At 36.6% G+C, this 1,010,814-nt stretch overlaps 14 protein-coding genes and 3 non-coding genes across 25 annotated transcripts; 9 read left to right on the top strand and 8 right to left on the bottom strand.

Annotated features, from left to right (window-relative positions):
- The first annotated feature begins 5,323 nt into the window (after positions 1 to 5,323).
- TRNAA-GGC (transfer RNA alanine (anticodon GGC)) lies at positions 5,324 to 5,395 on the top strand. The gene has a single exon. It is a non-coding gene; the product is annotated as a tRNA-Ala (tRNA).
- Positions 5,396 to 5,622: 227 nt separating this feature from the next.
- Positions 5,623 to 5,694, top strand: TRNAA-GGC (transfer RNA alanine (anticodon GGC)). Its single transcript has one exon. It is a non-coding gene; the product is annotated as a tRNA-Ala (tRNA).
- A 302-nt stretch (positions 5,695 to 5,996) lies between these two features.
- Positions 5,997 to 46,551, top strand: LOC149069544 (zinc finger MYND domain-containing protein 19-like). 2 transcript variants are annotated; one of them, XM_089250054.1, is made up of 7 exons: positions 5,997 to 6,088; positions 12,025 to 12,155; positions 33,021 to 33,080; positions 38,984 to 39,090; positions 41,715 to 41,919; positions 42,914 to 42,971; positions 45,651 to 46,551. In XM_089250054.1, the coding sequence occupies exons 2-7, from the start codon at positions 12,072 to 12,074 to the stop codon at positions 45,848 to 45,850; spliced, it is 714 nt and encodes a 237-aa protein (XP_089106180.1). In that variant the 5' UTR covers positions 5,997 to 6,088; positions 12,025 to 12,071; the 3' UTR covers positions 45,851 to 46,551. The 2 variants fall into 2 exon arrangements, with proteins under 2 accessions (XP_089106180.1, XP_089106177.1); XM_089250051.1 differs by having other exon boundaries at positions 6,025 to 6,088; positions 11,395 to 12,155.
- A 3,170-nt stretch (positions 46,552 to 49,721) lies between these two features.
- On the bottom strand, positions 49,722 to 84,512 carry LOC149069541 (golgin subfamily A member 2-like). Its single transcript, XM_089249190.1, has 23 exons — positions 84,237 to 84,512; positions 73,436 to 73,579; positions 72,935 to 73,002; positions 72,573 to 72,695; positions 71,309 to 71,528; positions 70,478 to 70,673; positions 69,946 to 70,052; positions 69,775 to 69,833; positions 69,605 to 69,665; positions 68,418 to 68,585; positions 68,046 to 68,153; positions 67,083 to 67,191; positions 66,716 to 66,822; positions 65,716 to 65,934; positions 64,911 to 65,024; positions 63,865 to 64,014; positions 62,703 to 62,828; positions 58,530 to 58,665; positions 58,299 to 58,366; positions 57,544 to 57,646; positions 56,165 to 56,271; positions 54,860 to 54,995; positions 49,722 to 52,501 (listed from the first exon to the last, which is right to left on the bottom strand). The coding sequence occupies exons 1-23, from the start codon at positions 84,285 to 84,287 to the stop codon at positions 52,296 to 52,298; spliced, it is 2,886 nt and encodes a 961-aa protein (XP_089105316.1). The 5' UTR covers positions 84,288 to 84,512; the 3' UTR covers positions 49,722 to 52,295.
- LOC149069542 (uncharacterized) lies at positions 76,174 to 78,818 on the top strand. Its single transcript, XM_089249906.1, has 2 exons — positions 76,174 to 76,739; positions 78,445 to 78,818. The coding sequence occupies exons 1-2, from the start codon at positions 76,525 to 76,527 to the stop codon at positions 78,785 to 78,787; spliced, it is 558 nt and encodes a 185-aa protein (XP_089106032.1). The 5' UTR covers positions 76,174 to 76,524; the 3' UTR covers positions 78,788 to 78,818.
- Positions 77,473 to 78,226, bottom strand: LOC149069543 (uncharacterized). Its single transcript, XM_089250017.1, has 2 exons — positions 77,984 to 78,226; positions 77,473 to 77,892 (listed from the first exon to the last, which is right to left on the bottom strand). Exons 1-2 carry the CDS (start codon positions 78,224 to 78,226, stop codon positions 77,473 to 77,475), a joined length of 663 nt encoding a protein of 220 aa, XP_089106143.1.
- A 5,004-nt stretch (positions 84,513 to 89,516) lies between the features above and the next one.
- Positions 89,517 to 115,601, top strand: ida (anaphase promoting complex subunit 5 ida). Its single transcript, XM_089249538.1, has 18 exons — positions 89,517 to 89,909; positions 93,335 to 93,417; positions 93,650 to 93,768; positions 95,248 to 95,425; positions 96,711 to 96,774; positions 100,161 to 100,262; positions 100,464 to 100,657; positions 103,071 to 103,152; positions 104,897 to 104,989; positions 106,046 to 106,113; positions 107,354 to 107,467; positions 108,733 to 108,865; positions 109,042 to 109,238; positions 110,500 to 110,610; positions 112,188 to 112,335; positions 112,496 to 112,661; positions 113,646 to 113,740; positions 115,409 to 115,601. Exons 1-18 carry the CDS (start codon positions 89,679 to 89,681, stop codon positions 115,523 to 115,525), a joined length of 2,295 nt encoding a protein of 764 aa, XP_089105664.1. The 5' UTR covers positions 89,517 to 89,678; the 3' UTR covers positions 115,526 to 115,601.
- A 5,137-nt stretch (positions 115,602 to 120,738) lies between these two features.
- Positions 120,739 to 122,961, bottom strand: LOC149069539 (condensin complex subunit 2-like). Its single transcript, XM_089250071.1, has one exon. The coding sequence runs from the start codon at positions 122,959 to 122,961 to the stop codon at positions 120,739 to 120,741; it is 2,223 nt and encodes a 740-aa protein (XP_089106197.1).
- A 16,632-nt stretch (positions 122,962 to 139,593) lies between these two features.
- Positions 139,594 to 144,364, top strand: LOC149069538 (uncharacterized). The gene is made up of 2 exons (XM_089250215.1): positions 139,594 to 139,702; positions 143,317 to 144,364. Exons 1-2 carry the CDS (start codon positions 139,652 to 139,654, stop codon positions 144,223 to 144,225), a joined length of 960 nt encoding a protein of 319 aa, XP_089106341.1. The 5' UTR covers positions 139,594 to 139,651; the 3' UTR covers positions 144,226 to 144,364.
- Positions 144,365 to 158,931: 14,567 nt separating this feature from the next.
- LOC149069537 (2-acylglycerol O-acyltransferase 2-A-like) lies at positions 158,932 to 169,010 on the bottom strand. Of its 2 annotated transcripts, none has more exons than XM_089249572.1 (5): positions 168,976 to 169,010; positions 166,002 to 166,493; positions 165,618 to 165,792; positions 162,425 to 162,624; positions 158,932 to 160,143 (listed from the first exon to the last, which is right to left on the bottom strand). In XM_089249572.1, exons 2-5 carry the CDS (start codon positions 166,486 to 166,488, stop codon positions 159,995 to 159,997), a joined length of 1,011 nt encoding a protein of 336 aa, XP_089105698.1. In that variant the 5' UTR covers positions 166,489 to 166,493; positions 168,976 to 169,010; the 3' UTR covers positions 158,932 to 159,994. The 2 variants fall into 2 exon arrangements, with proteins under 2 accessions (XP_089105698.1, XP_089105699.1); XM_089249573.1 differs by lacking the exon at positions 168,976 to 169,010 and adding an exon at positions 168,818 to 168,843 and having other exon boundaries at positions 159,866 to 160,143.
- Positions 169,011 to 169,450: 440 nt separating this feature from the next.
- AP-1sigma (AP-1 complex subunit sigma-2) lies at positions 169,451 to 186,775 on the top strand. Of its 2 annotated transcripts, none has more exons than XM_089249370.1 (5): positions 169,451 to 169,611; positions 172,933 to 173,111; positions 176,125 to 176,233; positions 176,691 to 176,828; positions 178,612 to 180,438. In XM_089249370.1, the coding sequence occupies exons 1-5, from the start codon at positions 169,609 to 169,611 to the stop codon at positions 178,654 to 178,656; spliced, it is 474 nt and encodes a 157-aa protein (XP_089105496.1). In that variant the 5' UTR covers positions 169,451 to 169,608; the 3' UTR covers positions 178,657 to 180,438. The 2 variants fall into 2 exon arrangements, with proteins under 2 accessions (XP_089105496.1, XP_089105495.1); XM_089249369.1 differs by lacking the exon at positions 178,612 to 180,438 and adding an exon at positions 186,424 to 186,775 and having other exon boundaries at positions 169,454 to 169,611.
- A 6,404-nt stretch (positions 186,776 to 193,179) lies between these two features.
- Positions 193,180 to 201,895, bottom strand: LOC149069535 (SH2/SH3 adapter protein dreadlocks-like). Its single transcript, XM_089250186.1, has 3 exons — positions 201,677 to 201,895; positions 198,185 to 199,242; positions 193,180 to 196,478 (listed from the first exon to the last, which is right to left on the bottom strand). The coding sequence occupies exons 1-3, from the start codon at positions 201,693 to 201,695 to the stop codon at positions 196,278 to 196,280; spliced, it is 1,278 nt and encodes a 425-aa protein (XP_089106312.1). The 5' UTR covers positions 201,696 to 201,895; the 3' UTR covers positions 193,180 to 196,277.
- Positions 201,896 to 201,969: 74 nt separating this feature from the next.
- Positions 201,970 to 212,073, top strand: LOC149069534 (uncharacterized). Its single transcript, XM_089250187.1, has 5 exons — positions 201,970 to 202,042; positions 206,860 to 207,018; positions 208,965 to 209,094; positions 209,400 to 209,583; positions 211,226 to 212,073. Exons 1-5 carry the CDS (start codon positions 202,029 to 202,031, stop codon positions 211,969 to 211,971), a joined length of 1,233 nt encoding a protein of 410 aa, XP_089106313.1. The 5' UTR covers positions 201,970 to 202,028; the 3' UTR covers positions 211,972 to 212,073.
- Positions 212,074 to 212,324: 251 nt separating this feature from the next.
- Positions 212,325 to 228,019, bottom strand: RfC38 (replication factor C subunit RfC38). The gene is made up of 8 exons (XM_089249761.1): positions 227,831 to 228,019; positions 225,042 to 225,247; positions 224,813 to 224,910; positions 222,315 to 222,496; positions 221,729 to 221,865; positions 220,941 to 221,039; positions 216,400 to 216,469; positions 212,325 to 214,534 (listed from the first exon to the last, which is right to left on the bottom strand). The coding sequence occupies exons 1-8, from the start codon at positions 227,915 to 227,917 to the stop codon at positions 214,346 to 214,348; spliced, it is 1,068 nt and encodes a 355-aa protein (XP_089105887.1). The 5' UTR covers positions 227,918 to 228,019; the 3' UTR covers positions 212,325 to 214,345.
- A 326-nt stretch (positions 228,020 to 228,345) lies between these two features.
- LOC149069532 (UDP-glucuronic acid decarboxylase 1-like) lies at positions 228,346 to 240,619 on the top strand. Its single transcript, XM_089249791.1, has 10 exons — positions 228,346 to 228,552; positions 230,370 to 230,424; positions 231,163 to 231,301; positions 232,235 to 232,415; positions 233,156 to 233,260; positions 235,574 to 235,755; positions 235,995 to 236,114; positions 236,387 to 236,549; positions 237,204 to 237,307; positions 240,435 to 240,619. The coding sequence occupies exons 1-10, from the start codon at positions 228,483 to 228,485 to the stop codon at positions 240,516 to 240,518; spliced, it is 1,203 nt and encodes a 400-aa protein (XP_089105917.1). The 5' UTR covers positions 228,346 to 228,482; the 3' UTR covers positions 240,519 to 240,619.
- A 284-nt stretch (positions 240,620 to 240,903) lies between these two features.
- Positions 240,904 to 844,081, bottom strand: LOC149069530 (muscleblind-like protein 1). Of its 6 annotated transcripts, none has more exons than XM_089249796.1 (10): positions 843,315 to 844,081; positions 664,093 to 664,173; positions 592,825 to 594,297; positions 309,113 to 309,289; positions 291,691 to 291,921; positions 271,660 to 271,896; positions 257,169 to 257,300; positions 253,288 to 253,456; positions 253,027 to 253,136; positions 240,904 to 248,389 (listed from the first exon to the last, which is right to left on the bottom strand). In XM_089249796.1, the coding sequence occupies exons 3-9, from the start codon at positions 592,993 to 592,995 to the stop codon at positions 253,081 to 253,083; spliced, it is 1,173 nt and encodes a 390-aa protein (XP_089105922.1). In that variant the 5' UTR covers positions 592,996 to 594,297; positions 664,093 to 664,173; positions 843,315 to 844,081; the 3' UTR covers positions 240,904 to 248,389; positions 253,027 to 253,080. The 6 variants fall into 6 exon arrangements, with proteins under 6 accessions (XP_089105922.1, XP_089105921.1, XP_089105923.1 ...); XM_089249795.1 differs by having other exon boundaries at positions 664,099 to 664,173; XM_089249797.1 differs by having other exon boundaries at positions 253,288 to 253,429; positions 664,099 to 664,173.
- Positions 326,428 to 326,499, bottom strand: TRNAH-GUG (transfer RNA histidin (anticodon GUG)). The gene has a single exon. It is a non-coding gene; the product is annotated as a tRNA-His (tRNA).
- Positions 844,082 to 1,010,814: the final 166,733 nt, after the last annotated feature.

Here is a 1,010,814-nt window from a genome sequence, read left to right as displayed (position 1 = left end):
TTTTATGTTGCACTTTTACTATACATGAATGAACGCCAGAACTTTGCCACTGGACTTATCCCGTTGCCGAGATCTCTTCCAGCCCAGCTTCGTGGCAGAGTCTGGAACACTTTATTTAGTGTCAAAAAAAAAGCAAAAAAACATACAAACTTTTTTACAACATATTTTTCCCGGACAATTGGGTACTGTCGCGATTAACAAATTTTGTGGTGATTACAGACGAGATGGGATTAGGAGTTGGAGAAGTTTCGGGGTTTAGTTAAGATGAATGTACACATATTAGGATGGAGGTATGTTTTAAAAGCAATTGAGCTCATGCCATCTCATCTGTTATCTTACACTTGCCATATTATATACACAGGATACAAAAAGAAAAAGAAATGAGAATCTTATTGTGAAATAATATATATATATATATATCCATCGGAGCGAGTCATCTCGCTTAACACCTTATTGGTCAGCAAATGGGTTTGATAACTTGCGACTAGAAGCCAGCATCAGTTTTATTGGGTTGAGTTCACTCGCTCCGGTGGATTTAATGAAAATATACAAAATAGAAGTATTGTGTGGGGGAATATATACAATTAGGGAGCACCCGTGGCATCTCGCTTAGCACCTTATTCGGTGAGCAACATGAATCCGACAATATGAGTACGCACGTGTGTTGTGGACATGAAATGCATGGACAACTTGAATGGAGGAAAGAGAAATACACACATATACACACATTTATATACATATATATAACTGCCAGGTCGAGTCGTCTCGCCCTAAACCTATTTTGGTGAGCAATGTGGGCTTGATTTAAATGGGGGATTGTCTGGAGACTTTTACTATACAAAAAAATGAACGCCAGGGTCTCTGCCACCGGACTTATCCCGTTGCCGAGATCTCTTCCAGCCCAGCTTCGTGGCAGACTCTGGAACAAAGTGAGTGTGTACACCTAACAGTCTGAGTGTGTAGCTAGTGTTGTGTATGATATTTCAGTGCTGCCATCTATACTTCAAATTGTGACTGAAGTGTAATGATTGAATATTTGTAACGTTGTAGGCCTGTTGCTCTCTATGGCGAGACTTTTTAATGGGGAGATCGGCTCGCATTCACGCCTTGAAGTTGGGAACCCCAGAAAACCAACTTCAGCCGACCACCACTGTGGGGTTCGAACCCGGATCCTCGCATCGCAAGTCTGCCACTATAACCACTCGACCACCACAGCGGCAACTTTTACTATACAGGAATCCTTTACTTTATGAGAGTTCGCAATAATACAATTTTTAGAAATTGATTTTAGGAATTGCACCCTGCAAAATTCAGTTTGGAAATAAATTTTAATGCTGGAAATGATCTTCCAAATTGAAGATGTACATAACAGTTAAATCCTTTGACGACAAAATCCGCTGGATTTGATGATGTAGCCGAGATAAATACGAGGGAAATTCTCAGATACAACTCACCATATTTCACTGATGAACAACGTTTGGTAACATATTGACAATGCCATGAGAATTTTAATCGAAAAAAGCAGTTCCAGCAAAACTAAAATTTTCATACGTGCGAGAAATATGCAGAATTTTCTGGCTTTGCTATTAATGTTTTTATAAGAGGAAAGACAAAAAATACTGTTTTGTCAGCCGAATCTCGAACATTTCATTAGAAAAGTTCACACTCACACTAAGAATCAATCAGAAGTGGTGAAGATGAAGACAGAAAAAGTATTAATTTAATCCATTCATATTGCCTAAATTCACAGAATTTATATATTCATAAGTTTGAATATTAATTCGGTGAATACGGTTTCTTTGCTGTTGGGTTCCTTTTTTTTAAATCCTTCCTTTGTCTTATGTGACTATTTTGCAGAACCAATTAATAGTGTAAAGTGATGAACGCCTGTATAAATAAAATGTTTATATATAAATAAAACTTCTATTATAAAAATCTGTCAATGGATTGGGCAACCAAGTGTAGTGTACCTTTCTTTTTATTTTATTTTCTATTGCTCACAGCTGCAAACTATTATCCTAAAACATTATTATTTAACTCTTTGACGCCCAGATATTTCTTTTTAAAGAAAATTCATCCAAGTTTTGACAACTCCTTCTTCTCTCTTTCTCTTTCTTTTACTTATTTTTTGCCTTCCTCCTACTGTGGGACTTGGACCTGTCTTTTCAGTTCCAGTCTTTGTTGAGATCTTATATTTTCTACGCCACTATTCACAAAAGCCTCCAAGACATACCCATACTCCCGATCTAGGCTGTCTTTGGTGTTGAAGTGTTAACAAGTTATTCAAGCTACTAACTACTCTGCAGCTAAAATATACAGTGAAACCTGTCTATAACGATACTGCAGGGACCTAGAAAAATATTGTTATAGAAAGGTTATTGTTGTAGACAGTTTGAGCATTTGCGCTATTTCCCGACAGAAAGAAAATATTGTTATAGGCAGGATTGTCGTTATACACAAGTTTTACTGCAATTTCACTAAGGACACGAACGGAGCACAATCAAAACTAGTTGATATTAGAAATGTAAATATTAATTTTGAAAATTTTTTTTTTCTTTCGAGCGGAGGAAATTTAATTTGAAAACTTTATTTTCAAATGGTTTTTGACTAACAGGCTAAGATTTCATAAGCGAGGTTGGTGAGTTTAGAAATTTTTTTTGTTGCTTAGATTACTCTGGCGATCCACTTTCCCCAAAATTAATCATTGGCAACAAGAATGCTTCTTAAGCCAATGTGCTGTCCTCATCTATTTTAGCACCATATTTTAAATTCGTACTATCATCAGCATCGTAGGCCTCATTGTCATGAATTTTTTTTCAATTCTTACCAGTAATGTGCCACTAAAATGGATTCTAACAGCAATTAGCATAAAAAATTAGCTTGGATTTTTCAAATGTGATGGTTCGGTGAATTCTATGTTGACATTGGCCAACAGTTTCTTTGATGGTTTCAGAACTGCCCCTCGCAATGTTCTCACAATTGTTTTTGTCTTCATGAAATTGCCGATAACCTTTGGCAGCCATTTTGAATTTTCATGATACTGAAGATGTTTGGAGAGCAAAAAAATTCTGTGTCACCAAAAAGCTAAAACCTTGATTAAATTGTAAATCTTCAATTTGACACAATCTCGCTTACAGAATCTTAACCACCTACCAACTGTATTGACCGCAATCACTGTTGGAAAAAAAAAATTCATACATAAAAGAAAAAAAAAATATTAAAACTGTCAAAGTGCAACCCTCTTAATGAGTTAAGCCTAGGACTACAGTGTGACTACTCAGGACCCCAGGACAGATGTTTTCTTGGAGGCCCCCTTGAACGGGTAATTATTATGCAAAATAAGTGGGAATTTTTTTGTGAGGCCCACATTGGGCTCAGGGTCGTATCACCCCCAGCCTAATTATGGGCCTGGTTAAGTCCCCCTCACTCCACATTCATAAAATTGTGTCCAGTCCATGGGGCCCCAACATCCCCCCCCCCTCCTCCAATATTCACCACCATCTTTATGATGCCTATAGAAATATTAGGATATTAGGTTTGAAAAACCCTCATCCCCCCAAAATCAGAGCCTGTTTTTCATATGAGAAAAGGGCACGTGCCCAGGGCCTACAAAATTTCAGGACTCCTTCGAAATTGGCTGCCTTTTATATGTGGGGCACAGTCCATGTGCCTTTATCTCAATGGAGACTACATGTGTGTGGGGGAGATTTAAATTTGCCCAAGCTTATAAGGAACCAGTGCTGTCTTAACGCAAGGGCTCACTTGGGGAAAGAAGCTTCAAATACAAAGGGCCAACATAAAATTGAGCTCTCATAAAAATTTTCAAGAAGAAGAAGGGGGAGGGGGTGAACTGGTAGGCGGGCATTTCCATCCGGCCAGGGGGGTCTCAGAAAAATCACTTCGCCTGTGGGGGGGGGGCCCATTCAGAGCTGCCCTTAGGGGGTGTGCGACAGGTGTAGTCACACCAGGCCCCCAGTAATAATAACTCCTTTCATAAATTCTGGAATTATTAATTTTTAACTAGAAAGAAATAATTCTGGAACCTTTCATCATTTTTAAAATTCTGAATTTTTAATAAATTTCTGGAATTGTTTCTCGCATTTATTCTGAATTTTCCTGAATTTCTAAAAGTAAATTTTGCATTAATTCTGAATTATGATAGACGCTGGAATTATTTCTTGTATTTATTCTGAATATTCATCGGTGCTGCGATTATTTCATTGCATTTATTCTGAATTTTTACGGGTGATGGAATTATTTCTTGAATTTATCCCAACATTTATGGGCGATGGAATTGTTTCTTGCATTTCCAAACATTCATGATTTTCTCTACAAAATATTTAAAATTGGGGGCCCCGAAGTTATCGAAACACACCGGGTCCCGCGTCTGGTAAGGGCGGCCCTGGGCAAATTATGCTCGTGAGACGACCCTGTGCATAGGCCCTGCCCCAATAACTCTTTTATATTATAAACCCTTTTTATTATAACAAATCTGAATATTTTTGGGGCCTTTTACATTCTCAGAAAAAAACCTACCTCACACAATAAAAATCTTACCTAAGAATTTTTTCAAACATCGAGACGGCTATGACATCTTTGTTTACATTTGAAGAAACAATATTTATTTCGAAATACAAGCTATACAGAAGACTGGATGTTGTGAAGATATTTATTATTTGAGATGTTAATTTTTTAAGGAAGGAAAAAACTCATCTCTGCCTCTACCGGGAGTCGAACCCGGGTCCCTCGATTGCCGGACGAGTGCTCTGAACACGGGTTCGACTCCCGGTAGAGGCAGAGATGAGTTTTTTCCTTCCTTAAAAAATTAACATCTCAAATAATAAATATCTTCACAACATCCAGTCTTCTGTATAGCTTGTATTAACAAGTGGAGAGCGACATTCATGTCATATATATAGCCCTCTGGTGGCTCGTCGTCCATGAGCTATTAGCTGATCGGTTTCACCATCCATTGCACGGTTCCGTTCGGCACATATACGCTCTAGCGAAGGAAAATCTCTATCTCCTCTGTAGCTTAGTGGTCAGAGCACTCGTCCGGCAATCGAGGGACCCGGGTTCGACTTCCGGTAGAGGCAGAGATGAGTTTTTTCCTTCCTTAAAAAATTAACATCTCAAATAATAAATATCTTCACAACATCCAGTCTTCTGTATAGCCTGTATTAACAAGTGGAGAGCGACATTCATGTCATATATATAGCCCTCTGGTGGCTCGTCGTCCATGAGCTATTAGCTGATCGGTTTCACCGTCCATTGCACGGTTCCGTTCGGCACATATACGCTCTAGCGAAGGAAAATCTCTATCTCCTCTGTAGCTTAGTGGTCAGAGCACTCGTCCGGCAATCGAGAGACCCGGGTTCGACTCCCGGTAGAGGCAGAGATGAGTTTTTTCCTTCCTTAAAAAATTAACATCTCAAATAATAAATATCTTCACAACATCCAGTCTTCTGTATAGCTTGTATTAACAAGTGGAGAGCGACATTCATGTCATATATATAGCCCTCTGGTGGCTCGTCGTCCATGAGCTATTAGCTGATCGGTTTCACCGTCCATTGCACGGTTCCGTTCGGCACATATACGCTCTAGCGAAGGAAAATCTCTATCTCCTCTGTAGCTTAGTGGTCAGAGCACTCGTCCGGCAATCGAGAGACCCGGGTTCGACTCCCGGTAGAGGCAGAGATGAGTTTTTTCCTTCCTTAAAAAATTAACATCTCAAATAATAAATATCTTCACAACATCCAGTCTTCTGTATAGCTTGTATTAACAAGTGGAGAGCGACATTCATGTCATATTTCGAAATGTTGAATTTGCGGAAATACTTGGTGTTTCGACTTAATTTCAAAATACACGCAGTATTTTAAATATAAAAATGCACTTTAAATTTTCTCTTAATAGATGGAAGAGAAGAAACCCCCTCCCCCCCCCCACTCAACACACAAGCAGAAGGTTTTAGAATAATTATACGGCACAAGCCGTCTCGATCGTTCAAAAATAAAGGCACGATCTTTCCCCATTCCCCCCATACTAACTCAGAATCGTGGGGAGTTCCTACCGATGAATCACATCCAAGGTAAAAACATATTTAATTTAGCTATATAGGTGATATCAGTTATAATTATATGGGTTGTTAATTTCTTACAGAGTTATTAAAATTTTATTGTTATGTGGAGATATTTTATAGAACTCACTTTGTTGTTTTATCGGGGCTGCCTCAACACGCATTCGCCCAGCCTAAGGAGGGGGCTGGTAGGCTGTGGTTTCGAGAAAGAGTATGAAGTGGGTTAATTCCCAATATACGGTATACCGCGATTTGGCGATTTTTTTTTATCGCCAAACCCATTATGGTGCTATTCGCTAGGGTTGCTAGGTGACTCATTATTTCATTTTCAGTTCGTCAGCAATCCGAGCATTCATTTTTCGCTTCACCCACGAGTATGTAATCTTCAAAATGTTGATAATCGTGAGCCAGCTCTCATATGCTTCCACAAATAGACCTTCACACTGTATGGGAACGTTTAACTTGACGGGACCAACAGAAACGTCACATCTTTTTATGCCACCAACTTCATCCGTGAATGGCAGGTGGGACATAGTTGTTGGCTGTTAGGCCATCTTCATACAGAACTTGATAGCGCTGCTCAGCGTTTAAATTGTAGACAATGTAGAAACAGGTGACCGAGTGGCACAGTGGTAAAGATGCTCGTCTTCTACTATGAAGGTTACCATCAAGGTCCATGGGTTCGAATCCGGGCATAGAACATTAGAAGCAAGTTCTTTTCCTACCGAGCCTAGGGCGACCACTGATGGATGGCGCCTTCATTTCCCACCCAACTCCACTGGTTGGAAATTGCCATATGGCGATATATGACCGGAGTTGGTGTGTGGTGTAGTAGTAGTGTAGAAACATGAAATCAATGTGATCAACCATAATGCAGAAAAAAAAAGTCTGGAAAAAACAGTTTAAGCACTATAGCGTTAAAAAAACGGCACAGAAAAAAGCACTAGATCATAAATGGCAGAATAAGCTGGTATAGAAAAGTGGGTGCAGTGACACTATCTACTTTTCAGAACTTGGAAGGATTATGTTGACTACGTATCACTGTTTTGGCACAACCAAAAATTTTGTGACAAAAAGTTTATACCGTACATTGGGAATTAACTGTGAAGTGTTAGGCATTCATTTCCAGCTATGTAAGGAGGTGGAGGGTCTAGAACCATGGTTCCCTCACAATGGTGGCTGACAGGCAGGACTGCATATAGGGGGAGCAAAGGGGTGTCAAAATCACCCTTCGGCTATTCCTTATGCATTACAAGGGGGCACCAAAATGTGTGCTTGGCTTAGCTAACAACATTTCTAGTTGTGACCCTGACAGGGTTCCAGCCCCATGCGCGTGCGGAAAATTCAGTGCCATGCAATCAAGGTACAAATGCAAGCCGATCTCCTTGTTCAAAAAGTCTCAATACAGCAACAGGCCTAAAAACAATACAAATATTATACATCATTACAATCATTATACTTCACTCACTTTTTTTCTGAAATATAGATGGTAGCACTAAAAAATCACACACAACACTAAATACGCACTCAGACTGTTGGATAAATGCACTTATACCATATTTCCAGCACAACTCACTAGGTAGTAAATTGCTTATGGCGGTAGACCAGAGTTGTGCTTGGAAAGAAATAATGTGCTGTGCAATTCACTGCTGGGAAAATTCATCGCCATGACTGGATGCTTGGCAGGACAAGCACACATTTTGGCACCCACCTCCTTGTAATGTTGGAGATGTTAAAGGGTGGAATTTGTGCCCCCTTTCCCCAATAAATGCAGCCCTGCTCATAGGGTTACTCACTCTGTCATTCATATGCTGACTGACTCACTTAGCCACTGGCATCCTCACTCACTCATTCGGTCACTTGAGTGTTCACTTACCCACTCACTTGGCCATTTATAAAACCACTCATGCAGTTATTCACTTACTCACTAACTTTTTTTGCCAACACATTCACCAACTCATTCTGACACGCTCACTGGTAGAGGACTGTTGTCAATGCATTGTTTGTCTGAGAATTTTCCGAGCAGTGAATTGTGTGTGAATTTTCTATAAATCCCAGTGATAGAAGAATTTTTAAAATATTGTTTTTCACACTAAAAATTCACCACTGTAGCGTTCGTAAAAAAAATCCTAGCCTAGGCACCCTGCTCAGAACATCACTTTACCTATGTTGCTGTTGTGATGGCCCTGTTTGCTAAGACATTATTAACCAATTTTCAAACCACACCCATAATTCTTGAACCTGTATGGGACTGCACATTCTCTTGATTAATATACATTAGAACCCTTCTTTTGCAGATACCGGCGGGACAAAAAAAATTAGTCTGTAAAAGAAGGGGGTGACAATCAAGGGTTTAAAATACATACTTTTGTAAAACAGTAGATCCCGTGTATAACATTCCTGTTTATAACGCTTTTCCCATTTAGGATGACTTATTTCTGTGGTCCAACCTTTTACTAATACTCATCAAGATTTCCCATTTAAAGCATTCTCCCGCTTACAATGTTCTTTCATGAGAATTTTTTGAAAAACAAGTGTTTTTATACCATACAAGGGAAATTATTTTTAATTCTGTAAAGAAAGGGTGACTGTTAAGAGGGGGGTTCCACTATATATACTTGAGTAACTCACAATAGAGGCACAAAAAATATTCTTATCTTGTTGCAAAACAATTTGATTAAAGTAGCCAAGTCCAGGGCTGTCTCAATGAGTTTGAGGATCAAAAACTTGAGGATTTTTTTGGGGGGTGGGCAGCTAAACATCAAATTTATGAAAAAAACATTTATGAATAAAAAAGGCCTAAATATGAATAAAAACAAAATCTTCGGTAATTTGTGATATACTTAACTATTTGATACGTTGTCTCACCGGCTAATTCCTTACTGGCCAGGCCCATTGAGCAGTTCCTTCATTAGAACAATGTGTCAAAATCCACTCTATTTCGCTGAAACACAGCTGTTTTTTTTGTTTTTTTTTTGCATGCAAATTAAAATCCAGGAGATAACCGCAACTTTTTATTTTTAACGTGTAAATTTTTTAATCCAGATTTGAATTGTGGTTTGTTGGAAAGATTTCAGGGGTGGGGGAGCGATGAGAAAATTCAGTGTTTTAGAAAATTTCTTCATGCACTCAAGCAAATATGGGCTCTTCAAATGGTGGGATGTCTTTGGTCTATGCCAATAATAAAAAATTTTTACACCGGCTAAGGAGGAAGAGTTGATGGAACCCTGTCCCTCTTCATATGGCTATTCAGAGTTAACATTCTGAAAAGAGGTGCATCGCCTTCACCTTAGAGCAGGGCTGGACGAATGCCAGGTCGCCACAGCAACTAGAAAATTGGTATTGGAGTAAATTTCTAAATCAGAGTCTACAAGTGACATAAAATTTTATAATTTCATTACAATGCATCTTTTAATATAGTAAAAGAAAATATTATTTAAAACCGTTTTTATTGAGCAAAATACTGTGCTTGGCTTCTCAGAAATCAGGCTAGCACCTCAATATATGCTTTTCCGATTTGTCAAGCCCTACCTTAGAGACACAAGAGGTCTGTGGATCCAGAAGTTTAAGAGACAGTGTGAACTGCAGTGGTTCTGCCACTGTCTCTTAGCTAGCCCCTTGCTCTTCTTTTTAGGGCAGCAAGTTTTGCAAGTCTTTGCAGAACCACAGGCAGATTTATGATTTTGTCACCCTTTACTCATTCTAGTCAAATTTTCTTGACTCGTATGCTTTCCACTCTCTGGGTTATTCTTTTTGTATTTTGCTCACTAGGTCACTCCTATGCTTACACACAATCTAGACTCTTGGTCATTCACTGATGTGGTTCTTCGTTCTCTAGCTCCATAGGCTGAGATAGACTTGTAAGTCTGGGGGGCAGCATGATGACGATGTCAGTGCATATACGTTAGATCAATCTGCTCCAACTTCGATGCTTGGGGAAGCGCCCCCTGTATCTCGGTCTATATCTAGCTCACACATTTGCACTCTTTTGGGTAATTTTCAGGCTCTCACACACTCCCTAGGTTTTCTAGGTCAATCTTTTAGTCATTCGCTGATGTGGCACCTCACTCTCCTAGTCTCACATGCTTCCACACTGTTTTGGTCATTCATATACTTGTACATACTTTTTTGTCACTTTTGTGATCACTCTCACTTGCACTCTCTTTTATCATTGTTTCGCTCATGTGCTTGCATACTACTTAGGTCACTCTTTTGGTCATTCACTCACCTGATCTTTGCTACAGAGGTGAATTTGTTTTGTCACCCTTCTTTTCATTCTACTTCTAAATTATTTGACCACGCATTCCTCAAATTTGCCACGCTGTAGCTAGCTTAGCACCCCCTCCACCAAATACGCCATTGTGCAGAACACTTCTACTCACACATGCATTAGCAAACCATATACAACAGTTGCTCTCAAACTTTTGCCGTACGCAATTCCCTTGCCCAATTCATGGTTCATCTGTGGATTCCCAGAATAGTTTGGCACATATTTGTTCCGTATGAAAGAACCACTTCAAAGCATATATAGGCACACAGATCAATATCTCCAGCTCGTTGCGACGCCCCTAAGAGCCTCTACGCACACTTTAAGAAACACTGCCTCACAATATAGCACATGTAGTTTGAGTCTTTCAAACTTATTGTGCCCCCCCCCCCCCATTTGGATTCTGTTTCAGCTCTTCCCCCTCCCAACCAGCCCCTAAAGCAGGGTTTTCCTAGGAGAAGGTCTCCTGTGCTGCGTCCAACGCGGATCGCTACCGTTCACTCACCAATAGGAAAAGCGGTAAGACTGTTTTCCTATAGGGCGCAACACGCCTGGCGCCTTCGGCTTAAGGGCGATATCGCTCAATTTGGGAACACATTTGCCATTGCTGAAATGATGAATCCTCCACCCAGGGCCGTTTTAAGAAATCATCATGGCTCCCCCGGGACACTGATATTTCTGAGGCCCATACGTGGTTATAAATTCGTGCCTTACAATTTCCATGTTTACATTCGAAAATTTTAACTCGCACCCAAGTGATGGAGAATCCCTTGTTTCCGTAGCACCACAGTTGAGAAAAACTAATTTAAAACATGAAATGTTTTCGTCTGTAGTACGATTTTTATATTTCCGATTCGCTTTTTATATACAGAATTATTTTTCGGTCGATAAATCCCCTTCTTTCCGTGACGTCACGTACAACTATAACGTATAACTCATGTGCATGAAGCTTCTCTAAAATAAACCTCATATAAATAATATCAAATTGTACTCTCGATATATATGGGCTCGTTTTTTCCCCTCCTAATGATATTCTCTCCTCTACCGCAAGCAAGCTGCCTCGCAACGCTCTCGACGACCATCTGCCGGCGCCGAACCGAACGAACGCTACGAAGGTTGCATTTATTGAGGCGGCGCCGCCGCCACGCACAAGACTCAACCACCCCGATTCCAATGAGATGAGAACGGAGAGGCACCACCAACACCAACCAGTAATATCCAACAACCACCCAGATCGAGCAGCTGCCGTTTTTCCTCGTCCCTGCAGATTCGACGCCGCGGCGTGTTTTGGCGGCTATTCGTCCCTTCCAATGAAATAGGAAAAAAAAAAAAAATCAAGACTTTTTCCTCTGTGTACAGTTTCGACATCGTATTAAAAACACAACGAGGAGCCGCTGGCTTCTTTGCTGTGCATTGCATCTATGCGTGCCAGAGATTGAACTCGTCCAGAGGATTACGCCGTCGCTCGTTGTCGTTACGTTCATCATTGTTCCGCTGCTGCTCGAAGGATTCGGACGGCGGTAGTGGCTCGTGTTTGTTGTGTGTACAACGTGCGGCGGTGGCATTTCATACCTCGTTTCCGTCCTCCAGTGACTCAGTGTTTTTTTTAAATTGTAGATGTTTTGCCAAGAAGATGTGAACATTTCTAATTCATCTACAAGTGATTTTTTTATTAAAATAGTGTGATACCGTCTATTCCTCGCGGCGCAAACCATTGCTCCATCGTGGATGAAGGTGCCGGTGAAGACACCCGAAACATGGATGTCAGGGGTCAAGTTGGGTATTGTCCGCCTCGGACGTGCTGCCGGAAAGGTGAGTTATTAGTCATGAATTGTTTTCTTTTAATTCGGTTTTCCGACAAATTCAATTGGCCATTGAAGTCATTCTCATCCAAACTTTTTGCTTTGGGGGGGGGGGGGGGGCGGGGGTGTGTTGACGGACCTCAAAACCGGGCTCGGGTGTCTAGCGACCGGAGGAAGCGGGGGAGGATACTGTGCCCCGGGCGCTGGACTAGAAGGGGCACCGAATTCACCCTTTAACTGCTCCTACATTACATGTTGGCAGAAATTGGGCCTTGGAAAAAAGTGTGAAGTTTTGGATTTCCCCCCCCCCTTTTTAGAAGTCGGGGGCCCGGTGCGCCCACCGTTAAATCCGCCTCTGCTGCCTACCCGAACTCATTTTCATAAAGCTTCTGGGGTAAAGCCCATGTGTTGTCTTTATTCGGTAAGGGGCCGTTCAAGTATTACGAAAGCAAATTTTTTGCTATTTTTGACCCCCCCCCCCTTGTCAGCAAAATTTCATCAGCTCTGCCCCCTCTGAAACCTAATTCATATTTTCATAAAGGGTGGTTGATGACGTAAGCATTATCCAACCCCCCCCCCCCCCACCCCTTGTCAGCAAATCGGAACCCCTCCCCCAATCGATGATGACGTAATACTTGAATGACCCCTAATATGGATTTTTAAAATTATTTCTGCTAAACATCTGCTTGGGGGAAGGTGCGATGAGAGTCCATGCTGAAAACTGACCAGAGCACCAAATAACATGAAAAAGCAGTTGAAATTTTTAAGCTTTCTTTCAAACCGAGCTCAACTAAAGGTCTATCTCCATTTATGGGCGATTACTACCTAGCGAGTTGTGCCGGAGGTGTAACTGAATGATCGCCGGGGGGGGGGGGGGCTCTGCCACCGGACTTATCCCGTTGCCGAGATCTCTACCAGTTCAGCTCCGTGGCACAGTCTGGGACAAAGTGAATGCACCTAACAGTCTGAGTGTATATTTAGTGTTGTTTGAAATTTCAGTGCTGCCATCTATACTTCAAATTGTGAGTGAAGTGTGATGATTGAATATTTGTAACGTTGTAGGCCTGTTGCTCTCTGTGGCGAGACTTTATAACGGGGAGATCGGCTCGCATTCGCGCCTGAAAGTTGGAAACCACAAAAAAACAAACTTCAGCCGACCACCACTATGGCGTTGGTGGGGTTCGAACCCGGATCCTCACGATGCGAGTCCGTCACTATGACCACTCGACCACCACAGCGGCGAATTTTTAAGCTAGAAGCAGCTGGAGCCAAATGAAACAGTAGTAGGCCCTTTTTAGTTCCGTTTTACCATTTTCTTATTGTTTATGGCTCGGTGCGGCTGCACCCGTCGAACTAAAGCCGGAACTAAGGGGTGCGGGAAGCTTTAGGAATACAAAAAAACAGTTATAAAATCATTGGATTTTACAGTGAAGGGCCGGCAAAAAATCGCGTTTCCAACACATTTCATCGTGTTTTTAGGTCTTTTAAGAATCTTATGCCTGTATTACACTATAAAAGTTTGGTAAAAGTCCTTTTATAAAACTTGAAAAATGCAGCCAATAAAGTCACCGATTGCATTTTCTAGAATGTAAACAATAACCTTATTGGTTAGATTTTTCAAGCTTTATAAAAGGGATTTTATCAAACTTTTACATTGTAATGCCGGCCTTAGTCCAGTCCCTATGGGACTTTCAGATAATTCTAAATTTACTCATTTAAAATAGATATTGTTTACTCTAGAGCTGTACTCGGGGAGACACTGAGGTCTGTTCCCCTTCCCCAAGATGATAAACGATTAGAAGAAAATCTCTATACAATGTTTTAATCAATTTTTTTTTCAAATTTAAAACGCAATTTTTTTAATGTTAGTATCTCAAAATTCCTGTGTAAGAAATTCTATGCACCCTTTTCTCCAATTCACCGGTGCCCCCCCCCCCCCCCAATGTTCGTTTTGCGTCCGCCCCTGAGTTAATTCTAATTGCAATTAAAATCTTATCTATCAAGCAAGTCCCGTTCCGTTTCAACACCGTGTTAAAACACAATAGAGTTGTAATTCGATGATCGATCACGAGAACGGCTGAATTGAAAGACCTTGTGATGACAAATAGACGGTTTGAATCATGTTTTTGATTGATTCACTTTGTGGAAATGAACTATTTATTGTTTTTTGGAGACTCCCCGATCTCGATCCTCTTCGCGTTGTACACGTGCTTTTTTTTTTCTTTCCTCTTTTGCACTTTGTCTCCCTTTTTCTTTGGCGGAGTAAAGAAAGGGTGGTTGTGTGTTTGTTTCAACATCTTTTTTTTACCTGACTCAGCGACAGCTGACGGATAGCACGAGAGCTGTCTTCTCTTTTCAGAACTAATTTTGTTTGAAGTGCATTTTCGTATACCTGAATCTTTTTAGACATTCATGAAAGATAAACGAAAGGTCATAGGGATGATTAAGAGATAAAAAATGGTTTTTTTTAATTTGCGTTTCAAAAGAAGACTGTTCTAATTGCTCGCGTGTTTTACTTAATTTTCAAATTGTCGCGAAAACATTAGAAGCGGTGATTCCCAAACTGAGTGTGTCTACATATGCAGCCGGACCTGTAAGTCGAGATTTTTGATTGGCCTCTCAAGAGAGCCCATACATTATGGCAGTGCTTCTGAAAGTGCGGCGAACTGGAGACATTGATCTGTGTACCTCTTCTTATGCATTGAAAACGTGTTCTTTTTTTTTCAGTGAAAAATCTACTGTATTAAACCAGGGATTCTCATTTTTTTGCTCGCTGCTCTCCAAAGCAGTTTAGCAAGGAATCGCCTCGAAAAAGCTTTGTCAGGGCATAGTTTGTAAACTATGGGAGCACTTTTCCAGGCCCCTTGTACTAAACTATTCTGGGGAGCCGCAGATGAACTATGAATTTTGCAAGAGATTCGCGGGTGACTAAAGTTTGAGAATCGCTGCGTTAGGATAAAATTGATTAAACCGGTGATAATGCATTAGCGCTGCCTGTTACGCATAACCGTGGTTAATCACCAATAATCTCAGTGTGAGTTTGATAAATTTTGCTTCATTTATCACTCTTACCGGCGATTATGCATAATTTCCAAATCAAGTTGGTACGTAAATAATATGCACAGTAAGCCAATATTACTTAGGTGATATAGTTTTTATATTACTTTAAATTTCTTTTCATTTAACCACTTATGCCCATACGTGGTGCGTGCACGACATGTACTTCGATATGAAAATTACTAGATTAATAGTCTTGCAATGTTGCTTTCTTCATACCTATCACCATTTGCAAACATAACCAACATTACCGATGAAGTTAATCATCCTAGGCATTTAGGTACATGTAATTCATTGATGGTTTATAATATTTACCAATACAGTGTGTGTGGATTAATCAGGTACACAATTGCCGATAGATGTGATAAATTCTCAATTTTTCTAACAAAATTCATCAAACTGACAGTAAAGGTCGGATTTACATAACTACGGATTTTTCTTTTATCCCAAATTTAACATATACGCGCTTAAATTTGGGTCCTTTCCCTCTGAATTATGGGATCTTGGACAAATGCCCTACTGTCATGCGGAGATCGGGGCAGGATCTATCCATTGCTGATAACATGTTTGAAATTATCTTTTATCATCTGGTGTGTGAGATTTAAGTTATACATGTTGTGTGCGGCGTTTTTGAAATTCAAATGGTGTTTAAATAATTCAATGATAAAAGTTGTAATGGACAAACTATTGCTTGCACGGACTGAAAGTTAACTTACCTGTGTGTATAATGTTTTATTACCTTTCTCTTCAAAAGAGGGGAGTGCGCGGAAGGGCATTTCATTTCGAAGCATTGAATGTATAAGCCTTCGTTAATTTTGAGAGAAATATGTGTTTGAAATGAAAGCAGCAATCGTAGCTGTAATGGAAGAAAAGAGGCAAGAAGCTATTTCGTAAAACCACTGCACACAGAGTTGAGCAAATAGCCAAAATGTCACGAGTGCGTGGAAAAGAAAATAAACGAAATTTTCTGGAAAAGTAAAAGAAAAAAAAAGAAACTGCGTTATAGGCTTGGAAGAGCAGCTGCTGCTTTTTGTGATGGAAGAAAAATATATGAAAAAAAAAAATGAAATAAAACACTGAAGAACCAGCACACGCAGCAGCTGGTGTTCAGTACCAGCAGCAGCACACAAACCAGCCATTCTGCTTTGCGCCGCCCGCATTTTTCACGCTCTGCCTGAGCGCACGGGAACTTTTTTTTTACGTGTATATGCAATAAAAGAGGAAATGGGGGGAGGGGGGAAGAGGACAATGAAGAAAATAACACAAGCCTTTGTCATTCCCCACCCTTCTGTAATGCAACCTGATTTGGAATTGAATCGATTTCCAAGCTCTGCGTGTCTCGTCCACTAATTCGTGCATTACCAACTTTAATATACTGCTGTATCACGGTGAAATCGCCGTGAGGATGTGAAAGTATCATAGTTATGATTTGGATTGGATTATCGGGAATTTAATTGTTTCAGAACTCTATGATAAATCTGATTCCCAGCTTGGGCAGCGCGTCACCACAAGGAACCCGTGGTAATTCCAAAGTGGCTATGAAGCGGGCAGCGGTGTAGGTGGTAAAAAAAAACTGGATGCACCATGTTTTTAAAGATCCTAAGGGTTGGCTTATCAACAGGGCGATGTAAAAAAATTCTGAGAAGGGTAATGAGATCAAGTTTGGAGACTCTGATCTATAGGATATGAGTAGTATTTTACGATTGTGGTTTAATTCCTTTAAATTGACTTTATTGGCTTGCCATAACTTGGATGAGGATGGCATTGAAAATATACCGTATTTTAACGTATCTTTTTGCCAAAAATTGGGCCCCAAAAATAGGGTTTTTTATACATGGAATAGTATAATACAAATACAACGCCACAACCATGGCCCCCCCACAAGGGGTGGGCTGACAAGGCTCCATCCCTGGGACGATTTTCACAATTTTTTTTCCTTTTTCACTCTATAAATTCATCGTAAGGAGGCCCGTGAAAATCTGGTCGGGGGCCCCGCAAAAGATCCCAGCCTAGGGGGCCCTGCTCCAGGATGTGGGGGCCATGGCCACAACAGGCAAAATGCCCAACGAGGTGGTTGAGAAAAAGATGCCCATAATAAATATGGTTGTCATATGTTTCAAAAATACAGCAACCCAATTAAAAACACAATCACAAAAATTATAAACAATATACGCATGATAAAATAATATACAATGCCCATAAAGAATATTACTGTTGTCTTATTCTAAGTATGGATAGCGTCTCGATTTATCCCAACATGTTTATCGTATTTCTTTTTAAACGTGTCAACTAGATTCTGTATTAACAAATTACTCAATTCCTTGCAATTTACTATGAGAGTGACTCTGATGCTAATGAATTGTTGATTAGCTGATTGGGATGTCCAGTAATGAGGAATTTAATGAGTTCTGTGATGAATAAAAAATAATTCTAAAATAAAATATCTATGAACATTTTTTTCCCAATTTTAAGTCCAAAAAATCGGGGTTCCTTATACTCGTTAAAATATGGTATATGCTACTACGGTTCCATACCTTTTTGACTAGCATAGTCCTTTTTCAGAATCAATTTCTATGACGGAGACCCTTTGGTTTTTTTTAAATTAAATTGATTGATTTTGTTTCCCTGGAGCGGTTGCGAGCCACTGAGATGTGCACAGGTTGGGAATCGCTGTTCTATTGTTTCATCGCTGAAGTGTTGAATTGTCTTGGGGTAGATAATAACAGACTGTGTGTGTTTATCTTGGTTAATTTTATTAGCTATGACGGAGTTTACATATATAGGTGTCTTTCGCTATTGCACCAGTTTTTTGACCAACAACCGCAATGAATTTTTTTCTCCCAAGTTAGCAACCATTCTTATAGCTGTATTCTGTGCGATAAACGGGTTGTGGTTTGTTATCACAAGGCGGACGGCGACGGAGAATGCCATCATGGAGCTTGTTAAATGTCAACTGCTAATGGAAAGGGAATAAAAAACGCATAAATATTATTCGTTAACTACAGATTGATTTTATTCGTTTTTTTTTAATCAAAATTATTATACACCGCGAGTAGTGTTTACAGTAAATAATAGTTTACGCAGAATGCCGAGGTGACAAGAAGATTGTGTAAGAAATACAGTTGGCGAATCCGATGCCAAAACTTGGACGTCTATGCTGAAGCTTTAATAGAAGAAAATAATGTGATCGATATCCGCAGGAAACATACACTCGTAACTATTTTTACAAAAGATAAAAGAAAAAAATATCTGACATTCGCTTGATTGCGTGCGCACCTGAGAAATTTTCGCACTGTGTAGTAGCGAGAATGTTTTTTTCTCTCCACAGTTATCCCATCTCCCGCAATCCGCTTCGCAAGTCTTGGGTTCGAGTTTCGGCAGCGAACTGAGTTGTCCCTGGAAGTTTTAAATAGTGGTTTGATTTGAGCTTGATGGATAGCCCATAATGCTATCGGATATTTCTACGACCACTGTATGAATTTTTTCAAATACCAAGACTTTTAGTACACCGCCAATCGACTGCTTTTACAAGGGGACACCAGTATCGATTGGTGAGGGACAATGCAAGGCTATGGTGTCGCAGGGAATTTTTCTCTAATAGGGTTGTTAATAAATGGAATAGCTTACCCCCGGAGGTAGTAAATTGTAACACAATAGACACGTTTAAAAAGAAATACGATAAACATGTTGGGGTAAATCGAGAAGCTATCCATACTTAGAGTAAGACAACCATAAGTATTCTTTATGGGCATTGTATAATATTTTATCACGTGTATATATTGTTTACAATTTTTGTTAATTCCATTTTTAATTGGGTTGCTATATTTTTGAAGTATGATATCCATATTTTTATGGGCATCTTTTTCTCAGCCACCTCGTTGGGCATTTTGCTTGTTGTGGCGTTGTATTTGTACTTTCTTTTCCAAGAATATCTTCTTCCATCGGCGTTATAAGATCCGATCTCCCTGTTAAAAAGTCTCGCCGCATAAAGCAACAGACCTGCAACGGTACAAATATTCAATCATTACACTTCATTCACAGTTTGAAAAATACCCATGGTGGTGGTAAATAACCCATGGTGATAGACCGGAGATGTGCTCGATTTGAAATAAAGAAAAGAAAGGTCGGCGTTGTCTGTGTCCATCTTTTTAAGGCAACTGGCTACGTGCGGGGTACTTTTTTTAAAAATGATTTTTACAAAACAAGTGGGGTTTAAATTATAAATACTGTGCGAAATAAAGAAATCCAGTGAAATTTTTGAGATATTCTAAATTATGTTCTCAAAATTGGCTCATTTTCAGTTCTTACGACAGACATTGTACACTGAAAAGCACACCATTTATTTGAATGGGTTTGATACTGTGTTGCTATGACTGTTATCTGTGCAATGAACTAAAAGTTTTAAGATAGAATATTTTGTGTAAGATAGGGCAGATTTTGTGAAACAATACGTGAATTTTCACAAAGAAATTCTATTTTTTTTATTCAAACTGTTGTAAGATATTGAATTATAAACATATCGCCAAGATCCTAGTTCATTGCACAGCTAACGTTATCTGGAACACTGTTGAAAAAAAAATTTCATGAGAATATCTTGCATACTTTTTTAGAAATTATGTTTTGCGCGAAATAAAGTAACGAAAAAATGTATCTTCAAAAAAAAAAACGCGTTTGAAAATCGTTTGTTGTCTTTGAAACCATTGTTCTAGATGATTTAAATCAGTCATAACTTCGTTTTTACTTATTGCATGCAAAGAATAAAACAGTTTTGGATTCTGTGTAAAACATTTTTCCTTTTAACATCCATCCATTTATAAAACTATTTTCGAAAACATCGTCATTTGAACGTGATCAGTTGCTTGCCTTAATTTGATCGAAATACTTGATTCTTGAAAAAATTATTCTCTGGATCATTTGTTTTTTTAGAAGGTTGGGTTTGGGTTTCTCTGAGTGTCCGGCAAGAGGTAACAAAGGGATCACGCAGACACACGGGAATATGCTTCAGAACATAGCAGAAATTAAGAAATAGATTGAAAATATGTTCAACGGTTATGGCATAGCCCAGTTCGCCTGCGATTCCTTTGGTGCTTTGCCATCTCTTCTCTGGTAAGTGCTAATATGATGAACACTAATTCTCCCTTCCTTCAACTCCTTGTTTAAAAAACGGAAGGAATTCGTTGAATCCTGACCCCGGCTGCGTCTTTTTCAATGCATTTTATTGCTAGGATTATTGTACATTGGGTCATTGTTATTGAGATAAATTGTTTGGTTTATAGGCCTACACATATAGGAATGATAATGTGCAATGCTGACGTAACGATGCGAGCCGTGTGACAAAGCCACCCAGAACCAGCTATATTCTATAGGCCTCAGTCTAATGTACTCGTGTGCATAAAATGACTGTGTGACTATGCTAAGTGGGCCATATATTGGCTTTTGGTGTGGAAGAAAATCGAATCTTCCTGGAACAAAAATTCTTGCCCTCCGCTCAAAATCTGCAACATACAGAAGTATATGTGCCCAGATGATTTTTTTTTTTTTTTGTCGAGTTCCGTGTTTTGCAAAAAATAAAACCAGAGACTTGAACCGATGCGATGGTGATACCATACAGAGCTGGAAGAGTTGCACGCATTGCCTTTGCTGAAGAACTGTCCGACCGTCTGATTTGTGATATATGAACGTATCCTGAAGTTTATTAGCATTAAATCTAGTTTCATCTCTTCCGAGACCTGCTGCTGGTAGGTGTTGGCCGTTCACCTCGTTTCCGAACCGCGTACTTTTTTCCCTTTTTCTCTTCGTTTGTCTTCTACGTCGTGTAAACGCTTTTTCGAGCTCGAAATTTTGTCTCTGTCCTTTGTAACCACGAATCTTCTAATTAAATTCCTAGAAAGAAGCTCGAGTGTTCGAAAGGCTTGATCGATAATTTTAGGCATAGTTTATCATTGCAAGTAAGGTCAATAAAATGATCTCCAGTTCTTTCCGGGATCGTTTGGACCGTTCCGTGTGTGTGTGTGTGTGTCGGAATTCTCGCACGGGATAATTGTTTCGGAACGGATATGACGTCATAAACCATTGGACTTGTTGATTCAGCAATACGTCTCTTCGCATAAGAAAATTCTCACCCATATTCCCCCTTGTCTTGCAGCGTCTCAAGCATTAACAACCCGTCGTTTGTCATAGAATGCTGAAGGATTATATCTGTGATCAGATCAATTATGTATGATCCACACATATCCACATCTGCTGCTATGAACATGATCTGCAACTAAACTTTTTTGTTAATGTGCTTTTCCCTCATCGTTCCTTAGCGGACGTTAATGTTTAATAGCTCTTATCGCGTAAAGGTGGATTCTGAGAACATTTTACCCGATTTGGGGGAAGAGGAATCTGCAATAAAACTTTTTGTTCTCGAACGGAAGCGGCTCTAAGGAAATCGGTCCTCTTTCTCCTTTGCGAAATCCAAGTTTGCGTATACACATACTTCATCAGCGGAAGTTCAACCAGCAGAGGAAGGTCTCGGCAGCAATGTCCCAATATGTGTTAGCGTGTGACTATCTTTATCTGCCTTTTCTCCATGCAATCCAGAAAAATCACTGCAGGGAGAGGAAAGATTAGTGAACGGTATATGCTTGCTTCCGTATTTAGGTTTTTTTCCTTGTGATCCCCTTCGGCTCACCTATTTTATAACATGACAATTGTCTTTAATTTTAATCAATGTACATTATTACCCGCCAAATATGATTCGGCACTGATGAAACGCGGACCGCAAATAAGCTCCAAAGCACCTTGCCTTTAGAACTTTGCCAAAGAGGATTTCATTTAGTCTAACAAAGACGAGCATTTGTTTAAAAATGTTCTCGCTCCAAGAAATGTGCAGGAAGAACATTAAGAGAATTCTCAAACTTGCATTCCGCCCCCCCCCCCAATAAAAATGGTTTACCATAAAAAAAAAAGTATTTCATCCAGGCTAGTGGCGAGGTAGTTTGACCCTTTGAAAGTGGCTCGTGTATTTCATTGAGCAAGCTGATTAGGTGGCTAACTCCATTTACAGCATGATAAAATCTTTTCGTGATTAGGATAAAATAATTTTGATGTAAAAAAATATCACTCTGAATTATGCAAATAATGAAAATTACAGGAAAATCACAATTCCGTAATGAAAATATCTTCCATAGAAGACAACGTTCTGTAATTAAAATTTGCATATCTCAAGATTCACGTCCCAAAGCTTCTGCTGAGATTTCAAATCAATCTCCCGAATTTTCATGTTCAAAAGTTGGTCACCGTATATCCAGAGCATGGTTCACCTACTACTTTAATTTGAATAGCATTTCAGCTTCAAATTTCTGAGTAATAGGAACATTTATCTCCGTTAACCTACATAAATGGTTCAAAATTTTACTACCGTTTTATTCTAAATTAATTAGATTCGTCCTTTTAGTCTTAATGAACTTGGAAACTGCTTTCCTTCCTTCGAGAATTCGTATTCACCTCCCCTTTTAAACGAAGTGAAATCATGGAATTGAAGCGTTTGATCTACGCACCACCCCATCTCGATTACTCTCTGGATGTCAATCTAGACAATCTCTGTAAATAGCTAGAATTCAAAGGTGTTTCTAGTCTCCGTCATAATTCACTTTGATTCGTTTGATCCTTTTCCCTTTTTGATTCGACCAAAGAAGAGTCACATTTCAGTTTTATTGGAGGATTCGACTCGTCAAGTCGAGCGTGTACTCGGCGACCCAATCTGTTCTATACTCTTTGAAGTTTTGAAGAAAAAAAAAATAGAGATGCTTTCCCACTCGAGCAGAAAAGCGGTGAAAACATCTCCTTCGAGTGAATTGATCATGATCGTGATGCTCTTCTCTCTCGGTTATAATTCCTCGTGTCGGCAGCAGGGGGCTATGGCAGAGGCCTATACCTCTCTTCGCTACGGGAGAGTGGCTAGAGAGTTGTGAGTGTGGAAAATCAATAGGGACCTAAGCGATGTTCTCTCTCGGTGCAGGAGCAAAAGAGACTCGTAGCATGTGTGTATAGTGGTTCTGGGGACTAGTCGGTGGGAGAGGTTTCTTACATTCTGCAGTGCAAGTTGGTAAGAGGAAAGGAAGGATTGTCTCTCTTCTATACACCCTCCAAGAAACCTTGCCGGATGCCAAAGAGAGTGCGTGTGAGTGACCCGGGAGACTGCAAGTGAGGCTGCTGGACGGGGGGTAAACTTGCCATTGATCAATGAATGGCAAGGAGAGAAGATATGGTACTGAAGAGAGAGGAATCCCGAAAGGTGGTGGATGTTGTGTTGGATGCGGTCTTTCGGTTGTCTCTAGCTCCTTTTCCTATTTTTCGAAAAAGAGTTCCTTCTTCCACCGACCTCTTGTTATGAGGTAGTGGAGAGAAGATGCTTTTTGAAAGCTTGCGTTCTATTTTGCCGCTGCCCTCTCTCTACTCTCACTAAAAGCATGAGGAGGAGAATTTTGTCTCCCATCTTGCTTTCTCCGTTCCCATTCTATCTTTATTTTTTAGGTGCTTTATTGATTGGGAGAGAGAGGAACTGTCCTCTTTCTGGGATCTGCTGCAGTCACCTCTCTATCCAAAAGCCTCCTGCTGGTGTCTGTCTAAATAGGAGTGGAAAAGAGCGAGTTGAGAGAGTGAGTGCCGGCTATAGGTAATATCTACTGCTGCTGCTCTATTGCCGTTGCCACTGCCTTCTTGATAGATTCGGTAACAACCCATGTTTATGATAAAGGGGAGATTGCTTCTTTCCTCATCCCTTTCTGTAAAGGTGATTGTGTGCGTTACTGAGTGTAAGTGAGAGTTAGGCGGTGTGTGTGTTCTGCCAATAAATGGGGAAGAAACTTCGGGAGATGACTTTTACATTGTCCAGAGCGTCGGTTATCTATCATTAAGTTGAATTTTTTAGGAGAATATAGTTTTCCCCCCTTATAATTGTGTTCATGGGAATAGTGGGGAATGGCCGGGGGTGGAAATGTGTACGAAAGCTTATTTTTTTATCATATCTTTACGTAACAAATTTGAACAATCTTTTTACATCGAAGGCGGTTTCGATGTTCGATTAATTTTTAACTTTAATAATTGAAACATACATATCGATATTCGTTCCTTGCGGATGTGTCGAAAGTGGTTGACATTCCTGTCTTAGAAGAGTGTCGATGATAATAGCAATTTGAGAGACCTTGTCATGTCAACTCCATTCAGTTACAAACTTGCCTCCGTTTTAATTTAGTCAGTGAAGACAGGGTTCCAAGAAGGGGAAGCGATGCATTCTTTTTTCTTTATTCTTAAGGGCCATTCAGCAGATTTGTAGTCATTTTTGACCCCCCCCCCCCCTCCCATGTCAGCAAAATTTCGTCAGCTCTGCCTCCCCTCTTCTCCTAAAGCATATTGAGATAAGAAACGTACGCGGGGGGATAGGCCTACCCCAGACCATCAGAATTTTATTTTTGGTGCAAAATATTAAAAATATATCCGAAGGAAATACCTTTGTATGTTATTTATAGTCAATTTCTAATAATTTCACTGCTATTTCAAGGCTAATAACTCAATTTCTCACTAAGAAATTCCCTGTACCCCCCCCCCCCCCCATCCGTCGCTGCAATAGAAGGCTTTGCTATGCATGCACGGGGATTCTACACGTGTGATTATAGACAAAACTATATTTTTAACTTGTGTTTTAAGTTTATTAATTTCTGGGTTAAGCTAAGCATTAATTAATGGAGTGGTATAGATAGCCGTTGCCAGTTTGTGCGAAAGTACCGTATTGTTTCTCTAAATTCCAAAGACGTTGATCACTCACTGGCAAGATGGTTGCTTAAAAACAACCATTTGAGTAATGCGATTAATGGAAGTATTGCGGATGTGTCTGGTCTTGTCCAGCCAATTTCTTACCGAGTGCAAGGTGTTCCCACGCCAGGCGTCATCATGAGAATGGCAAATACAGTAGAACCCCTCTTAACGGACACCCGTGAGATGCGGTCGCCCCTCTTTTATGGCCAAATAATAATTACCCTCGTATAATAAAACCATGCATTTCAAACCCTCCATTGACAGTCACCCTCCTCTTTTACGGACGAAATTTTTTGTCCCGCCGGTGTCGCAAAAAAGTGGTTTTACTGTACTCCAAACATTTGCTTTTTTAATATACCATTTTTCGCACAAACCAGTTGCGGTCACAGCTTTCCATCTTACAAGAAATTTGTTTTCACGAGTAAGGGGCCATTCAAGTATTACGTAAGCAGATTTTTAGCCATTTTCGACCCCCCCCCCCGTGTCAGCAAAATTTCGTCAGCAGCTTAGAATATTTCATATCTTCAAAAAGGGTGGTTGATGACGTAAGCAACCTTCTAACCCCCCTCCTCCCCTTGTCATCAAAAGTCAGCAAATCCGAAAACCCCCTCGATACTGACGTAATACTTGAATGACCCCCGTAAGTAGTTCTTTTGCTTCTCCCCCCGTAAATCATCGCAGCTTGTTTTCTCATCCATATCATACAGGAGCATAGACGGTACAGAGGTGGGGTGAGGGGTTGGCTATCTGCCATTCACGAAAAATTTAATCGCAGGCGGTAAGGCAAAAATAGATAATTCCCCCGATCACAACACACACCCTCGGTGAGCCCCCCACCCGTTCGAAGATCATGTATCTGCTTATGTACCGTAGTCCAGCTGGGACAACGCATGTGACGCGCTGAGTGGAGGGGACACAAAATAGTTTAGTTGCCGACCCTTGCCCCCTCTATAAGCGAGATAAAACGTGGGGGGGGGGATCCAGAGGCCCACTAGAGAAGGCGATCTATAGATGACTTATCAATGGGGGGTGATAGTTCAGGTGCACACAAACTAGGGGAAATACTTTTTTCTCGTTTTTCGCATTCCCAGTAAAGATGTGATTAAGAATATTTTATATTTCTATAAAGGGTCGTTGAAGACGTAAGCATTCACCCCTCCCCCTCCGTCATCAAAAGTCGGGAAATCCCCCCCCCCCCTTTATCGATGCTGACGTCATACCTGAATGGCCCCTTAAGCCTTGAATTTCCCGCCGGCGAAAGACAAGATTATGACGAAGGTTCTCGACACGATGCTTTCTGTTCCCTCAGTTATATTGTTGGCTATTAGAGATCGGTTTCCTCTGGTAAATGCCGGGCCTCCCTATCCGTGTTGTTGAGCCTTTCGTGAGCCTCTTTCCTTTTTACTGCGAACAAGTTGTAAGCTGCTACGACTTTAAGTGGGTATTTCATCTATCAAATAACGCATCGCACCGATTATGATATAAAGTGTTGCAAAACTATCCCTATGGAACAAACTAAACATGTATCTATTTCCACCCCTTTGATATCGAATCACGTCATTTTCAAGTTCGAGCAGCTAGTTTGAAATGAATTCACACAATTACATGCTTTAAGATCGTAACAGGCGTCTGGAGATACGCAAACTGGTATGGAGATTCAGCAGCTGTCCATTTTCTATAGCTGCAGGGAGTGCTTGGCGGAAGATCTACAGTGTGAACTTAATCAAATCAGTCCCGCCAAATGAGCTTAATTTCATTAAGTCTGGAGAATTTGGGTTTTCTTTCATACTAATACATACTTGAAGGTTTGACCATCATTAACAATTTTTAGATCTTACAGGGAAAACTTGACGTGTCGTATTACCGTTCTAAAAACTTCCATACACTTCAGGGAAGACAATCCAATTGCGGCTCTTGAACAACGCTCCAGGAGGGTGCCAAATCCGAATTGAAAAAGCGCGAAAAACAGCTTTGTCGACCCAGAAAAAAACTGTGGTCAGTGGGCACTAAAAATAAGTCCCGCATGGGTAGACATGTTTTTCTCGTGCCGCTCTGAGATAATCGTTATTTGAAGAGCTTATTTTCAAAAAGGAACATTTCCACTTATGCTAAATTTACAGTATAAGTAAAAAATACGTTTGCTTTCCAAAAGTATATAATAGCCCAAAAGGTAGCATATAATACTGGTAGAAGAATATTTCAAATGATATGCTTCTTGATCAACATTAAAGGGAGTTATCTACATTTGAATTTTGAAAATGATCCGTTTCGAAAAAAATTGGTGGAAATGTTGCCTTTTGATTAAAATTAGAGATCGTCAAGTTTGAAAAATTGGAAATTTCTACGTCACCTGTTGATTCCAGAAGGTTTTACCGAGCCAAGGAAGGTACCCTTACTGCCCTCTCGTCATTAACATAAGAAACACTGTCATTCTACACTGGAACCTCCCATAACGGACACTTCCACAAACTGCACGTTTTTGAATTACGTCGATGGGACTCGTATTTTATTATCCATTAAATGACACTCCCCTCGTTAGCGGACAAATATTTAGGTCCCATGGGTGACCGTTATCGAGAGGTTGACCAAAAAATACCGAAGGGAATGAGAACGAGGTGGGTATGTTCCCTTTTGGCAGAACCGACTAACTTTACATTGTACAGTTTTACTAAAGATATTTTCATTGGTGATGCACATGATCTGCAAATGTTAATTAATAATGATACCTGTTGCAAGTAGGTTCCCAGAAGTATCAGTAAATCTAGACAATATCACAATGACATTACTCAGACAATATTTCTGCTATCACCAGCTTGTATTTTTCCAGCAGTGGTCACTGAGTCTTGTTCTTGGAGATTCGTCACCGGATACAAAAGCAGCCATCAATTCCACTTACCAAGAAATGCATCTCATCGTAGGAGGCAAGTTTGTCAATAAGAGGTCTCATTTTAACACCACCATCCATGTCGGAGTCGTTTTTACCGACGCAACTTCGTGCAGTGGTCATCCATTTGTTTTAGAACCCCATGCACAATCTCGTTCTCTACATTAAAATTTTAGACAAAAGTCTGATTCGTTCGGACAGTGGATTGCTCAACTGTAGTGTTTCAGTCGGCATCTTCTCAGTTGACTTTTGATTCCCGCATCAATGACATTTGATGATCCGCCGTTTCACGTTTGGTTATCTGCAGTGGTGGTGTATTAATTAAACAAATGGCACCACTGCAGATAACTAAGAGTTAAAGAGTACAATAATTATGGTACTCTTTAACAACAGCAACATGTGAACATTTCATAAACTGTCGAGATTCTACGATTCTTGAAAGTTAGATGAAGGGCTTGCTCAATCTGTGATGGTGGTAACATACATTTTCAGAACGCATATATTTACTGATACCTCTTGCCTTATATTCACACCAATGTTATCCGAAAATATAATTTTGGAGAGTAATTTCCTCCTCTCCAAAATTTTAAGGGAGTGTTTTTGTGTAACGAGTCCAGGGGTTGGCATTATTTTGATATGAAAAAGCGAAAGCCACAAATATCATTTTCACAAATAAATAAAATTTTGAGTTTTATAATTTATGGTATATTAATTATACATATTTTAAAATTGCTGGATTTATAATACAATTTATAAATAAAACAAAATTTGGACGACTGGGTGGGTGAAGAATGTAGATTTTTGCCATACACACGAAAGTCATGTGATATGATTGTTTCGAAGCCCGTTATCTAATCATCTTTACTGTTCCGAAGCACACCGCCATTTATCCCCCGACTTAACATTCGATGATAATATAGGTGATTGCCAAGAAACTTTTGTGGGTAGGTGGTTCCTACGCCGGCAACATCGTTTCTCTGAAGATGTGTTATCGCTACTCGAGTGTGTGTGTGCTCACATGGAAGATCAAAGTGTAGGGTTCAAGAGGATAATTCTCAGACGTCCCAGTTAATAAGGTCTCGGGGATCCATATAGGAGCCGCTGTTCTTGTCGGGTCGATTACCTTTTTTTTGTGTTTGGGTGTTGGACTTCATAGAGAAAGGAAACGACTATCGTTTACGTTTCTAATGAATTTGCTTGATCGTGCTATTCGAGCACGTTAATCCTTATGTGCATCCCGTAAACAATTTCGACTCTAGGCAAAAGCCTTTAGTTTTCCAAAATATGTCACTCAAGATCGTCACAAGCCGCATGACATAACTGGGTTAATGTCGCGATATTGGTCTCGCATTATATTTGCTTTACTTCGCACGGCCTAAATTTTTTTTTTGTGTCCATACCGTCGCCAAGTGCTAAAATATCCGGTCCCGTATTCTAACAAGGCAGGGAAAGGAAGGGTTTTTTTTTGTCCGTTTTAGCAGCAAGGGTTATACAGGCTGTATGCATGTGAGTGGCCGGATTCGGGTCAGCGATTCCATGTTCCGAGAGTCTTTTTTTCCTATTTGAGTGTCTATAGTTGAGATGTGTTGCTGCTCTCCGAAATATCACGTTCCTTCAGCAAATAAATGCATCAGCTCTTTTATGTGCACCAAGGGAAAAGAGATGGGAAAAATTGTCTTCACCCATTTGTATGGCGGTTTGAGGGCGACAATCGTTGAATGTAAAATGAACTCTGCGATCTCTCACTCTTCAGTCTTCCGTGATACATATTAGTTATGGCTTCCATATGCGTTGGTTAGCTTGCTCGCGTGTCCACATCAAGTTCGTTTTTTTGATAGAGAAGTGGCTCTCCAGCCACATGCTTGGAGCTCCTACTTTTTGAGGAAAAAAACAATGCGTAGGCTTTCTCTCCGATGTAATATTGGGTGTCTTCAAATTAACGTCATTTAAATGTTGGTTTTATAAATACTAACGGCGTGATATAGGGCTTCGTGATGGGACCAGCTTTTTTATGAGCGGGCCAAAAAAATAACTTAGGCCTTGCCAGTATAATAAAACAATCTCATAAAACTCAATTTAAGGACTCAAAATATACTATAAAATCTGAATCGCTTATAACGAACACGTTAACGAATTTTCACATATAAAGTTTTTCCATTTCCCATCAATTTCGTATTGCTTATCAAGCCGGTACGGAAAAATTAAGTTCGCATATAACGAATATTTTTTCACTTTTCGACTTCGTTATAAATGGGTCCAAATGTACTACAGTCGAATCCCGTTTTAACGAATATCGTTATAGCGAAAATCTCGTTTTAACAAATATCGTTATATCGAAAATCTCGTTTTAACGAATATCGTTATAGCGAAAATCTCGTTTTCCAATCCCCCCAGATAAGTTTACATAGGAACAATACAAAAAACCTGGAATCCTTTATAACGAAGCGATTTCTCCGGTCTCTTGGAGTTCGTTATGATGGGATTCGACTGTATTATTTTAAAATTTGTGTTGCGCCGGATAAAACCTTCAAAAAGGCCACACCTGGTACGTGGGCCGTAGTTTGCCCATCACTGGTTTAATTTAAGAATTTTTTCTCTTATGAAAATCACTCATCTATATGAGAGAACAAACATTACAGGCATCACGTTCATTCTTATAAGAAAAAAAACACTGTTTTTGACATGCTTCGACTAATTTGATTGTACTTTTGAATTAATCGGATAATATGCAAGAGGGTTAAAAAATGCCTCTTACTAAATGAACTTAATTAAGTTGTTAGTATAGCAACTAACAAAAATTAGTGTAACCGTATAAATATAACTTTATCTCAAACAAACTAAGAGTCCATGCTGCCGGGTTGGGAATGTGACGTGTCCTATTTCAGTGGAGATATCAAAATAAAATACTATAGGTAATGATAATCTAACAATGTTTGACAAATCCCATTTGCGTGTCGCCACGGAGACTAAAAAATTGGGATCGGTGCTTAAAATTTCACTTTTAAAATTTTATGTATGGTTACTACTCGTCCTAATCTCAAAATATGGCCCGCCGTTCTGTATTAATGAAGCAGGAATGATATAAGCAGGTGGTCAAAGACCTGGATCATGCTTGAATCGGGGTATGAAAAAATCATGATTTTTTTTTTTTTTAAATAAAAAAAAAATCGGAATTTTTTATTTGAATCGGATTTTTTTGATTAAAACTGACTGCTTATTAATGAAAACAAATCTTGTTAATCATTAAGAATGTATATTTTCATATCACCTAACCGCTTTTTTTCTCCTGATCGCTCAAATTTCGCATTGATGAATAAACGTCAAATGAACTACAAGCAAAAAATACGAACACCAAAAATCTGTGTTTATGCAACATGAAAGGTCGTTGAGCCCGAATTAACTTCGTGGATTAACATTTTTCTTGTAGAGGAAAGTGCTTTTATTCATGTGGCCCCCACCCATAAAAATGAATGCGTGGTAGCATCTCAGTATCACACATATAGCGAAAGTATCTCAATTCACTGAATGTACAACCAAAGGGCCATTCATCATCAACTAAATAAAACAAATCCTCTTCACAAGATTTTTTCTTGCACAATGAGTGGATGTGTTTCCGACTTGCATGATGCTGCTTAATAGTTTACGAATTTTTATTCTTTCATAGATTCAATGAATTTTGGTAAAAAAACGAGCAAACTCAAAATTTTAATACGAAAAGTAAAGTCGAAAGCTCAATGATATTTATGTTGGTACAACATCAATTATTATTTTGAATCGGCAATTAGGGCATAGAATTCAAGACTTTATGCAAGAAACTATTCCTCAGGTTTTTAATCGCGGAACCCTAGTATCACATTGTAAATGCATTGAAAATAGTTAGTGCAAAAGTTTAGCTAAGTTAATTCCCTATATTTTTCTGCAATTTTTTTCATGCACAAAATCTAGAGTAGCTTTCTTTCTGCCCTGTATCTAGAGTTTAAGTTCAAGTCTATATTTACCCCAAAGATCTACTCTTCTTTTAATCACAAACTTTACCACACATCAATAACATGCATGCCATACCCGGTTATATCATCCTTCGATACCATTGGAGTTATGTAAAGAAAAAAAAAAATTAAATTTTGTGATTCAAATCAATAATTAAAAAAAAAATAAAATAAAGTATGTATCGGCGTACCCTGGCTAGAATACATATGGTTACTTAAAGTCTTGAAAACAATTTTTTTTTTTGGTATTCGAATCAGCATATTTGCTAAATGGAAGGGGAATTACATTGTTCTAGAAAAGTTGAAATATTTTTGGACCTGTTTTTCTCTAAAAAAATTTTTTTGCTAGCGCCTTAACTTTTTGGAGATTTGTCAAGCCTAGGAATCTAATTATAATTTATCACTGTTTCCCCAAAACGGGTGATATTCTCCCTGGATGGTGCTGAAACCATAGAAAGAAAATTCAAATTTTTTCTTCTATGGCTGAAACAGACCGGGGAACAGTGTAGAAAGTATCAAAAATAATTATTACGTAAATTATTTATGTTTAAAATAATGCTTTCTGGGCCGTATGATGCCGGGGGTAGGATACCCCCCGTTTGATGTCAAAGTAAAAGTAACCGGGTATGGCATGCATGTTATTGATGTGTGGTAAAGTTTGTGATTAAAAGAAGAGTAGATCTTTGGGGTAAATAAATATAGACTTGAACTTAAACTCTAGATGCAGGGCAGAAAGAAAGCTACTCTAGATTTTGTGTATGAAAAAAATTGCAGAAAAATATAGGGAATTAGCTAAACTTTTGCACCAACTGTTTTCAATGCATTTACAATGTGATACTAGGGTTCCGCGATTAAAAACCTGAGGAATAGTTTCTTGCATAAAGTCTTGAATTCTATGCCCTAATTGCCGATTCAAAATAATAATTGATGTTGTACCAACATAAATATCATTGAGCTTTCGACTTTACTTTTCGTATTAAAATTTTGAGTTTGGTTTTGCTCGTTTTTTTACCAAAACTCATAGGATGTGTATTTCAAGAAAATTCATGAGTACATTTTTTTTACTCGTTAATAAATGAAAGATGTTTTTCGGTAATGTTAGATTATTTTTTACAGGTCGTTAATGGTATATCACTATTTCTTTCAGATGAAATACACTCTGCTAGACGAACCCGATATAGCTCTAGTCCAAGATTACACTTTCGAGGTAAGTACGAGTTCTGTAAAATGATCGATTCGATCGTGTTCGGCGGTGTAAGATGATTGTCCTCTCATATTCAGCGTGATGAGACTTTTTTTTGTGCTTGCGGGGCCAATAGATTTAAATATGTATTTTTTTTTAAGTTATCCGAGAAGTAATAAAGGGTTTCAATGCTAATCAGGGTGTGAAGCGGTGACTCGTTTCGGAGCAGTAAAATAGAATCGACCCCTGAGGTCTGTCTTCACGCTCGTGTGTCAAATTGTGTCAGATGCGCGATATTTTTGGATTGATTCACCGTAAGTGGGGGGGGGGGGGGGGGGGAAGAATTATTTTAACTTTTTTTTTTTTGTCCAAGTTTCGTCAATCGACGTGATAGGACGAGTATGAGATAGTCTTTCACAAGAACCGCGGCTGATATCTGTACGTACGAGTAACTTTTTTGTTGAATCACCGGCGCTACCTGTTAATCTAGTTTTTTTCCTTAAAATGTCCGATTATCAGTGAAGCGTTGACGTGATTTTTTTTTTTTTTTTCCTCTTCTACATCCACATCATTGGTAGTGAGGGTGAAGCGCTTAATTCTGATGCTTTTTTTTTTCCTCGGCGGAAAATGAAAATGGTATATGAAAACCAGCAAATAACAACTGTTTTTTTTTTTTTTTTCACCTTTCCTTTATAATTTGGCGTAAGGTTCAAATGGTGAACTGGTTCCAGAGAAAAATGCGTTGAGGTAGAGACTTGTGAAGCGTTTGGGTTCTTGATTTGTGTATTTGTACATGTGCAACGAGGGAGTGAGGCTGGCTCTTTGCTCAGCCATGCGGATAAGGTTAAGCGACGCAACGCCCTCCTTGCGCTTTATTATGGTGGCAATACTGTGCATGCGATTTCTGGAAATATTCTTATGGCCTTCCACCCTTCAGATGTTGTTTGTTCCTGAAGGGAGGAGGTTTATTGGTAATATGGTTTCTCTTGGAGTTACCGATAAAACGTGGCGTAACAAAAATAAAGGTTCTTTGCGGCTTCAAATGTTTTCCATTCCATGCAAGGAGTGCTTTCTTACGGAAAATTTTAAGTTCCATATCGAGCTACATATTTTTTGGACATGAGGAGTATTGGGTTTACCTGAAAGAATGAATTTCCGAAGACACGGGATTCAGACGAAAGGCCCAAATTTAGGAGGGTGCGATTTTTCTGATTACTATCACTGAATCGTACATATGGCCCTCATGTAAGATCTGTTTCTGTGCATGTCCATAAGATATGGCTTTTCCAAATCATTATCGACAATTTGAAGCGTCCCCTGTTTTGCACAATTTTTGATATGTACTGATTATCATTGCATGCCGTGAACAGGCTGCTAGCGTTGCTGCTACGTGGGCGTTTTGCCCTAATTATCTTGTGCCCTCTGTCAGTGTAATGTATATCTTCCTTATCCTATAGTGTGGTAAAACAAAGCAGTGATATGGGCTTTATTTGAAATATTCGTGATATATATATTTACAAATACAAAATTGAAAACCACAACAGGCAAATTGCCCAACAAAGGTTGTCATTCTTTAAATATGGATAGCTTCTCCACTACTCACACCCATCTTATATTTCCTCTTGAAGGTGTCGTTTACGTATCGAGTAAGTGGCTAATTTTTTTTTTCTTTTTTGGCCTGACTTTTAAAAACAAAACCTGTGTCTAGATGCATTACCTGTTGAGAGTTTTGGAAACTGATCAGGGGTTCCACGAGATATTTTTGGTATAAAATTATATTGGAATTATAGTTATACACTGTGTAACGGACTGTGATTATACCAAAAACAGACGGACTGGCTGCCAATGTGAAAAATTTGGGAATCCCTGGAATGAGAGGTTCTTCACCAAATAGACCATGAAATCGGTGAGGTGGATCGTGAGATCGAATCAGCCGAATTGTCTCATTCATTCAGGATCACCGCATTTCCCTCACGCAATCATTGCCGGCAGGACTCGACTTTGATTCGTAGGAGCCATGGACAAAGCAAGCATTAGGGACCCATAAATTATGGCGGCCCGTGAGTGAATTTCACACTTGCTCCTGCGGAAAGCAGTCCACTGGATGTTGGTGTTCTCGAATATCAACGATAAAGGATTGGTTTCCGCAGGAGTAAGTGTGGAATTCACTCGGGCAGCCACGATTCGATAATTTTATATATTTCCTTAATAAATTTAACGTTCCTATTTTTCTCTTGCACCAGCAACAGCATTAAAAACCTCTGCGAATCTTCTTTCTCACAACGCTATGAGTAAATTACCATAAATAAAATGAAATGTCCAACATTTCATAATTGAAACAGCTCTTCTCTCTCTCTCTCGAAAGCGGTTAACTTCCCAACCTCGTTTTTAATTTCACCTCGCCATATTTATAAAACACACTCATGTACATTAACGCGCGATTAGATTTTTACCACGTGAGCTGAATTTCCTCTTTTCAATCGCTTTCGCGGGCATCAGCATCATAGCAACTCGGAGAATGAAACAAAAATAACGAAATGCAGTGGAGTATATTACTATGCGCTGGTACCAGCCTCGGAGCAGCTCCGCCGTGAAATCGAGTTTTGGGAGCGCTATTTTTTTTTAAAGGGTCATGAGAAATTTTCGTATCGCGATTATGTGTATGTATGTGCTCTTATGCAATAGCGCGTTTTGAACACTTCAATAAATTAGCAAGAGGTTTGTTCTGTGCGAGACTTCGCTAACATATACGGCGTGTGTTATCCAGCCTCATGTAACTTAAATTTCCGCTTCTGTTGCTCTTGAATCGTTGGTCTATTATATAATACTCCGAAATTTTCGATTTATACCCCCCCCCCCTTCTTTTATTGATAACTTTTTATACAGGGTGTCCCGTAAGTCCTAATGCACCCTTTATCTCACAAACCGTTCGTCGTAGAAAAATGGTTCCAATTTGAAAAAAATTCTCAATATGTTCAAAAAATCGCCCTGTACCAGTTTCGAGAGCGAAAATACAGTGTGCCACAAAATAAAAATTAAAAAAAAAATTTATGCGGTTCTTCCTCTAAGTTCTAATTACAAAGTTTTGTTCTCTCTCTTCTGAGACCAGCAAAAAAAATTTCACGTTTCTAAGTGTAATATTTGCAGAGGTATTTGAATTCAAAAATCTGAGAAAAGTTGGGGAAGAATAGCACAAATGCGGGAAAGAATCGTTGTCCGTTAGTTTGTGCTGTTCCTTCCAAACTTTTCTCCGAATTTTTAAATTAAAATATCTCCGCAAATATTGCACTCAGAAGAGACAGGGCAACCACTTTGTCATTGGATTTTCATATGAAAAAATTAGAGTTTATTTTGTGTGACACTGTATTTTCACTCTTAAAACTGGTACTGGGATTTATGAGCACATTCTGAGCATTCTTTAAACTGTAACCATATTTCTATGACAAATGGTTGATGATATAAAGGCAGCACTAGGACTTGCAAGACACGTTGTATCATGGCTCCCACATCCTGGAGCAGGGCCCCCAGGCTGATATATGTTGCACACTCCAGACCTTCATGGGCCCTTCCATGATGAATTTATAGTGTGAAAAAACAAAAAATGAGGATTGACCTGGCCCCAGGATTGGAGCCCTGTCAGTCCCTCTCTTGTAGTGCTTTAAACCGTCAAAAATCTAAATGAATGCTTTTGGGGCAATATTTCGAACATGATAGGTTGGTCGAACACATTTTTTTTATGTACCACTATATATCTATGAATTCAAGGTTTTTTTTCTAATGACAAAAATGTACAAGCGAAATACAGATTAATTTGCATATCATTCGGAATGGCACTTTGACGGCCCGAAGGTATGCAGACGAGATACTGCGACCTCATGTCATCCCTTACACTGGAACCATTGGAGATTCCTTTGTTTTCCAGGATGATAATGCCCGACCGCATAGAGCTCGCCTGGTGGAGAACATGCTTGAAGCTGAAACAATACAGCGTATGGAATGGCCAGCGTGCTCTCCTGACCTGAATCCAATCAAGCATGTTTGGGACATGCTCGGACAACGCATTGCTGCGCGACCAAGGCCGCCTGTTACTGTCCGAGACTTGCAGATTGCACTTCTCGAGGAGTGGAACAGTATTCCCCAAAGTCTGATCGATAACCTCATCGCATCCATGGCAAACAGGTGTGCAGCAGTCAGTCTTAGCTGTTCGAGGAGACCACACGCCCTATTAAAACTCATGCATCATGTCTAAACAGTACTTTTTTTTATCGTTTACATGTAACCAGATTGTTACCCTAAATCATCTTTTCATGTTTTTTCCATATTTTCAAAGAATTAAAGCTTAATTCCAAATTTTTTTACATATTTTTTTCTGTATTGCGCATTGATACGTGTGTACTATCCATTGTATGCCAATACGTGGCTGTCTCGCACGGTTTTCTTCACTTTTTTGCTTGCTCCCCTAATTGTTTTGAGCAGTGTATTAAGGATAAAGCTCTGCTGAGATGCAAAAAATTTAATGTCCCATTAAAATGCATTGATTATTTATTTCAAAGTCTTGACTTCTAATTCTATTAGTTTATATAGATCTGCCATGTCATGGGTGCTCTACCCCGCCCCCTCCCACCATCATTATATTTATTTAAATTATATATCTAATATTTTCAACTACTTTACACCCATGTGTGCAATATGAAAAATGTTTCAAATGCATAGACATGTCCTCTTTCCCCCACCTGGCCAGACTTTTCACAGACCCTCCCCAGCAGGGACTTCTAGCATGCCGCACTACGTTGATTTTTGTAGAAAAATTAAAGAACCAAAGGTCAGATATCCAAGTCTCTAGGCCGGTCATGCACTGGAAGCTACCGCAATCAAAAACAAGTCTAGAACAAGGTGCATGTATGCGCAAGACCACTGTATTAATCTTGCACCAGTGTTGGGTTTTTGACATGACAAGTATCAAAAACTGGTTTAAACCATCAAAAACTGATGAAAACTGTCAAAAACCTAAAGGAATGCTTTTGAACAATATTTCGAACACAATAGGTTGATGAGAAACTTACTTTTTGTATATTGAGATTTATTTTTTAACACTAATTTATTACAATAATTAAAACAAAATATTAATTATAATTTGCAATTGTGAATTTCTCGACAGTCTAGAACAGATAATATATAATTTTATGGTCCATTTTATCTATTGATTGCCAGTGTTCAGTTTACCAATGGCCATATTCACAGACAGTTTAACTGCAATCACGGTTAAACTCTGTCTGTGAATACAGTTGTAAGCGAAATACAGCTATTTATTCAAAATATATGTGATAGATCACAGGGTTAGGTTTTTGGCCCCAGAAACTTACTCAGTATGATTGATTATCTAGATAATTTAATAATAACAGAAATTAACATTACATATATGGCATAAAAGAAGTTTTTAAACACCTGTGTTATGAAAAGAATACAACTGATGGCTTATATTAATACACATATATAAGCAGTTGAAGAAATTTTGGACGGTCGAAAATCATGTTGAATCAAAGAATATCAAATACTTTCATAGTTTCCCCTTCAGCTTTTATGCTATGCTCTATTCGAATTGTATATTTTAAAGGAAAAAATACATATATATTGTCCAAAATAATTTTGTAGAGAGTGGACCATACAAGACATTTTGTATTGTCTTGATGTTATCTATTAGTTATTACACTGTTGAAGTGCTACTTTTTTTTAGCAATGCATGCAATGGATCCTGCTTATAACGTTTTTGAAAAACCATGAAAAAACAAGCTGGGAAACTATTTAAGCGGGAAATCTTAATGAGAATTACTTAGTGCAACTTATTTTTGTGTTCTCAACTCTAAGCGTGAAAACATAAGTGGGAACAACTGTACTTATTTATTGAAGTTTTTCCTCTCTATTAACAGGCCAAAGTGGTTGTTGATAAAGATGGTAATGGAGCTCATATTTATGCAGTTGCATACGAAATGCGCAAAGGAAAATGTGCTGGACAGTATGTCCACGAATTACTCTGGTGAGTAAAACTTGAGCCGAATGTGTTCCTTCCAGTTTTAGTATGTTTAAAATCTGTCTTGTTCAAAGTTATTAATTTCATGCCAGTTCATTTCTTGACTAGGAATATTTATTCAAATTGAAATTTTTTCCCCAAATATTTTCTCCCGCAATTTTGAGGCTTCTGTAGGTAATCATGGGTGCAATCAATACATTAACCAGGTTTTTTTTTCAAAAAGGTTTGTCAATGAAGCCATTTTATTTAAATTCTGTTTATTTGATATTAAAATTTCCTTTACTGTTATTTTGTGCAATGACAAAATTTAAGCTTAGACATGCAAACTGTTTCTGAGCCACTGTGGTGGTCGAGTGGTCATTTTGACGGAATTGCATCGCGGGGACCCAGGTTCGAGCCCCACCGTTACCACAGTGGTGGTCGGCTGAAGTTGGTTTTCTGTGGTTCCCAACTTCAAGGCGCAAATGCGAGCTGATCTCCCCGTTAAAAAGTCTCGCCACAGAGAGCAACAGTCCTACAAACAGTACAAATATTCAGTCACTACACATTACTCACTTCACTTCTGAGATATAGATGGCAGCACTGAAAAATCATACACAACACTAGATACGCACACTTACACTTCCGGCACAACTCACTAGGTAGTAAATTGCCTATAGCGATAGACCTGAGTTGTGCTCGGTTTGAAAAAAAAAAACTGTTTCTGAGCCGCTGTGGTGGTCGAGTGGTCATAGTGACGGACTCGCATCGCAGGGACCCGGGTTCGAGCCCCACTGTCACCACAGTGGTGGTTGGCTGAAGTTGGTTTTCTGTGGTTCCCAACTTTGAGGTGCAAATGTGAGCCGATCTCCTCGTTAAAAAGTCTCGCTACAGAGAGCATTTGTACAAACAATACAAATATTCAGTCACTACACATCACTCATTTCACTTCTGAGATATAGATGGCAGCACTGAAAAATCATACACAATACTAGAGACGCACACTTACACTTCCGGCACAACTCACTAGGTAGTAAATTGCCTATAGCGATAGACCTGAGTTGTGCTCGGTTTGAAAAAAAAAAAACTGTTTCTAACATCTTGGTGAGTTTTTGTTGAGGTGAACCATTCCAATTAGAAGGAAAAAAATCTTATTTAGATTGGTGATTGTTATTCACTGAGGATGACTAACCTAGGTGTAGGTAAAATTTCTTCTAGTCTCAATTGCAGACCAAAATTTCTAAAAATCATTTGGGAAAGAGTGCAAACCGTCCCAAGATGGTCTCTTTAGGCGGTCATGTCTGTCTGTAGACCATATCTTAATAGCCCAGAAGAATCTAATTGTTGGGGTCACTCCAGCTGTGAAACTTTAGCATGTCATGCTATACCGCTCAAAACAATTAGGTATTTATTTAAATGTATTAAAATGTAGTTGATAATCAACTATTGTGATACAACTCTTTCTGAATACTTGACGATGTTCTTTGTCAATATTTTATCAATTAAAATATGTTTGAAAATCACAAACAAACCACTTCTCCTAATTGTTTTGAACAGTGTATTTTTAGTTTCTAAGTTTTTTTTACCTGCCTCAGTCTATCAGGTCTACTGCTTAAATATATATTTTTAATATTTGAAGTAAATCTCAAGGTTTAAATGAGGCTTTACAACATTGTTAATTTATTTTCTGGTGTCCATGCTCACTATGATTTATTGTTTGTGTCTTATATATGTGTTATGATCAAAATCTGAAATAGCCCAGTGAGAGAGAGAGCAAATTGGCCTGCCATTTAACGTATTTGCCAATTTCCCTGTAAATTGACCAGCCAATGTCAGATCTTTTCTTGATCATGGGCTTTGGCCAGCCAGTTAACAAAATGGCATGGAGTGATCAAAGTCGGAAGAAAAAACAGCATGATATTAATTGTATTTATTCTTTATTATCAGCAGCAGATGAACAGAATATAATTATCACCAATGTGGTACCTTTTTGTTACCACTTGCATGCCACTGTCAAATCAGAAGTGATAAATCTGTGCCACCTACCAGATTGTCTTACATCAGCATATCAAATGTTGACCAGATATCTTCATGGCACTACATGAAATGGCCAGCCAAAAAAAAACAAAAAACAATAAGCCAACACATAAGATCCTACGTAGTATCTGTAGCTTTTACCATTCCCGCAATCCATTTCATCACCCATTTTGAGAAACACTGGTTCTCGCATTCTGCACTGGAACACACATTCTGGCATGTGCCGATTCATTAGAAATTCCGCAAAGGAATGTGTACGAGGTGCACGTACAGTTAAGAAGAAGTCGCACCCATAGAGCTTTTGTTACATGCTGCGCCATTCTGCAAATCCCTTTGTCACGATGCTAGACGTTTAGTATGTCGTTTTAGTGCTCTAATTGTATTTCATGAATTGTTAAAAAGTGCCTCATATAACCAAAAATTTTACTAATTGAGACTTGGATAATCTGGGTCCTACTGTAAGTATCAACCATGTCAAAAGAGTGCATTTACGGTGAATGGATGTTCTTAGTATGTATTTTAATCATCTATTTAAAAGAGGAAATATGCGTATAGTATGATGAAGTGAAGAAATATTGTTAAATCACACAATATATATTCTCATTTTTTCTTAGGGAAAGGCGATACGGTGGCATAGCTCCAGGTTTCAAAATAGTCCACAGGAATGGAATCACGATGGATAACAGAATCGAAAACCTATGTCTGGTGCCTCAAGATTTCCATGGTCAGATACCAATAGATCCTCAAGTCAAACAAAGGGAACAGTCATTATATTGGGCGGCCATGCAAGAATTACCAGCTGAACATGTCATTGAAGAGGTAATTATCACAAAAGGCATTTAGAAGATCTATGTCATGCTCGTACATTCATAACCTTTTTTTTCTCGAGAGAAAAAATTACCAAATATATTCAAGTATAAGTAACCTACCCCCCCCCCCCCCATATAGCCGACGATATAGAATTATAGCCAAATCTCATACAATGAACTCCAAAGGATTAGAGAAATCACTTCGCAATAACAATTTCGTTATAAAGGCATTCCAGATTTTTTTTACATTGTTCCTATGTAAGTTGTTGCTGCCTGGCAGTCGAGTGGTTAGGGAACTGGCTTCTCACTGTGCAGGTCTGGGTTCGAATCCCGGTTCGGGCATGGATGTTTACTAACACTGACAAATTCCCTGGACGGATCATGCTGATCCCTTGGGAATACATGAGGATAATATTATAAGTTTAGCTGAGGGATTAGAAAAGTTTTCTTTATAGAATGAGATTTTTTAAAATTATAACAGTATTCGTTGAAACGGGAATTGACTATAAATGGACCCTGTGCAGCTTGCTACAAATCCTCAAGTGATTTTCAGGAATTGGATTTTACCCAACCATTTACACAATTTTTACTGATACGCTAAAACAGTGAACATATTATTTCTGGGACAAGGAAGTTGTAGTTACATGATTATTCAGGTATGATTGCCTTGGTGGGTAAAATATCTGAGGTTTGTATTAATGATTGATGATAAGTTTCAAAAATTAAGGTCTATGGTCCCTTTAATACCTTCTTTCGCTTCTCAATATTGATGGTTGCAAACTTCCATTTTAAAAATGAAATTAAAAACAATGTTTTCAGACAAATATTCAGAGTTAAAAATTATGGAAACTGGCACATTTTTGCACCAAAGTGCTGAAATCGTGTCTGGACCTCAGCTCTATCTGGACACAGGCAAAACTGACTTTATATCTGTGTTAAAATGTTTATTTCATTTATTTAGTGCTATAGTCGAAGTACAATATTTTCTTGGTTTATATTTTTAGAACTTATCCGAGTCAGTGAAGATGAAATCTGTATATTGCAATGAAATGTTGGATGAAGGTAAAGTTCACTAATTTTTTCTCTTTTTAAAATTTAAATTAAACTCAACTAGTATTTTGATTTTATCAAATGATCACCTCTTGGTATCCGTTCTTTCCATGGCCCCATCCTGGAGCAGGGCCTGTAGGGTGGAATCTTCACTGGCCTTTCCTGTAATTCCAGGATTTGAAAAATACTTCAACATATCCATTTGCTTTAAGGTGGATGGCTTTAATTTCTTAATCAATTCCTGTTAAATCCACCAAATTTCAGCATGAAATGAACAAAATATATTTTTATAACATCAATTAGTGTTATACAGTTTACCAATACTACATTTGTTAGTATTGGTATGAATAGTTACTATTTGAAAATACAGTGATGCCCCTGGGCTATTGTACACCTCAGCTTACAAATTTTTCTGTTAACAGATTCTTTTTGTGATTTTTCTGCCTCGGCTAACAAATACAGATTTGGCTAACAAACATTTCCATTGATAGGGATGCATGTGTTAACATAAAAGCTCCTCATTGTGAGCTAAATTTTAGCATCAATCGTCAGAATTACTCTCCACTCTTAACCAGATCATGGCTCGATGCACTGTCTCAATGAAGAGATTTTAGCAGGTGATCGAGGAAGACCTGGGCCATGCTGGAAGGTGTGTTGTGAACTTCACGTAAAGTTTGTTTCTGTGTAATGCTTGTTATAGTGCTGGCATACTAACTATGAGTGAAGTGTAATGATTGAATTATTGTAGCATTGTAGGCCTGTTGCTCTGTTTTGAGGCATCAGAATTACTGTAACTCAAGCTCGATTTACTCGTGTCCACTTCGGAATCATTTCTCAGATATACATCCACTTTCAGAACGTTTTCGAAACATTTCATGTAAAATTAAAGATTCAGCTAACAGAAAATGTATTTTAAAAAAGTCCATGTTTTCAAAGCACATGTTCTTTTTCTTTTAGTACAAGACTTATCAAACTAAACGGTGTGGACATTCTAGGATCTTTTTTTATCTGCATGTATCAGACAAAAAATGAGCTGATCAAATCACAAATGAATAGGGACAGAGTGGGTAGTGTCATATATGGAGGGTGATTACTTAATTCTCCTTGCCGCATTTTACTGGCAAACCATTGATCCAAGAGACATACTTCCAGTTCGAAAAATTATCAAAATAACTTGGATATGCATGCATGTTGCAAGGGGGTTGTATAGTTATTCAAATTAAAAGTCAACTTCTCTCCCAGGGCCATCATTTCAACTTTTTCCGGAGGGGGGGGGGGGGGCAAAACACATGTACTCAATGTATGTATGTATATATATACAATTTTTAGTGTAGCCCCCCCCCTTCCTAAATGAGGGCCTGTTCTCTCCTGAGGCTAACAAAGAAAATTAAAATATTCTCTGAGATATTTGAATTCATCAGAGAAAAGTTGGGAAAGAAGTGTCTGTTAGTTTTTGCTGCTGTTTCCCAACTTTTGCAATTCAAATATCTCAGCAGATATTACACTTAGGAACGTAGAATTTTCTTTGTTAGCTTTGGGAGAGACAGGACAACACTTTTCTAATTGGGTTTTTGAGAACATTATTTGTATAAAAAGTTATTTTTTATTTCACAACCCCTTGTAACATGAATGACGTGCGAGTTCTGCATGTTATTTGGACCTATATAGTGTAAAATAAAAATATCTTAGTATCTTTTTTTCCCGTAAATTGTCATTTGTCCAGTTTTTAATCCATTCAATTTAGCCCCTTCTTTTTTTGTCTTTTTATAGTGCTCCGAAAGTGTTTCTAAAAATTTACCTTAAAATTTTGAGTAGTACCTGGAACGAAATAAACAATTTTCCATAGAAACACATGGAAAATCGTGTTTCGTGAATGAAGATTTTGGCTAACAAAACGTGGTTCCTGGATGAATCATCTTTGTTAGCCGAGGTATATATTATCACTGTATTCGACTAAAATTCTATTGATTAGTCGATTAACCTATTAAAATGTTTTAATCTATTGAGCAGATTTCTAGTCAAACCCAGCTTTTAATGGACTTTTAGTCCTGTAAAAGGGCATCAGAGCTGGGGGTGCTTGAGCACCCACTGGATTGTTTCAGAAATTGAAATTTCCTATGTATAGATCAAGACGAGCACCCACAAGTTCCAAATGCTTCCGACAGCCTTGGTCCTGTCAGATATCTTATATGTATAATGCCATTTTATATCTTCTCTGGATATAATCAAACCCTCAGTCACTTGGAGTTTGTTATAGCAGAGTTTCACTATGCTTGTATACTGCAACTTTGAGCTACATTTATAACCAGGGCTGGACAAATCCCAGGTTGCCATGGCAACTAAAAAATTGGTATTGGCACCTAAAGTTTCCTTTGTGTAGTTACTAAATTGCAAACTGACAGTACAAAATGTTTGGAATTTATAGCTGCATATCTGCCAACATGAAAGAGGATCACTATGTCCTAAAAAATTCAAAAGAAGCATTATTTTGGGCCTTTTTCTTTGGGGGGTAAAAAAAATTTCTGGCGCCTGGATTTTTTCTCGATTTCTCCAGTCCTGTTTATAAGCTACGTTCTAAATCGTTATACCACTCCTAAAAAAAGTTTCTAGAAAGAAGCTGGCAATTTTAATATTTCCTATTCTGCATTTTCATAAGATTGTGTAATACATATGTGTTTTTCTCTGTTCCAGATGATACTGCTTATTACGAATGTCATTACTTGCCATGCACAAATATGGAGAGAGAACCCAGAGAATTCAGCATCTGCGGTCGCTGTCAGGAAGCGAGGTATTGTGGTCCATCTTGTCAACAGCGCGATTGGCCTATACACAAGACTCTATGTCGCGAGAAGCCAAGATTAGTTTTTCCAGAACGTTATCCGGATCGGTGATGCAAGATGAAAAGGATCTTATTCTTTCCCACCATCTCTCGAACAATAGGATAAGTCCCTTTTTTTTCGGATATAAGTTTGAAAGTCTGCACATTCCTACATATGCAACGTGGAAGGGGGAGTGGAAAAGGACATTGCGGAACAGTTGGGGGGCGGGTATTCGAAGATGGGAATATTGCCAGTGTAATTGTGATTTAAAGTATCGTGAGTGTCAGTGTATGTATGGGTGCAATTTCAGAAGCTCTTTATCACATGAGTTTATGCGAGAGTTGCGAATTCGTGGAGAATGTTTGCTCGTTGAATATTTTCTTAGTTAGTCATAAGAACATTAATGTATGAATGCGTTTTTTTTTAAGGATGCCCTTTACAGTGCGCATGTGTATCTGCAGCATGAATAATTCCTTTAAGCGTTCCTATTGCCGCACCAAAGTTTCATTTTATGTGTTTATATCTTTATATGTTGTGCACTTTTTAACTTTTTTTTTATCGTCTAAGTCACTTATATTTTTTGCTTTCTCAGTATATTTAATTGGCCTTTGTTTTCTCATTAATTTCTTTAATCATTGTACATAATATACATGACAAGTGAGTTTCTTTCTTGAAAAACTTTTTACCGAGACATCTTTGTTCTTAACTGATTTATCAGAAGTATTAAAAATGAGTGTTTTTTCATGTTTAATAAAGGATCTTAAAATCGCTTCGTTACATGATTTGTTATCACTTATATTTATTTACTTGAATTGTTTCTTTTAATTTTTTTCTGACATATGTTTGTAACATTCAACGAAGATTATTCCCCCTCCCCAGAATTTTTTTCAGTGCGTTGGAAGAAAAACATCCACTTGAGAGCTGATGCACAAAGTTAGGGTGTGAAGATTTTTATTTGTAAAACTATTTTAAAATTTCATTCTCAGATGGCGTTGTATGATTTATGGAAAATTCACCGCCACGCAATTCGTCTGTAGGAAAACTAAGAAAAAATCACCTCTGGGAAAATCCGCACACAACACTAATGAGTGTGACAAAATAAATTGGTGAAAAACTAATGTCAATGAGTGACTGAGTTGAGAGTCAGCAGATGAGTAGCTTTGAGTGACCATATGTGATTGAGCAACCATATGAGTGCCTATAAATGAACATGAGATTGAGTGAGTTGGCAACAATAAGAGTGACTTGTATGATCTTATGAATGACAAAATGAGAGATTGGAGTAGCTATATAAAATGACCAAGTGAGTGACCTCATTAGTCACTCACTCATTCATCAATTCCCTCATTTGATCATGCTCATCCGCTCATATTTCGCAGTGACAAATTACTAGTCAACAAATTGTTGGTGATGGACTTTCTGAACATAGCCTTATTGACAGGAAAACTTTTCACAACACATGAAATACAATACTAACACTACATAATGTTTACGATGTGGGTGAAATTTCTTGGTCTTTTTTTTGATGAACCTACTGTAGCAAAACAGGTTTATTCAGGCACGATTCAAATTTTTGTCATTCCATAAAATTCTCATCAGCAAGACTGCATTCCTGTATAAAACTTGTATGAGATTTGATTAGAAATTTCAAAATGGATTGCACAAATAGAACTCTCCAGATATATCTCCCCCCCCCCCATTTCCTTGTGGGGGGGCATGCAACCCATATCGAGTAACTGCACACAAGAATCATGGAGAAAGGATACTCTTCAGCAATTAATGTTAGCAGATACACGAGTTGAAATTGAGTATCGTTTATATCAGTGGTTCCCAACAGGGGGTGCAAGATGGAAAATTTCATTTTTCAATAAAATATTAATTGTACCAATATTCTGACACATCTTCTGAATTCTGTTTACAGAAATTTGTCATATAAATTTTGCGTCGTAAAAGTTTCTTTTTCGATTAGCGATCCTACTTGTTTTCTATTTCAGTTGAGAAAAAATACCACTATTTACTTAAACTACAGGGTGTTCCAAAAAAGAATCACCTGATTTGAAATACATATATTACGAAAAATATTGAATATAGACACTTAAGATTAATTTTATATTACATGGCTCTAATAAAGTTTTTTTACAAACCAAATTAATGGTGCTCAATATGTCCATCTTTTGATGCATAGCATGTCTATATGGTAGTCAAATTTGTCACAAACTTTTATGAGCATGTTTGCCTCTACTGGGAGTGGATTTCTGTGGACTACATGTGACACTGTCGGATGCGCTCCACATTTTCATCTAACATGCGGGGACTGCCAGGGGATTTCCTTTTACACAGACAGCCTGTGTCTCGTAATTGTTTATACCATCGTTCAATGCTTCGAGCGGTAGGAAGTTTAACACCAGGGTATTGTCGACGAAAAGCAGGAACAGTTGTTACGGAAGCTTGGAACGCAAAACTATTTCTGTTGTGCAGTTGCCATCTTGACAAACACTGAAGTGGCGGCCGAAGGAAGTGTTACCTGTCAGCAACTGCACAAAACTCAAGATTTCCCTCTTTTTATTTATACATTATTCAATCAAAATGGATTAAAAGCTGAATAGTTCTGATTTTTTAAGATGGTTCATTCTGAAACACCCTGTATTTTGTGGTGTGTTCACATTGGTGCCTCGTGTGATTAACATGTGCTTGGATTTGATACTGTCATGAATACACAATTCGGAAAAAATTTGATTTGAAAAAAATTTTCCAAGTGTCAAAGGAACATCAATTTGAAGTTGTTGCAGCCTACACATCTGAGTAGTGTCCATTTATTTATGTGACTACCCTATATAAGTATTGTGTTAAAGGTTTACCTGCTCTCTCCGGAGACCACCTTGAAGTCACAAAAACTACTTCAGCCGAGCACTAATGTGATTTGCACCTGAATCCTTGTAATGCCCACACCAGTTGTATATTAGTATTACTGTGTATATATGAGTGGCTTTAACATTTATGTCAGAGTTGTGTGCTTGTTACGTGTTGTACTGTTATCTATATTTTGTTTTCATGTCATGAAAAGTTGGAAAACCAATTTCAAACACTCAAACAAAGCCTTCAAGCCTGAATAGCTAATTTTCATCAAAGCAACTTTAGCCGACCATCACTGTACCGCCAGCGAAATTTGGACCTAGGTCCCCACGACGAGTCCAACACAATGCTCACGCAACAGCCAAAGCGGGGGGGGGGGGGGAATTTAAAGTGGTCAAGAAAATTAGAGGCAAGTGCGGTAAACCATAAATCTGCCTCTACCTAGAGCACATATGCCCAACCAATGGCCTGCGGGTCAAATGTGTCCTTCAGAAACATGGTCTATAAAAAATAACCAAAGTGGCAGCAAAACATTTGACAGAATACTCCAGTAGCCCACAGCATATATGCAGATCACTACACTAAAGCGAACCCAAACGTCTTTCTTATTTTAAATTACCTGCAGCACATTTCCAGATGACTCAAGTGGCCCACACGTTCCAAAAGGTTGAGTCCCCCTTGACCTAGAGATGATGCATGCGAGCGGCCGAAAGAAAGACCTCAATATTCTATAAACACATGAACGATCCACAAGATGTGAAAACATACAAGTGACCAAAAAAAGAGAGATATTTACAGGGGGGACTTAAGTGAGTTATATAGATCAGGATGGCAAATTTGAGGAATAGGTGGTCATGGTCAAGACAATTAGACCAGAATAGATTAAAAAATGGCAAATCCACTTCTGACAGTAGCAGTATATTAATGTTTCATGTGTGGGTGGGGGGACTCTGCTACAATATATCATTTAATTGTATGTTGATAAAGATGGAGGAAGCTTGATTCAGAAAGGGATAAAATAATTCAAAAACCTTTCACTCGTGCATGCAAAATGATTTTTGAATGTAAATGATACATGGGGGGGGAAAAATAGTTAAAAAATCTTTCTTTTAATCAAAACCATAAGTGTTTTACATATGTAGTGAAAATGCTGTTTTCAAATATATTAACATATCTACATTAAATTTCTGAATAACTGGCCATTAACATACATACAATAAACCAATATATATTATGTGTGTGTAAACTACCTTTACCTAAACGTCATACAGATACAAAAATATCACATGTCAATGCATCATGTTTTCTTTTTTCGCTGAGCCTCATCAAATAAACTTTTATACAATAAATTCAATTCGTAAATCTTAACACGATGGCACCTGATTTCATTTTTTTAAAAAGTCATTGACTATTTAACGCTAGTATACGCATCAAGATGAGAATATATAACCGAACGACATCATTCCTTTCTCAACAAAACTGAAATTAATATAATTGCACTTGTCAATCCTGCACACACATATATATATTTCCCACAGACATAAAATAGGCATCGTCACTTAAATACTTGTACCTGCTTCAGCAGTAGAAACTAAATACAGGGAAATGCAAGCCCTCTCTCAAAAACATGTTATAAATTTTGCTAATTTTTTGTTATTAAAGAAATTACAGAGCACCTTCAGTTTATGCCATCTGGGCTTAATTAATTGCTGTTTAAGTCCGAAAGGACTTAAACCTTAATGAGGCAATATAGATCACCTATCCATATATAAGCCAGAAAAAAAAAAATTTTTCCTTCTAAATCGCAAATCAATAAGCGATTCAGAATTCTACCAAGCTCATCGTTAATAAGGAATGAGAGTAGTTTGGCGGTGAAACTGTTATTCCGTTGACATTTTATCTGGTATGTTCAAACATTGTCTCTGGGTCAGAGTTCTTTGAAATATTATGGCTGACCTATCAGAAGTCTTGATTCACCCATAGTGATGCTGACTACAGTTATTGCTGTGGTAGATTCCTTTCGAACATTATTCCCTGTTGTCATTATCAACTTTGTTTTCAGCAAAAATAATACACTTGTTTGGCTCCAAAATGCTTCAATTCATATTAAGAACTCTGAAGCTCAGATTTCTTGCAGATGATGATTAATACAATAAACCGAGGATCAATATGACGGATGCGATCACTCTCCTTCATAGGTGTCTGGGTGTAATGGAGATAAGCTCACGGTACAGAAAATAGTTATTACAGTTTTATCAATACGGCTGATGAAAGTTGATACTAATGTTGTGATGAGTGGGAAAAACCTTGACTTCACATCAAGGAGTGCGCTAACATCCATGTTCAGATTTATTGATAACATGTCAAAGTTGTTTCTGATGTTTTGACACCGCTTATTAGAATCATTGATATCATCATCATTCGGATGTTATCACTTTTGCAAGTAATGGAATGAACCAATATCACAACATGGGAAAAAAAAAATTTATAATTACCTGGACTTCGGATGTTATTAAATTTTTTTTCACCGAAAGTTTTCTTTGCACATTCTGAAACTAAAGTGTAAGTAAATTTAATTTTTTTCCTGTAAGTTTTTATTGTCAAGCTGCAAAACCATGTTAGGAGGCTAGAAGATGTTCTCTCCCCCCCCCCCTCCTTTGTTGACAAATATTTCCGTACTTAATGTTGTAATTAGTCTATAGTAATTCATATATGCATGGATCTGCTTTTGCAATGGCCTTCCTACAGTGCAGGCTAACATAAGACGAAAAAAAAACTTTCTTTTTACTTATTGATCAGTTGAAACATATTGTGTACATTAAAAAAATATTGTAATTTCAGATAAACATTAGACAGTTTCATTCTTAATGACTTACAATGGCTGAATAATGATAATGCAGCATTTTAACTTAGACAAAAAAGAGGTCCTGTTTTAGAATAGAATTGAAATGACTAAACATTAGCGGGAAGAAAAACAGTTGTCCTATTTTACCAACACCTGTTTACCATGTGTCCCGTTCAACCAAACAGGATGTATATAATTATCATTCGGTTTTGGTTACCAAAAGTGCCACAGAGTCCCGATGTGATTACATTAAACCGGCATTGACTGTATTACAAGAAGCCTGTCTCAAAAAGCAGAGACAAAAAAACTTATTTGAAATAATGTTTTTTCAAGGAACTCTCTTTTTTTGGCTATATATGTTGCTTTATAGTAAGTATTTATAGCTGTTTCAGGAGGTACACAGTCAATAACAAATTGAAACTTTCTCATTTTTTGCAGATTATTAGGGATGTTGGCATTATCTTGTCTTTATAAGTAACTTTCAAGCATTGACGATTTTGCAAGAATTATTTCTTCCATGAATATGAAATCCATCTTGCTATAGTTTAAATTCAAAAATCAGCAAGTACAAAAAAAAAGGATACAAACTACAAATTAAGCATTTCTGAAACTAATTAACAACGAATATATGACTGAATGATAAACCAATACAGACATGAAAGATACAAACTAGTATTAAGAAGTAATCTCAATGTGAAAACACAAATAACCGAACAGAAGAAGGCTTCACGAAGACAGATTTGGAACATTCAAAGGAAATGGTATGTGTAAGATCGATATTCTCTCCACCCCCAAAAAGAAATTTTCCCATTGATAGTACTAAACGGTAATCAGTTTCCCTGAGCATACAGGACAAGGATGGAAATTATCTTTGACTGTCTTCTCAATGAGATTTGTGCTCTCAATCTCTGTGAGTAGCTCTATAATCTTTTTGGCCGTGTTCTCACTCTTGTCAAGGTTCTCGTTAGCTTCTGGTCCATTAGAAGAAACTTCTTCATTGTTTGGTACAGAGAGTTTTGTGGCATCTGTGAAGTAAAACATATGAATGATGTTAAAAGCCTATGGCACTAGAATTAACAATATAATTTATATTATTCAACTTTTACAGACTGAAATAAGGTTTAAATCCCTTTTCATCTAGCTATTTCCGCTTTTGATTTTTTTTAGCTTACAAGGAAAGGGTCCCAAGGTGATGACTTCAAAAAATTTTGAAAAAATTACTACGTATGAAACGAATAGTGATTTGGCCGAATACCGAATCGGCGGCCGAATATCAATTTTCTTAAAATTTATCACAATTATAAATAAAATTGTCATTTTTAATTGAAAATAAAATCATTTGTAATTTCGAATGATTGGTATTGAATTAATTATTTTAATTAATTTTTTATTTAAATAAATATTAAAAAATAAAAGTAACCAAAAGATTTTTGATGCCATGATACTGAGAATTAAATTTAATAATGATGTTTTGTATTTTAATATTACAGTGATACATCGGCTAATGAAGGTTATTTGTTCTGGAATCACTTCATTAGCCAAAACATGATTTCCCATATATGGAAAAGTATTTGATTCGTTCCAGCTTCTGCCAAAAATTTAAAGGCATGAGTTTTGAGATTTTAAAACACCAAGGGATGATATAAAAAAGACAAACTGACTGAATGCTAAAATGAACAGCTTCAAAATTGTATAAATGAGAATATACAGGAAGATGAGAGATGCTGATATTTTTATTTTCTAGCATGTAACACAACCAACACCAGCTTCGGGCTGGCATTACACTATAAAAGTTTGTTTATAAAACTTGAAAAATGCAACCAATAGGTGGATCAGTTAAGTTTGCTCAAATGTAGCAGATGTGCTGCACATCTGGAAAAAAGATTCTGAGGTGGACATAAGTTAACCGGGTCCTAGTCACAGTAATTCTGATGATGGGTGAGAAAATTCAGCTTACGACGCTAATATTCTATGTTAGTATGCGCATACATATCATCAAAAATATTTGTTAGCCAAAGCATAAAAATCACGAAAAAAATCTTCATTAGCTGAAAAATTTGTAAGCAAAGGATTTATTAGCCGAGGTATCACTGTGCTTACGGAATCAATTGTGTTACGGATCCCCTAACACTTGTTACAATTTTGCATCTAATTAAGAAAATGTACACCATTATTTACTGTCAAGTATTAAAGCATCATAAAATTTACGACTTATTTTTCCTCTCTAGATGTTCTTTGCCCCTTTCAGTAGCTAAATACGTTTCTTGTCTAGGTACATCCTTCAGTTAGTGAATTTGTGTAATTCATGCTCACTTTCACATTATTGCAGTAGGATTATATTTTCAGCTTCCTGTTTTACTTCTGGAAATTCATCCTGACATAACCTCTTGCACAGAAAAAGATAGGTATGCACCACACAATATAAAATACAGTAAATTGTTAATTACTTTTATGTAAAAAAATTACTTTTACAAAATAAATTTTTGATGTAAGTGCTGAACTGAGGGAAATTTGTGTTTCCTACATTAAATTTCGAATCTCAAGAAAAATATTATTTTAATTGAGCGTAGTGGTTGTTATAAGACATAATTTTTCACTATGTTTTTCACATCATCAGTGCTCTTGGTAAATTCAAAGTAAATGCAAACAGTCTGGAGGCTAGGTACAACTAAAGCACACACATGTACAAACCAGTGTTCGCCAATACACATCTAAATAGGTGATTTACGCATCAGTATTTAGTCTTACTCCTTCAAATTTCATTGAAGAGTGAAAGTATTCCATCAAATATCAGATAATATTTTTTAGTAGAGTTATTTCTCACTGTTAAAAAGAATGTTTTACAAAAATAACCCTTAAAATTTTAGAAGTGAAATTATCCTTCAAGAACATATTTTCTGATAACACTGTAATCCCGGTGAAATATGGCCTACAAATACAGCCAAGACATTCATGCACCCATGAACTACAGCAGTGTTTCTCAAAGAATGATGAAACTGGCGAAGGGCAGTAGAAGCTACAGATAAAACATGGGATCTTATAGGTTGGCTTAACAAAGAGGGAGATGACATTTTTTCTGAGGGGGAAGGTGATCAGACAAATAAGCTTGAAAGACTGAACAAAATGAGACAAGATTTTGCACATCATCAAATAAGAAGGTAAAGCTATCTATAAATATTTCAAGTGAAAAGTTGGTGCAATCTGTGTAAATCTGTTCCTCTCAATTTAGATATGTATGTGCTCAAAAAAAACAAAAAACATGACAGTATTCTCCACCTGAATTTCATAAGTATCTTTGTTATAATAAGAGCACTTTTTGAATTCACTGCAGTTTCAATCATTCTTTCTAATGAACCAATTTTCATAACTAAATTCATGCATACCTGCAACTTGAAGACGCTCTAAAAGAATGTCATGTCCAACTCCATTCAAATTCTGTTCGCTGGATCCATCCTTTTGATACTGTTTGCGCTCTTCTAACATGTTTATCACCAGATTTTGTAGTTCACCTAGTTTTGCCTGCGATATACATATAATGAAAGAATTAAAATCATTGACATGTCAAAATGACTTCATAAGTATTCAGTGATAAAAATTTACACGCTGCAGAAAAACAAAGACTAAATCCTATATTAAACAGTCAAATATTCTAATTCAGGGTGATAACACTGCTGAAAAAAAATCACTGAAATATCTTTGCCAAAGATTTACTGTATTTATCTTTAGCCGCTGTGGTGGTCGAGTGGTTATAGTGACGGACTCGCGATGCGAGGATCTGGGTTCGAACCCCACAGTGGTGGTCGGCTGAAGTTGGTTTTCTGTGGTTCCCAACTTCAAGGCGCGAATGCGAGCCGATCTCCCCGTTAAAAAGTCTCGCCACAGAGAGCAACAGGCCTACAACGTTACAAATATTCAATCATTACACTTCACTCACAATTTGAAGTATAGATGGCACAGCACTGAAACATCATACACAACACTAGCTACACACTCAGACTGTTAGGTGTACACACACACTCACTTTGTTCCAGACTCTGCCACGAAGCTGGGCTGGAAGAGATCTCGGCAACGGGATAAGTCCGGTGGCAGGGACCCTGGCGTTCATTCATTCATGTATTTATTTATAATGCACAGTTTCAATGTGATTTTTATGCTGCTTATGGTATTACCACTAAATTAACTTTTCACTTTATCTCAAAAACTAGAGCCAATCTGACAAAACCAATGCAAGATTCAAAATCAGCCCCCAAAGTCATCCTATAATCCCTGAAATATCTTTGAAAGAGAAAAAAATCATTGTTCAGCAGGTAATGGAAGGGTTCCAGAGGGTTTTTTGTTACTACCCAATACAAGCATAGATATATCTTTACTTTAACATACAGAAGTTTTTCAGAAACTCTTTCACAAACAGAACATACATAAAGCAAAGAAACACGCATTGCTTCACAAGCAAAATATTATAGATTACATGTCACATACATCTCACACATGTGCTTCACCCATCAATATCACTTAAAAAAAATGAACTCAGAATAAAATTTTTCTTCATTTCAATGAGTTGAGTAATAAAAATAATTTATATATATATAATTTGATTCATAATCAAAAAGTAAACGCGAAAAATGGGCATTGTTCTGCTATTTATGATCTTGTAATATTTTATAGCATGGCATATTTTTCAAACTAACCTTCAGGTCTTCCCGATCTTTAGCTAACCTTGCTATGTATTCATCTTTTTCAGATGCTCTTTTCCTCATGAGACCCCTTTGAATTTGATACAGTGCTATGTAATCTCCTAATAATGAAAGAGAAAGAAAATATCCTCCCATCTGTTAGTGAAGGAAGAATATTGAATAAGAAGAAAGCTAATTATCATTTTTTATGAAATTCAGTGCAGATAATTAACAAGACAATAGCAAAGTTCAGTTACAATCGATCCTTGTTTTTACAAACTCGAATCAACTGGAACAACTAAACTGTAAGTGGGAAAAACTTTCAAAACAATAGCATATTTTATAAGATCACTGGACTAGCTCATAAAAATGTGTTGGTTCATAAAAATTGAACAATGGCGGATATAAAGTTAATAAAAACATTTTGCAGTTCTTATAACCAGTATAAAGAATGAAGATAATGGACCTAGAAAATAAAGATTGAATATTGGTCACATTTAAATAAATTTTGGCAATTCATATCAATTTGATTTTTTCTATCAACTCAAAGATAATTAAAAATCTTATCTTTATGAAAATAAATTACCTTTTTGGTAAGACAATATACTAGGGAAAGAACGTTTGGTAAACCCAAAATAAGAGAACAACAGCTAGATGCATTTCGAAACTGTATGAAGTTTCTTCTTCAGTACCCAAGAAAAATTGAACGATAACAAAAAGGCAAATACTCCATATAGAGGGAGTTACTCACTGTTCTCAGGCTGAAGAGACAAAGAGGGAAGAAAAATGGTAGAGCCAATCACAGACGAGAACGTGCTAGTGATGCTGATGGAGAAAAAATTATTGTAGAAACTGTTGCCAAATTTTTTTAGAAGGGTGATGTATTAATATTGTGGACCATGAAAAAATAAAAGAAATCAATACTTTAAATGAAGACGTTTACTTTGAGATACAAGTTTTTCACGCTGGCAACTTTTGTGAACAAAATTAAAAATTCATAACTTCTAGTACCAAGATATACAAACAAGACCACTGATAACCTACTGTTTTTTTTCTTAATCATATATTTCATGGCACCTTTCAAAATTCTATTAATTAGGACTGGACAAATCCCACACAACTAATAAATTGGTATTGGCACCTAAAATTTTCTTTGTTTTTAGTTACTAAATTGCAGGCTGAGAGCAGCACAAAATGTTTGGAATTAATAGCAGCATATTTGCCAACATGAAAGAGAATCACTATGCCCTGAAAAAGTAAAAAAAAAACCATTATTTTGGATATTTTTCTGTGGGCATGAATTTTTTAGGCCTAACATTTTTTCCTAGATTTTTTTGCGATTTGTCCAGCCCTGCTATTAATGTGGTATTCATTATTGTGGAATAAGTATGTACCAATAGTTTCTGTCTCGCTTTGTAGCTGCATAACTAAATGCTCCAGTCTTTGCTTTTCTTCACTTAGCTCAGCTATTTCATCCATTGTCTTTTTGAAACGACCCTGTTTAGAAAAACAGTTTTTCATATTTAAATCTTGATATGTATAGAAATCAAATTAAATAATTTTTTTACAAATTCATGCAAAAAAAATTAAGCCTAATCCAGGATGATCGATACTTACAGCATAAAAGTAGATTTGTTTTTTAAATTTAAAATTATTTGGATTATAAACTTTTATTTACCACCTTGAAAAAAACCCAACATCTTTTCTCTTCATCATTAAATTTTAAGGAAGGAGCAGATTAATTCAATTTCGAATGATAATTTTGTTTTTCCAATTTATTCTGAACTATAATTCAAACTTTCACATGCGGTTTAATGAAACAAAATCCCTAATGAGTACTTAAAAGGAGAAATGCAGGATTTTTCGCTAAGTCACTCATTTTCTAATTTAGCCTATTTGTACTCATTGTACTTATTTGAGTACACCTTATATATAATAAAAAATATGTATTAAAAATTTTTTTTGAAAAAAAATACTTGTGGGCACAAATGGGGTGGAGATTGGTTCGAAAAACATCGCATGCATCACTATTTAGTTTTTGATTGAGAGTACAAAAAAGAGGGTGGGTGTCTATTTTATTAATTTTTTATTTATTTTTTGTAAATATTTCATAAGCATAATTCATAGGCCTTGAATATTGAATTGCTACCTCAAGTTGTTTCATAGCATTTTTCATCATATCATGTTCTTCCTTAGGCACTTTGCTTTCCTCTTCCTCTGAAAAAATAAGAAAGTCTAATTTAATTCATATTTTTATTTGCTAAAAGGTGTTTTTTCTCTCCCTCTTACACACACGCAATAACTTAGGGAATCCAGTTTTGCAAAATGCATGCCAGAACCTGGAAAAAAAACACCTCTACAAAGATTTTTTTTTATTTACCTGAGGTAATTTCACCTTCTTTATCCTTCATTTGTTCTTCAAGTTTTGCTCTGGTCAATTTTTGTTCTTCTAGTTGTTTCATCATCTGATTTCTCTCCATCTCCAACTGTCTAACTGATGCTGATAAGGATGCAACCTGAAAATATAAACCACTTTATTCAGTTTGGAAAAGTTGAAAAGGAAAATAAACCCATTCGTATGAATAAAAATGAAGGCTTTTCCAGTCCCTAGGAATTGTTCGGTAAGAAACATATTCATGCTATCAGAAACTTTCTGAAAGAAAAGCAATCACATATCTATATATAAAATTGATTTTTTGTCTGTGTGTATGTTCTATATACAAATCTATAATTTTAGATCAATCGTCACCAAATTTTGCATATATACCAAATGGGACCCGACTTGAACGATAGGCTACTTTAAAATTTCGTCAGCAGGGCAAATGCCCCCTAAATGGACAAAAACTGTCAAGCAACAATAGTTTTTGGGCCTCAACAATCACTTTCACAATGTTTACTTTGGTTACCATGGTTCCCTAGCAATGCGTTTAAGACATGTATATGCCTTTACAATGGTTTGTCATTTCTTCAATGCTGTCAGTATATGTATAATAGTTTATGCCTTTATAATGGTTTGCCACTTTTTTCAATCCTCCCAGTAATGAGAGATTTTTAAATAGACACCATCATTAGCATCACTTTGAGGGTAAGGCAAAGGATGATCCCCATAGAAGTCAGTGTTAAAATTCTCAATTTTACTGTAGAAATGTGGAAATTTACTGCGGTTTTCCAGCACATCAATAATTTTAAACATTGTATTGAATTTTCGATTTTTGAAATATTGAGTTTGCTTAGAGATACGAAGCCTGGAAAATTAAATATGAAGAATTATCCGGACCTACTTTTGAGTTGGATATCCATGCAATAAGATTGATTTCAAATTTTTATTTATATCTTCTCGATCATGAAAATTAATATCTTCGTATTGGCTTTTAATATCCAACTGTGCATAAATTCATATAGTTTAGGATGTTTTAAAATTAATTATGGGCCCCTAAAGTACATCGAAGAAATTCCACAGCTTTAACTAAGCATTTTTGGAAGCAGAAACAGGCAGATGGATACCTTGAAGTTCAAAAGGGGAGGGAATCAAAATATGTAGCACCCCATTAAAAAAGGGGGAAATTTTTTTTTTTCCTACGTTTCTTCAAATCTAGATTTGTTTCATTCATGAGTCGTGCAGGAAGTCCTCATATTGGTTTCCTTAGACACCTTTTGCATGTCTCTCAAAGAAAGAGGGAGATATCACGTGATCCAAAAAGCCTCATTGAACAACACCCGGGCAGCACTGGGTATTATAGCTAGTAAAATATAAAATTCATTTTCTGGTCTGTCTGTGTGTATGTTCTCTATATAAATCTACAATTTTAGATCTATCGATGCCAAAATTTTGCATATTTATGAAAAGGGACCCGACTTGAACGATAGGCTACTTTAAAAGTTATTCAGAGCTGGGCAAAAAATTGCGGGGCAACAATGGTTTCTCAACCTAAATAATAACTTTTGGAATGTTTACTTTGGTTACTGTGGTTCCCTACCAATGTGTTTCAGACATTCATATGCCTTTACCATGGTTTGTCACTTCTTTAATGCTGCACGCATTATGCATGATAGTTTATTTCTTTGCAATGGTTTGTCACTTTTTCAATCCTCCCAGTAATTGAAGAAAACCCAGGCAGTGCCGGGAATTGTAGCTAGTCACATATTAAAAAAATGTGTAGCATAACAGAAAAATTTAATTGTTGTATATACTTGTGTATAAGCTATTTTGTTTTTTTAATTGATCCTTAATTTGGGGAAGGGGGGGTTGGTTTATATATGGGTCAGTTTTTGAGGAAAAATATTGACCTCCACTCAGGCACAGATCCAGGGTGATGTGTTGGGGGTGGGGAGATTTTTTACAGTGAAGGTGTCAATTGGTGAGGCCCAACCTAGTGTCCGTAGGTGCCAAGCGTACTTAAAATATATTTAAAAAAATTAATTAAAATTATTTAAAACTTAAAATTAATTTAAAATTAAAATTAATTGAAAATTGAAGGTAGTTAAAAATTAAAACTAAATTAAAATTTATAAAAATTATACTTTTTCAATAGCAACACACTTATTTAAAAAATTGCTTTGCAACAACTTGTGTTGCAACTAATGAATTAGCTGTTTTTGACAATAAATTTGAACATATGTGCCGGCTACCCTCATAAAAGATACTGTTCACAAAAAAAGTCTGAGAGGCTTAACGGGAAGGGGAATAATGTGTTATATTTATAAGCATTTTAAGGAATTCTGATGCACATTACCAGATAAAAAAAATTATACTAACACAGTATCAAGTGCAATTGTACAAATAAATGAAAACTTTGCAGATGAAAAAAGAGCAGAACATCAAAAGCAAAAGCATATGAGGAATTATTATTTTAAAATGTTCCTGGAATCCTACTTAATTCTCCTTTGCTTGATAAAAATTAAAGCTCACAGTTAACCGGACAAAACAAAATGGGCACAAATAAAAATTCATCCGTGTGTATTCAATAAATGCTTTTTTCCAGCTTTTCACAAGTCAAAAAATAGGTAGATACTTTCCGAATAAATTTAATTTTTTGATCCCTGCGAAAGTATTATACGTTTCTCTTTGCGACGTTTTGATAAGAATTAGGCAAAATAATATGAATAAAATAAGGATCTCAGTCAAGATATGGGCATCATCAACAAGCTTTTTAAAGCCCACTGTGGTGGCCGAGTGGTCATAGTGATGGACTTGCAACGCAAAGTCCTGGGTTTGAACCCCACTGTCACCACAATGGTGGTCAACTGAAGTTGCTGTTTCTGTGGTTCCCAACTTCGAAGCGCAAATGTGAAAGCCGATCTCCCCTTTAAGTCCAGTGACAGAGAGCAACAGACCCACAAATGGTACTAATGTAATTCAATCATTACACTTCACTCAATTCACTTCTGAAATATAGATGGCAGCAGTGAAAAGTCAGACACAACACTAGATACGCACTCAGACTGTTAGATACACACACTTGCACTTCCGGCACAATTCACTAGGTAGTAAATTGCTCATAGATGGCAATCGACCTGAGTTGTGCTTAGTTTGAAAGAAAGAAAAGCTTTTTAAAGATTATTTATGGAATTTTTATGGATTGATTGAATGAGTTCGAAGATTAAAAGAAAAAAGTAGAGCCTTAAAGAAACCCAGCATTAGCCTAGTGTGCCAGTGGGTTCACGAGGCATGGAATTCTGTTTTCATAAAAATTATTAAAAAAGTGTTGTGTTAGCAACGTGATTAACGGAACTGAAGACGACATGCTCTTTGAAAGTGAAGATGGTGATGACATTACAATTAAAGATGAAGACAAAGATACCATATCGAATGATGATTTTGATTTTTTGATGTAGAATCAAAAGAAATAATTAAGAAAGTTTTTGTTTGTGTGTGGAATCATTTTTTATTGTTAACTCTTTAACTGCATGAAAATAAAGAAATTTTTTCTCCTCTAAAATGAGCCGATTTTTGGGAGGTTAGCTTATACACAGGTTTTTAATTTATTGTGGTTCTGATGGTTCTGAAGTGTGGGGGGGGGGGGAAGCCAGCTTATACACAAGTATACGTGGTAATAAAACAAATTCTCAAATTAACCATTACAGAATGTTTTGGATTGTTCTGCAACGTATCTTCGGCTGACTGAAAATGTTATGCAGCAAAAATTTGCATAATAGTATTTTTTAAATTTTTCTTTATAAATTCTTCTAGATTGCTTTGAAGTAGCATGTTGTTCTGCGACATACGTTGCAGATTTCAGCATATTCGGCTTTGGGGATAATTTACAGATATTTGAAACACAAAGGAAATACACCTCCACACACAATAGGTTGAAAATGAAAGGGTTAACAATGCACAATTCTTGCATGGTATTATTATTAAGTTGAGTGAAACATGCTACCGCTAACCAAATCGAACAAAAAAATGGCTTCATAACAAACACTTACCTCTGATCTCAAGCTCTTTTTTTTTCATGAGCAAATAAAACATAAAATAAGCATCTATGAGAATTCAATTTCATCAAAGAAACTTACATTTAAAAAACATATGCGAGATTATCAAAAATGCACATACCATGTCATTTCTTTTAATAGCATCTTTGTCTTCTTTAGATGTTTCAGAAGACAATGTTGCCTCTGCTTGCAGAGCAAGTGACATCCTCAACTCAGTATTCTGATTGACAAGGACATCTATTCGTTCCTAGTGCCAAAATCATGAGAATTTTGAAAAATCATTTACTGAATAAGAAAAGACAAGTTTTGAATTATGAATCAAGAGTATTTTCATGGGAGGAATTCTCAATTCTTCTTCACCATCATATTTCCAATCTCCTTATTCCCATATCTTACTCTTTTGATTTGGGGAAAATTAGTTTATCAGAAGTTGGTGGTTACTATCAATAGTTGGACACAAGTGCCAAGCAATTACGATGTCGGCATTGTTTCTCCATTGGAAGACAATTTTAATAAGGCAATGGACAACTGGTTAACCCAGTGGTTTTCAAACTGTGCACTGCAAAGTGGCGGCCCGACAAAGATTTTTCAAAGAGATTTTTTGTTAAACTGCTCTGAGGAGCTGCGGATAATGGAGAAGGAACACTGCAGGAGGAAAAGTTTGACAACCCCTGGCTTAACTTTTAAACTGCCCAAATAGTAAGAAATAAGCCTTTCTGTACGCACAAGGGAAAAAAATTCACATTTCCTTCATTATCAGAAATCAACAGAGAAATAAGAGTCAGTAGGCTACTAAACTTATCTATTCATGATTGGAGCAGTTTAAAAATTGAACAGTTACTGTGAGGAATTATTGTAGGCATTTGATTTTTATTCCTTGAAAAATAGGTGTTTGAAGAGGTGTGAAGGTGTTTGAAGAGTGAGGGATACAAGTAAGGAAAAAAGTTAAAAAGGCTACTCTAAGGGCTTTTTTCTTCTCTCACTTCCTTGTAAATGAGGACTATATGTGTCATCCATTCAGTGACTTAGTTTCAAAATTTAAAAGAGTATAATAATCATTTTATATACCATTACAACACATGCACACATTTTACTTACTACCCAACATCAACACTAATGTTCATTTTATTTTAAACAATAATAAAATATTTAATCATCAATAGGTATTTGTATATACCTAAATTAACTTGAAATTTTTTTATACTACAAAAGTTAATTTTAAGTATTTGTATCAAGTAGTTTACATAGATATATTAGGCATACATGACTATATAGCAGCATACTTTTGCCTGCGATAGTTCTTGCTGAAGCATATCAGCTAGCTGACCCTGTGCTTCATAATGACGCATGCGATCGGCTATTTGACTTTGTTGGTACATTCCCTTTGTTTGGGAATTGTGCATTTTTTGCAACTGGTCATCCTTTGTAGCCAACTAGAGAAAGAATACAAAAAGTTTTTTACCATTATTCACTTATACTTTCCAATCAGACTTGTACATAATTTGTTCACTATCAGGCAATACAGCAACAGATGCGAAATATAGTGTATATTTGTTTGTTCTGTCATCTGATAACTTTCTTTGAGAAAGTATAGAGAAATTCAAAATGCTTACATGTTTTAGAATAATAAAGATGGGTCATAATGACGTTTACTGACAGGTGAAACTGAATGTGAAAATTTTGAAGCAGCAGCATCCTATGTTTTTAAATGTAAGCAATATAGCGTGATAATTATTGTTTAACCAGTAGCTCTTAAGGGTGCAAGTGGGAAAATATTCATTGATACGAGTTATAGAATGTGCATATATTTATAACTGAAAGGGGAGCGAGAAACTAAATTTAAGTTCGCTGGAAAGTGTGACAAAGTACATTTATGGTTGAGCATCTGGAACTAGACAAACAAATAAAAATGTCAAAGAAAACAATGAAATAGAAATATAATAATTCTGAATCGCCTACTTTAAATTTTTAAAAAAGTAACTGATATATTGTCTAAGGCTTTCATGGCCAGAGCTCAATGAAATACATATTGTTCTTAGACCATGACCTAACAACCTGGAAATCGCATGCATTTCAAAGTGAAACTATGTGTGTGTGTCTTGTTCACCTTTCGTGTAACTACCTACTATAAAATTTAGAGCTTCTGTGTAACAATTATGTGAATAATTCAGCAGGTTTTTTTGAAAACATCATTAACCTGTACTCAATGGGCATTAAAGTGTTTTGGTACATAGCATGTGTTTGGAAATCTGTGTAAAAGTATATCTAAGCATATTAAATGCCTGAATATCAATTCATTGCATTCAACTTTATTATATTCAGTTCACACCTGCTCTCTTAGCTCATGTAATTCTTCTTCCTGCTGACTCAATCTTTCTCCAAGTTCATTCGTGATATGATGCTCAGTTTGGAATTTCTCCGTAAGCTCCAGCTTATCATTGCTCTACACAATGAAAATGAAGAAAAACATATGTAAATTTATTTGACACTATATAAAGGAAAAACTCTTTTATTTATTGTAGTTTACTTGATTCTTTTTTGTTGCACCTTTATCATTTTCTGTACATGAGGGATACTCATACTGGGATCTACAGTTCATAACTGATTTCAAAAGACAACATTGCAAAATAGTGAGGTGAAGTTGTTAATGTTTTTACACTTTTCTCAAAAACCAATAATGAGCAGGAATAAAACAATTAAAAAGTTTAAAAATATCAACAGCTCTATAGTAAATGTGAGTAACGATTATAAAAAATTAAATCCACATTAACGAATTATAAAAGTAAAACTTCAAATCTAAGTATCAACGGGCTGATTCAAAGATGGCAACAACCCAATAATTGCATTTTTGAGTTATGTACACCATGAGAACAGTGGGAAATGCCTCTAAATATCCCTGACACCCCAACTCTGCTTATATGCTCCCCACTGCAATTTAAAGTGAGCTGACTCGCATTGAGATCCATAAACAATTGAATCTTTAAAACACTGTTGCCTCAAACAGGGAATACCTTGAAAGAATTTGATTTTAGTACATTTTATTCACACAAGCAGTTGGACATTTTAGTGGCCTATCTTAAAATCAAATGGTCAAGAGGAAGGATGATCTCTTTTTTTGATTTCTTCAAACTTACCAATGCAATGAATCCATTCTGTAACTCGGCCAACTGCCTCTTCAGCTCCATATTCTGTGCCATGGCTCGACTTGCTGCCACTTTGTCACTCTGGATAGTTTCTAACAGTTTATTTTTATCAATTTCTTCATCTTGGCGTCTTTTGATAAATGTTTCAAGATCTAAGATACGCTCTTCTTTCTCTTCTACCATTTGGCTCATTTGTATATTATCTGAAACCTAATTTTAAAATTTATCATATGAAACATGAACTGACAAAAAATTATAACAAGGGAAAAAAATTCTGGCATTAAATTGATAGCATTTTAAAGGATTTGTCGTATATAAATGACAATTACAGATATATAATAAAGGCATTTATTCAGAAATCAGATACAAACGCAGTTGTTACAAAAACATCCATTCCAGAGTCTGTATTAAAACTATAACTTCTAAAGTTGGAATTGATATATTCTGTTGGAATTGATATCAATACTTAACTAATCTTTTCATAACTTAAACTCACCTCGTCATCATGATTTAGTTTCTGCCTAAGTATTGTTTGGTTTAAAAAAAATTGGAGTACTGGATTCTAGGAAATTTTTGAGTTCATGGTTAAAGAAAGCATTCATCAATGATTAAAATTCAGGAACATTTATTCGATGAAAAACAGCCGTGCATCCAGATCATCATCATAACAACCAACTTAGTCTTCACAAAACAAGATATATATAAACAAAAAAATATGACGTCATCTGACGAGTTCAATTTGCATGCGCTTGTGCACTCTTAATACCAACATATCAGACATCACATTTTACATCTACTGAGAAATTTTTAGCATGCGTGTAAAGTTTTTTTTGTTTTTTTTTTTCGAACAAGAATATAAAAACTGGCAAAATTTCAAATTTTTTGGGAAAAAAAGTTATTATAAAATTTTATTTAAATTACTAGAAAACATTTCTTTAAATCAAATTTTTGACAAATTAAAAAATTTTTCAAAACTAAACAAAACAATTACTTGTGATTCTAGATCTGCTTTCAATCCTTTAACTTGACTTTCCAGTGAGGCTAATTGAGCTTCCCATTCCTTTTTAATTTCTTCTGCTTTGTCCTCTGATTTGGAATCTTTGAATTAAAAAAAAACTTTTATAAGACAACCAATCAGTTAATTAAATAAGCAGTTTAAATAAATATGTGCAACAAAACATATGGGTTGAAAGCTTCTAATAAAGCTTCAATTTAAATTATTTATTTTTAAATGCCAGTTTGATTGGAAAAAGAAAATCATTTTCACCAGGCAAAACTATGATGAAAACAATGAAACCAAAGTTTTGAATCAATATTTTGATATTAAAAAAGAATTAGTTATACTATTGAATACCAACCAAGTTCATCAGGACCTTTCTGAGTTTCTTTTTCTAGTGACTCTAGCTTTTCTGTCAATTCATTTCTTTCTCTTGAGAGAGATTCTTTCTCATCTCTAATCTGTTTCAACTGTGAGGAGAACAGAGGATCATAATCAAATATAATATATGGTACGAGTTTAATCTTTAAATACATATTTATAATCTTGCTTTACATGGCATGTATTAAAATTCAATAATTTTTACAACAGTTTTTTGAAAAGAAATCATGCTTTAATTTTTTTAGAAAATATTTTATTACATAATTTTCACAATGAAATAAGAAATTTTTTTACCCATTTGTTTTAAATTTAAATTTGGTCCTGACTTTTGCATTATGTGGTGTGAAGTGAACATAGTACATTAACCATTTGGTAATAAAAAAAAAATATGAAGGATTCCTTCCTTTTTATTTTTCAAACTTTAAACCATTTTTTCATGATCAAATACTAAAATTATAGATTTTACCAAATGTATTTTTCTTTGCTTCATTTTAGAAGTAGAAATTAAATTTTTATCTTTTCTTTTTTTAAATGGTAAAAAAACCTGGCTATGCTTCAGCAAATAATTAATTTATGCCATTACTAATGATTAATCTACAAATTTAATGAAAAGTTATATGTTTAGAAAATTACTATTTTGTGGATGAAATGCTTTTACCTTTCAGATAAGTTCGTAACTGCTTTATGACAGCTGCAAACCTGACTTTAATTCCTTCATAATTTTTCATAAAATTTGTGTTGAAAAGAAATGATAAAGACGTTGAAACTTTAGTTAAAATGTAAATCAAATTTCAATATTTTTTAAATAAACTATCACTTTATATATGAAAAATTACATCCAAGGCTGGGGAATTTCTACAGCTATATTTCATAATTGAAAAAATATTAATATTAGTTTTCCTTCAAACTCTAATTTACAATGCATAAAATTTTTTTTAATTACCTCATCTCTCAATGAGGTGACTTGCTGACTCAACTGTTGTATGTACAACTGATATTGCTCGGACATCTGATCTCTTTCAATTATCAACTTCTCTAGGGAATCCTTATGCTAAACAGAATAAGTAAGTTATGTATATGTAATTTTGATTTTTCTTTTATGTTTTATAAATATATGCACCACTAAAAATATCAAAATAAATTGCAAATGCAAATTTTGATAAATTACCAAAACAAAAGTCCATTATCAACTGTATGGCAGTGGTAAGAAAAAAAATTTTAAATAAGATATTTCTTGCACTAAATATATAATAAAAAATGGATGTGTCATACAAGAACGGGGGAGGGGGGGGGATTTGCAAATAAAATATCTCACCATTGATATTCTTTTCTCAAGCTCAAGTTTTTGATGATGTAGCTCCTCTATTTGACTAGAACTCTCTGGACTGCTTTTCTCAGACAACTGTTTAGCATAGATTTCAGCTAAAGACAATTTACCACTAGTATCAGCCAATTCACTTTCCAAGTTTTGACATTCTGTGATCTATTAAAAAATTTTTAAAAACAAAGATATACTCAAAATAATACTTACCATTTGAATTATAAATATAATTCACTGGTATATATATTGTGATCTCTGACTTTTTTTCGTTTCTCTCAGTTATAAAATGGTTTTCTGCACTCCCGGTCAGAGATATAGGTAAATAATGCTATTCACTTTTATACACCTCTCTCACTTATGCATCTTTTTTCCTTGTTCCCTTGCATGAACACATAAATGAGAGATCACTGTACTACTATACTAAAATTTTATACATAAACCCACCTCTATAATGATAAATTTTATATAAAGATACTTTTTCCAGTCCTCTTAAGCATCATTATGTAGTTTTACTACTAAACCAGACATGCACCTTGTCCATATTCCTCTGTGGAACTTCTAACGAATTGGTACACATGTTGGAATGTGTGTGTATGTATAGTGAACCTTCCGTGAAGTTTGTTTCTGTTTAATGCTTGTCATGTGTAGTGCTGCCATCTGTAATCAACTTTTTAAATGTTGTTTAGGATGAGTTTTTCTCAACTCCTAGTGAGTGAAGTGTAATGAATGAATAATTGTAACGTTGAAGGCCTCTTGCTCTTTGCAGCAAGACTTTTTAACGGAGAGATCAGCTTGTATTCTGCGCCTCGAAGTTGAGAACCGCAGAAAACCAACTTCAGCTGACCACCACTGCGGCGACAGTGGGGTTTGAACCCAGATGTGAGCAGAAGTTTCACTATACATACTATAAATTTACATGAAAAAATAAAATTTCTTGGACAGACAGATACAGTGGATCCCACTTAAAACATTTTCTTGCTTATTACGATTTATTTTCGTGGTCTCTTACTAATACTCATTTATATTTCCAAGAGATTTCCAATTTATAGTGCTTTCTTAAGTTTTTCCTAAAACGATTTTTAAAAAAACGTTATACGGAAGATCCACTGTATTAAGTGAATTGGAATTACCAACTGAACATAGTAAACTAAATAAGTTAGGAGCAGAGAAATGTTATTCACCTTTCGAGAAATTTTTTCAGTTAACTCAGCATTTTGATGTTTGAGTTCTTCTGATGATTTACTGAAGAAAAAAAAAAGGTTGATGAGACACTATCATACATAAAGCACTATGAATTGGTGTTTAAAAAAAGCAAAGAGTAATAAGAAAAACTCTCTAAATTCATTCATACTTGAGTTTATAGTTATCCATTTTTAACCTGTCGATCTCTTTGGACGATACTTTGCTTCCCTGCATGCATAAGAATTTAAATGGATATGATAAGAAATTAATCTTGCACAATTATTCACATGAAATATACTGAATGCAAATGGTGATAATTTAAAACATGACAAAATCTCACTTTTTCAAATTGTTGGTTAGACATGCTAACACTGTTGAGCTCTTTTTCCAAATCATTAGCTCTTTGTCTACTCGCTCGAAGCCTTCCCTGTAATTCTTCAACTTCCACTAATAACAAATAAAGTTAATTTTTCATCATCCTGTGCCTACATTGACACATCATATCTCTAATTGGAATTAAAATTTTTTTTAAAACATTTGAAAAATGATGTGACTTTAGCATTTTTAAACAGAGAAACATGATCAACAAAAAATAAAAGGAGTCATGATCCAGAAAATGAATCTTCTCATATTTGATGAACATTTTTGTAGGAAAAAGTAATGTTTTTAGTGAATTTATTTAAAAAAAAAAAGTTTATCAAAATACGAAAAATAGCCAAACAGATTTTGATACATTTCTCGCTAATCATTTCATATAACTCCTTAACTTTAGAAATTGAGAGGTTGCATCAAAAAAACTGATTTTGGTCCAAAAGGAGCACATCATTGAAATGTGATATGTTAGATAAATAACAAAAGAAACTTTTTATGACCTGCTTTCTGTTTTGCAGTTTGCTGGCTAAGAGAAAGGGCGGATTGCAATTCAGTTTTTTCAGCTACTAGTATGCCAATGGTTTGTATATGAACTTGAAGCTGATCTTTTAAGGCAGTTTGCTCTTTTAAAGCTTTTTCTGCAAGCTCTTGTCTTTCTTTCTCAAAGTCCTTCTGCAACCTAGAGATCTTTGCTTTCTGTGAAAAGTTATCAAACATTACACAAGAATACTTCCATTTTAGTTAATACTATAGTCATTTAGCATTAGGTAAAAGACTGCCTATCATTTTATTTCAAAATGTTCCTTGAAAAATAAAAAAAGTAATACTTTTAGTGACTGATAATGAAACTGAATACTAAATAACATTTTTTCATGAAACAACAATAGCCATATTTTATGTACTAGCAAGGGGCGCGGTAGCCCGGTCGATAAGATGCTCGCCTAAAGTACCAAAGGATGTTTAGAGGTGTCGCGAGTTCGATACCCAGTTCGTCCTTGTCAGAAAACTTTCCTGACACAGGGGTACAACAAAAAACGGCGACTTGACCGCAGCAAACATTGCTACCGCAGGGAGTCCCCCATCGAGGGATTAGCGCACCAACCCCTCGACGAGTATAAAAAACAAGCCTGCCGTTCGGAATCGGCAATAAATTGTAGGTCCCGGTCTAATTAGCCCTCGTGTGCAGAAAATGACCGTGGTGCGACAAAAATGATCAAATGATTATGTACTAGCAAAAGAATTCTCAAATTTTTTTTAAATGAAGTTAAACTATAAAAATTACTCAAAACATATTAGACGCATAGTAATAAAAAAACTTTTATGAAACTTACCAATTCTTGTATCTGGAAATGCAAGTGATCATTTGATTGCCTCACACTGTCCAGTTGAGATGCGAGTTCTTGGTTTCGTCTCTCAAGGACACTGTTATCTTTATTCACAGTAGCTGCATCATCTTGATCTATACTACCATTAAGGAAGGCATGTGATTCAGACATCAGACCGTTGAGCTGCTGTGATATCTGAAGCAAACTTTCTGTAGAAGACAACTCCCTGAAAATATGAATATTTTTTCATAATTTATGCAAATACAAATTGATATAAAAAAATAACTTTATAGAGCAAAAATATATCTTGGGAACATGTTCACAGATATTTAACATGAGACTTTTGACAACAGTTCTACAGGGTTACGATCAAGACTTTCAGGTGGTCAAGTAAAGTTTTCAAGTGTATTTTGCAATGCTTTTAACGCAACATAATTTCTGCTCAGTCCAGAAATACGTTTAGGATTATGTTGGTGTAAAGTGAACCCCCATGCAATTAAGCAGTGGGTGCCAGGTGAGACAGCATAGCAAACTGGGATCTTGTGGTAACTCTTTTTGTGTTGATATAATTCCTTCAATTTTAATAAGATCACCAAAAGCAGCACCTCTAAAACACCACTATGAAAAATATAGAGTATAGATTTCAAACTGAAATCATTCATCTCACTTGTGCATTATAAAAAATTACAAAATTTAGAGATAAACTGAAATTAATGAGGGGATTGCAAGTGTGTAAAATGAATAAAATTTATACAGAATTTGATTTATATACCTATCAAGATATGGAAGTATTTCAGTCTATGTACATATTAAAAGCAAAATGAATCTTCTTTCTTTCTCTCAATGGATAAATAATGTAGAAAAAGTGAAAAATATTCTTTAAAGCAAGTCACTAACACTTAAACAATAGGTTGTATATCAATGATTCCCAACATGGACGTTAATGCCCCTGGGGGCAATGGAATGTTTCAGGAGGGCGGTAGAAGGTCAAGTGGGCACACTGACGAAATGCAAGGCAACTGACGGTAACCGAGACACATTTTTTGTGGAGATAATCGACAAAAACCTAAACCAATGATAACCAAAGTCAACCAAAACTGAGGTATTACTACATATAATACACAGCAAAGCAAGAAAATTTTCAAATATGTGTATATAAATATATTTTAAACATCATTTATGAAAGAATTCTGTATTAACAGCAAGCGATTAATCATTCACACAAGGAATTGATTTAATAACTTTCATAAAATATACATAATACACTCACTTTTGATTCGTTGGAGAGGGAGAGGCAGAAGTTGAAACATTCGCTGATGTTGTTAAATTTTCATTTTCTGGAAGAATGTCACATTTAGCAACATCACCATCACATATGGAAGGAGTACTGGACCTGGAAAAAATACTAATTTAAAAATCAGAAAATACACATCCATTTCAGTAACATCACTTTCAGTAAAATCATTGAGAACAAGAAGAAACGAAATAGCTAAGCTCCAGAACACAAAGAACTAAAAATTAGTAGCCATTCAAAAAGCCAATAAAGTCTTAAAAATTTCAAAATATCATTCAAAAAAGTTCTCAAAAAGTAATTAAGTGCGCTTGGACTAAGTATAACAGCAAATAATTTACCTTGTAGATGCGAGTCCAGAACCAACCTCTTTCAGAACAATCAAATCTGATCCAGCTTCCTCATTCAACTGCAACAAAAATTTGAAAAAGAAAATCAGAGAAATCATATGAATATATAAATTACAATTACTGTAATATAACCTAAAAATCTAAAACTTAATTAGTTAATTTTTCATTACTATAATTTTCTCTATTTGATGGAAATGAGATATAAAAAAATATATACACACATATTTGATATCTATCAATATATGAGGCTCTCTGAGGAGTTTCACAAACAGAACTTCCAAGAAGAAAAGCCCACAATTGTATAAAGTTAGAAGCTTAAACTATCTTTAACAAGGAAAATGTGAATGTTAAATTGGATTTTGACACATTTTTCATCAATTGAGATCAATAATCAAATCCAAAGGAGGCTGAACATTTTTATCATTTACTGACAATCGCAATTCTTTCTCACAAAAAAAAAACAACAGCAGCAAGGATAATATAATAACTTGCTTCAGAATTTTCTGTGGCAGGAAGACTTTGTGAGGATTCTGAAACTTGGTCATTAACTTCTGAGGACTTGCTAACTGGTTTCTGTGGAATTTTTTTGCGAGTGGTTTGCCCTTTCTTATTTGCTCTTTGTTGAAATTCCTTCAGCTAGAAAAAAACAACAAAAAAATACTAAATAAATCACTAGGAATCATGTAGATCAGTTCTTAGGGCCGTTCAAGTATTACATAAGCAAATTTTTAGCCATTTTTGACCCCCCCCAGCAAAATTTCGTCATCAGCTCTGCCCCTCTGAATCCTAACGCATATTGGTGGGTACAGGTGGGGGGAGGGGCATAAGGGGGCTCGTGCCCCCCCCCCCACCACGATCAAAAATTTATTTTTTAAATTGAAATTTCGGAAGAAAATACCTTTATATGTTATTGTAATATTTCTGTTAATTTCAATGTTATTTGAAGGCTATGAACTTAAAATTTATCTTTAATAAATTCATTGTGACCCACCCTCTAAGCCAGTGTTTCCCAAAGTGGGCAATATCGCCCCCCCTGGTGGGCGATGGAATGGTCCAGGGGGCGATAGAAGCTACGGATATAGCATAGGATCCTATGGGTTTGCTTGAGTTGGGGAGCGATGAGAGAAAAAATTTTCTGAAGAAGGGGGCGATGGAACAAAAAGTTTGGGAAACTGTACTCTAAAGGCCCCTTTACACGTACGCTCTTGCGCGCGCGATAGCTGTAAACAAGTTCAGAACCGCCTTCAAGAGTGCGCGTGTAAAGACGAAAAAAGTGTGGGGGTAGAAACGCGCGCAGGAACGAGACATTTCAACGTTCAATCGCGAACTCAAAATCGTACGTCTAAACGCAAAGCAGCTTACAGGCAAAAACGTGGCGAATCCCTCGCTCCCGTGACATCTTCTTTCGTTATCGCTCTTTTAAAAGAAGAGAGAGAAAACAATATTAATAATGGTTTTTAGTGATATATTCGCTGAAAATATTCACTTCCATTTTTCTTTTTCAGAGTATGTGACGATGTTTTTTTTTTCTTTTTTGTACGTAATACCTTCTTTTACAGATGATAAATTTATTGAAAGTTACGCTTTAGATTATTGTAATAATTAATTTTTAAACTTTGATTTGGCCCTTTTATACTCACCTTACGTTATTATTATTATATTTAATAGAGAAGACGTTTGTTAAATTAAAAGTAATTTTACTCGAACGCGGATTGTTTACACAAACATCTTTCTTTTAGTTTTTCTTCAACATCTCAGTCAGTAACTCATTAAAAACGAATGTATTTATAAAAAAATTTGCTTTTATTTATTAATATATAAATAATTATATAAGTAATTATTTTAAATTATAGTACAGAATTGATATATTAAGTAGCAGAACTTTTTTTGACAGGAAAAGTTTCAATACGGAAAATAAATATTTTTAAACAAGAGAGAGCATCTTAAACAGGAGCCTATTAGTAATTTTTAACTCTTCATCAACTGACAGAACTTTGTGAAGTACTAGGTTTGATAATTTATTATGAACTACCGATATGATAATTTTAACGTGTACAAGGATTTCCTTTTTGCCAAAAGTTGGGTCTCGAAAACAAGGATTTCTAATGCGTGGATAGTATTATAGATACATTTTTCTTTTTTCAAATTTTAAACCTAAAAAAAAAATCAAGGTGTTTCCTTACAAACGTTAAAATATGGCAATTGTATCAAAAACAGTGTTTCCTTTTTTAAATCTTTATTTAGAACTAAAATGACAATAATTGTTATAAACAATGATGTTCCATAAGCGCCAAGGATCTGAAGGCTGGGCCCCCAATAAATTTTCTTCAATAATTAATGAGCATGCAATGCACCGATCATTCCCCATCCTGCGGACGGGCTTGAGTCCCGTATGTATGGGGCGAACAGCGCTTATCAGCTCCCTCAATGTTTTCATCATGTCAGCGCCTGGTCATTTTCTTTTTTCTTTCATAATGTGGTAGATAAAGGGTTAAGCGTATCTATTGTGATATTGAAATTATTCATGAATTAAAAAAATAGGGGGCGGTCTCTTCATATTAAATCATTTGTATGCGTAATGTGGATCGTAGATTCATAGTTGTTGATCCTCCAATAAACACGATGTGAGGTTGGTAATGGGCGCATAAGATGACTTTATTCTGTTTTATCTCTTTTGCATAATGCGATATCCATATACAGTGGATCCGGCTCAGTACAACTAATTTTCGTGTTACCAACGCTTGGAGATTTTCTTGCTCATTACGTTTTGTTCATGATGGTTTTCTGAATAACCTTATAAGCGGAATCAACTCACTTTGTTACTTTTTGTTAAATTTTATATGATCAACGAAAAAAAGAAACCCCTCCATTTGGACTTAAAAATTAACCCGTTTTTTTTTCTGGAGGGGTTCATAAAGCACGCTTCAAGTGATGTCGGTATTCTGCAGAGGGATTTAGTAAGTCCAGTGAAAGGTCGTCCTTTTGTCGGCAGATACTGTTATACTTCACAATACGTGTTTGGGTTTTTTCCGTCGGTTATTCATTCCTCTACCTTTTTCTTTCCCTCAGCCTCTTTGGTGCTTCAAAGAACACTACCTGTCTAGGCGACTCAAAACTTTAACACCCCCCGTCTAGGCGACTGAAAAATTGTAACACCCTCTGTCTGGTGCCACAAAAATGTAACACCATCGTTTTTGCATTACCCCCCCCCCCCCCCCAGTATCCAGAATGCAGATTGCCAGCTTCATATATGTAAAAGTTCTTGTCTGTTAAGCACACACTTTTTGGTGAGGAAAGAGGTATGGCTGATTCGCGTTGCTGGAGCAAAGAATTTTTAACGGACTTCATTAATCTGTATAAGGAGTTTCCATGTTTGTGGAAAATAAAAAGTAAAGAGTACAGCAATAAATACATCAAAAATGAAGCTTACGATAAGTTAGTATGCTTTTGCAAGCAATCGTTCCCGGAAGCTGATCGGGACTTCGTTACAAAAAAAATTCAAAGTTTAAGGGGATCCTTCAGAAAGGAACTGAAAAAAATTTCTGACAGCCAGCGGAGTGGGTCAGCGGCTGACCAAGTATATGTGCCAATGTTGTGGTACTTCGAGCTTCTGCTGTTTACGACAGACCAGGAAATACCGACTGCTAGTGTGTCGAATATGGATATTATCATTCCTGGTGGAGAGATTGACGGCAACAGCAGTGAACTGGAAGATAGTCAAATCCATTCTTCATGGACCAGTACACCTATCGAAGGCCAGCAGAATGACCATGAGGAGGAAATTCAACATGAGCAGGTTAGAATATATTTTCAGTACATGACAATTATGTTTAATGTGCAATATTCCAAACCCATAAGTTTAATCTTCACACAGGAAGATTTTGAAGATATATTTTCATGCATTTTGAATGAAACATTGTATGTACTGAATAATTGAAATGCACAGTATTTTCAGTGGCATTCTGCAAGTGCATAATTTGAATCCTTCATATTTTCAAATATTCCGCAGATGTATAATTTGAATGCAAAATATTTTCAAAGTAATATTCTTCAGGTGTATAATTGGAATGCAAAATGTTTTCAAAGTGACATTCTGCAAGTGCATAATTTGAATGCAAAATATTTTTAAAGTGACATTCTGCAAGTGCATAATTTGACTGCAAAATATTTTTGAAATGATATTCTGCAAGTTCATAATTTGAATGCAAAATATTTTCAAAGTAATATTCTGCAAGTGCATAATTTGTATGTAAAATATTTTCAATGTAATATTCTGCAGGTGCATAATTTACACGCAAAACTATTTCAGAGTAATAATCTCAAGGTGCATAATTTACACGCAAAACTATTTCAGAGTAATAATCTCAAGGTGCATAATTTAATTGTACAGCATTTTCAAGGTAATTATAGTTTGTTGGTTCAAAATAAACGGTATGTTCAAGGCGTCAAAGAGAAATACACATGTTTCAGGTTTAAAATTTAAATACATGGCTTTTATTAAGTTGTAATATTTATAATAAATGGAAATTTTATGCTTTCCCTGCTTTCACCATAGCATCCTGCCATGACACTTTTCCTTTTGTCATGAAATAATTTTTGTATGCCTCTCTATTCTGTTTTGCTTTGAGAGTTGTATTTCTCAGTACGACTGGTTGCAAATCAGTTAGTGGTGAAGTGTCTTTGCGCCAGTCTCCTTGATGCATTGTTTGATTTTCCACATCCTCTCTGTCATAAGTTGTTGCACAAATGTAGTCAGTGTTTCTTTTCCTTAAGAAATTGTGCAACGTACAAATGGCAAGTATTACGTAATTTATATTATCAGCCTTCATATTTATAGGTGATTGGAGAATTCTAAATCGTAATGAAATTATGCCAAAAGCATTTTCAACCACATTTCTAGCACGTGACAGCCTATAGTTGAAAACTCTTTTGGCAGGATCCAACTCTCGCTGGGAGTACGGTTTCAAAAAATTTTCCCCCAAAGAAAAGGCTTCATCCCCCATGTTTCAGTGATCGGCTGAACTCAGTGTAATCAAACACTCCTCCATCAGATACTCTTCCATTTTTGCCGACATCAACGAATATGAATTCATAATTTGCATTCACCAGTGCCATCAAGATAATACTATGGAAGTTTTTGTAATTAAAATACAATGATCCTGAATGTGGTGGTGGTACGATTCGTATATGTTTTCCATCTAAGGCACCGCCACAGTTTATAAAGTTCCACTTGCTTCGAAAACCATCAGCTATCTCTGACCATTCTTTTTCACTGGTAGGCATCTGAAGAAAAATGACAAAACAATCAAATGTAATAAACACCTAAACTTCAATTAAAAAAACACCATTTCTCTAAATAGGTCTAATTAATAATTTTTTATCCTATGTAATCACTTTTTTCTTAAAATAACAACAGTAGATACCTTATTTTTCTCACTATCAAGTGATTTGAATTCTCAATACCATCTTATTTTAAGGGGAGAAACAATTAATTTTTTCAGGTCCAGCAAATACAAAAACGAAAAAAAAAAGAATGAAGTTGGGGATGCTGCCATAGATTTCATGAAGTTGTGCACAAATGTGTTGTCCGATGAGGGTAAAGACAAAATTGACATTGATGAACACGAAGCTTTTGGCATAATGGTTGCCAAAAAGTTGAAACGGATGGATCCTCTTCAAGCTGTATACGCAGAATCCGTAATAAATTCGGCACTGAGGAGAGGACTATTAAATACTTTGGACCAAACCAGTGATGTTTGCAGTCACAAATGCAATCTCTATATCACTCCTGCACATTTTGCATCTGCCTCTGCTGAACCTCAAGATGATAATACATTTTTATAAATATTTGATTTTTTTTCTTTGCATTGTTATTTTTTTATACTACGCCAAAAAAATTTTTCTCTAATAACATACCCAATACATCTAAATAAACCAAGAATATTTTTCCAGTTTTCTTTATTTTTATTTATGCTGTAACAAAAATTGTGTTCATGGCTATGTATTATGATTGGATTTTAATTTCTTTTTTCTTCACATTAGGATTTCTTTTTTTTACCATTTAGTCTGTTAATAATATGAAACATGAGAAATTATATAATCTTGTGTGACTAAAGTTTATTATCATAAAGGGCATTATGACAGTACACTATATTTTACGATCACTTTATTAATTTATGTCACTTTATTATATCACTATATGTTATTGTTTACATGCGTTAAGCCAAATGCTTGTCTCATATAGGATGGTCATATACAGAAAAAATCACTATCGGTTCTGGCACAAGGTAGTGGAACATATAAAAGTAGATATAATGAGAACTTTTTTTTAATCGTAATTAATTTTTTTTACATTTTAAAAAAGAAATTACCATATTTAAAAAAAAATTCTGAATGCACTTGACCAAAATTTTATGAATTCAAATTCATTTACTTAAAAATTTCCTCATTAAAATTATTAAATGCACAAACATTTTAGAGACTCACCTTCATGTACTCCGTTCGCAGAACATCAAAAATCGCTTTGCACACCTCGGGTATGATGATACTCAGCGATGGAGCAGAAATGCCGGTGCAAAATTTTAAATTTTCGTAGGAACGGCCTGTTGCAAGAAATGTTAATGTAGCTGCTAAACGTTGTTCAGCCGAGATGCTGCTTCGCATCACTGTGTCCAATTTGGTAATTTTTTCTCTGATTAAACCCAACAACTCATCAAAAGATGCACTACTCATCCGTGAATAATTCCGGAAATCCTCAGGATAGCTCAGCTTGAGTTCATTGAGCAGTTCCATGTGATTGTACTTTTTCCGGTATTCTTTCATCCACATTCGGCGTTCCGATTTTATATTTATATAATTACTATTTGAAATAGCTGCCATGCTTAATCCTGCAGCAGCGACAACGCATTTTTTAAATCTATTTTTTTCTCGAGCTCTAAACATGTCGACTTCTTCGTTTTCAAACAAGGGAAAAACTTTGGTCAGGAACGTGGAACGTTGTGCTTCCCCGAAAGTCCACACGCCGCGCAAAAGCGTATGAATTTCGCCACACGCTTCCCTTTACACACACAATTCTGAACGGGGCCTTCTTTCGTGCAGGAGAGAGCGCGCGCAAGAATGTGTCCCTTTTTAACAACACGCTCTTGAACGCCGCGTTCCTGACCGCCCTCCAATCCTTCGCGCAAGAACGTCCCGCTCCAGGCGTGCGGAGAAGATTGTACGTGTAAAGGGGCCTTAAGCCATATAATGTACCAAATATGGCCCTGGGATTTATCTGATGCGGCCTGGCCTACCTCAAACCTAATTCTGTAAAAAAGAACTAAGCAGCACATTTACAGATCGCTTAAGTGTCCCATGGTACAATTCCAGAACATTTAAGCAGTCCGTGGCACATTTTCAGATCACTTAAATGACCAGTGACACAGTTATAGAACACTTAAGGGATCCGTGACACATTTAGAGATTCCTTGAGTGACATGTGACGTAGTTTTAGAGCACTTGAATGGCCCACCAGTGCGGTTCTACATCACTCAAGTTACCCGTGGCACATTCTCAGATTATTTAAGTGATCCGCGGCATATAATTACGAATAGATCACTTGAGTGATGCGTGGCACAGTTCCAGAGCACTTAAGTGGCCCGGACACATTTCCAGATCACTTGGATCCGTGAAACATATAGAGATCACTAAAGTGATCTCTAAATGTTTCACGGATCATTATCCCTACACGGATCGTTATCACTACACTTATCAATGGAGGGGGGGGGGGAATATTACTGCAAGTGCCCACAAACTATCGAAAGGTTTTTCTCGTTTTTGGTGCACAGAGTAAGATGCCATTAAAAATTTCATATTTTCATAAAAAGTGGTTGATGACATAAGCATCATCCAAACCCCCTTCCTCCCCCCTCCCTGTCATAAAAAGCCAGCAAATCGGAAACCCCCATTGATGATGGTGTAATACTTGAACGGCCCCTTATACAATGCTGAAACAATAAACATGGAAATAAAAAAAAAGACATGAGATTCAAAGTATGTGTTGGTTGAAAAAACCATTTGAATACGTGAGTAAAAAAAATTATTTCTGATATCTCACCACCATGACCAATTTCTGAAGTTTAGCATCAAGTCCCAATTGCTAAAATACTGAAGCTATCCTAATGTTTTTGATAAATTAAATGTGTTTATTTCTCTGAAATTATACCTGAAATAATTCTTGCAGCAATTAAACATTGTATTAGCAGTACTGTATTGAAAAATTCCGGTCATTGAAATTTACCCAACTCGTTAATGGCAGTAAATTGTGATATAGCGATAGCCGGAGTTGGTGTGTGGTGAAGTTATTGAAATTTACAGCAGTGGTGTCTTGCTAGCAAATCGCAAGCACCTTTTCTCTCACTGTGATCTCTCCAGCAGAGTTTTCTGAAGTCTATTATGAAAATTAAGAAACCACCTCAAAAAATATATAGCTGGAATCGTTTATGCACAATAAATTGGGCAAGGAAGTCGCGGGTGACTATAGTTTGAGAACCACTGGCCTAGGACCACATCACTCTCATCTTTACATCAGCCAGCTGTTGAAATCTTCGCATTAATAGCAGTTTATAGTGCAATATAAAAAATAATAGGATTCCCCCCAAGCCTTCGTACTAGTGTCCCATCAGGGAATGACATGAATCACAGGGCAATGGTTGGCAGCAGCAGCAACAACGTACTAACAGCATCCATGGACCCAGAGGGTCCCCACCACGCTAAAAATATCTCAACCTACCAATTTAATTCTTTCGCTCAAAATAATCATAGTATTAGATACAGATCTGGATTTCCCCTACTACTACTACTACTTCACCGCATATAAACCTCGTACACAGTCATCTGTGAAATTTCTAACAAATAAGCACGATTCGGCAGGGGTGGATCTAGAGCTCACTGTTGGGAGGGGCGGTGAATGGGATGACCATACTTCCTGCATTTTCCAGAACAGTCCTCACTTTTTGTCATTCCAATTTTTCCCATTTTATAGTCAAAGTTTTTTTGAATTTGTTATTTAATCAATAACGTTGATACAGCTAATTTTCAACAGATTGATTGCAATATTATCATATAGAAATTCTGAAAATTTCATGAATTATCGCATTGGGAGCAGTACTGCATTTCTTGCCCCCCCCCACCCCCGCCCACATAGATCCATGCCTGCAGGTTGGAATGTGCTGTGGGAGTGCATGTATATGCATGACCCTAAAGTAGTCAGTATTTTTGTTAGTGCTGCCATCTGTCTTCCATATTTTGAAATAGTGATGGCAAATGCTAAATTAATAATATTATGTAGGCCTAAATGTTATGTTGAAGGTCTCAAACTGTTATTTTTCAGAGAAATTGCTCAAAGATCAAATTTCAACACATTGAGAAGTTTAGTGTCGCTTATGTGTAGAGACATAAAAACAGCAACAATTTGTCATTCACAAAGGACAGCAGAGTTGGACATACAAGGGGTCGTCATAACCTTCAACAGCCTAGGGCAGTGTACTTTAAAGTATGCATCGTGGCTCCAGGAGTGTCGTGACAACCTAGATATATCGATTTGTGTGCCTATTTATGCTTTGGTTGTTTCATATGAAAAAATATCTATCAAAGTATCCTGGTGAGTCGCAGATGCACAATGAATTGGGCAAGGGAGCCACAAATAACTATAGTTTGAGAACCACTGGCCACATCAGAGGCAGTTGAATTTTCTTTCCTAAATTCATTTTTGCAACAGTCAGCTGTTGAAACCTTCATATGAATAGAAGAAAGTGACACCATTTCAGAATTTATACTGTAATAGAAAAACTAATGGGATTCTCATCTCGATCCTTCACGCTAAAGCTCTGTCATCCCCTTATGTAAGGGTTGTGGTCAGCAACAACAGCATCCTCATGGGTCTCAGCCATGGCTTCCCCCACAAGAGTGGGACTGATAGGGCTTCAGCCCTGGGCCCAGAACACATACCATCTTTTTTTTTTTTCATGCTATAAATGCACTTTCTTTTCTTTCTTCCACATCAAGCATAACTCCAGTCTATTGACAAGGGCAATTTACTGAGTGAGTTTGTGCCAGAAGTGTGAGTGTGTGTACCTAACAGTCTGAGTATATAGTTTTCTGATTCTTCAGTGCTGCTATATTTCAGAAGTTAAGTGTAATTATCGAATATTTGTAGGCCTGTTGCTCTCTGTGGCGAGATTTTTTAACAGGTAGATAGGCTTGCATTAGCGCCTTAAAGTTGGAAACCACCGAAAACCAACTTCAGCTGACCACCACTGTGGGGGTTCAAACAAAGGTCCTCGCAATGCGAGTCTGTCATTGACCACAAGTGGCACTACAAATTCACTGTAGAAAGGCCCGTGAATAGTCTGGCTTAGGGGCTCTGCCAGGATGTGGGGACTATGGCCCCAGCCAAGAAAGCTGGGAATATATAACCATCAATTTAATTCTGTAGCCTATGATGTCAAAAATCTCAAATTCTTATTTTTTGGAGAAATTGCTCAAAGATAAAATTTCAATGCATTGAGAAGTTTAGTGGTAATGTTGTGCAGACACAAAAACAGTGACCGTTTGTCATTGATGAAGGACAGCTGGAGTTGGACACATAAGGAGGGGGGGGCATTACATTCAATAGCCTAGAGTTGCATCAAACCTAAATCCGGCCCTAATTAGATCACATTACCATGAGACAACCAGGCCATGCACAGGTGGGGGCCCATGCTTGAGGACGACCTTGGTGGTCAACAGGGCGATGCTTTTGGGAGGGGCGATTTATACTACTGTGGGTTCATTAGCGTTTTATGGGACCGGTGAATTTAACCCCCACCATCTCATTCAGTTCTTGGGAGGGGCAAAAATCCCCACCCCCACCCCGGACCCACGCCTGATGGTCAAGCACTACCTATAAAACAGCTATACATAATTAATTGAGGACATGATCAAATTCGAAAATTGACAACTCCCTATATAGAAACATTCAAGCTCACTGATAATTAGCGATTATCATTAAACAGTAGAGAATAATATATATTTTTTAAAATTATTTTCATTGCCATTCAACGCAATTATGTAAGGAATTCAAAAGAAATATCAAAAACGATGATAAAAGTTACACGTCAGTGTGCACCCCGAGCCTACGGGTCACGTCCCTCATCGGTAAAACGAAAATACATTGCACGTATCTTGCGAAAAATAACTGATCGGTAATTTATTAATTATCATTAATTCATGAAATAAATTCATTCTAATCAATTAAAATGAGGAAATATATAACCTTTCTGAGCCCAGCTGCGACACGTTCCTCGCGGCTCAGGTGATCTGCCATGTTGACAAACAGCTACTGAAATGACTTTCTGCGCATTTCTCAGATGAAACCGATTCCTATTGGTCCGCCAATCAAGATCGCATTCCTGATCGTCTGATCAGCGATAATTAATCAGTGAATGACTCTTCTTCACACCTATTAGAAGCCTTCTTTGAAACAGGAAAATGAAATTTAATACTTTTTTCTTAAATTTGGAATAGATTATCGTAAATTATATTGCAAATTACGTGTTAAAAGTTGTTGAAGAGGCATGTGACCATATTTGCACAAGATAAGATACGGGACATCGCCAATCAAAACCGAAACAATAGCCAAAACAAAAAAATGGTCACAAAAAAAGCCTGCTTTGAAATAGAAAAATGAAATTTAATACTTCTTTTTTTAATTTGGAATAGATTATCGTAAATTATATTGCAAATTACGTGTTAAAGTTGTCGAAGAGATATGTGACCATATTTGCACGAGATAAATATGATAAGATACGGGACATCGCCAATCAAAACCGAAACAATAGCCAACACAAAAAAATGGACACAAAAAAAAAGGGCATCGAAAATTTTCTGGAAAACTCCATTTATACCACGTACGAATGACTGGACACCAAGCGGAGATAAGGATGAAGTTCAGAAAGAAAATTCGCATGTGTCTGTAGGGAATCGAGCCTCCAAAACTCATGCAGTCCGGGCGAGTGCTCTACCATCAAGCTGCAGAGGACCGAGACTTTCTTCCCTTGGAGCGTAGGTCTTCAACCTTTTTCTAGACGAGAGCACTCCCTGCACCCACCATCAAAAGAAAGCCCCCCCCCCTTTCTTTCTCCCGGCAAGTTTGACACTACGAATGCATGAAATCGCGGTGATTTTAATCCTCGAATGCAATTTATACAAAGCGTTTGATCGGAACGTTGATCAAGTGCTCATGAGCACGAAATTGGACAAAGGCATCGAGCCCTCTGGGTGCTTCAGGGAGCACTGAGGTCCTCGTGAGTCATAGGTTGAAGATGCCTGCCTTAAAGTTAAGGTGCTAACCCAAAGCCGTCTTAAGACCATCATGCTGCCCCCTCAGGCAAAGTGATTTTTTTGAAGGCCCTACCAGACAAATTCTAAAAATTTTCAACCAAACCTCATTTTTGTGAGGCCCCCAGGCCCATGCCTTAAGACGGCATTGGCTCAACCTTTTGCGGAGTGCGGGCCACTTCGATGGTTTCAAAAGGTGTCGCTGGCTACTTCAGTTATCTGGAACTGTGCCGGGAGGATCAATAAATATGCTAGGAGTCACTAAAGTGATCTGAAAATGTGCCGCAGGCCACTACTGTGCTCTGGAACTGCACTGTTGTGTTTCCGAAACAGCCCACACATAAAACGATCGCAGTAGCTATCAACACCATAGCAGTAGGCCACTCAAGTGATTTATAAGTATTACGTTGCGGCCCTATCTACAAATAAACCACGGATTACTCAAGTGATCTGTAATGTACCCCAAGCTGCTGTGATCTGTAAACGTTCCACGGTGATCTGTTAATATGCCGCGGGTCACCCAAGTGGTTCGTAAATGTGTTGCGTGTCACTCAAGTGCTCTAGAGCTGTGCAGCGGTGATCTACAACTATGTTAGGGGCCACTAAAGTGATCTGGAAATGTGCCGCCGGTAGCTTAAGTGCTCTGGAACAATACCGCTGTGATCTGTAAATATGCTGCGAGTCTCTTAAAGGAATGGAGATGTGTCTCGTGACAATTAAGGGATGGGGGGAAAAGGAACCGTTTATTTTTTACAAAATTAGGTTTGAGGTCGCGGGACGCATCAGATAACTCCGAGGGCCATGGGTTGATCATATAATGCATTAAAGCATAAGTGAACGCTTAACGGGACAGAAAATGTCAGTCCTCTGTAGTGGTAGAGTAACAGTACAAAGTGACACAGCACAATTTTTATGGCAGAACCTTGTAGGTCTCTTTTATTTACTTATCTATCAAATTTATTGATTTATATTATTTTCCTCGAGTAACCGCGGAGTCCCTGGGACGTGCTCACGGATCCCTTGGGGGCTGCGCGGAGCACCGGTTGAGAACCCCTGTACTACAGAAATTCATGGAGCATTCGATTAGAGTATTTTTTTACCTTCACAAAAGATTTATGCAAATTATCTATTTTCATTATTCCAGTGGGGAAAATGAAACAAAATAAAAGAAATGGGATACAGGTAATATATACAGGGTGTCCTGCAAGTCTTAATGCGCCCTTTATTTCCTCAACTGTTAGTTCTAAAAATATGGTTCTAATTTAAAAAATGCTCAAAATTATGTACAAAAATCACTCTGTACCAACTTCGAGAGTGAAAATAAAAAGTGTAATGGAGTAAAAAGAATCTAAATTTTATACGATTCCTCCTCCCCCGTCCTCTAATTTCTAATTAGAAAGTTGTTGTCCTGTCTCGTCTGAGGCAAACAAAAACAATTCTATGTTTCTAACTGCAATATTAGCTGAGATATTTGAATTCGAAAATCGGAGAAAAGTTGGGAAAGAACAGTACAAATGAGGGAAAAGATCGTTGTCCGTTAGTTTATGCTGGTCTTTCCCAACTTTCTCCATTTTTGAATCCAAATAACGGGACAACCACTTTCTGATGGGAAATTAGAAGAATGGGGGCCGTGCAAAAATTTTGTTTTTTTTTAAAATTATGACACTGTATTTTCACTCTTGAAATTGATACAGGGTGATTTCCACATTTTTTAACACATTTTACATTAACACATTTCTACCATTTTTTAAATTTTAACCATACCTCTGCGATAAACGGTTGATGAGATAAAGGCGACATTGAGACTTACAGGGCACCCTGTATTTACTTTATTGTAAGAATGCCAGAAAAAAAAACTAAGAAAAAAAGTTTAAAGTCTCATAAAACATGAACCATTTGGCCAGTTACATGGACTTCCTCGTTTTGTGAACAATCACCAAAAAGCAAACTAAAGATAAGCTGGGAACTTTAGTTGGGCCAAATACGGTACCACAAGGGAACTGCAGGGTCTGACGGGACTAAAGCTCCGTGGGCCCGGAACGATTCTTATCATGTACTTTTTTTTCGTGCTATAAATTCATCATAGTGGGAACGCGCGGGAAAAATCAGATGAGAAATGCCCACCAACGATTCTAATCTAGGGCCCAATGGCAACAAGTATGTGGTGGGGGGGGGGGGAACATGCAAAGCCAAGCAAGTCGTGCTGTACCTTCTTTTATTTATTGTTTAGCAATCTTTCTCTTACCGCAATTCTTTCGTGAAGTGTGCCCATAGCCCCTCATAAGAGTGGGTCTGATGTTGCTCTAGCACGGGTGCCCGGGACAATTCTCATTATTAGTTTGCTTTTTCGCGCTTTTGATGTCCGTGAAAAATCTGAAAAGGTGGCTCGCCGAACATCCGAGCCAAGAGGCCCTGCATCTGCAATATGTGGGATTTGAAATTTAGGTGGCAGCACTGAAACAGCAGACATTACACTAGATACGCGCTCTAAGGGTTAGGTATACACACACTTAATTTCAGACCCTGCCACGAAGAGATCTCGGCAATGAGATTAGTCCGGCTGTAGAGTTCTGCCGTTCATCCATTGCAATATGTGGGGACCATACAAATTTGCCAAGTATGCTGTGGGAGGGGGGGGGGGGAGGCCGTTGCTCCAGCCCGGGACGATTCTCATAACGTTTTTGTTTTTCCATGCTTTTTATTCACTATGGGGGAGGGGCCGTGAAACATCTTAGCTTTGGGGCCATTCAAAGCTAAGCAGACCCCCGTACGTTCTACGTTCTATTTTTTTATTGTTTAGCAACCTTTCTCTTCGGGCAATTTTTGCGTGATGAATGCCCATAGCCCATCATAAGGGTAGGGCTGACGTTGCTACAGTCCGGGTGCCTAGAACGATCTCATAATTTCTTTGCTCTATAAATTCACTATAGAGGAGCCCATGAAAAATCTGAAAAGGGGGGCCCCACCAAACATCCTAACCTAGGGAACCCTGCTGCTGCAATATCTGGGGGCCATGTATGGTTGGGCCCATCATGAGGGTAGGCCTGACGTTGATAGAGCCCGGGTGCCTAGAACGATTCTCATAATTTTTTGTTTCTCCACTCCATAAATTCACTATAGAGGGGTCCATGAAAAATCTGAAAAAATTGGCCCGCCGAACATGCTAACCTAGGGAACCCCGCTCCTGTAATATGTGGGGCCATGTAAACCAAGCAGGCCATCCGTTCTTTATTATATTGTTTAGCAACCGTTATCTTGTGCAATTTTTATATGATCAGCGCTTATGCCCCCCTCCGCAAGAGCTGTGGTGTTCGAGTGGTTATACGGACTCGCATCAAGGAGACCCGGATTTGAGCACTATTGGCACCACAGTGCAGGGCCGTCTCTATTCCACGGTAGAACAGACGGCCCTGCACAGTGGTGGTCGTCTGAAGTTGGCTTTCTGTGGTTTCCAACTTCGGAGGACCAAATGAGAGCCGATCGACTTTGAAGATCCAACCTTTAAAGATCCAACCCGTGGGCTTTGATGCAGGATGTGGGCAGTGGAGGCAGGGCCGTCTTAATAGTATCATGGGCCCCCGGGCCAACTGATTTTTCTGAGGCCCTACCAAACAACTTCTCGAAAATTTCAATCAGATCTCATTTTTGTGAGGCCCCCGGGCCGTGCCCGGGTGAGCCCATGCCTTAAGACGGCACTGAGTGGAGGTAGCATGTGGGTTTAATTTTAAGATAATTCAAGATATACAGAAGACTGGATGTTGTGAAGATATTTATTATTTTAGATGTTAATTTTTTAAGGAAGGAAAAAACTCATCTCTGCCTCTACCGGGAGTCGAACCCGGGTCCCTCGATTGCCGGACGAGTGCTCTGACCACTAAGCTACAGAGGAGATAGAGATTTTCCTTCGCTAGAGCGTATATATGCCGAACGGTATTAACAAGTGAAGAGCGACATTCATGTCATATTTAAGATAATTAGCTGAATGTCCTGCTTTAGTATTCAAAAAATATGGTCAGAAAAATCTTTAATATTTTTGAATGAAAATCCGATTCTATCAAAATCTATTTAGAGCGGAAGCAATACTTCAAGTTATGCAAAACAAAAGGTAAGTGAAATGTAATTGAATTTCATGAAACCAAATTTTTTTTTCTTTACACTAGAGTAGAAGTTTGAAAGTTTAGCTAGCTATGCAACACAGCATATGTCTATGCGCAATAACACCACGCGCATGTGTTTGTTTACATCGATGCGGATGGCGCTCAAATCTGTGTTGACAAGCGCTTATTGACCTATAGTCCGTGTTTAACGACTGTGATTTGTCATAATTGATTAATTGTAATAACATTGATGCTTAAAATACATTACAAAATTGGTGACAATGGTCGGTGAGATGAACATTAGTTCTAGTACTACTTCGGTAGTAGCCGGTGTCGATGATCGTGACCGCATAACGCCTCATAAGATTTCGGTGCTGGTTCTAGTGAAGGAGTTCTGCAGTGCCAAAGTAAAGTTGCTCAGGATAGATACTATCAAACCCTTCGAAGCGATTCCTGTACACACGAGTAAACAAAAAAGAGACATGGCAATAATTCTTCTCAAGCTCATACAGGTATGAGGGGGAAAATGAAACTCTAATTCTGTGAACAGGCCCTTGCACGGGTCCTACCCAGGCATGGACCCTTGGGTCATATGGTCACCTTATGTAATGGAAGTCACCGATAGATATTTTTTTTCAAAAAAGGGGGGGGGGGGACTGCGGTTTAAAAAAGTTTGGAACTACAATTAATTAGTTAACTAAATTTTAAGGCGTCAAGTGCTCTAAAATCTTGAAAGCAATCAATTAGTGAATGATCATTGGGTAATACGACACCATGCCTACCAGGACATTCACATGGTGCAGAGATGCCCGGAATTTCGGAAATAAAACACATAAAAATTTAGTTCACGCGTCCCAGGGATGCTTTTCTTCCAAGTTCCAAGAATAAAAAAAAAGTGAAGGCATTTTATATTGCAAAAATCATGACAGTAAAATAATTTTACTCTACTGTATAGATATACATGCGTTGAAGAATAAGATGTCAGATGTCTGGTTGCATCCCTAAATGAAAGGCTGTATACCAAATTTTAAAATTTCGGAGTTGCTATTTCCTTGCAGATTTTCTCCTCTGGTTACATACCTGAAATGATGGTACTTTCGCAGCTATCTACCACCATTCAACGACAGCATCTATATGGCATAAATTCACCTTATTCTACGAAATTGTGAATGCTCATTTTTTAAAATATCAAAGGATTGGAACGCCCGTAAAAAAAACAATCTGTAAAAAACTCTACCTTGAATATAGCTGCTAGCTTGAATATAGCTCATCTAGCTGCTATACAGTCATTGTTTGAAATTGCGAAAATCATGGGTGTGTATGCAGAATCTGCTTTTCGAGGGGCAAAAGGATGTAATTCACAGAAAGTTTGGGTTGCTAACACTCAAAAAGAATTTTAAATTAACAGATAGTATAAGAATGTATTTCTTTTCCAATATTTTAATTTTCCTACAAAAATATTTTCAATTTTTGATCTTGGGGGAGGAACACCGGATCCTATACCCCTCCCATATTTTACCTTTGGATGGAAATCTGGGTTTGGAACCTGAGATTGCACAGTAGTCATTAGCTAAAAATACAATTTTCTAACGTTTTTCAATTTTGAATTGGCTATTCCTTTGAAAAAAGCTGTGGTTGAGACAATGATCATGCAGAAGACCTACAACATAAATATATATTACCAATTTGGATGATAGATGAAGGACCGCAACTGGGGGTGGGGGAACAGTTGGGTCTGGTGCCTCGGACTCTGGACTAGACTTCATAATGAAAGTAAAAGAACCTGGTTATAATAATCTTTTTTTTTTCCCTGAACCTTTGGATAGAACAGAAATTGAATTATTTATTTGATTCACAGAAATACTTCCTCCTACCCAGAACATGGCCACCAATCTGTCTCAACAAAGCAATATAAACAGGTGTTCGAAGGACCTGGGCCATGCTAAAAAAAATTCAGAGATATGAGTGAATGATTTGGGGGGAGGGGCCCATTCTTTGTTTCAAGATAATTTTTTTTACATGGACCCACTTTCACTCAAAAAGGACCCAGATTTTGCCAATAATCTGGGTCTTCAGACCCATTTAAATTAAAGTACAGTGTCATCTCTGATAGTGCCTGCTTAGTTAAAAGGAGGGAAAAAAAACAGATCAGACTCTATTCTACTTACCTACTAAATCACTTATAAACTTAACTCGTGGAAAGAGACCTTTTACATTTACACAGATTCTAAAGTACACTCATGTCCATAAATTAAGGATAATTCAGAATCACACGGAAAATGAAATCTAAAGTAAAAATTACACCTGTAGAATTATCACACACATCTGCAAGAATGATATGCAAATTTCAGGAAGCCACCAGATGATGCCGATAGTACGTCACAATGACGAGAGTGTAAGAGGGTGGGTATATAAGGAATGGTGGCAAAGAAGTAAAATTGTTCACAAGAGTTCTGTAAGGCGCTCAGTGCCATAAGCGAATAATTATGACACAGAGGACGCATGTGGATGATTTTTTACATGGTAGAATTATCGGCCGCCTGGAATGTGGCCGTACTCAGATGGAAGTATCCGTGGAACTTGGAATTGATCAAAGTGTCATCTCTAGGCTTTGGCAACGATTCCAAGATAACGGAAATGTCAATAGACGTTACAGTATAGGTCGCCCCCGAGTTACAACGCCGAATAAAGACCGGTATTTGGCAGTAACTGCCAAAAGAAGCAGACGGAGCACAGCATCCGACCTGTCTCGTCAGCTATCTGCAGCCACGGGTACCACAGTTTCAAGGCAAACCGTGTACAGACGTTTGGGAGATATTGGTCTATATGCTCGCAGGCCTGTCAGATGTGTTCCGCTCACGGCAACTCATTGTCGGCAGCGATTAGCCCGGAGTAGAGAACATGCAATGTGGACATCGTCACAGTGGGCTTGTGTGATGTTTTCCGACGAGTCCAGGTTTAGCTTGCAGTCTGATTCACGTCGGACTTTCATATGGAGAACGGCAGGTACCCGTTACCACCAAGACAACATCATTGAACAACACCGTTACGGTGGTGCAGCATGGCTCGTTTGGGGTGGAATTATACTGGGTTCCAGAACAGATCTGCATGTTCAAACCGGAACCATGAAGGCCCAAATTTATCGGGACATCATTCTGGAACAACATGTACGTTTGTTTAGGGGTGCCATGGGCGCAGAATTTGTGTTTATGGATGACAACGCCTGTCCTCACCGAGCAAACATCGTAAACGAATGCCTTGAATCTGAGGATATAACCCGTATGGAATGGCCAGCATTCTCACCGGACTTGAATCCGATAGAGCATGTGTGGGACATGCTTGACCGACGAGTTGCAGCCCGTCAACCACCTCCTACATGTGTACCGGAACTTCAGAGAGCATTGCTTGCTGAGTGGAGGGATCTTCCCCAAGATCAGATCGATAATTTGATACTCAGCATGCCTAGGCGTTGTACGGACTGTATTTCATCGCATGGGAGACATACAATGTATTAACCATCATACCAACCATGTAATAGCAAGTTTTTGTAAAGGAGATATTTTTTACAATTGCTCCAGGGAGCAAAAATCATAGTTTTTACGAATGGTATCATACATCCACCATCGTTTTTGTTCTTTATCTTTTGTTTAATGAATGGGCTTTATGGATAAGTAACGTTTGTTTTGTTTCTGAACCTTTATTTGCCGGAGCTGGCATTATCCTTAATTTATGGACATGAGTGTACTTGACAATTTGAAATTTAGTTAACTAATTAATAACTTTACTCATGTAAGAGAGCCTTAAAATGATTAAACATATGCATTAAAATTGGGTTTAGCCGATAGCAATTTTATTTCAAGATAAATTAATATTCCATAGTTTATTATTTTTTAAAATTTTCTGAATTTAATCTTTATGCTTTATTTGTATGTTTCAGAATCCTGATGTGGATCTAAAGAAGTTGAAAGAAACACTGCAACCTATAACAAACCAAAAAACATATGAACTTTTTCTCGACAGGTACATTTTTATGAGATAAATGAATTTTAAGAAAATGAAAATTTTTTTATAGAACAACCTACTACACACTCTATGCTTGTTATAATAACCATGCATTCGTTTTTATCGTGTATTATAGATGCCAATATAATTATTAGTTAATATTAGGTGAAAAACATATTTCTCTTCATGAGTCAGTCATAGTGAAATGATCCTGCGTCTTGACATTTTTGTCACTATTACATATATCCAGGCTCCTAGAACTGAGAAAAGGTGGAATATCAGGATTGATGGACCATATAACAGGTTTAGAATCATTGATTGTTGATCCAGTTGGAAGAGCACCTATTGTGCATAAAAGTAGTTATGTGGGTGAGTATGTTTTCATACACGCTGAGTATATAAATTTTGTATGTTAAAGACTTCAAGGTTCCCACTTGTCCTACTTTTGTCATACTTTTCCTTCTAAATTCTGTCAGCAAAATTCATGTAACTGTTTTTAAATGTATAGAGAGAATCATCAATTTATTGCAAATAATACAAATGTAGTAAATTGCATTTAATGATTCTATCAAAGCATAAATGGTAGCGTTTTTTTCAGATTATTTGGGTGTGTATGTGGATCATTTGGTTTATTAATTTTTCTTCTGCTTAGTTTGAGGATTCAAAAGCTAATTTTGTGTCATTGTTTTGAGTAGTCATCAGAAACTTCTGCCTGGATGGAAAAAGTATGGAAAAAGAATTTTGTGTTTACTACTTCATAGTCTTGGACTATTCATTGTACAGTTACATTCAAAATGATGGTGTACATTTTGTGTATAAGTGAAAAACAGAAGTTTGCATAACAAAGCAGTTGGATACATAGGCCTATTCTAGTTTGAGTGACTTTGATGTTGCCCAATAGCATTCAATTGTCTTATGTATTTTTAGGAGATGTGAAGAGGCATAAAAACAATGTTTACAAAGCTCTGCAAAGAGCTAAAAATGCTTCATTTTCGTTAACGATGACGCTGACACTTAACAGTAAAATGTAAACAAATCCCTTTTAAAAAAAAAGACAGTGCAGTAAAATCATCCAGTTCACTTTAACTTGTATACATTAGAACTTGTAATCTACATATTTTGCACTGTGCTTTTAGAAGTGGTCTCGAAGGAGTATCATTCTTAAAAAACTTACATGTCCTCATGATTTGTTTGCATCGTGGTAGAGAGTTGATAGATTAGGCTTTGGAAAACTCCCCCCAAAAAAAGGCAATATATTTTGAGAAGAGGGAAGATATATAATTATCTATGGTTGCTAGTACACTGTTTTGACCCAAAAGCGTTTTTCTTACCAAGTCATTTTTGCCATTTTGCTTTGACAGTCTTATAGGATATTGAAATAGTGCTATAAAAAAAAATATTTATACATACATTTTTAAATTTTTTTTTAAAAATTGCAGTCTGATCTCTGTCAGTGGATAACCTCCATGAGTATTTCTCTTATGAACCACTCTTTCAGAAATCTTCCAATTAATTAATTAGATTAATACTGAACATGCCCAATCATTAATATCAATAGTTTTATAAATTTTTTTTCTCTGTTCTGTGATTTCTGATGTTTACAGGTCAGAATTATTGTTTTCATTTCTTCTGGGCTATTTCATTTTCACATGTTATAAGTGCATTTTCATTAGCATTTATCCTCACCATTTCCGTGCTTCGCAGCTTTGATTTGGTGAAGAGAACTGATTCATGTGATATGACAAGTCGTTATATCAGTTTAGTTGCAGCTTTTTATGCACTATGTATTAGTTTTATTTGAAATTTTAAACTAATATACAAATCAAATTACTTCAAATTTCTTTTCAGGTTTATTTCTCAGGCGAATGCTGCTGGCATTTGATAAGCTAAGTTTTGGCCATGTCACAAAATTATATGATAAATTCTGTATATACTATGATGCTGCTTCAGGAGACATTTCTTCAATAGAGGGCCTTGTAAATACAAGACTACATAGTTTTAAGGATGAAGATCTTTCTGATGACAGGTAACAAATAGAATTTCATTTATACTGAACAATAACATTTTTACAAAGTTTCTGCATCTGAAACAAATAGTCATTTCTTATATAATTCTGTGTGCTGAGTATGAATTTGACCATAAACAAGCTGGACTGGCTAAAGTTTTCTCTGAAATTTCACAATTAATAAACATATAAAAACACAGTACAATACATGGAAACAGAACATAAGTGTATAGAAAACAAAATAGTAGAAACCATCACCAACATATATTGGCACAACATCAATATCCATAAAAACACAGCACAAATCCATAGAAATACGACAAAAATGCATAGAAACGCAAATGTATTATAGCACAATTAACATATTTATCTGCGTCTGTCATATACTTCATTATTGTGCTTACACTGAACATAAGTAGCATCTCTTACAATTATCTACCAGCATTGGGATTGAACATTTTCCATAGTAACGTTCTATAGTCCTTACCACTTTTTCACCATAGAATGACACTTGTAAAGCACTTTTTAACTGTGAAGAGGGTAATGCCTCAAAAACAAGAGCCAATAAAGCTTCTTGATGATGATATTTGTGTTCAGCAGGTCAAAACCGTTTGGAATTGTATATTTTCATGTCAGATCAGATGCAATTTTATTGTTGTCCAGTGTTATTGGTAATACCTACAACATAACAAGTGGTTTACAATTTTTCATTTCTTCCTGATTTCAATCACCCTGTGGAAATGTATACAAGATTTACTTGTATATTACACCATAACTATAATGTGTTTTTTAAACTACATCACTTTTTTCCGACCGTTTTTCATTATAATCAATTATTTTGGCATACCCCTGAATGGCTCATCACATACCCCGTGGAGTATGCATTTTAATGGTTTGAAACTTCTGCTACAACTTGGATGTTCTGTATTCTGCCATGAAGCTGGACTGGAAGAGATCTCTGCAACAGGATAAATCCAGTGGCAAAGATCTGGCATTCATTCATTCATGCTTCTACTTAGGTATTCAGAGACCATTGTGAAAACACTTGGGCACATTCATGTCATATCTGTAAATTATGTTTTTGAGCTAATTTTTTGTGCTTGGGAAAAAAATATTTTTTCAGCTTACTTTGATGCATACTGCTGTGTTCAATTGAACTGTTAAATGCTGCTGCAAAAGCTATTAAAAGCGCAGCTGCACTTTTATTTGCAGGTTCTAAGATAAGCAATTGTTTGTATTTTCATATTTTAAAATATTTATTACATGACTGGTCAAGAGCTATGAAACTAATGAGTGATTTTTTTAGTGATTCTGAAGAAAGTCAAATCCTTGCATCACAAAAACAGGCAGAACTTTTCATTGCTCAACAGGTTAGTTATAGGAATTTGTGTAGGTAAACATATATTTTTATTCTTATGCACTTCTCTATTTCATATACTTGCTACAAAAAGCTATACGTAGGTCACTATTAAGTTTTCGGATTCGGAAAATCTAAAAAATTTCAACCTGTCTGTGAGTACTACATCTCTTCAAAGTATTCACCTCCACAATCGATACAGAGCTAAATCCTCCTAAACCACTTATGGAAACACTGATGTAGTGTTTCTTTCGGAATGTCACTTAACTGTTTTTGGTAGCATGTGACAGCATCTTCTGGAGTGTTGAAATGATGTCTGCACAATTTTTCTTTCACTTTAGGGAATAGGGAAAAGTCACAGAGAGCAAGATCTGGGCTGTGGGAAGGATGATTAATCAACTGAGAGCACCTGTACTCTTCAAAAACTCCATTATTGTAATTGCAGTGTGCACGGATGCATTGTTGTGATGATGTAAGGATCCCCATAAGCCAGACTTTGGTCATCTTTCAACACTTCAAAAACTTCGGGCAGGCATATATATAAAAACTTCGGGCAGGCATACTGTCATATATATACCTGTGTGCTAGGGCCGTCATTTCAACTTTTTCCGGGGGGGGGGGGGGCAAAGAACATGTACTCAATGTATGCGTGTGTATATATATATGACATTTTTTTTAAATAATAACGTGATCATCACGTATTCCCAAGAGATCTTTACGATATGTCCAGGGACTTTGTTCGTGTGTTAGTAGACATCCATATCCGAACCCAAACCTTCACAGTCAGAAGTTAGCTCCCTAACCACTGGACTGCCAGGCCGCAGTCCAGTTGTTTTTTAGTGTATTTTCCAAAATGGGGGGGGGGGCCCAAATGACGGGCCTGCTGTATGAATTGATAGTTTTTTGATTTTCTGGCACAACTGCTGCAATATGGCCCAATGGAGATGAAAACTGGCCACCATTTTACACTTCACTCTCTGAGGTCTTTTCATTTTGACTGGTAGATCTTCATCTGGAAACACCCAAAATGAGGACTGGCAATTTGTTTCTGGGTCATATTTGTATATCCAGCTTTGGTATATCGTCACCTATCACAATGTCACGCCAACTTTTGCCATTTTCAAATTGCCACACCATTTCTTGGCACAATTTCAGTCTTATTATTTTTTGAGATTCAGAAAGATTTTAAAGTATTGAACAGCAACAAAGTTTATTTGGTCTTAAATGTTGATGCGAAATTACCGAAACTTATATGTAAGCACACAGTGAATGAAATCCAAGTGTTTAAATTTCCTTGTAAGTTCACTAGCATTTCTACTAAATCAATATTACTTTCAGTTACCACAGTTGAGTCAGTATGGACTGGGTTGCTGTTTCAGTAAGTAAGTCATCATAGTTGATTGAATCCCAGTATGCTCTTCGTCTTTTAGAGATTTTCAACCACATGAAAGTTCTGTAAACTATTTAAAAACTGTTGTATGAGAAGGAGAAGAATCAGGAAAAACCTTTCTAGACTTACTTGCTGCTTAAGTTCACTTTTAAAATCATAATAAATCACATCTAAAATTCTTTCATGAAACCTCCATAGTTTTGCATAAAGTGGCAGGAAGACAAAAGAAAAGCTTGCCAAAGATATAAATAAAACTCAGCTGCCATCTCTCGATGCTTTAGACATTAAAAATATGTACTTTTATTTATCATGACAAAAACAAAATGATAGCCATTTTTTCAAATCCAGAAACTTTGATATTTAATAATCAAATTCTTAACATGTCAGTCTTATACGATAGAGTGTTATTGAAACATATATAATCAGACCTTGGTATATATATATATTCCGGGTTCGAACCCCACTGGCGCCACAGTGGTGGTCGGCTGAAGTTGGTTCTCTGTGGTTTCCAACTTCAAGGTGCGAATGCGAGCCGATCTCCCCGTTAAAAAGTCTCACCACAGAGAGCAACAGACCTACAACGTAACAAATATTCAATCATTACACTTCACTCACAATTTGAAGTATAGATGGTAGCACTGAAATATCAAACACAAAACACTAGCTACACACTCAGACTGTTAGGTGCACTCACTTTGTTCCAGACTCTGCCACGAAGCTGGGCTGGAAGAGATCTCGGCAATGGGATAAGTCCGGTGGCAGAGCTCCTGGTGTTCATTCATTCAGACCTTGGTATAACATCTATCACTTTCACTGTCACCCTTAACATCACATTTTTGAGATCCCTGCCAGCATAACTACCAAATTTACTCTTTATTAGCTTACTCTTTATTGAGTCACCTGCTTATAAAACTATTTTTATTTATTCCCCATGGGTGATGGTATACCAAGGCCTGATTTTTATTATATTTTCTAAATTTAGAAATTTATTTCTCTAATGCAGTCAAACTCTGCTCTAATGAACTTAGAAACATAAAAAATTTGGTTTGCTATACCCAATTTAAATAAAATAATATAGATCATATCACACTCTAAATCGTAAAAGTATTAGTACATCTGCATTTGAATCTGTTACAAAACTTGACAGCAGTATTGAGAGTTAATTGCAGTTATGATTATCCATGTTGTGGTTCTTTTTTGGCCGTGACCAATAATAACAAATTCATGCACATCAGCAAAGATGTATCCTTCTAGAGAATAGACTTAAGGGACTCTCACTGCCCCCTCCCAAAAAAAAAAAAGCATCCTATGCTGTAGCAGTTTATTAAAAAAATCCTTCAGTAGTGCTCGCCAAAATAAATTTATTGTATTGTTGAATAGGTCATCCCTGCCTTGAAATAGATTTTGTGTAAAAGAGGAGTAACATAAAGATATTAGTAAATTTTATGTATGGTTTTAGTGTCTGAATGCTGACGATTTTTAGTTGGAAAAGGAAAAATAAAATTTCAAAGCTATCAAAAGTGAGAGTGATATCAAAGGTAGAGATCTCGGCAACGGGATAAGTCTAGTGGCAGAGTCCTTGCATTTTCATTCATTCAGGTTAATTCGTTATAAATCACTGAGATGCATTCATTAATGAAAGCCCTTCTTATGCATTTTGCATAGGTTCAAAAATCACGATAAAACTACTTCAAAAGATGAAAACTTTTTCTTCTATTCAAGGAAATTTCATGTACATAAAGTAATTAATTTTGAAACGAGCTTAGATATTGTCATATTCTAAGATGTATAAGGAACTCTCATGTCTAAGAAATCCCCATGATTTTTTTTTTTTTTTTTTTTGGAAAAAAGTTGAATAGATACATATATCTATAATGTATATATGTGTAAGAAAACCCTTTCCTATTTCTGTGACTCAAGTTTTGCCAAAAAAGAGGTTCCTTATACATGTTAAAATACGTTGTATCAAGTTGAAGAATAAATTCCAAAAATAATTTTCATTTTCACAGATTTCACTTCTTCAGATTAATGAAAAAGAAGCTTTATCTCCACCAGATTTACAGAATAAAATCAGGGACCTTTTAAAAGGGAATCCTTCACTTACTGAAGCAGTAAGTAATTTTCATGTTTCTATATGTAGCTTTGAATTTAATATAAGAATTTAACATAAATGCTTTTAACCTTTGCTTATTTCAAGTTAACACGTTATGGCCAATGGCCAAAGTCTTACTGCTTTGCAAACAGACTTCGGACATTGACTGTAACATGTATATTCATTGATGTAACTTTGGCACTGATATCTCTGTTTGCAGCATTATCTCAGCTTCATGAATTCCTTGAGAGTGCGAGAGTTCTGTGGAGCGGTTGAAAACTTGTATCACCATTTTGATAGGAGCACATCTGTTCCAGTTGACAGTAAAGCTGCTACTTCTTCAGATGAAGCATCGTGTGCATTTCGTTATGCTGCTCTAAATCTTGCAATACTCCATGCACGTTTTGGACACAAGTAAATGTTTTCACCTGTGTGCAGTAGAGCCCAGATGTAACACCACCATTTGTCTCACAGATTTCTTTCACTATAGCAAGTTTGCAGTTGTATCAAATCACGAATTAGCATGTGTAATCCCTATTTATAAGGAAGATTTGTTCACTGAAAAATTTTGGTGATAATTGAAGTTTGCGCTAAAGTGGGGGCGTTACAACAGGGTGTGACTGTGTATATGAAGATTTTTATTTGTAAAAATAGTTTTGAATTTATTGGGTACTAGCTAAGTACCCGACGCTGCCCAGGGTTTTCTTTAATGAGGCTTTTTGGATCACGTGATATCTCCCTCTTTCTTTGAAGGACATTCAAACCCTGTCTAAGCTAACCAATATGGTGACTTCCTGCACGACTCCTGAAATAAACAAATCTAGATTTAAAGAAACATAAAAATAAAAAAATATTTTTCCCTTTTTTAAGGGGCGCTAGGTATTTTGATTCCCCCCCCCCCCCGAACTTCAAGTTATCCATCTGTCTCTTTCAGCTTCCAAAAATGCTTAATTAAAGCTGTGGAATTTCTTTGATGTACTTTTTAAGGGCCCATAATTAATTTTAAAATATCCTAACCCACATGCATTTATGCAGTCGAATATCAAAAGACAATACAGAGACATTAATTTTCATGCTTGAGAAGATATAAAAAAAAAGTTGAAATCAGTGTTATTGCATGGATATATCCAACTCAAAAGTAATTCCGGCTAATTACTTCATATTTAATCTCCTGGGCTTCATATATCTCTAAGCGAACTCTCAATATTTCAGAAATCAAGAATTCAATACAATTTTCAAACTTATTGATGTGGGGCAGGAAAACCCCACCAAAATTTCCGCATTTCTACAGTTCAAAATCGTCAATTTTAACACTGATTTCTATGAGGATATCAGGATATTTTTTCCTGACCCTCAAAGCGATGCTGATGATGATTATGACGTCTATTCAAAAAAACTCTCATTACTGGGATTATTGAAAATGTGGCAAACCATTATAAAGGCATAAACTATTATACACTGGCAGCGTTAAAGAAGTGAAAAACCATTGTAAAGGCATATACATGTCTGAAACGCATTGCTAGGGAACCACAGTAACCAAAGTAAACGTTCCAAAAGTGATTGTTGAGGCCCAAAAACCATTGTTGCCCGACAGTTTTTTTGGCCATTTCGGGCATTTGCCCTGCTCTGACGAAATTTTGAAGTAGCCTATCGTTCAAGTCGGATCCCATTTGGTATATATGCAAAATTTGGCGACGATCGATCTGAAATCGTAGATTTGTATAGAGAACTTACATACACATACACAGAAAATCAATTTTATATATATAGATATTCTCCTAAATTGTCATGCATTGATGGTATTTATAATACTAGTTTATTTCTTACAAGTAATATTCATCTATACAAATAAACAATATAAGAATTTGAAGCAGCTCAGATTTCTTTTTTTTTTGTCCCTGATTTATCGAGGATTTTACATACAGAAATACCACAGTAATTCCTTGACTATAATCTTAACATGTAAATTTCTGATAACTATCAGTATCACAACTTATGCAACCTTGAAGAATTGCAGGGATTTTTGATAATAATGTTTTTAATAAAAAAAAATGTTGATCCTTTTATTCCCATCTACTTATGACCCTTTTATGACATCTGATACCCTAAAAAAATTATTTTCTGTCTCTCAATTTAGATGTTTTTGAAAAGTTATAATCTGCAGATTGCATATATATATATATATATGGAAAATTATGGTATTTAAGTAAATTTTATTATTTATATATTTACTGACCAAGGATTCTCTTAATTAATGATTTTTTTAGTAATTATTATCAATTTTATTTATTCTCTAGCTGTAATACCTGGCGCTGCCCGGTTTTTCTTCAATTACTGGGAGGATTGAAAAAGTGACAAATCATTATAAAGGAATAATTTATTGAACAGCATTAAAGAAGTGGCAAACCATTGTAAAGGCATATGCATGTCTGAAATGCATTGCTACGGAACCACGGTAATCAAAGTAAACATTCCGAAAGTGATTGTTGAGACCCAGGAACCATTGTTCCCCGACAGTTTTTTGCCTATTTCGGGCATTTGCCCTGCTCTGAAAAACTTTTAAAGTAACCTATCATTCAATCCTAGCCCTGTTTGATATATATGCAAAATTTGGTGATGATCAATCTAAAATTGTAGATTTGTATACAGAACATACACACAGAAGAACACACAGAAAATCAATTTTATATACATCGATTTTACAAATTTCATATTTCCCCCCAAACATACTTGTGCTTGATGCAATAAATCAATGTGTATCGATAGAAGTGTTTCTTCAAGTATTTTTTTGTAATGTGCTTACATTTCCACTTGATTTTCTTTACAGGGAGGTAGCAATGGCAGCACTTAAAGAAGCTATTATGGTGTCACAAGAAGTTAATGATAATATTTGTCTTCAGCATGCACTGGTAATTTTTTTTAAATTTATAGAAGCTTGTATTGATGTAAAGTTGAAACCTTTTATAGGGAACCTTCTTTATAATGAACTTTTTCATACAATGAGCAAAGTTTTTAGTCTCATCTCATGGATTTATTTTCTGTGATGGTAAGACCAGGTAAGATGAACCGAATTTTCTGTAGTATGTGTGCACTAATCCATAGTGTGTTGGGCCCTGTTGGCTCTACAAAACACAATGCTTTTTAATTGTAATTTAATGATTCTATATGCAATACTTACATAATTGATTTTGCTCTGGTTTTGATCCCCCATGATGTAGATTTTTATATATGTTTACTTACTGTTACTTGTGGCTTTGCTTGCTTGGATGAGGTAATCTGAAAATTCTTTCTTGAGGGGTTTAATTTTGAAAAATCCCGTCTTAGTAAGTCTCTACTTTATAAAATAAAACTCCTGATTAAATTTTATATTAATAGCTTTAGAGTTTCTCCACATAAACTTTGAGCCCCCCTTATGACCCCTTTGGTGGGGGTAGGGGTTAATTTTGAGAAACCTGTCTTAGTGAGTCTCTATATTATAAAATAAAATTACTGGCCCAATTTCCTGTTTATAGTTTCAGCAGTTTTGGCTCATAATTATGATAGTCAATAGTCAGGACATATATTATGTTTATAGATTTATTCTCTGAATAAAGATATTTTTTTCAACATTAATTTCAAGCTAATCAGGGTAATCGGGAATCAAAGTGATAGGGGGTTGCTCCAGACCAACTTAAACAGGATTGTAGCATGGGCAAATGAATGGAGCATGACGTTTTTCATTGACAAGTGCATGTTTGCTCATTTTGGTTCGAACAACCCAAGTTTCTCTTATGAGTTGAATTGTGTCAGTATCCTGGATGCAGTTAGGGTCACCGATTTGGGAATACTTATTGACGAGTGGCTTAGGTTTTCTGAATATTATTCAGCAGTTGTAAAAAAATGAATTGAATGCCCAGTTTCATTTTCAAGAACGTCTCTTCGCTTTCTCCTAATGTTATTCTTCAGCGTTTCTGAGGCTTAGTTTGTCCTGGACTGGAGTATGCTGTAAGGTTTTGCAGACCATACCTATAGAGAGACTTAGACTTGGTTGAAGGGGTGCAGAGAAGAGCTACTCGTGTCCTTGTTGGCACACTGTGCTTCGAATTATAAAGAGACTTCATTTTTTGAATATGTTTACATTTTAATGAACGTAGGTGTCAGGGAGATATAATTGAAGTGTTCAAAATTTTCAACGGGATGAATAGGATGGACCATGAATTATTAATGCGCCGTCAATTGACTGCTTTTACAAGGGAACACCAGTATTGCTTGGGAAGGGACAATTCTAAGTTATAGTGTCGAAGAGAATTCTTCTCTAATAGAGTAATAATAAATGAAATAGCTTACCCCTGGGGGTTAGTAAATTCTAACACAATTGATATGTTTGAAAAGAAATACGATAAACATATTGGGGTAAATCGAGAAGCTATCCATACTTAATATAAGGCAACCATTAATACATTTTATGGGCATTGTATAATATTTTATCATGCATGTAATGTTTATAGTTTTATTAATTGCATTTTCTATTGGAGGTTGCTGTATTTTAGCAATATATGACATCCATATTTCTTATGGGCATCTTTTTTCTCAGCCACCTTGTTGGGCATTTTGCCTGTTGTGGCCGTGTATTTGTATTCATATTCATATGTCAAATTTTATTTGATTTTCAAGGCGTGGTATTATAGACTCCTGCCTGAAGATAATGAAGATACAGAAGTTTTAATTGAACGCTCTGTGACCAAAACTCCTGAACTGAATTTATGGGTAAAAAAAACTTTTATCACTCAACTCATTTATTTGGTTCATGTATGTATGCATACATATAGATGCATTTATGTGTGTATAAATATGAAAGTGTCCCTCGATTTGCATTATTACCATATTTTGACATATTTGACATTGTTTTTTGGAACCCAATTTTTGGCAAAAAGGGGTTCCTTAAAATAAGATAATTGGTTCTTTGAAATGTAAAAACTGATAAAGTGAGATGAATCTAATATGGGAGGAGTAGGAATTTGTCTAGGATTAAAAAAATGAAAACATTACACTAGCAGGCAAAAGAGATATTAGTCTATGAATCATTTGATAATTTCTCTTGAAATTCTGTTCTGCGCTTCTAGTCTCATTCTATCCAATCATCCTGATGGGCTCAGCAAAAAGACTCTTCCTGACTTAATTTTAACAGTTACACAGTTTTCCAATTCCTGAAGATCTTTGTGTTTTGTTAGCGAGTTCTGTTAAACGTGTCTCAAGTAGTTCATCAGCACCTTCGAATCCAACAAATTTTTCTGTGTGATGTGTTGAGTTAGTTGACTTATTTTAAGAATCATAATTACTTCTTTAGCACTAACCCTAGGACAATTTTTTTAGCCCCCTTTCACCATATTATGTGTAATATACAGTCAATGGCCAATAAATTAGGAATACCCTTCGCTCAAACTTACACTCATTCGTGCAGCACATGTGCTAACATAATAAACCGGATTTGTTGATAAAAAGCTTTCTCTTGGTCAGAAGCATCAGTTAACATTGCAATTTGCCTGTTCATGGGGGGAAAACGAAATTTGAGTGACTAATTTGAGGCCTAATTTTCTGGCCACTGACACCCAGTGGGGAAAAAATTATGAACACCCTGCTACTTACCACTAATACCATGTAGGATCTCCTCGCTTTTGGTCACTGGGTGTACATATGTTATATATAATCTGGTGAAAGGGAGTTGGAGAAAAAAAAATTGTCCAAAGCCAGAGTCTCCAGCCAAAAATCTCCCACGGCCACTGAGTGTATCTCTGCCTAATTCAATTTTTTCCTTTTTTTCAGTATTTAGCATCACTTGGAATACAAGCTCTGGCAAAAAGAAAATGTGTCACTACTACTCTACCCTCAAAGTTTGTCCTTTTCATAATAATTTGGTTTTTTTTTAAACATTTGTGTCAATTGTTTTTTTTTTAACATTTTCAATGAATCAGTGAAGTTATATTTTGGAATATTGTATTTTCAGAATATGAGGAGTTATTTTTTATTTTTGTGTTTATGAAAATTATTTCCTCTCTTTGTCATATACTTTTAGTGTAGTGAGCGACATTTGGTCACTTCACATAATTACAGTAAGTAAATAGTACTCCAACTATGTCAATGGCTTTCTTTCCAGGGAGCTGATATAATAATTTTTCTTTCATTCATATCATGTTATATCTTTGAAGACAATGAATGTGGGCGATCCTTTTTTACGCCTGTACACTTATTTTGCATTGGAATTGTTTGTATTTAATGTGCCTTATTTCCATTTTAACCCTTTAAGCAGCAAAGCAGAAATCCTGAACCCAAGTACTTCAAAATGATGTATCTTTTTTAATGAAGTGGGGGGGGGGGGGCGGCTTTCTTCTGATTTTCAGCAGGTGCGGACTAAGGGGTATAAAGATAAGTGTTCCGTTAAGAAATCAACTTTACAAAATATCTGGGCTTGTCAATGCTAAAATAAGAGGATTTTAAGAAAAGGTGAGATATCTCGTGAACGCTGGTTAAAGCAGTTTATCCACAGAGATCATACAGACCCCCTTCCTCCGAACAAAATAAATTCAGGTATCTGCCATTTCTAATTTGAAGATAGAGATCAGCATTTTAAAACACAACACACTTCAAACATTCATGTTAGAAAGTACATAAATGGCACACTTATCCTTTATTATTATTATTATCCAGAATTATCTGAAAGTTTAGTTGGTATATTAGTAATAGTTATTTTTAGAAAAATATTTCTAAAATTCATATTTATTTTCATTCTTTTTAATGCAAAGTTAGTGGTTTTAACCCTAGAATACTATAAATAAAAACTGCATGGTATACCCTTTGGGAAAGAGTGCAAACCATCCCATCTCTGGGCGGTCAGCAGTCATGTCTGTCTGTCTGCATGTTATACCTATATTACAGACTATGTTTCTGAGACTTATTCTGAGTTAGTATTGTAGAGTTAATCAGTGATTTTTGTCAAGAATCATAATAATTACAGAAAACACTTTTCTTATTTTCAGTGCACCATATTAATTACTGCATACATTTTGCTTCTGATTAAGAACATTAACAGTATAAATTTATTTATTGAGTTTTTTTTCTCCCTCAAAATTCTAGCATATTTGATTTGGCAATGAAGAGCGACATATTGAACTGCCAACATTCTATGATTGATGTAATGGGGTGTGCCTATGCTCAAAAAGCAGCAATGTGGGTTCATTACGGAAACTAGTAAGTATCAGTTGGTGTTAAAAATATATTGTTGCATTAGAAAGGAAATTAAAATGATAATTTTATTATAAGAATGTGGAATAATTAGAATTAATAGATTAGAATTGACCATAAGATTTTTCAAAAAGATGGACATATTTAATAGTCTATATAATCACACTGTGTATTATTCAATAATCGTGAGCATATTTATACTTATTACAGTGAAACCTCGTCTAATGAACACTTCAGCTTATGAATTTTTCAGCTAACAAAGATTTGTTTAGATGTTTTACTGCCTCATCTAACAAATGCTTTCGTTAATATGTATGCATGCATGCACTAACGTAAAACAACCTCATCATGAGCTGAATTTAGTGCTAATAACCATCAGAATTCACTCGAACCAGATTAACTCGTGTCCACCGTGGAATCTTTTCCAGATGTTTATCCACTTCTCTTTTGAAGGTTTTTCAACCACTTCATTTAAAATGAATGATTCAGTTAATAGAAAATGCATTGAAAAGAAAAAAGAACCCATGTTTCCAAAGCACGCATTCTATCAGTGCAAGACTTTTAACATTAAACTGGGCATTCTAGGAGCTTATCTTTTCCATCTTCGTATATCAGACACAAAAATGAGCTGGCCAAATCACAAATGGGGACACCTATAAACTTGATAGCTAACACCAACTTTAATAGACTAAAGCTGGTGTTAACTGTGTGCATTAGTGTAAAATAAAAGGGTTTTGAGACTCTCATCTTCCCCTAAATTCTCATTTATCTAATTTTGAAGCTGTTCATTCTAGCCTCTGGTCAGTTTTTGTCTTTTTTATAGCGCTCTTTGGTGTTTTAAAGTTTTTATCTTTAAATCTTAGCATCACTGGAACGCATTAAACAATTTTCCACAGAAACCTTTGAGAAATTGCGTTTTAGCTAGAGAACATGATTCAGAGAAACAATTTTCTTCTTTAGGACAAAGTATCAACGTATGAATATTCATGCATCATGTCTAAAAGTATTGACAGTAAAAGTTCTCTTTTCTGTGATTTTAAAATTATCTTTTTTTACAAGTGTGATTTTTCATAAAAACTATGAACCACGATTCTAGAATCACTATATTAAAACAAAAAATAATTATAAAATTGGATATGACATACTTTTCATGAATGGTATAGTTATTCCATTTTAAAGTTTCATTTACTTTTTTTGTTGCAGAACGTAGTTGCATATTGTATTGAAATATCAAAAATATATAAAAAAAATTATGTCTGTGATTCTTTTAGCTGTATGTCCAACCTGGTCAGTCAAATGCTTTTGTATTTGAATACTGCAGACAATCTTCGTGGAGGAGTTTATCATGTAGGCGAAGGAGTTTGTCTTGCCTTAAGGAATGTTGCACAAGTCTTTACACAAGAGGTAATAGTTAATTTTTTTTTACATTTTTTGGGACGGTAGGCAAGTTTTATAACTGAGCAATGTAATTTTTTTTCCCAAGTTTTCATTCAATAAATTTATTGCCTACTTCTTAAAAAAAATTTGAAAGAGTCAACCCATAAAAAATTATGATTATTTTACTCTTTTTTTTTTTTCAGTGCAACTACCCACTTTCAACTGCAGTTTTATCATTTTCAAAAGAGTTGTATCCATTGCATTCAGAATTTAGTATTATATGGAAATCATATGATCTCACTATGAACTTTGAAATGTCCCTTCATGCTGGTAAATGGACAGAGGCAGAAAAACTTCTCCAAGGCATTGAAATCATTGACAAAAATGAAGCTTTGTATAGGTAAAAGAAATTTCTTCTCATATTATATTCATATTTCCATAATCATAGGTGCCAGTGCTACCAATTTTTCAGCCTTATTAAAATTTTCTGGTCAGAAACAAGATTTTTCAGATTTTTTGCATGTAGTGAAACCTTGCTACAACAATGTTCTATATAACAATAAATCCCTCTATAACAATATTTTTTGAAGTCTTGTTTGGAAATGCCTATACTTTAATGTTAAATTACTGCCTCTCGATATAACAATAATCACTCTACAATGATATTTTTTCTTGGTCCGCGGAGTAATGTTATATCAAGTTTCATTATATTTATAGAAAAATCCTTAAGTTGTTACTTCAGATAAATGAAAAAGCCCTCGCTCCATGCAATCCTAACTTGATCAAGTTTCCTTACAGGAAATTTTGGGATTCCCGATATGGGAAATTTCCAAATGTCTCATGACTAATATGTGAAAAAAAAATTCATGTTCATAGTCAAATTATTATAACACAATTTGTAAGTTAGTTGGCAAAATAATTTAAACCTTGATTTCAGTTAAGAATAAAAATTCAACTTCATCGAAAATGCGGTACATTTTTGTTCTAAAAAGTAGGGAAGTCCAAATTTATAGGAATGTAAATGAAAACAGGTCATATGATCACCCTGTGCAATCTACAATTTTCCTTTTCATTTGTATGGCATGTTTTCCTTAGCAGCAAAATATTTTGTCATGTGAAAAACTACAGATTATTTTTGTTGAGTCTGGGATTTTGTGCCTATGCATAATAAATGCTGATGCAAAAATATATGCATTTTCAAACCTCAAAATCTATGGATTATGTTAACTAATCTATGACTGGTATTTTCTTCAGACAAAAACAATTTGAAGATGTTTCATCAAATTTCAAAGATATTATTAATCAATGAAATTCAGAATGAAAAATGTTGATGCAGGTGTGTTAGAAAAATGTCTGATCATTATAATAAATGTTAAATCACTATAAAAGAGATGTCAGGGTCATGCATCATGTGTTTTATTCAATTCAGACTATCAGTTACATTCCATGAGATTAAAAAAGATTGCAGAATGCGCTTTTTCTTTATTAAGTTTCTGAAACCCTTATATTTATTATTAATTATATATATAGCTTTCATGATTCAAATATGATTTTATGGACATGTTGATTCATATTGAAACATGATTCACATATGCTAACTACTACAATGAGCTTGATAATGAATTTTGAAAAAAAAAAGCAAAATAAATTTTTATTCATAGAAAAGCGCAACTGACTTTGAGCAGGGGAGATACAGTTGGCACTCATGAGGTCATCAAGATGCTCATTTCTTTGTGTGAAAAAGAAAAAGTCTCACCACATTTTCGAGCCCGGTAGTAAAACTTTTATTCATTTGTATATTTTGATGTTTATTTCAAATTCCATGTGCATAAATTGTATTCATTGATGAAAAAGGAGCACCATATATACTCGTGTATAAACTGACTCCAAAAAATCATCACATTTTAGAGAGAAAAAATATGTATATTTTTATGCAATAAAAGTTACAATAAAAAATGATTCGAACTTTCTAATCAATTTCTTCTTCTGCTCTACATTGAAAGCTAATATGGCTGGTATCTTCATATTCATCTTCAACTGTGCTCAGTTACATCCATTGCGATACTGATACAACACTTTTTAAAGGATTTGATGATGATTTTGGTGGAAACAGAATTCCACCACTCCTGAGAATGCACTGGTACACTAGGCCAGTGTCGGGTTACTTTAAGGCATTGCTTTTTTGTTGTTTCTTTTCTTCAGAACTCATTGATTTGGTCCATATAAATTCCTTAAATAGTCTTTAAAGGACTTGTTAGTACTTAGATCTAGAGACTGTAAAATTGACGTTTTCAAGGCCAACAATGTTTTTGATATTTTTGCTTCGGATTTAACATCATTGGTTCTGTGGGTTTTCTGTGGTATTTACAGCATTTTTAGAATTCTGGAAAGAAAAAACCACATAATATTAGCAAAGCACAGGTTGTATATAGTGACTGAATGAAGAGACGATAATAACTGAGTTATCATAAGATTCGGATAATCTGATTGCAGTGCTATAATTCTTGGTACCTCTTGCGTTCAAAGTATCATTCTCATTTAATTTAGAATTACAATGCTGGAATGTTTTCTTTGAGAAATTGGTATTTTTGAACAGAAAGTGCTCCTGACTGACTTGTAAATGTTCTTTCATTAACAATATTTTTTATCACAAAAATTAGAAACTTTGCCTGGTTTTAATTTATATAAAAATTGCCACGCTTTCAAGAGAAATAAAATTTAATTGGTTGAATGGTCGACATGTTTCGACTCTTCAATGGAGAGCCATCATCAGGACCTCGTGGTCAGAATTCATACGAATTAGTCGTGGAGGGGTGATGTTTATATCTGGTTGTCTGGAGAGTTCGCATCCAAACACCACTTGGACGCAGCAAATACAAAGGCGAACTCCCCGGATGACCAGACGTAAACATCACCCCTCCACGACTAATTCGTGTGAATTCTGGCCATGAGGTCCTGATGACGGCTCTCCATGAAGACGAAACGCGTCGACCATTCAACCAATTAAATTTTGTCTTGAAAACGTGGCAATTTTTGTATAAATATTTTTTTAGTTTAAAATAAAATAACATATTCCCACATCCCAGAGTAATGATCAGGGATGGACAAATCTATTGCCCAAAGTATGTAGGAATTTTGACCGGGTATGTATTTTTTTCTTTCAACCACTTATTTGATGCTATCATATATAATACTGATTCTGGCACAATTTTAAGTCAGGCATGTAAACTTTTGGAAATTTTTCCAGTGAAAACTAGTAATTTTTTTTGTTGTACCATCCACTTTTGCAATCATTAATAGAAGAATGGAAACTCACCATCAATTCTATTTTTCATTGTTATAATCATAGTGTGATGTTGCTGAGAGCTACCCTTTTGATGCAGACTCCAAATTGTACTATGGCATTACATATTTTGACAACTTGTTTGGATTTATGCAAGAAACATTTCCTACTGCATCTCGAAGCACAGACGTTGCTCTTGATTGCACATTATCAGGTGATACAATCTTATAAAGTTTCTACTTTATCAGTAAGAATCAAAAACTTGCATATGTTTTGAAGATTCAGTTAATTGTGACAGCTTAATTAATATTGAATAATGGGTTTTAATATGAACCTTAATATGTATTTTTTCTCCTTTTCTTCAACTACTGCAGTTCTCTCTGAGTCTTCCAAAGTTATCACTCGGGATACTTGAAGGTGCTTTCATAACGATCCTATCCCAAGGCTCATCCTATGATAAAGGATCGTGTTACCTTTTGTATGCAAGAAGTTTGGCTGCTACTGTCACATCAGATATGACAGAGGAGAAAAGAAGAGGAGGTAAGTAATTTTGTTAATAAGTAAAACAGAACCTTTCTTATCCAGCCACCTTTCTCAAACTAGACCTTTTCTTAACCCAGCGTTGAAAAAAACCTGTTTTTTACTTGATATCGTAAATGTTTTTATTATACTACTACAATATGTGTGTTCAGTACAGTAGTACCTCATATTATAACACCACCATTTATTTTGTAAAATTCTGGTACTGTAACAGGCTTGGCGTCTACACCAGTATCAAATCATGATTGAATCCATGCATGTAACCCTTAAATAATCAAACTTATCTTTAAAGAACGGGTGCCCCGATTCATGTCCGTTCCAATAAGAACTCATTTACTTCTGTATAAGGGACTCTATTTTCCTTTGATTTGAATGTTTCTTTGCCAAAGATCTAAGAGAAAAATAGTTGAGACCTTTCAAACAAAAAGAAAGTTTCAGAAGTATATGTTAATGTAATTATGGTTACTGCTACAGCTGCTTTAACTTGAGAACTCTAAATCTATTGGACCATCCCTCTTCAGTTCAGAACTATCTTTTCATCATGACACCGGCCAAGTAAACCTTTATTCTGTCAGGAAGTGAATTTTCCATATCATGGTTACAATTGCCTGGATATAATAAATAGTCTCTTTGTTACTGTGCAGTGAAATATTTTACACCTTCCATGCTTAAATAAATCAAAACCTTGACACTTGGCAAGCAGTTAGCCTGAAACACCAGCAGATATGCAAAATATCGGTAATATGAAAGGATAATGTTGATATTCTTGTCACAAGAGAACGCTAAAGTTCCTTTTATTCTATCATTAGAAAGGCTAGAGACTGCTTTTGCACGCGTTGTACTTCTGTTTTTGCTTTATTTACAATGAGTGATAGTTTCGTATGCCAACTGAATCTTTTGAGCTATACTAGAACACATGTATTTAAATCTTTTATTATTAAATATTTTTTGTCAATATTTAATTTGTGTTTCAAATAATTTTAGTGCTACTTGAAGCTGGAAATTATTGTAACAAGTCTGCCAACTATTTCTGGACAATGAAAGCTTATCATAAAGTGAAATATGCTTACTGTTGGTTGGTAAGTACATTATTTTTCTATTTGCAGCAATCAAATTGTTCCGTCAATATAAATGCACAAAATACACTTTAAGTTCCAGGAAAAACTGGTGAACCTAGTGATGTAACTAGCCATTTCTGTGCAAGAATTTGCATTTAGACCCAAATTCTGCCCCCCCCCCCAAGTGGGCCTGTGCGGATGCACCTGTTACATCTGCCTAGTTACAGCATTGTCTACACCTACCTATAATATCTATAGGTTTCCTCTCGACCACGCAGAACTTCCGCAACACAATATGGCATGGACAATACTGTATGAAGGCATCTTGAATGCAATTCACGCTGTGACTCTCTATTTCATAATGGTGTGAGGTGATTTTGTACAACATGTAAGGTATCCCATAATATTCATGTCCGGGAAATTAGGTGACCAATGGAAGATGCTGAAGTCAGAAGAGTGTTTCTGAAGCCACTTTGTTGCAGCTCCTGACGTGTGGTAGTGCATTGTCCTGTTGGAAACGTACAAGCCTATTGGAATGCACATTAAATATGAATGGCTGTAAGTGATCTGAAAGGATGCTTACTTACCAGTCACCTTTCACAATTGTCGCTAGCCTTATCAGCATCACATTCTTATGCCAACTGCGCATACCCATACCATTTCAGAGCCTCCACCAGCTTGAATAGTCCCCTGTTCACTTGCAGGGTTCATGGGGTTTTCTTCATTATCAGACACAGCTGAAAACGTAACTTGTCAGACCAGGCAACATGTTTCCGGTCATCTTCAGTGCAATGGCAGTATTGGCAAGTCCACGTGAGGTGCATAGTTTTGTACAGTCATCAAAGGTACTCGAACAAGCCTTCTGCTCTGAAAGCCCACATCAAGGAGGGACCATTGTACAGTTTGCACACTAACAGAAAATAGAATAACACAAAAACTTAGTGGGTGATACCATTCCTCTATTCATATATTTTTATTATATATGAATCTCTATCTTGAAATGATTCTTGTTAGCCGTTGATGGTCCCGTTCTTTCAGAGTTTTCTCCACCTGCATTTCTGTCTGAGATTTGATGTTTTCCCGGATTCCCTATATTCATGATACACTCCTGTGGTGGTTGAGTGCAAAAATCCAAATTTCATCTCTACCTCATAAATGCTGTGACCCATCTCACAAGTGCAGACTATTATATATAAGTCATATTCAAAGTCACCTAAATTGCGATAACCTACCATTGTAGCAGCAGAAACTGATCTAACAGCTTGCCTGTTGTCTTATATAGGTGTTGTTGACCACATAAAATTACGTTGATTGGTTGCATTTTTTCCTCCTTATTTGGATTCAATTATCTGTACTAGTTTAATTATCTGTCTTCTCGGTGTAATAGTTAAAACCTGATCTATATGATTATTTCACACATTTCTTTTGTGGCGTTGGGGTCAGGATGTTTGTGCGCTCATCGTATTTTTTCTAGCATGGAACTAAGATCCTTGAAAATTAAATTAATATCACGTACAAATATCACGTCAAGCATGGGCAGGTCTAAATTACTTCTGATGCCCCTGCATTTTTTTTCTTTCTTTGATAAATTTCTGTACTTAACTCCAAAACATGCTGTTTATTTCTTCGTTTGTTTTATAATTAAATCATGTTGATGTGAGTCACGATTTGTTTTTTACTGAATTTCAGGCTCATCTTTACAATACGTTGGAGATGGTGGAAAAGAGGAATTATTTTGCTCACAAATACCGTGTACTACATCAAGAATTCCAAGTAACCAATTGGAATGGGATGCTTGTGCCATGAACATGATAATTCAAGTGTGCGAGCGTTGAAGTAAATTGAAATGAAACATCTGTATAAATAACATTGAATCATGGGATCATTTTCTTTGTAACATATTTAACACACACTCATTGATTTGTAATACATTTTGCTCTATTATTATTACAAGTAGAGCCCAGAAGTTTAGGCACTAAAACTGGTCGCAATAGGCACTAAAAATGCCTAAAATAGGCACTAAAAAAAAGGCATAATTTATGGAAAAAGGAAAACTAACTAAAACTAAGATATTAAGGGTCTAAAAACTAGCTGAAAAATTGGATGCATTTAATCCCTCTACTGCTTTCATTGGTTCATAATAATGGGATTATAATGCAAGTTAAACTAATCTCAAGCCCAAAATAAAATATCAGTAGACCCTCATTATTAGGTCAAAATTCCAGGATCACAATTACCAAGGCGGAATCCATACGGAAAATGACCCGTGAGGCTCCTTTGAGTTGCTAATAATTTTTGTTGTATTATTTGGAATGATCATTATCATTTCTGTAGTTGAAACATAAAGCGCGGAGCCGTGTGGCCGTATCTGTCGTACACCCCTGAGGGCGACTGATAAATTTAATCGAATACTAAATATGTATGTAAGATAAATAGCAGTGGGGTTGGTTGCAGTGCATTTATGGTGCAAAAAACAAAATCAATAGAACAACATGGGCCTCAGAGGCTTGTGTGCTGCTACTCCTTGTGTAAGCCATGACGTCAATTGATGACCTCTTGGGACAGTCATAGGTCAGCTATACATATACAGAACAGTCCAATGCCTGAGCGGGACATGTTCATGTGAAGCATGTGGAGAAACAAAAATTTCTAATTTTCCTCTGTTTTTCTAACATGGGCTGCGTTCACCTAAAACAAAATCATTCGCGCCTAACACCATCCAGTCGGAGCAAAGTTAATGCACTGCAACATCACGTTCTCTTTCTCTCAGATCACTTATCCGTGTTTAAATGGGGCTTTCTGATGATAAATTAGTACTGAGAAAGTTGGAAAATTTTGAAAAGATCAATTCTTTTGTTCTCAATGCTCAAAATATTCAAGTTTTATAGATTATGGCCTTTGAAATTCACCAATAAACTTAAAAATATATTAAAATGGGCATTTATGGAAGGAAACTTCAAAAAGGGCATTTTTACCAAAAAAGTTTGAAAATAGGCAAAAAAGACATTTATGACATTTTGCCTGAACTTCCGGGCTCTAATTATAAGTGTATATTCCCCCCCCCCCCAACACCTTTCTACATTTAACTAAAGCTTCAACAATTAAAAATGTATTGGAAAATTTCAAGCATTTTTTTATAATTGACACATTCTTGGTTTATACCAGTAAATTCAACAAGTTGCTTTCACCTATGTTGGGATTGGTGAGCTGAACAGTACAGGTTAAGCCAAGAGAAATGCAGATATATACAGGCTCAACTGAAGAAGTTCCCCATATGTGCAAAGATGCGACAGAGTGAGCTGTGAATTATCTGTCAAATAAAAATGGGTGATAGACAAGGGAACATAAAACACACTATAGCCCTCCTGCCCTTTCTCTAACCATTTTCAAGTTATTGTGGGAAATGGGTAATGAAAGAAAAATGTGTCAAGTATGAAAAACACTAATTTCTGCAGTTTCCTGAAAGAGCTACATGCAAACCAAGCACATGTTTAGGAAGAATGGAAAAAAGTCCTACATATTGTGACATGAATTTCATTGAAATTTCTGGATTTAATGGTGAGCTACAGGTGCTGAAAGATTGGCGAAGTTCAAAATCGAATTGTCACCAAACTTTTCTATCACCAGTTAACTTAACACCATTCTAGCTACAATTTGGCAAATTTACCACCAGCTTGCGAAAGAGCCTGCAATAAACCATATCTATATTCTAAATTTATCATTTTGTTTGCAATATATCACTGAGATCAGTGTTTGTTGAAGTAGAAATTTTAGTCCATTTTACACTTCACCAATCTCTGTGCTTGTAGCTCTATATTAAATCTAGTCATTCCGATAGAGGTGATGTCACCTTATAGGATTTTTTCTGCAAAATCAAATTGTGGCCAAAATCTGTAACTGTCGATTTTGAATTTTTATCAAAGTAGATATTCAATGAATGCTGATTTGTGATTTTTGTGATGTATTGCGAACAAAACGCTAAATTTCTCCTGAACTAGAACACTATGGTTTATTGTAGGCTCTTTCGAAAGCTTGTGCAATGGACAAGTTTTTGGTAAATTTTTTTGATATTAATAGATACAGAATTATCATACTGTTATTAGAATATTTAAAGTGTGAATCTGAATAACATTTTTGAAACGATAATTTGGGAATTCTATTTTCTCTCCTATGTTTTTGTCAATTGTGTTCTTATTTTGCCTACTTTTTTTTTCAAATTTTCACTTCTAGGACTGGTGTAGGTCTTTCAGAAACTGTACAAATTTGTGTCTTTTTAGACGACGCATTTTTCTTCTGTAATTCATATTCCACCATAACTCGAAAATGGTTAGAGATAGGGCTGGGTTGATATGATGTTTTATGTTCCACTTGGGCTCATTTATCACCTATTTTTGTTTGGCAGATTATTCACAGTTCATTCTGTTAACACACAGTGAAACCTCACTACAACAATAATAGATATAACAATAAATCCCTCTACGATGATATTTTTTTCTTGGTCCACATTGCTATGTTGAAGTTTTACTGTAGTGTAAATTACTAAAGGCTAAACACATGGTTTTTTTAAAAAAAGACAATGATCACGTCAAAGACAAAGAATTATCTACTATTTACTGCCAGAATTTGTTATTAAGTATTATTAAAATGAGAAAACTCATGAAAATCAATTTCATAACCAAATACATTCACGTTGTCTTCAACCTGTTGTTTGCGAACACCATGGTGCATACTCTCAAGCACACGGTGCTTGATGCCCGTGTTCTATTCCGTGCTCGTGAGCACTTAACGTCTGGATTAAACACCTTGTACAAATTATATTCAAGGATAAATATCTTTCATCATACATTCTTAAGTTGAAATTGCTGTAAGAGTGCTCATGACTACAGGGGCGGATAGAACAATAGTGATAGAACAATAGATTTGGCCATCTTTTCCCTTTTTGGTCATTTTCTCACAAGCCCGCTCCTCGCTATGTCCTTGCATGACTAGAAGGTTGAAGACTTCTGACATACAGAATGGGTTAAAGACAATGGGGGGGGGGGAAGGAGTATCAAAGATGTATATGAGTGACACACATACGTATTAACATAATCATGTTCCCCCCCCCCCCCCAGAGATTCAAGTTCCCGCCCTTTAGAAATTTTTCAGACTTCACCTTCAACATAAATTATAAATTTCGGCAACTATTGGAAATTGGCCATGCTTTTCTGTATTTGAGATCCCAACTTTCAGAGGAAATGATACAATTTAAAGTCTGTATCGAAATAATGCGATCTGTGCAGAAATTTAAGAACTTCGTAAAGAGTAAATTATAAACACAAATATAGGAACCATGCTGGCATCTATTATATAGAAAGTGAACGAAAAACTGTCAACTAGTAATATTTCTGAACTATAGATGACAGCAAATTCATTATGGGTATTTTTTTATAGTGATCAAAACTGTCTTGACATTTATGTAAACAAACGTAACGGCCCTTATATTTCCACTGAGCTTGTTTACTGCCATTTGGTTTTCAAGGATGATACTAGATTACTATTATTCTTAATAAATACTAGATGGCAGCAGCCATCCGAGAAAGATTTCCTTCAGCCCCTAAAGGCCTATGAAATTAAATTGGGCTTCCAAATTAACATTACACACAATTTTTTTCCAAGCCCTATATCTGAATTCGAATCTTAGGACAGCAGTAAAATTATGTCAGTGTATCTGCTAGCATAGAAAAGGGTTGCTAAGTCAGGGTTTGACAAACAACAAGTGACCACGGCGGTAGCAAATTAGTATTGACACCAATAAAACTTTCTACAATCAAATCCCATTATAACAAATTCCAAGAGAATGGAGAAATCACTTTGTCATAACGAGATTTACAAAGGAATTCCAGGTTTTTACATTGTTCCTATGTAAAGTTATCTGGGGATTAGAAAAGTTTTCTTTGAGAGACAAGATTTTCTCTATAATGGTATTCATTAAAACAGGAATCGACTATAGGTGTAGTTACTAAATTGGAATCTTGAGTGAATACAAAAATTTTGGAATCTATTAATACCGAAGGTGGTGGTCGTTATGCCATGGAAAAGTTGAAAAAATATATTTTTTATAGTAACAAATGTTTGGAAAACAAATCTTCTTGTGATTTGCCAGGCCTTTCTAGAAGTGCCGGACAAGTCAAAGAATCGTAGCTCCCTCTCCACAAGACTCTAGGACGGTTCTCATAATTTTTTTGTTTTTCAAACTAAGAGTGGGGGGAGAAGTTCCCAGGCTATTGGCGCCCAAGTGTTTCAGTGGTAACATGCTCGTCTTCCACCATGAAGGTTACCATCAAGGTCCATGGACCTTGAAAGAATATAGAAAACAAAAATTCTTTACCAACCAGGCCTAGGACAACCACTGATAGACGGCGCCTTCATTTCCCATCCAACTCCATTGGTATGAAGTTGGCGTATGGTAAAGTAATAGCAGCATAGGGGGACTGTGCTGAGGGTGTGGGAGCAATGCAAAGAACACACTGCTTTGGACCGATTTTGACCATAAAAAAACAAAAAGCTTGACACTTAAATTTTCTTCTGATGTGCCAATTCCTGCATTAAAACTATCCTGGTTCTATAATATGAATCAGTTCATTTCTACACATTTTATATTTCACACTGCATCAATCAAAATTAATAACTGGAACGCAAAACGTGAATGCTCAAATCCTATCTTACAATCAGATTGTCACAAATGTATATATTTTTCACAATGAACAAAAATGTTTCACAAAATTTTTATAGTGATACGAAAAAAAAAGTGAAAAAGGTAATTCTTTGCAAATAATTTTGAAGGCATTTTTAGTCTAAGGATGAAATGAAGTACTGAATATAACATCTTTTCTTCTTTACAAAAAATAATAATGAATGCGGCAGTGATCTGAGAATTCCTCGGGGGGGGGGGGGGGGGAGAACATAAGGCACTTGTTAATGTTAGTCAATGGAAAAATTGTTGTCTCGATTAACACAAAAAAAAAAAATGATGATATTCAAGAAACACGACGGGGCAATTCTGAACCAAGCATTATGGTGAGACTCGCTAAATTTTGACTGTTTTTTAATCGAAGAGTGTTTTCGTTGACGATATGAAGCAGCACAGCAAAAGCTATAGGAACGCTGATCACTTCTTTCTGATCCGTTGGCAATGCAAGTTTCAGCCGCTCATAGGCTCCACAAAAGTCAACAGCGTTTTTATCGGAACGCTGCTTGTCTGGCTCTCCGTCAGCCCCACCAGGACTCTTGGACAGTCGCTCTTGATCTAAGTGTGCTTTGATGATTTTCCAAAGTGCTTGTTTCATTTGAGCTTGATTGATAAACTTTGCTACTTTCACGTAAGGTATTATATCCTGTTCTACCAGATCGGGTTCTGCAACCATACTTTTTTCATGGCAATCTTCATCCCCATTGACACTATGATCGGGACACCCTACGTCATCTTGGTAATCGTTGGGGGTTTTATTGTCGACACAGAACTCCCGATCAACAGGGTTGTCGTAATTATAACCCCCGATGCTCTTATTGAGAGCAACAGCCATTCTCGGCTTCCGAACAACGTTTGATTTCAAGAACAGTTTGCCAGTGTCCTTTGGATCATACACCCAAACGGGATATGTAGTGCTCTCTGTACCCCATTCTTCAAGTTGCGCCGCGGACAACACGAGATTTCCACCACGACTCAGCCTATCTTTGTGCACGCTTGGTTCGGGCATCTCAAAAGTAAACTTGAAAGGTACTTTCGATTTGTCATCCTTTTCTGTCTCGTTATTTTCTTTCGTAAACCGTGAGGACTTCGCCCCCAGAGTTCTTCTTCCTAGCACTACAGCTTCCAGTAGAGGATCAAGAGCAGCGTATTCATCTGAAGCAGATGATGGCAAACACATGGTGATGTTTCTAACAGATAGCTCGTTCCGAGAAGCTCTCGGCACAGTGTACATAAGATTCGTGAAGCGGGCGCTGACTCGTCTCTGTTGATTTGTGAGATCAGGAGTCACAAAATTACCCCCGTCGCCACCAGCCCCAACCGATTGATTTGAATCAGCAGCGCCATCGAAATCATCCGGGATGGAAGCTTGTTCAGTTAATATCTCGGGATCAATGCGCAGGTCATCATCGGTTTCCGTCGCCACGAATACCTGTTGGCTGAGTTTTTGAATCTCAGCATCATTTGTGTAACCAGCATTACTTCCTACCGAACGACGAGGTAAAAGCTCATCAGAATCCAATGGCCACTTCGGTTCGTTCAAGCAATACACTGATAGGGTGGGAGCAAATTTCAATGGTGTTTCCGCAGAGGCATATGAGAAACGATCCATCAAGTCTTTTGGTAAATCAATTTTAGAAAAATCACACATTTCCGGCTCTTGATAGACATAGGGCACTGCCTCGTTCATAATCACTTTACAAGCATCGCCACTGACATTCAGACTCTTCAAAACGCCAGCGACATCTTCATCATCAAAAATATCTGATAACTGATGGAATTTCTCATGTGGTTCGCCGTCGGTCTCAAGAGTATCATCGATAGCGTCAGGATTAGCAGCGACTTGACTCTTTAACTTCCTATGTTTTGACTTCCTTCCCTTGGGACCACTCGCAGCTCCACCGCTATCGTCCATCGAATCGCCCTCCTCACCAATGTTTCCGGACCCGTCATCGGCTCTGGTTTTCTTCTTCGTCGGGATACTCAGCGAATCAGCAACCTTGAGCGTTTTGGCGTGCAAACTGTCGACCCTCACGCCATATATCCTGGCACTGGCCATGAGGGTCATGCTGGCCATCTGGAAGTTAGGGACCCTGGCGCTCTTCTTGATCATCTCGTACATGTACTCGATGAGGTGGAGGCCAAAAGCGTTCTTGGTGTTGATCTTGTTCTCCGACGTGAGCTTCATGCACATCTGGTAGTGCTCCCGCTTCTGGCTCTCGTTCAGGGCGTTGACGGTCGCCTTCGAAGGCCTGACGGAGACGCTCTGGCGTCGGAAGGACGCGCTCATCCGAACCCGCTGGCGTTCCAGGACGGTCCGCTCTGCCTCGTCGTCATTCTCCGGCAGGACCACGGACGCGTCGTCACACAGGAGCGTGAATCCCGCAGCCGCTGCGTTGGTGACATTTGATTTCCTCCTTACGGCCGAGAATCTGAAGTTTAGAGTCTTCGTTGTACTGATCGGGGTGCTCGCGATGGGCATACATCCGACCAACGCAAAACAAAGCGCCATCGTTCACGTGATCGGCTTACGGAGCACTAAAATATGTCTTCCTAATACACAAATTAAAATAATGTTTACAACAGACGGCACTGAACTTATCAAACAAAGCACACTTTCAAATTACAACTGTTAGTAAACCAAATAAGAGCGCGGGAACTCATCGTTGCCGAATATTTTTTTCTAATTTTCAAAAAATAACGCATTTTGAGTCTTGCTTGTTTGAGCCAATCAAATTGCAGCTAACATTTTGAGCTGCTGAATTATTTTCAAGAGATCGACTCTGATTGATGAATTTTATCAATGAATGGAGGATTATTTATTATTACTTTTCAGAATCTGAGTTTATTTTGAATTTGTTCATGACTTAAAATCTATATTATTGTATTTTAGGCGATGATAAAGTTTCTTTGTAAATAAAAACTTCGGCATGTGTCGATGAAACAGTTGTTTTTTGAGTCCAGACTCTAAATACAAAATGGCGTTTCAAAAGTTTATGTTGAAGGATGCAGATGTAAAGATGGATGATTTTTTTTCTTGTCCCATGATTCATCAAGTTGAGAAATTTTCCTGGATATTATACAGAAGTGAACTGGAGAAAGAGAAGTTTTTTTGTCCACCGGGAGTTGGGAGTTTCATCTACCTTGGTATAATATCCAAAGATTTATAGATTTGATGTATCCTGAGAAGAAAAAAAAAATCGCCCATCCCTACTGCCGCCACCTGGAGGCCAATCATTCAAGTTAAGAGAGGCTGCAATTCTTTACTCAGCCATGCTGCTCAGCGTTTCAAGAAAAGAAAGATTGTGGCATGGGCGGAGATTCGTGGGGGGGGGGGGGGCGTGGGGGCATTGCCCCTCCGCCCTAGTGTCAAAGGTGAAGTTAACTAATCTAATGTATATATGCATATATGAATTGACATCATCATCATCGTGCCCCCCCTCCCCAGATTTCCAAGTCTTCTATCTCCACCTATGGATTGTGACTCTGGTATAATGATCAGTGCGCTTCCCCTGTCTTCAAGAGGTCCTGGGTTCATTTCACAGTGGAGACAACAAACTTTTCTTTCCCAAGTTCACCTCTACTTTACTCCAGAAAACCTCCTGATTTAACGTTGATATAAATTTTTTTTTTGCTAATTTTCAGGAAAGTTTACGAATGCAATGGACTACACTCAGTGTCTGAGTCTCCTATAGGCAAATAGAGCATGTGCCCAGGGTCCGCAAATTTTGAACCCAAAAAAGTAGCTGCCTTTAGAAGACATTAATGCCTCTTTCTCCCTTGTTTTGTAGAATTTCCCCACTTTCAAATCTTATTGAATTTAGAAAGTGCAAAATGAGTAAAGATTATCGCATACGTCAAAATTTATTTTGATTATAATATTGTTTTACGCTTAGGCTCCAGAACCGGGGAGGTGGGGTGTGCTGACGTTTTTGAGTCTCTCCCCCCTCCCCCCAATTCTGTGAGTTGAGTGAATTTCCCCAATAATTCATGAATATACAATGCAATGCAACACTCCCCCCTCCTGCATATGAGTATATGGACGACAACAACTTTCATTCTCCCTCAATGTTGTCCTCAACGCAATAATAATACTCTGTAACTATATGCTTCAAAGAATACTACAAATAGAAAAGGGGCCCAATGAATTCCTGGTTGCCGAGGACAGAACAGATGAAGAACAGCCCCCAAATGAGATCGCTCTGATGCTGTGTGACTAATAGAGGGGGCATCAAATCAGGGGTAACTGCAAAAAATAATTGCTGAAAAATTTGGAAGAAATGTTTCAGCTGTAAAGTTCGAACAATGAATGAAATTATTGAATTAACTAATTCGCAGAAAGAACAGAAATTTTTATGCATATACCAAGACCGTAGTGAGAAGGGAGATTCATTCCCCCTCCGTCCAATATGACAGAAAATAATTGATGCACATGGAATAACATATGATGCAATCTACTGTTTTATTACTTTGATCCTCCTCTGAAATGTCAGTTGTGCTTGAAAAAATGTCTGACCACGACCCTGACACATATGGCAATACAAATTTGCGAGTTTTCTCTCTAAGTTCATTGGTGCGGCTTGGGCTGCAAATAGAAATGATAATTTACTACCCGGGGAGTATGTATTTTGTATTGAACAATACTAAAATAAAGGATTCACTGGTAAATTAATCGGCAGGGTAGAAGGGAGCCGTAGATATGGCCCCTAATGATTGTTAGAGTGAATCACCACAGGAAAATTATTGATAGTGCAAAAGAGCCATTGGTGCATGATCCCCAGGGTAAGGAAGCTGTGGTTGTCAAAAAACTTACTTGAAATTAAAAAAAGGAGGCGTTTTTTGTTTTTGCTAAAGTCCTTATTTTAGAACCCACCAAAACCCTGGATGAGAAGGGATGAGGGTTGCCTGCATGTGTTCGTTAGCCTCTTTACGATCACGACCGTAATATTACTTCCAAACACCAGTGGAATAAATTCAACCAAGTTCTCTGGGGTTTCACCATCGTGAAGCTTGATTTAGTAACCCTATTATCTACGGAAATTGTTTTTTCTTTCTCTACTTTCTTTATGTGTTATATTTTATACTATATACACGTGTAAGGGCGAAAAAGAACACGTAGAGTGAGGATGAAAAGAGGGCTCCGCAAATTTGTACTAGGTTACCAGATTTATCGCCGATTCGTTAAATAGAGGTAATCCAAATTTCTTGCCAAAACCTCCTACGTGAAGTGGTTAATGAGGGACAAGTTTCATATTTTTCATGAAATATCCATAAAGTGATGGAATTTTAAACTAAAGGCATTTTGTCAAACTCAAAATAAACTACGTATTTAATGTTATTCAAATATGTTTTACCCCCACCAAATACTTTTCCACCCTTTCCGTGCCTGTTTATGTTCGGCCCTGTCCATATAATCATGGTACTCAAAGGCGAATTTATGGTTTTCGTCCTGTGGATTGCACAAATTTTGCCGCCCTTCCCCCGTTATGGTCTAATTTTCGACAACCCTATCCTCAAATTTGCTGACCCGGGTAAAAACTCGTTAAGCTCTCGCAAAGCTCACTTAAACTCCACCCTAGTAAATACGCGTCTGTCTCTACGTTACTCACATGCTAGCGCACTTTCCTGGTCACTCTTTTGGTCTTTCGGTACTCTTTGGTCACTCCCATTGCATTTTACAGGTCATTCCAGTACTCATGCAGTCCCTAGACCACTGATTTATTCGCCTATTGGTCCATCACTCTTTATGCTACTCTTTTGACCAGTCACAGACCTGCACCCTTGCTCTCTCTCTTTGTGTCATTCATCAGATTCTCTAGGCCACTCTCTGATTTGGTCCCTGGCCCTCTAAGTAACTGTTTTGGTTACTCAACTGATCTAGTTTGCAGCACACCAACTCCAATGAAAAAGTCTCTCCGCAGAGAGCAGGCAGGCCTACAACACGATACTGACAAAACATGAAAATCCAAGCATTTCCGTCTTTACTTCATGGAAAATGGAAGCCAGATGGCAGCATGAACACGAAACTCGACAACATAAATACCTAAGGGCCAAGCATACACTCAGAACACACATTCTGGCATGTGCCGATTCGTTAGAAATTCCGTAGAGGAATGTGTACGAGATGCATGTTCGGTTAAAAGTAGTAGCACATCAACTCCGGTGATATCGATATACTGCAGTTTAATATCGATGCAGTTGGGGGGGGGGGGGTGAAGGCGTCATCTATCGGTGGTCATCCCAGTCTGGGTAGGTAAAGAACTTGTTCCCTATTGTTCTGGATAATTTCTCACAAGTTCTTGAAATGATCAGAGGATGAATCAATCTTCAGGACTTCACAAATTTATTTACAGGAAAAACAGCGATTTACAATTTTTCACAAATGACATTCTCGCATTGAGGCTAAAGCAACAACAACCACTCCCCTTTCTCATGTGATGACATCACTTTTATGGACTCATCGGATGTTCTAGAAAAAGAAAGTTCGAGATGATTCTCTATTTATAAAATTCTGGTTCCCAACAAGCGGCGTTTCAGTCCTAGCCGGATAAACCTTGCAGATCGTTCTAGACAAATAGAATGATTTCTCTCTCTTCTTTTCCTCATGCCTCTGTTAACTTGAGGGGTCCTTAACAAATTACGTTACCGATATTTTTCGTAACACTATGTTCTTTCCCCGGATCGAAACCGTGGACCCGGATGGTAACCTTCATGGTGGAAGACTAGCATCTTACCACTGCACCACTAGGCCACTTCGTTCGCTAACCTGGTTCTTCACTATATAGGTAAATTTTGGTCACTCGTGACTTGTTCCCTCGCTAGATCTAGGTCTAGCGAGGGAAGGTCATGCGATTAACCAAGAGAGAGAGAGAGGTCCAAATCTCTCTCTTGGTTAATCGCATGCTTGCACACGCTTTTGGTCATTCCCATGCTCAAACATTCTCTTGGTCTCTTTTTGTCACTCACTGATCTGGTCACTCACTTTTCTGGTCATTCGCATGCTTACACACGGTTGCCTTGGTCACGCTCATGTTTGCGAAATATCTACGTCAATATTATGCTCATTCACTGACTTCAGAGCCGCAACTAGAAGATTGGTTAGCAGGGGCAAGGATGCATTTTAGGGCCCCCTTGTAATGTTGAAAGTGGGGTAAAAGTGTGAAATTTGCTCCCCTTCTGGTTTAGCGCCCGGGAAGGCAGAATCACCTGCTCCCTTTAGTTGCGGCCCTGACTGACTTGACATCCCCCCCCCCTCTTCCTATAGGCAGAGGCTGATTTATGCTTTCACCGCCTGTAAACTGCAAAAATTTCGCCGCCCCCTCTCTTTCTCCTTCCATTCTACTAATTTCATTTTTCTTGACCACTCATTCATTCCTCACATCTACTACTAAACCACACATGCACCTCGAAAAAAAAATACTGCCGAAGCGTGTATACATTTCTCACGTCTGCAGCCCCTTCCTGTAAATACACCTTTGATGATCCCCCCCTCCTCCCCCCATGGAGGTGGCTGATAGGGGGCCCCAGGAGGAATTTATTTATATTTTTTTCTTTTTAACTTTGCCATCATAATTTTATCTTTACTGAGACAATGAAAAATCTCATCCTAGGATCAGCTCCAGGGTATGGGGTTCTGTTTGTAAACGTTATTCTTATAGTTACGATTCACAAAATAATATATGTAAAAGCAACTCTTGTTGTTAGCCAGTGACTGAAGCGCGTGTGTAAAGGCAGATAATAAAAAAAGTTATCGATCGGGGGGGGGGGGAAATTAAGATTAGATAAAGTAGAATATTTCTCTGGGAGTTTCTCAAGTCATGATTAATCCAATACTGAAAGATAACCGACAGAACACAATGGGGAAGATACAAAGCAATAATTCTGAATAATGAATAAAAACAAGTTCACGAAAACATTGAGTCAGGTATATTATTTCGTAACCTCGGTGATCAACAAGGGACCCACCCTCTCCCTTTCCCCCTGGATACCTGGACACGGAGGGGCTTAGAAAATGATTTTCGTCGGGACACCACGTAAATGGAGATACGGGGGGGGGGGGGGGGGGAACATAAGGGCAGCGTCAATATCGAAGGTGACTGATCTATTTTTATGAACTGACATCATCATCATCATGCCTCCCCCAGCCCTCATCATCGCGTCCCCTCCATTTTTATGAACTACCATCGTCATCATCATGCCTCCTCCATTTTTATAAATTCACATCATCATCATCATCCTCATGTTTTCCCAGTCATCGTACCTCCCCCCCCCCCCATTTTTATGAATTAACATCATCGTCATGCCCCCCAGCCATTATCATTGTCCCCCTCCCATTTTTATAAACAGACATCATCATGCCCCCCATCCAGCCTTTCGAGTCTATTTCCGCCTATGGGAGGTGCACCCCCCCCCCCCGCGGATAAATATGTTTATTAATGGAGATATTAAGTTAACTAGATGAGTAAGATTGATATCCGAGCCCGGGATGGTAATCATCCTCCGAAGTCCGATCAGTCAACAGTATAGTCTAGGTTTTATAACATGTTTTCTTCAACGCTTATTGGCCAAGAAGGATGATTATTTGAAAGCCAAGCTTAAAAATATTCACGCAACTCTTACAACGTTAAACACTTATAACATAAATGAGAAGTCGTAAAAATTGTAAACTTTTTGTTGGACTTCATCGTGACAGTTTTTAACTGTGATCAATTTCATTCAACAACTTATTGTGCTAGTCAAGTTAGTTGGGTTGCATAATTAGAATCAAAAGCCTTTGCACAACCATGGTTCCCCCTTCTTCTATTTAGGGCAGGGCTCTTAGACTGAGATCTTTGGCTTCCCTCTAAGCCAGACTTTTTCATGGGCCGTGAATTATAACTATAGTGAATTTATAGCATGAAAAAAAAAATGATGATTGTCCCGGGCCCCAGGGCTAGAGTTGTGTCAGCCTCACTAATATGGGAGGCCATGGATGCAGGGCCGTCTTAAGAGCCCCATGCCCCCTTCCCCCGGGCCAAGCGATTTTGAGGCCCTTCCAGGCAAATTTACATGCATACTCCTCAAACATTTCAACTATATCTCATTTTTGCAAGTCCCATTTCTTATCTTGTAAAGTTCTTGGATTGTCACGACTTACCAGACGTTTCAAATGCCCCCAAAAGTATAAAATCGCATGAATTAAGATCCGGAGATCGGGGAGGCCGTAGATTAGGGAAGTCCTGGCTGATGACACGTTCTTCTGTAAAATGTGTTTTCAGAATATTCTTACCACAAACTGCAATGGGTGGAGGACCTCCGTCTTGCATAAAGATCGTGTCTGCAAGGCAGTGACGTACTTGAAGAGTCCGAACAGTTTCATTCTATAACAGCAATGCATATCGCTTCCCGGTGATCGAACATGTCACTGGACCTGTAGAACGTAACTTCTCGTAGTGACTTCAAGTAGTGACCGAGAATAAATGATGCAGTAAATCCACACCGTCACTTTTGGTGAATGCAACAGAACCTCTAAGATAGCGTCCGGATTTCCTGGCAGTGCCGCCTTAACGCATGGGCCCAATCAAGCACGGCCTTGGGGCCTAAAGAGAATAGGGGCCTCAAAAACCTCAGAAAAATGACAAGTAGTTGAATTTTTCGAGAATTTTTCTGGTAGGGCCTCAGAAAAATCACTTGGCCCGGGGGCTCATGATGCTCTTAAAGCGGCCCTGTTTCCTGGTTCCCAAATTCAGCAGTTGTGGATATTGATTGCACCATCCAAGGGGAAAATGTGCTTTGCCTGTCCAGAGGATATTCGAAGGCTATTCTGAATCGACCTCAACGTGAGCTAGAAACTGCAGTGAGAACCGGAGTCGAGCGTCATAATCATGTGGAAGCGATCGTTGCACAAGTTAGAGTTCGTACACGTTTGCTGCCTGGCAGTCGAGTGGTTAGGGAGCTAGCTTCTCACTGTGCAGGTCTGCGTTCGGGCATGGATGTTTACTAACACTAACAAATTCCCTGAACGGATCATGCTGATCCCTTTGGGAATACGTGAGGATCACGTTATAATATCGGAGGATATTCCGCATGATCTTATGGACAGTTGAACATGGCCTATCCAACGCCTGTGCTACACGCCTGACACTAGTGCTACTACGAGAATTTGAAGCTCTAACCTTTTCGCCCTGTAGCGAAACCTCCTGTACTACGTCTATAGACACGGGTTTTCTTTCTCTTCAAGGACAAACAGTCAACGATCCTGTAATTTCAAATTTCGTGATCGTACTCCGAAGGTTTTTAACATTCATTGGACCTTTTCGAATCCTCTTCCAAGTCCGATATTTCCGTGGAGCAGTTACTACGCAATTGCTGTTTTGGTAAAACAATTTGACCAAGAAAGCGCGATCTCGTAAACTTGTCGTCATTGTGAGCAGCAAACACATTGAGGAACAAGATCTCCGCGAATGTTTCTAGGTTTTACAACAGCTGCTGCGTGGCATCACATAAATTTACAGACATAACAATATATCACGTAATAATCACGTAATATATAATTACGTGACATCACATAATTTACATAAATTTACCTGTTTACTACAGGTATTCAAAGCGGAACGCCCGCATGTGCAACTAATTTTCCCCCTGAAATAAATTCCTATCACTTCATGAAGTCCTCCACAAAATTTCACACAATTTTTTTTCTGATGATTGGTTTCGAACTTAGGCTACTTTACAATAGGGTCTTTTAATTATGGACGCCTTGTAATAAAAAAATAATCTTTTGCTTTTTGCCGATTTCCACTTAAAGTTATACCATTGTTATCCAGTTGCAAAAATCCAAGGTTTTGTTGTCACGTTTGGTGAATTTGGCAGGATTTGGAAGTGACGTAATCAATTTTTTAAGCGTTATCAAAAACTGGAAACACATTTCTATATTAGTTTCTTACAAGGAATCACGTGTGTAAAAAAATTATTGGGCGGTCGATAGTTACCGCCCTGTAGCCACCCTGTCCCCATCAACACTCAAAAAAATCTCTCTCTCTCTCACACACACACACATCCCCATCCACCCTGTCCTCATCAACACTCAAAAAATTTTCTCTCTCTCACACACACACATACACGTCCCCATAAACCCTGTTGCCATCAACACTCAAAATTCTCTAAGAACACCGCGTGATAGAGTGTGGCTCTCTCGCATAGAGTATGGTTTCAGTGGTCCCTCTGAAAAGAACAACTCCCGATAGATAAGGTTTGGTTCCCGTGATCTCTCGTGACCTAGAAATCGATAGAATATGGTTTCCGTGGTCCCTCTGCCACGAACACCTCCCGATAGATAAGGTATGTGGTTCCCGTGACATCTCGTCACCTAGAAATCGATAGAATATGGTTTTCGTGGTCCTTTTGCTAAAAACACCACGTGGTAGTTAGGGTATGGTTTTCTCGTATAGAATATGGTTTCCGTGGTCCCTCTGACACTAACACCTCCCGATAGATAAGGTATGTGTTTCCCGTGACCTCGAAATCGATAGAATATGGTTTTCGTGGTCCTTTTGCTAAAAACACCACGTGATAGTTAGGATATGGTTCTTTCGTATAGAATATGGTTTCCGTGGTCCCTCTGCCACGAACACCTCCCGATAGATAAGGTTTGGTTCCCGTGATCTCTCGTGACCTACAAATCGATAGAACATGGTTTTCGTGGTCCTTTTGCTAAAAACACCACGTGATAGTTAGGGTGTGGTTCTCTCGTATAGAATATGGTTTCCATGGTACCTCTGTCACGAACACCTCCCGATATATGTTATGTGGTTCCCGTGATCTCTCGTGACCTAGAAATCGATAGAATATGGTTTTCGTGGTCCTTTTGCTAAAATCACCACATGATTGTTAGGGTATGGTTCTCTCGTATAGAATATGGTTTCCGTGGTCCCTCTGACACGAACACCTCCCGATAGATAATGGTATGTGGTTCCCGTGATATCTCGTGACCTAGAAATCGATAGAATATGGTTTTCGTGGTCCTTTTGCTAAAAACACGTGGTAGTTAGGGTATGGTTCTCTCGTATAGAATATGGTTTCCGTGGTCCCTCTGACACGAACACCTCCCGATAGATAAGGTATGGTTCCCGTGATCTCTCGTGACCTAGAAATCGATAGAATATGGTTTCCGTGGTCCTTTTGCTAAAAACACCACGTGGTAGTTAGGGTATGGTTCTCTCGTATAGAATATGGTTTCCGTGGTCCTTCTGACCCGAACACCTCCCGATAGATAAGGTATGGTTCCCGTGATCTCTCGTGACCTAGAAATCGATTGAATATGGTTTTGTGGTCCTTTTGCTAAAAACACCACGTGATAGTTAGGGTATGGTTCTCTCGTATAGAATATGGTTTCCGTGGTACCTCTGTCACGAACACCTCCCGTTAGATAAGGTATGGTTCCCGTGATCTCTCGTGACCTCGAAATCGATAGAATATAGTTTTCGTGGTCCTTCTACTAAGATAAGGTATGGTTCCCGTGATCTCTCGTGACCTAGATAAGGTATGTGGTTCCCGTGATATCTTGACCTCGAAATCGATAGAATATGCTTTTCGTGGTCCTTTTGCGAAGACCACGTGATAGTTAGGTTATGGTTCTCTCGTATAGAATATGGTTTCCGTGGTCCCTCTGCCACGAACACCTCCCGATGGATAAGGTATGGTTCCCGTGATCTCTCGTGACCTCGAAATCGAGAGAATATAGTTTTCGTGGTCCTTCTACTAAGGTATGGTTCCCGTGATCTCTCGTGACCTTGAAATCGATAAAATATGGTGGTCGTGGTCCTTTTGCTAAGTATACTACGTGATCTCTCGTGACCTTGAAATCGATAAAATCGGTCCTTGAATCGGTCCCTCTGATACGATCACCTCTTGATAAATAGCGGGTATGGAGCTATTCGACCCTCTGCAATATCCTACGTGATAGGATATGGTTCACGTGGTTCCTCTGATGTGAACACCTGTTGATAGATAGGGTATGGTTTCCGTGGTCGTTTTGCTACGAACACTACGTAGAGTGCGGTTCTAAATGCGTGGTCAATGAGGTGTAGATGGATCATTGATCATTTTTGTCACACCACGGTCATTTTCAGCATTAAGAGAGTGGCAGTCTCTCGAATCTGACCTCATTGGCACTAGATTCGGGGATTTATCTCGTTTCACCCTGCCAAGTTTCGTACTGGGCAGGACTGTAGCGTCAGATTTACTAAACATCTTATACACCCGTAAGGGTGGGTCAGGGATGCATCATTGAGATTATCATATAGAAATTATGAAAATTCAATGAATTATCTCGCATTGGAGGCAATATTGCATATTTCGCTTGGGGGGGGGGGGTGATTATCCCATCACCACCTCCCCCCAATAGATCCATGCTTGACCGAGACCTCATATCAATCCAGCTCAGGCCAGATATTTCAAACAATGTTTACCCAGTAATAAGACTACAAATCCGTGTACAGATGCCCCCCACCCACTTATTCCGTTTCGCGAAATATTCTCGTCAGGCGAAATCTCTGCGCGTTAAATATACTCGTAACTAAAGAAACGGCGTGGGAAACAATCTCACAAATGAAGGACCGGAATCTATCAAAATGAAGATCGATCTGAAGTTGGCTTCTCGTCAACTAAGGAGAAGGGGGTGGTGGAGGAGAGACAGAGAATTAAAATAGATGTTTACACGAACTTCGAAGCTAGTAATGGGGGCGGAATGTCAATAAAGAGAAGTGAAGTGAGCGAAAGAAATTGTGTTTAGCTAGTGGAGTTTGTCTCTATAACGGCAGTAAACTAGAAGATGGACTTGCCCTAATGTACATCCTGAGGTGGTAGTCCAACACTTCTAAAAATCGGAACGAAATGGCCGTCCGGGCTTGAAAGCGAGAATGAATGTGGCCATCCAGGCACACGAACGTCTGTTCAAACTGGAACGAAGGTGGCCAGTCACGAAAAAAGAATGCAAGTGGCTGTTCAGGCTTGAAAACTGGAGTGCCGTCTAGGCCCAGAGAACGAAAGTGTCCGTCCAGAAACGAAGCGTTGTTTTTATTGCTTCAAATTATTGGTTACAGTGGGGCTTCATTTCTTTGAAAAAAAAAATCATTTAAATCATAATTGTTTTAATTTTTCGTTTCGAGAAGCTTAACAATCGGAAAAATATTTGGAGCAACTGATAATACATACTTCCATGTTGATTCCTAGACCATGGCAACAAGTGGCAAGACATTTAATTTTATTTTGTACTAGCTGTTACCCGCGGCTAGGTTATTGATAATTATAATTTATGTATATTATGTATGTATATTTATGTATAATTATGTATTGTCTCTGTCAGAATACCGGGATTTACTATTATCCGCTAGGGAGGGGGGTTCAGATGTGGCAGTGATTCCAGTGCTGCCAAGGGGTAGTAGGGGATATAGGAGTAGGATCCACCAATTTAATATAGGCCTGAAGGACATTTGCTCCTCACTTGGGGTCACGTTCTTGGAGCTTCCCGCATTTACCGATAGGTGGCTTCGTTCGGATGGGATCCATCTAAATAAGAGAGGGGTCTGGGAGGTTTACGATAGTCTTAGGTCAGGTTTTTTACTCCCAGACCACGTAGTCGGGAATGCGGGTTAGTTAATGATAATCACAACAGTACTGACTTGAAATTACCCACCTCTGACTTGGATGGCTTCTCGATTGACAACAAACCACCGGGCAAATTAAAATGTGTGTTAATAAATGCCAAGAGCTTGGGTAATAAGAAAGATTTTTTAGAAACTATGATAGTTGTGGAGGGCTTGGATCTTATAGCCATTACAGAATCTTGGGCAAACGATGGGGATGAATCTTTCTTACACATCTCAGGATACGATACTTTTTTGAGAAATAGATCTGATAGGAAAGGGGGTGGAGTGTTGATATACGTGAAATCCTGTTTGAAGGCTAGAGAGTGTAACGTGCAGAGAAGTGATATTGAAACCATATGGGTTGAACTTGAGAACAAAAGACGTCATAAGCTTATTGTTGGGGTTTGTTACAATCCACCGAATAGGGATCAAAACTATATCGCCAAAATGCATGATGAAATTTCCTACATGTGTAAGCGACAGAGGGTTCTCATACTAGGGGATTTCAATTACCCGGGTATTGATTGGGAGAACCTTTCATCTGGAAATCAGTATGAAAGAGACTTTCTTAAGTTGGTGCTCGATAATTTTTTGTATCAGCATGTATTAGAAGCCACAAGGGGTACTGCTATTTTGGATTTAGTTCTTACTAGTTCTGAGGATCTAGTTGAACATGTTTCGGTGGGGGAAGAGTTTTCTTCCAGTGATCATCGTATCGTCAGATTTCACTGTAACTTTTCCTCGGGTAAGGTTGATAACAAAAGACTGGTTCCTTGTTTTCGGAGAACTAACTTTGATGTTTTGAGAGGAAGGTTAGCGGAAGTTTTCAAAGACCGGTTGGAATCAGTAGGGGTGGTAAGTCAATGGGAAGAATTTAGTACGAAGCTGTCCTCTGTTTTGCACGACGTCATACCCTTTGTTCGAAAAAAGCGTGTTTGTACATCACACCCTCTATGGTTCACGGATAGCGTGCGGAACCTTTATCTTGAAAAGAAAAGAGCATTCAGAGAGTATAAAAGTGGACGTGGTGACCTATCATTGTTTACTGATAAAAGAAGACTGTTGAAGAAAGCGATAAGGGATAGTAAAAAGGAAGTTGAATCTAGGTTGGCAGATAACATTGGCGCTGACCCAAAATCATTTTTTCGATACGTCAATAATGGATGTAAGGGGACAGTTGGTCCCCTCTCGATAGGAGGCTCTAAGGTAGAGAGCAATGCAGGCATGTGTAGTGCTTTCAATGACTTTTTCGCGTCGGTTTTTAATGGAGATAATGATATTCGATATACGGGTGTTGCATGGGGTAATAAAACCCTCAACGATATTCAAGTAGAAGACGTGGAGGTCCTAAATCTTCTAAGAAATGTATGTGCAAGCAAAGCACCAGGACCAGATGATATCTATCCCAGGGTTCTCAGGGAAGGTGCTAATGAATTGTTGGGGCCAGTCGCACAGATATACAGGAGTAGTGTTGCTGAGGGTATCGTCCCGAGAGATTGGAAACTGGCTAACGTTGTTCCGATATTTAAGAAGGGTAGTAGAGAAGTGGTGTCTAATTATCGTCCAGTGAGTTTGACGAGCTCCCTCTCGAAAATTTTGGAAATTATCATCAAAAGGCAGTTTGTGAAGTGGATAGACGAGAATAATGTATTGTCGGATAATCAGCATGGGTTCAGGAAGGGGAAGTCATGTGTAACTAACCTCCTTTGCTTCTATGATTACGTGACTAAGGCTTTGGGTAAGAGCAAAAATGTCGACGTTGTTTACCTTGATTTCCAGAAGGCATTCGATCGGGTACAACATGGCAAACTCTTGAAGCGTTTACACGAGATTGGAATAGGGGGCAACTTGCTGAATTGGATAGAATCGTGGTTAAGAGATAGGTCGCAACGAGTTATGGTGAACGGGGAATTCTCTGGTTGGACAGACGTCACAAGTGGAGTTCCTCAGGGAAGTGTCCTTGGCCCCATACTTTTTTCACTTTTTATCGACAAACTCGATCAGGGTATCGATGGAATTACTAGCAAATTCGCAGATGATGTGAAGCTAATGGGGGTAATCGGGAATGAAAGCGATAGGGAGTTGCTCCAGACCAACTTAGACAAGATTGCAGCATGGGCAAATGAATGGAGCATGACGTTTAGCGTAGATAAGTGCATGGTCGCTCATTTTGGTTCGAACAACCCACGGTTCTCCTACGAGTTGAATGGTGTCACTATCCCGGATGCAACTAGAGTCACCGATTTGGGAATTCTCATTGACGAGCGACTTAAGTTTTCTGAACATTGTTCAGCGGTTGTCAAAAAAGCGAATAGAATGCTTGGTCTCATTTTCAAAAAGGTCTCTTCGCGTTCTCCTAAAGTCATTCTTCCGCTTTTTCGAGGCTTAGTTCGTCCTGGACTGGAGTATGCGGTAAGGTTTTGGAGACCATACCTACAGAGGGACATAGACTTGATTGAAGGGGTGCAGAGAAGAGCTACGCGTGTCCTTATTGGCACACAGGGCTTGAGTTATGAAGAGAGACTTCATTTTTTGAATATGTTTACATTGGATGAACGCAGGTGTCGAGGAGATATGATCGAAGTGTTCAAAATTTTCAATGGGATAGATAGGATGGACCATGAACTTTTAGTACACCGCCAATCAACCGCTTTTACAAGGGGACACCAGTATCGATTGGTGAGGGACAATGCAAGGTTATGGTGTCGCAGGGAATTTTTCTCTAATAGGGTTGTTAATAAATGGAATAGCTTACCCCCGGAGGTAGTAAATTGTAACACAATTGACACGTTTAAAAAGAAATACGATAAACATGTTGGGGTAAATCGAGAAGCTATCCATTCTTAGAATAAGACAACCATAAGTATTCTTTATGGGCATTGTATAATATTTTATCATGTGTATATATTGTTTATAATTTGTGTTAATTGCATTTTTAATGGGGTTGCTGTATTTTTGAAACATATGACATCCATATTTTTATGGGCATCTTTTTATCAGCCACCTCGTTGGGCATTTTGCCTGTTGTGGCGTTGTATTTGTATTTGTATTTGTATTTATATATAATTTTGTTTTGGGATAAATTCAAATTTTACCGTAACAACTCATTGTGTAGTCACCGAAAGGAGGGATGTGAGGGGTTTCCTATCCCCGGTGATTTACCCCTCTCATTAGATGTGGCCCGCGTAACTTTACGAAAATATTGATATGGACCCTTCGGATGTAAAACGTTGAAGACATACGTAATGCCAGCGGCATCAAAAATTTAAAGTAATAAAATCAGGTATGCGTTTTCTTCGGGATGTTACGCAGTTAACAGATGTTTTCAAGAATATTTAGAATTTCAAGAATTTATAAATTTTACTATCTCAAATATTACTTGAAGCAGTCGTTTTTACTGACTCTATTACTCCTTGTTTCACTCACACCTACTAACAGTCTGGGGTTCTGACTACCTTTAACCCTATAGTCAGCCGACCTCCATAAGAGAATAATTAGAATCACCACAACTTCACTACACCATCAATACAACTTCATCTTGGAATACTTACATTGTCAATTATATTTCTATGAATCTATTCTCGTATTCAAAGGTCAGTTCTCTTTGCCTTTACATCTCGATCTCCAGATTAAATAATATGTATTCACTTCTGTTACCTCATAAAACAATGTTGAAGAAACATTTTACTTATCTCAAAATTTTACAATACATTAAAACCAGAAATCACTCGCAATACGAATTTAACATCCTTTAAAAAATGTGTCAAGCAATACATGTTGATAGTAGAGAAAATTTGTTTTAATGTTTTTCTGTTGCTCAATGCGTAATTCTTAAATAACGTAACAGTTTAATTTGATTACATGCTGCATCTAGTTGTTTTTGCTTTGATTCCAACATCCAAAAAATATATATAGTTCAGACGTGACATGTAGAACTGTTTTTAAATTGTTGTTTTTTGTTGCCATGAATTTTAATTTTAATTTGAATAATTTGAATTTTTTTTAGTTGAATATTCTGCTTTTCCATACTAATTTTTACTTGCATTTACCAGAATGGGTAATTTTTTTGATTGACTCCTTGGTAAATTTTTCTCATATATATATATATATTTTTTTTTGTATTGTTATATGATAGTGAATTTGATTTGAATTATGGATGTAATTAATATTCGGTCTGCTCAGAGAAAAAAAAAAATAAAGAAATGAATAAAATTTACATAATAACAATGAACTAAATTTTTTTTTTAAATTCAGACCGAAAACTGGTTTAAACCCCCATCGTCACCAGTTGCTCTTGACGTCACAAAACCGAAAGATTATGGCGCGATTACTACTGCGAACGAACAATGATAATTTTTCGCTGTCCTATGGCCAATACGGTCTTTCGTGATAAATAAGTGACGCAATCAATTATTATTTATTATTATCACCTGCGAGAACAAAAGGTACTTGTGATAATAAAAATCTTTAAAAATCAATAAAAGTTGGCGAAATCAACAAAACAGTCCTTTTACTGAACAAGAAAAGAATACCAACAGACATTGAAAGGAATATTCATTCGTTGCCAAAAAAAAAATGAAGGTTTTAATCGTATTGATGGCGTGTGTGGCCTTGTCGGCGGCCAAGGTAAGTCCCATTTAAAAATTCTGATATAATTTCATTAATCATGACCGGTCTTGAACTTTTTACGGTCTGTCTCTGCGGCAATTGTATGCATTTCCAAAGGGGGAGGCCGCCAGGGTTTAGTCTGTAGGCCTTGGAACTGACTTCTTTTCCTTTATTTTTTTGCTCTATATATTCACTAGAAAATCAATATAGATAGCTTCGTGAACGTTTTGGTTTGCAGGTACGCCATAAAACCTGGCTTAGGTGATTTTTCTGTATGTTTGTCAATGAGGCGAAGACATACTATTATTATAGTAGATTACATACAACCTCTGACAATAAAGTTCGGTGAATAGTCCTGACCCATTAACGTAGAAGAAATGTTAATGAAAGTTACCTTACTGTCCTTCGAAACTGTCCTTCCGAACTTCATTGTCAGTGGTTGTATTATTACAGTGGAATCCCGTTTTAACGAATACCGATGTAACAAAAATCTCATTTTAACAAACAGTTTACGAATCCTCCAGATAAGTTTACATAGGAACAATGCAAAAAACCTGGAATTCCTTTATAACGACCTTTCGTTATAACGAAGTGATTTCTTCGGTCTCTTGGAGTTCACTATAACGGGATTCAACTGTATTCATATGAAGCATTCCTAAATTGACAGAATTTTAAGTTACAGTCTTATTAAGCAAATAAAGTCAAAATGAAATACGCAATTAATATTTTAACACTGTTTAATTAGAGCTAATTGAAATAAAGCAGGCTTACTCATCCGCCATCTGTGAATGAAAGTGTGAAGTCAATATGATCGTTACAGCCAATCACTGTTGCCTATCCCCTGCTTCTTTTTTTTTTAAAACCTTCACCACAACATCAATTGTAGCGGCAAACATGTTCTTTGCTTAAAGATGGACGATGAGTCCGCTTTAATTTACAGGTGCTTCAGGGTTTATTGCTCTCAATAATTTGCGGCATAGTGCAACACCCCACCCAGAGATATCTCCAATGTGGTATTACATTGTGCGGGCTGATCCGTGCCACATCGGCTCAATTTCAGCCCTGTGTCCAGTGCCGTCTTAACGCAAGGGCCCAAAGATTAGAAGATGACGTGGATGGGAAATCATTGAAGTGCGAGCGAAGAATATTTTGCATAAGTGGATAATTTGCCTCGTTGAAATTACGTTTAGGGGCGAGTTTGTAGGAGCCTCAAGATGAGAGGGCCTCACAAAAATGAAAAGTGGTCGAAATTTTCGAGAATTTTCCTGGTAGGGCCTCAAAAACATCACTTGACACGGGGACCCATGATGCTCTTAAGACGGCCTTCCCTGTGTCGCATGTAAGAAGGGAAAAACATCAGGGCAGTAAGACAGGACTAGACCTATCTCGTTGCCAATATTTCTTCAAGTCCAGCTGTCACGTAATTTGAGTGAATTGCAATCCACCTAAGTCAAAGGGAGGTCGGAAGTGTTCCGAACCTCTGGGCGCTCGTCTTTGGCATTAACGCGCAGATCATGCAATGAAAGCATTCGCAATTGGTTGTTCCGTAATTTGTACGGTGTTGCGAACGATTCTTGAGCTGTTTTCACTGGACCCATCTGGAATCGGTTTTTTCAACGAACACAAAGAAAAGAAAGGAACACAAAGGAAGTTTGTGTACCCACGAGCGGATTAGAACTGCTGCAGGGGGTCGTGCGTTGCAGGATCGGCACGCTAGTGTATACGCGCCTTTATGTAGGAAATCTAGATTTGTGAATCAATGCCGGGTTTGCTCTGACCCGTGCCACAAATGTCGTGGGCGCCGAGCACCCCGAATTCCGACGATGCCAGTCCATGAGATTATCTTCCATCTCCTGTGTTTGTCTTATTTGTTTTGTGCAACGCGCCCAATCTTGCGCGATCGTGCTTATCCGGCAGAGAAATTCCACACAATACATTCATAGTTTGAACTTAGAGACAAAACATTTTTCTCTATACATAGATACATAGATACATTTTCTTCATGCATAGATTAAAAAAAAGTAACTACATTACTCGGTAGTAAATTACTAAATTACTTCAAAAACGTAAAACCCGTTAGTTTGGGAAGAGATGATGGCAGTGGTGTAGGCAAATTGCATGACAAGTTCGCGTATTGTCCGCATTATCATTCTTTTCACTATTTATTCTGCATTATGTAAAATCCAATTCTATGATCCTTCTAAAACATTTAATTTGTTTTCATGTGTGTGGCCACTTTATGCAATATAATGTTCACTTAGGTACTTGTCTACGTTCACAGCCTCGATGCATCCCCATTGGGCAATCATCTACGATAAGCTGTGTTGGATTCGCGTGTATATGAAATTGAACTACTGCATCAATGCATCTGGTGTGTCCAGGGGCTGCTATCTCTTATTTTAGATCGAAATTGAGAAACCGGCTGATTGAGTGGATATTTTTTTTAGTTTTTTTTTGGTGTAATGTAAATATCGTAGGGCTGATTACTCTGTAGAGATTTTTTTTTTTTTTCAATGGAAGACCAACTAGGCTTTTGGCGCTCGTTGTTGTGATGCTCGTCTACCATGAAGGTTTCCGTCAGGTCCGGGGGTTCCATCCTGAGGGAAACATAGGTAACGAGTTCTTTTCCAACGAACCTGAGGTGACCACCGATAGATAGCGAATTCGTTTCCAATCCAACTCTATCGATAGTAAATTGCTGTATGACGTAAGCAAATTTTTAGCCATTTTTGACCCCCCCCCCTTGTCAGCAAAAGTCAACAAATCGGAAACGCCCTACCCCCCCCCCCCTTGTTAGCAAAATTTCGTCATTAGCTCTGCCCCTCTGAATCCTAACTCATAGTTTCATAAAGGGTGGTTGATGACGTAAGCATTATCCAAACCCCCCTTCCCCCTTGTCATCAAAAGTCAGCAAATCGGAACCCCCCCCCCCCCCCCATCGACGATGAAGCAATACTTGAACGGCCCCTTTGTGCTATGACCGGAGTTGATGTGCGTTAAAGTAGCTTTTATTTTAGGAGGGAAATTTAAAAACCACCGGCTTTTAATTCGTACAGAACATATGGATCCACAGCACAGGCGTGAACATGGCCCCCACATCCTGGAGTGGGGCCCCTCGGGCTGGAATCTTTTGCGGGCCCCCGGTCAGACTTTTTACGGGCCCCCTTCTGTAGTTAATTTATAGCGTGAAAAAGCAAAAAATGATGAGAACTGTCCCGAGCCCCAGGGCTAGAGCCCTGTCCCCCCCCACAAGGGGGGGGCATGGGCGTGAATCCATGGGGTGGGGGGAGAGTTGCGCCTCACAAGAACCAGAAATATAATGAATATACAGTAAAACCTCTCTTTTGCGGGCACTGCAGAAAGTAAAAGTTCGTCAGTAAAAGGTGGGTAACTTCATCTGAGAGGTAACCGTTAAGAGGGGTTTTACTATAACGTTTTTGTCTCGTAAAATACGGGATGTACACTCATCTTACATATTTTTTACTTCCACTAATTCACCTTCCCCCGACGTATAGCCCTGGATTTGCCTGCCACAGTGTTTCAAGATCTTCACTTGATGTGTAATTGCTTATATTTTGTAGATGAGTCGCTATCGGATTATAATTATTGCATGTTTTTTAATATAATTTCAGCCGTACGACTGGCAGAAATGGTTGTCGAAGAACGGCAAATCGTCGGCGAGCGGCGGCTCCGATGTTGCCGTTTCATCAACGGGTAAAGGCGGAAAGGGCGGCAAAGGTGGATTCGACTGGACCAAGTTCTTGTCCAACTCTTACATTCCAAGCGACGTATTCGAAATGGCACCAGCAGGCAAAGGCGGATATGACTGGAAGCAGTGGCTGTCAAACTCTTACATCCCCAGCGATGTCCTCAACTCGTACATTCCAAGTGACGTGATGGCTGCCCCGAAGAAGGTCAAGCCGTCGAAGAAACCTTCAGGTGGATCAGCAAAGAGCAAGAAACCATCCGGAAAGAAGGGCAAGTACGACTGGAGCAAGTGGCTGTCCAAACGCAGCAGCGTCGGTACGTCGGGTTCGTCCGCTACATCAGAATCCACCGCCACAAGCGTTTCTGCATCCGCAAGCAAAGGTAAAGGCGGTTACGACTGGCAGAAGTGGCTGTCGAAATCCGGAGGAAAAGGTGGATACGACTGGAAGAAATGGCTGTCCAAATCAAGCGCGAGCGGAAGCGAAGCCGGCAGCGACGTCGACTCGTCCTCAGGAGGAAGCGGCGGCAGCGAACAAGAGTCCACAGGCACCACGGCCAAACAAGGCGGCAAGGGAGGTTACGACTGGAAGAAATGGCTTTCGAAATCCAACCGGAAGAGCGATGTCGGTACCAGCGACGTCTCCGGAACCAGTGACGTAGGATCGACCTCAGACGGCGGGAGTGACGTCTCGTCTCAGACCAGCAGCGGTGGAAAGGGAGGATACGACTGGAAGAAGTGGATCTCGAATGGCAACTCCATCCCGTCAAGCATCCAGGACAAGTACAGCTTCTCGACGTTCGATTGGCAGTCCTATCTACCAAGTGGCGTGTAAATGAAAAAGAAAAATTTGATCGATATTGACTTGACTGTGGAGGGGGAAAAAAATTGCTTTTAATTTTTTATTACTATATATGCATATTTTTATCTGAAACCTTGTAGATAGATCTTCCATTAAAAACAATTAAAAAATATTTTGCATCTATTTTTTGTGTGTGGTGTGGTTGCAATTCCCAAACAGTATACCGAGAGATATTTTTAGAGATAATATTACAGATTCTCGTTTTAACGGACTTACACCATTGAGCTTAGAAATAAACAGGGCTTTGTCCAAAATCAATGAGTCCGGCAGTTTGGAGTATCGAAATAATAGGATATATGGAGTATCGAAATAATAGGATATATGGAGTAAGAATAATATCAGGAGAATAGGATAATAATAATAGCTATAAGGATAATAACAAGAGATATAAGGATAATAACAAGAGATATAAGGATAATAACAAGAGATATAAGGATAATAATAAGAGATATAAGGATAATATAAGGAGTATAGGATATAGGTAATAAATCAAGATAGCGATATAAGACGCAGGTGCTGCAAGATACAGCAAAAGTATAAGTACATTATAACGACAGTTCACAACCAGAGGGAAAATTGTCGTTATAACGCACTTGCCGTTAACCAATTTTAGTTTTTTTGCTCTGTATAAATGGGGGAAGAAAACAAAAAAACTTGATAAATTTACCTTTCTTTTTTTCTTTCCATTTCGAACCACTTTTGTTGAAATATGCATCTAGAGTTAACTGTTTAGGCATACACAATGTAGATTGTATAACAAAATTCTTCACTTTGTGCGATGCAGCAGTTTCTGCAACCGAAGTATTCATTGCACTACAAAAATGGCCTATAACACTTAAATTCAGAGAAAATTATCAAGACTTGTTTGACCTGTGTTTTTGGAAAATTCGAACAAGGTGGGAGGGGGAGGGAAATAAAAAGGATGTCAAAACCAGAGGTCATGCCCCACCTGCCCAACCAACACACCTACAGGTGAAATTTTGTGTTTTCCACCTCCTAGAAAGAGAACAAGAAGATAAGATACAGCAGTGGTGTCTTATCTATGGAGATGTACTGACATGCGCCGTTTATAAACACACATGAATAGGATGAAGAGATTTTTTTTAAAAATGCCACTCTTTTTTTCCAGTCTCCATTTTATATATAATACTTAAAGAAACGGGGAAGGAAAATATTCTTTTTGAGAATTCTCGTTGTCGTTATAGCGAATATGTGTCCGGACTTTCATTCAGAAATAACTCGCTACAGGCGGATATTTTTGTATCTTTAACATTAGCTCTTTGACAATCACTTGCGAATTACTCGTAATATAGAGATTCTCGTTTTAACGGACTTTTACTGTATTCAAAATTCTCAAGGGTGCGTCAAATGTAAAAAAGTTGATGTTCCTTATATACAGGGTGTCTCAGAAACAGGGCCGTCTTAAAAGCATCATGGGCCCCGGGCCAAGTGGCTTTTCTGAGGCCCTACCAGATAAATTCTAGAAAATTTTAACTAGATCTCGTTTTCGTGAGGCCCCCGGGCCGTGCCCGGGTGGGCCCATGCGTTTAGACGGCACTGCCCATAAATTCGTAGATATTTTAAAAATTGAAGCGTAAATAGTATATTTGAATGCTGTTTGCAGAAAAAGTTTTTTTTTGTTTGATACAGAAGAAATTAGCTTGGATTTTTGTCGATAGAGGGGCCCTGCATGAAAGCAAATCACTGGAAATATGCAAATCGGAGTCCTATAACAAGCAGGATGTACACCTGACAGCTCATTTCTGAATATTCACGTTACTGGCACTTAAATAAGGTTTTCATTGTGATACTGACATTGGTGGATAGAGCACTATTAGTGAAGCAGTTTTACCTCAGCCCCGAAACGCCGGCTAAAGATTTACGAATGTTTCGGGTACAGAAGAGATTGAGAAAAGGTTCAAGGCCCAATCACTACTGCCGGACTGACGTACAACTCCCTGTATTGATAAAAATTCGAACTAATTTTTGAGCCACATCCGAATATACCAATTCATTCAATTTTTATGAACTTTTAAACTATTCGCAAATTTATGGGACATCGTGTAATTTCCAGTATTATACTGTATGCACAAAATGCAGGGCTGGAAGTAGAAGTGGGGATGGAGGCAAAAAAAGCAGTATGCGCCCCGGGCAGTATTCTTGAAAGAGATAAAAACCAAAAATTGTTACAAAACGGTTTTTCAACGGTGACTTTTTCAGTGGTAGAAGGGGTGAATGAATGAATGAAGGGGCGGTAAAATTACGTTTGCCTGCTCACCCGCTCCCGTGAGAGGTAACGCAATAGCAGAGGCTCAAATCCAGTACATTTACCACAGCACAGCTACCATATTGTGGACACAGGTGAATCTGTGGGGGGCAAAGGAGACAAAAGTTGATTATTCAATACCTCTTAGCATAAGCGAATACAGGCTTTTCGTACGGGGAGGGGGGAATCGACCTTCACCCTTTCACCTATGCTAGTAATACAAATTTTTTGGGAAACGGAGGCGGCCGCCCTCTTCCTAATTCCGCCTATGCTAGATAGCTAGTATATGTAGTAGAACCTCTCGGTAACGGAGACTCGCAGGAAACCAAATTTTTTTTTTTCTCATTAACGGGGAGTGCTCGTTCAAGGAGATTCAACTGTGCATGGGTCCTTACATCGTGGAACAAGGCTCTTAGGCTGAGATATTTGGTGGGGCCCCTCTATGTTGAATTTATGACGTGGGGAAAAAAATGTTGAGATAATCCCGGGCCGAAGCCCTGTCAATCCCACCCTTGTGAGGGCCGTGAGTCGGTGATGATCTGGGCTATCTGCTTTGCTTAATCATGCAGGCCTCCTATGGACACGAGGCACCGGAACATGTTGTAAGGTATTCCGAGTCACTGCCCCCCCCCACATCCTGGAACAACCCCCCTCCCCATGCCATACTTTTTTTACAGGTTCTTCTATACTACTACTAAACCACACACGGATCTCGTCCATACATGGGCGGAGATACGGTGGGGGGAGGGGGCAAAGCGTTAAAGATAGAGCCGACTGATCCAATGTATATGCGTATATATGATTTGACATCATCATCGTGCCCCCCCCCCCAGACTTTCACGCCTATCTCCGCCTATGGGTCTATATTCCTCCGAAAAAGCTTTTCCTAGAAAAGCTCTGCTAGAAAAAAGAGCACCCAAACAGCAACTCCGAACTATGCCTAAATTAAGGTCAAATATAATGTGAGTTCTTGAATGCAACTTGAATAGGATGGTTTAATTAGATCTCGGGAATCAAGAACACTCGTGAGCACAAAAATGGGAAACAGTCGAGCACTTTTGGGTGCTTGCCTATAAATAGTTGAAATTACAGTAGAAGTCCGATATAACGACGGCTCACGATCACGATAAAAATTGTCGTTATAACGGACTTCTCGTTATAAGCGAATGTTTTTGTAACATTAGTTCTCTGACAATCACCTGCAAATCACTCGTTATAACCGAGATGGTTGTTATAAACCATACTCGTTATAACGGACTTTTACAGTGTATCTACTCTAGTTATTGAGAAAGGTTTGAACATGATCTAGAGATCAGTGTTTCCCAACAGGGGAAAATCGCCCCTGGGGGAGATGGAATGGTCTAGGGCAGCGGTTCTCAACCGGTGCTCCATATAAACTTCCCAGGGGCTCCCCAGCAGCTCGAAGAAAGTAAAATAAATCAGTAAATTTGATTAATAAATAAAAAAAAGAGTTCTGAAGGGTTCCACCCCATATAAGTTATATACTAAAAAGGGCTCCTTGAGCCAAACGGGGCTCCGCCATAGAAATAATACGTTAAAAAGGGCTCCTGCTTCCGTCAGAAAAGGTTGAGAACCGCTGGTCTAAGGAAGCAGTAGAACCTAAGGGTCCTGTATGAGTTGGTTTGAGTTGTGTGAAGGGGGAAGTGAGAGAAAACTTTCTGAAGAGAAGGGATGATAGAGCCTCGGAACTCCGGACCATAGCTCTCCAAACTTTTTGTTCTATCCATGAATTCTGACTGTGCGTTTTCCCCCATAGGAGGTCGTCCCGTTCACCGCGGATGCATCATACATCGCGGACCTCGTCAATAAGCAAGTGGTAAGTTATAACACTCAATCTATCGATCCATTAACGAGAGATCGTTTCCATCATTTTGTTTGATTTGTGAAAAATATTTCTTTAACGAGACATCATGAATCTCATTCATATCATAAGACAAAGTCATAGCGCGGTGGTTGGACGAGCTCGTCTCGGAAGCCGTCATCCAAAGGGTAAGTCTTTTTTCCTAATTCATAGCAGTTTGTTTTAAGAGAAAATTTGATTATATTTTTTATTTTTTTCTCTCTCTTGCATCATCATTGTCACATGTTGTAGTCTTGACAATTTAAATCCCTTGCGAGTGGCGGTAAATTAAAAACTTAAAACTTTCAGTAAATCTGTACAAAAGGGTTATGTCTAAAGGGGTAGTTTGAGCTCGGGGACGTAGACTGGTTTGTTGGGGGTTGATTATACCGGTCCTTGTATTTAGGACCTTTTGACTGTTATACTTTCCTGTAACCTTGAAATAGCTAAATGTTGGATTTGAGTGATATAGGGCAAGACTTGGTGACAGAGGCGGATTAAACGGAGGGCGCACCGGATGCGCACCCGAGGCCCTGACTTCTAAACGGCCCAGAAAAACGCAACTTCACACTTTTTTCTAATTTGGGGGGGGGGGGGCAATATTTTCTTTTGTGCCCGGGGCTCCTACTGACTTTAATCTGCCACTGCTTGGTGATGAGGGATATGGTGCTCGTGCATACAAATTTTTCGACAAACCTCGCACGGTTAGAAAACTTTCTACCCATGGCTCGCGGCTCTTAATAATAACTTCATCTGGTATTATCGATGAAGTAACTTACAGAAAGAAGTTACAGCATTCATAATAGGATATAATTGATGATAATCGGAAAATTTACTATAAATTAATTTACATCGGGTGATTTCGGCTTTTTTTTGGACAGTAATTTAAAGCTTTAATCTTTCATTTGCGCTGCATGAGGCTTCGCAAGTCCTGGAGGAGACCGTCGACAAAGTCGCCGAAGCTTTCGATGGGGTCGAGGACGTCGTGAAAGAAGCAGAGGTAAAAGTTTTAATGCTGAAGTTTTCATTTACTTTGAATGAATTCGATTTTTATTTACGGTAGATGAGGAATGCTTGTTATTTGCATACACGATTGCTTGTATTTGTATTCATTGACTTGCACTTATACATTTTTTTTCTTCTAGTTTTAGAGTGATGGTCTTTCCGTCAAGGGATTGCGGTCCATCGGAAGCCTCAATTTTTTTATTATTCGTTTAATCCATGCATTTTCCCCCCTTTTTTATGCTACAATATCGGTTTTGGAATGGCCATATAAATTAAATCGTTCTCGAGTGCTATAGTTGTAATATTTGCATTCAGAATTCATACCCATTGATACTTTTGTACGGTTAATGATGCTCAATCGACAAATGAATGTCTATGACAAGTACGCTTATGCCACTATTTGCATGAGTTGATTATTTTGTTAGCTGAGTGAAATCAAGAATATATTGACGTTGAGATAAGATATTATCAAATTGAAATTGTATTGGTTTTTTCGCCAGACATCCCTCTAACTCAAATATTTTATTGATAAGTTTCTTTCCAGGTGGACGAGTGTTCATCTTGGACTAAGATGCCGTTACTTCATGATCATAAATAATAACAACAAACGGACAAAGGATTAAAAGAGTTATCTTTGTGTAAACAACCTGTCTCTAATATTATTTTAATCTTGCTTTCTCTTTTTCTTTTCTTTCTTACTCTCGTTTTAGAACCCAATCCCTGGAGTTACCAGCTGAATCGATTACAGAGGTGCTGGCTGCGTTGCCTGAGGTGTCTGTTTTAGTCTCACCAGTACAGGTAAGTATTGTGATAAGTAAAGGTAAGTATTCTCTCATTGTTTTTAAATGTAATTTAAATTTAATTTGGAAAAATAAATAAATTTTAAACTGATAATCGTTTTAAATTTGAAACCAACTTTCAGAAATAATTCATTAATTTGACGAGTTCAAACTTAATCTAATTAATCTGAAATAAATTTTTTAACTTTCACAAACTGAATGCTAATTTAATTAAGCTTTAACTCATTAAACTTGACTTTCTGTGACTCTGAAAGTAATCAAATTAGTCTAAACTATACTTAAAAAGATGCAATTTAATATAGTCTACAATAACTCACTTCAAATCGATATTTAACTGATGAAGGCATTAAACTAATTCAGTTACTAACTCAAAATTACTAACTAAAATAAACTTAAATAACAAACTAGATTTTTAATGATTTTCTAATTAGAAATAAAAAACTAAATTAATTGGGACTCGAACTTGCAGGCACTTCCCCGTGGTTGAGTCCCGGGAAGCTTCCTTTTTCTGGAAATCTTGCGAAGAGCTGCATTCAAATCTAATTTTCAATGACTTCTAACTTATGTTAACAATTTGCATAAGTAATCATATAACTAGCATACTATTATGAATCATGACCATCCATTAGGGCTCAATTTAGAATTCTTTACTGACTCATGTTTTCATCGTAGCTACTCTGTATGAGTGTCTGGATTAGTGTTTCCCAAAGTGAGTATTGTCATTCCCGGGTGGCGATGGAATGGTCCAGGGGGCTGGTAATAGCTATAGGTTTAGTATAGGTTCCAATGGATGGGCTTGAGTTTGGGAAGCATGAGAAGGTTTTTTTTCAAAGAAAATGAGTGGAAATGATGGAACAAAATGATTGGGAAATAGCTATTGTCTAGTGTAGACAATAGTTTCCCAAACTTCTGGTTTCATCACTCCCCTTCTTCAGAAAATTTTTATTCTCATTGCCCCCCCCCCCCCCAATTCAAGTCAACCCATAGGATCCTATACTAAATCCAAAGCTTCTGCCAACCCCCCAAGACCCTTCCATCGCCACTGGGGGGCGATATTGCCCACTTTGGGAAACACTGGTCTTGATTTTGACCCCAGAGGTTTTCAATCTTTCCCACACGGTGGGCCAAAATGGAACTTCTCACGAAGCCTGCGGGCCACTAACTCATGTAATTTAATGATAGCATTTAATAGAAGGAGCCAATGGGGCCCTGAGTAAAAATAATTGAAGACTTTTATTTAGTCTGAAATTATTTCTTTAATTAATTATGAATTTTGATTAATTCTGAAATCATTTTTCACTAATTTTGTAAAAGTTTTTGAGGAATTACAGGGCCAAAAAAATCATTCTAACCTGGTGGCCATGATGACGTAACGGCACTGCATAGAACCAAAAAGCCTCCTAGGAGACTTTGATAGAGTCCCCCACAAGAGGGAAACTCACTGAACCCAGGGGTCTGGAGATCGACCTTGTTTTTTTTTGTTCATCCATACTTACTATTGCACTTTATTTTGCACTCCAAAAAAAAAATAAATTTTGATTATTTTTTATCACCAAAATAGCATTCAATCACGCTTGAAAAATGTCCAGAACCAGCCGTGCCCGGGTCATGTCCCCATAGCTCTGTGGATTAAGATGTCCTTGTATAAGTGGCGGATCAAAGTAGGTCGAGGCCCCGGGCGCAAAAGAAAATATTGGGCTCATAAATTAGAAAAAAGTGTGGAGTTTTGGTTTTTGGGGCCTTTAAGAAGCCGGGGCCCCGGGCGCGCCGTTAAATCCGCCTCTGTCCTCGTACTGTGCTCCATTCTGAAAAGCAGCGGCATTTTTTTACCCACCATATTTTACTTGAAAGCTTTATTTATTCACAGCTCTTTGCCCCTTCACGACTTGCCGTGGCTCCTTTTTCCATATGATTTTCATCCGAGATCCTCCTAGAATATCTCAGGACCACAAAGGGGGCCACGTAGGCCCTTCAGGTTGAGAACCATTGGAACCGCAGCGATTATCAACTTGTGAAATATTATGTGAAATATGATCCGTGAAATATTTGAAACAATTTGGATTTCTTGACGGGTTTTCTATAAATTGATACTGATTGACAACATTGGTTGAATTTTAGTTCAATTAGAAATAAATTTTGAAGTTCTCCTGCGGACCATTGATTCGAAAACGCTGCTGGTCTCTGGGAACGATGCATCGCATTCTTCCCAGCTTGAAAACCATCGGCTTCCTACATTTCTTCATACAGTAATAAATCGATTTCAGGGAGGGTAAAAAAAATTCGTGTCACGCCTGAATAATTTTACTCTCTTTCGGGGTATGGGAAAATCAAGATTTTACTGTTGGACGATGCAGAGCATTTTCCCTTTGATCGCAGACAAGATGAGAAAAAATCATTACATAAGAATATTCGAATCAGCCGAAGTCGTCGGTCCACAGTTTCGATACACAAGTACCATCCACGGTTGGGAACGAAAAGAAGCTTCTCGCAATTTCTCGGTCTGTTCCCGAAAAAGAATCGCAGTCGAGATGTCCAGCCACTACAAATACTAAACCAGACATGTACCTCGCCCATATTCCTCTGCGGAACCTCTAATGAATTGGTACATGTTGGAATGTGTGTGTACGTATAGTGAAACCTGGCGTGAAGTTTGTTTCTGTGTAATGCTTGTTATGTGTGGTGCTGCTATCTGCCACCAGTTTTGCTAACTATGAGTGAAGCGTAATAATTGAATGATTTATCGTTGTAGGCCTGTTGCTGTCTGTGGTGAGACTTTTTAATGGGGAGTTCGTCTCGCATTTGCGCCTCGAAGTTGGGAACCACAGGAAACCAACTTCAGCCGACCACCACTTTGGTGACGGTGGGGTTTGAACCCGGATACTCGCGATGTGAGTCCGTCACTATGACCACTCGACCACCACAGCGGCGAGATGTCCAGCTGGCAGTCATTCCGAACGAGCATTGATCTTCGTTGCACGTTCGATAAAGAGAGAGGAGTCTCTGTGTGGATCGATGTCAGGGGCGTCTCGAGCTTCAGTGAAGGGGACCTGGAGATACACCCGATTTTTTTTTTCCAGAAAGCCGGACATCATTGTTTACCGTGCAAAACGTGCCACGCATACACATCCCGCTTTTGAAGTAGAATTTTTTTTTTTGTTCCAGAATTATTTTACCGTTCTTAATAATGCCAGATAACTTAATCCTTAGCACTTATTTTTGTGAGCCATCATCATTTACATCAATGTGAGCCCCTTACCCTGTAAAGATGATATTGTGTGTAAAAAGGGTAATTTTTTTTTCAAAGGTGTTCCTGGTACTCCAGGGGCCGGACAAGTGAAAAGCCAAATTTTTCCTTTGCTTTCATTTGACTATTGCGGAACAAATTCTGAGTGAGGGCATGGGCCCCCATCCTAGGCTGCAGGAGCCCCTAGGTTGGGATCTTTTGTACCACCCCCAAGTCAGATTTTTCACAGCCCCTTCTATAGTTAATTTATAGCGTGAAAAAGTTAAAAAAATTATGAGAATCGTCCCGGGCTCTTGTGGGTGCCATGGGTGAGGGAACCAAATGAGGGAGATATGACGAATAGTGGCGCATTAATTTTTTTCTTTGAAACGAATTTTCAATGTCAGATGAGAATTATGCTGCATTTTCTTACAATTATTGTTATTTTTTCAAACAAAAGAAGAAAAGACGAATCTTCAGGAAAGATAAGTATGAATTTCTATTAATCTCTAAAATAGAGATTTCTCATACAGACTGTTTCTTTCCAAAAAATGTACCATTTAAGAAGTGGTTTAATTTGTTTTCTTTTTGTCTTTCAGAATTGGTTGGTTACTGGCAGGGCCACAACTGAGAGTGGGAGGGGGACTCGTGTCTCCAACGCTGGACTAGACAGGGGCAAAAATTTCACCCTATAACGTCTTTTCCACATTACTGGGGAGGGGGGGGGGGGTGTGCTAAATGCGTTCACAATAATTGCCCAGGCTTGTTAAGCATCTAGTGGTGGCCCAGATTTACTGGATTGGAAAAATCTAAAATTTTCACTTAAATCTTTCTTCTAAACTAGTCACAACTCAGATCTATCGCCAAGGACAATTTACAACCAAGTGAGCTGTGTCGGACTGAGTGCGTATCTAGTGGTGTCATACTTCTATATATATGTACTTCTTGTTCTTTCCTGTGCCTGCGAAATTTGGGATCCCTGTACAAAAGCAATATAGATAAGCTGGAATCAATCCAAAATAAATCTACCTGCTTTATTTTAAACTGCTGGATATCCTGTGTTTCCATCACACAGCTCAAACACCAACCTAACATCCCTCCCCTGCAGATATATCGCTAGCCTATCATTACTTTTCAAAATTATCCATGGCTATTTTAACTTCCGCACTAACCACATTCTAATCAAATCTTCACATTTTTCCAATAGACTCGATCACTCTCAAAAATTAAAACCTTTTTTTGCATCCACAGATTGCTTCAAATTTAGTTTTTTCCCCAAATACAATTATTGTTTGGAACAACCTTCCATTTAATTCTACAGACTGTACCTCAATCTCTGATTTTGTATGTAGCATCAATTGCCTATGTCAAATCCCATCACCTCACCCTCTAGTATAGGCTTTGGTCAAACAATATTGTATAAATAAATTTTGCCAAAAACGATAAAGTAAAATTGCCAATCATTTCTAAAATCGCTAATTTCGGGAAATAACGCTAGAGAAGAGAGAGCTTTGGGGGGGGGGGGGGAATCCCCCTTCCATTGTTATGCTGAAATATGTAAAATAATGCTCCAAAATATGAAAATATGCATTTAAATTCTGAAGATCATGAAAAATGTCCTAAAATTACTGTAATTCATGAAAAAATGTTCCATCACTTAAAAGTAGCAAAATATGCAAATCACACGAAAAATATGGTAAGTCATAAAAATCCTAGCCCTACTGATGCCTATTAAAGAGACGATAGCATACAAAAATGGTTGAAAAGAAGACACAAAAATTAAAATTTCATATATTGTTTTTTTACATTTATTTTTCTATATATTTTCATTTTGGGAATTCTCAAAGAGAATGATTTGATTGCACAAAACTTCTAACTTTATACATTAAAAAAAGAAAAGAAAAAAATAACAAAAATTATCTAACTTTACAAACTTCGAGAAATATTTGATCACATGTGCCTCGACAACCATGGAATGTATCATAGAAATGTCAGACAGTTAAATTTCAAACCATTTACACAACAATTTGGCATCTTCACAAGAATGAGCAACAACTATATCACACAGATGTACATGTAAAAAAAAAAAAAATCAACACATCAATATACATCTTTGATTATTATAATACATGGTAGGGATAGAAAAAGTGTAGTAAATTTGATTCGTGCGTCAATGTGAATAAAGATATGAAAACTTTTTCAACAAGGATATCAATTTTTTTAAGCTGAAATAATAAGTAAATATGCAATCAACTAAAGCATGACTGATTGAAATCTACACTGTGAATATCTCGAAACAAATCATGATATGCTGCCACCTTAGAAACTAAGGCTACAGTTCAGATTTTGGAAAGCATATTTTCTAGCTTATGGGAATGTTTCAGAATTTGTCTCTTTCATTTTGATAGTTGCATGGTTAAGATAAACTGGTTATTAAGGTTACAGTTTGATAAAGATGAAAAAAAAGGCCTTTGATTAGGATATATCCAAACACATGCATAAACTGTTTTATATCTATCGTGGCAGCATTTATCATGACTATCCTGTTTTTATCCTTGATATATAAATGTTAGAATTATAAGCATGAAACAATTAATGTGTTTCATGCTTATAATTCTAACATTTACGTATCAAGGGTAATAACAGGATATAAGCATGGTAATTACTGCTATGATAAATAGATTTAAAGCATGAAAAAAAAAGTTATATCTTGCCAACAAGAAACATTAAACTTATTTTATCATAAAAATTAGATATAAAATCATGTAACAAAAAGTACTTAATGCATAATTAGGGATTTAAGCATTATAAAGTATAATAAAAAAATTATATTCAATGTGACAATTATTCCTTCATAAAAATAGATGGAAAATACATGATACTTAAAGAGAGCTATAATTACTAATGGCCATAAATTACAGATTGAACATGAGAAAATGCAGACTACCCAACAAAAAAAATTACTAAAAGATTTTTTGAATTTTCATCCTCACTCATTTGACACATTTTTTCCAGAATAAATGCTCTACAAAATATGAAATGTGCAAATTATCCATTTCATCTATTCAAGAATTTCAACCAGCAAAATTCAGTACTCCTTATGTGATACCAGCACAGAATCAAACGTCTTGAAATCACTTGATTACTATTCTACCCATCAAATGCAAACTCAAAATATGGCTACATTTGGGGGGCCTGATAAACATATGTGAATATGTAAGTAAAACCGTTGACTGGCTACACTAAAAAAAACATGTTAGTGTCTACAAATAAAGAAAAAGTCACTGAGTTCGAAATTAAAAAATGCATTTTCTCATTTCAATATCACAATTGTGAGCCTTGATATAAATACATTTAGAATAACTGATTTCTATCAGAAGCCAATGCAAAATAAGTACATTAGTGAGGTCAGAAAACATAACAGGTTATAAACATACAAAACTTCATTCACAGATTTCATGGTAGAAAAAAAGTATTCACAATACATTTTGGCACACAAGAAATGGCTAGCATGAGGATCAAATTCGCTATTGTGAGTGATAGAAACTAATATGAATCAATAACAATTTTTTAAACTTTGATAATCCTTACAACAATCGATTAACGTAACAAAAACACTTGTACAACAGGTTTCTAAGCTCATTAAAATGATATACCAGGGATGATAAGTACAATCAAGATGAGTGGCAAATCTACTTGTTTGTAAGAGATCATAAATATATATATATATATATATTAAAAGTAACACTTGTGTTTCAATCTATATTCTCTCTCAACATGCTTTCATAAACTCATCATATTTACATCAATGTATTTCAACATTTTTTCAGATATGATTTTTAAAAAATTTATAACCAACAATGCACAGCAATTATCTTTTATACTTTTGATCAGCATTTTTATTATATTACAATTAATGGACACATCAGCTTTCATTTGTGAAATGATTACATACAAAACATTTTAAACACAGAATTTCTCCCAGTGAGTTTTATTCAAAAATATTAACCATGAATAACTACTAATAGAATTTCTTCTCATTCAGATATGTGTGGATTGCAAGTGACACATTTTTCTTTGAGAAAACAGCTGAACTGAAAAATTGAACTCTAAAAATGTAAAAGTAAATATTTAATGCAACTTGGCAGCATGTTATGTACATATGGGTATCATAAATAAAAGGATATATATATATATATATATATAAGTACATAATATAAAAAATTATACTTTCCCTTAATATGACATTCATTCTTTCATAAATGATTGGAAAATATGATACTCGAACCAATTTCTAACTATGAATGGCCACATAATTAACAGATCAAGCATTAAAATTCTGAATACTTTACAGAAAAATTACTGAATAATTTTTTATATCATTTTTTTCACACTATTGATACATTTTTCAGAATAAATTACTCCACAAGATATGAAATATGGGATTTTATCCATTCATAAATAGAATTTTTGCCACCAAACTTCTGTATTGTAAATATTATAAGCTATAACAAAAATATTATAAACTACTCAACTAAACCAAAATAGAAAAAAAAACAAGCAAATTTGTTCAAGAAAGTAACAGCGCAGCTCGCAATATCTGAATAAAATTTTCACAAATTTTTATTTATTTAAAGCCATCAGAGCACTCAATACTCTTTTCTTAATTGATATTTATGTATGCTAACCTAATAAATGCACAAAAAAAAATCAATATTAGCAAGTTATCTGAAATATTTCATCCAAATGTGGAACATTAAACAAAAAGTTATAATGATTCAAATTATGGGTTAAAACCAGTATTTTAAGAGAAAACTAAAATATTAGTTCCGAAAATTCTAAAATTGATAATCTAAAAAAGTTAGTTTATAGACAAAGTGAATTGCACTTCATTAGAAAAATCAAAACAATTCTTATTACAGAAAAAATATGAACAACTGTACACATGAAAACTCACATAATCAGACTATAAAAGAATGAAAGAAATCAAGACACCTTTTGTATAGAAATGCATTAAAGTGTTCAATTTATAGGTGTGAATGGCTATAATATAAACTACATATTGAAGAATAAAACTAGTGATGCTATTAATTTTCAGTTAACACTATATGGATGGAAAAACTGGCTAGGTCACTGATCATTACTGATTGATTATGATACAGACAGAGAAAGTTCACAAAGAAATCCATTTATATAATAAAAAGGTTTTTAAGAGAAAATATTCCTAAAACTTTTCTTTTTCATTGCATAGATCATATTTCATTACACATGTTTATTTCAATAAAAAAATAGACAAAGCACATGCTTCCAGCAACCACAGCAATAGAGACATTAAAAAATCATAATTAAATAAAAAAATTACAATTAGTATATAATTTGAATAATTCTAATTAATATAAAGATAATTGTATAAAATATCATAAAACTTGTTTCCAAAATGGGGAAAATTTTCACTATAATGACGATACTTCTCAGAGAAATTGCTATTAAATAAAATGAGATTATCCTTTCTTTGCTTTATTTTGTGCAAAAATCATTTATTGTGTTAGCATTTTCTCTATGTCATCACAAACAAAAAGCTATAAATACTAATACAGACAATGGACAATTTCTCAAATAGAAAATGTAATTAAAAAACCATTCCAGTAGTACTGCCTTTACATAAATTAACATAGAATATACATGGTTGCCGATATATGAGCCCCTCAGTAAAAATAAACGAATGCAAATGAAATGCAAGTTATAGGTATTTCAGATTACACGCTCGAGAATGAGAAGAGAAACAAAACACAACTCTCAAAGCTAGTTACAGCAACGAAATTTCCAAAAATTCAAATGGAAACACTCACTTTTATGCATTGCAAAGTGATTGACACAGTAAAAATCCACAAATGCTGTTGGAAAGGTATCATCATAAACACTAACGCAGACAAAGAAACATACCAAAACCACCAATGCAGACAAAGAAACATGTCAAAACCACCAATGCAGATCCCTTTACTGCCCAGGAAGTCCACCACCAAAGGGGATAGCGTACCAATGTCTTAATGAGCACTTTCTTTGTCTGCATCCTCCAGTGCTACAGGTACCATTTCAATGCCATTCATGGTTTTCACTGTGCCAATCACTTAACAAGTGAGTGTTGACATTTGAATTTTTCATAATTTTGTTGCAGTGACCATAACCATGAGAGCTAGGCTATTGTTTTTCTCTTAATTCTTGAGTGCATACTTTGAAATACCAAAATCTTGAATTTTATTAGCATTTGTTGCTTTTTGCAGTTGGTAGGGGCTGGTATATTGGCAAAGCTTATTTTATGACCACCTTGTACATAAAAAAGATGTTAATTTTTATAAAAACTGATTAACACAATTTTTTGATTACAAAAAAACTTGCATTCAAGAGTGATAACAGATTGAAATACAAAATTTTGATAATACCCGTTGTGAAGCGCTTGAAAAATATCTATATTAAAATTAAAAAACATCAAATTTAATATCACAATAACAGTTATTAAATACAAGTGAAATTCAATACCAAATCATGGAAACACAAAAACTTTGGAATGTGGATGTCATCTCTCATAATCATATTATGTTTAGTGTGAGATTTGGACCGTACTGAGCTTTATGTTCATTGAAGAGATCTGTAAGTTCTTCAATATACTTCTGATGTACTTTCTGAACATCTTCGTCGGTAGGTTCTGGAATCTTTTCAACATCTATGGGCTTCCCAACTAGTTTTGTGGAAATAAAAAAAATGATAATAATTCTCTCACAAATGAAAAAAAAAAATCCAACGCATGATAGATGTGAATAAACTGTATACTGTAAATAAAATGTGATACTGCTATAATATAACGCTGTATATAACTATATATAACACTAACCCCTATATAATGAAATTATTTCTTAGTCTGCAGAGTATCATTACATCAAGGTTTCACTGAAAACTTTAGGTGGTTTTGAGTATGTGACAGATGAAGTTAATTTTCGGTGGTTCCCAACTTTGAGGCGCGAATGCGAGCCTATCTCCCCATTAAAAAGTCTCGCCACAGCGAGCAACAGAACTACAACGGTAAATCCTCAATCATGATGCTTCATTCATAGTTCAAAAAATAGGTAGCAGATGGCAGCACTATAACAAGCATTACACAGAAACAAGCTTCACGTTAGGTTCACAACACAAATATGCATATTTCAAAGTGCACCAATTCGTTACAAGTTCCGCAGAGGAATATGGACAAGGTGCATGTATGGTTTAGTAGCAGTAGTGTGTGACAAAAAATATTACAGTAACGATTTCAAAATTTATTTATCCCCTTCATGTACAGGCGTTTGGCAACAAAATTTGAATGATCTTTAGCATTTCTGCGATAAAATTGGTAACTTTGTTTGCACATTTTAGAAAAAGGAAGGGAGGAGAAGAGGGAGACCTTAGAGTAGATTTCTCTTTCACCCTCATCCTATGTGATATATCTTTCACTTACATGTATATAGTGGAAAAATGCATTATATTTGGGGGGGAGGGAATCAAACAGGAGTACAGGAAGAACGCAGGGGAAAATCAACTTTGGTTCATGGGGTTGCAAGAAAGCTTCACAATGATAAGGAGAGAAGACACATAGAACTGGATTGAATTTCTTCCACTGGCATTCAGACAAAATATTTAGTCAGTGATCGTACAGGGGTCAAACAATGCCATTACAAAGGGGTTTATCGTAGTGAAAGATATTGTTGTGTCAAGAGGAGTTCAATATTGAACTTCCGGCAATTCAAAACAAGATTGAAAAAATGTTGTAGAGGAATTTATAGTAATATAGAGTGTCGTTGCAGCAAGGTTTCACTGTATTCATTTACAAGCAAACACAGCTTACAAATACAAATACAAATACAACGCCACAACAGGCAAATTGCCCAACGAGGTGGCTGACTTAAGAACATCATGGATCCCCGAGCCATTTTTTGGAGGCCCTACCTACTACTGCTACACCCCAAATGCACCCCCCCCCCACGAAACCCCCCAACGAATCGGTACATGCGGGAATGTGCGTGTACGTGCAGTGCAACCTGACGTAAAGTTTGTTTCTGTGTAATGTTTGTTATGTGTAGTGCTGCCATCTGCCACCAGTTTTTTTTCTAACTATGAGTGAAGTGTTATGATTGAATGATTTATCGTTGTAGGACTGTTGCTCTCTGTGGCGAGACTTTTTAACGGGGAGATCGGCTCGCATTTGCGCCTTGAAGTAGGGAACCACAGAAAACCAACTTCAGCCGACCACCACTGTGGGATTCGAACCCGGATCCTCGCATCGCGAGTCCGTCATTATAACCACTCGACCACACTTACTCGACTTACATACATTTCTATTTCAAAACTGTTCATTAGAGCAACCTGCTTTTGTTCCATACACGTATTATAGTTTGTTTTTTTTCTCTCTCTCTCTCTCTACAACCCCACGTACATATGTATGTAACCTCAGCAATGAAAGAGTATCTTTGCCTTGGTTTGTGTTCTCTTTCTTTTTCTTCTTTTTGTAAATATTGTATGTATTAGTGTAAAAAGTCAGTCTAATAAACGTGTTCTTGCGAGAAGGTGGTGTTTTTGTGTCTCTCTTTATCATACGAATTTCGTTGTCGTTTTCACGCCTCTGTGATCCACACACAAGCTATCGCTATCGGACAGGATGATACTGTTGATAGCAATAGCATATCAACATCCATACAAAAACTAAAATTATTTTTTGACAACTTTTATATAATAGCTTAATTTAAGGATATGAAATGAGATTGGCTTACAGATAAAAAATAAAATAAAATCTCCAAATGGCTGTTTTAAGACATTATCACAGTTTTGTTAAGCTCACCACAGATGCTTGGATTTTTAACTTTAATTTCTGAGCTATCAAGACATTTAAATTTCTCATCTTTAACGTAGTAAAAAAAAAAAAGGTTTCTTTCCTCTAGGTTCCTATTTCTTTACATCCCAATTACTTGCCTTGGTTGATAATCACTTACCAATAACATTGACAGGTTTCCTGAATGGCAAGAGACCGACATTATATTGAAACATGCCTCGACCATGAAACAGAGGTGGTGCGAATCCCAAGACTTCTTTAAATTTGTTTTGTATTCTTCTCAGAAGTGATCCATCTGGGTTTTTGATCTGGTTGAAAAGATCGTTCTCACCAAAAGCAAATACTGGAACGAGAGATGCCCTAAAAAAAGAAAAGATGATACATTGACTTTTGACAAACAAATAAATCCCATACAATTAATGAGTGAATCAATGTATTTGATTTGATGCTTAAACCTTTCCTCAGCATAGTAGAAATTACTACTATTACTCAACCAGACATGCACCTGTAGTAGAAATCACTAAACTCCCCTGTAAAATGCCATATACTTTTTAATATGAAGTAGGCTTTTATCCGATATTCAGCAGGTGCAAAGTAGAGGTATGGGGGAAAAGAGTTTCATTGAGAAAAATCAACTTTACACAATACCTGGGCTTGTTAACGCTAATATAGGAGGATTTTAAAGAGGCGAGATATCTCGTAAATGCCACTGAGAGGGTTAAACTGAACAATCAGTAAAAAAATTTTCAGGTTATTTTTTTTCTTCAATTATTTGATTCAATTTTTTATACCACTTTTATTTTAGTAATTTCGCAAGTTTTCAGTATTGTGGTCTGTATCGAAATATTGTCTTAGGCTTTCATAGCATATTCATATGCAATTTCTGAGATGTCAGGCCATGGTACAGGAAAATTCACTTCCTGGATTCCTAATGAATTATTACCTAAACTTACCAGACAATTTGCTCAAACTTCAGTCTAGGATGATGGACTCGATCAGCAATGTTGATTATGTGTTTAAACATATTGATACATGTGAAGAAAGCTAATATTACAAGGCTGACAACAATTGGTATACTTTTATTTTCATTAAATTTATATGACAAAATATGAGTAGTGCATCCATCACAAATGGGAGAAACTGATAAGTGGTTGAATTTAAGTGATATTTCTGCATGATTTCTTCCGTATTTATTTACCAATTTTATCAGAGAATTTTGCAGACATGCCAACATTAACTTAAAGCTATGTCAGTAGTGATAAATGTTCAGCTTTGCCATGGGGGAAGTATCCCAACATAGTGCAATAAAAAATAATCACTCAAAAATTTAATTTTTTTTAAATTTTAATTCAAGGTTCATTAAATACAGCACATAGTGCCACTGTAATCTAGAGGGCTCGGACCACATGAGCCCCTCTCCCCGACACAATTCTGAGGTCGCCGAGTCCCTTAATAATTCATGAATATTCAATGCAATCCCAACCTGCATTAGCCCTTGTTGGCCATATATACAGACGTCTAGCAACCTTAGACCCTCTCCCCGCTTTCTTTGTATCAGGGCCCCTATGACAAAACATTCTTTCTGACACAAGTTCCGTGAGCTAGACTATGCACTATGCAAATGAAGCCTGGTCCTGACGCGCCGTGCTGTGAGAACCATTTAAAAACCTGTTTTTATCCCACAGCATGGGACGGAAAACAGGTTTTTGCTCATTTAGGCAGAGTAGAGCCAACACCTTCTATAGTAGAAACCCTTCGCGCGAAGCTCTGACGTTACTGAAGTCGTCCATTTCACGTGCAGCCACTAGATAAAGCAGGGCGACATATGTGAAATCTTTACTTTTTTGCAGTATAAGTAATGACTATAGGTAAAATGGACGACTTTAGTGATGTCACAAGCTTCAAAAAGGAGGCTTTCTGCTATAGAAGGTCTTAGTAGAGTGGCGGATTTAGACATGGCTTTACAGATTGCCTTCCACATACAGAAAAAACAGATCAGCTCTGAGTTTGTCTTCTCTCAAACTCTCTCATATGCATATAAAAATTCTTCGTTACAGTAAGGATAGATGCAATTTTATAAAAATAAGTAAAACACCACAAGAAACTCAAAGACCAGATTTTCTTAAAACCAATTTCTGTAGTATTGAGTGTGTCTCCCATAGCTCCATAGCTCACTCTGAACGTCCATTGGAACTACGGACAACCTATAGCACTTGGCAACTCTTATTATGTATAATCACCGGTGAAATAGATAAATGTAGGAAGATTTATCAAACTTACAGAGATGATTGATGTTTACGCATAATAACTGGCAATTATGGATAATCACTGACTTATCATATTTACTGTAACATATACATACCTAAGGTTTGATTGTATTGCTTGAATGATTGGATATGTCAACACTGATTGGCTTTGTAGTTGATTAGTAATTGATTGATGGAACTTTCTGGTGATTGGAGGGGGAAGGGGCAACAGGGTAGAAGATGGACGAATCCTACTTGGATCACATTATTCAATAAGAGCAAAAAACAGAGACATGACCCTGACGAGAAGAAATGAACCCATGGCAGCTGATCAAAACAAGACTTATTCAGTCAAACCAACCAATAATATTCTACTATACCCAGTAAGATTCTATGAAATCTAATAAATCATTGATAGCTTTCAGAATAACGTTTATTCTCATTGGAAAATTATATAGATATGTTACGTGTCCTAGTACATATAGATGGTAAACCCCCCTCTCAAGATTCTTCTTGTGCAGTTTAACAGCTGCTTGTTTCAGTCTTCTAGCTTTTGCGAAAACTAGTAGTCCTATAGTTTCAATGAAGTGTGTGACAGTGTTTTTTATGGAACTGCATTTAAAACTGAGCTGGCAAGCTTTGGAAATTTTTCTAATAGGCAGTGGTATGGTGAAGCAGCAGAGATCGGCATTAAACCAAAACTGCCGTTTTGGGATTTTAAACCATTCACTAATAGTAATGTTTCATTATTGATCATACAAGAATTTTTTTTTTCTTAAATATTTCATCTTTGACTGGAGGAGGAGTACTGTGGTGTGTCCTAGTATGTATAGATGGCACACCTCAATCATGCTTCTTCTTGTGCATAGTTGCTTGTGAAAAGTGCGGTTTAACCTTGTGCTGCTGATACGTGAATGTCTTCTTCCTCGTTGTACTCCTTACCTATTATACATTAATAAATTGTTAAGTTTTAATTATGTTTTATCTTCTGACTACTTAGTATCAGCATAGATATAACCGCTAACAAAGCCAAAGACCGATTATTTCTGCTAGATTAGGTAATTTTTTTTCAATATTATAATTAATGAAAAAGAAAAGAATATCTACCCATGTTTGATTGCCAGACGCACAAAGCCTTTTCTTTTCTTCAAAACTAGACTCACAGAGCCAGGATGTGCTTCAAGTGATTCAGACGCACCACCCACAACAAGAGCAATAGCATTTCCCGTACCTTCCTTGGTTAGCAACCATTCTATACTTTCTTTTGTAGCTGCACAAGCTCCTGAATTTTACAGAAAAATAAAGTAAAATAAATAAATAAAAAATATATATATATTTCACATTAAAAGATAGTTATATTCAACAAGGCATATTAAAAATTTTCGAAATCACTGCTTAATTAAGATTCTTTAATTCTATTGTGCATAAATGCATTATGAAGCACAGTTAAAAAAAAAAACAGATCAAAATAATAATTACACACAGCCGTACCTATGCTAAGAACATGCTCTCTATGGAACGGAAACCAGAACTGTCCTTCTAAAGTGAGTACTCTGGGCAATATACCAGGGAATTCTTTACTGAAATCAGTACCTTCCGACGCAAAGCAACAAAAAGCCCCGACACTGATTATGCCGTGAGGGTGATAACCAAATATATAGTTCTTCTTTGGATCCAAATCAGCAGTCTTGATCATTTTTATTGGGAAATAATCGCGGACATATTTCCACATTCGGAGGTGACGGAACCATTCCCAGCGCCTTCCACCTTGATTGCAGATGTTGTGGTCATACAGAAGCCATGGCAGGTACAACATCGGGATGATATAATACTGGGAGAACATCAGAAGCACACAGATAATTACGCCGATTAAGCCTACAAAAATGAAACTCGTACAGTAATAGAAGACCGCAGCTGTTTGCAAACGCCTCTGGAATGGTATCCATAATGGAGCGAATTCTATGCCTAACACCTTCATGACTCCTGAGGAAAAATGAGAAATGTTCAAAGTGAATTATTATCTATCAAAAGTATTGAACTATTCAAGCTGGAATCATTAAAATATTTTGAATGCTTTCAAAAATAATCAATTCCATCTACCAAAAAAATAAATTGTGTAACAACATGTATGCTATTGTTATTTCCATAGGCTTCTAGGTTGCCATTCCCTTTTGCACTGTTGGTTATTGTCTGAAGGTGACGTCACCTCCTAGAGACTGCTATAGTCCGTTTCAGGTTAACTTTGCAGTGAAGAGGAAGCTACGAGGGAATCTCATCACTCGTTGCTATGGCAACAAAAGCCTCTTAACCAATGTATCGATGCGCGATATCTAGGGCGATTTCTAGGATACCGTGAAAGTGTCGTTGTGGTTGCTATAGATTTTTGGATAATGGTAACCAATATTTTTTTCTAATTTAAAAATTTCAAACGAAGAAACATCGGTTCAAAACGATATTTTTCCCTTTTTTTTCACAAAATCATTAAAAAAATTAAAATATTCTGTATAAATGATCATCATAAAAATCCGATTTATCGGAACTTTATTTTGCGGCGAAGGAGTACACGCTCTACCTTTTTCTCCACTGCAAAGTTAACCTGAAACAAACTATAGTAATAATAGGCTTTTTATACAGCGTGACATTTGAATCAATCGAGTCCATTAACAAATTTTGGAGCTCACTTTTTTTTGTTTTTTATACGTTGTATTGCATATACCAGTGTTTTCCAATCTTTTCAACATGGGTGGAGATCCAGGGGGGGCATCAAAGGTGAAGTCGACTGATCTAATGTATATATGCATGTATGAATTGCCACCATCATTGTGCCCCCAGACTTCCAAGTCTTTCTCCGCCTATGCTTTTCAATGTCTACTCCACGAACTCCTTGTAGTAGAGATCAATGCTCCACAGACCCCCACCACCAAGCATCAAAAGACTAATTACACCACCCTTCTATAAAATGCAAATTGTGTTTTCTTATAATTCACGTATCATAAAAATTCAATATAAATTACAATTACATAGTACAAAATTAAATTACATCTAAATAAATTAAAATGATCCTGTACACACCTTAACCCCCCCCCCCCAGCTCGACTGTCCGGAAAAAATGGTATATACCATTTTCCTTGCATGTTGCAATTAGTATTTTTTTTGTTCGAATATTTCATTTGAAATTTGTTCTCAGGATAGCATTTCGATTCTCTCATGTTGTACATTTCACATTTTCATTGATTTTATATGTACCAGAAATGAAAATTTCAATCCCGCAATCACAATTGTATTTTTAATGAATCCCAAAGACGGTTTTTAACCAAACCCAGTTAAAGTTCTTTTTGTCATGACTGTTCCAACCAGAGCGCACCAACGATGGCAACTTATCGCCGGAAAAAAAAAATCGCCAATTTGGCGTGTCCCTTATACCAAAGCTGTTCCCTTTCTGTCATGCTTTCTGGCATTTTTATCGCCAACGCATCCCCAAAAGAGATTGTACTATAATAGCTATAATATTCATGGGGAAAATTCATCAATATAAGAAATCTTGGGAGATCTAACTATGCAATTTTTTTTTGAAAAAAATAATAACTGCAGTGTAAAACTTTTCTAGTGCGAAATACATGACTACATATTTCTGCCAGTAGATTCAGCACATTTTTCGGAATTTGCAGGGACAAATTTAATCAACAGGGAAATTTTGCTTGACGGGGGTATGGTAACTATGTGGGAAAAAATTGGCCAAAGTTTGTCCAAGTGGGAAATTTCTTAGCATTTGTGGGAAATTTTGAGATTATCAATCAAAATTTCTTGAAGAAAAAAAAAAAAAAAAGAGACGCAGCGCAAAATACTTTACTGCGAACTTTCCCCGGTAGATGGCAGCACATTTTTTTCCCGGAATGTTGGGGGGGGGGGGGATTTAGATTTACTTCACAGGGAAATTTTTGAGGAAAATTTCAATTGACCTGTTTAACATCACTGACAGGCTCCTTCAATCGTTGATACACAACGGGCCACATTTGACATTCTAATGAATGCCGTGGGCCTACTAAACTACACGCATTACCAACGAGCTCGGTGGGCCATAGGTAGCCCGCAGGGTCATGCGTTTAAGACCCCTGCCCTAGGAGAAGAGTTGACTATGCCATGGTAGATTATTCTACATTAATTCAATACAAATTTTTTAACACAAAATAACATTGATACAATTCAATTTTTTCAAAGATAATTGGACAAAATATATCTCTTTTTTTGTATTATTCTAATTCAACAGTAGGAAGGAGGATAACTTTATAAATAGATAATAAATATACCCGGCGGCAAAGGCCAATAACATACACGCTGATGGGTATGAGTGAAGGGGGGAGGGAGTATTCCCACAAAGAGAATTAAAATATGACATATTATGCAATTATAAACGAATATAAATTTCGGGAAAAAAATTTAAAAGTATTAAGGGTGTTAATCTTACCTCTTGGACCATTGGTTACAATTTAAGATAAATACAATCAGTAGGGCTTTGATCAAGTGATTACAATAAGTAAACATGAAATTTATCTTTGAAAAAAAAATCAAAACTTTTCAATGATTAATACACCTAACATTTGTTAAAAATTCAAACTTATAATTTCATATGTATGAAATGATCTCAATGTGTGTATTATTTTCATTTTTCAAAAGAAAATTTTAGGTTTACCATAAAGTTTAAAAAAACAAGGACAATTGCTGATTTTGGTCTAAAAAAGGTATCAAATAGTAAAAGATTGATAACTTTTGCTGGAACGTAGAAACAATTACTGAAAATTTTGCTAATAAAAGTGATATAAACATAAAAAAAGCAACAATTCTGAGATGTCCTGAAATACAAAAAACATATGGTCAGGGTAAATGTATAGAGGATGTTTTTCAATGGTTGAAGGTGGCTGGACCACTAGTTATGCAGATACCCAGAAATTTTCGCCTGTGTTTTTGCCATATATATATTTTTTGAAATTGTGATATTTTTATAAAAAATAAATGACATCATTAAAATGATCGTGTAGTACTCACGCTGAAAAATAAATTATAAATTTCGCTCTTGCTTCATTTCGTTACAAACGAAAAGATGGTAGGTCATTTACTTTTACAATTAATATGTTAACATTACCCTAATATAGGTATCTTCAACATTTGAGACCTTTCCCTCCATATTGACCATTTAAATCCGTGTTTCCCAAAGTGGGTGATACAGCCCCTTCGGGAGGAAGGGCGGTATAAGCTCGTGGTTTATTGCAGCATTGTATTCATGGCCCCACATCCTGGAGCAGGGCCCCCAGGCCAGGATCTTATGCGGGGTCCCCAACCAAACTTTCACGGTCCCCCCTTTATGATGAATTTACAACGTGAAAAAACAAAAAATGGTGAAAATCGTCCCGGGCCCCAGGGCTGGAGCCTTGTCAGCCCACCCCTTGTGGGGGCCATGATTCTATTGGTTGGTTTTAGTTTAGGGGGATATTTTTGAAGAGTGCTTACTTCCCCCCCCCCCCCAAAAAAAAAGGAAACTGATTTTAAATCAGTGTTTCACAAAGTGGACAACATCGCTCCCTGGGAAAGGGGGGGGCGGCGGCGGTAGATGCTGTGGGTTTAGTATAGAATCCTATGAATTGGTTTGGGGGGGGGGCGATAAGAAAAATGACTAAAAAAGGGGGGTAAATTGTGAGTTCGTTTGAATAGTCTGATTTTATATACATTATTTTATGGGACAGAAAATTTTCCCATATTCTTTGGAAGGTTGCTCATTCCCATCGCAGCATCCCTCTGGATCCACATCTGGGTGAAGGTAGACAACTTCAGCTGTGAATTGAGTTGAAGCGAGTATCTTCAGCTGTGGATGAAGTCAAGGTAAACATCTTCAGATATCAGTGAAGCTAAGGCAGATATCTTCATCTTTAAATAGAGCAAAGGCAGACATCTTCGGCTGTGACTGAGCCGAGGCAGGTATCTTCAGCTGCAAAAGAAGCCACAGTAGACATATTCAGCTGCGAAAGAAGCCACAGTAGACATATTCAGATAGGAATGAAGACTAAGCGGACATCTTCAGCTTCAAATGAAGCAGAAGCAGAAGCAGATATCTTCAGCTTCAAATAGAGTGAAGGCCTGTGTGTCTGAGAAGCACATTATTGTGTAGGTGATTCCAATCATCATATATTTTACAGGACAGAAATTTTTTCCATATTATTCTTCCATTCTGAGGGGTGATCTAGGTTTGTGTTTGACGGGTGGAAATTTGACTGTTTCACATCACGCGTCACTTAAAAGAACTTCAAAGCCTAAGAGACTGAGGAAAAATGATGCAGTTTTTAGCCGCAAAGCAGAATATTTTGCATTGTTCTGCTGCAATCCCTGAGATTTTTTCTCAGATTTTTCTGCAGCGTCGCTGATTGTTCTGCGATGTACATCTCGCATATTCTACTTCTGGGGGTTTTTTAGTTCCTTACTTATCACAAGAACGATGACCATTCTTCAATATACACTAAAAATATGAGAAGATATCTTGATAGACCGGTGAATAACAAAAATAAACATGAAATGAAGGGTGAGAAGGGTTGTGATATCTATACGTGAGAAAGCATATTATGAATGTAAAGAAATATTTAAGAATCACACATTTAATTGAAGTAGCAAAGAGACTAATACGGGAAGTCTTCAATCAACTGGTCATGAAGGTATTATAGTCACAAAAATTCCAATATCCTTATCTGAGTTAGAGATGTGAGGTGAGAATATTCTCCTGGATGTAAAAATTGCAGAATAATCGATAATATTCATTTTTCTTTTAAATAATGTTAAAAAATTTACTAATTTTATTTATATTATGAAACATTCAGTTTTCATTGCCAGAAACATTTAAAACATTACGATTTTTGGTATAATCACCTCATAAAGACAACATTTAGTTCGAGAATATTCTCAGAATATTTTCTTGGTTGTAATGAGAGGTTTTAAAAGTTTGGTTATGAAGATTTCAGAAACGTTAAGATTAAAACTTGAAAATATTTTAAAATTAGATAATTTTCACAGAAATTAGTTAAAAGCAAAGAATAAAACCAAAGTTGATTGACAGAGGAAGCTGTTCAAATATAGCTGTTCAATATATAATCACCTTCATTCTAAGAAGATACGGAACTGTTATTTTCTTTAATCTACATACACTTAAGTTTCGTACCGCTCGTATTTCTTTGCAAGTTGTGAAATTCAGCCATAGTTGTTTCGTTTAATTGTTTTTAAATTTTAATATGTGGGCTACAAACTTCAATATTCCCCGTCGTCTTGACAGGTGGGAAATGGGACATTCCCACCAGACATCCCATACTGGGAAAAGACTTCTAAATTACTGGAGAATAGTCTTATCGAAAATATTAGAATATTATTCTCAAGTTATATTTACAGAGACTATTTATTATAATGCATGTTATTACAGATATTCTTGTGAATATTCTCATTGTGGAGAATATTCAAAAATTTCTCTGGAAGGATTATTATTAATAACTTGAGAATGACTCTAATATTTTTTTATAAGAATTTTCTCCAGTAATTTTTTATAGTAGTCCTTCTGGAGAATATTCTTGAATATTCTTCTCTATGGGATTCTCAAGTTATTCATTGTAATAACGTGCATTTAAAAATAAATATATATTCTTGAGAATATTCTCTGGAAGGACTATTATAATTAACTTGAGAATAATAGTTATTTTTGATAAGAATATTCTCCAGTAATTTATGATAGTGGTCCTTCCAGAGAATATTCTCCTTAATGAGAATATTTTCAAGAATCTTCTCGAGAATATTCCTCTAAAGATTATTCGCTAGAATTTTACATCTCTAATCTGAGTGGTGGCAGGGAAGCGCACATGGTGGATATGTGAAGAGGGCCTGAGGTCGAAGATGGAACAGATATAGTTTCATTCCTTTTCTTAGGTGATTTTAGAGGTAAAACCTATTAATAACAAAAAGAAAAAAAAAAAGAAATTCATGGTAAAGGAAAATAACAAACAGTTTTATAATTAACACTTCTGGTTTGCTGTTATTGTTAGTTTCTCCATTGTTGTGTTAACATCAGGTAAATAATTTTTACTCCTTTAAGATCACGATTGAAAAAACTTCAAAACCTCAGGGAAAACAAAAGACTTAAAATTGTCTTAACAAGCTGTGACACATAGCAACTGGGTCGGAGTTCAGCTCACCACACAAATTTGGCTGCCAACCTCGGTATCAAGGGCAAAATAAAAAATACTCAACATACTATTGTATTTGACTTGAAGTTGATTATAAAGTTGTGAAATGTGTACATGAAGAAACTTTTCGCTTATAATTGTAAAGTTTTGGTGGGCAATCAGTTTCACATTTCTGCTGGTAATATAAAATAAATGTATGGATTGTTATTTTGCAGATGCAATTCATGTTGCTGTTCAGCCGTCAAGGCAAGCTACGACTGCAGAAGTGGTATGTGGCGCATCCAGATAAACTCAAAAAGAAGACAACTCGTGAATTGGTTACCACCATCCTGGCAAGGAAACCAAAGATGTGTTCGTTTTTAGAATGGAAGGATTTGAAGATTGTGTATAAAAGGTTTGTTATAATCAGAGTTGAGTTATGTTCTCTCTCTCTCTCTGACTTAACCCACTTGCTATCATATATATATATATATACATACATATATATATATATATACACACACACACACACACACACACACACACACACACACACACACACACACACACACACACACACACACACACACCAGGGCTTGACAAAACACAGGCTGCCATGGTGATTAGAAAATTAGTACAAACCAGGGTTGGCAAGGTTTTGGACAGTACGGTAAAAACCCTCCTGTCCAAAACTGTCCAAAACCTCCTATTTATAACTATAAGTGAAAAACTTTGTAATTTGATAAAGAGGTTACTTCTATAATAAATTAAACTTTGTAATTTGATAAAGAGGTTACTTCTATAATAAATTAAACTTTGTAATTTGATAAAGAGGTTACTTCTATAATAAATTAAACTTTGTAATTTGATAAAGAGGTTACTTCTATAATAAATTAAACTTTGTAATTTGATAAAGAGGTTACTTCTATAATAAATTAAACTTTGTAATTTGATAAAGAGGTTACTTCTATAATAAATTAAACTTTATATTATATAAATTATATTATATTATTAATTACATTAAATATAATAAAATTTTGAAATTCAAAACAGTATATGCAAAGGGTTGGAGAGAGAAACAAAGAGTGTAAATTATTTTTCATTTTATGAATTTTTTGTCACTTTCTGAATGTTTTTTTTTATTTGAAAACAATACAGGGTGTTTCAAAAAGTTAGACCAAATATTAAAGAGGTAGTAGAATACCCATTTCAGTACAAGAATTTTAATCAAGAGACATGATTTTTTGCTGTGAGGTCAGAAATTAAACTTGCTAGAGGTGTGCAACAAGCATCCATTTGCAGGGCTCCCACTTGTCCTACTTTTCAGTAAAATGTCCTACTTGCTCGGTTTCGTCCTACTTTTTACCACAAATCCTATCAATAAAATTTATGTAATTGATTTTAATTGAGCAGAGAATCCTTGATATATTGCCAAATATTACAAATGTTGGAGATTACAATTAATGATTCTGCCAAAGCAGAAATTGTATCGCATTAAAGGTTATTTGGGGGCGGGGTGTATGTGGACCATTTGATTTATTAGTTTTTCATTTGCTTAGTTTGAGGGTTCAATAAGTATAGTAGTCATTAAAAACTTCTGCTGGTTGAAAAAAAAAAAATTTTGTATTTATTACTCTTCATGGTCTTGGACAGTAACTAGCATTCATCATTCAAAATTATGGTGCAAATAGGTGAAACACCAGTTTCCATTACAAAGCAGTTGGATACATAAGCCTATTCTAAGTTTGGTGATTCTGATGCTACCGAATAGCATTCAGTTGTCTTCTGTATTTTTAAGGCATGAATAGGCATAAACAATATTTACCAGAGTTGGCAAGATTTTGGATAGTACGGTAAAATATAAAATTGTATTGTCCAAAACCCTCTTGTCCAAAACTGTCCTAATCTGTCCAAAACCTCATATTTATAACTAAGTGAAAAACTTTGCAATTTGATGAAGAGGTAACTTCTATAATCAAATAATAAACTTTATATTATATAAATTATATTATAATATTGAAATTACATTAAATATAAAATTTTGAAATTCAAAACAGTATGTGCAAAGGGTTATATGACTGATATCAGGTTATCAAACAATTGAAACTGAACTGTCTTGAGGTTAGATATTATATTTATGAAAACATGAAAGATACAAGAATGGGATAAAAAGTTGTTGCATGGAAATCAGAAAAAAACAATAGATATGACTACAGAATGAAATTAAAGTTACATTATAATCGAGCACTAATAATCAAGCGCAGCTGCACCTTTTAACATTCGATATAACACAACTAATTTAGCTGCCCTATCTGTGCTAAAATGATTTCTAAGATAACAAAATTTGAAAATATTCTTTCAATTGATGCATAACTTCGGCAACATGAAAATAAAAAAAAAACAATGTGTTAAAGACAGTCTTTTGATAAGCCTTCTTCCAGTGTTTTTCGTATTGAATGATAGAATTGTAATTGTATGAATTGTACAATTGTATTGTATTGATAGTATTGAATGATAGAATTGTAAATATAGCTTGAATTTATTCGGTGAAATATTAGACAGTTTAATAATACACACCTGTGCAGACACACCGATCACCCCCGTCCTCTAGCGGCTCTGTTGCTATAGTATTAAGGACAAGTCGCCACTTGTTATAATGACCCTATGTTATAGTGACCATTCCATTAAAACGAGTTGTAGTATAAGTCCCAAACGTTTTTTCCTATAATGATATAACCTATATGTTTTTCTTTTGCTATAACGACCACACGATATATCATCTGTTTTTGATAGAATGATAAGAGACCATTATGAGGAGCTTTGACTACTATTAATGTGAATAATGCTTTGAGATGGGATGTATGAATTATGTAAGTGCAGTAAAACCTCAACGATCTGATGTCATAGAAACAAATGTAGGTTTGTAAATTAAATTCCTGGATACTCTCTATATATATATACACACACACACTCTTTGGTTTGCAGCTGCATCATTAAGTTTCTTAGAATCATTATTTATAAAACTGGTTATGCGATGAGGAGGATGATATATATATATTTTTCTTAATCGAGGCAATTTTTATTTGCATGTCAATGAAAATGTGTATCACATTTTTTTTAATTTTTATTTTACTGCTTGCGAATTGCTTTTTAAAAGAAGAAATCGGGTATAAAAAATGTTTCAGATTTTTAAAAGCTTCAACTCTCATAAGAGGTGGGAACATGAAAGATGTAACTACACATTTTATGATTGGATGAGTTCATCTTGCAGATCTCATCACTGAATAAGAGTTAAAGCTGTTTGTTTTAGCAAATAACTCCATTGGTAATTGTTGTTTTTAACCACAGTATTCCATTGAAATCGTATTGTCTTCCATAATTAAAAAATAAAAAAAAAAACAAATCCTAATAAATTTTTTTTCTTCTAGGTATGCCAGCTTGTATTTTTGTTGTGCTGTTGAGCAGTGTGATAATGAACTCCTCACTTTGGAAGTAATTCATCGTTATGTAGAGCTTTTGGACAAATATTTTGGGAGTGTAAGTTTAACATTATGCTTTCTAGCAAAAACCTTTTTTTTGTTAATTTAAAACAAAGACATGCAATTGATAAAGCTGCATGTTGAATATTAAATAATGTGTAACAAGCATTATGGTTGGAAAAAATAGTCCTGCCTTTCATGCAAGCTTGAATTGACTGTGAAAATTTCTTTATTTGCTGGATTTGACATTGAATGATTTATAGGAGCACAACCCAGTCCTCTTTCTTCCCTCTCCCCTCAAATTGAAAGAAAAGAGGATTTTGAACATTGTCTCTTAGCAAGAACTTGAAATTTTTAATAGCAATTTATAGTATATTTCATCATTGTTAGTTTCATTTAAAATGTTGTGCTAAAATTTTTAGAGGGACAGATTGCTGCTTGCTTCTTCAGTGAACATTTAACAATTTATTTGCATTACTTTTTGCCCAGTGTTTCAGTGAATTTTAATTTTTCAGGTATGCGAGTTGGATATAATTTTCAATTTTGAGAAGGCATATTTCATATTGGATGAGTTGTTGCTCGGTGGCGAAGTTCAAGAGACCAGTAAGAAGAATGTTCTGAAAGCTATTGCTGCGCAAGATCTATTGCAAGAAGTAAGTTCGAAAATTTTATTGATTTCACTACTCTTCATTGGACTTGTACTGGACACTGCACTGAAATAGTAAAATAATTTTATGAAAACTGTGAAATCCGAATAACATCAATTAGGCTTAATCCAAGATCTGTGTCGAAAGTTATATTTTTCCCCAATGGGACTGACAAATGAGTGTTTTACATGATGTTATCAATGAAAATTAAATTATATTTATCAACACATTGAGAGTTTTAGTCACACAGGAATGAGACATAAAGGCACACTTATATTTAGGTGGGGAGAAAAAAAATCAGCACACACAGATGTTAAAATCATAATATTGCTTTATGTGTCTAGTAATTAGTTTTTAAAAATAAATTTATAACTAATATCCAGCATTGTTATGTAGCGACCATATGGTTGTGTGGGCAGCTTGATGGACCCACATTTGAACCCCACTCTGACAGCATAGCGGTGGTCAGGTGGAATTGTTTTTCCAACTCCAAGGCACAAATGTTAGAAGCGCTGATCTCCTATTTAAAAAAGTTTCTATACAGAGAGTAATCAGGCCTACACCATTTCAAATTCATGCATAATACAACAGATAAAAAAAAGCCACACAGAAACAAACTTCACGTTAGGTATACGAAACATGCGCCAAATTCCAATACGCATCAATTCATTAGAATTTACTCAAAGGAATGCTTATGAGGCACTTGTGTCATTTAGTAGTAATAGTATTCTTGAGCGAGATTCAAATTTATCTGTTTCTGCAGTTTTGTTTGGCCCAGCCCTGTATAAGGGACTGTAAAGGATGAACAATGATACAAGTGTTTATACAAAAATTGCCACGTTTTTAAGACAAATAAATTCAATTGGTCGAATGGTCGACGCGTTTCGGCTCTTCCATGGAGAGCCGTCATCAGGACCTGGTGGTCAGAATACACATGAATGAGTGGGTGGAAGAGTGATGTTTACGTCTGGTCGTCCGAAGAGTTCGCCTTTGTATTTGCTGCGTCCGAGTGGTCTTTGGATGCGAATTGGGGAGCCATCTGTTGTAAAGTGTTGAAAGTTTTGTCACAACTGAGGTTAATAAAGCCTGTCCAAGCTGACGAAATAGGTGGTGTATTTCTTCCATCATGGTGATGGAAGAAATACACCACCTATTTCGTCAGCTTGGACAGAAAAAAAAATGATTTTTACGTCTTAAAAACGTGGCAATTTTTGTATAAATTAAAACCAGGCAAAGTTACTAATTTTTTTTGTGATGATACAAGTGTTGTTTGTGTAAGAAGCATGTGAGATTTTTATTTCATTTGGGGAGGCAAAAAACATTGGCTACCATGCAGAAATTTCTACTGACCAATTTAGTAAAAATGTTCTGCTAAGTAAAAGATTTAAGAACTCAGATTTATTTCTACCTTTATTCGAGTTTGAATTCCTTTGCATAGTACTGCTGGAAACATATACTTGCGTTTAGTTAAATTTGTTTATGTATTTCATATGTATTCCTTATGCATTTCTTCCATTTATGTTTTAACATTGAAGTATTCAAGCTTCGTATTATAATACAGTGAAATTCCTCAAAACAATACTCAAGGAAAGAGAGAAACATATCGTTTTAAGGAGTTATCATTGGAATATATTAACACTATGAAAAGTGCACTAGGACCAGAGAGCAATTTGTTGTAAATGGTGGTTTGTTATATGGATTTTCACTGTATTCTTGCTAATATTTCTTTGTCTTGTAAGTAGCAGAATAGGTTTTTTTTGACCGAATGTTTGTTGCTGTAATTTTCAAGGATGAAGCTGTTGAAGGTGCACTCAAAGAATTTGGACTTGTTTGAATATATACTTTTTTTATATTTATCATTCCTATTTTAGTGATTTCAAAAAAAAAAAATGTTTTTTTTATTATTTGAATATTTTTCTATATATACCGAATTTTGTATTCGGATATTTCATATATGAGAATTTTTGATTTTTTTGGATCATTCTATATTTTTTTTGCTTAGTTTATTTATCTTTTGGGATTTTTCATATTATAATAGGCTTTGAATTATTTTCCAAAAATATGAAACTTCTTCTGGTCAAATGAGTTGGAAATTTCTACTTTATTATTTATGACATACAGTTGAACTCGTTTATAACGAAGTTGAAAAAACAGCGAAACTATTCATTATATGCGAACTTCATTATATCTGTACCGGCGGAAAAAATACTGCATATAAGCAAAATGAAACATCTGCATGCAACGACACACAATTTTTGATAACTTAAATATTCTTAAAATAAATTGATTTAAAATAAAAAAAAATTAAGAATCTTGCGTAATTACATCAAACATCAATGAAAATGTGTTGATCATTGTTTGTTTGTTTCATGATATGATCGTGGACGTTAAACACTTTTCCACTTCATCCAATGCTGGAACATCTACACCTCGGAACGCGAAACAATTTCTAAGGTTTTACAAACTCAGAATGACTACCCAGTTTGGAACATTTTTTATTTTTCAACAACAGCTTCATCTTCTTCATAATTTGAAATCGTATCATTTTCATTTTGGATTTCATTGACAATGCTGCGTCTGTCATCTGGGTTTTCCACCAGTATTTCCTTATCAACATTTACATAATCTTGAAAAGAAAATTCAGGAGCAATCACTCTTTTTTGCATCAGGTGAATCCAAGTTTCATCATGTCAATTAGAAGCAAATGCCTCATCTTCTCATCGAATTCTCTCAACCATTCAGAAAAAATCTTAGAAGTCATCCATGCTTTTTTCTTTGTTGTGTATGATACAGGAAGTTTTTCCCCTTTATAAAGCAATGTGAATTTTTCAATTCTCCTATGACGAGAATATTTTTTTTTATTACTGCCATCCATTTTTGTACATACCACAGCAGATAGACAAACTTTGGAATGTTTACCTCTTCTGTCTTGAAAGCCATAGTTTTCAGAGGGAGCAACTGATAAAATATCCTAGTCTCATCTGCATTATATATATCCGCAGGTTTCTATCAGTAACTAAGTCCTTTACTGGTTTTTAACCATTTTCAACAGCTTCACTATCAACCGAAGCACTTTAGCTGGAAATTAATTTACATGCAATACTATGATGGTCTTTAAATCTTTGCAACCATTTGCTTTAAAATAATTTTTGCTTATTAAGCATACAAAATGTAATGCTTTTTCTTTCAGCAAGGGGTCTGACACATTTTTTGAACACCTTTCAAAAGAGCTGCTTCCACATCAGTATGAACTTCATCTCTGAATCTCTTCGTGGAGATGGTCAGCCAGCTCACCATCTGAAAACTTACTTTTCAATTCTTTTGTCTTCAAAATTGTGGGTATCAAGCTTAGAGGAATGCAGAATTTCTTTGAAACCTCTTTTTTTTTCCATTTTCCACTCTCAACCAACTGTATGGCTTCAATTTTTGAGTAATAGATAACATTTGTGCTTGGTCATTCTCATTAGCTTGCACACAAAAACACCATAACCAATGTCCGAATATAGCTACCAAGTAGCACAAGTGCATTAAAGGTGTTGTTAGATTGTTGAGAATAAAAACCTTCATTTTTTCTTTCTAATGAGGTTTTCTGCAGGCAAAATAGAAATTGACAACCAAAAAAAAAAAAAAAATAAAAATAAAATAAATAGATAAGGGAAGCAAAGAGGATTATACAGTACTCAATAACACCCAGAATGCCTTCCAAGAAAGAAAAATAAAAGGAACATTATATCAGTTGCAGCTACGCATTGTAGAAAGGTAGATCTACCGATAAGAAGATAAAGAAATTTGGGAAAATACATGCTGAGAGACCGGTTGAAAATTTGTTATAGGCATACTTTACTTTATAAGCAATCAAAATAATACAGATAAGCTCTTCAAAATTCTCTAAGCATGGAAGAACTTCATTATAAGTGAATGTTTGTATTATCCATATTTGTTATAAGCGAGTTCGACTGTATATGTAGAAAATTGTTTCCAAGGGGGAAAAATGTTTTAGAATCTCTGCATGTGAGGGATCTGATTTTTGTGTGTCTCTTGCACTAGTTGTGTGAAATATACCTCCAAGAGATGTTTATGCTCAAAAAACGTTTGCTAGTTTTTGGTTTGATCAATGACATTTGTTTTCACATCGCTGAGTTGTGCTGCAAGATATAAAGACAAGTTGAAGTTTTGAATCTGTGCAAAAACAGATGAAATTATTGGAATTTGGGTATGATTAGTTGTTGATATCAAAAACTATAACCTCAAAAAAACTAACAAAATGTTAATATTGTTAGGCTTTTTTTTTTGCTTTGGAAGCCGCAAGTTTTTTCATTACACAGTGTCATTGAAATAGCTGATTACTTTTAATGATCTGAATGGATTCAAAATTTTAGTTTTTACAAGACAGTGTGTGAGCTTATGATACAAAGTATATTTTGTTAACCATTGCCAAGGCTATTTATCATCTGATAATATATGACATCATATCAAATGACTATTCAATTACAGTAATACCTAACTTGCGTCTTTGACACTAACATTATCTTACCCTAAAATTTTCTTACACTGAAGGCATCACTTCTAAGAATTAAAAAGCTTATCCATACATCGAAAAAATGAAGTGCTGAGAAAACATTAAAATCTGCATATTTACTTCCCGTCTCTTCCTAAAAAGGGAGGGATATCATGGAAAAAATTACCTTGACTTATGTTTTTTTTATTTACATCATTAGTCTTCAAATTAAAATTAGTGGCGTAAGTTGGGATATCACAGTACTAAGTTCTTTTGGAAATGAAGAATAATGCAGCTACTATATTTAATATGAAAAGAGAACACTTCTTTTAATTTCTTCTCGAAAAATTAATACTTCATAACTTCAAGGAGTTTCCTTTAACGTATGAATCATTAGTGAACCCCCAAAAAATTATGAAATATATTTAAGAAATTTTGAGCAAAATATTTGTTGGAGGCATCACTCATTTGTAATTGTGATTTGTCTAATTCATGTGTTGTCATTCACACCTACTTTTTAGCAGTTGGGTGTACAATCACTGAAATTGATGTTTGATACCGAAATATATGTATTTTTAGTCAATCAACCCCCATGCAATAAGTGTGTGATTTTGCGTGTTTTCAATAGTCTTTTAGTGCCATACCAATACGTGTATGTGTGTGTCCAACTGTAGAGTCTTATACCGTATCATATGATAGTAAATGGTGCTATATGCATAGTTTATGGTATTAGCATGTGTTTTGTAATGTAAGAAAATGAGCATCAATATTATTTTTTTCTAGTCTTGTTAGGAAAATTGATTCATGTGATATCAAAACAAGATTTATTATAGAATTTTTTTAGAGCATTATTTCAAATATTTTTCTTTTGCACAAAACTGATAAAAGTTCTAGGAAAGAAACTGAAGGGGGAGGGCAAAAAAAGTATTTAGTTGTGAGAGAAATGCCAAGTACTGAAAACTATCTCCAGTCTGGCGAATGGAGGAGAACCCCATATTTTTTCCTAATACTCACACAGTAAAATATTAAGCACATGCTGGGTGCCAAAAATACAAGCTAAGATTTTATATGTGTTTTTTCCCTTTTTTGTGTTAGTAGATTGATTCCAAGTGTTTATTTTGGAATGAATTTATGTTTGATGTGTTTGAAGTGCCAATCGGAAGTGAGATTCTAAAGAGGAGCTTATATTTTTCTGTTCATTTGTGAAAAATGTATGTAAGCATTGCAGTTGAAAAAAGCAAAATAAACTTGGCTCATAAACGTAAGGGAAAATTATGCTTTTGCTGAAACATTTGCTTGTAAAATATCATTGACTAATTACATTATATTGTACCACATTACTAATTATATTACACCATATTCTTAAAAAAATCCTTTGAATCACACCAATAGAATCTGTAACTTTGAGAATTTTTTTATGGTTTGCTTTAATCAAAACACGACTATATTTATTTGCTTAACCTTCTGTCGGGCACAATATGTTGATCGTTGAGTTCAGATGCAATGTGCTTGATGGGCACACATTCAAAAAATATAATAAAAACTTAAGATATACAACTGTCAAGTGATGAAAATCATTATTGATATAGTGTCAATGGAAGAAAGAATACAAAAATTTCTGCGTAATAGGGCACAATCAGCCTAGCAGATCACTTTGGTCATTAACCCATGTTCGGTAAGAATTTGAGTGAACTGACTGTTATGCTCTCAAACCTGACTAGATGTGAAAGGGAGCTATCCAATAGTACTAGTGTCAGCCTAATCTAGGAAGGGGGAGAGAGGGGGGGGGGGGCTGTGTCTTAAATTAGTTGCACTTGACGGGCGGTTAAAGTAATGTAGTAAAAAAACCAACTAAAAACAATGCCAAATTTTGTAAAAATTAACCAGTAGCTGGATGGCTGATACATGACTTGTATTTTGACACGTCTGGGTTGAAATCCTGGTCAGAGATTTGAAACATTTGTCATTGGGAATATATTAAACCCAGCAAACCTTCAATTTATAGGTACCAGTTTAGTTAGCCTAATAGTTTAGCCATCCCGATTCGCCCGAGTGACACAGTGGTAAGATGCTCGTCTTCCACTATGAAGGTTACCATCAAGGTCCATGGTTCGAATCTGCGCATAGAATGTCAGAAGCAAGTTCTTTACCTAACGAGCCTAGGGCGACCACTGATGGATGGAGTCTTCATTTCACCCAACTCCACTGGTTGGAAATTGCTGTATGGCGATATATGACCAGAGTTGGTGTGCGGTAAAGTAGTTTAGTTAGCCTGTGGCTCACTGGTAAGATGCTCATCTACCACCATAAAGGCTACCATCAGGTCTGCAAGTTCAGTTCTGGGAAAGAACCTAGATAAGTTTTTTCCCTACCAAACCTGAGGCGATCGTGATAGATGGTGCCTCAATATGCTCTTGCTGGAAGCCCCTCTGTCTAAGATGAGAGAAGTATAACAGCATGACTTTCTTTGGACAGAAAGATTTCAGATTCAACTCAATCAGTATAAATTGCTGTATGACGATATGACCAGAGTTGGTATGCGGTAAAATAGTAGTTGCATAGTTAGCCCCTCATGTGCAAAAATGGGCTTGATGATTAGTAGGAAAAAAACATATCACTAAGTTTATTTGTATTATTTATGTTAAGTTTCTTAATATCATTGGAAGGTATAAAGTTCAATTCACATTTCATTATTTTTGCCGAAATATGACAATAACATTACATGCTGTGATTGATCAGTATCAAGGGTTTCTAATCACGACTAAATTTGGTGAATTTTCTTTCTTTTTTTTGAGTTTCCGGTTAAGTTACTAGCGATAGAATGGAATAATATTTGTGAAAGCTCTATTATCAGAAAGTCTTTGTGGGGGCGTATAGATTTTTATAATTCACTAGCAGTGGTTCCCAACTGGTAGTACATGTATCTACCCCAAGAGAACGTGATGTGTGGGATGTATAGGGATACAGTGAAAATAATCTGCAATGGCAGGAAAAACAATTTTTTGATGAAAAACAAAATGCTAGTTATGGTAAAACAAACAAGAAAAAAGGGAAGCTAATCTCATAGGCATATGTTTTCAGGAGGGGGTACTTGAAACATGAAAGGTTGGAAACCAATATTTTATAGTAGTCTATGAAAACTAACATGTTTCTTGGAATTAAGTCAAATGGCTGTGTAATTTTATGGAGACAATCATAATTGCAATTATTGGTGCTGTTGTTTGGCCATAAAACTAGCCAGATCTTTGTTATGGAAAAGAATTACATATTGTGTTGGCTAAAACATGAAAAATATTTGCGATATAAACTCGACATTTTTTCTATAGTCTTTCTGCACAGTAATGCATTTGAAGAGAGGTCTACAAAGTAGTTGTAGTAACTGCCACTTATATTGGGGGAAAAAAATCCCTACTTATCAGGGAGAAGACTGTTTCTCCTAAAACGATGTAGCATGCATAAAATAAATTGTCGGCATCATGCTAAATTCGAATATGTTTACATTGGATGAACGCAGGTGTTGAGGAGATATGATCGAAGTGTTCAAAATTTTCAATGGGATGGATAGGATAGACCATGAACTTTTAGTACACCGCCAATCGACTGCTTTTACAAGGGGACACCAGTATCGATTGGTGAGGGACAATGCAAGGTTATGGTGTCGCAGGGAATTTTTCTCTAATAGGGTTGGTAATAAATGGAATAGCTTACCCCCGGAGGTAGTAAATTGTAACACAATTGACACGTTTAAAAAGAAATACGATAAACATGTTGGGGTAAATCGAGAAGCTATCCATTCTTAGAATAAGACAACCATAAGTATTCTTTATGGGCATTGTATAATATTTTATCATGTGTGTATATTGTTTATAATTTGTGGTAATTGCATTTTTAAGTGGGTTGCTGTTTTTTTTTTTTTTGAAATGTATGACATCCATATTTTTATGGGCATCTTTTTATCAGTCACCTCGTTGGGCATTTTGCCTGTTGTGGCGTTGTATTTGTAAATCAGTAAGAAATGTTTCACATTGGCAAGAAAAAGATCAAATTAGCTTAACAGAGAGAGTCAAGTTGGTGATGTCACATTTTTTCAAAGGAGGAAAAAATCTCTGATTTTACTTTCATCTCTACTTTGTTTTTTTAAATCCCTTTTATATTTGTGTACGGTTTTTGTACATCATTTGAAAATTTCAAAGCTGTACAGGCTGATCTCAAATTCATAAGACAAACAGAGGTGGAAACACTTTTGATCACAATGTACAGTCAATTTGCAATAGCAAAGGCAGTAGAGGGTGTTTTCAGAGACAAAAACAAGCATTTTATTTTTCCGACGGATTTGCTGTGATATCAACCATTTGAGGGTGCATATCCATCTCTGGTTTGGATTTGAGATTGGTTTTTAATGATGCAAGAACCATCAAGGTTATGCCGTGCCAAACAATGATCAAGTGATGCAATGATTGTGTTAAAATTTGCGTTACCCAGGTTGCACAATGAGAAGACCTACAACATTACAATACCCTGCATCCTTGAATGGTTGATTGCTCTTGTTGCAGTAAATCAATCAGAAAAATTTGATATTTGCTTACAGTGAAGTGATGTTGTACACTCTAAAAACACCTTCCACCGCTATTGCGATTCGACCACACATTCTATGACCAACAATGTTCGTTTAGGAGTCTTACATTACCTGTTAAAGTTTGTCCCATGAATTTAGAATCACCCCGCATAAATGGCAGCTTTATTGGAAATTTATGTATTTGTGTAAAGTCTCGAAAAGGTTTAGAATTGGTATATTTCTGTTGAGAAAACTGCATTTTTTGCAGTTGTATGTTAAGAAATGGTCACAATTCTTTTTCCTCTCTGGTAAAACCTCTATCGATATAAAGTGGTGGTTAATGTGATATAAATCAGTTCAGATTGTCATTCATGCCCGTTCTCATAGTGTTTGTTATTGTCGACATATATTGATCCATGGTGAATGTGATTTTCGAATACTACCTATGCATTGATTTTAAAAATAAAAGTTCTGAATATCCCTTTATATCTCTTTTACTGTTTTATTTCAATTTTTCTGACTCTATTCTCAAATTTCCCATTATCTAGGAAGAGACACCGCAGGGATTTTTTGAAGACCATGGTCTGGGATAAGAACAAAAAAAAAAAGTGTTTTTCCCCCGCAAGAATCCAGGTGACTCGACAAAAAATGAACTCTTCACATGTTCACAAGTTGTGTGTTCTCTTGGTATATAAGTGTCTTTTCATTTCCCCACTCATGCTTTCTCTCTCTATCCATCAATTATATGAAATCAGAGGTCCACTTCGAAAATGTTTCTATTTTTGTTTTCTCAAAGATTTAAAGCACTGTTAAAACACGATTGTAGTACTTAAGTTATATATTGTAAAATGTTTCACATAATATCATATATAATGGAATAAATATTTTTGATTTGCCAAATGATTTTGTTTATCTTTTTTTATTTGTGGCTTATTACCGCAGAGAACACATTACTTAGAACAGAGTCCACTTGGGTATGTGAAGTAAAGGAGTATTGTATATGCGAATTCACATAGGGTTCGTTCAGGGGAAAGCCAGTATTTTTCGGAAATTTTATTAAAAATCATCGGGGGAAATAAGAGAATTGCAATTATTAATTATAAATGATCACAAAATCATTGACATGAGCATCTGTCTTCCATCAAATTATAAGAAAACTAAAACTACATTGATATCGAAGGTGCTGAGAGAAGTTACCCAAAAAGATTCAATATAAACCAGCGACTGCCATTTCTTACCAAATAGTTTTATCAACTTGTTTCTTGGTGTTTCACACCTTATTCGAAAGAGTAGTGCAGAGAATCTTGTGAAAATTACGTTTTGCTTCATATAAGCAGCAAAGCATGAGATCAAAGTTCCTAATAATTAGCTGTGCTTTACTTTTGACTACTGAGTGCATATATAGATTATGAAGGAGGAAGGGCAGAAAATAATCAAATATGGATAAAAAGTATGGCCAGAAGCTAAGAGAATGGCTCTTTGCCAACGTTTCAGTTTAAAATTAAAAATGTTTAGGCTCCACTCAAAAAGTTTTTAAAAGAGTATAAACTGTTTCTTTTCTGAGCAAGGGTAGCCCAGGTCGATGAGATACATGCCTCAAGTAGTAAAAAATGTTGAGGTGTCGCAATTTCTACTTGATTTGTCTTTGTCAGGAACTTTTCTGATCAGAAAAGTTCTGTTTCTGCTTTCTTTTCTGTTTCAGCGTAGGAACAACAGAAACAGACCACCACAGAAAAAAAATGTCTACTACTGTTATGAGTATCGCGGTGGGGGGTGTTAGCATATTCAACCTCTCAGAATCGGCAATAAATTGTGTAGGTCCCATCTCATCAGCCCTCGTATACAGAAAATGACATGTGACTAAAATGATCAATGATTTTCCAAGCAAAATGACAAGATATTTTTCAAACTTTCCCAGGACCAAGTGTTACTAATGAATATTCTGAAATTTTGCGTTATTCTCACACACTCCATTCCAGTAATCTCACACAAAGAATTTTACGTATCAATACCAGTTTATTTTGAGCTCCTTGGTTCCTAGGATTTTTTAAGCTCTGCATCACTCCATATAGATTTCTGGATACAGTGAAACCTTGTTACATCGAGTATTTTTCTAAATCATGTCTGGAATTGTCAGTTGTCTAATGTTAAACTCCTCTTGATACAACAATATTGTTTTACTATAAATCTCTAAAACTGTTTTTAATAAGATTTTTAAATCGCTATAGCAATATTTTTCCATATTTTGCTTGAAATCATTTTCGATTTGATTTTAACTTCACCTGTTTTCACTCTTCTGAAGGCATCTTACATCATCAGTATTTTGCACTAAACGATCACTAAAAGCATGAGGAAGTTATTCGCATCTATTGTCCCTGTGTATGACAGAAAAGTGCACTGTGGCAAGCTTCTTTACAAGGCAATATATCTAAATGAATTTTACTAATCTACAATTTTTCATGGTGAATAAATATAAAATCACATTTTGTGGTGGTGCTAATGATGCAGATTCAGAAAAGATGGCAAATACAGTACAAATTTGATTGCATGTAAGGATGATGTTGACTCGATACAATATATTTTTCCTTGGTTTGCTGAATATCATTATATGACTTGTAAGACCAAAAAAAGCTACGCCCACAGACTTTTTTCAAAAAAGCATTTTTGCGTAAAGAAAATTTTGTATTTGTAAAAACCAAAAAGCAGACACTTTTTTTAAAAAAAAAACCTGTTTATTACTAACTTCAAATATTTCAAACAGCTGCCAGAATTACATAGTTTTAAAAAGCTGAGGATATTTTTCTTTAATGCATCAGGTTGCAAAGCATTATATGTACAAAGGCTTAAAATGGACAAGAGAAAACGGTGAAAGTATATTACATATGAATGTGCACAACCTAGGTGTCAATACCAAGAAATAAAAATAAAAAAACATGACATTAAAAGATACACTTGTACGTACACATGTGGATATTAAAAGCATACATTTTTAACATCAGAAAAAGCTCTTCCCTTAAATTTATTACATGGAAAATATAAATATGTTACAGCTAAAGTCTGAAGTGTAGACACCGCAAAGTGACTGGACAGTTCGTGAACTGGCCAATCAACATCATGGAGTGGTCAGGCTTAGCTGTGACATAATGTTAAGGTAAATGTGATAAATCTGGTTATTATGCATAATCAGCGAGCATTTTGGTAAGTTTGATAAATTTCCTTAAATTTCATCACTTTTACTGGCAATTATGCACAGTACCCAAGCAAGGTTGGTAAATTTGATAAATTCCCCTAAATTAATCACTTTTATCGGCGATATGCATAACACTCAAGCATCATCATCATTATATCTAGTAACGATTGTAAAATTTATTATTATATTGGTACAAAATTCAACATTATATTGGGGTTCGATTGTATTGCTTCCACATATTACTCATTTGGATTTTTTTTTCATATTTATCAAATTCACCATTTACACTAGGTATGCATAATCACAGATATAGGAAATAAATATCAAGCATTTATTAAATTTATTGTCAAAATGACGCTTTCCAATAAAAGTGGTTTTTTCAATATTCATCTAATTTACCAGTGATGCCTGTGTATTATGTGTATTTGCCAGAAAAAGTGATAAATTCATTAAATTTACCAAGACGATTGGTAAGTATGCATAATAACCAATTCATCACATTTACTGTAACAGATACATACAGTAGAACCCTGCTACACTACTGATCTTGAGAAAAACACGGTTCACCCCCACATTATGACCTAACAGTGGTATTTAAAATACTTGAGTGCGATTTTTCTTAATTCAAAATATGAAACCCATAAGTGAAATGATATCTATGATGTATCTGAATATGCTGTATAACAAGGCATGGTAGAGGCAGTCCTAGGGATTGCAAGGGATTCAAGATATTCTTTCTTATGAGGCTCCAAGGATGAAGATTGATAAAAATTGCACTTTTGCTATACTTTGAAATGATAGTTGAAAAACATCTGAGATCTCAAGGCAGCGCGTTGTTTGCATCTATGTGGGGCTGCTATTGAGACACCATAAATATGACAAAGTTCTATTGTATATATACAATATACACTAGAATACAATTTTTAAGCTTGTTTTGCTTTCAGAAATGAAATTAACGATGTCGATACTTAAAAATATTCCATTTTTACAAAGCAATATAATCAGATGGTTATTCATTATATTTTTAAAACTTGGATGAAAACTGCATTTTTAAACAATAGAGTCAAATTTCAATTAAATACAGTCGACGAATAAACACGTTCATTTATCAGTGTCTTAACTTGTTTTAACATTTCAAAAAACAAAAATGCAGTCTAAAATTTTTGAAAATTCATCCCAGCAATTTTAAAAAGACTTGCATATGGGTGGTTCTAAAAATCTGCATACCATTTTGTATATAGACATCTTTAACCTGTTGCTCATTGCAGTGGTAAGAGCGCTCAAGCTCTTGTGTGATTTCAAGGTCTTAATTGATTGCCCAAATCAAAATATCTCACAATTTACTTGTCATTAGTAAATGTGATAAAAATCTAATTATTATACATAATCACTAAGCATTTTCATAAATTGCCCTAAATTAATTCCTTTTACTGTTGATTATGCATAGTACAGAAGCCCCATTGGTAAACTTGACAAATTTCTCTAAATTAATCACTTTAACTGGCGATTAGGCATAATACCCAAGCGTCACATCGTTGATAAACACGTTAAATCATAATATATGATAATTCATACATGTATTGCATCATTTTATAGCAGGATACGATTGTAAAATTGATTATATTTGAGACCCGACTACATTTATATCACATACTAAACTGATTTGTAATTTTTTTTCATATTTATCAAATTTACCAATTACATTAGGGTATTATGCACAATGGCTTATGATAAAGGCAATGAATTTCAAGTGTTTATCAAATTTACCAACGACACTTGGGTATAATGTATATTTGCCGGTAAAAGTGTTAACTTTATCAAACTTACCAAGTTGACTGGTTTTCAGCAGGTGCAATATATGGGCTATTAGGAGAAAAGTGTTTCCATTAAGAAATCAGCTTAATAAAATGTCTTGGTTTGTCAATGCAACTGAGATGGTTAAGAAAGGGATTTTAACCGGGGTTTCATGGTCTTCAAAAGCTCAATAAGCTTCTTGGATGAGAAAAAAATTACCTTGTTTCTACAATTAACATTTACCTTTTTTTTCATTGCTATCTACTGAATATTATTTTACAAAGGGTCTTCATTTTATTGGCACAGGGTCAGTCGACTTTGCCTTACAGGTGCAAACAGTTTCTTGAACAGAAAATGGTTAAGAATCCCTTCTTTAAGTATAATATGTTAGAGTAAAAATATGCTAAGCATATAAAAAGTTATCGCAATAGGTTGAAGATCTCTGCCATACATGTAACAATATGCTTTACTGGTTACTGCATGTCTTTTTCAAAATTTCAAAGATATTTCGTTCATTTCTTCACATAAATGTTTTTCAAGTTCAGAATTAAAATAAATATCTCAACCGATATGAGAATATAAAACTAATAATGAGCAATCGAAAACACATTTGGTGAAGCTCTATAATAAAATTAATCAAGATATTTTTTACAGTGGTGTTTGACAGATTCCAGTTACATCATAAAAAATTTTACTCATATTTATATAAACAAAGCATGGTTTAGTCCGAAGGAAGAACCATTCAGCGTCAAAAATTTTAGGGAAAATTAGACATGAATGAATTAAAAGCTGCATTTTTGCCATTTAGTTTAGATTTATTTCCTTCTTAGGAACCTCAAAATAAAAATTTACTTTTTTTCGGGATAAATAAATTTCCATAAACAGAATTTACAAACGCCTCTATTGTATACAGGATCATGTGATGTTTATTAATTGCAAAAAATTAGAAGAGGGAATTTAAAATGAGGGAAAGTTTTTGAATGATAAAGAAAAACTTTGGAACGAAAGCTAATTCAGAATGAAATTTTTAATTTGGCACCAGAAATAGTTTTTTTTTAATAGAAAAGATCTCTTCTAATAGTCTAAAACTTTTTTATCTACCCCCACTATGATTTTATTCCCTGCTAAAACTGCATTCATTTTATGCAGCCAGCAAAATTTTCCTTATCCAAAAATATGTTCCTACAACATAAACGAAAGATATAATTACTATGTCACCATTACTTCGTTGCCTAATTTGACTTCACACAATTCGTTCTGAGCACCCTTAGCTTGAGGTGCAGTTCACATACGAGCTCAAAATCACAATTATCATGAATTTTGTACACAAGCACCACTTAAACCGCCATTTCCGATTTAGCTCAAGATACAACGCATACTACTGAAATAATAATTAAAAATTACCAGTTGGAAACCAAAACAGTCTCACCAGTGTTCAATTTTTTGTTACATTTTCTCTCTCAAAACATGTACAATCAGACCTCCGTATAATGTTACTAAGGCCTGACCTTATTGTCTTGGGATAAGATAAAAATGACTTTATAAGTGAGGTGACTTAATAACGAGTAATCCCAATTAATTTTCATGCTTGGATGGACTAATAGAAAAAGACGCTCATAGACCAGCAACGTTAAAAAGTGATGGTGTTATACTGAGGTTTTACTGCATGAACTTAAGATTAAGTCCTTCCTCACAAAAACTATTCAAAGCACAACAATGCATGTATTTTTATTGCAGACCTGAGATGGGATTTCAGACTATTGGATACAAGGATACTACATGATTGGTTGACTGAGGTGAGCTAGTCTTAGTACTCGTGTGTCGCAATTGCAAAATATTTCTTTTATTTGTAGTACACCCCCTCCCATGTTTCTTCAACATGGCTTGTTTAGTGATGCAAACGTAACTGTTTTTCAACTAAATCTTTTCTTTAGAACGTTCAGTTGGAAACAATACCAATTTAGTTTAAAAAGAACTCAAGCTACATAATTATAATAATACCAATGACAAAAAAAAATTCTGGTTGTTTAAATTCTAATTTTAGTTGTTTCTCATTAAAATTGTAAAAATTCTAGTTCTTTAACTTTTACACTGTTGGCATCAGGTTTAGTCGATTGATCGTTCGTAATTTTTGTGTCAGTGTGTAACACAAAATCTTACTGTATTTTTTCCTCCAGTCGCAAACCTTAAGTAGCACCATATAAGGGGGAAAGGGCAACTCAAGTCGTTCAGTATACAAGGCTACTTGAGATCAATTTGAATATAGGTTACACATGTGAGGAAAGCCTGAACGTCCAGTTAATTATACATAATAAAAGTTAAATGAAGAGAGGATAATTTATTTAAATAATAATTTCACAGTACATACTTGGCTATTGTCAATTGCTAGCCAACAATATGAAAAATGTATCAACACAAAATTCATACGAACAATAGATTTTTGGTAGTCATAAGCACAGTAAAGCACCAGAGTAGGTAATATTACTCAATATAAAGCTGGAAATTTTTAAACATTTTGTTGCAGTGGTGATTACAAAACTTGTTTTTTTTTTCACCCCAAAAGACGGGGTGTTTGCAATCATGATGAAAATTCAGGAGCTATGAGAATTCTTTGGCAATTCAGATGGATTTCGAGATTTTTTTGGAAATCTCCAAAAAAATCTGGGAGACTTGGCAGTTTCCTCTAGTTTCATATGCATTACATTTGTACTAATTTGGATAAAGATTTCATTCAATTTCGCAGTTTAGTTAGGTGATATTTTATGGTACCTTAAACTAGTTCTTTTGTGGTTCTTAACTAGGAGTACGGTGCAACGAAACAATCTTGGGGTAGGGCCGTAAGCTGGAGAATATGTTGTGGTGAGAAAAACTGACTTCAAAAGTTTTTTCACTAAAGGCATGTAATAATTTAAACTGAAGACCGCCAGGGGTGAGTGCGGAAAAAAGGTTAAGAACTGCTGCTTTCAATTCAATTACAACATTACCACAAGATTAGGCTAAAAATGCATAGCACCAAAAATTCCAATCTTGTACGCATTTAAATTTTTTTTATGAAATTTCATAGTTTGTACACCTGGAAAAATTAATTTGGAAGACAAATTTTTCACAGTAATAATAGGGCTAATTATGCATATTCAAATAATCAGTACATACTTCACATAGGAATGCAAATCTGGCAGTAATTGATGTAATTAATCTACATTTTTTTAGCATGTCATACATATACATATTTATTCATATATTATGTGAATATAGCGACAGCATATTTTTGGCCGTCTTTCTATGACTAGTTCATCATCAAACAAATAACTTACAAAAATAGATAAAAACAAATAGAAAACTCATATAATACTGTGCACACAAACACACACTAAATAAAATTAACGCAGCTGCATATATAATATACACATAGAAGAAAATTTATAAATTATTATAGCATTGAAAATCATCGTGTGCAGCAACCATGGGCAGATTATAATTCGATTGTGAGCTAATAGTCTGACTCAGAAATGAAAAACAAAAGCAAAAACTGTCCACACTGCCTTTTTTTTTCTTTATACACAAAACAAATTTTCAAATCAACTATCAAATGTCCGAGAGGAAATCTTTCGAACAATTTTGTCTTCATAAATATACACAGAAACGTAGTTCAAAAATAAAACAAAAGAGCTGCAGTACGCAAAATAAAAACAGCTGCAATTTTTTACTTTTTTGTGAAAAGTAGTGAAACTTTCAATAACCGAAACAAGATATATAAATAGCTAGAAGAAAAACAAAGATAAAAAGTAAAACATAATTTAATATACATTTCAGAATATAGCTTTCAATATGAAACATAATTTTCATGTGAAATGCACACCAAACATCGCATACAAGGCGCAATCGAAAAAGTTCCCAAATTAACATTATAAAAACATTGTTCTAAGTCATCTTCTTAGGACTAGACTGACGTATCACAGCATTTCTGCTGCTGATAAAAGGTCATCTGGGAGAGTTTTTTGACATTGTCCAATGCAGCCCCTCACGCTGTCTAAATTTTGACAAAGTCCCAAATTTATGAAATAATGATTATATGAGCTTTGATTAACTGAGTTTTTGGGTTATATGAAGTACTTTTTATGAATCAATTTACAAAATTAGAAGTGGTGAAATGGCATGCTAAATGTCTTATAAAACAGCTCTATGCAACTGAAACAATTGGCAATATGTGCATCTAATCTTCCTATAGAACTTATATGAACATTACTAACATTTGTGGCATCACAATTTTTATTTAATTGAGAATAAAATTTCTGCTGCCTGCACACAATAAGGTGAATATTGCTGCCAAGACAATCTGGTGCACATTATTCAATGCTTGTCACGATTGCGTTCAAGTTTCAAGCAAAACTTTTTTCTGTCCATTTCAAAAGTAAGATAGACAATGTGAGAAAGAAAGAGAAAAATCAGTCATTCATCAGATCTGTATTAAACTCAGCTGTGTAACTCGCATTATTTACCAATCTACCAAAGCATGTCTCCATAACTTGACCCATTTGCTTCATGTGATGGCAGTTAGGGAAGTTTATGATCAGGCCTTGCATAAACATAGACAGTTTTAAATTTTAATAAAAAAATTTAAGATGCAGGATAATTGTGAGAAAAAAAAAGAAATAAAATCCACCCAAAATTAACATAGCTGATTTCAAAAATAGTGTTCGTGTTCGTTAAGTTACATAAGCTAAAATACCAATGAGATTTAAAATAATGATACAAAATATTGTTTTGAGTTCCTCATGAAACAATTTCTTTCTCCATGAAACTTTCAATTCGATTTCACTTCCCTTCAATCCAACCTAATTTGACTAGCGGTAAAGTTAAGAAACGTTATGCAATAAAAAAGTTTCAGTGTAAAATGCTTGCAGTCGGACAATGGAGAACAAGAGCTATGAGGATAGCACATGATGAAACATTTCATCGTAAAAGCTGCAGATATATAGCACAATTTTTTTTAAACCATTTTTTCAATGTCACATTTATACATAATAAGAGGGAGAAAAAATAGGTAAAAATTCCATTTGTCACAAAGTTTGATAGCATCCATGCACAATCTCACTGATAATTTTTTAGCTTGACTTCCATTCACCAATAGCCATTCACTTTTTTGAAAAAAAGATTTTCTTTTCCCTCTTATAGCAACAAACAACCAATGAGATTTGCTTATTACAATGGAAAAAAAAAGTTTATCCATGCAAAAATTAAAGAGAATTTTGGACAATCAGGGGGAAAAATGAGAGAGAGAGAGAGAAACCCACTTATACACATAGATATGAGCATTCAAAGTTGATTAGCAGCTTATTATTATTGGTTTTAGTTTTTACACACACACACACACACGTTCATCAAATGAGTTAATCAGTGAATTTTTTACGCTATTCTTCAGACCTTTCGGAAGGGTTTTATAAGGTAAAGCTTCTCCCCGTCAGGACCAGTATATATTGGAGCTCTCTTATAATGTTCGACTAGTTCATCCAATGAATTAAATCGCCTCTGTCCGATGCAGTAAACCCCATCTTCAAGATGTACTCTGAAATGCTTATTTCTCGTAGGAGCTTTCAGAGATACAGAATAATCTCCAGCCTGAAATATATAAAGAACAACATATAACAAACTCGAACAAAAAAATAAACCAGGAAAAAAAAAAAATCATGGACTAAAAATTTATTAGTTCAAATAAAATGTTCATGAAACAAAATCAGGGAGGGGGGTCTGTAAAAATTTTTCTATACAGGGTCCCCAAAGCAGAATGTGCCAAAATCTGCGACGTACATCGCAGAACAATTAGCGCTACTGCAGAACAATTTGGAAGAATTTTAAGTAAAAGTGAAAAAAAAACCACACTATTACATGTATGGGGATGTTTACCGCAAAACATCTTCAGTCAGCTGAGGGTTCGTCGCAGAACAGTGCTAAACATTCTGCTTTGGGGTACAAGGTTCTGTTTTTGTAAAAATTATCCATAATTTTGTAAACAAAATTTAGGAGCAAATCAATGTAGTCAATTTTGCACAAAATAATAAGACTTTGAAGAATGAGAATTAGGGAGGTTTTTGTACAGATCCAAATTCTGTATAAAAATAAATACAAAAGGAATTTAAAAAAAAAATGTAGGGATTTTTCATTAAAATTAAAATTGCACGGACTTTCCCCTCTGCAAAAACATGACATTGTGCAAGCCATCGTCGATTAGTACCAAGTAGTCAATCCCTGCCAACTAGTAGGATACATTACCTGTCATTACTACTCCCAAAATCAAATCTCACCAAAAAAAAAATCACTATCTTGCTCAAAATGAGACTTAGAGTTAAAGGGATAAGTTAAGTTAAAGACATGGTCAAAGCAAATACAAGTTTATTTTGCCAATTTTGGGTCAAAAGGCTGTTTGGTGAATTTTGGTCTTCTCCCCCGTCAAATGAAATGCCTTTTCTGTGATTTGATGCAATATGATGACAATTTACATTATGCTTGTGACGTTATTTCTGGGATTAAAAATAAAAGCAATATTCTTTTTTCCAGGTAAATTCTTTAAGAACAATTTCATTCCCCATAAAAATAGGGAATTTTTACAATCAAAGCTGAAATTTGGGAGAGACATATAGTAGTTTTTTTGGGAGTCTGGAAGATAGAGTAGAAATTCAGGGGACTTGCCACTATTTTGGGTACTATTCTTGATTATTGAATTGGATTACTATTCAATCTGTAGGCTGTTCAAGTACGTTACCCTTGCATATTCTGCTTACCCCCATTGTCTGTAATGGCTGTTGCTACGGGTTCGAAAGGGTCAAGTGAGTGCACAGCACAGTTTTTACTGTGCTGGAAATGCAAGGAAAAATGGAAGTTCTTAAATAGTATAAAAAAGTTGGATTCATTGTGTCCCAATATGAATGACCTAAGTGTGGAAGTGATTTGAAACTGGTTGAGCATAAGTTTATGATTGATGGGTATGTGTCGTTGTACAGGAAGAAAGGAGGCGAAAATGTTCATGATATTAGTCAGTGTGTAAAGAATAATTGTTGGTTTTCCCATAGTCATTTGTTGTGCTATGCAGAGAGATGTGAGGAGAAGAGATCGAGGCGAGTGAAAAAATACTTCCTTGCTTTTTTCTTCGCAGGGTTACAGTGGAGTTAGCACCTTCTTGGCATCGTCCATTCCTCTTAACCAATATTTGTTTGATTCTGTGATCGGTTTTGATCTAGTTGCAAAGGTTTTTTCAGCAATTGATATTATTACAAGCCATTAAAAAATTGAAGTTTTGAGTGTGAAAAAAAACTACACATAATACTTACATTAGTTTCACTGTCACGAATGACAAAGTCACCATCTTCGGCGTAATCATTGAGCATTCTGTCACATTCGCTTCTCGTGATGCTTCCAACATACCACAGTCTATCACAACCGCTGTTTTTTATGGCCTTTGGTTTGACCAAAGGTGATCCACCTCCGATAGCTGCAGCAGCTGGTGGAGGAGACACAAGCTTCTGCTCATGCTGGCTGCCATTCATGGCTATTCCCATGTTATTGCCATCCATTGGGGGCATAACCTTTGGGTTTGAGGAATCCGATTCACTAGAATCTGCCGTTGACCTACCGGGTGAGACCATTTGCAGGTAATTCTTTGGAACTAGGCCAATTTGGCCGATATTATTTCTGGCTCGCCACCAGTCGGGATCATTCAATGGACGTTCAACAATCTCTAGCTGATCCCCTTTCTGAAAGCTGAGTTCTTCATCGCTCTGAGAGTTGAATGTGTACAGAGCAACGACAATGTCATTGCCTTGCAGAACATTCTGGTAGGTGACTGTAAGAGGTTCTTTATCAGGAGCAGAGCACGTAACATCGGAAACCGTCTTAGGATCTTCTTGAACATAATTTGACGGAAACCAACCAATTTGACCATTGCTTTCGCCTTTCCACCAGCCATCACTAGATTTTTCCATAACAATGACTCTCGTACCTTTAGCAAGTGAGATCTCATCTGTTTGTTGCGCCTCGTAATTATATTTGACGGTTGCAGTTGTATTCAGACATATTTTATTAGCTGGCGTAGCTGGGTTATTAATATTATCATTTTCCCTAGATGAAACCCTGTTCGTAGGAGAAGAAACTTTAGGTTCATTTTTCTTACGCACCCTCTTGCGTATGCTATCGAATATAGAAGGCTTTTCTCTCTTTACATAATTAGAAGGAACAAAGCCGGCTTGGTTTCTAGAATTTTGAACTTTCCACCAGTGTTTACTGTCGTCAAGGAGAATCAGGCGATCGTTCTTCTTGATATCAAGCTCTTGGCTGCCCTGAGCTTCATAATCATACTTTGCTATCACATAAACTTCTTCAGCAGGCTTTCCTGAAAGAATTTAGAATGACACAATTTCAGGAATATTCCCCACAAGTATACAAAACATGCAGAATTTTTGGAAGGGGGAGGGGGAAATGAGTAAAAAATATTATTAATATGAACTTATAACAACTAATATAAAAGTATTCAAGTCAATTACAATGACCAAGGAATGGTGAATCTAAAACTTTTTAGCCGCCAGCCAAGGGAGAAACCATTCTTAGGATGAACGAATGATTTTAGTCTCGAGAAAACCAGTCATAAATAATGTTTTTTCAACTTAAGAGGAACTTTAAATTCTTGTCCTATGCAGCTGTGGTGGTCATAATGACAGACTCGCATCGCAAGGACCCGGACTTGACCACCCCCCTCCCCTGTTGCCACAGTGGTGTCGGCTGAAGTTGGTTTTCTGTGGTTTCCAACTTCAAGGAGTGAATGCGAGCTGATCTCCCCATTAAAAACTCTCAGCACAGAGAGTAACAGCATAAAAAAGGTTCAACCATTACAATTTCACTCACAATCTGAAATATAGATGGCAGCACTAATTCACACTCTCAGACTGTCAGGTACTCTCACATTTTCGGCACAATTAACTCGGCGGTAAATTGTCCATGGCAATAGACTGGAGTTGTGCTCAGTTTGAAATAAAGATAGAAATCCTTTTCCTATGTGTCAAAAGACACTGTAATAAAACCAAAAAAATCTTGAGAGAAATTTTGTGTGAAAAAAGAAATTACATTCACAGACTTTAATTCCTCAATCATATTTAGAGAATGTACCAATTTTCTATCTGCCATGCTAATCTGCCACCCACATGCTACCAAAACTACCAAGTACAACATTCTTTCAATTTTCATTCACAACCTGCTTCCACGGCATGAAAATACTGTTTTGAAACTTTGTGTGTGCGAACTAGGCCTACTCAATTTTAGATAACATCTTCAATCATTTATTCCCCTATGAGAGTTTAGGTGAGAGATATGAGATTGCTACCGCAGGGAGTCCCACATCAAGGGGTGGCTAGTGCACCAACCTCTTGGTAAGTATTAAAAAAAATATCTGAAACGTTGCCATTCAGAATCAGCAATGAATTCTAGGTTCTGGTCTAATTTGCCACAGCCTACTCATTCCAAGGGTAACAAAGCTAGAGATCATGTGACTTTATCCATTCAATATCGTGCATGGCAGACTCAATGCATTTAGTCACGACACATTTCGGCTGACTCGCTGGGGCGGAACGTAGGGAATATATTCCCTAGGTTTTCTGGACAGATAAAGTCATCACCATTGCTGTCTTAACCCATGGGTCCACCTGAGCACCACAAATGCAGGGAGGAAGGGAACCTCATGATCATGGTCCCTGCAAAGGGTAGAGCAGATAGGTGCTTAAGCCCCAGGGACAATTCTTATTCTTTTCAAACTAAATTCCTCATAAGGGGCCCCTCCCAAAAATTCTAGACTAAGGGCCAACCAACAATCACATCCTAAAGGCCCTACTGCAGGATGTGGGGGGGGGGGGGAAAGGAGGAGAACATGCTCATGATAGTGAGATTTGGTTGCAATTTTCAAGATCAACCCCACTGGGTACAGTTGGTGGTCGGTTGAAGTTGGTTATCTGTCATTCTCCACTTTGAAGTGCGAACGCTGGCCAACCTTCAAAATTAAAACGACTCACCACAAACCCAGAGAGCAACAGACATACAACGGCACAGATATCCAATCATCATACTTCATTCATAGTTTTAAAAACAGATGGCATAAATTAATACACATACTAGATACACATTTGAACTGTCAGGTACACAAGCACACACACACTTCCTCTGTAGTAAATTACCCATGGCGATAGTCCGCAATTGCTCGGTTTGAAAGAAAGAGTGAGTTCGTAAATTGGAAAATTACTTCTAGCCAGGTGAGGGGCACAATTTCTTTGCCCAACGGTTTATGATGTAATTAAAAAAAGAGAACCATTAAAATTACACCTGTCACCAAGCGTTTGTTGGTGTGGGTGCTACAGTATTCTTTAAGACATGTTTATCATTCTAGAAATTATTTTGTGACCACATTTCATTGAAAAATGAAAATTTGTTTATTGATATCATTATTACGGGATCCTAATTACAAAACCACAAGGCCTTGTGCATAGACAAATAGAGTTGCATGCAAATACTCATTATAGATTTACCTAAAATTGTAAAAATATACTAATTAGCCTCTGATTTATGACACAAATTGAATGACATGATCTTTAAAAGCTGTACAAAGTATTTAAATATCTCAGGATCATTTTAAACAAGAACTGAAATGTATTTTTTTAAAGAAAACACTAAAAAACAAAAATAGTTTTTGATGGTATAGGTGTATAGCTGGCAAGTGAAACATTACACGATGATCCTGCAATAAATGCAAAACTTGCTCTGACAGCTCTCGGGTTCATACTCACCACCTTTCGTGTTGGACATCTTCGAATGTTTACCAGCGATCGGAGGATGAGGAACCTAGGATTCCAATGATTTTAATACGAGGAATATGTGGATTCAGAGGAATAACACAAACCACCGTTAAATTACGCTGAGACTTGTAATAGATATGCTCGACACATAATGACTAACACACTCCGCCATTTCCCGACCTCCTCAACGTTTGGCCTTTGAAATGGATTGTTTGTCACACACGACACAGAAATCGTTTTAGCTGCAGAGCAACTTACGATTTTCGTCCTAATTGTTACGACAAATTTCAAACCATCTCTAAACCTTGTTTTTGTTTACTTTATCGCCGGTGGTGTATCGAGAATGAATCCCTTAACGTAAGATTTATTTATTTCACATTTTTTTTTATATAATACATTTTTTTCATACATTTTTTATTTAAAGGATATGGACAGTGCTTATTGAATTTTATAATTTTTTAATAAAAGAAGTGTTTTATTTGAGTAATAACTGCTAAATTCAGGGGGTTTCCTAACCCAATATTGGATCGCAGTTCAAATCTACAAACAGCCAGGAGCTCTTGTGTAACGATCCAAACTTGATCCGCAGGGCAGGCCCTTCATTTGGGGGGGGGGGGCCCGGCTGTTGAAAATACACTAAAAATGGTACACACACACACATACATACATACATACATACATACATATATATATATATTGAGTACATGTTCCTTGAAAAAAGTTGAAATGACGGCCCTGTGTCGCAGGGTCTACCTAGATGAGTCCTTCAAATTCATAGTCGGTTATAAATGCACTTATTGCGTCAGTGGTTTCATTCATTTCGAAGAATGAACAGTCCCATGGGTCGTAAAGCTGATCTGGTTGATTTCGGGTCGCGACTGAAAAGGAATCTACAATATTTTAGCACAGTGCTAAAGATATTGAAGTGAACTACACTGTATAGGCATACGTATTAGCGAAGTGATTCCCATTTTATATACGTGGCACACTTCGATGGCAGCATCTGTCATATAATGTTTTATGGCATTTTGGGATTCCGTGAAACCACTGGTTTGAAATGCCAGTTCTGTAATTACATTCTATATTACTTGATTTCCGAGGTAGCTCGTGGCACCCCCTCATTGCACATGGCTCGAGAATCTTTGTAGTGACAATGACAAAAATGTTTTCAATAATTCTGTATTCACTTAACGACATTTCTTCAGTGAAGCCACTGATTTGTGTCAAATACCTGAAATTTTGAGAAAGGATACGTAATACAGTGAAAATCTTATATAATAGTAATCGCCTATATAACAATAATACTCTCTAGTCTCTATGCATTTTTTTATAATGTTAATCTATAACGCTAGCTATATAATCTATATCTCCAACTATACGGTATGTTTCTTCACTCTAGTGAGTATTGTTATATGGTGTTTCAAGCCGTAATTTAATTCATGCATCCCACATAACACTTTTTTATTGGGTAAGGACCCCCATGTTTTTCTAACAATTTAGTTCCAGTGATCCATACAAGTTTGAATACAAATACAAGCGCAAAGTCTGCAACAGGCAAATTGCCCAACGAGGTGGTTGAAAAAAGATAACTATAAAAACATGGATGTTAAATATAACCAAAATGCAGCAACCCAATATTAAAACTTATTTCATGAAAGAAAAAACTATTAATTAATACTATATAATACATATCCCATACAAGATTATGGTTTTCTTATCTGAGTATGGATAGCTTCTTGATCTATTCTATTATGTTTATAGTACTTCTTTTTAAATTTGTCAATTCATACCTGGAGGCAAACTATTCCATTTATTGACAACCCTATTAGAGAAAAACTCCCTGTGACATCAAAACCTGGAGTTGTCCCTTATTAAATGATAATGGTCTTCCCTTTATTGAAGCAGTTGATTGAAGGTGGTTATTGACAATAACTCATGGTCCATCCTATCTATCCTGTTGAAAATTTTAAACACTTCAATCATATCTCCCTGACACTTGCGTTCCTCCAATGTAAAAATATTCAAGCAATCGTCTTTCTTCATAGCTCAAGTTTCATGTGCCAACAAGAGTACGCATAGTTATTCTCTGCAACTCCCAAGTCTAGGTCCCTCTGTAGGTATGGGCTCCAAAACCTTACACATACTCCAGTCCATAGGACAAACTGAGCGAAAACTGGACAACCACTCGAAAAGTGGAAGAATGACTTTAGGAGAATCCAAAGAGACCTTTTTAAGAATGAAATATCTCTCTCTCTCACTCGAGCATTCTATTATATTTTTTAGGCCCTGCTAAACAATGTTCAGAAAACCTGAGTTGTTCGTCCATGAGAATTCCTGAATCAGTAATCCTAGTTGCATCTGAGATAGTAATACCATTCAACTCGTAAGTCGAATGGGTTGTTTGAACCAAAATGAGCGACCATGCACTTAACGCTAAAGATCATGCTCCATTCATTAGCCCATGCTGCAATCATATTTAAGTTAGTCTTGAGTATCTCCCTATCATTTAGATTCCTGATTACCCTTATTCGCTTCACATAATCTACAAATTTGCTAACAATCCCATCGATGCCCTGATTGAGTTTATCGATAAATAATGAAAAAAAGTATGGGCCCTAGGACACTACCTTGAGGGACTCCACTCTTGACTTCTGTCCAATCAGAAAATTTCCTGTTCACCATAACCTGTTGTGACCTATCTCTCAACCACGATTCTATTCAATTGAACAAGTTGCTCCCAATCTCATGTAAACCCTTCGAAAGTTTACCATGTTGGACCTGATTGAATGCCTTCTGAAAATCAAGCTAGACGACATCATTGTTTTTACAAGATATACGGAAGACTGGATGTTGTGAAGATATTTATTATTTGAGATGTTAATTTTTTAAGGAAGGAAAAAACTCATCTCTGCCTCTACCGGGAGTCGAACCCGGGTCCCTCGATTGCTCTGACCACTAAGCTACAGAGGAGATTTTCCTTCGCTAGAGCGTATATGTGCCAAACAAATTAACATCTCAAATAATAAATATCTTCACAACATCCAGTCTTCCGTATATCTTGTATTAACAAGTGGAGAGCAACATTCATGTCATATATATAGCCATCTGGTGGCTTGTCGTCCATGAGCTATTAGCTGATCGGTTCACCGTCCATTGCACGGTTCCGTTCGGCACATATACGCTCTATTGAAGGAAAATCTCTATCTCCTCTGTAGCTTAGTGGTCAAAGCACTCGTCCGGCAATCGAGGGACCTGGGTTCGACTCCCGGTAGAGGCAGAGATGAGTTTTTTCCTTCCTTAAAAAATTAACATCTCAAATAATAAATATCTTCACAACATCCAGTCTTCCGTATATCTTGTATTAACAAGTGGAGAGCAACATTCATGTCATATATATAGCCATCTGGTGGCTTGTCGTCCATGAGCTATTAGCTGATCGGTTCACCGTCCATTGCACGGTTCCGTTCGGCACATATACGCTCTATTGAAGGAAAATCTCTATCTCCTCTGTAGCTTAGTGGTCAAAGCACTCGTCCGGCAATCGAGGGACCTGGGTTCGACTCCCGGTAGAGGCAGAGATGAGTTTTTTCCTTCCTTAAAAAATTAACATCTCAAATAATAAATATCTTCACAACATCCAGTCTTCCGTATATCTTGTATTAACAAGTGGAGAGCGACATTCATGTCATATCATTGTTTTTGTCTTTTCCCAAATCCTTAGTCACGAATAAAATGATATCACTTTTCTTTTTCATGGTAATAGTAGAATCATTAGGAATCATGGAGTAATTTCTCTCTCAACCAAGCTTTTTATACATATGAATGGAGACTTGCTCAAATAATTAGCTTACTGAGCAGGCTTTACAAAAGTGATGCCATATCAGCTTAATTTAGTGAAAATGTGATACATAAACTCATCTAAGAAGCTAAAAATTTTGAGAATTAAAGTTCTCTTCAGTGTTGATCCACACTAGTCAAGCTTAATACTGGTGTAACGTGTGGAGCTCATGAGTAGCGTATCTGCAGCTTGTGGATACACTGAAGAAGTTTTTGGCAAGCTGTTTATTATTTAAATATGATACAGAGCAGTATCAGTTGACTGCTTGTTTTTTTTTTCTATGATTGATGCTTGACTTCTGTATCAGGACCACTACTAGTTGGTAGCAGGCGGGTCTGGTTTCCCTGGGCGTTGGACCCCGGGAGGGGTGCCGAACTAATTTTGCAGGGCACCAAAATATGTGCTGGCCCCAGCTGACAAAGTAGGTCTATCTAGTTCCAGCCCTGTTCCAGATTCTTGTCTGACTAAGAGATGGATACATGGTTTTGTCAAATAGGGTTTTCACTATTTGACATTTTTTGCTCGAATAGTGTTGTTAATAAATGGAATAGTTTACCCTCTGGAGGCGGGGGGGGGGGGGTAGTAAATTCCAACACAATGACACATTTAAAAAGAAATACAATAAATATATTGGGGTAAATTCAGAAGCTATCCATAGTTATAATAAGACAACCATAAGTATATTTATGGGCATTATATAATATTTTACCGCGTATGTATATTGTTTCTAGTTTTTGTAATTGGGTTGCTATATTTTAGAAATATGACATCCATATTTGTTATAGGCATCTTTTTCTCAGCCACCTTGTTGAGCATTTTGCCTGTTGTGGCTTTGTACTTGTCAACTGTGAGCTATGTAAATATTAATGCTCGTTCGACTTCACTTTAATTTTTTGGATCATTCTTTTCCCGAATTCCCTCTCCCATTTGAATTCTCCCTCCCCATGGCAAGTTTCTGCACGTAAAGCCTGGAGTGGTGGTGGGCATAGATAAAATGAGCTCAAACAAAAACCAAGTTTGAATCTGGTTAGCACTAACAAAAACCAACTTTTATATGAATATTTTTTTCCCCTGAAGGAATTCATTGATGCTGGTAATACATCATAGAATTGCGTTTATCATAAAAGTATTAGAGGCTATTTTAACTAAGATTTGTTCAGTGAATTCAGGTTTCTAATTTTTTTTTTAGTTTGCTTTATGAAAAAAAAGAAGAAATATTTTGTGTTTAATTTTTGCCATAACCTTCATTAACTTTAGTATAGTGAGATGTGTGAAATTGCTGAGAATTTCATTTATTGTTGATCATGATGTTAAATGGAGATTTTATTTATTTCAGAAATGTGAAAAATATAACCAAGTTGAATGAACTGGAACTGGACCGCGGTCTCATCAACAAGTCATCATGGCATGATATGTATAAAGACAGTGCCTGGATATTTATTGGTGGATTAGCGTATGGCATGACTGAAGGAGATGTTTTGGCTGTATTTTCCCAGTAATTATTTCTCCCCAGAAATATACTTAGTATTTTTTATAGATTCTAAATCAGGGATGGCTAACATTTTTTCCAAACAGTGCCACAATAAAGATAGTTTTCAGTGTGCTCACCACTTTATGAAATGAACACGCAGACCCCTACACTCCGTTTTTATGAGATATGAGCATTCTCCCCATTCTTACAAAATATTGTTCCTCTGTCCTCTTATTTTCATAAAAATGTTCATTTTGTCACTCTTTTGAGTTCTTAATTGTTTTTATTTTTGAGTCGTGTCGAGGATTAACCACCCTTGTTCTAGATGTTTAGAAAATCTCAGTTTTAATGCTTCATGGCGATTTTTTTTTTTTTTGTAACAGAGAATGCTTGAAACCCAGATATTATGTGAAGAATTCTGAAAACTCTGTCCTAGACTAAATATTTTAAACTGGATGCATTTGCAAAATTTATAAATCCTTTCCACAAAATAATTAATATTGTGTAGACCAGAGCTTGAAAAATCCCAGGTCACAACGGCGACTAAAAAATTTGATATTGGCTTCTGAAATTAACCAAGTCCCAGGAAAGCAAAAACAGCGCCCCTGAGACAAAGGTTTTTCGAAAATATTCTTTGATAAACAGCTCTGGGGAGCCGGCAGAGCTGAAGCTCGTGGATAAGCATTGAATGGGGGAGCGCTGCAGGTGGAGAAAGAACCCTGGCATATGTATTTGTTTTTATTTTATTTCTCATAAAAGAGCATGTGATAAAATTAATTTTCAGGTTTTCCTGTTTTTAATCTTGAAAATTTAAAGAATGTCCCACACATCGTATAAAAGTTATGATGCAGATCCAGAGAAGCAGGGTTTGAGAAATACGAGGTTGCCATGGCGAGTAAAAAAATTAGAATTTAGTGCTAAAATCGCTTATACATGCATGATAAGTAAATTAGAGTAGGTACAGCACAAAATTTTCAGAAAAAAGGTCTAGTCAGCAAATCTGTTAATGTAAAAAGGGATCCCAATGTCCGAGATAAAAAAAATACCCATTATTTTGGATCGTTTTCCCCAGAAAAAAAAAATATTTGTTTTCTATGAAATTTGGATGCAGCCTATTTTTTATTTTTTTTCCTGATTTGCCAATCCCTGCAGAGAAGCAAAAAATATCGGATAAAAATTTATTCTTGTTTCGAAAAATACAGCATATGTGTTCATCCATATGACCTCTACTCCCATTAAATCACCTCCAACACCCATGATCCCGGATCTGCACTTCGTCTATAATCTGCACCTAGTAAGAGTCTCATTAAAACTTTAATTTCATTACTAATTCCTTTTTTTGAAAATACAGCACTCTGAAAATTATGATAATCTTTTTGCGTATACAGTGAAACCCAAATATAGACATTTTTCCATTTAAGAAGTCTTATTTCCAGATTCTTGATTTTACTTTCCATACTGAAATCCCATTTCCTGTTTAAAAAGTTTTATCACTCTATTTCTTTCTGTTTCATGGTTCTGACCATGATATCGAAATGAAATCCACTATATTCGATATTACTACTAAACCACATATGCACTTCGTCCATATTCCTCTATGACAGGAGTGCACAACCTTTGGCCCACGGGCCAAATGTGACTCGCCAAAGGCTAGCGAGTTGTTCCAGTGAAAAAGTCTCTGGCCCACGAGTGGCAGAGAGTGTGCATATTTGGCCTGCGGATTGAAAAGGTTGTGTACCCCCTGCTATATGGAATTTATAATAAATGTCTACGTTGTTGGAATGTGTGTACATGTTAGGAACCCAATGTGAAGTTAGTTTCTTAGGAATGCTTGTTATGTGTTCAAATATTGCTGCCATCTTTCTTCTGAATTTCTTTTTACATGCAAATTGTTTCTTGCAGAGATTGATTATTCAAATTTTTTTCCTTCATCAACTAATCAATTTGTATTTTTATCTTTTAATTGTAAGGTATGGAGAAATTGTTAACATCAATTTAGTTCGGGACAAAAAAACTGGAAAAATTCGAGGCTTCTGTTTTTTATGTTACGCCAATCAGAAGAGCACTGTTTTGGCTGTTGATAATTTCAATGGAATGAAGGTTCGTATTCCAATGCTTCTGTATTTGTTACATGCAATTTTTAATATTAATAATAAAAAAAACCATATTCTAGGTTCCATTCATGAATTCATGCTAAAAAATTTCCTATGAGGAATCAGTGAGGGTGTTCCCCTGGTGGTAACAGTTTTCTTGTAATAGTTAGCTTTGGTGTATCAAATAACATGGAAAATTGTGCTTTTAGAAATATATTGGAACACATAAGATGGTAGGCCGTATTTTTCAATGTGTGAGAAGTTTATGAGCAGTGAAAAGAGTAAATATGTTTCTTTATTACACATTTTCAGCTTTGCGGAAGAACCATCAGAGTGGACCACGTTCATAGTTACAGGGTTCCGAAGGAACATGAAGATGATGATGAGATGACAAAGAGGCTGGTAGCTGAAGGTTGTGCACCAAAATCTTTGAAATTACCCTCACCTACACCCGAAGTTGAAGAATGCCCCGTCGAAAGCAAAAAAATCAAGAAAGGTTGATTGAAGTTTATTATGCTATTTTATTTTACTGAATAAGAATTTGTGATTTGTTTATGTTGTATATGTAATGCTTAACTCTTTCCAGCACGCTACCCTTTAAAGTTGGAATTTCAAAAAAAAAAAAAAAAAAAAAAACTTTAGGCCTATCTATTCAGACCTAGAGGAGTATGCAAGTATAATTTTATAAAGATTGCACATACGGCTTTAATTTGTGTGCAATTCAAGACAGATTTTAGTCAAGCTTTCAATGTAAAAAGTTGAAACTTATCCAGAATAAAAAGATTAGTGTACAGCCAACAAAATAACAGAATTTTTTTTTCCAGAAATCTGTTTTATGTCCAAAAAAAAAAACTGAAATTCAAATTCATTTATTTAGTTTTTGAAAAATAAAGGTTTTAAAAAAAGGCCAAAAGTATGGGTCAGCTTGTGTGGAGCTGTTAATGAAGAAGGTTCAAAGTAATCTCTAAATTTTCATTTTATTTATCATTTATTTTCAAGTCAAGAAGAAGACAAAAAAAAAACCTACTGATAAAAATCTATTAATTTAGATGATTTCAACAAATTTTGAGTTTTAGGCTATAAGTCAGTGCTTCTCAAATTATGTGTCACAGCTTCTAAGGGCATCGTTGACCTTTATTTGGGGCATCATGGTGAGATGGCAATATTCAGATATGCTTGTTCAGTGCATTGAAGTGGTTTTTTTTTAAGTCTATTCTCTGGGGAGCTGTGGATGAACCTTGACTATGCGTAGGGAACGACAGGTTTGGAAAGTTTCAGAACCACTGATATTAGTTCTTAACTTACCATTGGTGTTGTCAAATGTAAAAAATCTTTAAAAAGTACTTAAATGCAGGAATTGACAAATTGAAAAATATTTAGACACAAGCCAGATTTCTTAGAAGCTGTACAGGGCTGTCTTAAGAGCATACTGGGTACCTGGGCAACATGATTTTTTCTAAGGCGCTCCTTACTTGGCAAGACACGTTTATTTTTGAAAATTTTAACCAGATTTCATTTTTACGAGTATCCCCCTGTACTTCAGGCCCATGTGTTAAGATCGCACTGGGGTTGGACAAATCTATTGACAGACATACCTGGTGAAGAAAATTTTTGGTCCTGGTTGTATTTTTTTCATCCGCACGTCAGATGTGAGCATATTAAATACTGATTTGGGCATCTGGTTCAGCTCTAAGCCAATGAAGTCCTGAATTATGTTTTTTCATTACTTTTACAGGACCATAACTTTTTTCTTCTGTTATAAAGACATACTACAATGAAGTCAGAAAATTTTGTTCATACTTGCATTCCAATAACATATAATTTTAGGGGCCGATACCAATTTCATAGTCATCATGATGGCCTGGTATCCAGCATTTGTGTAGCCCTGCTTAGATGTTCCTGTTAAATTTCATCAATAAACCCTTAAACTGTTTCTATTGCTCATACATGATGAGATTAGGATATTGCTCCAATCTCTCGAGAGGAGTCTCGATGCCAAACAGAAAAGAAAATTTTTCTCATTCTCACATACGGAGGATATACCTCTAACTATTTGCAATTGAAGGGTCAAAGTGTTTGCAAACCTCATGTTATAACTTTGAAACTGTACTAAAATGCTATTTTTGATCATGTTTCAGGAAAGGAAAAAAAGAAGAGAAAAAGGTATTCTTCCTCATCGTCCAGCTCTGAAACAGACAGTGAATCTTCAAGCTCAGATGCTGAACTGAAAATCAAAAAAGAAAAATATGATCCAGGGTATGAAAAATATGCATCAGCAAGCACGTCTACTGCACATAAAAATTTCAGAAAAAAGGACAGAATGTCTCATAAAACTAAGCATAAAAATCAAGATCCTAAAAAAAAATCCTCCAGAATACCAGAATATTCTGATGGGGAACACGAACATCGGAACAAAAAAATTTCATTGCAGCAAAAACGAAAGTCAAAATCTGAAGAAAGTCAGTCTAGTGTGTCTTCCGAGCCAGATGGAACAATACATTCACATGCAAAATACAAAAGTCCAGAAGCAAGTTATGACTCGAAGAATTCCTACAGTAGTAATTCATCCAAGTACCATCATAAATCTGCTTCTAGTAGAAAAAGACATCAATCAAGCTCCGACGATTCTACAGACAGTACTCAAAATGAAACCAAACACTCAGCACATTCATCAAATTACAAGCATAGGAGAAACAACGAAAAACAGTATTCAAACTCAAAAGAAAAGAATATTGAACGCAAAAAACATGAACACAAACATTATGATACCATTAGAGTAGAGGATTCGCATAAACATAGGCATCGTGATGACAGGTATAGCAAAGATGAACAGCACAGATCCAGTGATAGAAGAAAATCACACCATTCTCGTTCTCAACACTGAAATTGGAACAATTTTTACAAAATCTGCTATTAAAGTTTGTACAAATGCAGTATGTACTATTTTTGAATATATATATATAAACTCACTGATGTGTTCTCAGTACCATCATTCTATTAATTATGAGTACTTTTATGGTGGAGATACGGGGTGGGGGGCATCATCAAAGGTAAAGCAGACTGGTTTGATGTATTTGCATACATGTGAATTGACATCATTGTCATTATGCTCCCCCAGACTTTCAAATCGTCCATCTCCACCTATGGAGAGGTGTGAATATAAATTGTGTATTTTACTGGTACACTAAAAATAAGGGAGTGACAGGTTTATAATGCCACGACAAATCATTTTAACTATTGCAGTAGAAAATTCAACTTTAATTACTTAATCATAATACACAGAAAATAGAAATGAATTTTTTCCATGAATTGTTATTTATACAAAAATAGCCACGTTTTCAAGACAAATAAATTCATTTGGTCGAATGGTTGACGCGTTTTGGCTCTTCAATGGAGAGCCATCATCAGGACCTCGTGGTCAGAATTCACACGAATTAGTCGTGGAGGGGTGATGTTTACGTCTGGTCATCCGAAGAGTTCACCTTTGTATTTGCTGCGTCTGAGTGGTCTTTGGATGCGAATTGGGGAGCCATCTGTTGCAAAGTGTTGAAAGTTTTGTCACGACTGATGTTAATGAAGCCTGTCCAAGCTGACGAAATAGGTGGCTTTTTTCTTCCATCATTAACAAGGAAATTCTGGCATGTTCTGATGAAGTATCCCTCGAGAAAATTCAATTCGGAATTGTGTGTTGCTTTTTTAAAAACAAACGCTTTATCAAAATCAAAATAATGTGAACGTTGCCAACAGTGTCGTGCAATAGCCGAACTATCCGTCTGTCCCTTCTCAACATGCTTTCGGTGTTCGAGAACTCGAATATTTAGATTTCTCTTAGTTTGGCCAATATATCCATTTTCGCAATTCTTGCATGGGATAAAGTAGATATCAGATTCTTTGAAGGGTGAGATAGGATCTTTCAGATGGGAAAAGGCGAATATATTTGTTGGCTGGAATATTGTATGGAAGTCAAATTTCTTTAAGATAGAAGAGATCATGAAACTTGAAGAATCGAATGGAAGAACAACGGGATTAGAAAACTGTTTTGAGTCAGCTGGGAGTAGGTTCGTGGTGCATGTCTGGGTCATTTTTTTGAGGATCTTGTCGATGATAAAAGGTGAAAAACCACAATTAGAAGCGATGTCACGAAGGATATTGAGTTCATTCTGGAGGCAGGCTGAATCACTGCAAAGTTTTAGTGCTCGATAAACAAAAGAAGAAAATGCCGAAAGTTTCTGATTGGGAGGATGAAAGGATTTTGCATGAGGTGGCATGGAGATAGCGAATGGCTTACGGTACACAGATGTACAAAATTCAGTGTCTGTCTTTTTAATGAGCACATCGAGAAAAGGCAGCATATTATTTTTTTCTATTTCATAGGTGAATTCAATATGTGGGTCAATAGAATTCATAAAACTGAGCCTGGCTTTAAGACTTTAGAAAACCTTTCACTCATACAAAAAAAAAAAACAACATAATAATGCACCTCCCCCTCCTCTGTAGGGTTCAAGGTGTTTGGTTAATCGCCCTTGAACTTATGTTGGTTTAAAAATTAGGTCACTAAATTACTCTGCCCTGCAGCAATTTGTTTTCGTGCAGTCTTTGAATATTAATTTCACATCTGAACATTGGGTACCATTTACTGACTGACTAGAGAATATAGGAAAAAGTAAGATTTCCAACGTCCTCCTTTCTGATGTCATTTTAAGCATCCTCCTTACATTTTATGGTTTGTGTGGGGGGCATGATAACGTTAATATATAGACACTGAGAAACCTCGCTACAATGATAAATATCTCCACAACAATAGTTTTTCAAGCTTTGTTTGGAAACTTTTTCCCTCCTAATGTTAAATTGTTGCCTCTTGATAATCACTATACAAAATGATATTTTTTTCCATGGAAATTTCATACTGCCCAAATACAGTAGGTAAAACATTTGTTCATATCATACAAATTACCAAACAAAGAGAAAATTTCCATAGTACTCAGAAGAATTTCTTGTCCATGTGACATCAATGGTGCAGGATTATCATATGCCAATTTTTGGTCGGAGCTAGGTAGAGAGAGGTCACAGTATTGCCCGCATAAACACGCAAAATTTATCAATACGACCAGTTTTAAACTTGAATAAGCTGTTAGAAGCAGCAACACACAATATTTACAGATTGATTGATGTACACAAATTTATTCACCAAAAAAAGAAAAAAATATTGAGCTTGTAAACTGAAAATAATGGAAATTTTTAAATTTTGTTTTTCACTTCTAAAAGATATCATTCATACTAGAATCAAGAAAATCTTTATAAATAGCCATGAACTTGGCTATAAATGCTTCTATATGGAATATCGCTTTGTTGCCCATCTGTAGGCGATGTTCATAAAATGCTGCAAGTTTAGTCACTTCTCCTTTCAGTTGCCCATCACAGTTTGAAACGAGTTCTTTCAGTAGAACCTGTAAAATCACACAATTGAAAGCTTTGTAAAAAAACAATTTATAAAATCACTACGTACAGCTGATGCTCGTTTTCATGAACCTGTACGGACTTGATAATTAGTACGTAAAATCAAAAGTTCCTAAATGGGAGAGACGATGGTAAAAAAATGCGGGAAATAAAAAATGAGTTAGTCATTCCCCCCTTTATTGATGATTTCCATAAAAATCATTTATTTTTGTTTGCTTCATTGCAACATTTTAGTATATATAAGATTCCATAGAATTGATGTAGGATAAAATTTCACGAGAATTTTATTTCTCTGAAGTATTTTCAGGATAGCGGAATGTCACTGGAATCACTAGCCACAGGAACGATCTTTTGCTGATCTTTGATTTGAGGACTCAATGTGATTTTTTGAATCCCATACTTTTTGGCAATTTCTGTCTTTGTGTAAGGGAGAAAGAGAGTTGGCACACATTAATTTCATTCAAAAAAATTTTTTTTTTTCTCCTCTCTCTTCCTTTATTTTCTCTTAGTTAAGGTAATAATGAACTGAGAGGCAGCTAGAAGAATAAAATAACTGAAAAAAATAGCGGAAGAAAAACAAAGTTTGCAAAATAGATTTTAACATTAACTCTACGGCATGTTGTTTGGGACAGAAGACCAGTTCTTAAAAGAGAGCATGTTTATAAATTAGAGGTTTGCAAAATCGAGAACTGACTGTATTTCCATATTTAAACAACTACCACAATTTCAAATACACAGCAAAACACTTTTATAATGAAACCAGAGGAAGGTGCTGTTACAAGAGGTATTATTATATACAGAATGCATATACACGGAAAAGTGCAGTGAGAATTGTCACATCATCCCTCTTATGTCAGAGACATGAATGTGCAAAAATTTTCACTTTTTGGGTTGGATCACTTATTTTGTTATCTAAGTTTTACCAGAGATGCAATTGTGGTTTCTGGTAAAACTTAAAAAAACTTAACAAAGTTCCCAAAAATTTAACCAAACATTTTAGGAAAATAACATCCAGACGTACATATTCAAACGTCATTTCTCCAATTTTTGAAATTTGCACATTCATGTTTCTGGCATAAGGCGGGGGAGGATTTTCACATATAATCTGCATATATGAATTTAGTTCTTTTGCGAAAAACTTTCCTGCTCCATTGTCCTGATGTGACCAATTATGAAATGTTAAAGGCATATCTACACAAGTGTACGTGGGGTTCAGCTTTTCTTTTCTGCCCACACACAAATTGGTTATGACTGTGATTGTCAGTTTTCTACGACACAAGTTCTGGAGAAGTAGAGCAAGTTTCTTTGATATACTAATCACATTCTGATCCTTGCAAATGGTCATTTTGTAGCTTGTCTCATAAACAATTGTAACCTATAATCTCATTCAAATTATGCAAGGGCTCAGCAAACTGCTCACAGATACCATATAGGGTGCATGCGTGTTAGCACTTTTCTACATTTATAAAGCCATGTTTCAGATCAAAATTTCATTTGACATAAAATTTAGAAGAAACTCCGGACCCACCGGAGCTACAAATATCAAATTTGATCAACAGTTTTGTTTCATAACATAAAGACTCACTAAGAAGGGTGAAATCCGACCGTCAAGAGGGGGGGGGGGGAAGTTTCAAAGGTTACATATTGAAATCATGCTGAATAAAAACTGCTGAAAATATAGTCATAAAATTTGTTCAGAAGTTTTACTTCATGATGTAAAGATAAACCAAGAAGGGCTTTTTCAAAATTCAGCTCCTAGTGGGTCGAAAGAAGATTCACCAGTGAAGAATATTTAGTACTAATTTATCCTTACAGGTATTTATCATTAAGTAAAGTAATGATAAGATATGCTTACCTTGAAAATGACGTCATTAGGAATTAAATGGGAAATGAGTTCATATATTCTTCCCCTGACTTCAAAAAGCCTATTAAAAGAAGAAACAATCTTATTTGAGGATCAGATTCAATTTTATCTTTTAATATCGCAATGACCTATTAAGTCATGTTTAGAGACATGATTTACATCATAAATTTTGCAAATAAAAGAACCCAAATTTTAAAAAATAAGTTCAATCTAAGAATTTTGCATTCATTCATTCGTAAAAATAATTCAATTAGAAACTTTGCATACATTTAATCTACAAAATAAAATTTTAAAAGAGAGTCAAGAATTTTGCTTCTCCCACAAAAAAATTTTGAAATAAAAAATTTTGGGCTCATCTGCAAAAACATTTTTCAAATCAAAAAAATTTTGCATTCCTTCAAAAAAAAAAAAATCTATTCATGCCATGCCAATGCAGATAATTGTGTTTCTCTTTGAAAGCCAAGCCAGTCCGCAAAGATATTTTTCAAATGAAAAATTTCGCATTAATTCGGCGAAAGGAACTAAACTAATGACACACTTTTTTTTATAGTTTAATTACTCAAATATTAAGGTACTGTTCATAGGTGAAAGTTCTAGAATTAAGTGCTCAGCAATATCAATAAATATTTTCGCTTCAAAAAGTGTAAATTATCATGATTTTTCAGAAAAGTGGTAAAAATCAAATTTTGATATTTATTGCATTTATCTTGCAAAATATGAAAATTATCTTTACTTTATCCCTAGTTATGCTACACTGAACAAGTGACTAAATAAAATTGGAATGAAATATGATGAAAACTAGAAGCAAGAACTTTTTTTTTACACAAAAAAAACCCCATTATTCTAGATATTTTTCAGTTGGTTTAGTTCATTATATTAATTGAATTAGCAACATCTATGGCCTATAGGTTTTTAACAGCAGGCTGATGCGAAGATATATTTAGGTAAGAGAGAAAATTTAACTGCCCTCGCTTTCCCCGCAGGCAGTTGAATTCTTTCTTTCCTAAATATATCTTTGCATCAGCCAACTGTTAAAAACCTTCAATATGGCCGCATGGATAGCGGAGGGTGACATTATCCTCGGAAACATGTGTTCTACTTTATCTCGTTGATAAATGAATAAAAAAAACATTACAAATTCAAGTATTTTTAAGATTCTTTTGTCAAAAAAAAAACAAAACAAAAAACAAGATAAGTGATGGCTAAACAGAATACAGAATCTAACAAATATTTTGTCACTGATTTATCAAATTCATACTAAAAATTTAATATCCTCTTAGTACTTTATCAACTTTTTCTTTTCTTTCAAACTGAGCAAACCTCTGGTCTATCGCCATGGGCCATTTACTACCAGATGAGTTGTGCTGGAAGTTTGCATGTGCACCTACCAGTTTGAGAACATATCTAGTGTGATGCATGAATTTTTGTGCCGTCATGTGTATTTAATACTAGGAGTGGAAAGTGGTTATAGCACAGTGGATCCCACTTACAATGTTCAAACTTAGAGCATTTTTAAGTTTTTGGTGTGACTTATTTTCATGGTCTAAACTTTTACTAATCGAGAACTCTCTAATCTTTCTTGAATCATGATTTCCCGTTTAAAGTGTGTGTGTGTGTGTGTGTGTGTATATATCTATTCTATAATATAAAATCACAAACTCACAAACAAACTCGAAAAGGGCCTGTTGCTAAGCAACCGAGTGACGGAAGTGAGTTTTTGAGTGACGGAAATCTGTTACGGAAGTCGGTATTCATATATCGATATTCACATTCCTATTCATATATTCATATATCGATATGATATCATATATCGATATTGGGTCGATATTCACATATCGGGACCCATTTGACCCATCGGGATCATGTTATGTGCATGTACCAAGAGGCTCCTACATCCTACAGCAGAGCCCTTAGGCTGGAATTTAGATTTCGAGCCCCCAAACCAGCTTTTCAGGGGCCCCCTCTGTGATTAATTTATAGTGTGAAAAATCAAAAAGTGATAAGAATCGTTGTGGCCCCTGTCAGCCCTTCCTTTGTGGGGGGGGGGGGGGGGAGGTCCATGCCGAGAGGTATATATATGTATAATATACACACACAACAGCAGTGCTCCCAACACAGGGTCGGGGTACCCGGGGAAGATTTCACATATAAGTAAAAAGTTTTCATTTCCAGGGGCCCTTGATGGATCTCATTGTTTTCTTGCTGCTTTAACATTGAAAAATTTCGATAGCGGAAGCAAAAGATATATCCAGTCTGGGGCCCCACCAAAAGTATGCGAATTGGTGTCCCGGGTAATTGGTTGGGGGCCCTGGATTTTATTCGTTTGTAAAACGAATACAAATGAAAATTTTTCATGGTACTCGCTCCGTGGGATGGCCGACAAGCTTCCAAGTCGGGGGCCCCAAGTTTACAGGTTTCATTTTGGGACCCTGGACGAAACTCATTCTTTTCTGTTGTAGAATTCGCAACAGCGGAAGCCCGAGATAAAGCCAGTCTGGGGCCCCACCAAAAGTATGCGAATTGGTGTCCCGGGTAAGTGGTTGGGGGCCCTGGATTTTATTCGTTGGTAAAACGAATACAAATGGAAATTTTTCATGGCACTCGCTCCGGGGGATGACCGACAAGCTTCCAAGTCGGGGGCCCCCATGTTTACAGGTTTCATTTTGGGGGCCCTGGATTTTATTCGTTGGTAAAACGAATACAAATGAAAATTTTTCATGGCACTCGCTCCGGGGGATGACCGACAAGCTTCCAAGTCGGGGGCCCCATGTTTACAGGTTTCATTTTGGGTGCCCTGGATTTTATTTGTTGGTAAAACGAATACAAATGAACATTTTTCATGGCACTCGCTCCGGGGGATGACCGATAAGCTTCCAAGTCGGGGGCCCTATGTTTACAGGTTTCATTTTGGGGCCCTGGACGAAACTCATTCTTTTCTGTTGTAGAATTCGCAACAGCGGAAGCCCGAGATAAAGCCAGTCTGGGGCCCCACCAAAAGTATGCGAATTGGTGTCCCGGGTAATTGGTTGGGGGCCCTGGATTTTATTCGTTGGTAAAACGAATACAAATGGAAATTTTTCATGGCACTCGCTCCGGGGGATGACCGATAAGCTTGCAAGTCGGGGGCCCCATGTTTACAGGTTTCATTTTGGGGGCCCTGGATTTTATTCGTTGGTAAAACGAATACAAATGAAAATTTTTCATGGCACTCGCTCCGGGGGATGATCGACAAGCTTCCAAGTCGGGGGCCCCATGTTTACAGGTTTCATTTTGGGGCCCTGGACGAATCTCATTCTTTTCTGTTGTAGAATTCGCAACAGCGGAAGCCCGAGATAAAGCCAGTCTGGGGCCCCACCAAAAGTATGCGAATTGGTGTCCCGGGTAATTGGTTGGGGGCCCTGGATTTTATTCGTTGGTAAAACGAATACAAATGGAAATTTTTCATGGCACTCGCTCCGGGGGATGACCGACAAGCTTCCAAGTCGGGGCCCCATGTTTACAGGTTTCATTTTGGGGGCCCTGGATTTTATTCGTTGGTAAAACGAATACAAATGAAAATTTTTCATGGCACTCGCTCCGGGGGATGACCGACAAGCTTCCAAGTCGGGGGCCCTATGTTTACAGGTTTCATTTTGGGGCCCTGGATTTTATTCGTTGGTAAAACGAATACAAATGAAAATTTTTCATGACACTCGCTCCGGGGGATGACCGACAAGCTTCCAAGTCGGGGGCCCTATGTTTACAGGTTTCATTTTGGGGGCCCTGGATGAATCTCATTCTTTTCTGTTGTAGAATTTGCCGAAATCCGAGATACAGCCAGTCTGGGGCCCCACTAAAAATCTGCGTATTGTGTCCCCGCTACTGGATGTGGGGCCCTTGATTTTATTCGTTGTAAAATTGATAAAAATGAAAAATTCTCACAGGGGGGTGTGCGACAAGCTTGCAGGTCAGGGCTTCATGGAAATGTTGGCAGGTTGTAATTCGGTGCCCCTGAATGTATCTCATTGATTTTTGTGGTTTAACATTGTAAAATTTGCAACACATTGGTAGCCCAAGATATATCCAGTGTGGGCCCCTACTGAAATTAAGCGAATTGAATCTGGGGACCCCCATGGGGAAGTTTTCTGGGGATACTTGATGAATCTCATTTGTTTTTTATTGCTTTATTATTATTTTCATTAAAATTCGCTTCTTCAGTAGGCTGGTGCTTTCACACGTCCCTTTCCCCTTTTCCATAGCTAGCTGATGAAGTGGGACGAAATAAACAAGATATGTCCGGGAGAGAAGTGGGGAGGGGGGGGGGGGGTTGGCCGCCAAAGGCGGCAGGGGGGCAGAGCCCCCCTAGTATATATATATTTTCCCACTTACAATATTTTTCATTATGGTTTTTTTTTTAAACATTATAAGCAGGAGCCAATGTATAAACAGAGAAATCTTTATCAATTAAGATTTTTATAGCCAAAACCAACATCGGTATTATTTCTGATATAAAGCTAAAAAAAACCTTGAATTTTTTTTTTGTGTAATTCTACCTTTTTGGACTTTGCTCCTGCACAATGAGATTGGCTGTGTCATGAAGAAATACTTCCCAATCCGGCCGAACAACCTCCTGGTCCGCTGAAAATGGATACCTGAAAATACAAAATCGATAATATAATCTGCTCAATCTCTAATAAGGTATTTAAAGAGACAACAAAATAAAATTCATTTTGTCCTACTATAGTCACTTTATGTTTATTACTTAGAGCATATGCAAGCTGATTCCTCATCTTTCACTAGGATGCTGATCTAGACATATCAATGAGCATGAATTTAAATCACATCATAGCCAGACTACTTACAACAAGGATAGCTAACCTGTACCACAAGCCAGAGGTCTACATTTATTAATTTTTTTCATAAAAATCACATGACTAATTCAAATTTATTCATTACTGCTTCAAAAAAATTAATAATTCAAAATATTGCATGGCTTGAAACCCAATAAAATTCACAAAAAAAATGCATTATTAAAAACCTTGTTTGTGATTACAGAGAACCGTTAATGACTTATTTTCATTACAAGTTTTGAACTGTGTTAAGAAATAACTTGAATTTCATGTATTTTTGACTTCAGCTGCATGCATTAAACATTTTCCTAATTCACAATATAAATTAATAAAATAGAGAGTCCCCCCCCCCCCCCCCCCCAGTCTATACCGATTCGAACACAAGATTATCATAAAAAATACTGTCCATGTATCATGGTCCTGAAACTACAGAACAGAACAAGTGATTTGTTTTTGTGTGGACATTTTTGAGAATTCTTATGCAAACTTACTGTTGGACTCTACAGGCTTCACACATGAGAATAGCTCTTCTCAAGTTTCTACCACTTTGTTCGGCGATCCTTTTAGCAAGTTCCGTTGGTAGGGTTAAACATTCTTTTTTACAAATCTTTTGAAGCACTGCAATAATCTGAAAATGACCAAACAAAACAATACTTGAAAGAGGATTTCTATCAGATTTACAAAATGCAAGTGTAACAAATGTCAAAGTTTACCTGTATTTACTGGATGTAAGCTAAAATTTGAAATTATGATGTAGCCTTCATGTTCAATTAAAAATTAATTTCCCATAAACTGATTACAGCTTGTGTTACTTTCAAAGTCAATTTTTAATTGAGCTTATAGCTAATGCCATGGCTAATATAATATTTTTAACTCTCTAACCTTCTGATATTTTAGGAGATAGTGACCTAAATTTTCTTCACTGCACAATGTTCAATGCTATATTAGTAATGTAACGAAATTCTCAAGGGAAATTTAAAAATACTTTGCCATACATGGAAAACCATGGCATTTCTACAAAAACAGTTTTCTCCCCCAACTGCAACTTATAGTAATAATAATAAAATGGAGAAAAACCTCTTCAATAGTTGGAGATGGAACTCTTATACCGAGACACCTGCTACGAATCGCTGGAATGACTTTGCTACTTGAATTACAGCATAAAACGATCCTACACGTGGCCATATATTTTTCCATGGTACGTCTGAGGGCATGTTGAGCTTCTTTTGTCAATTTGTCCACTTCATTCAGAACTACCACTATAAGATAAAAAGTTGGAGCACTTGTTACTAAATAAAGAGCTATATTTAAACTACAGAGTATCATTAGATTCAAAACAAAATTTATCAATGTAAGAGTGAAAAAAAATCAGAAATTTCCCTATCATAAATTAATACTGTTATATGAAGGTTTCAAAAGATATATTGGATTGGCGATATATAAATAAAGTCAACACTCGTTATAACGAAAAAAAGTAATAAAATTTAACTTCTCCACGTTTTCCAATTGTTGGAATTTCCCTTCCCGTGATAGACTACATGAACAAGGAAACCCCAACTCTTCTGCTTTTATAATTGAATGCAAAGTTTTTAAATAGGGTGAACAAAGTAGAACTAATCTTTGGAATATTCAATGATTCCGCCATTTTATTTTTTGACAACAATTTATAGTCAACTTCTGCATAAATTTTAAATTTGATGTCTCCTGTTCCCCCCCCCCCCCCCCAATTAGTCTATTACCAAACACCAACTCTGGCCATATCGCTATATTGCTATTTACTACTAATAATGAGATGGTGGTCAGCTCAAGCTTGTTAGGGAAAATATCTTCTCTATATCATCCCTCAGGATTGAACTTGGGCTCATGACGGCAACTTTCAGTGCACTTCTAATTTTGGTCACATGACACACAGTTTTCTCTACCCCACGATCAATATTTCTAAAAACTATCAAATTACAGCTTCTTATACAGATGAACAACATCTATGGATACTGAGCATGGGTAGGCAACTATTTTTTTTTCTATACCTGACGTAGTCAAAAACAGGGTCACAGGTCTGTGTTTCAGAATTAATACATATATGTGCTCCGACAATATGTGTTTTAGAATGCAGACAATAGAATACCACTGAAGTGAATGACTATGACATACAGCAGGAGGGTCCTTGGTTTCCCCTGTGGTTCATCAAAGGGTCCTCAGATAAGTGCTAACTGAAAAATTCTGCTCTAGACACACATTGAGGAAAAGCATCCTCTCATATTCTCATGCATCATGGGCCAGTCTTGCCATTTCAGCTGACCTTCTTCATAGTGAACCTCTTAATAAAATTTGTCCATGATGTATTTACTCATTAGATCAGACACAGAAAACCATGTTATCAATTTTATTTCCATCTGAAGTTTCTTGTACATTCTGAAGCTAAGGTACAGCAAAACTTATATTTTTTCCAGTACGTTATGGTAATCATGCTGCAAGACTATGTAGGAGGTTATAAGGTATTCTTCATCAACCCCCCCCCCCCCCCCACGTTGACAAACAATTTCATACTTGAATGTCGTCATCGGTCCATAGTATTCGCTGTGATCCATATCCGTGTGGAAATGCTTTTGCAATGGCTTTCCTATAGTGAGGGCAAAGTAGTGATAAAAAAGTCTTTTCTATTTAGTTCTTCCAGTTGACCGGATTCAAATTTCTTTTTCCAAGAGACTGCCTGAAGGGAATATATGGAAAGCACTACTACTAAACCAGACATGCACCTTGTGCATATTTCTCTGTGGAACTTCTAACGAAATGGTACATGTTGGAATTGTGTGTACATACAATGAACCTTCCGTGAAGTTTGTTTCTGTGTAATACTTGATATGTATAGTGCTGCCATCTGCAATAAAATTTTCAAACTGAGTTTTTCCTCAACTCATAGTGAATGAATAATTGTAACGTTGATCTCTGCAGCGAGACATTTTAACGGGGAGATCGGCCCACATTCACGCCTTGAAGTTGGGAACAGCAGGAAACCAACTGCCGCTGACCACCACTGCAGTGACGGTGGGGTTTGAACCTGGATCCTCGTGATGTAAGTCCATCAGTCGACCACCACAGTCGCTTGCATGGAAAGTACTGTGCATTATAAAAAAAAGTATCATGAGTTGTGATACACATTAGACAGTTTTATTCTAACGTCTCACAATGGCTGAATAAAAAAATACAGCATTTTAGCCTAAAGGCAAAAAAAGAAGTCCTGTTTTCAAATTAAAAAAAAAAAGAAGAAATGATTGATAATTTTTCAGCTAATTGTGTGGGAAGAAAAACAGTTGTTCTGTTTGACCAAACAGGATGTATGGTCATAGTACTTACAAAGCGCTATTTTTGGATATAGTTATCATTAGGTCATTATTATCAGATCCCCCCCATTAAGAGGTGTGGGCTATATTACTATGCACACCTATTAAACTAAAATGTATTAACAATGTTTTTGAAGTATAAAAATCAAATTCATTAAAAACTACAGAATATCTAGGTATTTTATTACTTTGTTTTTAATGAAAACAATAAAAAGATAAAATTTGTATTCATACCTTTGTAATCTTTTTGAGTAGATGCTTCAAGCTGATGTGTTTGAGCAACAGTTTTCAAAAGTTCTTGAATAACAACTCTATCATAGATTCCAGCGTCACTAAATGCACGAAATAAGCAAAGCTCATCACATGCACTCTTCCAACGGCGAATCAAAATGAATACAGAACATAGTTCATTCAATCTCCAGCAACAGAGGACTTGAAGAAGAAAAAAAATTCAGGAAATTACCTTGGATTGACTTCAATGTGATAATTGCTCGAGATTGTTACAACTTCAACTTTGCGTTTGGACTGAGTTGTGAAGATCTGGTGCTCTATCTTTAGTTTTTCTGCTCCTGGACCATAGAGTTCACGAAGGAGGCACATTATTCGAGTCTTTTTCCCAGCTCCTGATGGACCATACACCAACAAGTGAGGGAAGTCACCACCATTGATCTAGATAGAAACATAATTGAATAAATATTATTATTAGACTACTGTACTTACTTCACTGTACATGCACCTTGCGAAAATTCCAATCCGAAATTTCCCACAAATCGATGCATGCCATTTTGCATTGTGTGTGTATATACAAAGTATTCAATAGAAAAAAAAAAATCACTAAAATGAAAGGGCAGTTCAGGCATACGATAATGATCCAAAATTACACAGGAACATAGGTGCACAAGTGCCATCTGGAGCTCGTAGATTCTGCCCTCAAGACTTGATGATTGCAATTACAGTCGAATCCCGGTATAGCGAATGCCAAGAGACTGGAGAAATTGTTTCGTTAAAACGAAATTTCGTTATAAAGGAATTCCAGGATACCTAGCATTGTTCCTATGTAAATTATTTGGGGGATTAGAAAAGTGTTCGTTAAAATGAGATTTTTGCTATAACAGTATTTGTTAAAACGGGATTTGACTGTATTTAACATTGCAAGAAGTTCTGCCAGAAATGCTGTTACTGTTTGTCGCCATATTCGGTTTTAGCACGATGGAGCTTCCACACATTTCAGCAGACAAGTCCGAACACATCTGAAGGTCACATTTCCCGGGCATTGGATTGGTTGTGGTGGACCAATCGTATGGCCACAACAATCACCAGATTTGCCCCTCCCATAAACATTTTCTTATGGTTGTTTTAAATAGACTCATGTATAAAACACATGTTTCATCGCCGGAAGACTCTAGGAAGAATTATTGACTCAGGATGTGTTCGAGATACACCTGATATTTTTGAGGTGTGTCCCCAAAGCAGAATATGAAGAAATCTACAATGTATGTCGCAGAACAATAGTGCCATTGCATAACAATCTGGGAAGTTTAGGAAAAGTGTAGAAAACACTAATATGGGGATTTTTTATTATTATGGGGATTTTACAGAACGTTTCCAGTTAGCCTAGGGCTTGTTGCAGAACAATGCAAAACATTCTGCGGAACAGCTTTGGTATAAGGGACAGGTTGGCGATTTTTGGCGACTTTTTTTCGATCGGGGTTTAAATAAAACCCGAGCATTGTTTAAAATAAAGCCTGGACCGTTGTTTAAATAATAAATCAATCTGGGTTTAAATAAAGCTCAGACCGTTGTTTAAATAATAAAGCGATCAGGGTATAAATAAAATACGGGCACTGTTTAAATAAAGGAAAAAAAAGGGAACAATACAACCTGACTAGCGACGAAAATGTAATCCAAACACTCAGAACAAGCACAAACGACAAAATGGCTGTACGGCTGTTTGAAAATACGCGCTACAACAACTAACGCTGCCTGGCAGAATTTTTCAGAACAGCGACAACCCAGCAGAACAACACCGAACCAGAGTGCGCCAACGATGGCAACTTATCGCCGGAAAAAAGTTGCCAATTTGCCGTGTCCCTTATACCAAAGCTGTTCCGAGTGACCTCACAAGTGACAAAGTGTGTGACGTGTGAGTGATGGCCACTCACTTGATCATTCATATGGTTAGTTACTCACTCATGCAGTCACTCACAATCACCTGCTGCGGTGGTGATTTTTAGTGACCTGAGGATCCAGGGATTGAACCCCACTGTCGCGGTCGGCTGAAGTTGGTTTTTTCTGTGGTTCCCAACTTTGAGGTGCCAATGCAAGCCGATCAACCTACCCCATTAAAATATCTCAATTGCACTTCACTCATAGTTGGAAAATTTGATGGCAGAGAGATGTCAGCACAATATATAACAAGCATTACACAGACACAAACGCTACAGTTAGGTTCACAACACACACTAATTCATTAGAAGTTCCGCACTGGAATATGGACGAGTTACATGTCTGCTTTAGTAGTGGTCACTCACTTAATCATTCATATGGTCATTTACTCAACCATACAGTCACAAAGTCTTACTTACTCATATGGTCACTCACCCACTTGCTGGTTCGGCATTTGGGGGGTAATCACACCTCTGGTTTTAAAAAATACAATAGAAATGGACAAACAAGGTGAAATATATATAAATATGCTACTACCAAAGCCTCGAAGTGGCCAGCCCAGTTGACCCAGCCAATGTCTGAAATTCAGACTTTTGCTGGCCCCTATATGGATCACTAAAATATCGATATTCAGATTCCTTTGATAGTCACCGCAATGTCGATATTCAGATTCCTTTGGCTAATTATAAATGACCATAATTATCATAAAAAATTCACCAACACGGCAATGACAGCAAATCATAGGGATTGATATAGGTATTGGGGCCGGCAAAAGCCCGAATTTCGGACATTGGCCGGGTCACCTGTGCTGGCCACGGGCTTCAGCAGTAACATATATTGAGTATATGTTCTTTGCCCTCCCCCCCACGGAACAAGTTAAAATGACGAGTCAGCTCACTTGGTCACTCATAGGGTCAGGGACGAAATTTCCGCATCCCAATAAAATTCCTAATGGTGGAAAAAATGCTAAGAAACAACTCGGGCTGTCGCCCAGTCAATCTTCCCATGTTGAAGAGAAGGGACATGATAACAAATAATTTATAAAAACCAACGAAAACATAATGCTTTTTGATTATACACACGCACCAATTTCTTCAATCGAGATGATTGCTCTAGATGATAATCTAATTTGGCGAATGTATTCGGTCGATGTTTGTCAACCCACAGAGCCATTTTCCCAATTAATACCAATTTACATGAATCAAAGGAAAATATCAACTTTCATTGGCTTTGTTTACAAATCTGTAAATTCTTCCCGCCTGTAATGTCTTGAGTCAATGAGTTTACTTCACCTTGCAGTGAATGAATAAAAAAAAAAAAACTGAAATCAGAGAAAATATTAATTTATCATGTAAACAGACATAAAATTGTTTTTATACAAAATCTGTATCTTAAATAATGTTTAAATTCACTGAATGTGTGTTTTCAAGCTTCATCTTTATCAACGTAAAACAGGTAAAAGTCTAACAGTAGTGGAAAGCTTTGTATAAAACTTTATCAAGGTCCAAGTTATATTTAAAAAAAAAAACTAAAAACAAATGGAAATGGGAATCAATACGCATTTTTAAGAACAATACCTTAACAAAAATTAAAGGTCTCTCAATTATTTACTAACAATCCCTGCTTTGTATCCACATATGTACACAGCGTTTCTGTATGATGTCATTTCGCCGAAAAGTAAAAACAAATAAAAGACTAATTTATCCGACATAATTCCACGGAATTATTTGGAAAGTAAATGTTTGAGCGGATAAAGTTCAAGATGCGTATTTTCATCGCCGTGTTTGTTTTCGCTTTGTTTTACGCTGGTGAGTTTCTTTTAATCGAGATGCCAAATGCTTGTTTGAAGTTATCATTTTATCTTAATTTCACCTCAAGTCTCTTTAAACCACTATTCTCACCAATAGATTCACAAAACCAGGGGTCTGCCCGGCCTGAATTTGGGTCTGTTTCTCAAAACCCCTTTCACAAAATTCAAATTAATGAAACTATAAATTCGGCATTTCATCTCTTTATTTGTCATAATTAGAATATTTCGCTTCCCACAAAAAAAAAAAACGTAGTTTTTCACAAAATTAATGACCCTTTTCATGAAAATACAGTAAATTTTCACAAAAACAGGACCCTAAAAAAAAATGTTTGGCTAGACTTCTGAAAACACTGGTTTTTAAAAATCAAATTTTAAGATTGTTAGGTTCATTTTCAACACTTGATTGATTTCAATAGAGTCATTTCCGGATAATAGTGATAGTGGACTTAATTGATTATAAAACAATAAACATTGAAACACTAAATACTTCATTTTTACCACCTCTTCCCTCCACAAGAACCAACTTCTCCCTCCAGAAAATCATGAGGCTTGTTTCTTTTATTTACTGAGGGGGGGGGGGGCGGCTCTTTCTCCTCCTACGCTTTCTCGCATGGCGAGCTCAAACCTCATAAGCAGCGTTAAAAGAGAAAAATAAAAGTCACTTGGTCCGACGGACCAGTGATTACGTTAGAATACGAGAACCTACTGGTCTGCAGCCATCATGATTGGTCCGCTAAACAAAATCTGTTCTATATATTAATAATTGATTTTACCAAATATATTAGCATTTAGAAGAGAGTACCACCAAGGGTGTGCAAAAATCCACTGCAGATCGGTGGTTCTCCCATAGCAGATTCTACCGTGACCAATGTATCACTGCGGAGTGGGGCGTGTGAAGTTTTTCGCTACTGGTCCCACGGACCACCATTTTTTTTCTCTGTGGTCCAATTGTTTAATCATTGGTCTCAGAGCAGTGGGCCACCAATGATTTCGAACACTGATCATAAGCATACTTTTACATGGGGCAGACTTCTTCTTGTGTGTGGGTGGGGGAGGGGGGGGGGCTAACCCCAAAAAGGTTATGAAAATGGATGTAAATTTTTTTGTGAAGCCCCCATTTGATTCAGTGCCTGGTTGCCCCAGCCTAGTTACAGGCCTGCTTTTACAGGCCTAAAAGCATGATGAGAAGTCGCCAAGAGTGAAACAAAGTCATGGTTCTGATCATCTTCCTTGCCAGAGAAAAAAAAACACTATGGCTGTTAAAAATGAAAAAAAAAAAACGATGCTGGTGCAACCCCTGCTATCCCATAGTTATAGCCCTGGCCACAACAAACACGTGTACTAATTCTTTCAACATTTTTTGAGGTCCTTTGAGGCAAAGTCACTTATTTAAAATACAGTGAAACCTGTCAAAGACGAAAACCTGTCTTCTTAAATGGAATCAAAAGATAGTCTGTTCTATGATTAGAGTGCTTTGACTTTCCCCTTTATGAAATGGAAATCTGTCTAAAATGGAATATTATTTCAGTCTCTAGACATTCCGTTTTATACAGGTTGCACTGTTTTATATGTATTTGTTCCTTGAGAATTTGGACCTGAGGGCTGTAATCCCAGCCCCATTGGCTTATGCACCAAGACACTATTGGAAAGTAAGAATTACAGTTAGAGTTTTGTGCACCAGAAATGAAAATGTGTGTTACTCATTGCTCCGAGCTTGAATTATGTTGATCCATGGAAAGCCTTATTTCAATGTTATATGATTTTATAAATGGTTTCTCCGCATTTATTTCTCAAACTCCACCCATTTTCTTACAGCATTAATATGCAGCTATGAATATCTTCCATTTGCACATGAAATTAGGCACGATATGTAAGTATACTTTATATGTGCATAATTTATTTTACATTTTGATTGATGTGATTTTTATAGCTTAATTTCCACGGATTATTTCAAGTTCATAATTTAAATTGTTGAATGTAACCCCCACATCGAAAGAAAAGTAAATGCACTCGTAATATTAATTGCTGCATTACAAAGATTCTGTTAATGATATATCGGAATATTTGGTGAATTACATAATTATATAAACAGTAACTTCAAAAGTACAGACATTTTTTTCTACCTAAAAGGATTGATGCTGGTCAAATGGCATATAGTGATTTTCATTACATGAACTAGATTTTTTTAAGTTTTACTATGTTCAAATGCACACGAGTGTAGGGAAGGGCCTGAAAAATCCCAGGCCATGGAAGCTAGAAAATAAGAGTTGGTTTGAAAAATGTTCCATATTTGGTAAATTGGTGTCTAATAGGATGACACAAAAGTTTCTAATTTCATGACGATGCATATTTTTTTGGTAGAAAAGACCGTGCTTGGCTGTCAAATTTTTTTTTTTGACTTTTCAAACAAACCCTTGTTTGAGGTGAGTGATAAAATATGAAAAATAGAATTTTTCAAGTAAAGTTTTGTTTCAGATTTTAAATTCAATTTGCTTCCTGATATGAGTAGACCAACAAAAGCAGTAAAATTCGAGTTATTGCAATAAGTGATTGCTTACAGTGCAATTGATTTCAAGAATCTAAATATGATGCTTGTTTACTTTATTAGAAACAGTTCAAGCTACATCCAAAGTCTAACGAATCAGTTGGAAACATTAGAGATACAAGTACAAAACTTGAAAAAATTATCTTCATCTTCATATCCTAAGGTCAAGCAGCTAAACTACAGTGAGCGCAAAAGAATCCTGGTGATTTTTAATTTATATTATTTTCTTATCGCTGAATGTAGTTGAGAATGAGTTGTATTACATTACTTCATAATGTTATTTAACAAGATATCATCTCATCATGATAAGATTTCACCATCAGAGTGTCAAATAACATCTGTTATTTAGCATTGTTATTAACCAGGGCTGCAACTAGATGCTTGGTCACCCTGCACAAGCACACATTTTGATGCCCCCTTGTAATGTTGGAGAGATTTCAGAATGAAATTTGCACCCCTCGGGTCCAGCGCCCGGGGCACGAGACCCATCTGCTCCCCCCTGGTTGCGGCCCTGTTATTAACACATGAGTTTAAAGTGTTGGTGTCTCCACCAGTTTTATATTGATAGTTTGTGGAGTTGTATATTAATACATCTGGTTTATTCTATCACCTTTTCCCCAATATGATATGTATCTGTGATTACATAACTGATTTTCGATCATGTATCTCACAGATAACATTCCACTATTGGTGTTGCAGAGGCGCCACCATCTGAATGTTAAATTATCTCAATATTTCTAAGAACATTAAAAACACACAAAAAAAATATATATATAAATAAATAAAAAATCTGTTAAAAGCTGTGGTTATACTGTCGATGCTTCCATATAACTAGACCTCCTTCTTCCCATATAAAATAGACGTATTGGGAGGGTTGCTGTATCAAATGTAACACATATATGATAGTCATTCTATGGACATATTTGGGACTTATCCCACCGGCCATTGTAATAGAATGGTCGCTATAACGGGGGTGTGTGGTTAGAATGAGTGTTGACTGTAAACTTGATAATAACAGGCAGTTATTTAATTTATCAAGTTATGAAACTTGTAGATGCCTATCTGTAATGTTTACAGTATCAGATGTTTTTGCTTTCGTTTCCATTTCCCATGCATAAAGAAATTTATTTTTCAGATTACAGGTGGAGCGGGTTTTGTTGGAAGTCACCTGGTGGATAAACTTATGACAGACGGTCATGAAGTGACAGTTGTTGATAATTTTTTCACTGGCAGCAAGAAGAATATCGACCACTGGTTTGGCCATGCCAATTTCGAGTTGATTCGCCATGACATTGTAAATCCATTATATATTGAAGGTAACTTTCATTACTTTGACAGTTTGTTTCATTTGGTATTTTGTAACTCAAAAACTGATGAAAAAAAAAATCAACAAAAACAGATGGTGAATTCGAAGAGATTAAGAGCGGTATTCACTGATGTGTGTGTGTGTGTGTGTGCATGTTGTTTAAGCTATAGTCACAATGTTTTGATGAGAGATCGACACGGATTGGTTAAATTCAGGTTTTTAACCAATCCATGTGGATCTCTTATCCAGAAATTGTGACTACAGTTTAAACCATGTCTGTGAATACGGCCCCCAATAATTCAGTCTTCTGAGGAGGTGGTATTGTCTCCTTGTCCACAGACACCCGTACCAATGATTGATGTCTGCTATAACAATGGATGAAATGCTTGGTATAAAAACAGACTTGATCACGGCGAAACAACCTAGAAAGTTTCAGTAGTTCTGCAAACTCTAAGGTATCTTCTCTCTTCAAACAGTGAATTATTGTTGGAGACACGTGTAAATTTTGCAAACGAAAATTTTTTAAATCAGAAATTTTGCATTTATTTGCCAAAGAAACTTTGAATAAAAAATTTTGCATCATTTATTTGATGAAAAAGACATAATTTTTGCAAGTATAATTGCAGTTTCTTATTTGTGGTATGATTCTAATTTAAATTAAAAAATAGCAGCCCTTGAAAAGTTCAAGTACAAACATTTATTAGCTTTAAACTATTAGCTAGTAAACTATTTCATGTTAATTCTTTTCAGTGGATCAGATTTATCACCTGGCATCACCAGCTTCTCCTCCTCATTATATGTTTAATCCTGTGAAAACCATTAAGACAAACACAGTTGGAACAATTAATTTATTAGGTGAGTGTTTTTAACCACAAACTCGGAACTTCTTTGTTTGCTTTGTTGGGATTCACATCATTTATAGACAGTAAGTTTTCAAAGCAAGTACCATTGCATAAAAATTAGCCATCAATCTCCTATGTGACACTTTCATTTATTATTTTTTTAAAGTGCAAATTTAGATTTTAATAGAAGAGATTAGATAGAGATTTTTTAGATTAATTTTCTTTTTTTCCACTCAATGTCAGACTATCTCTGTTTATGCTCATTGGGGTGCTAAGTGAGTGCTAGTTTGCTTTTGGTTAAAGCATTCTGTTTTAGGATTATGTCTGGTGGTTTCCAGTAGCAAAAAAATAGTAGTATTATTAATCAATTAAAATCAATTTTGTGTGTGAGTAGTGGATTTGTATTCAAAATGTTGGAATCGGACAGTGATGATGCTGAACCTAGACCTAAGAAATGGACATACAGGGTGTCAGAGAAAGATCTTTATTATTCTAAACATTATAACAAAAATACGAAACAACGAAGTGAAATGCACTTTGCAGCAAAAGAAAGAAGAAATCTTTTAATCAGTTTTTCAGTATCAATTGCGTGAGGTAGACGGCACTAGTTGCTCGGCAGCTGTAATGAGAAACAAAAATTGCAATCATGAAGGAAAAGCGCTGTGTGTATTGTGGTTAGTAGAAACAGAATCACAAAAAACCAGGTAAAGAAAGTTTCGTCCGATGAACCATAAAAATCCACCAAGTATGCCTTCAATTTATTCATAGATACAGAAGTTAAAAGATACAGCAAATGTTGAGCATGTGAAAAATTACGGCCCACCATCGACATCAGAAGAAAGTGTCAAGTGAATCAGAGACATATTTCAGTCGAACATGAACGAGACAGCACAAATGTAATGTTTGGTGCGGTCTTTTACATGATGCTGTAATTGACATTTGGTGAGAAAGCGAGAAATTCACATGCTCAACATTTCCTGTGCCTTCAAACTTCTGCACCCATGCATAAATTAAAGGCATACTTGGTGAATTTTTATGACACATCAGGTGAAACTTTCTTTGCTTAGTTTTCGGTGATCCTATTTCCATACACATTACTTTCTCCTGATTGGTTGCCATTTTCGTTTCTTATTATAGCTGCCAAGCAACTAGCGCCGTCTATCTCAGTCAATTGATACTAAAAGAAAATGTTAGATTTCTTCATTCTTTTGTTGCAAACTACATTTCATTTCACCTTTTTGTATTTTTGTTATTAATTTTTAGAATAATTATAATAAGATCTTTCTCAGACACCCTATATAATGAAGCAGACCATATAAGAGAAAAAAAAAAAAGAATTAGCAAGACTCCAAGGTTAGGAGTTTGTTTCTTCAAAAGGATTGCTTGTCTTAGCCAAAAAAACAGATTCAAACTGTAAGTGCAAAAAAATATATATGTGGATAGTTTTAGTAATACCGGAAAAGAAAATATTTAAAATCTCAAAGGTGGTAAACTTAAGAATGAGCAGGATGCTTATCTGATGGGTATTCAAACTGCAGTATGTCACAACACTTATACTAGCCTACACAGGCATGGATTTATGAGGGGGGGGGGATGATCATCCCCCAAGCGAAATGCAAATATGATGATATTGTAGTTAATAAATCCGTTGAAAATTACTTGTATCAACGTTTTTCAATTAACTAATGAATTCAAGAAAACTTCTACTAAAAAACAGAAAAGGCTGGGGCATTTTTTGAAAAAGTTGGGATAAAGAAAAAACAGAGAAAACAAAGACTATCCTGGAAAATATGAACAAAATGTGGGACATATGGTCAGCCTATCCACAACAATTTGAAAATCACCCCTCCCAACAGCGAGCTTTAGATCTGCCTCTGAGCCTACATGCAGTGTCTCATAAAATTGTTGTTAGGTCAACAAATCTTTTGGCCTGTGTGAAAAATCACCAATAGATATGAGGGATGTGTGTACATGCCAGAAAATTTGTGCAGCATGTTGAATTAGTGCATGCCAGAATGTGTATAGAAAACACACACAAAAGAATAATAAATTTATTAAGACTGAAGGATAATGCCTAATATTTAATTCTATTCAAATTTGAATTATGTTATTCTATTGGTATAATTGAATTTATATTGTTTCAATTGAAAGGGTTCAAACTACAGAATTCAAATTTCAAACATGTAGGCTTATGTATCTTGCATTTTCACCAGGATAATTCTTATATCACACAATGATTTTTGCATTATGGTCTCTTAAAAATGAGCTGCATTAATTTTCAGTGATGTGCAGTTTTATTAAGAATTTATACTTTCATGCATTTAAGGATTAGCAAGAAGAGTTGGCGCTAGAATTTTGATAGCATCTACTTCAGAAGTTTATGGAGATCCCGAAGTGCACCCACAGTCTGAAGATTATTGGGGTCATGTTAATCCGATAGGACCAAGATCTTGTTACGATGAAGGCAAACGAGTTGCGGAAGCTTTAAGCTATGCTTATGAAAAACAGGTTTCCATATTCATATTACTTGCTTTATTCCAAGTCTTGGATATAAATTAAAAAGATATGTACATAATTATAATTAAAAATATTAACTTATCATTAAATTATTCCAACTGTTTCTCAATGCATATGTAGGTGAATGTGTTATTGCTATAGAGGTTGCCATTAGGCAATAATGTATTGAGATGTGGTCTGTCCATGGATAAATGTTAATTTTTATCTGCTTTAATTTTTTTTAAACATAGGAGAAAGTGAGTGTCAGAGTTGCAAGAATATTCAACACATATGGTCCTCGAATGCATATCAACGATGGTCGTGTTGTGAGCAATTTCATTCTTCAAGCTCTTCAAAATCATTCAATAACAGTAAGGGCATTGATATAATTGATTATTTCATGTATATTTGAATTACTTAACTGTTACACATACTTATCCCTTTAAGACCGGGAAATTTTCAGAAACATGAATGTCTGTTAAGTACTTCACCTGCACTATTGATCGAGCTCGGTCTTAAAGGGATATTAAAATAGATTAAATGCTTTATTAACAATGTTAAAAAAAACCAATATTGCCTGTATTCGAGTTTCTATTAACACATATTTTGAAATAGTTTTGTCTGAATTTTAACTTTTTCACAGATTTATGGTGATGGGAAACAGACACGTTCATTTCAGTACATTAGTGATTTGGTAGATGGCCTCACAAAGTTGATGAACAGCAATTATACTAGCCCAATTAATATAGGAAACCCTGAAGAATACACGATAGAAGAGTTTGCCACTGTAATAAAAAATATTGTCGGTGAGTTTTTAGATATTTTGTGGTTTTCCTGACTAGGTTAGCTCATATTTTAAATCCAGCAAGTGAAAAAAAGAAAGACCAGAAGTAGAAGATGATGCAAAAAAGATTTGAGTCATTGATGCCATTTAAAATTAACACATATGAAAGGAAAAGTCTGTTTTATCATCAAAGTCAGGAATTATATTCGCATGATGTGAGTACTTTAAATCAGGCATCTTCAGCCTGTTGCTCATGAGCACTACGGTGCTCCCTGAAGCCCCCAGAGTGCTCGATTATCACATCCAATTTCTTGCTTGCAAGCACACACTTGATCAACGTTCCAATTAAACACCTTGTACCAGCTATATTCAAGGATTGAAATTATCCTGATTTCATGCATTTGTATGTCAAACTTGCCATGAAGGTGCTGTTCTTTGGATTATGCTTGCAACTAAAAAAAGGTTGAAGACCTCTCCTTTAAATGAATCATTAAAAAGTAAATATTTTAAAATGAATTGACATTTCGTTTTGACCCTAGAATGCTAACTAAAATAAAAACCTATTAAAGCTGTGTGTTAACTGCCTATACATCTATTAATATTAAATATATGCTTATATATATATATATATATATACCAATGATCATTAACATACTTTTTTTTGTTTTACTTTTAGGTGGAACTAGTCCTATTGTAAAACAGACTGGCGTACCTGATGATCCGCAGCGTAGAAAACCTGATATAAAGAGAGCGAAACTTTACTTAGGATGGAGCCCAAAGGTTATTACAAGTTTCCTCCTTAATAAATAAATTTTTTTGTTTGTTGAATACAATATATATAATATGCAGTCTGCCCTACTTAATTGAGTAAAGGATAAAGGAATAAAACCATTTGATTTAGTTAGATCTCTTCTTCCTCTTATTCAAATAATTTTCTTTAATAATGGGATAAAAGCATTGGTCACTCAAATGCAAATGTCACAACAGGCAAACTGCCCAACAAAGTGACTGCAAAAATCGCCCATAAAAAAAATGGACGTTAGATTAATATTTAAAAATTGACCAATCCAAAGTAAAAGCAATTTTCATGAAAAAATAAACTGGGAAAAATTTAGGCATTACCTGCTGAAGATGTTATTGATTTATTATTATTATTGTACAGTAAAATCCCTCTTAATGGTACTCATCTTTTGCGGCTAAATAATAATTTTCCATTGTGTGACAAAAGTATGTATTTCAAACCCTTGATTAATGGTTACCCTTTTACGGATTTTTTTTTTTATCTTGTGTCTATAAAAGGGAAGTATTTTACTGTGTTCTAATGAGTCGCAGAATGGCAACAGTGTAGCATTCGAATGCAAGCTTGGTTATTGTCATGTATGTCTCTGCTGGATGTTTATTTAAGTTTTTGTTAGGTTCTCATTTGTAATCAATGTAGTATCACATCACTAAACATGGTGGCAGCAGTGTTGTAACTCCATCTTCAAGCAGGAAAGAAGCAGAGTTGCTTCAGCATGAACGAAGTAGTATGAAGTGAACACATTAGCGGACAGCTAATGAAGCCACGAATTTTATATTTGTGCAACACAGCGATTTCATTAGAGTTGCCAATGTTATGTTAAAGCCAAAACTGGGAAGCGTTTTTTTCCAAAAGAGTTGGCAAATTTCCAGGACAAGTTAACCTTAAAGTGAATCTAGAAGTTGTCCTCAGGGGTCTCTCCTCCTTGAAAGACACCTATCATGCTCTCAAAGAAAAACTTGGGAAAGAGCTGCACTGTCTCATGGAGCAGAAATCATCAAGCGAGTAGTGGAGCCAACCTGTAGGGTGAATTAGTTCGTGATTCTGCCTAAACAAGATGGGTCACTGAGACTTTGACCCTCTTCACCTAAACAAGGCTCTTCTAAGGGAACATTACACACATAAGATGATGTGTTGCATGAACTGGCAGGGTCAGACATTCATAAAATGTGATCTGCAATAGAGCTTTTTTTAACCTATTTCTACAAGTATTCATTGAAGTTTTTAAGGTTAATAGTTTCGATGAAACTTTAAAATTACCCAAAAAATATTGCCTGGTTTTATTGTTCAACATGTGGTCTAATCCAAGCTACAGTGTAAAAAAATTTTCCTCAAAAAATTCGGCTTGACAAAGGAGAGAAAATGATCACATTTTGGCAAAAAAGTGGTGATTTTGAAAAACAATTTTTCAAATAGATTTTCGTTTGGCTATCACTTTACAAATCAAGTGATAAATTTGCCAATTATAGTCGGTGAAGGTAATACATAGTACAACGTTATAACATCACTCTACATGGAGAGAAAAAGCATCAATTTTGTGAAAAAAAGAAGACTGAACTTGGCTTCTAATAGGATTGAATATTTCAGTTTATTTTCAAAAAATTGCAATCCGCTGCTGGTGGACAAATTTACTTTTGTTGGGTGTTTGGGTGACTGTTACAAAACTGACAAATCACAAAACGTCTCAACGTTATAATTCCTGAAATGTTCGTCCCATCCTAAAACAGAAACACTTTTGTATATTAGTTTTTCACAAGAAATTGTGTGTGTAATTATTGAGTTGTCAATAGTATCTACCTTGTATTATTATTGTGTTGTATTATTGATTAAATGTCATTTTTATGTGAATGAATAACTGTGGAACGAATCATCTGAGTTTACATTATTTCCTATGGAGAAGTTTTGATTCAATATATGAGGATTAGGATAATGAGCACGTTCACAGAACTTGATATTGTTTTGATACTAATCAATAAACATATCATTATTGAATAAGTTTGACTTTAGATGGTAAATGACAGGGGGGGGGGGAACTCCCAATTTAGCTCTGGAATTGTTCGAATTCTTTTTTCAAATAATTTTAATTAAAATTGCAATGTTTTTTGAAAACGGCAGTGATTTATCGCCCCCCCCCCCGTATCTCCGCCCATGGGGGGAAAGAATAGACAAGGTGTCCATATAAAAAGTTAGTTTTTTTTTAATTTTAACAACTAAAATATAACCCTTTGGCATATGAATGATGTATCCGAGGTCTACACATTATTTGGATACTTTTTCTAATTGGAAGTATGCCTCTAGGATCGCCAGTAAAATGCAGCCAAGAAACTCCTTACTACCCTGTATATATTTTGGGATTAATTTATTAGAATTTTTTAAAAAAAGACTGAGTGAATGATAAGCGCTTATAATTCACTAGTGCTTTTTCCAAACTACTTTAAAAATATTATTCAATTGTAGAATAAGTGCAAATGATAAGATTTTTCAAGATTATGTGGGAGAAATAGAATGTTCAAAGAGTACTTATTAGAAATTTGTATTATTTATATTCACGCAAAAATAATTCATTAATTAAAAAATTTATGAGAGGTTCAAAACAAACGGTGAGTTCAAGCTCTTTTGTGATATGCAAGAGAAGTTATTTGATAATATATTTCAGTACATCAATGTTTAGTTTTGAATCCTAAGACCAGCATTACACTATAAAGTTTGGTAAAAAAAACTTTTACAACTAATAAGTCTTGATTATATTTGCTCGAATGTAACCAATACGCTTATTGATTGTCATTTTTCAAGTTTTATAAAAGAACTTTTCTAAAACTTCTTTGTGTATTGCCGGCCTTAGGTTGAATTAATCCTCATGAATTCATCATTTCAGTGCATGAAATCACATTATGAAGTAAATTTAATTAATGGATGATATATTAACAGTTATAATCATTTTTAAACTGTTTAATTAGCCTTTGCAAGTGTAAGAAAAATTGCTTGGATATATATATTTACGTTCTTGGTATTGTAGGTAATTTGCAGAATTGGAATGACATTTGTATAACTATTTTTTTATTCTCAGTTTTGAAGAGTATTTGATTGATGTGTTTCTATGCCATATAGGTATCCTTAAAAGATGGTTTACAGAAGACTGTCAAGTACTTCCAGAAAGAATTACTTCAAGAAAATGCCAAAGCATCCTCATAAACCCATTGTATATTTTTTTGATGCATCATTATCATTGTTACAAATTATTGTCGTATGAAAATGTGATTTTTAGAAAAATAAACAAATTTGTTTTTTCTGTATTTTCAAGCTTTTATTTAACAATTTTAAACTTTTAAAAAAATTTTTAATAATTTTTTTTCCTTTGAAACCAGACCATATATCAATTGAAAATGAAATCAGTATTGATGATTACTTTATACTATAGGTAATTCCAGACAAAATAAAAAAATATATATTTGAGAAAAATATTTCGTAGTAGAGGGATTTATTGTTATATTGAGTAATTCTTGCAGCAAGGTTTCACTGTAAATTGAAACAATTGAAAGTGTTTTCTGGAAATAAGGTGTGTAAACACTCTTCTGAAATCATTTCTTACTTTATGCCAATAAGTAATTTTTATTCCATATAATTTTTCTGTTTAACAATGAACAAGTAGTTGAATACTATTAACATAAATGATTATATCATGAAATACAATACAATATTTTTTTTTCACGCACATGCACAAGTTTTTAAGTATTTGGACAGTAAATACACATTAATCTCATATATTATATACACACATCTTGAACAAATTCGTTTCATCGTCATCATCATCGTCGACTCATTTTCTTCAAATATAATATATATAATATTTTATTTTCTTCCTTCGAAAAAATTCCCAAATACTCATAAAATACTTCACTCGCCTACATTAATCTTGACTCGAAACACCTGAAGAGAACGTGGCGTTATTTCAACTCTTGTATACTTTTTAGTTGCATGCAGATGCGGTTTTTTTTTGCATTCATAATTTTTTTTCAATTAATAGATTAGTTGCTGGCAACTAGGAGCAATGGTGGCATTTATATATTTAAGAGAAAAATTAAAGGAAAAAATAGAAATAAAAATCCCTTTTTTTTCTTTTGTCGTCAAAAAATTCAGGGAAATTACAGTACACATATAGTATATAATATTGGAAAATACATGCAGCTTAAACTGAATTACAGTAAACATCCGTAACAAAGAAGTAAAAAAATACTTCGATATATATATTTTTGTAATTATATTATTATAATAATATACTAAGAGGAACATAATGTGTATGTATACATATATATATATTGCTTTTGATCTAAAGTTAATTTTCTATTCATCCAGAAAAACTGTCCTCCTTCATAGCATTCATTATTACAGTCCGTCTCAAAAATGTAGACACTATAGGTTGTTAACTGCACCATGGACACCGTTTCGCGTTTTGATTTCATATTGTTTGCTCGTGATCAGAATGCGAAAACTTACTTCAAACTTTGGTCATTAACGAGGAAAATAAGATGTATTTTTTTTAATTCAAAATTTTGAAAAATAGCTGTCTCAAAAGTTTAGAAAAACTTCCGATCATACGCAAAATTTTGAAGATTGCGTATGTATGACGTACCAGAGACGTGTCACATATTTTTGTATGATGCAATCATTCGCGTACTTCATTTTAAAGAAAGCCTGTAAAAGGTATTACTCCTGCTTAAGCAGGTAGAAATGCAGTGTTTATCGTGTATTGACTCAACGTGTCTCAAAAGCCGAAACCTCATGGTAGGCAACGCAGTGCAGGTTTACGCGAAGACAAGCTTTCGGCAAAAATTAACCTTGCGAGTGGAATTAATAAAGCTGCTGGAGTGATAATTTCAATCGATGCAGTTCATGAACGTATCAGAGAAGATTGGTATTTAATTTATAAAAGAATAGTAAAGAAATCGCTTGTCACGAGGGAGCACCAAAGGGTGGTGAAGAAGGGGAGAAGCATCACTGAAATGGGCATGAAATCATGTGTTATGGAGACAAATAGGTTATTAATATCATATTTAGTGATGCAAAAAAAATGGAACTTACATGTCCCAGACAGATGATCTTCCTACTGGTACGAACTAGGAAAAGAACCAAAGCAAGGTGCAGCATTTGCCTTTCATTAGTTAATTTCATTAGCTTCGAAATTTAGGCTTCCTTAACTTTTGGAATGGCCGTCAAAACTTTGATGCTTTCAAGGAGACACTCGAGAACAATTTGCTACCTATTACAGAAGATTTAGGAAGACCAAACTGGATATTTCAACATTATAACGTATCTATTCAAAGATCAGCTGCTACAAAACAGTTCTGATTTAAGAACTGTTTTGTGGAAATGTATCGATTTTACATTGGCCAGTGACGCGTCCCGACTTGATCCTATTAGGAATGCATGGGGGCTTACTCGCAATAAATGCGTAGGCAAATGAAATACAGAAGAATTTAATAAGATCCATGGAGGATCGTGTTCTTGAGGTTATTAGGAAAAAAGAAAAGCCTGCAATTTTTGTAAATTTGAATTTTCTATCAACTTCTGGGGCAGCCATTTTTTGCATTTTCGATATTATAAATTTTCTAAATGTTCTTTCTCAGAATTTTTTTTTCTATGCATGCAGAAATGTTTCTGGTATTACCCATTAAAAGTTATTTTTAAATTTTACTCCCGTACTTTTCTTGTTATTTTAAGAGAAGTGAATTTCCTAAACTTTTGAGACGGGCTGCATCATTATTATTAAATTTAATCACCTGAAATAAAAATGTTTATCTTTTGCATAAATACTTCAAAAGTGCACTTGATATTATTTTGATACTAATCAATAAGCATATCAATTTTTAATACGTTTGATTTTTTGATGGTAAACATGGGGGGGGGGGAACTCCCACTTTAGCTCTGGAATTGTTCGAATATTTTTCAAATAATTTTAATTAAAATTTCAATGTTTTTTGAAAACGGAAGAAAAACAATATTTCCAAGAATTCAACCCTACAAGCGCCATTTTAATATTTCTCCACGTTTTTTTTTTGCTTGAAAGGGTGGCTGAAATTATGGGAGTGAATAATTTAAAATGAAATAAGGCGCTGTTAGTAAAGCGAGCCAAAAGAAAGGAAGGGAAATGAATGGGCAACCATTAATTTCGAGAGAAATCCAATTTTCAAAGATTTGAATTCTCTCATACATTATTATTATTCCCTTAAAAAGATTATTAGCTAAAGAGAGCTTAGGCGAGATTTATTTTGTGCTTTCCGAAGCCGAGTTCTCAGCAAAATGGCACCTCCTCTTCCTCCTCCTTGTATATGTACATAGATCTAATCTCGTGGTATAAATGCGTTTTTTTTGACATAACTCACCGGGATATAACACACAACATCTTTATATAACATAACACAACCTGATATTATTATTGTTTAAAATGATACTCAGGGAGGGGAGATACATTCAATAATCCCATCACATTCGTCAATTATCTAAAAAATTTTGAATCTAAAATTACCTAATGGAAACTCTTAGATAGGACCCGTAGGAAGACCCTTGGACCTGAAATAACTTGCGAATAGAAAGAGCTACAGCTGTGCAACTTGTAGAACGTTATAGTGAAACGATAGTAGGTGATATATAAACAGCAGTGCCTCGGCTAGTGAATTGTAAAAATAATTTTAATTTAGCCATTAATTAGTGACTAAAAATCGAAAACGAAGGGAGATGGAAAAAACTTCCAATTACAAAATTATGATACTCGTCTACCACCGTGAAGGCTGCTGTCACGGTCCGAGGTTCAAATCCGAGCGTAGGATATAGATAAGATATTTTCCTTAATGAGCTTGAGCGACCACCGATAGATAGCGCCTTCATTTCCAACCCATATCACTAATGGCAGTAAATTGCAATATAGTGGTGTAGCCTGAATTGGTGTTCGGCGAAGTAGTTACAAAATTATGGAGCACATTATTTAATTTGTATAGAACGGCCTACAGCAGGGGTTACAGTCTACATTTTCGAGACTACGGGCCACTCGGATTGTTAGATAACTGGTTCTGGGCCACAACGAAAATGATGCCATTTTCCATGGGATCTGTCGTCAATCCACCCTCTAGGTCAATGGTTCTCAACAAAGGAACATATGCCCCGTGGCCCTGGTATATTCCAAGGGAACCGCGAGTGAAAATCAAGTGAAAAGTATCAGCTAAAGAGATCAACTTGATACATGGAATTTTGGCGTGATACGGATTTACTCGGACATTAATTTGATAAGTAGATAAGGTCTCACTCCTGGATGTCGGGGCCTTGATTAAGACGGGGGCTACGAGCAGGGTCGTCTTAAGAGCATCATGGGCTCCTGGACCAAGTGATTTCACTGAGTCCGTACCTGAAAAATTCTCAAAAGTTCAACTACTCATTTTTCTGAGGCCCTACTTCTCTTGAGAGCTCCCGGGCCGTGCCCGGTTGGGCCCACGCGTTAAGACGGCGCTGGCTACGAGAAAGAAAAAAAGGGCCAAACGTAAACTTATGTCCAATTTATGAGGAAAGGATTATTAAGGCTAATTTATAAGAAAAGGATTGTTCAAAAGTTGGGAGAGAATTTCTTTGATTGAAAAATGAAATAGAATTTCTTTAATATTTGGAAAGCGTTCGCGTGCCACTCCTGATATTATGGCGTGCCACTGGTTGGCCACCCCTGCTCTAGGCTATGATGCATGCCTGCATCCATAGAATTGAGCTAGTCTTCATTATTCGTTAACACTGTGCACATATTGGTTCATCAATTCAAGAATACCTTTATAACTTTGTAATTGGAAATTTCGCTCTATCGCCTTAGCTTTCGTTTCTGATTTCAATAACTGCCGAAATTTATTTACCGTTGGAGGCACTGCATCATATTTACTGTACCAAAGCGGTACAGTATACTATACTGATATCTAAATTGCTTCTCTGTTGGCAATTTATTCCAGGTCGAAATGACTTTCCTATGTATCCTACATGATAATAAAGATTGGAATGCTTTGTCTTATAATGAGAGAGAAAACAAAAAATGGAGGAAGTTATTATCAGGGTTGGACCACATTTTCCAGACTATAATATCTAATATACTTCCTAATTAATAAATTAATTTTCAAAAGAATAAAGTAAAGCCCAATTAAAGATTATTATCGATAGAACAAAAAAAAAATCATTATGCAATTCCATTATCCAAACATTTCAATGAAAGAAAGATAATGACAAACATTTTGATTGATTCAAATTCCACTGAAGACACATTATTATTCATCAAATATAATAATTATTACCCCCCAATTTTCATGTATATATAAAACCGTGCATTATGAAGTTATGAAGGAGCCAAGTGCAAACGTATTTCCTAAAGTGAAACAACTATCATCTCATTATTGGTTTTTTTTCCCGTCTATGATAATTATATTTCATATTAAAACGTGTTATACATTATATGCAGATCTATGTCACTACAAATTTTTATAATAATAATAATAACAGTATAAAGTATATATATATATATATTTCTTTCCAGAAGTTTTTACCTGTAATAATAATAGAAAAAATCGATATAATAATGATAATAATTACTCCGCATACTCCAAATATCTTTTTTTTTTTCCATCTTCAAATAGCCTGAGTGTATATAATAACGTTTCTGGAATATCTCAGATTGGCTTCAGATGCTAATAATAAACAAATGAAATAGTGCAAAATTTTATGTATCACCGGAGGAAAAAAATTAAAAAAAATGGGTGAGTTTTTACCACATTTTCACCCTTTTTTTTCTTATATGTGCAGGATACTGAGATAATATATATTATACATATAATATGTATGTATATAAATATCGCCACAGGGGCACTAGTTCGCTAAGTTCCACAGAGTAATTAATTCTTCATATATATATATATAATAATAATTTTTTTCAATTTTTTTTTTGCCATTTTTTGCATCAACAATGTCTTTTTTTTTGTTTTCTTGACAATATGCTCTTTCAATGGGACATGGAAAAGATATGCAAGTAATAAAACAACATGACATAGAAAAACGATTGTTTATATTAAAAATATCATCTTCACAAGTAACTGCAACTGTTTATTTCATTTTGAGTCACTATTATCATTAATTATTATTATTATTATTTTAACATTTCACAACAAAGAAACTGGCGCTGCCATTCATTTAAAGACTGTACAGTTTATACCACGTTCGTAGTGACGTATATGCAAATGACAATGTGCATTATTATTTTGGTTGAAGTGTGGAAATAGGAGGGAAATAATTATTATGTGTGTGTGTGTAGAATTAGTGAGAAGCTTGAGTTGTGTAAAGTGACATGTTGTTGGTCTTGCAAAATATGAATTGTGAAAGAATTTTTAATTGCACAATTATTTAAATTCACAATATAATTAAATTTTATTAATTAGGTTTGTTGTTTATATAGATAGAATCCATATTTGATTGGGGCAAGTGCGAGAAATTGGAACTGTATATACAGGATATAATCAATCACCAATATTTGCTCAAATTCGCAAGGTTATTAAACTTATACAAAAATTTCCAATTAGCAAGGGGGGGGGGGAGATAGATTTCAATCAAACCCCCAAAAGAAAAAAATCTGAATTTATTTTCATAAAAATAAATTAATTGATTATATTTATTAAATCCATGATTTTCATTGAAGATAAATTTCGGGTGAAATTTGTTGACGAAACGGGACTTACTCATCACAGATCGGGATGGCTGATAAATGTATGAAATATGGCTCATAATGGCCATCATATTTTTCAAGGATTTTTCTTTACATTAAATTTTTAGTGAAAATTTGTAATGCAAATTTAATGCCTACTTTTTCCATTTTAATACGGAGTAGCTATTTTCGAAAAATCGTCAGCGGGCCACGAAAAGAAGCTTCGAGGACCACGTGCGATATGCAGGCCATACGTTGAAGACACCTGGATATAATCGAATATGTTTTTAAAGGCCCTCTAACTTCTGAAATCTTGGTGAATTATTAAATAACAATAATACACTGTGATGATGTCAAATATATATTACATCTACTCAGATTAGTACTATTTAAATAACAGAACCTAAAGGATTCGCATAATAATCCAAGACCAAAACGCACCATTTCCTGATACTATATGTCATGATAACACTAAGTAATGGAAAAAATAAGAGTATATAGCAAAGAGTGGTGTTATATAGTTAATTTCCGTTGATCGTGATTGCAATGTCTCTTAAAAAAAAAGAAGAAAAGAGTAAAGTACACAAATATAAGTACAGAAAATACGGAAATATATGTTTTTTTATATTTATTTTCTTCACAGTAAAAATGCAGCGCCACCATTTTTAAATTGTTCAGTGTAGTTGGTGTAATGTGGGGGCATATATCTTCTTTCATCATAGATACAAAACAGGAAAAACAAGCAATTTAAGGAGAAAAAAAAAACACAAGAATATAAGGGGAAAATATAAAATTGAGTATATATATAATAATTTCTATATATGTATAATATATTTTACAAGAGGTGATCCCAACAACAGCAGGCTTGCTTTTTTGTTTTTGGCAACACCGTTATTCATCCTGTTTGTATATTCCTTCAATTTATTATTTTCGTTCTTGTTTATTATCACAGATTGTCTAAAAAGGGTGAATAGTAGTTGTAGTAAATTATTTAATGAAGCCGGTTTCTGTTGTTTCTTCCAGTTATTCATGGTGCTTATATGTTTTTGTTGAATATATTTGCTATTTGGTTTTTTTTTTGTCTGAAATCATTGGGGCACTTGAGTCATTTTCTTTTTTTTTGCATTTAAACTTCGTTTACAGTATATATATATGTATATATAAGTCTTCTTTTTCTTCTTCTTCTTGCCATATTCTTACAGATAGAGAATCCATTCACAACATTAGTTATATATATATATGTATATATATATATTTCACTTGATGTCCATTCAAAAAAAGACAGGTTGTACACCATATTCTTTTTTTGCCTTTTGCTGCAATGAGGCTGGTGTGACGACCTCTGTGCTTTCTGTAAGAAATTAGTACAAAAATGATATAGACGATATAACATTTACATACGGGATGGTTTCAAACAAAAAGTGTTCTTGACTATTTCATATTTGTTACGATTACTTTTGCGAGAAATATTGTTACACAGGGTGTCCCATACGTTTGTAAATAGTTTAAAAATTCATAAAATTTGAAGGAATTGATATATTGGAATGTGGTTTGAGAAAAAGTTATTCTCACGAAATAGGATTTTTGTTGGTAAGGAAAAAAAATGGTTCAAATTTTTGTCGATAGTGGGCGTTGCACGAAAGTCCGGCAAGAGTGATTTTCTGTACGCAGAAGCTTCTGCGTACGAAACATTCGTAAAACTTGCCGGCGATTTGTGGCTGAGGCAAAACAGCTTCAGCAATATTGCTTTAGCCACTTCACAATGAAAATCTTATGTAAGCGTCAGCAATAGGAAAATTCTGAAATGAGCTGTAAATCGCACATTCCGTATTCCGTATTTTATAGGACTCTGATTTGTATATTTCCAGTGATTTGCTCTACCACAGAATCTTTGCTCTCCCTTCCCTATTGAAGAAAATTAGAACTAATATTCTTTCTAAAAATATTCCCCTCTTGGGAGAATACCTTTTCCGGAAACCGCATTCGAACATATCAATTCCTTCAGATTTTGTGAAATTTTAAGCTATTTAAGAATTTATGGGACATCCCATATTTATATTTCATACATTAAATTATGTTCTTGATAAGAAATGAAAGCGCTGAAAATTATAGATTAAATGTTGGTTAAAGATAGGAAAATACCGTTTTTAAAACATTCAGACATTGAATTCAAATAAGCATGTAAACATGCTTTAAATTAGATATAATATATATAATATTCAATTAAATAATTATCGAAGAACAATGACGATGAAGAAGAAAGAAATACAGTATAAGTTTCTCATCAGCTGCGTTATTTAGAATTACTTTCAAATAATAATTATTAACAAAATATAGAATACAATACTAATATCGTTATAGCTATTGAAAAAGAAAAGGTAATATGAAGTTTCAAAGATAATAAAAAAAAATTTTGATTCGAATTTTAAGGAATAGGATTTGAGAGGAGTCAACACGTCATTTTTATTCGCTCTGTTCGGTGTTTGGTTACTGTTTGGTCTTTTAATCACTGAAAAAAAAAATTAAGTTAGCGTCAAAACGTTTCGAAGATAATTTTTATTTCGGTGAACATAATAAATTTTATTCTTCGATATTCTCCAATTTTTTTTTATATTTTCGATTTTTCAAAAATTTTACTTAAGCGGCGGCTGTCAACATTTTTTCGCAGAAGTTTTGTTCAGAAATTTCGATTTATCAAAAAATGGCAGCGGAATATTATTTATTGGAATAAAGTATCGAATGACTGTACATACATTAAAAAAATTTCTTTTTCGAATTTTATGGGGAGATATTAATGAAAATTGAAGTTGAAAAAATTATCACAATGAAAATTATTATAAATGCATCTTAAAAAACATACATGTTATTCCAATTATAATAACTGTACGTGGGTTTTTTAGCCATTAAAATACGTCTTGTAGCCATGTATATTAGGGTGGAACGAAAAAGGGCGTTTTTTCACTGTTTTTAGAAATTGATGTTGCCTTAGTATTCAAAAGATACCTTTTTCAATGTTTTAAGAAGTTATACCAAAATCTAGGAAAATATTTTAATATCTTGAGGTTCCTCACGGACCCTAAAGGTCGAGCAAAAAAACTTTTCTAAGTGCACATTATAAAAATCCTTTTAAACATAAACGAAGTTGATTTTTAAAAAGCATTCTCTAAAAAAAAGAAAAACACTTAATTTAAAAGTCATTCAGTACATGAGGCAAAACTGAATACAGTATATATATACAAAAACCGAGAGAAATGCTCACAAAAGTTAAGATTTCCATATATGTTATAACTGACAAGCATATTTGCTTATTTGCAGCTGTCGTGGCAGTTGAAAGGAGAATTTTTCAATCACTCCGAATATAGTGATTGATAGAGGGAGATGAGAATAAACCCCCTTTTTTTGGGGGGGGGGGAAGAGACAAAACTATACCATGTTCCAAATTTACAAAAAGAACATAGTTTGACGATATAGGTGTCAACAAGGAGAATGCCTCTATTGCTTCCTCTGTTATCACACTTGCATTTCACTTTTTTGCAAAATAGTCCGCTTTTTTTTCAAACGATGGAAGAGTACTACTTGAATTTATTCTGGCTTGAATGAAGCCTTCACAACTCTCGGTTGTTGATACAGCAAGAGATGCTTCAGTTACGAGTCGTACGCACCGTTCAACTGCTTGTGTGTGAAAATTCGGTATAGATGGAAAAGCAGGTTCATATAATTTTTGTGGGTCCATTTCCTGATTTTTCATAATAAGTGGTTCAGTCACTCGCACTTGATCCCATGCACATAGTTCCGAATAGTAGCAGAAAAGTTTATTTTCGGAACATGGAATGTACGGATTTCTGCTTCTGATAATCCCATTTCTAATTTTCAAAATTCTCTTGATTCCCAGTTTTTGTAAATGAGATTCTCACCTGAAAGTAATGATAGCGATAAATTCTCTGGGTGGACGTAGAAGTTTCTTTCTCCCATCGCCCCCAACACAATCTAACCCATAGGATACCATGTTATACCCGTAGATTCTACCGCCGCCCTGGAACATTCTATCGCCCCCCCCCAGGGGGCGTTAACGCCCACGTTGGGAATCATTGATCTAGATGCTTCACAAGATGTCTTAGAGGTAACTCATTAAAGTGAAAAAGACAAATAAGCCATTGCAAGGGATGGCCTATTTTTTTCTCTATTAATTTGATAACACCAATTTTATAACCAGTATTAGTAACAGTCCCGTCGCATCCGCTCGCCATCAATTCCTTCATATTCAAAATCTTGCTTCAAAAAGTCTAGGATTGATGACTTTATATCCCTTGCTCTACTGCTTTTTGGAATTGTTCAAAAGTATGAAGTACTTGCTTTGGCACCGATTGATGAACCTGCTTCAGTACTAATAGATAAAAATGCTAACTTCAACGGTAAACTGTATTTTGGCTCATACAGATCACTTTCCTCAGAATCGTTGGATATAGATGAGTTTTCAGTGGTTAATGAACTAGTTTCCGCCGTTTCTTCTTGAGATGACTTCAAATGGGATACTATTTTCATTTTCCTTTGTTCATTGTTTTTCAATTTCTTCATTATTAGGACATCTACTTGACCAATGGCCGTCTTGCGTGTACTTCTTTGATACTGCAAGAAATCTCGCTCTAAATTTGAGACCTTTCTCTACTTGTCACGCTTAAAGTCTTCAAAATCACATTTGCATGCTGTAATGTCGAACAATTTCCGTGCTTCGCACTGAAAAGATTTCAAGTTAAACTTGAAAGTTTGAGAATCTTTCCTTGCTTTCATATTTTTCTGAAGACTCTCGTATTCACAGTAAAAGTCTTTGAAAATTTTACATATTCGTTGGTGAGAACCCGTAGGAATTGAAGCAATTTTCCAAATATTTTCTATATTTGGCACGATAATTTCAAGAATGTCTGCAATAGATGGATCTTTTCTTGATTGTTGTGCCTTCATATTGCGTTGGGTCAGCAAATAACAAAGCATAACATTGCCATAGGTGGGCGAGTGAATATTCTTCACGAAATCAGTGGAACTTCTTCGATTTTTTGAAACAGGACACTAATCACTGGTTCGTCGTCACGACATCCCTCTTCCACTTTCTTTGTAGAAACGTATCCATGAAAAATGTTGTGAAGAAACTTGATAAATTATTAAACTTCTGCTCATTAGTTTTTTTTTCAAATTCAGCAATTAAAAGATTTTCGGGCCCACTTGGGCAGGGTCGTAATGTGCCTTCTCTCTGGCACACTTTTCCGGGGGGGCCCTTCTGAAAGAGATATTATTATGCAAAGTAAGTGCAAATGTTTGCAGCTTCCCCTCATTCGGCTGAGGGCCCTAGAGCAGTGCCCCGGTTTCCACAGCCTAATTACGAGCCTGCACCTGGGGATTCAACTTGCGGATATTCGTGTAGAAAAACAAAGAAAAAGACGTTTACAACGAATATCAATAACACGGTTGTTTCACTTCATTTCAAATCCAGCTCGATATCCATTTTTTAGAGATGCGTTCTTTGAGTGAGTGACATCATTTTGTACTCGATAGGATAATAGAATTCAGAGAAATCTCCAATCAAAAACAAATACTTAAAAAAAAAACAGAACTCTGTAGTTCTTTGCGATTCACCGTAAATCCGTATTTTATGGTAGAAATCGTAGAAACTGCGGTAATTTTGTTGGTAAGTATGAGGAATAATTTCTATGTTCTTGAAAAACCATTTAAGGTTAAAAAGTTACAATACGAGTTCTAGGAATCCCGTTGAAAATATTTACATTCAAGAGAGCCCCTGAAATTGTATACATGTTCCTGAGAATCAACAGGAAAACATCCATGGTACTTTAATATCCATGTGATTTACAACATTGGTATAAATATAAAGGCGTTTTCAACAACACATTTCGATAAACACTGGTGTAAATCACTGGTAAGTAATAAACACTGGTAAGAATAAGATTTAATATAGCAGATATTCGGCATAACACTCACCATTTTTTATTGAGATGTACAGAGCTCTATATAATTTCGTAAAATTGGCCCAAACTAAAATCTTGGTACGGCGGTAGGTGGACCGGTCACAGCAGAAGGGAGACATGTATCTGAAAAAAAAAGAAGAGAAAATAAATATCGTAATATTATATCAAGGGCTATTATGAAACCTTCTATCGAATGGTGCGCAAATGTCTTACACACATTAAGTGTCTTGATAAAAGAGATATGACGTAGGAATGCGCGAGAAATGAAACTCACATGAGACGGGCACGAAGGGTTGCTGGACTTGCATAGCCAGAGCCTGCTGGTAGGCAGCTGCGGCTGCACTGGGCTGGTATACAGGTAGCCCGCTCTTGTCCATTGCTGGCCGCTTGCTGTACGGGGAAACCCCGGGAAAAGCCTGGGAAACATAGAAAAAAGGAGAGACCTAGAAAATATACGTAAACAAATGACATTTCATCGAGTCTCTTATCAACACAATTCTACTACTTCTCACTCACATCTGATATTCACAATTGTTTTTTTTTTTTTATATATATATTTCTCTTTTAAAAAATATCACATATAACCAAAAACATTTTATGTTTCTCTCTTAAATTTCAATAATAAACACTGCATATACTATAATGAGTAAATTTTACTTTCCATAATCATTTATGCTGCGAATTAGAATTTTTATAAACCTTTTCCTTAATGGCTATTTAATTCAGAAATTTATGAAAACTCTTTCGCATTGCATGACCATACAGAGTGGCTCTAAATTCTACGTAAACATTTCAAGGACAGGTAAAAGAGATCAGAATGTGTGTGTGTACCATACCCACATGAAAAGCATGACTGGAAAGTCACTTGAATTGGCACAATTAATTTTTCCCACGTGGACTATTATGACTTTTGTTCTTTGGAGAACTTTCATTGCCGTAGTGAATGAGACAACTGCTAACTCTGACGTGCATCGTCGGTGTGAAGCATTTAGCACTAGTTCACAGGGCCGCAACTAGGAAGGTTCCAATTGTCTTTCTTTGATTACTCGTTCAACATCAGGGGGCCAAAAAGCATGCTTGTCCCGGCCCATTGCCCAGTTGCTTCACACACCAACTGCTGCCGTAATTTCCAGCGTATAATCCGCAGATACGAATTTTTTTCTGTTTTGAGAAAAAATGTCATTGTGTCTACAGGGGTGCATTGTCATCGTATAGTAGCAGTGGTATGTGAAAATTTCATTCATGAATGATGGAATTTTGAGCAACTGAAGTAGTTGTTTGACCAGTTCTTATGAACAAAACTTCAATTTTTACATTCACATCTATCCATTAATCTGTGAAAAAGTATTTTTTACAAACTAATTTTTAAATATACTATATATATTTCTTTATTCCAAATGTTAGCGTATAATTCGTGGATTACATGCACAAAAATGCGGTAATAGCGATTCAGAGCAATGGTTGTTTCCATACACCATGGGTTTTCAAGGCCCCTTACGAAGAAAAAGAAATAACCATTCATCAATTCCTTTCATACGGAAGTGAAATTCATGTGGCTTGGTCAGTCATGCTTTTCTACGTGAATATGATTTTTTTTCATTCCAATATTCTCTACCTTCTATTGAAATTTTTACTTTGAGTTTAGAACCACCTTGTCTGTAATTCAAATTATTATATAATTTCTTCCGATCAATATTATCGTCATTATAACAACAGCGATTGATATTTAGATACGAGAAATAAAATTTTAAGGGATGTTCAATTACAAAACTATTAATTTTTTCGTTCTTATAAGAACATATTTTGTTTTCGACATCAAATTGCAATCAAGGAAGATTTTGTACATGAATTCTCAAGGATTTATTCACTGCATTTCTTGGAAAAAAGGAATTTTATTTCAAACATAATCTCAATTAAACGAAAGCGATCTTTTTAGGAGGGATAATTTTTTTTTTCCTGGCGTATACAAAATTCATCGCAACTCATTAGCTATGATTTGTAGTAAAATATTACTATTTTGACTGAATATTATGGCATGTTTTAAGTTTGATTTCAATAGGTTTGATGGTGTGATTAATTTACACATTGCAAGAAGTAAAAAAAATAGATTTTATATTTTTTGATTGGAATGATACTATTCGACGATGACATTGGACAAATTGAATTATCATTGATGAACAGAAGGGAGAAGTCTAGATCGTGTGGAAGAATGCGTCCACATTAAATGCAGGAGCCGTCTATGAGCCGGTCTCCTATTTAAAATACTACTTCATAGGGTATCAGTCCTACAACGTTTCCCGATGAAAAAGTCTCGCCACAGAGAGTAACAGGCCCACAACAGTACAAATGTCTGATTATTATACTTCACTCATAGTTCAAAAAATAGATGGCAGCACCAAAAGTTCACGCACAACATTGGATACGCATTCAGAGTGTTGGGTGCACGTGAACACTTCCAGCATAACTCATTTGGTAGTAAAACGACCATGGCGATAGACCGGAGTTATGCTCGGTTTGAAAGAAACAAAAGTCCTCCATAATTGAAAAATATATATATATTTTTCATAATACAACAGGCAAATTAATCTGCCTAGTTGTTTGCTTCCGACTTCGGAACTATTCCAATGCATATCAGGCATTCCTCGGAAACAAACTTTGCGCGTTAGATACGCACCACATAAACGCCACATTTCGAATTGCACCAACTAATTGAAATTCCTGAGAAATATTTAACAAGGGGCATGCGGGGTTATGAAGAAGCCATCACTCTCTATGAAGGCAAACCATTAAACAATTCCAGAACAAACTACTACTAATCCACATTTTATATGATTACAGCCAACAAGAGCTTTCTTGTAATAGTTGTAAATGATTATTTCAGATATGTCACCGACGACGTAATCAAATTCTTTTCAGTTTTTAAACAACTTATTCACTTCAGCCCCTGCAGGACAAAGGTTGATATCGTCAATATGTGATAACTTCAGACTTCAGAACACCTCAAATGAAAAAAAAAGAATGGTTCCTGGAATTCATGTACGACATTTTTATTCATTCCCTCACGTATAAAGAATTGGACATTTCTTTCTTTTAATAACAAAAAAAATATATATATATATATATTAAAGAAATATCTCTCAAGAGTTTGGTTTCTCGAGTGTGAGATCGGATTTATTATTAAGTTAGCTTTATCGTATTAAATATATTACCATATTTTAATGTTAAACATTTGCACATCCAGTAGGCAGTGCAAGACATTCATTATAAATCAGTTTAAACAGGCTTCTTGAAAACATGCGCAGAGTAAGACATACAAAGCATCAAAAGCACATGAAAAAATAGAGACGAGCACAGACTGAAATTCCATACATTTCACCAACTTGCAGTAACATTAAAAGCCAATACATATATTTTTTTCATTAGCGGTCTAACTTGAGGGGTTAACGCATAAGAATTTTTATGAATTAATTTACTGAATGAAGAGCTTTCGATACTCTCCCAGAAGAGGATTAACAGTACAAAAGACTCTTTGGAACTCTGACTGCAAGCAATGGCACTAAAATGCACATATTTTGGAGACACTGCTAGCTTCAAATCTTATTGGTAGAGGCAAATAATCGTAGTATGTATAGTGATTTGATCCGTTTTTTCTAAAAACAAAATACAGGACATATGGCATTCCCAGGCACATGCGAAAGGGACTAAAATACATGGCCATTGCGTCATCAAGATCTACTCTACATCTGACATGTTTTAGAGAATTATCATGTAAAAGCTCAGATTCACGTACCCATTGTGGGGGGGGGGGGGTTCCTTGGAGAAATTTCAGGAGGGCTGTGAACTTGAATGAGAAAACAATTTACTCATTGCTTTTAAATTACTACTTACTGACTATTATTATTATGTGGGATCTGTGGCGTTCATACTATTGGTACAGGAAGTCCAAGGAACACAAAACGTTAAGAACATCAGTACAAGCTATTTTGCTTGCTTAAAAACCTATATGTTCTGATATCAATATCAATCTAAAAACCAAAGTACCTATTATGGTCAGTAGGGTTAACTGTATGGAACTTCAGTATTCGGCATATTACGTACTACCTACAACAAACTACTTCTAGCCATTAAGAGAAGGCGTTGTCTATTAGTTTATACCATTGGCATTAGATCAGCAGCTGATGTCATAGTGTTTTCTTGAGTAGCCGGTTCGTGAAGTCGCTTCTTGGCATCAGCGGCAGCCGCAGCGGCTGCAGCGGCGGCGGCGGCAGCGGCAGCAGCAGCGTTTGGCTTTTTTTATTGTGATTTTTGTTTGTTTGTGATTGTGATGGTTCCAAGCAGCAGCAACACGTAGCAGAAGAAGAAGAAGAAGAGGTAGAAGAGCAGTGGCAAAGAGAGGCGATTTATTTGATTTTATCCCACACATCACAGGTGCACGTACGAACACAGGCAGTACAAGATAGTAGAAGCAGCAGTGGCAGCGGCAGCAGCAGCAGCAAAAGCAGGATACGACAAGTGTGCAAATGGCAGTTTCCGTATATGCATATACATATGCATATGGTGGTATATGTATATCGGATAAGAACGGAAGGGAAAGAGGAAAAAATGGGGGTGGAGAGAGACGAGAGAAAAAAAAATAGAAAGGCCCCGTTACCAGAGTGTGTCAGCAGTGCAATACATTCATGCATATTCAAACATTTAATATATATCATACATTTACGTAGTATTCCATTAAAAAACAAAGCAAAGCACACAGAAGCAAGCACATCATATCATCATAATATTAATATCAACAACGATGAAAATTTACATAAAAATCAGTTTCCTTCTTAATTTCTACAATATACATACACACAAAGCTTAATTAAAATGACACAAAAACCATTAATAAAAGGCTGAATGAACTAGGAAACGAGTTATTAATATGCATGCATTAACTACCACTGACTTTATTTCGTTTCGGGGGAAAAACTTATTGAAAATGGAGAAGTTACAAGAAATGAGAAAGAGGAAGAGAGAGATTGAACAAGATATGATATTAATAAATATTAAATTTATTAATCATCAAAATAAATAAATTTATATTTAAAAAGTATGATTAAATATTTGGTAAAGTCGCTATTCTAGTTTCATCAGTAGCAGCATAATGAATTGGAGCTGAAGTATACGAGTAAACGGGGAAGGAATGATCTTATTTGTAGAGAAAGACGTCTCTTCTTAATATAAGATATACTGAAAACTGGCTATATATGTGTGCGTGAAGATACTGATTTTTAAAAAAGAAAAATTCATCTCTGCTTCTACGGGAACTTGAACCCATACCCTCTTACATTCCGGACGAGTGCACTACCACTATGCTGTGGAAGCAGATGGAATACTTCATCCTTACCGAACATACATTCTGAGGACGACACCGTGCAATTGACGGTGACAGCAATTAGTCTAATGGCTCGTGAAGGACATCAAGGCCACCAGATGACGACATGTATGTAGAGCCAGGTCTCCTACTTGGAAAAAGCCTCCGCATACAGCATGTGCACTTTCAATATAATACTTACATAACATGAAAATCCAAGCATTTACCATCTTCAATTCAAAATATGGGAAAACAGATGGCACCAGAAAGAACACAAACAACTGACAAAATAAATAGTTAAGGTCACGCATATACGCGTGCCCAAACACGTTCCTGCATGTACCGATTCATTAGAAATTCCGCAGAGGAACGTGTACGCGGTGCATGTAAGGTAGTTTGCATGTAAGGTAGTTAGTATGTAAGGTAGTTAGTATGTAAGGTAGTCAACTCAGTAGCAGTAGTATATCTTGCATTAACAAGTGGCGAGAATATCTTACTCCACATTTAGGTCGCTATTTGGTAGCGTTCGTGTCACTAACGAGTCATAAGTTCATTGCTGTCACCATCAAACGCACGGTACCGTTCAACATAAAAACGCTCCAAGAATGAAATGTTTCGTATGCTTCTATAGCGTAGTGGTAGAGTACTCGTCTGGAATGCGAGAGGGCACGCGTTCGATTTAGAGACAGAAGTGAATTTTTGTTTCCAAAATCAGTATACATATATATATAAGCAGCCAGTTTTCACTACACCTTGTAAGAATCTTATTGTCTTTTAGGCATCATAGGGCAGAGATTTACAACATTTCAGTACACGTTGAACTTTAATAGTTATGAAAATGTTTCATAAAACCCTTGATGGTTAAAAAACTGCCATATGGAATCCAAACAAGCATAAATGTTTCTCCAATATAGCTATTTATATTGTAACACCAATGAAAAGCTTGATTTTTTTACATCACGGAGCCCCTTAAAGGTTCCTAAAGAACCCCAGTTGGAAACCTATGTTATAGGGGTACATGGAACAAAGCCGCATCAGATGGTTTGAAGGGTCACTGGTTGAGCATGTATGGCCTACTGTGACGTATGACTTGTTTTCCTCAGGATGTTTGTTTCTCCGCACACAAAGCAATATTGAAAAGAAACCAACATTACATCTATTCATCCATCACTGTGCAGATAATTGCATAGAAAAGGTAAATGTGAACGAAGCAATAACAAAAGGCAGAAAGTATCAATACCGACGACTTCATTCATTCTTTTGTGGGCCAGGTGGTGCAAAATACCGATGCTATGCCTTCGGAAGAACAAAAATGTATGACGAGATAAAAAATATAGAAAAGAGAGACGTGATTTTTTTTTTTTGAGCGTTATGGAGAAAAATAAAGTCTTATCGGTTTCTAAAAATCTCTTCAAAAAATACGCTGTGGGAGGGTTTTTTCGTAGTAAAGGATATTGTTGTATAGTAGAACCTCTCGATAACGGGCACCCATGGGACTAAAAAGTTTGTCCGCTAATGGGGAGGTACGATATACCGTGGAGACTCGTTTATACGACTTTCACATTTATGCCACGTTCGACACTTCGGTCGATATTGGTTTCTATACATTTTAGAGTGAAAATGTATTTATATGTTACTGCAAAAGTGATACACCGATGGTTACGCATGATCACCAATCGTCTCGATAGAGAAAGTTTGATTAAATTTCATACTATTTATATCACTTTTATCGGCGATTATGCATAATATCAAATAAAGTTGGAAAGTCTCATGAATATGGAAAAATTTATGCATTGTACACTAACGGAAATGGAAGCCCTATTCCCCGACACCGGGGATCAGAAAAGTGTCCTTTTACCGGAAATGTCATTTGATCATTGATCATTTTTGTCGCACCACGGTCATTTTCAACAAAAGAGGGCTGGTTAGACCAGGACCACCAACATTTTATATTGCCGATTCCGAACGGCAGCCTTTTTTATACTCATCGAAAGGTTGGTGCGCTAACTCCACGGTGTGGGACTCCCCGCGATAGCAATCTTTTTCAGTGGCCATGTTGTCGCCGTTCCTGTAATGCCCTTGTATCAAGAAAGTTTCTGACAAGGCAGAACCGGGTATCGAACTCGCGACACCTCAAAACATCCTTTGGTACTTTGAGCGAGTATCTTATCGACTTGGGCTACCGCGTCCCCGGAGATTTAACATTAGACTATAGATAATTCTAGACAAGATTTGAAAAGAAATATCGTTGTAGAGGGATATATCATTACATTGAGTATTGTTGTAGCAAGGATTCACTGTATATATATTGAGCAACTCAAGACTGATTTTCAAAGGGCGGCGCCGCTTATCGGTAGATTTTAGTACTACTACTACTACTTGACCGCACATGAACTTCGTACACATTCTGCTGCAGAATTTCTAATGAATCGTTCATGCCGGAACGTATGGCAAGTGTGTACGTATATGCGTGGCGCTAACGTATCCATGTTTTCAGAAATGAACTTGATTTGTGTCCACTGGTCTTCCATATTTTGAGCTAAAGATGGTAAATGCTTGAATTTTTTAATTTTTTACTACAATTTTCAACGAAATCTCTCTCTGTCTCGTGAGCATATCATCTGAATTTATTGTCATTTGAACCAGTACAACGCCCTCCTCAATCCTTGGAAAAACTTAAAATTTTAATAGCCCTGTATTAAACGGGTTAGAGAATTTTCTAATTTTAATTTTTTTGCTTTTCAGATGGGATATGGATAACATACATCTTTCTGAAACAACACATACGTCTACATTCTCGGGATTCACGAACTCCCATGATTTATTAATAGAGTTCTCTGAGGATCCATTACAGGAATGTAAAAAAAAATTTAATTATAGCAGAGAAAGAGAGACTTTAATCGATGTTGATGGAAAACTGCCAGAATCTCGAAAAGAAAAACACCATCACGTGTCTCATGGACACAGTTCGCGTTCTTATTCGAAATCAAGATATGTTATTAGAAGTCTGAAAAAGAAAGATGGACGTATATATATATATATATATATATATATACAAAAAAGAGAATAAAGGTTCCTTTGAAAGAAGAAGAAAGGTGCCCTGTAACTGGAGACACGAAGGAATTAGAATAGCTTTTTTGGCCTATAATTTAGGTACGTGACTAAAATAGTACAGCCAGCCAATCACCTGGTGTGTGTGTGTGTATGCGCGCTTCTCCTTCACCCGAGGAGAAGGACTATTACGGTCAGCGTCGGCGGAGCAGAAGGTATCGATCTCGGACGTCGCAGCGACCACTCCATTTAAATGGGGGTCTTTTCTAGCCCTAATGACTGTAAATGTCGATTTTCCCCCCTCTCTTTCGAAATTTACCATTAAAATGACTGGTGTCGGTCAGACTAGACGGTACCAAGATTCTGGAGACGAAATGGTTCGTGGAACACGAAAGTTTTTCATGGAATAATATTAAAAATAAAAATCGTGAAAATGAACCGCTTTTCTGGAAGGAATTATAAAGGGCGGAGGTCGCTTAAAATACGTTGAAGTTCTAATACACCGTGCAGTCGTCATTATATTACCTATTCTGTATGTTAGTCATCTCAATTTGGCGCATTCATTCAAGGACCTGTGGAAACTCGATGCGTTTTTTTAATTTCGTGCTCGCGACATCAAGCCTAATTAACTCTCGATGCTAAAATTGCGTTCAAATAACTAATCTAAACATACTCATGTGTCTAAGTCGCCATATCGGTGCTCTTCTCGTCATAATGCTGATTCAAATGGCTTTCGCGACTTGGAAAAACATAGAAGATACCTTCTGTGTGTGATAGTGTGGATAGCCACACAACAGTGTTCCTTAATCTATTTTCGCCCATGACCCCCCCTTCGGACCATATTTTCTTCTCGTGACCCCCTACCATCTTATTTAGCCCCCCCATCCAGGAGCGAGATAATTTCTTCGTATTGAGTAAATTTATAGTGATTGTTTTTATTTATTTTTTATAGATGAGGCCAATCCTTTTGGATCTCTACGTTAGAGTTTTCTTGTGGGTGCAATATGTTGGCTATCTCAACATCATGGATCTCAGGCAAAGTTACTTTTTTGGGTTCCCAGAATTCTTTGAGGGTCCATTAGCTGGAAGTAAAATTCTAATGTTGTTGCATTAGTTGAATATTTACATACTTATAAATTTGAAAATTATAGCACCAGATCTCATTGTGTATCATTTCAATGAATATGAAGCCACTGACAGGGCACTCACAGCACCATGCAGAGTAACGTTCTGGAGGGGGGGGGGGCGCAATGTTTTTCTGGATGCCTATTCGCTAAAAGCTTTCCAGACTGGAAATACTAGTCTACTGATTCACATACTTTAAAAAATCTTAGCTACACTTCTCATTTACATAGGGGACAACTATCATTAGCTCCCAGGATATCAGCGAGAAAGCCACGACCCGGGCTATGAGCGATCCTGCTGGATTCTGAAAGTAGTCACACACCATTTCCCACCAAATATTTGACTTTAAAGTTTTATTTCTTCACACCTGAATATATATTTTTAAACTCTCTGTGCCCCCTCCTAGGTACCTACCACAGCTCCCTTTCCATTTGATTTGGATCCGTGCCCCCCCCCCCCCCGCGAATATCCCAGTACCACAAGGAAGCCATATGGCCCCAGGTTGAGAAACACTGCCATACAACATATTCTCCCGTTTTTGCTTGCTTTATAAATATATTTGAATCGTTTTGCGGGCATTTTAGTAAAATTTTATTTATATACGTATAGGGTGAACCAAAGTTCTATAAAATTCATAAAAAAATCAACAATATGGTTGCAGTACATATGTATATGCACTGCAACCCATTTCGGAGTTTTTCCCAATCAATTTTTTTTTTCAAAACCCATTTGAATTTGGCTTTTTTCCGGCAACAACAACATTGTCTAGAATTTCATTTATAGCCGCTCATCAACTTCGGTACAAACTTGTACGATAATTCATTTTTATAAATTTTTCAGAAGTCATACCCTCTTCGCGCCAGAGGTGCACACATGTGTACCTTCATTTTTGACGGTTTGAAATGGTTTTAATGATTATTTTTTCAACTTAAGACCTGAAGTACCCCCTAACTCAAATGACCCTAGTGAAGGTATCGACACAAGTAAATAAATTAATCAATTAATTTTTTTCCTTTTCAAAGCGCATTTTGTATACAATGAACATAAATTTCCATCTATTTTTTTTTCAATATTCAGTTTTGGCTCAGGTTTGAAAAGGTTACAACTCTTGGTTCACTCAGTAATAAACCAAAGATACAGATATAATTTAAAATATTTTTGTAAAATCTACTGTATCTTGCATACACCGTTCCTGTAGGAATATGATAACTAAATAGTTTTTGTTTCAATATTATTTTCTGTAGTTTTTAATTCCTAATATATACAGGCTGTTTCCCCCATAATTGACCGAAAGGAATATAAACTCTATGATTCATTTTGAAATTCAACAAAAATAAGAAAACTTATTAGTAAAGAGAATGGAATTTATCTGCTATAAATGAACCCCCTACAAATCATTATCGCAAGAAATACATAATTTAGAGTTTGTGCATGGTCCCCAATCTAAACATTGTCAGATAGTAAATTATGTGCTTTTCTCTATGAAACTCAGAGAATTCCACTCCGTAAAATTTTGATCAAAATTCGTCGAGATATTGATAGTCAAAACTCGTGATTTTTGACACATTTCGAGAAAAGATTTTCTGTCTTTAGCCTTCGAGGAGTCAAATGGGAAACATCAATGAATTCGTGGTTGCAAAAATTCTGGATTAACATTCCTTATAGAATGTTAAAAAAAAAGAGAGTAAAAATTTTCGTCTTTTCAGCCATAATATAAGATTGAGTTTATGATTAAAAGGATACTGTTAATATTTTAATTATTATTAATTTACCTAAATGAAAGCACAAAATAATAAATAGAATGATAAAGCATGAAAAAATATACAGTCTAATTTATGCATCACAAAACCATTCGGCGAAATTAATTGTTTATATAAATACAATGATTGCATCCGAAGTGATTAATTAATTAACACTGATCACACAATAGGTTCAAAATTCTTACATTCAATTCAGAATTATTCATGAGCAATATATGTTCGTTTCCTTTCAGTATATGGAAAATCCTTCTTCGTAAATATCTATCTTATAATTGTCAACAGTAAAGAAATAATCATTAAAATAATTATTCATAATTTATCCTGTTCGTTCATAAAAATTCTGTTTTTCCCTTCAGTAATGTTTTTTCTTTATTTTTTATGTTTCCCTTTTTCATATACTGGTTAGTTAACATTTTTTAGATTGGGGAGGGGCGAATACAAATTTTAATTTTTACATTTTCCCCAATAATGATTTCAAATATCACACATAAATTCTGTTTTCTTTGCTGATCATTTTTCATATTTTTGTTGAATTCTAAAATGAACCGTAGAATTTGTATTTCTTTCGGTCAATCATGGTGAAACAGCCTATATATATATTCCTCTCCCACATACTTTTAATAAGAACATATTTTTTAACGTGGTTCTTAAATATTAAAAATAGAAACGAAATATTTCTTTGTTCATGAGACATGAATCATAATGAATTTCAAGGGTTTAATTACTGGCGGGACTAATTAATATTCACTATAAATCACGCATATTCATTTTCACACACGTGCGTGTGTGTGCGCACGCCCTTTCGTTCCTGTTTTAGATAGAAATTGAATATGAAAAGACTAGAATAATTATTATTCATTATTACTTCTTTAATATTTACTTTGCTTTAATTATTCTTCTTCATGACTTTTCTCGTTAGAAAAGAAAAAAAAAAGTTATGTGACATGAGACATCACGGCCAGAGGTAATAACACAGACGAGTTTAATTTCTTTTTCTAGTATTCTAGCGTGACACCATAATACACATTCCCATATGTAAATACGTGTTATGTATTAGATAAAATGAAAGTGATTGGAATGTTAAAGTGTGGAAAAATAAATAAAATTTTGTTGTGTTTCCATTTTCTACCTAAGGGGAAAACCCTTTTGGAGACTGGTCAAATCGACGCCGCACGGAACGCGTACTGCTGCTGGCGTCTGTCTATTTGTTTCCATTCGTTGTGTGTCCATCATTTCCTAAGTTTTGTTCCAAATTTCCGAAAGAAAGAGAGAGGAGAAAAACACAAACAAAGCAACGGAGTACGTACTCTCAATTCGCACGTACATTTTATACAGGGCACCAAAAAGTGGGAGGGAACAATCCTGCACGTATTCCAATGGGCGATTTATTTTTACCTTTTCAGACTAGACCAGAGAGACAGACCATTACATTATTCCACCCTTCGATATATGCTATATCTGCGACTTTTCGGCACCCGAAATGGCGATACGAGGTTTTGCGTGCAAATAATGTTTTCCCTCCCTCCGGTAATGGGGTGTTGGAAGCGCCATCTTTTCTAGAGGGAACAATTATTAGAAGGATATTGTCCGCCTAAAACCTCCTTTTTTTGGTTTTCTTCTAACATAAAGTCACTTCGTGCAGGAGATTAGGACAGGGAGAGAGGAGAGCTATGAGTTTTTAATGAGCAGAAAGAAGTGTTGCCAATTTGTGATTCCATGAAACTGGAACGTTTTACCTTTTCCCTCCGTTTTATTATATATCTTTGTTTTATTTTTCTCCTTTTATTCTCCTTAGAGGAGTATAATAAGAGTATCTGCAACTTTTTTCTCCAAAAATAACAGTAATACAAGGAAAATGCTCTTTTCTCTCCCGACTACAGTCCCGGTGATGGTTGGTTACATCACATCCCCCTCCACACACGCACTCACAAAAAGTTTCCACGCTTCTCTGTCTGATGCACACTTTTCTCGGATTAAAAATTGATTCTGAGAAGTTTTCGAATATTATGTTATATTCATGAGTCGAATGTGGGTTTCGTGGAGGATGCTTTCCATTCTTCCTTTCTTCCTCGTACTGGGGGAAGAAATGATTCTCAGAGGAGAAATTTCAAGTTTTGACATGGAAACACTTGTTATAAGACTGTACCGGCGCACGTCCTCGGTTTCGAAATAAATTGTGTTGAAGTAATTGGGACTTCGTGGTATTCTCTAAGACAGGTCACACGCAACAGTTCCTAATGATACAAATTATAAACATAAAGATATCGTCTCAATACTCGCTGTCTCGTGAATTATTATTTTCCCCTCCTCCCTGACTTTTCGAGAAATTTTATAAATTTACTATTTTATCTTCTGGGGTCTTGGAATGATTTCGGGGAAGGGTTCGTGACTGACAGACTGAGATAGATGCATTATCTAAGGGAGTGCAGAGTTTATTAGCTCCTAATGCTGCTTCCTGATAGATGCTGCTCCGTACGAGCTGGAAGACTGGAGAATCTGTGACTGGTTGAAAAGACTATTTAATAACTCATTTGTTTCACGTAATGTACTGAATGTTATTCCCTAAAGGGGTCCCTGGACCACAGAAGGTTAAGAACTCCTGTCTTAAATCGTTCATTGACGATTTTAATTTCAACGTATGATCCGAAGTTCCTAAAAAATGACATATAGACGGCGTATAGGTAGATTTCTAAATTTTTCTTTTATTGCCTGCCAGTTGACAGGTTAGGTAAAATGTTCATGTACCTCTTGAGAATAAAGGTTTATTGGACTTCCGGATGCATCCAGACCACGAGAGGAAGTAGAAAAGCTGAAACAGCGATAAGGGGTTTTTCTCCATGCGTGTGCACGTCTGAACGGGTAAGGTTAGCACTGGGGTATGGGTGCCTAACGTTTTGGAAAGTTTGGGCCACTAGAGTGATTTGGAAACCTATGGCGGGCAGCAATTCGTGTTTTACGAGTGCTCAACTTTTAGAAGAATGCGGGCCACAGGAGGGATTTGAAACCAGTCGTGAAAATTAATTTGTCAGTTTCAGGGATGCTCAACCTTTAGCACAGTAGTTCGGGCATTTGAGTAATTGGTGTGTCATGGTGTGAGTATGTATAGGTTAGCGATGACTATTTTGTTTTGAAATGGGGAAACTTTATCGATACACAACCTGCTTTGAGATAACCAATTCCTGATTTGAAAATAATAATTTTTGAACTTCAGAATTCTCATAATTTCTTATTTATAGTGATGTATTTTTTTCATCAGTAGAGGGCAATGCTTAAAAACGCCTTGCCTGCTTCCTGGGAATTCGTACAAAATTTCCAACACACGCAAAACTACAGTCGCAAATGATCACTCGACGTTAGAAACTGCATTTTCATGAAAACGTGAAGATGGCTGAGTAAGATCTAAATTCTGTCACCGAAAATACGGGTCATATGGTCACGCAAAGAGTATCATTTTCAGGATCATATGAAACTCCCACGTCCTTATAGAAACTTAGATTAATGATGTCTGGCTCCAGTTACTAAATTAATTTAGTCAATATGCTACTAAAATTCCATTTTTAAATAATATCGGCGACAAAATGTTCCAAATTCTTAACACTTGAAAAATACTCACCTGTTTACTCATAAATTTCAATTTTTTTTGCTAGAAATACTCCCAGACAGAAATTGATAATTTTTTTTTCAAAAATTTCTAGTACAATATTTTCCCCATAATTTCACCCAGAATAAACAAATTTATCGTTCAATTTTCTTGATTTTTTTTTTCTCTCGAAAGAGATAAGAGTTCTCTCCAACCTTATCTTCCTTATTCCACATATATGATAGAGATAAGAATAAATTTGTTTCCTCTTCCTTTAAGACACCGACTTTTAATCTCTGCCGAAACCGGTGCCGTGTTGTAAGTTTTTGTTTTGACACGAAATTAATTGAATTTTTATTGATTTATTTTTCCTTTAAAGGGGAGGAAAAAAAATCAAGTTTATTTATGTACTCATGTGTAAGCTCGTTACGAGCAACATTAAATCACTCGCAATATTTTTGAAAAGTGAATTAATCGAGTACAAAGTCACAAAGACTTTTACAGTGAAAATTTTATTATTACTATCATTTTTTTGTTTTAAATCGGGATTTTTCGAAACTTGATTTTGGGAGACGATAATTTTTCTTGACTTTACGAGGAAAGAAAAAAGAAATCTTTAAGGAGAATAACAAGAAACGGAACAATCAATAATGACATTGATGTAATTTTTCTCTATCTTATTTTATAATTTACGCGTGATTATATAGCAATTAACTTCATTAAACTATACCAAAGTTTATCATTTTAAAACACTAATATTTTCGAAACTATAATTAGATGTTGTTTCTGAAAGTTTTTGAAAATTCACAAAAGTGTCTTTGTTGTGATAATAAAGAGATATTCACACAAACTCTCACTCACATTTTCTATAATGATATTCTGTATTTATTTAATCTTTTTAATTATTTTTTTCTGTTGACTAAAAATTTCGTTTTAATATGTTAAGAACTGCAATGAAATTGAGTCAAGTCCAGAAATTATGTAGCATAATATACACTATTATATCAATTTTAAAAAGAAGCAAGTGATTAATTTAACGGGGCATAACTTAAAATGGTTTAACTAACAATGTATTTGATGTCCATGACTATGTAACTATCATAAATAAAGTAATTAAAATATTGAATAAATATATATCTTGTTACGGTAATTGTGTGTGATAAATCGGTGATTGTACATAATCGCCGATCATAATGCACAATCACCGACCATTTTGGTAAGTTTCGTAAATATTGCGAATTTATCACATTTACCGGTGATTATGATCATTTGATAATTTTTGTCGCACCACGGTCATTTTCTGCACACGAGGACTAATTAGACACCCCGGGAACTACAATTTATTGCCGATTCCGAACGGCAGGCTCGCTTTTATACTTATCAAGAGGTTGGTGCGCTAACCCCTCGATGGGGACTCCCTGTGGTTTTTCCCCTGATTTTTACTGCGGTCATGTCGCCGTTTCTGTTGTACCCCTGTGTCAGGAAAGTTTTCTGACTAGGACGAACCGGGTATCGAACTCGCGACACCTCTAAACATCCTTTGGTACTTTAGGCGAGTATCTTATCGACCTGGGCTACTGTGCGCCCTCGGTGATTATGTATAACCCCAGGTGAGATGGTAAATCGTAAATAAATTACTTATATTTACCAGATACTGTGCTTAAACTTCAGTTTGGATGACGAATTTAATCAGTAATGTTTGTACATATTAATTAATATGAAAAGAGTCAACATGAACAACAGTGATAAAAAAATATTTTTCCCTCTGTGTTTTTCACTTATTTTAATTTAATTTTCATCGAAAAATACGAGTAATGCCCGCATCACGTTCAGGCAAAACTGATAGGTTGCTGAATTAAAATATTTTATACGATTTTTCTTACCAGCTTCATTTGGGAATTAAGCATAATCACCGGTAAAAGTGATAATTACAATGAAATTTACCAAACTTATCGAGACAGTTATTGATTATGTATAAATACCGATTTATCACATTTACCGTAACACATGTACATATTTTATATAAGTATATATTATATGTTAAACTTAAGTCCGTTTTTTTCCCCATGAAATTAGAAAAATATATTTTCAATTAAAATAAAAGTATTAAATTAACATGTTCATTTTGCAAATGGAATTCGTTTTACGAGGAATCGTATATGTGTACAGAGATACAAATTTAATTTTTTCTACCGTCCTCCTGTTCTCCTCCAATTAGCAAGTTTTTGCCCTATTTCTACGGAGCCGAATAAAAATAAACGAATAAAATAAACTCCGTGTGACTTTTTAAGTGTAATGTTTGCCGAGCTGAAAGTTGAAGGGGACATCTCAGAATTTGAAAAAGTTTTACTAAACTGCAACTTTTTTTAAAGAACCTTTTGGATTTTCACTGTTTTTTTTTCTTTTCAAGTTTGTTCCTAATTAATGCTGTTCTTTCTCTCATTTTCAGCAATATTTGGATCCAAATATCTCGACTTATAAATCATTTAGAAACATGGGAATTTTATTGTTGATTCAGTGAAGACAGAAGAACTGTCTGACTGAAAGGTGGAGAGACTATGTAGAAAATTAAATTTTGTATCTCGGTACACATATGAGATATTGAGACAGAGCGGCGGGCATGATCTGGTTATGAGGAGGTATTAATATGGCTCCCTGGTAGAAAAAATGGCATACCTAAAATTAGCACGTCATTTCAGAATTTTTTCCAATTAAAAGTATGTTTTTTTTAAAACCAACGCTTCAAGGGATGTAGATCCATAAAAACTAAACTTTACATCTTGTATCATATAACAGGTGTAATTAGATAATTAAGCGCTTCCAGAATTTTATTCATTTATTTTTTTGGCACAAGGACCTATATATAAGACCATGCTGCGCCCAACATACACTTAAAAAGCTTTGAGGATAAAAATAATAGTCCTCCGGGAATTTCAAGACAGTTATAACTTGAGGTATGACTGTGTACTCAAATTCCGAATGAAGCTTCCAGGACAAAAAGAATAGTTATCCGGGATTTGAATACACAGTGATACCTCAAGATATGAAATTGCTCTTACGGCTATTAATTGCTTAATATCACGGCTATAATAGTTTAATATCACGGCTATAATAGCTTAATTGTTAGTAATCTAAATATTGGCTGTTCTGTATTGGTGATATCAAACGAACTTCAAAATCTTTCGACAGTGCAGAAAAATATGCGAAAATGTGTTTTTTTGCGCATGTTGTCAGTAAAACATGAAAGAGAAATATTATTATTTTAAATTTTCTATTGTACTAATTATTTGCTGACCACGTAGCCTCTCTCGTCTCCTAGAAAAGAAAGGCTGACCTATCCATTTTCGTCTGTGCGTTGGGGATTCTTATTGTTATCGCTGTGTAAATTTACCTATAAAACTACCCTACTACCCTATTTAATCGTGCCAATTAATATTAGTTACTTCTTACATTTTTTTAAAATACGAAAATGAGACGCTGTTCAGTTTGGAACTTTTCCCAATTCCTATAAAAAATTATTCCGCACATTTATATTTCAGTCTGATGAAGCCCGATGCATGGACCTCGACTGAGAACCTGATGCGTCCGCTCTCACTCTGTAGGCACCTTAACCTATACTAGTGTTTTTGAGTATCGAATATTATCGGTATCGCTCCTGAAACGCGTCACGGTCAGTGTTTGAAAAATCAAAGCATCAGAACAGATGAAGGGAAGAGGAAAGAGAAAATTAAAAAAAAAATAAAGAAGTAGAAGAAGCTATCAATCAATTGGGCCTACCATAGCAGCGGCGGCGGCAGCGTTAGCTCGGCTCTGGGCCGCTTTCAGCTGGGCCTGTAGATGAGGCGTTGGATGGAAGTATCGGCAAAGTTCCCTGGAGCAACGTCCTTTCACGTAATCCATACACACCGTAACCGTCCCCTCCGCGCTATCCACTGTCACGTGCTCTGGAGGGTGGGCAAATCGGCACTCGGTCTCGGCCCTCTTGCAGTTGCCCCTCTGGAATTCCCGACACACCTGAATTCGAACCCGGGCCGCAACAACATGAAAAAGAAAAAAAGAAAAAAAAAAAAGGCAAAAAAAAGAAAAAAAAAGCTACGCATTAGGCTCTTGAGGTAAATTTAATAATTTATTTCTTATTTTTCTTTTTGAAAAGAAAAAAAAAATGCGGAACGAAAAAAAACTGCACACAGTTAAAATTCATGGGTTTATTATAAATTAATTAATTAATTTACAGTAATTAGTCGTTTAAAAGCGAAGAGCTAAGAAGGTTAAAAAAAACAAAAAAAAAACAAATGCTAGGATATTAAAAAGGGGGAAGGACAGAAAGAGAAAGATGGGATTTAACTCAGTGCATACAACAGTATAATTAAAACTACGAAAGAAAGCATAGGTGCAAAAGAAAAAGAAAGGAAGGTTAAAAATAATAACTGAATGTCACGGCCCCCCTCCTATAAACTGAAACGAACAACGAATGCTACGTAGGCCTTGGTCTATCAAGTAGGCTATGATGACTACAAAGTCGGTGAGAAATTCACTCTTTACGCCCATAAGACTACTATCAGTAATCTCGAAACCAATTCTTGGTATGTCCTTTCTAACTATTACCCGCTCCGTGTCAGAAAACCTAGAGTTGTTTGAAAGTATGTGTTCAGAAATTTATTTATTGAATCCGAAATAATTTATTTTGTGAAGCAGAGTCATCACATGCGTACGTCGCTCGTTTAAGGTGAATCCGGGTGTTGCGGTGTGAGTCATACGGTTGAGACCCACAGAAAACGAACTCCAGTAAGCCCGTCAGTTCGAGTGACAGCTCTTATTTATAAGACACTGGAAAATCAAGATCGATTCCGGATCATTTCAAGGGGAAAACCAAGCAAGATCGTCCGATGGTCACATGTCATCAGGGTTATATGGGATTTCAGCGAGATGGATTCCAGACGCAGTGGAATCCGAACGCAATCGAAGAGTTTCTCTTCCCTCCCCCCTCTTCCGATGTTGTGATATAGGCTACACAACTTCGATTATAGCTGGAAATTTTGAACTATTTATACGGGAATTAAAACCAGCTCCTACATTCGAAACACGAACGACAAATAAAAAAAAAACGGAAATTGTTTAAAAAAAAATTAATTCAAATACAGTCGACGCTCATTATAACGACCCCTACCTCGTCCTGTGAAAACGGACATTATATCAGGTGGTCGTTATATCGAAAAGAAAACATGTATGACAGTCGTTATATGAAAATATTTGGGACTTATCATAACGGTTGTTATAATGAAATGGTCACTGTAACGTGACGTCGTTATAACGATCGTCGACTGTATAAGCGTGATCGAATAAAAATCATTACATACATATTTCTTTATAAACTATTCAATTGCACATACGAGGGACACTTTTTTTAACTAAGACCATTTGATAATACAGTACCTTATAATTTCACTTATGTGCTGCGCCTACAGACATCCCTTACACACGAACAGCAGACGTCATCTCAAATCATCTGTGTTTCGTTTGCTCTGATGAAAATAAAATGCTTTAAGAAGAAACGGTGAGACTGTGAGAAGGCTTCTCTTCGCAACCAATGTGAAGTCACGACGGAGATTTATTGCCAGATTTGTGTAACGTATGGTCCGAGGACCATAAGTGGTGACAAGGTTCGTAAATTGGTAAGATTGTTTGAGACAGTATTTCTCAACCTATGGTCCGCGACAGGTGATCCACAGGCACCAGACTTGATAAAATTTTTCACCCGTTGTAACTGATATTAGTAATATTCATATGGGTTCAAATAAAATTATACCTTCATACTTAGGTTCACCATATACAGGGCGATTCAGAAAAGACGGGAAAAACTTTAAGAGGTGATAGTACACACCAATACAAACAATTGTAATCATAGAATGCATGTTCTAACATGAAATGCAAACGCGCTAAACGAATCGGCCGCTCCGCAAACGTTAAAACGGCATTCCTCTGGAAATTTATCGGGAGGAAAAAGAACACCGTGCATGCAGGTAAATGTAACCTGGGGAAGAAGAAGAAACCGTATGCAAATCTGCGTCCCAGTGAATAAAAGGCGCGGACGCAAGCCCTGTGAAGTTATTCCAGCGTGTGCAACCGTTCTAACAGTTGTAACGTACGGGATAATGGCGCACTTTAGTAATACTGAGCCCGAGCCTTTTATTCACTGTGACGTAGATTTGCATACGGTTTCTTCTTTTATCCCAGGTAACATCTGCATGTGTATGTTGTTGTTTTTCTCCCGATAAATTTCAAAAGGAATGCCGTTTTAACGTTTGCGGAGCGGCCGTTTCGAAACACGCTAGCGCGTTTGCGTTTTATATTAGATCATGCGTTCTTTGATGACAATTATTTGTATTGGTGTGTTGTACTATCACCTTTTAAAGTTTTTCCATCTTTTCTGAATCATCCTGCATCATCGAGGAGAATGCAGGAAATCACGATCCTAAATACGAGACATCACTAAATTTTGCGAAAAAAAATTCGATTTTTCTAATTACTGCTAAAATTGCTGAAGGTGTGGAAATAAAGGTCTGCTACAGTAAACAAAAATGTATTTTATGAGAAAAATATTCGAAGAATCTGTTGGCCATATTTCGTTGAAAAAAATAAAATTCGGTAAACTGAGATCTTAAATAATAATTCGTAAAATACGGGACATTGCTAATTGTCAGAAGTAGACACAATCTTTCCGATCGTAATTAAAATTCCAAAAAAATTGCTGACAAAACATTAAACCTGACAAATATGTGAGATGTTATATTATTTATAATTTTTTCCATAATTATCAAAATATAATTTATATTATGAAAACGCTGTGTGTGTGTTCATTCACGACTTTAGTAAATATTACAAATTCAAATAAATATCGTTGAAAAAAACGGGACAAATGTATAAAAATGAAATCGGAACAATGGAATTTGAATCAACGTGATTCAGCCGCCCGGGGCAAACATTATTTTGCTGCCCTTTAAAATTCGATAATTCTGTAATGGTTCATACGTAAAACTGTCTCCCCCTAAATTTTGTCGCCCTCAATTGTCCCCCCCTGCCCTACTCTAGTTACAGCCCTGGTTTCAGTTATTTTACTGGTTCTTGTTTTCGGAAGGACTGCACCGATTAATTGGAGCATTATTTTCTTTTATAGAAATTTTGTGATTCACGGTTTATAACATATAATAGACAATTTTGGAACTTTCCATGTGCTAGCGCGAAATTACGAAGGTGTAAGTTTTAGAAACCAGTATTCCTGCATATACGGTTATTATTTGAAAAATAACTTTCTTAGAGCTATATTTTACTACAATCGACGTCGTTTATTAGAATCACTGATAATATGATCATTCAGGTATTGTCATTTTTGTAAAAAAGCCAACGTTCACACATTTCACTTTTTTCACATTCCAGCCACACACACACGAGAAAAAAAATTCATTTATACTTATCGGGATTTCAGATACTGTTATCAATTTTTTTTCCCGTGGAAATTTTTTTTTCGCATTCTGAAGCTAAGGTTTCACCAAACTTTTCCCACCTTAAATTATCGTTATCAATCTAGAAGACGAGGTGCCCTCCCTCCTCCGTTGATAAACATTTCCGCACTAAATGTTACAATTAGTCCGTAGTATTAGGCTGTGATCCATGTACGTTTAGAGCTGCTTTTACAGTGGACTTCCTATAGGGAAGGCAATTGTATGGGGGGGGGGGAAAGGTCCTTACCTTCAGTTCTTAATCAGTTCCTTTCCCAGTTGACCCGCAAGACTTTCTCGAGGGATCTACGAAACGCACATTGTACATTAAAAAAATTAATTCATGATGTACATTAGGCAGTTTCATTCTAACGCCTCACAACTGCTTAGTAAAAATGAAGGATGACTTGCAAACGGTTTCCAGGCTAATAGGCCCAATCTCTCTAAAAGAATTTTTTCCTGACGTTTCGCCCACATGTGTGGCAGGCATCATCTGAAGTTATTCGGACGTAAGTCTCCGCGGCAAGCGAGGAAGGCTTCGTACATCCACTGTCATTCACATGGTCTCTATAGATGTACGAAGTATTTCTCACTTCCCGCGGAGACTTACGTCCGAATAACCTCAGATGATGCCTGCCACACATGTGGGAGAAGCGTCAAGGAAAAAAATCTCTTAAGAGACCATGGCCTAATAGCCCGGATACCGTTTGCAAGTCATTGACGACGGCCTCAGACAAAAATGAAGGATTTTAGATCGGGGGGGGGGGGGAAGAGAAGTCCCGTTTTATAATTGTTTTAAAAAAGAATGGAACAATATTACGTGTGAACATTTAGCAACAAATTATGTGGAAAAAGAAAAACGACAAGTTGTCCCGTTTTACCAGTACTCATTTACCATACGTCTCGTTCGACCAAACGGGATGTAAGGTCACAGTACTTTTACGTAGGTACAAATTTTTTTTTCCCATATAGATGTCATTCGGTTATTGTTATCATAAACCCCAAGTCTCGATGTGATCACATTAAGCGGCGTGCGATGTAGTCAAATCGATAACCATCATTAGTAAAAAGTATCCCATAGATTTAAAATAATTTTTTTAATATAAAAATGCAGTCATTATTTAGCAGGTTTTGCCAGATAAAAATAAATAAATATAATTAAAATGCAAAACTAATATTATTCGAAATTAGTATAAATTTTTTTCATATTCAAAAAAGCTACTCAACTCAAATATATATTCACGCATTGAAATTAAACGGAGGAAATAATTATTTGAGTAAACTATAATACTGAATTTCTGAAGCAAACAAAAAAAAAGACAAAACAAAAATGTTAACATTACACAACATTGTTAACGTGAAACGCGCATGTATAAATATTTACGAAATTTAAATAAAATACTCTCATCTCCTAGTATATAATCATAAAAAAATATGAATTCAAAAGCATGGAAGATAATATATTTTTAGTGTTCAAGTGTAATTCAAAGTTTACTTTATACTTTGATGCTTTTGTAAGTATCCAAAATCAAGTTTTTAGTAATGTAAACGCTCTCCGCGATTACAACGTACTTGAATATACGAGAGGAGTATCTTCTTTCACAGACGAGCGAGTCTTCATCAACTTTTACAAATATTTACTCCCATGTGAATAAAATGTGGATTATTTCGGGGAAAAATATATGCATATATATATATATGTTTATATATATATGTATATATATATATGTTTTGTATGTGTATGTATATATATATATATATATATACACATACAAAACACACACACACAATTAGGTACTTCATCACTTGCGGGACGCATTAAAAATTAATAGTCCAATTAAAATGATTTACTTATGATATTAATATTCCAACTTTATATGTGTGTATATTTTGAATATATCTGAAACACAGTAATATCGGCTATTAGATTACATTATATTCAATTATATACTGGTTTTACATTTCTATCACTATAAGCATGGAGTGGTGTGGCCGGAGGTGTCACCACTCCCCAAGAAGGACTTAACGTCTTAACACAGAATAATTCATTAATTGGTGGTGGCATCTTATCAGCGATAATTAGATTTCCCATCCGTTTACAGATTTGTTTCCTCAAAAGTGTGCATCATGTGTTCCGAGGGGGCGTCACCGAACTTTCTGGAGGGAGTCGTGCGTATCAGAATTCAGGCAGTAAAACTTACCTATCATAACAGTAAAACTCACTTGTTCGTGACCACCATTTACCTGCGATTGCCGTACTTTGGCAGTCCTCAATCTCGGTTACCCTTGCTATATATTTTTTTTCTGTGGCTCCCTTGCTCTGGCTAACATTTATCTGCGGTTCCCTTCCTCCGGTTAATATGTACCTGAGACTCCCTTGCTTTAGAAATAATTTTTCTGAAGCTCCTTTGTCCTGTCTATGATTTATCTGTTTAATTTTCTTGTGTGGATATCATTTTCCTCGACTATAATTTATCTACGGTTTATTTCCCTTGACTATCATTTTTTTACCAGTGGTTCACTGATCTTAGAAACCATTTTACTGAAGCTTCCCTGACTATCATTTATTTGCGACTCCATCGCATTTGCTGCGAACTTCCTTTCCCTGGTGATCATTCGCCAGCGATTTCCTTGACCTGACTATCATTTATTCGAGTATCCACCGCTGTGACTATAATTCATTCGAGAAATCCCTTGCTCTGGATTTGAGGATCCCCCGTCGCAATCGCAATATATTCACGACGCTCTCACGGCGATAACAGTTGTTCTAATAGCCGCAAAGCCCAACTCCTTCCCATCACTATGTAAACGCACGTTAATACAGTAGAACCTCTCTTAAAACTGTCACCCCGCAGATGTGGTCACCCTCTCTTACGGCATATAATTACTTTTAACTTCTATTTTAAAAGCTTAAATAGGAACCCCTCCCTCACACTTCTTTCACGGAATAATTATATTTTTGTCCTGCTGGTGCCCGCTAAAGTGGTGTCTGGGATAAGGGAACTGCAGGTGAGTCAACGCCAAGATAAGGGAGTCACGAGTGCCAAAATGTTGGAGAACCACTGGTCCATGGTAACGTCCTATCAAAGAATGATCGTGGTAATGTATTAGCAGCGCACAACAAGCCTGTGGCTCCCAACTTCGAGGCGCGAATGCGAGCCGATCTCCCCGTTAAAAAGACTTCATACGCCACAGAAAGCAACAGGCCTACAACAATACAATTATTCAATCATGACACTTCACTCATAGTTAGAAAACTTGATGGCAGATGGAAGCACTACACACAACAAGCATTACACAGAAACAAACTTTACGTCAAATTCACTAAACACACATTCCAACATGTACCAATTCGTTAGAAGTTCCACAGAGGAATATGTGACAAGGTGCATGTCTGGTTCAGTGGTAGTAGCACACAACAAGCTCTCTTATCGGTTCATGATATTTTTCTTACAATTTTAAGCTTCGGATCATCCATTGATTTGGTGTTTTGTTTCATCGTAACGACCAAGTAAGACATGCAGGCTTGGCCCAAGGGACAAACGTGGCTCTCGGAGTTATCTGATGTGGCCCGTGACCAGAAACGCAATTTTGTAAAAATGAACTAAACAGAACATTTTCAGATCACTTGAGTGACCACGGAACAGTTACAGAGCACTCAAGCGGCCCACGGCACATTTCAGATCACGAAAGTGATCATCATTTAAGTCATCCACATCACATTATTTCTAGATCACTTAAATGACCTGCACCACATTTCCAGAACACTTAAGTGAACCTCGGTACAGTTACAGAGCATTTAAGCGGGCCGAAGCACATTTCCAAATAAGTGAAGTGACTCGTAGTTCAGTTCCAAGTCACCCAAGCGGCCCGCGAGTAATTTCCAGATCACGAAAGTTAACCGCATCACATTCCCGGACCACTGAAGTGACCCACGCCACAGCTCCAGACCACTCAAGCGGCTCGCGGCACATTCCCAGATAAGGACCTAAAGCTCTTTACATTTTTTTTAGTGCTTGGCCGCAACTAGATACTTTGTCACCCGGGGCAAACTGGCATTTTGGCACCCCTTGCCATGTAGAAGAAGCAGTTGAAGAGTGAATTCAAGACATACCTGCCCCCCCCCCCAGTTGTGGCCCTGCTTGGACTAACAAATACGCTACCAAAAATTGGATATTTGCACCTGAATATAATTGTCAAGTAATAATGTTGCAACAACAACAAGACTTCATATTTGGAAGTATAACTTAAGTCAACCGCGGCACATTTGCAGATCACTTAAGTGGCCCACGACAGTTTTCGAACCAATGAAGTGGCCCGCACTCTCTAAAAGGTTGAGCCCCTCGACGTAAAGACAATGCAAATCATTTATCAGCGATACCTAAGCGTTCATGGAAATTACAAAGAGAAGAAAAACAAAAATGGAGTCATTTGTGTGGATGGGCTTACGGTGAAGACTGAGCAAACGTCAGTGGAAGAAGAAGAGGTTGACGCAGCGGTGTCAATTGCGGTACAAGCTGGTAATCAATCCATCTTAGGAATCGTTTGCTCTATCTTTCCTCCTCGTCTCGCTGGGAAGCCACTCATTTAGCGACCGAAAAGAATAATGGGGTATTTCTACGTCGGTGCGAAACAAAACTTTACACCGGTTTTTGTACCGCATCAACTGTGCAGTCGGTTTTACGAGGGGGGAACGATTTCCCAACAAGAAACGAAAACGTCCTTTTCTCCTCTCACCTTCGTCCTCGTAAACACAATTGAGACAGAAAAGTCACAAAAACGGAATCACGGAGAGAGAGAGGAAGACAAACATGGGGGGGATTTAAAGTCTTTTCTGTTCCCGCGGGGAAGAACAATGGTTGTTGGATTGGATCCAAAGCCTCCTTCTCCCTCTCTCCCTCTTTTGTTCCCTCATCGTCCGCAAGATATATAATAGTCCGATTGGCAACGTTGACAAACGAGGTGGTAATGGAAGACGAAATGGTTTTAAGGTACGTTTTTAGCGCGTTTGCCTGTTGTATGTGTGTGTATATACTTCACTGTCCCACTCCCGTCACCACTAACCATCACAGTCATCATCATATAAATCTCTCTCGTTTGAGGGGACTACTGTACTTCTTGGATGTCTTCTAGCAAATGGGGCTAGGTTCGAAGCGAGAGATTCCTGCCACTAAATTGAGACAAGACTGATGAGCTGAACCCTGCAAGGGGTTAAAAAAAAAGTGGAAAAAAAAAACCAAAAAAAAAAAACCCCCACTTGATGTGTGTGTGTGGAATTGTCGTCGGAGTTGTCTTCGTCAACCGTATCGCACTAAGCCAGCATTCCAAAAATGCGGACTTTAATCGCTCAATCTCGGCATCGTGACTTTTTTCCCCCAACTTTCCCCTATTATCTCCCCATAAATTTAAGGATAATTCCTACTAAGATTATTGGGGAATGGGGATAACTCACACAACATAAAAGGGAGACTTTTATACGGTCACGCAAGCTACACAAATAAAAGACCATTTTGGAATCGGACGAGAATAATTCCAAAATGATTTGTAATGTTGATATGAAGAATCCTTTAAGAACGAAATGAGTAAAGATAACTATCTTATGAATGAAGGAGAAATCGAAATTTACGTTTTTTTTATACAAAAAATTAGTGAATATCATCGAATTATTAAGAAGTTGTTTAAAGGTTTATCAAATGCTTTTACGGCCGTCGTAGTCCTGTGAATGAGCGCCTAGGTTCCTAATTGGGAGATTTCACGGGAAGCTACTAGGAGCGAAAAAAATCGCGGAATAAGTCACGTGTATGCGTAAGACTACTATAGCGATCTAGCGCACACACGCGACAAGATAACCATTTCTCATAAGACAAAAACCACCAAACTGCTACTGTTACTAACAATCTGGAAAAACAGATGAGAGCATTTCGAAGACATGACACGCACATCGCTTTCATGTAATTTACGTTGGTAATTTTCACTTGGAAATATAGAAGGCAGATGGCGGCACCACCACCACTACCAGCCATCACCCAGTTTGAACACGAAACACGCATAACTCCCACAACATAAATACGTTTGGTTAAGTTGCATGTTAACGTAATATGCGATAAAAAAAAAAAAATCATTTGAGACCATAGCCTCCACTAAAAATTGTTTGTAATTATGTGTGTACTACCACCTTTCTCATTTTAGAGGTGGTGTCTTAGAATTCTACCTCTAAAATGAGAAAGGTGAATATTTTCAAACCGAAATACTATAGTTGCGTAATCATCAGTGGGTCGCGAGTTGGAATTTAGAGAACATCTAATACATACACGAACACTAAATACCTAGCGACATCCGTGTCAGATCTCGGGGTACTTTAGCAGAACCGCAGGGCATCCCGATTGGGGGAAATCATCGGCCTCATTACTGCTTTCAAAATGATTTTATATCCTAAATATCTCAGGACATTCCTGTTAATTTCATGAGGGGGGGGGGAATGGAATCACTAAAAAGAATTGGTGGAAGTTTAAAAAACATCAATGCACCAATATATGAGGGGTCCCCACATATGCATTTTTTAAAATTTTATTAATTAATTTCTAATTACATATTTCATTTATTTTATTATCTCGGCAAGTTCATTCTCCCTTTTTACCTATATACTGTATATACAGCAGAACTTGGTTAATTCGAATTTTGGATAACTCGAACTCCCTTTGAGTTTTATATCTAAATTTAATGTAAGAGAAAGAATTTTACTCCTAATTAGTAAAGTTTGCGCCATCTATCGGCTCAACAGCGAACAAAAATGCATAATTGAAGACAGACTTGGAGGCCCGTACCTACCCTCAAATATATTTATCTTAACTAAGTAATATATTTTTCTCGTTAATTCTAAGTGTTTTATTCAATAAAAACATTATGTGTATAGTGGTTGATGTGTATTAAAAGTTGACGTATGAAACGCAATATTCGATTTAACATACTCTCTAAAGAAGAAATTTTGGTGCTGGTGAATGGGGTATTCGTTTATCTGTTATCCGAATAAGCGGGGCCACTTTGTGCCAATAAAATAAAGGGGACGGTACAACACACCGTTCGTAATAAATATGAGACCACCAATAATGTCCAGTACATAGTCTATGTAAAAAACAATGAGTTAATTGTTTTTTATATCCTAGGTCACAAAGATCCTGAAATCTCTTCAAAGGGACCTCTAGTTAAGAACCCCCTTCTATGAATAATTATTAAAAAATTAATTGTCATAGTACATTATTTGAATACAGAGCGTATATGTTTGTTTCGGTGTATAATTTCGAGCAAATTTATTGAAAGTAGAGTGATTTCAGAAACAAAATTGCGAATTTAAACAATGGTCGAGACATTTTTAAAATTTTATTTCGATTTCTTTATTTGATATGAAATTGTAGAAAAAAAAATATTGCGAAAATTACGAAATTAGAAGAAGAAAAAAAAAAAAATTTCTACTTGAATTTCTTCAAACCGTCTCCAAAACAGACTATAACCACTACATTACCGCAGAGTTGATAGAATCACTGCTTATAAATTTAAAGTTTGTTTATTATCATTAATAAAACGGGGAGGCATGATCATATCTGGGAGACCCCACTGTTACATGATCATATCTGGGCTCAGATATGATCATGTATATATTACTGGTATCAGTACGAAAGGAGGGGAAAAAACTGCGCAGTTATATACCTGATGACTCCTACACACACTCAGTTATACCTACGCAGGTATAAGTGTGCAGTTATACCGAATGAAAAACCACTACCTTCAGGTCACCTGTGGAGGTCAAATGATGAACCCTACACACGCTCAGTTATACCTGTGTAGAGGCCTTTATAGTTCTCTTCAGCGAAGTATTTATGTGTGTATGCGCGGAAAGAGGTAGTCTCGCCGTCTAAATAACTCGCAGTCATAAACTTATTTACGGAAAGTTAATGAGCCGTTCTCACGGGCCTAAACGAACCTCATTTCTTTTCGTTGTGTGTTGTTCTAGAGCAGTTTTGCCTCATCATTCCCCCCCCCCCCTCTTTTGAATCTCGCACTCAGCTTCTTTTTTAATTTCGGAAACTCGAGTAAAGTGTCTTTATTTATCCTGACGCGTAGTCACTTTGCTTTTATATTTTACTTCTCCCTTGAAATGCACTCAAACGAGTTTTTTGAGATGATGATGATGTGCACTTGTATATGCTATCCGCAATTTCGTGGATAAGGTTTGTTCAAGTCCTTACGAAAAAAAGAAGGTTCCAGTTTTTACTGTGAAGTGTTTCAGATATTTCACATATTGACCAGTCAAGCTATCTTCATTCATAATGAGAGCATTCATAACTGAGCTAACACGTGAATAAACATGAAGTACGTCGCAGCCAATCGCTGTCGCACGTGATAGTATCTGAAGAGTGTAATTGTTTTTTTTTAGTGCTATTGAGACTCGTGCATTTTCACTGAAGTCTCAGCGAGAATCATAAGCATATACTGACGTTCTCTAAGATCTTTTGAGAATTTTTTTTCCTTGTATAAGATCTAATTCTTTCTTTTCATACTTTGTAGAAAGAGAGACTTATCTCGACTAAATCTACACAAACAGTTGTTCTCGGCACCTTTAAAGCAATTCACAACGAGCACGGAATGGGGCACCTACAGTTGGATGAACCAAGAGAATCCGAAGAACAAAAGGGGGAAGTCAACGAGATAGAGAAGCACTTTTCCCGAGGATCGGGGGAAGCGAAGGGAACAAAAGTACCCTAAAGGCCAAAGCGGCTGGACATTAAAGATCTTGAAACAATAATGGGCACGCCATTATCCTCGAGGCCACCGCAATTATCGGGGACAAGAAAACACTTCACTTATATACGAGTGTGTGTGTTTTTGTGTTATTTTTTCCTCCTCATCTTGTTTCTCTGGGGTTGTTTTAGTTTGTTCTTAGAGTGGTTGTGGCGTATGGTCAAAGTGTGATAAAAGCCTTTTTCCATTCTTTTCCATTTCCTTTCCCCCCCCCCTCCTCCTCCACAACGTGAAGAGGATTCAACCTGGATATTTTTCGGCGAGATTCACTCTTCTATAAGAAATGACATTACTTCTCTCTACAAAATTCGTAAAGCCATTCATTCATACCTGTACGGAAAGTAGAGGTGGCAAATTGTAACGAACTAACGGCATGACCGGACATGGACTTAGCATGAACCCCCGGGAAAAGATTGTAAGTGCCAGTCAACCCAATTCAAAATCTTATATCATGTGTTAGACATTATTTTGTTTAGCAATGTCTCGTAAACGTGAAACTCCTTATCCACATGCTCTACCCAGGATGCCCATGCGTTTTGTTGACCCTACATTCTGGGACCTCCTCAGTAATTTTTTTTTCGACTTATCTCAATTCCGACTTATGGGATACTCTGTATATTGCACTGCATTGCATACTATGAGCAAGGCTTAGTGGAAATCTTATGAAATGGACTAGGCTGGGTCATCAATAGTATGCCAAAAAAATTAATTTCTTTAGAATACGTAGTGACTATAGTTAGGGCGTGGTAGCCCAGATTGATAAGATAAAAGCCTATTTCCTTGAAAGTTAATATAAGGAGCCAGCTAAAAATCTTCTGGGGGGGGGGGGGGGGTTCCTGTCAAAATCAAAACTCTATTTAAGGATATGGGGGGCGTATTTACTATCATATGAATGCCTTATCTTAATGCCTAAAGAACCAAAGGATGAGTAATACTAGAAGGACCGGACTGTACGTTACACCTAAAAGGGCCACTGGCAGTCAACTGCTGCTTCTTTTTGGTGCAATATATTTAATTACACTAAATGTTTACAATAAAAAATAACAAGCATTATCTCACAGGGTTAATTTGTTAATTTTGAAGAAATTTGGGTTTAATTAAGCATACAGGGTGTCCATGAAATGACTTCCAACTATAAATATGAAAATTTAGAGGGCAACTGTGGACAAGATTTACCATGAAAAAAAAGATAAACATTCAGTTTATATCACATCGTTGCTCCATTTTGATGATCTACACATTTTTATATGTATATCACGGTCTTTTTTATTCACTTTATTTAGTTGCTTGCGCAAGCTATGGGTAAAGTATACAATTATGTCACTGTAAATTTGCACTATCGAGGAAAAACTAGGGCACTATTAAAATTTCATACTACAAATTAACTTATGAGTATACAATTAAAAACACACACACACACAAAAAACAAAACAAACAAACAAAATGAATGAACCCCTGTTTCCTAGAAACCTTTCATAGCAGATGGTGGCATGAAGAGATCAGAAAAAAGAAAGTTTCCTCAACTTTGATAACAGAGGTTATAGCTCAGTAAGATATAGGGTTTTGATTGTGGATACAATACTGTTCTTGTCAATAGACTCTTTAGATTGTAAAGTAACATGATGCAAAATATTTTATTTAGTTTTTCTTCTTGGTATGTTATTTGTGAATTGTATATGTTGTGTTGTGTGTGCCATCAGGGAATGATAGGGAATAAACCTAAAAGCAAAAGTATACACCATTGCCTACCACAAGGAGAAAACATACAATTTGCGTATAGCTGTCAAAATGACTGCTCTAGGCCATAGATATCTCCCAAACAAAACCTTTAATATCTTCAAATTTTTGTACACAGAGATAAGTACAGAAATCATGTAAAGTCATGAAAAATGGAGCGTGTACGTCAAATACTGTCAAGAGTATAGCGTTTTCAAAATAAAAAAACCGTCAAAATGACTGCTCCTCCACTGAGTGAAGTGTCGGGTTCAATACACGGTTCGTCCTTGTCAGGAACTTTTCTGACACGGAGGTATATATTATTGTATATAAATGTGTGTATATGTGTATTTCTGTTTCCTTTCAAGTGCTCATTCGAGTTCTTCATGCATTTCATGTCCACAACACACGTGCGTACTCATATTGTCGTATTCATGTTGCTCACCGAATAAGGTGCGAAGCGAGATGCCACGGGTGATCCCTAATTGTATATATTCCCCCACACAATACTTCTATTTTTTTATATTTTCATTAAATCCATCGGAGCGAGTGAACTCAACCCAATAAAACTGATGCTGGCTTCTAGTCCGCAAGTTATCAAACCCATTTGCTCACCAATAAGGTGTTAAGCGAGAGATGACTCGCTCCCATGGATTCTTTTATTTCACAATAAGATTCTCATTTCTTTTTCTTTTTGTATCCTGTGTATATAATATGGCAAGTGTAAGATAACAGATGAGATGCCATGGGGGGGGGGGGCCTCAATTGCTTTTAAAACATACCTCCATCCCCTAATATGTGTACATTCATCCGTCTTAACTAAACCCCGAAACTTTTCTCCAACTCCCAATCCCATCTCGTCTGTAATCACCACAAAATCTGTTAATCGCGACAGTATTGTCCGGTGAAAATGTGCTGTGAAAATTTTGTATGTTTTTTTTTGACACAAAATAGTGTTCCAGACTCTGCCACGAAGCTGGGCTGGAAGAGATATCGGCAACGGGATACGTCTAGTGGCAAAGTTCTGGCGTTCGTTCATTCATGACACGGAGGTACAACAGAAACGGCGACCACATGACTACAGAAAAAGATTGCTACCTCAGGGAATCCCACAACCAGGGGTTAAGCCCACCAACCTCTCGGTGAGTATAAAAAAACAAAACAAAATGTCAAATGCTGCCATTCGGAATCGGCAATAAATTATAGGTCCTGATCCAATCGTGTGCAGAAAATGACCGCAGCGAGACAAAAATGACCAATGACTATAGTTTGCAGTGATTGAAATTTTCTTTCATCTAGGTCATAGTTTCCCAAAGATTTTGTTCCATCACCCTCCAAAATAATCCAACCCATAGTATCCTATACTGCACCCAAAGCTTCTCCCGCCCCCCGTGGAAACTTCCATCGCTCCGGGGGGCGAAATTTCCCACTTTGGGAAACACTGATCCAGGTGATGACGCGTCCCAGGGTGACAACGCAAAGCTGCAGTGATCAGAAATGGTAGAAATCGGTGGACAAAATGCACTAGGTATTCAGAAACTCGGATTGCCAACGACCTCATTCCGATTCAAATCCAATCCAGAGCACTACTGAAAATGTGTTGATCCCCTTCAAACGTTTTTCGGTGAAACAAATTAGGCTTGAAATAATGGAGAGAAAGAAGGACATCTTAAAAGTGAATTCTCCATATTAAAGGAGTGCAGTGAAGTGACTTTTTTTTGAGCAGATGTGTCTCATATTTTCCCACTGTTAGTTTTTGAAATAGATTATGAACCGCAATTAAACGATATCAAATCAGTATCGGCTTATACTAGGGCTAGACAAATCGATTGCCCGACATTCCGGGGAGTGTAAAAAATTTGACCGTGCACGCATTTTTTTTCGATGACATGCCCTACGCGAGAATTTGCAAAAAAAAAAGAGAACATTTTCGTGTTCTTTTAATTTTTTCATCGATGATGATGCAAGTGGTTCCTACACACACAGTGTTCACCAGAAATGCTTTCTTTGGCAGGCATGACGTAAATGTATAGCCAATGTATTTTCATTGTCCTAACATTTATTTAGCAGCCCGATGCGATTATGGGCTCGCATATACTGCAACTGGGCTCATAATGGAATCATATACTGCAAATGGTCTCATAATGGAATCATGTACAGCAACTGGTCCCATAATGGAATAGCAACTGGGCTCATAATCGAATAATGTACTGCAACTGGGTTCATAATGGAATCATGTACTGCAACTGGGCTGTTGAAACTATTCAACTTTTTTTTTTTCTCATCGTTTTGCAAGCAAGTTATTCTTATCATTTATATTACTTCATTTCAGCTGCCTACAATGAGGAAAAAGGTTGAAGAGCCATCTGAACTAAACCGTACAAGGCCCAGGCTTTTAAGGCCAATAGGTAATTTTATCCATTGCCTTACACAATTCGACACTATAAGATTTTTAAATGGTAACCATATTCCTTTTGAATTTTCGTATTTCTTGCAGAACTTCAATTAAGAAAAAACTATATATATATATATATATATATCATTTTCGCTATTTTTTTTCAAGTGATAATATTTTTCGGGCATCTGTTATTTTAAGTTACATGCCCAGTCGGACATGTAAATGTTTGGAGATTTGTCCAGCTATGGTTTACAGTATAGCTTGACATAATTCAAAACAAAGAAAAATAACACGTAGACTTCGTGTGAATTTTCTGAAGTTCCTGTATACGAGGAAGGGGCGTAACTAGGATTTCTGTGTCATTTTGCCACTTAAGGCAAACACGATTTTGCTGCCCCCAACCACTTTAAAATTAGATAATTTTATAACGGTTTTCTTTGTTTCGCCTAAAATTTTCCGCCCGAGAAAGATGCCCCCCAAGTTCCTGCCCTGAAGCCACTACGGTTCAAGACCGAGTTTGAGAATACGTATACGTATTCAAGCAACGGACTACGAACGTCAGAAAATTGAATTAAATCGAACGCGACAGAACTACATCCCACCGATCCTGTCAACGTAATAAGGCAATTAAACTACGCAGTAGCCAGTCATAGTGGACAGGAGCACTACTGTATCCATCGAAGCTCGAAGGACCGACTCTCGAATGATTGAACGGCCGTTAATTGCTCGCGTGTTGCTGGACATGTCAACGCGTGCCACAGTTCGAAAGCCACACGATAACTTCTGCACCACGCCGGGAATATATATCACGAACTCTCGAAGCCAGTACGTTACTGGTATCACGCCACCAAATGCTCACTAAAATACGAGAGAGAGAGAGAGAGTAGTTGCCAGAACACGAGATTCAGGTAAGAAGATGAAAGTTGAAGATTTTCGTACACAGTTCGACCTTCAATTGAATAGTATAATTTCAATTAAGTATGCGAATACGCAAGTGGTTCCCCAAAGAGGTGTGCGTCGTGGCTTCCAGGAACGCCATAAAATTTTATCAAGGGTGACACCGTTTAGTAAATTGTGCTTACGATGTGGTTAGTGACGACAATAGGGTTGAACTCGGTTATAACGACTTCGGTTGTAATAACACCTTGGTTATAACGACTTCGGTTGTAATAACACCTTGGTTATAACGACTTCGGTTGTAATAACACTTTGGTTATAACGACTTCGGTTGTAATAACACCTTGGTTATAACGACTTCGGTTGTAATAACACCTTGGATATAACGATTTCGGTTGTAATGGCACCTCGGATTAATTCCCATAAAGAATGATGTTAACGAAACTTGCTTATAACGTCGATGAAAACAGAAAGACCCTTAACATAACGACATAACGTATTATTTATCATAATTAGAGTGATAATATGACAGGTATAAGGAACATTTTTTGTAATTTTGCCCTTCTCCAAAGAAACTTACTTCAATTCATAACCCTTACTAAAACCAAGGATGAAGCTGATTTTTGCATAATTTATAGATCATCTTACGGTAATTATGACTGTAAATATCAATATTAATCTCGCATATTTGCCGTGTTCAGTGCCGTGTTAACGCATGGGCCAATCAGAGCACAGCCCGGGGGGTGGGTGCTGCTCTGTACAGAAACACCCCTATGAAAATGAGATCGGGCTAAATTTTCGACAACTTTTATTTAAATTGGGTAGCCGGTATTGCTAGATAAAGAGGACTCTGGAAAAATCACTGCCCGAGGACCTGTGATGCTGTTAAGACGGCCCTATCTGCGTTCAACTATTTTTTTTCGTGAAATAAATTTTTATCCACTGCGGATTTACTACAGCAGTGAATTTCTCGACAAGATTTATTTGTAAGGAATAATTTGTGATTTGGCCGACAATCGGCAACATTTTTAGCGAGAATTCACGATGTCCCGTATTTGTGATCCCGATTTCCCGTATTTTTCTTGATCAAATATGTGGTCACCCTAATTCTAATAAAAGAATTATTTCCCTCCCACACTATTTTGTTTGCATCTGATTATATTTCTTTATACTTGAAAAGATCTTGAAAATGTCAACCTTGGTTGTAACGACAACGTTTTGAGGAATTTCCGATGTCGTTTAGTACGTCTCAGTTTGGCACCTATATCTTCCATTCGAACTTCGCAGTATAAACGAGTTTGACCGTATTTGTCAATGAGGGTAAAATTATAAACAGCTGCATCCATGGTCCTGTTAAAGGGAGACGCTGACCTTAGGGGGGGGGGTCTAGCCGGGGGGAGGGAGATCGACCAATATTTTAAATTTTCCAGTCTGTAAATACACCAAAAATTAAATATAAGGAGCTTGCCTAAAGTATGGTCCTGCCCCAAAAATCCTGTACAGGGACCCCGGTCGAGGATGTGAAAACTATTGCGTTAGCAAATGAGAAGCTTATTTTTTAAAGGAAACATTCCCATTTTTTTTCCCGAAATGCACTTTTTAACGACTTATGAATCTTTGGGATAATATTATGCAAACAGGAATATTTTTGGTAGAAATTACTACGTGAAGTTAGTCGTTTCTATCGAAAGAGAAAGAACATATCCGCCTTCTTCATACACTTCGGTATTTTCCATCTCTACATAACGGACACCCATAGGACCGAAAATCGTGTCCGCTAACGAGTAGTGTCCGTAAATGGATAGCAAGATACACCGATTCCAGTCGATGTAATTCAAAATAGTGTCCGTCACTGGAGGTGTCCGCTAATGAGAGTATCCGTTATGGGAGGTTCTAAAGTAGAATGATCGTGTTTCTCGTGTTAATGACGAGAGGGCAGTAAGAGTACCTTCCTGGGCTAGTTAAAACCTTCTGGGATCAACAGGTGACGTATAAATTTCCAATTTTTCAGACTTGACCAGCTCAAATTTCACACAAAAGTTTTCCACTAATTTTCTTTCAAAACGGAAAATTTCCAAAATTCGAATGCGGCCCTTTAATGTTGATCGAGAAACATAATATTTAAATATTCTTCTACCATGCTGCTACCTGTTGGGGTATTTTCTACTTTTGTAAAACAAACGTTTTTTTACTTCTACTGCAAATTTAGCAAAAGTGGAAATGTTTCCTTTTGCAAATAAGCTCCTCAAATATAAGTTGCGTAGATGAGAGGTTCTTTCTTTTTTTTCACGTTATTCCGCAAAATGTGGCATAATTACTGTCACAAAAATACAACACGTATACGAGCTCGAACTCACCTGCCTGTAATTTTTATACAGAGCATCACTTACAACACATGCCGCATGGAGTACGCTACTTACAAGATAAATAAGCCAAACATTTAAATGCAAACTGATCGACTGATAAGTGAAAAAAAAATAGAAGAGACAATGACAAAATACTCACCTCTAGTCTGTCTGTCCGGGGCACCTTCTGTGTCAGGATGGGGGCCGTCACGATGGATGTCAATTGCGGGGGTGGCGGCGGCGCCCCGATCGTTGTCGGATCGGTGCCGGCCGGCATCATGGCACCAGCGGGAATCATGGCCGGGCTCGGGCTCAAGTACGGGCTGAACGACGACTGTCCTGCTAACGCTGCTGGGATGTAAGGGTTGCTGGACGCCTGGGAAAAGCAGACCTTCGTCCACACATAGACAGAAAGAAAGAAAAAAAAAATGTCATCAAATAAATATCTCATAGAAAAAAAACTACATATTTTCCAAAAATTTACAAATACATGTACTGTCTGCTATTTTATAGTTTATGGCTCTTTGCCATCAGGCTAAGGCAGTCAACTCCAATAGGTACGTAAATAGTGAGACACTTACGGGACGACACTTTTTGTAACTTAAACCGAGGCAGTCCGTTATTCATAGGACCATGGAGATTCGGACATCCATCCCTCAAATAGAGGTGTCCTTTATTCATAGGTAAATGAGTACTTATTCAAAGGAACTCGGATCCGGACATCCGCCCCTCAAATGAAGGGGTGTCCTATATTCATTCACAGGTAAATGAGTTCTTATTCAAAGTGACCCGAATCAGGCGAAACGTTTCTTCAACAGAGTTGTCCTTTTATTCAAAGGAAAATTCGGTTCTTATTCGGAGGAACATGGATCGGGACATCAGTTCCTCAAATGAAGATGTTCTTCATTCAGAGGAAAATTTAGTTCTTATTCAAAGGGACAGCGGATCAAGACATCCATTTCTTAAATATAGGTGTCCTTTATTCAGAGGCAAACGAGTTCTTGTTTAAAGATACACGGATCCCACCAGCTTCCCTTTCAAATAAAGGTGTCAGTTATCAGAGGCAAATGAGTTTTCATTGAAAGGGACACTGAGGTGTTCTTTTTCAAAGGGACATTTCATTGATCAACACCGCGTTTGAGGGATATATTGAGTTGTTCTTTTTCAAAGGGACACGGATCAGGATATCCGCCCCTTTAAAAAAAAGGGGTGTCCTTTTAACGGAGGTTGGACGAGAATCTGCGAAATCTTATAAAATATAATATTTCATAGTCAGAGATTCTCGTCATTTATTCATTTGATCAACTAAAATAGATAAATCCAAATATTCCTTCCACCCCAGTTTATGCATTATATTTTCGCTCTTAAAATGTCTGATTACGAGCTTTATAAATTCAGATAATTTTAATATTGATTTTAATCCTCACTTTCGCAGAGAAATTTCCCAATTGCCAGTATCGCCAGTAAAACTGACAGCACGGGGGGGGGGAACTAGAACCTGGAGATTACTATCAAACTTTTCGATAAATTACGAGCCAGATCGTACACGGGAACAAGATATTAAAACCAAGAATTACGATCACATAATAAAAAGAGTAAAAACGTGAATGAGGTACCAAAAAGCTTGGCATTAAAACTGAATAAATAAAAAAGGGATGGTGGGGGGGGGGGAGAAAGGAGATATAACCTAAAAATTTACGACTCAACTCGTAATAATGATAAAAAAATCGTATTTTTTTCCAAATAGTTTGCTTTCACGAATTCTCTCTGAAAAGTTCGACGTTATTATCATTTCTGAAGAGAACGAGGAAGCAACATTTAATTTCCGGATTTATCCCCATTATCCATGGAAAAGTCACAAATACGTATGAATAAAAAGAAAAATCAGTTTCATTTTATGTATTTTTGTACGGTACAATAAACAGAAAAGGATCGCAGGGGGGGGGGGAGCAAGAGAAGGTATCCTGCTCACAGAATAATACAATGAATGACGATCCGTAGGAGAGAAAAAAAAGAGGCCTAGGAGAAGTGTATTGATCGGGTATATAAGGGACAACCTTTCGGTAACAAGTCTTCGTCCTGTTTGCCTTCAGTATCTGTAGAAAGGATAAGGGGGAAAAAAATATAGGAAAAGGCAGCTCTAATTTAGTCCAGGGCGTTCCTATCTTCTCATGATTCCCTCCCAATGGCCCTTATCCATCCACCACGTCCGACCATTAGGTTTTCTACATCTTGTCCACACCAAACCTTCGATCCACACAGGAGAGAAGACATTCTCAAGAAGAGTTTTTTTTTTCTCCCTTTCTTCGGCTTACGATCCTTACCACTACCAACTTGACCTCTAACTTATTCCCCTTTTCTCCTACTTTCACGACAGCTTTGCCTTAGATGAAGAAGAAGAAGAACCGTTAAAAGCGTGAAATAACGAACCTCCAGAAAGAAGAAAAACATAATAATAATAAAAGAAAAACCTTTCCTCCATACGTACGACATTTCGGCCACCATTAGCGAAGTACCATAAATCTTACGCTCTGGCTTCACAGTTCTCGAGCTCCCAATTTTGTCACCATGAGAGAGAGAGAGAGAGAGAGAGATAGAGAGAGAGAGAGATATACCACCACCAACACCACTATAATCTCCCCTCAGCCGAAAAAAAAAAGAGAAGAAACGAATCTTTACAAAGATGGCTGTATCTTTTCTTGATGGCACTTCTATTTGGGAACTAAAAAGTACTTTAGCAAACGCTACAGATGAGATGATGTTTGTGGGGGGGGGGGGGGGAGAATATGAAGAGGAAAAAAAAGTAATCCCTTAAGAGAACATAAATCAAATCTTAATTCTTCGTAAATGACTGAAACGAAGCAATAACACGCTTAGTGACGATAGTAGTGTCTCAGGCATCATTTGTAAAAAACTCCGAACACACACAGACACTATACGAGCAAGGTAATCACCGGACGGACGGTGGCAACACTTTCCATGATTCATTGACCAATTCATTGACTTTGACGGACATTAGTGCTTCAAGCCTATTGACTTTGTGAAGTATTTGTTGTCCAACTTCTATTCTTTTTTCTTCGTTCCAAATACACGGAGCCATGCGTTCCATTCCCATACAGGTTTATACTCTATGACGCTTATCACCAAAAAGATACATCAACCCATAGTAATATGTTTCTTGCAATGACCACCGGATCCTTATCAGGGTACAGACAAAAACTAAATTTGAGAGTTAGATATTTTTTCCTCATCCCTTTATATCAAGGAAAAAACAGTGTTCCGTGTGCAGTCTCTGCCAGGAAAAGAACCTAGAAACTAGAAAAGAAACTAGAACCAATCTACTAGAAGGTCCTCCACAAAGAGATGATAGATCCTGTATACCCAGGGATATCAGACTGGAATATTAGTATGGCAATGTACTTGGGATATTATCTGGGTTAGTGTTCGGTTTGTTCTGTTTTGCAAAATACTCCAGTTTTCATAAAAATCTTGCCCCAAAATTTTTCCTCTTAGAAGCACATTCAACATTTTGTACTACTACTAACTACTTAATTGTACATATACCTCGTATAAACATTTTTTTCCTCTGGGGGAATTTCTAACAAATTGGTTACATATAGGAACGTGTTATGTGTGTGTGTGTGTGTATGCCCGGTCGCTAATGTATTTATTTTGTCAGAATTATGCATGTTTCGTGTTTTAATTGTGCTGCCATCGGCCTCCAATATTTGACGTGAAAGTGACAGATGACTGAATTTCCGTGTAATGCAAGTATCGTGTTGAAGGTCTGGCTGCTCTCTGCGGAGAGACATTTCCAAATGGGAGACCGACTCGCGTTCGCAACTCATAGATGCAAAGCTTCGAAGGTGTTACAAGCCTTTAAAATTAATGTTTTTACACAATGGATTTCCTAATGATATCCAGAGGAGGATAATCCCATTCATGCACAAGTGGAAGCAGACGGAAGCAACACCCTCTTTTTCTTGAAAAAAAAAATTAATTCGCTGTTAAAGTCTGTCATCGTAATCAAGACGGAATATAATAATTGCCATCAGACGGGGACGAATTTCTTTACATGAAAATAACATTCACCAACTAGACTACATAATCCAACTCTCTCATAAACATTCGCAGATACATATTTCTGAAACTGAGAGAAAAATCATCCCTGGATATAGAACAGAAACACGAAGAACCGGATTTAAAAAAAAAAAGCATGCATGTATAGTATATATTTCTCCGAGATCCCAGTGAATAATGTGTAGCCCTGACATGTTCGTTCAGAGAGATCCCTATTCTTTTCTCTGTTCTCCTAACTCCTATTCAACATACATAACAGGAAAAAAAAAAAGGGACGGGATCGAGAGAAAGGGTCACATACTCCCAAAATGCAATCCAATCCTAAAGGAATACGCAAAGCAAAGTACAGTTACTACACAACCAACAGGGAGGCAAGAGAGAAAAAAAAAATCGTTCCGAATTCAAAACCTCGCTTTTACTAGAAAGGAACCCGATAAAACGAGAATCTAAGAAATCTGAGAATTTCTGTCTCCCGGGGAAAGTTTCTCCGGGTAACTCGTGGGTGACGGTGGGAGTGCTCAGAAAGTTGGGCTCAGAATCACTGCACCTTCCATCAAGTTGCTGCTGATCTAGATTGCCTAAAACGTATTTCTGCCCGCTGTATCTTCTCCGCTAAACTACTCGATAAAATCAAAGAGAAAAAGAATCCTAAAAAAAAAAAAAAAATTCTAGTTTTTTTTAGCTTTTTGCCCATGTATATCGCGGCAAAAAAAAATTCATCTTTTACCCCCCTTTTTATCGATTCCGTTTCAAGACGGAGACGCTCGAGGAGAAATGGATGAATACATAGGAGGAGGGAGAAGAAAGAAAAAAAAACTTCCAGAGATGTATCCGCATATGGGATGGTTTCGTAACTACGTGTTCTCAGAACTGTAATGCAAAAAACATATATGCGTTATATGGGATGAAAGTGTCCCCTTTTCCGTCTCGAACTAGAAAATTGCATCATAAGAGATGGAAAAATATTGATGGATAGCCGATTTTATGCATTTAAATTGAAGAAAGGCAATACCATGCATAATTTTTTCCGAATAATTTCTCTGTAATGTGGATAATGCAGATCGATTTAAATGATATGCTTTCCCATTGAGTAGAGCCCTATATAAGTCAAGAGAACGAGGGCCTCTAAAAAAATAAACCAAGATGAAATGGCTTATTTAGGCAATACAGTCGAACTTGGTTAATTCCAAGTCCAAAGTCACTGGAAGAAATTTCAAATTATCCAATTAATCTATCCTGGAACCGTGAAACGACTGTGAATTGTACAACTTGATCATCAAAAATTTACGTAGGCGATAATGGTTATCAATTATTAAAGTTTTTCATCATTGGTTACAAAACTGCTTCAAAAATGTTAATAGTGTAATTAATTGATCCTATCTTCTACATTATTCCACTGCTCTGAGATCAGCATCACTGCAGGATTTCTTGACGATGTTCAAAGCCTGATTTGCGGAAACAGTTCATGATTATCAGTTACGAAACTGTTTCCCAAATTTTGCTCCTCGTTCTTATGCTATCAAAGAAACATACTTTCACTATGACTTTTATTTCAGATATTTTCCATAGTATAGGTAATGAACTAATTCGTTAGACGTTCCATAGGGAACATGAAAGAAGTGGATGTGCAGTTTAGAAGTTCTCTTAATGACGATAAAAATATTCCGATTTTGAATGGTGTGTGCCCTTTATCCATAAGTTGAACTTGAACAACGTAATCTGTATTAAGTGGCTTACATTCTCGATACACTCCAGCCGAACAATGTTAAAATGGGCATTGGATTTTCAAAAAAAGTGTAGAGAGAAAAAGAATTTTCAAAATTTTATTTGCTTTTGAAAATTTGTTGTTTAATAACTTACGAGAAAAAAAAGCAAAGTCTCTGACTGCTTGTACAATTTTTCCAAATGAAATTTGCTCATACAAAAGTCGTGAATTATTTTTTTCTCCGACTTCGAATTATTCAAAACATTCGAAAAAAATTCGAATTAAACAAAACGTTTTATCATTAAATTAGATAGTAGTTTCTCGCTGTAAATTCCAGTCTTTAGAGCCTTTTGCAGTTACTTTTATCTGTAACACATAGTAGCCTTCCTGATCGGTATTTGATTTAGAGATTCCACCTGAAGATAATACTCGGCAGATAGGCATTTTATAAATTATACAGCATATTTACGTTGTAAGATAATTACAATTTCCAAAACAGTCTTTCTTCCAATTTCAACTTCCGTAGTAGGCTTACTTCTTCAGAACTGTTATCTGTAGCTCGCGCATTCTCTGTAGCAATGAATTTTTTAAAAAGACATTTTTAGTTCTTAGCCTTCAAATGGCATTGAAATTGACAGAAATCGATTATATTAACATATAAAGGTATTTTCTTGAAATTGTAATTCTTTTTAAAAGAAATTGTTTGCATTAAAAAAAATTCTGATCGTCCGGGGGCGGGGGATCCGAGGGGATCGACCCTATCCTCGCATGTCTCTGATCTCACCAATACGTGTTAGAAGGTAGGGGCAGAGATGACGAAATTTTACTGACAAGGGAGGGAGGGGGGGGGGAGTAAAAAAATGGCTAAACATTTGTTGACTTAATACTTGAACAGCCCCTCATGAGTTTATATTAACTCATGAGTTAGAATGTACGATCTATCCATTGAGAACCCACTGGAAACAGGTCGGAAAATAAGTAAAAACATTGCCGCGCATAAATTTCATTCATTTAGTTTTTAAGAGTAACTAAATTCAATGCTTTTGCGTTAACAAGTTCTTGCATTGTAGGGAGAGAAATACCAGTTATATATATTATAACACCAGCTCAGACAAGCAGCAGCCGATCAGAGGAATTTACCTGATGAAAGATAAATCCCCTCGATAATATTTTCTAGGGTATATCGCAATAACAAACTCTCTCTCTCTCTTCTCTCAGCCGATAATTCTCGCGAGTTTTGTGTTTAGAAACCAAACAACAAACAACTTCGCGACACGTTACATATCAAGATGGATGCTCGCTACAACGAACTGTCGATTATAAGGGATGGACGACATTGTAATCGGCTTTCCCTTTAATTAATCCCGTAACTCGAGTGTTTTCATTTAATCAGATATCGTTCCTTCCTTGTATATTATATACGATGTGAATAACAATAATAATAAACTTTGGCTTTGAAACAAATTTCGCTGACGTAGAGAAATTAATTTGCAATACGACAGTGGGTAAGTGAAAGGAGAAGCGATATACGTATGTTTATAAGCAAAGCATTTTCAACAATGATGTGGAAGTGAAAACAAATACTACTATTTTAGATTGGGAGCTCGTTTAAAATGATGCATGAGAAAATATTTTCCTCACGTGCGTTAGTTCACTTAGAATAAGTCAGAATTCATAGGAGTGCATATATTTAGATCAATGTTATTAAATATTTTTTTTACGATCGGGTACCAGTGAAAATAGTTGATTAATTTCACGGATAGGGCGGAGGGGTGGGAGAAATAATTTCCGAACAGCAAAATTATTAAACAGTATAAGAAATAAATATGAGAAATAATTTACGGACCAGTTGAAAAATGGGAGAAATAATTTGCAAACCGATAAAAATAAATAATGAGAGGGAAATGATTTGGGGACCGGCAAAAAATTAAAAAAAAGGAAAAAAATAATAATAAATTATGAGAAAATAATAATAATTATGGTAAAAATAATAATAATTATGGTAAAAATAATAATAATTATGGTAAAATACGGTAAAAAAAAGAACGGGAGAAATAATTTGCGCACCGACAAAAAATAAACAGCAGAAAAAAACAAATAGGGAAAAATACAAATGCGGAAAATAATTTGCGGATCGGCAAAAAAATAAATAAGTGAGAGAAATGATTCTGTTTCGCGGACCGGTACGTGAACCAGCGGTTGAAGAACCCTGATTTAGATGATATATAAAGACTGTATTAAAATACGACAAAAAATATCGAATATCGACATATTGTGTCTGAACAATCTCACAAGGGATTCGACGATTCTGATAACCGCCCCATTGAATACAAATATATCCATTGAAACGAAGATATCCCGTTTTAACAAGCTTAAAACTTTGCTTAAAATTGAATCATCGATGCAGAAAAATTAACATTTGACAATGTTCAAACATTGGAGTGTGTTGCATGCACAGGGGAAACTGAACCTTATCGAGCTCTTCACGCTCTATTTAATAGAAATGAAAAAAAAAAAAAATCACCGAAATGAATAAAAAGTTCCTATTTAAATCTACCGAACGTCTAAACTACAAGGCTTTACAAAAGCGTTCTTATTCCCTAATGGACAAGCCATTCATGACGTGCTTCATCTTGTGCTCTTACAGGCATGTCATTTCATTTCCAAAATTTTAATTAAAAAAAAAATTTGAAGAGAAGATTGGCTTTGCGAGGTGACATACACTGTATATTCTACATCTAATACAGATAGACAATAGGAAAGAATTCTGCTTCTAATATTTGAAACATAATTTCGTATGCTCAGCGCTCACTGGAATGTGACCACGTTAATGAAATACAGTAAGACCTCACTGTAATGGACTAATAGGGGCTATATATAGGTTGTCCGTTTAAATGAAAGTTCCTCTTTAGAGAAAATTTTTTTTCGTGTCGTTGGTGAATGAAAAGTAAATGACTATAAACGAATAGTCATACAACAGGTCAACAAAACGAATGAATAATGAAGGACGAAACAGCCAAGAGAGAAAGAGAGAGAAATCATCAGATCCATAGTCATTACCACTCTCACAGTTACATTTTACAAAATATTTCTCCTTTCTTCTCCAAATATAATAACCCCGATCTCATGTCCGCCTTCTATTTACGTTATTTATTTCTTCCATTTCCATTAGCGCAAAATATTTTGCGCGGAATAGTTGCTCGTGAGCATCATGATCGCAGTAAAGAAAGAAGGCTGATCATTCTTCTTCTTTATTTGCACGCCGGAGAAGAACTTCATCATCATTTAAGTGATGCAGATTAACCACCGTGGAAAATAAACGTCTACAGGAAATTGCGATAGAGGTTTCCAAAGATAGTTCGTCCGCAAAAGAGGAGAAAAGAGAGTGAAATTCTATGTCTGCTCGTCGCAGCAAAAGGAAACTACCATCAACAAGATGCGAAGAAAGAGGTAGTACTCGTAAGTGTATTAAATGGCAATAGGATGCGAAGGGAACGGGGAAATGGTTGGAAAGAGCCTCTGCATCCGTCACTCGTGGTAACCGCCTTATTCCCGGATGATAGGGACGACCTAATTTGCCACATCACTTGCAGAGAAACAAAAACATATCAACAAAATACTGTGTGACTCTTCCTTCTACCCCCGAAAAACCCCTTGTTAGGAGAACGTGTCGTCTTTACCGAAAATGATACAAACACACATTTTTTTAAGAAATTCTGGACATTATTATTGATATAATAAGCTAAAATAAGCATTAAACCTCTCATAATACTTCAGTAAATTTCAATATTCAATTTCCATGTTTAACGTTGGATCCTTCACTGAGAAATTGTATTGAGGTGAGTCAGAAGTTTTGTAATACCTGCGTATGAGCATGATTCGTGGAGTCTATATCATGCGATCATGCGTTCTCAGCCACCTCGTTGGGCATTTTGCCTGTTGTGACGTTGTATTTGTATTAAAGGGAAGTTATCCGAGAAGGAAGACAGTATATTGTGGTAGATTAAAGGTATCAAATACAAACGCCACAACGGATAAATCGCGCAACGAGGTGGCTGAAAAAAAAAATTCACATAAAAATTATGGATGTCAAATGTAATTAAAATACATCAACCCAATATAAGAGCATATATCACGAAAATGATTATGTAATAATATATAATACACTGCCCATGAAAAAGATTATGGCTGTCTTATGTAAGTATGGATAGCTTCTCGATTTACTCCACCATGTCTATCATAATTCTTTTTAAAAGTACCAATTGCGTAAGAATTCACGACCCCTAGAGGTAAGCTATTCCAAAATTTTAAAAACTTCAATCATGTCCTCCCCCGACATCTCCGTTTCCTCTAATAGCGAAATTTCTGTATATGTTCCTCTCTGTAGAAATGGTCGCCAATCCCTTACGGTATACTCTAGTCCAGAACGAACTAAGCCTCGGGAAAGCGAAAGAATAACTTTAGAAAAAAGTCTCGAGGAGAACTTTTTAAGATTGAAAATTTTAAGATTTGGAAGCATTCAGTTCGATTTTTTGACCACTGCTGAAGAATGTTCAGAAAACCTAAGCCACTCGTCTGTGAGAATTTCCAAATCGGTGACCCAAGTTGCATCCGGTATAGTAATACCATTCAACTCGTGATGACTGAGCTTGTGTGCTTTGATCAAAGTGTGCAAGCATGCGAATCACCAAAAGAGTGACCTAGAGAGGGCACTAGTATAGGAGTGACCAAAAAGTGACCTGGAGAATATGCGAGAATCAAAGTTATCAAAAAAGTGATCTAGAGAATGGGCGAGAATCGAAGTGACCCAGAAAGTGCGAGAGATCATGGGAGTGGTCAAAAAGAGTGACCTGGAGAGTGTGTGTGAGCATGGGGAGTGACCTAGATAGCAAAGATCCAGGTTAACGTGCTACCAAAAGAGAAAGTAACCAAGAGAGTATGCAAGCATGTGGGCTACCAAAAGAGTGACTTAGAGACAGAGGCATATTGACAGAGTGGGGGGGGGGTTAAGCGAGCCTTCCCCCGGGCAAGAAATTTGAGGAACGAGTGATAGAAAAAATTAGACTAGAATGGAAGAAGGGCGGTAAAGTTTGTGCAGTCCACAGGCGGAAAAAACCATAAATCCGCTTCTGTCTACATGTAGTTGTATTCGAACTTCATCGATCTAATTGTCGTGCCGAATCGATGATCCAAATCAGCAAAGAAACTCATTCTCAGGGATCGAAAAGAATCTTTTTTCATTACCTTGTTCCGTCCAGAAGCAATAATAAAGAAAAGAAAAGAAAAAAAACCTGTCGCTCCGTCGAAGGTGCTGCCGCCACCGCCATTCACGGCACGAAATTCGATTATAATTAGAGCCTCAAAAATTCAGCTCAAACTTTTCCACATACCTTAGGGGGAAAATGAAGGGAACTCTTTCTTTTTGAAGGAGGGACATTCTTCCTGTCACACAATCTTCCGTACCACGCCGCATTCCAAGCCACGTGAATATACTCCTTTCATTTTTTTCCCCCATCTCCTTATTCTCTGCATATCCTTCTTATTTGATCTCATCCATTTTTTCCCTCTATATTATTATTATTATTATTATCACCATCTTTTCTTTTCGGCGGCAAAGCAATAAACCATCCGCTGATCGTTAAAAAGACGGAAAACCTTTTCCCAACCCCTTCACATTGGTAGAGTATAAAATTTTTTTTTTTTTTTTTCCTAACCGAGCTGCTCATGGTGAGGAAATTTGATAGTGATGGAGTCCTCCCACCATTATACTTTCCTTTATCATGAAAATTTGACAGCGAAACCGAGTTTATTATTCATCACCTTCTTCTCGCAATTTCATACTTCCTCTCTTTCATACGTGCTCATATATATATTATAGTATTCACACGGAGTTTTTAGTGAAGGTGAGCGAGAATCTCTTTTCTCCTAGGTTAAAAGAAGAAAAAAAATCTTATTTTAGTGCCGTTGTGAAAAAGATCGGCGAATTTTGCGAGCTTTCTTTCGAAGAACTTTAACGAGTTGAAAATGCGTATTTGCTTTATACGAACATCAAAAGGCATGTGATACTGCCCTTTATTCTGATTCCAATATTTTTGTTTAGTTGAGAAAAGCGAGGAATCATAATTCACCCATAACCGGGCAAATAAGACATTTTATAACTTCAGCGGAACGTTCCGGACTTAATTCATTTTGTTCTCTCGGGATTGTGGTATTTTGGAATTTCGGCTGCCGGGATTTTGGTTCGTCGGAATTTTGATTGTTAGGATTAAGTCTCGGACCGCTTTTACTCAGCCTAAATGGGACTGACTATTATGTGGTGAAAAATCTCATAAGAAAATTAATGAAGTAAAAGTCAATATAATAATAAGTAGATTTTCAAAAGTTAAATTAATTCAATATTTTTTCAAAATGAAATTTACCTTGAAATGTCGGGATTTCAGTTATTGGGATTTTATTGTCGGAATTTTAGTTAGTAGGAATTTCAGATATCGGGGTTTTGGTTTTTGTAGGGATTTCGATATTTTAGGATTATATTATTCACACGGAGTTTTTAGTGAAGCTGAGAGAAAATATTTTTTCTCTTCAGGGTAAAAGAAAAAAAAATCTTATTTTAGTGCTATTGTAAGAAAGATCGGTGAATCTTGCGAGGTGTTTTTTTTGAAGAATTTTAATGTGTTGAAAATGCGTATTTGCTTTATACGAACATCATGACATGAAACACTTCTTTTTTTTCTGATTCCTGAGTTTTTGTTTTGTTGGAAAAGCGAATAATAATATTCAATCGTAACCGGGAAAAATAATATATTTTTTAACCTAAGGTTTCGGACCTAATCCCAATAGCCGTAATTCTGACATTTCAACATAAATTTCTTAAAAAAAAAGGAGTTGGCCGTGTCACATACACAAGTTTTGAGGTGAATACGTTCTTTGTGCCATGAATCGTGTGGAAGGTTTTGACATAATGAAATTAGTATCATCGGATTTGTCTTTTAAATAGCTAACAGACGATACCAATGTTGTGTATTTACGTTGTGAACTTCTCAAGATATGGCGTAAAACGATTTCGTTACGAATGCGGGCGACAAGTCTGATGCCCAGACCAAAAGAGGTATTAAAATCGGAGGGGGCATCATTAGATGTGTCTTAAAAATGCCCATCAGACGACATCATTGGTTTCTACACACAATGTCCCACAATCGACTGATGGTTTTCAAAATGGGATAGCAAGAAAACAGCGACAGATATTAAAGTCGTTCTTGCGGAATATAAATTTGCGAAGAATTGCACATATATATGTCGTTCATGTTGCAAGGGGATGTATATATTTATTAAAATTAAAAAAAAAAAAAAACTTTTAGTACGGACACTAACTGTATTTTTAGTACCTAAAAATACAGTTAGAAAGGTGTTGCCCTGTCTCTCCCGATGCCAACAATAAAAATTTTCGCGTTTTCAAGTGCAATATTCGCAGAGACATTTGAATTCAAAAGTCGGAGAAAAGTTGCGAAAGAACAGCAAAAACTAACGGACAACGCTTCTTTCCCAACTTCTCACCGATTTTTGAATTCAGATTTCTCTGCGAATATTGGACTTAAAAAGGTAATTTTTTGTTGGCACACATCAAGAGAAACAGGGCAACAACTTTCTAATTGGGTTACTAGGCACAGGGTGCCGGTATAAAAAGTTATTTTTTTTTATTTTAATAAGTATACAACCCCTTGAAGTATGAATGACGCATCTGACTTCGCACATTTATATTTCGCAAGAATGACTTCAATATCTGCCACCGTTTTCTGGCTATCCCATTTTGAAAACCGTCAATCGATTGTGGGACGCTATGTAATTGTGTTGTGAGCTTCTCGAGATATAGCGTAAAACCAGTTCATTACGAACGCGGGCCGCGAGCCTGATGCCCAGACCGGAAAAGGTATTGAAATAAGAGAAGTATCATTGGATTTGCCTTTTGAAAATTTTAAAAAGTCATTCTTTTCAAGTTTTCAATTCCCAAAGTATCCAAGTTTTACAGATTATGTCCGCTAAAATTCATTAATAAATTTAAAACTATGTTAAAAAAGGCATTTATGGCACGAAATTTCAAAAAAGGCATTTTTACCGAAAAATTTTGAAATAGGCAAAAATAAAAGGCATTTATGGCATTATGTCTGAACTTCCGGGCTCTATAAGTATTTTTGTGATTTTCACCGACAAAACGTGGTTTACGATACCATGTTCTATGAAAATTTTTGTTCCTCTTGATGCCTAATATCACCCCTCCTAGTTTGACAACACTTCAAGGCAACAATTCATTTTGAAATGTTGAGATTGCGTTATTGTGGTTCGTCTGAATTTCGGTTACCGAGATTCTGACTTTTGGAATTATGTCGCAGACTCTTCTTCTTTCATTCAGGCTAAAAGGAACCGACTGTCAGCTGGTTAGAGAAATTCCAATTAAACAAGGGAGACTGAAGCCACTACGAAATTGTGTATTAAAAAAAACATTATTTTTTGAAATTTTTTCTACACTGCTGCATTCTGTGGTTTGCAAGTGCGAAAAACTGACTTCCAGAAAAGTTGAGAAGTACAGCATAGATCTGAAATGGGGTCATTCAAGTATTACGTCAACATCGAGGGGGGCAGGGTTTCGGATTTGCTGACTTTTGATGACAGGGGGTGGGGGGTTTGAAAATTGCTTACGTCATCAATCCCCCTTTTTGAAGATATGAGACATTCTAAGCTGCTGACGGAATTTTGCTGACAGGGGGGAGGGGTCAGTGGTTTGCTGAGTTTTTTTTTTAAATCAATTTTTTTTTTCACCGATAAATAAATTTTAATATTGAGAAAAACACAAATTATATTTTCCGTCCCGCTATCGAGTTTTTCTTAGGTGATAGTTTCACCGACAGATGGCAGTTGAACACCGGACGATCATCGTGAATTGTACAGCCCAGTTATTGAAACGATTTTTATTTGAATTTTATTTGAAAGAAGTATCCAGAGTGATTTCTTACTTGAAAAATAAATTAAATTCGAAGGCATAATATAGTGATAAGCATTAAGATGGAGATTGACGGCTTTTTCTCAGCGAAATATATCAAAAGCAAACAAATATTTTCTTTATTTTATGCCGAGGTGAACTCGGGGAAAAAAAAAAAAACATCTGATTTTCTACGACCCCACCTTCCTTATTTCACGCACTGTGGCGTGAAATAAGGAAGGCTGGATCGTGTCTCCAGTGGTGTAGGTGGTAATAGTATGCTCGCCCGGAATGCAACAGAGGCTTGGCTCGAGTCCCGGTGGAGACCAGATGACTTTCCTTTCCGAATTCATCTTGGCATAAAATCCAGAAGATATCTGTTCTTTTCCTTTGATATGCACTGAATGCCATACTCTACAACGCGGGATATAAGCTAAACATTTTTTCAATGATTGAAATTATTTTTCTTGAAGATAAATTTGCATACACATCTCGCATTGAGAATTTTTCAATCTTAAGTCCTTATGGATTGAAAATTGGATCAGTTGGACCGAATAAAAGACATAATATATACAGGGCGTATAGCAAACAGGAGGTATGGCATTTTACTGGCGAATCGTTGATCCTTCATGTATGCTTCCAATTAGAAAAAGTTTCCAAATAACTTGTGGTACTCAGATATGTCATTCATGTTTCAAAGTGGTTATAGAGGGCTATTAAAATAATTTTTTTATACTTTTTATACAGTTCCCGCGTGGCCCGAAACCCAGTTAGAAAGTTGTTGCACTGTTTTCTCCTGATGCCAACAAAAACGTTTTTTTTGAAGCAATATTCACTGAGATATTCGAATTCACAAAATTTCCTCCGTTTTTCGAATTCGAATATCTCCGTGAATATATTGCACTTAGAAACATGGAGTGTTTTTTTTGTTGGTATCAGGAGAAAGACGGCAACAACTTTCTAGTTGGGTTTTGGGCCACACGGGGACTGTATAAAAAGTTAATGTTTTTATTTGAATAGCTCTACAACCCCTTGAAACATGAATGACATTTCTGAGTACTACACGTTATGTGGAAACTTTTTCCTAGCTGAAAGTATACACCTAGCATCAACGGTTCGCCAGTAAAATGCCATACCCCCTGTTCTGTGCACGCTGTATCAGTGCCGTCTTAACGCATGGGCGCACCCGGGCGGCCTCAAGAGAAGAGGGCCTGACAAAAATGAGATTCGGTTGAAATTTTCTAGGATTTACCGGGTAGGGCCTCCGAAAAACCACTTGGTCGGGGGCGCATGATACTCTTAAGACGACCCTGCGCTGTATATAAACTGAAGAGCCAAAAAAAACTGGTACACTTGCCTAATATCGTGTAGGGTCCCCGCGAGCCCGCAGAAGTGCCGCAACACGACGTGTCATGGACTCGACTAATGTCTGAAGTAGTGCTGGAGGTAATCCTGCAGGGCTGTCCATAAATCCGTAGGAGTAAGAGGGGGGTGGAGATCTCTTCCGAACAGCACGTTGCAAGACATCCCAGATATGTTCAATAATGTTCATGTCTGGGGATTTTGGTGGCCAGCGGAAGTGTCTAAACTCAGAAGAGTGTTCCTGGAGCCACTTTGTAGCAATTCTGGACGTGTGGGGTGTCGCATTGTCCTGCTGAAATTGTCCAAGTCCGTCGGAATGCATAATGGACATGAATGGGTGCAGTTGATCAGACAGGATGCTTACGTACCTGTCACCTGTCAGAGTCGTATCTAGACGTATCAGGGGTCCCATATCATGCCAACTGCACACGCCCCATACCATCACAGAGCCTCCACCAGCTTGAACAGCCCCCTGTTGACATGTAGGGTCCATGGATTCATGAGGTTGTCTCCATACCCGTACACGTCCATCAGCTCGAAGCAATTGGAACTGAGACTCGTCAGATCAAGCAACGTGTTTCAAGTCCTCCAATGCCGGTGTTGTCGGGCCCAGGCGAGGCGTAAAGCTTTGTGTCGTGCAATCATCAAGGGTACACAAGTGGGCCTTCGGCTCCGAAAGCCCATATCGATGATGTTTCGTTGAATGGTTCGCACGCTGACACTTGTTGATGGCCCAGCATTGAAATCTGCAGCAATTTGCGGAAGGGTTGCACGTCTGGCACGTTTAATGATTCTCGTCAGTCGTCGTTGGTCCCGTTCTTGCATGATCTTTTTCCGGCCGCAGCGATGTCGTAGATTTAATTTTTTACCGGATTCCCGATATTCACGGTACACTCGTGAAATGGTCGTACGTGAAAATCCAAATTTCATCGCTACCTCGGAGATGCTATGTCCCATCTCTCCTGCGCCGACTATAACACCACGTTCAAACTCACTTAAATCTCGATAACCTGCCATTCTAGCAGCAGTAACCGATCTAACAACTTTGCCAGACACTTGTTGTGTTATATAGGCGTTGCCGACCGCAGCGCCGTACTCTGATTGGTTCCATATCTCTTTATTTGCATACACATGCCTGCGATAGTTTTTTTGGCTCTTCAGTTTATATAATTTTTGTTACTTTTTGTATTTTGTGTAAATTATTATTTTTATTCGTATTCTGTGCTAATTTTTATTTTTGCTGCAAGCTGCTATTGGGCTTCAACTTGTTGCTTTGTGTTTTTAAATAAATAAATATATATTCATTTTTCTGACCATGCAATTTGTAGTCATTTATTCATGTTTATGCATTTATGGAGATGGTGATTGCGGTTTCTGTTCATTGTTTTTCATGCAATAAAAAATTCGAAATATGTATAGGATATGCATGCGATATGAATGTTAATAAAAAAAAAAACTTACGACTGCGGGCAACTGAGCGGCCGCGGGTAACACAGCTGTGGGCGCCTGTAGCGGTAACTGCTGCAGAAGGGCGTTTTTCAAGGCCAAGTGATTCCTCCCATTTATCAAGAGTTGGTCCTTTAGGTGTTGTGGCGGATGAAAGTATTTGCAAGGAGGCTTCTCGCGGTTACATCGGCCCTGAAAGCAAGGAAAAAAAAAATGAAACAATGAAATATCGTTACATGTAATCATTCATGTAAATCATAACATGATCATGGCATCAAAATCATAACATATTTTCGTTTACATCAACAAGTTATGAAACGAAAGGTCAAGGATAATGAAACTTAGGGGCTAGATCCAGCGATTCCCAACGTGGGCTTTAACGCCCCCTTGGGGCGATGGAATGTTCCAGGGGGCGGTAGAAGCTACGGGTATAGCATAGGATCCTATGGGTTAGACTGCGTTTTGGGGGCGATGGGAGAAAAAAATTTCTGAAGAAGGGAGCGATGGGAAAAAAAGGTTGGGAAACTATGGGCTAGACCAGTGATTCCCAACGTGGGCGTTAATGCCCCCTTGGGGGCGATGGAAAGTTCCAGGGGGGGGCGGTAGAAGCTACATAGGATCCTATGGGTTAGATTGCGTTGAGGGGGGGGGGGCGATGGAAGAAACAGGGTCAACGATTGCTATCAGGGGTGATCGATTGCCGGTACGATATCCCTGGAGGGACAGAGCCTGGGTTGTGACTGGTTTGTCGGTACGACGATAAATACAACTTCGAGGCGTGAATGCTTGTAGGTCTTCTATTTGAAAAAAAGTCTCTCTGCAGTGAGCAGGTAGACCTTCAACGCGACACTCACATAACATGAAAAATTCAGGCATTCGTCATTTCTACTTCAAAATATGGTAGCTCAAGTATGACGTCAAAAATTTTTTCTTTTCTAATAATTCTCTGTGAAAGAGGGAATATGCACACATTATGTCACTAACCAATTATCTAGAAGCACTTTAATATCAACCGATAACCATAATTGGTGAAACAGGGTTCCAATGGGTAGTCATAACCCATCAAACCCCCTTCATTATGACTCTGCCAATTCCTGCTGCAGTAGTGCGCTTTGCAATGATAATTAATAGTAATAAGGTGAGTGGAAACGTAGGTTCACCTGACATTCAAGGGGCTTTTTTGTGAACATAATAACAAGATTACACTGTACCAGTTGTTTCCACGCACAATGAAACTCGATGATAATAAATTTAATACCAATATTACGGCAAAGTAATATTAGTTAAAAAATACAGTAAAAAAAAAGTAAGGGTGTTTTATAAATTCGTAAATAGTTTGAAAATTTATAAAAATAAAAGAAGTTGGAATATTTGAATGTAATTTGCGAAAAAAATGTTCTTATACAAAGGGGAAACTTTTTTAGTTAAGAATATATTTAGTTCAAATCTCTGTCGCCAAAGGGCGCTAAACGAAAGCAAATCACAATGCCACGGAAAACTTTTTTTTTACAATTCTTCAACGTAACTTTTTTTTAACATTTCTTCAACGGAACTTTTTTTCAATCTCTTCTGTGTCTGAAACATTCATGAAGTTCAGCACTCGGCTGGCGATTCGTTGCTGAGGCAAAACAACAGTACTGCTCTGTCCACCAATGTCAACATCACAAGGAAATCCTCAAGAGCGCCAGTAACAGGAAAATTCAGAAATGAGCTGTTAATCGTACACCGTACGTTTTATAGGACTGATTTGCATACTTCCATTGACTTTACGCAGACTTTACATTGAATTAACTTTTAAATAATTTCAAAAGGGGAGGACAAACCAGAGTAACTGAAAGAAATAATTCCAGAATTGATGAAAATTCACAATTATTGAAAGAAATTATCCTTATCGTAAGTGCCCCCCCCCCCCACACACACACACAAAACGAGGGGCTCGGTACGACTGCACCTGTCGCATATCCCTTAGGAAGGCTCTGCTAGCTGGGCGACTGTCATCTGTTGTGACTGTTGAATATTGTAGTGAATTGTACCGTCTTTTGGAAGAGCATTGGAAATAACGAGAATTCAAAAATTTGTAGTTATTTTTAAGGTTCATTCATTGGAGACATATTCGACATTAGTACGCGTAAAATATCAGAGATAAGGTCACACGGCAGCTTGTTTTTCAAATTTCATGCAAATCATGAAACGCATTGAGGAAACATCATACATTCGTTGAGAGCGGGACTTAATTTGCAACTGCATCAGATTTTAATATGCCAAGTGGTAAGTTCTTCAACTGGAAAAGCTGAGTTATTTCTGAGTGAATAAATTCCATTTACTCGTGTGTGTGTGGAAAATATATACCAAAAATTCAAAGGAGACAGAAAAAATAAAATATCTGCAGCAGCGAAATATAATGATAATGATGAATGTTGTACGGGGGTTTATATATAAATTCCAACCCTTTCTGCCGCCGCCACCAATTGGTTCGTTGCCTCGAACGAATTCCAAAACTTCTCAAGAATTTACGGGGGGTGCCTGGTGTGAAAGGCAGAATTCCAAGGCAATTAATCAACGTCCCTAACGTTTTCAATAACTTCGTTGAACGAACCTGTCAACCACTTTTAAAATATCCCCCAAACGAAAAATCCTCTTCCTTTATTTTTTCTTATATTCTTTTTTTCCGAAGAAGAAGAATTTCCTCCAAAAGCAGATGCAACAAAAACACAAGAGCCGTTCAAAGTTATTTGAGAGGCGAAAGCTTCCGAAAATTCAATTTTTCCTCTACGTGCTTTTGCGTACATGTTCATACCACCACCACTACGGGGTAACAGAAAACTCGTTTGCTTTTGTGCCTGCTGCTGCTCTTATTCTTTATCCTCGGTTCCTGGAGCCAAGTACAGCAGCAACTTCTATAAGCAAAGACAAGACTCTCTCTCTCCTTCAAAGAAAACTTCAAACACGAAAACGGTTGTTCCACTAACTCTCATGTGAGGGTGTTGGTTAACACTAGAGAACGAAAATAGAAGAGTGGCGGTGTCCGTATGTGTGTGCGTGTGTTGTTATCTCTTTCTCAGCTGCTTTAAAAGCTTCAAGACAAGAATATTTTGGCAATTGGGCTTTCCCTAGCTAGCTCTCTTTCTTTTTCTCACTCGTTCACATGGATTCAGCTGCTGGATATTATCCAGAATGGCCTACGGGATAGGTAGCAGCAAGCACTAGCTAGGCTGCGGAAACTGAATACTAATGGAATGCTTCCTCATGATGAAGCTTCACGTTGCCCGTCGAGCAGTGTTGCGTATACAGTAACATAGGTTAGTTCAAAGGGATAAAACATAATTACCGTCGTCGAAATGAATGATTTCCGGTTCGTTTAACGCGCGCGCGTGGGTTTTCATTATTACGTTATTATTATTTATAAATGAGGGCAAAGAGAGCGCCTACTCAAACCGTGTACGATGCTTTCAAATCGAAATTTATCCAACTATAGGTTAGGTATGCTAATTTATACGTCTAGCATCGGTCGATCTTTTACTTTTATTTCTTAGATACCGAAACAGCGGATGTGATTAGACCGGGGGTGCCGCATATGTTACCATGATTTCGTATTTTTACAGAGAAAAATTAATGGATCGTATCGGACGATTTTTTTTTTCTCTTTTATTTGATACAAAAGAATTCATCTTTATGAGATGTCGTTGACCATATGTTACCAAAACTCTATACAAACCGCTGCTAGGGAACATCGAGTTCTAATGTAATGTACGAATTAATTGGGATAAGATGGTTTTTTGTTACTAACTTATGGCCCGCGGTCTAAATGTAACTCTCGAAGTCAGCTTATGTGGCACTTGACTTCATACCTAATTTTGTAAAAAATGGGTTGGTCTAAGCGACCAAGTAGACTACATCAGTGGACTCTTTATAATCCGACAGCACAGCATGAAAAAGAAATATTTTCTCATAAACTAATGCATATTTTTAAAAATTATTTTTCATTCACGTCAAAAATATACTGTATATCTCTACACATGCTGAGAAGTATAAACAAATAAAAAAAAAACATTTGGTAATTTTAAAGTTGTTTAAACACGATTATACTACGTTTTCTATTTTTTTGCAATACTCTGCATTTTAAAGCTAAAATGATTTATTCTAATTAATTTTTTGCTTAATTATCAGTTGTTACTGATATTTTTTTTTAATTGGTTGTACTCAGATTAAAGATAATCCCTCATATTCAGAACGAAAAATATTGAAATAAATGACAATAGAAAAGTATTTTGGACAAAATATCAATGAAATTACTTTTTTTCCGTATAGCACTTAATACAATGTTAGCATGTCAAAATCAAGCTCATTTCTGAAGAATAATTTTTTCCCTATTGTACAATACTCCAAAAATAAACTATGCGAAATTGCAAAATCTAGTTTGCATTTTTGATTTACATTACCCATTAAATATTTTGTGTTGGAATGGAATTTCAAACAAAAAATAAGAGAAAACTTCACTGGTTATTTAAAAATTTCAAATGTATACTCCACATGAAAAATAACCCTACAAACACTTGAAAACTACGTTATTATATTCTATAAATTAATTTAAGCTCAGCTACAGCTACTTTTTTCCTGCTAGTAACAAAATTTACAAAAACAAAGAGGAAAAGAAAAATCGTCAGCAACGCTCACATCATCGCTCTTAAAATTTAACTAACCGATGATTTAACTAACCTATCATCGTTGGTTGGATGGATGATCTAACATTAGCTTGTACTGCATAGTAAAGTTTGCTCATGCTGTACTTCAAAAACTTTGTAATTTAAGTTTCTTGTTCTTGGAGAATTTTTATGAGTACTGTCCATCTTTACGGAGTTTTTTACCGATTTTTCTTTATAATCGTGACGAATTTCTTTCGAGGAAAAACGCTAGGATCTTGTGATTGCACTATTTTCAATTTTCTAAAAGGTGACTTATTAAACATTTTTATATCCAGAAGAAATTTAATGCTTTTAAGTTCATGCTCCCTTCATGTATGGAAGAGGGGAAAACATATTACTGCGCGTCTAGGACCTAACTTTTATATGAGGGGGAGCCCCGGACAAAGCAGAAAATGTGGGGCCCCAAAGACTAAGATCAAAGATATTTCGCTAGTCAAATCTTTGTAAATTACATTTTTGCGCCCTAGGTGAATTCCCATGCGTAAATCGGACCCTGACATGTCAATGCAGAGAAGTACGGATCTTTTTCTTTTCCCCAACAGTAATCCGTTAATTTCAGAAATCTGGCATCACTCTGGTCAGATATGTGTCAGATAAGTGAGATCTACTGTACTGAGGTACGTAATGTGCTTGATTGGTCTGTAAATGTTCTCGACCTGAAAATGAAATTTGTAAAATCCCGTCGAGAGAATTAATGGGGAACATTCAAAAGCAGCGTTTCTCAACTTATTCTTTTACTGAATACAAAGAGCAGTAAAATGACTGAAACAATTCGACGGACTACAAACGTACAACATGATGGCGTCTCATATCTTACGGGAATTTCCTAATGGTCAGATTTATAGCTGCTCCGACTATTTTATACAGTTGTCCCGTTTTAATCAACGAAGTTTATGAATTTGTAATGTTTATAAAATTCATGAATGATGATAACTTTTGCAGCTTATAAACCATGTCATGATAACTGTGGCTACATTTTAATTCACTACGATTTCCAGTTATCCTTCATTTCATAAGCATTTGTAATTTTTCAGCAATTTTAAAAAACAATTGTCGATTTTACCGACTCTTATGGTAACATTTTCGGTAACATTTCACGATGTCCCGTATTTTGCCGTATTTAAGAAACCCCACCAGCTTCCCGTATAAATATGGTTCAGCTTCATGAAATATGGTTGCTAAGCCATAAAAAATGTTTTTTCCCTCCTAGAAATAGATCTTTGTTTACTGCTATTTGCAGCAGCCCCTTATTTCAGCAATTTTTGCAATGATTAGCAAATTTGTAGTAAATTGTATTTTTTGGCTAAAAATAAGCAATATCCCGAATTAAGGGTTGCAATTTCCCGCATTTTTCACACGATGAGATATGGGGACGTCAAGTATGAAACTAATTTTTATTTGAATCCATAAGTGTATCACTACTATCAGTTGCATCAATTAATTCCACAATTGATTTGAAAGTAAATTATCAAGTCTACCTGCGGACCACCGTTGTTACCATCGAGGACCACCTATGGCTGTGGACAATAGGTTTAGAATAGCTGTTCTAAAGGAAAGTCTTTGTAAAAATGGCCTGTTTAGCAAAAGAGCACATGGCAACAAACACAAACGTTACATAACATAAGTGTGGTTCTCCATGATTGAAAAGTCAAACGATATACCAGTGTCTCATTCATCCTATTTAACAAATCGGATAGGATCGACATTTTTATTCAAGAAATTGAGAAAATCATTGAAACTGGGTCAATACAGACAGAAATTTTGAAGAAAATAAGGTCGAGTCAGTACCGAAACGTACACAAGAAGCCAATTCGGAAGGAAAAAAAAGATTGATTAATAACTTTGGTATTATCAGCGCCCATAGGTATGCATGTGAATAAAATACCTAGAAATGAAAAATTCATCCACTTTTCCCTAATTAGTTTGAATACTACGGTATGTACCTTCAAGATTCGTGTGTGTGTTGTGGCCTACATACGCAACACTAGTTCATTTTCTATTCTTTTAAAGTAAAGATCGCAGTTAATACAAACAGGTATCTACAAATAATACGACTATACGTCTATTTAATAGATCGCAGTTCGAACGTATTCCCTTTTTTCCCATAGCCACATGCACATCGATTTCATTCGCCATCTTTCCTGACGTCTTTCATCCGCATCACACGTACATAAAATGATTTCCATAAAGACGAAAAACCCACGGGAATTCTCTCTGTAGAAATAAATCAATAAATTTTTGTTTCATGCATAAATTCATTCTCTAACAAAATTTCAGCCTGCAAGCAAAAAATTTTTTTGTTTGATCCTAACACACTATCCATTGATGAATTCGTGCACCCTCTACAGCAGCGTATTTGATTTGTTGTTCCGCAAAATCCTAGGGTTAGAAGTGGTAATAAAGCATCATAAATAGTCATATAAAAGTAATATTGTAGAGAACATGCGCATGTTTTTTTGAAGACCATGGAAATTTTCTTTGATTCCTAGAGCATATATGTAACTTCGAAGGTTATACAGAATGCGGGCATTACTTTAAGGGTTCCATAGAACATTGATATTGTTTCATGGGCAGCGAGCAAGTAACTTGAACTTGTTGGCCACGGGCAACTTTCACTGAAGCACCTAACAGTATTCGATGCTCTCTTCTCAAGGTCGCATGAAGGTCTGATCTGAAATTGGGTTCGATGAAAAATTTAATGTTTGCGATTATTGAGTTGTGTTATATGTACGTTCTTCTCTTCAGTTACTAACAATCTTTACACAGCGCACACCAACTCCGGTCATTTTGCCATGCAGCAATTTACTACCGATCGAGTTGGGTCGGAAAGCTTTCTCTCGAGAGAAAGTCGTGTTATAGTTCCGTTCTCGTCTTCAGGATAGGGGGGGGGGAGAGCTCAGATAGTTTTGTAAATGAAGAGAAATGTGGATAAATATTGCTTCAAATAGAGAAGCTTTGCGTTAGGAAAGAAAAATAAAATAAGTTAACAGTGGTTTGGAAATTTTCTTCCCATCATTCACAAATTATTTTTCATGCCGGCCCTCGAAATTGTTCATTTAGGCCCCGTTTACATGGGAAATACAATATCCCGGGAAGTTACCGGTAACAGGGATTTTCGCTACAATCCGTTTACATAGCGTTTAGTTTATGCCGGTATTCCCCCTCACAGACTAGGAAGTGCGTAACGCTTCCCTAGCCGTTTACGTATTAACGATCGTTTTTTCATCTATTATCACGTAAAAATTGTGTATTGTACGATATTTGGAATGCAAGAGACTGGCACGTGTAATCTTCTCATAGCCACCAATTTTGTATTCCTTCTGCAGGTACACTATTGCATCTTTTCTCAATGTAGTTTTTATATTAAGTATGTGGTAACACAGTTGTTCTCCCTTTCCAGTAGTGCCAGGTGTAACTTTATGTATACCCCCCCAATTTTGTAAGCAATGTACATTTTTTTTCTGCAGCCCTTGTTTTAAACTGTACATGCATTTTTCGATATTGATCCTATCACATCTCATCTTGGTACTTTTTGCCCCTGTCCTACTCTTTTTGTTTTTACTGAGGCGGCGATCTATTGGTTAGAAATTTCTCGGAATATGGACTGGGTCGACGTTTCGGTTAGTAAGGCCGGGATTACACTATAAAAGTTTAATAAAGGTACTTTTTTTTATAAAACTTGAAAAATGCCACCAATAAGCGCATTGGTTACATTGGAGCGAATGTAATTGATACGATTATAGTACGTTTTTCCTAAGTTTTATAAAGTAACTTTTATAGTGTAATCCCGGCCTTAATAGTAAGGTATTTCCCCCCCCCCCCCCGCTTTCCAGAAGTTGTCACTGGTCACGTGGGCTGAACGGAAGTGGTTGGCTCAAGATGGCTGACGAAGGAGCTAACTATAGTTTATAGTTTTCACGGCACAAAGGATTATGGGAGAAGAGGTAGGAATCCCCCACACCGTTATTCAGCAGCAAAAATGGGACTCTTTTAACGGATCTTCGTACCTCCTTTTTTCCCAACAAGGAAAAGAGTTGCCATGCAGGCAATAATAAGTACAACAATCCCAATATTGCACGTGTAAACGGAGCGTTTTAAGCTCACCAGTTTGTAAGTAGGAAAAAAAGGTAAAGAACACACTGTCCTAAAACATAAGAAAACATTTCATGGATTATAAAAAATATCAGAAACACTGCTCCGAAGGTTTAACGAATAAAAAACACCAATTATACATAAATTTATTTTTAATTTAGAAAATTCCCCCGGCATTAATTTCTTGACTTATTTTTCCGAATAAATAATTATACCAACGTAAAATTATCAATTAATGATGATATGGCTTCCTATTATACTTGGAACGCATCATCATTATCATCATCATCATCATCATGTAAGGAGAATAAGAGAAAAACAAGAGGATGAAACCTATTATATTCTCGGGCATAAATTAAAACGAAAAAGGGAGAGGGCGCCTTATTACAAGTGAAAAACACAAGAAAAATTAACGAAAATAATTGAGGCGGTAATACGAGATGTGCGGACGTTTTCTTCTACGCATTTCATTTATACAACGTGTACTTTCGTACAACGTATACGTACTGCGGATTAAGAAAAAAAAAGAAAGAAGCGAAAGAGCGACTAGAAGCAGAGTAGGTGGTATGCAGTAGCAATCGGTGCGTACGAGCTGTCGTCTCTCTCTCTCCCTTTCTCAAGGAATGAAATTTTACCATCGTTGAATAATAATGAGCACAAGACCATCATTTGCCATTACTGCCCCATCGCTAAAGGAAAGCGGGGAGGGTGGGGGGTTATAATGAATGTAATTATACGGATGAACGGTTTTTTTCTGTGATTAGCGGAGAGAAATTCGCCTCTTCTCTCTCTTGGCATCTCGCACCGACACTCATCTCCCAAACAGCAAGCACAATGGGTGCTGGTTTCTGGAATTTTTCATTATTTATTATTTTAATTATTTTCTCGAACTCTCTTAATAATCCGCGGAATCACACGTGCAATAATAACCAGAATCAATTTCTTGCCATGTTAAGTTTGATGTCGATGTAGAAGAATGAAGCTTGAAGTAGATGAGCTATCGTGTATAGCGATCCGAATGTTTATTTTACCTGAGAGAAACTCGTTGAATCACTCTGGATGTACACAGTATACTATTCAACTGCTGGTATTTTAGGATTTACTACAGCAATCACTTCCTGAAGGATTTTTGGCGATAATTTGAAAGATGTATAGTTCAAATTTCAGGGATAAATCTCCAAAAACCGGCATCTCCGTTCACGTTTAGGAGCAAGGTTTGAATTACCTGACAATATTGGATGCATCTCCAAAATCTGGCGCAACGAAATGCTTTAAATCAGAGGTGCACAATCTCCGGTCCAAAGATAGGTTCTATCCGGCTCGCGATATATATCAAAATATCAACACACGCAACATGATAAAAGCCTAGGCTGACCATATTTAATTCATACAAATACGGGAAATCAGGAGCTATACGGGATATCAACAATTATCGCAAAAGAAATTGGCAAATAAATCTGCTAATAAAAAAAAAATTGTCAAGTGCAAGTAAAGTTGCAATAAAAATAGTTGAACAGAATTCCCTAAAGATAGGTAAGGTTGCAAATTGCAGCCGAAAAAATTGCAAAGGTAACTGCAAAAACATAAAAAAAAATTGTCAAAGGCAAGTAAAGTTGTCAATTACAGCCAAAAATTTTGTCAAAGGTGTTATTTATAAACCATGAGAATATATAATCTCAATTCTTGATTTAAAAAATTCAAATAAGCTTTGTTGAAAATGAAAGAAAAAAAAGAAACGGGAGATTTTTTTTTTGTGAAAAAATTGAGATGACGACGACCAAAATTACGGGAATGTGCCTAAAATGCGGGTCATATGGCCACCCTTACATATACAAGTTCTTGGCCTGAAAACTTGTGTGCACCCTACTTTAACCGCTTGTCTGATTAGTTTTTAATTTTTTCTGCTCAGAAAATGGCAGGTTTTTTATTTTTTCATTCCATTTATATATGTCAATGCCTAGGAATAACAAGCAACGTCAGCAAATTATACTCAACTTTTCAATTTAAAAATCTTGAAATTCTGATTGACATATTACTTTTTTTTTATGCAATGAGATTTTCTTGAAAGGAAAAAACAATGAAAAAGTAGATAGCACTAATATGCAACACACAAAGAAAAATTGTGAAAATCAGGTTCGGGCATCGAATGGAGAATGCACGTAGCATTCATCCTATTTATGACCCGATTTGCATAAATTTGAACGGAATGTTGCATTTCATTGCCATCTGTCGTTCACTAGTGGTATCGTCGTTAATGTCGGCCTCTGAGGGCTGGGAATCGGCTTATCGATTTTTAATAGATGGCGTGACAAGCATCGCAAAAAAAAAAAAATGCAATTTAATTTTCCAAAGTTTTGACGCACCCTGTACATGAGCAGTTACGTTCGACAAAAAATGTTCAACTCCGACACAGTTCACCTTCTTCGAAATCAAAAGTTCATAAATTACCTCTATGGTGGTCAACCGCGATGTGGATAGTATAATAATGATATAAAAATTATGCGGAATTTTTCCGTATATGTGATTCGGAATGGAGAGCATAGGTCTGTGTTTAAAAATCAACACTAGCACCCACACAACTAATATTAGGATGATAAGACCTAGGAATAGACTGGAGAGATTTAAAAAACAAATGTGCCACTCTTTCTAGTCCATTTTATGTATAATTGTTAAAGAGAAGAGAAAAGAAAACGTCTTGATAGCTTCAGTTGTCGTTATAGCGAATGCATTCTGAGATTTCACTCATAAATAACTCGCTATAAGTGGATATTTTTTGTATCTTTGACAATCCGTGGCGAATTGTTCGTAATAGCGAGGTTCCCGTTATAAGCCGTACGTTATATATAACGGACTTTTCTGTATATCAAAATTACCTCTCGGGATACCAAATCATATATAACCACACACAATCACCGAATTTTTTTTTTAATATTTATGAAAATATTCTTACAGACAAATTTCTTTCTTGTCTTAAAAGTTAGAGACATTCGTTGTCTTGAAGAGAATAAAAATGTCCATTAAATGCGTGTCACTTTCCTGACAAATAGTGAAAAAGATACCAACTAAGAGAGAGAGAGACGGGGAAAAACGTCAGTTACTACGGTACTACTAAAAATATAATATAAAGGCAGTTTATAAGAAGAGATCCAAATATAGTTCAGAGGAAATGAAATTTGACAAAGAAAAAGGGTAAAGTGAGCGGTCAAAAAAATATAGGAAAGACTGGCTCCGTTTCCTTTTTCTTCGCCGTGGAACGTATATTATGCCAACTGGGACTCACTTCGCTACGACAACAACCGACGAAGGACGGAAAAATAAGAAAAAAAAAAATAATATAAAATAAAACCTCTAAACCAATATACCACGGGAGAACTTCAAAATCTCCAGAAAAAGTTTTTCCCCTCCTTCTAAAAACACGCATTAAAAAAAAAAAAAAAAAAAAAGAGACTGGAGAAAGTTTCGAAACTTGTGTGTTCCGTCACGAGAATTTGCTCACTAAGGAGCCATATCCAAGAAAGCCAAGGAGGAAACATAAAAGATATCTACAAGCTATTTTCCCTACGGCGAGGGATTTCTCAAATGGCTCGCTTGGAATAAGATTAATATATATATATATATATATATATATATATATATATATATATATATTTCTCTTGCTGATCTAGTTTCATAAAAAGGGAAACCCTAACGTATGAGATATACAGAGTGTGTCTACAAAGATTTGTTTATATTGTTTTATAATCATTGTTTCATATGTGACTACAAAATTTTAATATTACCGTAACTTCCCATAACAAAGCCGTGGCTTATACTGACTGTCTGGGCTAAAGGTGTTAAAAAAAGTAATTGGCTTATGCTGAGAGAACGAGGCATGCTTAGTTATGAGGGTGCTTGTACCATTGATTGGGGGATTGCTCAGTTTTTTTTTCTCTCCACGTTTTATATTAAGGTGGCGCATGTACTCGGTCGACAGCTGCTTCGAGACGCTTTTCTAGCAGTCACGAACTCACTACTGCTAAACCACGCATGTACCTCGTCCATATTCCCATGTGGAACTTCTTACGAATTTGTACACGTTGGAATGTGCGAGTACGTTTTGTGAACCTAACGTGAAGTTTGCGTCTGTGTAATGCTTGTTATGTGTAGTGCTGCCATCTGCCATGAATTTTTCTAACCATGAGTTAAGCGTATTAATTATGAGTGAAGCGTATTATTGTTAATGAACAGAGATTCATTAACATTCATTGATACAGGGCTATTAAAATTTTAAGTTTTCCAAGGATTGAGGAGGGCGTTGTACTGGTTCAAATGACAATAAATTCAGACAACAGACAATTCAGATGATATGCTCACGATTTATTTAGTTGAAAATTGTAGTAAAAATTGAAATATTTAAGCATTTACCATCTTTAGCTCAAAATATGGAAGAAGTGACACCGCCCCTTGAAAATCAGTCTTGAGTTGCTCAATATACAACTGTTGTATATACAGTGAATCCTTGCTACAACAATACTCAATGTAATGATAAATCCCTCTACAACGATATTTCTTTTAAAAAAATCTTGTCTAGAATTATTTATAGTCTAATATTAAATCTCCGGGGACGCGCGGTAGCCCAGGTCGATAAAATACCCGCTCAAAGTAACAAAGGATGTTTTGAGGTGTCGCGAGTTCGATACCCGGTTCTGCCTTGTCAGAAACTTTCTTGATACAAGGGCATAACAGGAACGGCGACAACATGGGCACTGAAAAAGATTGCTATCGCAGGGAGTCCCACACCGGGGGGGTTAGCGCACCTACCTCTCGGTGAGTATAAAAAAAGGCTGCCGTTCGGAATCGCCATTAAACTGTAGGTCGCGCTCTAATCAGCCCCCGTGTGCAGAAAATGGCCGTTGGTGCGACAAAAATGATCAATGACTTACACCGTTACAAAAATGAACAGTCAGACGAAAAAAGTAATACAATTCCGGCTCACTCCATCTCTTCCGAAAGCAAAAAAAAATGCTAATAAATTGACTGTATGGTGAATACACCGAGATGTGGCCGAATAACAAGCAAATTACGTCATCCCGATCCATCAGGAAAAGCGGGAATTCAAGTTCTTGCGGTCATAACCCGAACAAAAAAAAAAAGAGACCCCGGAAAAGATGCTGCTATCTTTCAAACATCACAAAAAAGGGAATAAAGCTTCCCATATTTTAGTACCAGCCTCTATCACAAACTCTCTTCCCTTCACTTTTTATAACCCCTTTTCCGTCATATATATTACATCGATATCCCTTATATATTACACTCCCCACCATTACCACTTTAAAATCACGTGACTAAAACCCCCAGAAGATCTATCTTCCCCTATTTCTCTCTTTTTTTTGGTATTTTATTCATCTATACCAGTTTTAACAAGGAATGGGGATGGTGTATTTCCCTCCCCCCCTTTTTTTCCCGGAATTTTATTTCTTATATAGCTACTTTTATTTATTTATTTTTTTTCATTTTTATTGCCTGGAAATATTTTTTTTCTCTTCAAAAAGAAAAAAAAACCTGCTCTCTCCTTCAATACATACATGCATACGGTGGGTAGAGAAATTCTACCAGAGGAAAAATATATCTGCTCTGTGCAACGGATAAGATGGAGAGTAGAAGACGTAGTAGTAGAAAAGGAACGGGTAAAAGTCTCGAAGAAGGTGTGTTTGTGAGAATGAACAGATGGTGTGATTCCTCCTCGTTCTCTTCTCTCTTTAATGGCCTCCAAAAAATTCGACCACTTTTTTTTTAAAATGTACTTTTTTTTTTATGAAGAATTGCTTAAAAACATATGTGCTGGTATAGCATTTTTTTCTTTTTTAGTAAAGAAAGCGAATCATGTCGTTTGCAAAGACACCAACCAGCATTTCAAAGACTTTTTTCCCTTTCTCTTCAGTGGTTGAACCACTAGATAAATACGAATGACTATGGCAACAGTTTCCTCTCATCTTTCCTACCACAAAATTTCTTTTCATGATGTTCTTATTTTATTTTTTTGAATATCAATGCAGAGTTTATTCCAAGGAGGAGTGGAATTCGGTTGCGTTTTTTTTTTCTTTTTCCTCCAGAGGTGAATTACCCTTTTCTGGAGGTAAATTTTGGAGAAGATTTCAAAAGAAAAAAAAAAAATTCCTATGTGTGGAAGAATTTCGTTATTCTCTCTGCTCTTTTTTTTTCTTTCCTGATCCATTGCCACGTTTTCTTAGAGTTCAGATTCTGCACCTAAAAAATGACGAAGAAAGAAGTGAATTTTATTTATTTTTTTTTTTTTTCCAACAAAAACCTACACCGTCCTGAATACCGTTTTCCATGTGAATTCGCTCCTAAAAAATATACGTTATTTAAAATAAATATCCCCGGTATGAATTTTTATCATATCATCTAAACTCGTTATAATATGGAAAATATTGGTACACTCATACTTTATATTGTAACAAGTGGATGGTTTGGTATACCACTATGAATTATTGAAAAAAAGAGGTTACAAGACTTTTTTTTTTTTAATGAAGCAATTCCACCTCCTCCCGTTTTTAGAGTCATTTTTTTTTTTGCAAATACAGACAGTTGACCCCGCTTAATCGGATAAAATGCTCTGGAACCAAAATTTCTTCCATGGAGACAATTCCTACTACAGTATAACCTGTCACTTCTATCATCTATATCTACTATATCTATCATCTAGATGTCTGTCACACCAGACATCTATATATCTTGGACATTGGGGGGGGGGGGGAGGGGAAATCTTAACAGGTGCGGTTTATTGTCTACTGATTATGGTGTACACACACACAGTGGATATCATAGTTTCCAAACCTTTTTGTTCCCCCCCCCCCCAATCACTCCCTTTTACAGAAATTTTTCCATACACACACAAAAAATCGCCCCCTTCATCAGAATTTTTTTCTCCCATCACTCCCAACGCAATCTAACCCATAGGATCCTAAGCTATACCCGTAGCTTCTATCACCCCCGGAACATTCCATCACCCCCAGGGAGCGTTAACGCCCACGTTGGGAATCACTGGTGTATATGAAGTTGTTGTTGGGAAGGTAGGTTTCTCCACCCCCCCTCACAGGCAGATTTAAAAAAAAAAAAACCCAGATTTATTGAAAAACAACTTCATCGTTAACCTACAAAATAGGGTGTACAGTCAGATTACAGTGTTTTTCTTGCACCGTACATCCCTTTATTATAGTACAATTAGAACATTCCCCTCTTCATCTCTTAAGTTCCATTATCGCTCCCCCCCCCCCCAAGGCAGGTTCTGCATTGCCCCTGAGCAGAATATAATTCCATGTCAGTCTTTCCATGTAGAATAGAGAAATCACATCTACATACTGCTCATAAAACACAAGTGTTTCCTTTCGAGGATGCTATCAGTGATTGATAATCTTGAATATATGAACTCTTAAAAGCTTGATATTTAGCTTTATATAGCTTAAAGTTTTATATTTTCTTTCTGAAGACATGTTTAATCGGAGGAAACAATTTAGCTGACGAAAAAACTTGCGTTTACCGCACGGCTGTTAATGGAATACAATAACGATTATACAGGAATTTAGGCAATCAAGGTCATGCCCCTGATAAATGATTGCCGATAGACGCTACGTAAACAAAGTCACGTCTTTGCCAGTTGCTTAAATACGGTCACCAAGACTTTTACGGCTATTCGATGGAAATGACCACAGCTTTTCTCTATGGGTGTTTCCCCCTAACGACGTCGGCAGTCATTGACGTCACGACAACGTGAAAGCTCGCGTAAAATCTAATTTTCTTCCAAAATCCGGAGAGCAGAAGTGTCACGAGTGCACCTTACACACACTCTCTCGCCTTCTCATCGAGAAACCATACATCATACATACATACAACATACATACATACAGGGTTGCAACACGTGTGCTCTCCTTTCCCTCACCGGGTATTTCTAAGACACACTTGAGCACCGAATAAGTATGTATTACATAACACCATCACAACTCTACAGACAGACATTGTGCCTCTGGGCCAATGCAAACCCCTTACAGAAATCAGGCGATTGCCTTTGACCAATAGCAGAGGTCTTCACCAACTTGGTTTGGGAACACACGAGGCTTTTGCCAGAGAGTATTGCTGGAGGTTGGACGACCAACATCTCGCGCTTGAAAAGTTGTTAATTTACTCTCTCTCTCTCCTCCTAACCCCGGGTCGAGATCCCTCAATGTAGGGGACGCAAGAAACCTTGCCCCGAGATGACGGTGAGTGATTCGAACTATATATAATTATTGTGTGTTTGATTTGGTGGAGTGAGAGTGTCCATGTTGAATGTAAATTGTATCGAGTTTAGTGTAATTCACGGTGTCGAAGTATTTTCAATGAATGAATAAAATTAAATTGTAATTCTCTAATTGAAAAGGTTATTATTATTTTCGCAATTGCCTGTTCAAAGTTGTCCAGTAATAAATAATATGGAAAATGGCGTATCGATATCACAACATATAGTGGTGCGTCTTAACGTTATATGATATAGAGTGGTGCCGTGACCAGGATCCGAACCTGGGTTATTGCGGCCACAACGCAATGTCCTAACCACTAGACGATCACGGCCCCCATGTATGTATGTGTGGTTTGTGGTTTCTCGATGAGAAGGCGAGAGAGTGTGTGTAAGGTGCACTCGTGACAGAAGGAAGGATGAAAAATCCGGAGTCTCCCGCCTAAATCCGGAGAGTTGGCAGGTCTGCGCATGTGCTGTATGATGCTGCCAAATGTCTCCTATATTTTGTAGCGAAAATGGTAAGTACCGGAATTTTCCTTTTACGTAAATATCGTGCTGAAGGTCACTGCCTGCTTTCTGCGGAGAGACTTTTTCAAATGGGTGACCGGCTCGCATTCGTGACCTGAACGTATGCTAACACTGCGAAACTTTTGGCTCATTTCAAAACCTCACCTGATTGAAATAAATCGATCGAATTTATTTAAAAATTAAAGGAAAAAAAATATTTTTTCATTTACTTTCCCGTTGTCCTGGAAATTTTTGAAAAGTCTAAGAACCACTTCCCCGGAAAAATCGTGACCCAAGATAATGGTCTCGAAGGAATTCCTCTGAACGGGTGTGGGATTCTTGATTTCTCTTATATATACCCTTCTCTCTCTCTTATCCCAAACAATCAGGCAATAATAAGAAGGGGTGGGGGTTCACGAGTGAACACTATTTACTTCACCGCCATCATCACTTCACAAAAGGCGCTTCGACGAGAAATTCTTGGAAGTCTTCTCTTTGCGCCCCCCCCCCCGCCACTTTCCGACTTCTCTCTCTTTCATACGCGTGGTCCATCAATAACGCCGGAATTATAAACCATTCCTCATTCGACGGAGGCAGTGGCGTCGTTTTAAACAATAAATACGAACGAGAGGAAGCCAGCAAGCAAGCAGGTTCTGCCTTTACTCTCCAATGGTTCCGCCATTCCAAGACCACCATTACGGAGGAGAATATATTCGGATTTATTAATGAATTTCTATGAGAATCGGAAAACGGGGGGGGGGGGGTGAGGCGGCAAAGTAGGCTAATGCCGTTTCTGCCCGAATAGGGTGAAATAAGGCAGATGGCTTCAGGATTCATGACTCGTACTAATCGAGGTCTTCCCCCCCCCCCCCACTTCCCTCTCTTTTAATTGATGTGCAGATCCACTTTAAAAGAGTTATTAACGACCGTAATGCCTTTCCTTGAGAACGCATGCGCTGAAATTTGTCACTGATTTGTCTTCGGCCATGGGAAAGTTTTGTTATATGAATAATTTCCAGGGTAAAAGGATCCGCTTCCTGTCCCTCGAACTCGTCGCCATTTCTAGGAGACTTGGGTAGTAGTAATAGGAATATAAAACTTTTCACAGGAAAAGAAGAGGGGAACTCCTACGAAGTTCCTAAAGGTTTTACATTTGCATACGAAGTTCATTATTGAGGCCGTATCAGCTTTCCTACTTCTTCTGCCATCATCGACGCTCACCCCGCCCCCATCTTTTTGGTTGTATGAACAGTATAAGAGCGAGGGTTTTCCCACTTTTATTGATGACGTTTTTGAAAAATCCGCTACTTCACTTCACTTCGATCGCACCCACTTCCCCTCCCCCCTTTGTCCTCACAGCCACCGACGACTATTTTCGGTAATACTTTTCCTTGGTTCTGTTTTAATGGCGTTTCTATAAAAGCGACTGCGGGTGACAGCGGAGCCGAAATTTATGTGCTCGCTTTCTCTTCCATATGGTAATATATTACCGAGTAATTTTACAGAGCATATATGCATAAGTATAAGGGTATATGTATATGGTTAACTGCTTATACAGTCAGCCCAGCTTAACGGATAAACGGATACCCCACTTGAACGGATACAAGATCCTTTGGAACACCAAAATTTCTCCAATACAGGCAATGTTAAATCCCCAGACCTTAACCCCTACGCTATGGGAACAGAAATACTGCTCTGAAAACGGCTGACTAAAAAAGTTTCTTTTTTTTTTAGTTGTCTTTTGTGAAAGATAGATGGTACTCAAACTGTTACAAATACGTTTCAAATACAGTGATACCTTACCTAACAAAGATAATTCGTTCCGGAATCCCGTTCGTTAGCCGAAAACTTCATAAGTCTATCTAAAGGTCTATTCACACACATCAGTGCAGTCGTCGTACCGTCTTTGCTCAGACGCCCCAATACCTCTCACATTATTGTGTGTGTGCTATTCATACACATCAGTTTAGTGTCGGTCAGGATCCAGTCACCGCCACAATATTGACCAACAACCAATTCAACGACTATAGCTAGTGAGTGGGATCATGAGCAAGTGAGCATTAATTTGAGAACTGATTTTCTTATTCGCTCACTCCTATGCTCACTAACTTGCTCATTCACTCACTCCTATGCTCATTAACTTGCTCATTCGCTGACTCCTATGCTCATTAACTTGCTCATTCGCTGACTCCTATGCTCATTAACTTGCTCATTCACTACTTCTGTGCTCTCTCACACTTATTTGCTCAATCGCCACTCCTGTGCTCACTTGCTCAGAAATTTTCTCATTCGCTCACGCCTATGCTCACTTGTTAGTGGATGAGCGAGCAAGTGAGCATAGGAATGAGTAAATACGCATAACTGTGAGCACAGAAGTAGTGAATGAGCAAATGAAAAAATCAGTGATCGCAAGTGAGCATAGAACTGAGTGAGTGAGAAAATGAGCGTAGGAGAGAGAGAGAGAGTGAATGAGTAAATTAGAGTGAGCAAATGAACAAATCAGTGAATGATCAAATGAACAAATCAGTGAATGATCAAATGAACAAATCAGTGAATGATCAAATGAACAAATCAGTGAATGATCAAATGAACAAATCAGTGAATGATCAAATGAACAAATCAGTGAATGATCAAATGAACAAATCAGTGAATGATCAAATGAACAAATCAGTGAATGATCAAATGAAAAAATCAGTGATCGCAAGTGAGCATAGAACTGAGTGAGTGAGAAAATGAGCGTAGGAGAGAGAGAGAGTGAATGAGTAAATTAGAGTGAGCAAATGAACAAATCAGTGAGCGAATCAATGAGCAAGTGAGCAGAGAAGTGAGTGAATGAGCAAGTTAGTGAGCACAGAAGTGAGTGAATGAGCAAGTTAGTGAGCATAGAAGTGAGTTAAAATAGGAGCGGGGCATAGGAGTGAGAAAAAAAATAAAAAAGTGCATTTTATATTTAAAATGGAACCCTCAGGCGGTCGTCCAATATATTTGTGAAAAATTCCCTTCGAAAAAAAAACCGAAACATGATTCTACACAGCGCCTGATGAGTGCGAATGGAAAGGCTCTAGCAGAGGAAACGGGAATATTTTTTTCAACTGAGACGGAGGCTCGTGGTTGCTATGAGCCGTGACGGATGAGTATGAATAAACCTAAGACGGAAACCTGTCTTCGACAACATCAAAAAAATAGACCCTTCACTGATTAGTGCTTTTATGAGGATGTGAGCACCTTTATAAAAAATGGGAACCCGTCTAAATGGAATATTATTTGCCTCGACGTTTTGTACAGGTTTCATTGTTTAATAAATACAATCGAAAAAAAAAGGTGTGGTACAAACACAGATTTGGGTCCTCTCGAACCCACAATCACCAAAAAAAGAGTGATTTGGGTTAAAAGCAGGCAGTCTCTACTACCACTCAACAATATACAAACATCCCACATAGTACATGCAAACCTGTTAGAACATTGAGAAATAATAATTATAAAGAATATGCTTATGCCACCTATACATCATTCAAAGGATTTCATGCTAAGAAATTCCTTCGAAAAAACAAATTTGTACCGCTTAGCAACAATAAAGAACACAGGATAAAAATCGAATATTTTGATTTCATAACTACTATGAATATATATTAACCACTATGCACATAATATTTTTATTAGACAAACATTTAAAAATTATGACTAACGGAAAAACATCGACTTCCGGTCTAGTAGTGTCTAAGCTTCTAAGCTGTCTTCGGTACATTTAGTTATTTTATTTTTGTACTCTGTTAAGCCCATAGAGGACGCTAACTTTTTCGATGAAAGTAAAAAGGTCTAAAAAAATCTGCACGAAACGCCTACAATATCTTGAAACTGGAAAAATGATCGCAAAAAGAAACGATTTGAGTTTCTGCAACAAATTGAAAGTTTAGGATGCTCTCTATTTTTTGGTTCCAGTCGTTGAAGATTGGGAAATAAAGATTTTATCACGAATTCGGCAATGTCAATAATCGATACTTCGGTGGTTTCGTGATATCTGATGATGATTGCACCTGATGCTTATCTTATCAAGAGGTTGTGGATCCGGGCTAAAGAAAAAGGCTGATCAATTGTGAACCAGCTGTTATTGGATCTACAACAGCGACGATGAGATCCATATTTGACGTCCAATCCAGATCTGTACCAGCCAAAGATGATCAAACTAGTACAATGTATTAGTACGATATGAACGTGCGTTTTCTCAAATCGTCCAAGGAAATACACATGCAACTTCGCGTCTGCAGAAATATCCCGTTTTACTACTCGTAATGCGAAGATCGAACTTTTTCTGGGTCCACATACAATAACCAGGGAAGACATACAACACTTACTATTCGATCAAGTTGATGTTTTCAAAAATTACTTTTTTGACAGCTTTCAACTTCAGTAATGACTTTTGAATTTTTAAATGTCAACAATTGTTTTCGAATATTTAGACAACAATGACTTACAAGTTTTTAAAATTCAACGATGGCTTTTGAATTTTTCGATCAACAATATTATTTCCGAAAATATTCCGGAAACAAAGACTTCTCTCAAACTTCAAAAATACTTTTTTTGAATCTTTCAACTTCAACAATTATTTTTCCAGGAATATTCCGAAAACAAGGACTTTTCAAAGTTTAAACTTTAACAATGGCTTTTGAATTTTTCAACCAACAATTATTTTCAAACATTTTGTCCAACAATGAATTTAAAACTTTTTAATGCCAATAATGACTTTTTAATTATTCTACGTCAACGATCATTTTCGAAATTCAGGCAACAATGATTTTAATACGTTTTCTCTAAAATAAGGAACAATGACTTTTCTTATATTCAAACATTTCGTTTTGACGTCAGAAAAGGTTTTCCAAGATTTCTACTTCAACATTTTACCTCGAGTTTATTGCTTTGTAATAATGCTTTCTTATATGAAATTGATTTTTTTGTGTGGCTGTGTGTGTGTTCTCTATATAAATCTGCAATTTCAGATCGATCTCCGCCAAATTTAGCATATATACCAAACAGCACCCGACTTGAACGATGGGCTACATTAAAAGTTTGTCAGATCAGGGCAAATGCCAGAAATGTGCAAAAAAACTGTCATGTAACAACAGTTGCTGGTCCTCAAAAATGACTTTTGGAATGTTTACTTTGGTTGCCGTGGTTCCCAAACAATTATGCGTTTCAAGCATGTTTATCCTTTTGCAATGGTTTGCCATTTTTTTAATGCTCCCGGTATATGGAGAAAACCCGGGCAATGACGGGTATTTTTGCTAGCACTGTATATACAATTGATTTTCTGTGTGTGTGTGCGCGTCTGTGTATATGTTCTCCATATAAATCTACAACTTTGGACTAATCTTCGCCAAATTCCGCACACATACCAAACAGGACCCGACTTGAATAATAGGCTACTTTTAAAGTTTATCAGAGTTGGGCAAATGCACGAAATATGGGCAACAAAGTGTCGGGCAACAATTGTTCTTGAGCAAACAATGGCTTTTGGAACACTTACTTTAGTTGCTGTGGTTCCAAACAATGCGTTTCAGAAATGCTTATCTCGTTACAATAGCTTGTCACTTCAACGCTCCCATTATACGGAGAAAACCCGGGCAGAGCCACTAGTGAGTTTATAAAAATACAGACGCATATTTACTGGTAATAACGGAATGTGTGTGTGTTGATTTTTAATCATTTCTTAATTTTAAAGACATAGATTCAGCGCGCACACATACACACAGCTAGGAATATCTCAGACAATATCTAAAGCTTGTCCCGGCATAAAACTAAACGTTCGTTTATTAAAGTTATTTCATAACGGGATGTCAAGGTACTTGATGACTGCGTCTTGAATTCAGTCTGTAACATAAAATTTCGGAGAAAGTACCGTATTATATATATTTTGGGAGATTCAAAACCTGTGCACCGATTCAGCGCGCCGTGGAAGCCAATCTGTACTGCGAGGCATCTGAAGCTGTAATCTCGATTCCAAAAATACCACAAACGTAATCAAAAATACATAAATAAAATAAAATAAAAAATATATAATAAAGTAAAATAATAATTCTTCGGTTATGCTATAACGAGTTTGTTGGAAGGGGGGAAAAACTTTTGTAAAAAAACCAACACAGGATACGATTAAATCATTTTTTAGAAGAACTTGAATTCTCCCACCCTAACATATTTCGCATAATAAAATATGAATACGTAGCTCATACCTGTTCCTCTTGGACCTGTATAACCGGTCTCGATGATGATCTAGTCACCCATAATATATAAACTACACACATTCTTTTCTCTCTTTTACCCCTTTTTTTTTCCTCTGTCTCCCACAAATACTATACAATTCGACACATGATAACAATAGCGATTGGCCATTGCCCCGTAGCTATTACACCTGACAAAAGTGCATGATAAGGACAATTTCACTTTTCGATATTTCATAGCAAGGAATGAGAAAGTTAAATCATCTATCAATGCTTAGAAAAAAAAGGTCTTCAAAGTATCACCCGCGGGCCACATTTGACCCTCGGAGCTTTTTTTGTCGTGGCCCGTCCATCATTTTCAGAAAATGGTTGAGAATATTGAAAAACGATTAATCACAGCATTAACTAAATATATGATTCTGGAATTAACGAAAGAAATGATTTGGGAATTAATGAAAGAAATGATTTTGGAATTAATGAAAGAAATGATTTTGGAATTAATAAAAGAAATGATTTCGAAATGATGACAGAAATTATTTCGAAATGATGACAGAAATAGTTGCAGAATCTAAATGAAAGTAATAATTCTGGAATAAATGAAAGACATAATTTTCTAGAATAAATAAAAGACATAATTTTCTGGAATAAATTAAAGAAATAATTCCAGAATAAATTAAAGAAATAATTCCAGAATAAATTAAAGAAATAATTCCAGAATAAATTAAAGAAATAATTCCAGAATAAATTAAAGAAATAATTCCAGAATAAATTAAAGGAATAATTCCAGAATAAATTTCGAAAATTCGGAACTAATGGAAGAAAAATCTTTAGAATTCTGGAAACGAATGATTTCAGATTTAGTTAATAATTCTGATAGTAATTAGATAATAAATAATAATTCTGATAGTTGGAAAAATTATTTCCCAATTAATAAAAGAGTAATTGTATAATTACTGAAAGAAATGATTCAAAGATATCTTGAGATGGAAAATACAGTTGACGCTCTCGATATAACGACCCCCCTCTGTCCCGTCGAAAACGGGCGTTATATTGGAAAGGTTGTTGTATCGAAAGTAAAACATATATGATAGTTGTTCTGTGAAAACATTTGGAACTTATCCTACCAGTCGTTGTTTTGGAATGATTGCTATAACGTGGAGGCCATCGTAAAGAGCGTAGACTGTAATTTCAGAAATAAGTAGTTACAGAATCATTTAAAATAAAAATACAGTCAACGCGCGCTCGCTATAACAACCCCAAGTAATAGAGACAAATCCATTACAACGACCGGTGGGATAAGTCCCAAATGTTTTCATATAACGACTATCATTTATGTTTTCTTTTCATTACAACGACCCTCCCAATATAACGTCCGTTTTCGACGGGACGAAGGGGGTCGTTATATCGAGCGTCGGCTGTACAAGGCCACAACAAGCCAAAATGCACAACGAAGTAGCTGAGGGGGAAAAAAAAAGATGCCCATGAAAAAACAATCTGATTCAGATTGAAATAGTGTGAGAAAATTAATCAATTTAATTAATAATTGATCAAAAACATTTTCAGAATAAGTCAAAAAAAATTAATTCAGAACTAATCAAAATTGATGATTAATGAAATAAATAATTTCAGAAAAAATAAAAGTCTTCAATTATTTTTTTCCGTATTTGATTGAGGACCCCCCCCCCCCCCCCATCGGCACCTTCTATTAAGATGACACTAAATTACATGAGTTGGTGGCCCGCTGGCTTCCCGGGAAGTTTCAATTTGGTCCGCAGTTTGTCTGAAAGGTTGAAGAAAACGGAGAAACGGTTGAAGAAAGGCTTAGAATAGATTTCTATTTCAAATTCCTCTTTGTTGTTTTTTTGAATCGAGATGCGAATGATACATGGTTTCAAATCGTTCCGCGAGGGATAAATAGCAACGAAACGAAATGCCTTTCATTAAATTTTTTTTTTTGCATTACAGCAAAAGCATTTGGTGCAAGTCAATTTGAAGCCAGAAAAAACCAAATCAATGTTGAAGTTTGCCTAATATACTTTTGCAGCATTTTTTCCCCTATTAAATGCTCTAAATGAGGATTAATCATTTGGAGAATTTAAATATGTTTCTTCTACTTTCTATGCGAAGAAAAGATGTTTCGGTTGGTTAGGGGTTCTAGATTGTTGTGTCGCAGGGAGTATTTATTATTATTATTATTTTTTAACAGGGTTGTGAATACATTAAATGGCTTACCTTCTGTTGCCTTGAATTCCTCAAGAGGATGTATGATACTAACGGTGAAAGTAATCAAGAAGCTATTCACAGTGAGATCATGACAACCATATTTTCATGGGCAGTGTATTATCATTTTAGGAAAATACAGACATTTTTTTCTGGATATTATGCAGAGGTGAACTCAGAAAGAAAAGACATCTGGTCTCTGCCGGGAATCGAACCCAGGTTCTATTGCAAACCAGGCACAAATGCACAACTAAAAACACCACTGGAGACACGACCCTGCTTTTCTTATTTCACGCACTGTGACGTTAGGCACTGAAGTAGAGGCATTAGTAGCCTCCCTTAACTTCAGCGAATGACACTTAGGTGGAATAGTAGAGGCATTACCCTTTATGTTTCTTAGTTTATTTCTCTGAATTATTTCTAATTTTGAGTTGCGGTATTTTGGCTACGACAACTATGTATATTTTTATGGACATCTTTTTCTCCCCAATGTTATTTATTTCTGTACATATACAATGGATTCCGCTTATGACGTTCCCATTCAGTACGACTAATTTTTGTGATCCCACTTTTACTTCTACGCATCGAGATTTCTCGATTAAAGCGTTCTCCCGCTTACAAAGCTTTTCATGGCGGTTTTTTGGAAAACGTTATCCCATCCAACATATTAGGTAGTTTACTTGTTGTGGCTTCAGAATTTGTATTCATAAGAAGGAAAAAAATAATTGGCTATATGCGTGTGGAGTTCCAAGTCAATCGAAGGAAGGATTCTGTCGCATTTATTAGTAAACTTTTTGAATGCAGTGTGTATATGGAGAGGAGTCTAGGCATCTCCTCTTAAATAAGTTAAGGCAGTGGTTCTAAAAGTGTGCCTCGCGGTTCCTGGGAGCTTCGCCAACCTTTGCCTGAGGTGTGATATTTGTGCTTTGAAGTGGCATTTTTATGTGTGTATGTACAATATCTACTAAATTACTCCAGAGACCCCGCAGTGAACCATGAATAGGGCAAGGGAGCCACAGGTGACAAATGTTTGAGGACCATTGTACTAAACTATTCTCGAGAGATGCAGATGAACCATGAATAGGGATTGATTGATTCTCCCAGAGGAATGTTTACAAGGTGCATGTAGCGTTTGGTAGTAGCATACATAGTCTTAATATGAATAGTCTTATATTTTTAAAATTGTAGTAATACGGCAGTATATTAATAGTTCTCATAGTCGTAATATGAAGGAATCTTATACGTACGAAATAAACTAGTTTTAACAATACTCCTTCCATATTAAACCTATAACTTGACTTCACGTTTATCGATCACTGCATATAAAGAGAATAATTTGAGAGTAACTCGCCATGCGTTATAAAGTATAATATTGGATTCAAGAGAAAAAAAAAATGACGGACTTATAAATAAAAATAAACCAGTAAATCTAAGGAAGTGAATAAATAAATGAAGATTTTAGAGAGGAACGTTGAATGTGTGTGTACATAATACACACTCACACGTATTCGCTGTGGAGATTTTCAAGCGCCTCTTTTCGTGGGAAATGCAATATCTCCAGAGAGAGAAAGAGAGAGAGAGAGAGTGCTTTTTTAAAAATGTTTTTAAACTTTTCTAGCCTTATCTAAACTTCCGCCGAATAAAATGTTCAAAATGTGTGAGTTGCACAAGAGAGAAGTAGAAAAGATGAGGAGTAGGATGGGGTCGCAGGTGGTCGTTTCCGGAAATCTCCTACCAACATCCTCGTCCTCTCACGGCCAGTGGCGTACTCTCACTCACATCCTCCCTCACGCTCCTTTTACCAGGCCACGTTGCTATGGGAACAGCATATTTCTTGGCTTCGAATCACCCCCACCTTCAATTACACCATTGCACATTCCGTCACGGCTTAAACTGCTTCCATATATTTATTTAGCATAACATTAAATCCGGGTTAAGCTCTCGGATTTCTTAAAATGTGCGTTTGTGGATACGTTAATACTTTTTCTTCTTTTATTTGCACTTTTTTTCCCCCCTACAGTATCGTAGGTAAATGATTTTTAAGCATTTAAGCATATGTTGCTCACTTGATGCCGATAAGTAAACAGACGGATGCATGTACAACCCTGGGTGTGAGAATATTCCCCGCTAAAAATGCGCTTATTTTATATTCAACTTAAGTTCTGTGTATGAGTGTTTATACAAGGATAAATGTGCCCCCCCCCATCATCTGAGATTTAGCTCAAATGTCAACTGGTTTGACATTAATAATGAAATTAGTAAATCATAGTTTACTTTAATAGAGAGCTTATTTTCCGTCATTAAAGATTAAGTTAGGTGAAAAGGGAAATTTAACTAAATTTTTTCTTGATTAAAAATATGAATAAGTTTTTCTTCTTTTAGTGAAATTCATTATAATTTCGGGAAAAATTATAATTTTTAGAGAAAAGGTGACATTTATCTTTAATGAACAGAGGAATATCAACAAAACATTGACTGTTAGCATATGCAGTCGGTCACGCTTGATCGTTGATATCCGATTATGCGGGGAACAATTCATTTGCCATTTTACAACGTTGAAAACTGATTAAGAACCAATATTAATATGGCTTCTCTAAAAGAATCAGACATCGAAAATGAAATAATATAATTTCCCTCCATTGATGCAATTATTGATACATTACAATGATCACAACACCCAAGAATTTTGCTTTTCATTATGAAAGTTAACGCCTTCTATTGGCTCTATATGGAACAAAAATAAAATGATTATATGAACATATTGAAGGCAACTTGAAAACCTAGAGACCAGTACCTACTCTCAACCTAGTAACATATTTCCCGTTAATTCTGATGTTTCATTGAATAAAAACATTATGTATATAGTGGTTGTTGTGTATTAACAGTTAACGTGTATAAAATCGTAATACTCGATTCAAGCGGGAAAAAAATATAGGCCACCCCCTTAGTGGTCCGCAGCTAAGGCCAGTAGAATGCCCATAAAAAATAGTGGCATGGAACTGGCGAAACAAGCTTAATTCAGCTCAGCTCAAGCGGGAAAAAGTTGAAATTATCATAAACGGAAACCTTTAAAATTGCCTCGTGGGAGAAATTCTGGTGCTATATTTAAGGCCATAGATGAACGCTGCTGTGATAGGCAAGCTCGGGTTTGGATTGAAAGATTGCGGTGATAAAGTTACAGACAGGGGACATCTCTGTGCTAGTTGCATGCAAATGCTCTAAAACCTTTGCCCCGCCCCCCCCCCCGGCGATCTTGCCCAAATCATGATTTACCTGCGGCTCCCCAGAATAGTTTGGTAGATATTTTAGCATATAAAAGAACTACTTCAAAGCATAAATACGCACAAAAATCAATATCTTTTGCTGGTCGTGACGCCCTTGACAATGTTCGGCCACGTCCACTTTGAGAAAACACTGTGCTAGTGGGATAGAATAGTTTCTTTCAATATTTCAGTTCTTAGGGAACCTTTAATGATTAAGAGACCTTTCCACAGAATTCAAACAAACATGAATTTACTTTCTTTAATAGGCAGTAATACCGTGGAGTTACGCTGTAAGTGGGACTGACACTAAGCGTGTAAGTCGAATTCGCGTAGGTCGGGTACAATTTTGCAAATACATTATATAACATTGGAACCAATGTTTTTGAAAAACCAGTATTTCCGAAGAAAATAGCAATTTAAATGAATGTTTTTCCTATATGAAAAAAATGCAAATATTCTCAATATTTTTACGTACAAAAGAAAGACACGTGTAGTACAATACTTAGTTTTTTCGTTAACCGAAAGGACTGTGCCTCTTCTGTCAAAGAAGGGTAATTTTTTTGTTAATTTCTTTGTATAAAATGAAATAAAGTGTGTATGGAGAAAGTTGCAGGAGAGGGATCAGATGTATTATCAAAAAACGTTTGCATAGCATCGTTTTGAACTCAACGTATTAAATGGTGATCAAATCATTCTTAAATGGCGGGAGTGTTTCCAAATGGTTCTAAGGCAAATTGATTTCCAAAATATCTTGCAAAGTCAGCTTTGCTACATGTTGTGTTAAAAAAATGGACAAGAAAAGGACAAGAAACCTATATACTTTTACTTAATTACAGCATCATCGTTGAAGTATTGTTCCAGCTATATGTGGTATAGCAGACGGTACAAAGCCCAAATCACGCACAGATGATACTTATAGTATTCCTCATAAAGCGACGTGGCATCTTTGAAAAAAAAATAGCGTCCAATCTCACCGGAAAGAACCACCATCGCAAAGATGAGCACCGATGATGAAATATAACTGTTGTGCTTGATATACATTGTGCTTACTTGCGAATTATTAGGCATTGGTAAGACTTTTTTTTAATAGTGTGATCTTCACGTATTGCCAAGAGATACGTAAGATCTGTTCAAGGAATTTGTTAGTTTTAGCGCGCGCGCACACACGCACACGCGCGCACACACACATGCCCGAACCGGGATTCGAATCTAGACCTTCCCAGTCAGAGACTAGCTCCCTATCCACTACTAAACCATACATGTACCTCGTCTATATTCCTCTGCGGTACCTCTAACGAATTCGTACATGTTGGAATTTGCGTATACGTGTAGTGAAACCTGACGTGAAGTTTGTTTCTGTGTAATGCTTGTTATGTGTAGTGCTCTGCCATCTGTCACCAGTTTTTTCTTCTAGCTATGAGTGAAGTGTAATGATTGAATAATTAATTGTATCGTTGAGTAGGCCTGTTGCTCTCTGTGGCGAGACTTTTCAATGGGGGAGATCTGCTCGCATTTGCGCCTTGAAGTTGGGAACCACAGAACCAAGCTCCCTAACCACTGGACTGCCAGGCGGCAAAAGTTGAAACTTTTGGGAAGTTGTCTGAGGATTAAAAAAAGCACGCACTCACGCGCACAAACAAAAACATATTTTCCCGGGTGGCAATCGAGCGACACTGACGATAAAGCGAGGGTGTTCAACCTATAGCGGAATGCGGGTCACTTTATTGATTTGCAAACGTATCACGGACCATTTAATTAAGTGATCTGTTAATGTGCTGGGGCCTCTTGAATGATCTGGAACTCCACCGCGGATTATTTAAGTACTCTGAAACTTTTCCGCAGGTCACTAAATTCACCTGCATATGCGCTGAAAGGCTGCTTGAGTGATCTGAAACTGTGGAATAGGTAATTCAAGTGATCTGCAAATGTACTGCGGGTCGCTTGAGTGATTTGGAACTGTGCCGCAGCTCACTTAAGTTATTCGGAACTATACAGTGGAACAGTTAAATTATTCGAAACTTTACCGCGGGACACTTAAGTGATCTGGAAGCATGTCACGCACCACTCAAGTGATGTAGAACTGCACATCGCGAGTCACTTAAGGGATCTGGGAATATGTCACGGTACACTCAAGTGATGTGGAACTGCACCACGAGTCGCTCATGTGATTAGGAAATGTGTGATTAGGTATTTTGGTCACGGGTCACAGCAGATGATTCCGAGGGCCACATTCCACCATGCGTTGGGCATGTCTGCTACAGAGCATCATGGGGACATTTTGAAGTAGTTTATCACAGTTCCCCACTTGGTGGCTATATCTAAAAGCAAGAGATAACCCCGGTATTCCATATTACTCGACTATTCCGAACTTCCTATACATATATTCATATTGCTTTGAATAAGACTAACCACATTGTAGCTTTTGCAAGAAAAACATTTAAATAATGTGAAACACACACACAACGAAAAAAATATCTGATAATGATTTTTGTCTTCTTCTCATCGATGAAGTCATTCTTCCTAAAATGGAAGCGACGGATAATTTCTTGACATAGTCACTGACACTAAACCCTTTACATTGAATTGAAAAAAAAAATCAGATAGTAAGCAATAAACATATCATGGGCTCTTATCAATGATCATTTTCAAGGCAGCGGAAATGCATGACGAAATGCCACCACACAACACACAGCAGCTGCCAAACTTACACGACAAGCCAACTTTCTTGACGGATTTCTCATTTTTTTTCCCCTCGAGTGCGTGACTCACCGTTTAATTTACAATACACTACTGATAGACGAATCCTCTCAACCCACGCCAAGTTCTACACCAGACATCATCACATACACACTCCTCAATTTATTATTATTATTTTTTCACACCTACGTTAACGAGCAAAATGAAAACTGACGAGACGGGGTTTTGAAAGAAAAACTTCTACGGGGGCATGAACTGGCGGCGAATAAGCACCATCACGAATAGAGAGGATTAAGCAAAGGAGGGAGGGAGGACAGACAAGAGAAGCCAACAAAGTATTCCACCAGCATCATGTACTGTGTTGTATTAGCTAACTAACTAGGCTTGTTGGTGGTAGTGAAAGATTTTTTTTTTTTTTTTTTGTAAGCGTAGGCGATCGTTTCTTTGGCACAGAACGAGCAGGAATTCCAGTCCTTGACCTCCCGACCCTCTCTCTACAAGCCATAAAAACTCAAGAACTTGGTTAGTGTTGTTTTTTTTCTCAAGAGGGATGGAGATGAACCAGAATGTATGTATATAACCGTCGTGTTACCCGCATATACACACGCAAGAGAGAGAGAGAGAGGGAGAGAGAGAAATGTATATATACGTATACAAATTTTTTATTATTCACTTCTCTTCAACTGCGCACTATTTCTGCGAAGAACTGCGTGTGCAGATCCTAATTTGAATACTTGACATAAATCAGCGGAATAACAGAGAGGATGCAGTTTCCATTTTTTTTTTCTTTTACTTTCGGGACATTTAATGGACGGGAAATAACAGGAAATGACTCAAGTGGATGAAGGAGAAAAATTGTCGTAATAAAAAAAAAATTTTCTTAATGCAATTTTTTCACTTTTATTATGGCTTATTACTATTTACAGATGGCGCAATAACTTCAGTTAAGAAATTTTCAGTTGCCGAAACTTGATAATTTCACGTATGATGAAGGTTTTTCCACAACTAGTTGCGATATATCTTGAACTTTCTGATTGCCGTAAGCTCTTCACACCTGAGCAAAAACTGACCATTAAAAAAAAAAAACCTGTTTTTGATTTGTGTTCATTGTGTGCCAGAAAAAATATTTCTTTAGTTTGAGGAACAGATCGAAGTTTGTTAGAAGGGAACTGTAAAGTTAACCTCACTCAAAGAAATATTGATGCATGATATCAAGGCCGTAACTGGCGGGGGGGGGGGGGACAACTGCCCCGGAGTGCAAAATTTAGGGGGAACGGCAATTTTTGGTAGGAACAAAAAACACCGTGTTAAAAAATTATCGAATTTTAAAGTTGGGGGGGGGGGCGGCAGGAAAATAATGTTTGCCGCAGGCGGCAAAAATCCTAGATACGGCCCTGCATCATATAGTACAGGGTGTTTCATAAATTAGTAAATTGCATAGAAATTCATAAAAATTGAAATAGCTCGTGAGGTTTGAAAAACTATTTTCAAGCTGGGGGTGCTTGAAAGACCGGCAGAAGTGATTGGAAATGAACTTTCCTTCAATCTTTTCTCTGTCTGTAACGTTCATACAGCTTCATCCAAAGATTCGTGGCTGAGGTAAAACAAATTCACCACCACTGGTTTATCCAAAAATGCCAACATCACATCACAAGCAAAATCTTATGTAAGCGCCAGTAACGAGCTATTAATCGCACACCCTAAATTTTATTGAACTCTAAGATTTGCATATATATATACTTCCAGTGATTTGCTCTTGTGCAGCGCTCTCTATCGCCGAAAATTGGAAATATTTTTTCTGCATAAAAAAAATCCCCGTTCGTAATACCGTCGACGCCCAATATAATAATCCCCTTCGTTCCATCGGAAACGGACGTTATATTGGGAAGGTCGTTGTACTGAAACTCAAACATATATGCTAGTCGGTCTATGAAAACATTCAGGACTTATCCTACCAGTCGTTGTAATGGAATGGTCGCTATAACGTGGGGTCATTATAACGACTGTAATAACTTTTTCGCACACCGCATTCCAATTGTTTCAATTTTTGTGATTTTTTAAAACTATTTACGAATTTTTGGGATACCCTGTATATACGATTGTGATCGTGAACTCTTGATATATGTACTTTTACACGTAAAGGACAAAAACTACGCAGCAATGAATGTCAGAAATGCGGTTTAGGTTGTAACTGCCTATTTAGGAGTTGTACTGGTACGTACAACTTCTGGTCGGCTAAAGTTGGTTTTCTGTGGTTCCCAACTTCAAGGCGCAAAAGCGAGCCGATCTCCCAGTTAAAAAGTCTCGCCACAGAGAGCAACAGTCCTACAACGATAAATCATTCAATCATAACACTTCACTCATAGTTGGAAAAACTGGTGGCAGATGGCAGCACTACACATAACAAGCATTACAGAGAAACAACAAAAATTTCACGTCAGGTTTCACTACACGTACACGCACATTCCCGCATGTACCGATTCGTTGGGGGTTCCGCGGGGGGGGGGGGGGTTGTGGGTGAGGTGCATGTGTGGTGTATGAGTAGTAGGTAGGGCCTTCAAAAAATGGCTCGGGAATCCATGATGTTCTTAAGTCAGCCACCTCGTTGGGCAATTTGCCTGTTGTGGCGTTGTATTTGTATTTGTAATGAGAAAACACGCACACAACGCAAGAGAAATAAATTATCAAAGCTCACTGTTAGACATTTCATGCTCGAAGTGTCAAATTTAGGTGGATAAATTCCATAAATGTGTCTACCATGTGAAAAAACAGAGTTGCAAATGATCACTGTGAGGGATTAGAGTTCCGTTAGATAAACATGTTTTATAAGCATGCCAAACGAAGCAATTACTGACAAGAAAAATGCATTGAAAATAAGACATTGTGAATGAAGAGATTTATAGAGTAAATTTAGAGAGATCCATGAGTAAATTTAAAGAAAAATTCAAATGCAAATTTAAAGAGAAATCCAAATGCAAATTTAAAGAAAAATTTAAACGCAAAGAGGAATTCAAATGCAAACTCATAGAAATCCATGAGTAAATTTGAAGAGAATTTCATCAGTGAATTTTAACAAGGAATTTGTTTCACTTCTTGAATAGTTTTCATCTAATAGGTCTCTAATATCATCTAAATAGGACACTGCAGCCTAAATGCGTTTGGTATATACAATATATATATATTCGCGTACAAAAATGCTTGTTCTAATGTGCTTTATCAGCCCTTAAAGTTTGTCCCATGAGCTCAGAATCACACTTGGGATCATTACTTATCATGTGTTATTCTGTTATGGTGTCTTTTGATAGAGCGAAATCTTCCGAGTTATTAAAATACGAAATACAGCGTCAAAATACATTTGAAATATATATTTCACAATTCCTCACAAAGCTTTGTTATCTACTGTAATTCCCTCCAGGTGATTCTGAAGAGAAATTTTGCAACACAAGGGAATTCTGACGTTGATTGTGAAGGGAAATGTTAACTATCGCCTGGCATAGAGTTTGCACACGCAAAACTAACTTGTTTGCTTTAAAACTCAAATAAACGACATCGTGAATTAATGATTTATTGTGTGCACCAACTGTGAAAGAGAGATAGAAAAAAAAATAGAGGCAAGAACAAATGTTTGACTTTCACGTCGAACTTTCATTCAAATAACACAAAGAGAATATGGTTTACATGTAAACATGAATGAATAATTTGTATAATATGCATGGTTTAACTCATTTCAGCGATGAAGGAAAACGCAAATATAAGCCTACCACCGATTAGTATCAATTTCAATTTTAATGATGGAGCAAAAATGAAATATTTTTCAGAGTTTTGAAGAAAAAAAAAATTATTGTTTTAGGATCGGAAGGAAATTTTTTTTTCCAAAATTTTTTTTTAAAATTGAGATAAATAAGAACATAAGAGAGTTATTATTTCAAACATAAACCGCGTTTGGTGAAATATATATATATTTTTTTTAAACACGTGCACATCTGTACATTTGGACTTTTATCGATAGATATCTACTGACATTCTTTGCAAGCGAAGCGGGTGCAGTTTACAATAATATTAGTGGTGTATGCTCTTCGTGTAGTCCGTTGATAGCTTCCTGACCACCGGACATACGACAACGACAGCGATTCATTGCTATGGCGTGTAATTTCGAATCAAAGCTGGGTTAAAGACATTCAACGAACTTTGCCTTCGCTCATAGCATCCGCACCAGGATGATGACAGCAAGGTTCTTCAATTTTGGTTTAAGAAAAGGCCGTTAGAACATTCGAATCACGGTGTCAAACGCAAGCGCAACATTAGAGACGGTTGGTCCCAAGCATGGCTCATCACGCACGTTCTCCACAACTTGCCTAAAACAGTCTCACTCATTTGAACCTTGAAACAACAAATTTCCACTGCGTTGTGACAGGTACTGTAACATGCATTGCGGTCGAATAATTTACCTTACTCCATGTCATTTCTATCACCAGCACGAAACGCACCCATACTGACAAACCGTATATGATACTTCTAAACATGCCCCTTGGGCAATATCCAATGAATTGGCACATTCCGGAAGGTGTTGTATGTCGGCCTAACGCATTCATGATGTCAGAATCTAAATAGTTTAGTGCTCGAGAAGTGCTGTCATCTGTCTTCTATGATAGGAATGAAAGTGGTGAATGCCGGAATTTTCGTTTTTACGTTAATATCGTCTGTCTGGGGAAAATTTTCGAATGAGTGATTGGTTCTTCGCATTTAAGCCACGAAATTGGATCGTAACTTCCACTACTAAAACTGTTACTAATACTATACCTCACACGCACATTAGTAAACATTCCTCTTGAGAACTAAGCTATTGACGTATTCAAAATAATGCCAATTTATGTGCAAGAGAAGTCAACAGACGGCTGTGTATGAGAGAAAAAGCGAAACTGTAAATGAGTGAGTCCTGAAAATATATTGCCAAACATACTCAAAATAGCCTTCCGATCAAATACCCCTTTGAATCTTCATATACTTCGGTTGTGGTCAATGTTAAGCAATAAGCATATTAGTCACACAGCTGATCATTAGCTATAGATAAAATTTTAACGAAATGTAAAAGCCGAATAATATGACCCCGATATACCGTATCCACGTATTTGAAATAAAGTTATAAAATATTCCAAGTATTCTTGATACATTTAGATTCTGCCGCCCCCAGATTACAGTTTTATATTTTGAAAACATCGAGAACAGAAAGAGAGAGAGTCACGAACGGAAATACAGTCAACCCCCGATGGATCGGATATCAACGCGATTCTAGAACACAATATCCGATTGAACAGAGTGTATCAGATTATGCGGGGAACAATTCAGCTGTCATTTTGCAGCGTTAGTATGGTTTATATATTGATAACTGATGAAGCATCAGCATTAGTAAAGCTTCTGGAATAAATCAGACAACAAAAATTAAATGAAAATTGTATTTAATTATTCTGATAACTATAATTAAGATTTTTACTTTTCATCAGGAAAGTTAGTGCCCCAGCGCCCTCTATTTGCTTAAAAGGGAACAATAACATAATTTTTGCCAACGTGAGTACTTGGAGCAGAGCACCTACTCTCAAATGTATTTTTTTTTTAATCTTTACTCAGTAACATATATTTTCCATTAATTCTAAATGGTTCATTCAATGTAAACATTATGTGCATAGTGGTTGACATGTACTAACACTTGACGTATGAGGTGCAATATTCGATCAAGCCGGGGGGAAAAGTCGTTAAAATTATCATGTTAATCGGGGTACTTTGACATTATCTCTATGGGGGATTTTTTGGTGCAGGAGGATATTATCCGTTTCAGCGGGGGTATCCGTGTAACCGATTAATCGGGGGCCCACCAAAAAAAAAAGATAACCTTGGAACAGAAAGGAAAGTCAACGGTGGAAGAAGAAAGAAAAGAAAAAAAAAATTAAATAATATAACCGGAACCGAATGAATACTAAAAATGAATAAAAATCGAAGCAACGTGGCTGATAACACTTATGAACGTAATTAAAAATATAAAAAAAAAATAAAGGAGGCATCTCTTGAAACCGTCTTCTCTCATTTTCTATCATCGAACGTTGAAACAAGTCTCTGTAGTCTCTGAGAAAAAAAAACAAAAGAAAAAACAAGAGATACAAAGACTTTTTTTGAATGAGAAGGTAGAAGAAAAAATAAAAATGTATAGGAAGAGTGGGTGGGATATATACTGGCAAGAGATGGAGGGTCTTGTGCTGAAAGAATGCAGAAAAGTATGTTTCTCTCACTCACACACTCTCTCTCTCTCTCTCTCTCTTCACTTCAAGATGGACGACAAAGCAACAGCCAAGAAGCTCAAGAAAGAAGGGGGGGAAAAAAACAAAAAACACAAATAACAAGAGGAAAAAAAAGGACGGTGGGAAAATAATGCAAGGTAGGGGGGATCTGAACGTCTGGAATACGTCTGGCAAGAAAAGAAGAACAACAACAAGAAGCAGGACAATCCTGTTATAGCGAGAGGCAAACGGCCTCAACACACTATTGCCCCGCTAGTCACGCCATCATGATGCCACCAGTAGGACTCAAGATACCAAGTGGAAAGAGGGGGGGGGGGGTAAGACTGCTAGTCTAACCACGAAGCACACCTCTTCCAGTTTTACGGGTGGGTTTTATTACAACGAAAGACTGAGAAGACTGTAGAACTGGTTATAAAAAAATTAATATGGAGTCGAATTCGGTTGTAATGACATTCAACGGAATGCGAAGTTATAGCGTAATAATTCCCTTCATTCCAAGATGAGGCCTTTCTACAAACATAAATTATTGTATAAATGATTTCTACTTATGTTTTACGCCCCCAACACATGCCAAACATAATTTTAAAAAGATTCGAAGCGTAGCAGACTTAAATTTTCTATTGAACTGAAAATTAGTTAATCCTTAAGTCCAGTGAGTGAGAAATGCTACAGAGGGTCTGCGGTGAAAATGCAATTCATGAAGGGGGGGGGGGAGTCAAATATGATAAATATATAAGATGAGAATATTCATATTTATTGAATGTGAATTCTCCATAAAGTATGCATATTTTTTCACTCGCAATTTTAGTAAATATTAAGAATTCAAGTAAGTTTCATTCAATAACGAGACATTTCGATAGCAAAAGTCGGGAAAAATTACGGAGATGCAGTGCCCTCATACATTCTAAAAATATTCCCGAATTCTCATGCCAATAAGTAAGTAGCAGCGTCAAACGTATAATTCTGTTTATCTTTTCTTTTTTATCGTTAGGTATCTAGAACAAAAGACGAATGTTGTGATGATGTGATCTTCAATTCTAAGATTAATCAATTCTCTAATTATACTTAGAGATTTTTGGATTTCACATCTTTGATGTGTGATTGCAGCATTGTTGAAAAAGTATCTGTCGTGCGAAGTATTGTTGAACAGTGACAGCATTGTTGAAGGCAACTGTTGAGATGGAACATTTGAAAAGTTTGACTAATTTTTTGAATGAAATAATTTTTAATAACATACTAGCTGATACCCGGCGACGTTGCCCGCCCCGTAAAAAATGTATATACGTATAGCTTATTAATTATTTCATAATCAATAAAACTTCTGCATCAAGTAAAAAAAAATTACTTTTATTTTTAAATATTTTAATTAAAAACTTCAGGCAATCGCTTGTGGGTACACAATATTTTTTGTTTTTCCATCTGGTGTGTAGATGGACATATTTTTGGGATTACCAACACGCGAACAGGCGATGAAAAGCTGTCCGTGAGAAATGCAAATATGTTGATTGCTGTCACTGCTACCTCTCCGCCAGACGAAAAAAAAAATTTTTTTTTAATGTAAAAAAATATATTAAAAAAATTAAAATTTCGAAAGAAAATACCTCTATATGTAATTATAGTCGATTTCTGTTAATTTCAATGCTATTTGAAGGGTATGAACTCAAAATTTCTCTTAAAGAAATTCATTGCCACCCACCCTTTAAGCCATGTATGGTAAACTCTTACCCGCGGACAAAATGTGGCCCTGAAGGTTATCTGATGTGGCTTGCCTCCTCATAGCTAATTTTGTTAAAATGAACTACGCGGTACATTTACAAATCACTTAAATGACCCGTGGCACAATTCCAGAGCATTTAACTGGCCCGTGGCACATTTAGAGATTACCTTGAATGGCATGTGGCACATTTAGAGATTACCTTGAATGGCATGTGGCACAGTTTTAGAGCACTTAAGCTGCCCCAGTGTGGTTCTACATCACTCAGTTTACCCACGGAACATTCCCAGATTACTTAAATGATCCGTGGCATAATTACGGATTACTTGAGTGATGCGTAGCACAGTTTCAGAGCACTTAAGCGGCCCGGAAACATTTCCAGAGCACTTGAAGGATCCGTGAAACATTTAGAGATCATTAAAGTGGCTCTGTAGGGAACTTATCAATAGGTAGAATGTTACTTCAGGTGCCCAATAACTATAGAAAGGTTTTCCGTTTTTGGCGGACCGAATAAGATGCCATTAAGAATATTTCATATCTTCATAAAGGGTGGTTGATTACGTAAGCATCACCCCCCCCCCCTCGCTTGTCATCAAAAGTCAGGAAATCGGAACCATTGATGCTGATGTAATACTTGAATGACCCCTAGGCAAGCAAAACTATCTGGCGCTTCCCGAGTTTTTTTTTCAATTTTCAATTACTGGGAAGATTGGAAAAGGGACAAACCATTATAAAGGAATAAAAAATGCTGTTATAATGGCAGCATTTTTAACGATTTCACAAACCATTGTAAAGGCATATATACACGTCTGAAACGCATTGTTGGGAACCACGGTAACCAAAGTAAACGTTCCGAAAGTGATTGTTGAGGCCCCAAAACCATTGTTGCCCGACAGTTTTTTGTCCATTTCGGGCATTTGCCCAGCTCTGACGAACTTTTAAAGTAACCTACGGTTCAATCCCGGACCTGTTTGGTATATATGCAAAATCTGGCGACGATCGGTCTAAAACTGTTGATTTGTATAAAGAGCATACATACATACATACATACATACTTTCACATTTATATATAAGATTTCTTTATTTTTTTACAGATTTTTTCATTGATTATTTTACACAAATTCTGCTGAACAGAATATCATTTTCAAGAACTTGAAAGCTCTTTAAAACGTCAATCTCGGTTGTAACAACAAAAATTCGTGGTTTCTTCAATGTCGTTAAAACCAAGTTTGGATAAATTTAGCTAAAATTCTAAGAATATTCACGGACACTTCTTCCTCCCTAATAATGTCAGACATGGCATTAATTTTTCCGTTTCCAAAAACGTATTAGTGTGCTTCACACCTAATCAATCATGAATCCAAGACATATGCTATTTTCTCATTCCAAAAAGCCATCTTCACAAGAATGAAGTTTTAATTCTTTTTAAAGCCTGAAGAATTACACGCATCGCATCTTAAATTACAATCTATTGTTAAAACAGCTGAAATAATGGTTACGGTATTCTCAGACTCTCTCCGGAACGGGCCAACTTTTATGAGAAAAGGCATGGCCACGATAAAGTGAAACGATCAAGGAAACGGGTATAACGAACGTAAATGCGCTCACTTTATTCCCTATTGCAGACGTCTCCAAAGTGTCCAAATAATATAATTTAACGTCCCAATAAGGCTTCAGCGAAATACAAATTGGTGTTATTATCCCATAAACTTCATACAAACAATTTCCAGAAGCGGAAATCCGAAACTACACCATATATCTGTATTGTTACGATTCATATACTTGAAGAATCATGACTTACTTTTGAACTTTAATGGGCGTAAGTTGTATTTGTAACAAAAAATATATAGACAATGTATCATGTAGTATAACATTGTGTTAAATTACTCAAAAGCCCGAAATCACACTATCTTGGAGCCGAAAGTTGAAAAAATTGGTACAAGAAATAAAAAGAATATCTAAAGAAAAGAGTGCAAGTTACGTTCGTGCTCAGGTAAATGACGCATTACAATGATGAAAGAAGTAAATTTGTAGATGCGTGACAAATATATTAAGTGCATAACGTTTGTACGTAAAAGAGTACATGTTATGATCACATGATCAACTTATGAAATACGTGTAACAAACATAGGAAAAACGCTAGTATACCTATATAAACGTCTCAATATGGCTTCAGATATTATGACTTTTATTAAAACATAATGCATGCTTTTCACTGGGCTCTTATACGCACTTCAAAACACATTTCGTATATTTATCACATACTCATCGTATTTCCTCTCTTATGCAACATGCCGTAAAATTCGAGGTATGCCAGTTTTTTCAATGTCGGGGGTCTGATCTGTGCCCGGGGAAAGCGCGGTTCAATGAAGATCACTATGAATTCAGAAAATTTAATGGATTTTTAGAATAAAGATATCTGAGAATTTTTCAGAATCTTTGTTGGGAATATGGGTATTCCCAACATGTTTGTCTTCCTTGCTGTTTCCCGACATGCCGGCTAATGAGAGGAATATGGTAATATTTCAAAAAAACATCCTAATTAAATGCATATTAAGGTCTTAATACGTGTATGTATGACTTTTAATGGGCCTTTATTACAAAATATTCATTGGACATTCATACACATACATATAACGACCCTCATATGCATCTAATAAAGATTTTCATAGGCCATTATGCACATTTCAAAACCGTAATTGGACCTTCATAATATTTCAAAAGCTTCACACATCAGACATTCACATATCTATTAATACCTTTATTGGAATACGTATTAAGAAATTGATTTGCATGTGCCGGAAATCTGATTCGTTAAAATCTCAATATTTTATTCCATGTTATAAGCCAGTGTGATCATAACATGATCCTAAAGTTATACATAAATAAATATTAAAAGACATAAAAAGCGTTAAATTTATATCTCAATAGAAATTATTGAAAAAATTAATAATTCAGTAAACATGTACATGCACAAAAACTCATGTACCGTCTAATTTATTATAAATGCGTCTAGGGATATTGCAAAAAACATGGATATTTAATCAAGTTGGAATCGAAAAAAAAAAATACGCATATAAATTGGAACAAATTGACTGTAATAATAAATTTATTTGATAAAAAGAAAGATCTTATTTACATTTTTGAATACCAATTCGATGCTTCCTCATTTACTCTTTTTTTATATATAGCATTACTAATCATAATATTTTCATCCACAAATACACCGCTACATTGAAAAAAAAATAATAGTTTGACGTGGAAAATAAAAATTAAAAAAAAGGAAAAAAATTAAAAAAAAAACTATTCATTCTCCGTAGGGAGAATTTTTTTCCCCTTAGTTTTTATGAAAATCTTCATCCCGGAAAATGATGTCTTCATTTACCGAAAATATTTCGATATTAATTTTTATTTTTTGTGTAAGACGGAATTATTTTCTTAGAAGGAGGAATTTTTTTTTCTCTCTATATATAGAATCAGTGTTATTTTAGGGGGAAAAAACAACTTTTTTTTTTAATATGTTTTCCTTTACTACGAGTAAATTGAAATTCAGAGACACATTAAATTATTGAAGTATTTTGAAAATATATGAAAACAAGTTTTTATTTATTTAATTTTTTAGCTTAGCGGCTCTCCTTATTTGCACACGACTAACCCACGTACAAGAGACTGTATCAATGTTGCTGCAATTTATGCAGTCAAAATCTTCATGGAAAATTAAAATCGCCATTTTTTTTCTGATGCATTGGCCTCTACCTTCTTGTTCAGAAAAAAACCTTCTGATGCATTGGATTTCTCTACCTTTTGTTCAGAAAAGTCCTGATTCGTTAGTCTCAGTGTACACATTTTGTGGGAGCATTATATATTATCATTTCATGAAAGAGAATGTCATAAATTTAACCTATAATTTTGTTCGAGGCCCGTTGATTTGTCAACGCAAGGTAAAAAAAGTTCATGAAATTCCCACCAGGTGGCATTTTGTTTGACCGCATCGTGTAGTGCATATCTGATTTAGTATACCTAGAAACTTCTTTCATCGCTCTATCTTCATCATTCAAAAGTTCTCATGTACAATGACACATGCGCAGCCTCTTACAATCATTTTCAACATCTAAGAATCATTTTGGGATGCCCGGGAGCAAAAGGATAATGTCTCAGAGAGATAAAGAACATTATAAATTTTACGTTATCTTGAATAACTCCTGAAATATGGCAGATAAGAATCATGAAAGTGGCGCAGTTGTATAGCAAGGAATATGAGTGCACGCTAAATGATAATAACGGTTAAAATGCCAAATCAAGAACGACCTTCACGGCAAGAGATTTCTAGACGCAAAACCAGTGATCGGCCCATAGGCTAGATAATGTTCTGAATAGTATATCAGTTGAAGAGCTCCAAAGTGCTTGCAATAAGTGGTTGAGAAAAAAAATGGATTGATGAAACGCTTCGAAAAAAAAGTAAAATTTCCCTAAATGCATACATTAAAATTGAAAGAAAAGAAATTCAATGCAGTCTGTGTTCGGAGTAGCACCAATAAATGTTTCAAGTGAACTAATCTATTTTGTATTTTCCTTGTAGTTCATTCGAACATATTGAGGTTTAAAAAAAAGTTCTGCCATTCTAGCACCAATATCTTCACGGAGCACAGTTTAGGAACCAGTGGCGTAGAATAATGAATGAAATCGAGGAAAAACGCTCTATATTTTTCCTCAAGCTTTAAAAAAAGTGAATACAAATTAATCGATCAAAAAAATCGTAAATTTTGATCGATTATTCCAGACGTCCTTGTCAAGCTTCCACAGGTCTCACAGAACAGCGCTCAATGAATCCGCTATCTGTGGCGACGGCGGTGATTTTCAAAAGAGAAGAGGTTAAGCAAGCGTTCGGAAGACAAGAAAGTGGTTCGGTAACTCCATGATGTTCATGAGCGAAAGATTATTTCCCGCGATGGGACGTGTATGTAGTAGCACGAAGCTGATTGCCTTAAAAAGGCCACCGACACACGGTCCGGTGATTTTTTTTTTGTTTTACCTCTGGCGGCAATGGCGTAACATGAATTCCAATGACAAACCAACAGGCTCTCATTGAGAGCGACAGCTTCTTATTACGCATTCAAGATATCACTCACACGCACTCGGGTGAAATCCCCCCTCTGTTGGCATTGTTGGGATATTTTTCGCACGTGTTTGATGTGACATAGAATGGCAGTGAGAAAAGAAAGAAAATCATAGTAGAAAGTGGTACCAATGTCACAAGAGCAGTAAACCGTTAGGGAAAGAAAAATACTCGATTTTTTTTAATGCAGTCTGTTCATTTGAACCATTAAAATAATTATGATCTGTTTTAACAATGTCCATTGCATGAAAAACTTTAAAAAAAAAAAGAGCTCTCCCACAAAAAACTTTTTTTTCTATTAAGCTAAGGGCAACAATCACTTTCCAGAAGGATTCTACGAAGTAATTAGTAATCAAGAAAATATTGAACTTTTCAACAATGCTAAATGCATCGATCACTTTCATAACACACGCACGCACGCACGCACACACACACACACAAACAACAACACCACCAATCAAAACTCAACTTTTCAACAACGATAAATACAGCAATCACTTTCAACAAAGACTTTATGAAACAGTTGTTTTTCACCAATGTTAAACAGAACCGATTACTATTCAGTAACTCCAAGCACACCTATTACGTTTCAATCATGCTATGTTATGTAACAATTAAATTTTTTCAATAATGCTAAAAGAAACGATGATTTCTCAACCATTTTGAACACAAAAATTCCTATTCAACAATTCTGAATACAGAAGCTCTCGCTCAACAATGCTGAATACATAAATAGAATCTATTCAAAAATGCTAAAGGCAAAAGGCACTTTCCAACAGGACTGCACGAAACAAAGCTAAACTCAACAGTAATTTTCAAACAATATAATCACAACGAAGGTTTTACAACAGCGCTAGACGCAGACGCGCAGCTATCGCATTCCATTACAAAATATGTGTAAATACAAAAATGTGTGTAAAATATCACTGTTAAAAAAAATAAATAAAAAATGCATGTTTCTAAAGAAATTTTAACAGGTTTAGGATATGGGGGCTGCTGATTTTAAAACGAAAGCTGGGTTTGCCAAATTGGCTCTAGTTTTTTGAGATAATCCGTACTTCCAACATATATTTTACAGTGATTAATTTTTGCGTCGAATTTTTACTTTGAATTTTTTATTTATTTTCCTTTTTATTCAATATATTATCACATTTGCATCATGATCCATGGTCTTTATTTATTGATATAAAGTTTACTATATTGATTTACTTTTCTCACACTTTGAATATGATTTGTATGCTGCTTGTGTTAATTTTATGTTAAATTCAACTTTCAGTTTATCTCAACAAGAGTCAATATGAGAAAACTAATGCCATATTCGGAATCAGTGCCCAAAAATAAACCCAAATTCATTGCAATATCTTTGACAATGAATTACTGTATTTTGTATTCATAACGCGCAGTTTCAGTTTGATTTGTATGCTGATTATGCATTACCACTGAAATTAAACTTTCACTTTATCTCGACAACAAGAGTCAGTTTGACAAAACCATTGCCATATTCGGAATCAGTGCCGCAAATTCACCGTAAAGTTACTGAAAAATCTTTGAGGACAAGATCAGTGTTGAGCAGTGTAATCAATGAAAAAAAAGGAAATTCTGGAAAAAAAATTATAAATACAAATACAAATACAAATACAACGCCACAACAGGCAAATTGCCCAACGAGGTGGCTGACTTAAGAACATCATGGATCCCCGAGCCATTTTTTGGAGGCCCTACCTACTACTACTACACCATACATGCACCCCGCCCACACCCCTCCCCCCCGCGGAACCCCCCAACGAATCGGTACATGCGGGAATGTGCGTGTACGTGTAGTGAAACCTGACGTGAAGTTTTTGTTGTTTCTCTGTAATGCTTGTTATGTGTAGTGCTGCCATCTGCCACTAGTTTTTCTGACTATGAGTGAAGTGTTATGATTGAATGATTTATCGTTGTAGGACTGTTGCTCTCTGTGGCGAGACTTTTTAACGGGGAGATCGGCTCGCATTTGCGCCTTGAAGTTGGGAACCACAGAAAACCAACTTCAGCCGACCACCGCTGTGGGGTTCGAACCCGGATCCTCGCATCGCGAGTCCGTCACTATAATATATAAATATATTAATTTAATATATTAAATATATTAATTTAATATATTAAATATATTAATTTAATATATTAAATATATTAATTTAATATATTAAATATATTAATTTAATATATTAAATATATTAATTTAATATATTTAAATAATATATATTAAAAATTATTTAAATTCCCCCTCTCTCTAAAAAAATTAATCAAACTTTTCAAATGTTTCACGCAACATATGCTTTCAACAACACTCCACAAAGGCAATTACTTTTCACTAATGCTGCAATAACACACACATATCAATAATATTCCACATTGGAAGTAAAGAACAATTAGTTCATTCTTTTACCCATTTTCATCCACAAAAGACTGACCCCATCAAAAACAGAAAATTGCATATTTATAAAGAGGAAAAACGAATAAAATAAAGAGCTCTCATTTATTTGCCTCTACATTAAAACAATGACCAGTGTTGATTCTGAAACAAGGCCGAAAAATGTTGACCCAAATTTCTCAGGGAAAAAAAGAAAAAAAAAGTAAAATATTTCGCATATGGAGAGTCATGACTTAATGAGTTATCATCAACCTTATTTCGTAGTAATTAATATTGACCATAAAAAACCGAATGACCTCCATTCTGCCGAAATTAAAAACGAAGAAAGAAAAAACACGCTTTTTAAATACGCGTAATGTATGTTAAACGGGTATTTATAACCATAAAATATACAATAATAAAAATCTTGGCGAATAATAGAGTTACAAGCATTTGAAAAATCAAACACGTATCGATTTCGTTGTTGTCCCCGCTTTAATTTAAAAAACAGCCTTCATTATTACCAAGGAATGTGCAACCTTTTCAGTCTGCGAGTCAAATATTCAGTATTTCAGCTGCTCGCGGGACAGAAACTTGCATATATATATGAGTGACCATATGACTCGAATTTTACAGGACATTCCGGTGATTTTGGTTGTCCCAACTTTTCTATAAAATGTTCCGTTTTCTCCCCGCATTGAACAAACTTCACTTGAATTTTTAAAAATGGTAACTATATTCAAAAGTCCCGTTTGCAAGTACGGTGACCATACATCCCATTTGATCCAACGGGACGCATGTTAAATGTATATTAGTAAAAGGTTTTTCTTTCCTACATAACTTGTTGCAAAATGTTCAATCGTTCCATTTCTTTTCCAAGCTAAAATCCATGAATTTTGTCATTCAACCATTGTAAGGCATTAGAGAATGAAGTTTTCAAATTTATTTATATATACGAACTACGATAGTTTTTTAATCTACAACATACGCTTCATAGAATCCTTGAGAGTCTCTCGGGAAAAGAAACTTGAATCTGGGCAACTGAAAGAAACTTTTCAAGAACTGAAGGAAATGATTTTTTTTCCCTGAAAAATTTACCTTCAGTATAGGAAGACCATTGCAAAAGCAGCTCCACGTGTGTGGATCACAGCGAATATTACGGACCGATTACGACAACAAGTACGGAGATGATTGTTATCAGCGAGCGGGAGGAGAGAGAACACCTTTTGATAAAGAGTCTGATAACGATAACTTACGGTGAAAAAAGTTTTGTTAAAACTCAGCTTCAGAACACGGGGGAAAAGAAATTAAGTCCCGGTAACTATAAGCGAATTTTTACTATGTTATAATATTGGTCCGTTCCATTTTTTGGCAAAAGTGATAACAATACCCAAACAATACCATTATCACTGGTTCTAGTAAGTGACATCAACTGTATTATGATATTAATGATTCTCTCTCATAATTAATTACGATCAATTTTTATCACATATTTGCCAAATATGTACGTCTTTTTGGTGAATAACATGTTTACCCATTGGGACTCTATTAGTAGAGAAGTAGCCCTCTATTTCCCGCCACTGGAGATTTTTCAGCAACTTTAGTGATAGTTACCCATTTTACTTACCTTTGACAATTTTTTGGATGTAATAGGCAACTTTATTTGCCTTTGAAATTTTTGTGCCCGTCATTTGCAACTTGACTCACCTTTGCCAATATTTTTGCCTGAAATTGGCAGCTTTAATTTGCATTCAAGATTTTTTTTAGAGATAATTGGCGATATCCCACATGTATCCCGCATTTTTGTCAAGGAAATGAGGTCGGCCTCGGTATTTATCGCGTTGTGTGTATTGCTACTTTTCTACCGGAACACATTTCGCGGGCCGGATAGAACCCCTGGTAAGCCGCATTCGGCTCCGTGGACCGGAGGTTGTGCATTCCTGTGCGTTACGGCCAGCGCCAGAAGTGTACGAGAAGCTAAACTACTTCAAGCTTTCCCGACAAAATTTGCAATCCGACCAGAAAGTAGACATATACATGTTCCGGTACATGTGATAAATCGGTTAATATGCACAGAACCAGTTATTACACATAATCGCCAAATGTCTCGGTAATTTTACAAATTTATCGCTTTTATCGGTGATTATGTACAATATCAAGGCGTACATGGTAAATTTGATAAATATTTGAAATTTATTGTTTTTACCGGTGATTAGTGATAGTACTCTAGTGTAAATGGTGAATTTGATAGATATGAAAATTTTTTTTCCCAAAAGAGTCTCTGTAATATAATTGATAATGATTATATAACGAACTTCCATTTAATGAATTTTACGATTTAACGATTATTTTTTAACGAGTTTTTGAATCCTGTCCCTATGTGTGTGAATATTTGGGTCATTCTCACGAAATAGGACAAAAAATGAAAAAAAATGCCAAACGAAAAATCGAAAATAATTCTTAGGGACACTTCTTTATCTGTTAATCAATGAAATATAGTCAGCAATGAAGATTGTTTAAAATTCATGATGACAAAAATTTAATTTAAATTTAACCATGTCAAAAAGAGGCAAATCCGACCAGGCATTTTTGCCCGTTTCAGCATTCAATTGAACACAGTCGACGCTCGTTTTAACGAACCCCCATCGTCCTGTCAAAACGGACGTTATATTGGGAGGGTCGTAATGTTGAAATTAAAACACATATGATAGTTGTTCTATGAAAACATTTGGGACGTGTCAATTACATTTTTATTTATTTTTTTATTTGTGTTTCTAGCACTTTTTTTTCGTCAATTTTATGGGGAAACAATGAATTTCTAACTTGTCTATGTTTTGTTAGAGCACGCGCGAGCTGCATTCTCAAAACAAAGTCTTCGGCAAACATTATTTCGCCGTCCAAGCAACTTTAAAATTTAATAATTTTATAACAGGTTCTTTGTTACCACCTAAAACTGCCGCCCCCAAATTTTGCCGTACGGGGAAGTTGCCCCTTGCTCCCCTCTAGTTCCGGTCCTGCCTAATGCCAGAGAAAACCATTTTTGCATGTTTTACAACATTGATCAAAAACTAAGCATGTGGAAAAAAAACATGTGTTTTTCAGAAATAATAAAATGTTTCTGAATTGAAACAAGCAGTTAAAGCGTAAATATCTTTCAATCATACATTTCTCACCAAAAAAAATCATAGTGACGGACTCGCACCATCACGACAGTGGTGGTCGGCCGAAGGTGGTGGTGGTTCTGTTGTTCCTAAATTCGACGCTCTTGCACTTTACTCATAGTTACATAATATATGTTGATGCACAATTATATATTTCATTATTATTTCATTTTTCTTTCATTTTAATCTTCATTGAATCGTGCTCAATGTTTTCTGATTGATTGTTTCTATAGAATCCACATAATAGTGTATAGCTAATTAATGCAAATTAGCGTGTGCGTTTAACCTTTTTTCGTTGGTATATATTTCATTTTTCTCTTAGTCAATCCTGAATTTATCATGATCAGTGTCTGCTGATGGATTGTTTCCAAACATAGAATGCATATAATTATTTCATTTGTTGAATAAATAGAATTTGCTCTCTGACACGACCCAGCCTCTTAGGAAGTGAAGAGAAAAAGTTGTTTTAGACAACTCTCTGGGTGTGAGCGGTCATCAATCAATCCGTCACTCATAGTTAGAAAAATTGATGGTAAATGACGTCACTACACACATAACAAGCATTACACAGTAACAGACTTCACGTTAGGTTCAAAATTACGAGTTGGGTTGGAAATGAAAGCCTAACCCATCGATGGTCACCTCAAGCTCGTGTGTTAGGGAAAATTTTTTACCTATATTTTTCACCGGGATCGAACATGGGACCTGACATCAACTTTCAAAGTAATAGACGAGCATTTTCCATGACGCCACTTGGGCCTATATAAAAGGCAACTGGTGTCAATAAAGATTTTTGGGTCAAATACCTGTTACTAACATGACCTGTACTGTGATGTAAAATAATAGCTTTTCCCTTCTTGAAGCCGTGGCTATCGATATCGGTCACGGATTTCGAGTTTAAGAACAGCCGATAAAACAATAAATTTTCGACAAAAAAAAAGAAATTGAAGAGTTTCATTTTTGTCTTGACACAGAAATTCCTGAATTTCAGCAATTCTCTTTCGTTATGCAATAGACCGCCCAGTGAGTAGTGACACGTTAACATTATGACCTGACATCATCACCGCAAGCGTAAAATTCAAATTCGGTTTTTAAATGGGACGAGATAATCAATTTCAAGTCATTTTCTCATTCAACTTTGGATGACTGGATCAGATATTGGATGTTTTTACATACAAAATGTACAGTGTGTACATGATTAAAGTTCACCTCTTCTGAGCTTTCTTCAGCCGTAACTATTTACTAGGAAGCTATAAAACATTATGAATGTCTCAATGTAGAAATGGGGAAAAAATCAGCGTCGACATTCACTACTGGAATTAATTCACTTCCGACTACTGGAATTCCACCGACATTCACTTTCTATGCAAATTGTAATGCACAGAATAATTTTTTTTTTACATACATGCATGTGACCAAACTACTCAGGCTTCGTTGGAGGTATCTAAACTTCTCCAGTGGAACTATTTCGATTAACATTTCTGAATTAAACAGGATGACGTTGAATTAACAAGAATGTGCTTAGCTGTGGAAAAATTCTTAAAAAATTCTTGTTATTCCTTCATAAAGATGTTCCTAAAGTTTATTAATTTTCTGATGAATAGTTAGTTACAGACAGCTCAAAATAGAGGAATTTTATCAGCGCATTTGACCAAAAATAACCCCGTTCCCGTATAAGAATTTTCCATGGAACTGAAATAGCGACATTCGAGCAGAACTCTGATAAATTTCATTCGTTGTTACTGTGGAATAGGAGTCACATACAAGTAATGTGTCATCTAGGTGAAATGTTATTTTATGCAAAGCAAAACTGGCGTTCAAAGTTCGAAAAAAGTAATATTTGCAAATCCGAGATATACATAAAAAATGCCAGATTAAAAAAAATCAGATCAGAAAATTCGTGAAATTTGACCATGAAAAAATAAAATTACAAATTTACAAAGTGCTCAGAATGAGACGATTTTTTCTCAGAACAAAACATCAAGGAATTACATCATAATTTATGGGGGCGGGGGTAATTTCTCAAAGTTCAAGGGCCAAAATAACGATCGGCTTCAACGTCGCAGGCCGCATCACTACGGCAACATTCCGGTGTATAAGGTGCATCAGTTAAATGATCCAAAAAATTCGCAGATTTGTATATGGCATTAGTAATATGGTGAGAAACGGGCAATTTAGTCATTAAAACTTAAAACCCTGTTCCTTGGAAAACATATCCATTGTTTTTTCCTGGTCCCTAGCTATTGGATGCAATGCATCAAAAGTTACTGTTTCTTTTGCAAATTTAGTCCATTCAATTACACCCATAGCTTGAATTCCCTCACGATAGACACCTTCCAGAAGAAATATGGTAAGATAGGTGGGAGTAATCGAGAAGCTATCAATATTTGAAGAATGACTCATATTTCTATGGGCAAATCATATGGGCTGCATCCATAGTTTGAATTCTACAGACAAAAAATTCTTTATACATTTTTTTGCAATTATTTTAGCCCTCACTTATGATTTGGCAACCGATGGTGAGACGCACGGGTCGAACAGACGCTCAAGGAATTGATTCACTCACCGGTAGACTTCGGGAGGAGTTTTATTTTTGGGATGAAAAAAGCGTGCCAAAAGCCAGTAGTGTGGATAGTATTGACTAATCATCGGTAAACTCGTGATGGACTAGCTTTGCATGGACCAGGTGGGCTACCCGTAGATGTGAAAGGACGTGCACATGCACCATTACCTGGTGCGTGTGCATGAGATTACACGGAACCAGATTTGCGATACATGTAGTCTTATAACTTTAATTAAATGCCGGAAGTGTGTACCGAACAGTTACCTTAACATTTACCGAACAGTGTTACCTTCTTGTGGAATAGAATATCGGTATTTTCGTTTGAGAAAGTGTTAGTCTGCTTCAACGTGGAATGCCACCAGCCTGCTATGTCGAAATTTAGAGATGTGACTGCTCTCCTCTGTTTTAAACACAAAAAATCATTGTGTCTGGGTGTGGAACTCTCTTGTTCAACGGCACAATAAGAACCCGTTATTCCATATGGTACATTTTTGCTCTTTGGAATTATTGGGGTCTGCGTAGCCTATATATATAGTTGATTGTAATTTCGAGGTGTCATTGTGAGTTGGCATTCACTTCCAAAATCTTTCGTCACTGTGAACAGAACACCAAATATACATTCAGATACAAATACAGATGACACCAATAAACAACTTGCCCAACGAGAAAATGCCCATAACAAACTTTAAGAGCACTACGGGTGTACGAAAAAGCAGTGTGATGAGAACATGGCTAATTACTATCGTCACTAGAAATAATTAATGTAAAAAGTTTGTCATTCGGATCTATTGGGGAAAATGATGGCATAAATAATGATAAGAAAATCAATTCAATAGACTTTAATTTTATTTAGTCGTGGGCCGCGCAAAACCACCTCACGGGCCAGCTGTTGGCCACCCTGGCAGCTATTATATCATATTATTATATAAAGGAAGGACATTTTATTGGATATTATGCCGAGGTGAACTCGGAAAGAAAAGTCATCTGGTCCCCACCGGGATTCGAACCTAGGCCCGGGAAAGCACTTGCCCGGTTTGCATGACTTTTGTAAAACTTGCCCTGGGCTTTCTTTCCGAGTTGATCTCGGCATAATATCCAGAAAAATATCCAATTACTTTGAAAAGTGCAGTTCGAGGAAAAAAAACAAAACAAACAAACACCTCTTCACAGGTTATAACCGCAGTTTAAAAATAAAATCAAAAAGAATATAAAAAATGTGGTGAACGTATGTGCCGCATTTTGCCGTACCTTTCGCTCCTTTCATTTTTCATGTAATTATAAGTACGTTCTTGTATCCCACAAATATTTAGTAGAAAATGCTTGTTAAAAAATGTTTTTTAAAAAAGTTCTGAATTGTTGAAATTCAATTAGTTTAGAATTGAAAATTTTTTACGGATTTATATTATTTTTTACAATTATTATATTACGTTATATTATTATAGAAACATTAATATTATTCTGTCGAACACATCAGTTTCTTCGAGATTTTTTTTGAAAAGAAATAAATAACGCAAGTGCTACAAGCATCGAATATTACGTTTTTAAAACAATAGATTTTTAACTTATATCCACTTTTTTTCCCCTGCTTTCAAAATCTTTTATTATCCCTCAACAAATTTTGTCAAAAATAGAAACAATTCGGACAGTAGAATCCATCATATGCATCCGAATTAAATTGAACTGGGACTACGAGTATAATCGAAATTTTTCGAATACTCACCCCGATAATACTTTTCCACGTTGGATTTTTTTTAATCATTATTATAATGTCTATAATTAAGGAAACAACAAAGAAACAATACAGTAAGACTTTTTTTTTTCAATGTGTTTGAACTATAATTTAAATATCATGGGGATAATAGAAAAGAGACCGTCGAAGTTCAATTATATTATAATTTTACAAAAAAAGAAAAAAAATCATGGAATTTTTCTCTTTACTCTTAAAGAGGGAAACTGCTCTTTTTTTAAATTCCGATATTCCCCAACCCCATTTTTTTGGTGACCGTTCGGATTAACTGGAGTTTCGAATTAATAGGTTTTATACTACTTTGAAGGTAGTGGAAGAAATTAAAAGAAAATGTGTGTGTGTGTGTGTGTGTGTGTGGATCTAATCCCAATAGGAAAGAACAAAAAAAAATTAGGAAAAATCCTCATCTCCGGAAAAAAAACTCAATAATTAATATATATATATTAAGAAATAAATAAGATTTAAATAGAAATTGGAATAATATTTCCCTGCATCTCCGAAATACTGTATTTATTTCAGGCTCCATCTTGTAGAATTACATTGTGTCGAGTCTTATTGTAGTTACCAATTCCATAATAAGAAGAGGTCAAGGGTGCCCAACCTTAAGAAGAAGAGAGGGGCCACTTCATTGGTTTGAAAATGTGTCGTGGGCCACTTAATTAGGGGATCTGGAACAGCGCTGCAGGTCACCAATGTGATCTGTAAATGAGCCGCGGTCCGCTTGAGCAATCTGTAAATATGCCGCGGCTCACTTAGGCGATCTGTAAATAGTATGCTGCGGATAGCTTGAGTGACATGGAACTTTTTCGCGAATCGTTTCAAGTGATCTGTTGGTAAGCTGCGGGTCACTAATATGGTATGTAAATGTGCTGCGGTCCACTTGGATAATCTGTAAATGTGCTGCGGTTCACTTAGATAATCTGTAAATGTGCCGCAGACCACTTAATCGATCTATAAATGCACCGGACCGGGACAACTAATGTCCTCTTGAACTGTTCCGCACGTTACTCAAGTAATATGTAAATGCCCTGCGGGCCACTCAAGTGATCTTGGAATATGACGTGGGCCACTGAAGCGATCTTAGAATATGCCGTGGGCCACTTAAGTGATCTGGGAATGTGTTGCGGGTCAACGAAGTAATCTAGGAATGTGCTGGAGGCCACTTGAGTGATCTGGGAATGAGCTGAAAGCCACTGAAGTGATCTGGGAATGAGCTGAAAGCCACTGAAGTGATCTGGAAATGTGCCGCGGACCACTTAAGGGATCTCGTAATGTGCTGTAGGCTACTTAAGGAATCTGGGAATGTGCTGCAGACCACTAAAGAGATCTGGAAATGTGCTGCGGGCCACTTATGTGATCTGGGAATGTGTAGCGGGTCACTCAGGTGATGTTGAATTTGTTCGCAGACCACTCAAGTTATCTGTGAATACACCGCGGGACACTCAACTGCTCCTGAAATGTGTGTTCAGCTGCCATTCAAGTGATGTGGAACTGCACAGCGGGCGACTTAAATGAACAGTTTATGTGCCGCTTAGTTCGTTTTTAAAAAATGAGGTTTGAGCTCACGGGCCACATCAAATGACTCCGAGGGTCACCTTTGGCCCCACCTTTCGTTGAGCATGTATGATATATATAAAACACGGAAAAAATATCTTATATATATATATATATATATAAACACAATTCTAATTGGATTTGCCATAAACTCCATACAGTTAATGAAATTCAAAGCAACTATCGCAAACAGATTTTCTGGAAGTGTAAAGTAAGATGTAAGAATTTTCTGAGAACGTATCACGTCACTGAATTATCACTATCCAGTTTCAACATTATTCAGATATCTGATTTCTGGTTTCTCAGTAAAGCGAAAAGGGCGTCGCAAAACTCTACCAAGGGCATCACCTTTAGCTAGAGACGGGCTCAAGTATTATCCGGCCCAAAACGGGTTTTTCCAACCGTCCAGTAACCGTGGGCCCCCGGCACACTCCAAGTTTACATTGGCACCTGAGAATGGTAATAAAAAAATCCATTCGGCAATAAATTTGGGCAATAGTGCCGGTTGGCCCAAGCGAAAAAAATTACAACTTTGTGATCCCAGTCACTTAACCCTTTAAGCGGCATTGGCAAGATATTTCGCCTCCTTAAAAGCCACTTCCTAGGCCGCAGGGTTTAATATCTCAATGTTAGGGTTCTCTGTTTTGGACAGAGTTTTAAACTTTTTCAAGTAGTTAAATTCGAAATGTAATCAAAGTAATTTATTATCTCATTTTACGGCCCCTCCAAGATTTAGTGACTCGGTGCGACGGCACACCTTGCACCTGTTCAAATTCGGCTCTGCGTTTAACTGCCAACCTTAGACATGTTTTTCAAGTTTCGGTTTCCCCCCCCCCCTCTGACATTTGCCCCTAATAGCTTTCATTTTCCCCGACTTCCCCTGACTATTTCTTTCATTTCCCATGTGATTTTCCCTTTACTTTTGTAGTCGCAAAGTACCCCGCAAAAGAGCGTGAATATATTTCACAGAATTTCTTAATTCAATCACATTGATACGATTTCATGGTGTTCGAAGTTTTATCGTATATTATTTATCTACTATATTTTTCACGTAAGTGTACATAAAACGCACCGTATATATATAGATATCATTTCAAGGAAAACCATTAATTCCATCCCGACTGCCTTACTTCTGAAGACAGCAATAAACCGATCAAGAAGTATCGGGAGACGAAGGCCCTCGTGTACGATCCTTAATTGACAATCCATTGTAAAACATTTCCGATCCCCGGAGGAACGATAAAAACACATAACTGTTGTTTTCATTTTTTTCATATTACTATTGTTATTCTCAACACTTTTTCGTAATTATTATAGCTCTCGTAAAACTCGGTGAAATACTGCTGGTAGTTGATGGACGGGATACTTTCAGAGGAAACCAGTTGCGTCGATAGTTTATGCTATTTATGGTGGATTGCCCGATTTTGGCAATTTTTATCACTCACCGGAATACTCCTTGGATTACTTCACTATGGCATATATTTGCAACAATATTATTTCTCTAAAACAAGAAAGAAAATATATCATCTTTTTGAGGAACGAAGCCGTTCCAACAGTTTGGAGCGCAGTGAGCATTCCGATAGATTAATGGATTAAATACAGGAAGGGCTGGTGGTCTACTACTCTATATGGATCACATGTGTATGGTACTCAGATTATAAGTGAAGTTCCTCAAAACGATCGAGTGAATGACTAAAGGAGCACACCAACTATGGCCGTCATCAATAGAGGAGAGGATAGAAAATACCGACCGAGGATCACGATCACAAGCTCTTCGTCATAAAGAGCTATATTGCTAACAGCAATTCAATCCTTATGATAGTCCAAGGCGGAGGGAGGAGAGAAAAAAAAAAAAAAAGCCATACGGCCAACAAGATCATCTTCCACATTCTCCAATTAGATTGGGCTTTTAAGTTTTATTTGGGAAAGAGTGGGAGGCAAGGGATTTTTTCCCAGTGAAAAATTTTGAGTTACCACCTTTCAAAAAGCATTTAAATTAACACAAATTGATTAAAGTGGCTATATAAAAGTATTTTTCTTAAATACTTTACTTTTTATTCATTATTGGCCCCAAATGTTTGGTCGTTTTGGGCATGGGGGGGGGGGGGTGTACGATAGACGAACACCAACGCCGAAATGGATTAAAGAAATTTAAAAAATTGCCCCTCCCCCCCGCTTATGCATTGATCTATACTCAGTCTAATGCCTTTTTAATCCGGGAAAAAAATCTGTCAGCGTTGGTTAGAATATTGACGCTCGCAACAGACCCTAGACAACGCAATGGTATAGATTTGTCCCAATACAATATTATGTCCCAATGCAATAGTATAGGTTAGAGAGCCGCTGTGCTGGTCGTGTGGTCATAGCGAAGGACTCGCGTCGCGCAAAGAGTCGGGTTCGAATCCCATCTACGCCACCGTGGTAGTCTGTTGTGAAGTTGGTTTTCTGTGGTTCCCAGGGGCGCGAATGTGAGCCGATCTCGCAGTTAAAAAGTCTTGCAAAGCAAAAGGCCTACAAACGGTACAAATATTCCATCATTACACTCACTTCACTTCTGAAATATAGATGGCAGCAAACCAATGGCATAACAAAAATGACTAAATGGTCAATATTAATACACAAAAGATTTTACCAGTCAATTACTTCGAAATGATATACAGTTACTAGCTGTTGAAATCATTCTGGGTGCCATATTTCTATTTTAGACATCGAACAGCCATCCACAATAAAATAACGCGGACACCATGGAACCGAAATTTTATCCACCGACAAGGAGTCTTTGTTTACTTATGGTTAAATGTATTCTTTCTTTTTCTTTCTTTCGAACAGAGCACACCCCCAAGTCTATTCGCCATGTGCAATTTACTACCTAGTGAGTTGTGCCGGAAGTGTAAGTGTGTGTGTGTACCTAACAGTCTGAGTTCGTATATAGTGCTGTATCTGATTTTTCAGTGATCTATACTTCAGAAGTGAAGAGAGTGTAGTGATTGAATATTTGTACCGTTTGTAGGCCTGTTGCTCTCTGCGGCCAGACTTTTTAACGGGGAGATCGGCTCACATTCACGCCTCGAAGTTAGGAACCACAGAAAACAAATTTCAGCCGACCACTACTGTGCCGCCGGTAGGATTCAAACCCGGGACCTCGTGATTCGAGTCCGTCAAAAAAAAAAACAAATGCCTGCGTCGGCCGGGAGTCGAAAACGGGTCAATTGCTTGGAAGGCAGCTATGCTAACTACTGTACCACCGACGCTCGGTGAAACACACTGATGAAATGCTTCACAGACTTCAAAATTGTCCGTTAACGGTACTTTCAAAAACTGGTGACCATATTGAAAAAAAATCAGTGATTTTTACTCTTCATTGGTAACCCTTACCATTCCACGATTTGCATGCATAATAGTTAGAGAGACTAGCGAATTAACTATACTTTTTAGGAATAAGCATTAGATGAAGAAAGAAAGGGAGAGACCTTGGAACTGAACAAGGTCATGACACGCCACACACAATCCACTATTTAGCAATAGTTTGGCGTGGTGGATTAAAAGCGGGACACACACAGAGAGCCTAGTAGGTAGGCAGGTAAGCCCTTTTGTTGGATAACGGCCGTTCTTGTATAACAGCCGCAATTAGGGAGAGAGAGAGAGAGAGAGAGAGAGAGAGAGAGAGAGAGAATGGCCATTCACGGCCACCGTTCATAATAACGTTAGAATTAAAAAAAAAGTGAATAAAAAGAAGTAACTACTACAACTAGTATATAATACTATTCACTATCTATCGTCGCGGAGAGCTTTTCTTTTATTTTTCTTATCTAACAAGGTTATCTCATCTTGTCTTTTGACAGGTTACGCACCTGCATAGGGAAGAAAAATTTAATTTAATGGGAAGGAACAATTCGAACAAAGAACAAGAGAAAGAGAGAGAGAAAAAATAAGACGTAGATATGTATATAGATAGGAATAGAACGAAAAAAAAAACGTGCTTGGATACTTTCAATAACTTCCATCACCATGCGCGCCGTACCCGACTTGAAGTGTCGTTAAAGATTCATATACATAATTGAAAAAAAAAAAGGAGTCATTTCTTTTATAAAAGACACGCACGACCTCGGAATGAGAAATTTCGGAAAGAAAGACTTATTAAAAGAAAAATAACACGACACACACAACAAATTATGAAAGGAAAAAAAAATTTTGTTTTTTTTTGTTCTTATGTATGAATATTTAATGTGTTTGCTGTCAGTGGTAAAATAAACGTTGAACCATCGTATACATACGGGAGAAAATTACGATTACGCTCTTACGGAGGGGAAAAAAAGGAAGTGGAAGGGAATACGTGTTTATAGTTTTTTTTAAAATTAAAATGAATCAGAAATATTTTTCGGTGAGGGATTATTTTATTATATTTGGTCGGAGAATGTGAGGTTATAACGGAATAGTTTGAAGCACGGCCGAATTTACCAGAAGCCCGGTGAGAAAATGCTAGCCGGGCCAGAGAGAGGCGTCTTGAAATAAAATAATATTTTGAGGGGCCCCTTATCCTAGATATTTTTTTTCTTCTGTGAGAGAGAGGAATCGAAAATTTGAAAATCATGTAAATTCAGAATAAATGCAAGAAATAGTTCCATTTCCCACGAAGATTTAGAATGAAAGAAAGAAATAATTTTAGAATTAGCGAAAACTCACAATGAAAGAAAGAAATAGTTTTAGATTTGATGAAAATCTTCATAGAACTCCAGAATTGATGAAACTTCAGAATTTATGAAACAATTTTTTTTACTGCAAGTGCGGTAGAGGGGGGGAAGCCCTTCAAAACGCGTGGCCCGGTGCTACCGCACCTGTTGCATACCTTTGAGGGCGGCTCTGGTTTGAACTGACATGGAAAAGAGACAACTGTTAGATTCTGCGGAGTAAGTATACGGTGTACGTATATGATTAAAAAATGACTTGTTCTGAGCTATCGGCCGTGACTAGCCATCAGAACATCATGAAAAGGGTTGGGAATAGTTACCGGAGCCCTCTTTAAAGACTGAAAATCCCCGCAAACCTTTAGGCGCGGAATCAACGTATTTGTAAACGATTTTCAGTCCAAAAAATCCGCATTCTTATAAACTCAACTCCTCATAAACAATACTCTTTAACATTTGAAGAAGTTTTTAAAATTCCCCTGATCCGCATTATAACTTCAACAGCGGAAATCACCGAACCCTCCCCCTTCCGCAAAATGTCACAACTTTTTCAAGAAGAATATTTTTTTTTCTGATTTTGTGCAGGTGATAAGTGTTTCCCCCCGAATACAGAGAATAATAATAAAAGAAACGGAAGAGTGAAGGAAGAGAAATACTCTATATTTTCCTGTTATTTATTCTATAAGCACATTCCTATACTCCCCCGAAGCAAAGAGGGGAATCATCTCTCTCCTTCTGTTATCGAAAAGCTGACTCTCTGCCCACGACTACTTTACCGCACACCAACTCCGGTCATATCACCATACGGCAATTTACTACCGATGGAATTGGGTTATAGGAACTGAGAGACATCCAGGCTCTGTCACGCTAGGCGATGGAGTTGGGTTGGAAATGAAGGCGCCATTTATCTGTGGTTACCCAAGGCTCGGTGGGTGAAGAGATTGTTTTCTATGGTCTACCCCTGGAGAGATCGAGCCCGTGCACCCTGATGGTAACATTCATGGTGGAAGCATCTTACTACTGCACCACTCCGGCGCTGAATCTGCCCACTATTCGTTCGACAGGTTGCGGGAGGGGGGGGGGAAATGGAAAATACATTTGCGAACAAAGCCCTTTGTACAAAGCCTTTGTAGAACCCTTCTAAAGATCTAACTAATTTAATTAAGTCGTTAAAAATACAGGGTGTAACTAAACTGAGGGTGAGAACGGTAAGGGGTGATGGAACTAGCCGAAACGAGTAACTCTCACCGTTCAATGTGGGGTCAGAAAGCAAGCGGGGCGAGCCGTGAGAGGGAGCTTTCTCTGGAGTGGATGAAACGTCGCCTTTCGCAGAACCCGTCACTCAACCGCTATTCGTCGCCGTTGTGATGCCGGTATCGCAACTAGTGATCACTCATTTGAGCATTTTTTGCAAAGTTGTCGATAATGAAGATTATTATTCTTCACTGTGGTCTTCATTTCCACCACGCAGGCGTCCACTCGCACCTTACCGCTTTCTTTCCGACCCCACATTGTATGGTAAAATTGTTTATATTGACGAGTTCTATCGCCCCCTCCTCTTAACATGGGTTTAGTTACACATTTTTATTAGAAATATTTAGTGGAAGTGAGATATATATGCGTTATTCGTAAATTTTAACATACCACAAGAAAACCAAAACCCAGTGAATTTCATTTGAAGAAATTCTTTCTTTGTATGTATGGACTGAGGCATTAACTATAGTATTAGTGGCTTCCAAAAAGTAATTCGTGTCCACTCTGTAGATCTCAGGAAGCGGCGAACGCTAAGGTGGGGGGACCAAAAATTTATAATTCTACGAAAGGTAAGGAAATAGTCAAACTCGGTCTCGGTTATACCGACCTCGGCTGTTATGACACCTCAGCTATAACGTCAGTAATTGGCAGTCCGGATTGATTCCCATAATGAACAATGTTAATGAACCTTGCTTATAATGTCGCTGAAAAGCAACCACCACATGTATAACGCACAAAAAAGATTTATATCATGCTTGACGTTTCGACTTATAGTTGGTCATAGTGACATTGGTCCAGTGACACTGTCCAGTGACCACTATTCAAAAAAACGTACATATTTTGCCCTTTTCGACTATTTTTTCAATGAAAATGTCCCGTTTTACCCCCAACGAATCTTGTTTTACTTCCCAACCTTTACTAGAATCAAGAATGAAGGAAATTTGCGTAATTTGTAAATTGTGTTTTAATTAATATAACTATAAATATTCATTTACTATATTGTCAGGTCTTCATTTTTTCTCCCGTGAAATACATTGTTGTGAATTTGCTGTAGCATTTTTTTCTTCTCCCTAAGGGTTATTTATACGCAAATGTATTTGGTAATTTCACCGACATTTGGCAATATGGTTTGGCGAAAATCGGCACATTGTCCCATATCAATTATCCCAACTTATCATATTTTTCTCGATCAAATCCTTCACTAAATAATAAAGAAATAAAAACTTCATGCAAAATATTTAATTGCCTCTGATTATATTGTTCGTCAAAAAAAAAAAAAGCGTGAAAACGTTATTCTCAGTTAGAACGACAAAATTTCGTGGAATCCATGATGTCATTATAATCGAGTTTGACTCTATAAATACGCATTGAAACATTGCATGTGAAACATTGTTGGGTCTCGATTAAAATTTTTCTTAGAGTGAAGAACATTCTTATTCCCAACTAACCGAAACAATTTTCTCAAGAAACACGTTGCATAGATCCTGACTGGCTCAGCAAAATCATCGGGCCCCGGTGCAAAAACGATGCTACGTACCTCTCACCAGGTAGATAGAACTTACCGACCAATTTAGGTACACACTGACTTTCCAAATTGACCCAGTTAGGCCCATGAGTTGAGAGGGCTTTGCTTTGTCTTAAAACAGTGATTCCCAACGTGGGCGTTAACGCCGCTTTGGGGGCGATGGAAAGTTCCAGGGGACGGTTGGATCTACGGGTATAACATAGGATCCTATGGGTTAGATTGCGTTGGGGCGATGGGAGAAAAACATTTCTGAAGAAGGAGGCGATGGGACAAAAAAGGTTGGGAAACTGTCTTAAAGCTTGCTCCAAGTGACAAATACGTTGTACAGTGAGATGCAATTTTGTGAGTTCTATTTCAAATGATATTGCTTATTAATCCTCGCAAAATCCCTTTTCCATGGATTTCAACTGCATGCATTGAAGTTTTTCGTTGTGATAATAATGATACGTACAAAACTCGTAGCAAAACGACTGGTCAGAGCATGAATGACTTGAATAATAATAACAATGATGATAATAGTAATAAAAGAAATCAATTTCGGGACCGTTATCTCTTTGTCGTGGTTGTTACGTTTGAATCGACTAATATGCCACGAACACGCAAGAGTGTTTCAGATAACGTGTGCATAAAGGGAAGAGTAAAACAGGAAACCCGCGTCCGAAATATGAATTGTGTCAAAAGGTTCCGACCCGTTGTCATCATCATCATCATCATTGTCCTTCGGACATTTGAGTTTGGATTACCCTTCTCTTCCTTTTTTTCCTCCACCCTCTCATTACCATTATTATTATTATCATCATCATCATCATCACTACTCTCTCTTATGCATGGCTTATCAAACTGAATGTATGCACTGCGTCATTACGGACTGCTACTGAAGAAAAAGAATATAAAATAAGAAAAATAAAGGCTGAGAAGAAAGTTTCTTTTTGAGAAAGAAGAAGAAAGAAAGAGATATTGTGTATCCCTTTAGGTCATTCATGCGTTCATGCAAGGAACTGCTGCATAAGATGTTCAAGGCCGTCTGGTCTTGCTGACTGGGACTTTTCTAAGGTAATACACGTTCTCACATGTATATAAGCTGGACTTCCCTCTTTTCATCTCTTGTGTCTAGTAGCTAGCTATCCTTGGACATGTCTGGCGGTGTATGTAGAAGGATATGGGGTGAAGAGATGTGTATTGAACACACTCTGGATCAACATCCTTCATTCTACCCCTCCTCAAAAACTTTTCTTATCGCGCGATTTCTCTCTGAGTATAATTACTGCCGACTGGTGATTACATGATTACATCTCGCATTTCGTTACCCTATCGAGAGGACGTGATAGAACGATCATTGGGTCTACCTACGTACGGTATCTGTAAGTATGAACGCCGATAGGAACAAGTAGATGTTCGTCAAGCTCTGTATTTATCGATTTATATCCATTCAGATACAATACCAGAGATGCACTTGCTAAAACTTCAAGGAAAACTTGGTACGAGATTATAATATGGTACATAGTTTGAAAGATGTAACTACACCTGGGAAGTCACGTTACAAATCTCTCATCACTCAATGAGCAATGAGCTGTGAGGGCTGAGTGGTAGGTCATTTCTGCCAACTGCTCTGATGACTCATGGTATCTACACGAGCACAAAACAAAAGGTACTTTGAAGAGAAGAGAGGAAAAAAAAGAATGTTATTGCCAATTGGCATCACTGATCATACGAAGGATTGACCTTTGGGAGGCGGGCACATCTGAGTTTGTGAAGGGTACAATGAATTTCTTCCAAAGAATTCTTGGTTATTAACCTTTTCAAAAATAATTTTGAATTTCAGAAACGAATTAAGATAGCATATAAATATATTTTAGTTCGATGTTTTGGTCACTTTACAAAAATATTTAAAAATATTTCTATTATTTAACCGCCTTGGGGAGGGACACGGGATCCCTGTGCCCCCCCCCGCGTAAGCCTCTGCCTACGACCAATTATACAGGTGACCCTGTAAACCGCGACAGGTTTACGAATCACGTGGTTGCTCTCTTGCTATTCAAATGGATGGCACCCCTGGATTATGAGAATCAGTAGGGTAAAGCTTTTTAGTTATTAACGTGGAATTAGGAAGTATTCCGGCAAGGGGAGGGGAGGGGGCAGTGATTCCATCCTAGCAATGGTGAATCAACTTGAAGGTAGAACTATTCGGTTATCCTCGAAGCTCATGACGGAATAAATTGATTTCCGACGGTGAAGAAACAAGAAAATACAGAAGTATTTACAATATATGAAAAAATAGAATTCCGAAAAAAAACCCCATCCAGAAAAGCGGATAATACTACGGTTTTCTCAAAAGCCATATATTTTTGAATGTAAGGCAAAACTCTCAACATGCTAATTTTTTTTTTGCTACTTCAACATAAAAAATCCCACGGGCTTCGATTAAATCTCATAGATCAAAAACCACCAGGATTTGATTTCACGACCATTTAATATCGGAAAACGATTCAATTGATAACACCGACTACATTGTGTTACTGTTATCCACAACGAAAATCAATCTAATTGAAAACGAATAAAATTCGTTAAGAAAGAGAGAGGGAGAGAGAGAGGAAAAAAAGAATAAATAGGGAAGCCATAAAACACAAACACACACAAGTTGAATGAATTGAAATCACAAACATTCGATATCAAACAAAAGACGGAATAATTTCGAAACGAAAAAAAAAAAAGAAGAAATTTCTAGAAAGCAGGACACCATTACGAGAACAATTGCCAAGTGAAACAAAAGAGAAGAGAGAAAAAGAGATACATAAGTGTACATTACGAACTGAAATATATATATAAGTAGAAGAAACCCATAAAAACAATAAAAAGAAGAAAAAAAAAGTCTTTTTAAGAAAAGAAACAAAATTTAAGAGAAATAATAATATTTTTTTTTAGAGCGACGAAACCGAGATAAATAACGCTCCACTTATTCCTTCTCATCCAGTAACAATTATGATTATAATAATAATGATGATAATAAAAAAAGAAACAAGTCGAGCAGTCAAATAAATTAAAAGATAATTGTTTCATTAAAACTGTCTCTCTTCCGATTTATTCCTTCATATTTTTTTTATTATTAATTTTCTTCTTTCTTGTGAATGGAATTAATTCGCAAAATAAATAATTAGAAATTTTTCCTATTATACTCTTATGTCAAATATGGCTGAAACTTGATTAGTTTCGTTTTGATAAAAATACATTTTTTTTAGAGATAATGAATGTATCAACAATTAACAATGGCTTATAACTTTAACAAAGAGTTTTAGAATACGAGTTTTTATGTGTGTGTGTGGTCCTTAACAATGGGTTCTCCCACAATGCGGGAACGTTCTCAATTAAAAAAATGGCTTAAATTGCGCAAACTTTATTAACAATGCTTTTCAGAAATATAGAAATGTGTCCTCGAATTTAGGAATTACTTCCGAAATATTCGTGGAAAATCAATACTGTCATCGCATTTTTTAACAGTATGCTGATTTTTGTTGATTTGATAATGATTTCTCAATGCATTTTTCAACAATGCGTCGATGTTTTCGATTTTGACAATTACTCTCCAACGACTTTTTCAACAATGTGCCGATTTTTTTTATTTGAAGGTGACTTTCTAATGTATTTTTTTTTAACAATGCATCGATTGCTCTGTTTGACAATGAATTTTCGAAGCATTTTTCAACAATGTGTCGGTTGTGCTCGAGTTGACAATGAGTTTCCAATGCATTTTTCAAGAAAGGAAGCAATTTGTTTTTTTGCTTAATATTTCCATAAGGTTTAGATATTGTAGTGAATTTCTAATAATCAAAAATTATAAGCATAATAATTAATTGCATTATAAGTAGTTATTTGCTCTCTTTTTTTATAAATGTCGCATACTTGAGTAAGGGTACGAACATGTATAGTGCAAGCTGCTGGTTTCCGATTCCGCAAGCTGGCACCATTACGGGCTGGTTAAAGAACCTGAAATTCAAGTTTTAACCAATCCGTAACTGCGCCTACTTGCAGAATCGGAAACCAGCGTGTACTTTGTTCGTTCCCAAATGTAAAAAAGAGTATTCCCTGTTTAAGGATAAATATCGCATTTGTGGTTAACAAGTAGGCCTACCTTATTTTTTTAACAATGTGAAGACGTTTATTTTCAATTTAGCAGAGGCTTTCTTAATTTTGACAGTTCAGAAATAATACATTTTATTACAATGTATTCATAACAACAGGTTTTCAACTTGGCTTTCTAAATGATTGTTTAGTGTATAAATTTTTTTTTTCAACATTGTCCAGATATGTTTTACAACCAATAAGCGTATCGGTTACATTCGAGCGAAAGTAACCAATAGGCTTTTTTCAAGTTTTGTAAAAGGACTTTTATCAAATGTTTATGGCGTTATCCCGGGGGCTGACGCTTTAAGGTTTTCAAACAATGCATTATTTAAAAAATCTAGAAACATTATTTTTTTAATTTGAGCCAAAATAATTGCGACTGGATGGGAACAGTTTCAACATTTGGAATGTCATCACTAGAAGTAGACTGTATAATGTCTCTCCTTGAAATTAACTCCCTATTAAAACACAGAGTAATTCATTGTGGGAATTTATTTTCCGCTGAATATGAGAGGGAGAATAAATCTCTCAACAAATAAGAGAGAATCGTTTAAGGTCAGAGAATCGTAAATTTCCTACGCGGAGGTCGGTCGGTCGGTTGGTTGACTAATTTAGTGACTACTTTATGTAGTTCGGCTTCAACGTATAGAGAATTAATTACCGAAACCAGCCGGGAGTTGGAAAAAGTTCATTTCTCAACGTCTCTTCTTCCATTACATCATCGGGCGCGTATATGGGGACTCACCGTGCATGCATGCATGCAACCAAGAGAGAGAGAGTTACTTCAATTAGCGCGACGACAGCCAGCAACCATCACCAGGCCACGGACGTGCAATTACAAAAATAAAAGAAAAAGAGTAGTTGTTCCCACGGAACCATGACGTGTTGTTCCCATGTTGTGTCTGTCGACTGCCCCGTTCAATTTCGTTAACATTAATTTTGTCGTTAGTTTATACGCCATCTACACACACAGAGGAAAGAGGGAGAGGTGAGGGTGGGATGTAGAGGACTTCATTCGGAATGAAAGGCCGCCGGTTTCTCTTAATGAGCAGCGTCATTTTCGTACGCATTTAATTTAGGAACAAGCCGAATTAAGATAGGAGAGGAGAAACAGTTTTACCCACGACTCGATTGGCAATCAATCGATGACATGACTATCACCGTATAGTATACCTCGTATCTTACTTTAATGATTCCTTTCGACGATGATGATTGCGACGCGTGACTTTGAAACCGAAATTCGGCTGCTTATCGCGCCGTCATCTCTCGTCTCGGGATGATTTTCATGTATCCGAAATAGAATGGCTACCATTCGCAATCTCCTCAGAATCTTTCTTTTGATAGATGTAAGTTATAACATCAGAAAAAAAAGCAATAATCCCTATTTCGTTGAAAAAAATTCCTTCGAAATATCGCTTTCCTTCAAAAAATTTTTAAATGCCATCGTGTATATTTTCGCATCATCGTTTTCAATATTTCCGCGACCACGGAAGGAACTACAAAGATACCTCGGCTAACAGTGTTGTTTTCGACGTTTTCCTGCCTCGGCGAACGAATATGGATTCGACTAACGGCCATTTTAGTTGATATGGATGCATACGCTAACGTAAAGCATTCGCGTCGTGAGCTGAGTTTTAGCGTGACAATCATTATTAGAATTACTCTCACTTGAGTCCAATTAACACATGTCTACCTAGGAATCTTTTTAAAGGTGTATTTCCTTTTCTCTTTCTAAAACTTTTTGAACCTTTTCATGTAAAATGTAAGATTCAGCTGATAGAAAATGCACTGAAAAAGAAAGGAGCTTATGTTTAGAGAACACCCGTTTTTTCAGTGCAAGACTAGCATCAAACTGAACAGTCTGGATATTCCAGGACCTCATCTTTCCATCTGCACGAAAAGAGTTGACCAAAACACAAATGGATGGGTGGTATCTCTCTTATGATCTCTCTAATGAAGTAGATCTCTTCCCCCCCCCCTCTTTGGAATCTCATCTTCCTGTAAATTCTGATTTTTCCAATTTTGAAACTGTTAATTTTAGCTTCCGGCCAGTTTTTGCTTTTTTGTAACACTCTTTTTGGTGTTTTAAAAAACGTTTTTTTAAACGATTTTTTTAACATGTTTTCCAAAACCTATGGGGAATCGAGTTTCGGCTTAGAAGATGATTCGTTCATGAATCGCGTTTGTTAGCCGAGGTATTACTGTATCTATAACGAACAGGGTCAGTATTTTGAAGTCCCTGTAATTTCCAAGGGGTAGAAGAAAAGTAAATGTATTTTTAATCCCCTTGAAATAGACTACCAAGGCGTAAGTTTACAAACATCTGAGATTTTTTTTATATATTAATCACTTATCGAATGTTTTCAGGGACTCACTGAAGACGAAAGAAAAAAAAAAACATCACTGAGCATCACCAAGATCAGGACGGCCCAAGCTTACCTTCCGCCCGGGTGCAAAGCCTCATTTGCAAAGCCCTAATGTTGACCTTGGTGGGAGGTCGACAGGGCTATAGCCTAGGTGACTTTATGGTAACACCTGATTTTTTCAGTTACGAAGCCTAACATCATTGTTTACCGAAAAAATATCTGTGACCATACTTCCTGCTTTTAAAATAACTGTCCCGCATTTTGTTCCAGAATTATTTTACCGTTCTTAATTACACCAGATTGAACCACATTACAGCTTTTACTGATGAGTCAACATTATCATGAATGCTCCGGAAAAACTAATGGGAGGGGGAGGGGGGTCGCAAAAATGAATACTTGTTCCCCCTGGGGGGGGGGAAACTAAAGTACATTCTTGTTTCTGGTATTACGGTCCCAGGTCCTGTCTGTTCCCTCAAGTTTTCCCAATATCTTCATCGTCAAAGTATGGCTCAAAAGCGTTATGTCATGTCTCCATTGCATTTTTACTACTGGAAATGTTTACAAATTTTGGTGTCTAACTAAACCCTAGCTGCTGCCCCGGTGCACCCTCACTTAAGCCGCCTCACCTTAGATATATTGAATACATATACTAAATGTGTTTTTTTCTTTTTTTATCCGTGAGATTTACAAACTCGATGAGACCCACGAACTATAGGGGGAAAAGAAATGTACGAAACCGACTGAAAATATCATTCAATCATATTCAGACAGATTTCAATGAGAAATGTCTCACCTGAATTTGATTCCATCACAAATCATATAAATGAATACATAGTTCACAATTGGAACTTACCTAAAAAAAGAACAAAACAATTTTTTTAATGAAATATACGCACACAATCAATACAAATGCATACAAAATATTTTCAACACACTTATAAGTAAATTCATAGAATTCCAGAATTGATGTAAATTCATAGAATTTTAGAATTGATGTAAATTCATAGAATTCCAGAATTGATGTAAATTCATAGAATTTTAGAATTAATGTAAATTCATAGAATTTTAGAATTGATGCAAATTCATAAAATTTTAGAATTGATGTAAATTCATAGAATTTTAGAATTGATGCAAATTCATAGAATTTTAGAATTGATGTAAATTCATAGAATTTTAGAATTGGTTTTAGAAATGAAAGAAACAGTTTCAGAATTGATGAAAATCTCATATAGGGTGTCCCAAAATAAACTGACGGTGTCCAAAATGGGATAGTAAGATGGTGCTGGTTGTGCCCCTAGTGTAAAATTAAAAAAAAAAAAAATCTTCAGTTTTTCTCATCTTCCTATAAAACTCTCATTTATCAATTTTTAAAGCTGTTCATTCATTTTAGCTTTCGGTCAGTTTTCGTCACTTTAGCTCTTTCGTGTTAGGAAAAAAGAATTAAATTTTGGGCAACACTTAGAGCGAATTAGACGATTTTTCATAGAAACCTATGACAAATCACGTTTCGGCGAACGAACGTGATTTCGGAACGAATTATCTTCTTAGCCAAAGTATCACTGTACTAGCATGACGTTTTTCATGGAAGATATTTATTTCTTGAGCAGTTGTTCAGAGATTATCTAGAAAATGAAATAGCATGTCGAAGGGTATGTTCTTTTAAGTACATCACCTATACAGTTACACCGCTTCCGAACACCAACTGGCTACCAATTTAACCACACACATGCTTATCGTAAACATTACACTGGGGAATTTCTAACGGGTTGGCACATCCCGGAACGTATGTTCCGAACATATATGTGGCCTTACCGTATTTATGTCATCAGAGTTATGCACGTTCCATGTTATAGTTTTGTTGCCACCGTTGTTCCATATTTTGAAGGGAAAATGCTTTCAAAATTTTTCTTATTGCTGACCGCTGAATTTTATCGAGCATTTCTGCTAACAGTATAAATAGGAAAATAATTTTCGACTCGGCTAAAAAAAAATATTAACACGGAAAATTTTTCTACTTAACCACCTGGATAAATATTTAATATTTATAAATTAAAATTATAAAAACTATAAATATGCTGTTACGAATGCGAGAAACACCGTTAGCTTAGGACAACTGTTGCCACCTATTGAATAACCACATAACTATCTGTTATAATTCTTGAAATAAAATCGTTGTTGATTTTATACTCATATGCAACATGAAAATACACATGTTGCGAAACTATTAGTTTTTGTTTTTGCCTTGCATGCCGGTGTAAGTTTCATGCGGCAAACTACCGGTTACTATATTTTTGGTGCTTAGAAAAAGTGATTTTATGACAAACAAAAGTATAAAATTTGCACTGGTATGCAGCATAAAATAAAATATATATATATATATATATATATAGTTTCATACTGCATGTTCTTCATTTTTATGCTGCATATCAGTTTAAAAAACAACAATCATTTTATTTTCAGAATTATAACAGATAATTTTGCTTAATAAGACCTTGCGTAAATTTTTCTATTTCAAGCAATAACTATGCATTTTAATTCTATGCAGAAATTGTCAACACGGGAAAGCGAATAGAATTCGAACTTCTTTATCAATGTTCAAGGTAATATGATTTATCTTTCAGACATAGGCAAATGTATAGTAGTAATATCTTACAAACGTCTTTCGTTCGCAAATCGCTACACTGAAGTTATCAAGAAAGCCAAAGAACGAAAAATCCCACTCTATGAGCCCAGTTGCAGTATATGAAGGCCCATGACCGCAATGGGCTGATAAATATAAGGATCGCAAAAATAAATTAAAATACGTTGACTTCACGGCTGACAAAGAAACCATTTCTGTCACAATTCACGCATGTTTGTAGGAACACTCACACTGTCGAAAAAGAAAAACCACCCGAAAGTTTATCAATTTCTTTTTGTAAATTAAAATAATCATAGTGTTACGGTTTTTTTTTGTCTTCTTTTACATGCCCGACGTGGGCATGTGGTGGAAAAAAATTCTTGGCCGGTTGAAATTTTTACGTGCAACGGGCATGTCGGGCAATAAAATTGTTCAGCTCCGGCTGGCTCAGCAACTACACTACAAATACTTCAATGGGTTCACTAGGGACCTAGAATACATGCATGTTCTCATTAATTTTAGATTTTATAAACTTGAAATTCTTGTGTAAAAAATTTAAAACATTCGATAATGAATCAATTTCGAAGTGGAAAATAAGACTAATGCCTATTCAGGCTTTGAAATGATAAACTTTTGAATGAGCCAGACGAAAACAAACCCACCTAAAAGAACAAATGAGAATGACCCGAACATAGACAAATTAGCAAACATTCGCGCATCAGTGACGATGAGTTGTGGCTCGATTCGGTTCTGACATTTGAATTGTCATCTAGTCGAGAGATTCGCAGTTTCAATAGCGTCACATAATAATTCACGTTGCGGTGAGGTAAATTACGAAATAACCACTAACTTTCTTGAAACAAACACTCCACAGGCGTTTCCTCCTAGTTTACGATATATGATTAAATCGTATGCTTTGCTTATTTATTAGACAACCGTTCATAGTCTCGGTGAATTGGCTTGAAAGCGAAAGTCGATACGGTTGGTTAACTCGGACCTGCATTAAGAAAGATAGGACTGTTTCCCACCGTGTTGCTTTCATACAACAAGGATTCAGATCACCTTCGGATACAGATGAATTGAAATTTCAAAGAACGGTTAGCAAACTTTGTACGGAACAAGCCGTGCTTTCATGTTTTAGAAAAGGCAGTACAGTAATTTATATACAGTATCATGAGGCAATGTAATAGTTTTGACAAGTGAAATCGAGGTTTCAGAAACCATTAATGGATATTGAGAAAGGGGGTTGTTTGCTAAGATCCAAGGCAGAGATGCTCATTGGACCACAAATACGTGAATGCGTATCTTGGTTGGAATAATTTGGCAGTTTTTTTTTGCAGAAAACTAATTTTTGATTCAGACCCATGCCGTATACAAATCTGCAAGTTTTCTGGGCCACTTTACTGATACGGATAGAACGTAGGAGGGGCGCAGAAAATATGCCTCACATTGGTGAGAATTTCAGTTCGAGCCACCCGTTAGAAAATCAGGTACACTGAGGCTGAAGATATCATCAATTTTGAAAAATTGAAAAATAATATCTTTCAGATTCCATCCATTTAGATGGAATAGAACAAGAAATGCCGACCAAGGATCAGGATCACGAAGCCATATGTAGATAAAGATGTTCTCCCCTTTGTTAATACAATATATACACACAGAAAACTGGCTGTGTTGTGAGCTATTAATGGAATGTTGCCGCCGTCCGTCAGCATTTTTCTAAGCTTCGAGGAGGGAATATTCTAATTGCTGCCATGGAAGAAAAAAAAGATAAAGAAACACTGATTAAGATTGAAAAAAAAAGTTTTCATTTGTCTTTTTTCTTTCAAACCGAACACAACTACGATCTATCGCTATAGGCGATAGACTATAGCGATGATTTGCGCGGGAAGTGTGTAAGAGTGTGTTCCTAACAGTCTGAGTGCGTATCTAGTGTTGTGTCTGATTTTTCAGTGCTGCCATCTATATTTAGAATTTCGATTGAAACGCAATGATTGAACATTTGCACCGTTGTAGGTCTGTTGCTCTCTGCAACGAGACTTTTTAACGTGTTCATTTGTCTAGTTAAACTGGAAAAATTCATCGATTACATTCAAATACACCAATATTTTTTTTGTGGGAAAAAGCTGCAAAAACTTTGTTTTACTAAATATAGAGAAAGGCAATATACTTTATATCGATTTGCCCATACACTAAGCTAAAGAAATCCAATATGACGACTATTTATGTAATGGAAAGTACAAAAAGACGAACAGAGTAGAACAACGCCCGAATATTTTTTCCCGTAGAAAAAACTGCAGGGAAATGGCTCATAATTATCCCTAAAGGTCAAAATCTACAGCTATATGATATACACGGTCTGTATATACATTAATATCCGAAACAGCCACGCATACACGTACTGTTGATTCAACGAACACATTCGTACAATGGAAAATAAAAGAGTACATCAAAAGATAAAAATGGATAATATAATGACAATTTCCAGCCGACACAAATGAACTGGAACCGCGAGTCCGTATGGGACCGATACGAATGACTTGTATGCACGATATCCGGGCGGTTACCAAGCTATGTCCTAACCTCCGGCCAATAAGCATTCTGCTCTTCTCTTCATATTTCTCTCGTCGTCCTTGACTAATAAAAGTATACACAATTGTCTTATTCTACAACTGGAACAATAACAAAATACAGGCTTTTTCTTGTTATAACTCAGTTTTCTCTAATTATACAAGTAAGTTCACGGGAAATAATCTTACAGGCAACACGCCAAAAAAATTTTAATATAAAAATATCCTGATGTAATAAGGTAAGGTAATAATTTCCTTAAACCATTTTTGTAGTATCACGTCAGTAAAAAATTACTTCTATAGTAATCGAAATTATTTATCCAACTTATTAATATTGACTACCCCCCATAGGAAACATAACATTAAAAATTTTATTCTCAGAAATAAAAGGAGTTATATGTGATAATAATAATAATATTATTATTATTACGCGTGTATATAGTACGTATTTCTAACGTGATTTAACGGATACACGAGACACTTTCAATGTAATTTTATTCCGTAATCACTTGGCAAAAAAAAGCAATATATAAATGCTGAAAAATTGCAATAAATATTAAAAAAAAGAAAATAAAATTTTTAAAGAAAGCATAACTTTTAGGAGAAAGCGCGTTTTTCTTTTATTCGTAGAAAAAAAAATTTTGTTCTTTTGCACATGAATTTCGTTTAATGGATTAGATTTGATCTGCGTTTGAACGTCTTGAGGACGGAATTATTTTCTATTGAAACTTCTTGTTCTTTAGCAAAATAAAAAACTTCAAAGTTCAAATAAATAAATAAAAGAGCAGAAAGAATTTTTTCTTAATTTTTAGAAGTTAAATATGAAAGAGAGAGAGTAAAAATACTATTCTTTATTATTATTTTACATATATATTTTCATTAATGATATTTCATAATGGAATTAACTCTGGCACTCGGAAAAACTAATGTAACAGTCCTGATCTGTTTGGTATTTCGTATAATTACTAGCAAAAAAGTGATAATTTTTTTAGCATTTATAAAATTTACCAACGACACTTGGGTATTATGCATATCAACCCGTAAAAGAAATAAATTTATCGAACTTACCGAAACGATTGGTGATAATGTATAACAACTAGGGCTGGGAATCGATTAAAAGTTTTAGCTAGTTAATCAAAAAAAAAATTAATCAATTAATCAACTGATTGATTGACTTTAAATTGAATATTTTAATGTAATTTTCAAATGTTATTACTTCATAACAACTTATTAGGTTACTTTCGTTTTTATCAATTGATGCTTTAAAAACATAATTTATTCATTTCACCCACCTATTTGCTAGATGTGAGCAAATATTGGAATAGATGAAGAAACTAAGGCTGCACGCTTGTAATGCTGAACATTTTGTGTGGCATCTTGGAGTTTCTTCACTAGAATCTTGTATTTCTTAAAAAATCAGTCATAGGCTAGTCACTGATTTCGAAACTATTTTCGATCTAGAAATTGCTCCCAAATAGTACTGGGAGGGGGGGGGGGGGAGGGGAGTCCCGTGTTGGAAAATTTGATCAAAATATTGATTCAAACTTTTTAACACCAGAATGAACTACGGAGCGGTGAGTTTGACCCGACTTGGAAATTTCGTTTTTTATCCAGATTTCAAATACACTATGAATGCATTTTTTAGGAAATAAAATTATCATCTCCTCTAAAGATATAGATGCTTTGTTACATTTCAGACGTAAGCAAACATACCTGGTGTTAAAAAAAAAAATATGGGCTAATTTATAAAAAACGGTAGAATGCATTCAAATAATCTATTTCTTTACATGTATATAACACAACTATTTTGACATCATTATACAATTACATGAGAAATGTTAAAATTGTGTACCAATTGCAACAACACCTCACGTTCTTTTTGCTAGCAAATTGGGTATTAACTTCAAACGTAAAATCTCTTGACTGCTCCAGCTGGGAGGGAGGCGAGGCATAGGCGGCAGAACCCTAAGCATTCAGGTCACCCCTCCCCCCCACGTATTTTATCAAAGTCCTGATATACGAAAAGTCTGGTAGCCCGAGTAAGCTTTTGCCTTATCGGAATCCCTGAGTTGGAGGGGGCATCACTTGATTGTCGTGAAGCAACTTACATTCCGAAATTTTGAAATCAATGAATAATAAGCAACGTAAATTCCAAAAAATATGAACATAAATTTATTCACGGGGTTGGGCCCCAGGAGACCCCGTTTCCCTAAAAACTCTTATACGGCATTATTTCAAAACAGGCAACCCTAGTTCTTATGGCACTTTGTTTAATCTAAAAATACATCAACATTTACAGCAGTATATCTTGAATTTTTGCAATAGCGGTCAAAAAGACTGCGCCGGCTTTTAGTGATCATAGGCGTACGCAGAAGTTTCTCAAGGGGGGGGGGGGTTCAATTTCTTTTACACTACAATCTCGGCTTGAGGGTGGGGGGGGGGTTAGAACCCCAACCCCCATCCCCTTTGTGTACGCTAATGCTAGTGATGGTCACTTATCCGAAATGTTATACCTATAAATTATAATTTATGGCATCTAGTCGTATTCGCTAAATAAATCAAAGTAAATTATCAACTTTTAATAAAAAATTTAATCGGATTGATAGAGTCCATTAACTCAACTAAAATTTTTAACTGCAATTAACAATTGATCGATTAATAGGACCAGCCCGATAAGAACTTATTTATCGCATTTACCGTAACAGTGAAATTTTCTTATTCTATAACTCCTTACAAAACATAGTCTTTTCTCGTTACAACTCAATTTTCTTTAGTTATACTTGTAGGACGAAGTTTACGGGAAAACATCCTGCTGGCATAAAAATATCCTAATATATTACGGTAATAATTTGTTTAAGACCAATAATATTGTAGTGTCACATGCGAGAAAACATTTGGTTCTACAGTACACGAAATTATTCATTCATCATATTAATACTGACTACCGTCCATACATAACATTAACATTTTTATTCTTAGAAATGAAGAAGTTATATGTGAGATAATAACATTATTATACGCATATAGCACGTATTTCTAACGTGCTTCAACAGACATATGAGACACTTTCACCGTAATTTCATTCCGTAAGCGCTTAGAGGCGAAAAAATGTGATAAAAACAACAACAACAGCATGTTTAAAACATCACTTCATGGAGAAAGCGAGCTGATGTATAAGAAGGAAGAAAAATATTTTTTTTTAAACTTAAATTGAGTTTGATAATTTAGATTATATCTGCGTCTCTTGTGGATGGAATTATTTTCTACATAAATTTGTTGTTATGTTGTTCGCAAAATTAAAATTAAAGCTAAAAAAAAAATAAATAAAAGAGCAAACACAATTTTTTCTTAACTTTTAGAAGTTGAATGAGAGGGAAAAGTAGTAAGAAAAAGAATCCTTTATTATTATTATTACACATATAATATTTTCTATGACGATGTTTCATAACGGAATTAAATCTGGCGCCGGAAAAAACTAATGCAACAGTCCTGTGTTCGCTTGGGTTTTTTGTGTAATCAAAGTGAAAGTGATAATTTTTTTAGCATTTATCAAATTTACCAACGGCACTTGGGAATTTTTCATATTCGCCAGTAGAAGTAATAAACGAAGGTTTTTTTTAGCAGCTGGCTGATGCGAAGATATATTTAGGAAAGAGATAAAAAATTCAACTGCCTTTGCGGGGAATCGAATCCACGTTCTTTCACTTTCCGGGTGAATGCCCTAGACCAGTAGACTACAAAGGCAACGAATTTCTCAATCTTTCCTTGGTTCGGTGTTCGTTTTTCAATCTTTCGGGGTTCGATTCCCCGCAAAAGCAATTGAATTTTCTCTCTTTCCTAAACATATCTTCGCATCAGCCAGCTGTAAAAAAAAAAAAAAAAAAACCTTCGTATGGATTGCGGAGAGTGACATCATCCTCGTATAAGTCGCCACCTGGTGGTATTGTCAGCAATTGTGAGCTTTGTCCTGAGTTAGGTCCGAGCGTCCATGTACGGTTCCGTCCAGCGCACACGATCTCCAAGAAAAGATCGAGATATTCGTTGTCTCTGTAGTCGAGTGTTCTAGTTTTCCTATCTAAAATTCCAGATGCACCCATCTTTCGGGAACGCTTCGATATCTCCTTGAGATGGGAAGGGGAGTGTATCCGGTCCTTCAATGTTCAATGCCTAGTGTTCTAGGGCAGTGGTTCTCAACCTTGGCAAGCCCGTGGCCCGGATTCATTCATTTTTGTGAGAGGAAGGCCCTGCCAAACATAAGACAAACGGAAAATGAATGAGGAAAAATGAAACGGCTGATCACTCGCTGCCCGGTACGAATGATGTCAGGACCCGGTACCGGGACCGGAGGTTGAGAAACATTGATCTAGGGAGTTCACCTGGAAAATGAAAGAACGTGGGTTCGATTCCTCGCAAAGGCAGTTGAATTTTCTCTCTTTCCTAAATATATCTTCACCTCAGCCAGCTGTTAAAAACCTTTGTATGGATAACGAAGAGTGTGACATCATCCTCGGAAAAGTAATAAATTTACCAAAGGTACGAAACGATTGGTGACAATACACAATAACCGATTTATCACATAGACTGTATAGGCCTACACAATTTTCTTATTCGGAAAATATAGGCATTTCTCGTTATATAACTAAATTTTCTCTAATTATGCAAGTAATTTTACGGGAAATAATCCCACAGTCAAAAAAAAAACTTTTAATAGCGAAGTATCCTGATATATTACAGTAATAATTTCCTTAAAACCAATAATATTATAGCTTCACGTGGCAGAAAAAATTCACTTCCATATAATACGGGAAGTTATCCATTCAACTATATTAATATTGACTACTCCACATTTTATATATATAAAATTTTATTCTTGAAAATGAAGGAGTTATATGTGATAATAATAATATTATGCGTATATATAACACGTATTTCTAACGTGATTAAACGGATATAGGAGACGTTTCCCGCGTGTAATTTCATTCCATAATCACTTTGCAAAAGAAACTAAAATAAACAGCAGTAACTGCAAAAAAAAAGCATTACAATTTTTTCAAAAAGGCATAACTTTATGAAGAAAGTAGACTTTTGCATATACACGTAGAAAAATTCATTTCTTTAACCCATATATAAATTTCGCTTAATAAATTAGATTTTATCTACGTTTGAACGTCTTGTGGAAGGAATTATTTTCTACTGAAACTTCTTGTGCGTTGGCAAAATTAAAATTTCAAACTTCAAAAAGAATAAAGAAAACAGCAGACACAATTTTTTCTCGAGTTTCTACGGCATAAACGTGTAAAATAAACGAGGGGGAAAATAATAGGAAAAGAATTTTCTCCGTATTATTATTATGCATGTATATTTTCACACTAACGATATTTCATAATGGAATTAACTCTCGCGCCGGGAAAAAACTAATTTAATGCAGCGAAGTCAATTAAGCAATGATGGCGTTTTAATGAGTTGAGGTTTGCTGCTGCTGCTTCTTCTTCTTCCTCCATACCAGAGCATGAATGCATTTTTTAGCCTTATCTTTCTTCTTAAATACCATTTGGCTGTTCGTTTTTCGCTATCGTTTCATCTTCTCAGGCAATAAGCTTACTTCACAAAAAACACAAATATGCACTAGTTTACAGTTTTAGAACCAAATTTGTACAGTCTGAATGACATTTAAAGTGTAGCTACGCTTCTAATTACTAAAAATGTTCCTTTTTATGTTTATTCCCGTCTGGAGATGAATTCGTGGGAAAATTCAAGTCTAAAGCACTTGAATTCGGAAGAAAAATTGTATTTGGAAAAATTTTAAATATATTTTTAATTGGCAAAAGTATGGATTAAATATGGAGTATATATATAAAAGTATGGAGTAAATATTTTAAGTAGGAATATAGTTTTTTAATGCATATTAGTTATGCAGGGTAATTCTGAATTCATCTCAAAAATGTTAAAGGGGTGAGTTGGCACACTAGGACAAGTATTATTTTTGCTCTGCAATGCAGCGCAATATGGGCAGCACATAGATTTATTGAAAAAGGTGGCAGAAAAAGAACACACCTGAAATACATTGAGTTACTGTGAATAAGGAATTTTTAAAAAATACTGCAAATTCTAAGAATGCATTTTTCTCAAAAGAACTTTTAGGAAACGCTTTGAGAATGAGGGATTTTTAAAATATGATGAATAAAGAACTTAAAAAAATGCTGTGAATGAAGAATTTGAAGAAATGCCATGAATAAACAATTTGAAGAAATGCTATGAATATATATAAAGAATCTCAAGAAATACCGTTAATAGGAAGAAATTCCAAGAAATCCATTTAGAAGAATTTCAGGGAATGTTGTGAACAAAGGACTTTGAGAAATGCACTGAATAAGAATTGTAAAAATGCTGTGAATGTAAAAATGCCACGAATAAAGAATAGAATTCCAAGAAATGCCACGAATAAATAATTCTGAAAAACACTGCGAATAAAGAATTTTACGAAATGCTCCAGAAAAAACGGAATTTTTTTAAAAAATACCGTGAATAAAAATTTTTTAAAAATGCGGTGAAAAAAAATAAAGGATTTTAAAAATTCTGTAGAAGAGAATTTTCAATGAATAGCATAGATCAATCCAATTCTTCTAGAGCAGAGTCTTTCAAACATATTTGCCTCATCTCCTCCGGTTTAGCTAATCCATAAAACATCATGTTATGTCTATCTATAGCTTCTACCGCTCCAAAAGAACGATATCCACCTACTTTGGGACACACTAAGCCCTAGAGCTGAACTTATCAATTACATCTAATGTATTTCGAATAAAAACTTATGTTTTAGCGTTCTTAAAGTTTGTAACTGTCAGAATCACCCTGCATAAGATAAGAATGGCTTATTTCTTTTCAAATAAAAAAAAAAATTAACTAAAAAACTAAAAAATAGAGAAAGTGTGAATGTATTAATAACTATTCTCGGCCGAATTTCGGCTGCAATTAGTTGTTCAGCGGGGGGGGGGGGGGGGGGGGGGGGAAACAAAAAAAACCGAACTGTAGGCTGATCGCACGTGTAGTTTGAAGAATTATATCCGCTCGCAGTGTTTCAGCCTAAGTTATAGAGTGACGTTATAATGTGTCATTAGTATGTATATTCGTTTGGAACTATGACCAAAAAGGTGGGAGAGTGAAATGAGTGAGTCCACACACACACACACACACACACTTACCAAAGCCAAGGCCAAACTCGATAACGATGACACAACATCCTGGGTTTTGCAACAACAACGAACGCTCGTGTCGGATGATGATGATGATGATGATGACGATAAAGATCCAAGGTTTTCATTTTATTTTATTTTCACCCTTTTTTTTTATTATGTATGGGCTCTGAAAATATTTTTTTTTTCTCTTGTTTTCACAAGAATGTACAGGGTGTTCGGAAATGATAAAGCTGATTTGTATAAAGAAATATTTATAACAAGTACACTTTTCGCATAAAGTTTAGGAGTAGATTTTAAATTTTATTTTTTTTTACTTGTAAAGGTGACACGGGATGTGTGAGGTGGTCAAAATGGGCATGAACTAGGGGGGGGGGCAACTGTACTGGGCGGCGAAATTTAGAGGGTGGCAGTTTTAGATGGGAACAAAGAACATTGTTATGAAATTATGGATTTTGAAGTTGGTGGTGGGCCGGCACAATAATGTTTGCCCCGTTCGGCTGAATCATGTTTGCAGCGGGCGGCAAAAAATCCTAGTTACAGCCCTGAAGTACAGCATCACTGCTGTCTCCCAGTTCCAACGTTATTTTTGAGGTTTTCTAAATTCGAGGGGCGAATGCGATCCGTTATCCCATTTGCAGGAGACAAAAAAATCTCTCCGCAGAGAGCAAGCAGTTCTTCACCATGATATTTACATAAAATGGCAAGAATTCCGGCATTCGTCGTTTTTACTTCCAAATATGGAATGCAGATGGCACAACCAGTATAACACGAAACCAGCATAACTCTTACGAAATAAATACGTTAGGATTGCACATATACAACGCATTCTGGTATGCACCAATCAATCTGAAATTTCTCAGAGGCATGTTTACGAGGTATATGTAGGTCAAGTAGTAGTTGTAGTTTCAACGTCATTCTTTAGAACAAGGCTCTTAACCTTTTTTTGAGTTCCACGGACGCTTTTCATTAATAAAACTAAGGTCAGGAACACTTTTGCCAATAAGATGAACGTCCCGGTCCCCTTTACAAAATAATATTCAGCATATATTAATGTAAAAAGAATAATTTACGCAATTTTTTTCTTCCTCCGGGCTCGCAGATTTGCTGGACCCTCTCCAATGACGACCTCCCCCGCCCACTCCCCGCCAATAGGATTCATTTACCTCTGATTCAAAACAGTGGTTTTTAACCAGATATTTATCTTACTTGGTTAAATTTTTTACTAAACAGAGCGGCCCGAATACGGTTTGAATACTGTCACACAGTAAGCACTGTTTATGACTAATATCGAATATGACAACACGAGGAAACATTGACATATGTCCAACCCACACTTAAATATAGTCAGACCTTGGTATAACGTCATCCCTGGGAGACCGAATAAAAATGACTTCATAAGCGGGGGTGACTCAACAACGAGTGAGTTCAATTTGCTAACTATGCTAGCAGGAACATTCGAAAACTAATGGTACGAACATAGTGCACGCTGATTTCCGATTCTGCGAGTCGGTGCCGGTATGGATTGGTTAAAAAAACCCTGAAATTTAGGTTTTTTAGCCAATCAGCAATGACTCCGACTTGCAGAATCTGAAACCAGCGTGCACAATCTTTGCACTTCTAACGTTGTAGGCGTAAAAAGCGATCGACGTTACACCGAGAGGATTTACTGTGACATCAATTCTTTAAGAAAATGAAATTGATGGTTCTCTCAATTCATGCGAAAGAAACAGGTTGAAAATATCTAGTTTAGGACTTGACACGGGCAGAAAAGTAAAAATATCATAGAAAATTTCTGTAAAAATTTTAAAATTGTACAAATAATTTTTGTCGACACCCCTGTATCACTAATGCAATGTACCACTAAGGGATCATTCAAGTATTACGTCAGCATCGGGGGGGGGGGTTCGGATTTGCTGACTTTTGATGACAAGGGGGCGGGGTTTGAAAGTTGCTTACGTCATCAACCACTCCTTTTTGAAGATATGAAATATTCCAAGCTGCTGACGAAATTTTGCTGACAAGGGGGTCAAAAATGGCTGAAAATCTGCTTACGTAATACTTGAATGGCCCCTAATGCAATTTCACAGTGGACAAAAAGAAAAAATAATAGAAAACAAAGAAAGACTAGGCATAGTCAAGAAAGAACCACTTATAAACTTTTCATTCATTCTGAATTTTCATTATTTCTAGATTTGGTATTTAATTTTTATCATTAAAGGCATTTCTAATAGCGGCCGAAAAGAGGGTCCCAATAACTTTTTTGGGCCTTCGAATTATTAATTAACGATAAGAAATGTCAAACTTGTATTTAAAAAAAAATTACGCATAACAAATGGTTTTTTTTTTTTGTGAAATCCCTCAATAATCAACTCGACCCAGATTTCATTTATCGATTCTAAAATTTCTGTGTTGTCCAATTTATGAAATCGATGTTAAACTAAATATTCATATTTGAAATCTTTATAAATTGTCGATGAACTTTTCGGAATATATGAATAATAGACTGACTCTAAATAGAACATAAAAATTCTACGACTCGCTATTGACGTATATAAGCCAACATTTAACTCTTACAGACCCTGTTGCCACAAAAGTGTGGGTTGTTTTTCTCACTGTTGAATTTTGTCTTTTGACCTCAGGGATTTAAACCCTGACTGGATTGTGTAAGTTTCAAGTTAGAAATATTGTGAATATGAACTTTGAAGGGAGGGGGGGGGGGCTTTCATCAGATTGCAGTCTTTAAAGTTGAACTTTCGGATTTTTTTTTTAAGATGGCTTCCAGGAGAAAGTACCTCCGGTAAAAGTGTGATTTATTGCAAAAAATTTAGCAATAAAATTCTAAAAAAGAATTTTTATGTGAAGATGAAAAAATTTGAATGAAGTGAATTATTTTTTCATAAAAGAATTTTTTTGAGCATCGAAAATGCAAAAATATTTTAAAAGTTCAAAAAAAAAAAAAATTAATGCTCGAGTCTGAAAGGGACTAAAAGAGTATTTATATTAACTAAAAACTCGTCGGTGTAGTTTTAGTACAAATGATCATTACAGTCACAATATGTAATTTTTTTGACCGTTTCAAGTCTAAAATCATTCCTTTTTTCAACAACTACAAACCCATTTTTGTTTACTTATTCGAATCTACCCAACATTGGCCATTCTAGGAGAAAAGAGAGAGAGAGAGAAAAGGGACATAGAAATGAAGAAGGAAAACACGATTGGCTGCTCTTGCGAGAAAAGCCTAGACAGTAGTTGCTTAGTTTAGATACTAGTAGCAGGATTTTCAACCCTCGAACATTTCTTTAAACGGTAGCGGCGTCGGCCATTGATGATCGTAATTTACCTTCAAACGATCATAGCAAACGGATTATAAGGTAAGAAAAGGTCGAAGAGAGAGATGCCTAAAAGCAACATAAACACGTGTCAGACAGGCTCAGGAAAAAAAAGAGAAGATAAAAGAGATCCTCTTCTTTTCTTTTGATGTTTGTGACAACCTAAACTGCAAGATTGTGGATCGACCTCTTATTCAACACAATATCCCGCAACCATACGCACTACAACTAGACATAGTAGAACATCTACGAAAGCCCACTATTTTCTGTCCCCTCACCCACCAGATTCAATACAAATTTTCCATCTGTTTAGGTGGTTGGTGCACGATCTTAGTTTCCTTTGCTTCACTATGAAAAAATCCCATGCCTTTAAGAAACATTTAAAATTTTCTACTCCCTTTAGGCCCTCAATATCGCTTCTAAAATTTTGTAGATATTTTTATACAATTTAACGAGAGTTTTTAGGATTTTAGTTGCTGGTCAATTTTTGTTTTGAATTTAAACTCCAAGATGCAAAATTACCAAAATTTAGCCATATTTTGCACCATATAAAAAAATATTTTAATAAGAAATTTTCTCCCGTTAAAACATGTAACATCTCAATGTTGAGTGACACGTTGAGACACACAATATGTTTCAAGATATTCGGACAAGTGGTGTTTGAAACTGTTCCTTATTTAACAAAAACATAGTTTTGAGAAAAGAGCATTTTAATGGAAAACATGAGCATATATATATATAAAGCCTACCAGCAGTTTATATTAAAATATTTTGAAATAATTTTAGCGCAGCTAGAACTATAAACTCTAATGCAGTTAGACACAAATTTTTTTAAAAAAAATAAAAACTTGACAAATGAGTTTTTTGTGGCAAATGTGCTTACACCAAACTCCTTAAAATGCTATTTAGGAATTAATAATTACTGCCATCAATCCAGCTTCTTCCCTTAAAGACCATTTTAGATGAAAGGAAATCATGTATTTTCTCTTAGATTGACTTCACATTTGCTCGCTATTGTATAACAAAGGTGCTTAACCACGAAAAATGCAAGATTACGTCATGCATTCAGAGACAGACGTCTATCTCTGAATGAAAGATTACGTCATCGGAAATCGGAAGTGAGAGATTGGGAAAAATTAAGCAATTACTTTTATGCGATAATTTAAGTTCAGCAGCCCTGACTGTGCTCCCTATGGAGAGGCCTTTTTCTCCTACACTCAGGGAAATTAATTTGGTATTAGAACAAAGTAATAAGGGGAGTATACCAGTTCTGCATATTGTCACACAATACCCTCCCCACAAACACAACCTGATCATAACTATTTTGAGTCACACAAAAAGTCTTGATAAACTCTTATATATTTAGTACTATTCGGATTTTCCAACTTGCAGGCACGAATGCGAGCCCTTCTCCCATTTGAGAAAAGACTCTCCGCAGTGGTGCAAGCAGTCGTTCAACAATTTACTTGCACAGCACGAAAATTCAGGCACCTACCATTTTCACTAATATGGAAGCCAGATGGCAGCACTACTAGAACACCAAAAGCATATAAATACGTCCGGACCACATATACACTCAGAATACGCGCTCCAGCATGTACAATTCCTTAGAAATTTTCCAGAGGTATGCTTACGAGGTGCGTGTGCGGTTAAGTAATACTGTAGTACTAGTTCGAATCGGAATCATCACTTATTGCTCATCAAACACAGAGATTCTCTTCTCAATTCCTCCCGATTCCAATATTCTCATAAAATGCGTTATTTAATAATGGTTGAAAAAAACCCCTTTTCGAGTCATCACTCAATGACAATCCTTTGCCAACTGGGGTTGCTATATACATAGGAGCCACGATAAGAATCTCTGTAGATATACAAAGAAGATACAAGGAAAAACGTTGTTCTTGCCCATAGAACCCTGACAGAAACAACGGGACGAAAAATGACAGAAATACATCACAGATAAGGGATTTTTCGTTGCTTTTTCTAAAAAAAAAATTTTTTTTTTGTGGGGATGTAGAGAAAACAGACGATGACAACAACGACGACGACGAGAAGAAAAGTTTCTCACTGGTGCAGATTTCTTGGCATCAAACTGCCGCGTGTGGCAAGTTCCCTTGCAATATCCACCTCCTGTTACAGCAGCAATAACATATAAAACATTTCTTCTCTCTCTCAGAAAGCAGCAGCGTATTGTGTCTAGAACCCCGAGTAGTAGTAATAACGCTTCTTGTACTCATTCTGACACCACATTTGTTCTTTTCTTTCTGTGAGACAGATATTATAGTATTGCACGAGAGAGAAAAAGAAAGAAACGTGAACGCTTCAGTTCAGTTCAAAGGCAGGAAGTAATAGAGACAAGCATAAAGAAAACAAATAAAATCAAGGGCAAAACATGATGATAATAAACAATAAAATAAAAAAAAAAAACACTGGCGTTCATAAATAAACGGCACGTTGTGACCCCTGCAGCGGAAGAAGGACAAACACAAGTGTCATTCATATTACGTTTCGAAACATACAGGTTTTCCACGCCCTATGGAGAAGAGTACTCATACTATCAAGTACAGTTTAGTCCGCTTGATCAGATATCACGATTCTAGCGCACAATATCCGTTTAAGCGGACTATCCGATAATGTGGGGGTACAATCGAAGACGTGGGTGCAAGAATCAAACAGACCCACTTTTCTCATATTTTCACTTTTTCATTTACTCCTATATAAAGTAGTAAAAAATTCTTTATCAATTGGTGCAAGAGCCATACGTCTCCAAGCAATAGTTATAGAGGTATAAAGGAAAAGGTGCTGCGCTTGTGTGCTGCCAGGTGCAAGAAACAAGCCGGTGCACCAAATTGTTTCAACGTTTGGTCGCTTCGTGGCAGCGCTTTTCCCGTTGCATCAGCCAGTCGTTGGCGTCTGGTGGTGTTGATGTTAATGATGATGATTTCTGAGCGCATTTTCAAGTGAGTCAATGAACAGTGTAAAAGATAATAACTGTTGTGCTTTTAACAGATTTTGGTAAGGTACTTTTTGAAAAAATGGATAAAATTTCATGATATTTTAAAATCTTTCTCTAGATTTTTTTTTGCCGTAAACTTATTACAAGTTACTTCTTGTAACCATACAGTTTTAATGTGTTAATAAAGAGTTTTTGGGTATCTACTAAGATTTTTTTTGGAAAGCCTGTGCACAAAATTCCAATGTTGGGTGGAAAAAAACCAGATAGCTTCATTCTTTTTCTCTTAAAACAGTAAAAATAAAACCGGTCTGTGATGGATGAAGACATTATTAATTTTCTCCTCGAAATTGAAAGGTTTTGAAATACGTTAAGTAATTTTTGAATGTTTCTTGTTTTCCTTCCCCGAAAAATTTAGAAAACTGGAGCTGTCTGGTTCTTGCACTCACGTCTTCAATTCAATTGCCTTTGCAACGTTAGTATAGTTTGTAACTGATTATGAAGGATCAAAATTGAATAAAGCTTTTCGAACAAATCAGACATTAAAAATTAAATGAAAATTTTATTTAATTACAATGATCACTATACCTAAGATTTTTTTAGTTTTCATTAGGAAAGTTAGCGCCATCTATTGCTTCAACAGAGAACAAAAATAAAATAATTGAATATACGTATTTTAGACGATTCGAATACTTAGCAGAGGCCAATACTCACTCTCGTATGTCTTAACTTCGTGTAACGTATTTTTTATTTATTAAAAATTTTTCATTCAATTGAAACATTGTGTATAGTGGTTGATATGTATTAACAGTTGACGCGGGAGATCCCATTAAGTGGGGCCAACTGTATTGATTATGATTTAACGAGTAGAAGTACTTTTGAATGAGCAAAACTGCATATTTCCCCTTATGTAGATAGCGTAACTGTAAAACCGTTTTCACTGGTTCTTCAGAGTTAAATAAAACTGTTCCATTGGTTTCTGAGAATGCGCCCAAGACGGCCGATGACGGCTGGACATGCAAACGCTGTAGGCGGCCCAAATAAAGGAGGGCATGTTTTGCAGGGATTTTCAACAACGGCAACTGTAAAATTTTAACATTGGTTCTTCAGTTAAAATATCTATATTAGAGAAATACTCATGTTTTCTGGGATTCCGAAGGGCAGGAATGGCACCATCAAGGGTTCCTCTTGAAATAAAACATTGGAAGGAATTATGAAAGCGTTTCACAACCTGTAGTCCGTGGACCCCGGGAGTCCTACTTTGTAAAGAGTCCGCGGAATCATTTTCTTTTACTACCGTTGCATAAATGACACATTTTCGCTGTGAAATTGCAATTTGCCCAATTTTTTATGATATGAAAATTATAAAAGACAATACATTTTTTTGGATTTTATGGGAGGATCGTCGAAATAGACCTTCTTATTCTACAAGGGGGAGGTCCACGGAGTATTTATCTGAACTGTCAGAGACCCGCGACATCAAAAAGTTTGGGAACACGAATATAGTATTCGATACTATAGGAGGATTTTATCAGAGTATGGGCGTCAAACTTCCACTATCTACAAAGTCCTGGGCAATTGCCACAAAGGTAATTTACTACCATTTCTTCTTCCGAAGAAGTGGCTGAGAGGAATTAATTATTTTAGAGCCCAACTTTAAGTTTCGTGTATGTACATGTGCAGGTACTGACATCAGTCTCCTTATAAATTGAATGAATACTCTTATGAGTGCAATTTACATATTGTAAAGTCTGTTCCTCGTTGTGGGAGTGTTTTTTTTCAAAAGGAAGACAAGTTCAAATTTGCGCCTCGAAGTCATAAAAACAACTTGAAGAGTTCGTTGCGTAGAGCAAATTTCAGGGAAGGACAAAACAATGTTAAAAACTATCGAATATTACAGTGGTGGGAGCCGTAAAATCACGTTTGGCTTCCCCTCCCCCCACAAAATCCTAGTTTTGGGGCTTGATCCCAAGCTACTACTATTAAAAATAAATATTGCAATTTATAAGAATATTGTTATCGGGGGATGGGAGGGGGGGGGGGGTATTGAGACTAATCTCTGAGTTTCATGGGGCACTGGATAATGATTCCGAATCGCACTACAACTACTGAACCGCACATGCACCTCGTAAATATTACTCTACAACAAAACTTTTAACGAATTAGTACATTTGGTACATGTTCGAATGTGCCATGTGTCTGTTCCGTACCTATCTACACAGGGTGTCCCTGAACTCATGGGCCATTATAATTCTCTAAGGCATTTAAACTTTAAGGGAAGGTAGAATACACGTAAAGAAGAATTTTTTGTATAGCAATGTGGAATTCGAAATGAAAAGTGTTGGAGGAAAAAACTCTGATGAGGACCTCATTGCAAAACTTTCAGTCGCTGCTGCAACTGTTCGTGAAACACCTGGCATCTTCGAAAGGGTATGCCAATCATTTGCTAGATGCTGCCAGGCCTGTATCAATATTGGTGATGGGACATTTGAGCACTTACTGTAATGATTAATGTAAATAAAAAGTTTTTTTCGTTTCCTCAGCATTTCGTGATTTTCCGCCAACACTTTTCATTTCCGACTTCACGCTATTGAACAAAAAGTGTTTCTTTATGTGTATTTTACCTTCCCATAACGTTTGGTCCATGAATTCAGGTACACCCTGTATATATAAGTAAGAAAGAGTTCTTCATTTTCAAATGCGGAACGAAACAACTCGACAGACTACTTTGCCTATTGTATTGCCCTATCTTAAGCTGAGATCATGTTCAAACTAGTCCAGAATGCTGACCGTAAATTATGGTAAATGACTCGGTAATTTAACGCAAGTGTAACTTCTCAGTCTCTCTCATATTTAGGCAAATACAAAACTGATTGATGAATGAAATGAAGAGCAGTTAAATCATCTCGCGATGACACAAATGCTGAGCAATTCCCTATCTTTTTTTATTATGCGGAAGCGATACCGATCAAGGAAACAGCTGGAATGAAATTACATTGTCTCAGTTTTTGGAAAAGACCGAAAAAAAAAAATCCCCCGCATCCCACGTCAAACGAAGAAAACAAAAATAACAATAATTCCCAGAAATTCAACAAAAAAAAAAAAATATTTATTAAAACAACAATAACAACATGCTACCCACGTTTACTACACATTACTGTACGGATGGATGGTATGAATCACCTTTAACGAGTGGAATCACCCACGACGGATAAGAAAGAGATAAGAATCGACACAAAATGCTCTAACCCAAGGATTTTCAGCTGCTGCAGGCGATACAAGGTGCCAATTTTTTTTTCTTTTCTGGTTCGGAAGAAGAAAATTCACCCTGATTTTTCTTCCTAACAACAGCAACTTTGAAACTTATACGTGGTTTCTCACTTTCTCCGATGAATAACAATAAATAACGATAATTCTTTTCCCCTCCGCACTACATAGTAATAACATAATAATCGAAAGACAACCGTGACATAAGACATAAATTCGTTCCACAAGTCTTGTAGGAAGGAGTCATCGTGACACACAGACACACACACACATTGGGAAACGATAACGAGGACTCGAGGTCTTTATTGCTGAGTCATGTTTTCTTTTTCTGAGTTTTAAAACGCAGGAAAAACGTTCGTTCCAAGGTCATTAGGACAAGGAATTGCTGCCATCTTACCACGGTTGGAGTAATTTTATGGTACGGAGATCAAGGCTTCAGCATGGAGAACCAAACAAATAAAGTGAGGATTTTTCAACATTTCGATCATGTTTTATGCATTCATTACTTAGTGATACATGTCTCGATTCTTACTCGTGCTCTCAGGTTGTTTTTTTTAATACTTCTGTGATGACGGGATTAGAAGCAGGTATTGCATGTACAAGAAAATTTTTTTTTTGCGGTTTGAGGCAATGAATCTCACGCATCAATGCAAACTTTGATGGGAATGTATCGAATTTCAACTCGGGACTGATTTTAGAGTGTAAATTTTAGGGCGGAAGAAACTGCTTTAAGCGAGTCAGTTCTGTTGGGATTTCTCCGAACCACCGAAAGACTTCCCTATCTCCGCAGAGGCATTCTGTCACATGGGGACACAAGAAGGTTCCTTTTACATTACATCACCCACGTGAAACACGAGAAAACAGTTGACCATGACTTGGGGCCTAAAACATGCTTGAAACTCATCGACCTGTCTATCACCATAGGCGCTACTCCCATTCTCTCCCGTCCGTTCGAAGATCCCACATTTCCACGTCAGGCCTATCATTTCAACTTTTTCCGGGGGGGGGGGAAGAAGAACATATACTCAGTGTATGCATATATTTGCACATATATACCATTTATATTGTATTTTTCAAAGCCGGGGTACTCCCCCCTCCCCAACAGGCCCGCCCGGATCCGCTTATAGCGTGTCACTGCAGAGTAAGGTATCCATTACGTGAATGCTGGGCACCAATCCAATCACACCGATAAGTGTGATTTGAAAACCACTAGACCAGTGGTTCTTAACCGAGGGTGCGGGAGATCATTTTTAGGGGGTACGAGATGAGAAAGAAAAACCGTACAACATGCTAATTTATTATTCAGAAAAATTGAAATGATGATAAAAGTTTAATTTTGAATTCTCAAAAATATAAATAACATTGATCTTTTGACACTTCATCTTTTAAATTTCGCTTACAAAATGTGTGACATTTCCACAGCTCTGTGGGCCTTTTAGCCACCTTTCATGGCTACTTTCCACTTCATTTCCACCCGTGGCCATCTCAAAATATTCCAAGACAGACAGGGAGCCATCAGGTTGAGAACAAGTGTCTTAGATCATAATCATTCACGGACGGTATACGAACTCCACCCCCCTTCCCCGGGAAAAGCATAAGCCGTCTATCCATAGACAGTTTCCAGGCATACTACCACCAGCAAGTGAAAAATCTTGTCAAATCAGCGACGATCGCTTTGTGGAGGATATTTTCAATTTCCATATAATTAGTTTGGCAGACAAAACCCAGTGAAAGCGAAATATCTACTGTACTGACTGCCACATTGGACCCCCCCGATAACTTCGATTCATAAGCGCACAAATTGAAATGTGGAATGAGAAGAATGCTGAGTTGAGATTGGTTCTCAAGACGATTACGTCGATCAAAAAAAGGCCTAATAGTGTAGAGAACACACAATTTTTTGAAATTTTTTTAATGTTAACCTTTCTGTTTTCCCCGGGTATTTTGAGATAACCCATTCGACCTGGAGTTCTGTGGGAATGTAACTACAAAACAATTAATTGTATAAACATAGGGTCCGGAATAGATATTTTTGGGGTGGAGAAGTTGATTCTAAAGGTCAACATACACCACTAAAAAGGGGTTTTTTTCCCCATTTTCTAAAATAAGGCACATGTTTTACAGAGAAGATAAAGAAAAAATACAAAGAAGTAAACAACTTTACAGGCATAACCAGATGACAGACACGCGAAAGAGAGAGAGAGAGACGTCGTTTCTAAAAATACTTTCTCCTTTAGCTCTCGAACTCTTCGACCCGACGTTTGTGTTAGTATGTGTGGGTTCTGTCTGCAAGGGCGAAAAGGCATCATCCAAGACAACATTGCTCCGCTTCTCTACGCAGACAGTTTTATGGAAGCTGAGAAATAGCGTTTTCCGGTACATTTCAGTCCGAAGAACATGTTAGCATGTATTTCTTTTGCATGAGGGGGAAATTTCAACCTCGAAACTTATTTATCTTTTAACACATACTCGTAGAAATAAGAAATCCTAGAAGCAGGCAGGAAGTTCCGTGGAAATGCAGCAGCAAACAGCAACATGCGGCCGAAAAGTCCCATGAAAAAATCCAGATATATTTTTCGGTTTCAGAAAATGCAGAGACCTATAAACATAACACAAACATGAAGCCCTGAAGAGAAAGAGATAGCGGTGAATGTAGCGGCAGAACCGGAAGGAAATAGACGACAGGAAGTATGTATACGTACACACCAGCATAAAATATGAAAAACCATCTCTCTCTCTCTCTCTGGACATGTTTTGAAAACGTCAGAAGTGAAATTACTGGTGCTTGTATGACTTTCAGGCTGTTTTATGCTCGAAAATGTCACGCTTTCCGAAAACACTGTTACTTTCTTGAATTTGTGGGAAGAAGGATATGAATATTCGTTCCGACTGCAGTGCAATCTCCAAATAGAACCTTCACAAACGTCAACTATATGTGCAGATACGGTCGGTCCCCGCTTGATCTGATAACGACTGATAGGATAAAATCCTCCGGCACCAAAATTTCTCCCACACATTGTTAAAGTTCCCCGCTTAATATGATGATTTCAACGACTTTTCCCCGCTTAATTGAATATTACGCTTCACACGTCAACTACTATACACAATGTTTTTAATGAATGAAACATTTGTAATTAATGGATAATATGCCACTAAGTTGAAATTAACAAAATAATAATAATAATAATAATTGAGAATTGGTTCTTGTCTCCAAGTATTGAAGTTTTCTTCAATGCGTACATTTAATTCTTTTATTTTTATTCTCTTGTTTCTCTTCTTGTTGAGCCAATAGAAGACACTAACTTTCCTAATTAAAAGTGAAAATGTTAGGTATTGTGATCATTATAAATAAATATTTTCCGGAACTCCTACCCGTCAAGCCGTGACGCAACTTCCACCAAAGGAGTGCAAGTATTCACTGTTAAAAATCTAGTGCAATTGAATACAAGATTTATTCAGGCTTACAGAGATGTTAAAAAAAAAATAGAAAAAAAAATTATAAAACCGGAAGCTAGAGTTGAAAAAAAATTAAAAAAATTCAGTTGTATCTACATTAGTTGACCTGCTATGTGGTTTGGAACATTCACATTTTACATTGATTGATATTAATATAGTATCAGTTTCGAAGTCACGGGCCACATCAGACGGCCCCACGGACAAGTGTTCAGCATGTACAATTCAACCCATCATACTGCTGCGAGAAGAGTTGAATGATTGAGCATACAAATAACTTGAAATTCTCAATTTAAGGCGAATTGCCTACAGAACCTACAAAATGAAATTCAGCTAGACATTCAGTATACCTGTACATGGAAAACTATAATGGAAGAGGGAAAAAGCCAGGGAAATCGAAGAAAACCTCATCGAAACGGATTAGGAACCACCAACGATATCAGACAACTAACACGATGTATTTTATTCGTTCGCCGCAGCCACGTGGAATGGGATCAGCAATGGAAATAATGGAGGGGGGGGGGGGAGATGCTTCCCATCTCTGATGTATTTCCACATAATCCCGTAACAGGGATCGAAAAAGTTTGCCATACACTAAAACAAATTCTTATAACATAATATGCAAAATATCTCGACAGTCTGAACTAAATTGGAAGCAACTCATACAAGAATGGATCCTTTTCTTCTTTTATTTTCGAGAACTATCAAAACTCTGCATCATTCCCGGGCTGACACAACTGCCTTTTTCCTTGTATCCTCCATGATGTATATACGAACACACACACGGACAGTACAGCAAATTACTAAAGATCTACAAAAAAAGATAAAAACATTTTGGTACTGGAATCTCTCTCTCGACAGGAATTCCTAAGCTCCAAGTGAGGCCATTTACATTACAATGAGGAGAAGCCAAAAGCGGAAGCCAAAAAAGAAAGGCGAATAAAAAGTATTATAGTGATATATGACAACGACATGGGATGGGGGGTGAAAGAAATGTTTGCAACAAATAAATAAATAATCAAATAAATAGTTTTTTTTCCTCAACCCTGTGGGGAATTATATCAGCAACGCAGGACTCCTCTCAAAAGACAAGCATCATAGTATACACTGAAATATAAGGCACCACAGACACAAGGAGGAGAAAAAAAATCCCCCTTTCCCTTTTTATCATTTTCAAAAATGAGGAATTTCACCACCTTAAGCTCCTGGGATTCTCTCTCTTTAAAAAAAAAATAATAACAAAAATACTAGGCAATAATATTTTCGTTGGATGATGCCTAGCTATGAAGGAAGATGGGGTGGGAAAGGAAAAATGAACGACGGGTGGAAATTGTCCTCTGGTTGTCCCTCAGGGAAATACATAGAAAATTAATTGGAAAAAGATTTCTATAAGAGATAACACATAGGAGAAGAGTTATTTCAAGATGGAGGCATGGAGGCGCAAGGAAAGAGGACATTGAAAAGAGAGGAAGAAAAGAAAATCTATCCATGAGTAACATTTATTGGAATTGTTCGATACATCCACGAGAATTATGTATTTTATAAATATTGTATAGGTACATAAGTTGATAACGTCGGAAAAATTTTAGTTTTATCCTGCGCTATTAATCATAGGTAAGAATTTTAAGTTATATAGAAGCAGGATATAGATTCTTACGTTTTTTATAAAATTAATAATTTCCATAAAATGAGTTACTTGAAAGAACACGTAGGCAAAACAGATATGAACTCAAATATTTGACATTGACAGGTAGAGCAAGAGGTGGCAGCATTGTGTGGCTTCGTTGTGGAAAAAAGGATAATCTGTGCCAAGTCCGAGACAATCAACAGCAGCGGAGCATTAAAGCATAAAGCAACGGAGTTATGATTATTACGTTCAGGTGAATTAAACGTTGTGAGATTCAATTCCAGTGCAAAGAAGAAGAAGGTGCTTGGATAAGTGAAACCTTTCGCTGCAGCAAGCTTTGTACGGTGACATGTTTGTGATGAAATCATTTCGAATATGCAAAGAGGAGGATGAGTCTGAAATGGAGACATCTTTCGTCCCTGAGATAGTAAACGTTTACCTCCTCGGCTGTAAAGTGATGATGACAGTCTTCTCTGATGTGCCGAGATGTTCCCCCTGAATTAGACAGATGTCAGCACTTAAACAAATGACAACCATTCCTCAGAAACAAATTCCACGTTAGAAAAACAGTGCAATCCGGCATGCACAAATTCATACGAACTTTTACGAGGTTCATTTATGTGGCTTAATATAGAAGAATTATCGATGTTGACGTAAACATCAACTTCGGAACTTGGTGCACCAATTGAACACAAAGAGTCGTTTTTTTATACGGGGTGTCCCTGAACTCATGAGTCAAACTTTGAGGGAAGGTAAAAAATACACATAAAGAAGCATTTTTTGAATAGCAATGTGTGGGGTCGGAAATGATAAGTAATGGGGAACAAACACGAAATACTGAGGAAATGAATTTTTTTTTTAAATCTACATCATTGTGTGAAAGACTTGCTAAGAATGCTTTGGTTCAATGCTAGACGCTGCTAGGCCTGTATCGATGTTGGTGGCGGAATATTCGAGCACTTACTATAATTATTAATGTAAATAAAAAGCTCTTTTCATTTCCCCACTATTTTGTGTTTTTTCCGCCAACACTTTTCATTTCCGACCCCCACATTGCAATACGAAAACTGCTTCTTTAGAGGGGCCATTCATGTATTACGTCAGCAGATTTTTAGCTATTTTTGACCCCCTCCCCCTCTTGTCAGCAAAAGTCAGCAAATCCGAAACCCTCTCGATGCTGACGTAATATTTGAATGGCCCCATATATATTTGTATTTTATTTTCCCCTTAAAGATTAGCCCATGAATTCAGGGACACCCTGTATCTCAACACAGTGGTGTATTTACAGGGAAAGCGCTCCGTTAAGAAGTTTATTACAGCATATATTTTTGTTTCGGCATTTTCTAGCATTTTTGCACATTGTGGGATTATGCATGCCTTTTTGAATGCTGACTTCTTCTCTCCCATTCCAAACAATTTTAAGTTTCAAATTTAGACTCAAAAATGTCCACACGTCATCATGTTCACATCCACGATTTTCAATTTGCTTTTCCTGAAGCACTTTCTTTGAACAGAAATTGATTAATACCAAGCCACATTCACTCACCCGAACACACCCATCACACACCATTGTTGCTCAAGCGTTCTCTTCTACTCTAGTCAATGTACGTTTGAGACTGACTGGTACTATTACTACGATTACTAAAACATACGCAGTGTTGCCACCTCTTGGCCAACCCATGAAATATTTTAGTAGTCAGCTTTGTTTGTTTCATTTGAGGAATCCTCCTTATAATGATTTTGATAATAACATCATTTTCTAATATCGATATATATGTGTCGATACGATGGAATTATTTTAAATAATGAACGGATTAAGAATTTCGCAATTTCGAAGCTGATTTCCTGTGATTTTTAAACTTGAACGGAAATGATATTTATTTACTGCAGAAAACGTATTCAAGTCAGATATTAAAGGAGTAAAAAAACGTGGTAGGGAAGCAGAAGAAAACAAACATGGCGGCGAGTACAGAGTTGTTGACAGAGTTCTGTCACGTATTGACAAGACGAGATAAGACTTATCTGTCAATGAAAGAATTGAAAAGGGGGAAAAGAAACTTCTGAAGTGAGTTTGGCTTATCACAGCATGGGCTCGGCCTTATTCCGACTTTCATGTTTCCGGTCCCTTTCATATTTTATTTACACGTCTACGGTTTTATGTGCGAAAACCTAGGAGTGTGAAGGTTGAATCATTCCACGGACGAAAGAGGAAAGTTTCGTTTCGTATTGCGTAGTAAACTGCTGCCGTTGATTTAGTAATCATATATGGATAAGATTTTAAGTGACTCGGTGCAAAATACGACTTTCATGACTGAACATCCATCAAATTTATATTGAATTTATTTTAATTTTTTTCCCTGATGAATCAACCTTTCGCGAAAAATTCAAAATAGTATAAGTAATGGGAACATGGATAGGATGCAAATCAATTTTTTGTAGACCCGAGTGGCATGGTGGTAAGATGCTCGTCTACCATTGTGAAGGTTGTTGTCAGGGTCCCGGGTTCGAACCCAAGGGAGGATGTAGATAAGATATTTTCCCAAACGAACTCGAGGCGACCACCGATAGACAGCACCTTCACTTCCAACCCATCTCACTAATGGCAGTAAATTGCGATATGGCCAGAGTTGGTGCTTGGTGAAGTGGTATGGTTTGTATATTGAAACCGATGAAGGATCGACATTAATAAAGATTTTCGAATGTGAATCAGACAAAATGAAATGAAAATTTATATTCACAGCTACAATAATCACTACCTTTAAAAAACTAGCGCTCTCTACTGGCTCTACAGAGAACAGAAATAAAATAATTGAATGTACGTATTAAAAAGACGGAGGCCAGTACTTCGAAATGTATTTTTTTAACCACTTGCCTGATAGGTGTCAATTCACAGACTTGAAAAATCTGTAGTTTCCCGCGATAACACATTCCACATCAAAGAAAACATGCCAAACAAATAAAAGGGAAAAACGAGGACTTTTTTGTAAATTGCAATGGCTGACCATATATAAAATCCCATTTTTCCGTGACGCATTTTTCCCTGTCCTGATTTGTTTCAGCAATAATTAACCACTTTGCTTGCCTTAACCATCACATTTGGTGACAATTACGGATTTTTATTACTTGAAATCCTGATGCTCCCATATTTTTTCTGAGAAAACGGGGTCAGCCTAAAATTGCAAGGACTGGAAGGGACTTCTTTAGGAACTTTCAATTCAAACAAAGCTCAATTTGAGGATTTTTGGGGATTTTTCTATGAAAGATACGAAAAATCGAAGAATTAGATTTCCGACAGGAAGATTTTAATAAGTTTGAAAAATCGGAAGACTTCTGGGTAAATCGGAAGCTTTTCGGCACCTCTGGTTTTTTAATTTTACCGGTAAGTTACCGTTACCGACACAGATTAAGATGATTAATCTATTTACAGCCACACACCAGTGTCATTGAGGGGGCTAGTATTTTTACACTCGAAAAATTAAATGTCATTGCTGATTGCTTGAAAAACCTGAATTTTAGGATTTTTCAACCAATTAGCAACGACGTTCCATTTTTAGTGCTGGCCCTAGGAGCTCTCGTCAAAGGCAGGAACGCAAAAACCAGTCTGAAGTGGGATTGTAATAGCGAGGAAAAAATTTATTTTTTATCGAAAATTATGAAATATGCAAAACAGAGAAAACGTAGTTAATTCAGCTTTTTTATGGTCGAATTCGTGTTCAGCTCACCGAATTACAAATTGAAATTATTATTTTTGTTGCGGACGCAAAAACTCTGTCAAAACACGTAGTTCAGTCTTATGTATCATTGTAACGATGGAAAGAAGTCTATGTGCGGTAACTTCTATTTCCTCAAGAAGTTACATACTGTCTGAATGCCAATGGAGAAAGTTTTCGAATGAATACAAGTGCATTATGGCTTCCTTACACATCACATAATTCTGTCAAAATACAATTGTCTCAACAAATCCACTCGAACGGGTTTTCATCCAAACCATCTAAAGTTATCACTTGATACAATCTGAAATAAAATTTTCATGTTTCCTTCAAAGGGACGGATAAAAGCAGATAAGGTTGTAGCGGGATATCTATCTATCTCTCTATAACGATGCCTCGTTAAGAACCCTTTAAAAAAAAGTCCTTCCAACTTCTATTTCCAAAAAAGAAAAGAAAAAAGCACTCTCCCACAGTGAATTTTGAAGAGGAGGATAGGGATGATGGCAGTATCAGTAAAAGCGTTCCACACACGCTCCGCCCAAGTCATTAGACGAGCTACGACGACAGTATAGACACACACACACACACAGTTACCAGCAAGTAGAATTTCAGATTCGATCCCCCTGTTGTGTAACTACAGAAAGAACCAGAAAAAAAATTCTCAAGCCTTACAGACGTAGAATAAAATATAAATAAGAGCTTGCAAGCAGCCGCTTCAATCTCAGTAATGGCCACGGAACCTAGACAGATACGGTCACGTAGAGAAAACCTCTTCCTCCATCCCAAACTCTATCAAAACCCTTCCTTCCCACAATTACTTTGTCATTGGTTTATACACACTCACACACATCTTTTCCCATCACCACTAGTATATACAGTACACGCCTTCTCTCTATCTCTATCTCCTACCCGCCATTGCATCGTAAACCAACTAGGGAGAGAGGATATACTGTATATGGAGCACAAAACACAGAAAAAAAAAAAATTAACAAGTGATTGGAGGAACATCGGCTAGAATCAATGCACTTCGTTTGCCAGATACTAGATGGTAGGGCATCAGGGGTATATGCGTTCCTCATCCGATCCCTGTTTATCACTAATTTATTTTTATTACCCAGTGTAAAAGTTATCGAATAAACCTCCCCGGGGAGCTGGTGCAGGAAAGAAAAAAACAGATTGGAGGCTCGGGGCATCCCGAACGCACACACACACACAGGAATGAGGAAGGAAGCACACAAAGTAATCATGGGGGCTCTTATGGAGTAAAAGGATTCCGGATCCTTATATATTGAACCAATATAAACAGGGAACTGTTGTCATTATGCGCAACACGTGACTCTGCACCAGTCTAAAAGAAAGAATTTTCTTCAACCCCTTTAGTCTTCGGGTGAACTAAAAATTGTTAAATTGTTAACTTTCAAAAGAAACCTTATTTACCTGAATACAGAAACTGGACTCGTGGGAACGGTTTTAGAAGAGGAGGAGAGGAAAAAAAAAATCTGTTTAACAATTTTCTAAATGTAAGACTCGGGGGTTGATTTCTTATGTATGTATAAAGACGCCTCCTAATCATATTATGCCATCATGATAGAGTTTTGAACCTGCGTTTCATAAATAATTTATAACTTAAAGCCAGATTCCATGAGTTCCTTTATCTTGGAGCTCTTACTAAAGTGCAAGTGAGGGGAGATAGGAGATAACACATTTTTGAATTTCTTGCTACTCGGAGACTACATCAGGAAAAAATAAAAAGTATTTTCCAAACTCGGTACTAATTTGCTATGTTGATAGCGACAACCATTTTCTCCTCATTTATCGCATAACAGCAGTGGAAGCCTGCACAACAAATATTTTCTTTTCAAATTCATTTCGATGGTATTAATTTTTCAAAATTTAGCTGTTTTAAATTTACCCAGAAAACATACACCGGTACAAACTGAGGTTATAAGAAGAGAGTTTTTAGTCTAAAAGAGACAGCAAAATACGTTATACATATACAAATAAAATGGCCACAACAGGCAAATTGCCAGACGAAGTGGCTAAAAAATTTTGCCCATAAAAATATGGCTGTCAAATATCGCCAAAATATCCAGTATAAAAGTATGTATCACCGGAAAATAAATAAATAATAATGTACAGTATAATGCACTGCCTATAAAAAAAGATTATGGTTGTCTTATCTAAGTATAGATAGCTTCTAGATTTATCCCACTATGTTTATCGTAATTCTTTTTCAACGTGCCAATTGTGTTAGAATTTACGACCCCCGGAGATAAGCTATTCCATTTATTGACAACCCTATTAGAGGTAAAAACTCCTTGTGACACCACAACCTGGAATGGTCCTTTATTAAACGGTACTGGTATCCCCGCTTGTCATAGCAATTGATTTACGGTGTATAAATAACTCATGGTCCATCCTATCCTCTACTTTGGAAATTTTAAACACTTCGATCATATCCCCCGACACCTACGTTCTACCAATGTAAAAATATTCAAGAAATCAAGTCTTTCTTCATAGCTCAAACTTTGTGTGCCAACAAGAGCACGCGTAGTTATTCTCTGCAACCCCAACCAAGTCTATGTCCCAGTGAAGGATGAACTAAGGGGCCATTAAAGTATTACGTAAGCAGATTTTTAGCCATTTTTCACCCCCCCCCCCTCTTCTTTTTCTGCGATTCTCCAACTTCGACATGCGAATGTAAGCTGCTCTCCCGCTATCTTTACATCAAAATATGGAAGGTAGATTGCAGAACCAGCAAGAACGCAAAACACGACTCTGACAACATAAATAAAGTAGAGGTCACACATACCACTCTGCAACACACATCACCGGCATGCACTTTGGGGTCAGAAAAGTTGAGAAAAGCTGCTCTATGGGAAATTGGCCATGACCATACTTGTTAACGCTGTATCCGATGTGTCTTCAAACTTCGACTAAATTGTTTTGATTAATTATATTAAAAAAAAAATAATCAACTATCTGACGGTGGACGAGTAATGGTCAGTACATATCGGTTGGTTTAGTTGTTACATGAAACCGAATAAAATTTTTTAAAGTAAATAGGTACATCAGATTTTTTTATTTTAATGGGGCACCAACCCCGCCCTCTACTTTTCGTATCTAAAGTGCTTACAACAGAATTGAGCATTCTGTCAAGAAGCCCCTGTTTCTCATCGTCCCGATACCGAATATAGGAGTAAAATTTCAGCGACTCGTGAGGATAGACATCATCCTCATCGCTGGTCAGTTCGCAACCGGACGCTGAAAACTGGTTGCCATGTCAACTGTATGACGTCATCGAGACATCTCAAGTAATATGTTCCCATCCACCCCGTGAAGTTTCCTCTTCCTCTAACCCGGTTTTCCAAGTCCCCTCCGTTTCCGCAGTCCTGGAGACAAAACGTATGAACCTTATCCGGGAAGCGACCGGTGCCCTGGGCTATGCGTGGATATAAATATATTCCGTGAATACGGAATTCCCTGTCCGAAAAAGTAATATATATATATATATATTTTGCCCCGTAGGGTTTAACGTATCCTGGGGTTTTCCCTCAATCCCTGGATTTTGAGCAATAAATTCTCAGGATCTCGGGTATTTCGCGGGATTCATTTCTTGTAGACTTTGTTTTGGCAATTCAATCTGTTAATACGATAATTATATAATAAGTTACTACAATAATTAACACACGAACACTATCAAGAATGTGTTTAAAAATGCTATTTTCTTTTCTCTTTTATTTTTCTTCAAATATTATCGTTTATGCCATATTTTATGCTAATGTGATATTGTGCTATTCCACGATGAAAGAGGATAGAGCTCTTTTGAGCTCGATGCTCTGTATAACAATCTACGGTCACTTTAAAGTAGCGGTTCCCAACCTTCTTTTTTTGTCCTGCGGAGCCCATTTTGGGGTATAATTTCAATGGCGGAGCCCCGCGGGCCTCTGTTATTGAATTTATTTATCAAATTTACTAATTCATTTTATTGTCCTGGAGCGGCCGCGAAGCCACTGGGAAGTGCACACGGAGCACTGTTTGAGAACCGCTGCTTTGAAGGAAACTAATCTCGGTCCTTCATGGAAATTAGCAGACACAAAGGGTAGCGCAAAACGTTTCGAGAAACAAACGGATCCGTAAAATTGGATTAAATAGATTGAATTTTTATGTAAATTTAACGCTAACTGCAGGGTGTTCCTCTGAATTCGTAAATAGCTTAAAAATTCATAAAATTTGAAAAAAATAAGAAAATTCAAATGCAGTTTGAGGAAAAGTTATTCTCATGAAGAAAATATTTTGTTTTTTCGGTAGATGAGAGAAAAAGAATAAGTTCAGATTTTTGCCGGTAGAGGACACTGTATAGCAAATCACGTAATTTTGCGCCGGAACCTTTCTTCAATCTCTTCTGTATCCGGAACGTTTGTGAAACTTCAGCCGGTGATTCGTCGCTGAGGTTAAATAATAGGAAATTTCAGAAATGAGTTGTTAATCGTACACAGTGCATTTTATAGGACTCTGATATACATATTCCCAGAGATTTGTTTTCGTACAGCGCGCTCTATTAACATATGCTGAACTTTTTTTTCATACCAAAAAAAAAAAAAAATCCCCTTTTATTGAAATAACCTTTTCGCAAGTGAATATATTCGAATACAGTCGAATCCCGTTTTAACGAATACCGTTATAGCGAAAATCTCGTTTTAACGAACACTTTCCTAATCCCCCAAATAAGTTTACATAGGATCAATGCTGGGTAACCTGGAATTCCCTTATAACGCAATTTCGATATAATGAAGTGATTCCTCCGGTCTCTTGGCGTTCGTTCTTGGATTCGACTGTATACCACATCATTAATTTCTTATAAAGTTCAGAGCGATTTTCGAATTTATGGGGCACCCTATACTTTAGCAAATTCTTAACTTAGAACTTAGAATTCTACCAAATTTTCAATTTGTTTCGTTGCGCGTATGCCATGTCAACACCAGCTCTATCCTGGGGGGGGGGGGGAGAGAAGGAAAATCCATAACAGGTGGTTGGGGAGGGAGAGAGCTGTGAAAATAATACAGGTGTGCAGAAATAAATATTTTAAGCGAAACATCGTGGAAGGAAAATTGTTAATACTTCTACAATCCAGGGCCATCTCGACGCAGGTGACATTGGCGTCCAACATCAGTCCCGTTATACTCCAAAAGTCCAGGCATGCTTCAAGGCTCATCATCCTACATCTGACCCTGAGATCTATTACAATGGTTTTCGAGACAAATGTATAAATGTGTAATCTGTTACTCCCAACTGAGACAGAGCTCCCAGAACATCATTTCAACCAGATGGGGGAGGGGGGGGGGCAGTCCATGACGTTGAGTCAGCCTTGCAGGGAATCTCCAGAAAAGGGAAGTGCACTGAACTTCAAATAGAAAAAAATTCAAGATACTAACTTAAAGGGAGGAAAAAAGTCCCGTTTTAGAACAGAATAAAAAAAGAAAAAGAAAAATGGAATGCCATTGAACATTTTGCGACCAAAATTATGTGGGGGGAAAAATTCTCCCGTCTCCGTTCAACCAAACGGGATGTATGGTCAAACTACTTGCAAACGGGTATTTTTTCCGGTTTTGAAATCATTCGGTCATTGTAATCAGAAACCACCAAATCCCGATGTGATCGCAAGAAGCGGTGTGGACTGTACTATTAAAAAAAAAATCACAATCCACACGAGTAAATAACATCCAACGGGAAAAATCTCTCATCTCATAGAATATCCGATTAAGCTCCAACTAGATAAGACGGCCGAGCACACAAAACCGGCACTCGTTAATAGCAGCAGCAGCAGCGAAATGTGTGAAGGTAGTGATTGTGGAGCCATTTTCCTTTCGGCCCCGATGATTCCTTTTAACGAGATTTCACGAGAGATGATCATTTGGAGGAGCAACGAGAGATGAGGGGGAGGAGAAGAAAATTTTTATTTCACCGCTGATGGCTATTTACAAATTCATCTTCGATTCGATCATAAAGAGATTTCCAAACAAGAAAACTGGATGGGGAAAAGAAGAGGAAGAAAAAAGAGAACGAGGGGGGGGGGGGCTTAAGATGAGATGTAAACAGTTTGTGCTTTCCCCTAATAACACCAAGGGACACGGCATTTTCCAGCACTTGTGCCAAAGCGTTAAATAGCAAGCAGCCAGCTAGCATGATCACACAAAGGGGGTCTGCTGTCTCTTCTTTAGTGGTTTGGTTCTCAACTCTTAATTGAAGCGCTTGTTCCGCTTGTTTGTTGTTGCTTCTGCCTGAAAGTGATGATGATGTTGATGACGGCATTAGTCTTCTTCATTCCTTCTTTTCCAACCCCCGATGTACGTAATTCGGTGGTGATGGTGGTAGTGGAGGTGGTTTTCTAGAATGATGTTTTGTGGCTGTTCTCTCAAGAAGCAATTACACTTACTTCTCTTTTCTTAAGCCTGGTTATAAAGGATGGGGAAGCCATTAGAGGAAAGAACCGAGTTCTCTCTTCTTCGGTCTCGGTCTCGTGAGAGGGAAGGAATTTGTGCTACTGATGTTTCTGATACTCTTTAGCCTCCATTCTTTCACGCTCAACACCCCCTATAAAAGTGGTAAAGTAAACTCTGATACATATGGTGATAGGGAGTGAATAAGGCTCTAAGCAAACACTGTATGTAACTGGGAGTTTTGTGCTAGGCCTATATGATTTACGAAAAATTCACCGACGATAGACCAAGTGAATAAATATGTGAGCGAGCCAATGGCCCAAATGAGTTGGGAATGAGCTAACGAAAAAGTTGGTGATCGAGTGAGCGACTGTATGAGTGACAAAATGAGTAACATTCTGAGTGGCCGAGTGAGTGAGCATCCGCATGAGTGATCCTGCGAATGATCGAATGACGTGGGAATGAGCTAGCGAAAAAGTTAGTGAGGGAGTGAGCGATTGTATGAGTGACAAAGTGAGTAACGTTCTGAGTGGCCGAGTGAGTGAGTATCCGCATGAGTGATCGTGCGAATGACCGAGTGAGTGAGCAAGCTACTAACCGTATGAGGGGACCGAGTACTCAAGCGGGTGGGTGAATGACAGAGTGGGTGGGTGAATGACAGAGTGGGTGGGTGAGTGAAAGTATGAATGACCGAATGACTGGGTGAGTTACCGAGTGAGAAACGGTATGAGTGACTTGTCCTATAAGTCTACTGTCTATAAAAAGTCCCGTTTTTTTATATTTCTTCAATGAAGTTTATTTTTATTGAGATTAGAGATGATTTGCATGATTTAAAAATTATATTATATGTAATAGATGACAATTTATAAATAAAGTCGAATTCCGTTATAACGAACTCTAAGAGACCGGAGAAATCACTTCGTAATAATGAAATTTCGTTATAAAGGAATTCCAGATTATATTATTATATTGTTTCTATGTAAAATCTATTTGGGGGATTAGAAAAGTTTTATTTAAACGAGATTTTCGCTATAACGGTATTCGTTAAAACAGGAATAATGTACATATTATGTGTACATCACATAATGTTTATGTGTGTGTGTGTGCCATGTTAAATTTTTTTTATGAATACATTTTAATTCACTACAGACTTCCTGGAGCACTTTATTTAACTCACCAAAGCTTATTTATAAGCAATAATTAGCAATTGCACTGACAATTGACAACATATTTGGTGAGAATTAGGGATGTCTCGTATATATAATCCCAGAATTTCCCGCATTTATCTTGATGACATATTGTCACTCTATTGCAATGAAGTTTCAACTTAATATTTTGTGTTTGATTACATCGAATTATGTTTTTTATATTTTAAAAGTCTTGCAAACGTTAACCTCGCATATAGCGACGAAATTTCGCGGAGAATTCGATGTCGTTATTGCCGAGTGTTTTAATACAATTCACCACAAATAAATCAGTCGAGACCATCGCGTATTTCACCTGGTAGTCAAAGTGTCGTTTAACCGAGGTTATTGTAGTATCAAATTAACTGTGTGTGCAGTTTCTGTTCTACTTGGCTCACACCTAGGTAATTAATTTGAAAATTTTTTGTTATTTATATCCTTTGAAAAGTCGAAGTCCGTCCGACAAATTTAAGTTGAGATATTCACGCAAACAACGCAAACCTTTTGTAAACGACACTTTCCGGTGGGATTACTTACTCCCTTACGAGACTCTCTTGGAGTAAAGTATGACTCGAAAATGGCCCTTCGAACCGACCAGTGGCCTCCGCGGTACATAACGTTCTCGATTACGCACGCACCGCTCTCCAGAATCCAATGAATCTCGCATTAATGCTCCAGAAGCCTCGGAGCTCAACGCAATTGTTGCGCGTGTATTAAAGCACGCGAAGAGCCGACGTATATTAAATTCCACGACGACTGAGGAGCTGTAAACAGAGAGAGACAGAGAGAGAAGGGCGACGGTCGGCACCGTATAGTAGGTAGAAGTGAAGTGAAGAGCACATCCGCAAATGCCGACTGAGATACATACATAGCCCTACTCACATTCGCACATACTTACTTACTTACAATACGGGATAGCGAAGACATTGAGATAGCAAGCAGTCCGGGATAGTCCTGGAAATGCTGCATATAACCTATCCTTTCTCACTTCTCTCTCTCTCTTCCCCCCCCCCTCTGTCTCTGTATTTGAAGATCCCGTTCATTCCCGGGAAGCAGCGAGCCTCGAAGAGCAGTCAAAATCGTCCTTCAACCCCATTGCAAAGTCTTATTTGAAATGAACTGAAATTCGGCGAACACATTCGAAGGAGAAAGAGTTTTGGCAATGTTCTGAGCAAGCATATGGGTGGAAAATAAATGTGCCCTTCCGAAACTTCTCAGATCACATCCCTGCCGTTACATTTTGTGTTTGAACATGATAAGTCTCGGCAGGATTAAAATTATGAAGCTGCCAAGCTATGGAAAAATAAGGAAGGTGCATCACGAGAGGATTAGAGAAATTTCAAAGTGCCAAGTTATGGGAAAATAAGTTAGGTGCGCCACGACAGGACTGAAGAAATTACAAAACTGCCGAGTTATAGGAAAATAAAGAGGTTGCGCCACGATAGAGGACTCAAGAAATTACAAAACTGCCAAGCTATGGAAAAATAAGGAAGGTGCACCACGACAGAACTGAAGAAATTACAAAACTGCCAAGTTATAGAGAAATAAGGTGGGTGCGCTATACGAGAGGACTCGACAAAAATTATAAAACTGCTAAGCTGTGGCAAAATACGTTTCAAAAATTACTGTTTCCAAGACTATGTTATTACCGTATAATATTCAAATATCAGTTTAATTAAACTGATAAGATTGATAATTGATTTTTCTAACATCCAATCATTTCAAATATTTGTAATGATTAGATCACATTCTCTCTCATCTCTCTAATTAAATTTGATTTCATCTATTCATAATTAATTATGAGCATTTAGAAGACATTTTCTATCGAATATTTATTTATGGAGCACCAGAAAACAATTGATGAATTACATGGGAATTAAATTATATCATAAAAAAGTGTGGCGCCTTTTTTCCAAGAAATACGGTGATATAAACATATTCACACTCTCCACATTATTAATATAAAAAAAAAGAAAATTTCTAATTGAGATCAGAAATTAATTCTGATGCTCATGTTGAAGTAATTAATCAACAAGTTTTTTTTCCGTATGAATATCGCTGCTTATAGAAATATTTTGGGCATGTTATATGGTGCTATTTCATAACACATTTTTTTTTTGTCTGCAGGGAAATGATTATTGTTATCTGCCACGACTGTATGTAAAATGATATTTTCCTCGTATCATCACTGATGTAAAGAAAGAGAATTTCCGGCAGTTAGGCAAGTCAACAAAACACATCTTTAGGGGACACCTACAGAGTTCCGACATATGTGGTAATGTAATGTATATCACGCGAATATAATAATATGACTGTTCATAAAATGGGTATCGTACAGTGATACGGCGTTTTCTTGGTATGACATATTACAACGGAAGAAAGATCAATCGTTGCAATGCTAGGCGGATGATGAAGAAGATTATTTTCTTCCGCCATGAATCTCGCAGAATTGCGAAACATGCGACGTACCATGCGTTATTCGTACATCTATCTATCTATCTATATATATTAGCGGATGGCACACACATGCATAAGCTCCACAAAGCGCAATTAACGAAGACATAGAGGCAGAGGAGGAACGACGCCTGCGAAATGCCAGAATAGTCTCGATAAATCATTTCGAAACACAATATAAGACTGAATACAACCGAGATAAAGACTATGAAGACACTAAAACACACATAATAACGTAGATAATGACTTTCACAAGCTTACGTCTCGAATAATTTCTCCAAATCTTTTGAAATTTATTGAGAATTGACCTTTATAGGTATTAAGTATACTATATATTATAAGAATTCCTATTAAAAATTCTCTCATTAAAAATGGTACATTAAAGAAAATTGAGGGATATGTAAGCATAAAATAGACTTGTACAGCTACTATCATAGGCAAACATATAAAGTGAAATATTAATAATTTGTAACGTGGATTGTATTTGATAATAGAAAAAGTATGATATGTACAGGGTATCATAACTAAAGTTCTGTTCTGAGCTGTTCACAGCAGTAACACATTCTTCAGAAAGCTATGGAACTTTGGGAACATCAAAGAATAAAATCAGTTCCTACATTCTAGATATAGAGGGCATTCTTTAATGAAAATGGTAGTGCGCATGGTAATTTTTGAAACCATAAGATCCATTTGCTTAAGTTTGGGAAAATTTTGCCAACATGATATAGACCCATATCACCCCACCCACCCACCCGCATGGTAATGTTTGATACCATGATATAGATTAATTTGCCAAAGAATGAAAATCTTTTCCACCATGATAAAGATAAATCTGCTGAAACACCAAAATTTTGCCACCTCAACGTCTATAGGCTTAAGATGAAAAACAGCAAATTGATTCATTTGTTAAAGAATGAAACTATTTTGTTACCACAAAAATACTTTCCATCTGATTACGCATAGGCATAAGCATGTACTTATATCACTTCGGTGACCGAGCCTGGTTCGGTTAGCTTTGTTCTGCTTAAACATGAAGAGTTTTACAACCATGATGTATAAAGATTCCTTTGCTTATGCATGAAAATTTTTGCCACCGTGAAATTCATCTGCTTAAGCTTCACGTGTGTCAAGAAATCAAAACATCATCGGCTCAGAATTGTTTTCATACTCATTCAATAATTTATGAACATGACGTTGGATTTACAAGAACATTTCTTATTGGTGGCATTTTCCCACCAAATAATATTCATTACATACCAGAAGCATTGAGGATATTTTCGTAATTTAATGGACCATCTATCTCTTTAATGAGACATTCTCAAAGTTTTATAACTTTCGGATGGGGTAATTCCGATTAGTCAGCTCAAAAAAAAAGTGGAACTTTAATTAAGCACCATATTCTTCGCACAATCCCAACATTACTATTCCTTCCGTACTGTTGAGATACTACTACTACCAAACAAAATCTAGCGTTTTCTCGTGGCCTTTCGTGATACCCTCTGGCCATCAATTCGTATCACGACGAAGCAACACACTGAAAATATCAAGTTTATTTCTTCTCGAGGAATACGAGAGAGAGAGCATCTTTTAAGAGAACATCATATCTGGGTCATGCACTGACGCATAAAAATGGGAAGTACGTAAAAGTATGGACGAAAATATTTTTTTTTTCCCCCAGATACAACATTTATAAAGAGTAAACGTTGAGAAGCAAAAGAAAGAGGCAAGATATGGAAAAGAAAGTGAGCAGCAGCAGTATTTTTTTTTTATAAATACGAAAACGAAGACTGTAAAAACTTTTTCTTTTGCACCCCTTTCGTTACCCGTTTCATGTAGGGGCCCTCGTAAAATGAATGAGGACAACCTAGTATACAATAACAGGCGGACCCGAAAAAAAAAAAAAAATGCCAAAGAGAGTGAGATTGGGCGCCTCTTTCATTTCAGGGCCTCGCAACAATTCTACCGAATATAAAGTGAGGGAAGATGTCGGACCAGGAAGAAGAATCTTCCTATATATTCTTTTTATACGTTTTTTTTTCTCACTATGTACAGTACGAACACACATCTTTAAGAAAACCCTTACAGTACGTGTAGGGTTCGTCATGGAGGTTCGTTATCGCAGTTCCGCTTAACGGTGTACATAACGGGAATATTTTTCAATAGCGAAATAGTAGGAAATAAGAAAAAAAAAACTGAGAAGGGGGTGTTGTTGCTATGCTCTCCCTCTTTCTCTCTTATATTATACTCCGACTGCATTTAGTTTGAAGAGAGGGAGCGTGCACGAGTGCAGTGCACTTTATGGGTTGAGAAGAAGAAAAAAATTAAATGGAGTTGGAATAAGGAAGGGTTTGGAGGGTTGACACACAACACTTTCAAAGAAGAATGACGCAAGTATACGTGACGTAATGATCCTTTGAATAGGAGAGTTTCTTTTCTTCAGAGATTCCGATCCTTACACTAATATTTAATCATTAAATAAAGGGAGAAGTATGAATAATGAGTTTTTTTTTTGTGTGATATATACAGTAGCTATTATAAACAGTGTATGAGAATGTGTAACTAACTGGGCGTTATCACGATAAACGTTACTGTGTTTCATTCAATATTTCTAGGCCGATATCATCCCTTCTAGAATCAAAGTAGGGTACCATGAAAAATTATCAGTCAAAACAAAGAAATGTATCCATGACAGATAATAATGATTGGAGAAAATATTAGGTCTGAGGGTTTTTTTTTTGTTGGAGCATGAAGTAGCTGCCGTGTCTCTTTTATTTTTTCTAACATTCCGATTCTGTGGCAACGCGGGTGAAATCTACTGGGATATTAAATCTCGTTTTTATCGTGATCTCTGTATTTTTTAAAATAATGGGAATTGGAGGAGACTTTTTATGGATGTCATTAAGACGGGAAGAAAACTATACAGAAATGCATAAGGAAATTAGACCCCCCCCCCTCAAAATATAGCCATCTTCCAGAAGGTACAATTCAAAAATATTTCATGGAACTAATAATAATAATAATAATAAAGGAGCTGTGCGGATCGGTATTGTGTGCATAGCATGCTTCTGAAACGCATGAAGACCCTTCCTTGATAAATATTCCCACTGGATGCCCCATAATTCGTAAATAATTTGAAAATGTATAAAAATTTAAGGAATTGGTATACTAGAATAATTTCTAAAACTTTATTCTCACGAAGGGGGATTTTTTTTATAGTTACAAAATTTTGTCGATAGAGGGGACTGCACGAAAGCAAATCACAGAAATGAGTTATTAATCGTACACCCTTGCATTTTAGAGGATTTTCAATTTTTTTTTCTGTACCAAAATAATCCCCCTAAATAACTTTTCGCAAACCTCATTCAAATATGGCAATTACTTCAATTTTTACGAATTTTTAAACTATCAACAAATTCTTGGGACACCCTGTATATCTACGTAAAACAAATTCCATGAAATGGGATAGTATTATGCTTTAACCACCATACTGTGACTAAAAACTTCATCATTTCACTTGTTTCACTGCCTTCTTAAGAAATTATATTCATGGAAAATAATTTGATGACTAAGTACTGTCAAAAGCCACACACATGACCTACATTTACAAACAAATGACAATTAGTAAAATTTAATCCTTTTTTTTTTAATAGCAAAGAACGGAATTAACCCGATAACATTTGAAGAAAAATTCGCCGAGGCATCGGAAGGTGAAATTCTAATCGCACCATTTCCCACGTTCTGAAATAACGGAAATTTCTCGACTCGGGTGTAACGGTTAAAATTTATAAATGTAGAAAGTTTTCTGGTACAAGGAATTTTTTTAAATATTTTTTCAGAAAAAAAACACAAAAACATCTATTCATTTCATTATCTTTATAAGAGTGAATAAACTGATCTAATATAAAAGAATTTTCTTGATATTCAAAAGAAAAAAAGACAAAAAATTATAAAATCCAGAAAAATTCATGCTTTTTCTTCCCTTCCCTTTAAATCTTTTTGTTCTGTCATAAGAAGAAGAAGAAAAAGATCTGATTGAAGATAAATTTCCGCTAAAGGTGATGAAGTTGTTCAGAGTCGTTCGAGAAAAGAGATTTTTCAAGAAACGGGTCTCTCTCTCTCTCTCCTTTTTACCTTTTTAAAATATTGCTGATCTATTATTTTCTTCGGGGCCACGAAACGAGCCCGTCGAAGTCAATGGCCCTTTAGGACTCATTCCATTTTCAGTCGAGCCCTATTTCTTTTCTTACAACGTCCCCAAGAAACGTCCTTCTCACTTAAAAAAAGCCGCACCCTAATTCGGTTTTTTTTTTATTCGCCCCAACCCTTTTATTCTAAATAGGAAAAACGAGATCCTCAAATGGCTTTTTTTCCCTCTCCTTCTTGATAGAGAAAAAATATTTCAATATGAATGAAGTTTGGGACCGAATTACTCTAGTGTGTGGAATCATCCATTAAAAAAAAGTAAACAATTCGTATATTTAAAAAGTGAATACAAAAAGGATTCTATAGAGCCCCATACCGTTATGTTCGTGGTTTCCGGTCCAACATTAACGGAAGTATGAGAGTTCAAAACAGGCATGTCGAGTTGTAAAATCTTCTGAAATCATTTCCAATGTGAGTGTCTCTGAATATTTAGTTTCAAGGATATCTACCTAGTAAAATTTTTTTTTGGCTCCATTAAAACCTGTATAAAACACGTAAATGTTTTACACAGGTTCATGAGTATCTTATCCACTAATCTGATTTGTCAATATTGCCAGAATGCATGGTATAACTATCTGAATTCGTTAAGAGCTCAGCATTAGGTATTTTGTGTACTATCAATCCCAGATAAACGTCCCAGGGGTCGAATGGCCAGCGGGACACGTGTGTCTCTAGGAGATTTTTGTAGTGGCCCGACGACGAAGAGGCTTATATAGTTACAGAATTTATAGAAATGCTAAAAAAAACTATCATTGAAGAAATGTATTCCAGCATTGGTGATAGAAGTAATTTCAAAATTATACTTTCAGAAAAGATTTCAGAACTGAGAGAAATGATTTTAGGATTAATGAGAAATATAATCTCAGATTTAATGAGAAATATAATCTCAGATTTAATGAGAAATATAATCGCAGATTTAATGAGAAATATAATCTCAGATTTAATGAGAAATATAATCGCAGATTTAATGAGAAATATAATCTCAGATTTAATGAGAAATATAATCTCAGATTTAATGAGAAATATAATCTCAGATTTAATGAGAAATAATTGCAGAATTGATGACAAATAATTTCTGAATTTATGAGGAATGATTTCGGAAAAGTAATAATTTTAGAATTATTGAAAGAAATAATTCTAGAAAGAAAACGATTTCATAATTATTAGAAGAAATAATCTCGGAAATAGGTGGAAAAAAGTTATTTCACAATTTTTTAATGTTCACAATTAATGAATAATATTTTCCGAAATTATTGAAATAAATATTTCTAGAATAACTGAAAAAAAAATAAAAATTCATATATGCTGAAAGCATATATGTTCAGCATTGATGGAAATTCATACTTATTGCAAAAATTGAATTCTCAGAATTAATAGAAATTCCTGATGATGCCAACCACTAGTGTTGGGGAAACGTTGAGAGCTAACTTAAACGGACGACGGTCTTCGAGAAAAAGCACCTTCTAGCCTCCTATTATAACTTGCAGCCTGATAACGATTAACTTACAGGATAAAATATCAAGTTTGGTCAAACCTTCACTTCAGAATATGTAAAAGACGACATTATCCGAAGTTCCGATAACTATAAACGGAATTTTCCCCATGTTATTATATTGGTTCATTCCAGTCCTAGCAAAAGTGACAAAAATATCCGAATGATAACATTATACCTCATTCTAATAAGCAGCGTCGACTGTATAACGAAAATAGCTGGACACAAGCTGCAACGAAACGATTGGAATTCCATTTGTTTTTCTTTTTCGTTGAATTGTGAAATCGATTACAAGAAAGAATTCTCCACCCCCTTCAAAAAAAAAAAAAAAAAGGCATGCCATATTTTTCCGAGGCTCATCGTTCTCGTATCTATCGTTTAAGATATTGTCGAGATGAAAATTGAGCATTTCTTTCGCAGCTCGGATAGGAAAAATTGAAGAAATACATCTTTTGTATGGGATATTTTCTTTTTTAGAATAGTTACTCCCACTTCAACCAAATTTCCTTTTATACATATACATTCGACATCGAATCGAAACCAGGAAGATATTAATAAAAACAAGATTAATATATGCATCAAGCGACAGAAAACTGCAAAATAAGAGAGAGGGGGAAAAAAAAAAGAAGTGAGAGAGCCCCTCCAATTCCTATCCGTTTTCTGGCTAATGGAAAATGGTATAAAATGTTAGGGTAGAAAAAAAAGAGAGATGCACACACACACACACACGTAGAGATAGAAAATAGAAGAGATCAAATTTCTTGAATTCAAACTTGGAAAAACCGTATTCCTCCCCAATTTTTTTCTTATTCTCTTTTATTATATTTCGTTTGCTTCCATCTGCTAACCTCTTTCTTCTCATCTCGCGCTATCTTCTCTGGCATCCCTGAACTGAACCAAACTGAACTGGGATCAGAGTTGCGTGTAATTGGGGTGCACACGAACTCCGGAATCCACTCTTATTCTTTCTTCTATTTCCTAAGAAGTTTCCCTCCTTTCCTCAATTTTTTTCCGACTTATTCCTGAAGAATAAGAATAAGATATCGAATGCATACACACACACATAGACAGGGTTCGAAGCACGTTTTTTTTTATCATTTGATTGGCTAAGACCGGAAGTGAACTCTGATGGAATAAAAAGAAAGACATCACGAAAATAAGACAAAAAAAAAAAAAAATTGGTGTGTCTTATTGGTCGTAATACCGTCGAAACTCACGATTGAAGAAACAAGAGAAGACGAAATTAGAGGAAGAACAAGTTAAGAAATGGAAAAAAAAAAAAAACCACGTAGAGAATCTCATCCAGGAAATAAAAGAAGTTTGAAAAAAAAAAATCGTTTAAAACAATTTTCGAAATTGAAGTTTTTTTCTGATAAGGAACAGGTTGATAAGCATTTTCAGTTTCGAACGGTGATAAATTGAACCCAAAAGTGAAACTTTCCATTTCCTCCTTCTTTTTTTTGTTTTTAATTTCACGAAAAGGAAATTGATTTCCGTTTTTTTTTTACTTCCTCTTTGTGTGTGTGTGTGTTTTCTTTTTTGAAAACTGGCGACTGAAGTTGTTTTTATTATATTATGGATTTTCTACGAGTTATCTCGATTCTCGTGACTACTGTCAAAAAAAAAAAAAAATCTTTTGTTGTCTATTTCTCCTCAAGGAAAAAAAAAAAGATACACGATTCCACCTGAAATTACAATTTCGCAACAACGTAGACACCACACCAAACAATTTTTTTAGAGATTTATAAAATTAAAAGGAATTTCTATTTGAATTGAGAATGACACGGATTTTTTTTTTCTGGCTTAGATACTTGTAAACCCAATCATTTGATGCCGAAAAATAAAACAAGAATCGAAACCTTTTTCAAAACTTATATTTTACTATTGTGAAATATTTGAAAAACAATTTTCGCCGCCATCGACATCATATAAATTATTTATAATAAAAAGAGCGATGAAAAGAAAGGTTTGATCTTATGCGAAATGTATTGTGATTTAGAGTATCCCGTTACAGGAGAACCACGTCTTCATACGGTATCTTCGAAATAACGTATGTTGGTTTGAGTGGCTATTTAAGACTGCTTCTAGTTTATTGAAATGTATGAATTCGGTACAAAGGAATTGTAAAAAGGGGATAATACATAAGGAGGGAAAACTTCAATATTGTTGAATTTTTTGATAATTGAGAAGTGTAACAATTTTTGATCGATTAGAAAAATTTGCAATCTTTTTTATTTTCTTGGGAATATAGGAACTACTATATTCACATTTTTCTCACATAGTTCCTTTGATAAAAGTGAAAAAAATTGAAGTTCTTTTCACCATTTTTATGTTTCCTTTCAGGTCCAAATTGTAAGAGTAGATCTTAACTATTCCGTAAAAGACAACAGAATAACGAGAGGGACAGAAATGAACAAAGTGGTCTAAAAATTATTATTATTAAATTATTTTTGTTTCTCATAACAGATGATTATCCCGTTTCGATCATGGAAATTTTTTCCACACATTCATCCATTAATTAGAACCAAGTTACAGCGACCCCCTTCCCGCTTAATCGAAAAACATAAAATCCTCTGAAACCGTATAAAAAGTGAAAACTTTTCTGCCTATTATGATAATTTCAAAATCTTTTCTTCTCATTACAACCAACTGTAAATATATACTAATCACACTACCTACATAATATCTTTATTAGATTTGAAAATTATGGCAAATATATTGCCAGTTAAAACTTAGATTTTGGGGGAGGGCACTCGAAGAGTCTAAGCTGTCTTCAGTACCAGTACATAAACTTATTTTATTTTTGTTCTCTGTCAAGCTCGTAGAGGACGCTAACTTCCTGAAAAAACGTAAACATCTCGAAATAATTGCACAAACGCCACATAGCTTAATGCAATGTATTGAAATTAAAAAAATGATCACGTAAAGAAAGGATTTGAGTTTCTGCAGCAAACTAAAAGTTTGGATGCGAAAAAGAAAAAATAGAAAACTCAAACTGAAATTGCCAAAGAGTATGGAATTTCTCGAGCTCAGACGTCCAGCATTAATCTTTACAACGGCAACCCCGAAATATCTCGTGTAGCTTGATCCGCTTCAACTTCATTTTGACGATCCCGTAATATCTCCGCGTTCTTAAAACGCTCTCATTTCGGCAACCTCCAGCCCAGATAGCGTTGTAAGTTTTCTTCTGATAATATGTTTTTCTTCGCCACCGCCGTTCTGTCGATCAACTGTCATTGGGCGGTGTCAGCTTTTGTTCAAAGTTTGATAACAGAAGGGAAGAGAAAGATGTTTTTCCTTTCCCTTTGAGGTACTATACGATTAAGCGTACAGCATAAATAACAGAGAATAATAGTTTTTCCTGTTCTTTTTCATTATTATTATTTTGTGTCCCGATTGCATAATAAATGCTCACGCAATCGGGAGAAAATATTCTTCTTGAAAATAGGTGGCGATTTCTAAAAGGTTTCGTGCTTTCCACAGTGATAGTTATAATGTGGATCAGGAAAGTTTTTAAAACCGCTTAAAGGATTAAGAAAAATTCTGATGATATTGAAGAAGATTGATCAGAAAACGGAAGAAAAATCTAATATCGACGGTGTCGATTGTTGATTTCTAATGCAATGGTTTCACGTTGAAAGAGCCACAAAAAACATTAATCAACGGCGCCATGGTTAGACAAAAAGCAGAAGAAATCGCCGTAGAGATTTTGAAAACTGTGAAAATTTTTCTCCTTCAAAAGGACGGTACACAGACAGCGGCAAAGGAACAATTTGACTCAAGACATTTTGACATTGGAAACAATAGAAAATATTTTAGAAACTGTAACATACTAACACTGTGAAACGGCATATCAATTGTTCTTCGAATAGTTGAATACACTGCCCAATCGGATATTATATGCTGGAACTATTGATATTCGTTTAAAGCGGGGCCAACTGTATGTCTCACCAGGGATTATTTTGCACTAATTCATGCCAAAATCCGGCAGAAAAATTATGGCAAATGATTTTCGTTTTAATCTCAGCAAATTACATATGGTTAAAATATTAACGTTTATACAGAGAAATCCTTCATGGTTTGAAATCAAAACTGAATGAAACCCGGAAAGCAGACGAAGAATTTCCTATCACATTCACAAGCCAAAGAAAACCATTTTCCAAAAACAGTTTCATTACCTCGCTTCCAGAAACTACAATAACTTAAACCGTGATTAAAAAAATGATAAAAATTTAAACTCCTTCCGCAAATTCATTTATTCTCTATATAAATAACCAAATAACATATAACTTTTATACTTTGAATGGAAAATAGCTTCAGAAACTATTTAATTTGAAATTTAAGTTAAATAGTAATTAAAACTATTTAATTAAAATTATAATAAAATTGAAATTGACACATTATTAGATTGATTGAGAACACTATATTTAAAGCTACGTTATTCACTCTAGTGTGTTTGCTACCAACATAAATATTCTATATAGTTTGCCTTGGACGGATACTACTGATCCCTTAGGTGCAACAATAGTGAAACATGCCCGTTGTTCGTATATGTGTTGTGTCGTATTTACTTAACGCTTTTTTTATGTATTGTATATGCGTGTGTGTATGTTAATAAATTTTTGATCTGTTCACTTATCGTTAATTAACGATAAAATGAAGGTGAAAAAGAAAAGTACACGGTCAAAAAAAAGTTCAAATTATTAACAATTGAAACTAATCCAACTATTACGTGAGTGAGTAAGTAGTGCTTTTGCTTGGCAAAGAGTTCAATGGAAAACTACTGAGGCAAATTTTTCTTTTCGGAAACCATTGTTACTTTCCGCGAGCTGGATAGAAGAGGATTAGAGGATTATCTCGTTGATGACGATCGAATTCGAGTTGAATCAAAATCATTAACTGAGAGAATATGGAACTGAAGCACATATCGATGATCATTTCGTCAATTCAAACAACAAAATTAATAATTTATAAGAATTTAATCAAACTATTCGTGAAACAATAAGAAAAAGAATAGCTTCTTATTAACTTGCGCAGAAAAATTGATTTTCCTAAATCTCTATTCGTTTTTTTTTTCAAGAAAAGGGAAACAAAAATAAGGAAGAATTACAAAGGAATCACGATGGAAAAAAAAAAAAAACACCCAGAGATAATGAAAACTGAGAATAATTTTTACGAAGACTTATTAGTTTCTAATCGCTTATATTTCTTTAATGTCGAAAATTAAAATTTAAAATAGAAAGAGACTCGACATTTTTAGAAATTAATCAAAACTGAAACAAGGCGTCCACAAATTGAATTAAAAGTTTAATCGAATGAAAATGAAATACGTATTAAAAACCGTATCTTCGAAAATTAATATAAAAAATAAAAGAATGATTTTATGAATAAAATACGCATATATATATATATATATCGTGAACTCACCATTCGTTTCTACACAAAATACATAACAACACTTGAGCTTACCTGAAAGGAAGAAATAAAAACTATTTAGAAACAAGAAAAGAAATCAGAAAATAATTAACATGACTGAAGAATCGAAAAAGAAAATAATGGTTGAAAAAAAATGAACTCACTGAAAAATAATTACAATTAAAACCTGAAAAAAACATTCCGGAGGTTTAATTAAATGAGATTATCTAATACATATGTGTTACAAAAAGAAAATAATTTTTTTTAAATTTTATAACTTCAATACCTTGTGAAATGGAAATGTTAATTGAAATGAAATGAGAAATTCTAGTTTCAACGGATTAAATTTATTTAATTTAGTTCTTATACGCAACATATAGATACACAATATACATACAATAATGTAAACAAATATTTGCCTATGCATATTATAATATTTGTAAGTCATTACACTATTTGTTTCTGAAAAAAAAAAAGATGTTTATATAATTTTTTGCAGCTATCTATCCTCCATAGCAGTGGTTCTTGACCTTCTTCACTCGCGATCCAAAATCAACAACAGAATCAGCTTCTCGACCCAAGGGATTGTTTTTTTTCTTTCGAAATTGGTGAAACCAGTGACGCAGTAACTGAATTTATAACAGGACTGTAAGGAGTTGTACGACTCATCTGTGATGTCGCTGCGAGTCAAGTTTGGGTCGTGACCCATAGATAAAGAATCCCTGTCTGTAAGTGGATTTATACGATCCATTTCAGAAACCCCCGTTCAAAATCACGTTTTTGGTCGTGACCAGCAGCTCGAGAATCCTTAGCTGTAAGCGGATTTGTATGACCCATCTCGGAAGCAGGGCGCCGCTACTAGGTGCTTGGTCAGCCGGGAAATCACGCATTTTAACGCCCACTTGTAATGTTAAAGGAAAGGTAGGGATGATTGCGCCACCTTTCCGGCGAGCGTGGCGTCAGACCCCACCTGCTTTCCCCCACTAGTTGCGGCCCTGCCCGTAAGGTCCTAGGAATCAAGTTTGTGTCGTGATCTACTGCTCAAGAATCCGCGCCTGTAAGTAGATTTGTACGAGCAATTTCGAAAGGCCATGCGAATCAAGTTTGGGGCTTAACCCATAACTCAAGATTTCTTGGTTGTAAGTGCAGTTATACGACCCATCTAAGAGCGACTGCGAATCAAGCTTGGGTCGTGATTCATAAATCAAGAATCTCTGGCTGTTAGAGGAGTTGGACGACCCATCTTGGAAGCCCCTGTGACCCAAGTTTCGGTTACGACCCGTAGGTTAAGAACCCCTGCCCTATAGAAATAATTTTTTATTAGTGCATTTTGTTTTTGTAAGTCTGTATCTCACTGTTAATGTTCTACTGGTGCGCAGACCGCTGCCGGTACGTGAGAATTTTCTACCGGTCTGCAAAAACTTTCGTCCAAAAACTTTTAGCCGCTACATAGATTTGATTGCAGACTTAAAAAATAAAATACTGTTTCTATATAGATTCATTATTTCTGTTGTTTGCCGTCAGTCGATATGAAAATTATTTCTCCCATTTATTTATCTTTTACCAATCAGTAAGCTATTTTTGCTTAGCATTTATTTTTCGCAGGTCCGCAAAACATTCTTCCTATCTATTTTATCGTGACGTTCCACAAATTATTTTCACTATTTATTATTTTCTTTTTGCCGGTTCGCAATTTTACTTGCCTTGGACAAATTTTTATTTGGCACTAATTGGAAAGTTTACTTGCCATTGACAATTATTCTCGGCTGTTACTTTACTTGCCTTTAGCAATTTTCTGGCTGTGACTTTACCTGCCTTTGACAATTTTTTTTCCTTCGACTTTACTTGCCTTTGATAATTTTTTTGGTATAATTGGCAAATTTACTTGCCTTCGGCAATAATTGTCAAGCTTACATGCCTCAAAGATTTGTTTTCGGTTGTAATTCGCAACTTTGTTTTCCTTACACAATTTTTTTCGGCTGTAATTGGCATTTTTTTGCCATAATTTGCGATATTCGGTACATGGATAATGATTACCTGTATTTTTATGGAGGAAATATGGTCAGCTTAGGCTTTTATCGTGTTGTGTATATTCATAATTTCCTACCGGAACTAGCTCCATCCGCGCGCTGGATGGAACCTCTTGGCGGCCACATTTGACTCGCCGGAGGTTGTGCACATACAACGGAGCAAGCGGCACCAATTTTTGTACTACTTGATTCTAACATAAAATATGTTTGTAAAAATCAGGGAACTAGAGCATTTTACGTCCTCAATTATTTTGTAAATAAGTTAAAAAAAACAAAAATAAAAACAATCTGCCAGACACAAAACGTTCACTAAAGTTCAATCAATAACGAATATTTTCATTGAAATATTATAGATTTTTCAATCAGTAACAGGAGAGTGGATGTTTGATTTGAATCAAATTGTTTGTTCGGATTTCTTTGGAACGTTTCCATAATTAACAAATGGCAGCGCATAAAATACAAGCTTATCCAAGTTTTATGTTTGGGATACTCCAGGGGCGTCGGAAGTGTTTCGAAACTGTGGGTGCTCATCTTTAGTTTTATATCGGAAATTTTAATGTCTGAATCAATTCTGGGGGTGCTCGGATGCATTTCACAAATTATCGTGGGTGCTTGAGCACCCACAGCACCCCCGGCTCCGACGCCACTGGGATACTCACGAATACAGTAATACACTGAAGTTACGCGATAGGAAGGACCGACGGTAATAGCGTAAGTCACAATACGATTTTGGATACAAACATACATGAATATTAAGGAATTGCTGTCGAAATTTAGGAAAAACGTCTTTTTTCCTTCCTACTATGGATTTACAGTACCACTACTACCGCCGCTGTAGTGGTCATACTGATGGGTTTACGTCGCAGGGGTTCGGGTCCCGCCGACGTCACGATGGTGGTTGGCTGGGATTGGTTTTCTGTGGCTCGAGGCGCGAATTTGAGCATGTCTCCCCGTTGAAGGGTCTCACCGTAGGAAGCGACAGGCCAACAACGGTACAAATATTCAATCATTGCACTTCACTCACTTCACTTCTGAAATATAGATGGCAGCACTAGAAAATCAGACAACACTAGATACGCACTCAGACTGTTAGGTTAGGTACACACACGCTGTTCTAGACTCTGTCGCGAAGCTGGGCTGTGCGTGTGTGTGAGTGAGAAAGAGAGAAAAGAGAGACGCCAGTTTTTTTCCATATCATATTTTGTCGGTCCACAAATTATTAAAAATATGTAATTTTTGCTACATCGTAAATCATTTTTCTAATTTCCGCTGGTGCGTGGGTGTATAAAAATATTGATGAACAACACTGCCATGTATCTGCTATATCGTAATCTAATATCATTATTATGCTCTATACGTATTAAAAAAATCTCCAAATACCTTGAAAATATGCTTCATACGATTAATTAGCTACCATACATAAAAATATCGACTCATACATAAAAATATCGACTCATACACAAGAAATTATAAAAACTACATAACGTTTTCTGAAGAGCAATTACACAGATTTACTGTCAATTTCATTGAGGGTTTTTGAGGGTTTACACATTAATTAAAGGTATTTAAAAGATTTGAGAGTTATTAAAGGGGGGATTTTTATAAAAAATTTTTTTTTAAATTTCATTATTAAACTCATTAAAAGACTATTAAAGGGCAAAATGATCGCTGAAAAAATTTTTGACGAAATATTTTTCTAATAACAAGCAGTCCTTTTAAGTTTTTATCTTCTACGCTTATATTCTCAAATTACATTATAGAAATATATTTTTTTGTATTCTTGCGTTAATAAAGAGGAAATATCGTCATTATTTTATAAAATAGAAACGATTAAATATCCCAACAATAAATAATCCAGCAAAAATTTTTAAAATCAAAACACACGAGATAAATTTATGTAAGATTTTTTTCCCCCAATCAATTTCCGTTAGTTTTGAATGTAATGTTACACGATATATATCTTAACAAAATTCATCATCTCTGAATGAAAAATACTTTAAATGTCTTTTTCTCCAAATACACTTTCAAAAAAAACAGCAGTTAACACGCATGTGTAGGAGACTCTTTAAATATTATAGAGGAGGGGGGAAAAGAAGACAACTAACTTGAAATGAAGTAGATGCTTAAAAGAAAAGGAAACTTTGCCATTGAAAATCAAGACGGACAAGTAAAAAACTGAAAAACCACTCTCGTATAAAAGAGAAAGATGATAACGTTGTGTCTGTCTGAATATGGTTCTCATTGAACAATTCTTACCCACAGACAAGAAAAAAGAAAGAGAAAAGGTCTCGCAGCTGCCGACGTATATACTTCAAATTTAACAACTTGGCAAAACCGTTACGTAGGAAATGTTTCAGGAGAGAAGTAACTCACAACGAGTGAGTGGTAAAATGAGACATACAAAAATTCATTTTTATTTTACAATGTTCTCTGTATTTTATTATTTTTTTTCGCCTCGACTCAACCAAGTACGTACTTGCAAATTAGAAATGCAAGAGGACAAGGGAAAAAAATAAATAAAGTATATATGTGTTCAAGTTTTTCGCCTCCGGCTATTTATTTATTTTTCTTATCCTTATAAAGTTGCTTTTTAAACTTATCCAGTTACAGAGATATATAAAATTTGAGAGAGAATTCGGAATATAAGGGGAAATTCTGTTCATTTTTAAGAACTCTTCTAGATGAAAAATAAAATAAGAACAATATTTTCTTTTCCGAGTTCTTCAGCTACCGCTCTTCACGAGAACGAATTCGTCATATTCACATACATACACGAGAAAATATAGTTTCTGTGTACTTTTTTCTTTCATTGATTTTCATTGCATATTTTATATTTCTTTTGAGTTTCTTCTCCATGCTGAAGACGTTTCTTTAAAGTGGAAAAATAAAATAACTTCAAAAAGTTTGTCGCTGTCGCTATAAATGATATACTTAAACACTGAGATTTCTTTGAAAAAAATATCTTGTTTTTTTTTGTAGAAAGTTTCAAGTTTTTATCATTGACATACTGTTTAAAAGTTTTTTTTCAACATGATGGAGTGCATTTTGATGATGAGCGATAAATAAAACGAAATATACAAGTCAAAAAAGTAGAAAAGATGGGGTGATGAAGTAAGTTTTTCTGTTCAGTGGATTCTGAAGCTGTAGTTATTAGTCGGACCGATAAAAAAATTTGTAAACATACTATCTGAAACATTGGTTCCCAAAGTTTCGGTCACTGATCTGATGAAGTAGTACCCTTCAACCACTGAAACGTGGGAATTTCCTACCAGTCCGTGAAGCAGTTCGCTTCATTAAATTTTAAATATTATACCATCTGTATACAGTATTCATTTATCTCCATGAATTATTCCTAGAGGTCTATGAATTATTTCTGTCACTTTTATTTATTTTTCGCCGGTTCGCTAACTATTTCTCCTAGTTTTTTTCCCCTGTTTATGTTTAGCCGGACCGTTCTTTATTTACAGTATTTTTCGCGGTTCTGCCAACTATATCTCCCGTTTACTATTTCTGATCCACGAATTATTTCTCCCATTCATTTTTTTTCCTCACCTGTCCATTTTTTTCTGGTCCGCAAACTATTTTTCACGTTCATTTTTTTTCCTGTTTATTTTTTACCGGATCCGCAAATTATTTCTTCCATTAAATTTTTTTCTCTTGCTTATTTTTCCTAGTTCCCACTTATTTCTCCAATCCATTTATTTTTTGCCGCTCAGCAAATTATTTGTCCCATTCATTTTTTCCACCTGTGTATTTCTTTGCCGGTCTGAAAACTGTTTCTCACATTCACTGATTTTCTCTAATTTAATTTTTTTGGTCTTCGCAACTTATTTCTCCCCTTTATTAATTTTTTTGTCTGCCCAAAAACTATTTCTACCGTTTCCACCAATCCGCAAAATCGTTCAACTACGTTCACCGATTCGCAGTCGTAAAAAGTTTAGAGAAAATCTGAAGGATAAGTACACACATACTATCAACTCAACGATTTTACAATTAAAAAGTCGCAAAATCTTAAGTTAGAGGGCAGTATTGAAACAAAAAAGTTATCAAGTATTAAAATTAAAGTATCTGATATTTCAGCGAGTCATGGGACTTTGCTCGATATGCTCTATATTATTACTTTTTAAATACAGTCTAACTTGGTTGATTCTAGGTCCAAAGTCACTGGGAAAAAGATAAAATTATCCAATTCATCTATTTCCATAATAACCACAAATCGCAAATTAAATCACCACGATTCACATAGAATAATAATTATCAATTATTAAAATTTTATTACATGCGAAACTGTTTCCCAAATTTTAAAATTCGTAATTATAATAATTGATCTCATTTTTGAAATTTATCACTTTATCACCGTTATTTTGATAAATGCTAAAAAAATTATCACTGTTACCGACGATTGTGCATAATAACCAAGTGTTGTTGGTAAATTTGATAAATACTTGAAATTTAGCGCCTTTATCTGTGACTATGCATAATATCCTAGTGTCATTGGCGAATTTGATGAACATGAAAAAATTTCCAAATGAGTCTCCGATATAATGAAACAATACATGTATGAATTATCATGTTCAGTATATCATATAGGACAATTTATGATGTTTACCAACGACGCGAAGCTTAGGTATTATTTTAATCCCCGGTAAAAGTGATAATTGTTTAATAGGTACTTATGAAATTTACCAACGCCGCTTGTGTGTGTGGGGGTACTATGCATAATCGCTGGTAAAAGTGATAAATTTAGGGAAATCTGTCAAACTTGCCGAAATGCTAGGTGATTATGCATAATAACCGGTAAACCGGTTTATTATGTATAATAACCGGATTCATCACATTTACCGTGACATATATAGCCTATAGTGAAACCAGTGTAAAACGATACTGTCTATAACGATAAACATACCTATAACAATATTTTCTTTGGTCCCGGTGGAGTCCCTATTCAATCGTAAATAGCGCAAATGCGAAAAATGCTACTATAACTTGTCTATAACAATATTTATTCTAGGTCTCTACAGCATCGTAATAGACAGTTTTCACTGTATATTAAAACCTCAGTTTTTTGAGACATGGGAGTTCATAATGCAAATGAAACGAACGAAACGAAATCGTCGCTAAATACGAACTGGAGCAAGTTAGGATCAAAAACGAAAACTCTCCAATTATTCACGACATGAAGCCCAGCGAAACTTTTCTACAAGAAGAGTAAATTCTATTTTGTCAAAATGAAAGCAATTGTTTGGGTCGACTTAGTACTGCAGCGGAAGTGCCCGAATCTCTTGTGGGAAATAAAGATAGGTGGAAGGAGAGAGAGAGAGATGTCGCATTTCTCAAAAGTATTTAAAAAGACTTACCGTGTGTAATAAGAAAAAAAAAAGGGTTAGTATGTGGGGGGATTTGCAAAGAAAAACAGAAGCCGAAGAAGAAAAGCAACAGCGCGGGAAGAGTATTCCGCCCGGAGCGTTTACCGCGAAAACTGAGTGAGAGTATAAGTTGGGTAAACCTAATAGACAGTAATTTGCGGTCCCAATAACGTGGGGAGATCGTTAATTGCTGAGAGTCCTCTACCATTTCCCTCTCTAAGGAATCTCCTCCGATGAGAAAAAAAAAAAAAACACAGGACAACTTGCAAATGTGCCTACTTTGAGTTGGCGTGTGTTTTATGCTTCGGCTTTTATGTGCCCTAAAGCAATGGATTTATGCAAATGAGACGCTGAATCAGCTACGGATATGTGAATCTTACCCCCCCCCCTCCCACCACCCCTATCTTTTATTAACTGCCTACTGGCGTCTTCTTCATCATCATCTTCTGATGGTAGTAATTACGCGAGCTTTATACTCCAGAGAGAGAGAGAGAGAGAGGAGAGAATAATATGGGAAGTAAAAGAAAAAAAAAATGCTTACCTCACCCCTTTTTTCCCCCTATTGAGTTATACAATGCCACAGTGCCTCAAAAATTCATTTACAGTGCAATATTAATAGTTATATATATATATATATACATATGCATGCATATGCATACAAATAAATACAACACTCGCCAACGAAAGGGAAACTGTGATTTTGCTTATGAAGGCAGTAAATAGCGTTAATTTTTTTTTAATGGAAATTCTTCAAGCTCATCATTTTTCAATGGTTAAATGGCAGCCATTTCTAGAAGACGCTCGAGGAATTAATATTTCAAATGAATTCTTTTTTTGATAGGGGTTTGAAGCAAATTTAAAGTAATAATTTTATTTTACGAAAATGAAATTATTTTCGAGCAAACAAAGCCTAAGGGAAAAAATGTAATTAATGTTTTATTTGTGTGAGTTGATTTATTTTGTCATAATACTGTCACAAAATTCTGAAATGCTTGCAGTACAAAACTGTATATCTGTGCATAAAGACTGACGAGAATTATTGTTCAATTCTAACTGATACTGGGTTAGATGGATTTTCCTTCTGGTTTTATATTTTGTGAACTTTGTACGCAAAACGCGCGAGCCGCTTATCAAATGATAACTACCATGGTCATCGGAAGTGACCAGATCACCAAGAGCTTCCAAACTTGCCATCCTTTTGAAAATTCAGGAGACAATTTCACTCTAAAATTAAAGTACCGATACAAGGAAAAAAAAAAAAAGAATTGCACTATATATGTATGGAATTCTCGCCAGTTTAATTTCGCTCAACAAATTTCTGGTTTGGGTAGACCGTTTTATGCACCACGGAAATACAAGCAAGGCCTAACGATGCTCTTTCGGGGAACTATGGTCTTTATCCAGTTCAAGTAGGCTACAGTCAAAGCTGTGTTTAAAGGGCACTGAACAAGGAGAACCCCTATTTAAGGGATGGATGTTCCGATCCGTGTCCATCTGGATAAGAACTCATTTAGATCTGAATGAAGCACAACTCATGATGTGTCCACACAAATTGGACCGATTCAAGGGACCAGTTGTTTAGCTCCATGGGTGTTCTTCATTGAGATGTTGCACTATATCCAACTGTTACCTCAGATATCTTGTAGTTCTAATATGGAATACATAGAAGTGTAATAGCATAATTCTGACAACATAAATACGTTGTTCACGGTTCCCACAAGGGTAGAGCTGAGCCCTGAAAGAGAAATTCTCACAATTTTTAAAAAATATTTTTCACGTTCTAAATTTACTATAAGGGAGCCCGTGAAAAGTAGGGCCTGGGTTACTAGCCAAATATTCCAGCCTAGGGCCCCTACTCCAGGATGTGGGGGGGGGGGGGTCATGACGTTAGTGCCACAAATATTACAAGAACACACTTTCCGGTATGAAACGATTCATTAGAAATTATCAAGAGGAATTTTGACGACGTGCATGTACGGTTAAGTTGCGGTAGTCCAAACATCGCCTAGCATGATTTTTTTTTGTCTCCTCAAATGAAGAAGAGATCCACGGAGAGTGAGTTGCAGATGCAAAGGTAGCAGATTTCAAACTACAGTAATTGAATCCTGAGATTTTTTTTCAGGAAATGATTTGAAAAACGTAAAAATGTATTGGATTCAGGAGATGTTTAAAAAAATGAAGAATTTCAGTCATAAAATTATTGAACTGAGCACGCTGCTGAAAATTTTCGAACTGTCATACGTTATACAATTTCTGAGCCGGATGGAGTAATGTTTTTCCATTCAAGTTCTTCCAAGAAGACAAGGCCAATTTTCAATCACCTAATATACATGCATGAAGGTACTCCCTACTGATGTTGATTACTCATCAGAATGTTCTTAAAAAGACTTTATTTCGTATTAATGGAACGAGTTTCGCTATTTGCCCGTTGTTTACATTCAGAACCAGTTTTTAGAGGTGATTTTTTTTTCTCTACAACCTCAAAACACGTGCAATCAAACCTGAAGTCATGCATTTATCTTCTAAGCACGTGGCTACCGTGCTTAATACCCATTGTGTGTGGATCTTCACATCTTATTTGTGACGGGAAACATGCAACTTTTATAATCTAGCAGGATATTTTTTGATATCGGTAGCATGTGAAAACTCTAGAGAAAACTAAAAAAAAAAAAAAAACATACGGAAAATGAGAAACTTGGTTCAGGAAAATGAGTAATTTTCCAGAAAACACCTTAAAGTGAAACGGTACGAAATTCCAGCAAGAGAGAGAGAGAAAAAAAAAGTAATGGGGGAAAAACATTCTTCCAATTCCTGAGAAGTGCTATTGCTTCTAAGAATCCCGAGAGTTCAAGATTCCATGAGATATAAACGTTGGAATGTATATATGCATATATCGGAAACTAGCACTCCATTTGAGATGCTTCAACTCATTTGCATACTTCCTTTCTCTTCTTTTCGCTTTCGGGGGGGGAAAAAAAATAAGCAAAGTTTTTCTTTTTTCTTCCATTTTTTGTTTCCTTAAGAGAGAAAAAGAAATATTTATATTTATTTTTCTTTGAAAATTCTCGAGGTACTTGAGCAAATAGAAAAAAAAAACCTGCTAGGAATGTGTTGAGAGAGAGCTATGAAAGAAGAAGAAGAAATGGGCACCAGCTGGTCCAGAAACTGAATTAAAGGTTTTAACTTCCAACTAAAAAGTTCGCGAAAAATATATATCGAATTTTTTGCGGTCTAGTGAGACAGGGATAGATGGATGGAGGATTTCTTATCCTTATCCTTTTTTTTCTTCTTTCTAAAAAGTTTATCTACTGATATTATTCTAGAATAAAATAAAAGAAGCAATGTTTTCCGGCCCGGAATTTGTATCTGTCGGTACAAACGCTGACATGAAAACAAAACTCCTACAGAAATAACAATGGAAAAATGTTGTTTTTTTTTGGAGAAAAGAATAGTTTTTGATTCTATTCGTAACAAGATGGCGTGCTTGAAAGCTATCAATTGCCGATAACATTAGATTTTTTGTTATCATATTATTCATAGGCTTGATTGTTTTTTTTTTTTGGGGTGATGGAAAAGAAGCATCTCTAGCTTCGTACAGTTTTACGTTGCGTTAATAAAATTTTTGACATTGTTCGATCAATGATTAAATAACTTTAAAAATGATTTTAAGGAATGGGGCAATGGCTTAAATAGAGATATTCACAATAATGGTCTTAAAGATGCAAATTCTTGACATTGTTTTCGTATGATATCCGCAGTCAATTGTTTTGAACAATATCTGCAATTGTAGTTGTAAATAATTGTTTTTTCAATACCATGAAAAGTTCTGAGAAATAACCTTTTTTTCTTACTTAAAAAGTTATTTTATTATTTATTTTTAGATAAGATAAGACAAAACAACACAAAAATAAATAAGACAATTACAAATTAAGCACTATTTGACCCAAAGAGATGAACAATATCTGCAAGAAACATTTTTGAATTACAGCTGCAACCAATAGTTTAGGCTTTGGAATAACAGCTGCCTTCAATAAGAAAGTTTAAGCAACTGCAGTCAGTAGTTTTAACATCAGTTCCTTTGTGAATAACAGTTATGATTATGAGTTTTGAACAATTGATGAAACCAATAATGTAATAATCAGCGGTTTGAAAGAACTGTAACTGATGGTTTTGGACGTTAGCCGCTGAAAACGATAGTCTTTGACGACTGCAAACAGTAGTTTTGAACTACATTTCCAAACAGTAGTTTGATATTAGTACAGTAGTTTTGAGAAACTGCAAACAGTAGTTTGGAAACAGTACATTTCCAAACAGTAGTTTGAGCAATTGCAAATAATGGTTTTGAGCAACAGCCTGCAAACAGTAGTTTTGAGCAATTGCAAACACTAGTGTACAAACATAAGATCGCAAATAGTGGCTTGCAAACAGTTGATTGCGAACAGAAAAATTGCAAAAAGGTTGATTGCAAACAGAACAATTACAAATGGTGGTTTGCAAACAGAGAATTTCAAACAGTAGTTTGCAAACAGAACATCTGCAAACAGTAGTATGAACAACCACAAACAGTAGTTTCCAAATAGTGGCTTATAAGAACTGCGAAAACTGATAATAAGCGCAAATTGATGATATTCCCGATCATTGTTTCCAATGAATTAAATATGTTTACAATTAGATTTTTATAGTTAAAGCTTACGTTACAATGGAAAGAAAATTACAATGGAAAACCGAGTCGTTTATATTAGATTTTCTTTTAATTTGCAACAATGAAATGTAATAAATGACATGAAGGTGTTTTTTTTAAATCCCTTTTCTTTTCTTATCTGTCACATGAAAGCTTCATTTTTTTCCTGTCATATTTCTGTAGCGTGTTTATGTTGAGGGGAAATCTCTCTCACACACATGCAGTCTTTTCTTTCAAACAGGATTTAGATTCATCTTTTTAATATTTTTTTTATTTATTTTCGTCGCACAGGCTCATAATAACAAACTTCCTCTGCACAACCAATGAAAATATAAGAAAATGATAAATGACACTTTTTCTTTTTTTGGTGACACCAAGAAAACAAGAGAAGAAAGAAAAAAGTTATGACATGAATGAAAATCTGTACCACGCATGCGCGAGTTGAAGCCTTTAAAAAAAATAGGAACACATATCCACGTGCGACGAATGTCATTTTATGCATTAAGGAAATGCTAATTCCTCGCCTTGCCTGATTGCAACAGCGTCTAATTGAGAAACTCCCTGGAATTTTCATACTTTTTCAAAAGTGAATGAATACTTTCCTTACTACCTCATCTCCAATTCCTTATCGTACATAATACTATTCATATGCCTTTGGGTACGTGTAAAAATGCCAATGTTGTTCATCTTGATTTCCAGAAGTCATTCGATCGGGTCCAACATGGTAAACTCTTGAAGCGTTTACATGGCATTGAGATTGGGGGGCAATTTGTTGAATCGGGTAGAATCGTAGTTAAGAGATAGGTCATAACGGGTTATGGTTAACGAAGAATTCTCTGATTGGAGAGACGTCACAAGTGGAGTTCCTCAAGTAAGTGTCTTTGGCCCCCCCCCCATACCTTTTTCATTTTTATTGATAAACCTCAATTAGGGTATAGATGGGATTGTTAGCAAATTCGCAGATGACGTGAAGCTAATAGGGGTAGTAGGGAATCTAAGCGATAGGGTGTTATTTTAGAGTCTAGACCAACTTAAACAAGATTGCAAATTAATGGGTTATGACAAGTGTATGGTCGGCTCATTTTGGGTCGAACAACCCACGTTTCACTAACGAGTTGAATGGTTATTCAACTCGTTGGTTAATATTATATAATTAATATTATATAATTAATATGGTTAAATATTATTCTGGATGCAACTAGGATCACCGATCTGGATATTCTTATTGAACAGAGGCCTAGATTTTCTGAACATTGTTCAGCGGTGGTCAAAAAGCGAACAAAATCGTCGGTTTCATTCTTAAAAAGATGTCTTTGCGTTCTTCGAAAGTGATTCTTTCACCTCTCGTAATATGTTTACATTGGCAGAACGCAGGTGCCGGAGGGACATGATCGAAGTGTTTAAAATTTTCAACGGGATAGATAGGATAGACCATGGTAGATAGAATGGACTAAATTATTCATACACCGTCAATCGACTGCTTCGCCAGGGAGATGCCAGTACCGATTGGTAAGGGGCAATTCCAGGTTGTAATGTCACAGGGAATTTTTCTCTAGTATGATTGTGAATACGCAAAACACATGTGGGCTCTGAATCCAGAGGAGACGAAAGGTGGATGTAAGTTAATCGTTGAATGCGTTCGTGGGTTCATTCACCATATCTGATGTCGGCAGCGACGCGAAACGCATGCGCTGGGGTAGGATCACGCGCTGCGGACGACGTAAATTAGAGCTATTACGCGGACGACATCGAAAGCATACCCGGTACCTTCGAGCGCGTCTGGGAATCGTTTTTACGTCGTTGTAGACTGTGCAATGACGTCAGCGGCCGCCACTTCCAACAACTCTTGTAATAATTAATCAAATAAATCTTTTTGTAAATATCTGTCGGTTCGGATAAAACGGGACGAAACGCTACCTATCCATTAAGACTAACTGAGAAATTTTAGATAAAGGCCAGTAAAAATCCTAGTCTGGGGACTCGCCAAAGATTCCACCCTATGATCCTAGTTGCAATATATGAGGACCCGTGACCCCAATGGGCTGCTAAATATTGGGGCCAGAAAAACAAATCAAGATACGTTGACTACACATTTGTATCATGGCTGCCAAAGAAAGCGTTTCTGTGGAATTTCACGCAATTAGGAATATTTGCATCATCGTCAATGAAAATGAAAGAAAAAAAGAAAAAGAACGCATTTCTTTTTTTTCCTGTCTATTTTATAACGACGCGTTGGTCTGTGGTCGGAAAAAATACATGCCCGGTCAAAATTTTTATATTCCCCGGGGCATATCGGGCAATAGATTTTTTCCAGCCCTGGTTCGGACGCAATGCCTTTAAAAGAAATATGACAATCAACAGCCCGAATTGGTCACCATTCACATATATGTGTCTTTCAGTATTTACATGAAAAAATATCGCTCATATATTAAATATTACCAAAAAAAAACAGTGATTATTGCGAGTAGCATGAACATTGAACATCTAATAATAAATACACAAATGTCAAACGCACTCGGTAGATTATTTCCCTGCGCTGACTCGCGATGCAATATTAACAATATTTGCTTCCGGAAACCAACTGTGATTAACTCTCCTCGTTTGGGTGCCACTTATAGTCATCAGCACATAATAGTACCAGGACCATTCTGGAGATTTTTTCCTATGTCTTTCAGTGGCTATGGACCAACTCGACTTGGTTATTAGGTGAGTGAGAGAAAGAGGAAATGATCGAGTCGATTTCCTGATGCAGGATATATATATATATATACTTTGGTTCTGTTTTCTCTCTCCCCATGGGAGGCTTAGGGTGCTCGCTTAAGCAGAAAACTGCTTTTTTGCTGCTGTTGCCAGTTTATCTAGCAATGAACGGGTGGCCCCCATCAAGCACCTTATATACACATTACTTAGTTCAGTCCATTTCGGAAGGAAAAAAAAAAAGCCCCGGAAAAGATTTGCAGACCATTCCACCGTCCATTAGCCAAACTTGTCCATTTGGCGCCAAAAGGGCACTCGACCGAATGAAAAAAAAAAAAAGGAAAAAAGACAGACCTGGCAACTAAACAAACAGTACACACAGTACTGGACCCAATGACGACACAAAATAACTAAGTTGGCTGAAATAAAATAAAAAAGAAGAAAACTTAGTGTGTTTCTAATGCTATCCATCAACGTTTCGTGCAACGCTGGCTGAGCCGCATCATCAGCAACAGGAAACAGATGGCAATTAAAACATTCGAACTGTTGCCAAAGCAGCGGAATGAATTGAATAACATACAGGAAAAAAAATATATATCGTAGAGGGGAAAAAAATAACACTGATACTCTCCTAGAAATAAAAACATCATGAAATGGTCACATATATATAGATGAAGAAGTGAACTGAGTGGAGTGGATGGAGTGTTGGAAAAATGAAACAAAGGAATCCTTTTAGTTGGATGACAGCAGCTAAAAAAATATATATTAGAGAGGAAAAAGAGAGAGAGAGAGAGAAGTTTTATGGCTTGTCCGTCTATATACGATTATGAGAAGTCAGTTCTCTCTCCTTATACCACCATCCATCCAGACTTAGGACGTCGACGACTAGAAGTGACTCACAAAACTTTTGGGAGATGTTGGCGATCTGCCCGCACCCAACAGAGCATTAATAAGAGTTAAAGGCTTTCGAGTTTTTAAGCAGCGGCGGCGGCAGTGGTGGCGAAAATGTTTGGCAAAGGATAGGAATAGCTTTTTTTCCCTCTCTACCAGAAGTCGTAAAATAAGAAGGATAAAAAAAAAAGACTATCATATACATAAAAGTGAGAGAGAGAGCAAATATTGGATCCGGAGGGTGGAGAGACAGACCAAAGTAGATGAGAAAGACCCCTAAGGGAGGGGAAAGGGGGAAAAAAACATAAATATGAAACCACGATGTGAAATGAAAATCATACCGCGGGATACGATATTAAAAGCTTCTCCATTCATTTTTTTCCCTTCTTTTTTAACGGGATTTATTTTTCTTTTGTATTTCTAATTAGTGAGAGTGGAAGAAATGTGATAAATAAATAAACGGCGTCTGGGGAGAGACGGGAACAATTTATGCTTTTCTCCAGAAGAGCCGAATCCTTTCTTTCAAATTGCATAATCGTTCGTAGAAAGCTCTATCTTTTCTTTGCAGCGTTTTATTCATTTTTATTCAGTGCATAACTGAAATATCGTTAAAAGTTATTTCTAAGCTAGAAAAAAAAACACAACACACATATATATCAGACGGTTTAAGGAAAATTGGCTCACTGACATTTTGCCCCCGACGTTTCACCCAATGACAATTTTGCACCTGATTGCCACTCGCACAGTCCCTGACTCTCTCGATCTCTCATTTCTTCTGTCATTCATCCATTCACTGGTTCATTCATACTGCCACTCAGTCACTTGGTCATTCATACTGCCACTCAGTCACTTGGTCATTCATACCGTTACTCACTTCGTCACTCATAAGGTCACTCACTCATTCATATAGTTACTCACCTACTCACTCATGCATATGGTTACTCACCCACTCCCTCATTCATACGGTTACTCACCCAATCACTCATTCATATGGTTACTCACTCACTTGGTAACTCATAATGCCACTCACTCACTTGGTAACTCATAATGTCACTCACTCACTTCATCTCTCAAACGGTCATTCACTCATTTCATCTCTCAAACGGTCACTTACTCATTTCATCTTGTCAAACGGTCACTCACTCATTTCATCTCTCAATCGGTCACTCACTCCCTTCATCACTCACACGGTCACTCACTTATTTCATCACTCACATGGTCACGCACTCATTCTCTCAATCGCCCATTCACTGGGTCGGGGCGAACTTGTTGTTGGATGAAATGTCGAGGGCGAAAAGTTTCAACGTCTTGGAACGTAATGTCGGAGGCGAATTTTTCGGATTGGTAATAAAACCTAAAATTAAGGTTTTTAATTAATCATAATATGCTGAGCGGTTTTCATGTAGATTAGACGATTTAAGAAAACTTTGCTCACTCAAATTTCCCCCTCGACGTTTCGCCTCTCCGATATTTCATACCCGGATGTTTCACCCAGGACATTTCACCCTCTGACGTTTCGCCCAGGACAGTTCGCATCGGACGTTTCATCCAGAACAATTCGGACGCACCAGACGTTTTGCGCCTGACTTTTCTTATCTCACTGCCACTCGTACGATCACGGATTCGACCGATCGCTCACTCACTTGGTCATTCACTCATTCAGTGGTTCACTCATTCAGTGGTTCACTCATACTGCCATTCACTCATTCAGTGGTTCATTCATACTGCCATTCACTCATTCAGTGGTTCATTCATACTGCCATTCACTCATTCAGTGGTTCACTCATACTGCCATTCACTCATTCAGTGGTTCACTCATACTGCCATTCAATAAGCCACTTGGTTACTCAACCATTCAATAAGTCACTTGGTTACTCAACCATTCAATAAGTCACTTGGTCACTCACCCACTCACTTGGTCACCCACTCACTCATTCATACCATCACTCTCCGACTTGTAGAATCGGAAACCAGCGTGCAAGACAGGATAAATTCGTAGTACTTGATATAGTGCTGCTATCTGCCGTCTATTTTTTTTAACCGTGAATGAAGTGTAATAATTGAACAGGACTGTACGATTGTAGGTCTGCCTGCGGCGAGATTTTTGAAAGGGGGAGATCGGCTCCCATTCACGCCTTTTCGAAGTTGGGGAAACTGACTGATTGAGACTTTACAATGATCGTCAATAGTTACTAGAAGTCACTATCACTTTAAACATCCAAATTTCGCACTGGGGGATTTAAATCCGTTGTTCCGGCAGACAGAAATGCCAAATTTGGTGTTATTGACAACGCGTATGCAAATGAAAGAGCACTACACTGGCTGACAGACTGGGATCATAATAACAGCTTTTCATATGATAAAGGCCAGCGCGATATGCAAATTCAAATCAATTTGTATGGTCAAGTATACAAAATGTCGCCTAAATATAATCGCACACCGAATTAACTAGTCGAAAATGCTTCCGCGCGTTTCGTTCATACATTTACGAATACGAAATTTCCGGGGGTGGGGGAGGAGGATGACGGAACTGTATGATGGATATTTCGTGGAAAATTGGCCATAAGCAAACAGTTATCGTTTACGAATGTGGTATATACGATAGGAGCAATTTGCACAAAGCGTCCCATTCTCTCTATCTCTCTCTTTCGACCAACCTTGTTGGCTCAGCTCATCAGGGCGAGATAAACTGTCAGTGTAGTGTTATACGTTCATGTCTGTCTGTCTATCCCACGCAAAAGGAGGAGGTTGGAGGGCGGGAGAGAAATTCAGGCTATGAATCAAAACCCTTTAATTAGAATCATCGGCATATGCTGGCACCACTAGCGTAGATTGGATGTATATAATATAAACGTTGTAGAGTGTGCGATGAAGGTCTGCGAAAACAGTTTTATGAGTCATCGAACCAATGATCGTTAGGGTGGTTGGTTGTTCGCGGGGCCCCATCATCATCATCATCGCCGTCGACGTTGTTAAAATCCGAGAATGTGAGGTAGAGATCAATCGGCTAATTAATGGTCGGCTAATTATGCGGACCCGGCAGTTAATAGCCCCGGTACTTGTACACAAGCGCAGCCATTTTCCTCCCTCTGCCGCCCCTTACTTTTTTTCCCCCTTAAAAGATCTATGGCGGCATCACGTATATTAGTAAGTTTGATTTGTCGGGGCGTTTTAGCGACCATATCTTTACACATTTGTGCGAGATTATAGCTGTAACTTATAGGCAGTAATTGCCGAAAGGAGATTATGATGATGATGACTGCGGCATCCACCTATTTTTGCATTTCGGAAAGTGCGTCGCTACAAACAGTATTATGAGGGAAGAAATTTTTCGAATATATTAAGTTCACGTAATTTAGAAAAGTCAGAGCTCTCATTAAAACAATTAGAAAAAGTTAGACAAGGGGGAGTACCCCTCTTTTGCCAAGACAACATTAATCACAGCCTTATAGAGGCGGAACCCCCTCAAAAAGTTATTTATTTTTTGATTTTTAAAAAGATTTTAAATTATTATTTTTGTCGTAGCACTATTTCAGTATCCTAAAAGATTGACTTGAACCAATTAATGTGACAGAAATGACATGGTAACAAAAACAGTTTTGGGCCAAAACAGTGTGCTGGCAACAACAGATAGTTCTTCTCTGTCTCTCCTCATAAATTATTAAATTATTTTTTTTCCGGGAAGTCTTCCATTGTCCAGTCTGTCAACTCTGAATGCACAGCAAATTAAGAAGGCGCAAGTTTTTTTTTTAAGAATGGCACTCCTTCAAGAAGACTTTCAAAAGCACAGTGTAAAATTTGTAAAATCTCAATGTCCATTTTTTTAAAGGATTTGTTTACATTCTACTGTTCAACGCCAACAAGATCGTTTTTGGCAAATGAAACACCCTCATTTCTAGCTCTATGCAGAGCTTCGTATAAACACTGTTTATTCTTCTCCATGTCCTAAATACAGAAGACAATTAAGTAGCATAAAAGTCAAAAAACTTGGACTAGACCTATGCATCCAACTGCTTTGTTATGCAAACTGTTGTTTCACCAATATGCAAATTGTACATTACAATTTTGAATGATGAATGTTAGTTACTATATAATGTACAAGAGTCCAACAGCAATGAAGTACTGAATAGAAAATTGTTCTTTTTCTATCTAGATAGAAGTTTTTAATGACTACTCAAAACATTGGCACAAAAAATGAGTTTTTGAACTCTCAAACTGAGCAAAAGAAAAATTAATAAACCACACTGCCCTCATGCACCCCGCAAATAACCTGAAAAATGATACTTCTGCTTTGGCAGACTCATTAATTAAAAACTATTACATTTGTATCATATGGAAATATTCCTACGATCCCCCTTTTCATTAAAAAAAACCCCACGGATTTTGTTGAAAAGATTTGGTAGTAAAAGTACGACAAAACCTGGTAAAAAGGACAAAAGCGGGACATTTTACCAAAAAGTAGTGGCAGCTCTGAAAAGTTCATTCTCCACATAGAAAACATTAGATACAATTGAAAGAAAACCAGAACAAGAACAGGCAAACGTTTTGTTTGATGAATTATTTTTTGTAAATTATTGATTTGATGAATTATTTTTTGTAAATTATTGATTTGATGAATTATTTTTTGTAAATTATTGATTTGATTAATTTTTTTAAAAAACTATTCGATTTTCATGAATTATTGTAAATTCGAATTTGTTCATTATCAATTTTTGTTGATTATTAAAAGTTAATTCTTGTATATTATTGAATTTCCGTAAATTATCGTGAACCAGTTTTCCTAAATAATCTTAAACATTATCGTGAACTAATAATTTTTGTAAACTATCGTGAATTAATAATTTTTGTAAACTGTCGTGAACTAATAATTTTTGTAAACTATCGTGAACTAATAATTTTTGTAAACTATCGTGAAGAAATTTTTGTAAATTATTGCGAATTGCAAATTATTCGACTTTCAGAGGTTATCGTGAACTAGTTTTAAAAACTTTCGCGAACTAATTTTTGCAAATCCTCTTGAACTAACTTTCGCAAACTATCATGAATTATTTTTTGCAAATTATCCTGAATTATTTTTTGCAAATTATCCTGAATTATTTTTTGCAAATTATCCTGAATTATAAATTATTCAATTTACATAAATTATCGTGAACTAACTTTTGCAAATTATTCAATTTCCATAAATTACCGTGAACTATAACTTTTGTAAATTATTCAACTTGCCGTGAATTATCACTATATGTCAATATAAATGCCAGCATTCTAACGAATTCTACATACAGCCATGGGGCAAACTCAATTGGAATGATTTGTTATTCTTCACTAGAAAGTTCAATTATACAAATGAACCATGAAGATAAGAATAATTGACTCATGCCCCATATCTAGGAAAAGGCTGACAGAAGTCTAGCCTGGGGGAAGGGGAGGATCCCATTGACTTCTCTACACATTAAATTTGGTAGAAAACGAATATGAGGGAGGCCACTGAAATCACTAGCTTGGGAGAGGGCCTGTTAAAAAATTCTGACCGTCCTTTGCTGACCAAAATCAGCGTCCAGTGACTTCCGGATACTGGATTAGAGTATATTCACATAATAAGAAGAAAGAATTGATGAAGGAAAAGAGAGAGGTTACCAATCCTTTTAAGGCAAACAGATTAATGAAATATACTTCCTTTTCTTATTTCTTTCGGCTCCATTGGAAAAAGAGAGATGACGTAAGCTTCTTTTCAAATAGTATCTAGTCTTCATTACTTTTCTTCTTCTCTTTCCTCTTGTATTTATTTTATTTATACTATTTTTTTTTCATCATCTCTACTGTTGCCATTTTGTGTTTGTTTTGTTGGCGGAAAACTTTTATACCATTTGCCGCTCAGTTACGCATTCCAGATTCACCCGTTCTCCCCCACTCTCGCTTCTTTTTGCCGAGGATGCGACTTTTCGTCTGAGTTTCTGGACGATGACCATTATTTTCCCACCATTTCTGTCTCCGTCCTGGCTCGATAGTATGTGTGTACTTCCGTTTATACTTGTTTATTTTATTTATCCGCCGCTGCTACAAAAAGGCAGGCAGAGCGCGCGATGGCTTCTAATGGAAAAAGCAGAACTTTTAGCAATGAGAGAGAGAGAGAGAGAGAGAGATAACTCGGTTAGTGTCCCAGCTGGAGACTTTGACCCAAACCAGACGACAAATGCTGGAAACTATTTCTATACATACAAAGTTTCAGTCGATGGAGACGCTTTTACAGTTAAACGAAGTATAAAAATAATAAAATAAATAAATGTTTCCACTGTTATGGTGTGTTGGCGCGTCCTCCTCCTCCTCCATTTCCAGACATGGAGAGAGAGCGAGAGAGAGTTAATGCTAAACTGCTAAACGTTTTACTGGGGAAAATGTTTCCCCTCTCTTCTCCGATGGCGACGGACGACAGATAAAATTAATGGTTAACTATTACACGGGTCATTACCATACGTTTTAATTCGAATGCGATATCAGTTAAAAAAGTCCATGGTAAATTGAGACATGAAAGAAACGTATATATATTTTTTTGCTATTTATCTCTGAAAAAAAAAAAATCTACATACAAATACGAAGTTCTCTGATTTTTTGTGAGTTTTTTTTGCTATCTATATCGTTTATAAACTCATTTGATTGGTTCATTGCACTGAGAACTTCTGGGAAATAGAATTGAGAGTTGGGGGGGGGGGGATGAAAAATTGAAGGAAACTCTCTGATGACATTTTCAAGATGAGATAGACGTTATAGAATGTTTTCGAAGAAAATAGAAGTTGATTGTATCCGTTTCGTTTTCTTTTTTCTGTTTTCTGAATAAGATTTGGACAAAGAAAGTAAAAGAGGGAAGAAGAAGAAGAAGAAGAAAAAAAAAAAAAAACCCGGACTTCGATTTCATTGAGGAATAACTTAAATTGCATGGGATTCTTCTTTTTTTTATTCTCAGTTATTATCATTCTCAGTTAATATACATGAATGGGGCTGAATTAATTTCGGATACGAGTAAATATCTGCGTAAAGCTGTAAAATGGGTAAAAGCGGGAATTTTTAAGCTAACGAAAGGGGGGGGGGGATAAACATAGTAGGAGAATTTGCTTATCTTATATACGCAAATTCAAAATTGGCTCAGCAAATTATTTATATTTTCTATCAGTGCCCTCGTGTACACCCTCACCGATCACACATATCTTCAGTTATGAACATCTCAACAAACAAAATATCAGTTCAATTTCTCTGGATGTGAGGTTTTTCCCCTTATGCATATTTGAATGTTGGATGAGGATTTATTTCTTAACATTCTATCTAAAAAGAAAAAAAATTCCATCTTTGTTTTTTAGCCTAGTTGTACATATTTTATTCATTTTAAAATATTTTTGTTTTAAAAGTATAAATGTAAATATTTTTATTTTTCATTTTTAAATATTTTTTTATTAAGGTCATAGAAACCCTAGCCCTAATAATTCATACGAGTATATCTAACATGTCTATAAGAACAAATTAAGCATTTCCTGAATTAAATTATAGTAAATTATTCAATTAAGAATGAGTCTTGAGGACCTAAATTGAAGACCATGAGAGGTACCCCTGCAGCGGTACTTGAAGTTTAGAAATTGTGTAGCTCGATGTAAAGAAGAAAAGTCAAGAAACGCGAATTGTCAATGTAAATAAACACAGGCTGATGAGGCGTACGGTGTGTCTGGGCTCTTTCAACTTGTTGAAGAGGCGCTTGCTTCTCTCTCTTCATTTTAGATTCATCCCTGTTATAACAAAAATTTCTGGGCTCGTTGCCATAACCAAAGACGAAAATTCGAAATCAGCCCTCGCAGCGGGGGAAGAGAAAGAATTTCTTTTCTCATCTTTTTTCTTCCCCCCACAGAGATTCAAATGTATATTCAGTACGTATACAACAACAACAACTACTTACTTGACGGATTCTAAGCCAAGGCGGAATGAAAAAGATGAATCGGTCGGTTGAAAAAGCTGCTGCTTCTTTCTTATTTTTAGTTTCGGTAATAACGATTTAAGAAACCTGACATGGCCGCCTCCACCTTCATAAAACGTCAGTGAAAAAGAAAAAAAAACGCCCCAGAAATGAATTTTTTTAGTGACACGAAGAGAGGTCAAAACCTGTAACTTTTCCAGCATATAATCCTTCTCTAAATAACCGATCCATATCCGTGAGTGGATAATTCACCAAAAAAATAAATAAAAAATTCACCTCCCCGCAATTCGCCAAAAGGAAAATTCACCACAATTCCCCCCGACATGATAATTCACCGATAAACAGTTCAACGAAAAAATGAAAGCCAGTGAGTGAGGGATTGATCTCGCGAATCAGTCACCGCCACACAATTCACCAAAAGGAAAATTCACCAGCACACAATTCACCAAAAGGAAAATTCACCAGCACGCAATTCACCTATGAAGAATTCATCGACAAAATGAAGTAACCAGTGGGCGGATGAGCAGATGAGTGAATCAGTGAGGGACCGATTCAACTCGTGAGTCAGGGAGTGAGTGAGGGAGTAAGTCATTCATACTCTCTCTGTCACTCACTGAATAATTTCCTCACTTAGTAACTCCCTCGTCCATTCAAACTGTCACTGAGTTACTTGGTCACTGATATGGTCAGTGACTCGCTCAATAATTCACTCATTCGTTCACTCAAACCATCACTGGGTCGCTCAATCACCCACTCACGCGGTCTCTCACCCATTTACCGGATCACTCACTCCGTCAGTCATCACTCACTTCATCGCTCACTTGGGCACACTTGGGCACAATACAGTAACTTACTCACTCATTCATACGGTCACTAACTCATTCACTCACTCGTGTTTTCACCAACTCATTCGGTCACTTATCGCAAATATATTCACTCACTTGCTCAATCACTCGATTATTTACTCGCTGGTGATGAACTGTTGTCAGTGAATTGTTTGCCTACGAATTTTCCCAGCGGTGATTTTTCCCATCGGTGAATTTTCCCAAGGGTGAATTTTTCTCTAGGTGAATTGCTGGTGAATTTTTCTCTAGGTGAATTGCTGGTGAATTTTTCTCTAGGTGAATTGCTGGTGAATTTTTCTCTAGGTGAATTGCTGGTGAATTTTTCTCTAGGTGAATTGCTGGTGAATTTTCCGGAGGTGAATTGTTGGTGAATTTTCCGGAGGTGAATTGCGTGGCTTTGAATTTTCCGATGGTGAATTGTGAATTGTTGGCGGTGAATTTTCCGTAAATCACCGGTCGGAAATCTTGACGCCATCTCAATATCACGATACACCTTGCCGCTCTTCAAGATACAGAATTTTATTAATTTAATAACCATTTCAATCTTCTTTGAATCGATCCATAGACACTCAAGACAGAAATTCATATGCATAGGAATTTCAAATTACCACTTCATCCCTCGATCCTTTCGAAATACCGTCGGCTGTGCAAAAATGAAAGAGGAGAGGCCTCCCCATTCTCCTGACAAATTCCTTTAATAAATATGTCACCGTCGTTAAGGGATGAAAATAATAATAACAAAAGAGAGATAATAATATTTTGAGATCCTTCACAGAAAAGAAAAAGGTGGGACACACATGAAGGGTTGTCAAAGTGATGCGGCCATTCCTTGTGTCTCTAGCGGATGTAAAAGTGTATTGATGTCTAGGGCGTGGCTCTAATCTTCATCGTGACGTAATCGGTAGGAAATAGATACCCCCAGCTGAGAGGAGATAGATATTCAAGGTTTTCTAGCTAAAAGCATTAAATGTCATTTTAAAGTGTGTGTGTTTGACATATTAGTGTGTGTGAGTGTGTGACTGAGATTCTAATTCTTCGAAGACTTTTTTTTTGCCTTGCCTAGACAGATTATGGCGTTATTGATATTATGCGAATTGAAAACTTTGCGACGCGTCGTAATAAAATGGTGGCTCGGAACTCCTCGAGCATTTTGATTTCATGAAACCTTAGGGCATACTTGCTCAACTCACGGCCCATGGGCCAAATGAGGCACTCGGAGTCATCTGATGTATCCCGCGATCTAAAAAAAATAATTTTGTACAAAAATAAACTAAGCGGCACATATATACAGATCATCTAAGGGACCCGCGGCGCAGTTCCAGAACAATTTAAGCAGCCCGCGGCACATTTTCAGATCACTCAAATGATCCTCAGTGCAGATCCACATTACTTAAGCGGCCCACGGCTCATTTACAGATGACTGAAGCAGGCTGTGACACATTCATAAATAACTTGAGTGACCTGCGACAGTTTCAGATCATTCAAGCTTCCCGCCGCCCATTTGCAGATCACTTAAGTGACCCGCGGTGCAGTTCCTCATTACTTGAGTGACCCGTGGCACATTTCCAAATTACTCGAGTGACTTGTGGCATATCGCTCAAGCTTCCCGTCTAGTATTTACAGGTCACTTAAGTGACCTATGGCGCACTCCCAGATCGCTTAAGTAGCCCGTGACCCGTTTCGAACCAACGAAGTGGCCCACACTCTCCTAAAGGTTGAGCACTCTTGCCTTAGGTCTACCTGAGACATCGCTATGATTCGGTGAAAAATAATAGTCAAATGCAGTGAAAATATATTATTACAGTGTAAAGTACTGTATCATTTCCAGGAAATACAAACACATACATGATCATTTTTCTAGGAGTACACGCATTCGCTCATTTCTTCAACGAACAACTCTTACACATTTCTAGGAGTGTGGAGTCTACATTTCCAAACGTACGCACGATGAATGTGAATTTCCAGGGGTATTCCCATCATGAAAGTTTGAGAGCTCGAGTAGTAATCGAGTAGTAAATATCGAGTAGTAATCGCGCCTGACAAATTTGTTCAATGTCTTCATAGTTCATATACAATCAGTAGTTCAGTATAGTTCATACAAAAAGTTCTTAAATTTTCCACCAGGTGGCATCCTGACCTTTCTTATCATTTGGCGCGTATTCGTTTTGCTATACCCAGGGCCATAACTAGAGGGGGGGGGTGGGGCAACTGCTCCGGGTGGCAAAATTTAGGGGGCGGCAGTTTTACGTGGAAACGAAGAACACCATTAAAATATTATCGAATTTTAAATTTTTGGGGGTGGAAAAATAATGTTTGTCCCAAGGCGGCTGAATCATGTTTGCCTCGGGTGGCATAAAATCCTAGTTACGGCCTTGCTATACCACAACGCTACTTTTATGATTCTATCAGCTATATTTCATGAGTTATTCCAGATAATGTGAAATTTATAATATTCTTAATTACTCAGTGACATTAACCTTTTTGCTCCCGGACATCCCAAAATGATTCTTAGAGTTAGAAAATGATTGTAAGAGGCTGCGCATATGTCACTGCATACTAAATCTTCAAATGGCCATAACTTTTGAACGGATGAAGATAGAGCGATGGAAGAAGTGTATAAGTATATGCTATATATCAGACATGCGCCACCAGATAATAACTAGTAAAATGCCGCCTGGTGGAAAATTCGTGAATTTTTTTTCCGCTGTCTTGACATATCAACGGGTTTTGAGAAAAATTACAGCCTAAATGTATGAAACTCTATTTAATCAGATGATAATATATAAAGCTTATTCGAAATGTGTACACTGACTGGCAAAATCTTCCACGTTCAGTACCATCTACCGATACTACTTTGAACCATCGATGTTTCGAAACATTTGCTTCAAATGTTACGGAGTGAATTTCTTCCGGTGCAAATACCACCAAAATTTGCATTTTTCGACTACAAATCACACAAAATCTTCAATTTTCGCGATTCTTCAAATTATAATTTTAAAGAAGTAAGACTATCACAACTAAATTAAAAAGCTCTTAGTTTTCCATATTCAATTCCAACTGTGAAATGATCAGTAGAATTTGATCACTCTTTGGACATTCTCTATACCTCTCTCGTACAGAAACGAGACATCTTAGACTAGACTAGTAGGTGGTAGAAATACATTCGAGCTCCCTCTCTGTTCCTTTTTCTCATCGAGAAACTAATCTATTATTCGATATTTAACTATCAATTTCCCTCCTCATTTATATTTGTGTTTATGTAAAAGTGTTTATATAGAGGTATTATTAGAGAGGTGTTATTAGTGTTTATTGGAGAGGAAAATCAGCCGGGGCTGGACACCAAAGGAATCGAGTGCTATGTTGCACACTGTGGCATGCCGAATTCAATCATTTCAATACTATTCCAATTTCTTCTTTGCTCTGAAACACATTCCATAGACTCCTTTACAACCTCTCGCGGATCCCCAGTGCCTGCGGACAAATTTTTGAAAACCATTATTCTAGAATATGGATTATTATTTTGGTTCCGCAGGGGAAAAACTATATAGATGGCAGCACACTGAAAAATCAAACACACTAGATGCGCACTCAAACTCTTAGGTATACACACGCACATACACTTACTCCGGCTATAGACCGGAGTTGTGCTCTGTTTGAAGAAAGGGCAGAGGGGAGCAAACGGTTGAGAAACGCTGTGTGCTTGCCCCTAAGCTTTAAAAGTCCACTTTTATTTCGCTTATAATTCAAATAAAAGACTGACTGGACGTAACCGCAAAATGCAACAGCTGTCGGGTGGTTTTGATGGATCGCTTTGTACTGCTCCTCGCTTATGATCCATAAATGCGTGGCGTGAGGCATCGGATACTCATTACACGGCATGTTGCAACCGAGAAAATCCGGAGACGATCGCAGTTACAGATAATTATTGTTTTCAAGGGTGAAAGGAAGGTTGATACATCGGTTGGGTCAAGTAGATTTATTCGAAATGCGCGTCTAGTGAAATCCGAGAGGGAGCAAAGATCTCGTTTCATTCTTATTAAGCCACCCGGAAAAGTTTCGTCATGAACAAGTGGATGAAAGTGATAGTTCACGAACTAAAACCTCAGGCACATTTTAGCTTGTGTTAGATCTAGTACATGGATAATCGTGTGCGGGAAGTTCATTGATAACAATTCACCGCCCCGCAACTCACCGACATGATGATTCACCGCTAGAAAATTTCGGCGACAAACAATTCCCAAACAAATTGACATAGTGAACAATGGAGTGAGTGAGTGAATCACTTATACGGTCAGTAACTCACTCGGCAACTCACCCACTTCCTCAGTCACTCACTCACTCACTTATATGGTCACGCGCACAAAAAGGCACACTGGCATCCTTTTAATCGTTCTTTCACTCTATCACTAAATTTTTCACTTGGTCATTCATACGGCCACTCACCCACTCACTTGGTAATACATATGATCACTGACTCGGTGAATCGCTCAGTCACTCAATCGCTTACAAAGTTGGTAACTCATCCACTCAATCGCTTACTCAGTTGGTAACTCATCCACTCAATCGCTTACTCAGTTGGTAACTCATCCAATCACTCGATCACTAATACGGTTACTCACCCACCCACTTGGTAACGCATATGATCACTGACTCCCTCAATCGCTTACACAGGTGGTAACTCATCTACTCAATCACTTACTCAGTTGGTAACTCATCCACTCAATCGCTTAATCAGATGGTAACTGATCCACTCACTCGATCACTAATACGGTTACTCACCCAATCGCTTGATCACTTATACCGTCACTCACTCATTCATTCGTACGGTCACTCACTCACTAACAAACTCATTCGGTTACTTGCCCGCTCACATATTCACTCACTAACAAACTCATTCGGTTACTTGCCCGCTCACATATTCACTCACTCAGCCACTCGCTCGTAACGCATTATTGTCCGCTAAATTTCTCAGCGGTGAATTTTCCCACAGATGAATTTTTAGTAAATCACAGAAAAAATCAGTACGCCATCAGCTGGCGCAGAATCGAGAAAGAAGAGTCATCCGTTACGAGATGGCCGAGAAAATCCGTTACATCTAAGAATATTCCGCGAGATATTCGATAATGATTTTTCCTATAAAGATCATCGTCGAAAAAGCAAAGACATTTTTCCAACCCCAGATTAATTATTTTTTATGCATATCCTTCTTCTTTAATTGCCAGACAAACCAGGAATATCTCAGACCAGGAAAATTAAGGGAGTTAGCGACATCGACTAATTAGGGCAAATGAAGGTCGTATAGGATAAAGACACTACAATGGGAGGAACCCGAAAAAAAAAAAAAAAGGGAAGAATTGGTGGTAACGACTGCAATATAAAACGCGGAACATTACACTAATAGGTCAGAAAGTTTCGCGATACAAAAAGAAAGTAGCGGTTAATTTTCAGTGGATTTTTGTCTAAAGTTTCTAGAAATGTTCGTTGCAAAGAGTATAAATAAGGACTCCTGAGGACTTTTTAGGGACCTTGACGTATAACCAAAAAAAGTGTCATCTGTTGCAAAAGGTTGGGTCGCGATTTTTTTAATTTCGCTCAAAACGAAATTTCAATACATTGGGTGCGGAGATGTTCAGATTTTCATCAGACCAAGAATTCACTATATTTTAACGTGTATACATGTACGGAATTTTGACAAAAATTGGGTCTCAAAAATGGGGGTTTCCTTATACATGAACAGTATTATATGTAGATATATATTTTCAACTTTTTGTCCAGATTTTAAGCCCATAAAATCAGGGGTTCCTTATACACGTTAAAATACGGTATATAAAGAATATATCGGGATCCGAAAAAAAAAAATAAATAGCCTCCGCAATTTAGCCCTAACGTTTCGCCCTGGACAGGGTCAAGTGAGTGGCCGTATGAGTGACCAAGTGAGTGAAAAAGTGAGCTGTGGTGAACGACAGAGTGGGTCTTTCATACATGCACTGAAAAAGCACTATTGGGAAACAATCTAATATATACGGTCTTGATCGTTTTTCTTTCTTTAAATGAAATGGAGGATACAGATAGTTTTATTTCCAGAAAGAAAGAAAGCATCATTTGGTAGCCTTGGACACTTTTAGAGCATCTGACTTTCTTCGGTGTCGCCACTTCTGCAAAGAGTTAAACGCACGAATGTTGTGAGATTCAAGTTTTAACATCCATGATGATATCCCAGACATTTTAACAATTTATTGACACTTCTTGAGGAAGAAGTATAACGAGAAGAAACAAATGTTTACATATCGGTGGAACGTCAAAACTAACCTTCACATAATCGCGCACAAGAAACGTGATAGGGGTGCGCCATCTACAGACAAAAACGCACTACAGACTAAACGCTTCAATTGTAAAGTATCATGACTCTAAAATCTTATTGTTCGTTATGACGCAAAAAAATAAGTTAGTATTTTGTATCCAACAAAAGTTTTCCTATGATGTCCTTCGTAATCAATATGCACAAAAGATATAATAAACTGGATTTTTAATATTCTCGAACAACCTTGATCTTTGTTGTTGAGATGCGTCTCTATTCGTGTGCCATGCATTGTCCTTGAATGGTTTGCTGAGCTTTCAATCTACGTGTACGAATGTAACGAGTAATAGATGAACGCTAAACTTATATGACCCGCCAACGGTCGGCATATCAAAAAATCTTGCTTTGTGTTTCTTGGATTTTACATGGTGAATGCTGTGGCGCTGCGATCGCAACCACGTTTTGCATGGGTAAAAGAAGATGAAGCAAAATATGGTAAGGCGTACTTATTTATCCACCCTCGCTTGTCACTTTGAATGTGAGTACGCAGAGGTTGACGTATCTTTAGAAGTTCGGCTCAAACTTAAAGTGCAAGTTCAAAACAATTCCATCAACGCACAGAGTATCTGTATTATAATGTCTTACCCAGACGAGCCCCAACATGCAAGCCATTTGCATTCGACAAACTCAAGTAACGCTTCGGGTGATAATTTCAACAAAAATTCCAACAATAAATAAGTAAGCAGCATTCAGCGACCTCACACACCCGAGTTTCGAAAAAGAATTGAACTAATCAGAGTCGGGACCGACTCCGGATGTAGGGTGTGTTCCGATTGTCCATTCCGGTTGAAAGGAGAGGAGATGTCCAAATTGCATCCTCGGTCATTAGAGTAATCTTATAAAGCCCACATCATTTCCTTTGCCTGCACGTCTCATTATTTAATTAACATATCGCCGACTCAGCAGAATTTCACATCGAAAGCGAGGTCATCGAACTTTCTACAATTAAGTGCGTAAATTTTCGAAACTAAGGAAGATGACTCTAACTGGACTCGGACTCTCGCATCGCTTATCATCATATACTATTTTCTTTCCCCCCGTTGAAATTTTAATGAGGCAGCAGCTGCCACCACCGCCACTGGAGGAAAAACATTTTCTTTTCGCCAATACTTCCAAAATTGAACTTAACTTTTCTTCACTGGGGGAAAAAAAAGAATAGGACAAGATTCCCTCTCTCTCGAAGCATCGATTACGTAATTATGAACACACTACTACTCTCGCACAGAAAAGCCGAGTCCCGCACCGGGCGACGACGCCATTATCACGCGATTAAGAGAAACGATTGCAACTTAACCATCGACTAATGCTAAAATTGGATATTCCGGTGGCGCCCCTTTTAAGGCGCCGTCGGGGTCCTGAGAGAAACAACATCTGCCCCAGACATAAATTATGCATTTAAAACGTTACGAGAAGAGATGAATGTGAGAAACTCCCCCTCCCCCTTCTCACTCACTTTCTACAGAGGGTGGAAAGAGAGAGTTGGCTCGTCTAACTCAGCCACAATGTACCCGTTAACGAGCTTACTCGGATAAAGAGGGAGATACACATATACAAAATATGCTTTACGGACATTACTGGAAAACAAAGGAGCAATTAGGCTTAGCCCAGGAGTATTACCATTACTAACTATCAAGACGTAAGCTATAGAGCTCTTTTTTTTATTTTTGAGCTTTGCCGTTTTTCAGGAAAAAAAAAGAGGAAGCTTTGATAACTAGAAAGGTCGTTAAAGAGTCGTCTTACCACGACTAAGAACTCGGTCTAGACCGTCCATGGAATGATCCCACCACCACCAGCTCTGGCGGGAAACGGCAACAAGTAATTAAACGTGGATAGTAAAGGGGTGGAATAGAGCTTATCTCATGAAAACCAGTTGTGCGATACCGACGATAATAGCCATTTAAAATATCTGCGGCAAACTTTAAAACTGGCATTCGGAATATTTTATACCGCTTTATTAGCGATGCATTTTGTGCGTGGCCTGGAATAATAATTATAATAACCCTTCCCTGAAGTTGTTGCTCTGCGGAGGGAAAATAATCATCACTCGCAGATGACGAGGCACACACCGAATCCATTCCTTGTCTCTGATTCCCAAACTGACGAGAACACTTTTGAAAATTGCGTTGAAATGAGCTTTTGAGAATCGTTTTTGTTTTGTTTTTCCCCCTCTCCTCGTCGAATTGTGACCCGGAAATGCAAATTGCCATCATCACCACTCGATGGGAGGCAATTCGATGGCAATGAAGTAAACCTAAAATGAGTTCAAGTGTCGTATATTGATGATTTGATGACCATTAGAATCAGATTTTATTCTCTAAAGTTCTCGGTATATATTTGTATAATTGCGGTTCACTGATTCTTGTGGACATTGAGCCCTCTGGGGGCACTTACGTCGTATCGAGAATACTGTACATGCTTTATATATATATAATTAGTGGAAAGCTTTTCCGACATTTAATGGTTTTAATATGGGGTACTATAAATGGCCTCGTCTCTCTTGAATAAGATATCGAGGACCCTACATCATGACGACAATATAAACGTTCAACTGAAAGTCATCATCGTTGGAAATTAATGTTTAAATCATGGCTATAAATTGAAAGCTGTCAAGGTCTGAAATTCGTCAGCGATTGGATGTTTGAGTTCTTCGATATCAAGCCAAGATAATCGAATAAGCACTGTAATTTCCCGGTTGATGAGGTTAATTTTGGACACGAAGCTTCAAAGTGTAGAATGTACGTCGGCATAGTGGGTGGTCATCTTTCCTTACCTATATAAAATGGAATGTATAATATGTAGAGCCTATACAACCTACATTATGGATGGGCTCTCAGTGGGGTTGTGCTGACAGGGCTCAATCTAGCCTAGGTAGTGGCTTAGTGATCGGAATTGACGTTAATCAATTGATCATTCTTCAATATTTTTCACAATATAAAAATTACTATAAAATCAATATAAGTAACTCAATCTATAAGTCCTGGAGGGGGTTTCCCCCTTACTCTGTCTCAATCCGTCAGTATGCTGCTCCCTCCATAAGTAGTTTAATACGTACGCCATTGTATACTTTCATTATCTTTTCCAGCTTATGTTGTGTGCTGTACTGGGGGAATTCACTTCTCTCCACGTCTACTTAAAAAAAAACAACTTTAAAGTCCTCTTCACCAGTGTCGTCTTAACGCATGGGCCCTACCTGTCCACGGCTCGGGGCCTTAAGTGCAAAGTGCAGTAAGGGCCTCATCTGCGCAAATTTTCGGCAGTGAGTATGTAAATTAGGTAACAGGTATTTCTAGACACGTAAGAGTTCCAGCAAAATAACTTTGCGCGTGGACCTGTAATGCTGTTAAGACGACACTGCTCTACACACATTAACGTTTGCTTGAGCGAGCACACCTGTACAGGCATACCTAAACACAGTTTTGTTTGTGCACAATACTCAGGTATTGTGTATACAGGTAAGTCGAATCAAGGAGCCAATCCGTTCATGTCGGGAAAAAAGAAAACTACGCGGGTATACCGAATGGACCACCACAATTTGAGGTTCTCCGGCATCGGTTTACGCATGTAAATGGGCATTTGCATAGAGCGTTTCTATGATCAAATTTCAGATATCAAATGTTTGTTTTAGCTCCCTGTGTATATCAAATTTTCACCTAATAAAGGGTAGTGGTGCAAGTAAAGCTCATTTCTATGCAATATACCGTGTATAGTGAGTAATTGAACTTCACCTATTAAGAGCTGTCTGCAGCCGTAAATATCTGTCAAAAAGGTTCCAAAATTAAAACTTTCGAAAAGCCTACATGAAGAGATTCTTTACTTCTCTACCAACTTACCAAAAAGTGCTTAGGGGCCGTTCAAGTATTACGTCATCACCGATGCGGGGGGGGGGGGGGGTTCTGACTTGCTGACTTTTGATGACAAGGGGAGTGGGGGGGGGGGTTGGATAATGCTTACGTCATCAACCACCCTTTATGAAAATATGAATTAGGATTCAGAGGGGCAGAGCTGATGACGAAATTTTGCTGACAAGGGGGGGAGGGGGTCAACGTTTTGCTGACAAGGGGGAAGGGGGTCAAAAATGGCTAAAAATTTGCTTACGTAATACTTGAACGGTCCCTTACTTGCGAAATTTAAGTTCCTATTTTTATGATGGGTAGTTAAAGGCTGCAGACAGTTCATAAAACGCTAATTTTAATATTCTAACTGTAGACACTCTAAAGGTAAAACTGACTACTTATAGCTACATAATAGCAACTGATATTTTTACATATCAGTAAGCACGGCTAATTTCACGGTCGTCATTACCGAGTACATGAAGAAGATAGAAGACATTAAGAATTACTAGAAGACATTCATGACGGCATCAGAAATGAGAAGAATCTGGGGAAAGAGAAAAACTACAAGACGGGGGAACGTTGCGTACGATTCCAGAGAGATGAGATCATGGCGTAACGAATTCATGAAAGATTCGAAATTCGTGCTCTGCCCTGGAGAGACAAACGGCATTTCCCCGCTGTTCGCGTTTCATTTTCTCTACATCTTTTTTTTTCTTCCCCAAGAAACTCTTTTGAGGTCAAGAAGTTCTCTCTCTGTAGGACACATACGTGTTTTTTTGGTTTTTTTTTGTTCATACCATGGCATATCAAACAGCATTTGCTGCAGCAGGAGGCTTGGCGCTCAGTTGGAGCGGAGAAGAAAAGATATAGTATAAGAGAAGAAACCCTTTGATTTTCGAACATGCATCAACCCACCCTTTTGCCCTACATATACACACACACACGTGTGTGCATATATAAGAAGAACCGGATGGCTGCTCAAAAGAAACCGGTTCAAAAGGGTTGAAGGAAAAAAAAAATGACGCTATTTAACCGGAGGGCCAAAACCTCAGATGTGATGTGATGCGATGTTATGTGGTAGACGATGGTGGAGGAGAAAAAGAAAGGGGTTGTGTGGGGTAAAGGCCCTTGTGCGTTGCGTCACGTGACCGTCTGCTACCCCCCAGTTTTTTTTTTTTACACGCAGACGGAAGGTTGGGGAAAGGCAAATCTTATATCGTACTTTTCCCCCCCATTCCCTAACGTCTTCTATAACTGCTCGTGTTCGAAGGGTGGATATAAGTAAAATGGTAGAAGGAGGGCAGGAAGAAAGAGAGATCTCTTACTTCTTTGAAATGGGGTGGTGGTTACGTAACAGATGATGATGAAGATCGACTCCATTCTCAAGTCCAAGATGAAGCGGGTGGTTGTTGCGCAAACCACCTTTTTTTTTTTAGATCTTGTTATATCCCACGCTCATTCCGCTGGGGCGTGGGTAGCATTCCTTACCCAAAAGGGTTTCAGTAACGTATATATGCAAATCAGTACGCTTTTTTTGAATTTTTAATTTTTTTTAAGGATGGGTATTGCAACTTGACGTTCGTCTACTGGTTTCTCAGGTGCAACAAAAACGAACCCATTCCGCAAATGCGTACTTTTTATAGGGTAAATTTCATAACCAATTAAAATTTTGAAAGCTCCTAAGGTGAGAGTGATCGTGTGCTGCGTTAGGATACACTGGGTGTTCACCTGTTTTTATTAGTCTAGAAATGATTTCAATGGTCTGTCTCTCTAGAAAATCATCCGAACAAAATACATATTTTTGAGGATCTTTGATATGATCTCTTTAATTCTAAGGAATGATTGAAAAAAATATCAATGTTGAAAAGAGAAATAAATTTTCTTGGGATCCTTTAACCAGTAGTATTCTCGTATCAACAGAATTCTCGAAATCATATCTATGTTCTAAGGTTGAAATCAGGGAGAACCGTTGAATTTGCATGCTTTTTTAAGAATCAACTGGGATCTGGAAAGCAAATTGGATAAATTGGATCTGGTACTCAATCCTTTCTTGTGGTTCCTCCCCCCCCCCTCCTTTTCTTGTGGTGCATGAATATTCTTAAAGATCCTGGGGTGAAAATTCAAGTAAAAGAGGAGCATGTGATATGGCATGTGATGAATAGGTGCCTCACAGAACTACATACACACAAAAAAGAAAAAGAAAATAAACACAGATGTGATGAAATGAAGCAAATAAGTGAAAATATGGAAGGGGGGGAGAGATGTGGTTAGTTTCAGATCTTAAGAAAATCTCTACAAGAAGCTGACAAGTCTCCAGCTTCAAGATCCAGAGGCCGACCTTATTCAGTAGTTTTTGCTCTATCAATTTAATCGGAAATCAATTTGATAAATGAAAAGGGTATGTTCTTATATATAGGGAAACCCTAATTAAGACAGGGGTTCCAAAAAAGAAAACATGATTGAAAGTGAGCCCATGAATGATAAAAAAGTCAAGAAACACTAGTCTAGAGAATAATTCAAATAGTGTCTACTTTATCCCTAAAATTGAAATAGTGTCCACTTTAGCTTTAAAATTGAAATAGTGCCCACTTCATACCTAAAATTGAATTAGTATCCACTTTATCCTTGAAATTAAAATAGTGCCCACTTTTCCTCAAAATTGAATAATTCACATCTACTTTATTCTTGAAATTAAATACATGCCCTTTATTAGTATTATATTTTTATTGAGTAATTAGTTTATCTTTTTTGCATAGTATAAAATATAAACATGTAAACAAAAACAACCAAGGAGATCAAAGATCTCATACTAGTTGTCACAAAAGAGTTACAATGTGTTAAAGTAAGGTAAAATAAGTTTTCAAAGTAAAATAAGAATTCTTGTTAATTAAAATCAAACGAAATCAAAATTATATATATATATAAAACACTTGTTACTACTTAATCATATGTTGATGAGGAAAAAACTCTAATTAAATTAATAAATAAACATACAAAGAAAAATAAACGAAACATAAAGAGAAGAAAAAAATAAAACAGAAAACAGAAAAAATATATAATTTAGAAAAAAAAAAGATGTTACAGAGTGCAACTGTGGAGGAAGGGGGAGGGGGGTGCTCTGATAAGTAAAACAATTCAGACATAATCAAAGGCAGGAGAAAAAAAGATATCATAGATATTTATAGGTATGAGAGCAAGTTGAAAAAAAGAAAACTTATTTATTTATTTTTTGTTACGTGTAATGAAAATACATAAATTAGAAATTGGAAGAAAGAAAAAAAAACGAAAATTTTTTTGCATGAGCTAAATGATACAGAAATGCAAGTTATGAGGTTGAAATGAAAAATATTTTTCAATATCTGCGATTTGAAATAAGTGGGTTTTGAGTTTTTTCTTGAAGGATGAGTATAACGTGGCACCTGAAATTTTGTTTTGGTAAAGTATTATAAAATTTCGGAATACGATAAATGAAATGTTTTTAAGTATTGTTTTATGGACTGCAGGTAATGCGTGTATAATAAGTATAACACAATAAGTACAAGTCTTTCTTTATAATTTATAATAAGTGCAATTATATCGTCAGAAATACGTGGAGTTAATGAAAGTTTGCTGCTTACTACATAGGGATCCAAGATATTATTGTGAAGATCATGTTTGCTCTTCCATTGATCTTCATTCCATTTGTCTTCCTCAGCTGAGCACATTGAGCTAAAACGTCCTATATGATTATTATTGTAAAGAGCGTGTCTAAGCCCCTTTGAGCTAGAATGCCCTGTATAACTGAGTTAGTAGTTGTTTGTGACAGCCAGGAAGCTGTGTTACAAATCCGATTTTTGGAAGTCGTAGAAGTGAAAAAAAAACCAAATTTACCAATGAAAATATCATATAAATTTTAAAGTAATACAAGTGATACTATATAATATTATAGATAAGATGTTATTTTATTAAAAAGTAATCGTCCTAGCACTGAACCCTGGGGGACTCCGGTAATTATCTTCTGGGTGTTACTTAAAGTGTTTATGGCAGTTAACTCTTTGGGTTCTGTTAGTGAAATAAGATCGAAGAATGTTAAATTTAAATGAATTACCTCTAATTCCCGAATGACATAATTTTGAAAGAAGGATTTGGTGGTTAACACAATCAAATGCTTTTCGGATATCAAGGAAGATTCCAATTGTTTTCCTCGATTGATCGATATTCTTGTGAATGAATTAAGACAATTTTAGTAGAGCTAATTCTGTATTTCTGTTAGGAAGAAAACCATATTGACTGCAAGAGTAGAACTAGATAAGAAAAAAAGAATCCTTTTTTTTTTAATGATTGATTCAAAAATTGTAGAAGTAGATGATAAAATCGAGATAGGTCTGTAATTAATCAAGTTATTTGGATCTCCATTTTAGAAAATAGGGAACAACTGTTGCTGATTTGAGAGAGTTTGGGAATTTCTAGCAACGGCCCTGCTTGTCACCTTGGTAGACATATTTTTGAACTCGTCTGGCGTGGAGAAATATATCCATAAAATGATAATTGAAGTTATTAATAAGTAAGTGAGAGTCTCTAAAATTCAACTAGTGTGCACTTTGTCATCAAAATTTGAATAGTGTTTGCTTTATCCTTATAATTTGAATAGTGTTTGCTTTATCCTTATATTTGAATAGTGTTTGCTTTATCCTTATAATTTGAATAGTGTTTGCTTTATCCTTATATTTGAATAGTGTTTGCTTTATCCTTATAATTTGAATAGTGTTTGCTTTATCCTTATATTTGAATAGTGTTTGCTTTATCCTTATAATTTGAATAGTGTTTGCTTTATCCTTATAATTAGAATAATGTTCACTTTATCCTTAAAACTAAATAGTGTCTATGTTCTACAGAGCTCTTCGAATGATATCTATATTCACTGCAGGATTCCTATAACAACTGATCACTGCTGTAACTACTGTATTTCTCGTGGAACCCCTAAGGATGCCTTGGACCACTAGTACTAGAGTCTGTACTAAAGAACCAGTGAAATAGTTGAAAAAAAAATTCAATGGACCACTAACTTGCAGCATGTGTTCTTTTATCTAAACATACGTGTGTATAATATCCATGGCTTAAAATTGAATAAATTTCATTGAAACACAACTAAATTTTCAAGTCTGCATGTGGATCACGTGTCTCATCCTCGTGGGCCACGAATCATAGGTTGAGTAACTTAGGTCTAAAATATATTTAATGCGAGAATTTTTTTGTGTGTGTGTGTGTAACAGCGTTTTCCGTCTTTGGGCTTAATAGCTTCAGAAACAGTTTTGAACATCAAAAGGATTACGTATCTAAGAATTTGGCAGCTTTGGTAGAGCCAATAAAAAGCCGATACTTCACCAGCCAGCGAGAGGGAAAGAGAGAGAGAGAAAGAGCGTGAGAGACAATCACATTACCTAACATAAAGGGGGTTGCCACACGTCTCATTCGTTACACGAGGAATCAAAAGGAACGAGAGCAATTGAAGCATATACAATTGTCAGCAAAGCGCAGCCAAAAAAAAAGGAGCAACTTTAACATTCCAAAGGGGGAATGGTGAAAAACAAAAGAAAAAATATGTATATATAAGCGTTTTATTTTCCTCTCTTTCTTAAGCGTCGAAAAACTTCCCGAAAGTTCGGTTGACAGTGAAAAATAACTTAATTAACGGGGATTATTCTCCTTCAACAAAGAAATAAGAAAGCGGAATTAAAAAAACATTGTATAGAAGAAGAAAAAAAAATTTCACTGAGTAAACCGAGAGAAAAACAGTTAAAAGAAAGAAAAGAAATTGCAGGTTTTCTCAAATATTTTTTTCCCCTTTTTTTGGAGGAAATAAATGCATACGCTTCTTTCTTTCTTCCTTCTTTTCTTATCACCTCATATGTTTTCTTAATTTATATATATATATATATATTTAGACATTTTTTTTCTTTCTTTCAACCGCAAAGAATAAGAAGAAACAAAAGAAAATAGGAGGAATCTTTTCTTTTACTCATGAGACATTTTTCTCGGGCAATTCGAAAACTTTGTTCCGAACGATTCCAGCGTTAAAAATTTTCCATTTTTTTCCTCTCTCGTCTTAAACCATTTCTTAGCTGTAATTGCTGGTTGTAAAAGTATAATTTAAAATCAAACGAGTGTTTCGAACATTGAAAAAAAAAAAAAAAGAAAGAAAAAGAGAAGAGGAAGGTACAGAAAAAGAACGGTACGGCTGTCACAGGATTCGAGTAAAAACTACTTCACGAATCACAATCGGCGCGATTTTATGTTTCGGATGTTTTCTTTCACAATTCAATCGAAATTCTTGTTCCAGGTTCAAATACACGGAGGCGTGTTTACGGGGAGGGGCCTTAGTCTAGGGCGGCAAATTTGAGGAATGAGTGTAGAGAAAATTATCAAAATGGGAGAAGGGCCTCCACCTAAAGAGAACTATGTGACAAAGAACAAAACACAACCGATGAGTGACAAAACTGTTTTTTTCAAGCCTGTGAGGCGATTAAAAGAGCAAAGAAGCAGGTCAGTCAACGACGGTTCGAAAATTCATTTGTCAAAAATTCGTTTACCAGATCTTATTTTCATGTGACCCCTCTGTACTCATACATGGAGATTACGCATGAACGACAACAATTCAGTATTTCAAGCTGAGCTGGTGGCAATACTGCATGAAATGGACTTCATCAAAAACACTTCAACGAAGATTACAATTTACACTGATAGTTGGTCAGTTTAAAAGCAATTTGTGATGTCAAATTCAAACATCCTTTTGTGAGATTCGTTAGAACTCATCAACAATCAGGATCTCACGCTCTCATGGGAAAAAGCTCACCAAGGAACCTTCGGAAATGAAGCTGCATCTCAAGCTGTCAAAGCAGCAACACAACACTTCAAGGAACTTACTGACTTGTGTACCCTTCCGCTGGTATACAATTTGTACCTTTTCTTTAACGCAGTTTTTACATTAGGTATGTCAGGAACTTTTACTCCCTATTCAGTAGTGTCAGGTGTAATTTCATGCGTATCCAATTTTGTAAGCAACACACTTTTTTCTTCTCCGGCAGCCCTTGTTTTAAACTGTACATGTATTTACCGATAATTTGGTTCTACCACATCATCTTGGCATTTTCTGCACTTTTCCTACTCTTTTTGTTTCAATTTACTCCGGTGTTGACCTATTGGTTAGAAATTCCTCTGGACTGGGTCGCCGTTTCGGTTGGCAAGTAAGTAAGGGTTCGTCAGGAATCTAGGCCCCTGGGAAGCAACCGGTTGGACCAATGCGTTAAGACGGCACTGACTTGGTTTATGACTATGGTATACTGTACTAAAATATTCAGCAGACTTCATTCACTGCCGCTGTGTTCGTCGAGTGGTTAGGGTGACGGACCCGCATCACGAGGACCCGAAACGACCATGACTCCCGCTCTGTCCCCATAGGGGATATAAGCTGGTTACTCAGAGGGATTTTGCCATGGTGGAAGAGGGATGCGAAGCTCTAAGCACCAGAAGACTACCAGCGGGCCAAAAGACACAAAACTGAGGTTATATTGGGCATTTGCTTACAAAGATACGCATGTCGTCAGCACATCAAATGCAGCACAAAAACGCCAGTGCAGTGGGATACAAAGTACGGCGAGGGAAAAATGGCATATAGAAAAGCACTATGCATGTAACAAGCAAAGAGATATAGAAGCGTAAAATATTACGCATCACGAGAACCCGGGTTCGAACCCCGTCGTCAACACAGTGGTGGTAGGCTGAAGTTGGTATTCTGTGGTTTCAACTTCAAGGCACGAATGCGAGCTGTGATCTCCCGGTTAAAATACCTCGCCGCAGAGATCAACATGCATACAACGGTACAAATAATCAATCACTACACTTCACTACCAATTTGAAACTCGGATAGCAGCAGAAAAAATTCACACACAACACTATGCACGCACTCAGACTGTTAGGTAAACACACACCTCCGGCACAACTCAAGCGGTAGTAAATTACCCAGGGCGACAGACCAGAGTTGTGCTCGGTTTGAAAGAAAGAAATAAATATTTCATTCACAATGGCTAAAATTGGAGAATGTGAATGTAGCCTGGGTGGTGTACGGTTCAAAAGTGAAAAAAATGTGACTTCATTTAATTAATGACCCCTAATGAAGAACAGCAGAAAAAAATCCAGATCTCCCAACACTTATCCTGGAGCTACACACCACAAGTATAAGTGCAATAAAATAAATATTATATCGACACATATCGACAGAAAATATCTCTCTGTCGATGTGTAAAGCTACGAACTCAAACTACGAATTTTTCAAAACTGTTAAAATCGAAATTTGATACGTAATCAATGCATTTTAATAAAGTTTGAACCCAATATTTTGCGACCCGCTGCAGTTGCAACCGCTCAAAGCCGACCGGCCCTGAATGGATTCCTCCCGTCTGTCGAACGAAGCTATGGAAATTCAACTGACGCAATATAGACAGCTCGAAGAAGATAGTGATGCAAAATAAAATTGAAATTCTCCTTACAATCAAACACTGAAGGAAAAACCTCGTGGGTCTGTCACCAACCGATAACTATTTGGAATCGCATTCTGTACCCATCAAAACACAAGACGCGACTAATTTTCGCTTCAAAGACACGTGGAAAGCAAGTAAACACCACAAAATGTTTAAAATATTCACGTAGGTGGAAAAAAAGAGACAAAAATACAGAAGTAGCAAATCGTCCTTTAGGGCACTAAACTCTCAACTACGATGAAAACTTGAGGATGAAAAAAAAAAAAAAAATCTTTTCTTCCATCACACTTACAAAGTATTATTGGTATTGCGCTGGTAGAAAGAGAGAGAAAATTCTCAACATAATAAGGTGGAAGAATGGGGGTGGGGGGAGAGCTGGAATGAAGGTTTCATCGTAGAAAGAAATTTAATATACTGAGGAGAAGAAGAAGACAGGAATTCTCTTCTTATATATATTAGAGAAAGATTTTTGCTTCCGGGAGTGAGTTTTGTATGAGATGGACCGTTACACGGACGAACTTGACGGATTTTTATTTATTTGGCTCAAGTTTTATTTTTTTTTCTTCTTCTTTTATATTTCTTCCACCGTCAACTCCATTTTAATTAAAAACTTTCGCTACAACACCCCCCCCCCCCTTCATTTCCCGACGTAATATGGCATCCACGAAAGATGCGCTCCGGGATAACGTCCTATACAAGTATAGTCATTCTTCTCCGATTCTTTTTATTACGATGTGAGAATAGATTACACATTTCGTGTGTAGCCTATAGAGAGGAAATAGAAATTTATGTAATGTGCCGGACAGAATAGTGCACAGCTCTCGCTGAATCACACAAGAGTACTCGATGCCTGCTACTGATTTCGCGTTCGTTGGGATCGACAGCCACATAACAAAATCATTCAACTGAAACTGCATTTAAGAATCAACAACATGATTCTCTCAGTTCAGACATGTATTGGAGTTGCTGAGTGGGCTTTTTTTCTGAATCTGGTGATAGGGGGATTGATTCAAAATAAGTTGAAGCTTCCTTCTTCCCTTAGTTTATTAAGCACTTAATATTACTAAAAAAAAGGGACCTTTTTCTTATACAGGGTCTTTATAATTAAAGTCAAACTTTGAAGTGGCCATAAAAGGAAAACTTTTTCCGGTTTTTTTTTTTTTGTTGGCTGGAATCGAACCTATGGGACTTCACGGCAACCTTCATAATGAAAGATGAGCATCTTACTATTGCGCCACTAGGGCGCTATTCGAATTCCATTGGCACCACAGTGGAGATGGGCTGAAATTGGTTTTTTGTGATTCCCAATTTCGAGGTGCGAATACGATTTGCCCCATTAAAAAAGTAGAATATGGATGAGGTGCATTTGTGGTTTCGTAGTAATAGTGGTAAAAGGATGTATTGGAACGTATTCGAGCTTGAGTAAGGCGATAAGGGCGCCGTGAAAGTGAAAAGTGTTAGGAATCCCTGGATTACACAAATAACATCAACACCAACATATTGTTTTAGTTCGCATCGAAGATTAAAATGACAAAAAAATCTGGAACGTTTTATTGGACGCGTATCAAAGTAAATTAGGGCAATGGCAGCAGAGGGTAACATCCTGGAAAAAGTTCTTATTCTAGGAGAGCTGACATCATGAGGAAGAGAAAGGAGAAATAAATCGCGGCACAGGAGAGGAGAGGGGACTCATATAATTTATTTTAATTTTTTTTTATTCCTGGGCTAAAATAAGCCTAAGATATATTCTCAACGAACTATAAATTTTTTTATAATTTTTTTTTCCTTTTTCCACGAGTCATATCCTTCCTCAACCACTCGTATCATCGGCCAATTTTAGCTAATGTTTTCATATTTTTCTTTTTTAAAATTACATCAAATGATAATGATAATAAAAGTTTAAAAAAAAAAGTTATTATTATTTATTTTTCTTACCATTCTACGCTTATCCACTCAATTTTTACTTTAGAATGACGTCTCTAAGGCATGTGTGTTTTGAGAAGTTCATTCATTTGGCACATTGACTGTAAGCATGGCATCAGGCCAGCCTCCACTTTAAAAAATAATAATAATAATGACAGAGAATGTTCTGGCTCTTTTCCCACGCGTATCCACCCTCTATCTTTTCCCAGCTACGTTGATTGTTGCTGTGCGGAAGCCCATCCGTCAAAAGCCACGGAAAATCCAACGCATACCTATCTACCTACCGATCTACGCAGGGAATGCATGCATGCCCGTCGTTGTCAATTCATTTTCTTCACTTTTCTTCTGACCCAACTCCATAGATTTCAGGGGTTTGATATTATTAATTTATAAAGAAAAATGAAAACCGGCCGCTTTCTCTCAGACTGAAATGAAGTCCAGGTAATCCGTCAGTATCACCTTTCTCCAAAATTATAATTCAGAGCAATAGAAAACATTCCATTAAAGTAATCAAAGTACAGTGTGATTTATCTTAAGTCATGTGTGTGTGGTGGGTAATTCATTTATGCGTAGCCTATAATATATTGCGGGAAAAAAAATCGATACGTGAATCCGAACAGTGTTGGCTACATAGGCGTACGCAGAATTTTCTCAGGGAAGGGGGGGATTTACGTTTTTTCCTGTAAAATAACACTATAATCTCGGCTTGAGGGACCCCCCCCCCCCCCCCCATCCTTGCGTACGCCAATGGTTGGCTATATGATCAATGACAAAAGAAGAGAAATATACGAGTGGAAACATGGCAGCTTTTGAAATAATAGATGTCGTTTCATAGAAATGATGGACAGACGTGGGGTTGAATTTCACTGAAGAAACACTCAAAAATTAAAATGTATCTCGGGTTTCAGGCTTTAATTCCATAAAACCACTTATACTTGATATCACAGGAGCACGACAAGGTTACTCGCAACATCTACTTGATCATTTTTCTCTGACTTTCCCCCGTCCAAAACTCAAAAAGATATGTGATTCAAAATCTCAATCTTACAAATGTTTTCCGATTATCAGTTTTTTTTCTGTTCACAGAGTTTTTTTGTCAAATGTCTTATATATTCGCTGACAATTTTTAAGTTCTTTTTGGATTGACCAAATATTTCACATTTTCTCTGACTTCCCTGACGCAGGAAACCCTTCACAAAACCTACTCGTATAAGGAAATGAATAGTGCATTTTCCTGCTCATAATGCGATTATTCCTTAAAGAAATGTAATTTTTTTTAGTGTGACTATGTATGTTAATGGTAAAGCCTGAAATTTACAGTTCCAGTTGATCCCGCGAATGCCCGAATTTCGGGATTTGGCTGGGCTTTGGTTTCCCTACCACTATAAACGGTTCATTAAAATATCGATGTTCAGATTTCTTTGATCGTTAGGGTTGCCATAGCCAATTATAAATGACCATAATTATCACAAAAAATTCCGTCTACACTGGGAACATAGCACTAGACAGAAACTCAATTTTTATAACATTAATTTAGCTTTCTTTGTTTAATATTCATCTGAAATGGATGTTACAGTATATAAATAACCAAAATGAATAAATAAAGGTAAATTGGTTATAATCATGAATTTATTTATTTACACATCTCAACAGGCTGAGCCCAATTACAGAGATGGGAAACACACGGACATAAGAATACGAATAATACAAGTAATGAAAATTACCGAGGTCAGCCACCTCGTTGGGCAGTTTGCCTGTTGTGGCGTTGTATTTGTATTTGTAATAGAAAAGCAAATAATAATAATAATTCATCGAATTTACACGTTCAAAATAAAAAATCGTCAACAAACAAAATACAAAAATATATATGCGCAACGGAAGCACACATTGAGAATTCAATATGAGGAAGACAAAACGTCCAAAATAAAGAATGAAAAACCGAAAATAGATGAGAAAACAAGAAAATATATACAAATTCATATAGCACCTAGTAGAACATGGAATCCTTGTGAAAAATATCCCGGAATTCACCCGTATTGTAATTTTTGCATGCTCGCAAAATTGGTGAAGCATTTAAAATGTTCGTGCGTGCTCGAGGTAAATAAAAAACATTTCGGGAACTATGAACCCGTCGCTCGCGAGATGGCACGGAGATATTAATCAGGCTCGTCAGATAATAGTCATCGATTCTGCCGTGAAGAACTTTATGAAGGAATGATAAATCTCGCTTTGTACGTCTGCTATCGAGAGATGTCATCTTGAAAAAAGAGAGAAGATCCGAATTGTAATGGTTAATTCATTTATTACGACCATTACTTCATTTTAGCAATCATGCTGTAGCACTGTATTGTTCGCCAAGGGATATTTATTAGTAATACTCGGCGCTTTTGCCGACATTCGCCAACATGTTTGGGTGAGAATCGCGATATCCAAAATACATAATCCAATTTCCCGTATTTTTCTCTAGCAAATATGGTCAGTCGATCATAAACAAATAAAAACTTCATGCACAGTACTTTGATTGGCTCTGATTATATTTTTCGTCAAAAAATATCTTATAAAAACATCAACCCCGGTCGTAACGACAAAATTTCATGGAATCTTCGATTTCGTTATATCCGAGTTTGACTAATTTGGATATGTTTTGACGCCTATGTCGAAAGAGTAGATGAAACATGTTAATGATAGAAAACTGAAACTTAGTTAATTAAATCATATTTAGAAATGCAAAAAAAAAAAAAAATGAATTCATTTTCATGAAACAGGCTACATAATAGCAGTTTTTTGATGGCGTAGTTTTTGGACATTAATTTCTACGTCGTGAATCAAATCAAGAGACTGCACCTTAAGAAAGTGATAACGAGGATATATGGTGATTAAATGCAGATTCGTCATTTTGAAAATGAGTCTTCCGCATTATATTGACTGGTGATAAAAAAAAAAAAAAGAGTAATAAACGCGTAATAGATACTCGTGCGCAGCTGAGACAGCAGGTGGCGGTCGTCTCTTCCCTTCGAAAATTGCATGATGATGCAATTGAACCAGGCACCCGCCGACGTGATGTACGAGTTTTTGGCTAATCATTTACATGTAAATCATTTAATTTCCGAGAGAGAGATAAAAAAAAAGACCATAAGATCATCAAATGAGAAAAAATACGATTTGCGCCAATAAAAGAAACGAACCGACGTCACGTTTTTTCAAGACGGTTGTCATGCTTCCAATACATTACCATACACGAAACGTTATTGATGGTTGGGTAAGATCATCTCTGTGATCTCATAAAAAAAGAGATACTAAGCGGGCCGCAATCGCTCACACTTATCGAATCAATTGCCCTCAATTGAATAAAACGAGCGTCGTTTATTCAATGACCCAAATTCAATCGATTTATAATAAAAAGAAAAGAATATTATAAAAGAAGAGGAAAAAATGAGAATATATATTCAGAGAGAAATTATTCCATTTTCCATCGATTGGATTGTTCCTTGACCAGTTCAAACACAATCAATATCCACATTATCGTGGCGATTAATCCTTCCTCTTTTCTGTTTTCTATTTAGTCATTTATATTCATAAGTTCGGATAACACGTATAGTGATATGTTTCCGATATGCAAATGAAGTGCTATAGCGGCCATTTCCGCCTCTTTTCTTGTTTTTTTTTTAGGCTTTGAAAAACGGGTGCGAGAATATATTTGTTATATATTTTCTGAATTTAATTTTATTTCATGATACAACATCGTTATAAGTTGGTCGTTGTTTTTTTATTGGTTTATTTGCACTTTTCACTTGAATTGAACTAAGAAGGGCTTTGTGAAAATGCATTAAAGGTACTACAGTCAAGACCCCGTTATAATGAGCTTCGAGGGTCGGAAAATTTTGTTCGCTGTATCCGATATCTAATAGAGGAACATCCAATGGGGCGAGACCAAAAATTCTGTTCGTTATATTCGGGGTCAAGTCGTATAACAGATAGCTATTAGTTGTTGTGAGTTATTTTAATAATCTGCTCCACAAAATGGTGATTCCAACAACGTCACAAATATTAATTGTTGACGCAACAATGTGTTTTGCAGAATGATGTTTACAACGTAACAAGTTATAATCATTTTAACAATGTGTTCTATAAAATGGTGTTTCCAATAATGTCACAAATAATAATTTGTTATCTGAACAATATTTTTTGCAAAATGTTAAAATGTAAACGGCGTAGAAATAATTGTTATCTCATTAACACCAAACCGACAATGACCCCCCTGTGTTATCCCCGCAAAGGAAAAATAATCATCAGCAATATGTCATTTGAACAATGCGTGCGGCGGAATGTTATCGGCAACAATGCCAGAAATAATAATTTCTAACTCAACAATGCGTTGCTGTGTAGAATGGTGTTTCCGACATCAATGTCTCAAACTCAATAACTGTTATCACAACAATGTGTTCAGGAAAATGATGTTTCTGACAACTTCATAATAATAATTCCTAAACAATGTATTTCGTAAAATAATGTTTCCAACAACAATGCCGAGTGCACAACGGGTGCCACGAATGATTGGCGAATATAAGTTTCTTTCATTTCAGTTACGTGTTGAATTGACGAATCTTTCTTTAATTTATTCAAAATGGCGAAGATGTTGACGTGAACCGTTCAATGCTTTTAATGCTGGTAATTGTGAAGAGATGAATGCAAATTTTATTTGCTTCCATTGTCATGATTCATGGTCGGTAATTGTTTTTCTATCGATCATTGAATGTTATACTATCAATGACATCACATATCAGTAATTTGCATTAATGCAGTCGCGCATATTTTAGGAATAACGAAACTCGCTTGATTCTTGCAGTGGAAAACGTTTCTTTCCAGCCAGCGAAAATAAATACAGTAGACTCTCGATAATCCGGCAGTGAACTAATCCGGCCCGTCCGGTAATCCTGTGTTTTTTTCCTCAAGCATAGAAGAAAAAAACGTCACTGTGTCTTTGTGCAGAAGTTTATACAGTGCACATAGCTTGATGTGACCATATCGGAGCTCGGGGTTTCTGATAAGAATAACCGATCGACAACTATATCCGAAAGAAAAAGCTAATACAATGACCATATCTCCAGTTTAATAAAAACGGGACAACTCGATGTTTGACAAAATATGGTCAATCTGCTGTTTTCTTTTTTCCACAGTGTTCTAAAACACCCATTTCGATAATTCGACACATCCAGGTCTGATATATGCCGGATTAGCGAGAGTCTACTGCATAGGTTTTACTCTAGGCCAAGGTTGCACAACCTTTTCAGTCCACGGCCCAGATATGCGGTATTTCTGTTGTCTGCGGGGCAGAAATTTGTACATGCAACGCGAGCATGACACCCGTATTTTACAGGGCAATTCCGTATTATGTTGTCAATCCCATCTTTCTTAATGAAATGTCCAGTCTTCCTTTATTCTTAGAGGCTTACTGGAATTTTTTGAAATCGAGAATTAAGATTATTTTCATGGTATAAATTATAATTAAATAATTATGATTATCATGATTAATTATGGTCATATGAATATATTCATTCCACATATTTGTCAAACATATCCTTTTTTTTTTTGGTGAATCACTATCAATTTTTGCGACTTGCAGTAGTCCTGTCTCCCGCCATTAGCGATTTTTCTGCAATTTCAGCAGTAGATGGCAACTTTATCCGCCTTCGATAACTTTATTGGCTTGAATTGACAACTTGGTTTCGAAATTTTTTTGGAAGTAAGTGGCAACTTTACTTGCCTCCGACAATTTTTTTCTCAATTCGCAATATTACTAGCGTTTGACAATATTTTGGCTGCAATTGTCAACTTTTACTTGCCTTCCACAATTTCTATTTTTCGGAATTAATTGGCTACATTACTCACTTTTGACAATTTTGCAGTTATAATTGAATCCCGATTTCCCGTATTTTTTTATGAATGAAATATGTTCAGCTAAGTATCTATCATGTTTTGTGTATTACTACTTTTCTACCAGAACACCTTCCACGGGCCGGAGGTTGTGCGCCCCTGATAAAAAGGCAAGTTTGCATTTGTCAAGCCGTTCAAAATTTACTCTAAACTTATGTCGAGGTCTAATAGGCTCCAGTAACGGAAAATGAGTGCCCGAGTGGCATGGTGGTAAGATGCTCGTCTACCATCGTGAGCGTTGTTGTCAGGGTCCCGGGTTCGAACCCAAGGGAAGATATTGATAAGATATTTTCCCTAACGAACTCGAGGCGACCACCGATAGACAGCGCCTTCACTTCCAACCCATCTCACTAATGGCAGTAAATTGCACTATAGCGATATGGCCAGAGTTGGTGTTTGGTGAAGTAGTAACGGAAAATGATAGCGGTGTGACTGAGGATCCGAAAATTTCACCGAATGAGTGACCAAGTAAGTGACTGACTGTGTGGATGACCGAGTGATTGGGCGAGTGATCGTGTGAGTGGAAGACTTCGTGATCAAGTTAGTGACCAATTGAGTGACCACGTTCACTTCGCCACCCATCTGGTCACCCACTCACTCACTTGTCCACTTATACGGTTATTTGTCTCTTCCATTTGTCACCCATTCATTTAGTCACTCGTATTGTCACTCAGCCACTCGGTCACACATACGATTACTCACGCATTTCCCTGATCACTCGTATAGTCACTCTGTCACACATACGATCACCCACACATTCGCCTGGTCACTCGTATTGTCACTTGGCCACTCAGCCACTCACTTAATTAGTAACTCACCCACTCATTTCGTCACTCACACGGTCAGGGCAGGTGAAACGTCCAGATCGAAATATCGGAAGCGAAATTTCCTTGAATCGTATGACTGCCAAAGAGGTGATCCAAGTCGAAGTCAAAAAACCGCATTAAATTTAGTGATAGACATAAAACATATATCATCTCTTCCATTTCTAAAAGAAACAGCAAATAAAAGAGATGAAAAACTTCGTGTCATCCGTAGAAACAACCCCTACCATAAATAAAATAACCCGAAACACATTCGAAAAATTCCATTTACCAAAAATAAAGGAAAATGCGTAATTCTCTCGCGTAATTCTCGCTACGAGTATTAACTAACAGTTTTATATAATATGCCTTCTTATATACGGAGATAGAATATATATATATACATTCACCTTGGAAAAAATAAATAGAAGAAAACAAAATGAAATATTTTATATAAAAAAAAACAACGAATGAATTAAAATCAACCTGAAAACATGCGGGGAAAAAATAATAGTTTTTCTATATAAACATCTTTTTTCCTTTAAAAAAATTCCGAAGATCCATTACAGGAAATCCTAAGGCTTCTGTGGTGTCCTGGAGGATACGCCACTGGATTTTTTTATTATTATTTTTTATATTTTAAAACTACTAAAGGAAAAATATTACAGTGTAGAAGAGGAATGTCCGGGAATGAGATAAAGGATAGGAAACCTATATTTTATTTTACTCATATAAAATATATATGTGTGTGTGCACATAAGTACACGAAACGAGGGGAGGGAGTACGTACTGTGTGTAAGGAAGCATCATCATTGGATGTGGAAGGGAAGGAAAGCAAAGAGAAAACCGCAGCATCTCGGAAGAGAAGCACGAACTTGTTTTGTTTGGCTGAGTAATTACATTCCACTGGAGTTCACATGGCGTGTAGGATTACAGAGGCAACCGAAAATAATAATAATAATAATAACAGAAAAAAAAAATTCATCCTCAATAGACATCTTCAATACGCTTAATACTATCTTCTCGTTTATATGTCTTCCCAGAAGTGTGTGTGTGTGTGTCTAAGAGACTGGAAAGGATTTAAACAAACAGAATAAATCAAATATATATTTTCTTTGAGAAGGGGAAACCTATTCAATGAAACGTTTCTGAAATTTTCTCCTTTTCTGAAACAAAAGACTTTCATTGAGTGGTTCGATAATAAAACATTTTGTGTATTAACTGAGTTCTTCGTAAAAATTGTAAGTAGACTTGCAGTGACGATTAAATTTATGTAACACTGGAAACAAATCGGAATAAGTGATCTTCCACAGTGGGAGATTAGGACGTGGCTTCATATGTAGGTGCCGTAATTGCTTGAAGATGCAAAATAAAGGTTATTTGATGAAAAATATCATCGTATGTTTCTCAGCGGTGAATCTACTTGTGAAAATTCTATCATCTATTGATATGTGAAAAAATATATTTTTTAAATACAGGGTGATTATAAAAAAACTATCCCGACATATGGGCCCCTAACTATCATACCATTCACAGAAACTGAATGAAATTTTGACATAAGGTATTTTGAGGTATGCACTCAAGAATGATATGGAAAACAACAGTGTCACTCTAACAGTTACGGTTACAGTGAGAAAATTTCGAAAATATCAAATGGCAACTCCAAGTTTTTTGTATTGGAATGCGATCTCCATACTGAAAAACACTAAATAGCGTTCGAACGACAACTGTAGCATGAAAATCACCGGCGGTAGATAGGCTAAAAGTGAGGACAACCAATAAGGACAGAGAAGCAGCATAAAATAAAGCATTTTATTGTGTTTCACAAATTTTCCACATGACCTTGTGGAGGACTAATCAGGCTGGGACCTCAGCCGAAGAAACGGTGTGACGAATGAAACGAACATTAATGCTCTGGTGCACGGCAAAGTCCTTTTTACTTTTTCCTTGCCTAGCTCCGGGGATTTTCGTGCTACAGGTGCCATTCCAACGCTATTTAGTGTTTTTCAGTATGGAGATCGCATTCCAATACAAAAAACTTTGTGTTGCCATTTGATATTTTCGAAATTTTCTCACTGTAACCGTAACTGTTAGAGTGACACTGTTGTTTTCCATATCATTCTTGAGCGCATACCTCAAAATACCTTTTGCCAAAATTTCATTCAGTTTCTGTGAATGGTATGATAGTTAGGGGCCCATATGTCGGGATAGTTTTTTTATAATCACCCCGTATTTATTTCTATTCCAAATCTCTAGGAGGAAAAAAAAAGATGCGGGTAAGAAGCAACCTCATATAATCCGCACTAAAACATTCTGACGATAAACGTACAATCCACGAATAATACGCAAGAAAATGCGGTATAGTGTTCATACTTTGCCCACTGTATGTTACGGTAAATACGATAAATATAAATAAATAAATAAATAAATATATATATATATACATAATAACCGATGCATAATTATTATGCATTATTATGCATAATTACCAATCATCTTGGTAAGTTTTATAAATTTATCACTTTTACTGACGAATATGCATAACAACCGTCGTCGGTAAGTTTGATAAATACTGAAAACATTATCGCTTTTACCACCGATTATACATAATAACTAAGTGTCGTCGATAAATTTGATAAATACTTGAAATTTATCGCCTTTATCTGTTATAATGTAAAATACCCAAGTGTAATTGGTGAATTTGATAAATATGAAAAAAAAAAAAATCCATACCGGACTCGAGACAAAACGATTCAATAACAAGTTCACCCAGCTCGGAATAGGTGCCAAGAGTCTAATATGTATGATGAATAGAGTCGGACCTCGATATAATGATATATTTCACGATGTTACCCCGATATAATGTTAAATTTTACGATTGTACCCCGATATAATGATAACAAATTTCATAATTGTACTTCGATATAATGACACAATACATATATGAATTATCATATATAGTATATCATATAGTACGATTTATCATGAGCAGCGATGCGACGCTTAGGTATTATGCATAATCACCGGTAAAAGTGATTAATATGGGTTAATATATCAAATGTACCAACGACGCTTAGGTACTATGCATAATGGCCGCTAAAAGTGTAAATTTATGGAAATTCATCAAACTACAAAAATGCTTGGTAAGGCAAACAACCGGTTTTTATGTGTAATAACCGCCTTTATAATATTTTCCATAACATGTACAGTAGAAATTCTTTCAACCGGCTTTACTTTAGTCGGATATTTTTCTAAAAGACCGTCCTGAAAAATCCCATTCTTTATATTAATTAATGTATGTGTTTACATACTTAGTATTTAAGTCCCTTTTGATGCATATAAAACATATTCCCTTTACTCTTAATTACAATTCATTAGCCAAATATTTGAGTATTATTCGTGAAATGCAATATTTCTCCATAAAGTAATAAAAAGATTCAATATGAAACACACACGTAATACATTTTAGTGTGTCTGCAGACTTTCCTTACCCAGGGCATGTAAAATTTTTGACCCGACATGAATTTTTTACGACCACATGCCCGTCAATGCATATCAAATGCTGATTCGGCCATGTCATTGGTGGAGATAGACTAAAAAGTCGGAGGGAGGGAAATCAGCATGATGATGATGATGATGATGGTTCATATGTACAGGGTGTTCTATTATGGACTGACAAACTCAGTTGTCAGAGGGTTGTTAGTAGGCATCAAGATGAACAAAAATTTCAATGGAACATGGTGTCGCAAACCACGTTTATAGGGTGAAAATCGGCTCGATGTTACATACCCAAGGAGGTGGATTGGACGTGCGGGACCTCCGTTGGTTGGCGTCCACGTTCGCCGGATCTCAAACCGTGTGACTTTTTCCTATGGGGGCCACCTTAAATCCCTCGTTTATGCGACGCCTGTGGACACACCGGAGGATCTCATAGCGCGGATTGTCGTCGCTGCGGCAGACATCAAAATCATACCTGGTATCTTCGAGCGCGTCCGGGAATCGTTTTTACGTCATTGTAGAGACTGTACAATGACGTCACCACTTCCAACAACTCTTGTAATAATTAATCAAATAAATATATTTCGTAGTTATTATTGTACTTTTCGTCGTACCAGCGTGACGCCGAAACCTGCATGCGTTTTTCTCGATTTTCACCCTCTCAATGTGGTTTGCGACACTATGTTCCATTGCAATTTTTGTTCCTCTCGATGTCTACTAACAACCCTCTAGGTTTGTCGGTCCATTAACAGAACACCCTGTATACGTATATAGTAGTACTAGATCAGTCCGCTGCGTCTTTGACGCTGGGGGGGGGGGCAGGCGCCCTTCCCCCGTATCTCCGCTCATTGGGCCATGTTTTATTTCAAGTTACATGCCCGACGGTCATGCAAATTTTTGAAGTTTTGCTCTGCTCTGTTGAACACTTCATTGAACTTGTTTATTCATCAATTTTGTATCGTGCTGATCTGCATTCGAACATATGTTAGATTTGTCATATTCTTGCCGTGCTCTTCCGGTGATCTCACGAACAGTGGTCATTTGTACAATCAAGAGGAGGGAGACGACGACGAAAAACTTGAAGACAACTGTTCATCTACAATGACTGAGAGTCAAGGCCATCCTTACGCATGGGATCAACTTGGCAAATCTAGATGCATGAGAGAGCTCTGGAAATATTAGGTACAAGTGTGACTGTGCAAATAGGAGCAACTGATGGAACCACCTTTGTAAGGGGGAACAACATTGAATATTGAAGGACTGCCAACTTCTCATCTCAGGGACAGTTTTTTTTTTAAATATCCCAGAGCAACATCTTTCAGAAATTCAAGTACAAATGGTTCGTAATCTCCAACATGCCATCGTTCACGAATGTCGCATGGAGAGTATAACAGAAGAGTAGGCTATTCTAATGAAAGCAATTACAGTCAAACCTGGATTTAACGAATCAGAAGAAATCGACGATTTCATTCGTTAAATCAAGGAAATCGTTAAATCGGTATCAAATTGATCAGAAGCATAATTATACTGGAAACGGCAAATTTTAAAAGCTACTCAATTTGGGGGTGGGGAACGGAAATTATTCGTTATATCGAGGTTTTTTCATTCGTTAAACAGTGGGACTTGGCCTCCATTTTCGTCAGAATTTCAGAAAAAATTCGTTAAATCTGGGAATTCGTTGAATCGGAGTTCGTTACATGAGGGTCCGACTGCATAAAATACTACAATTCATCACTATAGAAAAGAGAAGTTCAGTAGAGAACGTTCTAATAAAAATACACTTTATTATTAAATAAACTTTTAACAAAGCTTTGCTTTGAAATTAGTCTGGAATCTTGTTCGCTGACATAACGTCACTTCAAACCGAAATTTAATTATTAATGAATGAGAGTCGAAATCATTTCCACCGGCACTGTATCTCTTTTTCTTTCTTCTTTTTTTTTTCAGCCCCTGTCCTTGCAACCACAAAAATGTTGCCTTCCACAAAAATCGAACTAAACTTTGACAAATGCAATACCAAGTATTTAAAGTGGTCACAGAAATAATTAATTCTCTTATTCTTATCTCTGTTCCCTCCTCAGTGTTGAACGCAATCCCCCGAGCAACAATCAATTCTCTTTCACTCTCCCTCTCTCTACAGAGTATCTCTCTCTCTCTCAACTTTCGAGACCGAAAGTGCATTCGAATTGTTACGATATGCTCTTTGTTTCTTGTTCTCTCTCTCTCTCTATTTTTTTTTTTGTTTTCACTATTTATTTTTAATCTTCTCTCGAGCGCTTAATTATACGTCCGAAACGGTTTTAAGACCCGATACATTCCATGTTCTGTGATTGGTTCTCACCAGCCATGGCTCCACAATATCAGCTCCAGTTCCAACCCTGCCAGCATGACACAGACAGACACACACACACACACACATACATACATTGAATACACCTTCTTGCACACAGTGAGATAACAAAAGAAACGTAGCGGAATAATTACTACCCCCGTGAAATCCACAGGGGCAAAGATGATAGTGAGAGTTAGTGAGAGGGTAAATGCGGAGCGCCACTCATTCAGCCGCATTAGAAAATCATTTCACGGGTAACTGGAACTATTTTTATTTATTTTATTTATTTTTTTTTTTGCTTCTCCCTCTTATCTTGTTCTTCTTCGTTGGTATTCCTCGGTGGCGATGGGCGAGGAATTTAATGAATTCTTTCAGATCCCACGTAGCATTCGATTTCGAATTAAGTATTGGATTAAATAAGAGCGTAACGGCGATTGAATGAACTCGTACCTAGTGAACATACACACACACATACACATACACGCATAGTTGGGTTTTACATCGAATTCGTTCTCCAATACAAGCGCAAACGATTCGGAATGATTATTTAAAGGTTAGAATAATGAAAGATGAATGTAATAATAACAGTAATAATAATAATAAACCTTGATTTCTGCCGGAGTTTTCACTTATCAGTTCCGTTGCAGCTTTTGGGTTTTTTCCCCCGAGATGTCCTGGGGGTTTTCGGTAGACACAAGGTTCCAGCGGCTGTTGGGTCTCAATTTTCTGGCAATATGAGAGAGTTGTGGGTCTACCGAGATGTCCAGTAATAATTTATCGCAATTGTGGTAAAGCACAAACACAGTATATTCTAAATACAGATGACGATGACATAAAGGCGGAAAGGGGGGAGGGGAAATTCAAAATTGACCTCAGCAAAAGTTTTAAAAATTGACCTCAGAAAATATTCTAACAATTCAACTAAGCGCAAAAACCCTAGAAATTCTTGGGTTTACAAATATTTCGTGAAATGTGTCGGTGAGAAACTGTTAAAGATCAGTATTTAGTGACTGACATTCTTCTATAAGCCACCCAAAAACCCCATTCTCAAGAGGACTCACGCTTTTCTGGTCACCTAAAATAAATCAACAACTGGGATGTGTGTGTTATCAAGTTTACAACACATTTCATACCCAGTACTCATAAATGAGGACTGGGGTTGGTTTCTCCTCGCTATACATACAGACATGCCAACATTGGCTTATAGCTTGTCAGTAGTGATGAATATTCAGCTTTGCCATGGGGGGGGGGGTTATCCCCTAGGGCAACATAATCATAGTACAAAAAAAATATTACTCAAAAATTGATTTTTTTTTTAAATTTTAATTGAAAGTTCATTAAATACAGCACCTCGTTGGCGCTAGAACCTGGAAGGCTCAAGTCACACGAGCTCCCCCCCCCCCGCAGCAACTTTCCGAGGTCATCCAGTTCCTTAATTATTCATGACTATTGAATGCAATCCCGACCTGCATGCACCCTAATGAGCCACATATACGGACGTCTAGCAACCCTAGACCCCATCTAAATACCCGTTTTCTTATTATCAGAGTTCCTACGGCACCTATGATGGAACATTCTTTCCCACACAAGTTCCGCGAGCTCGACCATGCAGTATGCAAATAAAGCCGGGGACCGGACCCACCGCGCTGAACCACTCAAAAACCTGTTTTTAGTCCACAGCGAGGGACGGTTTCGATGGAAAACTGATTCTTTGCACGATTGGGCATCGAGTAGAGCGCGGGTTTAGACACGACTGAACTTTGCGACATTCCGCGCACAGACAAAACAGATCGACTCTCCGAGTTTGTTTTCTCTCGAACTCTCTCACAAGTGCATACCATTCATCATTATGGTAAAAATCGACTCAATTGAAAAAATAACAAAAATTAGTAAAACCCGCAAGAAACTCAGACCCGATTTTTTAAACCGATTTCCGTAGTTCATTGCGACCGTCCGTAGTAAGTTGGCAACTCTGTACATATTATTTTTCAACCTCAGGGAGTTAGTTCGATCCCGACTTCAACAATAACATGCAGATAATCCTTGAAGTTAGGGCCGAACGCCCAGGTTAGAAAAAAGTACCTAAAGCAATCCCCCCCCCCCCATTTTTTTACGTACATGGTTTGATAGAAGTCATCAAGACAAATGCGCGATCTAAATTCCACTTTTTTTCGCTTCCGTCAGCACTTTTTGAATGAAAAATCACTCGATGCTGTGATAAGTCGCAAGATGAACTTTTTTGCCTTCATACACGCTAAATTCTACAGTGCGGAGAAGCACAGAATTTTTGAAATACCTAAAACTCACATTATTTTTTTAAGAAGGGTATAATAAAAAGCTGCAGCTATCATTCACCAGCAATGGAAATGTTTTCTTGGCCATGTTTGGAAAAAAAAGAAGAAAAAAAATGTCTATTTCTCCCATTCGTCATCCATAAACCTTTGGAAAACTATTTTTTTTTACAAATTAATTTTTCAAAAAATATTCATTTATATTCCAACCACTCAGAAAAACAAAAAAGCTGCAGAATATATACGCAGCTGCATATAATCCACGTTAAGAAAGTCAAATGTTTTTTAACGTCTAATTAATTCACTTATTAACGCGTTGGGAAATACAATTCTAACAACAGAGGTAAAGAGAGTGTCAAACTTTTTTTAATTTACTTAAAAACTACAATAATCTCGCTCAGAAATTTCGGGTTGACCATATAAATAGCAATGAATACGGGATCAGGAAATTTCAACCCAGACATTTCGCAAGTAAGTGACTGACTGAATGAGTGACCAAGTGAGTGTGTAATTGACAGTATGGGTGAGTGGTCATTACCATGTGAATGACCATATGAATGATCAAGTGAGTGACCATATGAATGATCGAGTGACCATATGAATGATCGAGTGACCATATGAATGATGAAGTGAGTGACCATATGACGAAAGTGTGAATGACTGTATGGTTGAGTTAATGAACATTATATGAATGATGAAGTGAGTGACTGTATGGTTGAGTAAATGAACATTATATGAATGATGAAGTGAGTGACTGTATGGTTGAGTGAATGAACATTATATGAATGATGAAGCGAGTGACTGTATGGTTGAGTGAATGAACATTATATGAATGATGAAGCGAGTGACTGTATGGTTGAGTGAATGAACATTATATGAATGATGAAGCGAGTGACTGTATGGTTGAGTGAATGAACATTATATGAATGATGAAGCGAGTGACTGTATGGTTGAGTGAATGAACATTATATGAATGATGAAGCGAGTGACTGTATGGTTGAGTGAATGAACATTATATGAATGATGAAGCGAGTGACTGTATGGTTGAGTGAATGAACATTATATGAATGATGAAGCGAGTGACTGTATGGTTGAGTGAATGAACATTATATGAATGATGAAGCGAGTGACTGTATGGTTGAGTGAATGAACATTATATGAATGATGAAGCGAGTGACTGTATGGTTGAGTGAATGAACATTATATGAATGATGAAGCGAGTGACTGTATGGTTGAGTGAATGAACATTATATGAATGATGAAGTGAGTGACTGTATGGTTGAGTGAATGAACATTATATGAATGATGAAGCGAGTGACTGTATGGTTGAGTGAATGAACATTATATGAATGATGAAGCGAGTGACTGTATGGTTGAGTGAATGAACATTATATGAATGATGAAGCGAGTGACTGTATGGTTGAGTGAATGAACATTATATGAATGATGAAGTGAGTGACTGTATGGTTGAGTGACGTTGTAGTGATCAAGTTAGTGCCCATATGAGTGATCAAGGTGGTGCCCATATGAGTGACCAAGTTTATAACCGTATGAGTGATCAAATTAGTGACCTCATTCGCTCGGTCTCTCACGCGGTTAGGGCAGGCGAAATGTCCGAGGCCGAATATCAGGGGCGAAATGTGGGGGAGGTGAAATTTCCGGGGGCGAAATGAACCGGAGACGAAACACGTGCTGGGGCGAAATGTCGAAAGCGAAATTTCCATAAACCAATGAATGCATAAATATATACACGATCGCATGACACGCGTTCAACATATATATATATATATATATAAAAATCATGGAAAGAAGACCATAAATTTCGTATTAAAGCCTACTCTCCTTCATACATCATCGAGTTTAAATAAGTCTCTTTCAGATCGAAGATTTCGGCAGGCACCGCATATGTATATGCATATGTGTGCACGCCTCCCATGAAGAGGAATTGAAGTTCCAGGGATGATAAAGATAGCAATAAGAAATTAATTTAGTGATCAGTCTGAAATGTTAATGCACGCCTAACGAGATGAAAGGAATGTGGGGGAAAAAATAATTCATTACATCACGGAAATAATATACGGGTTATTACCCAAAAACAAACCATTTCCGAGACTATAATTTTTTTTACAAAATTTTAGAGCACTCTGGTTGTAATTTTAATTTCTCTTCTATAGTTCGTTTCAGGTTAACTTTGCAGTGGAGAGAAAGGTAGAGAGTGTACTCCTCCGCCGCAAAATAAAGTTCCCATAAATCGGAGTTTTATGATGATCATTTATACAGAATATTTCAATTTTTTTAATGATTTTGTGAAAAAAAAAAAGGAAAAATATCGTTTTGAACCGATGTTTCTTCGTTTGAAATTTTTAAATTAGAAAAAAATATTGGTTACCATTATCCAAAAATCTATAGCAACCACAACGACATTTTCGCGGTATCCTAGAAATCGTCCATACCTTACCCAGGCCGCGCATCGATACATTGGTTAAGAGGTTTTTGTTGCCATAGCAACGAGTGATGAGGTTCCTTCGTAGCTTCCTCTTCACTGCAAAGTTAACCTGAAACGGACTATAGTTCTTCATCTAATTCTCTGCCATATGGTATTTCTTGATTTGTTTCAGATGGTACTGGTATCAAAATTTTTCTAAAACTCATTGTTTGCAGTAAACCTTAGAATCTGGCTGTCCCCAGTTAAAAAAAAAGTGTTAAACTAAAAATTGTACATCGTATCTTTCGAAGATAATAGATTGCATCAGTCTAAGATTATGCATTGAGAAGACCAAATAATATACATTGTCTCTGTCGAAAATAGTAAATTGTATTGGTGGAAGATTGTAGGCTGATCCGTCAAGATAGTGGATTTCATCGGTAAAGATTGTATATTTTATTGGTCAAGATTGTGGATTTTATCAGTTGTAGATTGTATTGGATAAACTTCATAGATTGTAGTGGTTATAGATTGTAGTGGTCATAGATTGTAGATGTCATAGATTGTAGTGGTCATAGATTGTAGATGTCATAGATTGAAGTGGTCATAGATTGTAGTGGTCATAGATTGTAGTGGTAGATTGTATTTTAAGGAATTGTAGATTTGTAATTATACAAATACAAATACAAATACAAATACAACGCCACAACAGGCAAAATGCCCAACGAGGTGGCTGATAAAAAGATGCCCATAAAAATATGGATGTCATATGTTTCAAAAATACAGCAACCCCATTAAAAATGCAATTAACACAAATTATAAACAATATATACACATGATAAAATATTATACAATGCCCATAAAGAATACTTATGGTTGTCTTATTCTAAGAATGGATAGCTTCTCGATTTACCCCAACATGTTTATCGTATTTCTTTTTAAACGTGTCAATTGTGTTACAATTTACTACCTCCGGGGGTAAGCTATTCCATTTATTAACAACCCTATTAGAGAAAAATTCCCTGCGACACCATAACCTTGCATTGTCCCTCACCAATCGATACTGGTGTCCCCTTGTAAAAGCAGTTGATTGGCGGTGTACTAAAAGTTCATGGTCCATCCTATCCATCCCATTGAAAATTTTGAACACTTCGATCATATCTCCTCGACACCTGCGTTCATCCAATGTAAACATATTCAAAAAATGAAGTCTCTCTTCATAACTCAAGCCCTGTGTGCCAATAAGGACACGCGTAGCTCTTCTCTGCACCCCTTCAATCAAGTCTATGTCCCTCTGTAGGTATGGTCTCCAAAACCTTACAGCATACTCCAGTCCAGGACGAACTAAGCCTCGAAAAAGCGGAAGAATGACTTTAGGAGAACGCGAAGAGACCTTTTTGAAAATGAGACCAAGCATTCTATTCGCTTTTTTGACAACCGCTGAACAATGTTCAGAAAACTTAAGTCGCTCGTCAATGAGAATTCCCAAATCGGTGACTCTAGTTGCATCCGGGATAGTGACACCATTCAACTCGTAAGATAACCATGGGTTGTTCGAACCAAAATGGTTAACCAAAATTAATAAAAAATGTAGATTGTATTAGTCACGAATGTTATTCTTAATAGATTGTAGATTGCATTAGTCATGTATTTTATTGTTAAAAGATGAAAATTGTAGACTGTATTGTTAGAAGATTGGTGACTGTATTATTAGAAGATTGGTGACTGTATTATTAGAAGATTGGTGACTGTATTGTTGAAAGATTGCAGACTATTGTTGAAAGATTGCAGACTATTGTTGAAAGATTGCAGACTATTGTTGAAAGATTGCAGACTATTGTTGAAAGATTGCAGACTATTGTTGAAAGATTGCAGACTATTGTTGAAAGATTGCAGACTATTGTTGAAAGATTGCAGATTTTATCTTTATTGCTGAAAGATTATATTGTTGGAAGAGGGTAGACGAATTAGTCAAAGATCATTGTTTCCATCAATGTATTTTTTTACAATTAATTGTACAAATTTAAAAGAAACATCGTTTAGAACGTTACACAAGCAACGGTTCATTAGTTTTTATCAAACACAGAACCACTGTTAATATACGAGTGCATTATGATCAAACATACGTACTACAAAAGTAGCATGAAAATTTCGTACTTACTGGTATTTATTACTACACGATGCAAACTTTAATTAGCGAACTCCATCGATGGCGGATTATATATTAAGTACATACGCATGTAAAAGATTCTGTGTAAAGTGTGATAATATATTTCCTTGTCATCTCATCGTTGTTAATTAGAAGATTCTAATCGCTTCGAGAGAAGGATTTTTTCCTCATAGGTTGCTTTTTGTTTTTGGTTCTTTCTGTAAATTTATGGAAAATGAGAGCGAGAGGAACACACACAAAAAAAGACGTACTGCTTAATGTAAATTAATTAATTTAACACACCAAATATACACATCCACGATTATTAAGGAATGTAATTATTTGATAAGGTACTTAATAAAATCAGATTAATATAAATATATTAAAATTCCCTCCACACAGTAATAGATCGATACGAGATTGTGTTTTATACTACATTTCAAATTAAGTCAAGAGTTCTCGATATTAATATTTAATCAGCCCGGTTATTATTAAAATTTAAGAATTTATCGTATAGTTGACGGGATTTTATATTATAGTAGGGAACAAAAAATTATATTTTACACAATAAAGACTGACTTTTCATGGTTTTGATTTTGTGGAAATCTATTCATTATGAATAAGAGCAATTTTTTTTTAAATACCGGTATTACCTATTTTACTAGCCGAAAAACACGTTGTTTCCTATATACAGTGATGCCTCGGCTTATGAATTTTTCAGCTAACGAACATTTTCATTGGTACGAATGCACGCGCTAACATAAAATATCTGCGTCGCGTTAAAAGTGTAGATTGTATTGTTTTTAGAGTGTAGATTGTATTGTTTTCAGAGTGTAGATTGTATTGTTTTTAGAGTGTAGATTGTATTGTTTTTAGAGTGTAGATTGTATTGTTTTAGCCTCTAAAACATTCAATTTAAAGACTATTTAAAGGGTGTAGATTTTATTGCCTAAAGATCGTAGACTAATCGGTTAAATATAATTCCCAAACAATGAAATTTTCAACAATATAGAAACATTGTTTTCATATATTTTTGGAAATCAAAAACAAATTTTCCAACAATTAGAAGAACTATGGTGTACTTTTACTGATTGCTACCATGAAAACTAGAGACCTATAGACACGGCATTTCTGTGCCACTGATAAAATCATTGTTTGTGCATCTTTAAATCGTAGCACCGTGACAGTTTACCAAGCTGCGGAATGTGGTAGTCTTTGTTGTAGTGAAATAATTGTTGCAAGACACTTTTTGGCATTTGTTTTTCGTTTCTTTTGAATTTTGGTAATCCATAGAAAAGGCAATGAGAAAATGTGCATCCGTGCTTCCAATTCAAAACCTCTGTGCACTGGGGGTGTATGTGTAATTTTTTTTGGAGGGAAAAGGGTTTGAGAGTTAGCTGCTACATAGCAACTAGCCATTTAATCAACTTGAATTTAGATGTTTCCGAACGCCATACCTCCACGAGCTCCAATTAAGAATCACTAATGTGTATATTCATATTTATATCTTTAATGTACATAAAGTTGCAAACTCGAAAATAAAAAGTACGTATATTGAACTAATTGATTCTCTGTACGCTCTCCGTGTGGACCTATAATATTTAACAGTACTTCGCAAGATTATCGGCAAACGGTATGTTCAATTTCAACAGATAAGGATCATCTTAAAACTTTGCCAGCTCGTCTGATGACAAAGGGAAAAAATCACCAAAAAAAAAAAAGAAAACCAGTTAGTATAATAACAGTTTTTCGATTTCAACAATGGCTTTCAGAATTTTACTCTTTGGTTGCCATAGTTCTCAAACAATACTTTTTTTAACAATGCAAATACATATTTACTACCTTGATGATTGGTTTGCTACTTCCTTTATACCAGTAATTCTCAACCGCCGGACCCTGCCATCAGTCAAACTGGGCCGTGATTCACTGTTTCATTTTTCCTGATTTATTTTCCATTAGTCTGACCGGGCTTTCCTCAGACAAAAACAGAAATCAACCGTGCTACAGGCGTCCAAAGGTTGAGAACCACTGCTTTATACACTATAGCAGCGGTTACCAAACACTTTCAGTCGTGGATCCCCACGAAATCTTGATGTCTGCCATGGACCCCCCATTTATAGCAACCGTCTATCAACGAGAATTTTCTCGAAAAAAGGCGGACATTATATCCAGTACTAGTAAATGTGATACTATAGCAATGCAATCTACTAGACTGCAAAATAACTAAAACAAAACGTTTCATACCCCTTATCGATAGCGGTCACCAGAAGTATAATTTGTTGTCAAATCATAACATTATTGCTACTGCAGTCTACCAACGTTATAGCTATATGGTGATTTTCGCGTGAATTTAATTAAGACTTATTTATTTATACTATTATTTATTTATACTATTTATTCATATTTTTCAACTTAGCATTAATTTATTTCATAATTCTACAACTGGGAATTGGACCTTTGTGCAGTTCGGACACCCCCAATAGGGGACTTATAATGTCCGAATTATTTTCTCTCTATTATATTAAATATTAATATTTGTTTTGTCTTTTGCAATATATAATTTCAGAACAGTTTCCAAGTTTTTAATCTGTACGACAGACTGAACCTTGTTTTTGTTAGAAATGAAGGCGATTGGTAAATATCATTTTCAGATAAATATTAGAAATTAAAAAGTTCAAAGAAACGACGCGATAATTAAAAAATACTTAACATAAACCTGTAACCAGTGAATACAATACTGTACATAATTTCAGTCAATGAAAGATTTACATCGTCAAAATAAATTCAGTTTTTCCCCAGGAAAAATGCATCTCAATGCAATGAAATCATCGGTAACGGTTACAACAACGTTTATTATAAGAATAAAATCTGTAAATAAATGTACTAAAACAGAATTATTATCTTCCAATCAAGAAGGACAAAAGAATAAGAAAAGTTTCTTTTTCTTAGGGGGAAGAAAAACTTTTCCTCCAAATAAACGAAAACGAATCGCTCTCGCAGAGAAAAAAAAAAAATCGAAACTATTTCGCGAGGATTTTCCCGGAGCTTCATTAACTTCCCATTTCAGAAAATTGCAACGTATATGTATGTGCCGCGCGATCGAAAACAATCACCTATGTGTTGCGACCCCTCAAGCATATTACATACGCCACGGTAATGAAAATGCATTTAATTACACTGTACTTTTGTCACATGCATATACACGGCAGAGAATAAATAATAGAGCACTCGGAAGCTCGTCGAAGCGAATCCGGGGCGCCGAAAACAACAGGAAACAAGAGGGTTGAAAAAAAAAAAAAGATGAGAGATTGCCGTGAAAACACAAGTCTCGGGGTAATTAATACTTAAGCACTATTTAATTAACGTAATTAATCACAAAGGAATAACTCTGCCGTAATTTGTATAGAGAAGACAGCGTTCCGTGCGTTTTTGTGTTCTTTTCTTTCGACGTGTTCATTTAACTATAGCACGAGCGCGCAGAGACGACATACTGAACACAAAACGACGAAGCAGCTTTTCACCGATAAGCCTTCTTTTAGCATTTGAGTCGGTCGCAAAACGTCTCTATTGTGCATGTGTGATGGCAATAAAACGAAATAACATTAATATATTAACGAACGAGCGCAGTTTAGTTGCGGGAAACATGGTGAAAAGACGATGAACGAGAGCTTTTAGCTGATGATAACATCGCTTTTAAATGCAGCTGCACACGCGTTTTTTTTTCTTTTATACTGCTGCTGCAAATAGAGGATTAATTAACACGAATTAACTTTTCCGAATTGTTAATAACTCCCTCTTATTGGGGATGATTGAGTAATATTTCCGTTAAATAGTCGTAGGAATTACGCTTAGTTTGCATTGTTGTTACCTTCCGCTAACGAAAGACTTATAACTTTTAACTGCTCGTAATGTCGATTTCTCTGATGGGCAGTAAAATTTTAACGATGTCGATGATAAAAGAAAAATATATGGTGAGCAGACATTAAAACTGGTTTATTTCTTTTTTTCCCATGATTTATTCCGAAGAAACCTGACTGTTAAAATTGTGATTCTGAAATAAATTGGTCTATGTAATTAATTCATTTAAAAAAAGCACCAGAGATGCGAAGAAGAAAAAAAAATATTCAAGAAATTATGGTCTTACGATATACAGTCCACGCCGCTTAACGTGATCGCATCGGGACTAAGGGTTTTGTGATAACAATATCCAGTTACACCCATATATTTATTTGATACCCCTTATCCATTCCCAACAATGATCTTCCAAGAATCGGCTCTCTGTACCTAGAAATGTTCCGGTAACAATTGACTCAGCATACTTAACAAACTTGCAACAATTGGCTCAGTATATTCGATATATTGATTATACCGATATGCTTTATAAGCTTCTACTGCATACTATTATCTCGAAATTGCTCTATAAGCTTCGAACAACAATTACAACTGATTTACATTTTTGACAATGATCCTCCTATATTGGCGCTCAAAAGCAAACCATGATTCTTCAAAATTTGACTCACCATAAATAACAATGATCTTCGAACCACTGGTTCTCCATACATGATAATTGACTCTAGATTTCTAGCAATGAGCTTACAACAATCGGCTCCAGATTTCTGGCAATGATCTTATAAGAAATGTAGCTCTGTATATCCAACAACGAACTCTCAAAGATTATCTCTCCATATTCAACAATGCTCCAAATAAAAATTGCTCTAAATTTCTGAAAAATGTTCTTCCTGAGATTAACTCTAGATTACTGACAATGATCTTATAACAATTGGATCTAGATTTCTGACAATGATATTATAACAATTGGATCTAGATTTCTGACAATGATCTTACAACAATTAACTCCAGATTTCTGGCAATAATTTTATAAGAAATGACTCTGTATACCCAACAAAGAGCTCCTTTCGATTATCTCTCTACACCTAACAATGATCATACAATAATTGGCCCTAGACTTCTGGCAATGATCTCTAAACAATTAGCTCTAGATTTTCGGCAATGATACTAAAAGGATTTGACTCTCTCGACCCAGCAATGCACTCTCAGCAATTATCTCTTCTTATCCAACAATGGTATCAAAATAATCGGTTCTAGATTTCTGACGGTAATGTTTCAACGATTGTCTCTAGATTTCATCAAGAATTTATTCCCTATACCTAACAATGACCTCCTAAGGCTTTCTATACATAACGACGATCCAGCATTACTTTGTTTCGATAACTTTTACCGAAATTGAAAAAAATAACAATTGTTGAATAACGAGAACATTTCTTGCGAAATAACTGTTATTAACACTGTATAACATGATACACGTTTTTAAAATGAACGCGAGGGTTATAAAAATGGACCCTCCACAGAACAAAGAAGAAACAAGTAGACTTGGCAATTAAGTTATGGAACACAAAGAGTGAACTGTTCACTATAAACGTCTTCAAAACAATGCAATTATTGCCACGTTAAATCAGAACAACTACAAGAGATAAAGGGAGGGAGGGAGGGAGAGATAAGACAACGTTCCCATTCTTGCTTACAATGTAATTATGACGTTGTTTCGTAACTAAGTAGAATAAGGGAAGGAAGGTCGGAATGTCTTTTAGAGGAATCATAATTGAGTGAAGGTGTTCCGATCCGGGATGAAGTTGTTACAAAGTCATTGTTATACTTCTCTTTGTTGCAGCTATTAATTCATTAATAATTTCTTTGAACAAATAAGACACATTTTCAAGAACTTTCCCTTCTGTTTGGCACCTCGACATCAATTCTTTTGAAATTTTTAAGGATCTTGAGAAGGCAGTTAACTGGAGTCGTGCCACCGCATTGTCTGGGGAAAGCACCAGTTAGCACGCTTCTTGTCTTTTATTTCTTTTTCCCCTCCCCTTTTCTCCATTCGGTTACAATTATGCATATTGATACAGCCATCATCACCATCATTATGCATTATATAAGTATGATTAATGTCCAAAATCTGGCCTCTTCACAAGTTGGTCAAGAGTGAATAGTATAAGAAATTTCGATTATTTATAGGTTTGGTCAGTCAATTCGACTGTCAACAACCAGTTCAAGAATTGGCGAAGTTTTAGTTACTTCAAGCATTAATGATGTTTAATCTATGTTGTAATATCATTTAGAAGTAGTTTACTGGGCGGGGTGCATGTGTGGTGTAACAGTGGTAGGTTGGGCCTCCAAAAAATGGCTCGGGGATCCATGATGTCAGCCACCTCGTTGGGCAATTTGCCTGTTGTGGCGTTGTATTTGTATTTGAATTATATATAATCATCGGTAAATATGATAAACTCACAAAATTCAAACTTACTGTGATGGTCGGTGTTAATCATCGGTTTTATCGCATTTACCGGGCAACCCATGCATTTCTACCGGGGTAGAAGGGTTTGTTCAAACTTTGTTCCGGGGTGTAAAATGAAATTTTTTTATTTTTGTAGCCGCAAAAATGTTGTTTTTGCAGCAGCATTTATCAGTTTTGTAGCACTTTAAAATTTCGGTAGTATAAATAAAAAATACACTATTTTTTTTTTTTTAATATATACAGTAGCGTACACAGGATTATTTTTTACTTTAAAAAACAGTGTTATCTCAGTTTAGAAGAAGGAGGACACAGATTTCCTCTAGAAGAAATAATTTATTTATTTTTAATATTTAAATCATAAAAAAATTCTGAGATTTCTTGATATTTATATTTTTACATTCTCTACAATATCAACAAATGAGAGGCTTTCAACATAAAGACATTTTAACATATGGTATTTCAGATTTCTAAAATGATTTTAAAATGAGTGTTTTTAGATTTACCTTGTAAACTTGGTAATCACAAATTGAAAAAACAATCACTACAAGAGAGACTTGGAACACTCACTCATTAGAAAAGTAATTATTTTTCTTGTTTCTACCATTGATGCAAGTCTAAGTTGTGCTCTTGTTCTATTCAGTTTCAAGCATTTTTGAACGTTTGATCTTGCTTCTTTTACCAGAATTTACCTATTTCATATTTAAAATGATAAGTATTTCTTTTTCTCAGTTCGCTCTTGATCATTACTTCCGTTTGATTCAGCATACTTTGCTATGACCTCTTTTGCTGGGTCATTCTTAGAACATTTATTAGAAATTTTAAAAAATTTAACAGAATGATTAAAAACTAGACTTAAATTATTTTTAACTTAAACTATAGCAATTTAAACCTTAAAATTAAATTGTTTTTAATTTAAGCTATAAAAATAAAAACTATAGAATAATGATTAAACTATTAGAAATTTAATAGAATGATTCTATTTTTACAAAAAAATTCAATCTGAAGACATCTGTTTTCACTCCTTATTTTTCACTTATTTCCTCACTCTTTACTCATTTAATTTCATTCCTTTACCGGGATTTTGTCACTTTTCTATGATCGTAGATACACTGAATTTATCAACAGCTTTTTCGTTGCAACTCCTGATGGTGAAGACCGATTCGCCATTGCTGTTTTGCCAATATGTGATAATATGTTCTTTCGTGAACTTTTCCTTTCTGTTATAGGATAAACGAATGTTTTGTCAAATTACAGCCAGTCAGGGAAAATCAACGCAATTTAAAAAATTATGAACGTAAAGAACGCATAACTCAAAGAAGTCAACTTTTTTTTTCGTAAAAAAGTAGCTGGAAACAGCAATTGAAGGGTTCTTTTCATTGTTCTGCCGATGAGCGCCAATTTGCATAGTTTGACTCTATTTTATACGCTGTCGTAAGGCTAGGAGTCAAATCCTGGGGAGTGGGGTCTCTAGCTAATTCCATTTGTGGCCCCAAGAAATCAAATTGCGGGGAGTACAAACGATGTTATCGAAAAGTCAGCTTCTATTGTGATGCAACTTCAAAGTTTCTTAAGGGAAAATTTTGTTTTTGGCGCAGGATGCAGAATTAAAGAATTTTGGCGATTTTGTAGCAAAATCTAGCAAACGGCCAGAAAAAGTAGCAGACGTCAGACATTGTAGCAGCTTGTAGCAATTGTAGCAGATTTTCCCACTACTTTGAAATTTTCTTTGAAAAATTAGTCTGAAAAAGGGTTCACGGATTCCACCTTACTGACACGAGGGGGTCCATAGAACGGAAAATTTGAAGAACCCCGGTTTTACGTGAAATACGCTGTTTCGGAAATCTTAATTCTTCGCTGGAATATTCCTTGCGAGAACATTACAGTAAAGTCAGGGGAAAAAACTGCAAAATAGTACACAATTGCGATTTCAAAAAGCATAGGTCGGAAATTAATCGACGAACGTGTCGTTTCTCGTAAGAAATGCCGAAATTATCTCCGGCCATATTTTTTCCTCCCCCCGTTCTCTTTTATACACATAATGGGATACGAAAAGCTTCCAGGAGGCAATAACTAAGAAATGAGGAGAGTTGGAGTAGACCGTAATTATTATTAAATGATTCCGCCGGAGAGTAAAAGACTCAAACGAAAAATACACATAAAAACTTCCTTCAAAAGCTATAGTAAATTAAATGGAGAGAAAAAAAAATATATTAAGAAATTCCCACATTAACCAGAGGCGTAGGGAGGCATTCAACTTGAAACTCTCAAAAAATAGAACAAAAGGAATGCTAAAAATGCAGATATATATATATATATATATATATATATATATATACTTTTTTTTAAACTAAAAAAAAGAAAGAAAGAAAAGATATTTACATTATTACGGCCTAATAGCGCCACCGCAAATGACGACGACGGCCATATTGTAAAGCTTCGGAAGAATAGGAGGAGGGAGAGGGTAAGGGCTTTTGACGTGTACATTCGGAATTTTAACTGAAACAACAACCACAAAACTGTTATAACTTGTTTCGTTTTAAAATGAGGGAGGAAAAGAGAATTGTTTGCAAGTCCCTAATCACCGTTCTTTTTTGGAGAGCAAAAGGATTTTAAAGTCGCCATTCTTTTAAGAGGCCCCCTCTCTCTCTCTCTCTCTCTTTACCTCATTCCTTCTTTGCTGCTCTCGAGGAATTTTAATAATCAACGAAAATGTAAGTGTAAAGACGTTAAAGTCGAATGCGAAGACAATAATAACGCAAATGCGTCGTCGTCGGGCTGGAAGACGGGGGTGCGTGGTATCGGACAGAGGTGAGGCGGTGATGATGATGATGGCACCAATCCTCTCAGCGATGTGAGTGAAAATTAGTTTGTTATTGCCGAAAAATACAGTTTGTGTAATTCTCGTGGATGTTTTCTATGCGTGAGAGAAAGAGAGCGCTCTCACATAAAGCCTCTCTCGAACCAGCAGCAGCAGCACTCTGAACTCTCTCTTTCTCCCTTCCTACTACACCCACAACCCGAAAATATACTTACAGCCACAGAAATGAAAGCCAACTGAAGTAATTCCAGTCTTATTTTCGCCTCTACCCCCCACTATCCTCAGTTACGCCCCAGCAGCCTTGATGGCGTCAGACGAATATTACTACGCAGCTGTAAATGAATGTTTAATTAAATCTTTTTCAGTGTTTGCGTGTGAGTGTTGCAGCCACAATGTTTCGATGACACTAACATAACAGAAAAAAATTATTATTATTATTATAATAACTAATTATTAATAAGAGAATGGAATTCTATGTCTGTCGCTGGTATTGATAACAATTCCGTTTGATTATTAACGTAACTATTGATGAAGCCGCGATTTTGATTTGAACTCAAATATTTTAGATTAATTAATTTAGAATTAATAAATTGAAACTAAATTTCAATCCTTTTTAAAACATAGCTTATTGGATCGTTCGAAGTCGAGGTAGTGACGAAAGGTAATTTGGACAGCCCTTGACTCACAATTGTATTTTAAGGTGCCCAAGTATCAATGCCTTCGAAAGAATCTCACCGCGGAGAGCAAGCAGATCTCCAACAAGATACATACTTAACATGAAAATTCAAGCATAATCCGTCTTCTCTTCAAAATATGGAAGACAGATGACAGTAGGTACCAGCAAGAAAACGTAAAATGAGTTTTCAAAATGCAAGAAAGCGCAAAACATTAAATGCGTGTAAAACGGGCCATCCGCTTTTAACCCTTTACCGATTCTTGAAGGATACTCAGAGGTCCGTGAAAATAACAAATTTTTGCTTCCTGAAATGGACGCATCCAAACTTTTACTGCTCACCTAACCCCCCATCCTTTCTTACCATTCAGTTCCTATATTGTATTGTTACAAAACAACAGTGAGGTTGTTCGTGAAGCTTGAGTGGAGCTTTTGAAGTCCAATGGATGGGACGTCTACACTTGTTTTTCTCGTTCCCGCCCACACAAGATTTGTCAATCATCACTCCCAGCCTTTTCACAATAATCGCTTATAATACACATAACCTACCCACCCCCTCCTCATATCAGCCGTCTCCGGCAGTTTGCTTGTAGTGCCGTTACTGCCGTTATGGCCGGTAAAGAGTTAATACTGTTTTTCCCCAACGTTCCTCCGTTTTTCGAATATCTCCGCGAATATTTCACTTAGAAACATGGATTTTTTTGTTCGTCTCAGCAGAGACGGGGCAACAACTTTTTAATTTGGTTTTTGGCTATAATATATATATAATATATATATATATATATATATATATATATATTAATCTCGCGTATAAATTTAGACAGAATAGATATATATTAATAACTATACAACCCCTTGCAACATGAATGACATATCTGAGTAGTACACGTTATTTGGGTATTTTTTCTGGTTAGAAGTATGCCTCTAGGGTCAACGGTTCGCCAGTAAAAATGTTATACACCCTGTTACCTATGCAACGTGTATATATTGTGTCTAAAATTATACGCGAGATTTATAAACTCGAAAAGAAACGTACGATACCGATTGGAAATATAATTCAATTACATGCAGACAGATTTCAATGAGCAATGTCTCACCTGAAGTTGATTCCATCACAAATTATACAAAAGAGATTATAATACGTAGTTCAAGTTTGCAGCTTACCTAAAACAAAAGAAGGAAAAAAATTAATGAATACGTACACAATCTATACAATATTAGATACAATTTATCTGTACAAATCTATACAATATGCAAGCACAATATTTTCAACATGCTAATAGATATAGTATATACAGATTACATGTTCAAGACATGGCCCGAAGGCCAAATCTGGCTCTAAAAGTATGTTTGTCTGATATTGCCCGTGACATCGAACCTAATTTACAAAAGAAAAATGAAGGTTTATCACATCATTATTGTTTTTATTATTTTTTTTATTATGTGATGGTGATTTAAATACTGGCTATCCATCATTGTAGCTTCCGTTATGAATTCCAACGGGTCTGTGGTTAAAATTGCACTACCATCCAGCGTAGAGAAAAAGACCTTATTTAAAAAAAAGAAAAATCATGTTGGTTTTGGTTTTAAAATTTTAATTATATATATATGAAATATAAAATGTAAAAATTTTTTTTCCAATGTGAGCATTACTAATTTTGGCTGAAAGACTCAAAAATATCTCAAAGGATTTAACATTTTGGTTCACCTTGTGCACGAATATAACAGCAACAAATGTTGGCCGAAAAATAGAAGACTAAAAAGACCTCTTTTTTTTTTAGGAAAATATATTTGGTAAATATACAGTGAGATAACTCGGCTTACGAATTTTTTTCGAGATTTTTCTGCCTCAGCTAACAAATACTTGTTCGACTAGAGCGAATTTAACCGATACGATTAGTGGTTGCATTTTTAAAGTTTTAGAAAAAGATTTTTATCAAAATTTTATAGTATAATTTCTGCCTAATAAATATTTTCGTTGATATCGATGCACGCAATTTCATTAAATAGCCGCATTGTAAGCTGAATGTTAGCGCTAACCATCATCAGGATTACTCCCACTTAAGTACGATCAACTTTGAATAATTTCATGTAAAATTAAAGATTTCATCTAATAGAAAATTCATTGAAAAAAAAGAGCCTATGTTTTCAGAGCATGAACTCTTAGCATCAAACTAAACAGTTTAGACATTCTAGGAGTTTATGTTTTCCATCAGCATATATCATACACAGAAATGAGCTGATCAAATCATGAATGGATGGGGACAAATACGTACGCAATTGGGTTGTGTCAACACCCATTCTATGTTGGTTGTATACATAGTGTAAAATAAAAACATCGATAGATCTTATCTGCTACAAATTTTCATTTATCCAATTTTAAAGCTGTTCGGTTGGTTTCTCGGCTCCTTTACAGCTCCTTGCTATTTCATAAAACACATCTTCAAATTTTGGGCAGTACCTGGAATGAATTAAACTATTTTTCTGTAGAAACCTATGGGAAATCGCGTTTTAGCTAACGAAGATTCTGGCTAACGAACGAGATTCTGGAACGAATTATCTTCGTTAGCCGAGTAATCACAGTAGTCATAATGTTATTATTGAGGAAAATTTAAAATGTTTGTATTTGAGGTTTTTTTGTTCATTTGCTGAACGAGATTTTTTATATATTTATTTAGTCTTAGGATTGTTAAGATGAGCTTTGAGAGGTTAACCAGATACCAGAGTCAACCTACAAGACATTTTGCATATAATATTGAGACTATATTTTGTTTAATTTTCGGAGGGTACAGTGCAAGGACAGAACATAATGAGCATACGGAGAAGTACTATCAGGTATCGTTCGTGCATCACACTTATGACCATAAACGACAAAAAAAGAGAAAAAATAAGGTGAGTTGTAGCCACGGCCATAAAAGTGTCCCACTCCCCCGTCTTCGTTATATAACTAACTGCTGGTGGGTATCGTACGAAGTTGGAAGTTTTAATTTAGGGAGGCGATCATTGGTCGTTTCGCGTGACGTATAACTTCCTCCTAGAAAAGATGATTGATCACAGCAATAAAGATACTGACGTGAACGGATGGAAAAGGCCATTTATTGGACGAGGTCCCTTTTCCTCACCACTCATGTGTCGCTCGCGTACGTCTCTCTCGTTCTCTCTCTCTTTTCAAACAAAGTTCGGAATTTCTAGGCGTTCTATGCATTTAATGAAGTACATTTCTCAAACAAGAATTAAGGGTCACCGCTTACTCCACTCTCGCTCTCTCTCTCTGTATCCCTCCTCAGCAGCACATTTAAAACGCATTTCGATGAACGGTGGCGATATATGTGGAACCCCCATTGAATAGGTTCTGGAATGCTTTCCTGGTAAACACACGAACTTCCCCTCTTTCTGGTAAACAAAGGGGGGAACCATTCTGTTATAAAGTTTTTACCAGATGATTCCTAGTCGGTGAAAATATAAATATGAAAAATAAAAAATAATAAGTAACAAAAGTATGCGTGGTGAGAGAAAACAAGTACAAACTCGTTTATAATGATCTCAGTTATTACGACATCTCAGCTTTAACGTCAATAATTAGCGTTCGCACTGATTCCCATGGACAGTAATGTTAATGAGCCTTGCTTATAACGTCCATGAAAAATAACAACTTCGGATATAAAGGCGAATGTTCTGTAAGTTTTGTGTCGATGATGTTTTTCCCTAGAAATTCCTAATATTAGAGCTGATCACATCCAGGATGTTCATATGTTGTACAACCTAATGTTGAAAAAAAAAATTATAGCATGTTTGACACTCCAATTCGCTCATTGACCTCACCATTATGAAATATTTCTGTATTTTGCCCCTCTCAAGTACTTTTTTTTATTATAAAAATATCCTGTTTTCTTCAACGAAGCTTTAATTCTCAAACTTTACTAGAATCAGGAATGAAAGTAATTTGCACAATTTATATATATAAATTGTGTCATAATGAACATGAGCATAAATATTAATCTCAAATGTTTGCCAATTTTATTTTTTCCGTGAAATACGTTTTAGCAGACTTGCTACGACAATGCTTTTCTCGCCAAGGGTAATTTATAAACAATATTTGGTGATTTCGTCAATATATTTGGCGGGAATCGGCAATGTTCCATATTAATTACCCCAATTTTCCGTATTTTTCTCGATCAAATTGGCAACCCTAATCATAAATAATCATAAGGAAATAAAAACGCTATACAAAAAAAAATATTTAATTGCCTCTGATTATATAATTTTTACTGAAAAAAATGCCTTAAAAACAACAACCTCGATCGTAAAGATGACTCGGTTATAACGACAAAATTTTGTGGAATCTTGGATGTCGTCATAATCGAGTTTGACTATACAGTCAAACCTCGTTAGTACGTCACCCGAGTAACGCGCCACTCCGCTTACCGGGTCACTGCCATAAAGTTCATAAAAATAATTTTTCCTGCATGTTTTCTGGACTTGCCCATGCCCATAGAAACAACATTAAAATTAAAAACAAAATTTAAATTTTATTCTTCCTTGATAATAAGGCGAATCGAAAAAACTAGATTTATTTCATAAGCGCTGAAATTAATGAAATTTTTGTTTTGTAACTAGAGTTTGGAATCTCACACACTCAGGAAAAAATAGTAATGAAGTGCTTTCATGTAAGAAAAACAATGTTCCCAATTGGGTTAAGCTCCGTTAAAAGATTAACCCTCTGTCAGGTCCAAGTTTTAAAAAAAAGAGAGTTAACCTTTAAAGTCAAAGCAGCGTTAACATGAAGGAACATGAAAAATCGACCTATTAAAAAATTTGAATCGGGGACTGGAAAGCACCACAGACTGAGAGAGACTCCCGATTTCTATCTTCTTTGGAGAAAAGGATCGCTTCAACTGTCAATTCCACACAAACAAAACTCACCGGTTTTTTTTTCCAATGAAAAATAAACAGTTAATTTGTCGAATTCCTAAAGAATATTTTAATTTCATTTATGATGTGCAAAATAATTAAACTGCAATACTAGACGACAATACTTTAGTTTCCATAAACATGCGGAAAAATTCACGAATTTTTAAAGATTGAAAAAAGTGATATCGTGTGTTATTCAAATGGGTAATATAAAGTAGCAAATAAACATTAATAATAATAATAACGTGACCATCACGTATTCCCAAGAGATCTTTACGATCTGTCCAGGGAATTTGTCAGTGTTAGTAAACATCCATGTCCGAACCGGGATTCGGGATTCTTCAGAACTGCACAGTCAGAAGCTAGCTCCTTAACCACTCGACTGATTAAGAAAAACTCGAGTAATCAATTTTCATTACTGAACTTGTTTGAATAACTAATATTTTATTTTTTCTGCATGAATGTATCAATAATCAGCGCGGCCATGGCTTACTCCGTTTAATGTGTCACTCCGCTTACGAGGTGACATTTTTAGTCTCCCAAGAGTGACTTATTAACGAGGTTTCACTGTATTCACAAATATTTAAAAAAAAAAGTCGTGCATCATGCGTCCCCCTATGAATTTCGTGAGAGCTGAAGGGAGTTGTCACAAGATATTAAAGTTTTTTTTTTTTTGATAGATACATTATCTACTTTTTGCTAATAGATCATAGAAAAATACGTGCGTTTGAATTTATATAAGTGAACGGACACTGAAACGAAACACCGCGATATTTGTACTCATTAATAACAGTTGGAAAAAGATTTTCCTTATCTCCCCCACATGAGAAATCTTTCACAGCTTGTCACAGTGAAGTAGTAGATAGCTTTAAAATACTGCACATCCAGAAAAAAAGGCAGACGTAAACCTTGGAAGAAAATTGCGGACTTAAATCACTGGTAGAGTGAGAATCTTGCTCGCTCTCTCTCTCTCTCTCTCTCTCTCTCTCTCTGGAGTTTCAAGCAAAGAGGGTGGAAGAAGAAATATAGTAAATGAAAACATATGGTGTGTTGTTCACTTCACAGTTTGCGTCGCAGCTGCGACCTCAACGTCAGCACCAAATCTTACTCTGCGCGGCACATATCTAAAAAAGGCCCCAGGAAAAGAAATGCACCACTCCCCCCCCGCCCCATTGAAAAGAGAGCCTATGTGCGCGCGGTTTATAGAAGCATGTAAAGTATAAGGATATTTTTATGTGACGTAGGACAAAAAAAGAATTAAAACCATAAATTGCTGTATATAGTTCGTCGGAAAATGGAGGTAAAGTATTATTATTTTTATATTATACAACGCTCTCAGCTAGGTTATGAACACAACACCCAGATTAGTTATGAATAAATACATCCCAACAGTGAAATTCGTGAAAGACCTTAAGCTTGATCAGAAAATGCAAGAGAAAATCTGATTTTCGACGGTGTCGGTTAAGATACATAACACTGGTTTCATGCTGAAACAGCCAGAAATGCATTAATCAACGGTGCCATGATTAGGCAGAAAAACAGAGGAGATCGCCCAAGGATTTGAAAACTGATTTTTTTCTTTCTGCTCCAAAAGGATGGTTACATAGATGGCAGCAAAGGAACAATTTGATGTTTTAGACATTGCTAACTACAGTAGAACTTGGTTATTCGAACTTTTACGAACTAATATTTAAATGACTAATATATCTTGTAATATTTCAATTTCTTGTTTTAATTTGAACTTTTTTTTCGAGTTTTTTTTTGGATAATTCGAAGTTGGAGGAAAAGAAATCATGATTTTTTTGTGTGAGCAAATTTAGTTTGGAAAAAATTCTACAAGAAGCCAGACTTTGCTTTCTTCTGTTGTTGAACAAAAGATCTTTACAGATAAATAAAGAATTCAATGTTCTGCTTTTCTCTACTCTTTCTTTTGGTAATTTAATGCTCATTTTAACATCGTTCAGCTGGAATGCATCGAGACTATGAACCACTTAATACCGATTATACGCTTTTCGATCAAGGTGCGACATTCAAAATCTGAATCTTTTTGACGTCATAAAGAGAATGGAAAGCATCGAAAAAAGTTCAGATTGCGTAAATGAAAGCACATTTCCTTGTTAGCGCAAGAATTATAACCAAAACTTGTGAAACTGTTCCATAATGATCATGAACTGTTTCCGTAAATCAGGCTTTGAACATGGTCAAGAAATTTTGTAGTGATGCTGATGCAGCTGGCCGCTGTGGTGGTCGAGTGGTTATAGTGCCGGACTCGTGATGCGAGGATCCGGGTTCGAACCCCACAGTGGTGGTCGGCTGAAGTTGGTTTTCTGTGGTTCCCAACTTCAAGGCGCAAATGCGAGCCGATCTCCCCGTTAAAAAGTCTCGCCACAGAGAGCAACAGTCCTACAACGGTAAATCATTCAATCATAACACTTCGCTCATAGTTAGAAAAACTGGGGACAGATGACAGCACTACACATAACAAGCATTACACAGAAAAACAAAAAAACTTTACGTCAGGTTGCACTACACGTACACGCACATTCCCGCATGTACCGATTCGTTGGGGGTTTGTTGGGGGGTTCCGCGGGGGGAGGGGTGCATGTGTGGTGTAGCAGTAGTAGGTAGGGCCTCTAAAAAATGGCTCGGGGATCCATGATGTCTTAAGTCAGCCACCTCGTTGGGCAATTTGCCTGTTGTGGCGTTGTATTTGTATTTGTATTTGTATTTTAGAAAAGTGGAATGATGTAGCAGCTAAGAGATCACAGTTATTATAATTATAAACCATTTAAATTTGGGAAGCAGCTTTACTGATGGTAAAATTTTACAATTTGTAATTATTATCCTATGTGAATACTGATGGTTGGGTTAAAATTTCTAGTCATTTTAGAGATCCGGGATAAATTAATTGGATAATTTGAATTTTGGATAACCCGAACTTTTTTCCGGTGTCTTTGGACTTCGAATTAACCTAGTTCCGACTGTGCACAGAGTAGTTATAGTTAAAATTCTGAGTAGTTTTTCTTAAAAACTGCTTATCCGAATAAAGCCAAAATTTTCGGGTATCTTAATGGGACCATAGGAGAGAGATTTATGAAATAAAAAAAAATAGTTTACTTTTTTTCGACCACCAGGTGAAAAAGTGGCACATTTTATTGAATTTTCCCACGGACCATATAACGTATATACCAAGTTTCAATGGAATACGTCAACCAGAACGGGTGCCACATAGGTTCATAGTAGTTGCAGTATACTGACACTACTTCGACCCTGTATCTACCAATACGCATCTAGATGTGTGATTCAAGCATCAAAATTCAATTTTACTCCTCGAAATTTCGTTGAGGAGTGGAAATACTCCTAAATTAATCTTCCTAAAGTTTAGGCAATTTTTTTATAATAAAGTTATTTTTCAAAGATAAAAAAATACCCCCCATTTTACAAAAATACCCTTATAATTTTGAAGAGCGAAAACTTACTATTCTACAAAACTATTTTTTCGGATAACATCGCTCTGACCTATGTAACGCCCGTTCTGGTAGACGTAGTCCATTGAAACTTGGTATTATACGCTATATGGTCCATGGTTCATAAGAAAAAAGGAAAACTCAATTAAAAGCGCCAATTTTCACCTGATGGTCAAAAATTGAATTATTTTTTTTTAATTTCACAAATCTCTCTCCCGTGGTCTCATTAAGATGTCTAAAAAATTTGGCTGCATTCAGTTGAACAGTTTTTAAGGAAAAACTACTCAAGAGTACGGGAATTTGCGAACTTTAGTTATAATCACACTGTATAAAAACGTTTTACTAACTATACTAACAGTGGGAAACGGCAATTGTTCCCCGCATAAACGAATTCCCCGCTTAATTAAATACTATGTGTTCGAACCGTTGATATACGTTTGAGTAGCGCCGTCTGTAGTTGAAATCAGGGCCGTAACTAGGATTTGTGACGCCGGGGGCAAACATTATTTCGCCAACCCCACAACTTTAAAATTCGATAATTTTATGACGGTGTTCTTTGCTCCCACCTAAAATTTGCCAACCCCCTAAATTTTTTCACCAGGGGCAATTGCCACCCCCCCCCCCCATAGTTCCGGAGCTGGTTGAAATACTCCTCGAACCAACAGAGACATGTTATTAAAAAAAAAAAAAAAATCGAATTCGATCCTGAGAGTAAATTTTAACCTTCATCTCTATTGTGATGGCAATTGATTGAATTCCAATTAAATTCCTATCAATCCCAAACTATTCACGCAACGTTATCGGTTTTATATAACTCGTTCTGCACCCTTTGTTCAAACCAAAAAAAAATTAAATTATAATAACGGGTGAAACTCCTGGTTCATCATGTAATGACGTATTCCTCAACCACCCTTCCTGTTATTAACATTATACAGCGGAAGAAACGAATGCTCCTGCTCTGTTAGGAAGACGTTTCAAAAATGATTAATGAGCAGGATATATATCGTACTAAAACTTTCGCCTCCAAAAACAAAAGTTTTGTTAATAACCGAGGGATTATTATCATCCATTTCCATTCCATTGTATAATAACATCTGCATGGTATAACCCATCTTCTCACGAGTTATTACGACCGACAAAAAACAACAAACTCATTTTTATCCCCCGAGTGTGTATATGCGCACATCATGTAATAAGCTCTTCTCTCCCCTCTGGAGAGCTCTGATCTATCTCTTACGCACATATTACTATTATTCATACTACTATACTTATTCAGTGGGTAAAATACACAAATACACAAGCTTTTGTGCGTGCGGTCGAGTTCTTTCCTTGTTGAACAAAATAATATTTAACGATATACCGCCGTAGAAAAGCAAAGGATACGAATAAAAAATACTCAATATCCTCTTCTGTTTGAGGGTAAACACAATGACATGCAATAACGTAGCAAAGTAGGATGATTAATATCTAAACACCCGTCGGTGAAGAAAAATTATCCCAAACACGTATCATCTTCACAATATTAAATTTCCTTCCCCCCACAAGATTTACAATTAAGAAGCTTACTTTCAAAAGAGAACTTATCCACTTTTTTCGAAATGAACTTTTCAACGGTTTCTGAATTCTTCGGATGAGCTCTGTCGGATTATCCAACGCGAATTATTCAAACGGGGAAATTTTTGGTCGAAATTACAATGTATTTTTACCAAAATATAACATATCTACCTTGTTAATTTTCACTTCAACCAAGCGGTTGTTTTACTAGCGTTAAAGGTTTCTTTTCCAAAACGGCGCATTTTTCAGAAGCACTTTCAAAGTCGCATTCTATAGTAGAACCTCTCGATAATGGACAGTCATGGGACTGAAAATTTTGTCCACTGAAGAGGTGTTTCCGTTAATGGATAGTAAAATAACTTGCATTGAGTCTCGTGGACGTAGTTGAAAACAGTGTCTGTTGGTGGAGGTGTACGCTAACAGTAGTGTCCGTTATGGGAAGTTCTACTGTAGAATGATCGTGTTTTTTTATGTTACTCACGAGAGAATTAGTAAGGATACTGTCAAATTACATAGCCAGGGATCCTTGGGGTAACATAGGGGAGTCCGTAAGCTTGAATGAGAAACAATTAACTCTTATTGTCTTTACATTATTGCATGATAATATATAATTCGGTTAAGGAGTTCGTGACTTTCTTTCCATTGGTACAAAGAGTCAGTGGAAAGGTTAAGAGCCCTGATTATATGATGTCAATGCATACATACATATACATTACATCAGATCTCCCGAACTTTCGGGAGAACGGCAATGCCTGCCTATGACTCCCCGTATCTCTGTCCATGGCATAACCGCATAATACAGTCTTCCGAACGGGGGGGGGGGGGGGAACCGACACCATGCATGGTGAACGGGGAGTGGGTACGAATGTCCACCTTCACACCCTACCACCAATACCAATACTAATTTTCTTTTTCACTGAACGGGGGCGGGCGATGCTCCCATCCCCTATATCAGCCATGGTTCATGGTTGTGCCTTGAGATAAGTCAGATAAATGGATTTATCCTCTGATGTTTTTACAAAAAGCCTTAGTGAATTTCGAAAAAAATTTCCAATAAGTAAAAAGCAAACAGCAAACAAAATAAATTAATTTGTCTATAAAATGATTGTACTGGGCATTGCATATATAAACGAAGGTATTTTTTTACACTCCACCGTGTCGCATATTGCCATAATGAGATTTCCAACGCGATGCAATCGCAATTGGTCAACTGCACCAAATCACGACGAATTTTTTTTTATTTGGTCAGTAAATAAAAGATTGAATTCGATGAACACAGTCACTACTACTAGGCAACCTGCCTGCGACTCGTTCAGATTCCACCGGGAATTTACAACGAAATTGTACATGCTCGAACGTGTTGTGTGTGTGTATTCATGGCCCTAGCGTATTTATTTATTACAGAGATTTTTTTCGCGATAGTGCTGCGTTTTGTCTTCCACATTTTAAGTGAAAATGGCTAATGCCAGAATTTTCATGTAATGCTAGTGTTGTGCTGAAGGTCTGTCTGCTCTCTGCGGAGATAAATAGACACAGTAACCAGTAACCACTAGCCAAACAGCCGAAGAATTTGACCGAACCCTTTTCTCTCACTTCACTACAAAAATTTTTCGTCCGATAAGCCAAATTGCCGCAATCAATATAAGAAGCCAATTCTTACAATATCCTTTCTCAATGGCGCTATCGAAATCGTTAATCCTAATACATTTCAACCTGGCATCATGATGGTTCTACAATGACATTTTACGAGGCAAATTTGAAAAATTTCTGCCAAATATAGCCAAGGGTGAACAAGAATCACTAAAGACCACCAAAACATTTCTGCTTTCAAGTCGAGAATCGGCACTAGGGGGAAAGAAGAGGATTATCATGAAATATTTTTTTTCCCCTTTAAAGAAGAAATCGGAGTAAAAATTAAATTCCAATTTCGCCAAAAAAGAAGGAGGAAACTATTGAAAAAAAACTATCAGGCCCTTCTTTTTTGATATGTGTACAGATCCTGAAATTAAAAAAAAAGAAATTGGCGAAAAAAAGAACTATCTTATCCAGAAATAAATCGAGCACAAATAAAACGAAACGGAGCATAACTTCAGGGCAAGAAAATATCGAATATCACAGAAAGAGAGTTTTTTCTCTTTCTTTCGAAATATTTCTAAGAGGAAAACAAGTAGTATCCATCCCTGAAGTCACACTGTACCCGTTCCTCTACGCCTTTTTTCTTCCCCTTCCTTTTAATCAACGAACTGGAATTCTCATTTGAAATTTAATTGAAGATTTACTTTAACCTTCACCTTCAAGACCTTCGGTATTTTTCTCCCCTTTCTCTATTCTCTGGAGAGATAAGAAGGCGAAAAGAAATCCCTAAAATGAAAACTACTTTTAAAAAATGTGAAAAAAAAAACCTACTAACATGAACATAAATTTTTTTTTCAACTGGAAAAAAAAATATGATATTATGTTTCACTTGGTTAGAAACAAAAAGAAGATTCCCAAATGGGGTGAGTCACGGTTTTTTAAGGTGCCACGAGATATTTTCGTTGGAAGTATTAAATGTCAAATTATAAAAATTAGCAAAGGCTGTTAAGTATCTGGCATATTTTGCAGGAGCCAAGCGTCGTAATTTGCACAGCGCGATGTTTCTTGCGTTATTTTCAGTATGACCTCACCATTCACTCAGAGAAAGTAATTTTTGACATTAATCAGTACGAGTAGGCTCACCCACCCCTTCGCTTTCATAGCTTAAGTTTGTTGTATCTTGGACAACCGAAGTCTATCAGCAGCGGTGCCTGGTCATCGAAGAGGATAACTGCTGTTATTTTGAAAGCGGCTGTTTCTCGAACACGACAACAGAACAATCTAAGTCACCTGAAATTCAGGCACTTGCCATTTCTATTTCAAAATATTAAAGGTAGAGGGCAACACCATTGGGGCATGAAACACACAACTCTAGCAACATAAATAGGCCAACGCATACACTCAGAAAATGCGATTTAGCATGCAAAAAACGCCCCTGAAGAATGTTTATGGGGTTCATGTTAGTTTAACCATTCGGACGGCATATCAGAAATCACTTCTCCAAACTGTGCATAGCGACATGAGAGACAAACGTTCTAGAAGTTTGAGTGCGGTTGTTGTTTTTTTTTTTTGTTTAATAAATCTACTTGTGTCAAGACAAATTACCAATTTTATCGAGAAATTTATCTTGGTACTACTGGAACAAAAAACCTACACCGCACCTGCCTCAACATGACTTCAAGTCGTCGTCCCTCCTCCTTGAAAAACATTTGAAAAGACATGTTAGTTTCCATACTCTGAGAGTTTAACAGTCTTCAGGAAAGACGCACCAGCTTGTCTTATTCTGAATCTTTACCAGGATTTTTAACTTATTGTGTTCCACGGACCCTTTGTGACAATAAAATGAAAAGCCTCAGATCCCTTAAAAAATTGTAATTAGCATTGTAAAAACAATGAGTTAACTGATATCTTATCCATTCGGTTACATCTAGCAGGTAGGTTTGTATTCACCTCTACATTTGACTAATCCTCATAATAACACTGAAAATGACTCCCAATTGATGTAGGGTTTCATAAAAGTTCTTCGAAATCGATCACAAGGTATTTGAAATTCTAGTTTTATCCCCAACAGTGCCCCGAACCTGGCAAGAAGAAGGAAAAAACAAATTCAGAGAATCTCCTTATCTTTTGTATAAATTCTTGTGGTAGCAAGGAATTTTTCCACCAAATTAGCACTGGTCAGTTTTCAAGGGAATGAATACTGTCCGGAAAAATACGGCTGGGGAAGTTTTAATCAATAGTTAATGACGTGAAAGTTTTGGCAAAAATTCAAATGCAATAATATTGTAAAGTTTTCGGCTGATGAACAGCTGCTTCGAGGCCAATACTTGTGATTAATGAGCTATAATTAGGCGGGGGGAGGAATCAATTTGGGGTTATTTCAAAGTTATTTTATGAAATGGTTACTTAAAGCTGCTCTTTCAACGCCATAAATAAAAACGAAACTAATTTCAGAAATCGTTTCAAATGGATTGAAAACTTGCCTCGGATTAAATATCTCTGAATGTGGTTCATTTCAAATTCCAAATACTGCCAAACTAGTTTCTAACGCCTACAGATGGGACGAATATTCAGTCACTACTCGGTATTCGGCTTCTTTGCCGAATATCTGTTTAAGTCTAAGCACAACACACTAATTAAAAAAAATTATATCAATTGAAGTTATTCCAAAATAATTAAAAAATTTACTGATTATATTTTATTGTGTGGTGTGCACCTGTTTCTGTGAAAGAGGTTATGTCAGGGTAAATTTCTAGGACACGAAAAACATGAAGCTGAAAGTATAATCCTACTCCAATAAAGGTGGAAGTGAACATGAATTATACACAAGTTTACTAACTCAAGGATGTATCCAGATAAGATATGTATTGAGTTACTGAAAGGGACAAAGAACATCTAAAGGAGAAAAATATGAAAATAAGTAGTAAATTTTATGATGCCTTACTTGTTGAGAGTAAATAATGGTAGACATTTTCACATAATTGGATGCAAAATTGGTAAAAAATGTTGAAAAAAAAACAACTGATTCCGTAAGTAATATTAAAATACAATATATGATCGTTGAATTTGATTGTCAGTATCATGACAATGAAAGTCTTTCAACTGCCATTTTTGAATATTTATTTAAGTAATAAATTGCATAATTAAAATTCAATCATTTAAAATTACCATTAACTTAATTTTCAATTAAAAACATCAGTTTTATTCATAACTGTTATGTATTTTAAGAAAATCGATATTCTCGGCCAAATCACTATTTGTCCCATCCCTAATAACGACCTCTGTTGTAACGAAACGTCGGTTATAAAGTTAATAATTGGTGGGCCTGTGGGCCGATTCCCGTAAAGAATAATGCTAAAGAACCTTGCTTATAAATCGTCGATGGAAATATCAAGATCTCGGATATAACGACAAATATGGCGTTTTTAGTTCCTAACGATAGCAAAACGATTTTTCATGCAGCTTTGCACTCCGACGTGCTTCTAAATAATACGGCCCGTACACGGAACACGTCATTGTATTTTCCCATAATTTCACATATTTCGACTTTTTCCTTTGCAAAAATGTCCCGTTTTACCTCTTCACTAGAATTAGAGATGAAGGTATTTTCCATAATTTATAAATTGTGTGAAAATGAATATAAATGTAAATATTCATCTCAAAATTATTTGCCATGTTAATTTTTTCCCGCTGAAAAAAATACATTTGAGATTAAATGTATGTTTTCTAGTAGAGTAAGCTACTGTATATTTCTGGCCAAAGGTTATTCGTTAGCCATTTGGCAATTTCTCCGACAATTCTTAATATTTTCGGCAAGAATTGGTGATATCTCTCGTATTATCCGAAGATTTTATGCCACTCTCCGCTATTCATACGAAGGGTCCGACAGTGGACTGATGCGGAGATGTATGCAGAAAACAAAATGCAACTGCTTCTGCGGGAAATCGAATTCACGTCCTTTCACTTGCCCGGTAAGTGTGATTGACCACTACAAAAGCAACGACCCATTTCCTTAGCGCTCACGTTTGCGCTTGCAGCCAGACCAAACTCAGGCCAAAGTTCACATTGCTGACACTGCCACCAAATGGTGACATCATCTTCTGAGTCAGGTCCAACTGAGACCATACGTGGTTTCTGTTGGACGTTCAGAGCACGCGGAATCTAAGGAAAGAGGTTTGTTACCTTTGTAGCGTAGTGGTCTGTCACGCTCACCCGGCAAGTGAGAGGACATGGGTTCGATTGCCCGAAGAGGCGGTTGGTTTTCCTTCCTGAATATATCTTCACACTACCCAGCTGTGTGCGTGTGTCGAAATCGTCGTATATCCCGTATTTATGATCCCACTTTACCGTTTTTCTGGAATAAATACGATCACCCCAATCATAATGAATTAGCAGCTTTTTGCACAGCATTTCATTGGATCTGCTTACATTTTTCACCAAAAGAAGGGTCCCAAAAATGGTATCGATTATAATGACACTTTGATTATAACCACAAAAAATTATAGAATCTTCACTGTCACTATAACCGAGTTTGACTGATTTTTTTAGGAAGTGTAATTAAGAAAATTTTATCAGTTTGAAGAATATTTCGGGAGAGAGTAAATATAAACAGTTTTGCGTAGGATGTTTCATACGAGAAGACGTGAAAACAAGTGACTTGGAAATGGATGTGTGTACTTTTCATCATATTATGTACACAGTGCCCACCATGATGAATGAGAAATGAATGTTTCGAGTGTAAGCGAGAAAAGCTAACGTAAGCTGGTTCGAGAGCGAGTGGTTTGGTGCAAACAAAAGTTCGTAAAGCCTATTAGAAGAAAGTTGACATTGATAAATGAAGTGAATCAATCCTCTTTTCAGTACCACTTCAAACTCTCGCACCAAACTCGAGAAAAATCTCCAACCATTTTCTACTTTTTTCTCTGCGGGTTTCTCTCTCTCTCCTCTTTTTCCTCCGACAAAGTCTCAAGCTGCTTCATTACCTCTCCTCGAGGAGTATATATTTCCAAAGGAGAGAGAGAGAGAGAGAGAGAGAGAGAGAGAGAGAAAGAGCACCACACACACGTTATAAGGATTTTCCAGGAGTGAGATTCTCGCATGTTGTCGTTGCTGTTGCTCAGGGTTCAGCGGTTTCTCGGGAACAACCGTCCACTAGTTGTATAGAGAGTGATATTTTCAATTTTTTTTTTTAAATCTGTGGAATCCCTCTTATTCTTTGAAATCATTTTCTTCAGAATTTCATTCCTCGGTATCTGCTATAGAAGAAGGACGGAAAGAATTCTCAAAACGCAGCTGGCGATGACTGGCACCGCATCATAATCTCAGTAGAACTGGGGTTCGAAGAAAGGAGAACTTTCATTCTCAACCTTATTTCGGATCCGTCGACGGTTTTTTTTGCCCCCTTTTGTGTCCGACGTCAACGACAATCATCGGAGGAGACAGGCTTGGCATTGCGCTGGGCTTCACCCGTATAAACGTGGGATGTTGTTGTCCGCCTGATTTCGTGAAATTCTGGTCCACAACAAGTAGGAAATATTGAAGATATTCCATATTTCACTGTTATTACGCATCCATTTTTTTTTTAATGAAAAAATATTTCAGAAGAATTTCTTTAGTTGAGATGAATTTTTTTTTTCATCGGGAATGATGAAACGGGAAAACGAAGTCTTTTTTTTTTGCAATATACACACACATTTCTCATGTAGTTATATCGTGAAAACGATACTACTCATCGTAAAATAACAGTTGAACACACTTATAAAAAGCCCGCTTTTAGTGAGGTCTGGATTTTACGAGCAAATTAAGGCATTTTGTTTTGTACGATGCTAATTGCACAGTAATTCCGTCGCTTTTAGCGAGCAGGGTCTTCACGGTAGCTCGGACTTAACGAGGGTTTAAAAGTGGAATCTTGAAAAATGTGAACTTTGGCCTGAGTTAGAGAAAATGAGAAGTTAATGCCAGAAGAATCGCATAATTGTTTGAGTTTCTTCCACCATTCTAATATGGATATAATGAACTTTGGCAAAGGATGACAGTCAATCAAATGATTGATAAAATGTTTCTCACCCTCTTGGTTTATTGTGAATGTGCATAAAGTTAACAATAGTTCGCCTAGAGGGGTGAAATGAACATGGAAAATGAAGATAAGAAACTGACCAAATCAGGTTTTTAAAAGATGGCTCCATGTGTTCGAGTATGAGGATCATCAGTGTAATGCTTTATTCCCGTATATTTTATTCTTTGGGTTTTTTAAGGTGGGGATGTCTAAAAGCAAACTTTTCACCTGTCAAAGTTAAATAGAAAAGTGAACAAGTGATTGGGTGGGTGAACGTATGAGTGAGTGACGGTATGTGACCATATGAGAAACAAATTAAGTGTGGTCACTCATACGGTCACTAACTTGATCACGAAAATGGTCTCTCATATGGTCAGGGCTGACGAAATGACCGGGGCGAAATTGTCAGGGACCATCAAGTACCGTAAGCAAGTGCAGAATACGTATTAACTCAAAAATCTGACCGCCCATCTCAATTTTTTAAAATTTCATTTTATTTTCATTGGATTTAAAAAAAAAAATTTTCACATTTTGCAAAGTTAAAGATTTTTTTGGAAATAGAAATTGCGGTTATATATATTATACACAAAGAGTACTGATGTGCTGATGTGATGATAAGCTTTTAAAATTTTTTGATATCGAACTTTTCTTTCGAATACCCTTTTCCAAAGTGTAAGAATGAGATTGGAAATAATTAAAAAAAAAAGAACGGTATTCAAACTTTCACTCAAGTTGATGAATTTCTATATTTTTCTAAGCCATATTGAATCCAATCTCACGCAATGCAGTTATTCTAAAATTACAAATTAGATTCCGATCAAAAACATTCCGTTAAAATTTGATCAGTAGTAGCGTTAAGGAAAGTTAGTTTAATTATGCAAAATACATATTTATATGGCAAAACGACTGATAGAATACAAATACAAATACAAATACAACGCCACAACAGGCAAAATGCCCAACGAGGTGGCTGACAAAAAGATGCCCATAAAAATATGGATGTCATATGCTTCAAAAATACAGCAACCCAATCAAAAATGCAATTAACACAAATTACAAACAATATATACACATGATAAAATATTATACAATGCCCATAAAGAATACTTATGGTTGTCTTATTCTAAGAATAGATAGCTTCTCGATTTACCCCAACATGTTTATCGTATTTCTTTTTAAACGTGTCAATTGTGTTACAATTTACTACCTCCGGGGGTAAGCTATTCCATTTATTAACAACCCTATTGGAGAAAAATTCCCTGCGACACCATAACCTTGCATTGTCCCTCACCAATCGATACTGGTGTCCCCTTGTAAAAGCAGTCGATTGGCGGTGTACTAAAAGTTCATGGTCCATCCTATCCATCCCATTGAAAATTTTGAACACTTCGATCATATCTCCTCGACACCTGCGTTCATCCAATGTAAACATATTCAAAAAATGAAGTCTTTCTTCATAACTCAAGCCCTGTGTGCCAATAAGGACACGCGTAGCTCTTCTCTGCACCCCTTCAACCAAGTCTATGTCCCTCTGTAGGTATGGTCTCCAAAACCTTACAGCATACTCCATTCCAGGACGAACTAAGCCTCGAAAAAGCGGAAGAATGACTTTAGGAGAACGCGAAGAGACCTTTTTGAAAATGAGACCAAGCATTCTATTCGCTTTTTTGACAACCGCTGAACAATGTTCAGAAAACTTAAGTCGCTCGTCAATGAGAATTCCCAAATCGGTGACTCTAGTTGCATCCGGGATAGTGACACCATTCAACTCGTAAGAGAACCGTGGGTTGTTCGAACCAAAATGAGCGACCATGCACTTATCTACGCTAAACGTCATGCTCCATTCATTTGCCCATGCTGCAATCTTGTTTAAGTTGGTCTGGAGCAACTCCCTATCGCTTTCATTTCCGATTACCCCCATTAGCTTCACATCATCTGCGAATTTGCTAGTAATTCCATCGATACCCTGATCGAGTTTGTCGATAAAAAGTGAAAAAAGTATGGGGCCAAGGACACTTCCCTGAGGAACTCCACTTGTGACGTCTGTCCAACCAGAGAATTCCCCGTTCACCATAACTCGTTGCGACCTATCTCTTAACCACGATTCTATCCAATTCAGCAAGTTGCCCCCTATTCCAATCTCGTGTAAACGCTTCAAGAGTTTGCCATGTTGGACCCGATCGAATGCCTTCTGGAAATCAAGGTAAACAACGTCGACATTTTTGCTCTTACCCAAAGCCTTAGTCACGTAATCATAGAAGCAAAGGAGGTTAGTTACACATGACTTCCCCTTCCTGAACCCATGCTGATTATCCGACAATACATTATTCTCGTCTATCCACTTCACAAACTGCCTTTTGATGATAATTTCCAAAATTTTCGAGAGGGAGCTCGTCAAACTCACTGGATGATAATTAGACACCACTTCTCTACTACCCTTCTTAAATATCGGAACAACGTTAGCCAGTTTCCAATCTCTCGGGACGATACCCTCAGCAACACTACTCCTGTATATCTGTGCGACTGGCCCCAACAATTCATTAGCACCTTCCCTGAGAACCCTGGGATAGATATCATCTGGTCCTGGTGCTTTGCTTGCACATACATTTCTTAGAAGATTTAGGACCTCCACGTCTTCCACTTGAATATCGTTGAGCGTTTTATTACCCCATGCAACACCCGTATATTGAATATCATTATCTCCATTAAAAACCGACGCGAAAAAGTCATTGAAAGCACTACACATGCCTACATTGCTCTCTACTTTTGAGCCTCCTATCGAGAGGGGGCCAACTGTCCCCTTACATCCATTATTGACGTATCGAAAAAATGATTTTGGGTCAGAGCCAATGTTATCTGCCAACCTAGATTCAACTTGCTTTTTACTATCCCTTATCGCTTTCTTCAACAGTCTTCTTTTATCAGTAAACAATGATAGGTCACCTCGTCCACTTTTATACTCTCTGAATGCTCTTTTCTTTTCATAGAAAATAAATTAAGAATTCTGAATTTATACAGAATAAAATTAATATGAAATTTTATATTCGGTTTTTCAAAGAAACGAATCAAAAGTTTTATTGAATTTACAAAAAAAGAGTTTTGGGTATTTTTGATTAGAAATAATGCAGAAAATTTTTTAGCCCAGAAAATTTTGTGGTAGAAATTTCGACAACATCGTTGAAAATTCGATGTTCTGAAAACTTTCTTAGGAATTTTTTAAAAATTGTGAAATAAAAATTTAATTAAAATATTGAGCATTTGATAAATTAAAAAAAATATACGAACGTAATTTATAAAAATATTGCAAGTGTTAAGGTTTTATAACAAAAGTTTTACAACAAAAAACAATGATGAAATTTATAAAAGAAATAATGATAAAATTCATAAAAGAAATAATGATAAAATTTATAAAAGAAATAATGATGAATATCTATAAAGAAAAACGATGAAAAATTTTAAACTAAAAAAAGAATTAAAATAAACATTTGTTTAAAAGAAGAAATTATATATATATATATATATATATATATATATATATATTTATTTATTTATTTATATATAAAACTAATCAACGAAATTCAATAAAAAATCCAGATCTGAAGAAAATTTTTAAAAAGACGAAATCCATAAAAATAATGAAAATGAAAAAATTGTACATTTTAAATAGAGTTAATTATACAGTTAATTAAAAGTAGTCTAAAATTAAAATAATTATAAGTTCTTTAAAATGTTTTCAATATAGTGTTCAAAAACTTAAAAAAAATTTGAAATGTAAAAAACAAAAAAATGTGAAAAATCGACGAGTTCTGCATTTTTTTACATCACATCAGGAAAAAAATTATTTTAAACACTGTTCACAATTATGGAAATTTATTACAGTACTGTATAATAGTAAGTAATATTCCACTCTTCCAGCTCCATTGTACAAAAGATAAAATGAAAATTATGTTTGACCACGAACTAAAACAAATCATGTTGAGTGAATGGATCTTGTCAACTCGGATACCCTCAGGACTAATGAAAAATATACATATAATAACAGCCAAGCCTGGGCGCGACCTAAAAAAAAATTATTGAAACATAAAAGAGAAAGTCGAAAAAATAATAATCAAACATAAACACGTGAGTGAGAGAGAGAGTCAAGCGTCTCCTTCGAACGCAATTAATCAGAAATTCGACATTTGTAATTAGTGGTAATTAGTATGGAAATAACTACTCCGAAAGAACCCTATAATTACAGGAACGGGGCAAAATGCAGATTATATATTTTTTTGAAGCTGCGCCACTTCCGACGACGGGATGCAAGAAATTTTCCCAAAACAGACACGACGATAATTAGTCAAAATACACATGCCTGCATGCACGTATTTAACAATGACGGCAAAAACAACGATTTTTCAGAGAGAGAGAGAGAGAGAGAGAAAAAAAAAAGGAGAAAAAACCATCGTATTTATTTTAACGATTCAATTATCGAAAAATGAAAGGGCAAAAAAAAAATGTTATTGATGAAAAACAAAGGAGAAAATTCATTTCTGAAGGAAAAAGAGGAAAATATTGTTATCAACTCTCTCTTTGATGAAAGAAAATCCGTGTATAATTATTTTAGATGATGTCTGAGTTTAATGAAATACTTCAGAGAAAGCAAAAAAAAAAAATTCTAATTTATAATGAAAATGCCGGGAATATATGATTAACAATTAAATACGTTAATAATTAAAAAAATAATAATGTTTGAATAATAGCTTTCGGTTGCAACTGTGGGTGTTCAGAATTTTTATTATACATTTTTATGATTATTATTATTTTTTTGATAATTATATGCGTACTATTTCAAAAGTGATAATAATATGGAATGTATACATGACTTCTAATTATTCATCAAAACTTCTCTCGTTTTTGTCAATATTATTATTATTATTCCAAAAAATGTTTATAATTAATTTTCAATAAGTTGGATGTTTATTTTTTCACGAGCTGGTTTGCTTAAAAAATATTTTTTTGAATTTAATTGATATTTAAAAACTAAATTAAAAAAAACCCCCTTTTTTTTAAAATGAAAAAGAAATTTTTCAATGAGAGATATGCAAGGAAAAAATATATTTGCTGTATTTTATAAATGCCAATGCGATTCCGTGTTAATGGGTTATACAAATACACAAATACAAAAGGCCACAGCAGAGAAAAAAGATGCCCATAAAATATATGGATGTCGGTTGATCATACTAAACAAGTTAAACGTTTATTCTTGGAATTGTTGTTAACGTTAGCATCTGAATGTTGAAAGCGTTAGCGTCTGACTGTTAAAAATGTTAACCTCTGAATGGTGAACATTAACATCTTAATATCGAAAACATTGACATCTGAATGTCGGGATAAATTACTCGTTATGCGTGAATTTTGAGCAATCATTCTTAATTTCAAATGATTTACTGTTAACATCTGAATTTTCGATAATGCATTGCTAACATCTGAATTTTCGATAATGCATTGCTAACATCTGAATTTTCGATAATGCATTGCTAACATTTGAATTTTCGATAAAGCATTGCTAACATCAGAATGCTGATAAAATCATCATTAACATGTGAATTTTGAGCGAAGCATACGTAAGTTCTGAAATTTTGGATTGAATATTATTAAAAAATAATTTTTTCCTCCTAACATTTAAATTTAAACTCCTAACATTTAAATTTTGGACCGATAAATCAAAACACCTGATTATCGGTGTAATCTAAGCATTTTCAACATCTGATTTACGGACAAATAGTCGTTAACTTAAATGTTGTAGAAACCATGTTAACGTTTGAATGGTGAATAAATCATAGCTTACAGGCGCAGTTGTGTGAATGATGAGCAAAAACTTCTCATAAGTTTTGAATTCTAAACTTTTAATAGTCAATATCCGGTACAGAACATTTTTAACACCCGAATTCTGTATAAAACATTGTTAACGTCTGAATTTGGAACGAGTCATTATTGTGTTGACCTCAATTTTGAACTAACCTTCACAGATTCGAAAACCACTGTTCAATCGAAATTTCAGACCAGACGTTTTAGATATTGAACAAATTATTGTTAATTTTTTTTTTATTATTTTCATAAAATGTTGCATCTCCTTCTCAAACATGTTCGTTCCTACTCTAATATTTTATTGGTCGAGAGTCACGTATACACCGCCATATTACGTCTAGGATAAAGCAGCCACCAGAGTTGCTTCTTTTGCTTGCGGGGATATGTACGAGGTATAAATCTTCCTAGCCGGGCTTATCGCGTTCCGCAATCGCAACTGGCATAACTTCCGGGACATTAAACGGGACATGCTAATAAGTCGTTTAGAACAAACGCATCTCGACAAAACTTTGTGCGGAAACGGTAGACACACAAGTAAAGTTTCTTGCACGCCTCAGATGCCATTGCAACGTTCCATCATTTTTAACTTCTTGGTAGTGCTTTTAAGTGAAACAAACCGTGTTATGAGCAGTTGAACATGAGAAGCAGCATGTTTTGCCAAAATGCAAAGTGCATGCGCACATCTTTCGTTGTAAGTATGGGGGAAGGAGGAGAAGAAGTATGATAACCATATACTACGTACTCACACAAGTGATGACATAATATTCATCATGTTCATTATCGTCCTTTTTGCTGGTGTTGGGTAACTTTGAACCTAGGCTCCCGTCGGCCTGGCGCTGAGTTTGTCGAGCAGCGCGTTCACTACCAGAGGAAAAGGACGGGAGAGAGAATCTCTAGCACCATCGACCAGAGTTTCTCTCTGCAACCATGTCTCTCCCGTTTAAATCTTATGTCATTGCGCATGCACTCACACACATACGAGATACCAAAACCACGAAGACATGGAAACTTGCACGAGGGCTTGAGTCGCGCTCTCTCTTGATTTCATGGCTTGATACACACCAGTGGTTCTAGTTCGCAAACGAAAGCGTCTGGGATGTGTGCCGGAGATGGCGTGCATATGTATACGGACAGTGACGGTACTTTTGGCATACGCTTCTCCTCCACCCGAAATAAACGAGAATATATAGCTCTATACTCATTACTTGTCTTGCAGCTTTCGGGCGTTTGTGCGTTGCCTCATATATCAGAGGGTTTCCTCTTATGTGTGTGTGTGAGAGCGAGTGTGTGCGATGTGTCCGGTTTATTGATCTCGTGTCGGCTTTGATCCACATTTTTTACTTTCATTTCCATTTCTTCGTGACGTCTGGCGAGATAAGCCCACGTGACCGGCAGTTCACATCATTTATTTCTATTTTCTTTAATCTCAAGTTTATAGTCGTGGAATGCATGAAGTTTATAGCTTCGGTATCACATATTTTTAGCCGTTATGACCAATTTTGAAACAGGATATGCAGTATATTTTCCACTTGTCACAAAACGGTTTCTTTTATTTTTTTTAATAAGAAGGGAATTTCAAACTCCTCAAAGATTATTGCTGAAAGCCGCATGTATTCATAACCCTTGTAAATCCTGGATCGAAAATCGGATCACCAATAAATACTGGCTCCCTTCCTATTTCGTGGTAATTCTCTACTTAGAGACCAGCGTTGGACAAATTTTACAACACCATGTATTGTCCTACATGCGCAAATTCTTATAGAACATGCATTTTTTTAATCACATGTTCGACGCGAGCGCATAAAAAACCAAAAAAAAAAAAAAAAAAAAAATTAAAATTTCTTTTTCAAAGCAAGTACAGGTTTGGTTTATTAAGCATAGGGATCATTCAAGTATTAAGTCAGCATCGATAGGGGAGTAGGAAGGATTGGGTTTCAGGTTTGGTGACTTTTGATGGCAAGTGGGGGGGGGGGGGTTGAATGATGCTTACGTCATCAACCATCTTTTATAAAAATATGAAATATTCTTAATGACATCTTACTCGGTGTGCCATAAACGAGGGAAAGGTTTTCCCAAGTTTGTGGAGTCCTGAACAAACATTCTCCCTCTACAGAAGAGCTGCTTCAGTGATCTCACTTAAGTGATCTGTGAATGTACCGCGTAGTTCATTTTTACAAAATTTTGTTTGAGGTGGTGGCCACATCAGATAACCCCGAGGGGCACATTTCGTCCGCGGGCGATGGGTTTAGCATATATGGCTCTGATGGCGGGTCGCAATGAATTTCATAAAAAGAAATTTTGAGTTCTTAACCTACAAATAGCATTGAAATTAACAGAAATTGATTATAATAACATTATGATGGTAATTTTAAAAAAAATATTATTTTTGCATCAAAAAATTTCTGGTGACACGAGCTCCCCCTATGCCCCCCCCCACCCCCGCGTACGTCTTTGATCCCAAAATGCGTTAGGATATGGGAGGGGCAGTGCTGACAAAATTTTGCTGAAAAGGGAGGTGTCAGAATTTTGCTGACAAAGTGGGGAGGAGGGAGTCAAAAATGGCTAAAAATCTGTTTACGTAATGCTTGAACGGCCCCATATATATAAGGTTGGCTGATGGTATTGTCTCTATAATTGTTATAATTTCAAGCTTTGAGACTTTTTTTTTTGGCAGTTGTGGTGAAGATATGTAGTCAATGTAATCTTTGGCACCTAATATTTTGTGGTCCTTCGCTGCCGCATTCTTTACGCCTGCCCAAGTCCGTTCCTCGAACGTAAACCGGCTATGATACCATAAGTTAAAAAGTGTAACTTGGTGAGCTCTTTTCAGACGCCAACAGCGCGGAAAATTACAATTGACGGTTGATATTGAATTCTTAATTTCTGACCACATTAATTCTATGAGGATCAACATCGACGGTCCGAAAATTGATGAATTTAATCCTGGACTAGCAACAGAATTTTGTCGGACTTCTACTAAAGTAGTGTTTACATAAAACTCTTTTTTAACAATGGGAAATTATTTTTACAAAGTAAGTGAATGCAGTTATATAATATTTAGTGATATTTTTTAGGCATGTGAAATATTGATTCAGGCATGTGTTATTTCAAGCTACATGCCCGACTGGGCATGTAAATTTTTGAGATTTTTCCAGTCCAGCTAGAGAGCATAAAGTCACCAAAACCCGTTAAAACTTCGTCCTTCAACAATAATAAACTATGACCATGAGGTGAGTAAAAATACACAGTTCAGAGTTTTTCATACTAAAAAAAACGGGGGGGGGGAGAAAGAAAAATTCACAGCAAGAGAATTGTCATTTCGTAAAACTTGTGAATTTTACATAATCTAGGGATCTTTTAAACGAAATAGGAAACATTACTCGTATACGCTGACGTTATGATAAATGGCTCGGAATGAATTTCCCTATTTTGGTTTTGAGGTTAAAGCTTGATTAATGTTAATATGTGAAGTCACATTTGTTTGTGGGGGCTCGGTTCAAGGGCTTACCATTGACGGCTTAATAATCATGGCCGAAATGATTCATCAGAGGACGTGTGGTGCTGCGGAAGACTATCGTAGGATCTAATCTTGAGAATGTGACGCGCTAAAATTGCTTTTCTCCACGAGTTTTTTTTTTTGTTTGTTTGTTCATTCAGAGTCAGAGCTTGATGTTAGTGGAATTTTCAATATGACTACTACTTGCTATAAGTGACGGTGACGTAATGAAGTTTGAAAAAAAAATGGGAATAACGACTATTTGTGTCGCTTTTCTTTCCTTCAGTACTTCAAGCAAAGAGTTAGTTCCTGCCTCTAAGGCGTGAACCACAATCATCTCATTGTTTTTTTTTCCCCTTCAACTCATAATTTGGGCGTGAAAACACTTTTGCGAAATTCACTAAGAAGAAATAGGGAAAAAATAATAACAAGTAGGAATAAGAGAAAGAAAAAATCTTCTTCAAAAACTCTCTCCCGAAAGACATGCAGTAAAAAAACAAAAAGTACAATGAAAGTTTTCCGCTGTGTCTGAAGAGCAGCTGCGAAAAATTTCAACTCACTTTTGTCATTCAAATTCCTACACTTAAATGACATTTCTAGGATTTGGTTTCCCCCCATATTCATGCATATATAATTTTTCTCTTTTCTCTTTAAATAACTCCACCCTTTTCTAGTGTTTGCGAACCGGATTCGAAACTCTTACTTTCAAAGCTTTTATCCGAAAAAGAAAAAGAAGAGCAAGTCAGTAGAAAGCTCTTTGTTTTATTTATTTATTTATTTTTTGTCACGATTACTTTATTTACTATTCTAGATATTTCTGAAATTTAAAAGGCAACACCTTAGGGAAAGAGAATTTGGATCACATTTCATATCATACAAAAAAAAAATCATGAATTATAGGTTCTTGGCATTCTTCTTGCACGAAGGAGAGAGAGCAGAGAAATCTTTTCGTTCGAAGACGAGAATTAACAAGTAAACCCAATAGGTAATTTGGTTGGTATTGAGTGGAACGAAAGACAAAAAAATCGTACGAAAATAGACGTGATTGATCACGTCATTATTTGTCGGATCATATACAATTATATTTCACTCATCAATTCACCTGAAAAATTCCCCCTCAAACCTTAAATTAACCTGTGTGTGCTTTCAACGCCATCTGTAGCTAGAAGGCGCTTTAGAAGGTGTTGGTGCTTTCCCCTCCCCCCCACCCATAAAAAAGTAGTTCCTACTTACGTCCTGTCCCCTTTCTGTGATGTATAGAGCATCGTGACGTGTATACACATCTCGGTAAAAGATATCTACGGTACCGAAAATGTTGTCCGCTAACGAGGACTGTCCCTTAATGGGTATCAGAATACATTGAGAATCGTCAACGTAATTAAAAAGAATTAAAGTGCCCGTTATCGGGAGGTGTCCACTGAAAGGGATTGTCCGTTAACAGAGGTATTTACTGTGGTTATTATTTGAAAAAGGGATCTTATTTCCATGCAGAAGAAGCTCAAAAGACTATTAACCTGGTCAAGCTCTGAGATAGTGTACGGACGAAAAATTAAATTTCCGTGAAGCCCAATGGCCAGCAAATCATAATGTGGTATCTCTAGTCCCACAGGGCCGCAGGGGCTTCGAGTCCAATCGGGAGCCCTACATTATTGAAGAATTTTATTTATTCCGAGATAAATTTTTTTAAATTAAATATATATGTAAAAAATCCTGAAAGTATTTTTTCGTCAAATATGATTTTTTTAGAAATTCTTGAACTATTTCCTAATCAAATATAAATTTCATGAATTTTGAAAATACTTTCCCACTGAATATGCATTTTCCATTAATTTTGAGACTTAGGTATGAACTTTCATAAATCTTGATTGCTCCAACTAAAAAATCAAATTGTCCCTCTGAAAATCAAATTTCCCCTCCTAAAACAAAAACATAGTCCCCTCTGGGGGTGTGGGCCCCACGTTGGGAACAGGACCTTAGGCCGGTATTACACTGTAAAAGTTTTGTAAAAGTGCTTTGATAAAACTTGAAAAATACAACCAATAAACTGATCGGTTGGATAAGCTTGAATGTAACCCATCAGCTTATTCGTTTTATTTTTCAAGTTTTATACAAGCACTTTTATAAAACTTGTATAGTGTAATACCGGCCTTAGAGAGAGAATTTGGATCATATCTCACATACCATTAAAAAAACAGGAATTATAGGTTTTTTGGCATTTTTCTTGCGTTCATGGAAAGAAAAATCGTTTCGTTTTAGACGAGAATGAACAAGAAAACCCAATAGTACTTTGGTATTGAGAGGGAACGAAAGACACAAAAAAATCGTACGGAAATGAATGATTGATCACACGCCATTTATTTGTCGGATCATAAAATTATATATCACTCATCATCATTCCAACCGAAAAGCGACCAAGTCGATAGGAATAATTATTTTTAGGTCTTCAACCCATGATCGGCGATGATAATTTCTTTTGGCATAAATTGCAAAAATTTATTTTGGATCTTTCAGACATTTAGAGGTTAACTATGCAGCTGCACACAGCCGAACAGCATGATTTGCAAAATCAGATTGGAAAGGAGTATGGATATTTCTGATTATATTTTTTTTTTAATGTGAGTAAATTTTTGAAGTTCGCTGCCTAAAAAATCACAACTAGATTTCCAGGAGCTTGAGCGTAACAAAAATATGTATTGCTTTACACCAGGGTTGCGCGTGCAACCTTTCCCGTCCGCGGGATGGATATGCGGTAATTCTACCGCTTGCGGGCCAACAATTTTCCATGTATAGGGTGACCATATGACCCTTATTTTCATGGAACATGCTTATAATTTTGGCTGTGCCAACATTTTTATTAAACGTCCCGTTTTCCCTTATCTTACTTTCCAACGAGTCATTTTCAAATTTTTTAAAATTAAGAGTTAATAGTATTTTTATGATTTATAAATTAAATTATATTGTGATAATGATAATATTGTATCATCATAACTAGTTATAGTCGTATAAATATTGTATATCGATCTATTTGCGAAAAACGTGCAGATTTTTTTTTTTGCGAATAGCATTTTTTTTCCACAGCAATTTGCACAGTAACCCTCTAATTCCCCTCATTGGCAATTTTTAAGAAATTTTTTCGGCTATAATTGGTGATTTCACTTGCATTTTGACAATTTTTTTGGTGATAATTGAATTCCGTACGGAAAATTGTTTCCGTATTTTTTATGACGGAAATATGGTCAGCTGTCAATCAGGTATTTATCCAGTTGTGCCTATTGCTAGTTCTCTGCCAGAACACCTTTCCTGGGCCGGATGGAACTTCTTGGCGGGCCGCATTTGGATAGCGGGACGGAGCTTGTGCATCCCTGCTTTAGACTAGACGTTCATCAGAAATCTTTGGCCACCGCAAATTGCACCATTTTATGCCAGTTGGTTGATTTATTATAGGTTTTCAAAATGTCTCTAGGATTTCTCGTCCACCCTGTATTTATGGTATGATATGGGGATTAAGGTGCCGAAAACCGATTATTCCGCTTAACCCTAGGCTGTATTCCGTGCTAGGGAAAAAAAATTAATATCCATTAGCACATGAATAGGAAAACGCTAAAAACAAGAAAACGGTGCCATCAGGACAATGTTCCATCAATTTATTTGTTGATCCCGTGCATTTTTTTAAGGAGAGTGTTTCCGCGTTTTGTTTTGAACTTCGAGTGCGTTGTTTGCACAAAGACCTGATGACCAATTCTTGACGTAGACGAAAACCATAACTTATTGCGACTTACGATTTTAACACGCTTTTTGAATCGTAATTACTTTTTTTTTTCGTTTTGTGATGGAATTTCTGGTATTTTGTTTACGACTTCGATAGCTCAAAACGGAAAATTCTGGGTCCTGCGCTAATCAGCAATTAAGGCCGAAACACTTAACAGACAGCAACAATGAGAGAATAGCTACTGAAACCGAAAAAAAAAAAGACGGATAATATCAACTGTATGAAGCCTCTTCCACGAAGAAAATTAGCTTCTACATTCACAAGTGGCCATTGCTCCCTTTATTAATACACAACACTCGGTGGTATCCGTCGCAACGGTTTCGAGCAAAAACTGGCCGCCGTCATCATCACATTAAGGACACGACTGAAATGTATAAACAAAAAAAGTGAAAGCAGACATCTACGCGGCACGTTTTCGATGCCGCCGCAGCAGTTGCAATTAAGGAGTAGCGAAAATTCAAAACTCCTACACTTTCATTTTTTTTTCCTTAAAGTATGATGACCCGGATGCGGAACTGGATAACAACACCGGAAAAAGGAAGAAGAAAAAAAACAGCCAAAGCCTTTCATTTCTCGGATGAAAATCCTTAGATATCGACTAGACGTAATACGCGTACGAGGGGAAAAAACCCACGATATTAAAATTAAAATATATATATATATAAATAACGTACATTATTATTATCAGAATTTGTTTCCCGCGAAGTTAATCTGAATTTTTTCCGAAATCTTTAGAAGCCGAACACTCTGTAGTTGAAAAAACAAGTAAATAAAAAGTTTTTGAATCAGAGACGCAAATTATTATCTTCCGACCTTTTTCCTAGGATATATATGTATATACTAGCTATAATACCCGGCGCTGCCAGGGGTTTTCTTCAATGAGACTTTTTGGATCACGTGATATCTCCCTCTTTCTTTGAGGGACATACAAACAGTGTAAGTTAACACATGAAGGCGACTTCATGAAATGAACAAATCTAGATTTGGAGAAACGTAGAAATGAATTCCCCTCCCCTTTTTTTTCCAAGGGGCGCTAGTGTTATTCCGATTTCCCCCTCTTGAACTTCAAGTTATCCATCTGCCTATTTCAGCTTCCAAAAATGCTTAGTTAAAGATGTGGAATTTCTTCGATGTACCTTATGGGCCCCATAATTAATTTTAAAACATCCTAAACTATGAATTTATGCAGTTGAATATTAAAAGACATTACGAAGAAATTAATTTTCATGCTTGATAGGATATAAATAAAAACTTGAAATCAATGTTATTGCATGGAAAACGGATATAGGACCAACTGAAACGTAAGTCCGACTAATTACTTCATATTGAATTTGTTGCGCTTCGTATATCTCTAAGCGAACTCAATATTTCAAAAATCCAGAATTCTATAGAATTTTTAAAATTATTGATGTGGCGGAAACCCCCACTAAATTGCCGCATTTCTACAGTTAAAGATGATGATTCCGACTTCTATTCAAAAAGCTGTCATTACTGGGAGCATTGAAAAAGTGGCAAACCATTGTAAAGGCATATACACGTCTGAAACGCATTGCTAGGGAACCATGGTAACCAAAGTAAACGTCCCGAAAGTGATTGTTGAGGCTCAAAAACTATTGTTGCCCGACAGTTTTTTACCCATTTGGGGCATTTGCCCTGCTCTGACAAAGTAGCCTATCGCTCAAGTCGAGTCCCATTTGGTATATATGCAAAATTTGACGACGATCTATCTAAAATTGTAGATTTGTATAAAGAACATATACACACAGACAGACAGAAAACCAATTTTATATATATAGATTTTTTTTACAGGTATATTTCCCCTTCTCTCTCCCATATACTGTACATCAAAGCTGTATAAAGATCTCGAGCCGCTTTGCTGTACATTCTTTACAACAAGGTTATTCAATCTTCAGGATGACGCGGTGTGCTTGAGTGATCTGGATCTGAACCGTGGGTCATCTGAGCGATCTATAAAGGTACCACGGGCCACTTGTGATCAGTAAATCTGAACTTAGGTAGGGAGTGAGGGGCCTGTAGCGGACATCCTCGGTGTCACACTCGGACATCACTATGGGGACAAAGCGGGGGGGGGGGTCATGGTAGGCTTGCTGTTGTTGTAAATGTGTCGCGGGTCACTTGTGATCTGTAAATGGGCTGCAGGCCCCTTGAGTGACCTATAAAGGTGCTGCGGGGTGAGCCACCTAAGTAATCTGAAACTGTGTCATGGGTCACTAAAGTGATCTGAAACTGTGTGACGGGTCACTAAGGTGATCTGAAACTGTGTCACGGGTCACTAAGGTGATATGAAACTGTGTCATGGGTCACTAACGGGACCTGAAACAGTGTCACGAGTCACTAAGGTGATCTGGAACTGTAACCGCGATGACCTGTAAAAATATCGCAGGCCACCAATTGATATGCGTCACTTACGTGATACGATAATGTGCCGTGGGGCGTTTAAGTGTTTTGAATCTGTTCCACAGCTCAGTCAAGTTATCTGCAAATCTGCCATGGGTCACTCAAGTGATTTGGGAATGTGCCATGGGCCACTCAAGTGAACTGCAAATGTGCTGCGAGTCACTTGTCACTTGGAACTGCGAAATGGGTCACTTAAATTATCAGTAAATGCGAAACGAGCCACTTCACTGATCTGGAACTATGCCGCAGTCACTCGAGTTATCTGTAAATATGTTGTAGGTCACTCAAGCAATCTGGGAATGTGCCGCGGGACACTCAAATGATGTGGATCTGCACCGTGAGCTACTGAAGTGATCGGGGAATATGCCATGGTCCACTCAAGTGATCCGGGAATGTGCCATGAGCCAATTAGTTCACATATTTACAAAATTAGGTTTGAGGACGCGGGTTACATCAGATGACTCTGAGGGCCGCATTTGGCCCACGGGTCATGGGTTGAGCATGTATGCATTGCAACCATTCAAAAAGAATCCATCTCTATACACAAAAATATATTTAAAAAAAAATTCTCCCTTGTATACAATGTGTCCGTCCATGAGTTTTTATCGTTTTTTTCGGTCATATATAGTTTTTTTTAGGCGTCACCTGTTTGCAATTTGGATCCACGCCTTCGAAAATTGCCTTGTTATGGCCTTGGATGATGTAATTCCCATTTTCTTTTCTTTTTTTTTCTTCTAGCGAACTGAGGCTGAGGGAGAAGAAAACCACATAGTAATAATATTTTGTATATACGCCTACGTCCTCTCGGCTTCACAGCAGCCGGAAGGAAGTCTGGCCGATCCCTGGATCGTCGTCGTTGTTGTTTCTCTCGTAACCAGCCACGCACCTTTTTGTTTTTCCTATTTCGATTCAGCCATTTGTGCTCCAATGTTATTTCCCCCCCCCCCCGACTTTTTTTCCATTTTGAGTTGTTGTTGACATCCCTAATGCTCACAATTTCGTATGTTTATTCGGTAATTGAAACCCTAAGAGGAAGTACATTGTCAGATCTCCGCAGCATATATGAAACAGAACTATATTTTAGCTGTCCGAAAACTTTTGTAATCCAGTGTGTCTTTTGTTTAGTGAGCGGAAATGATAGTCAAGTTACGAGACATATATGATCATAGGATATTACGGAGAATGTGATTGATGGGTATCGTAATTGTTGTATTCTATTCAGTACTGTGTTTTAGGATAACCCCCACCCCCCCCCCCCCCCACGGACTTCATATAGTTTTGTTCATGGACACCACAAGGGTTACTGACAGGGTTCAAGCTCGGGGGGGGGGCGGACGATTCTAATTACTTTTCCTTTCTTTACGCTACTCAGGGTAATATTTGAGTTTTTGTTTATTTACCATTTTACGAACACCCTGGAGTTAACCCATTTTTGACAGCTACTTCAATTCAGGATCAAATTACAATTTTCTTTTTTTTTAAACGCCACCCAGCCCGAACGTGCAAATTTTTCCTTTTTTTTATCAGCTGGTTGGATACCTTTGTTATCAAGTTTTGCCTTAAACACGAGGATGTTATGCAATGTCTTGGGCAGAATAAGCATTCAAACGTCATTTATTCTTTCACGTTCTTTTTTCCCAAGGATATTGCACATTCATGTTTCTGGATGGACGATATCTGATTACTTAACTAACACAATTGGGAAGTTTAAAAAAATTGGACATTAATTCTGAGGCAAATTGTTATATAAGTCACTTTGCCCAAAAAAAATTAATTGTGTTCGCTAAAATTTTGGAAAGTGGCAAAATTTCATCTTTCTTTTTCAGTTTATGAGGAAAAAACGAAGGTAAATTTAAAATAAATCAAAAAGCCACAGCATCGGAAGTTAGCAAAATATTATTTACAAATTTCCCATCCTGAAATTCTACAAGAAGGTGGCTTATAACATTTTACCATCTCAGCACAGAATTTAGCATGCTTTTCTCTATAATTAACGATAAATTACACTTAATTAACTTTTTAAATTAAAATTAATTAAATTAATTAATAATGATTTTGAGAAACCTGATGACCAAAAATATTAAGAAAAAAATATTTTTTCTATTTTTTACAAAAGAAAATATCATAGACCATTTTTTCTCCGTTCATGGCCATAGGAAAAGAAACTTCCAGATAGAAAACCAGGATAAAATTTCAATTTTGAAAAGTCAAGAAAATTAAATTTCTTTATAAAGAAATTAAAAAAAATGCAGCGGCACTTTTCATTGGATCCTTTTAAATTAAATTTCCAAAACAATTTAAGAAAATTAATTGAAAAAAAAATTAAACAAATTGTTGCACGTCAGTCAAAAATGGGTTAATTCCTCTTTGAATGAATTTTTAAAATGTGCTATCCTGTATAAATTTGTTACAAAATGTACTGCATTCAAGGATTAGCGTCGATTTGACGGACTGACGTCATTGACGATATTTTTGATTAGAATCTGAGCACATTCATATAAGAGCTCTTCTGATGGTCTGATGGCAGGGTTCCCGGCTGTGAGAATCTGCTTGATAATTTCCCTGACTTTCTCTCACCAAGACTCCCGAAGAAAGAAATATAGTTCAGAATATTGACCTACCAAATATGCCTCTCAATTACGTTCCCTGACTCTTCTATAAAATATTTTACATTTCCCTGATTTTTTCTGACCATTCTTTTATTTCTGTGATTTTTCTTGACAATTGTTTTTTTTAATTTCCCCTGGTTTTCACACATAATTGTTTTGATGTGAGGGTCATGTGTGTGTGGTTTTGTTATCCTCACCTTCACTGACTAAACCGTATCTACTTGGGTATAGAACGAGGTTTTTATTCAATTCTCATTGCTTCAAAAACAGGTCGTTCTACACTGAAGTGCCAAAAGTCATGGGATACCTCTCAATATTGCAGCACTTCGCCGGGTAAAAGGAGGTCCCACACGATATTAAGAGGTATCCCATGACTTTTGACACTTCAGAACACAAGGGATCCCGACAGTGGCGTAAAATCCGCGAGTGCATTGGGTGCTTAGTATTTTGTGATACCATTCCGAGCACACCCCAGAGTTTATTCAGAAATCTGCCCCATACAAAACTTCACCCTGCATTCACATCGTCTTTCTCTAAAAATCTTATGCTATTGGGGCATTTGTAAAAAACGCACAAAGTATTTCGTAGTTTCAAAGAAAAGAGCATTTTTCTAAGTTACGTTCACATAGTATTTCTAAAAAAAGTTCTAGATCGTTATAAATTCACGATATATACAGGTAAATAATGCATCATTATTATATAATAGTTTCCTTGCAATTAAAGAGAAAAACGTAATGTATTATCATAAAAACTCGTAAGAAAAATACATTTTCTCCCTCGAATAAATAGAAGATAAAAAAAATGGCAAAAAATTTTCTTCTCTTATTTTTTCCTTAAAAAAAAAAATTCTATGAGCGGAAAAATTTCCAAGGAAAGAAATAATTTTTTTTTTCTCAATGGAAAGTGAAATTGTATTTGAACCATGCAAAAGAAGAAAAAGAAATTGCAACAGTTTCCTCAATTTGTTCTAAAACGTCTATTCCTTTTCGCCATTCTTCTCTTATACATATAATTTAATGGTGGCAAGAAAAGAATTTTCCGTCCAGACTTGGAAGCGAATCGATAAAAATGAAAAAAAAAGGAAGAAAATACTAAAAAAAAACTGGCAAATACGATGGATTTTTTTTAGAAGATAAGGGAAAAAGAAAAGTTGCGACATCGTCTCGATACTGTTTAAGAAAAAATCGGTCAAATAATATTTGGAGCGAAAAATTACGAGATTTCTCGCATTTCAAATTCTGCGTCTTGTCGTTTTAGGAGCTCCACGACATTGTCTAGGATTCGAATGGAGACATTTCAGGAAAGAATGTGTATTAATTAGTATTGAAGGGAAAATTACTGGTCGGGAAAGCACCAATATCAAAATCCAGCCCACAAATCTCTTAGACTCGAGTATGAAAGTGAAACGTACCAGAAAAGAAAAAATAATGAAGGCTGTTCAAAACAAGTTCAAACCAAGTGTTGTCGGACTGGAGTGCAGCGGAGTGGTCGAGCACCCAGGTAAATGGTCGAACAAGAATTGCTTCGGAAACAAAATCTTTACAAGATGTGCAAGAAGAGCACATAGGTCTAGACTCTAGAGCTACTGGAAACACCAGGCTAAAGGATGCACTGCCTTTGAGCAACATTACGACGTCAATATTATCGACACAACGAATTGCCCAAACCTCAATCAGAGCAGCGAGCACATTATTAACTCAAAAATGGATGACGAACCCTAAACTTTTCAGGTGCCTTATCTAGGGCGAAGCTCCTTGGAATAATAGGCTGACCCATCGTCATCTTTGAGCACTTTAATTGCAATGATTACAATACCTAAGATTTTCATTAGGAAAGGTCATGCCCTTTATTGGCTGAACATAGAACAAAAATAAAATAATTATATGTACGTATTGAAAACAACTTGAATACTTGGAGTCAGTACCTACTCTGAAATGTTTTTTTTTTTTTTAATTTTAGTATCATATTTTCCATTAATTTCACTTGTTTATATCAATATAAACATTATATGTATTAATAGCCGACGTGTGAAGCGTAATATTCGATTAAGCGGAGAGAAAAGTTGAAATTATCATATTAAATGGGAGACTTTTGGTGAGGAGGATTTTATCCGTTTAAGCGCGACCGAGACTGTAGTAGTAGCTGTTATCAAGAGTATAAATCTTGGTCAATATAAGTTCTAAGGATATTTATGGATTTTTCAAATAATGTATATGTACACAACAAAGCATCAAGGAGAAATCCCTTTCTAAATGTTTCAGTGTCATCGTTGTGCATTCGGCTCAAACTAGACTCATTGGGAAGGGAATATATTTCTCAGAGCGACTCGCGTCAACATGTCGAAGTAATTTACATGAACATTTACTGGCAATAAACGCATTATTAAAACATCGCAGTGACTTTATATAATTAAACAATGCAATTTCGCTCCTAATCAAAATTTATTAGTGAGAACGAGTTCCGACGTTGAGTAGTAGGTAGATGAGACTCGCCGAGACCGCGTTGGAGAATCCGGTAGAGAAATGCACACACAAATACATTTTACAATACAAATGAACGCTTGAGCCGAGTCGAGCAAAACACCACTTTCTGGAAACTAACTTATTCTAAATGTTACTATTGTTGTTTTACATTTCCCGTATCACAATTTAATGTTAAAATCAATTTCGTATTTCCAGAAATATAAACGGTTAAACTCAGTTGTTCAAACACATCGGGTATGATGGCAATAACTGGCGGTCCTCACTGATTCCCATACAGAATAATGTTGATGTGAACCTTGATTAAAACTTCGATGACCTCGGATATAACAACAAATTTTGCATCGCTGTTGCATCTATTTCTACGGGGGCGTTTCCCCAAAAAATCCCTATTTAGAAATGCCGGGGCAGGGAGGCGGTCCTAATAGTTTTTTAATGAAGCTAATTTCAATTGATAATGCTTTATAACGATTCATATCGGAGATGAAGAAAATTAGCATAATCTATGAACTATATTATGACTATATACATGTAAATATTTAATTATGTGTTTTACAGGCAGGTAATTGGCATTTTTCCCAACACTGGATAACATTTTCGGTGAAAATAATTTTTAGTATTTTTCTCGGGAAAAAAAACTTTTCATGCATAATATTTGATTGCATCAAATATTTGCATATTGCCCTGACTTTTACCAAATATGTCACATTTTCCCCGAAAATTGCCAAATAATTCACATGTTTTCCCTTAACAGTTGCCAAATATTTTACATTTTCCCCGGACTTTCCCTAATCATCCCTCATTTTTGTCTTGTTTTCCCCTACCATCTGTCCAGTTCCCTAATTTTTCCAAACATTTTTCATTTACATGACTTTTTCCCCTGATTTTCACGACCATTTTTGATTTCCTCGATATTTCCCGACTCTCTTTCTAGATCTTTTTTCATTGATTTTTCCTTGATCTTTTTTCATTAATTTTTCCTTGATTTTTTTTTCATTATTATTCCTTGATTCTTTTTTCATTACTTTTTCCTTAATCTTTTTCCATTGATTTTTCCTTGATCTTTTTCACTGATTTTTTCTTGATCTTTTTTCATTACTTTTTCCTTGATTCTTTTTTCATTACTTTTTCCTTGATTCTTTTTTCATTACTTTTTCCTTGATTTTTTTTTCATTTCCCCGACTTTTCCTGATCATTTGTCATTTCCTTGACCATATTTCATTTCCTTGACTTTTCCTGATCATTTGTCATTTCCCTGACCATATTTCATTACCCTGACTATTTTTCGCTCGCTTTCCGGGTCACTGGAAACCCTGTATAAGCATAAACAGTGCTTCCAGAAAAATTAAGAACCCTGCTTCATTGAAACAGTATCCAAATATATATAAAATCGATGTTTATATAGCAAATACGCAACTGGTATAGAAGTAATAGCTCCAGGGGTGAAACTCAGAAAAATTGTGTTTATTTATTTATTTTTTCAGGGGCGTTCACGTCTTAGGTCTTAGCACCGTTGGAGCTGAAAAACCACCTTATCGATGTCAGTCACGAAAACGGCATGGCATGCCCTACTGAACTGTCGCCACTAAAAAATACAGAAAAAAAAAAAGATCCAAGAAACCCCTAAGGGCCAGCAGGTGACAGTAGATAAGGCGTAGGTGTAGGACGGGAACCGAAAGAGCAAAGAGGCAACACACACAATATATACAGGGAGAGCAAAGAGATAGATCTCTCTCTCTCTCTCTCTCTCTCTCCTCCAGGCACTCAGCCAACATGACAAAGTGAAAATGTCGGGAAGATGGGCCCGCGACTGTGCGAAGGGGGAAAACACAGCTCACACATACACTTAAAAGACAAGCGCCCCAATGGAAATAAGGCGGGGGGAATCGCGACGACCATTTTTTTTTTGCACGTTGCCCTCCAAGACGTGGCAATCTATCACTTCACCTCTCGTGGTGTATACGTTATGCATAAGAAGTTTTTTTTTTTCCTTATTTAAAAAAAAAGCATCAGAAACTCGGAAAATTTCTATTTCCGATTCCACACATGCAAGGGGAAAAAAAAAAAACGGCGAGAACCTCCATTTTTTCTGAATTTGCACATAAAATGCGAAAAAAAAAAGAAATACATGAACGCATCCTCTGTCTCACGCTTTGAATTTTCTCCTCCCACACCACCACAATAACATTACAAGAGCTTATTCAGTGGCATACGTAGGGCAGTTGTTTTTTTTTTTTTTTCTATTCTTCCCCGCATTTTTGAATATAAATACGTGAAATAAACAAACACGTTGACGCCATGTCGGCTATTGAAAGCTTTTGTAAACGAAAAAAAAAAAAAAAAAAGACACTTTTCATTTTTTTGACAGTTTTTCTGCTTATCTGCGCATATGCGGAAATCCATAGAGTACGCACCGTCTGTGGAAGAAGCTCACGGACCGTTTTTTTCGGTGGGCGTGTTTGTGGGTACCATATGTTAAATATTGATGACGCTAAATGTAGTCAGCCCCCTCTTAAATGAGTATCAACGATTGAGACACACAATATCACAATATTAAGCGGAATATTTGATTATGCGGGGAACAATTCAATTGTTGCATAACTTTAGTATACTTTGCATATTCAAAAGTGATGAAGGATTAACGTTAATAAAGCTTCTAGAATGAGACAGGCATCAAAATATAAAACGAATTTTTTTTTTTTAAATTACAACGATCACAATACATGAGATTTTTTACTTTTCATAGCGGAAGTTAGCGCCCTCTATGCGCTCATCAGAGAAAAAAATAAAATGATTAAATGTACGTACTGAAGACAACTTGGATAATGACAACTCTCAAATGTGAATATTTTTCCAAGGCTTGGCGGCATATTCGCCATTAATATCAATTTTTTTATGCAATAAAAATATTAAATACACAGTGGTTGATATGTGTGTATTAACAGTTGTAAATTATAATGTTCGATTATAAGCGAGGAAAAGTTACTCCGCTTATTCGAATTTAGTGACGAACTTTTTAACATTGTCCCTTCAGGAAAAATTTCGTTGCAGAGGATTTTTTCCATTTAAGTGGGTTATCCGTTTATCCGGCGCCCGATTAAGCTGAGCCAACTGTACCTACGCATTACCATTCAGCCACGCTCTCACTTTAATTTTTTGATATGTGCATATAGAGTGGGGCTTTCTTGGGTTGGCATAAAATTTTGTTACATAAAGGAGAATTTTGCATTCGGAATTTTTGAGATGATCAAGTTAGGCTATGAAGATGGCTACTACAAAACCGCACACACATTTCGTAAACATTCCTCTAAGGCAGCGGTTCTCAACCGGTGCTCCGCGTAGACCTTGGGGCTCCGTGTGCACTTCTCAGGGGTTCCACGGCGACTCAAGGTAAATAAGTAAATTTGATAGACAAATGAAAAAAGAGACCTACAGGGTTCCGCCATAAAAATTATGTACTGAAAAGGGCTCCGCGAGTCAAAAAATGTTGAGAACCGCTGCTCTAAGGAATTTCAAACGATTGGGTACATGCCGGAATGCGTACTCTGAGTATATGCGCGGACCTAAAGCACTTATATGTTGTCAGAAATATGCTTATTTTGTGTTATACTGGTGCTATATATCATCTTCTTTACCGCACACCGGTCATATATCGCCATACGGCAATTTTAAACCAGTGGAGTTGGGTGGGAAATGAAGGCTCCATCCATCGGTGGTCGCCCCAGGCCCGGTAGGCAAAGAACTTGCTTCTGACATTCTATGCCCGTATTCGAACCCATGCACCTTGATGGTTACTTTGACAGTGGAAGACGAGCATCTTACTGCGCCACTCGGGCGCTGGTGCTATCATGTGTCGTCCGTATTATTTTCAAGTGAAAATGACAAATGCCTGATTTTGATGCTATGTAATTATCGTGATAAAGGTCTGCTTTCTCTCTGCCGAGAAACATTCTCAAATGGAAGACTAGTTCAGAAAATATACAGATGGCTTCATACCTCTTACAGCTGTTTCGCAAAGAGATTTATACATCCTTCGCCTTTTAGCAGGGGCACGCAAATTCTCACCTATGCGAGGCATCGTTTCGGCACCCACTCTCGCCATAGGCGGATTAGAGGGGAGTAATAGGGTTGATCGCCTTCCCCGTTCAGTGAAAAAATTGTATTATTGGCATGGTCGAGAGGGCAGAGATGGACATTGCGTCACCGTTCGAGTAATCTGCATTTACTTATGCCTCCAGCACACATCAGTTCCCCAAAAATTCGCAGCTGTGTTCTCATCAAGATGAATTGCATCAAAAATTACAGTTTTCTTACCGAATCTCATTCCCGCCATTACATTCATATAGTTCGGATGTTTTTTACAGGCAAATAAAAAATTTTTTTTTTAATTTTTCTGCAATTATTTTCTCTCTTTACCCCTCATTTAGCGCCCCTCCATGCCAAGACATTTGTGTAAATCCGGGGCTACACATAATGTCAAGAATTGTCCAATGGTCATTCGCAAATTTTGCTTCCAATATCTGCCTTCCCCCGATGCAAAGAAGCACAACTGACATAGGATGGCTACACACTGGCCCAGCCTGTTCCGTTGTCGAATAATTGCTTCCAGAGCAATCTAATACGTCAATGCTTGTTGTGATTGTTGTCATTCTTCGACGAATGTGTGGCCAAACGGATTGGAAGATCGGCAAGGAAGGTGGGTTGGAAGCTGGAAGGTAGAGACGTACACTGGGGGGGGGGGATGTTCCGTGTGGTAATCTAAAAATTGCTTGGAGATAACTTCCAATAACATTTGAATCCGTCATGACGACCTTGGCGGTTGCGTTTCGAAAAATTCCGTTTTGGTGAGTCTCTATATTAAAAAATATAATACTGACCGAATTTTTCTTACTTATAGCTTCAAGCGGTTTGGGGCTCAGCGATGATTGCCCCATATAACCTTTAAGCCTCCTCATGACCACTTTAGGGATAGAATTTCAAAAAACTCCTTCTCAGGGGTCTTTATGTCATGAAATCATGAAACAAAATTGTTAAACAAATTTCCCGTTTATAGCTACAGCGGTTTCGGTTCGGCGATGATCAATCAGCCAGTAAATGAATCAGTCAGAGCATGTTATTTTATATGTATAGATTAACCGAATTCTGTTAATTTAAATAGTTTTTGAAGAGTGTTAACTCAAAATTTCTCTCCCAAGCCTACTGTGGCCCTTCTAAAGGTCGATCCTACTTATGCCCTTGCTGGAAGGTAATGGTAGTTCTGTTCGACCAGTCTTCTAATACCTTCCAACCTCCGACATTCGATGATCATTGCCAATGATGGAGCGACCACACTACTCACTCATCACCAACCTTGAAACGTATTGGGCCAGCCTTGACACTAGTGTGGCCCTGGCTTCAGACGCTACTTCTATTTCGTAGATGTATTTTTTGTGGGTTCCCCCCCCCCCTCACCACAACCTCTTACTAATTATAAAAAAAAGTTGGAAGTGGAGTTTGTAAGAGATGAGCTAAGAACGAATATGTCTCAAAGAAGCCTTTCCGAGACGTCAAGAAGCCATTAAAAAGAGTGAAGAAGCTCACAAAATTCACCTTCCGAGCGAAAAGTCTTGCAAATTAAATCCGTTTACGACGTTTGTGTCTTATGAGAAAATTTTTCAGAATTACCTTGGAAAAATTTATGATGGTAGCGTTTCTGCCGTTTCACATTCTTGCTCTAAATTCGCTACCTGACATCGTATCACGCCGCATTTATGACGAAATAGGTTTTTACTAGGGCGCTGGAAATGGATTAAAATTTTTAACCAGTTAATCGAAATGTTTTATTCGATTAATCGATTGATTCGAATTTTAATCGAATATTTTCTAGTAACTAAAAAATTGATACCATTAAAAAATATATTTTATTCGTTTCTCTTTCTTTCATGCACCTATTCGCTAAATATAATAAAACTAGATGTAATACCCGGCGCGCTGCTCGGGTTTTCTTCAATTGCTGAGAGGATTGTCAATAGTGTCATTCAATTACAATTGCATGTATGGTCTTCATAAAATTATTAGAATGATCTACTAGATTTTTTATATACGAGGCCCTATTCCTATCGACTATAAGGAGGATCTCCACATTCGTTGATTGTTAAGGGTGTTCAACATTTTGGAGAGTACGAGCCACTTCATTGGTTTGGCAACCAACGTATCGCAGACTGTTTGGGTTATTTGGAATGTGGCTCGAGTCACTCAGGTTATACGAAAGCGTGTCCCGGCTCGCACGTTTGAGTGAACCAGAAATGTGCCGCGAGCAATTTAAATAATCTAGAAATGCCCTTCGAGTCACTTAAATGATCTGAAAACGTGCCAAGAGCCACTAATTGATCCATAAAAATACGGCGGGTTCGCTTAAGTAAACTGTAAATACATCGTAGGCCACTTATGCGATCTGTAAGTGCCGCCAGCCACTGAAATAATCCGGAATTGTGCCACTAGCCACTTAAGTGATTTGATAATTTTTCGTGAACCACAAGAGTGGTTCGGTTATTGGTCGCGGGCCACCTCAGATAAAAACCCTGAGAGCCGCATATGGGTTGAGCCATGGGTTGAGCATGTATGACATACAGAATACGCAAACATGTATATACAAAAAATGCACCATATATATATTTAAATAGGCAACCATGCCAATTTTCGAGGCAATAAGGCATGGTTCGCCAAATCAATGGCACTAACGGATTATTTAGATGTATATTAGACGCTTGGCATATTATATGGATGGGAAGTATTTTGGGAAGAGGTAAAATCTACCAAGCTAAACCATTTTTTTATCGTATGATACATGGTTGGAAATGAAGCGTTGCTTGCACCTGTGCTTGCTGTACCACCTACGCCCATCATGTTCAAAAAATTTCCGACCATCAACCCCCAAATAAAATATTAACATGGTGAGTTCTGTTGGCCTCCAGTTTTTGATCCGTGCTATAAAGAAATGGCCACGTTCACGTCCAGCCTGGCCAATAGTCATCCGCAAATATTTTCTTAAAATGTGTTTTCTTACCCTTGATGAAATGAAAAACCAGCGGCATAGGCTGGCTACACACTGGCCCAATGTTCCTTTGCGGATACTCGCTTCCAGAACACTCTTTGTGTTGTGAATGTTGGCGTTCTTCGACCAATGCTTGGACCAGACGGATTGGAAGATCGGGAAGGAAGGCGGCTCTCTTGACTTGAGGTGGGAGCTGGAAGGTCCTGGTCGTCCTCTTAAACTAGCCTTTCAATATATTCCAGTCACCAACATTTTACGATCACCGCCAACAGTGGAGTGGGCAAACTCCTCGCCCAAGACCAATCTTGGAACGTATTTGGCCAGGCTTGACACGAGCGTGGCCTCGGCTTTAGGCATGATACTCCCTCAAATGTTTGATTCTTATCTTGTTAGCCGGCAAGTGAACCGAGGTAAAATTGCCCCGCAACCACACGAGACGCAATAAGGTGACAAGTTAATTAAAGTAAAACCTCTCTTTTACGGACACCGGTGGGACAAAAAATTCGTCCGTTAAAGAGTTTTGACCGTTAATCAGGGGGTTTGAAATGCATAGTTTTATTATACAAAGGGTAATTATTATTTGGCCGTAAAAGAGGGGGGTGACCGCATTTGAGGGGGTTTCCGTTAAGAGGAGTTTTACTGTATTTCAACCAATGTCGCAATAAAGGAATGTCTATCTTTTTGTTGTATATGTGAATGTACAAGAACAGCACCACTGGTAGCAGAAAGTGCCACGACATGACTATTCCCGACAAGTTAGTGGCCTCATATTAGTTTTTACTCTCCCCCCCCCCCTCATTTTTCTTACATTCAATATATATATATATATATTCTTCTAAAAGAGAGTCTTTCCCCCCTTGCACAGAAATGAGCGTTCCAAGGGAGACGGGAATTCTTGGGGAAAGCTAATACCCCATCAGCAGCAGCAGTAGTAGTTGTATGTAAGTGAAGGTGGGTATGTATGTGCTATAGAAGATGAAGGTTTCTTTTGAAGAGTTGGCTTGAGCAGCATGTTGAACGTCTTTTTCTTTTTTCCTTGACTGGCTTCGTGCCACACTTGAGCAAAATAGTGACGTCACGCCATTTGAGTTTTGTTTCCCACTCTCCTCTCCCAACATCTCGGAGGCACGAGAGAAAGAGAGGATAACTTTGCTCAAAGCCAACAACCGCCCCCTCACAGGCCCAAGTTTAGTAGTTATTTACAGAATACTTCAATTTTTATTTTATTTTTTATCATAGTATTTCTTAACTTTATGCTTTTTTTTTGCTCTCCTTATCCTTAGGAGAAGTTCTAAAAACCTCTCTTTTTCTCTCTCTCTCTCACCCTCAACTCCACACTTTCTTACATGTGTGTTTACTCCCCCATCTACTCTATTCCTTTGCCCTAACGTCGTAACGTCTTTTCTCTCAACAACTACTGGTTTCGAAACGTTTTCACTGTGCTCACAAATGTGGACCCCGTAGGGTCTGTGCAGAAACTTTATGCTTCTTTTCTCCCCCCCCCCCCTCCTGCTCCATTTTCTTTAAAACAGAAAAATTCTATTTTATGCCAAAAAAACTCGTGAGGTTTACGGAAAGGCTGAAATTGCATTATTTTTGGTTATTTTTGTTTTAAAACGCTGCTGGCAACAGTGTTTGTCGCTGATTTTGATGCAACCAACGTTGAAACATCACAATCATTCAGTAACTTTAAACCTTAACACTGTTTTGAATTTTGGGGCTTCTTTTATTTTAAAGTCCGGAGAGACATCCTGGATAATATACACAGAAGATAGCGGGATCAGAAAATGCGTTTCGGTTCCAACCAGTTATGTGTAATTCAAATAATATAACAGTCGGTTTGCTTGCTGCGAATCTGTTATTGAATTCATTGATCCAACAAAAACATTGGATGGATACGGAAGAACCCTGATCATACGTGTCATTTTAAGGTTAGCTAAAATCAACAAAAAACTACGTAGGTACCGGTCCTTCCGAACTTGCGTAACCCGACCTCATCTCGAATAGGAAGCCTAATATGAAGTCCAATTTGTCGAGGGCAAACTCATAGAAAGCATCAATCAGTGCATAAATAAATATGATCAGTATCATTATACAGTGCATTGGCGTACGCAAAGGGGGGGGGGCTACACCCCTCAAGCCGAGATTATAGTGTTATTTTGCTGAAAAAACGTAACCCCCTCCCCCTCCTTGAGAAGGGAAAATAAAAACTGAAACACCCACCGACTTGAGAAAACTAACATAAGATACAGTGTATGAGTGTGTCATCTCAGAGTTCATACTCATGTCCAAACAGTTACAAAGTCCCAGGTCACGCAAACGAACAAAAGCCAAAATTTTTTTTAAACAGCCCCAAAAATGAAAGTATCCATGTCACAGATTGGAAATTGAATTCGATTAATGAGAACATGTTTGTCAAAACATTCAGAACACTTCTGTCGAATAAAAAGTTTTGTTGAACGAAAAGTATCACTGAATTTCATTGTTGAATGAAAATAGTTACTGGAAGTCTTTGTTGAATGAAAAGAATTGCTTGATGTCATTGTTGAGCGAAAAGAATCACTGATGCCATTGTTGAGTTAAAAAAATGCTGAATGTGATTTTTGAATGAAAATAATTGCTGAAGTTGTATCGACATTGATTAAATGAATGTTATTGTGAAATATTATTAATTGATGAAATAAATGTCATTGCAAAATTTCATCAATTGAAGAAATGAATGTCATTATTAAATGAAAACAATTGGACGGTCAATTGTCGAATGGTAACAATTGGTGAATGTCCTTGCTCAAAGGAAAGAATTGTCAAAAGTCTCTGTTGAATGGAAATAGTTGTTTAACGTGATAGTCACAGATGAATCGAAACTGTTTTTGAAAGTGTTCGTCACTAATTAATGGAAACAATCGTTGACTTTCATTGGTGAATATGAAGAAATTCTGAAAGCTATTTTTCAATTTGAATTTACTAAAGTCATTTCTAAATTTTGAGGATTGTGGAAAGTCATTATTGAACGGAAACAATTGTTTTTTTTCGAATAACAAAGACGAACTTCGATTTTCATATTCTAATAAAGTTTTGGCAGACCTATATTATATAGCCTGTCGTTCAAGTTGGGCCACCATACATTAAACAATATGAAAACTTTCGGATTAATAAAAATGCTCATTAGATCACAGACAGAATATCGTAAAGCAACGTGTTAACAACAAACCAATTACATGAACAGATAGAGAGATTGCATTCAATGAGACGATGTGAATCATTAATGGTTTTCTTTTTCTATGCAATAAATATGATAAGGGTTCCGCTTTTTTCTTTTAACCATGAGGGATTTTTTTTTTTAATGTGGGTCTTTTTCGTGTCCGAAGTGTTATCTGTCGGATGTTTTTTGGTGCATACCTCCGTCGAAAGAGCCGCATTCGTATCACGCACCGCACGCCACACAAGAAAAGAAGCTTCTCGAACGAACAGTGTTTTATCGCGAAGCGGAATCTCAAGAAACGTCCCCATCAATAACGTCGACAATCTTAAGAGTTTTTTTTTCTCCCCCCAACTTACTAACCAAGGTGTGCGTGCGCGTATAGTTTCTCCTTCAGGTATTCAAGGAGTAGGAGAAGAAAAGAAAATGGAACTAGAGGGGCGCCAGTCTTTATCTGATAATTAATGCTCGGAACCTGCACCCGTTTTCTTTTCATTTGCTACCTGCTGGAAAAACGTTCTTTTTATCCCCCCCCCTTTTCTTATTATACTTATTGTCATCATAAATGCCGTTGGCTTCCTTCCAGTTTCTTTCGTTTTGAGACTTGATATTAAAAAAAAAAAAGAACTATTATCTACTAAAATAATCTGAAATTTAAAATGAAATAAATCTATGTAATAGGTTTTTTGCGGACACCGTATGGGGATCATAAGAATGATCTGAGCTTAGAAATAATACAAGATAATGTTCTCTCTTTTTTTTTTTTTGTCATCATATTATCGGATTTCCTCAACTGGATGCCACGTGCGTCCTCAGAGCTCGGTATCCTCTAGCTACCAGGCCTTTTATAACATCTACGGTGAAGAATGACAGCACGTGTACTCGTAAGAATTTGCCTTCATTTCGGATTTTTCAGATATAATACAGTCGAGATTTCGCTTATAACGTTTCCACTTGGTACGACTTATTTTTGTGGTCTCAATTCTCATTAAGATTCCCCGTTTACAACGTTTTTTCATGAAGTTTTGTTTGAAAAACGATATAAGCGGGATTCACTGTAATTACTGAAAATATTTGCGAGCGTGGGAAACAAATAATTTTATTCAAGTCTCTTGTGTGCTTACTTTTTCCCGTCCCGTTTCCTATACATCGCGAAAAGTACCAATTGTGGCTTACGTAAATCGATGATGTTTTCTTATCGCTAAAACTCATGGGGAACTACTATTTCAGTGGTGTTATCGACGAAAAAAATGATTCGATCGAGTGAGTTTCGTGGGCCTACTTGGAAATTTCAATAAAAAAAAAAAAAAAAAAAAAAACAGAAACCGGTGTTTTTCAACCTTGAATTTCCCGGAAGCGTATTGACGGTATCATACACATCTGTAGTCTTTATTCATCTTGCGGGAATCAATCGATCGAGAATCAATCTTCATCAAAGTAAAAGTTTCCATGCACTCACTATCTTCTTGTTCCCCCCTTGAGTGGCGCCACAATCACTTCTTTTCAAAAAGAGCGATGCTAGAATTTTCACACTTCTATCTACCTACATCTCTATTATGACAAAGTTACCCAAGTGGTTCCAGTCGCATGTACGGTGAATAAAATTGTGAAAACACAATGGGAAAGTACTTGAAATTATGTTTCAAAAACAAAACCAAGGTATAAGAAAGCTCGTGGTGATTGAGCACGTTCAGAAAATCGCTAGTGGGGAATGAATGTAGCATTTTCTGAATTCTCGTATGGAGCAGGCCTTGTTAGCATGGGATAAGGCAGGAATGTCAATACCGTAATACAGTCGGCTCTACTTAATCGGATAATGGATACCCCCGCTTAAATGAATACAGGGTGATTCAGATAATATTTTAGAGGTTTTTGGATAGTACACACCAATACGAACAACTGTCATCAAAGAATGCATGGTCTAACATGAAACACAAACGCGACAGCGAATTTCGAAACGGCCGCTCTGCAAACGTTAAAACGGCATTCCTGTTTAAATTTATCCGGAGAAAAAGAACACCGTGCATGCAAATGCAACCTGGGGAAGAAGAAACCGTATGCAAGTCTGCGGTTTTTGTTTTGTGTGTATACCACCTCTTAAAGTTTAGGGGCCATTCAAGTATTACGTAAGCAGATTTTCAGCCATTTTTGACCCCCTCTCCCCTTGTCAGCAAAAGTCAGCAAAACACTGACCCCCCTCCCTCCCCCCTGTCAGCAAAATTTCGTCAGCAGCTTAGAATATTTCATATCTTCAAAAAGGGGTGGTTGATGACGTAAGCAACCGTCAAACCCCCCCCCCCTTGTCATCAAAAGTCAGCAAATCCGAAACCCCCTTCCCCCCCCCCTCGATGCTGACGTAATACTTGAATGACCCCTTATCCCATCTTTTCTGAATCACCCTGTATAATCCTCCGGCAACAAAATTTCTCTCACAGAGACAATTTTAAAGTTCCCAGCTCAATATGATAATTTCAACGACATTTCTCCGCTTAATCGAACATTAGGCTTCACACATCAACTGTTAAAACCTTTTAACAGCCAATGATTTTAATTGGGAACATGGCTATATGAACAGCGGTTTTATTAATCAGGAAATAAATTTTTTTTGTTCATGAAAGCCCTTGATTTCAATGAAGGTGTGAGATTCCAAGCTTGGCTTACAAAAGAAAAATTTCAATCGTTTCAATACATATGCTATCAAATTAACTTTTTTAAATCACGTATTTTTTAGGAAAAATAAAATTTAAGTTTTTAATTTGCTTTTGATTTTAATGTTTATATGGACATGGACAAGTCCAGAAAACATACTAGAAAATTTTTTTAAATGCGTGTACTGAAGGATCAGAAGGAAAAATAAAATGGAAAAGTTACGGAAATCAAAATGGAAAATAAAAATCAATCTAAATCTAAATTCGGCCGGTAAAGGGTTAATACACGTCAACCACTTCACACACACACACACATAACATTTTTATTGCCTAAAACACTGTATTAATGGAATACAGTCGAATCCCGTTTTAACGAATACCGTTATAGCGAAATTCTCGTTTTAACGAACACTTTTCTAATCCTTCAGATAAGTTTACATAAGAACAATGTAAAAACATGGAATTCCTTTATAACGAAATTTCAATTTGACGAAGTGATTTCTCCGGTCTCTTGGAGTTCGCTATAACGGGATTCGACTGTATATATAGAACTAATGTGAAATATGTTACTAAGTTAAAATTTAAAAAAAAAAAAACATTTGAGAGCAGGTGCTGGCCTTCCAGTATTCAAGTTGTCATCAATACTTACATTTATTTAATTATTTTATTTTTGTTCTCTGTTGAGCCAATATTAGAAGCGGGCTTTTCTCATGAAAAGCAAAAATCTTAGGTATTGTGATCAAAATAATTGTAATAAAAAAATATACATATTTCATTATTGATGTTTGATTTATTCGAGGAGCTTCACTAATATTGATACTTCATTAGTTTTCAATGCACAAACTATATTAACTTTGTAAAATGACAATCAAGTTCTCCTCCGCATAATCGGATATTGTGTGCTGGAATCGTTGATATCCGATTAAGCGGGGCCGACTATACAAAGGAGTTTCTAAAGTAGATCGAAGACTTAAAACTTTAGACGTTATTGAATGAAAATCACAGCTGTGTTGAAGTGCGCCAACGACACCGATGATTTCATGTGGCGGGAAATGATGACAGAGTCGGAAAAAGGACCCAGAGAAACCGATGTTGTGCCCGAGACTTGAGCATAGACCTGTGCCAATAAGATGACATCTATTCTTGATGGTCTACTCCAACAAAATGAAGGCCATGGCCAACCTCTACTTAATCACACATGCACCTCGTCCACATTCCTCTGCGGAATGTTTAACGAACTGCTACATATTGGTATATGCGTGTACGTGAAGCTTGTTTCCTTGTAACGTGTAGTGCTGCCAGCCATGAACCTCTGCATAAAATAATATTTAGTATAAATCGAGTTGATTCTTTTCCTATCCAAGCTCACGGAACACTAAAAATCTCTCCAAGGATCCGGGAACCCCCCTCCCAAGAATCTGTGGACCCCTGATGGGGAAACTCTGATTTACCAGAAACTTTGAACATGCAAACACATAATGCTTCTGGAGTTTGAACGCGTAAATCATATCAAATGAAGACACTATTGAGACCGTATTATGTGGATCCATACACCCACGGTTTGTAAATCAAATATAGCCTCATATGTATCTGGAAGAAGTGAGGCAATTTGCGCAAACACAACCTGCATAAGTTGATGGAAAGTATGTCATGGCGTTTTTGGAATTTGGCTTAGAAAGTAAAAATGTATTACAAACTATTTTATTGCTACGTCCTTCAAGTATTTGTACGCCTTGTACATACATGACGTACACTTCAATTCTTGCCTCGATTTCAATTGCATTGCTCAATGTATTGCTCAATGATTGATGTTGAATTTAGCACAGACGCACACACACACAAACGTTCAAGTGGTCGTCACACACCAGAAACTAAATAAAATCAATTATTTTCTTTATAGCATAAATACACATTTCCTTGCCGGAGCATTGCATAGGGAAATAAATTGTTGCCGTACGATTGCTGAGCGCAAACGAAATTAATTCGCGTCATTCTCTAACGGAACAAAAATATAAATGCAATATTTGCTGAGCAAACACATAACAGGCTCATGTTTAAATATTACACAGCACAGGGTCATGCCGAAACATTGAAACTCAGCAAATTTTGGGGCGGGAAGGGGGGGAATATACCCCGAGACAAACACTCATCAGCGGGCGAAATAATAAATCTTTCAGCAAACATTTCCTAGAAGGCATTAAATCCATAAATTACGAGCCAAGCGGTTAATTCACAGGCAGATAAATAATTAGTATTTTTAGTATCCGCCTGGGAAGAAGGTCAAGCCATTAGGAATCCCCCCCCCCCACTTCAAAGCACGGAGATGACGTCTTTTTTTTCTTTGCTCCATTTTCTTTTCTTTTTGTTGGATAATAATTCATCCTTGATTTTTCTCCCCCATGATAAAAAGAATATTCGCATTCAAAGACGGATGATGGAGGAAAATGAAAGATATATTTCATGCAACACGTTTCTTGTGAGTCATCAATACGCGCCCATTTTAATACTTCTTTTTTTCCAATGTTACTTTTCTAAAACCAGAGAAACCAGGTAGACCACCAATGAATGGATAGAGTAGAGAGACGCCGCTGATTAAAATCACGGATAATGTTATCATCCGGTTATTGCTATCACTTTTGCACAGTGGGAATGGACCAATATCATAACATGGGGGGAAAAAATTAATTTATTGTTGTCAGAAATTCGGTTTATGTTATCTTTTTTGCGTATTTTAAAGCTGATGTGAACCAGACTCATTTCTTCTCCCTATAAGTCATAGTTATCAATCTGCAAGACTATGGAGGACGTTAGAACGCTACTCTTATTCACAAAAATTTCCATACTCAGTTCACAATGGGGGCCGTAATAGCAACTTTGATCCATGTACATGTAGCACTTTCTTTCCTAAAGTGAAGGCATGTGTAAGATAAAAAAAAAAAGACCCTTTCTTCAGTTTATGGTCAGTTTCTTTCAACTGATCACTTTTACAGTTCTTCCTCGGCTGGAAGATATTCACAAGGGAATCAATCTATGGAACTTACATTATAAAAAGTACCGCAATTCGTGATACGAATTAAACAATTTCATTGTAACTTCTCACAAATTATGAATTTAAAAAAAGAGGGAATTTTAGCTTAAAGAAGAAAAAAAAATTGTTTCAGAACAATTGAAAAGTAAATGCATTTTGAAACCCATGCAGGAAGCAGAAACGTAGTTGTGTCCCGTTCGACCAAACGGTACACATGGTAATTGTACGTACAACCGAGATTTCTTTTTTCGGTAAACGTTATCAATCGTTTATTGTTTTCAGAAACTTTTTATCCCGCTGTGATCCCATTAAACGCCGAGCACTGTCCTAAAATACGTGATATTCTGCACTATTTTGTTTCAGGTTTACGTGTAAATTCAGTGATGTGTTTATATGATGAGAATTATATTCCATAGTTTTATGCAATGTAGCGTCATTTGTCAGGCTTTACTGCACCCCAAAAGGAAGGAATGACCACTTTGTGTCACCAAACGCAGCTGTGTTCTTCTCGAGGTCAATATGAAATCCTATGCTATCCCGAGATCAATAGTTACAAAAAAAAGGTCAATAGAGATATGAACATACATGTAAGCGATATACAGAGGATGATATTACTTATGATATCAATCGCGGTACCTTTAATAATCTCTGCAGTGTGGCATCAGGTTTCATTGGATTGAGATGAGCAAAACTGAAAGGCGTCCTTTAGAAGAAATATAGAATGGAAATAAAAAAAAATATCCCAAAAAATATTTATGTTGATACTAATATTGGGATATTGAGCAGAACCTATTGTTGTTGATATTGAGCAGAACCTATTGTACAGATGATGGCGTTGGTTGTATAGATAGATAGCATTGTTCTAACCTTTGTTTAAACCATAGTATTGTTCAAAAACAGCTTTGTTGTATTGATTGGGTGTATGTGTGTTTACGTGTTTTTTTAGATATCATTTGTCACCCCCCCCAACCACTTTGTTGTATAGATTTGTTCTGAACCTCTTCGTTGACAATATCGTTCTGAACTTGTTTGTTGTAGACAGCATTGTTTTGAGGGTATTTGCTGTTTAAATGGTATTGCATTTATGCTGTAAATGCAATTACAGTTCGCCAATATTGTATTATAAGTATTACCTATCTCAATGTTGTAAAAACAAGCGTTGTTCACAAACTGTATTTTGTATATATTGTGTACACAATGTATTTTTCTACAGATAGAATTGTTCCCAATCTGTTTTCACTAAGGTAGTGTTGGCTAATATATACCATGTCTTTGCTATATGGATAGTATATTATCTTGTTTGTTGAATAGATAGCATTTTTCACTTTTTGTTTGTTGAATAGATAGCACGTTTCCCAACTTTTACATAGAAAGTATCGGTCAGAACCCATTTCTGTCACAAATAGCATTGTTCACAACATGTTTGTTCTTTGGGTAACATTTCCAACAACTTATTTGTTGTATAGATACCATTATAAATTTGTTTGTTTAGTAGATCACGTCCTATTATCCTACCTTATTTGAATAGAGCATTGTTTTAACATGATTGTATGAAAAAAACCTCACCAATCGAAATTAATTAAAAAAAAGAAAGTAAGAAATAAATTAGTTTATGATAAATCCTCCGAATTCCCAAAATAAATAGTTTTCCCCTGTCAGAGGGAGAATACGAATTTAGTCAAATTACATAGATGAAGCTGCGCTATTATGTACCTCATATGCTCTTTTTCAGATGCCTACATGCTATAATTGCAAATATGCTTCTGTTTTTTTTTCCTTTTCAAATTCAACGAAATCATACATGAAGGTGGAGTCTCAGATCATCGATTAATTCCAGAAGTGTCTTTGAACCATAGAAATCACTGGACAAGAACAATTTTGATTAACCATCAGTAACGAAATTATTTTGTTCAAATTCATGACTTATGATGGAATGATTGATGATTCCAGTAGATTGAAATGAAAGAAAACTGCAGTCACCAACCCAAGATATAGGTACATAATTCGATTTAATACACGAGTGAAATCGGCACAAGAAAAAAAAGTAAAAGAGACGCTAAAAGAACGAGCTCCGAGTGAGTGTAAAACTGCTGACGGATGAAAATGATGTGAATCATTTATTTTTCCTTTTATCCGCGTCACTCGTAAAATCGCGTTGTAAATAAATGGATGGTCGATGAAATCGTCTTTACATGGCGCACCCATCGCATGCAATCAATTCACTTTATTAACAACTGTCATCCACAATGGTTGGCAAATGCACTCTTGGAAGTAAAACAAGAAGAGAAGAAAAAAAGGGCCCGAGTCGTAAGCATGTCAAGAAAGAGCATAAAGCCCAAAATCCGAGACATAACGTCACGGGAAAAAAAGAAGAGATATTACTGTCCCGGTATCATCAGCGGGAACCTAAAAGCAAAAAAATTAAAACGTACTAACGCGCAGTGTTGTATAAGCATTAAGCAGCCGCCCCGTATTCGAAACGCTTAAATTAACCTCCTTGCCTTTAGCAGCGGAAAGGGGTCTACATTTCAAGCCAAGCGCAGCTAAAAATCTCGGCGATGGATGAATATCCTGCAGAGCTAAGAAAGCATATAAGCTCCGCATCTATATCCGAGACACGTGCTAAACTCCCACCCGAATCCAAGTTCGCCGTCGTCGTCTAAAAATGCATACGGGTAGAGAGAATCGGGCTTTGGATAACTTTCAAAAAATTGCTATGACGCTTCTACTACTAAGCACCTCCCGATTTTGAACTTAATTTTTCTTTCACAGAAAAAAAAAGGAGCGATTTCTCCTTTGCTGTTTTCTCTTGGGCGAGAAGATGGTGGCGGCATGGCATGAACGTCCGTGTGTGACTTTATAACACATACACATACACACCGAGAGAACTTGCAGTATAAGCAGCTGGAGTCACTTTGCGAGATTTCACTTTATATTTTGCAAAAGTTAAAAATACAAAATAGTTTTTAGAAATAAAGGAAAAAAAAAACAAGTAGTAAATAATAAAAGAGCAAAGTTCCTCAGTTTTGTTAATAAATGAGCTGCTCTGCGGCATCTGTGCTCGGAAAGTGAGAACGAGCTGAAAAATGTCGCCTTGCTCACTTGACTTCACTTTTTTTTCCCACTCCCTTATTTAATTTGCTTAGAACGGGGGTGGGGGGAGACGAACTCATTTTAATAACACTCACTTTAGCCTTTTCCTCTCTCTCTCTCTCTCTCCCTCCCCCCTTTCTCATAACATAACATGATTCGACAAGTTAATTTTTTCAAACACTTTAATTAAACAGTCGACAAACATGAGTGTTTTCCCTCTATGAGAATAAAAGAGAGGAAATAGCGGACATTTTTCCGTGACCCTGGCTGATGGAAATTCATCGCGATTTTGATTTCGGTGCAGCAAAACCAAAATCTCATTTGCATCATTGAAGAGCTTTAGAGTCATATTATAACCATTTTACATGTCTGTTTTTTACTGACAAAAGTCGATAATCACTGGTTCGAGGCTTTTTTGATGTGAATAAGTCTTTTGTAAACCTGCACGGGGCGGACCCTACAGAACACTAAGCGACATAAAAGTAGGTGAGTTTTGTCGTTGTAATATCTGTATGACTATAATTACAGCAACACACATAGGCGGAGATAGACTTGAAAGTCTGGGGGGCACGATGATTGCTGGGCGGCATGATGATGATGATGATGTCAATTCATATATACGCAAATAGATTAGATCAGTCGGCCTTACCTTTGACGCTGGAGGGGGGGGGGGCACAACACTTAAACCAAGGGTGCTGATGCTCAGCGTTTATTAGACTGCGGGCCTTTTTATTGGTTGACGATGAGAAAAAAATTGTTCGGAGAAGAGGGGCGTTGAGACAAATCAGTTCAATCAGGAAGCTCTGGTCAATCAAAATGAACCACGTGTCATAGATAGCGATGGGCAGTATGGTCCATTCCGTTCCGCAAATAAGAGTGGGCAGGGGCTGCCTGGTGCCCTGGACCAGGATGGACTCTGAGAGTTAACCCTTTTTCCGTCCAACAGTACGGGGATGTGGGGAAGGGGGTGCGTGAAAATAGATATTGGCCCCAAGTGAGTGACAGAGTACATTTTCGTTTTTAGTTGCGGCGCTGGGACTGCTGCTACTGTATTAACAGTAAACATTCATAGAAAACGGAATAAACAATTCAAAGTGGCATTCTGCAGCAAAAAACGCATATTGCCAAAGCAAAGAATAGCCAGTGGTTATAAATTTTATGAATACCTTATATATTTGATATGGAACCTGATGAAAGCTAGAGTATTCAGGCGAAGGACTAAATAGGGCCTGGGTGAAGCTGGAAATTCATACTACACGATTGTATCGTCAATCTGAATGGATGCCTGTGTCTATAGATAGAGCTCTTGTTGAAGCAAATCAAATGATAACTCATTCACTACAGTTTTAAGTTCCAGCGCCTACAGGCAAAGAATCCAATAGCACCCGGCTGAGACCAAAAACGCACTATTCCTAAGCATTCGTATCTGAATCGAATGTCTATGGATAGATTAAATGCGTGGAAGAAAAATTCCTTTCAACAAGCTTGAGACATCAGAGGAAAGCTGAGTGAACACGAAACAGAACCAGAAGTATACAAGCACTCGCCGGTGTCTCCGAACGTAACCTACCCGTAGCTTTCTTTTGTGACATACAAAGTAGGACTTAATTTAGGAACTCAATCATCGATTTTTGTAGCTTTAATTTCTAAGAAACCTCCACACCCAATTTTATGGTTTATTTCCAGTAATTTTCATAATAACAAAAGCCATAAAAACACAATTAAGTAACTATAAGTTGAAGGTTGATTATTCATATTTGCTAGAACTTACGTGTGCCTCATAGATCATTTGTAAGTGGAGGCAACGAAAGAATTTTTCTCATTTTTACTCCCTTGACATACTATACAGCCAATTCGCTGTCTGTATGCAATACCAATATTGACACATAAAGGGGAAGAGGGGATAACCCTAATTCTCGTCGCACGGGATAATGTGGCCTTATAAAAATGGAAAAGGTGTGGCCACGTTCTTTCCAAGTAAAAAGAAAAAAGCGGAGTAACAATGGGGCTAATTTCTTTTGCCAGTCAGTGGCGTCCAGCCACAGTGGCGACAGACTATAGGGGCCAACAGCCCTATACTTTTATTTTTCGTCATTTCTTTCCGGGTGTCAAGGCAACTAATGATGCGATCGGAGGCAAAACACACTGGACTATTGATATCACATTCAGTGGAGTGAGTTGACTCCATTTTCCTTCTTCTTAATAGACGGATTGCGTTTGTTCCCTCTGAGAATCGATATCAAAAGTCGTAACCAGAAACGCGTGTTGCCACAAAAAAAAAAAAAAAACGGGAATAACCAGTACCGTCCCGTTTCCAAGTATCTTTCGAACGGGAAAGCGTTTTGCCATCGCCGTTTTCACAGAACTCTTTTTTTTTTTCTTTCTTTGGTCCCAACAAATGTTACGAAACAACAACACAAGCTATCATTATGATCACGAAGCTCGTTTATCTCCCAATTTTTTTTTCTTTAATAATTCACCGCAACCCATATTAACGATATAGAAATTTCTGTTAATGTTCCGTTCGGAATTCGGAGATCTCACAGAAGAAATCGATGTTCGCAGCGTCCTTCATGATACGTGCTTGGTGGATATACATATACATTATATTTCGCTCATTAAATTTCCATGTAATTTTCTGAGCAAGATGCGCATCCAACCGAATGACAAAGAACACACTCATCTGTGTGATCAACTCTGATCTTAAATCGAGGGTGCTCAACCTTTAGGAACGCATCGGGGCCACTTAAGTCACGTGAAAGTGTACCGCGAGCCACTTGAGTGATCTGATACTTTGCCGCGGGTGACTTTAGTGATGCGGAACTGCAACACGTGCGGCTAAAGTGCTCTGGAACCGTGCCACTTGTTAGTGATCTGTAAAAATGTCCCGGAAGACTTGAGTCATCTGCCGCAGGTCAATTGAGTGATCTTTAAATGTGACATGAGTCACTCAAGTGATCTGGAAATGTGTCACAAGCCACTTGAGTAATCTGTAAATGTGCTATGAATCACTCAAGTGTCGCAAGCCACTTAAGGGTAGTGAAACTGTGCCACGGGCCACTTAAGCGTTCTGTAACTGTGTGGCGGGTCATTTAACAATCTGGGCACATGTGTGTTAAATCAGCATTATACGTACTTTTGAAGTCAGAGCGAAGCAATATACGTTTCAGAGTCAAAACATCACCCCTAAACAATCCTAAATGCACCTCGTAAACATTTGTGCATGCTGGAAAGTGTTGTATGCGTATATGGGAGGCCATAAAACATCTATGATGCCAGAGTTATATATAGCCATGTTTCGTGTTCGAGAAGTGCTGCCATCTGCGTACCATACCAGAAGTGAAAATAGTAGGTGCCTAAATTTTCGTGTGCACTGTATGTATCGTGTTGATCAACTGGGCTCAACCTCCGGCCCGCTAATGGGTTGAATCTGAACTGCGAAAAGTGTTTCGGTAGAAAAGTATCAAAAAAAAAAACACACACACACACACACACACACACACCACGATAAATAAATAGGCCTATCATATTTCCTTCATTAAAAAATTGGGATCCACGTGGTATATCGCCAACAATTGTGAAATTTTTTCGCCAAAAGTTATCAAGGCAAATTAGGTATTAGGACGATAAAAATTACGAGAATGTCCAGTGGTGGTGATGATCCACGTCCTATACTGAAGGTCATACCTACGCAACCATATCTCCAGAACAAATTCAGTGTTTCGATGCACCCCCTGTTCCTTGGGATGTAGTAAGCAATGGTTGGGTCTGCTAGACCTGCCTCCATGTGTGACTCTGATTAAGTTTCTCCAACTCTGCTTAGAAAATTGTGAGTAAATTGTGTCTTCTAGAATAAGAAAGATGAACATTATTCATTGGCAAATGTGGTCGAGCCATCGAGGGTATTCAGTACTGATTGTCAAGCCCCAGGAGTTTTATTAATCTTTTGTGTTTTACGGAATCATTGTGCTGATAAGATCAAGTTCACAGACCCCCTGCGCTAATAAAATAAAGGCCCTGACACCATGCATAAAACAATATTCAGAATATAGCAATTTATATAATTATACTCCTCATTCAAGCTCACGGACCCTTTAAATTTTTCCAAGGATTCTCAAGGGAACCCATGGACAGACTCCACTAATCTATGAGGAAACTGCAGTGAAGAATCCCTATACAATAACAAGGACGTGCGCGAGCCGACGCGGAGGAATACAGAAGTGGGCATGACGGAGCAAAATAGGCAAAACATTGCTTATTTCAGTATGTAAACAATGGGGAGAAACTTCCATCTTCAGTATTTTTTCTCAGTTGTTTTCATATTATTTCATTAGTATAGTTGTCCATCTGCACATACACAAATGGTGATATCGTGTTCTGCCTATAATTGCACCGACCGATGGGGAAAATTAAAGGAAGATGGGAAATAATAAACTTCATAGTTTCATAAATAAGTGCACGTGGCTTTATATTAAAAGATGCATTGATTTTTATACTACAATTATAAAATTAAACGCACGTAGTTTTCATTTGTCGTTCAATTTCTGTTTAATGAGCATAATTCAAAATAAAAAATTAATAATTAATAATAAAAACTTCATAAATATTTTTTGAAATCGTGTAGAAATTGCTTGCAACTATTTGGGTTAGAATTTTCATGACCGACAAACTGACAAAATATGCTCCATAAAATTGTCCAAATCTACATTGTCCTGTAAGATTTGATTTTTGTGACTTACATGTTTTTTCTCCACGTTTTTCTCCATGTTTCTCCACGTGAACTTCATTCACAATTAATGAATACATAATGCCATGCTTTCTTCATGTTGGCACCTCTGGTCTCCCTTGAGCTTCGACTGCATAATTGTGAAAATGACAATTTAATGCCAAAGTATTCTTTGGATAATTTAGTTCATTTAAAAATTCTAATGTAAAATAAAAATATCTTTATTGACTGTAAAATAAAAATATATTTTATTGAAGTTTTGGGCCACCACCCGGTCACATCTTCCTTAATGTGTTGACTACTGCTGAGATATGTATGCAATATTACAAAGTCTTAATTGGAGGAAAAAGTGTTAGTTTCTGAGTGAGAAAACACGACAGTTGTAGAGTCATGATGAAAATAAAGCTAATGAAAATGGTAAAGAATTTCTTATATGCTGTGTGAACAATGCATACGTTGGAGGGAAAAAAAATCCCTTTAAATTTAAAGAGTTTGTATAAAATACTGGACAAAGTTTGCATTGTAACTAAGCAATTATCTAATAGCAAACATATTAGTGCTCTAGTGAATTGTGATTTTAATATTTCAAATTATGCTCGGTGGACCTGTTTGTAAATTGTTCAAAAATGGGAAAAACTTATGCGTGCATTGTTGCATATATAATGTTGGAAAAAAATATTAAGAATCTTTTTTTCCCCTCTAATTTTTATTTCATTTCTTGCATTGAAAGTTCTTTTTCAGCAGTTAACTCGCGGAAATATTCACCGCTATGAATTTTCGAATTGGAAGCCTTCACCAAAATGCAAAACATAATGTTAGAAATGTATTATGTTGTTGTTGTTGTTTTTTATTAAAAAAAATAGTTCCTTTTAAGCTTTTAAAAAAAGGAATATTTTTCTTCTACGAAAGTAAGCACAAAATTTTTATTATGGTTTTTTAAGATAAAGAATGCATAATTATTGGCCAAAAAGTGATAAAGAAAACGGATTATATAGGTCTCGCATTTGGAATTGCCCCATTGCATTAACATGGGCAGGAAATGTTTTGCTTACTTCGCTCCAAAAAGGACGCGACCGCATCACGGCTCGCACAGTCCTCACTCCACTTTCCTTATAGCTCAGTGACAGACCTATACGCGGATACAGGATGGGGGGGGGGTGATCACCCCCATCGCCCTCTCCCATATCCACTTATAGACAGACCCCTTAACGGAAGAAGTAAGAATTAAGTGAGGCACACACCGCTGACATCTTTAGTGAAATTATTTGAATTGGGGGGGGGGGATGGATATCCATATTCTCAGTTCACAGGGTTATTACTACGACAGAGTGAAGTGCCTCAAGGTCCGGAAATCCCAGGATAAGCAAATTAAATGTGAGAAGTACTTAATTCTCCGGGCCTAAATATTCATTAACCTGGAGTCCCTAGTTCAAAAAATAGATGGCAGCACGATAACGAGCATTACACAGAAACAAACTTTACACGAGGCTCACAACATATACACGCACATTCCAACAAATTCGTTAGAAGTTCCGCAGAGGAATATGATCGAGTTGCATGTGTGGTTTTGTAGAGTAGTAGTAGTAGGGGTAGCCTAGGGGCACCACGTACGGCTCTTTCAGTTCAGAGGTGTATTGTATGTTAATTATTAAAACGAAGGACGAGCAGGTGATAATTAATTCATACCCTGGTAAGTAATCCACCTGGACCGATATGTCGTAGCCTCAAGGACACGCTAGCAACAAGTACCTATATAATTTTTTTTTGTTGTTGACTGCCGGAAGTGGCGACTTGTAGTGGTGTTGGAGAGGGGTGGATACACGATGCAACAACAGAGCTGTTTGTTCCCCCTTCCCACCAAAAGAAGAGATGGATCACTTTTCTCATTGCGAAGGGCGTGGTCAATCCATAAAAATGAACGATCCGCGTTGTGTGTGTGTACGTGAGCCTTCTCTTGTCTTCCCCTTCCCCTTTTATTTACTATCGCGGAAGAGAAATTTTTTTCCAATTTTATGGTTATCTCTCTTGTCTCTTGTCATCGTCATTTGCTCCAGTTCGAATGTTTAACCAGCATACGACCAACAACAAGAAACTATTGCCATGCTAATACCTACATGCACATGCGAATACATATTCGTTTAGTGGAGATGCCCTCCTTTAAAAACCATGTACACTCCATACAAAAGACAGGTGCTTTTTTTAGGTAGAATCGAATTAGACAAACGTCGCTACAACGATACTCGAAATGGCATATTCCTCTCCAACACGATATTTTTTAAACCCTGTTTGGAATCGCCTTAAAATCTATTGTTAAATTCCACTCGATAGAATGATATCCTGTACTAAGATTTTAAAACCGTTATGATGTAATTTTTCGTGCTTCGCTCGACATAAGTCTCTTGTAATATCTAGAAATGGGACGAATATTTGGCTGCTATTCGGTATTCTGCCCCTTTGCCAAATGCTCAGTTCGGGCCAATAATGCTTAGGTATTCGGTCTCATATCTGTGTAAATACAATCAGAACAAACTAATTTTAGAAAATTATGTAAATTAAAATTTTTCGCATGAATGACAAACTCGCTGATGATATTTTATCGTATAGTGTATACCTATCCCGTTCTGTGCAAGAGATTACGTCGGGGTAAATTTCCAGGATATGATACTCAAGATAGAATGCTACTGCCTTAAGGTGGAAGTGAGCATGTATTACACAAATTCAATAACTGAAGGGTGTACCTAGACAAGAAATGTATCGAGCAACTGAAAGGACAAAAACATCTAGCGTGAAAAGGTAAATTTTATGCGTTTCTAGTTGAGAGTAAATTATGGTTGACATTTTCTTAATTAGATGTGAAATTGTAACAAGTGTGTTGCAAAGAAAAATTGATTCTGTAAATGCAGTGATAATTTGGCTAACGAAGATTTTTTCGTGATTTTTATGCTTCGGCTAATGAATACGGATTCAGCTAATGAACGTTTGCAATGATATGAATACACGCACCAATATAAAATATCCGCGTCGTGAGTTGAATTGTCGCACCGATCATCATCAGAATTACTGTCACTAGAGCCCGATTAACTCATGTCCAACTCGGAATCTTTCTTGAAATGCACCAACACTTCTCCTCCTGAAATTATCTGAACTATTTCATATAAAATGAAAGATTCCGCCAAAATAGAAGATGTTGGAAATCCATAGTGAGATTAATCATTCCAATTTGGGGGGGCCTATGAGTTTAATTTCCGAAAAAAAATCTCTCAATGATTAAAAGTACTCTCAAGACATCAAAACTTCTGTACTTCGGATATTCATGATTCAATGGGTTCTTCAGGGCTTTGGACAAGACCGCACCGGGAAGGGGACCTGGGGGTCCACTCCCTTCCTTCCCAAATTTTTAGAAGTGGGTGATATACAGTCGAACCTGCTTAATCAGATGATGGATAAACGGATACCACGATTTTAGGCGTGCTATATCCTCTGGAACTAAAATTTTTTACATAGAGACAATGTAAGAATTTCCCGCTTAATACAATATTCCAACTCACACTACAACTGTAAATATCTATTAGCCACCATGTACATAATATTTTTACCGAATGAAACGTTTAAAAAATTATAGTAAATAGCAGATAAAACCTATGAAAAACCTAGACTTGGGGCCAAGTCTGCACAAACGCCATGGCTTCATGCAATGTATTGATATTAGATAAATGGTCATATCAGAAAATTACTTGAGTTTTTGCAAGAGATTGAAAGTTTGAATGCAATTAAAAAAAATGCAAACTGAAACGGCCAAAAAGTATGGAATTTCTTCTCCGGCTCAGGTGTCGAGCATCAAGAGAAATTCTGATGAAATTGAAAAAGATCCGGCGAAAAACGAAACAGGAGATGTAATTTCTACGGTGTCGATTAATTTGTACTGCAATGTTTTCATGCTGAAAGTATCAAAAATGCATTAATCAACGGCATCATGATTAGACTTGAACTTGAACTACCAGACAAGTCTAATCATGATGCCGTTGATTAATGCATTTTTGATACTTTCAGCATGAAAGTATTAGACTTAGTAAGATCATGATTAGACTGAAATCGCCAAAGATTTTGAAAAGTGTGAAAGTTTTTCTGCTTTAAAAGGACGGTTATATAAATATCAGCAAAGGAAAAAAAATGATATTTAAGACATTGCACAGAGAATCACTTTCAGTAGATGATACGTGTGATAAATGATTTCACGAAACTTGTAGTGAGTTCAGTAAGCAGGGCATTTTCAATTGTAATTACACACAATCAAAACTAATCCAATCTTCAAGCCCCATTGTACAATTAAAAACTTACGGCATAAAATTCTCCGTTCAAGCATGCTTGTACAAAAAGAATGAACATGCATGCCTGTCAAGTTTGCAGTTAATTCGCAGAAGCCGCGATTACATCAAGCTGTTAAAACCTTGCAGAACAATCTAGCGCCATCTGTTCACCCTTACAGCGGCAATTACGAGATATCTCGCGTCCTTAAAACCTTATTTCGGCAATGCCGAGCCCAGCTAGCTCGGGAAGCTTTGTTCAAAAACAGAATTATAATTTCCATCTCCCCCTACCCTCCTCAAGAGATAAACTGCCAGTGAAAGGAATCAGTTTTTGTACTTTTCTTTCTTTTTTATTATCATTCTCGGTGTTGGGGGGAAGAAAGCAGTTATCAGAGCTGCCGAAATTGGAAAAATTATTCTTGGCAGAGGGTTTAGTGATATTCACTGTGGCGATTATAATACGGACAAGGGAAATTTTAGGAACCGTTTTTAAAGGGTGAAATCGCATGTAAAAATGTCATCTACCATCATACAATTACAGTTGGCACCTCTTGATCGGATAATGCGTATACTTCGTTTAAACGGATAAAATCCTCTGGCAACGAAGGTTCCCCGATTAGTACTATGATAATTTCCACGATATTTCCCCGCTTAATCGAATATTATGCTTCACACGTCAACTGCTAATACACATTAACCACTGTATACATAATGTTTTTACTGAATAAAATATTTTAAGTTAATGAAAAATATGTTACTATGTTAAGAAAAAAAAAAAACAACACGCACACACATTTGAGAGTAGGAACTAGAGAACTCCTAGAACTCCAAGTATTCAAGTTGTCTTCAATACATACATTTAATCACCTCATTTTTGTTCTCCGTTAAGCCAATAGAGAGCGCTAACTTTAATGAAAAGTAAAAATCTTGGGTACTGCGATCATTGGGGTAATTAAATATAGTTTTCATTTCATTTTTGATGTCTGATTTATTTGAGAAGTTTTACTGATTCGTAATCAGTTTTCAATATACAAACTATACTAACGTTGTAAAATGGCAATTAAATTGTTCCCCGCATAATCGGATTTCCCGCTAAGTCGGATATTGCATGTGCTTTAATCGTTGATATCCTATTAAGGGAGGCCGACTGTAATTGAAAGTTGCTGAAAACTTTTTATATCACTTTACTTGAAAGGTGTCATTACTGTGGTATCGAATGCCGTATAACTGATAGCACAATGAACTTTGAAAACCATCGAAACGCATTGAATCAGATAATTCTGTATGCTTAAAAGTTAAAAGAGGAATTCTCAGACGTAAGACTTTCGTTGAAGTGTACCGTACCGGTTAGGAAAACGTCCTCTTAATCCACAGGTAAGAAAGAAGGAAAGTGGTGAAAACAAAAAGGAAATAAGGGGAAAAAAATCAATAATTTAGATTGAATGGCTCCAGCAGGGCGATGAAATATCTCTTTTACCGACCAACCCCTCGGCACCGACCATTTTTACACCAACAAGAACCGCCTCCACCCTCGAATACTGACTGTTCAATCTACTCCCTTCTTCTCAACTCATCCAACCTCTCCCTCTCGTGACTCTCTACCAAAGCCAGCGAGTGGAAAGAGAGAGAGGGCGAATTGACTGACGACTGGAATTTCACGTGGCAATGGATGGAGAGGCAACACTGGAGAATATATAAAAAAAAGAGAAAGATACTAGAGAGAAAGAATGGTGATGATGATGATACAGGGGTGGGGGCACCGTCACACGAAATTGCCACCAACACACTGACTGACTTCACAGTTCAAATTTTTATTCAGAGATTCACCAACCATCCCCTCTCAACTATTTTTTTTCTTATTCCTCTTTCAAGTCAAGCAAGTAAATTAGGTATTCGGTACCACCAGCATTGTTCTCACACCAAGCGATAACTGACTCTCACTCACTTGGCAGCCAATTTTTTGGTTTGATGGGCGGGAATCGCATTTGGGCTAAAGTAAATTTAGAAAAAAGGAAAATTAAAAAAGAAAAAATCGATTTCAAATCAGTCTTCCTAATTTTCTCGACAAAAGTTGCTGTTGAATGGAGCAAGTTCCCTGGAATAAATCTACTTTTTCTACATTGAAGTACATAGTTCAACTTTGTTCATTGCCAAGCGACAAATATTTGGCGAGCACCAGAAATTGGTGGTACACCTGCATATGTATGATTGCCTAATATTTAAATCCCCCAATAACTGAACAATTTTCAATCAAATTTTTTGTTTGTGCATCTACCTCGTTACAACAATAGACCCATCTGCAGCGATGAAAAAATATATTTTTCATTGAAAGAAACTGCCTTAAATCTAATATTAAGGTTCTCTCTCTATGGTCGTGCATATAATTTCCATGTCTTTTAAAAGAATAAGCTTTGCATGTTGTACTTTGCATATGAAAGGTTTTGTACATTGAACTTTACATATCAAAAACTGTACATATTGTGCCAAGCTTTACGTATTATCGTATCAAAAGCTTGCGTATCGTATCAAAAGCTTTGCATAATGTGCTTTTACACGTTGCACCGTATCAACAGCTTCCCACACTGCACCATATCAACAGCTTCACACACTGCACCATATCAACAGCTTCACACACTGCACCGTATTAACAACTTCACACACTGCACCGTATTAACAACTTCACACACTGCACCGTATTAACAACTTCACACACTGCACCGTATTAACAACTTCACACACTGCACCGTATTAACAACTTCACACACTGCACCGTATTAACAACTTCACACACTGCACCGTATTAACAACTTCACACACTGCACCGTATTAACAACTTCACACACTGCACCGTATTAACAACTTCACACACTGCACCGTATTAACAACTTCACACACTGCACCGTATTAACAACTTCACACACTGCACCGTATTAACAACTTCACACACTGCACCGTATTAACAACTTCACACACTGCACCGTATCAAAAGCTTCGAATATTGTACCGTACCAAAAGCTTCATACATTCTACCATATAAGATCCCTTAAACATAATAATACAGATTAATAAAACATCACTAGGACTACATTCCCCACTGCATTATTCTTTATCGTGGAACCCCTAGCACAACGGTTTCCAAAAAGTGGTCAGCGAGATGTTCACGGGACGTCTTCAGAGAATAAAGCAGATACGCAGAAAATAATTACTATTTTAAACATCCAATTTATCCTTCTCACGAGCAACCATAGGACAGCGTAGTTCTTAGCGATACCTTTTGTAACGTCAAAATTATTTGGGTACTTTTAACTAAAGACTTTCTGTCTGAATAAAAAACTGAAGCTCATTTAATGTCGTTACTTGGGTCTCAAGAAATCCTATAGAGATAATACACACCATTTTTTAGCAGTGCGATAACAGATATAATATACACTTGAATTTATAAATTCTGAAAACTCAAGTATAAAACTATTAAAATCCAATTAAATTATCTCCAAATATTTTCCCCCGAGCTTTGATAAATGGTAATTGATCGGGGAATTCAAACGGAAACTTTGTTCACTGATTTCCAGTGGGGGAAAAATAGCGATTTCTGTAGACCGATGATGATACGCATAAAAATCTCGGCGCCCGATTTTCGCTCGAGAAACTACGCATTAATTTTCCGCCTGATCTTTGAATCGGAGGCAGAGGAATATATACATATTAGGGAATTTTATTCTCAAATATTTCATTCATTGTTCGAGAGGCGAAGTTAGTTGTTCTTAGTTATTTTATTGATTACGGGGATCTTCGAGCAGATACAAATTCAAAGAGAATAAATACACAAACGGATGGTTTCATTCATTCTGATTACAGAGAGAGAAAGATTGGCTGTTTGTTCCTGAATATGATGGAACCTTTCTTTGGATTTTCCAGCGCTGAAGTTACGCGTATTTCATTCGGAAATTATTTATGAGGGATTTTCTTCACTTTGAAGTTCTGTATATATATATATATATACATATGTAAACGTTTTCTCTACCGATCCGTAATTTATTCTCAACCAAAATGACTCTTTTCATCATTGGAAAAAAAATGTTAAGGATAATTTTTATAAATAGGATTCCAATTGGAATTGATAATCTGATGCAATTATTATTTTCTGCATTGAATTTTTCAACACCGAATTTATAGTAATTTTTCTCGAAGTGTAAATGTAAAGTGACATGGATAAGTCTCGTTCGGACTGATAAAAGAACTTTGATTCAGGCAGGAAAAATCATGGACACATTCAATTCAAAAACAACATTATTCAAGATGATTCAAAATCTCGGTAAAAACATATAAGGGGCGATAAAACCCTATGGTTTCTCTTTTTTTTCTACTCTCACGTAAATTTTAAGATTTAAAAGTGATAGAACACATTTGAACGATTCAGTTTTCTTTATAGTGTAGCAGCGTTCGAGATCACTGGTGGTCTGCTATTCCATGACCAGTGATTAAGCAATCGGACCATCAAGGAAAAAAATTGCGGTGGTCAGCTGGACCAGTAGCGAAAAACGTCGCCAGTCAGTTTGGCACCTGAAAATATCATATTTTTTGCTGAATATGCTATAAAAAAAACGTGCATTGGATGTGAAAATATTTTGTTTTAATTACTTCGTAATGGAAGTTTCTGTTTGAATCTTAGCAAAAAATGATTCAGTATATTATTATACTCTCTTAGTAGCAAATATATTTTGCAAAATGTTTTCTGAAAATGCAATTTAAAAAAGGAATGCCTCTTGAAATCTCCACACTTGTTTATGAATAAAGCCACAGAAGAAACAGTGGTGTCTTCATAAGGTGTGGATACAGTTTTGATTGTCTTCTATGGTTTCTGCTCCCCCTTAATGGTATATCACTCTTCTAAATGACAATATACTTAGGAAAATGAATTATTATTATTATTCCGAAGAGATTTTTCGTTTAGCGAACCATTCATGATGTTTGCGGACCAGTAGGTTCTCGTATTCACTGGTCCGTGGGACAAGTGAATTTTATTTTCGAATTCTAACGCTGTGTAGGATAGTAAATACCAAAAAATGACCAGGATCATAGCTTTCTATTATGCTCTATTGCATATGTTACTCCCCAAAGCCCGAAATCGGTAAATTAACGACGGGGCCGGCCACTTCACGAATTCGCCAATTTCGTTAAATATTGACTCGGCCAATGTCCAAATCTCAGACATCGGCCGACTAGTTCGTGCAGTGGCCGCTGATCCCGGGCTAAAGTGCGATAACAAAATATATGATTCGGAATCATCGTCAAGCTGACGTATTTTTTCGTGATAATTATGCCCACCCTCGTTATGGCAACCCATCAAACCGCAGTCATGATACGGTAATAATTTTTTCCCTCCGAGATTTGGCAGAAAAAACTACATGTTTATATAATTATTTATAGTTTTTTTCACTTTTTTCCTCTCGCCACATGGAGCTAATCCAATACAGCTGCTATTTATATAGACATGTATCACACATTGGCGATTAACACAAAAAATGTATTTGGCTCCTACTGGGCCGTCTTACATCAGCACATCGAGCTTCGGCCAGGGATCTCCGGTCACTTCGTGAAATGGACTACACAGTCCGAATCATTTCTGAAATTCGGACTTTGACCAAAACTCTTGGCGAATTCACGAAGTGGTTGTCCCACGCCGGATTACTGGATGGGTCGGATCAACGCACTGCCGAATTATCAAGAGTCTACTGTTTTTTATTTTTGTTGTCTGTTTAGACACAGAGGGCACTAACTCTTACAATGAAAAGCAAAGATCTTGAGTATAGTGATCATTCTTTTTCAATAGAAGTTTAATTTCATTTTCATGTCTGTGTTATTCAGAAAGCTTAATTAATATTTATCCTTTGTCAGAGTCAGCAATATACGAACTATACCAACGATGTTAAACAGTAGTTGAATTGTTTGTTCCCCTCCCAATCTGATACCCCCACTTAATCGGATTTTATGAGCTGGAACCGTTGATATCAATTTAAGCGAAGCCGCCTATATTTTGACATTAAAATTTTTAGTATCAAGATTGAAAGGTTAAGTTATTTTGTGTTTTCCGGTGGGAGTAGGGGGAGGGAGAGCATGCTGAAAGTGTTCAGATAGTTAGATATCACTAAGCATCACTCTCATCGTCATGTGAGAAGGAAACACTGACTTACATATGCATCTTGTACTAGTTAATGAAAAAATAACGTCCAATAAATTTGTTACGATAGTGTACCGCAAGCACGCGAACTTTGTGGTACCAAACTGATACACAAGACGTATTCACCGTCAAGAAAGTGAAAAGATAGTTCGATATATAACATAATTCTTCATCTCAAATACATCTGCGTCTCATATAACACGAATCCGTTCTTCCATAAGAAGAAATAGCACACGAAGTTGGTGTTTCCTCTCCTCAAGAGGATCAAACCACCACCACGAGGGCGGTAATGTGTTACGTGTGGGTGACATAAAGGTTGCAAGTGGAAGAAAGAGGGTACTGGGCTTATACCTTGTACCAAAGCTGACCTCCAACTTGCTTCGGTATTTGATTGATCGCATAGAGTTGGAAAGGCAGCAACGCCTTCTTATTTTTTTAACGCTTAGGCTTTCCCTAACATCCCCCACCTTATATAGCCCAACATTTTCTTCTTCTTTCTTACCCAGGCCACAAAATATCATCAAGATTAAGGCGGACATTAATAACGCATCAGATAAGATATTGCCTAGTTTCTGCCACAAGCATTTATGAAGGATAGTCATAATTTAGCATTTCCATCCTTTCCGTAACTAATAATAACGATAAAAAGATCCCAGGAAGAAGTAGATTTATATATAATAACGAAGTTCGTGTAGAACAATAATTGAATTAGATTTTCTTACAAATTTAAAGAATAGGATTGGTTTTAATCAACAAATTACTAATTAACAGGTACCCTTATGATTTGAATTTCGGGGATTTCTTTCCAAGCATCAACACTTTCATTTATGAAGGCGACTTTTTTCGTCTACATCGGTCTATCTCAAACTTAGGTGATATCGCTTCGTCAGAGGATTTTTGAACCAAGCCGGAAAGTGGTTGAAGCTGTAGATATAATGTAGGATCCCATACGAACTGATCTACACTATTCAAAATGACCAATTCTTTTTTTTCAAAAATGACCAAGAAAAGATCTGAATTCGTCACCAGGATGCAAACTGTAGAATCTAATACATTTTTTTTATTGTAACTAATCAATAAACTTTCTTGCAGTTGTAGATACAGGGGAACCCCAGCGACGATACGCCCAAGCGTCTCTAACAATCATGACCGATGCTTATCGGAAACTGGTGGAATTTCATATGATAATAGATTCCACGATTTTTTACGTTCGTGGCACCCTTGGCAATGGTATTGAAATTTTAAACGCAGTCGGTCCTGCTTAATCGGATATGAAGGATTCTACACACAATATCTGATTATGCGGGGAACAGTTCAATTGCCATTTTACAACATTAGCAGTTTTTAATTGAAAACTGATAAAGGATCAATATTAATAAAGCTACTCGAACAAATTAGACGTGAAAAATGAAATGAAAATGATTTTATTATTCATAATCACAATACCTAAGATTTTTACTTTTCATTAGGAAAAATCGCGCCCTCTATTGGCTCAACCGGCAACAAAAATATAATAATTAAATGTACGTACTGAAGACTACTTGAATACTTGGAGGCCAGTCAGTCTCAAATGCATTAATCTTAACACCTAATAACATATTTTTCATTAATTCCAAATTTTTCACACATTCAGTAAAAACATTGTCTATAGTGGTTGATGTGTATTAACAGCCGACGTGTGAAGCATAATATTCGATTAAGCGGGGAAAATTGAAATTATCATATTAAGCGGGGAACTTTGGCGCTGGAGAATTCTATCCGTCTAAGCGGGACCGACTGTGTTTCTAGGAACTTCAGCGGCACCGGAAACTGCAACGATGCATTGGTTGGAAATCACAGCCTATAATTACTATTTTTAAATATACGGTTCTTGAGTATAATTTATGAATTATACGATTAGCAATATCTGAACTTGTTGAGGGTATTATAGGCCACTGCATATTGGCTGTAACTTTTCTTCTTTTCGGAAATAAAAATAGATATTTTTAAAATTAGTTCGTTCAAAAGATTTTTTTAAAACATAACAGGTAGTGTAGAGTAATATAAGGTTCAACTTTTTTAAAAGCAAAAACATAACTGATAACCCCTTCCATTTCTTTATTTGTGATGAACACAACAACCAGAAATTTCAATCTGTGGATTACGGGATGCACTTTTTATACAAAAGTAGTGACATTTACGTGTGTGGACAATAAATGCACCACCACGGTAGGTGATTGCGGTAATTTTCTCCCCAAAATATCTTTCCGCATCTCTAAACGGTCTCGTGGCTATCTGGTATACAACGGCACATGATTTGGGAATCACTGCTATAGAAACTCCTAAACTGATGGAAAAATCGAGCCTGGTATAAAAAAAATCCAAGAAATACATACAACCAATTGGTAACTTTTCTTTGCCAAAAAGAAACCCGACAAGGACGATTTCTTTTCAAATAATATACATAAAGAGAAAAACGATGGATATCAGAATAGATAATTCTTTCTTCCCCAGGAAGAGAGAGAGGAGCAAGCAGCGGGAGATAACTGTGCTCAAGCGGAGGGCAATCGATAAATTGGGCCATCCTAGGCCCTTCACAAATGATAAAAAGGTTATCCAGCCCCCCCCCCCCCACCCGAGAAGCTAATATGGAATCGGAGTAGTACGATCCTCTCCATCCCATCTAGATGGTGAAAAAGAAAGAAAAATGAATCCACCAAAAACGATCAGCCGCCCGTTTAATAGGAAAAGATTAGATTATAGTCGGAGGGAACCTCTCAAGCATTTGCCTCTGGAATGGAGGAGATCCTCCTCCTCCTCCTCTTGAGTCCACAATCATCTGATAAGTGCCAATTGGGCTTGTCATAAAAGACAGAGAGTCTCATCCTCCGACCCGTGCCTAACTCTGCACTGACTCTTCCACTACAGAGACACATTTATCGACAGAGCCAATGTTATGATTCGGTCATGTCTCATTTCTCCTGCTGTTGCTGCTGGTGGTGGATGACCACTCAGTTTCGGTCAGCAAAATTAATAACCAGGTTCGAATATTTTTTCATTACCAAATACTTTATTTAGACAATGAAGTACTTAGAATGAAACGATGTAGAAAAAAAAAGAACGGTCAGATAGAGTGTGTAAGGAAATATTTCCAAGAATTTCTACAACAAGTACTGTACACTCACCAGACAAAAAAATTCAACCTCTCAACGTATTTACGCCATATGTAGGAGTATAATATGCAGTTACTTCACCCTTTGAATATCCATACCACTCTTCGTATTGTAAGCATCATTAATGTGACAACTTAGGCAATTTTCGCTGAGTTGCCAAACTATTGGTGCAAGTTACTATTCAGCGACGGTATCTGTAAAGACCTTTCTTCGACCTGAGGCAAATGCAGGACTCTACGACTCCATAATAATTAGAAGGTTTCACAATTCAGACTAAGAACATAATTTTTATAACAAAATAAATCAACAACCGTAAATATTAAAACGTTAAAATGACTAACTCATGACGACCTGTTAGTGCTAGATAAAAATCACGTGAGCAGCAAAACAACAATCAACAAAATTAGCATATTCACAAAGAATCGAATGCATGAGAAAGTCGACATCACTGACGTCACACCCTTTTTTTTCCGCGGAACAGTCTCGCGTCACAATCCTTTCGCAGATCAGTCGGCTACAGACCATAGTTTTCACATCTGTTTAATGATTAATGCTTCTACTGCCGATTAAAGCTTGCTTGACAATGCTGGATGACACACCAGAGAATTCACCGTGACTCACCAAGCTTTCAAGAAATTCATGCGAAGTCATTCACCGGGGAAGGGGGTCAAAACGCAACAGGAAAAGTAAAAAAAATCAACAATTCGAGACATATAGACCAGTGATTATCAACCTTTTCTAGTTCATGGCTCCCCTTTGGACGATGTTTTCTTCTCGGAATCCTGGGAAAAGTACAGATCCAGAAGGTAAGTTCTCACCTGCTCCAAGAGCCGAATGAAATGTGTAAAGTAAAATATGGGATGATCCACATATCGAACCTACAATCGACCCTCCTAACACATCACTCTGGGTCCGTGCCTATATTTCTTTCATAAAAATATGGGACATTGGGATCCGTACGGGACAGTATCAATTACCGAAATTCAATCAATGGCCTATGACAGCCAAAAAAAAAATTGTCAAATTTACCAATTACGGCGAAAAAGAGCTGTTGCTGAGGGAGAAAATCATGTAATTAAAATCATATAGGCCTGCTGGAAGGACTTCATAGTGCCTTGGGGCTACATAGTGTATGTATTATATTTATGTGTGTATGTTTTGTGTCGTGTAATATATGTTTGTATTTGTATATTATATTATATATTTGTATATTGTAATTTGCTGTTTGTTCGTTTTAATTTAAAAAAAAAATGACAAACGCAATAAAATTGTTAACTCTCGCTGAAAATGCTGAAAGATATCTAATGACGCGAAGTAGAGAATCGCAATGGGTAAAAATGTATTCACCGAAAATAGTTTTTTTCACAACTTTTTTTTCGAGTTTTCGTAGATTTTTCCCAAATACTGTGTGAGATGAATGTATTTATATGACTATAATTTTTCATGATAGGACCATAATTATCGTAAATTAAACTATGATAATTATGACTCCAAATCATGAAAATGATCTTAAATCATGATTTCAAAAAATTGATTAAGTTTCGTTGAAAATAAAGTGAAAAACGTGACATTTCGTAAAAAAGTTGGGACGGTCAAAATCACGGGAATGTCCCGTAAAATACAGGTAATACCATGGTACCCTTCATAAACGTGGTAAAATGTAACATGGTAACCAGACGCACAAGTTTCTGACCCGCGGGCGGTAGAAACACCGCATATCTGGCCCGCGGACTAAAAGAAGTTGTGCGTCCCTGGTTTACACGCATTCTACAAACACGCACTTATCGAAAAACGTAAGCGCCGCATTCGGAAAAATACGGCATGCATTTGTGCGATTTTGAACAAATTCCGAGTGGATCTTTACTTATGTGGAACACTGTATCAAAAAAACAGAAGGAACTAATTCGATCAACATTTTAAAATAAAATCCTGGTTGATTTTAACAAATTTTTTTCTTTCACAAATACCACAAAATTTATATAATTTTTTTAGCGCAATATTATCGTATGAATTATACGTGCTGAAGTGGGTGAAGAAATGCACACAAAAAATCTTATTCTAATTAATTAAAAATGATCGAGTAATAGCTCTTCAGAGACTAAATTCCACGTCATGTGTGAAATTAAATTTATTCATAATCAGGAAAAATGATCCAAAAATAGCTAAATATTATTTCTTATTTGAACTTAAGAAAATTAAAAACAAAAATGGGGGGAAATTACTCTTCTCTCGAATAATGATTATTCTTCGTTTAATTGAATTAATTTATCCGTAAGAGGACTTAAGGATCCTTTCTCTCTCCAGAATCCACCGAACTGTCTGAGTAAGAAATATGTTTTGTCTTCTTGACCTATGTTGGCGATCGGTTCCTACCGTCACTGTTTCGTACGCTGTCCGACTTTTTCAGAATTTCTGAAAAATGTTGAAGGAGAAAAAATATTTCCAGACACTTTTTTTACACCAAAATGGCTGATGAAAGCCAAGAAATTTATTTTCAGTGAAATTAAACACGCCGAGCTCGTTCTCTTAATCTTTTTTGATGGCAAAAATTCAAACTCACGTGAAATATTACCAGCATGTGCGACGAGTGTGGTCGGAAAATAATCATAAGGGCTGTGAAATGAGATTGAAATACATTGACGAGAGACTTGTACGTTCATTTCGGCCGTTCCAAAAAATCCGTAGCTCAACATTCTAACAAAAAATACGAATCCTGTGTCTTGTCAATAATCATACGGACGGACGCACGTACGGAGAGCCTTCGAATCTAGCTGACATAACCGGCCTGCTACATTAATTTTATAGTACATGTATCGAGTAGTGGTTCTGACAACGAGAGCCGCATGCATCACTATAGGTCAAGGTTCTCAGCGAAATGCCTTTGATTATCTTCCTGACCAAAACTCAAAAACTTTGCGTCCTTTTTTGTCCAAAACTCTCGGTAAAAAGTGCCCTTATTCAAAATCTTGACCTTCCAAATGATGTTTGAGTTTCAAAAATTTCCCCTGACTTTTTTTAAATATTTGCGTCATTTCCTGACATAGGCCATTTCTTTTTTACATTTTCCATGACCATTTCTCATTCTCCTGATTTTTCAAGTAATTAGGATCCAGGAGCTGCTCCTAGACGTAACTCGTGCCGCCGAACGGGACGCAAAAATAAGGAATCAAGGAAAAAAATAATTGCTGAAAAATATTTGTAAAGAAATGTTTTGCCAGTGAAATTCGGACTGTGAATAGATGCAATTATAATTTTTGCAGGAAAATTGTAATTGATGCATTTTGAAGTATTGCTTACACAAGTTTATGAGTTTTACGCGTCATTTCATTGGCTCAGACTATACGCCAGACAGGTGATAAAAATATCTTGTAGGGTTCGAGAATTGTGTTTCGATATCTGCGGGGTTCCCAGTAGTGCCGGCTCGAAACAAAATATTAAATATTCTAATCTCATTTCTAAGAGTGTTGCAGCTTAAAATGTTGGTAATTCCTGGTATCGAGCAAAAAATAAAGATCTCCCGCTACAACTCGGAGATTAATCATTATTGAAGAGCCTCAAAATTGTTTTGCAACCACACATCAATATAAGGCAGGCACTGCATAAATAGTATCAATGTGAAATATTAGTTTTTGTTAGTTTGCGTGGCTTGTTGAGCCACATTAACCCTTAGAGCGTCATTGACGAGATATCTCGCCTCCTCAAAAGCATCTTATTTTAGAATTGACAAGCCCAGATATTTTGCAAAAATTATTTTTCTCAATGAAATACTTCTCCCCCCCCCCCCACTGTATTTTTTAGTTCCCACCTGCTGAAAATCGGAAAAAAGCCTACTTTATTAAAATGGTATGACATCATGATATTACATATTATAGGGAGAGAGGGGGCTTAGTGATTTATGCTGCGTCGCTTAAAGGGTTAACAGATGTACGCGGCGGGATGTGACCCATCCCTGTTTCAAATAGATATCAATCATTGCTTATTTCACACATTGCGGTATGTGACATTGGATGAGAAAATAATTAACCCATTGTTTTTACATTGCTATACACTGAATATCCTTTTATTATGGCCACATCACGTGGCTTTCATTTTATTGGCAAAGGAGGTCCGTGTAGTTCATCTCATTGGCACAAAGGGCCCTTGCAACATAAAAGGTTGAAAACCTCTCTAAAGCAAAAGAATTAGATACAAAAATATAGAGAACGTTGAATACTTTTTTCAAATATAATACAACGATTTCTCTTGTCATGCATGTAAAGATAAGAAAAGAAAAGCGGAATTATATGCTGCACGTATAATGAATGATACGATTCGATCAGTCTTAGTAGACACAAATCAATCAATCATGGGCCAAAGTGTGAATGCTCAACAAATGACGTAATAGCTTTGGCAGCAGCTGTCATTCGGGTTGTGCAAAATGAAACAACGTCTCCATAGCGACCAACTAGCAAGCATAGCCATAACACATGCACACCGACCGACGGACGGACGGCACGAAACTTAGTAGGAGGGGGAGGACGCATATTATAAGGCCACTATCATTATTACTATTATAAGACCGACGTTATATTCCTTTTTTTTTTCAAAAACTTTTCTGGCGCCAAAGCCAAAAAAAAAAAGCGTATGATGTGTGTGTGCTTTCGTCGCGCGGTTTCATTCCGTGACTAATATGAATACATAGTAAATTAGTCGCGAATATAAAACTGCGTGAGCTTTATACGGTCTAAATTAATGCTATTTCAAGAGAGTTACTTTTTTTCCCCAAATAATGTTTGGCAATGGACGCAACATCGTTTTTTTGAAGGTTGCCAGATGTCCAATAAACCAAAATAATAGTGATTGTTACGGAAAAAAAAAATCTACACGATCAAACACGGAATCATGGCCACTCTCCGTCACGGTCAATATAAGTATATATTGTATTTATATATTTCGGTAGACCTATAGCGTCACGATAAAAACTGACGCGTTAATTATCAAAGCTAAATATTTTTGTTGTTGCAGTAAATGTTGAAAATATACGTGTTATATACGACTGTATATTCACTTTTTCTACTAGGACAGCGTTTCTCAACCTCTGTACCGCGACGGTGATCCGCAGACACACTTTATAAAATTATTCACCCGTTGTAATCGATATAAATAATATCCACATGGGTTTACATAAAATAAAACTTTTATACTTAGGTAGACCATATATTATTGAGGAGAATATCCCTAAATACGAGATATCACTAAATTTTGCAAAAAATTGCAATTCCTTGTATTAAATGCAAGTTAATAATTGCTGTTTAAATTTCTGAAGGTGTAGAAATAAAGGGCTGCTACAAATCCCAGTGAACAAAAATGTATTTCACGATAACCAACATTCAAATTAGCTGATGACCATGTTTCATTGAGAAAAATAAAATTGGGTTAACTGAGGGTCTTAAATAATAACCCGTGAAATACGGGACGTCGCAAATCGTCATCAAAAAGCATTGTCAGAAGTAGGCTCAATCAACACAATTGTGATTAAAATTCCCTAAACAATTGAGGACGAAACGTTAAACCTAACAAACATGTCATGAATATTAAATATTTTTTTTCATAATTATCATAATATAACTTATACAGTATTATGGAAATGCCGTGTATTTACGACTTTTGTGAATATATGTCCCGTAATATGGGGCACAAATGAACCATCAAATTGTTTCAGACATTTTACTGGTCCTTGTTTTCAAGAAGGTTGAGAAACAGTGCTCTAGGACGTTCTGATTTCATCAAGCTGCTTTTTATAACCGTATAAACCAAGAAATTATAATTTTCATACTACTCTGAAATGTGTGTTGAAAGAAATACACATTCCATCATGTGTCATCATTTACGATTGCCAGCATATTCTTAAAATATCTCCCAATAATAATTCTTAAAATATATCCCAATACTAATTCTTAAAATATCCACCAAGAAATAATTTAATTGAATTCAAAAATGGATGATGTATTGCTCTTTCCTTACAGAAAATGTTGCACTCGTATTTTTGGGGTCCAAGAGCATTTCAGTGATTCATTGTATAGGGGTTGATGAAACTTGTTTGTGTCATGAATATCCCACGCGTATTTGCTAATTGGATTAGAGTAATTTCCTGTGTATAATGTGCAGAAGCAAATGCCTCTACATTAGACTCTGCTTATCAGAATCACAGATAATGTGATCATTCGGGTAATACTATCACTTTTCCGCAAAGTACTGAACAGACTAATACTATAATATGGGAATATAAATTCGCCAAAAAATATCGGTTGGTGTTATCAATTTTTTTTTGTCGTTGATTTTGAAGCTAAGGTTGAAGTTTGCTCCCATAACTCAGTTCCCCAAATTTCTTTTTCTATATCACCCCCTTCATCAGAATTTTTTTTCTCTCATCGCTCCCCCCCCCCCCCCCAACTAAAGTGAATCCATAGGATCCTATGTTAAATCCGTAGCTTCTATCGCCGCCCTGGACCATTCCATGCCCATCAGGGAGCGATATTGCCCACTTTGGGAAACACTGCCATAACTTGTCAATAACAACCTGCATGACTATGTAGGAGGTGAGAAAGTGTTGTACCCCCTCCCTTGTTTACAAACATTTCCATATATTCTCTGTTCACAATGCCCTATTAGAGCAATAGTAGCTGCTATAATCCATGCACGCATGAAGCTACTTTCACAATAACCTATCTATAAAGGAGACAAATGTAATGTTAAAAAAAAACCTTTTCTCAGCTTTTGATCAGTTTCTTTCAGTTTCACACTCACTTCTGCAGAAAGACTCTTTCTCAGGGAATTTATGGAACGCTTTGTACATTAGAAAAATTATCGTAATTAGTAAAACACGTTGGACAGTGTCAAACTCCTCATTGATGGCTGAATAATGATGATAAACGTAGCATTTTAGCTTGAAGCAAAAGTGTATCCTCTTTTAGAACAATTTGAAAGAAAGGAAATGACACGATTGAACATTCCACAACCACTTATGTGGAAAAGAAAAACTTAGTTGTCCTGTTTCCATAAGACTGTTGGTTCAAACGGGACGTTTGACCATTGCTTTCGAGTTTCAATTTCTTACGGATATAGTTATCAATTGGTTATTGTTATCAGAAACCCAGACTTCCGATTTGATCACATTAAGAGGCGCGCACTGTGATCTGAGGGAGAAATACCATTATATAGTCAGTTCATAGCGGTGGATGTTCCGCATGTCAAACTTTCATTTGTCAATGATGAAATGTTAAGAAACTGAAAGGGGTTATATGTTACGTTTTTGTAGAAAAAACATCGATTTTTTTACTAATAAAAAAATATCTATTTCACAAATTAATTTTATTTACTTCTATTTTAAGGCAACTGACTACGTGCGGGACACTTTTTTTGAAAACACAGTGATTTTCACAAAACAAGTGGGGTTTGCATAAAGGTACTGTATGAAATAAAGAAATCCAGTGAAATTTCTGAAATATCTCCAAAACTTTTTGAGATATTCTAAATTATGTCCTCAAAATTGGCTCATTTTCAGTACTCACGCCAAACATTGTACACTAATAACCACACAATTTACTTGAATAATTTTGATCATGTATGTTTCTGTGACTGTTGTCTGTGCAATGAATTAAAAGTTTCAAGATATATAAAATATTCCCTAAGATATAACAGTTTTCGTGAAACGATACGTGCATTTTCACAAAAAAATTCAATTTTTTTTATTCAAACAGCTGTAAAATATTGAATTCTAAACATATGACCAAGATCCTAGTTCATTGCACAGCTAACGTTATCTGGAACACTGTTAAATAATTTTATGAGAATATCTTGCATAGTGTTTGAGTAATTAGGTTTCGCGTGAAATAAAGTAACGAAAAACTGTGTTTTAAATGAATCCTCAAAAAACGCGTTTGAAAATTCTTTGTTGCCTTCGAAACCATTGTTCCAGATGATTTAAATCAACCATAACTTTGTTGCTACTTATTGCATGTGCAAGAATAAAATAGTTTTGGATTCTGTGTAAAACATTCTTTCAAATGAATTTATGAAACCATTTTCGGCAATTTTCGAAAAAAATCGCCATTTCAACGTAGTCAGTTGCCTTAACCACTCAGAAAAGAAACTGCCGAAAAGACGCAGCGGTGGTAAAACTACAAAAGGTAGAAGAAAATATAAATAAAATTTTTCACTTGAAAAATTTTCGCTACGAACTTTCGCGTGCCGCAGTTTGACCAACCCTGAGGTAGAAATCGCAATATGTTGAACAAGCAATCGCCGTATTCTTCGAATGCACAAAGAAACCCTGATAACAGTAATCCTGCTTTTCTGGGTTAAAAATTGAATAAAACCAGAAGAAAAACTTTCTGGAAGATGATGACAAAAGGTTTTCTTTGAGGAACTAAAAGTAGGGACAACGAATATTCAAAAGAATTCGTATTTGTTGGAATGTCATTCCCAGAGTTGATTTTGTTGCTTTTACACGCACAGCACAAAATTTATTTTGGTAGATATTTAGAGATTACGCGAGCGCGGTTTCAAAATAAATATCCTCCAGACGTTTATGATATACTATAGAAATCTTTTTCAAGTTTTAGATGGAAAATAATTCTAAAAAACATTAAGGATTCACTGAAAAACAAGAAGCATAAGTTGGAAATTGAAGTTCTTTATAACCCGCATTTCAATGAGATTTAATTTCTACTATTATAATACGAAAAGGTTAAAGTTAAGGGTTGCTTCATGTTATCATGAAAAAAACTGGAAATGATAATCGGAATAAAATTGAAATTTTAACACATCATCCGGATTTCAAAAATTACAAGAAAGTTGAGCTACACCTCCTTTTTGCGACAAACCTCCCGATCGGTTCAATGCATATCATCACAGACTTGTTCTTTCTATAATATCCATTTGATGATTGTAAAAAAAAGAAAATGCGTTTCTCATACAACACACATATCTAAGACATATACCGAAGGTAAAACTTGAGCGATTAAATCTTTTCATTCTCTGAAAAAGTAATTGATTTATTGCGCGAGCGTTTTTTTGGTAAGTTTCAACTGATTAGCGTCTTAGCAACGCGGAAAAGTTGGAAGACGTCTAAAATATATCCACTTTTTTTTCGCATATTTTTACATACGTTCAATACGAATGATTGACACGGTTCACCGAAAAAGGCGGGCAAAGTTTCTGATTCATCTATAAATATTTATGTTTATGGAGTGTTTGAAAACGGTGTTCTACCCATAATAAACTGTTCGGTGGGTTTAATGGAGTGTTTAAGTACGGAATTGGCAGTCCAAAAAATGAGGACCGGAACATATGACGATACCATTAAGGTAGAAATCGATAGAAAAAGTCTGAAATTGACCCTTCGAAACGTTTGAGAGATTCTTAATTCCTTGAAAGTGAAATTCATAAACACTCGGCGATAATATGCAGCAAAAAAACTAATTTGACGTACTTCAGAAATGGGAAGAATCCATATTTAAGGCTTCTTTTATCTTGTGAATTACTATAACAAATTCCACGAGATAAATTAGAATATTTTATCGCATCCACGATTCTGACCAGACATCCTATCATTTAAATTTAATTTGTTTTTGTCGTATAAAAATGCTTTAAGTGGAAAATTACTCTCTCTGAGGTTTCGTTACTTTTCCTTTTCAAAGTCATACAGAAGAAGTTTTTGTTTTCAAACTAACCAAATTCTGCAAGGACGGGGCACTTGACACGAAAAATGTTTCAAAGTTGCAAAAAAATGAAATATAATTCGAATATATAGAAGTAAAGAAGAATTTTTTTGATGATCCAATACCTGAATAAAGCGTTCTATGATAAATGATAATTATGTTTGGGGGGGGGGGAAGAGGTTTTACAATTAGCATTTGAATTGTTAGATAAATAAATATTAAAAGGCAGGAAATTGCCGGGATACTTGAAATTACTCGAAAAGTATCTCAAAGTTGAAGAAAAAAGAATGGGGAATATTATTTAATCGCAACAGGGGTAAAATTCTGAAGTACCGTTTCTCGAGAACTTGGGACGACCTAATACTCGAATGAAGTATTCTTTAATAAAGCATACTTTCGTTTGGAATAAGGAATTTTAACAATTAACATTAGAATCATTAGACAAATAAACGCAATATTTGCAAACCAGGATTGACGGAATGCTTGAAAATACTCAAAAAATATCTTAAAGTTGAAGAAAAAGAATGGAACGTTATTCAAACACATAGAGGTAAAGTCTTGAAATGCTGTTTCTTGAAAACTTGGGACGACCTAATATTTGAATAACGCATTCTTTGATAAAATATAATTTTGTTCTGGATAAATGGGCTGTAATAATTAACTTGGTTTTTTCTTAAAATGAAGAGTTGAATAATTATGACTTAGATAAATTGAAAGGAAATTCTTGTTACCTTTAAGGAGTCATAGCAAGCGATTTCCTGGATCCACAATACTAACTAGACATCATGCCATTTGAATTAAATTTGTTTTGGTCCCATAAAAATTATAGAAAATAATTCTCTGAAGTTTTGTGACTTTTCAAAAGTCATGGAAGAACTTTTTGTTTCCGAAACAACTAAATTCTACAACGACGGGATACTTGAAAGCAGTATTCGCCAATACGGCATCTAGATGCATGATTCACGCATCCAAATTCAATTTTACTCCTCAAAATTTCATTGACGAGTGAAATTGCTCCTTCAAATTTTAGGTGATTTTTTTTAATAGAGTTACTTCTATGTTTTTTTAATTAAAAAATACCCATTTGTTTCTACAAAATTACTCCTCACAATTTCAGAGAGGAGCGGAAATACTCATCAGAATTATTTTTTCGGATAGCACACTGCTTGAAAAAGCACTCGAAAAACACTTCAAAATTGAAGAAAAATAGAATGACGTATAAGTCAAACACATAGAGGCAATGTCTTAAAAGTTTCGGTTTCACGAAAACTTGGGAGGACCTGAAATTCGAATGAAGCATAAAGGGTAATGAAGAATGAAGGGTAATTTTGTTCGGAAATGTTGACAGTGTAAAAGTTGTTAGATAAATAAATAATTGTATTTTATGTAATGAGGTGACTAAAGAGGGAGTTTACCCGAGCGCTCGGGATTCAGCTGAGAGACCGGAAAGTCCCTTTGGCCGGCCGGCACCTGGGCCAGTCGGCAACGGTGAGACGGCTAAAAAGCGTACAACCGCACCAAACGAGGCATCTGTTCACGCGGTGGCGATATTTGAGAGCTGCTTTTTATATTGAATATTGTAAATTTTTTTATATTTGTATTTTTTTAATGCGTTTCATTGCCGTTTATGCACATATGTAATTTATACATGCATAACAAAGCACCTGACCAGCCCTTCACCCGGGGCAATGGCTATACTTGAGAATTACCGATAGAGCCTGGCCGGTTTTCGGTATGAAATGAAATGCATGAGAGAGATAAATTGAAAGTAAATTAGCGTTACCTTTATGGAGTCGTAGCAAGCGACGACCCTTCCGTTCTGCACCTCGACGTGTGCCGGCGGATGGGCGAACTTGCACTCGGTGTCAGCTCTGGTGCACTTGTTTCTTTGGTATTCACGGCATACTTCGAGTTGTAGCCAACGGGAATCCTTCACGTTGTTCACCATAGCCATAATAGTAATGAGGAAATAATCCTAATCGGCAGTTATGACACGATGACTATATATATGAGTTGAAATTAAAATATTTATAAAAATGAACCAAATTCCTAGATATATTATTATTATTTTCCAAAGGACGGTTGGATCAAGTAGAAACAAACACCAAATATCGCACTTGAAGGAAATATATCTTTGTTTTTTTTTCTCTCTCTCTTCTATTAATCCAATGAGTTCAACATATGTGTCAGGAGAAAAAAACGAATATCTTCTTCACACAAGGTCACAAAAAACTATCAATTCGGTCAAGAGACTTGTAGAAAAACGGACAAAAAAAAACACAAATTTCAAAAAATTTCCACCGAAGTCTTTGAATATATTCTATATCACTCACAATTTTCTTTTTGAGATAAAAACTCAATAACTAAGTATTTCACAAAAATCACAGTCGAGATCCCAGATGGTGGTCAGTTATTCTCGCTTCAAGTGAGAAGTTCTTCAAGCACTAAAACACATTCCGTGTTCGACTCCATGAAGGCATAAAAACGATTGCTAAGTTGTTTTTCTTATATATATATATTTTTAATAAAAAAAAAACTTCAATGGAAAGGGAAAAAAAAAAAACTTTTTCACTTATTTACAAATAACAACAACATATGATGATCATTCGGAGGAGGAATATCTCTCTCTTTCTATAGCATCCGTCAGTGGTGGCTGGCGGCTCCTCGCGAACGAAAAAGATTCAGGGGGGAGCGAGATGTTGCGTGGCCTCCGTCGTTCGAGGTTCTCCACGAATAAAAGCCAAAGAGGAGAACAGCCAAAAAACGAACGTTTTCCAACCAACAGCAGCTATAGAAGCAGCAGCCAGCAGCGGCGGCGGTTTCTCCCTTTTTCTGTGTCGTCTGCTGGCGTTGGCTAGGGTGGCCCTGGCTGGTTCTCTCGCACACTCGAAAACTCACTGATGATGAAAACTGATCAGCAGCAGAAAGAGAGAGAGAGAGAGAGAGAGGAAAAAAAAAAAAAAAGGAGAGAAAGGAAAAATAATGAATAAAATAAGAAATAAAAAAAAGGAAGTAAAGTAAAGAAAACTAGCGTCTCTCTCTCTTTTTCCTCTCCTCCTACTCTTTTCTTTTCTTTCTTTTTTTGTGTGATGTTGATAGCGACACCAAGCGGTTGGTGGAGGAAGCTCCGAACGCGATCGTTTTCACTTTTCAGCGCGCGCGTCTTTCGTGCACTTTTATTTATTTGATAGTTTCGTTTATGGTGTCCGAGTTGATCGAGGAATGGAAACTTTTTTCTTCATCGGTTTTAATCAATCTGAAAAGACAAAAAAAATATATATATATATATATTTTATTTATTGTGAGAAAGAGAAGACATAAACTAATGCAAATAAAGTACTCATTTGTTTCTTTAATAGAGGAATTTTCCTCTTGTCAAAATAGTACGCGTTTGAAATTTCATTAATGCGGAAAGGCCAAATGTCTAAAATTTAAGGACAATGTTACTGATTGTCCATGATCATCTTAATCGTGTAAGTGAAATTTATCTTTAGTAAGTGTTTGTACACCCTCCTTTATATTTTGAACCGTTGGTTGTAGAAACGCACTTTCAGTTGGAAAACGCATTCAAATATGTAACATTCCTTCTTTCTAGGAGCCATATACAGTCGGACCCACTTAATCGGATTATGGATAAACGAATACCCCGCTTAAACGGATAATGCCCACTTAACTCTAGTTGCCGTTGCTAGTTGATGCGAAGTACCGAGCACTAAGCTCTCGTCTTCTTCGTCTTGGTTTCTCTACTTAGGTAGAGATATTGATCAGTCAATGGCAAAATGGTTGTTTAAAAACAACCACCAGTACATTTTTTTTTTTTTTTTTTATTATATATAACCAGAATAGTACCTAAAAAATCAATGCTCAATAATACCTATACCAAACTACGTCTCTTAACGTATAGGCACCATTCTAGGGTTAAACAGATAAAATCCTCCGACACCAAAATTTCTCCTATAGAGACCATGTTAAAGAGAGAGAGTTCCCCGCTTATCGCTTATATGATAATTTCAACCACTTTTCTCCGCTTAATCGAACATTACGCTTTAAGCATCAACTGTTAATGCACATCAACTACTATACACATAATATTTTTATTGAATGAAAAAACATTTGGAATTAATTAAAAATATGTCCCAGTTGAGATTAAAAAAAACTGAGAATGGTTTTCGCTTCCATTAAAGTTGTCTTCAATACGTACAATAAATTATTTAATTTTCGTCCTCTGTTGAGCCAATAGAGGGCGCTAACTTCCCTAATGAAAATAAAAAATCGTAGGCATTGTGATCATTGTAATTAAATACAATTTTCATTTCAATTTTGATATCTGATTTATTCGAGAAGCTTTATTAACATTGATCTTTCATCAGTTTTCAATATACAAACTATACTAACGTTGTAAAACAGGAATTTAATTGTTCCCCGCATATTTGGATACCCGCTTAACGTGCTGGAATCATTGATATCCGATTAAGCGGGGCCCATTGCATATGAACTGGAATACATAATTTTTTATTTTCTTATTTAAAGCGTGTCTCTAAAGTCATTTGTTTAAAAGTTAAGGGGTTCATCCGGACTCATGCACCCAGTATTCTGTATAGCACCTCGCATGTCAGTTATAAGCATCTATTCTATTTTATATCATTATGTCATCCGTAGAGTAGGTAGAGTAGGGACTTCTAAAAGTTTCATATCAGATGTTTCAAATGCAGAGAACCCCCAATTCCTAAAAAGAAATTTTCGTATTTTTGTTGAATACGTCTCCAACTTCAAATAGGGACCCGAACGGAAAACCAAGCTTCATGAAAATTATCGAGTTTTATTTCAGTAGTTGTTATTAACGTAGTTTTTTACTACAGCATAGGTTTCCCATTGGTGCTCTGTGAAACCCTGTGGTTCAGCAACAGTTGTTCGAGACATTCGAGTCGAGTTCAGTATGAATCCGAGATAGATGTATTTGCGTAATATACACTTGCGTGGATCCTTTGAACAGTTTATCTATAGATTTTCTTATATTCAATGAAAAAAATTCTTAAAAAAAATTGTACATTATCTAGTAAATTGTTTCTGTGTCTAATGTAGGGAAACACAGTGAAACGCTGGATGGTGAAAACGCCATCGTACATTCACCGATATTTTGCCGTTGCAAACTAGGTTGATGTTTTCAAGACTTGTTTTCGACGAAAAATATTACAAGATGTAATCACACATAGCCGCTGTGGTGGTCGAGTGGTCATAGTGACGGACTCGCACCGCGGTGACCCGGGTTCGAGCCCCACCCTCACCACAGGGGTGGTCGGCTGAAATTGGTTTTCTGTGGCTCCCAATTTCAAGGCACAAATGCGAGCCGATCTCCCCGTCAAAAAGTCTCGCCACAGAGAGCAACAGTCCTACAAACAGTACAAATATTCAGTCATTACACTTCACTCACTTCACTTCTGAGATATAGATGGCAGCACTGAAAAATCATACACAACACTAGATACGCACTCAAACTGTTAGGTACACACACACTTACACTTCCGGCACAACTCACTAGGTAGTAAATTGCCCATGGCGATAGACCTGAGTTGTGCTCGGCTGGAAAAAAAAAATCACACACCGTGCATAAAGTTGTCACTTCATCATCATACATGATGCGTATTTGGTCGATGAAAATACCGGATCGAAAATTTGGGATTACGAATACAGGGAATTGTCAATTCTCGCCAAAGATGTTGCGAATTGTTGGTGAAATTCCGAGGCACAGTATATCGCTTTCGCGATAAAACTTTCGCGAGAAATAGAATACTACAGCAAGACTGCAATAAATTGAAATGTATTACACGGAATATGTGGGAGATTACGATTTATAAATTAGGCAAATTACCTTCATAACTTATATTATCAAAGATTGTAAATTGAAGTCATTTACCTTGAGAAAACAGGTCATTTTCCCAAAAAAAAAAAAAAAAAAAATCGAGGAGGGCAAAATTACCGGAGAATATGGGAATGCCCTGCATATGAGTCATGTCAATGAGTAAGTCGGAGCGTAGAACATGCAATAACACAATTTTTAACGTTAAACATTAACATTTTTTAACGTTAGGTATAGTTAGGACAACAGACAAGATCGCCTTTATGTGATGACATCTATTTTTAGGAATTTCCAGGAAAAACGCCATAAAACAAGGACAAAAGCGACAAAAAAATATTTGTCGTTATATCCAAGTTCATCGCATTTTCATCGACGTTGTAAGCAAGGGTCATTGTTAACATTCATACTATGGGAATCAGTCCGGACCACCAATTACATTAGGTAGGGAAAAAAAAAGTAATGATAATGATTCCAGAGTCACTAAATCAAGCAATGTGGTTAGCGACCAATTCACAAATATCGATCCCTTCACCATAAAACCAAAGTTTAAAGCAGGGATGCACATCCTTCCCCGGGGGGGGGCCTAATACTGCCCGCCAAGGGATTCCATACGGCACGTGAAAGTTTCTTTCAAACATTCATACATAAGCCGATCATATTTCCTTCATAAAAATACGGGGTTCATACGAGACATAACGAATTAAAGCAAAAAAAATGTCAAAAGCAAGCAATATTGACAATCACAATGAAAAAATTGTCAAAGGCAAGTGAAGTGAAGATACCAATTACAGTCAAAAAATTTAAATGCAAGCAAAATCACAAATAAAAACGGAAAAAGTCGAAGGCAACCAAAGTTGCCAATTAGAGTTGCAAGTAGAGTTTATCAATTAATTATCACCAGAAATGTCACTAAAGGTGTTCCAGTAGAAAAATATCAACTCACACAACAGAATATTTTCCTAGGTTGACAATATTTCCTTCATAAAAATACGGGGAACTGAAAATCGGGATCCACGCGTGTACACAAGTTATCGACAAAAAATTGTCAAATGAAAGTAAAGTTGCTAATTATAGCCAAAAAAATTGTCCAAGCCAAGTGAAGTTGCCAAAGATCGCTAAAGTTGCTGAAAAATTGCCAATAGCGTGAAATAAGGAGCTTCTGCAAGACACAATGGGTGAATATTTATGCAATTCACCAAACAAAACGATGTTTGGCAAATATGTGAGGTGAATATGTTCATATGACTAAAATTAATTATGATATATATCACATTATGATAATTATGACTAAGTCATGAAAACAAATCTTAATTCTTGATTTTAAAAGTTCAAGTAAGCCTCATTGAAAGTAAGAGAGAAAACGTTGGAAATTTCATAAATACTGTCATATGGTCACTCTACACATACAAGTTCCTGGCCCGCGAGCGGCGGAAATTCCGCAAATTTGGCCCGCGGACTGAAAAGTTTGCTCACCACTGCCGTAAACCATTGGGAAATGTGGTCTGTTAACCAAGGGCAAAAGTCATGTTACATAGTATTGTTGGCGTTAAAAGCGAAGGTGTCATTACAACTTAAGTCGTTATAAACGAGTTTGACTGTATGCCTGCCTCATGAAATGAAATGGCACACACGCGTTAAGACCAACTTGCCTTGGCTGCGTAAGACGAATATCGTTTGGTTACCATTCGGCAACATTCCTGCGTTTATGCATATAATCGTTTATATCCATCATAATATGCCCATCGGTTATGTAATATCCCACATGGTCAACGACAATAATTCAACTGGTTCCTACGAAAAATGAAACGACTAAGAATGACGGATCAACCATTACAGAAAGTTTTATTCCAAGCTATATCAGTATAGTGAAGTAGCCAGAGGCAAGTTTCCATATACCGATGGAATGATGTCACTCTACCGACTCTATCCATTTTCTATCGAAAGCTATTCAGAAGTTCATAGAGATGTTTTTTCGATCCGTCCAAAATATATTTATCCTTTTTTGCTCCGGGGCATCCCGAAATGATCCTAAGAGGCAGGAAAATCATCAAAGGTTTTTGAGAGGGAACGTTGGAATCACCCTCCACCTCCCCATATAACTCGAAGAACAGATAACGATAGGATCATGAAAGTGATGTATTGGGATGCTACATCTTCCATGTGATACGTGATCGGACGATTTAAAGTTTCTCCCAGCGGTGGATGAATGAACTTTTTTTTTTAGTATGTATATCATTCAAGAAATGAGTGGTGAGCTGTTGCCAAAGTTGGTAAGAGTTATCCCCACATTTCTTTTAATGCAGGTACGGTTCACAAAAAATTTCAGGAATGATGCCATTCTCCGATATACATACGAAGGTTTCCAACAGCTGGCTGATGCGAAAATGAATTTAGGGAAGAAAGAAAATTCAACTGCCCTTGTGAGGAATCGACCCCACATCCTCTCACTTGCCGGGTGAGTGCTCTAGACCACTAGACTACAGAGAAAACGTACCTTTATCTTTCCTTTGAGCTAGTGTGCGCTAAACGTTACGTCCGACCGTCCATGTACTGTCCCGCTCAGCGCACACCACTAGGGAAAAATTGAAGTTCATTTCCTTTGTAGAGTCCAGGGCCGTCATTTCAACTTTTTCCGGGGGGGACATGTTCTGAGGGGGGGGGGCAAACACATGTACTCAATGTATGTATATATATATACGGGTTGATTATAAAAAAATTATCCCGTCATATGGGCCCTAACTATCATACCATTCACAGAAACTGAATGAAATTTTGGCATAAGGTATTTTGAGGTATGCGCTCAAGAATGATATGGAAAACGACAGTGTCACTCTAACAGTTACGGTTACAGTGAGAAAATTTCGAAAATATCAAATGGCAACACCAAGTGTTTTGTATTGGAATGCGATCCCCATACTGAAAAACACTAAATAGCGTTGGAATGGCACCTGTAGCACGAAAATCCCCGGAGCTAGGCAAGTAAAAAGTAAAATAGGACTTTGCCGTGCACCAGAGCATTAATGTTCGTTTCATTCGTCACACCGTTTCTTCGGCTGAGATCCCAGCCTGATTAGTCCTCCACAAGGTCATGTGGAAAATTTGTGAAACAATAAAATGCTTTATTTTACGCTGCTTCTCTGTCCTTATTGGTTGTCCTCACTTTTAGCCTATCTACCGCCGGTGATTTTCATGCTACAGTTGCCGTTCGAACGCTATTTAGGGTTTTTCACAATGGAGATCACATTCCAATACAAAAAACTTGGTGTTGCCATTTGATATTTTCGAAATTTTCTCACTGTAACCGTAACTGTTAGAGTGACACTGTTGTTTTCCATATCATTCTTGAGCGCATACCTCAAAATACCTTATGCCAAAATTTCATTGTCTATTGCGCTCACACGGCAAGTGAGAGGACTCGGTCCGATTTCCCGCAAGAACAGTTGACTTTTCTCTCTTTCTTTAATTCATCTTCGCGTCAGCCAGCTGTTGAAAAGCTTCGCACAAAAATTTCGGTCCTACTTTGTGTATTTTTGAAGGTCAGAAAATTCTTCTCCTTATTTATTTTTTTGCCAGTGCGTAAATCATTTTTTTTTTTGTTGGTTTGCAAATTGTCACTACCTTTTATCTACCTTTTGCCGATATTTAATTATTGCCAAATTATTTCTCCTATTTTTAATGTTTTGACAGCCTGCAAATTATTCCTCCTATTTTTAATGTTTTGACGGTCTGCAAATTATTCCTTCTATTTAAGCATTTTTGTCGGCCCGCAAATCCTTTTCAATATTTTTTTTTTGCCAGTACGCAAATTATTTCTCCTATTTTTAATAATTTGTCAGTCCGAAAACTGTTCCTCTTTTTTATTTATCTTTTGCCAGTCCGCAAATTATTCCTTTTTTATTTACCTTTCGCCTCTATGTGCACTGGAATGACCAATAAAAGATTTTCACTCTAACTCTTATGAAGGCTTCAGTGAGTTTTGCTATTGCAGAGAATTGAAACTGAGACGGTAATGCCGGAGCTACTAAAAGCTGATAAATTAACGTAATTAAACGCTATGTTTTTCTAGAAATTAAAGGATTTAAAAACGTCAATATTTAATTATATCTGCATTACTAGTGAATGCAATTTATAATGAATGTTTTCCCTCGCGCCTATTGCAAACTACCTTTCATTATGTAAAATAACTGGGGCAACAACCTCCAAATTATCTTCTTATTGAATCTACATTTCCGTTCAAACATGTAATCATTTTATAGCCGTCGAAATTAGTGGCTGTGCTTAATAATAATTATTTAATGAAAATTTTCATTATTCATCCAACTTTTAAAAATAACGTGATTAACTACAACAATATATTTTTTTTTCTTTTCTCGTGAATTCGTAATAAATCAAGAGATTGCTCCCTCTATAACATTCCGACTATCTTTATAGCGAAATGCATGTTATATCTATTTTGGTGAGAGCATCGCGGTTGTATCTAAATACTGTTAAGTTTGCACAAGTGAATGCATAGGGTTTCAGCGGAAGCCAGTAATCAATGACACAAAAACACGTTTTGGGACCACCCCTGCTGCCACCTATCAAATAAAAATGAAACTATCTGTATGAATCTCGAAGTAAAGTTGATTGTTGGTTTTTATTTTTTTCGTAATATGGGTGTCACCTAAAGCAGTGGCTCCCAAACTTTTTGAAGTGCGACTCCCATTTTGACCAAAAACTTTATCGGTGACTCACTACATAGACTAACCACATTTCCCGGTTTTTTAGGTAAATTCAAATACCAATTTTTAGTCAGTAAAAAATGTGTTGTTCCAACATTTTTAACTACATTCAAACTACAACAAAATTTTAACTACATTCAATATTTTAACTACAACAAAATTTTAACTACATTCAAATTTTAACTACATTCAATATTTTAACTACATTCAATATTTTTTAAATATTATATAAATGTTTATTTTGTTTTTTGATGTACTTAGTACTTCTTTATGAAAGATAGAAGTGTAGCGAGGTGAATGGGGGTTCTTGATTTTCTTATATAGGGTGATAAAGAAAGAATCATTCGATTTGAAAATGATTCTACACTTGAAATCGACCATTAACAAAAAAAAAGTTCAAGAAGATCTCGTAAATATAGGTAAAAAAAACTAAAAACGGTCAAAATGGCCAGGCAAAAAATCACTAAAAATGTTTAAAATAGGTATTAAAAGAAAGATCATAAGGGGCCGTTAAAGTATTACGTCATCATCGAGGGGGGCGGGTTTCCGATTTGCTGACTTTTGATGACAAGGGGGGGGGAGGTTTAGATAATGCTTACGTCATCACCCACCCTTTATGAAAATATGAGTAAGGATTCAGAGGGGCAGAGCTGATGACGAAATTTTGCTGAGAAAGGGGGGGGGCGGGGAGGGGGTCAAAAATGGCAAAAAATTTGCTTACGTAATACTTGAACGGCCCCTAATCAATGGAAAAAAAGAGAAGAAAAATAACTGAAACCTGTGATCCGAAGGGTCCGAAAACTTCCTAAAAATTGACTGCTCCCATCGGATCTGCTTTTCAATGGTAAATTATAATAATTGGCGTAGAAATAGGGGGAAAATGTATAGAAAGTATATAGGGGGAAAATATATAGAGAAATAATACACACACACACAAATAAGAAGTTCACGCCGATGAAAATTCTACACGAAATTTACAATTCGGAATGAGTTCATAATCACGAGCCTGAAGATAATCTCGAGACAAGTAATTACAGTCGCCTGTAATGTTTTTAATATTCTCACAAAAAAAAAAGCACAAACACAATGGGGAAAAAACGTTGCAAGCGAGAAAATGTTTTAAACGGGAAATTTCGATGAGTGCTAATGAAAGCTGGAACCACGAAAATAAGTCGTACTAAGCAGGAAAGCGTATAATGGGAATAAGCGGGGCGTACTGTATAAAAATGACGCCAAAAAGAAAACCATGGGAAATCATCCAAGTAGAAATCAGTGCCTCTCGTGATCCCAAAAATATCAGCGTTAAAGATTGGGAATAAGCATTGTACAGATATGGAAAATTTATATATCGTACGAAGCGAATGCATAAGCATTTAAAAAAATGTATGCCCGGTCGAAGTTTTTACATGCCCTGATCTTGTCGGGTGATTTCTCCAGCCGTTTCCTACATTCAAAACATAATGTAGTCGAATCCCGTTATAACGAACCCCAAGAGACCGGAGGACCATTTTGTTATATAATGGAAAAAATATTTCGTTATAAATTAATTACAAGTTTCTGCATTGGTCCTATGTAAACTTATTAGAAAAGTGTTCCTTAAAACGAGATTTTTGCTATAACGGTAATCGTTAAAACGGGATTCGACTGTAAATAAACTCTAGAAATACATTAGAATGCGCATCAAGTTTTTTTTTAACGTTATTTTAATGATTCAGGCTCATGACAGTAGAAGAAACATCGTATTAACCGATATCTCATATCGGATTGTATTATCCGATAATTTTACAAGTGGGGACAACTTTTCCAAATAACAAATTATTTTGTAAATTATTGAGAAAATGTTTCTCGGATAGAAAAAAAACTGTAGAGCTTGAAAAAAATAGGACCAACGTCTATAACGTGTAAAAACTAAAAAGTAATATTTAAAATCAAAGATAGATGACGCCAATAAACACAACTTTATTCAATCACGCACAAAATCGAAACTTAAACTGACACGAAATAAAACAAAATTCGTCAAACGACCAAAATAAAAATTAAAAACTATATTAACCGATATTTGACTACATCAAAATTTTCCCACAATTCAATTCAAATGCAATAACTTTTATCTAAAAACTAACTTAAAACATAAAATTTTTCAAAAGAAGAGATAAACATGTCCATCACCAACAACAACCATTTTCAATCCACTGCTGGATGAAGGACTCCTCTAAATTTCTTCCATTTTACTCTCTGATGCTCTAACATGTTCCTTTAATATTCATTAATTCAAAAATTAATGTGTCCAATCGACAGCAGAAGACGCTACTCAAAACCATTTTTTTTTTGGCAGACGAATCTGTATTTTTATGGTAGTTCTATCAATTTCTTAACCAAATCGCACATAATTTTCACATGTGATTATATTTATAACATACGACTTATTACCAGTTACTTAAATATCCTGTTTGAGAAGTTTCACCCCCCACCCATTCCATCACCTTCAACATAGAAATAAAAAAAAAATCATTTGAAGAGTTCTCAGTGCTGAAAACATTTAAGTTCTACGTAATATGGCCTCTAAAATTCACGAATAAACATATAACAATATCGAAATAAGAATTTACTGCAAGAAAAATTCAAAAAAGGCATTTTAACGAAAAAAACGTTTGAAAATAGGCAAAAAAAAAACAAAAAAAAAATTTATGGCATTTTACCTGAACTGCCGGGCTCTACTCATGATATTCTGTGTTTTTAAATTTTAAAAAAATATACAATTTTGAAATCAGGTGGCTCCATGCGGGAGCTATGGTGGCTTCCATGCTTTTCTTTGGTGTTCTGGAACTGTTATAACGGTTGCTGTATAATGATTATACCAAATCGCACATAATTTTTACATGTGATTACCGGTTACTTAAATAACCGGTAAAACAACCGTTAACTTAAATAACCATGTTGTAGTTTGGGAGCCATTGACTTGAATACTATAGATATTGCTCAAAGGTTTCGTAGAAAACTTGGAAATTATTCCAAAGGTCAGTCAGAGCAGAGAATTAAAAAACGTTGCTCTTGAGGTTTTGGGAGATCACTTGCAATGCCATTTATCAGCAGAATAAATTTCATAATGTGTGGTTCAGAATTTATTGCTTACTCACTAAGAACAACAAATAGCCACCATGAAAAAAAAAGTGCGCCTAGCACAAATTATCTATCCCTTCCTTTTTCATTGGTTCAGATGTCAATGTTCAAACGTGTCTCGTGATTCTCCGGATACCCTGTATATCGCGTTACAATGCAATAAAAAAATGAATTTTGATAACCTTCATGGAGTTTCAATTATCATAAATTTTTGAATATATTGAGCGAAAATAATATTCACAATACATTCACGACATTGGTTTTCCCTGTCCTTCTTTAATGAGAATTTCCAAGAAATAATAACGGAAAACTCTAAAGAAAATAACCATGTTTATACCTCAAATTCTATATTAAAGGAAGAGCTTTTTCTATGCGAGTCAAGAAATTCCATTCACCCTCAAGAAAATTACATATGTATATTCAATGGCATCAGCATCGTCATCATCTTCTAAAAGGAAGATTCAACGAGCGCGCGCCAGATACATATTGAATATGTACTTTTCTTCAAAAACTTCCCTTCAAATATTTACTTCTTGGCGTCCATAAGAGAGAGAGAGAGAGAGAGAGAGAGAGAGAGTTTGTCAGCCGAAAAATATTATTCTTAGAAAACTCATCTTCGACCAAGTAAGAAGGAAGCATCTATGTATTATATTATTCGTGGACTAATTCTGTTGCTGTCCCGGCAGGTAATTATGTAGATACGGTTTCTTCGGGAGATGTAGTCGGCGAAACGCCTAGAAAAACATTGTTAATTTTGAATCTGAGCGAAACCACAAACCATCATCCTATCTCTAGATCATTTGATCATTTTTGTCGCACCAAGGTCTTTTCTGCACACGAGGGCTAATTAGACCGGGACCTACAATTTATTGCCGATTCCGAACGGCAGCCTTTTTTTTGTATACTCAACGATTATTTCTAGAAAAACCCCTTTGCCTGAGGCCCAGTGATGCTATTAGTCGTGCCTCCTCTTCAACTTCATTATTTCACTTGTGGCTCCCTTGGAATATCTCAGGATCACAAGCAGGGCCATATGACTCTAGGTTAATAGGGAAAAACCATGTTTATTTCAATTCTATATTAGATGAAGAGTTTTTTGAGTCCAAAAACTCCATTCGCCCCCAAGAAAATTACATATGTATATTCAATGGCATCAGCGTCATCATCGTCTTCTAAAAGGAAAATTCAACGGGTGATAGATACATTTTTAATATGTACTTGAACCTTCCTTCAAATATTTACTTCTTGGTGTCCATAAGAGCGAGAGAATTTTCCACCCGCAAAATATTATTCTTAGAAAACTCATCTTCAACCAAGTAAGAAGGAAGCATCAATATGGGACTAATTCTGTCTCTATCCCGGCAGGTAATTATGTAGATACGGTCTCTTCGGGAGATGTAGTTGGTGCAATGAGATGACGGGGTAACCCCCCAACCCCCCTACACTTTAGAAAACGCTGTTAATTTTGAATCAGAGCGAAAACAAACCATCATCCTACTCCATCTCTTCTTGTTGTCTGTCTAAGCATCCGATGATGCTACAAGTCACTAGACGTGCCATATACAGTGTCATCGTTCATCTTGACGGACAGACAGCCGGCTAGCTACAGTAGTTCTGGGTTATAGTCACGGGGATGTACCGGAAATTCGGGTAAGCTGTCATGTTTCAGTTCCGTGTTGCTTCCGGGAAAATGAGAGAAGAACCAGAAAAATGTTGAGCCGAGCAAGTCAAAAAAGAAATTGCTCATATGAGAAACGATGTAAAACGACTCGCGTGGTAAGGAATAGCATAGACAAGAATTTCGAATTTTTGGTGTTATATAATTAAAGAGAGATTTTGCGATCTGATTAAAGAGAGATTTTGCGATCTGATTAAAGAGAGATTTTGCGATCTGATTAAAGAGAGATTTTGCGATCTGATTAAAGAGAGATTTTGCGATCTGATTAAAGAGAGATTTTGCGATCTGATTAAAGAGAGATTTTGCGATCTGATGATAAAGTACAGTGTCAGTCCAGCTTTAACTGATAAAATCCTCTGGCACCAAAGTTCCCCGCTTAATATGATAATTTCAATGACTTTTCTCCGCGTAATTGAATATTACGCTTCGCACATCAAATGAATGAAACATTTGAAATTAATATAAAATATGTTGCATTGTTATGATAAATAAATTTATTATTAGGTACCGGCCTTCAAGCATTACAGTTATCCTTAATATGTACACTTAATTATTTTATTTTTGTTTCCAGTTGAGTCAAGAGAAGACACTAACTTTCCTAATGAAAAGTAAAAATCTTAAATATCGTGATCAATGCAATTAAAAATAATTTTCTTTTAATTTTTTATGTCTGATTTATTCGAGAATCTTTATTAATGTTGATCCTTCGTCAGTTTTTAATATACAAACTTTAGTAACGTTGTAAAATGACAATTGAATTGTTCCCCGCGTAATCGAATTCTCCGCTTAATCAGATTCTGCACGTTAGAATCGTTGATATCCGATTAAGAGTTACCATACCTTCCATTCCCAATGCTATTGCAAACCTCTGGGAAATCTCCGCAGTATAGTGCTACTTTACATCTACATGATCCACAATTCATGTTATACTGCTTGGTGTCAGAGCAATGGGCAAAATTGTCTAAGCTCTTCCCACATGGGATACCATAGAATGATGATGATGAAGCGGGCGATTGTGGATTACGGTAATTGTGATAGATATCCGGTTATAAGGCATAATTGGCCATTTTGGTAGGTTTGATAAATTCCACTAACTTTATCACTTTTACTAGCGATTATGCATAATACCCAAGCGTCGTTGGTGAACATAATGTATCGTACTAAATTAATCATATTTGCCCGATCATTATGCATAATCGCCATTTCGTATTGTAAAATGTTTTAAATCGATTCTATTGCAGTGATAGGATTCATTATTTAGATGACCCTACTTGCCAGCCAGAGTCTGAACCGGATATAATGACTCTGATTTAATGAATTTTTCCGGGGTGCGGTAGCCCAGGTCGATAAGATACTCCCCTAAAGTACCAACGGATGTTTAGAGGTGTCGCGAGTTCGATACCCGGTTCGTCCTTGTCAGAAAACTTTCCTGACACAGGCATAGGCGGAAATAGACTTGGAAGTCTGGGGGGGGGGCAAGATGATGATGATGACAATTCATATATGCATATATACATTAGATCAGTTGACTCCACCTTTGACGCGGGGGGGGGGGGGAATTGCCCCACGCCCACCCCGTATCTCCGCCCATGGACACAGGGGTACAACAGAAATGGCGACATGACCGCAGAAAAAATTGCTACCGCAGGGGAGTCCCCTCCATCGAAAGGTTAGCGCACCAACCTCTCGATGAGTATAAAAAATCAAGCCTGTCGTTCGGATTCGGCAATAAATTGTAGGTCCCGGTCCTCGTATGCAGAAAATGACCGCGGTCCGACAATAATGGTCAAATGATGGATTTTTTCCGAATATCCCGAAATGATTCACATAATCCAATCTCAAAAACATTTCAATCTCCTCCTACGGCCCCTGATACTTGGCGTCCTGGTATTAGACTTGGTCACCTTTAGATAGTCACAAGACTAGCCTAGATATCTAAAAGTTAACCTGAATTTTTTTTTTCAAGTATAAATTTACAATGAAATCAATTTGGTTGGCACGAAGGACCACTGAATGTCCTGGTTATAGCGCCTGTAAGAAACTCTGGTCTGCAGAGGTCTCTCCGTTGGAAAGTCTCGCCACAGAGAGCAACAGGCCTACAGCGATGCAATTATTCCATCATTGCACTTCACTCATACTTTGAAAAATTGACGGCACATGGCAGCACTACAAACAGCAAGCATTACACAGAAACAGACTTTGCGTTAGGTTCACAACACGTACATGGGCAGCTTCCAGCATGGCTTGGGTCTTCTTCGAACACCTGCTAAAATCTGCCGTTCGTTGGGACAGAATAAATACAAATACAAATACAACGCCACAACAGGCAAAATGCCCAACGAGGTGGCTGATAGCGGACCATGATCTAGTAAAGAGGAGGGGGTCTGGAGAGGCCTTGTGTCTATATGCGTCTATGTTAATAACGATTGAGACCAGGCCCGTAACGAGGATTTTTGCCGCCCGGGACAAACATGATTTTGCCAATCCCCAACTTTGAAATTCGATAATTTCGTAACGGTGTTCTTCGCTTCCAACTAAAACTACTACTTCACCAAACACCAACTCTGGCCATATCGATATATTGCAATTTACGGCCATTAGTAAGATGGGTTGGAAGTGAAGGCGCTGTCTATCGGTGGTCACCTTGAGTTCGTTAGGGAAAATATCTTATCTACACTGCTCAAAACAATTAGGGGAGCAAGCAAAAAAGTGAAGAAAACCGTGCGAGACAGCCACGTATTGGCATACAATGGATAGTACACGCGTATCAATGCGCAATACAGAAAAAAGACGTAAAAAAATTTGGAATTAAGCTTTAATTCTTTGAAAATATATAAAAAACATGAAAAGATGATTTAGGGCAACAATTTGGTTACATGTAAACGATAAAAAAAGTACTGTTTAGACATGATGCATGAGTTTTAATAGGGCGTGTGGTCTCCTCGAACAGCTAAGACTGCTGCACACCTGTTTGCCATGGATGCGATGAGGTTATCGATCAGACTTTGGGGAATACTGTTCCACTCCTCAAGAAGGGCAATCTGCAAGTATCGGATAGTAACAGGCGGCCTTGGTCGCGCAGCAATGCATCGTTCAAGCATGTCCCAAACATGCTCGATTGGATTCAGGTCAGGAGAGCACGCTGGCCATTCCATACGCTGTATTGTTTCAGCTTTAAGCATGTTCTTCACCAGACGAGCTCTATGCGGTCGGGCATTATCATCCTGGAAAACAAAGGAATCTCCAATGGCTCCAGCGTAAGGGATGACATGATGCCACAGTATCTCGTCTGCATACCTTCGGGCCGTCAAAGTGCCATTCCGAATGATATGCAGGTCCGTACGTCCGCCTATGTTGATTCCACCCCATACCATCCAACCAGCTCGTCTGTATTGTGACCTTTCACGAACGAATGCGGTGTTATTTCGAGTGCCCCTGTCCCTCCATACCAGAACACGTCGGGTGTCACACTCCAGACTGAATCGGGACTCGTCTGTAAACAGCACTTGGCTCCAATCATGTTGCTCCCAATCTCGATGTTCAGCAGCCCATCTTCTTCGGGCCGCACGGTGGCGTGGGATCAACGGAATGCAGACCATTGGCCTACGTGCATAGAGCCCTCCCTCATGAAGCCGATTACGTACTGTTTGGCTGGACACCCTTCGTCCTGTTGCCAAGAACAACCGTCTTTGCAGCTGCGTAGCATTCTCTGTTTTGTTTCGACGGGCTGTTAACCGTACATACCGGTCATCAGTGCTGTAGTGGCGCGTGGCCGACCTTGCCCTGGTTGACGTCTAACATTTCCTGTTTCTTGGAATCGATTCCAAAGCCTTGCAACAACACTTCTGGCGACTCCAACAGCGTCCGCAACACTACGTTGTGTTTGCCCGGATTCCAGTCTGCCTATAACACGCCATGCCATGGATTCCGGTAAATCACGTTGTTGAGACATCCTCAAGTCACCTTGTCTCAAAAAAAAAAATACTGCGCAATCGAATTTCACAGTTACGGCAGTAAAACAGACGTTTCTGCAACATCCCGATTTCTGCCCTTATCTCCTTTTTCTGGTTTTTGACGTCATGAACTTTGATTTGCATATGAAGTTTTCTTCTTCCGTTTCCTGCTAGGTTTTAAATTATGGATGATTCATTTTATGTTACTTATCGGTATACATCTTTGCGTAATTTTGTTAAAAACAAGTGCTCCCCTAATTGTTTTGAGCAGTGTATATCCTCCCTTGGGTTCGAACCCGGGACCCTGACAACAACCTTCACGATGGTAGACGAGCATCTTACCACCATGCCACTCGGGCAATGCCATTCCAACTAAAACTGTCGCCCGGGATTGCAGTTGCCCCCCCCCCCTCCCAGTTCTGGCCCGGATTAAGACTCGTGTTTTTCACACATCTATAAGCAGGGCCATTCCAGATACTCAAGCCATCGTCACAGACTCCCAGGAAAAGTGATGGGATGCCCCTCTCACCTGACTGGAGTTACTACCCTTCAAATTTTCAATTTTGCATACTTTTGGAAATCATGGTACCAGATACCACTCTTGAAGGTGCCATAAGGACCTGAGGGCACCATACCGTGCCTCTAGAGGCCCATGCGTTGAAACGACCATGCCTGTGTAGACAGAAATTTGAGCTACGGCTTAATTAGTTCCCTTCAAAGTGAAACGTGTATTCAACATATTTTAATCTAGTTTTACGGCCTGGTTAATACGGCTCACATCCGTGTGTGGCCATCACCAATGCTCGAAATTTCAAGAAAGGAAGAAGCTCAAATAAATTACCAATATATAGTTTTTTAATAAGCGAATTTAAACTGGTCTAATCTATTTCCAGCCATTTCATTCCCCCCCCCCCCGAGAATTCACGATTAATTAATGTCTTTAATTAGCGATTCGTTAATGAAGCTTCATTCCAGGAAATTCATCATCGGTATAATGATGAATAACATCGTAACTCGTATAAATATCTTTTAATCCTGACGGAAAATTGAATCACGTGAATGTAGCCAATTAAAACTTCATCGACACGGTGCAGTATCATCAATATTTCATCGTATTTCAATCTTTTCTCTCTCTCTCGGGAGGGAATATAGCAACGTCTGAAACACATTCAGCTTCGATTGACGTTTACGTTTCAACTACATTCTACATTTTTTTTTTCGGATGTTTATAAAACCTTGGGAGCGCAACTCCTGGAATTTCTCCGAGATGAATTACAATTTTGTAAACAGAAGCCACTAAGAGAGAGAGCTTTACGAGCTCCTCGTGACATAAACACTGCAAATACCGAAAACACCATTTGCGTGTTATTGACAAAAACATCGCATTCGGCACACGTTCTCAAAAGACAGGCCACAGATAAATCACCTCTTTATGTTTTCCAGATGTTCACGATAACGTCGGAATAAAGCACCATTATAAAATATATATACGAGTTCATATACATATACACGTGTCAGTATTGAGCGGCTTTATTGCATATGTGTTTATAAAAACACACACACACACTTCATTTAATGTATACTCTGTAACTCGCTTACCCATAAAGAGGAAATACCCGTCTTTTACCATTCGATCATAAATCGAGGTTAGTCATCGTCAACACATTCGAATGAAGGCGGACTGGACCGCTAAATATCAGGGATCGCCAAACGGGCTTAAAATACATCAACATTTTATTTTAGACTCAAACTGCTTAAAACACACAGAATCCTAATTTAAAATTATAATAAATTATATGCAATCGAATTTGGTTGATTCGAAGTCCGTAGTCACTGGGGGAGGAAAGTGCTGATTATCCAAATAATCTATCCTGAACCCGTAAAATCACTACTACTAAACCACACACGTACCTCGTCCAACCCGTAAAATGACAACAAATTGCAACTTAATCATCAACATTCACATAGGATAATAATCATCAATTATTAAAATTTTATCATCATCTACGAATTAATTCCAACGAAACTGTTTTCCAAATTTTATTAATATATGTATAACCATAACAATCGATCTAAGCTGCACTATTCCATTGCTCTGGAATCATCATCACTGCAGAATTTCTTGATCATGCTCAAATGTTGAAAGCCTGATTTACGGAAACGATTCGTGATTATCCGTTACGAGAGAAATTGTTCCTAAATTTAAAACACAATTCTGACGACTTACGAAAAAAAAAAAATTCTTATGTACTCCTCGTGTGCTCCAAAGCCCAATAAGAAAGCTTCTTGCCCTTTTCCCTCTCGATGCCAACGAAAAAAAAATCCATGCTTCTTATCGTACAATATTAACTGATATATTAGAATTCGAAAAGCGAAGGAAATGTGGGAAAAATAGCGTTAAATGCGGGTTAAACGGGTTTTCCGCATTTGGAGTAGTTTTTTTTTCCAACTTTCCTCCGTTTTTCGAATTGAATATCTCAATGAATCACTTAGAAAGATAAGATTGTTTTCTTGACGTGAGGAGAGACTGGGAAGCAACTTTTTAATCGGGTTTGGGGCACACGGTGACTGTACAGAAAGTTATTATTATTTTTTATTAACTATACAACCCCTTGAAACGTGAATGACATATATGAGTACAGTACGTTATTTGGAAAATTTTTCTAATTGGAAGTATACCTCTAGGATCAACGGTTCGCCAGTAAAATGTCATACCCCCTGTTCGCTATGCACTCCGTACATTTTCAAATGATCACTTTCAATTTTTTAAACAAAATTTTATTTATGACATGAAATTTTATTATCAAAATCCACTTTTTTAACAATTCAATGATATCAAACTCCTGTCAATAAAATCCGATTTTGGAATCAATATCGTCACCCAAAAGTTTCTACTGAGGTTCACGCCCCCTTTCGAAATAGGGTCCAAATCCTCTCAACCGAAAGAGTCCTTCAGTAAGGACAGGATAGCACAACATCGAACTATTCGAAAAGACACTATATTGAAGAATACCATGTAATTAAATTCATCTCCGTCATAAATAAAATGGAATTATAAGATAAAGAAAATATATTATTTATTCCCAAAGGTTACTTTTACGCCATGAACTGGGGAAAAAAACAACAACAACAAAATAATGGTTGGAAACAGAGTCGTTAAGGCGGAACCGTGAAAAATAAGCCAATACCTAGAAAGAACGTAAAAAGAATGAAAAATAAGGGACCATAAAAAAGAAAAAAATATATATATAAGGAAGCGTATTTCGGCATGTAATCGATGAAGGTGATGCGAGGTGATACTATCCGTTTTAATTCGAGATATATAGAAAATAACAGTACGTACTGCCGGCTATATCTTTGGGAATCTGAACGCAAGCACATGCAATAACTCGCCCTCCACCCTTACTTTAAGTGAAAAATAAAGTCGATTTCAACATCAGCGCTAAGTGAGGTATTTCCAAAATGGCTCGCAGTAAATCGTCGTAAGTGTGTGTGTTCGTATATATTTAAAGAGAAGCGCCAAGGATCTATCTCCGAAGAAGAAGAAGTTTCAAAAGAAACAACTCTATGGAGTCGAATAAAATAATGAAAAAAAAAAGATACTGTGTTAGCTAAAAAAAAGGAGAAAATAAAAAGCATCGAAGTTATTTCAAGCATTGGTTTTAGTGCGAGTGGGAGACTCGAGATAAAAACGAGCTTTAACTCTTTTGGATTTGAAACTCTGACGCATATGTGCGTGTGTTTCTCTCTCTCTCTCCCTCTCTCTCTGAGCTCTTTTCTGTGAATGTTCGAAAATGATGAGCTCACTATTCCATGACTCAAACTATCTGAACTGTCACTATGTTATCGTTACCATTCATACATATAAGTCTGTTTCCCCCCCCCTTCTTATAAGAGGGTAGACGCGCATCGATGATGTCACTCCGATCGATGGAATGAGGATTCTTGACGTAATGGAAAATATCAAATACAATCCAGAGGCGGATTTATACGGTTTAGCTGCCTGTGGGCTACACAAATTTCTCGGACACCCTTCTTCTATTATAATTTTCTTGACCACTCGCTCTTCAAATTTGAAAGACCGGTCTTTCTGAACTCCCGGCCGTGGCCCGGCACCGAACCCTGGCATCCTACAAACAGTCTTGAGTGATTCAGCGTTTCAATTTTCCCACCTTCTACTCAAAAAAAGAAAAAAGTAATTCAATCTGGGGCACTTTCGGAAGTCTAAAACTATTTTTCTTTCATTATGAGCTGTATATATTAATCGGAAAGCTATAAATCCTTGAGAAAAATCTTAACTCATTTATACCACTGTACTCACATTAAAGTACAGCTTAACAAGAAAACGTACGTGTTGCAAATGTTTTTCTGGAAAAAATGCTCGTGGGTATATACAAATAGGTTAATGAACCGAAGGAGGGAGAATCATGAGGAAAAAAAAAAATGATATAGTTCCGACATTCTACAGTTTATGCAAATGGTAATGCACATGTCAATTTCTGTGAATGTGTGTGACCCATCTGTGCTTCATGATAGTGTAGTCGAACGCATGCACTCTCATTTCTTTACCGTTATTGTTGTGCCGTCGAATTTACAAGAACATACTTTTTCAATTTACAAGAACAAACTCTTTCATGAAAACAGTGTTTACCGTAGTTTGCTGCGTATAATCTGTAAACACGAGTTACGCTGCTTGGAGGAAAAAAATGTCTTTGTATAATCCACATGTGCAAATTAAATTCATCAATATCGAAATCTTAAGGAATGGAAAGTGTTGTTTGTCACGTTTTGTGAAAAAGAAGTCAATATTTTTTCTACTCACATCTATCTATACGTCCTCTTATAAAATCATAATTTTTTTTAAATAAAAAATTTCTGAGATATTCATTTATATTCAAACCACTCAAAAAATAATTTGCAGGTTAGACGTAGCAGTGCGTTACTCTGAGTAAAAGGAATTCCAATGTTAATAACATCGTATAAGTACAATCCGCGGAATATACGGAAGAAAATACGGGACATACCAGGAGCTTTGTGACTTTCGAAAAATTCCCATCTATTCAATTAATGTGTGTGTCAAACTTTTATGGTTTTTTTGCGAAAAAGTAACAGCTTTAGATTGCTGAGAACGGGGGAACTTTGATTATAGGCACCGTGTGCTTCTCAACACCGCCAATCATTGCCAGCACTGAATATAGCAGTGCCGTAGTATAACTGTGGCGGCCGCTGCCATCATTGCACAGTCTACAACGACGTAAAAACGATTCCCAGACGCGCTCGGAGATACCAGGTATGCTTTTGATGTCTACCGCAGCGTGGACAATCCGCGCTATGGGGTCCTCCGGTGCGTCCACAGGCATCAGATATGGTGAGCGAACCCACGAACGCATTCAGTGATTAACTGGCATCCACCTTTCGTCTCCTCTGGACTCAGAGCGTGTGTGCGTTTTTCACTCTCTCGACGTGGTTTGCGTTCAATTGCAATTTTTGTTCCTCTTGATGTCTACTAACAACCCTCCGAGTTTGTCGGTTCATTGACAGAACACCCTGTACAGTTTCATCCTTCTCTCGCAACCATAAACAATGGTATATCTGTGGTTAATGCTTAATGGCATTCATGGAACACAGAAATTGAACACATGGGTGAACTGAACGTACTAAAAAAATGCAAAAATGAGTTAGGCTGATGTCTTTGAGGCACAAACTGTATATGCCGCTATTTGGAAATGGAAGTAGATAGTAGGAATATTTCAATAATATTGAAAAAAATAAATATAAATATCTTGCTTATAAAGTATTCTATAAGTTTTGAATAGCTTAAAAATTTATAAAAAATTAAAATTGGTATATTTGAATATAGCTTGCGAAAAGTTATTTTTATGAAGCGAAATTGTTTTTATTATAGACAAAAAAAAATAGTTTGAATTTTTGTCGATGGAAAGCGCTGCGCTAAAACAAAACACAGAATTCCTTCCCAGAACCTTTCTTCAATGTCTTCTGTGTCCGAGATGTTTGTAAAAGCTTCTGCCAGCGATTCGTGGCTGAGGTGAAGCAACTTCATTAACAGTGCTTTATCCACCAATGTCAACATCACAGTGAAAACCTTACACTACGTTTTTAAAGGTTTTAATGATTATTTTTTTAGGGTGAGACCTGAGGTATACAAGTGTGCACGTACCTCAAATGGTCTTGGTAAAAATTTCGATAAAATTAACTAATCAATTTTTATTTTTTCCTTCTTAAAGAGCAATAACGCACGTGAAAAAATAGTTTTTGCTCAGATGTGAAGAGGATACGTAAGCGCCACAGTAACATGAAAACTCAGAAATGAGCTGTTAATCGTACAACCTGCAAGGACTCTGCTTTGCATATTTCCAGTAATTTGTTTCTGTGCAGCGAGCACCCTATTGAGAAAAATTTAAAGGATATTTTTTGTACTAAAAAATAATACCCTACGTGAGAATAAATTTTTCGCAAATCGCAATTCAAATTCACCAGTGGTTTCGCAAACTTTTTGAACCCTTTCTGACAAGATTATCGGTTGCATACCCTGCATGCGGTGACCACCCGTTTTTCCGTGACATTCCTGCTTTTTTTTGTTAATAAATGTGTTTTAATTTCTCCGTAATCAATGATGAACGAAATGAAATTGTTTTTCAATATTTGATTAGCATAACGGTTTTATTATGAAATTTCAAACTACCTAAACATGTTGTTTAGCTTTGAATCCTACTCACGGTGTCATCAACACAGCACCTAGTTACGACAGAATGGTTATCTTCTGCATTGCAACGGTGTAAAGTGGATAACTTGATAACCAAAGATATCACCATTGCCAAACGCAAGGCCCAATGCGAAAATATACTTCGTAGCGAGAATGTGACTTAGTTGATTTGTGATCAGTGTAAGTTGATTTGTATTCTATTATAGTTTTGAACGTTCCATAACATTCTCATACTTGTAGCACAGACACTCCTCCTTTGCCATAAAAAATTGCATTTCAATTATGGAGTAGTATTTTCTATTACAGTGAGTACCCGGTGTACCCCCACAATATTTTAACCCCGGCCCCCGCATCTTCCTCCCGATATTTTTGAGCCCTCCCAATATTTCAATAACTTAATTTCTTTACCAAAAGAGCTTCATAAAAGACACACTTTGGTTATTAATTGTTCACAATGTAAAATATAAACATTTCCTTTTTTATCCAATATTGTTCATCATTGTGTGATTTTTATTCTTAAAAATATGTAATTGTGTGTTTTTAATGTTTAAAAATATATAAAGTATTTTGAAATCAGATGATTCTTTCTAAATCCCTTCTGTATGAATTCTTACTTGATTATTTTACATGTAGAATTTGATAAAATTACATTATATGATTCATGTACAGTGAATAGCTGTTAAGCTGAATTGAGACATTTTTAGTTTTGACATATTCTTACTTATAAATCACGAAAAATAAATTTCTTAATAGACATTTTCATTTTGTAGAATCTCTCGTGACCCTCCTATTTCATTAACGCTTTCAGAGAGAACCATTAAAATACTGTAATTCCTTCAATTTTTATGAATTTTTAGACTATTGACGAATTTATGGGAGACCCAGTTTTAAAATGATTTGATTGCATATTCTAATAACGCTAGAAAATATCCAATCCACAATGCTATTCACAAAGATTAAAAATTCAACTACATCATCGCAATGCAGTTAGTCTATTAGTTTACATTTTAACACTCAAAGCACGAACCAAAAAACCGAGTCAAAAATGAATTTTCTCAACGTATGCTCATGAATATTATTTTTTACACTCATACTCATTTTCTTTTTCGTTTGAGAAAGCAGTACTTTTTAATTAAATCACGAATCTCTTTCTTATTTTCTAGCATTTTTTTTTCGTTTATTATCCACGATATGATGTGACACATTCTCCATTTTTTCCTCTTATTTTTTTTTCTCCTCATCGTCGCCATTTTCTTGAATAAGAAATAAGAGCTAGACAATGCTTCATCGTGTGTGCGAGCTATTCCTTTCACATTTCTTGGCTATTTTATTTTTAAATATTATTATTATTATTATCTATTATGATGAAAGAAGAGCGAAAGGAGAACCCAGCAAGAGCCCGTGAACAATCTTCTCAGGCTATTGTTAAAAGATAATTATTGTCCACGGAAGCACCATGGCTATATTGCATTGTCTTTAAATCCCATTCACCTTGGACAGAATATTATTATTATTAAAAAAAAAAGGATGTCCCTGAAATTCAATTCTGCAGTTGAACCTAAAAAGAAGAGGAGCTTAAAATAATGAAGGGTCTACGACTCCTACAATGGAATTAAACAATTTTTTTTTCAATCTCTCCTTATTTGAACAATACGAAAATTAAGTTATGGAAATTCGTTTATTGAATTTCGAAAGGGAAAGTAATGATAATATGGGAGATTTGATAATGAATGGTCAGAGACCGTAAAGAAATAGAAATTGAGAAGATTTTTATTGAAAAGTGAGAGAGGAAAAGTTGTTTTAAATTCGATTTTGGAAGTACAGGTTTCAATATTGATTATAATACAATTATCAAATTGGAAAATATTTGTGGTTGTTCAATTTGTTCAAGTATTATTGTTTATGGCAGTGTGAAAGATTTTAGGATGACATAATAAATTGAATTTAAACCAAATTCGTTCGACTTTTGTCATCTTCTATTCGGCGGAAACACGATGGTTATCTTTAGTATTCGAGGCCCATCTGTTTTCAGCCGATTCTAGACAAAAATATATTGAAATTGGGTTGCCACTTTCTTGTGAGCTTAAAGAGAAACACAGATATATCAAGAGTGGCCATGCGTTAAGTTTTGTTTAGTCTTAATTGATGTTTTTTGCTTGGTGCTGCTATTATTTAATTACAGTAATGGCAGGTAATTTTACTATGCGGTTTAGCGCTCATTGGTGACTATACACGATCACAGGCGACAGCATACGGGACTTGAGCCCTTACTCAGGAGGGGAAGTGGTGCGTTGCATTGTATGTTCATTAATTATTGTGGGGGGGGGGGGGGTTCAGCTACCTTGCAAAATGTATTGAGGAGGTGTTCAAACAGCCTCAGTCCCCCCAAGGTTTTCAACAAGAAAAGAAAAGAAATATAAGTGAGAGAGAAATATAGGGATATATAAGTGAATATCATTATTTACCTTATCTTGTAGACCAGGGTTACAGAAAATCGTCTCATAATTGAGAGAGAAATATAAGGATATATAAGTGAATATCATTATTTACCTTATCTTGTAGACCAGGGTTACAGAAAATCGTCTCATAATTGAGAGAAACGTATATATGAGAGGGTGTATGAGTGAGAGATAACTGTATATTAGTACCATATCTATACGTTTTTAAATAATAATAATAATATTTATTACAAATTTCTAAAAAATTAACTTATGATTTCACCTTACATATGAAGAAAGTTCACTACAGTATAGTACGCACATTAATATCTAATATAGTATTAGCGTAATATATCATACATCACCCGAGTGTTAAGATGAGGGGTTTGTTAACCTGAATTTTTGCCCCCAAAAATTAAGGGGTCATCTCACATGGAAATAAAAACTGTATTATGGCGCATATCAATTGGTTCATATGCAGAATACAGAATGAACCGAACACATCCACGCTCTACTGCTATTGCAATTTAAGCACAGTGGTCATTAGACCACGGATGTGCCGGGGAACCTACCGGTGTACCAGCCAGGCAAAGCCACCCCACCACCCCAGGGTACCCCTCGCCAACTCTTTCGCCACCATGCCTACATCCCATATAGCCCGGCATCGCTGCCCGGCAACACCAGGACGTTCGCGCCCCCAAACCCCAACTAAACATCCTCAGCCAAGTCCCACAACAGCCGCCACACGACCACCCAAAAACCCCACACCACGCCCCACGACCAAACTCCGCCCGCCCCCTTCCGGAGCTCCATTATTAATCAAAACAATTGGTTCATATGCAGCTGATATTCGTCCAATCATATGCAACTAGCAGCAACCTATAAAATAGTTATTGGGAGAAAAATATAAAAGTTAAATTTTTTTGACGGCCTTCTATTACTAAAATTTGCACCACTCTCTTGAATGAATACTCCCATGACATTTAAATGAAAATTTGTCGTATCGGTAATTCTAAATTCTTGATTTTTGCCACACACACATTTACAAAAATTTTCGTGTTCCTTTGAAAATTGAGTTGGTATTCTGGACTATTTTTGTACATTAAAATTATACAGTAATTATAAAATTAGTAAAATTAGTTATCAAAAATCAAGAATTTCAATTATCGATAAAACGGCAAGTTTGTTTGCAAATATATACAGAACGAACCGAAACATATAAAATATCTAGTGCGAATTTCTTCCGGTATAATTAGGAGTACTATCAATTTTTCTAATTATTTGGCCGCAGCAAAATTATTATATTTCCCATCTATCATTTTTTATGTGCTTTCTTTTGTTACACGTAATTGAACGTCATCACAAGAATTTCTCTAAAACTCGTTGTTTGTATTTCTTAGTCAGTAAAATGCTATTGGTATAAGAATGATATATGCTAAAAAAGAATATACAATAAATATTTATTTCGACGTTAATAAAATATTATTGGTACCATAAAAAATAATACATGATCTAAAAATTTATACTGTTACAGATCTCGATTTTATATATTTGTGTAATTAGTTTTCCAGTTATTGATTACTCTTTCGTGTTCACGTTCTAAGATTTAAATTACATCGTGACGTTTGTCGTGCTTGTGAGTAGGAGTCGTCGGCGCTCCTTCACAGGAACTTTTTGAATGAATGTTTGTACTTTGACGTCATTAAAATGCTATTTATACCATAAAAACAATATGCGCTAAAAATATCTATAGTAAATGTATTTTGACGTCAATAAAACACTATTAATACTTATCCTACTCGTATTACAGTTATATTACTGTACATAGTGCCGTTTAAACGAATAAAGAAAAAAAAATAAACGTTAAATATATACGGGGTGATTACATAGTACCACTTGCCGCATGTTACAGGCGAACCCTTAATCCTAGAAACGTACTTACGATTAGAAAAATTATCCAAATAACGTGTTGAACTCAGATACGTGATCCATATTGCAAGGGAATTTTTTATTAAAATTAACAAAAAGCCGACCTTTTTTTATATGGACATCTTGCTCTCAAAAACCCAATTTGAAAGTAGTTGCCCTTCTCCCAAAATGCCAACAAAAAATTTTACGTTTCCAAGTGAGATATTTGAAATCACAAATCGGAGAAACGTTGGGAAACAACAACAACATAAACCAGTGTTTCTCATACTTTCTGTAAAATATTTAACAGGAAAGTATGTAAGTAAAATATTTAAAACAATTTGACGGACCACATGTTATCCTGTGTCACGGGACATACCTATAATTTTCGTTGTTCCGATTTTTTTTTATACATTTGTTTCGTTTTATCAACGATACCTATTTGTAATACAGTAATTACTGAACTCGTAATACACAGCGTTTGCATAATATAAATTATATTATGATAATTATGGCAAAAACGATAAATATTCATCTCACACATTTGTCAGGTTTAAGGTTTTGTCCGCATTGTTTTTTGAGATTTCAATTATGATTGTGGCTACTTCTGACAATGTTATTCATGACAATTTGTGATGTTCGCATTTTACGAATTTTTATTTCAGGTCCCAGTTTGCCGTAGTTTTATCACTAAAATTATGGTCATCAGATTATTTGAACTTTTTTTTTGTGAAATACATTCTGCATGCACTGCGATTTGTAGCAGCCCTTTATCTCCCCGCCCTTCAGCAATTTCAGCAGTAAGTAGCAAATTACATTTAAAGCAATAAATTGCAATTTTTGGATAGTGATATATAATTGTTAATTTAGTGATATATCCCGTATTTAGGTTCACAATTTCCTGCATTTTCCTCGATGATGACAACGTCTCTTTCCCTCATTCATGCTGTTCTTTTCCAACTTTTCTCCGTTTGTTAATTCAAATATCCCAGAGGATATTGTACTTAGAAACGGTGGATTTTTTTTTGGCCTCGGGAAGACTGGTCAACAACTTTTTAATTGTGTTTTTTGGGACAGGGTGTCCTTATAGAAAGGTATTTTTTTCATTTTAATAATTATACAAATCTTGCAATACGAATGATTTATCTGAGGTTCACACGTTATTTGCATACTTTTTCCAATTAGAAGTGTGCCTCTAGGATCAACGGTTCGCCAGTAATTTGTGACGAGAGGATAATAAATGTATTCTGACGTGAATAAAATGTTAATGCCATAATATTCGCTAAAAAAATATGATACGTGAATTTAAATATAATTTCTCCACGTCCAACGACATAACCGATTCAAAATTGTTTTTAATGGAAATCATTCCGAATTTCAATAAAGCATTTATTCATCCATTTCCTTAGATATTTAAATTTTCTTAGTTCGAATATTTTCTTCACATGTTAAAGTAAATGCACTTCACATCATCTCTCTTTATCATGATGAATAATATTATTTCATTACCGGGAATAAATCTAAAGAAAACACCCCTTCCTTTCAACTCTTACAATAATACGTTGGTGTATAATCGATACATTTAGAGAGAGAGAGATAGAGAGAGTTATATGCTCTCAAACAGAGAAATAAAATTTCTATAAATGTACGAAAAAGCATTTTTACGTCATCACAAAACCCTAAAAATGAAAAAAAATATATATATAATAATAAGAGTGGAACTTTTTGGTTTTGCAATTGAGTGGTTCTTTATTTTATTCGTTTGTTTTTCTTCTCCATCTAATCGTAACAACTTTGGGATTACAACTTTCAATTAACGTTCTCTAGTGGATTCCTCAATTGAGCAGCAGTGAAAATCCCAGGAACTACTACTACTACAACTGCCTGTCGTAGGAGGAGGGGGTGTTGGTGGCCCTTTGAGAAGCAAAAAGCAATTAAAACCGACGTTTTCAAGGCATATCCTGTTGCCTTGGAAACGAATTTTCTAGAAACATTCCTCTTACTTACTTTTTTTTAGATAGTTAAATGAAAAAAAAAAAAAATTCCGAGCGGAAGCAGAGAATGGAGAAGTACATTTGCATTGATGGAGTCTTTAGTTACTGTTTATGAATTCTTGAATGAAGAATAAATTATGTTGCTGTCATTTCTTTCTATACTGACTTTGGGCCCGACTTTGACTTGATGTGGGGATGGGGGAGACCCCTCGACTACGGTCAAAGATGCGTTGTACTTCAGAAAATACATGTTGTTTGTGAAGACATTAAAAAAAAAAAGGATACGGCGAATTTTGAATGAAGATTCAATATAAATTCTTCATTAAATACCTCAAAAAATATTTTAATTTTTCGCTCTCTCTCATAATATCGAAAGTATTTTAACATTATCAAAAACCATTTTTTCAATTATCTCAGGTTCAATGCACAATAAAACTAAAGATATATCATTTTTTTTACAAAGGATATTTTATCCTTTTTTACAAGGAGAAAGGGCATTTTACCATAAAAGTTTGACGTGAAAACAAAGTCTTAGCACTGTATGTCTAGATTTGTAATAAATGTTCTAAACTTTTAGCCTTATTTAACGTTTGTATAACTGTGTCACCAATCGGAACTAATGATGAAAACTTTTGTATTTCATTTACAAAAGCGTTGCGCCAAGATCACATTTATAATTTTTTTTTACAAATACCGCACTCACCCGCATTTACCGGCATGCCGCCAACTCTAGGGACACCCGATTCTTTACTACTGGGATCTGGTCAGTTCCCAGCAAGCCGAGATAAGCGAGGTTGAATACGGGTAAGAGTATGTATTCAGCCAATTAAATGGATTTTTATACAGGGTGGGCAAAAAAAGTACGTATAAACTTTAAAAATTCATAAGAACCGGAAAAATAACCAAAATAAAAAAACGGATTGCAGAGTTAGCATCGCTAGGTCACGGGAATTTTTTTGACTGGGAAAAAAATAACTAAAAAAAACATCCGATAGGTAGTGCTTACGCATACAAGTCAAAGTAAAGATACGCAAATAACGAAGAGAATGCCTCACAAATCGTTTGTTATAGAAGTATGTGTTCCACATAACCACCACCACACACACATCACCACAGGGGATAACACATTGCAGGCGAACCACAAATCCAGCAATAGCAGAGTGCAGCAGGTCCACATACACCGTTTACAAGGGTTGGATTGGTTGTCGCCAGATATTTCTGTTTCCAACATATGTTGCTGACATGGAGTATTACCACTGACTATAAAGAACATCTACATAATACACTCCACACCAGCCAATTAAACAGAAGCATTTGAATTCAAAGAGGAGCAGAACAAATAAAACCCACCGACACTTTTTAATTTTCAAAAATTTTATAATAAAAAAATGAGTAAAAATATATGCTATAATAAATTTGAGCCCCCTCCCAAAAAAAAAAAAAAAAAACGTGGGGCAAGTGCTCCTGTTGCCCATTCAGAAATCGGGCCCTAATTAGCACTGAAACTCCAGAACAGATACGTTGGAACTTCTCAGAAATTTCCGCGTTAAAAAGCAAATTCCTATGATAAAATAATCTTCGTGTCTTTTTTCGATGAGTAGTGGTAAAATGCGGCGGAAGAAGTTACTTCGCGGAAAATAATGGTTCCGCAAGCGGAAATCCCGCGAATAACTTTGCACGGAATTCTGAAAATCTCCTTTGAGAACTACGCCTCCTTTTTATTTATTTTTTGTTAGTTTATTTCATTCGCTGATACATATGTATGTATTTAAATGATAACTCCGAGGAATAACTTCGAGGAAGCGTCATTGAATATTTCCGTCCATGTTGTATAATGTGTTTCGGACTGTACGGAATGAATACTGCAGCTTTGAACGGATGAGTATTTTTCTGTTGAGATATAATAAACATATACGAAACTTGGTGTTTGGTTATTAAAACATAAGCTTACTCGGCATAGTTTGATGCTTTCATCGTTGCAACGAAATTCGTGTATTTGAGAATAACTGTGTTGTGAATAATACCGTACAGGTATTTTTGACACTATAATGTACAGTAGATGTTTCTGTAAATGAAACTGTGGAGAATAAATCAGTCGTAAATGCTGTTTTCTGTTTCATCCGTGCACGGATGTATGTAAAAGGTTTAATTTACTTTAGGTTTTGGATACCATATGAAATTCAAATACATCTATATTCTTGAAATTAGTGTATATAAAAACATATTAAGGCTATATTCCCTACCAGGACTACCAAACATTTTACATTCATGGTGCCCACGGAAATTTTAAATTTGTCTTGGAGCTTCGATTAACCGATCTCTAGAAGCTTCAAATGCACTTTAGAGGGCTGTGAGGTATTGATTGATAATTACAGCTCTGTTATTACATTCAATCATTTCTTTTTTTTTCTTTTTTTTTATCCTTGAAATATCTCATGGAACCTCTAATTGAACTTATGGCTATCTAGGCCTATGGTGCCACGACAAGATGTTTAAGGATCATGGTTCCATGAATATACATACCAATAAGACTCAAACAAACTTGAGTCTTGAAAGTCCTGACTTCCTGATACTAACAATGTCTTTCTGAAACAAAAATGTGTTTTCCTGACTTTGATAATACTTTGTACAAGCAGTAAGTAAGCTTTTCCAAAGCTAACGAAAAACTCGGAAGAAAATCTAAATCCAACAGATAACATAGACTTTCTTACTTTACAAATGTCCTTCCAAGTTCATTAAAAGAACTTTTGTGGTTAGACAAGTGTTTTCCAAACTTATTTGGCTCACCCCCCTCTTTTCGAATAAAAATTTTCCCATCGTTTCCCCTGGAAGTGACGTTAAACATCCGACATAAAAAAAAATATGGAAGATATGTAGGGACTGTCAAACCCTGACTATAGGAGAATGCGAAGAGACCTTCTTGAAAATGAAACGGAGCGATTGCTTCTCTGACCATCGCTGAGAAATGTTCAAAAAACCTAAGTCACTCACGAATGAGAATTCCCAAATCGGTGACCCTAGTTGCATCCGGTATAGTAACACCATTCAGCTCGTAAGTTAAACGTGCGTTGTTCGAACCAAAATGAGCGACCATGCATTTATCAACACTAAAGGTGGTCCATTAGCCCATGCTGCAATCATATTTAAGTTCATCTGGAGCATTTCTCCTATCGCTTGGATCTCCGACTAACCCCATTAGTTTTACGGCATCTGCGAATTTTTTAACAACCCCATCGATACCCTGATCGAGTTTGTCGATTAAAAAGTGAAAAAAAGTATGGGCCCAAGGATACTTCCTTGAGGAACTGCATTTTTCAGACCTGTATAAAATTCCTCGTTCACCTTAAGCCGCTATAATTAATCTCTCAACCCACATACGATTCATTCCAATTCAAGAATAAGAAGTTGGTTGTCGAACGCACTACTGAATTGCCGCGCACAAATGATTATTGTTGTTGGAAATGTGTTTTTTTATACTTTAATTTATAAATTAAAAATATTTATACAAGCCACTCCTTCATTTTTCAGCTCCATAGATGCAGTGACAAATTTTCGGTTTTTCTGCATCAATATGCTTTTTTCTACAAGGTGGTATGAAAAAAGTTGACTTCGAAAAGAATTATATAAAATTACAGTAAACTTCATAAGAAACATAAAAAAATTAAATTTTGTCAATTCATAAAATTATAAGATTATTATCTGCATTGATTACTGTCACTTATTTTCGCATCACACTTTAAAAAATATATATTTATGATAATATTATTTAACAACACACACAACTTCAAATAGCATAAACTCTAATAGGAAGAACCTGATGGGCCATCATTAATTTGCTAATGCTGTACTCCAGGGGTGGCCAACACAAGGTACAAGATTTTATGCTTTCGTTCTTTCTATCAATTTGAACACACTTTCGTTTCTTTGATTTTTAGATCACTCCTGAGCATTTGTATGGGTCAGAAGAATAAATTATGTTGTTTTTATCATCGACGAATGTGTGAGTTCACCTTATATATTCACTTTCTCTTACCGATAAAAATTTTTGTATAGGTTAGAGAATTCTCCGCATTAAAATATTGTTTGAAATAAAGAAACTTTTCGCTAGGACTTCTGCTGCCGCCTATTGAATAAAAATAAAACTATTTGATATAATCTTAAAATAAAATGTTTGTTGGTTTTAAACATAAAATACCATGAAAATGAACATCATGGGATATAAAGTGATAATTTTTTTATTTTTATACTTCACAGTTGTGCAAATTCCAAGCGTCAAAATACCAGTTGTTATATTTTTGAGAGTATTCCGCAAAATCACTGTAAACACCAAAAAGATAATAGTAACAGGTATTTTTTGGTTCATGATTTATATGATGGTATTCAACATAAAAATAATAAAAAATATAGTTTTATGCAATATATTGTGCATATTCATACTGCACATTGGTTTGAAACCAACAATCGATTCATTTTAAGAACCATAACAATTTGTTTTGTTTTTATTAGATAGATGAAAGCAGATTTCCTAGCTTATCGCGATTCCTCGTATTTATAATAGCAAAGTATAAATATGAAATATAATAAGTTAGAAGGATAAGGAAAATTTTCCCTAATAATTTATTATATTGTTTAAATTACGGGTTTTAAGGGAAAAGGGATCGTCGGTTTGTGATAAAATGATCAGTGCGCTTGCTCGGTATGCAAGAGGTCCTGTGTTCGATTCCCGGTGGAGAGAACGGTACTTTTTTCCAAGATCACCTCAGCATAATATTCAGATCGCCTATTGATTTGAATATCTTATTAATTTTCAAATGTCTTCTTGATACTAACAATGCCTTCTGGGTGTTAACAATGTCTACTTGATGTTAACAATGTCTACTTGATGTTAACAATGTCTACTTGATGTTAACAATGTCTACTTGATGTTAACAATGCCTTTTTGATTTTAACAATGCATCTTTGATGTTAACAATGCTTCTTTGATATCAACAATGTCTCATTGATATCAACAATGTCTCCTCGATATCAACAATGTCTCATTGGTGTTATCAATGTCTAGTTGAATGTGTTCATGACTTTAAAAATAGTTCTCTTATTTCTACAATGTGTTTCTGATGAAAAAAAAAAATGCTTTCTTAACTTCGATATTTATTTTACCTCGACATTAGCTTTTCTGATTTCAACAACAGTTTTAGAACCATAATAATTATAATCTATGGATTGATAATCACGACGACTCCAAAACAATGAATTTTCAAATACTGCCCTTTTTTCGCTTTGGCTTTTAATGGTGATCTGAATTTTAATTTCACCAATAACTTAAATAAAGCCAGGGTTTCTCAACTTTTTTTAGCCGCGATCCGAGGAAGAATTTTTGTTTTTTTCGAAAGTGGTGAAGCCACGACCCACGAGACAGTTTGCTTTTCGAAATTGGTAAAACCAATAACGCAGTAAGCGCATTTATAACGGGACTGTCAGTTGATTTGTGCGACCCATCATAGAAGCCTCTGCGAATCAAGTTTGGGTCGTGACCCATAGCTCAAGAATCCCTGGCTGGTAGTGTATTCGTCCCCTCTCGGAGGCACCTATACGATCCATAGGCCAAGAACCCATGCTCTAAGCGCTTCAAGAATTTTTATTGTAATTATAACTGTACAATCATAAACCCAAATGCAGAAGAGACTTCTTTTAGGCATCACAGTTCATTTTTCAGGAATTAGCCTTTTGAAGAGGTGGCCCGAAAAGAGAGGTGAATTAATGGGTAGAGTAAAATTTGAGACAAAAAAAAACATTGGTCCAATCTTCAGGTGGCCCGTCCTAGAGATTTCACCGTATAACGCCCATTGAAATTTCAGATCATTTTTCTTCAGTTGATATAATATGCTACATAAAAAAAATACAAATTTTTCAAAAAAAAAAAAATTCCTAACCACTTAAGAAATTCAAATAAATTTCAATATCCTCAAATACAGGAAATGAAAATTATTTGCCAATTTTGGGGAAAAACGTAATTCAAAGAATCCAAGCAGGCTATTATGAAAAAAAAAAAAAAACCTTGAAATTTGTCGTGGAAATTTGCGGATGGTTAAAAATTTCTTCGAATTAATTAACTTTTGTTTTATTTAAAAAAAAATACTGGTTGGTTACTCAAACATATATCATTGCAAAAAAAAGGGGGGGAAGCTTAAATTACTTTAAGAAGGGAGGAAATTTAAAAAAAAGAAGAAACACCACGCAAATAGCAGAGAAAAATAATTTTCCGAACACAGCTGAATACACTGTGTACCACCATGGATTTAAAAATTTATCCGAACATGGTAGGAAAAAATTCCGAACTTCAAATGCGTTTAATTAAAAAAGTTTCTTTATTTTCTGGGGGGAAAACTCTTGAATTTTTCTTAATGCATTTGCATATATTTCCGCCGCATATAATATACGCCGGGTATACATAGGAACACTCTATTTTAAGAAAAAGAGCGTGATAAGATATTATTCACGTAATGCGAAAGTGCTCAAACTTTGGGAGAGCGCGGGCCACTTCGTTGGCTTAAAAACGCGTCGCGAGCCAATGAAATCCGAAAATCCGAAATTTTACGTGGGTCACTAAAGTGGTCCGTAAATATGGCGTAGATCACTTCGGGCCACATAATGATGTGGGACTGCACCGCGGGTTTTCTGAGTGCTTTGGAACTATCCCTCGGATTACTTAAGTGAGGTAGGACAGGCAGGTTAAAGAGGGCCGCAACTGGGGGGAGGGGGAGGGGAGCAGGCCGGATCTGGTGTCCCTGCCAGCGGTCTGGAGGAGGGGGGCATAAAATTCACCTTTTATATATATATATATACATATAACTAATATTTCTACGTAATTACATAAGGCACTAAAAATCCGTGCTTGCCCCAGGTGACGAAAAAATTAGTTGCGGCCCTGCGATTAAGTGCTCTAGAACTGTGCTGCAGGTCGCTCAAGAGATAAAGAGATAAAGTCGCTCAAGAGACAAGTCGCGTATAAATACGCCGCGGTCACTCAAGTGATCTGCAAATGTGTCGCGCGGGCTAATTAAGTCATATGGAACTGCACCGCGGGGTAATTGAGTGCTTCGGGGAACCATGCCTCAGATTATTTAAGTAATGCGGAACCACGCCGCTGGACGCTTAAGTGGTTTGGAATTGTGCCACGAATTAAAAAGTTGTAAGCCTATCAGTTACGAATGTAACCGATGCGCTTATTGATTCCATTTTCAAGTTTTATAAAAGAACTTTCATAAAACTTTTGTCGTGTAATCCTGGTCTAATGCCGATAAAAGTTCTTTCATAAAATTCGAAAAATTCGACCGATAAGCCTGTTTGTTACATTTGAGCAAATGCAACTAATAAGCTTATTGGTTGCATTTTTTTTGAAATTTTATGAAAGAATTTTTTTTGAAATTTTCACGGTGTAATCCCGGTCTAAAGGAAAAACGATTACGTACTTCGAGAAAACCCTGTACTGTTAGTTAGTAAATTGAATGAAGTACTTTTAAAGAGCAAGATCTTGGAATTTTTCTAACAAATTCTGCATACGCCTGAATGTGTGTGTGTTGATGAACACTCTTCTTTCAAATGGATCACAAGTCCGGTCTATCGCCATGGGAAATTTACTACTGTTGACTTCCAAAGAATGACCACGGCTTCAAGCAATATATTCCGTGCTTTTTCAAACGATAACAAAACGAACTTTATTGATCTTATATATTCAAAATGCGTAATCTCAATACAACTGCTTCCTACCCCATATCTCAATCAATCAATACTATATATCCTTCTCTTAATGTTCGAATTTACGTTCTCCAAACAGTCGCTCGTTGCTCGAGGACAAAGTCACGATACATCTCAATTGCAGTCTCAGCAGTTACTCAATGGATTCCTGAACTTCTGGATGAGATGTGCCGGAAGTGTGTATGTGAACCGAAACGTTTGAACGCGTATCTATGTTGTGCGTGAATTGTTAGTGCTTCTATCTATTTTTCAAACTATGAATGAAGTACAATGGGCCAATATTCGTAGCGCTGTTGGTCTGTTGATGTTTGCGGCAAGACATTTTAACGGGAAGGTTGGCCCCGAAATTGTGAAAAAAACCACAGAAAACCAACTTCGGCCGACCACCACTGTGCGGCCGGTACAATGGTCGATGAACGCCAAAACAACCCTTCAGTTACGTCTGCAGCTGGCTGCGAACCCACCAAACTGCGAGACGATTTCCTCCCGAACAGGCATCATAAAAAACGACCATAAGCCAAGCTCCGTTAAAAACCCATCGCCCTCATCCGAAAATTCCACTCATATTCGAATTCTAAAACATCAGGAAACAATATTGTATAAACATGGGAACAACACAAACAATCAACGGATTTTCAAATAAATCTCCCAGAAACAAATAAAAATCTCCTCCAAGGAAACGTCAAAAAACGTTTTTTGGCCCTTATATAAAACATTCACTTTACGTACCGTCAATCCTTTCTGTGTTTCTTTTTTTCCCGTCCCCTTTCATATATTTATATATATATACGTACACATCCATTGTAGTGTGTATTAACTTTGATATTATTTTCTTTTCTCTTTGTAGGGGAAAAAGAAGAACTAACGAAAGAAAAACATGGCAGCAATGCAACCAATACCTTCTATATCCTCAGATATTGCAATCAATGAGAGCAAAAATGTCAGCAAAAACAAGAAAACAAACACGGAGAAAATATCAAGGAAAAACATAAAAGCGAGTCCTAAGGATAAAAATACTGACGAAAAAAAACAGCTTTCATAAAATTTATATAAAGCATTTATTTATTTTTCGGATAGGAATGGGGGAAGTAAGGAAAAAAATGACACTTAACGTATACAGGGAAAATAAAAAATATATTTATATATTAAATGTGTATTGGAAAAATTTTTCATTGCAAAAAAATAAATTTTTATAAAAACGTGTATAAGATGGAAAAGTTTTTTTTTTTTAAAGTTTTTTCATTTGAAAGGTTTTGGTGAATGAAGGAGCAAAAAAATTAAATTACACGTATAAATACGATTTTACGTACGTATACGAATTTAAGATTGTGTTTTTCAAACGGTGTGTGTGTGCCATGGAGAGTAGAGGAGCCGTGAGGCATTTCGGTGATAGAATTATGTAAGGGTGGACCAAATGAAAACGGAACGGTATTTGTAATTTGTTTATTTTTGTATATTTACATACAGATTATTATCTTATTTTTGTGCGGTGAAACTTTGCGTGCGGGTAGAGCGAGAGATTTGCGGCCCATAGGTATAGACTTGAAAGTCTGGGAAGCACGATGATGATTTGCTCTGGGGGTGGGGCATGATTTCCTTATATTCGTCAGTTTGCATATACCAGGGAATGGTCAACTTTTTACTGTTAAAGGGCCGACATGATGGTCAGCTGCAGCGTCGCGGGCTAGACCAGGGACAACATTCTGGTGTATAACCGCATCCGTAAAATTACCCAGAAAACTTGCAGATTTGTCCTTTTGTCCAACATTTTTTTTTCGTGAGGAAACGACAATTTATACAAATGCAAATACATGGTAAATTAAAATTTTACCATGGGCTCCATTCCTTCTCAAACTGATACATATCCATAGAAAAGAATTCGCTGTATCACGGTAGATATAATAGGTAGTAAGAGTAATACAGTCGAATCCCGTTTTAACGAATGCCATTATAGCAAAAATCTCGTTTTAACGAAAACTTTTATAATTCCGCAGGTAAGTTTACATAGTAACAAAATGCAAAACCCCGGAATTCCTTTATAACGAAATTTCGTTATAACGAAGTGATTTCGCTGGTTTCTTGGAGTTCCTTATAACGGAATTCGACTGTAGTAGTATACTATAAGATTATTAGTATGCTTATAGACTATTTATTCTTATAGTCACCATTACGGGCGAATCATTGCCGTAGAAATGGGTGTACAGCACTTAAATTGGAGATTTTGTTACAACGAGATTTTTGTCATAACGGTATTCGTTAAAACGAGATTTTTGTTATAACGGTATTCGTTAAAACGGGATTTTTGTTATAACGGTATTCGTTAAAACGGGATCGATTGTGTATAAAACGATGTATTGCCACAAGAAAAATTTCAGTTATTTTCATGGATCTGCCCTGGACGGACATAGGTCCCTTAGGAGATCATACCCTTGTATTTCAGTTTGTGTATAGTTTATGTGTTGTGTTGTTTATGTTATGTCATTGTTATGTATTTTATTCATACAAATAAAAGCCTTTTCTTTAAAAAATGAATTTATAGGTCAATTAATCGATTAAAGTCTGATTAGTAAGTCGATTAATCGTTTTGAATTCAATTCATGGGTTAATTAATCGACTGGAATTTGGTGAATAGGTCTAGTAATCGATTAAAATTGGATTACTTAGTCTATTAATCGATTAATTTTTCCCACCAATCACTTTGAAATTGTAATCGATTCCCAGTCCTACTAGAAATGCGTTCAATGAATTCCAGATAAATATGAGCTGAAATTTGGAGATCAAGTTCGGATTTTTATTTTATGCAGCCAGTGTACATTTCAAAGCTGAACGGAATCGAGCTACTCTGATACAACGATAAAGTTGCTTCAGAATAACTTATAATGGATTACTTGAAGCTATGAGTCAAGTCCAGTCAGCGTAATTTCCATTGCCTTCCCGCCCCCCCCTTCTTTGTGAGGGTGAGTCACTCTTCCGAGAAGAAACGACGTCTTCAAGATGGACGACGAGTTGATTGAGAACGGCCGGGGTAAAAGGAACTGAAACTCAAATTGTACTTTATTTACTTTGTTGTTCTTCTTTCCAGGCCGCATCTCTTGTTGTTGTTGCTGCCGCTGCTGCTGACATAAGGAAATGAAGTAATTGTGTCTGATGAAAAGAGTTACTTTTGGACCTGACTCGATAGTAATTCGACCAAATTAAGCAACAACCAGCAGCCCTCAACCAAAGAAAAGAATGTGAACCTTCTTCTTCATCTTAGTCAGCAGCAGTTCTTGACGGAGCGACGAAATTACACATTCTCGTCGCTGAGTAATGCCTTTTCTTCTCTATTTCTCTTTCTCATTCTCTCCTCCTCCTGAATGAATTCCTTATCAAATTTGCATCTCCAAATCGTATCAACCGGCTGAAATAATATATATCAAGTTATGTGAGAATTTTTTTTCGAGACGTGCGTGTTCAATGTGGCATTCGTAACACGGTTATGAAATTTGGAAATGTTTCAGAGAAAAACGGGAGATATCAGCGATTAGAGTACTAAGATTAATTGTCCAACAATAGTTTGTCAATCTCTTTTGGCCAAGTTACATCATACATACTAAACCCTTTTTTACTACCCCCTTTCATACATACTAACCCTACTTTGGCCCTCGCGGACCAAATGTGGCCCTCGGAGTCATCTGATGTGGCCTGTGACCTCAACCTCTGTTTGTAAAAAGGAATTAAGCGACAAATTGACAGATCACTTAAGTAACCCACGGTGCAGTTTCGCTAAAGTTGCCCACTCGCGGTACATTTCCAGAACACTTAAGGGGTTTGTCGTTTATCTACAGTTCAAGTAAGCGACCTGTGGCATCAAACATTTAAGCGGATCGCAGCAGATCTACAGACCAATTACGTTTCGTCACCTGCAGTACAGTTGCAGAGCACTTGAGTGGACCGCGGCACATTTCTAAAGCACTTGAGTGGACCGCGGCACGTTTCCAAAGCTCTCAAGTGCCTGTGGGGCAGTTCCGTATCACTTAAGTGGCCTGAGGTACAGTTCCATATCACTTACGTTACCCGCAGCACAGTTCCATATCACTTATGTTACCCGCAGCATAGTTCCATATCACTTATGTTACCCGCAGCACAGTTCCAGATCACTCAAGCTGCCAGCCGTACATTTCTAAAGCACCCACGGTGCAGTTCCAGATCACTTGAACCCCGTGGCATATTTGCAGATGACCGGAGTGACCCGCCACCCGTTTTCAAATTATTGGAGTGGTCCTCACTCTCCTAAAGAACACCCTTGTGAGTTCAATCTTTTCATTGTTCTTGAAGAAACCATTTCTCTCATTCATTTGAACAAAATCAATGCAGTTATTGGGAACGTCCAATTTCTATCCCAAAAGTCGAAGCTTTATGGATAAAGGATGGTATTGCATTAGTTTGTTATTAGATACCACAACAAAGTAAACTAAGTTGTTTTAGCTGTGCAGTGCGAGTTCATGGTATTCACTGTGTCTGGCTGTATGATGAATATTTCTCGAATACAGTCAGCGCAGCTTAATCGGGTTACGGATAAACGGATTTAACCTCTATTTTAAAAATAACCTCTTAAACGTATAAAATCCTCTAGAACCAAAGTTTCTCTCATGGAGTTAGTATTCACCTCCCCTCGCCTTAAACGAATATGTTTAGAAACTTTTCGCCACTTAAACGAATATTACGCTTCCCCCGATAACTGTTAATACACACCAACCCCTATGTGTACGATTATAAAATATTTATTAGATAAAATATTTGGAAATAATAGCAAATAATTTGCCAAGTTAAAAGGACTTAGGAAAAACCTATACTCGAGAGTTGGTACTGGCCTTGAAGTAGCTACTTAAGTTGTCTTCAGTACTTACACTTAACTATTTCATTTTTGTATTCTTTTGAGCCATTAGATGGCGCCAACTTTCGTGATGAAAAGCATTGTGATCGTTGTAATTCAATATAACTTTTCATTTCGTTTTGACGAAATCACTAAACCTTCTAGAAATTGTCACCAATTTTCAAGATGAATTTTTTTTCTCAATTGTGAGCTAGTAAAAGCTTTCTCCTTCAACACAGAATAATAATAATAATAAAACAAGGATGATGAAAACAAAACGTTTTCTCATTTATACTGTACGAAATGATGCTATACCACCTCTGAGGGAAAAGAAAAACACACATCCTTTCCCTCTCCTTCTGTTATCAGCCTTTGAACCAAAGCTGAATCTGACCGCGGGCAATTGATTGACAGCGGGTTGGAAGGGCATGTTATAAGGAGAAGGAAACTTTTAATGGTATGAAGGCTCGGGGTTGCTGTTTTGAGAGAGTTTTAAGAATCCGAGATATCTCGGTATCGCCACTGTAAGAGTAAAACAGCAATTGAATTGTTTCTCGTTTAATCGGATGTTGTGAGCTGGAATCGTTGATATCCGTTTAAGCTAGGCCCACTGTAAATGGATGGAAGATTCCACTAATTTGCTATTCGTGATTCGGAGAAAATTCTAGAATTCAAAAAAGAAAAGTTGAACATTATAAGTTTGAAAAGAAAAAGGCATTAAAAACAGCTTGCACGCACGATTTTTAAAATTTAATTACAAATAAGATTGAATCAATGAAATCTCAACTTTTTGCTTCATTTCGTGAACTGACCAGTTTCCTTTATATATATTTTGAACCAATTTTTTTATTCAGTTGCATTAGTGCCATGGTATTTTAATGCAGTTTTTTTATTCAAAATTTGCCAAAAATTAAGTATACCATGTATTTAAAATTTTATACGAGCATAGGATAGCACATACAATTAAAAAAAGAACCCATATGTAAATATTTGAAATAAATCAATGGTTAAATAGTATTTTTAATGATATTTCTATTAGAGCATAGTTTTTCACCATGTTAATAGGTATATATGAGACCCGTCTCTTATTTCAACCTTTTAATTACAAGCGCGCAACAATTCTTTCGATGATAGATGTACGATATCTCAAAACTGCGCATGCGTTAAGAAAAAATAACGGTGTGTGATCCGATACATGAAATGTTTGATATACTTCAGTTACCGAACATTAATTTCAGATAAATACTAAGCGAGAGTATATGTAAAAATAAAACGATTTCACGTCTTAGAAGACGCTCTCTTTGAGGCCGACATGTAAATGATTCGAGAACTTTCATGTGAAAAGCTGGCGCCACTTTTCAAGTTTTGTAATAGCTCTAAATTAACCGGCTTTTCGAAGAATTTCGCAGATGAGAGGGAACGGAATATTTGTTTGGCATTCCTCTAGACTTGTCTTTAATGCCAACTATTTTCATACACACGATCACTCGGACGCATAGTTGCATACATACGTGACTGGAAGAGACGTATCTTTTCTCCGTAGAATAAGTGGAGAAGTAACTTTTCAACCAAAATTATAAGCGTTGTTGGTTATTCGATATCAGTGGCGGCGGTACTTTTAATGGCTTTCCTAGCAGCGGTAGAATTTCATATATAATGTCGCTTTTGGATGTTTTAGAAGACTATCTTTGGAGAAACGTTTGACTCAGAAACGTAAAAGCATGCAATTTATATTTCGTCGGGCAGCCGGCCTCTCGGCTTACTATAATACTTTTTAGTGCGGCGAAATTTTTCGAGTGGCTACTTCTATGAAATGTCATCTTTTGGAAAAGAACGTTATTTTAAACAGCAATTTCTGATAAAATGTGACCTTAAACTACATACGTACACTGAAAGATAAGCTACCCGATAAAATGTATGCATATTAATATAAACGTACTAATAAGCAAAGGGGATGATATTATTTAAACTCAGTGTTGTTCCTTGATGGTATTTTCTGTTGTAATTACAGCAATGGTTATCTAAATCTTGCTTAAATTTATTGACTTCATAAACGCGTTTTCAAATATCTCGTGTCGCATGAAATAATTGTTTTGAGAGAAAACAGTAGTTGTTGAGAGCATCGGGAGGAATGATAAAGAAAAGAAAATAGAAATGGAACAAGTTTTCCAAAAAACTAAGGAAACTTTGCATACTTATTCAATTTTGGATCGGTTAACCATCACCGAGACATCGAAAGAAATAAAATTACGGTGTTTCGGTGACATTATTAATGTCAGTTCGAATACGATTGAAAATCTTGATATTTGTACGATAATGTAATGAAATTCCTTTGTTGGCCTTTTGTTTTCAAAATCTAGCCATTGTCAACCCGTCCAGTGTTTCTGACGTAATATTACGTCGGGAGTTGTACGGAAGAAATACAAACACCATTCTCTTGCTTGCCAAGTATTTGCGCCGATTTGAGATAAGAATGTAACCTTGAGCATTTTCAGTGTGAGTAAATGAAAACACGTTTTTTTTTACTCGAAATCTTTTCCCTTTTTTTTGTATGTGTGTCTTTGCATGTGGTGATCCTACATTCCAATAATTTCGTAGAGAAAGGATTTAAAACTGACTAGTGCGTCATCAAATTAGAATTAATATCAAGTACAATATGCGAAGGCGTGAAATCTATGAAAATATAGGGAGGGCTCAAATCTAATATTTTTATATGTTTTATCGAGATGGTGACAATTATTGAAGGGGCTTGGACTCTCATGGACCGGATACAAGTTTACGCTTATGATAATTTGGCATTATACAGTTTGATATCAGTTTATTAGGCATATAGTTATATGTCCATATACTGCATTATACTCAATAATTCTTTTTCGTCAAGATGAATACACTTGGGGATCAATTTCTCATTCAATATTTTTTGTTTGATAGATGTGTCATTCAATCGCATATTCATGCCTGCTGTAGATCTAAATGCTCAGTTTAAGTGGAGGAGATTAAATTCAGGAGCGTGCTCTATCTTATTTTCTGTGCCTCTTTTTGTAGGATTTGACAATAACCTGGATTACACAGGTGATCCGTAGGGAGGCTTAACTTCTTTGTTCTATTGAAGAACGGGTAGTTCACGCAGGAAAATGACTTGTCACACTCCTGATGTCTGTGACTTTCCTGCCCGCACCTTTTATATATGTCTGTCCTTCGGCACACACGAGCAAGATGCTCGAGTCATCATTGGCGACTGGTCACTGAGAGTAAAATCATTTTGTTTTTAGTGATATTACGCAGAACTAACGAAACATTTTATAACTAATGAAAGAGATAATTTCGTAATTAATGAGCGATAATTTCATAATTATTGAAAGATAATTTTAGAATTAATGACAGGAATTTCGTAATTACTGAAATAATTTCAGAATTAGTGTAAAAAAATTATTTCGCAAATTCATGAAAATTCATTACTTATGTGAACAACACATCCATAATTATCGAAAGGATTATTCTTAGAATTATGGAAAGGATTATTCTTAAAATTATCGAAAAAATATTCCAAGAATTCTAAAAAGAAATGTTCTAAGAATTATCGAAAGAAATGTTCTAAGAATTATCGAAAGAAATCGTCTAAGAATTATAAAAAGAAATATTCCGAGAATTATTCAACATTCATAATTAATGAAAAACGAATTACAGGTTCAATGAAAATTTATATTCAGTGAGAAAAAATAATTTCAGAATATATAAATGAAATTCACAAAAAAATATATAAATGAAATTCACAAAACAATATATAAATGAAATTCACAAAAAAATATATAAATGAAATTCACAAAAAAATATATAAATGAAATTCACAAAAAAATATATAAATGAAATTCACAAAAAAATATATAAATTCCCCTGTCTGACTAGAAGCCCTGGGTCCTCTTGGCCAAACCGTTAAGAAGCCACGGCGTGAATCAGGATACCCCAGTTTGACTTATTGGTCCTCAGGTTTTACGGACTTCTTTTTTGCGCAAGATATTCATTACTATTACTTCTTTTATTAAAAAAAAAAAAAGTAAGTGGTCATATCAATATGCAATACTGTTTATATTCCATTCGTATAAATTTGCAATAAATTATAATGGAAGTAATGGGGCGAGATTTTCACTTAAGGGGAAATAAAAATGAAAATCACATCCCCTCCTCCATCACGGTTTCACAAATAATTCGATTAAATAAGAAAAATAATAATGATATCAATTAATAGTTTTTCTACATTATTTCGCCACATAATAATGCATTTGATTACTATCATCAAGGAAAGAAAACTCTTAAAAATCGGAAAAGAATCGTATATTAATAATAATTGATGAAAATATTTCTAATTAATTGCTCTTCTTTTTTCCCTTAACGCAAATACCAATAAAAAGTGAAAAAAATAAATAAAAATTTATATTTATTTTCTTATTAAAGATGTTAATTAAACCAACTTTTGATTTGTTGTTTTTTTTTTCAGTTTCGAATTATAATTAACACGGATTGAGAAATTCGCAAATAATGAAAACTATTCAATATATATATTCATATAAAATAAATTCTCCCATTTATCTTCTTTTTTGTGAATATAAGAAATTGAATGCAATATTTTTTTTCTCGAAGAAAAACGAATGATTTTTTTGTTATTTAATAGATTATTTCTCCATAATATACAGTTACAGGGTGTTCTGTAACTGTTAATGCGGCATTTATCTCATCAATCGTTTGTCGTAGAGGTAAGGCTTCAATTTAAAAAATGCTCAAAAGGCATTCTAAAATTGCCGTGTATGAGTTTTGAGAGTGAGGATATAGTGTGTCACAAAATGAAAATCTAAATTTGTATAGTTCCCCCTGTCTTCTAGTTCATACTTAGAGAGTTGTTGCTCTGTCTTTTTCTGATTCCAACAGAAGTGATCCCATGTTTTTTAACTGCAATATTCGCTGAGATATTCGAATTCAAAAATAGATGAAAAGTTGGAAAAAGGGCAGCATAAGTGGGGGAAAGAGGCGTTGTCCGTTAGTTTTTTGCTGTTACTTCCAAACAACTAAAAAAAAATATCGGTGTTGGTTATAGGGATTTCTGGTCATTTTATAAATGAAGACCGGTCATCTTGTTCTATTGTTACAAAACAAATGATATACTGTATATACAGTAAAACCTGTCTTTAACGATACCTGTACTAAACGGAAACCTGTTTTCAACGGTAAAAAAATCGTGGTCCTGTGACTGTGATTTCGATGCAATGGCTTCATTCAGGGTGGAATGACATCATTCCACCCTTAGATTACCAAAAACCGTTTCCGTACTTGATGCTGTGGTTTTGGTAAGCCAATTGGTAAGCCTTTTCCTCGGAAAAAATCAGTGTAAGGGCTGAATCTCCAGATGATATGGAAAGACTTACAAAACTGTGTGCAGCTACATGCATTCCGTTATAGCAAAGATGAGCAGGGTCGGCATTAATTAGATAGAGGGAGGCAAAGGGGTAACTACCCTGGCGGCAAAATAGGGGGGGAGGACTGGCAAATTTTAGGTGATAACAAAAACACTGTTATAAAATCATCGAATTCTACAGTGTAGAGAGCGGTAAAATCATGTTGCTCCCTCTTTCCCTCACAAAATTCCTAGTTACGGCCCCGATACTGAGGATTACATAAACATAGACGATAATGTATAAAGTGAACGTGACACGACAATTGAAATTTGAGGAAGTTGTTAAAAAGGAAGTAAATTTCGTTATTTTTTTATAAGATAACCCGTGTAGGGGTCGGAATTTCATACAGATGCTGTCGAAACCTAAATACAGTATTTATTAACTATAAAACAAATAAAAATGAACAATTACTAGTCTATCTATTTTTAAATTATTCACTTTACCTTGAATTAATTAATTTTAATTTTATTTCAATCACGCATTAGATCAACTGAACCTTTATAAAGCGGAAACGTGTTCAACGGAAAATGAAAAATTTCAATTTCTTACGATTCCGTTGAAGACAGGTTTTCCTGTATGTACAATATATATATACAGTGTGTACCATAAGATCGTAAATATTTTACAAATTAATAAAAACTGAAGGAATTCGTATGAATGTGGTTGCAAAAAAATTATCCTCACGAAGGGAATTTTTTTTTTTTGTACTTTTAAAAAGTGTAATTAAAGTTTTCGTCGATAGAGGGTGCTGCACGAAAATAAATTTCTAGAAATATGCGAATCAGGGTTTCATAAAATGCAGGGTGTACGATTAACAGCTCATTTCAGAATCTTTCTCCAACTGGCCCTTACATAAGGTGTTCATTGTAATGTTGACATTGGTGGATAAAACACTATCGGTGAATTTTTTCACCTGAGTGAAGCTTTATGAACGTTTCGGGCACAGAATAAATTGAAGAAAGGTTCTGTGAAGGAAGTGCTTTCGTGCAGTGCCTTCATTTAACAAAAATTTGAACTACTCTTTCCCCTCTCTGTGCCAAAATCAAATATCCTTTCTTGAGAATAACTTTTCGCAAACAGCATTCAAATATACCAATCATTTAAATATTTTTGACTTTTTAAATTAGTTACGAATTTATGGGACACCCTGTATATTGAGAGCAGTGCAAACGTATGAAATTTGACCTGTCACACAAACAAGAAATTATGACCTGGAACCCGACTCATGATCTGTTAGAAGCACCAACAAGTCTGTGAGTCAAAAGTTTAGAGTTTTGAGAACATCTGTGTCGTATTTGATTAAGAAAAAATACTGGGATATCCAGGCTACGATTGCTTATAAACGTTCAGTAACGTGATTCCTTAATGATATGTCAGGAAACATTAGGACGGTGTCAGATAATTGCCCATGACTTCTGAATCACCCTATATAAAATATATTGTGCGCTAATATCATCAAAGTTAACCCAAGATTCGCGAAAAGAACCGAAATATATACAACTATGGAAGTTCATTCATCGAGAGGTTGCGGTATTAAGATGTTGTTGAGACAAAATATGGCGGCAACACCAGTGGTTGTTATAAAATTTCAAGTCAAAAATGGTGGAACATGATTCCACATGACCCCCCCCCCCCCCCAATGGGCACCACGGCTTATAGTAAGTCTTCGTGCCTTGTTGGAGGCGTGTGTGATTTCAATGGGAAAATGTTCTTATTCAACTTGCGACTAACCAACTGAATGTAAATTACATTATTTAATAATGCTTTGGCGAAAATTTAATTTGGCTGGGTTATGGAAAGCTGTATTGCAAGTATACAGCGTCCGGACAGAAATGTTTCGGGATTTAGATAATTTCTCAGTATGATAATTCAATTCACGAAACATTGCCAGGTATTCGGTTCGATTCACATTAACGTTGTTTTCGCATTAGCGCCGTCGTTGTTTCGCAGAGAGAGAGAGAGAACAACCAACATGCGCGGGCGGTGATTGGTGGGAGGAAATCGGTGACAGAGGAAACATGATTTAAATCCTCTCCGAACATGACGAAGACAACAGCTTTCATCGATTGAGTTAAACACGGGCGACGTACATACGCGTGTATGGACCACACACGACGCATATGCATATAGTCCGGTTTACATATTTGCCCCGATTCCACAATAATTCAGTCTGGAATATTGTGTTGTAGAGCATCACAAGCTGCGAGGCAATTATGGTCAACTCTCCTCTGCCAGGATTTGCTCGCAATCCTGTGTGCTTGAGTGACCGTATCGAAAACTACCGGAAACTGGATCATGCGAAAGAGATCGATGTTACTGTGACTCTCATTCCTATATAGTTACCACCAACAGACATTCGTAAAAAAACATGAACCAGCAATAGATGACGCCATTTTTTAAGGTTAAATTCTCACTAAAAATTCATTTCGAAGTTCTGAATATGCTTTAAGTCGTCGTTTCGGATATCAGTGGGAATGCGTTGCACAAATTTCTCTCATGATTAGGAGTCACTAGTCGTTCCGTTGTGAAGAAGCGTTTCGGTGTCCCGTCTGATTTTCAGTCGTCCCTCTTGAGCATGGGTGGAGATATGAGGGGGAGGGGCATATATGGGGAATCCCCCTCCCCCATCCCCCAGCGTCAACGGCGGAGCTGATTGATCTAACGTATATGCCTATACAGCATATGAATTGACATCATCATCCCTCTCAAAACTTTCAAGTCTATCTACGCCTATGCCCTTGAAAATATAAAAAGAATGATTTAATTTTGGTGTTGTTCTCTCGTAAATAAGTAACGGAGATGAGAAATAATTATTTGCCTACGATTAGCAAAATTTGTATAGCGGTACCTCCCATAACGGTCACTTCATTGAATTACATCATCGCGGGCTTTAATATATTTTCCTACCCATTAACAGGCATCCTTCTAACCAGACCATGGCCCGCCGCTCTGTTTCGATTAATTAAGAGATACAAGCAGGTGGTCGAAGAAGAGCTGGGCCATGCTTGTTACTGTGTAATGCTTATCATTTATTTTGTAGTTATTGTTTTGACATTGCTCGTGACTTAAAAATTATTTATCCTAAGAATGCCACCATCATCAACGGATGATCAACGTAGTAACCGACTTTTTAATGGGAAGATCGGCTCGCATTCGCGCCTCGAAGTTGTGAACCATAGAAAACTTCAGCCGACCACCACTGTGGAGCAGGTAGGGTTTGAACCCGGGACCTCGCGATGCGTGTACGTCGCTACGACCACTCGACCACCACAGCAGCTAGAGAGAAAGCGGCTATTGCTGCAGCGTAGACCCTGTATTTGAGCTTGAGACATTATAAACAGTCTAATATCAGTGTGAACTCGAAAATCTTACTTCGCTAACTGTGACCAGTCATTTCACATATCAGCCAAGTCATTTGCCATATACAAGACACTAGATCAGTGGTTCCCAGCCGGGGGTGAGGGAGAGCATTTTTGAAGATGCGAGATGGAAAAAAAAAAACTTACAACATGTTGACTGATTGTTCGGGAAAATTTTAAATTGATGATAAAAGTTGAATTTTTCAATTCCTTACAAAATATGAATCATACCAATATTTTTGACGCCTCATATTCTAGCTTCTGCTCGCAGAAATGCATCATACGAATGTTGGGTTGTAATAGTTTCTTTTTCGATTAGCAATCGTACTTTCCATTTCGGTTGAGGAAAAAAATACCATCATTCACCTAAATTATTTCGTGGTTTGCTTACATTGGTACCTCGTGATGTGCTTAGATTTTTGATACTGTCGTAAACAGACATGATTCAGGAAAAGAGTAAAAAAATTCAATCAGAGAACCATTGTTTCATAGTTGTTGAAATTGCAATCAATAACTGAACTAACTGTTCAATGAACCTTTTTTTGCCAAATCTCAAAAAAGTATAAAAGAAAGGTTTGTTAAAATTTCGTTTCTGAATTACTAATTAAAAGAAATGAAGAAAGGCAGGCTTGTTTTTATACTCATCGAGAGGTTGGTGCGCTAACCCCTTGATGGAGAACTCCCTGCGGTTGCAATCTTTTTCTGCGGTCATGCCGCCGTTTCTGTTGTACCCCTGTGTCAGGAAAGTTTTCGGACAGGGACGTACGGGTAACGAACTCGCGACACCTCCAAACATCCTTTGGTACTTTAGGCGAGTATCTTATCGACCTGGGCTACCGCGCCCATTAGCCATAGTCGAAAAGACAAACAATAAAGAAAAGAATTCATAGAAATTAATTATTTTATAATTAATGCAATCATTTATGGGGGAAAAAAACCCGAATTTTCTAACAGATGAAAAACGTATTATCCAAGGGGTGCGAGAAGGTAAGTCGCATTGCTCTGGGGGGTGCGGGAAGGAATAAAGTTTGGGAACCCCTGGACTAGATGAATCACTTCGGATTTTAGTTTTAGCCTGTCAATTCGCGAAGTGACGAGATTGACACATTTGAGGAAACAAGTAGACCAAGTTCGAACTTTCTATAAACCTACTACGAAACATTACGCATTCCCAAAAATAGGTGACTAATTCCCACGAGTGATGACACCAGAGGACAGGAACAAAGACCATAACAAAATATAAGGACTGACGCCCCTGGCGTGTTCCCTTTTTGACTCGGTAACTCGTAGGCTGTCATCACGAGCTTCTCTTCATCTTCGAAGCAACAAGCATCATAATACTTTTATAATGAAAAACGGAGTAGCCAGCCAGTCAGACACAAACTCACAGAAAAGAGGACGCCTACGTGTCCTTCTTCAGTTCCAACCCCTACGCTACTGTAATTGAATATTGCCTGAATCACCGACGACCGCATATTTTGTTCTCAAGTGACGCAACTGAAGAACTACGAGCGCAGGATGTTGATTAAGGGCATCGCGCGTTGGTGGTGGTGGCAGTGGTGGACACGGGAGAACTGTGAGACACAATTCGATACGGCCAACGCAGGGAAAAAAAAAGTCACTGCATGGTATGGATGCGAGTTGTGAGTTACAGCGGGGTTTTGTGTTATTCAAACTTTACAGAGAACCCCGCTGTGGGCTATTCTAGAAAGCGTGTGGCTCTTGGGCCTTGGGCAATTCTCCATCCAACAAACCAAAACTTATGAATATTTAGCAGTTTGTTCTCGAGATTTTTACGCAATTGAAACTCGCATATTGTTTTTTTTTTTTTTAATATCTGGAGAATGTTTTCTTCTATATTTTGAGGAGAGTCAATATCTGTTTTTTTTTGTTTTTGTTTTGTCACCGATTGAATAGAATTGCCTCAAGGTTGCGGTTGTAATCGAATTCCGTCAAAAATACTTCGTGGTGGCGGAAGTTCTTTATGACGTTGCCGTGTGTTAGAAGCTCTCTTTCTCTATCTCACTCTCTGTCGTATAGATTTCCTATATTATAGCATACTTTATATATATATGCGTCATTCTATACGTATGTCGTTATATTCATTACCGGTATATTCTTATCTGTGACGAACAAATTTATACTCTTTCAAGGTCGTAAAGTATAGGTAGGCCACGCCGAAATTTTAGCTCATATTAAGGTTATAATACCTTTCTCAGCACTTTTTTATGAAATGGTAATGCAGAAGAAGCGTACGCGGCGGAGGTATGCATGCCCCCTTCCAAGTCGACCAATAATTAGAAGAAAAATGATAATATTTCGGTGAAAAAAAATGAATGAAATGGGGAAGAAGGGAGAATCCCCCAAAAGCATGCATAGAGAAAAAGGGGAGGAATGTCCATCTTCGCGCTCATGCCTATTTCAATTATACCACTTTGCCATTAAACGGGCTCATGCGTTAAGACCGACACTGCCTGAAAAATATCTATACGAAAAAAAATGACGCAATGAAAAAATGCATAATTCCAAAATTGATAGTAAATAATTGAAAATTAATAAGATAAATAATTTCCAGAATTAATAAAAGAAATAATTTCCAGAATTAATAAAAGAAATAATTTGCAGAATTAATAAAAGAAATAATTTCCAGAATTAATAAAAGAAATAATTTCGGAATCGAAGAAAGAAATAATTTCAGACTTAGTGAAAGCTCTCAATAATTTGGGACTGCTTGGGTTGAGGCTCTTGTTAATGAATCATGGACTGGTTTCACTGACCTATTAATCGAAAAGTTGATCGTGTCGTTGATTTTGTTGATCGCGGCTGAAAAGGTTAAGAACCCCTACACTAAACCATAAATGTTCACTGAGCCAATCGATTACATTGAACCATCATTTCACTTACTGATCTCAAAAGAGCGTGTCATTGGTGTAGAGTAAACCCATGGTAAACATACATGTATATTGCAGTACTATGACACTTTTTTTGGAGAGTGTGCAGATGTTTCCGGAAAAGGGTTAGAACATTGTCACGAACATGCAACGCACCGTCATCTCTCGCAAGAGCTTACATCACGTAAGAACGTCATTGTTATATACATTAAATCCTTTACCCCGCGTTTGATGGGCCACAGATATTCATGTTAAGGTGATGACATGCTTTATACGAAGCAGGTGTTTTCTGTACCAATAAAAGGGGACCTTGGATTTAAAAGGAGAAAATAAACGCAACAAAAAACGCATCTGTATCAAAATAGAAGAAAACCCGAGAAAAAACAAGGAGGGTGTAATCAAGTATCTTCTTTAATGTCTAACGATACTGCTTCTTTTCTTTCTCTATGTATAGAGCTCCCTAGTGCTCCCAACGCTACTTTAAGTGCTTGTAATCTTGAGATTCTTTTCTATTTTATTCAGGAGAAAGAAAAAAAAAAACAAGAGAAAGAACGTCTTATACATGTACGATGTTAACTGAAATTTCTCGTTCTTTCATTTAGGCATGTTACGATGTACAAGGAAAAACAAGAAGACAACAACAAAAAAAGTCTTTTATTTAATAAGATAAGATAAGAAGATTTACTAAGATTAAATAAATTCAAGTGATTTAATTTATACGTAAATTTCTCTTAGAAAGATTCTGTAAATTTTCAAAATGGCCGGCGTCGGCTTACGGATATATTTGAAGTCGTATAATAAATAAACCTATGGAGTGATTTATTTTTAATTTCGCGCAGTAAAATTATTCCTCTGTTAGAGTCAAACTCGGTTATAACGAAATCGAGGATTCCGTCAAGTTTTGTCGTTATAACAGAGGTTGACTTTTTTTCCAAGACCTTTTCGACGGAAAGTCTTATCAGATATAATAGCGTACTGAGCACGAAATTGATACTTCGTTTGGATTGGAGTGGCCGTATTTGATCGAGACAAATACGGACAATTGGGGTCATAAATGCGAGATATCACCAATTCTCGCCAAAAATATCCCAAATTGTCGGCAAAATCCCCAAATATTGCTTATAAATACGGTTGGCGTCAAATATAGTATCAGCAAATCTGCAGCGATTTAAAATGAACTTCACTGGAAAAATGTTTTCGAAAACATGGCAAATAAATGAGTTTTTATTCGCAAATTACTTGATGTATAAAAACTGATATGGGCGTAACTCCTGTTCTATTTGTTCATTGACATCACATCGGAGAGGGGTTCAAATGGTACACACGATATAGATATGCAACGCATGATCAACTGCAATTTCTATTGAAAAAAATCGATATCTCCTTCCAAAGCGACATTTTAGACTTAGTCGGACACCATCAATGCTGCCAAAAACGTGCGATTTTTCTGATTTTTTTTTGGCTAAAAATGATTTACTTAGCATTAAGGGGGTCATTCATGTATTACATCAACATCGATGGGGGGGGGGGGGAGGTTCCGATTTGCTGACTTTTGTTGACAAGATGGGGGAAGGGGTGTGGACAATGCTTACGTCATGAACCACCCTTTATGAAAATATGAAATATTCTTAATTTCATCTTACTCGGAGCGCCAAAAAACGACATATTTGGTCCGCGGGCCAAGAGCCTTTATGCGATTTATCATTATATGGCTTATTAATTGCATTTTTAATTGGGTTGCTATAATTTTTTGGAAATATATGACATCGATATTTTATGGGCACCTTTTTCTCAGAAACCTCGTTGGACATTTTGCCTGTTGTGGTGGTGTTTTTGTATTTGTATTTATTTGTATTTGTATTAGAGGGTGGGTCGCAATGAATTTATTAGAGATTAATTTTGAGTTCATAGCCCTCAAATAACATTGAAATTAACAGAAATTAATTATAATAACATATAAAGGTATTTTCTTCCGAAATTTCAATTAAAAAATATTTTTTTGCAATAAAAAAATAAATTTTTGATCGTCGGGTGGGGGGAGGCACGGACCCTCTATGCCCCACCTTCAGTGTACGTTTCTGATCCCACCAATATGCGTTAGGATTCAGAGGGGCAGAGCTGATGACGAAATTTTGCTGACAAGGGAGGGAGGTCGTCAGAGTTTTGCTGCCTTTTGCTGAAAAGCTGGAGGAGCGGGGGTGGGGGAGGGGGTGGTCAAAAATGACTAAAACTTTGCTGACTTATTACTTGAAAGGCCCCTAAATGCCAACTAATGGTCGCTTGTACAGTATGGAAAAAATCGTAATTTCTGTGTAATGACTCTTGAAGAATATTTTTTACCTAAATATCGGCGCAGAACAACGCCCAGATACTGATAATAAAGTGAAAAAAAAAACCGCACAGGCCAAACCACCAATAATGATCACCAGTGCTCAACCATCTATATTTCACAGACAAACTGGCATTATACACAGAACCGAGGAAATAGAGGACGCGCGAAAAGTACAGTGCACCGAAAAATAGAAAAACATAGGTACAATATATATATATAAATGAACAAACAAAATAATGATGATTTTTTTCCAGACGAAACAAACGAACTGAAACCATTTTATGTATGAATGAAGCAATATGGACAGTTCGGGGCCTGTCTGCACGCTATCCGTCATTATGGCGGTTGCCATGATGTCCAGACCACACCATTAACTCGGTCACACACACACACGAATGTCATCATCTTTACTCTGCATTCATACGTGTATAGTATACATTAGCTAGTGATGATGGTGTGTGTGCTGTACTTTTGTACTGAATTTTGTTCATTATTAATATATCGAAGTAGAAGTTAATTTTCTTTCCCAAAAAATGCGTGCGGAATTTCCTGTGTGTATTCTGACACACGTGTGACTAAGACGTACGTATATCCGGGGTGTGTGCTCCGTGCTACATAACTGGAATTAGAAGATTTTACCGTCATTGATGTACGTCATACATGCAAAACGCATGGCCCGCGGGCCGAATGTGGCCCTCGAAGTAATCTGATAGGTTTGAGAGATCACGGGCTTCTAGTTGGTTTTTATTTTAAATGAACTACGCGGCACGTTATCAGATCGCTAAAGAGACTAGCGGCATATTTATAGGTTCCTTGGATGAACTGCGGCAGAATTTCAAATAACTACCTTTCCCGCGGCACTCAAAATATTTACAGGTCACTTGAGTGAACTGCGGCACAGTTCCAGAGCACTTAACCATACCATAGCACATTTGGGAAAGAAATATGTAACCTGTGGCACACTTACAGATCATCTAAGCGGCACATTTAGAGATCACTTAAAAGACCTGTGGCGTGGTTTCAGATCACTCAAACGGCTCACGACACATTTACGAATTACTCAAGTGGCTTAGTGACTCGTGACATATTTACAGATCATGTGAGTGTCCCGCTGCATATTCGCAGATCATTTGAATGTCCCGCGGCATATTTAAAGATCACTAAATTCACCAGCACGTGACACTTTTTCACATCACTATCGTAAACGATAAACACCCTACTCTCGGTGTACGTGAAAAATTTGAGATATGAATGAGCAAAATTGTAGAAAGGACCAGATTTTTAGGCAGGTCCGAGGTCCGCAGTCAAATCAGGCCACAAAATATTTAGAGCCTTAAACATGTTCTTCTTTACGAAGAAAGAGCCTCAGCCCCCCCCCCCACCTCCAGCCCACTTAGTACATTGTCCTCATGATGCGAATTTTCATGCTCGATTCTAAAACCACGTCCACACTCATATACAAAGTAGTAGGCGCAACAAATTGCTTGATTTGACGTCACAGAACACGTGTTACGCAATCTAGTATATGAGTGTAGACGTATGTTCTGCGACTTAGACTTGCGACTTTTATCTATGAAAAGTCGTAGAACACCCGATCTGTTCTACGATTGTCGCAGAACATTGCCGCGGAACACGTGTTCTGCGACTTTTTATATGAGTGTGGACATGGCCTAAGGGTACGTCTAAAACACTGATATACAAAATCGCAGAACATTTGTTCCGCGATAATGTTCTGCGAAATTTCTGCGACTTTTACCTATGAAAATTCGGAAGTCCCGTCCCCATTGATATACAATTGATGATTCGTGATTCCCAACGTGGGCGTTAACCCCCCACGTGGTGGGCGATGGAATGTTCCAAGGGGCGGTAGAAGCTACGGGTATAATATAGGATCCTATGGGTTAGATTGCGTTGGGGGGGGGGCGATGGGAGAAAAAATTTCCGAGGAAGGGGGCGATGGGACAAAAAAGGTTTCATAGTTTCCAAACCTTTTTTGTCCCATCGCCACTTCTTCAGAATTTTCTTTCTCCCATCGCCCCCCCCCCAACGCAATCTAACCCATAGGATCCTATGCGCCCTACCCGTAGTTTCTACCGCCCCCGTGGAACATCCCATCGCCCCCCAGGGGGCGTTAACGCCCACGTTGGGAATCACTGATATACAACATCGCGCAACACGTGTTCTGCTACTCGTCGCTCGATTTTGTATAAGAGTCTGGACGTACCTCACTCTGGACGTAACATCACTACACGATAGTTCGGGAACTCGATCTTGTACGAAACACAATTCGAGAGAGAGTCCCATGAGGTATTATTCTCATGGCTGTACGTACATGCAACACGTTCCGAAAGTACCTGCGTGGCCTAGTTTCTAATTTTAGCTCAAGGCTAGCATTTAGAGGCAGATGGTATTGGTCTTTTCTTCAAAAAAAAAAAAAGTAAGGGAAGGGTAAGGGCATCAATCTATTTGCTCTTCTTGTATTAACCCTTTGATCTCTGTGTTGTGGTGAAAGTAGGCTTCGAAAGGATTGTAGGAACAGGGTGAGGCACCTACATAAATGCATAACTTCCTGTCACGTGATCTACGTTTATGTATGGGCTTTAAACGAAATGGCAGGTGGTTTGAACTTAATTTTTTCTTGTAAATTTTGCGTTTCAATGTTATATTTCGTATTTATGTCACCGTTTTTATTACATTTAAGTTTCGTTTACGGGGTTTTTGTTTAATGTGTTTTTCTCCAAAACTGTCTAATAATTATACAAATATTTCCTGAATCTTAAACAACATGAACTTTTTTGTTCTGAACGTAAAAAAGATTTATTTTTACTGTGAATAACTCGATATTTCTTGTTTCTAAATTGCAAATAACCTGAATTCTTTCTTGAATGCTAATAACGTCGATTTTTTTCCTTAAATTTTAAACATGTTTTTCCCTCCCCTTACAGAGTAAATATTATTTTCCAGTTGTTTTTCTTATTATTTCAAATAATATGAACCATTTCTCTATTTTAAATGATATGGATTTTTTGTTATTTTAAATGTAATTGATTTTTTTTGTCAAACTGTGAATAATATCAATTTAATCGAAGATAATATGGATTTTATTTTTCTAAAATAGTTGCAATTCTTTTCAAAAACTATTACGAACATGGATTTTTTGTCGCTAACAATGAATAACATGCATTCTTTCTGTAAATGACATGGATTTTTTTTCCACGTTTTAAATAATGTGGATCTGAAGCAAATTTGTTACTAAAATGTTAAATAACATCGATTTTTATATTTTTATTACATCGATTGCAAATAACATCGATTTTTATACAACACATTTGAACAGTAAACAATATGGGCTTTTCCTAAACTATGAGCGATACGATTTTTTCTTCATGGAACTTTCTTTAAATTGCGTATTTTTATTGTAATTAAAATAAAATGTTTTTCATTTTTTTTGGAACATGGATTTAAACATTTAAACAACATGGATCTTTTTTCTGAAAAAGTTTGTTCGTTTAAAAAAAAAATAAACATCATTTAAATAATGTAGATAGGTTTCTTCTTGTATAATTTTTTTTTTTTTTTGAAAACGCTCTAACAACTTGGTTTTCTTCTTTTCTTCTGAATTGTGAATATTATTTTTCATTACAAATTACATGGGTTTTTATTTCTAAGCTCCAAATAGCATCGATGTTTTTTAAATATCTTTCCAAAATTGCAAATAATATGTTTTCTTTATGTTTATTATATTTAAGTTATGGAATATTAGGATTTTTTTAAACCGTAAATATAACATGGGTTTTCCCTAAATTTTAAATAACGTGAGCGTTTCCTGAACTACGAATGACGTTAAGTTTTTCCTAAATTATATATATAGCATTGATTTTTATTTTATTTTATACAACATAGATTTTTTTTTTCTTTAAAATTTAAATAACGTGGGTTACTTTATTTAAATGGCATGGCTTTTTTTTTTTTAAATTTTAAATAACGTAGATTTCTTCTTGTGTACATAGTATTTTTTTCTAAAAGGCAAACAACGTTTTCTTCTAAATTCTAAATGTTTTTTCATCATTACAGTAAAATTACATGCTTTTTTCTTCAGAACAGTAAATAACATCAATTTTATTATTTGCCCACACGATAGATTTTTTTTTCCAAATTATTAACAACATCGATTTATTTCTCAATAATTAAGAAATAAATCAACAGTTTTTGAGAAAAATCCATACATCCGTTTGATGTAAACAATATCGAGCGTTTCTAAAATACGTATAATAGGGATTTTATCGATCCGTAAATAACATGGTCTTTTTCCTAAACTATAAATAACATGGATTTTTCCAGTATTTTAAATACAACAGATTGAAGTATGCTTCGAAAAAAAAAAATTGACAAATTACTAGAGAAGAAAATTGATCAAAAATCTAAATGCTTGAAATTGAGGAAACCATAAGCAGAAGAAGATCATAAAAAACGTTTATCTCTTTAATGTTACAGATCATTGACAGATAGACATGAATCGTTTAGTTGGCATCGAAAGTATTCTAAAAAATATAATGGACAATTGGCAAATTCATTTGAATCATAGTTCGACAGCGTCAAATCGAAGTTTGATTGAATCAAGAAAATGTTGATCACGATGTCAATCACTGTGGTATTCGGCTTCATGGCGGTGATAATCATCGTGACATGTCATTGAACCCAATTTTAGAAACCGTTTCTAAGAAACGCGAGAAATCGCTACAACACACTCCATAAAAGAAACATTTCAGGAACATCCGGGTAAACAACTCCTTTCGAGGATTACCCTTGATGGAGAGATTAACTTTCTTCTACCCTGGAAATAAGATTTAGGCGCCTTTTCTTTTTTTGTTTCTTTCCGGAAGCAATCAGCAACTTGTATAAGCGAGGAATCGACTGCCTGCCCTGCGCACGTTTAAAAATGCATCGAGAACAGAAACGGGATTTCTTATATTCCTGTGTTATTTTCTGAAGATATAATCCTGTTGGAGCCCATTAAACGTTCTCGTAACCTTCACCTTTAATTTCCAAGTGCAAATGACGCGAATGTGCATACAAGCTTTCATCTACATCTGACAGGGTTGTAAATAATCACACTCATGTATCATAATGACCCCCAGAGGCGGGGCTGCAGCTAGATACCTGATCAGCTGGGGTAAGAATGCATTTTGGCATTTTGTGTAATATTTTATCATGTATATGTGGGTAGTCTAGTCTTTAATTTTTATAATAGCATTTTAATTGTGTTGCTGCATTTTAGAGATATATAGGGTAATTCAGAAAAGATGGGGAAAACTGTAAGAGGTAGTAGTAAGGGATAATTCTCCAGAATGTATGAAAATTCAGATTTAATAGAAGTGAGTTCTCATGAACGAGAATTCAGATTTAATGGAAGTGATAATTCTAGAATGAATGAAAAAATTCAGATTTAATGGAAGGGATAGTTCTAGAATGAATGAAAATTCAGATTTAATGGAAGTGATAGTTTCAGAATGGATGAAAATTCAGAACTAATGGAAGTGTTAATTCTAGAATGGATGAAAGTGATAATTCTAGAAGAGATGCAAGTGATAATTCTAGAAGGGATGCAAGTGATAATCTTAGAATGGATGAGTATTCAAAATTTATGGAGCTGATGTATAACTCTAGAATGGATGAAAACTCAAAATTAATGGAAGTGATAATTCTGGAATGAATTTTTTTGCAGAATTATTCATAGAAATGGGTCCAGCAAATACTGAATTAACTGTAGAAAAAAAAATTCGTAATTGATGAAAATTCAGAATTAATGTAAGAAATAGTTTCAGAATTATGTAGTCTCCAAAAAATTTATCGTGAGTGCGGGGCCCGGTGCTACCGTACCTGTAACTCACTCATAAGGGCAACTCTGTTCAGAATATCACTATGCCAAGTGGTCCGAGGTGCTTTTAAGCAGCGAGCCCGCCTGCGCACGGCTTGGGGGCCTCATGATAAGGAGAACTAGATCAATATGCAAATTGGTGCGCAGGTATTTCCAGATAGGTACGGGGTCCTCAGAAAAATCACTTTGTCCTGACGCTATGATGTTCTCAAGACGGCACTTACAAAATAAGTATTTCTTAAGAACAGAATGGATCAATGTACATGCACTACATATAAGGGGCCATTCAAGTATTACGTAAGCAGATTTTCAGCCATTTTTGACCCCCCTCTGCTCCCTGTCAGCAAAAGTCAGCAAAACACTAACCTCCCCCCCCTCACCCCGTCAGCAGCTTAAAATATTTTATATCTTCAAAAAAGGTGGTTGATGACGTAAGTAACCTTCAAACTCCCCTCCCCCCTTGTCATCAAAAGTCAGTAAATCCGGAACCCTCTCCTTCGTTGCTAACGTTATACTTGAATGACCCCTAAAATCATTAACTGAATTTTCTCCCTTCGAGATGCTGGACATAGCACGTCCAGAAAATGTGTAATTTAAGCTCACTACTGGGATGGAAAAGAAATAATTTCTCAATTATTAATTCATCAGGTTTGCAAAAGAAAAAAAAAAAAATCGGCATTTTCAGCTTTTAGAAAACAAAAAAATCATTTGGAAAGTTTTTCTAAGACTGTATTGCAGCGCCATCTGTTACTAGTTTATATAAATGAATGCAATCCTGCGTACGCGGACGGATATTTCATTTTAGTAGGAAATTTTTGTATGATGACGATCTATAGTTTGATGCGTTTTGCATGACAAAATTACAAATGCCGCAATTTGGTGAGATTTTTTCAAACAACAAATATTTAAGTTAATTTTTTCTATCATCAGTACATAACACATGCGGGTCTATCCATTTTGGATCCGTGCAATAGTTAACACAAATTTCTTTTCGGAAATTGTAAATAACAACTAATTATGTATTTTAATTTTGTTTTTCCATTAGCGAAAATTGGATTAGTTATCTCTCGATTATTTTTCATCCCTTTTTGTACGTGACCTGCGGCTCGTGATGGCAACGAAAAAAAGACTTACCTTTCTGACATTTTATACTTTTTTTCTTCTCCTACAACCCCGATCTCGTTGAAAAATCAGCAAAAATGAGGTTCTTGAATACCACGATTCACCATTTTTACATTCGGAGTGAATTAAATTAATTAAATTACCATTTATGATGTGTTAGAATTTATACCAACTCAAAATCTGGCATCAATTTAAAAAAAAATTCAAGAGCCACTTTTTAAAATCATCCTTCAGCTCACGGGCAAAATGATCCTCGTAGGCTCTTTCGCTAGGCTGGAAGTACGTATAAGACAGCGGTTCTTAAACTTTTTGTTCCACGGTCCTCCTATGCCCGTAAAATAATGAGTGGTGATATGGGGGAAGGGAGCAATGGCATTATTACCGAAGCCCCAGCGTCAATGACTGAGCCGACTGACTGTACAATGCATATGCATGTACATGAACTGATGACATCATCATCCTACCCCCCCTCTAGCATCGTCACTGTGTTCCGCCAGCCTTTTATAGTCTATCGCCGTCTATGCATAAGAGCAATAAAGTCTACCCAGACCTCTATACACTTTACAAAATAATGTTAAGTATATAGAATTATAAAAACAACAAATTATTTTCCACATCCACGCTCATGGAACTCCCGACATCTCTCCAAGAAATCCCGAAGGTATCCGTGGCTGTAAAGCCAGGCCACACTGGGGCCAAGGCTAGTTCGATACGTTCCTAGGTTGTTTATGGGGGAAGACATATGATCGTCAAATTCTGGAGGCCGAAAAATATTGGAAGGCTGGTCGAAGAGAACCACTAGGACCTCCCAACCTCCACCCGAAGCCAAAGGAACCGCCTTCCTTCCGAACTTCCAATCCGTCTGGCCACACATTGATCCCGCCAGCAGTCACAACATAGGGAGTGTTCTGGAAGCAAATATTTGCCAAGGAACATTGAGCCAAGCTGGGTCAGTGTGTAGAAACATTATTCCGACGCTGTCTCTTTGTGTCCGGGGAAAGGCAAATATTGGAAGAAAATATTTACTTTGCGAATGAATATTGGGCCATGCTTGACACGAGTGCGGTTCTGATTTAAAGCTTGGACCACACTCTTGTCCAATCTGGTCCAATACCTCCAAAGGTTCACAATGGGAGAGTAGAGTTTCCGCTTCATCATTGACAATTATTGCTAAATTTTGTAATCTGGAAGGTATTGGAAACTTGGTTGAAGAGAACGGCCATTACCTTCCAGCTCCCAACCAATGTCAAAGAAGCCACCTTCTTTCCCGGTCCACCAATCCGTCTGGCCACACAACGATCACGCCCTTCCAGCCAAAGTCAAAACGGCCGCCTTCCTCTCCGATTTCCCAATCCGTTTGGCCACACATTGACAGAAGAAAGCCAACAGTCACAACACGCGATGGCGTACTAAATTGTTCTGGAAGCAGAAGTAAATATTCGCTAACGAACATTGAGCCAGGCTGTGCCAGTGTGTAGCCAGCCTATGCCGGTGGTGCTTCATTACAGCAAGAAGGGGGGAAGGCAAACATTGAAACCAAATATTCACGAATGACTATTGGGACAAGCTGAATACGTGTTTGGCCTTACCAATTCACATATCTATACTCGAAAATCACAAACCTAGATCTTACAATATTATAGATCCCTGTGCATTTACCATGTGAGTAAAAAAACGGGGCAATTAAATGTAGTGAACAGAACGGAATAATTATTTCTAATAACTGAATTGTGTGTTTTATACTTATATGGCTTTCTGAGATCTCAAGTTACGTAGACGGCATGACAACTCAGTTGGGAAACGACACACGCCAGAAGAGTCAGCGTTTCGTGCTGACGAGGCAAATTGCTTGCAGAGAGATGATATGATTTAGACAGTGGTGTGTTTTTTCAGTTTTCAAAAATATTCAACTGTCAAATACTATTAAAGTTTCTGCGTCTAAACTGCGTTTGAACTTTTCTTAACCCTGCACTGTAAGTAGTTTTAAAATATTTTAATATAAACCGCTGACAGGGCATTATATATGCTAATGATTTCCATTAAAATGCTCTTTTCTCAAAACTATGGTTTTTTGTGAGGGACATTTTTTTTGCAAACACCACTTGTTCAAATGTTTTGAAACTTTGTGTGCCTCTCATCACGGAGGTGTTACTTCAAGGAGAGGATTTTTCATCACAATGATTTCCAAATATTTTGTGGTAAAACATGAGTAAATTTTAGTGATTTTTTAAAAAGTTGCATGTTATTGAGGTTCAAATTCCAAAAAAATAGTCAGAAACTAAAATCCTAGAACCTCTCGTTAAATTGTATAACAATATACACAAAAATTGAAGGACTACACAGTGACAATAGACAATTTTTAAGCGTTTCTTAAATGCAACGGGCTTTTCCCATAAGCCTTGGAAGCCAAGATCGTGCTCCAACCACCTTCAAAGCTATTCCCCCCCCCCCCAACTTTAGACAGACGTAATATCGATCGTCCCGTCTTTTGTAAACGAAATGTAACCGAAGGAAAAACACTCGAAGTGACTCCCCACCTCAACATCTCTTCGTAACTATTTTATGATGTCACAATGGAGAAGTATTATCTACGTATAAACACGGCTATCTTTCCTAAGTACAGAACTTTTGGACATGGAGTGTGATTTATACTGCGTTGAATGGGAGTAGAACGAGAAAACACGAGAAAGTGCGAGCGTCAGAAAGAAGGGGGGGGGGGGACAGACGACGACGCTCTTAAATGTCACAGTTTCCAAGAGTATGACATCGATATGGGAAACATCGAAAAGGAGGGACCCCAGATCGATACCTTCGATCATGGTAGTTGACCGTGTTCCGATAACTATGTTACAAAGAATTGAATTTCTGTCTTATTGACAGCTTTGTTTTGATACGGCCAAGTCACCATTTATTCGATTGCTGTAAGAGTAATAGCTAGTGTCCAAATCGGAAAAAAAAAAAGACGCGCGCGTGTGTTTGTCGTAGGAACAGTGTCTCCGGAATCACTTTCGAAGAAAACACTGGTTTATCTCCGAGTTCACGACTGATTGATCTAGGTATGGTCGTTGTACTGAAAAATTTCCCCCCGTTTTTACCGAAAAAATAGCAAAAAATTCGGCGCCAAGAATCTCACAGCACGTTATTATCGACCTTTTCGGTGTCGATCGGCGACGACAATATTTCCACGTGGTGTGTGAGAGCGTAGAAGGCTGTTGTTTTTTTTTTTTTTGTCTCTCCAGGTTCTGTCACGAACTGTTTTCCCAAAATAGATCCCAAATGATTGTGACACGCCAAAGATTTGTCGATCACATTCGTGTCATCAGGTATGATGTTTTTTTTTTCTTTTTGCCCATGTACGAATTGATATTTATGGTGCGTCGAGTGTACACATCGATATTCATTGTGATCTATTATAGGAAGAAGATAATATCAATGGATTGGAAGAAGAATAACCGTTGTAGAATATTTCCAGCGGCCCTGTAATCGGGACGTATCGATCCCGGGAGATCGATGGATAATCGTTTTTTTTCGTTATTTGAAATGTAAACTCTATAAAACGATTTTTCCATTTTTTTCTCCTATAGATAATGTGGTACTTATGTATTATCTAGAGCTCGTTCAGTGACAAATATTAGCGATACTGATGTGGCTTGGCAATTCCTTCCAAAAACCTTTACGTTCATCTTCACATCATGTGGATTGCTACACGAAATTTCAGCTGGAATGCTCTTGGAAAAAAAACGCGTGGTTCTTATACCTTCTATTTTCGCGCAAAATTTAAGTTTTTGGTTCTCATTGTTCCAATTTTCTTGCTTAAATGTAGGTTTTTGGTTCTCATTTCTACTATTTTATTGCCAAAATGTAGATGTTAGTCCTTATTTCTCATATTTGCTCGTCTAAATTTGGGTTTTTTAGGTTTTCATAACTCCTATTTTATCGCGAAAAACGTTTGGAATTTTTTTGTTTTTATACTTCTTATTTCTTCCCCAAAACGTTGAGCTTCTCTCTTGTGTTCTTCCTATTTTCCATTTTAATTCATATTTTTCTCGTTAAGACTCGGCTATCGTCTAAAAAATAGATTTAGATCTGAACAACGAAGGATACCTTCACAAAAAACATCAACCTGTTGGTCAGTATAGAAATTTTTCAACTGATACAGCATCGAATTAAACGACAAAATACAGTAAAACCTCTCTTTTGCGGTCACCGGTGGGACAAAAACAAAATTCTCCGCAAAAGACCAGTAATCAGGGGTTTGAAATGCATACTTTTATTATAAAAGGGAAACCATTATTTGGCCGTAAAGGGGGGGGGGCGCATCTGAGGGGTGACCGTCAAGAAGGGGCTTTACTCTTTAGTTAAACTTATTAGAAACGAAATCGATTCTGTAATTTAGAATCACTATAATAGATTGTCAATACATGGTGATATAAATATTCATTTTGTCCACATGAGCGTATCCATTCCCATATAAGTCAATTAGAAACTGTTAGTTAACACAGAAGATTCAATTGGCTCTTGGCTGTCTTTCGCTTTCAGATGAGAAACAATTGATAGATCTCTACGATATATCATGAAATATTCGTGATTAAAAGCGCTCATCGCCATTAGATTTAAATCGATTGACATCAAAGTAATTTAAAATGGACGCATATAATAGATATTCTATCGTTTCAATAGGTGGATGGCTCATAAAACTTTACAACCGACTTCACAATGATCCTCGATATCTCTTAATGAAATGCCATGAAGGCTAATCTTTTCCGATACAACAGTTATTCTGAGAGGAGAAACGTGATCAAGGCACTGTCCACCATCGTGGAGATTGGGTCTAGTCATATGTCAATTATAAAGAGTGGGAATTGAGTTCGGAAAGTAGATTTCTATGACCAGAAGCGTTAGTACCGTGGGTACTTGAAACGTTAATATTAGTGTCATCGAGTGAAATTACAAATAGGATATTTGAGTTTTCGGTTGGGTTTCAAAATAATAACGGATAAATATCTCTTCAGTTATTGTACCGGAAGGAATATACAAACGAACTTGATTTTTATTCGAAGTCCAAAGTCACTGGGGAAAAAATGTTCGAATAATCCAATTAATCTATCCTAAATCTGTAAAATTACTACAAACTACAACTTAATAATCAACATTTACGTAGGTTATTAATCATCAATTATTAAAATATTTTATCATCAGTTACGAAACTGTTTCCCCAAATTTCAATAATCTATAATTATAATAATTGATCTTAGCTGCTACACTATTCCACTGTTCTGAAATCAGTGTCACTGTAAATTTTCTTGATCATGATCGAAAAACATGATTTACGGAAACAGTTCATGATCATCAGTTACGAAATTGTGTCCCGAATTTTACTCATCATTCTTATACTATCAAGGCAATATACTTTCATTAACGTATTAGGTATAAGCTGAATCTGCAGTATCAGGGTCATGCAGTATCTCAAAATATATTTTTGGATAAATTTGCACCAATGTTTCACTAATATCCTTGGCAGATCTAGAAACAGTAAAATGAATCCTCACACACACACATATGATAGACTCCAGAGACTCGCGACTAGATTCAGTAGAGAACTTGATGGATGACAATCCAAATGTCCGAATGATGACGTGTGCTTTTTCAACTACTTTTTCACAGTTTCAGACAATCATATTTTGACGGCATCTTCAGGAACGAAAATAATGAATTGGTAGGTAAATATTTCTCTCTTAAGTATGCTAGAATACTCAGTAGTCTGAATTTTTTAATGCTGACTTTTCAGAAATTTCAGATCACAGGACTTCTGTGACAGCATTATACAGGTTATATACCTGGCTGGTAGTTCAATATAGATCCGTCATTAGCGTGGACAGGTCTATTCTACATTTGCAATACGCTATCGAAATGACATTGGACCGAAGATGGGAGAACACGCCTTGTCGTACCTGTGAGTCTATATGCATATACATTGTACCGTTTCCTGAGGCATGCACGGTAGGTGCAATAATATGCACTTACACAGCTAGGCAGTGTAGAAATTTTGGTTTTTTTTTACACCCTTCTCCGATTCCACTTTAATTTTCTTGACCACTTATTCCTCAAATTTTCCGGCCTCACGAAATATCCTAAGTACAGCACGTTTAGCACCTACCGTTTCCTGTGAATACGTCTCTGGCCTTGACAAATCGGAGGTCCAGATTGGCGATTTTGATGATTTCCCTGAACGCTATAGAACCGAAGACGCATATCCCTCATCCCCTTTCCATTTACAGATGGCACACATACGTAATATCTATTAGAATACTAAAATAATATGAAGCTTATAATAATAACGAAATCAGAGAGCAGTGTTAATTGTAAAACTACAGTGATTGTGTGCAATTCCACTAAAAATCAATAATCACGTTATTTACCAGTTATCATAATTTAAACGCGCGTTATCTAATTCACTTGAGATAGTCATTAGTTACAATATTATGTCAGACAGCATTATATAGGTTATATACCTGGCTGGTAGTTCAATATAGATCCGTCATTAGCGTGGACAGGTCTATTCTACATTTGCAATACGCTATCGAAATGACATTGGATCGAAGATGAGAGAACACGCCTTGTCGTACCTGTGAGTCTATATGCATATACATTGTATTTAAGCGCCGTGACGTGTATGTATGAATCGTACGTACGTCGAAGGCAACTATCGTTAATATGTCATTTCGGGAGAAATTAATTCTGCGCGTGCACCGATTTGCACATCGAAGTGCACTGGCTGCGTGGCGGGATGATAATTATTCAATCATTCCCAATGACGTGTATACCATTACGTTATTCATAGTTCCAGAGCGTACGTCGATGATGACCTCTAAAGACTGCTATTAGTCACGGTCTCTTATCGGTAGAGGGATTCCATGAACAAAAGAAGCGATCACTAGTGGTACAGGATCGTCGGATAAGCAGCAAACATTACAGAAATCGGGGAAAATTGGTAAAAATGTAGAAATAGTATAACTTACACATACTTTTTCTCCTTTGTAGACGAAAGTTGGACAAGACTACATGGTCCAAGTGCCAAAGATATCTTGGAAACGAAAGTGCTGAAAAGAAGAAACAAAATTATAATCTATTACTGATTAAGGCAATCTTTTTCTTGGTACAGTCGACGCTCGTTATAACGACCCCTTTCCGTTCAACGGAAAACGACATTATATTGGGAAATCGTTATATCGAACGTCTTTAGAAAAAAATCATAAAATTAAGTTTCTCTCTGCCTTTTCCAACTACTACTTTATCGCACACCAACTCCTGTCATATATTCCCATACGGCAATTTCCAACCAGTGGAGCTGGGTGGGAAATGAAGGCTCCATCCATCGGTGCGTCTGACGTTCTATGCCCGGATTTGAACCCATGGACCTTGATGGTAACCTTCATAGTGGAAGACGAGCATTCTTACCACTGCGCTACTCGGGCTTTTCGAACCGCTGGAATTTTCCTTCGGGTGATCGACTTTTGACCTTTGAATGGCACGCCCTGCTTCTCATCTCGGAGAGATATTATAAGGGGGTCATTCAAGTATTACATCAGCATCGGGGGGGGGGGGTTCCGGATTTGCTGACTTTTGATGACGGGGGGGGGGAGGGAGTTTGAAGGTTGCTTACGTCATCACCCACCCCTTTTTGAAGATATGAAATATTCTAAGGTGCTGACGAAATTTTGCTGACGGGGGCAGGGGAGTCAGTGTTTTGCTGACTTTTGCTGACAAGGGGGAAGGGGGTCAAAAATGGCCGAAAATCTGCTTACGTAATACTTGAATGGCCCCAAAGATGAAAGAGAATATACAATGCCTGCAGTATAAAATTTTAATGACTGCATAGAGAAATTACTATTTTACCTAATTAAACTACTGCTAAGTTACCTATTGAGAAATAAATTAAAATTGCGAAAAATCAATCGCGTGGGAAGTGAGTGAGCCACCATGTGAAAAAATAAATGGAATCGTAAGCACGGGAGGGGGGGGGGAAACTATCAACATTATCCAGTCAACTCGCACAAGCGCGACTTACTATGACTCACCAGTTTCCAGTGGGGGCGCTACGTAACTATTGGGTTTTCCCGTATCTTTATGCTTTCTTTTACAAGCATCAAAAGTCAAAATCAAACACACTCAACGAGGGATTTTGCTCATTTCTTTGCAACAGAAAAACTATGGGCTATAAGCCGAGTTCGGTCGTTGCAATGGACTGAATGATAGTATAGTATAGAACCGAGCACGCCCAGGCTCTGTCGCTTTTGCGATATAAGCTTTATTGATCGTTAGATCGTGGGAGTGCCGGAAAAAACTCAAACCGGCAAGCCGGTCGGGAAAGAATACCCGGTTCGGACCAACATCCGCCAACCCCCCAAAGCAGCACAACCACACCCCCACAAACAAACCCCCAATTCCAGGGGACATCACCGCTCGACAAAGCCAGGACAGCACCGCGGGAGCGACCCCCCCCCCCAGCCCCGATACCCGCGACAAGGCCCCGCCGGCGCGGTCCACAGCGCCCCAACACGCCCCGCGAAGGGAGACCCCCCTGACCAGCCCGACGAACCTCCACCGCGGACACGAGAGAGAACCCACCACAGGACGGGGACACCACCCTATCAAGAAAAACACGGAGCGCCTGCGACAAGGGTCCCCAAGGGCGACAAGGTCGTTACATTGGGTAGAAAATAACATGACAAACATTGAAACCTGTTCGAACAGACGTTATGATGGACGGCCGCAATAACGAGCGTTGCATGATGTACAAGATTAGGGTTAGCCAAATGAAAAGGTGACACAAGTCCCTGTCGATAAAATACGCATATCATGTCGGAAGTTTATTGTTTCGCGCCTTTTGAAGCAGACATCCCAATTTTTAAAAAGCCAGTGATGTCCTTCTTATAGAAAACCCCGACTGCTCGAGAGTAACCTAGATTTCCTTGAAATACCAGACCGACCTACCTGAGATATTGGCTATCGGGATGGTGGTGCTGCTGCTACTACTACTGCTACTTAACCGTATATATGCACCTCGTACACATTCCTCTACGGAACTTGTAACGAATCGGTATATACCGGAATGTGTGTTCTGAGTGTATGTGTGTCTCTAAGGTATTTATGTTGTCGAGTTGCGCTTGTTTCGTGTTCATGCTGCCACCTGTCTTCCATTTTCTGGAGTAAAAATGGAAATGATTGAATTTCTATGTTACGTCAGTATAGTGTTGTAGGTCTGCCTACTCTCTGCGGAGAAACTTTTTATCAAATGTAAAACCGGCTCGCATTCGCACCTCGAAGCTGGAAAACCACAGAAAACCAACTTCAGCCGACCACCACTGTGCCGTCAACGGGGCCCGAATCTGAATCCTCAGGACGAGAGTCAGAGTCCAGCAATCGGGATGTCGCTGCTGATTGCTGTTATCTCTCTTATATATATATATATATGCATATTTTCTTTTTAAGCTATTCCCTTTTGCCATCTGTGGAATTATATCCTTCCCCCCACTTCCTTCGTTTTTCTTCAAACTAATGAGAAAATGCCTTATCACTCACTCACTGGTGACGATCTGTTGTCGGTGAATTCTTTTTTGGTGAATTTTTCGTGAATTGTTGCACTGTAAAAGGCATCGCACCCAGCTTTTGCCCAACTGACGGTGTGTTGTCCAGCTCTCGTCATACGACCACACCAAAACATTGTAAAAATTGAAGAGCAACTATCGCGAAAAGGAGTTCTTCCACACGTGTAAAGAACGTCTCGTATCGGTAAACACATTCCACCATCACGACCTCAATTCAACCAGCAAAGGATTAGTCAGTTTTTCTTCTCTCTCTCGTCTCCTCACATACTCCCCAATCTTCAATATCACCACCGAGACAACAAAAAGAAATTCTCCAAGTTTTCCTAATCCTGTCGACCGACAACCCAGAAAAGAATAACTCCTTCACAATTCCTTTTTTTTTTTCCTCTTTATCCTCTTCTTCGACAACCGACGACCAAACATGTCGGTTGTATCTCCGGGTTGACACAGAACAAGTAACACGTACTGAAAATGGAAGAAAAACAAATAAAAATTTGGCGCAATACAGGGGATTATCATAGAATTTTCTCTTTGACATCCTTCTCTCCCATTTATTTTGGAATTTATTTTAAGAAAATTGAAAATCTCTCCTTTCCGATGGGATATAGCATTTTTTTAAAATTAAGTTGAGTGAGTTTAGCGCAGACATAACAATTCTGAGCATAAAAATCATTCAAACCAAATCTAAATTTTGGGGATGATAGGCCTAATCCCGAAAATTTCCAACTGCCACACCACGTTTCTCTGATTACTTAGTGAAGTGTATATGTTGCTGTAAATATGATAAATGCGGTTAGCATACATCATAATAATCGGTTATTATGCATCATCTCTGAGAATCGTGCGTAATCACAGATAAAAGCGATACATTTCCAGTATTTATCAAATTTACCAACGACACTTGTGGGTATTATGTGGTCGGTAAGTCGATAACTTTTTTAAGTATTTATCAAATTTACTAAGGACGCTTGGGTATTATGCATATTGGTCGGTGAAAGCGATGAATTTATCAAACTTACCAAGATGATTGGTAAGTATCCATAATAACCGATTTATCACATTTACCGTAACTTATATACGTCTTCATGTACATACGAGTATGTAAAATAGTTCCGTTCTCTCTCCCGATATGAGCTCCCCTCTCACTCATCATAGTTGTCCATTTTCAATTCACTGCTGGATGTAGGTCTCCTCTAATTTTTTGCATTTCCTTTTCTTTTCATCCACTTTCTCCATCCACTTTTCTCTGTTTTCTTCATCCAGTTAACACGAGCCGTCATTGCGATCTCATCGCTTGATCCTGTTTGGACTTGTGTCATCTTGGACGTTATACATTTCGATGAAATTTCAAAATGCATGTTCACACACAAGGACAATCTCAAAAGAAAATAACTTACCTTTACAGAATAAAATTTCAAAACGCATGTTCAAGGTCGGGCATATAAGGGGGAAAAAATTACGTACATTTACAAAATATGTACATAGACGCATATACAACAAATTTGATCAGCTGAATATTTCATAGCTGGATAAAAAAAAAAAAAAGCTCAGCAAAAACATCGATCGCACCGGAAAATGTCTTCGTAAAAACTTTTTATTCTTTCTTACAGAAAATAGAATCGAATTTGCGGCAAAATACGAGATACAATATCAGATGCGCAATTATGTTCGAAGAAAAATATATATGTTACAGCTTCGAATATAAACAAGAAAAAACAGTATATGCCACACACGGATTCAATGGTTAAATGTGGGGTCGTTTTTTGTGAATAGATAGCCTTATTTGAGTCAAGCCTTCAATTCGTACGAGTTACGAGAATTTAAAGTTACGTTCGAATTGTCTATGTTCCAACGTGGGATTAAGACATTCATTTGGGAAGAAACAAGAAGGGAGGAAAAAAACTCTCTTAACTTCGTAGTAAAATGTCAACAACTGTCGTAGATCTTACGACAGAAATAAAACGAGCGGACGTTTGACCAAGAAAGTGATGTTCTTCAAGGAACCAAGAAGAAGCCATTTTAATGGGAAGATACTTTTCTTATTCTACTCTTTCTTTTGTTTTTCCTCTTCTTTGTTGGAGTATTAAACGATTTTCTTTCAAACTCTAATTCAAAAGAGAAGAAATAGAGTTTTCTTCGAGAAAATACCTGTAATCCCTTCAGTAATAGTATTTCTCCTCTTTTGTTTCTTTTGAGAAAAGGTTCAGGCAAGAAGAAAATAAGGGAATTGTGTGCATTAAGAGAGCGACAGGAAAAAAAAAAATCTAGAAAGAAGAGTTGGATGAGTTTGTGAAGTGAGGGAAAAGATTTTAAAGAATATTTCTCTCTAAAATATATATTCCCCAGGATTTGATATTCCAGTGAGTATTGCTCTGGGGATCAAGATTACGATAATTATTGTAACCGTCTCATAATCATTGACTTATGATGCTAATGTTGCGTCGTCATGTATGTACTGTATGCTGATTTAGGATGATTTTGCTAGTTTTATGGAGGAATTAACAGTCAAACTCGATTATAACGACATCGAAGATTCCGTGAAATTCTATTCGAGGTGTTATTGAAACCGTGGTTTGACATTTCCAAGAATTTTTTTTTGACAAAAAATGAAATCAGATGCAAATTCCGTGCAGAAAATTGTTATTTCACTGCGAGTTGAGTGACCATAATTGATCAGTAAAGTACGGAAACCTTTGATCACACACACTAGACCACCAATTCTCGTCGAACATTTTATTTTCTGTTACTCTTGTTTGCTGTATCGCATCAACTCGTCCTAAAATGCTTTTTGAAGAAGATTGGTTGTTATTCGTTGCTGTTTACTCCAAACTATCCATAACATCTTTCGTTGGCACATCTCGTTTGAACTCCTCATTTCAATTCCAAAAATCATGTGATCAGTTTCGACCTATTGGAAAGAAGCACCTTAACGCAAAGAGCTCGAAATTTAGGTTTCACTAGATTTGATTGTTACGAGAATAAGAACGAAGCATTATGTGAATGAGCGAACGTGCGTGTCTGATGCTATATAAGAGAAATGCTTGACGATAACACAAGAGTATGATGTCGAAATGAAAAAAAATTCCCCCCTCCCAAAAAAAAACCTAAAGGAAATAATCAAGCTATTAATTTGTGGAAAATCCCTTATCATACAGCTACTTTCAGTCAAGTAACTGCAACTACTTCTCACCGTATCACCGATACCTTTCCGAGTTTTCATTATTTACATTCAACTAGATCTTTATATAAGTCGTACACTGTCCAAGTTTATTTCAAAAAATCAAAACACCCCAGAAATTTACAAGAGCAGTTCGTGAAATGCACAAGGTGGAAAGCCCAAATCTCAACAGTACAGTTGCAATTTGCATTTTCATATTCTAAGAGGTAATTTTTGGGAGTAGACTGAATTACTCCTAGAATGCCAAATTAATTTTTCTTCCGTGTGTCAAAAATTTAGAACACCCCGAAAGTTGCTTGAAAAAAAAAAATTAAAACACCTGCTTATTCGGATATTCTCATGCAAATTTACATCTGGTAATTTGATCAAATACGTGTTGAATGTCTTTCTTGGTTATGCACGTGAACATGGAATATTTCAATCTTCGCATTTTAAGTGCAGAAAAACGGGACATTTCTTCAAACGCAAAATTGCACGTGTATTTTCTTGGAAAATATCAGAAAACGTGTGTTGATATCGTACGACTACATTGTACTTTGGCCATCTTTGATCTCAACTATGGATTTTATGCATCAAGATATAGAATTGATGTCTTCGGCACAGACTGAATTTAATCTCAACCATGAATTCCATCGTTGCTATTGTAGAGCACATATATCAACTGGTTTCTCAGCACATATATCAACTGGTTTCTCAGCACATATATCAGATCGGTTTCTGTTTTAGCTCTGATACACAATCTCTTGCTAAAATAATCATCAGGTACTATTATCAGATGTAACGAAACCATCGAAGTATCGATGATGTTTTATTGACATTGACGAATTCTTGATCGAGAGAGAGGGAGAGGAGGGGAAATGGAGTGAGATAGATAGATAGAGAGAGAGAGAAAGAGCGAGACTTATAAGAAGATTTCTCTTGATGTAGGGATGTACATTCAATACTCTCTACCTTTTAATTTCAGAAGTTGTCGACTTGTATATATATGTAGAGAAGAAAACTTCATTTCCTTTACCATCAAGATTTTGCCTAGGTGAATTGCTGCAGCATCGATACAGCTTGTTAAGGGCTGTAACTTGGATTTTTGCCACCCCCACAACTTTAAAAGTCAACAATTTTATTACGGTGCTCTTTGTTACCACCTAAGACTGCCGCTCCTTAAATGTTTTGCCTTCTCCCCCCTCCCACCCTCTAGTTTCGGCCCTGGTTTGTTAGACATGGCAAATTAAATTTTCATCGAAGAAATTAAAAAAGCTTTTAGATTTTTTCATTTGGCGAGACGCAAAATGCGCAAGAGTTACTGCACAGAACCTCTTTCCCCTTCATTGAGTGCTCTTTCTGCGAGTTCACTTGGTTTAAGGTGTGCTCAGTACATAAACAATGCATAGAGATAGGAAAGTGCAAACAATAATTATAATTAGGGCTTGGATTTTTATGACCTAAACATGAAACGTCGTTGCCGATTAACAACCTGAATTTCGTTTCTCAACGGATCAGCAACGACGTTTAATTTTTTAGGTCATAAAAATCCGAGCCTTAATTATAACGAATCCTAGAACACAATATTTTCACCTTTGCCCTCACACTTATGGAACGTCTATTTTCCAGATGGAAAATGGAAGAAAACAGCTTGTCTTGTAGTAACACAGTATTTATTATACCGGGTGTCCTGTAAGTCCTAAGCCCGCCTTTATCTCATCAACCATTAAAAATGCTTAAAATGTGTTGAAAAATCACTCTGTACCAGTTTTAAAAGTTATAATGCAATGGGTCCTAAAATAAAATAAAAAAATCTAAATTTTTATATGGTTTCACTTTCTTCTAACTTCCAATTAGAAAGTCGTCGCTCAGTTTCTCCTGAGACTAATTCCATGTTTCTAAGCGCAGTATTCACCGAGACATTGGAATTCAAGAACAGAGGAGAAAAGGGGAAAGAACAGCATAAACAGATAACGCTTCTCCCCCCCCCCCCAAATTTATACTACTCTTTCCCAACTTTTTCTCCAATTTTTGAATACTAATATCTCAACGGATATTACACTTGGAAATGTGCATTTTAATGTTGGGTGAGGAGCCAAAAGTTACTATTTTAAAGTTCCACTGAATAGTTTGTCGCTTATCGATTCCAGCCGCAACAACTATAAATTAATGTTTCTTTGGCAGTTCCCTAAATTTTCAAGAGAAATGAAAATTTTTACAAGAGAAATGAAGATATAAAACGAAGCGGTAGCGAAAAAATATATTTTTGAATGGCAAAAAACATTTAAAATTTTTTCATTGTCTTTTTTTCATCCGGCATGTTTTTGAGAAGGCAGGCATCAGGGAACAAGGATTGTCATTTTTAATGCAATTAGGCATAGCCACCCTTCAGAAACGCCTACACTTTTCGATATATATGTATTTATTTATTTATTTAATAAACATCGGATAGCGTCGAGAAACGCTTTTATTTCTGAATTAATTTTCAACAAAAAAAAAAAATAAAATAAAATAAGTCTCCATAATTAAATATTCCCCATAAGGCATCAAATAATAAGTAAAATGATTCACAGAGATTAATTAAAGGATTATTAATGTAATTAATTACAGAAAAATTGAATTTTATAACATAACAAACGCATTATCCAAGATAGGTGCGGGAAGGTAAAGTCGCATCGCACTGCGGGTCCAGAAAGGAAAAAAAAAAATGTCAAGAACCCACTGATTTACAGTAAGAAAAAATATATACCAACCAGGAAGGGATTACAGTACATACATAAATATTACGCGTAAAAAGAGTCTTACGACTGCATTATTTCATCTACTAACGTAACTCCTGTTTCCCCCCCAAGCACGAAGAAACCGTCCATCTTGTCCGAGAGTAAAAGCTACTACGTATATGCCAAATGTCCAAGAAATAATAGTCTCCTCCGTACCTCTCAGAAGAGACAAGAAAAATAAGAATGAAAGAAAATATGCGCCAGTGTATATATATATATACACACACGCACACACACACGTGTGTCATGCAGTACGGGAAAAAGAAATATCCAAGTATTGGGTTTGGATCGAGCCCTACATCAAAGGATACAAAGGTGCTGAGAGATTGCCAGAGAAGAACAAAATAAGGAAAAACCCCCTCAGAGCAAAAAAGAAAACGCCGCTCATAAATGAGGAAACGGAAGGGAAGAAAAGAAAACATCTCTGTACTTGGTGGATTGCTTTCAATGAAACTGCAGGAAATAATTCTTGATCAAAGTATGCGTTATCCGATTTCGGGATGGCATTAACCCGTTGCGCCGCAGGCCCAATAAGATTGAGCACGGAAGAAAAAAAAAAAAGGCAATGGCATTGAATGATATATGTACTTGTGTAAGGATGGTATACATAAAAAAAAGTATATGTGGATACGTTCTCTCCCGTCCAATGTTTGAAAGAATCCGCTCCTGGGCAAACGGCGTTGTTGTTATATACCAGAAATTCCATTAGAATCTACTAACTCTCCACTCTTTTTGTGTATATATATATTTCTTCTATTAAAAGACCTCGTGGTTCGAGTTCCGGATAATCAACTCTTTGTTTACTTTCTCGTGGGATGACGGGGATCCAGTTATTCGCATGCTTATGCCCCCCCCCCCCCCTCGAGTTTTCTATCCGGTCAGTTATAGACTGGGAAGCGGAATGTGATTTAAGGAAGATGTAGCGTGTTTTCTTTTTTAAATTGTACCGCCGCACTGTATAACATTGGCGGATACCTAGCTTGGAGAGGATGAACGCTATTGCTGAGTGCGGCGATTAAAGTGTGACCCGTGATATATACTGTTTATTCCACCGTGGCGAGGAAGGAATTTTTTGGCTACAGAATCATCTCTTTAAAAGAATGGCGGCAACTAAGATCTCTTGATCTCACGAGTGCACTGTGTTTCCTACGATTTAGCGCAATTTGAGCATACATTCATTTTAGATCACGCGCAGTTAAAGTAAGGGTGCTCAGCTTTTTGGAGAAAGCAGGCCACACACTCCATTAGCTTGAGAGCGTGTCTTGGGTCACCTGAGTGATGTGGAAGAGCAGCGCAAGTTACTGAAGTGACATGTATGTGCCACGGGTCACTTGAGTGTGTGTCGTGGGATGCTAAAGTGATCTGAATGTGCCGTTGGATGCTAAAGTGATCTGAATGTGCCGTTGGATGCTAAAGTGATCTGAATGTGCCGTTGGATGTTAAAGTGATCTGAATGTGCCGTTGGATGCTGAAGTGATCTGTATGTGCCGTTGGATGGTAAAGTGATTTAAATGGGCCGTAGGATACAAAAGTGGTTTGAATGTGCCGTGGGATATTATACCGTAGACCAAGGGAGTGATATGCAACTATCCCGTGGATCACTTTAGTGTCGTAGTGTACTCAAATGATCTGCAGAAGTGTCGCTGTGATCTGTTAATACGCCGCGGTCAATCTGTGAATGTGATCTGTTAATACGCCGCGGTCAATCTGTGAATGTGATCTGTGCCGTGGGATACTATAGTGATCTGAAATGTACCGCCAGCTGCTGGAGTGATCAATAACTCTGTTGTGGGTTACTAAAGTGATCTATAAATGTGTTGCTGGCCACTTAAGGGATTTGTTAATGTGTCGTGGTTTACTCAAGTGATCTATAAATGTGTTGCTGGCCACTTAAGGGATTTGTTAATGTGTCGTGGTTTACTCAAGTGATCTGTAAAAATGTCTTGGATCACTTAAGTGATCTGGAAATTTATCACTAAGTTCATTTTTTAAAAAATTACATTTGAGGTCGCAGGCCACATCAAATGCCTTCGTGGTCCACATTTGTCCCGCGGGGTCGTGGATTGAGGATGTATGAGTTGAAGCATGGTTGCAAGCAGTTAAACTTGGCTACAACGATCTCGGTAATAACGTCAATAATTGGCGGTGTGAGCTGATCCTCCACGGAGAATGATGTTAATGAGCCTTGCTTATAACGTCGATGAAAATGCCACGTTTTCGGATACAACGTCACTTTTTTTCTGTCGATTTAGGGGGTATTTCATAACTAATGATGGAAAAAATGATTTTCAAGAAGTTTGATTCCCCGACTTCCTCTGGCCATGAAAGTCCATAGTCCTTCAAAGACAGAAACACAGAAGCGTATCCCTGAAGGCGACAGACACTTATATCCGCACCACAGAACGAGGAAAGAGTACATAGTAACTGAATCTGACCTGTCTAAATGAAAATTATGTCATACAGGTAAAACCTCTCAATAATATTGTTACACCAAAAATATTGTTCGCTAACGGGGAGTGTCCGCTATTGGGAAGATACGATATGGGACTAACCTCGTTTATACGGCTTTCACATTTATACGACGTTCGACTTAAGTCGCAATTGGTTCTATAAGTTATTACTGTGAGTAAAGTAAGTGTAAGTAAAAGTCTGAAAGTAAAAAGTGAACTTTCAATAAACTGCACTATATTTTTCACTTTTATCAGCGATTATGCATAATTTCCAAATAAAGTTGGAAAGTCCGATATATATATATGGCAAACTCTATAACCTTTCTTCTTTCCATTAAACCGAATAATTATTTTCACCCTTACAAGATACATGCAATACATATACTTTGCAATAAAATTTAAATTAAATTCAAATAAGTGCGAAGAAAACATGTAATTTATAACATTATTAGTTTTCTGATAATGGCTTTCTTCACACATTATCAACAAACAAAACCAACATTACCATTCCAATTAACCATCCTGGACCATAGTTATGTTCAGTTAATTGAATAATTAATTGACAATTTATCATATTTACCAACATGTGATTGGGATTGAACCTAATTTTAATTGAATATAATAAATTCCCGGTTTATGACAAAAAAAATTTATAAATTAGAGATCATTGATCATTTTTGTAGCACCACGGTCATTTTCTGCACACGAGCGCTAATTAGAACCGGACCTACAATTATTGATGCCGATTCCGAACGGCAGCCTTATTTATACTCACCGAAAGGTTGATGCGCTAAACCCCCGATGAATTAAAGTATGCAAAAAAGTTAGAGTTTGCGTGATTTTACTGTCCGCTAACGGGGAGTGGAAATGCATTAAAGCCGTATTCCACAGGACCAGGTATCAGAAAAGTGTCTGTTAACGGGAGGCGTCCGTTAGGGGAAGGTTCCACTGTAATATCAATTGGTATCGCTGTCCGACATCCGCAAGAACAAAATGCCAGCGACTACAAGACAAGACAGGGAATACTAAAATAAGAAGGGAGAAATAAATTTCTCGAACGTGAAGCCACACATTTATTCTGGTTGCAGTGCCATGATCTCAGTAACATGGCGGATGTAACTCTCACAGAATGGGTAAAAAGACGCCAGACCCCGATTGTCTTTATCCAGGATCGATGAAGCTCTTCTTGGTTCTGCCGCTGATATTCTTCTCCGTTTCCCCGAATTTAAAAAAAAAAAAATACCCAGGAAAGAGAAAAGATTACGAAGGATTATTCAAATTAAAAGAAAAAAAAAAAACACGTTGGATAGATAATAAGCCTCCGTCGGAACACCAAAGACGTTCTTATCTCTTGGTTATCGAAACATTGTTACGATGAGAATTGAATGAGTTACGACGTGAACACACAGTACCGTTTTTTCCACCCTTCCAACTATTAATAAATAGTTGATTAAGTTATCTGCGTATATTCCTCTCTTGATAGAGTTTTTATAAAAGCATACACCGAATTTTTTTTATTGAACTTTGAATAGTTTATGGAAGGGTCATTAAATTGATTAAATAGTTTAATTAAGATGTTATGAATATGATACCTCTGCTTTTAGAATCGTTATACCTAAAAATTTAACTTTTTTTTTCTTACGCTGGAGGGTTTTCCTTTAGTAACTAAATTTCTTATAGAATCTTTTCTTGAATAGTTATTCGAGTTAAGTTTGCTTGAATAGTTACTTTTTAAATCATTTTCCTCTGAAAATTTCGTGCTAAACCCTGTCGTATCAGAATTTCGATACAATGATACTTTATATACCGGGGCTTCTCAAACTTTTTCCTATCCACAGCTCCTCTTCCTCTAATCAATGTTTATCGGTGGCTCAGTGGCGCCCTTGACAAATGTTGACGGGGCACAGTTTGAGAACAGGAAAATACTTCAACAGCAACACCAGCTTTACTATGTACTAAAGCTGTTGTTGCCACAACCCAGTCGGGATCGTAGGATGTTCCCCATTCATTAGTGATTTGGTTCATTTCTGTGTCTGATATATGCAGATGGAAAGGATAAGCTCCTAGGATGTGTCCAGACTGTTCAGCTTGATGCTGAGAGCCTTGCACTGAAAGAACGCGTGCTCTGAAAACATAGGGTCCTTTTTTTTTTTCCAATGCATTTTCTAGTAGCTGAATCTTTCATTTCAAACGAAATGTTTCAAAGAATTTCAGAAAGAGAAGTGCAGGTACCTCTGGAAAAAAGATTCTGAGGTGGACACGAGTTAATCGAGCTCTAGTGACAGTAATTCAGATGATGATTGTGTGTGTGTGGCGTGAAAATTTAGCTCACGAAGCAGCCGTTTTATGTTAGCGGGTGAATTTACATGAACGAAAATGTTCGTTAGCCGAGGCAGAAAAATCACCAAAAAACAATCTTCGTTAGCCGAGGTATCACTTCCCATCAAAATCTTACAATTCAACTTCTAAATGCGTAATCTCAATGCATACTCCTGCTTGCATACTCTTTGGCGGGGTGCATGTGTGGTGTAGCAGTAGTAGGTAGGGCTTCCAAAAAATGGCTCGGGGATCCATGATGTTCTTAAGTCAGCCACCTCGTTGGGCAATTTGCCTGTTGTGGCGTGGTATTTGTATTTTTATTTGCTCTTTTAATGTTCGAATGAACTTTCTCAAACAGTCGCTCTCGTTACTCGTGCACTCAGTCACGATATAGCAGGTGCTCATGAGATTCCTGCTAATGGGTTTTTCAACCACGTATATTCAAATATACACTGGGCAGTAGAGGGTTAAAAAAAAGTTTGAAAAGTTCTCCAAAAGTTAAAATAAAATTTAGTTTGGCGATCAAGAGATCGAAATTCACATCATTTTTCTATCGGATAAGAACGAAAACCTATTTACAACATTTCCTTTTTTATTTCTCCTTCAATAACATGTTCGATTTCTTAAGTAATCGAATTAGATTCGAAAACTACTTTCTATTCTAGAAACGCGAAATATACACAAAACTAGTTTTTCTAAACCATCACCAAACCTTCCAAAAATAAACATAGGAGAACGAAATAAATAAAATATACGTCACCCGAAGCAATAGGGAAAAGTATACATATATACGTATGCGGATTCCCAAAGATATAGAAGAAACGATCCAAAACAGCAAAAATAAGATGTTTTCTAAAACAAAAATTCGATCTTCTCCAAGAAAAAGAATCTAAGACTCGCAACTGTTAATTACTTAACTCAATTAGCATTTCCGATAATTAGCCATTGGTATCATTGGGAGATTTTTCATTAAGCTCTTTTTCTTCATTTTCACCGAATAAACACGTCGTATTTAGTGATGTTTTAAATGATCCAGAAAGAAGATCATTTCAAGGAGCAAAACTAAAAGGATCAGGTTTTTATCTGAAGAGCATTTCACTGGAATACGATCGCGAAGTCGCTTATAATAATAATAGTAATTGTCGAAGAGTAAAAACGCTTTTCGTTTACCTCAAATGAGCGTAAATTGTTCAGTTCCTTGAAAATTAACGTAATGTTGATCGACGATGCCTTCAAATTATCCGCCGCGAGATGAGACTAAACTAGACTGAGAGAGATCATGATGTCTCGAAATAGGATTCCTTGTAAATTATTTCGCGTGCAAATGAGCAGATACAGATACAGTTTGAAGCAAATAGCTCTCTCTCTAGCGCATGTGTGTGTTTGCCTGTGTATTTGCAGCACTAATCATGGGTAATTAGATGGCAGAGAGAAGAGAGGGAAAGAGTCAAAACATGAACTTCAGCGACGCGATACAAATTGGATGAAGCGTAAGAATTTTATGAGGGGCTAATGAGATGTCGTTGCCATTTTAAGTCGCTACTTAAGACACTAAGTAAATGAAAACAAAAAGATAACAAACAAAACGGATGCTAAGTCTAATGCATGCATCGAAATTCGAGAAATTGAAAAAAAAAGCCTAATGCATCACTTTAAAAATTATAACTTCGACTAATTTTTGATTAAGAATGCTGTAATGGCAATTAAAAACCCAACATGGATTTATAATTACTGGAAAAATTCAACATTAATGTTTTTATAAATGCATTTCCTCTTATTTATTTCTAGACCAGACCAGAATTGAACGTTCCCTTCACCGCATAGCCTTTGCAGGCTGTCTGGTAACTAACAGATCACCAGGGGTGGGTGGTACTACGTATATGAAGTGGTTGTGAAGTGGTGGTTGTGCATGCACGTAAATTATGTATGTATGTGTAGAGAATGAAAAGAGCTGGGATAAGATTATTTACAAATATTTGTAAAATGAATGCCTCATCGAGATAAAACACAAAATAGAACAGTTGAAAGAATAAAAGGGAATAGTCAAAGAAGGGCGGGGGAATAGCTGATGTTATGCTACCAAAAAACCACCCCAAATATTATAAAATGTTACATACTCGAGAGACCCTAATCAGGAATATTGAATCAATACAAGATGAGTTCATGCCAAAATTTGATGTAAGCAAGTTCAGCCGATAGTACAGGTACGATAGGACTATTATCAGTCATATAACTATGTTCAAGAACGTCAGAGGAAAAAGTTATGATGAAGACATGATACACGCCATTTCTGTATATTAATTATAGCATTTGCAACATCACATGAACTTGATACATTATCTGTTCATTAAAACTGAATAAATAAAATAAAATAATAATAACAATAATAATCAAGAATACGAAAAACAACCATACCGCCGGCATTGCAAAAATAAGGAGAAAATACAATTGCAAGCTATGCATAAGTAAGAAAATGTAAGAGTAAATCATGAGAGTAACATGAAAATAAATGGGAAAAAAAGCGATTAACTGAGAAAAAAAAAAGGATATAAAACTGCTTCTGAATCGTTATCACATCATTTGCAATATGATGAAATGAAATTTATACATTGTTTTTTTTAATAAAGAAAAGTAACTACATCGTTGATATTGTGAAATAAGGGAGAAAATACAATTGCAAGCGAGAAATAATATACGTGAGTAAGATATACCAATGAGATAAGGAGATATAACTACTTTATAATTTTTTTCCTAATTAATTATATTAAAACGCACAATACCCTGTATAGATTATACCTTCTGAAAATCCCATCAATACGTCAACCAATCCACACTCAGCACGTCGATTGGTCTAGAGTGCGAACTAGAGTGTTAACACCAGCTATAGAGATCTTCACCTTCTATACCACATAACACCTTCTATGCTATAGAAGGTGTTGGTACTTGAGGATTCTAGGGTCATAATAGACAATATCTCCAAGATGCGAGTACCTCTTATTTATTTGAATTGCTTATAATAATTCTGTGGTGTTTGGTCAGAACATGATAACTCCAATATCACATGTTTGATATAGAAGCATATTCATTGTCATTTAAAATTTAAAAATACAGTATACACACAAATACAAATGAAAATATCATACATAAGCATGTGCATTTATCTCACTTCTAATTAGTTAGACTTAGAGATACCATTTTCTGACCAAAGATACATATATCACACATCATATATCATGAAACACCATAGAATTATGCACTGTGGATTTTTCTCGGTAAGCTTGGTTGAAAAGATCTCCCTAATACAGTGTAACGCAGAAGTGTTAGTAGAATTAGTGAATTAGTCATAGCAAAGGTCGGCAGCAGATATTCATCGTTTTCAACACTAGATGGCGAAAGTTTTGAGATTGCGGATAGATTTGATTTCCTAGGATAAAGAATTGTAAAAGAGGTAACATGCTCAGAAGAATTAAAAAGACGAGTAGCTCTGGGCAAAACAACCATGAGGAAGCTTAATATAATAATGAAAGACAAAGACATCGCGATGGAAACAAAAATTAGCATTATAAATGCGTTGGTCTCACCTGCTCACCAGTATGGGATGTATGGATGGGTAATGTATGAATGCGAGAGCTGGACACTACGAAAAGCAGATAGAAAAAATAATTGATTCCTTTGAACTTTGGTGCTGGAGAAGGATGCTCCGAATTCCATGGACAGTTAAAAGAACAAATGAATCGGTTATCGAAGAAGTCAAACGCTGAAGTGGCTGCCGAAGGAAGAGCGTGAGCGCTACCGGTCGGCAACTGCGTGAAACTCGAGATTTCTCTCTTTCTACCTATACATCAAAATATGTATCTATCAAAACGGATTGAAAGCTCAATAGTTATGATTTTTTTCAATCGGATGATTCTTTTTGAAACACCCTGTATATCTTCGCACGAGCCAGCTGTTGAAAACCTTCATGTGGATAGCGGAAAGTGAAATCATTCTCAGATAAGTCGCCATCTGGTGGCATTGTCAGCATTTGTGAGATTTTGCCTGAGTTAGGTCCGACACAGTAGTTAGGTCCTAATACAGTGTAACGCGTAAGTTAGTAGAATTAGTGAATTAGTCATAGCAAATTATTTTCGTCCCTAATAGTAATGAATGTAAGTAACTAAGGAGATAGACGGGCTTTTCTCTCAGCCCAGTTGTATCAAGGAAGCAGGTATTTTCTTGATTTTTTTGCCGACGTCAACTCAGAAAGAAAAGTCATCTGGTCCCCGCCGGGGCTTGAACCCAGTTCCTCTTGTATTCCGGGCAAGCATGCTATCATCTACACCACTGGAGTAGCAGTACTTCTTTCCGAGTTCACCTTGGAATAAAATCCAGGAAATACCCGTTTCCTATCACAAACATGAACGTTGAGCATTGTGAAAAAGCTGTCTATTTCTAGCTCTACCGTTCCCACCAGGGAGCCATTTGCTAAAGTTAAGAGAGGCGCTTACTAATTCCTCTACTTCAGCGCCTCACGCCATCGTGCTCACGGATCGTGTCTCCAGTGGTGCAGATGGTAGCATGCTTTCCCGGAATGCAAAGAGGGCCTGAATTCGAGTCCCGGTGGAGATCAGATGACTTTTTTTTTTTCCCCGAGTTCACCTCGGCTTAAAATCCAGAAAATATCTGTTTCCTTGAGATATAAATACAGTTGAAGCAAATACCTCTCTCTAGTGTGTATTTGTGTGTAATTGCATTGGTATTTGCAGCACTGATCATGGGTAATTAGATGGCAGAGAAAAGAGCGAGAGAAAGATAGAGCAAACAAACATGAACGTTGAGCATTGACGCATGAGCGACGCGATACAAATTGGATGAAGCGTAAGAATGTTATGGGGGAGGGGGCTAATGAGATGTCGTTGCCATTTCCAGTCGATATTTAAGGCTCTAAGTAAATTAAAAGAAAAAAAAAACAAATATAAAACAGATACTAAGTGTAATCATCATAATGCATGCATGCATCGAAACTCGAGAAATTGCAAAAAAATTAAGCCTAATGCATCACATTCAGAATTACAACCTCGATTAATTTTCGAGTGAGAGAGCTCTAATGGCAATTAAAAAAAAACACGGATTAATAATTTTAAATCTCATGTGTTTATGCTACGAGGAATTCAACATTAATACAGCATTTAATTGGATTTTCTCTTATTTATTTCAATTCTTTATTTTTGTAATTTTGCGGTGGATTTTGGTTGACAAGATGTTAACTTAATGCACCGAAGGATTTTGTGCGGTTTTACGAATTCGAAAACCACTCTGTGCTATTCAAAATCGTTTTTTTACTAGGAGGTGCTGGCGAAAGATGGTGGTCAGATATAACTAAACTGCATAGCTCATATGGGTATTGCGGTAAATTCTAGATTCGAGCCGGAAGAGCATGAATTCCGCGGTGAATGGTATGGAAACGAAACCATGAGGAATGGTTATATAAATTGTGTATTTGTGCCCTTATCTCCCATTTAAAAAAGTTTCTCCGCAGAGAGCAGGTAGACCTACAACACGATACACACATAACCCTTTGAAGTGTAAGATATTTTCCGAAACCCATAGAAAAGCATGGAAACAGGTGAGGGAATCGCACCTGTTTCCATGTGTGTGGTGCATGGAATGTGTGTGTGGTCTATTGGTGCAAAGCCATTAAACAATATGCAACCGCCCTTCACAGGGATCACATGAAAACAACCATTTACCACCTTTACTTCAAAATGTAGGACACAGATGACAGCACCAGACGAACACGAAATAAGCGCATTTCTGACAACATAAATGCATTAGGACCACTTATACACTCAGAACACACACCTTCCGGCATGCACCAATTCGTCAGAAATTCCTAGGTGCATGTACGGTTAAGTAGTAGTAGTAATTATAAATAAGTATAAGTAAATTAGGAATATGCGCAAAATAACGGAAAATTTCCTTTACCCACAGGCTGTGGAAAAAGTCGGATAAAAGCTGATCTCAAAACGGCTGCGTAAAGGAAAAAAAACCCCATTTTTTTCAGTTGTCTTTTGTGAAAGATAGATGGCACTCAAACTCACACGTTGCAAATGCAGTAATACCTCTGTAACGAAGATAATTCGTTCCGGAATTAAGTTCGTTAGCCAAAAACTCCGAAAGCCGAGGCGTTCGTTACTCGAGGTCTCACTATGCAGTGAATAAGACGAATTTTAGAAATAACACGACAAATATGATGGATATATAAGACGGACACTGTATGAGATGGAAACCTGTCTTCGACGGACTCAAAAGACATTCCCTTCATTGATTAATGCTTTTATGTGTGTGTGTGTGCACCTTTTAGAAAATGGAAATCTGTCTAAAATGGAATATTATTTCGGGCTCTTGACGTTTCGTACAGGTTTCATTGTATAGTACAGTGGGTGAGGTGTAATACGAGGAATCTAAGTTCGAACCCACGATCACCACTGAAACTGCGATTGGGAGCAGGCATGCAGTCTACCACCACTCAACAATGCACGATTATCTCACATAATGTAAGCAAACCTTTTAGAAAATAGCGAAACAAAAATAAAAATAAAACGAATATACACTGCTGGCCACCGTAAATGCAACACCCTGAAGGAAGCATGCAAATAATATGAAATTTACAACATGCATTAGCGGAGGTGAGATATGCAAATGATTAGAATTTCAGCGCAGACGCACATCACGCGCGCCTGTGGCGCCACTTCAAAGCGCTATTTAAGGCTTGGAGATTTCTTCGATTTGAAGTACGGCAATTGTGTTTTTCTTGTGGTTTTTTCAAAAAAACGATTAATTATGCCTCGTAGAAAACAGCGATCATCTTTTGATCAAGTATCCGAGTTCGACAGAGGAAGGATAGTGGCCTACCGAGATTGTGGATTATCTTTCAGGGAAATCGGTAGTCGTGTTGGACGAAACCAAACAATTGTAATGCGGATATGTGATCGTTGGATGCAGGAGGGTACGACGGACCGACGTGTTCGATCGCATCCACCACTTCACGTGATGCCAGGCGTATTGTGCGTATGGCAGTGACGGATCGCTCAGCCACATCACGAACCATAGCACAGCACATTCAGTCTGTACCGCATCATCCAGTGTCTGCGCGTACCATTCGACGCCGTTTACAGCAGAGTGGTCTGTCCGCAAGACGTCCATTGCTTCGTCTACCCTTGACGCAGAACCACAGACGTCTCCGCGATGAAAGAAGGATGTGGACGGCACAATGGAATGAAATTGTCTTTACTGACGAGTCACGCTTCTGTCTGCAACACCACGATGGTCGGATTCGAGTCTGGAGACATCGTGGAGAGAGGATGCTGAACAGCTGTGTTATGCACCGCCACACTGGTCCTGCACCGGGTATTATGGTATGGGGCGGTATTGGATATCACTCTCGCACTCCTATAGCACGCATTGCCGGTACTTTAAAAAGCCAGCGCTACATCTCCGAGGTGTTGGAGCCAGTTGTCCTTCCTTACCTTCAGGGCTTGCCCACAGCCATATTTCAACAGGATAATGCGCGACCACACGTGGCACGCATTGTCCAAAGGTTCTTCGTCAATCGCCAGATTGAATTGCTTCCCTGGCCAGCTCGCTCTCCGGATCTTTCGCCGATAGAAAACATGTGGTCCATGGTTCCTCAACGATTGCCCCAGATTACATCCCCAGCTGTCACACCAGATCAACTTTGGCAACGCGTGGAAGCTGCTTGGTCTGCTGTACCCCAAGAGCACATCAAAAGTCTCTTTGAATCAATGCCGAGGCGTGTGGCAGCGGTAATCTCCAACAATGGCGGCTACTCTGGCTACTGATTTTGGCAGGAACCACACTTCACAGAAGTCTATAAATTTAATCATTTGATGCTTGGTCAACATGTTATCTACAAAATAAATATTGTTGCGATATCTCTTGTCTTTCTTGGTGTTGCAATTGGGGGGGCCAGCAGTGTATATATGCGTATGTCGTGAACGCCATTTGCCGCACCAAAATACTTCTTAATTCAATAACTTCTGAAATCACATTGGGAAGAACTATTCCCATTTCAATCATAGAGAAACATACTTTTCTTTGCTTTCACATCATCTGTTACCACTTTTTCATATACATGATCGAAACTGCTGCCACGACTTTAGTTTATGCTGATTGATGCAAAGACATGAAAACATAAATGTAGATATATCACTCCATTTCAACGCTTCAATCAACCAATCAAATTAGAGTTTGTTTTCTTTTTGTAACATTGAAGCATCTCCTGGTTATAATCATTTTCTTTGCGGCTTTGTGTGTGTATGTGGGTTCACGTATAGCTAGTTCCCCGAGGTGCTCATAAATCTTGAGCACGGTACCCCCCCCCCCCCCACTTAAAATGTTGAAAATATAGTATTTACTGATTGTTGGCCGTCTCTTGGTCTTAAGGGTGCCAGTGGAGATGAGCAGTACCTCCACTGGCCACATGACACAAATAGCAACAGGCCTACAACGGTACAATTAATCAATCATTACACTTCACTCATGGTCAGAAAAAATGATGGCAGATGGCAGCACTACACATATAACACGCATTACACAGAAACAAACTTCACGTTAGATTAACTACACACACACGCACGCACACACACACACACACACACACACACACACACACACACACACACACACACACACACACACACACACACACACACACACACACACACACACACACACACATTCCGGCATTCCAACATAATCAACTGCAGATTCCTACACAATAATCTACAAGGCCTTGTATAAACTGCAAGATCCTTTAACTGCCCATAAAATACAATGTTCGTAACTGCCTATAGTCTACAACATGTTTCTTAACCACCGCGCCCTGACATCAGTCTAACCGGGCGGTAAACTGTGTGTGTGTGTTCACCGTTTCATTTTTACCCATTTATTCCACATTAGTTGTGTGTATGATCGGGCTTCTACTCACAAAAACGGGACCAACCAGGCTGTGGGTTTCTAAAGGTTGACAACCACTGCTCTATAAGACCCTGAAACTGTATTCACACATTGTCTGTTGGGGGCCCTGATAGCTGTCATGTTGATAAAATGGCTATGGTAGGTGACCATTCTTTATGAACGAAAAACTTAAGAGGGGGGGGGGTGGGAAATACGTGCAGCACACATGGAAACTCATTTGTTATACATTTACGTACACCATTTATCTTTATACATCCACACAAAAGATCTATAATGCCAAGTCTCCATACAGATGCAAATTATTATTATCATAACAAACAGCGAAATACAAAAATATACTATGGAAATACAGAATGCATTGTCTCTCCTTGTAGAATTTTAATTTACCGTATATATTTCTTCTAATTCCTGTACATATGTCTTATTATGGGAATTTTTTCTACTTGTAAGAATACACACAGGAGCTTAGAGTTCACGAATAATCATTTTCTCCGATAATAGTACATTAAACAAAAAAGTCTTTTCTCCCACGTCGTTCCAAGCGACATGTTTGATTTCAAGTCGAATGAATTTTCACATGGATTCATCTCAACGTATTAAATTGCCGATTTTGTATGAATATGTAACGCACGCGCAGGAATTTAAGTATAATTAGTCGAGTTTGGCGGAACATCTGAGAGAGAAATCAAAAATAATCGCGAACAATATTACGCTCCATGTACTTAGTGTGTATTATTAATTAATTCCCGGAGAAATTTTACCCGTTTTTTTTCCCCCTTCACATTTCCTGGAATTAATTACTGAATAACATTGTGGGGGGGGGAGAGGAAAAAATATATGCCGTCGGAGAATCTATGATGATGATGATGATAATAAGAATTATTTGTTCGGAATAATGATGCCTTTGGGACGTGTTTCTTGGTGAATGGCTTCAATTAGTGATTTCTACCTTCATTATTATTTAAACTTTTATGACAAAAAAAAACAAATAATAATTTTTTTTAGTCTAAATTTATCTCAATATTATTTATATATAATAATAATAATTATTTTTTATCAGTAATTATGAGACTTCAATAGTTCCCGAAAGCAGATTTTTTTTCGGGAGGATTCAGGAACGTTTTTCGTGTGGAAAATGGATTATTGTTTATAAATTCATTTTTATGACCGTAAAAGTCAAGAAGGAAACCATGATGTTTTGTGCTCCTGAAAACCCAGACTGATTCATCCGCCATCTTTGTACAAAGTGTGACGTCAGTTTTAAGCAAATACAATGATTACCAATTACCAATTCGTATAATCAGCACCTTGAGGCTTTTGTCCAAGGTTGATCATTGATCATTTTTGTCGCACCACGGTCATTTTCTGCACACGACAGCTAATTAGACCGGGACCTATAATTTATTGCCGATTCCGAACGGCAGGCTTGCTTTTATACTCATCGAATGGTTGGTGCGCTAACCCCTCGATGAGGGACTCTTTAAGTAATCTTTTTCTGCGGTCATGTCACCGTTTCTATTGTACACCTGTGTCTAGAAAGTTTTCTGACAAGGACGTACGGGTAACGAACTCGCGACACCTCCAAACATCCTTTGGTACTTTAGGCGAGTATCTTATCGACCTGGGCCCGAGGTTATAATTACAACCTTGGTTCGGTGTTTTTCAAACCTTTTGTCATTGTAGACCGCTGAAATTCAGTAAAAATTTTCGCGAACCTGCATAAAATAACGGGAAGAAATGTTTTTCCGCCGAAGAAATGTTTGAAACCGCGTAAGGCTAAATACACCTTCTGCCACCTATGGAATAAATACAATACTATATTTTACAATTCTTAAAATAAAATAGTTGGTGGTTTAAAACCAACGTTTATAGAGCATGAAAATATAAATTTTGCTGTATTTGGTAAGGGACTAATTTTTTTTTTCTGCTGCATACCGGTGTAAATTTTATGGGTGAAAAAAAAAATGCTGGTTACTATACAGTCGAATCCCGTTATTACGAACTCCAAGAGACCGAAGAAAACACTTCGTTATAAAGGAATTCCATGTTTTTGCATTGTTCCTATGAAAACGTATCCAGAGGATTAGAAAAGCGTTCGTTAAAACGAGATTTTTGCTATAACAGAATTTGTTAAAACGGGATTCAACTATAATTTTTGGTATTTACGAAAAGAGAGTTGCGGCAAACTGAAATATATAGTAATCGGTATTTTTTGTTTGACGAATAAAATTTACACCAGTATGTAGCATAAAAGTAGAAAAAACATGTATATTTTTATGTCGTAATATCATACATATTTTATGTCTCCATGTTGCACATTGGTTCAATACCAACAAATACTCCAAGATTTGTAACATTAGTTTTGCTTTTTAATTGACAGATGGCAGCGCAAGTTCTACCTCGAAACTTTCCTATCCCAAGCAATATTTATGCGCAGTCTCTCAAGCAATGTTACGCACCCGGTGTCTTTCATACAAAAATATGGGTGCGGTATAGGTAGTAGAAAATTCAAACAAATTCATCAGTATTAAAAAAAAAAAAGGCAACGTAATGTGTCTTTCTGATAAACGAAAATTGTCAGCAGCTATTTTTAACGAACATAATTCTTTCGTTCACACATCGCTGTTCTGAAGTTATCAAGGACGCCGTCAAGCCAAATGGGCTTTCAGCTGAACATGCCAATGAAATTCGACTCTGCCGATTAACAGACTACCGTATTTACTCACGTAGAAGATGGAATTTAGATTCGATTTTCACTGCTTGAAAAACCTGGGTCGTCATATTATGCGCGAGCGATTAGGGGTCGTTCAAGTATTACGTCATCATCGATGGGGGGGGGGGTTTCCGATATGCTGACTTTTGATGACAAGGGGGGAGGGAGGTTTGGATAATGCTTACGTCATCAACCACCCTTTATGAAAATATGAGTTAGGATTCAGAGGGACTGAGCTGATGACGAAATTATGCTGACAAGGAAGGGGGGGGGGTCAAAAATAGCTAAAAATTTGCTTACGTAATACTTGAACGGCCCCTTATCTATACCAAAAATAGAAATTCCAAAATAAACAACAATAAAAAAATGTGAATTCATTTTGTAAAATAACTTGAAACTAGTCAGAATCAGGGAGTAAAATAATCAAAAGATTGATGAAAGCAAAACTCATCAAAATTTAATGAGAGAAATTGTTCCAGAGTTAATGAAATTCGGAAATTATGAAATACATGATTTTTTTCCAGAATTAGTAAAATGTTCCAATAGTTTTTGGGCACCCTGTTTCAATCAGGGCTCTGGACCAGACGAAGGAATCCCAACATTGACGTCACAGTCGGGGGCGTGAAAGGTACTCAAGCACCCATAGTAATTTGTAACATCATTCTGAGTGACTCTTCAGTGACCCCAGAATTTATTCAGAAATCCCACATACAATAATACCCCGACCTATGCATTTACGTCATCCCGCCCTAAAAATATTATGCTATTATGTAAGAATAAACGAAATAACGAGTTGAATTAATAACTCTAGTTTTATAGTCTCCTTATTTTGATCTCTGAAATCATACCCCGATCTACGTGCGAGATCGTCTTATATGCGAGTAAATACGGTAATCAGACAAATGAACTTATTCGTCTTTTAACATACTAATTCTTCACAAAATGATTTGACAAAATGAAACTCACATCATACTTGTCCTTTTGTATACCGTTTCAGATTGTATAATATTCCAGACTATGAGCGCAGTTGCAGTATAAGAGGACCTTTCTCTCCAGAGTGGCTCAACCCTTCGATCTAAAGGCTTATATCCCCCATGGGACAGAGCCTGGGCCATGCCTACTTTACAGTAAATGAGGGCCCATGACCATTTCACCGGGTTGCTCAACATTTAGACCGCAAAAATTGATTAAAATACGTTGACTTTATATTTGGATCATGGTTGCCAAAAGAAGAATTTCTGCGGAACTTCACACCTGTGTGAGTAGGAACCACTTGCATCATCGTTAATGAAAAAAATTAGAAAATTATAGTGTTTAATTTTTCTTTTATATGCCCGCTCCGGGCATGTGATCGAAAAAAATACATGAATTGAATTTTTTACACGTCCCGGGCATGTAGGGCAATAGCTTTGCCCAGTCTGGTTTGAAGAATGTTGCTTGTGAATTTGTTGTCTGCAGCCAGAGCCAAACTCGTGTCGAGGCTGACCCAATATGTTCCAAGGTTTGTCATGTGCAAGTATTGTGTCCGCTCCGACCTGGTAATGATCATCAAATGTTGGAGGCTTACTTGTTTACTAACCGAAACGGCGACCCAGTCTATATTCCGAAGAATTTCTAGCCTATAGGTAACCGTCGGGGTAGCATGACATACTGAATATAAAAACTACATTGAGAAAAGATGCATTTGTGCACCTGCGGAAGGACTACAGAATTAGTGGCTAATAGAAGAGCACACATGCCAGTCCAGTGCATTCCAAATTTCATGCAATACGCAATTTTTACGTGATAATAGATGAATAAACAATCAATTACAAACTTATACGCAAACAGCTAGGCGAAGTGTTATGCACTTCCGAGTCCGTCAGTAATTGTAGAAGAATAAGAGTGGGTGTGTGAATATTGTGGTTTCATGATACAGTTACAGGAGAGAATGCAAGATATGTACGCGTGAGAGTCTCAAAACTACACAAGGTAAGAAGGGTGAGCAACGGGTTTCAATTAAAAGTGTGAATACATCGAGAATATTCTGAGGCAGTTTTGGGGAAATGTTGGAGGCCGGAAGGTATTGGAAGACTGGTCGAACAGAACGACCAGTACCTTCCAGCTTCCAACCCAAGTCACAAGTTTACCCTATTCTTTCCCGATCTTCCGATCCGTCTGGCCACACCTTGGTCGCAAAAACGCCAACAATCACAACACTTGTTGGCGTATTATTTCCTTGGAGAGTATCCTGGAAGCAAATATTCACCAAGGAACATTAGACTAGGCTGGGCCTACGTGTTGGCAGACAATGTCGTTGCTGCTTTTTTTGCATCAGGAAAGGCAAATATTGGAAGCAAATATTTGCGAATGACTATTGGGTCAGTCTTGATACGAGTGTGGCCCTGGCTGTATCCGAGGCTAAGAGCTCGAAGGCCATTATAATATTAGAAATAAGAATAAATGAGAGAAGAGCATGTTGCTCAAATTAATTTCTGCAATGTCTTTTGATCCTTCTATTTCGGATATTTTGGTAGATAAGTTAGGCATGATAACCCCAGATAGCTGACCACATAGTCATATAATACGTGTTATGGACATGTTGAGATCTCGCGCACATTTGCATATCCGTCTCCATACTCGAATATCTTCTCACAAGATCTGCATTTCACATGACGCATAATGTATCTCCAGTCTTCGGGGAGTGGAAACTAATCAGCTATTACTATTTGGCGCGGCCACGGTTACTTCGACATTCATCATTCTCTCATCGTAATCATCAAACTACTCTCCTCGTAAAATGTCTTCGGTTGCATGATGTATCGGCGTCATCTTCCATGGCATGATAGATAGTAATATTGTTAACGGCTGCGAGACAGAGAGAGAGAGACTCATACGCGAGAATTCCGAAGCTTAAAAGCATCCGGAAAAGCACCTGAATGGAGGATTTCCGAATAATTCAGAAATCGTTGAATGTCAGTTATATGTTCGTTATTTAGTAGTATTATGCGAGAATATGTGTCAAGGAATCGGTTAACCAGTTTGGTGAGAGGATTAGTGAATATTTACCACACACACATACGACGGCACTCTCGTATCTATACTATTACGGCTCACGAAGCCATTCACAGAACGCCTCGGGCCTCACTGGAAGCTAGAATAACGAGCATAGAGCGTTTCATTGTATTTATACTGTTACGGCTTTTCTAGAATCGGTTCAAATGACCATCAATAGCAATTGCGCAATTGTGTCGACAATATTTTTTCGGTTGATCAATTGAATAATGTATGGGCATAACTGGAGTACGGGAGACTGGGTAAGATGTAGAGATACATTTTCGAAATGGAAATTTTACTTAATCTCTGCGGGAAATCGAACCCGTTTCGTTCCCCTACCATTCACACACTTGATATTATCCTCTTCCAGTGTGGAAGATAGAGTTATGAAGTAATTCCAGAGGTATTTGCATTGTTCCTATGTAAACTTATCTGGGGAGTTAGAAAAGTGTTCGTTAAAACGAGATTTTCGCTATAACGGTATTCAACTGTACATGAATAGCTGTTATCCGCGGCTTCGCTCGCGTAAACTTGATAATCTGAAAATTGCGTGGCGATCACTTGAATCCTCCATGACCCCCATTTGGCAGAAATTTTGGCCCCCCCAGAAATACCACCCTGGCGGTATTTCTGGCCCAACCCACCTCCCCCTACGTACATGGCGTTCCATCAAGACCGCCCAAAACTCTGCACATTCAGATTCCTCGCCTGGGGTATATAAAATGGTATACCGCTGTTTTCCCATAGGTGTTCAAGAACTTGAAAAACCAGACATATCAACTTCAATATTCTTACGGAACCTCTTACGCGTGGAACCTTTAAAATTGTTCAGGAACTGGCTTGGCCTGCTAAGAGCCCTGACTTAAATTCTGTTGAGCACCTTTGAAACCTGAACTGGAACGTCTTGTGCTGCTGCTGTCGAGCCAATTTTTTCGGTCCTTACACAAATAGAATTAGTTTTTTGCTAGAATATCGTGTCGATCCAAGCCTTCTGGGAGAGTGGCGGCTGGAATTGCAATAAAAAGACCTAATTAGAAAAATGATGGCGGATGGCCGTACTACACATAACAAGCATTACACAGAAACGAATTTCACGTTAGCTTCACGACGCGTACATGCACAATTTGACATATGTGATTCATTTTAAATTCCGTAGAGGAAAGTGTACGAAGTGCATGTACGGTTAATGTAGTACTAGTAAAAGGTGGACCCACCAGTAATTAAGTTTTTCTGCAAGAGAAAACAACCATGAGTTACCCGGTTACTCATAGCGTATAACTTCGTTTCGTCGTATATACACGGTGATTCAGCACTCATGGGAAAACCTTTAAGGAGTGATATATAAAACATATCAAATCAACAATTTTTTCACATTGTCATTTTGAGGTCATAACAGTGAAGGACGCTGTCATTGAAGCAGTGAAGGAACTCATTATACTGCAGTAATTCAAATCAATGCTGCTAATGCCAAAGCGCTGGATTTTTCCACTTATCGCCATTCCTATCGTGGATTGCAAAAGGGATGGATGGTTTCACGAATCAGGAAGAGACGGTCATGTATTTCTTGTTTGGTGCTTCAAACGGGAATTGTGTGGAAGCCCAAAGACCATATCGGGAGGCTTTCCGCATAGAACAACTGTTAGATCGACGCAATTTTGAGGGATTGCACCGGAATGAAATGAGCTTCTTGTGATGTCTTCATGATAATTGTTTATTTGTTTTATCAATGGTTTGTCACTTTTCTAATCCTGTTACTATATGTATAATAGTTTATGCCTTTGTAATGGTTTGCCACTTTTTCAATACTATCAGTAAGGAGGCTTTTTGAATAGACGTCATAATCATCATCCACATCGCTTTGAGGTTCAGGAAAAGGGTGATCCTCATAGGAATCAGTGTTAAAATTGCCGATTTTACTGTAAAAATGCGGAAATTTGATGGGATTTTCCGCCACATTAACAATTTTAAAAATTGTATTGAATTCTCGATTTTTGAGAATGTTTGTATGTATGAGAATGTAATGTTTGTATGTATTTTGAAATATGTATTGAGTTCGCTTAGAGATATACGAAGCCCAGAAAATCAAATATGAAGTAATTAGCCGGACCTACTTTTGAGTTTGATATCCATGTAATAACATTGATTTCAACTTTTTATTTATATCTTCTGAAGCATGAAAATTTAATGTCTCCGTATTGTCTTTTGATATTTATTTGCATAAATTCATGTGGGTTAGGATATTTTAAAATTAGTTATGAGCCCGTAAAAATTGGATCGAAAAAATTCCACAGCTTTAATTAAACATTTTTTGAAAGCTGAAACACGCACATGGATAACTTGAAGTTCAGGGGGTGGAGGTTTATCGAAATACCTAGCGCCCCTTAAAAAAGGAAAAATATATATTCATTTCTACATTTCTGTAAATCTAGATTTGTTTATTTCATGAATCGCGCAGGAAGTCACCATATTGGTTAACTTGGACACGGTTTGTATGTCCCTCAAGAAAAAGAGAGGGAGATATCACGTGATCCAAAAAAAGCCTCATTGAAGAAAACCCGGGCAGCGCCGGGTATTGTAGCTAGTTCTTTATAAAACGTAAAATATGCAACCAATAAGCGTATGGGTTACATTCGAGCTAACGTAACCGATATGATTATTGACTGTTTTTTTTAAAGTTTTGTAAAATATTTTTTATCAAACTTTTATAGTGTAATCGCGGCCTAAGAAATATAAACAAATGATATGTTTTTTATTCACCATGCCACTCACAGCAAGGACAGCGCATATGCGTTCTTCAATGACAGCGTCATCTAGCGTTTCCTCGCATACATTATGACTATGCACCATATGTCGTCGTCATTTGTTTGCTTAGATGCATTCAGTCACAAATACACACACACACAAATACACAAATACAACGCCACAACAGGCAAATTGCCCAACGAGGTGGCTGACTTAAGAACATCATGGATCTCCGAGCCATTTTTTGGAAGCCCTACCTACTACTACTACTATACTACACCACACCCTCCCCCCGGAACCCCCCAACAAATCGGTACATGCGGGAATGTGCGTGTACGTGTAGTGAAACCTGACGTGAAGTTTTGTTGTTTCTCTGTAATGCTTGTTATGTGTAGTGCTGCCATCTGCCACTAGTTTTTCAAACTATGAGTGAAGAGTGGACAACACTCTTCAAAGTGTTGCCCACGATTTCTGAATCATCCCGAAAACATTTTATGCATCTCTACAACCAATTTGCACGACCATCAATCACTTTCGGATTCCGTTCCGATGTTTCCGTTTCCGTCATATTTGAAGATTTCACATCACACGCAACTGCCAATCGCTTCCGATTAATAAGCCGCCTTACTAAAACGCACCCAATATCTCCCATTACGGGTACAGATATACACAAAGCAGATATTGTTATCCAAACGGATGACATTAAAAGCACATACACAACCTATTAGATCAGTGACTCCAAAATGTCGGAGGAATTTAGCAATGTTAAGAGGGGGTTTTTCATTACCCTCGCGTTTTTTGGAGATTCTTGGGGCTCAAAATGATCAGCTTTTCAGGAAAAGGGGGCAAAGCAATTTTTCATCAGTACGAATGTGAGTGAAATGACTTCCATATAAATGGATGAATTCATAACCTCTATCTGACTCCCTCTCTCTCTCTCTCTCTCTCTGTGTGTGTGTGTGTCTCTGGATGCTCATATATATCTGGTAGTAGTTGAGTCTGCGGCATCAGATATTGCTTCGTTGATGGGGGGAAATACCTCAGGTACACACCCTCCTCTCTGAATGAGTCCGCTATTTCTCACTAAAACAGCAGTTTCTTCAACTCTTCTGACCTACGAGTCATTATCATGAACAAAGCTAAAGAGAGAGAGAGAGAAGAGCCATTTATCTGGTTCTCTAAAAGCCTTCGGCTCAGCATTACCGCACAGTACTGTTGGTAGTAACGGGGGAGTTGAAGGCGGTTGAGGAATCGTCCTGCCGAATAGAATTCTGCAGAAGCAGTGGTGGTACTGGTAGTACTTACTGCAAAGCATCCCCGTTCTCTAACTACTTAGCTGACTTCCGGCGAAATGTGCTTCGTAATGCGTTATTGCGGAGCGAGAGAGAGAGAGTTCGAGTGAGTTTCCACAAGGCTTTCCTCGCCCCACAACGACAAACGAATGAAATGAATGGATGAACGACGTAGAAAATGTCACCATTTCCTCCTCTTCGAACATTGCCGCTTTTGCCCTCCAGAAATGGCTTGAGATGACTTCAAAATTGTATTCCCGGTATCTATCTATATATATATATATATGTGGAAGAGTGTATAGGAATCCAATTGCGCCTCACCAGCACGCAGACTTTGCGGTTCCAGGTTCTGTCGGGGGAAGACGAGAAAAGTCTCGAGAAAATCCACAATTCAATTTTTTTTCCCACTCGCTCAAACTCTGTCATGAGGTAAATGGTTCGCTCGTCTATGACTAGATCGCATTCTTTTCCTGTTATTATCTAACTGATTCGTTATATGTGTCATAGCCGTCAAGCATGGATCATAAAGAATGATGCATGAGGAATTCTTAGCGAGTTTCGGTTGGGAATGTGGAAAAAAGTTTTAATCTGTAGGGGGGAAAAAAAAAAACTATCGTAATTTCCGGCAAAATAGCAAAACAGCACCTAGAAAAATAAGAGCGAAAGAGGTTTTCATATACGCCATTTGTCGTTCCTCAAAGCTATTAATTTGGGCTTCTTTAAAGCTCGATTTCCTGAATTTTTTCCTGCCCATCTGAGTGAGAGAGAGCTTTGTCATTCACACCGACGTTTTGGGAATCTGCGCATCTGATTAAACTAAAATTGTCTTAAAAAATGCCGGTTATTAATGTTAACGTTATTTTGCTGACGGCTTCAATTGATTGACGTGATTCCCAGTGACTGAAAAGTCAGGAAAACGAAAAACGGTCCGGGAAAGTCAGGGGTAATGCAAAATATTTGGCAAAAGGAACAGTGAATTATGCAAGTATTGGATTTAAAGGTCGGGGAAAATTGAGAAAGTGGGGGAAAAAAGGGAAATATGGTGTGTGTGAAAACATTTTATAAAAGTCGGGGAAAAAATCCAAATATGTTTTTCTGGGGATCCTGGTATGTGCAGCTACTACAACTGCTACTACTAAACCACCCATGCACCTCGTCCATATTCCTCTGCGGAACTTCCAACGAATTTGTAGGTACACGGTGGAATGTGCGTCTACGTGTTGTGAACCTAACGTTTGTTTCTGTGTTTGTGATGGCGTTTTTTGGTGCCATCTGCCATCAATTTTTCTAACTATAAATGGTGTGTAATGATTGGAGATTTTACCGTTGTAGACCAGTTGCTCTCTGTGGGGAGACATTTTAATCGACTTCCTGGTAAGTGCTATTAGTATCACTCCTAACATGTGAGATTACGGCTGAGAGAAAAAAAAAACACAATTTTTTTCTGAAGAAAATCATTGAAATTTTCCTTCGACCGTGACCTATCCCCACCTTCTCAAATAATTCACTTCGTTCAAAACTCACCCTGAGAAGTGTCTCGAAGGCAGAGCCTGTAAAGGAGAGGGAGGTGCAGAAACATTTTCAGTCCGCGGGCCAGATACACAGTATTTTTGTTTTTCGCGGGCCAGAAACATGATTATATAATGGTGACCATACAATCCCCGTATTTCATAGGACATTATAAAATTTGATATTTAAAATTAGGGTAAAGTGTCCAGTTTTTCGAATGAGGCTTGCTTGAATTTTTATTTATCAAGAATTAAGACTATTTTAATGACGTAGATTATGACCTAGATTATCATGATAATTATATTTATTATATTTACGCATTTATATTTATTATATTTACGCATTTATATTTATTATATTTATGCATTTATATTATGTATATGTTTAAGCCACATGTTTGTCAAATAAATGCGTTTATTTTGGCGAATTGCATTTTAATCCATTGCGACTTGCAATGGCCCTCTATTTCCCGTCATTGTGCGTTTTTTCAGCAATTTTAGCGATAGCTGACTTTTGACATTATTTTTTGGCTATTATTGACAATTTTACTTGAGTCTGAAAAATCTATTTGGCTATGATTGTTAATTTTGCTTGACTCTGACAATTATTTTTTGCCCGTAGTTGGAAATTTTACTTGTTTTGACAATGTTTTTTGGCGATGATATGCGATGTCGGGTATGGATTCCGATTACCCGTATCTTTACCAAGGTTATATGGTCAGCCTAACCAGAGATCATATATTGTTGCTTTTCTAGCGGAACAGCTTTCGCAGACAGGATGGAACACCTCGGCGGGTCGCATTTATCCTACGGGCAGGAAATTGTGCACCCCTACAACAGAGCATTCAGATCTAAAAAAAAACTTGGAAATGCCATTAAATATAGGAAAAAGCAAAATCTCTTCTTGGCCAGTGTTCCCTAAAAAAGTCAATATCTCTCGTTGTTTGGCTCTGAAATATTAGCTTATTCAGCATAACCAGTAATAATAATATTCCTGGTAGGAGTATTGCCCCCCCCCCCCGAACCGTCTAATTTGCTGGATCCATTACACTTTTCTACCCCAAAAATGGCACCAGAAAACTTACTTAAGGTATTTGCTATTATACCCTACTAAAGTCATTTGCTTAGCGCACTAATGTTTTCGTATCGGCATAGATATTAAAAAAAGCCTATAAGCTGAGCCTACACTTAGCGAGGACCCTCGTTCCACCATTCAATATTAGCTTTGACATTAGATGATTTTTTAATATCATATTAATATATTATTATTATTCTATTAAGCTGGGAACGTTAACATCGTCTCTATGAGAGAAATTTTGGTTCTGGATCATTTTTTTAATGCGTTTAAGCGGGGGGTATCCGTTTATCCTTCATCCGATTTTTTGGAGCCAACTGTGATTCCAAACAAGATTCGAAAAAATATCGTTGTAGAGGGAATTATCATTATATCGAGTGTCGTTGCAGCGAAGTTTCGCTGCAGTTTGATTTCCTACGAATAGTGTCTATTCCAGGACTACCAATGTTTTATTTTCATCCCGAAACTGCAAAATGGAGATACGGATATTTAAGAAGATACTGATAAAATTCTGTCGCTACTAAGTTCATCGATAACAGCCAGAACGGAAAATTATTGGGAAAAGGCGCAGATTATTATCAGCCACAAGAGGTCAAAACTAACTTCCAAAACTGTTTTATTACGGAAAATTACTTTATTCCGTTGGTTTTCATCGTCACCGACTTATAATTCCCACTCGTTCAGCAGCCTTTTCAGTTTATGCAAGTGTATACCAACCTTTCTTCTTGTGATGTGATCTAATAACATCATTTAGTGTCGGTGTCGGACGGAAATTCAGTTTTCGGAGTAGTCAAGCCGTTGGTGCCTTGCTTCTTTTCCGTTGCTGCCGTGCTTTTATACTTAAATAAGATCACAGTCAGTGTTGCTTACGCTAATGCAGTCCTTACAGAATACAGTAATGCTTTCCCTTCTCCTTGTTTGGGTGAGAGTGTATACCTTATCCACCAATTGAGTTAAGGTTTACCCAGTTCCAAAGGTGCTGTTGTTGCTCTCTTTTTTTTCCCCAACACGAGTGTCTGGATCATTTTGTGTCAACTGGTATATCTTCTTATCGAAGTGGACGGAGAAGAAATAGAAGGTCTGCGGCGCAGTACATTCATTCAGCCCATGAAACCTTTTATTTATTCTTCCCCTTAGTTCAACTTTCCTCTTTTTTGCCTCGGGAAAAGTTTCTTGTCTTGTCAGCCATAGATACTGAAAGCCGCTAAACTACGGAACAAGTTCGCAATACAGTTTATAATCATGAGGTATAATGAAATTGATTTTTGGTCTCACGGCAGTCAATTCTAAAACGAAGGAAAGGATCCCAAGGGGAGGTCTTCAAGAAGTTTTGAAAAAATTACCACTGATTCCACCGATTTGAATATGCACAAAAATCTAAAAAGATTCTGTGGACTTAATATTTGTCTGTCAGAAAAAAAAAATTAATATTTTGAACGCCAATAGAGGCCAATAATGAATTCAAAACCCCGCAACCCTAGAGTTCTACAGTGACGTCAATCAAACAATGCATGATCAAGTACAACCAACACCTTCTATAGCAGAAAACCTCCGCGCGAAGCTCGTGACGTCATTGAAGTCCATTTCACCTATATTCATTTTGATACAATGCCAATAAAAGGTAAATATTTCGCATACGTCGGACAAATATAACTGAGTGGATTGGACTGCTATATCCAATGGCTACAGGTGAAATGGGTGACTTCAGTGACGTCAAAGCTTCGCGCTGAGGTTTTCTGCTATAGAAAGTTATGATCACAGACAAAGAAAGAGAAAGAACTAGTTTTTTACTAGAACGGAAAAGCTGGAGGAAAGCATGGAAAAGAAAGTGAAATGAAATTTTTCATCGATATTACCCAGGAGCGAAAAAACGATGAGTAGCCAACTGTTGCCATTTTTAATAATTTTTGGTTGCCTTAATAATTGCATTCCGCTGCTATTATTATTATTATTATTATTTGTTTTCATGTATTTGTGAATGACAGAAATATTACTTCAATGGAAAGTAAATATTACTTACATTAATATACGCACACTAAATATTACTTACATTATTCATTTTTTCAAATTTTTTTTGAGAACGACACCTTGGGACCCTTTCGTTGTAAGATGATGTTTTTTTAAAGAATTTTACATTAAAAAAACGAATCAGTTGATCAATTGAACGATTAAAACTCCCAATTATTATATTACTGCTCATTTCCATAGTTGGATAGACTCCAAAAATTTGCATGCCTGGTCAAGTATGTAACTTAGAATGATAGACGCCAGAATCAATATTTCACATGAGAAATGTTATCACTTGATCTACAAACGAATGAACAGAAAGAAATTTTAAACCGAAATTTTCAAAAAATACGAAATTTCAAAAAGGATATGGTTACAAATTAAAAATACAAAAAAATCTAAAATTAGTCAAACCGCTATGATTTTCCACGTTACCAAGTTACAATCCCCCTCGCTTATAAAATCACAGCCGATTTACGATACGGGACCGGACTTGAGGGGGGCTCGGTGAACGGTAAACCGTTTTACCCGCATTTAATACTGTTTTTTTTTCTAAGTTTCCTCCGTTTCCCAAATTCTAATTTCTCAGCAAATATTGCAGCACTTAGAAACGTGGACTCTTTTTTGTTGGCGTTATTACATTATGAGAGCCAGGGCAAAACCTTTTTAAGTGGATTTTCGGGCACGGTGTCTGTATAAAAAGTTGTGTATTTTTTTACATTTCTTGCAATATGTGTGAATGACATACCTGAATTCTACACTTTATTTGGATACTTTTTCTAACTGGAAGTATGCCTCTAGGATCAACGGTTCGCCAGTAAAAGGACGTGCGTGCTATTTTATCTATGCACCTTGTATAATAGTACTGAAATCTGGTGTTAGTAGTGTTTCGTGGCATCTTTGCTTCTTAACACGCCTTGAACTTGGAAAAAAGTGTTTTTGCTGTCCACCGAGAATCGAACTCAGGAGCTTTTGCATACCGAGCAAGCGCACTGACCATTATACTATAGAGAAAAGATCTTTTTTCCCTTAAAACACGTATAGTAGCGTGACTTGCTGAGTAGAGACATTGCAGCTTTTTAGGTTCGAAAGTTGAAAAGTGGCTGTATAGTCTCTACTCAGCAAGCCATGCTACTATGCGTATTTTAAGGGAGAAAAATATAGTTTCTCTATAGCAGTGTTTCCCAAAGTGGGCAATATCGGCCCTGGTGGGCGATGGAATGGTCCGGGGGGGGGGGGGAATAAAAGCTACAGGTTCAACATAGGATCCTATGGGTTCCCTTGAGTAAGGGGGCGATGTGAGAGAAAACAATTCTGAAGAAGGGGGGGGGGATGGAACAAAAAGTTTGGAAAACTATGCTCTATAGTATAATGATCAGTGCGCTTGCCCGGTATGCAAAAGGCCCTGTGTTCGATTCTCAGTGCACAGCAACAACACTTCTTTCCAAGTTCACCTCAGCTTAATATCTATGAAGTGTATTGAGAGAGAGAGAGAGTATATCTTCACGTTATCTTAACCGAGAAAAAAAAATCATAATCCATCTCTACCATCATCCATGGACTATTTACAGAAACAGTATGTAACAAAACATTTGTTTACCACGTTTCTACAGAATTTTTCATGACACAACATTCACCAGGAAACACAAAATGCACGGGGTATTTCAGAGTATTTATTCGAATCGAGAGGAAACAACAACAACAACAACGGACTCCCACCGTTAAGAAAGACGGATCGCCGTCTCGAGTTCAGTCTTGGCCTTTCAGTAGACGAAGTACGAACGTTGGCCATTTCTAATTTCCTCGCTTATTCCAGGGACTGGAAACTGGAGAACAGGCACACACACATACACACACATATATATATATAACTCTGGAATAGGTAAGGGAATAGAGATGAAGGAGTCATACGTCAACTCATCGAAGCGTTGGACGGGAAGTCCCTCCTTTGGTCCTCCCGAGAGGAGAATTCCTGAGAATAAAAATAAGAAGCGAAAAGGTTATTTTTTCTGCTACGTCTTTGGAAAAGTTTTACCCAACTCTTTTTTATCGCAGGTTCCCCGTCCTTCAATACTGTACAGTATATATATATATATATATATATATATATATATATATATATATATATATCAATGGCACCATCGACGTTTCTTTTCGACTTTGGTAGGAGGTTGAAGGCTTCTCTGTAAATCTCTCGTTTCCAGTTACTGCTTTCCTTTATTTTCTTTGTCGTGTCCCGAGTGACTCACATTTTGCCGACTTCCAAAAGCCACGCTCCTTCCCGATTTCACCGCAGTTCTCCAATCAATGTACCCTTTTTTTCCTCCCTTTATTGTTTCGAGCTATACGTACAGTAGGTACTACAGTACGGCACACCGAACACAACAAAACAAATACTCTTTATATTAGGTCTATCTATTTGATTCCGTAAGATGCAATTCGAACGTCAGTAAATTCCTTCTTCTCTTGAGCCGAATAAATTTCTGTTTGGAAAAGGTATCGACGAGACTTACTTTATTTATCTGAAGAGATTGATCGCCAGTTTTTCACTAAATAAAAAGGGAAGGTAAAGAAGCTATAACATAACTATATTGAGATGGTGAGATGGTTCTGCTGTGAAGATTCAGCTTGTCCATACACATGCGATCAAATCGAGATGACAATTATTTATGGCAACTTGCGTTACATAAAACTCTCACATTTCAGTACAAGCACCTTTTTTTTTAGCATGGGGTGCATTCAAACATTCGGGTGAATAAGCACTGATATTGAAATCTGAGAGTTTTATGTAATGCAAATTGTCATGAACATTAATTGTTAACTGTTGGTGTTGAATTTTATGTTCTATTAGTTTATAATACCCGATGTCGCTCGGTTTTTCTTCATATACAATATGTCTGTGGTGTATTGTTTGGGAACACAGGTAAGGGACCATTCAAGTATTACGTCATCATCGATAGGAGGGCAGGGGGTTTCCGATTTGCTGACTTTTTTATGACAAGGGGGAGGGGGGTTTGGATAATGCTTACGTCATCAACCACCCCTTATGAAAATATGAGTTACGATTTAGAGGAGCAGAGCTGATGACGACATTTTGCTGACAAGGGGGGGGGGGTCAAAAATGACTAAAAATTTGCTTACGTAATACTTGAACGGCCCCTAAGCAAAGTATACATCCTAAAAGTGATTGTGGAGGTCCAAGAACCATTGTTGTCCGACAGCTATGACGGACTTATAAAGTAGACTATTGTTTAATCCGTGTCATTTTTGGTACATACGCAGAATTTCGCGACAATCGGTCTAAAATTGTAGATTTGTATAAGGAACATACAAACACAGACGGAAAATCAATTTTATCTGCATGTATATAGATATCGAGTTTCGTGTTTCCCACAGCCATCTGTGAGTGAAATTCGACCTTTTTATTTTAATTAATCCAAAAAAAAACAACCACAAAAACAACCATTTTATGTCAATTGGTTGATCTGTTATTAATTTCCTGGTATCTAAATTTCCTGAAAATCTCTTACAACTTGTGTCCAGGACTTCTCGTCCACGCTGCGTATCCACCACAGAATATAAATTACATAAAAATATTGTCTTGTTTTTCTACAAATATTAGTTTAGAAAATGCTTGCGAAATGTGTGATTGGAACCAATTCATGGATAGTTTAAATGCAATTATATATATATAATTAGTTGATATTTAAATATAACACTATTAGTACCAATTTCCTTGCAGAAATATATTTAAAAAAAGAAGAAAAACTAACGTAGTGTTTACCGCGAGCTTCCAAAAATTGTTTCTGAAGGCGTAAGCGCCGCGATGCATAAGCCAAAAATAATACGGATAAAGAAAATGAGCTTGTAATAAAAGCAAAGATATTGAGCATTTTTGAACAAACATTGCACGAAATAACTTTTGGTCTTTCTTTCTTGTGTGCAATAAACGCATTCTTCTTTTTGTTTTTATATGAAGCCCCGGAATATATAGGAATTCTCCTGATGACATGATGCGCGTTTGTGTTTGTATAGAGCAATGTTCTCGAACCGAAAAAAGTTCCTACTGACTGAGAGCGAATGTTTGTTCTTGAAGCCAAAGAATAGACTTTCTCGGGTTTTTTTTTCAAGAATAAAATACTGTTCTTCTATAAAAGAAGGGGAAAAAAATCGAATCTGTAAAATTCACGGTTTATTTTATTTTTTTTGTATCCTATTTTGCTGCATCAGAGCTTATGTTTACTCTGTTCCAAACGCAGTTCGTGTCGCTCTGCAGTGTTACCAAAGAATATGGAATGCACATTTTCCACTCTTTTCTATTCTATATGTACTCACTCCTCCTTCGAAGTCTTTTGTGGCAGAAGTAAAATCGTAGATATTTTGAGTAAACTTCAGAGTGATTTCCTGAGCTTTAAGTCAGTGATTTTGACATTTCCTTTTGCTATAGCTTTTGTTGCTGTTTAATTCATTTTCTCCCTTATTGTACTGATTTACGTTTTTTTTGTATCTATTATACCTGGTGTCTCATAAATTTGTGAATAGTTTAGAGATTCATAAGAATTGAAGGAATTTGTTTCTTTGAATGCAGTTTGAGAAAAAGTTGTTCTTACGAAAAGGGAATTATTGTTCAAAAAGTTCAAGTTTTTGTTGATACGGGGTGCTGCACGATTGCAAATCACTGAACATCTGCAAATCAGAGTCCTATAAAATGCAGGATGTACGATTAAGAGCTCGTTTATGAATTTCCAGTTACTGACGCTCACACACTCCATTGTGATGTGGACATCTGTCGATAAAACACAATTAGAGAAGTTGTTTCACCTCAGCCACGACTCGCTGCCTTGAGCTGTTTAGGAACGTTTCAGACACAGAAGAAATTGAAGAAAGGTTCAAGTCCAGAATTCGTTGATTTTCTTCCATGCAGTGCTCTCTGTAGGCAAAAGCTTGAACTAAGTTTTTTATTGTGTATCAAAAAAAAAAATCCCCCTTTGCGAAAACAACTTTTTCGCAAAGGGGGAAAAACCGCATTCAAATATAAAAATTCCATCGATTTTTATGAATTATTATCTGAATTTTAGGAATTCGTGGTTACACCCTGTACATCACATATTGTTATGGATGGTGAAATATACAAGTTCATACCTCAGGAAGGGAAAGAGGCAATACTCCATAAATTTCTTATAGAATCCGGAAATATACTCATCAAGTAGGCGGGTTTGAGAGTAAGTGCTAGCTTTCAGCTCCGACGCGAGATGCTTAGGAAATCTTATCAAAATTTCGGTACTTCCCCTTTAGTCCTTGAGTTTTCTTAAATTGTAAAATTTTCTTTTAAAATTTAACTAACTAAAATTTAAGTTAAGTTTACTTGAATTAATTTAATTTTTGTGTAATATCTTAACTTGTAAAAATTTCCTACAAATTTTGATTTCATAATCCCCGCTTTTATCGATTAACTTCTCAGCCAATCCTGTTGAATTTCTCCCATCAGCCAATACGATGAGACTTTGATGTTAACGTAATGGCGTCATAGAAGTAGAGCTTTTTTCCTGCCTTAAATAGTTGTTTTTAATTTAAAAACTTGCGGGTTTTTACGGTACGGCTCTTCTCTCAGCTGGTGGTTTTCTCTCTATTTCCCCTTAAATGACGGTGGAAACTTGAGCTGAGTGTATGTTGATTGCTAACAATTCAATTTTTATTGTCTCTATAGACTTGGTGGTATTTTATCTGCAGTTTTTATTGGCAAAATTTCAATTTTTTTAATATCGACTATCTCCAAATTTTATGCCATGAGCATGACTCAAGATTTTCACTCACACACTACTGACTTACACAATACAGTCTTTTTTTTTCTTCATAGGCCTAGCTGGGCCCGTCCGTAATCCCACAATCAGCCTCTTTAAGCTGGACCTGGGGGGGGGGGATTTAATTCTGGTCTGGTCTGAAAAGTTATTCGTCATGATAAAGGATGAATAAAATACTGAGTTATGGTAAATATGAAAATATGCATAATCATCAATCCTCTCGATATATTAGATAACTTTCATTCAGTAATTACTTTTACCGGTTTTCTATGCATATAAGTTTGATCAATTTTGTTTATATATTGTGAATTTTTCACATTTACCAGTGATTATGTATGATCATCAGATTGTGCTGGTAAATGTGATAAATCGTTAATAAATGACTCAAATTTAACGGAAACTTTGCTAAAGTCTAGGATGGTGGATTCGATAAGTAATATTGGTTATGTTTGGAGTTTGCTCATGTAACTAAATGTGTAGAAAGCTGATGAAAATTTTTAGGTTTCTATATATCTTCACACTTATTTTAGTTTTATGGCAAAGTACGTTTAATGTATGCACGCATATAAAAATTATAAACTGATCAAGAAAAGAACAGAAGAGACGCGATAGATTTTAAAATATTCAACAAACCAAATGCATTTGGAAGTTATGAATAATCCCTGTTAAATGTGATAAATGTGTGAAATTGATCAAACTTACCGAGACGATTGGGGACTGTTCATAATTACCAATTTTTATCCCATTTTCATATATATAGTAAAATTTTAAAAACGTGAATCTCTCAAAACTATGATTGTAATTTTTATTTATCGAGGTAAATTTAGTAATCAGGACTACTATGTACTAGGAAAATTTGAGTTAGATACGCATTTGCGCACCTCAAGTCTTGAAAAAGAATCAACTTTAAAACCGGTAAGAATGAAGGTACACATACGTGTACGTCTGGAGCGATTCATGGCCTACACTAATTTGCAAAGACACAGTTCTTAATTTAAGGTTTCTTTCGATTTGCGTTGCACAAAACAACCACATTTCAATATGAACACTTTTTTGTACCTCCGGATAGATCAGAACCAGAGTTTTCCAAATTTTTTTCCAGTTCTCATCGCGACCAAACTATTTACGCCATTTGTTTTTTGTATTGAGTTTGGGATACAGCGCCATCTGTACATGGAATTAGAACTAGTATTTTGAAAGAAAAAGAAATCGTGATAGATTGTTTTTCCACGAATTGCACTCTTTTTCATATCAATTAAATTGTTTTTCTTCATTTTGAATTGTATACAGGTTTTTACATAAGTATTATTTATGAATAAGGTAAATTAATACAAATACACATATAAAATAAATTAACGTACTTCGTAGTCCTCTTGCATAAAGCGTTCGTTAAAGCTTACTCGGCATTGACACGTTCATAATGTGGTTCTGATTTTGCCGATTTCATTTTCGTTGGGCAGTCTGTGCGCTTGTAAGAGATTGTCGCAACTGTGTTTTTTTTTGCATGGGATTTCTTTTGCCAGCCATCGTGCGGCATGGAATAAGGTATCTAATGCTTATATTTCATTAATTGAATATGACATGAATGCACGTAGTGACGACGAGGCCCCTAACGAAGCTAGTGTTAGACACTACCTAATAGTCGCCATACTAAAAACTCTCGACATGCATTCGTCCCGTACGAGACATGCATAGATTAAATTGTCTTTAAGAGGCGCATGCAGTGGTAACAATTCTTTCTGTGAACTTATAGAACTGGGCTTTAGGTTCGTAAACTGTGAACTTGATTATGACAAGTACGAAATTGAGGATGCTATGATATGGAAACTGGGTGAAGTGCTCGATGCCGAGGCATCATCTTGTGGTATATTTCGCAAAAACAGCCCTTCTCCCCGTCAATCAGCTGATGACGATGCAAATAGCGTCAATGGAAAGGGAGGTCAGAAGAAATAGGAAGAAAAAGAATAGAGATAATGGCCCGAAGGACATTATTTGTGAGCCCATTACTGTAGAAAGGTGTGAGGTGCCGCAGGGTACCCTGTGTAATGATGATTCAAACGAATCCCCAATTAATAGTGCCTACGCTGTGGCCAGCGCATCAAAGGTCGATTTGACCAATGCTGTAACAGCAAGTAATGACGTATCGCTCCAGCCAATGGGCAAACAGCTATTTGTGACGTCATTGCTACAGCCAATCAGGACTCAACGAGCAATAAGACGCGCAGGAGCGATGTCATTGAAGCTGTACCACCCACAAGTACCGTAGGAAATGCGGGAAATACAGGACAAAATATAAGAAACTCTGGAAATAATTCAGAAAATGAAGAAATTGATGATCCAGACCCTGATAATCCTAATCAATGGAGAGAAGTCTCTCATAAGAAAGTTCGCATTGCCCCCTTGACTCTTACCAAGTATGGGAACTGGATGGAATTGCTGCAAAAAATTAAAAGCACCTACCAAGAGACTTTTTCGGCAAAAACAGCCGGTAAAAATAATAGAGGACAGGGACCTGACAGAATAGTAGTACCAATTCCGATTTGGCTAGTGGAAATGCCCGAAAAAATCGGAGTAAGGAAATTTATAAGTTGACTTCTTTGAACTACATCAGAATTCGAGTTGAGATGTATAGAAAACGCCAGGGTGTGGGCCAGTGTTTCAATTGTCATGCCTGGCGACATACATCGGAGTCATGTCATAATGATCCACGCTGTGTCAAGTGTCCAGGGGAACATCACTCCTCTCAAAGCAGCCTGAAGCGGGGTGAGCAAGACCCGATATGCACCAACGGTGGAGGAAAACACAGTGCAAATTACAGAGGCTGTTTATCGTGCCCCACTAGCAAAGGCAGAATGGCCAGAAATGAAAACATGACAAGACGTCCAGATATACCAAGAAACAGACCAAATATTGGTATGCATAATCGTGAAAATGATAGACAATCCGACAAGTTGAGACCAAGTCACAAATCTCAATATAAATCTCAAGATGACCATGTTGATGACTGCTCAAGCGTCAGTTCAGCCAGAGGCTGGCCCAAAGGGAGGAAGGGAAGGTTCAACGAACTTAAAAGGACTTCTATTGTACCAATGGCCGAGGCAGTGCCAACTCATGATGACGAGATCTGTCGTGGTTCAGCGGGCTACCGACGAGATGGTGCCTTTTGCCAAAATACTGAGGTCCCCTCCTCGACGAAGTGAATCACCGGCAACAGCTGTCAGAGACGTGCGGGTCTCCAAAGCAGCTTCCAATAGCAGTAACGTAAAAAACTGCAATGTGGTGAAACCAACAGCTTCGAATCAACGATCTGACATGTGTGGTGGCAACCGTGTAGAAAAAGAACCCACGAAAATAGCAAATAACGATATCAATATGAGCGGTTCGAAAAACGAATTCAAGAAGCCAAAATTTATAAAGACACTGCAGCAGTAGCCTTTTTCGATTTAAAGAAATCTTTTGATAAAGTTTGGCACAATGGGCTGCTGTTTAAGATGATTCGCATGGGAATGCCGTATAACATCATCAAATTTGTGAGCAATTATCTCGAGTCGGGCTCCTTCCGAGTACAGATAAATGACTCAATATCTAATTCTAGACGGATTCGTTCATCAATAGCTCAGGGAAGTGTGTTAGGTCCCCTCCTACACAATTTTCATATGAATGACTTCTCAGTTGCCCCTAAGAGTTTCACCGCTCTTTATGCCGACGATAGTGCCCTTTGTTGCACAGATAAGGACCCTGGCAAGGCCCTTTCAAATTTGCAAGAAATGGCAAGATTGTTCGAGCGCTGGTGCGTGTGCGAACCCGTGTTGAACTGAATGCAGATAAAACCAAATTCACGTGGTTCACTAATAAGTCCTCATTACCACAACAAGCACATATAGAGGTACAAGGATATTATAATCAACCCAGCTATTCACAATAAATATTTGGGGGTGATAATGGACAAGAGACTCAGTTTCTCCCGGCAGTGTATTGATGCCATCCGTAGGGCGACCGTGGCCTCGGTCATGCTCAACAGACTAAGCCACAGGCACTCAAGTCTTTCAATTCTAAATAAAATTATTCTGTATAAGATGGCAATTAGACCGATTCTTCTGTATGCTGCGCCTGTCTGGTTGTTCTCGAAGAAAATGAATATCATCGCTCTGGAGAGATTTCAGAACAAGACTCTGAGGAGATACACCGGACTACCTTGGTACGTTAGAAACGTTAATATCAGACGTGATTCCGGAGTTGCTGATGTAACGTCATATGCAAAGAAACTGGCAAAGAACTTATTTGATAAATTGAACGACTCTGAATTTCAACACCTTGCGGAGATTTCATCAGACGACAGTAGACACAAAGCACGATTAAAAAGACCGAAAAATTTTCTACACATGCCACGACCTGTGTTGTCAGGTCTATGAACATTTGAAAACTACGAAATTATAGCTTGGAAAAAAAAAACCTTGGGTCTCAGGTGAACCTACGTCTTCACCCACCTTATTAGAATCTAACTATCATTGCAAATCGCACTACTGCACAGGAATTGGCAGAGTCATGATGAAGGAGGTTTGATGGATTATAAATATCCATTGGAACTCCGTTCTACCAATTACGGTTTTCGGTAACGTACCTCATTTCACATTATGTTCCTGTACGTACCATGTTCTAAACAAAAACATGTTCTGAAACAAAACATATGAGTGACATTGCACTGGAGCAATAAATTACTTATTAAATAAATTTATAAAATTTTATTTATTAAATAAATTACTTATGATAAATAATGACTATTTACGTAATTTTCGTAACATTAAGAACCAGCTCTTTAATGAACATTTCTGTGACTGGCGCTTACATAAGCTTTTCATTGTGATGTTGAGATTGTTGAATAAAAGTGCTGTTGGTATGATTGTTTTATCACAGCAACGAACCGCTGGATAAATCTTTACGAACGTTTCGGACACAGAGCCGATTGAAGAAAAGTTCAGGTTCAGACACGTATGATTTGCTTTCGTGAAGTATCCTCTATCGACTAAAATTGAACATTTTTTCCCCTGAACCAAAAAAAAAAAAAAAAAACACTCTTCGTGAGAATAACTTTTTCACAAGTCGCATTCGAATATACCGAGTTCTTCAATTTTAACTATTTAGGAATCTATGGGACACCCTGTACATCGCCGAAATAAATCCTGATTCCATACTGTGTGTCCTGTAAGGAGCGCACAAAAACAAAGTTCTCCTTTGGAGTGCACCAGAACTGTTCAAAATAGAATACAGCGAAACTCGGTTTTAACAACCTCGATTGCAATGACCTTGGATGTAATTAGGTGTCCCGGCTGATTCTGTTAGAAAATAATGAACCTTGCTTATAACGGCGATGCAAATCCAATGACGTTGGATGTAATAAAACATTCTTTATTGTTTTTGCTCCCGTTTTTATGGTTTTTTCACAAAAAATTCCAAAAAACCAGAGCTCATCGCATTCATGAACATCAATTGTTGATCTATTGATGCGCAATGTTAAAAAAAATAGATAAAACATTTTGACTCTCTGCCTTGCTCATTGAAATGACCCGTAATTTAATCTTTTCTGTAAAAATCTTTCTACAAAAATGTCCCATTTTTTTCGACGAAGCTTTTTTAATTCATAATTTCTTTACTACTATTAGGGATGAAGGTAATTTACATTATTCCTTAATTGTGTGTTCAAAGAAGTAGAATTCACTGTATAATTGTTGTATTTTTCCGACGGATTTTCCATGTTAATTTTTGTTGTTGTTGTAACTTAAATATATAATTGAGATTCTGTTTCCATTTTTAGACTCCAGAATATATTTTAAATAACTGCAAAGTCGATGTAGCACTGCATTTCTCGCCAAGGGACATTTATAAGCAATATTTAGCAATTTTGCTGACGATTGGCATCATTGTTGGTGAGAATTGTCGATGCCTCGTATTTATAATATAATAGGGTTTTATGACCTAAAACATGGACATAATGCTCAATAAAAAAATAATTTATGGCCTAAAATACTAGAAATATACCTATTTATGGTTGACCATATTTCGTGGAAAAAAATAAAGAAAATCGCCAATCCTTGTCAAAAATTGTGCTAAAGGTACATAAGTAAAATTTCCAATTGTTGCTAATATAGCCGAAAATCTCCAGTCATTGCCAAAAACGATGCCAAAGGTAAGTAAAATCACCAATTATTGCCAATACATCCGAAACATTGCCAAATATGGGAAACGGAAGATCGGAAGGAAAGAGCGGGGGGGGGGGATTTCCTCCATTGTTTTGTTGACGTAAAATAATGCACTAAAATATGAAGATATATGTAAAGCATGAAAAATACCTCATAATTACTGAAAATCATGAAAAATACCTCATAATTACTGAAAATCATGAAAAATACCTCATAATTACTGAAAATCATGAAAAATACCTCATAATTACTGAAAATCATGAAAAATACCTCATAATTACTGAAAATCATGAAAAATAACTTAAAATTACTGAAAATTATGAAAAATTCCCTATCGCATAGAATTAACGAAATACGCAAAATCTAAAAAAAATATGCAATCATAGAAACACTATCTCCCTAATGATCCCTATTTCTCGTATTTTTCTCGATGAAATACAGTCACCATAATCAAATAAATAACTACTAAATAGCTTCATGCACAGTATTTTATTGCTCTGTTTATATTTTGCGTCGAAAACGACTTGAAATCATTAACCTTGGTTATATCGGTAGAAAATTCGCAAAATCTAATCGAATTTTCATGAGTTATACTTCCTTCTTGTAATTAAATTTATGACTGACAAGAACTGCATACAATGTCAGCCACATAAATATGCGTTACAAGAAATATATTTATATGAGCGGATTTTAATAAATATAAACTAAAATCCAATCTTTCAACTAAATTAAATTTCCATAAAATAGTAAATAATGCTTTGAGAATATGCAAGATTACGTAGTCGATAATGATCCTCATGCACATAAAAAATAATAATAACAGTTCCAGTCAATATCAGCAGTCTCTCGGAACAATAATGTCTGCGACTTCCGGAACGGGAGACATCTACAAAAAATAATAATAACATCTATCGGAAAAATAATAATGCCGAGACATTTTATTTTATGATGAAGGAGGGCATCTGTGCCGTAATCCAATATAAACTTTAAAAGATCTAGAAGAAATGATTTAGGACCAAATAAATAGTATTAAAAAAAAACGAATAAATATTATTCGTATATATATGTCTTTGAGGAGACCTCCTACGGAGTCAATTGCCAATTTCCTGGGACGATGCACATACGGGGTCTGCTTGCCAAGATCAGCGACATCATAAGCAAAAATGCCTATAAGGATGGATAGATAGATGGATAGATGCTCCAGGCTCTAACTCCTGCAACATGGTGGGCCAATAAACTACTCCATTTCACGTCCTAACAAAGAAAGTAGAATTTTTTTTGGGGACAGCGGGGGGTCAAAAGGGACAAAATAAAATAATAAAACAAAAAAAATCGTCCTTCTCTGAGCCTTCAGCTGCAAGAAAAAGAATGAAATAACAAGATAGCAGAAAAAATAAGGATCTCTGATTAATGATGCATCTTGCCCTCAAATCGACGGAAGGAATCCCCAAATGGATGGTAGTGAGTCCCGGATGAAAAAAAAAAAGGAATACCCTGGAAAAATATTTTGACCTTCTCTTTAAAGGTATTTTCCTTTTTTTTTTTATCATTTTATTTTATTCTTGTTTCGGGTAAAAAGAGGAAAAATATCCATCTCTTTTTCGTTTTTTTTTCTCGTTTACCAAGTAAACGACTGGTGCTATTGCAGAGCCCTGGGGTAGACCAAAGAAAAGAGAAGGAAATCGGAATTGAAGATACTTCTGTGGAAAATCCCGAAGACAAATGACTTTGGTTTTTATGCTTATTTCGAGGAAATAAACTTTTGTTTCCTTTGGTATTTATTTTTGAAATACGCTAAGATATCATCTGTTTGTTATGTGTGTTGTGTCTACATTTTACTTATGATATAAACAAATATCTATTGATTTATAGTCGCGATTTTTTTTTTCTTCAGGTTTTTGGGTCAGTGACTAATTTAGTTAGCTTTAAATAGAACACTTATTGACTCTATCGGGATAATGATGTTATATTTTCGTAAAATTTTCAATTTTAAAACAAACTATGCACCTATTTATCGATGTTTTTTTCTTTTAAATTCTTAGATTTTCTCCAAGTTTTTTTTTCGAAAAGAATTCATAAGCAGAGAGATATTAAATCCTTTTTGAAGTAAACTTCAAAGAAAGCTGCAAATGCGAAATACTATTCAACGAATTTTCGTAGAAATGCGAAGTTTTTAAAATATAGTTTATTTTTGTTGAAATAGACTTCAATAGTTTTGATTAAAAATATGCATGAGAAATTAATGTGGCTATTCTTAATTGGTATTTTACATTTACTTAAGCTTAATAATTTTTTTAAACGTTTGCACAATATAAAAGTTATTTATTTTCTATCATATGCAGTATATTGAATAATATAAAATTCATAATTTTTTTTATTCAGTGAGTAATCTTTAATATAATTTCTTAGTTGAGCACTTAATTGAGTTATTATTTTTAATACGAGGAAATGAGGAAAAATATCCTTTTCCTTTTAGTTTAGTTTTTACCAAGTAATGACTATTGCAGAGCCCTCGGGGAGACCAAAAACAGAAAAGGGAAGGGAAATCGGAATTGAAGATACTTCTGTGGAAAATCACGAGTTGAAAAGTGACTTTGGTTTTAATATACTTATTTTGAGGAATTTATTTTGGTATTTATTTTTGGGAAACGCTGAGATATTATCTGTTTGTTATGTGTACATTTAACTTATAATATAAATAAATCTCTGTTAATTTATTCTCTCGATCTCTTCTTTAGGTTTTTGATGGTAATTTGTTTATTAACCTTATTAACTCTTATTAACTCGAACAGCACACAGATGTTAAATTTTCATATAATTTTATATTTAAAAACCAGCGATGCATAAATTTATAACGAACCTATTTTTTAATCCGTAGATTTTCTATAAATTTTTAAAATAAATAATTATTACAAAGACAATAAACCCATTTTTGAAGTGATCTTCATCAAAGGCTGCTAATGGGAAATGCTATCAAGGGTTTCTCATAAAAATGCTAATTTCTCAAAATATAGTTTTTCTTGAAAAAACCTCTAATGCTTTTGATAAAAGATGTATATATATAAGTTAATGTGATTTTATATGTTTCATTCATTTATTCCCCAATCGTTTTTTTTTCTTTTCGTTTTTTCGTATAATTTATTAATATTATGTTGTACTTTATTATATGCTTTATATTGAATGATGTAAAAATTATCAATTTTAATTGTGTAAGGTTTTATATAGTTTCGCAATTTTCAAATTAAGACTTCTTGAAGTTCATTTTTACTTTTTAATTTTCTTGTCAATGAGAGGAGAAATATCCATTTTGTTTTTGTTTTTTACCAAGTGAACGACAGGTACTATTGCAGAGCCCTGAAATAGACTGAAAAGAGAGCGAAAATCGGGAAAATCGAAAAGCTAGGATATATCATCTATTTATACAAATACAACGCCACAACAGACAAATTGCCCAACGAGGTGGCTGACTTAAGAACATCATGGATCCCCGAGCCATTTTTTGGAGGCCCTACCTACCTACCTACTACTGCTACACCACCCATTCATCGTTGTAGGACTGTTGCTCTCTGTGGCGAGACTTTTTTAACGGGGAGATCGGCTCGCATTTGCGCCTTAAAGTTGGGAACCACAGAAAACCAACTTTAGCCGACCACCACTGTGGGGTTCGAACTCGGATCCTCGCATCGCGAGTCCGTCACTATAATGTCCGACTATTATTTTACTCATAACATAACTGAATAAATATCTGTTGATTTATGTTCTATTTCTTTTCCTTCAGTTTTTTGGGTCAGTAGCTAATTTATTCACTGGAGCTCTGAATACTGATGCAATATCTGCGTGTAATTTTCAATTTGAAAACCGAAGATTTTAGATTTTTCTCTTTAAATTGTTAGGTTTTCTCTAAATTTTCAAAAGAATTAATTAGCAGAGAAGCTAATAACTCAAATAAAATAAGAAACCCTCTTTGTAAATGAACTCCATCAAAAGCTAGTGATGCGAAATACCATTCAACGAATTCTCAGAGAAATACTTACTTAAGGTATAGTTCATTTGTTTAATAATAAACCTGCAATGTTTTGATTAAAAATATATAGGAAAGTTAATGCGGTTATTTTTCATTAATACTTTTTATTTGTTTATGCTATTTTTTTTTTAATTTTTGTTTTTTTCTTAACAAATAATTAAACTCCGTTATCTGTGATAATGAATGATATCAAATTCATCAATTTTTATTCAGTGCAATGTGGTTTTATAATTTGCCCATTGAAATTAGAATTCTTTAAGTTATTTTTTGATATTTAATTTGTTTTTTAATAAGAGGAAAAGTGTCCATCTCTCTTTCATTTTTACCAAGTAAACGACTGGTGCTTTTGCAGAGCCCTGTGATAGACCAATAGAGAAAGCGAAGAAAATCGGAATCGAAGATGCTTCTGGGGAAAATCCCGAAGACAAATCCATTCATATTTAGTTTTGAAAAAACGCTAAGATATCATCTGTTTGTTGTATGTACATTTTACTTGAATATAAATAAATATCTATTACTTTTATATTCTTCATTTCTTGAGGTTTTGTATCAGTAGCTAATTTGGTTAATATTATTGACTCGAACTATGGATGCCGATGTAATATTTGAGTAAATTTTTAATTTAAAAGCAATAAAATTATCTGACATGAATGTCGCTCTTCACTTGTTAATACAAGATATACGGAAGACTGTGGATGTTGTGAATATATTTATTATATGAGATGTTAATTTTTTTTAAGGAAGGAAAAACTCATCTCTGCCTCTACCGGGAGTCGAACCCGGGTCCCTCGATTGCCGGTGGAGTACTCTGGCCACTAAGCTACAGAGGAGATAGAGATTTTCCTTCGCTACAGCGTATATATGTGCCGAACGGAACCTTGCAATGGACGGTGAACCGATCAGCCAATAGCTCATGGACGACGAGCCACTAGATAGCTATATATATTGACATGTCGCTCTTCACTTGTTAATACAAGATATACGGAAGACTGGATGTTGTGAAGATATTTATTATTTGAGATGTTAATTTTTTTTTTAAGGAAGGAAAATAATAAATAAAATAAAATTATCTATGATATTTTAAAATTTTTTTGCTAAATTTTCAAAAGAATTAATTAGCAGAGAGATAATAAACTCTCTTTTGAAGCAAACTTTCTCAAAAGCAGCGAATACGAAATAAAATTCAAAGAATTATCATAAGAATATAAATTTCTGATAGATATATTTTAGTTGTTGAAAGAACTCAAAATGCCTTTGATTAAATACATATCTAGGAAGTTGATATTGTGTTATTTGTATTATTTTTTATGCATTCAAGCCAAATTTTTCTAAATTTTCTTTTTTTCGTATAAAATGGTTAGCGCATTAAATTACTGAATGATATCAAATTCATCAATTTTATTCTATGTAACGTTTCGTAAAATTTCTCAATAAATAAGAAAAATAATTGTAATAAGAGGATTATTACTAACATTGCAATAAAAGAATTAATTTGCAATAAGAGGAAAAAATATGAAAAATACCATCTCTTAAAACTCAAATCTCTCAAATAAACGACTGGTACTATTGCAGTGCCTAAGGGTGGACCAAAAAGAAAATGAGAAAGAAATCGGATTTGAAGATATTTCTGCGGAAAATCCCGAGGACAAATGACTTAAGTTTTTATTCTTTTTCGAAGGATATGAACTTTTGTTTTCTTTAGTATTTATTTCTGACAAACGCTAAGAGATCATCTGTTTGGCATTCTACGTGTTCATAAATAAATAAATATCTGTTGATTTATGTTCTATATTTTTTCATGTTTTTGGGCGAGTGACTCTAATTTGGTTAAATTTAAATAGAATTCTTATTGACTGGAACAGGATACACATGTTATATTTTTGTATAATTTTCAATTTAAAACTATACATCAATTTATGGATGATCTGTTTTTAAATTCTAAACATTTCCTCAAAATTTTGAAAAGGATTCATTAGCAAAGATAATGAACACTCTTTTGAAGTCAACTCCATCAAAGCTGCCGATGGGAAGTACCATTCACTGGATTATATAAAATGACAAGGAAATCGGATTTGAAGATATTTCTGATAAAAGTACTAATTTCTTAAGACATTTTATTTTTAATGCTTAGTTATGATACTTATTTCTGGCCTTAAAGCTCACCATAGCTGTTAAGGTTTGCTTGTGGAAAGAACCTTCAATAACGTTGATTAAAAACATATATGAGATGTTAATGTGTGTGTATATTAATTAATTTTTTTATTCGTTTAACCTCAATCTTTTTTAATTTTCGTATTTTTGTGTTAATAATTAACGTTTGTTATATTCTATAATATCAAATGATTTCAAGAGTGCGTATATTTTTACATTTTTTTATGTCAGTGGTTAATTTTATTAACTTTAATTAGCTCTCTTATTGGATACTGATGTTATATTTTGCGTAACTTTCAATTTTATAATCTACTATACATAAATTTATCGATTTTTTTTTTGAAATTCTAACATTTTCTCTAAATTTTCAAAAGAATTAATTAGCAGATATAAAAAACCCTCTTCCGAAATGAACTCTATCAGGAGCTGCTAATGCTAAAAAAACCATTCAACGGATTTTCATAAAAATGCTAATTTCTTAACTTATAGTTTATGTGTTGGAAGAACCTTGAATTTTTTTGATTAAAATATATATAGAAGAAATTAATGTGGTTATATATTTTATTAATATTTTTCATTCATTTAATCTCAATTCTTTCTTGGTCAAATTTGTTTTTTGTATCAATAATTAACTTCTGTTATACTCTATCATATGCATATTATTGAATGGTATCAAATTCATAAATTTCTATTCAGCGTTTCTGTATAATTTCTTGATTGAAACACATACTTCCTATCATTATGAATATATAATTTTTTTGCTTTTTAATTTAATTTAAATGTAATTTATGACATTAAAGATATTTAATTTTAAAAGATGAATAATTATTCTAAGGGCGATCTTATTTTTGAACATATTTTCAGTCCTCATAAACTATGCTTTGGTAGAAATATTATTAAAAAATGTTAAAAGTAGTATTAAAAAGTATTACGCGCAAATTTTCCAAAAAAACACATTTTCGAATTTTTTAATTTTTAAATACATACTGGGGAATTTTGTGCATCTAACTGTATTCAAGTTTTTTTTCTACTTATACTAAAATATTTTAATATAAACTACTAGCAGGCATTATATATATATAAATATATATGCTAATGTATATATTTTGCTATTGTTTTGCAGATGTATTTATGATGAAGTTTTTAATTAGATAAGGAACCTTTTTTCAAGCACCACTCATTCAAATGTCTTGAAACTTTTTATGTCTCTCAACACTATATTACATACCTTAGCACAAGGATTTTTTTATTAAAATTATTTAAGAAAAAGTTTATGTCACAAAATATGGGTAAATTTTGGTGATTTTTAAAAAAGTTGCATGTCGTTGAAGTTAAAATTCGAGAACAAAATAACCAACTATTAAAATCCTAAATGATCATGTTAAATAATCCAAGTTTCATACGCTTATTTCCGATTGTATATGCTATGCTATATCATCACAATTACACTACTTGAACATATCAAGTACTTATATTTTTGCAAATTTTCAATCATTAAGAAAACAAATGTTATATTCACACCTTGCGAGCATGATTGAATACCGAATCAACGTAATTGAACAAAAATTGTGGTTCAAAGTAAAGAAAACTGCTCGGTGTGTGTGTCCATTAAATGAGGCAAAATATTTGAGATCCACTCAATAAACACTTGATTAACGAAAAAAAAAATGCAATTTATATAGGGATAGCTAGATGTCACACATACACTTGTTAATACAACAAGCAGAGTTCCCACGGAGGAAGAAATGATTTTTTCTTTCTAAAAAAATCCGCATTTCTACATATAGCCAGTTTTTCGTATATCTTGAAAATAATAATAATTTGATTTTCTCGATTTTTTTTCAATTTTAAATTTATATTTAAATAAGATTGAGTCGATGAAATTTTAGTCTCTGCCTCATTTGATGAGAGAACTGAATAGCTTTTTCCATTCTCACTTGATTTTTATTAAATTATATTGATTTCCTGCTGTTTTATCATGAGCGCAAGGTACATTCATTTATTTCCTATTTCATATTTAAATTTGCAAGTAAAGAAATACTAAAAATATGGAGAACATTGTGCTGGCATAGCTAGCATATGAAATCGAAAATATATGTATTAAATTTGAGAAATGAACCCATGATCACAAATAATATTATCAATGATATTTCTATGAATCTAGAGCATAGTTATGGAGGTTTTTGACTATGTTAAAAAGTATATAGGAGACAGACCTTAATAGGGAAAATATTAGTTTCAGTTAAACTCAGCTAAAGTTATTCATTAAATTTTACTAAGTGTATTAAATTTATTGATTACAATATTACTATAAAATTATTTAGAAAATAATATATATATTTTTTCATAATGGTTTTACTAGTAAGAAATAAGAAGAGAAAAAAAGAGTTTATTCTGCTCTACCATTTTATGAAGTTTTTTTCATTGATGATTTATGAGTATCAGACTTTCATTAGATATGAGTATCAGGCTCAAAATAGAACTCTTTTTGCTTCAGTGCCCCATTTTTTAACAGTTTTAAATGGTTTTTAATGATTATTTTTTTCTTGAACCTGAGGTAGACATACTCGTACCTAACTCAAATGGTCCTTGTAAAGATATCGACCTAAATTAATTCATTTATTAATTGTTAAAAAGTGCGTTTTTTATAGGCATTACTTATATTAAAAGGCATGACATAAAATAAACACAAACCAATGAAATAAATTTTCTTTGATAGTCAGTTTCGGTTTGGTGTGAAGAGATTTTACATCCAGATAGAAGCCAGAAGAAGAAAACTTATTAAAAACACATTATTGCAAATTCACGGCCGAATTCGATGACAGCCCATCCAATTTTTATTTTGATGCAAACACTAAAAAAAACAATAACGACTAAATACACCGATCAAAATATCAACAAAAATTATCTCAAGATTTCTTACAACAAAAATTTAATCATTTCAAAAAAAAAAAAATCAATGACCAAAGATTTTCACTTCCTCCCTAAAAACTTCAACTCATAAATCTGAGTAGAATATAATAAAGAATTAAAATTAAAAAAATTTCCACTCTTTAAGGAAAAACAAATAAGGTGAGTGTAACTAATATCTTCCAAATTAAAAATTACGCGGTGAAATATTCCTCTTTTCTTTAAAAATAGTATGCATATTCAAATACAAAGTAATTTCGATCAATAAATTTTCATTTTTGGAAACATCGTGGAATTAATTAAAGCGGAAAGTTTAAATATTTCATATATATACATATAGATTGTAGAAAAAATATCTTGTACACGACAAAATATAAAAATTAGCAAAAAAGAAAAAAAAAAATTAGAAATTTGCCGTGTCATCTTTTAACCTGTGTGAGAGAGTTTGAATAACTTTGGTCTTTTCCTTCAGTAATTTTTTTATGGGAGATTTGTTTTGAATGAAGAATATTATATAAAGAAAAAATAAGGAAGGATGTTGCAAATTCCCTCATTGGGAATATATTGGGAAAAGAGATAAAAGACAGGAAAAATTAAATAGATAAATGAAAAATAATTTTTCCTTTTTTTTTTATTGTTGGGAATTTTTCATTAATTCCAGATTTGGCAGCTAATGAGAAATAAACAAGGAAGAAAGAGCTTAACAGCTGCTGCAGCTTTTTGGAAACTTTCAAGATCCAAGTCTTCTTTCTTCCTTTATTGTTTCTTTTGTTTCCTTAAACGAAAAAACAAAAAAACTTTGTTTTGTTTCCTCTGGGAAAAGAGAAAAAAATTTCGACAGTTTTCTTCTAAAATAAATATTTAATATTTTAATTTTGTTTCGGCTTGAAATATTGTCAATAAATTTTCATACTGGATGAACACGTACAAGTATGCTCGTCCATGATTTTCATACACTTCCTTGTGGTGTTTGAATTGCGCACTTTTATTTAATTTTATCAAGAATGATCAAAAAATATTCATCGTTTTAGACCACAGTTTATTATTTTAAATAATATATTGTGACAGGTTGGTGTCAGCAAGCTTGGTGTTTGAATTTGTTAAGATTAGTCAAAGAATTCCTAATAATCAATTTTAAAAATATTAATCGTAATTATATTCATTTGAATGATGCAATAATTATAGTCATTTGAATGATGCAATAATTATAGTCATTTGAATGATGCAATTAATTATAGTCATTTGAATGATGCAATAATTATAGTCATTTGAATGATGCAATTAATTATAGTCATTTGAATGATGCAATAATTATAGTCATTTGAATGATGCAATAATTACAGTCATTTGAATGATGCAATAATTATAGTCATTTGAATGATGCAATAATTATAGTCATTTGAATGATGCAATAAATTATAGTCATTTGAATGATGCAATAATTATAGTCATTTGAATGATGCAATAAATTATAGTCATTTGAATGATGCAATAATTATAGTCATTTGAATGATGCAATAATTATAGTCATTTGAATGATGCAATAATTATATTCATTTGAATGACGCAAATTATATTCATTCGATCACCAAAATGATATGGTGAACATTCTAATTTACATGATGCATTTCTGGAAATTAAAGGGCCAGGAATGTTCTCTTGTAAAAACAAAACATCGAGCGAAGAGTGCAATAGGGAAACATTAAATTATATATAAATAAATATTAATATATATTCGAGAAAAATGCAGAATGAAGCTTTCACAAGCAAGATATTGTTGCCACCTTTCATAAATCTTTAATCGTTTCTAACACTCATTCATTAGTATTTTGTCGGTTCAGAAGACTTTTTAAATATTAAAGCAATCTCTCCACCCACCGTAAGAGTGGTCATTGGAATAACAAGGAATTTCTCCTTTCCCTTTTTAATGAATACCGTTAAAGCGAAAAAAATTTCGTTTAAGCGAACACTTTTCTAATCTTCTCAGGTAAGTTTGTGTACGAACAATGCAAAAACCTGTAATTCCTTTATAATGAAATTTCGTTTTAACGAAGTGATTTCTGTGGTCTTGGAGTTCGCTATAACGGGATTCGACTGTATTATGTAAGTTATTATAAAATATTGTTTGAAATATTAAAAATATGTACATAATATATTTAAATGACATATTATATAATTTATATTATATGTATATACTGTACTATGTAAATTAATATTTTATATAATGTATCATAGTATAAAATACTATAAAATTAAACATTGTATCTATATATACTATACCACATTCAATACGTGGTTTGAGACAGCATTACTGAAAACCAAATTTTTCACAATTTTCAGGAATTCAGTATGGGGAAGAAGGGAAGTCAGAGGTCTTGAACGCGTGGCCGTGGGTCACATTTGGCCCTCGGAGCTTTTTATTGTTTCGCGCTGATCATTTTCTGAACATGGTTGAAACATTGAAAGACGGATAATGAAAGCAATAACTTCGGAATTGCTCAAACAAATGATTTTTGAAACATAGTTTCAGAATTAGTGAAAAAAAATAAATCAGTGAGAGAAATAATACCGCAATTTGCGTGATAGAAATTATTTCACAACAAAAAAATGTATAATCGCGCATAATTATTGAAAGAAATGATTTCAAGATACATTGAAAAGGAAATGATTTATTCTCAATTATCTTGAGATTAATTAATTACAGAATAATTAAAGAAGTTTCGGATCAAAATTAATCTGTAATTAATCAGAATGAATTTTTTTTCCAGAATTGGTTAAAAGAGATGATTTCAGAACTAATCAAAATTGATAATCAACAAAATAAATAATCTCAGAATAAACAAAATGAATAATCTCAGAATAAACAAAATGAATAATCTCAGAATAAACAAAATGAATAATCTCAGAATAAACAAAATGAATAATCTCAGAATAAACAAAATGAATAATCTCAGAATAAACAAAATGAATAATCTCAGAATAAACAAAATGAATAATCTCAGAATAAACAAAATGAATAATCTCAGAATAAACAAAATGAATAATCTCAGAATAAACAAAATGAATAATCTCAGAATAAACAAAATGAATAATCTCAGAATAAACAAAATGAATAATCTCAGAATAAACAAAATGAATAATCTCAGAATAAACAAAATGAATAATCTCAGAATAAATAATCACAGAATAAATAATCTCAGAATAAATAATCTCAGAATAAATAATCTCAGAATAAATAATCTCAGAATAAATAATCTCAGAATAAATAATCTCAGAATAAACAAAATAAATAATCTCAGAATAAACAAAATAAATAATCTCAGAATAAACAAAATAAATAATCTCAGAATAAACAAAATAAATAATCTCAGAATAAACAAAATAAATAATCTCAGAATAAACAAAATAAATAATCTCAGAATAAACAAAATAAATAATCTCAGAATAAACAAAATAAATAATCTCAGAATAAACAAAATAAATAATCTCAGAATAAACAAAATAAATAATCTCAGAATAAACAAAATAAATAATCTCAGAATAAACAAAATAAATAATCTCAGAATAAACAAAATAAATAATCTCAGAATAAACAAAATAAATAATCTCAGAATAAACAAAATAAATAATCTCAGAATAAACAAAATAAATAATCTCAGAATAAACAAAATAAATAATCTCAGAATAAACAAAATAAATAATCTCAGAATAAACAAAATAAATAATCTCAGAATAAACAAAAGTCTTTAACTATTTCAATCCCCGTTCATCTCAGGGGCCCATTGGTTCCTTCTATTAGGATGTGTCTGTAAATTACAATAGACGCCTTTGTAAATCTGGGGGGGGGGTGGTGGTCTATATTACATTTATAAGTACCTCAGCATCCGTTGATGGCCCGCGGGTTTCGTGGGCGATTTCAATATGGCCCACAATGTCTGAAAGGTTGTTGAAGGTTCCTGCTATAAGTGATGTACAGAACAATATGTTAGTGATTAATTTCCTCCCCCATATTTTAAAAATTTTAATGCATATGCTACTGTCAAATCCCGATGTTGGCTACTCCGCGAATTGACCAGCCCAGTTGATCTGGTCAATGACCGAAATTCGGACTCTGGCTGGGCTTTGACTGGCATCTCTATGTCGTTTTCCCCCATACATTCCTATATATGGATCACTAAGATATAGATATTCAGATTCCTTGGGGTTGTGATAACTAACCCTTATGATTATGATTAGCTATGGCTAATTATAAATAGCCATAATTATCACACAAAAAATGTGCCAACCTGGCGATCACCCTGAATCATAGGGATCGATATAGGGATGTGTAGGAATCGACATATAAAAGCCGGCAAAAGCCCGAATTTCGGACATTGACCGGTTCGACTGGGCTGGCCAGTTCACGTAGTGGCCAACTTCGGACTTTAGCAGTGTAACACATATATACATAAATAGAAGAAAAAAAAATTCACTTCAAAATAACCAAAGCAATTTATCTACCAGTAAGAATGATGGAGGTAATGATGATGACATATTATATAGAGCGATGCAATATTTTTTCCTCTTTTAAGTCATATATTACGTGTTATTATTATTATTTTTTTTCCTATTTATTTTTTTTAATATACGAATATCTGTGTATAGAAAGGGAGCGATGGTTCAACTTCTCTGGGTAAGAAAAGCATGATTAAGTAGGTGTTCGTTGCCATGGGGGGTCGGACCGTGTTTTTTCGTTGAGAGAAAGATAGAGAGGCCGTCTTAATGCGTTTTCCCTTCACATATTTTCACTGCACTTAACCGAGTAAAATATGCTTCTAATGAAGCTCAGGGTCATTCACTGCCGTATAATGAGAAAGTTCGAACTATAAAAGGTGACAGAAAGAATAAAAAGAAAACCTCCCTCCTCTCTTTCACTTTCCAGGAATTCTTTCCCATTCTTTCATTATTCAACTATAATACTTACTCGTGAAAGCTTCTTCAATAGAATTATTTTATATTAATTTCTCCGTGAATAATAGTAAGAGAAGTGCGGATCAATTTTTATCTCTTCTGAAAACGTATAGGGTGATACTGAACTTGCGGTAAATGCTTTAAATAACGAAAGAATAAAATCAACCACATTTTTTTTGTACAGTGTCAAGTGACGATCTTAAGCTCAAGCCGCACATACTGACGCTGTAGGGTGGGAGTACGCGGTTACCTGCTTTCGGCAACTTTTTCCTCTTATGTTAGCCACACAAAGGGAAGCGTCGCACACAGAGGCGGATTTTTTGCAACCTGCGGGACACACGAATTTTTCTGTTGTTCTCCCATTCTAGCCTAATTTTTTTGACCACTCATTCCTCGAATTTGCTACCCTGTGCCACCCGTTTGCTACCCGTTCGTCCCATCCCCACAACTGTTAGTACAACTGTGTCTAAATCAATCTTTCCGTCATTCCTATGACCACACTCTCTCCTTAATCGTTATTTCAGTCATTCACAGGCTTCCACACGCTCTAGGTCTATAGTCTTTTGGTCGATCACTGACCTAGTCCCGTCTCTCCTCTCTAGGTTACTTCCAAACTCACACACTCTCTAGGACACTTCCATGTTCGCACACTTTCTGGGTCACTCTTTAACATGGTTTCTTGCTTTTATAGGTCATTAGTTAAATCATTCACAAGCTTGCAAATACTATGGGTCACTCTTTTATCCATTCAAATGTTGCTCACGCTCTAAGTCCCTCCTCTGATTATTCACGTGATTGCACAAGCACTAGGTTACTCTTTTGGTCATTCACATGCTTTCCATACGCTGTAGGTCATTCTTCTGCTCGCTCACATGCTTTAACATCTTTTTACTCCATCACATGCTCGCACACTTTCCAGGTTTGAACACTCTTTTGGCCACTCACTGACCTAGTCCCTCGCTTTCTGGAGAGAGGTAGATTTATGGCGTTTCCTAAAAATTTTGCTGCCTGTCTCCCATTCTATTTTTTTTTTTTTTTTTGACCGCTCATTCCTCAAACTTGTCACTCTGGGCTATAGGGGGCACACGAGTGTCAAGTATGGCCCAGTATGTTTCAAGGTTGTGCCCGAGTGGCATGGTGGTAAGATACTCGTCTACCATCGTGAAGGTTGTTGTCAGGGTCCTGGGTTCGAACCCAAGGGAGGATATAGATAAGATATTTTCCCTAACGAACTCGAGGCGACCACCGATAGACAGCGCCTTCACTTCCAACACATCTCACTAATGGCAGTAAATTGCAATATAGCGAAATGGCCAGAGTTGGTGTTTGGTGAAGTAGTATGTTTCAAGGTTGGTCAAGTAGTGCGGCTGCTCCACCATCGGCAATGATCTTCAAATGTTAGATGCTGGAAGATGTTGGAAGGCTGGTCAAACAGGACTACTAGTACCTTCAGCCTCAAACCTAAGTCAGAGGAAATCACTTTCCCAATCAAATCTCCCAATCTGTCTGGTCACACATTGGTCAAAGAGCTCCAGCAATTACAACGTAGAGTTTGTTCTGAAAGCAAGTATATTTGCCAAGGAACATTGGACCAAGCCGGGCCCCAGTATAGGCAGCCTATGCCACCTGCTGCTTCTTTGCATCAGGGAAGGCAAATATTGGAAGGAAATATTTGCGAATAAGTGATGATCCATTACAGGAGTGTCGTTCTGGCTTAAGCCGCCCCCCTCACTAACCATGAAAACATATTAATTTCTTGCTGTTGACAATGGGGCAAGTAAGAGTGACTATGGTCGAGAAAACGCGTGTCTTTTGAAGTGTCTGTAGACATCGCCATCCTTGATGGTTTTAGTTTATTTGGTCATATATGTGTGATTTTATCATGTTAGCATGCAATTTTTTCTGTGAACAAAACCACCGGGACTCGAACCCAGGCCCTTTTGCAAACCGCGTCAAGCATGCTACCATCTACAAAATTGGAGACACGACCCTGCCTTCCTTAAAAAGTGATGTTTTCAGTATTTATCAAATTCACCAACGGGCTTGGGTATTATGCATATTCGCCGGTAAAAATGATAACGTTATCAATCCTACCAAGAGGATTATTAAGAGTGCATAACAATTGGTTACTATGTGTAACAACTGATTTACCGCAACAGTGGCACGATGGATGTTCTAATTAAGAAATTCTGGTGAAATTCATTTGCGACTAATGTTAAATCTTATGGTGCTATTGACCTGCGTATTCTTTTCCGCCCTGCCGGTAAAGAGTACGTATTCGCCATTTTTTATATCCAAAGTTACTGTGCTTTCATTTCGTTTATCTATATTCCTGATTTAATAAAGTATGTTTCAAGACTAACAAACTATTGTTACCAAGGTTCATTTTTATGATAAAAAAATCTGCTTGTACGCATCTTTGCCCTAGATGAAGTTGATTATGCAAATGAGATTGCCACCATCGAGTAAAGAATTGTCACCGTTACCCATTGTTTGAAATATCGATCATTATCTCCCTCGACTTCTCCATCATTGTCTCTCCTTTAAAGGAGAAATTTTAACCAAAAATGGTCACGTTGGTAGATAAATACTAACAACAGAAAAATGTTTTTTTTTTCTTTTGGCTCCTCCTCTGCGAATCGAATTGTGGTGTTCTCGCAACCCGGGCAGGTTCATCAACCAATATACCACAGAAATACCAGATGAAGATATTACGTGCATTCTTACATTTTACTGACTGCCTGCTTTATATTAATTGACTTGATAGAGATGCCATCTGTTAAATAACTTGTAGTCAACAAATTTCTTCATAATTTTTCAAGACACCTTGGGGCCTCTTTCCTTGTAAGATCAGGTTTCCCTAATTCCGTTTTCTTGGTTGAGGGTTCTTTCTACCCTTGCTGTCTCCCCTGTATTGTTGCCAATTTTGCCACAATTTGAAATATCCACTGTTTTATTGAAGTAGCTTAATACAGACTATCTGAGTCAAGTAATTCATCATTCGAATTAATTACAAATTTTTCCTCTACATACATTTCTTATACACTAGCATACTCATGCTCTCTCTACTATAACTCTACCAAACATTCATTACTTTCTATTCATCCAACCCCCACAAGGGGCCACTTGCCCAGGGACGGGGGGGGAGCAGAGGGCAATGAGCTCGGCACTCCCGGAAAAAATGCTGTACGCTCCGTCAGTCAGTTCATTTACATCGAAATCAACACATTACTCTTTAAAAAAAATCAATGATAAATATGGGATGCCCTTCACAATTAATTGTACTATATTCCAGTAAATATTACTTTTGTCCGGTAAGAGTGAGACGGTCAACTTCTTTCTGTTCAAAGGCAGCTATGACATCGCACCCAGTAAAGAGACGGGAAAACCCGTAGAAAAATTTGTTTAAATGATATCAGGTACGGTATTCCCCAGCATTAGCCGGCATGCCGTAAAAATCAAGGAACGTAAGCGTTTTAGTTATTGTAGTCTAGTTCATTTCCGGCATGCCGAGAAAAGCGAGGTTCAATATGGATCACGCGATGCATTCGAAAGATATCAATTTACGTTTTATTTTGACTGAATACACGAACGGAACAAAATAATAGTCCCCACTGTAGCGAAATGTGATTTACCGAAGAATTTGATAACAATAATAAAAATTGATAACACATTCACTCATTCACTTACAAGCTATTGGCAAAAAATTCCAATGATCTCTATTTGGCGAATCGGTGATAAATATGGTAACCTCGTCCTAACGTAACCACAGGTTGGAAAAAGGAAAAGAAGGGGAGGGAGAAAAAAGTAGAAGAAAAGGAAGAAAAAGAAACGGAAAGAAAACAGTGTAATAGGTAAGAAGATAATATAGTAGGTGCGACGCAAATTTGCCATTTTCACACTCACCCTAATTGTTCTCTTTCGCTCTTATATGTATATAGTAGAGATATACGTCATATGTGGGAAAGAAAAATCCCTAATAGGAGTTTAGAAATAAACGGATGTAAAAACAACAGCTTTAGAGAGAAACATAAGGTTACAACAAAGCTTCGAGATGATGAGGAGAGAGGAAAGAAAACTGAAAGAACTTGTTTGAATTTATTTCACTGGCGTTTGGACGCAATATTACGTCTCTGATCGTAAATTGGTTAATTATCGCCAACCTAGTACGAAATGCAGATACCGCGTTTTGCCCCCTCTCTCTTATTTTGCATGTTCGGGGATTGAAGGAATATGCCGTCGCTTTTGTACTACAATATCATGTTCACAGTGCAATTAATTTTTCACTCTGCTTGTTCAAATATTAGGCACCTGATCAAAGAATACAAAAATACTGTTTGCAATCTCTTAATTTTTCCATTTAGCTCATCTAATATACGAACTTTGCAATACACCAGGACTTATGGTAGCGAAAGCAAACATAAAGCTCCAGCAGGTATCTGAACGTAGTTCGTAAAGAAAAAGATCCTAAAATGAAGTAAACACACGAGATTCAAATCAGCCAATTCATTTGCTTCTTTGAGTTTAGATATTTGAGGGTTTCCTGTGGAATTTTTCCGAGTCGTATTTTCCGGTATGATGATCTTTCTCGCTTTTCCCGGAATACCGGCTAATGCGGGGAATGTAAGTATCCCTTAATCATTTATTTGAGGCTCTACGATCACAGCTAAGTTTTCCTCTTTGTGCTGATAATTTTTCTTACTTGGCTTGAATTTTAAGAAAACAATTTCTTTCTCTTCTGGGCAATTTCGAGAAACACCCTGTACATTACATGCTTACAATGAAGAAGCTACGCATTATATCTACAAAAATTATTTTCTTGGAAGAAGTAATAAAGGTGTCTTTCTCTTGTGTTGCAAATAACGTATATTTCAAACTATTCTCCTTTAATAAAAGGTGCCCGTAAACTAACAAATAATCTAAAAATTCATAAAAGTTGAAGGATATTTGAATGCGGTTTGGGAAAAAGGTGTTTTTTACACGAAAGGGGATTTTACTGGTACGAGAAAATATAGTTCAATTTTTAACTGATAGATGGTGCTGCACAAAAAAATTACATCACTTTTTTTGGACCTTAACTGTTTCTTCAATCTCTACTGTATCCAACGCTACTGTGTAAACGTTCGCCGGTGATTCGTGGCTGAGGTGAAACAACTTCACCAATAGTACGTTATTTCCCCGGACTTTGTCCACCAATGTCAACATCACAGTGGAAACCTTATGTAAGCGCCAGAAACATTAAAATTCAGAAACCGACTGTTATATCGTACACCCTAAATTTTATAGGGCTTTTATTTGCATATATATTCCTAGAGATTTACTTTCTGCACCATCCTCTATCGACGAAAATTCGAACTAATTTTTTTTTCTGTACAAAAACGAAAAATCTCTCTTAATGAGAATAACTTTTGTGCAAAATGTCCTCAAAACCGATTCCTTCAATTTTTATGAATTTTTTTTTTTAAAACTGTTTACGAATTCTGTACACGGTATCTTATGTGGTTCGTATAAATCACGAAGGTTCTTCCGTGTGTGCGTATTCACATCAGAAACCTTTGATCTGATAATATCCTGGTATTTCTTTCTCCGTCGATCGAGTCCGCAATCACTCATATCTGTTTATATACTAAATCACACACACACACCGAAATTTTTCTAAAACATATCTTATATAACTGGCTTTTTTTTTTTAAGATTGAAATATCACACGGCATCACAAATCCGATGTTCTCATCGGAAATTGCTGAATCGGAGCTATCGAAAAACAATTCGGTCGCAATCACCATTTCCACGATCGATTCTGATGGTGGTAGAAAGTTTTGCGAGAGAGATTGGAACGCATATAACACGTCCGCGTTGCCATTCCTAGAGGAAAAACTGAGGAAAAAAAAATTTTTTTTCTTTGAAAAATAAAGGGAAACCGGCATTAAATTTAGTTATCAATTTTCTTGAAAGAATGAAGACAGTGTAAAATAGTACTTGTATATACGGGGCCACATGGGTCTTGGGGGTATTCTGAGGTAACCACGGGTGAAAAGCAAGTGGAAAGGGAGCCGTGACGGATAGTTGGGTCATACACAGCAGTGAAGAAAAATTGGTGATAGAAAATATAAAGATCTTTCAATTGAAATATAGTGTGAAAATACTCCCAGAATCCAGCAGAGGTGCCTATAGATCCGAGAGCTGCCTGTACATAATGAGACCTGGCACTTTGATTTTGCAGAGTATGTAAATACGGTATGTAAACTGACAATTCCATCAAAGTACAGGACCGTCTGAACATCACCTTGTCCGAAGGCCCATGATGTTGAAACAGCCCTGCCTACAACTAGGGTATAAAGAAATCTCGCTAAACTTTTGCCCAGGGGAAGGAATTGCAGAAACGTCATGACGTATTTAAAGTACTATGGTGATTTTAAAAGAGACCGCTCTGTAGACAGGGCTATCTCCAAAGAGGCCCTGCCTGCTTCCAACCAGGGCAACAGGCATCTCACTGAACTCTAGCCCTGATGGCCGGATATTGATGTTATTTATAAAATTTTGGTATTGATAAATTTGCCGACAAATCCAATTCAACGGATTCATAGTGCTGTTAAGAGACCCTTCGGGAAAAGGGCTGCTTAGGAGTTCCCAATGTAGCTCGCTGTACCTGTGTCTACCAGTTTACTCTGGAAAATCATAGCACCAAATCTCATAATTAGTAACACGAGATCTATGGGAAATAGAAGCCTACCAGGTTGCTTAGCCATGGTCTTTTATAACTTTTAACGTTTCATCTGCAGCTGTGGTGCCATTGAATTTTACATCTCTGTGTTTTTAAGTTTTTTTTTCCAAATTTACCCGATCAATTTAGTCGAGCTGTAGTTGCCTCCGGGAATTTCTGACCGGACTGATGCCGAGAAATTTTCCCAGCACGTTCTACCCAACTGCTGGGACCTTCGGGGACAGAGCGGACACCATGTTCTGGTCTGGTGGTGGTGCAGCTGTGTTGAACGTCTTCACACAGAGATGAACGTTATTGTGATTGCCGATGATGTATACTGTCTTCCTTATTAACTTATCCAATCCGATATGAGACAGTCAGTCACAACGAAGTACAGCTAGCGGAACCGAACCGAAAAAGTTGATAAGGAGGGGGCGCCGCAAACGGCACTAACCTCCATAATTGGAAATACCCACCACAGCTGTGGATGAATCGTTAGAAGTTAACAGAAAATCACAGTCAAACGAGACCCGGAAAATTCAACTCTTAACATATGGTCTCCGACGTTTCGTGCCCGGACATTTTGCCCCAGACAGGGCCAAGTGACGATGTGAGAATGACCGCGTGAGTGAGTGACCAGGTAATGGGGTTAGTGAGCTGGAGAGCCTGTGATTGAATCCTTTATGCGGTCATTCATTCAATCGTCCACTAAGTTTGTAACTCACCTACTCATTCCATCGCATTATCGCTGGGTCATTCATACGTTCAGTCACCCACTCACTTGGTCACTCATTCGTTGACTCACTTGGCCCCGTCTGGAGCGAAATGTCCTGCACGAAATGCCGACGGCTAAGTTTCCGTGAACCTGTGGCGACAGCAAAGCCGCTTGAAAGTTAATGCAGCTCTTAATGCAACTCTTAATGCAGCTTTGTGTGACAGCGTCCACCACTGGATGGTACTGTCCACGTAATAGGGAAAAGAGCGCGCCTGCGCGATGGAGGAACTTGCGTTTTGCCGCTCAAATCAGATAGTCACGCGGTCCACTCGTTCTTGTAGGTTCTGTAAGTTTAATTGTATAATAAATGTTAATTATGTATGAAATGGGAAAGAAGAGTTTGTCTTCAACCCCCACGTTCCTTCTACAACCAAAACCAGTCAAACAGTCCCGGCAAGCTTTTATTTTTCATTAGACGCCGGCCGTGGAAACTTTCGTACAAAGCAAACAAATCATCATTTGAGGAGAGAATAGCTTAGGAGTACAGAAAAGAAACAACAGAAAATTAAGAGCTGCCTTTTCATCGCAGCTAATCCTCTCCTGAAGATATAAGACAACTAATTTGAAGAATAAAGCCTTAAAGGAAGAATCGAAAATGGCAGTAGCCACATCACCAGCTCGATGCTCGGAACTTGAGAGCAAACGAACCGGAAGAGGAACTCAGGAAATCGAGGGGGGATACAAGCAAGAGTAGCAAGAGTACTTGTTGTGCGGTACCAGTGCTCATTGACGTGAATTGCTGCATTGCACATTACTATTCACATGTATATTTAGTAGGTAGGTAGGTTACTTGTGTGTGTGTTTGTGTTGGTGTGAAAAGAACGACCTTTTCTCACCGACGTTGCCGAAGACAGATGAACGTCTCGAAGCGTTTTCTATAAATATCGTGTCTTCCCATTCATTTCAGCACTTTCGGATTGTACCAACGCAATTACGACTTGTCCTAATGAATGACGTCGGGCTCGGTGACATTTACCGTTGATGTCAGGAAACGAAAAAGACGTTGCCGTGGAATGCGATGGCTGTGGATGCTCTTCTCTTTCACGTGCATCGTGAATAATTGCAATTAGAGTACGAGTGCGAAATGCCTCGACGTTTGGTTTCCTGTAAAAGTCATCACATACCCCCCATTCATCGTAGTAATAGTCGTGAGTGATGCCATCTCTGAACGTTTGAGGTTAATGAATTTCATTCTGAGAAACCACTTTGTTTCGATTGAATTCTAATGATCGAATGAAAGGTGACGAGGATATGGCAGGAAAGATATCAAACAAATTTCGCAGAAGCTAGATTTAGTGTTTTCCTCACTTAACCGTGCATTCACCTCGTGAACATTCCTCTGGGGAATTTTAATGAATTTACACATGGCATACACAGTTACAGAATTTGCAGGAAAGCTGTATAAAAACCTCAATGAAAAAATTCATTTCAGAATTAGTAGATCGTATCAGATGAATGTGAAGGCGGGCCAAAATATAAAAATTACGTTTCGAAAACATTTCAGACCTAATGAGAGAAAAACTTCAGAATTAATGAGAGAAATATTTCAGAATTAATGAGAGAAATATTTCAGAATTAATGAGTGAAGTAATTCAGAATTAATTCAAAAATTAATGAAATTCATAATCAACGAAAAAAAATTTTTTTAAGCAATGAAAATTCATATTTAATTACCATTTTTTTCAATTGATTGCAATGCAAGCTTATTGAAAAATACTTTTGGATTAATGAAAATTAATATTCCATACAAAATTATTCCAAAATTAATGAAAATTCATATTTAATGAAAGAATATGATTTGAATTAATGAAAATTTACATTTTTAAATAAAAAATATTTGTTTAATTATTGAAAATTCATGCATAATGAAAAATATTTTTTGAATTGATGGAAATTTATATTCAATCAAAGAATTATTCCAAAATTTTTGAAAATTCATATTTAATGAATAAATGATCTCAAAACAAATAAAATTGTCAAACTATATAGGGCCAACTGTTCAACTCGGAGTCCTGGGCTTTGTTTGGTCTACCAATTAAGACGTCACTGAATGAATCTAGATACCGTAATGTGTGTGTGTGTGTTGTGTTAGTCTTTGGCCATCATGGATTTTTTTTTGTTCCCACAATGCCTGAAAGATTAAATAACCCCCTACTTCAAAACAGTATTATGTATCACAAAAATTAGAAACTTCGCCTGGTTTTAACGCGTCGGCCATTCGACCAATTGAATTTATTTGTCTTGAAAACGTGGCAATTTTTGTATAAATATTATGTTCTAAGACAGAGCAGTGAGGTGCAAACATTTTTAGCGGCGTGTTAACAAAAGAAAAAAATTTAGCGGGCATGACATTGCTCAGACATTTATTTGTAATTGGAATTTTTATGGTTGGAATTGATGTCTAGGGATGTGTTGCACACTTTGAACACTGCCACGGTTTCATTGCAAATGAAACACAATGGTTTATCTTTTACAACTGTGAGAAAGTAAATAATTATACATTAATACCTTTAAGTATATTTATCGCAGCTGGCCTGCAATGCTAGTTTCCCCATCACTATTCTAGGACCTAGAACATGGGAAATTGTTTCCAGTGTTCCAGAAGAGCAAAAATTACAGAAATCCTTATCTATAGGCTTACATTTCCCGTGTTTAATCCCTTCGTTTTTATTCCTTAGTGCTTTCAATTGATTAAACACTAGATAGCGTAAACATTAGCAAATACGTAATCACAACAGTAAGCCGTTACTAAATAGTTTTTACCAGAATGAAAAAACTTCAGTTACCTAAGAGTCGGAAAGAGAAAGAAGATAAGTAGCTATAAATCAGTGGCAAGTTCTTGAAACTCGTGCCACAGACAAGTTTTATTTTTTTCCCCCCCTTAGAGCAGAGTTTTCTGGACAGAAGAACAGGAGAACCAGCGATTAATATGCTCTATAATTCATAAGATACGTCTCCGTAATTCCCCGGTGCAACATTTCTTTTTCTTGATGTTGTTGTTCGTACGTAGAAGAAAATAAGCAGCAAAAACAAAACAGGAAAAGGTTGAACAAAAGCGTGAGAAAGTAAACGAACCCTGGACTAAAAGCTGACAAGATGAGGAAGTAAGGCATATACACACACGGAGAGAGTCCAAAAAAAGAACAACAGGAGAAAGTGAAGACGTGCAAAATCGTATATATATACTTCTTCTTTTTTTTATTATTATTATTTCTTATTCCTCAAAGGAGATGAGATTCTTGAGAGACATAGACTGGGATCCTCATAAAGCAGCTTTTCTTCTACCCCCACAAAGAAGCTTAACAGGGAAGACTGAATGCCTTACTGATTTACGGTCCCTTTATTTCAGCAAGCTGCACCTACTGACACATACGTAAGTATGTATATGTATGCTAAGAAAACAGTAGCGCAGAGAGTAGAGATTCAGCGGCGGAGAAATAAGAGGAAAAGGGCGGGAATTCGGAACACCTTAAGAACAAAACAAGAAGAAATAGAAGAACCGAAATAAATAATGGCAGAGAGAGAGAGAGAGGAGAGAAGACCGCGATGAATGAAGAGCGAGGAATGGGATCAATGCCTGATGTTCTTCATGGACCTGCATCAATTCATCCACTCTTTTACTTCTTATTCTTCGTACAACATGCACAAAGAGGAAGAAAAAAAAAACAGTATGGAATCTTCTTTGAAGAGAAAAATTTTTCTCCTTGCGCTGACGTAACAATCTCTGATATATTTTTTTTTTTCGCTCATGCTCGTAACAAATTAATAAATACCAGAGCGAGTTAATGTGCCGCTGCCTGTCTTAAGAAAATGTGTATTTATGTGTTCGCTTACTTATTTTATTCTTCTCAGCAAGAGCAGCCAAAAAAAAAAAAATAATGATAATATTTTCTCCGTCATAATTTTCGTAACAAAAGGTTTCTTTCTCGCGAAAGATACCAGTTAATTTACGGTGTTGCTATTCCTCTTAAATTCCTGTCCGTTACGCAGTTTACTTTATTTCCCTCGTCTCTCGGAATCTCGTGAGTAGAGACGGTTAATTACATCCCAGGGAAAGCTCCGGGCGATACATTATACTCGGGGAAATCATTAACGAAAGGGGAAAAGAGGATGAACACGCAGTTCATACCTCTAAATGAGTCGGTATCGAACTTCAACGAGTGATTCAAGATACTTCGTTAATGTATGATATTTGTAAGATAGGTAGCGTGTGTTTGCATGGTAGTATCCAACATGTGTCTCAGCAAGCAATGAACCCTCTCTCTGTCTCTCGGAAGTTTGCTAAGAACTGGAGAGATCATCTTACAGTCCGGACTTGATACTACGTAAATTTCATTAACTTGGGTAAACCTCTTTTTCTTCTGAAAGCACCTGGAAGAACTTAACCTTCGACGCTGAAGTGAAAGAAACTGCAAAGTATATTGGTTACTCTCACATCCTGAAATCTTCTCTGAAAATGACATACACTGCGTTACGAAACACTGTAATCTCTTCCCTCAGTTCTGGAATAAATAGCTGAAATATGCTTTCAGTTAAATTCCTATTCTTCATTGATCAGCACTTAACAATCTTAGCTTTTTTTCTTCTTTTTTTTGCTCGTCCATGTTCGTAACTAATTAATAAATGTCAAAGCGAGTTGATGTGTTGCTGCTGTCTTGAGCAAATAAATGTGTATTTACGTTCGTTTCCTTGTTTTTTATTCTTTGAAGGTACAAAAAAAAATTTTCTCTGCCATAATTTTCTTAACAAAAATTTATAACTCGCAAAAGTTGCTATTCCTCGTAAATAACTGTCTGTTACCTACATGCTTTTTTTATCGTCTCTCAGAATCCTGCGAGAAGAGACGGTTAATTAGTTCGATGGGAAAGCTCCGGGCAAATATATTTACAGAGACAAATCATTAACAAAGGGGGAAAAGAGGATGAACACGGAGTTTTAGGTTGTTAAATGAGTCCGTATCGAACTTCAGAGAGAGAGAGAGACAGAGATACAACGTTTATATATGAAATTTAAAAAATACGGGTGCATTTATCTTCTTGATATGAGATCCATGTCATTAATATTCTATATGCAACGTTTAATGGGTCCGAGCAAGCAACAAACTTTCTCTTTGTTAAATTTGCTAAGAACTGGAACGATCAAATTACAGTCCGGACATAATACCATGTAAGGTCATTTATTTTGGGTAATTTTTGGAAAAATTACCACCAATTCTATTTATCTGAATATCCACAAAAATACAAGCAAATCCAGCGGAATTATTATGGGCCACCCGAAAAATATGTTAATCTGTATATTTTTAACGCCAATAGAGGCCAATAAGGAATTCAAAAATCCCACAACCTTGGAGTGTTACAGTGATGCCATTTAAACAACACGTGATCGAGTACGGCGCACACAAGGAAAGTGGAGAGGAAAAAGAGAAATAGTGTTAGTTTATAGAACAGAGAGAAGCTGGAGGAAAGAAAGTAAAAGAAAGTGAAAATACGTTTTTTTTTATAGTTATGAAAAAGAAGCGCGAGAGGAGATCAGTAGTTCACTGTTACCATTTTTGATAATTTTTTGTGGATTTAAAAATTCCATTCCGCCACTTATTTCTTTCTGTTTCTGCGGTTTTTTTTTTCTTCAATTTTTTCATAATATTTTGCCGACGACACCTTGGGACCCTTTCCTTGTTAGTGAAGAAAACTGTAAAGTATTGGTTACTCTCACATCCTGAAATCTTCATTTTGAGAAGGTTTCGCTTTTGTCAATGAAAACTTCAGGACTGGAGTGTGAAACAGCATGATCTCTGCCTTCAGGACCACGGCAGTTATTTCAAACTGGTACGCATTTTTAATCGGCAGTTTTGTTTTAATCGAACCTCTATCATATGATATAAGTTTTGAAATAAATCACTTAAATATGCTTTAAGCTGAATTCACATAACTCAACAATGATTTTTACTTTTCAGCCCATGCTCGTAACAAGTTAATAAATACCACAGCGAGTTGTTGTTGCTGCTGCTGTCCTAAGAAAATGTGTATATATGTTCGTTTCCTTATTTTTATTCTTAACGAAAAATAAAAATAGTTTCTTCGCTATAATTTTCGTAACAAAAGGTTTATTATTCGCGAAAGATACCAGTTAATTTACGGTGTTGCTATTCCTCTTAAATTTCTGTCCGTTACCTAGTTTATTTTTATTTTGTTTTTTTTCGTCTCTCGGAATCTCGTGAGTAGAGACGGTTAATTACATCCCAGGGAAAGCTCCGGGCAATATATTATACTCGGAGAAATCATTAACGAAAGGGGGGAAAAGAGGATGAACACGAAGTTTTATGCTTCTAAATGAGTCCGATCGAACTCCAGTGACTGAGAGAGAGAGAGAGATTCTGAATACAACATTTATATATGGTATCACTCTCTCCATAAGATATGAGTGTATTTATGTTTTTCATATGGGATCCATATAGGAGATTAGAGAGTTTGAAAAGATATGGAGAATTCACATGGCCCATAAAAGCCCCGTTTATATGGGAAATAAAAAAAAAGCGGGTTTAAAACACGCTTCAAACATTTTCACCAAAAAAACGTTTACATGGACAAGCACTTCGACACCACTTTTCAGATGTCGTAAGAACTCACGTGAGCCGGCCAGTTCAATTCGCCGCGCAAAGGATTATGGGGAAGAAGGTTACACACTTCCAAGTATCCCCAACAAAGAGAAGGGGCAATTCTTGCTCTCTATTTCTTTCCCTACGGGGGAAAAAAGTTGTCAAGCGGGTGCTAGATCGTAATCCTCACGGTGTAAGCTGCAACATTGAAAAACAAAGGACGAAGTAAGCCAGCTTCAAACAATTACTGATTTATACATGGATTATGCCACTCTCCGTTTTCCATACGAAGGTTTTTAACAGCTGGTGGATACGAAGATGAACTTAGGAAAGAAGGGAAATTCAACTGACCTGGCGGGGAATCGAACCCACGTCCTCGCACTTGCCGAGTGACCGCACTAGACTACAAAGGCAACGAATATCTCAATCTTTCCTTAAAGGTCGTGTGAACTGAACGGAAAAGTACATGGACGGTCATACCTAACTCGGGCGAAGCTCACAATTGCTGACACCGCCACCAGATCACGACTTATCTAAGGTTGATGTCGCCCGACAAGTGAGAGAGGACGTGTGTTCGATTCCCGCAAAGGCAGTTGAATTTTCTTTCTTCAATTTATCTTCGCATCAACCAGCTGTTAAAAACCTTCGTAATTACTTATTGGATACAAAATACAAAAATTCCTGTGAGCAAGAATTACAGCATAAAAAATATTTCCCTATGAAAAATTTCAAAGTATTTTATGTATTCTGATAGATGAGTTTATATATAACGAGAAGATTCCCTTAATAGAACTATCTGAAAAACAATAGTAGCGGAGGTAAAAACAACAAAATCAAAAACATATTTTGATGCATTTCCTCTGAAAAAAAGAAAGCACTTTTCAAACTTTATATATTTTCATTATTTATTTTATTTTATAATTTAAGAAAAGTCCGTACAGGGTAAAAAAAAACATGATTTTCGGTGGTTGGTTGGCTTACGTGACTGCTGCCACGAGTCGTTATTCAGCTGCCTGGAAAGTCATTGTGGGTTTTTTTTTTTTTGGCTGTAGTTGTTTTTCCCTTTGAGGAGAAAAAACGGCACACTTATGGCACACAAAGCTGATAGATTTGAGTGCGAAAAACTTAAGATTGCACTTTTTTTTTCCTCTCTCGTATATTCTTTTCCTCAAAAAGCAAAGAACTCGAAACTTTCTCAGAGAATCTCTATTCGGTTTTTCCCCCCTTGCCGTAAAGAAAACTATTACTCGTATCTTTTGTACTTTTCTTTCTTTAGCGAGTATTCTGATAAAATCATGAGATAGCTCATGAGATTGCGTGCCTGGAGAAATCCTTACTGTACGAGCCTTAGAACATGTCTTACCGTAGGTGATGACAAATGGACCAAGAACTTTTTCTTTCGGTTTTTTTTTCTTTTCTCCTGTTTTTTTTTTTTTTTTGGAGGTTTTTTTTTTTTCATTTTCTTTTATCCCGTTTCACGGTTTCCGTGAGGATTAGGAAAAAGATTTTTCTCCGCCAAAATAGAATGTATGATGTATCCTGCCTTCGTGTGTGTGTTAGAACCGGCGTTCCGTGTGAGATGATTTGCTGTGGAAATGGAAAAATATTAAATAAGGGAATGCTATATAAAAATACGTGAATAGTGACTCAATATTGTGTGCCTCAACACGTGCCGATACCTTGATGTCTGCCGTATTTGGTACTCGGGGTTCGACATTGACAAAAATGGAGGGGGAGGCAGGGCAAATGAGAGAGGAATAAACAATAACATTAGGAAAGCGGGAATTTCAGTGGAATTCAAAGAACTTGGTGATTCAGTGAATATACAGAGTGGATACTATCTACCGCTTAATAGTTACACACGTGATTTTTTTGGCGTAAAACTAATACAGAGTTTTTCTTTTTAGGATCGGACTAATATTTCGGAGTTATAACATTTTGAAGTTTTGTGATGTGCCAGTTTTTGTAACGGTTAGTAGCGAGTCAAACACCAAACAGAAATAAATTTGTCACCGTGAAACGGGTTACAGCTGGTTGAAATATTTAACTGAAACATTAAATCCCGTTTAAAGCCTAGTTAATTTTTTTTTCACGATCGGTGCTTTTTCTCTTCGTGTAGAATGTCAAAACCTTGTTATTACGTGTTACCTTTACCCACTATATTGGGCAATTTATAATCAGATATGTGAAGTGTCAATGCGTATAACATCTCAAAAAATGTGTTATTTTTCTCTCCTTCACTGTGTCATGTCAAATTTTTCGAGAAAAAATGCAAGAAGAAAAAGGAGATTTGTACACCTTTAGCTTTCTTGATTTCTCTCTCTGGGTTAACAGAATATTACCACTCCAAAAACGCCAAGTTATACGTTTGTTGTACTTTCGGTGAATGTGGCAGGATTCGAAAGTGAAGTAATCAATTTTTAAAAAATCAAATCAAAAATATGAAAACATTTTTTCGCATTAGTTTTTCACAAGGAATCACGTCTGCAGTTAGGATGTCAATAGTATCAACCCTGTATATTGTTCAGATTTCGGACCCCTTAAAATCACAAGTCTCTGTCGAATGACCGTTCGTCCATGTGGAAATCGTGCTCAGTTGGTACTCATAAATAAATCATAAAAATGATCGTGTTCTGATCCGTGATTACATCTCCAATGCATGTGCAGGTTGGGCCGTGTAGCTTTCAAAATTGCATTTTAGTCTGATGGTAAATTTAAGTGAAAATGGACTGATAAGAAAATTTGAAATTTAGCTTATATCTCAAAGCATAATTGCAGGTGTCTGATTGTCGGGGTGCATCAACAACCAACACAGTGATTGCCATCGCACTGAGTGTAGCCGTTCATTTCAGAAGCCTCTCAAAACAATTGCCCAGAGCATCGAAAACTCGGGGGCTGCTATTGTGCACTCCAGGCCTTACCTGTATTGACCTCATCAATTTGTATTCCGCCGTATCGAATACGGTCGAATACAGCTGTATACCACATGATACTACTTAATCACACATGCGACTCGTCCATATTCCTGTATGGAATTTCTAACGGATGGATGCGTGCTGGAAAACGAATGTGTTGTGAGCCTAACGGGAAGTTCGTTTCTATGTAATGCTTGCTACAGTGCTGCCGTCTGCAGTTTAATTTCCGAATTGAAGAGTAATATACCAGAAGCTACTGATCAGACCTGTACACAGCTGTTGTAGATGTAAGTATGTTCGAAATCTTATAGAAAGCTTTTCGGCGGACGGTAACAATAGACATATCACGTGCCATGTATCGACATCAAAGCACCACCAAGTTCAATATGACAAACGCCTAATTGCGCAGGGATCATTTCAATTATAACAATAAATCCTTAACACTTACTTTCCAACAATGAAGAAAAATTAATTAGGATTATGGTGATTTTTTCTTTACGTATATTGGATATTCAGTCTACCACATTCTGCGACTTGATGCCTAAATTCCCGATTCATCGAAAGTATCTACGTTCCAACAACACCTAAATCGTTTTCTTTCATTTTTTTTCTCGTACCGGAGTCTAGTATCAGTATAAAGAGTTTACGACTCGATTCCCGGGTTTAACAGTTTCAGGGCCGTAACGAGATAGGTCTCGGCCCGAACCAGCCATCATCGAGACTCGAATCCCGCGACGATGGAACTGACCCAAGAAGAAAAGTCAAACCTTGACCTCGAAAGGCCCAGGAATTGTCCGAACTGTGGCAGGCGCGTATTCTTCGGTAAGGCCGATATTTACATATGCATAAAATCATACCGTCACACTCGTATAATATCTCAAATATCGTGTCTTCTGATTTTCTTCAGAAAAAAGAATTTCAGCCATTTGAATCCCTTCCTTACCTCTGAGCGTGTCAAGTTTCTCTTCTTGTAATGTGCATGTTCATTATACACGTGAAAGCCGTTATATTAGCACAACTGTTCTAATATACTGATATGTATCTACGACACACGCTCATACGTAAGGGGCCATTCAAGTACTACGTAAGAAGATTTTCAGCCATTTTGCCATTTTGACTTTGGAAAGAAGAGTCTGACAGGGTGATACTATTTCACCAAAGCTATATACTGCAGCTGTTTCAGAAGAAGTATTCATAAAACTTGATTGGAATGAGAAAGGAATTAAAGTAAATGGACAATTCCTCACCCATTTACGCTTTGCCGACGGTTCTGTCTGTTGTCATCAGCAGTTATCCAGGTGAGATAGAAGAAATGATGGAAGGACTAGCGAAGGCAAGTATTGAGGTTGGTGCGAAAATGAATCTGCTAAAGACCGGAGTTGTGTTCAACTCTCTTGCAAGCAGATTTTATTCAACAACACAGAGATGGAAGCAGTACAAACCTATGTATACCTGGGGCACAAGAAATTACCATCGACAGCCACATCATGAATGAAATTAAAAGAAGAATCAGGATTCAGATGGGGGAACTTTTGGAAAAATCTGTGCGATTCTGAAGAGCAACATGTCATTATGGCTGAAAAGAAAAGTATAGTAAAACCAGTGTGTTATACCATCACTGACTTATGGAGCGGAAACATAGTGAAACCATACAAACACTAAAGGCACCACGAAGGAGCATTGAAAAATGTATGCTAGGCAAGGCAGAGGCACCGAAATAACGAAAACATTAGGGGAGGGGGGGGGGGCTAAACGTTGCTGGTCATCCCGTATATACGGGGCTCGAGCACGTACGCGGGAGACGAAGGGTGCCTTGCATTGTTTTTTGAGAAATTATTGGGGGAGCTCAGCTCCTCCTTACAAAGTTTATTGTGAGGAGCTCAAATGACCTCAGCCCCTAGGTTCCAGCGTCTATTATACTAGGCATCACAAGGAGAGACAGAAAAAGAATCACTTGACTTGGATAAGAAGTTGCGTTGTTAAATAGAAGAGAGAGATTTTTAGTGAATGTTCGGTCGACAGTTGGAGCTAGACTGAACTCCAATACAAGAAGACACTAGATAATAGTAGAAGACACTAGTAAATTAATAGTTTAATTAGTAAATTAATAGTTTAATTAGTAAATTAATAGTTTAATTAGTAAATTAATAGTTTAATTAGTAAATTAATAGTTTAATTAGTAAATTAATAGTTTATTAGTAAATTAATAGTTTAATTAATAACTAGGACTGAATAGTTCTTCGTGCTTGGATGGACCAAACAATTTTTTCGGAAAGGATCTACAGTGTATTCGTGCTTCAAGTTAAAGCTCATATGGCCGAAAAGCAATTGCCGCAGCAAGCACTACTGTTATTGGACAATGCTCCGACACAACCCTCTTGTAAACTCAAAAGTGATGAAGGCAAAATAATGTTCCTCTTTCTCCCAGGGAATAACAACTACATTTATCCAGCCTATGAACCACAGCATAATTGAACATATGAAGTGACGATACAGAAAAGCTTTTATCGAAGGCTTACTTTCCATCTGATGATGCCATGACTGTCAAAAAATTTTAGAAGAGATACAACATATAAAGGGCACTATTTCCGATGTGGCTGGGCTGACCTTATATTGACGCGTGTATTGATCGTTTTGTAAAATTGAATACAATATGCATGTATTATTCACTTTTAAAGGGTTTTTGTTTTCATTTTCGTCCCAAGCCCGCAGTGAAACCACGTTACTGTACATATGTATTAAGAGATTTATGTTATCCGTCTATTTGTTTATCCGTCAGCACTAGTTCGGACTTTAATCGAAGATTTACTGTATATGATGACACATGAAAAGAATCAAACGTTTCAAATGGAAATGGGCTGGACAACTATATTACAAAATGACAGGACAACAGACGGATCACAAATATTCTAAATTAGCACCCCCTTCCCCCCCCCCCCAGTGATGTTTAACGTCCTAGAAGGCACCCTGACCCGAACAAAATGGAGCGATAGGATTCAAAAGGTGGCTGGAGTCAAAGGAATCACAAAAGCATTGGGCAGAGGAAAATGGAAAAATGTAGAGGAGATAGACCTACGTCCAGCAGCGTATTGAAAATGGTTGATGACGACGACGGATACAGAATTTTCTGGAATAATTTGGGTGTAGCATGAGGTAATGCACGGTACAGTACTTTTTTTTAATATCTAATCTGATGAACTCGTTTCTCCTTTTCCTTTGACAATATTAGCTGAGCGGATCCTGCTTTTGGGCCACCACTGGCACCGGAGTTGCGTTCGCTGCGTGACATGCAACAAAGTCCTAGAGCCAACGCGCGTCGCACTGGTGAGCATCCATCATTTATTTCGAGGGACAGTCGTTTAATATGTGGCAAATTATAAAGTGATGTCGATAACACAGAGAACTTGGACACCTAGCCAATTATAAGTATTTTCGCCAAATACTGCCTATTCCCATAAATGTAGATTGCCGGACAGGTTCTTTAAACTCGAATGCAGGACAAAGGTGTAGACAAATGGGATGGAAATAAGTTGTATTGGCCCATGTTTGCGAAAGACAATATCGCCCAATAGTTACAAATGTTTTTTTTTAAATCTCAACACTTAATAACTTATTTTCCATTAATTTCAAATGCTTCATTCAATAAAAACATTATGTATGTAGTGGTTGATGTGTATTAACAATTGGCGTGCGAAGCGTATTATTCGATTAAGCGGGGGGAAATCGTTGAAATTATATTAAGCGAGAAACTTTAACATTTCTCTTTGGGAAAAAAATTAGGTACTGGAGGAATTTATCCGTTTAAGCGGGCTACCCATTATCATATTTATCAAGGCCGACTGTACTTGTTTCACGTTCACATTCATATCTATCACTGCTTCCAAGTTATGCCATTTCAAAGTTAGGGAATCCTTTCTGAAGTACTCTTTGCCATTCCCCGTCATTGTAGAGGCACACACATCTGTATTTAGATAGCTATTCGCATAGAAATGCGAATAATAGTGTTTAAACTTAGTGAAATAGTGTGTTTTGAATCTAAAACGTGTAGAATAGACAATTTTGAATGAAGTGGCCACTAAAAATCGGCAATTCAATAAATTTCCAAACACTACAGAGTCCGAGACGTGTTCATTATTTTCCCGTTATAAGTAACATATGTGCTAGGTGTGTCGTGAAAACTCAGTATTACGACACTTTTCCGGGACATGGCAGATTAGTACGGCACGAAATAGAGGAAAGAGGGAGCTGGAGATAGAAAAGCTGTCGCTCGAAATCGTCGCAAATGACGCATTTCCCAAATTAGCTTAATTCGTGGGCAAGTATTCATCGGAGGTGCGGAGGACGGGGTATTTTACCAGAGATTCCTTCGTGTGTCCTTATGATGCTCTTGCTCTTCCAACCTTTTCCGAATTCTACAACATTAATTATTTTCCCGTACAGAGAGGGGGGAGAGAGAGGAATCCGAAAGTAATTACACGAATCCTGACGCAGGAAAAGACGTCGCACAAATACGTTTTCGATAAAGAGCAGAAACACACACACACACACACACTACACCAAAATATTGGAATTTCAGTGAAGCTAGATGCTCTGGAACGGTTTTACTTCGCTATAGCAAGCACGCACTTGACGCGTACGCTTGTGAGAAGAAGCTTTTAATATGTTAAGTTCTCTATTCCCCCCCCCTCCCCCCAACCCACAAGTGGATGGATCTTCAAACATTATCCTGAGGGTTCTACCGGATTCCTTCAGTCCTGGATTTAGAAAAGGGGGGAAAAGTTCCTTTTTAATGATCTCAAGATGAATTCATTAGAAATAAGTATTTTCTTGGATTTATTTTAAGTTTAAAGGGGAAAAAAGTTGTGGTATCTGAAAATAGGACTGTAACAAGACTCTCTTCTCTTAATAGGAGAATCATTGAAAATGTGTGCAGAAATTGCTTGAAATTATCCTATCCCCATCTAGGTTCATGGAAACGTGGTTCTCAACGTCTCGCCCCAGACATTTCACCCCGGACATTTTGCCCTTGACGTATCGCCTTAACATTACTCTCCCCAGACATTTAACTCCTGGCGTTTTTCCCCGGACGGGATCGCAACCCACCCGTAAGTGGGTGGGTGACCGAGTAAGTGACCAAGTGTGTGGGTTAATGACTGTATGAATGACCGAATGGGTATGTGATTAAGTGACTAAGTAAGTGATTGAGTTAACAAATGAATAAGCGATTGAATGAGTGCACGTGGAAAACTCAGTGTTAATCCCTTATACGGTCATTCAATTTGTCACTCGTGTGGTCACATTGTCACTCATGCGGTCACTCACCAACTTGATCTTTCATACAGTCACTCACCCACTCACTTGATCTCTCGCACACACTCAGTCCCTTATTTAGCACTGTCTGCGGCGATACGTCCGGGACCGAATGTGAGGCCTCGAAAGGTATTGGGGACCATGGGCGGAGATAAGGGGAGAAGGGCGGGGGGGGGCATTGCCCCCCAGCATGAAAGGGGGAGTCAACTGATCTAATGTATATATGAATTGACGTCATCATCATCATGCCCCCCCAGACTTCCAAGTCTATCTCCGCCTATGTTGGGGACAAAATGTCGGGAGGGGGATGCCGGAGGCGAATTTTGCGGTTCCCTGCCAACTAACAGTAAGGGGTTCTTAAACCTTTCGCGTACCACGGACCCGTTTGTGTCAATAAGACGAGGGCCAGAGACTGTATATCAATGAGATGAATAAACCCTCCGAAACCTATTTAAAGACAGATTTTGAAAGGGGGGTCTGTGGCCTTCTTTTGATAAAAAACCAGTCACAGAGTGAACTGAAATTGACTGACTTTTTTTTAAAGAGTAATAATGCTTTGTTAAAAAAAAAAGGTGAATTCCGGCTGCTGATTTGTGGTACAGGCCACAGAATGTCCCACAGGAGTCCGAAGAAGAAAAAAAAGAAAATAATCACATCATGCAAAGACGAAATTGCTGACGAATTTTTTTGTCCGGCCAGTGTCCGCAAAAGAAAGGTTTTAGTGCATCTTCAGAACAAGGCTCCATGGCCTTCATTTTATTGGTACAAGGGAGGTCCGTTTAATGGTTTAAGTCAAGAACCCCAACCCTACGGATCTGAAACCTATATATATATATTACGAATACCAAACTATACGGTGATGCCATCTCTTGGTAAACCACTAATTAAATATTTGATATTTTCAGACCTACTTGCTTTTCACACAAACAAATCATTTATTGACTTTGTCACTATATTAAATTCATTTTATTTTACAGGACAGAGGGAGACCGTTTTGTCCGCTTCCCTGTTACGCTGCCATCACCGGGCCACCAGGTCAGTTTAGTCCAGGAGTTCTCAAATTATGGGTCATGATCCAAATTTATGTCGAAGGGACTTCCGACTTGGGTCGTTCAAATCCACTGACAGCCAGGGGATCTTGAGGTGGACCACGGCCCAAACTTTATTTGCAGGGTCTACCGAGAAGAGCAGTTTGAATACGTTAAGAGCCAGGGATTCTAGCCCTATCGGTTAAGACGCATACTTGATTCGCAGGAGCTTAAGAAATGTGGGTTGTTTAAATCCACTAGCATCCAAGGATTCTTGATCTATGGGTCATGCTGCAAACTTTATTAGCTGGGGCTTCCGAGATGGGTCGTGCAAACCCACTGACAATCAGGGAAATCTTTAGCTTTGGGTCACCACCGAAACTTGATTCGCAGGGGCTTCTGAAATGGATCGTTCAAATCTGTTAACAGTCAGGGATTCTTCAGCTACGGTGACGACCAAAACTTTATCCGCAGGGGCTTCTGAAATGGATCGTTCAACTCCACTTATACAGTAGTCCTATTATAAATGCATGCATTAATTGCATCACTAGTTTCACTCATTAAAAAAGAAAGGAAAAACAGTCCCATTGGTCGAGAGGCGAATCTTTTTGCTCATTTTGTATCGCGGCTGGAAAAAGTTATAAGAACAACTCTTTCAGTCATTAGCATGGGTACGAGTCTCTATCATATATATCGCACGAATCATGTCTAGCTCACTGACCAGTTCAATGCTTTTCTTTTCTAACATGCTAGGTTATTTGAGAGTTTGGTACAAATAGAAGATTCTGGAACGGTTTCTCAGGAACTTCCCGGATAGCGAGTGTAACACATAATATCAGACTGACTTTCCTCCTGCCATTGGAAATCCCATGATCCTATCAGGGGTGTCTCAAGAGACGGATGTCACTTCAAGTTATTAGCGAGAAGAATTCGTGAGAATAAAATCAAGAATGTTTCTGAATCTATGGTCAAGCTATACTTATTGGGTGATGAAATACATGAATACAGTGAAACCCCGATTAAACAAATCAGCACTGCTATTAGCACAGATAACGCATTGGAACTTATAAAAAAAAAATGTTAAACCGGAGTTCGTTATATTGGGGCCCGACTGTAAATGGTTGGTGTGATCATACACACATAAAGGTACCTTACTACAAAGTACAAAAATCCAATCACACCACAGCGTGTAACAGATCCCAAAAACACAAAATGCATCCACAAAGATATTCATTCATTGCCAGTTTCGTCTTTAGAAGATAGATGGCGGCACCTGAACACATTAAATGTATGAAACTTACCTTAACTGCACTGTTAGGTTCCACAATAGTTATAACAAAACCCTTCTTCTGCGGACACCGGCGGGACAAAAGAAATCCGTATGTGAAAGAGGGGGTGGCCGTTTATCAGAGGGTTTGAAATGCATACTTTTATTATACAAGGGGGAAGTATTATTTGTCCGCAAAAGAGGGGTGACTGCATCTGAGTGGGTAAACGTTAGATATTTTACTGTATTTTAAACATTGCCGCTTCTTCGGGAGTGCAACGGTAGTAAATTGTGTCTATGGAGATGACGTCTTCATTTCCAACCCAACTCGGTTAACGTCAGTAAATTGCGTACAGAAATATGGCCTTAGTTGATGAAGTAGTAGTACTTACATGCATCCATGAGAAAAAATCAGCACCATACCAAAATTAGTCCGTCTCACAAGAACAAAAAAGTGCTGCCATCTATCAGAAGTGAGTGAATATCTTTATGGCTGATTTTATATAGTGCGTGATCGTTGCTGGTGAAGTGAAATTTTCAAAGTACACGGCTGTCATGGCAACTTTGACCGACCACCACTGTGCCGGTCACGGGGGTTTGAATCCAGCATTTCGTACCCGCCCTCCCCCTTCGGTACCTTCAAAATGCAGCAAATTTTTTCGAAACACCCACCCAATAGTCCACAACATTGGGCAAAGCTCATGGGCGGAGATACGGAGGGGGGGGGGGGTGCATTGCCCCCAGCGTTAAAGGTGGAGCCGACTGATCTAACGTAGGTCTATGTACGCATCATCCTAAAGCAATCATCATCGTGCCCCCCTCCCCCCCAGACTTTCAAGTCTATCACCGCCTATGGCCAAGCTGGACCAGTATGTAGGCAGCCCATGCCACTGCTGCTGCTTCTTCGCATCAGGGAAGGCTAATATTGGAAGAAAATATTTGCGAATGACTATTGTGGGCCAGGCTTGACGCGAGTGTGGCCCTGACTTTATCCGAGGCTAAGAACTCGAAGGTTATTACAATATTAGAAATGGGATAAGAATAAATGAGAGAAGGTATGTTGCTCAAATTAATTCCTACAATGTCTTTTGATCCATCTATTTTGGATATTTTTGTAGAAAAGTTACGCATAGTAACCCCAGATAGCTAGACCACACAGCCATATAATACACAAGCCTTCAAGCATGCTATGGATATGATGAGATCTCGCGCACATGTGCATATCTGTCTTCGAGCCGTTGGCGTGTTAAATTGTTTTGGAAGCAAATATTCGCCAAGGGACATTGGGCTAGTGCGTAGCCAGCCTATGCCGCTGTGCATCGGAGAAGGGAAATACTGGAAGCAAATATTTGCGAATGACTATTGAGTCGGGCTTGACACGATTGTGGCCGTGGCTTGAGACAATAACTTCTCATTGTAACTTGTAATCAGGCATCAGTAGGGTGTCCCGTATATCTCGGGACAGTCCCAGTTTTTTTCTGTTTTGCTGGCTTCCGACTTTTTGTGAAAATGTCCGTTTTTCACGTATTTTCAACGAAGCCAACTTGAGTTTTTATTCTTAATTTTATTCATCAAATCAACGAATAAAATTATCTTCCCTACTCAGGAATTATATTACGACAATATTTGAAATATATGACATCCATATTTATTATGGGAATCTTTTTCTTAGCCACCTCGTTGGGCATTTTGCCTGTTGTGACGTTGTATTTGTATTTGTATAGTTGCAACTACGAATAAGCATATTCATCCTGTCTGTCATGTTTTTTTTTAAATTTTAACTCACTGCAATTTGAAGTTGCGTGATTGGCCTCTTTTCTATGATTTTAGCAGGAGTTGGCACCGTTACTTACTTTTGGCAGCATTTTTATCGATAATTGGCAATGTTCCGTATTTTTTTTGGAGCCATTATGGTCAGCCTAGGCATCAGGGACTATTTTCATTCGATCAATAGCAATAACAACGGGATACGTTCTGTTTTTGATTCCATAAAATTTCACTTTCGAGTTTATAATAATTCCATTTTAGGAAGCGTTAACACCGATACGTTCTGCAGTGGGTTCCTCTCGCCTAATAGCGTTACGGTGACGCTTATTGGCGTAATCCTCGTTAGCGACGGTACCTACCTCATCAAGGAAGATAGGATACGTCTCAACGCAAACTTCCATATTGTTCCGTTCCGAGTTTTTATTAAATTAAATATTATTCCCCCATGATGGCTTCCGTCATATCTCTGGGAACATATTCCAAGACAGAGAGAGATATCATTTCGGAATTCGCCACCGCGCCTCAATTCTGGTCCTTATTAGCGATACGATTCGATTCTTGGGAAGCATTGGGGGGAGGGCGACTTTCCAGAAATGAATGGCCATTGGAATAGCTTCTTCCATGAGAGCGAGGTGGAACCAGATCCCCAAAATTAATGAAACAATACATTATTAAACTCTCATTAGAGCCTTCGGTGCTGAATTAATTGCCCGGAGACAAGTTCCAGAGATTGAAATTGCTCCGGGTTGATCAAAAGCACTTCTGGAGAATCCGTGAGCTCTCTCAATACGACGAATTCCTTTCCTCCTTTATGTTATAAAGGAGAGGAGAGAAGAGAGAGAGAGATGCTTTTGTGAGCAATAAGCTATAATCAGTAATTCAAATGCGCCTTTAAGTAATTAGAAATCGTAACGCTTCCAGCGAATACTTCCGACGTCGCTTACTCCCCGTCCATGCGTATGCGCATGCGCATGATTTGTTTCCGTTGGTCAGTTATTGCTTTTGAGAGACTGAAATCCTTGATTTTTACATAGGCAAAGTAATGATTTCTCCAACATGAACGTGTTAAGTCTGTGAAACTACTTTCTAGCGCAGCGGTTTTCAATCTCTCTGGAGTCGCGCGTACTGTGTGTGTGTGTCTATGCTTATCATCAAACAAGGAGCACCCCTTATGTCAAGGGTGCTCAGAATTTAGGAGAGTGCTGGCAACTTGATTGGTCCGAAAACGTATCGCAGGCGACTTAAGTAATCTGTGAATGTGCCGCGGATCTTTTAAGTGATGTGTAAATGTGTTTCAGGCCACTAAAGTGACCTGGAACTGTATCGTTAGCCACTTGAGTGACTTGTAGATGTGGTGCGGGTCACGTAAAGATCTGTAAATACGTTGCAGGTTGCTTAAGTGTAAGCGATTTGCAAATTTGCCGCGGGCCGCTTGAGTGATCCGGAAATATGTTGCGGGTCGCTTGAATGATATGTGAATGTGCTCTGGGTTGCTTAGGGCAATCTGTAATTTTGCCACTCAAAATTCGACATCCAAGAGGTGTACATAAGTACAGAACTCACAGAAATGCTGGAAAACAACTTAATGAAAGAAATAATTCTATAATTATTGAAAAAAAATCATAATTGAAAATCCATAATTAATGAGAAATTAGTTGCATAATTATTGAAAGGAATAATTGCAGAATTATTCAGTTATTTCACAATTTTTAAAAGTGGACGCGCCAATAATTAGCTCACGCACGATCGACCAAACGGGACTAATGGTCATCGTATTTACATGCAGGATTTTTTTTTGGATATAGTTATCAATCGTTTATCGTTAGCAAAAGCCCCCGGTTCCAATGCGATCACATTAAGTGGCGTTCACCGTATTGAAGAAAGACAACTAAACACTACTACGTCAATCAAACTTCGTAGTTATCTCCAGGAATGTGTATATGTTACTGCTAAAATCCCAAATGCAGCCAATTCCGGAACTTACCGAGAGTTTTGGGCAAAGTTCGATTTTTAGAAATTATTTATAGTAGATGTAATGGATTAGCTCCATGCGGTGAGGGGAAAAATACATAATAATAGACACATTGTTTTTTCTGTCAAATTTTGAAGGAATAAAAAATACCGCATCGTATTTAGTGCGGTTTAATGAGTTGCCATAGCTGAAGAGGCCATTATCACGAAAAAAAACACGCCAACTTGGCGATGACCCAAAACCGTGTCTTTTGTTATCGGACTTAAGACAGGAATCTCCGGCCACTTACTCAATTGGCTGGCCAAAGCCCGGGATTCGGACATTGGCAGGGTCAATATTAAAAAAAAAAAAATTCCAATTTGCGAACTGGCCAATTTCTGGCATTGATAGTAACAAATATGCATGTCATTTCCACTGGTGCAACGCATTCTGAGGAAAGGTTTCGATGGCGATTTGATCTATTTCGGGAACCTGTGAGATACTTCGGTCGCGCGGGGGAGGTGCTCTCAAAATACACCATCTCGTATAGGTGTAGAAGATAATCTCTGCCAAGATTTAGCGACACGCGCGCGTGTGGATCAGAATCTTCCGTAGATTATGGAAAAGAGGGGAATAAAAAGAAAGAATATATCAAAACTAAATTTTATTTCCCTCTTAATTTCAACATACCACATTCACACAGAAATCTCCTGTTTTCTTCAATTTATCAACACGGTCGTGTATAAAAATAGGTTCGTCACGTCTTCAAACATTCCACGCAAATCTGGGCATCTCACACCCCCCAACCATGTTGATGATTTTTGCCATTCCATCCCCCCAGTAGCACTAAATCACGTCACAGACACATACAGATGGGGATTTTCTTCAAAAGTAAAACTTTTCCCAACTTCTTGTCAAAGTTTAAAGCGTCAACCGAGCAGCCAAGGCACGTTCGGTACACGTACAAACACACCGAGTCGATGATGCTTTCTAGAAGATGTGGTAGTAGATGACTGTAGGAATAATTCCAACCTCTCCCACCATTATGAAAGTTATTTATTGTATGTTGGGAGAGAGAAGAGAGATTTTTTTTATCTGTTTTTTTTACATATATATGTTATATTTAGCTTTCAGACACGCGCCATTTAACTTTTCGTTGGGGGGTATTTCTTGATATTGCTCTCGTCGCACGGCATTATAAGTACGTCTCTCTGCGTGCCCTGTTCGACACATACTCGCTGTAATATACTGCTGACATAAATATTTTCTGAAAGTGGATGTGCATCGATATATGAAGTGGTCACGGATGGGATGACGAAAATGGAGGGACATGGTCGCGACTCTTGCCCGAGTCCTCCACCTCTGCTACCCATGGATCACGTCCACACATTATTATGAAGGCATCAATGGCCGATATTGACACCGTATGACAGAATCTTGATCATCACGTAAATTTCACATCACATTACTCATGAATTATATAATTCTCTCATCGTACCTTTGTGTGAACGCATATGACTGAAGAATTTTTTTCTTCTTCTGAGATTAAATGGTAAGCTTTGCATATATCTTAACGAGATACCGACTACATGAGCTTAACCATTTGGAAAGACATCCGATAATCCAGGATCACGATGCAACGAGCAAATCTGTAACGGTACGAACCCGCGGCGGGTTGGAAAGGGAACCACCTCATTTTTAAACAAATGATAATTAATCAATAATTATATTTCTGAGATATTTTAAGTAATAAAAGATGTAATCAGTAAATTCCGGTGCAATCGACATAATGATCAAGTTATTTCACTATGATTATGACCTTTTTTTCCAGAAAAAATACGTTTTTTAATCAATTAATGGGGAAAAATCCCGTTTTTCGTAGCACATACAAATACGTGCAAGATGAATATTTATATTTATAAACATAATATAGAGATATAATACCAGATGCTTTGCCTGGGTTTTCTTTAATTACTGGGAGGATTGAAAAAGTGACAAACCATTGTAAAGGCATATGCATGTCTGAAACGCATTGCTAGGAAACCACGGTAATTAAAGTAAACATTCCGAAAGTGATTGTTGAGGCCCAGGAACCATTGTTGCTGGACAGTTTTTTGCCCATCTCGGGCACTTGCCTAGCTCTGTCAAACTTATTAAGCAGCCTATCGTTCAAGACGTGTGTAAAATTTGTATACAGTAGAGCATCGATTATCCGAATAGCTATCAACCAAAACATCGGTTAACCGAAAGCGTGCCAGTCAGCAAATTCAACTTTGTGCGCCACGTAAAAGTTTCGCTAGGAAGCCATTAGTACTTTTAATGAAGAAAAAGGGGGAAACAATTTGGACAATTTTCCTAAACTGTAAGCCTACTTTAATGGCCATTTTGAACTTGTCAAAGTAAGCTAGTCAATTCTCTGTTTTCTTTGTAAGACATGTGATGCAATATATATTTGTGTGTGTTTAATATCACAGTTTCTTTGTTTCATACTGCTCCTATGACATTGGAACAATTTTTTTCCGTGAATGGTCGGTTATCCAAAAAATCAGTTATACGAATTAGTTCCCCAGTACCCAATTATTTCGAATAATCGATGCTTCACTGTATATGGAAAATTCGGCGACGATAGATCTAAAATTGTAGATTTGTTTAGAGAACACACTCACACACAGAAAATCAATTTATGTGTATATAGATTCTTATAATACAATTTATAAATTATGAAACCACCTTCATCTCCGATTTTAGTATTTGAATTAAAGCAAGCTTCGTTGAAAAAAACAAAACAAAAGCAGAACATTTTTATAAATTTTCTGTGAATTTCTTGGAAAACAGAAACAACCACGAAAAATGTGTCGTTATATTCGAGTTCATTATGTTTCCATCGACGTTATAAGCAAGGTTTGAAGATATTATTCACCATAGGAGTCAACTCGGGCTACCAATTATCGACGTTATAGCAGAGATATCGTTACAACAGAAGTCGTTATAGCCTAGTTTGATTATGTTTTGCTAGGCGTGTAAGCTTATATCCATGATAAACACTTTTTAAAATATGCCCCCACGAAGTCTTACTTCAATGACGACTATAAGTTCATCTCCAATTTCCATTTTTTTTTCTTTTTGCCTCTCGAAGACTTCAGACGGCGGCATAATTCCGCTCCACGTAACATTTTGACATTACTTTAGACACATTTAGAATATTTATACATTTATAAATGCTATAGAGTTGGAATGTTTGGTACTAAGAAAAAAGAACAATCACCCCCCCCCCCCCCCACACATGTGCACGAAAGCCGAACATCTCTCTCTCTCGACATTTACATGTTGCGCCGACCCTAGCCATGCCCCAAATCTGGATAGGTTATGGAATAGTATACAATATGACAGGTAGATGACAACACCACACACACCAAATGGGCATAAAACGGTATTGCGAAAGGGTTTGTTTCCAACTCTCTGGAGAGAATGTCTAGTTGCGCTCGCACTAGCACGAGACAGAGAATCTGTTTGCAGTGCAATTCTACATTTACGCAACGCAACATCAAGGGGGAAGGAGTGCGCGCGTGTGTTTGGAGCACAGAGTAATAATAATAGTATATCTTTAGTCTATGGTTTGGAGGGTCTCCCTAAATCTCTCCTTAGCTAAATCGCATCAGGTACCTGCTAATAGGAAAAGATGACCTTCATCGCCCTTCAATTTCGCGCTCCGTGAAGGGATTATTCGATGGCCGAAAACCAGAATTTCGTGTCCATCAATTAGATGGAATTAGAATAGTGTGTTCTTCGACCTTTTCCTACTTGAGTCCCGGTGGAATTAAGTGCAAAATTCCGCGGACCGGCATTAATGGAAGGAATTACAGTAAAGCCTCTCTTAGCCGTTCCTCCCTCGGATGCGATCACCCGTCTTTTGTAGCAAAACAATAATTTATACCATTGTATTGTAAAATGGTAAGATTATACAATGGTATATAATAAATGTATGCAATTTATGCATTTCTCAAACCCCCGATAAACGATAATTTCCTTTTTTTTACGGATGAATATTTTTGTCCTGCTAGTGTCCGCAAAAGGGAGAGGTTTTACTGTATTTGCAAACGCGAGGGGGGGGGGGGGGGCAAACGATTAGGGGGCCGTTCAAGTATTACGTCATCATCGATGGGGTTTGGATAATGCTTACGTCATCAACCACCCTTTATGAAAATATGAGTTGGGATTCAGAGGGGGCAGAGCTGATGACGAAATTTTGCTGACAAAAAGGGGGGGAGGGTCAGCGTTTTGCTGACTTTTGCTGACAAGGGGGGGGGGTTAAAAATGGCTAAAAATTTGCTTACGTAATACTTGAACGGCCCCTTATACGAGAAACTCCCCACCCCAATTACTTAGGGGTCATAAAAGGGGTTTTGGGTTTCGGATTTGTGCTGACTTTTGATGACAAGGGGGGGGGGAGAGGGAGTATGAATGATGCTTACGTCATTCATATCCTTTATAAAAATATGAAATATACTTAATGATACCTTTACTGGGTGCAAAACGAGAAAAAGCTTTCCCTTGTTTGCGGGCACTTGAACTAACATTCTCCATAATAAGTCATCTATAGAGCCACTTTGGTGATCTCTCAATGATCCGAGGATCCTTCAAGTGATCTGGAAATGTGTCTGGGTCACTTAAGTGCTCTGGAATTGTGTCACGGGTCACTTGGACGATCTGTTTACAAAATTTGGCTTGAGATGGTGGGCCACATCATAACCCCGGATGCCACATTTGGCCCGCGGCCATAGGTTCAGCATACAGTGATGCTTCGGTTTTCGTCGATATTCCGTCTGAAAACAATCGGCGAAATCCGAAACTGACGAAAACCGGGCAATTATTTCCATATGGATCAATGTATATCCGATTCTCGTTCTAGAAACTCCAAAAAGATATCAAAAACGCATTTTATGGGAAATAAATATAGTGTGTTTAATACTAAAAACAATAAGTATTTAATATAAAATGAATATAAAAGACACAAATGTAAAGAACAAATGAACATTTAACATGGCACCTTACATTTTGAAAGACACTTCTTGGCATATGGAGAGTCAGTGGGCCCATGTCACATGGAGGCTGTCCAAAGAGGTCTGTTTCTGCCGCCTCTTTAAGATTTGCCCCAAATGGGAGCACAGCCTTCTTTTTCGAAGGGCTGCTGGCTCTGGAAACTTTGTTTGGCCCCATGGAATTGTTTAGCTAGACGCGCAAGGTGATGCTCACACACATCGAGAAATAAAGTCACGTTGAGCAGCAGGTCACGTGAGCACGACAAAGAAATCCGAGGCAACTGACGGAAACCGAGACAAATTTTTCAACGGAAAAATCGATGAAAACCGAGGTATTACTGTACATGGCTTATTGGGTGGGTCGCAATGAATTGCTTAAAGAGAGATTTTGAGTTCTTAGCCTTTGAAATAGCATTGAAATTGACAGATATTGATTATAATAGCATATAGAAAGGTATTTTCTTCCGATATTCTAATTTTTTTGTAAATATGTGTTTTGCTTCAAAAAATAATTTTTTGATCATCGGGAGTGGCATCCCGCTCGTACGTCTCTGATCCTAATATGCGTTTGTAGGTAGAAGGCAGAGCTGAAGAAATTTCGCTGACAAGGGGGGGAGGGTCAATCAGAATTTTTGCGCTGACTTTCGCTGACGGGGGTGGGGGCAAGAATGACAAAAAAATCTTCTTACCTAATACTTGAATGGCCCCTTATCATACGCTAGTGAAGCTAAGTTCAGCTGGCACTTGTGTGTGCTGCCATCAATCAATAAAGTAATAAAAACAACTATTTTTGTTATAATATGTGGAATTGGTTGCTGATTTAAAGATTCAATGTTTTTCAAAATACATTCCGGTTTGAATTCATACGCATACAATACCGGTTAATACGTTTTTATGTATTTTTACTTTTTCGTGGGTCGAATATAAACGCAGAATAGTTAGAACCAATAGGATATTTCTTATTTCTTGTAGATAGCAGCAGTGTTCCCAGTGTAACACGCTCTTGTCCGTCCGAGTGGCGTGGTGGTAAGATGTTCGCCTATCACCGTGAAAGTTGCTGTATCGGGTTCGTATCCAAGTGAGAATATAGATAAGGTATTTTTCTCTTAACGAACTTTTGAGGCGACAGACCACCGTTAGACAGCACCTTCATTTCCAACCCATCTCATTAATGACAGTAAATTGCGATATATCCAGAGTTGGTGTTTGGTGAAGTAGTATAACATACACTCCCTCTTATTATGTACGTGAAAAAGCGTTGGACTCCTGCTGCCACCTATCAAATAAAAATGCACATCTGCTCTTTCATTTCTAAAAGTGACATTGTTTATTTGAAATCGGTTCAGCGTCCAATTAAACATATATGGTGTGATATCAGAAAACAATTTCACACACTATCTCAACATACAAAAAAAAAACTCTAATTTTCTCTCTTCACCAGCTCGCACGGAGCGTCGCATTATAAGACGGAGCATCAAGAAATCTGGCATTTTCCTAGAAAAAGTTCAAGTGTCAGTCAGTGAGAAAACGTTTAACTTATGTTGTTCACCGATATAACTACAGTCGAATCCCGCTTTAACGAATACCGATATAGCGAAAATCTCGTTTTAACGAACGCTTTTCTAATCCCCCAGATAAGCTTACATAGGAACAATGCATAAACTTGGAATTCCTTTATAACGAAATTTCGTTATAGCGAAGTGATTTCTCCGGTCTCTTAGAGTTCGTTATAACGGGATTCGACTGTATTTACCAGTTGCTATGTTTTTATGTTTGTCGTAGAATTTCAGCGAGAAAAACATCGTTAAGCCGGGACTTTGTTAAGCTATCGTTAAGCTATTATTGCCTTTTAAAAATGTATAAAGCAGAAACCAATGAAGAGAAGATTGAAATCGTTTTTAACTTGTACATTAAAACCCCTCTTGTCGAAAAACCCCCCCTCAGATGCGGCCACCCCCTCTTTTGCGGCCAATTAATAATATCCCCTTGCAGAATAAAAGTATGGATTTTTCAAACCCCCTGATTAACGGTCACCCCTCGGACAAATTTTTTTGTCCCACCCGGTGTTCGCAAAATAGAGGTTTTACTGTACTTTTTGTGGCAACTGCTGAAAAACTTTTCTCATTCTTGCTCAATACTGATGTCTAGTTTTCTGAAAAAATCTGAACATTATATGGCTTGGAAGGCCAGAAACTTACTAAGCAATATTCCTGAATTTTGAAATAAATTCGCTGGAAAAAAAAATGTTGATTTAATTTTTTGAGAGCCAAGTTTCGCCAACAATGGCCATTGTTTGCGAAACTGGCTCAAACGATATATTTCAACGAAAGTTGCGAATTATGAATGTATTCGAAAATATCGTAATTTTTACAAGGGGAGGGGATGACGTCGGAATTTGCAATTTATATCAAACCACTTTATATAACTACGACACCACTACGATTCCTGATTCCAGTGCTTGTGACGTTCTTGCTGTGGAAAATCACTGACTCAAATAAGAGAAAGATCAGAATTGGCGTGATATATATATATATATATATATATATATATATATATATATATATATATATATATATATATATATATATATATATATATATATATATATATATATATATATATATATATATATATGTATATATATACACATATATAGTTGGCCACTTTCGTGAAGTGGCCAGCCCAGTTGACACGGCCAATGTCTGAAATTTGGGATTTCGCCGGGCTTCACGCTACCCCCCGTATATCGATCCTTATGATTCGGAGTCATCGCCACTTTGGTGTATTTTTTTTTTTTTTTTTTTGTGATAACCATGGCTATTTATAATTAGCCATAGCTAACCATAATTATTATGGTTATCTATGGAAACCACAACGATCAAAGGAATCTGAATATGAATATCTTAGTGATACGTATATAAGGATCGACACATAGGGGTCGGCCGAAAGCCCGATTTTCGGACATTAGCCGGGTCAACTGGCTCTTTCTTAGTCTGTACTGTACTTGATCAAGTGTTGTTTGAATGACATAACTCTAACACTTTAGAGTTGCGGGGTTACGAAATTCGTTCTCGGTCGTGTTAACTTGGTGTCCATTATTGGCGTTCAAAGTATTAATACAGTATTTACAATTTTTTTGAGTGATCCATAATAATTCCTCCAGATCTTGTCTATATTTTTGCGCATATTTAAATGAGTATAATCAATGCTAATTTTTTTTTCAAAATTTTTTCAAGATGTCACCTTGGGACCTCTTTTCCTTGTCAGTGAAAAGAAAGGACGCGATAGGAGCTCAAATTCCAAACAAAGCTAAAATAGATACTTTTTATTTCACGCAGAGTTCCATCAATATTAGCTGCTATTTCGAGCGTAATCCGAGAGATACAAATACTGTCCCCTTCCCTTAAAATTTATATGTATCTCAGTACCTTAACCTCAAATTTTAGAAGACGCTCATCCTTCTTTATAAGAAAAATTCTACAAAAAATAAGGAAAAAAAAAAAAAAAGAATGAAAAGGAAAGTATAGTGTGTGCGTGGCCTGGAGCCTATGGTTTGACCCCACATGTCATATATTGCGGTGCGCAAAACAAACTCTCTCAGAAGGCACATACACGTCCATACTACGCTTGATGGATGGGTACTAGGATATCGCCCAACTCATTTCAGCTGATCATAAATAACGTATCTCGGTGCCCAACGGCGCTCGAACGGGCAAGCCGCCTCTGGCTTCCGTCTGTGAGTGCCTCCTGCAATGCGCCTGTGCCTCTGAACCCTCACTTTCACTCTCCTTTTTTTTTTTCCAATCCAACCCAGCGAAAACAGGAGAACCGTCAAGGAAAAATGAGAACCCCCTCCCTCCCACCTGGAATTTACTAAGAAAAGGGAGTAAGAAGGAGTGAATAAGTAAGAAATAAAGAAAAAAAAATGGCGTTTTTCTTCTTAGAAGAGGAAGAATTCATCAAAGCCTTATCTGAATAATGATCGATGTGAGCGAGCGAGCGAGCCTTTGAGCGCGCTGTGTGTGTGTGTAGCGCTCTTCTCCCCACTAAATATATTAATAAAAATTCCTCTCTTATTTTCCTGCTAAAGGTTTAAAGGCTTTTACCTCTTGATTGTCTTGAAAAGAGGCAAGAAGGGAAAAAAAAATATATATTTTAAGTATATAATATTCATAAATCGGTTCATCGCGCCGGATAATCATAATAGTAATACGCTGGACTGAATCCAGCTGCGGAAAATGGTTGATATTTTATTTAGCCCAGAGATCGATACAAATTACGCGTTCAGGTAAACCGTCTTCGAGGAAAGTGTCTTCGAGAGTGCCTTCGATGATAACGGCAGTTATAAAAGTATGGTAAAACGTATCATAAGATTGGAATATCGCTTCGTGGGGGAATGGTTTCGGAATCCCCTGAATGATCATCTTGAGCAGGGCCGGACTTATTCATTTAGCGGTCCGGTGCGAGAACATTTTTGCGGCCCTCTTTGAAATTTATGTGCATGCCGTTTTCTTACACCGAAGATACATATGATAGGGATTAGGCTTGAAGATTATAACTCGTTTTCGCTCTACGCATTCACCGTTTTGCCAATTTATGGGGATCCACTAAAAGACTAAGAATTAGGGTCCGTCAAAGAACCTTTCCGAGGAAGTTCCAGAGTGCAGGGCCGTCTTGACGCATGGACATAGGCCCACAGGGTGGTTCAGGTGGTTAGGGAGACACGTGTTAACGAGGCATATGATAAACAAAATAACGTCTAATACATGAAAAAATATTTATAATTGTGGTCGCGCTTTCACCTTAAGTCTGGTTGGGAGACGTGCCCAAAGAATGTATTTTCCCGAGGGCTCATGGTGCTGTTAAGACCATGCCCCCCCCCCATGGTAAAGATCAACAGAGCTTTGAGGCAGGGCCGTCTCAAGAGGATTATGGGCCCTCGTGATTTTATTCGAGGGTTCCAACTTGGTTAAAAATGTCTGCCTACAAATTTACATATTTAATCTCGAAAATCTTAATCAGACTGAATTTTTCATGAGCATTTCCCTTCTGCACTTGAGGCCTCTGACGTACCCCCCCCCCCCATCCTGTTGCCAATCTGATGGTTCTAATGTTCAGTTCATAAAACATATGATGGTCCATATATTCACACAACTTGATTCGTCAAATTGTTTCCAACTTCATGGTTTTAATGCTTAGAACTCGATAGTTCCGAGGCTGTTTACTACTCGACAGCTTGGACGTTATGTTTACGATATGTGATGGTCCTTATTCACAAAATTTGATTTTTCTTATCTTCCCAATTTGATTTTTCTTATGTCCCCAGTTGATTCTTTCACAGGACCGTCTTAAGCGCACCATGGGCCCACGGGCCATGCCCTGGTGCTCTCAAGACGGCACTATTTTTTCATACCTTTATAGTGTTCACAACTTGATATTGTTCACACTTGATTCGTATTGCGTTCATAAGTTGATGACTGCCTATAAATTGATATTTCGTCTTTTATTTATAACTTGATACCGTTCACGATTTCATTAGTCTTATGTTAAAAAATTTATATTGTTCACAATTAGATCCGTCTTAGGTTCCTAGCTAGTATTCACGGCTTGATTCGTCTTATGTTCTTAACATTTTGGTTGCTATTAGCTTTTGGAGACCATACCTACACAGGGACATAGACTTGGTTGTGGGGGGGGGGGTGCAGACAAGAAATAGGCCTGTCCTTGTTGGCACACAAGGCTAAAGAAAGACTTGGATTAATTATTATTATTATTTTTACATTGGGGGAACACATGTATCGGGGGGATATGATAGAAGTGTTAAAATTTTTTTAACGGGATGGATTGGATCAAGTATTACGTCATCATCGATGGGGGGGGGGGGGTTCCCGATTTGCTGACTTTTGATGACAAGGGGGGGGAGGGAGGGGGTTTGGATAATACTTACGTCATCAACCACTCTTTATGAAAATATGAGTTAGGATTCAGGGGGGCAGAGCTGATGACGAAATTTTGCTGATAAGGGGGGGGGGTCAAAAAATGGCTAAGGCTAAAAATTTGCTTACATAATACTTGAACGGCCCCTTATTGTTAGACCGTCAATCAACTGCTTAGACGGGGGGACAGTATCGTTTAATTGATAACTCCAGGTTCTGGAGAGAGTTTTTCTCGTTACTTGTAAGGATCTGTTGTTTATCTTCGTGGTTAGGTGCCTCTTACATGAAACAGTAATGTATAAGGTAATTTCGTGCGTGTTAGGAGCATTTTCGTTGAGTACTGCCACACACGCGCATACAGCTTAGAGGGGAATATAGTTCACAACTAGACGATTTTATCATTCTCATTCCACGCGGGGATTGCAGGAGAAACTACTACTTAACCACACATGCACCTTATTTGTATTCGTCTGCGGAACTTCTAACGAATTGGTGCATGTTGGAATGTGCGATCATGTGCTGTGAACCTAACCCGAAGTCTGTTTCTGTGTAATGCTTGTTATGTGTAGTGCTGCACATTCACTATCGATTTTTCTGACTACGAATGAAATGTAATGATTGAATAATGCACCGTTGTAGGCCTATTGCTCTCTGTGGCGGTACTTTTTAACAGGGAGATCGGCTCGCATTTGCGCCACGGAGGTGGGAACCACGGAAAATCAACTTCAGCCGAATACCACTGTGACGACTATGGAAGGCACTAAACAGAATTTCAAAAGAAGTCCACCTAGCTAAATGAAATTCTCGAAATGACCTAAAATTTACTTTTTGGTTGTTGTAAACATTTGGCAGTAACTCATTCATACTCATCTGCCGTCAAAGGAAATAGTTTTAGATAGTTTCACAGTCAAAAATAATCATGAAAACTTAAAATTCAAAATGACCTTTTGAAGACTTGGAAGGTTAATATTCGAAAGTTGATTTTTGTTATGTTCAGTACATTTTTTTTTTCTATGCTTACAATTCCATATTCGTTTCCATTTGATTCTTTTTATGTTCCCAACTTGGTGTGGCCACCTATTTTGAATTATCGGGGCTGTTTTTCTCAATATAGTCCTGAGTTTCAAAATGATGACTCGTTAGCATTCGGTCCATCTATCACCTATTAATTAATCTCGATATATGAATATAAATATAATGCTTTTAACTTTCATAGTTACCAATCAATTGCGAAAATTATTTTTCCGTTCTAATCGTCGGAAACAGCTGGTTGTTGAATTGACTAATCGAGTTCCGGTCATCGACTTGGCAAGTGATATTTCACCGCTGTAGATGTGACTCGACTCGACGATTAACCTCAAGTTTTAATCAAGTTACAACAACTTCATTTCAGCCATGTCTTTTCTAATTAACCAAAGATAATCGACATTTACTCTGAGCATCACATCGCGTTATTCCGCTAATCAATCGAATTAAAGTCCGGTAATGGAATTTCGAGGGCATTTATATTATAAATAGAGGGACAAAGTAACGCAACGGAACGTTATATACATAATACAAGGTTCCTTCGCATATATCTCTCTCTTTCCGACATGTTTTGCATGGCCAAATAGGTATCTATTATATCGCTCGCTCTGGATTTGAGTCTTCTCGTCCTGGAAGGAAGAGAACATGGATATATGTGTACTGCACTTTGTAAGAGCAGGATGGAAGTTGCTGTGGGGGGGGGGGGATCAAAGTAGTCAATCTGCCTAATTTGCATTTCCTCGTCACCGACCACTTGGCGTGGCTCAGTAATGGACCTGTCACGTTTTACGAATCCGAACTAGACTTTGACTCCGGAGGGAAAATGGAGGAAGTGCATGGATGCAATTTGACAATTCGCGAGTAAATTCTAGTATGTTCGGTATATGTGCGTATGTTAGTTCGTTAAGCTGTTCCGAAATTCCAGGTAATTCTGGTGGAGAATGCCGAATGATTCTCTCATTTGAGCACGTACAAAGTACAGTGATACCCCAACACCACCTATAGAACAAAGCCCTTCGCACGAAGCTTGTGACGTCAATGAAGAAGTTCATTTTTCCTATTGCCATTGGATATACTACAAAGAAAGGTGAAGATATCGAGTGCGTCGGCCTACTATATCCAATGGCAATAGGTGAAATGGCCTTCTTGAGTGACGTCACGAGCTTCGTGCGAGACCTTGTTCTATAGGTGGTGGTGGATACCCCGACTTACGTCCATAATCCTTTCCGAGAGTAACGACGTAAGGCGGGGTAAAAGTTTTCCCCACTGATATATTGTTGAAAGAAAGAGACAGAAAGTTTCAAAAGCAAATGAATATAATCTATATACCATATTGCGTGTGTGTGTATTTAGCAACACCCACCATTAATTCGTAGTGAACGTGGGTAAAAATTGCCGGTTATGCCTGAAATAGCTAAAAAAAATTGCCTTTGGGTCTCAAATAAGAGGTGACACGAAGTTGCTTATTTCATTTTGATTTGGATGACCATGATCGAGGTAAATTCGGGAAATCAAGGTCATGAAAACCTGGTAGAGCCGATCTTCGCACTGCCAGCTATTCATGAATTCAGAAAAAGAATTTCATTTGTCTGGGGGCGAAATAATCCAATATTGCTCATAAATGATTATTTTTTCTCATAACCCCTTTAGACCGTGATGCCACAAATGTGTGTAGAAAGCAAAAAATCCAACGATGATAGCTAAAAATATACCAAATTGAGCGCCAGATAGCTGTTTCGGGGCTACCATAGCCCCGCCCTCAGTGGAAAAAAAAAAGTGAAATGACTTGACCTGTAATAGCGCAAGCGACTCGAGTTACACTGCTATAACAGTCAGCAAAATCAACAATTGGTCTTGAAATTACGGAAGTAACAATGAATCTGACAAATATGTGAGATGAATATTTGTATTTATAGCTATAATCACTATAATATATTTATAAGTTATAAAAATATTGTTTTTTCTCATGATTTACTAAATATTACAAATGAGCATCGTTAAAAAAACACGGGACAAACACATGGAAAAAAGATGTCGGAATGACAAAATATACGGGAGTATCCCGTAATACGGGACGCAAGTGGCCCGTCGAATTGTTGCACACATTTTACTGCTCCTTGGGTTCAGAAAGTTGGAGAAACGCCGATCTACAGTGCTTTGCAATGTTTTTTTCCAGCTTTAAGGCGTGAATGCGAGCCGATCACCCCTTTAAATAGTCTCGCCTCAGAGAGCAACAGACCTACAAACAGTACAAATGTAATTCAATCATAACACATCACTCACTTCGCTTCTGAAATATAGATGGCAGCACTGAAAAAATCAAACAGCACTACACGCGCACTCAGACTGTTAGGTACACACACAGTTACACTTCCGGCACAACTTACTAGGTATTAAATCGCCCATAGATGGTGATAGACCTGAGTTGCGCTCAGTTTGATAGAAAGAAAGAACGTGCTGTGCAATACGAGAGCAACACATGTTTATAAAGCACATGTGGAGAAACAAACTTTTCTAATTTATTTTCATCTTTACTTATTAGATGGGTTGATTTTGCCTTGAACTCTTACAATAATTTTCCTACATCCCAGGCACTTACGCCTGTTCACCTTGAATGGGGCCAGGTTGGGAGGCTTCCTGATCTGATAATAATTAAGGGTTGAAAATTAACAAATATATATATAGTTTTCCCAAGTTCTCAATGCTAAAAATATCTAAATTATACAGTGTATGGACGCTAAAATTCACGAATAAACAAAATCAATATGTCAATATAGGCATTTACTGCAGGAAGAATTCAAAAAAAGACATTTTTACAAAATAAAAGTTCGAAAATACATTTATATGGCTTTTTGCCTGAACAGGGTTTTTTTTCTCTTTATATATATAATAAAACATTCATTTATTTATTCACATCTCAACAAACAAGCATTGCCCAATTATAGAGATAGATAAAAGAAGAGGAATAGAAAATACAAATACGGAGGGGGGGGGGGGAATACAACAAAATATACAAAACAAATGAGTGGAACAATCATTATAAATACGATAATGAGAAATACATAAGGAAAAGCATAATAACATAACATGACATTCAATACTCACAAATAGCTTTAAAGAAACTCTCTTCATAGAACATATCTGGTTTCACATCGCACTCATTATACATATTGCACATCTCAAAAATAGGGGACCGTCACAAAATATTTGTTCGGGGTTTAGCTTAGGCAGGCGAAAAGTCCGCTGAACCGTCTAGTTATGAACATTTTCAAGTTCTAAACATTTTGAAGTTTCGAACAGTTTCAAGTTGTGGAGAGTTTCAAATTCTAAACAGTTTCAAGTTTGAAAACGGTATCGAACTGTAATAAAAAAAGAAATAAAAGAATGAAGACGTCTTTTCTGGTCTTAAATGAAAATTAAGACCAGATGACGTGAATGCGGGCTGAAGTAAGTCAGGGTATCACTGTACTCCATAGTGCTCACGATATGGATTCTCGAGTGAAAAATAACGACTAAAGAAATTGTATTCAGGCAATATTTTCATGAATACAGACCTGCGAGTATTTATTTGTTCAATGTGATATCCGTATACTCAATTCATTCCAAGTAAACGAGATGGTCGACAAGTATATTAACTAGCCATGTATTTAGAGAAGGCAATGTAGACGCTGGAGATACTACTTGAATATACTCTCAGTGTCCTACGTGATTTACGAAATATACTCGAGAGTTAATCGGAAATTCCGCGGTGGTAAATTCTACCAAATATCTCTGACGTGACGAATAAAATGCATTATTCAATTGGTCGGTGAATGGACATAAATAAATGTTACGTATATATAATTTGCCGCATCTGATCAGGATACGAGTCTTCAAAGTAGTACTCCCTCTCTCGACGTAATGCTCAAAAGTTGCTAAACATTAATCGGATGCTTCTTAGTGTTTGCTCGCTCGAGGTTCTCGTGAGATCGATCGACGCTCGGAGAGAACTTCGAGAATCTGTGAATTCACGAGTTTGTGATACTCGACCATCTCTCGAGAGTTTAATTGCAGAATATCTCTCACGCGAGATACAATATTAATCATGGTGGTATAGTTTGATATGTAAGTAAGTAAAGACGTGGATTAGGCTTTCACAAGTGTATGCGAGTTTCCTAATTAGGGTCTCACTCATGCATGAAGTATCTGCGCATACCCCGACTACTGTACCTAACTACTCATTTCATCTATACGTGTTATGCTGAGTACCTTTTATGAGCGAGATATAAACTATAAAAGTATGACTAGAACAAGTTAATGCTGAGATAATTCGCGGTATCTTTTGCAAAGTAAAATTCTTGGACAAGTATTCTTCTTCGACAGCGTCCGCCTTGATAAGGCTATCATTGTAAATCAACGAGATACTTCGATAGAGAACGCAAAAACTCGCAGTCAAGGATAGATGGCATCACTAGCAAGAACAGGAAACAAAGCACAACTCTGAGAACATAAATACGTTAGCATCATGCACAAACAACACGTTCCGGCACGAACCGATTCCTTAGAAAGTCCACAGAGTAATGTGTACGAGGTGCATTTACGGCAGTGTAGTAGTAGTAGTTAAGGCTAATGATAAGCCTGCTGCAAGTTAGAGCGACTTCTCTTCTCCAGGTGACGTTAGCGATACGGGGTGACTGAGCTAGAGGTATCAAATAGTTATTACTTATAATAACAGAACTGCACATGATTAGTTATAAGATAGGTGGATTATAGAGAGCGACTCTGCAATTTTATTTGCTGGTTAATAAAATTGAAAATGTGAGCACCTTTAGACCTTTAGTGGCTCGGTAGATGTTCAAACGGTACTCGATCTCTTGTTGAATGTTTACTAACATTTGAGGTGTCATCAAATCGATTGCAACAGAGAGATACGCTGTTTTAAATCTTTTGGTGGGAGGCTCTACATTCTACTCGATTCGTTTTATACTCGTTGAAAAAGCTTTACGCCTGGACAATGGCCGCGACCTTTCAAATAAAAAACAATTCTATTTGTGTTGATTCTTGAACATGAAATCGGTTATTGATTTTCCAACCGATGTGCTTCATGAAATTGAACAATATGTAATTGATACCGTATGTTTTTTTGTTTTTATGTTGCATACCGGCGTGAGTGTTATACTAGAAAACACCAGTTGATAGATTTTTTGTGCTTACATGAACTGATTTTGCGGCGAACGTAATTTTTTTTTTTTCGTTTTCATACTGCATACCGTTTTGAAAAACCAACAACTAACTTTGCATAACTTTACTTAAAATTTATAATTATTTTTGTCGTTTGATAGGTCGCAGCGAGGGTCCGAGATTTTTGTGATAGACATTGTTTTTTGATACCTTTGTGCGGAGGAAAAATACGCATAAATGTTACTTGAATTCCCTGTTTTGAGCAATTTTTTTGCTCATTTCTCTTCTACACAAAAATATCGGAACGGAAAGCGAATAGAATTCGAACCCACGTTGGCTTGTGAATTGATGAATGAGTTCGAATTCTATTCACTTTTCAGTACCAATATTTTTATGTAGAAGAAAAATGCGCACAAACATTGCTCAAAGTAGAGAATTCAAGCAATATTCATGCGTATTTCTCCTTTACACAAAATTATAAGTACCTTTATGAGCCTTTTATTTGCCTTTTTCTTGCCGCTGTGGTGGTCGAGTAGTTATAGTGACGGACTCGCGATGCGAGGATCCGGGTTCGAACCCCACAGTGGTGGTCAGCTGAAGTTGGTTTTCTGTGGTTCCCAACTTCAAGGCGCAAATGCGAGCCGATCTCCCCGTTAAAAAATCTCGCCACAGAGAGCAACAGTCCTACAACGATAAATCATTCAATCATAACACTTCACTCATAGTTAGAAAAACTGGTGGCAGGTGGCAGCACTACACATAACAAGCATTACACAGAAACAAAAAAAAACTTCACGTCAGGTTTCACTACACGTACACGCACATTCCCGCATGTACCGATTTGTTGGGGGTTCCGCGGGGGGGAGGGGTGTGGGCGGGGTGCATGTGTGGTGTAGCAGTAGTAGGTAGGGCCTCCAAAAAATGGCTCGGGGATCCATGATGTTCTTAAGTCAGCCACCTCGTTGGGCAATTTGCCTGTTGTGGATTTGTATTTGTATACCGTAACATATAGGAAAAAAATATATATATATCACAAAAATATTGGACACATGCTAAGTAAAGAAGAAAGGTAGAAAGGTGGGAGGAGTGAGCTTATTGGATTGGCCTTGTCAATTTGGCAAAAACTATTCAAATCTATCTGTTAACCCTTACAGCGACAATCCCGAAATATCTCGGGTTCTTAAAACTCTCTCAAATCTCAAAACAGCAACCTTGAGTTCACATACTATCAAAGATTTTTCTCCTCCTGATAACATGTTTCAATCCTGTCAATCAACTGCCAATGAGCGGAGTCAGCTTTTGTTCAAATTCTAATGACAGAAGGGGAGAGAGACGATGTGTTTCTTTTCCCTTCGTATTGCGTACAGCATAAATAACAGAAAACAGTAGCTTTTCCACTCTTCCTTGTTTGTTATTATTATTTTGTGTTGCGGGGGGGGGGGGGTAGAATTTATCAGCATGTAATCGGAAATAAAAATTATTTTTGAAAACGGGAGCAATTTCTAGAAGGTTTAGTGATTTCCAATTTGGCAGTTATAAAGTGGATCAGGGAAATTTTAAAAACCCCATAAAAGAATTAAGACATGATTGCGCTCAAAGTGTCGTGGTCGATCAAAAATTAAGATATTTTTGTGGAACCTGAAATATTGAAAAATTAATAACAATAATTCTTATAATGCTGTAATTAACCATTAATAATCTATTTAAACCAATTTGTTTGTTAATTTTTTTTAGTACTAGTAACTCGAAATTTTTCTGGAAGAGGAACAACCCCGTTCTCTCCAAAGGTAGGCCCAACATAGGCCCCTGGCATTTGTGAAGGATATTAAAATTTTGTATTTCTAATTGTGCAGCCCTGTCAGACATCGAGGCACTAGTTAGCAAAAATTAGACATTAAATAATGTTATCTCTACTTGTTTTATCTCGTGTAAAACAGTTACTTTGGAACAGCGCTAACAAACCAACCGGGAAATTACTCCACTAAGTACTCATTGGTTTGTGGACTTTTGTTCGAGCAAAACCTGTTCGTATACATCGGGAAGTAACCGCCTATAAATTAAATTTTAGGAGATTACTCAAATACATAACTTTCATTTAACTCTCTCTACATTCAAAAATAGTATCTACGTAATGAAAAAAAATCGATATTTTCAACATGAAGCCATCGATAACTTCTGTCCAGTTAAAAAAAAAATCTAATCATATTTAGTCTTTGCAAAGCGGTCATTGCTAAGTCAGAATAGTAAAACAACTATTTCTCGTGTCTTTCCAGCTTTAGCTTATAAATGAACACGGGCATATACATATATATAAGGAGTTTCATGTGTTATCCCTCGGGATGACGGGATGACGGAAAGATGGTCAGCATACGGTAATAGTTCGGTGCATGGCGTTATAAGTATCCGTTTTCATTGGTTGCCGTGCGTATATAGTTAGTTCCGATATATATATACATATATCCTCTCGTTTCTCTTCTCAAAGCTATGATGATGATGATGAAAGACTGCATATAAAGAAACACAGACGAAGACTATTTATCTTGTTCGGAATGTTATATGCTATCCTATCGAAGAGAGAAATATCCTGTCGGAGAAAAATACTCAAGAGAAAACTATGACCATTCCCATAACATTGGCAACGACGATAAGATATCATTAGCTGATTCCAAGAGCTCGAGTTGAAAACATAACAAGAAGTTATATATCTAACTATTCTGTTGATCAATTACATGTATAGCCGCCATCATTTTCACAGTAATTTTTCTTTATATCTGCAGTATTCCCAAACTTATGCATTTAAAGGTTAGGAGAACAGCAATTTTCTTGGAAAACGGGACCTGCAAGAGCATACTCCAGATATAAAGAGAAATAATTGTGCAAAAAATGGCGGTGGCTATACATGTAATTGATCAGCAAAATAGTTAGATGTATAACTTCTTGTTAATCGCATATGTGTAAAAAGGTTTTTAAACGTTTTTACAGCCAATCTGAAGATTCAGAATTGAGTCTGCGTATAAGGTGAGGTCACACTCTTTCTACTTTATATTTTGAATTTGTTGGTAGATGTCCCAATTAACACCAATCTTCGTTGTAGATCATGTGTGACTGAGATTTCGCTAATTCGTCAAAATGTTCTGTTTGCATTTCTTTTCTTTTTTGTCTCTTAAACGTTTCAATCGGAATTTTTTTTAAATTATGATTTGAGTCTCGCTCACTCGCGCGCACGCACACAGACAAACAAGTTATATATTTAGAAATTAATGTTCAATTCATTTATTTCAGATGCGATTTTTGCACGTTTTCAATAAGGCTCCGAAGCAGTGTATAATTTGAAATATAGTTTTTAATACAAGATATACAGAAGACTGGATGTTGTGAAGATATTTATTATTTGCGATGTTAATTTTTTAAGGAAGGAAAAAACTCATCTCTGCCTCCACCGGGAGTCGAACCCGAGTCCCTCGATTGCCGGACGAGTGCTCTGACCACTAAGCTACAGAGGAGATAGAGATTTTCCTTCGCTAGAGCGTATATATGCCGAACGGAACCGTGCAATGGACGGTGAAACCGATGTACCGGTTTACCGACGGTAAACCATGTCATATATATAGCCCTCTGGTGGCTCGTCGTCCATGAGCTATTAGCTGATCGGTTTCACCGTCCATTGCACGGTTCCGTTCGGCATATATACGCTCTAGCGAAGGAAAATCTCTATCTCCTCTGTGTATTAACAAGTGGAGAGCGACATTCATGTCATATATATAGCCCTCTGGTGGCTCGTCGTCCATGAGCTATTAGCTGATCGGTTTCACCGTCCATTGCACGGTTCCGTTCGGCATATATACGCTCTAGCGAAGGAAAATCTCTATCTCCTCTGTAGCTTAGTGGTCAGAGCACTCGTCCGGCAATCGAGGGACCCGGGTTCGACTTCCGGTGGAGGCAGAGATGAGTTTTTTCCTTCCTTAAAAAATTAACATCGCAAATAATAAATATCTTCACAACATCCAGTCTTCTGTATATCTTGTATTAACAAGTGGAGAGCGACATTCATGTCATATAGTTTTTAATGATTTTTCCTGCTTTCAATACGTGTCATTAAGAACGAACACATCATCAACTCGAAAAAAAAGAGCATTTAAGGGCTAAACGATATCATGAGTCAGTGTTCCATAGACTCCATGAAATTAACCTGGAATGAGTGAAAATACAGAAAAGTCAAGTCGTCATTTTTCGAAGAATACGGTGATTGTGCTGACTATTGATTAATCAGTATGGGAAATTGAGATTGGGAAAGAAATGTACTGGTGATCGGGTTGACCACAACAAGGTTATTTCTGCCAATTTTTGTGTTGAGTTGAATAAGTTGGAAATGAACCTGAAACCTGTTCGTGATTAATATTTCACCAGGTGGGGAAAAAAAAGACGGAACGTAATCATTCCCCTCAGCACCACTTCTGGTAAAAAGTAGTCCATCCCCGTAGTCCTTGTAGATCTACGCTGGTCAGGCAACCCAGGGTTTTCTCCCAATCGTGATCCGGCTTATGTGCTTCTTACATGCTTTTTGCGTGTGCGCATCCATTATGCAGCGAGCCCCTTACCCATTTGTACATATATTGCATAATTATTTTTTTTTCTGTATTTACATGTTTTTCTGTGTTCTTTATGTTTTCTGTGTTACTTTACAAAAGTTCTATATGCATATAATATCTGCATGGGTTTGCGTTGTTTTATTTTAATTCATGTATCATCATTATTATTATTCGCGTATAATAAAGTCCTCCACGGTCCAGCCCCATTGGGATATGCTAAAATTTCCCGACGGCGATAGAACATGGACCGTGTTCAGTTTGAAAGTTAGAAAGCACCACCTCCCATCATAACACACGAAAACCTTCATTAAGTTCGAATCTACCCCATGCCCTGTTTTGTTGACGTTTTTGTTTGTGGTTCACCTTTCTTTGTATGTCATTGTGTATACACATTAAATTTTGTATTTTTCACGACGAAAAATAGTATTTTTTGTCGTGTCTAAGTAGAAAAAGACAAAGAAAATGTAAAAATTTCGTCTATTAGGTATGAATAAGAAACTGATTTTTCAGAAATGCAGGCGAATTATCAATATTTGGTGTCCCCTATGTGACAAATCACCTCAGTGTAATGTTTGATCTATTTTCTACTGCAATACAACTATTGTCATTATGATGCTGGGAGGCTACCAAGATAGGGATTTAAGATCCAGGTTGATCACCTTTTTAAAATCTTTCTTACCAACTTTCTTACGAGTGTTCAGTTCAGATGAGTGAAGGGATGGGAATTTGTATCAGGGGGGAAATTACTTGCACATGGCACCACCAGAGGGCGTTTTATTAAGAAATTACACATTTAGGCAACCGTTTAAATTTTAACAATTGTTAAACACTTTTACAATTGTCACTGCAACAAAACATGTTCCACATGATAGCCATCATTTTCCAGATTCCATTTGAAATCACAAGATGGCATGCATTAAGAACCGGGAATCGGGGACGAGATAGATTAGGGAAGTGCCGGCTGATGACACGTTCGTCTGTAAAATGTGCTTTAAGAACATTCTTAACACACACTGCAATGTGTGGAAGAGCTCCGTCTTGCATAAAGATTGTGTCTGCAAGGCAGTGACGTGCATGCAGAGCCGGAACAATTTCGTTCTGTAACAGCAATGCATATCGCTCTTCCCGGTGATCGAACATGTCACCGGACCTGCAGAACGTAACTCCTCGTAGAAGTCGGCACCGAGAATAAATGATGCAGTAAATCCACAGAATACCGTCACTTTTGGTGACTGCAAAGGAGCCTCTAACATAGCGTGCAGATTTTATGGTTCCTTAATTCGGCAGTAAGTTGTGAGTATTGACTGTGCCATCCAAGTGAAAATGCGCTTCTTCTGTACGGAGGATATTCCAAAGCCATTCTGAATCGACCTCAACGCGACCTAGAAACTGCAGTGAGAGCCGGAGTCGAGCGTCATAATCATGTGGAAGCAACCGCTGCACAAGTGAAAGTTTGCACTTATAATATCGGAGGATATTCCGCATGATGTTCTTATGGGCAGTTGAACGTGGTCTATCCAACGCCTGTGCTACACGCCCGACACTAGGGCAAACGTTTAAACCACGAGAATTTGAAACTCTGTCCTCTTCTATCAGAAGCGAAACCTCTTGTACTGCGTCTATAGAAACGGGTTTTCTTCCTCTTCCAGGACGAACAGCCAACGATCCTGGGATTTCAAATTTGTTATCATACTCCGAAGGTTTTAACATTCATTGGACCTTTTCGAATCCTCTTCCAAGTCCGATATTTCCGTAGAGAAGTTACTGCGGAATTGTTGTTTTGGTAAAACAATTTGACCAAGAAAACGCGATCTCGTAAACTTATCGTCATTGTGAGTAGCAAACACATTGAGGAACAAGATCTCCGTGAATGTTTCTAGGTTTTATAACAGCTGCTGGGTGGCATCACATAAATTTACATGTTTATTACAGATATTCGAAGTGAAACGAACTCTGGTGATGACATGTGCAACTACTTTTTTCCTTCCTGAAACAAATTCCCATCACTTCATGAAGTCCTGCACAAAATTTCACGATTTTCTCATGACTGGTTACGCTTGTAGGCTACTTTAAAATAGAGTCTTTCAATTATGGACGCCCTGTATGCAATGAATATAATTGAATAGTGACTTTTATATATCGAGTGCATAGCAAACAGGGGTATGGCATTTTGCTGGTGGAAAGTTGATCCTAGCGGTATACTTTCAATAAAAAAAAAGTATGTAAATAACGTGTAGTACACAGATATGGCACTCATGTTGCAAGATGTTGTATAGTTATTAAAATAAAACAATTTAATTTTATACACAGTCTCCGTGTGTCTCAAAACCCAACGAAAAAGTTGTCCTGTCATTAAAAAATTCTATTTTCTAAGTGCAATATTCACTGAGATATTCAAATTCGAAAAACGGAGAAAATTTGGAAAAAAAACAGCTCTAAATGTGGAAAAATCTTTTACCCGCATTTAACGCTGTTTTTTTTCCAAATTTTCTCCGTTTTCGAATTAGAATGACTCAGTGAATATTGCACTTGTAAACATGGATTTTTTTTTGGCATCAGTAGAGACAGGGCACCAACGTTTTGGGGCACACGTGTACTGCATGAAAAGTTAATTTGTTTTGTTTTAATAACTATACAACATCTTGCAAACATGAATGACATATCTGGGTTCTACACGCTATTTGGATACTTTTCTTATTGAAAGTACACCTCTAGGATCAACTTTCCACCAAAAAAATGCTCTATTTAGCGATAGTTTACACGAGGACTTTACGTGTACACGTTAAGTTTCACAACAAGTGCTCAAAGTTCTTACCATCCACAGTTATGCACGCTTGAGGGCACCACCATGAGTTTTTCCACCCAACATTGGCTTGTCATTTCTGCACCTTCGTTTATCTTTAAACTGATCAGGTTGGAGTTCCCGGTCATACATTTCTATGTTAATCTGTTTTGTTCTTGTATTTTCTACCTCCCCTAGAAGTTTGTATGTTGAGCTTTGAATCACTCTGTAGGTTCTTCCCCCCTCCCCTCCTTATATAAATTTTGTTGCCAAAATATAAACTTATGCATTCACCAAGCCTTTCCAATGAATTTGAGACTCTAAAAAATTGTTAATTGATGATTGATAATTTTTGTCGCACCATTCATGTCGGGAAATTTTCTGACAATGACGAACCGGGTATCGAACTCGCGACACCTCTAAACATTCTTTGGTACTTTAGGCGAGTATCTTATCGACTTGGCCCACCGCGTCCCTACGAAATTTAATTCATTCAAACGTACCCAACAATACTACAATTGTGACGATTGGTGAGGTGTATATGAAGCGACGAACATGAAGCATTCCTTTATTTTGCATCAACCTGCGAAGCACACAACCCTTCGTCACGAAGGTTAAAATCGAACTCCTCGAGAATGTCTTCGTCTCTCGATACAACTTAAATCTCACGTGTCTCGTGAATGAAAGTATTGCTGTACATCCTTGTGTTAACAGCTTACCTGTTACACAATTCAATTATATAACAAATATATTCGAACTGCATACACCACATCGAAATGAGACAACCGTAGATAAAATAAAACCCTCTATTGTTCATTTTTCATGACGTCCTGTTGCATAGGATAAAACAAAAGACAAGTCGCAATAACTCAAATAATTTGAATTTCCTCGTAACATATATTTTTTCTATAAATATGATAAGACAAAAATAATGATAATAAATAAAAGAGAAGAAACTAAGATCATGGCATGTTTCCATTTTTTATTTTTTCAGTGTTATTTCTTATTATTTTTCTTCCAATGCAATCCGCGCAGCCATTCGAACTTCTTGTCGTCGTGCCGAGTATACAGATGATATCAGCATCGCGCCGTTATAGGAGAAATCCGACTATAGGAAGAAAACAGGAAAAAAAAATCCTATTTTTTCCTCCTTTTATTTGTCTGTCTTTTCCTTTCATTCCCAGTGTTTTTTTTTTTTTATTCCTTTCCTATATATAGAGGAATAAAGCTTAAAAAGAAAAGGTAAGGAAAGTGAACGTTTGGCGAAGTTGAGTACGTGAGGGCTTTACAAATTGCGGCTCAGAATCGCGCCAATATGAAGCAGCCAAAAAAAAAAACTGGAATAATTTTTTTTTTCATCCCATTTCCTCTCATTCACTTTCCGGATCCTTTTTTTTTTTTATTCGTTGTTGAAAGAACTGAGCTTTTGGATGTTTTATTTTTGTTTTATTCCGAGTTGCGCTCTCCCATTACTGCTTATTCGGAAGATGCTCCTGGTGCCGTATTGAATTGTTAAACCGTGATCCACATGAAATCGAAGTTGTTTGGCTTCTTCTTATTTTTCCCGAGAAAATTCCGCGAAATAAGCTCTTTTGGTTTCGGATATGAGAGCATCTCTCATTTCAAACTCTCTCTCTGGTATAACTGCGGCATATGCTCGTCTGAATAATTTCGTGGCATACATATGTATGTATATATACCGAGAAAGATGTGTATAATGTTATACGTTTGTGCTCCGTTTTGATAGGGAAGAAACGCTATTGACCCTAAAATTTGATATTTGTATCTTTCTCCCATGGGATATAGTTTAGTGGAGAGTTTTGGGGGAATGATATTCACGATAAAATACAATGAGTGGAAAGGATTGTTTTTTCACGTTTTGCTTTTGGATTTTTTTGCATTATGTATTTTATGTACGGGGGAGTCCGATAAATTCGTTAACAGTTTCAAAATGCATGAATATTAAAGGAGTTGGTATATTTGATACCGCTTGTGAGAAAGTTATTCGCACGATGCGGTGATTTTGTTGCAATTTTCGTCGTTAAGGGAGGAATTGCACGGAAGTGAATTACAGAATTGTAGATCTGATAGCAATTCTGATTGCAATTTCTTCTATGTCTATGGGCGGATGTAGAGCTCGGGAGTTCAAAAGGGTGATTTTCGGATAAGGTGGCCACACATCCCGCGTTTTGTCTCGTATTTTCCAGAACAGGCACGGTTTTTGCCGTTTTTTGAATTGAGTTTTCTTGAATTTGTCATTTAATGAAAAAACGTTGATACAGGCCATTTTCAAAGCATTGATTGCATGCGATATCATTTTAAAATTTCATTGATTATCGTATTTCCCTTGCTTCCAACCCCCATAGATTGGCACCTGTTTGTGTCCGAAACGTTCGTAAAGCTTCAGTTGGCAATTCGTAGCTGAGATAAAACAACTTCACCAATAGCGCTTTGTCCGTTAATGAGAACCTTATGTGAACTCCAATTATTGAGAAAAAAATGTAAATAATGTAAATATTTCACTGCTCAAAAAAAAAAATTATTTTCATGTTCTTAAGGGCATTTTAATGGTTTTAGGGTGTATTAAGGCTGCTGATTTTGAATCTGGCATTGGTTTTGTCATTTTGGCTCTAGTTGTGGAGATAAATCAAAAATCAAATTTGAATTATAATACATAAGTAACTGATAATCACATTGAGACTGCGCATTATAAATATATAAATGAGATATTTCAGCGAAAGATATCAGGCAAAGATATTTCAGTGATTTTGAGTCATTTTGGGCTGAATTCGAATCTGTCATTGGTTTTGTCAGATTGGTTTCTGGCATTGGCTCAGATTGGCTCTAGTTTTTGAGATAAAGAGAGAATCAAATTTCATTAGTAAATGCATAAACAGCATATAAAAGTCACATTGTTGATAGTACGCATGATCTAAAAAACTAGAGCCAATTCGGCAAAACAATACTAGATTTGGAATTAACAGCCTCAATATCACCCTAAAATCACTGAATTATCTTTGGCAATCCTTTACTATATTTCTTTATAACGCACAGTTTCAATGTAATTTGTACGCCGCTTATGCTATCACCACCGAAATTTCATTTTCACTTTATCTCAAATACTAGAGCCAATCGGAATTTTCAGCCCCAATATATCCCACGAAGCTGGGCTGGAAGAGATCTTGGCAACGGGATAAGTCCAGTGGCAAAGTTCTGGCGTTCATTCATTCAGCCCCAATATACCCTAAAATCACTGAAATATCTTTGATAGCAAAATCAGTGTTGAGCAGTGTAATATGCATTAGTTTTTTTAAGAATATACAAAAAGGCACAATTGAATTATTATCAGCCTTTTTTAAAATTTTGTACTTCCTTTGTTTCACTTTCAATTCAATTTTAAAGACAATCTTTATATACGTATAGTCACTATAAAAGTATCATCTCTTGTGGCATCAGAGTGATTGTCGTTTCGACGCAATTGCACGAATGTTACGTGATTTGTTTCCGTCTTCTTCAACTCGTTATTATTTTACGGCGGTTTCACGGTAGTGCATGAGACTTCGTTCCCAGAGGGAACGTAATTAGTTTATCGAGTTGAAAATCATTCGTTTACGAACATTATTCCGTTTGTATAATCTTTGAATGATTGATATTCGATATGTACTGACAATATCGTATGTTGCAACGAGTTCGAATTGTCTCGATTTCCCGTGAGTACCTTCATGTGTTTTGTTTTTCCCCGTGTTTTACCCTATTTGAAATTTTCAGGTTATGGGACTTTCTAAAGTGCGATTAAATGAAGTGAATCATTCTCTGGGGAAGTTTCCGGATTACCCACAATACCGCCGTTAGTCAAATAAATTTTTGTATCTTTTCCAATGCTTCCGAAAATGTTCAAGGGATTTTATTTCCCTCTCTTAACATTTTTACTTAATGTTAAAACGAAACTTGCGCAGTTTAGAATCACAGATAATGTAATTTTTCGGGTATTACTATAACTTTTCCAAAGAACGAAACGGGTCAATATCATAATATGAAAAAAAAGGTATCGGGACTTCGGATAATGTTATCATTTTTTTTCCCCGTCGGAAAGGTTTTTTTTTTTGCGTATTCTGAAGGTAAGGTTTAAGCAGCTTACTTTTTTCCCCTGTAAGTTACGGTTTGCAAGACTATATAGGAGCCCAGCAGCCGTATTCACCCACACAGTTGAAACTGCAATCGCATGTTATAGGATTGAAAATCGAAACGGATTGGTTAAATTGAGGATTTTGACCAATCTGTGTCGATCGCTAACCGTTTAACCAGCGATTGTAGTTTAAACTGTGTTGGTGAATACGGCCGTAGAAGTTGTTTTCACCTCCCTTCCTTTGTTGACAAACATTTCCGTACTCCGTAATAGGTCCGTAGTATTCATCGTGATCGATGTTGTCACGTTTCAGTAATATATCCGCTTATCATGCGTATCACCTAACCAAACGAAACTTTTGGTCACCGTACTTGCAAACGAGAGTTTTCTGTTATAGTTAGCATTCGGTTACTGTTATCGGAAACCCTGAATTCCGGTGTTATCACATCAAGTGCCGTGAACTGTATTTACAACTTGTCTTGTTGTTGAGAATACATCTGCCGAACCCAGTTATCTTTAACCTGTTAATTGCGAGCATCACGGTGATCCTTGATGCATCAAGACTTAATTGCTCGTGTCTGATTTCGTGCTCGCGAGCACTTGATCAACGCTCCAACCCTGAAAAAATTGCATCCAACTGCAAGTAATGCAGAATCCAGGCATAAGTATGTTAATGTTTCAGTAAGGGGTGCTGTTTATTTGATGATGGGTATAGGCAGTGCTCGCGACTCGAGAAAAGTTGAAGGACTCTGACATAACCCATTCTTCTCATCCGTGCTCATGCACCTCGTATAAACATTCCTCTGTGGAATTTCTAAAGAATCGATACATGCCATAATATGTGATCCCTAGCGTATCTATGTTTTCATCGAAGCGCTTGTTCCGTGTTCTGCTGGTGCTGTCACCTGTCTTCCATATTTTGAATGAAAATGGAAAATGCTTGAATTTTCATGTTATTTAAGTACCATTTTAAAGGTCTGCCCGCTCTCTGAGAAGAGATTCTTTCAAATAGGAGACCGGCTTGAATTCACACCTCGAAGTTGGATAACCTCGGAAAACCAACTTTAGCTGGCACATGTGCTGAAAGAGGTTCAAAAATTTTCTGATAAAACAATCCGTTCAGTCCTTTTCTGTCCAGTCTCCCGTTTGAAAAATTCCCTCAGTTATGCTCGGTGGGGGAACCTGTTGGTAGGTCTGGTCTTGACTGGCCTATTTTATATGGTTTACGGGAAAAATCACCACCAACCTTTTACCGACATGCAATTCGATGCTAGGAAAATTCACCGACCATCAATTCATCGAAGAAAAATTGATGACCGAGTGAGTTAGTAATTGATACAGTAGTTAGAGAGTGAGTTACAGAGTGGTTAGTGTTTATGAGTGAGCAAACTAGTGAGTGAGCGAATCACACGGTGAGCGACCAGGTGATTGAGTCAGAGTGAGCAACCTAGTGAGTTGATGATTTTCTGAGAAACCTAGTGAGTTGATGATTTTCTGAGAAACCTAGTGAGTTGATGATTTTCTGAGAAACCTAGTGAGATGATGATAGAATGAGCAACCTAGTGAGTTAATGATAGAATGAGCCCCATTGTGTGTTAATGATAGAATGAGCCCCATTGTGTGTTGATGATAGAATGAGCCCCATTGTGTGTTGATGATAGAATGAGCAACCTAGTGAGTTGATGTTAGAATAAGTGACCTAGTGAGTGACCTGGGACGTATGTGAGTGACCTGAAGATTAAGTGAGTGACCTGAAGATTAAGTGAGTGACCGGCCTACTGAGAGAGTGATTGAGTGACATTGTGAGTGAATGACTTGGTGGGTAAGTGAATGACCTAGGGAGTAAGTAAGTGACCCAGTGAGTGAGTGAGTGAGTGAGTTATATAATGAGCAGCCTAGTGAGTGATATAATGAGCGGCCTAGTGAGTGATATAATGAGCAGTCCATATAGTGAGTTATATAGTGAGCTCGTATAAACATTGTATCTACCTAGTGATCGACTGAATGACATGGTGAGTGATCGAGAGCAAGCTAGCTTTAGTGACAGGTTGGTTTCATTCACTCACTCACACTCTCATTCATTGGCTCATTCGTTCACTTATTCACTCGATCATATTCATTCACCCGTTCATTCATTTATGTCGAAATGAGGTCGGCGAATTTATGTCCGTGAATTTTCCCGACATGATTTTTCATAGGTACCGTAAATTTTCCATATCCTCATGATTACGAAGCTACTTACTATTCTTGGCGAATGGTAAGTAAAAAGTATACATTAATAACAAAATAATAATAATAATAAATATATGTATTCAAGAAATATATATAAAATGTTATAACTAATAATACACAACAATTAATTTTTTATTGGATAAAATGCAGTCATCATTTGAATAAAACATAAAAACATAATTGCAGGTATAAATTCTTTTTTGAATACTTTTATCAATTCTTATAATATCATGATAGAGTTGTTTTACAAATTGTGAACAATAACAAAGAACCATAGATGAATGTTTAAATTTAACATAATCTTCTTTCGCTATGAACTTCATGTAGAGAAAATATTATACTTCTTGGCATTAGCACTTAATGTACTCAAACTTGTGATGAGAGTCTACTTGCTTCACTCGAAAACAAAGTCGTCGACATTGGAGTCGGATGAAGAATTTATAGAATATCAAAACGCGAAATATATTTCCCTAATTTCGATGGTGGTCCAGAGTCGAACCAGCCTATACTACTGACTACTTCATTGCAATAGGATGATTCCAGCAGAAAAACAAACATTACAAACATACGCCAATCAAAAGCCAATGCTATATTTCGTAGAAATGGTTTCATTAAATCGGGAAAAAAGATTCCAAGTATATTTTATCATTTTATTATATCTTTATATTTATATCTTTACTGATACTATTGTCATGTATTAACAGAAGTGAGCGGGTTCGTTAATGCAGTTATAAACTCGGTTATAACAATATAGAAGTTTCCGTGAAATGTTTTCATTATAACTAAAGCTGACATTTTTTAAGTCGTTCTTTGATGAAAATCAATATCACATACAATCAAATACTGTGCCTGAAGTTATTATTTCATAATGGCTAGGTGGCCATGTTTGGTAGAGAGAAATAAGGGAAATTGGGATAAAAAATTTCAGGCATCACCCATTGTCACCAAAACCGTTGCCGGTAGTTAGCTAAATTGGCAATTATTGTTAACTAGCTATAATAAGCGGCGTTGCCCGGGTTTTTCTTCAATTACTGAGTGGATTGAAAAATTGACAAACCATTATAAATGAATAAACTATTATGCATAATACTAGCAGCATTAAAGAAGTGACAAACCATTGTAAAGGCATATGCAAGTCTGAAATTGCTAGGGAACCACGGTAGCCGAAGTGAACATTCCGAAAGGGATTGTTGAGACCCAGGAACCATTGTTGCCAGAAAGTTTCTTTTTTTTTTTTTTTGCTCATTTGGGGTATTTGCCCATCTCTGACGAACTTTTAAAGTAGCCTATCGTTCAAGTCAGGTCCCGTTTAGCATATACGAAAAATTTGGCGGACAGTCGATCTAAAATTGTGGATAACTAACCCTTGGTGAGGGACACAATGATACAGCAAGTTTACTTAAATGTATTTTACAGGGCCAAAATGATGGCCATGTCATCATTTTGACAAAATGACATTTGACAAATCATTTTGGCAAAATGATTTGCCAATGATGGGAAAATCACAGGACCATGGCAAAATATGCGGGAGGAATATTTATAGCCATATTCACACATTTTAAAACAGCTTATAAATCCTTCTATAATTACTGTCATCCCCGATTCTAGTGAAGATTATGCATCGCAATAAGCTTCGCTGTAAAGGAGACCGTCGAAAGCAAAGCTGATGAAAAAAATGTGTTAACCGAGTTCTTGAGCTTGCATCGATGTTATAAGCTTTCATAAGCGTTAATATCCATTAACATTTCTCTGTATTTTAGAAATAGGATGAACTTTAATTTTAAGAATTTCTTGCAGAAAAACCACGGAAACGAAAGCAAAAGTGACAAAAATTTGTCGTTAAATTCGAGGTCGGTGCGTTTTTATCGACTTTATAAGCAAATATTGTTCTTATTCAAGAAATTTTTTTGGAAAACGACATAAAAACAAGTATCGGGTGAAACATTGTCGTTATAATGAGGTCACTGCGTTTTAATCGACGTTTTAAACTACGTTTCATTGAAACTGTTTTCTATAGGCAATCAGTCCATACCACCAGTTATTGTCGTTATAGCCGAGGTGTCGTTACAAGCGAATGTGACCGTATTCAACCAAACAAGCAAGCCACAAGCGACGCATTACCAACCATAATAAGTTTCTCACTCCTACCGGTATTTGAATAGGATTCTATTTACATTGTAAATTTATATTTTTTTTCGCATCGAACATGTTTATTGCATGCAATTTTCTACATCTGTATCCACGTACGTACCCGAGAGCTTTTATCGAAAAGAGGAAACAGGAGGAAAAGTACGAGTAACATTACAGTGTATCTGTCTATCTATCTATATATACACGCACATTTACACAGCGCGTAAAGTATGGGTCCCGCGGCTCCCATTTGCACCTCAGTAAAGAGCTCTGATAGCATCGCGAAGGCAACTAGTGAAATGAACGTTGACTATTCTAAAATATATTGTTTTTCGCTCGAGATGGAGAGAGAGAGAGAGAGGGAGAGAGCGGGTGGAAGAGAGATTTACTAACTTCACCATTTTCGGGCTTTTGTAGTTTCAGGATGTATTTCCGTACTAGGGGAAAAATCCCCAGATAGAAATAAACTTAATGTTGCACCGTTTATTTCTCGAGCACTCGAAATTACGGCCTTGCCAAGAAATTAGCTAAGTTTTGCCCTCGTTTCTCCTTCCTGATAGCAATCGTCTAATTTGAGAGAGAGAACAATTTCTTTTTGTTTTAATCGTTGTTCTTTGTGAGGATGGAAATGGCCGCTTAACATATTATTTCTTCTATATTTGAGGCAATCTAGTGGATATCAAAAGACGAGATTTGAAAGAAAAAAAAATGGGTTTCCTCATTACCAATCATTCAACTAGTAAGTGACAATAGTTTCATCACATTTAGTGGAGTTATTCCTTTTAAATGAGTCACTTTATCATTTTTTTCTTACAGACATTGATTTCTCGAATAAATTTTTGTTACTTACTGTGTATAAGATCGTTGGATTAAATCAGGGATTCTTAACCTGTGGGTCACGACCCAAACTTGCATCGCTGGAGCTTCCGTGATGGGACGTTTTGTATAACTAACAGCCAGAGGCGCTTGATTTATGGGTCCCGATTCAACCTCGATTCGCACGGGCTTCCGAGATGGGTCGTGCAATAATACATTTACAGCCAGCGACTCTTGAGCTATGGGTCTTTAATCAAACTTGATTCGCAGGGCTACCGAGATTGGCCTTACAAATCCACTAACAGCCAGGGACTCTTGGTCACGAACCAAACTTGATTCGTAGGGGCTTCATTGACGAGTCGTACAAATACACTTACAGCCAGGGATTATTGAGCCACGGGTCACAAACTAGACTTGGTTCGGAGCGGCTTCTTAGATGAGTCATACAAACCCACTTACAGTGGTGTTAGAAATGCACTTATTGCATCACTGGTTTTATCACTTCAAAAAATGAATAGTCCCATGGGTCACGAGAAGCTGATTTTTTTGATTGATTTTGGGTTGCGGCTATATTATTTTATAATTTTTGAGAGGAGTAATTTTATAATTTCGATAAGAAATAGTTAATCAAAAAATAATTTCAGAATTGGTGAAAGAATAATAATGAATAAAAATGTTCAATTTCTTTTCAATATCTGAATTCATCTTACAATTATTATAAATGCAAGTCTCTGAGCTGGTGTTGTATCACCGCGAGCTTCATGAGGAGTTTAAATGTACTCATATTTTCTGAAGATCCCTGATGTACGGGTTTCACGAGCTTTATAATGTGAGCTTTATTAATGTTAAAAAGGTCAGGATTTTTTACAAAATTAACTTGAAAAATATCTGCAAAATATTTTATCAATCGATCAATAGTTTCTTTTAAAATTGAGATAAAAATGAACAAATGACAGTGGTAAAATATCCAAGAGGATATTCTTTGAACGTGTTTTTCTCAGATAAAATTTCTAGAAATTATGGAAAAAGTTCTCGTTCTATTGAAAAAAAATTCACACAAATTGCTAAAATTTGGTAATTTTTTTTCTCCCTAACACAGCAGTTAACTAACGGGAAGTACTTTTAAAGCATTCGAACTTGGATTTTAACACATTTTAACATTTTTTGAAAGAAAAGCAATCAGACAATCACAACATAGGTTTATTTTGCCAAAGCGTATTGTACATAGTGTCCCATAAACTTGTTAATAGTTTAAAAAAATCATTAAAATTGAATTAGCGTAATTGAATGCGGTTTGCCAAAAATTTATTCTGATGGGGGGGGGGGAACTCCTGAAAAATAGTTACAATTTTCGTCGATAGTAGGCGCTGCACAAAACAAATCATAACTGCTTTGGAAATACAGGAAATACTGTATACAAATCAGTCCTGTAATTGTAAGAAAACCCATTGTACAGTTTTTGCCAATCGTACCGACAACTCCAAAACATATATTCTGCAGTTAGTTTGCTTTCAGAAAAACTGACCAATCCCCGAGCATATTTTACATTTAATTTCTAATAAAATGAAATATTTTCCAAAATCCTTTCTTAAAAAATCTATTATTTCGAATCTTCGATGGTCGTGAAAATGAATTTCGTCAAGTATTCTCTTATATAAATCAACAGAAAAAAAAATCGAATAAATAACGCATAGATCCACATCCAGTATTTTTCCAGTAATAATTCATATACATCTCAAAGAGGAAAATATGAGAAGCATTTCCATATTTCATAACTGAATAATAAGAGCTTAAGACTAGATGAAAAAATAAAAGCATTTTGCTCTCTTCGGATGCTTCTTGATGGATTTACTTGTGGGATACATTTCAAAGCGGATATATATCCATCCGTCTTCTATATATATATTTTTTCCACCATAAAATATTCAAACTTTTAGATTCGATGCTCTAAAAATCTTGTGCTTTATTTGTTTTTTCCCCCGTTCAAAAAAAAAAAGAAGCAACCTTTGCAAGTTAAGCGAATTTCGATCAGCAATACGCATTCCTCTCCCCGAAAAATGAGTATTTTTTGCGTTTTTTTGCCCCCCCCCCCCTTCTTCTTATAGAAATGCGAGGAATGCGCTTCTCATACATTGGAAACTGTATGAGGGTTTGAATATATTTTTTTTTAAATGGAAGGGAAATATGTTCGACGCACGGTATTTGTAGGCGCCAGTATTTGAATTCCCTGGGAAAAATTCTCATTTTTTTAGAGGATGGAAATTTTTCCTGGACATATCGAAACGAGGATCCAGCTCCTAGATATCTCTCAACGATTCCGGTTTGTGAGATAGAGAGAGAGAGAAAGAGCACTGCGGCGCCAGGATATGCTATAGTCCTCACTCAACTTTCCATTTTTTCTTGTGCTATCTTTCTGTCGGCGTCCACTTCCTATGAGTATTTGCTGGAGAAAACGATAAAAGTTCGCTTTTTTTCCGGGTTTCTTCCACTGCGATCCGCTGCCGCTACTATCTGGCAATGGCAGTTTCCATGCGCAAGTGTCCTAGATTACGCGTGCGTATGTGCTGTTTTTTGGATATCCAGTGATATAGCTGTAGTGGTTTTGTGATACCTATTTTTTTTTCTTTCATATACGTGCAATATTTGGTAAGAGCTGCATGTCTACAGAATCTACAAATGAGTAGTTCTTTTCCCGACTTTGGAAAACAAATTTGAATATTTTCCTCCATACTATTTTTGTGCTTGAATATCTCATCAAAATAAAAGTTCGGGTGATATTATACTATATTTACTGTCGTGCTTGGAAAATTTTTCGAATTTGTCTTTTTGTGATGCGGCATCTCTCATATTTAATCCTTTAATTGGCAAGCATTGAAATATCCACAGGAGAAAAATTTTGGGGGATTATGTTAAGCGAATGAGGTACCCATGAATGCTTTATACGACAAGAAAAATTATTACATGATTTGCAAAAAATATATATTGGTTGTTTCATTTCAGGGAGCACACTGTATTTATGCAGGGTGTTCTGTAAGTCCTAACGCGGTGTTTATCTCATCAACCATTTATTGTAAAAGTGTGGTTTCATTTAAAAATAATGCTCAAAATGTGTTCAAAAATCAACCTGTACCAGTTTTGAGAGTCAAGATACAGTGTATTACAAAATTTAAAAAATCTGAATGTTTATACGGTCCCACTGTCTTCTAACTTCTAATTAGTAAGTTGTTTCTCTGTCTCTTTTGAGCCCAGCAGCAAAAATTAGATTTCTGAGGGCAATATTCCTTTAGATATTCGGATTCAAAAAATGGAAAAAAGCGAGGAAAAAAACAACATAAATGCGAGAAGAAAGTATTCATTATCTGGTAGTTTTTTGCTGGGTTTTTTTGCGACTTTTCTCCATTTTTTGAATTCCAATATCTCAGTGAATATATTGCGGTTAAGACATGGGATTTTTTTTTTTCTGTTGGCCTCTCAGGAGATACAGATCAACTTCCTAAGGGGTCATGCAAGTATTACGTCAGTATCGATGGGAGGGAGGGGCTTCCGATTTGTTGACTATTGATGACGGGAGGGAGAAGGGAGGGGGAGGGTTGGATGATGCTTACGTCATCACCCATCCTTTATTAAGATATGAAATACGCTTAATGACATCTTATTCGGTGAGCCAAAAACGAGAAAAATATTTCGCTAGTTTGCGGGCACATGAACTAACATTCTCCTAATGATAAATCCTTTACAGAGCCACTTCAGCGATCTCTAAATGTTTCACGGATCCTACAAAACCTCAGGAAATGTGCCCGGGCAGCTTAAGTGCTATGGAAATGTTTCCGGGCCGCTTAAGTGCTCTGGAAGTGAGTCCAGGCCGCTTAAGTGCTCTGGAAATTAGTCCGGACCTCTTAAGTGCTCTGGGAAAGTGCAACGCATCACTCAAGTGATCCGTAATTATACCACGGATCACTTAAATTATCTGGGAATGTTCCGCGGGCAACTTGAATGATGTGGGACAACAGTGGGTGCCGCTTAAGTGCTCTAAAATTGTGCAACATGTCACTCAAGGGATCTCTAAATGTGCCACGGATCATTTAAGTGTTCTGGAACTGTGTCGCGGGTTACTTAAGTGATCTATGAATGTTTCACGGGCCACTTAAATCCTTTGGAATTGTGCCACGGAACATTTAAGCGATCTGTGAATATGCCGCTTAGTTCATTTTTACAAAATTGGGGTTAAGGGGGCAAGCCACATCAGATAACCTTCAGGGCCACATTTCGTCCGCGGATCAAGGGTTTACCATATATGGCGTAAAGGGTGGGTCGCAATGAATTTCTTAAAAGAGAAATTTTGAGTTTTTACCCTTCAAATAGCATTGAAATTAACAGAAATCGATTATAATAACATATAAAGGTATTTTCTTTCGAAATTTTAATTTTTTTTAAATGTTTCTTACATTAAAAATTTATTTTCGTCTGCCAGGGGGGGGGGGCACACGAGCTCCCAATGGCCCCCTCCCACGTACGTTTTTGACCCCACCAATGCGCGTTAGGAGGTGGGTGCAGTGCTGAATTTTCTGCCGGGGGGGGGGGGGGTCAGAGTTTTGGTGACCTTTGCTGAAAAGGGGAGAGGGGTAAAAAAATCGCTAAAAAATTTGTCGATGTAATAATTGAACTGCCTCTAACTGTAAATTAAAAAACAAGGGGACCGTATAAAAATGTGTTTTTTTTTTTTTTACGGCACACTGTTTTTCCATTCTCAAAACTCGCACGAAGTACTTTCTGAACGCATTTTAAGCTTTATAGGGGCCGTTCATGTATTACGTAAGCATATTTTCAGCCATTTTTGACCCCCTCTCCCCTTATCAGCAAAAGTCTGACCCCCCCTTCCCCTCCACTTGTCAGCGAAATTTCATCATCAGCTCTGCCCCTCTGAATCCTAACGCATATTGGTGGGACCAGAGACGTACACGGGGAAGGGAGCATAGGGGGGGGGGGCTCGTGCTCCCCTCCCGACGGTCAAAAATTTATTTTTTTTAATGCAAAAAAATATTTCTTTTTAAATTGAAATTTCGGAATTTTGGCTATGAACTGAAAATTTATCTTCAATAAATTCATTGCGACCCACCTTCTAAGCCATTTAATGATAAATCGCATAAAAGCCCTTGTCCTGCAAGCCAAATATAGCCCTGAGGGTAATCTGATGTGGCCTGTCCTTCTCAAACCTAATTTTGTAAAAATGAACTAAGCGGCACATTTACAGATGGCTTAAGTGCCCCGTGATACGATTCCAGAGCATTTAAGCTGCCCGTGGCACATTTTCAGATCACTTAAATGACACGGGACACAGTTCCAGAACACTAAAGTGCTGCGTGACACATTTAGAGATCCCTTGAGTGACATGTGACGTAGTTTTAGAGCACTTAAGTGGGCCCCCATTGCGGTTGTACATCCCTTAAGTTACACGCGGCACATTCTCAGATTAATTAAGTGATCCGCGGTATACAATTACGGATCACTTTAGTGATACGAGGCACAGTTCTAGAGCACTTGGATCCGTGAAACATTTAGAGATCACTAAAATGGTTCTGCAGGGCACTTATCAATGGGGGGGGGGATGTTACTTCAAGTGCCCACAAACCATCGAAATGCTATCTCGTTTCTGGCGCACCGAGTAAGATGCCGTTAAAATTTTTCATATTTTCATAAAGGGTGGTTGATGACGTAAGCATTATCCAAACCCCCCCCTCCCCCTTTGTCATCTAAAGTCAGCAAATCGAAAATTCTCCCTCCCTCCATCGATGCTGACGTAATCCGTGTATATAAACCTGCTGAACTCTGCCGCTGCTGGATTTGTGACTCGCCAGCAATGTGTTATCCCATGTGGTGGTGGTCATGTGGAACACATACTGCTGTAATAAACAATTTGGAATCATTCTGTTCCTTATTTGCGTATCTTTTCTTTGACCTGTGTACGTCAGCGTCACCTATCGACTGTTTTTAGTTATTTTTTTTTTCCTGTCTTAAAAAAATTCCCGTGATCTAGCGATGCTAACCCTGCAAAAGTTTTTTCTTTCGGTTATTTTTCTGGTTTTTATGAATGTTTAAAGTTTCCACGGACTTTTTGCCCACTCTGTACAAAAATGACATGTGTTGTTTGTCAACTTACCTATCTATCACTGTTGAAGAATGCACAGCACACACACAATATGCCTCTTCCACGATACTTCCTTTCGAAATACAGTCAAACCTCGTTAGTACGTCACCCGGTTAACACGTCACTCCGCTTACCGAATCACCTTTTTGGAAGTCCCAATTGTCCTCAGGCAGGAATTGGCACGGCTACGGCTTACTCCGTTTAACGAGTCACTCCGCTTACTAAGTCATATTTTTGCTCTCCCAAGAGTGACTCATTAACGAGGTTTGACTGTAAAAGGATCAAAAATCGTTCTTGATTAGTTTGTCAAGAAGTAGGAAGAAATCTGAGCCATTCTGCTAGTAATTATAGAAATTTCATGAACAGATCACAAAGGAAAATCAATTGTTTAGGAGTTGCTTAGAAGCATCAATGCCGGAACGAGCTCAAAATATAAGTCAAAACTCACTTTGCTTGAGAGTCACAATGCCAAATAAGGGTTAAATGGGAGTTTAATTTAAGATCCACCGGGGTAAAACTCGTGATCTACTGAAGTGAGGAGGTAAAAGCCTGAAAGGGAAATTGTACTGTTAATTAATTAAGGGATGTTAAAACCTCTGAGGCTTCAATGAGTCGGGTTTTCACAAAATGACTTCAAAAATCATTGCACTTGATAACAAATCAAGTGCAAACAAATCTTGTGTTGGTCGATAGATTTGTATTAATTAGAAATAATTTAAATCTGTTCGAAATGAAAAGGGGGAAATGAATGAGAGTACACAAACGTTTCCAGGAAACACAATTTAAATTATTTTTATCTTAAATCGAATTTCTGAAGTTTTTATAGCTTTTCCATAAAACTAAAAAGAAAGACTAGTGAACCAAAAATGATGAAATTTCGCAGAGATGTTCATTTGATATGTGTTAGTAAAATGAAATTTTGATTTAGCAATTGGTTAATGAGAAGTCTTACAAAAAATGTTGAATTTGGATTCTCGAAATCTATCCCACACTTAACTTTTAAAATTCATGAAATTTCAACAAATGGTCTTATTTGTCTCACACATTCAAGTTTTATTTTATAATGTTCTAATGTATTTTTCCTACGAATTTTTAGCATATTTGATGAAGTAGTTTTTTCCCCGATCATGGATAAGTAGTAGAAACTTTAATCTGACAAAAAACCACATTTAGATATTTTTTACCGATATCATTTATTAATTTTTTTCTTTTACCCTAGATTTATTTTTTATTTACTTTTTCAATACATCGATTGACGCACAATATTTTGCATTTAATTTGCAATTATGGGAAATATTTGTCAAAATAATTTTTGAAAAATCGCCTTTTTCAAGCCCCGGAAGTCGTGGCACCCCTTAAAGCATTAATAATTGTTGTTATCATTTACGACATTTTTTTAAACTAGTAATTACAACTAATATATGGAAACTGATATGATACGATATTACTTGATACAAAATTATATTAAGTTCATTAAAAGGATATTGATCATTGTTGATTATTGGCAGGTTCATGATACATAATAGTTAATAGATGAAAAAGTTATAAAAAATACGCTCACTCAAACTTCGGTTAAAGATTATGGGCTCTTACCGATTTGATGTTAGAAAATGAAATGATTTACATGGTGGTCATAAAATAACTTCGCCGATATAAGAGTCCCCTATCGGCCACAAAAATCAATGCATACGAATGAAATTTGAGATGTAGGTGTTTCAAAGTATGTGCGCTCCAGAATGAAGATAAAATCAAAAACCCCTAGCTCTCACAGTTAAGGTTATCGCAACAAAATTTTAAACAATTCAAATATCAACAATCATTTTTATGTCTTGCTTTTAAATGATCGGTGCAATGAAAAACCTAGAATGGAATTGGAAAACAGCACATGTAGCATCATAAACGCTGACGCAGACAAAGAAAGAAAAAGAGTTGGTGCGCTAACCCCCTCAGTGGGGATTTCCTGCGGGAGTATTGTGATCACTTTGGCTGTTTCCATATATTCCTCTGTCTGCGTTTAGCTCCGGCAGTTATGGTGCGACATTTACCCACGTTCCAACACCATTTATAGTTTTCTACTGCGCCGATCACTTTGTATTGCATGAAAGTGAGTTTTTTCATTTCAATCTTGCGAAATGTTGTTGCTGTAACGGTAACCGCGAGAGGTAGGTTTTTGTTTATCTGCCTATTCTCCAACGCATACTCCGAAACACATATACAGGTCGTACATATACACACTGTACTGTATGTGTGTACGGGTGTTCATTTGCATTTCGTTGATTTTTCGGCCGTTAGAGGGCTCATATATCGGAAAAGTTATTTTGTGGTCACCCCATATAAGTCGGAAACGGAAGAAAGCGTTTAAAAAAATTTTTTAGATACTTACTACTATGCTACGGTAATTACCAAGACGTAATAATCTTCTCGTTTTTACCGTACCATATATACCATATATCAAAAACGTAGGAAATTTGGAGAAAAAAAACGTTAAATTTGGATAACGGTTTTTTAAAAACGGGTTTTTCACATTTAGAGTTGTTTTTGCCCAACTTTCCTCCGCTTTTGGAATTCGAATATCTCAGTGAATATTGCACTTGAAAAAGTAGAGTTTTTTGGCATCAGGAGAGAAAGAACAACAACATCCTAATTTGGTTTTTGAGCACAGGGTGTCCGTATAAAAAGTTACAATTTTTATTTTGATAACTGCATAACTCCTTGCAACATCAATAACATATCTGAGTAATACACGCTATTTGGGGATCTTTTTTAATTCGAAGTATGAATCTAGTATCAACGTTTCACCAGTAAAATACCATACGCCCTGTTATCTATGCATACTGTATACATGCAACGTTCGCATTGGATAACCAGATATAACTGTATGGTTGATATTTATTCTTTTCATGCACGTGTACACGATTTTTAGTACGAGCTGCTACCTGAAAATTAGATTATGCTTTTGGTCAATGGAGAAATTTCAATATTCTATCGATGCTTATTTGGTCAAAAAGAAGAACAATGTTTTAGCATTGGATAAGGGAAATCCTACAATGTTATTGTCATGTTGGAATTGTCCTAACAAGTCTTTTTTTGTGATGTCATATCCACATGTGTGCGTATAGATGTTGAAGAAAACAACGATAATCCCAAGAGTGATTCCATTATCCCCGCAGACCGACTTCGTAGCAGCAATGGTGATGGTGGTGTTGTAGCTAATGTTTTTCGCGCGGTCCACCTTTTTCCATTGGAAGTAGTAAACAGCCATGACTTGAATAAAACATTTTCGCATTAACCCTATCTCGTTTCGTTTTTCTCTTCCTATTCTAGTACTTTTCTTTGCTTGTGATGCGAGGGTTTTAGCTGTTGTAAGTATTAGTAGTTTTTTTGTTGTTGTGTTGCGCTTACTGGTGCACTACTTGCGCAATCTTTGCGATGATGGAAGACTACCCTTTCCAACCCGAATATCCTTAATCAGCGTATTCGAGCTTCTTTTGCTTATCTTTGGTTCCTTTGGGGGTTCGGCTTCTTTTCCGATCTGGTCTTTTATTCATGGTAAAGGGATTTTTCTCCGCAGAAAACTACAGTTTCTCTGTTTGTTTTGATTAGGCTGGTACCATATTGATAACATAACAGGAAAGCAACGGTATTGTATTGTGTATTGGCACATGTTTAAGTATTATTCAGTACATTAATCGATATTTTACGGTAACTGTGATAAATCGGTGATTATATCCATAATCGTTGGTTATTATGTATAGCCATCGATCATCTCAGTGAGTTTGATAAATTTTCCTATATTTATCGCTTTTTACCTGTGATTATGCATAGTCCTTAATGAAGTTGGTAAGTACGAAAAGAGTAGATAAAATCATGATGAAATATCACTTAAATTCAACCACATATCAGTATCTCCCCCGTACGTGGTGGATGCGCTGAACATAATTTGCCGTAAAAATTAAATTATAAGGATAAAAACGTTAAAATCATTATCAATCTTGCAATGTTACCTTTCCTCATATATCTTTCTACATTTTAAAACATGATCAACATCACCGACTTAGTGAAGTTTGAGCATGAATTTTAAAAATAAATCGTACATAGAAAAGATGCGAACATATCATGCCAATGCAGTTTCCCTACGTATGATGATTCTGATCCCAGAAATCATATAATGTCCTGTAGAAAATCAGATATAACTCGTTACTTTCCTAAATAATCTTTTGCGCGATAGCAATAAATGTTTATTTTTAACACATGATGCTACGGTTCCTTGACTTACCTACTATCATCATAGAGTCTGAAGATACGGGCTCATCAAGAGCTATAATGTTGACGTCGCAGTGATCGGTAATGGTGGATATGATGGCTACGCATTCTCTGCTGTCATACAAATAAAATTCGAAATCAAAAAACAGGTAAATTGCTCAACAAGGTGGCTGGAAAATAGTACAAGGAGAAATAAAAATAGTAACCCACATAAATTATGGTGGTCGTAGTCTAAATACAGCTACCGTAAATAATAAGCCAGGAAAAGTAATTAAACAAATAAAATATCTGCCTATAGAAATATGGTTGTCATTCTTTAAATATGGACAACTTCTCGATTATTACCTGATCCATCTCATCATATTTCCTCCTCTTAATGGTGTCTATCGGGGGGAGGGGGCAATTCACGACATCGGAAGTCAAGCTATTCCATATATTTGCAACTCTGTTGGAGGAAAAATTCCCTGCGACACAATAACCTAGAATTATCCCTAACTAATCGAAACAGGTTTTCCCAAGTAGAAGCATTTGAAAGAGGAAACATAAGCTATTCTAAAATATTATTTCTTGAGAGAAGTTTAAAATGCTTATTATTTTTTTGTTTAATATTGGTACATGGACGCCTTTTTTTCAAAAAAATAAAACAATTTGGCTGCTCTTCATCTGTGATAATGATTATCCAAATCAATAGAGGCCTGCCTCAAAAAGAATGAGATCCTTCGCTAAAATACCCCCCACCCTCCCACCTTGAAAACTTTAGTGTCATTATAGAGTGAAAACTATGCATTAAAGCTTCATTCCACGGGCCTAAAAAAATGTCCAAAAACGGGGGAGTGATTGTTAGGGGAAGTTTTTTTTTCCATAAGAAACTAGAGAAAACTCTTCGTATCGTGAAGGTGGGGGGGGGGGGTCCATGTCTGGGAAGGGCGGTCCTGATGCTGCTATGCATAGTAAGAGAGTTTGAAAGCTCTAATCAAAAAACCAATAGATAAAATGAATCTACACACTTTTCAATCATAATACAGTCAAACCTCGTTAATGCGTCACCCGGTTAACACGTCACTCCGCTTAACGGGTCACTTTTTGGAAGTCCCAATTGTCCTCAGGCAGGAATTGCCACAGCTATGGCTTACTCCGTTTAACGAGTCACTCCGCTTACTAAGTCATATTTTTGGTCTCCCAAGAGTGACTCATTAACGAGGTTTGACTCTATATTCAGCCTCTGATGTTAAATACCAAAATCAGGTCGTGATTATAAATCCTTATTGAGAGCATATTATTCGTGCCTTTGATTTATGCGTACTAACAAAAAACTGACGTTCATGCAACTTTCAAGATCCACAGTAAATATTCGTAACCAAATTGTTTTACGTTATAGCTCAAGAGATTCGCAGCTAAAATGAAAGACGATGGTATCGTCTGTTAGATATTCCAAAGACAAATCCGATAATACCCTACGGATTTTCATACGTCTTCTGGTCTGGACACAAGGCACGTGACCCTCATTCCTAACGACATTGTTTTTTGCTATATCTCGAAAAGTTCGTAATGCACATAGGCAACATTGGTAACGTCTGGTAGTTATTCGAAGAACAAATCCGATTATATCAATTTCATTATGTCAGTACCTACCGTGCAAAAGTAGAAACAAAGAATGTATTCATGTCAAAACTTGCGACCGTGTCTATGACTTCCCCTTTTTTATAAAAAAAATCAGCGCATGGGTTTTATAGATCATACAGGACAGGGGGATCCTATAATAAATTCAAATTCTGTAATTTCGTATGAAATAATATTTTTGACGATGGTAAAAATATCACTATATTATTTATGACAAAAAATAATCGAAACAACAATTTGTGGAAAACCCCTTATCATGCAGTTACTTTCAGCAAATAACTGAAATTTCAGTTCACTGTATCGCCGATATCTTTCCGAGTTTCCGTGGCATCCAACTGGAATTTTCATATAAGTTGCACTATATATCTGACAATCAAATTATGAAAAATTAAATCTTTATTTTTCTGCGCATCCGTAAGTAAAACTCCTTTTCTTAAAATGATCATTTTTATCTCATCAAAATATCGAATATATACATTATAAATTTGTTTACAGTATATTCCATACACAGTGTCAAACTTTCTGTAAGTTTCTTAAGTGGAAAACTTCGCATGTTGTAAGCAAAAAAAAAACATGCGATGAAATACACTTGCTATTTTCACGAAAATGCATGAAAGTATTGTGCAAAGCAAGTAAAACATTTTGTGAATGTTACAAATCAGTTGTAGCTTTTTATGATGAAGGATTGATCAAAACTTTTTTTTTGTCAGTACCCTAAACACATTTTTTACCTACTCTGCACTGTTGCATCTGATTTATGCTGCTATGCATAGTATGACAATTTGAAAGCTCTAATCAAAACTAACAGATGAAAATGATTCTACACACTTTGTAATAAAAAAAATTTTAACTTCGAGTTAAATTATTTTGAAATAAAACAGTAAATTCCCGAAATTACATAATTTCTTCGGCATTTCTATATAAATTAGAAAGAATTTGCGACTCTAAAGTGTCCACTGACTACTACACAGTATACTAATGTGCTGTTAACCGTATGATAAATATTCATCATAGAAAACTCGAATTCTATTGCGGTTTACCAGAAATCTACGAGATATATTCCCAGCAAATAAATTCTGACGATTCGAATAAGAGAAAAAGCTATTCATTATTCATTTTTAATCGCCGTTTCCACTCTTCCTTTACAGGCAAATTGAATAAAACCCCTCACTTCATAATCAATGCACGTTTCTACTTAATAATTTATTATTATTTCCCGTCGTTTCATTTCCTATTCATTTTTTTTTCTTCTCAGTGTGGATATATTTTTTTTTCGACCTCAGTCAAGACCTTATTTCATTTCACTAATAACTCCAGATGAGGAAAACAGTAAAAAAAAAATGAAAAGTTCAAGCTGAAACTAAACGGGATCGAGAGGACAAATTATTCATTTTTATTTATTTTAATTTCTTCTTCTTATTATTATTGTTATTATCATTATCCGTGAGGAAAACCACGTCTGGCATTCGTCAAAAATAACTTTTACCAGATTAGCATACAATGAAAAAAAAAAGGAACGAACGTGTCTTCGGGGGTTAGGAAAGTAAATGATAGTTAATTAATCTTCATTACGCGCATACAAAGGACCCCGAAAGTATGTACACCGATGAAATAGACAAAAAAATCATAATTTTTTCTATTATTATTTCTACCGTATTTTGTCGTATTTTTCCTCTCGCCAATGTTTAATGAAATAAGTGATTAATATAACAGGATTTTTCCCAAAGACTTCCCTTATTTAATTCTTCGTCGAAAGGTCCGTGTTATTTCAAGAAGAAATAAGATCATCGTAGGATCTTAAGACGGAGAAGATAAGTTAAGGAAATATTGATTCGAAATATAAGTGAATGTAAATACAATATATATACACATTATATTTATGACTCTTTGTTTGCCGTAAAATATTTGCTAATAAAAAACAGGATTTTTTTTTAAGATTGAATTCGGCTTTTGACAATAGAAAATGGCTTATCGTAGAATGATATCGGTGGAGAAACGAGCTTTCAATAATAATACTCAAGGAAAAAAATTATTATTTTTTCTAGAAATATCGCGATTAATAAGCCAAAAAATGAAATATTTTATACAAATAGGTAAATGTTTGAATAAGAAAGTGATCCGTGAATTCTTTTTGCAATGGTGTTTTCGTATTTGATAAGCAATTTATTGTGAACGCAATTTTGTTTTTGGAAATTTTATTTTATTTTTCTCGAAAATATGAGTATTTATTGGAATATGTATCTGTCAGAATCACATACTCTTTAATGAGATAAGATACGTAGTGTGCATTTTTTTTTTTTGAGTTGAAAGAAAACTGTCGTAATTTTGATTAATAACATTTGATATATTTGTTCAGTTTAATTAATTAGTTGATTCATAATGTTAAATTGTTGCGTTGTTTAGGTTTTTTGTTATGTAGCGTTATGTGTGCTTTGCATCGTGTGGTGTTATTATGATTAGTTTTCAGTTATACTGCATGGGGTTGTGATGGGATGCGATGCGTTGAATTGTGTTATGATGGGTTGCGTTGAATTATGTGTTGTTTTTATGCCGTGTTATACTCCGTTGCGGTGAATTTTATTGTTTTTACTGCATTTTTGTTTGGTTGCATTGTGCTTTAATGCGTTATGTTCCGTTGCGTTGTATTGTGTTGGGTTTTACTATGTTATGTCATTGCATTGCATTGCGTTGGGTTTTACTGTGTTATATTCCGTTGCGTTGAATTGTATTGTTTTCCACTGCGTTGTATTCCGTTGTGTTACATTGTGTTGGGTGTTTTACTGCGTTGTTTCGTTGCGTTTTAATGCGTTATATTCCGCTTCGTTGTATAGTGTTGTGTTTTACTGTGTTATATTATGTTTCGTGAATTGTGTTATATTTTTACTGCGTTACATATATTTTTACTGCGTTACATATATTCCGTTGCGTTTTATCTCGTTATATTCCACTACGCCAGCGTTTAATGAATAAAGCGATTAATAACAGGATTTCCAAAAAGCTATCTTGTTTAATTCTTTGTCGGAAGGTTCGTCTTATTTCAAAGAGAAATAATTTGGTCATAGGATCTTAAGACAAAGAAAATAAGTTAACGAAATACATGTACAGTGTATTGATTCGAAATATAAGTGAATGTGTAAATATACACTATACAGGGTATCCTTTAGATGCTAATGCGGCCTTTATCTCATCAACTGTCCGTCGTAGAGGTATGATTCCAGTTTAAAAAATGCTCAAATTGTGTTCAGAAATTACTTTGTACCAGTTTTGAGAGTGAAAATATAGTGTGTAACAAAATTAAAAAAAAAAACCTAAATTTTAATACGGTTCCGCTTGTCCTCTAACTTCCATATAGAACGTTATTGCCCTGTATCGTCTGGAGCCAACAGAAAAAAATTCAATGTTTCTAAGTGCAATATTCGCTGAGAGATTTGAAAGAAGCATAAAAAAAAAAAGGACAACGCTCCTTTCCTTCATTTATTCTGTCCTTTCCCAACGTTTACCGATGTTTGAATTGGAATATTTTAGCGAATACTGCATTTAGAGAATTAAACATTAATTTTTTTTCTTTTGGCATCAGGAAAGACGGGACAACAACTTTTTAATAGTAAGTTAGAGGACAAGGGGACCGTGAAAAAATTTAGATTTTTTTTTTTTGTTTTGTTACCCACTGTATTTTTCCTCTGAAAACTGGTACAGGTAATCTTGGAACGAATTTGAGCTTTTATTTTTTAAATTGAAACTATACCTCTACGACGGACGAATTAGAAGATAAAGGCTGCATTAGCACGTATAGAACAGCCTGTACGCACATTATATTCATGACTCTTTGCTTGTCGTAAAATATCTGCTAATAACAAATAGTAGTCTTCTTTTATGATTAAATTCGGCTTTGGATAATAGAAAATTGTTTATCATGAAATGATATCGCAAAAACGGAACTTTCAACAATAATGCTGAAGAAAAATGTTTTTTTCCCCCGGAAAAATCAGGATTAATAAGCGAAAAATAAAATATTTAATGCAAATAGATAAATATTTGAATAAGAAAGTAATCCGCGAAATATTTTTGCAATCATGTTCCCGTCTCTGATACGTAGTTTATGGTGTAAATACGATTTTGTTTTTTTTCCTTAAAAAATATGAGTATTTACGAGAATACATATTTTATACCATTTATGTTTTGTCTAATATAATTTATACAATACTCAGCTGGGATGTATATTAAGTTGAATTCATGTCTACGATGATGTTATTCGTTCAAGAGTTGTATTTCGACACGAAGCAAGACTGAGTCTGCCTTATTTGTATTTTGTGCGTTTTATATTTAATATTTGTGTCTTTACTCCTAATTTGTTTCGTATTCATATTTTGGAGACATTATTTATCTCTAATGGAACGTATGATGTACATAAGTTTGTTTTGGTGTTTCTGTGTTTAGGGTTCAGGCACATTTTTTGTGCCGTAGGTTCTTAAATCGAATGGGACAGAATAATGGATAGATAAGAAAATCCTCATAGGGTAACACGAAATAGATCTTCATGTGTGTTATATTGAGTTGAAAGAAAATTGCCGTATTTTTGTCTAATAGCAGATGTTTAATGATGTTTAATTACTTAGTTAGTAGTTAATTTTTAATGTTAAATTATATTGCGTGGTTTACGTTTTTTTGTTACGTAGTTTTTTGGCTGCTTCGGGATTGCGTTGCATTTTATGCTGCATTATGATTTGTTTTCATTTATACTGCATTGAGTTGTGATTTGTTGAATTGTGCTATGATGCGTCGTATTTTGAATTATGTTATTATGTTGTGAAAATATGTTATAATGAGTTTAATTCTTTATGATACATTAAAGTATATCGTAATGCGTTGCGTTGAATTGTTGTGTTGTTGTTTAGTGCGTTATATTCCGTTGTGGTGCGTTTTATTGCGTTATATGCTGTTGCGCTTTACTGGGTTATATTCCGTTGTGTTGTGTTTTGCTGCGTTATATTCCGTTGTGTTGTGTTTTGCTGCGTTATATTCCGTTGTGTTGTGTTTTGCTGCGTTATATTCTGTTACGTTTTGATGTGTTATATATTCCATTGTGTTGTACAACTTTGTATTTTATTGCGTCGTATTCCGTTGCGCTCTGTGTTTTACTGCGTTACCTTCCGCTGTGTTGTATTTTTCTACGCTATATTAAGTTCGTTTACCTGCATTATATTCTGTTGTGCTGTGCTCTTTACTGCCTTGTATTTCGTTTTGCTGCGTTCTACTGCGTTGTATTTCGTTTTGCTGCGTTCTACTGCGTTGTATTTCGTTTTGCTGCGTTCTACTGCGTTGTATTTCGTTTTGCTGCGTTCTACTGCGTTATATTCCGTTGGGCTTTACTGGGTTATATTCCGCTGTGTCGCATTTTGTGGCGTTATATTAAGTTGCGTTTTACTGTTAGAAAATTCCTTTGAGTTGTCATTACAGCGTTATATTCTGTTTCGCTGTGTTTTAATTAATATAACTTCAATATTACAGCTGTCAGAGATCGAGCGAGAAATTTAATGCATTTTAAATGAATCTCAGAAACTAAAACCTGAATATCAAAATACGAAAACCTTATAAGTATTAATTCCTAATTAACGAGTAATTATCCATGAAGGCAGAAATATGAAATCCGATTTTCGAGTTAAACCGTTTATGAAGACAGTACATACATATCACATTGTTTAAGACTTATCTCTCTAATTTTGATCACTATTTCTAAGGTTAACGACGAGAACATTTCTCTCGCGTTCATAATTCGGCTGACATCTTCCCCACGAATTTAAATTTTTAAGCCGAATATAGTTCAATGCACAATTTTTATCCGTTACCTCAATAATTTGTAAATATGTAACTAATATGTACCGCATTATAAAAATCAACAACCGCACGAGTGATCAATATAGTCATAAGAGTTTTGATAATTCCGAGATTTCGGTAATTCCGTTATGCATATAGATCGATTAATTAATATGCGACAAAACTTTACCATAACCAAAATTACCATTATCTCGACAGCGAATAAAATGTTAATTCCTTTAAATGATCATTTTCGTTAAAATTCAAATGTTCTGGTTCTCATTCCAACCCAGTTTTGTGTTTACACATGAGACAAAGAGTAATAGACATCGCGTGAATAGACCCTCATACAAATAGGTTATTGTCATAGCTGGACTTTGGCATTTAGTAGCCCCGTTTGTTTCCAACTTCGAGGTGCAAATGCAAGCCGATCTCCCCGTTAAAAAGTTTTGCCATAGAGAGCAACAGGTCTACGACACTAAAATGTTCAATCGTTGCACTTCACCCATAGTTCGAAAAATAGCAGGCAAATGGCAACACTATAACAAGCCTTACTCAGAAACAAGCTTCACATTAGGTTCACAATAACGGACACGCACATTCCAACGTGCACCATTTCGTCAGAAGTTCCGCAGAGGAATACGGACGAGGTGCATGTGTGATTTAGTAGTCCGGTGTGAAAACCGTTTCGTTGCCTTTCACAATATGCAAATGTATAATCCCCCCCCCCAAAAGTAAGTGATAAAACTCTAGCCGAGACCCCCGGGGATTGAATTATTTTGCTCTTTACTTCTACTGAAAATCATCAGACAGACAGACATGACCGCTGACGGCCCAGAGAGACCATCTTGGGATGGTTTGCGCTCTTTCCGAAAGGGATGGACGGTCTCGGAGAGCTGAAAATCATCAGTTGGGGTGCTGGAAATCTTAGCTTCAAGGTCCATCAAAAAGAAAAACATGCAGGGCCGTCTTAAAAAATGGGCCTGCTGGGTAGAACGAAATTGACAAAGATCTTCATTGTATCGAGACCATTGGCTTGACAAAATATTGCCATCATTAGGGCTCGAATTTCTACGACTTTGCATATTTTTTAAAAATTTTCATATTTCGCTATAATTTTTTTGCATATTTCGTAATAATTCGACCTCGACCGATTATTACGGTGATTATTTTTGAATCTACCCTCTGTCCGAAACGTTCGTGATTCATGATTCATGACTGAGGTAAAACTACTTCACCAGTATTGCTTCATCCACCAATAGCAACATCACAATGAAAACCTAAGCAATAGTAACATACAAATTCAGAAATGAGCTGCTAATCGCATAACCTGAATTTTATAGGACTCTAATTTGAATATTTCCAGTGATTTGTTTATTCGTGCAGCGTCTTCTATCGACAAAAATCTGAACTCGTGTTTTTAGGTTCCAAAAAAAAAACAATCCATTTCGTGAGAATAAATTTTCGCAAACTGCATTAGAATATACTAATTCCTCCCCTTTTTTGACATTTTTAGATTATTTACGAATTTATGAGATACTGTTTTTTTAAAATTCAGTTTCACGGCTCGACGCTATAGCACTATTCGCTCGCCCTTGCATAAAAGCATAAAACCGGCCCTGGTTATTTATTCTACAGCTCTTAACAGGAATGATGAGAAAAAATGAACAGGGTGAGAAAAAAATTTCAAATTTTTTATGAGCACATCATAACCTGTTCTCACATCATCTTAGAATATATCGACGTCATTTTCACAAACCATTTTAAATATTTACTGCGCCTAACATGAGCTTTTCCTAATAAATTATCAAAAACGTTGTACATTAGTTCCCTGTGTAACGGTACGCTCAAAACAGAATATGTCACGTTAATTACAGGTAATATGGTGACACCACTCATTCTAATAGTCTGTCTGCAGCAGAGCCGTCCTTGGGGATGGAGGTGCGACAGGTGTAGCCGAACCGGTCCCCGCATTTACGGTAACAAGAATTTCTTTTAGAAATTCGGAATTTTCATCAATTCTAGAAATCTGCATTTTCATCTAGAAAGAAATAATTTTGGAATTATTTCTTTCCTGAAGTCTGAATTTTCACCATATCTGGAATTTTTTTAAAGTAAATTCTGAATTTCCATCGATTCTGGAGCCCTCTATTTACATCGATTCTGAGATTCTGAATTTCCATCGATTCTGAGATTCTGAATCTCCATCGATTCTGATATTCTGAATTTCCATCGATTCAGAGATTCTGAATTTCCATCGATTCCGGAATCCTCATTTTTCATCGATTCTTTGATTCTAAACTCCCATCGATTCCGGAATTCCCATTTTTTTTCTCATCGATTCTGGAGGCCTCAATTCTAATCAACTTTGAAATTTCCAATTTTCATTGATTCTGGAATTCTGAATTTTCCTCGATTCTGGAATTCTGAATTTCCATCGATTCTGGAATTCTGAATTTCCATCGATTCTGGAATTCTGAATTTCCATCGATTCTGGAATTCTGAATTTTCATCGATTCTGGAATCCTCATTTTCCATCGATTCTGGAATCCTCATTTTCCATCGATTATGGAATCCCCATTTTCCATCGATTATGGAATCCTCATTTTCCATCGATTATGGAATCCTCATTTTTCCATCGATTCTAGGTTTCTGAATTTCCATTGATTCTGGGATTCTGAATTCCCATCGATTCTGGGATTCTGAATTTCCATCGATTCTGGGATTCTAAAGTCCCATCGATTCTGGGATTCTAAAGTCCCATCGATTCTGGGATTCTAAAGTCCCATCGATTCCGGAATCCCCATTTTTTTTCTCATTGATTCTGGAATCCTCAATTTTAATCAACTTTGAAATTTCCAATTTTCATCGATTCTGGAATTCTGAATTTTCATCGATTCTGGAATTTTGAATTTTCATCAGTTCTGGAATTCTGAATTTTCATCGATTCTGGAATTCTGAATTTTCATCGATTCTTGAATTCTGAATTTTAATCAGTGTGTGTGTGTGCTCTAGAAGTATCTCTTCCGTTAATTCTGAATTTTAATCAGTGTGTGTGTGTGCTCCAGAAGTATCTCTTCCGTTAATTCTGAATTTTAATCAGTGTGTGTGTGTGCTCCAGAAGTATCTCTTCCGTTAATTCTGAATTGTAATCAGCGTTTCAGAAGTATTTTTTTTCCATTTATTCTAAATTGTAATCAGCGTTTCAGAAGTATTTTTTTTCCATTTATTCTGAATTTTAATCATTCTAAAAGTATTTCTTCTATTTATTCTTAATTTTCACTAATTCTGAAATTATTTCTTGCACTTATTCCAAATTTTCATGATTTTCACATCCTTAATTTTCGATTCTCCTCTCTCGAAGAAAAATAAACTCAGCTAAGGGCCCGTGCTATTATTCTTTCACCGAACCTCACGTCCGGTAAGGCCTGCCCTGTTCCGTCAAACTGTTTCAGACATTTTACTGGTCCTTGGGTTCAGAACGGTTAAGAAACGCTGGCAGTATATTCGCCCTTGCATAAATCCGGCCCTGATTATTACATTGTATAGCTCTTTATATTCCTAGTTCATTTCAGCAGGAATGAAAGGGACCCCCATCATCGCCGATTCACGGACGAGGGGAATCGAGTGAAGTGGCCATCGGTCACAGGAAAAGCTTAACGGACGAGTAACAACTATCGCAAGGGGACCGACACCATCGACTAGTCCGGGGTTAATACACGCTCTAGTAGATTTTCCCATCTCGTGAGTGTTCGTCTCTCGTTTGGAGATCACTCGGATGTCACATTCTCTCCCATTTCACTCTCTCTCTCTCCTTGGAGAAGGTCCTTGCGTAAAGGAACGTCGTCTTGTAGCGAGAGAGAGTGAAATGGTCAGGTCAACATTCGTGACATCTCCTTCCTCATTTTGTGATGTTGTCTCTTATACACTTGGATCTCTCTCTCTCTCTGAAACTATTTCCTTTGCTTCTGTGGATGAGAGAGACGGGAAGGATATTTCTCTTTCCGCTCCATTTGACGGAGAGATTTCTCCTGAAGAATTTTCTGGCGATAGGTAGGGAGGCACTCAGAGGACATTTATCCTGGATAACACGCGGAATTTTCCAGCCTCTTTCTGAATTGGACTCTTCGAGAAATACATCTCTAATAACGAGGTAAACACCACTTCTCTGGGTGCGGCCAGGTGTAAAAGCCTAGGCCCTAGGGCATTTATTTACCTATAAGATTTGTTTTGATATGGGTTATGTAATATATGCTACGTTTAATCCACAATTGTTTTTTCCTTGGAGGTTAGAAAGAGATAAATATTTAAAAGATTAATTTGTAAAAGAAAATTTTTTTTTACATACGCATTTATCTTAATAGATGGCGTGTAGAAAAAAGTCTATGTTTTCGACAAAAACGCTCATATTCTTTTAAATTTCATTATTGAGGAATTAATGTAATTTTAAAGCATGGTAGATGGGGGTGTCCGATGAATTCGTAAGTAGTTAAAAAATTCATGAACATTGAAAGAGTTGGTGTATTTGAATGTGATTTGCGAAAAAATTATTCTCACGAAAAGGATTTTTTTATTAGTACAGAAAAAAATGTCCTCATTTTTGTCGATAAATGGCACTACAAAAAAGCAAACCACTGAAAATATGCAAATCATAGTCCTATAAAATGTAGAGTGCACGATTAACAGCTCATTTCTGAATATCCCTGTTACTGACAATTGCATAAGGTTCTCTTTATGATAGTGGCTAAAACGGTATTAGTGAAGTTGTTTTATTTCAGCCCGAATCACCACCAGACCAACCGTGGTCGTCGCTCTTTTCCCCCTAGGGGATATAAGCTACTTCACCAAACACCAACTCTGGCCATATCGCTATACTGCAATTTACTGCCATTAGTGAGATGGGTTGGAAGTGAAAGCGCTGTCTATCGGTGGTCGCCTCGAGTTCGTTAGGGAAAATATGTTATCGATATCCTCCCTTGGGTTCGAACCCGGGACCCTGACAACAACCTTCACGATGGTAGACGAGCATCTTACCACCATGCCACTCGGGCAGGGGATATAAGCTGGTTCGTCTCAGGAGACGTGAGCAACGGTAGAAAAATCCAATGATACCCAGGTCTAGCAAACCGCCCGCACCAAGCCAGACAGCCAAAAGTCAACTAGCAGTAGAACCCCTGCCACAGTTTCTCCCCTCCCGCACATACACTTCCCTCATTTATTGCTACACCACGAATCACCTACAGAAGCTGGAGGGACGTTTCGGCCACAGTAGAGATTGAAGAAATTTTCGAGTCCAATCACTCTTATCGGCCTGATTTACGGCACCCTTATGCTCAAAAATCTGAATTAATTTTTTTTTTCTGCACCAAAAAACTTCCCTTCATGCGATTAACCCTTTTCGCACACAAAAACCAATTTACCAGTTCTTTAGATTTTTTGCGAATTATTAAACTATTTACGAATTTATGGCAGGAAATCGCGGTATCAAATTCTGCAGTGCTTGTCAACTGTTCATTTCACCAAAGGACTTCGAACAGGGATTCAATAATCACAACCAAACATTACAAGAAAATCAGAAGTTAATTTTGTTGCAAAATCGTTTCAAGCTAATTCTAAAAATCAACTCAAATCTACAGTTTAATTCATATTTAAGCAAGACACAATTGATTCAATCGAAATTGAATAAAGTCGGGGGTTGAACAACCGATAGACATCCATCTCACACGTACAAAACTCTCCAATATCCCGATGAATTAAACGCTCCCTTTAATCCACTGAATACCGTGCCAGAAAACTGACAAATATTAGATTTTTTTACTTATTTATTTTTCCTTCCCATCTTTTGACATTTTTGTTTCGGAGGAAAATCCCAGCAATTTCGCATCTCGTTGAGCTCCGAAATCGTAAATTTTCTTCCGTGGAGCTCTCGAAAGACGACAGAAATTGCAGAAGGAAAGAGAAGAGCGAAATCAGTGAGAGAGAGTTTTGATTTTCCCGCAGAAGACGAGAGAAGCTAAAGCCACTTCATCGCTTTTCAACTGGAACGAAATTTCCTTGACATTTTATTTTTCCTCATGAATAAAGTTGCAACAGAAAATGGAATGAAGAAAAAAGAAAATTCTGGAGTATGAGGTAATAAGTACCTCTTTCTCTGTCTCCTCTCTAAAGTTAATTACAAGAATTGCGAAAGAAGGAGAGAGAGAGAGATGGAAATATAGCGTACCTAAACAGTTTGTGGCTGAACACTGATGATGTTCAAGGTAAAAAACGGAAAAGATTAAGATCCTTTTTCCATAAGATATTTCTCCCGTGCCAAATATACTTGGTTTATAAATAAATTCATCTTAATGAAGTGTCACTTCTTATTAAAACAGAAGAGTTGCATTCGAAATCGTCAATCTCATTGATAAGAGGTTTTTTTTTTATGTGTGAAGCTGCTTGCTTCAACAGTTTTGTTCAAACATGACCTATAATTAACTTCGTGAGAATATTTATATGAATATTCTCTCTGCACGTTCGAGTGACGTTTTTGTGACCATCTACTGGTTTTGAGATCGATTGAGTGTAAGTAAGGCGACGTGTGTTGTTAGGTGGTTGGTGTGAATATAGAGGGGAGATAGACGGATTTTATAAATGTCGTTAATATCGCGAGGTGGAAAAGTTATGTTGCTGAAATGTTGTATGGATTGAATCATGCCAGGTAAATCCTAGCCAACAGATGTATTGCACAGATGATCGAGAAGCATCAGAATGGTGAATTTGGACCTTGCCTTCCGGATCTACTTCAAAAACCGACCTATTCTGCCTATTGCCTTAACAGATGTGGCAGGTGAGAGAGCATGGTGGAAATGTATCGTCCAAATTGTCAGAACAATCCCTTTGGTACAGTCCGAAGTCCTCTCGCCACAATCGGACTGACGGAGCTTACGTTGGCACAGACTTTCCTCGCATGCTTTATATGGCTCATTCTGATTATTCATCAGATCGTCGAAAACAGGTGATTGCCGGTTTCTTCGTCAAGCATCAGAGCGTCTGTGAAAGTTGTCGGATTGTGAAATTCAAAGGTGCTGTCATCGAAGAGTATCCTAACTAGGCAAATAATTGAATACGGGAGTGTACCCCAAAGTAACCGGAATCGCCTTACGGTAAGCGGAGCATCATTAGTACGTTGTTTTCCTACTATGTAAGAGTAAAGCCACGCTTTCTGGGCCAATGTGCCAACTGGCATTGGTTGAGAAGGTTGTGTTTGGGCATCCGTGAATTTACTCGTGGAACCTTTACGATCACGGGCGAAATATTTCATACAGACGCCATTGGAATAAATTCAACCCAGTTGTCTGTGTTATCTTTCATCTCTCCTCGCTATCGCATAGTTTTTCCCCCTCCCCGTTTTTTCTATACTCCTGTTAATGATCCCCCCCTCCCCACTAGTGTAATCTATCTTCCTCCAACACATATAAGAGTGACAGAGAACACGTAGGGTGAAGTGAAACAAGAAATCTGCTGCATACTTTCTTATCTATTTATCCATTATATTGTTTCTTTTTTACATTTCTATTTTTCTTTCTTCTTTTTCTTACTTTATCTAACGTGTTGTTAGGTTAGCACAAGGTCACCGATTCGTCAAATACAGATCATCCGCATTTTACGTATCTTGCACGTGAAAGGAACTGCATCCAAGAGTTAGAATAACAAATAATGGTGCTTTTTCATTGGATCGCAACTTGTTAAACGACGCGAAATGCATCATTGGTCTGGGTTTATTGCCAAGGGAAGTTGATGTCGCATCTTATGTGATAGCACCGCCTACATTGTTGACTCCTCTCCATAATTTTCCAGGATTGTGAAGTTATCCACTGATAACGGTTAAACCAACCGTTATAAAATGAGACCAAATTAATTTGGCAGATAATCTCTTTTATGGATAGCTCTAAAGAATTTTATTTTTTACAGATCAACAAGTCTCTTCAGAACAGGGGATTCCAGGGCCCTATTCTGACTTACGGCTGGTTCTTTCTCCAGTTTACCCCGGAATTTGGATGGAAAAAGGGGGAGAAGATTGTGGTAGGAGGACGATGGGGAAAATGGCGCTTCCTTAACAACTCATTAATTTTGGTTTAATGATGATCGCCGACGATTTCGATCGGTGCCTACATTTGGGCGGCTCCTCCAAGTACAGCAAACACATGTGCATGCCCGGCCACCCTGGGAAACAGTTGTTCCTACCCCCACTGGATAAGAGGGTGGTAGAGGCGGCATTCGGGAGAAGGATTCACTCGCGCGCACACGTACATCATGGCGTGTTTTCTCCGAAAGGGTACAAAATGGCATTTTAATTGAGCTGGAGGTGAAATTAACGCCGATTTTGTGCTGTGCCCGGACGCCTTCCCTGAGATTTTATTTTAACGTGATTGATAGTGTTTTTGCCCGCGTCCGATCATTTTAATCGCTTCCTGATGCATTAGCCGTTTCGACACACTTAAAACTACTGATACTAATGCAAAATGAGACACACACAAAAAAAAGAGCTGCGTAAGTAGGAAAAAAAAGTACACGCGATGATGGGTAGTTGCGTACCATCGCGTTCTAATGTGATTATCAAGCCCGTGGTGTATATTGATTGCAGATGGCAGCACTACATATAACAAGCATTACACGGAAACAAACTTAACGGAAGTTTCACCATACGTACACAGACATTCCAACATGTACCGATTCGTTAGATGTTCCGCAGAGGAATATGGACAAGGTGCATGTCTGGTTTAGTAGTAATAGTAGCAGCTCGTGGTGTGGAAAATATTAATTAACACAGTACATATGTTACGGTAAATGTGATAAATCCGGTTACAATACATAATAACCAGTTATTATGTATTGCATGATTTAATCGCAGAGCATTTTGGTATGCGTGATAAATTTCCGTAAATTAATCACTTTTTCCGGCGATTATGCATAGTACCCAAGGGTCGATAGTAAATTCGAGAAATACTAAATCGTCAACAAATAAGGCAAATACCATGTCAAATACCAATAATGCATTTCGACACGCTATGGGTGTCGTCTTCGGAGGATAAGAATATCTCGCTGATTGAGCTTCCCACTTGGATTGAGTACCAAATCTTCAATCTCGGTTGCTCAGCGGAACTAAAAAAACTATACGTCTATTCAAGTCAAACGCCGTGGCAAGAATGAAGCGAAATGGCTGCGTGTTTTTTTCGTTCCGCTGAGCAACCGAGATTGAAGATTTGGTACTTAATCCAAGTGGGAAACTCGGTCAGCGCTATACTCTTATCCTCTGAAGACGACGCCCATAGCGTGTCGAAATGCATTATGAATTTTTGTATTATTGCCTGGTATTTGCCTTATTCGTTGACGATTTTTTGAGTTATTATTAGACAAAGTCATCTACTCTTCCGTAATTTGACAAATTTCTCTTAATTAACCACTTTCACCGACGATTATGTATAGCACAAAAGCGTTGTTGGTAAATTTGGCGAATTCTTCTAAAATAAATAATTTTTACCTGCGGTTGTGCACAACGACGCTTGTGTACCCAAGCGTCGTTGGTAAATTTAATAAGTACTAAAGAAATCACTTTTACAGGCGATTATGCATAATGCCCAAGCGTCGCGTCGTTGGTAATAATGATATAAATCGTTATGATATACTGTGCATGATAATTTTTATATGTATCATTATATCGGGGTACAATCGTAAAATTTTTTTCTTGATCGTAAAAACTATTGTATCGGGGTGCGATTATATTCATCACACATACTGGATTTATTTTGAATTTTTTTCATATCTATTCATCAGTTACACTAGGGTATTATGCATAATCACATATAAAGGCGATAAATTTCAAGTATTTATCGAATTATCCAACGACAATTGGTTATTATGCATAATCGCCAGTAAAAGTGATAAATTTATCAAACGTACCAAGATGATTGGTAAGTATGCACAATAACTGGCTATTATGGTTAATAGCCGGTTTATCACATTTACCGTAACATATTGATTAGTAGAAAAAGCCTGTGTATTCAACATGCTAGAAGATGTAATTCATAGAATTCGTAATGACATTGGCGTCATTAAGAAATCTAATAGAACCGAAACTCTGTAGGAAAAACCTCGCAAGAACAAATATTTGAATTCCTCTCTGTTTCCTCGGATTGCTCAAAGTCCCTGGATCCCAGGAATGTTTTCCAACGGCAATTTTAACAGCCTCCTTCGCGAGGGAGGCCGATCCCAAGTGAATCCGAATCATCACTTTCAGTGAACTCTTAACGGTTAATCAAGGAGCACTATCCACACTCCAAAGCGGCTCAGAAAAAGGTAATTGAAACTCACTTCGGTCGAAGGAGGAAGAATGAAATTCGCAGAAGGAAGCAGAATTAATTCCGAATGAGAAGGAATTAATCCTTGAACTAGAAAACTTCCATCTTCTCCTCTCAGTATCTTCACTCAACGCCACATTCACTTGTAGAGTAGAGGGAATTCAGGCATAACATCTCTCTGCCATTGCTTTTCTCCTCTAGATTAGTCGTTAGTCTCTATAGTAGTACGCGTACCCCTAGGGGGTATCTGGGTGAGGAGACACACTCGAAAAATTTCAGCAATGGTGGAAATGCAAGTAAAGCGATCGACAAAATTGCAAAACTTCTCTAGGTACGAGCGCTTACTGGGCGTTTCTAAAGGGAATCAGAACGTCTTTTGTCCATTTACAAGAACACTCACATCTCGTTTCTAAACATGGCGTTTTGGCTCGAATGTGCTTTTCCGTGCATCAAACTTTGATCACTGATTCATATTATAATATTACGAGGATTTTGGATCTGCCCACGCTGCGACAAGAGTCCGGACACACACCCAAGCCCCGTTTATACTTCAACTGAGCTATCAGACTTCTGGTGCCTTATGCAGCTGATATTCATCTTGAAACAGATTTCAAGCATCGGAGTGACCTGCTACTACCACTAAACCAAACATGTACCTCGTTCACATTCCTCTGCGAACTTCTAACGAATTGGTACATGTTGGAACGTGCGTGTACGTGTTGTGAACCAGATGGAAGTTTACTTCTGCGTAATGCTTGTTATGTGAAGTGCCGCCTTCTGCCATAAGTTTTTCTAATTATGAGCGATGTTGAATGATTTAATAATTGTAGCGCTGTAGGCCTGTTGCTCTCAGTGGAAAGAATTCTCTAAGGGGAGATCGGCCCGCATATTTGTACCTCGGAGTGATCTGCTCGGAATCATGACTTTTAAGTCTTACCAAGCACCTTTGAAATAAAATTTTTGCGGCGAACCAGGCCACAAATCTGTGCCGGTATCAGCCTTTTTGTCCAAAAATGGATCCGATCGGTAGATAGAGTTCCTGAAGAATGGGAACTTCGTAAATTCCGATGTTCATTAAATATTCGAGTTAGTACTTCCGTGTTATCGGGAATTCAGTTTGGTTGGGATTTTAGTCTGTCGGGATTTCAATATGCTAAGATTTTAGAATTGTCGAGATTTTGGTCTGTTTTGATTTCGGTTGTGAAGGAAATTCTCGACGATTCCAAATTTCCGGCACAACCGAAATCACAACAGACCAAAATCCCGACAATTCTAAAATCTTGGCATATTGGAATCCTGACAGAATAAAATCCTAACCAAAACCGGTTGTGCCGGAAATTTGGAATCGTCGAGAATCATGGTCTGTTGGTATTTCGGTATTCTCGGGAATAGGGTCTGTTAGATTTCGGTATTCTCGGGAATAGGGTCTGTTAGATTTCGGTATTCTCGGGAATAGGGTCTGTTAGATTTCGGTATTTTCGGGATTTTGGTTTGTTGAGATTCCGGTTACGCCAAGACAGCTGTATTGACGGAATTTAAGATTGGACGTCAGCTGAGTTTTTCGCTAAGTTAGGATTTCAATCTGTCAAAATTCGGATGAGTTGGGATTTCTGTCTGTCGGGTTTTCGATATTGTCGAAATTTAGGTCTGATAGTATTTCGGTCGGCTATGTCGGGATTTCAGTCTGTCGGAACTTTAGGGTTGCCGGGATTTTGGTGTGTCGAGATTTTGGTCGTTTGGCATTTCAGTAGTTTCGGAATTTTTCTCTGTTGAGATTTCAATATTTTCAGGATTTTAGTTAGTTGGGTTTGGGGTGTGCAGAGATATCTGTATTGACGGGATTTTGGTTTTAAAATTATATTGTCAAGTTTTTGGATTTGTTGGGATTTCGGTATTTTCGGGCTCTGTTGGGTTTTTTTGGTTAGTTCGAATTTCGGTATTTTCACAGGAAATGTCTCCTGAGTTAGGACTTTTGTCTGTCGGAATTTCTGTTGGGTTGGGACTTTAGCTGTTGGGATATAGTAAAAAGTGGATCTCTCCGTTGTTGATTTTGGTTATAAGATCAAAACTAGTATCTGAAAAAAAAAATCGTGAAATCGGTATCAACGAAACCTCGGTTATAACGAGAGGAAAATTCTCAGTTCCATAATGTTGTTATAACCGACTTTGATCGCACTCAATACTATCTATGTGCTATATCTTTTAGAAACTGACATTTTTCCATGTCATTATCATGACGCTTATTCTTGGAAGAATAGTCTATAAGCTCTATTTGACAAATACTCTCCATAGAATAATTCTCCGTTATCTGTCTATCCTTAACTTTGGGAAAGTATTTTTAGAGTTCGTAATTTTTCCTCTTATTTGGTGCTACATGGTTCAGACATGAAAAGATACAATCTTTCATCCGAGAGAGACGTGGAAGATATTTTTTTGATTGATCGATACCGGTCTCAGGTTTCGGCGCGTCTTTCATGATTTTATCACAACGAAGACTGCCATTATTCTGAATGTTTTGGTTCTAAAAGCATTTCCGATCATTCGAGAGATACATTAAAATTAGAGCTGAAAGTCGAGATTAAAATGTTTAACTGGTTAATTCAATTTTAATCGAATATTTTTGTCACCATATACTATTAATATATGCTATAAAAACGTATTTTAGTCATTTCACTCACCTATTCGGTATATGCACACAAATATAAGAATGGGTTAAGAAATTAAGACTGCCTGCATCAATTAATTTAGAATGCTAAACATAATTGCCAAAACCTGTAAATTGTTTACTTGGATCTTGTCATTTTTCTAAAAAAAATCGTTCAAAAAAAATATTTTTCGGTTATTATTCACTGATTTCGGAACTACTTACGATTATACTATTGCTTTTTTAAGGAAATTTCCTCTTGAATGGCACTTGTGAGGAGATGAGCTGATGCTTCCAAGTATGCGAAAAATTACTGTTCAAAGTGGGGACAATAAATTTTGGTCGTGTTCTCTGAAACCCAAATTCAATTTGAAACTGGAATCATCTGTTTTCGTTCAATCTTATTTGATCAAAATGTTGATTCAGATATGTTTAAATATGACCATTTATTCAAAATGTTCTGTATAGAACATTCAATAAGACATCTAATCTGTTTTTTCAAAAAAAAATTCATCGAGTCGATTAACTCAGCTAAAATTTTCAACTGCGATTAAAATTCGATTAATCGATTAATCCCACCACCCCTGATTAAAATGAACGAGGTTTGAACTCAACCTGTTATGTTGCTACTTTTATTTCCGTACTTAAAGATGATTTCATTTTCATTGATGTTTGAGTCAACAAGATGTCACTCTTGCCGATAATTCGTAGCTTCGTTTGCACTTTCTGTTGCTCATAATCAGCGCCGTTCCAACGTATTCGGATCCCAATTTTGTATTCAATATTTTCTACAAGAGGGAGGGGGGAACATTCGTCCAAAAAGTGACGTGTCTAGTTTTTATATAAGCGGTTGCTTGAAACACATTCGAAATTCTAACGTTGTAGAACTGCTGGAAGAACCTTCAAGTCCCTTCAGGTTACAAAAAGGATGTTTTTTACGTTTATGTGTTTGTATCTACGTATATGTTTGTGTCTGTACATTAAGTTTGCGCTTTGTTATATTTAAAAAAAGACAAAGATATACATATCTATAGGAATTGATGAATTCTGAAAATTTTTCGAAGAGAAGTAGAATATGTAGAGAATTTGATGATATTATTAGACAGCAGCAATCATTATATATGTTTAAGAAGGCTATAAAAGATCGCATACTTGAAATAATAGATACTGAGTGGTTCATTTCATTCGATGATTAATGAATTTGTAAATTTTAAGCAGTAAAATCTGTATATATGTTTGTTGTAGGAAAATATATCAGTAATGTAACACATCAGATATTACATCAGCATAACATTTGAAATCAATATATTTGGTGCGACTTGCCTGCAGCTATTGTAGTAGAATATACCTTTGTATGTTGCCACGGAATTTTCTATGTAATTCATTAGTACGACCCATGGAAGGTTATTTACATCCCTTTGGGTCGAAAAGTGTTCGTTTATAATTTTTTGTCTGCTTTCTCTATTGCGCTGTTTGTTAAAAAAAATGAACGTATATGCCCGCCAAAACAAAATTAATCGAAATTTGTGAGAAATTTGAAATCTTCAATAATTTGAGGCGTATTTACCCAGGCACCTTTCCATTTCAAGAAAACGAATGCATTCTGCAAATTTTTATGGGTAAACAGGCTTTCTAAGCAATCCTGGGAGAACGAAGCCAGGCAAGTATATCATGAATTTCAATGGGAACACCAGGGAAGCTTCTCATGCATTTGAAGAGGTTGAACATGTTAAGGTGCGTCTACATCCACTTGCTATCCCTGACTGCTTCTTCTTCCCTACCAAATGACGCCCCAGTCCATATTCGTTCTTATTGCTATACTTGAGTGGTTTGCCGAAATTCCCCATCAATGTGTACGGATGTCACGAAACATTTCATTGCGAGCCAAGCAACACACGCTAGGCAAACGTAAGACCTGAAACGACCCAGCGAATGCCTGCAAATAAAAAAGACTTGCGTTGCTTATCATGGATTTTGTATAGTGAAAGCTGGATCAACGCGATCGCAACTGGGTTGTGCATGGGAGGGAAAGAAGAAAAAAACTAGAAAAGAAAAGCAAAAAAATTTATTTGTTCTTATTTATTTCCCCACGGTCTGAAAGCGAATAAACATGTGTAAAAGTACCTTAAGCCTTTGCGCATTTCATGGGCAGGACCTTAGGGGTCATTCAAGTATTACGTCAGCATCGAGGGAGAGGGGGGTTTCGGATTTGCTGACTTTTGATGACAAGTGGGGAGGAGGTTTGAAGGTTGCTTACGTCATCAACCACCCCTTTTTGAAGATATGAAATATTCTAAGCTACTGACGAAATTTTGCTGATAGGGGGGGGGGGGGAATCAGTATTTTGCTGACTTTTGCTGACAAGGGAGGGAGTCAAAAATGGCTGAAAATCTGCTTACGTAATACTTGAATGACCCCTTACATGTATGCTCAAGGTCTCCGGTGTAGATTTATTTCCGGAACTCTTATACTGACCTTTCTATGTCAACTTAACTCAAATTTGAGTCTACCTTAAAGCTCCTGGCCGTTGTTGCCTTGCATAGTTACGACCTTTTGTGAAGGGGTGGGGTAAGCAAGTCTCGCATGCACTTCAAAGGATACGCAAGCCACTAAAGCATTTTTCAAGCGATACTTCCACCATTTAAAGTTAGACCCCACCAATTTCCAATCATAAACACAGACCAATCAAACCAGGAATCGTTGAACTGGCCATTTAGACGAAATGCAATATCAAATAGTGCTACAATGTTTTCGGGAACATTTCCATCTTACAAACACCAATAAGAAGAAAATGTTGGAAAAACTTACCACAAAAAAATGCCTGCATGATCAATTACTTTGATGACGGGTTGATCATTCAGACATTTCAGACTTCCGTAGTGTGTAGACCACACGCGTTGATTTTAGCTTGTCATCGTACTGACGAGATAGGAATAAGGGGGGGGGGGAGGGAACTCAGGCCGACGGTTCAGCACAATAGCGTGAATGAGAGTTATGCTTATCATTCTCTCCATCAGGAGCAAAAAAATACATTGACGCGGGGGTGGATCACTTAGCACAATCGTTTCCATTTCATCCTGACAGACAGTTTGTTCACGCGATTCACAAGAAGAGGTGTCTCACGATATTCAACAACCAACATGTAGTGAGACAGATGAAAGCGATAAGATGGCGATGATGATGATGTATCATCATACCGACAGGATTATGATCTGCAGTTGGAGCTCGCACATAATGCCTTTTGTATTGGAATAGACGATATTCTGGGTGGTCCCCGCTTTATAATAACGATGACGAGTCTATTCGAGTTGGAGAGGAAAGGCGGCCGCCAATCCATCAGACCATGTCATCCGAGTATATCCACGTAAACCCCTCATCTAAAACCTATTCATTGAATTTGTATTTAAAACTAGAATCCGATGAGATGAAAATTAACGATTTTTTGGGGTTTAATGCTCTCTCATCCTGTTAAGATAACTGCGTTGTATATTCATGTTGGAAACCGAAAAGACATAGATCCTTTTAAGAAATAAGATTTCGTACATAGTAATGCGAAAACAATGAGTTGATTTTTTTTCTCATTCAAATTCACGGACCTCCAGGGCTACGGGGCTACAAGGACCCTTGCTCTATTAGGACCTTTGATCATAAGCTCGACGTTTTTCAAGTGGAGATCCGCAGAACCCTCTATGATCTACACAATATTTCAATACGTTCGTGAGAAATAGTAATTAGTATCAAATCATATTAGTAATCAAATTAGTAATTTAGTTACTTTAATTTACTTAATTTAGTTAATTCATAATTAGTAATTTAATTAGTTGATCAAATTAGTAATCCAAACGCAATACAAACAGTTACGGTAATGGATGTTCTAGAGGAGCATAAATATTGACGTAGAGAGAACACACAGGTACCATAATAACGGCAAGACAAGGTATCGCTATACTACGGATATAATTACAGGAGGATCGCTTTACCATGGATGTAATTATAGGGGGATCGCTATACCATGGATATAATTACAGGAGGAGGATCGATATACCATGGGTATTACCAGAACGGTCAGCAAGACCATGGATATTATTACAAGAAATTGCAAGACCATACATATTATCACAAAGAATTACAACACGACAGATATAATTACAAAGGATTGCAAAACAAGTTATCACTATCCGGTGGATACCATTAGAAGAAATTGCAAGAAAAGTTATCGCTATACCGTGGATATCATTACAAGCAATTGCAAGACAAAGGATAGTTATGCTACGGACATTATATTGAAAGACAAAGGATCGTTATGCTACGGACATTATTGCAAGACAAAGAATCGTTATGCTACGTACATTATTGCAAGACAAGGGACAGCCATACCATGAATGTTATTTCCAGGGATCGCTATACCATTTATATTATTACAAGGGATTTTGCAAGACAAGGGACGGAGGATATACCATGAATACTATTACAAGTGATTGCAAAACCATGGACATTATGACAACGGATTGCAGAAGATCATAGATTATTTTTAAAGGATCGCTATAACATAATTATTACAAGGGATTCATGGATATTTTCCGAATGATTCTTGAAAAATTGATATTTTTCACTTGGCCTTGAACCATAGGCATTTTTACACGACCATAAATATTACCGCAAGCGATTGCAAGACAAGGGAACGCCATCACATGGATTATTAAAAGGGATTGAAAGAGAGACAAAGGATCCCACTATTACTTGATTTTCAGACCAAGGATTAGGCATAATCGGTCTAAGAACAAGACCCCACCACTGTCTTGAGCATTAAGCATCGATGCACAAACTTCTCGACTTGAGGTCCATGTTTCAGCCCAAATTACTACTGACCTTGTGGAAACTGGAATTTTTTCATGCAGGACCGCATGGAAGCTTCATAACTTATTTGATGGCCGTTAAATGATTTACAATATTTTCGAGATACAAATAAAAACGAAAAAATTGATAGAACAAATTTGTATTTTCAGGATTTTTAATTGATTTGTAAGTCAGATAAAAACCTGTAGTGTGTGTGTGTGTGACCCAAACTAGCTCCAAGTTGAGATTTTTTGAGCACCCACAACTCAATGTTTATAAAATAATGTAACATTGAGTCGTGGGGGCGAATCAATGTCATTTGATTAAAAAAAAAATATATCAATGACACTGATGGTTGTTGATTCTTCACATATTTGAAATATTTGGACAAGTTTATTCCATTCCAGTCTGAGGAAAGCAAGTAAAAAGGCGGTGATGAAGTATGTGTGCGTGCATAAATGTAATATACACTAGGTATAAATAAAGATGGACCGAGAAGGCAAATGAGATCGTTTCAAGCTAAACGACATTTTTTTTTCCTTGCTCACGGGGTGAGTGCATTAACGGTTGAAGGAGAATAAAACGCAATGTCAGCTCCAAAATCTTTATATATTCCTAAACTCATTTCTTGCAACGCAGCAGAGGCTAAATATCAGCCAAAATGAAAAAAATAATAACAATAAAAAAAATAAATAAAGGGAGAGAGAGAGACGTATACGTGACGGGAAAAAAAGGTTCTAGAATATTCCGGATCGAAGAAAACTGCATATTTCTGATGCACTGCACCATCAAAAGCGCTGTTACACATACATACATACACACAAAAAAAGGAGAGATATGAGGTAAAAATAAAAAAAAATTGGGGGAAGTCTTCGTGCTCGGGAATTTTTGCCACGAAGCGTTTGGGGCATCTTAAAATGATTTACGCATCGATTCATCATGCAGTACGGCAAACTCCTGGTTTCAGTCTCTGTATTTATACATACATGTTACTTTTTTGGCCTCCCGAATTCCTCAGCGTGCCGATGCATAGAAATTCTGGAAATTTTTCCCCCATCTTTTTCTTTCTGGAATCGATCCGAGTAGAAGTGCCTAATCGATTTTTCTTTTATTTCGTTACCTTACTCGACTTTATCATTCGCCATTAACGCCCCACCCCCCTACAAAAAAAAGGAGTCGATGACGGGTGTATGTCGGGCATTAGTTTCGTTTTCTCGCTCGATCTCCACGACAGTTTCTTTTCCTTTTTATCAACATCATTATCTTGATCTCAGTGATATTTTTGAATCCTTGCCCATGGCGATGATGACTGTGATATTGAATAACGAAGAAGATGGTGGAATGAATATAATTGCAAGAAAGACGAGCTAATTTGTTTCTAGGTGGAAAAGTAGGTAGAAGAAAGATGAAAATTCGGGACTTACCAAGAAAGAAGAAAACATGTAAAGGTAAAGATGGAGGGAAACTATATAAGCAAAGGAATATATGAGGAAATGCTAAGAAAGAAAGGGAGAGAAACAATATAAAGTTAAATAATAAAGAGAGAATATATTCACAAAGGGCAGTAGAACGAAAAAAGATAAAGGTTTCCGATGAAGGGGGATATACATAGAAGAGAACTGCAGATAAAGAAAGAAAAAAGACAGGGGATGAGATAGAGATTAATATATATAAGCTAGAAAGAGAAGCAAGCCTGGAAAGACACTAGATAAAGGAAAACTAGAATGAAAGAACGGAGAAAGATATTGGGGGACACTATACATAGAAGAAAACCGAAAGTAAAGACTACAAATATGTAGAAGATGAGAGATAGCGATTGATAAGCTAAAAAAAAGGTGGATAAAGGAAAACTACTGAAAAAAAATACTATAGATAAACGATGACTGCAGATAAAGGGAGAAGTCGCCGTATGAAAAAAGACTGCCAATAAAGAAAGACTGTAGAAAAAAAAAAGAAATTGAGGAATACTATACATAGTAAAAAACTGGAAATAAAGACAAAATAAAAACAAAGAATTAGATGGACATTGGTTAGTTAAAGTAGAGATGGATAATGGAAGACTGCAAATAGGAGTATACTGCATATAAAGTAGGACTGAAGACGAAAGAAAACTACAGCGAAACGAAGACACCACGTAAAAGACGGCGGATCAAGTAAGCCTGCATATAAAGAAAGACTAGAGAAATGAGGGAAAGAGATGAAGAGAGACTATATGTAGAAGAAAACTGGAGATAACGATAGACTAAAAACAGGAGATTACATAAGAGACTGGTACGCTAAAACAGAGATGGATAAAGGACGGCTGCAAATAGAAGAAGACTACAGAAAAAGGAAGAATGCGGATAAAAGAAAACTGCGGGAAAAGGAAGAATACAAATAAAAGAATGCTATATAGAAACAGGGACTGCAGATAAAGGAAGACTTTAGGTGAACGAAGACCGCAGATAAAGAAAGAGTGTAGAGGAACAAAGACTGCAGATAAAGGAAAAGTGAAAACAGGCAAAAACTTGAGATAGTGGAAAAAAGAGGAAAAAAAAAGACTGAAGATGGAGGACAGAAGAAAAATAGAGAAAGTATGTTGGCTGGTGATCACACTGAGGGAGTGAAAGTAAGAATTTTAGCAGGAAAATTAACAAAGAGCAAGAACACATGCGTGATTTCAAGCTTAATCACACGTGATTGCATATATGTTAACGAAGGTTTTTTATTGACTTATCTCCCCACCGTACGAGTACGTCAGTGTTATAAGATCAACAAAAATTTGTTCATCAGTGACTATTGCTTTTTAGATATGCATCCTTTGATCATTTTTGATTTTATTTGCGACAGGGATAATTTGATTGAAACCAACACTATCTCTCACATTGGCTTCGCCTTCTGCCAATAGATTGGCATGGTGATCTATCAAGGTGGAGACTTTCCGCCGTAGCTATATGCTCAACGGGTCATCCTGGCTGCATTTTTTTTTAATATGAGTTGTGCATCCTCTGGTCATGAAAGAAGCTGGATTGAATGGTTTGTCGGATACAGTACATAGAATTAGATAACATCTTTTGGTACGATACGCCGACAATGTCTGTCAATGTACGTAAATCGACCGACTACCGTACATGGATTTAAATGTAATCATATATTTGTTACTTAAGCTACATGTCAGTCGTTCATTGATCGTGTATTTGCTAGTTTTTGATGTTTCATATCGAGGTACAGGGTGGGAGCAATCATTGATCGACGTTGGCCAAAATATCCGATATAGATGTCATACCCCTTTAATATTGCTTTGTCTTCATGTTCCGTATTCCATCATCGATAAGGAACGTATTGCGTTTCTGAAAATGCGCCACAGAATCTGATAATTTTTTCTTCTTCGTGCAGAAGATGGGTAATTGATCGTATCGAGATACCTCGTACGTGTCTTCAGTGATTCATGCATCGTCATTTACCGAATAAAATGTTTTGAAAGGGCTTCTAAAACTCCATTAGGATCCTTCGCAAATGAGCTTGGTGACATTATGTGCAAATATACGAGAGGAAACAATAGAGGAAACGGAAAAGATGCGCGTCTATTACACACACACAAACACACTGCCCACCGTTCAATCTTCTATCCGACATGTTCGTGTATTTGGAATCCAACGTTGGAAATCGAATATCAATATCGCATTATATTTCAGCGCCAGAGATTTAATATTCTCTCTCTCTCTTTCTCTACCATGGATATAGTACACGTATAGCCTTCTTCTTCTCTTTTATTAGTAACGGAAAATCAAAGTCAATATATAGTCATGATGTCCTTTAAAACATATTCAGTTATGCATCGAGCTATTCTTGTTTTTTGGACATAGAAGAGAGGCAAGCATTAAAACTCTGAATTTATGCATTTATTTTTTATTAATTAAGTAAAATTTATTGAGTATTGGAAAATGGTATTCATTTGTATATAGATATACAGGGTGTCTCATAAATTCGTAAATACAGTAGTTTAGAATTCTTGAAAATGGAAGGGGTTGGTAAATATATGAATGCGGTTTTTTTGCGAAAAAGTTATTCTCACCGGGAAGGGGATCATTTTGGTGCATAAAAAATTAATGAAAGAGTTTTTGTTGATTAGAAGGCACTGCACGAAAGCAAATAACTTGAAATATGCAAATATGAGTCCTACAAAATGCCAGTTGCACTATTTATAGCTCATTTCTTAATTTTCCTGTTACTGGCATTTGCGTAAGGTTTCCATTGTGATGTTAACATTGGTGGATAAATCACTATTCGCGTGAAAGTTTTCCCTCAGTCAGGAATTGGTTGAAGCTTTAAGAATGTTTCGGACATAGAAGAGATCAAGGAAATGTTCGAGTCCTGTTGGAACGGCGTGCAACGCCCTCTGTCGAGAAAAAAAATTAACGAGTTAAAAAATTAAAATTGTCGAGAAAAAAATTAAAATTATTTAGTATATGTTCCATATACTAAAAAAAAATCCCACCTCGTGAAACAAACTTTTTCGCTTCCATTCAAATATACCAATTCCTTCAATTTTTATGAATTTTTAAACCATTTACGAATTTTTGGGGCCACCCACTACGTTGAAAAGTGGTAAGGACCATGAAACAACATTAACAGGCAAAATAGTCCATCTGGGTGCTGGCTGATTACTATTGGACAATGAAATGAAATGTTCCATGTGTCTAGTTCAAGCATAACACGGAACGATGTATAACGTGTCAGAGAATTAATCAATCCTTAACCTAATATGGAAGGCTTTATATATAAGAAGGATGACTTTACGGACAATAAGGAAAGCTATTTTAATGCTATACTACGATAAGAGTCTATGCCAGTATCTTCATAAATGACAACGAAATTTAGTGGTATGTATACTGAATTTTTAGTGGTTACTAATTTAGTGGTTTGTAGGCCTACTTGTTTTTATTATGTTACGGTAAAAACTCGGAGCATTTTACATATTGCTTGGTATAAGTCCGAAATGAAGTTATGTAATAATGCTTGATAAAAGAGTCCGTTTACAAGCGTTTTCCGGAACTTTGCCAACTCGCCTTTGAAACCTCATCTTACTGGTATCCTAGCGTTTACCGTGACATATATACCGGATACGTTTATACTGAAAAACTGGCTAATTTTGTAGAGATACTGATTTTTGGAAAAAATTTCATCTCTGCCGCTACCGTGACTCGAACACGAGTCCATCGAATGCCTGTCGAATGCTTCACCAACTAAGCTATAGTGACAAATAGAGTATTGAACCAATGGAGCGCATATATATATATATATATATATATATATATATATATTATATAATATATATATATATATATATATGTAATATTCACATCATATATATATATATATATATATATATATATATATAATGATTACATATCATGTATTGGGTAAAAAGGTAAAGATTTCGCATACGTAAGGCCTGCTTTATCCAATGGTTACAGGTGAAATGGACGACTTCAATGACGTCAAAGCTTTGCGCGGAGGATTTCTGCTATAGGTGTTGCCAATGGCCGGTGACAACAATCAGCTAGTTATGGCTCGTAAATGACATTCGAGGGACCCGGGTTCGAATCCCTGCAGCGGAAATAATTCATATTCTACGTCTTAACCCTTAACTGCGTAGCTTTGCATTTGTGCATAGGATTGTTTAAACTTTCAGTTACTGCAGGCAGTATCAAGATAAAAATTCGGAATCGGCATTGCACATGAGGTGAGGTCATATTCTTTCCATTATGTATTTTGAATTCGCTGGTAGATGTCGCAATCAATTAAGGACAACAACTATTTGTTTGTTGCACAGCATGTCTGGCTGTGATTTTGCCTATTTGTTAAATTGTTCTGTGACCATTTCTTTTTTTCCAGGAGTTTGCACTTGGAGTTTGCAATCCGATTGTTTTTCTTACTATAGTTGAATCACAAATAATACAGTCCGCACCGATTCATGTGATCGCATTGGGACGCGGGTTTTATGATAAGAATAACTGAATGATAACTGTATTCGAAAAAAGTCCAGTACAGTAACCATATATCCTGTTTGGTGAAACGATACGTATGGTAAATGGGTTTTGGTGAAACGGGACAATTCGTTTTTTCTTTCCCACATACTTGGTTGCAAAATTTCCAATCGCTCCACATTTTTTAATCTTTTCTAATGTTTTTTCCCCTTTGACTACATTTTTGCCATTCAGCCATTGTGATGCTTAGAATGGAACTGTCTACTAATATATATTGTGAATTTTACGGTATACTTTAAACGTTCAATATATATTTCATAGATCCCTTGAGAAAATGAAATTTGAATCCCGTAACTGAAAGAAATTGGCCAAGAATTGAAAGAAAGATTTTTTTTTACACAAAAATTGCCACGTTTTTAAGACAAATAAATCAACGTAGTATGAAAAAGAAAGCACACGTTGGGCTAAAATATTATCACAAAAAAATGAGTAACTTTGCCTGGTTTTAATTTACACAAAAATTGCCACGTTTTTTAAGACAAATAAATCATTTATTTGTCTTAAAAACGTGGCAATTTTTGTGTAAATTAAAACCAGGCAAAGTTACTCATTTTTTTGTGATAAAAGATTTTTTTGTCTTACATTTGCCTTCACTATAGGAAGGACATTACAAAAGCACCTCCACACGGATCACAGCGAATACTAATGGACTGGTTACGACCTTGTTTGTCAACAAGTTGGGGGGAGGAAGAGATAACCTTTTAGAATCCCACATACTCTTGCAGCCCGATAACAATAGCTTGCAGGAAAAAAATGAGTTTGGTTAAATCGAATTATCAGAATAATGAAAAAAAAAAAATAGCCGAAAAAAAAAACCCGATAACATTATCCGAAGTCCGGATAACTACAAACGAATTTTTTCTCATGTTATGATATTGGTCTTTTCCATTATTTGTGAAAGTGATAACAATACCCGAATAATAAAATTATCAATGATTCTAATAAGCAGCGTTGACTGTATTTGGAAAGTAATGTTTCTTTAATACAGTTATTTTATACGCGATTTTTGAGACTTTGTACGTCGAAATAGCGGTACAATTCGAAATAGATTTGTTTAAAATGCTTTTTCTACGGCTTCTATAGAGTGAAAAAAATCATCAGCTCGAAAAAAACTCAAAAGAAAAGTTTGTCCAGAAAGATCTAATAAATATCACTGCGTCCCATTCGTACAAATAACGTACTAGAAAAATGAATATCCAATATACACTTTGGTTTTCCTTTCTTCTCACACAGTACATCGGGAAGAAAATCTAGAAATTACATGTTTTCCATAAACACGGAAAAACAAAACAACAACAAAAAAACGGGTTACACACAACATGCTGCTTTTCACTTACGCTCATCATCACTGCCTCCGCCGGAGAGGCCATGATGGATACCCGAGGGCGTGGCCGATCTCCCACTCGTGCCATACACACATACACAAACTGCCGCCCAGGGTTATAAAGTACGCAAAGAGGGATAATAAAATATGCCAATAAATAAGGCAGAGTCCTCTCAATCATACTTAACTACCCACGAAATCGTATCAGAGCTGGGAAAGGACATAACGCAGGATTAACGTCACCTAAGATTACTTAGAGGGATTAATCCCACGAAAGTGGTGCCCTTCATTTTTTCTCCTCCCTGCCCTGCTCTTTTGGTGGCATCTCTGTCTCTATATACCATCAAGTAATGGATACCATAAAATATTGATATGACGTAGTACCGCTCCCTACTCCTCCAACGCCCCCTACTTAAATTAGAACCATAAATAGCCGCGGCGTTTTCACGAAAACTTCGTTTTGAAAAGTTAGGATCTTTGGTACGAGAGAGAGAGAGAAACTGCAGTTTTCTTGAGTTCTTTGAATATTTTAAAAGCGTTGGAGCTCCAGACATGCGGAGAGAGAGAGATGTTACCCATAACAATGTCGTAGAACCGGAACGTGAGGATGTACGTGGGATCACCATTATATACCCAGTTTCCTCTTTACCCCGTAGATGTAATATAATTACGGTCATTTTAGATGAATATTTCAGAGAAATAAAAATTATTATAATTCGATTCGTGCGAACTTGTTCTCTCGTCAAGAAAGCAATTTCGGGGCAAGAAATTGCTGCTCTCTTAGCTTTGTTCGGGGCGTGATGCTTCTTCTTCTTCTTCCTTCACTCGAGTTTTATAATTGCCCGGCTCCAAACTAGAAATTAGTTTGACGTTTTAATGTATCACGTGAGGTTCGCTGGGGAGTCGGAGGGAACTGGTACGCTGGTGTAATTCGTGAGATTAGCTCTCTCCCACGGACATGAAGAAATGTAAAGGTGCGTCTGTCTGCATTGGATCCTACTCGACTTGGACCATGTTCGCCGTGATTTTGCTTTGAAAATCAACCTTGCTCTTGATCTTCTTTTTTTTCCCCTTCCTCTTTCTCTCTCCCCGCCCCCTCGCAAAACCCGGTTCCGATCCCAGCCTTGGCTGTACAAAATCAAAGAGTCGCAACGCAAACTTCTTTGCTGAATCCATCGTCGGCGGGGCCCCTCCCAAGTTTGATGTCCGCCCAGTGCGCGATTGGTACTACTAAACCTAACATGCACCTCATGAACATGTCTCTGGGAGAACATCTAACAAAATGGTGCGTATGGGAATGTGCGGGTACATGGTGGGCGGCTAACGTGAAGGAGGAATGACTGTTGCCGTTCTCTCTCAAGGAGCGCTGCCATCTTTTTTTTTCTTGTATTTTTGTTCCTAACGTCGATTCCTGATGCCGAACGTCGCTTTACTAGTGGCTCGGGAGGAAGGGGGGATTTCGTTCTTTTCCTTTCAAACCGAGCACAACTCAGTGCTATCGCCATCTATGGGCAATCTACTACCTAGTGAGCTGTGCCGGAAGTGTAAGTGTGTGTACCTAACAGTCTGAGTGCGTATATAGTGTTGTGTCTGATTTTTTTAGTGCTGATTATATTTCAAGTGAGTGAAATGTAATGTTTGATTTACAATTGTACCGTTTGCAGGCCTGTTGCTCTCTGTGATGAGTCTTTTTAACGAGGGGAGCGGCTCGCATTTGCAACTCGAAGTTGGGAACCACAGAAAACCAACTTCAGCCGACCACCACTGTGGTGACGGGAAGGGAGGGGGTGGGGTTTCGACGGAGGAGAAACTGCTTCGGAAAGGTTACTGCTGATGTGGAGTCCGGATCTTTTCCGCGGTTGGAAACAGCGGTTGCGACCTTTGCGTGGTGGCTTACCCGGCAATGTTGAAAGGCTTTTCCAGCATGACTTCTTAATCACTTACATCCCTTCTTGGCGACAAAGTTGGAGTTATTTTCTGGTTTTTTGGTGCCATCTGTTTTCCAAATTCGGAAGCAAACAACTCAACAGTTTATTTTTCGTGTTTTTATTATGCGTTTATTTCAAATGAGGTAGGCATGATTGTATGTGCATGTGCTCTCTGCGGAAATACTTTTTAAATCACGATTGGTACTAGGTGAAATATTGGATTTGTTGATCCTCGATATTTCTGTCATTTTTGTTTTGGCGGTATATACCAATGACGTACAAAAGTTGGCGTCGAAGTGAAATTTGGAGAAAATTTTCTGTACACTAGAGTGTGTTTGTTTCTTCTGTATATATCCAGATTATGGTTTAAATAAGTTTGAACGTCGCTGTACTAGTGCCTCGGGAGGGGGGGGGGGGCTTTCTTTGTTTTCCTTTCATACCAAGCACAACTCGGTGCTATCGCCATCTATGGGCAATTTACTACCTAGTCAGTTGTGCCAGAAGTGTAAGTGTGTGTACCTGACAGTCTGAGTACGTATATAGTGTTGTGTCTGATTTTTTAGTGCTGATTATTTTTCAAGTGAGTGAAGTGTAATGTTTGAATTACAATCGTACCGTTTGCAGGCCTGTTGCTCTCTGTGGCGAGACTTTATAACGAGGAGAATGGCTCGCATTTGCATCTCGAAGTTGGGAACCGTTACAAGGTCGCTTTTGACAGAAATGATTACAATTGTTCATGCCATACTCTTTTAAATCTTTTCCAATTTTATCAGAATATCGGAAATATTGTCAAAAACAATAATGAGGGAACTGATACAGCAAAAATTCTAAACCTCTGAGTCGTGATCCAAACTTGGGTCACAGTGGCTCCTGAGATGGGTCGCAAAAATCCACTTACAATGCATGATTAATGAAAAACACTTCCTAATAAATGTAAAAATAATTCCCCAGAATTAATGATTAGTGGAAAATGGTTCCAGAATTAATGGAGAATAATTCCAGGATTGTTGAAAAATAATTCCATAATTAATGGATAATGATTCCAGGATTGCTGAAATTGCTGAAAAATAATTCCATAATTAATGGATAATGATTCCAGGATTGCTGAAATTGCTGAAAAATAATTCCAGGATTGCTGAAAAATAATTCCAGAATTAATGGAGAATGATTCCAGGATTGATGAAAAATAATTCCAGAATTAATGAAGAATGATTCCAGGATTGATGAAAAATAATTCTAGGTTTGTTGAAAATAATTCCAGAATTAGTGGAGAATGATACCAGGATTAATGAAAAATAATTCCAGAATTAATGGAGAATGATTCCAGAATTAATGGAGAATGATTCCAGGATTTATGAAAAATAATTCCAGAATTAACGGAGAATGATTCCAAAATTAATGGTTAATGTTTCCAAGATTGTTGAAAAATAATTTCAGAATTAATGGAGAATTATTCCTAGATTGATGAAAAATAATTCCAGAATTAATGGGGAATGATTCCAGGATTCTTGAAAAATAATTCCAAAATTAATGGATAATGTTTCCAGGATTGTTGAAAAATAATTCCAAAATTAATTAAAAAATCCTAAAATAATGAAACATAATTAAAAGTTGAAGAGAGAAAGAAACACATAATTACGGAACATATAAAACAACGAGAAATTAAAGAAAAACAGAGTTGTGAAATTAATGAAAATTCCGAATTCATGAAAGAAATAATTTTAGAACTACTGAAATCTTCCAATATTATTTTAATATAACCTTCGTATCCTGTTCGATTCCAGGCTCTATTGGCCCACCTCTTAACATCATAGACTAGGCTTTACTAGGTTCGAAAACAAAACATTATGTTAATTAGAAATATTTAACGATAGTTTTTCAAATTAAAAATAACCGGTGGGTCGCGATCATGTTGTTGGTTTTGTCTCGCGACTGTGATAAAGGTTAAGAACCCCTGTTATTACACGAATCCAAACCTCAAAACAATCAAACGTTATTCCCACTCTTAAAACGCAGGAAAAAAACCCTCCCGGACTCTTAGAAATCCATCACTTTCCTTACATACTTGCGACCGATGACCGGAAAAAACACATTTTCTCTGACAAAAATACACCAAACATTTTACAGGAAAAAAAAAAACACCTTTTTTTCCCCCTGGAAAATTCCGGACAAGAAAATGTCCGAAAGAGAGAAACCCGTTTCCCTTCTAAATTTAATATATTTCCTGTTCCCTCCTTGTATTTTCGAGTAAATAAAATGTATATATGGAGGCATTTGTTTGGTCAACGTCTCCGGACCGAACGCTTGGTTGTTGCTTATCCTGCGATTCATTCTACGGACGGACGGACGGACGGGGGATAGATGGACCAATGGGATAGCAGCTTCCGATTCCAGCACCATACTGGCGGACAATTTTTCAATAGGTGAATGTATTTCTTCCATTTTCTATGCTTCTACTAACACTAAATCTGTAAAGGTCTATTTTTATTTTTTTTGTTCCATTCTCCTGAACCGAACAAGTAGAACCAGAATATAGTAGAAAGAAATGTTGGAAATTCCACAGAGCAAGCAGTCTGTCGCGTTTCTTTCTATACCACCTCCCCCCCAACTCCCGAAATATTACCATCGTTTTCCAGAGCCCTTTTTTATACATTTTCCTGTTTTATCCTTTTTCCGTTTCATTTTTTTCCCCCTCTCTTTTTATTTTTTAGGGGGAATTTCTTTTTTTTTTGGATTTTTCAGCAGCTGTCACTAGAGATTTTCCTCGAACCTCCGTAATAAAAGAATGCGTTTTTTTTCTTTTCCCTCTCGTCCGACGTAAAATAAGTTATGGAAGAAAAGATACGGCATCAAGTCCGAGAAATTTGTCCATTTTCACCGTTATATCGGGAATTGATCTTATCCGTAAGAAAGACTGAAATATGGTTGGCACAGAGGAATGATGCACTTATTGGGAAGATTTACAGTGAAACTCGGTTGTAACGATAGAGAATTGACAGTCCCGGCTGGTTCCACCACAGAGAATAATATTAATGAGCCTGAAGGATGAAAACCTCAACGACTTCTGATATAACGACACTTCCTCCATGTTTGGCACTTCTTCAATTTTTAGAACTAGAACTCGTATTGTTGAACCGGCTTGTTAATTGGTATTTGATTCGTATTTCCTCGTAATTTTACCAGAAATTTTCATAAAATGTCCTGCTATACAATGACGCTTACTTTAGCCCCCCCCCCCCTTCCTAACGCCCAGGAACAAGATATCTCGTCCAAACGCAAATGGATAGAACTAATTCCAGCCTTTTGTTTTTGCACCTCTTTTCTCACAATCGAGAAGCTTTCTTGCAACCCTATGAATGGAAGTTTTTTCCTTCCCATTCCTGCTATACTCATGTTTAATCATTCCCCCCCCCCCGCACACATACTGCATATTTATACTACAGTTGAATCCCGTTATAACGATCCCCAAGGGACCGCAGAAATCACTTCGTTATACCGAAATTTCGTTATAAAGGAATTTCAGTTTTTATGCATTGTTTCTATGTGAACTTATCTGGTGGATTAGAAACGTGTTCGTTAAAACGAAATTTTCGCTATATCGGTATTCGTTAAACGGGATTCGGCTGTATATATTTATAAGTGAGAAAAAACAAATAGTCGGATGGTGGGAAAGAATGGTGTGAAAGAGAAATTTCTAAAATGCGAACAATGAAACCATTTTTTTTCTTATTTTATCACCGATACTTCAAATGCAGATCATCAAAATCTGTCACCAAAAGTCTGTACGTGAAGGGGGTTAACTTGTAATATTCACTGAAATCACGGATGCAGATGAATTTCATAATATGTTAATTATACAGGGCGATTCTAAATTCATGGGACAAACTTTAAGAAATAATATAAGACTCCTGAAAACAAACATTTTTAATCGTAAAATGTGCAGTCGAAGCGCAATAACAAACACGGTAGAGGATGGTTTTTTTGGGAGTGCACAACAGCATTTAACGAAACCAAAACATCATATTTTCCGACATATTTGCCACGATTTGTGCCATCAATCACTCGTGGATACAGTCGATACGGATGTATCCTCATGGTGCGGGTAACGCAAAATTTACCACAAGGCATTATACCACTTGTCATTGTTTGGCGCAGAATAACCTTCATGGTTTTCCCACGAATAAAAACCAAACACCAATCCGATCCGAAGGCACATATGCACCAATAAAGAAACCGAACTTTTTATAAACCAAAGTTTGGTTTTGATTCGTGCGTGGACCATCAAGTTCCAATCTGAAGGCGATTCATTGCTTAGGTTCGTTTGATTCCTCTGTGAAAAAAAGATATATATATATATATATAAACACAGATATATTTTTTTCCATATTATTCAGCTCTTGGGAGGAGTGAGTGAGCGCCTTCATCGCCCGTCTCTGGATCGTTGCTGTGTCAAGTGGTACAATGACTTGTGGAAGAGATTTTGCATTATCCAGGTTGCACGATGAGTACATCTACCTCATTACAACCCACTTGCACACTTGAATGATTGATAGCACATATCACAGTAAATACATCGAAAAATATGATATTTTCTTCTCGTAAAGTGGTGTTGTGCGCTTATTAGAGGTCATTCAAGTATTACGTCAACATCGTGGGGGGGGGGGTCGGATTTGCTGACTTTTTATGACAAGCAGAGGGGTTTGAAGGTTGCTTACGTCATCAACCACCCCTTTTTGATGATATTAAATATTCTAAGCTGCTGACGAAATTTCGCTGACGGTGGGGAGAAGGGGGGGGGTCAGTGTTTTGTTGACTTTTGCTGACAAGGGGAGGGAAAAGGGGGTTTAAAATGGCTGAAAAATCTGCTTACGCAATACTTGAATGGCCCCTTAAAACAACCTTCTATCGCCTTTGCTATAATGATTCGACCACACATTCTATGACCAAAAATACTTAATTCGCGTATCCGAGGATGACGTCACAATCTCCGCTATCCATACAAAGGTTTTTAACAGCTGGCTGATGCGAAGATATATTTTGGAAAGAGAGAAATTCAGCTGCCCCCCTCTGCGGGGAATCGAGCCCAATCGAAGTGAAAGACACTTTCCGTGTGAACGCACTACACTACAGAGACAAAGAACGTCTCAATCTTTCTTTGGAGCTCGTGTGCACTGAACGGTCACACCTAACTGAGGCCAAAGCTCACAATTGCTGACAATGCCACCAGATGGCGACTTATCCGAAAGGAAAAAAAATGACTTATTCACGTGTCTTTTATCACCTCTTAGTTTCTCCCACCAATTTAGAATCACCCTGTATAATAATCACCCTGCCTACAGCTATAAGTATTCATCTGAAAAAAATTGTCATGTTCAACTTTTTTCATCCTGAAATATATTTTAATTCACCGTGAACAAACTGCAGCACCATATTTCTCGCCATTGGTATGCTCAATAATTGGCGATTTAGACGACATGTTTGGCGGCAACTGACACTTTCCAGTATTTACGATCCTGGGTTTTCCCATATTTTTTATCGCTAAAATATGGTAAACCCTAATCATTAAGAGAAAACTTGAAACGCATAAATTTTCTCGTGGATCAATTAAAGAAGCTTTTACAAACTACGATCTACAGACCAGAGATGATTCTCGAAGATGAGACAGGTGGTCTGTAGGCAGATTTGAAAATATGATTCTAACTTGAGAAAACTCCTCAAGTGTAATTAACTTGCTATTCACATAGACTCGAGTAAAAAGAGAGGAACCATACGAGTTGCCCAGTTGCAAAACTCGTTAAATCCAAAAAGTCGATAATCGAGAATTTTCGATAATCGATATCGAGTCGATAATTCGAATAATTCACTGCAATTTTGTTCGTTGAGCCAAGCTCTGTGGGGTCCGTGGCTCAAACAGTCGCAAAACACTTCCAAACCTTCGAAAATACAACACTCTGCTGCAAACTCTGTAAATCCCTATTGCCCGCCATTAGATTCGACCTGCATCAAAAGTTGTTATATCCACACCTGTACGTACTTGTTGCACTTGGTTTAGTTGCTAAACTCGGAAACTCCTTAAATTCTGGCTCTTTTCTCCGCTGTTCATTATTGATATTACAACGCCTATTAAGACTCCTACAAGCCTACCTTACAAGTCTCATATATCCTATCATCTTTTGAGAATTTTGCCAGTTGTGGTGTTTGCATTTGTTTAAAATTTTTTCTCGTATTATTGTGTTGTCGCTGCAAGAGAACGGAAACAGAGTTTCACTTGAGGACAGGGCCGTCTTAAGAAAAAGCCTGGTGGGCCCCCGGGAAAAGCTATTTTTCTGAGGCCCCACCTGGTTAGGAATGTCTGCCTGCCTACCAATTTACATGCTTACTCTAAAAAAATTTAACAACATCTCATTATCATGAGGCCTCTCTTCTCAGCACACAAGAACCCCGGGCCGTGTCCGTGTGGTCCCATGCGTTCAGACCTCACTGCTTGAAGATTATTCCTTTTTTCAGTTAACTGCTGGTTCCTTCACGTAGTGTTATTCACAGTGATTGTATCGTCCTTTTAGTTATTCTTTGAGCACCAAATTTTAGGTTTACTAAACAAGTTTACTAAACAAGCTGGCTCAGGTCATGCTGCAATAAAATAACGACAGTGATTTGGACCTAAATAAACAGCATCAATATTGCTAAAAAATCCTGTAAATAAGGAAAAATAGTGATTTTTCAACTTTGATTTATAATATAAATGCATTTTATTAAATTTTACTTTTTAAAGTTGTTGCTTCTCTCATTTTTAGAGAAGTATAAGAGCCACATAATGAACTTAGATTTCTACAAAACTTAATACAGTCGAATTCCCATTGCAACGAATACCGTTGAAGCGAAAATCTCGTTTTAACGAACACTTTTCTAATCCAGATAAATTTACATAGGAATAATGAAAAATCCTGGAGTTCTTTTATAACGAAATTTCATTACAATAAAGTGATTTCTCAAGTCTCTTGGAATTCGTTATAACGGAGTTCGACTGTAAATTCCTTCATACAACAATAAAACTCTGTAAATGAAAAAAAGGTAGATAATGCAAAAACTATGCAAATTTAGGGGAAGTATTTTATGAAATCGGATTCAGAATGAACTTTTCTGTTAAAATGTTATATTTCAAGCAGTCACCTAGAAAGATACATTCCACTAAAGAGTTTTTTTTTTACCCCTTTTTTAGAAAAAATCTAGATGGCACTTGACGAGTTTGCAACTTTTTCTTCTTAACCGTGCATGTACCTCGTTCACATTCCCTTTATGGAATTTCTAACGAATCGGTGCATGTCAGAATTTGTATATATTTGAATCTGTCTGTGGTCCCTAACGGACTCGTGCTGCTAGAGTTGTGATTGATTCATGTTCTTGCCGATGCCACCATCCGTCTCATACATCATATTTTGAAGTAAAAATGGTAAATGCTTGAATTTTCCTTGATATGTCGGTATCGTGTTGTTGGTCTGCCTGCTCTCTGTGCAGAAACTTTATTAAATGGGAGACGGACTCGTGATTACGCCTCGAAGTGGAAAACGACTGAAGAAACCAACTTCAGCCGGCTACCAGAATGCCATCAATGGGGTTCAAACCTGGATCGGATCCTCACAATGAGAGTCCAGCAATGCATGGTTGGAAACGCTTTCCCTGATGCGGTAGGGTATACAAGAATCACCAGAAGTGAAAGGACGCTCATTAAGTGAACACGCGTTTTAATAAAAAATATGCATCCAAAAAATAACAGTGGTCAAAGGTGTTCAAAGTGTGTCACCCACCATCTGTGTGTGTAATATGTAGGTCTCATATCTCAGTTGCATTGAATTTCAAGCATTCTGACAGATTCTAGGCATGGTCCCCACATCCTGTAGCGGGGCCCCTAGGCTGGGATCTTTTGCGGGCCCCTCGGTCAGACTTTTAACGGGCCCCTTCTGTATTTAATTTATAGCGTGAAAAAGTAAAAAAATGATAATAACCATCCCGGGCCCCAGGGCTCGAGCCCTGTCAGCCCCCCCCCCCATGTTGGGGGGGGCATGATTCTAGGCATGTCAAGGACTTTCCTGCAATGCAGGCTACGAGTTCCTCAGTGCTGTCAACAAGGGTTGTCATACACCAATGTTTTGATATGTCGCCAGTCTGTAGACTCCAGAAGAAGTAATCAAGGCATGATAGATCTGGCGATAGAGCACTCCAATGTACCAAACGGCCGAAACCACCGCTCTCGTATAACGCCATTCAACGCGTCTGGAAAGCATTTGCGACCCAGCTATGCTGTGTTATTCCGAGTCATCTGGGTGCACCCTACTCCTCCTAGAAGTTTTAAAACCTTTTGCTGAGACACCCTGTATACATGTAATACAGAAAGAGAACACGAGGGTGAAAATAGACTTGGAAAAAAAAAAACCCTCTCTTAGTACCTTATCCATGTACTCTTTCCCCATGTATTTTCCCCCTTACTTTTCCCTTTTCTAACGTGCGGTCAGGTTAAGAATAGGTTACCAGATTTATCACCGATTCGTCAAATAGAGATCATCCGAATTTCTTGCCGAAAGGCTTGTACGCGAAGTGGTTGAAAAAATTCTCATGCCACAATTAGTAACATGGCGGGTCACCTGTTGGCCACACCATCTAGGTAAATATCCAATTATAAACTTTGTATCTTAGAACAAACTGACATCAGAGATATTAATTATAGCGGCAAACGAAAATCATTTTTGTTTTTAACATTTTTCGAAACTGTCAATTGTCTCAATTTTGCCGCAATCGATTTTATACCATGCCACCGGTATAGAATGAGTGGAATTTCAACTCCACCTCATTATCATCAATATATTATATTCAATTATAAACCTTGTAACTAACAAAAATGTAACATCATCCTTATCCATTACACCTGTGAACGAAAAATTGTCCACTTTTTCACATAGTTTTCCAAATATGGATATAATCATGCCACAATTAGTAACATGGCATGTCATAGATTGACCAACCCATCATCATCATCATCACATCCTTCTGAAATTTCAATTCCAACTCTTGTAACGAAGAAAAACACAGAAATTATCCATTTCCACTACACAAAACATTTTCTACTTTCCATGCACTTTTTCCCAAATTTGGCCATGATCGTGCCACAATTAGTACTATAAAGTGCCACCGGTTGACCACCCCATTATCGTCAAACTATTCCGAATATTCAATCGTAAATCTTGCAGCTAAGAAAAAAATTCATTGTACATATCAAGTTTTAAAGTTAAATTTCTCATAATCAGAAAAATAAGTTAAATTTCTCATAAAATCAGAAAAATAAGTTAAATTACTCGTAATCAGAAAAATCTCACGTTAGAAATCAATGAGGATAATATTATCGAAAATTCTATTTAAAAATAGTGAGACATCGATAGGATAAAAAAAAAATTACTTACTTTTCAAAGTTGTTGCCTCAGAAAAGAAACACAAACAATATATTTCTAAGATCTTCTTCTATATATAAATGTATTGTATCCTCGATTCGAAGCACGACCGTAAAAAAAATCGATACGCAGAAGAAATGTTCACCACGAGAATCACTCGAACAACAACAAAAACACGTATATATATATATAATAGAAAAAAGTTATATTTTCTTTTTTTTTTTTCAACACCACCACCACTACAACCACCACATGTAGACGGCAACTACTACACTAAACACGAGGAGTTACTATTTTCATCGGTGGCAACAGTCCACGAGGAGACGAATATACATATATATATATACATATATATATAAGACCTACAAAAAATAAAACCACTTTCCTCTATATTTTTACTTTTTTTTACGGAAAACTTTTGATCTTATTTTCTTAGATATTTCCAATTTAGTGTATAATAATGTTCCTCCAATAACTATATTTTCGCTTTGAATAAACACTTTTTTTCCCCCTTCAAATGTTTTTTTGTGTTCACGAGGAGAAAATTTGTTGATGGATAATTGAATCTTTCGTTTCTGTTTTGGGGGCCATAAACGTAGAAACTTGCAAGCACATGTATAATCCTTTTGTTTTTGTTTGTGGTGTTTAAGCGTGTATCAGAAGCGTCTTGAGGACAAGGAATAGGATGAGAAGGAAGAGGCTACTGCTGCCGCCGTCCATTGTTAGTTGGTATCGAAACGGAACTGGAAGACGCGGGATGATGCCATGACTTGTTCCATGCCAGTCGATATTTTTGGGAAGGTGGGAGCGAAGCTACTTCTCGCACACGGACGAGGTTCACTCCGGGCTTTTGGGGGGCAAGAAAACGACCCCTGGCGGCGGACAACACAATGTGAATATCTCTCTTCTTTTGAGAAAAAAAAAATCATGTTAATTCTCTCGGACACTAACTAAATTAGAGATGAAAGGAAAAACTAATTTAGATGGAAAATGAAAATCACGTCAGTGGCGCACAAGAAATTTTCCCCCTCAGAACTTTTCATTTTAATGCTTTCGATGAAGTGTCTTGAAGTTATTATCTTCTAAAGTATCTTGAAGTATATTTTTCCTTTGAAAAGTATAAATATATAGAAAATTCTATTTCTATTGAAATTTGTGTTGGTAATCGTTTCGGTCGGTATAACGAACGATGTGTAATTTATGGAACTGTTTCACTATTTAAAGATGCAAATAAATAATAGCAGCGTAACAGGCATGTTTCGAATGTATCATCCCAGAAGTTCATAAATAGTTTAAAAATTCATATATATATTGAAGAGATGGGAAAATTTCAATGTGGTTTGCGAAAAAGCTAATTTTTTTTTGTAGCGTAAAAAATACTATTTTGAATTTCCGTCAATAGAGGATGCTGTACGGAAGAAAAACATTCGGGATATGCAAATCAGAGTCCTATAAAATTCAGGGTTTACGATTAACAGCTGGTTTGTAAATTTTTCTCTTGCCGGTGTTTACATAAGATTGTCGTAGTCACTTCAGCCATGAATCGCCGGCTGAAGCTTTATGAATGTTTTGGACGCAGAAGAGATTGAAGAAAGATTCAAATCCAACGTCCTGGGATTTGCTTCCGTGCAGAGTCCTCTATGGACAAAAATTTGAACTATATTTTTGTGTATCAAAAAAAGAAAAAAAATCTCCTTCGTTCCGAATAAATTTCTCAACAAACCGCTTTCAAATAGTATATCAATACTGTATATCAATTCTTTACGAATTTATGGACACTCTGGATGTATTGAAGGCATGGGATATTTTTTGACTACAATATTCCCGGATAGAATAGATACTATTGTGAAACTTTTATGAAATCAATACTCACGAGTTGAAGATGTTTGTGAAAGTTATTCGGGTAATGAAAAATGTATCTTTGGGCGGTTTTCTATTTAAATAATTATCTTATTGTCTTATTGATTCGTTCTCTGTTATCTTAGGTATTGAACAGGACACAGGACGGTGGAGTACTTTCTTGCAAGGCATAACATATAAACTCATAATTCTAGCTGCAGTTGACGTTCGTTTTAACGACCTACATTGTTCCACGGAAAACGGACGTTATATTGGGACGTCGTTATATCGAAAAAAATGTAAAATAAAAATAAAATAACTTCTTAAGACAACTAAACATTTGGACAGAATAAAAAAAACGTATATTATCCGTTTCGTGATAATGAAAATGCATCAAGATAGAAAATACGCATAATAATAAAATTTAAATAAGTAATTGCATGGACAATAGGGTGGGTCGAAAAAAAATGGAATTTTTATTTTGAAATCGCTATAGTGCGGAAAAGTTGCCTCCTTTAATAAGAAGAAAAACGACGTAAAAAATTTTAAAATCGGTTGATATCTTCCGGTCGCGCATCGGACTTGAAGTTTATGGAAATTGACGAAATTGAACATTTTTCTGAATTTTCTTAATATTACTTGAAATTCTAGGATCACAAGGAGGTGGTTGCGTGTCCAGTTTCACCCACACGCAACCCAATCAACCATCCAAAATAGGCGTGTGCGTATAATTTATATTACATATCAAAGCTAGTCATCAAAATTAACACGTTCAAAATATGACTTTTGGGAGAAATCATTCATAAAACTGATCTTGATAATAGCGTAGATCTGATGTACCACTTAAGCTTCTCGTGTCTATATGCTTTAGTTCAGGCCTCGGTAACAAGTTTGATACATCTCTCGACTGTCTGAGTCCGTCGATAAAGCCTTTCGATGCCTCTGATGTCGGAATTGATGAATGATATATCATCATCACATACTTCCCGTAGCATTGGGGGAAGGATACAACAAGCAAGTATTCCGGTTAATAATTCCAGTGTATTCGGTAGCTTTAGAGTTTTTCTTACGTAGCACGAAGTGTCTAATGGTTTTTCCTTTAGAGAAGGATTGTCTTGCTTTTACCCTTTATATCCGGCATTGTGAAAAGTAGAATGAGAGGAAAATTATAATAAATTAAAATAAAAGCATAAATGTGATGTCAATAACAAATAGTTATCATATAAATTATTTGGTAAGTCATTTCAGTTCTAATTAAAGAGAAACTGAAAAAATTAGTCAGTTCGAAACAAATTTACTTACCCTGTTACTTTAAAGTACCGTCTGGGTATAAAAAAAGTTAAAGTTCTTATACATCCAAGTTCTCTCGATTTTCATCAACAATCATAGCCAACAGTAAATTTTCAGGGTGTCCAAAGAACGCATTGGGTTCAACTATTGGATCAACAACTTTAAGTCTCTCTCTCATCAAATAAATACCGCAATTTTTGAACTGCTGGAAAAACATGTTTAGCGCGTCATTGAAATACTTGTTCTTTTTTGATGTGGAACTACACAGGCTCTTACGATTTCAAGATGAAGAGGTTCCCAAAATGCACCATCTATATCTGTGGTTCCCGACTTCGAGGAGCGAATGCAAGCCGATTCCCCTGTTAAAAAATCTTGCCATAGAGAGCAACAGGCCTACAACGGTACAAATATTCAATCATTTCACTTCACTCAAAATTTCAAATTTAGATGATAACACTAAACATTCCCGCACCACACTACATACGGCTCAGATTGTCAGGTGCACATACTTTGTTCCAGACTCCGTAACGAAGCTGGGCTGTAAGAGATCACGGCAGCAGGAAAATTCAGGTGGCAGAGTCCTTCCTGACGTTCATTAATTCAATGCACCATCTATATGAGGAAAAATATGACAGAGAGGAATTTCGTTGAGAAATGAAGTAGATACACGATCCACTGTAGTGGTCTTTCCACTTGCAGTTCACACGTGCTCCAGTCAGACTCGGACAGTTGAGGGATATGCTTAAATTGTTACAGAGGCCTCAACTAAAGGATGTGACATGGAGTTAGAGAGATAGCTACACCACAGATCTACGCTATTATCAAAACCAGTCATGCTTGATTTATTCCAAAAGTCAGACTTCAAACGTGTGCACTTGGAAAAGAAAAAGTAGAAGAAACTGTAAACCACCGAATTTTTTTGTAGTAACTATTTTTCGAATACAATGTGAATAACACACGTACACGCCTAGTTTGGATGTTCGATTGGGTTGCTTGTGGGTGGAACTCGACGTGCAAACCACTTCCTGGTGATGAATTCTGGGTGGTTTGTTCTGACAAAATGGACGAAAAGCTGCACAATGAAACCTGCAAAAAATTTGGTTAATTCCCATTTTTCGAACACGTTGCGCGACCAATAAACATTGATATATTAATGATATTTTAATTTATTTTACTTTATTGAACCATAAAATAAGCGTAACAAACTTTTGCGTGTCGATCCTAGAATTTCAAGTAATATTAAGAAAATTCAGAAAAATGTTCAATTTCGTCAATTTCCATAAACTTCAAGTCCGATGCGCGACCGGAAGATATCAACCGATTTTAAAATTTTTTTACGTCGTTTTTGTTCTTATTAAAGGAGGCAACTTTTCCGCACTATAGCGATTTCAAAATAAAAATTCCATTTTTTTCGACCCACCCTAGTGGACAACTCATATATATCATTTCTCGAACATCAATTTCGAGGCAAACGCAATTTTGGCAACTAAAAAAACACGGATTTTGTTTATTTCTTTGCCAAAAAAAGCCGAGGCAGGGTGGAATCGAGACATTTTATTGGGCACAAGTGTATTTGCGGAGTGTTAAATTGCTATATTATTTTACACAAAAAATGACATGGCATGGAAAATATTTGGGACTTATCGTACCAGTTGTTATATTGATAACGCATAATATCGTTATAACGAGCGTGACAGAACAATTTTGACTAAGAAAATCCACACATTTATGGCAAGAGAGGCTATCTATCGTTCACTGGAGGTTTCTATCGTTTCATTTCGCACAAAACTTTTAATTGTTGCAAGACTATTCCACGGAACATATGGATATCTATCTAATATGGATATTTTTATTGTAACACCAATTGAAAAAAATTAACAGCTACTGATACAACGGAACCATGGAAAAGCTCTCGTGGATTCCGTGGAACATCATTTTGAAACCTCTGTGTTCAGTGGGGAAACCTGGAACTTGAGGCGGTTAGTCGATGATGGGTGTTGTAAGCAGAGAACTACAGTAAAACTTCATTAAGTCGTCACCATTATAAAGTCGTCACTCCGGTTAAGTCGTCGTTTTTCTTCAGGCCTATCCAGATTTCATAGACAGCAATGTTATTAAACCCTCGTTTACTCGTCGCTAATTTCGGTTAACTCGTCACCGTGACAAAGTTCAAGAGAGAGGAACAGATAATTTCTATGGCCTTCCTTTAAAAAAATAGCTTGTCGAAAGCTTTGCCATACATGCTTAAAAGTCACCATAAAAGCCTTATGTATCAAAACGGAACAGTTTTCATGTAACGAAAGTTACGCTGGGGAAGTTCATTTTCCGATTAAAGTTTTTGAAACATTAGGGACTGTTCGAGCTAGACCTGATTTCTGCAAGGGCCCCACTATATAATTTAGGACTTCCAATTTAAACAAATTATCTTTGTCGAAAATCTGACATTTTTTCCAAAGTTGAGGTCTTCTAATGTGTGGTTTTCCCTCCACAAGTCCCTCAAAGAGGACACTGTGTTCGAGATTAGTTTGATAAATTTTACCAAAATTATACCTTGTAGTTGTATCATGAACTACTGATAAAGAAGTAAAACACTAAAATTAAATTTCGTGTATATGTAAAATTAATGCACAGAAGTTATGAAGAAAACGTCAACTACTCTAATAGTTGCTCTGATTAGTCTAAATCAAAACTACTACTATAAGTCAAAGTGTACCAGTATATTTGAACTCAATAAGTTAAGTAATATAGGCTCTAAAAGGTAAAAATTTCAATTTTTTCTTTTGAAATCTATAAATTTTCTCAATATTGTAATTTTAATTCATATTTTTTATTAAATGTTATATTACTTCAAATTTATACGATTTTCACAATATTTGCACATTGAAACTAACGGTACTTATTTAAGTTGTCACTCCGGTTAAGCCGTCATAATGTTTCGATAACATGAGGTGACGACTTATCGTGGGGTTTTACTGTATATCCTTTTCAGACCCTGGTGCCACTAATGTGTGGGTCGATTCTCCCTATAGAATTGTTGTCTTGACGTATAGGATTGTGTAGGTTTTGAGTAGGAAATTTAGTGAATATATTATATATATGTACTCTTCCAGGTCTTTCATCAGAGGGCAGCACTTAAAGTTGAGTTTCCAGGGGTTTTTAGGAGGCCTTCTAGGAGAAAGTGCCTCCAGAGGAAAAGTGTGATTTGTTGCATAAAATTTATCAATACAATTCTGGAAAAAATTGTATGCTACCCTGTATATACCCTGCAACATCTTGGTTGATAAAAAGTAAACAAAGTGAACTATTTCTTCACACAAAAAAAGAAAAAAACGAAAAATATGGAAAAAAAATTGAAAAATAAAGATTTGTTGACATCTTTGCTTTTAATGCACTTTTGAGTGGCATCAAAAATTCAAAAACATCTTGAAAATTCTAAAAATGAATGCTGGGTCTGAAAGGGTTAAACAGCCCACACACGCGCGCGACTGTCTTGTACTTCCCTGTGAGACATAACGCATAAACTCACAATTCAAATATAGTCGACGTTCGTTATAACGACCCCCCCCCCCCATCGTCTAACGGAAAACAGACGTTACATTTGGTTAAACAATGTTACATAGTTTAAACCATGTCGTTGAATACCGCCCTTTGACACCCGCTTTTTTTTCTGCAAACTTATTCTTTTTGTCTGATTTTGAAAAAGAACGTGGCTAATAACACTTGCTTCCGCCTCCTTTTTAGGATTTCTCAAAAATGAAAATTTGTATTTTTCTTGGATAGATTTATTGCTCGCACACTGCTACAGCTTTATTTGATTGGTTATTTTCTACAGAATTTTGAACGGATTCCAGCATTTTACACATCTATGTTATTTTATTTCAAGTGAGGAACTTCTGTGGGCGGGGTGCATGTGTGGTGTAGCAGTAGTAGGTAGGGCCTCCAAAAAATGGCTCGGGGATCCATGATGTTCTTAAGTCAGTCAACTCGTTGGGCAGTTTGCCTGTTGTGGCGTTGTATTTGTATTGTTGCAAGACTGTTCTGAGGAACATATGCACGTCTCTCTAGTATGGATATTTTTATTGCATTATTTACTGTATATTTTATTGTATTATTTAACACCAATTGGAAAAATAAACAACTATTGACATAACGGAACCCTTGGAAAGTTCTCGTGGAATCCGTGAAACAGCAGTTAGAAACATTTTTGACCGTTGAAGACCACCCACACTGCGTTTTCCATCTCGGAAAGATATCGAAGCGTTCCCGAACGATGGGTGTATCCCGAAAGTTTTATTATAAATATAGTCGCCTCAGACGGAAGCAACAAAAATAAATTAAATTTTAAAAAAACCCGTATATATTGGTAAATAATACCAATGAATTGGTATTGGTTAGAAGTTCCAGAACATGTTGGAATGAGTGTGTGTTGTGAACCTTCCGTAAAGTTTGTTTCTGTGTAATATTTGGTATGTGTAGTGCTGCCATCTGCCATCAATTTAGTGCATCCATAGGTGCTCACTTCAAAGGGCTGTCTTATCCCTTTGAAGTTTCTCTTGCCGCCTTGATTCAGTGAGCGGCGTGGTTTAGGATGCTGAGCGTAACGTCACTGCTCTTATACTTTTTAACTAAAGCGCAGCTTTGCAAGGGTTGCCAATCGTGTGAATGCCACCGGTCTCAAATTTAATAAAGGCTCTCCGCAGAGAAATGGCAGACCTATACAACACGATATTGACATAACATGAAAATTAAAGGTTTACTATCTTTATTTCAAAATAGATGGCGGCATCAGCAAAAACACGAAACAATCACAATCCTGATCACATAAATACGGTAGGGCCACACATACGATCAGAAGAACACACACTCTGTAATGTACCGATCCGTCAGAGATTCCGTAGAGGAATGTGCAACAGGTGAATTCACGGTTAAGTAGTAGTAGTGGGGTAGCTAATGCCAATTAACACCTGTTCTGTCAGTGCCGATGATGCGCGCTGATAACGACTCCAGCGCGTCATGAGACAGTATAAGACATTTATAAGGTACTGGTTGTAAGGGACATGGAGGTTCACTTCCTGGACTGTCATGTATACACTGGGAAATTGCCCCAGGGCCGTCATTTCAACTTTTTCCGGGGGGGGGGGGGTGGCATGTACACAATGTACTCATATATATATGTAATGTATGACGGACCTGGAAATTGCAACATCGGCTGCTCTCCGTTCCTTCCATCCGAATTTCTATAAGAACCTAGAATCAGTATCTAGTTCAAAGATGTCAGAATAATTTATTGTAATTCATTAGCACTTCACCTGAATAGCTTTTCCGAGGGTTGATGGACTCCTACAGTCCGTCTCACCTTTGCCCGTTTCCTGTAGGATTTTAGCGGATTTTTTATAGCATTGGGCGTACTTGAACCACCACCGCATAGCAAGCGCAACGTGGGTCGGTTGGTGTGTGATTAACGAATTACCAATGACAAGGCCTGAATTACCTTTCACCTTTATTACGCTAATTATTACTTATATCTCATTCACTGTCAACATATACATTTTTCTAGGATACATATATGTATTTTCTTTTTCTCGCCAACACACACTTCCTTTGAATAGACCTTATGCGACCTTTTGTCAGATATCTTCCTAAATCCAGTGACTCGAGAGGTTTTAATTGAATAGGTTGATAAATATCGTTAATTACATATTGTCAGGGGATTTTCATAAATTATTCATTGCACTTTGATTAAGTATTACAACGCGGTAAATTAATTTATTATGCAGTATATATATTGAGATTATGGAACTAGTTTCTATTCAGTTACTAGAGTATTGTGCCCATTATTTCGTGCTTTAATCACTAATTTCATCATGAATGATATCATATAGATATACTATTCGAGCGTGATTTAACAATTGGATATATAAACAGCGCAGTATTTATCGGCAGGGGATTCAACGAGAAATATTAATATATATATTTTAGTGGTGCAAATAGCAATGATATAGAACCCCTGAGTGTTATTTCAAAGCTTTGTAGCGGACCCTTCTGAAAGGTAACCTCTGGTTCTTTTGATCGTGAGCATTTTCAAATGATACCTAGACTGGTGTTTTTCAACCGCTGGTGCACACTAAACGTAATTGGTTAAATTCTGCGTCGTATCGCGAGGTCCCGGGTTTGTACTTCACCAGCGCCGCAGTGATGGTCGGTTGAAGCTGGTTTTCCCAACTTCGAGACGCGAATGCGAGCCCATCTCCCCTTTAAAAAGTCTCGCCACAGAGAGCAACAGACCTACGAACGGTACAAGTATAATCCAATCATTACACTTCACTCACTCCAATTCTGAAATATAGATCGCAGCACTGAAAAATCAAACAGAAGTAGCTACCCACTCAGAATGTTAGGTACACACGCTTACACTTCGGCGCAACTCACTGTTATGGTAGTAAATTCTGTGGTGTTTGGTCGGAACGTGATATCTCCAAAAAATGACTTTTTGAAGTAAGTCTTACCAGTTATAACTAATTAGAAGATCTCAAATATATTAATCGATAGTTCCAAAATACAATGACATACTCTAACCTTGAGACAAAACTTTTTGTACCGAGTTATCAAATTTTCACAATTAAATGAAAATTTACTTAACGAAAAATCAAAATAGAACTACAAATAGATATAATCGAGTTTATCAAGTGACAAAACCAAATGAAACATTATATAAAGGGAGCTTTTCCTTCATTGCCCCTAAGATATTAAACATTTTTCACACCGTTAATCAATTTAATAATAATGAAAACATAAATCATATGATTTTCGACTTCGTCAGATACATAGATTACGAAACCATATAGATGAAAGTATTTAAAGAGTATATAAAAACAATATTGAACTAAGCAAAAGTAAAGAGTATAGTAACAAAAAAGAGGGATGATGTACGATAAAATTATATTATATTGAGCTTCACGATAAGCAATCTATTGTGAACTGTATTCAGATGTATAAATGCAATATATTTCTAATGAATACACATATCTAAAGAATATAATAATTCTGTTGCAAGAGGAAAGAATATTCTATAGCTTATTCCTTTAGGCCTGCTGGAAGGACTTTTCAATCCCTTGAGGCTACAAAGTGTTTGTTTGTAATATGTGTGCATCCATTTTATTTTTCGTGTATTATATGTTTGTATTCGTGTAACACTTGTCTAAAGTTATGTATTACATGTTTGTATTTGTGAAGTAAATTTAAAAAAAAGTGAGATAAATGCACAAATACCTGCGTATGGCTAAACAACATGCTGATGAATGATATTTTCATTTGTATTTGTGTGTATGCTTTATTTTTATTCTCCTCTGTTCAAAACCAACAACCTCAACAAGGGTCTGACCCCTTTTTTTTCAAACCAACAACAAGGGTCAAAGAGGTCAAAGTATGGTCTAAAAAAAGGTTAAGAAACACTGCACTAGATCATAGGAACTACTTCAAAGGTTCTCTTAGAACATGGAAAGGGTTCCACAAAGACAGAAATATCATGAAAACGCCAAGCTGACAGAGGAATCCATCTCGTTGTGGTAGTAACTAATAAAGTCAGAAAAGAAATCATAAAAATTCACTTCAAAAATTCTCAATTAGACGATAGAATAATACAGTAAGGTTAATTACACCATTGCGATGAACTATCACGCCAAAAAAATTCTCCGATATAAGTATTCTTCATCTAAAAATATTCTTCTGGCATTCGTCATCAGCAATAGAGATACGTACATATATAAACATCGAGAGAGATAAGATAAAAAAAAAAGTAGAGAACATCTCGTCCTCCACGGAGGAGAAGAGATGGGCATTTTCTTGGTTGACTGATTGGTCAGAGGAACAACTTAGGAACAGTTTGTTTCGGGTATGTTTAGAAACTGTCATTTCTTGAGGATGGAAACAAAGAACTATTTTTTTCTTCTTCTTCTTTTACTTTGAGGTATAAGAAGATCTCTTTCTTTCTTATTTCTTTAGTCTCTTTTGCCGATGAGTAATAACCTGTACTCAGACCAACACCGCAAGAATGAAAAATGAGATCTCTGTTCTTCTCTCTCATCCATATTTTTTTTTCCCCTCCTTATATATTTATTATTACTTTTCTTTCTTTCTTCCTTTGATATTCTTGCTCTTCTTATCATGTGTTTCATTCTTCTTATAGAAGAAGAAGAAGAAGATCTCCGAGGCGTCACTTTACTGTCATTGTAACGTTTTCCAGTCGATGATTTACGTCAAGGCATCTTTCGCTTTTATATCGTTTGACATTGAAATGCGCTCAAGTTGCCTGTGTTCCTTTCAATCTTTCATCCGCCAAAAAAATTCTTATTTTTCCAGTTTTTTTATTTTATCGAATTTTTTTTTCCCTACATTTTTTTGGAAACTTCATTTCCCCCCCCCCCTTTTGCTTTACGCTATTTGTCAATTTTTATATCATTATGTTCCCAATGTATCCGGTGTAGTTGGGGGGATAATGGCATGTTATCGAAGATGAAGGAAAGATTTCTTCTATGTTTTCTTTTCGCTTGTTGTTTTTTAAGCCTGCCTGAACGATCAATTTGAGCCATTTTCTCTGAATATTTTATGCATATATAATTTTGTTTTGGAATTAAATCTCGCTTGAAGGACGAGTCTGAAGAAAGAAGACCTAATTGACTTTGTTCAATTTTTTTATTTTTTGATGGTTTTAGTTATATGTCTATACTAAACGCAGTTATTATTATTATTATTATTATTATAAATTATTTTATCACAATGTCCGGCTTGTGGACTGATTCGATGAGGAAGTACCTTATCGTTTGAAGAGCTTGAAAAATAATCCGTTGCTAATTGAAATTGCATATAAGATGCATGTAACAAAAACACAGCCAAAAACATGCCAAAAACACAGCTGCAAGAATGACAAGCCTCGACAAATACATACACGCTAACGAAAAACAAAAAAATCTGCCCACCAGATTTATAAAATAATGTTCTAAACTTTATATTGTGAAAAATATATACACATATACAGGGTGATTCGAAAAAGATGAGAAAAACTTTAAGAGATGATAGTGCAAAGCAATACAAACAATTCTCATCAAAGAATACGTGGTCTAACATGAAATGCAAACGCAGATTTTTATACGGTTTCTTCTTCTTTCCCAGGTTACATTTGCATACATGATGTCCTTTTCCTCCCGATAAATTTCAACAGGAATACCGTTTTATCGTTTGCGGAGCGGCCGTTTCGAAAGGCGCTGGCACGTTTGCGTTTCGTGTTACACCATGCATTTTTTGATGACAATTGTTTGTATTGGTGTGTACTATCACCTCTCAAAGTTTTTCTCATCTTTTCTGAATCACCCTATATATATGTATGTGTGTGTGTGTGTGTGTGTGTGTGTGTGTGTGTGTGTGGGACCCGAATAAAGACTATTGTGATATTCCCTTAACAATAATATAAATGTGATAACTATTGGTGATCCCCATTCAATTTACCCAGTGCGGGTGCTAGGCGGGAGGGCACGAATGGTTTCACAATGGTCACAACATGTAACTATTGTATTGGTAACCTTTTGCTTTAAATATAATGATTTTTGTAAATATGGCCAGCCAGAGCGAGTCAACTCAAGCAACAAACACCAAAGCTGATCAGTAGCTAAGGTTCTCTTAAGGCAATCCACAGTTTAAGCTATAATCCCACATTGCTCAACAAAATAGGTGTTAAATGAGATGACTCGGCCTCGTAGTTATACAGCAAATATATGTGTGAGTGAGTATTCATGTGAATGTACTGTGTGTTTACCAACTTTTACTAATACTCATCAAGATATCCTTTTGCAATATTTCTTTTCATCGTTTTCGTCGTCTTCTTCTTATTATTATTATTGCCATTTTTTAGAAGGGTTGTGAGCGGGATTCACTGCATATTCATGATGCATATTTTTTTCCTGTATGTAATTCCCCCCCCCCTTTTCAATTCTCCATGAATTTGATGTACACAACACACATGCGTACTCATATTGTCGTATAATGCTCCCCGAATGAAGGTACTAAACAAAATGACACGAGTGGTCCCCCAATTGTATATATTTCCCCCACACAATGTGTATATTCATTTCTATATTTTCATCTGATTCATTAAAGCGAGTGAACTCAGCACAATCAACATGGGCTGAGCTGGTTTCTAGTTCAGAAATTTTCAACAACTACAAATCTCACTTGCTCACCCACAAGATGTTAAGTGAGACGACTTGCTGCTATGAAGAATGAGAATTCCTACGCATTTTACGTATACGACGCGTTTAAAATGACAGATGACGTGGGAGCCCCCCCCCCCCCCAAGTGTTTCTAATAAAATATTGTACCTTCATTATTTTAACGAAACCCCGGAACATTCTCAACTCATTTGTTATCACAACAATATATATTAATGTCTCTAGTGCATAATTTCCAGGGAAATGTATAGTTATAATTTTTGTATGTTTGTATATATATGTTTTTTTTGTTTTTTTTTGGATTAATAATAAAGTTTTCCAGTCTCTACCACGAATTTGGACTGAATGAGATCTCGGCAACGGGACGAGTCCGGTGGCTGAGTTCTGGAGTTCATTCATTCATGCAAAGGTTTCCAAAGATTGCCTTCGTGAAAATCTAAGCATAGACCAATGCATTTCGGAAGAAGGAAAAAAATTCAAATATCCATGAGTGATTCCCAAAGATGTATTTTCAACACTGTTTTTTCTCAAATTTTTATTATCAGAAAGATACTTAAAAAAAATATTTTACAACAATGGCGAGCAAAAAATTCTTTCTCAATAATGATTCCCAAACAAGAGGTCCTTTTACAGCAAGGGTTTTCCAAACTATGACGGTTCACTCGCATTGTTTTTATTCAAGGGTTCACAAATGATTTTTATCTAGAACCATGCCTTCATCTAGATTCTTGATGTCTTAAACAATATGCTCCTGAGAATGGTCGCAAACAAAATAATTTTTAAAAATGGTTCACAAACAAGGAATTTTACAAACAATATATTTGGTGACAAGGGGTTTGTAAGAAATTCATTTCGCAATGTTGGTTTCTGAACGCAAAAGTACAGCAAAACTATACTGAACAGTCATGTGCTTCGGTTTTTCTTGTCCTGATTATCTTGGGAATGTTTATCAAATGAGCAATATGTTTCCTGTCCTAAGAATGATTTCCTACACAATTACTTTAACACCAAACGAACAGTATTTTTTCTAAAACTTTTTATTTCTAAAAATCACTCTCAAACAATATACATCAATGTTCACCAGACAAAGTTTTTACATCAATGTTCACCAGACAAAATTTCTACATCAATATCCACCGGATAACGTTTTTACATCAATATTCACCGGACAACGTTTTTACATCAATATTCACTGGACAACGTTTTTACATCAATTTTCATCAGACAAAGTTGTTACATCAATATTCACCGGACAACGTTTTTATATCAATTTTCACCAGACAAAGTTGTTACATCAATATTCACCGGACAACGTTTTCAATTTTCACCAGACAATGTTTAAGAACTGGTTCACGAACCATGCTTTTCTCGAGAACTACTAGATTTTCACACACAAAAATCATTACCAAACAAGCATTAGCTTCAATCCGATATCATTTAGAACACGGCTGATCTCAGTCTGCTTCACCATCAAGTTCGAATCATAAATTTATATCTAAATATTTTTCATATGAGAGAAATAATCGTTTTGCTGGGAACAGGTGATATCAGAGGATGTTTATAAATACATACAGTATCACAAGAAAAAATGACAGAACTTTGAATGAAGATAATTTCGTTATTTTTAGGAACGCACTCATAGAAAACCCCCATATTCCACCAAGAATACATCATTCATCAATACAAACACATAAATAAAGAAAATCAAGTAGATGGGATGAGGATTCGTTCGCTGATTGATGTAATCAATGGCGAGATTTCGGGCGATAAATAACTAATAAAAGAAAACTCATCGCAGATGGTGGACTATATCCTTCTTACACATAGACGGAAACCAAAGAGAGATGCTGCAGGCGTCTTTCTTGGAATTTTCTCCTCTATGTGAAAGAGGAATGAAGGAAACACAATCAATTAATGGCAACATTCCATCGCCCTCTTGTTTCCTCTTCTTAATCTTTTTTGGCCGAGGAATATTTTCTGGTACTTTTTGATGCAGAGGAATTGCTTTGGTTCTTTTTTGCTTGGCTGAATGTTACTTCTTGAAGAAAGAAAAGATTGCAAACGAGGATAAGGAGGAGGAGGAGGTAGAAGATGGTTAAATCCCGAATCTTATTGACGTTTCGCATATACACGTACTTATACTGATTTATTGGTTGCGTTTCTCTTTCGTACAGGAACTAAAAATCTTTTCCTTGGCTGCCTTCATCACGCCTTTGGCTTCTTCTACTTTCTTTACCCCTAATCCATACCTTTTTGATCTCTTTCTTCACTTCTCTCTCCTCGTCCTCAATCATTTCTGCTCTTTTTCCACTTTATCCGAAACTGTCGACCACATCAGAGATGATCCCAAACGAAAAGAGGATTATGTTCCCGAGTGCTGAGCAAACAACGACCAAACTTCCGTTGAAAATGACGCAGTTTCACCCTCCGAAAACACTTTCAACTTCATCTTCGGAAATTTTCCTCAACAAGTTCCAAGTTCTCGAAAAATCTTCTCTCCTTGAGTTTCTTTCTCTGTATCTCGTGGATATTTCGCACCTCGCTTGGTTTATTTGACGAAGAATGAGTCGACCGGAAATAATTCTTATTTATATATTGGATACGTGGCGTAGAATCGATCGTTTAAAAGTTTTCATTTGGAAGTAGCTCTGCCGGTGACGGAGGACTTACGGTGCTGAAGTGCGTCTGATCTAAAAACCGTACCTACCGAGAAAGGAAAATTTTGTGGTACTTCTTGAAGAGGAGAAATTGCTGTAGTTATGTTTTTGCTTGGCTGAATGTTACTTGTTGAAGGAAGAAGAGATGGTAAACGAGGATGAAGAGGAGGTAGAAGATGGTTTAAGCCCTTATCTTATTCACGTTTCGTATACACACGCACTCATATTGATATATTGGTTGCGTTTCTCTTTCGTACAGAAATTTAAAATATTTCTGTTGCCTGCCTTCATCACGCCTTTGGCTTTTCCTACTTTCACCCTATTCCATACCTTTCTGCTCTTTTTCCAGTTTATCCAAAACTGTCGACCACATCAGAGATGATCCCAAACGAGAACGGGGGCCGGGACAGATCTTATTTTTTTGCGCTATAAATTCACTATAAAGAAGGCCCCATCAAAGATTCCAGTCTAAGGCAGTGGTTCTCAACCTCTAGAATGCCGCGGCCAGGTTCAATTCGTTTTTTTTTTTCAGTTGAAGTTCCGCACATAAACATGACTAATGGAAAATAAATGGAAAAATGAAACGAAATTACTCACGGCCTGGTTGCACTGATGCCAGAGCCAGTGTTGAGAAACACTGGTCTAGCGGACCTGTCTTCAGGATGCTTGTGAGGAAAGGAAAAATTTTATTTCTATGATAATTTATTTTTATGTGCCCTCCTTTTCTTTCCCGGATAAGTATGCTCATTCCCTTTTTTTCCTTTCTCACCGACCTGTTGTTTCTCTGCTTACAGAATTTCGATATCTGTGCGGAATGACAAAATAACATGCCACATTATACTATATAGGGGGTTTTTTCTGCGAACCAAAAAACCGTTACTATTTGCTAACAAAAACGTTAGTATTTTGTGAAGTTATTCACCATGAAAAAATAGTGCCTTTCTTATTTCCTTATTTTCCATACCAATAAATGGATAAAAGTAAAATTTTGTCAGCAGAAATATGCCTTGTAGAAAATGTTGAAAATAATTATACAGAGTAGTTTCTATACTACATATAAAAACATCACTGCGATAAAATCTTTACTGCCATCTATCAAATAAAAAAAGTTACTGTTGTGATTGTTCCATTTATATTGGAGACCGGTTTTCGACAAATTAACGACAAATAAACCGGTTTTAGACGAATAAAAAATAAGAAATATAATGTGATATTAATAAATATTTATGAGCAATAACATTATAGTTATAATATCAAGTTTGTCCAATAAAATGTTAACAGTTGTTGTTTGTAAAACAAGGTGAGTAAAAACTGCAAGAAAGAGCCCCGTTCTATTTTCTGAATTTGTAGAAAGTTAAGAAAGGTTATATCTCTTCCTGAATTCTACTGTGTTATTTTGCGATATAAAAACAACTGTTAAAATTTTGAACCAAACTTGATATTTTAACTAATATTATGGCTTATAAAATAATTGTTGATAGCATATCATATCGACATTTTTATGCGGCACATTTTAAGCAAGCATTATTATATTTTCAGTATTTTTCATGTTTCATAGATTGCAGAAGAAATTCCAAAATAGCCACATCTAAATCATTGAAAAATCCGGTTACCAAATTCCCGAAACTTGGTCTGCTCTTTACATATATTTACAACAGATGGCGCCACAACACTTGCAAAGAGCAACTGTTTTCCAACCAGAACGGCTTTTAATATGCGTGCTTTCCAACATGAAGGGTATTCATTATTTAGGGGCCGTTCAAGTATTACGTAAGCAGATTTTTAGCCCTTTTTGACCCCCCCCCCCGTCAGCAAAATTTTGTCATCAGCTCTGCCCCTCTGAATACTAACAATACTAACTCATATTTTCATAAAGGGTGGTTGATGACGTAAGCATTATCCAAACCCCCCCTCTCCCCCTTGTCATCAAAAGTCAGCAAATCGGAACCCCCCCCCCCCTTCCCCCATCGATGATGACGTAATACTCAAACGGCCCCTAATCTGGGAGACAATATCTGTTGATGCTACTGCTTAACCGTGCATGCACCTCATACTCATTCTTTTATGCAATTTCTAACGAATTGGTACATGTCCGAATGTGCATGTACACGTTGTGGGCCTAACGTGCAGTTTGTTTTGTGCAATACTTGTAATGCATAGTTCTGTCATCTGCCATGGATTTTTCTAACTATGAGCGAAGTTTAATGATTGAATAATTGCCCGTTGCTCTCCGTGGCGAGACTTCGTAAGGGGAAGATCGGCTCTCATTTGCGCTTCGAGTATGTGTCAATACCGTGCTTCAAAGGCTTCACATGAGGGGACTGTACGCTCGTGTATTACGTGTTTGTATTACACTAACCATCCAATCCGGAGGTGCAAGACTAAATTGATGTTATCTATGTATATGAAATTGATTTCCTGTGTGTGTGTGTGTGCATGCATATATGTATGTTCTCTATACTTAAATCTACAATTTTAAACCGATCTCTGTAAAATTTCACATATACACTAAAATAGACCTGACTTGAACGATAGGCTACTTTAAAAGTTCGTCAGAGATGGGCAGATGCCCGAAATGTGAGAAAAGCTGTCTGCAACAATAGCCACAACAATTCGTTTCAGACATTCTTTTACAATGGTTTGTCATTTCTTCAATGTTTCAAGTACGTGGAGAAAACTGTGGAGCGCCAGGTATTATTGCTAGGGTGAATGGATACCCTGAATATTCCAGGAAACGGTGCGCGATGCGCTTGACATTAAAACGAAATAGAAAATTCTCGCAACATGTTTCCTCCTTCATTGTTTTATTATACAATTTCGCAACATGTTTCCTATCCCATTTTTATAATTATGCAAGTTCGCTACATAGTTTCTTCCGCAATTTTGTACTTATGCAAGTTCGTAACACCTTTCCTTCCCCCTATTCTGTAACCGGGAAACCAAGGGTATTTTTGCTAGTATTACACAAGCCACCGCGTGCTTCACTTTTAAAATCCAGTGTATCACACATTGGCCGTCCACTTACTCAATCCATAGCCTTTCAGTTCGGGGGAAACTGCCGAGTCATACCATTCCAGAGCAAGTTTCGCGGAAACACCTTCTTTGAACTTAGTTACAAAATAATTAATGCATGCGCCTTGCGAGGATGCACGTCTCTCGCAGGTTTATGTCATTGGATTTTCTTCTCCTGCGGAACAACATCACCGGAGCGATTCTATTATGCGGCGGCGGCGGCGTAACATTCGGGGGAACGGAATCGAGATAGTGCCCGTCTTTTTGGGGCGAAAAAGAATTCTACTTCTTTTTCTCCAGTTTTCCGGGTGAACGAATGAAACCGAAATGATGCCATTTAACCATGGGAATTAAACTCAATCAGCCTCAGGTTTCCGGTTACGAAGAATGCTTGGCTGGTTCCAAATAATCTGATTTCACTTGGGGTTAACCGAACCACCCTCGTCTGCACGTCCTATTTCCGATTCCATTTGTTTCAGGCTGGAAAAGTTTTGGACAATTTTCCAGTCAAGTTGTTATTATTGGGCCTACAATTCTTTCCGATTACACGTGCCAAAAGTGCATGTACATGTTGCGGTAAATGTGATGTATCAGTTATTATGCATACTCACAAGTTGTCTAAGTAAATTTGATGAATAGTAATTATTCACCGGTAATTATGCATAAATACCCAAGTTTGGTGAATTCAAAAATGACAAAAAATATTATGATTTTTACAGGTGATTATGCATGACACCCAAGTGTCGTTGGTAAATTTGAAATATGCTAAAAACTATACACGCAATGATAATAATATGATGAAATTTTTTCTAATATTGGGGTACGATAGTGAAACTTGTTCTATGAGAGTTCATTATTTCGTTGTATATTATCATAGCTGCCAACTTTTGAAAATGAAAATTCGGGAGATTTTCGCGCACACCCGTATTTTATGCTAAAACCACTCCCTAATAAATACAATAGGGATTTTTCCAAATAAAATAGGGATTTTCCAAACATAAAAGTTGAAGCGTAGGGAATAAAATCCCTACTCAAAAACTGAAGTCAAATTAAAATAGGGATTTTACACACATGGAAGTTAAACCCTTGAGAATAAAATTCCTACGCAAAAAACAAGTGAAATTGGAGGTCAAAACCTCAATGATGTAAAAATAAATATTGTGTTCAATCAGAAACGCTGTGAACAAACATTCGGCGCGAATAACCTCAAAATCATCGGAAGATGAAGGAAAACACCGTCAATTTTTGAAGAACACTGACTTTTTATGACACTTGCTTGATGTTTTTTTTTCACTTCACGACTGATGATGGCAGTCTTTCCATGACCGATGTTTATGTCCGTAACACAACTTGTACAAAAAGGAAAAATCGACCCTCTTCTGGAACGTCTGATGAAAGGAAATTCATCGGAATAAGTATCTTTAAAATTGATTAAATATGTTTTTGCTTATCATTATTCATGCTTTGTTATATCGCACGTACGTAACTTCAACAAAAGAAATTTTGACCACATGTGCATCACCATATTCTTCAATTATTATCCAGGACTATTGACTGCTGAGCCATTTCCCTGCACGATAAGACAAACAACTTTCTTGTTACCGTCAGAGGGTTTGTAAAACTTCCTTAAAAAGGAAATTTCCCCATTTACGACGTGTGACGTCATTTCGAAAGGGAAAAAAAAGAGGCTTCACGCCCCACAAGAAATTCCTTACGGATTGTTTTCATAAGCGGGGATTTTTTTAATGAAGTAGGGAATTTTTAGGGACAATTAGGGATTTTTGTGATTTTCGTAAAAATTCGGGAGATTTAAGAACTTTTCGGGAGATCGAGCGATGAAGATAAAATTCGGGAGATTCCCGAAAAATTCGGGAGACTTGGCAGCTATGTATTATGTATTTATCTATTCATATGTAATAGTAAAATTTGTTAAAAATAAAAATTCGTTATATCGAGGTGCGATTGTACTCAAATCGTCAAATATGGGTTCATATATTTCCGTCCAATGACTAATTAGTCAAATAGGAATTTAATTATTTTGGAGGTCTCGTTTTACACGCACAAAAAAAACTTATAAAAATTAGTTAAGTGAAAGAATTTGTAAAAGTGAAGTTTGTTTGTTATATCGGGGTGCCACAGTGAAATTTTTAAATGTGAGCTTGTTATATGTCGGGGAACCATCGCAAAGTTTGTTAAATGGAAGATCATTATATCCGGGTGCGATAGTAAAATTTATTGAATATGAGCTCATTGTATATCGGGGTATGATAGCTGAATTTGTAAGTAGAAGTTCGTTATATCGAGGTTCAATTTCAAAATTTGTCAAAAAGGAGTTATTTCGAACACAAGTCATGCCTGGCATGTCCGGAACGTGTATTTTTTTTTCAACCACATGCCCGATTCGGGCGCGTAAAAAAAATACAACGGCAGCGATACAAAGAATCAGTCATTTTACGATTCACTACAATAACTGTATGGGTGTGCAAATATGTGTACTACATATTTGCCTTAAAACTACAGTAGTTTTTATGGCACATGAATAGAGTGGCAATGGGGCCAATATCCCATATTTGCAGCATTGAGGATAGCCTGGACCATAGACTACCGAAAATCGCTTGCTATGTGAATTCCCAGTGCCATTCTTCTCACGACAACGTAATAACACACCACTGCATCTTAACTGAAAAGCTGAAGGTGGCTCAGAGGCCAGCTCTGGAACACCCTCCCTACAGTACGGATTTACCTCCCTGACCATTTGTTTGGATTGCTCAAAGAGCACAGAAATTCCATACGATGATGCAGGAGTGGAGGCGCACTTACGCAAGTTTGCACGCACGCACGCACGCGCACACACACACACACGCACGCACGCGCACACACACACACACACACGCACACACACACACGCACACACACACATCCCGTTTCCTTTCTTCGAGAGGATTGAAAACTGCAAATTCGTTGGGAATTTTTATTTTTATTTCAAAATCTGGTGATTACGTAGAAAAATAATGTGATATCTTAGTATATATTTCTTAAAAAAATTATTGTAAAATAATTCTGGTTTCATATTTGATTTTCCTTCGTAATATGAACGCAACATCGTTACAACGATAACATACTCATATCGATGTAATAAAAACGGGGAAAAAACGATTCCTTTTTCTGGCAAAATTTCTTTCCATATCTAAATGTATATATAGGAAGAAAAATATATAGGCTCTTCTTCTCTATATATAAAAATCATCCTTCCGACAGATTATAACCGCTACTATTATCTGAGAGATTTAGCCGGAGAATCTGGTGCAAATATTTGAACAGTAAAATACATGAATTATTCAGTATGCAAAACTGCATACGCATTCAGACTGTTAGGTATACACACACAGTTACACTTCCGGCACAATTCACTAGGTAGTAAATCATCCATAGATGGTGATAGACGAGTTGTGCTCGGTTTATTAAAAAAAATATTTTTTTACAAGAAAGAAAGAAAGTTAGCTGACCATATTTGAAAAAAAATACGTGAAACTGGGCTTCGAAATACGGGCCAACGCCAAAAAAAGATGCCAAAAGTAAGCATAGTCGCCAACTAAAATCACAGAAAAGTCGCCAATCGAGGAAAATGAAGCACCACTTCAAGTTCCAGTGAATTAAAAAAAAACATGACAAATATGTGAAATAAATATTCTTATTTGTAGTCGTGATTATGGTAATGTAATTTCTGAGTTGGAAAGATAATTTTAATCGTATATTTGACGAATAAAGTCAAGTTGGCTCCGCTGAAAATACGTAAAAAACCGGAACATTTTTGTAAAAAAGTATTAACAGCCAGAAAAACAGGAAAACATCGGAAGTGTCCCGGCAAATAGGGGAAGTATGGTCACATATTTTATTTATTTTTTTTTTCCCCCATCATATATCTGAAAATAATTTCACTGAACTATATTTTATAAACCTATTCATTGTAACAACCAATATGGGACATTTCGTCTCCTTGGTTGCCAATAGTATCATATAACATGTATTCACACAAATTGTAAAATAATTTTTTTTAAAAAACCCTACGTATGTGAGTAGAGGACAACTTTGGCTGTTGTTCATCGTAGAAATATCTCTCGCTTAGCCTCAGTAGGTTTGCAATCCATCAAGCTATCCATTGAGGATAGCTTGGACCCTGGCCCAATGCAAGGCCACACACTCCTAGATTAAAACATTTCTTCTTTCTCTTAACCAGAGCACAACCAGCTCCATCTATAGCAGAAGGCATCCACGCGAAGCTCGTGACGTCACGGAAGAAGGTCATCTCACCTATAGCCATTAGGCATAGCAGTCGCTATCTTTACCCTTTTTTTGTAGTACATCCAATGGCTACAGGTGATATGACTTTCAGTGGCGTCACGAGCTCCGCACGGTGGCCTTCTGCTATAGATGGTGTTAGCACAACTCAGGTGTACCGTCATGGGCGATTTACTACCTCGGGAGTTGTGTTGAAAGTGTAATTGTCTTACCTAACAGTGTGAGTGGGCAGTTAGTGTTGCTGCCATGTGTATTTCACTAATGAATTCTAATGATTAAATATTTGTACAATTTGTAGGCTTGTTGATCTCTCTGGTGAGACTTTGTAACGGGGAGATATACGCATTTGCTCTCGAAGTTGGGAACCATAGAAAAGCAACTTCAGCCGACCAACGCTACAATAAAACTGAAAAGCTGAAGTCGGTTCACTGGTCAGCACTGGAGAAACCTCCCTACAGTCCGGATTTAAACACCCGCCCCACTACTGCCATTTGATTAGCCCACTTAAAGAGGACAGTGATACGTCGATGACTCGCGGGGAGGTACACTTGCAAAACTTGCTACACCCACACACACATCCCTTTTCTTCCTTCGGGGAAGGAATTCAAAAACTTCATATTCACCGGGAAAAAATGTTATTCAAAATTTGGAGATCGTGTTGAGAAATAATGTGTTACTTTCGTATCTTTTCTTTGGAAAAATTGTTTTAAAATAATTCTTGTTTTATACTTGATTTTCCTTCCTAAGATACATCGATGATAACAATAGCAAACTCGCAGTAGAAAAACCAGGAAAAAAAAAGATTTCTTGTTTCGACAGAATTTCTTTTGATATTTAAATGTAGGCTCCCCCATGTAATGGAATATTAATATAAAATCTTCCTTGTGGCAGATTATAACCGAAACTAGTATCTGAGAGATTTTAGCCGTGGAATCTGGTACAAATATTTGCGCAGTACAATACATGAATTATTCAGTATGCGTATGAGGAGAGGACGACTCTGTCTGCCGTTCCCATCTCCTCGTAAAAATATCTCTCGCTTAGCCTCGGCAGGTTTGCTGGTAGCAGCACTGCACGCGACATTAATTCATTAGAAGGGTAATTAATGTCATAATTTATTATACCCCGGTGTAGCGAGAGGTGATTTTCACTTCTCGCTTTATTCAAATCACATACCATAGTTTCTTACTCTTTAGATTCTTTTTTCTCTCTCTCTCTCCCGCGAGAAGAAAGGCGAAAATTCCAGAAATGCAAATCTCTCTTTCTCTTAAATTCCGTAATAGTATAAATGTATCTCGCGGCGGAGAAACATCGATGTTAATTTGCATTTTTCAACTTTTGGTGCGATTCGAGCCACGAAGTCAATGAGAGAAAAACGTGATTCTCTCTGATATCTTGAGAGGGAATGAGGAAATAATAACTGACAGATAAATCTTGCGGCGGAATTATCTCCTACGTTTTCGGTTTTGGAATGATGGCAGTGATTATTTATGATGATACCAGACATTTTAGCTTTTCACTGGCCAATTATTTTCAGCTGATACATTAATGTCTTGTATCACGAAGCGAATAAGGATTATATGTCAAACAAGAAATTTTCTTCTTGGATTATGTTTGAAATGAATTATTTGCTTGCTAGAAGAGCGTTTGTTTTCATTATGGACGCGTCTTCGGTAGTCGGTCACAATCGGTCTCCTGAATGAAGAGTCGGTTTCAAAAAAATTCTCAAGCTATGTGAAGCCCCGTTCACATGTGCAAATATTGCGGTACCATTGGAAGTGCTAGCACCCGCTTGATGACTTTTTTCCTTCGCATGGAAGGAAATAAAGGGCAGTCGTAGGTGAAAATTCTTAAAGCTGGGTTTAAATCCGCTTTTTCTATTTCTCATGTGAACGGGGCTTAAAAGTATAAAAAATGATCAGTAGAAATTCAGGTAAATTGAGCCGTGATGTTTTTACATCTAAAAATAATACATTTTTAATACACATTTTTACATTTTTACTAATTTTAACTATTTTTTAAATAAACATTTTTACATACACATAATACATACATCTCTCCTCATACATTTACATCTACAAATAATTTGAAAAATTTTAACATTTTTATACGGCCTTTATTTAAAAAAAAATGCTGATTAATAATTTTTTTTATTTTCAAATTTCAAATTTATTTGTTTCCAAAGTTAACTCTATCTTCTATATATATAAAATTGATTTTCTGTGTGTCTGTGTGTGTGTGTGTATGTTCTCTATACAAATCTACAATTTTAGATCGATCGTCGCCAAATTTTGCATATATACCAAATGGAACCCAACTTAAACGATAGGCTACTTTAAAATTTCGTCAGGGTAGGGCAAGTGCCCCAAATGGGCAAAAAACTGTCGGGCAACAATGGTTTTCGGGCCTCAACAATCACTTTCCGAACGTTTACTTTGGTTACCGTGGTTCCCTAGCAATGCGTTTAAGACGTGTATATGCCTTTACAATGGTTTGTGACTTCTTCAACGCTGTCAGTATATGTATAACATTTATGCCTTTATAATGGTTTGCCACTTTATTCAATCCTCCCAGTAATGAGAGCTTTTGGAATAGACACCATCATCAGCATCACTTTGAGGGTAAGGGGCCGTTCAAGTATTACGTCATCATCGATGGGGGTGGGGTTTCCGATTTGCTGACTTTTGATAACAAGGGGAGAGGGGGGGGGTTTGGATAATGCTTACGTCATCAACCACCCTTTATGAAAATATGAGTTAGGACTCAGAGGGGCAGAGCTGATGACGGAAATTTGCTGACAAGGGGGGGGTCAGCGTTTTGGTGACTTTTGCTGACAAGGAGGGGGGGGGGTTAAAAATGGCTACTAATTTGCTTACGTAATACTTGAACGGCTCCTAAGGCAAAGGATGATACCCCATAGAAATCAGTGTTAAAATTGCCGATTTTAATGTAGAAATGCGGAAATTTGATGGGGTTTTCTGTCACATCAATAATTTTAAAAATTGTATTCAATACTCGATTTTTGAAATATTGAGTTCACTTAGAGATATACGAAGCCCAGAAAATTAGATATGAAGTAAATAGCCGGACCTACCTTCGAGTTGGATATCCATACAATAACATTGATTTAAACTTTTTATTTATATCTTCTCTAGCATGAAAATTAATGTCCCCGAATTGTCTTTTGATATTCAACTGCATAAATTCATACAGTTTAGGTTGTTTTAAAATTAATTATGGGTCCGTAAAGTACATCGAAAAAATTCCACAGCTTCAATTAAGCATTTTTTTGAAGCAGAAACAGGCAGAAATGGATAATTTGAACTCCAAAGGGGGGAATCGAAATACCTAGCACCCTTTAAAAAAAGAAAAATATATATATTTATTTTTACGTTTCTTTAAATCTAGATTTCTTCCTTTCATGAGTAGCGTAGGAAGTCGCCATATTGGTGAACTTAGACACGGTTTGCATGTCCCTCAAAGAAAGAGGGAGATATCACGTGATCCAAAAAGTCTCATTGAAGAAAACCCGGGCAACGCCGGGTATTATAGCTAGTATATATATAAAATTGATTTTCTGTCTGTCTGTCTGTGTGTGTGTATGTATGTTCTCTATACAAATCTACAATTTTAGATCGATCGTCGCCAAATTTTGCATATATACCAAATGGGACCCGACTTGAACGATAGGCTACATTAAAATTTCGTCAGACCAGGGCAAATGCCCCAAATGGGCAAAAAACTGTCCGTCAACAATGGTTTTTGGGCCTCAACAATCACTTTCCGAACGTTTACTTTGGTTACCGTGGTTCCCTAGCAATGCGTTTCAGACGCGTATATGCCTTTACAACGGTTTGTCACTTCTTTAATCCTGTTAGTATATGTATGATAGTTTATGCCTTTATAATGGTTTGCCCCATTTTCAATATACTCTCAGTAATGAGGCTTTTTGAATAGACGTCATAATCATCATCAGCATCGCCTTGAGAGTCAGGAAAAGGGTGATCCTCATAGAAATCAGTGCTAAAATTGTCGATTTTACTGTAGAAATGCGGAAATTAGTGGGATTTTCCGCCCCATCAATAATTTTAAAAATTGTATTGAATTCTCGATTTTTGAAATATTCAGTTCGCTTAGAGATATACGAAGCCCAGGAGATTAAATATGAAGTAATTAGCCAAACCTATACTTTTGAGTTGGATATTCGAGCAATATCATTGATTTCATTTATATCTTCTCAAGTATGAAAATTAATGTCTCCATATTGTCTCTTTTGATATTTATTTGCATAAATTCATGTGGGTTAGGATATTTTAAAATTAGTTATGAGCCCGTGAAAAGTGCAACGAAAAAATTCCACAGCTTTAATTAAGCATTTTTTGAAAGCTGAAACAGGCACATGGGTAACTTGAAGTTCAGGGAAGTTTATCGAAATACCTAGCGCCCCTTAAAAAAGGAAAAATATCATATTCATTTCTACATTTCTGTTAATATAGATTTATGTATTTATTTATCATGTCATAATATAGATTTGTTTATTTCATGAATCGCGTAGGAAATCGCCAAAATGGTTAACTTGGACACGGTTTGTATGTCCCTCAAGAAAAAGAGAGGGAGATATCACGTGATCCAAAAAGAGCCTCATTGAAGATAACCCGGGCAGCGCCGGGTATTGTAGCTAGTAACACATAAAACAATAAGTTAAATGATAAAATGATTTTGGATACATTTTTGTAACAATTAATATTGAAAATACTTGTTCACAAAACTGTAGCATTTGATATAATAAAAAATTGTATGAGGCAACTACAGGCACATTGATAATACTATAGTTCGCTTCTATAATTGAAATTATACACCAATATCGTCTATTGCTATCAGAAAGTCAAAAAGTATTTTTTAAATGATGTGCAAACCAGATAAATTCTGTATAACTAACGGTAAAGCATTAAATAGTTTAGGATCAAGATAGCAAAAATGTTTGCGAAATATATTTCTTTTCTAAATGTGGGTATGCAGTAAATTTCGTTTGATCTTCTCAGTGATATGGACTCTCTTTGAGTGCATATTGATTTATTACGATATATGTAGAGTATGATTCGGTAGATAGCGTTATGTCTTATGGGGAGTAGATTTAAATTTCGATGAATTGAGATTTGAGAGCGAGCACTGTAAATAGTTTTGAAACATCTGTTTTGAATAGAACAAATAGGTTGTGGATTTGTCCTGTAATCGCCTCCCCAGATGATGATACCATAATTGAAAATTGAATAAAACCACGCATAGTAAATTTCTCTCAGAAATTCAGCCGTTACCTTTTGTTTCAGATAATAGAATTTATATACGACAAAACATAGTTTTTTTAGCTATTTCTAGTGCAGAAAGTTTCCAGTTTAAATTGCTGCTAATGTTTAGAGTCCGAGATATTTGATATTTTGTACCTGTTGAATTTTTTGGCAGGAGCAGTCGAGGTTCATCAGACATATTGGACTATGGAATGTTAGATAAAAATCTATTTCGGAATAAATTAAGTTGAAATTAATAACTTTCGTTTTTGAAATATTTAGGGTTAAATCATTAGCTAGAAACCATTTTCTGATTAAGCACAGGTCTTGATTTATTTTAGTTGTTAGTGTATTAAAATCGTTAGAAGAATATAACAGAACTGAGAATCATCGGCGTAAGTAATCATGGTACCATGAATATTCAGTTTACATAAGTCGTTTATGAATAACGTAAAAGTAAGGGGACTAAATTTGATCCCTGGGGGACTCCTCTCTGTATAGTGATATAATCACTTAGAGTGTTTTTAATTTTTTTATGTCTTTGCTATATTACTGTACTGGCTTTGGTCATCTGAAAAATACTCGGCGGTGATTCCCCTCCATACAACATTTGAAACTGTCATGATCCCTTAAGAGTTGAATAAATCCTGTCTTAGCGGATATCTAAACTATAATACTAAACAAATTTCACATTTATAGCTTCAGCGGTGTCACGAACCACGTGAGTGATTTGATAATGTTCCGTGTGTCACTTGAGTAGTTGGTTATTTGTCGCGGGCACTATCAGATGACTCCGAGGTCCATATTTAGCCCGTGAGTCCAGGGTCGAGCATGCATGTGTTTACGTTCGGTCAAGTACTATTAGTGTCTTCAATTCAGTGAAGGGATGTTTAAGAAACCATCTTCCCATTTACCAAATAGCCGGAAACAGTGGTAGCACATCTCACGCCAAATCTTTCTCCTCACCCCCCCCCCCCCTAATAGTCAAAGAACTACTTGTTGGAGCAGCGGTATAGAGTTCTTTTCGATGTTATTCATGGCATCCAAATGAAAAACAATTCCCACGAAACCTCTATGAGATGTTGGCCAGGCACGCCATAGATGTTCCCGCCGTCTATCGACACCTCGAATCTTTATTTCAAAGAAAAGGCTACAGATGCCAAAGTTACGAATCTATCCATCACCTTTTCTTTATACTAAACTTTTTTTTTTCTTTTTCTTGGACAAAGAAGGATGGAAAAAGTTCAATGAAAGAAGAGCAACACACTTCTTATTATTTTATTTATTTATTTATTTTATTTACTTTATTTATTTTTTTTTTGAAGGCAGACAAGAAAGAACTACCATTAAAGAGCTCTCCCTCTCTCGTATTCTTTTCTTATTCTGGCGTGTGATTGCTTTTCTTTTACCTCCGGCCATAGTATTTCTTTCTACACGTGGCCTCTCATAGTACTTACTATATAGAATGGGGAATCGCTGACGTAGAAAAGATTCGATGAAAGTACTTTTGGTAAAAGAGAGAGAAATAAGAAAATGGCAGACATTTCCAGAAAAAACGATGTGAGGTCTTGACCCGCTCTCTCTCTCTCCGTATTCGAGATCTGATCTTTATCTGACCAGCACAACGACCAATGGACTTTTCCTCTATCCTCCTCCTCCTCCTTCCCCCCTTTTTTCGGATCTCTGCTACTTAATGGTTTTGATATGTGGCGATATTTAGTGAGTCTCCTGGATAGAGAGCCTATCGGTTGGAAAATGCATATTCACTGATCTTTAATTTATTTACAATACGCCCAGAAGGCATTAAATGCACTAACACTGGAAAAGTAATAATAAATGCGAATGAAATAATAATGATAATCAAATAAAAAAATAAAAATTATCAGAAATAATAGTCAGAAGGGAAAGCAATTCGTATGCGGAGCTAGATCGAAATCTTCAATAACGGAAGCAAATCTTGCGTAGGAGGCACATACAAGTTCCGACGGCACTGTTCTATATTGTTGCCACACGACATCTACACCAGTGGAAAAGGCAACCTCTTCTGGCCTTTGGTACTCTTATTTGGACGTAATGTCTCGTATATTAACTCGCCTGTTTATGATCTCACAGAAAGGTTCTCGACATGGCAGATAAACCATTTGGTGGACTAGTTTGTAGCACAATTTATGATCTGCAGCGATTCTACGCCATTTTAGAGAGCGCAAACCCGGAAATTCAAGTCTTCTGCAATAAGACCAGCCACTCATGCCAGCTATTCGTTTAGTAAAGGACCACTGTTTGTTTTCCAGGAGTTTCATGTATTTATTTTTGATAGGGCTTCATACTTGTGAACAAAACTGCGGAGTCGGGCGAACGTATAAGCAGAAGGCATATGATAACGTATAAGCAGAAGGCATATGATAACGTATAAGCAGAAGGCGTATGATAACGTATAAGCAGAAGGCATATGATAACGTATAAGCAGAAGGCATATGATAACGTATGCGCATCATATTTACGGTATGCCGTGTATAACATGTATGAAGTTATATCAGCTTTGCAAACTATGTCATGATGATGTTCAGTCAAATCCAGGATGCGGCTCTTTTTTTTAGCAATACCTAAATCCACGCATATATCTAATTGCTCCGCAACGTTTCATTACCTAGTTGATAGATAGTATTCAGGATAGGTGAGTCCACCTTAAATGTATTGATTCACTTTTTGATGTTAAAATAGTGAGTTTATACTGAGACAGAATACAGAATGAACCGAGCACGTCCATGCTCTATCGCTATTGCAATTTAAGCACAGTGGTCATAAGACAGGGGAAAACCTAGTGGTGTTTCAGCCAAGCGAAGCCACCCCAAGAAAATCCAACCCCCCAGGGCGACCCTCACCAACTTTCTCGTCACCCTGCCTCCCTCACATTCCCAACCCAACAATAGCCCTGCATAACAACACCAGGACGTTTGCGCCCCCAACCCCAACTAAACATCCTCAGCCCCAACAGCCGCCACCCGACCACCCAAAAAACCCACATCACTCCCTACGACCGAATTCTCCCGCCCCTTCCGGAGCTTCATTGTAAGTCAAAACAATAAATAGTTACACATTATACTGAGACAACACTCCACTGGAAAATTTTTTGAAAAGAAGTAGATCAAGAATATCTCTTTGACCTTTCAGACACAGCGGGCCGAATTGAGACTTTCCACGAATCCCGTAGGGACACCAGATCATGTAATCTAGAGGGAATTCTAATGGAGGAGGCCAAATTGGCCCCGAATTAAAAAGAAACAAAAATAATTTAAGACTTTTTTTTGTTATTCGGAAATTATTTATTTCATTAATAAAAAATTCAACTATTTCCGAGCATTATTTAAATACAAATAGCATAATGCTATATTTCTCTCTGCGGGAAGGTAATAGAGTTACGAATGCAATGTAGGATATCGCTAAGGTAAAGGGTGAGGGGCGTTGAGAGAAAGAAAAAAAAATTTGGAGGGGGAAGAGGCTATGTACAAAAAGTTTGAGAAACTATCTATACATACCATGCTTACGCTTAACTTTTGGATATCAGTGTATATCATATATATGTTGTTCATGGCCATCGGAAACTTCTGATGTGGCCTGACTATGACCTCAAACTTACGTAATTTTGCATAAGTTAACTAAGTGCCACAGAACACTTGAGTGACCGGCGACACATTTCCCGAGCTTTTGAGCGACCCGTAGCAGATTTAAAGATCACTTGAGTGATCCGCGGCTTGATTCCAGGGCATTTAAAGGGGCCCGTGATGCAGTTCGACATCACTCAAGTGATCATCTTTTGTTTATGGTCGCAAATCTTTTTTTTTTACAACGATCTGCCGGGGACGAGTGTGACCTAAAATCAAACAACCATACTCTAATGACCCGTGGCACATATCCAGATCATTTAAGTAACCCTCGGCGCATCTCTAGATCTCTCAACTCTGACCCCGACACTTACAGATCACTTGAGTGACATGTGGAATACTTCCAGAGCGATTAAGCGGCCAGCGGTGCAGTTCCACTTTAGTCAAATTATCCGCTGATTCCCAGATCACTCGAATTATCAGGAGTAAACTGAAGGCACAGTTTCAGTTTACTCAAGCGGCCTACTACACTTTCCCACATGACTCAAGTGGCCTGCGACACATTTTCAGAGCACTCAAGCGAACCGCGAAACTTTTTCAAATCAACGAACGGACTCGCACTCTCCAAAAGGTGGAGCATCCTTGGTGCATACCGTATATGCACACAAGAAAATTTACCGATATGCTACGCCCTACCCTTCACATTTGTGATCCGTTCCTTCCCGAATTTCCTAAAGAAGTTTGCCGCGTCTAATTTCGCATCCGAGAATTTTTATACAACTCCATCGCCGCAATCTATCAAGAAAAGAAAATGGCGGTATTACGATGACGGTCACGTCTCAGACAGAAATACTTTCCTATGGAATAAATATAATGGCTTACGCATATATATATATATTTATTTATTTATAAAGACCCACAATAAATAATGGTTGGATCTCTGGCTCTAATGCGACACACAGAATACTAAATAATTCAGGGAGAGAGAGAGAAGCAGCAACTCTCCCGAAGCAAACGAGTGCAGAAATCCGAAACTTCTTAAAAAGGATAAATCAATCAGAATTACGCTTACGGTAAGAACACCGAAGAATAATGAAGAAAAACAAAATAAGAAACGCTATAAAAGTGAATATAAGCCTCTAAATATTCTGTCTGGAGCTAGGAATCGCGGAAAATCTGGTCGTTTCTATCCTCCCTGAGAGAGAGACAACAACAAATTCGAGTCATAGTGTTAGTGTCCCTCCACCGTGAAATTTATGTTCCCTTCAGACATTGCATATAGTCGAAGCGTACATACAAATAGGCAATCTAGAATCCATTCCGCAGGCGTTACTAACCGTAGTATAGCCACACCGTGGGGGGTTCCCCGTGTTCCCGAGACAGACACACATACACGACGGTGCTTAAACATACTTCGCACGCACCACCAACAACAACTCTGTGCAGATTCATATTGATTAAATGACCGTCCGGAGACCACTTTGTTTCGAAATGCGCGCGTGTCCTGGCGCTAGCAATGGAAAATCTTCTACGAAATCCCTATAACATTCGCTCTTTCTTTCTTTCTCTGTACGGATATGTTTCTCTTGTATATATGCTGTAATTTTTTTTTTACTTACCATTACATTGGGTGCTTGAGAATATTTAGCCAGGCGTGGTTTGGAAAGTACTTCATTGGTGGAATATATGATCATTTCTGTGTAAAATAAAGTACAACCTGATTCATCTCTTAATCATTTCGACTTATAAAATATAAATGACTAGCCATAATTCCCGGCACTGCCCGGGTTCTCTTCAATTACCGGGAGGATTTAAAGAGTGACAGAAACCATTTAAAGGAATAAACTATTATTATATATATACTGTATATTAACCTATACATGAATACTGGCAGCATTGAAGAAGTGACAACCCATTGTAAAGGCATATGCGTGTTTGAAACGCATTGCTAGGAACCACGATTACCAAAGTAAACATTCCGAAAGTGATTGTTGAGGCTCAGGAACCATTCTTTCCTGACAGTTTTGCCCATTTCGGGCATTTGCCCTACTCTGAGGAACTTTTAAAGTAGCCTATCGTTCAATCCAGGTCCTGTTTCGTATATATGCAAAAATTGGCGACGACCGGTCTAAAATTGTAGATTTGTATAGAGAGCAAACACAGACAAACAGAAAACCGATTTTATATATACAGGGTGCCCCAAAGCTGTATAAAGATCTCGAGCCGCTTTGGGGTGTCCGGTAAGTGCTCATATATCTCATCAACCGTCCATCGTAGAGACATGATTCTAATTTGAGAAATGCTCAAAAGGCGTTCAAAATTACCTTGTCCCAGTTTTGATAGTGAAAATACAGTGTATCACAAAATAAAAAGAATCGTAATTTCGGAATCGTTTCATTCAAAGAATCGTTTACACGGTCCCTCTGTGCTCCAATTAAAAAGTTGTTGCCCTGTCTTTGTGGATCTTTATGCGTCCGCACGAATGTGAATTCCTAGAAATGAATTCTAGGATTTCTTGTTCCTAGAAATGAATTATAGGTTTTCGTGTTCCTAGAAATGAATTCTAAGCTTTTGTGTTCCTAGAAATGAATTCTAAGCTTTTGTGTTCCTAGAAATGAATTCTAGGCTTGCATGTTCATAGAAAGGAATGGTTAGCCTTAGCACCCATATATATATAGAAATGAGTGGGAGGTTTTATTTGTCTCTCTATCTCTCCTGGAAATGTGTAGGATTCTTGCATACTCTTACACATGTATGAGAGACTTGTGCACACCTGGCAGTATGGGAGAGGTGCGTGCCTCTTAAAATACGTGTGAAATATGCATACCTTGCAAAATAAGTATACATCGTACGTTTGTACCCCTTAAAATTACACGGGGGAAATACATGCTTTCCAGGCTTGCTTATTCTTAGAAATGAAGAATCTTTTGCACACCTCTTTTCAGATATCCCTAGAAATTAGAGAGAATTCGTACGCCTCCCTTGACTTATCCCTGCAAATACGCAGTGATTCTTGGTACCCTTTAAATGTGGGGGGGGGGGGGAAATATGTGTACTCCTAACAATGTTTAGGAGCATTTTAGCATCCTTCAAAGACATGTTCGGGAGCTGTGTGCACTCTTAGGAATCGGTAGGAGGCTTCCATATCTCTAGCAACCCATTAGGAAACATATGCGCCTCCAGAAATGAATAGGAGGCGTTCTCACTTCTAGATATTCGTGGAAGCTGTGCGTACTTCTATAAATACTATAGGAAGTTTACGTTTGGATCCTTGTTGAATATTGTGTGATAATATGTTTTGCACTTTTTTTATCACCTCAATCATATTCACTCAAACGAGATGGTCATTTTGAACATAGCCCTGAATAGTCCATCACAGGTACGCATGCGGGGAAGGAAACCAATCAATCAGTGCAGTAGTACACATAACGAGCATTACACAGAAACACACCTTACATTTGATTCATAACACATACAAACGCATTCCGGTATGTACCAGTTCGTTAGAAATTCCGCAAAAGGATGTGTACGAGGTGCATGTGCATTTAAGTAGTAGTTGGTGCAACAACCTTTCGGTGACAGATAAAATATAAAACGTTCAGAATCTCTCTCTTCTATATTCTAGAATAACCGTGACACGACACGGCAAAAATGATCAAATAAGTGAGAAGGCTATGTAACAGTCTAGCAATTGCATAAAGGTAACCTACACTTACACAATTCCTTCAAACATAATCCAAAATATTTCCTATATGCTGCTCGCTAAGATTACACACTAAGAAAGAACAAACGAGCTATTTTCCTTTCCGGCAAAAACATACCTTAAAAAAAAGTATTTCGATTCAAAAAAAATGGAACTTCAAAGCACTAAACATAATTCACATCAAATATCAAATACGGAAGTATTCTTTATATTGAAAATAAGAAGGAAAAACTCACGGCTTTTCACGGTTCCGCGAAAATTTCATATCTATTCTTTTTTTTCATATTTCATTTTTCTGACGATGCAGTGACGTGTACTTTATGAAACTGTTTTCTTTTTTCATAAATAGAAGCTTCTAGAAAGGAAAACTTCAAGTTACTCGAACTAACACATTTCCCGTATTTTATTCTTTTTATTTATTAATATTTTTTTTTAAAAAAAGACGACTTTATGACAATTTTCTATCAACAAAAAAAAAAAAAAAAACTGGCGACAAAAGCGTGAATTTCTTTAGGATTGAAATAAACGTTGGATAAAGAATTAGAAGACTACAACAACAATGAAATCTCAACAATGTCGTTTCATACACCCCGAAAAAATATTATTTAATAAATACATAAAAATCTTTTTTTTTTATCTTCCTGGGACAGACGCCATTTCTGTTCAGATAAGAATTTATTTTATTTTTATTTTTTGGCAATTCTTGACGAAAAATTCAATTTTTATTTATTTCTTTTTCGTTTTGTTGCGTGGAATTGAAGAAAAAGGAGATATGAGTTAAAATGTAAGAAGGTCGGTTGCTTTTTGTTTGACGATTCACCTTTTCGTTATTTAGGAATTTCTTGTATTTCCGTATAATCTTTTACGCATTCCACAAACGCATATTTTTTTAAACTTAAACTTTTGCTCTTATTTTTTTCTAAATATTTCCTCCCTCTTCAAATGCTTCGTTGGTTTCCTTATGAGAAATAATAATTTAACATTTCCTATTCCCTTTTCTAAATTTTTTTTTCTTTTTTTTAAAGTAAAAGGTGTTGCAATCTGTAAGAAAACCCAACTAAACATTAATTCTTATTGTAACCTTTCTTTATATGATAGTGATGATAAACGAATAATAAATATTGCTATAAATTATGTAAAAAATAAAAGCGAGAGAAAACTCCAGTTCTCTCTTCACTCTGATCAAACAGGAAAAAGCATCGAATACACATTTGTTTTAAAAAAAAATAATAATTTGATCATCCTTAACACATGAGAGCATCCAAAATAAATACAAGCCGATCTCTCTGTTAAAAAGTCTAGATACAGAAACCAACAGATCTACAGAATTGAAAATAGCCCTCAATAATCCATCGCAGTTACGCATACAGAAGATATTTTTTTCACTGAAAATACGCGATGAATTTTTTTTTTTTTTAAATTTTTCATGAATAGAAGCTTCTAGAAACGAACAGCGGAAGTTACTCGAACTAACACATTTCCGAATTTTATTCTTTAAATTTTTTTTTTTTTAAAGTTTATGATAATTTTGTATTTAAATACAATTTACGAGACAAAAGCGCGAATTTCTTTATGACTGAAATAAACGCGAGATAAAAAATAATGAAACTACAACAACAACGAAATCTCAACAATGTCGTATTACACCCCCACCTAAAAAAATAATAAGAGTAAATAAATATACAGGTCCTTTTATAATTAAAGTTCCACTTTGAAATGACCATAAAAGGAAAACTACTGGACAAAATGTTATGGAACTTGGTTATAGTTTGAATGAGGTCATGGAATTCAATTTTCCGCAAAAAAAAAAGATAAAAAAAACTCACCACCAGCGGGGAATGGCGCTGTAAGCAACACTGTTAAACTTAATAAGACATGAAGACATCGATTTAAAAAATGTTTTTAATCGTTTCTTAAACGTGTTATATTTATATATATATATACAAATCAAACAACGTGTAAAGCGCATTTGCATTGTTCCTGCCGTAAGCGATGTAGCCATTGCGATTTTTCATAACCCCACAAACAGTTTCGTTTTAGAAATTATTTAAAAATCGGTAAAATCGATTTAAATATCAGTAAAAATTGATTTAAATATCGGTAAAATCGATTTAAATATCGGTTTAGAACAACCGATGTCTTTATGTCTTATTTCGTTTAACAATACAGTGCCATTCTCCGCTGGTGGTGAGATTTCTTTTTGCAGAAAATTGAATCTCACATGGCCTTCTGTAAACTATTACCAAGTTTGATAACATTTTGTTCAGTAGTTGGATGGCCATGTGCAAGTGGAACTTCAATTATTTTTTGCATTTCTTAATTTCTTAAGAAGAAAAAAAAATACAAAAATAATTTTTATTTATTTGTTTCGTGCTTTTTGCATGGAAATGTATAAAAGAAGAGATGTAAGAGTAAGACTGTAGGAAGGTCGGTTGCTTCTCCTTGTTTGACGATTAACTTTTAAGTTAGGAATATTTTTCCATTTCGCTCTTAATCTTTACGCGTTCCACGAATACATATTTTTTACTCAACTTTTACTCTGATTTTTCTCCCTTCATTTTTCTTCTTCAAATGCTTCGTTGGTTTTGTTATGAGTAATAATCATTTCACGTTTGCTATTTCCTTCCTGAAAAATGTTTTTGATATTTTTGTTAACTTTTAGCTGTTACAATCCTAAATAAAAAATAAACATCACCACACACACATCACAACAGTGAAATACTGGTTCTTACACTAACCTATCTTTATATAATGATATGAAACGCTAAACTGATGATAAATCATATGGAGTTATATCAAAGGGAAAAACGAGAAAATTCTAGTCCTTGATGGTGATCGAACTGAGAAAAAACATCGGCATCGAATAAGCGTTTGTTAAAAACAATTAGAACATCCTAGCATTTTGTGGGTGTAATCCTGAAATGTTCAAATTAGAAATCCTCAATTTACAGATGTCCATAATTTTGATATCTATCCCAGGGTCCTCAGGGAATGTGCTAATGATTTGTTGGGGCCAGTCGCACATATTTACCGGAGTAGTGTTGCTGAGGATATCGTCTCAAGAGATTGGAAGCTTGCTAATGTTGTTCCGATGCTTTAAAAGGATAGTAGAGAGGCTGTGTCCAATTATCGTCCAGTGAGTTTTGACGAGCGCCCTGTCGAAAATTTTGGAAATTATTATCAAAAGGCAATTGGTGAAGTGGATAGACGAGAATAATGTATTGTCGATTAATCAACATGGGTTCAGGAAGGGGAAGTCATGTGTAACTAACCTTTTTCGCTTCTATGATCATGTGACCAAGGATATAGGTAAGGGCAAAAATGTAGATGTTGTTTACTTTGATTTCCAGAAGGCATTCGATCGGGTCCAACATGGTGAACTCTTGAGGCGTTTACACGACATTGGGATTGGGGGCAACTTGCTGAATTGGATAGAATAGTGGCTAAGAGATAGATCGCAACGAGTTTTGGTGAACGGAGAATTCTCTAATTGGACAGGCGTCACAAGTGGAGTCCCTGAAGGAGTTGTCCTTGGCCACATACTTTTTCACTTTTTATCGATAAACCCGATCAGGGTATCGATGGACACGCGGTGGTTTTCTCGAACTTTTGCCACCCGCTGCTTCCCAGAATATTTTAGTAGGTATTTTCACTCCACTTCGAAGCATAAATAGGCACACAAATCAATAGCTCCATCTCGTCGCGAAGCCCAAAGTTTGGCGACGCCCCTAGGAGCCACGACGCAGACTTTGAGAAACACTGAACTAAACACATAACGCAAATCATCAGTTTGTCTGCCACTTCATTCCCATCAACTTCCTAACGGTATCTTCCAAAGTTGAGTATGGAACAACTCACTCGACACTAAAGCGTCTCTAACGATAAGATCGGAGTTGTGCTCGATTTGAAAGGAATAATGTCTTCGGCTGCTGGAACTAGAAAGTAGAGAGCAATACTGTACATTAAGATTATCCCTGTATGAATTGCAGCAATACGATAAAAGGAAAGATGGGAATACAAAATTACAGGTGTACTGTAAATTTAGGCTTTCTAACTTCAGCATTGCATGAAATGCACAAGTTCCTGAAATGTATGTATTTCATAGAAAATTTTTGCTATATAGATTAATTAATTTCAAATTTTTGAACTATGCTTCCTTGCAAAACAAACTATGATACAGTGTTCCTATCTTGAATTTAAGATTGAGTGTTTTTCAAAATAAAAACTAACAAAAGCAACGCATTGCTATAAACTCCTCTATGTTCTCAAACCGCGTTTGAAATAGTCACGTCCAAAATGAAAGAACCACGTCATGTAGGTCAATAAATACGATGCCCATTCTTGCAAAAAGCGTTTTCACCTTGTATAAGAATTCCCATGTAAGTAATCGTGTCCGTATGATCTCAGTTTCGGTTTTAGTTTCAATTCATGTATACAGTACTAAGTATACATTCATTCGTATGAAATCACATGATAAATACGTATCTTTCATAAAACTGAGGGGAAAATAACTAAAAATAATAAGTTACACTTGAAAGGTGTCAGGAAATACTGATTTATGAGACAGCAAGAGCTACAGAAGATGTGATAACTTCTAAAGTGACCAAGTCACGCCTATCGTTCAGTGGCTACCTTTTGTGCAATATCTGTAGAAAAAAAGAAATACCCGTATTTCTACAAACATTGCATTCACGATGATGGCAATGAGTTGCATTGACGTGAATGGGCAGCTGCTAACAAAGGCACACGCAAGTCACTTGTATTATTTCTTTTCCCGGCACGGAACTCATTCCATAGTTGAGAGAACCTAGAGTTAAAGCTCTAGCATATAGGTCTCATGCGATGCTCCTTCGCGTGCGAAATGTTTTGTTAGCAGAGTTGTTAACGAATTCGTTCGCTAAAGAATCTCCGCTTTTGGCTCTTCCTATTATATATATATATATATCTGCAATTTTTTTTTCTTATTATTATTATTTAGCTTTTTCCCCCCCGTCACGTCAGTTGTTCGTGACATGGCATTACCCCGGATAAAGAAATAGAATAAGAAAGAATATACGGGATATATCGTCCGTAGTTTATCCCGTGTATAGTAGTCGTCGTCGATAGATTTCTAAGCCACCCGGAGGATTTTCCGGAATCTCGCGACGAAAAATGATGACTCGGGCTAAAAGAAACTCCGGATGTATCACGCTGAGAAAAAGGGTGGAGGAATTTCAATAAAACACGACCGCGCACACGCCCAACGAAACTGCCATCTATTATTATGACGGAATAGCAAAAATGATCTAGAAACTACGCCGAGTACATAGTTTTCGTTAGAAATAGCATTTAAAAGAGAAATGATTATAATTCACATCGTAATTACTTTCAGTATCTCGAAAATTTTACTCACACAATAATTTAAAATTAAGTTGTTTTATATTTATTTGCACCGGAATATCCTTTAGACCGCTTACATACTCAAATTATACCAATACTGTGTGTGTGTGTTTCATAGGAATCCCGTATCTATAATAATACAGTCGAACTTGGTTATTTCGAATTCTAAAGTCACTGGAAAAAAGTTCAAATTTATTTTTTTTTTGCAAAAACATTACAAATACAACGCCACAACAGGCAAATTGCCCAACGAGGTGGCTGACTTAAGAACATCATGGATCCCAGAGCCATTTTTTGGAGGCCCTACCTACTACTGCTACACCACACATGCACACCGCCCACACAACCCCCCGGAACCCCCAACGAATCGGTACATGCGGGAATGTGCGTGTACGTGTAGTGAAACCTGACGTGAAGTTTTTTGTTTCTCTGTAATGCTTGTTATGTGTAATGCTGCCATCTGCCACCAGTTTTTCTAACTATGAGTGAAGTGTTATGATTGAATGATTTATCGTTGTAGGACTGTTGCTCTCTGTGGCGAGACTTTTTAACGGGGAGATCGGCTCGCATTTGCGCCTTGAAGTTGGGAACCACAGAAAACCAACTTCGGCCGACCACCACGGTGGGGTTCGAACCCGGATCCTCGCATCGCGAGCCCGTCACTATAACCACTCGACCACCACAGCGGCATTACACAAAATACATTTCGAAGACAAAACGTAAACCACATAGAGAGGACGAGACATGAACATAATAATCATATTGGGCCCCAAGGGAACCAATGCCTTTCCAGACAGACCTATGGATTACACTGTGAAAATTAGAATTATTAGATCTGAAATTAGAATTATTAGATCTGAAATTAGAATTATTAGATCTGAAATTAGAATTATTAGATCTGAAATTAGAATTATTAGATCTGAAATTAGAATTATTAGATCTGAAATTAGAATTATTAGATCTGAATTTCATTTACAAACAATGAGTTCATACAAATTACAAGTTTCCACTTCAAAAAGTGAAAATTGGCAAGATTTCGTGAAAAAGTTGTAAAAAATAAAATTTTAGCATTTATTCGTCATTTCGCTACCTCGTCGTGCATTTTGTCTGTTGTGGTCCTTGTATTTGTACTCGGTAGAATTCTTCGATGAAAATATAAAAACGCACCTCAATTCAAATTCATGAATCTAGAAAAGAAATTTCCGTCGAGCTTCGTATTCAATGCGCTTCAGGGATATTTTCAAAACTCATTCTGATTGCATTTTACATCTGAAAGCATTTACCCATCTCTAAGTCATAGTGTCACGTAAATAATAATAATAATAATAATAATACGAAAATAATGAAATCAATATAACTTCATACAACATTTGAAATATTTCATCTACCTCATCTCTGCATTGAAAACCTCAACTACAGATCATAAAAGAAAATACATATCATCAGAAATATGGCGAGAAAGTTTTTCTCGTCGATTCAATTTTCCCCTAAACAGAAAATATATGCGAATTTTAAATTGAATTTTTCCAAAGCAATACCTATATTTTCTTACATTGATACTTTTCAACGTCGCTGTAGTTATAGATGTGTTTGCGTTGTAATAAAGTTTGCTCGAGGCTATTAAAGGAGAACCACGAAATTCAAAAGAGACGAGTTTCACGGGGGGAAGAAATTAATTACGTATTTACATCGATGTATTTCATTTATCGGTGGATGAGTAATTTACCATCGATGGTATTTCTTTCTCTTTCATGTGCATTCGATAGTCGATGCAGAAAAAAAAAATTAATACCTAGAAAAGTAGATTCAGATTCTTTTTAAAAATTAAAATAACGTTATAATGGTTTATCCGGTTGATCACCCATCTTGAATGCAACGATCAAAACTAATATCAAACCATGTCGGAAATTTCATCACACCGCCGGAAAATTCACCGACAGACAATTCATCGATACTAGTTCGGCCGCTTCAGCAGTGTGTGAGTTACCAAGTAATTGAGCAAGTGGGTGAATGTGACGGTGATTGAGTGACTGAGTAGGGAAAATAAGCTGGTGTAGTCCTGTTGCGTTGTAACAGAAAAGTCCGCGTTGTCGCTCCTAGGGGGTGTCGACAACCCTTGTCAGAGGCGTCGCGGCATGCCAGCGATATTTATGTGTTCCTGTTCTCAGTACTTTCTTGAGGTGCTTTTATGGATGCAGAATGTGTACTGGACTTTACTGGGAAATGAACCATGGCTAGGGCGATACATACGAGCACCCCTATAAATCTTTCCGAACTTTTCCGACACAACTCTGCCTCTTTTGATGTAACGGAAGTAAGGTGCTTTGCATCAGTCCGGCGTTGTGAGTGGCTCTATCTATCTATCTATGACTACGCCAAGGGAAGCTGCGAATGACAGAAGTTTGAAAAGCACTGAACTAGTGAATTAGTGAGTAAAGGAGAGTTATAAGTAGATCTTTGATTTCTGACTTTTGTTTCTGTATACTTCACTGATTTTAAGCGATAAAGTATTTTTCATTATTTTACAATAATTTCAAGGCATTTTTTCATGATTTTACAGGGACTTTAATGCATTTTTTCATGATATTCAGTAATTTTAGTGCATTTTTCGTGATTTTCGGAATTTAAAGTATGTTTAAAGCATATTTTCATGTTTTAGACTATTCATTTTCATATTTTCATGTTTTAGACTATTCATTTTCATATTTTCATGTTTTAGACTATTCATTTTCATATTTTCATGTTTTAGACTATTCATTTTCATATTTTCATATTTTATATATTTCAGCAGAACAATGAAGTGGGATGTATTTTCCCCTTAAGCTCGCTTTTCCCTAGCAATAATGGGTGATTTTACTTTCCTTTGTCATCATTTTTGACAATTATTGGCGATTTCTCGGATATTAGCAACAATTGACATTTTTATTTGTATTCATTTGGCATCATTTTGGGCAATGATTGGTGATTTCTCGCAATTTCCTCGAGGAAATGTGGTCCACTATTTATAAGACATATTTTAAGTTTTTTTAGGGCATAAAGACGAGGCAACAACTTTTTAATAGGAAGTTAGGGGACATGAATGAATGAACGCCAGAACATTGCCACTGGACTTATCCCGTTGCCGAGATCTCTTCCAGCCCAGCTTCGTGGCAGAGTCTGGAACACTTTATTTTGTGTCAAAAAAAAGAAAAAAAAAACATACAAACTTTTACAACATATTTTCCCTGGACAACTGAGTACTGTGGCGATTAACAAATTTTGTGGTGATTATAGACGAGATGGGATTAGGAATTGGAAAAGTTTCGTTGTTTAGGTAAGATGAATGTATACATGTTAGGATGGAGGTATGTTTTAAAAGCATTTGAGCCCCCCCCCCCTCCATGCCATCCCATCTGCTATCTTACACTTGCCATATTATATACACAAGATACGAAAAGAAAAAGAAATGAGAATCTTATTGTGAAATAAAAAAGATATATATATATATATATATATCCGTCGGAGCGAGTCATCTCGCTTAACACCTTATTGGTTATATGAAGTTAGGGGACCGTATAAATATTTAGATTTTTTTTTATTTTGTGAGATACTGCATTTTCACTCTCAAAACTGGTACAGTTTAATTTTGGAACACTTCTTGAGCATTTTCCAAATTGAAACGATATCTCTACGCCAAACTTGATGATGAGGTAAGGGCTTCATCAGCACTTACAGGACACCCTGTATACATATACATTATAATTTTTGTTTCATCTGGGAAATCTGATACATACTCTTCATAAAGTTAATAGCCAAATGATGATGACATTACAAGTTTTCAATTTGGATTAGGAAAAAGCTGAAAACAAAAACGACTATGACAAGATTAAGAACCTGAATGCATAATAACAGTGAAGTAAAAACAAAACAGAATATTGAAATTTGAAAATCAAAGTCACAGCCTTGGCTCTCCATTGGGAAGGGGGGGGGGGCGGGACACCTCCTCGCTGTCAGTAGGAAAAACGTTTCGGAAAGCACTTTAGCAAACCTAATATACAAAGCATTCGAGCCCTAACGTACTGTCACAGTACGATAGAAGTCCAGCTACACATAAATCACAGAAATTTGAAGAAAATAAGATGAAAATAATGATATATTTAAGTGGAAATAAATGTTTTCAAATTATAACACGAGCATGCACATGCAGTCAAATGCAGTCAGATGTAGACAGTACGTATCATGTGAGAAAAAGGCTTAGCAAAAATAGTCATGAAGAATATGTTCATCCAGATGGGTCACTCTTCCAAGCCTAAATGTCACCCTGAAGTTATTAATTAATGGTGTGAGGTGGAAAGCCGAAAACTGTTACCAACTAAAATATTTTTTTATGATTAATTAATGTATTTAGATAATCGTTAGTATTATTACATACATTTCTGATGCGAGATAGTTGATATATTTTTACTGGTAATTATAGAATTGTAATTGATTAAATAATAACATTGAAATTAAAACCTTTTCTTTTCTCGTAAATGCCTATTACGATCATATTGCTACCAATTTTCATTTCTAAGTCTAAGAAATCAGCTTGATTACTGTTGTAATTAGTTTATTAAGGATTCGTTTACGTTATTGTAATTTAAAATTATCAAATCGCCAACGTATCTGAAACCTATAATATCACAAGAAATTAAATTTTTTGTCTTCATACTAATATAAAAAAAAATATTAGTAAAAGCACTTGAAAACCTAATACCAATAGGTATACCATTGGTGCAACGCCAACTATTGTATTCAACTTTTAAGTTCATTTACATGTTTTTATACTCATACATATGGATAGCACAGAATTTTACAATAAATCTCAAGAAATACTCATAACAACGAAATGATACGAGTAAACAAGGTTACGAAAAATACCGTAATCAAAAAAGAAACGAAAAAAAAATACATTTTATTCTAAATCACAACGAAGAAAAAGAAACCGTAATATAATTTTTCTCAACTCAGAATCGTTGCTAGCACATACGAAAACGAAATAAATACGTAAAAATAAAAAATTCAATGATATCCTCCATTCCGCTTATAACGTTACACTTTATGTAAATGAACGCACAAAAGAGATTTGTAGCAGTAAACAAAGACAGAAAAAAAATATATATAAAACAAAAAAATATTTGCGGTTTTAAAAACCACAAAAAAAAGAGGAAAAAATAGGTTTTTTTTTGTTACTTGGAATGTTTAAAGAAATCTGAAAAATGTTCCTTTTCCTCTCCTTCCCCTCCCGAATTTTTCTCGAAAGAAATAACAGTATATGTGTGCGTATGGTATCCATCAGAGCTGGGAACATTCCTTTAGTATGTGTAGCAGCAGTAGTGGGAATGCGGTCGTAGTATTTCATTCCAACAGCGTCCGTTGCTAAAGGAATGGAGTAAGTAAGGAGGAGGAACGGAGGCGAACGCTTCAAAATCTTGGAAGAAAGTAATTCCGTGAGAAAGCTTTCTTATCTAATTGCATTTACTACCGAAGAATTTGCATTTGAATTGCTAAGCCTATTTCATTTCTCTCGTTTCCCCGACGCAACCAAAACTTTTACTCTTCCTCCTACTCCTTATCCTTGAAAGAAAATTTTCGTTTAAATAAAAGAATAATAATAAATAAAATAAGAGAGAAAGTTTTCTTATTTTAACTAAAATGAACCCAGATTGAATATTTCCTCGGCCACTTTTCGTTCCGGAAGGACTGTTATTACATTTTAAAAAATATATATATAATTGATTATCGGAAAGCAGGGGTTTTTATTTCTCTCTAATACTGCTTTTGATCAAGTGAAAACCGTTCTTCTTCAAATATTCGAATTTTTCAAAATAAAGTAAAGTAGAAAAGATGCTGACATAGTGATACTAGTGTACGTAAATTCAATTTATGCGGAAGCGGAAATGAAAATAGAAAAAAAAAAACAAAAGAAAAAGAGGGGATTCTCGTAGAAGAGTTTCCTCTAACGGGTCCATTAAGTTCGTTCAGTAGTTTCGAGACGACGTAATACGAAAATCTTGTTAAGATAACAGCTTCGCCATGATAATTATGGATTCGCGAAAAACCTTTTCTTTCTGTACACAACTGTTATTTTCCGTCTTACTATTTAAATTGGTGGAAAGAGTGAATCAAACTTGTGTACATGATGGAGCTATTTCTTACATAACGGCTATGTTATGTCTCGCTTCTGTTGTTATGCATATCACATCTCAGTAGTCTATTTTTTCCCCGAACTTCCATCAACTTTAGAAACATTTACCACTAACAATTCACCGATAGAAAAATAAATTCAATGACAACAGTTCGTCACCAGTGATTTAGTGAAAGAAAGCTTTTTAAAGTGAAAATCAGTTTTTTAAAGATAAAAGAAAGTGATTGAGTGAGCGAATGTGCCACGAATTACCGTCTGAAGCTTTACGGTCGTTTAGAACACAGAAGAGATCGAAAAAGTGTACAGGCCGGAAATTCTGCGAATTTCTTTCGTGCAGCAAATAAAGTATAGTGTAAAATTGAATTTTTTTTTGTGCAGAATCCTCTCCCTGAGAATAACTTTTTACACTATGCATGCATTCAAATGTACCGATTTGTACAACTTTTATGAATTTTTAAACTATTTCCGAATTTATTGGACACTTTGTATACAGTTAAAGTCCGATGAAACGAATGGAGCTAGCTGAGAATCTCGCTATAACGAGCGATCTGTTAGTGGCTGTCAGAGGACTTTTGTTAAAGGTATGGAAAATATTTGGTTATAGCGAGTTGAAAATTGCATTTAAAAAAACTGCCACTATAACAAAATTTCCTAAAAATGCCAGTTATTAATTCTCTTCTTTTATGAGCAAAAAGGATGGACTATCATCATTTATCATTGCACATGATCCTCGTAAAATTATTCTGATGTACAGTTGGCCCACTTAAATGAATAAAATCCTCCGGCTCCAAAATTGCCTTATACCAGTTTCCCAACCTTTTTTGTCCCACATCGTCCCCTTCTTCAGAAATTTTTTTCTCCCATCGCCCCCCAACGCAATCTAACCCATAGGATACTATGTTATACCCGAATCTTCTACCGCCCCCCTAAAACATTCCATCGCCCCACAGGAGGCGTTAACGCCCACGTTGGGAATCTCTCTCTCTCACACTGCCTTATACCATAATTCTCTCATAGAGACATAGACAAAAGATTAACGGAATGGAGATTGATTATATTATATCAATGCATATATACTTTATGTAAATTCCTTACTTAACCGAAAACCAAAATTGGTGAAACGGGGTTCCAATGGATAGTTATAACCCATCAAACCCCCTTCATTATGACTTTGTCCGAGGTGCTCCTTGCTTAATACGATAATTTCAACGACTTTTTAATTGAATATTACGCTTACACGTCAACTGATAATACACATCCACCGCTATACACATAATGTTTTTATTGAATGGAACATTTGGAATTAATGAAAAATATGTTATTAAGATAAAACATATACATTAGAGAGTAGGTACTGGCCTCCAAGCATTCAAGTTGTCTTCAATACGTACATTTGATTATTTTATTTTTGTTCTCTGTCGAGCTTATAGAGGGCGCTCGCTTCAATGAAAAGGAAAAACTTTGGTATTGCGATCATTGCAATCGAATATAATTGTCGATTCATTTTTTATGTCTAATTTATCAATATTGATCCTTCATCAGTTTTCAGTATACACGCGTTGTAAAATAGCAATCGAATTGATCCCTTCATAATCGGATACTCCGCTTAATCGGGTATTGTGTGATGAAGTCGTTGATATCCGATTAAGCGAGGCTAACTGTACTTCCAACAAAGGATGCTCACAGAAAAGTCACATTGTTCACCTCCTTCATATTTTCAGGCTTTCCCGCTATACACAAAGACTATGCAATGATTTTATTCCACTTTTGTTACTCAGAGACCAGACCATTGAAATTGGTTTGCTTATTTGACCGGAACTTTTTGTTTAACCCTTTTTACGGCACAGCAGAAATCGCTAAAGCCCTTTTGAAAAAGGGCCCATATCTTTTCCGATGAAATCAGCTTTCTTCCGATTTTCCAGCAAGTAAGGAGTTTAGGGAAAAAGTGTTCCATTGAGTGATCACCTTAACAAAATATCTGGGCTTGTCAATGCTAAAATAAGATATCTCCTCAATGCCGCTTAAAGAATTAAATCTTCTTTTATGTTTCCTCATGTATAATCGCGGATTGCACTTTCGACGAAACTTCCATCGGGAACGAAAAAAATAAGCATTTCATTGAAAGAAGGAGCAAGGAAATGAACATTGGAAGGGTTAATGAGCGAATTGAATTGTCATGGGATCATCCGATTCTCTGACCATCCACATAATAGCGATTTTGAACAATACTTTCTAGGAGAGCATCAACAACTCTACTTTTTTTTTTCCTATTCATGTGAGTATTCGCCTGGAAATGTCCATTCTCGTAGCAGCCACAGGTCAAGCTGGAACACTATGAAGGAAGTTGAGGTAAGACGGAGCAAGAAGCAAGAGAGGAAAGAGGTCCAATGCCTTCCTCTATACAGTTCCGGTCCAGGGTGTGACGTCATGAGTTCCCATGGAAACACTTCCTTTCTTTTCTTACTTATTTTCTTATAGTATATCCCTTTCTACTAGTATCCTTAGTTCTTCCTTTTTTCCTTGTCCGTCCACCATTTCCTTATGCCTCGTACCTTTTTAGTAGAAAAGTAGTCCTTTTTATTTTGCTCCGCTTCCTTCTCCTTTTTTTTTTTTTTTTTTTTGGCTACGGTAGGGTAGTTTCCGAACTTTATTGACCGGTAAATATCCCTTAACAGGGACTAGCTGGCCATTCCAAAACAATAAGATCTTTGGGCACCCAGAACGGCTTGATATAAATCCAAGGTGGAATTTTTCCCTTCTTTGAGATATAAAAACTAGATGTTCATTCAATTTATTTATTTTTTGTCCGGGTCGTAGTAAAACGCTACTCGATATATAAAAAATAATAATAATAATAAAAGATAAAGGACATTCTAGAGAGATTCAGTTTGAATGCCTTTTATTGCTATTTGAAGAAATGCATGTAGTGTACGAGAAAAATGACTTTAGCGACCAATGGGGATTGAAGAACACACGTAAACATTTTTTAAATGCCCCGTATTATGTTGCTTTATTTTATTTTCTTGACCATCCTCAAACTTAGTAGTTACTGTCCTTTACATGATAACAGGATAATTTACTGTCCTTTTTTGTTATCGCCGGAGAGTTGAATATCGTTGAAATGTTTAGTTCAGAGTCGACTAACATATTTCCACTGTTAACGCCGTATAAAATGCGCGTACCGCTCGAAAAGTTCTCATGCGAAGATTCTGCTTTCAATTTTTACGGGATAATCCCCTTTCTAAATAACTTCACTGCCTCGTTGTTCTCAAATAATGCTTATTTTTTCACAAGGAAAATTCGAAATTTCTCATGTATATGAGTCGTAAATTCTTGTATGTGCATTGATAACAATTGAGAAACGTAGGAGCACCCCCTTCCCGAAGGGTGGGTTTTCTTCGCATCGCACTTCTGGTTCGATGTTTATAAGATCAAAAACAAGCTAAAATACACTGATTGAAGAGATATCGCCCAATTATTGTTAAAATGGTCTACCATACATTATAGGTTTTAGCAGGTAGCCAACTAATACTTATCCGTTCATGCATTGTAATTGTTTCGTGTTATACTTGCTAGTGTTGTTTTACTTTGGCCACGATTCGCCGGCTGAAGCTTTACGAGCGTTGTGGACACTGAAGAGATTGATGAAAGGTTCGGAATTTTCTCACTTTATTTAGTGTGGCGCTCTCTATTGACAATTCTTTAACTAATTTTTTCTGTATTAAAAAATAATCTTCCTTGATGGGAATTTTTTTTTTCACAAACCCTACCTATTCCTTCAATTTTTATGAATTTATGAACGAACTATTTACGAACTTATGGGACACGCTGTATAACGATGGGTATCTCTGGACCCTCGAGTGTCATAATATTGGGGTTTCACTGTATAACAAAATAATACGAAAAAAAAGAAATATCATCAATACTGTAAATAGAAAATGAGGAGATAGTGAGTTGTTTCGAGAACATGTCAAACGTAAAATAATGACTAACTTCCTTTCCTATATTTGCATTAGGATTTAATAAGTTCCTTAAAAAAATTACTTTGTTTGCCTAAAAATAAAAATATGAAAGAAATTTGGTGAAGAAAATTATATATTTCTTTGAATTTCTCGGAAGGAATGTAAAATAAAGATAAAAATACAGTATAATAGTATTATATATACATAGGCTACGGGCTGACAATGGATGACTGGGTTTTGTGTGTTTAACATTGATTAAAGAGATTTCGCGTTTCCAAAGAAAGAGCCATTTTTCCTCTCGAAAGAAATAAAAATCTGTATTAAAAACTGTAATTAACGCACTCGAATGCATTCAGAGATGCATAAATGGGATATGAAAAAGCCAATGAGAAGGATGGAGGAGAAAAATGTATCTAAAAAAACGTTATTAAAACGAAAGAGAAAAGATGAAACATATCTTTAAGGAAAGTTTAAATAAGAAAAAATACATTTTTAAAAAGAAACATTTTTTTTTTTTGTAAAAGATGATATTTTACGAATGATTTTTGAGTAATTAGGATCATTACTTTGCTTCTCTCTCTTATCTTTTTTTGCTGTTTGCATAAAAGGCAAATAATTTGTTCTTTTCTTAGAGATTACGTATAAAATATGTCATGTTTTAAAAGATGTTTCTTTCTATGAATTAGTACATGAAAAATAACTGAGATTAGAAAAGGAAATGGATTAATTTAATGACTATTTTTCCGCTCATGTTTGGTTATTTCACCGACAAACGATTCAAAGCTAAAAGAATCACCGACGGCAAACAATTAATTCATCGACAATAGTTCGTTGGCGAAAAATGTACCGAAGCAAACAATTCACTGACAATTTCACTTACAAGCAAATCACTGGCAATTTCACTTACAAGCAATTCACTGACAATTACACTTATAAACAATTCACTGACAATGCCACTTATAAACAATTCACTGAAAATTCCACCTATAAACAATTCATTGGCAACTCCGCTTATACACAATTCACTGACAATTCCACTTATAAACAATTCACTGACAATGCCACTTATGAACAATTCACTGACGATTCCACTTATAAACAATCCACTGACAATTCCACTTACAAACAATTCACAGACATAAAAATCAACTGATAAGCAGTCTTCAAACAAATAAATTCACTGATAACCAATACAAAACCAAAGCAATCACCTACAAACAATCAATTAATTAATTGACAATCATTTTTACACAAAAACTCACCGACAAACAATCAATTTATAGCCGAGAAATTCTTTGACAATAATTTTTAGACAATCGTTTTTCTTCCCTGAGATCACCGTAAAATTCACTGAGAAACAGCTGATTTTCATCGTAAAGTAAAAGAACTCACAGACTTCACCACATATCTAAGCAACGAACGGAAAATTCATCGATTGACGATAATCCACACTGGTAAAATTCACCGACGAAAAAGTAATTCGCCTACGGCAAATAAACAGCCAAACCCCCACATTTATAGCAGAAAAAAATCAATAAAATGTACGAAAACAGTTTACTGCAACGAAAAAAAAAAATTCGTCGATGTAAGATGCATTTTTCATGATGAAATAAGATGAATTCATCAAAAATCCTGGAAGATTCACTGAAATATAACTTATTCCTTAAAAGAAAATTCACCACCGGCAAACAATCCATTGTCAACAAAAACTTGTACATTATTCTGTACAACTCCAAGTACAGAAAGGAAATCTCATCAACGAAAATGCATTGACAATCACTGAAATCACTGACATGGTAGTAAGTTATGTTTGGAATTTAGCAAACTTAACTTTTTATAAATTTTAGATCTAGTTCCTGCATTAAAATATACGAAGTAGTTCGTGAATATGGAGTGATAGTAATATACAGACTAATACATTAAGCCCCTTGGCCTCAAATTACTGGCGATTTGTTGCCAGTAGAGACATACATCCAATCAGAAAAAGTATCCAAATAACGAGTACATTTTAAACACGTCATTAATGAAAAGGATTGTTTCGTTCTTTATTTGGTCATTCTCTTCTGAGAAACCCAACATAAAAGTTGTTTCCCTGTCTCACCTGAGGGCAACAGAAAATACACTATATTCCATGTTTCTCATTTCAATTTCCGCAGAGATATTTCAATTCAAAATATCTCCAGGGAAAAAAATTTCCTTGGCCTCAGGAGAAATAAGGAAATAATTTTTAATTGAGTTTTTGAGTACAGGGTGTCCATATAAAAAGGGGTTTTTTTCCATTTTAATTACTATATAACCACTTGCAATATGAATGACCTATCTGAGGTCCACACGTTATTTAGATATTTTTTTCTATTCGGAAGTATGTCACTAGAATCTACGGTTCGAGAGTAATTTGGGACCAAGGGTCTTAAGTATCCAATCACCCTGTATCCAGTTCAACAATGTGACATTCGTCAATGAATTCTTTAAAAAAATTAAATAAAAAATTGGTCAAAAGCTAATCAGACCGGAGCCTAAAATTTACAGCGTGGCTTGAATAATAACCCAGACCTATACCTAGACTTATGTAACTGTCCTCAGGGTGAGTGGTGTAGGAGTTTGGAGAATAACCTTCACCAAAAAATGAACTATTTATTACAATAAAATTTATAAACCTTAGATAACTTGATTAGACGGTAGTTGCCCGTGTTCTTTCCGGGTGACGGCGAGCAGAAGCGTGTGAGTGTAAGAGGTTTCACGCCAAGCTAGCTCAAATCTCGCTAAACATCGACGACTTGGCGACATATGCTGTATAACTATACAGTAGTGTCCCAAAATGGACTGACGGTTTTCAAAAATGGATAGGAATTAAACGGTGACAGATATTAAAATAAATCTTGCGGAATATAAATGTGGGAAGTCAGGAATTTCAGATACGCCATTCATGTTGTAAGGTGCTGTATAGTTATTGAAATAAAAAACAAAAATTAACATTTCATACGGACACCCTCTGTTCAAAAACCTGATTAGTTAGAAAGGTGTTTCCTTGTCTTCTAATGCAAAAGGGGAAAAAAAATCTACGTTTCCAAGTGCAATATTTGCAGAGACAGCTAAATTCAAAAATCCAAGAAAAGTTAGAAAAGAACAACGTAAATCAAGACAAGAAGCGTTGTCCGTTAGTTTATGCTGTTCTTTCCCAACGTTTGTACGATTTTGTAATTTAGGTATCTCTGCGAATATTGCACTTGGAAACGTGGAAATATTTTTTGTTGGCATCAGGAGAAGCAGGGCAACAACTTTGTAATGTTTTATTCCACGAACACTGTATAAAAAATTAATATTTTTATTTTAATAATTATACAACCATTCACAACATGGATGACGTATCTGAAAAATTCGTGATTTCGCGCATTTATATTCCTCAAGAATTACTTTAATATCTGCCACCGTTTACTTCTTATACATTTTTGAAAACCGTCAGTCCATTTTGGGACTCCCCAGTATCACTTCAGTGAATTGTGAAACTATGAAATAACATTTATTTTGTTTATTTATCACACAACCCAGTAGGCAAGATTGCACACTTACACTGGTAAGATTCAAAACTAAAAACATAAGAAAACATAAATCAAATAGAAAAACACTTCATATAAGGTGTAAAGTTAAAATCGTCCAAGGAAGAAACGAATCCAGCATAAGGGACAGAAACGAGGTCACGTGGAAGTCTGTTTGTTCCACAGTCTAGCTGAAAGGCATCTAAAGCCATAAAAATAGCGGTTGCTTCTGCTCACAGGAATTTTCAATTGAAGGCTGTGTCTACGGATGTTAGGTCGTCTGTCCAAGATTTCGAAAAAAAGAGTTGTCGGAAGGCAAATATACGATGTGCAGTTTATAGCACATTATTATGTCAGCTAGAGCCCTCTAGGTATAGAGCCCTCTTGGCCTCCACTCCTTGGAGTGGAGGCCAAGTATCTCGAGTCTCTCTTCCAGCAATGCCTGGAAGTCGTTTAGTAAAAGGCCTTTGGGGAGTCGCGATGAGTAGTATGTCTTTAATTTTGTGTGGACACCACACCTGCGAGCAGTATTCAAGAATCGGTCGGACGGGTATGCGTCAGGGTATATCGTCAGGGTATGCATATCGCACCTACTGTACGCCGTACGTATCATATATGCCACATTACGATAATGATCAGTGAAGTCGAGAGAACCGGATAACGAAATACCCAGATCGAAGCATATGGTCAAGTGTTGCAAAACTTCAGCGCCCATCTGATAGCAGAAAATTCACATGACGGTGAAATGCGCGTCGATGAACTTTTGCAGCAGAATTCTCCATCGACGCTCTGCACTCTAATGGGCTAACCAGACCGGACACTACAATTTATAGATCAGCTGGTATAATAACTCAGACCTACACAGCCTTTGATTTCGGGGAGTGTCCTGGTATAACAGGCTATTTCCACTGACGAAGGGTGCTCTATATTAGACCTGAAAAAATTGTCTGGTGTTTTATTTTCATATTTTGAGTGAATATCGTTGGTCTTCCTATGTATATACGAAGGAAAAAAAAACCATAGAAAATCTCATCGACATGCAATAGAATGTTGCAAGTCATTATTTCGAAACATCTTAATAAATCATTTTCTTTAAATAAAAATTTAAAAAAAAACACACAAATTAATTTATTTATCTTCACGGTTAATATTTACACAATATCAGGCTTAATTATTCTTTGAAAAATTAATCATAATTATAACATGAATTAATAATATATTCATAGCAAAACCAAAAATAAATTAATTAATTAAATTAACCACCAGTATATACATTAACGTCAATTTACCGCGGAACTTGACGCTATCAAAGCAAAAAAATAAAAGCGCTCATTCCGATGATAAACTCGTTCTAAGTAATTCATCGCGTAAAAGAAGAAGAAAACAAACAATAAGAAGAAATAATAAATGCAAACATAAGGAAATCCTTAGAACTTGGACGTTGAGTGGCTCCTACTGATAATATGCATGCATTAAACACACCGAATGAATAAATTATATATTCTAAGGGAAAAGAAAAGAAAAACCTAATTTTCCACCCTCTTATTTACTCTATTTTCTTATTTCTATTCCTTTTAAAAAGCGGATGATTTATTATGTTATCTGGATTATGGAATTCTAAAACAAATTCCGAAAAATTGATATGCCGTAAATCTTTTTCTTCTTTACCAAAATAAAAACACAGCTAGTGAATATTTAGAATAGCCAAACACGACGTGGAAATACAACAACGCAGGCTGTGTGATAAGAGGAAAAGGCAGCATAATTAGAACTTTAAATCATCCTTGCTTCATTTGCATAAAACAAGTCTGAGATGTTTACTTTTCTCTACGTTTTCTTCTTTTCTTAAATTTGTAATTTTTCTTAGTTTTTTTCCCCCCTATGCCTTGAAATTAATCTTTAGCAGTTTTCCTCGAGGAAACCCATCTAGATTAGTGTGCTTATTTCATCTTTTTTTCTTTTAGGTTCCTCCCTTACAATAATAATCATTATTATTATTATTATTTTTATATCGCGATCGATTACGTCGACGACATTTTATATCTTAACCAGAAAGATTTTCGGTTATGTATGCTTAAGAAAATGGAAACCGGTAATGCTATTATATTTACCAAGATGTCTCTAGATAATATTTTTTTTGTTCCTTTAAATTAGGAGTAAAGAAAGAGAAGAGACTTTGCTCATTATCATCTCGAAATGAGTTCACATTAATCATCCCTGATGTGGTATTACTTTACATGCAACACTCAACTCGAAATCTCGTTGCTTTTTGAAATGTTTACGGATATGAACGTTAATTTTGCGTGTGGAAAGAGAAAGAAATATATAAAAATAAATAAATGTACCGATAGGAGAGAGATATTTTATGATCCTGTTATGGAATTAAATAACTTCTAATTTAGTCTTTGCTTTCAATTTGTCAACTCGGATGATTATACTGTTTTCGGGTTAACTTTCAAGTATCGGGGGCCATTATTTTAAATTAACAGTAATTAACGAAGAGACATTGGTTTACAGGAGAGAGATTTTGTGTTGTTCCTCTAATGAGTGATTTTTTTTTGTCTCGTTTTTAAGGACGGAAATTCCGTGAATAATTTCATAAATTGGCCATAGGTGATTAATCTTAGCCAATTATTTTTTGAATGATTCAACCCTTTATTTGAGAGTGTTGATCTCAAAAAGCAACAAGAGTTTCTTATATTCTTCAAATAAAAGTTTGACGTATTTTGAGCTCGTTCCGGCATTGATGCTTCTAAGAAACTCCTAAACATTCGATTTTCGTTCTTGAAAGCTGTTCATGAAGTTTCTAAAATTACCAGAAGATAAGCTACACACGTCCTCTTCCTTTACAAGCCAAGCAAAATCAATTTCTGATCCTTGCATTTTCGAAGGAAGTATCATGTTTGGAAAAGACATAATTCTGTGCATTCCTCGACAATGGTAGAAAAGTAAGTTCGCAAACAATAAATGACATTTTTACTCTATTCAAATCTATGTAAATCATATAAATACAGCGTGTTTCCTAAAGTGCAACATCTCATATTTTTTTAAATATTGATAATATTTGTTTTTTGTCACGTAATATCATTCAGAGTACCTTATTTTCTTAATACTACTCTTCAAAATATTTCTCCTCTGAATGTTCTAGTGCCTGCCAATTAAAGGGTTAAACAACAAACATGCTACTATGAAGGATGTCAAAAGTTATTGTAGCTGTACAACAGATACGGAAAGCTGGCTGATTGAAGAGATATCGGTGTATCACGGAAGGAAAATTTATATCCACCTTCACGGGCACACGAACCCCGGTCTCTCGTTTGCCGGACGAGTGCTCTACCAACTTAGCTATGGAAACAGATGGAATTTTGAACATTCCCCCCCCCCCCTGAGCATATGTATATGCTAAATGGCTCCGTGCAATGGACAGAAGCAACATTCCGCTAATATCTCGCAAATTACATCAGGCCCATCAGACGGCGACGTATATGTAAAAAGGCGTCACTCTCCCCTGCCAATACAACAGATACGGAACTGGCTGAGTGAGGAGATATCGGTGTTTCAGGGAAGGAAAGTTTCATATCCGCCCTCACGGGTACCTCTGACTGTAGAGCACTCGTCCGACAAACGAGAAACCTGGGTTCGTGTCCCCGTGTGAGCAGTGCCGTCTTAACGCATGGGCCCACCCGGGCACAGCCCGGAGGCCTCAAGAGAAGAGGGGCCTCACAAAAATGATATTCGGTTGAAGTTTTCTAGAATTCACCTGGTAGGGCCTCAGAAAAACCACTTGGCCCGGGGGCCCATGATACTCTTAAGACGGCCCTGCGTGTGAGGGCGCAGATGAATTTCTCTTCCCTGAAACACAGATATCTCCTAACTCAGCCAGTTTCCCGTATCTGTTGTAATAACAAGGTGACGTCTTTCTACGTATAATTGTAGTTATATATCTTCTGATAATGTGGTTTGTGGTTTGATGTGAGAGTGTGTTTGTGATTTTGCACAAACGCAATGTCTTGCAGTTTCCCCTGGAACAGAAACCGGTGCTATTTTGAATCATGTCGGAAAAATTCGCTTTGGGTGTTGTGCGATGAAAATAAATAAGAAAAATTGAGGCTGTGAGAAACGATTTGATATTCACTCTTACATTTTCACTAGAATAATCAATCTGATTACGTTGGCTTAAAATTAAGCATTTACAGTTTTCCTCGGAAAAAAGCCCATCTAGATTAGTTTATTTCATTTTTTTAGGTTTCTTTTATAATAATTATTATTATTACTTTTATATCATGACCGATTATGTTGATGACATTTTATATCTTAACCAGAAAGATTTTTAGTTATGTATGTTTAAGAAAATGAAAAAATTAGAGTAATGCTGTTATATTTACCAAGTTTCCTTTGATAATTTTTCGCTTCTTTAAATTAGGGGTAGAGAGAGGAGTCTTTGCTCATTATCATGTTGAAATGAGTTCACATTAATCATCGCTGATGTGGTATTACTTTACATGCAACACTCAACGTGATATCTCGTTGTTTTTTGAAATGTTTACGGATATTTACGTTAATTTTTCGTGTGGAAAGAAAAAGAAATATGAAAAATAAAATGTACCGATAGGGGAAAACGATATTTTATGATCCTGTTATGGAATTAAATAACTTCTAATTTAGTCTTTGCTTTCAATTTGTCAACTCGGATGATTATGCTGTTTTTGGGTTAACTTTTAAGTATCGGGACCATTATTTTAAATTAACAGTAATTAACGAAGAGGCATCGGTTTACGTGAGATGAATTTCGTGTTGTCTCTCTAATGAGGGTTTTTTTTCTCCTTGGAAAATAAGGTTTTTTTTTTTTTTTGTGTCGCTTTAAGGACGGAAATACTGTGAATAATTTTATAAATTGACCATCGGTGATAAATTTCAGGCAGTTTTTATTTTTCTGAATAATTTTTAAACAATAAACATGGGCATCACGAAGGCTGTTAAGCAATTGTAGCTATGTATCTTCCCTTGAGGTTGTGTTCGTGGTATTGCACGTTATTTCAGTTCCCCCTTGAACAGAAACAGACGCCATTTTGAATCATGTCGGAAAAGTGCAACGTTGTGTGTCGTGTTACTCACTTACAAGATGTGTTACTCCCTTTAACTAGAACAAATGTGACACCAGTGGGGGGTGTAAAAAGAACCGGTTGTCATGAGAAATGGTGAGGTTCTCAAGTGGGTGAGACTGTTTAAGGCAAGTGCGGATCCAGAGGCGGTGGGCGGTGCGATGGAACCCTCCTAAGAGCCGAATAATATGGAAAAAAAAAAACCTGTCCCGTAGAATATGGATGAACCCATGCACCTACACAATAAGTCGCTGTTCCGACACATCAACCAAGATCCCCCTGCCACCGGTCCATTCACCGCTGAAAATGTCTGTCTTCGCCCCCATTTGATTCTAGAATGGCCTGACTCTGCTCCATTTGCTGTTGAAGATTTCACCTTCACTGCATTCGAATCTGAAAGTGTCTGTCTTCACTAAATTCAAATCTGAAATTGTTTGCATCGACTTTATTCAAATCTGAAGTTGTTTGCATCGACTTTATTCACAACTGAAGATGCCTGCCTCCACTCAGATGCGGATCCAAAGAGGGCCGATGGGAACGACCACCTCTAACAAGAACTGAATAATGTGAGGAAATAACTGAATAACTGAATCCGTCTCTCCCACAAAATACGGGACGATCAAACGAACTTAATTCACCCCTCCCGTCACATCGTCCTGGATCCGCGCCTGGTTCAAGGAAACCAGGAGAACGTATAATTGGTGATTAGAAACATGTTTTTTTTGACAGGAAATTTACACGAATGTGTGTGATCTAGACCTCACTTGTTGATTTGGTGGTTATTCCGACGACTTCCGAAAATGTTCTTTTAATTGATGGGGACGAGGGTCCGTTAGGACAATTCCAGGTGATGCTTTTCGGGATGTCTACGTTGGTTCTTGAATGGCTGTCTTCCCTCCGCTGCTGGTGGGGGGGGGGGGCACAAGATCGGGATTTCTTGGATGCCCCGTTCAGTTTGATCACCACACGCTTAAAGTTATTTTTCTTCCTCTTCCCTCGCCTCCTATCTCTACACACAATGGCAGTGAATCGGGTTTTTTTTTTTTTTTTCAATACGTATATGCATATAATTCCGCTCGGGAGGAGTCTCCTTCATAGCCCACCACAACTCAGGTCATATCCCCACATGATGATTTCCAACCAGTGGAGTTGAGTAGAAAATGAAGACGCCATCTATTGGTGGTCGTTCCAGGCTTGGTAGGTAAAAAACTTGTTTGTGTTGCTCTACACCCCGGATTCGAACCCGTGGACGTTGACGGTAACCTTCATGGTGGAAGACGACACTGCACCGTTCGGGAGAAATCTAGTCTTGAACAAACCAAACAAACGAGTTATCTATGATTACGCATGCTGAACCCTAAGCTCAGTTCACTGGTTTTCCCTGCCTTCCTTGAGCAGATTCACCAATGTACAAACCTTGTCATCACTAAACACATTTGAACCACTTACCCCACTGAGATTAGGCAATGAATATCTGCAGTAGGGAATGACTAACGGGCCTTATTTTCAATGTGGAAGGCAACTGGATTTTTCTCAAGCTTTTTTACAAAGTTTCACATTTTAATCTTAAGAAGAGCCACACTCAAGACATCATTAAGAATGAGTCCGTTAGCGCACAAGGAATTTTAACTTTATTCCCGTTGCCGCATTTTACTGGTGAACCGTTGATTCTAGACGTGTACTTCCAATTAGAAAAGAGTATTCAAATAATGTTTAGTGCTCAGATATGTCATTCATGTTGCAGGGGGTTGTATGGTTATCAAAATAAAAAAAATAATAACGTTTTATATGAACACCCTGAGTCCAAAAACCCAATCAAAAGTTGTTGCTCTATCCTTCTATGAAGTAAACAATAATAATATTCGCTAAGATATTTTAATTTAAAAGTTGGGGAAAAACAGTAAATACTACTAACGGATAACGCTTCTGTTTCCTATTTATGCTGTTCTCTCCTAACTTTCCTCCGATGTTTGAATTTAGATATTTCTGCGAATATTGGAATTAGAAACGAGGGATTATTACTTTTTTTTTAATCCTCAGGAGGGAAAGACAGAGCAACAGTTTTCTAACTGGGTTTTTGAGGATAGGGTGTCCACATAAAAAGTTAATTTCTTTATTATAATAACTATAGAACCCCTTGGAACATGAATGACGTATCTGAGCTACACGATGTTTGGATACTTTTCTAATTAGAAGTATACCTCCAGGATTAACGGTTCACCAGTAAAATGCAGCAAAGGAGAATTAAGCAATCACCCTGTATACACCAAATCGGACACGACTTTAACGGTAGACTACTTTAAAAACTTTTCAGATCTGGTCAAATGTCTGAAATGTGAAAAAACTGTCGGCCAACAATAGTTCATAAGTCTCAACAATGACTTTTGGGATGTTTACTTTTTTCAAAAAAGGTTTCCAAACAATGTGTTTCAGACATGTTTATTTTATTGCAATGGGTTGCAACGTCTTTTCAACGCTACCACCAGTATACAGGGTAATGCTATGTTCATGGGACAAACTTTAAGAGGGAATATAAGACACTTGAACAAGCATTTTGATCATAGATAGAATCGTGCGATAGAATCACAATAGCAAAGGCGGTAGAGGGTGGTTTCAGAGAGTACACAACAGCACTTCGCCAAAAACAAATATCATATTTTTCCCACGCATTTGCTGCGACATGTGCTATCAATCGCCTTCGGATTGGATTGGAGTTTGTTTTTTTATTGGTACAAGCACCATCAAAGTTATGCTGTACCAAACAACGATTACGCTGTATAATTAGCGTACCCAAGTTTCACCTTGAGAAGGTTTACCACATTACAATAACCAGTACCCTCGAATGGCTGATAGCGCATATAGCAACGAATCCCTCGGAAAAGTGTGATATATTTTTTGGTGAAGTGCTGTTGAGCACTTTCTGAAAACATCGTGCATGGCCTTTGCTATTGTGATTTTACCCCACATTTTATGATCAAAAATGCTTGTTTAGCGTTTAAAGTTTGTGCCATGAATATAGAACTACCCTGTGTAGAGAAAACACGAACGGTGCCGAGTATTACAGCGAGTATTGTATAGAAAAAGTTAAAAAATTATAGCATTCCACCACAACTCATCTCTACCGGGAAGGGAGGGGGTTAATACGGTAAGAAAGTTTTTTCACAATAGTGATACGGTAGACTTGAGATGTGGTTGGTGGAAAAAAATGTTAATTGATATTGGAGGTTTTCTAAGGAAAACAATATTTGCTTAGAAAAATGCGTATATATAATATCATGAAGCGTTGGAATGTGAATTCTTCATATCGGAACGATCAAGTCAATAAATAGGAAATATTTCACGTATTCTCATCTCAGTATCTATACGTACAATATATTTTATTAAAGACTATGATTCGGAACTCATTGTGAGCGAATACTTAGTACGCCCAAACGAAGGAAAAGTACCAGAAAGCGGAGGGAATAACTATCGATACAAACAAACTCGAGAGAAAGAGCAAAATCACAAAGAGAGGAGGAGGAAAATCTCCTCTAAAGATTATTGAGACGCTCTCGCTCTCTTTCACAGCGCTCAAATTCTGAGGCTCAAGCTATTTGTATTTGCATTCAAAGGAATTGATGAACTTGTTACGCACATGGTGAGAATTCTACTTTAGTCTAGATGGATTCCAACTGTATTTTCCCCCCATTTTCTGAGACTTCTTCCTTCCCCCCTGTTTCGAGAATTCATCGTTGCGCGAAATGAGTTTCGAAACAAATTCGATTCCGTTTCTATGGACTGGGACTTTTGCCGGCAAATTATTGCTACGAATCATAAGGGAAGGAACAAACGGTTTATACATCTGTTCCTCCCGCCATCTATCAATCCTCCTATATTCCCTCGCTTCCTAAGCGAAAAGACCAATTATATTATCGCTGAATGTTGCACACAAATATATATTAGGGTATTCAGCATTGTACATATTCACATACATGCACGCAATTCAACTTTTACCGTCAATATGTATAAAATATAATTTGAAAATAGATAACAATCTACCAGTGAATAACTTGATGAAATATGATGAGGGTAATTATTCCATCCGTTACGAAGTATACCAGCATTTATATTTACTTCAAAATTCCTTCCAGCAATGGATCCTAGATTTCCCTTCCTTCGGAATAGATTTGTCCAATAACTAGATCGGTCTTCGGAACGATCCTTGGAAAGAATTTATATCTACATAAATCCGGGGTTCCTAACCTATCTATCTTTCCTAGCACAACTCCGGCCTATTGCCATGGGCAATTTACAACATAGTTGTACTGGAAGTGTGTGTGAATGAATTTTTAGTGCTGCCACCTATTAATTTTAAATTGTGAGTGAAGTGTAATGATTGAATATTTGTATCATTGTAGGCCTATTGTTTTCTGTGGAGAAACTTTTCAACTAGGAAATCGGTTCTCATCGGCACCCCGAAGCTGGGAACGACAGGAAACCAACGTCAGCCGACCAGGGGTTCTTAACCTAATGAGTTGTGACCCAAGTTTAGGTCATAGAGGCTTCCGAGATGGGTCTTACGAACCCATTAACAGGCAGGGATTGTTGAGCTATGGGTCGGGACCCAACTTGATTCGTAGGGGATTCTGATATCGGTCACATAAATCCATTAACCGCCAAGGCTTTTTGAATTACGGGTCACAACTTAAATTTGATTCGCAATGGCTTTATAAATGAGTCGTAGGAATCCTCATACAGCATGTGTATAAATTCACTTATTGCGCCACAGGTTTCATTAATTTCGAAATAAAGAGTCACATTGGTACCACGCTGATCTTGTTACTTTTGGGTAGCGATATTTTAATGTCAAGCTATGTAAAAAAATTATCTTCGCATCATGCACATTCATGAAAATCACATAAGGATAAAGAAAACTGCACTGTCATCATCGTAAAATATGGCTGATACTGACAAATATTGCGTCGAAAAAAATGCAGAGAGAGAGAGAGAGAGAGAGTAATGGAACGGGAAGAAAAACACTATTCTACATTGAAACATATTTCGTTGGTTATCTCGGAACAGAAACTGTTCACGTAAACTTTTTGGGCTTTTTAAAGTCAAATATCTCTCGAAGAAAAATCCTTTACAATGGAAAGCTACCTGAATGCATTCTTCTCTATCCCGTTGCGACCTTCTCTCCGGTATAATATTGAATTTGCTAGAATCTTGTTTATGTCATTGCTAAGAAGAATTGGGAAAAAGGGTAAATTCAAAAGAAAAAAACTCTTAACCTCGTTCTTACACATCTGACAATAAATTTTAATTTTTTATCTCGATTATATTTGTTTAACATGTCCTGACCGATTTATCATCGCTGATCCGAAACCACTGAAGCTATAAGTATCCAATTTTGTCAATAGCTTTGTTTAGTGACGTAAAGACTCACTAAGAAGGGGGTTTTCTGAAATTCGATCCCTAAGGGGACCAAAAAGGGTTTCCAATGTAGCATAGAGAAATTACGCCAAGCCGGAACGGCTGAATCTATATTGATGAAATTTGGTCAGAAGTGTTATTCCATGACGCAAACACCAACCAAGACGGTGTTTTCAGAAATTCGACCCCCAAAAAAAAATTTCCATGGATTCTAAATTTTTTCCATAAACTGTGACTTTTTTTCCGTAAATTCTAAATATTTTTCTTTTTCATTAAATATGTATCTTATTTCCGAAAGTATTTCCTACAATAAGAAAGAATCGTGGCGGGGGGGGGGGGAAGGGGATCATCCCTTCATTAAGTAAGTATTTTATTGATATACACACCGTGGTGACAATCAAAGATGGCAATGTACATACAAGAAGGAAAACACAGAACACACAGGAATAAAACACCCACGCAAAGAAAAAACTAATCACAATCAAAACAAAATAAATAAATTATTGAGGCGGGAGGGACGAAGTTATAAGGGGGGGGAGGGGGAAAACCCATATGCGGAAACAAAAAAAAAATTCCGGTAATACAAAATGGGTCAAATTTGAATATCCTAGGGGATAATCATATTGATTTAAACAAAAAAGGGAGCATATTACATCAGAGAAAAAAAATGGATGTAATGTCATAATGACCAGGACCGACCTGGGAGGGGGAGGGATTAATTGTGAACTTCGATGAACGGGATTATTTTCATAATATTTTCGATGTAGTAGAAGATGTCACGACAGAATTCTCGAGAAGGGTTCGAAAGAGTCTCAAAATAAAGTATGGATGATATCACTATGGCTACTTATGGAATTGCAGAATGAACATTGGTTATCTCTCAGGTGAGAATTTGAACTGGAGACCTTTGGATGTATAGAGCACAAAAGGGGAGATTGTTAGTCTGGCAAGCTTTCTACGGAGCCATAAAGGAATATATCGTATAGTAAACAAGGTTGGATGAGAATATTTGAATATTATAGTCGAAGATGGTAGTAAATTTGTAGCGGGTTGATGCGAGCAGATTCAGTCTGTCCTCATGGATCAAGTGATCAGTGAAGGTGAGCATAACGGTGTCGAAGACCGACGGCACAAGGGAACGTTGAGGCAAATTCCAAATATCTGGTCGCCCAAGTTTGTTGAAAGAGGATCTCAAGGTATTGACCCAATTGTCGGGATCTGACAGACGGGAGAGTGAAGAGAAACAGATTTTAGGAAGCCTGTCATTATCCATTTTCATGAGCCTTAGCCCAAATTTGATGTACTGCTTAAAAAAAAAAATACGGAGGGATGGCGATGACCGAGTTGAAACCTGAAGAGATAGCCTGGGCATATAACTTACTCGTACCGAAGATTTTCCTTAGAAAAAACTGTTTGAACTTTTTCAAGGGCATCGGTTTGGTAAAAAACCCAAACGGGGCCAGTGTAACATACAAGTCAAAGAAAAAGATACGCAAATAACGAACAGAATGCCTCGAAATCGTTTATTACAGCAGTATGTGTTTCACATGACCACCACCACAGGAGATAACATATTGCAGGCGATTCACAAATGCAGCAACGGCAGAGTGCAGCAGGTCCACATGCACGGTTTACAACGGTGAACTGCTTGTGGATTAGGAGCGCAAGTTCTTATAACAGTCTCATTTGCATATTTCCACCAAAGTCGCTCGTACCAGCGCCACCTATCGGCTGTTTTTGAAATTTTGTTTCCTGTCTTAAAATATCCCCGTGACCTAGCAATGGTAACCCTGCAAACCGTTTTTTTATTTCGGTTATTTTTCAGGTTTTTATCAATTTTTAAAATTTCTACGGACTTTTTGCCAACTCTGTACCTTCATCAGAATGGTCGCTACATACGTCTGAATATTTAATCACTTTATTGAACTATCAGTTTTTTGAATCAGTTTATTTATAATAACCCCGTATTTCTTTTTAAATTCTGTTTTCATTCCATGCTATTCCTACCCTTAAGGATGCAGCAAAAGTAAACATTTTGTTGTTACTATATAATAACCATTATACCACGTGCGTTTGGGTTTGTATTTTGAATGCTTTTAGATGATTTAAAGAAAATTTAAGGCAATGTTGTGATATTGATCATATTGGGGAAACCCACAAAGACTCTGTGAACGTTTTAGAATCCGTATTCCAGTACATAGTAAAAAAATTATAAATTATAATTGCATGCATTATTATGTATGAGCTTCTGATAAAATTAACAATGTTCGTAGCAGAAAAAAAAACTTACACGAAAATTTTATCAATCATTATTAATAACACTAAGATTTTTATTTTTAATTACTGTGTCCCATTAAATCATTGTTATTATTCAAGTACAATAAATGTACCAAAAAAAAATATATATATATATAAACTGTATCACAAATTAAGCAATTCCTCTTTTTTATTAGATTCGATATCTAATGAATTTACTTCTTCATAAGAATACATACAAATTAAATTTCAGGAAAAAGCACTCCAGGAAATTATTTGAAAAATTCATGACACTCTCATTAAATTTAAATTCCGTTAATGAATTCATTTTTTTTTCCAAAGGGGAAAGAAATATTTACAATTTGTATAATGAATTCTTTTGAAACTAAAAATATATTTACGTTATTTTTTTTTTGTTTTGCTTGTAAATGTATATTCGCTCTAATTTACTTACTTGATATGACACATAATGATAATGGTGAGAATTTCCTTCTCAAAAAAAATAAATAAATAAACCAGAAAACCTTGGAACAAGAAAAGATAATGAGTATTTGAAATAATTTATCTAATTCCAACGACGACATTTAATATTTTGCAAGTATTTCATTCACTTAAGAAATTGTTATTATTATTATTATTATTGTGTGTCGAGTAGGGAGTTTATATATATGTGAGAATTTGCATGAAAATGAATTAACGTGTTCGTGTTTTAAGCAAAAATTCTCCATTTTTCCCCGCTCTTTTCTTTAAAATGAATAAAATAAATGTAATCTTTTTTTAAATGTAATTCTTTAAAGGTCTTTTCTTGTTTGTAGAATCTTTTATCGTTACGTAATTGAAGAAACGACGCATAAACATTAACCCGGATACAAACAACTAAATTTGTATTCTAAATATATCAAACACACGCACAAATATGCATCTTGTAATTTCAATAAAAGTATCAGAAATAAAAACTAAAAAAAAAAAAATTAAGATTTCTTCTTATCTAATAATTGTATTTTCTTTAGAGAAAATTTGCATTCGAATCGCTTCGACGATTTGATTATTTTAATAAACTTCACGGTATTTTGAACTCCTTTATCGCAAATCGTTAATGTGTAACTTGGAAATTGCCCCCTTCCTAAAGATAGGATTTGCGACCAAATATTGTAAATTCGTGCTGTTGTTTTTGCGAGATTTGCTACTTCGAGGTTAAATAGAAATCCATTATGTAGAATAATGTGAAAATGCGATAATGTTTCAATGGAAAACGTGTAGTCAATTTCGTTTGTATTTTCAGAAGAAATTTTTATTTCAATTCAGTTATTTGTTGACTAATGGAATACGTCGATTTTGTTATTTTTGTTATGTACAGCGGAACCTCCCCTAACGGATGTTCTCCGTTAGCGGACACTATCGATAAAGCTGACAGTAAAATCAAGTAAACTATTTTTTTCATTTTGGTTGATAAAATGAGAATTTATCCCATTCAACTAAGATTGTTTAATCCCCAGCTCGTGAAAATATAATGTATCGTCAATTAATTACTTGATTTACGGAACAGAATTATGGTCCAAGATAGTGAATTTGAATGGGAATTTTTTTTTTTTTTTTTTTCTTTGTTGATACGTAAAGAAAGCCAACATTATAAGACTAATAATATGTTGTTTTTATAAAGGATTTTTATCTTTTCATCACATTTATTTCAATGTATTTAACATTACAAATATGTCTAGTGCACGTGTCATGCGCCGGTGAAAATAATTGATTGGTTTAATGATAAGAAGAAAGGTTGTATAAATTTTTCTATATTTATCATACTTCCGAACCTTATTTGGGAATTATGCACAATCACCGGTAAAAGTGATAAATGTAGTGAAATTGAATCAAACTTTCTTTATTAAGATGATTGGCAATTATGCATAACCACCGGTGTGTCACTTTTATAAGCGCACAGTAACATATATATTTGACCCTTAAACTATACAGGAACCAATTGCGACCGAAGTCAAATGCCGTATAAATGTCAAAGTTGTATAAACGAGGTTCAACTGTATATAGTAATCCCTCCCTCCATTCTCCAGTAGCGGACACTCCCCGTTAGGGGACAAAATTTTTGGTTCCCTTGGTGTCCGTTGTCTAGAGGTTCTACTGTATTATTGCACGGAAATACATTACGAAAATTCGCATTCACACTATAGCCTCTTTGTTCAAAATCATCTCCACAACACTCATGATGATGTTTAGTCGAGGTAAGGGAGGGGGAGAGGGGCAAAAGTAGAGAATATTTCATTCATTTAAATAGTCATAATCTCAAACGAATGAAATTTTCAGTTGAAATATTCTCCCGGCAAACAACATGTCTGAAGAATGAAATGCAACATCCTCAGTAGCCGTCTGAAATCTCGCGATGGCGTAATAGTTACCAGCAAACTCTCTGATAAAGTTAAGAACGTTTATTACATTTGTAAGATACTTTTAAGATACATTTTCTTCACCCATTAGCTTTCACGTAGTTTCAATAAAAGCTATAAACAAGTAGATAAGACTTAGATTTTCAGAGCTAATATGACTCCTAATTGGCGTTTGTTTCATTCTTCCATAAGTGCTCGAGTATATACGATTAAAAATGTTTTCATATAAAATTATTTTCTTTAATTCAAATATTTTATGAGTTCCCACAACATCTTTTTATTTCTAAAAGCGTCGTAAAGCGTCATAGAGAAAGAGATGAGAGAGAAAGAGAGGAGAGAGAGAAAGAGGGGAGGGAGAGAGAGAAAGAGGGGAGAGAGAGAGGAGAGAGAGAGAGAGAGGAAAGAGAAAGAGAGGAAAGAGAAAGAGGGGAGAAAGAGAGAGAGAAAGAGAGGAGAGAGAAAGAGAGGAGAGAAAGAAAGAGAGGAGAGAGAGAGAAAGAGAGGAGAGAAAGAAAGAGAGGAGAGAGAAAGAAAGAGAGGAGAGAGAGAGAAAGAGAGGAAAGAGAAAGAGAGGAAAGAGAGAGAGGGGAGAAAGAAAGAAAGAGAGAGGAGAAAGAAAGAGAGAAAGAGGGAGAGAGAGAGATAAGGAGAGGAGAGAGAGATAAAGAGAGGATAGAGAGAGATAAGGAGAGGAGAGAGAGAGATAAAGAGAGGATAGAGAGAGATAAGGAGAGGAGAGAGAGAGAGATAAAGAGAGGATAGAGAGAGATAAAGAGAGGAGAGAGAGATAAAGAGAGGAGAGAGAGAGAGATAAAGAGAGATAAATAGAGGAGAGAGAGAGATAAAGAGAGATAAATAGAGGAGAGAGAAAGAGAGATTAGAGAGAGAAGAGAGAGGAGAGAGAGAGATGGAGAGGAGAGAGAGAAGAGAGAGGAGAGAGAGAAGAGAGAGGAGAGAGAGAGATAGAGAGGAGAGAGAGATAGAGAGGAGAGAGAGAGATAGAGAGGAGAGAGAGGAGAGAGAGGGGAGAGAGAGATAGAGAGAAATAGAGGGGAGAGAGACCGGCTCGAAAAAAATCGAATTACTGAAAATACATCACTGTCAAAAAAAAAAACATGTGACAAATGAAACTCGATCACGGATGGAAGGGGAGTAGAAATCGTATGATTTTCACTATCAACACTCAATAAGACACTCAATGTTGTGTCTCCTTTGCACGCGTATCATAAAAATATGACGTGATGGCATAAGAAAAAGGCTCTGGAGAAAAGAAAGAATATAAAATAAAATAAAACATGTTATATATATTCTACGCGTTTCAATCTCACTTTATTTCTACGAATTCAATCATACCTATATCACACCAGCTAAAATTTCTTTTCCCCCCTCCCATTTTTAATGCTTTATCCGCAGCTAATGTAAGTTTTCCGTGTCGAACAATCGTTTCTCTCTCTCTCTCTCTTTCTTATTCTGAAAGAGAGGAGAAAAATACCCCCGTATATATTTTATACCGGAATAAAATAAGGAGACGAGAAACTTCTTTCCTCCAATTCCTGACGGTTATTACCGCCATCAAAATTCTAGGGTAATAATCGCTTCCAATGAAATACATGACGCCGATCATCGGATATGAAGATAAATTGCCGGGAATATTTTTTTTCACCCCAAAAAAATACTCTGAATCACGTCAGGGTACATATGCTGTATTTAAACGCCACCGTACGATCAACTCGTCAATTATAGATAATGTAATTTCATCGATCTAGATCGATTCAATCGTTATAGGATCTATCATGAACGGCAATATTCAATGGTCATGAAAAATTCACCGACAGCAGTTCATTGATGGAGAAGTTTGCGACGGAAGTTCACCGACGCGCAATTCACCGTCCTGCCAATTCAAATATGTCTCAATTCACTGAAGCAATAGTAACATAAGGCAGTGTGGGTCTCGGTTACTGTTTCAGGTGATCCGTATGATTGTAAATTCCGGTCTGATTAGCCCATCAGAGTGCATAAATTCGAAGGAGAATTCTACGGAAAAAGTTCACCGACGCACAATTCTCCGTCATGTTAGATCATAGTTTCACAATTCACTGAAATGATAGTTATATAAGTCAACTTTCATTTCAGCGAGTGGCCTGCGCTATAACCGGCCATTTCCACTGACGAAGGGGCTATATTTGCCTGGAAACAGCTGTTTTGAGTTTTATTTTTGTATTTTGAGCTGATATCGTTGGTCTTCATCGTTATACGGTGTGTTTTTCCAATATTTTTTCGTATACTCTTCCCGACGGATAATTATGTAAAGTATATGTACAGAAAAAGATGTATTTTTTTACCACTTACAAAGAAAACTGGCTGCATGTAGAAACACCGATTTTTTGGAAAGAAAAATTCATAGGACTCCAACCCGAGAGGAATGGGTTTGTGGCGACGTACAGCAAGAGCTGAATTTCTTTCCCCAAAAAAATCAGCAACTCTACATATGACACCAGTTTTCTGTACATCTTGAAATAATGTATTGGCAGAAAATCGTGTGTAATCAGTCTCATTTGCTTCTGTGATCATGTGACTGAGGCGAGCAAAGCAGAAACGCCAACGTTGTATATCAGGATTTCCGAAAGGCATTCTGTAGGATCCAACATGGTGAACATGGGGTGGGGGGGGGGGCAATTGATTAAAATCGTAGTTACTGTATAGTTCACGGTGGGTTGAGGTAAACATAGAATTGTGTGAGGGGACAGGTGTCACACGTGGTGTCCCGATAGGAGGTATCCTTGGCACCTCGTGCTTTTTTTTTCGATAGACTAGATCAGACTATTAAATAAATGGGGCATGACCTTCAGCGTCGACTAATGCATGGTTGCTCATTTTGGTTTGAACAACCCTCGTTTCATTTACGAGTTAAATGGTAAAATTATTCCAGACGCAAGTAGGATCACCGGTTTAGGATTTCTCCTAGTCCAACGTCTTTTGACTTCTAAAGATTGTTCCACGGTGGTCAAAAAATCGAATGGAACGCTCATCTTAATTCTTATAAATGGTCTGATCTCGTTCTGTCTCCTAAAACCATTCTTTCTCTTTTCATTGGCTTAGTTCGTCTTCGCCTAGGACAGGATACTTATTTAACGCATGGCTCTCTCTCTCTTTCTTTCGCCGATGTCTTTAATGACAACATGTACGTGTAGTTTAGCTTATACACTGCTAAGGCACGGTGCTATCTTTCGCCATACCTAACGATAAACATCCTTCAAATACATGAAACTGAGCACCCTAAAGCATCTTTATAGTGTGAAATGAAACAGATATCTTCACAAAAAAAGGTAAGCAAAAGAAAAAAAATGATGCTCCTTACAGTATTTCATAATTGCAAACAGTTACGAAAAGTACTCGTTCTGTTAGAAATAAAGACACATAAGACACATACGAGTTCTTCAGTATGAGGTGTTACCATCTCGCACACTGACGCACATTTGGCATTTATTGCGCACTGTTCCTTAAGCCGGGTTTTCCTAGGAGCAGGTTTCTACGGCATTTGCAGTGTGGAAACGCTAATTGGTCGAAAAAAACCTTAATTTCAGGTTTTTAACCAATCGGCATTTTCACGCTGCACACAGCGCAGAAATTCTACTCCAAGGAAAACCAAGCTTTAGCGATTGTCAAGCAGTATAGTATACCTTAGTGGCTCGCAAGCCTACTTAAATGTAAAATGGGGTACAGTAGTGGTGTGCCAGTAATTGAAGACGCCTGGGCTAGAGTATGGCGTACCGTTTTGTAGACCGGTGCAATATTCAGATTGCATAGTATTGGTCAGGGAAAGGGGACACAAAGAATAGCAACGCGGGCTCCTGTCCGTACAGAGGCTGGATCTATGAAGATATAGTGCTTTTTTGAATATGTTCATATTTGGGAAACGCAAGTATCGGGGGATTATATAATTAAACTGTTTAAAATTCTCAACGGGATGGATATACCATGAATTATTAACACACCGTGTATTGACTGCCTCGACAAGGGGAATAGGACACCACTATTGTTTGGTGAGGAAAAGCTCCAAGTTGTGGGATCGCAGGTAATTTTTCTCTAACAGGGTTCACGCAACATTGTTTTTTTATCATGCGTACTTTTACTTTATTGGCATGACAAGAACAAGTTTTATCTCATTTCCAATCGGTTACAGTTTGACCAAATTGGTATTTGCGCCACTAAAACTGAAATCCAATCCAATTCTCTAACAGGGATGTGAATAAATGGATACACCCGTGTGTTGTGAATTCTACCAAAATTTACATATTTCACGAAATACGAAATTCTCACTGGGACAAATCGAGAAGCTATCCATTCTTAGATGAAGTCATCCCTAATTTCTTATGAGCAATGTATTAGAATTTTCTCATGGTTTTTGTTATATCTAAATTATTTCAATAATGATAATTTCTGATTTGTTAAATGTAATTGGTATCTATAATTTTAATGGATACTTTTTAACCACCTTAGAGGACAATTTGCGTGTTGTGGCCTTTGTTTTTGTGTTTGTATGAATTCTGATCTCATTCCCGTGGGTATCATGAAAAGTTTGAGAATCTACACGGAATAATTACAATTAATTATTAATTTTTGATGTAGTCATGGTGGGAGAGAAGAGAGTGATCGCATAATATATTTTTTTCAATTTCTGTCATGTGCATTAATCAGATTTCAGATTTAATTTGATTCTGTTAGTAACTGATCTCACGCTATCGCAAGTATCTGCCAGAACGAGGCTCGATCTGGGATAGAGAGAGAATTGAGAAACCGACATAAATGGCCTTAGGCAATAAAACTCGCATCAAACGGTGCGGGTGGCGGCGGTAATGAAAGCTTCGAATGTTCCTAGCGATACTACACCATACCCATACCCTATACCCCATTATCACAACCGGCCATAAATGACTTTGGCTATGCGAATAATAATAAATGTTGTTCCGTGGCGCTCTAATAACCGCCATAAATCGTTCATAACTGCCCCTGAATCGGTGTAAACATGCTTCGTACGTGTTGCCCTACCCTGTGTATCACCCCTCCTACCCCCCCCCCCTTCCCCCGTCCCCAGGAAAGAGATAATGGCTTCAGAAAAGGGAGAGATCGAATCTCGAACGTAAAATGGATTAAAAATTATTAAGAAAATCTTTTCTTATAAGGAGTAGATCGTTCTTCCTGTTTGTGCATCAAGGGATGATCATTACATAATGATTTTGACAATTAATTCCATAATTCCCTCATATTATACACGTACCAAAGCCAGTCACAATTCCCTTTCCTTTATTCACCTCCAAAAATGTTTAATTTACTTCCGCAATTAATAATTGAACAATTTCCGTATGCACATCTTTTTTAAATTCAAGAAAATTTAAATTATCTGTTTGAAATTGTAATGTAATCTTTCATCTTGCATATGTGTCGCTGAATGCCGATTTTTTTTATGTCTATCAACTCCATTCCTGTCGCCACTTATTGAGTTACAGGGTGTAACACAATTCCTTCCGGGGTTTGGAAAGGTCATACTTAAAAAAATAATAATAATACGAATACAACAAAAAAGTTTTATACCACCATATAAAGAATCACTTCAAGTTAGGTATAGCCTATATGTACAAGCTTTTACAAGTGTTCAATATGTGCACCTTTAGTGAAGCGCAATACTTAAAATTCCAAAATCAAGTTCTTTCCATACTCGTCCCAATGTCTCGCGGTCAATGCTAGCGGACGCACGTGTAATTCCTTTCTCGCAATTCTGTTAAATCACTTGGCATAGACGGTATGAACACATGATCTTCGATGTAACCTCATAAAAAGACATCACCGGGGGTTAAAAAGTCTAGTGAGCGTGAGGGGCCATGGAAAAGAAGAGGATTGCTATCATCGTCCAATCCAACGAAGAGAAAGCTCAACATTTAGGTCAGGGGTGGCCAACCCGCGGCACCCCGCAACACTTTTCAGAAGTTAAGGAACAACTGAAAGGAACAACCCTAATTCTACTATTGGTCTGTGGATTCTCCCAGTAAAAGAGTCGTAGACCTCGGAGGGTTCAGTTACCCCATTTGGGAAACACCGGTCTAGAGAGATAACACTCTCATTAGCCAGAAATCAATGCTGCTTATCATTTATTTATTCCATAAAGCGTTATATGTACACATAAAAATAGCCGTTTGCAGATTTTGCGATCTCCTTACTTTATTCTCTCAAATCATTCTAAAGATTTCGTTTCGTCTTCTCTACAACGCATTCGCTTCGAGGATATCTGAGGCATAAAAAATATATTATGCTCTGTTATCCCTAGAAGGCAAATCAATCTGTCCGAGTCTTCCATATAAATACTCTGGAACTCATCGGATTACCCGAGAAAAACAAGTCGCTCGGGGTAAAGGAATATACAGAAAATGTAGTTCAATAGAAGAGATACGTATGAGATGCTGAGAGTATTCCATCTAGTGCGTATCTTGCGCGTGCCGTCTTTCTCGTTGAAATAGATCACCAGCGATTGGTTTTTGTTTTTTTTTTCCTTTTTCGTCATATGGTAGAAGTATCTTCTGTTATCCTCAGTGTGATAGAACTGGGAATTGTACACACACATGCACAACCCATTCATCACAATCCATCAGATGAACCTAAGGAATTGTATTAAGTTTAAACACGTGGATTGTAAACTTGCTTTTGAGTTGCTTCCTATAGCAGTTTCAAAATACAGTCGATGCCGCTTATTAGAATCATGGATTATGCCATCATTCGGGTATTGTTATCACTTTTGCAAAGAACGGGAAGGAATAATATCAATAACATGGAAAAAATTGGGATGATATTATCAAGTTTTTTCCCCGTCGAAAGTTTTTCTTGCACATTATGATGTTTTCACCTGTAAGGAATATCTTCTTACATAGCACTGAATTCATGCAATGGTTGTCAATGAAAATCATACCGCCGACCCCTTACAAGAGACTCAGAAGTATAAAAATTTAATTTTTAATTGTATTAAACATAGTTACTGAATGATATATCGTTACATTGATGACTGTATATCATTCATGTACATGAATGAAAAAATGTGAATGAAAAAATTGAATGAAATGAATGTCGAAGAAACGATACATCATGTACTTATATCATTCATGTATATGAATGATATAAGTACATGATGTATCGTTTCTTCGACACGAGGTACCGACGTGCCTCGACTCTGACGCGTGTAGATAACAACTGACAAAAAATAAAAGGTCCGTCGTCGAGTTGTACACTTCGTACAAAAAAAAAATTGAAAAATATGTGATGAGTATGGAAGTACACTATGATATGGCGACGCCATCTGACGAGTGAAATATGAACTGAGGGCGCCGGGGCACACCACAGACCAAACTTATTTTTTTCCCTGTATGTTATCGTTATCACGGTGCAGGAACTACGTGGGAGGCTAGAAGGTGTTCTCTCCTCCCTTTCCTTGTAGACAAACATTTCCGTACTTAATTCCGTAATCAGTTCGTAGTATTCGCCGTGATCCATATACGTGTGGAGCTGCATAAGGGAAAAAATACCGCTTTCCTTCGGTTCTTGATCAGTATCTTTCAGTTGACCAGATGCTGTTTTTTTTTCGAGAGACTTTCCCAAATGATCTATGGGAAGTATCGTACAGTAAAAAAGGTTTCGTAATTCGTGATATACATTAGACCAGTGTTTCCCGAACTTTTTTTGATGACGCTGACCCCCCCCCCCCCCGGCTTTTAGTGAAATTCAATGCATGTGGGATGTGTGATTTGAATATCGTAAAAGAATTGATGCAATAAATCTTAATTCTTACATAGCACTGAATTTATGCAATGATTGTCAATGGAAATGATACCGCGGACCCCTTACAAACAAGTGGGGGAAACACTACATTAGACTGTTCCATTCCAACGCCTCACAATGAATAACAAAAATGCATTATTTTAGTCCAAAGGAAAAAAGAGGCAAGTCCCGAAAAAAAATTTCACAATTAAACATTTTGCAACCAATTATGTGGGAAAGAAAAACAGAGTTGCTCCATTTTACCAACACTCGTTTAACCTTTATCTCGTTCGACCAAACGTATGGTCACAAAATTTCAAACGGAACTTTTCGGATATAGTTATCATTTAGTTATTGTTATCAGGAACTCCGAGTTCCACTTTGATCACATTAGCGACGTGGACTGTATTATATACTGTGAGTATATGTAAGATTATAAGCATGAAACGAACATAATCGAACATTGAATATACTTTCGTTCTTCTCGGTTGTTCGACTTTTTGCATATACATCGAGAAATATTGTCTTATTCCCGTTATAGGTTCCAAATTATGATCATTTAATAACTCAACAAGCAAAATAATTCGTGTAGCTGTTTGCTTTCGAATTCTGGAGACGGTCAGCAGCACTTTTCAAATACAGAACACGCATACATTCTTCAGAAAAAAAACTTTAAAACATAAGTACACAACGCATATGCGACACGTTCCGGTCCCAGTTCGTTAGAAGTTACTCAGAGAGTTAACGAGGTGAATGCACGATTTAGTAGTCCCATAACTTAAAGGTTAGCGCGTGCTCTGGCATGTGTGTCCGTTAATGGGATCCGAACCTGGATTCTTACGATGAGAGCCTGTACGACCACAAAACGGCGACATATCTGCGCAGCATGAAATGTGACAGTTTACTTCTTACTCGCAATTACTCAGGGAATCAAAGCTGATTGGTCAGGTGATAAGACTACTTTTGGTCGATAAAGTCTAGTAGTTTCTGTACATTTTTCTGCGCAAGTATTGCAAGGTTTTCCGGTGATAAACTCATGGAACCTAACACATGAAGACTACCGCAGTTCAAAAGGGCATGCATTATAAAAGCAACGGAAATATTTTCCTAAATTTTCAACATTCGATTTCACTTTCATCGAGGTTGCAATAATCCCCTTTACATTACGACCACCATTTGGGCATTACTTCCAAAATAGTCCCTCTTATGTATAAGTAATTACGCAATATAAAAACCAATAAGAAAACTACCATGAAAAGAGATAAATATTCTCCTCACCTTATATCCGAGGACGAGATAATTCGTTTTTTATTCCCCCCCTCCTATTTTGAGAGTTTCGTTCGTGCTTCTGTTCACACTTTCCCGGGCTTTCAATTAGTCCCTATTCTTTTTCCACAGCCGGAAAGAATGGAAAAGGAAAACGGGACCATTTTTCTTTTCTCTTCTAAAATGGTCAGACAGATGTAAAAATTGAGTTAAGGGAAACGGAAAAAAAAAGAAAAGAAAAGGAATCGAAGGAGTGCGGAGATGAGTAGATGCTGGGAGATCGCGCTAATGAGACACACACACAATCGGTGGCTCCACTAATAAAACTAACGACTTATTCTGATTAATAAGTTAGTTGTTCTCTCCCTCTCTCTCTCCACTCAAGATGGTGCTCTTTAGTCCACTATTTCTTTTTTTCCTTTTCTTCATCTGCGATAATCCTTCTGTTTCTGAAGAGAGGAGAACTTCTTTTATTCTCTTTTGAAAAGCAGAAGCAGCTGCTGAGAAGAGTTAATTATCGAATCCATTATTTTCTTCGTGGCATGGTACTCTTAAGTTAACCAGTTATACGAGTACACATATATGTATCTACAAAAAAGAGAAAATTCATTATTTATTGTTTCCGACAGCGATACAATGAGCCAGAGGTATGCATGAAAGACAAAAGCATTTTTTTTTTTGTATTGTATTGAATAATCCGGACGCGTCAGGACGCAGCTTATTGGACTTTGTGCGCGTGTGAATGTCTTCCACGTGATGATAATTGCACGTTATGTCTACAATGGCAATGTTAGTCGAAAGTTACGTAATTGTGAAGGAAATAATGAAGTTTTTTGTTGGATTGCGCTGCTAGTCGACCCTCTTAGATCCGTGGAATTCATTTTTATCTGCATATATAAGATAATGCGCATGTTGGAGTAAATCGAGAAGTTATCCACATTTAGAATAAGACAACCATAAGTATTCTTATGGGCATTGTATAATATTTCTACATGTATATATATTGTATGTAATTACATTTTTAATTCGGTCGCTGTATTTTTGAAATATATGACATCCATATTTGTTATGGACATCTTTTTCTCAGCCACCTCGTTGGGCATTTTGCGTGTTGTGGCGTTCTATTTGTATTTGTAGTTGATTACCCCACACGTTATACAATTATTTTCTCATATCAAAGGCAAGACTAGGAAGTAGAGCCACGAATATTATAAATGCAAATACAAAGGCCGAAACAGGCAACGAAGTGGTTAAAAAAAGATACTTGAGCCAAAGCTGGCTATTAATTTGTTTTTGATTGATTTGTGTTTATTGTATGTAAAATCTTTGACAAAAAAAATCAATTAATTAGAGTCGACGTATTTACAGGACCATTTGAGTTAGGTACAAATATGTCTGTATCTGACGCATTAACTTGAAGAAAGAATCATTAAAAATAATTTAAAACCATTAAAAATGATGTACACATTGTGCACTTATGTGTACTTATATGCATGATATTTCTGATGGATCACTGCTTATCAACCATCTTAAGTTCGTGAAATTCATTTTATCTTCGTATGGAAATGAGTAGTATACGTTACATTAAAAGCAATGCAAGTGATCTAAACCGAAAATACACAGATGAACTTGACTAATTCGAATTTGCCCAAGTCGAATTTTTTAATAATTCGAATTTTAGAAATTCCCATTGAGTTTTTTGTGTTCAATGTAATGTTAAAATTCCCTGCTTAATTCAATCTTTTTTCCCTCATGGTTTGTATAATTCGAAGTTTAATTCAGATATTTCATTCGGGAAATGTATATTTTTCTCATGATTTCCGGCTAAATTTTGGTCATCCCTTTCTTTATTCCGTGGTTTACTGATCTTTCCCAGAATTATAACATGTAGCCTAAATTCAAAAAATTACAACCAACACAAAAAATATAAACTTTTGATACGTCCCCCAATTTAAAAAAAAACAATCTAAAGTAGTTGTTGTCCTGTTTCTCCTGAGGCCAACAAAATCATTCCATGTTTCTAAGCGCAAAATTAGCTGAGATATTTGAATCTAAAATCGGAGAAGCGTTGGAAACGAACAGCATAAATAACGGGTGATGCTTCTTTCCCTCATTTATGCTATCCCCCCCCCCAACTCAGGTTTTTGAATTCAAATATCTCAGCGAATGTTGCACTTGAAAACGTGAAATTTTTTGTTAGCCTTAGAAGAGACAGGGCAGCAACTTTCTGATTGAGCTTCTTAGGACAAGGTGTCCATATAAAAATTCAGATTTTTTTTGCTTTGTTTTGTGACATACTATATTTCCACTCGCGAAACTGGTGCAAGGTGATTTCTGAACACATTTGAGCGCTTTTGAAATTGAAACCATACAACTACGACGAACGGTTGATTTGATGAACTTACAGGAAACCCTGAAAATGAAAATAATATAAGAGAAATGATGTATATGCCTTACCATTAAATCTTTCCGTTGTCACTCATTCACAACCCAAAATGTTTGCGAGAACAAATCGTTTCAATCGCCAGATGTCGGTTAAACGATAGTCTGGGCTATATCCAACATTTTAATCTTTGTGAGTGTTTTTTCTCTTGCAGGCTACACACAGTAAATCACGGTTATTCATCTCTCCGATCCGGCAACATTAACTTTCCTCTTATATTCCCTGACTTACATTTTGTTATAATCAATGCATTCAGATGGTATAGATCAGATCAATCTCCAGAGTATTCAGTCAGACTATCGATACATGAATCTATATATCCATTACGGGATCCTCACCCTTTGCTCGACGGATAATTCGTCGAGAAGGAACTTTGTCAATGAGAAAAGAACACGATCGCTCGTCTTTAGTAATTACGGTGTAATTATTCGCATCGTAATAATTTTCCTCGAAACTTAGAAATTCGCCATTTAGAAGAAGCTTCCTCCTTCGTATGAAAGAGTTCTGCTTTAATATTTCTTTCGTTTTAAAGGAATCACAAAAGCTGTCCAATAACTTCTCCGCTATCATAAAGGGTGGATGTGACCGAAGAGAGAAAACTCCGAGTATAGTTTACACTTTCGAAGAATTTTTTCTTTGCGTTATTATACGAAGATAGAAAGAGAGAGCTTGGGGTTTACCGTAATTACAATGGAAGATTTTTACCACGTCCTTCGCGTCTTGGAGGGAAGAGAGCGATCACGCTAATTACGGAAAATTATTAAATGTGTGAGTTGAGAAAGAAGAGAGAGAGAGAGAGCAAATGAGAGTACCACAGTTAACCAAGAAACGTCAGCTCAAGATGTACACGTAATCCTCTCTCTCTAACATGTTTGATTATTCCAACGCATGATATCGAAATTCAATTTAAAGGTAAAGAGAGAGAGAGAGAGAGTTATAAGCTTCTCTCCAGCGCAACGTCAACACTGTACATGTGTTTCATCCTCAACGTGTACCAGCATCGAAACAATTAAACTTAATTAGCCGATCAAAGACAAACACAGCTGGTGCAGAAAAGATGACGGAGAAGAGAGAGAGAGGGAGATAGCAACGCGAACATGGCAACTACCACACTGCTTATTACGCTGCTATCTCGGATAAACTGAACTGCTTCCATGTTTAGGCTGAAGAAACAAGCATTCGCTCTTCGTGGAGAGACAACGACTACACGCGCTAAAGTTTGGTCTTTTGGGGGAGGGCTTTCGGGTAAAATAGAATAAGAGTCTTATCAAGAGATAGTACAGTGTTATCTGAGACTTGATAATGGAGTATGATCAGCTCCTAATCCTCTTCCTGTTCCGAGCAGGACACCATCGCAGATAATGTTGTAAAACTTTGCTCATTATTCTGGGAAGCGTTAACTTGTTGTTAGAAATGAAGTTTCGAACCGGGTCTTTGAATCATTGTATCTCACTTGAAACCAAAGAAACTTCATTCTACTATAGAAATCATTTTTCTGTTTTTCCTTGAATTCACAGTAATAATGGGTTATTTATGAACAATTATTAATTATGAACATGAACTATTGCAGTTATAATATATTTCATAATCTGTGGTGTAAACTCACAGAAAGACACTCATGGGATCCAAATTTTTGTCCGGTAGCAGAGAATATATTCGTTACTACAGGGATTCAAAACGTATGGGTGTCGACCCAAATATTAGGTTGTAGGAACTTCCAAGATGGGTCGTTCAAATCCACTAAAAGCCAAAGGAAGAGCCAGCATTCTTCTTTATTCCTTTCTAACCGAGCACAACTTATTACCGATTTGGTTGTGCCCCGGCAGTGTGTTGTGGTCACCTGAGTCTGAGTACATATCAAGTGATGTGTGTGGATTTTTAGTTTTGCCATCTATGTTTCACATTGTGATTGAAGTGTAATGATTGAATATTTTAGCCGTTATATAGGTCTGTTGCCCGCTGTGGTGAGACTTCTTAATGGGGAGACCAGCTCTTGCATTCGCGCCCCGAAGTTAAGAACCACAGAAAGCCAACTTCAGAGGGCTCTTGGGTCCCGTTCCAAACTTAATTCGCAGGTGTTTTCGAGATCGGCCGTACAAATTCCCTTACAATCCTGGTATCAATGCACTTATTGTGTTATTTCACTAATTTCTTTAACAAACAGTCATGGGTCGAGAAGCTGAGCTTGCTAATTTAGGGGCTGCGGCTGAAAAAGGTTGAAAACTCAGGTGTTAATAGGTCGATCACCTGTTTGGGAATCGAGGTCGGGTTTTCGAGACTGTCACGATAAAAACACGATCACACAGGGAATTGTTTCTCCAATTTTTGAAGAGATCTTTTTCTTACGAGTGATAAGTCTTTTGGGATACCAAACCTTTACTTGATATTGTGCGAAGGTATTTTTCAAATTTTTCAATGCGTTTTTGTTTCCTTTTTTTTTATCTTGAAACGCACAACCAGAGACTCTGACGTGAAAAAAACATGTGGGGGGAGGGGGGTTGCTGGACCTCCCATTTTAGGATATTCAAGAACACCGTCGTCGGAGGCATTAACTGCGTTGCAAATCCATAAATTCTTGGTGAAGAGGGCTGAGCCTCCTCCAAAGAACAGGGTTTTTCAAAAAAAAAAAAAAAAATGCGTTACTGATTATTTAAAGGTGAAAATATTACATAAATAATGAAGCATAATCAATGATGACTATTCACATAATTTTCCTAACAATATTTTTTTTTAGTATTTGTTAAATCCACCAACTGCACTTGGATATTATACTGTATATAATCGGTGGTGAAAGTGTGATTAATTTATCAAACTTACCGAGTCGGTTGGCAATTATGCATAATAACCGGATTTATCACATTTACCGTAACATTATTTTATAGATCTCATATCCAATGATATCATAAAAAATCAATTTGTAATTGATAGGTTTATAAATACCTACCACAGCGGTTTTTGATTCGTTATAACGACAAAACGAAACTCAAACCAGACTCCAATATCATTTTTTTTGGAAGGGGGGGGGGCATTTATTTTTCTGTAAAAACCACGCTCGTGATACACGTCGTATACGATGTCGTTCATTTTATTTTTATTATATATTTCCAGGGATTTTTCTTCCATTTATTTATATATTTTTTCCATCTCTCTGTGCCTCGTGTTTTATTTCAAATGAAATTCTTCGAAGAAAATCGAGGAATCGGTCGAGCGTTTACAACTGCTGTTATTATTATATCTGCCTTCTTTTATATTTTCACTTTTTATTTTCGCTTTTCTTTCACAAGCAGTAAATGTTTCTCTAAAATTTTTTAGATTCTTATATTTTTGTTTTTTTTACATTTTCTTGCAGTTTCTTCAACTGTCAAATTGATATATATTGGTTACTACGAATTTTTCTTCTTTTTCCTATTTTTGGCTACGGAACGAAAAATGTTACCTTAGCGCTGTGAGGAAAAACTAGATTCTTTCACTATTTTCTTTCGTGAAAGGCCCAATAGGGACAACGACGTATTGTCTTTTTCTTTTGAAAAATTCCCCAAGACTCTTATAATTTCTTTTAAGGAACAAAATATCATTTTTTTTCCCCCTTGAAAATAAATTCATTTTATCCTTACAACCATTAAATTTGGAATTTATTTATTTCTTTATTTTCCGGATATCGGGCGTATCTCCCTTTTTCTTTTCAAAAAGAAAACAAACCTTTTTCCATTTACGATAAGAAAATTAAATCATTTCCAGATATGGTATAAGAGACGAGGGAAAACAAGTCACGTGATCTAAAGAAACCAATGAGAAATAGCTTTTTGCACAGATGTATATACTTTACATTCTCAGCGGACACCCTGTCTTCACGGATTGAATAGGGATCTTTTGCTGGTGGGGGGAAAAAAACTCATTAGTGTTAATGTCTTCGTATCAACGATTTTTTTTTTGTTTTAAACGTGATTCTTGTCCACAAAATGAGATAGCTGGCTCGTTTATCCGCTTTCCATCGCGGTGCAAATGAAAATTAATTACGGATTCTAGGTTTAAAATTATACGATGAATTCGTGAATCTTGTTTGAGAATTTTTTTTTTTTTAATTTTCTGTTTGGACGACTGATATTTAGTTTCAAATGACTATAAAATGTCGGTTTTATATTAAAATCTTTACTGATAGTAACGTGTAACAATTCAATTGATTGAGATTTGTTTTTATGATGAACGGCGAACGCTATAACTTAAACCCTTTACGATCACAGACGTAATATTTCGTCCAAACGCCAGAGGAAGAAAGAAATTCAATCCAGTTCTCTGTGCTTTCACTTTCCTCTCTTTTCATCATCGTGCAGGTTTATTGTGACGCAGTGAACCGAAATTGTAGTTTACATTATTCTTACTATACTCCTGTTAATGATTTTTTCCCACATATAACACATCTTTCAGATTTTTACATGTAATAATGAAAGAAAACATACGTAGGGTGGGCTTGAAAGAATCTACAGTATAGTTGAAAGAATCTACAGTATAGTTGAAAGAATCTACAGTATAGTTGAAAGAATCTACAGTATAGTTGAAAGAATCTACAGTATAGTTGAAAGAATCTACAGTATAGTTGAAAGAATCTACAGTATAGTTGAAAGAATCTACAGTATAGTTGAAAGAATCTACAGTATAGTTGAAAGAATCTACAGTATAGTTGAAAGAATCTACAGTATAGTTGAAAGAATCTACTTGTATAGTAAGAAACCTGCAGTGTAATCTCTCTCCCTTATATACTATACTGTTTTCCCTCTTTTATTTTTTTGTTTCTTTTGTTTTTTGGCTTCCCTGTACTTCCTTTTCTGGAATGTTCGAACAGTCACCAATTTTATCGCCGACACGTCAAATAGAGATCATCCAAATTTTTTCCAAAAGCCTGTACGTAAGAACTGTTAATATCATTATGTACCTTTTGAGGTTGGCGAAATATTTCAGTTTGTTGGGCGCCCGTTGTCGCTGATTTATTGGTTGCATGTTTTAAGGGGGAAGGGATAAATTTCCTTCGCGATAACGCTTCGATAACTCTCTGAGATGTGAAGCGGGGTGTGTCCGGTCCTTCAAATGGTCAATGTGTGAGGTACTGCATGTAAATAGGAGGGAAACTGCTGTACTTATAGACCATAGTGAATTTTAGTAGTATTGGATTCTAGCTGATGTTTTTAGGTTGCTGTCAAGTTCGTGGGTTCGATCCTGGGATAGAACGTAGATAACAAGTTCTTTACCGCAATGGACCTGAGACGACTACCGATAAATGGCACCTTCATTTCGGTAAAATTTTATCGGTAGTAAATTGCCGCAAGGCGATGTGACCGGAGTTGGCGAATAGTGAAGTTGTTACGGATGTTTATAGAATGTAAGAGATTAGAAATACATAAGCTCACAGCGAAATGTTGTTTCAGACCATTGTCTGAGACTTTGACAGATATTTTGCAAGTAGGCGCATTTTAGCAACAAGAAACTGTGTGCTTGTTTTTGCCATATTTCTTCTCAACATCGCGAGTTTAGTGAACTATAGGCCTATTTAGTAATTGTCATCTTAAATTTTCACGAGCGCCACTAATCTAAACTAAAGTTCCGTATTTAATTCTTATAACATGGCCTTTACAGGGTGATGCTGAATTCACGTGACAAACTTTAAGAGGTAATGTGACACCTAAAAACAAGCAATTTTGGTCATAGAATATGTAATAAAATCACTATAACAATGGCGGTACAGGGTTTTTCACCCATCACTTCATCAAAAGCAAATATAATTTTTTTTTCGGACGAATTTGCTGCAATCAATCATTCGAGGGTGCTGGGTATTGTAATGTGTTAGGCATTCTCATGGTGCAAATTTGGGTAACGCAAATTTTACCCCAAGTCATTGTACCCCTTAATCATTGTTTCACCTTGAGGCTTCTTGCACCAATAAAAAACAAATTCCAATCCAAAATCCTTGAATATTCATATTCACTCCTCGAATAGTTGAAAGCATGAAAGCACACATTGCAGAAAATTGGTTGGAAAAATATGACACGTGTTTTTGGCGAAGTGCTCTTGTGTGTGTGAGCACTCTTTAAAAACACACTCTACCGCCTTTGCTACTGCGATTCAACCGCCCATTCTATTATTGAAAAAAAATGATTGTTTATGTGTCTTATATCATCTCCTAAAGTTTGTCCCATAAATTCAGAATCACCCTGTAGTTGGAGTAACCACATGATCCGATCCTGGCAGTTGCAACTAGCTACTATTGCAGTTGTGGTGAAGTTGCAATTCAGTGAGTTCATGTACTGTTTGTCATCGATTGAATTTGAGAACTGAGCTCAATTCCAAGTTTATATAGTCAGCTTAAAACACGTTATGGAACACTCATGGAAACTGAGGATCGAAATAACATAGGAACATCCAGAACTCCTTACTCCCATCACTCTTACCAGATTTACGTTTTTCCCATTCAGCGAATCATCTAGTTACAGATAAGAGGAATTCCCTCGTTACAGATATCTTTAGGCGGTCCAAATTAAGGATGTTAGGATCTTTCCTTAATCTGGGTAATGCAGGTGCCAGTTCTCAAGATTTGGTGCCAGTGACTCATTTCTTGTTCTCATCAGGCACTGATGAGTTGAATTTGGGGTATGTGTGTATATCATTAATACATAGCTTTGCTTGTCATTGTCCACCATAAGCAAAAAACTGTTCACAATATGCAACAAAAATTTAATATATTTCTTGGCTTTTTCTTCTGTTAAATCGATTGATATTTTTTTTTCCTTTTCTTCCACATGCATATACAGGGTGTCCCATAAATTCGGAATTAGTTTTAAAATTAATAAAAATTGGAGGAATCCGTGGCCATATTTGAATGTTGTTGATGAAAAGTTATTCTTACGAAGTGGATTTTTTTTTAGAGTACAGATAATAATTTAGTTCAAATTTTTTTGTCGTTAGAGGGTACGCCGCATAATGGCACATGACTGGAAAAATGAAAATCAGAGTCCTATAAAATGCAGCGTATACGATTTACACACTACTCATACCTGAAATTTCCTCTTACTGGCGTGTACATAAAGTTGTGATGTGAATAGTGACTGATAAAGCACTATTGGTGAAGTTGTTTTACCTCAGCCACGAATCGCCGGCTGAAATTGCGCGAACGTATTGCATATGTAGTTTTCATTTTATCAATAACTTCGGAGCTGTAACGCTTTAAAATGTAATCGTCACTTCCAAATACTGCTGAATTCACCGAACGTACGCCAAACGAATAACTTTGCGTTTTTGAAGCTGAACAATGCTATTAACCCTAAAAAAATCACGCAGGTTAAAATGCCGAGCTAGTTTCTTCCCCAGTTGAAAGCATTTTTTTAGCCAATAAAAATGCACGTATCAGATTATAATGCATTAAGTACGAACGTATTATTTCAGAATAGTCAATAATCATAACAATCAGTTTCCGGATTTATTTTTTATTTTTTTGAATATGAATAAAACTGATCATTTAGTAGAACGCTTATTTTTGCACTCCAGTGGTTCAATCGATGAAACAAAACATTCGACCCTCCTCTCCTCCATATAGAGAGAGGTCACTTGATCCGCCATAATTGTTTTACCCGTGTTGCATAGCTTTTTACGGGTGTATGGCTATATTCCCCTTACCTCCCAGGTCAAAGAGGATTTGTTTCATGTTTCCACAGGTATATGCTTGATAACCGTCTTGAGACACCTCCTTTCTTCTTGGAACCATTGTTCCACCCTATACGAAGTCTTTAATTCTTCCAAATTAGACTTGAACCCGCGCATGCCCTAAGAAAGGACCCGCTATTTGTGGATTCAATTCCACTAGTTTTAGGCGGACTCATCTGTAGAGAGTGTCGCTGAACATATGACTCCTATAGTTTCTTATATATATTTTCTTTTGTTTCTTGCACATTGTTTCAGGTTCAAACAATATTTTTTTTCTCCGACGTAACAATGAGAACATTTCATTGTTACGTTGGACAAAAATATTCTGTTTTAATAGCGTTTGTTGAAACTCTAAAGAAACACCAATTGTTTGAAATATGAAACACCAATTCTTTGAAATATCAAACACCAATTGTTTAAAATATCAAACAATTGTGTGTGTTTTCTTTCCCAGTCACAGTATTTTTGAAAAACCACATACACTGCTTAAAATAATTCAATTATTATTTTTTATCGTTATTTCCCATTTGAAGATCTTTCTCTTTTGTTAATGTGAGACAAATTTTTCTTACTTTCTAGTTTGTTACCATGGCTAAATGTAAGGTATGCAGAAAGAAAAAAAAAACAAGGCTTAAATTATATTTTTTATTAGAAGACTGATGTGTTACACAACTGTGGCGCACAAGAGCAGAAGGGATTTGCTTTCCTTTTGAAAGAATGTTGTTTCCGACATTTGGAATTTCTACTACAGCTACTAAACCATACATGCACTTCGTCTATATTCCTCCGTGGAACGTCTAATGAATTGATGCATGGTGGAATGTGCATGTCCATGTTGTCAACTTAACCTGAGGTTTGCTTTTATGTAATACTTGTTCTTGCTGCCATCTCCCATAAATTTTTTGAACTATGAGTGAATTATAATGATTGAATAATTGTATCGTTGTAGGCCTGTTCGAGATTTGAAGCGTCCAAAAACCGATGTTTTTTGGTACATCCCAGAGATGTTCAATGTGTCTATTTAACATTCACTTATAGGTTCATTATACCGTGGAGATATTCGATGGATTGATGATTCGATAAAATTTTGGACAAACCCCAAAACATTTATATGACTGGTCGGGCATGCAACCTCAAACAACCTAGTACATGCTCGAATCAATACTTTTCATGCCCGAAAGTCACTGGATTTTCTTGAAAAAAAATTGAAAACATAGTTATTTATTTGAATAAAAAATATCGAAAATGAAAAATTTATTTTATCAAAATTTTGAAATAAATACAAAAGTTCAAAAGGAATGCGGTCATCTATTGAAAGTCTGAAATTAGTCAAACCTCTTGATATAATTTTTTACACTGTTGGAGTCGAAAAAGAATTGGCCAAGCTACAATGTTGACTTGACTTATATTCGGATCATACGTCAAATTATATGTTCAAGGAAAATAATTCTTACAATAGAGAGAGAGAGATGGTTTCACACTTTGCTATTGATACAAGATAGAGCTTCCTGAAATACCAGGCTGAGTTGTTCGCAGCCATTTAGCAAAAGCCTGACGTTAGTATTACCGCTATAGTCAATCAATGTTCTTCTTATTTGAATGAATTTCTGAGACATTACTTAGAGCGGCGAACTTGTACTTTGCTCAAAGATGGATGACGAGTCCGTTCTTCTTTATAGACGCCTTAATAGAAGGTAAAGCAAAACTGGATATTGTTAAGATGAATTCTGGAAGGAATTCAGTCATCTGCAGGTAATCGGTCTGTTACGGATGACTGATGACGGGCTAATACGGATGACTGAGATGACGACACCTGAGAGAAGTACTGATCTTTCCCTTTCTTGTGCACGTATACGCTGAACGTGATTTTATATGGACAGGAAAAATAATTAATCTATACACACATGCAGAATGTGAAATAGTTATACGAATTGAATTCTCTTGTAGAGGCATTTCTTTTAGCTAATAAAAATACACGTATCAGATTATAATGCATTAAGTACGAACGTATTATTTACGAAGAGTGAATAATAATAACAATCAGTATACGGATTTATTTTTTATTCTTTTGAATATGAATAAAACTGTTCATTTTGTAGAACGCTTATTTTTGCACTCCAGTGGTTGAATCGATGAAACAAATCATTCGACCCTCCTCTCCTCCATATAGAGAGAGGTCACTTGATCCGCCATAATCGTTTTACCCGTATTGCATAGCTTTTTACGGGTGTATGGCTATATTATATAACTGGGCCGAATGCCACACAGAATAGAATGTGATTTTACGGTCTCTACAATGAGACCGATGAGGCGGAAGAATGTGAAATTTAACAGCAGAAACAGTGCTTCTTATAATGTTAAAAAACCGGACAATGTGTTTCCAGTTGAACAGAGTAAAATTCTTAAACTGCATTATGTGAGCACGATTTTATACAAAATAATTCTCTCTCTTCTACAAAAACCAATTAAAATCCTTTCGGATGAAAATAGAGTCAAATCATGTGCGAAAAATTATTGGAGGAACCAGAATTCGCTTTTTGCCACTAAGTAGAATAGCTTTTCTTAAAGCAAACCCTTCAATTGCAAAACTGTACAAAGAGACCTCAGGGATATGAAATAACACTCAAAATCATTAACAAGAGGAAAAATAATTAAACTAATAACTGATATTCAGAAAATGTGAAGCAACTATTGGATTCTGAAGGATGTTCTAGAGGCATATTTTTAGCCAATAAAATACCTCAGATTGTAGTGTATTAGTTCCCAACAGTCTATAGTCATAACAATCAGTTTCGAGTTTTAAAAATTTTTTTTTGAGTATGAATAAGACTGTTTATTTTGTAGAACGCTTATTTTTGCACTCAAATGGTTGAATCGATGAAACAAATCATTCGACCCTCCTCTCCTCCATATAGAGAGAGGTCACTTGATCCGCCATAATCGTTTTACCCGTATTGCATAGCTTTTTACGGGTGTATGGCTATATTCCCCTTACCTCCCAGGTCAAAGAGGATTTGTTCTATGATTCCAGAGGTATATGCTTGATAAGCGTCTTGAGACACCTCCTTTCTTCTTGGAACCATTGTTCCACCCTGTACGAAGTCTTTAATTCTTCCGAATTTGACTCCGAACCCGCGCATGCCCTAAGAAAGGATCCGCTATTTGTGGATTCAATTCCACTAGTTTTAGGCGGACTCATCTGCAGAGAGTGTCGCTGAACATATGACTCCTATATTTTCTTATATATATTTTCTTTTGTTTCTCTTGTACATTGTTGCAATTTCAAAAACAATATTTTTTTTCCGGACGTAACAATAAGAATTGGAGGATAAAGTTAAAAGTTAAAACACTGTCTGTTGCTATAGCTTTCATTGTTGTCAACGTCGGACAAAAATATTCTGTTTGAAGAGCGTTTGTTTAAACTTTAAACAAACGCTTTTGTACGCCGGATGATCACTAGAAATACTATGGAATCAAAATTTCCCCCGTAGGGACAATGTTAAAGTTCTCCTCTTAATATATATATATATATATATATATATCACAAACTCGAAAAGGAAAGGGCCTGTTTCTAAGCAATCGAAATTAGTGACGATTTTATGTTACGGAAATTGGTGACGGAAATCTGTTACGTTTTTGTGTTACGGAAGTCAGTTACGATTTTGGGGCGAGTTTTCATTTAACTCCTAAGGACATCGGGAACCGCTTGTCCTGTAGGGATCAATTTTTGTGCATGTACCCAGAGATATGTATACATCACCAGTGCTCCCAACACACGGGGTCCGGGTGCCCAGGGCGGAGAATTGGACAGATCTCTTCATGGGGAAATTGACAGGTTTCATTTTGAGTCGAGGATGAATACTTGCTCTCATTGCGCATTGTGCTGCATTGCTTATTGTGGTGCACTGTAAATATTGGCCTATTGCGCATTGTTATGCATTACGTATTTTAGTGAATCACGTATTGCTTATTCTAATGCAGTGCTTATGGTGTATTGTGGTTCATTGCGTATTGTGGTACACTGCATATTGTGGTGCATTGCTTATTGTGCTGTATTGCCGATGGTGGTGCAATAAGCACTGTGCCTGTATTGCCGATGGTGGTGGATGGTGGTGCAATAAGCACTGTGCTGTATTGCCGATGGTGGCGCAATAAGCACTGTGCTGTATTGCCGATGGTGGTGCAATAAGCACTGTCGTGTATTGCCGATGGAGGTGCATTAAATATTGTGCTGTATTGCTTAATGTGGTGCCTGATATAGTGGTGCATTGTTTTTGTGATGCCCTTAATATAAGGCTGCACTGCTTATTGTGCTGCATTACTTAAAATGGTACATTGCTTATTGCACCAAATTGCTGATGGTGTAGCATTGCGTATTATGCTGTATTGCTTATTGTGGTGCAATGCGCATTGCAACGCATCGCGTGATACATTGCTTACCATAATACAATACTTTTTGCGTATATTATGGTGCTTCGCTTATTGCGATACATCGCGTATTGTGATGGATTACGTTTTATGCTGTATTGCGGGGCACTGTAAATAGTGGTACATTGTGTATTGTAATGCATCACGTGCTGTATTGCGTATTGTAATGCACCGCGTGCTGTATTGCGTATTGTAATGCATTGCTTATTATGGTGCTTTACTTATGTGATGCATCGCGTATTGTACTATATTGCATATAGTTATATGTATTGTGGTGCATCGCGCGCTGTATTGCTGATTGTGGTGCGTTGCTAATTGTTATGCATTATAGTGTATCGCGTACTGTATTTCTCATTGCAATGCAGTGCTCATTGCGTATTAGGCTGTATTGCTTATTCTGGCGCATTGCGTATTGGGCTGCATTGCTTATTGTGGTGTGCAGCAAATAGTCCGATGCAGTCTGTATTGCGTATTGTGGCAAATTGCTTATTGCGATGTTTCGTTGATTGCAGTGCATTGCTGATTTTTCTGGTTGCTGATTTGTACTGTTATGAATTACGTACTGTAGTGCATAACGTGCTGTATTGCTTATTGTAATGCAGTTCTTATTGCGTATTGAGGTGCATTGCGTATTATTCTGCTTTGCTTGATGCGATACATCGCGTTTGCGTATTGTGGTGGATTGCATATTATACTGTATTGCTTATTGTGGTGCACTGCAAATGGTGGGTGCATTACTGATTGTAATGCATTGCGTATTGTAGTGCATCGCGTGCTGTATTGCTTATTTTAATGAGTGCTTATTGCATATTGCTTATTGCGGCGTACTGCAAATAGTGGTGCATTCAATATTGTAGTGCATCGCGTGCTGTATTATGCAACGCTGCTGCGTATTGCAACGCAGTGCTCATTGCGTATTGTGGTGCATTGCGTATTATTGTGTTTTGTTCAATGCGATACATTGCGTACTGTGGTGCATTGCATATTGTGCTGTATTGCTTATTGTAATGCAGTGCTTACGGTGTATTGTGGTACATATTATGGTACTTTGCCCATTGCGATGCATCGCGTATTGCGCTGTATTGCGTATTGTGGTACATTCCTTATCATGGTACACTACTTTTGCAGTATTGCTGATGTTGGTGCATTGCTTATTGCTGCATTGCTGATGGTGGTACATTGCCTTTTGTGCTGTATTGTGGTGCACTGCATATAGTGGTGGATTGAGTATTGCGCTTTATTGCCGATAGTGGTGCTCTGCGTGTTGTGATAACACCGTATGTAGTGAATCACTACTTAATCTGCTGTATTGCTAATATGGTGGTGCATTGCATATAGTGGTGCATTACTTATTGTGCTGTATTGTCTATCGTGGTGTATCACGTATGTATTGCGGTGCATCGAGTATTCTGTTGTATTTATGATGGCAGTGCATTGTTTATCGAAATCAGAATGGGAAACTGGCAATGAATAACTATTTCGCAGGCATTTGCAGTGCCTGAATAATATTTTGCTTTATAATTAAAGATGTGATGAGGAGTTGGGGGGAGGGAGTTGGACGCCGTAGGCGTCACACACACACACACACACACACACACACACACACACACACACACACACACACACACACACAGGGGAGGGCTTCGCCCCTCCTAGTGATGAGGAGTTGGGGGGAGGGAGTTGGACGCCGTAGGCGTCACACACACACACACACACACACACACACACACACACACACACACACACAGGGGAGGGCTTCGCCCCTCCTAGTATATATATAATTCCAGAAGCACAGAACAGAACAGAATTTAACTTATTTCGTCGTTTTCCAGTCCAATGAGGCTGTCTGACGACTTACAAATAGCCTTTCTCAGGCGTTGAAGAAGAAAGACACAATTGTACGTGTATGTGTAAAGCATGGGCATTTGTTTGTGTAGAGTAAACAAAAATGAAGTCCAACGTCATGTCCAAAGTACAAATGCAGTATGTGCTCCGAAAGATCACAATTAGGGGAAAAATCCCATACAAACGTATTGTATATAGAGATAACACATATAAGATATAGAGACAACACATACAGCACATATAAGATATAGAGACAACTCATATAAGGTATAGAGATAACACATGCAACACATATAAGATGTAGAGATAACACATACAACACATATAAGATATAGAGATAACACATACAACACATATAAGATATAGAGATAACACATATAAGATATAGAGATAACACATATAAGATGTAGAGATAACACATACAACACATATAAGATATATAGATAACACATACAACACATATAAGATATAGAGATAACACATACAACACATATAAGATATAGAGATAACACATACAACACATATAAGATATAGAGATAACACATACAACACATATAAGATATAGAGATAACACATACAACACATATAAGATATAGAGATAACACATACGAATATAAGAATGAGTACAATATACTAGTGGCAAAGTAGATAAAATATAATATAAAAGTATGACTTATACAGAAGAATAGAAATAGAAATGCACAATATAAATATATATATTTTTCCAATCGATCCTTCAGTATGCATTTTTGGTCTACGGTATATGGTTCTCTGCAATGGGTCGTAATCCACTACCTCATTGAGATGGCCATATCCGGAGTTCTGTAGCTTGTCATAGCGGGTTGTAGACAGCTCCTTGATGAAGTCCAGTATAAGGGGGTATACCCATTTCTTTCCTGATGTCAGCTCCACGTATAAATTTTGGTGCCCTCACAAGAGACCTTAGGATCTTGTTTTGCTAAGATTGTAGCTTTTGCATATTGCTATCACTTGCGTAGGCCCAGACTGGGGCTGCATATGTCATAATTGGTCGAGGTATAGATTTATATAGTATGACTTTATTCTTTAAGGAGAGACGAGCTTGAGGAAATGTCACTTTACAGAGCATGCCTACGGCTTGGGTGGCCTTGTTCCTGACATAGTCAATCTGCGGACCAAAAGTCATGGACCAGTCAAGAATACAGCCTAGGTATTTCACTTTTCTTACTGGCTCCACGGCCGCACCACTGATGTAGATAGGAGCGTTTCCTGGGTCCGTTTTTCTTGTGAACCAAATAAATTGGCACTTGTTGTGGTTCAGCTCAATGGCGTTGATGCCACACCAATTCTCAATGGCCTCAAAGATTTCTTGAAGATTTTCACTGCATTTTTTAGATTTCCTATGATTGGTGAGTATGATGACATGGTGCGCAAAAAGTGCTATGATTCCTACCTGAGGAACAGGAATGTCATGTATATAAAGTATAAAGAGCTGCAGGCCTAAACAGGATACTTGCGGAACTGAGGCTCTCACTGGATGCACGATTGGTAATGTTTTTTTTTTTCCATTTTGACCAGTTCTTGCTGAAAGATAGCCTGTGGAAGAATAATATAAAATGCTCCAGGAAGCCCATGTTGATACGTTTGACCAGTTGTGTATCATGTTTTGTCTTGTCGAACGCCTTACTTATATCAAGACAACGAGTCAACACATGCAAGCACCCAAACTGAAATTTAAAATATTATTCTGGAATGAACTCTTGGGGAAGAGGGGGGGGGGGTGCCTTCCTTGACAGAATTAAAATAACTAAAATTGAAAACCATCAACAGCAATGCCTCAAACGCGTGATGTTTACTTTCTTTCATCGTTCGTTTTGGTCGCCTATTATAGTTTCAAAGAGAAATAGGCTCACCAACCTACGGCTCGAACTGCACAAATGGAGTACGTGTAGTCACCTCGAATCATGCCCAAATGGCCCCGATGACCGTGCTTCTATAATATATTTCCAATGATTTTGTTACAGCAACACTTTTAAGCAACAAATTTCGCTTCGGGAATTATTTCGTCGAAAATTAACTTCGTCTCTCAGCTGGAAAATTTCCATCCTCCGGAATATGAGAATCAGCAAGATCCCATCAGCGACGTACGAGGATGAGACGAGCTTATAGAAATTTCGCATGTGTATTCGGATCTAACCATTTCACGTCAGATTAAGCTGGGCGAGAAAATAATTTCATTACGTTCAAAATACTAACGAACAATTTGGGAAACCGTGAGAGTGAAAACGTATATCCTTTAATGTAAATGAATAGAAGACTCGGTGGTTGAAAATTGAAATTCCTTAATATAAACGAACGGAAAACTAAAGGGCTTACATTTCTTAACACTGTATTAATCGGGGGGGGGACTGTGTGGCTTATATTCCTAAAATATCGAGTGAGAAGGTACTCCCAATATAATTAGTCGGAACGAATTAGTCGTTCATGAACGAAGGACAAACTGTGCAACTTATATCCTTCAGAATGGACGAATGCCGCTGTGGTATTTGAGGGGTCATAGTGACGGGCTCGCATCTTGAAGACCCGGTTCAAATCACACCGGTGCCGCAGTGGTGGTCGACTGACGTTAGTTTTGTGTGGTTCCCAACTTCAAGGCACGAATGCGAGCCGATCTCTCCATTAAAAAGTTTTGGCGCAGAGAGCGACTGTCCTACAAAGGTACAAATATTCAATCGTTGCACTTCACTCACATTTGGAAAGAAAAGATGGCAGCACCATAAAAAGTATCACAGAGAAACAAACTTCATGTTAAGGTCGCAACACGCACATTCTAACATCGTTAGAAGTTCCGAATGATTGGAATGGTTCATGTATTCTAATATAATTAATTCGGTGTCCCTAATTTGTGTTCATTTCTATGAACGAATGAGAAACCGTGTGGCGTATATCCGTTATGCTTCAGCAGCGTAATGGGCAGCGGGTCGTATTTCGTTTACATTCCTGAGATAAACGACTGAGAAACCATGTAAGGCGTATATTCCTTACCATGAAGTAATGGAAAACTCTTTGACTTCCCCTTAGTGTAAACGTAAGGGGAAATTGTGTGTTTCATATCCACTGTTAAAGTCAATTCGTCGACAATAGTCCCGGCAAATCGTCTAAGGACAATTTACTGCCGAATCCCTTTCAAGAGGGCTTAAAGCCAGGTTTTCCTATGAGCAGGTTTCTACATTTCGTGCAGTCTGAAAACGCTGATTGATCAAAAAAAAAAAACTTGAATTTCATGTTTTTAACCAATCAGCATTTTCACGCTGCACACGGCGCAGAAATTCTATTGCTAGGAAAACCCGGCTAAAATTCAGTTTTTTTTTTTTATTGTACATAAAGAATATTTACAGAGAAAAATACAAAACAAAATATATACATCACATATACATTTACATTATATACACTGCTGGCCACCCAAATTGCAACACCAACAAAGACAAGAGATATCGCAACAATATTTATTTTGTAGATAACATGTTGACCAAGCATCAAATGATTAAATTTATAGACTTCTGTGAAGTGTGGTTCCTGCCAAAATCAGTAGCCAGAGTAGCCGCCATTGTTGGAGATCACCGCTGCCACACGCCTCGGCATTGATTCAAAGAGACTTTGGATGTGTTCTTGGGGTACAGCAGACCAAGCAGCTTCCACGCGTTGCCAAAGTTGATCTGGTGTGGCACCTGGGGATGTAATCTGGGTCAATCGTTGAGCAACCATGGACCGCATGTTTTCTATCGGCGAAAGATCCGGAGAGCGAGCTGGCCAGGGAAGCAATTCAATCTGGCGATTGACGATGAGCCTTTGGACAATGCGTGCCACGTGTGGTCGCGCATTATCCTGTTGAAATATGGCTGTGGGCAAGCCCTGAAGGTAAGGAAGGACAACTGGCTCCAGCACCTCGGAGATGTAGCGCTGGCTTTTTAAAATACCGGCAATGCGTACTAGAGGAGTGCGGGAGTGATATCCAATACCGTCCCATACCATAATACCCGGTGCAGGACCAGTGTGGCGGTGCATAACGCAGCTGTTCAGCATCCTCTCTCCACGGTGTCTCCAGACTCGAATCCGACCATCGTGGTGTTGCAGACAGAAGCGTGACTCGTCAGTAAAGACAATTTCATTCCATTGTGCCGTCCACATCCTTCTTTCATCGCACCATTGGCGGCGGAGACGTCTGTGGTTCTGCGTCAAGGGTAGACGAAGCAATGGACGTCTTGCGGACAGACCACTCTGCTGTAAACGGCGTCGAATGGTACGCGCAGACACTGGATGATGCGGTACAGACTGAATGTGCTGTGCTATGGTTCGTGATGTGGCTGAGCGATCCGTCACTGCCATACGCACAATACGCCTGTCATCACGTGAAGTGGTGCACTGAGGTGGATGCGATCGAACACGTCGGTCCGTCGTACCCTCCTGCATCCAAGGATCACATATCCGCATTACAGTTGTTTGGTTTCGTCCAACACGACTACCGATTTCCCTGAAAGATAATCCACAATCTCGGTAGGCCACTATCCTTCCTCTGTCGAACTCGGATACTTGATCAAAAGATGATCGCTGTTTTCTACGAGGCATAATTGATCGTTTTTTTGAAAAAAACCACAAGAAAAACACAATTGCCGTACTTCAAATCGTCGAAATCTCCAAGCCTTAAATAGCGCTTTGAAGTGGCGCCACAGGTGCGCGTGATGTGCGTCTGCGCTGAAATTCTAATCATTTGCATATATCACCTCCGCTAATGCATGTTGTAAATTTCATATTATTTGCATGCTTCCTTCAGGGTGTTGCATTTACGGTGGCCAGCAGTGTACATAAAGACACGATGCAGTTATGTAAACAATCTGTATTTATACACATTCATATCATTCAAAGTCCGAGTCACTGTTTGTCTCTGAAGTCTCTCGGGCCGTGTCGTGGTCACTCCCTTGTTGTTCTATGTGCCTTCTCTGCCCGTGCTGCCAGTCCGCTGGATCTCCTTGTAGGCTGCTAAGATCTGGTAGCCCATATCTATCCTTCTCTGTTGGGTCATTCAAGTATTACGTCAGCATCGGGGGGGGGGGTTCGGATTTGCTGACTTTTGATGACAAGGGGGAGAGCGGGGTTTGAAGGTTGCTTACGTCATCAGCCACCCATTTTTGAAGATATGAAATATTCTAAGCTGCTGACGAAATTTTGCTGGGGGGGGGGGGGAAGGGGGGGGGTCAGTGTTTTGCTGACTTTTGCTGACAAAGGAGGGGGAGGGGGTCAAAAATGGCTGAAAATCTGCTTACGTAATACTTAAATGGCACCTGTACAGTTTCTCGATGTTCTCTTTTTCAAGGTAGCGCGTGAGATGCTCCAGGTCCTTGATTCATTCTCGAGCCGGCTTATCTTCCTAAAAATGTGAAACGCTCCACGATTTTGCGTGTCAAACTTAGCATCAGCAAATGGATATCTGATTTATATTGTTTGATATAAACTAATGGGAAACTGTATGACTTGTGTTCGTAAAGATATTCGAAAGTAAAACGGTATGGTTTGCATTCATAAAGATAATTGAAAGAAAAAACTATTTGTTAAGTCTGTTATGGGTCAAATTACCCATAACAGACACTTCCCTTTCGGACAACTCCCGTTAACTGATGCTTTTGAATCCCGTTGAGCTTCAATATTTCACTATCTAATAACGGACATACCTTGTTAGCGGACGAATGTATTTCGTATGTGTCCGTTATAAAGAGTAACCACGGTACAAACGAAACCCTTTAATATTCGGTTTCAATATTAACATTTTAAATGACTATTAGTTCCACGTGAAAATAATTGATTAACCCACGTGAAAACCACACAAAATTTTCCTTTCTCACAAAAAACTGGGATAATAATAATAACTCGGGAGGAAAAACTAAAATGAAGCTACAGCAGCTTCAAAAATAACTGAGTATAAGTTAATTAATCGAGTTTTCTCTCATCCTCAACACTCAGAGATAATTAATTTCTATCTCACTGTCACCTTTTTATTTTAAATTTGTTTATTGTGTCATTTGTATTCGATATTATTGTCGATAAATCAATATTTCTGAGACACGTGTTTGACCTCTTACTCATTTGAGTATGTAATAATTGTACGCATCGGAAGATATCGATGAGGGGGAAGTTCACGATCTATTGGTAAACGTATTACACTCGTGAGTTCACAGTGGAAAAAAACGCACTCATGTGTGAAGAATCTTACGTCTTTTATCAAGATTTGTTTGCTTAAAACGAAAAATGATGGGCCGTGTGTTTGCCCTTATCAATTCTCAAATAATGGTTTCAATAGACAGTTGACGAAGAGAATATGCGGTGTCGAGCCAAGATTATAAAGATTTTGTTGCGTAGATTCGTGGGAATTTTAATCCGTCCGCGAAACATTTCGCCCGATTCTTATTCTCGCGAACCCCCTTGTCTTACCTAGCCCCCCCCCCCCCATGAAGGAGTGAAACACTTTGTACTTACTGAATTTAGTTTAGTCCAAACTGAATTTTTGTAATGAAAAAAAAAAATTATAGATAAGATCAATGAAAGTAGGGAGAGGGAAAGGGGAGATTGCCACCTTTCTTAAGGGACAAATTATATGGGAATAATAGGTCTGTGTGAAATGCTGGTCGATCCAACGAACGTACACAATGAATCAACCCTACCGAAATATCATTGTGGGTCTGTACCTCACCGTGGGTAACAGTGAACTTCCGTCTTTTGGGGGTTCTATGCATGGCCGTCTCACTATCATGGTTCCCCGGGCAGTATGATATTCTGGGGCGCCCCTTAACGTAATCGAAACAGTTTACATATTTACACTCAAAAATCATAGTACCACACGTGACTATGAAAGGCCTCCAAATTTATCCGATTTAATTATTTTTCCCCTTCTCAGCGGTTCGTGAAATTGTTCAGCAATTAACCGGCCCACAGTTGCAAAAAAGATTGAAGAATACTGATTTAAACAACTTAAAGCAAGTTGCCAGTTAACTCAGTTTTTCTGCAACCAGATGGGGTATATAAACGTATATATTTAATTGGAAATCAACTAAATTGATACCATTGTAGAATTTTCGATTCCAAGAGTTTTTTACGGATGAGGAGGTCATGGACACACACACTTAAGCTTTATTTAAAAATTTTCTTTATTTTCATATGTGCAGATTTATGTGCCACACAAGTGGGTTTACTACTTTTTTTATCATTATTTATTATTAAATTCTACCTCGAAGTGGTACATTATTGTAACGTTAAATGTGATAAATCGGTTACTATGCATAGCCGCTATTCGTCTCTGTATCGTAAATTTATCTGTTTTATCGGCAATTATGCATATACCCCAGCGTCGTTGGTAAATTTGATGAAAATTCTATAAAAAAATTATTTATTAATACCCAAGCGTACCTGGTAAATTTGATAAGTACTTGAAATTTATCGCTTTTACCGGCGATTATACGGTTATGCATGATACCCAGTGTAATTGGTAAATTTAATACATATGAATGAGAAAAAAGTCGAAATTATGAGCCCAGTATGTTTGATAAATATAGTCGGACCCCCGATGTAACGAACTTCGATTTAATAAATTTCATCATTTAACGATCTTTTCTCGAATCCTATCCTCGTGCGAGTATTTGTTTCGACCGCACACAATCTCGATATACTTTTAAACCGTACACCACCCAGGCTCTGTCGACATTCGTCAATTTCAGCCCTTGGCCCGGTTAAGGGGCTGGGTGGTGAATCTCGATAAACAGACTTTTTTAGCGATTTAACAAATAAAAATAGCGCTATTATCTGTTTCATTAAATCGGGGTTCTACTGTATTTTGAAAAAGGGTAACTTTCCTCATCATTCTTGTAGTGAAGGAGTTAAGATGAGTGGGGTGGGTCTCCACTCGTTATATCGGGGGAAGATCGTAAAACTTTTAAATATGAATTTATTATATCGGGAGATGTGGTTTGTTAAATAAGAAATAGTTAATGGAAGCACGATATCGCGTAAAATTTGTTAAATAAAGGATGATTAATCGGGGGTACGTTTAAAAATTTTTCGAATGCGATTTCATTCTATCGAGCTCCGATTTTAGAATCCGTCAAATAGGAGTTGATTATAAGAGTTATTTTTGGGTTGTTCGGAAAAATACTTTAAATCAGAGTTCATTATATCCGGTTTAAACTCTGTCAGACCATACAAAGCTCGAGCTCTGTTCCTTCCGGGATACACACAAATACGGTAATCTAAATAGCAAAACGTATCACGGCAATTGAACCGATTTGTGATATACTTATCAATACTAAATGACGATTATGCGTAATAACGGGCAAACGTGTTGAATTCAGTACGATTTATCACGGTTACCAACGACGCTGGGGGGGGGGGGTACTTGGTATGCATAATCGACGGCAAAATCCATAAATTTCGAGAAATTTATCAAAATGGTCAGCGATTATGAATAATAACAGGTTGTTATGCATAATAACCGGATTTATCGCATTTACAGTAACATATTCATGCCAAAAAAAAAAAAATGGTAAAAACAAAATTTTGTAATCCATTTTCATTCATATCTCTAACTAACGTAAATATAAATTATTTTTTTTTTACGATTTCCTAATTCGAGAGACCGGGGTTCGTGTCCCCGTGGGGTCAGTGATGAATTTTCTTCCTTGTAATCTTCATCTCCACAAATAACCAGTCTTTCGATGAATCTTGTATTGACAAGTGGAGAGGACGTTTCTATATGCATATGGCCATCTGGTTGGCCTTTGTCATTCACGAGCTATTAGTTGATTGTTGACGCCGTCCATGTACGGTGCCTTTCAACATATAAATACGCTCCAAGGTTAAAATATTCTATCTGCTTCCATAGCTTAGATGGTAGAGCACTCGTCCGGCAAGCGAGAGACCGGGGTTCGTGTCCTCGTGGGGGCAGTGATGAATTTTCTTCCTTGTAATCTTCATGTCCACAAATAACCAGTCTTTCGATGAATCTTGTATTAACAATACTATTTCCCCAAATCATACACCAATATTCAATCAACGCTTCCAATAAACAAAAAGAAAAGGCTACATGACTCATGTTGATTAAATTTCCATCGCGGTCTGACTGACACACAGCCGAGTAATTTAATATTAATCTAAACCCAAGACTATTAGAGGGTGTTGCATATTTATATTATTAATAGATTCCCATTTCAATATCTCAGAAAAAGATGAAATGACTAATGGGTTTTTTTTTTGCTCTTCGGTTTCTTCTATCATTCTTTCATACGCATTCAATAGTTCATCTGATGGTTTTTACGAACTACATGTCTGAGAAAAGCACACAAGAAATGTCTCTAGGGAATTCTTGAATGGAGCTTAATCGAATTCCAGTAATTTAATTCCTAAAATATACATTTTTCAAAGTGATGGGAGGGGATATCCCTGCGGTTATATACGTAGAAAAGAATAGGAGGGAGAAAACGAATATCTATTATACGATGAAATTCCATTTGCATATTCGTACACAAGCGACCTTTCCCATTCTTTTATTATGGATCCACTGAATGATACCAAGCAATTAGATGTGCTTTTCCTCAGAAACTGACTAGGGAAGATCTGTGAAATTTGTAGTGAAGTGGGGGGGGGGATACTAATACGTCGTCTTTTCTTTAGGGAAATTTCATATTTTGAACTGAGGGTAATGCAGAGCAGCTAAAGATACGTTGGAGAACATTAATATTACCTACAACAAATTACATTTCATATTGATCATTTTTTGTTTACGTGTATGAATTACATCCGTTTCTTATTTCGTTCGGAACTGATATTCATTTTGTATGGATTTCTATGATCGGGGTTGTATGATGAAGCTGCCGGAGAAAAAATTGGTTTAATCTGTGAATAGAGGCTTGGTACATAAAGCGAAAAACGAACAATAGTGGGACTAGTCAAGGCTTTCTCGTTCTCGATGGGGGCCAAGTATCTCGATGAAGATCTGCCAAATCTACTCTTTGTAGACAATATCAGGCAGAATTAAGCGTGTCCATCTATCGAACAGATCAAGACAGAGCACGGAAGAACGACACAACGTAACAATTAACAAGTTTATTTAAACGATTAAGTTAAAAACATGACTAATACTTTAGAATAAGATATACTACACGGCACTAACGAGGCTGCGAGTAGACGGGATATAAGTTTGTGTTGAGAATTAACAGCGGCGCAGCAGAAGTAGCTGCGACGTAGCAGCTCTGTCCTTTCATACACAACGCGCGGCTCACAATATGAGGATATGCAGCTGCAGGAGCTGTGCAGCAAAGTAGATCAGCTGTGACGTAGGTTAGAAAGTGGCGATCCTTGCACATCACAACAGAACGTTCCTTGAAGCGGTGACGTAGGTTGGCAGTAACGTAGAAGTTAGCGTACCGCCACAAGGCTATCTTCAAAGTATCGTGGGGATCGGGGCAGTAACTCGACGGGGGCAAGGGGCAACTGCCCCGGGCGACAAAATTTAGGGGGGTGGCAGTTTTGGGTGCGAATAGAGAACACCATTACGAAATTAATGAATTTTAAAGTTATGGAGGTAGCACTAATAATGTTCGCCCGGGCGGCAAAAATCCTAGTTACGGCCCTGGTGAGGGCGTGTCGGCAAAAATTCACTGCCGAAAAATTCACCGAAAAGCAATTAACCGATATGAATTTCACCGCTAGGGGAAAATTCACAGCCATGCAATTCACCGCTAGGAAAATTCACCGAACAACAATTCACCGACAACACTTCGTCATGAAGCTACCGAGTCCGTGAGCGCGTGAGCAGGTGGGTGAGGAAGCGAGTGAGCGCTCTATATTCCCTTTATTCTATGAATTTTTTTTCCAGCGTAAGTAGCAGGGTACGGGTCTGGGTCTGGGTCATATTCCCGACAGGTCAAAATTCCAACATCCAATTCTCTAAAATCCCGACCGGTTCGAATTGAAAATTTTAATAAGATAAAAATAAGTCTAATTTTCTTCCCATCAGCAAATTTGGTAAAATAGAGCCCAGCTTCTTATTGTTAAAAGCCATGCTTGAGTTCAAAAACTGTGTGAAGTTGTCTCGTTTTAAACATCCAATTCTTGCACGTAAAATCTCTTGGGTGACAATTTTTTTTTTTTTTTCGAAAACTGGCTCATGGAACTAGGAAACGAAAATCAAAATATAGCACTCCTGTTTGGGAAATGTTAGAGGAGATATAATTTTCGACAAACATTTCATTACGTGTTTAATTGGTATATAACATTCATTCAGAACAGACAGTACTTAATTAATATAATTTTCGACATAATTTTCATCACCTACATATTTATAATTAAAGGGTTACTCGCTCACTCATTCCCTCACTATTTCGCTCGCTCACTCACGGACTCGGTAGCTCAATCGCCCACTCGCTCGCTTCCTGACTCATTATTTCCCTCGCTCACCCATTCTCCCACTCGCTTGCTCCCTCAGTCACTCTCTCACGGACTCAGTAGCTCACTCGATCACTCCCTCACTCTACCACACACGGACTTTTTAGCTCGTTCGTTCACTCACTCTCTCACGGACTCAGTATTTCTTTCGATCACTCCCTCACTATATCGCACACGAACTCGGTATAGCTCGTTCGCGTTCACTCACTCATTCACTCACCTACTCACTCGCTCCCCTCACTCACCTGCTCACGGACTCAGTGTAGTTCGCTCTCCCACTCACTCACCCAAAAACTCGCCCGTTCACTCGCCAACTCACTCACTCCCTCACTCACCAAGTCACTCTTTCGCTTACTTACCCACTCGCCCACTCACTCAATCCCTCACGGACTCAGTAGCTCAATGACTCTCTCCGTCACTTAATATTTCGCTCGCTCACTCGCTCACGGACTCGGTAGCTTCATGATGAACTGTTGTCGGCAAATTGCATGGTGGTGAATTTCCGTTCGGTGAATTTTCTTAGTGATGAATTTCCGGTCGATGAATTTTCTTGGTGATGAATTTTCCTAGCGGTTAATTTTCCGTATACCCTGGTGGGGACCTACGGACAGAGTTCTGGAGCCTGGCTGGAAGTACCGTCGCATTTCAGTTCACACATTTACCCTAAAAAAATATTTTATCAGATTATCAACGGAGCCCCTTTTGCACCTGAATCCCCCCCCCCCAGGGCATGCCAAGATAAGACCCCACGTACTAAAGCAGCCTTGCCCCCAATGGGAAGCTGGACTGGCCCTATGCTGCGCTGAGGAGTTTGTGCACGCCACTAACATGTAGATGAGACGACATAAGCGGTCCTTAGACCGAGATATTTCGTGGGGCCTCCAGCGCATGAAAAGTGTTTTCAAAGAAAATACAGTCGGCCCGCTTAATCGGGTAACGGATAACTTGATATCCCGCTTACACTAATAAAATCCTCTAGAACCAAAATTTCTCCCATAGAAACATTGTTAAAGTCGTCCCTTTTTTTAATGTGATAATTTCTAAAACTACCCGCTTAATCGAACACTGGAATTCACACGACCACTGTAAATACATATCAGCCACTATGTACATAATATTATAATGGAATGAAGCATTCAAGTTGAACGAAATATGTGAACAGTTAATATTTATGAAAAATCTATAATTGGTGCCGTAAAATGTAAAAAAATTATCTTTTTACATTTAATTATTTTATTTGTGTTCTTTGTTTAGCCCATAGAGAGCGCTAACTTTTGAAATCTAGAGAAAAAAATCTGCACAAACGTCATCGCTTCATGCAATGTCTTTAAATTCTTCAAATTAGAACAAAAAATAGATGAAGAGAAAGAATTTCTGTTTGTGTGAGACAAGATTGAAATTTTTGAGTGAATAATAATAGTAATGAAAAAGAAAACTGAAATTGCCTCATGGAATTTCTTAAGCTCGGGTATCAAACGTAACAAAAAAAGCGAATGAAATTGAAGAAAATTTGAAAACAACGGAAGTATTTGATCACAGAAAACGCAAGAGAAAATCTAATTTCGACGGTGTCGACTAGTTTCTATTGCAATTGTTTTACGCTTAAAAGCCAAAAATGTGCATAAATCAAATTCGCCATTATTAGACAAAAAACAAAGGAAATCGCCAAATGTTTTGAAAACTCCGAAAAAAAAAACACACACACACATGATAATGGTAATTTTTCAGTTCGCAATTTCATTTCTGTGAATTTTGTCTCTCAGTATTGGGCCAATTTGCTTTTTGAATTCATTTCGTCCTGTATATATTCTTGCTGCCTTTGGCGCTGATATTGGCATGTTATTTATTATATGTGAATATTTTAAACTTAAAATCTGATATTTAATTCATTCTCCTCTCTCTCTCTCTCTGACATATGTCTGCTCATATAGCATACTAATGCAGTATATTCTTTTGAAAATAAAATCTATACTACTGCATGTAACTGCAATATAATTAATCCTGGCATATTCCGATATTATGTGCCAGGATCGTTGATATCCGTCTAAGCGGATATTTAATCCGCTTTTTGAATTTTGGATTATTCAAAATATAATAAATATTATTCACATATAATGAAGCGGATATTTAATCCGCTTATATGTATTAAAAAAAATCAGTAAATGGTTTTGAAGGCGTTTTGGAAGCGATCGGTAAGTTTTCGCGATACTGGCGTGATTTCAATATGCGAACGGTTCGACTTGCGGACGATGGTCGGAACGAAACCTGTCCGTAAGTCAAGGAGAATGACTGTATTTAATATTCTCCATGTGTTATGAATTTAATAATATAATTTGGCAGAAAATAGTAGAAACGAGCGGTTCCAGTTCAAAATTAATGAGCAGTTAGTACAAGCCATTTATAGTCATTTCACATATCCGTCCCGTAAACAAAAAATGTTATGCGCCCATGGCCTGAATCAGGAGTCTTCAGCCTTTGAGACACGATGGACCAAATTGAAACTACGAAGGTTTTAAACAACTGGCTGTTGCGAAGATGAATTTTCGAAAAGAGGAAATTCAACTGCCTTTTTGCACGGAATCGAGCCCACGTCCTTTCACTTTAGTCGTTAAAAACCTCCGTAAGCATAAGCGGGGAGTGCCGTCATCCTTTCATAAGTCGCCATCTGGTGGCATCGTCAACAGTTCTGAGCTTGGCCCGAGTCAGGTCATGCCGTTCAAATACGGTCTCTTTCAGTGCACACGAGCTCCAAGGAAAGATCGAGAGGGGCGTGGCCTTTGTAGTCTAGTTCGTTTACCCGGAAATTGAAAGGGCGTGGGTTCGATTTCCCGCAGGGGCAGTCGAATTTGCTCTTTCCAAAAATTCATCTTCGTAACAGCCAACTGATAAAAACCTTCGTGAGTGACGAAGGGGTACAAAAATAATATTGAACACTTTCATTTATTCAAGTTATTTCTTCTATTAAAATTATGAAATGTTTTTATTGGTTTTGAAATAACTTTTTTCGCTAATTCTGAATTTTTTTTTTACTCATTACGGATAAATTAATTCTGATACTAATATTAATCTGTAATCACTTTAAATTATCTTGTAACCATCTGAAATAACTACTATCAGCAATTAAAACAAATTATTTCTCTCATTAATTTATAATTTTTTTTCAGGATTAAATGCTGAAATTATTTGTTTCAAAAACTGTAAAATTATTTTGTTTCCAAAATTCAAAAATTATTTTCAGTAATTCTGAATTTTCAACAATTCAGAAATTATTTCTTTCATCAATTCCAAATTTTTTTCTTCCATTTATTCTAGAGTTAATAGTTTTTCAATGTTTTTAAACATTTTCTGAAAACGACCGGCGGGTCACGACAAAAAAAGATAAAAAGGAGGCCCAAACCTGGGCCACGCGTTGAAGACTTCTTTCCGAAATGCATTTTTTTTTTTTTTCAAATTTAATCGCTGTCCCAGGACGGTGGAAAATATAACATTGAAAAAAAAGATATTTTTATTTATGGAAATGGAAGGGTAAAAGATGAATAGAGAAACGGAACGGACGTACAAAAGAAAATAAATACAGTACATGACATAAAGCAAAACATAACGAGTGCAACACAAAAAAATAAACGGCAAAATAACACGAATAAAAATATTTATGGCAATTTTTCTAGAAAGAAATAGACATTTTCCAGCTGATATTACGACTTGAATCTCTTCAAGAAGGAAAAGAAACGGACGATAATGTAAAAACCTCTTTTATGCGCTTATAAATGCTTGGTGATATCGATACTGTGTACTATACATTGGAATAGAGTTTATTGCGAACTAGATGGGGACTGAAATGGACTAGAAAAGTTTTTATCCCACAGAAAATAAGTTGATAAAAAAATTATGTTATTTCTTTTTTTAATCTTTGAAAATGAAATAAAATTTGTTTCTGTATTTAAGGGGAATTCAGTCCGACCTCCGGCCAAGAACTGTAGTAGGTGAGCTTAATGTTCAGTCACTGTTATTGGTTATTAAAAAAATCCATGTGCCTGTCCCCTCTTCGCCAATATATATAAGTAATCTAATGATTCAATCTCTATTTACGAGAGGGTTTTTGAATTTAACCCAAAAAAGTAAAAAGAGGGGAAGCAAAAGAATGGGAAAACTCGTCATTCTGCCATTCCGATTCATTTTGAATGCCGCCGAGAGTGATGTAATGCTTTCCTCAACCACTCATCGCAACAAATCACGAGATTCTAAATTTCTCCTCTATCGTATCAATGTAAGGTTTACTAGCTCATATGTAGCCAGGTAACCACAATCCTTTTCTGCTATATCTCATTTAAGATGAGTGCATCAGACTAGTGCTGTCTACTTCTTCCACGTAGGAAACATGAATAAAGAAAGTACAGTTGGCCCCCGCCTAATCAGATAACTGATAAATGAATAACTCGCTAAAACGGTTAAAATCCTCTCCGGCACTAAAATTTCTCCGATAGAAACAGTGGTAAAGTTAACCCCGCCTAATCTGAGGATTTCAACGACTTAAATTCGTTGAAATCATCAGATAAATGCTTCAATTCAACGTGCGAAGCGTTATTAATCGAATATTAATTACGCTTTATACAACTATTAATACACATCACAACCACTATACACATAATGTTTTTATTGAATGAAACATTTGAAATTAATGGGAATGTAGTGTTAAAGGGAAATGTAAAATTAATGGAATGTTACAAAGTTAAGATTAACAGTTAAACAGTGCAAAAAAAAATAAAAGCAATGCAAAAATACAATATATATATATTGAGAAAACGCAAAAGAGGGAAAAGTTCAAAAATAATAATACAGAAATATCCATGTATCTATACATAGAAAGTTTCCCATCGATAGGGAAGTAAATTTGACTAAGGACGAGGAAGCTCTGCGACGACTAATTCCTAAATTGAAGCATCATTCACTCAAGACTGTTTTGTGTACTATTTTGCACTCGCGAAGTATTGATCTAATTAAATTGCATTCAAGTGTTGGTATTGTGCAAGTGTGTTTGAGTATTTTCTAGTTATATACCATTTAAGTGTTCTTCATCTAATGATTCGAAAAATGTTTGAATCCTTGACCCACATTATAACCAATGAATGCAACGGATCGTGCCATCAACACTCACCTCTCTTTGCAAGTGGCCGGTATTGAAATTTTTTTTTGGAGTATAACTTGTGCCGCTGAATTCATATTTAATAATATAAGTATTTAATAATATCTTAATAATCAGTTAATTGTTAACATATTGGTTCTTCTAAGTTATTGAGTAATTGATAAGAATTGAATGGTATGCTTTACCCCTTAATGTGTGTGTTTATTTTATATCATTTATAATCCTCTTTCTTTTAAGAAGGCTAAGGAGAACCTTTCAACGGAAAACTAGGTGGTGTAACGTTTTAAAGCCAATAGATGACACTGTGCAAGCGAGAAGTCCGGTCCGAAAGAGAGGAAAGGAAGAAAAGGGAGTTTGTGTGCAGTGTTGGAGTGATGACGAACACGAGACAAGCGTAACTCGACGACATAAATACGTTATATATGGCCGCACATATACTCAGAACACACATTCCGGCATGAGCCGATTCATTAGCAATCCCGTAGAGGAATGTGTACGAGGTTCATGTGCGGTTAAGTAGTAGTAGTCTTGAGTGATGGTTGTTGGTGTACAATACAGTCAAACCTATTGATCTCGAAGCTGACGGGAACGAAAAATTATGTCGAGATAGAGAGTTTCGAGAAATAACGTTTTTTTTTTGTTTTTTTTTTTTGTAAGAAAGGAGAAAACACGCCAAAAATGGCAAAAATTTCGATTCATTATAAACTGAAAAATACCGGACTATATTTTACTACAAACTGATGAAATTTATTGATTAAGTTACACAATCCATGTTCAGTCACACCATATGCAATTGCACTAAAATACATTCAAATTTTTTTCATTGGTTTTTAGTGATGCTCTAATGTTCAGAAATTTCATTTCCAACATTCTTCTGAGATTCGTTGAAATTCGAGTGATTTGCCAAATCTGATTACTTCATCACTGAGATGATTGGTTGGTAGTTTTTCGAAGCAACTTTGAATTATTTCTTGGCTGACTTTTTTGCCTTGCTGAACAAGTCATCCACACATGGCATCTACCCCTCCGTCAATCACAATATCCGACAGTATTCGACAAGTTCCATCGACACAATGGGTTACTACTACTACTACTACTCAACCGTACATGCATCTCGTACACATTCCACTACGGAATTTCAAACGAATCGGCTCATGCCGGAATGAGTATTCTGAGTGTATGTGTGGTTCTAATGTATTTATGTTGTCGAGTTGCCCTTGCTTTCGTGTTCATGCTGTCATCTCTTTTTCATTTTCTGAAGTAAAGATGGAAATGCTTGAATTTTCATGTTATGTCAGCATCGTGTTGTAGGTCTGCTTCCTCTATGCGGAGAGACTTTTTCAAATGGGAGATCGGCTAACATTCGCACCTGGATTCGAACCTGGATCCTCAAGACGATAATCTAGCACGATGACCTCACAGCGGCAACACATGTCCGCCCAACGAACCCGCGACCCTGGGATTAAGAGTCCCATGCTCATAGGAATTTTTGTGTTTCATTTTTCCTATTATTGGGCTGGGCCTTCGAGATAGAGAGTTTCTCAAAAATTACTTCGAGACGGAGATCTCTTCCAGCCCAATTTCGCGGCAGAGTCTGAAACAAAGTGCGTGTACCTAACAGTTGGTGTACGTATTTCGTGCTGTGTGTGAATTTTTCTGCTGGGATTTGCATCTCAAACTGTGAGTGAAGTAAAATGATTAAACATTTGTACTGTTGTATGCCTGTTGCTCTCTGTGGCGAGACTCTTTAAAGGTGAGATCGGCTCGCATTCGCGCCTCGAAGTTGGGAACCACGGAAAACCAACTTCAGTCCACTGTGGCGTCAATGGGGCCGCAATTCGAATCCGGGTCGTGCGTTTCAGCAACTGTGACCACTCGACCACCACAAGACTTTTCACAAAAACAGAAAAACTTTCACAAAAACAGGATGCTACAAAAAAAGGCCTGGACAGACCCCTGAATATTATTCTCTAATTTAAAAGGTGTATAAATTTCTATGATAAAAAGTTATGAAATATTTATATTTTTTATTCAAATACTGTACATTTTAATTCAAAAGCTACAACAGGTTTAAAAGATAAAAAGTAGATGGCAGCATAAGTATCCGTGGCGCGTTTTCAGCGTGCCAAAAACGAACATAATATAAAACTGCGCTAACTATATCCTTTCTCCGTTCTCTCGTATTTATATTACTAAAGGGTATCTCCTGTGGCGCATGATGGAAAGCGCCTATAAAGAGGAAAGAAGAATGCAGAGCTCTCTCTCTCTCTCTCTCTCTCCATGGAAAGCGCTGACGAACCTTGGCCATATGACCCGTATTTTAAGGGACTTTTATCACTGCTTCCGAAAATATTTGTTTTCTAATTTTCAAATTCATAAAAAAAAAGAAATTCAATGATATTAAATTGGTATCAAATCCATTTGAAGAATTCAATTAATGACCTGTAATTTTCAGGGGGGGGGCGGGTGTTCGCGCCTACGTGCCTCTTTCACGAGTCGGCCCTGCCCCTTGAAGTGCACAAGAACATAGAATGTGCACCAAGCTCCGGAATATAAGAGAAGAGAGCGTACATTGAGACCTTATTCGAATCGTTCTTCTGATGTAATTCGTCTCGCTTCCACAGAATTCAAATTAAGGTAGGATTACAGTATTGTGTGTACGAAGTACAATCCGCAGGTCCACTCCAAGCAAAAGTCGGTGAATGTTTCCGATGGAATTTCCCTACATAAATATATATACTCTCGTGCTGAGAAACCGACATGGAGAACCGTTATTTTGGTGCCATGGTGGAAGGAACATTACACAGTCCAGTTGGCAAGGCGGGAAAATGTCAAAAATAAGATGGTTCCTTTTAGCTCTAACGAATTTCGTTCAGCAAAAGAAAATAGAGACTCGGAGAATAAATATGTTCGGACGTTTTTGAGCACAGATTATACAGAGTGGAGCTCTTCCCTTCCAGGCGATAACTGTATCAACGAAATACTCTTAGAAGCCCTTAGCTGCAATCTTTCTCTTACTATGGCCGATGATTTATTGTTATTGCTAGCATCACGTTCGTAAGCGTAAATCTCCTCCGAAGGCTAAAATATCAGAGCGATAAAATGGAAAGAAATATGGCAAAATGTGGTCGAGAAGAAACAGAGATATTTCGGGAAACTATACGCACATATATATGAAGGGAGGGGTAAAAATATTGCTGTACTTTTCCGCATCATCGTAGTGGATTGACGTCGCGATTCTTTGCCCCGCGTCTCGTCATTCCAGAGAATATATACGCACATATTATTGTGTCGAACTGTTTCGAGCAGATGACATTTTCGAGACAACGAATCATTTTTCGGGAAAACACTGTTACTTTTTATGGAAAGGCATGTTTTGCTTCACGTTCGGTGTTCCAGGAATTTCAGGAACAAAGATTTCTTCTACCCAGAAGTGAGCAGTCGGTATGCGACGAGTAGCGTGATGGAATTCTGCATATTCGTTATTTATACCAGTGTTCTTCGGCTGCTGGTCCACAGTGCCGGTCCTTAGGAGTTCCCTACTGGTCCACAAAGCATTTCGCAAAATTCTTAAAGCCTTTATCAACCTTTCTGAACTCAAGGACCAGTGAAATGTCTGAAAAATTTTTACGGACCCACTTGTGTCCCGTTTTACAGGACATTGTGTAATTTCCGTTGTTCCAATTTTTTTTTTATATAGATTTTTTTCAACGATGTTTTTATTTGAATTAAAATATTTACTGAAGTCCTGAATGCACAGCGTTTTCATGATATAATATATAAATTATGTTATGATAATTATGGCAGCAAATGTAGATATTTGTTTCACATATTTGCTAGGTTCAACGTTCCTTCCGGCAACATTTTTATGACAATTGGTTATGCCCCGTATTTTTACCCTATTCGAAATCCCAGTTTACTATATTTTCTTAATGAAATATGGTCATCTGATAATTTGAATATTTTTTTTTTTGTGTGAAATGCGTTACATTTACTGTGACTCGTATAACAGATCTTTTACTTTCCACCCTTCAGCGATTTCAGAAGTAATTAAAAAATTGAATTTGAGGCAACAAAAATTGCATTTTTTTGAGAAAATTTACTGATATCCCGTATTTACGATCGTAATTTGCACCGCATTTTTCTCGATGATGTATAGTGAACCCAAATATGAAGATGTTTTCTTTTGAATGTGCATTTACGTCTCGTGCACTTCACGTGAAGTCTGTTGCTGTGTTATGTTTGCTATGAATATATATATGGCTGGCATCTGCTATATCAATTTTTCTAATTATGAGTGAAGTGCGATGATTGAATACTTGTACCGTTGCAAGTCTGTTGCTCTCTGTGGCGAGACTTTTTAAAAGGGAGATCGGCTCGCATTCGCCCCTCAAAGTTAGGAACCACAGAAAACTTCAGCTGACCACCACTGATGCGACGGTGGGGTTTGAACCCTCGTCCTCGCGAAGCACGATCACCATAGCGGCAAATCTACTAGTACGCAGTTGTCTGACATCCCTGACGCGGGCACATATATAATAAAGAAATTAAACATTTTCCCAAGTGTTATTACATGCATGCGTGAAGCCCCCCCCCCCTTCCCCCCACAGAAATACATTTTGCTAGTATTACAATTTTGATATTTGTTGCTGTGACGTCAGGAACTGCGCATGCGAAAAGTGATTCAACGATTTTCGACTTTTCAGATTCTACACGTGTCTATGATCATGTCTCAGAAACTACTTATCCAATCCCAATGAATCGAGTGTTGTTTTGAAGTTGAGTATATATGTGCTATAATGCCTTCTGAAGTTCGAGTTTGTATCTTGAACACTCAAAAAGATACAAGGCTGTAAATTTAAAAAAGTGGGAACATTTGGGGATTTTTTTCAAAATGTCGCGATATATGAGTGCAAAGTAAAACCAAAATAAGAAAAATGGATGAAAGAAATCATGTCACTTTCGTTATTTTTCATGCAAGTAATTTTTTTTTTTAATTTTCGAGTAAATCCAGTGATAATATTTTTCGGGCATGTAAAATTTGATTCTGACGTCTATTATTCCGAGTAACATGCCCGACGAGGCATGTACATTTTTGGACATTTGTCAAACTTTGTCCTGCTATATCCAAGGCCACCGCTTCTTAGATGTACGTTAACCAATTAGTCCTTGGGAGGAATGGCACCATCCGAACCTTGAACTTCAACAGGCAATAAACATACCTTACCAAACCTTTACAGAAGATAGTACTCATCCCATTCTGCGGCGTTATAAAGGAATGAATATCATTTTCGTTCTCATAACACTACTACCTGTGCGTGTATTCATTGAAATAAACTCTTTCACACACGCACGCATTTCTTCCACACGCGTCAGTATTTTTTAACGATTACATTTGTAATCATTAGGGCTCGGATTTTTATGCCCCTACAGATGAAACATCGTTGCTGATCGGGGAAAATTCACGATTTTTTAACCTATCAGCAACGACATTTCATCTTTAGGGCATAAAAATCCGAGTCCTAGTAATCGTGAATCTCCCATAGTTTTGTTCTATGTAACCGTCCTTAATTTATTCACATCAGTGTATATATTATACGTCTTATCTATCACTCCATGAAGCATGGATTTCCAAGTATTAGTTAGATTCTAGTCCTCGCATTAAGACATCATTTGTCCAACTTCCCAGTGAAAAAAAAGGATAAAATACTGTCCGAAAAGAAACATATTTATTTATCCGCCGACGCGCGAGAGATAGAAAACAGGAAAAAAAAAAGTACAGTGTCGGCTTTCGATTTGCATAACGACTTCAATTACGCTTTTCGCGAACGAGTAAACACTGAGATATATCTCCTAAAAAAAAAAAGAGGGAGATGTTTATGCAAATTTCGAGCGGGTTTTCGGAAATGACGCGAGAGAGACAAAAAAAAAAAAGCACCGAAATTTTAAATCTCCCTCGTCATCACGATGGCTCTAAGAAGCCATCTTCCATCTTCACGGTGACACAAAAGAGGGAATCATTCCTCCAGTTACATAGTGAGAGATTTCCTAGTGTTTTATACAGAGTAAAACGAGATAAATTCAAGTCTTTAGTGGAAAAAGGAACAACGATATAAATTTTGTGCTAAGATTAAACTTGAGCATGACGTTCACGAGACAGAGATATTCAAGCATTCCTTGTTCTTTCTTCCGTTATCTAAAAATGTTTCTCCGCTTCTTTCACATTTTATTTATTTACATTTTTTTTGTGTGTGATCCGGAAATGAAATTAGGCATCGGATTAAAGTGGTAGAAAATCCCCGCTTCTTATTTTGCTTGTTTGCACAAGAAAATGCAATTTTTACTTTTTTTTCTCCCTCTCTCTCTCTCAGGTCAGAATTACGAGTTTTCAGTCGCGCCCTCTGGTTGATGCACTCGTTTAACATTGATCAAGTATAGTCGAGCCTCTATTAACACATTGTAGACCAATTTCTTCACCCTTTAACTGACGAGCATTGAAATATCCAGAGGTGGAAAAATTCTGAGGGGGGTTATATATATATTACGCAAATATTATATTATAAAGATATCCTGAATGTTATTACATGTCAAAACATTTTTTTCCAATATTTAAAATAGTATGGGATGTTAAAATTCAGGAAACTCACTGTATTTATATGGTTTATGTGTATTTGAATAGTATAAAAATGTCCTCCCTTTTATTGATTGCCAACTTACTTTTCTATCATTGTCAATGCACATCAAAGCCTCCTCTATACATGAATGCAAGTGTTAAAAATCGTTCTCGGTCAGATTGTCAAGGAATTGCGAAACGTGTACATTTGAGCCATTCTGCCGGTAATTATATAAATTCGATGAACAGCTCACAAGTGCAAATCAAACGTTTAGGAATTGCTCAGGAGCACCAATGTCAAAACGAACTCAAAATATAAAATGTCTTTATTTAGAAATATAAGAAACTCACGCGCTTTCTGTTAGAATACCTGCCGCCACCTATCAGATAAGAACAAAGCCGTTTGTTCTAAATCCATGAACTAAATTTCTCCGTTGGTTTTATGCCGAGGTGCAGCATGAGAATAAATGGAGCATGGTATGATACAATGTATTGTTTATTCACATCCTGTGCACCGTTGTAAATCTTATGCACCATATACATAATACTGCTACAATATTTTCATGTTTGCGGCGTTATTCTGCATTAAACATAAAAACATATTAACCGGTATTGTCGCGAATAAAATTTATACCAATGCGTTGCATGGAAGTTAAAAATGACACCAATGCTAAGCATGGATATGATACCATACGTTTAACTATTCATTTCATGCTGCACTCTGATATAAAATCAATAACTGATTTTAATGAAAAATCATCAAGAGATGCCTAATCATAACCATTAGCTTGCTTTTACTTGATAGATCGCAGCAGCGGAAACAGCGCAATTATTTTTCGCTGTGTCAAAGACGGATACATGAAAACATATTAATATGACTCATTAAATTTAAGCCAGTATGCATTATGAAAATAATATATATGTATATATATTGTATTGTATAGCATCGTACTATATACTATTCATTTTCATGCTGCACCGGTTTAAAAACCAAGAACTATTTTTTTAGAAGAATTGTAACAAATAGTTTTATTTTTATTCGATAGGGGGCAGCAGGCTCAACGATGTTTCTCGTAGGATAAATACAATTTGTTAGAATGTTAGAAAATTTTCCTCCTAATGCTTTTTGAAACCGGTTCGCAAATTATTAATCTCGTACGTGCTGAAATTGTTCACTTAATCTGATTGGTCCGGAATTAGTTAAAGGTTGAAGAACATTCATTGCACTGTGTTTACTTTCGGTGATTCTCGACCCTTATTCTTGGAGACTATATCCGCTTATGTGTTGTACTACGTTATTGTAGCAATGTACAAGGTGTTCCATGAAAAGCATGCCAGAGGAATACCAATTCTAATGTCCATTGTCCTTATTGTTGTACAATAAGATAAAAAATTGTAAAAAATCATCAAAAAGAGAGAAATTCAGGATGCCGAAATCAAGAAAATATCAACTGGTAAAATTTGTACCTATCGCAATTGTCCTAATATAAATTTGTACCATGTAGTTATAATAAAAAATTCGCTGAGAGGTATCGGTGATAGTTATATGTATCGTCTTTTTTCTTCTTATTTTTACTTATTGAAATTACCAACCCAAAAATTTCCAAGGCTATTGAAAAAATAGTAAGAAATTGAGGACACCAAGTGATCGATATAATGTAACGAAATAATTCAATGTGCATAAATTTCGGCATGAATTCAAATAATGTAGCATAAAAATTTCAGTTTTTATATTACTTCCTCATTATTCTATGGAGTTAGCTGAATTTCCAATTTCTATTGATATTTTCCTCCATACTTTTCAATTTTTGAATGAACCGCCGAGAATATTTATTCCATTCGGACACTCTACGTGTAACACCCCGTATATATCCTAAATTATCTATCGATTTGGTGATCCGTCTCATCGGAAATCGTTACTCATGCTAAAGTTCCATAGTTAATAAGTCGTTAAATGGCTAACCTACTTCTGAAACGTTATTGAATTTTCATCAGTGTTTCGTGATTCGTGGATATTGGGATGGTACTCCCGCGTAGATGCACTTTTATTTCGAACGTAGCTTTTCTGTTGTGTGCGGTATACTTTTTAAAATTTGTTATGTGGTCACAGGTATCCTATTTTTCGCGTTTTCCGATTGGTAGCATTGGAATCTGGTGTCGGAATTGTTATAAAATAACGTGCAAAGGTCCAACAGAACCGAAACCGCAAATGTTGAAAGAAGAAAAATATACAGTCTGGTCGTCAGTCACAGCCACTGAACCACGAAATTCCTCGTAACGGATTCTGTTCGTTTCTAGACAAATAAATTTCTGGAACTGTTTTCAACTTATTTTATAACGTTTGAGCTCATGACAATTTTTTTTGCGATCACTGGCCGGGACGAAAAGATCCGTCCGTAAAAGAGGGGTAACCGTTAATCAGGGGTTTGAAATTCATGTCTTTATTATACGATGAGAAATTATTATTTGGCCGTAAAAGAGGAGTGACCACTAAGAGGGGTTTTATAGTGATTTTATGGATTTTATGTTTCTCTATGGTTCTATTACTTGAGGATCAGAGTCAGCCTGATGATTTTGCTGTTACCGAATAACTGGGTATCCCTCATGATGAATGCCGACTTTCCAGATATTATTGTTTCAGGTTGTCGTCACGGTCCCAGGTTCAAAACCAGGGTAAAATATAGATAAGATATTTTCCTATATTATGAGATTGAGGCGACCACCGATAGATGGTGCCTTCATTTCCAACCCAACTCATTAATGGCAGTAAATTTCCCTAATAGTGATATGGCCAGATTTGGTGATTGGTGAAGGAGTTGGTATTGTTGCTATAAGCAGAGCCGTCTTAACACATGGGGGCCCCACCCGAGTACGGCCCGTAGCCTCAAGAGAAGGGGGGAGGGGGGCAGCTCACAAAAATTAGATTTAGAAATTTTCGACAGTCAGCATGAAAATAATTAGCCAGGTAGGAGAAAAGGTCTGTGGAACTTGGTCCAGGAATCCATGACACTCTTAAGATGACTATGGCTTCAGATAGGGTAAATCAAGTAATTTTTTTTTGAACTGATAACAAATTTTCAAACCAGTGAATCCCGTCTTATACAAAACGGAATGTATCGACACTTACCAATCGGCCATTTTTGGATATAGTTATCATTCGGTTATTGTTATCAGAAATCCTGAGTCCCTGTATGGACTGTATAATGTGTGATCGCATTAAGCAGCAGTGTAAGACAGTCAAGAAGCTATTCACCCCCTTAAACGGCTGCCATATTTTTTATTCATAGCGGCCATCGTTAATTTTTTAACTTGAAAAGTTTTTGTCATATTGGTGCCACACACACATTCTTTTTCTAATTGCTTGCATTTTTAACGGGTTCGAGGCTGTGTTAAATAGGGACAAACGGAAACTACATCTAAGTGGTTCTTAACTTTTCTTTAGTTTCGACCCAAAATCAACAACGTAATCAACTTCACGAGCAATGGATCCATTCTGAATTTTAAAAAATGGTCAATAGAGATATTACTTATATGCCTGGTTTGTTATGCGACCCCTTCTCGGAAACTCTTATGACCAAAGTCTGACAGTTGATAATTTAGTAAGTATTATTTTAGTTGATTAATTTAGTAAGATAGTTGCGTTTATTACTCATTTGTCAAGAACCCTTATATTAGGAAAATGCTTTTTGTTTTGAACAGTTTTTCAGTTTTCTACAGCGAAATTTGCGTTTGTGATAATCTGTAAATCGCCCAAGCAAAGACTAAGGAAATGATTTTCATTTGTTGTTCATACCAAAGACTAGACTGTGCTCTTTTTACACTATACATATGACTAACATGAGGAAAATAGAAACAAAACAACACTAAGAAGTAACACATTCAGCGAAAGAATGGAGCAAACTCGCTCATATAACAAGTCCAAGTAAGATAAGCAGTCGGAGCCAAAAAAAAAAAAAAGAAGAAAAATTCCGGTCCCCATGTGGAAACAAACACTGAGACTTATTCGTGTTAACTCCCCCCTTTTATGGAACATTTTCTCGAGTATATACAGCGTCCATAAGTCCCACTCGCTTACGTAGGGAGAATCACAATGACTTTCGGAGGGAGACGAAAATGGCCAATACAAAAGCACAGAGAGTAGTACTTTTGTTTTCGTCTCGGCATGGCTGAGGTGGAACCAAACGCCCGGAAGTAATTCCTTCTGGAGGAGGGAGAAAAAAAAAGGATTTAGGAAGTAAATTTTGCACCTTAGGACTTCTAAGAAGAACGAAATAGCCATGATCACCAGCCGAGCAGAAGCCATTGCTGCGAATACCCGACAGCGAAACGCCTGTCGAGCACTATGCATGTACGTAACAACGACTTCATACAGTACACGTTGAAAAAATAGCGTTTTTTCCATCTATTTACAGAGGGAAAAATTCGATTTCTTTCAGGTTTTTCTTTTTTGGCAATTAGTTCGATATTCTTGTGCAAGTGCCTCCAGTATTTATTTATTTCCTCCCATTAAAAGCTTTTGTTAAAAGAAAGAATTGTGTTTACTTGTGTTTTTACAATGCTAATGGCTTAAGAGCAAATTTCTTTGTTCACTTTTTCTTTTTTTAAGAAGTTTCTCTTATTTTAAGAAATTAAAGAAATATATTCTCGGAACTGTTTGTTTTTGTGTAGCGTGTTCGTTATTTATATATGCTGAATAATTTAAGTGCTAATTTCCATGAAATTAAGAATTTTGTATATGGATTTATAAGTTTGAATTTGTTTATTTTTTTGCTTTTCAGTCCATACCTTAATGAGTTTATATACTGGCTGTTCTAAATTCTGTGCTCAGATGTAAAAATGTTATAGGTCGCTTTTATAAAATTTCACTAATTTTTAATCCATATTTTGCAAAGTGATGTTGTTAAATATCTTTTAACTTGGTGAAAAACTATGCTCTAATATAAATATCATTAAAAATGCTATTCAACCATCGATTTATTCCAAATTTTTACACATGTTCCTGATTGTATGCGCTATTCTGTACTGGTATAAAGTTTAACTTATCTTCGATACTTAATTTTTTTGTAAATTTTTAAAAAATGCATTAAAAATAGCTTGCGCGCATGATAAAATACCATGACATCAATGTAATTGAATAAAAATTGATTAAAAATAAAGGAAACAGTTCAATTCATGAAATGAAACAAAAAGTTAAATTTTAATTATCATTAACTCATTCTTATTTAAAATTAAATTTTAATTAATTTTTTTTAAATTTAAAATTTAAAACTTAATATAAGACTGAGTCAATGCACGCAAGCGCATGTATTTTCTTTATGCGCGCAAACTGTTTTTAATGCATTATTTTGAAAATTTTTCAAATAAAAATTAAGTATCGAAGATATGTAAATATGTAAATATAAAATCAAGTATCGAAAAACTGGTGGCAGATGGCAGCACTACATATAACAAGCATTACAGAGAAACAAAAAAAACTTCACGTCAGGTTTCACTACACGTACACGCACATTCCCGCATGTACCGATTCGTTGGGGGTTCCGCGGGGGGGGGGGGGTGTGTGGGCGAGGTGCATGTGTGGTGTAGCAGTAGTAGGTAGGGCCTCCAAAAAATGGCTCGGGGATCCATGATGTTCTTAAGTCAGCCACCTCGTTAGGCAATTTGCCTGTTGTGGCGTTGTATTTGTATTTGTATTTGTATATATGTTAAACTTTATACCAGTATATAGGATAGCATATACAATCAAGAATATTTGTAAAGATTTTGAAATAAATCAATGGGTAAATAGTATTTTTAATGATATTTCTATTACAGCATAGTTTTTCACCAAGTTAAAAGGTAAGAGACCCCCTTAAATATTTAAGGTTAATATTTCGCTAGCCGTGGCTTTTGACTTATTTGCCTCTGTTGTTTCCTCATAAACTGAAAGAGAAAGACGAAATTTAGCATGCAAACGTTATTTGAAACATTTTCTAATTGAAGTGTGCTTCCAACTGTTTAAAAAATAAACGGTGCGTAAACTCTTAAAATTGCACTGTTGTACGTGTATCTGCCGATAATTATTTCATTATTATTTACCGTATTCAAAACAACGTGAGAGTGTTTCAATTTAAATATTTTAGTCGATGTTTATTGGATAACTCGTATAATGGTCATTTCTTTTTTAATTCTAACACTGTAAGAACATCTATGTTCCTTCTAACAGTGAAATGATAATAAAAAAAAAAAGTACCGTAAAAGAAAGTTGGGAAAAAATCGCGCAAACTCACTTAAGCTTTATACAATTTTTCTCATAAATACTAGATACTCTCCCTACTGCAGAAATGCTTGCAAACATTCTTAGAGGAGAAAAAAAAACCCCACATTTTTCGTAAATTTTTGTTTTATTCACCATAAAAATTTCCATTACGCAAGCAAGACTGTCGTTTCCAAAATGTAGATGAAGAAAGAAGAAGAAATAAAGTCTTAATACACTCTCCCTGTGTGTGTAAGTAATACAAAAAAGAAAGATACAAGTTAGTTTTCTTCGCAGCCTCGAAAGAAAACCTGAGCCATTAAAACAAAAACAAAAAAGTTCGAACCGAAACGAAAGCAGCAGTAAAAAAAAATTTGATTTTCTTTTCTTTTCATTATTTCTCTTTGGAATAAAACAAAGCGCCATTTTAAACATCACTCCCGTAGTGAAAAACGTGTGGTACTCCATTTGCTTAGATTTCATTCCATCGTCGCTACAAAATAAGAAAAATATTGATGAATCATTTCTTCCTAGAAATATATTCAATATTACAATTTATTTTATGTCCCATGGGTGTTGAAAAAAGTTAATACAATACACGCATTGAAATATTTCACAAAAGAAAACAATATACATGACAGAACTTCACCCACTATGGTTCTGTGCATATTTGAATATACATGATGGTATAAGGATTATACAAGATTCAAAAAAAGGTCATTATATTATTTTATTTTCTTATTTTAAGTATTTTAGAAATTATCTTTTAGTGTCATTTCAGTACAAAATACGGCTTTATATAAATGCAATACTTTTTTATCTACACAACTTTTTGATTCCTCATGGTGTCTTTTTTCTTTGATTTGAGAGTTGCTTTCTTTCAAGGTTCGTGAATTATTTCTCCTATTTATACCGGTTCCCGAAAATTTTAAGTTAATTTTAGTTGTCTGCTACGAGGGAAAAGGTTGAACGACACTCAACTAAACCGTACAATGCAAACGCTTTTGCGCAAATAGGTAATTTTATCGATTGCCTTACATTTCGACACTACACCGGGTGTCCTGTAAGTGCTAATACAGACTTTATCTCATCAACCGTCCGTCGTAGAGGTATGATTCCATTCTAAAAAATGCTCAAAAGTCATTCAGAAACTACCCTGCACCAGTTTTAACAGTGAAAATACAGTGTGTCACAAAATCAAAAATCATAAATTTTTATGCGGTCTCCTTATCCTCTAACTTCCAATAAGAAACTTCCTTGTTTCGAAGTGCAATATTCGCTAAGATATTCGAATTGAAAAATCTGAGAAAAGTTATGAAAGAACAGCAAAAACTAACGGACAACGATCCTCCACCTCATTTATTCTGTCTTTTCCCAACTTTTCTCAGATTTTTGAATTCGAATTGGCCTCGGGAGAAGCACTCAATAACTTTCTAATTGAAAGTTATAAGACAGGGGTGGGATCATATAAAAATTTCGATTGTTTATTTAAGTTACACACTGCATTTTCACTCTCAAAAATAGTGGAAGGTACTGGTTTTGAGTAAATGACTAAATGACTAAAAAAGTGGCTGAAAAGGTATTTAACCTTTTCAGCAATTTTTTTAAATTGATACTATACCTCTGCGACGGACGGTTGATGAGATAAAGGCCGCATTAGCAGTAACAGCACACCTTGTACGTCGATAGATGGATAGAACGGCTCACAACCCCGGTCTGATGCAAAGCAACTTTGCTTCCGTTTCTTACTCGCAAGTATTATATCCCTCGCGTCTTTCTTCCCTGTGGAAGCAGCTATAAAGTCGATGTAATGTACTCGTACAAGTCAAATTTGGCAGCAAATGGATAGCCAAACTCAATGCTTAGAGAAAAATAATTGCACGTCCGTCGAGTGGCACATAAGAGCCGGAGCCAACAGCATGAGATTTCAGAAGAACTAGCTTGGAGGAGACTTGTCAAACAAGGAAAATGAAGAAGTTGGCATATTGAAGTGGGAGAATATTGAATTGAATTTATCATTAGAATTAATATTTTTCGTCTAAAACACAATACACATATAAAATATACAGGGTCTTTTTTCTGGATTTTTGTTCAACTTTTGTTTCGGTTTCTCAGTCGCATGATTCAGGCAACCTATCTTAGGCCCGCGCCTACCCAAGTCCGGCCCCGTACCTTGAATCGGCTAATCCGCTATGATTGTTCTATAAGTGAGGTCAATATTATAGCTTGGCGAATCCTTTTTCCAATATAACAGTATAAAACAATTTATCAAAAGGTTTGACTAATTTCAGACTTTGAATAGATGACCGCATTCCTTTTGAACTTTTGTATTTATTTCAAAATATTGATAAAATAAATTTTTAATTTTCGATATTTTTTATGCAAATAAAAATCACTATGTTTTTTTTCAAGAAAATCCAGTGACTTTCGGGCATCTAAAGTATTCATTCAAGCATGTATTAGGCTGTTTTAGGTCGCATGCCCGACCGGGCATGTACATTTTTTCGGGTTTATCCAGAATTTTATCGAATCATCAATCCACCGAATAGCTCCACTGTATAATGAACCTATAAGTGAAAGTAAAATTGACATTGACCATCTCTGGTATGTATCGGAAAGCATCGGTTTTCGGACACTTCAAATGTCGAACAGGCCTACAACAATACAATTATTCAATCATTGCAATTCACTCATAGTTCAAAAAATTTATGGGAGATGGCAGCAAGAACAAGTATTACATAAAAACAAACCTCAGGTTAAGTTCACAACATGGACATGCAAATTCCACCATGCACCAATTCATTAGACGTTCCACGGAGGAATATAGACGAAGTGCATGTATGGTTTAGTAGCTGTAGTAGAAATTCCAAATGTCGGAAACAACTTTCTTTCAAAAGGAAAGCAAATCCCTTCTGCTCTTATGCGCCACAGTTGTGAAACATCAGTCTTCTAATAAAAAATATAATTTAAGCCTTGTTTTTTTTTTTCTTTCTGCATACCTTACATTTAGCCATGGTAATAAACTAGAAAGTAAGAAAAATTTGTCACATTAACGAAGCAGAAAGATCTTCAAGTCGGAAATATTGTTAAAAAAATAATAATTGAATTATTTTAAGCAGGGTATGTGGTTTTTCAAAAATACTGTGACTGGGAAAGAAAACACAAACAATTGTTTCATATTTTAAACAATTGGTGTTTCTTTAGAGTTTCAACAAACGCTATTCAAACAGAATATTTTTGTCCAACGTAACAATGAAATGTTCTCATTGTTACGTCGGAGAAAAAAAATATTGTTTGAACCTGAAACAATGTGCAAGAAACAAAAGAAAATATATATAAGAAACTATAGGAGTCATATGTTCAGCGACACTCTCTACAGATGAGTCCGCCTAAAACTAGTGGAATTGAGTCCACAAATAGCGGATCCTTTCTTAGGGCATGCGCGGGTTCGGAGTCTAATTTGGAAGAATTAAAGACTTCGTATAGGGTGGAACAATGGTTCCAAGAAGAAAGGAGGTGTCTCAAGACGTTTATCAAGCATATCCCTGTGGAAACATGAAGCAAATCCTCGTTGACCTGGGTGGTAAGGGGAATATAGCCATACACCCGTAAAAAGCTATGCAACACGGGTAAAACGATTATGGCGGATCAAGTGACCTCTCTCTATATGGAGGAGAGGAGGGTCGAATGATTTGTTTCATCGATTGAACCATTTGAGTGCAAAAATAAGCGTTCTACAAAATAAACAGTTTTATTCATACTCAAAAAAAAAAAATTTAAAAACTCGGAACTGATTGTTATGACTATAGACTGTTGGGAACTAATACACTACAATCTGAGGTATTTTATTGGCTAAAAATATGCCTCTAGAACATCCTTCAGAATCCAATAGTTGCTTCACATTTTCTGAATATCAGTTATGAGTTTAATTATTTTTCCTCTTGTTAATGATTTTGAATGTTATTTCATATCCGTGAGGTCTCTTTGTACAGTTTTACAATTGAAGAGTTTGCTTTAAGAAAAGCTATTCTACTTAACCTTTGTGTTTTCTGCAGCCTTTTATTAATTAGACGAAATCCAAGGACCTCCTTTGTCAATAAAGTGAAAGCGACAGCCCCTTTATCGAATAACATTCAGCACATAGTAATGTAAGGACGATAATTTAACTGTTTTTTCATTCAACCTCATGGACTCCCGGATCCTCTCCAAAGACCTTGAAGGAGTCCGTTTACCCCCTTGTTGAGAAACACTGTCCTATATATATATATATATATATATATATATATATATATATATATATATAGGGGAAATCCGATGTAACGAATCCCGTTATAACGATAATCACCCATATAACGATATTTGTCACCGGTCCCAATTTCATAGTGCTAATATATTCCATTTGTAAACTCCTCTTGTCCCTTGGGTGTCGTTATAAAAATAGGTGTTCCACTGTAATAGAAAAGCTTGACGTCTTGCACGTCACCGTGTGGCGAATGTCGTCTTGAAGGCATCTAGATATTACTACTTATTTCACATGCATCTCGTAAAGGTTCTGATGAGAAAATTCAAATGGATTAGCGCATGTCGGGGAATGTGCCGTGTATGTGTTCTGTACTTAACGGGCAGATTGTTTCTCCGAAATGCTTGTACATTTGAGAAGTGCTGCCACCCGTCTTCTGAATTCGAAAGCAAATATCTCGGCAGGTTATTTTGCATGTTTTATTTGACTATTAGCTGTGATATAGGTTAGCCTGTCCATATAAAATAACGTTTAACATATAATATATGTTGAACGTGATTAATATATGTTGAACGTTGGGCATATATTATATGCCCAAGAAAACGAAAGATCAATACCTCTCTCATGTGTCATCTCAGTCACCCGTATTAACAGAGCGATTACCTGCAGAGGACTCTGAAATCCTTCCAGAATTAATCTTAACAATATTCAGTTTCTGCTATATCTTCTATTAAGTTGTCTATAAAGAAGTGCGGACTCGTCGTCCATCTTTGAGCAAAGTACAAGTTCGCCGCTCCAAGTAATGTCTCGGAAATTCATTCAAATAAGAAGAACATTGATTGACTATAGCGATAATACTAACGTCAGACTTTTGCTCAAGGACTGCGAATGACCCAACCTGGTATTTCAGGAAAGCTCTACCTTGTATCAATAGCAAAGTGTGACACCATCTCTCTCTCTCTCTATTGTAAGAATTATTTCCCTTGAACGTATGACTTTTGACGTATGGTCCAAATCATGCCTACAATAAAGCGACTTCTTTATTTTCGCGGCAAACCATTCAGTTATTACTTTGAAGTTAATTCGTGGGATGTACACGTTGAATCTTATTTTTAAATTATAAATAAGTCTATGTTGTTTTTATTGAAATTATTTATTCTTAAAAAGTTCATTATTTACCTGCACTCGTGTATGTAATGATAAGCATATTCTCGGCACTAATTGGATCAGCAAATCGTAATTCACGTGCCTTAACAGTATTCAACTGTTCCACACACGTCGAATATAAAGCAGCGAGCTGCATTATTAATCCTTACATAAAAGATCCATCGATCACCATTCAAGGGAGCCTGGAAGAGCGGGAGAAATCACCATTCGATCGAACCGCGTCACTAATTTGCATAACGGAAGGATGAGTGAGGCTCGCCAGTGGGAACGTTAAATAATTAATTAATATAATCCCCCCTTCGCGAAGCACGAAGGAGAACATTTTGGAAAGTATCTATGTGTAATTCAATTTGACTTTTATTAGAAATTATAATCTTCTCTTTAATATTGGAATTCTATTAAAAACGCTTCAGAATGTTGACGACGCGATTCTTCTCGGCTCACCGCTCCGGGGAAAATTTTCTCGTCCTTGCATTTTGTGCTGGTGTGTGCAGGTATATGTGCAGGGTATCCTGAAATGAACTGATGGGTTTTATAAAGTATCATCGGAGGAAAATAGTTCGTATTAAAACAAATATGTACTTATGGCAGAAGATTTGTAGGACAGGCCACGAAATAGAAAACTGTCCCACTGTTCAATCATACAAAATCTTACAGGTAGATGGCACTACAGGCATTTCTGTCATTTTCAACAGTATTTCGTGGTCATCATTAGAGCTCGGATTATATGCACTAAAAAACAGGCGAAATATGCTCTAAAAATATGCAAATATGCACTTAAAAATGCAAAAATATGCACTTAAAAATGCAAAAATATGCACTTAAAAATGCAAAAATATGCACTTAAAATGCCGAAATACGCACTTAAAATGCCGAAATATGCACTTAAAATACCAAAATATGCATTAAACACCCCAGAATAGCACTAGAAATCTTGAAAAAGTCCGAAATATGTACAAAAAATAAGAAAATATGCATTAAAAAAAATCATGCAAAAAAAAAAAGCAGATGTGTTTCTGAAAGGCATCTTTTCTATTTTTTAGTGCATATGTATTCATTTACAAAAAATTATCTCCTTATATTTATACAGTCAAACCTCGTTAATGAGTCACTCTTGGGAGAGCAAAAATATGACTTAGTAAGCGGAGTGACTCGTTAAACGGAGTAAGCCATAGCTGTGCCAATTCCTACCGCGGACAATTGGGACTTCCTAAAAGTGACCCGGTAAGCGGAGTGGCGTGTTAACCGGGTGACGCACGAATGAGGTTTGACTGTATATACCGCATGCGCAAATAACTTCTACATATTTTTTATTCAGGCATTTTTAATTTTTAGTTTGTTGTAGCTGCTCAATAACGAAAATACTAGTAAGAAAAGAATTTCGACTCTATTTCTAAAACAAATTTAACACTTTGATATATCTCTAGAAATAGCCTTACAATAAAACAATTAGTATTCGTAAAATACTTTATAAATATGCATTAATTCACTAAATTTCACCTGCGGGGAAAAAACCGATGTTATGAAAATATTATGAACAATATTTATTTGAAAAATTATAAAAAAAAATTGAGTGAGCTTAAATAAACCTTCAAAAATATGCACTTATACAGAAAATTCTTTGACTTTATGCATTTATATGCATTAATGCTAAAAAAAAAGGCCAAAATATGCAAACGCATATGCACATATGCAAATGCATATGCACATATGCATTTGCATATAATCCGGGCTCTAGTCATCATAAAATATCTTAGAGCAGGGGTGCACAACCTCCGTCTCGCTGGCCGAATGCGCTTTGACGTCAAAAACCATTGACTGAAACTTAAATTCACTATGAGCCCACCAAAGATATCAACCCAGGTTTTGGGGCCATGCAAGCACTGATATGATCACGGGAAAAGGGAAATATTTTATTCCTACATGAAATGTGTCTTCTTACATTTTCTTTCAGGTAGAAGCGGGCACATTCTCTATATTTTACCTACATAGACCTGTTGTTTCTCTCCGCACAGAGGTTTGATATCTCGATATCTGTGTTCATAATGACAAAATAACATACGTGTTACCTTATAGAATGTAGGGAAATTGTTTTCTGCACGGGGGGGGAGGGGGGCTAAAAAAATCTCTATGCACGAAAGCATTCTCATTTCAGACCGTGAACGTCCATATTTTGCAAACTTGTTCACCATGAAAAAATTATGCTTTTCTTGGCTACTTCTGTCCATAACCAATAAACGAGTTTTTTCAGTAGACATGCGCCTTGTAGGAAATATTGAAAATAACTATTAGATAGAGAGAGCACAGTATTCTATTACACGTAGGAAACATCGTTGAACTGAAACTTCTATCATTGCTACTTCTATCAACTGCTATCACCTATCAAATAAAAAATACAACTGTTTTGATTCTTCGATTGCAATTGGTGACCGGTTTTTGATTGACGCACAGCATAGAAAAACTCAGTATACAGGGTGTTTCAAAAAGAATCATCCGAATTAAAAAACTCATAACCATTCTGGTTTTAATCCGTTTTGTCCCAATAATGTATAGGTAGAAAGAAGGAAATCTCGAGTTTCACGCAGTTGCCAACAGGTAGCGCTAACGCTCTTCGTCCGTCCGCCACTTCAGTGTTTGTCAAGATGACGACTGCACAACAGAAATCGTTTTGTGTTCTAAGCTTCGAGAAGTGTGAGTCTAACTCAAACTGTTCATCGTGCTTTTCGTCGACATTACCCTGGTGTTGAACTTCTTACCGCTCAGAGCATTACGCGATGGTATAAACAATTCCGAGACATGGGTTTTCTGTGTAAAGGAAAATCCCTGGCCATCCCCGCATGTCAGACGAAAAATGAAGCGCATCCGACAGAGTTTCGCATTTAGTCCACAGAAATTCACTCGCAGTGGATGAAAACATGCTCGCAAAAGTTCGGGACGAATTTGACTACCGTATAGACATACGCCGTGCATCCCAAGGTGGGCATATTGCGCACCTTTAATTTGGTTTGTAAAAAACTTTATGATTAGCCATGTGATATAAAATTATCCTTAAGTGCCAAAGTTTAATATTTTTTGTAATATGTCCATTTCAAATCGGGTGATTCTTTTTGGAACACCCTGTAGTATGATATTAACAAATATTTTATAAGCAATAATATTAGTAAAACTATGTGTGTGTGTGTGTGTCAAGTTTGCTCCAAACTTTTAATAGTTGCTTTTAGTGTGCGGTAAATTAACGTTAGTAAAATGCACAGAGCGTAACCTTATTGGCTTTCTGAAATCAGCTCGATTCTGATATTTTGAATTTAAGCATAAAAAGAGAAAATCGCGCATGTTGCTGTTGTTAGTTGGAGCAAAGTACCGAACACTGAGCTCTCGTCTTCTTGGTTTCCCTACTTAAGTAGAGATATTGATCAGTCAATGGCAAAATGGTTGCTTAAAAACAACCATCGGTGATTTTTTTTATTATTATATAAAACCCTTTATACATAAAAAAATTCTCACTGCTACAATAGAATATTAGTACACTGATTTACATTGCCAACAATTTGCAGGGGTTAGAACATCTTTTACTACATCGAATTATACATATTTTCAAAATAAATCTCGAAGATTGCAAATATTCTCGATTTGTACAATTCCACTATTCAATTCCACTAGGAATAAGTGCAAATAAAACACAGAACAGAATAAGAGTATATATGCTTTGCGTATTTTTTAATGTTAATTTATCGCACACGAAAAGTGGTTACATTTTTGAAGCGAACTTCATAGTTCAATTAATATATTATTGCTTATAAAATACTATTCATTAATATCATACTATATTGATTTTTTCTATGTGACATATTAATCAAAAACTGATCACCAATCGATTTCAATCAAAAAATCACAGCTGTTGTATTTTTGATTTGACAGGTGGTAGCCGCAGTTTCAGTTCAATGATGTTTCTTTGTGTGTGTAGTAGAATACTGTACTGTCTAGTGTTTTCAATATTTTTCTCGAAGGCGCATTTTTAATGGAAAAAAAAAAATTTACCCGTTTATATTGGTTGTGGACAATAATAACTAGGGCTCGGATTTTTGTGCCCCTAAAGATGAAACGTCGTTGCTGGATCGGTAAATTCAGGTTTTTAACCTATCAGTAACGACGTTTCATCTTTAGGTCATAAAAATTCGAGCCGTAATAATAACTAAGAAAGGCACCACGCTGAATGAGTTTGGAAGGCACGGACATTTTAGAGAATGATTCCCTGTACACAGACAGACATGGCCGCTGACTGTATATAGAGACCATCTTGGGATGGTTTGCGTCCATCTTGGGATGGACGGTCTCAGAGAGTCTGATGATGTCAGATTATGAGATACTTAACTCCGTCCTAGCAAACAGAACTCGCCATACGGGGCTCCCCGAAGGGTTCTACTTCGTCTTCTTCAAAAAAACTTATCTTACCCCTGTATACAGAGTCTGTTGCTGAGAAGCGAAAAGTTCCCTATACTGTATACGGTAGCATGTTATTTTGTCAATCCGCACAGATATCGAGATTGTCGCTGTAAGATCCACCAAAAAGCAAAAAAAGGATGGATGATATGATTTTTGTTTGTTCCAAACGACGATTGCTGGTGCCGCAGTGGTATCTGTCTCTGGGAATGTGCACTAATGACTTCATAATTAAATTGTGTTTGTCTGTCCCACTAGGCTGCTGCCAGAACTATTTTTTTCTTCTTCAATACGAAGCTTTCTTAAAAAAACGGTAAATCAACTTTAGGACACCCTATATGTGTATGATGCACAGGGCAGCTCAATATACACATGTCACCCGACGTAACAAACGACATATTTATAGACTCGCAGTTGTCTGTCGACACCTACCATTTTATTTCGATTTCCGCTGAGTAAGAAAACGTGTGCCTCCACCAATGGCTGACAATAAAAACTTCTGTGAATAATTTTCTCGTATTTTCTTAGCTTATGGTTCTTCACGTTATTTTCTAGCTTTAATATCGTCTTTCTCTCCCCCCCCCCCTTACCGATATCCTATATATATGTGTGTGTTCCTTATTTTATTTTTGTGCTTGGTCGTCTTTTATTGTGCGAGTATTTTACGCACAGTGATTTGCGCTTATAAGCGCTATGGGTTGCGGTGATGGGAACCATAACTGTAAATCACCACTACGTGGAAGGCTTAAAGCACTTCTTCGCTCGGCGAAAACGGCTATTGGCTCGGTTCGGTTGCAGAGGAAACTATATATGTATAGGCTCTGCAGTGTAGTAGATGGAGAAAGTGGGAAGTGTGTGGCGCAACATAATTTCGAAGAACGATTTGTACATGGTCTTTCCCAAGAGCCGCCACCACCAGCCAGTCGTTACGGGCACGGAAGCTCCCTTTTTGGATGTCCATCCGGTCACTTTCTCCCTTTCTGCTAACTCGTTCACGAACATCCTTGAAGTTGTCGCCATTTACCCCGCTTCCAGTACATTATTATTCTTTTTTTTCTTTTTCTATAGGCTGCATTTAATGGTAGGGTAACAAAAGAGCGTTATTTAACAGGAGGAATGCATACATATATGAAAGAGGTGGAACGTTGCGAACGTTTTCTGGAGACACAGTGGGTAAATGTTCTTATGATTAATATTCTAATATAGTATTTTTTTCAAGAGTATTTTTTCAAAGCATAAAAATTCTGTATGTCTCCTTAAACGTTCCTAGATTACGGTATTTATTGGCAAAATTGGTGGATGATTGACAATACATAGTCATACCTCGGCTTCAGCCAGGGCTGCACTTGTATCAAGCCTGGCTCAATAGTCAAATATTTGTCTTACCCTGATACAAAGAAGCAGCAACGGTATAAGCTGACTACGCACAGGCCTAGCTTGGCGAATATCTGTTTCCTGAACAATTTAATACGTCAATACGTGCTGTGACTGTTCTTCGACCAATGTGTGCCCAGATGGATTGGAGTTTTAGGAAGGATGGCGACACATTTGTCTTGGGTTGGAAGCTGGATATGAGGTGCTTTCAATACCTTCCAGCCTCAAACATTTGACGGCCACACTAATTGTCCATGACCAATATGGGAACATATGGGTCAGCCTTGCCACGAGTGTGGTAAAAAAAAATCTATGACGGAGCCCCGTAGGCCCATTTTTAATTATTCATTAAAGTTACTAATTTATTTTTACTATTTAAAAATATTTATAATTATTTTTTTAAATTTTAATGTTTTTTTTTATTTTCCCAGAGCGTCTGCGGGGCCCCCCGAAAAGTGCACAAGGATTCGCAAGGGCCCCGGGGAGCACCGGTTGAGAACCGCTGGTCTACATGGTGATCCCATAATTCCCTTTTCCGCATTTTACTAGCGAGCCGTTGATCCTAGGGGCATACTTACATTTCGATAAAGTATAAAAATACCGTATAGAAGTCAGACATACGTCATTCATAGGACATGCAAGGAGTTGTATAGTTAATTATTTTTTTATAAGTACAACCTGTGCTCAAAAACCGAATTAGAAAGTTGTTGTCCCGTCTCTTTTAAGGATGAATCTCCCCAGCGTGATCCAACTCTTTTGGGTACAATGCTTATATTCCCCATGGAACAGAACCTAAACCCATGTCTGACTTTACACTCTCTCCCGAGGCAAAAAAATCCTCCACGTTTTTAAGTGCAATATTCACTGAGATATTCAACCACAAAAATCGGGGAGTTAGTTTGAAAAAAACTGAAAAAACTAACGGACACAACGCTTCTCTACCTCACCATAATCAAAGAACCATCGAATATACAGTAAAATCACTTGTGGGACAGAAAAAAAAATCGGCCGTTAACCCGGGGTCGAAATTCATACTTTCATTAAACAAGGGGGGGGGGATTATTATTTGGTCATAAAAGAGGGGTGGCCGCATCTTGAGGGGTGTCGGTTAAGACGGGTTTTACTGTATATAATCTCAAACCCATACTTCTAAAAAAAATCTCGTCTTTCAACTAATTTCACTGGAATAAATTTCAACGAAAAATTTAAATGTTTATTCAGTTTTTTTTGCGAATTAATCTAAAAGAAACGTTATTTTACGACCGACCACTTTCACAAAGAATCCAATCCCTTTACAAAAAATCTACCATTTATTTTTAAAATTCGTTCAAGAAACTTAAAAACCATACAAATAAAATACTCGTAGGGAATAATGGTCTGCTTTTTTTTATTATTATTACTAAACAAAGCCAGAGACATAGAAGATTCCAGAACAGAAAAAGGGGACACATTCGGTATTTTCTTTGTTTCGTTTAGCAATGGATGAAACAGCGGTAATTATTTCGTCGAGATGATGGCCATTTCTCTTCTTATCCTTCTATTCTATGTAGCATCCATTCCGCTTTCTTTTTTTCTTCTGATGTTGTATACACTGTACATGTATGTATAGGACTAAAGAAAAATATATATTGCTACGAACTTAACAAAGAAATGCGGACGTTATTTGTGCATTTCTTTTTTCTTTCGTTTGAACAAACAGTTGTAACAATATCCGCTAGCTCCTTCAATAACGTCAGCTGTTCCGGGCATTTTTCATTGAAAACACACGCCATACATACGCCACTGTCCGTTTTAAAATGGTTCTAAATAAAGTTACGGGCAAAGAAAAATAAAAGGAATGTTTTTTTTCCTTCGGATTGACTCTCTTTCCGTGTATATCGTGCCTTAGAGAAGACGTTTTTATCCATCCTACGATATGTTTCTTTCTTCTTTCTGTGATATAAATACGACCACACAGTTAATAATAATAGCCCTAAACATATATTTCGTGTATTCATATATTTATTTATTTTTATGTTTTTTTTATTAAAACATCTTCTTCCCGGTTTAAATATACTGTTTTTCTTAAGATTTTCTTTTCGTTTGTATATATGTTACGCGGTAAACGCAGTTTTATACATAATAAACTGGCTATTCTGTATAATCGTCAAGCATTTTGGTAAACTTGGTAAATGTAACTAAATTAATCACTTTTTTTGGCGATTATGCATAGTACTCAAGCGTCGTTGGTGAATTTAATAAGTATTAAAAAAATATCACCTTTTTGGTGATTACGCATAGTACTCAAGCGTCGTCGGTGAATTTAATAAGTACTAAAAAAATATCACTTTTTATTGGCAATTATGCGTAATACCCAAGCATCGTGTCGTTGGTAAACACGATGTAAATACAACCATAATCTTTTTTATGGGAAATGTATTATATATTTATTAATTTGCCTTTCCCTTTCGTGATATGTGCTTTGATATTGGGTTTCTGTATTTTAGTTGTATTTGACGTCCATATTTTTATGGGCATAATTCTTTCAGACATCTACCTCCATGGGCAATTTGCCTGGTGTGTGGCCTTTCTATTCGTATCATTATATCGGGGTACGATCTTAAAATTTGTTGTCATTATATCAAGTACGATCGTAAAATTTGTTATCATTATATCGGGGGTCCGACTAGTTTTATCACACATACTAGACTCATTTTGATTTTGTGTTTCATGTTTATCAAATTAACCAATTGCACTAGGTATTATGCATAATCACAGATAAAGGCGATAAATTTTAAGTATTTATCAAATTTACTAACGATACTTGGTTATTATGCATTCAACCGGTTATTATGTATAATAATAGCCCTATGTCGTTTCTAGTAGGTGTGTCTGTTTTATCCATCTACGTACATGATACCGTGAATTATTGAACGTTCTAATGTTGATTTATTTGTGGATCACCGTGTATTGAATAATGAACGATTTATCACATCCACCATAACATATGCATATAGTCAAACTTGATAATAACGACCACGGTTGTAACGCCACCTCGGATATAACGTCACTGATTGTTAGTCCTAGATGATTTAGTTCATTAATGCGCAATAATTTACACTTTCATCAATAATTGGTAAAATGTTTCTGCCATTTTAAGCAACGTCGCGAATTCATGATCCGATGTCTCGTCTTTTTCTAGTTAAAATATGGTCACCCGAACCATTATGAAACGACAACTTTATGTATCATACAGGGTCTTTATAATTAAAGCGACACTTTGAAATGATCATAAAAGGGAAACTACTGGACTAAATGTTATCAAACTAGTTCACAGGAGGTCAGAAGATTCAATTTTTTGCAATAAACGGTTCAAAAACTCACCGCCAGCAGGGAATGGCTCTGTATGCAATATTCTTAAACGAAATAATAGATAAAAACATCAGTTTAAAATGATTTTCATCGTTTTTAAAACAGAACTATGTAGGGTTTTGGCGGAATATTTGAAAAATGCGATACATCGACATGTCCGTAACATTCCTACTGATATGCTAAGAGCTACTGTTGAGAACGCAGTAATGCGATTCAACTTGATTTCAGAAAATGGTGGACGCCACATTGCTCTGTAACACGTTTTAGAAACGTTTAAAAACATTTTAAACCGATGTCTTCATGTCTTATTCCGTTTAAAAATATTGCATACAGCGCCATGCCCCGCTGGTGGTGAGTTATTGAACTTTTTTTTTTTGCGGAAAATTGAATCCCATGACATGACCTCCTGTGAACTATTACCAAGTTTGATAACGTCTTGTCCAGTAGTTTCCATTTTATGGCCATTTCAAAGTGGAACTTTAATTATAAAGACCCTGAATTTGATTACAGCTGATTTATTATGTAATTATTATTTTTTTGTTATTATACATGTGATTTTACGGGTTTTTTTTTCCATGCTTAAAATATTTTGAAAACTTCAACCTCGGTTACAACGACAAAAGTTCGTAGTATCTTCGATATTGTTATAAGTGCAATTGGCAGAATATATATCGTGTAGCAGACATATATAGGTTACAAATTATTTTTTATCAAGTTTAGTGCATTAAAGGTAACCCACTTCTTTTAAATTAGAATTATTCCGAATAATATGCACTAACTGTTCAAAAAATATTTTCTCATACTCTAACATGTGTATAGTATTTTTTTGCCTTTTTTACACTGAGTGCATCCGATTTTTGTCGTGACATTTCTTTTGTTGAGGGCCATGCAAGGGCGTAGCGGGGGGGGGGGGGAGGGGACTTGGGGGTCTGGTCCCCCCCCCCCCGAAATGTGAGAAAATGACAGAAAAAAGGGAAAAAGATGGTCAAATCCATTGTTCAGTCACTTTGGCCCCCTCCCGAAATGAAAGTGGTCCCCCCCGAACGAAATTTCTGGCTACGCCCCTGGGGCCATGATATATTTCAGATGGTGCTGGACAGATTTTCAATCTTTTTCTGATTAATACACTAATTAATCTCTTCTAACAGATGAATTATAATGCCCTTCCTGTTGTTATCAGGTAAAGCACCGTTTTTCTAAAGTTTCAATAAAACCCTATATATAGTTTCTAGTATGTGTGTATTTTTATCCCTCTACATACATTACCACGAATTACTGAACTTTCAAATGTTAACTGACTTCTGGATAACCGTGTACATTACTTCTCGACACTTTCCGCGGAACTTAATGCAAGTACAGAATACCTAGAAGCAAAAAAAAAAAGCTACAGAAAGCTTCACGAACTATAATTTCCATATGGTGTTCGGATAATTCATACTGGAACTTTTCTATATGACTACCTTATATATAACTAAGGTCTTTACTCTCATCCATACGTACATACATATTTGTATGAGTGATTCATCCCTTGCCTCACCAAAAATATGTGCAGACAATGTACAGCGACCCGAGGCGGCACGAAAAGCATTATACGATGACGTCGATGAACGATGTTTGCTGTTCTCCTGAATCATGGATAGCCTTTCTATCTCTCTCTGTATTATTTTCGGGGAATGATATCTTATTTCTGTGAAAGCGATACAGACACACACACACATACAGTACAGAGATACACTTAAATGATGGGTGTGGATTTGACCAACGCCCTAATGCTTTATGATCCGTTTAATCCCGTTTTCCCACTATTTCTTTGCTATCATTTCCGAGAGAAATGCCACGTACACCCTTCTGAACTCTATACATTCAGTCGGACGTATGTTCATACAATTTTTAGCGGGTGTGTATTGTATGTACACACGCACACACGCCATTCTTCTAGGTTTTTCTCCTCGTTTTTTTCTCATTTCTCTTCCTATAGTTCTATATTTCTTCACTGCGGGCAAGAGCGAATCCTTTGATGAAATATTATAGGCTGTCCCAAATTTTGTTAGCACAGCGGATATCTCTGCAACCGCTGACTTTAGAAATGTACTTTCAGTTACCCCATCTTTGACTGGGTTTACGGAAACTTCACCGCCAACAATTCACCGCTAGGAAAATTCACTCGCTCAATCACTGACTCACTGGGTCACTCACTCACATACTCACTGGGTCACTCACTCACATACTCACTAGCTCACTCACTAACTCGCACACGGACTCAATGGCTCGCTCACTAACGGACTGACTTACTCGCTTATTGAACTCAGTAACTCATATTCACTCACTCCCTCTCTCACTGACTCAGTAACTCAAAATCACTCACTCCCTCTCTCACTGAATATCTCAATCTTTCCTTGGAGCTCGTGTGCACTGAACGAAAAGGAAAGATTGAGATATACGTACGGTCCCAAAGAGTCATAAACTAAAAAAAAATCATACTTTTAAATGCAGTATAAATGCAGATATTAGACTAAGTATTTAATTAAGTACTTAGAGTCAAATGCTCGACGTTTTGTCGCAGGAGATTAAGAGTGCGGTTTACAAAAAAATTGCGAAATGTTAATTAAATTCAAAGTTGTAAAAATTTTTAATTGCCAAAATATATACTTAAAAATGTGATTGTAAAAATAAATAATTAAATAAAATTGTCAATGGCATTCTCTTCGTGTATAATCCCCTAATTATGGAAACTTTTGAGCGATTGAAAACTTGCCAACACAGTGATAATCTGCCATAACATAGTGATTTTATGTATTTGATACCTCGATGAATATTGGATTTAAAAATGCGATTTTTTTTGCAAATGACTTTCCAGAATAGGATTTGCGTTTCAATGTTTGGAAATTTCAGTAAACGTTGACTGTATAAAAAATTAATTTCTCAATTTTTCTATGTATACGACTTCTCAAACAAATTTTGAGATTTTAAGTAACTGCCTGTCATTTGGAAACTTTTTAATCGAAAATATGTTTCTTGAGTTGCAGTTTTGCATTTGCAAATGTATCTGCTGACAACTGTGTCTCTAAAAGAGAACTGTTCAATCAAAAACTCACGAACCACAACACACAAAGAAATCGGGGAATTGACAGGCTTTTCTTGAGGATTGTGAAGATATATACAAACATGATGTCATTCAGTTTTAATTGGTAATATTCACTTCATTCCAGCCCAGGATAAAAAATTTAAATTCAATTTATTCTAAATGAATTGACGGAAAAAAATAGTAATTTTTTGTACCTAATGGTAGGCTACATAAAACATTACTTAATATTAAAATTTTTTTCACGCACTAAATGAGCTACATGGTTATTGATTCCACATAAAAAAGTTTATGAAGTTACTTACTATTCAGCATCAATTCATATTCAAAGATCTCTTGAAAGACTTGCAAAAAAAGAAATTGAAACACAATTATACGTTGAAATAAATTCCTTTCCCGTGGATATACCCAATGTAATTTGCATGCGCTGTCATTTCCAATATTCCCTAAAGTTTGAAGAGAAATGTAGGTATACGCACGTATGTATAAAATGTGAAATTTTTCATCATCCCGTGGAGCAATAAAATCGATCGCGCAAGTAAGCTCAATACACCCTACATCAAGCAGTTCGTTCATTCTTCAAAAAAATAAATAAAATAAATAAACAACATAAAAAAAAACTTGCCGAAGGATCCAATTCCTTACATGGAGCCAAAAGAAATGAATGTTATTTATTTATTTATATGTATATATGGATTCTTTTTCCCTTCTTTTGTGAAAGGTTTAGAAGATGAATAAGAAAAGTAAAATAAAAACGGAAAGTGCGTTTTACGTTTTTCGTCTTCATCAGTTCACCCTTAGAATTACATTATTTTAGTAGGAACTGGGATCCCCTCCTCTCTTCATTTGCATACAACGTCCCTTTTTTCATTCTTTTCCCCCGATTTCTATGTTTGTCTTTTTCTTCGTAGTTTCTTCCTTTTCTCCCTCAATTGAATGCGAGGCTAAGAATTTTTTTTTTCCCCCCGAATCAAAAGGATGGTAAGAAATTCGGTTATTTGCAATGCAAATAGTTTAGCTTTGACGAATGCTCAATAGCTTTAGTGAAAGTTAGGGACCTGGAAATAAAATATCCGCTGCTGTTTGTGTATGTATGTACAGACAGGATTTTTTTTTTTGGAAAAAAGAACAGAAGAAAATATATATATACAATAAAAGAAAGTCGTCGTCATCATACGAGATGGTTCACTTCAAGATATTTTCTTGTGTGAGATAGAGGATACAATTGAATACGTAAGTATAAGGAATCTTTAAACAAAACTTCAGCATTTTTTTCCTCGAATATTCCGTCTTTTACTAACTGAGACATGCAGAGTGGAATTTTGTTCGACCCTAAAATTGTTTCCCGATTTTTTCCTGAAGTAAATATGTTGAACGGACGCCATGAGGACGATTATCTTATTTAGCCACTTAATGGTCTTTTTTGTGAGCTTTGATTATGAAGTTAGAGGAGTATAATCCAGGGGTTTTCCACGTTTTAAGCATTGCGGGCCAAATTGAACTTCAACGAAGCCCGCCAGCCATACTGCATTTAGAATTACAGTAGACCTTCGATAATCCGGCTGTGGGCTAATCCGGCCCCTTTTGCAATCTGGCGTTTTTTATATGGGTTTTCTTCGAGCATTGAAGAGGAAAAATATGTCGATGCATGTCTTGATGCAGAAGCTTATAACATTTTAAATGGGATTTTTCAATTGACTTCCAATAATCCGGTACACCCTGGTCTGATATGTCCCAGATTAGCAACAGTCTATTGTATAAGATGGAATCCAGATTTACAAAGACTTGATGGTATGTGGAGCGGCATCTTAATAACGCATTAAACGGGGAGCCGAAATAAATGAAGACTTTTATGTTGGTTCTGAATTAATTTCTATCATTAATGATTTTTGAAATTCTGAAATGATTCCTTTCACCAAGTATGAGTATATTTTATTAAACAATCGTTTTCATTAATTATGATTTTAATTAAAATACCTTCCCCCCCTCGCGAGCAAGCGCAAGGAGGGGGGGGGTTGTTTCGTACCCCTCCCGAATATATATATCACGGATTTTCTAACTTTCCTATTTTTGAAATGGTTATAACCCAGTGTAGCTGCTTTTGATATCTCATACTAGAGGAACTCGTCAGACGCAAAATTCTCTCTTTTGTTCACTTGAATGTAGCTACTAAAGTGTTTAACACCAACCACCCTTGCGCGTCCTAGTGTAACTTTACTTGCATGAAAACCTCTCTAAATTTCAGCTACGAAAATAAGATCAAACACTTGGAAAAATGTTTGAAGCTATTTTTACCAATAAAAAAATCTATAAATGCGTCAGATTGGTATATGTTCTACACAAGATCTTCTGAAAATGATCTTTCGAATATGCCGTAGATGTTGCAGATGGAATGGCGTTCTATATTCTACTGCTAAAATTGCGAATAGATGACCTATGATAATTTTTTTTTTGCATTACTCGGCATCGTGCAATCAATCCAAGGATTCTATATGTTATCAACAAAAGAACTCCCAAATGAATTCAAAAACAAAGAAGCCACCCCCCCCCCCTTTCCCATCATAAAGGCTCTAGCATTTCAACTGATCAGATCTCAAATAGGAAAAGAGTCTGCGCTCCACGAGAAAGGGAGATTCAAAACAAATCTTTCATCTTCCGAACCATTTGCATAAATGCTAAAGATTTCATAGAAACGTTGTAATTTGCGTGTGAGTGAAAAGAGACAGCAAAACAAAAACGAGCTGGTTAAGTACAGCAAGAATACTTGTCAAGAACATACTGTCAGTCTGCGTGGAGAGCGTAGAGTAATGTAAGTTTTCATATCAAGTAAAGGCAGGTAGTTTTTAACAGTTTCTTCGATTTTAATTAAATGTTGTTTTCGAGATATATATTTACTACAATTTAAATAAGAAACGCGTTACACAGGAAAAATTAAGTTAGTGGCGTGTAAAGCACCACCATGAGCGCTCTCGTGTTCTTCAATGTAGCGCGCGTGCTCTCGGGTTAAGAGATTCTGAACTTTTTCTTGCGGCAATCGAAAAAATAATTTTTTTTTCATTAATTCTGAAATCATTTCTTTTACTAATTATTCAAATAACTTCTTTCAAAAATTCTGAAATTATTCATTTTATTGTATGTTTCCAGCACTTCTTTAAATTCTGTAATTATTTTCCCCTTCTAGGATACCGACTTTTTCACTGCTGAAATATATAAAATTAGGGACCCCCCCAAAAAACTGTTTGTTTCTGAAATTGTAAAAATATATTTTTAAATAATTTTATTTTAAATATAAAACCGTAGCAACAAAAATAAAAGAAAAAAAATAATATTTCTTAAACAAAAAAAAAAAAATGACTAGCAACCACCCAGTGTTCGTCAATGCGTATCTAGCTACGTGATTCAATACATCAAAATTTAGTTTTACTTCTTGAAATTTTGTCGAGGAGTGAAAATAGTTAATCCCTTAAACTCTAAGTAATTTTTTTATATACATTTTTTTCTCACTAATAGAAAAATACCCCTCATTTTACGAAAGCATCCCTTATAATTTTGAAGAGAAGTGAAATTACTTTCCAAAATTATTTTTTCGTATGGCATTACAACCACCTACTTCATATTAAGGAATGGAATTTCCTTGTGCGGATAGGAGATACAGTTTTGATAGCATTTATAATATATGCAGTATCCTAATATCTATAATATATTTTTGATAATATTTATATATTTTTGATAATATTTATATATTTTTGATAATATTTATATATTTTTGATAATATTTATATATTTTTGATAATATTTATATATTTTTGATAATATTTATATATTTTTGATAATATTTATAATACATTTTAAACAATATTTTTTAACATTTCTTAACATTAATAGCTAGACGGCGACGATACGATCAACGAAATAAACTGTTGATGCGCAAATCGTTAAACGTGAATACCACTCGATTCATCAGCACTTGTCGATTAAACAATCGATTCTAAAAAAAATAATACTTCTGTTATTCCTGAATAAGCAAATAATCAATTAATAGTGGTCACTAAAATCACGTTACGCCATCAGAAAGAAATTCACAGCGAATTAAATCTCGGAAAACTAATCCAGTTGATATCATCCACTCATGATACGCGATTCGAACTACGAAAGGTTTTAAAGCATGAAAAAAAAAAATTCCCTCGGAAAAAAAAAATTACTTTCAAAAAAATCAAAAATAAATAAATATATATTGTATATATATTTTGAAAAATAAATAAATAAAGTGTGGAAAACTATAGAATTTTGACAGAAATAAATGGATTTAAAAGAAGAAAAGCAAAGCAGCACGCGCTTCAACAAGTTTCATAAAAGAGAAAACAAAGACAAGCAAGAGAGACACAATCGAATTAGAATTTTACGCTTGAAGAATCGAAATGTTTCTGTTCCCTCGGATACAGAAGAAACAAAAAAATAATAGTTTTTTTTTTCTTCTTCCACCAGAGAAATGTAACTTTTCTTCCTATTTCTTTTGCCTTAGAATCATTATTTTAAATAAATTCACATTTTTCTCCCTTCTCTTGAAACTTTCATTTGTATTTACAGTCGAAAAAGCAGCTCTAGAAATGTTTTATTATTACTTTTTTTTTCATATTTTTAAAAAAAAGGAGGGATTTAGATTCTAATTAGCATTTAAAATATTTTTTCTTTTGGAACATATGAACAAAAAACGAAATTCATTTTTTCCCCAGTTGAATCTTTTTACTTACGTTCCAGTGAACAATTCAGAAGGAAAAAAAAAAACCCCGTTTAAATTCAAGTTAATTCGAATTCTTTTTCTAAATAATTTACTCTTGGATTTATTCGAAAATTGAAAATTCCAGGAATTACTCTGTGAAATTACCGAAATTCGTGAGTGTGTTTGGATTATACGCGTTCCCGATTATGTAAATTTATCTCTCTAAAATAAATATATCTGATTAATCTCTCCGAAATTTTCCGAGAAATTCAGAAAGGTTACAAGACTAAATTCTCGCGTATTCAAGACTAAATACGTATAAAATTACGTTTTATCAGAAACTTATGTTGTTTTTCTCATCGGGTTGACAGATCGTGAAGTGCATATACGATATGGAATAAGCTGATTTGCTCCCGATTTCGTATTTGCGTTAGTTTTCCCTCATCGAGTTTGTAGCGAGAAAACCCGAAATTGTATTTCATTGCTCAAATATGTGATTATCTCGATGTTATTTTGAGAAACTACCAATGCGACGTTTGAATGCCTTTGCATTTCCGTGAGAGAATTTGCAAAATTAAATAAAATATGAGTTTTTACGAAAACGCTGTCCTAATAATTATGAAAGTAACAGAGGGCGTCTCTATCATAAATTCGAAAAATTCATAAAAATTGAAGGAATTGTTGCGTTATAAATAAACTGACACTGCTCAAACGTATGCATTCCCCCATTCTGATGGAGGTATTTTGATGAAACTTGGTATATAAGGGTATATGGACCATGGGAGAAAAGAAAAATTCAATAAAAAATAGTTGAATTTTTGACCGCCAGGTGCAAGAGTGATACTATTTATCGCAGTTATCTTTTTCCCATGGTGCAAATAACAAATATACAGTCTACGCTCGATATAACGACCCCCTTTGTCTTATTGAAAATGGCCGTTATATTAGGAGGGTCGTTTTATTGGAAATAAAACATATATGATAGTCATTCTATAAAAACATTTTTGACTTCTGCAAGTCGTTGTAATGAAATGGTCACTATAACGTGGGGTCGATAACGAGCGTTGGCTGTATTAAGCGAACGCAATGAAATATGTACACCACGACGCACGCTGCATAGGTTGGAGTAGTGTCAGTATAATTAAACTGACACTACTCAGCTTAATTATACCGAAACTACTAGTAGTGACACACTGCATAATTCTGTAATTGAAGGCGGTTTGCTAAAAAAATAATTGTCATATATTCGTCAGGGGGGAGGGTTTGGTCCAACAAAAAAGATTTAGTCCAAATTTAAGTCGATAGAGGGCAACAGAAAGCCAGTCCGGCAGAGGAGTGATTGTACCTCAACGTTTTCACATTCACTTCTGCTTCTGAAACATTCGTAAATCTTTGGCCGACAATTCATAGATGGGATAAAACAGCTTCACTAATAGCGTTTTATCCATCATCAGAATGAAATGTGATGTGAACATCACAATGAAAACCTTATGCAAGCTCCAGTAACCGAGAAATTGGCTAAGTAGTGCAGTGGTAAGATGCTCGTCTACCGCCATGAAGGTTTCCGCCATGTACGCGATTTCTATTCTAGAGAAGAAAATAGATAACTAATTCTCTATCTATTTAACCGAAGGTGACCGCTTCCTACTAAACAGATCTTGTCCTACCACTCTGTCCCAATGAAGAGATGTAAGCACGTGATCGAAGAATGCCTGGCCATGTAAGAAAATGCATGTGTTGTGAACCTAATGTGAAGTTTTTTTCTGCGCAATGTTTGTTATAGTGTTGCCATATGCCACTAATTTTTTTATGTATGAGTGAAGACGTCGCCACCGATAGATGGCGGTATCATTTCCTACCCAACTCAATCAGTAGTAAATTGCTGTATGGTGATGTGATCGGAGTTAGTGTGTGGTCAAGTAGTAACAGAAAAATTTAGAAATGAGCTGTTAATCGAACACCCTGCATCTTACAGAACTCCGATTTGCGAATTTCGTTTTGTGCAGCTCCCTCTATTGACGGAAAACTGAATCAGTTATTTTTCTGTAGCCACAAAAATTCTCCTTCGTAAGAATAACTTTTTCGCAGGTGACATTCAAATTTACCGATTTCTTCCATTTTTATGAATTTTTTAAACTACAGCAAAACCCCTCTTAACGGGCACCCCTCAGATGCGGTCGCCCCTCTTTTGCGGACAAATAATAATTTCTTCTTGTATAATAAAAGTATGAATTTCAAATCCCTGTTTAACGGTCAACCCTCAGCTGGGAATCAGACAGTAATTTTATTCTGGTCTGGTCTCTGATGTCTCGCTGGTGTCCGCAAAAGAGAGGTTTTGCTGTATTTACGAATTCATGGGACACCCTGTTTCAGCCTCTCTTTTCATAATAAAAGGTTAAAACATAAAACACATAACGGAGCAAAAATATTCGAATAAAAAAATCTTAAAATATTTTATTTTATTTTCTTTGATGGAATTGAAGTTTAGAAATTTGTAAAAGTTTCTTGGAAGTTTATGAAAAATATTCACTATAGCCGAAACTCTTGAGATTTGCGGACTAATTTTTAGTTCTTCAATGAGGAAAAACTGTGCGTAATTTATTCATTATTTACATTCCATTATCTACAGAATAATTATAACGCAGTATTTGTTATTTCTTCTCTAAATTTCAGTTTTGATAACGGTATAGTTTTAAAACAGTCGTAAAAAACATGGAAACTTGTACGTATATCTTGGTTAAGAAAATTTTCTACTTGGAAATTACAGTCTCTGTTATCAATTTTGAATGAAAAAAATCAATAAGAAAATAAGAATACTTTAAACTTACAGGCGTAAAAGAGCTTAAAAATAAGCGTTTCTAGAGCGGAGTTTTCTCTGTGAGATATCGCTAGGGATTTCATGAGAGATTGTAATGAATTGCAGTGGCCAATACTTCAACTATGTACTGGAGAATTCTCTTAGGTTCTCTATAATATTGGTGTTATTACTGCGGGGCAAAACATTGGAAAAACACTGTATAAAATGAAACGTTCCGAGACCGTCCAACCCTTTGCGAAAGAGCGCAAACCATCCGAGGATGGTCTTTCTCGGTTGCCAGTGGTCATGACTGTCTGTATAAACTGAACGATCGATCGTTTAGTAGAGGCTAAATTTGAGATTAATGAGGTATTAATAATTTTTTACCAAAAAATGGTATCGGTGATATCGTGGATATTTTCAGTGAGATTTTGAATGTAGAAACTCATTTAGAATGCAATCAGAGTAAATCAAGTGATTGAAATGTGAAACCATGGAATTGCCAAAAAAAAAACAATTTTCACTAAATTAAAGAGAAAAAATAATTTACTTAGTAATGTGTAGTGTCTACCTATAACACGAACTTATCCTGAATTGGCTTTTGAAAAGTAAATGATAACGAAATCAAAAAAATTCGATAATTCAGGACCGTGTTATTTATTTCAAAGCTGATCTGATACACCATAATTTTTTTAAAATTTCTGAAAATGGTGGAGTTACTGGTAGAGATGCCAGTATAATGCTTTAGAAAAAATTCGGAAATCATTATAAAGTATCGGATAATTGCGTATTTGGGTCTATAGGAGGGATGAAAGTAAGATGCTTCTACTTCATTTGAAAATAAACTTATATTTTATAGCTATATAATTGAATAAATAAATATAGTAACTATTTTCCTAATTAATAAATACAATTTTTTTAAATTTAAAAATTCATTTCTTGCGAGATAAGCATTCTACCTTTTTAGGATATAATAAACAGAATTGAACGGAACTTTTTATTTTGGTTTTTGGTGCATTTTTCTGCAGTAAGCGACACAGATTAAGGACGATTCTTTCTTCAGAAATCTCTATATGATAGCATGTTAATCCTCTACGGTCCCGTATATATTTGAATATAGTACATGGCAAATCAGTCGAAAAACCAATTTTTCCCCTTTTTTTATCATTAGAAAATGCATGTTTTAATGTCATTTCAGAAAAAAATACGGCTATATAAGTAAGATACGTTTGTTATCTAGAGAGAGTTGATTCCTTGTTTGTGTCATTTTTTGAGAGCTGCTGAAGTTTAATGAGTTCAAAGATTTATGAAACCGCAACGAAATTGTGGGATTCGATATTTAATAACGTGATCAGCATGTAAAGTAATAATAATAATAACGTGATCAGCATGTAAAGTAATAATAATAATAACGTGATCAGCATGTAAAGTAATAATAATAATAACGTGATCAGCACGTATTCCAAAGAGATCGTTACGATCTGTGCAGGGAATCTGTTAGTGTAGTAGACATCCATGCCCGACTCGTGATGGACTGGATGGATGTCTATTTCCAAAATTATTTTCTTCATAAATTTCTTTAGAAAGCAAAAACTTTGCAAATACACATTTCACCTGTTTATAAGATAACATAAAAATCAAGGCAAACTGTATATTAAACTCTTAATTAACTATTTCAGATTTCGAAAATCCATTTTAACTTATTAAATTACTGTGTTGATGTACTTTTTTAATTTAAACAATACTAATGGCATCATCATCCGTTTTTCTAAAAAAAATAATTAACGCGTTTTTTGGAGATGAACCACAGTGGGTCAAGAGACAAAATTATATAATAAAATAAATAAAATATTTCATTTGAATAATATGCTAATGATACTGCATTACTTCATTCAGCAATAGATCATCAATCTTTAAAAAACACCATAAATCATGACTTCATTAGAGTTCGCAATTAATGTATCGAAAACAAAATTTATGAGCTTTTCTTTCCATAACAATACACATATTTGATACAATATTATTTTTCATAGCCAAAACTGCCCATATAACTTTTCGTGCACATGCTAGTCTACATGCTAGTCTAGCACAACCAAGTATCTTGGTTTACATATAGATAAAAACCTAAATTGGAAAACAGATATAAAACACATACAATCAAAACTTCGATACACCCTATACAAATTATATTACCTTAAGCAATATGTAAATCGACCTTTCCCATTGTCATTTTATTATGGCGTTATTCATTCACATCTATTATATGTATGGAGAATCGATTACATTAGCCCTTTACGACGCATTATTCAAATACAAAAAAATAATAATAATTAGAGCACTTACAGATGATTATTCCACTCCCTCACACACACACATGCGAACTTTTTTTCACCTAAATTACCCCCCTACCACTTCGTTATCTATATTTTCACAGATCGATAATCATTCTAAATAAAAATCAACTCGATCTACCTTTCAATACAACATCGATTTACAATACAACAACAATTTCAATCTACAACATCGAGTAGATTTAGCAATACATTATCTATACCACTTATTCATGAAACAATGAAGATAAACCATTTTACGTTTCTTGTGTTCCGAAATTTCACAACAATCTGCCATCTGACATTCTTGACTGAACTCTATTATTTGTATCAGAAAAGCCGTCTCAAACAATATTTGCTCTCTATAATCTGATATTGAAAGCTATTTTTAATATGTAATATATTTTTTCCCTATTTCAATTGAGCTCTCCCAAAAAACAAGGAAAAAACACTAACCCATCACTCAAAAATTTCTCAATCGCACCTTCCGTTGATGCCATTATTTATTTTAATACTAATTATTTCGCTTCGTTTATAATTAATTTTATTTATATAAATAAAACAAATCACGCACCTTAATTTAAACCAATGTAATATTTTGTACCTGCGTATACGTGTGTGTGTGTCATATTCATAGATGATTTCTCTGTCTAGCGTTTCTTCATTGTTTTGTTTGTTATTTATTTATTTATTTTTAATTATGATTAGTTTATTCTTCTTCTTCTCCTTCTTCTTATTATTATTATTATCTACTATTCGTGTTTGAAAATTAACTCAATAATGATCGTGTCCACAAGTATTGTTGATCCCTTGGATGCATTTTCTTCGTTTCGCGCAAGTTTGATGATGTGATGAATAAAATTGAATTGAATTATGGATTTCTCATGGTTGTTGCATCAGACACTTTTTTTCATAATTCCCAAAATGATATCCTGTATAAACTCTTTTTGCTCTTTTTGCGGAAAGACCGCGAATTCAACTTTCAACACAACACATATTTCGAAACAGTTTTGGAAAATAAGCTTACAAAATAATAAATTCCATATATTAACCTTTTTTCTATCCCGCTCCTCCAGTGCAATACGATTCACCTACTCGTACCCCCTTGGACACTGCGTTTTCTATTTGCCGTGAAATTTAGTTTTTGTAATCACATTAACTATAAATCAAATAATTTGCATTAATTCCTGTATATATTTTTAATTAATTTTTTAGCCTATGGTTAATAGTTAGTTCTGAATTTTTTTTAATAAATTCAAAAACTAAACTAAAAATAACTATCACTTTCTGACAGTTTTCAAAATTCGAGAGAAAAATATTCAACGAATTGTTTTTCACTTGTTGACTCCATAATTAAAAAACAATATTATATGTTTTTTAGCACTTGATAAACTTTTGACGTTTCTCCTGAGTCATGCTCACAACAGTATCAAATTTATGCACAGCATGCTTAGAACACGAGATACGAATGTGTAAACAAAGCGCGAAGTATTTTTGAACGAAAAAGAAGCAATAGCATCGTGAGATTCGCATGGCGCATTTCTGCAAGCAAAAACTAAAAAAATGAATTTTTATGGTATTCAGTATGGTTCATAATTTTCAAAGAATTGGAAAATTCAGTTAATTTCTTCTCATCATCTCAATTTTCCTGAGAAATCAGTCAATATATTACAATTTTTTCCATCTCCCATCCCCCAAGGTTACGGGCACTCCCGGTCAAGAACCACTGTTATATACGAATTGTGTTTGCGGAAAGAACGTGAATTCAACCTTCTCAACACACAAGTTTATATAATAATTTGAACTATTCAGAATCGATTCGGGAACAGTATTAGCACCTGATCTACTTCCCAGTAGTCCTACAACTAAGCAGAAAACTCAACTAAGAATAAAGAACTCATACATCTAATCAGGACTGATAAATGGCAGGTTGCTTTCTTCTAATATATACCTATCTAATCGGAATGGAGAAAAAAATATATATATATATAGTTAAAAGAAATTTTTTTTTTGATGCCAAAGTTTCGTTTCCTTTTCTAGTTGATGTTTAGAAAGAGCTCTTTGGTCCCCTTTTTTCTTATGTCTTTCTTAGGGCAAAGGCACACAACCAACCAACCATCATTACTTCTTTATTTTTTCTTTTGCAACTTCAAAGTGGAAGAACCTTGTTAAGAGATTTCTTTGTCTTTTTTCCTGTTTTCTTTTCTTACGTGTCGTCTTCATCCAGTTTTTTTCCCCTTTTATTTTTCTTTCACCATTTACTTTTTCCTTTTTCTTCGCGAGTCCCCTTTTTTTTCGGGAGGAATTCGATTTCTCAGCGAGATCTTAGAAACCTACCAATCAAAGAAGTTTTTTACTAGTTTATTTTATTATTATTTTATTTTTGTCTTCCCACCCTATTTGATGATCTATGCATGTCTATGTGTGTGTGTTTCGTCTTCCAATCGTTTCCTTCTTTCATCCGTTTCTACTTGTTCTATAGTTCTTTTTTAACATTTACAAAGAGAAGTTTAAAAAAAAAAGGGTTGAAATAGACACACCCAACAACTTTTTTTTTTTTAATCTTTTAGTTTTTCTGTACTTTTGTGATTATGTTGCTCTTTGGTCTTCATTCAGATCACAGGTGATGAGATGAAGTTACAAGAGACGTTACAAGGATGGAATTTAAACTATTTGATTTTTCGTAAAGGCCAAAGAACTTCTTGAGAAACTAGAGTGAGATTGTAAATACTGAGAGGAAATCTAAAGAATTCGCTAGTGTTTTGTCTTTTAATGAGATTAAGTTCTTCTTGCCTCCATATACAAATGCATGAACGTGTACCACAATGAACAATGAGCGAATTTCTAACGAGATGGCGGAAATGAAAAATGATCGGAAATTGCAATAATTAAATATAGACATTATTTATTCACGTAAGTTTAAACAATACAATAAATAACTTCAAAAAAATAAAAATAAACTGTGCATTTTGAATGTGGTTGTCATATCAAAATGACTGTTTCTCAATTTTTTTCCCCCGCATTGAATATTCTATTCATTTTTAAATGACTATTTTGGTAGAATTCACAGGATCAAGAGAACATAAGCTGTTCCACTGTTTTGCAAAAAAATTTCTTGTAACTCCACGATATGAAATGCATACTGAAATCCTAATTAGCCGAAGTTGACGGCTCTATTATCAGAGCACAGTATTGACAGTAATAGAAGTTGATGCCAAGGAAAAAAAAATACATCCAATCCATTTGAAAATCTGAAAGACTAAAAATCATATGTCTGTTTCTACTTGACAGATCGATGAGCCTCGTATCATATAAGAATAACTTCAAAAATTGATTCCATTGTGAAGAATCCTGTAGATTCGTTCTGTTAGTAGTTACCAAGTAGGTTGTTTGATTAGAAATGCAAAACACATAAAAACATAAACGTACGTAGAATTTTCTCGGGGGATTCAATTTTTTTCCTCTTCTGGGGGGTTGTGTTTTTTTCTGCAAAATAACACTATAATCTCGGCTTGGGAGGGGGTTAGAACCCAACCCCACCCCTTGCGTACGCCAATGTTTGAAAATTAATTATAAAAAAATTTCAACTAACAACTTTCATGTGATATAGAATAAGAAAATTGAAATTTGCAATTTAAAATATTTTTTTGAATCAAAAACAGGAGGTGTTCAAGTTCAATCTCGCAGCTATTTTAATATTTGGAACACAACACGTTTCAAGATATGTTTTTAATAGGGGTCATTCAAGTATCGCGTCAGCATCGGGGGGGGGGTTTCGTTCGCATTTGCTGACTTTTGATGACATATCTAAAGGAAGGGAGGGGGATTTGGAAGGTTGCTTACGTCATCGACCACCCTTTTTTGAAGGTATAAAATATTCTAAGCTGCTGACGGGGGTCAGTGTTTGGTTGACTTTTGCAGACAGGAGGGGTCAAAAATGGCTACAAATCTGCTGACGTAATGCTTAAATGGCCCCATACCACAATATATATATTGCATGTGAAGTGTTATGCAAAGTAAATAGTTAAAATAATAAAACAATGTTAATTCGCTGTTTGTATCGCATTTTATCTGCTATGTTGATTTTTTTAGGAAACAGTGCCATCTAAGAGTAAATTTTTGAACAATTTTGTGATATATCAAGAAAGAAAAAAACGTTAAGCCACGGTAGACATTTTAGTAGAAACGGGCAATTTTTTACGTCAATTGGTTGACTTCTTTAAAATGTGGCATAGACTTTTCACCCACCCAGTATATTCTTGAAAATACTTTCACTCGCTATAACGATATCTATCAGAAAAAATCCAACTCAGAGAAGTTCCCCCACAAGGCAATGTAACGAAATATCATATATAGCAGCGTTATTCGATTACACAAACGACGAATACGCTCACGTATCGTTAAAAAAAAAAAAAAAGAAAGAAAGTCAGAGCATATGTATGAGGTTATTTCAGATATTTCTACTCTCGACTCCCAAAACTAATCAGAATTCCGGAAACGTATTCAGTTTGAAAAGCATGAACGGAAGTGGTTGTTTCTCCTCAGTAGTTTCTGACAGTGTTACGAATCATTTCTCTTATCAATTTCTTTTTTTTTTTTCAAATAACTCCCGCATAGAGTTAGTTCTATTTCCAGAAATAGAAGCAAAATAAATAAATAAATAATAGGAAAAAAAAATCTCAAAAATAGATTTTTTTTCGATGGCGGGGGAAGGGGGCGAAGGCGTGGGAATGCTGCCAAATAAACGAATGGAAATATAAAAGCGCCGCCTCCTCCGCGTCCAATAATTCTTTTTTCACGTGTCCGCAAGTTAAACTGTCGGAATCACTTAAGGACTCGTAAATCGTTCCGAGGTCGGATGGCAAATAAAAATCCGGGTCGTCGCCAGAGTATCGCATTTCACCCCCGTTCTTTGCTGTCAAAGTGCCAACCACAGAAATAAAAATAGTATATGCATAATAAAACCGCTGTCTTTCATCCGTACGTACATATTATACATATAAAATAAGAAACCTCTGTTATATTCCAGCAAAAAAAAAAGATGTTCTTATAAAACCGAAATTTGATTGACGCTGATTAATGAATTCCATCGCCATCTAGATTCAATTAGTCGACGATCAACGATGATTACACATCATCCTGTTATAATTACTGTGAAATAGTTTCTTACGATGGAAAATGATGGCAAATTTTGCTTTTTTTTTTTTTATTGAACGTTATATGCATGTATGATGAGTGCTGCTAATATGAGAAGTTCAAGGGATGCGTCGAACTGAAGGATTTTGCAACCAGCTGAGGAGAGCAAATAAGTACTAGCCTATACTGAAATGTTAACTTGGAAGCGGTTTGATAATTTCTGAGGACCATCGCTTTGTATCATAACCTAAACTCAGAACCATCTCAGACCATATATTTAAATCGAAAGATGTTTCTAGATGAGGAATTGCTCGGCATCAATGTCTTATGAGCACGGGGGGGGGGGGTACTTAAGATGCTGGAGAGTCCATCAATTACTATTTTTGCATCATTCAGACAGAGAGACTAACTGTGAGATCTTTATCTCACTAAAAAATGCATCGTGTTTAAATGGACCTCCTGCCTGAGAGAGAGATTGTGGCGATGATCATATACCGAGGTGATTGCTTGAGAACTCTGCATAACTCCAAGTAATAGTTGTAGTAAATTGGTGGGTGGTTTCAAATAAAAAAAAGCCATGAGACCTTTCCCCACTTGGGGGAGAGAATTGAAAATTTGACATCTGAGCTGATAACAGAGGAAGACAGCTATTTGAAATGCGAAATAAGACATCTGACACTTCAATCGGGAATGTCCCGAGACATGTGGATATTTCTTGCATACAAGTTAAATGTAAAGTTGGACGTGTTAATAATAATAAATGTATTTACTGTTAGAACTTGGAAAGACGACTTGCGATACCTGCCGAACGTATGATAAAACACTGAAGCATATTCTTCTCCGCTAATCTGTTACAATGTTATTTCAGAGAGTGTTCTTTGATATCTCTACGAACGTTAATACATTTTCTACACCGGCTTATTCTCTCAACAAAACTTCTCAATTTTCAACCAGGATACATTATAAACTCGATGAAATAATTCATGGCCAACTTCTAATTGAGGGATTCGATTCTGGAACTATTATGGGAAAAAAAAATTCTTACATTAACATGATAATGTTAATTATATATATACAAAAGGTCTAAAAAGTTTGAATCTTTGTTCAAATTTATCTCCGGCGTACGCTTATCTCATAATGAATTTCCATTGAAAACTAATCATTTTTTTTTTTAAATAATTGTATTTTTTCGATATAATCGTATTTTTAATTAAGAACTTCAATATTATGGTGATAACGGTTTTTCCTCTTTTTTTTCATTCTAAAGTCCCTTCCGTTTTTTAGGTTTGAGGAAATTCCGGTTACGCTGAGAGAGATATAAAGTTTCTATAACGCATAATGACGAGGAATTCTGATAGAATGAAAAGTTTTCTCGCCGATTATGTCTGGAATAAGATACCACTATATGTGGACATGAGCATCGCTACTGTGTGCGATTACACAGAGTATATTTTTCTCAGATCTTTCAGAAACGTATCGGATTTCTTATAAGTACAGGGCGTCCACTCTAAAGGTATCCGAAACTAATGGATTATATTGAGAGAACCACTTATGATTACTTTTTGCGTTCGCAAGTTAACGGGGTTCAATATCAGCACTAATGGTGGCTTTGCAGATGTTCATACGCTACTCGGTCTCTTGTCAGGTATTTAACAGCATGAGAGGTGTTGCTAACCTCTTTCAGGTGCGGCAGGCATTTGACAAAAATTTGAAAGATCTTTATTTGAAATATCGGCGGTAAATCCCAAAAAACTGGTTTCCTATTTCGCATGTTCAAAATTGAAGGGAGGGGAAGAGTGCAGTGAATTTCCCTTTCCCATCCTCACAAACATGTGTGTTCTATTTCTCTCTCTTATATATAGCAGAAAGATATATGTAAGGGGTGAAAATCACTAAACAAGAGTTTAGTAAAAACGGGAAGGGGGAAAACTAATTCCGTTCATAGGTTTACCATGAACCTTCGCAATGAGGAGAAAAGAGGTAAAAAATCTAGTGAGAGCTGGAATGAATTTCTTCCATTTGTGTTAGGATGAGATATCTCGTCCGTGATCGTTAAGGGGGTTAAACAACTTTGCTACAGAGATATGTTGTTTCAATCATATTTCACTCAGTTCTTGAGCTGTGTTCAACAATAATCGTCACTTTCCGTCTTCAAATTCCGTGAGCCAAAGCACGCACTGAACCTCAAGGTAAGTCTACATACGCATGCTATTCGTTGGACTTGAGTGGTTGTGTTTGCTGAAGTGCTGAAGTTCTCCATCAATGTGTACAAATGCAAGGGAATATTTCATTGGAAGCAAGCAACGCGGACGGCGAACATCGAACTTGAGAAAACCCACAGACGATTGATACTTTAAAGAGATTTGAGCTGCCTATCTCGGATTTTGTAAAGCGAAAGCACATCGGGACCAGGTTTTGCTTGGGGGGGGGGGGAGGAGAGGAGAAAAAAAATTACCACATGCTGATTACTACTTAACCATGCATGCACCTAATACAAATTCCTCAGTGAAATTTCTAACGAATGAGAGTATGCCGGAATGTGTATTCTGAGTGTCTGTGTGGTCCAAAAGTATTGATGATGTCAGAGTTGTGTTTGTTGACTCTGTATATTATATTTACTCTTACTAATAACCATCTCAAAAAGGATTTGTATGCATCAGATTTTGTCCCACGCTTCATTTCGGGATCGAAAATAAGAGAAAGACCAAAAGGAAATGAGCTTACAAACAGAAGCAGCACCTTCGTCAAAACCGAATCAGCCTTTCGTTGCCCGGGGATAAAGGAATGGTCGAAGAGATGACTCACTTTGATATAAAATCCATTGCAATAACAAGTTTTCTGTCCATACACACATCCAAAGGAGGAGAGGCTCGGCTCTCTCTATCTCCGTATAGAAGCTACTTACTTCATCATCATCACAAAGCTTCATAAACAGTTTCGTTCACCTCAGGCGAACTCTGGCGAAACATAAAGAGGAAAAGGAAAACTTCCAGTTTTCGAGTGTCAGAAGCAGCTCTCTCTATATCAGCTTTTCCTCTCACCAGGAGAGAAAGAGATATCCCCCGTACATACAACAAATACACGCGCATCCTATATGTAGGAGCACCAGCAGAAAAGGAATAGAGTGGAAAAGGAGCACATACTACACTCAATTTATTGCCTTTACCTTAGGGGCAATAATCGCAAACGCAGTGCTTTTGACACTTCCCTGCATTCTCGCAGCAAACCTCTCCAGCCCGATCCCATTGCAGCAGAAGCAGCACCATTGGCTTCCTTTTTACTTTCTTGTTCCTTCTCTTCATCTCTTTCCCTTCAAATACCTCTGTTGTACTACTCTATGCATCGTTGAAAATTATAACTAGACGAAATGAAAGGATCAGATTGTTATAACGTCGTTTCCAGGCGAGATGAATCGCATTTTCTTGTCGATGTGTCGTCCATAACTACGAAGATAAACACGGTTTGGCATGAGTGGGTAACCATGAAAGAGACAAGATGAAACTTGGGATGATGATACCGTTTTTCAAAGTATCAATTTCACCGATGGGAAAAATCAATTTCATTTCAATGTCTTTTGAGAAATTGCATGGTTCGTTTCAGTTCTACATCAAACCGTTTCTTTTAATCTAATGTTTAGAAGTAGGCGGCAAGTGGCAATTAAATAACTGCAAATACAATAAAAGTCCGATATAGCAAGCGCAGTTCATAAAGAAACTCTCTCTATAATTTCGGTGACTAAGAGACCGAGAGAACAGGACCGATAGTTAGTTTAAAGTCGTTTTTGGATGACTGAAAAAGTCGTGTTAAAATATTTTTTTTTGGATTAACAGAAAAATGTTGATGAGCCCATGGAAGTGGGCAGTGATAGGATAATTGAGAATTTCGATTTTCGAAATTCGATTGTTAATTCGATTTGCAAGTAATTGTCGAATAGTTACTCGTATAGATACAAAAAAAAATAATATTCAGTTGTAGGGAGTTGAAAATTAAGAAGCATTCACTATAACGTCAAAAAAATTCTCAAAAATGCCGGTTTTTTCTTCTGTCTTCAAGAATTAAACGTTCTGACTTTTATCATAGCATATCCTCCTCATAAAAATAACTCTAAGTCAAAAGATGGTCAAAAAGAAGTGAAATTTTTAATTCTTAAATGCTCAATTTTATTTTACGAGCTGATCATTTTTTTCATATCAATTGTAGGTGTAGAAAGCCTGAAAAATCATCTAAAAAATGTACTTCGAATTGCACTGTTTCTACAGGGCTTTAAAGAGACCGTCTAGAGCAGTGATTCCCAACGTGGGCGTTAACGCCCTCTTGGAGGAGATGTATAACGACCATTTTCCACATAACTGTGAAATGTCGTTATACCTAACGGGCTTTTACTGCGTCTATTTAATAAATACACGAAAGATATAGATGATTCAAAGATTTACACAAAAATAAAAACACTAACACTGTATAGTTTTCTGATCTCTCTCTCTAAGGCCGGTATTACACTATAAAAGTTTGATAAAATCCCTTTTATAAAACTCCAAAAAATTCAACCAATAAAGCCCATAGGTTTTCGTTCGAACAAATGCAACCGATAATCTTATTAATTATATATATATAAGTATTTTTATAAAATGTAAAAAAGTACTACTATATAGAAATACCTATAATATCGGTTCATTTTATATGAAAATGTATGCGGGAAAACTAACATTTACATAAGTTAGGAAGCACAGGTGACATAGACACAAAGCGAAAATAATTTCGGAAAAAAAGTGACAGTCCTCTGGGAGGGGGGAGGGGAATCGAACCACTGTCCGGGAGAGTGCTTTACCAGTGAGCTGCAGAGGTGAGAACTTTTCCAACTGTAGAATACAATATGTTCCTTGGGCTGAATGGGACTGCGCAATAGTCTACTAAAGCCGGATTTTCCTAGGAGTATTGGATGGGATTGGTTAAAAACTTGAATTTCAAGTTTTTAACCAATCAGCGTTTTCACGCTGCACGCGGTGCAGATAACCTGCTCCCAGGAAAACACAGTTTAACTCAGCAGCAACTCGTAACGACATTAGCGCCCCCCCCCCTTGATGGCATTAACTAGGTAATAGGTATTTCTAGTAGTAGCTTAAACGAAACGATGAACCTCTCGTTGTTGTATTGTTTATCGTTAGTCATCTGTACTTCGTATAGTTAGCAGAGAAGTTCGTCGTTTCATTTACGTCGGCCATCTGAGGGCTCAAGGGCGTACCCAGGATCTGAACTATAGGGGGGCAGCTCACTGGTGATACGTCTATGCTGTGTGTCAATTACTACACTTTAATTTCTCTTCTTGGGGGGGGGCAACTGCCCCTCTCTGGGTACGCCTACGTGAGGGCTAATGTCGTTGTTGCGTTAGGAGGCTGTCTATTGCACAGTTCCGTTCAGCCCAAGGAACATATTCTATTGTTAGAAAATATCTGTCATCTCTAGCACAGAGCACCCGCCCGCACCGTGAATGGTTGGTGCTTCGATTCCCCCACGTAATGTGATCTTTTTTCCGAAATTATCTTCCCTTTTTATCCTGTCATCATCATGTACTTCGTAACTTATGCAATTCTCTCCAAAACTTTAGTATAAAATATTAATTTATTTTCAGTTAATTTTCATACAATTTTTTCGTATAAAACTGACATTTTTTTGAGAATGTCTAAAAAGGTATAATGAGTGCCATAGAGTATTTTTTAAAATTTGTTCACAAAAGAATTTAATTCTTTGACTTTTGAAAAATGAAATTTTCTGAAATTTTATCCGTATTTTCGACCTGGAAGGGTTTTTGTTTTCCAAGAACAGAGATAAAATTTGTTATAAATTGAAAAAAAAATTGTTTTTCTTAATTTTTTCGTCACATGATACACGAGGTTTCCCAAAATCATAATTACCAGTTATTTTAATTGAACAAAGTTAATTATTTGATATTTTTATCAATAAAAAATAATTTTCTAGTTTATATTTTTCCAAATTAAAACCCAATTTTTTGCCGTCTGGCAGTCGAGTGGTTAGGGAAGTAGCTTCTGGGTTCGAATCCCGGTACGGTCATGGATGTTTACTAACACTAACAAATTTCCTGGACAGATCGTAAAGATCTCTTGGGAATACGTGATCATCACGTTATTATTATTAATTAAAAAAGTTAATTAATTGTAAATTCTCATTAATTACAAAGAAAAAATACCAAATTAAAACCCAATTTTTTGGAACTTCTCAAATATGTTATTGAAGTAAACAGTTATCATTTTTAAGAAAAATTTCCAATTCGATCATGATTGGGTAGAAGCGGTCAAAAATGGGTTGCATAATCACCGAAATTTATCACTTTTATTGCAACATATATCTGAAAGAAAACTCAAAACTTTTCACGAAATGGCCGAAGGTTCAAAAAAGAGCGTGTACGCGTCAACGTTTTCGGTCATTTTTCAGCGCCTAAAACCAGAGCAGCCTGTTGAAAGTTTTCTACCGTCGAGATAGTCGGTACGTACATATACGGTGTGTGAGAGAGTCAAGACAGTTCATTTTCTATCATTTTTTATATATACAGTATATAGATAGGTCTTGGAAGGGATTTTCCAGGCTTATCTCTCATGGAAAGGAAGAGGGAGAGTGCGGGCCACAAGACCGTTGTTTTATTGACCATGTATGACAGCCGGTCATCCATCACATCGTAAATACCATCACCCGTGGATGAAGGTAGAGATGGGCGGCGGACTTCGTATTTGTGTGTGGGTGAGATCACTTTTACTGAAGAATCTTGACCGGCCTTCATGGGGGAAAAATACTGGACGTAAGTCTCGAGACTTGGGATAAAATTTATGAAATGGGGAGACCATGGCCTTGTGTTTCAAAATGACCACGAGTATAATGATATATATTTTTTTTATATTTCTTAATTTTTTCTTAAAGAAACAAAATTTTGATATAAATTTCTAAGTTTGTGACTCTTTTATATATATTTTTTCAACCAAAGTATGATAGTTCAAAGATTGAAACCATAAAAAATACTAAAAATGTGCACGATAGGGCACATTAAGACACCTTATCCAGAGACGATCTTTTCCCCGTAAATTTGACGGTCCACCAAAGCCTACTTGAATTTTCATTCTCTACTGAAATCAGTAACCGAAGTTACTTTCCGAAATTATAAACTATGCAGTAGAAACCGCATATTAAAATCACGGGTAATTTTATCATTCGGGTATCATTTCGCTCAGTATGTACGGACAAATACCATAACGTGAAAAAAAATCTGTTGATAGTTATGAGGACGTCGGTTTATGTAATCAATATTTTTTATCGGTTTTTTTTTAATTTTTTGCGTATTTTGAATCTAACATTGATCCACAGATCATGTTTTGCCCATCAGTTACCGGCCAGGGCAAATAAAAATTAATATAGAGACGGCATAACATTTGATAAATCTAGTTTTATAGCGGTTATATGAACTAGGGCGAATGTTTCGCGTCCTCCAGGAAATTCTCATGACCCAGTACCGGTCCGCGGTTGAAGAACACCGATCTGAATTATACAGCAGGCATTTGTTTTTACATAAGAATGTTAACCAAAATATGCTTTTTTTCACCACTGAGACATCGCAGGAGAAACGACCCTGCAGAAAGTGCTTTATCAAACGACGTATTAGCGCAGTGGTTCGTTAATCTTATTTTCCTCCCCCCCCCCCCTTCAATAATGCGTTATTTATGTGTTAAAAAATTCAGTTTTCTCTCTAATTAATTACATTAATATTCCATTAATTTATTTGTATGAATTATTTTATTTATTATTTAATGCTCTTTTCAGCGACGACTTTTTACTTTAATTTCAATAATTTAATTTTATCTTCATTTTTTTTTTTTTTGTGAAATTAATTCAAAAACAAAACTAAGAAAAAAAATATTTTCTAAAATTTTTTTAAATTTGGGAAAAAAGATTCATTAAACAGTTCTTCAGTCATTGATCCCAGCCACAATAACTATAAATTAATGTTTCTCCGACACTTGAATACATTTTTTGACGCTTTTCCCAAGTCTAGTGTTCACGACAGTTTCAAATCTAAGCACAGCATGCTAATGATACGAGGAACCAAAGTAAACAAACCGCGAAATGTTTAGATAAATAATGGTATTTTTTTCTCAACCGAAATGCAAATCAAGTGCGATCGCTAGTCTAAAAGAAACTATTGCAACAGAAATTTCGCGTGACATTTTTGTAAGCGGAAGACAAGAGATGCGGCGTCGAAATATTGGTAGGATTCATATTAAAATGTAATTTTTAATATCATTACGATTTTATTGAATGATCTATCAACATGTCGTAATTTTCTCCCATCTCACACCCCGGGCTAGAACCACTGCACTAGCGTATGCAGTTTAATATTTATAGTTGCACTTATATATTTAGTATTCACTGTTTTAATTTCGATAAAAATATAATTTTCAGGTTAGGTGACTGACTTTTTTTTAATTACCCTATATGAGCACAATGTTTGAATGAAAATCTAACTCTACAACATTTAAAAAAATCACGCATGATGCAACAGAAAAAATAATTTTGTCGAGCTACTTGTTTCTCAATTTTAAATGTAGATGGCAGCAGTTCCTAAACACATATAACAGGCACCCCTGACGCACAAACTTCATGTTTGGCACAGGGCACATATCCGACGTTCACCGATTCGTTAAAAGAAGAATATGTGCGATATACATGTGTGAATAAATAAGATAAACTATTATTTGAAGACCAGTGAAAAATACATGAATGAGAGAAATGAATGATTTGGGGACCGTCAAAAAAATAAGTAGAAGTTATTTGAGGACCGAAAAAAAATATGCAAATGAGAGAAATGATTTGCGAATCGGTAGAATTTATCATTTTTCGTGATTTTATTAATTGGGCGAAATGTTCCGTGGATTGACGGGTTGGTGGTTGAAGTATTCAGATCTGGATTATACAGCAGACATTTGTTTTCACTTAACAATACTATCCTAGCGTCAACATCACAACCTTTCAAAGATACATAACAATGCAGCGAAGCTCTAATTCAACTCACATTCACAATTACCTGTATAGCAAGAATTTGTTTATTCATTCACTGAAGAACTCGTTGATTCCCATAGTCTTTAAAAGGGAGAGACAAAGAGTCGAATTCTCTTGTCTAAAACAGCGAATTTGATTCTTTTCTACAACAGCGTAACTCCCGCTGTAAGGAGTATTTTCATTATTTTTTTCTTTGCTACGAAGGAACTTCATTTAGTTCCGAAACGTGTTTAGCCGGGGTCCCTTTTGCAATTTTGAGTCTACACACGTTGGTCTTTCCCTAGTATTGTTGAAGTCTAATTTACGGCACCACGATTTACGAGTGAAAGTCCAGGATTTCCACGAAGTCTATAAACACAATTTTCATCCCGGCACATCAATAAGTTGATTTTTATATTTTAAAAATCTCTCCAAAATTATGGAGGACCCTGTATTTTAACTGCGATTGAAACCATCAGAAAATATTACTATATTCTTTGATATCTCTCTCTAATAAAATTATAAAAGTATCACTGGCATTCTATTAAAATCGAAAGTGATTCTAACATCCACTTCCATCCCAATCTGTTTTATAGCTGTGATTTCTATGTATGATAACAAAATAAAAACACCATATATATATATATATATATATGTAAATATATTTATTCATCTCTCCAATAAGTTAAGTTGCCATTAAATAACGAAAAATATGTTTCCCAATCCTATTTTAAAACTCCACATTTGTTTTTCTTTTTTCGAATTTTCTGGAAATTCCCGGACAGATATAAAATCCATATT

This window comes from Pholcus phalangioides, unplaced genomic scaffold, assembly GCF_987345545.1.
Source record: "Pholcus phalangioides strain wild (caught in Gottingen) unplaced genomic scaffold, Ppha-v1.0 ptg000022l_1, whole genome shotgun sequence".
Classification (NCBI taxonomy): domain Eukaryota; kingdom Metazoa; phylum Arthropoda; class Arachnida; order Araneae; family Pholcidae; genus Pholcus; species Pholcus phalangioides.
This window is presented reverse-complemented; position numbering and strand designations above follow the sequence as displayed.

Bases quoted from the DNA above. Each gene is read 5' to 3' on its own strand.
- LOC149069544 (XM_089250054.1), top strand. From the start codon at position 12,072: ATGAAGGTGCCGGTGAAGACACCCGAAACATGGATGTCAGGGGTCAAG. The intron at 33,081-38,983 runs GTAAGTACGAGT...CTCTATTAACAG, and splicing joins TCCAAGATTACACTTTCGAG to GCCAAAGTGGTTGTTGATAA. The intron at 39,091-41,714 runs GTGAGTAAAACT...ATTTTTTCTTAG, and splicing joins TATGTCCACGAATTACTCTG to GGAAAGGCGATACGGTGGCA.
- LOC149069542 (XM_089249906.1), top strand. From the start codon at position 76,525: ATGTGCCAATGTTGTGGTACTTCGAGCTTCTGCTGTTTACGACAGACC. The intron at 76,740-78,444 runs GTTAGAATATAT...TAATTTTTTCAG, and splicing joins AGGAAATTCAACATGAGCAG to GTCCAGCAAATACAAAAACG.
- LOC149069543 (XM_089250017.1), bottom strand. From the start codon at position 78,226: ATGCCTACCAGTGAAAAAGAATGGTCAGAGATAGCTGATGGTTTTCGA. The intron at 77,893-77,983 runs GTGTTTGATTAC...CCGTACTCCCAG, and splicing joins GAAGAGTATCTGATGGAGGA to CGAGAGTTGGATCCTGCCAA.
- LOC149069541 (XM_089249190.1), bottom strand. From the start codon at position 84,287: ATGGCAGATCACCTGAGCCGCGAGGAACGTGTCGCAGCTGGGCTCAGA. The intron at 71,529-72,572 runs GTGAGTGTATTA...TCATATTTTCAG, and splicing joins CCCTCTCCAACGAATCAAAA to GGAGTTGTCTTCTACAGAAA. The intron at 70,674-71,308 runs GTAAGTTTCATA...AACTTTTCACAG, and splicing joins ATTTCCAGATACAAGAATTG to AAAGCAAAGATCTCTAGGTT.
- ida (XM_089249538.1), top strand. From the start codon at position 89,679: ATGGTCGGTGAGATGAACATTAGTTCTAGTACTACTTCGGTAGTAGCC. The intron at 100,263-100,463 runs GTAAGTAATTTT...CTCTGTTTGCAG, and splicing joins ATCCTTCACTTACTGAAGCA to CATTATCTCAGCTTCATGAA. The intron at 104,990-106,045 runs GTAAAAAAAACT...CCTTTTTTTCAG, and splicing joins CTCCTGAACTGAATTTATGG to TATTTAGCATCACTTGGAAT.
- LOC149069539 (XM_089250071.1), bottom strand. From the start codon at position 122,961: ATGGCGCTTTGTTTTGCGTTGGTCGGATGTATGCCCATCGCGAGCACC.
- LOC149069538 (XM_089250215.1), top strand. From the start codon at position 139,652: ATGAAGGTTTTAATCGTATTGATGGCGTGTGTGGCCTTGTCGGCGGCC. The intron at 139,703-143,316 runs GTAAGTCCCATT...ATATAATTTCAG, and splicing joins TGGCCTTGTCGGCGGCCAAG to CCGTACGACTGGCAGAAATG.
- LOC149069537 (XM_089249572.1), bottom strand. From the start codon at position 166,488: ATGAAGGTGTTAGGCATAGAATTCGCTCCATTATGGATACCATTCCAG. The intron at 165,793-166,001 runs GTACGGCTGTGT...TGTAAAATTCAG, and splicing joins AGAGCATGTTCTTAGCATAG to GAGCTTGTGCAGCTACAAAA. The intron at 160,144-162,424 runs GTAAGTGATTAT...CCACAAAACTAG, and splicing joins GAAACCTGTCAATGTTATTG to TTGGGAAGCCCATAGATGTT.
- AP-1sigma (XM_089249369.1), top strand. The intron at 176,234-176,690 runs GTAAGTTTAACA...TTAATTTTTCAG, and splicing joins TGGACAAATATTTTGGGAGT to GTATGCGAGTTGGATATAAT. The intron at 176,829-186,423 runs GTAAGTTCGAAA...CCCATTATCTAG, and splicing joins CGCAAGATCTATTGCAAGAA to GAAGAGACACCGCAGGGATT.
- LOC149069535 (XM_089250186.1), bottom strand. The intron at 196,479-198,184 runs GTAAGTATTATG...TATATATTTCAG, and splicing joins TTCGTGACAGTGAAACTAAT to GCTGGAGATTATTCTGTATC.
- LOC149069534 (XM_089250187.1), top strand. The intron at 209,095-209,399 runs GTTCGTATTCCA...ACACATTTTCAG, and splicing joins ATAATTTCAATGGAATGAAG to CTTTGCGGAAGAACCATCAG. The intron at 209,584-211,225 runs GTTGATTGAAGT...ATCATGTTTCAG, and splicing joins AAGCAAAAAAATCAAGAAAG to GAAAGGAAAAAAAGAAGAGA.
- RfC38 (XM_089249761.1), bottom strand. From the start codon at position 227,917: ATGGCTCTGTGGGTTGACAAACATCGACCGAATACATTCGCCAAATTA. The intron at 216,470-220,940 runs GTAGAATTACAC...TTCTTTTAATAG, and splicing joins CAGGAGCAAAGTCCAAAAAG to GCTTTTTGAAGTCAGGGGAA. The intron at 214,535-216,399 runs GTAAGCATATCT...GTGATTTTACAG, and splicing joins CTAATGACGTCATTTTCAAG to GTTCTACTGAAAGAACTCGT.
- LOC149069532 (XM_089249791.1), top strand. From the start codon at position 228,483: ATGTTTGAGCGGATAAAGTTCAAGATGCGTATTTTCATCGCCGTGTTT. The intron at 232,416-233,155 runs GTAACTTTCATT...AATTCTTTTCAG, and splicing joins AAATCCATTATATATTGAAG to TGGATCAGATTTATCACCTG. The intron at 233,261-235,573 runs GTGAGTGTTTTT...CATGCATTTAAG, and splicing joins TGGAACAATTAATTTATTAG to GATTAGCAAGAAGAGTTGGC.
- LOC149069530 (XM_089249796.1), bottom strand. From the start codon at position 592,995: ATGGCTATGGTGAACAACGTGAAGGATTCCCGTTGGCTACAACTCGAA. The intron at 309,290-592,824 runs GTAACGCTAATT...CCTTGCTTTCAG, and splicing joins CTTGCTACGACTCCATAAAG to GGCCGATGTAACCGCGAGAA. The intron at 257,301-271,659 runs GTAGGCCCAATT...CAATAAAAAAAG, and splicing joins CTGCCGCCGCCGCTGCTATG to CCAAACGCTGCTGCTGCCGC.